Raw genomic sequence first — 1137984 nt, 5'->3', positions numbered from 1 at the left:
AGCATGATAAAAAGTAATCCAGAAGCTTTTGTAGAGAAGATTCTTTCCTTAGAAAGAGGTAACAATGGACAAAATGTGGGCTAAGCTGAGCAGCTTCTGCACTGCTGCCTCAAGAGGGTACCTGGGTGAGTTGCTGAACATCTGAACTTTGAACATTTCAACAGACTCTTATTTTCTGCTGCTGCACGTGCATGAAAGCCTCCTTTATTTTCTCATCCCAGGAAACGGAAGCCATATGAAAGAGAACACCTTCAAAATACGTAAGCAGTGCTGGCAAGTTTAATCTAGAGCCATAGAATACAAACAAAATAGAAACCACTGGGATGATTAATTTGTGAAAATCTCTACTCCTTAATTTAATTAGAAAACAAATGATAAATCTGACCAAGATAAATGATCAATTACTTATTAAAGCTAACAGGGTGCAGCTGATAGGGCCTGGTAGATAAGTCAAAGTCACTTTATAGCTAGAGTTCAATGGGCGAGTCCAATAGGATGGTTTGGGTGAATAAAAGACATGAGGTGGCTTTAAATAAGACAGCTGGTTCTTGCACATCAAATTAACTCATTCTTGATGCTACCTGTGCAGTGGGAAGTTGGCCTCCCAATAGCAGTGCTGGTAGCCAGAAGCACATGTAAGGTAAGCCCTGTGTTGGAAAGCCAGGTTACAGTGTAGTTAAGTGCTCTCAAATTTGCTTAATGCAATTAATCAAATCCAGCTTGCTTTCAGAGACCACAAAGCATTTCAATAACATGAAATAAAAGTAAGAAAAGAAAAAATACAGAAATGCCAAATATGGCATTCTGAATAACAAAAATGCCAGGTGAGATCAATGAGCTTTGCCTTGAAGCAAAGCAATGGTCCCACAGACTGCATTGCAACTGCAGGTTAGGCACTTTCCAGTTGACTCAGGTACAGAGAACAGATGTGGCCTTTCTCTGGAGTTCCTGTGGGCTGAGTGCTCCTCAGCTCTCCTGCTGAACCTCCGACTCAACGGGACTGCTAGACCAAGTGACTAATCAAACAAAGCTCTTCATTACAGTTGTCTCCATCTATGGTCAACCTACTTAAGACTCCAAATATTCTCATAAAACTTGCACAAAATTTACTCAAATTCAAAATCAAAGGTTGCTATGGAACTTGTGGTGAGAGCAATACTAAGAAAATTGACTGTTTCAAGGATTAAGAGTCCTGAACAGACATTTTGGAACAAAGATGGATTTTGAAAAAAATTTTGGTGCTTTTCATTAGCAAGAGGTATGACATTCTTCTTCTCTTCTATTTCCCCTCCAGGAAGACAGAGAAGGGAAAGAGACAGAGGAATGTTAAATGATGTAATACCTCAGACATATAATTCTTCATAATGATATAGGTGCTTTCTTTGTTAGCTGGGCACTCTGTGCCAACAGTATAAGTACATACAGATTTAGGAGGATCTGTCTGTTCAACAGACTGGCTGCTGATCTGAAATTTGCACAGCACCTGGAGCTGGATTAAAATTGTGTGACGAGTAACTCTTCTTATCACAAAAATCTGTATTATTATCTGTTGTCATGGCTTCAAGTAATGACACTTTGGGTAGCAAAAGTAAACCGTGTTTTGTTCCTATTGAATCACCATTGCATTTGACTAATAAGAATTAAGAGGATCAGACCCATAAATAATTTTTCTTCTGTTTAAAATAATCCAGCTAATATGAATGAAACAATTCTTCCAGACCTGCATACCTACATACAATATTAATACTTTGAGAACAACAGCAAAATCAAATTCTCAAAAGACCAAATAATATAAAAGACTGTCTCTGTCCAAGAACAGGACAGTAACCAAAATGAGACATTTCATGTGCATTAGCAAGGATGGTTAAATACAGACTGATGACTATGTGGCCACACAACAGAAAATGTGATGTTTGTATTTGTAAAGGAGGAGGTTTGCCTGGGAAATTAACTGACTCTTTAGTCTGACTCTGAACTTAGTAAGATTTTACAGTCAAATCTGAAGACAGGATCAGCTGAGATGTGGGGAACTGTGTTCCAAGTGAAGAGGAATCGTGTACTATAAAGAAGTTGATGACAGTAGAGAGGAGATGTAGCTGTGCGCAGTGAAAAGAAGAAATGCAATTTCAGGGATCAATCAGGGAACCAGGAGGAGGAAAAAGTGATGTGGTGGTCCTTAAGAGTGTAGCAGTCAGGGCAAACACCACTGAGGCCCAAAGAGATCGTTCACTGAGCCTGTAATTAAGGAGCCCCTTGCCTCTGTGGGGACTGTCGTTCCTTGATCAACAATGACCCCTTCTCCTTGTCTTGAAGTTTAACAGGTCTGTTCTATATTGAGCCACAGACCAGGAATCAGTGACAGAAAACACAGTTATTGTAGAGTAACATGTTTTTATAGAGAAATAAACCTTGTAGAGATAATGGATTTTGCGTCACAGACAGTCTACCTTCCTGCTTCTTCCTGATACAGATTGTTCCCTGCTGGGGGAAACTCAGTAGCTTTCATTGATTTTTTGCTCCATGGGCTTTTTCCTTCAGTAATACCTAGTCATTCACCACCACCAGATACCTCTTCTCTAGAGAAAGGCTTGTAATTTTCTTCTGAGAAGCTTCTCAGCCTGGCATTTTCATCTGAGATGAGATCCTCAAAGCTTAATTATTTCCTCCTGATTTTTTTTTTTTATTTTTATTTTTAAGGGGGAGGGCAAAAAGTATTTGGGTTTTTTCCCTCGTGGATTCTTTTACAGAAGGTCAGTATGGTTCAGATGATGGCCTAAAGCATTCATTTTGCTTGCTTTTTTCCACAAAATACATAGGCAAAGAATACAAACACACCTGCAAAGCTCTTCCAGTCTCTGCCTCGCCCAGCACAGAGCTGCTCAAATGGGCACTCTTAAAGCCCTGAGACCTAAAGTCACACCTCTCCTCACGCTCATAGGGTTTGACATAGGAGCTATTTAAAGTCTTCCAGGAAGGTCAAAGGAAAGACTTGCAACCAATATAACATCATACCCTTCCCATTCTCATTACCTTCCTACCACATCTTGTACTGGTGTTTTGTCATGAAGACCGTAAGTGTGTGTTTGTTCCTTGTGTGTACACAGTAATCCATCAGAGCATTCTTAGATTAATACAGTGGAAAACCATGACATGAGCCAGGTTCACTCCTTGATTACATGCTTGTCTCAGCACTTTGCAGTTCTACAATATGCTAGAGAAGAACAATTTCATGCAGGAAAAAAAAAATCTCTTTTCTTTTAATAAGTGGTGCCAGCCACTAAATCTCTACATAGGGTGGTAAACCTGTCACAACTAGAAATAAAATACCTTAATTGGCAGATTCAAACTTGTGTGATTTTTCTTTTTGCTTCACTTTACTAATTGGTCAGTTGTGCCAGATAATTTGCTTAAATCCAAAACAGACAAGGAAGCCTTAAAATAACATTTCAATGGTCAGGCTGTGCAATTTGTGTTACTGGTTTTACACAGTGGAGATTTCCATTGTCTTGGCTACTCATTGAATATATTGGCTTATAAAACTAGAGGTCTGTCCATGAGGAAATAATCTGTCTGCTTGCCCCAGCAGTGTGAAGTACACACTGATTTCCTTGAAGATGGGGTTACTTTTGACAGTTGCAGAAAAGGGTCTTGAGCCTGCCCTTACTAAATCAATTCATTACACAACTGCCATTCAAAAGCTGTCCACGCTTCACAAAGCATATGAGGATTGCTGCTGCTCTATACTGCTATAGGAGCTCAGCCACAGCTGTAATTCCCATCTAGTTGGGAAGCTTGTTAAAATCCTCTAATTAAAACCCTCCATGGCCTTATTCAAGTCCTTCTCACAGCCCTTGACCTTTTCCCCTCAGCTGGGACACATACAGGTATGGCAGTCTGCTATATCACAGCACACAGGAAATGCATTGTGGTGTCCAGCTCCTAGATTTTCCCATAAATACTTATGTCTTTCACACTTACTATTGTGTTGAATAGACTACAATGACACTATTTCATGAAATGTAGCACTTCTGGATCATCTATCTGCTGATCTGCTTTTACATTGCTATTATTTTATTAAAAAAAGAAGAGTTCCGATATTTGGAATTATTAATTGGGCAGGGAATAGACAAAAATACTGCATCTTCATTTGCTCGTATTAACAATTTTTCAAGCATCACAAACATTTCTGATACAGTCACAAATATTTCTGATACAGTAACATCAAATAATTCTAATTATCATAAATAATTTCCCTTTATCCCCTTCCCTTTAAGTATGGCATGCAAAAAACATTCATACAACTTATTAAGAGACACCAGCTATTTTCTGAGTCACAATCTCAGTTTATCAGAACTGCTTGAAAAGTTCTTGGAAATGAGTTCTGCTTATGTTCTTCCAGGACTCTGAAAACAGAATATGAAGAGAGAGTGGCATCAAGGACTGGCAAACCACCCTGTTCCTCGTGTGTTGGAATCTAAAGGACAGTTATATTTAGAAGACAAAAACTGCAGGAGAAACAGGGACTAAAACCGATACAGTGAATAGACAATGTTCTTTTCAAACCTCATGGGACAACATGTTGGTATTCTACTGGAGGAGAAACAAAACCTTGTAATTAAATATGTGATTCTCTGGGAAGATTTATTGCCCCGCTGAGAACAGATGACATGTAATGCCACTATCAGGAATAACACTGCAAACTGGAAGAAAGGCAACAAGTACCAACTAGCCACTCACAATTTGGCATATTTGATTGTTATTCATTCAAAATTTTTTTGCTGATTGTACTGATCAACAAAAAAAGAAAAAGCCTTTGGAAAGGATTTATAATGTCTACAAGGAAATCTTCATTTCCCTGAGATGGGCATCAAATTGGTGTGCCATGTCTTCAGGAAATATGTCTATCAATTTGTTTCACCTAAGGACATGAAAGAAGAGGGCAAGGGAAAAGTAACTTGGTTTGACATTCCCTTGTGAGCCTTACCTGCTCAAACAGTACATTCTTCCATCCAGAAACGTAGTCTGATTAGCAAAGAAGGAATTAGACCATTTGCCAAGGATTTCTCCATAACCCGTGACTGAGCCTGCCAGAGGCTGCAGTGAGCCAAGGAGGCCCTCAGGCGTGCTGCTGCCATGCATGTGCACATCCTGCACACGGGATGTGGGGCATGGCCCGTCATGGCCATGAGACAAAATCCCTGTCCATAGGCAGAAACACATGGCTCTCCTAGAGCTTCTCAGGATTCCTGTATCTCCAACAAGGGATTTAGTTCAGAGAGCGCCAAGTGTCCACACCACACAGTGCAGTCACGATTTTATGTCTACCGCATCATTCTCCTGGAGAAACTGGCTGTTCATGGCATGGACAGGTGCACTGTTTACTGGGTAAAAGCTGGATGGCTGAGGCCAGAGTGTGGTGGTAAATGTACATCCATCTGGCAGACTGTAGCAGCTGTGTTTTCAAGGGCTCACTACAGGGGCCAGCCCTGTTTAATATCTTTATTGGCTATCTAGATGGAGGGATACTCAGGATTTATCTTAGAATAACTTTAAGCTAATTTCAGACAGAATCAAAGAACTCAATCCTGGAGCTCTTATCTATGATATTAGCTGCAGTGAGGCAGTGTGGAGGCCTGCCAAGGTGAATGGGATTTCAGAGAGCTTTGGATGAGATCCCATAAGAGCAAAAGGTTGCAGAAGTGAGTCTCAAAGCAGACCACTAGCCATTACAGTAAAGTCAGCCAGGCTCACTCTACTACTAATACTGTTGAAGTGACACGACACACTGGGGTACATCTTTGCTGGACTCCAGGCTTCCATTTGATGATTTAGGGGCCTGAACATTTGGGGAAGGAAACAGCAGGAGGTACCAACTGCCCTGGCACAGAGCATGGAGCAAGCACTGCAACTGGGGGGAATGTAGGGTCTCACCCACTCCTTCCAGTCCCCTTGCAAATCCCTGTAAGGTGAGTTGAAGAGCTTTAAGTTACTGCCATAATTCTACTTTTAAGTTTTCACATGTATTCAAACCCCTAAACACAAATTATTCTAATTTTAGGATTTAGCTTTATAACCATTTAGAAAACTTAATTCACCACTCAAGGCCCAAGCTCAGGGGCACAAAGCTGCCAAAAATCTTCAAGAGGAAATGTGAAGGGGAAGAAACCCTTCTCATATTAAGCTCTGTACAGGCAGAAGAATCATTGGGCACTTCTACAGCCACTTGCAAGGAGTAAATATACTCAGAGCTCTGCATGAATTCTGCACACCGTGCCTGACAGCAAATCTAGAACCCTAGGCAGCTCTTTCTCCTTTACAGAACATGATTGTGGAACCTGTGGCATTCCTTAGGAAACTAGTTGTGACAGGATGCTCTTAGGTAAGGACTGGGGAAAACAACAGTCCCCAAAGGGGTGACAGAGTGGGAAGGAGGTGGCTGGCCAATGCAAGCATGAAACCAGCAGCAGGATCCAGGTAGGAGAGCAGGAGTAGACTGGGCTGGAGGAGATGTGAGAGCCATGAGGAAGGGCCATCACATCCTGAGCAGCTGAGGAGGGAAAGGGGTGGGGAGGAGAGATCTGCAAAGATAACAGAGGGGCCTCCAAGTCATGACCTGGAAAGGCAAGAGAGAGCCATCAAGGAGAAGCTAGGCCTTCCTAAATGATTCCTCTCTCTTGGCAGTGGAGGAAAATTTAGGGAAATATGCAGATTAAACAAATGAGTGAAGACCTACAGTAACAAAGAACTACAGTAATGTGAAAAGGCAGTTAGAAAAAAGAAAATTTCACTGAAAAAGGTTATCCTTTTTTTTTTTTTTATAAGAGTGAAAAAACCAAAGCAGCCCCAGACACTTTCAGGTCACAGGACCAGCCAGCACATACACAGCTCACCTGAGGTCTGTGGCTTTGGCAGCATTGTGTGTATTATTTTCACTGACATAAACCACTCATGAACCATTTATCCAAAGCATTAAGCATAAACAAGCTTTTCTTTTGCATAGGTACTTCTTCCTGCCACTGTGATTTCATCTCCTAAACTAAATATTTTTATGAGTGGAACCACTGAAAGAAAACAAGTCTGAGACTTCCCACTAATTACTGCATTTCCCAGGAGCTCTCCTACAGTGTCTGGAGCCAGAGTCCCCTGCCACACGTTTTATTTAGTGGAGTCTTTCCATTTTATGACTTTTGAAGCAACTGGTGGTGTTTACTGATCTTTCCAAACAGCTGTTCTTTTCCTACAGGAGCTCAGAGATGGTTATTTTTTAGTCTGATGGATGCATGAAGCCCCATTTTCTGTTTCATGGAATTGAGGAGGCAGAAGCTTTTTAGGACTCTTGAGTTTGTGGGTGTAAAGGAAGCAGAAAATGCAAAACACTGGCTTCACTTTCACAGTAAAGAATGTGCTAGTGTGATGAATTTCAAAATCCCGTAAGCTATCCTAAATGAGACTGGCTGTGATACATAAGGATGGGGTGGGGAAATTGCCAGAGATCTGTGCTGGAAAAGGAGGCATGAACTCTACAGGAGAAGGACGGTGGAGCATTTGCACAAAACAACTCCAACTACACATGGGCAGCTTCCAGCACATCTCCTCATGTCCCAGACAACGCTTGAATCCCCCCTCAGCAACTTAGACTATTCCTCAGCCGTCCTAACTAATTTCTAATATTGAGAGATCAGACATGACCACGAATGACCACACGTACATACAAGACCTGACTCATGCAATAACAAAAACCCACAAGCGCTCACGACCCCCAAACAACCCCAGACTGGGGCTAGCACCACTCGCTCGTGGATTACGTTTCGGACTTCTGCGAGGGCCGCAGTCCCACGGGCCCCCAGAGCCGCAGAGCCCGGGGCTCTCCCGCCAGGGCTGAGCCTGGCAGCCCGCAGAGCCCCCCCGGGGCACGGCAGCGGTCTCCCGGAGGAGCGGGGCGCTGCTGGGCGCTCCTAAGCTGGCGGTGGAGCGCGGAAAGAGCACGAAAGGAAACTGGTGAGAGAAAATACCTGCCTTACCGCTCGGCCGACTCCTCAGACAGCGCAGCAGACGTGCACAAAGCTCTCCCAAAAATCACATCGGGATCTCCGCTCAGCACGAAGAGAAGCAGGGGCGCTCTCGCCCTCCTGCGAGCTTTCCCTCCCTGAGGATTCCCAGCCCTGCAAGCGGCCGGGGGTCCCCGGAGCCGCTCCCCTGCCCGCTCCGCTCGGGGGGAGGAACAGCTGGCAGGGTGGCAGCACAACACGCTCCATAAATTCTCCCCCAGGCTTCTGCAGACCTAAGTCCTTGAGGAAAATGCCTAAATCCCGTCGTTTGTTGACATAGTAACCACATTTAAGTTTTTGTCCCCCTCAGAAGCCCTCTGCATAAAACAATTCATTATGTGAAAGATTTATCCAGCGTGCAGCGGGCTGGTTTGTGTGGTTTTATTCGCCAGAGGAAGAAATAAAGAGACTGCGCGTTTATACACTACATTTTCCACCCGGACCAAGGGCTTGCTTCATTACAGCAGATAATATTAAGGACTTCCACAAAATGAAATGTAATGCCAAGTAAAAGGGAAAAAAAAAATCATTATTCGGATAAATCTAATTTCTAATACCTAAAAGAAGTAAAACTTTAGGAACTTTTCAGGAAGTTTTGTATTTTTCTATTATTTTATTATTTTTTTTTTGTATTAATACAAAATGTGTTGTATTTTCCCTCCAACTTATTCACATATATTTATCTGATTTCTTCAAAGATGTTTAAACCATTTTAGAAGTTGCCAACTAAATTTGTAAATCTACAGCAGATACTGTGAGAAAGAGCAGAGGGTCAGAAACAAGTAAAGCCTGTGGAAGACTTTGCTTTCCCAATTCTATGGAGATGAGCCCTATGGAGATGAGCTCTTTAGTCTCTGGGCAGTGGAGAGAAGAAAGATAAAAGAGAATTGTGCTGCAGGGATCACGTGGGGTTTAATGGGTTTTAATGCATCCCCTCATCCAAACTGCTGCCACCCTACACAGACCTGCATGCAGATTTCTTTTACTGATAATTTAGGCTATGGGAGCAGCCTGGCAGGCTTGTGCAAACCATGCTACCCTGCAGGGCTTTTTTGACCCCAGTTGCAAAAGGATGGGGGTGGGGGTAAAATAACAAAACCCAAACCTTGGTATTTCTAGTTGAAAAGAGTCTTAAAAACAACGTTTCAGTGTTGTAACTCAATGTTGCCTTAAAAACGACCTGATTTACAAATATCTTTCAGGGTCTAATTGTGTATTATTTACTACAGACAACTTTCTCCCTGATCAGGGTTAAATGCATGCTCAAGCTCGGAAGCAGCAGAGCACAGAAAGAGTGAGAGATCTAGCATTTTCCTCCAGCCATTACAAGTGACCATAACCTTCCCCTCAACACCCAGGGAGCTTAATTTTCTTCACATCATGCTCCTTCTCTTCTTCCTCCCTTCCCTCCAAAACAAAAACAAAACAAACAGAACATAAACAAAATGAAACAAAAAATCAGATAAATTCTTAATCCACTTCTTTTTACAGGGCTGTAGCTCAGAATCATTTCCTGAGCTGTCATTTAAATAAGAAAAGAGAAGAGAGAAAGAAAGGAGAAGATTAAATGTGCATTCACCGCTTTGGAAGTCACACCCTTTGATGACGTTTCATTACACTTTTTAAGGATAGATTCTGAAATATAGTCACATCTTCAATACCTATTTCTTAAATTATCACCTGCTCGTATCCTGGCCCCATACCAACTATATAGGTGCTATTTAAAATATTTTATACGTTTTAAGAAACTGGTAGGTATTACAAAGCTTGTAAAGCTCTGGCACAAATACCATGCTGCTGTGTATTTCACCGTGTACATGAAGACAAAATATTTTCAGTAGACAAGGTTTGGGAAACTTTTTAATATATTTCAAAGCAAGTCTAAAAGGGCATACCACTATCCCTGTACTCTGGCTCTATGGATGATTCAGTGAAACTCATGGCACTACTGGAAGTGTTTGTAGCTCTGGTGGCTCCAAGGTGCTGTGAGGGAGCTACACAACTGGCCATGATGAGATGATCTGTTGATCTCACTTTGACACTGCACCTGAGCAGCTGGTGACTTTGAGCTGCAAGGCTCAAGGTGAGTGCCACCCTCATATTTTCCTTGCATCCCTTGCCCCAGTCTGTTTGCCTTGCACTGCAACTCTGCTGGGGCAACTGAAGCAGTTGTTTCAGTGGGCTGATCTGGTTGAAAACCAATGCACTCAAAAACCATCATTTTCCATTTCATCAGCTTGTTAAGCTGACCTGGCTATAGTTGTGCAACTGCTGGATGCAGTCCAGGCAGATGGGTGGGCAGTGCAGTGGGACAGCAGAACAGCAGCTCCCAGTTGCTCTAGGTTATTTGTATTATTAAATTCCTATCTAAGCTTGTTTATGCCTGTGCTCTCCCAGTCAAATGGGATAACACCCTTCCCTTGTCCTACAGAGTGTAAACTGGGTGTAGAAAATCAGTTTTCACAAGCTCAAAAACTCAACTTTGAATAATATATCATCATCTAGCAAAATAATGATAAAATATACAAGAAGTTAAACTCATTTATTTCTGTACATTGTGCATGCCAAACGAATATACCAATGTTAGTATTTTTTAAGTATGAAAGTCACTCTTTTGTAAATTGAGCCCAGATACATGAAATAAGCTATTAATTTGGGGTAAGGGTGGGCTGTGAAGTCGTGTATGTTTTATATTATTTTTCAGTATAGTTTGTGCTAAGTCTGTTTGGCTTTGTTTTTCTGAAAACATTTTAACCAAAATGTGAAAATAATCTGCTTGCACTGTTCAGTTAAAAATTATATAATTAGATTGTCTTACCACACATAGATAACTAAGAATTGTAGCAATTTGACAACATCATCCACGCAATTTCATAAGATAACAGGAAGTTGCACAAGCACACTTACTAGACATGCTATTGAAGATGAACTTCTACACTGGTGAGATGGCAGAAAAGTCCTACGGCCTTTAGTAAAGGTGTTTTAGAAAGCAAAGGAGTGAATGAACTCAAGAAATGGCTCTGGCCCAGAGCTGAACACAAAGCATTAGCAGCTGCTTAGTGCTATGTTTGCAAATGCTCTGGTTCCTGTAGAAACACCTAATCCTTCCTGAATTCTGGCCAGCATTTATGGTTAAGTGCAGACAGTAAAAGGCTGTTCTCATTACCTCCTTCTTATCTGTATGGTCTGTTTTGTGTGACAATGGATTTTCGGCTAGAATTTTAAAGCTTAATTATTCTGGCCACGTATTCTGCATCTATTTACATTGCAATGTGTGCCTAAAACCTATTTGCTGGGGGATGCATGGTGGAGCAGGAAGTTTGGGTACTGCCTTAGCCATAGGGAACAAAACAATGCAAGGAAAGCACAGGAACCCACAAAGCCCTTGATGCAAATCATAAACTTTCTATAGGCATTCTTGAACTATCCTATAGAATGTGATACTGATTTATGTCCAGCAATGGAAGTCTCAAATGTCTTTTCAACAGTGTCTGGAGGGATTAGCAGATTGTCAGAGCTGTGGCTGAGAACTCTTTCCCATTTTAGGATTGACCTCATAGGTGCTCCAACCATAAATAGAGTTTCACAGAATCATTTCCTTGAGGTCCTACTCAGTCCAGCAAGACACAACCCACAAAAAAGCCAAAAAATACTGATGCAAACTGAAAAGGCAAAACCCAGAATAAAAGCATGCAGGAAACAAACAAGGTTTGTGGTCCACTCTTTAAAAAGCTAAAGCTAAAATTCCTGGTTTTTGAAGGGATGCTCCTTACCCAAAGCAGATCAATGAACTGAGCTAATTTTGTGTCTGTTTCACTTGCTCAAGCTTTCTAATCTTTGTGCACATACCCCTGTTCAGTATGGTGTTCTGGAAAGCATCTCAACATTATCTTATTTTTTATCTTTATAGAATGTGGGCCCTAAATACCACAGTTGTGGATGTATCAGCTACAGCAAATAGACCATGACTGATGAGGTAGGCATCCTGTATTCAAATGGGGATGCAAGTGCTATGTGTTTGCTGCCTACAGCTTTTGATGATGAAGCTGTGCCACTCACAGCAGCAGCTGGTGATGAAACAGCTGTTCTCTTTATGCTGGAGCTGGAGTTGGTCTGACTTCACCATTACCTGATCTATCCCACTCAATGAGCAGAAAAATCTTCATTGTCTTCCTGTGGGATTATTTTGCCCTGTATTAACTCCTTTACCAGCTCACCACAGATTCGAGATGAGCATCAGTGATGCTCCAAGGGAAACAGCAGGAGTGCAACCAAGAGGAAAGGGAAGAGGGGCTGCCTGGCACTTTTTGGCAGTAGTTGGCTTTTATCCTAGTTCAAATATACTGCCTGAATGTACCCTTGGGACACAGCTAGAGATGTTGTCCAGGCCACAGATTAACAGGGTTAAGAGGTTATTTATTTTTCCCTCTCACACTTCCATGAAGATTACTGCCTCCTCAGACCTGCCAACAGTGTGGCACTTTTTGTATTCCCTCAGACACAAAATGATCTGGAAAACAAAAATCTCCTGTGAAAATCCCTGAGGCTAGTACAGATCATTTTCACAGAACTGTGCCAGGGAGTGATGAAATGAACAATTATATCACTGCATCAGAGGGTAAGGTTTCACCAGGTGCATGCCTGAGTTAATGCTTTATTACCACTGAAACAGGGCAGAGTCTCCTCTCTCCCTCCTGGGCAGTTGCCTTTGCCCCTACCTCATGCCAGCTCTGCTGCTCCTCTGAAAATTTGATGAACCAGTTCAGCTCACTTAACTGACAGAAAATGTTTCTTTTATTTTCCCTGTTTTTTTATAGCCTGTGAGATGAACTAGCTCAGACAGGAGTGACGGAGCATTCAGAACATGCAGTCAGGAGCCAGGATGGTGCTTGGCCTGGAGTGCATGGTGATGGGAAAGAAGGGGAAGAAGGGCTCAGTGTACAATGACATCTTAACATGGGTCAGCTGCAGCCTCCCCTTAACAATAGCTGTTATTGCTATTTCCTAGCTGAGCCTGAGATCTGTCCCAGCACATACTTTACAAGCCATGGTGAGGATAGATGGATGGTTTGCACAACGCTGGAGACCTTTCATCTCCTCTCAAGGAAAAGCTCTTTCTCGACATAGACAGGAACAAGTCCCAGGAAAGTGTTGCTTTGTTTAAAGTTGTTGTGCAGCTCCTTTGCCCTTCAGGGCCCTGGGAGCTTTGAATCACTAAGGCATCCATTCAGATGATGCAATTCTGGTACCTGGACACACTGCCAGAGGACAGTAGGAGAAAAATCAGGAAAACCAGTGGAAGATTAAATGCTCTCTTTCATCGGGCCTTGTTACATGCATTTGAATTCCTGCCTTCTGATTTACCAAATTACCTTGGTGATTCTTGACTGCTCTACTTGCAAGCCTACACCAGCTCCATTCCAGCCCAGGTACAGATGCTGACATCATCTTCCCCCTCCCGCTGGCACTTGCCTGCTAATGAAATACAGCTGCACAGAGGAGAAAGGAAATTCAGGGAGTGTCAAATGCCAGCCTGAGTGCCAGCATATCATAGCAGGCTGGTGCAGTCACCTTTGGCTATGCTTCAGAAGGATTTGGGTAATGTCACTTCTTTTTGTATTGTATTTTGTAGCAAATACTTGTAGAGTGACATTCTGCCTCCTTCCCTGCTGGCTTTTGTACTGTGCAGGTTGCTGTAGCTGGTCATGTTTCAAACAGGGCTGAACACTTGTGGGAATGATTTCCAATTACTTTATAAATGTCCTGCTTACAGGAGGGCATGCCATTTTGAAGAGGTAGCTTGCCTTCTAAAAGGAAAATCCTTTCAAAGGTCTCCCTCCCAACATTAGTGTACATATTTCTAGCTCAGTTGACGCAGCAAGTTGAAGGACCTACATCCTGCCCTGACTGACAGTTTTGGATTTCCTCTTCTAGCCATTAATCTTCTGAATGAGAAGTACTCAGAGAGGTAGGACTCAAAGCTGTATGCTTTCCCAAACATGGCCTTCTTGTGACACTGCATCAATCAATCAATCAATCAAAAAATCAATCAATATTGGACCATTGTTTTTTAAATGGGTAATATATCTACACGTATATGTGTATATATGACATAAGCTGTGTATATATATATATATATATATACACACATATATATAAGTTAAAATCTGGCTGCCAAAGAAAGAAGGCCTTTGCTATCCTCCTCATCAATTTCCCTTTCCCTCCATATCCATTTCCACATTCTTCCCTCTCTCTATTTACTTGTCCTGACTTAATTCTCTGCTACTCTTGTGAGTTGAATTGGCTTATTCTCATTTTGTTATTGGAGCACTACCAGAGCTGGCAACAAGGTAAGCAGTGAAGATAGATAGTGAAGAGAAGTGAGAGGAAGAATGGGTGAAGAAGCTGGATTTAGCTCTTGCCCAAAATGCAACCTAATCAAGAGCCAGAAGGCAGGGCAGGGCACGAAGGGTCTAAAAGCCAGAGTTTGCTACAGTGAAGGTAGCAAATCGTGCTGTGCCTGTGTCTGCAGAGGATGCTGTAGCCTGAGGTACTCCCAGAGAGTCACTATTTTCCCAGCCTGGATATATACAGGTTCAAGCCAACGTGAGAGCAAAGAGCCGGCCATTGTCCACTTCCATGTTCTAGGCAGTTTTGGCATGAGCTCCAGCACTTTCCAGTCATTCTGCACCGAGTGTTCAAACAACCACAGGAGGAAAGGGTGGTGTGTGGCTGTGGGAAGCATATCTAATTTGTCCTTTTAAGTCCCCTTAAATAAGTCCTCTCTTCTATAAAGCAAGTCTCACTCTGGCAAAGCACATGGATAAGCCTGGCTTCTCAGGCCCCTGGGAATACCAGTCAGGAGAACAAACCCTTGCAGAACCTGCAAGGACCTCAGATGGTAGCTACTGTCATGCTTCCCAGGACTTACCACATGACCTGCCTTACTTGGGATTTCCAGTGAGCTGGACTATCTCATACTGAAGGGCTGATTAACTCATTATCTTGCTACAGTGGTCCCATCTCAAAAGAATGACTGAGGAAAGTGACTCCCAAGAACAGAATTGGCCCTTTCCCAGCTGCTATGTGGGAATATACAGAAAGCCTTTGAGGAGCCAACTCAAAAGACCTCATGATATCTGTGCTGGGATCCTGACAAGATGACTTCATATATCCTGCCCCAAGGCTTTTTGAGCAATATGTATGTAAAAGCTGAAGCTAAGCATATTTTAAAACTCATCACTCTTATATGTAATCAGTGTCTTATTAGATTTCCAGCAATGCAAAAGGACTAATAGTTAATTTGGAAGCTACCTGGAAGCAGCTTTTTCTTTTATGTTTGACAGTGTTTTTCCATGTTGCACCATGTAACTAAATTAAGTGTTCTGATAACAGTGCTAAGAGCAGTGGAAAAGCCAACATATTAAATAAACTTGGCCACCTGTCATATTTTACATGCCATCTCTTGCTCACAGCCTAGGGGTTCAAATGCCTGGCAGCTGAAGCCATGGCACAGAGTGGAGAGTCCTTGGAATTCACTCCTGCTTCATCTGAATCTGAATTTGTAGACTTTTATCTGTTCGCCAGGTCAAGAAACACAGAGCTTTTTGCACAGCTGATCTGCAGCCCAGATGGTTGGAAGCCTATTGGGACCAAAGGAGAAGAGTTGTTTAGAAGTACCCTGAGAAATCTTTGAACCTCAGGAGTGCAGAAAGACTTCAGTACAACAGCAGGGTACTGCCACCATCCAACTCAGCCACTACACTGCCAGGATGCCAAGAAAATCAGGAGAACTTTTGGGGTTTGAGTGGTTTTTTTTTTTTTTTGGTTGCCAGGATAATATAATTCTGAACATATCTTGTTCACTGATGGATATTATGGAGTTATAGCCATGTTTTCTTTTCCAGCCCCAGTTGTCAGTTGGAGGTAAGAAGCTGGCTTCCCAAGTTGTCTGCTCCTGGAGCCTGGCAAGGCAAGGCCACATCTGTGACCTGACAGCCCAGAATAGGGCCACAACTCATCTGCAGGCACTTAGGGCAGGAGCAGGTATGGGGAACAAAGTGTTTCCTTGTTCAGAACAGAAATGTGCTCACCCTGACACGGGTGACAACTGTCATTGCTGTATTTACCATTTGTACCTGTAGTGACATCCCACTCTGTGAGTGTACTCAGCAAGTTCAAAATCAAATTAAATTGACTGTATTATTTAGAACACATTTACTTCTGTGTGGAGGTTCTTGATGACTTTATTGACAAATGCTGTGGAAATGTTGGTCTGTCAAGGAAGGTGAAGCAAAAGCACTTGTAGATGGTAAAAGCTTAGCAGAGGGGTTGACCCCTGCAGAGTTTGGTAACATCACCAGTGTGAAGACATCTTTGCAGTCTTTCTGGTCCTCTGGAAATTCACCCTCTGTAGCTCTTTCAGGTCAGCAAAGCCACTGTGATCTGTGGAGCATATCCCATCAGGATTTTATCTTCTGCCCCTCTGTGAGTGGCTGACACTGCCTGCTTATCCCTGCTCACAAAAACACGGCTCAGCCTAGACCTCACAAAGCTCACTCCAGACTTTTGCTGGAATAATTCTCTGAGCTGCCAGGGCCCCAGTGACATTTACACCCTGTTTTGCTAAGTAGCAGTCATGGCTCCTGCAGTCCATTAATCGGGCCACAAGTTTAGTTGTCAGTGAGTCAAATACAGTAGCTGTTGTATCATAATCACACTGGTGCTACAACCAGCAGCCAAATGTCACTTGACACAAGACTTCAGCTTCCTACAAGCATGATTTTCTCTATTTGTAGAAGGACAAAGAGATCAGCATGTACTTTTTATAAAGTCACAGGAAGTTACACAGAAAACAGCGGTTTTATAGAGAAGCATGTTACTGTCAGAGGGAAAAACAACATCATTTTTTGAAAGAAATTTTTTTAAGACCCTAAACTTAGTGCCATTTACTTTGGCTTTCTTGGCACACCCTGGGGTGTTTGCCAATGGGGATGAGAATTTACACTGTTCAGATGCCTCAGAGAACTGACTGCACTAATCAAACCACCCAAAGTGTGATTACGGCAATGACTTCCCCAGAGACTTGTGTTTTGGTTTTAAGTAAACAAACAGCCATCCAAGTAGGAGGAGGATGACTCAGATAAAATCACACAGATCTGTTATATATAGCAAAGATTAAATATGCTTAAGATTCCTCTGATACTTTAAAAAGGATAGTTTAAATTATCACCCTCTGCAATTCCATAGGTTCTAATTTAACAACTACAATAAAGTTAATGTATTCATTTTAAAAATAAAAATACTTCTGCTTCATTTGAACTAGCCAAATGGCCCATTTCAAAATAAAATTTTAGTACTTTGGACACAAATAGCCTGAATTTCTTGCTAATATTTGCTGATTTCAGAAAACATAGCATTTACTTATACCCAGAAAATAAAAGGATGCAGAGTTTGCCATCTAACATCCTTCCTGTACAAACTCCAGTCCTCTGAGCTATACTGGACCTATAGGTTTTTCTGTGGGATGGAGCTACCTTCCAGAGCCATGCAAACTATTCTTCAGGCACAGAAGAATTTCATTCTTGAAATGTGCTTTTTTCCTCACCTACCCTCACTCACAGGGCAGTGTAGCTGGCCAAAACTTACAACAGCTCAAAGAAAGGACAGTCATGGAGCAATTTCCTTCTTGTAAATAATTTCATATAAGACTCTTTCCCACTATTTTACATCAGTGCATAGATGTGTGTTTCAGTTCTGGTTATGTACAGCAACAAATGACAGAATCACAGTGATGCACATTGTAATACACTTTTGCAATTGCAGCTACATTTCTGGAAACTGAACTTCAGCAGCAGTTCCCTAGGAAATAACAGGAAAAGCACACTTCAACTTTGTTCCTTCTACCTGTCCTAACCTGCTTCATGTTTTCCTCAGTGTGTTCCCTCTGCAGTGTTGAAGGTGGATGGAGGGACATTTGCAAGGAGCAGAAGTCACCCTTCGTCCCCCTGCTTCTCCATCGGTGCTGCAGGCACCATTAGCACAGTGAGCCAGAGAGGGCTTGGGGCTCAGGGAACAGCTGTGTTTGCTCTCTTTCCCTTTCTTATGCATGAATATAGGCACCTCTATGCAAAAAGCATTCTCTAAGTCTTCAGGAACACACAGTCAACTAAGCTGGAGAGAAAGTAATAGGGAAGAAAAACAAGGCTTGCCTCAGAAAGGCACAAACACCAGTGCCACTCTCAGCCACAGAGAGACATCAATTCACAAATGCAGGTTTCCTTCCCCAAATGCTGGGAGCGGGCCTCTGGAGAAATGAGGTCAAGCCTGGGTCAGTGAAAGGAGGATATAGGTCTTTTAATGTGTAATGAGGCAGAACCTAAAAATCTACTGAATACAAAGGAAAAGCAGCCAGGTCAATAGGAAGTGTCAGATGCAGCCCTGAATCTGTAGATACTATGAAAGGGATGATGCACATTCAAGACCTGGACATAACAGGGACTCCATTAGCTGAACCCCAGTTTTCCTTTGCAGTTTAGCAGAATTCCAAACCACAGCACACTGAGCCACTCTGGTCATTGGGTCAGGAGAAACACCTCACTTGTCTTTGGGTCTCTGGTTTTGTACTATGGTCCTGGATGTATAAGAGCTGTTCAAAACTGCTTAGGACATGAGGGAAGGCTTTGGACTTCCTCATGAACTCTTGGCTCACACCCATTCCTGCCTGGGTGTCACTTGTGCCCTCAGTGCTGACTGGGACGGCAGTGGAAAAGAGGGCAGGGGCAAGTGAGGGAGGATTAACAACTCTTTGGTATTTCTGATAAATCCAGACCTGCCTAATTACACTGCAAGGGATTAAAGGTGAAAGCCCTGCATCTAGATGGTGACATGTTAAAGACCATCACTGACTCAGGAGAGGGTTTTGAGCTGGAAATCACCTGAGAGATCGTTGCCTTGCAGCCTTCTCCAGACTGCTAGCTCCTAGTCTGGAGCTAGGCAGAAACTAACTTTAGCATTAGTAAAATAAGTGTAGATAGTTATTTAGTGCTTTATTGGCAATTTACATATTATTTTCTGATCCAAAAGAAATTAATAGAACTAAAGCAAATGTGCCACTATAGCATCTTCCTGCATAATAGTTACTAATGGCATGGTTCTTTGGTATCTCATTATAAATCCAAACAGTTCATGTTATAAATGGAAATGGTGAGCGACAACAGTCCTTTCATCTTTGCTTCACGGCATCTTTTCATCCTCACTAACAAAAAACTTGCTTTCCATTTTGTTATATTTCTTATAGAATCAATAAAGACAGGAGTCAGAATTCATCAAAATGCTGGGCAAAAAGTCAGCTTTTCACAAATAATGAGCAACAGCAATAAATAATGATTGAATTTAGCACTTGTGAGAAGTATCAGACTTAACTGTGCCACAAAATCAAATTCTTTATCTTAGAAGGCAAAGATAATACCAGCAGTGGCAGCTCAAATATACCCCTGCTGCCTCAGAGTGACAGCCAGGCTTGGAAAGGTCCCTCCTAAGCTCAGTGGCACTGACAGGGCATACTGATTGGTCACTGGCCTGTCACTGATGTGTGGACATCTTTCTGCAGTGACCCACTGCTCACATTTCCACCTCATCTGCTGAAGTGCAACCAGTCATTGCACACTGCAAGCCTACACCCCAGGAATGTGACGCTCATCTTGTGTCACCTCGAGCAAACAGTCCAAGAAACCCATGCAAAATCCAGCAACAATTGGAAAAAGATTAAAGGGAAAGACTGAAAGGCATTCTCTTGTCTTTTCCTTTGTCCTGGAGCCAAGTAAAGGTATGAAAAGGGTTGTTGCTCAGACTGCTGTGGCTTGAACCAGCCAGTCCTGTAGCATAGAGTTATTTAAATTATCCAGTTCTTTGTGGATTGTTTTAGATTTTACAGTCTTATTACTCCCACTGATGTAGGAAATTCTGAGGAAAGGGTGAAGGCAGTCTCTGTAATACAGTCTGTCTGATTCTCAGCCCCTGGAGCCACAAATTTTGAGGAACACCTGCAACATCTCAGGCAGAACAAGCTGTCCTAGAAGTGAACTGGGAGCTGCCAGAGGGGACCCAGAGCCCCAGCTGAGTAAACCAGGCAGAAAACATTCATATGAGGAACAGCCCTTCCAGGGCCAGGATAGATACAAACCACACATTTCCTCTTCCTAATAGCCAAGAGCCAAAAATACTTGCATTCCTCACATCTACTGGCAAATCATGATCCAACTTAATATTGACACCTAATGATAATGTACCTCAGCTATTTGTGACACTCCAAAAACATCTTGGTTCTCAGACATTGCCTCAGTCTGGAACTGCTGCATCTGTTAGATGTGAAGGTATATGAGGAAACATAAATATACCTTCTTTTTCTTCTCCTTAAAGTAGTTTTTATTACACCCCACATTTGCAGGAGGATTGCGGCTACAGAGAAACACAAAATGAAAGTTCTACAGGGATTGTAGAAAGTTAACATACGGAGACCTGATTTTCTATCTCTGACTTGAAAATGCCTTAAATTAAGTAATCAGTTAAAGACATTTTGGTTAGACATAGTAGCTTAGATATCAAAAGTGACAGAGATCTTCTTGCCTCTGCTCAGGGAGGATGATATTCTAAATGTCTAATTCCAAGTCAAATGAAGTTACCTGATTATACACAGTGCAGCAGCAGACTTCTGGGCAATCATTACAACTGCCTGCAAGGTATGTTGTGGAATGAGAACAAACTGTTATTTCAGACATCCACAGGTCAGATGGCTTTTCATCTGGTCCTGATTACAGAGGAGCAGATTCTTCCCTTGCATGCTTAGCATTAGGTAATAAACAGTAATGAGAGCTTTGCACCCCTGTGCCCTAGCCCTCTTCAGAACAAGCTGTGCAGGATGAAAGATTAGCATCCTGCAAACTGCTTGCCTTTTTGTAGCAGGCATGGGTAGTATTTTGCTTGGAATTTTGTTTCAGGAGATAGTCTATTACACATGCAGGAATATTTCAAATGCAGACGGCTCTGCAGTTCAGGTCTTCTGAACTGTCTCTGAGACTGCAGCGTGACATGGACTACATAATTACTACAATTATGAGAGAAAACATGATGTAAAACTTGTACCTTACTAGTTCTGGGCCTCACCAATGCAGTTTGTCTTTTTGTGTTTCTCAAGTGAATGGAAAAAAATAGTGGCCTAAGAAAATCTGAACACACCAGTATTAACTCCCTGTTAAAACTGTGAAGGTCGGAGCATGGGAGGCTGGTCACAGAGCAGCCTGGAGCCTGCGGATTGTGTCTTGGAGTTACCATTGTAATAAAGAATTGGGTAAATAAAAATTCGGAATAAGAAGTTTAAATAAAGTATGTATAATTATAACTAAATGTAAGTATGGAATAAGGAATTCTCCTCCCGGTCGAGATAGAATTCCTTTTCCAAAAACCACGAATTGCAAAAGAACCCCCCCAGATAACAGGTTTCAACAGACTCATCAACTCGGAGGAAAAGACAGGACACAGGCCATCACAGGAACAAAAGAACCAGCCTAAAAGTCTACCTCCAGAGAAAGGCAACGCCCGGCCGATTTCGGCCGGAGACCATCAAGCAAGACAAAAGGGACGAGCCCCAGGAAGATGGTCGTTGCCAGAATCGAACACCACACCTGCCAAACCCATACTACAGAAACTCAATCAAGAAAGACAAAGAAGAGACTACTCCTCTGAGATATCCATCGGCACCAGCCCGGATCTCTCAATCCCGCTGTGATGAAATATGTTAAAATACATACAGACTCACTTTGCATTTGAGGAGACTCTGCCCGGATACTTACTGACTCAATGTTCTAGGCCAGGAAATCCATTCACCCGACAATCAGGGACATTTGGTGAATGGAAACTGGTTGGAATTCTAGCCTGGGGACATAAAATCCCTATAAAAACCCAGGCCAGAGGACCCTCAGACGTGGATTTGGGAACACCTATACCTTGCGTATAGACCCTGTCCACCCAGCGCTGCGCTGTCCATTTATTGTGGTTTTTTTTTTCCTCACTGTTTGTTGCTTTATTAATTTATAATAAATTAATCTTTGTTAATCTTTAATTTGCCGTTGCATTTATAACAGATTGGTGCCGTGACTCGGATCGGAAGAAACTGTGGGAGAATCTCGCTGTCCAGGGGGGTACCCCCGCTGATTTCAGCGGCCTGGGGAGCAGAGACCCTCCGCAGTTCGCTCCGATTGCCGAACCAAATTTAGGCTGAGGAAAAACCATAATAAAGAGGAACGGATCCAGAGAGCTCGGGAAGGCAGGAGCCTTCGGGAAAGCCGCGGCTTGGTAGCTCATAAAAAGTCATACGTGCACGAAGACGCCCTCGCAGGAAAATTGCTGTAAGTACTGTGAGGTTGAGCGGGTGATCGGGCGAGTTTGTGAGAGACGTGACCTGGTCACGAAGCGAGTGTGGACTTCAAGGCCGCGTTTCCATCCTCCCGCGAGGGAATTGGCCGGCCGCGAAGGAAGCGATTCTGTGTGAAAGTGTCTCTCTTTCCTTACTCGTAAAGCCTGAGGCTAAAGGGAGTCTCAGGGGACCGATCAAAGGGGGCTGAGAGAGGAAGGGACGTCCAGTCGAGCTCTGGAACTGGTAAACTCTCTCAGCCAAAAGATTTAGAAAGTCGGAACATCGAGAAAACCCCGGTACAGCTAACCGAGAGGTAAGTATTGGTGTGATCTAGGACTTTCAGACGAAGAAAAAGACGAACACAACGCAGAGCAGGTAAGAATCGTAAGAAAATGGGACAGAGAAAAAGTAAAACGCAGAAACTAGATAACGAGAAAAGCCCATCAGAAGAATCAAAGCAAATGCTAGACATCCCACCAGAGAGTCCTTTAGGGTGGATGTTGAGAAATTGGGAAATTTGTCCCGAGAGACGAGAAAAATCAAAGGCAAAAATGATTTACTACTGTGCCGAGATCTGGGGAGGACAAGAATTGAGAAAATGTCTCACTTGGCCAGTATTGGGAACATTTGATAAATGGACGTGCAGGGAATTACTCGCACACGTAGAGAAAAAGGTCTCGCCAGACGGCGAGGAGAAAGAGTATGCCAAACTCTGGTTAAATACCAGAGTGCGGCTGTTTCCAGTGAAACAGAAAAACGAACATAAGACAGAGACCTGGGAACCCCTGGATCACTTACCCCCTCCGTACCGCGGGCCAGTAGAGCCTCCGGTGATGGACCAAGTAGTACCATCAGCACCCGAGGGTTCCATGGGGCAACTAGCAGAGGCACGCTCCCCTCAACCACCGGGAGTAGTGCCAGAAACCCTCACTACCCCCCCACCTGCAGAAAACCCAGCCACCGCACCCTCTTTGGAGTCGGTGTTGACGCAAGGATGGGGCTTACCCCCTCCACAAATCCCGGTCCGACCACCACAGCTGGGACCACCGAAAGTATCCGAAGGGAACCCTCTGAGTCACTTAGCTGCGGCAGACATCCCGCCAGCAATGAGGGGAAACCCTCCCGCAAACTCCAGTTCCCCTCCTGCAAGCAGGACTCGGTGGAAATCAAAAATAGGGAATGGAGAATGGGGAGAGACAGAAAATGGGCATCGAATGTTCCCTCTCAGGGAAGTGCCAACCGCCCCCGGAGTAATTGGATTTGTAAACGTGCCCCTTAACTCAGGGGATGTACGAGCATTCAAAAAAGAAATGGGGCGACTGCTAGATGACCCATTTGGAGTGGCCGAAAGATTAGACGATTTTCTAGGGAGTAGTATTTACACCTACGAAGATCTCATGGCCATCCTGAGATCCCTGTTTAGCCAGGAAGAGAGAGAGATGATTAAACAGGCGGGCATCAGGGATTGGGAAAGGCGGCACCCGCAGGGAACACCCGGTGACCAAAAGTGGCCGAGCGTAAGCCCGAGTTGGAGCGCCCAGACTGAAGAAGGGAGAAGAAGCATGATGGATTTGAGGAATATCATCGTGCAAGGAATAAGAGAGGCGGTCCCCAGAGGACAGAACATTAGCAAAGTATTTGGGGAATGTCAGGGAAAAGAGGAATCCCCTACCGAATGGGTAGAAAGGCTGCGGAGAAGTCTGCAAATTTATTCCGGGACTGATCCCAGTTCTCCGGTGGGGGAGGTCCTGCTGAAAACGCAGTTTGTGGCTAAATCATGGGAGGACATTAGGAAGAAACTGGAGAAAATTGATGGATGGCAGGAGAAGAGTCTCCAAGAGCTTCTAAGGGAAGCTCAGAAGGTTTATATGAGGAGAGAAGACGAAAAACAGAAACTTCAAGCCAAAATATTAGTGGCTGCAGTAAAAGAAGTTCAAAAACACGAACAGAAACAGGGAAAGCCGATACCTAAAAAACAAAAAGGATCCCAAAAGGAGGAAACTCCTCCTCGAAAGGATCCTCCTGAGTGCTTCTACTGTAAGAAAGTAGGACACATAAAAAAGGATTGCAGGAAACGAATAAAAGATGAACAAATATTTAAAGAAGATTAGGGGGGTCTTGGGCTCTTCCAAATGGGGACAGTAACAGCAAAGGAGCCCTTGATAAAATTGAAGGTAGGTCCCCACCGCCAGGAAATGAGTTTCCTGGTTGATACCGGGGCTGAGAGAAGCACCCTGCAGAAATTGCCTATAGGGTGTGAAACGAGTAAAGAAAAAGTAATTGTAATTGGCGCAAAAGGAGATCCATTCAAAGTCTCGGTAATCAAGGAGGTGGAAATCGAGTCAGAAAATAAGATATGTTTAGGAAATTTGTTGCTTGTAGAAGAAGCCGACTACAACCTATTGGGAAGAGATATGATTATAGCTTTAGGAATAAATATCATTGTGAAAAATTCAGAATTAGTAGTGAAGGTGTTGCATTTAACTTCAAAAGATGAAAAGGAAATTGACCCCCGAGTATGGCACTCAAAGGGGGAAGTGGGAAAATTAGATATTGCTCCCATCAAAATTGAAATTGAGAATCCAGAGAATCCGATAAGGATCCGACAATACCCCATCCCCGCCGAAGGGAGGAAGGGTTTGAAATTAATAATTGACGAGCTGCTTAAAGGAGGCACGCTCGAGCCCTGCATGTCCCCACATAACACCCCCATCCTGGCAGTAAAGAAAGCCGATGGGAACTTCCGATTGGTTCAGGACTTGAGAGCTGTAAATGCTAGAACCCGAACCCGGTTTCCGGTAGTAGCAAATCCTTACACTTTACTAAACAGACTCTCACCAGAGGATGTATGGTATAGTGTAATTGATTTAAAAGATGCTTTCTGGACATGTCCTCTAGATGAAGGGAGTAGGGATTTTTTCGCTTTCCAGTGGGAGGACCCAGATACCAATCGAAATCAGCAATTGCGGTGGACGGTCCTTCCACAAGGATTCGTTGAATCTCCGAACTTGTTCGGACAAGCCTTAGAGCAGCTACTCACTCAATTCACTCCAGAGGAGGGGACAAAACTATTACAATATGTAGACGATTTGCTAATCGCCGGGGTCACGGAAGAGCAGGTGAAGAAATGTACCATTTCCCTGCTGAATTTTCTGGGACAAAAGGGGTTGAAAGTGTCTAAATCCAAGCTGCAATTCACTGAGCCCGAAGTAAAATATCTTGGACATTGGATATCACAAGGGAAAAAGAAATTAGATCCCGAGAGGGTGATGGGAATCCTTGAACTTCCTGCCCCACAAACCAAGAGACAAATTAGGCAAGTTTTAGGGCTCATGGGATATTGCAGACAGTGGATTGAGGGATACAGTGAAAAGGTGAAATTTCTGTATGAAAGGCTAAATACAGATCGATTAAAATGGACAGGGCAAGACGAAATTAAATTTCAAGAACTAAAGAATGCCCTTGTCACTGCTCCAGTTTTAACATTACCAGACATCAGAAAAGAGTTTCAACTGTTTGTCGACATAAGTGGACAAACAGCACAAGGAGTTTTAACCCAGGAATGGGCAGAAAAGAAGAAACCTATAGGGTTTTTTGTCCAAAATCCTAGATCCAGTCAGTCGGGGCTGGCCCACGTGTCTGCAAGCAATTGTGGCAGTAGCACTGTTGGTTGGGGAAGCCAAAAAGGTAACGTTTGGAGCTCCCCTGATAGTTTATACTCCACATGATGTAAGAAATATCTTACAACAAAAAGCGGAGAAATGGTTGACCGATTCAAGGCTTCTGAAATATGAAGCCATGTTAATCAGTTCGCCAGGATTGGAATTAAGGACAACCTCTGCACAAAACCCTGCGCAATTTTTGTACGGGGAACCAACGGGAAAGCTACTACATAATTGTATTGAAACAGTGGAATTACAAACTAAAGTAAGACCCGATCTGGAGGATCAGGAATTGGAAGGAGGAGAAAAATGGTTTATCGATGGTTCCTCGAGAATGATGGAGGGAAAACGCAAATCGGGTTATGCCATCATAAATGGTATAACAGGACAGACTGTAGAATCGGGTCCCCTAAAAGCAAATTGGTCAGCACAGGCTTGTGAACTTTTTGCTCTCCTAAAAGCCCTCAAAGGCTTGAAGGGAAAAAGGGGAACCATCTATACCGATTCAAGATATGCATTTGGGATAGTACATACCTTCGGGAAAATTTGGGAAGAAAGGGGTCTGATCAACACTAAAGGAAAAGGATTGGTACATGAGGAAATAATTAGACAAATTTTAGAAGCGGTCAGGGAGCCACTGGAGATATCTGTGGTTCATGTAAAAGGACACCAGACCGGACGACAATTCCATACAAGGGGAAACAATTTAGCGGATAAAGAGGCGAAAAGAGCGGCATTGTTAACCGTAAGTATTTCTGAGCTAGTCCCAAGGGAACCCCCAGAGGTTTCAGTGCTTCCTTCAGAAAAGGAGCAGGAAGACTTCAAAAAGGTAGGGGGACATTTCAAAGAGGGTAAATGGTGGTTACCTGACGGGAGGGAGTTGGTCCCGAAGGGAATAGCAAAAGGGATACTCAAAAGACTACATGCACAAACCCATTGGGGAACCAGGGCATTGGCTGAACAATTTTTAAAATTCTTCGGGTGTAAGGGAATCTTCGAGCTTGCAAAACAAGAGGTACAGGGATGTGTGATATGCCAAAAGGTAAACAGAGCGAATTTTCGGCAAACCAATTGGGGAGGTCGGCCCATCTCATATCGACCATTCGAAAGAATCCAAGTGGATTTCACGGAATTACCGAAAATTGGCAGAAATAAATATTTATTGGTTATAGTAGATAAATTGACACATTGGGTAGAGGCCTTTCCCAGAGCTAAGGCCACGGCTCAAACAGTGTCTAAAATTCCACTGGAGGAAATAATTCCTAGGTATGGTATTGTAGACCATATTGATTCGGATCAGGGTACACATTTCACCTCGAAAATTATCAAACAGTTGTCCGATGCGTTAGGGATCAGATGGCAATATCATACTCCTTGGCACCCTCAGAGCTCGGGGCAAGTGGAAAGAATGAATCAGACATTGAAGTCACAAATATCCAAATTGACAATTGAAACAAAAATGTCCTGGGTCAAATGTCTCCCCTTGGCATTGTTGAATATAAGAACCATGCCGAACTCAGAAACAGGACTATCCCCCTTTGAAATGTTGTATGGAATGCCGTACAAGCATGGTATGCCGGTTGAACATCCTCAAACAGAGGATGTGCAACTCCAACCTTATCTCATTTCTATAAATAAAAACTTACAGGAGTTAAGGAGAAGAGGATTGATTCCTCAAAGCAGCACGTTGGGATTTCCGATCCACCAAATTCAACCAGGGGACAAGGTACTGATCAAAGTGTGGAAAGAGCAACCCCTCAGTCCCCACTGGGAAGGACCATTCCTCGTCCTCCTGACTACAGACACCGCGGTTCGCACAGCTGAAAAGGGCTGGACACACTCTTCCCGAGTGAAGAAAGTTTCGGTTCGCGACTCCCCCGAGTGGAAAATTGTAACCCCTCCGGGAGATTTGAAAATCAGGCTTCAGCGGAACAACAAATGAGCAACGAAGACAGGATAAGTTGCACCAATTTTGAATGTTATTGCTTTCCTTTTGTACATTTTAAGTGTGCATATTGTAAACAAACGTGGGTGACTCATTGTTTGGGAGGGCAAAAACCGAAAGGGCTGTGTGCCGCGTGTTACAAAGAGGAATTAGAACAGACCAACCTTTTTCTAGCACTTGCTACCCGGGTGGGTATCTTGGAACTCGACTCTCCTGAGTGGTTCCGATTTTTTCAAAAAGGATTACGAGGCCATTTGGACTGTAAGGCGGAACCTCTAATAATAGAGTGCCGCCGAAACGTAAAGGTACCGTGCAGGAGCGGCACGATCAAGGCATCTCGGTGGGCAACCTTTAAAAGGAGGTTTGCCATCAGAACATCAAGGGCCCCTGAAGACAGTCCTTGCTGCCGAGAAGATGGTTATCCCCGCCGTATGTTCCTATACGGGCGGAGGGAATGGCAGAGGGATGCGATTGTGGGGAATCCTGACGATCCTGAACCTAGCCATGTGCTGGACCGAGAGAACGGGCCCCGAGGCGTCTCCGGGGACGACCTCCCTGGGGAAGTGTGAGCAGTGCCCAACTGTCTCGCGAACCGAGCCATGGATCGCCTGCCCTCCGGAGTTGCACGCAGGAGAATGTTGGGCAAACGGTACCCAAATGGACCTGTGTAAGCTGGAAGGAAAAATTTGGTGCTCCACCCCGGGGATAGGTACTGGAAAAAGGCAACCCCATAACACAGGGGAAAAAGAGGTCCAAGCGACCCACCTACGAAATAAGAGAGATATAGGAGGGGTTTCCCCAATCTCGGTCTGCGGGCAGTGTAATAAAACTGTCTGGATTGGAGGAAAGAAACAGTCAACGTTCATTGCGTACCACAGAGTCAACCCCTTGTGTTACAATAAAGCAAACTTAAAATATTGTGCCATGGGGGGGAAATTGTACTGGGAAGGGAAGAACCTGAAACATGAAACAAAAGTGTCATTCAGTAATGAACCGATAGTTTTAGATTTACTGAAAAATGACGATGATACAGTGTGTCTGCAGTTTGATCAGGTGATCTGTTTCGCAAAAGACGAGGATGGTTCAGACCCCGAAAATAAAATAAAACAATTAACTCTTGAACTAAAAAGGCAGGAAATGGAAAATAAGAAAAAAAGACTCGAACAGGAGAGGTTAAACTCTCTCAGTGAACAATACGAACAACTAGAAAAACAATACGATAATTGGAAGCTACCTAGCCCTAATCAGAATCTATTCATAGATCTGATGCAGGAAATAGCTACCGAATTGGGATTGACTAACTGTTGGATATGTGGTGGCCTGAAATCAGCCGAAAGATGGCCATGGAAGGGAGAAGGATTAACCCCAGAACAATTACTTAAGTGGACAGGATTAAAATTATCCAAAACAACCCGGCGACCAGAGGGGTGGGTAATTGACAAGAGGATCATTGGAACTTTTTGTGTCAGTCGGGAAGGAAGGGAATTCACCGAGCTAGTTGGTTACACCCCGTGTGTAAAAACTCTCTCGGTAAATTCAGATAAAAAAACAAAAATTTGGCAGCCGGAATCACCCGAGGGCTATTGGAGCCAATCTCGGGAAAATAATTGCGAATGGATAGATCTAATTGGTCTATGTTGGAACAAACAGGACGGGGCAAATCCCTTCCATGCCTTTCTTGGCCTGAGGGAATATTGGGAGGACCCGGCAAAACTTAACAGAGATTGGAAGGCACCGGATGGGATTTACTGGATATGCGGGAAAAAAGCATACAGTGAATTGCCCAGAAATTGGAAAGGGTCATGCACACTCGGAATAATTCGGCCTTTCTTCTTTACACTACCTAAAGATGAAAGCAGGTCTTTAGGTGCTCCCCTCTTTGAAACCCTAGCCCGACAAAAGAGGGAATTGAAACGAGAACTACCAATAGCCGGAGGTAACCACCAGTGGAAGGGGGAGGAATGGCCCGCCGAAAGAATCATACAATATTATGGACCAGCAACATGGGCAAATGATGGCAGCTGGGGATACAGGACCCCAGTCTACCTCCTTAATCGGCTCATTCGGTTACAGGCTGTGGTAGAAGTTGTTTCAAATCACACTTCAGAAGCCCTGGAACTCCTAGCAAAACAACATTCTCAGATGAGAGCTTTTGTCTACCAAAACAGACTCGCTCTCGACTATTTGCTAGCTGAGGAGGGAGGAGTGTGTGGCAGATATAACGAGTCAGAGTGTTGCATGGAGATAGATGACTTCGGAGAAACTATAAAGGGTCTAGCCGCTGAAATAAAGAAAGTAGCCCATGTACCCGTCCAGAAGTGGAATTCGATTCTCCAAGCCTCTTGGTGGGATCAAATTTTTGGGCAAGGGGCATGGTGGAAAAAGCTAGTATTCTTTATAGGATGTTCTATTGCCGGAGTCATCTTCCTACCCTGCCTGATTCCTTGTCTGATCAGACTGATACATTCTGTCGTTCAAGGAATGCAGATTGCCTCTCTCCCAATAGACCCAGAAAAGGCACAGGGAAACACTACCCTTCTTTCAAAAATCATGAAGTTAGAGGAAGAAAAAGAGAATAGAAATGCGGTTAAGGCATTGAGGGAATTTGAAAATAAACATATGTTGTCCACAGAAAATATAGAAGAATTAGACCAAGAGGAAAACGACATTATTTAACCTGATATTCCTCTGAAAAAGTATGAAAACACGAATTTTTAATGTGTTCAAATTATTAGGTGGGGGACTGTAATAAAGAATTGGGTAAATAAAAATTCGGAATAAGAAGTTTAAATAAAGTATGTATAATTATAACTAAATGTAAGTATGGAATAAGGAATTCTCCTCCCGGTCAAGATAGAATTCCTTTTCCAAAAACCACGAATTGCAAAAGAACCCCCCCAGATAACAGGTTTCAGCAGACTCATCAACTCGGAGGAAAAGACAGGACACAGGCCATCACAGGAACAAAAGAACCAGCCTAAAAGTCTACCTCCAGAGAAAGGCAACGCCCGGCCGATTTCGGCTGGAGACCATCAAGCAAGACAAAAGGGACGAGCCCCAGGAAGATGGTCGTTGCCAGAATCGAACACCACACCTGCCAAACCCATATTACAGAAACTCAATCAAGAAAGACAAAGAAGAGACTACTCCTCTGAGATATCCATCGGCACCAGCCCGGATCTCTCAATCCCGCTGTGATGAAATATGTTAAAATACATACAGACTCACTTTACATTTGAGGAGACTCTGCCCGGATACTTACTGACTCAATGTTCTAGGCCAGGAAATCCATTCACCCGACAATCAGGGACATTTGGTGAATGGAAACTGGTTGGAATTCTAGCCTGGGGACATAAAATCCCTATAAAAACCCAGGCCAGAGGACCCTCAGACGTGGATTTGGGAACACCTATACCTTGCGTATAGACCCTGTCCACCCAGCGCTGCGCTGTCCATTTATTGTGGTTTTTTCCTCACTGTTTGTTGCTTTATTAATTTATAATAAATTAATCTTTGTTAATCTTTAATTTGCCGTTGCATTTATAACACCATTAACCATGGCACCTGGCTCAGGGGCACATCCCAAAGCATAGCAGAGCTCAGCACCTTCTCTGCTGCTTGCTACCTCTTATCCAAGAGGGAGCAGGTTGCTGGACCACAGATCATCTGCATCTGACATACAGGACCAGTGGGTAGAGGAGGCTGCAGTGGAGCTACAAATGCATGGATTCAGCAGTGGGAAATCAGAGACAAGTACGTGAGCCTTAGAGTTAGCACATTATGTTCAGCAAATCTTCTGAGATGATTTATAGTCCTGTAAGTCCACAATAAGAGGCACAATAGAAAAAATGTGATCTTAAAATGTGTTATGCAAACTGTTTGATGAAAACCATACCAAGAGATTGGGACTGCAACTGCAAAGGATTCCTACTTGTCCAGAAGTGGGATAATATAGGTGTGGAAGGGAAACACATCTCCCTGTACACCAGTGCAAAGAGCAAGTGCAGTCTGGCCCTCTGTGAAAAACACAAACCCATGGCACAGAAGTCAAGGAGAAAGAGTTAAATGTCCTGATCTGAGGGTCTTTGATGGACTGCTATCTTTGTTGCTAAACTGTGTCTCTTGAGACTCATCAGTGAACCTTTAATTCTGAAATTATCTGTCTTTTATTGAGACGCTTCATGGTTATGGGATGCGGACTTCAAAGCTAACAGTGAACTGTCAAAGACTTGGAGAAGAAAAAAAATATGAAATCCAGCATTGTCAAATCAGCTATTCTAAAAACAAACAACATATTAAGTGTATATTTATCCACAGGAAAAGTTGATTTTTTTCAAGGCAATATATGTATATATATATTTTTAGTTCATGCAGTTTGATTTCTCCAGGCTGACTTTATGTGCTTACAATTATTTTTGAGATCCTGGAGAGTTCCCCTAGGCATTAGACAGTACAGAATAGGCAGCTGAGATCTTTCTTTGGGATTCTAGGAATCCAAATGATATGGACTCTACATGACACACAGCTATGTGAGATTTACTTCTGGGGTATTTGAAGAACGCAGAGGATCAGCTCTAAAACAACCATGATGCTCTCCAGGGCTAACTAGGGGCTACTGCAGCCCTGGTGAAGCTCAGTTCTTTATCATCTGCAGGGATGGAAGACTGTATAGTGCTGCCCCTTTACACCTGTGGCACAGCCTTTTACCACCCTAAATCTTGTCTGTTGACTACATTTATTTAGGATCGCCCATTAATTTCCTTCCTTGTGCCTTCAGAACAGTTTCTGGTTTATTGAGTCATTGTTAGTCTGTATTAGGGGTTAAGTACTGAGTTCTGTGTTCCAAGTGTTCGTTTCACAGGGATTAATTTAAAAAGCAATGCATGGACTGTTTTTTTTATATTCCCTCCTTGGGTAAGATTTAAATGGTAGTTTGGGAAAGGTGTGTACCTCCAGGCAGCTCAAAGCAGTTATTATTTTGTCTTGAAGCAAAACATCCTATCACCTTAAGTCATATGTGCATTAAACAAGGAGTCATTTAATGCTATCTCTGGGTGAACCAGATATCCCTGTCTGCTTGTCTGGAGATACAATAGTCATAAGGAGAGAAATTCCCCTGGCTGCCAGCACTACAGCACCTAGATGTGGGGAGCAACATCTAAAAATAGAGACACCTCCTAGTCCTTTTCACACAGAAGGCAGGCTGTTATCAAAACACAGTGGATGGAAAGAACCTGATACCAGGTATCTGATGAAGTCACAGGTGCTAAACAGGTGCACAATGTAGCAGCTTGTAGAGATAGCAAGGAAAATAAATGGATGCAGCCATAGGTGCCACCACACAGCCAAGAAGTATGCAGGGAGAGTGGCCCACTGGGGCACACTGGAAGGTGAGGTTATGCCCTCCAGACATGCTCACAGCCTGCTGGGAAGATTTGTCTTCAGACAGGAGGGACAGCTGCTGAAAATCCCAAAGCAGAAATGTCTGAACAGCCAGGGAGCTCTGCACATCTTTCACTGACATGTGAGTCCCTTTCTGCCTCTCCTCTCTCTTCATACCGTCACAGCCTCCCTCTCATTACACCTCCTAGAGCTGCTTTCTCCTTTCTACTGGCCTCCTCCATGTTATTCTTTCTTCTCTACCTGTTTCATTTCCCCTAAGTTGGGCAACATGGGTGTTTTTTTGCTGTAAATCCATTGTCATCTGCACCCTTTAGTACTGTCTCTCTTGTTCATGGTGTGATCTTCATTTCAAGTGGCATCTGATGTCCCCTGTCACTAGGGAGAAAGACCTTTCTAGGAGGAAATTATTTTTTATGATGTCCAGCAGACATCTAGATGCCTTTGGTTTTCCAAACCCACGAGGCTGAGCAGGGCTGTCTGCCATTTTCAATTTGTATGCCTAGAGCAGAAGAATCCTCCAAGTTCACTGTTTCATCAGTCTCATGACAAACATGATTAATAACACACTTCTATTACACAGCAGTGCGTGAAACATTAACTAGGCTTCTTTTTTTCGAAGGACTTTTGCAAAGACTTCAACCCACTAGTCGTTATGATGGATAGCTACCTCTCTCCCCAGCAGGGCCATTGCAGAGAGATGCAGTGATGAAAAGATTCATGGAGCCATAGATAGAGAACAAAAGGAAGAAGTCTGACTGCACATCTTAATGACTCTACAGCTTCCAAGCCTCTGCTCCCAGTACCACTGATACATTTTACTCAATGATTTTTCCATGGAAAATTTGTAATGGAAAAGAGTCCCGGAGCCAGGTTCCCCACTTTTTCTTCCTTTTCTCTTTCCGAGAAAAAGGTCTCTGAAGTCTTTAGTCTTTTCTACACAATGCCAGAACTGGGCAGAAGTTCTGAAGAGGTTCTCTTTCTAGCTGTGGTACAGCTACAAAGGATAATTAATACTGTCTTTGACTGCCTATGGGAGAGTGCAGAGATGACAGAGCCAGATTATTTTCAAATGTGCAGAATGGAAGCAAAAGAAATGGATAAATAGTAAACATAAGAAATTCTGACTCAATATAGAGAAAAAAGTTTTTTACTGATGATTTGGGTTGCACAGAGGTGGCAGAACCTCCATGTTTGAAGATTTTCAAAAGCTGACAGGAAAAGGCACTGAATAACCTGTTGTCATGGGAGGTTGGGTTATGGACCTCCAGATGTCCCTGAGGTCACTTCCAGCTTTCCTGACTCTTTAGAAATACTGCTGTTCAAATAGTCAATACAGGAGGAAAGCTTCCCAGAAGACTTCCAACGAGAAGTTCCAGAAGTGATGAGAGTATCCATGTTATGCAGACAGTGCAGGACAGATGTCTTCACATTAATTGCACATGAAACCACACTAGATACCAGGAACCATTTAACTGTGGGATTCTAACACAAGCTAATTTGCTTTGCTTCTTTTTCAAAGTAGTTCAGCTGGGGCCTCTTTTTTTCCCTTCTGGCAGCAAGCACAAACTATACCAGTACTTGTGGTACTGGTGGCTTAGCACGTGAAGTCAACTACTTTAAAATGACCATTCATTGCTAATAAAAGGCTTAGAGGAAAATGTAACACTTGTAGGCCAGTCAATCTAAACTCTCCTGCTTTTTGAAAAGGTGCTGTATTTATGACAAGACTGAAACTAGCTGTTTCTTGCTCTTTGTAGATTTTGAATTAGCTGAAAAATATCTATGATCATTGTTAGAAGCCCATTTCATTCCATCGTCCCCTGCTGATCTTGCCACCCCTGGCCTCAAGCAAGGCTACCTGAGGATCAGAGGAGCTCACTGCTTTGAAGATGCTTTTAGAGAGATTTCTCTATGAGTATATCACTGTCAGGTGTCAAACAGCCAGTTAGGACTATTTTACAGCTCTAATAGCGTTTGCATTTCTTTACTGCCTAGTATCAAAGTAAAAATTAGAGAGGGAAGCAATGACAAATTAGTCTATATAGGGTTCTTTCTAGTTGTCATTGTTTAAGTCTGGTTTCTTCAAATAACAAGCACAGTCAGATTTCTGAGGATAATCCACTCTGGCCTGGTTTATTTAAATTGATTAGAAGAGAAGTATTGACACTGCCTTCAATGGAAGGTAAAACTAAGCAGCCTTGAAAATATCACCTATAGCAAAAATAGACATAGCAGATTTGTTAATTTATTACTGAATTCAAAACAGAGGGGCAGGACTGGACCAGAGCAGAACTGAGAGAAGTTTCTGTGTATAATTGCTGGGCAGATATGTCAAGAAATGTATTTGTACTAATTAGATATACTCAATTATATTTTGGTATTTAGACCGGTTTTTATAGTCAGAAAATTATGTATCTAGCTTAAATTGGATGTTATTTATTTCTTTTTGCTATGATTTTCACGTTGTCTAGGTATTAGGTATCAGACAGAAGTCTTCATGTCATTTGTGTGATATTTACTGTGAGATTTTCCTCAGCTGAGAGAACTTCGTTGCACCCTGGAGCAGTACACAGGAGTACAGCAGTAAAGGACTAAATGTTTATAAATATTCTAGATGAACTAATTTGATGATTGTATTAATTTGATGAAGGTTGGACAACCGCAGGCAGGCAAAAAAGCTAGGTTGAAATTCTGTGAATATTGCAAATTTTCTTACATTTGTAGATTGTGACAGGGGGGTTGAATCTATTACTCATTACCAGATTCATAATTAATTTTTTATTGGTTTCATTAATTAGTACTGAATTTATCCAATATACTACTGAAATGAGAACATTCACAAGTCTGGAAGCAATACAGTTTGGCATTTTTTAACTAGCAACAGAGATATAAATTTCATTGTATATATTACAGTTACTCTGTCTATTAATTCCATGAACAAACTTGCAGAATTGAATCGTCTCCACAGGGAAGCTATCACCAGTGCATCAGATATAGTTCAGAATTACCTTCTTTTGTGAAGGAACCTGCTACAAAAGTCCCTCCTGCAAAGCTTTTGTGAAAAGTTATGTAAAAAATGCAGTTATGTAGGCCCTCTCCCTTCACCATGAGCTTCAACCTATTCATTTTAGAATATGCATCCTGCTAAGGGCTTCAGCAAGGCTTGTGATTGTCTCTCTGCTCTGTGTATTTGTGTGCTCCACATTAGATCTGTATGTGAATTTTGTTTCAAACACTTTTAATGGTATTTAATTTTACTCCTTCAGATTAATATATAAAACCACCAAAAAATGTCTTCAGTAGGGTTGAGATGCAAGATTAAATCTTGTTCATACTATTTTATGTCAAGGAAAAATTCCATTGCTTCTTCCCTCCAGATTGTATTCTTCAAAGAATTTCTAAGGATTTATCTATGGATTATTGAAGTGGGATCAATCTTGCACAGGAAACTGAATTACAAAAAGTATCACTCAATCCCTATCCTTATCCTTGCTAAATGTGAAAGCTTTCCACATGTCAATTTAGCTCAAGATGTATTAAAACAACCATTTTCTACCTTTATAGATTCCCTAAAAACTGTCAGTATTCGTTCTGAAAATAATGCACTTCCACATGTCAGAATGGCATTGGCATCCTTTCACACATAATGAGGTTACAAATAGGATCAGTAAGTACATCACTGCTGTAAATACATCAATGCTCTTTTGATAAGAAGTCAGTCATGGGACATACAGTATTTACTTTCTATGCACTAAACACTGGTGTGCACAGCCCCTCGTTGGTTCAGCCCAGAACATAAAGGGATTCACATTTTACATTGCACAAGAAGTTAGAATGAAGACAATTAAGAATGAAAAAATCCGGTTAGCCTGAGCTCACTCACAGTCAATCAGATATGCAAGACAACAAATGGGACAATGTTGAAGCTTTATGAGGAAATATAATATTTAAAAAATTGCAGGCTGTTTTGGGTTTCATCTGGGTGGCATTTGGCAGTGTAATCAGACAGTCAGTACTTTGCCAATATATCACCAAAACCTATTTACAGAGTAAAATGGTTATCACAAGTAATTATCAGCTTCTTAAGCCCTTTAAATGTGAGTTCCAGACACCTATTTGAAGATCTTTCCATGTAATTAAAGACTTATGCATATTCTTTCAGTGCAGGCTGTAATTAATATCCCAAATTAAGCAGTGTTTAGATATGTATTACATATGAGGGAGCTAGTTGATAATCTGATTAGTTAAGCAGTGGCTTTCCTCTGTGGTTTACAGATCCCTGAGGATCAAGGATCTACATCTAAAGAATTTGGAAAGGACAGCTGTGGGAGCATCTCATATTACACCAAACCAATACAATTCCAAAGCAATTACTGCAATGAGCTTCCTGACTGTCCCCTCTGTGAGCTCTGCTGCCTTTCAGATGCCAGGAGACAAGCAACTGGGGAGCTGTAGGGCAGGTTACTTCAGCTCCCTTTTCCACTTGGAAAGAAAATTAACTTTTCAATGGAAACAACTTCTATATATGACTACAAAAAAAAACCAAAACAAAAACCAAAAACCACAACCCAACAAACACAAAAAAAACCCAGTAGAAAATAGAGCTAGAGAAAAAGGAAAGTGGGATTTGGTTAGACTATTAAGAAAAAGTCTGTATTTACTGCAGGTTAGATTTAATTGAGGTGAAATTACACTCATGCTACTCTCAACAGGCATATGTGTTCCCTAAAGAAGATTTTGCTCCGCTCTGTGGAAAATATTGAGATTCCCCAAGACAAAATAGCTACAAATTGCTTTATACCAAGCCTTCTCCTCTCTCAGGAGGTCTGTAGTAATAAAAAAAATCAGAAAATTAAGAGAACTAGAGTAATTACTATGCTATTACTAGAGTAATTTTACCACAAAAATACCTAGCAAAAATGAAAAATATGCCTTTGACAACCACAAAAATATGTTTTGTCTTATCATCTCCTTGGAAGTATACCTCTTTTCAAGATCAGATGCGCAGTTTGAGCAACAGTATCCCCCAAAGCAACCTAGCACTGCATAAACTGAAAGCACATCAGAGATGCATCAGACTGCAAGAACAATCATTCTGCCAAATAAGCCTTATCCCAGGTCAGCAAACAACACATATCACAGTGTACCCAGCAAAAAACACATGATGATATCATAGGCCTGAATACAACCCTTCCACACTTCACAAAATTTATTGTAGGAAGTCAAAGGGGAAATACAGATCAAAAGACAAATACACCAGTTCTAAGGCTTTGCAAAGCCACAGTTTAAGTGTTAGAAATCTGCATCCAGTGACACACAGGATAAAATGTTCAATTGTTGTTTCATCATGACACTTGTGAAAGCCCACTTGTCCTAACACAGAGCAAATTATGAATACTTGTAATAGGAGTCTTAAACATCAATGGAGTCTCAAGCAACAATGGGAGTTTCAAACATCTGTTCAAGATGCAAAGTCTTAAATCTCAGACATTTGTTCACATGCTTCAGAGAGATGGGTGGAAATGTTCATCCACCTACATACAGAATTTTTGGAGATTATCCCTTTGGATAGAGTGTAGTTTCTCATTCAATAAGGTCTTTTCACTTGCAGAAAATTTCAGGCTCTTGGGCCTCCTTTTGTACCCATAGGAAAACAACAGCGGTTTGGGTGGAAACTAAAAACCTTGTTTGCCACTCAAGTGATCTCCAGGCTAGAATGAGCTGTGGGAGTTTGAGCTGCATCCTGTTCTTCATATAGTCAAAGAAGTTTGTAATGGAATTGGTCATCCTTTGCTTTGATTTCTCCTTTTTATGCCTAATTTGGGTCACTGTAATGCTATATGACAGAAAAGTTCTGAATGACTGAATAAGAGATGTTTGTTAATAACCTTGCCACAGATTTGCACAGGGAGAAAGGATCAAACATGGGAAAGTCAGGGTTACAGTGCAAATGCACAGATGGGAAGGCCAGTGTCCTTTTCTTTTCCTCCCACACATGACAAATCTCTCACTTTTTTCTCAAGACATTGAATGCCCCCTCTTCATCTTGCTCTTTAACATGTTCCCACTAAGGGTATCTCCTCATCTCTGAAGTTTTCATTTGTTCTTTCACTTCAAACTATATTCTTCTTAACACAATGTGGTAGTGTCATATCTTGTGGAAGTCCTGGGATTTCTCCATTTGAAAACACATGGGGCTTTAGCTGTCATTTGCAGGAAGAATTTTTTGCACCATAATTTACTACACCTTCCAGGCCTTTCATTGACACTAGAGCTGCTTAAAGACCCTTATATCACCAAAGCCATGTAAATAGTCTTTTCTATAAATCATTATTAGCTCTTCTGTTTCCTTGCTGTCTCTCCATCCAATTCTAAATGACATCTCTTGCAGACTCAACTTTTCTCTTCCTGGAGAAGACTGGTCTATATCATGATAAAGCATAAGGAGTATTAAATTACTTATATTAAAACCAAAGCTTACATTCTGAAAAACACAGACATGCTGGTATGTGCTAAAAACACCAAATTACTTGTGTGGATAAGACCTTATATATTCCTGGAACTTATACCTTGCTGCTGCCATTCCTTGAGGGTCATAGGTTTAATACAACACAATAGAAATAGTTTTACCTGTTTGCTATAAAATGGCACCTGAAGTGCGTTCAGACTAAGTGTTTCTACTTGATCATTACTATATCCATAAAAACTCATTTACTCATGAACAGAAGGTTTCTGTAGGGACCAACTGTTGAATCCAGTACTTCTGAGATGGTAAATACAACTATTTTTTGCCTCTAGCTACTTTGTGGGTTGTTATAATTCAGGTTGCAGCTACTTTTTTCCCTTAGATGTCTTCCCTCTCCCTTCCCCTTTCCCCATATATTTTTTGAGCTGAGGTTGGTGAGCACTTCAGTGACATTGTGATGTCATAATGATGTAAACCCTTGTTATCCTTGTTCTCTCCCATTCTTGTTGGGTCATACCTAGATTTATGATAGCCATGTCTTGGCCTACAAAACCAAGCCAGCTGGGAATCATTCAAACAGCCTATGGCAATACTCCTATCATGGCACTGCTGTGAGCAGATGATAGTTTTTCAAGGCAGGAAAGTCAATATGAAAAATTGTTATTGCTGTAATGCTGGACCTTGGCAGAAGTGAAAGCCCTAACCAAAATGGCATTCCCCATCACCTGGGAATTGTCTTACCAGCAGAAGCAAAACATCTCAGAAATGCAGAGCTTATACACCAAAAAGTTCAGTGTACCTTTGCCCTCTATAAACATCTTTTTATAGACACCATTAGTCCCTATCCACCATAAATATTCTAGGACTACTATTTTACTGAATTCATGTCTTCAAATGCAGTGTCAGGAAGCCTGATACCAAAGTATGATATTGTTTACTTCCAGAAATTATTTGATTATGATGTTTTATCATGTACATTTAAAATAAATAATTTTAAAAAATTTAATTTCTACAAATAACACCAAATGCTGAATTAGTTTTAGTTAATGAAGGAGAAAATAGCCCAGTTTTTCCATGGATTCCAGTGTCACATCACCTCCCTTATCTAAATTTTCTAGATTAGTCTACACAGTCTTCTAGTCAGCAAATTCATGCAGTTCCCAAGTACTGGAATGAGATGAGCACTTCCTGGGTCCACAGTGAGAAGAGGGAAGAAAGATAGAGAATAGGATGGAAGAGATACTTTGCTGTTCCTACACATCTTAAAAACAGCAGCAGCTGTCTCAGGAAAATGGCACAAGAGATCTAGCCATCCAAAATCAAATTAAAAAAATCCCTAAAATCCAAACACACTGAGTGTGAATTGTCACCTACAAAAATTTGGCGAGTAATTTGGAGTATAAAAAAGGTTGCTTCATTGTTTCCTAGAAACAGGTACTGGATTTGTGCACAGTGTTTTTGTGTGACCTTGAAGATCAGCAAGTTTTGGGGCTGCAAGGAACATGCCTAAGACCAGACTATACAAATGTTACCCATAGCCTTAAGCACAGAAAGAGCTATAAAATAATCAGATGTATCGGATAGTCTTATAAAGAGATGCCTAGAAATCCATCTAGGGGGTATTCAGATCCCAGAGGTACCTCCTCAACATCCTCAGAGGACAGGCAGGTTCAAACAAAACAAAAACATGACCCAAGCAGAAATGCACTGTATTTAATTAAAAAATATGAATATAATGTATATGAATATAAATATGAAAAATCAACAGTTATTTCCTTCCTTCCAGTGTGTCAGATTGAAAGATTTTGTCTGCTCCCCTTGGAAAGGAGCCTGCAAAATTCTCCAAAAAGAATGTTCTAGATAATAATCCATATTTAATGAAACTGTACGGTGGTTATATAACCAATGCTGATTTCATAAAGAACCTAATTTAGACTTCATAAAATACATAGTGCTTATGTTGGAAAAGCTTGAACATGTTTTACTAGGTCTGAACCAATAGACTTACTGGCAAGAGATAAATGCTTCAGACAATTTGGTGCTAATATTTCAAGTCTCTACAGAAAAAAAGAAAAGCAAATGTACCAAGAGAAATTCTGAACAGAATTAATCTTGTATGTAGTTCTACTCCTTCAGATAGTTCAGAACAGTGGACTAATTCAGTATTTTAATCACTCAGCTCTGTACATTTGTTTTAGACAGTAAATCAGTCAATATAGATCCCTAGTGGACTCATTTTTTAAAAAGAAAAACAGCACCGGATAAGCAACCAAATTAAGTCTTTTACAGCATACAACTCATATTCTACAAAGGTGGGCTAAATCCTCATCAACCAAGAAGATAGCTGACCAGGAGAAAAATATTAAAAGGAAACACCACTACAGAACCACAAATATTTCACAATACATTACATAGAAAAGTTATTGTTGGCTGTGAGCCAGCACTCCAGCGAGGATGTGTGGAGGTTGCTTTGTCACTACATCTTGGAAATTAATTTTTCTTGCTCCGGATAGCTGGCTGTTTTGCAGAGCTGCTTTTTAGATGCTTACTGCTCAGATGAATATCTGAGATAGAGCCAGAATTTATCATTTGTGGGGCTAGCTGTAAATAAAGGTCACGCAGTGTGTAGTGAGATGTGTGGCCAAATGAAATATGGCTAAGTCTAGGGAAGACCTATATGAACACAATCAGGTGCTGAGATCAGCCTAGCATAATTTGTGCCAGTCAGTAAGTCTTCCATCTAAAAGTGTCTGGTTTGTATTTTCAGCACATAAACGCTGCCAGTTTAAAGTGCCACTTTAAAGATTTAGCGGACCACTAAGAGGTACAAACCTAAATCAGGTCTCACAGCATACCAAACACAATTGAGTTAGATACTTCAGTATGTGTCCCCTTCACCTGGCAAAAATAAAGCTATGATTTAGCATGGAGAATGCAAAGCAGGGCCTGACATGGATATGGACATGTGTGGCTTTTATCTGAGTTCAGGATAATACACAGATAACAATCTGTCATGATCAAAACTGTTGTGGGGGCATTAGGGAAGTGCCACAGCAGGCAGTGCTTCAGCACATGGTGCAGGCTGCAGAGAGGGCATTTTCTTATCTCTGGCATTTATCAGCAAGGAAGTTACCTAGATTGCATATACACAATGTAAGTCATACTGTAAGTTAAAACTCAGCAGAACAAGAACAGAAGTGCTGCTGGCAGGTGGGGAAGCATAAGCAGACCCAGTGAAGTTCCCTTTCATTGAAGATATGCAGCCACAATCAGTAAGTCAGCCTGCAAGTCAGACCTCCTGGAGGAGATTTTGGCAGAAGTTATGCTCTCCCACCACCCCAGGGGTCGGGAAATTTCTGTTGCAGCTGACTAGCCACCTCCAGCTCTACTGATAGCAATATATCTCAATCATTTTGAAACACAGAAGACCAAGAGGGCATGATAAAAATATCAGCCTTGTTTAGATACTGAGAAAGACTGCGAGACCACTTTGTCTAATAGTTTTAGTGGAAGAAAATACCAAGAAGTAGCGAAGAAGAAAGTAAAAGCAACCTGTGCATCTCCTAAATGCATAAGGGTGAGAGCCAACATTTCTGCTTTATGGGTTTTGCACCTGGAATACCAGGAGACTGTCAGCATCTTTCAGGAATGAGATCTTGTCTGTGTTCTAAGGCTTTGTGCTATGATTTCAGTTTTTATCCAAATGCAGAGATTTTCATGTAAATACATGGGTCACTAAATTGAACAGATATCTATATGATGTCATGATGAGGTCACTTTTCATTTTAAATTAAAAAATACTCTGGAAAATACTTTGGTTTTACCAAGAGCAAGCAACAAAATGGAAAATGCTAATTTCCACACAGCTTTAATCCAACAGGCATATGTGCCATTTTGACTGACTGTATGAATTTGCCATACACAAAGTGTCTCCCAAAAATATATTTTAAAAACAGCTTCCAGGCAACACCTGAAAAATCACTATGCATTTGAACTGCATATGCAGTTGTGTCTTCTAGTGTCAGATCCTCCCTGTGAAGCAAAGATTTCTTCAGACTGTTATTTTGCTTCTGTGTTGCTCATATGTACTGAAGTATGGGGAAAAAAAAAAGACTTTGCATATGCTTAATAGGAAAACATTCTGGATTCAGACTAGTGCCTTGTCAGTCACAGAGTAACAAGTTGCCCCAGGGATGTACTGGGGTTTTGTTGCATTTTTAATGAACAACAAAATTATTTACAGATGTCCTGAAAAGACTTAGGATGAAAATTATACTGGATTGGAAAAGCCACAAAAAAGAAGCCTCAAAAGCATTGGAGAAAATGTCTTGCAGTAAGCCATTTAAAGGATCAAATTATTTAGTTTATCAGAAAGGAGTTACATGAGAACTAGGGGAGCCTTTAATTTAGTAGCAGAAGCATAAGAATCAATGTCTCAAAGCTGAGACTAGGAAAATGCAAAATAAGCCCTATTTTGATGTCTAAAATAGGATGTAGGCGAAATTTAAGTACGTAAGGCAAAAAAAGTTCCACATCTTCTTTAGCATTTCCACACTAAGCTTCCTGCTCAACCTAAAAGTTTTCCAGGTGTCAATGGTGGCCTGTCTGTGACTGCTGGATTAGCTAGAAATGGAAATGTGGGATTTAGCTGTAAGCCCAATACATTGGCCCACTCCTGCTGAAGGGGAAGGTCTCACCTGTCTAACAGATTAAAATGGTCCTTTCCACCCCTTCAATTTCTCAGACTTGTCTGCCAGACAACTTAATTAATTTATACAGCAAGAAGTTATTTGGGGTGTCTCATCTCATCTCATCTCATCTCATCTCATCTCATCTCATCTCATCTCATCTCATCATCTCATCTCATCTCATCTCATCTCAATCTCATCTCATTTCATGGATTTGTGAGTTTATGGGTCTACAATCTGCCCAATAACTGGTGGGTTTGGCAAAAAGTCAGTAATGGAAGCAAGTGATCTTCTGCCTCTCAGTGATATTCATCTATTAGATGAGGCAACCTGTCTTCTGAAACCATTCTCACCTTAATTGTTTAAGACAGCTAACTGCATCCGTTGGCCAAGTAGAATTCACCTTCATCTCTTTTATCTCCTGTACAATCCTCATTACCACAAGGCTGCAGAAGAGAGGGGTAGGAGGACCCTCCTAATGCAGCTGGGCTGCAACTGGGCTGAGGTTCCAGGACCTCAGGAGCTGTGGGATGTGAGGGGATCAGGCATGAGGGCATCTAATTTCCTGATACCAGAAGCTTGGCTCTCTCACTTGAGATGGTCTATGAGTTACTTTGGATGCTCAACGTATAAAACCACAAATAATCTTGAGGGTAGAGAAGGGAACCCCAAACCCCTTCCTGAGGTAAGTGCTGTAGCTACTAGGCTTCCAAGACATGCTCCTTCATGCTTGATTTCTTTCTGCCCCAGGTCTCAGGTACACAGAGGCTGTGGTATCAGGATTTCCTATCAGAAGGAAAATTCAGGCCTGTAAGACTAAGGGACTGCATGCCTCAGCTTAGCACTGGTAGCAGTGCAGTTGCACTGCCTCTAAAGCTGCTCAGACATGTCTAAGCCAGCTTAAAATGTGCTCATGCAGGTGTTGGTGAAGCCCTGCTGCCAGCATGGTGCTCAGGGCACGCTCATTTGCCTTGCTGAGACACACTCTCTGCTCCTGAGGCACACTCCCTGCACACAGTAGATGTTTCTTGCATTCCTCCAAGACCCTTCTGTGCCAGCCTTGCTTTCCTCCAAGTGGCATTCTCTGTTGGGGGAATAGGCAGAGACACGGTGGGCAGGAGGTGGGCTTGTTACACTAGCACATGGTGCTTCTTATTTCTCTGATGTCTGTACATCCACAAATGTGGATGAAATTGTAACTGTTAAAGAAGTTTAATTTGTGCTTCCAGTTTTTAGTGGCCCTTCTTTTTTCTACTTTTCTTGAAAAGCAATAGCACTGTGCACTTCACTGTCTAGCACTTACCCTCAAATGCTAGCTTAACTAGGCAATGCATGCAAGAGTTACATGTTACAAACAAGGCAGGTAGATGAAAAACGCCACCCAGCAGGGCCCTGCAGCTTTACTGGGTTTGGCTGGAGAGTTTCTCTCTGCTATACCAAACAGGAAGAGTAGAGGCTTTGCTTGTCAGGCTGAATCTGGAAGGGCTCTTTGGGCTCCAGGAAGAATCTCACCACAGTCCTTGCTCCTGCTCTGCTACAGTGCTATGATGCTAACAGGATGAGAGGGGCCAAATCTGCAGTCTTGGAATCTGGATTCTTGCTGCATTATCCTGTTCTTTCTCTCCTGTCACTTGTCCTACTCTTACTCCTATGGAGCTGATCTCAGCTGTGATATGATTCCCATTGTCACCTCCTTTCAGAATTGAATCTTATAAGCAGCAAAGTTTTATATTGAATGGAATTTTTTATTTTACTTTGAAATAATTTTTAAAACTGAAGGGTGCACCATTTTGGCAGATATACTTTTATTGTGAGGAAAAAAACCTGGACCTGAGAATATTGGCAGGACTGGTTTAGCTTTTTATTTTCATATTTCCTACTAATCTTGTTCTTGTCTTTAAATCTTGTCTTGTTAAATCTGCTACCATGGACTGAAGGTTGTTTGTACAGAAGCTTTCTCCTTGAAAATCATGCCTATCTTAGGGTTTTGACTGGAGGCAAAGATAATAAAACAACACACAAAAATGCTGAGGGAGAATATTCTCAAAGTGGGAGGGAAGCATATTTCCTTGGTATTTTCCAAAATGTTCCAACATATGAGACAATTTATGACAAAGAAAACAAAAAGCCAATCTTCCTTGTGAAGAATGCAGAATCATCCTTAATTAATTACACTCCTACAGTGAGCTCATAAAAGTCAGGATGTTGAATTGCTGTATGTTAATGAAAACTGATTGTTTTTATTATTTGTTCCAGGGGAGTAAAGTAAGGTTTCTAAAAGCAGCAGCAGCATGTTACAAACATGGTGGAAAGAAATCACATTGAATATGAAGCAAGACACTAGTCACTACCTCTGAACTCAGTGGATGTGATAAACTTGCCTGAGCCCTGATTTGCCAGGACACACAGCTATGAATGGAGGGACACTGAAGGCTCAGAGTTGGGCCCTCATGCTTCCTTGTGTGGCTGTGATGGGAAGGCCTATTGTCCTGTCCCACACCACTAAGCCATGGTCAACCATAGGATGATGCCCTGCAAGAGTTGTCTGGGATGTGGGTGTAGGCCATGACCAAGCAGGAGAACACTTCACCCAAAGCCAGTGCAAGCTTTCCTACAAACAGTGAGGGAGAAGGCAGGTATACAGGACAAACACATGCACACCCAAACAAAACTCCGAGGAATTCAGTTTATGCTGATGCATGTGCTAGAATACCATAAGTCTTAGCCTTAGTGGTCTGGAAGCCCTGAAAAGTTGTCAGGTTCCTAAGGAGCTGAAAGACAATACTAAGACACAATGATTTCTTCTACATTTTCAGCTGTAGGGAAGACATTTGCAATTTCAGCTGGCACATCTTCTAGTAAGGAACACAGCTGGAAGCTAGAGAAGCTCAGTTCTCAGGAAATAAGTAGAAGCAATTTTAATTATACTTATTGCCTATTCCCTAAACCACAGGTCTATAGGAAGAAACTAGTTTTAGCAAAGCCTGGAGGAATACATAAGGCCACCATAAGAGATGTGTCTGAGGCAGCATGCATGAAACAAGTCCCATCCCTGCCCTGCCAGAACCAGCCCCGCTGGCACATTGCCATCTGTGCCCCTGCAGGGTGGAAGGCAGCAGGCTCACCACACCTCCGAGGATCGCTGCAGGACTCCCAGTGATTATGCTGTAAGGGAGCAAAGCCAAAGCCTGGCTCCTTCTTCCTCCTCTGCAGCTTAACAGCACTTGAATAAACGTGAGGGAAGTTACCCTTGTTTAACCAGTGTGGCAAGGACTTGCGCATCGAGCACACTGCTACCATCCTGCAGGTATCAGCATTTGTGGGCGTCTCTGTGTCCATGATCAGTGTTTCCAGGGGCATGCAGTCAGGAGATGGTTCCCTGTGTCCCCTATCCCCCATTATGACCCTGCTGCACAGAGCTGTAAGAGGGGCCAGTGGCTGTGCCTTAGACCTTCTGTAATGTCAAGATTCAATTATCAGAGTTGCAAAAGCTCCTCTGGAAATGATTTTATCTACAGTACTTAATAGGCTGAGTCAAATAAGATTATTCAATTTAATTCACCCAGATCACCAAAGCTGTTCCCAAGCAGCTTTATGGACAGTATAATTTTACCTGGAGTGCTTCATCAGTCCACTCCAATGTAAGGCCAAAGAAACTTGTGCTAGCTCAGTGGTTAGACAGCCTTGGAGCAGAAATGAGCAGCCAGGAAGGAAGGAAGGGACAATATCTTTCATCTGACAGCAATAGGTTTTGGTAGCTCAAAGTTCTCTTGACAACTGCACAAAGCCCAAAGCACTGTATAGGATCTGTACATTTAAATTCCTTTGTGGTAGAGGTGCTGTGAGAACAGTGTGGCACATGAATGCTATACATCTGAGTACCACCTCATTCAATACAACAATAAACTAAAGCTCAGCTGACACCAGGTAAATCTTTATGACATTTTTGATGCTGATTCCTTATGGAATCTTATGTTGAGTTGTTTTGCAAACAGAACCGACTGACACCATCTAGTTTTCAAACACATCATTAGGGTATTTTCTGTAACACTACTATATCATTATAACTACAAAGCAGAAATGAAGCAAAAAGCCTGCAAAATTCCCACGAAAGTAAAACTAAAGCTCCTAAAAATATCAAAAAGCTGTGCAGCTGTGAAACTCCCAAAAAAACCCCAATCAAACCTCCTAAAAAGTAACACAAAGCATACATAACTAGAATTCAATTATCTCCTTAGAAATTGACTGTCAATCTAAAAAAAGTGAGAACTTAAACAAAGAAGTGTAAACTTAGAAATGCTGTAGGTGAACAGTATCATTTCTCTTTCAGGGGAAGATGATTAAGGCTGCATGAAAGATGAAGTATGAAAAGTGCATTGGAATGCCTGTTAAAAGAGGCTGTCAGAAAGTGTGGTGTGTCTTGGATTATGTTCACTCAAGAACTGTCAAGGGCAAGAACTTTAATGGCATAAAAGCACTTAGGAAAAAAGCAGAAGTTCTGGGCTTTGAGAGCAAAATACTCCACCAAGGTGTCTATTAGCAACAGGCAGGGTTCAAAAGGTTTGTCTCATCCCCCCAAACAGGACTGCATAAAGAAGCACAGCTTAATTGCTGAATATTTTTCCACAACACATTTTAAAGCACCATTTACACTCCTGATGTTTTTCTGTCGTTGATTACTATCCATACATGCAAATTTTAAAAATTAGAGTAATTAAAATGGATGTGATTGATGATTGAACTATAGCTTGCTGCTGGATGAAGCCTTCACTGTACGTGATGAAGTAAGGTCCATGGTATGTGATGAAGCAAGTTTCATGATACATGATGAAGTTCAAGGATAAGTGAAAAGCAAGGCTCCAAACGATTCTCCTGGAGTTCAGATAATCTGGCACTTTTTGAGTGGAAGTGAGATATTTCTACATTCTTGCACTGTTGATATAACACACAGAAAGACACCCTCACCTGTACCATAATCATATTTTAGTGCCCCAGCTGTAATTATGGGGAAGTTGCTTACAAGTATAATAGCATGTGAGAAAAATCATCACCTGCAAGTCCTTGAATGGCCTTTTATCCCTGTTTCTAAATTGAAGAAACCCTTCTGATTTTATGAGTCATTAAAACGGATTAAATTAGCTAACAACATTAAAATTAATTTTCTTTCATGTAGCTTGCTTTCCAAAATATTCTTTTCTCTTTTTTTTTAATATTTTCAATATCTTTATTTTTTCCCATGGAAATTTACTTGGTAAAAAAGATTAGCTATATCCTAAGATTATAACTGAGTTCACTTCCTTGTGAAAGTTACTGTCTCACATTTGTGGAATATTAACTTGAAAGAGGCAGGAACATAAAAGGTGGAGATCATTTCCCTACATCGTACAGCCAATGTCTGTTATTGCCATTATTTTACTTTTCCACTTAAGCAAGCCATAATAACAATACTCAATACAAGTCTATCATCCTAGGCACATGTTTTCAGTTATCTACAGAATGAGAAGATAGACATTCACCTTTTGACCTTGCAGCTATGCTTTCCCTTTTCCATTAAAACTTTCCAGAGTTCCTGACAAAAGCAATCGTGCAGTTGAAGGTGAACACTTTTACTTGGGCAGTAGAAATTTTAATCATTTTTCACATCCTGGGAAAAAAAACATGAGTTTATCTACCTTTTTATGCACTGCTAAGATAGAAGTTTCCCAGTATATCCTCATCAGCCCTAGCAATAATGAAAAGCTGAAGTGGACCATGTACCTTTTTAGCAATTGTCTTTGTGAATATTGTGTTTCCTGACCTGCCTTAATATACACCAGTAATTAAACTGCTGATGGACCACTTGTAATATCTGCAACATGTAGTAAGGAAACAGTCCAAAGTGGATAGAAGATATCTTACTAAATTTTGAGTTCTTTTTGTAGTGATGGAGGACATATTTTTCCATGAGTCAAAATTAAACAAGTTATTTTGTCTGTGGCATTGCTTAGCACTCCTTTACAGTCCAGATATCCCCGGGAAACTTGCATGCAGATTCCCTCCTGCTCCTCAAACTCATGAAGAATGCAATTCTAATGTGCCAATTGTATGAAAAGTCAAACTTTGTCATGGAAAAGAGAAGAAATTTTGTATTTCTATTATGAAGGATCCTTGACTGTCTAGGTTTAGTTGGAGACAGACTGAGGAGCTGCTTCACAGTGGGGTTCTCATGCTGCCTTTCCTCCAGGGACCCTGACCATCCACTGTTCTTGCCCATCCTGTTGCATCACTGACAGCAAGACCCACAAAGGTCCCCAGCAAATGCTCTTCAGTAATGCTCTGGAAAATAAGGAGGGTGGGGCCTTCAGGATACAAGTTTCATTTGCTTTTGGGGTAGCATAACAGAAAAAGTAATTAGTTTGTTCACTGACTTAAACTGTGTCAGCCAGGAATGGGTAACACTGGGTCATCTTGTAATATTGACACTCCAAACTATTTCCCACAGTATTTCAAAGGTTCAGTGGGTTCAAATGGGATTTATATGTGTCCATTAGCAAGTAAGTGAGGAAAAAAGTGCCTTGATGGGGATTCCAATCCCATCTCTAATGAGTGTTTCTTCTGGAAACTTGTGAACCACCTCAGGCAAAGCTGCCTTTGGGAGAGTAATTGATATCTTTGATGGACTAAGATCTTGAAAACTGGGTGCCATTCAAATGTAGTAATCTGGAATTGTGTTTTCCTGGGGTAGGCATTAACATATGTTGTTTTTGAAAATATTCCTCTTATTTCACTATGTTGTTTTCAGTACATTATAAAAAAACTTTAACATTTGGATTAAATACAGAATAATTTAACACTGTTCTTCAGTCTGAAATTTATGTGTTTTGTTCTTTAGGACTGTCTGAACTATGAAAATAAATTTGCATGTGATGTGTATGATTTGTATTGGTAAATTTATGCTTTGTGAACTGTGTGCATATTAACAGTCTGGGTATTAAAGAGCTTGTCTACTGCAAATAAAAACAAAGTCAAACCAACAAAGTTCTGAGCTTTCAAGCAATATGGAGTCCCCTGAAACAAGTTTAAGTTCCTCTACTGTATTTTGTGTGAATATTCCATTAAAAGAATACCAGCGACAGTGTTTTTGCCACCACTGACTGGTTATCAAGGGAAAGAACGGAAGGAAAAGAAAACATATATGAAATATGTCAATCATGTCAAAGACTGACTAAGAGATATGCAAATTCTATCTTTTCTGTGGGAGGCACTGAAAATTATATAAAACAGAACAAAATTGTAGTTAAGACATTCTTCTTAGTACAAAATAATTTATTTTAAGTCATTGTCATTTTTATCCTATAATACACAATGCAAAATTGCCATCTCTTCCTCAGTATTACCAGTTCCTAGAAATATCTTGCCAGTTGTAATATACATTTCTCCCTTAATTCCCTTCTTAAATATTCATCCAGCCACAGTCCCATAACCATTTTACCAAGAAGATTCCTTTATGCTTGCCTGTTGACAGCAAAAGGGAGCAACACCGAGATACGATGTTTCTCTAACTCCTGCAGAATTTCTCTCTATCAGTTTAATTTATTATAGCCTTTTGGTTTTTATTTTCACATGCATGGCTGGATATGTACCTTGATAAAGCTGACAGGCTACTATCAACACACTGTGTTACTAACAAATCTTCATCACTTTATCCGAGTGATCTGATATTACTCCGAGAAAAGGAATAAATAAAATAAAATAACGATGAACAGTATGAAAGTACTAAATAATAAAAGCAAACAGCATCATTAAAAGCTGCCTTAGACCCTAGGATTGGGATGAGATTCCAAACCTCTTCAGAACAGTCTTTCTTAGTGTCAGAGCTTGTTGTCCAGGTCATCACATTAATAGTTTTAGAGAATATATATGACCCCCTCACAATATTTCTCCTTGTATTGGCCATTTAACAGAGAAATAAGCTCATTCACCAAGGAAGAGGATAAAAACAAGGCTGATGGCTCACTTTTTCTGCAGAGAAGTAATTAAAAAAGTTCAGACTCTTCCTAATTTTATGCAGCCAGAGCAGCTATTAGAGATCTTCCAAAGTACTTGGAAATAACTCTAGTTCCTCTGGAGCTTCAGGCTCAATCCAAAGCATGTATCAATTTGGCTTTTGAGACTGTTTGGCAGCAAACATAACTGGCATTGAAGATAAATGTGTTTCAAACACTAAGAGACTGAGATGCTAAAATATTGAACTGGGCCTTTCACTGCTCTCAAGAATCTAATTTTCTTCTTTGTTAACTCACACGAGAAATTCTAGACTCTACTTCTGCATTTTTCTTACAGATTTATTTTGCTTGTATTTTATATAAACCCCAAATTTTAATGATATTTTTCCAGCATCTGACGTAAGTGCTGAATTTTCCACACTGGTAAGGATTTAACATGTTACAGGAAGGTAATAAGACCTGTGGCTCTACAAGTATTCCTGTCATAAAAACATTAAATTCTATATTTTTGTATTTATTGAAAAACATTAAAGAATATGGCTTGATATGGTATTGTCAGGAAAGGTAGAACCGAACAAGAAAAGGTCTATTCTCTGTAAACAGACTTTAGTTCATAAGTTGTTTCAGCAAAGAGAATGGGTTTTCCATTCTTTTCCTGAGAAGTGGCTCAGAATCATCACTGGTAACCTAAACCCCACAGCCTTGCATCATAAAATGTATCTGAAATTTTTACACAGTCCAAGTTGCCTGATTTCTCTCTATACTTGAGCTGGAAAATCATCAGGGGAAGCCACGCTCAGGGAACTAGCTGGGGCTTCTGGGAGTCATAAAGCCCATGTGCAGGAAGGGATGAGGACAAAGGGCAGGACAGTTTCAAAAAGCTCCAGAGAGGTCAGAAAAAAATAAAATCACATTTGAAAAATACACCTAAGTGAGCATAATTTCAACTACTCAAGACAGGCAGAGTTATGAAAACTAACAAAGACACCTAACCTATCTGTGGACACAGAACTTCATGGATCTTTTGGGTTTTGCAGCTTCCTTTTATATGGCAGTGGACTATAAGGGTATATATTATTGTGTACAGCAAAGTGTTAGTGTTTGGTTTCTTGCCATCAAGTGGCATGGTTTGACCATGTCCACACCCTTTTTTTCTACCTTTCTACCAGGGGCTCCATCCACACTGCCTGGTTGCAGAGCAGTGGCTGTTCTGCCCCTGACCCACACAGGGGAACATCTGAACAAGCTGGCACAACTGGGACCTTGTTTGTAAGCCCATGAGTTTTCCCTGCTTGACACAGTCTGTATTAAGCTTACTCTGAGGTACTTTACTGCTGAATATATTCCCATTTACTTCACTGGAATTACCCAGGCAAATAAACTCATATCATGCCATAAAAATTTTTAGAATTATGACCTATGTGCATCTTATAAACAGATGGTAGATTATTTGTAGTTATCTTCCAGTGCCTCACAGTGTGGGGAAGACATTGTGCCCTTTGGTTTTCAGTTTACCAGAGTTTTCAAATCTAGCATTTTTTATTTATCATTTAAACTCTGGAATGAATTAAAAGGGATTGGGAGGAGGAAAGAATTTATTGCTGAAGAAGTGGAAAAATTCATATGAAAATAAATAGATAAAGGATATCTAAATAGAAATGAGAGAGGAGAGAAAAACCATCTGGGAGGCTGACTAATCAGGGACTTCACGTTAAACAGTCAGGCAATCAATCACACTGGATAAGATTCATGAGGTTGGTAATCCTTTTCTATATAACCACCAAACAGCATAATTCATGAATACACTGAAAGTACCATCCCCAGCTATTAACTGCTTTGCTCCATGGTCTAGTTGAAAGGTAATACCTGAGTTCAGCTTGCACAAACCCTGCAAAAAGCTATACAGCAATTTTTACTAACATATAAACAGGTTAGAACTGTGTTTTCTGTTATGCTCTGTTTCTACAGCTCTTGTTGCAATTGCTGTGACAACTACTCTAATACTTGTACTATGGTTGCCCTTTGAAATTCCTACTCAGATTTGGCTCAGTGATCTTAATAAGCAGACAGAAGGCAAGAGGCAATCCCCAAACCATAAAAACTTTTTAAGCCAAGGAGATGTGCCAGGCAAAGGCAAGAAGCAAGGAATCACTAAACTTATTTTAAAATGAGTACTTAACTTTCAGGAAGAAGAAATGACATTCCTACCAGTCACAAACAAAATAAATTCAAATGTCTAGGTCCCAAAAATAGCTACATATGCAGCCATGGAATTAGTGCAAATAACTATATTGAAGTAAATATTCTGGATTTGTGCAGACAACACATTTCAGACTGTGCTTTATAAGAAACCAGATATTAAGAGTTATGATCAGAAGCTTGGGAAGAGAATAAAATAAACCTGAGTGACAAAAATCATTCATGTGCAGTGGTCTTACAGCACCAGCAAGTGAGGTAGGTACTTTAAACCACTCTAAAGCCGCATGTAGCCCGTATTCCCTCAGTCCCTCCATGCACAGGCACCCTGGATCCTCAGCACGGAGCACCGGGTGAAAGCTGGGCCCAGGAAGGGAGAAGGAGGGGGGGCCATGCTCTGCCTCCCCCTGCACCCGAGGATAGGAAGCACAGCGGCCCCAGCGCTGCTGTCAGACCCACTTCAGGTAATAGCAAAGGGGCAGAGAGTTACACAAGACAGCAAAAAGAACTGCTGCCAGATGGTTTATGGTACAAACCTCCCCTTTCTTTCATCTCCCAGACTTCGAGAGCTGCTGGGACTGGAGGGGGCAGGGAAGATGAGACTGTGGGTGGGAGGCTCACTCAGTAGAGTCTGAGCCACTGATGCAATGAATTCTTCTGAGTAACAAAGTACAAAAAGAAAGTTTATCTTCAGAAATCACTGACTAAATAAATTTTACATTGAAAATAAATATAATAAATCCACAGACAGTTCAACAGTAAGGGGAAAACACTTGTCAGGTTTTTTTTCTCATCGATTATTTGTCTGTATTTGTTCAATACAGATATTTCTGCAAATAGCATTATCTTTAGGCAATAAGATAAATCACACAACCTTTGTCTTTTTCTAAGATTGGCTCTGCAAGTTTCTCTAATCTGCAAGTATTTGAAGAAACCTAATTTTATATTATTAGACCAATCCAAATGTCCTGCACTATACTTTTTAGACTATGAGGGTGATCGTTTCTATCAAAGGAGTAATTTAAGCAAAAAATTTACAACATCCTGCCATTGTTTTTACATTTCATTTGACAACAGAAATGAGAAATGTGAGTGTGCCACTTTGAAATCTCTCCTTAAAAATTCAGGTTACAGAAAAAGTGAGGATCTCTGCATTAAATTATACTTTCTTGTCCTTTTAAAGTAGGACTTTGAACCCTCTAAAGCAAGAAATGGGCTGCTTTCCTGACTAGATAGGGATGGATGTGTAGTTGTGCGTGCAGACACACACAGTCTCAATTTTGTTAATTTTCCAGCCAGAGGACCTACAGCAGCAGAGGCTCCCTCTCCCTGTGCTCTGATTCAGTGTCTTTTGCCCCAGTGTTAGGGAGCCCTTGTTGCTCCTGCCTTCAGCCACAGTCAGGTTGAAGCCTGAAATCCTTTCTGCAAAAACAGGGGAATATTATTAAGAATTTTCTCATGAAAAATGCATTTTGCAAAAAAAACTGAAAAGCTTCATATTTGCTTCATCTATAGCCCCAGACAGGAAGATTTTCAAATCTCAGACAGGATCTCTGGTGCAAAGAAGCCAAATTGCTTAGTGGCAAATCATTCTGGTCCAAATCCCTGATGGTGAGCAAGGTTGGAGGAGACATCAGAACCCACTCACCAGGCAAGTGAACTCATGGAGCTCCCCAGCTCTGCTTCTCTGGATCCCAAGTGCTGTGGGAAGCTCTTATCCCCTGTCATTGGAGCCATCATTTTTAGAAAACTGGACGAAACACTTGTTACGGCAGATGAACCAGGCTGTCACATGCTGTATTTCCACACGGTTTGTCATCCGAGCAGTTATGGAGTGGTTTGTGGGTTAAACTTGGGAACTGTGTACTCAGGTGCCAGGGCTTTTTAAAGCACTATTTCTGTTTCCAGGGAAGTAAACAAGAAATGCTCTCTTCAGCAGCTCAGCTTGTTGGAACTGACATAAGTGACATGCAACAAAAGCCTGGGCTAGCACATGGCAAACACAGAAACATCTTTTTGGATTTGAATAGTCCAAAGTGTTTACCACTCTTTTATGAGGATGAATATCAAAATCAAGAAGCTGATAAATCACTTCTGAAGGAGGTATGCAGTGTTCCTGGAAGTCCTGTGATTAAGTGTGTTTCAGGGTCATTTTTCTTCTACTCAATTGGTTTATTTATTAAAAGGCACCACAGCTACACCAATCATTTATTTACCAGATCATGCATTGACCAAGCTCCTTTGTTGAGTTGCACTTCATCCTTTCAGCACTGGCAATAGATCTTTGTATGTTTTTGCTGTACCTGTCCATAGAAAACATCCCAGTTAAGTCCTCGCTTTTCATAAACACTACCTGGAACATGCCTGTTCAATCAGCTTCCCAGGCACAGGTTGGCAGGATGTTGCAAGGCTATTTTGTGTATTTCTAAAAATGCTGAAAAATCTGTAACCTAGGCATTGTGGGCAGCCCTCTGAAATAAGGAAGGTTTATATATTTTTATATACATATATATGTCATGTATATGTATTTATTTATATATAAACATCAAAGGCTCTTGCAAACCTTAGGCTGTAGCGGGATGGTGACATTTCAATAAGCACCGAACTTTCTGACAGGCTCTCAACTGTGAAACTTTTGGACATCTGGGAGACTGTTCTGGAAAATATCCATGCTACCTTTCTCTGTTGCTCCTCTCCTCCCTGAGACCCCTCTGTGCTAGAAGAAGAGTGGTAATCACACTAATCTTCACAAGTCTATGGTGAACCTACAGCACATACACAGGTGAGCGAGACAGAGGCTAGCAGAGCTCTCCTGTGCTCTCTGCTACAGTCTTGTACATTCTTCTACATTCTTCTACAGTCTCTTCTACATTCTCACCAGCACAGCTACCTGTGCCAATTTCTTTCTACCAACCTTCAAGTCTGCATGGATGGCAGTCTTAAATCTGTGTCCTTAGGCAGCCAAGTGCTTTCACAAATTCCAGCCCAAACTATTTTCACAGCACATGGACAAACATTGCAGCAGAGTAGGGAAATAAACCACTTTTTCCTTGACCCAGAGATCTCTAGAGACTCTTGCACATCATTCAACACTCAGAACTGTGCTTCAGGCTTTGGTGAATGGTCCCTTCTAAAATTTCATGTATGCCTGCTATACTTAAAATGATCTTGAAGTGAGAGAATTTCCTATTTAATGGGCAATCCCCCAGGTTCCTCTGGGATCAAAAAATGGATTATCTTTCAAAAAATGCAACATAGAGAAGGAATGCAGCATGTTGCATGTACAGCATGCAACATCATCAGAAAAGCATTAACTCCAAAGGGTATTTGTCTGCTCAGCACTCAATGCCTCCTGGCCCAGCACTGTAGGAGCAAAGGCCTTTCAGACAGGCTCAGTACAGAAATCTGCCCTGCTTTGCTGCAGCTGGCAGGAACACACCTAAAGCAGAGCTCCTTGGATCCTGGTACCCACAGCACAATGCTGTTTCAGAGTTCAGGGCTGGCTACTAAAACCACCCTAAACAGGGGGCAGCTTCCTGCTGAGAACTCTTCTGGCCCAGCAACCTAAGAAGCAGCAATGGAGATCACATTTTTTTGGAGTCAGAGCCCCTTATACTAAGTTATAGTTACAGCAGCCACTGCAACATAAAATGTAAAATGTAAAATGTGCATTTTGAGGTTAGCACTGCCTAAAAGTCGGTGTGTGCTATTTCTCCCTTCCATACACTTCTGTGTGGAGAATTACAAGTCATCCCTTTCAAGAGGTAATCTCCTCAAAATCATTTTGTCTCACTGACTCATCTCTTCCTTGGATGATTCAGACTCAGAGCAGGGGAAATAAAATATATCTATTAAAATGATTTTTTTTGCTTTTTTTTTTTTTTTTTTTTCGGATGAAATGGAAACTCCAGTCCCACAAAAACAGAGTGATTATTTTTTTTTCTTGAACTCCTCATGAATGTTCAAAGGATAAGACTGAATGCCCTGGAAACTAAGTAATTCTTTTTCTATATAAAATGAGCTGCTGCATCACAGTAAAAAGGGTTTCAGTAATCAAGTGATAGCTTACAACTAAATAGGACCTGATTAGATATAAAGTCTGGTCCAGATGAAGGCGGGAGCACCCCTACTGTTTTATTCCTGCCATTCCTACAAGCAGATATTGAATAACTGATTCTGTATTCTGATGCAAAGATGCAGAAAAAATATAGGGTTTTAAAGTGTCAGTTACAGAGGACAATTGTTCATCTTGATATTACAAGCTGATTTTCAGCAATGATTTGAAAGGGATAACATATGCACATGGGATGCAGCAGACAAGGGAATTTCTAAGTACTGAACAATTCTCCAGAGAAACAATTCCAGAAATTATCTGACTCACCCACCCTGTGGGTGGTGAACTGTAGCAATAGTTTTTAGGTTTAATAGTGCAGCACAGCCCAGCTGATAGGAAATTGTCCATTGCTTCACATGAGGATGTGAATCTTCTAGCACTGAAGTTAGGTCAGTTTGATTAAAAATCTTGGTGTCAATGTCTGCCAGCCACCTTGCTCACACTCCCTGCTCACAGGGAAGGACACAGATCAGGGTGAGTTAATGTGAAAAAATCATTCCATAAATTAACTTCTGATGTACTAAAATGTTCCAATGGGAATGAAAGTCTTCCAGGACTCTGACAAGGGCTACATAGAGACTGTTTCTAAATGCAATAACCAGTAGTGGATATGTGTAGTTTGGTATTCTTGAAAGCTGGTGCTTGAATTTGTCTCCAAAGCTTGTGTAGTTGGAAGTTCAGGCCTGCTTCAAAGGAAAACAACTTTTTAATCACCCTCTGTAGGGTTGTTTACAATCCTTTTCCTTGCCTCCCACATGATACATTCCTTCATACTATGTGCAGATCCTACTTGGATGGAGATAATAAAAGCAAACAAGCCATGGAATCTTGTTGAGTTCACAAACATCTTTCCAGTATTGTTCTGAGCCTTGTGAGATGTCATCACAGAGCTGCTGCTCTGACACTGCAGGTGTATACCTCTGAAGTAAAAGACTGAAAACACATCTGTACCTCTTGAGTGCCACATAGATTTCACACTTCCTCTCAAATCAGAATATGTAAATCAAATTCTCTTTGTATGCAATGCTGCAATTGAAGGAGTCATGGCAAAACAAGTAAGCAGCTTTTCCAATGAAGTTTAAAGTGGACATTATTTATTAGAAAAATTAAAATAGTAATTCAGTAATCAAAAGCTAAGTCAGCTTCTGCCATTTGTATAAATGAATGAAGACCTTACACCTTACCATACTGGCATAACTATCTGATTCTCCCTGGTGACAATCTGCCTTTTACATGGCTGTGATTTTGACAGAAGACCTCATGATGCTCCAGCCTTCCCAACAGCATTGCCTGGGACAGCATTTCAAGTCTCATGCCATGCCACCAAGCTGTGCTGTCCCATTCCCTCCTTCCCCATCCGCGCTCCACATTGCAAGTTAATTCAGCTTATGGAAGAATAGCTGTACTGGGACAAGAAGAAGTTTTATTTAGTTCAACAACTGGCTCTGGCCAAAAGTGAATGTTCAGCAAAAATTGCAAAAACTCCAGCAAGCACATGGTGGTAATTCAGAACACCTTCCAGCCTTCAAGGGCTTTATCAGACAGAAATTGTAGCCTCATATGTAACAGCTCTTCATGGACTTTTCTTGAAATTTTTGAATTATTTTTGATAACTTGAAATATCTGGAACATTCTATGACAGAACTACTACACAGGTGAAACTCATGTTGGGTGAAAAATCACCCTGTTTATTCTAAACCTAGCATATTAGATTAATTTATCATATTAAATGCTACTTAAACCTAGAATTTATTAGTTTATAGATTTCTGTTTTATTTTCCCTTCATTTGCTTGTTTTGTTTTTTTTTGTGGACTGAAGAATCCTAATTTATTTGCTCCTTGCATGAAAGCCACTGCATAATTTTGATCATTCTTGTGACTTGCCTCTGGATCTTTTCCAATGGCATTGTGTATTTTTCAGTTGGGAAGAGCAGACTTCTACACAGTAAAAGCACGGAATTTTTTTATATAATGGCGTCACGATATTTTGTTCTTTTCTCCTTTCTTAGCAATTCTTAACATTTTATTATTTGGGGGGTTTTATTTAGCTGGTTGTTGGTTGGTTGATTTTTTGATTAGTAGAGAGTCACAAGCCAACTTTTTCACAGAACTGTATACTACAGCTCTGAGAACTACAAGAGACTGTTTTAATGACAATATGGTAATGATCACACTGAGATGCTGGAGGTCTAGGATTTCTATGGGCCTCTCAAGTACAAATTAGTGGTTTCCACTCAGAAATGGCATATACATGACTATAGTAGATGTGGGACACTACATAAAGTTGAAAAGAATCTGAAAAGACAAATATTTATCTCACTTTGCATCTGAAAATCATGTCACGCATCTCTACTGTATATGCAGCTTGTACATACATTTTTCTTCTTCAAGTAAAAATCCATTGTGAGACATTTTGTACTTTTTCCAAGTTCCACAGACAATCCAGATTTCTGGATTTGGAAGAAAATGTTTTTACTCTTGTCAAATATGTTGCTATGTAGCAAATTCAAATACATTATCTGAAACAGATTTTTAAGACAAGAAAATTATTGGATTATAAAATAGCACAATTCTACACACAATCTGCTTTTTCTTTCCTTAGAAGAAGAAAAATACTTTTCAAAGTAGCCAGGAAAACATTCTTGTTTAAAATAACTGCATGCAGCTATAATATATATAGCAACACATTTATTCCTAATGGATTGAATAACCTCTGTGGTAGTCCATTAGCCATCATTACTGAACACTTAAAATCAAGAAGCAGTCTAAGATTTTAAATGGATCATTAAGATTTTAAATGGATCATTAAACTCCTCTAACAGAAGCACCTGAACGCACCAAATAATTACTTATCTGATTATTATATTACAATACAGGAGATAGGACACAAGTTATCAAACACTGAAGTGCTTTTATACACAATGCAGTCAGCAGGCCATTCCAATAAATGTTTGGCTCCCTACAATATTTCAAACAGAGGACACAGTCTTCTGGTTTTGTGGATCATAGGCCCTCTTTGATGTCCCACAGCTACTCTTGCAGGGCAGCTCAGAAATTGTTCCTTTTTAATCCATTCTGATTAATGCCACCAAATGAGTTTTCCTGACACTGGTAATTTTGCTCTGCTGGGGAATGATTGAAGAGGATGGGCTTTCATCCCAGCGCAGCAAATCACTCGCAGCCCAGTGCAACAAAGAGTCAACCACCTTCTTCAGCAAATGAGATGAAACTGTAACTTGTTTTCTTTTAATTAACTCCTCACTAGATTGCTCCAGGCCCTCCTGGCACCCCTCAGCTCAGAGACAATAGCAGTGCTCCCAGCTAGGGTAAGATTTTGGAGCACTCAAGTTTCCTGGGAGCAGCCATGCTCTGCGTGAGTCAGGTCACGCTTTTCTCACGCTGTCTGAGAACGCTTTTGGAGGGACTGATTGTGGGCACCAGGCAAGCTGAATGTATTGGCAGCATTTTAGACAGACTCAGCATGCTGGTGAGTCAGGTTGGCTGGCAGAGATAACATATCAGCAACCCAGGGACTCCACTGTTCATAATGAATTCCTTCCTCTGGGTTTTGCTTTCCGCTGATTACTTTCTTGGTTTCTGAGTTTAGCATTACTGCCTTAGGGCTCTGGATTCTGTTTGTTTGAGTCCCTGTGTGGCCTTGGTTGCTCTTTTCCACAAGTTGTACTCCTAGACCACGGTGCAAACTGCAGGGCTCATGAATGAGCCCTTAATGCACAAGGCTTCCCTGTTCATATCTCCATGCACAAGCATAGCAGCAATTGCAGTGGTGCCAGGAGTTGGGTCCAGATAGTCCTGTGGTCATGACTTCAGCACAGGGTGCTGCTGGGGAGGTGCTGTGCACATGGGGTCACTGTGCACATCCATGCCCTCTGTACACTGTATGGAGGAGGTTAGTGCAGGCAGGGAGCTGCTTCCTGGGGGCAGACACCAGCCCATATTGAACAAAAATGCGTAAGGGACTTTCAGGAAGGAAGTGAAGCTAGGTACCGGAGTACAATATGTTTGTCTCCAGAAAATTTACAAAAATCATGGAAAATACGCTTACATGGATTTAAATTTACAGAAGAACTTTTAAAGAACCTTTACCTTTCGACAGCAGGTAAAGCATGCTGATACTTAATGTTGGGCTGGAGCTGCCATTCAGTGCTGAGAAGGGATTGAGCAGGCAGACTGTTGGGACATGCACCACCACAGATGAGTAAATCAGATTTTGGACAAAGTTTTAATCATTAATTTATAGTGGTGCAAACTCATCTCCCTCTCTCTGAGATGACACTGTGAAAGATTAAAACAAAAACAGATGCCTAAATGAAAGGATAATGTAGATCTTGTTCAGATAAGAAAATGTGCAATCTTATTTACATAAGGAGAATATGTTCAGCTAGTGTGATGAATTCTTCCCACAGATAGATTCAGGTGTCTGAATCTGCTTGTGGAGGTGCATTTTTCCTCATACTGATGAGAAGAAGAACCCAGAAAATCAGCTTATGCTAATTAATTTCAGCGTCTATTTAATTTCAGACCTTTATATTTAGGTGAGATCACTTCCACAAAATATAGTACAAGGTCCAGTTAAGTTAATGCTTATTTTCACTGAGCTTTAGAACATCAAATAGAAACCATTGTAACAGCTAAAATCTTATTGTCACATGTAAAGCATGGACTTTTAGGGAATCAATGTGCAATTATCAGAACAGCACAACACTTTCAGAGCAACACATTCTTGCTAACTGGTGCAAAACACATAGTCGACAGGAAGGTGTTACCTTTGTATTCAGGTGTCAGAGTGGTTCATTCTCAAAACACCCACTAAAATCACACCCGCAAATTAAGCTGAGGGTTCTAAATAGAATACAGGATGATGTGACAAGTGATGAACACTATAAGTTTGATATCAGTGGCAATATCAAGACTATATTAAAATGTGTAGTTCTTATATTCAAGTTACACACAATAGGAAAAAATAATGTCATAATTATGATCTCTTTGGAATGCCAGCACACAAATATTAATTTCTTAATTTTAACAACAGCTGAGGCAGTTATTAGAAAAGGATCAGAGAAAAACTTCAATCTCTTCTAAAGGCAATGAAAAGCCAGGTAGGAACATGGTGCTTATGCACATCCAGTGGTCCTCCACACAAATTATTATTTTATTATCTTTCCTGGAATCCTGGTGCATTTGCCTCACTCCAGATTGAGACATGCCCAGTCAGTCAAATAGGATCAAGTAAAATCTGTACCACAAAATGTCTGTTTAGTAGACTGAAAAAAAATGAAATTTAACCTACATGAGTATAGCAAAACACATCAGGGAACATGTGCATGGAGAACATTTTTTCAAATCATCTGCTGAGAATCTTCTGAGATATGCCCAGCTTTACAAAGGAAGTGGTAGAATTGGGGTGGTCAAGTGCTGGTTGAAGAAGACATTTTGAAGTTTAGATTTAAATTAAAGTTAGGGAAAAAAGGGGGTTTTTTTCAGTCATTTAGCATCTGTTTCTGTAGCACATATGGCTTTAAAAAATAAGGCAATTTATCAGAGTGAAATGAAACTTTAATTAGATAATCAAGTTCTACATTCCCAGTATTAATTTATAAGAACTTGAATATGCACAGATATGTGAGTTGCTTGAATAACATTGCAGGATTTAAAAGCTGGAATCAGCCCACCACTTTGAAATCTGATAGTCTGAAAGACTAATTTTATTTTGGATTATTTGCCCTTCTCAGTTTGGTGAAGAATTATGAATTATGTGCTATCTTCTAAGTTCCTGCTCAACAGCTCATCAGGGACAAAAAAAAGGAAAAGACCCTGAGGTAAGGGATGTAATGTATCAGCACAGAATCATAGGAAAAAAACTTGGAAGGGAACTATGGAGAGCTCTCTTCCAACTTCTTACTCAAAACTGAACTAACTCAGGTACTCAGCCAGTTTCCTTGGGGTCTTGTACAGCCACATTCTGAAAAGCTCTGAGGAAGAGAATTCTGAAGCCTCTCTTTGTAACCTATTACAACATTTTAATTCTCTCTTTTTAAATAGTGTACACATTTTTTGCCTGCATATTGAGGTAAAATTTACCTTGCTACAGCTTTCTGCCATGGCATCTTGTCCCTTCATTTTGTACCTATAAGAGAAGAACGTCTCTGTATTCTCCATACCTTCCCTCAAGTTGGGTCCTGTCTTGGTTTAAGCCTACTCTAACTCCAGAAGACTTTCTGAAGATGGAAGATCGTCTTCAGCAGAACAGGAAGATTATCTTCAGCAGAACAAACAACACTCTTCTTTCTTTATGGTTGTTTTTTCTATGGCTCATTGTAAAGCTTAAAGCTGTAGAACATCTTCATTCTGGAAGTATGTATCTACTGCTGAGCATATGAGACTCAAAGGGTAACTCTGTGCTACAGATCTAACCAGATCAAGAAATAGAGAGGTTCCAATAGGCATCTTGTTTGGGAAAAGCATGAAATATAGAGAAGACTATAAAATTAACCATCAGCTATTGCTGTGCAGGCAGCTCTGCAAAACCCACAAAGAGCTTGCTGCAGCTGAAACCTGTGGCCCCAGGGTTCAGCCGTCTATTATCCCGAGTATAGCTTGATGGAGCCAGGCTGCATGACCTCAGTTTAATTTTATTGGTAAAACATCTGTTAAGGTTTTAAAATGTACATGAGCTAAAGCTTAAAAACAAAACCCCAACAAACCCAAGGTGAAAACACATAGAAAGATGTAGGTATTGAATAATAATTAGTAGGACTTAACAACTCAAGCATGTGAAAGAAAAAAAAAAATTAACCAGCACAAAACTCTAAGGAAAGAAGGCAGAGCACTGGCAGATGGCAACTGAGGAAAGACCAGACAGTTCTAAAGTGCAACACAGGCTAACTTCTCCACTTCACTGATGACTGATTGGTCAATAAATAATTAATTAACACTCTTTAGCAATGTATATCGTGCTTGCAAAATGTCTTTGTGCATGGTAAAAATACCTGTAAAAACTTGTAATCACAGTAAAAGGGGTTGCATGGATAATTTGACTGATACTAAGAAACTCCAGAAGCATTTTTATTCATCAAAAAAAAAAATTTTAAAATTAAATTAAAAATCACCATAAACTGTTTACTGGGGTTTACTATTCATCTGGGCCAACAGCAAAAACAAATGTGTGCAAATAATGATAATGTGTACAGAATCTTCGCAGACAATTTCAAAGGATTTTGTTTTGTTTTGTTTAAGGCTTAATGGGTGGTTGGGAGTTTGGGGTTATTTCTCACTAACTTCTTCTACACTTCACCTGTGTGCCAGGCAAACTCTCCTAAATGTGGTAGGTGACCAAGGAAATGTGGTGGATGCATACAAGACATGAAGGCACAAGGCTGTGGAAGAGCAATGCCTTGCCATGACACATGTAAGGCTACTTTGCAGTAAAAAGGTGGCCTTAGCTAGGTCTCCTGCCCAGCCAGCACTGAGAGACCTCCTGGGCACAGGGTTGCCACCAGCTCCTTCTGGAGCCCTAACACCTCCCTGCTGCCCAGAGTTGAGACAGTTTATCTCTGTTTATGGAACAGAGCTCAAGCCTAAGTAACAACAAGTTGCTACAAGTTTTTACAGCTCAATTCAACATGTCATCTTAAAGATGTCTTGCTCTTCTGATCCTTCCTTATAGAAACATGGGAAGTTATGACCACCTAAGCACTTCCTCAGGGAGTCTAGTTTTGCTGATGATAGGTGTTTCTGCTTCATGCATTCTTCATTGTTAGAGGAATCAATTGGAAAGAAAAGGATTTTATTTTAATCATGTGAATACTACTTAGCAAATTGTCACCATTCAGTGATGAGTTTTGGCATTTTTTATGATAGCTTAATGTGATCAATTTTCCTGCTTTAAAAGGCTGCAAATTTCTAAGCTGTATTGGGGTTTAACCTCAAAAACGTCTGTGTCTCTTGTGGAAATGGATCAACCTCACATTTTTCATATTGGTTTAGCTTCATAAAGGGCTATGTGCATTATCTAGATGAAAACTATGAATAAAGGCTTGCATTAGAGTACTACTGACTCAGTGAAATGCAACACTTTCTTGAGTGAAACAAGATACACTTGCAGTAGCAGTAGAGAACAATTTTTAGCAATATATTTAATAATGTCCCAAAACAAAAAAGCAGGCATTTAAGCTGGCATTTTGCCAGGTCAAGACTAATAATCATTACTGTTATTCCAGGTACTAGAAGTGCATTAATGAGCACAAGTTGCCATTCATTTGATTTTCATGCTGTTCCCTCATCATAAAAATTATTTTTTATATAAATATGTATATAACTCTTCTAGATGTGAAACAGAAGATTTCCTCAGCAAATGTGTTTGTTAGATCCCACTCAGTGTCTCCAGCACAGTGTTCATTGTTTTATTGATTCCTCCAAAACTGCAGCATTTTTCTGACAAACATCTTGTGTGTTCCCACTTCCTAAAAAAGAGGCAGCAAGAGAGCTGATACATACTTAGCCACTGTCAGTCTCTATGATGTGATGTAGAAACCCCTGGTTTCAGTGCTCCCTGCCCACACTGCCTTCTGGAGGGCTTTAAGGGCAAGTTCTCAAAGCAGAGCTTATGCCCCCCATAAACATGGACTGAGCAAGAGACGGCAATAAAACTTGTTAAAAGCAAGACTAAATGAAACAACAGAGCACTGTGGAGCTTTTAAATGTCCAAACCAGCAGTATGTGAGTGCCTAGCTGAATACCCTTGAAAATAAAGTCAGTTATATGCAGCTTTCCCTTTGCTTGCCAAGAAATGGGTTTAGTGGGCCTGTGTTTCCCTTTTGCCAGCTGTTGTCTAAAGACATAGTCTTCTGGCAGGTGACACACTAAATGTCAAAATATTTTACTTGGTTGAGGACAAATTGGAGTGACTTTCACCAGTGTACTTAGCAGCCCCAGTACCAGGTGGCAATGGTGCCCGTTGTCCCTGGTCACCCCGCAGCAGACCAGTTCCAGCTGACCAAGTACCCTGCCCCATACACTGTCCTTCTCCCTGAATGATTTCTGCATATGGTGTTTGGTCAAAATCTAAGGAAAATAAGCAAATCAGTAAAGAGACATTTTAGGGGACAGTTGAGAAAACAGACAGTGCCCAAGGAGATTCAGTTTCCGTTTTTGTTTATCCATGAGCAAAGGCACCAAAACAGAAAGATGGGTGAAACAGCTGTACAAGAATCAGCAGTTTCAGTTCTTCTAGGTCTGAGTAAACAGATTTCATGTTTTGGCTTCACAATGGTATGAGACCTTTGAGTTTCACTTTGAGATCACCACTCAAAGCAAGCCAGAAGCTCAGAATGAATCTCAGCTGGAATCAATGACTTTTCTGAGCTTCTCAACACACATGGTATTACTCAACACATAACCTAATTGAGCAATCCTTCTTCAGAGAAGGGAGAGAGATTTTATCCAGTATTTCTTTTCAAACAACATTTCAGGCTATGCTCTCATTTAATTGTACCAATAGAATTTTCATTGAAATCTTAAATAAATCCAGGTTTTGATTTCCGCCAGGCTGTATTCCAATCCTTGCAACCGAAACATCATTAGAAAACTAGGGGCAAACAAGAATCTAACATTGGAGACCTAAGATTTCAACATTGTATGAATTAATTATATACTTTTTAACACCTTCTTCATTATAGAGTGCTTCCCTCCTTGATATTTTATGCATTTTGTTTCTCAAAATTTGTAATTCACTCCTTGAATGCATTTATTTAGGAAAGAGAGAGAGGTGTATGTTGTTTCAGCTTAATGAGAGTGAAATGACAATTAAACTAATTGAAATATTAAACATGGGGATATTTTTAATATAAAAGAACATTTGGCTGTAGATATTTTGTAAAGGTTCATACCACTATACCAAAATACAACAGTACAAATAGATAATTCAGTAAATGAAAGGGCTGACAAAACTGTACATACCCTAGATATATTATGTTTTTGTGCCTAACTTTGCAATTGCATCTTGTGTTCTCATTTCATTTATTCAAGATACAAAACTACATTTGGGGATTCTGGTATTTTTAATTAACTGATTTTTAATCAGTTTCATATCGGCAATCAGTAAAGATGATATATTTACATAAGCCCACTTTGTCACTTTTATCTAGGTTCTTAAGATACTACAGAGGTCTTGGAAGAACTTATTAAGTAGCACTTACTTACATATTATAGGAGAAAGAGACTAATTTAAAAATTAAAAAGACTTTATTTAAAACTGGATCAAGTAAAGAGAAAAGGAAGCAAAGAGAAGATAACCCTTCAAGTAAGTTGATTCAAGCCCTCTTACAATGGTCCTTTCAGGCACTTTCTCAAGCATCCTGCATTTGTGGAGCCCTTACCCAGGTTCCGTCCTCTAAAGTTGCTCAAGCTGTCTTGCAATGTGACTTAAAGACCTGCAGACCTGATTTAGTGGATGACATCTCTGCCCATGCAGGGGGTTTGAAACTAGATTATCTCTAAGGTCCCTTGCAACCCAAGCCATCTCTGATTTTTGATCGGGACTCACAGAGAGAATTTGATTCTTCGCCCAAACAGACAGTGAAAGACATCAATACATCTTTAATATCCTCTTTAAAATAACATGGTTGTTCAAGCAAAAAATTCACAAGTGTGGTCTGCGGAATTGAAATTTTCCAAGCCCTTGCTGGAATTATGGTTCAAACTAAACTGACTATATCCATAATATCTATCTCCAAGGTAAAACAAGATGATATACACTTCTAAAAATATTTGCATCTCAAGTATTTTCCTAATTCTCTTACTGCTACAATATTCCATGAAGCACTGCTCTATGCTTATCATTAAAACTGTTCTGAACACAGGACACAGAAGATCAGAAATTACACTAATGATTTCCTTTCAGTATTGAATCTCAGTAGGAATGGTTACACCAGTTTGGTGATAACTGAACGTTGAAGAGAAATCATCTAAACTTTCCTTTTCATGCACACTGTAAATAATTCCTTTCTTCTTAAATATATTATTCCCATATTGCTCCAAAGGGCTTGCTAGTTATTCATATCATCATCAATTACACTGAGCATCTGGTTACAAATTATCATGCTTTGGGAATACAAATCTTATGTTAGAAATTTTGCTCAGGAAACCTTGCCTGTGCTATTAAAAATTAATTCATAAGGCTGACATGTTGTTAATCAATTATGATTAGTGCTTTTTTGTTTATCTCATTAGGTTCTGCAGTTACATTACACAAACACAGTTGTGTGCTTTTTCTGAAATAATTTGTTGCTTCTATTCAGTAATGGCTATTTAAATGAAATATGCAAATTTGAGTTTGCTAATTGTATTTGCTTTACCTTAGATAAGGAAAACTGACTTGGCTCTGTTCTTTGTGGTACCTCCAGCATAACTATGGATTTTCAGTAAATAGCGCATGTTTCAATTCCAGATCTTAGCAATCTTTACCTCAAATGCATGGTAATATTGATCCTTTTTTGTGGTTGTTTTGCCTGCTGCTTTCTGTCACAATGCCTAGTCATGTCACTGAAGGTAATTTTCAGAACCATTTGCCTAATGAGATAAATTCAATGAAGTCATCTGACAATTCAAAGATAATTTGGAAGGACAGGTTTTCAGAGCAGGAAAATGCCACTGCAAATGTGAAGACTGCTGAGTGTCATTTAGAGGCTATGTGAAGTGCTCAGCTCTCTAAATCTAAACCTTTAAATATATTAGTAGGGCAAAGTCAAGATGATTCTTGCTCCTCCACATGGAAAGCCAGAGGAGTTTGCAGTTTGCAACATCACAGGAGCATAAACAGGAACTAAGAACTGTACTGGGTCAGAAACTGGCCACCAAAGGAGTCTAATTAAACAGCTTCACTTTGATCTTATAGATTTTTTTTTTTATCTTTAAATTGTATTTAGTGCAATTACTGAACAAAAAAAAACTTCTCCCCATCCTTGACAAATTACTGTGCTCTAAAGTGACAATAGCACTGTTACTAATAGCAGGCAACTGTAACTTACAGCTCCTGTTTGTTCCTGAGATCTTCCCTGTGGGTGTTTTGAGAGCTGATATGCAAAGACTCTGGTAAAGAATCTGATCAGAGGAAACTGGTGTTTAGCCCTAGTAAGTTTGCGGCTGCATGCCAGCATCAAAGCATTGCTTTAACAAGGGAAAAAAGGACAGCAGGTCTGAGTGGCAGGGTGTACTCTTCCCAGCCCTGAGAACAGAGAGCCAGCAATGAAAAGAGCTATTATGGGGCACTTTCAAGACAGCATTTATAATGTAACTCTGCTAAGTGAGTCATATTCTCCTTTCAAATACAGAAGAACATTTTAAAAGCAACCTTACCCAAAATGCCAAAAAACTCGTAGTCTGTTTACTGTTCTTCTTATTGGCTTCTAATGAAGCCAGAGAGCACAGACACGTTTCCTAACTACCAAAGCTGGCATGTCCTGTGAGTCACTTATACAAAGTGCAACTTTTGCTGAGAATGTCAGGGTGAAAGGCCAGGGTCCCAGCTAACCATGTTCTGTGCTGGAAAAACACATCATCTTTTTTCATTCCAATAGTGACTACTTCTCTAGCACTATTGCTGTGTGGTCAGATACACTGTGTCCTCACAAACCTGTTTGGCACCTCCTGGAGGAAATTTAGTCACTCTGTCTGGATGGTTCAACACAGCAGCACTTTTCTTTACTAATACCTTGTCTCTCAGGTTGGCTATTTGGGCAAAGTCTTTAATTAGTAAACTTTGTGCCACAGGCAGAGACTCCTTGCTAAGTCTCACCTTGGAAAGGCAGGGCCTGGTTTATTAGGTTTTGTTCAGACAACATTAGCACATAACCCTTTCCTCCACTGTCTTCCAGAACCAGGGACCCAGAAGAAAGCAGCGCTGGCAGTAGCATGGTAACTATGGGGTCAGTTGGATGAACCAGAGGGTTTGCTGTGTGCAGTACTGGTAGAAAACTTCTGTTCCTTCACTACCTGCACAGAAATATCTTCTTGTGTGAAGCAGACAATCTCTAGTGACTCCTAGCAACAATAAAATGCCTCCATCTGATTTCTAGGAAATGCCAATATCAGTTCCTCTGTAGCCTAGGACATCTATATAATATCCCAAACAATTTATAGAACTATTAGGTAACACAAATTAGATAGAGTTGTGTATACATTTACACAAGAAACATTTCTGGTCAGCTTCTAAGGTTCTGACTATGCATAATCTTTGTGAAAGCAATAAAACAAGAACTTAAGCAATGCACAGAGTATGTTTTCTCATCTTCCAGCTCTAGTAAATATATGGACACTGCTTACCATAGACCAGACCTTGATATTTATCTGAAGTCTGTCTCCTAGAAATGCCTGCTTTCTTGAATCAATTTATCAAGCATTCCTCAAATTTCCTTTTGCTGGCCCATTCACTGTGTTGTCCCCATGTGTAGAGATCTGAAGCTCTGCGGCATTCTTGGAGGGCTGCTGTGATAAGGAGTTGTGGAAATCCAGCAGAATCAGAGCTGCAAAACGTGACTGAAAACATACAGGGCAGATAGTGGTGGGAGATAACTGGTCACCCAAGTGAAGGAACAGCACATTCAAGCTGCAATGTTACACAGAATGTTTTGCTTCTGTTATTTTGGAATAAAAGTGTGTGTCACAAAGATCTTCACAAATGGATTTAACTGCTTCAATATCTTATGTTAGTGCTTTAATTTTTAATGTCCTTTCCATTCATCAGACATAGATAGACCTGGAACTCGGTGGCATAGGAGTGCTAATAAACAGCCTCTGGCCTAGAGATAACATAACCTTTATTTGGCGCATCTAGAAAGAATTATAGATTCACACACATACAAATATGTTTGCACATCAAATTCAAAACAAAACAACTCTGTGCAGGTGTTTCTTCTCTATTAAGCAGAATAGTATTTTCCCACATAAACAAATGCATCTTTATTGATAAGTTCTTCTGAAATTTTCTGAGCTTTTTCTACTAAAAGCAAGAAAAAAAAAATAGCTTAAACCATTTGATGTAGGAATTTCTAAAAGTCTAGTATAACACTCTATTTCCTGAAAAAAATAATGAACACTGAATTTAAAGGGTGACATTTACAAATATCTTGACTACGTATGTTAAAAGCTGCATTCAACCTGGATTTAATAACTGCTATATTCCAAATAACCAATTTTTTGAACAGAAGAATGAAAACTTTAAAAAATATGTTAAACTGAATGCAATTTTTGCAATCCAGATGATGAGAAGAAAAACGTTTTATGACTGCTGAAATTAAGATTTTCTTAATTTTTCCATACATATATGCATAAGCATATACATTTATAGGCATCTGTAAGAAAAAATAATATTTCCAAGCATTTCATCTTCATCCTATTCCACAAATACATTAATTATTTTCTAGAAAGACATTCAAACAATACTGTGGCTAAAATATTAAATAACACAAGTTAAAGAGGCCTGCACTAATCATGAAAAGAAGAAAAACTATTATCTCCTCTACATTTCATTGACAGAAGTTTCACTTGAAATAATTATCTACAAAAACACGATAATTTTTTGTTGGAGTGGATTTAATCAACTAAGTTCATCAAGTTTTGTTATTGTTCTATTAAATTTAGGATAGCAAATTTTAAGGTACACATAGAACTTTTATCAAAAAACTGACAGAATGTATTCTTAGTATCAAAATATACTCAATTACAGGCATTCTTCTCAAATGAGCTTATAGTTGAACTGAAGTCAAAGTCTAATCAAAGAATTGTAACTAATATGATAATGTATTTGGTGCCCTATTAAGCATGGCAGAATCTCTTTAATGATCTTTGGAGGGTCTAATGAATTTAAAGTAAACTCATGAAGGGTACAGAGGCAGAAAATATCTTTCTCCTGTAGATGCACATCAAGAAATTGCAAGCACTGTGAAATAAACCAGACTGTGGCTATCAATTTCTGATCAACATAAAATCATCGTATCACACCAGGTTTTTACAGTAAACGTTTAAAATCAAATGTCCCCCTCCTACTTCCCCACAGTAAGATATCTTGACCAAGACTAAAGTCTACACATACACATGTACAAGGCCACTCTTCTTCCTCTAGCTGGCGAAGGGAACAGGGCCTCCAGTACCATCTCCTGTCCAGGGAGAGGACAGAAACAGATGAGATCCTTCTTCCCAATGTGCTACATTGTTCCCTGTACTTCATCATCTTCTAGGGACCGTTCCTTTCCCTCACATCTTGTAATGCTTTGCACCTACTTCTGGCCACCTTCTTTCACCAAAAAAACTTCTCCATTTCAGATTACCTCCTCGTCCTTCTCTTCAATTATACTCTCACATAACACCTGTGGCTCTCTGCTTACTCATCCATGGGCCCTTCCCTAGCTCCTCATGTCTCCTTTCTCCCCAGTCTCCCTGTATCCCATTAAACTCTCCACAGGCTTCCTCTTGTCCCATTGCCACTCTTCTGTACTGCTGATATGGTTCATTTGCACCTACAGAAATAGCTATCCAATCACTTGAGCATTGAGGCAGGCAGGTAAGCAAGCAGACTCCACCCTTTTAGTGGAAGGGAGACACCTATTTTAGAATGCACATTGTTATATAACTAGGGCAGGAGAAGCCAGCACCACACTGTGTCCAGAACTACTCAGATAGTTTATCTCAGATTTATCAGTTTACTCTGATAAAATATTAATTTCCTCTGATATTCTAGCAATAGATGATAAAATAACTGAGAGATTTTAATGGGAGTGAAAAGTAGCACAGGGCAATTCAAACCCTGAACATATGGAAGAATAAGATAAATGAACTCAACTCTGCATGTGATGCATGAAATCATCCAGCTACCAAAGGCCGAGGAACAAAGGCCCAGCAATCCAGATGCTTCATGGAGTCCAGAGCTCCAGGTTATCAAAATAAGTCTCTTTAACTGAGAAAGAATTGTGGTGACTTGACATGATTCAGTGTCATTCTTCAGTTGTTCTTCCAGGAGTGTTGGCATAAAATGGAAGCTTGCCAACATAAAGATGGATGACAGCAAGAGGTACTCTGGGCAGCAGGTCACATCCAAAGCAGACTCCAGCATAGTGCAGGAAATTGGTGCAGATACTGAGAAAGAGAGTCCAGCAGAACTTGGGAAACTGCACTAGTACTGTTTCAAAAGTAGGTCACAAGTTTCACATCTCAGGGGAGACAGCTCATGCACATAATAGGATACATACATTTTTAATCAGAACTTGATCTATGGAAATATTTTGAGAAACAGGAACCTCTGTACTTCTCCACATTTGAGAAATGTTAATAGGAGGCTTGTCAAAGACAATTCCTGTGATCCACATCTCAAACTTTCGATGGAAACTGTGTGGACAAGAAATAGAAAACTGATAGCTGGTGAAGCTCTTACCAATGAAAATTTTATTAAGTGTTGCTGCTGGCATTTTCTCCAAGTCAGTGTGCAAAACAAACCATTGGACCACCAAAATGCATGTCTTAAAGCTACTGCTAATAAGACAACACCAAAGCTTAAGTACACAGGTATCCACTAGTTCGTGACAGGAAGGATTGAAAACCCTGAGAGATAAAGTAAGATAAAGTTGCCCTAAACAAAAAGATAATCTCATAAATTCTACATTTCTAGACCATTCATGACTAATTTGTCTGCAAAATTATCAGGTAGATTTCCTGGACAACTTGGATGTGGTGCCATCCAAGTCCCAGGCAAAAACCGTCTGTGTTCAGATCAGTGTGTTCAGCAAGCACTTCTCATAAAAGTAATAAAAACATAATCACAGGGAATGGAATGAGATAATGTTTAATGTTTTCAAAATCTAATTCAACTGAACCTCTAAATGACCATCTGGAAATGGGAAGGAGAGGCAATTTCACAAGGTCCTTTGAGGACAGGAAATCACTGATCAAAAGAAGCATGTTGCATCTGTTCACCATCGCTCTGGATTAGGGTGAAAGAAGAACAAGTAATGAAGACAGTGTAGTTACTCTGGCTTTGAAACATCACCTCTACAGGGACTGTTAATATATCCAACTGAAAAATGCACATGGATCCTACTGTCAGCAATAGTAGAAGTTAGTTTTTTCAAATGTAGTCAGAAGTTTGATGGAAAATATAAGGCTCAGATTACTGTTGCCTTAAGAGGTTGTCTAAAAGCAACTGAAGTACAAACTCTGAAGGGAAGTCACATAAAATAAATAAAGTCCTTTAACTGCAGGGAAAAATATTGCAAAGAGAAGTAGAGATGTCACTCAGTTGATTTACTGATAAGCTAAATAATTACAGAACACTTTTAAAATGTACTGTTACTTCTAAAGTGAATTATACAGATTTATCACATATGTGCTAAATGAAGGGATCAGAAACAGATTTTCAGGACTTCAGAGAATACCAAAATCCTGACCTTTATAAACACAGAAAACCTCATCTCCTGGTTATGCACAAATTAAAAGTTGTGCTGCATTATAGCAGAAGATCGGCAGAACATGTGTTCCGTTTGTCCTTGTTCTTCAGTGTTTTGTGTTGATTCTTAGGCTGAAGCCTTTTGTGCTGGTAAATAGATTCAGAGAAAGGATTCAACAAGGGCATTTAGCTTTTGAAAGAGCCTTTCACTAGGTTATTTCTGAAAACAAAGAGAAGATAATGATACCGCTGGTGTTCACAGGACACCATGCTACTTTTTCCCTTCTGTCTTCCTATTGTTTCAACTTGACTACAACATGTGGCATCAAGGAAAAAAAAAAACCTGTGACCAGTACAATTTTCCAATATCAGAATTATTTAAACTAATGGGATTCATATTTCATATTCTTCCAAAAGCATGAGGGGAAATGTTGTTATTGTTCTGACATTTTCTAATGTCTAAGAAGCATAATCCCAGGAATGCTTCAGTGACTCAACGTTGACTCATTTACTCTTCTTTGAGATGCTAAACAAGAGAGGAACTTCACGAAGAATTCATACCGTTAATGTCAGAAATACAAACAGCCTGCTTCAGAGGTTCTGAAACGAGTTTTCCCAGGTTTCGCACATGAGGCACACGGGTGTAAGCGGGGGCCGAAGGCAGGAGGAGAAGCGGGGCAGCGCCTTGGCCGTGCCGGGGCAGAGCGCTTCCCCCGCCCGCCCTCCAGCGGTGCTGCCGCTCCCCGCAGCCCGGGGCTCCCCCGGGCCACAGCTCGCTCCTGCCGGCAACTCAGGGCTCGCACGTGGGCAGCCCGGCCCGAGTAAACAACTTCACCTGCACTAGATTAAGGATTAAATGGGTGTTTGACTGGAAAGTGCGATGCAGCCTGGTACAAAGCGAAAGGTCATTCACAAACCCTGATGAGTTTTCAACTCCCACACGATGACCAGGGTCATTGTGATCTCTGTGATTTGATTTGTGCCTTTCCCCACTCCAGGGAACATGACAGTTTAATAGGGTTGAGAAAGCACTTTTGAATTAATCTGTCTTAAAGGACCATCTGTAACTTGATTTGAAACTGGTACTTCTACAGTGTGGCAAAAGAGAAAGGTTCATATACTCATTCTGTTTGATTTTCAGTCTCCTCCACACTTTCTAGCTTTATTAAAGAACAAATGCAGAAGCATTACAATACCTCAAAAATAAAATGTGTGTTTATTCTTTGGTGTAACATTTGAAACAAAACTCCTGCAGAGCACCCACTCACAAAAAGCATCCAAACATTTCCTGTAGGGAAATATTCCAAAGACACAACACTGTCACGTGTTTAAGGATTCTGCTGCACCATGGGGCTGCAGCAATTCCCATGCCACTGAGTCCAAATCACCCACCCTACAGTGATAGTTCCACTTCACAAATAATGAACTAACATATCACACAGTCCACTGCTTTAAGGACAAATGAAAGCAGAGCTGACTTACCTTTGTATGCCAAACTGTATTTCTGTGACAGGAGCAGAGCCATTCCCAGTTTGGTGGGAATGCATGTTGTAAGTTCATGGAATTGTTCCTCTACTGTAATAGGCTCTAAGTCTTGTTAAAGGAAATGTCTGTTTCAGGAGTTCATAAAACATAATGCCAAGTCATTCCAAGGTAAGTAATATTCAGTAAGTTCTCAAAGCACTTTTGCAGACTATGAACACAGCTGGTAGCAAAATATCTCCTTATTGGAAGTCAAGTAAGCTGTCCCTTGATCATTGCTAATGTTCTCCAGACTTTTCTACACAATCTATGCTGCAATTGAATAATTTAGGTGTCAGTTAGTTCTAAAGATCATAGAAGAAAAAACTCCTAGCAGTATATTCCTTACAAATAAAATTCTAGACCTATTCAACTCATGAGCAGTTGGTACTGATTTTAATAGTTTCAGGAGTCAATAATAAAATCTGTTCAAAAATATATTTTTCAAATAGTTTGCTTGAAAATAAACTGCAGAAAAAGGCGCTTTAGGATTTCACATCCAGGCAAAAGGAATTTCCTAGAAACCAAGACCATGGGATTTAAAAGGAAAAAAAATCCCTGACACTAAGACCATTTAAAATTATTCACAGAACAATTTCCCACTCCCTACCATAGACAAGATCTTTCTTGGCTCTAAACTAAATGAATTTGCTGCTGGCTTGGATAGCAAGGGTGAAACATGATGATGCAGTCTGGCTTCCACAAGAGTTCCCTTTGTGATCTAATGGAGCTCTGCTAACAGGAACACAGGGACCAGCCTTCCAAGCTCCTAAACTTCCAGCCCCAGGTGAAACAAACCTTGGTCACTGGGAAATAAATACATTGAGCAGCTATCAGGCAAGCTGGTCAGTAGTTTGTTTGAGCTCTGGAAGTTCCTTTTGCAGGACATCTGAAAATATAGAAGTCACTACAGATTATAAGCAGGAAGACTTCCAAAGGCTTTGCTTACTAAATAACTTCTATTTAAACTGAACTAAAATTATTGGTTTAGAAATCCTTTAGGGCAGAAACTCTTCACATCTACATAGATAACATCTAACAGAATGCAGCTCCATTATGAACGTATTTTGTGAACATAAAACACTACAATGATAAGTAAATATTAAAATATCCCTATGCATAGATTTGTCATAATGCACCAAATGCTAAAAAGGTCAGCATTTTTGCCCACAAGATTTTGCCCCTGATACTACTTCTAATGTGGGTCATCACAATTCAGTCTGCAACTTGAAGCAAGAAGTGAGTGCAGTAGTGAATCTGTCCCTCTGCCTATGCAAGCATACAACTCTTGCCCAATTTGATAGGTTTATTTCATTGCAATGTTGTAGCATTCAAGCAATAGCTTGTTTAGCCTTCAAATCAAGTAATGCTGTAAGTAGATGAGGTGAGTTCCCTTTGCTTTCTTCTTCCCTATTGAATGGGAAACTGTTGTAAGTTTAAAACACATTTTATGTTTTAAAAACAGGAAGTTTTAAGATAGGAGATGACCCAGCGCCCTATATCAAAACAGGGTATACCAAAACCATCATTCTTGCCTACTTGTGGTGCTATCAAACCTCTCATATGTATGGATTTTACCTAGGGGCAAAACAGGACTTCTAACGCTGAAAACTGCTCTTGTAGGTTAGTAGAGTAACAACGGCAGCAGGGAATGATTTATTAACCTCAAGAGGTTGCACTGACACAACTACATTATGAAAAACAAAGGTCTTCAGTGCAGATGGCACTGTAAGTTTCTACATCTCCTGTCCCATTACTAGCTCTGTATTGAGGTCTGATTTCACAGATTTCTAAATGTCCCATGACAGTCAGATTTAGAAGCACAAATGGTCCAACCTGGGCATCCTTTTATCTGGAAGAAGAGAATGGCCAAGAGATAAATTTCTAATCCCTTACCAAGCCTTGTAAACATATATGCTACAATCAGCTTCAGAGGAAAGGATTTTAAATTGCATTGCAGTTACTATGTAACTTAAGAGGCTGGGTCTGTGCTTCTTGTCTGACCATGCTGTCAGTAAATCAAGGAATACTGTGGTCACAATAATTTTAATGTTCTGTGGTCATAATAATTTTAAGAGGATGTATCTGCATATCTGATTCTTTGGACATTAGACATTATCTCAAGATTTCTGAAATAAATTTCTCCCTTTTTGCTTGCCTAAAACAATACAGAAACTCCTTTGTTATCTGCATATACCGGTGGTTTTGTTTAGGAAATGGATCCAGCTTGACTTGATACTGAATTAGATCTCAGAAGAGTGATCCAAAGCCTGGAACACTTCTCCCTTCATTTATAAGGCTTCATATGAAATCACAAATGTCCAGAGCACAGTATCCTTTCACCAGAGCACAGTATCCTTTCACCAGCTGAGATATTCACCCCTGCACCCATCAGAAGCCATAAGTTTAATATAAGTTAATATCAGAGGATTCCCTTCCCAAGGTAACTATCTTCAGAATTAAGTTTTCAACTTACAATACTTTGCCAATGCATTTCACTAATACAACTATTGAGATAAAAACTGTCTTTCAGGATATATGAGAAAATGGAGCCACACTTATGAGCTTTTTGAAAGCCACATTAATGGTGACCACATGCTGTGCAGTGTATATCAGAACAACAGACAACTTTAAACACTTTTTGTGTTTGCAGTAACTCTAATTGCCTTGGTTAAAACCTAATGAGTAGCCTGTTACATTCTCGTAAGTTTTCTTTTAGTGTAATATTTATGTTACTTTATGCAGAAGGAAATAATATCTTTGTAAAGATGAGTTTTCATGTGTCTAGATAGACTTTTAAGTAAATTTCTTTTGCAATATTTGAAATTACTTCCTTCTGCCTAGGCCATTAAAATGTATGAGAACAGGAGTACTGGAAAACTCTGAAATGAACATTGGAAAAGGTCAGGCTTTCACAGAAAATTCCCACAATTCATTATACATTCACTACACATGGACAGGCTGCAGTAAATTGTTCTGCTGATAAAACTACAAAGCATAATGAGTGGGACAATCTGAACTGTTCACAACACAAGGACAGCAATGAGATCTCTAATTGTGGAAAATTAGTTCATCAGAAAAGTTCAGTCTGCAGATTTGGATTCTGAGTTTTACAGTTGAAATTCCAAGTGATTCTGGTCATGTTACTGAACTATACATGATGCTTTATGTTTGAATTATTCTAAATTATGGATTGGGTGCATTATAAGTGGTCCCTTCCATTTAAGGCAAGAGTTATCTTGCAGTGCTTGCAGTGCAACTGAGAGGAGGAGACCAGCTTTCAAAATCAGCTGAATACTTTTCTGTACCCTGGCTAAAGCCAGGCTTTTGTCATATTACTTTAGAACTTTCACTCTGTTATTTCTTTACTTCAGAGTGGCATAAATTATTCCCTTTTACTGGTAAGCTTTGGATGTAGATCTGGGCAGAGTCTTAAAGTCCAGAGATCATTTACTAAATCTACATATTTTCAGAGTGGCTAAACATTGGCACAAACAAGAGCATTAGTCATCCTCATGACTAATGTTCGTTAGTAACATTTTTAGGTTCAGAAGCACAGTAGCTGAGATTATCCATCATTTGAGACAACCAGTCCTTCAGTTTCTGGACAAATGAATGGTGCATTGCTTGCAGGTAGAAATGCCATTCTTCTGCTTTATAAATCTGATACTTGACAATAACTAATCTGGAATCTGGGAATCTTTCCCACTCATGCATCAAGGTCCATTCTCTGTATGCCTAGTGCATATTTGTTTAGATAAGACTCAGATGTACACATATCATTGCCCCTCCAGGCCTTGAACTATCACACTGCTTTCACTGGCAAAATATGATTAGGTGGGACCCACTGCCTCCCTACAAAGATGATGGAGGGGCCTGCAGAATATGCCAGTCCCATAGTTTAGGAACAGCAAGGACTCTGTCTAGTAAGAGAAGGCTAAGCACAAACACAGGCCTTCCTAGCCTTCCTCCAGAAGTGAAAATACTGTGTCTTCTAACCTAGACAGTTGGTCATTATGGATCTTCTTTAATGAGACTCTTCAGCCTTTAAAGCAAACTTAGTTAATTAGTGCCAACTTACCCATTTTCCTGAAAAACACTGAGAAAATTTTAAAGACCTTTTATGGCTTATGAAAAATCAGTGACTATTTCAAGGACTTGGTAACTAAAGAGAATATTGTATGATTAGTTTCCAGATGGTTAATGTTTTCTGTAATTCAGGGACAAACCCTGGTCCAAAATCCTTTGAGTAATGGGCGCTGGACCCACTGAGTGCTTGGTTCTTCAGAATACAGAGATTCATTGTGTTGAAGAGTTACTAGTTAATGGTTATAATAGTGTACAATAATAGTGTGTTACTGGAACAGCTAATCTGAGTTCGTAGAAGGCAAACAATTCCTACAAACAGCTGAGCTGGCTGCTGCTTTCTAATACAGTGATGAAGGTCAAAATGGCAGCTTTAAATAGTGAAGAAATGCTTGGTTTAATGTTGAACCAAAGAAAGTATCAAACTATATACCTTAATACTTTTTAACAAAGTCAAACTTGCAGACTACACACAGACATGTTACTGATCTTCCAAATCAGAGCCCTGGGAGAAGGAAGTAGCAGCCGTAGTGTTAAATGCTGATGCAATGCCTTTGCTTTCAGAGAGAAGTAAAATTTTGGCACTCAAACGAAAGAGAACTTTTCTGTAAAGGACAGTTTATGTAACTTTTGTGCCACATAAATCTCCTGTTAATGCATTAGAACCCTAAAGAGGTTTAAATGGCGAAAGCCTCTCAGCTTATCTTTGATCTTACCTGGAGTCACAGTGTTCTTCCAGATACTGTGATATTATTGCCCAAAGGGTGGCAAGACAGAGAAGAGGTCACAAGAAGTCTGTCACACCACATACTCTATATCCTGAGTTATGCACAGCTCACTGTTCATTCATTTTACCAAGCAACTTTCCAATTTTAAATGAAAAACTTCCTGCTCACTCCAGTTCCCTCTGTCAAGCTTTTTTTCTTCCCAGAACCATTTTACTGAAAGATGTGTCATGTGAGCCGGGCCAGCAGAACTCCTCCCTGCTACAGGACCCGCATAGCTCTAGTGGAAGGTATACAGCTCCCCTTAGTTCAGCCTGGAAATGAGACAACAGATAATGACAGAGAGGTGAAACATCCCAACTTGAGGCTGGGAAATCAGGAAAACAAGCAGAATGAATTTATAGCAAAGAATGTTTGCTAAAAATTCCACCTCATTTGTGTATAGGTTCAGCACTGCCTGCAATCCCTTTCTACCACATGGTTGTGATAGACAGAGCCTGCAGAGCTGGGACAAGCCAAGCCTGAGGCTGGCCAGAGGAGGCCAGTGTGCTGCTGGATGATGTTCAGAGCCACTAATTAATTAAATTCCATATGGAGTTAAACAATGGGACTTTGGGAACATTTTGACAAATGTGTTGGACTAACCTGTATTGGTTAGTCTCATCATTCAGCTTGTGTGCTGTAAATCAGAGAAAAAGGAGATGTAGTTACCACCAGGGTGATCCAATATAACATATTCATACATAATATAACATAATCCTTACAGAGCTGATTGCTGTATGATAAAAATCTCTCTTCATGAATATTAAGCAAATACCCATATTGATGCCACCATCAATTCAATCCTCTGAAATCCTCCCTGGGAAAGTGTTAGGTGTTAGCATGTTGATTTGATCACATCTAAATCAGACAGACAAGACTGCCTGATTAAAGAGGACAGAGGGAGGGATGCTTAAGGGCACAAAAGGATGCAAGTGGCATGTTTCTTCCAGAGTTAGATGTGCCTGTCTGTCACCTCTGTCCCTGAACCCAAAGTGCCTGTCTAAGGAAACTGTCCCACCCCTCCTCTCTGATCACAGAGAGACCCCACGCCCAGTAGGAAGGACACATTCCCGTCTTGGTGTGATGATAGTGAGACCTGAGGAAATCCATGCAGTGGTCTGTATTTCCTAACCTCAGGATCAGTAACAGCAGTGGAACCACCACAGTATGATCCACAATCACATGGATAATCTGGCCAGTTTCCTTGGGAAGCAGATGAATATTGCACTGCAGAACCTCAGTAACTGCCAGAAGCTCACTAAGGCAAAGGACTACTTTTCCCCAGCTGTAAATAAGGATTTTCAAGCTGCCGTTTTCTGTCTGGTTCTCAGAGAGGAGATGTTGCCAGGAAATATTTTTTATCAGAAGTGCTGTTGTCATCAATGCAGCAGTAAAAGACACCATTTCTTGCTGCTGAGACCAGTTTTGTAAAGACCAGTGGGGTTTTTACTAGTCTGATTAGAATTTGCTGGCCTTATACAAAACTTGAACTTGAAAAGAGTACAGCTCAGGAAATATCTCTACTGCATTTTATGGCCATATTGGGAGTTAAAGGATGTGTGCAATATGTGTTTTCTCAAGTGTTCACCCCCAAGCACTTGGAGGTGCCTGTCCCTGCTGCAGGGGTTGCTGAAGTTCTTCTAAAGCAGCAGGTAGATCGCTCTGATTTACAGTATGGCATATTAAGATAAATTGATACATATTTCCTTAATGCCCCAAGTTGTGATATGACTCACAAGAGCTCTTATCAAAAGTAAAAAATGAAGCTGTCATCAGTCCAGACTCCTTCAGTTCCTGTTAATGTCATACAACAATTGCTTCTGAAAAAAGTTATGCTAACTTCAAAAAGGAGAGGGGGGGATGGACACAATTTAATGCTTAGATTGTATAAACATCACACCAGAGTGCTCTCTTTAGAGGAACTCAGGGTCTCACTCATCCCTGCATCATCTCACTCATTTCTCGCATGTCTTCTGTCAATTCTGAACTAAAGCAGAAAGCACTTTAGGCCAGGACCATGTCTTTTTATATTTCGTAAAGCACTTAGTATGCTTTTAATTGCACTAAGACAATGGATACTCCATAAAGAGGAATGAATTACCACTGCTGTGGAAGAAGATTTCTACATGCTATCCTAAGTTTGCAACTGCTCATTTTGTAACATTAGTAGTGAGAAGGCCTTCACATATTGTTAAATAAGACACAAAGTGGCTTAGTGAGTTATAATACCCCACCATTACTATGACTATCAAGAGCTAAACATCTGCACTGGAGCAGAAACTGAATTCTATGGGTAAAACATACAGCTACTCTATCATTTCATAATGTATTCTCATCAAATCAGTGCTTCACATAAAGTTTATTCTTTTTGGTCAGAATCCAAAACTTCTACTAGACAAATCCCAAACTTCCTCCATACATATGCCTCTTTGTTTTGGTGCTGTGCCATCATATTTTGCAGTTTCCATGGAGCTCTGAGCAACCCTTCTTTGTGTTCAACAAGAACCTTGCAATTCCCACTTGAAATTTACTGAGTTTCTAGTCATCATCTCCACTGACAAATTTCAGTTCACATTTGTTCTTTCTCTCCTTTTTCTTACCGAGATTTATCTTACAAGACCTCCTTTCCTAATACATCATCAGGCCAGTAAAGGATGACTAAAAGTAGTGTTGGTGTTAACTAGTAATACAGACATCTTGAGTGTAATATTTGAAATAGTGCATGTCCATCTTTATGTGTATTGGGAACACAAATGTGGTCAAGCAGAGATGTGACTTGACAGTTTTGACACTGGGTTCCTGTATGGCTGCATTTAGGCTGTGGTTCCATGACGGTGTATCTAAGTACCACCAACAGTATAAAATGGATTTGATCAGAGTTTAGAAGGTGACTGCAGTTCAGACAGATTAAATGCACTACACAAGAGAGAGTTTAAGCTCTGTAATGGTTTCATCCTTCTATGGAGGCTTTATGATGGCTGTGGGAGGCAGATGTTCCTTGATCTAAGCATAAGAATGGAAATGAACAGACAGATTGTACCTGATTTGGCTTAAAACCTGACAGTACAAAATAAATCCATCAGTGGTTTTGAAAAATTTGAATGAGCTTTGAGTGAGTTTATGTTAAATCAAACCTTGGCTTCAGATGGCCATGGCATTTCTGATGAAACATGAGGGTCCCTGAAGGCAGATTTACCACACTGCCAAACCATGACATTTAAAATACTGTCACATGCCCTCTTCCAGTTCTACCTCTGTCAAATTAGGTTATGAGGTCGACTAATGTTCAGGCCTTTCCCAGCATATCTCCTTGCCAAGGGATATGGGCAAGAAACTCCAAAGCAAAATTTTGGATTGTCCCTGAACTGATTGATCATCATCTCTGCCTAGAGCACAGCTCTGAGAGACAAGTGTTATCGTACTGGGAGGACTTTGTACCCTGTAAGTGCAGTTCAGCACAGTATAACACCACTGACTCCTGCCAATGGAGCTAAAAGGACTCAGGCCAGTTATATCTGCCAAAGGCTCAGAAGTATTCAGGTACATCTGATAGTTGCAAGAAAATAGGAGGATTTAAGGCCAAAGAAGAATCCTGACAGCTTCAGCTGAAATCCTCAGGTATGGGGCATAAGCTGTGACAGAGATATAGCAATTTGTGTTCTGTGATCTTTCCAGATCAAGTCATCCTGTGAAAGGAGTAGCACAACACAGTAACTGACTTCCTTCCTTTCTCTTTCTATTCTAAAAGCTTAACCAATAAAAGATTTTTGGCCCAGGATATGGTAAGCACTGGAGAAGGAATATTTTTTATACCCATTGGTTTCTTTCAAATTATATTTAAATGATTTTTTTCCATTTCAAGTAAATAAACATAGACATTGATTTCAGTATGCAGTCAGGCAACTCTTAGGATTTTTGCCATCAAACACTTATTGATGGAGAAATGAGCACAGAGGAAATATTTCCCAGAAACTGCTTATGAAATTAAACAGTGCTTGAATGAAGAAGTCAAGGAATTTCAAATCAAATCAAATCAAATCAAATCAAATCAAATCAGGTAGTTGAAAGCAGAGGTGGTACAATTGAAAACAGTATAGGCAAAAAATATCCAATGATTTGCCACAAATAGTTTGCCCAGATCTATGCTGTACGGTCTTGTAAGTGAGGAGACATTTCCTTATGGGAATTACACCACAGTTTAACACCTTGTACCTTATCCTGTCCCTCTCTCCCTTCTATGTCTCTCATTTCAGTTGTCATTCTAGCTGCTGTTGGGAAAAAGAAGCTGAGAAGTGGCTGCCATAACAAGCCGTTTGAATAAGAAGTGTCCAGAAGAGAATGAAAGTAAGTGGTAATCAGCAGCCCACACCAATTATAAAAGAACTAGAGTGGTACAGCTCAGAATAAAACCAAATAAATGACTAGAAACTGCCTTTAGTAAGGCGGTTGTCTTCCAGGACTTTCCATGTCTTCAGTACAAAGGGTCAGCATACACGGGCAGAGCTGACCCAGAGCAGTTTCAATTTTATCATGACTCCCTGAATGTTGTTCATTTGCTCCATTGCAAATAATGGTCCCTTTTTGTCACCACAAGAACAATAACAGTGATACCAAAATGCTTCTCATGCCATTCAGTGCAAGTCACTACAGAGAATTTGTTCTGACTTCTGCTTAGTTCTTGTGTCCCGAATGCAGCAATATTTCCATGGTTTCCGTGGTTATCCTCCTTGTTCCGAGTTGCACAACTACTTTGTTTACAGCTTATTTCTTCTAGCTGGAAACAAATGAATCCGAAGAGGCACCCCGGCCCTTTCTCATTCACTGAAGCCCTGGCGAGGGTCGCAGGGAAAGCGATGTTTGCTACCATCTGCTGGTGAACTAGAGCTGGCAACCAAAGGAGCATCACAGACTTGATTTTATGCATTACTCGAATCCTTAACAAGAACCTGCTGATCCATTTGAGTAATATTCATGTAAGGGTTTGGGAGCGAGCTAAAGAAATACTGATATTTTTGTTCAGGAGCAAAAGCTAGCAAAGGAGGATGTGCTATAAATAATGTAAAATAGAGGGAGAAAGGGATTTAAGAACTCTAAAGATGTGCAAATCTATGCTAGCAAGAACTTTGAGGAGACATGTGGAGCTATAGAATTCCCAGAACTATAATGAAAAGAGGAAAAATCTTTATCATCATGGCTCAAGGTAATAAAGCTCTGAGACTGTTGCTGGAAATAATAGTAACTCACCACTTCAAAAAGTACTTGCTTCTATGGCAGTAGCTCCCAAATTAGGCATCATAATTCCAAAGGTGGTTGTGTTACTGTGAAGTAGTGTTCAGCCTTACTGAGACAATTATTTGGGGTGATAGATTGTTACAGGACTCTGAATATTGTATAGAGGGAAGGGACTTTGTTAAACTCCTTTGAGGTGCATCCAAAAGTGACAAATATACAGATGTGAGTCTTCAGGGAAAATAAAGAGCCATGTCACACATGCTTGTGAACCTTGAACAAAGTTCACAGAAGCTGATATACAGATATCTAATGTACATATTGGAATGCTCTTTAAAATGAAAGTAAAAACAAAAAAAATCTTTTAAAATTAAAACTGAGAGCAGTAGGTTTCTGAATTTATTTTTTTTTTCAGGGAAGTTAGACTTGGAAGTGTTTAGCAGCTCTATATGTGACAGTTAGAAACAGTGGTTACTGTTCAAGGAGAAATGTACTGTTCTATAAGCTGAAAACAAGGCCCAAATAAAGAAGGAGCTGAAATTCTTCCCCAAAAGTTCTGAGCCTCCTCATCTCTCGCTCCTCCACAGCTTTAATAGGACCTGAGAAGCAAACCAGCTCCTTGGACCAATGCAAGACCTTACAGTGAATTCAACCCCAAATAATCCATTACAATATGTGCCACATTCATTCTGTCCTCCTGTTGCACTGCTCTTTCAGGTGCCATCAGGTGCCATGAGGATGACATTTGACACCACCTTACTGTCCTTCTGCTCCTGGTCTGGTTCTTTGTTTTCATGCACTAAATCCATAGATCGGCCTGTTTCTGTTTGTTCTGTATTTAATGTGGTGGTTTTTGATGCTGGGTATATATTTAGGAACTATGACAACGAAGTAATAACAGACGGTTCAGTAATGTGCACTTACTCTTGCTGAACAGAGCAGACAACTGCAGCTCGATGCAAGTCTAACTGAGGTTTCCAAAGCAGCAACAGGGGAGGTTAATCTGAGCCAGAAAAGCTGTGTGCTGCTGCACACTTCCCACGCCTCCCACCCTACCTCCCCACCAGTCCTTTTCGTGCTGACGCACTGTGTACAACTTGCTGCAGAGAGAAAATGAGCACTAAGCCCCCGATTTTTCTGGTTTCCTTATCACAGATATTGCCCACTTTGTAAGATTTGAACATTGTTCCCACATCCTTAGGGAGGGGTTTACATCATTATTTCTTAATAGCCTTCCAGGCAATAGGTCCCTGCCCCAATGGCCGTAACTGCCAGGGAGACAGGGCCATTGTGCGGCTTTCCAAAGTTGGCAACAATGCACGTTCGGGTCGGGCTCCAACTGACTGCAAAGCTGCCCCCAGCTCATTTATCTGTCTATGTCAGGGAGATAAAGTGCAGCATCATTTGGCAAGAAAGCCCCGAGTTAGGTTGATCCCCATCAAGTGAATTTCCTGGCCTTGAATAGAAAGCCATAAACCAGCAGTTTTTGCTGCTTTCTCCCATACAGTTCAGACAGGATTCAACAAAGCCAAACCAGTAGCAGTAGGAGAAAATCAATAGGGCTCAAGTATAGCTAAGCCTCCATGAGCAAATACACTCTGTAACTAAATCTGCTGGTAGCCTGTGAATTTGAATTGCATTAATCTAAGCAGCATGTTGTCTGTTCACGGGTTAGGAAATGAGTGGTAGGAGCTCGTAGGTGTATCAATAGCTGCATGATCTTTTTACTTGCTCTTAAAGCCAGATATAGGACACAAAAGCATGACACAAGACTCTCCAAATGTTAGCAGCAACTGATTGAAAATGCAACAGTAATTCAAGTGAGCAAAACCTGAAAAGCCCTTTGAAGAAGGATTCTGGCCAAGCTGATACCGGCTGCAGTCTGATTTTTGTAACCCACACACATCTCAGATTACTCAGCCCTTTGCTCTGCTGGCCAGCTACACACCTGTCAACAGATGGAGAAGTACCAGCAGCCTGTTCTCTAAGGAGCAGGGAAATGAGCGGAGGCAGACTGACACAGAGAGGTGAGAAAGAGAAGCCCAGTCCCCTCCATCGGGGTTTGTAATAAAGATGCTCACAGTTTATAGTAGTGATTCTTTTTGCTTTGGCTTTCAGGCACTGGTGCCTGTGTGAACAACCATGTTCAACTCTGAGCCTTTTGCCCTTGCCAACTTGAGCCCTTTTCAGCTGTCACTTCCCTCTAGTTGTCCTGTGTCCACACCCTCCCCCGCTTCTAATTAAACCAGTTTTTCAAAACAATGCATTGAAAAAGCAGTGGCGTTTATGCTCCACAGACTGAAATGTCTGAAGCAGGACTACTGTCCTTTTTTCATTACAATATCATAGAAATAAATATTTTACAGATAATTTAAACAGGGTGAAATGATTTACACCAATATTTCCAAGCAGTAATTAATTTCTAAGGGAAACAAACACTGCCACTGCACAGCATAGGGTAGAAAGGTAACAATTTGGATCAGAACTTGCTCTGTTCCTCTCAGCCCCAAGACACCTTCTACAGAGCTGCTGCAGCATCTTTGTCCCACAACACCATGCAAGACTCATCTACTGGTCATGCTGTGCTATGTGGAAAAGCAGAACATGTCAGCATTATCTGTGGACTAGATCATTTACTCTTGAAGGAAAAGACTTAGCAGTCTGAAAGCAGACATCTCCATCCTCCCTCCTCCAGAAGAGATGTGACCTCTTTCAACTTTAAAGGATTTAAATTAACTTGCAATACCAGCGCTGTTCTGGCTGACACAAGGACATAAGCAAAGTAAGGCTGTGGGGAAACAGTCTTTCATTAGCCTCCTACTGTCAAAATGGAAGACTTGTGCACCTGAAACCACGTCTGATTTTTTCCAGCTGTAATAGCTGACCAATAAAACATACTTACTCCCTCCACAAAGCTTTCCCTAAATGACTTTGAATTACTTATGTAAACTCTACTGCAAAGCTATCTCTTCTGCTAGCTTGGCATCCCATCTTGTTTTTTTTTCATGTAATTGTGCCCACTTTCTTACCTATTTTTTATTTAGTTCATCAACAAATATACTAAATTTTACATAGTGATACGGTACTACAGGGGGTTTTTTAGCTTTTAAGTGTTTATTTATGTTTGCATATTGCAGATATAAAATACTTTAAATTACTCAAATAAGAGAAGAGCTGGAGAAATAAAAAGGTGTCCTAGGTGCACATTTCCATACTTGCCAGTTTCTTCTAGGGGCATTTACTACAATGCACTCATGTCTAACATAAATGATCACTGAAATGCAAAGCACAGATGGGTTATATTTGTATCCCTGTTCCAAGAGTCCATGAGCCAGGTAAGATCCAAGATCCTTTTCCATTTTAATTCCCTCTTTAAAGTGCCCTGCAATCTAAAGGCAGAGAATTCTAAGTCCTGATATAAAGGAAGAAAAATCTTTAGCACACAATTAGCAAGCATAAGTAAAGCTATTTTATGTTGTGTTGAAATAATCTTTTCATTGCTAGCTGATAAATACATATTTGGGAAACAAAGTTTTCCTAATAGACAGGGAAACTGGAGCAATATTACCATAAACCCTCCCCCAAAGAGAAAGGACATGGTTAAATTCATTTCATATGAATTTTATTCCGAATACACTTTGTCCTGGTTGACAGGTTTTTATTTAGTGCATGGTGCTACATATAGCACAGGTCTGGCTGGGGCTACACTGTACCAGCCCCTTTAAAGACCTTCTAATAATAACTGTTGGGGAGTGTCGACCTCACAAGTCAGGAGAAAAGACAGGCCCAAGACAGAGCAAATGATTTAGCAAAGATATATGACAACTACTTACACCACATAATGAATCATGGACAGCTAAAGCCAAATCAATTACACTGGCACTGTACCTAGATATTCATTATTGTCTCACATCTGAAAGGTGAACAGACAGAAGTGAGGTTAGTAACTGCTCTGTAAGTAACAAATTATAGAAGGAAGCTTTTAAAGCAAAACATCAGAAGATAGTATCTGTTGTCTCAGCTGCATTCCAGTGAAAGCACACACTCACAGAAGAGAAAGCAAAGGCAACAAACCTGTTCCCATCTCATCCTGACTACACCAGTCTCTTCAAGACAAGGTGGGAACATTTGTCTCAAGGAAGTGAAGATGTGAACTGAATTGATGGATGGGAGAAGGAGCTGATGTTTAAACCATTTCTGACTTCTGCCAAATTTTATCACAACCCCAGCCCAAGTATTATCATGCATCTAAGGGTTATTTTTCTTTTAGTTCCTTATTACAGAGGTGCATTGTGCTCTAATTTATCATACCATGGTACACATTTCACAAATCCTTGGACCCCCTAAATTATCTAGGAAGCTTGAAAGAAAGCTCTCCTCAGTGTCCTTTCCTTACAGAAATTGGTAGCTTATGTTTATATATCTCTCTAGATTTGCTGTTAATACAATTAAGTGGCATTTCCAGACCAGAGTAAGGAGAATGCCTGTGAATTTGGCTGTTTTAAAAGTTAAATGAGAACAGCTTTCAAATGCAACAAGTAAGTTGTTCTCTAGAACCAGATCCACTTAGTCTAATCCCAACCAGTTGTGCATTATTGCTCCCCTTAAAACATCTCAAATATGGCCCAAGGTTGGGAAAAATGTTTAGCAACATATTTGATGGTGCCATCAACGTTTTTACTTTATGCATATCTGAGCTTACCTTCCATGTGGCGGAGGGGCCGGCTGCCAAGGTGAAGGTTACTTTCTCTGTCACTACATTGAAGGTGACACGAAACATGGTTTATATTCCAGTGGACTCAGACCCAGGGCAGAAATCTTCAGCGACGGTCACACTGCTCACTTGTGTGCATGCTGCGGGCTTCTGTCACACTGCACTATACATTCAGCTACCCCATAACGTTATGATCGAAGCTGAAGCCTGAAACAGCTGTAAGGGTCCAGCTTTTCCCAGCAGCCTTGCTCCTGTGTGTCAGGACTAATCAGATTAGCAGGTCTTACTTGTCTGAGTTGGGACTAACAGGTTAGCAGAACAGTTTGAGTGGGGGAAGGGAGCAGAAAATAAATCAAATTAGGGCATTTACTAAGCAGCTGAGATTTCCTTCCTGCTCGCCTTTGTCTCTTTACAGGACTCACACAGAGCCAGGACAATGCACCACAAAAATGAAGCTTTGTTTTAGAGTAGCTCTTTGTATAGGAGAATTTCTCTAACTTTGCCTTGATTTGATTCGTTTGTGATTGCCTGCAATCACCAAGAGGAGAGCTCTCCCAGAGTGGCCTGGATGTTGTGCAGATAAACAAGTCTCAGACAGAAAAGGCATGTATTGTGCTATTTTCATCCCACACAACTCACCAAGGCAAGACACTGGCTGTGCCAGGAGATCAGTCACACACTCTGTTCTGCACAGTGCTAGATAACAAGATTCACAGATGGTCTAATCGGAAGACTAGGTCAAAAGGGTGAAAGGGAGGGGACAGGACAGGACAGAAAAGGTATGACCTCAGGATCCTCAGCCTGCTTCAGAGTACTTTTTCCATGTCCCAGGACAGATTTATCCTCATGGAAAGGAAAATTCAAAAGAAGAAAGAAAAAAGAGAAACTATATATGATAGCCACAATTAACAGTGTTTGACTGCATGCATAGACTGTGCTACAGGATGTGGAAGATGCTACACAAGGGAGACACGTTCCTCATGGGCACAGCAGATGTAGTCATCTCCCACTGACACCATTACATCATAGCACCAGCATGTAAAGAACTGACTTAGTCTGGGTAACTTGTCTCTTATCTACATTTATATTTTCAAAAATACTTCTCTAGTTCATTAGCCACCTAATTTTCTCCCCTGCCAATAGAGAAACACATGTGTGATCAACTTCCTTAAACTGCCTCTGAAACAGCTTCTTTCTCAGGATTACTTGAAGGAGGGAGTGTACATAGTGACATTTCAGAGCACTGATGTGACTTGAGATTATTATTGAGAATGTCTACTGAGTGTTCAGACCGAGTTCAAAGATGCAATGACTTTCTCCTACTTGCTCAGTGAGTCTGGTCTGTGCCTCTAGACACACTGAAAGAGGAGGCTGTCAAAATGTTAAAATGTCCTGAATATGTTTCCTTCCACTAGTCAGTAACTGCCCCATGAGTAACAATTTTGCAATATTAGAAAGGGGCCAGTCTTTAAACCCGTCATTCTTGCCAACAGATACCTACTCATACAAAAGTTGCACTGACATTGGACAGATTAGACTCACCAGGGTAGTTATAAGTATATTGACAATCTGACTGGGTAAAAATTAATTTATTCCAGTAATCGAAGTCTTGTGGCCAGAAGAAGCCAAGCACCATGCAAGAGCCAAGGAATGCTCCAAACCTGTAGATGACAGCATATGGCTGGATTCCATACTTTAGTATGTACATTAGTGTGCCTGCACTGGCAAAAATTAAGTCCACACTGTTTAGAGGGTACAGAAGCTACATCACAAAACCATTATTTGAAGTCCTAACAAAGCAACCCCAAAGCTCAAATCTCAGTACCAGGATCCTTTCCAAGAAGTTCAACAAACCAAACAGCCAGTGTCCATTTATCCTCAGCCTGAATAAGACAGAAAAGTAGAATTTCTTAAAGATATACGTAGGCATACATTTTTAAAGGACAGAACAATATATGCTGTGACTTCAGCCGGGTTTAACTGGACAGACAGAAGTAATCTGCTTCCTGTGATTAGGCCGTAAGGGAGCTTTGCTATTTTCATTTAGATAAAATAAGATTAATCTCCCTGTAAATAATATACTGATAGTAAAATATCTATGTATTTCTTAAGAGACTCATGCACAGTGAAAGGTGTTTTTTTCCACAACTGACTTCTTACTGTCTGCTTTCATTTACTTGTCTGTTTAGGTTCTTTTAGGACTATTCAAACACCAGTTGATGTAGGAGAGGCAAAACAACATGAGTTATCTTCTTGCTCTAATTTAGTAAAAGCTATTTTTCTTTTCTTTAAGGTGTAGGTCCATGGATAATCTAATGAAGAAAGTTTTCTTTGTACAAAGAAATAGAGTTTCCAAGACTGGAAACTGTTTTCTGTGTGCTAATGATGCTGTTTTCCTGTGAGGTATGGTTGTTGCAGAAAGTCAGGCTAAGGTTGAGGTCCTCTGGTAGTTTGTGCCACAATGACAGAGAGCTCTGGGGATGAAAATCCATAGCATGATGACATGTTTTTTTGGCTGATATGGTCTTAGTGCCCACTGTGATGCTGAGCACACATTGGTGTTTTTTTCTGATTTTAATCAAAGCAACAGCCCCATAATTCCAGAAAATTGTCAATAGTCAGGGTATAACGTCATTACGGATCCATAGCTGCATCTAACTAATTCCCACTTCCCAAGAAAAAGAACACAGGGCATGTTGGACAGTTTTTTGAAAGAAGAAATCTCTGTGAGATGTTGTTACAAAGAAAAAGCAAAAGTATAAATTTATAAAGAGTTTTTGACACATAACCCATTGCTTATAGTACCTGTTCTTTGTAATAATTTTCCAACCATCTTTTCCTAGATCTCAGTCACACAGATTAAATCTCAAACAGGAACCACCTTCAATTTCCACCTTTGCACAGTAAAATATCTAGCCCAAGATCATCACCTCTGAAAAAGGCCACTGGAATTGTCATGGTACAAAAAACACAGAACAAGCCCAACATATGAAACTCCAAAATATTTATGTCCAGTCAATAAACCTTTTCTTCCTTTTCACACCACTATCCTTCAGTTTCTCCCTGCTCCTTACTCTCCCATTACTTCATTATATATATTCTTTTCATGTCTAGTCACCATTTGCACTATAGGCTTCCTAAAGCAATATTTGAGTTATTGTACATACATGCCCACAATTATGCTTGAGAACTAGCAGAGTGTCATGAGAACAAGCACATTATAAAGTAGGAAAGTCAATATAAAGAAAAGCCAATGCTGAGATCAGTCAGCCTGAACTACTGCCTGAAGATATTTAGAAAAATTATTCCTCAGATACATTTTCACTGTGTGTCAATCCAAAGACATGCATAATACACGTGTTTACAACAGCTACTCTTTTAATATGCTGGAAACACTGACTTAGCAAATTGTATAGCACCCTCAAGTTTGAAGCTTAATGACAAGTGCTATTTTATTAATTAAGAATTAATTAAACATGAATTTAAACACTCATTCAAAGCTACTCACACACACTCACATGCAGCACCTTCAAAGAATCATCACAATTTTTCAGGCTGCTATTGGGCAAAAAAAGGTGTAAATGGAAGACAGGCCAAAGCAAAATAATACTTTTCCTGTTGGTATAAGGGGTTTTGGTCAAATATAAAGGGCAAACTCATAGAAGGTAGGCTATAAATGTCATGCCTCATTTTATGAATCTGATCATGAGACACAGTAAATAATTACATATCTTCATATCACCTCAGAAAACACTTAACACATGGTCAATGAGTTTTGATTGCCAATCAGCATGGATAAGATTAACTTCAGGTTTAGTTTATCCTTATGGACATTCCTATTAGTTCTCAAGTGTTTTGCAGGTCTGTTAGCCTAACATCTCGAAGCTGTGACCTAGTGGAAAGCTGCAGGTTCCACACTCACTGAGGAAAAATGTGTGGGTAAGCCTGTCTCAATAGATTTCCCATCTCTTAAGATCTTAAACCCCATAAAATCAGTTTTGATTCTACAATTCAGTGAATCAGAAAAAGATGCAGATCCTAAATGAGAATCTGCTCCTTGACTTGACTTCCAAGGTAGACTGTGTGTCTGCTCTATTATTCTGCTGGGTTCCCTGATATACTAGGATTTCCTGCTTTGAAGGAAAGGCTTTTTGAATTCAATAGCTCCTTCTGGTGGTCTGAAAGAAAACGCTTCGTTACAGTCAACTCACAGTAATGCAGGATCAATGCACCATTCATTGAGTAAATCACATGTATCAGCAAGAGCTAGAAGCTATGCCATGAGTAAAACAAACACTGAAGTTATGACTGAAGAAATATGTCATGCCAAGTATATTCTCTGTTACAGTTATAAAAGAGACAAAGTTTCTAGGAAATTCTCCTTTCCTCCCATTCCACCACAATATTGCTGCAAATTTTCTTCCATATGGTAACTAAGGAAAAATGAAGAAAGATGATTGAATGCAAAGTGTCAGAAGTCACAATTCTGGGCTACTGGCTCAGCAAGTTTAAGAGAAATGTCTAATGAAGTATTTGGCAAGGCACATTTCAGAGCCAGTGGTTCTGATTTTGAACCAATGATCATCTTTAAAGGGAGGGATTTGATGAAAACCTTGCTTGAGCAACAGGAATGTGCATGTGGTCAGGCTCAAGGACAACACCTTCAAGAGGGAAAAATGCATTGCAAAGTCTCTGATCAACAGACTTTGAGATGCTCAAGAGTTTTTCGTTGTTTTCTTTTCCCCTTCAGAATGTCCAGTATTAAGATAGATACTGTTGTCTTCTAGGCTCATCTCTTAAAGTGTAACAGCCAGAGAGCATTTACAAGGAACACCTTCTATCCTGCCAGTTTCAGTAATGTTGTGTCATTCCCCAGCTGTACAAACAAAACATTGTCTTGGGTGTTAAAATCAGCAGTCCCAGCCTTGTGTCTAAATGATGCATTATTCTTAATTAGCAAAACACACTGGCAGGGTGCTACAATGTATTTCCTATCTGATGGTCCTTTTAAGACTTATCTGGTGAGACACTCATGGATGCTGTCAGAGAAAATCTTTCACATCCTATCTCCAGCAGGGTACTCTGGGTAACTCAACTGAGGTAGACCCATGTTGCCTTAAAGTCTGCTTAAGTGAAGCACCAAGCAGAGCTTCACGTTAAATCAACGTTATTCAAAAATATAACTGAGCTACAATCTGTCCACTCTTTCACCAAATTTTGTACTTGGCAAAAATCCAAGATTTCACGAAACAAATAAGACAGGTGTTTAAATGAACTTTAAAACCACAATACATATCTCTCTAATACAATTTCATGTAAAGTATTTATAATCCAGATTTTTTTTCAAAGCCAACACAGTATAAACTGAAGTGAAACCAATCTATATTTGCCCAAATATATACATGCATAGTAAAAAACAGTACTAAATGCAAAAAGAAAACACAAAAAAACAGAATCTAAGCAATAAAGTCAATATTTCTAATCTACATATCTTTCTAGTCAACAGCCCTCTTTGATGCCAATGTGAATTTTAGAAAATTACCTGACTGGTACCATCACTGAGTTACCAAAGGAAACCTGTGATTATTTTTTAGCTTGATATTTGTTCTAGACCCTACTCAGAATGCTGGGGGAAGATTGGTTTGGAGTCGACTGCTGATGCTCTACTACCAAGTGATTCAAACTCTTTCTGAATGCTTCAGCATTAGCTGTTATTCATTTCAAGGGTACTCCACATTATGCAATCAGCAGGAATGTTCCTGAACTGGAGCACTAGAAAGAAACAAATAGAGAATCCATCTCTGGGAGAGCCAGGGAATGGTTCTGTGCCAGGATGTATCTTCTTCCTTCCTCTATGGCACAAGAGGTTTGTGTCTCTGGGACACTGGAAGACATATGAGGGCGGCTTTGAAGGAAAAACCTTGCAGGCAGAGTGCCTTGTGCTTGTTAGTACTTACCTTTGTGAACACTGAAGAACTGTGCAGCGCTAAGTGAGAGCCAACTGAAAATGGAAGAGTTAGAGGAAGGTAAAAATGTGTCAGGATTCCATGTAAATAACTGCAGAGCGTTAGTTGAGGGATGAGCACGCCAAACTAGATTCTCTGTTTACTGTGCACATTTTCAATTGGCTCTTACCTAACTTTTAATTACAATGTGTATGAAAGTAGCACATGAAGCCCTGGGAACAATTAGGAACTCATCCCTCTGCATTAGAGACTGTACATCCACAGAGAAATATCTGTCTCCAGCAGCCTTCAGTAAATAAACACATAAAACCTAAACCAACCAGAATGCCAAAGGCCTGAGTCTGCAGTAACTGTAAGAACACAGAAACAGACACTGGAATTCAAACCAAAGGTCTGCCTAGACAGCCTTTATATTTTAAGGATAGCCTTTGCTGGGCATTTTGGAAAACATAAAGACATGGGCAAGTTTACTATATTTTTTTTCCCACATTACTCCAGCTTTCAGCAACCTTCACACAGGGACTTCCAAAGCCAAAGTGTCTTTGTACTCAGTATATTGGATGGACCTTTCTTCTGACTTTGTCTACTTTGTAAAGCCATCAACATTTGTGGGTGTTACAGTGTCTGTGTAATAACTAGTTCTATAATTGAATTGTGGGACTGTATAATAAAGTACTCAGTCTTGCTTATTTTCTTGTGGGTATACCTGGTAATTTCACTGGACACTGAATCACATTTGTCTATTCCACCTCCACATGACATTCATAATTCCATACATTACTGTCACACCCTCACTCTGTTCATTCATTTCCAGCCTAAAGAGAAAAATGTGTTGAGCTCATTTTTCTCATAGAGTGACTTCTCTATCCTAGTGCACATCAGAGTGCACTCCAGAGGTCTGGAGCTAAAGGGACATTCAGTAGGCCATTTCTTAGGTAAGGTGAGAGATTATTTGCTCTCTCCTGACTATCCCAAGCTATTCCAGCGGTGGCCAAGCCTGAGACCACTGGATTTTATTTTCCCCATTGAGACACCCTACTCCTTTTAATTTATCACTGAGAGATGTTTAATTGGCATCTGCCATAACCATTGTCTGATCCATCAGGTAATAAATCCAGATTATAGTTACCTCTCTATCATGAAAACTGACCATTTATTCATAACTCTGATTCCTCACTTACTATTTATATACTTTATAATACTTATTATTTAACCGCTTTGTTTTTTAAAGAGCATCTGTTAAGAGGAAAATATCAAGTGACTTTTGGAAAGGTATGTTTAACTAATCAAATAATTCTTTTTCATGCAGTTATCGACTCCAGTACCATGCTATATTTATGAAGTCTGATTTCCCACTATAAATCCACCACAGCACTTTTCTCCTTTACTGAATTTACTTGTCTGTCCACCAAAGGCACACCAGAGAGCAGGGGCAAAAAGAAAAATTCTGTTTAAGAAGATCGTACAAAACCAGTCATCTATATAAAAACCAAATGTGTATGACAATTCAAATGAGAGGGAACAAGTCATTCATTTACTGGGAAGCTGTTAAAGTGAGCTCAGTAACAACAGGCATCACAGACTAGGGTTTTGTCCTCCCTACCGCTCCTTTGTAGAGGAGCTAAAATGATCCACTTTGCAGCTTTGAGTTTCCCCCCCACTTCTTTCTGAAACCCTTTTAGAAATCAGGATTCTTTCCTGTACAGTGCCTTTCTGCTGTGGTGCTATGATGTTTAACTCAAGGCCAAGAGCTACAACAGACTGAGTAGGTCTCCTGTTCGTGCATATCCAAGAGAACACCCATGAGCTATGCTGTCATGTTGCTGAAGGGAGAGAGACCCACTGGGAAAAGAGGATTTGGTGAGGTGTAGATTTGTGCTTTTTGACAAAACTCCTTGCCTCTGGCCATAGAGGAAGTTTGTAGCAGCTATAGGAGGGCAACCCAGACACCTTCCACCACTCAGCTCAGTTCCTTGCCTGCAAGGCTTTATGCCTTCCTTCCACAGCATGTGCAAGAGGGAACCTGTGTGTCAAAACAGCTCTATTCTGAAACCAGACATCTTGTGTAATGTTCTTAGAAGGTTAATAATGCCACTAGCAGCTGAATTAAGTAAATGACAGTGTATATGTTAGAAAGATGACTGTGACCCTATGGAGAATTAATATGTCAAAGCACATTTATTTCATATCAGCTGAACTATAATCAACAGAAATGTTAACTCATATTTGAACAAATTATTTCTATTACTTTGGGAAAGGTTTTTATCTGCTTGCTCTAACATCACTTTTTCTACTATCAGTAGTAGAAAAGGGTTTCTGGAAACATTTTTCAGTCAAAAAAAAAAAATTAAGAATTCTAAATTTCTTCTAAAAAGAAAGAAACAACAAAAAATTATGTAGTTTCCTAAAACTTGATAACATTTTAAATGTATTACCAGACACTGGCCCCTGACATATGATTATGGTTTGTTCCAGCTCGAGGACTAAGTCTGGGGCTTACAATTGTTTATTACAATAGTGTTAAAGCAGGCCCTAGGCACACAAAGCTTGTATTCAGAATTACCAAAATTGTGCAGCTGAATGACTTGGGATTGTTAACTGACAAGTAGATAGGTAATGGACTAATGATCAAGATGTCTGCAGGCCATCGAAGAACTATTAGAAGTTTACACAAGATACCTTTAGTGCAGTTTATCTCATTCATTAAAGTGTAAGTACAATAAGGGTAGCAGACCAGTAAACATATTAGAGTTCAGGGGCATAGTTAGTACATTTATAAAAATGTACAACAAACATATGCGATCAGGTAAATGAAGATCTGCCGAAATATTTACAGAGAAGAAATCTGTCTCATGGTTGCCCAGATGTCCCTGGGACCAATTTGATCAGCAAAAGAAAGTTGTTGTTGTTAATTACAGGCTGAATAAAAGAACTTGAATGATTGCATCAATCCCCAAAGTACTACAAATTTTCAGACAGGGATACAAGTATAAATTATTCTGGTAGCAACTTATTGTCCATCCTTAGTGTAGAACCCATTTGCTGGAAATGATGAAGTGCCTGTAGTAGCTTGAACTACCCCCAAAACTACAAAGACTGGATGAAAATCCAGTCATTATAGTTTCAACTTTACTGTTCTCACTAGATAATCGATACCTGGAAGTGGAGGATTGAGGTGATTATCTGCAAGAGCTGCTGTGGCTTTTGGTCAAAGGTGTACACAGTGTCCTCTGTGTTAGCAACAGCTAGGAAATGTGTAGGTGGGACAGCATTTATTGCTGTGTAATAAGATAGTGACTGTTGTGGAAAAGTTCACTATCCAGATATTCACATAAACAGAGCAATGTGCAAACCATGTTAAATCTTATTTCTAATTTCTTACTAATTTCTCAGCCCAGTCCGACCCAAAGTTCTTCCATCCTGCTTCACCTTTCCCATGCTTCTCTTTGCTAATGTACACTGGAACATCTTTCCAGGCTTTATTTATACCCCCAGCTCGCCTTGTGTCCCCTCCTTCTCCCTGTTTTGATGTCTGCTTCTTCCAACTTCTCATTTTTCTTTCCAGCACACATTTTTCAGCATCAGCATGATGCTGGAAGGATCTCATCTTTACTTTTCTTATAAGCCAGAAGAACTCTCCACCAGCTCAATTCACTTTTTATCCTCATCAGAAACATTTCCTGTCTTGTGCCCCTTTCCATTCCTGCAGTGGTTGCATAACTACTCTTACTAGATACAAGAAGACAAGGTTTGACTTAAAGATGACATCCTAAATACAGCTGCTCCAAATACGCATACACGTGCTATTTTCATCCCCACTGTGCAGCTCAGCTGGCAGTGACAGTCTAACAAGGCAAAAACAAAAATACACTCTCAACATTAAAGATCCTTTGACTCTCTCTGCTGCTGTTACATTTGCTCTCACCAACTGTGCATAGCAGTCATCTCTAGATCTCTCTCCTATACTGTGTAATTCCACACACATCAGTACCTTTCCCAGCTCTCCAGGGCACAAAATCTTGCATGTGCCACTGCTGTGACAAAGTAAAATCACATGCTGGTACTTAGAAGTTTCAGGCAGGGCAAGACACAATGAAGACAAAGCTCATATGGCTTACAGTTTGGCCAAATTAGTTTTGGAAGACCTTACTCTGCAGTCTTACACAAAGGAAGTCACTGAGCTGGTGAAAGAATTCTTGCCACAGAACCTAACTCTGTGAAGACATTCCTGGTACAAGACAGTGAAACTATTTAGTACATGTGCTGTATGCAAGAGACATCCCCTTCTCCCCTCCATCAGCAGATGTTTTGTGCTGTTGTTTCCCAGAGCTTTTTTAAGTCATCATTACAGACATATGATGTCTGTTGTGCTACCAACCACTGTGTTCTTTGTCTTCATTACAAGAGGCAGGCTTAAGATAGAAATTTGGTAGAAAGGTTTATTATAATCCTACGGAGTCAGAGAGAGCAGAATTTCCAAACCTGCTTGAGCATTTCCCTGTATGATTTAAATCAGACTGCTTTATCATCTTCTTGGTTTTGTAATTCTTCAAAGACCATGGCAAGAATGCTGAGAACATTTTTGCAGTTTGCTCTGAATCAGGCCTGGAATTCTCCCTGCTGTTGCCCACTACTATAAGTTTCCCAAAAATTTCCACACCTATATTTCTTTGCAAAGGCAAACCAGCTACACTACAACTCTCCACTTGCCATCAGCTGGTAAGAATACCCTGTCTTTATGTCAATACACAGTTCTTAAAACCTCCTTGTCATGATAATAAAACAATATATTCAAGACCAACAAGTCAGCCTTAAAAACTTGCAAGCAAGGCAGTGAGTTTGGCTTGTGTACTGGTCTGTGAGAAAGCTGAGCTGCCTCAGCAAGAGCCAGCGCTGCAGCATCACAGCTCCTGCTGCTTCCACCTGCAGGACAGACAAAGAATCCTTCAGACACTCCTGTCACTGTAAAGACATGACATCCTGAGTTTCTTGAACCACGCTGTAAGACAGAAATACAAAGACCTCTACCGAGTGATTTCTGTGCCTGCTGGAAGCATTGAATACAGCACCACGTCTCTCAACTCATTTACTCTTCTATCAGACCATGTTTTCCCTTCTAGTGAACACCAAAAAAAATACTGCTTCAAATGCAACTCTCTGAACATATTTAATTTATCTAAAAGATGAACTTTATTTAACTTAAGAGTTATTACTTGCTTAGGAAACATCCCCCACACCTCTATATAAATATATTTATTAAACCCCTACAGCTTAAAAAGGAAATACTAGCTGCAGGATATTGAGGTGTTGTTTAGTTTGACAATATTTTTATATGAGAATTTATTGATTCAAAAATCCTGTAATCAGAAAGAGCCTAAAAACACTTGGATTGCCCCATATCTTCCCAGTAATTTAGATTGCTGTGTAATGCTGTAATTTTGCAGTGTGAGAAACACCATTTCAGTTTCTAACTGATCTGCATTGAATTAATTTTTAAAGTTGTTGAATTATGCTAACAAGATCACAATATCAAAAGACCTTCAGGGGCAAGTGGATAGAGTTGGGAGTTAGCTCTGTCATCCCTGTGAGATAAAAGATTTGTGCTTCCTCTTGAGTTACTCTAAGCAAGCAATACAAATCCTCAGAGCTCACATTAATGCAAGCCTGACTGACAACCTACCATTCAGAGCAACCATCTCAGATTTCTGCAATTAGCATGTGCTCTAAAATTTCTGACTCTGTAGGCTTGGTCTCTAATTTACATTTTCAAAAGGCTCCTAAGAATGAAGATGCCAAGACTGAGCAAATTCACTGCTCATGAGACACATTCTGCATATCTGCAAGTTCAGTAAAAGTGTGCTTCTGTTAAAATCAATAGGATAAGTATCACATGGGAAAAAAAGAATTACTCTTCTCACCAAGTCAGGAGTACTCAAGGCTTTCATGGAGAAACTCTGGAAAGAGACAAAAGAAACTAGTCAATGTACTGAAACAGGAACAGTGTATTAAATAATGCAGAAAGTTGCAGGCAGCACTTGCTAATCCCTGAAAATCTCTTCATGGCCTTAATAGCAGCTTTTTATATGGAAAACTGTATATTCAAAAGGTCTACATACAACTTAATCACAGAAAAAAGAGAAAGCAGAGCTATATTAGACATATCATCCCATCTGCTGCCAGTGACTGATTTTTCTCTTTGTCAAGGTTTGCTTTAGAAGGCCAAAGAAATCAGATTATTTGTTATTTATCTGGAGAGATTATTTCAAATTTTAAGAATGTTTTCCTGAAGAATAGGAGGCTTGAAAATCAATGCCTGAATAGGTCCCATATTGGAATGCTGAAGTCAGCACACAATGGGTAAAACAATATTGCTGAGATCAGTTACTGACAATTTCATAATGCATTAGACAAATGTCACACACTTGAAGTTTCAGAAACTACATCCTAGTTTGCCTGGATCTAAGATACAATTTGTGTTAGGTCAAGTTCACAACAAATAAAGATGCCAAATTATCTAGTCAATTTATAATAATATATCCATTCTGCAAGGTTAGTCAGGTCATCCATTCAACTATTCTAGACTATCCATTTTTGCAAGGTGACTTTGGGATTTTGGGTGTTTTTTGGAAAAAGAATGAAAAAATGACAAAAGGCCAATTTAAGTGGATTTTTGCAAAACAATGACATTACCTGTTCTCTTACTTCCAACTAAAAAAGCCATCAAGAATTAAACTATGTGTGAATGAATAACATTTGATGCTGTGTAGCTGCTCACTACACCAACATTTGCTTTGCTGTATCTGATAATAAATAAAAATGCTGGCATTTATTATTAGACTAGATGAATGCATTAACAGGATAGGATTTTCCCCATTCCGAAAATCATCTAAAATATTAATATTTATTGTTTTCTTCTTCCTCCTCTTCTTAGCAAAAAAGCAGAAGCAAGAAGCTCTGGTTAAAACACCTTCAAAACTGCACTGACATGCACAGCACCAGCAAGTTAAGGGGAGTGATTTTGGTCTAAGCCAGCTCCCACTTCCACCACACCAAGTGGAGGCAGCAGAGGAATAATGCCCAATAAGCACTGTGGATGAAGATCCAGGCTTGGGAAGGGGACTGGGGGGTTAGTTGCAGGAATGCAAGCTGAGTCTCACTGGTAGCCCTGCAGACAGGGAGTCTTGTCCCATTCCATTCACTGGTACAGATGTGCCATCAGACCGATAAACCCCAAGTTATGAGTAGCACCTCTCAGCTTTACACTTGTGCTAACTGAAGAACCACAGCAGGATTTTTAGCTCCAGGCTTTAACTCAGCACTATGCAAATTAACATTCATTTTTATCCCACATAGGGAAAATTAAGAAAATAACCCGAGAATATTGAATATATCTTGGAGCTTTAATGAAGAAAGCATGAATATCATCTGATACAGCTAAATATAGCTTCTGCAGTTCAGGGAAAGTCTCACTGAATGAATACAGTATAGGATCTTAGCTAGTCTGCCACTTTATTTTTGCAGTTTTAATAATTTTGACATTTACACCACATTTCTTTACCATTAAGGAATGGTAAACCTTAGACAAATCTTATGTCAAGTTTAGAAATATAAATATAGAATATCTCAATCAGAAATTATCATTTCACTGTAATTGCTGAATCTTCTTTAAGTTAAAGCTATCACACAGATCACTGAACGTTAAAACTGCTGAACAGTTTCTATTCTTTTGTATCACTATAATAATTTCTAGTAAAGGGACAATAGCAGAGCTGTTCCTCACCCCCTGTCTATGGCTCCCTGCCTGTGATCCAGCAGCTCAGCTTATCTGTACCAGTCACAGGCAGACTGGACTGTAACAGACACCAATAAACAATGAAACCAGCAAAGCCAAGGGAGGGCAGAAGGAGGAAGAGAGAAAGCCACTCATGACTGAATAATTAAGGCTAATTCACCACATGACAGACTTGATGCTCTCTGCACTGCAACCTCCCAGCTGCCATATCAGGTCTACAGTCAAACTGCTTTCTGGTGTTTAATCAAAAATAAAGCTACTGAAACAAGACTCAGAGAAAAAGTGCGGGCTCAGTAATTTCAGTTGGCATACACCATTTTTTTGAGCCAATGATGCTTTGTATTTGTAATGCAATCTCCTAGTGGTTTGCAATAGTCATAAGGAGATAAACAAGACTGTGTTTAAATGCAGCTCTGATTGACAAAGCTGAAAAAACTTAGGAACTCTCAAGCACATAAGCCCTTTTTCAGTTCTAAATCTCCAAGCAAAACTAAGAGTATGAATCATTGCACTGACTTTAGTGTAATTGAATTAGTCATTGAATCAAGGAAAAGGACAGTTGGGAGCAAGGGAGCTGAAGAGAATGTTAGCAGAAACATAGTGATAATATTTTATGCTCTGTGGGAACAGAAATCAGTGATTACTGGTTACAGAACCGTGAGCTCTTAATAGAGGATATTGAATGGAGGAAAGAAAACCAATTAATTTTCCTACTGAGTCCATGAGTTTTACTACACACGAAAGTTGTGAATTTTAGTTCCCCTACTAATTTCTCAAGGCATTTTTCATACCTTACCTAAGTTTGAGAGATCAAACTGGCTTTACATATATAGATATAGATATAGATATAGATATAGATATAGATATAGATATAGATATAGATATAGATATAGATATATTAGATAGATATATGTATTTCCATGCATTTCACTGGAGATTTCTGGGGCTTTTTTATCAATTAACTATATGAATTAATTCTGCTGCTTATTTCTTGTTTCATTTAATTTCTACAATCATAATTTGGCACTCTGGATAAGGTATATCATCATATCCTAGGACAGAAGATCTATACATCCAAGGTTGGGAAGAGAGCTGATGGGAAGCTCTGTTGCAAGGTATAGTCTTCTTCCAAGGGACTGATGGCTTACAGTAAGATGGGACATCAGCCTGTACATAAGGTCATCTAATTATTTTAGGTTCAGATCTCTTACTGCAGTGAGGTAATTTTTTTATAGAGAGCATACCTAATAATCTACCAATGAGCTGAAAGAGTTACTGTAGCAGTGCTAATCTATTTCCACAGTAGTGCTGAAGCTGGTCTGACAGGCACTAGAACCAAGCAAGCATGATAATAAAGCACTTGCTTTATTAGCCTTTAAAGAATTTGAATTTAACATTCTTGTGAGCTTTTCTGATATGAAAAGTACTTTAGTCACAAAAAGGGAGATAGAAAAGTGCTAGCAAGTTTAAAGGACATCATTTAAAATTTACCAGCTTATATTTGTCTGTGGTGTACATGGTGCATGGGCTGTGGAAAGAGCACCACCACCCCTTGTAGTACGTTCTTTTTTATAAAATCAAAATTCCTAGAGGCAAGTGATTGTGATCCTCCACATTATGCTCTGTGGGTTTCTTCATCAACAACAGGTGTGGTGTGTCTAGGTTATGCTGCATGCTCCCATTCCTGCAATGGATTTTTCTTTTGCAAGCACGATCTGCTTTGCCACGTTTCAGAGTGAGCAGAACGGGGGCAAATGTCATATGAACACTGGTCACATCTACCCACAACAAACTGCTCACATGACCTTGATTGATCTTGATGGGCTCTGCACGCAGAAGAACATCTATATAACAAGCTGAACAGGCAGTCCACCACCAATAATGTGTTAAATAAACCACCAAGTGCGTTCCAGCATATTTTCCAAGCTAACATATAGCTAGATCCAGCTTTCAAAACACAAGAAGTTTTTCCAAATGTCCTATGACATGGCATGCCCAGCTCTTCCCTGGAGAAGGATGAGGAATATGCTGTCTTTTCCCCAAGCCACACAGCATTGAAATCTGTCAGGTCCCTTCCTGAGGTCAGGGGAAGGAGGATGCAGTTCCTGGCTTCAAAGGATTAGGGTCAGCAGGCAGCTGGGCCCCTGCTCCCACCCCTATCACCCTGACCCTGAGTGCTAGTGGTGTGCTGGCTCTGGAGAGGAGCTCAACAACCCTCTGCTCATCCCTGTGCTTGGTGAAGCATGACATTTGGCAGAAACTGTGCCAAAATAGTGTGTATAAAGTTTTAAAAATCAAAAGCTTTGAATAAGGTATGTCTTAATCTAAACTAATTTTGTTCAACCAATTGTAAATTAGTATATTTAAGCCCATTACCGCAAGCCATTGATGGCTTGGACTGCATTAGTGCATGTGCCTTTGTTTTCTTTCATAGAGTAACAACTGCTATCAGCACACATTACCCTGTGTTAGGAGTTTAAAACCCTTGAGAAAAGGACAATCAGATTTTATTCAGGTAAAAATGAACATTATTTCTCTCTTTTCCCCCTTTAAAAATATTTACAAAAAGATTTTCTTTCCTAAAAGTATTTTTAATCAAGATTTTACATAAATCTGCTTCTATCCCTGTAATAAACTGAAAAAATATCTTCCAGTTACTTGTTATTGAAACTTCAGCACTAGAACAGCACAATGTTTTCCCCTAATGTTTCAGCAGAGATTCAAATGGTAAAAACCACAACTGAACAAGCAATCTGAAAATTGTTTTTGATCTGCCTCAAAGGTATAAATCTTCCTATCTATATAAACAGTTGAGAGCAAAGAAGTTGTCACCAGTCAAATGAAGATGATAATTTGTTTTTCAAGTATTTATGGAGGAAAAACAGTCTTCCATTTATCTCTAGTTACTGTACTGTGTAGTCACTGCCAATGATAAACCAGCAGAATTCAAATAAAATTATCACAATTTTATTTGCAAGAAAAATCTCCAGTGCAGTTGTTTTTGTCCACTTGGCAATTTCTAACTTACTTTTATATGCACAAAAGTGAAAGGAAGAAAAACATGCAATGTTAGGCTCTAAGACAGTGAGTGAAAATGTCACCTGACTTTCACCCTATCTGTGATCAAAAGAAAAAAGTCACTCTTAGTTTCTCCACCTGCTTTGAAACTCAGGAGAGACATCAACATCTACCCCACAAATGCCAAGTTAAGCAATAGTTACACAGAAGAACTTCCCATGGCACTTGAAGGGAAATGGAAACCGAAGTTTTCATTGCCTTATCAAAGAATCACTGCAAAACATAATTTTCCAGACAAATGGAACGAGATAGAACACAGTAAATACTCATGATTATTCTCTGTATTTGCAGAAATCAGTAGCAAAACTTCCAGTGATTCAAATACCCATGATTTCACTAGGAAGGAAAGGAATGTAGAGTTGGAGGAGGAGCTTTTTCCTTTTGAATTTTCGCTAAATAATTAGTTAAGCTTCAACAATTTTCAATACAGGTCATAATTGCTTCAAACTGCTGCACTCACGTGATCAATGTCTTTTGCAGACAGTGCCGCACCACAGGGAATAGCCAACATAATTATGTGGCACAGTTTGGCTCGAATTAATCGTTCTGAGAGTTCAGGTTAAGAGAGGTTAGATTTCTGAGTTGTCTAAACCAGGTATCTAGAAATACCTCTTTTTGTCTTAGCCTTTTGTAAAACAAAATAATGACCCATACAATTATTTTTGCTCACAGAGGGCTGCTTGCACACTTCCCAGCACTGGAGTTAAGTGTTCTCTGACTAACACTGCTCTGAGACATTTTCAATTTGAGTAGCGAAGGCCAGAGGAGTTCTCACATGAACATCCTTTACCCTACAGAAGTGCCCTTCACATGGCTGCACCTGCTAGAGTGGCGGAAGCAATACTTTTTACCACAGGCAAGAGCAATGAGGCTGGCAGTCAGAACTGATGTTTGTGATACTGCCTATCCTGGAAGCTGTCTCCAGGGCTTCAGTGTTTGCCAGATGATCAGCTGCTGAGGCTGAGAGCTCCCACACAGGAGTCCTGTCTTCACCTGAAATTTTTGGTGGGAAGTTTTAATCAAAACTGTTCATCTTTTTTTTCAAACTGAGACCATGGAAAATGGTAAAGTGTTCTCAAGAGCTCTCATTAAGAATCTCTAGCAGCTCTTTTTTTGGCGCATAGATCTAAAATTCAGGATTAGTGGATTGTCTGGCCCCAGGCATAGGATTTGGTGATGTACAGAAGTGAGGACACGCTCTCCTGTATTCTTATAACTCATCTTTATGGATGAACTGAGAAAAGCTGGATTGAGCATAAAGTGATGAGAAAAGCAAGGAGTTACAGGAACAGAATAAAATAATTGGGTGAAGGTGGCAGAGGGAGTCAAACACCCAAAGAGTAAAAGGGCCTATTTTCCCAGAATGGAAAGACTTAAGAAGGGGAAAAAAAGGAGAAAAGGTCAAGATGAAAATATCTGTAACAACCAGAAAGCTCCAAATTATAGGATTTGGAGCTGATACTAGATTTCCCTGCCAGTAATACAACTGTTTTAGACATTATTAAGCATGTTTTAAGATATTAAGCATGTTTTAAAAGTGTTCAACAAGAGGTAGCAACATACTACCAGTATCATTTACTCCATAAACTCTGTATATGGAGGTCTGCACTGCATGTGTTTTCAGATTCAAAGTTTAAACCACAAAGATGACTCAACAGAATATCACTACATCTCTGAAGGATAAATTAACAACAACAAAAAAGATATCCACGCACTCCCCCTGGATGTGTGAGTTCATATTTTAAAGAGCAGGAATATAGCAAAGGGAGAATTTTATAAAGTTGAGAAATGAGGAATCAAATAGTAGGCATGCAAACTTTTTCTGAGGCACAACAGACTCCTGAGCTGTATTGCTGACACAGAGGAAGGGAAGCCCAAGTCCAGCATCCGGGCTGAGTCCTTTCTGCCACACTAACATCACTGTTACTTGTTAACACACAACTCCTCAGTCTTCTTTCCCTGAACTGAAGGCTTTTATATATGTATTTTACCACAGAAACTAAGGAACTTTCTGTAAGGCTTTTTTTCTTTTCTTCCTATTATGTATTTAAGGCTATTAGTTCAAATTTTAGGCATCACTTATATTCTCAGTCATTTCCTCTCAGATATTATCCATTCCCCACTGCCCTTTGAGGTACCTAATTTTCCTAGCAGCCTACATTTCTATTGATAAAATCACCATGTCACTGGCACATCTGCTGCCAAATATGTACCATATGTTTCTCTTTCTCTCCAAGCAAAACAGTTACCTGTTTTAGACTGAGTTTATGCTGTGAATTTAAATAGTGCAGTACAAATTCATGAGTCTTTTGCATCAGGAAAATGTTGTTTATAACTGCTTTCCTTACAGAACCTAGTAATTATCGTAATAGGCCTGTTTTTATCAGTAAATTAAGTCCAGTGAAAACATACAGTACATGCATGATTAGAGAGCTCTTAATTAATTTTCAGATAATTAAACCCCTTTCAGATGGTTAACCCAGTTTTGGGATTCATATGGACAGTGTAACAAAATATGCCAGAAGGTAACAAAAATACTATGAATATTCATTCTTAAATTGTTCACCACAGACTACTTCAGAGGCCAGGAGACATCCCACACTGTCAGTCTTCTGTGGGGACTTGTATTATCAAACTTGCTGAAAAGATACCTTTTAGGCAATACTAAAAAAACAGCCTTTCACAGGAGAAAAACAATTTTGTTATTATTCATACCAGTTTCTAGTTTCTTATACTGAAGATTTTCTTATCTTAAAAGTATACATTTTTCTAAATTTATTAAATTTAATTCACTTTTGATACCATCCCCCACCCAACTGGCACAGCATAATTAGTGAGTATAATTTTTACAGATATGGTAACAGATGGTACATTCAGTATCTCTACTTTGAACTAGCAGAAACTATTTAATTAAAGTGTGATTTCATTCAAAACAACCCAGCCCTGACATAATAAATTTTATTCTTGAATGGGAAGTTGATGAATGAGACACATACACATCACCAATAGTGTTTCAACATCATTACAGAAATTTGTTTTAAAGTCTTATATCTGGAGTAAACTAAAACTGAGTATTTCACCAAGATACACATTTCTCCATAAGATAAGAAAAACATGAAAATGTTTTCAGTTCTATTCAGGATCTACAATACAGGCTAATGAAATTCGGTCCAATAACAGGATTACTAATGTAAGCAACCTCCTATCCTGCAGCCTCTGTGTCTACACAAAGCACAGTTCTGTCATCCCTGAATAAGGCACATAAATAAAGTAGAAAAAATACAAGAATAAGACTCATAAAGTCAGGTTTCAGTTGCTTCTGAAATTATTTTTACAATTCCCACCATGTCATTTAATTATTTTTTTTAACTAGCAGCACTTAAACAAACAAGCACTACAATCATTGAAGTTCTCATGCAGTTCTCCACCTAAGGAGGGATACATTTCCTGATCTGATAGACTGAAAATGTCACCCCAGACCTAAACTAATTTCAAATTAGTGAGGAAGTTACTGCTGTTACCAGGGAAAAGCAATGAGGAACAAGCTCTCTACAGCACAATGAAGTTCCTGTAAAAGGTAGCAAAAGCAGAACTCAAATGCAGACCCTGCAGTTCTACTGAAGCAAGGTATACCAACATTCTCCCAGACAAATAGAACAGTGTGGTTAATTAGTTAATAGGAAAACTCTGCTGATATATGATGGGTATTCCTTTTCACAAGAAGCCTTGTCTAAGTCAGTTCCAGGTAGCAAGGAAGCTGGATGCACAAGATTTCTTTTGTCAGAAACAATGTATCTGACATATGAGATCTTAGGGATGTCCACGTGATTTTAACTTCCCTAACTTCTCGAAATGGAAGGAAAAAAACATCAAAAATATACACCAAAAAACACTATCAAAAGGAACTAGTCCTATTCCAGTCTATTATTAGTACCATGTTTAATTGCTGTCCAAGCAATATTTCAGCATCTGCTGAGTAGCAGCATACAACCAACTGTAGTTTGGCAGTTACAGAGACATGGTTATCCAAGAGTTAATCAGCTATCCTTATGTGGCTATGCTGTTCTTTTCTGAGGAGGAGTGCTCCTTCCCAGCACATTGCCAGGTAGTGTGGGGAAGCTCCTTCTTTGTTTCCATCAAACTCTCTTCTGACAAGTGGAGAACAGTTCCAGCTCTTCCAGTCTGAGCATTGAATTGTCTTCACCTTATTTGAACCTGATTTTCTATTTGTTTCAATAGTATTTTCACTGCTTGCCTCCTCTGAGGATCAGTTTGACTAGGAAGATCTATATGTCAGGGTTAAACAGCTAAATGGAGTGAGAAAAATCTTCAATTAGCTGAAAATTATTTCAGCTGGGCAGACTGAGAAATGTCTACTGTCTGAAAAGCTGCAAAAGCTGATGGATCAGTCACTATATTTTTAAATTATTAAATTCAAGCTGAACATCAAATATTTTGTACCATTAATTAAAAACAGAACAACCAACCAAAAATCAAAAAAACCCAGAAAAATCAAGAGTAATAAAGTCAACTATTCAAATATTGAAATTGTTTTGGATAATAGAAGCCCCAGTCTTGTAAAGAGAGTGGTAATGAATCACTGCACTAAATCAAACAAATTGTCCAGCTTCCAGCATCAAATCACTGCTTCCATTTTGGATGTATTAAAAGAAATACTCTTATTCTCAGTGATCACTTACAAGCAGTTTCATAAGTAGTCTTTGCAACCTTATCTTGACGTTATTAGAAAAATTACAAAGAACAGAGAAGGGAATTTTAAATACATTTAGATGAACAATTAACTGATAGCTTTTTCCAAAACACAAATAATCCTCCTTACTATGGTTTATAATTATTTCTATTGCAGCAGTGTTTAGAGGTTTAGCCATGGCTCAGATTCCCTTTGTGCTAGATGCTGTACAGGAACAAAAAGACAATCCTTGCCTTGAAGAACTTACAGGCAAGCATGTGATTATTTGCTAGACAATGCATTTTAGACCATAATTACCTCATTTGTTTCAGCCCTGCTCATCTCTCATCTTTCTTAATGGAATCAAGGTATTGACATCACAGTTGCTGGGTAGAGAGTATGGATTTATATGCAACCAACCATATGCACAGTTATAACGAGAGGGCTGCAGTTATTGTTGAAATCCTTATTTAGAAAGCATATTATTGCTTTGCCTTTGATATGCTAAGCAGAAACTGCTTTTCTCCGAAAATATTTAATAGACAAAGCTAATTCAGCTCTGCTGGCCCTGAGCTTCTGTGCATTAAGCCATCTGCTTTTATGGGGGAATGTTACTAGAACAGGAGAGGGAAGAAAGCAGGTCATTTGTCAGTAGATAGAAGTTAAATAAAACTCAGTTTGATTAAGCAGAATGTCAAAATATAAGTTAATTGAGAAAAAAGTAAATTAAAATCATTGCCTACTGTCACTTCTGAAACATTATGGCTTATCATTTATGCACACCATATCTGTGCAAGAGCACCCTCAATCCCTGCCTGCAATAGCTGCACATTGTAATTTTATTATTGCCTCAGGGGTTTGCTAAAACTCGTCCTTGGCAAAGCAGCAGAATTTCAACAAAATTACGCCTAATCACATTTCTTAACCTCAGTCAAAGATTAATTTGTCCTGTTCTGTTTATCATTGCAGAAGATACAAATTTCACCTCTTATTGTGCTTCCTTTTGTTCTGATTCCAGAAGCAAATGACATTATTTTCTTAAACAGAATTGAAAAACCTTTGTTTCCATTATAGTCAAGATAAATTGTTCAGTCAGTTCCACAGAAATCAAAATTTTCTCACAAGCTTCAAATATGACAGTTTGTGGTTAGATCTTTATGTTTTCTCTAAATCAATTTATTCTATATTTTTTTCTGTTTTCTCTAAATTCTTTACAGTCAAAGATAAATTATGTTTCAACCAATCTTAGTTACAGAGAGCACATATTTTCCACAAGCTGATGTCATCTCTCAGTACATTTTTATTTCACCAAGGAAATTCTCCCTTCTCAGTACAGAAAATACTACTCACCACTGCTTATCTTCTGCTTTACTCTGTTCTTCATCAAATCATACACTCAAATGGGATACTGGCACCCTCCTGAGTAATCCTTCACCTCTTGTCCTTAAAATTTTCTACTCTTGCATTTAACTGTGGAGGAGAATAAGGTTGCAGGTTTTACATTATATCAGTTAAGAAAATGAAAGAAAAGCAAAACCCACAACAGCAGTCTACACTGCTAGACTTTTAAGTCAGTTTCTGTAACAAAAAAATTCTGCTCTTTTATTGGCTTTGCAAAGGAATTAGCATGCAGTTGAACGTCATCATCTTTGCCAAGCAAATAGCTGTAGATATACATTAAACACTCCTAAGTCTCTTCAATCCCATTTAGCCTCCACCTGTCTCTCAAACTGAGCATCCCATTCAGGCAGAAGCAGAAATACCATACTGAGATAGAGAGAATACAAATCTGTGTATTTCAAACACACAACTTCTTGCCTGGCTGTCCTCACTCTGCATGAGAAGTACAAAGCGCATCAAGAGATGGCAAAGCATACACCAGTCAAACACAACTGCATTTAGCTTAAGAAATAAATGGTATTCACATGTTTTCCACAAGTTATCTTGCTTTTATAGCCTCAGCCATATGGACAAAGCAGAGGTTTATTGGTTACGAATACAAGTAATTATATGTATTCTTGTGCATACTTCACTGTATATACATATATATGCTGCTGCATGCCAGTCAACTTTCAGAGCAGAAAAACATGATGTTCAGTAACCAGATCAGTGGTGCTGATCTTCTTTTGAATGAGAAGTGGGTTTTGAATCTGTCACTCATCACAGATACATTCTCAAACATATGTAGTGCATTTGTTGCATGTACAAGAAATATTCTACCTGAAAAACAGAAGTCAGAATAACAGGCAGTGGGGCTGTTCATAAAATAGTTTGTTATTTTACAGAAATTTTACCCTGCAACCCATACCATCTTTCTCACATGCTTCCAGACTGCAAAGTACATCTGACCACCTAGCTGCTAATAATTTCTTCTTGAAACATGTTACTCAAAATCATTTAAAGCCATGAAAATCAACACTGCAGGGAGCAGCCAGACCATGGTTTTCCTGCTGTTCCATGGACTTTGCAGACAGACCCAACCATGCTGCCAAGCCACCATTTCCAGGCCTCCATCGGGACAATAGGGTGCCAGGCATTCCCCTTTGTCGCCCTTTGTCAGTTTTTCAATCTTGTTGACATAGTTTCTAAAAACTTTCCCAGGACAGTGACTGTAATCATAGATATGTATACATCCTTTCTGATATACGTCTTTTGATGGACATCTCTCATGGCCAGTGCAGTTGGGAAGGTGTTATCCTGACTATCCAATCCCCGGCCATGGTCAGAAACTTATAAATACTGAGAAAATAAAATAAAGCTCTTTTTCTTTTACCACACCTCAAGCTGTGTCGGTGTGACTCATTTTGTGTCCAGCAGCAACACCCCTTCTCCTTCTTCACACTAATTTTCCAGTGTTGAAAGTCTGACCTAATTAATGGAGAGCCCCATTGCCAGCGCTCCTCCTGCCTTTGTTTTTTGACTGAGGTACACCTAACTAAGGCACACCATCAACAAGATCGTTTTTTAAAAAAAATCCATAATTTTAAAAAAGAAACGTGATATAAAATCAAAACTACTCACCAAACACCAACAAAACCTGCTGCTCTTTGTGGCCAATTCCTTCCTTTGTGCTGGGGTTACATTAAGGCCGCAGGGAACCTGTGGGTACCAACAGGCCCTGTGAGACCCCCATGGCCACTTCCCACCCACAGCCCCGGGGCCATGAGCCCATTCCCCTCAGAATGCTCCAGTGGGGCTGTGTGACAGCTTCCAGGCCTCACCAGGAACCCCACAGCCTCTTCCCACCCACCACAGCCCAGGGGCCATGAGCCTATTTCCCTAAGAGATGTGCACTGCTTGCATTGCAGAGGAGCCGCCAGGCCCTGGCCTGCCACGCCAGGGAGCCCTGGGCCCCGCCATTCCCTGAAGGTTTCCCGCAGTTACAACTTTTGGAAAAATATGACCCGTATGTCTCAGAGTCATAACTTCGCCGTGCTTTTAGAATTTTTCCTTTCATTAATTAATTCCTTCATCAATTTGCTGCTATGCTGCCCCAGCAATGGCTGTCATGAGGTCTTGAAAACCAAAGTACGTAGAGGGACTCCTTGTTCCTCAACATCTGAAACCAGAGAAGGCATCTCCTAGCAATAGCTGTGGCTTTCCACAGAAACCCCCACTCCAGCATGCACATCAATCACCTGAGCTAGGAATTTGTCAACATTTTTTTCTCATGATCAGGAGTTAAAGAAAGAAGCACCTCAATTGCACATACAAATCCATATCAATAAAATCTATCACGAAATTTAAACATTCAGGACAACTGGCAGGAACACCTTTCTTTCTTTTACTCTGACGCTTAAGATCAACTAAGGAATATTTCTTGACAATTTTTACCCTCATTGTAAAAGTGATAGCTAATTTTAGTGTTACTTTACATTTCTCTTTTATCCCTCAGATCACACTGCTTCCTCTCAGCAAAGATGTGAGGATAAAAGAAAACAAAATATCCTTGGCTAGTTATTTTAATGCCTAAACTGCAGAGCACTTAGTTATTTTCAAAAGTGTTTTACCATAACCAGTTTTCGAAATATAAGCATCTCACAAATGTACAAAGTTTTTGGGGTTTGAGCTATTTCAGGTTTCAAGGTTTCTATATTTTTTTGATAAAGAATTATATAAAATTAATTACATATACTTTTTGTCAAAGAATCTTTTAAATAGCTATGCTTCTCAGAAATACAGGCAGAGATTGTTATTATCATTACTGCTAGGTTTGGCGCATCTCTTCCTACTACAGCCAGATTTATTAATAGTTTACATGCTATTTTTCCAAATCTTGTAGCACCTCTTACGGGCATTAACGTAAATGCATTTGCTGCATTGACAGCATTGCACAAATTCTGATTGTTATAGTCAATTTTTCATCTTTCTCTGTAATAAAATTAAAATTTAATCAGAACATCAAGATTTAAAACAACCCTGGCAAGAACTTGTTCTACAGAAGTCTCATTAATAAGCAACAGAATACCATATCTTTGACAATTACAGGGGCTTGGGGGTTTTTTGCTTTTAAAAAAGACAACTCCACTTCATTATTTTAAAAAGCCTTTGTTGTGGAAAGTAATGAAAATTATATTGTTCCTTTGACTTGTCTTGTAGCTGGAGGTGTCTTTGATCATTTAAGTATCATGAATTCCCATGTCAATATTTTCCCTTTCCTATCCATGACCCCAAAGTACAAACAGTTGCTATAGGGGAATAAGAGTAACATTTTAGCTTAAGGAGTTCATTAGATGCTGGTCCTTAAGGGCAGTTTCCCTTAAAAAAGAATGCAGGGAAAAAAATTAAATATCTGTGACACGAGTTATAGTGAAATCACCTCTACAAAGGCAAGACAATCACTTTGTAAATTATAAGCCTCTCAGCAAATATTTTCTACTTTTCCAGGGGCAAGACAATGCTTAAGAACATACTGATTTTGTAAAAACTGCAGACTCTAATTGAGTTAGAAGTAAAATGTCAGTATTTCATTAAAGCCAAAAGTAAGTATCCAATGCAAGACTGGAAAGCAATACCTCAGCCTTATGTCTCTGCTCACTCTTCTCAAAATGGAAAGATATCCCTGATTTCCTAGACAATATATAGTGGGATTCACCCACCCTGACTTTGAGATTTCTAAATATTACTGCCTAAACCTAAGCTAGCCATGCAGAGTCATAGAATCCTTCAATCATAAAATCTCTCAGGTTAAAAGGGACCCATAAAGATTATCAAGTCCAATGCCCTGCTCCTTGCAGGACTACCTGAAGCTAACTCATATCACTAAGGGTGTCATTCAGACACTCCTGTTACTCTGACAGGATTGGTGCCATGCCCATTTCCCAGGAGAGCCTGTTCCAGTGACTGACCACTCTCTCAGTGACTCCTCTGACAGTTAATGGAGAAAATCAGTCAGAAGGTGAATCATCACATCTTCCATTTTTATTATTTATTTTGCTCAACTTCCACACTTACATGGCTAATTACAGCTAGCCATTCTTATCAACAGGACAAGCATCAGAAGCATCTAAAAAGAGAAAAACTCAAGAAAGGAACAAATCCTATTTTTTTTTTTTTTTCAGTAAAAGTACAGCAGCTCCCTTCTGAGCATCTAAAGTTAGGAAAGATGACATTCATTCCGTGTGTCCATCTCCTGACTTTTACTTTTGAATGTAATCAGGTTGTTTCATCCCAAACCTTCATAGCCTCAGTCCTCTTTAAAAGGGAGGATTCAGAACCCAGTCTCTTATGTGATGACAAACAAACTGAAGGACCAAAGGTTCCTAAATACAGAAGGAAATAAATATGTATAAAAAACAATATTTTTTATTTTATGTAATAAATAGGAATGCGTGTAATAAGGTGAGAAGTTTAACTTCTCTTTAAATGACTTGTTTCAGGAAAAAAAGACCTCGTTATCCATTGCATATGATTTTCTAAGCAATGGTCATAGGCTGCAGGGATTATGGACAAAATCTGAAACTGCTGATTGGGAAATGCTATAGCAGGCTATACCAGACTAGTCAGAACTGACAAAGAGCATCAGAGGAAGAGCTTTAGCATTCAAAAATACCCTTAGAAGTAGACTCTTCATTTTAAATACCTATTATATTAAGAGCTACTCACATCTCCAGTAAAACAACCAATGTACAAAACCAAGTCAGTGCTTGGAAAAAAATGAAAGGATTTTTGCAAATCAGTCACATTAATATTTATACCCACAAGAGACAGTCATTTTCCAATTACCATGTAGGTAGAACAGCAGTTCATATTGAATTTCAGAATGAAAATGCACACCATGCGATTTCTCTAGCTCCTCTTTCTATATGGCTAATAGAAAACCAGGTGGAAAATTGCTCATGGAAGCCAATTAGCCTTTAGTTATCACCAGTTACATTTCCAGCTGCTGTATTTCATCCTAGACTTCTTAATTTATTCATCTGGCATATTCAGATCTGTTTCCTCCATATGCTATGTTCATAACAAGAAGAAGGAAGAAATCCTGTTTCTGGGGAATTAGTCCCTCATCTGTCATATTCCTAATTGCAACTTCATCAGTAATTGAGTGCTTATAAGCATGCATTTTATAGTAAATATATTTCTTGATATTTAGGGATATATATATATATATATACACTATTATAGAACCCATGAAAATGAATCTGCATCACTTGAGAAATCTAAGTTATATATTCTTACTATTTCTTTTACAATGAAGGTCAGATAAACTCTGATGCACTCCAAAGCTGTAAAATTAAGTTCTTAAGTAAAGGACTAAGATCTCATTAGTCTGTACCATAAGCATATTAATTAAGAGAATACTACTCACAGGCCTTTGCAGCTATGGAAAAGAAAAAGTAAAGCTTGTGGCTTTTTTCTTTTATATGGCATATAATGATATACCCTGTCTTTAAAAAAATCAGAAGAGAAAATAAAATAGTCCTCTTACATTATGAAATGCACCCAAATAATATTCTCAAATATAAAAATTATTTTAACTTACTCTGTGCATATAATTCTAACTTTTTCCTTATTGATCTTGAATATTGAAAATCTGGATAATATTTTTCCAAGCAATTAATTACATAAGCCACTTGATTTTTTTCTGTTTTTAATTGGATGCCGATTTAATCATTCATTTAAGTGCAAAATTGGTATAAAGTCTTATGAAACACTATTTACTTGTGGAATGAAAACTCAATGGCCCAGTTGTCACACAAGAATGATCGTAAGAACAGCACAATATGAGGAATCATGTGTAAATTATATGAACACTACTGCATTTGTCAGGAGTTGCACCCATTGCCCCAAGACAAATCCCCGCACAGCCCTTCTTCCTTCATGCTGCATGCACAGCATGATTGCCAGAGGCTCTGGCATTACTTTTTTACTTTTTACTGAAAGAAGGAGGTCAGCCTGTTTTACCACTTCATTCCCACAGTTGCTCCTGGGCAAACTGGCAAGAAACAGACTGGATGGGTGGTCTGTGAGCTGGGTAGGAAACTGGCTCCCAGAGCACTTGGAGGGCAGTGATCAATGTTTCTTACTTAGGCTGGCAGCCTGTCACATGTGAGATCGATCCCCCAGTGACTGGCACAAGGCCACACACAACGCTCAACATCTTGCTTGCGAACTCCCACTCTGCAGCCTTAGCTGTGCTTTGTTGAGTTGATTTGAATGAATTACTAGTACATTTTTTCAAGCATTATTTAGAATTTTCATGTTGAAGAACTAAAATATGTATCTGTAGATATGCAGCATTGTCAAACATATATTTTCCAATTCTAAACATGCAATACTTGACTAACCTGTAAGTGGTAAGTGCATTTCTAAAATAAGGTGCCTTTCTTCCCCCCTCTTAGCTGAGTGTACAGAACTTAACAAGTAGTCCAATTTTCAGCATTGCCATTGTGCTAATAATCAGAAGTGGTTTTATGGGGTCTGCACAAGTCATGCTGGGTGACATCTTGCTGCCTCTCCTGCCACCTAGAACTGTTACAAACTGCCTGCCATCTGGTCTGTGGGAACTTGGCATCCTCTTGGATTTTGTGTCTCCTGCCCCCTTTTCTCAGTATCATTGCTCTGCAAAGGGTGAAGAACCTGCAACAAAATTACATGGCCAAGTCCTCAAAGAGTTCTAGAGGAGGACATGTAGCTGCTCCACAAAGGCAGAGGAAGGGAAGTGACAGACCTACACTCATCCCCCATTCTGAAAGAAGCATAAAGAAGCAGTGAAGGTGAAAAGTCAGAATACCGACCAGTTTTGCCTTCTGTTGTATGGGACTTTCTCTTAGTCCACCTCAGAGTTTTCAGAAAAGAAATGAGAAGTGTATTTATAACTTCTGCCTATGTGAGGAAGGTGGGGCAGACAGATTTTTTCCCTCCATTTGCCTTCATACCCTGTGAGAGCTGGAGTCTTGCAGGTGTCACTCTGAAGCTAAGGAGAACGATGGAGAAGGATACTGTTACATTCCCAAAGGAAAGATAACATCTGCAGATGCCATAATAAAAAACCTGTGACTTTGCCTAAATATAGGAAGTAATTACAGTAAAGAAGAGTCACAAAAGGTAGCCAGAATAAGAAAGGACAGTGTATGTGATTAAGTTAGTTGAAGGCATCCACAAGCTTGATCCTAAATATTAATGGGTATCAAAATTTCTGGAAGTGAGCTAGATCAAAATCTTCTAGTTCTACCCATGGACAGATTAGATACATCAAAGGCAGCTATCCTTAAGTATCCAGAATGGATAACTAAATAAATAACACACTACCAGTCAGTGATTTTTAGACATGTCTGGTATGAATAGTAGCCATATAAGAAAAGTAGCCACATCTAAGAAAATATTTAATGTATTTCATGTTAATATATTTGAAATTTATTCTGTTTCCTTTGAATCACGTCACACTAACATTGGCATGTTAAGATATGGGGTAAAAAGAGTGTGTAGTAATGAGGAACAAGGGACTGAAAATCATTACCAGTATTATGTGATATACATGAACAGAAAGCCAAATAATTGTGCCTGGTAGTGAGGCAGAGATGTCTCATAATAATATGTATTCATACATTATAATCAAGCCAATGTTAATATATGCCAAGATAAAAGGATTATAGACATCTCATTGGAAAACTCTGTCCTATTCAATCCTATATACACCTGGCTAACAGAAATTAAAATTCATAACAAAAACTCTATGAACATTTGCTTGTTTAATTAAAATCAAATATATGAGTCTGTGCTTGAAGCTATCTTACATGAACATTATAAAACTAAAAAAAAGAAAACTAAATTCTTAAGCTAAAAGCAAATGACCTGGTTGTTGTAGGTCAGATTCTGATCCCACTGGCTGAGTATCTCTTCTGTCATCTGTGCAGATACAGAGATCAATGAATATGTTAATTAATTAATTAATTAATGCTTCTTTTCAAAAGAACACTGAAGATCAAGAGATAAACATTCATATCACATGAAAAGTATTTCACGTTTTTCTTGAAAAATCATATAGTAAATACGTTGTATTAAAAATTGCACTATTTTGAATAAAATGTATTCATTTTATCAGTGTATTTTAAACTGGCATATGTTTAATTTATAGCTGATGTATTTAATAAAAAGGATGTTAAACAATCAAATTCATAACAACTAAGCAGCTACCTAGAAGACAATAAAATTATTACTGTCCTGATAGACACAACATCTCAATTGCTGTCTTTAATAGGTGTCTTAAGTAGATAAGAAAAAATCAGAAGCCTCTAAAACTACAGTGACATGATGTGAAGTTCTTTGTATTCTTAAACACAGGCTTTCTGATATGATATGAAATTTTCTGCCTTAAAAGTATAGATGCCAAAGATTCCCTGTTGTTCAAAGGAAAACAGGGAGGTTTTCCAGTACCTAAAAAGTACCAAAAGCTACACCTGCTCAACCTTCTTTGGCTGAGCAGTGGTCCTGCCACCCCATGCAAAGGTTAGAAAAGTTCAGCTGGGAAATGGGTTCCAGGTGCTCCTGGGCATTAGGGACTGAAATCATACCTTCTCATTCCCAGCAGCAGCTTGCCCCTGGCTCCTACCTTTCCCATGGATTAAAGACATGCTATGAAGCCAGAGCACTGTCAAACTGAAACCTATGCAGCCAAAATACTGCAGCTCAACCCTTCTCTCTCTAAAGAGGCAGCAGCACGTTCACATTATGACTGGTGCTGCTGAGCAATACGGTACAAACAGATATTTATAAAAAGTCTGTACTGGACAGACTAATCTACTTTTCTACATTGTCCCATGTTATTTCAATATCTTATTTCTGATTAGTGGCTTGCATCAAAGATGTTTTGTAATCCCATGACAAAGTAGGACATTGTAATAAGGGCATATCTGTGAAGAGGTCTGGTGACACATGGTTTGTGTGTTCCTGTAACTTCTATCACCATAAAACTAGGGAAAAGGCATTGGCAGCTCCAGAGAAGGAGTAGAACCAAGAGAACTGAAGCATGTTGTTTATGACTGCAAAACACTTTGGGCTTATCACCTGGTATCCCTGAGAATCTGTCACCCATCTATAAAACCAAGCAACTGCTCCAGTACCTCTCATGAGTGTGCTGTGAAGAATGAGCACAGCAGAAAACCCTGTGAAAGACTGAATAAGGACTGGTTTTGCTGACACCCATTATATGCTCCTGCCAACAGTATGTGTCAAATGCAGTTAGAATCATTAGGGTGCTCTCTGTTGTTATATGACACAGAAATGAGACATAATGAAATTCATAGAAAAAAGTTCCTCTTCACAATACCTTCTCAATCCAAAACCCAGGTAAGGGGAACTAATGAACCTTTCTATTTTTTATTTTGAATTTAAAAATGTAGACTGTTACAGATCACTATTTACACCACTGCATTTCTCATTTGCTAGTAGCAACACTTCTCCTCACTGAATCTAGGATTAATTTGTATAGTTAAGTAAGGAAAATAATGTAGCTAATTGGGTTCTGATATTTAATTAACTTTGAATGAGCTGTTTATGAGTAAAAAGTAAATGCAACTATAGGCAATTTCCATATAGTGCTCTAGCATGACCACTATGAAGAGCCAGAACTGTTTGTCTACTTATACTTGCTACATTTACATGAAAAAATTTGATTTTTACAAAGGCATTATTCTATCATCATCTCTCCCTCTTCTGCAGTATTTGCAAATGTAAATTCATTTATCACTATGTATACTGAATGTGCAGATTCACCCTGAACCTTTACACCAACTACGGTGCAAATTGTTTGATAAGAAATCAGCTGTCAATACACAGAAACCTCTTTCTCCACATCATGCAGTCTGAAGAAAAATTAAAATGCATTGGAAGCCCCAGTTCTGTCAAAGGACAATTTTTTCTTGAGTAACTTGTTTGATTTTGAATTCTCTTTAATGCCAGGCTTAGGTGATGAGAGATTCATAGAAGTGATTTAGAATGAAATAAAATACAGCTTCTATTAAATGACAATTAGAATGACGCCTCTGTGATGCCAGCCTACCAAAAAGGCCAATGAGACAACATGTTCTTAGAAAATGGCAACAGAAAAGCTTTCTTTCAGAGAATTCCTGTGCTCACTTTCAAGTTTATTTTTGAAATAACTGCCTCTGGCATCCATCCCATATTAATTAAGTATTTGCTACTCCTGAAAGCTATCATTATCACACTTTAATTCAGAGGAAACTTTCACTTCTGAACCTCCTTGCAGATTTAATTCCTCCTCAGAAAGCTGTTTTAATCAGCTAAAAGAGACACTTTTGGTTTTATTCTGAAAAACAATTTACTGAGCACCTTTGGCATTACATTTCTTTTCCCCAAGAATTAATAACCAATGAGGAGTTGTTTTATTGTGTGCCTGACGAATGTTGTAAATTCTAATAGATCACAATATTTCTTGCAGTAATCTGTAAAAGCTTCTACTCTTTGATTTATTAACATCTACATTACACTTACATTTAAAAAACAGTAATAGCTCATTAATCCTTTATTTAAAGTCTTGGTATAAATTGCAAACATGGAAGAGTTGCTTCTGTCAAAGTCTGTCTACAAAACTTGCAAAAGCTTAAGTTAAACAGGTAAGTGGCAGGAGGGCCTTGTCATTTCAAAAGGCAGAGGTTCTCTCCAGTCAGTGACAGATCAGAAAGTGGTTTTCTGGTCACAGATTGTGCTAATTGTTTAGGTGAGTGCAAAAAACCCCAAACTCACTTCCTCCTTGATTGCTTTAACCCCAGTCCACGCCTTAGTGCTCTTTGTACCCCTGACATAAAATTGTCAAGATCTTTCTTTAACCATTCATGGCGAGAACGGAAGTTCACCTGAGCACAGTAACTCATCTCAGCCAGTGTTGAACAATTTCTGTCCCTTCCTTTGCAGCATGAGGGACGGTACAGTGATGTTATCCCCTTGCACTAGTGCTGAATTCTAAGAGTCAGTGCTGCATTGTGTGGTGGTGGAAGCCAAGGTGAATCCTCAGATTTAGTGCTGATAACAGGATCTAATGTTGTGTGCCTACAACTTCTTTCAGTGCATGCTGAGGGCACACTAACTCTTCTATGATTTGGCTTTAGTTTAGTATTTTTAAATCTTTTGAAATCAGTGGGGAAATTCCTGCTCACTTCTGTAGCAGTAGAATTAGGACCTATAAGTCACCTAATAGAAAACCTCTAGGAAAAAGATAACATGGTATGTAATTAGACACATTTCTCCAGGGGTAAAACCACCCTCACATAATAGTATGTGCAGCTGTGACACCGTGCTCCTGCATGAAAAGGTTAAAATCAGTCCAGACAGTGCTTAATGTGATGTTTCCATCTTAAAACTTCAATCAGATATTTTTCAAGTAACTTCAGACACAAAATATGCTGAAGTGAAAAATTTGAACTGAAGCCATACTATTATTAAGGAATTGGAATAGGTACAATGTACCAGGAATGTACAGACCTGTGCATAATGAGAACCGAATTTCATTACTTATCTGCTGGATCATCTGAGGCTGGGTCATCTCATTTCAATTCTCTGTATCTGTTTTATCTTCTGCATTATACTTGCACAGATCTGTAGGTCTTAGAAACAGGGACCAGCTACAAACTGTCTCCCATGCAGTACCTTTGAGCACAAGAAGACAGTAAAAGAGTTCAGACCTTTCTGAGGTCTTTAAAAGCCATGACACAAATATGTAATAATTACATGGTTTATAACAGGAATGTAGAATATCAGTTTATTTAAAAAACGGGTGTATAATTTTAATTATACTAAAATAAGCTTATTTTAGCATGTTTTCAGTACTGGGAAAAGGTTGATTTGGTCAGGATCTGGTCTTGGTTAGCCAAATGCAAAACTGATCCTCTAGATTTGACATACCCTTTCCTGGTGTAGGAATAAATAAAGATGACAAGATTTATTTTTGATCAATGAAACTCATGCTGTTTCTGCAGAGTGAAACTACCAGTTCTGCTCCATTTGGGAAAAAAGAGGTCTAAAAATAGAATAGCATCAACCCAGGAAGTAAAAATAATTATCTTCTGAAATTGTTGTCCTCAAAGAAAAACAAACAAACAAACAAAAAAAGAAGATAAAAACATATTAAAAGACTATAATAAAGAAAGCAGAACTGATATTCAGTTCTGAATATCAGAACTGTGACAACAGTGGTGTTTGAAGAGGTAGAGATCTGGATTTATACATAGTCCTTAATATGTCATTTGAAATCAAAGCAAGGTAGGACATGCTGAGGAGTTTGGAAGAGTGTGGGTATATAAAAGACAGTCTCTTATGTTAAGGGTTCTGCTGCCCACTTGAGAAGAGGGGTGACCTCCAGCCTTGACAGAAAGCTGGCCTGCATCCTTTGTTTTTCTAGTAGATGCTTCAACATCTCACAGACTGCAGAGTTACAACTTTTTATATTACACTGAATTCTTTATGTTTATAATTCTTTATATTTAGGTTTATGCTTTACTCCTTATAATGAATATCATTGCCTCAAAAATCCTTCTGATTTCAAAGTTGTTTTTTAAGATTGGGAAAATGAAGGCAAATTAGTTCCACTTTGTTAAACTTCAGTTATTCTAAGGCAGTTTACCAAGTCTCTTTAACAAAAAATATCCCAGTTTCACAGAGGACCATGGCAGCTTTTCCCTGGGTCTTTTTTGGTGCTTAGAGAGCCGCCTGTTAACTATTAATATCTACCTCAGGACGTCGAGTCTGTGCCAGAGTAACACTGGCCAGGAGAAGCCCTTCCCCCTCCTTCCTCATGAGTCTTTTCGTGCTTCCTCATTAGCACCCTGGAAAGGACGTCTGAAACCCAAGGTCAAAGGAAACTCTGTTAACTCAGAAAAGCGCTGGGCTGCTTTGGGGTGTTTCCTCAGGCGCATCAAGCCATGCATCAAGAGGGCAGCCTGGGGCTCCTGGCAGGCCTGGGGCCCTCCCTCCCACTGCTGCCCCAGTAACCCCAGCAACTCACCGGTGGGCCCCAGTGATGGGGTAGTGTTTCTGGCTTTCTGGCTGGCAGCCCTGCTGAAGGGTTTCCATGGCCACCAGCTCCACCGCTGGGCTCCTGGCAGAGCACAGCAGGATGGGCAGGGCAGCCTCTCCTTGTGCACCTGCCACCCACAACCTTGTGATGGGCTCCCTCCCAGCCTGTGCCACATCACCTCTGCCCCTGCATGCACACAGGTACCTATTGCTCCACCTTCTTTTTTTTTTTTTCCCGCTTTCCACAGGTTTGCAAAAACCCCACTTAAGAAGAGAAACCAAGATCTAATCTTTCCCAGCACTGGGGGGCTCCAAGGCTGGTTCCTGAAGCAGCCACAAAGAGTTAAAAAAATACCTCCCCGAAGCAAAGGAACAAACCAAGTAACAAAAGGCACTGTCTTGTGCCTGAAGCAAACCCTTTGGAGTTTTTTGGACATTCCCCTGTGGACAAGTGGACCCCAGCCTTTGCCAGCATGGTGAGAGGACAGATGCAGAGGGCACTGTCCCCAGAGCTGTGCCACTCCAGCACCAACATTCCCAGGCTTCAACTGGCAGCCTCTGCTTGAAGTGGACACACAGGAAGGGTATTCCACGATGGGCAGCTGCCTGTAGTGAAGGGGACTCACCAAGAACTACTCAAAGGCAGGTTAAAAGCTTGATCTTTCACCCTGAAATGGGCTGATATGTAATACACTGAAATGTGGAGCCAGGCTTCATCCCTATTTATCCCTTAGGGATAGGAAATCAGAGATTATTTTTGAATTTGAAATGGTGCCAGAAGTCTTTTGAGGAGTCAGTGTATCCCTAGAAAGGGAAAGATTTTTTTCTGTCCTGCCAAGGGCCTACTTTCACGGAGGTTTCATTCTAGCTGCACTTCATTTACAAAATTAGAGTTCTCAGTGGAATACATCATTTCAAAAAATATATATGGCAAAAAAAAACATATTTGTTTTCTATATTTCCCTTTCATATAGAGGAGAACTAGCTCTGTGTAATTTCTTCAGCTAGCAGTACATTTTCAATACTACTTAACTATTTAAGTCGTGCTGAGACCCATGAAAAATGACCAATTTATTCCAAATTTTGTCAAAACCTGTTTTCTCATTTCTAACTATATGTGGCCCCAGACTTGCAAACCACTCTTTCTGCATACAGAGATCTGTGCAAAACAGCTTTCAGGTTCACAGCTCAAGCTGGAAATCTGCTGCCACAAGGTGAACTGAATGATAATACTGACAGACTTTAGAATATATTTTTCATTGTCAGTGCTGTTATTACTGAAGAATGCTCACACTGAGTCCCATTTTACAAATAAGCAGTAATGCCTGACCTGAGGAATTTAAACTTAAGCCTTTGTCTGTATAGCAGTTTTCCTTCTGGGAACTCACTCGTTTAAACATTCACAAATTTTCTCTTCCACTCACAAATACATAGACAAGGAAATTGAGACAAGAAGAACTGAAGTATCTTCCACAAACAACACAGAAGGGCTCTGAAAGACAGCATTAAGGAAGCTTGGCACAGATGCTGCTACTACTCAGGAAGAACAGAGTCCAGCATGTTAGAGGTACACAACACAACTCTACATCACAGCCATGGAGAGGAGATCAGGATCCCAGTGGATGGCAATTTGAACATGAGGCAGCAGTGCCCTGGCAGCCTGGAGGGCAAAGCGTGTCCTGGGGGGCATCAGGCACAGCATCACAGCTGGGCAAGGGAGGGGATTGTCCTGCTCTGCTCTGCTCTGCTCTGCTCTGCTCTGCTCTGCTCTGCTCTGCTCTGCTCTGCTCTGCTCTGCACTGGGGCAGCCTCACCTCGAGTGCTGGGGGCAGTTCTGGGTGCCACAGTATAAAAAGACAAAAAGCTATTAGAGAGTGTCCAAAGGAGGGCCACAAAGACAGCAAAGGGTCTGGAGGGGAAGCCATACATGGAGGGCCTGAGGTTATTTGGCTTATTTAACCTGGAGAAGATGAGACTGAGGGAAAGACCTTATTGCAGTTACAATTTCTCAGAAGAGGAAGCAGAGGGGCAGGCACTGACTTCTCCACTCTGGTGACAGGACCGTGGGAAATGGCATGAAGTTGAGTCAGGGGAGGTTTAGGTTGGATATTAGAAAAGGTATTTCACCCAGAGTGAAATACCTGTGTTGGCCACAGGAACAGGCTCCCCAGGGAAGTGAGCACAGCACTACAAATCTGCTAGAATTCAAGAAGCGTTTGGACACTGCTCTCAGGCACATGGTGTGACTTTTGGGGATGGTGCTGCTTCGGAGCTGAACTCCATTGATGCTTGTGGGTCCCTTCCAACTCCAGATATTTCATTATAACAGTGTGCTGAGATGCCAGGGTGTGGAACAGCAAACAGTGCCTTTCAAACACTGTTCAGGCTGGGCAGTCACAGTTTTGTATGGCACTTCCTCCCTGACACACTCAAAGGACCTGCAGATCCTGCTCATCTTGGCAGCCCTTTAGAGACAATTTTAATGTCCAGAATCTGTCTGCAAGTAATGTAAAAAGTCACACTTTTTTGAGAACAACCTTTCTCTTTTTCAGATTTTGTACATTTGAAATACCTCCCTGGGGCAGTTTTTATTTGGTGTAGTTGGTAAGGTTTTAGTAGCAGGAAAGCTACAGGGGTGACTTTTGTCATAAGACACCAAAAAGCTGTCCCCATGATGGACAGAATCAGTTGCATCAGGTCTCAAAATGGGGCCCCAGCTGGCAAAAGCTGAGTCCATCAGCAACACTTTGATAATATATTTAAGAAAAAGTAAAAAATTCTGCGTAGGAGCTGTGTGAGAGAGATGTGAGAAAAATGTGAGAGATACAAGTCTGTAGACATTCATATCAGAGAAGGAGGAGGTGCATCAGGTACCAAAGCAGATTCCCCTGCAGGCTGTGGAGAAGACCATGGTGAAACAGGCTGTAGCCCTGCAGTCCGTGGAGGACCATGGTGATGAAGATACTCACACTGCAGTCCACAGAGAGCCCATGCTGCAACAGGCTCCTGGAAGAACCTGTGGCTCCACAGTGGGATCCACACTGGAGCAGCCCATTCCTGAAGGACTGTGCCCTTTGGAAAGGACCCATGCTAAAGCAGTCTTGAAGAGCTGCTTTTTCCAAAAGTGTTCCCATGCTGCTTCCCTAACATACAGTGCAAACAGAAAAATGAGCACTATATACATAACTCTATCTGCACTGTAGCTTCTGAACTGTGAAAAAAATTGTGGGTGGAGTGTGAGTGTGTTCCTGAAGGAAAACCTTTCCATACAATGCACTCTGTAGATGCTAAATGCGAAAAGCAAGCAGGGAACAGAGCCTGTGTGAAACTAAGTCACACAGGCTTCTCACTCTGGCCTGAAAAAGCATAAGGAGGAACCCAAACAGTCCTTGGTAAAGGACAACAATCTTCACAGGTGGTGTTTAGGAAAACAGTCAAGGAGTGGTGTTCCACTTAACCAATGTTGGTGATGTGTAGCTTTAATGACCAATGGGAGTTTTACCTCTCAGACCTTCTCAAACATATCTATAAAAGATCAAGAATAATGACCTTTGCTCTCTTGGACAATGCAGCTAAGAGAGTCATGTTGTACTGTTTCTCCATTCCTAATATAATGCAACAGTGCTCAATGTCATAGGGCAAGCCAAACATCTTTAAAGCATCAAAAGTGGAAGATTTTTATTTGCTCCTTGAGGGGGGCACAAAAGTCTTTGCTATGCTCCCACTGGCATTTTCACGCCTACACAAAGCCAGGAGCGTAGGTCACTGTGATAGGCACTAACTCAGTATTGAGTTACTCTCTGTCATTTCCAAACCAGCCTCTATGCACCAGACACTCTTTTTAGTCTCTATGGGACAGAAACATATCAATTCTTATAAGGTGGGGCTGGAATCTACAACTCCCTGGATCTATGCTGTGTTAAAACTGACACTTTCTAAAGTGGTCTTACATTTCCCATGAAATCTCCTCACTTTACCACCTCAGCAAACAAGCAAGATCTGGGAGCTTTCATCTGGTAGCTTTGCTCCAAAAAGAAGTCACTCTCAAAGCTCTCTGAAAAAAATTTCACAAGTTTAAGCTATTTATAACATTTCTCACTGTGGTCTTAACAAGTTAAAAGAAAGAACATCTATAAACTTTCCCTGAAAGAAAGCACAGTGTGTCTTTGCAAGATGTTCCTGAAGAGAACAGCACGCAGTAACTTTCGACTATAGCCTTGTGAGAAGACAAAGGTGAAGGTCATGAGCACCAGTCTTTCATATTAAGAAACTCACAGGGATCATGTAATGACTACATTGACTCATTCTGCATTTGCAGAACACAGGGGAAAACTTAAAGGGAAATGCTGAGAGCCATGTCCAGTTCTCAGTTGTCACAGGAAACCATGACTGTGTGAGACTTTTTCATTAAGTTTAGTCTTAGAACTTGTTTGGGCTTTTGCCCTCGTGACTTCTACAAGAAGGCTTCTCTAGAGTCAGACTGCTCTGGCAGATAAAAATAATCTTATAACTTCCTACAGTTAATACTCTTATGGGTTTTTCCCAACATTATCCCTCAGGTCAGATAGCTCTTCTCTCTCCTGTCAGTTTTACAGAAAGCAATTATCTCTTGCTGCAGTTCAAGAGGAAGCTGCTTCTCTGCCCTGCACTTTCTCCTGCTCCCCCTTCAGCATGAATGCAGTTTAGAGACAAAAAAAGTTGAGGCCACACCAATCATCCCATTTTCTTTCCTCTCACAGATTTATCACAAACAGTAGGCACATACAGAAGGCAGAAGCTTACTCAACACATAGACCTACCAGCTTCCCTAAGGGAATGACAGCCATCCTAGGATCAGCTGAATATCACCACACTGAGCAGATGTTTGCTAGCAAAATATGAAAAAAAGGCCAACAACTGACAGCTAAATGGTATGGAAAGTCACAGAGCTCAAACCATTTTCCAGACCCTGTTGAACTGGCTAATCCAGACAGCTCCTGGGATTGAGAGGAAGCCCATGCCTTAAAACTAATCATCTTTCTTGAGATGTTGTTTGTTGTTCTTTATCAACAGAAATGTGTTTTTATAAAATCTCACAGGGTACATTTCCTGCATCAGGTCTACTCCATCTCTCACTACCTTTCCAGAGCAATGGAGGCATTCACTGCTTACTGCTGATCGTAGCAAAAGATCTCTTTGAATGAGAGAGAGAGGAAGCTCTGCTTGTAGATAAGAGCCATGAATGGATGTGTGGGACTGCAGAAGTGTATGTCAGGCACCATCTACACAGAAGCATCAAAGACTCCTAAGAGAAAGCTGCAGTGTTTGACTCCCTGCTCTTTGGCCTGAAAAAAGTGAGCCCATGACCAGGAGTGTTGATGGGTACATTCATTATTTTAATTAATAGTGGAAGCTGCCACAGCTCATGTGAGCAGGTTGATATTTTGCACCTAACAGGTGAAAAATATTGTTTTAAATATTGTTAAAATTTTTTGGAAGTTATTGAATAAAAAATATGTTTATGGTATTTTGGCATGTCTAGTGCTTTTTCTTTTATTACCTTTGTTTCTGAGACAATTTAGTGCTTATGAAAGAGAGAGGTTGATAACCAAGGAAAGATATCTATTCTCTTCATTTGCAGACCAGGTACATTGGGAGCAACTGGCTTTTGAAGATGACTATCCACTTTGAAGTTTGTCTTTTCTGTCAATGAAGCCAGCAGTTTTACATTTCTGTCAGTGAAAACCATGAGGTACTTTGAAGTTTTCTTCTGCTGACATTTTAGCAGCACTTTAAATCTACATATTATAAAACACGATTTAAAAAAAAATAATTCTTGTGATTGTCTATGAGAATATTCAGTTGGGATATTTACTTTATTTTTGTTTTTCAGAGTAAGGTCCATTACCATAAAAATATGGTCTGAAAGATAGATGCCTGAAAAGCAGTTTTGAGTTTATGCAAATACCCCTTCAAATCTATGTAGAAGCCTAATAAAGAAATTAATAATGACATGTACAACACTTAGCAAGGGAATAAAAGAAACATGAACTAATATTAAAATTATAAGTAAATAGAACAACTTACCATGTGTTTATAGACATAACATGTTGTGATAACTCAGAGAATGGTGTGGTATGAGTGCATTGATCTAAATTAGAGAAAGCAGAGAGTCATGTCTGTGGCTAAACCTGAGGTATCATGGCTGAAATTAATTTGACTGCAGTACATCAGATTACTCCCATGTATTCAAATTTAACAGGGATTTCTTGAGGACAGGAAAACAGATATTTATATTGGCTTCTAGTGATTTTCAGAAGATTGTCAAAACTCATGTTAGCTAAATCAAAGGGAAAGATAATTGTCTAAGAAAAAATAGTGTAAGAGAAAAGATCTTGAGAATACAGGAAATTTTATTTAAACATGCAAAGCCCTCTTTTTTTTATGTAGAGTAACTAAACACTAAAATTGGTTGCCAGAGAAGTCCCCATTCTTGGGGATGCTCAAAACCCTAAATAATGGTGTATCTAACAGCATACACTGATACTGAAAAGGACTGGACTGCTTTTTTCTTGGCACATTTACCCAAAGAGCTGAGAACCATGGCCCTGCTTTGTGGGAAAATCCATATTACAGAAGTAAATTAGAAGTGTTGCAGGGTAGACTATAGTTAGACGGTATTTATGCTATAGATTATGGGTAGGCCATGGACAGACAGTCTTTGTCTCTTTAAAACAGCAAACCTCTGAGGCTGCTGCAGGCTGAGAGCAGTGCATGTCTGGCTACACGTGTGATCACATTACGGTGTGCTCCATTTCAAAAGCTCTGACAGATATTACCAGATCACATTTGCTTTGTGTTATGACTTACACACAAAAGCAGCCCCAGTATATTACAGGGTGTTGATCTGTCTGTGGAGGAGAAAAATAGGATGACCAGTAATTCCAAGACACAAATAAAAACGGAAGGAGTAGTTCAGTGTATAGGTACCCAAATTTAATGGCATATCAGGGTCACTGAAATCCCCTAGATAAGATCAGAGCAGGAAATGAATGCAAGGCTTATGCCTGCACAAAGAGGCCATTCTTTGCAGAGATACAGGTATTACACAAAATGAGTGGGCAAAGTTTGCCTCCCACATTTCTTTCATTACTCATGCCCAACACCTGCTAGTTAACTAATATTCATTTTTCATACTGGGCTGCTCCAGTTCCACTGAACATTAATGTCAGTAAAACAATCTCTCACTTCATGTTACCCTGCACAGATAAAATTGGTAGTGCTGCCAAAGTCATGCAACCTGAATTTAGAAGTATTTATCAAGTTTTGAACAATACGCCCTATTCTCAACCCCTGATGGGAGAACAGTGCACTGTAAGCAAACAAACCTCCAAATAGGCAGAGTGACAACTTTCTGGTTTGGGATCTAAGTAGAACACCAGATTTCATTAGCATTACACTTCCTCATGGAACCATTATGATAAATGCAAAACCAATTTTGTGTCTTTTGTGAAAAACATACATTACCTAAGCACATCTCAGCACTGAAATGACCCTTGATAGATCAGTAACTCAGAGGCACTGTTGTCTGGTTAATTATCACCACCAGTATCTACAGGAGAAGAGTATTATCAAAATTACCTGCACAATTATTGTATCAGCTTGCAATACCTTGGCAGACTGCAGCATGACCACATGTGGCTTTGGTCTGGAGACCTAACACTCTAAATCAACATTACCCTGATGGTTTCAGGGAGCCTGCAGTCATTTACATTGCCTGAGACTATAAATACATCTATCTAAAGAGACAGAAAATAGACTGATTGCTATATATTCTATTTTATGCTGTGGCATCATGTAAAATCAGAAAAGAAATTGCTGATGAGGAATAGAAAAGGATTCTATGCATATCTGCATCTGCTGAGTAGAAAAAAACTGGAGGATACCCTCATAACCTTTGCTTTCTAGTGTGGCCAAGCAAAACATGGTTAGACACATTTATTCTGTAGTCTCTAACCACACTGACAAGACTCTGACAAATGAGAATTGCCCCAAGCACACTATTCTCTTTTTTTCATTGTCAGTGACTCTCCACATAAGCTGTCTTTCATGCCTTAATTCTTTATGCTGGCCTGTGTGCATTCTGGGCTGTGGTGCTTTGATATGCTAATGAATTTTGCTCTGCTGTTAATAACTCAAAGCTACAGGACACCCGATGATATCATCATTACCAGCCTGTGTATGGTAGTTTTGTCTTCTTGCCAAATTTTAGTCTAGCATTTTCATTTGGGAAAAAAATAACATGCCTATCTGAGAGGACAGGTAAGGGATATTTGACATGATGCCTACATTATACTGACCTACATTGCTTCTGAAAACTAAGGTCCCTGACCTCTATGTTGGGAGCACAAGTTTAGCAAGGGCATTCATTTCTAGAGAAGGGATTTCCTTTTAACTATTTTCAATTGCTTTCCAAATGAACTTTGTGCTGTGTAAAAGGGAGTGGGAAAATATGTGTTTGCCAAATGTGAGTAGTGCAGGCACACTTAACACAAGTATTTCCAGGTAGCAGCACCACAGGCTGCCCCTAACCTGCCAGAGCCACAGGAATAGGGCAGCTTTTTTGACAGACTGTATCTTTCCTTCAGAAACTGCCAATGACCACTGGGCAAGTTTTCATTGTTCCCCTCCAGCAGTGAGACTGAGAGCATGATTACATTTCACATGTACCCAGACCCCCATATCAGCACTTTTATGGCAAGCCTGAACTTTCAAAACAGTGTATAATCATTAACATCATACCCTACAGCTATTCACTGAGATGTTATTACCACTGTTTTCTATTAGGAAGGACATGCAAGAGACTGCCCAGTGCCACACAGTGACTTTGGCAGTCACACCTCTCAGACTATATCCTTAATGTATTAATTTTATGACTGACTCTGACACTGGAATAATGTAAAATACATTTAGCACAGGCCCTGATAAAATTCAATTAAATGCTTTGCCTTTTCCTCGGTCGTTATGATTCCAAATAGCTTTCTGATGGAGGTGGACATCTTTTGTTAATTACAGAAATAGATAAAAAGAAGCACTTGGAGGGGATGAGATTTTCCCACCCACATTCAGGAATTCAGTGGCCACATGGAGTGCATCTGGGTCTCATGGGTCCCATTCAGTTCACTTTCCCAGGTCTCATGCTGCTTTGTACTAGCAGCCCCACTAGCTTCCCTCAGAACTGCAAGACTGTGACACACTGAGGTGCCTCCTACACCCACAATGATGACATTCAACATCACAAAGAATTATGCCATTAGCTGTAGATTCAGAGTTTGGTCTGCATTTCCTGTTCAGGTTACTGTGTAAAGAGTATGAGAGAGGCTCCCTGTATTTCCTGCAGAGGGAAGAGCCAGTCCAGGGTTCCTTAGCAGCACAGCCATAAGTGACTTTTCTGCACAAAATACTAGAGCAAAGTAACTCCCTGATATTTCCTTCCTCTTCTCATATCTCTCTATTTTCCAAAAGTACAAGATCCCAATGCTTCTCACTTCCTGAGATACAGTCACCTCTCACTTCCAGGCATGCCAGCCCCATGCCATGTCACACCAGTCCTCTTAGAAGCCTCATCTCTTCCTCTCACTGGTAAGTGGTCCATACTTCTTTTCCAGCATTGCTGTCATGAGTGAAGAGGAGCAAAGGAAGAAACTAAAGTTCAGGCCAGATCTTATTCTTGTTTCTGATGTTATTCCATCAGAGAATGAAAAGCCAGAACAGAGTTGGCAGTGGAGGGCTGGCATCTGCTCCTCCTATTGTGTTGGGGGATGCTCAAGACACCGTCATTGTGCATATTGCTCCTAACCATCCTGATACCCTCCTTTCACACCTCCTCTTTCTCCTCCAGGGATGACAGCCACACAGTATGAAGAGGGATGTGGATGCCTGACTCAGCTCCTCAGCCACCACAGTCCCAGGCAGCTCGTTCACTCTCTTTCCAGTGCAGGCAGTGGGAAGCTGGCTGGTGCCAACCACTGGAGAGCTCAGGTGGCAGCAGGTGTTGTGGCTGGCCTTTATTGGGACAAATATTGAAGCCTTCATTCCATGCATTGTTCTCTATCCTTACCTCCCTTTTTGTGTTGCATATTAGTAGCAGACCAGACATATCAAGTAGACACTATTTGTAGAACCCATGCTCTTAGCTTACTCAAATATCTTGAATAAAATTAATGAAAAAAAAATAAAATAGAAATCTAATGTAATTTTGTTCTCATTCTTGAGTATAAAGATTATAAAAATAATTATATAAACAGATATAAAAATTCTCTTTCACAAACATGTTTCTCTGTTTTTCATTAAATGTATTATCGCACCACTGCTGATTATTTAAAATACAAGGTTTCACGTTTGTTGAGACAAGTAAGTAGTGATGACACAACAATATGAAAGCACCCACCTTTCTTAATACTGTGACTTTAAAAAGCCTCTGATTTTGACTATTGAAAAAAGAGAGAGGTTTACTCTTGTAAACCTGAAGAGTGACAAAACAGAGGGCAAAATAATGCTTCTGCTTATCAGTTACCTAGCAGGCATCTGTGGCATTTAGGTGCCAGAGCCTGGATCTGGCCAGCCAGCTTCTGCTGTGGTCTCTACCTGCTCAGTATTTCCTATAAGAGAAGATTTTTTTTCTTCTGATTTCCAATGGGTGTGCAGCTGTAAAGGTCACACTGCTGACTATGTAATTTTTCTTTTTTTCTTTTATGATTTACCACATCTGGCTGAGGAGGAGCAGAGCTTTTGTGAGCTCAAGATAACTTTCAGATGTTATTTTTCTTGGGACTATACCACAGTATTACTTGTAGGCTGTATGAAGTTCCTGCCCCAAAATGTGCACACAATGAGATCCAGTGGCTGAAGGCTCTGGATGACTGCAATGTAAGGAGTCACAGCCATTGGCATGCTTTGTCCTGGCATCACAGCTGAAAGGTGTTGCAAATATGATGAGATGTTTTCTTAACTACATATTTTAGATTCTTCTAGAATCTGTGTTGATTTTTGTTTTTAATAGGAAAATTTGTATTGGGGGTTACAAATCAAAAAAAGGAAAAAATTGCAAATTCCAAATTTAAAATTAAGAAACTAATTAAGGAATAATCTGAAAAGATGGAGAAAAATACCTGTATTACTGATTCAAGGCTTTGACTGTAATACCAGTTGTTCTTGGCTCCATATTACTTTTCAGTTCCAGGCAGAGAAGTCTTTGAAGTCTTTTTTAACATTAGTGAAGTGAAAACAGCATATTTTCAAATATAAATAATTCTAATGATGTAAGCTGTTCTTTTATCACTTCCATTATAATAAGAATAGCAACAGTAAAAATTTATTTGCACCATTGAAACATACCAGTAAGTCTATTGGCTCACATTGAAGATTCAACTAGCTCATAGAAGTCAGTGTTTAACGAAGAGTGTAGGAATAGGATACACATTGCACTTCCCACGTTTCACCAGTCCAGAGAAGCTCCTCATCAAGAAGTCAAAGTAACAGTTATTTAAGCTGTCAGAGGTTTTATCTTTTATAGACTTGTGGAGAGAACTCATCATTCAGCATCCTAAGTAGTCTATAGCATATGTTCCACTGTTTGGCTGTGTACTATATGGAAAGTACATCCTTTTGACTGTTTGGAATTGAACATCGTTGAGCATAACAAGTTCATTTTGTATGTATGATTTGATTTTTGAAATATGAGAAATGGTGAATAACACACATGCTTAATTTCTTATTGTTACTCAGACTTTGTAGATCCATATGACAGCACCCCCACCCCCAAGCTGTTTCACTTCTACTTTGAAGACACTTGGATGGTGTACTCATTCCTAATAGAGGTGCCATTCCTTTGATCTCTTCTGCTTCTATTCTTTGACTCTTCCATACCCTTGTTCTGACAGAGTGGTTTGAGAAGACAACAGTGTTGAAGGTGTAGGTCCATTATGAATTCTTTTGGCAATGTAATGATGCTTTTCATGTTGTCTTCTATCTCTTTCCTAAGAATCCCTAATTTAAAATAATTCATTTGCTTCCTGTAAAAGGAAAAATGGCTCCATTACAGGAGTCTCCAAGAAGTCTGCCATGGGGTACTCTTGACACAAATAATCCATTACAATAATACTCTCTTGATGGATGGTGGGATGATGCTCTGTCTGAACTAATGATTAGAAGAGTTGCATTTCCCAGTTTAATGAGACACAATGATGTAAGCAGATTTGACAGTTGTTTCCTGAGAGGCTGCCTGCCCCTTGTTGAAAGGCTTCCTTTGCCTAATGTTTTAGAAGAGAGAGACGTCATTTATGTGGGTGTTTTCTTGCTCTGCAGGCAGCCAATTATTGCCCATCACGTCTCACACAGCTGCTATTTTGCACACACAAACCCAGGCGGATGTCATATCCTATTTTCACAGTTCTAACTAATGAATTGAGGCAAATGTGGAAAATTAAATATTCCAGGCTTTGCAGGTGGGGTCTGCATTGCCACCAATTACAGTATTCTCCCCAGTGTTATGGAAAATCCTGATCATTAATATAAGCATGTGGCTAATGTCCTACTGAGCAACTAGGTAAGGATTACATGTGTAAATGCTTATCACTTTGAAGCTTTAGCCATATGTAGGGAAATTTGGTTTATTTCCAAATACTGAATGTAGAAATTGGCTCAGAAGAATATTTTAAATTATTCATAGAGCTTAAAATGTACCGACCAAGGTTTTTGATCTGGGGGTACCTTGGTTTGTAATCACCGCACTGTGCTCTGTAATCAAGTGCCAGCCACAGATACTTTCTTAAGGCCTTGATGATATGTCAGCAGCTCTCCAGTTTTGACTGTGGGTGGTGAAGTTCTTCCCATGTGTGCAATGCCAGTAAATAGCATTTCTACAATAGTATCTCTCAGTATAAAAGACCATTTTCTCAAATTGTGCAGAAATAGCGAGCCAGGGACACTACTGACAGTGTTCAACAATTGACTGATAATTGACACAGATCTCAAATGCCTTTCTTTTCCAGAGTCAATAGCTCAACCTGAAAAGAATACCAAAAGCTCAGCTTTTATTTCCAGACTTCCTAAGCAGTTCTTTGAGGGTTATTCTAGTTCAACATTTTTGTGACTGAGCTGATCCCACAAAGACAGCCCTTGCCTCACCAGACCCAGAGCTGCACAAAGGTTTGAAGGTGTTTCCACACATAGCATCACCTCTGGAATGGGCAGATCTGTGGAATAGAGGGAATTTGGGATAACAAAATAGCAGCCCCCTGCAATCATCCTGTCCACCCCTGTCAGACTGGGAACAGGCTGACTCAGATACAGCACTGACAGAGGCGGCGGCTCAGCACCCAAAGGGAGCTGGAGGGATCAAGGCCTTACAGGCTGAATGTGCACATACTGAGAAGCCAATTTGTCCACAGATTTGAATTTCTGGTTGTTCCACAGGGAAAATTAGAAATAAGGGTGGTTTAAACTGTTGTAATACACTCCAGCTTGTGCTGGATAAAGTAGTGTCTCTACAGGGCACTGGGATCTATTCGATATATGGGAACATCTGCCCTACATCAGACAGAGTAGCTAAATAATTTTCTGGTTTGACCTCAGTGGAAGTACAACCATGTGTATTGAAGAAAACTACTTTCTGATTAGATGCATAGGAAAAGTCCATTAATATATTTCCTTAGAGTCATGAGACTGAGGGTTGTCCCAGGCAATACTAAATATGTTTCTATCAACATTTTTAGAGACATTTTTACAGATAAGCTTCACATATTCTGATTTAATCAGGAAATTAAAGTTGGCACAATAATGGATTTTTAGGCACTGTAAAGACAGCATCAGTGTGAAGGGATTTTATTTCATTTTTTTCAAAAGTATATTCCTTCTGTGCAGGGATTTTGCCAAGTAGCACCAACAGTTCCCATAGCAAAATGAAATTAAAATGGAGACAGATCTGTCTGGCCCCACTGACAGAATGATATAAAAAAGCATTAGTTCAATTGTTATTACTGATAACAATCATGTATTACATAAAAGCTCTCTCTACTGAGAGTATGTGATTCAAATCTTGTTTTAAAATACAGCAAAACGGAAGATCACTCAATCTTACCTGTAGGCATGTGCAGAGCCCATGTATCTAAGGAAGATGTGTGACTGAATGGTATCTGTGGTGTTGTCTACTCCGATTTCATAAATTGCCTACTCAGTTTTCATAAAATCTATTCTCCCCAATTCTAAGGGAATATGTCCATTCAATACCTTTGGATGTTTCTGTTCTATGAAAATTTATAGTACCAGATTACAACAGTTAGGTTTGTAAAATAAGCCCTGCGAAAAATGCAGTCTCCATATTTCTGACCTAACTTGTCTTTTTCTTTAGAAACTTTTTTTTTTTTTTTTTTTCTTAAATACTAGGTCAGAGTACCCCTAAAAATCAGTTGGATATCCAATTGCTTCTCAAGACATAGGATGATACCAGCCTTTTTTCCCACTCTTGCATGGCCAATATATTGGTCAAACTACACCAAAGATATAAAATTATATCTTATGTCATCATGATCCATCACATCTTAAAGCAAGTAATAAGCAGAGCTTTGTAAAATGAGTTGAATCATATTGTCTAACTCTGGAGTGATTTACTGATGGATCAGGTTACGTGTTTGTGTTACCCAGGAGGAATAAATGTGCAGCAGGGACTTGGAGCCGCCCTCTGAAGCACCCATGTGCAGTGGGAAGGTGCAAATCTCATCATTAGGAGCCCTGAGTCTGGGACAGACAGAAGAATCACAGCTATTCTTCTCCCTTTCTGACTACTAATGCACACCTCACAAATTATTATTTTGACTAGATTACTTAGGCCTTACATGGATTACCAGAGGTATACAGGGTAAGACCATATTAGCTGCGGTTATTGCACAGTTAATCTCATGGGATTTGATCTTTGGCTGATGTCAGCCTGCTCAGGCTCATTGTGGAAGTTAAAAAACACTCACTGGTAGCAGCTGAGCACCAGAGGTGTGCTGCACAGGAGAAATAAATTTTTGTAGAAAATTCTGTGTGAATATCCCAAGCTATTTCCATGCCCCACCTATGAATATAGTTGTAAGAAATCAACGTTACAAAATAAAGGCAACACTGGCATGTTGTGCATTATGTATGTATTTTATATCCAGTGAAAACCAGAAATTACTTGGACTCCTGACCCTGTTAACTGAAGACATATGAGTCCTGTCTGTCAGACTAAAGCATATAGCTTAGCCCAGGGAGAAGAAATTGTGCAGAATTCATCATTCTCAAGGGAAGGACACGCTGCAATGACACATTGCACACCCAGAGAACTTGAGGAGCTCTGCCTAGAAAAAGGCACCTGGTTCTTCAGTAGTAGCTACAGAAAGATGTCTGAGGGGAAGCCATCCAGTGAAGAGTGTGAGGTATATGGTTGATGGGGAAAATGCTGTCATCTATAGACATACTGCACTGGTTTTATACCACAGACAGTATCACACACTGTCAAAACCAGCATCTGGTTTGCTTCACACAGGAGTGCTCTCAGAACCATCCCCTTAAAGTGACAGAAAAGAGTAGATAGAATTGCTTCAAATCTCTCTGAAGTGAGAGTGAAATGCAATGACATTTGCAAGGATCCAGCAAAGTAAGGCAACTGGTAAGGTCAGAACTTGAAGAAGGGCAGGCCTTGTCATGCCAAGGCTCAGCAAGCACATTGACAGCCCTGTCAGAGAGTAAACCTTGAGAATACAGTCCAGTAACCATATTATGTTACTGTTGCAGAAGGGGACACACACTCAGTGACAGCGCCTCATTTCTTGGCTTTTTTCTCTGTGATAACAACCTCAATCAAACACACTGTCTCTTGGCATCACTGTGTCCTTTGATAGCTGACACCCTGCTAAGCTATGGGTGAAGCTGACAGACTCACAGCCAAAGACAGAGAATATTCCCACTGCAGACCCATTCTGCTTTTCCTGAGCTCTAAAGAAAGGGGAGAAATTCTTGCAATAATGAATAGGGGATTTTCTAATTTTTTAAAAAAGAAAAATCCTTGAATTTCAGTATAAGTTCAATCTATCACATAATTATATGTATATGAACATTTACATAAATATGGGGGGGGTGGGTTATGGCTAGGATGAAACATTATTTTTTGAAGATATTAGAGCAACATGATTTTTCCAAAGGATCTTACACATCATAGGGTAAATTCTGTTCTTGATGCTGGTTTCTATTAGGATGAAAGGCAGTCCTGGATTCTCCTCCTATTGAAAGGACCCCTGTCATGCTTGATGGCACTGTTAAAAATTACACCTTTTTAAAAGGTCTGCCATTTTTTGGAACAAAAACATGGTTTGAAACAAAGGCCTGGGGACAAAAAAAAGCCTTAACCATGCTTTATTGCTGCCATCTTCCGACTTGCAGGCTAAATTGCAGGGGTTTGGAAAAAAATAGTGTGTTTTTTCCTAACATGCTTTCCAGTAAACCTCATTACATTGGTGATAGAGTAGGATTACAAATACCTGGCTTTGGCCTGCAAAGTGTACATGGCTACATGTACAAAGGGACCAAGTACACTCTTATGCTCCAGAGACTCCAAGATAGGAAAGGCAGAACTTGAATTTCATTCTGAATCTTGTTGCTTAGAGGTACTCCAATAGGAGTGTGAAGCTACAAGGAAAGAGAGAGTCTTATGGCCTCTTTTACAATTCTTTTTATTAATAATTATGATCTAAACTTACCTTCTTGGTCACATTTCTTAAAGAAACTGAATTCTAATTGCTGATCATCCACCCCCAAAAGTTTATTCTCCATTAGGAGCATAACTACACAATAAAACCAGCTCATCAAACAGAGAAGGGTTTAAAGGAGAAGAAAAACTGAAAAACTGAAGCCCTCATACCACAAGGAGAGGAAAAGTCTGTGGACTAACTACACCCACGTACTAGAGTTTCCAAGTAGTACAGACTGTGCAGAGGGCTCATAAGAGCCCTCAGAAGCCATCATAAGAGATGATATGAAATCTTGAGATGGGAATAGTTGGTGTGAATTTCAGATGAGTGGCATTACCTTGAAGTGTCTGTCATAATGAGATAATGCAGTGACGCAGATGGAGGCTTTCACAGTATCCACTTCCCATATCCTACTCAGACATTTGGACTCCTAATAAGAAGATGTCAGGTGATGAATTCAGCAAAAATCTGGGCCAGAGGCTGTAGCCAGATTACTCTCACCCCAGAATATTCATTCCCCTCCCCAAGCAATGCTTGATTTGAAGACACTTTGTGTATGCCTGCCTTGCAGCAAGCTCAGTCAATGCACAGTTCAGTGCAGTCTGCACTAATACTTTCCTTTGAACCATTTGTGCTAGAGCCATGGAAGAAAGAGTGGCTTGGGAATAATCTGTGCTTCTTAGCAAAGCAAAGCCCAAGGCACATTCCATCATAGCTGCGACCAAAAACCTATATAGAGCAGCTGGTTCACTAAATAACCTGTAAAACATTATGTTTGCCTTGAAGATAAGAGAGGATGGTTTAGTTTTCATTTTAAAAAGAATTACTTCAGATACATTGTCAATAAAGTTGTACCAGCCTCAGTAATGAGACAAGACAGCACATCAGACATCAGCAGACTCCAGTCAGAGAGACTGGTCCATTTCTAATTGCTTTTCAGTCCTGTTCTCTGTGGCAAAATCCAGTCTTCCCACTGATTTGATCCTGTTTGGTATCAGTACATGTTTACTGGTGTTTTGCACAAATTTATTTCTCAGAGGATGTTGTTAAACATCTGTTGTCATATGGCACCAGCTACAAGCTGTGGCTGGTTTCTGGCAAGTGGTCCAGCCTGAAGCCTCCCAGGGAATGTGGTTATAGGGGGATGCTTCATGTGGACACCTGGCTACAGCAACCACTGTTTCTGCATCATCCATCATACCCATCAGCCAGGTTATTTTAAGGACTGTTCTGATACTTCTGCTCCACTGTGTTTTTAAGGCTCTCTTTTATATCCTACTTTTTTACCGTGTGTTCCTTCCTCCTCACCTCTTCCGCCTTTCTCCTCTAACATGCCAAATGCCTGCTCTCCTTTGTGTTCACATTCAACATCTGTATAAACAGAAAAGAAAGTTTTGTAGATAAGAAATCTATTCACATTTGATTATTTCCTATCCTTTGTATGTCATCCTATATGTATGTCATGGAGAAAAATAATCCCTTATGGAATGGTGCAGCCCTTGATAGCCTCTTGTTTGGAAATAGTGGATTTAGATCTTCATACATTGTTAATTTCACAGTTAAGAACTGTGTAGAGGATGAGGGCTTAGTTTTGCTGGAGATTCCTCTTAACTCCTTTGTTTAGCAGAAATTGGTTTCTATTTTCTTTTCTTTCCACACCAGTAAAATCTCTATTGAAGTAATAATCCCACGTGATTTACTGGTACTTTGGACTGATGCCAGCTTTGTTTTAATCCCAGCTGCTGTTTTATCTTCCGGCTATTTCAGTTCATAGCAAAGTGCACAGCACAGTGCCCAGAATCTCGTGTGAGCACAGATTTTATTATTTTTATTCAGTCCCTTTGCTTTGTCCCTCATGGCAGAGCTCTGCTGGTCCTCAAACTTGACCAATTTGATTACATTTAAACTATCTTTAAACAGATGCATCCCCTGGGTGAAACTTCTTCCCTGATTAGTCTGGATGGAAAGCATCTGTTTTCCCTCTGGTAAAGAGAGTTCCTAAAATCAAAGCACAAAGACAGGCACTGGTCATGTCTCATGGCATTGGATGAAGTCCAGCGGGCACGTGGTGCAGCAGTGAAACTTGAATTTGGGCAGGTTGACCCAAAGACAATAGGCAGCCATCCTAAAAATGAAAAAAACCAGGGGTAACGCACCTACACAGTGATCTCAAGCTGCTGCAATGCTTTTGGCCTTGGTATTTGTATTGACACTGTGGTAAATGTCACAATCCAAAGCACATAAAATGTCTAACCCCAGAAGTATTATTAGTTGAGGGGTATTGCCACTGTACGTACAGCAATCCTGTCTTCCTTTCTATCCCCTTCCCTGCCTGGGGCCTGAGGAAGGCCCCACTCCCTTCCCTTCTAGTGCTGAAATGTGCCACAGTGGGAATGGGTAGGGGATGCAGCCAGGTCCCACTCCTCTCTTCCTGCCTATGCTGTGCCCTGCTTCCTTGGCATTCCTCCAAGGAAAGTCAAGAGCAGAGCAGAGGTGACTTGTGACCTGGAGCCATGAGAGAAGTGGGAAGGGGAGACTTGGGAGTGTTCTGCCCTCCAAGGGAGGAACAGAAGATCCTGATGCACAGTACAGCCCTGTGCTAGGTTTGCCACCATGAGGTGATAATGCCCAGGGGCAGGTCTTCTTCTGGGGGAACTGGATGAGTCCAGCCAACCCTTGGGGTGGGTTTCACCTTGGAGGGAACCAACTGGCTTACTCTGGGGATGCATCTGGAACTACAATCCCATGTGTATCATGTGAACCCTCTGTCATGGGGCTGTGCAGATATACCCTAAACCTACACAATCCACTGAAGAGCACTGAGCTGTAAACACTTCTTCTGACTCCAACCTGTCCTTTCAAAATCACTTTTCCTCTTCACCTCTGGAAATAGGCCTGTCTTTTCTCTTACAGTGACTTTGTGGCCCACAAAATTGTCTCTTTGCCCCTCAAATTCTCCTGCTGCCAGTAGTGCATCCTCTCCCTGCCAGTTAGCCCAAAATCAGCCCGATCAGCTGATATGTTGGTGTGTTGCAATCTGGGGAGTGATGGAGGGGAGGTGACCCTGCTGCTGAGCACCAGAAGCTGTGCTGCTTATAAGGCACATGGGATAACCAGTCCATTAGCAGACTGACATCTTGATGGCCTAATGATCTCCTAAGGACATGGAATCATGTGGCCTCATGTGCGTGCCTGAAGTATCATGAGGGACAGTCTGAAGGGGCCTGAGATACATTTCCCTCTCTCCAAGAAAAATTCAAACATTTATGGATAATAAAGTCTTGCAAGCTACAGGCTTGATTACAAACCAAATCCCTTGCTGATTCTTGTAGCTAGGAAACTGTGAGCTGGGGATTCTCCAGAGCACATGGCTCCAAGGGCTGATTTCTCCCAGGAGAGATAGGCATCATGAGAAGAACCCACACACACAGATGAAATTTCACCTGCTTTTCATTTTTCTTAATAACAAGGCGTGTTTTCTATTTGTTACTTACTTCATGCAGATCTACTCCCATTTTTGTGTGATCCCTCTGAGGCCTTTTTCATTTGCAAACTCTTATTGCCTATTATGTCTATTGTGTTTGTCTCCTATGCTAGTTCTTTTGGTCTCCTTTGAATCCATTTCTCACCGGTGCTGAAGCAGTGAAAAGACAAGGTTAGCACAGACTGCAGTGAGGTGCAAATCTGGGAACCAACCAGTAAGGCCTGCTCTGATAGGAGTGAGCTGCAAGGAAATTTTCAGCACAAAAATAGTAATTTCAGCATCACAGAACCATTCCAGAGTGTCTCCAGAGCAAAGACTTCAAAATTCTTTCAGTGAGGCAGCATCACACTCACTTGTGAGGAAATCTGGGAGCAATGAGGTGAGATGTTAGCACTCATTTGCTGCAGAGCTTGGCCTTGAGGTGCTCCCCATCCTCTCAAAACATGAGACTGTGAAATTCTAGGTGAAGTGGAAACATCTGTGGTGGAGACAAACAATTTTTGGAAGAGAAACATGTTTTGTCCTTGCTGAAAGAAAGAGTTTTAAAGCAGCAGCAATGGCAAAAAAATTATAAAGGGATGCAAATATAGTTTTGGTCAACTTATAAGTGAACAGATCCTTTCTTTTTGTCTGGATTGCTTTTTACAGAGTACTCTTATGGCTACATATTAGCAGGAAAAACCTTAACATTGTCCAACAGGCATAATTTTGCCAGGCAGCTCTGTGCATATTTTCCTAATAACCAACATGCTGGACATTCTCAAGTTTTGCTACTTGTCCTCAGCCTTATGTTCCTCTATAGCTCTTCCCACCTGAATGCAAACATCCAAAAATCAAAAATCTTTAGATTAGAAAAAAATAATGCAGCAGCATCAGGCTCCGAGGAGCATGGGAAGAATTTCTACAGTGCAAACTCATCCATGGACACATATACTGTAAGTACCTGGTTAAACGCCTGCCACAGTTAACCCAGAGCCAGTTGTTGCTATGGTGGTGATGGGACATGTCAGGTCCTCTAGCCCATTTGGCTCAGATAACACAGATCTTTGTACATTCAAAGCAATCAAGATTATTTGGGAAAAAAACATGACAAAGTGTGCATAAAAAGGGCCACACCACAAAGATCAGTTTGTCCAGTATCCGAGGTCTGATGGGGAAGTCTGAGTGCAAAGGCAGACCTATGAGCCAGAGCAGATCTGCTGGAGGCTGCCAGCGCTCCTGTGACAGGGAACAGAGGCTGGATCCAGGAAGGCTGTGTTAGAGCTGGTGTGCTTGAACCTCTCCCCACAGCATCCCAACAAGCAGGACAGTCTCCCTTGGAGGTCTCTCTGACTAAGCTGATGGCTGCCACTTGTTTAGCTGTTGCTGAAGTCCTCAGGATGGAGGGACCTGAAGGGTTGAGGATTGGCACCCATGGGCCAGAGCCTACTCCACACTCAGAAGCAAAGAGGCGCTGTGTGTGGTTTCTGACCACGCCAAGGAATTATCACACTTCTTCAGATGAGATCCTGGGATGAACCAAGCACCTGTAATTCCATTTACTGATATCCATCATGTCTCAGAAATAGGCGCCATGGCTGAGAAGATGTGCATTACATGAGGCACCCATTACATGACTCATACACAGAATCACATTAATTTAATCAGATGCTAAGAAAAAAAGACAGAAATTATGCAAGGTTATTGTCCATGCCTTTCAGAGCAGCTCACTGAGCCCATGCTCCCTGGCACCTAGGGCTCTTAGACTGGGGGACAGATGGATTATGTAGATGAGAACAAATCACATGCCGTGTAGCTGCAGGAAGGCGCAGACAGGATTTTCCTTGGAGCTGCTAGAATTAATAGACCACTGACAACCACCATGGCAAACACACCGAGCAAGATTTTGAGCTGAGAGATACCAGAATGTTTGGGGAAAACAGCATAGGACTGCAGCCATGTGACCTGTTACTGGGATACAGCCCCTGAGTTTGAAATTAGTGGTTCCTTAAAATCAGCTTCCCTTTCATGGCTCTAAAATATTATTCAGACACTGACTACATGATGACTTGTGGAAACTCCTCTGCAAGTATATGCTTATGTATGTATTTACCTTCATGTGAGGATGAATCACTAAAGTGTGAATATCTTCTGAAATGTTCTTCAAGGCTGCTGCCCTGGATCAGGAATTAGGAAAGAAGAGGCAGCAGTGCTTATACAAAAGGGAATGTGGATCTCCATGACACTCTGGGAGGAATGAATGTTTACATGCAATCTTTGACAGATGGGGATGTTAATGCTTTCATTTTATGGATAAAGAGGAGAGATATTAGATGATCACTGTGTATTACAGAGTAGTAAATCTCAGTGATGAGGATAAAATTCTGGTCTTCCGGGGAGAAAATCTCTTTCCTTGAATTCAAGAGCAGAGCCTTTGTGAAATGGATGATTTTCAGAAGGGAAGCAATAACAACATTGTCAGCACTCACTTTTTGAGGAAGAACTCAAAGGTGTGAGGAGTGAAATACAGGAAGAATATACAGAAATACAGAGAGAGCAGGTCATAGAATATTGATATTTTAGTGAGATTTAGGATTTAAAAAACCCCCCTGAAACTCTGGGTTTAGAGAAAAGGGTTAGCAAAAGCAATAAAACTTCTTATGCATCCCAAAACTACTTGAGATTGCTTTCTGCAGTGCAACAAAATCCTGGAACACATCCACACAAGCACATGGTGTTAAATTAATCACTGTAATGATCTATGCCTTGATTATCCATCCTTCTTCCTCCTTCACCATCATTCCTCACTTCCTTTCGGAATACAGCTTGCTTCGTGTTTAAATTACAAACTCCGAAAAAAAACCCAACAAACACAAACAAACAAACAGACAAACAAAAAACCAAAACCAAAAAACGTTATAGAAATGTCAGGGGATTTTACAGCCAGGATGTTAATGACTGTTGTAAATGTCAATTTATTTGCCTACTCATACCTTCTCTCCCAGAGTAATTGATCCTGAAAAAATGACTGACAACAAGTGGGTCTGAAACCCTACCATGGGGGAAATATGGCAGATTTGCAGTGTCTGTAGCAAAAAGGAAGCCAGTTCCAAGGGCTTTCAAAAGATCATCAATCCCCATTGAAATAACAGGCAGAAATGCACAGAAGAGGCAACTAACACTAGGGAAGGTCACTACTATAGGCACTAAAGGGGCAGATGGGTGTTGGAAAGAGGAAATTTAAGAAAATGCAAAGAGGGAAAGAGGAGAAAAGGTGTTTCTGGAGGTCACTGCTCACATAAAGCAATTGCTAATGCCATGGCCAACACATCAGCAATCTCAGGAAGTTTATAGGATTTGATGCTGCAGTTCCAGAGTAATGAAATATTCTTGAAAGCAATGCCGGTGGCTCATTTTTGAGTTTGCTGGTGCTTCTCCTGCCCCGTGGCAATCCCAGCTGAGATAACCAAAGGCAAACCAGTCTCTGAAATCAGCTTTGTCAACCTGGTTTCATGTGTGTGCTTTGAAAAGATTCCAAATCAGGTCAGGATTCAGTAGCAGTTGCTGGGATTAAAAAAAATTCTCTGTTAGCAGTGACCTACCAAGGAAAACAAAACAAAAAACCCAAACAAAACAAAAAAAAAAATTGGCTTGTGCTCTTGCTTGTGCTTTTATTTCTATAGAAAAATAAGGCATAAGAAGATTGGGACTGCTTCTTATAACTGTAAAAGAAAAATGTATTTAAAACGTCAATTTTGGCTTTCACTATTTTTGCTGAAGATTTTGCAGTATGTCTCATACAGTGCTTGCCCATCTCTTAGCGGGGCAGGATGGCAGAATTATCCAACCATTTAACACGAATATATTTTCTTCTACATATTTGAAGGCATTCCAATGAAACAGAATAAAAGTCCCCAAAGGACATGAATAGTCTTAATGAAAAACTGTTACTCCTCTCAGCAAAGCAGATTTCATATGTATCTGTATTATGCCAGTTATCCAGCGAGTCTATTAGGACAAGCCCTGGAGTAATTATAAAAAAGAAAGCAAGTGGATATTATTGGATAAAGAGGGAGAAACCTCTTAGGCCTGCTCCATGCAGCATAAATAAGAGTAGAAAGCAAACATAATTCTTGTTTCCCCTTGACAGGACACCCTTAGATGGAGCTCAAGACATTTACTGAAGATGAGATATAGGGGAAAAAGTGGGTCAGAGCCTGAGAAGGAAAGAAAAAAGAGAGTAATTTCCATTATGGTCTGAATTTAGACCTCTGTTGTCTTCTGTTTTAAACATGACTGACAAAAACTATCCTATGGCCTATTTGCAGCTATTGTTGAAACAAGACATGGAGCCATAGTTGATGCACTGAGGCTGCCCAGAGTGAAACTCAACAGGATGTTGATTTTGCTGACAAATGGCAAGTAAAGCTGAATATGAAATGAAACATTCATTAAAAACTCCCAAAGCAAACAATAAATGCTCTACACATCTATAGGCTGAATGTGATCAGAGGATGACAGCTGAAAGGCCACTGCACAAAAGGCAGACTAAAAAATGGTGTGTATCAAGTGACTAACAAAAGCTCAAATGCAGAAGGCACAAAAGGAGAGAATTCAGAGGAAATCATCAATTTTAGTGTAAAATCTCTGTTCATGCGTTTTAATGCCTCGAATTACATTTCAAAACATGAAATTAATGCATTTACCCTGATGGAACTACTTTCACGACTTTCCTGCACCTCCTGTGCCAGGACACAGAGGGCCAAACTCTGCCTGTGGGTACAGGACTAGGTTACATCACTGAAATACTGCATGGTCTATGGTGCTCCTTTATCATGGAAATCAACAGATAATGGCCAAGCTACCCTCATTTCTCCAGTTTTTTTGAGAAAAGTCTACTGCCTCTAGGCTCAGCCCAGGGCAGTGTGTCTGCAGAGGGCTCCTGCAGCAGGATCACTGAAGCACTCCACAGCTCTAATACCAGATAACCGAGGACCTGAGGGGCAAAAGAAAAATTCCAGACAAGCTCAGCACTTCTTGGAAGATTGTTGAGATTACAGGGGAAAGAAAAATAAGTGGTGTGAGAAATAATTGGACAAGAATGACCTAAGCTGAGAGAAGAATTTGGCCCAGCGTGGACATGAAGTAAAATCCATGCTCCTGCAAGCCAGGAAGGGTCTGACAGAGCCCGGGGTACCACCAGAGAGCTGCATTCTTCTGGATTCACATTACAATTGATTTCTAAGCAAAACTCACTGATTCAAGCTGACTCTTCTTGGACAGACATAGCACTTAGGCAGACTTACTAGCAGTGGAGAGGTGAATAGTTGTATTTCCTTCACCCAATGGCCTTTTTTTGCGTCCTCCTCCCTCGTGCTCCTGCGTTGCACCCTTGGCAATACAGAGGGCTGCCTGTGGCCTGGCAGGGCAATTTCCCTCCAACAAGCTGGGGAGAAGCCACAGCGCTGCAAGGCAACCAGGCAGAGCAGTCATGACATCTGGGCTCACCACTCAGTCACCCTTGCAAACCAGCCCAGCAAAACCTCTCCTGCCCATGAGGTGCTCCTGTCAGGGGGGCCAGCATGGGATGGGAGCTGCCCCCAGGAAGGGGTTTAGCCCCCTCTGTGCACCGGGGCTGCCTGTTCCTCTGCATGGCCGGCAAAGCACAAGCAGCCAGGCAGGATCGTGGCAAATCATCCCATCCTCCCCAGGCTGGACATCACAAGGGACAACTGGAGAGTGTCATGATTCATTCCAGACTCTTCCTCAGCAGCTGCTGGAAGATAGTGGCAAGAGCTGCACTAATTGAAAAAAACAAGTGGAAGATTCAGCTTGAAAGACTCAGTCTCTTCCCAGCCCCATGTTCAATACTGATCCTAAACACAAAATACACTGCACGGGGCTGCTACCTGTATACAAACCGCGGGAGTGGGAATTCAGCCACAAGCAGGCAGAAGAGCCCCAGCTAGGAAGGGTTTAACTAGCTGAGCATTTTTGTTTCCACATTCAGAAACTCTTTTTCCCCCATTGCAAAATCCATTATTAATTCCCCCACCGCACCTCCCTCTGCATCCTCTCCCCGACAAGCCTTTGAACTGCTTGAGGAGAGGAGAGGAGAGGAGAGGAGAGGAGAGGAGAGGAGAGGAGAGGAGAGGAGAGGAGAGGAGAGGAGAGGAGAGGAGAGGAGAGGAGAGGAGAGGAGAGGAGAGGAGAGGAGAGGAGAGGAGAGGAGAGGAGAGGAGAGGAGAGGAGAGGAGAGGAGAGGAGAGGAGAGGAGAGGAGAGGAGAGGAGAGGAGAGGAGAGGAGAGGAGAGGAGAGGAGAGGAGAGGAGAGGAGAGGAGAGGAGAGGAGAGGAGAGGAGAGGAGAGGAGAGGAGAGGAGAGGAGAGGAGAGGAGAGGAGAGGAGAGGAGAGGAGAGGAGAGGAGAGGAGAGGAGAGGAGAGGAGAGGAGAGGAGAGGAGAGGAGAGGAGAGGAGAGGAGAGGAGAGGAGAGGAGAGGAGAGGAGAGGAGAGGAGAGGAGAGGAGAGGAGAGGAGAGGAGAGGAGAGGAGAGGAGAGGAGAGGAGAGGAGAGGAGAGGAGAGGAGAGGAGAGGAGAGGAGAGGAGAGGAGAGGAGAGGAGAGGAGAGGAGAGGAGAGGAGAGGAGAGGAGAGGAGCACGGCCGGGCCCTTGGCAGGAGCATCCCCCAGGGACTGACGGGCTCTGCAGGGCTGGAGCCGGCAGCTTGGGCACTCGGTCGGGCTGTCCTCGGCTGCTGTCCCTGCCGCCGTGCCAGCTGCCCAGGGTCCGGCTCCTGGCTGCAGGGGAGGAGGGAAACGCTGCCAAAACCTTTCCCTGGCACTTCCCCCTGGGCTGTGGGCGCTGCCTGCACTCTGCAGGGACACTTACTAATAAGTGTTCAGTGCTTGAACGTGTTTAGCAAATCAGCTACAAGTCAAAATAGTTTTATATGAAGGGATATTTTTCTGCCTTTGACAAGGAGGCACGGTGGCATGTGTGCTCTTCCTGCTCAGCTCGGGAACAGCAGCAGGAGCAGAGCTGGTGCTGGCAGCGCCGCAGGGCAGCGTGGCACAGCAGCAGTGCGTTTCAATAACATGGCATTGATTAATTCCGTGTGAAATTCTCTCAAAAGTGCACTTGAAAAGCATCAAAACTTAAAGAGAGACCAGACCACCAGCAGACAGTTGTGTGGACAAAGAAATGATGTAGGATGTAGGACAAATTGGAGTTGTGTAGGTGCCAGTCTAAGGGTTACATGGGGCACGGTTATGTCAGGAGCTGCTGAGTCACCTCCCTCACCTTCTCTGGGGTGGAAGCTCCTATGGCCACAGCTCGCCTCCAGCCAGATTCCTAATGCTGGCAAAGTGACTTTGTCATACAACAGGGTCCTAATACCTGAGATTTTGTAGCCTTTACATCTAACACAGTTGCTCTTCAATGGCTTGCAAGCTGGGTGAACACAAGCTCTAAAAAGCTGCCAATTTTGTTCGGAGGAGATGGGAAATTGAAGTTATGGCTGGCAAGTCAAATAGTGCATACCACAATTCCCTGGGTCTCTGGTGGGGCAGGTTAAATGGGGACACGCGTTTTTGAATCAACTTTTTTGTCCCAGGGCAAGTAGATTTTCCCAAATGATATTTTCCTCATCTCTCACATGTTTTATGAAGTGTTTCTGCAGTGTTCAGGAGAACTAAGACCTGCTGTAAAAATAAGTGTGATGTCTCAGGTGACGTTTGTGATTTGCTTTACAGGTGATCAGTCTGACTGATCAATCACTAGATGAGAGAAATAAATTTAGACTGAGTCCTGCTATGATCCTTGGCTGGCTACTGGCAGCTGCCTTGAGACAGGCAGCCGTGTGCTGGGAGCTGCTTGGACAGACAGAGCCACCTGTAAAACCAGCAGTGAAGCCCTTGGGTCAAGCTGCTTTACACCAGCCATAGCCCTGAACAGAAAGGGAGTTTATACAAAGGCCAAAGAATAATACAAGCGGCAGGATGGTGTTGAAAACACCTCTGACCTGGCTGAGTAGTAACTTCTGTGGTGTTAGGGGTGCCAAAGATGGGTAGTGTTTGGCCACAAAGAGAGGTCTCTGCAGAGGTATGGCAATATTTCACATCATCTACAGCTGGCAATAATGTTAGGGAACAGACCTATCAGAGAACATTTCCCAAACCAGTACACTGATTCCTCTTTATCCCTCTTACAGAGTGATTGCAGAGCTCCCAGGCACAGGGGAATGGGTCACATCTCTTAAACTTCTTCTAATTCAGTCTCAAACTTTAATTTTCAGCAGCAGCAGAATTTGTGGGGCTTATAGCTGTGAGTGTCATCAAGGTATTATGTCCCTGCACACATTTACCCCAACCACCTGTGAGGGATGAGAGCAAAGTGAGACATCAGAGGAGATGCTGGTCAGAGTGGGATGCCCAGCTGCTTCCTTACGGATGAGTTGACCCATGACAGCGGCACGAGCTGACAGGAGAGCACAGCACTGGAGATTAATTGCTTCTAATGAGAACCACTGCAGCCCACAGAGAAGGGTGAACACAGGACTGCCTCAGAAACTACAGCACTTTAACCCTCTGTGGTGTGAGACCCCACATCAGAGCTTTTTGGACAGTCTGAAAGGGAGAGAGGGTTTCTGCATGGTCTGTTGCCCACAGAAAGTGAAAAGGAGGAGTCCCAGCTCAGCTTGCTCAGCCACAGTGCTGTGCAAAACACTGGTCCTGCCACAAGCTTCTAAACCCAGCATGAATTTGTTTAAATCTCCCCTTTCAGGACAGACTTATTTTCTAATCTTGCTGCAGCCTCCCTCTTCCCCTCATAATTTGCCCTGCTCTACTGCAGCGGCTCTTCCAGCTAGGACTGCTCACACTCCAGTGTAAATTAAGGGTAACTCCATGGAACTTCAGAAGTGCACACTGTATTTACACCTCTGAGAAGGTGCCTGGGCTTGGATATCTGTCATCTATCTGGAAGAGCTCTATGAAGTGTCTCTCTCTCTCCCCTCCCCCCCACCGCCCCATTTTTTTCTTCTCCCTTTCTGTAGCGCTCTCTTTGTCAGTACATCTTTTAATAAAAAATTAAAAAACAAAACCCAGAAATAGAGCATTCCCGCCTTCAGGCAGCTATCTGGGGCAGCCATGAAAATAGCAGCAACCACTGGGTAGCTCAGGGTTTAGATCAGGTCAACAGCCCAAAGTCAGCTACCAGCTCTCTTTTAGGTAATTTCTGCAGGGTTCATCAAGTTTGCCATTGGGTCCCTCCGGGTTCATCAGGTCAGTGCACAGAAGCACACAAACGATACATGTGCCACCATCCCACTGAAAAATCCCCTACTGAAAAATCCCCTCTAAACTTCCAGAGGAAGCAGGGAGAGGAGACAGCATGGCTTCATGCACACAGGAGGAAAGCTGTCAATCAACAGGTATCAGATCCATTTGCTGTGCCCTGGCAAGTGTGTCCAGGCTGAGCTTGGGCGCCCAGGAGCCAGCACCCTGCTGCCGTGCCGACTGGAGCAGGGGAAGAGTCATGCTGGGACAAGGGTGTCTGGGCTGGAAGGACCAGCCCTCTCAGTGGCTGTCCATCCACACTGGTGTGAAATAGAGGGAGGGAAGCAAATGAGCTGTAGGTTTCCCCAAAGTGAGTATTTTCGGCTTCAGGGTGCAGAGGGGAAAAACAAGCAACTTGATCATTTGATCAGTCTTAAAAGAAACTGTGGAAGAAAAAATCGGTCACTGACTTGTGACAGTTTGGTGGAAAATCACTAAGGCTTTTCCAGGCTGTTTTCATGTCAGAACTGACCTAGTTTTTAAAATGCTAAAGAGGTGGGGGCGTACTGATCTACACAAGAACCAACCTATCCCAGGCCAAACAGAACCATAAGTTGGGGGAGTTTTTCTTAATGTCAGTCCAGACTGAGTTTGTTGAGAAGCTGTAGCTGGTGGATGTCTTTAGGGACAAGGGCAGAAGATCCTTTCTGGAGAGCAGAGCAGGAACGGGTGATGACCAGGAGCCCTAGGGAGAGAGAGGCTGGGCACTGCACGACAGCTGGTTGTGGGCAGATATAGGTCACTTAGAGGCTGGTGAAAACAGATCCCACTAATTAGGGCACCAAATCACTCACTAACCATAGAAAAGAGATCAATCTGCTTGGTGACATGAAAAGACCTGAAGGCTTGTGCTCTGCTGTTTATTTGGGTACATTCAGCATCTCTATGATCAAAGACACAAGGCTAAGAAATGCTTTTCTAGAAACACTCAAGCTACAACTTGTTTCAAACAACTCCACACAATTCAACAATTGCTCCATAAATCTTTCCTAAGGATTTTCATCTTGGATAAGAGATTTGGTATAGTTATTAATGTTTTCTGAAAGTAGGAGAGGATTCTTTATTCCACCTGGCTACTTTTGTACTCTGAGACCATGTTTCATGGAATGACAGGAAATGTAGTTCAGATATTCTTTAAGGGTTTCTACTGAACATACCCTAAACCATATAAGCTAAAAAGTATTCCATTTGAAACATTTATTTTTAAAATAATTTAAATGGCATTTAAATAATGAAACAAGCAAAAATAAATACTTTACTTATTTTTTATACTTTTCTACAAATATAGGAATCATGTTCACACATGTAAAGAACAATATTTTAATCCATTCCAATGCTTTAGTGTTGAAGTAACTCAACTCCAAGCTGTAATATATGTTTTAATAAGTAATATAATATAAAATTACTTGTATTTAAATAAAATTATGTGTAAAACTAGTATTTTAAAATAGTTGAAGTTCTTCCTCTAGTGATAAAAACTGAATATTTTCAGGTCAATTTACAGGGTGTTGTCCTTTTTTGCAAGAAACTGCTGCTCTAGAGCATCCTAAGCTCATTCTTATTACAGAAGGTGGTAGTAAAAACAAAGCATACTGTTGCATACCATAGATTTAGTTTTAAAGTGTGTCTTATAGTACAGTTTCCAAGGGAAAAAAACAAACATGTGAACATGTTACTTTTGAGAAGAGCTGCGTGACAGAGCTTGTTTTGGTTTGTTTTGGGTTTTTTTTTTCCCATGTACTACTGATAAAGAATGTGCTTTTCAGAAACTACCGGGCTAACGTGTGGACACGGGAAAATGTCCTCCTACAAAAAACAAGAATTCTCTCATTAGCAAACTGCTTGAGTGCTACTACAAGGCCTTAGTGCAGCTGGCACAGTTCCTAAGAATAGAATTATTCATTGCCATGGTTACCCATGCTGGAAATATTACCCTTTGCAATCATTGTAAACAAAGATCTTTTCACAACAGTGTAAAAATTAGAGCGCTTCAAGAAATTAAAGGAAATTATAAATTGTACAGCGGTTGAAGTTATGCCTTGTAAGCACTGTAGCTTTTCTAACACACCAGGGGTTCAAAAACCCTCTGCAGAGGTCTGATCCTCTCCCAGCCTGTGCAACGTGCAAAGATCTCACCCTTCACCACCGAGAGCAGGGTCAGAGCCTGAGAGCCAGAGTGCCTGTGTAGCACACCTGCCCTTCTGCATGTCACGGGCCCTCAGTGGAAATGTTCTGTAAAAGCCACTCAGAAGGGGCTGGTCAGGGAGAGGCAACAGGTGGGAACTTGGCACATGTGTCACCCATGGAGCTCTCCAGGTGAAGGGTATCACGGAGCTAACTCACATCAAACCTTTGAGTTGTGGAGGAGAGCAGCCCCTGGAGCTGGCACAAGCTGGGCCAATCTCTGGCACCACACTTGAATAGCTGGAGCAGAAGATATTCCAGCAAATGACACTTGCACTGTGCAAATGCCCAGCAAGGAGGTGGGTTGGTTCACATGCAAGTACGCAGCAGGGGAGTGGGAGAAGCAGGACTAAAACTCAGGCATTCTTTGGTCCTGCAAGTGCCTTTTCCAGCTGGACACATTTCTTCTGGGTGAGTTCAGTTTCTCCAGATGCCCACACCTTCCTTCTGCCTGGTCTGTTGGCACTGTGGGGCTGTGGCCCCAGCACACACACCTGGAGAGGATCTCATCCTGCTGGCAGTTGACAGCAGAGTACAAAGACATCCTAAATAAAACACTTGCAGTGCTGCAAAATTTGAAGGATTTGGCCTCATGAAACCTGTCCCCTAGAAGGCCAGCAAGCCCCATTTAGAGGTGGAAAAAGCAGAGGGGTGTGGTTCTGCACTGAAGGTCACAGGAGGACATCTGTGAAAGGATATCACAGCCTGACTCCAACTCTCTGCCCTGTTCTGCAGCCATTCTCCTTCCTGATCCATGTTAAACAGCCCCACAACAGTGCCAGGGAGCCTGGAGAAGCCCTGCAGAAAAGCCCTAGGGAGGAAAGAGTAATTTCAGTGATGCAGAACAAGACAAGGAAACAAGCAGTCTACAAACCTCAGCAAAGTGGTCCTTACCTCTGCTGGGCAGCTGGGGCACAGCAGAGCAGGAGTGATCCTCGCTGCGTGGGAGCATTTCTGCAGCGGGGAGGTCTGACAGGCCACGGGAGCTGCAGGTTGGTAACCTCTGGAGGAAGCTCCTGCACATCAGCCAACTGGAAAAAACCAGATGTGACAAGATAACACTGAAATGGAATCCCAGGGGGGAAAGAGAAATTGGGGGAGATTGTTAAGAACCCTGCTGCCATCTGGAAGGCAGGAAGAGGCAGGCATCTGTGAGAAAGTGGCATCTCGGGGGGAGCCTGGGTGCTCGCAGCTGGCACTGCTTGATGAAAGGCTGGGGAGTAGCTGATGGGACTGCCCTTCCCTGGAAATCGGATCTGAGGGTGAAAGGAAGGTTGGCTTCCATTTTCCCAAGACTTCAGGGTCTGTAGCAGAATCTAAAATAATCACCTCGTGCTGATTGTTGTCCTTGGCAGGAACAGTAACTTTGTGGCCCAAAGGGTTTAAATGAAGATACAAGGGGGGAAATGGGAACACACTGGGCTCTTGATTTGCTAATAGGAGTCTTTTGTGCTGTTTATTGGTTTGGAGCCATCTCCTAGGTCTTAACCCTTTACTCCTTAGTTGCCAGGAAAACATGTGGTCTTCCTCGACTATGCTTTTTATTTTTTTTCAGAGGTAAGAACTGTTCTTTTTGAGCTTTCTCTAAGCTCCCATCATTGGTGCTAAATCTGGGGCATGGAGAGAGAGGAGGAGGCCTATGCCATGGTAACAGATGCCTTTGAATTAGTAACTGGTTTTCTAGTAACTGATATTTTCTGTAATTCAGCCCAATGAACACCAGCTTAACACTGGCCTTCTCTTATGGAAATGAAGGACAAAAGGCTTTTGCTTTTGGTTAGTCATGTAAATCCTCCGATGAAGCCTATTCTACCAGAAGGGTAGTAAAAGGCTGTGCTATAAATAGTGCTGTGTGTTTGCCTGCGCTGAGGCAGAAATGTAAGGTTTCATAGCTTGGACTGAGGACCCCGGTCGTTTCAGAGCCAGGGGCTGACATTTGCCTTTATGCATGTGCTCTGATGTCTGTTTTGTTTTCAGATACAGTCATTTATTTTAAATCGGTCTGAATATGCTACATCTTGAGAAAGAATTAAGATCTGGCATAGACAAGTTAACTTGTCTCTGTAATCTTGTCCAACTGTTTTTCCATAAAACATGTGGATTTATGGTGTTTTCTATCAGACCCCAGGAGAAAAGCACAGGGAAATTTAACAGCATGTGGTGATGATAGACATAAATGTGTTAAGCCCCTGAGAAAGCAGCAATAGGCAGCTCAGCAAAGGACGCAAGCACCATTTCTGCATTTCTGCAGTTGCTGCATAGGAGCATTTCTTACTGATTTGAATGAAGCTGTTCAGACGCAGCAGCTGCGTAATCAGACACTAAATCTGCTGTGATAATGACTGGATGTGGTCTAATTGGGAGGATCAAAAACATAATTAGTTAACAGGGGAGAAAAAAGACATCTATAAGAAAAAGAGTAGCAGGGGTGATTTCTTCACTGTAAGTGCTGCATTTTTTGTGCAATCTGTTATCTGTCATTAAACAAAATCTATTAGTGCAGAATGTGAAAGTCAGAGAAAGACAAATGTAGATTCAATATATCCCAACTGTAAAGATAGACCAAAGCTAGCTAAATCCTTATCTGTCTCTCTTTTTCCTTAAGAACTACGCAGAACAATCCTTTCGATTGTTTTCAGTGTTTTTCTGATCCTCTACATCATTTTAGTAGAGCAGATAATTATTCCATGTCCACTTTAGATTGTGATCAGTATCTTCACAACCATAGTCAAAAGGAGGTTTTTCCCTACTCATATTTACTAAGACATATTTGCCTTTATTTATTCAAATGTATGTCCTTGCAAAATTAGGCTTTGTTTTTGTCTTTACAGGTGAACAAATGAAGCTGGGCAGGAATGAAACAGATTTGCTTTACATGACATGCATAATTTATGTCCTTAAAATACAGTTTGGTCATGGGATTTTTGCTTTCTTTGCATTCTGCATGTTACCCTGCATGTTCCCAGCTCCATGCAAAGAGCTCAGCAGCATTTGTTCTCACACTGGCCTACAACTGAATATGCTCTTGAAGCACGTTGAGCCACATTGGTGCCCTGGAGGCATCCATCTCCCTGTGAAGAAAAAGAGGACACTGCTGGCTGCAAGGCTTCTGACTGCCCCAGGTTTACTGCCTCAATCTCTCCCATCACCTCCATGATTCTACCCAGGCAACCTCTGCTCATTCAAGACCCCAGAGAACCTTTATTCAAGTCTCTTTTCTATCCAAGGGACTTAAGAGATTCAAGTGACACCAGCAGAAGGCTGATGAGGCCAGAGGAGAAGCCTATCTGTGACTCCTGGGAGAGCAGACCCAGGCATGTGATGCTCTGGAGCCTGCCCAGTACAAGCACTTGAATGATAGTGAAATTTGATGACAAAACTTCAGACCACAGGTTCTGAGCAGCAACACCACAGAGTGCAGCTGATTTTGTGGATGTGACTTTAAAATGTGGCACCTGCAGACTTCTGTAAGTTGGGAAAGGAAGCAGTGGAAGGACTCAGACCTCCCTGGTCCAGGACAGCACTCCATCAGAAGGCACAAAGCCTCCCTCCCCTCTCTGGTGGCACCCTTTGCTCAAGGTCACCTTTCCCCTGGTACTGACATGGGAGTGCTGCACAGAGGCACTTTGTGAAGGGACTTTGCATAAGGACGAAGCATCAGCATGGGTCATTTGTTAGTCCTTTCAGTAACTGCAGGGAGCTGTACTTAAGAGACTCATTGCATTTGTCATAAGCTGGAAAATACACACATAATGATTGAGGACAAGTCTCCTTCATTAGTCAGAACAGGAGACCTCCTGTTCCCAAGGTCTAAGTGAATACCTGATCCAAGTGTTAAGGGTCTTAGCAGAGCATAAACAGTGATGTCATTAGAGATGAAGCAGTTTCTTGGTCCTCAGCTGCCATAGGAACATCCATGGCTGCTGAAATAACCCTTTGAAGAACTGTGGAGCCTCCTCCCCATCCCCCTCAGGGCACTGTGGAATGGTTTTAATTGGAAGCAAATGTGCAATGTGGTAGGTGGAAGCAGGCATCTGCTCAATGTGAGCTCCTAGTAAACAACTCCTGTACAAAGACTTTGAAAGGGAAAAATATCATGATTCAAGAGAAAGGTTTTAAAATTAGACTGGTACTCACTCATGGTCAGTTGACTCGTCCATTAGACTTGCCAACACTCCTTACCAATTATTCAAACTCAAGAATATTATCTTCTCTTTGTTGCTTGGTAGATTTTGGATGGAGCATTCACCTTCAGTGTATGGGTCACAGAGGGATTTCCAGGTCATCACTCCCATTGCAAACACTTCTGCAGTAAGATGGGCTTGAAAGTCATAGAGATGTACTGTTGGGAATGATTGATTTTGTTTTGAATCAGCAAGTGACTTTTAGCTCAATATTAGAAACTTCATTTTGATTTCAAAAAGAAAATTTGAACCAAGTCTTGTTTCAGGAGATTTTTAATTTTTTTTCTGTCACAGTGGATCTGGCAGGTTACTGTCATCTGGGTTTGTGGAAGGTGTTAAGAGTTGCATCACACAGATCTACAGTTATCAAGGCCCATGCGCTTGCTGCACATTTGCCCTGCACTTCATTGAAACTCCTTTGACCCCCATTATCCCAGTAACCACACTTGGACAAAAGCAAGGTAACCATCAGGCAATCTGTGTGGCAATAAATTTAAACCACAATTCTGCTTTCAGATGCATAGGATAAAGGACAGGAACATGCAATAGGGGAAACAGACTGAAAAGGCCTGAATGTAAAACTGTTTGTGCACTAAATCACCAGGAAAACATTTCTTCAGCCTCATTCCAACTACTGGAAAGAGGAGTTATGCTTTTGTGAGCACAGGATCAATTGTGTCACCGTGTCCTGCTCCTTACTAGAATTAATGAGCTTTTCATGCCTTTTGCTTTGTTGTTCCTTGAAAACTATTGAGCGGATTTTATTTCAGCTCTCACTCTGACTGGCTCAGAATATTCCATGGGAGAACCTTGAGCGAGGCACTGCTACTTAGCTCAGCAAAGTAAATAAACTTAAGGATTAAAACTTGACTGGTGCAAATGCTTTTTGCACGTTCAGAATGCAAGATATTTAGCAAAAGTTGCAAACCAGAGGTTCTAATAAATGTAATTTAGTAGTCATAGGAAGGAAGAGATGTTTTAAAGGTGGGATAGGTAGCTTGCTGCAGACTGCATTTTCTAGCCGTCACACCAAAACTGCAACTCCAAAGTCAATCTGTGCCAAAAGAACAAACTTACCCACTTGCTTCTCAATCAGGAGTATCACAAAACTGATTTGGAAAACAAAGCAAAAACTCAGGCCATTTCATTGTGTAAGTGGTTTACAGGGAAAAAAATGTCCAAAACCAAACAAAATCCACATGTCAATGAAACAGAAGACCAGAAGACCAAAACTCTCATTTCTGAAAGTCCTCCTTCAAGTAACAAATTCAGTTTAGCAATTTTATGATGTTATTAGTAAAACTGCTAAGGGCATTTCTACATAAAAATGAAATTGCACACATGCCCAAGTATCCTCTTTTATGCTATTTTGGTGACATAACTCCCTAAAGTCTTGCTTTGAAAAGTTTAGTATTTTCCAGGGCACTCGATAGATTTGCTCTAACTTGAACATCAAAAAGTAACTTTCACGTTCATCAATGAAAAGTGACAACTGATTTTATTGACTGTTTCCATTATAACACATGACAGTGGGAATATCTTTCACTGTTAAGATTTTTGAATGGAAGAAAAGTGCAGTTAGTCTGAGTTCCTTACATTCATTAGAAGCAAGACTATTGAAACCATCAACATTTACAATGACACATAAGCAAACACCAGAATCAGTGCCAATAAATACACAGAGTACCAAAATAAATATTTACAGAATTAAAAATATAACAAACACTGATTAGTATATCCTTGTGAACTGCCAGGGAAGAAAGACACCTATTGCTATCAGTTAGGTTGTAAATACATTAAGAATACAGTGATTCGAGGAGACACGTACTCATCAAAGTTTGTAGAGGTGGAAAGGAGCAGAGTGTGTCTAACAGTCTGTTATAAAAACAGCCCCTTGGAATGTTGTGAGCTTTCATTAAGAAGGAGTTGGTGCACACAGGCCCACCAGATTATTACCAAACCTTTTAGATGTGAAGAGCAGGGAGTTCTGGCTTTACTCACTCATTATCTCAAATAGGTTGTACGCTACCTTACAGGAGGTGGCTGACGCAAAAAATACAGGGAAACATTCTAATTAACAGTGATCTGTCAGCTATATCACATCTTACAGAAGAAGGCTGAGTGACCTCTAACAGGACACACAGGTCCCCTTCAGCACACAGGAGGCACCGAGAGCATTGGTTTGTCTGATGCAGTCCTGCTACCCTTTTCTCAGGCACACCATGATGTTTAAGCAGAAATGGGCTGTCATAAATAACTAAAGCCATGCTGTATTTTCTGGGTTTATTGTATTTCCCATCACCCACTTTCATACCTCATCTCCTATTTCAACAGGGCCACAACACCAGGCTTCAACATCAGAACTTTTCTGAGACAGTGTCTATTAACAAACAGAGCAGGGAAAATTCAGATGGAACCAAGTTATGGGATCCTCACTCAATAAAAACCCTCAGCACATACAGATTACTGGTGGAACGAGTCTAGCTATTGGAACAGTCTAGCTGTTTCAATTTCACCCACAGTAGAGGATTTCATTTAATTTCACAAAAAAGCAACAGCTTTAGTCTTGCTCCCCCTTTAGAAAAGCAGGATAATGTTGCTCAGTACCTGGTGCTGCTGCACAGTGAGTCTTACACTCCCTCCTCACTTGTCCTTGGGCTGTAAGGGTGCAGCCAGAGCTCACCACTCTGCCTAGGGCTTGGGTCTTTGCATCTTCCTGGCAAAATGAGGGTGGAAGAGCGGCAAGATGCCATAGACCAGTGCTGGGCTACAGGGGATTTATGGATGTTTCTGTGCTGAAACTGCCTTTAGAAACTAAGACACTGGGCACTGCTCAGGTGTTGATGAGAGCAGTCACACAGTAGTCCACCTGCAGGAGCACTGGCTTCAGCACACTTGAACTCACACTGGCTCCTCCCCCAGTGTAACACAGCAACCCCAGCACCAGTGCAAGAAAGAAAGCATACAGGTTTTTTAGGCATATGTGTAACTCTTTTTCCACAAGGACAAGAGGTCCAGGCCTTGCTTTCAGCCCATCTCCCAGATGCCCTCCCACCCCAGCACAGCACCACCATCCCTGCCTTTTCCTGCTGCTGTCCAGGGCTGACACCTCCACATGGCAACACCTTGCACCCCTCTGCTGGCACCACATGGTGACATCAGACAGCAAATTCTGCAAATTCTTGCTCCCCCAGTCCACAGGCTGAAGGCGATTTGGGACATGCCTTCCCCTCTGCTGCCATTAACCAAGAGTTATATTTTAAGGTCAGCCTTAATTCAAAGCATATAAAACCAATTTTCTTTTACGAGAATATTATGTTCAAAGCTTCCAATGTATCTGTAGAAAAAGCCCATGGAAACAACCTGATACTGATTTAGCAACTGTTTTGATGCAACATCATCCAAAATAATAAAAAATGGTTAAAGATCTTACCATTCTTACCGTAAGTCCCCACATACCTTCTCCCTAATGACACATTTAAAATGTGGCTGTGCAATAATTAAAGGGAGGCTTCTTTAGTTACCATATCAAAAACGTGAACAATGACAAAATAAGCAGGGGGTTTAGAGCTCTGGAAAGAATCTGGTCCTGTTTTTGCCATCAAGAGTTAAATTAAGGAAGGCAGTGATTGTGTTAGCTGTAATTTAAACATGCTGAGCACTGGAGTTATGTGCAGGAGTGCAGCTTGTTAAGATGAAAAACAATGAAAAGACATGTTTTGCATTCAGATCAGTGAAAACACTACCACAGTAATATAAAAGACTGCACAAACACCTGAATAACATTAATCTGGAAAAAATAAAAAAGGAAAAAAAAAAGAAAAAAGGAAGACTTGTTTAAGAAACACTTTCTATTTCCTTAAGATTAAGAGATTAAGGACCTCTGCCAGTTCTTACTGGAGTCAGTGGAAGCTTTGCCACAGCAGAACTGGACCCTGGAAGGAGATTGTCCTATTGGCAAATGCCAACAGTTTCTTAACTTTGTGGCCATAGCTGGATTAGCTTTTATTGCAGAGCATTGCATGGATGTGATGTCAAAGTAGGCAAAGCAATCTTCTTTTAGCCATTCCTACAAGAAGCCTTTCAGCCTGACAGTTTAAATTCCTTGCCCTGTGAGGTGCATAACTTTTCCTCCCTATACTACAACTTTGGCTCTATTTATTTAAGTATGTGCAGAAAGGAAAAATGAAAGCAAAGATAAAATCTGGGCACAGTCTCCATAACAAACAGCTCCTGGGCTTTCCTACAAGAGTGACCTGTTCCCTGCTACATTTACTAAATTGTCCACAACAGGAAAGTGGAGGATTGTATTCCATGCTATGCAAAGTATCACTCAACATCCTCATGAGAGTGTATGAGATCACACAGCAGACATCTCCATTTTAAATATCTTTGCTACTTATTCTGAGGGAGTTTCATTTTTTCAAGCCCAAGAAGTAGAAGCAAAGACCTCCTGAAGAGGAGGCATAGTGGCAGCAGCTCATCTTTTTTAGTGCTGGAAGGCTAGATCAAAAATCTGTTTCCCAAGCAACTGTAGTATGGTTTAGAAGGAATGAGAGACGTGGGAATAAAAAAAAAGAAAAAAAAGAAATAAAAGCATCCTAGGCAATAGTACTCGCTGTTTTGGGTGGAGAAGCCTTCTAAGGCAAGAAGAGTTTTAACAACCTGCTTTTGCAGGAATCAAGGCCCCCATGATGTGGCTCAAGTGGTTATAGCTATTATTTCTTTGCATATGACAAGTTCTTCCATTTCTCTCTACGTGAAATGGACATAGGAAACACCAAATCAGTGCTGAATGTTCCTACCCAAAATGCTCACAAGGAAGACAAGATATGAACTAATGACAAGTAAAAAATTCCTGTGAGTTATATTAAAAATAAATTGTCCCCTGAAAACAAACAGCAAGACAAATTGAGATACCTCATGCTCACAATAAACAGCACGTGGACTCAGGACAAGGGAATCCTATCACCCCCTCCCTCCCACCCCTCAGTGGAAGGGAGGGGTGTTCAGCAGGAATCAGTCCCAGGCCACTGGGGACAAATGACAGCATATTCTTAGCACTGAATCTCAGAAGAGTCAGTTGTTGTGCAGTTCTGCTCAGACACGTGGGGCTATGTCATCGTAATAAAAACATAAACAAAGGGGGAGAAGAAAAGACAAAATGAAAACCAAAAACAAACCCTGCAGAAGCTGTCATGTGTGAACTCTGCCAAGACTCATTTCTGCATTGTTTTTGAGTTGGTGTCAATTTGTTTTTCCAAGACAGAAGCCCCAGCCTTTCATCTCAGTAACTATGAAAATACATTTTCAGGCCACCTTGCCTAGAATGCCCTGTTGAGGGCTGTTGGATAACCATCTGCCTTGTAAGTGGCTATTGTTGCTGTGATCTGTCCCTTTCATACCATTATCTTCCTGAAAAGCCTTTTCTAAAAGTAGTCCATCAGAGCAGGGAAAGAAAAACCTCGGTGCATGGCCACACAGCAGAATCAATGGCTCCCTTTGATCTGCAAGCTCAGTCAGTACTACAAATTTAAGAAACAACAAGGTTTTGCTTTGCTAAGCAAAGCCTGTTAATTTGGCTCATCTGCGCTCACAGCATCTTACTGAAAATGCCATCTGTATCAGAAGTTTTAAGACTTTGGTGCAATATTCGCTTAGTTTAGATAAATAATATTGTAAGATTCATTAAAAAATAATCAGTGAATTAATTTTCATAGTGTACAGCTATGCATGTAGATTTTAAAATTCAGTCCTCTGCTACCCTGAATGGCGGTGAGGATATTCACAGTGGATAAAGAAAATGCTGGTTGTTGATGGAATAAGACTGAAGATAGTTTTCTCTTGTTCTAGTCATGGAATTTCCTCCGAAATCTACTACGAATGTTTGAGTCCTATTACTGGCAAGAGCAAAATGCATATGCTCTACATAGAAAATAACACCTCTTATGTCTGTTGCAGGCCACACATCTAGTACAGGAAACTTAGCTCCTATCATGACAAAACAAGTCCACAAAAACATAATTTCATGCTACCGAAAGAAAATCTTTTGTGCTGATATAAAGGAGAGGAGTGTATACCACTGAAATCACTGTAGATAGCTATAAAACACTATGCAATATATAGAAAAACTCTAAGAACGTACAAAATTTACCAGGAGGGACCTGAAAGTGCAAAGAGTACACGTAACTAAATACCAAGTCCTGATCTATAAAATCCTTTATGAACGACACACAGCTGATAATTACAAAGCATCATTCAGACCACCAAATAACAAATGAAACAAATAAAGAAAAACATACTTTAAGGAAATCAAAACAATGACACCATTGGGAATGTTATCTTTGGGACTCAGAACACCGTTTCTACCTCAATACCTACCAAAACCAGGGAAAATATGTGCTTAAACAGGGTAACATAAATAAGAATGCAAGCTACCACAAAATGCCTCAGGACTATTACCTCTTTATGTCTCAGCCTTTAAACCCAGCAAGCCATTAACTGTTTGTTCTTAGGCATCTCACAGAATTTTACAGGGATCTTTCAGGAATTATATATAGGTCTAAAGAAAGCCTTTGAACCTCCTTTCAATGATTGTTTAGGCATCGTGTGGAGCTATACAAATATATTTGTATGAAAATTGAAAGCCCTAGTAAATATTAGATCTTCTTTTACCTTTCGAAATAAAAAACATAGATGGCTTAAAGACAAACGTGAATTTTAGAAGTACAAAGTTAATTTGAACATTAAATTGTATCTTTACTCTTACACAACCATTACCCTGAATCAACGTCAGCACGTCGCAGTGATTCGAACTACCGACGCCCTACTACCAGCTACTTTCCCATTTTCCTTTTAAGGATATGATTGTCCTTAAAATATGTACATAGCAAGAAGCCAAACAAGCCGCCGAGAGATTTGCAAAGTGTGCTTACAGCGGGTATGCGACAGAAAGCTTGAGGGAGTGGCTGTGGAGCACCTGGCCTGGGCAGCTGCCCTCCCACCCACGCTCCACGCCAGCCCAGGGCGCCTCGCTCCAGGGGTTAGCACCGAGGAGGAGGCTGCTCGCCACCGTGCAGAGGATGGAGGGAAAAAAAACGTGGCAGGAAAACAAAGGAGAGAGAGAGAAGAATGAAGGGAAGCCAAAGCATTTTAATGATGATTCGTGTTAGTGGTTACGTGATGGGGAGTTAGTCTAGTGTCACACTATTGGTTTCTCGATACAGACATGCCGCAATGCAAACAAAACACATATGATGAATAATTTGACGCACACAAGTCCTGTGGAGATGGCAGCTGGTGTCTCCTAGTGGGTTTAAAGATGCACCACTCCTACTACCTGTACTCAGTGCTTCCAGTTTTTATGGTACTACCAACACATCCTCCCTCCCTCTCAACTTCCAATACCCTATAGAATCTCTCAGCACAATTTGTCCTTAGAACGAAATGGGGAATTATGACTTTTCTGCAGACTTGTCATGCAAGTAAAGATGCGTCCCTTACAGTCAAACAAAAACAAAAGAATGGGAAAAGGAATGTCATGTTTAGGGCTGAGGAGCAGGACAATATTCCATGTTATGTACATACATCCTTCTGAGGGCGTTTCAGCGTTCATTTCTAAAATGCACAAGTGGAGTCAGACCAAACGCAAATCCCTTTCTCGGGCAAAGGAAAGCATGGCCAGCGTGTTTGGAGGCAGATGTGGAGCACAGCCTCCAGGCTGTGCATGGGAGTGCTCACACGAGGGTGAGTGTGCACAGCCTTGGCTGGCGCAGGGAGCCTGCCAGGAGCCGCGTGCTCGCTGCACATGCATATGTACAACATGTCTGTGTGAGTGGGCACACAGGGAACCACACACCTACACGTCAGGAAGAAAACATAAAATAATCCTCTTTGAAGTGTATTAAGGTTCTTAAACCATGAAAACAGGGGCTGGTCAGGGAAACTAACACTTTCACTGGGATGCTGCAACTCGGTATTAAATTCTGCAGCAATTTCAAAACTGGCTGTCAGTTTCACCTTCGTGACTTTAAGGTCATTTCCCCAGTGAACCACGAATCATGCATATACATATATACAATTCTTATTATGGTATTTCCTGGCTTTTTATGGTTTGCCTACAACCTTAATATCCTTCAAATGCATATTCTGTATATTTCTTTTCCTTTTTTTTTTTTTTCCTTTTGATTTAAGAGACAATAAAACCAACTGCTATGTAAGATCAGACCCATTAGCTTCAATGATGTGAATTTAGGATTCTCTGCATAATATAGACATGTATATTTTTAAAATGTATATTATTTTTTTAGATACACTGGAGCATATATTTTATATTAACTGTGGTCTGATGATTAAATACTTATATCAAAATATTTTGTAAATACATAACATTTACCTTTAGACTTCAGTGATTTTTAGAGCTTTTTCAGTGTATCATAAAAATATGTCCTCAGGCACATTAAAACCCTATTATATTTCTTTGAAATGTTGCCAATGCCCATGTATAGTAGCCACTATTTTAAAAAGTCATGGCCATTAATACATTTCTCCTAAGATCCAAGATCATCCGACCATTTTATGTACCACTAGATTACCATATTTTTTTCTCTCTTAAAGTAAAATTATTCTGACATTATTGAGAATGAAAATAAAAAGCAATGAGAACCCAAACTTTCTTTAAATAGTCAAAAAACTAATTTTATATATTTTAAAAAATAATACTTAAAAAACACATTTCTTTGCTGGGTTCCTTCTTGGTAAGGTTTAAGCCCAGAGCAACTTTGTCTAAACCCCTGAAAATAGAGGTTTGCAGCGGCAGTGCTGTCAGAACATCAGCTCTGAGCCATGGAATGTGCCACTGGAATAAAATCAGCACTTCAGACTTACTAATCTGGGGATGCATGAGCCCATACAAACCAGAGTTTTTCTCTAATTTAAGGTACTTACACAAAGTTCTATCCTTTTAGAACTGTAAAATTATCTACCTATAAAAACTAACTCTTGCTTAAACTCTAGATAATAAGGACAGGTGATTTTTTTTTTTTTTATAAAAAATCTGCTAAAACACATATATATTTACACACGGCGAGCAAGTTATTGTATAAACGTGGACAGTGTGTATATATTGGCATTTAGTAAAATGTTTCCCTGAACCTGATTGTATGCATTATCGGACAAGTATTGATGTAAACATCTGAACCTACGTCAGGTGTCTCTGTTACCCATTTACATTAGACCAGATCAAAACCAACCAGACAGACAGACAAACGAAAATATGTTTTCCTGTTAGACGAGTCCACCTAACTCCTTAGTTTTATCTCCTGCACACAAGTCAATCAAGTCTGCTGCTGAGCAGTGTTCTCGTTCCTACAGCAGGTAAAATACCTGTTAGGTGGGTTGTTTTCTGCTTGGCATTTTTTCCAGCATCTTCTGGAGCAAACATCGTTTCCAGAGCCAGCCAGGCACCTGGCCTCTCCTCCTCCCCGAGGAATGATTAAAAGATAAGTGTATTGGAGAACCTCTTATGTCGCTCCTTAACAACAACTCTGTTCCCTTGAAGAACTCATGACACTGCTTTGCACAAGGAAGGATGGTCATAATCCAAGTCCTGCTTCCAGAAAGGCATGTAAAAATGAACCTCCCCAGTGTTTAGTGTTGCAGAAAAAAGATATAAATGTAAAAAAAAGTGCTCAAAAAGAAGTTGACTTATTGTATTCGGCCATACAGTCTAGTAAGAAGAGACTCAGCAGTGCAGGCCCACGGAGTACAGTGAAGGAAGCCTTTTAGGTGACTTTCTTCAGGTGATGCAAAACAAATTCATTATCTGTGGTTTCCTATGCAGACTTTCCCGCATGGATTTCGTTCTCTGTCTTTGTCTCCACCTCTTACCCAACTACTTTTTGGCACTGTCCTGGTACGTGGCAGTTTTCACTGTTGTCCCTGCTACGCCCCTGTTACTGACCCGGCGTACCAGGACTTTGGAGACGGGGATTTTTGTTCTGTGCATCTCGCTTTTGGCCAGGTGATGGTGTGCGACGTGATGGCTGTTACTGGCATCTGCTCCATGGCTGGCGGGATGCGACGAAAGGTGTTTAATGCTGATGGGTATCTTGGAGTCCTTGGCTGTGCTTGAGGGCGTTTTCAGTGAGCTCACGGTCGTTATTGGAGACACGGGCTTGGAGCGTGGCACACTGGAGACTTCCTCGTTCGTAGGCCCCGCTGGTGGGTTCTCATCCGGCTCAGCATAAAGGTCATAGAGAGCATCTCCACTGTAGCTATCCCTGGGAAGGGTTTCCTTCTGGATGCTTGTGGAACTGTCTTCCTCGGGACCAGGGGTGGTGGAATCCCAGTAGCCCTCGTCGCTGTTTGGGACGCCCTCGTGCTGCTCCTTTTCCCTGCTCTTCTGCTCCTCTTTGTGGTTCAGGTGAATGGCAATCTGGTGGAGGCCACCACGTTTCACCACCACCCTGTTCTGGGCCCCCTCGGTACCTCGGGTTTCCTTCAACCCCTCGGGCTTCTTTGTCCCTCCTCCGCTTCCTCCTCCCTGTGTCTGAGTCTCGTCCGTGTGTGAGAGCATATCCCAGAACTCCTGCAGGCAGGTGTCGTCCACCTGGTCGGGGCTGGCCATCTCCTCCCCTCCTCCCTGGTAGGCCACCATGGTGGGGTGCTTCTTGGTGGCACCCAGCTTGCTGGGCCCGGGGGTGCTCTTCTCGCAGACGCCACTCCCGCCGCCCACATCCTCCTCATGGTCCGCAATAATATCTCCGCAGCCTGTAAGAGAGTCAAAGCTTTTCAGTGAAGTCACGTCAGCAAACATCAAACAAATACGATCAATCGATTGCTCTGAGGGTGGATCAACAGAGGAAGGGTCAGGGGCGGCTGCCGTCTCTTGACCGCTATCACAGTGAGGTTCAACAGGGGGGATAGTCGTTATTGGAATGTCACCTGTTATCGCCGCATCCTTCGCGGTCCCAACCTCTCCGGCGGCCGGCTCCGGTCGCTCGCGGCTGAGCTCCTCGGGTGGCCGCGCTGCGGCGGGCGGCTCCTCCCGGGCCGGGGGGCTGCCGGCCCGCGGCTCCGCTCCGCCCGCTTCGGGCTCCTGGGCCGCGGCGGGCGCCTCGCCGCTGCGCTTCTCCCGCGGCGGCTCCGGCGCGGCGTCTCCCGCGCCGCTCGGGCTCTCAGACAAAGGTTTCGGCGGCTCCTCCTTGATGCACTCCAGGCTGGCGGTCAGGGACCCCGGCATGATAAGGCCGGACGGGATGTCCGAGGTTTCCCCCCTCTCCTCCTTGCCGTTTTTGTCCTTTTTGTGCCACCGCATGCTGCTGAAGATCCCCTTCAGCCCCTTCTTTTGTCTGCCGCCGGCCCGCGGCTCCGCTCCCTCCGCCTGCCTGCCGTTCTTCCTCAGCAGCGAGAAGAAGCTGTGCGACTTGGCCACCACCGCGCTGCCGGCGGGGCCGCCGAGGCTGCCGGCCGGCCGCTCCCGCACCTCGGGGCCCTGCGCCTCGCCGCCGCTCGGTTCCTCCTTCTTGCTGCTCTCCAGCACCGCGTCGGCCAAGCCGTCGTGCGTCCGGCTCCGCACCATCCCCGGCTTGCCGGCGCCCTTCCCCTCCCCGCCTCGGCTCCGCACCCCGAAGATGCTCGGCATGGTTCCCCCGGACTTCCTCCTCCTGAAAAGCTTGAAGGCGGTTTTGTTAATCCTCCCCGACGGCTGCTCGGCGGCCGGGGGCTCGGCACAGTCGCAGTGCGAGTCCATTTCTGCCTCTGCCGCTGCTGCCGCGGCCGCCGCGGCTTCCCCTCCGCCGCGGAGCGCGGTGCGATCCCTCAGTGACAGCCCCGCCGCCGCCGCCCGCCCGTCTCCATGGCAACCCGGCGGAGGGAGGGAGGGAGGGAGGGAGGGAGGGAGGGAGGGAGGGAAGGAGGGAAGGAGGGGGATAAGCCGCTTTCCCCCCGCCAGGCCGCCGCCGCCGCCGCCCGTTCCGAGCCGCCCCGCGCCGCCGCAGCGCCGCCCGCCCCGCCGCCCTTACATAACGCGGCCCCTGCCCGCCGCCTCTGCCGCGCACAGCCCGGCTCTCGGGTGCCCCGGGAGGGTGCCGCCCCCGGCCGGGCAGAGCTCGGCGTTTATTCGTGAGAGCGATTTGCATCGCCCCTGTGTCCTGCCGGCACGGCCGCACCGCGACCCGGACCGCGGGCATTGAGCTGCTGAAGCCGTGGGCTGGGGGATGCAGCCGAGCGCTCCCAGCGCCCACGGAAAGCGGGGCCGGGGTCGCTGGGGGGTGGTGGGGGTCTGCAGGTGCCAGTGCACCACGCGGCAGGGACAGACGGGTGGGAAAAAGGGACACACAGACCGAACCCAGTACGTAAATACTCCTGGGGGCAGAGGAAAAGGATGCCAAGTTTTTCCCCCTCCACTTGCTTTCCCATCTCCCACCTCACCAGGACGACTCGTACCGTCCCCGTGTCCCCCTTTCTCCACAGTGACCGGGGCCACGTGTGCCCACTGCCGGCGACCAGAGGGGAGCAGTGGCACACACGAACCTTTTCCCGGCCCCTGCATTCACAGCGCAAAGTCATGGCTCCAAAATCATGTTCCTGTCGAATTGCCACTGGGGATGATGGCCAGCCGTCCAGTCACATCTGGTGGCTGGTGTCACCCTGACCACGAACTTCCTAACTGGCTGCAAATCTATCCCAGCTGGGAATGGAACAGAGCTGAGAGCTGCGAGGAACCTACAGCGGTCATCTAGCCCAGCTGCCTGACCTAACGGCGTTAGTAGGGGTATTGTCCAAATGCCTCTTAAACACCGACTTGGGGCATCAACCACCTCTTTAGAAAGCCTGTTTGGGTGTTTACCACCCTCTCCGTAAAATAAATACTTCCTAATATCCAGTCTGAACCTCCCCTGGTGCAGCTTCGAATCATTCCCATGCATCCTGTCACTGGATAGCAGGGAAAAGAGCTCAACACCTCCCTCTCCACTTCCCCTTCTCAAGATGCTGTGAGGAACAGAGAGGTCACCTCTCAGTCTCATTTTCTCTAAACCAGACAACCCCGGCCAAAATAACCAGCCCTGGGCTCCAGACTCGCTGACCCCTCAGCTGGGCTCTCTCAGCTTGGGGCAGCTCTCTGCACCAGAGCTGCAGAGCAAACCTGCTTTCACCCAGAGCTGTAATAGTGCCTGTGCCCTGGCAGCCCAGCTGTGCCATACAGTACTAGTCCAGGCTTCTCAAAACAGAAACACTTGTCTGGGTTTAAGCTCTAAATGCAAGTGAGTACTACTAAAGAGCAGTTGTGTGTGAGCCCACTGGCATGGAGCTCCCTTTGAAGTCAGTAAAAGGCTTTGCCATTGACTTCACTGGCTGGAAGAATTAGTTGTGGGTTTGGGTGCTTTTTTAACATCATCAGACATTCATTGCACTCTCCCGTGAGAGCAGGTTGAATTATCTGTTGTGAATAATTTATCCAGTGAATTTAGTCCTGTTCATGTATAAAAGTGCCATTTGCACTCAGAATTAGAAGTGTTCAATAAGAGCAATATGAGCAAGCACATTATTCAACTTACAGGTCTCTTCTGCCAGAGACAGAAGAAAGGACAGATGAGGCAGAAGCCAAGATATTGGCTGGAGGAGGAAATTGTGAGTTACATTTTACAGAGTACAGTTTGTAAATGTGCCTAGCACCCAGAAACCACAGAGACAGGAGACAGAGCAGAACCTTGACCCAAAGCTGCAAGTCCCTCACCTTGACTGTGCCTCCACCAATTGTACCATGTTAGGAGTTTCCCCATCTCTTGGTCATATTTCTGCTCTTTACACAGATGAAGGAAATGTGATAAAAGAGAGAGAACACCAAATGCTCTTGAGAAAATGCAAATAGAAACAGCCAGGCGTACTTTAGAAATCTGAAAGAAGAAACACTGATCATGTATCTTTGGGGAAAAAAATGGGAAAAAATGCTAACAAATAAGACTTGGCCATCTGACTAAAATTCTCAGTTTTTGCACTTTCATCCTGGTGCTTTACTGCATTTCACCAATCCTTTATATTTCACCAGTTCTTCTTATGAGCATTGGGTCCAATGGAAGGAGACTCAGAGATACAAAAGGCAAAGGAGAGGTGACTCAATGCTTCACAGCTGTATGGAACAGACAACTTATTGTGTCATCTTTCTTTCTGTGCCAATATTTGTGGCTATGACAGAAAGAGTGGACTTTCAGCTTGTTTTTCAGCCAGCTAAAAATCCAACGGTTAGTGGAGGAAAGTGACTTGAAGTCAACCTGAAATTACTACTTGGGAAATGTTTTGACAAACTGATATTTTTTCCCTATGCATTTGGTTTTTAAAAAAACACTATATGAATAATCTTGAAGTACCTCTGGAAATAGATAGTCATTCCAAAAAGGAAATGGTAAAGCACTGAATTTTGAAAGTGATGAAGGAAACATTCTCATTTTTTCTTTTATCCTTTTGTTTTAACCTGAAGACATTTATGGATTCATCATGAAACACGACATGCTTTTCAGTCCCCTGAATTATGGCAGGGATTTCTTTACTGCTTCCCTTCATCTCTGTAGGTCTAAAATCGAAGTCAGCTTCTGACAGTGAAAAATGTCATAACTCCACATGCTTGGCAAGGGGGGAAGAAGGACTGACAGACACCTTGCAAAGTGAAAACAAATGAGGAGCTCTAATTTAAAAGCACAGAGAGCCAGCAGGGAGCTCCTGATGACATGCAGACGAGGGGCAGCTGAGCTGCTGCTGATAGGAGAGCTGTTCCTACTGCATTTCCCCCGACCTGGCTGAGCCTGAGGCGCATCACGATGCTCCCATGCCGAGCTGCACGGCATGGCCACGCCACCAGGTGTGTTTATTCTAGCTGAAGGGGCTATCAAAAAGGGTCTGTTCTCCAAGGTGGGGTTTTTTTTTTCATGTTCAGATTGAGTATGAATGAAGAAAACTAGACAAGAAACACTATATATTAAAAAATATATATTACAAACCAGCTGCAGATCCTCACCCTGCTCTCTCCCCACTCATTACATCAGGCAGATGCTCTCAGTTGCCCCAAAAACCGCAGTCTGGGGCACAGAATGAGCACTGAATAACATCCTAGGTTTCATCGTGTATGAATTAGTGACGGCAGTGACAGGTAGCAAATCGTCTTGTACCTCATTTTGACAGAAGCCTCAGCTTTTGCTATTTCAAGGCTGCCTCATGTGCTGAATGGGAGCACTGGGCACAGGGTGACAGGACAGAGGTGTTTGAAAATCTCTGCAGGAGTTTTTCTCTTCATGCTTCATTCCTGTGAAGCTTCAGTGACTTTGGAGAGTCAGGAGCAGCCCTCCCAACATAAGCAGGATATGCTCAGTTCTAAGACAGAATACTGACTATTTCTTGGCTGAATTTTTTTCTTTACTTCTTTTTCTTTCTTTCTTTTGTTAGCATTGTCTGTGGTCTATTTCATCACATATACTGTAGCCTCACAGAATTGTTCAGGTCAGAAAAGACCTTTAAGACCATTGAGTACCACTGTTAATTGTACATATGCATATATAATTAATGGGGCTCAAAGATGCTACATCAATTTAAAACTTGTAGGTCTTCTTAATGAAAAGCAGTGAGTCTAAATCACAGAAGGTGAATTGCAAGACTTTGGCTGGCACAGTGCCTGCATCTAGGCCCCAGCTGGTAATGGGAGAAAGTCAGCAGGCTTTTAGAAAGCAATAGATTAATTACCTTGCTAGGATCTAGAATTTAAGGATGAGTGCAGAGAGGCCCAGAGCAATAATGTGTCCATTGGGAAAACAGTCTCACTACCTAAGAAGTTACTCTGAACACAGCAGTTTCTTTTTACATGGGTAGGTGTGCTTCTGCACAGTTAAACTCCTCGGTGCATTACAGTCCCAGGAAATGGGAGAGGTGCTGTTTGCTGGATTACTAAATCAATGGGCTCATTAAGACAGACATAAGTAGTGTCAGATCTCTTTTGATACTTAAAATCTGCTTAGGGAGCCACTGGGAGTAGAAAAAGAGAGCACTTAAAACCAGAAAAAAAAAAAACCAGAAAAATAAATGAGGAATTAAAGAATCCCTCTTATTTTCCATGTGAGCATTCTTGCTGTAACACATCAGTGGCAGGTGGGTGCCCACACAGGTAAAGGGGGGAAAGTGTCTGGATTTCTAACATTGTCACTTGTTTGCATTTGTTTGCAGTGGATCAATATCCTCTAATTCTGCATATTTCCTTCCTCCATCTCCAGCCCATTCAGCAGCAGCTAGCACCCCTTCAGGACCATTGCTTTGTTACTCCTACCTCTGTTTTCCCAGGCCAGATCATTTTCCACATCCTTTCCTCAAACCAAAATTTCCTCAGCTGCAGAGACATAATGAGCAGAGGTGTGCGGTTCAGCATGACCAGAGCCTGGCTGACTCTTGCTCACAGGCAGCTCAAATCTGGGAACGTGTGTCAGGGAAAATGTTCCTAAGACAGTCTAAAAAATGCAGTATATGGAAGGAAGACTGAAGAGTGGAACGTAGAAGATGAGGGATAAAGTGAGGAAACTCTATCAGACTGTCATCTCCACACAGGCTCACCAGAAAATGCCTGAATAACACTTGGAAAACTGTCACCAGCAGAATCTGGTATCAGTGCAATGTACAGATAGAGAAGTTCATCATGACTAGGAGATGTGCATGTCCCTGTACAGTATATCTCCAGTCTCTAGGGAGATAATAAACTGTCATTACTGTGTTTTATTGGCTGAAGGGCTGCAGTACTGGGAAGTGTTCAGTGAGCAGAACAAGACCTGTTTCTCAGAATAGTGACCCAGACTCTATTTTCAGAAAATTACGTCTGAACTCCACAAATTTATAGTATTCGAAAGTGCCCACTGCAAAGATCTGCAATTTAAGTAAACCAGAACATCCTCTAAATCTCCAAGAAACCACACCAAAAAAGTGCCAAGCTACAGAATCTTGAAGACAAAATCATGCCCTTCCACAGCATAAATGTGGAGGAAAGAAGAAAGCAGCTACCAACTTTTCAGGTGTTTAAACACTGGCCCAGTCAAGCCAAAACAGGAAGAAATCTCATTTCATGAGCCTGCCAGACTGTTAGACCTGAGACCTCCAAGTGAGTGCTTCATGAGAAGGAATACTTGCCCTCACTGGTAACATCCTTGCAGCAAAGGCCAACAACTTCTCTGCATGTGAAAGGAATCCTGTGGCCACCGTGAGGTTTTCTTTTATTACTGTCCCTCAGCCCCAGCATCCCTTCTGGGTGCAATTTTGAGAAAAAAGAAAAGTTCAGCAAGAAATGGATGTTCAGGTTGAACAAAACAATGGAATTTCTGAAATCAAGTAAACCATGTGAACTGAGTAAGGATGAGGATACAGTAGTGCATCCAAGATTTTTGTAGATTTTTCTTGTCAAAACAACATTTCTGTATAAATGGCTTATATCTTGCTGTTTTAAAGAGTAAAATAGGAAAAAATAGCCACCCCCCCAAAGTGAAGCAAAACTTGATCTTGACCCCAAAGAAAATTATTGAATGTTTTCCAGTTCAGTCAACGGACTGAAAAAAATAAATTCTCTGCATACTGTATCTGTGTTATCCAACTGTTCTTCCCAATGCAAAACAAAAGGATTACAGCGAAATAAGGAAACAACTGAGAAACTGAAAGAGGGGAAATATCCATCATTTGTCTTAAAGCTAAATACAAATTAAAAATGAAGGCAGTGCATGTAGTCCCCCAAGGGACAGATTTACTTCTAATTAATAATATGTTAGAGCCCTAGCACTCTGCATTAAAAATCCAAAACCTTTTAATCCTACTGGAACAGTATAGTTAGAACCTCAAAGAATTAACCCAGTCCAATCCCAGATTTACTTGCACTGTAATTACTGGAAATTTTTAGAGTTTATTTCCTTCCATATACTGAACTGAAAACAGGAAGATGAAAAAAAATTGCATAAATATGTTTTTTTTACACGGGCATGCTGCCATTTTTCTTTGGATGGTTGCAGTACCTGAGACATAATAAAAACTTAAATTTTATTATTAATTCTGCTAGTTAAGTTTTTCTATTTCAAAAACAAATGAAAATAAAATCCTGGCTGTGCAGACTCAGCAGACCTGACAGACAATAGTACCACAGGAGAGATGGGTCTTCCCCACTATCTTTTAATTAAAGCCCAAACAGGAGTGTAAGCAGATTAGGGGGACCATGGGGAATATTGGGTCAGAATATGTTTTTCGAGCAGTTGAGATGCAATTGAGCATGGTTTTTGGAGAACAGTTCTGCTGAGACGCTTTTATTGAGAGGTAAGCATTTAGAAAACTTTAATCACATTGGGGGTGCCTGAGGTTTTTCCTTACCTTTGTACTATCTCTGACCTTTCCATCGACTTCAGCAGAAATAGTTCAGATTAGTGTCAGTAGGTATAAAAGAATTGGAACCTTAATTAAAGATTCAGCCTCCCTAAATAGGATACCTAGATAAATGTGAACTATCTTATTTTTAAAGTAAGAAATACTTACGCAATTTGCTAACAAGGCTTTTGTGAGATTCACTTGACACAGCTACATTTATTAAAAAGTCCTTTCATTACAATTATTGATAGATTCGCTATTAGTTTGATTTCAGGAGTACTCTGTCTCACTTTCCTCCTCTCCCCTCATTTCACTTTTTATAATATAACCAGGCCCTGGGCAGAACATGGGTCAGAGCAGTTGGGTGCCAGCACCACAGTAAAATGTGGAAATCTTTGGGCTCAGATGAAAGGACTCAGAGGCCAAATGTGAAAGAGGAAAAAGACCACTGAGCATGTGTGAAATACACAGGCTTCAAGGGAATTATTGAAAAGCTTTGGGACCAAATCTGTGCCTTGGGACATGGTGGGAAAGGAGAAAGAGAACTGTGACAGATTTTCAAAACTAATGACGAAATTCAGTCACGCAAATTTTTTTTTAGGAGCCCCAAAACTGCAACTACTCCTCTCTGCAGATACACACTATATATTTTGTGTTTGAAATAGGGTATATCTTAGCAGCTTCCAAAAGGGTTGTCTATAAGATGCCACACAAAACTAGGCCATGCCTTGCAAACCTGTAGGAACCATTGGCTTCCATCTGTCTCAAACCAAAAGGTAAGTTTTGTCTCCCTGTGCCTTCCTTAACCTGCTGCAGAGTAAACAGCTGCATCTCAGCTAGTTAGCCTAAATCCCCTTTCTTTTATGTGGTAAAAGGCAGGTATTCTTAGGGTGCGGTTTATTTGACCTGTACTTGACCCAGCTTATGGGTGGATGGGGTAAAACTAATTCTAAAAGCTCTGAGCCTGAGTTAAATGTTCAGAGAAAACCAGTTTTCTCAAACCAGCCCCTCTCTAAACGTTTTGATATTCGTGGGGTTTAAGTTATTTCCTCACTTTCCCAAAAACATCAACCAACATTTTTCAGTTCTCAGATTTTCCATTTGGGAAAAACATTGTTACGCAGAAATAAAACATTTTCCATCATCTCTAAAGCAAGCATGTGCATTGCCCGATGTATATGCACATGGCAGTGCCTTCTCCTTGTACTGGAGGAGCTACTAAGATGGTCACAAGTTTGCAGGACTGGGACTCTGGTCAAGGTCACACCATGAGAAAGGCTTGGAGCAGCCTGGATTTTGGTTGTGTTGGTCCCTCAGAGCTGTGAGGGTTCCTAGAGAAATCTGCCCCCTCTTTTTCTTTCCAGAAGCTGTGCCTTGATGCAATGGGTGAGCTCGTTCGCTGGAGGCAGGGGCGGGGATGCTGGTGGCTGGTGGAGCAGCACACGAATCACTTCGCAGGCAGCACTTCCCCTGATCCCGTTCCACTGTCGGTCCCTGACGCGCTGCTCTCACCGAGGAGCTGTGTGTGGGACACGCGACACAAATAACACCAGAGGCTTTTTCCACGGGGCTATTTTTGACAAGCGCCGTTGCTCTGACAGCAGATCGCTCGATCAATTCTAACTGAATGTCAGCTAAAGGACGGCTTCTCAGTTGTCTCTTTTTTGCTTTTTTATTTTTTTTTCCACCACTAAGAAAAACGAAGCAGTGGGTGTTGATTTATGACAGTTTTACTGAAATATCTTAGGAGTACAGTGCAGTTTAAGAATAGATTAGTACCGAGAGGAATAATCACTGGGGCTTCCACTCCTACTCTATTTTTTGCTTGGACAAAACAGGTTCCCAGAGAAGCACCATTTGAGCAAGGACCGTGCAAGAAACATAGGATTAGGCCCTCTGAGTTGGCTGGAAGTACAGCCAACCTGGGTACCTGGTGGGCAGAGCAAGCATCCCACAGCCTCTTGGAACATGAAAGTCACCAGTGTGTTTCCACACAAAACAGCTGGATTCAGCATCTACCAAGGATGGTACCTGCAAAACTCCCACCAAACTCCACAGTCCTGGATCAGGGCCAGGGGCAGGCAAACTGGAAACCAGTAGCACCAGTTTGTCCAGTGTCTCTGGCTGATTGGGAAATGCCCATTTCTCTCAGTTCCTGGGCAGGGCATATCATCTCCTGCTTCCAGCAAAACTCAATGGGAAGATTATACACCAATCCAAAAGGTGTTATATCTATTAAATGGGACAGTCAAGATCTTCCACTCTTTTTTGTGGAGTTTTCCATGGAGATTCACAAAAATAGGCTGACAGGTGGTCACAGAGCCTTGCCTGAACTCATGGATTACCAGGACAGAAGGAAGCATCCTGTGGCTGTTAGATCTGCAGACCTGGAAGAAACAAACTGGAGAAAATGACCTGATTTTTTGAAAACGTATGACTATGGCCTATCTCTCTTTTGACTTTCTTGCTTCATAACACACACGTGCATGCATAGATATGTGCATACAGAAGTCCCAGAGCGTATTATTCAGAGATTCCTCTCCTTTTCATGCTAGTTTTCAACACGACTAACAGTTTTCTCCCTCTCAAAGTAACTCTCAGTATCATTTTTTTATCTGTAATTTTATCTATGAAATAGTAAAGGGGATAAACAGACAACAATCTGCATCCTTCACTAACACTTATCTCAGATCAATTGATAATCCCTTGTCGGGCTGATTGCTGTCAAAACCAGGACACGCAAAGGCATTTTTCATTCCCACCATTGCAGCTGTTGTCTTTTTCTGTTAGCCCAATTAAGCAAGGTAAAAAGGAATAGCACCGTATCAGAGCCAGTTTGCCTTAGGATATAAATTGTCGTCCTTTATTTGTTCATAGCCAATGCTGCAAGAATAACAAAGCGATGCCATAAAACTCAACCACTGTGCTGAAAACACAAAGGAGCTGTTTTTTCCCCTCCAACTCTTGATGGCATCCAGCCACGCTGCCCCATGGCAGCGCCGGCCCTCCCTCAGCCTGGCTGATGGCAGGGCTGTGCACAGCCTCGCCGTGCTGTGTGCAGCCAGCCCCGTGTCCCTGCTGCTGGGCACCGGGCTCAGCCTCCCTCAGTCTGAGCCCAGCACAGCTGGGCTTCCCCCCACCACTCCACAGCCAAGGGGTTTTGTCTGGGTGCCTCCATGAAAGCTGTTTCCCCTCCTCCACCGCTCCTCCACACTTGGCAGGAGAGAGTCCTACACCTTTCATCTTGGAAAGCAAGAGGGAGCCAGTACTTTTCTCTGGCACTGTTAGCCAAAGCCCTCCTGGAAAGTAGCTGACGCTATTATTGTTGAAGTGTAGCTGACTTATGGCAACAAATGCCAAAGAAGTGCATCACCCTTGTGGCTTTTTGTCTGCATGGCAGGACACCCTGTTGTGTGCTGGATTGTCACATGTAATCTATGCAAATGCAGTCATTAGCTTTAGCAGATGTTTTTCTTATTATGCTGTTTCAAAACTGAAAAAGAGATCAGGAGGCATTTTTGTTTTCCTACCTAGATTTTGGGGAACAGAATAAATTGCAATGGCCCGTTGCTACTGTGAACGCACCCTTCCTGATACATAACGCTCTGTATCTAGTTCCACTGCATATAAGAACATTTTCATTACTGCTTTTCACTTTCTTCATCTAATTTTCAACAAAAATCCTTCTAACAACTTTAGGAAAGTAGGTCTGTGTTTAGTACCTGCCTGTGACACAGACAGACAAACAGATAACTTAGCAAGGTGTCAAATCAGAGAATAAACAGCAAATTTAAGTTCTTCATTCCCGGTCTTTGCTGCCAGGCAGTGCCCCTCATCACAGAATACACTTTTTGCCCTCCCTGGGCTCATGCATCTCCATTAGGTGCCTATGACAGCTACCAGAGCAGCAGGTGAGGTAGCTTGGATACGGCCACTGGGTCAGAGGGGCAAGATGGTTTAGTGGCATGAATGCAGGCTATTTTGTGCCTGGTGTCTCACTACCAGACAGAGCCCTGTGCAGAGAGCAGATACAGCCTCAATGTCCCATCCTTGAGCTGTGGTCGGGCCATGAGAGCACCGGTGGCACAACCACAGTCTGACCACGAGAGCTTGCAGTGGGAATTGGGACTGGAACAGGGACCAAGGCAAGACCGACATCAAAGAGGCAAGAAAGAGGGCGAAGCCGAACTAAGAGGATTTGCTGGGGGCTGTGCCAGGAAGCCCCTGGAGCAGCCATATGGCTGCAGGCAGTGCTGGGCACCACCAGCCTCCATGGCTCCTGTGGCCATCCAAGCAGCTTCTCCTCAGCAGCAGGGCAGTGGCGCGCTGGGGTGGCCCTGGGCTCCCCGCCTGCCTTCCCTACGCTCCGCAGCTGCTCGCCCAGGGCCAACAGGCTCTCCAGGGCGGGGGCACAGGGTAGAGAGGCTCAGGCGTGGTGGGTAAGTGAAGCTGGGAGTGGGGGGCTGGAGCATCCCAGCAGAGCTCTGCACCCCACAGCCCCTGAGCATGAGCCAACCCATGGGCACAGAAGAGGGCATTAGGGCTGTGCTGCGGTAATTAAGTGAGGATAGTGCATGTATCTCCTGGATATTTAAATGTGAACCAGTTTAACTGAGGTTTAATTAAAGCTGTTGTGAATCAGCTTAAATCTGGGCTCCTTCAGTTCTCTGGGAAGTTTTTAGCTGCAGAGGTGGGATGCTATCTCCCAGAGGCAGGAGGGTTTGAGCTCGTTAATTGTTAGAGGCGTGTGAAAACCTAACTATGCTGACCCAAATGCAGCTCTCAGAAAGGGCTCAGTTCAGTGTCCTTGGAAATCACTGAGTCCCTTAGCTCTGGGAATGGAGTCTCACAGGAACTGGGGACATTCAGCCTTTCCCCTCGCAGTCCCAAAGACAAGGTACGCTTTCTCTCTCTGTTTTCACCCAGATAAATAGGTTTGTATATCCTAAAGAAAACCAGCCCTTCAAAAATACTCAGCTGCACCAATAAAAGGGAAAGGGTAAGAAAAAGACCAAATAACAACCATTATAACCTCTACTAAACAACTGGAAAGCACTTAGTGATAAGAAGGCATATAAAATAATAATAATGAACTTATCACAGTAGTGCAGAGCCCTCAAGTAAATTTGGTATGATTCCAGCATCTGATTTGCCTTTTGTATTTCAAATATGATGAAGGATTTAAAGGGAATGATGCTTTTCTATTAATAATTTATAGTATCAATAACGTCTTTTAAGAGTCCTTTTTTTTCGTACGCAGAGCTTTATGGATGTTCAATTATATCAAAGGATTGCAAATAATTTGCTTCTAGCTAAGGAGAAAGACTTTTAGAGAAGTTTCTTGTAACATCATAAGTAAAAAGTCATTTCCACAGAGGAAATACATTAACCTGCTACCAGTTAAGAGAATATAGTATCCTCAAAATCTTGTAATACAGTGTTTGTGCATAGTTGGTTGTGTTACATTTACACTTAAGAACTGAAAGGAACAAGAATGACACAGGATGCTCCTAAAATGGCAGGAAGCAATAATCAAACACTTTTATCCACCTTCTTTTTACACTGGTAACATGTTTTTTTCTCTCTTTCTTTGAAAGAGAGAGTGCCACAACATGCCACTACAAACCTCTGTCTGGTGTGTTGCTCTTTACTGGGGGTTCCCTGCTATAAGCCTTAGCTGCACAATCAGACTACCAGGATAAATTACAAAGGCAGGGCTCCAAAGTGCAGTTATTTTTATACCACAGCTGTAACATCAGGATCAAGCAGAACCCCAGGGTCCTGGTTGTGTAAGGCAGCATTATCAGAGATGTAGAAAGCTGCACTTGCCAGTAATTTACATGAACACGTTTCCAAGTGAGAAGTACAGATGTAGACATTGTATAAACCATAACCTGAGTGCCTACATTTGCATTGAAGCATCTTACTGCATAGCTAAATTGAAGTACCAAAAATCAAAGTTTTAATGCAAGAATAGCAGCTCTGGCTGAGCTCTGAGTTAACTCCTAACTTAACTCAGAGCTCAGCCAGATCCTGAGCAAAGCCTGAGCCAAACACCAAGCAGAGTAGTTGGGCTCCAGGTTTAAGTGTGAGGATGCTGGAGAGGGCAGCTGAATGCACTGGGGCCAGCCCTGGGGCCAGTAAGGAGCTGGTTCTCAAATTCCTGGTTCCCTGCTGCTCCTATTCCCTGGGTCTGGAGATGCCTGAGGAACAGCAAGGAGATTACTCTTGCACAGAGTCAGGGAAATATCGGTTGGATGTGTCACACAGAGCCAGAAGACGATTTCCCTTTCTCATAGGTCTCATGAGGACTGCAGAAGAAGAAAAAGCTTCAAATTCCAGCCCCTCAGACCTCTCCAAGGGGAGAGGAGCACCCCCTGGGGAAGCAGTCATGGGAAGAGGAGAACCACGGGCAGCATGGAGGGCTGTGCCAAGTGCAGCCTTCTTAGTAAGGCAAAATGTGCCAAATCTACACACAATGCTTCCAGGAGCCTCCCAGACCGTGCTTGATATACCTCACACTCATCAATTTTGGATCTTTACCCCATGCTGATACTATCTGTCAGTAACAAAGATGAAGAATAAGCTCATCTCACACATAAACAAAGACTGGATATTACTGGATTGTAGAAGGCACTGACCTTGTAGGCATCACAACATTATTTTCTCTTGTGTGCAAAGACATCACTATTACAGATATACAGGCTCCATACAGTAGATGGTAATTGTCAAAAAGGTTTTTTTTCCTGTCCCTGTGCTCACTTAAGCAGTTTTCTGTAAAATTCAACTGGGAATTTCCTAAAGATACTAAAACTAACAGTTTAATCCCTTCTTGCTTTATCTGCATTTCTAAGTCTCAGAATGATTTAATTAGTAACCAGCATTACAGCATGTGTGGATTACTGTCCTAGCAAGACAAAAATATTTTTAGCAGGATTTAAAAAAAAATTTGCAAATCTTCACTTTCCCCCAGTCCCCATTCAGCTGGACAAATGTGAGCTCATGTTTGTGAAACAGTTTTGGTCTTGAGCACATTTCTTAAGTTGTTGCACCAGGGAGCAGACTTTTGAACCTCCTTCTGTGGCTCCTCTAGAACACGAAGTGTATCATGGATCACTGTTATCAAAATAGAAATGGCTATACAGGACTAGGAGTTGGATTGGATGATCCTTGTGGGCTCCTTCCAACTCAGCTTATTCTTTGACTCTGTGTGATTTATTTTTTTTTTTTCTGCTTTTCCATAAATATGGAAATAACTTTATTGATACCTGGGGTGGACAGTGATCACTCCTGACATCTTGTAAAGCAGAAGGAGTTGCTGCATGCTGGAGTTGGTCCATGTGAGTGGATACAGCCCCACACCCCAGAGAGCAGCTGGGCTAAGGAATGGAGAATAGTTTAAAAAGCAGCAAGAGGTGAGGGCAGAAAATTTTTTTAAGCCATGCCATATAGAAAACACAGCATACAGACCTTGTCTTCTGTCTCTGACGTGTAACACAGACCAGTTCAGCTGGGAAATACCCTGGGCTACTGCAGCACAAGCTGACACAAAGGCTAACATGTGTAGAAGCAATGCCCAGGAGCAGATCCCAGCCACCAGAAGATCCCAGCCCTGGCATTTCTGTGATGGTGTCAGAGTATCAGCTGCACTGAGAAGCAATCTGCTGAAAAGCAAAGCTGGAGACTCAGCTGGAATGCAGGGAGTACTGGCTGACAGAGCAGCCAGCAGTCCAACACCTTGTTTTGAAGGCAGGAGCAGTCATGAGTGCTGAAACAGAAAGTCAGTCCCAAACCTGGCTGCTCTGGAGCTGCATCACCAGAACTGGCACAGGTGGGACTTGGTGGGGAGACAAGGAGTGAACAACCAGAGAAGGTCACTCAGGAACCTCCTGGCTGCAGATACTGCCCATCCCCTCCTGCTTTCCAGACAGAGGGGGCACCAACTGTGTGGCTGGAGGAGAGGACCCTTCAGGCTACTTTGTCCTGTGGGAAGTGACTGAGACCCTGGCTCCACACCCATTTCCATACATGACTGAAAACCAAACTGAAATATCCCTGAACTTGCAGGCAGTGTAGCATAGAGATAAGAGGAAGGAAAAAACACACATGCCTTTCTCTTTTGTCCTTTCCAGGCAAGGGCAAACAAATCTCGCCAAGATAGTAGTTTTATAACTAATTAAACTTGAGAAATATACCTACTTTTGCATGAACTGAGACTATTTGAGCTCTCTCTAACACACAAAAGGTTGCTGGGTTTGTCTACCATGAGCCAAATTCCAGCCAGCTGGCATTCTTTTTGCCGTGTCTGACCACAAAGGCATCATCACTGGTGTGAGTTCAACCCACCAGTCACTGATCTTCTGGCCCTTCCAGATCTTCATCACATACTTTTCTCTCACTGTTGAAGGACAACACCCACAAGAGAGGAATGTGACAGTGTGGGAAGTGGCTGAGCTTCACAAAAAGTCCCAGGCAAAACCCCTTAACCTGATTTCTGTTTCTGATCACTTATTTCCAGCCATTTCTCAGCTGTGTTCTTCACAAATTCCTTGAGGGAAACATACACCCCATGGAACTGGAGTTATCCTTGATACCCTTCAAAGGATGAAAGTTACAGGTGATTTGTTCTTTTCTTCCCGTGCACGCAGATGAGAGACATTGCGTTCAACACTACTTTCCAACAGATGCTTCGTATTCTTGTCCTCAGAAACAACACATTCAGTTCTTTATTGCTTTGAGGCAGTAAAGAAAAAACAGGAAAGGCTTTTTGAGGACAACCTCCAGGAGTGGAGGATAAAATCCAGTGCTCAAAATGGGCCAGTTATAAAAAAGAAACAAGAGCAAGGAAAAAGCAGAAGTAACAAATGAAAAGCAGGGGAGAACAAGCTGGTGTGCTACAGAAGTCTGACTAGACTTCTTGCTGGGCCTGATGAAAGGCACACAAAACAGACTGGAAAGCCAAATGAGAGGCCAAAACGTCCACTCTGCAGTGCTGTATCCTGACACATGCCCCAGAGCCTGGGGCCACTCAAAGGAGAGGAGCCAGAATGTCTGCAGCCAAAGCCAGCACACAAAGTCACGGAAGAGCCACGAGCACCACCAGGTCCACACTGCAAAGGCAGCTGTACCAAAACTCTCTGGTGCTGAAAAGGGCATCAAAGCCCCTCTGAAAAGAAATAGCCCACGTGTGACACACACAGATTCACTGATTTGTGTACCTCCCTTGCGTGAGGGGACTGTTGATTCAATGGATATGTGTCATTTGAGTAAATGTAGAATTCAGAGTCAAACTGATGTGTCTGTGACAGAAAAGTTCATTTAAAAAAAAAAACAAAATCAGAATTGCCAGTTTTTCTAAGTGTCAAAGACTTGGGGAGACTACAAGGGACTCACAAGAGTTCAGTGAAGAATGAACCCTCAAACCCAAGAGCTGCCAGCTGACAAAAGCAGCCTGGAATTATTTGTCTTAATTAGTTAAATTTGTGATTTCACTTCCTCCAGGGTGGGATTTTTTTTGTATTTTTACAAATAAATTCCTTAAATCCTTAAATCTTGACACAACAGCTGAATGCCAAGACTCTCAATTTACATTACTTTTCCTCTCACCAGTTTTGTAGGAGAATACAGGCACATCATTTAAAAAATTTTCAGCTTTCTCTTTCAGTTTCTCCAGCTATTCAACAGATTAGTAATATGGTGAAATAATACTTTAATTTTTCATTCCTTAAATTTATGATGCTGTGCAAGTGGAAAGTAATTAGCATGAGATCTCCTAGTACCTACAAAACTTACTGCAATTGTGCTTGTAGACGGTCATTAGTGTTTCTTCAATATAAAATTTCTGTATCAAGACCTTTTATCTTGCTGTTTTTATCTATGTGAGAGCTGTAAGAGACTGTGGCAGTTTCACGTTTTCCAAGTACAGAAATCCAGTCTGTTCCAGCAGAATTTTGATATTTCTGTTAGTTGGTGTAAGGCTGTGTCTATTTGTCCCTGATTTCATGTTTAATTAAGTCTACAATATTCCATAATTAATCTCTTAGACAAGATCTGAAATGGAGATTAGCTCTTGTTAGAATTCTCAGCTTAGTCATCTCTTTTTGCTACATGAAAAAGCCAATGCATTTATCTCAGATACTGTGTTAACTCTTCATGTTTTTGCCCTACTCCGAATATTCCAACACTTCCAATCAATATGCACAAAAACCCAAAAACCAAAAACCAAACAACAACAACAACAAACAAACAAAAAAACAAAACTAAAACAAGCATTCTGAGATGGGTTGGGTTTTCCCCCTAGCCAGGCTCCCACCTATACAATTTCTTCCACCACCAGGTCTCCTGCCTGCCGTTCACTCCCACTGACGCAAAAGTAAAACCAGCCTGCATGACTGCTCTGCTGCAAAGTTTCCCTCTTTCCACCCCAGCTCCCAGCCTGAATGTGCTTTGTCTGGGCTGCTGCTTTGATGTTGCATCAGGCAGTTTTGGAACAATAACTTGAAGACAGCGTTAAAGCCAGCCAAGGGTAAAACATCCAGCCACTACTGTGCAATTGTGCAGATAATGTGCTGTGGCTTCACAGGAAACCTGGAGATGGGCACACAAGTCCCCAAATTTGAGGCTAGGGGCTGACTGGCTGTCTCTCACAAGGAGCTTTACAAAAGCCAGGCCAGAGGAAAGCTCCCTCCTATTTTGAACTGGTCACTACTTTGAGTGCAAACAAGATGGACACAGCTTTGCCAGAGCTGTTGTCCTGTGTTGGTTTTGAACAATGGAGGATTGAGAGGGGGGAAAAATAAGTTGTTTGTGTGTGTGTGTGTGCATCTGTCAATAAGGGAGCTTAAGTTGGGGATGAGAGACGAGTGCTGGAGAGGTACTTAGAGAGATTAAGTGCAGCAGATTTATAGGTGAAATCTGGTTAGTGTTGATGCAAAAGGTTGTGGGGGAGATTTTCAAAAGCACATGTGGGAGGAGACTGCTTGCATACTATTGATTTTCTATTTTGGTGCCTAGCTCTCATCACTGTATGACATTCTTGTGAAGCACCGGAGCTTCTGGAGACACTGGAAGAGGTCTGTGAAGCAAGCAGGTGATAAGTCAGCACTGACAGCATCACCCACTGCAGAAAGGAAGAAAGGAAACCACATGAAAGAGGCCCCCTCCTCCCACACTGCAAAGTGAAAGCAGTGCAATGGTCCCTATTCCCCATGTTTTCCAAATAACTGGTGGCACAGGCAGAGGTCAGAGAGCAGGAGCACGATACACAGCACACATTCATGAGCTGTGGGCACGTTTCCAGCTTTGTGAGCAGGAGTCATCGCTGCGCAGAGGGGACTGCAGCCCATGAGCCCACTTTCCCTGGAATTAACCCATCCTCACATGGAGACAATCCCTTCTGGTTTGCCCAGACTGGAGTGATGGCATCCAAGCACCAGACAGAAGGCTGCAACCAGTGCCCACACACAGGGAGCAGGGAGAGCAGGATGTGAAAACAGGAATGGGTTTAGCAGAGCTCTAATCAGGGGCACTACAGCTCTGCACTCGCTGTCAGGAAACAGCAGCTGCTGCTCCACCACGTGCACTTTGTTTTTCCTCTGAAGGCAGAAAATAAAGTAGGTCACTATTTTATTTTCCAGAAGCTGAGATTAAGGATATTAGGAAATGGCACAGTATAGCATAAGCTGCTGATGAAAACACCAGAGACTCAGGCTGCTTGTGTTTATACATGACATGAATGAGAAACTCATTTGTTGACATGAGAAACAGAGATCACGTGTAGATACTACATAAAGAAGAGATGTAAGGTGCATTAATTAGAGTCTATTAAGGCAAAAAATGTAAGGTTTCTGGCTCTTGAAAAAAACAGGAGATGAAGTAGAAAAAATATTAGCTGTCACATAAACTGAAGAGTGCTAGTCAAGTACATGTTTATTTTCCTTAAGAGGGCTCAGTTTTTGTAGGTGAGCTGTGTTTTACAGCCTCTCCAAACCATTGTGGGTAACCAACAGTGTTTAAGATGATTAAACTGGTGCTGGGAACAGCAGGACATCAGCTGTAGAACCACAGCTATAAATCCATAGCCATTAGGCACAACAAGCATTGCCATATGTGAAGAATGTTTCTCCATTAAATCTTACACCTGAGATGATAATTATTCACAGTGTCAATTCAGGCATGTTCCATCCAGCAAGAAACAGGGAACATGTTATCTTAGACAAGTTCAGTTAATTCTAGGAAAAAATTCTAGGAAAGTAAGAGAACCAAAACCCATTTCTTTTGATTTTAATTAAGAAAAATAATGAAGAAATTCAATGAAGAACTACAGGAGATCATCTGCAGAAATTAAACAATGCAACAAGAATTTGCACACAATTCTCATAACTATGAATGATACATGTCAGTGAAGTGTGCAGTTTGAAGCTCTCTCTGCCTTAGACCCCTCTCTTGTGACTCTGCCCACACAGATGTGTCCTTATACAAGCAAGGAGGCAGCAGTCCTTGTTAAAAGCAGTGAAGGTGTTGAGAAACACCCCCTCCAGCACAACATGTCACTACTGGGACCTCTCCTGAGCAAGCACATCACAGATTGTGACAAATGAAGTTTGTGCAAGTGGTTAAAAGGCCTCAAGACTGCAACACTCACTTCTATCTGTGATAAAACAAGAATTTTAAGGTTAGACATTATTATAATGTATATTGGAAACAGATAACATCTGAGAGGAAGGGAGAGCAGAGGGCAGATTTATCCCTAAGTCATTATATGAGACTAGCTCTGTTATTCAGAGCATGGTGCTAATAATATGTGTTTGATCCCTGTATGGGCTGTACACTTTGTAGATGGTCTTGATGATCCTTGTGGGTTCCTCTCAACTCAGAATATTCTGTGGTTTCTTCCTTTTTTTTTTTTCTTTTTTTTTTTTTTTTTTTTTTTTTAATTAATTTATTTCTAAATCCCCTTTCTTTCAGTGTATGAGGAAGGACTCCTGGAAAAGCTAGCAATGAAATCTCAGCCCACATCCCTGTGTGTGTTTCTGCCTAAACTTTCCCAGCACAGATAAAGGTTAATTTGCCATATAAACCCAAACCAGGGCTTTCACAGTGTCCAGAACTCAGCCCAGTTCCCCAAAGCTGAGAGCCCCCTTGGTCTTTGCCACAAACAGACAGGAAGTCCCAGGCCACGGCAGTAGTGGCAGGTTGGGAATGCTCCTGCAGGAAAAGCAAAGGTGGAATTACTGAGGTGGTCAGTCAAGGCAGGCATCAGCCCAAGCCACAGCCTGGACATGGGCTTTGGGCTGCCCTCTGTCACAGCAGAAGAGCCTGGAGCTTGTCTAGCCCCTGGGGATCCACTAGCCTACACAGGATATCCTGCCACACTTATCCTACAGAGGGGAAGAAAAGTTATTTCAGACACGATTCATCCTTCCCAGTGAGGCAAGAGAAACCCAGAGTTAGAGGTCTAAAAGAGGATACATGGATGGGTACCCAGAAACATCTTTCTCTCCATGGTCTACAAGGGAGTCCAGAGCAGTTTGAAATGCTGTCACCTAACACCTGGACATAAGCACTCAGCCTGCAGCCTTGCCCCAGCTCCTCCGTGCTGCGCAGGAGGAACAGCTAAAACCACGCTGATGGGTGAGGGAATGAGGGAAGCTCCTTGGCCCAGCCACGAGCAGGGCAGTCAGAATTCAGAGTATTGGACCTGCTTCACCAAAGGCAAAGAAATCTGGATCCTTGATGTTATTTATCTGAATCTGAACAGCTTTGTGGAAAGATTTTTGTTATTCACACCTCCATTAGCTATTGCTTAATTCTGTACTTCCCAGTTTCTCAAGGCCTCTAGATGTAACCAATTCTTCTCTTTTCAGAGGAAACCTAATGCATTCAAACAAGTCACTCCAGACTTTCATTTTGCACGTTACTCTTAAGTTGTTCTTATTCTTCCTCAGTTTTGCCTCACAAGCTAATGGAAAAGAAAGATTTACTGTTTCCATTTTCACTGGTATTTATCTTTAGTACTTTTTCTTGCCCAATAGATCTGCTGCAACTAGTAATAAGGGGAATTGCTACTGTCTGACTTCTGCAAAACTTACTTTTCCTCCTTTACAAGCTTTTATGACATTATGTAAATACCAGTCATCTTAGATTAAGAACAGCACTTTAGCATAAAATATTCAGACTGTGCCAACACTGGGGACCTTCCTATGGCAGATTCCTGCTGTTGTTCTAGTCATCTAGATACAATATTGCCATTCTGCAATTTGATAGAAGTTTAAAGCATTTTGGGAGGAATTGTTATTCAGTGTGATTTTACTGGATTCATAGATTAACTGTAGATATTTTCCAGATAACGCTATTAGAAAATAGAATTATCTGCAGATCCAGCCTCAGGGTCCTCAGTGAAATTGGTCCATATAAATAAGATAAGGCTAAATCTTTGACCTGAATAGATTGTAATCTAAGCAAACCAAAGGGAGAACTGATGAAAAGAGGATATTATCATAGTTTTCCACAGGCAAACAGGAGTAACACTGAGATTAAATTATTTATCTGAGGTCAGAGATAGCCTGCAGCAGACCCTGCCATTCAATTCACATCTCTTAGAGCTCCACATTTAACTATGAAGCCATCTTCCTACTCTCATACACTCATACAAGATAATTTTAAAAGCTGGAGAATTAAATCTTGGTTTATTGCTGTCTGGAAATTATTACAATGTCTCTAAGAGAAATAAAATATATTTATTTGCATCACATATTTGTTAGTAATTAGGTGTTTTTCCAAAGAGCAAAAGTAAAATCAAGGTTTTTTGCTTGTTCCACCTAGAGAATCTGGCATATGGAAATATTTACAAAGTATCTAAGATGCTTCAGTGAAAACAAGTTGCATAATTCACATCACCTATTTTGTTAGACTTGCCACATGGAAAGGAAATATTGTCTTCTATAGCAATTGCTACATTATTTCCCACTTACCTCCAAGTGAATCTCCTTCAGTGAGGCCAAAACTGAGGTAAAAAATTAATATCTTCACTGCACAGCACAATTGCTGACCACCACAGGGATGGGAATTTACATCTCTGTTTCAAGCGCTGCGTTTTCAGAGACAGAAGCGTTTCCTATATGTCCAAGGGAATAAAAACTTCATCTCCACACAACCCTGGGGCCTCATCCCCAGTGAGGAGCACCTCACTCTATTCAGCACTACAGACCCAGCTCTTCCTCCTCCACTTAAATGTGTTCAACTATTGGCATCACTTCTCATCCTCAGACCTTGATACACCCGTGGCACTGTGGCACATCCACAACATGCCTTGGAAATGAGGAGGATCCAACACCAGGACCAGTGAGTCCTTTGGGAAGTTCAGGAGTAGGAGGAGAGCAATATTCCATGGGGACAGGTGGAGAGGGCCCACAGCAGGCTGGGGGTCAGACAAAAGAGTTGACAGAAAGAAGAAGCCATCAGGTTCCTGTATGTCTGTGAGAAGAAGAGAAAGAAGATAAAGGTAGAAGAAAACAAACAACATCTATCCTGCAAAAAACACCATGGAAAAACAGGATTTATCTGTAATTTGGATTTTTGGGGATGCTTTCTCAAAACAGTGCTTCCACCAATGGGCTTGAGGGGTGGTGTGATGGTGGCCAATAGGATGGGGTGCACTGTGGGGTCAGGAGGGTATAAAAAAAGCTATGTATGAGCACAATAATAAAACTTGGAAAAACTTTCTTAAGGATCTGCTTTATGTTGTGTCTGCTCTGATGGCAACAGGGACATCCCAGTTTAATCACACAAAGTGCACCTCCTTTCAGCATAGCAGAGCCTTGCAGAAACCTGTTTTTTAGTTCTAGGCTGGCTTTCCCAGCACCCTACTTACAGCCCAGACCACTTCAGACATTCCCCCTCTCAGAGCTGACTCATCTATTTAAAAGTCTCCTCTGGCCCATTAGGCTCAAATCTTCCTACCTGGGGCAGGGACTCTGGTTCAAAGCCTTCTCCTCATCCAAGCTGATCTCATGGCAAGCTCTGAGCCCCAAGGAGTCCCAGAGCACTTGTCTAGGAAGATGAAGACCAGGGTTACAGTGATCTTAGATGAGTACACAGCGAGTTGTATTCTCTCTTACACCTCTCCTCTCTAATTCATGTATCTTGATTAGTTATCTGGAGGCCAGCCTTGCTTCCCTGGGGGCTAGAAAGCCCTCTGGTGCTCTATGGCAAGCTTTACTCATCCCAGAAAGGCCCCAGGAGAGACCAAAGATGAGAGGGGGATGCTCTATTAGGGTTTCTGTTGCACTGCAACCCTGCTCAGCCCAGCTTGCAGCCCAGGAGCCAGGACAGTGTGAGTGAGAGGTGTCTGCCTGAACCTACCCAGGTTTGTCAGGAAATGAACTAGAGCTCCTCCTTTCATGTGCAACTCTTAACCACTACATTAATAACTAAAATGCAGCAGAGCAGTGGGAGATTTGGGATCTGACCTCTTTGCCTCTTTCATTAAGCACCAGCATTCTTTGCTGTCAGTCTCTTAACCAGCTCCGTGCTCTTCACATCAGTGTTTTAAATCCTGTTCTTCAGTGTCTCTTTCCAGCCAGGCAAACCCATCTCTGGGCTGCAGCCCAAGCTTTACTACCAGTGGGATGAGACTTCAGGCTCTGGTGTCTATAAACAGCCCCCTATGAGCCCCCAACTCCCCACAAACAGCACAAGATGCCTTGCAATGCTCCCCAGTGCTGCTGTAGCACTTCTCCTCCAGAGAAGTGGCACTTTCACTGGCAGGAAGTGCTCCATCCAATAACCACTGTAGTGTTGAACCTCCAGGCATTTCCCTTCTCCATCAGCCCTTACCTTCCCAGGCATGCTTCTGAGCTACTCCAAATTCCAGCCCTTTAACCTGTAAAAGCAGCAGGGATGTGGCTCACAGTGCCTCGCTTGGCACGACTGAAGGGGTCACCTGAGGCTCCCTGCAGTGAAATGACAGAAACAGGCGTTTGCACCATGTGGTTCCTGTGACCCATTTCAGATGTGCACGGTCCCCAGGGCAGCTGTGCACCAGAAGCAGCTGCTGCTCTGTGCAGGAAGCCAAGGGTGACCAGCTCAGAGGTCATGTCTGCACTGAAGTGGGCACATAAAGCTGGGGATGAATCCCACAGGGTGCCACTGGGATCTGGGTACGTGCCAGCAGCCTGTGATTCCTCCTTCAGCTCTGCTAGGAAAAGTGCCCAAGGATTTTGATAATTTACATGGATACTGGCTGAAGTGGGCAGAGTAATTTCATCTCTCCATTCCTTGTGCATGATTTACAGCTTTGACATGTATTTCTGCATTGCTCCTGTTTTATTAAATTAGTGCTAGGATCTCTTGAGGCAACTTCTAAATAATTTGCACAGCTTACCTAACATCACTTGCTTGCTCAGGGTCTCATATGAAATTCACTTGCATTCAATCCAACTCTTCCAACCAGCTAAATGTATTATTCTGGAAACAACTGAGAATTGCAGGATTGGTGAATTGTTCAAAAAGCTCATCATTATTCTGCAGGTTTTCATTCCTATTTGTAATCTTAGAGGACTTGATAAAAGTAGTAATTAGGAAGCATCTTCCCTAGGAAGTTACACAGATGTCTTTCCCCGTCATGTTTGTGACTTTCAGTTTTAAATGAAATCTGTTTTTCAAAACTCAAACTTTTCCAACTAAATAGTCTGTTAAAGCATAACCAGCTACACAACAATGTCTACAAAAAATGGCAGAAAGAGGGCAGTTGCTATTATCTTTGTAGCAAGAGAACAAAAGAATAATGCTTAAAGGAGCAATGGATCAAATTATAGCTGAAAATGATAACGCCACAGCGACGTAACTGCATTATGTAAGTAGCCTCAGGCTCTTTCCATAGTTCTAACTCAGCCTTGATGGCACATAAAGGCTCATTGGACAAGGCTGGCAGTGGCTGCATGGCCCCAGCCACACTGTCATTAGAATGGCAGGAAAAACAAGGAGCTAAACAGGATGGAGAGCTGCCCCTCAAACCAAGACTGACAGCAGCTAATATTCCAATTATCAAGTCACCACAAAGACTGGTTCCAGGTATTTTATGATCTAATAACAAGGTATATGTAGCTTTGACAGACTTTTTCTAAAGAAGATGCTTCTCTCGTCCACTCCCCTGCCCTGGTTCTGTTTAACTTTATGTCCAGAGAGTCAAGGTCCCTAAAGCAGAGCAAGCAGCTGGTTGAGGGTATCATGAATGCATTTCTGTGCTGAGCCCTTCACTGTCCATGAGGGTTTAAAAATGAAACAAAGCTTTGCTTAGCTTGCCAATATCAGCTGGAGTACAAAGGCTTGACAGCTCCCTCTCCTAAACATCAGTGTATTTGAAGACTAACACTCCAGAATGGGCAATGAAAGCATTTTGGAGCACATGTCATCATTCTTTGATGGATATTAATAAAATATTCCACAAAGTAAAAAATATTTGGAAAAAAGACAGAGACTGTGAACACATCATTTCCTTCACCCAAAACAAGTCACTGCCTCCACAGAATATCTGACTAGGAACATCTTCAAGACAGTGGATCACTTAGAAACACTCCTTGCATGCAGGAAAACATTCTATTCCTAACAAAGTTAGGAAAATATTGATGAAATGTTGTGGTTAGCAAATGTCGAGGCCACAGTGCTCAAGATATTGTCTTCAGAGAAACTTTACTTACCCACTTCAGAGTGTGTGAATCCATTACAAAGAAAAGTATGAAAACATTACACCAAATGCTCAGTATTATTTTCAGAATTAAGCCAAAATATATCTTCATTGTTCTGTTTTTTTCCTTTCTTAAAACTATATGGCTTAAAAAGATGCTTTACACAAAATCTCATCAGTTTTAAATTGCTCCATTTAATTGAAAAACTATTAAACAGACACAGGAACATACTGGATATTTTTTCCTCCTATAAAGCATACTGGCCGATATGGCCAATACATAATTTTTGGCCAAATACAAATTAAATTTGTTATCTAAAGTGAAAAACTCAGCTTAGCCCAAGCCCTACCAGAGAGCTGTGAGGGAAGCTTTTCCTTAATTTATAAGCAGTAGACACTCACTCAGAGATGTATTTGTAGCTCTGTTTCATGGACCAAATGCTGCTAGAAAATCAAGTTCCCGTGACCTGGTAAGACCTGAGACTCTTTAGCCCCTTCTAGGCTGTGATTACCAATTCTCACCACCTTGCCAGGGAAAGAGCATATCCTCAGCACACACTCTGCCTGCTTAGCCAACACCAAAGGCACCCCCATTATCTCTTACTCTAATAAGCCAACAAAGCCACAGACTGAGCATGAGCAGCACAGTTTCAGGATGCCTTTCAACTGCAGGAAATCAGAGCAGCTCTCTCTAATCCTCACAGTGAAAGAGCACCACGCTCTTCAGATCCTCAAGTGCTGCTCAGAAGTGCTATTCTTGCAGCACTTGCCTAATGGTCCTTTTCAGAATGGGGTCAGGCCATTAGGAATGTGCAGACCTGCAGATACCAAATTACTGTGCTGGGCTGCAGCTCAGACCCACAGCAGTGCATTGTTGCTAGAAATCCCCAGTGGTGGTTTTCCACCTTGCTGACTTGGATAGCTGCTACCAAGAGGAGCAGCTCACTAGTAAACCACTGTCCCTTGGCTGACCTCTGCAACTACATGTGAACAGCTCTCCTCAGCCTCACTTGCTTTGGAGTCTGACTGAATATAGACATAGAAAGGAAAAGCAAGAGAATAGCAGAAATCACCAGAAACTGAATAGCCATAAGAGCACTTAACCGAAACAGATCATAGAGGACTCAATGCAAATCTGCTGATAAGAGAACAGTCTCTGCCAAGTTTTGATCTTTAAATAAAATTTTGGCAGGACTTAAGGATAGCAAAGCAAAATTTTACATATGGATTCTCTTCCTAAAATAGAACAAGCCAAATAGAGACCAAGGAATTTGAACTTTTAGAGCTATATATAACTCAGCTTTAGGGTAATATAAATAGCTCAATTGCTCTATACATTATAATACTTCAAATATCAATAAGTTAAAGTAGTTCTTATTGCTGACCCTAATCCCTTCCCTACTGCCCCACTCCAGCTGACCAGCCTTTCTCCTGAAGCACTCCAAGTAGAAATTTATCCTCTGATAACCACGTGACCCACTCTTGGTATGCAATCTCCTCCACATGATCTCTGCTTGGGATGCAGCTCTCCCTTCCTTTTCTTGGCTGCTGTCAGGAAATTGCCAGACACCAGTTATCTCTCTTCTCCCAGGCTGTCCTTTGGCAGCATGGATGGACCTGTGTGGTATGGGATATAAGCAGCAGCAAAGGAATAACTGAGGATTAGTGCAGTTCAGCCTCAAATGTTTTTACAGCTACCAAACCCTCAGTGCTCTCCTCTGCAATGCATTTCCCAAAATTCATAGTGATGCTTACATTCAGCCGTGCTTCATGCTCCCCATTTACATTTTCCTGTTGCCCCAAAATGCATTCACCATCCAAAGTCAATTCACCATGATGTTACAAAGAACCATAAGATTAGTATTTACAAAGCTGTCTTGATAAAGCACCAGACACTGAAAGTTCTTATGCATCACTTTAGAGACTACTGCCCATGCACCTCTGTCATTCTTGATGCATTCACACTGGAATTTTAATCACTTATGAAGTAGCATTTTCAAAACAAACCCATTCTTAAATGTAGAGTTAACACAGGTATAAACATTAATTCTTTTTCATCCACTAACCATTCCTTTCAGTATATGTCATAATAGCTGTAGGTAAGTCTCCTCTGACATTTCCTGTACCCACAATGAGCATTTAAAAGCCATTCAGATAAATGATATAATAGCAATTAGAACCATTTTTCCTGCTAGCATGCTGTCCTTACCACATCCAAGGAAAAAAGTAATCAAAGTTATTATTCTGTCTTGGCAGACACACTTTAATCTCTTGAATATATTGTGGACTAATGGGACACGTCACCAGATAAACCAGAAAGCCACTGTACATGCAAAGTCCAGCGACCAAGCAAAAACCATTTGCTTTATCGAGAATCATTTCCTCTCCCAGTATACTACTGAGAACAAGTTTACTAAAAGCTTAAAGTGGGATTAGAAGATAAAGAGGGATCCAATCACTGACAGCATTTTCCCCTCTAATGCATTCTCACATGAATCTTAGAGCACTAAGCTGCTGCGGTCTTGTTTTCATAGAGGGGCTTGGCTTGAGCGGTGTCAGAGCCAAGGAACACATCTGAACAACATCCATGCTGCTGAATATTCTGAGAACAGCCTTGTCCTCTGCTAAGCCATACTCTTGCAAGAAAGCAACCATCTTAAATGTGGTACCCAGGGCAGCTTCAGGGATGGAAAAATAAACACAATGCAGACAGCATTTTTAGGATCACTCAACCTTTTGTCAAATTCTGGAACTAATTCAGCCAGCATTGAAACCCTCAAGCCACTGCCCTATCAGCCCTTCCTCCTCTCACAGCCCAGCGTGGCCACCACAAAGATGAAGAATGACATATCCATGTCTGTTCAGCTTTTATATAGTTTTTATGTCCCACTTGCTTTACTTCAATCATTCTGCACAGTAGGCAGCCACTTCTCTCGTGTTGTCAGCCCTCAGTCCGAACATGCACCCTACAAATAATGCATCAACTCTGGCAAGCTGCAGTTGCAGACAAATGAGGCACTGGATGCACCCTGGACTAAGTCAGTGAAATAAATCAGCCAGCCTCCTGGTTAGCCTCAGAGCAAGTTAAGCTTAGATATTCCCCCAAGTTGAGTATGCAGATGCGGAACCAGTGCTTCCACCACAGCCAGCAGCATCCGTGCACAGGAGATGCAGATGAACATGCTCGTGCCCCTCATGTTCTGTGCCACTGCACACAGAACCAGCTGACAGATGTTATCACTGGTGTGGTATAAGCTTAAATCATACTGCTCTGACTTATGCAGGAGTTTTGGCATCTTCCCCTAATGGTACTAGCCAGATTCTCTCACAGTGTATTCTGACCACCCAGCCTGCCCTACCTGAAAGGAAGCCATTGAATAAAACAGACCGAGGAGAGTCCTCTAAGTTGCATCTAGCTAAAGCAGGAGGGCCCCATTCTGTAATAAAGATCACATTGACTAGAAAATGCATACTCCAATGCTCTGATGCACAAGTTGCTACCTGTACTATGCACAAGAACTATGTTCTCAGCACAGATCGTGATGAAGCTGGATGTAGCTTAAGTAAACATGAGCTGTAGGAAGAAGCCTGCGCACTCTGTAGCAAGTACAATTTAAGGAGAACTTTAGCAATTATTTTTGTCATGGTACTATCTTTACTAAATGAGGAACACAACTCTATAGACCCTAAGAAGACTCACAATTAAGAATTAAAGAAAATAGTTCTTAATGGAAAAGCCACTGAGAACAGAAGCTGGAATTTTCAGAAAATCACTCCAATTTCCCAACCAAATTTATTGTAGCTGTTGAAAACACTTATCTGGATAACCAAGTATGCAGTAATGGCAACAATAAGTATTTAAAGTAAGTAAATACAGTACTCTCCTGACAGTTAAGTCCTAAATTAAGCTCAGAACACTGCCTGTAATTAACAGGCCAGCAGTCAAGAGTCAGTAACACAAAGCTGAGCCAGTCTCCCATATCTAAAAGATACAGAAACATTCAAGAACCTAATGAATAGGTCAACTCATTTCTCTATTCTGGATCAGGTATGATTCATCCATAAAATTTTAATGTTCACACACAGTTATTATAAATGCTGATATATGTTATTCTAATATTTAATGTCCAGTTAGATAGGCAATATTAAGATCACTTTTATTTTAAGCCTTATGGATTTTGAAAACACATACAAATACTTGTTACAAAATTCCATTTGCTAAAGTTTCTTCAGAAATATACATCAAGCATGATCCCAGCACACAGATAGATGACTTTTACAGAAAGCACATTACATAGAGCAATAAATGTTAGTGAAACAGCCAGTCTTTCCAGATACTTTACAATGAAAAATTCTCTTTCCCTTTGCCATATCTAGTATTTGACTAAGTTTTTAATTTCCTTATTTTAAATAGCCATGACTGAATTTAAAATGTGTAACCAAACCAACTGTGGGAGTCAACAGGCACTCAGAAGCCCCAAAGGGGAGAGTAAGCACTGTTTTTTAAATTCACTAATTCAGGGGTAAAAATCCCTGAGAGACAGAAAAATGCTAAACCCATTTTCTTGGCAAGATGCTTGTCAAGGGACATTGTCAACAGACAGCCGTAAAGACAAACCGTAAGGCTGAAGAGCAATAGTAAGACAGAGCAAGGAAAGCAATCTGTAACCCTAGGTAATGAGGAATGCTTGGTGGAGCAGCATCATGGGACTTCACCAAGGATGCCTGCTTGCAAGAAAAGCACTCAGCAGAAATATATGCAGAGATACAAAGCACAAGATATGTACGTGCTTGTCATTAACATGGAAAACAGTGTGTGCCAAAACTATAATCCCACTTAGTTATAAACAGTATGCAACTGACCTCAAGAGTTAAAATTCAAACAAGAATAAACAAGATATTGTGCTCCAATTTCAATGTCACCATCAGGACATTTATTACATAAAGCCAGTAGATTAAGAAACACAGATCCATATATATTTTCTGCTCCTTGATGCCAGTACAGAACTGCTCAACAGTAAGTGTTTAACAGACCAGGTTGCTGAATTCTCTGGGACCTGGAAACTAATCTCAGAAGCAGTATGCCTCTGGCCTTCCACTCAAGTCCCTGAGTTGCTGCTGGACATCAAAACCACAGTACTGCTTCTACTTTGTGAGTCATATCCCTGCAGTGTCCTGTTCCTTGCTACATGCTGTGACACGGGTCCCCAACTACATCCCTTTCCTTAAGCCTATTGTGCGTACAGAAGCTGCACCACTGAATGATGATGCCGTGCTGATTTTCAGTGTTACTTAACATGGAGGCAGGTCAAGCTAGCTAGATCAAGCATGAGTTCACTCACACTGCTCACTAAGGCTGATGTGAGCCTTCAGAGCAGTGGAAGAAAGCCACGGTACTCTCAGGTTATTGAAACATCCAGAGCATTAAGAAGCCCATTACATCTGACGGACGTCAAGCACCACAATAAGCAACGCTAGGAGGAAGGTGTGGCGTAAATGGTGAAAGCAAGTCCAAGCAGACTTCAATCTAAAGATCTAATCCTAAAGGTTAATATAGGTTTCACAACCAGTACACTTAGCCTATGATCAGCCACAGGCTTAAAACTATTATCAAATAAACAGGACTTCTAAGAGCAACCTTTAGGTTCTGACCTAAAGATCTATAAATACCACTGGGGGGGGGATGATCTAGTTTGAAATCAGATTATCTTTAAACTAACTAGAAAGCAATCATGCTTACGAGAGGCCCTCATGCCAGTCACATTTGCTCCAGAACAGGGCAGCACTCTAAAGAACAGATGTTGACAGCATGTGCCCTGTGTTATTTTAACATCGCGTTTCCCTATATTATTTATATCACTTCCTCAAGACAGTAGTTAAGCCAAGCTACCCCAGCCCCACCTCAGCCCAACCATGCAGGCAGTTTTGTGCTGAGTTTACCAGAATGGAGGAGAAAGTTCTCAGAGATTCACTGATGTGTTACTTTATCCAAAGGCCTCGGCAAAACAGCCACTAAAGAGGAAGATCACCTTTCCCAGCAAGGCATTCTCCACTGTGCTTACCCTGAGGCAGAGACACATCAAACTGCCACAGTTTGATTTGTGCTAGCTTTCCCTCTGCAAAACCATTCTATTATGGCATTTGTTCCACATAGGGGTGTGCTGTTGTCTGGAAGGACTGCTGTTCCAGTTCTCTAAAAGGACTCTCCAGACTTCAGGCTTCTGCCCTAGATTTAGGTCACTAGTAATTGGACATGTGTAGAAAATGCACAGGCTCAGTTCAGTGTTGCCTAATTAATTTCTTAGTCTGTTGATTTGGCAGTCGCCCTACAAAACAGAACAGTTGGATACTTAAAATTGTATTGAAGAATACCTTATGACACTAGCAAGCCTCTCAAAAAATAAGCCTAACTCTTTTGGTACTAATGAAATAAATGTTTTAAATTGCCTGAAGTACAAAAGTGAAATCAGTTTTCTCAGGTGAGACTATAAGCTTGGTTCACTAAAACAAAAAAAGATCCAGCACAGCACAGAGCATAGAAACCCAAAAAGTTCACATAAGGAGACGTCCTTAGGATGAAGCACAGAACTGACAGGTGCCAAAGTCTAGCAACCTATGGAGCAGAATCAAATGTACCAACTTTCTGTCTGGGACATTATATTCCAAATCAACTGGTAAGCATACCAACCACAAACTAATGTCACAGACTGAAAGAGAGAGTTCTGCACATTATTTTGATCTGTATGAGGCATCTTTCAGTATGGAACTGCTTTTGGAGTAGCATATCCATGATGAAGAAAAGCTCATCCACTGAAATAAGAATTAAAATTCTTTCTGTTTCCTAGGCTTCTGTCACAATTTTTTAAGTAAATTTGCTTGATTTTTTCTTTTAAATCCTTCTTGAAGGACACAGAACAGCCCAGAATGTTGGCCATCCTGCCAAGCTTTCTGTTGGAGCTCACTTGACTACTGTCTATTCACTTCACCACAGGTTCCATGTGCTTTAGGTACTTTTGGCTTAGGCCTAAACAGCAAATGAGAAGAGACAGATGCCTCTCTGCAGGACCTTTCCTCACTGGTGACCCTGGGGGTTGAGCTGGCAGAGCTACCTGAACCTTACAAGGTGGTTACTGTACAAAACAGCCTTATAAAACTCTATGCACATATTAACTGGAGTAAAATATTTACTTCAGGTCCAGAAGTACTGTATTTTTTTGATTGAGAAACAATCTCAGTGCCTTAGCAGTTTTATGGCACTTTAAAAGTAACCTAATACATGCCTACCTCCATTTCAAATAAAAACATATTCCAGTTCCTTTCCCTAAGAAGTGAACTCTGCCAATAAAAAGGACCTGAAGACTGAAATAAACTCTGTGTAACAGTACTGAAAGGGAACAGATCTTCTCTCCAAAAGCCTTGTATACAGGGGCACTCAGATGGCTGTTAAAGTAAAAACAACATACAACAATATTTGCAAAAACGCTTAGTATAATCTTTTGAGTCTATAAACTCTAAACAATAAATAGGAAAAGTGTACATGGCACACCAGAGCAGCTAAATATTAAAACAAATACAAATTGTTAAAACTTACCTATATTGTCAGCACTAAGTTTGTTTCACTACTATGATACAATACAAGCTTAATATACAAGATGTTTTTACAAAGGAAAACCACAGAATAAAGTCCATACAGAAGGGGAGACAATGAATAACAAGGCACAAAAACCTCTTGCAACCCTGTAAGGCACCACTTGTGCAAACATGAAACTATCAAAACCTGTAGGGGAGACAATCTAAACGTGTTTAAGTATAATGTATTTTAAATATGACACTGTGCTTACATCTTTGAAAATAAAAATGCTTATGTTTCAAAAATCAAGTTAGTGAAATGGGTGAATTAATAGCCAAATACAAGAGTCACAATTGGATTCTCCCAGACAGCTCCACAAGTGCACCTTGATCTTGACCTATACTGGCCTTGCTAAGAGTCCTGGATTCAATATGGTGCAGAGGGAAACGCTGCCAAATTATGTCAAATTGTGCACACCAGTAGTTGTGACAAAACACACTTCAGGGATTAGGATGAGATGAAATTGTTTTCATTTGAAACCAAAAATTATTTAAATCAAGAAATAAAAGGTCAGTAGCATTAATCTAACATAATTAGTGATCTTAATAACTAAAGCTGCAATTCATACCTCTATTTAAGAACTGGGCACCAACATTTTTCTTCCTTATTCTCTTATCTGCTCAGAAAATCTATCATGAGACAAACTTGAGAAAAACCTTCTCCCTTACCAGAATAAACAGATACATAGTTAAGCACACAAACTGTAAGTTTCCCCCTTTTTTCTTATTTTCCATGATCTCTACTGCATCCTGCTAGAAGTTTTTGTCCTGTCTCCAAATACATAAAAATCTCCAGATACTAAAATTACTTGAAATATGAAGAGGCTGGACAAATTTTTACAAGATGAGAAGGGTTTTCATGAATAACCAAAGTTTTCTTCTAATTAAACATTCACAAAGCACTTAGTTTCTCGTGAGCGTCAGACATGTGACCTTTTTTTTTTTAAATTGGGGACAATGTCAGTAGGCTACATTTCTGAAAGTTTTGCTTGCATTCTTGCACCTTGAACAACTGCACAACACACAGTAAACAATCTGAAAGAATCTGATCATTCAGTTATTGGCTAGTTCTGCTTTCTTATGTGACATGTCTTATTTTATACTTATAATACTTTGCCACAAATCAAAACTTAAGGTCAGACAACCTGCAGCTTTAATGATGCTGAATCTACTGAGCTGCCAGAGAGGAAAATCAGGTCAATCTATTGTATTTTAAACAACAGAACAAATGGAAGAAAAAAAAACCAGTCTCCAGTGATAAGTTAACATTCATATAGCTATTTGCTGAAAGGCTGTGCCAGCTTAGGCATGTTTCATTCTTTATATTCAGTCCTGTTTAAAGGATATAAAAATTTGAGCAAATACAATGTAAACAGAGCCAGGTAGACTGCAGTAGTAAAGGACAAAATCATTGATCTGACAGGTTTAAGGCCAACTATTTATGATTTGAAATATGTCATAATTTTCCATGGCACTTAATGCACTGAAAGTTAGTTCTGGGTGACACTAAGCAAGGGAATACGTATTCATATGAGATATATACACGTAGCTTCAGTTCCTAAAATAGAAAGTTCAAGTTTTCTTGTCCAAACAAAATCAATTTGTGAAAGACCACCTGTGGTTTCCTATACTGAATAAAGTAATATTACAATTTAAATCATTTTAGTGCAAACTGACCTAAGTCCAAAGATATAACATTCCTTGATTTTCAGTCACTACTTACCAAATGCCCCTATTTCTTTCAAAAAGACAACTACATCTTTTTTTCCCCCCTTAAAAGAACAGCAAACACTTGACAACTAGCATGCTGTTCTAGTCTACATTAACAAAACTTGCTGATATACAAATCGTGTTCTGGCCATGCAGCACAGACCCATCCTAAAAATGACCCATCTCTCCATTTAATCAGTCTAGAAGAACACAGTGCCAGATGTCAATTAGCAGGTCATCCTGGCCACTCCGTACTCCAAGCTGACAACGGCAGGCTCAGCTTTGGAGAACTCGGACACGAGTTCGCTGTAGCGATTGTCCGCTGTGTTGCTGCCCTCTATGGTTCGCACGGCGTCATTCACTGGCATCGGCGGCTGCTCCTTCTGGAAGCACGGAGGGGACTTCAGCGCCACGGGGGCAGGATGAGCCGTCTGCTCCTGCTTCTTCACAAGGACCACATCTGACTGCCCGTTTCTCTGCTTTATTTTCTGAAATACAAAGAACAGTTACTAACAGCGGGTATGACTCTCTACTGATGAAACGGTGCTTTTAAAGGAAATGTATCCCCTTCTTCTGCCGGCCAACTCAGTGTCTGCAGAACTCTGTTACATACCCTATCTTACATAAGAGTACATAACAATACACATAACATACGTATATAATAGTACATAACAATATTGTTAAACATTAAGCCATTCCTTACTACATTCTCCCCCACAGTTTACAGCAGATGCTATAAGCACTGTGTGCTTAAAATCTGCAGAAGGGCAGAAGACAAAGAATGACTATCAATGCCCCTCAAGGAGGAGAGGTTCTTCCAGGCTTGCCCCTCCTTTGGTTGCAATCAAGATGGAAATACTTTCTGGAGTAGAAGCAGAGGAAGACAGGCCTTGGTATTGTAGCAAGCAGGGATCTTGCAGTCTCCTAAAGACCATGAGACTCTTAATGACAAAGCAGTTTGATATCTAAAGCCCATCTATCCTTCCTAAAAACCTTCTGAAAGACTTTTCCTTTAGATCTAACAAATGCCAATACAGTTTGTTCAAATGCATAAATATTCTAAAAAATGTCAACTAAAAAACAGGAAAGGAGAAAAGGATGTCTCCTGGCACCATGAGCAAGAGAATAGGAAAGATTAGGATTAAGGGATTTTTCAGTTACATGGTTTGGTTTTGTTTGCTTGTTTTGTTTTTGTTTTTAATTCAAAATCACACAGTAACTGGGAGGTTGCACTAGTTAACTGATTTGTCTGTTGATGTGTTTGTATTTTATTAGATTTGAGACTCAAACCAGAAGACTGGTGTCTCTTGGCATCAGCTTTATCAGGATCTATATCAGGATTTCAAACAACTACACCTCATCATCGCTCAAGTGAGAAATGTAGGCTCTGGTGAAGTTAAGATCTTGGAATGAGGTTCTAGAAAATTCAAAGCTGAGACTTCACTTTCCCTCTTGCTTATTCTTTAGGTTACTTTTTGAGTTTTCTTCACCTTGCTGCTTCAATTGTACAAATATTTTAAAATATAAAACTAAGATTTGAAATAGTATTAGATTAAGTGACCTGCATTCACTACTTTACAGTAGGATCAGTCTAATAAAATCTTTCCTCCTAGAAAAGCTGTGCTTTCCTGCCTCCCCCCCAGCATAATATGCAGAAGTTGTTTCACCATTTCTGTCCACACACAAGCATTAAAACTGATAATCAGAAGACATCTGCATTCCTTAAAAGCCATTATTCTGAAGTTTCAGCACCTTAACTGACTGTAACAGAAGTATCAATCAGCCTTTCCTGACTCTTTACTGCAGCACCTAGAAATCAATTATAGACATCTGATCTCTGGATTAAGCCCTGTCTCCATAAAAACATTACAATGTACATGATCTATAAGTATGATGACTTACAACAGCATGCACCTGCATACAAAGTTAAAAGAAGGACAATACTTACTGCTTCCATTTTAGTAGCTATAATAGAAATAAAACATTTTCAGTCTCTTTAGTTTCGCACCACAGCCATAGCTACATGGATACCTTACTATCCAAGATAGTTTAATGTAGGTTAAGTTTCTGTGAAAATTACCTTCAGTAAGGCTTTGATAGCAGCACTTTGACATAATAGAGCTCATTAATAAAGCAGAATAAATAGTGCCTTTGAGCACTCATCATAGAAGCAAGCAGTGAAAGTCCAAGTCACCCTTACACAGAGTATGTGCTAGGGCATACAGCAGTGACACTCATGTAAAAGCCAGCACTGTAACAACTACAATCTGAAGAACAGGTCACAAGTACACACACTTATTTTGTAATACTTACAGCTTCCAGTTCTTTAATGTCTTCCTCCAGTTGTTTATTTTGCTCACTTGTATTCATGATAAGGTTGAGCATAGATTGCCTGGGATGCATACTTCGATCAAACTGATGATACATATTTCTCCAAAACCTGCACAAAACAGGGTTTTAACTATGCAAGATAATGACAGAGCTGAAGAAAAGATGCTGTCTCTTATTTAAACTTACTTAAAATTGAATGATACTGTATTAGGCTCCAAAAGAGTTAGTTCTGGAGAAAAATCTGGATTATATAGGGGATTCTGATATTTCTTCTGTTCAGCCAAAAGGAACGGCCACAACGAATAGGTCTTCTCTTTTAGTCTTAAAGCAAAAAGAGATAGAGGTCAACACACTGCAAGCAAACAAGCAGAAGATACTGCTTATGGTATACAAGTTTTGCCTAGTTGAAATAAGTACTTTTAAAAGACAGAAGATAAAAACTTCACAGTTTTCCACCTAAATGCATTGAACATATTCTAGTAATACTTCTAAATGAGTAGTCATGAGCAGGCAAGAATTTTAATGTTACCAAAGAAGAAAATGGGAGAGGATATGGCATGATACTTCCAAACTTAAGCTTACCTATTTTAGAGGGGAAAAAAGCCAAAAAAAAAAAACCCAGATGAGCAGCATCTTAACTTTCCCTATGAAAAGGAAGATGTGATTTTCTACCAGAATTAGAAAGACTGTCTTCAGCATGCAAAAACACTAGAAGCACTACTGTTCTCTGATGCAGTTCAACCTAGGTTTCAGTACTACCAATCCTTCTACTCAGAATCTAAAATGAAGAAGATTCACAGAAATTCTTAGTCTTTCAGAATAAACAAAAGACACATTACAGTATGCCTGCTTACTTTAGCTCTTCTCGTTCTTTTTGACAATTTCCAAGGAAGTTGCCAAACTGGCATGAATGGACATGTTCATGGATTTGAAGGAGGAAAGCTTCATTGTACTCAAAGGCTTGTGGAAACTGCTCAGTCAGATTCCACACACTTTCTAAAAACTGGGTGAACACTGGCGAGATCTCTTTTGGATCACCATCCAACTGACAACATCTGAAAAAGATTCCACAAACAGACTGAAACTGGTTTAAGTTAGAAGTAATCAAGAAAGTCTTAGCTGCAATTGTTTTTAGATGACAGCACCTTCATTTGACACTAACTTTGATTTGGAAATTGAGAAGCTAAGTTCAAGAACTGGGGCGATTTTTGAATAGAAATAAGTCTATATTTAACCTGTTTTTCTAACTTTTAAGTAATCACACATCTATACTAAGTACAAAATAGCAACATAAGACAGTTAAGTTCCTTTGTGTCTAATAATGTCACAGTCAACATGCAGAGTATACCAGCTAAAAGCAAATTAATAAGAAGTAAATAGCAGCACGGCTATTGTCATTGCTGACGACAGGCAGATCAAGGGAAAAAACAGAACTCTTAACATATAAGGTAGGTGTGACTTCATCATCAAAGCAAACATAAATGCAAACTTATCTTTAAAGATACCAAAACTGTGTGTTTCATATTGCCTAAATAGCTGGGTTGTAGCTGTAGATTGGTTTTGCAATGTCTGTACATTGGTGCAGACCTCAACTTCTGCAAGCAAGGCACCAGTAGCACTAAAAATTTACATCTGCAATATAAATCAATTATCCAGTAGGTATATGAATAAACTGCAATACACTGCAGACAGCAAGAGAAGTGCCTTCTCTACTGAAAACTGCTTACTCACTGCTGAACTGGTGCAGTGTGGATAGAAAGGCAACATCTACAAGCTGTCTTTTGTTTAAGAATACTTAGCTCAGTTTGCTGTATACACTTTACTATATCAGAGGAGTGAACTACCTGTCAGAGAACTTGTGTCCAAAGGAGATCCAGTCTTTCTCTATCAAGACCTAGAGGGTAAAAAACCGAAATCTCATGTAAAATATTATTCAATCTTACACCTACAAGTATTAATCCCACAGGCTACCGATATACTTTAAATCTGAGTCCAATAAGTTACGGTAGAAACAACTATTTATCACTTAGTAGTTTCTTTATTTCTTGGAAATTTTTCACAAGATTGTCAAAGATTTGTAAAAATCTAGTAAAAAAAGTTAAGCAACTTGCTAATCAGGTAACTTATAATTTTAAGAAAAATGTTTCATAACTTCACTAGTAGATTATTAACTTTCTGTGGCAAAGAGTAAGAAAAATGCTAGTACTGCATGCCTGCTATCATAGTTTACATAAAATCACGTAATATATTCTTTCCAACATTCATAGCAGTAAGTTTGTTCATATCAACACTATCTTGTTTAAATCACTTCGGTCACACTATCAAGCACCAAAAAGAGCACAGGACCTTCACAGAAATTCAACTGAAAGCAAGGATTACTCAAAACCCAAAAAGATTAAATTACTTCCTGAAAGATTACTACACACATCCTCACTATTCACAACAGATTAATCCTTTTCCAATTCTTCCTCAACTTCACTTTCAGTGCTTGTAATATTTGTGGCAGTTAGTTCTAAATAATACACTGAACTAGTTTTATGTAATATCCTTGAGGAGTTCCCATAACACCTTGCCTTGTCATTGCAGAACATTTTTGATTTTCCCAGTCTAAAATTTGGAATAATTGTATTGAAATTCTTCTCTCTATATAAAAAGATGAAGAAACTTAGATTGCTTAGACATCTGTAAGTCTCTATCATTGGGGGAATTGTAATTTTTAATTTTAAAAATGTTTTGGAGACAGACAAAAATGTTGTTTTACAGCAGTACAGAGCTTCTGTAATCTAGCATGCGTGCTACCTCACATAAGCACTTTGGAATCCTTCTGTGTCACAGATAAGGGACTCATTTGGATGCAAAAGGCAATCATTGCAACATATTTGCAGGGTGACTAAAGCAATCTGCTATTTGTATTTCAGTTTTTTAGATTTTAAATAATTTTTTTTCAAGTAGCAAAGTATTTCTATATGAAATATTTATCAATATACTGCAAATCTCATTTTACACTTTTAACTACAAAAAAAAAAAAAAAGATGTTTTCTCCCTTTCACACTCAAACATTTTACACCCTTTCTTTACCAAGGAACAACTCAACATTGCAACAGTCTGCTTACCATGAATCCTTTGATTGTTCTGTAATAGGAATCTAGCAAGAGAGCTCCAAGGGAACAAACTTGGGAAGTCCTATCCCAGCCATCTGAACAGTGCACCAATACACTTGCATTCTCAACTGCTATTGCCTGCAAAACACAGTTGTTTCTCAATCAATGCTCTATTCTAGACGTAAGTCAAAAGCTAGTAAATAAATAAAGAACCTAAATTTATTTCCAACTCATAGCATAGGCCATCTTATTTAACAAAGCTAGAAAAATGTTTATTATGAGGAAAAGATTTAATAGTATCAGAAAGTAGGAACCTGTCTCCATGGAAATATAGAAAACTCCTTGAAAAGAAAAGAAATTCCACTACCACCTTTGCATAAACTAACCTCTACAGGGGTTCTTAGTTCTCTCTCTCCCCCTAATAAAACTAAATTTACAAGAAAAACTAACAATAACTAGATTACACATTACTGAGTACAGATTAAAAAAAACAACGAACGACATCAACACATTAAAGATACCACTTGTTCATCATTATGCTACATAAAAGTAAAGGTTAGGAAATGCTTATTAGCTTCAGCTGAGAAATCAGCTCCTGTTGGCTCAGACATTTTTGAGGATCATCTTTAGGACAATCATCCACTTTTAACTGAGATAACCCCTTGTAATTTCACCTAGCAAAAACAAGGATCCAAGTTTTTCTTTACCCACTACCATCAGATCAAGCCCTTGGCTTCCTAAGTACTTGGCAAAGGCAATTGTTCCTCTGAATTATTCACAGAATCCTACTTCCTTGCCAAATGAAGTCAGCATAGCCACCTTGGCTGCTTTACAATTACTGCCCCAATTCTGTTTTCTAGAATGCACTAAATAATAGTTTGTTCCATCCACCACCAAACTGGTTACACTTTTCAAAAATACCTAGAGAACCAGGAAGCATAAGAATCCTTTTGCCTCCCAACGAGATGACCAAACAGCATCTATAAAATCCCAGAACATTGGCTGGAGCGTTTAATATCTCCAATCATAAAGAAACCCATAATGCTTTAACCAGCATATTAGATGTACTGATATATATATACTAAACACCTATCTCCAAAAAAGTCACTTGAAGAATTTTACACATTACATAATATTAAGCATAATTTTTCTGGTAGGAAGTCAACTTCCCATCAAATAAAGACGCAGCATGCAAGTTACCTTGGCTAGGAAGACCGCAGCATCCAATACAGCTTTGATGTGACGCAGCCATCCAGAATTCTCCAGACCAGACAAAAAGTCATTGACAGACAAACCCCTTGTGCCACTGACTGAAAGAAACCAAGAGTTCAAAAGCCTTAAGCAGTTGTAGCTACCTACACCCTGCAATGTAAAACGCAGAGTGATTGCATGGTATATCTAATCCCCTGTGTTCTAAGTTGAGTGGGGTTTCCTGAGAGATTTCTAATGAAATGGTTATGGGATGGATACAACAAAATGTTCTCCAGTCAAAATTCAAGTCTGTTGAACTATATGAGTGGCAAGAGTAAGATCTTTGTGTCTTTTTGACAAAATAACATTTCAAGTAAATATACTGGTTATCCCCATCGAGAAGCCTTGCTCCTTCTAAGGAAGGCAATGCAAATACCAAAGACTCGTTGGAAATACCTAATTAGTACTAGTAGCAGGGAAGTAGCTGCATCCAGACAATACACACAGCTCAGAGTAGTCACACTGCAGGAGTTTTGTCACCTCCACCCTGCTCAAGAGAATCAAGTAAGTGCAGTACAAGAACACAGGGATGAATGACCTCCACTAAAATTTTGTCTACCTTCACACTTGAGACACTACATTTCTGACTATCTCTATCATTCTTCACTAATATACCTGGATCCTGTAACAAAAATGTCAATTCAGAAAGCAAAGAACTCAAAGGAAAGATGACTTGCAATGCAGCAGCAAGAGATGCAGAGGTAGATTGAAAGATTCTCACACAGAATCAATTCACATGTTAGACAGATAACCTGGTTCTCATACAATTTTGAATAGTAACTCAAACAGTTACATTACTGTCCAAATATGACAAACTTCTGGCAACTAAAAAAAAAAAAATAAATATCCACTGACTAATGTAATTTCAGCTATGTGTAATTCTAAAAGAACCTTCCTCTTCCACAGCGGAAGCCTACTTTCCATTAACTTAACAGCTAGACTTGATGATCTTAAAAGTCTTTTTCAACCTAAATGATTTCATGATTCTAAAGCATTTGGCCCCAGATGAAAATAAAAAGGTTCTGCAGATGAAAGTCAGCAGTAGGGATACAACAGCTGCAAAATCATCTTTATCTCTGGCCATGGAAGGAAATGAGTCAGCAGCAAAAATAGAGAACAAAATTCACCAAATCATTCTGTGATGCAGCTTCATATTCAAATCCCCTGATGTAATGAGGGCTACAAACTCCAATCACTGCCTCCAAGAGCTTTCCTGTATCTGCACTAGATGTTAGTTTTCAGTCAAACAAGTTTTGGTACATGCCCCACTGCTCAGGAAGATTCATAGTGCCAGGTGCTGCTGAACACCAGAAGAATGACAGGCTTCCAAGTAAGTATTGCAGCACCTCTTCTAAAACCCACAGATCTCCATCATCTACAAAACTACCTAGCAAACCACAGCACAATGAGGTAACAGAGCATCGAGAAACCCCAGGACAGAAGACCTACTTTTAAAGGTTAGTCTGTAAATATCAGTAAAAGAAGTAAAAGCAAGCTAGCTTTCCCCTGTCTTATGGGGATGATGATGTCCTCTGGCATCATTAGGCAAGAGCTCTGCTCCTAGAAGATCTAGCACATGGAAGGAATCAGATAAGAATGTGAGCTACCTGAAAGAATCAAGTTATTCTCTATACCAGTGGTTCCATACACTTGATCACAACAATACACAAACCCATCCACCACTCTATGGTAAAGGAAAGAAACTGAAAATAGTGAAGTATCTGGAAATTCAAACATCTGCAGAGAAGGAACTGGAGAGACAAAGCCATGTCTAGAGGTACTCTTCACACCTACACATTCTGTAACTTCTGATTGAAAGCACAAGCTTTTCAGCTAGAAAATAAACAGGCTTCCAGCCCTCAGTGTGTTTTCACCCAGATACTGCTGTCAAAGATCTGCTTCTGATCACAATTTTCAGCTTGGCAGAAATATTTCACCACTAGTATTTCCCCTTTCTAGCTAGATTTCTCTATTTTTATAACTGAAGGCAGAGACAGGAACACATATGTTAAGCCCCAAGAGTTACTTTCCATTTCTGTGAATTAACACAGACATTTATACTAGTTGGTGATCAAATCAATTGCATTGATACTGTTCCAACTCTAACATGCTGAAAATAAAAGTTATTTTCCAGTTCCTTATGGTCTTTTAAAAGGTCAAAGATGATTAATATTACCATTTATAGTACTACTAAATTAGTTCAGCTACTTCCCAATAAATAAGATTCAAGATAGTTCTGCCTATATGGATCCCACCATAAGAAACACAAGCCCTATGTGCACATGAGCCCCAAAACTTCAATGTTCCCTTGCTTGATTGTCCTTACTCATGCTACTAGCAAAGCCTCAGGCAGCAGTTCAGGTGACTAGACCTGCAGAGTGAAGCAACAAGCAACCAGCAGGTTGCAGGCAGGGTTGTTTTTTGTTTTTTTAACAAATAAAAAAAACCTAGATAATCCCTTGCCCTATACAGAAAACTCTACATAATTCACCAAAATCCCTCAGTTAACATACTTCCACCATCAAAATATATGCAACAAATTGCAACATCTTTTGAGCCTTTTCCCCAAACTTTTTCTGCAGAAATGTTACCTCTTGACATACCCAAAACCCTTTTGCTTATCAGAGTTCAGTCCTGTTATGCAATATTGTAATTTAAATATATAAAAACTGAACTTTGTATTTAATGTCAGAACTACAAATTTAGTCTATGTAAAGTTTCTCCCGTGAGTGTTGTAGTCTGCTGATCAACAGTCATCGTGTTCACACTGAATAAAACTATGTTAGAGAAGTTTTGAACCACTGCATGCAAGATATCGAACAAACAGCTGAATCCAAAACAAAGAATACACTCTAAATCCCTGTAACGTGCTCCATGGTGTAGTCCCATTACAAAGGGATGCTGGGAAGGACTTTGTGTCATATTCAGCTTTCCAGTGGAATCTTTAGATTCTGAAAGAAATCAGGCAGACAGACCCAGAGCCAAGGAGCAGAACACACACCGAACAATGAATAACAGTGGTTTGTTATAAAAAACCCAAACAACTGAGGGCAGTCCCAGTTACAGTGGTGCTTGAACAAACAGTGTCATTGGTATCACGCTCTGATTTGAGAACATTCAGTTCAGCACATTCAGGGCAAGTGAGTACACAGAAGCTAAATGGCATTTTCCTCATTTTAAGTTATGAACCATTTTCATGGCATTTTCTTCCTAATCATCCCACTGTTGGCAAATTTCTACAAGGGGCTGAATAGTAAATTACTGCACACATCCCTAAATTTTAAGGATCCTGCCTACCCCTGAAGATGCTCCTACTTCTAAAGTGACGTTAGGCAAAACTGTAGTGAATCATACAGAGTGAGCAGAGGTAAAACAACTTTGTTCATTTACCAAAAGCTTATGTGGAAAACAAGCAATAGAGCTTGCTCATGATTTTATTCAATAGTGTTTAAAGAAACCAATTCTCCATAAAAGGGAAAACTAAAACATATTCCATCCTTAAAAAAAGTTACAGACACGTATTTAGTACATATTGCTGGTGGGATGCCAATTCAAGTGGAAAAAAAATGAAGTCTGTCAGGCTTAACTGTGATGCACACACTTCTGCATCAGACATTATTACACAGGAGCAGGTCTCTTAAATTAAAACTATCAAGTTTTATTAGCTAGTTATCTAAAATTGAATGTATTAGTAAGAGAAAGGGAGATTATGACAAATCTAAAAACTCAAGCTCAGGATCATGATTCTTATCTTTCCTTTAGGAAAAGCACGTGTAGGAATAACCAGAAAGATCCACATTATCAAAGCTCAGCAGTATTCTGTGCACAGCCCCTGAAAAATAGGTTAGCAGCACGTCCAGGATCAATGAAAATGAAGACTACACCACTAGTCTCTAAGATTTCTTGGTCAATGTAACAGCATGTCTTCATCAAAACAGGCTTCCATACAAGTGTAAACCTCTGTCTCTGGAAATACTTTCATAATTCCAGAAGCCAAGCACTTACACATGTACTGTCTGTCCGCTCTGGAAGCCTCACTTCTGCCACCATACTCTAATGTCAGAATCCACAAAATATCTTAAATTTTCTCTCAGCTCTCTACCTAAATAAAATATGAACAGAATTATGAACACACTTCTGAATCTCCATTTTCACCACCAGGAGGCAGGCAGTGGTATGGTGAAGTGGCTCACATTTCCCCCGCCCCCTTGTCTACAAACACCAGCAACCACACAAGTGGCTCACCAAGTCCAAGAGCTCAAATTTTTGGAAAACACAGCAGTCTTTTTCACTGACATATTAACAGAGCTCACTAAAGACATATGAGTCATTGAATTTTCTTCAAAATAACTCCATTCAGTTGGGTTTACAGTTTGAAGGTGGAGGTTTAAGGTAACTTATTACCACAGAGCACATCAAACTGATACTAAACACAGACCTGGAATAAAATATAGAAATGTCAATGCAGTTTGTGTAACCTATGATTTAAGACTTCAGAAAAACACTCACTTTGTTTTCAAATACACTATTTTAGTACAGTTAAAACATACCTTCCAGGAGTTTTTGCAAGCTAGATCTCATTACATGAATATTTTCAATGCCAACAAACTGGAACCTAATGTTTGAGTAGTTGTCTTCATTCTCATAGCCCTTCCCAGCAGCTCTGTTAGCCATTGCATTAAGCTTAAAAGAGGAAAATAAAAATACTGAAAAACCTTATTGGAATAAAAATATCAAATTAAGAAACAAAAGTCAAGCAATTTCAATTGAATACATTGGGAAAAAGCACAAGAGAACATAGCATAAACAGATTCTAATATAGTTTGTGGCGAATCAGCTTGAATGCACTGAATGTAAGAAAAGGACAGTATATGCATATTAAAAAAATGAAGTAGTCTATATTTAGAGCTGACATATCTGAATAATGCATTTAATTATTCCTGTTCTTTTCTCCATATTCCTAACTAATAAATCTTTACTTGTGCCCAAACATTTCTGAGTAAAGACGCTACAAACATCTCACCTACAAAGGAAAGAGTAATACCTATATACTTTCAGCTCCTGTGTTCAGACACTTGAGTGAAATTAATACAAATTGAAATGAAGATGGGTCAAAAGAGTGAGAATTAGCCATACATTGTAACACAGGCTATAACACAATTCAACTTAATAAAATAATAGAATTCAATTTAATTAGATAGTGATGAAGTATGATGGTGAGGCACTGGAAAACACTGCCCAGAGAAGTTATGGATCCTGGAAGTGTTCAAAGCCAGATTGGATAGAGCTCTGAACAACCTCATCAGAGAGGTTGGAGATGATAAGACTTCTTCTAACTCAAGCCATTCTACAATGACTTCAAAACATAATTTCCTCCACTTCCTCCTTTCTGAGACAGTTTGTAGAGATCATTTACACAAAACATAGTACTCTCTCCCATTGCAAAACAAACCCCATCACAGCTCACTATTTCATGAATTTCATTTCAAACAGTTAAAATTATCTGGATCCCACTTAACTGTTCACTTCTTAACTATGATTTAAGTATATTTTTAAATGCCCCTCTCAAAGTTCAGCAGCATATTCAGTGAATTCCAGCAGAGTACTGGGACAGGTTCAACTTCTTTAAGAAAGCAAGTAATTAAACACCTGAATAGAGAGGCTTAACCTTATCTTTAAAACATTTTTGCTCATGATGGACTCATTCTTGGCTCAAAATTTTTCAGAATTACATTCTATCACTGCACTCCAATGTTCAGGAGGAGAGGCTTGTCTGCAGCACCTGAAGTACCTACCTTTGGCCGGGTATCCATGACGTACATGTAGCGATTTGAAGGATTTGCTTTACTGATGGCTTGCAACATGTGCTCATCTTCCAGGCACCTGGCACTGAAACCTGAGAGAGGTTGACTGCATCTGCAAATTGCAGCCTACCACAGACAACAAAGAACAAATCAGCATCAGTTTAATATCTGTACTTGAAGTGCTTTGCAAAATCTCAAAAGACACTGAAACAAAATGTTTCATTCAGCAGACAGCACCAGCAAACTGAATAAAGTTCAGATGTTCCAACTTTTTAAGCACATCCCTTTGAAACCCTGAAACACAGTACTTAATCTAAAAGATCTAAATCAAAAGATTCATCCAATCTAAAGATTATCAAATCAGTTTTTCAGGTTCATCCTCATGGGCAAGGTATCAGTTTACATACCTGACATAAACACTCACAAAAGTACAGGCTGGAAAAATTACACTTTAGGAAAGCAAGTTACTCCTTTAATATGGAATGAATTATGTGTGGTTTTACTAATGCAGGCATGATTTTACTATTGCAAGTGTAATTTGTTATCACCTAATGTAATTTTTGTAATGTAATTTTCAATGATATGTTGTATTTCAGAAGGTATCAGGAACATCTTCCAATATTCAATTAATAATGTAATTATGTTTAAATCCATCTAGTAGCTTCACATTCATCAGACAAATTCTTTAACTCCGCAAGATGACAGTACTCTTCCTTCCACAGCTGAGACAGGGATGTGCTGCTTTACACCACCCTCTGCAAAATCTTTTTTCCTACCCTGCAGAATTTTTTTTACCATGCTAGTAACTCCTTGAAGAACCAATTCTACTATTTTATTGGTTCATCTGTTTGGGGTTTTTTTCCTACCACTTTGACTTAACAGATTATATACCTGATATATCAAGGAAGACAGATCCCTTAAGAAAAAGCTATCCTCAGTTACCTTAATGTTAGTTTTTGAAAGCTTTAGTAAATTCAACTTATTATCAACTGATTACTTCAGGATTTCTTTTAAACTGGCTAGGCTTACTCCACATCCTGTTAGGCACCACTCCTGTCAGCTGTATTCAGGGTTATACTGAGTCACACCCTTGCCATACAAGTCACTACACTTGAACCTACTCACCAACCCTTGAACTACTGCCAAGTGTTGTGAAATACTTTCCAGTACATTTACAGTAAAGGGAAGTCACACTATACCTCTTTATTTTTATGATAATATGACAACACTGGGAATCTTCCTTTACTTCTGAACTTGGAGCTACCAACAATTATGGGCTTGCTTGCAGTTCTGGGAACATAAAGTTCTCTAGGATAGGTTTCACAAATCTGAAAGACACAGATACACAGGAAGGATTTTATAGGCAAGACACAAAGCCTAACCTAGTTTTATTGTATTCAATTTGAAAGATGTAGGGTGAATTAAGACACAGAAGATAAACACTACCATGTTTCTTTACACAAATGTAAACAACTCAAAGGAGACAAGCCATGGATGAAAGTAGTACAAACTGGTATCCTAGGTACACAGACAAGCATCACCATACCAGCATTCACTCTCAAGAGTGCATCTCTGCAGCAGAAATGCTAAGAATGTGTTTCAAATAAAATACTGAATTAATTTCCCTCATTTTTAATACTTGCAGACTACAAAGGAAGATGAAATCTAATCTCAGAATCAGCCACACCACCACAACCAGCACTGCAAAATGCTAAAGTAGAAACCTGCTCAGTTAAGAGAGACATCACAAAGCTGCAGAGCACCAGAATCACTGGCACTGGGATTCAAACAGGTAAGCATCTCTCCCAACAATCCCAAAGAACCCACGCATCTGTGCACACACGCTTTCTCAATGAGGCCTTGGGAAAAACTTCAATTAGGAAGCTGTGAGACTGCACACTGATTAAGGAGTTAACTCTCTCTACCTCCAAGTTTTTGCTTATATTTGAAATCCAAGTGATTTAGTAGCATTAAGCTGTTTTCTATAGGCCTCATCAGAAACACATGCACAGCAGAGCGTGTTTCCATTACAACACTTACCTTGTAATCACGGTTTGCATCAGACAACTGCCAGTAATCATTTGGCACTCCCATTCTCTTATATTCTTCTGCTAGATCAATAAGCTGCCAACCTTTGACTTGCTCAGATTCATTTTGTTTTGGATTATAAGAAAAGGCATAGAGTTCTTCATATTTTGCTAAAAGGTAAAGAATATGTAATGGAGAGAAAGTCTCAGGCTTCAAGATTCACAGAAGCAAGACAAAATATTAGATACCTGACATACTTGAGATATCTATTCTGCAACTATTCTACAGTTAACTGACACAATTACAGATACTTAGGCAGAAGTAGGTTATGGAAGTTTTCCTGAGTGAGCTTGACCTATTTCAGAAGAAACATTTCTAAAGCCGTAAGGGTCACTTACGAAGACTGACAAACTTAAGGCAAAAGGCAGAATTGTTAGGACACTTCATAGCACCTGAAAGAACAAACTATTTTGGGAGGCAAGAACTGAAATTTACATCTACTGAGCTTAAAAAAACAGAAGTTCTAAAGTTTTCCTTAAAAAAGCAAGACTTTCAAAAACTTTGTTTCCCTAGTATGCTATTTATTTATGACAGATGACATTTTGCACTGTTCTAAACACAAAACAGAAAATGAAAAAGACCATACTGACAGAAGTCTCTTCTTAACCTGAATTGGTAATGTTATTTTAGTATTGAAATTTCAGCTTTATTTTTGAAACTGCATGAAATTAGTAACAACTGATTTTCTTAGTGGGTTTTTAATCTATGGAACACACAATTAGAGAGAGTATATACATTGATATTCACAATTTCAGGAACAACACTAGAAATGCAAAAAAAACATAAAGGCATCTCTCATTCTGTTAAGGAACATCAGTGACATACAAAAGCCAGAAAACACAACTTCTGAAGTTTTATGCAGATTAATATTTAATCAAAAAAACTATTTATATACCAAACCCATGTGAGACTTTACATAATGTGTGTTTAAAAAAAGAGATAAATAGTTTACACACACACATACCCCAACCTGTTATCCACACATATACTGCAAAGTCTTTTTCAGCTACCAGTATTACCTGTTCTGGAGAGCTGAAGCAAAGAATTATAAATGTCATGACAATCTCTCTCTCTAGGTACCACAAAGTGAACTATCCTGAAGTTCTTGCACTGGATGACAAGGGGGCAGCCAGAAGTAGTCAAAGGAAGTTTTTCAACTGCAGCAATGTGATGATGTAGTATCTGTGACATACAAAAACGCAGAGTAAGCATGCTAAGGAAAAGTAAGAACAGCATACTATTTATATCAGCAGATATAAGACAACACACTGAGCAATACTGAATATGGATTTTGACTAATTTTGTCAGTCAGTTATAAAAAGAAATACATTTAGATGCAGAAATCCAAGAATGCCATTTTGATCAGGACAGTAAAATGCATAAAACTTTAGTTATTCTTTTCTGTCATTTTGAAGTGTCCGTCTAAACACAAAACTGAGATGTAAAACTACACAGTAGTTGTTCAGTTTTCTTTTAAGTTTGTTAACTGACAGACTTATATCTCATTAGGCTGTGTCCAGACAGGATATCTATATTTTTTAAGGATCTACAAAAACAAATTTCATAATTTTCAGACAAAATAAAGGAAGTAAGGGAAAATAATTCAACATATGTAAGATACAGAAGATCATGAAGATTTCAGAATTCCAGCATTTAACAGGTACAGATGGAACAGGAGATAAGGAAAACATCTCCTATATTACCTACTGTATTAGATAAACACGACAGTTTCTCAGCTAAATGTTTATGACCACTTTAGCAGCACTGTCACAGCAATGGACATACAAAAGCCCTCCACAGATTTATCTGTGTGGCAAATCTACACAAGATTTAGGTAAATACATAGAAAGTAGCAGTTGTTCAGCTGTGGGAAGAAAGGAACAGATACATTACCTCAACTGTACAAGATGTTCTTGATAGAGTTTCAATTACCTCACTGAAGCAATCAAATCCTCTTAAACATTGATCAGAATTTGACAGGCATCTGAAAACTATGCTGCCAAATATGCATTTACAAAGAGACTATCTTGGAGACATTATGATAATTATACTTGGTACTCGCATTATCATCAGAAATGCAGTACTTGGGAGTACAGGTTCAATTTCCCCAAAATGAAACCTTTTAATGTAGTGCATAGGGAGATGCAAGCAAGTAATGCTAATGAATCATGTTCCCCCCAAAAACCCATTTTGTATGAAATGGTAACAGTTTGGTTTGTACGAAGTTGTACACTGTATACAAGAACAAATAATAGAAAAATTAATTTTCTTGAAAGTACCATTAGTCAGATAACCAGGATACAGGATTAAGGGTAATCAAGGAAAATACACCTACAGGGAAGGGAAAAAAAAAAAAAAAAAAAGACAGCCAGGGAGATGATATTTCATCCTGGAGGACAAAAGACTTAAGGCACTAACTCAAGTCAGGTGGCTGGGCTCCAGTGGGAGCCACAGCTTGATGTCCATATGTGTGCCACCAGGGCACTGAGCATAAAAATTGATGGGAAATACTGTACTAGCCCACTTTGACTGCACAACACCAGTACTGGTCAACAAGAAGCTGCAGCCCCATCTGAAACCTTTTATTTCAGAGATGAATACTTGTGAGGAAACAGCTGCTTACTGCTCTAAAAAGGTGCATGTTATCTTCAATATTCCCCAAATCTGAGATCTCACGGTTTTTATCTCATTTAACCTAGACAGAATCTAATTACAAGTTAACTCTGAAATTCTTAACCTGACGCATAACCTACGTATCAGTCACCCACTCCTGCCTTAGAATTATGGTGCAAGTCAGTTATTTAAAGAAAACCAGCACACATGCATTCAGAAATACAAGCAAAGGCTACAGAAGAAATTACAGCAGCTTGAAGAAATCAAAATCTTCAACATGACCTGATTTCAACTGCAGCAGTGTCACGCAAGAGCATAACCTGTGAATTATTAACTTATTACAATACCATGAAGAACGAGAGTAGAAAGAACAGCTAAGAACATTTTACTAAACAAATTCAACCTTAGATCAGGAAGAAGAAATGCATCTGGTGAACCCATGCCTTTGAGCCATAAGCATTCATTATCCTTACCCACGTCTCTCTCTGGCTTGAATCTATGAATAACAGATGAGTTGCTGTAAGGTACAGAGTTCCCGTCAGTGACTTATTGCTTGTGCTGAACCTATCCAGTAATTTCACCTGCTCCACCTGTAACAAAAAAGGGGAGGGGGGAATAAAACTTAATTTTGAATTTCTGCAGAAATTTAAATTCTAACTTAGAAAAGGTTTTGGCAGTTTGTGCAATAATTTTGAAAATGGTAGGAAACATAACACAGCACACACAAGGCTATTCAGGCCAAACTAGAGTGGTCACAAGGTTTAAAACCAACTAATTCAAATATCCTGTTTTAATACAAAAGCATTGAGCTTTATTTAGTTTCTGTTTTTTTAAAAGTAAGAATTATTAATTACTAAGCTCGTGGGCTGCTTCCCCAAGAAACAGCAAACGCACACTAACAATTTCCTGGTATCAAAATGCCAGCACTGCATTAACAGCTGATCTCAGCAACATGCTTTATTGGCTGTCTGCACACTCAAAGCCATAAAGATTCTGCTCTCCTGACTTCCATTTTAGCTATGTACTGTCTTTTATAAATTCCCCAGCCTCAAAAATCTTTATTATTATAACCTTGCCTCATAGTCAAAATATATTTTTAATGAAATGTAAGCATTACACTAATAATTACAAAAAACTCCTAGAAATTCAAGGACTCTGCTGGCATTTGAAGCAGATAATTCAGGCTTGAGCCTTGCAAGTGCCAACAACAACTTCTGATATTCTATCAACATTGTTATTTCAAACCTATGGAAAATATTTCAAAAGAAAAACTATTTTTTGATAGCCTGTATTTTATCTGCTCCTCCTACCTCTGGGCTCCACAGAGTGCTCTATTTGAAACAAGCATTACACGATTCTTTGTGTGCAAGAACAGGAAAGGAGTGCGGCAAATGGCTTATCTCCATGCATTCCTCTATTTCTTGGCAGCACTGTCTCATTACTGCCAAGTTAAAGGTCTGTGCTACCATTAAATGCATGGCAGGACTCCAAAAACTTCCATACCAGCAAGACCAACACCCAGAGGAGGTGACAAGGAGAGCCCATATCTACTGTGCTGGTGTTAAGCCATTTTAATTACTGTGTTCAGATGTATTTACCTACTAAAAGCACATATAAAACAGAAAAAAAAAAAAATCAGGTATTTCTTATGATCTAGAAAGGCTTAATTCTGCTTTTAAAAGTTAAAAAGCAACTGAATGAATACAAAACAGAATGAAAGAAATACAAATATATACTAGGAGCCAGCACTATGATAATATTCTAGATTGCAGCTTAGAAAACAAAAAAAAAAATGGAAACTACATGCATCAGTACATCAAAATACATTATGCTGAAACCACCAAGCCCTCAGGTATAGAGTAGCATAGGTGAATACACCACAGCCAAAACACAGAATTCATACTGGGCAGATCTGCAGCAATAATTGCTCAGGTACCAGGCACTGCACCTCCCCAGCCAATTGAGAAGTGCACAGAAACTGCTCCAGCAACACAACCCACAAAATCCTGGCACATGAGGTTTCCTTCTCCTCTGTGTAACAAGGCAGCTTTTCTCAAAGATGTATTTCTGCACTAGATGAGGACAGGCATTAGTGCTCCAATTTCCACTCACCTAGGTAAAGTCTTCAAGAATTCTGAAAGCGAAGTCATAGATAAACTTTTCTTAAAGATAACTGAAATGTTAGTTAATTCAGCCTCCATAGATGATACATTCATTTAAACTTGACTCAAACCAGTTTAAATGGATACTCAGCTTATGAAACACTTTTTTCTTTTGTTGTTTAATTTGATTTAGCAGTCAAACTAAGCAAACCTTTCCATCTCCAGGGGCAAAATCCAGCAGTATTTTCACTAATGTAGATTTGACTTCAAACATGCAAACAGCTTTGACTGGAGAATTTTTAGTCTTTTCTACCACATTTTGCTTTAAAATATTCTTAAGCATACTATCAAGATTCATTGTAAAACCACATATTCTTTATTTCACCACTGCATTTAATAAACTGAGTCTGGTCATTTGATGATACTTAAATATAAAACACCCTGATGCTGACCTCACTTTTTCAACATAAAATCTGTTGGGACAGTTTAGTTGCACAAAAAGCTACACTCAATTTCAGGTAGCTGTGACAACAGCTCTAAGGAAACTTCAACATTCCCAGCAAACTGAAATTGGAGGAGGTACAAAACCTATCCCATCACCTTCACCTGGGGATAACAGATGCCCTGCACAGCAGTTAATTTATTCAAGACTGCACTGTTATGTCAAGTTTATTTCACTATGACTTAACTAAAACGAAAGAAACAGGAAGGCTGTCCGATCAGAAAAAGTAGGGATGTCTCAGAACAGTTGGCATGAGCTCCAATTTGAACCTACACACAAACTCAGCCTTCAAGACCCACAGTGCATGTTGTACTTTTCTTGCTTCCTACACCTGTAATGCTCACCTATACACATTTTAATCTATCTGGATAGTCGATAAACCAACAGCTTAAAAAAGTGAGAAACAAAGTTGTAACAAAAGAAATATCACACTAATTCTTACCATGATACTGATGTTTTTGAATGTATAATTTTTTTGGTATGAACAATAAAAATAATCACTTCAAATAGAAAGTCTTGTATCTTTACAAATTGTGTTCAGAGCTCATTTGCCTCTTCAATTATATCGCTACATGAAATATTTTTTTCCCCAACAGGGCCCCAAAAACACAATGCAGAAATAGAATCACCTGCAGATGCAAAGAGGTCAGCAACCTGCAGCTTTTCTAGTCTCAATTTCAGATCTGAAACTTAAAGAGATACTCTGATCATCAAGACTCATTTGCTTCAATCTAGCTTTCATCTTGGAATCAGCTACTTGCTGTAACAATACAATATTAAGCTTACAAACTAGGAGTTCTATGTTTGTAAATAAACAGGCTGATAAAGCAACCTTATCTCCAATCTCTCAGCCCAGTGCAAGACTAATAAAGTATCACTAATGGTAGTTTCATCGGAGACCTTCCGTTTCACATACACACATGTATATGAAAAACAAAAGCAGCTATATACATTTATATAAACGTTATATAAGCTCTTACTAAAAAAATGTAAAAGTCTATTCCTTTATGTAATTATCAGTTATAAATCTACTACTTGCACATGAACTATGAATGCTCCTTTTCTAAACATATCTATAAATCAACTTTAAAGTCAGACTATCAGGTTCAGGAATTAATCACAATTTCCAAGACCCAACAGACGGGGAGTCTTTTCCACAACCTTTGCTGTCACGGATGATGGGCAAGCTGAGAAAAGTATTGGTAAAAATTTAGTTCTATAGAAGCTGTGGCTTAAAAACTTACTTTAAAATTAGCCACAACAAGAAGCGAGACCTTCCTTTTGCACCTTCATCATACAAACAAGACTAACACACTAATAATAGGAAATAAAAGTCAGAGAAGTCCAAAACGTCAACCACAGCTTAGCTGGCATATTTTTTAATAGCCGAACACATTATACACGCACTGACGGCCTGCGTATTTAACACACACACTGCAGTCTTCAAAAAGGAGAAAACAAATCGGTTGTTTTCATAACCGATTTGCCTCCAAAACTAGAAAAAGCTGAACCATATCCAGAGCACACACAACAACTGCAATCCCCTTCCAGCTCGCTTCTCCTATTCCCCACTCCACCACAAAAACCCCTACACCACGGTTTTTAGCGCTTTCCCGTTATTACAGACACGGGAGCAGCACTCCCAGAGCGCTCCATCCCTCCCAGCGGCACGGGCCGCTCCAGAGCGGCTCACGGGAAGGCACCAGCCACAAAACAGCAGGAGGGAGGGAAAACAACAACGCCCTCGCCCGCAGCGGACGCACCGGGCTGGGCGGGCCCTCCCGGCCCCACAGTTACCGCAGCTCCCCTGCCGCCCCTGTGCCGTGCCGCAGCACCGGGAGTACCTTGGTGGTGCGGATGTGCTCCATGGCGGTGCCAGCTCGGCCGCAGCCGCCTCCCGCCCCCAGCCGCCGCCACAGAGCCGGGCCGGCGGCCGCTGCGGCTGCGCTTCCGGGGCGGGGCCGTGCCGGCAATGGGGCGGGGCCAGCGCCGCGCGCCCCGCAGCGCCCCCGCGCGGCGGCGGCGGGAGTGGCTGAGGGGCGGGAGCGGCCGGAAGGCGGCGTGGGAAAATGATGGCGGATAGAGGTGATTGTGAGGAGCTTATAAAGGAAAACACGGCTCTTACTCCCGGGTAGAACGCGGTCGGCATCCCGACCTCCGGGAACAGTACAACCTAAGGGAGGCTAAACGGAGGGTGGAGCAGAGAGAGGCCCCGCGGCCAGGCTGAGTCAGAACCCTTGCAGGGGTGGGAATTCGGTGTTTTTTTCTAGTTTATAAGCCGCACAGCAGCTGAAAACCAAGGGAGATAAAGGAAGATTTGCTGCTGTTGGATCAGCAGCCATGGCGAAGTCACTCGCCTTGTACTGACGCATGTTCCCATCGCCAGGCTTTTTCAGACACTATCCTGAGATACCCACCTGCCAAGGTACGACCACCCCCCACTGACTAAGATGTATGACTAAAGTCAGTGTCCACCTAGACGTAAAGAAATAATATAAAAGTGAGTTAAGAATGAGGAGAAGTTAGGGAAAACTCTTTCATAACTTCTGGGGTAGGTCCACGGACTGAACCACCCTTCTCCCTCATGGGGATGCCTAATTACCCATGGGTGCCATGAGGGTGACAGGAATAAGGTGAATGTGTCTTTTCAAACAGACCCGGTGAATCTGCTTGTAGGTAGGGCTAGGAACTTACAGATAGGGAAGTAACAGAAGGAAATATTAACTCTAGAAAATGTTACTAATCAACACTGACTGTTGCTCAGCCAAGGCCACGTTAAATTCTTGAACCTAGAAAAGAAGAATGAAGGCTTAATAGAATTATGAGTAGTTTCTTTTTCTTTCTTTATATAATGAAAGAGGGCTGTATATTAAAGAGTAGGTGTTCTAGGAAGTCTGCGCCTTCTGAGTACCTCAGCCAGTGGGGAAGAGGGTGATGTGGTGCAAAACTTAAGATAAAAAGGGGGCTGCATCCCCCAACAATTTTAGAGACTCCATGGGAAATGCCCCGGTGATAGATGTATGGGAAATGAGTCATTCCCTGGTTGCCTAGGCCACTGCTTCAGTCTGTGAGTCTTGCACCTGGGGATATTCCTGGAAGATGGATCTTTTTGCTGTCTCTGGAGTTGCCCAGTAGCCTCCACGTGCTTAAGCAGGGCCACTCGGCGCCAGTTGCCCAATACCATGTCCAGGCATCTTTTAAAAATCATTAAAGATATAGACCCCACAACCACTTATTTGGGCAACCTGGTAAGTGCCGTGTGACTCTAGCAACGTTTCCTGATGTTGAGATGGAACCTGTCATATTTCAGTCTGTGCCGTGGTGCTGCTTGAAGCACAGCTTGGACACGACGATCCCCGGCCTCTGCTCCAACCCAGCTCCCGCGCGTTGCTGTCGCTTTAAGGCCGGCCGGCCGGTCCCGTGGTGCACCGCGGCGGGCGCGCGGAGGGGAGCGTGGCCGGCGTCCGTCCGCGCGCTCGGTGCCGCCGCTCGCTCCGCAGGTGGCGGCGGGCGCCATGCGCGGCTGAGGGGCCGCGACCCCAGCACCGACCCGCGCACCCAGCACCGACCCCGCACCCACAGACCCGGCCCTCGCCGCCGGCTCCCGGCCCCGCTCTCCGGCTGTTCCCGCCGCCGCCATGTCTGCGGGCTTCTCCTTCGGCGCGGGCACCCTGGGCTCCACGGCGGCCGCCGGGGCAGGAGGAGGAGGAGCAGTCGGGAGTTTTTCCTTCGGAACCGCCACGCCGAGGTAACGCGACGCCCCCGCTCCTCTCGGTTCGGCCGTGCTGGTAGCCCCCCGCGGCCTGAGGCTGCCGCCCGGGCCCGGGCCCAGCCTGAAGCACGGCCCCCGTGGTGCGGAAGTGTGTGAGGGAGCGAGTGACTGCCCCGGGCTCGGGTCTCGCCGCCTTGACCGCTCCCGAAGGAGCCCAGGGCTCCGGCAGTCCCCGTCTCAGGGCCCTTGGTGCGCAGGCGAAACGGCTGCACCGTGTCTGCCCCACGGTGCCTCACTTGCCTCGTCTTCTTCCCGGCCTGAGCCTTGAGCAGAGCCTTCAGCAGAGACGTAGGGAGCGATCTGTTCCACAGCTACTAATTCAGGGAGTTTCACTTCTTATTGTGCTTTGGTTTGGCTTTGGATGCCTCTCCGTACGGGTCACCCTGCCGCTCTGAACGCAGGATGCGAATTAGATGTGTATCCAGGTTTCTCTCAAAAGTCAGCCTGCGTTTGTGTCCGCGGCGTGGAGCACGTTGATGCCAGAGCCCACGTGTTCAGTGTCCAAAAGTGATGCTGTATATATGTTTTAGAAGCTATGTTTGATTTTACCCTTCTAACAAAAGTAACCTTGTGTTTGGTGTGTAATATCTCGGAGTAAAAGAAGAACTTCGTGCATGTGATATACAGCAGGCTGTGTACTCCAAGCGTTATGGTTTAGGTTTCTGAGAATAACAGGTAAATCTTTCTTGTTGGTGGTTTTTCTTCCCCCTTTTCTATTTGCACACAGCTGGACTAGCAGAGCCTGTTTATTCTGACTTGCTTGTTATTGTGTCTCTGTTGAAGATCAAGGCTGTTGTGGGCCTTTTTGTCAGAGACTTTCCCTAACGTGATCAGAGCTGGTCGCCGTAGTGTAAACTAAATGGACAGGGGCGGTTACTCAAGGGAGCTTCGCTTATCGTGATACATTTGGAAATACCTGTTAGAAACATCAGGAAGTAGCATTGTGGTTGTGACAGATTGATTACTTTCTTGTTATTTCTGCTTGGCTGTGGAAGGCAGGGATTGTTTAGAGGTTTTGACTTTTCTTGTGGTGATGCTTTTTGGGGTTTTTTTTTGGTCTTTTGGGGATTTTTTTGTTTGCTTGGGTTTTTTTAACTTCTACAGTAAAGCTTATGTACATTTGATAAAGAGCTTTTGCTACTTTTCTTTATGCCTTCTTAATGTAGGTTTCCTGGGATTCAAACGAGCAAGTAAAAATAATAGTAGTTCAAAACTATTCTTCTAAACATACTGAAATAAGGGAAACACTTTTGTCATGTTGATCTGCACTTTTAAAAGCTCCCTATTGAACTAAAATATTTTTGTTTGGTGGGTTTTTTGTGTTCTAGCTGCCTTTTTTATCTCTTAGAAAAAAAGTTTAATAGATGCTAAATAATAGTAGATGGTACTCTATATTTTTATTCATTTATTTATTTTTACAAGCAGAATCAGTCTTCAGGGCTGTTGGTCAAAGAATATCATAGAGGATGGGGCCTTCTCACTGCTTCTTGAGCATCCCTGTGAGATAATTTGCTTGAGAACATGTTTAAGACTGTAAGAAAAAGCTGCTCTTCTGACCTGGGTCTAAGATGATATTGCCAGGTGTTGGGAGAAAAAGAATTTGGTTATCTGGTCCAAGGATAAATGTGAGGTGACCAAAGATTATATTCTGGTGGCTGAAAGCCCCTGTGACATGCCAACCTATCTGATTCCTGCTTTGCACCAACAGCCTTTCAGGTACTTGCACTGTTTTGTAGTTGGTGTTCTCTTATTGTATGCTATAGCCAGGTGCAGTGCTTCATTCTAGTTCTAGAATTAGAGTTCAGACCTGACTTCAGTAACTTGAGCTCTTCTTCCTTCCGTCTGTGTCCTTCTGGCCCATGCTTTCTCCTGCTGGTGAGAATGCTGCCATTACTTTGTTCCTACATTTTGGATTCTTTCTACCTTGAAAAAAAGGCCACTTCATTTTATTTGAGTTAGTTTAATTTGGGTTGGTTTGTGTTCTTTATTTTTGTCCTTCTGTCGTGCCAAATATCACAGTTTGTACCTTGGCTTTCTTCTATGGGAATGCTGTAACACAAAACACTTTCACAGAAGAGTCATCCACTGGAAAAAAGATGACACATATAAGCTCTTGACTAATGAGAGAAGCACCATGTTGTATGTTTAAACTTAGAAGTAGTTAGAGGTCAGAGTGCTGCAGTTCGGTATGTTGAAATTTTGGGAGTAAAGACAGTTGAAAGGCTCTGGATCCTGTGGGACAGTTAGTGTGTCTTTGTCCTTCTAAACTTCTTGGCCACTGTGCTTCCTAAATTACTGCCTAAGAAATATCTCACACTTAGTTCTGAACTTGCAACCAACTGGGCTTGCTATGATCGGTTTTATTGATAGTTTGAAAAGTTCTAATTCAAGAGCTAATTGTACCTTTTTTGTAAGGATTTGCTTTTGTCTTTGACTTGTTATTTTAGGAGCTGCCCTTATACAAAAAGAGAGAGGAGATAAGAGAGCAATGAGAGATTACTGAACATTTGAAAGATAAAACTCCTTGGTGGAGTCTAAATTGCATTTTGTTTCAGCATTGCTGTTGTACTTAAGCAAAATGTGTTTGTGAAAACTGAACTTTGTTTCTTAAAAGGTTCACAAATGGGTCCATGAAGTTACTACAAATTATTCATCTGATAAATTATTCATCTGATCTTTCATCGATTAAGAAAAAAATTTTTAAAACCATAGACTTGTCTGGGTGCTAGTACCTGTAATTTCATTGGCTGGAGATAACCATGTATATTGTATTTTCCTGTGTTTCGTGCAAATTGTAAAGCTTGTTCTCTATTTGGCATAAAATCTCTGAAATGTGTAGTTACCCAAAATAATTATCAAAGCCTTAATTTTCCTAGCGGTGTCCAATCTCTGTTCTTTCTCTTCCCCTTCATCTGTAAAAGTAGATCTGGAAGTTGTTTTTCTGTAACTTTTGGTAGGCAGTCTGAAAAAAATACAGTAGGCATGTGGTTGAAACCTGTGCAAAAGGATAGCTTTTGGTTAGAAAATGAATTCAAACTTCAGGGTGTTTTGATAGTAAGGTATTGTGAAGCTTGTGCTGTTGATGTGAGTGGTTCTGTGTCTCTGCTTATCAATTAAGAATGAAAGAAAAGAACACTGGCTGAAGTTTCTGGTCAGAGATAACTAACTGGATTTGTAACCTGCTTTGAAAAGATCTTCATACAGATTTGTTACCATCTTTGTGCTTCCTCTAACATTTGTTCTCTCAGTAGCACAGAGAGAACAATTAGGCAGAATGAATGAGATGATCTAACAGAGAAAAGTTTGAATTTCCAATTGGTCTAATAAGATCTACCAGCTCAGCAGCAGCTGAACAAATGCTGGAGTAAGTGTCAGGGAAGCAATGGGAGTTACAGAGCTGTGGAAGGAAAAGGGGAAATGGGCTCTCTCTTGTTGTTCAGTGGCAGTGAGCTTGGACTCTGTCTTGCTCAGCTGGGTTGTTTGTGATAAATGTTTTGGGAAAGTGAAAGATGGCATCGGAAAGAAATTGATGTAAGGGGGGGGTTGTTTTAATTTTGAAATAGAATTACTGCTAATAGTCTTATTTTGTAATAGTTCAACAGGAGGACTTAGTTTTGGAACTCTGGGCTCTTCCACTGCTACAGCAACCACATCGGCTCCTTCATTGGGTTTTGGGAGTGGACTGTTTGGATCAAAATCAACCACTGGCTTTACACTAGGAAGCACCAGTACAGGTAGAAAAGAATTCTTGTACTGCAGATTTTGGATTCAGCAGTGAAGACATAAATTATATGTGCTCAAAAAACTGGGTCATAATAAAATGTTTACTCTTTTACAGTCGTTCTGTAGCTCAGATTATTACTTACACAGTTTTATAAAACCACTTTGTTGAGTAGTTTGAAAGATCATTCGTTGAGAGTTTAGTGCTACCAGTGCAGCAGAAACACAACTGCAATTACCAGAAAGCTTCCTGGACTATGTGTAAATTGTTCTGTAGTTTGAATCCTGGTGTATTTTAGAAATCTTAACTCTTCATCCAGGATGTTCAAAGTTGACTTAAGATTGAGGTATATTTAGATTTTAAAAGTATTTTAAAACTTTGTGAGATTGTTCGCATTTGTAATGCAATATATAATACTTGTAATTCTACAGTAGTGAACATTTGAGTTTGTTGTTTGGGGATATTTATTGCAATATGCCTGAAGGAATTGAATATTTTCTTAGGTCTCTAATGCAGCCTATGAACACACAGCTTATAGGAGCAGTGGAATACAAAAGAATAAAACTTTTTTGACAGGGTGTTTTTCTTTCAGCCATCAAGCAGACATAAAAATAAATATTACTTTGTTGCAGTATTGCTAAATAAAATATGCTTGTATAAGTATATGGGGAAAGTGTGAAGGACCAATCTACTAAAAATCAAATCAGCAATAAACTGAAAGTTTGTATTACTGTGGTTGGCTACATTGGGGTAATTTTATTTCAGTGATTCTTTTGATAATCTAATCAGATGGTTTTTAAAATATGAAATGGCCTAACACTGTGTCCAGAATAGTCTCTTTAAATTACCAGTGGGGCAGAAACCCTAAACCAAGACACAGGATTTTACAAGGACTTTAGACTCTATAATCCTATTCATTATACGGTAAATCTGCTGTTTTGCATACTGATGTTACATACTACCATGTGGCTGAAAAAATTACAGGATAGAATTACTAGCTTTCATGTTTTTACCTTGCTTTATTTGAAATTTCAGATGATATACTGCTGTTACATTTTTTGAGTCAGTTGTGGTTTAGTTTCTGCTGCTGGTGTTTACCAATACTGTTTTCTGTGTTAATGTTTTATTTTTCAATACACTACAGAAAAAAGTATTGTATAATAGTTCCATTATTTCAGGATTTTGTTTCATGTTTTTTTACTGTCACAGCTTCTTTGTGGCCTTCTATTACTGTTCTTACCCTGTTTATTTGTTCTCGTTCTTAAAGCAGGAACAGCAACGACTATTGCTACAGGACTGACATTAGGTAAGGACCTAATTTAGATTTTAATGTTACACATTAAAAAAAAAACCCAAGAGCTATATCTTTCTTGTAATTATAGAGCTAGTGATCATATGTGAGCTTTTCCCCCATTACTAGCTGCTGTTTGCTTTGCAGCCCAGGTGTTAAGGCTGTAAATCAGAATGGAGCCCTGAAGTTCTGGGCACTGTTACTTGTTAAAGGATTATTCAATTCCTGGACAACAGTGACAGTCAAAAGTTGCACTTCATATTTATATTCCCCTAATTGAGTTTCATCCTTAAGCAGAGGGGAGATATGTTATCAAAAAGTTATTCATACAGAATTTCTTGTCTAGTGAGCCCTCTGTGAACATGTCTGTTTGGTAATTATCTCCTTTAGAAGCATAAAGAGGGTTGAACTGGGAACAGACTTGGAGAGTATTTTTTGTTTCTCTGATCCATCTGTGGTGACTAATTTGCAGTTGTCATTAAAAATACAGGAGTATGTGGGTTGTTGTTGGCTTGGTTTTGATTTTTTTTTTTTTTCCTTTTTAAGCAGCAGCTGAGGTCTGAGTAGTAACTGAGTTTGAGTATCACAGATGTTAGCAGTGGAGGTGCTGCAAGACACGCTGCAGTCAAAGAACTTAGGAAGCCGTCCTAGGAATAAATAGGAAAAAATAGTGTCAAATAAAGTAGCAAATCAAAGGGGCAAAAGGGAGGAGCAGCAGCTAACCCAGAAGAGACTGTGTGATACATAATCATATGTGGAAGTCAATACTATGCAGATGAGCATTAATTCTTTTCACTAGCCGGATGAAATGATGTCATCCAAAACAGCAGTTACTTAGAATACAAAATATGTGTTTCCTGTTGTGGTTTGTGTATGTATGTGCATGCTTCTTTCCTTTGGAGTAGGGATTCTAGAACATAACATGTGTTCTTACCATGAAAACATCAGGAAGTAGAAATTATTTGTTTTACTTCAAAAATGTTTGAAAGCAAACTTTGAGGGAGTAACATCTCAACATATTTTTCTTGTTTACAAATTGAAAGGATATGTGCATTCATTTTGGGGTGCACATCTAATTGAGAATTTGTAGTCTGTATTTTGAGCAATATTGTTTATAGCTCCATATACCAATGTTTGTGTCATCTACTAGATGCTTTTGGTGGAAGTTATTTTTTTTTAAATAGATATAATAGATTAATAGATATATTACATTTATAGTAGATATAATTGTCAGTCCAGAATTAAAGCCCACTCGATCCCTAGGAATCTGGAGCAAAAATGCCTGTGCAATTAATGTAAACCACTAAAATTCATTTGAAAGTTCTGTGGGAGTATTTTACTTGATGCAAGTGATCTTTTGTGCTGTCTTACTCAGGATGGTTAAATGAGATGCAGAAAAGGTGGTGAATTTAGCTTTCAAAAGCTAATTTAGCTTTCAAATTGTTTCTTTCTCAAACAGAATGTTCCAAGAGTGATAACTGATTTTGGATTTCTTCTAGGCACACCTGCCACCACATCAGCAGCTACCACAGGCTTTAGTTTAGGTTTCAACAAACCTGCAGGTTCAGCCACACCATTTGCTTTACCTGTTACTTCTACCTCAGCGGGCAGCCTGTCATTATCATCTGCTCTTACAGCAACTCCTGCAGCAGGTAGGAAAATATTTAGGGGTTTGAGGCTATTTTTTGTTTGCTTGTTAACAATAAAACTTTATTATATAACAGTTCTACATATGTTTTTCTATTCTTTACGTAATCTTGTGGTACATGAATGAAGTGGCTCATTGGACTTCTCAAGTTCTAAATTTGGGTACAGATAGAATTATGGTCAGAGAACCTAGTGATGTATAGACAGCATATAATCCAAGTCATTAGAAGTGTAGCAAGAGCTGATTCGTCATATGAAATTATTTTTCTTATTGTCCTCACTGAAGATTGTCATACACCTGCCATCATATTTAACTCAGGTGAACTGCACCATGCATGATGGTAATGGAGATTTTTACATTTCTTAAGTCTGCATTTGAGCTCGGCTCTCTGTGCCCTCTGTTCACTGTCCCTTTATGCTTGTGGTCCTTCTCTACTCAGTTCTTCCCTTTTTTACTAAAAGTTGGGATGCTCAGTTCCAGAAGGCAGCTCAAACCACCATGGAAATGTTATTGTATCGTGTGTCTTGTGTAAATACTTTAATGTTAAGCATAAAACATTGACATTTCAGCATTTTAATATAAAAATCAGTATCACTTACTAGTTCAATTATGCTGTAAAATAAATTCTATGCTAGGTTCTAGAATTTGTAGTGTTCTGGAGGCCTGTCAGAATTTTTGTATAGTTGCTGGTAAATATGACTAATGAGAGTTATAAGGTTATAAAGCAAAATAACATGTAATTTAAAAGGCTATGGCTGTGTGTGAGAACTCTGCAGGAAATAAAAACACTCATTATCCAATTATGATAAAGATGCTGTTCAGACCTTTCAGTTATTTCAGATTGTCTATGGATGTATTTGAAGGCAGTGTCTGCATGAAGCTGGTTTCCTTTCTCTGCAGGAACTACTGGCTTTACATTAAATCTGGGTGGTACAACTGCTCCGACTACAACTGCTTCCACGGGCCTTTCCTTAGGAGGAGCTTTAGCAGGCTTAGGAGGTTCACTCTTCCAGAATACAAGCACAGCAACAACAGGTGAAAGTTATTTTAGTTTTTTCCTCCTGTCTCAAAACAATGACATTTGATGTGCGATTGTATAATGTAAGATTTAGTATACATGAAGTGTTAATACTGTGGAAGTGTAATCTTTAACAGTGTTACAGTTAAGAACAGTGTTGCTATCCACGGACAATAAAAGTGAAACTGAAATAACTGGCTCCTTTCTTAAATTAATTTTTACTTAACACTTCTTTAAAAAATGAAACTATGAGGAAATCTTTGTCATTCCCATAATTGGCTCAAGGAAGTTGATTGTGTATGGGTAGAGGGCAATGATACCTGACTATCTGTGCAGAAATGGAAAGCTCCTTATTTTTGGTGAGTTTTGGTCTGAATAAAATATTTGCTGTCAGTGTTGTCATCTCACAGCTTCCTTTTTCAGCTCTGGAGGAATAATTTGTGCTGCGTTGTAGTCTTGATAGTACTGCAAAATGCAAAAATGCTGTTTGGATTTCTTGTAGGACTGGGGCAGAATGCTTTGGGTTTGTCTCTGGGGACAACTGCAGCTCCTTCAACTACTGCCAATGAAGGTCTTGGTGGCATTGATTTTAGTAGTTCTTCAGACAAGAAGAGTAAGTTTGTTTTAAGACTTTATTATTTTTTTTTTAAATTGAGATAATTATCAGAGCACTGCAGCAAAGACTTTTATTGGGTTAGGAGTGTGGAATTGATGACTAGACTTTAACTTCTTCCCACTTTCGAAGGTATTTCAGTTGATTTCATTCTCAGATATTGTGCTTGTACAGAAGAGCAAGATTGTGTGCAAATGCAATGTAATACTAATTAAATAATTTTAAAAATAAGTATGAGCTTGAGAACCAGGATCTAAATCTTTGAGCTTTTTTGGGAGTGAAGATTCAGGGCTGTTTGGCTCTGAGGTGCCATTGCAGGTTTCTGCTGTATGTCAGATTGTCGCTAGAGGGGGGAGCAGAGCTATGTTTAAATAGTGTTGCAAGTATGAGGAGCGCTGATTTGAAGCTACTGTTGTCCAGCTGTAACAGATCTTAACTTGTTTTTTTGCTTTTGAAATCCTGTGCAACTAAAGTGTCCTAATTTTAGATGTTGCTCTTCAAAACTGTTTCTGGTGGTGTGTAGTTCTGTTTGACGTGTTCTGTCAGGTTGTTAAAACCATTTATAAAAACTTCACTTCTGTTGTAGCTTTAAAATACTTAAGTAAGGTAATATTGAGAATTGACATACAGACATTTATTAATTTTCCTTGCTTTTACTGGGGAATCTGTTAATTTAATCTCTTGATTTTGAAATTTTGAATTAGGTATGCCAATAACTAAAAGAGACAAAATGCATAAGCTCTATGAAACCAGCTTAATTTGTGGAGAGTTCTTACTTGTAAAAGAGAGTATATATTGACTGTGAAAATTGGAGTGTTCTGCATGATGTTGATTGTTTTTGGAATTTATTAGTGAAACTTGGGGTAATTAAAAGGCTCTGACACTTAGGGGATTTCCATTACTATGAGTATTAGGATAATATTAGGATATCACAACACTTCCATAACATACAAGTATCATAAAATAAGGACCAGAGAACCACAGTCAAAATCAATTCTGATAGTAGTGTGGTTTTGTTCACCTCCTAGGGTGGAAACTTAAATGAATAACCTGAATTCCCCTGTATGTTGTATAGTGGAACTGGGTGAGTTGGACTGTTGCTGTCAGGATGAGCAGAGATCCCTTAGCCAAGCAATAGGAAATGTCAAAGGAGACTGTTTTTTGAGGTTTTAATTCAGAAGTGTTTCCCTTAATGGCTAGTGCTGGCTTAAACAGCTCTGATTAATATGCTGCTACTTAGTTATGTCAGTTCAGTTGTTTGTACTACTATATGAGGAGCTGCATTAAGGTTTGAGAGTGGTGGCTCCATGGTTTTGAGGGTTTTATTTCCCTTTTCCTTGTGAAGAAAAAGGAAGGATGTGGTATGGCTATGAAAGAAAAGTACCCTAGGAGTCCCAGGACAGATGAGGACTAGCCTGTGTTTTCTGTTCTGGAACTGGGTATAAAAGTTTTTTCTTCTGACCATCTAGTATTTTTTTAAAATATGGCTGCAGGGAATAAAAACCTGTCCTAATACATATTTTCTACTTGTGTTGCTAAGAGAATGTTAAAAAATCTGAAGCACTCGCTTGCCTAGAAAGTAGCAAAATCTGATGTCAAATTTGTATTTTTAAGTATTGTTGTGATGTACAGCAATAACTTCAACAAAAAAAAGTGTCTGGAGTGCAAAAGCAAAGTATGCATAGCTTTCTGCCTATTTTTAGATTATCAGCAGACAAAGAAGTCCTAAATTCTGGTGCTTGTCCCTCAATTTTTTTTTTCCCCCTTAATGTTGTGTAGTTTTTTTTTTCCTGTTAGCATAAGGCATAGGGAATGGCTGTGAGTGCAGTCTGTCTAAAGTACTGTGTGTTAGAGTCTGCCAACAGTTTAAATAGATGTTGCTTCTAAAAGGAGTAGCTTCTGCTGGCAGGAGCACTGACTTGTGCAGTTTCAAACGTCTGTGGTACTGGCATTTGCTATGTAGCTGCTTTCTACCTTTGTGGCACTGACAGGATGTGAATTGGATTCAGCTGATGCCTTTTTCTTGGGCTTGAGTGAGTGCTCTTCCTAGCAGACTGCTGTGGGATGGAATGCAATTACTGCCATGGCCATAACTAGAAATAGCTGTGCCCTGTGTTATGCATGATGCTGTTTTCAGTTCTGTTCTTTCACTCAGAGGCATTTGGCATCTTGATCCACAGATGTGTAGTTTAGAGTGTGTTGGTGGCAGGTAAGCAGTAGCATTGTCAGTTCTGTAAAATCTCACTGATTTCTTGAGTTAATGCAATAGCAGAAGTCTTTGAGGAACTCAGTGGGCAAATGCTCATTTCCTTCATATTTGAGAGGAGACTGCCATTGCTGAATTTAAACACTTGAATATTTTGTGGTTGCAGGTCAAAGTGAATTGAGGTTGCATTAGCAGAAACAGATTTCTTATGCAGCTGCAGTTGTGCATGCATTTATAGTGACAACATGATGTTACGCTGAGTGCTAAAAAGTTAGCACCTCAACTGTTGAACCATTGTTCATGAAAAGATAACTATCTCCGAAGGGGCTGTAAATTCAAACCCACTTTCTATTACAGCTAGTCTGTTCTGCCTATCATGAGAAATCAAGCAGATTGTAGTCATTAGTTCTTCCTTAAAATCTCATTAAAATTGTTTTGTTTGTTCTTCAAAGCTTTATTTATGACCTACAGTTTTTGTTTTCTAGGTGACAAAACAGGAACAAGACCAGAGTAAGTGTCAGGTTTTCTTTGCATTCCATGTTTTAATAGAAAACAGATATACAAATCTTTTAGCTTTTCTGATTTGATATTGAAAAAAGATCTGCATAACCAATTGGGTAATTTAGTAATGTTTGGTCATGATTTTAAGCACTGCAATTCTTCTTCAAATGCAATACCTACAGCTTATCTGGCATCTGCTGTAGACTGATCATCTGGTCTGAAAAGTGGTTTTTGCAAACTTGTACAGTGCTTACACCACAGGCTTGAACCCTGGCATAGGATCTGTGTGCATTAATCCAAATCACTCCTAGTTGCAACATTCATGCAATAGATGCAAAACCGTGTAATCACTCACCTGAATGTTTTAGTGATATTTACTAGTCATGCAAAAATGTTTGGGAGCATTGAAGGACCATCTAAACATTCATTGTCTCTCATAGAGATAGCAAAGCACTGAAGGATGAAAATCTACCTCCAGTAATATGTCAAGATGTAGAAAATCTACAGTGAGTAGCTGTTTTTTTTACTATAGTTGTATAGCTGAAGTATTGTATACTGTTGATGCTTTGTGACAACAACATGTTCCTGCAGGCTGCACAAAGGGTAAGTTATTAGCCCAAGGCCTCTCAGCAGGTCAGCTTTGGAAACAGAATGGATGGATATTTCTAGTAGCTGAAATCTTAGTATGTTTTCTTTAAAAAGTCTCACTTTTCCATGCATTTATGCAAATGTGTCTGCCCAGTGGTATGTTCTTACCCATCTCTCGTGGAGTATTAAGCCTGTTGCACTTGCAGAGAGAGTATTGAACCTTATGTCTGTATTGCATGTGCATCATGGATCTTCTATGGAATAAGGAATTAGAAAAGCCTTCCCTCGGGCAGGAAGGAAATGGTTTGTAGACTGGGCTGCATGCATTGTATTTGTGAGTTCAAAGTGGTAATTGCATAGATGCTTCTATATTACTGTGTATGTAAAATGTTCTATATATCTTAGTTTGTCAGAGGTCAGCATAACATTTTTAAATACTTGCTATTTAAAGTTGAGGAGTTTTGGGGGAGGGGGATTGTTTTTGGTTTGGTTATTTGCAGTATTAGCATGCTAGGAGTTAAGACAGTACCATGCCATACAGTAATTTTACTGTTCAGTACCTGGTTTTGGAAAAATAAATTTAATAGCTATTTAAATAATGTGACTAAGAGGTAAACATTGGGTACTTTAGGTTCATTATATTATGTTTCTTTCCTCCCCACCCCCATTTTTTTTACCTTCCCCAGGAAATTTGTGAAAGAACAAAAACAAGTTCAGGAAGAAATTAGTAGGATGTCCTCTAAAGCAATGCTGAAAGTACAAGAAGACATTAAAGCTTTGAAACAGCTTCTCTCTGTAGTTGCCAGTGGATTACAGAGAAACATTCTTAATATTGACAAGCTAAAAGTTGAAACTGCACAGGTATAATTGAATATAAGCTTTGTTATGTAGAGTTTGTATGTTGAACATTTCATGTAGGATAGCTAGCCTGCTTTATCAGTCAAGTTAACACATGTTCCAACTAAACAATTGTAAACAGAATGAAAAATTTAATAATTTCTGGACTTTTTGAAGTTACTAGGGGAAACTGTAATCTGTCATGTCAGTATTTTTAGGTAAGTACAACAGCAATACAATTACTTTTATTTGGGAAAGCATTCCTATGTAGCAAAGGCAGTAGAAGGGAATGCATGTCCACTTTAATTCAGTTCCAGTAATATATTCAGCTGCTAAGACACATTTGTAACAACATGATGGACTCTGGAGCAGCAAAAATACAAAGGCATTTTCTTGGATGGCTTTGGAGGAAAAAAATACCAAATTATCCCATTATGTTTCAGGGACGAAAATTTCTTGATTAGCACTAGTATTCATTTTGGGAACTTGAGTCACATCTCTGTCCATTAGTCTGTGTCTGAACTGTGCAGACAGTTTGAGGTCAAGTTTTGATGCAGATGGTTTTCAAGTTCTATACCAGCTTTTATTTCATCTAGCTTGTCAATGCTGCTTGCTATATAAATAAGTGATAATTCATTCTCAAGTCAAACATTTGATGTTTTCCTTCATTTTACTCTATTGTTGCACCTTGTCAATAGTTTTCTGTGGAAACAAAAGCTTGTTAGTGATATTCTTATATTTCTGTCCATGGTGCAGTTGAGTATAATCACAGAACCAGGCACTAAGAAATTCTTAATGGTAAAGTTATTAGGAAGTATTAAGCAGGAGTGGATGCTGTAGCTGTCATGTATAACATGATGATTTTGATAAAGGCATTTTTCTAAATGAGTTTATTTTTTAAATTCAAAATAATATTTTTTTCCTATTTTTCTCTTTTTAGGTGTGTTGTATCCTTGACTATTTCTTTTTTTTCCCTCTACCCCTCAGCAGTTATAATATTTCTGAAGTACAATAAAAAAATTGTCTCTGACAGTCCAGTGCAGTATTTTCTCAATTTCTGAGCATTTCATATGTTTTCAGTATGTGTTGTCTTTTGTTCCATCCCCAAACTTCTGTTGGTATTTGCAGTTTTCCAACTTTCTGATAGTTGTTTCTTTGGAGAAATTCTGATCAAATTTAATCACAGTGTTAAATACATGAAGAAAATACTTTATGTGAGTGAAGAGTAAAGTCCTGGCATTTTTATTTTTGAACACTTTGTGCAGAGCCTTATGTTTTATTCATTATCTCTGTTTATTTAGGAGCTAAAGAATGCAGAAATAGCATTACGAACGCAGAAAACTCCTCCTGGTCTTCAGCACGAAAATACAGCCCCAGCAGAGTAAGTTCCTATTATTCACAAAAAATAGTCAATAACACAACCTGGAGAAGAGGAAAATGAGGAGACCTTATTGCAGCCTTTCAGTACTCAACAGGGGCTTGTACAAAAGGCAGGGACAAAATTTTTAGTAGGGCCTATTATGATGGAGGTGATGGTTTTAAACTGAAGAGGGCAGATTCAAGCTAGATATAAGGTGGAAACTTTTTCAGTGAGTGTGGTAAAAGTGGAAAAAGTTGCCCAGTGACATAACAGATGCCCTATCCCTATAAACTTTCAAGGTCAGGATGTCCCTGCTTATGGCAGGGGATCTGGAAGAGGCCTTTCAAGGTCATCTAGTCCAACCCAACTGTTTAATGATTCTATGAACTTCATAATATTTTTCTCTGCTTTTTGTAACCTTTATATGGAGTGCTTCACAGAATTGGTGTTCTGTTTCTTCACTAAAATTATCTTTGTTTTTGACATGAAGAATAGTCTTCACTCTTGTTCCAGTTGTAGAGTGACATCAAGAATGTCACACAACCTAACTGTACAGTTAATTGAATGAAAATTGGCAGCTAATAGTGATCAGGTAAAAAAATTCATTCGAATTAGTGAAGTTTAATCACACAATTTCACTGTATTACTCATCTAGCTACTTCAGAATCTTGGTTGAACAGTTTGAAGTACAGCTGCAGCAGTACAGGCAACAAATTGAAGAACTGGAAAATCATCTTGCTACTCAAGCAAATAATTCACACATAACTCCACAGGGTAAGCATTTCAGTTCTAATATTTTGTACTTGAATAATTTAGCAAACTTATAATAAAAACTTTAATTATTAATCTTTCTCCTCTCTTGTTATTGTTGGGTTTTCTCATTTAATGTACTGAACAAATTAGTGTTCAGATAAATTCTGTAGTTGTTCAATGCAAAGATTTGGAATTGAAGGTTCCATTCATAAGGGTTCTTGAGCTGTTTAATATGGATCCATTTCCTGAGTAGAGACTTTTAAGCCTGGTTTGTTTTTACATCGGCATCTCCCTCCCTTCAGCATCTAGCTGATGTCTGCACCTTCTGTCTTGTACTGGGCCTTCTGGCCAGACATATGGGTACCTGCTCTGTCAGCACCAGATCAAAATGGGAACTTTTCCTCCGTTTGGAGCCTATTGGTATTGCCTTCAGCTCTGGCCAGCTGAGAAAATGTTGTCTTGTTTGCTGCCACATCATTCAGTCTTGAGAAGATCTCTCTGATGAAAGAATGCTGACCTCTGGACAGTAGTCTTCTGGTTAGTTACCATTCCTGTGGTCATAGGCAGTTTTATCTTTTGGGCTGTTTTAGGTTCAGGTCCTGCAGTAAGCAATGATTTCAAGTGCTTGGCTCTGTGCTAAGTGGGACTTAACATCTTGCCACCACAGGATGGTGCACAGACTTTTGGACCTTTTATGTCAGAAAGCGAAAGGACTGTCTAGACCTAGCTTCCATGGTGAAATATCTGCTGAATCTTGAGGGTCCTCTATCTTTGTGTGACCTTGTCTGTCAGGAATATGAGAAGTATTTCTTCACAGATTTTTCCTAAGGTTTTCAGCAGTTTCTGCTATGATCAGAAGGTTCCTTGCCTGTGTAGGGAAGGTTCAATCTGTTGTGCCAGTATGAGTATATTGTCAGCAGTATCTGGTGGTCTAGTCAACACTCTATTGCATATGTAGTCTTTACCATACAGAAAAAACTTCCTTTGCCACGCAGATTTCCATGACTCTGACTGTCCTGAAAAATATCTATCTAGTAGTCAGTATCAATAAATTGCCTCCAGACTGATTGGAAACTTGCGACAAGTCTTCTTAGATACTGCTGCCTGCACAACCCTGTGGGCTGGCATGAGATGGATTCTACAGCTTTTCTGTTTTTCAAGGGAGAAATTTCCCTATGGAGGGGCAAACATTTTCACTTTGAGAGTCATTGCTAGACCTGTGCATCTTCAAGAACTTGATAGCTCTTTATGCATTTCAGTGTATATGTATCTGTATATACTTGCATTCAGGCTATGTGCATCATTCAGAGGAAATGCAGAAGCTGTTCTTTTCACAATCAAAGAACTGCTTCAACACTTTTCTGTCTTCCACTTTGGTACATTGTTTCAGTGCTTCTGTGAGAACAGCATTTTTGTGTGAGCAGATGCCTCATTCTGCCAAAACCTTTGAGATTTTCCCTTTGGTACTGAGGTTTTGCTGCAGTGTTGGGTCAATGCCCTGAAAATACTTTATATCTGTGTGGGAAATAGGATGTCCTAAATATAAGGCAAGAAGCTCCCTGTCATGTTTCTCCAGTTATGAATATGCTTCTGTGTAGAGCCAGATTAAGAGACCCTGTGATACTTATTATGTCTTTAAAATGTAAATAAAGCTTCCATTCTACTGCTGTCTCTGACAAAATCAACTGAACACTTAACTATGTTATAAGTCGGAAAAAGTGGACAATACATACAAATTCAAGCAAATCTGATTTAACTGTATCTAGGTAAAAGACAGTGAGGTAAAAAATGTTCCTATGTAATCAGGTAAAATTAGTTTAAGTATTACTTTTTGGCTTTGCTAACTAATAGAATCTTAGGGAACTCTTTACCATGTATATAAAAATTAATCTGAGAAAACAGTACCTTTCAAAATACAGTTTGAAGCCCTGTCAAAAAGTAGTCCTTGGATGATTTGTGACACCCAATTGCTTTGTCAAATCTTGTGTTTCATGCAGTTGTTTTTGTATTTTGTGTGGTATATGGATTTTAGGTGAGCTTCTTACTTTGGTATAAACACTAAATCTTTTCTTCTGATAACGAGATTTTTACTTACCGATATTTTATATGCATCTTACAGATTTGTCTATGGCTATGCAGAAAATCTATCAAACATTTGTAGCTTTAGCTGCACAACTTCAGTCAATACATGAAAATGTAAAGGTATGTTTTGATGTGTTTCTGTGTTTTTTCCCGTATAAGAGTCATCTTCAGGTTGTTTTTTTGTTTGGTATTTTTGTCCTTCTGTTAAATTGACTACTTTTAAAAATTTTCAAACTGACCTGAAGAAGTGCTTTGATTAAAAAAGTAGCTGTTGTTCAACTGAAGTTGTTTAAAGTATTTACTAATAGGGATGACAGCTACTGACCACAATGATTTGACTTACAAAATGTTTTTCATCTAACTCCTTTCCATCTAATTGCTGATCAGTTTTTAAAATGTCTGTTTTCAAGCTCATGCTTGTGAATTTTGATTTTTTCCCAATAACTTCTGGATCTCAAGAAAAGATGATCTAAATCTGCTCTTGCTTAAGTAGGTAACAGGAGACAAAAATAAGTGAGCTTCCATATGTAAGATTTTTTAGCATATCAAAGAATGTTGGTTAAAGTTGTGTTCTGTTAGTTTATTGTTTTTAAACCTGGTTTTCATGGTAAGTAGTATTTGTAGAAGGAAAAAGAAAAGACTACGTATTAATGCTTAGGTATAGAAGGCCCTAATTAGGCCTGTTTTTTCCATCACAGACTATGGCTCATTCAGTTTCCATTTTCCCATTTACAGTTCTGGGTATGTTGACAAAATGTCACTGTCCCCCAATCCATGATTTTTCTTGAAAACATCAGAATCCTTCTTGGCTACAAAAAACCAAACCAAAATAAATCAACTTGAAGAAGAGTACAAGTGTTTGAAATTGTTTCTGTTAAGTGACTTAATGTAAATAGCTCTGTAAATAGCTGGTTTCCCTCTCTAAGCTTCTTCTGCATGGCATTGCTAGTTCTCTAAACATTGAAACTTTTTACTTTTTCTCAGTAAGGTTCAGGAATACTGCAGATCTTGTGTGGTCTTGATTCCTTGCATTGCATTGCTTCTGTCAGCATAGATACTCACTGGTTTACAAATACCTGCCATCAGATATTTGTGCTGCTCTTAGTTAATTCAGTTTTGCTGCCAGATATAAAATGTATCAGCTCCTCTGCATTTTCAGCAGAATTAGCCAAAAGGTTTCCCAAATGTTTTCAGGCTTCATGGCTTCTGAGATCTAAGTGTAGCCTGAATTGGTGCAGTGGTGTTTGTGATGATACATTTTTGTTGTTCATAAATAGGAACAGCTGGATTAGTGTGCAGGTATAAGCCATAGCATCTTCAGTACCTTTTCAGTGTGACTGAATAGGAAAGACCTTTCTTCAGTTTAGAGTAGAATTCTATTGCCCAAAATTGAGAGGGTGGTTTGATGATTTTTCTTCTGAGAAATTTTTTTGAGATTTAATCTACTGGGTGCATATGGATACTGATATTTTGAAAGGCATTTTATAAGTAAAGCTTAAAAAAACAGCAAGATGAGTGTACTGCTCAAGTGAATCTGTCATTATAACCATCTGTTTTACTTTATCAGCTACAAGATACTAGAAGAGAAGAGCAGTTTTGAAACTGTGGTCTTTGCCTAATCTGATGGTTGTGATATGGTTTGTGGAAGGCAGTGCTGTGATCACAGTTTGTTTCTTTGCCTGATGAAAAGTAAAATTGTGCTTGGGCACAATTCAAGTAGGTGATGTTAAATCATTCAGCATAGCGTAGCCTTAAGAACTGCTTTATGATTTCTAATGGCTTTTGTCAACTCCTAGGGCAGTCAGTATGTCATTGTATTAAATCGCATCAAAATTCTACAAATGTCTTTTCTCTCCAAAGACAGTACTTCTGATGTGATAATGTGGGCGTTCTTCATGTGGTTCCTGCTGTTGCTGGTAGATCTGAGATTACAGCTGTTCAAATCCCAAATCAGAATTTTTGGACTGCAAACGCCTCTTTGAGGAAACAAGCATATGCTTAGCAAGGAACACAGGACCATATTATGCCTTCCATAAACTGGAAACTGTTGTCCTTTGAGAAATTTATTTCATTTAAAGATTTTCTGCTATGAGATGGCAATAATTATCAGTTATCTAGTTAAAGCTATTTATTCTTTTGTTGTTGTGCAAGACATCCATAGTTTCCTCATCTGTGACAGGCAGAAATTGCTCATGATGAACAACCCAAGCTGGGCTATTGCCACAGAAGGTGTTGGAGTTTCGAGGGGGTAAAAGGGCAGAGGCAAGGGAAGGTGTGGCATCATGAGACAACAGATTTGGGCTACTTGTTACCCTAAGGCAGAATGATCTGTTGCATTTGGACTGTGTTACATTGCTAATGAAATGTATCAGAAACAAGAGTGAATTCTAAGATTTTGGTAGCTTCTTTGTGGTAAGAAGAAATGCAAGAGTGAAAGGAAGGAACCAAACACAGGTGAAGGTAATAGGGGAGCAAAAGTAGACTACAGGGACAGAAGGTAGCACTAGAGAAAAGTGTGTTATAAGCTAGTAATAACATGGCTTTATTTTTCCTCTTGGATCAGCTGAGTACAGTGATATGAACTGAATTATGGTGATTTGGTCCAACATTGAAAGACTTAAGCTGACATACTGAATGGTATCAGTTATGTTCAGTGTCTTTGCAGAATTTAAGTATGGAACCTGTTCTGGCTGTAGCTGTTACAAACCAGTTCTTTCTATCTCATAGCCTGACAAGGTTTTTTGGGTTTTGGAGGGAGCTTCTCATTTGTTTCAGTGGTGGTATTTTGTGGTTTGGTTTTTTGTGGGTTTTTCTTGGTTCTTATAGGAAATGTTATTTTTAACTCAGTGTCTCTTTTCCTTATTAAGTTAAGGGTTTATGTCTGATACATGTAACTAAAATAGCTTCCTCCCATCCTCTTCAGATACTCAAAGACCAATACCTTGGCTACAGGAAAAGCTTTCTGGGAGATGCCATGGATGTATTTGAGGCAAGACGAACAGAAGCTAAGAAGTGGCAAAGCGCGCCACGCGTTACCACTGGACCGACCCCTTTCAGCAACATACCAAATGCAGCAGCCGTTGCAATGGCTGCAACACTTACTCAGCAGCAACAGCCTGCTACAGGTCTGAGTGCATTCAAGTTATAGATTATTAGTGTTACGACAATAGTAAATTCATGTAACATTTTCTATGAGGTCTTCCTTTGTGTTAGGCTAAAAATCTAAACATTGTGATGAGCGAAGTTACTGATACATAGCCAATAGAAAAATGCAGGGTAGACTTAGCAATAATTATACAACAGATACGAAATCTTGTGAATTTACTTGTATTAGTGATACTTACTGTATTGTTCTAACTTACCCCTTGGAATGTGAGTCTTCACTCTTAAGTAACATCTCTGAATACATGTAGAATAGCCTCTTTCCAGAAATTGTATCATTACAGTAAATTATTTTAAATTGGAGAGGAGAGAATATCTAAATGCATATTATCTTTTCCTTATGTAAAATTAATAATGCATTTTTATATAGCACTTTGGAACTGTAAAATGAAAAATGCTGTAGAACAGGAAGGAAAATGAAGCAAATCTCTGTAGAATAGGAAATCAAATGCCTGGCTTATTTTGTAGCCAATTCGTTTGTCAGTATGATGTTGGAGCTGTCATTTTGCTGGCCATTCTGCTATTGTGAATAGTTAGTAGAGAAAGTTGAGTGGGTCAGTGGTCCTGCCTGTGCATGTAAGAGGAAGACCAAAATAGAGGAAGTGCATGACCCACTGTGAATAAAGAATGGATACATATGGCAAAAGAAATAATTTAAGGCACCTTAATTGACGTTGCTATACTAACCAACCCTCTCTGAGAGGGATTTCAGAATACAGACAACTGAATTTATGTCATCAGGGAACAGAAATAAGGTTAATCCCATTTAATTTTACTTGAACAAGGGCAAATTATAAGAAGCATAGGTAGCTTCATTCTACCTTTAGTTTTCTAAAATGTTATTCACATAGGTGTACTGAAAGTGATAGTGCTTTTTCTGGTCTTGTAACAGCAGTGCTATTTTGAATGATGCTAATTAGAGATATATACAGAAACCATGTTAAGTTTGATACATTGTTAGACTGCCCTTGCCTTTTCATAAGAAAGGTACAATATGCTTCCAGCCCTTGCACTTCTAAACAGCAGAGAGATGGGTTTAAATTACAAGTATGCCAAACTACTTTTGAACAGAACTCAAAATCTTTTTGAAATACTGTTTTTTGAAATTTCAGTCATAGACCACAGTATTTCTGTTGTTGCTATGTTAATCCATGGAAATTTTGTTGAAGTGGCACCTTCAAAAGAGTTTGGTTTTAGACAGAAAACATGAGTTAATGTCATGTTACCCTTCAGAGGTTTTAATACAGATGGTAGTATTGCTGCACAGTTTGTGCAGCCTAATGTTGCCAAAGTAATTTACTCCTCATCTTTTTCCTTATCTTATATTTGTTCTTTTAAAGACGCTCCGTGGTCATTACAGGATTGTTTTTTTTATGAAAGTCATTCACTTGGAATGTCACATTTAAAGTCATTCCTGCATTTTTATGAATTGAGGTGAGGGATTTGAAGTTCCTGAATTTCCTAGTTCAGATTGAAGGGAACTGCTAATAACTTCAATAAACTTAAGCCACTGATGGCATGACTTTGTGAACATTCTCTTAGTAATAGGAACAAAGAGGAGGAGGGGGGGAAAAAAACAAATGGCAGAATTGGCCTGTACCAACACAGCTGAGGTCATGTGACTCTAGCTTGAGATATTTTGTAACATTTTGTAGTGAAAGGAACAAAGGGGAGTGTGTAAAGGTTGGTTTGGGGTTTGTCTGTTCTTTTGTGATTGTTTTGGCAGAGTATTTCAAAACCCAAAATTGTGCCAACTGCAAGCGTTATGCAGATAGAACAAAGCTATTAACTTCTATCAAACATGCCAAGAGAAGCAGACAACAATCTTTTCACTACTTTTTCATTTTGAATACTTTTACCCTCTGTGCAATTCACTGGAGGACCTGAAGAAGTAGAAATAGATTGATGTTCTGAGTGGCACTTGAGGAGTACTTGAAACTCCTTAGGGTTAGATGAATAATAAGAGTACTTGGAGTTCCCTCTAGATCAAAAGTAAAATTAGTCAGGCCTAAACTATTTAAAAGATATCTTGAAATCCTAAAAGCTTGTTAGATGGGAACATTTTGTAGCTTTCCTAAATTACTGATTTCAGTGCTTGACTTTTTCCTAGTTTCAGATTAAGGCTGCCACTTTTTGTTTTGGAGAAGAAGAATCTGTTCAGTTTTGCAGGAATCTTTAAGGACTGCCTCCTCTTCATTTCCTTTTCATTGTTTGAGTTTTCAGATGGCCATTTGCTGTAGTAACACAATGCATGTTTTAGTTTTTTATTCTGTTGTTGTGACTTGGATATACTATCTGCTAGAAGTTAAAATCACATATTTCTTTGCACGATGTGGGTCCTGAAGGGTGGGATAGATGAGGGTAAAAGGTTCTGAGAAAAAAGACTGAAAAGAGGTGCATGTAAGGGGATGGCTAAGGGATGTATGTGTTATTGATACCTGATCTGCTGTTGCTATTTATGAAAATGAGAATCAAACAAGAAAATTCATCTGGCCTTTATAAAATTTTTGATGAAAAATGTAATATATAGTAGTCTAGTATTGAGGGATCAGGATGCTTAGTCTCTTTTAAAAATTATTTGATGTTTACATGGTTAAGTATTTTGTAAGATTAACTTAGAGTTAGTTACTGTTCTTTCTCTGAAAAAGATAAATAATAATTTATTTTACATTTATTTTCAGAAGTCAAAAGTTTAGTAGCTACATCTAAGCTGTGGGATCAGGGAATGTTTCCCCAGTTCCTGGGTGTAGATATGCACCCTGTGTTCTCTCTGTATGCCAAGACTTTTCTGGCTTCTATTGAAATAAATAAAGCCAGTGAGTCCTGGCCAAATGGAAGAAAGGGAGCAAAAATGCACTCCACTGCTCACCTGGGATGGATAATCAGGACTGTGGTGTGCACATTAAAGCACAATTTTTGTGCAGTTTTTTTAAGCTAGAATTGCTGAAATTATGCTTAAGTTTTGGCTGAACACAACCTTTCTCCCTAGTTTGGCACTTTCGTTCTGAGCACAGCTTTTTTTTGGTAGCAGTGAGGCTGGTCATTCTTTTTGGCAGTAGCAGCTAGAGTTTTAAACACTGCCTCACTTGCACCCTCCCTGAGCAATCTTGAACAGTGTGGAAGTTCAGATGGTGGTGGCTAATCTACCTGGTATTATTGATGGGATCACAGTAAAAGATTGCAAAGGAAATTAAAGCCTGGTGCACCAAGACCTGTAAACGCATGAGGCTGCAACTGATGTTTTTTGGGTAAGATTAAATTGTCTTAAAAAAATGCTTTCCTTGAAGCTCACCTTTTCTCCTCTAGAAATAACCCACTGAGAAACTCACCCTTAACTGGTCCTTAACTGGTGAAGTACAGTTAGTCAAAGCATTATATAAAGCTGTTAGCACACTTTATGTTTTGACTTGGTTTGAGATTGAAGTTCTAATGGGAAAGGATACTGAAATCTTTATAGCACTTAAAGCTTTTATTGTTTTTGTTAGTTTTATTGTATGGTTTGATATTGACCTTGGTTAAAATTAACCAGTGTATTACTTTGTCAGAATCAGATCTAAATTGTGATGCTAAATTTACTCACTGTCTGGACCAGCTGTAATTCAAAAAATTGCAGAACATCAATAGGCAATCTGTCTGACCTGTCTGACTCTCTGTAATGGGTCCTATTCATTAAACTGAAGTGCTCTACAGGCCAAATACATCAAGTTTTAAAATGTTAAAATACTTGTTATAAATAATTTGTCTTGTACCTGTAATAGCCGAAAGTGCCATTTTTTTTTCTTGCTAATACGCTCGGCATCAAAGATTCTTACTAGTCTTTTGCTATTGAAGATTATGTTTACTTACTAGAACTATAAGCAGTGATGATACCTTCAGAACATTATGGTACAAAATCAACATATCATATGCTGTTGCTCAATAAAAAGTTTGTTAGTCTACGGCATAAGATCCTGTTTTATATGATCTGAGTTGTTTTAGTATAATGTTTTATACTGGCTCTAAAAAAAGCATGTTGCATTTGGTAAAAAGCTTGGCCTGGAGGACTGTAGTGTTTTGTTTATAAGGTCTTCCACTAACAGTGCCTCCTATTGAGACAGAAACCTGTGTACTTGAGAAGGAACTGGATATGTGTTTTCGGGTTCTTTTAGTTAATTAGATCACTGACTTGTGTAGGGGGTTTTGGTTTTTTATTGTTAATTTTCGTTTCTTTTTTTTAAGAGCTGCTAGGTAGATGTCAGTATTTAAACTGGATGTAAACAACTTTAGTTTGAAATTTGTGGAAATTTGTAACTGCAACATCTGATATACTTTTTTTTAAGTGGAAGAAATAGCTTGGGTTTTCCAGGTATTTTCTGCTAAGCAGAGACTGAAGGCTAACAACTTTAGTTGCCCTTAAAATTTAGTTTTAACACTACTTGAAGTATACAGATGTTACTCAGCTTGGATCACCTAAGAATTTTGTGTTCCTAGCAAAAGATGTTACTTCTCAACATACAGTGCCTTTCACTTGATTCAAAATGATTTTCCATTTAAATCTTCAAATACTGAAATTATTTTAAGAGCTTGAAATATTCACATTTTAAAACTCTATATAAATGTTCAAAATGGGAAATTTTGAGTGAAAATAGCCCAGATGTGATAATGATTTAGGAAAAAGGTCAAAATCATCTGAGCTTTATAGTAATATTTGAATAAATCATCACTTTCACAGATATAGGATGTCAAGTATGTTCAAAGATGGAGAAGGCCATCTTGAGCAGACGTGCGGATGTCTGTGGATTAAGAGTTTGGCACTGTATCTTTAATGGTTAAACTTATAAAATAGTGCACTGAAAACTGTTTGGAAAAGACAGGAATAGAAGATTGTACTGTGAAAACTGTCTAAAATATATTAATTATTTATCAGAATTAATTATTTTAAAATGTGTTAGTGATGGACTAGCGAGTTGATTCTTTATTCCCCCAGGTTAAGGTCAAAAAAGAATGAGACTGTAAATTTCATCATGGCAGACTGAAATTGTTCCTTGACAGCCCTGCATCTTAATGTGAATATGCAGGGGAAGTACTGTCAGCTTCTTAAAATTATGGAACAAACTCTGAAATTTTGAATGTATCTAATTCATTAAGGTACACAGAACTGTGCCTTTTGTAAATGGTTATTTAAACAGGTGGTTTGACTAGTTTACCTTATTGAATGGTGTTATGTAGCAGAGCTTAACAGAACTCAGTTATCACTTGTGTGGAAAAAAAATGAATTGTCATGTTACTGTGTAATTGACTTGCTTAAAAATGAACAATAAATTTAATAAAATAAAGTCATTGTCTTGTTTTTTATCTTAGTGTTCTGTTTAAATTTGGATGGAATACTTGAGTAGTTTTGAAGAATCCTATTTATTAAATCAATTTTAAATAATACAGTTTTAGTTACATTAGTGTCAGTTCTTACATTTTTAGTTTGAAAGTTCTCCCTTATTCTGATTTCATTAATACAGGTGGCAAAATGTTGTTACCTATGAGTTCTCTCAGGGATTTTATTAACATTTTAAAGTTTAAGGTGAGACTGGTTAACTTATAAAAATACTAAATTATGTTCTTATGTTACCAGTTTTGGTTAGTTTCACCTTATTACAATCTTTATTTTCTTAGATTTTTTGCCAAGTCAATATAGAGGCAGACAGTTAAGCGAGAAACTTAGATGAGGTAAAATCTCGGATCTTAATGGGATTTGTTGAAAGCAATGATGTTCACATTATCAAATACTTGAATAAGTAAATAAAGGACCTCTTTACTATCAAAGAGTAAGGCAAGTTTGTTCTCATTTTTTTTGTACCAGGGCCACAGCCATCTCTGGGAGTTAGTTTTGGAACGCCATTCGGCTCAGGTATTGGCACTGGCTTGCAATCAAGTGGCTTAGGTTCTTCAAGCCTTGGAGGTACACTTTAACTTTTCTAATCTTTCATTGACTTATGATGCTGCACAGCTGAATCTCTTGCAAACCTTTAACTCCACTAAGAGGATGATCTGTTTCAGGGAAACACCTGACAATTCAGCAGGTCTGTGCTTTCCAAGCTTCTTCCTGCCTTGCAGAAGGAGTTGCTAGGGCTAAGCCATTGTAGTGAAAACCCAAGATGAACAGGATTAGGCAATCACAGAGAAGTTGTGCTCTAAAAGCTAGGGAAGGTCATCAATTATGTTGAAACTACAGCTTGACTGAATTTTACCTTTATGAAAGTTAGGCATCTGAGACATTATATCACACTGTAGCTAATCTGTGGAAGTTTTTCACCTTTTAACTATAGGGACCTATTTCTGCTTGTATTAAAATAAGAATAAATGTTAAAAAGTTACTGCAGTTCTGTGATCCTGAAATCTATTTGTTTTAGTAGTCACTGTGTGCCGCAGTGGGGTAGGGGAAAAAATACCTCCCCCAGCTGAAAAAGCAACATGTGAGAGTGAGGGAAAAATACTTACTAAAATGTTAATAGTGCTGGTAGGGACTATATTCCAGGAGGACACATGACTGTGAAAAAGTAGGTGATATTTAAAAAAATTCTAAATTACTGTAGATCTTTTATTTTAAAATAATGTATTTAAATGTATTGTGTTCTCAACACTAGAGCTACAGGTAGATTCTGCTAATCACGTAAATTATAATTGGCATGTAAACTTCCTGTCTGTATGGGTTGGGCCCCTACAGATACTAATGGCTTCTGAAGCTTTTATAAGATTTGCAAGGAAAATTGTTACATCTGCTAAGCACAAACATAATGTGGTTTTTCTTGTTCCATCCTCCTTTCTCTGCAGCCTCAGTCCCCATTCCTACATTTTGCCTATGAGCTGAACATACGAGTCAGTGTTGTAATGTATTTTAAATAATTGTCACTCAGTGTTGGAAAGATGATGTAACCTGAACATTACATGAGTTTTACCTTAAATAATCACCTTGAAAATACTTCAAAATGTGTCCCTTCTCATCAGATTTTAAGTGTTTTCAGGTAAAAGAAAATCTGTATACCTAAACAAGAAAAAAAGTGAAAATAATAAGATATTAAAAAAAAGGATATTAAAGGATATTTGGAATTGCCAAGTTTTCCTGCAACGTTTTAAATGCCTAAAGAAAAAGCCAAACAAAAAACCCCATAAATTTCTGCTGAAAAGGTTGTAGACTAAAGATTGTTCACCAGTCGTACCAATGTAAATAAATTACTGTTCCAACTGCTTTTAGTTCTGTCCAAAAAACCTGACTTGTGTTCTCTTTTTTTTCCTAGCTCTCTGCCTAGGAAGATATTTGCTTGCATTATTAATTTGCAAAATGTCTTTTAACAAATACATTAGACTCTGATAGAAGCAAATGTAGAAGAATAAATACATACCTGAAAAATAGGCTGCAGGTGTGTTCTTGGAAACAAATTGGCTGAATTATTACTTAAGTTTGTTTGAGTTTCTAATCCTAGGGGTTTAGGTTTTTAAACAGGACATTTTCTGGTGTATGCTCTGGAAGTGCCATTTTAATTGGGAAATTTTGCTCTCTTTTCTTGATTAATGCTCTGTGTACTTTGACAGTGATAAACAGAGGCTTTTACATTGAGGTATATAAATTATTAGCATAGATCCTATGCTTCATTAAATATTTGCAGACGCCTTGCCTGATCATTGGTTATGAGTTTCAATCTAGATAGGACAAAAGAGTGTGTCATTTAAATGAACTGTCTTACATGGAAATGATACTTGCCATTACCTACCCTTAATACCCCTTAGATTTAAAAATCTCAGGAAACTAGAGGACACTGCTCCAGATAGTGTGTTAGTCCTTACTAGTTTTAAAATCTCAAAAGCATTTCTGTAAAGGAAATGGTAAAGGCTCAGTTTGCAGTAAATAAAAGGATTTTTCTTGATTCTTGAAAGTTAAGATGGGAACATGATTTCCTTAAACATAAATACAAAAACTGTTTTCTTTTTGAAAACCTAAGATAGCCAAAATCAGAGTATATAGTTTTCTTACAGTTCCTGTTGTCTAGCCTCTATTTCAAACTGCAAATACCAATTTATTTTTCCTTCAAAGTGACCTCATATTATTAACACAATTTCAAACATTAAAAAATTTGTGTTATGAAATGATGAATGTCAATTAAAAAACCAATTTAATTTTGTCACAGCTATACATTTATGGCTGCCCTTCTATGATGATTTTTCACATGAAATGTTATGAAATTTGTTTCTATTCTCTATTTAATCTATTTTCAGGTTTCCTAGATAAAGCTGATCCCTAATAATTTGAGAGGGGAACAGCTCTAAAATAAGCCAAGTGTAAACTGAAGAAAAATGCTTACTCAGTTTTAAGCATAATTCTTTTTTTTTTAGAGTTGTAGATGAAGATTGTGACTTGTAATAAAAGTCATGTAACTTGTATCTGAAATTTCTTAGTTTTAGCTCATTTAACAGCATTTGAATAGAAATTTCTTAAACTCTGGTAGTTCACACCACCTGTTTTTATAACTTTTTCTTTACTCAGTTTTGGATTTTGAAGGTAGTGTTTTTCTCAGTGCTTTCCAGTTTGCACTGTTCTTAACACAGTGCTGTGTCAAGGATAAATACTCTTCAGGCAATAGTCTTAGAAATACTTGTTTACCGAATAATGCTTAGAATTATATTGGGGTTTAGAATACTCACCTGAAACCTATGTGTCTTTAATTGCTGTGTCTGTAATTTTTTTTGTTGTATGTCTTTATTATTATTCTACTAGGATTTGGAAGTAGCTCTGCCTTTGGAAGTAGTGCCACAGGAGCGTCATCATTTGGGTTTGGAACTACAAGTAAACCATCAGGAAGTCTAAGTGCAGGTTGGTTTGTTACTTTTGAATTCAGAAATCAAGTTTATCTTAAAGCAAGTCTTATAATTAAACTACTGCACTCATTCCAGTAAATGGATTGCTTAAAGTTGCATGTGTATATCACTATTAACTACTTACTAGAGACAGATTTTCTGATAAGTTTCTGGGTTCTGTTAGAGGTCCCCTATGTAGACAGTATTGAATGAGCATTAATGTTTCCCATTTCATGGTGTCTGTCTAGTTAGAAGTGGAAGCAGGAGATCAAGTGCAGCCTCTTATACAGAAGAGCAATTGTCACTTGAATGTATTGGAATCAGTTACTGATTGAAATTAGTGTATAAATTAGTGACAAATATACTAGTAATTTGACTTACTGTATTTAAAAATAAAGTTAAAATTATATTCTGGAAGTCCAGAAGTTTCCTTGAAAATGTATAAATGCTTACTCTATTTGAATAGTAAGTTATATGTATTGTATCTCTGTATATGTTCATAATTCATTATATTAACTACTGTGAAAACATTTCTGTGGCATTTGAACTACACAGTACTCATTTAGCTATTTTGATTTCATTTTTGTGGGGGTGTGATATAATTAAAATATGGATGCTATTGTGCCTTATATTTCAGAAATAGCTGACATCTCTACCTTTTAAATAGGAGTAATAGCTTACTAAGCTATTAGTATACAAATAGCTTCTGTAGTCTGTCTTAAAATCTTTTTTAAGTGGCACAATGAAGAAGGATCCTGTCTCAAGAAAAATCTTTTGTTCAACGGCTCTTAGAAAAAAACAGCATTTTGCTGGTATTTATTAGGAAGTGCTATGATTTTTATTCTGGATTCTCCTTGATTACTGATGAGCTGTTAGGCCTGTAAAATTTTATTGGCTTTGCATTATAAGGTGGAAATGGCTCACTAAGCTGACTGTGTAACATTCATGAATGTTAACAACCTAGTAAGTTCTTGATGGAGCTCTCTCTGCAGTGTCTGGTGTCCAAGCATCAACTTTATTTTACTTAGTTCCTAGTATGAGAAACAGTTGGAAGACTTACACTGCTTATGTTTTTATCTTGTAGCCTATTATTTCTGAGTAATATTGCAGCATTTAAAGCTGCTGGATTGCAAAGTTAATAATTTAGTTTTTAACATAATAAAAATAGAATTAGAAAACTAACTTGTATGGATCAGCTGTCCATTACTACGGAAGTATTAAGCCAAAGTAAATAACAAGTCTGTCTTAGCTATGTTGGGTGTGCAGAGGCAATTTAGATACCATTTCCTTCAAACTGGGCTTTGTCATGGAGTCAGTGCCATCAGTTTCTTTTGCAAATGAGGAGATTGCACCCAATAAAATGAACATTGTCAGTTACCTCAAAAGAGTCTCAGCTACAAAAAGTAGCTGAATAAAAACAGATGAAATATAATTTCTGTCATTTTGTGCTTAGAAAATCAAGTGGTCATCAAATCCTTATTTAGACTGGGATTATGGAATAGAAACCGCTATTAAAAAATTTGGTACCCCAGAAACACACTAACTTTTACCTTTTCTATCCAGAACCTTATGTCATATGGCATCTGGATTGCATATGGTCTTCAGTTTTATTGAGGGTGTATAAATGGGTTTGAAAGATACCTGAGGCTAGCCAGGTTATATATGCTATTTTAAAATTTACTGTGTCCTACTTCTTATGTATTGTTTACAGGATCCTGAAAGCATGTTCTGGTTTATGTTACTGTATAATGGTGGCATCTTGTTTCTGAATCTTTTGCTTTGAAAAAGCTAGGAAAGTGGGTTGAATATGGGTTATGGAATTCACAATTGTTGCTGCTTGGGTTTAGGTATGAGCAGTTAGGTATTTTCCCAGACTGTTTCTGGGAACACTAGGTAAGTGTGTGTTCCAACACATACTGTTCCAGGCTGCTTAGGCTGCCCCAACTCTCCTCCACAGATTTCCCATCAGTCTGACCTTATCTTAAAACTAAAATTATAGATCCCCAAATTGGTTCTGTCAAGTGTTTGATTTTTATGAGTTAGGTTTAATTGCTTTAAAAGATGTGAAAATGTTTGTGATGGTATTACTGCTTTTCTCAGTTTCAGTTTGTGCATTTGAGGAGAAAATTCTGAATGTTCTGGTAGTCTTTGAGAATCTTCTAATAGTAAATTTGGCTTGGTCCAGGAATAGTTGTTGTGTTCATCAGTAGATGTAAAGCAGAGCAGCTTCAGTCTCCTTGCAATTTCCTTAGTGGTCACAGTTGCGAGGTGGAACAGTGTCTCAGGTGTCCCTCTGAAACACACAGAGACACTGTGGAAAGCTGACTCCAAAACAAGTCCCATTTAATTCTTACTCATTTAATGGCAACCAAATGGGCTGATGTTAGTGTGCTTATTGTAAAGGACATTAAGACTCTCAAAGTAATGGGAAAAGGAAAAAAAAAAAAGACCATTGAATTTGCTTTATAATTTAATAAAATTTTAAGTGGAGGGGGAGTGTACAATCACAATTTTTGTGAAAACAGATGCTAAATATACTTTGAAGATCTGAGTTGAAAATTTTTGTTGGAGACTTATTTTTATTGAAGAATTGCAGCCTTGGTAGACAAGATAAGAGATAATCAAGTGGGATCATGGCTGGACGGACTCATACTGCTGAAAACCAGACCTTAATATAATCCATGAGCAGCTTTTACATAGAGAGGCTATAATAAATCAGATAAAGCTGCTCTTGAAATACTTTTTGATCTGGAGTACCCATTGTGGTATGGGAGATGAAAGCAGGAATAGATTGCTATCTGATGAACTGCTGTTTCTCCCTGTAGTATTAAAATTACAAAAAAAACCAAAACGAAAACTGTTGTGGGAAGGAGTATATTCATCTTTGGCTTACCAAACTAAAGGGTTTGCTGGAAGCAGAGATGACCAGGCCCAGTGAATAAAGTAAGATCTTAATGCCCTTCAGGGAGATGTCAAGGCTGTGTCCTTGACAGGCAGATTGTAATTTACTTCCTGAAATCACTTTTCACATATAAATAATACTATTTTCAGAAAGGACCTTGGTGGTCACGTGTACTTATGGTTCAAGACTTTGAGTCTTCCATCTAAACTGAGCTACTCTGTGATTGAGTGTCTTTTCTTGCAACAGGAATAACACTCAGTGTATACCTTGTTCAAATTTATTTCCTGAAGATTTTGCATTTGAGTGTTCAGCTTTAGGATTTGGTTTACTTGTAACAAAATTTGGTACCTTGGCCTTATTACGCTGCCATGACAGGAGAATACCATATAGAAGAATTTCACATCTGCCTTTCTAAACTTCTGTGGAGGCCCTTAATGTCACTTCTAACAGAACAGCTATTGCTTTCCAGGTTGTATCTAAATTAGTAAACATGTTCTCAGTCTTCTGTCCCATAGTTTATGTACCTCTTACTGTAATGTTACTCAAATAAAGCCTTCTCTGCGTGCTTCAAAATAATCCCTGCATCTAGAAGTAGCAAAGTGGGGGTAATTTATGAACACTTGCCTACTGAACTCCTGACACTGTAGTTCACATGCAGCTTTATTATGAATGGCATTCATGATGTTTTCTATGGGAAGCAATGCTTGCCTGTTATCTCACATACATGAAGTAAAAAGGTAACCCTTTTGTCATTCATGAGACTCTCTGATACATCTTAGCTTCGATTCAGAGTTATCAGGGAAATGGAGTAACACTTGCATGTATTTGACCCCTTACATTCTAGGATGAGAGACAAAGTATCCACAAAATTTAGAAAAGACCCAAATGAACACTATCAGTCACTATCATCAGTCATACTGTAGATCTGCACAACCATTACACTGACAATTGGTTCTGTACAGGCAATTGCATGCTGTAGGACTGTAAGTTACTGGAATGTTGATAATGAATTTTCTTGACAAGATGATGTGTGTAACCCAAGTCCAGACACTGCAGGAGGAAGAGTTTAATGTTAAGTTTTGAAGTAGTTCTTATTGCAGAGTGTCAGTAACAAGTGAGAGAACAGAAGACATCAGGCTTGTTAGAGGAACTTTAGGATTCTGGTGGGACAACCAGTTGGGCTTTTATTTCTGTACTCCAAAAATATTTTAGGCATTGAGTTTGAATATACTGATGTGACCAAAGGATTGCTTCAACTGTCTGCTAGAGAACTAATGAAGCAATAGAAAGTAACACATATTGAGACTATACTCTGACTTGATTGTGAACCAGTCCCATTTTTCTTATTATCTTAATTGTTTGCAGGTTTTCATACACTGGTATGACACTCTTTGTTAAAATCTGAACTTGCTTGTGTCTTACCTATTATTTTGTAGTCTCTTGAGACAAAAAAAAGTAAGGTTATGAAGTTCTGCTTCTTATTAAGTAATCTTTGAGAAATTTCTAGTATTCTCTAGTAGTTGCAATTATTATCTAAGCTGATTACACATAACTGATACATATTTATAAAAGAAAGTGAAATGAGTTAGTGTAACTGTTGCTGAAAACTGTAGAGTTTACCTTGATAGAGGAGTTAAAATAGCACAGTTTGCTCAGCCAGTCATTCAGATTTTCCAAAGCTTTGTTTCCAGTGCTGTTTTTTGGTTTGTCATAAAGGATGTTTTTAAATACAAACAGCTTGGCAAGGACTTTTTGAGCCTTTTCTGCCTCACATTTAAGGTGTGGTCTGTGCCACATATATTATAAAGGCAGGCAGAGGTAGCCAAGTCGGGAGGAAGAAGGCTGAGCACTCCTGACTCCAGCTTTGACATTTCACTGTTGTGAGTGAAGTGGGTGGTCCATGGTCCACCTGTACCTGCTGCCTTCCCTTCCACTTTAGGAGTGCACTGCATGTTTATGCTGAGAATTCGAGGAATTATGGCTCTTCTGTTGTACAGTTTCAGTGGGACTTGGTATGCTGCTCTTGTATGGATAATGGTATAATAGACTTGTGATTTAGGATATAATTGTTTGCACTCACTCAGGTAACCTCTGTTACTGCTGCAATGTCCAAGTTGCCATGGCAAGTCCTAGTGCTCTAGCAATGTGATTTACCATTGTTGATCCACGTTGGTAAAAAGTGTTACAACTGCTGGTAACAAAGTGGCTGGTGTTAAAAACTTCAAGAACAAATTTACAATCCTGATATAACTGATATTTTAAAATATTTTTCCTCCCCCATAAGGCTTTGGGAGCTCGACTACATCTGGGTTTAACTTCAGCAATCCTGGCATCACAGCATCAGCTGGCCTGACGTTCGGGGTGTCTAATCCTGCATCTGCAGGCTTTGGGACAGGAGGGCAACTTCTTCAGCTGAAGAAACCTCCAGCTGGAAACAAGCGAGGGAAAAGATAGGCGCCCCTTTTAGGGAGGGGGAAGTGCATCAACTTTCTTCATCTGAAAAGTCTATTTTTCTAGATTGATACATTAATTAAATTGCATCCCAGGAGATTTATAAAAATTTTGCTACTTTTCCCTAGTGAAATCATATTGAACAGCTATTTTCTTGTGAATAGAAACCCGTTTATGTATTTTTATTTTGGGCCCTAGTTTTAGAAATGTTCTATACTGCATTATTATTAAAGAATCTTGTAAAATCATCTATTTAACCTAATGTTAGTATCAGAATATTTTTTGTTAATAAGCTTTATACCATATGAATATATGCATATTTGTTTGGGTTTTTTTTTTTGTACAGATAAAATATATTCTAGTACAAATACTAGAGTTCATATCTTCTGTTCCTGGATATGGCCTTTAAATCTACTTCAGGGTGTTTTTGTGTATATGGATGTAAATATATACAGTACAGTGCACACATCTGTGTGTATGTATGTGTATATATATATATGTATAAAACACAGATGTGGATACCTTCCCCCACAGACAGATCTCCTTTTCTTTGTGTGTTTTGTTTCTCCATGTTGCCCTGTGGTCCCATATCTTGATGTTTCTAGGAATTTCAAATAGTGGGTCCCAGGCTGTGTCATCATTGCTTCTGTGTTTTGTTGTTTAAAACCAGCTGAAATACAATGTTTACTATTTCATAAAGTTTGGTAGATAGTGGTTAATAGATGTTTTGATTTGGTTTTTTTAACCTTTTTCTTGGCCCATTTATCAGCCAGGTCTAAAGAAGAATCTGAGATTTCAGTACAGACATTTCATAGGTAATGTTCCCAAACTGTTTTGATTGTTTTTCTCCTGAGCTGAAGAGTAGGGCACTGCAGGATTTCAGCTGAAAGCTCAGGATGCTACAAGGACGAGTTGTCAGGCTGGATGAGCTTTTCCCTGCATTTAAGGGAGATAGGATGCACTGTCCTAATGAAAACCCAAATTAAGTGTTCCCAACCGAAGTTAATTCATGAGCTTGACGTCAGCACTGCCTTAAAAGCAGTTGGGCATTGACTTTCAGACAAGGTGTACTACAGTAACTTGCTGCTCAAGAACAGGGGAGGAAAATTATGTAATTCGAAGGTTAAAGCTATTCCAGTACTAGTTTGTGATTCTCATATCACAAAAAATCATAGCTTGTTGTTCTGCATCTTCAATTTGGTGTGCACTAGGAATGTCCAGGAGAATATCTTAAGGAAATAATAGATCAATTGATTCCTTGCAAATAATGATACCAGGTTGATGTGTGAGCATGGAACTTTGGAGCCAAGTTGATTTTATGTAGAGATTTTGTTATTTGCTTTCTATTGTTAAAGTGTTACTATCATTTTGTATGTTTTGGAAGTGTCTGCATTCAGCAGTGATTGCTCTTTGACAAATGTTTCGTTTGTCACTTCATCTGATAAAATTAAGGGGAAACTGAGCACAGAATTCTTCATTTTTGTACTTGTATGTTATTGCATCTTTGTGAGCAGTCTCTTAGGAAGGGATATGTGTTTTTTTTTAATGTCACAATAAAAATAAAGCTTACGGTTTATTTTGATTTCAACCTGTTTTTAAACTTTTATTGGGCTGCAGTCAAAATTGTAATGTTTGTATTCCTTTGTTACTTCTTTTTTTAATAGTTAATATGTTAAACCACTGGACTCTTACAATGTATTAATTTGTGAAACTAATTCTAAATGTGTACTATTTGTCCATATGTGCAACTTACCATTGTGCAAACAATAAAACAATAATGCTGTGATCCTTGTAATACATATTGCCTATCTGAAAGATCATTTCCTGTCATTCTCCTACATTAGAGGAGAAGTGAAAACCTTATTGGCTAATATGTAGAACTGTTCCTCTTAGAGTTCATATAGTGCAGAATTGTTCTTGCAGAAGTTAGGGCCTTGATCCTGGATTGAAAGTGTGGAGGGATAAGGGGGTAAAGGGAGGTATTGTGCTGTGGGGTTGTCTAGAATTTCTTCACATATAATTCTATATTCTATATAATAGAATAATCGCATATAGTCGTACAAGCTAAAGTAAAAATGGAATTTAAAATAATTCTATTCCCAGACTATTACTTGGGTGGTTGAATTTAGCCATGATTTTCAGGGATCAGCACTGCAGGCATTGTCTCAAATTTCTTCCCCCCCCCCCCCCCCCAAATTTAAAGACATGTTAATATGATTAGAGTGTAAAATACAAAAGCATTCAAGGTGTGCCTTGGTTTTCTACAAGCAGGTTAAGAAGCTGATGTGTATTTAAAAGCCATGAAATTAAGTCTAGATTGTCTGTTCTGTAAAGAAAGAAAAGTTTGGTTTGAAAGAAGGTTCAAGTCCAGTGCAAGACTGTGGTTTCCTGTTAGTTTGTATCTTTTTGTACAGCTGTGGTATAAACTTATGTATGTGACCTCTTTCTTTTACTAGAAGTGACTTGTTTTTCCTTCAGCATTCTCCCTATAATGAAGACAACAGAAAGGAAAGAACAGTGCCTTTGCTTGATTCAGGAACCTCTTTCTGATCCAGAACTTTCTTTGAGCTCATGTATGTCTCTGTTCCTGTCCAATCAGTGATGTAGATACTACACTTACCTACTTCTTGTGGATTGTGAATGAGGAGATTCAAATAAGGTGGAGTGGGTCAGAGTTTATGCATCTTCCTCACCACAAAAAAATCCAAATTCAGCTACATTCCCTTCATCTACATGTTCCTAACAACTGCATTTTGGATCGTGATTGCATTTATGGCATAATTGTTAAAAAAATTGAAGTAAGGTTCAGGAATACAGCTTTAGTGGCGTTTCCACGTCTCTTTGATGTCAGTGGTAATTCTTTAGTTGTTTCCACTCCACTACTCATGAGGACAGTAGAAAAAATCCAGTCATTCATGCCAGCTCAGTCATGTTACTGGTTATACCTGGAATATCTCAGGAGAGGAAGCACCTTGTTAGATTCTTAATGGGAAGAGTATCTGTTAGTACCATAGAGCGTTAAAGCCTCATGCTCTATAAAAAGTTTGTTTCCCTAAAACTTTTTCAAGTTTCTAAGAACAAGTAACTATGTGCAAAAATTTCCAGCAATAAATGATGTAGTTTTGGGGCTAACTGCTGGGATTGTGCTGTCAGGCTCTTTCTCTCTTCCCTCTCATTAAGTACTTTCCAGCACTGTGGCTGCTGTCTCCAGACACTGATGGATGGTTAAAGTATCATGGCCATTGACTGGTATGGATTCTCATGGAAATGGGCACCTGGGTTTGGGATGGGGCTTGACATGGAGTTGATGCCTGCCACCATTCTGGAAGAATGCAGTTACCCACTATGACAGTATCCATGGAGCTCCAGCATAGCTGTGTTGTGCCATCTCCACTCAACCAGGCTGGTAGGTTCCATAAAAGGAGGATGGAGGTGTGATGGGGATGAAGTGTGGAGAGAGGTGAGGGGATGTAATGCACAAGGCTTACTGCTGTGAATGGGACAACTCAGTTCAATTCAGGATCATTTTTTCTGAGCTCAGTGTTGAATGTTTATCAGGTGGCAGGAGGCTGCCAGTTACATACTGCCACCACAGGACCCTTGGGGTAGCTGTCATGCAGCACGTGCAGTGAAACGGTCAGTGACCTGCCATGCCACTTAGAGAGCTGCAAGTCTGGATGAAATCCATCAAGGGATACCGAAAGAGCTGGTAGAAGAACTGGCTGAGCTACTTTCAATCATTTACCAGAGCTTCTGGCTAACTACGGAGGTCCTGACTGACTGGAGGTCAGCAAATGGGACACCTGTCTACAAGAAGGGTCAAGGAAGATCCAAGGAACTACAGATCTGTCAGCATGATCTCAATGTTGGGGAAGGTGACGGAGCAAATTGTCTTAAGTGCCGTTATGTGTGCAGGACAACCAAGGCCCAGCCAGCAGGGGGTTGTGAAAGGCAGGTTCTGCTTGACTGATCTTGTGTGACAAGGTGAGAAGTTCAGTGGATGCAGGAAAAGTTGTGTATGTTTTCCACTTGGATTACTATGAAGCCTTTGACACGTTCTCCCAGTGTCCTCCTGGAGAATCTGGCAACTCATGGCTTGCACAGGTGCATTTGTATCAGGAGTGTTACCAGCAAGGCCAGGACAGTGACCGTGCCCCTGTACTCGGCACTGCTGAGGCCACACCTCAAATGCTGTGCTCAGTTCTGGGCCCCTCAGTGCAAGAAAGACATTGAGGGGCTGGAGCGTGCCCAGAGAAGGGCAGCAGTGTTGCTGCTGGATACGAAATAGGTCACACGAACACAGCTTGAGGTGTGGTGAAAGGAAGAGAGAGCTTTATTTCTTCTCAGAATTTATAGGTTTCTGACCATGGCCAGGGATTGGATAGTCAGGTTAACACCTTCCCAACCGCACTGGCCGTGAAAGATGGCCATCAAAGACATGTATCAGAAAGAATGTATACATATCTATGTTTACAGTTACTGTCCTGGGAAAGTCTTTAGAAAACTATGTCAGCAAGCTCAGAAAACTGAGTTTTCAGGGTGACACAGCAGAGCTGGGGATAGGTCTGGGGCACAAGTCCTGTGAGGAGCTGGGGGTGTTTAGGGTGGAGAAAAGGAGCCTCAGGGGGGACCTCATCACTCTCTATAGGTGCCTGAAAGGAGGGTGCAGCCATGTGGGGGTGGGCCTCTTCTCCCAGGTAACAAGTGACAGGACAAGAGGAGATAACCTTAGGTTGTCCTAGGGCAGGTTTAGTTTGGTATTAGGGGAAAATTCTTCACTGAAACGCTTGTTGTCAAGCACTGGAACAGGCTGCCCAGAAAAGTGGTGGAGTCACTGTCCCTGGAAGTGTTCAGAAAGTGTTGGCTTGGCACTTAGGAACATGGGTTAGCAGTGAACATGGCCATGCTGGGTTAATGGTCAGACTTGATTATTTTCAATCTAATCAACTCTATGACAAGGTATGTCACCTTCTGTTTCCTTGTTGTAAACCTTTTCTGACACACTTTTTTTAAGGTGGTAGAATTTTGTTGGACTTCAATATTTGAACAGTCTTTCTGACCCATTTGTCTCCTGTTGCTAGGAGGTTTATTACTTAATGCTTTTTTCACTCTGCCTCAGGAACTTAATCTTTGTAACCCATGGCTGCTGTTAAATGCCGCAGTGACGAGGTGAGTAGGCTGCATGTTTCATTCGCTTTGTTTTCTGTTTTCTCACCCTTTAGAAGTAAGGCAATTCTAGATTATTAAGAAAAGATTACGATTAAGTTTAGAAGCTTCTACAAGCTAGAAGAGCTTCTGGTTTAATTTTACTTTTCTTTGAGTACAGATCAGCCCCCACCAGGATATCAGGTCATTTCTGTCGAACATTTGTATGGAAAACTTGGAATATATACTCCTGTCCTAAATAGGTCAATAGTTGAAGAGGCAAAAGATACTTATTTGTTCAATTAATGTTTTCCAGACTGATGGATTTCTCTTTTTTTTCTTTTCTCCTTAATGCAGGTATCGCTCTGCGGCGTGTGCTTGGTACCAGCAGGACAGCAGTTTATTAGAAAATCATGTAATTGCTTCCAAAATAAAGTTCTGATTAGAAGCTGGCATATAGCTCCTGGGTAAAAAATCCCTTGCTGGCTCTGTGCATTTAAAATGGCACTTTGTGGTAACAGGATATGCTTTTGGGGTAATGATGATCCTGGCCACAAAAGCAAGCTAGGAGGTTTTGATCAGTCACTGCGCTGTACTAAAAACAATGAAACACACACTTGATGAGTATTCAAAGTCAAGGAAACTTTATTATATGAAACTTGAAAAATAACCATGTACTCTTACTAGGAGGAGAAAGGGATAGATTCTCATGGGAAAAAAAAAAAAAGTGGTGACAGGCAGCTTGAGTAGACTTTGAATTGAGTGAAACCTTGGGGAGAAAAGTATGCACAAACTGTGTAGAGTTGGGTAGTCTATTAACTTCATGGTTAAGTACCTAAGTAGAAGCTACCCTAAAGTGAAAAAACATGCACTTTCTCATTCTGTTAACAGTGTTAGCATTCCTTGGCTGTTTGGGCTACCCTTATTTCTTTATTAACATACACATAAAAGGAATCTAACCTTTGAGCGTAAACACTTTCACTGTGGTTCTGTCTAGGGAGAAGATAGATGTGATAAAGGTGTCCTTACTGGAAAAAAAAAGGCCCTCTTTCAAAATGAATTCTGGAATGAGTGAACTGAAATGCTGAATGGAAGCAATGGCAGCAAGCAGGTAGTCCTTTGCAGTGTGGGGACATCTCTATCTCTGCTGGAGACCACTCGTTTTGTGACAATGTGTGGAGGAGTGATGAAGAGCATACCTGTATCTGTACCACCGTGCTGCCTTTGTTTGGTGCAGCTGTATGTGGCACAGCTCTTCAGAGTGTTGCCTCATTTAACAGCCACAGGGGTTCTAATTTAGCACTGGGTCAGACAAAGTAAATGGACAGAAGTGATAGGGAAGGAAGGTGCCAGCCTTAATGCCATGGAAACAAATCTTAGCAATGCACATTATATCAATCTCAAATAGGAATTAATCTTGTATTTTATTTAGTTGCTGACTAAGGAGCAGAAAGATGTTCACATACCTCCAGCAGCCATACCAGAAGCAAGCCTTATTCCCAGGGACAGGGAGACCTTTGTCTGCTAACTAAGCTTATGTGGCATGAACCACAGAGCAAAGCTCTTACCTGATCCCATGGTGGCAAAGAGAAGTTGATGCTGAGTACTGCTCTGAGACTGAAGAGGGAAGGCTTTTAACATTTCTTATGTTGGCTTCGGGTGTCATGATGTTGTCAGTGCCAATAGCAACCTCCCACTTGTGTTGGGTATGTGATAAAGAGGCTGGAACTGCAGAAAGACTGTGGCAGCTTGTCAAAATTTAATTTCTGTAATGGAGATGTAGGTCTAATACAAAAGCATGTTAGCTTCAATTTATACTTATTAGTAAAAATATCCAGCTAGAAATGCTCCTCTGTGTAATTCGTCATTTTGCACTTGAGAATTGTCACCTTCATCGTCACTTCTCCCCATGACTTATTTCTAGTGCTGCAGCAGCTGGTGCTTGTTGCTCTGTCATGATGATATCCACATTGCTGTGGCATCAGGGCTTGCCAGGCTTTGGAGCTGCTGGAATATACAGAGGCAGAAGGGATATGGGGGTAAGATCCTGGTCTCAGGTAGATGGATGGTGATACCTGGCCACCAGTGACAGAAATGGTAACATCAGAAACGGAACACTGCTGCAGAGTGCTGGATGTATCATTTAAAGTTAGCCCTGGGAAGTGGAGGGAGGAGCAAAATTCCAGAGCCTCTTTGCCAGGCTAGATAATTGTTGAGTAAGATAGGAGTCATTCAAGCAAATACAGTCTTCTTTACTTCTTTTCTAAGCAGTATAAGAAAATGTTCCGATCTAGAAAATATTCTCATAAATATTGTTAATTTTCCACAAGTTGCTGCTTCTTGCCTGTCTGCAGTAATAATTCCTATATAAACCCCCAAACTGCAAATTTAGCTGCACTAAGTCCTGTTGAGCTGTACTATGAGAAGAAGGCTTCTTTTCTTGCTGGAACCTCACTGATTTCACTGCACAGGCAGAAAGTGCAATAAATAGCAACAGCTGCATAGTGATGCTGCTTCTGCTGTATGGTGCCCAAAGCCTTGTCTTGCACAATGGCATTAGCAGGTGAACATCAGGAAATGTCTGCTTTTAAATATCCTTAGTTTTCTCTTCCTGCTTTTGATGAAGTGCTCAAGTTTTGTGCTCTGCGTGGCATAAATTGAAGTGTGAATGTGGAAAATTCCTGTACTTTCCTGGGGGTTTCTTTATTTAGTTTAAATAACTTTTTAATAACGATGCCTTGTCAAATTGGCCAGCCTCACTGTGAGGGCAGACAGTGAGATGATGGATTTAGCCCACAAGTAATTCTTCCTCTGTTTTTTGGCTGAGGAGTGAGAAAAAAAAAGATTAAAATTCTTTCCTTTTCTTGCTGGTGGCTGGAGTGGTTGGTGGGAGCAGAAGTAATAAATCAATTAGGAAACAGCATCCCTTTCAATTTGAAGCTGTGCACACCAGCTTTGTATCCAGGCTTTTATATATCATACAGCAATCTGTTGTGTCTGCAGCAAGTGGAAGCTCCAAAAATCAATGCACTAAGACTCGAGGGAGAAGAGCCTGACATTTGTATTAATTCAAGGCTGTCTGAGTAGTTGGACAACGCTAACAAGCTCCCTAAAGCTCTGCTCCGACTGGGCTGTGCTGAAACTGGGACATGTTTTCTGAGTGACAGCCTCCTCCTGCACTCGTGAATTTGTAGGGAAATGTCCCCCGGCACTTGGAGATGCTGTTACCCGCTCACCTCCCTTCAGCTGCATCTCCCAACCCCGTTATCAGGACAGCGGTGCATTTTGGAGCCAGACGGGCGATACGGGAGGTGTCTGTGCTGGCTGTGATAAGGTGGTGCCAGCACTGATTGCTGCTGTCACTGCGGCGTGTGCTGAGAGCGAGCACTCACAGCAGGAGCTCAGCTCCTGATGTGCTCAGTGCCGGCACAGCCTCTGCAGATTCACAGCCCAGCCCCTGAGGAGTGTGCTAACTTCATATCCCTTCATTCAAAGCTGGTTTTACAGTCCTTTGCTTCATTCTGTGACTGGGGTTTCCCCCCCCGCCCCCCCCCCAGGTCATCTTGATCTAATTATTTGCCAGGAAATGAGAGCCAATAAAAGAAAGCCTTTTGCTATGAGTACACATGTATTTTAAAATGTAGATATTAAATATGTTCCCTAAGCAGAAATAAAAACCAGTCCAGCTTATGCAATGAATACCACAATTGGAGTGGCTGTTTCCACCCTTAAATATATTGATGGTGTTTAAATTATACTTGCCATAGGTACACTAGTGTAAAAGGTACTCAATAACCAGGGTGGGAAGAAAAAGAAAAGCTACTAAGGTAAGCTCATATATTCTGGTAACTATCCTCACCTGGGAAATAGTGTTGGTATAACCTGTCAGTACAGATTGTGATCTCAAATTCAACAGTTCTCCATACAAACTCCACCGTGGAGTTTCAGTAATGCTACTCTTCTCACTAACTTCACATGGGGGCAGCAAGGCATTGCTTTCGCAGAGGGAAATACAGTTTTGCCTGAGAAGTGACTTTGCTGGGATTAATGGACAAGATGCACGGAATTCAACTCCAAGGTGATTTGTTTGTAAGTTTAAAAACCTACAAGCAAGAAACAAATTGTTTTTAAACTAACCTCTTGCATGATCAGAATGAATTCCTTTATTTTGTGCTACCAAGAAGAGGAATCTCTGCTGTTCAAGTGTACAGAAAGCAATAAAAATCTATCTTTTGTGGTAAACATGACCAGACTTTTACATACCAAGTCATCTAAACAATAGTACCATGATGATTAGTTCTAGCTGAAGACTTCAGGCTATGTTTAATTTACAGTTCTGATTTGTTATGGACAAATTACAGTTCTCTAATGCTATGGACACAACAGTAGAGCCAAAGTAATTCCAGAATCCGGATTTTCAAGATTTTTGATAAGGTTGCAAAATTGTTTCACAGTAATGATGTAACAGTAGGTATGTGAGCTAAATAAAATAGGAAAATACATGTATGCCTGTTAGGCATCCAGGGCTGGGCAGTGGAAAGCAGATAATCTCACTTGTGCCCAAGTGACAAAGCTATCAAGAATGAAACTGGAAATTCCAAAGGAGAAAAGAAGACAATATCCATCTGCCATCTGAACTTGATCACCAATGGGTTAAAAAGAGGAGTTGCTGCCAGTTTTGTGTTCTCTCTTAACATCAAGGGAATGTGACAAGCTACAACAGCGTGGGTTGAAAATACGATAGGGAAAACAAAACATCCCTAACAGAGAGAACCACTTACACACCCACAGAAGCTCACAGCAGCTTAGAGAGTCATGTCACAGGGTTTTCCTTTTCCTGGCCCTAGGAGACACTCCAACCAAAACAGACAGAGATACCGAATAAGGTGAGGGGTCTGTGTTCCTGTCTTGTCTTGGAGAATTTGTAGGATAGACACCCAAAGGGGAGGATAGCAACTGTTTCTTACTTATTGTTACAGTTTTCACTAATTTGCCCTTTTTCTTCCTCCCTTCCTGTCCTATGTGTTTTGCACAGCCAGCCCCAACAAATATTTGTGGTACCTTGCTGTGAATGGCTCAGCAGCTCAGACTCAAGGTGGAGTGTCCTCATGTTTCCCTCTCTTGAACTGGGAGCTGTTCAGAATGAGATGTGCTTTTGTATTGTTTCTTTTCTCATGTCTTTTTTATTTCTGTTGTCTTTTTTTTTTAAGTAGGAGCTGTTGTATTTGCAAAGAACTTTAGCACATGAGGCATGCCTAGGAAAGCAAAGCGCCGTGCTCTGAAAGCACAGAAATACTTTTGAAAAATTTCCATCTGGAGAGAGACTGTAATAGAAAAACAGCAAAATTGTCCTTGTTACAATAAGGAGAATACCTGTCAGTGCAGTGACTGAATGAATTTACAAGGTAAAAAGATACCACTGTTAGAGAGCCACTTAAACATATGGTGGCCATTATCCCACAGCAGCTCTGCCTTCAAGGATCAGCATCCAGGCTGGGCAGTGGCACAGGAGCTGTGCCACAGCTGTGTACCCAGGCATACAGGGGTGCAGGAACTGCTCTCACACAGCCAGTGCTGGATGTTGGCTCCTATAGATGCTGTAATGTGCTGTGGATGGACTCAGCCCCTACACTGCTGCTCAGGCAGTTTGTAGCTCAGGGTGTTAAAAATTATGTGGAAAATTCACCTTTTTCAGACAACTAGCAAAAGTGCTTTTAACTCTTACTTTCCCTGCTCTAAGAGAGACAATTTTTTTAGGACTAGCAGAACAGCAGGTCAGTTCTTCAAATGCTCCAAATAAAACATTGTATTTGCTTTCCTGAGATCATACATTTGGCTGGAAAGTGGCAAAGAACATTTCTACTGACCCTAAAGCCTCAGAAAACGATACCTGGTAATAGTAGTAAAAATTCAGAGACTTGTAGAAAAAAATAATAAAAGAAAGTTTAAGCAGGTAATAGAGATTTGTAGACTATGTGATCATTACTGAATACATATAGTCTTTAAAAATCTTTTCCCACTCCAGCATCTATATGGTATTTCAATTATGTCTAGAAGCTGCACTATGCTGAGTTTGATGGGATGTGATGTGTTTGGTGTCCTACAAAATCTGGGATGGGTTTATTTTACAGTGAAATAGATTGAACCAATGTAATGAGATTACTTGACACAGGAAAGTGAGTGAAAAAGTCACAGAAGAAAAGACTGCTGCTGTATTTATGTGTTTTCACATACTTTGGTTCTGGACTTTTGTGTGCTTTTAAATTTAAATCATAGGGATATTACCTGATCAGCTTGTAAAGACACTGAAAAAACCCACCCCAAACTCCACTAATTAGTCTATTACTAAATAGGATCTAAAGCGTTTTGCAAAGTGCCAAATGTTTTAAGTTTCACAAAAGCATAATGAGGTACACTATTATCTCTGCTGTTATCCAGGCAAGTTGAGACAAATCCTGAGCTTGAATATATAAAGTACCTGTTACAGATAATCTCCGCAGGGGATCTGGTGCAGGTATTTTGTTATGATCAAGACTCCTAACTTGGAGTACAGATTAGATTAGATAGTCTGCTTTTAACCTCTCTTCTCATGGTCTGGTTTTGCTATTGAAAGAGAACCACCTTACTGAGTGTCAGTGAACCATCAGCTCAAAGGATGGGAAAGTATTTTGCTTGCCACGTATAAAAGAATCAAGAAGCTGCTTTTCTTTTTATGAAAATGTGTGTATAATCCAGATTTAAGGAAAATGATCTCTTAGGAAGACCTCTGTGAATGTAGGCATTTAACAGCTGCTGTGCTGTCACTGCTGGCTGCCAGAAATCCAAAGACAGGTCACTGGCAGGAGCTCATGGTTCTAATTCCTTCCCCAGGCAATCCCCTTCCCTCCCCGTGCCCCATCGCTGATGGGGATGTCTTGAGCACTGTGTGCCGTGGGGGACATGGGCTGGGTGGACTGGCCAGGACTGTCTCTGGTGGGCTCCTCGTGCTGGAGCTGACAGCTCAGGGAGCTGCTACTCAGGTTTTGAGATGGAGCATCTCAAACCCCATCAGCTGAATGACTGCAAGTTGCTTCTCGTTTACCCAGCTGGACTGATTGGGTAATGTAAAACCTGTCACACTACAGCCCTATTTCCATCTTGGTAAGTTCAAACTTTTCCGAAGGCTAGCTGCTCCGGGTTACTAATCCTCTCTGAGGTAGGTAAGGTATGAGGTGTGTGGGAAGCACCTCTGCACCCTGCCCTTGCAGCAGCACGGCTCCGGCCATGGGCTGAGCTGCAGAAGGGCCGCGCTTGGGAAAGAACTCACTGGGAGCAGCAGCGAAGCTGAGGGAGCAGAAAGCATTTACCTGGTCACTGATTTGAGCAGAATCTGGTGCTCCAGACCAGCAGTTCAGTGAAAGCCCGTAGGTGTCAAAGCCTGGCTGAAAGGAGAACAAAAGAAGGGATGAAGATGGGGGGGGAGAAGGACAATAACTAAATTGAAGAAGAAAAGCTTGAGGGAACGAGAGAAATACACAACACTTTTCAGTTACCTTCTTCCCAGTGATAAATGCCTTTATAGCGGAATTTGAAACCAGCGCCACTTATCAGAGCTCCCCTGTTTGTGGTTTTTTATTAAAAGTATTTTTTTACTTGATGCAATGCATTGTAAGTCAGAGTTGCGGTTGGTGTCACGACAGCTGTCTCACAGAGAACGAGAAACCACAGACTTTCCTGACACTTCAGCAGCTGAAGGCGCATCCTCGTGCCCGGCCTCCGGCTGCCACTGACTTTTAAGAAGCCGTGAGGCACACACACAGGAGCCGCCTTGCTTTGGGCGCCGGTGCCCGGCGGGGTCCCCGCGCCCCGGGGCAGCGCCGCGACCCCCGCCGGCCCGCGCGCCGGCACCGCCCCGTCGGGCGGGGCGGGGCGGGGAGTGCGCATGCGCGCAGGGCCGCCCCCACCGCCTATAAGAGCGGGCGCGGCGCCCCCCGCGCCTGAGCGGCGGAGCGCGCGCGGCGCCGGACGGGGCGCACCGGGAGCAGCGCGGCGCGGGCTCGGCGCGCCCGACCCGCTCCGTCCGTCTGTCCGTCCGTGCGAGGATCTTAGGCTGCCGCCGTCCCTCGCCCATGGGAGCGGAGGAGGGCGCGGGCCGGGCGGGCGCGGCGAGGCGGCGGGGAGCGAGAGCGGAGTAGCGGCGCCTCCCGCTCCGCCGGCGCGCCCCGGGCGGCGGCTCCGCACCCCGCGGGCCGGCCCCGGGCATGCGGCGGCGGCGGGACCCGCGGCCAGAGTCCCCGCAGCGCGGCGGCTGCCTGCCCCGGGGGGCCGGGCGGCGCTGCCCCGGCGCGGGGGGGCCCTGACGGGGCGGCCGCCCCCCCGGCGGCGCCATGCGGGGCTGGCTGCTGCTGGCGGCGCTGGGCTGGCTGCTGCCGGCGGGGGCCGCGGCCAGCGGCGAGTACTGCCACGGCTGGCTGGACGGGCAGGGCGGCTGGCGGGACGGCTTCCAGTGCCCCGAGCGCTTCGACGGCGGCGACGCCACCATCTGCTGCGGCAGCTGCGCCCTCCGGTACTGCTGCTCCAGCGCCGAGGCGCGTCTCGACCAGGGCGCCTGCGACAACGACCGGCGGCAGGGCGGCGGCGAGCCGGGCCGCCCCGGCAAGGACGGCCCCGACGGCGCGGCAGGTGAGGCGGCCCCGGCACGGCGAGGATGGCCCCGGGCGTGTCTCCGGCTCGGCGGCTCCACGGGAGCCGTCGCGGGTTTGCGGCGATTTTCTTGCCGCCCCTTCCCCCCTGACCGCCGGTTTCCCCCTCCGTCGAGTCGTGGGGCAGGACGGATGCAGTCGGCGCCGGCCGGGCCCGGCGGCCGCTCTCAGACGGGCAAAAGTGCCCAAGCTGAAGGCCTGCCTTTCCCGCCCTTACCGCTGGAAAATCCCAGCCACATCTCTGTCGGAGCAGGTGACACCACTCCCCTGAGTCCCGGGCCAGCCGGCTCGGCCTGGCACAGCTCTGCCGCCGCTTTGAACGGGCTCCTCAGCCATGGTTGAGCTCCCCATTGAAAAGGCAAGGAAAAATGAGACAACCTGTATGAGCAGATCGGGAAAAGTAACAGGATATTTCAAAAGGACTCTAGCTGGTCCCCACTGTAATTGTGTATGTCCTTTCAGCCTTGATATCCCCACTTAGGACTGGTTTTACTAGATTGAATTTCAAGGATAAACTCAAATCTTTTTGCTGCTGTTTGAAAAAGCCCCGGTGTCTCCCCAGCACCCTTGCTGCCATCCACACACGCTGAGTGCGGGAGAAGTAGCCTGAAGTGATGTTATAATTAGGACAGATTTACTCTTGGAAAACTTGCTCATTACAGTGTGGAGCAAGTGTGTGCACCTGCTCAAGAGCTGCTGTAGCGCCAAGTGCAGAAGTGGAGATGGTGTTTTACAGCCTTTTGTTTAAAAGTACTAAAGTGATGGAAGAAGAGTGGCTTTTTGGTTATAACTCGCTTCATGTAATCAGCTGTGCCAGGAAGTATTCCGACTTGAGCAGACAGATAAAGCCCCCCTTTGCAGTTCTAAGAACAATGCATTTTTTTACAATTTTTTAAATTAAAATTTATTACTTTGCCGGTTTGGGAGCCATTGCCCTGTGCTGGCACTGATTAACTTGTGGGTCATTAGCAGTGGCTGCCTTAGCAGGGTCAGACAGGGTCAAGCAGGGATCCATAGCCCTGCCTGAGTCTTGGAGCTGCCAGGTTTTGGTGGAAGTGATGAACTCCAGGCATGCTGGGAGCATTCACAAGCACTGAAGGGAGACACCTTCCCTTTGTTATTTTTGGATATATCCATGTAGATTGCTTACTGAAGTAGAGAAAAAAACTTTTTCCCTGGAAAAAATTCCCTGCAGAATCCAAAATCCCTGGATTAGCTCTGCAGCTAGATGAAGCATGGAGCTTGTAACACCAGTGTGGGTTTGATCCCTGTATGGGCCGTTCACTTAAGAGCTGGTCTTGATTCCTTTCCAACTCAAGTGTATTCTGTGAAATCTGTACACATAGCCCAGATTCCTCCAAGGATGGTGTTTACCATCCTTGGGTGGCTCCTGATGGCACCAGTGAGCATTATCCATACTTTCTGCTCCCACTCCTTGCCCACCCTCAGTCCTCCTGCCCTGATGTCCCTTCATGAGGCCTTACAGGGAGGAATGCTGCCCCTTTGGAGCATGGTGCTGTCTCTGCACCGCCTGCTCTGTGGTTTCTCCCTAAAGCCAGGGCTGAAGTGTAGAACGGGTGGGCTTTCATCCCCAGGGCTGTGGGGTGTCAGAGCCCCTGTGACTACTGCCTGGTCACTGCCTGGCTGTCACCCTGCCCCAGCGGGCTGACAACAGCCAGAGTGGGCTGGTGATGGAGAGGGATGTCACGTGCTACCAGGCTTTGACTACCCCATGATCCTGAGCCCTCAGCAGGGATCCTGCCCCCAGGTATCTCCCTAAGGCACTGTTCAAACCCAGCTTTATCTTGCCTGATTATTCTAGTAGAGCATATTGGAGACACAATTTGAGGAAATGTGGAGCAGTGGTTGCTGTGAACTAGACCCCCATCAACAGGAGGGAAATTCAAAGGCATTGGGTTTAGCAGCCCTTTTCATCATTCTAGTATAAAATGCTTGGCTTGTATTGACCTGTGCTGGGAGGAGGTGGCCTCTGCTTGGACAAAGCAGGGACTTCTCCTGGAGCTGCCAAGGTTTGTCCTTGGCCCCCGGTGACAATGTTTTCCTTGCTGTTGCAGTGCCCATCTACGTGCCGTTCCTTATTGTGGGATCTGTATTTGTCGCCTTCATCATCTTGGGGTCACTGGTGGCAGCTTGCTGCTGCAGATGCCTGCGGCCCAAACAGGAGCCCCAGCAGAGTCGAGCCCCTGCAGGCACCCGCCTGATGGAGACGATCCCCATGATCCCAAGTGCCAGCACCTCCCGGGGTTCCTCCTCCCGCCAGTCGAGCACGGCTGCCAGCTCCAGCTCCAGCGCCAACTCGGGAGCCAGAGCTCCACCGACGAGGTCCCAGACCAACTGCTGCTTGCCAGAAGGGACCATGAATAACGTCTACGTCAACATGCCCACGAACTTCTCGGTGCTGAACTGCCAGCAGGCCACGCAGATCGTGCCGCACCAAGGCCAGTACCTGCACCCGCAGTACGTGGGCTACGCCATGCAGCACGACTCGATGCCGCTGACCCCGGTGCCCCCCTTCCTGGACGGCCTGCAGAGTGGCTACAGGCAGATCCAGTCTCCCTACCCCCACACTAACAGCGAGCAGAAGATGTACCCAGCTGTGACTGTGTAGTGCCACTGCCTTCCCATTCCCACCCAGCCGATTTTAATATCTGAACTGAACAGAGGAGAAATACTTCCTTGGAACAAAGCTCCCAGAACACCGCTTGTAAATAATTTTGAAAGGCTCATGCATGTCAGACAGTGTTTATAAACCATTTATTTTCATCGGGGTCTGTTGCCAGGAACTGTAAGGATGATATCTCGGAATTAACGTCGCCAGATACGCTCTCATTCCAGCGCGTGATTTACGGCGGCGAAGGATTACGCTGGAAATGCATATGTATTTCAGATCACTGTACTCATGAGATAAATGTCGGAGCCGTTAAGTGCCCTTCAGGTATGACATGGTCACAAGTATTTGCCTAATTAATTCTAGAAGGAGTTTTGTTACACTGTACAAGACCGCAGTACTTCAGAAACCTCTCTGCTCCCAGCTCCGTAATGACATTTCCCGTTGCTTTACAGACAATCACAACTGAGAGCCGAACAGTGCAATCCCTGTGTGCTGGGAGCTGGTACCAGCCTCCTTGGCTTCTTACACACACCTGCTTTGGGGTGAAATGCCACCAGAGGCTTGGTCTTGCAAAGATCAATTTTCCTTGTATTATGTAGGAATTAGAAGAGAGAATTATTCTGCTCTTCTTTCCAGTGCACTTGAAACGATTCTTGGTTTGGTTTTGTCTCAAGATCAGGACCCAGTAGTGGTTTGCACAGACTTTATCTTTGTGAAAGTTTTACTAAAACCAGGGTACGAGGTGCTTGCTCTTCCTGACACTCAGCAAAGCTTTTGGTACAGCTGGCAGTGTTTGAACTGAACCTGTCTTGGCAGAGAGAAGTCAGACTGTGATTCCAAACATGCCTGATTTAACCTCACTTCCCATGAAGCAGGAAACCCATGTGAATATGCCCATGAAGGTGTCAGCCCCAAAGCCTGCTTGCATTGGAGTCTGCCTGTAGGAAAATGGACTTTCTCTTGTCCCCCCAAGCCCATTCCCAGTCCCCTGCCCTAGCCCATGGGAGTGGGGCAGTGTTACACAGAACCCAGTTGGGATGTGAACGGGTTGGTGGAGGTTTGAAATCCATCCTCTTTTCTTCTTTACCATTGTGGCAGGGAACTAGGAAGGCACAGCTCTATTTAAAAAATAAAGTAAAAGGCCCAACCAAAGGACAAAGCTGCTTGTGGTGTCACAGGGGTCATGGAGGTGGTGATATGCAGATGGTAGAGGCACTTTACACCAGAGCTGTTGGCTCTGTCCTGCTTTTCTTCATCTGGGGAAAACACCTCTCCAGGTTGAAGAGGCAGCAAACAGATCATTCTAATTATATCACCCCCAAATGCAGCAAACTAAGGCTGGTTTTGTCTCTTAAAAATGTAGCCTCTGCATTTCCATCCACTTGCTCCTCAGCCAAAACAGTGCAACAGAAGACTTGAGGCCCTGTGCAAAACCCAAGCAATTACTGTAACCAGACCAGTGATGACAAAAGGTTTCTTATTGTCTGATACTGTATCAATATGTAGCAATAACTGTGATGCTATGTTTTGTATGTCTGTTTTTAAATGACAAGGAGTGTGCAGACGCATTGCCAAACCCAATGGTTTACTCATAAACACGCCACACACAGGCAGTCTGCAGCAGGCAGCCATGGTTTGGCCACTGACACGGGGAAATGAATAGGTAATTTATCCCAGATCTGTTGTTCCTGGCTGCGATCGCCCAGTCAGTGTGCAGGAGCTGGACAGAAAGATTGGTTTGTGAGGCCTGGCTTCCTCTCCCACCAGGCTGGGTGTCCTTGGGAAGGCGGCGCCCGGCTGCTGGAGGTGTCGGATGCCGCGCAGCTCGGGGATCTTCAGGGCGCTGGGTGCTCCAGGGCTGGGTGCTGCCAGGCTTCTGAAGGACCCCCTGCACTCTCTGGTCTCTGGGGGTGTAGGTTTCTACCTGCCCACCTTGCAGCAGGGTCACACTGAGCTGGCATCAGGTGCAGCTGCCTGTGCTCTGTCCTCCCAGGAGCAGGAGGTGCTTGGCCCTGGGTGAGCCCTGGCCAAGGCTGCATGGCCAGACAAGCAGCTCCTCCTGTGGTCGTGACCGTGCCCAGCTGTGAGCCAAGTCAGCTCCCCACCACTGCCTGCCTTGCACAGGCCACCTCCTCTGACCTACAAAATTCAGGTGAATCTTTGTATATTGTTTACTTGTTTAAAAAAAAAAAAAAAAAAGAAAGAAAAAAAAAGAATAAGTTAAATTTAAGTCTGTAGAAATTAATTTACAACTGGAGGCAGAGAAAGCGGAGTTCTAATAAAAGGAATTTTGTGATATGTGGTGTTTTTTTAATGTCATGTACAATAATGTAAAACCAATGTTACCATTTGATATAGCTTTTAAATCTCCGAAAGAGCACTTGCTTTAAAGTGTTTCTTACAACTGAAGAAAAAAGCCCCCTTTGTTTCTTAATAAATACTTTATGGTGTGACTTTGGTTTTGTTTGCTTTGTCATAGGGTTTTTATTTTTTCAGTTAATGCTTTGCTTTCCTGTATCTACAAAAGAACATCTGAGCAGCCCACCTCTCCAGACTAGCAAAACCAAAAGTTTGAACTTTTTGCTGTGTTTTTAAAGAATAACAGTAAACCCAGCAACTTTACATGGCTGAACAGTGTGCTTCAGTGGGGCATGTTCTGAGAGATGGGATGCGGGGAGATGGCATCTGAGCATCAGCTGAGGTGGGGATCCCTCAGCTCTTGAGTGGCTGGGGAGCAGTGGTGGGAGCAGGATGGGCCAGAGTCTGTCAGCTCATCAAGCTACCTCTTTTCAAAGAATGCCAAATATTCTGCATCAAATAGCATTTTCTGAGGATTTCAGTTGGACTCACAGTTACCAGCTGAGCATTTTGGGTGTGTAATTCTAAGTAAGTGGCTGTGCTGTTCCCATTGTCCTCTGCATGGGGACCCTTCTTGCTAGAGAAAATTCCATAAGTGAGACCAAAACAAAAGCCCCATGGTGCCAGGGGGCATAGCTCAGTCTAGGGCGAGGCCACTCTGCTTTCCTGGTGTTTGCTCCCTCCTGCTGCTGGTGATGCTGGCATTGCACTATGTGGGCAGGTGGGTGGCTGGAGGAGCCAAAAGGGCATGGAGAGGAAATTGGGTGATTGTTGGATCTGCATATTTATGACTCAAAAAAGTAGGAAAGAACAGTCTGGGGAAAACATTGTCTTGGTCAGGCTGTACATAGCACATTCCAAAATGCCACAGCTTCCTGGTGTTTGGGGGAGGCGAGGTAGCATGGCTGGAAGCAGAAAGCTGGCAGGGAAGGAGGGGGTCAGCCATGGCTTGGAGCAGATGTGCTGGGGTGATGAGTACTGCGCAGCAGGGGAGGCCAATAATTTGTATTAAAGCTTTTCCTTGTATTTTTTATCTGTGGCATTTCTTTGCCCTTGGCAGTTGTTTACTTTTAGTGCTGTGCCATGCTGGAGTTGGTGTGCACAGCAAGCAGTGGTGAGGGTGGGGAAGAGCCAGCAAACCCTACACAGGCTGGGCTGATGGTGTCCTCACAAGGGGATCTGAGGGCACAGCGGTGCCCCGAGGTGGCTGTAGGCAATCCCGTGCCCAAACCACTAAGCCAAGTGTGTGTGCCCCTGTACAGCTGCCACCAGCTGTGCCACAGTCATTAGGGGATGGTGGAGGTTGGTGCAATTCAGGGCCAGTGCTTACACGTGGCCCACAATGCCCAAGGGAAGTGAGCCAGGGAGCAGGTCTCAGCTCAGCACATAAACCTCAGCACCTCCCTTGCAAAACATCTCATTTGCTGCTCACTTTTGGTCTTGCTGGAGCTCTTCTTCTCCCTCCAGATTTTCTGCTTTTCCTCCCACTGAAGTTATTACTAAATATTATTCCCCACATATATTCCCTTCTATTTTTCCAAGCTGAATCTCATTTTATTGTTTCCTCCTCATATTTCCTGCTTCTCAGTAGGTCACTTTGTAATATTTCTCTGTCTCCAGCGGGGTTTGCGACATTTTCCTGCCCGGGATTACTTGCAAATGGACTAAACAAATCACATAAGCCTGTGCTATCCTTTCTCCCCTTCCCCATCTCCACTGAGTGGAGCCAGTTCCATGGCCACCCTGGAGGCTCCCAGTGTCCCCTGTCCCATAGGAGAGCATTTAATCCTTGTGACAGTATTTCTGTGCAGCCTGAATGGCCAGGTAACATTCACTGGTGCTGTAACAGCCTCCTGTGCCTCAGCAATGGGGATAGCCCATGGTGCTGGGCCATGTGCCACAAAATACCAGTGTGGGCTGCAGTGAGAAGGCCTCAGGTGAGCCAACACTGTGGTGTGGCTGCTCTGCACCAAACACTCTATGTACAGTGCTGGCCTCTCAGCAAGCCCTGGAGGCGAGGTTGGCACAGGTGATGTCTTGTCCCAGCACACTGAGGTGTGCCAGTGCCCCCATCTCCTGGGGGACACCCAGTCTAGCTTCCCCCCTTCTCCATCCCCAGGACATCCTACAGCCCTGGCACAGGGATGGATTTGCTCCCTCTGCTGCAGAGATTCCCCTTCCTGTGCCAACACTTACTGGTTTTTTGATTTGCCCACAGAAATGCTGTCCTAATTGCTTGGCTTAATTTGTCCTTTATACCTGGAAAATCTCAGCACACGGACCTGACCCCAGGCCTTTTTCACCTGACTTCTGACCCTGCACCTCCCACCTTCTCCAGCTTCTCCATGCTGGCTGGTTTACAACGTTTTCCCTTGTGTCATTTCCATCTCCTGCTTGTCCTTGCTGGGACAGACCTCTTGTGGGGGCAGCTGTGCTGGATGGGAACATCTGGAGCATCTGGTTCATGAGCAGAGGCACAGCTTCACTTGGAAAATACCTTCCCACTTATCATCAAAGGTGACATCTTCCAAAGACAAGAGCAAGGCAACAAACATTCCACCAGGCATGGCTGAAAAGTAGCTAGGTGTGCAAGAGGCCGAGTATCCTCTTACTCCCTGATTTTCATTAGAAGAGGGGAGACAAACCTCTCTGGAATGTAACAGGAGTCACAGCTCTCAGACTGCAAGTGCCTCCAGCATTGTACTGGCCTCTGTCTTTGCCAAGAGAAAGTTAGTTGACTCTACTTTTAATATTAATCAATTTTGGTGGCTGTTTCTGATGAGATGAAGCCATGCACGTAACAACTCAAAGCAGTCACTTTCTGCACTGAGCAAGGCCCGGTGGGCACATCCAGCTCACCAAAGACACTTTTTCCATTGCTTTCTGTTTGTATTGTCCAAAACACACCAGGAAATAAAAAAGAAAGCTCACCTGAAACCTTGAAATCTTGTCTGCCATCACAAGCTGTTGCAGAGACACTGTTTAGGCTTATAATAGCAAAAAGAGATTTCAAACACTTGAGAAATAATAGTAAAAAATCTTTCTCCTAAACGTGATAATCCTTTACTTTCAAGTAAATAGTCTCATATTGGCTGTTATCAGTCCTTCAGAAATCCTCCAGCAAAATCAAGGCAAACAGTGATGCATCAAGCTGAAAAATGTTTAATTCAACAGGTAAGTTGCTTTCCATCAAGCCTTCCTCATGCTTAATGCTGAACCAGCTCAGGGCATGGCCCACCCTGGTTTGCCTCTCTAGGTTAATTTGAAAACAATAAAGCAGGAAGGCACTGCTTTGGATCCCATCAATGCTATTAAACCAGGGCAAGTGGGCATCATGTCAGAAAACAGTAATAATGCAGCAATAAAATAAAACTACATCTCTATTTCCCTTCCAAGATACCGAGCTTCACAGGATCATAACAAAATTGGTTGGATTGGAGGGGACCTCAAAGATAGTCTAGTTCTAATCCCCTGCAGGAGGGACAGCTCCCACTAGACCAGGTTGCTCAGTGTTCCATCCTGGCCTCGAACACTTCCTGGGATGTTGAACCCAACATCCAACATCCTTCCATCAGATTTGGGAAGAGCCTGAAAGCTGAGGTTAGCTCGGCCACAAACTTCCCAGAGCTTGCTGGTGCTGCAGATGCTGGCACCGGGGCAGCTCTGACTTGTTGCAGGACAAGACGAGGATGTCAGCGTGTTGTGCAGTCTCTGCTGTGATTCAATACCCAAATGGTAAATATTGGCTTATGCAGCTGCTAATTCCCTCAATATTTGCTTTTGAGAGACAGAATCCTATTGACTTCACACAATCAGACAGTCTATGCATGACTGTAAATATCTCATTATGGGGGAAAAAATGATTCTCAGTTTACATTGCTGCAAACCAAAAGCGACTGCTGTATATCTACTGTGCAGTCAGAATCAGGCTCTCAGTTTAAAAGCTGATGTGCCACCCTCACTGTGGATGGGCAAATACAGACAGGCATTCCACAGGATTTAGTTAGCAGCTATGAGAGCAGTAGGCAGCTCAAGCTCTGATACCTGGCACATCCAAAAGCTGGCACTAGGATCACACTGTGGCTTTTTATGGACTAAGACATGTATTAGGGAGCTCACAGGCAGCTCCTTCCACAGTGTGGAGAGAGGAAGGAGTGAGATGGACCAGCACAGCTACAAAACCAGCGCAATACACAAACCCAGCCCACAGTCCCTTTCTTCCAGGCCTTTTTTTCTGAGGGACTGGGGGGTGCTCCTGCTGCCTGTACTGGATACCAGCAAGTACCAGCAGCTCCACAGGATCAACAAAGCCGTCTTGGTTTACTGTGACAGCTGTGCTGGACATTTTTGATGAGGCTGTAGGTCAGTGCCTACAAGGAGACACCAGACAAGGTGGCTGTGAGAGCTGAGGCTCCCAGACTCACCACTGCAGGACTGAAGTACCAGCTTGCCCTGAAAGCTTCCTCACTTGAGGGCTGCTTTGTGTGACCCAGGAAGCTCAGTGGCCCCACCACTCTGACATGACACCCTCACAGGGGCAGCACCAAACACCAAGGGAAATACAGAAGGGAACCATCGACATCACCCCACTGTCCTTAGAGGGTCATGGCAGGAAAAATGCAACATGAGCTTCCTCATGGTGAACATCCTGGCTGGCCATGGCCACTGCAGCCAGGTCTCACCATTCCCTTGCCTGGGACACAGCCCCCTCCCCATCTGCCCTTGAGCTCCTTGCCCAGTGAGGACAGCCAAAAACCAGCAGCATCTTTCAGGGACTTTTAAAACCTCGTTTCTCTGCAGTCCTGTATTTCTTCTGAGGAGGAAACTCATTGCTCCTTCCAGGTTTCTGAGGACTTGCTGCACCCCAGATGCTGAGGAAACTCAAAGAGGCACGAGGTGCTGGAGGGAGGGCTGGTGACCGGGGACTGCCACAGCAGCACTCGCTAAAAGGGATTATGTTTCTGAAATCTTCTTGCTTAACATTCCTCAGCTGGACCTTTCTCAGTTACACTTTTATTTTTTAATGCTCCCATTTCAGACTTGAGCATTAATCTACAGGTTTAGGGACTTTGATTCTTCTTTGTTCTGGTATGAGGCACTGAAGACTGCCATCAACAGACTTAGCAGCTGCTCCGGCAAATATTTGGCTCTGGGACACGAGCACCAGGCTCTCTCACAGCCTTGCCTGTCAGACTGTTAGAGGGAAAGTCTCAGAGGTGATTAGTCAACTAATATATCTAATAAGGGGTTTAAGCAGCAATCCATTATTTTTAACAATTCTGAGAATTATTTCCCTTGTAGTGCGCAGTAAAAGAGACGACAGTGCAGGGAGCAGTGGGCTGAGCATCCAATTCTCCCACCACCAACTGAATAAGGCTTATTTAGGTTTATCATCAATTTTATTTTGGCATAATTGATTGCCCAGATGTGTGGGAAGCTTTTACAAACAGCTCAGTTCCTGCTGCTACATGCTTGCAGGCTGGGCTGCAGCTATGGAGGCCCAGAGAAGGAGCAGGCATTTATTGCAGCAAAACAGGGATACACAAGTTCATCACTCTCTTTTTATTTCCCTGCAAAGGAAAAGCGGACACCGGTCTGGCTTTTGGGATAAAAATGTTTTGAAATGGGCTCAAGCAATGAATTGTTAAGGGAAGAGGGGAGATTTGGCTTACAGCTTCTTTCTGTTCCATAATTGAAAAAAAAAAAAAAAATCCAGAAATAATTTGTTGTAAAAAAGTCTCTCTACGCTTTTAAAAACTGGTTCTGCTGGAAATCTATTAGGAAAAATTCTATTCCTCAAATTATGGCACCCTAAGGGGGAAAAGTTTTAGCCAAACTATTATATAAATATGCATTTTGCTCCTGATAAAATCTGTTTAATTCCAGCATCTATTAATATTTAGACAAAAGGATCTCTTTGTTAAAGCTCATACCCTTTCATTCTCTATAGGGATCTGTAGTGCATGCTCCCCATGGTCACCAAAAATCAAGGCCAACCTTTCCTGCAAACTTAACTTCAGCCGGAACTTGAGTCCCATTCCCGAGTCGCTGCCAAGTGTCCCTTGGTGTGTGTGGATGCAGCACTACTGAGACATGAGAGCCTTCGTGTGGTGCTTCCTACTGCTGCTCTTGCTTGAGGCCAGGGAGCTCCAGAGTCACTCCTCCAGCTCTGGCAACACGAGCGAGCTCGGCACCGTGGGCTGAGCACCACCAGCAGAGCCATGCGATGTTCCCGAGCGGGCAGGAACAGCCTGTCCTGCGCTCTGGAGGGAATCATCGTGCCTCACCTCACACCTCCCTGCACTGTCACACCGTGCTCCCCCCAGACTCAGCAGCCTGAAGGGCCAGTGTTAAAAAAGCCTCTTGCAAATTTAGCTGCAAGGAAGGAGGCAAGGGAGGGTTTTTAGGGCTTAACTTTCCCCTGCTGTGTCTATGTGACTTTATGGGGACAAAAGACTTCCAAGCTTTATTTTGGTAGAGATCGCTCTCACTTGGTGAGATCAAGTGCATTATTTGAAGAAGAATCTCTCCCTATCCAGCTTATATAAAAAGATAGTTTTCCCCCTGAAGACACTATTCAAATACCAGTACCTGCTGCCAGCTCATCACTACCAGTTCATATTTTGCCATTCTAGCCTTGCATTTGGGGCCTGATTTGAGACCTATTAAAGGAACTCAAGCCTTGTTCTAACGAGCAGGCCCTTAAAACACACCCAAAAGGCCGTGAAAAAATAAAAATAATCCGTTCACCAGCTTTGCAGGCTAAATCTCAAATGTATTTAACACTGAACTCTTGCTGCAAAGCTTGTGGGGGGATAAAACAAACAAGCCTCGGTCCACTGGATTGCTTTAATAAAAGGTTTATTGGAAATATTTTTGTGCAGACATACAACAGTCAACAATGCTGTTCAAAGCTACAAATTGTCTAAGTTTTCTGAACCTTCTAAAAATACAAGTAAATGACCTTCATTTGTATTCAGTCTGGGAGGGAAACAAACTCCACTGTAATGCAATGCTGTATTTAAACTACCAGAGGACATTAATAGGACCTGAAAATGGTAACACTTCTAGAGGAAAAAAACCCACACACCACTGCTGCTCTGCTGGGAGCCAATTAAACATCCCCCCACAGCATCACTCCTCTCTGCATATCCAGATTAAAACGTCTCCATCTGAAACAATATTTAAGCAATTCGAGTACAGATATGACAGACAAGTGGGCACATGACTTGGCTCACTGATGAAAAAGATGCTGTTAAAGACCCTGTCACTCAAGACGCTGAATATTTGACCTCCCAGTGCAATGGGCTGCACTTTGGGGGCAGAAAGAGGGACAGGGGGAGGTTTTCAAGTCAGACAACTCTTCCAGCACACACATGTACACAGTCCCAGAGGCTTGGCTGCCTCACTGCTTTATAACTGGAGCTCTTTATAAAAAAAAAATAAATAAAAAAAAGAGTTGAGCAACAACTTTGAGCAGCTTTCCAGTCTATGAACTCTTGACGGTAAGAACAGCAAGTACCCTCATTCCCTTTCTGAATCAACATATCAGCCAGAAGGGCAGGGGAGAGCATATGCACTGTCTGGTGAATTCCATGTTTTCTAAGAAACCCTGCAGATGTTTTGAAATTGATTAATTTATGCCAAGACAACATCTGGAACATCTTCGCAGGAAAACCACCCAGTAAGGTAGTTAGGATTTAAAACAATCATGTCTTTCTGTTAATGTTGGCTTTTTCCCTTGGCTTCATTGCTCCATAATTACAAGGGTGCTGACCTTCCAGCTATGCATAGTGACAGTTTGGCAATATATTAACACTTTTCTTCATCGTTAGACTTCTGAGTGATTGCCCAGAGCTGGGATTGCCCACACAGAATTTGTCATTTACCAACTTCTGTTTCTCTTTAGTAGCTACAAAGACGCTGAAGGAGAACGGACCTCTTGTGGCAGACTTCAGGAGAACTTATCTCACCTTCCTCATACATAAAGGAAGGCTTTGGATAAACACCAGTACTCAGCCACTTTACCCTCAGTTCACACCACAAATGAGCAGGCCAAGAATCCAAATGAAGCAACCCCTGAGCTTCATACACTAACCACAAAGAGATCCAGGTCCCCAGGTTAACATGCCCCTTGCACTGGCCTGAGGGACAAGAACCTGCCCAGGAGCAACACCTAGGCAGAAGTCCCACTAACTCTTCATGACGGACTGTCAGCCAGGACTGATATAATCATATATCAGCTAGGAAATAATTCCAGTGCTCAGTTCTGGTGAGTCCATGAGGCAAAGAGGAACCAGTAACCCATTTATCAATTTTCATAAACCAAGAAACAATTTAGCAATCTTCATAACCCAGGAAACAACCTGCTAGAGCCGAAGTATGCTAAGCAGAGGACACTTCTGGCAGGGACTCTTTCCAAGCCCAGGATTCAGCTTGGTACAAGAGAAACTCAGCTTCAGGAGGTAACCTCTGCTCCTTTCCCAGAGACACAGGAAGGAACCAAAGAAATCAGCTTTATCACAGCTCTTCATGGATGCCTGAATCCATGTGAGGAATCCCTCCCCTCACTAACCTCTAACAGCAGCAGTGGTCTTGGCCGATCTGTTTTGTTTCCCAGTCCCTTCACCTCTCCAGACAGCCCATCCAAAAGCACATTCCTGGCCAGATAAACTCAGTCAGGCTGTCTAGGTTTCCTGCAGGTCATTGAGAAGCGATCACCTTTGGGATTCACTTGTGTGGCCAAGCAGTGCAGGGCAGTTTCTGGTTTTCATTTGCCAACAAAGCTCAAAGCCTCCATTAATCTTACTGCTACATATGGAAAAGGTACCCATATGGATTTATTTTATTGACACCTATTGTACTGACCTATCCTGTGGCCTTCTCTGGACAAACAGCTCTGGTCACAGATGCTGAAATGTAGTGAAGCCTCTCTTGGGCCTCCATAGGATACTGGGCAGAGGTGAGTACAAGAATCCTTCCTGACAGGACAGAAGGGGTCCAACTGTCTGGAGCCTGAGGAACGTGCAGGGTCAGTGCCACGTTTTAGAAGCAGACTGCTACCCAGATACACCAGGTATAGCATAGACACAGCTCCTCTCCAACCTTTCAGGTATTTCATACCATCACCATTTCTTGTTAGACTCAACAGGACACGAAGAGCTCTCCTGCAACCTGACTGAAGTTTAAGGCATTGATACTGTGTGATGATTCAAAACTAGCCTCAGTGCTTAACACTAATGAGAAATCTGACAAACCCAAGGTGCTTCTCAGGGACAAGCACCCACTCAATTGCCTTGCTCTGTTTCAAACCTGAGCTGTGAGAAGTACACTCCTCAGAGCATTTAAAGATTAAATTAAGTCATTATTTATAAAACCAAGAGAGAATGTAAAGCGAGAATCACTTATCTTCACTGATGACTGGAGGTAATGTGAAAACAGAAGATTTAGTGAGTTAGCCCAAAAGGGCAAACTAAGCCTGCAGGACAGGGACAGTGCAAGGACTGCGCACCTCTTGGGCTCTTGGGTTGTCCATAGAGGGCCAAGTTGTACCCTGTGTGGCCACTGACCACGTCCCCACATTTCACATATTCACATAAATAAAGCTTTCTCTTCTTTATTTATGATTTTATTTTTATGACTGTCTCCCAGCAAACACACTCCAGTACATCCTGTAAAAAATAATGTAATCTTGGTAACAGAAGACTTCCCTGCAGCGTCTTCTAAGAGCTGCTGGCTGAGGCAGGGGAAGAGACTGCACAGTTTTGGCATGCACTAAGAGGTGTGTAGTCTAGTGAACTGCAGATTAGCGAGGCTTGACTGTTATCTTAATTTACAGCCCATATAGTTCATGTTAGCTCTACACACATTTTTAGATACATTAGCAGCTTAGTTTGTCCCAGATACTTTTATTGGTTGTTCGCCATTTCTCCCTGACAAATTATTACTGACTTCCCATTCTAGCTCCCTACAGCAAGACCTGAAGCCCTGTCAAGGAAGAGAAAATGTCAACAGACTTCTCAGCAGTGCTCAGAGCAGCTCAGGCTCCCGCTCGCCAGCTTTAAATTGCTACTAAGCAATCATTAAAGGAGAAGCAGCTTCTATGCAAGCTGCAATTATGATGTTAAAAAAAGCAGCAACTAGAGCCAAATCTAATGTGGGAAAATCACCACTTCCATCTGAACATCCAAACCCATCTCCCTCTGGTTAGTGCAGAGAGCGGCTCGGGAAGGCCTTTTCTGATGAACCCTCAGCAGCTCAGCCTGGACAGTCACGCAGAAATCCCCCATTCCTTCTGCTCCAATACCCTGTCTAGCTGATAATATTTTCACACAGCACTTTCAAAGGCTGCTGTTACTGCTCCGTGCATTTGCCCTAATGAACAAGGAATTCTGTTGATGCAGAGCAGCTGTCATCCTCCTTCTGCTAACACGGCACCCGAGTACACCTCACCATTGCTCATCAAGACAAGCAACTCCAACACCCAGTCTACGGCACATTAAATACATCAATTCCTGTAATGACTGCAAAGAACAAGAAGAATGCCAGGTCTTGACCTGGGTGGGTTCTACAGAATTAACTCAGCTAGAGATTAAGGCCATACAGTGATGATAAAGTCTGACCCACTAGCCCCAGTGTCACATACTGTATAGCCCTGTGACAAATCCCATGTGCAATTCCCATTGAGCTGACAACCAACACACGTACCACAGTCTAAGCCACCATTCACACTAGGGAGGGTTTTTGTTTGTGACACACACTGACCTCAATTTACAGGGAGGTCAAAATGATACAGCCCATAGTCTGCACTAATAAAATAAATCACATCAGATGACAGCTGCTCCTCCCCAGCACCTTTCATTATGTTCTGTAAAATTTTGTTGCCCTAAGTTAAGAACAGAAAAAACTCTGGGATCCCTTCTATTCTCTGCTTAATACATTTACTTGCCATTCTTCATTATCCAAAGGCTTTTAAAAGTTTTTCTTTCTGCAGCCTCATGAAAAGCCTCCGAATTGTTTACATGCCAGTGTTTGGCATGTAGCTTAGAGTACAAAGACTAAGCTGATCTCATTTTGCCTTGGTGGGAAGTTAATTTTCCTTGTGTTTTTACAAAAGGAAGAAACAATTAGCGGTTTTGAGGAGAGGCTTACACCACACATTTCCTAAACAGATTTGGTTTCTAAATGAAAGGAAGTGTTTAACAGGTTATATCAGCATTAAGATTTAAAAACTCCTGGGATCAGGTTTGCTCCCCCCTTATTTATTCTCTGCACTAGTATCTGTGCCTTTAAACAAAATTCCTCTCCCCGAAAATACATGCATCCACACTTGGCCCCTTGACGTTCATGCCTATGGCAAAATTATTTGCACATTTTCCTTACTGCATAATTGTCTCATTAGCACTGCAGAAAGAAGGTGATGACTTCTCCCTCTTTGTCATCAGCCTAATCCAAGACCAATCCTGACTGGCTCTGCAGGAGCAAAATTTGCCTTTTCTAAAATAGAAGGGAACTCCGAACCTCTGAGGTGGCACTGGAAATTGAATCACAGCACTTGAGTGCTGGCATTTACTCACAACCCTTAAGGAAGATTAAACCAGTAGGCCAGGCTGGAGCTTTCCTTTCCTTTGCTAAACATAAACATTCATATTCAAATTGCTTTCGGACATATTTAAATCAATAGAAAATTCTGGATGATGGTCAATAGGGCAAAAAACAACGCCAACTTTTCAAATACACAGATGTAGTATATACATTAACCACGAAGCCTGGCTTAAACGCAGCAGTATTTACTTTATACTGTTCAGAAACGTGTCTTGGCGACTAAAATTAATAGAACTTGTCTGGAGGACAGCATAAGCTTTCTAAGAGCTCTTTCAGCTTTAACTTATGCCCCAGTTTTTGCCCTTTTTTTTTTTTTTCCTTAAAATTCCAAATTTTAAATTAATTTTATGCAGCAGCATGTCCGTCCCACTGGCACAGCAAGGCCATGGAGCCAGCATTCCTTCCAGGGCTCATGGGTCTGAGTGTTTTGGGAAGCCTGTTGATGGATCATTTCTAGAAGAAGGACTGGTTTGGCTGAACAAACAAACAGCAGGTCTTCTCTTCAGAATGGCCAGCTCTGTGTGTGTCCATGTGTGTGCATGCACATGTGTAATCCCGTCCTGCCCCCCTCTGCAAATCTCCCTTACCTGGCCAGAGGAAGGCTTCTTTAGGGTTACACTATCAGCCTCCTATGCAGATGTACATCTTATCATGTACAACATATCTGACAAGATGATACCTTTAAATTAAAATTCTCACTGTTTTGTTCTACTGTTAAACTGGGAGTGGGGTGATGGAGGGAAGCCCCAGGCTGGATTTGAAGTGCACATCCAAATACATCATGAAGCATTATGAGGAGGCACCTAGTTGAGTTCATCTTTGTGTACAATGCCATGCACTCAAGACAGCTGCCCTGCCAAGCTCTGACTTCCACATCCTGGCTGTGTGAGTAAGCAATTAGTTGGGTTCCAGAAAGCTAAGATAGAACCCTAATAAATCTTGAAGGGAAAGAAATATTCTAAGTAATTTATTGCTATCTTGTCTTATTCTGTCACAAGAAGGCAAATAAGCATTTTTAGCTACAAACTGTGTTGCAATCAAAAATTTCACGCCAAATGGTCTGTTGAAAATTTCAGCCAGATTAGTAAACAGTGAATACAAGAAGGAGTAAAGTCTGCATGCAGTTGTGTGCACTTGGTCTGTGTGTAACAAAACAGGAAATCTCAGCACCCCTTCCAATTAAGCAAAGGCTGACTTCTCATAGAACATAAATTGTCTACTTTTCCCCCAGAACAACCTTATGCCGATGTTTTAAATAGTGGTAAAACATTGTTTTTAATTTCACACCTCACATAGCACAGTCAAATGCTTCATAACAACATAAACAAAACTTTAGGCAGAGAGCTTTGCGACTGAGTCAAACAATGATTTTCCCCCACAAAATGCACCCAAGGTTTGCAGGGAGAATACAGAAACTTGTTGGCTAAGGCCACAGAAATGAGTTCTCTGGTGTTCTGGCTGCTGCTGCCAAACCTAGTCAAGAATGTGTTAACAGTGGATGCATTGATCCAAATCCCATTATTCCCACCACCCGTCAAGCAAAGAATAATTTATTCTATTTCTGTTCTCCTTTTGGTTGTATCGTAGGATCGAACAACTTGCGACTGGGAAACAACACCGTGTTCTTCTTGAGAGAATGCATACCCATCTGAAAAAGCAAAGGAAGAAAAAAGAAATCAGTCACTGGAGTTGAGCTCAAAAGCACAGACGACTTTTAGGAACAGTTTCAGGCATCACTGAAGTTATGTAATTGAGACTGCAACCATCTCAATTTCTGTGCTGTGCTTCTGACGCTCAGAGCTGCGCACTGCATTGCCCATGTGGCACAGAAAAGGTGTCTGCTGCCAGCTCTGTCCCTCTGTTCCCTCCCCAGGCCAGGTCAGTGCACACAGTCACCAATGCCCTCTGAGTTAACCTAATAAGCTACAGATTGATTTGAACACACTCCCATAGTACTCCCATAGTGGCAGAGCTTCTCTAAAGACTTGACAGAGAAGTAGAGATTTGCATTTTGGCTTGACTCCTCTGTAGTCTGCTTGATACCAGCAGTTTTTCTGGAGAAAAGTGGGAATGTCTAGCTCACAACCAGATTTTTCTCACATCTTCCCCTTAACTCCTCTGAGGATTTTTTAACAAATTTTCAAGTGGCATCTGACAAATGACGCTGTGAAACTCTTGATTCTCTCGGCCAGTCACTTATATTTTGCACAGAGCAAACACACGTTCTGGAGGTGTCTATTTTGTTAATCCTGCTAGCTAGCACAATCCTGGGGTTTCCCTAGAAACTGCTCAGATGAAAATACCCACTTGTCTGATTTTTTTTAAAGTACTGTGGACAGGCAAGTGACACTTCTGATAGCATCTGCAGAGCACCACAATGCTGGTAAAACAGTCACAAAAAGCTAATGGGGCAACATGCTGCAACAGACTTGCAGATGTGGCCCCACAGAAAATTCTGAATGGAAGACTATGGAAAAGGACAGGAGATTTCTTGACACCCCGAGTCACAAGCATAACAGGAAAGTCTTTGCCAGTAAGTGGAGGGGATTCAAACAGAAATACAATCACATTGTTCCAGTCACATCTCCCTTGCGGAAGTGATTGCAGGACAGCAGGAACCTTGATTTGATTACGTGACCAATCATCCCAGCATCCCATTTTATTTTCCCTGAGTGATTCTATGCCAATATATATACTGCTACAGAAGCACAGCTTTTCCTGCCTGTTGCTGAAGGTTCACAGAATACATTCATAAAGTGCAAACAGTCTTTTGGAAAAAAAGCATGTCCATACTGGATCATTGCAAAGGAAGTATGATGTACAAAACAGGCTTTCATTTTAAAAGGGGTAGATTCACACTTAAACAAACACCTCCAGTTTGTTCCATGTGAAGGGCCAGCATCCTGTTAGTTTTTTTGGCTAAATTCTCCATGGATAAGTCAACTTGGTCGAAGACCACAAGCTTAAGCCCTAGAAGACTGAAGCCCATGTCCCATTACACAACTTGCATCGAGGTGGCTCTGCCATATTTACTTATCCATGAGATTATCCAGTGTAGTGGAGTCTTCAACTGCCATAACTACTGCAAACCCAGCACTGACCACACAGGTCAGTCCTGGGTTCATCTTCCCATGACTTGCTTATTCCCAGGGCTAGCACAGGCCTGCAGACAGCCAGGCAGCCCAATCACTCTGCAACGCCAGTGCAAAATTCAGCCAAAGGAACCTGTTCACCTCCCTCACACCAATAGGAAACACCTTAATGCAGCAAAAAATTTCAGGCTAAGATGATCTGTGGTTTAGAATACCAGGGGTATCCTTACATCTTCACGTCCTTCATCCATCCTGGACTACCAGCAACAAGGGTTTTGTGCATATGTCATGGGAAAGGCTGTGACCCCGAAGTTTCTCAGCTGAAGCTCAACATTTGGCAGTTCATTTAAGACTTTTCCTGCAGCTCTCTATACAGGAAGATGAGTTCATATTACATTTTTCTATTCACATTACAATTAAAATTGAACTTCAAGCTGTTTAGGCAGCTGACTGTGCCTTGTGGAATCAAAATGCTGCGAATGCTCGAGTCCCATCTGCACTCCCCAAGCAGCTCTACATTTCCACTGTTTCCAGACCCCATCCACAAACAATGGAAGTTTCCATCTGTCAGTTACTAGGGAACTTTCCAGAAGTTTGAACTTTTCCCCCAGCTCCAGTTTTAAAACCACACCTATGAGCCTGCCTTGGGAACAAGGCCCTCATTGATCAGCTGTCCTGCAGCAGCCCAAGGAAGGAGCACATTTCTTTGGAGCCTTCTGGGCACAACTCACCTAACCCTCACAGAGGAAGGACATTTATAGTCTGAGACTTTTTATTAATGGAGGAAAGGGGCACTTGTGAATATCTGTCAGTGTGGCTTGTTAAGAAGAGATTCACATTCTCATCAAATCTAAAGTTTCACTGGTACCAGGTTTATCAGGCAATCTACTGAATTTTAAAAGCATCCTGTTGGGTTTTCTTAAAGCTTTGATATTCTATGAGTAGATCCAAATCTACTCTCCCATTAGGTCTCTAATTTAATGCACTCTTTTTCTGTTCACTGCAATGGCTGTTCTGGTCTGTGCAAGGCTGGGCTACAGCAGCCACCTCGATGTGTGTGCCTTGAACACAGACAGCAACGCTGGGCAAACTCAGCAGCGCTCTCATGGACAACAGCTTCCAGAAGGGGCAGAAAGGGTCCAGAGGGCTCTTTTTATTCCAGAATAACTGCTCATGGAAGAGAGAAGAAAACATACAGTTTTAGTCACTTCAGGGATTTATTTTAGAGTCCTTCCACTCCTTGCAGTCTCCTCTGATACACCCAAATTGTCTGTCCCAGGATTTGTTTAGGCCAGCCAGCAAGACTGCAGTTGCCACTGGCAGCCCATCAGAACCCTCATCTGCTGCAGCATTTCACTAGTTCATACTGCAGTGGTATTATGGTTTAGTACAGTGCAAAGTATAAAATGCATCTTTTTGTTTGCCTTTGGAGAAAAATGCCCAGATTCAAATCCACTAAAATTTCTAGGGAGTTGGGGAGATGTGAGGGACTTTTTTTTTTTAAATGTGTTTTAGGAAATATCACTTCTTAGATAGCAAAACTCTCTCTGACATAATGAAAATCAATATTGTGGTATCACTTGACCAGCCAAATTCTGTCTCAGGCAAAACACTTGGTTCTGCAGAGTTTTTAAGGAGATTTGCTGTGATGTCACAGTTCACATTTACCAGTTTAAAAGTGAATGCTAACTCAGCTTTGACTTCTCCAGCAACCATCTTCTATTTAACCTGGAAAAGGGAAAGCTGCCTAAAATCTTGAACAGTTTGACTAATGCTTACAGAAATAATTAATTTGTTTTCTGATAAACCATGCTTGTGTTTTCTTAAGGACGCAAGAGGAATTCCTGACAAATGATCCCATGTCTTTATTCTCAGATACCAATTACTGGTATTTGCAAGTAGAAAACACTCAGATGCCACAGCATCAAATTCTAAACCAATCATTCCTATTTCTTTTTCCTAAATTGATGCTAAAAGATTGCAACTGCACTTAACAGTTAACAAATATGTAGCTTAGAAAAAAGCAGAATAAATACAGAATATATATTATATTTCAAACACATGCAAGATAAGAGGAAAAAGAGTTTAAAAAGCATCCCAAGTAGCTCCCCTGTTGTTTTTTTAATAAAAATGCACTAGCAGAAAAGTGAAAGGTAGAAGGTGTCTGCTAGTGGAGAATAAATGGTGAGATTAGAGCCCTCAGCATGAACACATTATTATTATTTATTATTTGTCAGCCCCCATACTGTGAAACGAACCTCAGATGACAGGTGCTTTTTCTCCACTGATTAATAAGGTGCAAACCATATGCTCTGCATTCAGATTTACTCTATGAAATCACCATATTCTGTCAAAGGAAGAGGGATTTTCTTTGCTAGCACAGGAGGCCTGGGCCAAGGGCAGTAATCCTCACTCAGGCATGGCTATCGGTGTTTCAGGCGGAGTTCTGCCAAAGCTGTGCTTAACCAGAGCAGGACTCAGCTCCATTTTTAAAGAGCATAGTGAGACAAATGATAACTGAACACCAGCAGGGGCATTACAGGAGGGAAACCACTCTAGAGGGATGCTGTGGAACTTTCCTAAGAGATGGAGGGTACCCCTCCCGTGCTCTGGGGGCACAGGAGACACAGGTCAGTCATGCAGGAGGAAAGAGGAGGTCAACCCATCTTTTACATCCAGAGTTTGTCTGAAGGATGTGCTACCCTCACAAAGTCACAGCAATAAAAAAGGCAGGAATCTGGATGGAGACCTGGAGAAAACCTCACTGCCAGCAAACCCTCTGAGGGGGAGTTTTTGGACATCATTATTGCTCCTTCCCTCAAGGGAGAGCCACAAAGCAAGCTGAAGGGAAGGGTCCAAAGACACATCTGAGAGGAGCCTGGTACCATCTCCTGCTCATTCTTAAGAGGTCTCACAAAGCAGATGGCAACAGGGAATGACCAATTTCACCAGGCACCTTCACCAGAAAGTGAACACAGCCTGGGGAGCAGTGTTGGCAGCACTGCCTACAAGATTGCACTGCGCTGGTTTTATATTAGCACCTGGGCTTGACAACCATATGCAACTCTTCCACTAAAGTCTCCTGACAATGCCATCCAAACAGGAGCATCACACTTCCATTTCTTTTTGTGTGTGTGTTTTTTGTTTTTTTTTTAAGTTTTCATAAACTTCCCAGAAGTTATACTGGTAGAAAGGAACCACGTGATCTTTGACAGTACAGCCAGAGACAGATTTCTTTCATGCTTCTGACAGCTCTACACAACTCAGGAACACAAAAACGAAGAGCAAGAAAAACAGCTGTGAATATTTTACTTTAAGGACGTACCTTTCTAAATGGGCAGGGGCTACTCTCCAAGGCAGCCACTCTGAGCCAGCTTCTTTAATGAGAGGAGGTGCTTGAGAGACTAATCCTGGCTGGCACTGCCATGGCACTGGAAGTGTGGCTCTGTTGCCCACTTTGGGGGCCGGATCCGCAAGAGCCTGGTGCTATATGGGAGCACCCCAGCCATTACATCATGCCTTGTGCTGTGCTAATGCTTTTGGAGAAGGGCTGGCTCACCAACAGAGAGCTAAGGAAACACAGAGTGATCTTCTACCTCAGGGCTGTGTAGTCTCACCCTCAGTCAGCTCTTTCCTCCCACCATTCACCACCAGTAGTAGCCCAGAAACTCCCTGTGAGATTTTTCTCCTTTCCATGTAACTAGAAACAAAGCTGTTTGGGCATTGCTTCCTCCCAAAACATTGGAAATGGCTGCTGTCAAAAATAAAGTAATTTCCAACCCAGTACTTTACAATCTGTGCTAGGAAATTTAATCCCATTTTCATTCCTTGTTTGGATCAAGGCAATTCATTTGCTTAAGCTTTTGTCAGCTGTAACTAAGCAAACCATTTTCCTGCTTTATATGTAAGCAACAGATTCTGAGTTGAAATCACAAAAGTAATTTTTGGTTTTCACAGCCTGGGAATTTAGGGCCTGGTGAAAACATATGAACAGTTCAAGACTTCAAACAGAGTACTTGTAGTGTGATTTAAGATACCAGCCTGGCATGTCAAGGCTACTGCCCTATTCATCAACTCTTTGCCTTGAAGATCGCTAGCATTTAGTAAACAGTTGTACAATTTCGGCTTGTGAAAACAGCACATATGTTCCCTGGATTTCATGTGGCCTTGTACATATAGCAGCTATGCAACACTGGAAATTAATACTTGACAAGAGATGACAGAAGTCATGGATACATCACAAAATCATCTTTCAATCCTAACAGCTTCACAGTCAAAATTTATGTTCACGTGAAAAACAGATTGCTGATTGTAGCCTGTCCTGATTGGCCTGACTCATTTAGCACTTAATCGTTTGCATTTATAGGGAAGCTGGTTATCCAAATTAGGGTTTATTTTGATCTCATTTTTCTTTCCCAACAGCTGTTCATCTACTAACAACCTGATGATGTGTTCTTTGAGACTAAAAGCACATATGAAGTCTGACTAGTTACCTCTGGTGCATCTCCTTTCTGCACTGCTTCACAGGTTTCACAGACTGTGGTAAGTCTCCACAGCAGACTATTTAGACAGCCATTTATTTGTGCATTTTATGGATTTCTTCTGCCAATCATTGCTTTTGGAATCTCCTCAAAGAGTGTGTTTGCATGCCCAAAGCCACGTTGCTATCAGCATCTCTGGCTCCTTTATACAAAGGAGTAAATCCTTGTAGAAATATGGTCCACAGGGCTGCTCTGCTCACTGTCCTCTCTTCGCAGATGTAATGGGATTGATTGCTGAAGACCCTACACCCCTTGACAGTGGATAGCCACCTTCCAAAGGCTCTGTCAAGGACAAAGACTATCAGATCCATCACTGTCCCACCCCTTCTAGTCAAATTTTCCATGGAAAATAAGAATACCTCAGGTATTATCTCAGCCCTGCCTCCATGACCTGAGCCATAACAATTCTGCTACAGAAGGAGACACAGCCAGCAATGAAATTTGACTCCTCTGTGATTCTTAAGCAGTCAGGGGTGTCACTTCCTTCTGCAATGGCAATACAAACCCCAAATCTGCCCCTTGCTCTGTGTGCAGCAGTACAACGCCAGTACAACACCAGTTTCATCACAGGAGAGGCTGCATTTTCTCACTAGAAAGGGCTCCCTGGTCCCTCAGGACAGCATGGTCCTTCAGTGCATCTGGCTTACAGAGCTGCTAGAGATAATTTTAAATACTGTGGAAGCCTTTAAAACACTGACAAAAACCTGTCAGGTCCAGCAGACACAGGAAGATGAATAAATGGATGACTTCTACATCAGCAAGAAATGCCATTTGAAGCAGCAGTAGTAGTCACTTGTGACGTTGCTTCTCTTCCCCCAGAAGTGGACCAAGAGGGACAGGAGAGAAGCAGCTCTGCAGGCCACGGCTTTCCTCACCAGCAACACACAGAAACCTACTGGCATCCCTGAAACATCACTGTATTCTCAGCTAACCACAGCTAATATGACATTTCATACATAAATAATTTCTGTTAAAGCTAGGCTCTATCACAATGTTTGTTTCATGCAGAGTTTTTGATTTTTAGACTGTTCTTAAGACTATCAGAATTCTACCTTTAGAGAACCTGCATACTGGGGTTTTATCATTTGGGCCTGTTGATTGGATCCTAGGGAATTAACCACATTTGAGCTCCCCTTGCCTAGGGCCAGATACGCTAATTCCACTTCCAAATGTACGTGTCTTGCTTGGCAGCTCAGCCTCGGCGCTAGATTATCTCTACCTACAATTTAATTAAAAAATAATCACCCTGCGCTCCCCTCACGCGGGGCTGGCGCTGTGAAACACACACGGGGCCATGAGCCGCTACTTACGTGATACACTTTGCTGGACAGAATGAGCACGGAAAAGGCTCGGAGGAGTTTTCCTGCCCAGCCTTTTTAACAAATGGTCACGTTCGTTCACGCTAAGGGAGACAGAAAGAGAGAAAACACACAGTGAGTAACCAGATAATTTTCAAGTAAAAGGCAACTGTGTTTAAAGTACTTGGCAGCTTTGACTTTGTCAGTACTAAAGGTGGCTATAGCATGAAGAAGAATTTTTTTTCTTTACACTGCACATTGAGAGAACTCCTGCTTTCTAAGGACACTTTGTATAAGTCTACTTTTGGTTAATTCATTCCTAATGTCACCATCATTGTGATTTCTGAATGCCTCATGCCTCTAAATTATTACAAACCATATCAGAAGTCTGACATGGGGTGATATGGAACATTAAGAAGATTTCTGTTTAAAATTATGCACATGAACCACAGCATCCACAAAGTGCCTTAGAGAGAAGGAGCAAAGCACTGTAGCTTAGCACAAGGTAGAAGGCATCTATCACACCTGCACAGTGGCCTGAAGCAGCCAAAGATTGGACCCATCGTTAATTCTGCCTTCTAAAGAACTCTCCCATTTTAACCTCCCATATGGAAAGAAAACTTTCTATCCTATTTCTTTTATTAGAAACCTCCTTGGTTTACACAGTTCTTGTCAGAGGCATGAAAAAATTCCTGTTGAATTTACAAAAAGTGAAAATACAAACTTAGGGTGAAAAACACAGTACACTTACAACAGGTTTAACGTACCTACAAGAATGATTAGAGCTGCTCTCCACTTCGATTTTTATAAAAACCACAATACTCATTTCATCAAGAACTTTATGCCCAGAGTTAAAAAATTGTGACTGGCCTTAAAAAGCACTTAATTATGTACATGGGTCCCACTAAGTTCAATGGGGTTTTAAAATAACGTAGGCCTTCAAATCTCATTGCATTGGAACTTCAAATAACTTAAATATCAGATTATTTTCAGAAAGGTATTAGAGTCTACTTTAGTTCAAAGTTCTCCACAACTGGTCGGTTTTTTCCATCTCACCCTTATTCCTAACACTGAGATAGAGCTAGTGCATAGAAGGGATCTGTTTGCTGGTACAGCTCCTTGCAATGCCTTTATCCCACTTGCCCCATATTTACACTCTGTCTCCATTTTCACAGTCTGCTTTTTCTTTCACATCTTTATTCACAAAGAGCAATTCCACTGATTATGCTGTAAACATGGATACACACCTGAATGCCAGTGCTGGTATCTCTCTTGGGTTAGATTACAAATTCACATGCACTGGGTGTATGAAATGGAAATCCCAGCAAGCACAGCTGCTGCTGTCGACATGCTAACAACAGTTTAAAACAAACAACTCCCTTTCACTAAAGCAGTTTGCTAGCTTCAATCAGGAAAGTAACTCAAGAATCTCTGAGATGCCTGTAATATGTAATCCAGCCATGCAGGCTTATATTCCACTTAATAGTCCATTAGGGTAATAGCCTGGCTCACAGTCCTCTGTTCAGTGCATAATGAGGTGTCCACAAAAGAAAGGGTGGAATCCTTCTCTTTTTCCTTGTGATCTCCAAGTTCACACATCTAAAGGAGAAGCTTGTAAAACCTATGGACTCCTCCTCAAAATCTTTACAAACTCTCAGCATTTTCAGACACTTGGTCTCTTTCCCCTCCTTCTCCTGGCACCACAGAATCATACCTGCAATGTGTATGGCAGCTTGGTTTCCCTGCCTGCAGTCAGTAGTATTCCCTCAACATAAAACAGAAGTGGATAATAAACTTTTGAAACAGAAGTATTGATTCCAACTGAGTTTGTCAAACTCTAACAACTCTTGGCTCATGAGACCTGCATGTGTTCAAAGAAGAAAGGATCACAGGTTTCCATTAAAACCAGGGTTACAGCATGAAAGCTTCTAAAAATCTTGGAGGACCCAACTTCTTAAAAAAACCAAGACCAGTTGCTGGCTGTAAGAAAATCAAGTAAATACAGAAAGAAGCTTCTACCTGCTCCAAGCAGGCAGCATGATGGAAAACATACTACAAAGAATCACTAGGTAAGGGTGATGCAACAGAAGGCACAAAGCAAGACATGAGAGTTCTCTAACCTTTAACCTTTTCCTTGCTTAGGAAGTTGACAGCCTGCAGAACCAGCCACTACCAGCGCATGTGCAAACCAGTGATGCTGTACAACCTCCTGCTGATGCAGAAGAGTGCTGGGTAACTTGTTTGTTTAGTGAAACACTGTCTGAACACACTGCTGTCCTGTGAATGACAGAAGTGACTTGTTCATGTTCTGCAGGTAAAGCACATATAGAAAGAGTCCTTCCTATCTCAGTAGGAGGGTGATTTAAAAAAAGGAATCTTAAACCAATCAAAAATACTTGTTGTAGGGGACAAATAAGCAATGTTTGCCACAAAATTCTTACACTGAGAATGGAATAAACCACAGAAGAAAAATGCACAGGGGAAAATTCTTTGTCTGCTTGTCTACCATGCAGCAATAGAAGAAGTGCAGACCAATAATGCTTAGCTCCTCAGGCTTCTGCATTCAGTGTGTGGAGGAAAGAGTGCTGTCAAGGGACCTCTGAGCAGGAGTGACACACTGCAGCTCTATGAATGCCGAAGCTATGCTATCTTTAATATTGCTAACTATAATCAATAAGTTCAAAACTAAAGTCACATCTGATTTTCCCATTTGGGAAATTACACTGGATTATATCTATGCAGAGAAAGAAAAACTCACAGTAGAATTAGAGCACTTGTAGTTTGAGCTATGACTAAATAGACTGCAAGTCAAGATCAGTCAAGTACTATGTAATAAACCTTTAATACACAGAAGGTAATGCAACACAGTTCTTCTGAATTGCATGGGTATTTGATTTACCAACAGATATTAGATCTCCCAGCACAAACCCTGAAAGGAAAGTGAAGTGGCTTTCTTAACTATTACCTGTTTGCACTCATACCAAGTTCCTGCTTTCAGAAAAGGTTTCTGCCTGCTGCTAACAGGTAACAAAGTGAAGACTTCTCAGTCTGCCTCACACTTTGATGCAAAAGTAATGACAACTCTGGACTCACAGGCAACAGGTTAGGCCTTGCTTACAGAAATATTGCTTGTAACTCAATCCCAAGCATTAGCCATGATTTTCAGATTTAATTCTGCTTTCCACTGACTGAACCAGGGCTAAACACTCCCATGGGGTCTAAGGATGGCATCTTCAGATTCACTGAGGCAAAAGGATTAGGGATCATGAAATCCCACTCTGAATACTGGACAGTTGTGTTCATATTCAGGAACTCAAAAATCTTGTCAGAATGGAAGAAATCACAAACCCAGACATTCTTATGGAAGTCAGTGACATGGAAAGGGAAAAGTGAAATATGCTTTAGCTGGTTAGTCAGTGACCTCTGAGGGGGTAAGGGAGAGGCACCATCTATCTGTAATGATACAAAGGACACAGACAAAATGCTTTGAACTAAAATACTTGACTAAAACAAGAACTATTAAAAGATCCCGATTCCGAGGGCTTCTATGAAAAGAAAAAAAAGGGATTTAAAAAATCATTAGTCAAGTCAGCTAAAATCAAATTTAGTTGCTATCAATAATGCAGAATACCTGAGGCCAGGAATACCTTTGTGATGACTTCATAAGAGGGTCAAGATGACTTCTGCCTGCCTGGAAATTTGTGCTAGCAACATCACACAAATTCATTAAGCGAATGACAAATCAAAAGGTAAACTAAAGGCATGTTATTTCATAACAATGTGCTCAATTCCATGAATACAATGACTCTTCCATCTTCCTATCTGAATTGCTCTAAGGTGTCAATGGAGACCTTCATTTTATTTTTGTATTCTCTTCTTCTCATCCCTCACAAAAGCAAACAGCCCTTAAATCTAGGCAACAAACATCTGGCTTTACACATTCAAATGAGGTGCATCAAAACAAACAGAATAATTCAAAGCTGACCACAAGGTCCTGCTGTCTCATTTGCTCAAGTAATTAAAAAAAGATGAGCTTCACCACCAATTAATCTACTGAGCACTAATTAGCGTTAATGAGGATTTGTGGTATTTGGTATAGCTTGACCCACAATGTTCTCCTGAGTCCACTAATTGACTGGTGGCAAAAGCAGGGATCACAAAGACCGGAAGGTTAAAGTGGATGCAGGTGTTTCTTACAATTGGATCTTCCCTGAGAAAACACACACATATCCCAGCTTAAAAAAAAAAGGAAAATAAAAATTCAGAGCCCTCCTTCTCTTACAAAAGCTGAATTCTTGTTTGTGTTTTGTTAACTACTTTCCAGAGGAGATACACAGCTGAAGCACGCCAAATAGGCAAATACACTAAGTTGCCACTGGTTTTAACTCACTGCCCTTCTAGGTTATGAAGAATTCAGTCAGATACAGATATTTGAAATTGTTTGGTTTGTTTCTGTATTCCCCTTTCCAGAAGGAAGAACTGAGGTGCCTAGTGAAGCCTCCCCAGGACAGCTAGAGATGACACAACTAAAGCACTCAAGCACACTTCCCAGCTGCTACCCCCATGTCAAAAATGTGCCAGGAGCTCATGGCAGAAGCTTGGCTCTCCAGTGCAAGGTATTCCGTGTCCATGGGTAAGCCCAGAGGACAAGAAAGCTGCAGCTGTTTTCCCTATCATCATATGAACACCTACAAAGCCCTCACCACACTGCCTGCAGGTGTAGCACCACTGGTTCTTCTACTCTACAGTGGTGCTGCAGCAGGCAGCCATGGGGAAACCATTGTACAGCTTGGTTTAAACCAGAAAATCCACCAAGGCTTAGGCTGAAGTTCTGCCCTCAACTCCACAGCCTCCCTCCTACCCATACATCTTTTCAAAAGAACCAGCAGGTAAATCCTTGTTCAGTCTCTGCTTCCACTGCCACATACTCTGCTAAAGACAGCCTGAGAAACTCTGGCTGGCCTGCATTATTCTCCTGTTGGAGGAAACATCTTGCAACGTGTCGCCCTCACACTGCAACAGCAGGGACAGGAAAGAGTGAGGGAGGGGAGGAGAAGTTTTTGCAAAATATCCCATGTGGCTAAACACAAGGTAAAAGACCAGGAATTTTCTGCTTTGTCATCTTTCCCTGTGTACAAAATTTTGAGGGGAAAAGAGGATACTCTTCTCTATATTTTTATATTTTAGAATTAAAATATAATAATTGATCTCTTCCAATCATTTCAAACAGTAACTTACACAAAAGTTTGCCGTTTCTTGCTGACATGCTTCTGTCATTGAAAATCACATCAACATAAAATAAAAAGAGCAAGAAGAAAGGTCTGAAGCAGACCTCTCCAGCTTTGATCAGTCCTAATCACCAAATCCTTTACAAGCAGACTGTTGATTTTCATTTCAGTCTCTTGGCTCTCAAACTCCCTGATGTGTGTTCTGAAGAAGAATCAGAGGTTCAAGCACAATGGCTCCTCCCCAAGTATCACCTGGCAAAGAGGGCTTGCAGATCCCTCTCTGGCTGCTAGGACATAGCAGGTACTCCTGAGGATTTATTCCATCTCTCACCATTCATGCAACATAACACTGCTTAAAGGCTTACAGCATCGATCACAGTCCTGGCAGACAAAGAGCAAGAACCATACATCAGGCAGAGGCTGCAGCCACACCTTTGTAATTGGCCAGAGGAGACCAATTGTTCTTCCTCAGATATTCCCTGCTGAATGAGGGCACTCCCCTAAAACAACCCCAGGCCTTGGTTTAGAGTGGGGGTTTTTTTCAGTTTAAGATTTTTAGAAGTTATACAGTGGGCAGAGATATATCTAGCATAGGCTCATAGGCTTGGCATAAGGAGAACATTAAAAAGAGCATCACTTCAGACCAGGAATTTGAAATTAAAACATGCAAATCATCTCAAATGCAAGTCACTCTGAGGCTGAGGGTTCAGCAAAACTCTGTGCTCAAACACCCAGAACATCCCAGGGCTGTGGAAGAAAGGCCCAGCTGGCTCAGAGAGCAATTCTGTCTCCATCCTCTGGACTTCAGAGACATGACAGAGAGATTTGCCCTCCTACAGGACTGCAAAAGTAGCAATGAGGGGCTTCTGCTGGCTTCTCTCTTTCGATCCACAAAGAGGAGATGTTATTTTTTGTTATCTAGCATTCAACTGCAGGAATGTTTTACTCTGAGGTCAGAGTAGGAGGTCTTTTTAATTTAAAAGGCAAACAGGCATTACTGATAATGAAGCTGCAATGTAATCAAAGGAAATCTCTGGAGCATTTCACAAGGAAGTGTCTGAGGCATATAAACAGTAAAACAAAAATAAAAACCCCAGCATTTTCTTTGCAGAGTCAGCGTCTACAAACACTGCTCCTTAATCACTCTGGATCCAGCTTAAATAGACATCCCAAATCACACTTCTTTTGCATTTTACTGTAAATACTCAGCAAGCCATTAATAAAAACCCACTACTAGGACACCAAAGGGTCACCAGCACAAACCACAGGGGAACGAAGACGGAAGTGCTGCCTGTGCCACTTGCAGGCTGGGAGGTACCAGAAGTTACCTGTCAGAGGTGACTCCTGCTGCAGACAGCCAGAATTTAAGCAGTACCAAGTCCTTGCTAAGGGCTCAGCAACAGCCAGCTTTCCAGAGAAGCTGAGCTCTTATGCTCTGCCATGGTGTAGCATTTCCAGACCTTTTTTAGGGCAACAAGCTCTCCTCCAGGTATTTCCAAAGCGCATGTGAAAGCCACAGAGTAACCTTCCCTCTCTATAAATTGTATTTGACATTATCCAGCCAAATGTTGGCCCAATAAGCATTAAATGTACCTGGATGTGTGGCCCTGCAAGGCTGACTTGGAGCATACTGAGAGCAGCCAGCTCTCCAGTCCATGAGAACATGGGGTACTGAGCTCAGCCCACATGCAGCTTCAAGTTTGTTATCCTGCCTGGATGTGAAAGGTTAAAAGAGTGCCATACACCTTCAGCAGCAGCTCCATGGATGTCCTTGTGGTGACTGGTGGCTAAAGCAGCTCCTGCCCGCACCTGGGGGGCAGAACCACCCCACCCCACTTGTTTCAGCTCACACATTACATGGATCCAAAGAGTGGAGCTGATCCAGCTGAGCAGCTGGGGCAAAGATGGGCCAGTATGACCACGGCTGGTAACGAGTGGTTCTGGTAACTATGAAGCCAGCCTAGCAGCCACATCAACAAACCCATGGATGCATGGCCCTCACCAAAGCCCTGAGGAAACACTGTTGTTACAGGCTGTGATTTGGCTTGGCAGCACGCTATTGCATCACCTTGTACCCATGGCAGAATCACCCTGCAGCAGCTGATGGAGGCCAAGACGTGTTGCGAGCTTCAGCCAGCCCCCATTTGCAGCACACAGATGATATGGAGAGCACTGGGGTGAAACTCTCCATTCTAAATCTACAGAATCCTCTCCAAGTTGGTCCTTAAAGTCGTATGGATAAAAGCAGGACAAAGGTTTTCCTTTTCACGATAAGCAAAGATGATTTACATTTTCTTTTTTCATTAACAATGTCTTATGGCAGAAAAGTCAGATCTTCCTTAGATTCCTAAAATTTGTCATTTGGACAATCCATTCTAGCCTCCATTTTTGAGACTGTTATTCCTAAACTTCTTTCAAAGACTACTTAGAATTGATACTGAGTTTGCATAGCAGGGTTTTGGTAGTGAGTGGCTACAGAGGTGGCTTCTAGGAGAAGCTGCCAGAAACTTCCCCCATGTCCTACAGAGCCAATGCCAGCCAGCTGCAAGATGGAATAACAGTGCAGGTTTGATGGGCACCTAGTGTCTGGTCAAGGTGAGTCCACTGTAAAAAGCACCTTTAAAAAATACCATCTGAAAATATCAGGGCTAAACATCACATGTCTCTCTGAAATGCAACAATCCTAAGAAAATAACTGAGGTCTCTCTCTGCTCAAAGTACCTTCCATTTCCAAGCAGCAACAAGTCCAACTGCAAACACTAAGCACGTGTATATGCATTTCTTTGGTGGGTGGAAGGAAAACATCACTGTCAGATGTCTTGTCAACTAACTTAAAACTTTAAGCTGCCCAGTTTTGCCCTCAGCCTTTCTAAAACAGGGGAACCGACCCAATTTAAATGCCTGGGAAGCAGAAAAGGCAAAGTGTGGCTTGCTGCTTTTCAGCTACCCTCCTTTTGGTATCAGTGCTGTTGACTTCTTGTCCCTAAGTGCCTCACTTTGCACTTACTCTGCTGGGTGCTTGGTCATATCCTTTATAGATAAGGTGGCAATACAGTTGCAATTATAACATTCTTTTCCTACTCACTCATTTTTTTTCAGAAGTAGTCACCATGGATGGTGAAGTTTTCCATGCTCAGTCTCTGTGTACAGATTTTTTCTGGTTTGGGGTTTTTGTGTGTGGATTTTTTAAAAATCCAAACTTACTGGTTTAATAGAAGTTCACTTGCACACTTTTCCTGAAGTTAAGATTACTTCTGTCTTCAAAAACTCTAAACCACTTCTATCAGCTTTTTTTCTTACTTTTCTTTACAGAAAAGTTAAAGAACAGCTTAGGGCAACAACAAATACTGAACCTTGATGAAAGTGTCATGAACACAATTTAGAGCACAGCCCAGGACGTTTGGCTGAACTGAAAAAAAACCCCAAATTGCTTTTCTTTAAGCTTTTAAGTATTTTGTAATTGTCCACTAAATATTTAACACCTAATACAACTTGTGTTTTCTTGTTCTTGCTACGCTTAACTTGGCACTTTATCCTTTATTGCAAATCAGAGAGAAGAATGCAGACTGTCTTGCCTCTCTTCTGAGACCGGGTTAGCCAGCAGAGGAGTCAGGGTCCAGGCAGACTGCTGAAGCCATTAGGCTGGAACAGTTGTTATGGAGCAGTTCTCCTGCTGTGCAGCCTGGAGGGAAGATTTCTTCCTCCCTCCCCTGTGGAGATCCTCAGTGCCCAACCCAGTAAGTCAGGATTAGGCATCAGAGAGACTGGCCCCTTAATCAGTTTTAACTCTCATCTTGTAATGTTCCTTTTTCCTAATCTTTCTTTTCAATTTACAACTTCATTTTGGCCTTTGTTCTAATACTGTACCTCCATCAACTTCGACTTTGATAGCAGATTTGATCACAGCTCTAAATCCTTCTCTGGGTCATCGGGTTTTAACCCTATTTGTGCAGTGGATCTCCCTGAAGGTTACATGATAGGTACAACAAGGATGGGAAATAATTAATTGCACTGGAGAAGGGGAATGTCAACTCTAACTGGTTTGCACTAGCAAGCAGGCACTTTGGTCCCCAGTGCCAGTGGGAACATGGTAATTCCCCCTTCAGCCCTCTGGCCAGGTTCTGAAACCCTTTCTGTCCTCTGTCCCTCGCCAGCTCTGCCCCACAGCCTCCCCAAAGTGGAATCAAACCTGGTAATTTCAAATGCCTCACACACAGAGGTTAGGAACGTCAGAAATAAAGGGTACATATTAAAATAAGGAAATAATGTGAGGATTCCTTACTGATATGAGACAGAAGGGAGAGAGAAAAGGACAAGTGTAGAATAAAATAAAATCATGCATTTTCCATCTTCCATACATGAATGTTTACCATATGGAATCAAAGAATTAAAAAAAACACCCACTGATATAATTTTATGTGATTTTTGCTAGTAAAAGGAGTCCAATATCTTTTTACTAGAAAAGCTGCAAGGAAAAATCGTAAATATGCCAGTCACTTTCTTGTGTATGCTGGTGGAGAAATCTCACCTTTCCTTCCCAGAAATGGTGCGAAGAACATCTGGAAAAATTGATAAAAAGGATGCTGAGACCTCAAAACCCAAAATACACCTCTCCCCTCTTCAACCTCATTTTATGCTCAGCTGCAGTGTATGGGCTGGATTCAGGTCACAGTCATGCGTATCCTGAGTAAATACATCGAAGTCAACACATTCATGAATTAAGAATTTGGCTCCAAATATCCCATGCTTTTTAACCAGCTGGAAGCACAAGACTGAGTTTGATTCAAGTAAGAATCATTGCACCTGCTGATGCGAAATGCCCTTACTGGCATGGTCTCCCTATTCCAGCAGATGGAACTTGGGGTGCATCAATACAGACACAGAGTATTTTGAAATACAACAAGCCCAAGCCTCGTTCCTCCTGATCCTAATGATCAGGTCCTCACCTCATTCATGTATTTCTTAAAAGTGAGGTCTCTTTTACCATCTCTGCTTCTGCCAATGGGAGGCTGAGCCTCTGCCACTCAGTTCTCTGCACAGCCACAAGCCCAACAAGGCAGGTTTTCCATATTGCCCTCTTGCTCCTCCCCAGGGGCCTGTGGAGCAGGGAAATCTCTGGGGGTGCCTGTGTCAGCTCACTGATTACCCACCAGGTCACACAGCTACTGAAATGAGACTGGAACCTGCTCTCACACACCAAATAAAACCGAGGCCAAGACAGATAATACAACTCTCTCTAAGGGTGAGAGCTGGCCATGAACTTTTCACCAAAGCAACAGGGTTAGAACTGGTGAGAAGCATTAAAATGAAAGAGAATCTACACCAGTGTGTCTCCTTGTTGAAGAAAGACAATGGAGAGGCCGTGGGGAGCTGCTGTTTCAGGTACACTGGAAAAAACAGCACTTGTTTTGTGAAACAGATGAAAGAGGGCACCACAGCCATCACCGGTGGGTGTCTGAGAGCAGCAAGAGTAAAGGGGCATTCTGAAAAATGCTGTGCAAACACACATGGCCGCTATACTTTACTAGGTCTGTAGTCACTTCCCTTCACCTTTGTTCAAGACAAAACTCCGTCCCCCAGATTTCTGACTCATTTAAAGAAATTCTTCCCAGGACTTCAGCAATGCAGGCACTTTTCTGCAACAGCCCAGAGAGGTCCTTCAGCTCCTTGTAAAATATGCAAATCATGAAAGCCACATTGTTCTTCAGTATCAAATAATCTAATCCTGCCCACCAACCAATTAGTAACAGGACAGAAAAACTACCCAAAAAAGCTGCTTTCAAAGGGAGCTCTTTGGCAATTCCAAGACAGAGAAATCCTCTGGAACAGGAAATCTACTGTCACGAAGAGGGTGCTGCACAGCTTTGCTCACTCTCCATTAGCTGGCCAGTGGAGCAATAAAGTGGCATGGGTTTCCAAAGTAAAGTTTGCTTTGGTGCCTAATCAGGCTTTACTCCACCTGAACTCCTGCTGACTTCAATGAGAGGGTAGATGGAGTGAAAAGTGAATGAGGACTTGAAGGTTTGGCCCTTTATGAGCCAAGATTTAAGTTGTAAACTTATTTAAAGACACAAAAATCTTTGCAGCTGAACTCAATGCTGTTTTTGAACACAAACCTTGTTTGTTTTCTTTGTGTAAATCTTACATGTTAACATGATTAAATCTGCTGGGCAGGTGTCTCCTCATGTCCATGTTTGCTTTGGCACATGAGCTGCCCCTCTCACCTCTCCAAATTCATGAAAATTTAGTGTTAAATCCTGCCTTTTGTTACATGAGAGTGCCAGGGAGCCCCTCTCCCTTCCTAACCAAGGCGTGCCCACGTCACAGCTGGGCTGGAGTCCAGCCCAGCACTGCCAGGTGCCCAGGCTGGGGAGGGCAAGTGTGGGGGCTCATCTTCCACAGGCAGACAAGGATGGCATGGGATCCATCATAGCCTCTTACTGCACGTTCACTCTCCTGCTTCTCAAGCTATTTCTGGAGTTGCCAGTTTTCCAGCTACATGTTTCCCCTGATGAATTCCCTGCTCTTGGAGTTATCTGACTCTGTCATCATCCCAGCTTCTACCAAACCTAAGTTTTCAGCTGTCCAGATGAGACATATAAAGGAATAAGAGCATGACCTGCTACAGCTCAAGACTATACACTGGCTATAATCTGCAAGCATCACTCTAATGCTGTTTGCAAGGTTTCTGGGACCCAGCTGTAGTGCCCAGGGTGCTGACACTCTGCCCTGCACAGACCAAACAGTCCCTCATCAACCACTTGCCTTGCTGTTCATTCCCAGCCATTGGTACGGCAAAAATGTGCACCTGCTTTTTTAGAGCAATACAAGCAAATTCAATTTTAGAAACTGTTCAAAGGGGCTGAGATTCAGAAAGATATAAAGAGCACTAGTGAAGACATTTTTTATTAGTCCAGAAAAATGTGTCTAGCAAGAACAGCTGTCAGGGTGAAGATCCTCTGACACAGGATATGCATATATGGGTATCAAGTGGCACACACAGCTCTCCCAGAACTTCTTCCCCAAGCACAGCGAAGACCCAGGTGATATCTGCCCACATTTAGCAGCAATTCAGCTGAGTCACAGCAAACTGTTGACATCCTGTTGTGCAAGTCCAGGCTTTGAAAACTGCTTTTTTTTTTAGCAGATTAGTTTTGAACATTCAGATATTGCACCTCATTTTTTTGTCTAAGGTCTAGGAAATGATAAAAGCAATTAGCTCCCTAAATAATTCTCTTATCTGTAATTGGGTGTGACTTTTTCATTGTTTGTTTGTGATAAACACTGAACAAAAACAGTGTCCACTATGTAGGCCAGGAAAATAGACCCTTATGACAGCCAGCTTATCTTCCACAGCTGCCTGAACAAACCAGCACCTAAAGGGCATTTTTTCAGGAACGTTTCCAGCCAAGGACTCAGGTGACAGACTGACTTGTACAGTTTTTACACAGCTCTCTATTTTCTATCAGAAATGAGAAGACTCCCATTATTTTCCCTTCCTGCATAGTGTCATATTGCCAGAAATATCCCAAGAGCAATGGGGCTGCGGGCAGGAGGGGAGAGCAGAGCACCCTAGAACACGTTTCTGCCAGCTTCAAGGAAATTTAAAAAAAATAAAGAGCGTGAACCAGAGAGACTAACTGAAGAAAGCTCCCACTCTGTTTCTTTCCCACCCTCACCCTTCCCTTTGGACAAGCACATGATTTCTAGCAGGTGTGAAAGAGCCATGGGACAAACAAAAGAGATAAAAGACAGAACAACTCTGAAGAGAAGTCGGGAGGCCACAACACAAGCACAGCACACCAGCTCCAAGCAGGCAGAGGCACTCTACCATTATCTAGTTCACAGATGGACCACCCAGAAAATCTGGGAGCAATTAGGAATGAGAACAAACAAATGCATGGAAAGAAAGGGGGAGGGAAAATGGGAAGGAAGGCCAGAAGGGATTCCTTACATCATCTCCATGCAAGCGTTTCGAGAATGAAGTGAAGCTATATGGAGGAGGAATGCAGATGAAAGAGTTTGCAGTGAGAATGCAATAAAGCAAAAGGCTATGAAAACATGGAGTGTATGAATGAATTACAACATGGCCATGAAATTTACAGAAAGTCAGGACAGTGTGTAAACAGAGAAGAAACCCATCAAGTTCTTGGAGACACAGACATGCACATATAAACAGATCAAATGCTGATTGTCTCTCTCTCGCTGTAAACAGCAATTCAACCCACCCTGCAACTCAGGGATGCACCAGGCACAAAGCTGACTCATGTTCCTCTCTGACTGTCAATAACTGGCATTAAATACTGGCAGGAAAACACAAATGCTTTGAACCAAGCACCAAGATAACCTCTCATAAATGCATGGACAGTAACCACAGCAACACCCAGGTGACTCACAGAGCTTATACCAGAGCCATGTGCCTGGGAACAATCCGTTTTCTGCTGGTCTGGGTTCCACTTACCTGGCATCTAATCACACTATCAGTCAGCACTTTACAACACCAGGTTACACCTTTCTTGTCTGGGGAGACTTACCTGATTTTGGTACCAAGCACTTTGGCTTCAACTGACTTCAAAATGACTGCTCAACCTTCTAAGAACAAAGCCCATTATTTAATTAAATGCCTGATATTAAGCACCTTTGTTGGTTATAATTGTGGCATAGAAGGTTGCCTTTGTTGCTGCAAAGTTTGCTTTCTCTTTTAAAATCATTTGTGTTTGTGACTTTTGCTAGTGAGCACAATTTCTACACTCTGTTTGCTGGGTCCAAAATCACAGCAGAAAAATGCCTCAAAAACTGAAGATACCAAGTGTTTTGAAGTGATGTTAATCAATAACACTGTGTTTACTTTGTCTCGGCCTCTGAAAAGCAAACTCTGGTCACTAAGGACATCTTATAAACACATTAAAATTCACACAAGCTTTTTAAAAAGCTTTTCAGTTTACCATAATCTCAGTAAATCATTGCCTGATAATTTTCCCTAAAACTAGTCCTTATTAACACACAAATTCAGTTAGGAAAAAAAAAAAAAATCTACTATCTGCTTGTCTTAGCAGCAGCTAAAATATGGCAATTAGTTTACCTTAGAATAGACATCAAAGGCTCAAAGGATGACCCTGCCCCAGAAGAACAAAATCTTTTAAAAGCCCTATTCCACTCAGTTTGCTAGTTTATAAGGTTTGCTAAAATCCAGTTTAATGATCATGAAGTTTCTTAGCAAGTCATGTGGTGCCATATTGTGTAAGGAACAGAAGAGTTAGTTCTAAAACCTTTTTGAACTTGGGGAGCTTTTCCGACCAGCTGATGCAGAACCACATTCTGAGATGGTAAATGAAACTGTTGGATGCAAAAGCCTCACCATGATTTTCTTTAGCTTCTTTCAGAAAAGACAAAAGTTCCCACACAACACATACTCTCTCTACACAATGAAAGGTTCAATAATAGCAGTATATTCAAGTCCATATGGTGTGGTTATAAGGGAGAGGCACAACGAGAAACTGAGAAGCCTGAAGGCAAGAGACCTGCAAGCTCTAGTGAAAAAAGCAAAAGCATAAAAAAGCCCCTTAAGGTGAAACAGAATAAAGTACTAGAGCACAATGGATTACACCAGTTCTCCTTTTAGCTGCAGTCTTTATATCTTGAGCTGCTGAGAGCTCCCTCCCCTAACATGGTTATCTTTTTATTTGTTTTGTTTTTTTGGATGACATAACCAAGTGCTCTCAAAACCAGTCTGCCTCAGTGACCAGGTAGGAGCAGTACACGTTACCACGCAGGGGACTGAGCAGCAGTTTCCAACAGGGCCTCACAGCAATAATGAAGGAGAAATGAAAATGGAAGGGCTGGTTTCTGTGAGGGGAACAGACACATATGCAAGGGAACAGCAATAAATGAATAATCCAGGAGAAGAAGCCTTATTTGCCTGTCTACAATCAGATTTTAATGGCGAATGAGAAACAGGGAGGAGAGAGGAAAAGAAGGGTCTGGTTTAAACATTTAGCATAGACTTGCCTCTTTCCATTACTATCACGAAGCATGGCTTTTCCCAGCTCTCTTGTCTTTGTTTCCAACTCCTTAACTTGCTCCAGCAAAGTTTTACGGTAGGTATGCTTCGCCCTGTACCACAAGGAAAGGACAGAAAACAAAACAAAAAAGCCACGTGAACATTTGTTTTGCCACAAACCCCCAATTTTACCTCTCAGGTGAGAGGCACAGGGCCCTCCCTTGAAGGATTTGGGAAATAAAGCACAATGCATGCGTGTTAGTTCAGGTTCACAATACCTGGGAAAAAATACATACGAAATGAGAAATCAGGATGACTTCAAATTAAAGAGAGCCCAGCCACTTCAACCCAGCACTCAAAACCTACCCAAGCAGCAACACTATGGGACTACAGAGACCTGACACCGCTGCCGTGGGACTGCTCAGGACCCGGGCACTCAGACAAAAGAGCTGGGATTCACTGAATATTCATGGCAGTAAAACATGAATCCACTCTGTCTTTTGAGCTACGCGTGGCACTGCTCTGAAAACCAGAGGAGAGTCTCAGCTAATAATTGCCATTCAAACCCTTTGATTTTCATTTATCAGTCTCACATGACTGGAAAGGCACTTCTCTCCTCAATGAACTTTCAAACTGACAGTAACAAGACTGGCTGTGTCCTTCTTCTTTTTTTGGTTTGAGGATTCAAAGAGTAACCCATGCACCACACATGCAATCAAAATTTCGAGTGCAATTTAGAATCCCCCATGAAGAGACTTCAGCCTTTTTCCCCCCCAGGTTCACCTACTGCTCCAGGGCTATTATACCTAAATTACATTGACATAGGGGAGACAATCTAGTCCCCTTTTTCTTGACCTGTATAAAGCAAGAATACAAAATGCAGGGATCTTTCTCACATGGGCAGTTTTTGATCAGCTTCCTCTTTTGTGCCACTTAAAGGAGGACAAGCGTCCCATGAGAATATATTGATTTGCATGTGACTGCACAATAAGCCTAAAAACAAGATAGAGTGAAGTTGGCTGAGACACTACTTGCTTCATAGCATTAAAATAATATTCTTCAGCTCAAAGGTGGCAAAAAATTCTTTACAAGTTTTATAAAAATCTTACATGCAGACATGAAAATCTTTAGCCAATGAGATAAAACAATGTAAAACTCCCTCTAGCAGAAAAATAATAACTGGTGTGTATGTAATTAAAATATAATGAAGATGCATTTATTTTTAAGAAGTATGATACTTATTCCTCCTTCCATAGGGAATAATAAACAAAGACCACAAAATCTTTGCTGACACTGTTTATAATGACAGTGCCTTGATACTAATACCAGGATATCCAAATCCTCTGGCCCTTGTGTTGCTGAATTATGCCCCAAATATTTAAAAATAAGAAGCTAAAATGAAAACTACTTTCTAAGCACATCTGCAGTTAAGAGAGGAAAAAAAAAATAACAACAGAAGATGAAGCACACCAAAATCTGAAAGTTAAGATTATCAGGATGTACTAAGAAGGATGTATTGTTAAAACAAACCACCAAAGGTGTATGGTTTGCAACATCAACATACCATGTCAAAAGAAAAGAGTAGCAAGGATATTTTGAAAATGCATAATACTTCAGTAATGTGAGATTACCAACAGCTGCACAGAAATTAATTAGATTCAAGTTGCTATAACTACTTAGGCTAATGATTAGACTGGTCTCCTCTTTGAGGAAGGGAAAATATAGCTATTAAAATGAGGAAGCTTTGAGGCTATTAATTTTTATAATCTTTTCAGTTGAATTCACTATCACACTCTTTAATTTAAACAGATACACTGAAATTTTAACCTTGAAATTTTGACCTTCATCTCCTCCCTTTTAAAGAGGTCATACCTACTATTGCAAACTTCAAGACTGAGCACATTTGGAACATTTCAAATCCTTCATAACCAGTTTTCCCCCCTGACAAGAACACAGAAATGTACATGTTACTCAATCTTTTCCAAAGTTCCATGTTTATCTTGCCATAAGCCATAAGTGATCTTTTTCTTTTACCTTAGAGTGAATATTGAATTCAAAATTTGACAGAATGGATCCTGATCAACAAGTCAAATTTGTGCAGTACAGCACTAGGAGGCATGACACATATGATATAACATGGCAGAAATACTGTTGGCCTGAAGTTGGGGATAATGAAGTGTTTTGTAAGTAGTGTGAAATGATGAGAGACGTGGGCCCTTCTGGGGCTGGTAGTTGCTATGCACTGAGTCACTCCTTTACTTGGAAGCAAGAGCACCCATGGAACATGCTCTTGCTATTGATAATCAAGTATTATCAATAAATAAAAGAATATGAAAAAGGCCTGAGCTAACCCATCCACATGTTCCCTCAAAAACAAACACTAGAATATGGTATTACAGTTGCCTCAGAGTCTGGGCTTGCTCCTGTCAAAGTCAACTGCAAATATTCCACAGACTGCTGGCACCAGGACTGGATACTTCATGACTTTTTCCCAAGAGCACATTACAAACTTTTGATTAACAGAAGTACGGGTAGGATTCTAAGCTCTTAGGTGAGTTCTCTACAAGTGGCCCTGGATGCACAATCAGTCCTCAGTGAACGAGAACTTGTTTATTGTTACTGTTGGCTAAAATTTGATGCACTACATAAAGACAAACTCACCTTTCCCTCAAATGCTGGAATATTAAGATTAGAGACTATAACAACAGGCAAAAGGCTGTCTTTGTATTTTGTGTGGCCCTTCCTCTTTGAATCCAGGGAAGTGCGTCACTTCACTGGCATAGGATATTTAGGGGGTTCAGGAGGCCAGAATCTGCCAGGGAGCAGCATGGTGACATTCTTAAATGTTTCTCAAACATGACACTACCTCTACTCTGGCTTATTATCCTTACTACCATTTCATGAGTCTTGTATTTCATGGACCGCAAGTATATGCAAAGATGGGAAGGGCTCCTCCTATCTTCTTTTACACTGCAGAACTGGCAAGTGCAAACTGCTTCTTGCCAAGGTAAAAACCAAAAAAGTTCATGAAAATTTTGATAATGATTGGAAGGCTCAGGAAATTTTTCATTGTAAAATAAGCACCAAGACATCAGTTAGGAAAAAATTCTTGCCTGCTTGCCTGATTTTGCAGGAATACACGCTGTGTTTTTATGATTCCCGCATACTTCTGTGAGTCAGCTATTCCAAGACATCCTAGAGCCAGTGACATGTATTCAAGTGACATGTGCCAGCTGTGAGAGAGCACTCACCTTACAAAGCTCTCTTCATTGTAATGGTGGCACAACTAAGATTTTTACAAGGCAAACCAAGGCACTGAATTCAGGGTAGTGGACCAAAGTTAACAACTTATTGCAACCAAGTATTAATAATAAGCTTCCTTCTCTTTAAAAAGGGAGTTCTCCACATTTCCTTGATTCATTTAAAAAGGAGAAAAAAAAAACTGAAAAAGAAAATAAAAAAGCCTGGAGCCACAGGGAACATGGGAGGTAAGTGATGTGTTGACAACGGTAGCCTGCGTAACAAAGACGTTCTTGCTTCAGCATTAGAAATTTTGATAGTAGATGCAGCACAGCAGTTTATAAACAAGAGATTTTTATGTGTCTGAAAAAGACTTTCCAATCAACCTTCTTCCAGACAAGGCTGTATTGTGTTTATGGCTTTCTGGCAGTATTTTGTACTGAAATTAGGCATGTACCTTTTGGGTCATATGGGTGTTCTGTCTGTGGACATGTGCTTCATGTCCAAAAGAAACTGAAAGGGATAAATTCCATGACCATGAGCAGTCAGGGTTGCTGGAATTTTATGGCCAAAACCATATTCTGCTGAACTACAGAGAGCAATGTGGTGTAACCACTGCTGTGGAAATGTGCCAGCTGATTTTCAGAGGCCTTAGGCTCCAGTTTTAAATGGCAAGCCTCTTGGAAAGGAAACAGACCTTTACTCCTTCCATATGGCAGCGCTGATAGCTGTGTCATTTCATTTATCCTAGTTAAAATGTTAATGGTGTTAATTTTTCAGTGATGGCTTAGTTTTAAAAAAAAAAAAAGAAGTCCTGGTCAGAGAAGAGGTTTTTTTTGCTTAATATTGCTAGGAGCCTCTTGTTTAAAATCTGCTGGGAAAATATCTGGTCTATCAGTCATACATGTTTGTCTTGAGAGGTCCACAGTCTCTACACACTCTCAGTCTGAATGACTGAAAGGATTATGTTGCTGAGATTTCTTTAAGAAATATTAAAGAACAGGCTCAGTCAGTAACAGAGTTTGAAATGACTAATAGCTGAGGATGAGCCTGCCATGGTCTGGCCTGTTTTACAATTCATGAGTCATTTTTGCCAAGAACTGATAAGAACAGAGGACAACTTCAGGACACTCAACTATCATGAAAACATTAAAAAAGCTGAAAATTTTTTTTCAGAGTTTTAACAAGCAGGTCACAGACACAGTGAAGTATCTAAAATTAAACATTTTGGCCTCAGTTTTAGAATTCTAAAATAATTGGCAACTACAGAAGTTTAGTGAGTAAAAAAAACCCCACCTCAGATGTGCTGGACTATTAGATCAAATCATAGCTGAAAATTCACATTACAATACCATTTTAATTTGAAGAGTCTAGTTTGTGAAAATTAATCTGAGGGACAAAATTTACAAAGTACTTACTGACTGGTAGATTTGCCTATTACCAGTTTAATTTCACTGTGCTATCAACCCCATATGAAATAAAACCCGATTTTCTGATCTGTGCACATGACTCGATTTACCTTTCAGGAAGGTGTTTGAAATGTGCTGTGTTTGGGAAACTTTCTGGGTTTTTTTAGTATTTTCTGCATTTTTCTGTGAAGCAGATTGGTGGACTTGGCAGTGTTACAGTCAGACTCAATGATCCCACAGGTCTTTTCCAACCTAAATGGTTGTATGACTCCCTGACTGACCAAGAGCTCATTCTGGGAGCAAAGTGTTATGTGTCATGATGCTTTCACCATGAGCCTGTCTGACGAGTGACAAGCTAACCAGTATTTCCTCTTCATTCCAGGCAGGATCTGTCTTTTTGACCCAGAGTTGGAATGTCCTGGGTCCTCCTTGCACAAGGTTATTATGTATCCACGTAATAAAACCTTCCTAGTTGTAACACAGCTCTCCAAGGGAAGAATTGGAAGGTTTGGTGCTTAAGACACTTAAAAGTAAGCAGAACAGAACGCCACAAATTTTAAGTTAAAATTATTACTTCTGTATTTCAAAGTGCAACATCAGAGGAGGTAAGTTGCTTTCCTTTAAATCCAAGTTCTTGAAATTGTTTGCCTTCCACAATGCTTTGAAAGCAGAAAATTTTGAGAGAAGGAAGTTAAACAGGCTTATATTTCACCAGTTTGTTCCTCCTCCTTGGGCAGTGAAGGTATCATTAAGACTTCTTTCAAACATAAAGCACAGAGTATTGCTCTTCTCCCAGTTCAGTCTCCAAAGACCTGCTGCTGATGGAGAATCTAAAAAGCAGCTGACAAAGAGCTGAGAACTTACTGGGTATGGATTAGAGTGCCACATTTCTACATTCTACCTAACCTTACTCAGATTCAACAAATTATTTGCTCCATTTTTAGGAAGAGGAAATCTCAGATGTCCGATTTAAATTTGCCTTTAACTAAAGGGTAGGCAACACAAACAATCCTAAGGTGACACGCCTTCATTACTCAGACAAGGCCACCTCCTTCAGATTTAGTCCCAACTATTCATTCTCTCACACTGCTGGGTGAGGAATCACCCACTTCACCTTTTTCCCCTTCCAAACGAGTACCACCATTTTACAGTCACTGAGAGAGTTCAGAGTTCTTTACAGAACAGTACTGGACTGGACAACACGTGCACAGAGAATAATTCCTACAACACTGAGAGGACTGGTTGGGGACTTACGCTGTCCATGCCACGTCTTTAACAAGGCACGCAGTGGGCACAAGAAACAAGCCAAACCAGAAGTATCCACATCTTAACACCATTCCAGCCTGTGAAGAAAACAAACAAATAACTCATGAGTATTTTCAAGCCATTACAGGTTAAGTGGTTAGGTAGAGCGATGGCATCAAACTAATACTGCATCCATGACCTGGGTGATGTTGAAATTTAATAATGGGCCAATAATTTAACAAACAGCAAAGGCATTTTTCATTGCAATAATTCCTTGTGACTTCAAATTTCTTAAACATTTCTGAAAAAGCACGTATTTTGACCAAATCCTGCAATGATATTAAGTTGTGAATCCAGGCAGACACATTTTTAGTCATGGAGAAGAGCACCGTAAGTATATTCTGCTTGCACTTTTGACTACCTTTTGTGCCCTTCTCTTACTCTTTCCATCTACTGTCTTAGATCTCTGAGCAGCATCAAAGTGACATAAAAAAAAAAAATACATTTCTCACTAAAATGTTTCAGTTGTACTCCACTTAAATACAGCACTTCCTGTTCAAACTACTGCTGCCTGAAACCCAGGGTGGGAAAGATTCACTCCTGTCCTACAAATGGCTTTTTTTACAAACAAAGAGCTCTAAGTTTATATTTGCGTTCTTCTCATTGTTGTAATGCTTGAAGAAAAAGCTTGGAGGGATTTGAGAAGGAAGCTATCTGGAAACCTTACATATCCCAGCATACACAAATAGTTATGGAATGAAGTTGAAATATAGCACTATTTACAGAAATGCTATTTTAGCTCATTAGAACCTTTTGCAGATAAATTAATGGTGACTGAAGACCAGGTTTGCTACACAGAAGATCTGAGACAACCTCATCATCCCTTCCATGGAATACACGTGCTTCCCGTCAGCATTGTTAAATACTGCTGCACATTAGAAAATACTTTTTTCCCCCTGTAGCCACTTGTGTGCACCACACAACTGAAATAGAGGCTGAAAGGTTTCAACAGCATTTCCAGTGTCTAGACAGATTTTGCTCTCTCAATGGTTACAGACACCACCATATCTCTTTCCCAAATTCTCAATATTTCTCAATATTCTCAGTATTTTTAATGCCACACATGCACACCTGACATGTCAGCAGTGTAACACAAGCTTGGCTGGCTCAGCTTTGTTGCACGCTGCAGCACACAAGCACTGCAAGCCCGCAATGCTGAAGTGTCAGGACATGGCACAGGCAAAGACAGAGCTGAGCTACAGAGGAAATGGAACTGCTTGAAACATCTACTAGCCTTTGAACACACTGGAGACAAAATTTGTCATTATACACCTTGTAACATGAAAATGATTGCTCACAACAGTAGACTTCTACCACTCACTACAGTAAAGCTCTTAAACTGAGAGAAGCCATCACAGAGCTCTGCCAGGATGTTCACCAGTGGTAGCATCCAGGATCTTCTCCCAGTGTCAATCTCTATCCAAAGCTGTTCACCTAACAACTCAGTCATATTTAGCAGCAACTTGCCCTTGGGTTGCCCAGTAGTGAGTACATCCAAAAGCGGCTTTCACTTTTAAATGTTAACTCCTCCATGCCATTGCTGGACTGATGAATCAGTGGTAAATCTTGTACTGAAACCAAGAGTAAGCTAGACTGTGCCAAAACATTCACGGACACTTTGCCACCCACAGACAGTAAGCAAACACATTCCAGTCACAGAATCAGCTCTTGGTTATTTGGGAGCCCTCATGCCTACATCCACATGAGAATGCCAGAAGCACACAGGCAGTTTTCATCTATGCTTATTTAAGGAAAAGGATGTACAGGAATAAGAGGGAATTAATAACTTTATTGTTAGCCAAGAAATTGAACCATAATAACAGTGGCAAAACATAATAAGATTTATCCTCATGCTTTGCTTTTCTTTGGCCATGACCCTGCAAGTGCTGGCAGTCACAGAATCACATCAGCATTTCCACTCACCCTCTGCCTGTGCTAATAAAGGCTAAAAAAGAGCCATAGTATTCTATATGCATTTTCTGGTATTTTTGATTGAAATATTTTACGTTCCATTTCTTGCTTTTCTAGCCGAAAGCAACTTGACACACTTTCAAAGTGCAGAACAATCTGAATATGTGTTCTATAGAAGTTTAAATGCTATTATTTTTGTAATAAATGCTGACATCTCAATCAATGGCTATGAATTTGGACATGTGGCATGTTGGAAAAAACCTCAAAGTCAAATACTTTTTGCCTGCAATTATGTATTTTACTCAAGTATTATTCTGTCCATAAACTTCACCATAACAGAAAAACTATTCATCTCATCAGAACCCTGTCAAACACTCATTTTACTACTGGCAAGGCTTTTTCCACACAATTCTCACCAAGGTTTTACTCCATTCCTCAGCTCATCTGGAAGGTTTCTTTCCTGCTCATCTCTAATTTCCTCTTGGAGTTACAGGACTGCCACACTTCAGGACAGTGAACTGGTCTGTCTTGCAGGCACAGCTCTACCTCTGAACACAGCGTTCTCCCTGGCAGGATTACTCCCTCTTCTCACAGCATGGGAGCTCCTCAGCAGAGCATTCACAGCAAATCACCCAACGTGCTCTGGGGATGTCCATAGACAGCACTTCCAGGTTAGTTCCCGGACTGTAGGATAGAGAGCTGGGTTATGAGCAGAAGCTGCAGTAAGAACACCTAAATATCCTTACAACGCTTTTCTCACACTTCCCAGCTGTTGCTGTGCTCCATTCCAGTTGCTGAGCCAGTCATGACAACAGTGAAGACGGTACTGCAATACTTCTTCAGTGAAATATGGCACTTCTATATCCAGTTCCTGTGAACACCACTCTTCAACTATCAGTTATTATCCCAAGATAAAAAAAAGCAGAGACACCAAACAGGAACCACTACAATTTTTATTTTTTTTGTAAAGATCATCACACAAAGCAGGAGTAGAAATAGGTTGTTTTTTAAACAAATTCAAAATATTGACCATCTCTGCTATCACAGAGGCCCCATGATAGGTAACAAAGTAATTTTTGCTTTGGCTACTGATGTAAACATTAGTGACTATCACATCCAAAGTGAATTACCAGAGACCATTAATCACATGGCACCCCCTAAAAACACTTGAGACTAATGCAAGTCCTGTTTCTGAGAACACTGCAACTTAAACTACTGCTACCAGTAGACTGCCTTTCAAACACTGATTAATCTGCCACAGACAAAGCATTCATTTTAGAGAACTGATGACATTTGTTAAAAAGAAAGAATGGGAACAAGAAAAGAAAGAAAAAGAACTTAGCTCCAGTTATTTCACAACTGAGAAGGAAATAATTTAGGTCCCAATGCCTTTAACCTCTTCTAAATAGCATTTGTAAGGGTGGACAATTTCTTGTTTTTGTTGTTTTTTAGTATATTAAAAAAAGTGATAGCAGTGACCATTCAGAATGACCAGGAAGATCATCATTGTATTATTATTTTAGAAAGCATAGGTTAAGGTGGGCTTTTACATTTGTTGGTTGGAGTTTGAGTTTTTCTTTCCTTATTTTAACTCAAGGACATGTTATGTACAAGCACATGAAATCGAGAATAGATTATTTTTTTAAAAAAATCCTCAAGTTGCAATACAATCTGGAATAATTTTCAAGCTCTTTTCTCCATTTTACTATTCTTAGTATGTAGATAAGCATCATTCCTAGCTGTACTGTTTCACCAATAGGTGGTGTCGCTATTGCCAACAACTTCCAAGGAGAACAAGGCCAAAAGTGCCCAGGGATGGGAAGTCAATGTACACACTGTTCTGGTATTCTTATCACAGCATGGTTAGACAACTGGGGACCAGTAAATGATTCAGACAAAGCAAGCAGGGATCTCAATCATCTCATTCAAGAGAAGCAAGACAAAATTTAAATTCCTATTTTGAATAATGAAAGTTTTTTATTATTTCATTTCCTCATATAACCACATAATTCTGACAAAAAATGGACAGCAAAAGTATAAGACCATGATGGAAACAGCTGGCTTTATATTTCCAGCACAAAAAAAAAAATTCCTGGAAGTGTGCCTGGAGCCTAATCACAATTCTCTCCATCAGACATGGATAAGGACCCAGTAAGTCACTCAACTGCAGTTTCATACTCATTCAATTCCAGCTTTGTACACTAGGGATTCAAGTCCAACCTGCTGTGCAGGCACATCACTGGGTCCCCAGTATGGCACTGCCTTTGGCAGCACTTGGTACAGGAGGAGTGAGGGAAAGGATGGCCACATTGATTATTGTGAGGGACTCACACATGGTGACATACAAGAAATATTCACTGCCATCACTGAGGTACTCTTCATCTGGACTTCTCAGACACTGGTGACACTTGTGTGCACTGCAAGTGCAGCTCTGGGAGCTTGGCCCTGCTGCTCCATCTGCTCTGCCTCAGTGCCCAAAGCAGGAAGCGGTGCGTGCACTACCACTAATACACCTCAAAGCAGCCAACTGAGATGCACCAGGTGGACTCTCTGCCAGTAACCCTTCTCCATCAATTCTAGACCAGTGGCTTGGTCTGAGCACACCACTTCAGAAGGGCTAGAGCTGGGGAAGCCCAGCTGGTCACTCTGCTCCCATCCCATGTTAGGCAATTCATGTCTGCTTTTCAGTCAGCTGAGGGCAGTTTCTGCAAAGCCTGCCCCAGCCCATCGATCTGAGGTGCTGTTCCTGGGCCCTCAGCCATGACATTTTCCCACTGGTATGGCAAGCTTGCACAAACAGTCCTGTTCCACTTAAGTTCCAATGCCTCATCTGAAGGCACGAGATATGGACAAACCTACTACTCTCCTGGAGAAGTTCAAGCATTAACACTGGGACACATTACAGCAATACTCTGAAAACTCTCAGATTCGTGCAAAAGATAGCCTTTTATTTTCTGTATAGACTCAATGGGGCTAATTCAGACATTGCTTTAAATGTCTAGAAAATATTTTCTGTAGAAAGTAAAATAATATCTACCTCAATCTTGAAATTGTTGCACTTTTAGTGATGTTACAACTTCTACATCTTTGTTGTAGGTTTGTTCTTTTTTTTTTTTTTTCTAATTTTTAAAATGGTCTTCACAAGTAAATTTGAACCCTAACTTCAGTAAGAAGAGAAACAGATTCCATGCATAAAAAATCCCATTGCATATTATGAACAATATCATTGTGCAAACTCCTCAGCAAATACGTATTTGCAGTTTGCAGACCATTACCCACCCCTGTTTTCCTTTAGAGAACTGCACTGTGCTTTAGAGAACTGGTCTGCATGTTTTGGGTCCTCTTCAGCCTGAATGTTTCAGTGCTACCACTGGGCAGTGTTCTTTCAAAAGGCCTGGAAGTTTTACCTCAAATGGATAGAAGCATTAATTCTTAACAATCAAGTGACTGAACAGATCATAAGGAGACACAAGACTTGCCACAAACTAACACTCTAAGCACTCCATGCCATGTAACAACTGTAGAGACCGTCATAAGCCAACCGATTTTTCACAAATTATTCTCAAGGCATCACCTAGCAATGGATTTCTCACACTTCAAATAATTAAAAAGCTTTGTTACATTAAATCAAAACCTCCTACTATTTCTGTTAGCTTGTGTGGAATGGTCAGTATCTCTACCCCATGCTGTTAATACTGTAGAAAATACACCAATAGTTTTAATATTCCTGTATTATACAAGACCCTCAAGGTGCTACAAACACCAGACCCACCTTAGGGGTCACATGCATTAAAATGCAAGTGCAGAGAGATGACAGGGCTAACTCATGGCCACACAAATAGACTGCAGAGTTGGGCAGATTGCCCAAGTCCCCCAGTTAAATCACACGACATGGAGAACAAGCCTACTGGAGCCCAAGTATGAAATATAATCAATATCCAAGAATGCAGTCTCAAGGATTTGCCCTGTGCATGCTGAAACACGGTCTAGCCTCAACATGAGTTGGTGCTTGAGAACTTTTTTCTGCAACATAACTGCAGCCAGCTCTAGGCTGGACAGATTTAATAGATTCAGGGCTGACAGGTGCAATCCACAGATTTACCAGCTTCAACAAATGTCTAGGCTGGAAAAGCACCTAAAGAATAACCCCTTTGGGTTAGTGGCAAAGTGTTAAGAAATGAGGCAGAAGAATTTGATTTCCCCTCCTGCTTACACCACTGGGAGTCAGGAGTACCTCAGATGAAATCAGCAGAGCTCTGCCACTGAAAGGCTGGCTGGATATTTCCATATCTGAAATAAAGATGTGCAATGTTTTCCATAATGTAAGAGTTTTCATTCTAAAATGACTCAGATGAAAACAATGACCTCACTGGCTGGCTGGATTTAACACAATGACACATTGGTCCAGTCTCAAAACTATTTCCTCCCTATCCCAGTCTCTGCTCATACCACCACATCCCCTTGAGAGCAGTAGGAGGAGGAAAGGAGGGGAAAAAAAAAAAAAAATCAGACACCTCACTCAAATATTTTACCCCTTTCCCTTAATTTTTCCAGTCATTCTTGAAGACACATAGGAGCCTAGAGTAAGAAATCCATCCACCGTCTAGCTTCCTAGTTATGCAGCTTGTTGATATTTTTAATGTAGCACCTGGATATAAATGTAGGGAGGGACAACAGGAGCAGTACTTTGGGCAAGAAGAAAATTGCCAACAGCAGCACAAAGGCATGTATCCAGCATTCCTAGTAAAGACCAAGGTGTTTTGAGATCCAGGTATCAGGCAAGAAACATTTCATTAAAGAAGTTGCTAGTTATGACAGATAAACAACAGCAGGAAAATACAAGTACAGAAGACCAAGAGAAATACAATGTCAACTCAAAAACGACAAATCGCTTGCTTTAAGTCATTTCATGATCAGGAATTAACAATACAAAGCTACAAAACAAAAATTAAAATCTTCAAGGGGAAATAAAAACCCACCAAAACTAATTTCACATACACTACTGTGGTTTTGAAAGGACTAGTTAGAGCTACAAAACCATAGGAGCACAGTGAAAGGATCTTTCTAGATCCTTTTATTTCTAAACTCTTTTTCCATAATGGAGGAACACAGCAAGTTAACAACCTATTCTTACTCTGTTTCTTAATCTAACTTACAGAAATTAGTATTTGATAGATACATTAATATATCATTGGCTAAACATGTCCCACAGGATGCTAAAATAGGCTCTGTTTTGTGTTAACTAAAGATATATTCTACACATGCAGTCCTGCTTAAGGAAAAAATTACTTTATCTCATTACTTAAATAGTATACAACACTACCAATTAAACAAAAAGCCTGCCCATGCTACCCTCCATTATTACTCTGATAGCAGAGAATTAAGAAAATTAATCAGATAATGCTTTAATTTGATTTTATGGTTCACTAGCGGTATAAACTCCGATTCAGTTCCATGCAGCCTATAATTTTTATTCATTACACTAAGCTAAGAAAAAATAAAAAGAAGGAAATTTATGTTTCTTCATAGTCATTTGGAGAAAACTGTTGGTTAAAAGTTAGTAGTAAAATCATGCTCCATGTAAATGGGTAAGTGGACTCCTGAAATTTTATTAGAAAGCACAAATCTCATTAACCAAAGGACCTTCTCCTTACAGTGGATGAAACACCTCAGTAAATTTTTACCTAAGTAGCACTAGGCACTAATTATTCTTTCACATTTTCAAATAAAAAAAATAAAAATTAAAATGCCTTTCTGTATTAGCATGAACTTCTCCAACACAAATTAAAACCATGAACAACTTGGAAAAACATGACTGTTTATGTCATCCAAGATTTATTTTTCCTCACTTTAGTCAGGCTTGGTACTATTCTGAATCACGATAGTTTGTGTTTTCTGAGATTTGTCCAACCACACATTTGTGCAACACAATATAATCTTCTTTTATACTCCAATTCAAGATGAACTTCACTGGGATGGCGTGGCAGAGCAGGGCCATGGGCAGCTACGGCTGCTGGGCAGTGACCTGCCACAATTCCTTCACTGAGCCAAGGTACAACGTGTAGGAAAGTGAGGCCAGTATGAAATCGAAGTCACACCTATACACACTTTCCAAAGAATCTTTGTACATTCTCTGTCCTTCCCCCTCAAATTACACCAACAACGGCATGAAATCTGAAAGAGGAACTTTGTCAGACTTGACAATGTAACAGTTTGTCTTGTTTACTGCTTCATGCACTTTAGGATAAACTTGTACTCCGCATGTAAGAAATTTATACTTAACATTCTCCTTTTGAAGTAATGTTCAGCATGTAACCACTCTTGTTCGGTGTCTCTAAGTTTCTGTAAAGGTTTTAAGGGCAATGACTTGTAGAGTAGCTGCCCTTATTTAATAACTGTGACATTATCATGAAAGCTGCAGGGGAAAAAAATTAATTTTACAGAACCTACCTTTGAATTTCAAACTCCAGGGGAGTAATTATGTTTAGAAGAAGCTGTTCCTTGCCAGCAAAGATACAGGATATTTGTACAACTTACTAAGTTATACCTACAAAAAGATTCAGAAACTTAAAATTTCCTGGCTTTGTATGTTGGAAATTTCCAACTCTGCTACTACAACAGCACTGGCTTCCTCACATAAAATACTTTTGTTTCAAGATATTCCCTCCTCCTCAGTATTAGCATTCCTAAGTAAAAAGATGTTCTAGCAGGAGCAGAAAGATCACTGCACCTCTACCATGGCTTTGTGGTATGAATTTGGGTATATGTACTAACCTCAGAATACAAAAAAATACAAACACCCTCATTGGAGAATTTTCAAAGTAAGCTTTTAAACAAACAAATATTTAAGTGGAAAATAGCATTTTTATATTAGTATGAAATAACACTTGCCCTGTCTCACATGATTGTTTCACCAACTTAAAAAAATAAAAATCTTTGAAATCTGCATTTATTCCTTTACTATTTGTTTTGCCACTGTATCTTAATGTTAAGCTTTTTGTGCTTTTCTAGACCATCTTAAGAGAGTGCATTAAAAAACCTCAACATTAAGTACAATATTAATTATTTCAGGTAGGTATAATCAGGTATCTCTCCACATGCCTGAGCCATCTAAAAAATTCTAGGTCATGACTGCAGCTGCTGACCAAAAGGCAAGTTCTACACCACAAAGAAACATCTGAAATGGCCTGTGGCAGCACTTCCATCAGTATTAGCTCAAATTAAATTCAGCGTTTTGTCCCCAGACCTGGGAAATGAGTTGATGTCAGCAAGACTGCTGCTCTCCAGAGTCCTGATGTGGCAATTTAAATGGGGCAGGCTGAAACCTGCTCTTGCAGGCAGCGTGTTGGAGAGCACTGCAGCTCTACATGTGGTTTGCTGCCTGCAGTGAATTACAGCATAGAAACCCACAAACAGAAAACACTGTTGCTGATGTTCTGTTTTTAACTTACTTACTTCCTAATATGATTTGAAATTTTATTTGCTAGGATAACACTATTCCCCATGTCTTACATCCTATAGATTCCTTAGCAGCTCAAGAATCTCAGAAAATTACTAATAATCATACAGCAAGAATTATATCTCATAACTGCTAGGCTCAGAGAAGTAGATCTTAAAATTGGGGCATAGGTTTATAAATTGATGAGCATGTTGAATTCTTACCAAAGTCAACAGCAGCTGAAAGTACACCACTTCCATAGAGGGAGTTCTGCATCCTGGAAAACTGTGTCCCTTAAACTCGGCTTCAGAGATCTTAATCTGCTACAGCAATGGTTGACTTGCATCAGATAACAGCCATTACTTCCCCACATTTTATTTCTCTAGGAAGAGTAATTTACTAGCTCAGTCACTACATATTCACATGGGATTTTATCTTCATTCAATGGTTACATTCTTATAGCATGTTCTGAATGCAGTTAGCTCGATGTTTTCTTTACTATCATACTGGCTCTCCTGGAGGCCCTTAAAGGCTTTGGGTTATTTTAGCATGACTGCAGTTCAACTCAGATCAATGGAGCCTTACACAAGTACATAGTTTTTCCTATAAAACCTTACTCCTTTCCTGTGTTTTCTCTCCCAGAGTAATTTATGTCATTGTTTGAGCACATACAACTTCTTCACAGAGCCACCATATCTCTGTGCCTTGTACTCTCACATATGAAGTACCTCTGCAGTGACTCCCACCACACTCTCTTGCCAAAGGCTAGAGATGCACTCTGGGTCTCTCGTTATTTTTCTCCCTTCCTTTCACCCTTTACTGAAATCTTCACAACAGCATCACAATATAGCAACAATTAATAGAATTTTTCTTTTCCGTATCACAAATCACAGCGACAGGTGCCTTCTCTGATTCCATAACTTAATGAATTGCTGCCAAAAGTTAGCTTCCAGCCCACCGAGATGCCTGACAAGCCTCCCAGTAATGTGGTGCAGTATTTGACATCTGTAGGGGACACATAGTGCACTGCTCAGCCTTGGTCACCTCATGCCACCCCTATGTTTCTACAGATGGTTGATTTCTGAGCACAGAATGTTCCAAACATGAGGGCCAGTGACAACAGCTGAACAAAGGCAGTCCCATCCCACAGGAAACTTTTTAAGTGTAAAACACTGACAAAATGACAAATAGACCATGAGTCCAAGGAGTAGAGGCTCCACTGGCCCCAGGTCAGGCACAGCCACCTCCTGCCTCACAGCCCTTCCCAGCAGGACAGAGCGGGCAGCCTTTCCATCCACAGCGGGCAAGGCAACGTGACCTTCAGAGCTCCACCTCGCCAGCTTCTTTGCTGGGAAGAGCACTGTAGAAATACAATACCACTTGGCACACTAGCTTTATTTTATTGTGTTGATTTATGCTTTCCCTGTAATTAAAAGGTACCGGGAGAACATTTGGTTTTGATTCAGATACACAAAACCACCGAGGCCCACTTTGGGCGACTCCTCAGCGCAGGCCCAGCAGCTCCATCCGCGTCTCCACAATGAATGACTTCCGCCAATGCGCAGCCCCAAAGCCTCCCCAGATCCTTCCCCCCTAATCCCCGACATCTGTTCTGCGTCCAGGCCGGGCAGCGGGACCCGCCAGGACCTGCTGTCAGCGTGGCACAGATGAGTAAACACACCAGCGCCCGTGTCAGGCTGCGTGTGATTTCAGCTGAGAGCTCCGGACACGCGGCACGGTTCTCATTTAAAGCGTTCGGAGCGCTGAGGAAACACCTGTTAAGAAACTATCCAAAATAAATTTACCGTGAGTCTTTTAACCCGTGATGGACAGCGGCAATACGAGATTCGACAGCAGCGGAATTCAAAGCCCCACTGCAAACCCTGACCAATTAAATACATAAACAGCACCATTTTTCACTTCAGGGTAACAGTTACTATATCATTTCTCATCTTCCACTTAAAATAGATGCTTTTCTCACTGGAAGACTGCAGTTTGACCTATGCTGACCTAGTTTATTTTTTTCTCTGTGCAAAAATCCTACAATGCCATGTTGTGTGTAGTTTTAAAAAAAACGCTCCCATACGGCTACTCTGTAAAATCGTGTCAGCCGTGTATAATCAGGAACGGTTTTGAAATAGTTACTGCCTGACTACTAAAAAAGATGGATTTTATTCTGCTTATTATACTGTATTATATTATATGTTAGGATTATATTTTTCTTAAAGTCTGAAAGGTACAGTAGATGAAGATCAGTAATTTTAGAATTTATGTTAAAATAGCAGAAGCATCGAGATATTCCAAAGCTGTGACACTGGAAACAAATCTCAGTCTTTAAGCCTTGGAGTAACAGATAACTACCATTTTTAAAAAGCCTGCCAGAAATCTTTTAATTTAAGCCATTGTTTCCCCCCTTTAGGGACTCTGGAGGTTTACCTTGGCCCACAGTGGGTACCTCCCACTCCTCCCTGTGTACACATCTGACCAGCAATCACACTGCAAGCTGCTTACTAATGATTATGGAATTTTTTAAGAACACTTAAGTGACTTTGGAGCATGGGTCACAGTAATGTTCAAGTAGAGTCAGATCAAATATTTAAAATACTTTGCATTTCCCTGTTTCTTTCTATTCAGGGCTCTCCAGCAAGAACTCTGCTGCTTACTAATTTGAGCTCTACACTGTATCTGTGTGGTAGAAAACTTTATTTCTCAGATTGTAGCATCCTGGCTTTCGCTGGGGTAGAGTTAATTTTGTTCACAGTGGTGGATGGTATGGGGCTGTGTTTTGGATTTGTGCTGAACACAGGGTTGATAATGTAGAGATATTTTTGTTATTGCTGAGCAGAACTTATACAGAGCCAAGGTATTTTCTGATTTCCATACTGCCATGCTGGAGAGGGGGCTGGGGATTCACAGGAGACTGGGAGGAAACCCAGCCAGGTGACCCCAAAGGGTTATTCATCTGACATAATGCTCAGTGTATAAAATGGGGACAAGAAGGAGTAAGAGGGGGACCTCTGAAGTGATGGTTTTTGTCTTCCTGAGTAACTAATACACCTGAGAGGGCTCTGCTCTCCTGGAGATGCCTGAACACCTGCCTGCCCATGGGAAGCAGTGAATTAATTCCTGGTTTTGCTTCTTGTGTGTGCAGCTTTTGCTTTCTGTATTAACCTGTCTTTATCTCAACCCATGAGTTTTCCATCTTTCACCCTTCTAATTCTCTCCCTGATACAAATGGTGGGAGAGGGAGCAAGTGGCTTTTATTTTGCAATAAAATAAAATTCAATGTTTTTCAGTAAACAGAGATAAATAGAAATGGGGGAAAACTGTATTTAGTAATAGCTGAAGGCTTAAGAATGCAATTCTGCTCTCAGGAGTTGAGAAAAGCAAATTCAGTGTTAGGACTTACTAGAAATGGGATTGAAGAAAAATAAATATAAAAAATGCTGCTATAAAAAAATCCCAACAAACCAGCTGTGCTTCATCTACATTCTGTCTTCATTCCAAAAAGGACAGCAGAGAATTAGAAAAGGTTGAGAAGAAAGGCAACAGAAATAATCATAGTATGGCATGGCTTCACTGTGAGTAATGACTAGTGCAATGACTTTCATTGAAGGCGAGAGAGAGAGACTATGTAAAGGCCTATAAAGGCAAGAACGGCAGAAAGCAGGTAAAAAGAATAATTGTACCTTTCTTCTTCCAGTACAAGAACTTGGAACACCAGAGCAGATGGTCAGTGGTAGGTTCAAAACCATATGGAGGTAATATGCTTTCACATATATAGCATATGATTCAGGGAGGTTGCTGTGGACCAGAGTGTGATCACACCATATAAAACCAAAGGTATTATTCCTGAATGTTGAAATTCCTGACCTGCCTAGAGGTAGGAGACTACACCACAGAAGCCCCATTACATCCCTTCCTATTCTTATACTCTTCCTAATTGTCTGCCATTGGGCATTGTCACAGCCAAGACAGTAAGAAACCTGTACTGGCACCAAACATGCATTATTTAGACTGCATCAGCTGGAGGTTGCAGATAAAGGAGACACTGAGAGCTCCAGAAACTAAAGACCTGTGCACATAGGAGCTGGAATTTGACTAATTCCTCTCACAGCAAGGCAAAGCAGCCACCTGGCTCAGTGATACTTAAATCCACTGCAGAAGGTCTTCAAAGCTTTTAGTTTAGCTTAACAGACAAGTAAACTGAACTGTTAATAAAGCCATGCCTATTTCAATCAAAATGGGAAAGGAATAAAGATAACTCAATGAAGATCTGTTATGCAGAGCTCCTTAAAGAATATTTTTGACAGAGGAAAAACGATACCACAGTGCCAGGCTCTAGGGCTCAGCTCCTTCAAAAGTGACAGGCTTTCAGCCCACAAACTCACACACTGTGGCCAGCTTGTGTCTTCCTATTAAACTCCACTGCAAAGTGTAGCTTTGCAATCCCTTCCAGGGAACTCTTATCCAAGGCACAGACATGGAACACAGCTGCACAGACACAATCTCAGGTATCCAAAGACTGTCATTGTATCTCCTTCTCCCTACAAATACTTTCCAGCCTGTCTGCGGACAGCCCGAGAGGAAAAAGGGTGACATGGGGCACATTCTAAGCCCCCAAATCATAATCTTAAGTTCCTTCCTCTCCTTCTTCAGAGACTGACATGCACACACATGGAAGAGAAGGTTGCTGAGAATTTGCACCATGCAGGAAAACACTCACAAAACAAATCCCATAACCACACATAACTGAGTAATCCAGACTTTGGCTTACTTGAGTTTATAAGAAGTAAACCAGCATTTTAAATTCTTATTTTTGCTTTCCTTTAAGTTTAATTAATCTTGCCTTAGGCTCAGAAGCCTATTGAATTTGAGATATTTTTAAGGTAACTGACCTGCAGAGGTTTCCTGTGTGTTCTACCCTTAAAGTACATCCCAAGTTCATTCACTCTTTTACCACAAGCTTGACAGTGACATCAAAATCATATCAGAGGAAAAGAGGTGGGGTTTTTTTGCTGGATGGCTTTTTTGTTGTTTTTGTTTTGTTTTTTTTTTTAATATTAGCTGAGGAACATTAAACCACACTGAGTAGTTTCAACCTTGCTGGTAGCCTCAAGTGGTTCTCCCGCAAGATTCAAGATTAGATGGGACGGGAGATTTACTAAAAGGTTGTGCTCTCCTGTTTCACTCTCAGCTCTGAAACTGAGGCTTTCTGAAAGGGTTCCTGGCTCCCACAATAAACCCATTTGCTGCAGGCTGCAGAAGCATTATCAAAGACCTCATTACAGTTGTCATAAGCCAGAGCTATTCTGCAACTGACAGGAAAAATATGGGTTTGCAACACTATCAAATGCATCCAATAGCTTCTCCAGCCTCAAAACAGGCCATGAATTTGCCAGGAAAAAATAATCCAGAATATTTATGTTAAGCCTCCTCCCTCCCACTTCCAAAATACACTTAAGTCAGCAGGGAAGAATTGTTGAATAAGAAAAGGACTGCAAAACTCAGTACAATGACAAGGTAGCACCATGTTAATGAAGCCATTCTGCTTTTGCACAGGCAAAAAGGATTATAAGCCTTTGCAGCAGGAAAAAAACCCCAAAAACATAAATACAAAATGAAAAAATATATAAATATAGCTCTAAAGCCAAATATTTCAAAGAGGGATGAACCTGAGAGCTATTTTTTGTGTGCTGTTATTACATTCTAGATCATTAACAGAACAATCCAAGAGGAAAAAATAAAGGCAGTGCAGTGCAGAAAGGATATAGCTAGAGGAAAATTTAGAGTGCCAATTCCCTGTTAATGGCTCAGATTAATTCAGATGGGGTATGGTCCTAAAGCTCTAGGGATTCACACATCCCTGCCTCAATTCAAGGCACTAATAACCAATCAGTATTTTAGATAAGACTCTATAAATATTTAAAATTTTTATCTTTTGAGGGCCAAAAATAACATTTCCCATCATGTCCTTGTCTTTCCCACAGCAACAATGATGAGATTTCTCAGCTGGCATTGCTGGCACCAGCATGACGTCAGGTGGTTTCAGTAGTGGCACTCAATTAACTCAGAAAGTTACATCTAATTGATCCATTTCCTGCACTGATAAACAACTGTAAACAAGCACTTCTCTTCAAAGGGCCAGCTTTGTTCACAAATTAAAAAAGGAAAGGGGCCATCTGAATCACACCAGTCATGGCTGTGTCAGGGGTTTTATTATAAACACTATTTTTAGGGCTTTAAATGAGTGATGTGACATTAAATACCATGAGCCAAATTCTTCCCCAAGTTAATGCGATAGTGCTGCTTCCTCACAAAACAGTCTTTGCCTTTTCTTAAACTCCTCTCCGTGTTATTGACAGCACTGTGTATAATGACACTGTTTTGATTTTCCTAACCCATATTCAGCCTTTCCAATGCAGCCTTTCCTTTTTGGCACAGGAAGCTCACTACCCCCCTTCACTTACACTTTCATCAGGCCCAGTGTCCGATTTCTGTGTCTCAGTGGAACAACAGCCAGAGCAGTAAAACAAAAGCCAAATCCCTTCTGTTTCTGTTTGCAGCTCCCCTTATAGACAGACACCCACCCCCACCATTCTGATAAGCACTCATTTTGTGGTCCTTTCTGCAAACCTTTCAAAATGTAGTCAGGAACGATTCCAGAGTAAAATTTATACTGATCTGAAAGAGGCCACAACACACAGTTACTTACAGTCCACTCCTCCACAACCTTAACTAAAGAGTCTGCTACTGTAGTACTTCACCTTGCCAATTCCCTCGTCTGTAATTTTGTTTCCTTATCTACTGGATACAATCACAGAAGTGTTAAGAGTTATGAGGGACGACCAGTGGGGTGACCTGGTCCAATCTCCCACCTTAAACAGGGTTTTCCTAGAGCCCATTGCACAAGGATCATGGAGACATCAGCTTGCCTCTAAATGATTTCAGATCCCATGTAAAAGCATGCTACAGAAATGCCTAATTATTTTTGCCGCTACTCTATTCTCCTCTGGCAGTGAGTCAGAGATTCTTAAATTTGGGGGATTAAAATTGCCACTGCCATTTAATTTCAAATGCCTAAGCATTTATTAATTAGGAAATGGAAGTCTGTGGGCTTTAAATTTTGGTATGGTCACATATGTTAATTGAGGAGTTTGAGCCTACTTTTATTACAGTACACACTTCACATATCACTTTGAGATATGTGAGATCAAGTGATTGATTTCTGCACACTGTTAGCTGCTATGTCTGTTCTGACAAATTCAGGGTGTTACCACATCCAATTGCCCTGACTAACATGATTACAATCTAGGACAGCTATTAGCATGCGAATTACATTTCTGAAAATGACTGTGGCATCATATACTGATTATGTATTTTCAGGAGTTAGGTGCCTTCTGTTACCTTTCCAGTCCAGACACCTTCTCCAGAGTGCCCCCCTTCACTGATGTCAGACAGGGCATTATTCCCCCAAGACCACCTTAACTCCTACAGCATTCAGAGAAGAACTTCACATATGTATGGGAAATAAAAGTTATTTTTTTTTAAAAAAGTGGAAATACATAAATTATAAATAAAAAACCAGAAAACCAACAAACAAAGCAAACAGAACAGCCATATTTTCAGCTAAGAGCATTATCCCTTTCTGACTCAAGACACGACAGGAACTCATAGATATAGTTCATCAAATCCACAAAGAATCCAGACCAAGAGATAAGGCAGCCCTGCAGTATTACTGTCAATATCAGCACATTTAAGAGAAATAAGGTGAAGACCTAAACAGCCGTGGATTTTCCTGCCTTTAGAAATCTTACTGACCCTGGTAGTCTTAAACCCCCAACGAGTTCACAGGACAGTAAGCGCTACCTCAGTTCTTAGGAAAAGATAATTGAAAATATCCATGCTGGCTTTTAATGGATCATCTTTTAAATACATTGGGTCCAAAGGAGGGGTGTGTATGCGTGTGCACATATGTATTTATGAAATTTAGGTCTGTAAATTCAGATCAAATTAAAAGAGAGAGACCTCTACAAATAAAAACACAAGTGAGAATCAGCACATGCACCTGAAGGCTAGTGCAGGGGTGCCATTAAGCTTGAGGGTGTGTCTGGGCCATGTTCCAAGTCCACACAGGGGCAAGATACAAATGTGCAGGTGACATTTCCTACATTGTGGTTTTCAGGGGGGAAAAAAAATGCTGATGCATGGGCTGGAATGAAAGCATTGCTTGTTTCAACACATTTCGGACCTGGACTGGTGGGGTTCCCTGCAGACCCTTCCCAAGAGTCTGCTTTGAGATAGACAATGAAACAAATAATGGGAATTCACACTACTGCATTCTGTTCAAACTGCAGTAACTCTCATTGTTTTAACTTGTGGATCCCCACTTTGGATTATGCATAATAGAAAGACTGAAAGGTTTCCTAATGCAGGATAAAATTTAAAAACACTGCCTAGAATACGACAGCAGAAATACAATACGGAAAAGTAACCCAAAGGGAAAAAAACCAAAAGGAAACAATAAAAGAAATTAACACAGACTATCAAATAACTGGAAGAGCTGCATAAAAGAAGGATATTTATAAATTACTTCCCTTTCTCAGAGGACAACTAAATGCATCTGAAAGAAATGAAAAAGCAGTCAGATGCTGAAACAGATGTGTTATAAAGAGAACTAAAAGTAATAAACTCCTCATCTACAGCTTAACAGAACAGAAAGAAGTGAATTACAGGTATTAAAATTGCAAAACCAGAAGTTTAGTATAAAAGCCAGAGAAAATGCTGGATATAAGTGGACAGCAGGGCTGGGGGAGTTCCAGACAAGCCCGGATGCTTCCTAGCACAAAGATCCTGTGGAGAGATATCAGCGAGGCTAAGAGCCCACAGAGCTTGAAAGGCCAGCAGAGGAAGAGGGGTCAAAGAAGCAATTAAACTAATGCAAACACAAAAAGCCCCGAGACCACACAGGTTCTCAGTACATCTTTATAGCAGAAAACCCAACATTCAAGGTACACAATCTCTACTCGCTCTATGTGACATATCTAAAAAGTATAGTTCACAAAACCAAAACTGAGGCCAGTCCAGCAGCACAGAAATAAACAGACTATTAAGTGTATTGCAAAGGCCAATCTTCTCTCTGAGGAGGGAGAAAAATCCTCTAACAAATCCTCCCCAGAAGAACAAAAAAAAAAATCCATCCTCATTCTATATGGCTTCAGTAGAGAGGCTTCCTATGGAATAAACCCTTGAGGCTGGGACACAGGCAGGCAGGAGCTACATTAGCAGAGACATCAACTGGCAGCATGGCACGAACAGTATGGAAATAAACATACTAACACATCTTAGTCTGCTTCCAGACTGGTGCTGGCTTCTAACCCTATGTTTAGCTGCTGAACCCACAGTTGCTCTACCCAATCCTACATATACATGGTGAGTGAGGATAACGCAGAAACCACAGTAATGACAACATGTGGCTGCTGTCTGTCAAAGGCCTGTATGGGCCATTAAGACCTGGACTCAATGGTCTTTGTGGGTCCCTTCCAACTCAGAATATCTTTTGATGCTGTGACTTGGCTTAGAGTGATCTCCTCTGAAAATCTCTATTCTTGAGGATGTGGCTTAGAAGTGACATGAAGATTTGCGTAACCTTACTTGAAACCCAGCATCTCCATCCCCCAAACTCAGCAGTGAACTCTGCAACAGCTGAACTACAGAAGAGGAAAGCACACATGTCCCCGTTTTCCTCTCTTATTATTTGCCTTAAATGAATTCCAGTTCCAAAAAGCTCCAAAAGAACATCAACCCAGCCCCTCAAAGTCTTGATCCCAATGTAACAGAATGTACAGCTAACACGACAAAACATAAACTTGTTTTCTCATTGTATAATCTGATATGTTAAGCACTTTCTCTGACTTTATTATGAAATATGTGGATGAATTTTAGTAATACAAAGTTTTATGGTTTCCAGTTTTACCATAATTTTAAATACAATGCTGAAAGAATCCGTAATTAAACAGCTCCAAGACAAACTACAGTTTGTGTGGTCTGAACTAATCAAGTATGTATTGCTCCTAACCTCAGTCAGCTATATGAAATTAGTTTTCCTCTTATTATTTTGAGATTTGCAAGATAAAAAAAGCCTACATTTGTCTTGGCTATGCACTACAGTAGCATTTAAAGGAAAAGGATTGCTAAAAATTGCTTTTCTGAATTGCTATATATCAACACAGTTATCAAAAAGCATTCTAGATAGCACTCTAAATAGAATAATCATATTCTGCCCTAATAGCAAATAAACTCCTAAAACCAATTACGGCATCTGATAGCCTCCTTTGGAAAGACAGGAGAAATGCATACCAAAAGGTAATCAAAACTGTACTGGCCAGTCACCAGCTCCTGGGAATCTTGCTGATCATTGAGTTTTGAAGTAGGATCAACAATAGGATACGACATACATATGTATTTCATTGTTTATTCTATACCCAGTATCTGAGCTGATTCAAAAAGGCAATTACCAGGGAATACACCTCCTTCTCAGGTGGGATTTGTTAGAATTATGAGATGGCTTGGGTCTACTAAAGCCAGAAGAGCCCGTTCTTGTCATTATATGATTTGGGTATATAATGCAGGGGAGAGAGTGTAGAACTCTGGGCCAACTCTTGACAAGTAATAAAACATTAAAAAAATAATATCAAATATATCATAATATTAAAATACCAAACTGACCTATCTGTAACTGAAAATTTATGACAAACTAATGGGAATTTCCAACTGGAAGCTATCTTGCTGGTCACTGAACTCACATGGGCAGCAGAGTGTCATTTCAAGTACACACTCACAAAGTTCTGGCTTAGTGCTGTGCTGTGACTTCTGTGGCTCCTGGCATGCCACTTGAAATGCATACAACATCTGTAGGTGTTTTTTTCAAAACAAAATTAGCTTGTCACTCATGAAAATATTAATCTTCTCCTTACAAAGCAGGTTTTTTTTTCCTCTTGCTCTGCTATTGCAACTATTATTGGAAAACTCTACTGGAATTTCCTCACCCTGGAAAGCAGCTCTTCAGAAGTACTCTTCAGCTGAGGTTACACAGGACTTGTTTACATCCCTTTGTATCAACACTGTCCTTGAGCATTAATAATGTGTTTGCTTATTTGGTGCCCTTTCTCCACATATCTAGATATATTTTAAGTATACCTAGTAATAGTAAAATTATATTTTAAGTAGTGTTTCCCTCTGTGTTTGTACCCTTGCAAAGTACAAGGCAAATTCTTAGTCTCTACAGCCCTCTCTAAGATGAGACAGCTCAGAACCATGAACAGGATTATTAACTGAAAAATTGATACATTCTTCTGGAAAACTTTTTGCTCTCATTTTTCAAACTTAACAGTTAACTAGAAAATGACAGCATTGCATACAACATTTTTATTCAAGGGCAAGGTGCTTATTGGACAGTTTGTTTTATTATAGAAAGAGTAAATCAGTAGCACAAGTGATCCCATTCTTTGGTAGAAATGTACAGCAAGAAGTAGCTTTACTCCCTGTACCTCCCTATCATCTTGACTGAAAATCGCCAAGACTGACCAAGAACACCACTTCCCCAGAAAAGTCGAGGAAGCAAATGGTGATGTTCAGAAGATGGGCACATCACAGATATAAATACTGGGTTAAGAACTTACAGAGAAGGAGTAGAGAAGAAACATTAAGGAGCTCAGTAAACATCAATCTGTTAGTCTGGCAGAAATCAGAAACCTTCCTTTCTGTGGATGCAAAGCCCACAGAGCCACTAGCTGCACTCTCACCTTAACTGAGAAATAAAACCTCCAACTTCAGCGACACATGTTAACTAAAAGACGATGAAAATCCAGCCCACTGATCTACATAAATGTACTCAGTAGAGCTCTTTTGACTGCTAATGGGAGTATTCTCCATTGCCAAAAATCCTGGAATTTTCTATCTTGACAGCCGTATACATGTCAAATTGTATCATGAAGCAAAATGGAGATAGGGCTTGAGTAACAGGCTTGGGTGTGAATTTGTCATCCTAAGAGGCTCTGATGACACAGGCAGGATCCTTCATTCTTTCCAGGATGTCTGAAAACAGAACGAGCTCATCTCCAGCCAGCAATGTCGCCAGCCTTGTGTTTCCTATTGCTAATTACCCTTGCCAGGAATTAAAAAGGACACAGGATGTTCCAAGTCATGGAGAACGCAGATTTCAAAGTGAAAATCCATGCCACAGAGCCCAAAGAATGCACTGCAACAAGATTGCTTTGAAGCCAACAACCAGCCCAACTGTGAGGAACCCTCCTGCCTCCACTGGCTCTCCTGGTATGAGACCACAGAGCACGAGTGAACCCTCAGATTTCCTACAGGAATGCACGGTGCAACCACACGGACCTTTCAAAGAGGCCAGGTCCTCCCATTCGTAACTCTGTGATGACTTTCTACAAGCACCCAGTTGCGTTCATGGCAGTGTAGTATTTGGAAAATATCTGATGTATTTTTAGCCTTCTTCTATTGTAGCTTAGCAGCTGGATTCAAAGACAGCCAACACCCTGTGATCGACCTGACCTGCGTGTGGATCAGTAACATATGCTCTACCAACCAGCCATGACTCCTCTAAAACATGACAAAAAGGACCAAGGCAGGGATTACAGTTTTTTAGGGTATAAATCCTCATGGATCAGGCAATAAGGTGCACCCCACTGTCATCCAGATTACTATGGTTAATTAGCAGCTTTTCATGTTTCAGTCAAACCTTGAGGGTTCAATTCCTGTTTTTTAAAAAATACTACATGTAACCTGAGAGAAGACAGAGGACTAACTGGATTAGTGAGTGACCTGATACAGCAACAAATTGTATGGCTTGGCTTGCCATAAATCCTGTTTAAACACTATCCTATTGCTTAAAGCTGGACAGTCAGTGATCCTCAGCCTGCTTGGAAGTGACCAGAGCAAACCGCTTCTGAGTAAACCAAATCCCTGCCTGTTGAAGAGACATGCCTTTACTTGGCAAGGTTGAGAAGGGCAGTGCAGAACATGGCTGTGCTTTAGGTAGAAATTTAATCTGTGCTGGGGATATTACCAACTGGAAATATTTGACTTAAAGAGTTATGTGTTTCCATATATTAACATACTTCCCACACTTGCTCACATCTGCCCAAATAAGCTATGAAATAAATATTTTCCACATTGTAAATATAGCAGATATTTATTATGCTCAGTGACATCACTTAATCCAGAAGCCAGCTTTTGCAGTTAAGCCTTTCATGGTACAGATCAGCAGGCAAGTAAACAAGCTGAAGAAAATGTTGCAGTTTACTTACATTTTAGTTTGCACTTCCCTTGTACACAGAATTTGTTTAATTTATAAAAAAATTACTTGTGTCAACGGCTTATCAGAGTAACACCCAGTGCAGTTTTCTGTTGACAGAATACCTTGTGACAAGAAGAGCAACTTCCTTACTCTCATCTGCTTTCTGAGTATCAATCCAGTGTCTGATGCACAGAATTAGTAAAATGGAATATAAGCATAAAAGGTTCCTTGCAGAGCAATTAGCCTCTTCATTTAATTATATAGTGCTTTATTGATCTCAATTTATCCCATTAAATAATACCTTTCTGTCAAGTCATTTCTATGTGCAACCTCTTTTACTTTTGATATGAGTATCTCAGATATATTTGTTTAGCAAATTTTTAATGAAAATATTCTTTCTCCTAAGCATTTAGTTGAATTTTAGTCCATCAGTTGGTGGGTTTTCTTTTCTGAATTTTACCATTTTTAACCCAAGAAATACTAGGTTTAACTGGATATATCCAGAACACTAGAGATGCAGTGAATGAAACAAAGACATCCCTTCTTTAAAAGGTTTAGTCTGGCAACATAATAAAATAGGTGTTAAAGAGGCTGATTAAAAAAAGCTAGAAGCAGTATGATTAAGGAAACACGTTCATTCCTACTTTCAGAGCTCTTCTGTTTTGCCAAGACTTCAGAAGCTAACCTGCCTACCAAGGTAGCCAAGTAATGAAATTAGCATTTGAAAAAAAACAAACCCAAACCTTTTTTGCCTGGCAGAAAACTTGAATGGAACATTGTAAACAAATACTGTGGAAAACCCCTCAAAACCACAGGATGTTAACCAAATTACATTTACATTATGACAACCATAGTAATTAACCTGCATAATAATTCAGAGTCTTTTCTTCTGACATTTTCAGCTTTATGTGGTATTAAATCCAAAGTGAAAGAGGCGTTTACTAGAAAACAAACCACAAGTAGAAAGATGAAGCAACATCTTCCACACTCTGTACAAAGCTGTGACTGAATGATAACTACTTGCCCTCTGTTTAAATAAAAATTCTAATCTCGCTTTTCTGAAAACAGCTATCACAAAAACTGCTGAAGTTTGAAGCCTATTCCAGGTATTGTCTAAAATAAGTAATAAGAGTATTTGTGCAGCTTTTATGAGAGGAAAAGGAAAAACTGAGGTAACTTCTGTTTGGGAAGAGGTCAAAAACTGTGAAAGGACTGATGGCTGTAGAATTCCTCTGGATTCTACATCTGAAGGCCAGCAGTAGCCCAGAATTTCTGTAAACACAACTATAATATATGTTACCATAACTGCCCTATACAGCTACAGCTTAGCTAGCCTTGTTAACAGAGGAAGCAACAGAATAAACTGAACTCCTTCACTGATTATAAAATAAATTCTTGAAAGGTTTTTTTTGGGGGGTGGGGATGTTGAGTTTTTTTGGTTGGTGTTTTTATTTTGTTGTTCGTGGTGTTTTCTTGACAGAAAAATATCAGTCCCCACAAGAATCTGCAAACCTTGCTTTCTCAGTTGGGGTTAGTACGTGGCAACTCCCTAGAAATTTATTGTGGTAGGATTAAATTCTAACAAACCAGTCTCCAAAATAAACCAACAAAAATTATGTTTCCTCATCAGCTAAGTGGTGACAGATACTCAGATACATTATCAGATACACTGGCAATTCTTGCATATGTCTGAAGGGAACAGAAATGTTACTCTAAGCAATCTTGAACTACATGTACTTTCACAATTTATATTGCAGTACTGCTTCTATGTGCTATTACTGAAGATTGGTTTATTTTATTTATTCATAATGTCTCAGCGCAGCACATGATTTGGGGTAGCTTGATCACTTCACAGGAAAGGGACCTTTCATTAGTGTTTTGATCTCACCAAACACCCACATGTTTTTGCAGGGTAAGACAAGCAGAAGACTGCTCAGCTCTTCTCTCATGCTACAGAGTGTGGTATTTACTTGCCAAACGCTCTTAAAAGCTTTCTTCTAGGTCAAATCACCTCATTCCTCCAAGCAATTTACAATTCCTTGATCCAGGTGTTACTTTATGCTTCAACATTCAAGCTGAATCTACCTAGAACCACACATCACTGTCTGCTCATCTGACAATTCCTCCTGAGCAGCCCTTGACAAATTACTGTTCACTTTTCTCTCCCATTCCTTAGTTTCTGTGTCATAGAGACCCACAAGTCAACCCCCCCACTAATTTTGTCTGCTTCTGCACTAGTCTCAAGAACAGGTGATTTCTATTCTAGGATCTTCTACATCAGCCTCCCCTCTGGATAAACCTGACAGAAACTTTTCTCCATTTTTTTCCTACATCCTCCATCTTTGCCTTAAAGCACTGCTTGCCTAGGTCACTTCACTGACATTGTACACACCTGCTTGGACAGTTTTTAATCCACACTAGCACTCTGCCCTAGCTTACATGGCTATTTGTTTTCCCCAAGAGACTCTTAGGAGGAAACTGTTAGGAAAGCCAAGTCATTTGCCTCATCTAGATTGTCTTTATCCTCCATCAGCTTCTTCAGTAATGCTGATAATATAAAGCACTACAATTTCCTCACCAAAGCCATGTAATTTTGACTTAAGTTACATTAACCTAATTTTCCCCTTATGCTCTTCACGTATGAAATCTCTGTGGGATGAACTCCATATTCACTTACATAAAACCGTATCAGGAAAAATTTAAAAGATAATTGATGGAGTTATTCATGGCTATTGCTGTTCTAATAGGAAAATTCATTCCTCAATTTCATTTCTGAGAGCTGAAGTAAAATTAAGTTATATCTAATTCTTATGCTTTCCCTTGAAGACAGACTTAATTTGCATACCTTTAAGGTTTTCAGGAGCACTTGTTAAAAAAGAACAGGAAGGGATTTTGAAAGTGCTCACTATGTTCCATTCATACACTAACTGTTTTATCACGGAATTTACAGGGTACGGATTTACTGTTCTATCTTGTCATTATCTCCACTATAGTGTTTGAGTGATTTACTACTCCTGAATTTTCAACAGATCTCCTAACTTTCTCCAAAAACATTAAGATTAGCTAAGGTCATACACTGATTTCCATTAAAAAAATGCCCTTGGAATAATAATTTCCCCTTCATCTTCTACAATGAAAATAGATGTAAAATAATTCATAACTTCCCTGCCACCTCATCATCTGCTTTAGCTATCAGTCAAGTCTTGGTCGCTTTAGAACAACCAGCCCTACAGTCACAGATAAAAGGAGGACAATGATCAGCTGATATTTCTGCCTACAAAGCATAATGGAAGATAAAGCTTTATAATACTGATCTCCCTAACTCATCATGAGAGCCATCTCATGCAAGCATCAGTGGGCATATGCCAGTCTCTCTCACTGCTTCAAGACCCACTGAAAGAAAAAAAAAAGAAAAGAAAAGAAAAAAGGGCTTGAGAGAAGCAATGGAAGGACATCCTCAATTTATTTGAAGCTGCTTCTTAAAAAATGCTTTTAAAGCTATTTCACTATTTCACTCTCTCCTTTCACTATTCCACATCAGAATTGCCCTTTCTGGCCAAATTTGTGCACTTACCTCAGCAGTGTATAGACAACTCTCACAGTGTGCAATCGCACAGTGTGCAATATTGCATATTCTCTTTGATTCCCCTCTTTCCCTGGTGCTGAATATACACAGCACACTGTAGGGACAGAAACTTTTTCTTAACAAGTCTAAGCCTCCTGAAGTCTCTCAGGAGTTTCAGCAGTGGGAGAAAGTGTGGAGTTCAGGGAGGAAGTGAAATGGTCAAAGGGCCAGGATGCTCTCAAGACTTCTCAGGTGTATGGTATTGGCTTAAACTCTCATTTAAGAAAACATGCAGCCTCAGTAGGAATTTAATGCAACCTGAAAGTACAGCTTAAACTTGGTTTCCCCTTCAGAAAATATTTGTATCTGTCCATCGTGTGATGAAGTACAATTAGCCCCTGATTTCACTCCCGCTGCTGTGCTGCCAACCCATCTTGACCCGAATACCTCCGCAAAGGAGACCGAGCTCTTCCAAAGGGAACAGTTGGGTTTACCAGGCAAAACTTATCCTCAAGCCTTCTCTTCGCTCCTTCTCTAGCACTCTGAAAATGTTGAGTCTGAGTGACAGGTAAGGACAGATTAGAAGGAACAGTGAAGAGAGCATTTAAATGGAAAGAGCTCAATATGACTTATGTGTAACTAATCTACAACATTCATTTTCCATTCATAGTTAGCTTATCAGCCTTCAACTGAAATATTTCTTCTCTTATGCTAAACCTCCCCTGGATATCCATAATGTTAGTTAAGGAGCACACAAAACAAGAGGTGTCTACTTAAAAGAGCACCACTCTGGAAACATCTTTGAACTAGAATATATTTTCATCAGAATACTGATGTACCATACATCACAAAAAATATGCCCATGAGAAAACACAGTGGATAAACTGAAATGAAATTCAGCATGAGGCAATTCCATCAGACTTTCTGGTGACCTTATGAACACAAAAAAAAGTGCTATTCATATATCACCTAGCCAAGTCAGTATTTATTTTCTTGCTTTACGCACACTTTGCAGGAGTGACCTTAATCATAAAAGCAAGGCACTAAAAAGCATGGTTTGGTCCAAAACTTGTTTTGGCAGGCAATATGCAGATCTCCCCAAGAAGCTCTGCCAACATATCTCAAGCCAAACTTGCAATAGTCTGACCTAAAAGGACAAGAAGACTGGCAGAAATGAGACTACAAACATTTCCCTCAGGAGCGTGCTGTGTGCACAGACTCTTTCCATGTTTGTAAGGGGGAGGGGAAGGGATTTTCCATGTCTATATGTGTTTTCCACATATATTTGCCAACAGTTCCTAGATTATCCCCAGAGCCTACTTTGAACACCAGGATAACTGCTTTACTGTAGGCTGTATTTCCTTTCTGAACATGGAGACTTCAGAATAGGAGGCCGGATCTTGATTTCTGAGTTATTCTGGGCACACTAACAAAATAAATGAACCCTGGCTATACCTCAGTGTAGCTGAGAACAGATCTAAACCCTCCAGTCTGCAGCACCTCCTGAGATTCAGGAGTTGAAAAGGAAGGCAAGCACAATAACAGGAGTAGAGGTAAAACCACACTGGATTTGTTTCTTTCCATAAAAAAAATATAAATAAAATTCACATGTATCAATTTCTTGCTTCTAATAATGTCATTTTATTCTTGTGCAAGTACAGTGAATATAAGGAGTGCTGAGACAGATATAAATTAGGTTAAGGCAGTAATCCCCCTCTTACTATCCCTCAGTAGTCCTGATGAAAATATGCTCTTAGAAACACCACAGACCAGAAGCAGCTGCACAACGCTTGACTGTCTGCCTCGTCAGTGTGACATTCCCTCGATGTAAGCTGCCAAACTACCAACCCAATCCTTTTTATTTCCTCCTTTGTCATCATAAGGATAAGTCTAAAAGCTTTTAGTGCATTTCCTCTCAGTTAAACTCAAATTAGTCCCCTCTGCTGGACTCCTACTGGGATGCCTTGGTGTATCCCAGAGCCCTTGCTGAGAAAAGCCCTTTTCAGTCCAGCAAATCACCTCGGTACCTGCTACTCTGACAAGGCTGACGCCATTATTTATTACATAATAAGCTCTTGCTGTTGAGGGTCAATTATTCCATTGACTGGGCATTACAATAATTCTTGGTAATTAAAAGAAGTACTTATGTGAATCTAGATGCATATTGAAAGAAACATTAGTCCTTTTGTTATCTTGGCAAGCCCTTGTTCCTAGTCGGCCCAAGCAATTAGCATCTTTTGGCAATCCCTGTCAGCTGGGGTTTGGAAAGCCTGAAAAGAGGGTCACTCAGATGCTAATTTAGATACAATTGTGACAGCAGAGTTTAGAGGGAGCTGCTCCAAAGGCACCATCAGGGTTTAATAAAGCAAACAGCTTGGGTCCCAGTGACCCTGCTGAGGTAATTAAAAAGACTGCTCTATGTTGCTGTGCCAAATGGGAGAGTGGCATCATGAAGCCTGTCCACAAAAACCATTTTTAAAAGACATATAATCACCCATTTAATCTGCTCATTAAACAAATCTCTCATGCGGACTTAACAGGAATTAGCACTTTCTAAAAGGCAAAAATTGACAGAAAGCAGACTGTTCAAATGATTCCAAAGGTCATGATTCCTAAACGTTTTCCCATTATTATTATAAGCTCATTTAATGCTATTATATAATATTTGGGGATATCGATGTTCAGGACTATTCTTTTAATGCTGTCTTTATGGGAGAAATATGAACATCCACTTCTCAAAGCTAAGAGCGTGCAATGACATCAACTCTAAGAACAGTAGGAAACCCAGCCCTGCAAATCTTGTGTAAATAACCCCACACTCAACTCACAGCAAATTCTGCAGAGATACTGCTGACAGTTTTTCCCAGGATTCATCCCAGTAAGAGAGCTCTTGCACACAACTATTGGCTCAACACAAGTAACATTAGGTACCTTGTAATATCCACCTCTTGTGTTCTTCCCCATCACTACTGACAAACCAAAATTACCTTTTCCTGCTTCAGAAAAAAGAGAGTAAAACAAAAAATCCTCCTCTTTCATGCAAACAAAAACTAAATTAATATATATTTATATATAAATATAAATTAATATAACTTTTATTTTTGAAAAGTCAATCTGCTTTGGGTTGGGGTAACAAGAAAAAAGGAGGAGGAAAACAGAAGACAGATTAATGCCAGCTGATTGTTTTCCCCCAGTTTTAATTCAGTATTGAAAAAAATTATCTCTGTACAATGTCAGGGAGAGAATGCAGCTGGTAAGTCATTGCAGAGGTTAAGCAATTATATTATTCCATGAGTATTTCCCATTTCACTGTGCTGCATTCAAATACAGCCTCCGAAATTCCAGTTTTCTTCACCCTCCTGATAATGAGAGATTAAAACATCATTGGGAGCCCAACTTGTCCCCAGAAAATAAGTAAAATCATTAGGCATTATAGCACACTCAGCCCAGCTACTAAACTTCCTCAGACTCATGAGGCTCGATACTGTATGACCTCATCATTGACAAGCTGATGTTCTACTGAAAGCTGCTAATTAAAGACTCCAGAGATGTTGCCAGCATACTTAACATCTCTAGATATAACTGATGCAGGCACATCTTTCACAAGGCAATGTGCTGAGCTGGAATGACAACCTCAATTCCACACAAGCTCAATAATTGTCATATCCACCTTATTTGGAAATGAAAGGCCAAAATGAGATTAACGGCCTACATGCATGTAATTTGTTAGATCACTGTTTCTCATTTTGTGGTCTATGGACTGGTAAACCATGAGAAAAGTGTCTAATTCCTTTTAACTTTCAGCATATCACAAACAAGATCCTTGTTGTGCAGACAGACACAAACTTATGACTTCCCCGATGGTGAGTACAGAGTCAAAGTGTGGCAAACAAGGCAAAGATAGCCACCACCATGCTCACTCTCAGAGAGCTGATTCAGCTGAAGTATGGAACTGCAAACATGAGCTGTTCTCAAGTCTAAAGATCATCAGTTTGCTGCAGTCATATGTCTGGTCACTACTAATGACTTGACAACATCTGAGTGCTCCTTTTTCATCAGTCCTAAAACATTTCAAAGTATGAAAAAAAATCCTGTAACTTCTCCAGAGGTTGCCTAAGAAGGTGACAAGGGAAGAAATATCCTACATTAGGAAATTTATCTATGTAAAAGAATACTAATGACACAAGGGTACTTCTTTCCTCCCTCCGAGGGGCAGCGTTCACTGGAACAAGCCACGTTAGAAATTCAGAGGGGAAAAAAAAGAAAAAAGAGAAAAAACCCAGCCACCACCTACAGTTTGCAGGAGCTGATGCAGAACAGTGGGAATGACCATAACCTTGGAAATGGAACTACAGTATTGTACCTGAATATCTGCAGAAGTCCCCAGGGAATCATCTAAAGAAACTCCTAATCTATACTCTATAGGAGTACACCCAAGTTAATTAGGCTAAGGAACAACAATGATATAGGTGGTAATTCTTATGTGAATTCCATCTATATCTATTTATATCTGATTATCAGTGCATGCTACTTAACTTGCCTTAGGCTGTTCCAAAAACAATTCATCTATACCTGGAACAAAGCCCTTAAAAGTGAAAAGAACTTCAGCACCAAAACAACAAGGCTTAAATGGGTAGGAGCAGAAACCATCTTCTTTACTATAAATCAAAAGCTGAAACAAGTGTAGGATGGAGCGAACTACTGGTTTTGACCAGCTTTTTGACTGCTTTACTTTACTACTTTACAGGTTCTTTTTTTCTTAACTCAGTGTGTGGAAGAACAGGGTCAGGAAGATGACAATAATGTGAAAAGGATGCAGAACATAAGGAACAGCAGAAAAAGAAAGAAGGAGGGAATAAATCATCAAAATTTTATAACCCTAGACTGCCTCACAGGGGAGCAGAGGAAAAAAAAATCACACCATTCGTCTTCAGCATGTTTGCTTATTATCTCTTGGGAGAGTTTAAGATGTTATACTTGACACCATCATATGTATGAGCAGTTAACCTCAACCTGTATTACTTCTTTGTACCTTTGCAGTCTTATACATGCACACAAGTGTCTTGTACTGATAAACCATGCTCAGTTTCTCCTAACATTGTATAGAGAATAATTCTTATAGCAAATGATTAGAACTCTTTTACTTAAAGTACACTTTGATAGTGACGTTTGAAAAGGGTTCTGTCTAGCTCCAATAACTACACACTCCCTCTGTATTCCCTACCATCGAGGATACTTCCTAACACACTTGAGAAAGTAATTCAATAGCTGAATAACCACAACTACACTTTCAGGTCTATTTAAAACTGCAAAAACAATGTGTTCTTTCTCTTGGGAGAGCTATGCTACCATTTGGTCAGACAGCAACACATTTTGGACACACTTCAGAAGTAGTTGCATGCATTGTGAAGATTTATAGTTGGACAGGAATCAAGGCAGGGGTGCAACTCCCTGGAAAACACTGAAATCCATCCACAGATGAACCATCACGAAGTCGCAGATGCAGTTTCCTGACCAGTTTGGCTGTGCAAGGAGATGGGAAAATCCAACCAACATTGAGTACATTTATTTTCTTGAAATGGATCTTCATGCCACAAGTGAACATGTTGTTTTGCTGCAATACGTAATCCTGTGCTTACCTCTGCTTCTCCACCAGCATGTGTGACAGTCATTCCAGGCATTCCTTCTGCAGCTTTTTGTTTATTCTGGGGAATGTTTAGAATGCTTGGTGTGTTGAAAAAAAAGGAAAATTTTTATAAAAGTCCTGTTTTTTAAAAAAGCTCTCCAAACTGAAGGAATCATCTTTACAAGAGCTTCTAAAAGAATAAAACCAGCTGCTTACAAAAGAATAAAAAGTTATAGGAAAAAACACTAGTAGGTGCCAGTTCAATTTTCTAATAAATCTTAAGGCTGAGGCTGTCCTTTGATTCTTGTGAGTTTTAGTATTTTTTCTCAAACGTATAGTTGGGTTTTTTTTCTCCAGAAAGTTATTTTAAGTAATGATGAAAAGCCAACTTTCCACTAGCAGCTATTTGTAGTAATAAACATATAAACTACTAATACGAGCAAAAGTTGAGTTATTAACAGCATACTTCAGAAAAGCAGCATTAGTTACGCTTCAAGATCTCAAACAGAACTAAGAGATTGAAGACAATTTAGGAAGAAAAGCATACAGGTCAATTTATCCTCATTTATCCTCAACAATGAATATTCATTTACTTCTGGTCACTGCCTAAATCTGCTTTTCTAATTCCTTTATTTAACTGTCTGAGGTTATAAAGATATAAACCCGAGATCATCTTATTATTAGGCCCATAGTTAAAACACAAAATACTTGCAATAGGAATACAACTAGTTTAAGAACATATGTGCTCTATGTTTACTTCTGTCTGGTAAAACAACAGTGTCAACTGGAATTTGAAATGTTTTCTTTATTTAGATCTTGTAGGCTGAACAATAAGCCCTGACAGCTCTGTCTCAGCCCTCTCAAGGCTCGTACCAAATGAAGCCTAAACTCCCCATTCAGCAACTGCACCGGCCATGGGATGTCTGGAATTTGTTATGTGCACTCATCCTTAAAATGGAACAGCTGCTATGAAAGGCTGTTACAAGACACCCAAGGGGGCAAAAGGTTCCAGTGACACCCTTATCTACAACCTGATATGAACAGCTTTTGCTGCTACCCTGCTCCCATCCCTAGGTGTAAAGTTACACGATGGAAAGGCCCAAAACACTCCCCTCAGTAAAAGAGAAAACTTGTATGGCTTTCTGTTCCTTTTCATGCCACTGACTGTGAAGGGGATTAGATCACCTTTAAAATGTACTTATTTAGTGTAACACATCTGTATGCCAATTTTAAAGATATGCATTTTAGAAAACTACATTTCTACAGTGCTACCACCCCCCACTCACCTTTTAATAAAAGCAGCAAGACAGTCCTTGGGCCATGCCATGCCTGCCTTGCTCTCTTGATTGACTATATAACCTATAAGCCCACAGACTAGTTAGTTGCATGAGGGGCTTAACCAGGATTTGGCTGTTAAGGATCAGAAAGCAATAGCAATATAGCAAAAATAGCTCTCAGGGGAAATATATCTTGTTACTGCCAGAAAGAGTATTTTTGTAAGAGAAGCATTTCTGTAATTCTTATTAGTTAAATAAAAGACTGGAAATAACCAGAAGCATGAAGACTCAAGGGTCTGAGCTCCCATCAGAGTCAATGGCAGATTTCCCACTAAATTCACTGGATATGCAATGAAGACCAAATGTGGAATACAGAAAGGAAATGATCGGAGGAAGGACTCTTGTTCACAAATGCATTCTGCATCTGTGAAGTTTGTACCTGTGACTGAGTTCATAAATGAGACTAGTGTCCACATACCACACAACTGTGATGAGTTCTAGTTCTGGTGAGAAAATCCTAAGAGCTACTTCTATTTTAAACCAGAAAAGACAGCTTCATTTTTACAGATGCACAGTACCGGGCAAAGCTTAGTGTCATTAGGTGTACTTTTCCACAGACTTCCCCCTCTCCCATCCCCACAGTCTCTGCTGACTCTGGTGCTTGCTGAGGTGACCCAGAAACCTGCCATGATCTGCAACCAGCTTCCTCCTTCCATCAAAAGTAGGTACTATTTCTTGCTAAATTTCTTTTGATATACCAAATCCTCTTTCCAAATTTTATATGGCAGAGATAAAATAGATAGACGCTTGCCCCAAACCCTTTTATGCCTACATAAACATTGCCATAATTGCAACAGATAATCAACTCAGCCAAAGTTCCATACCAGCTTGTAGATGCACCTTTTAACCAAACCACAATTTTTTTGGCTGTGTGAATGAAATCCTATTCCTTATCTCTTTACATGCACCTTTGGGATTTTGGTCCTCCAAATTTCCTCCCACTGCTCCTCATAAGAGCTATGATTCTCAGCATCACACAATCCCACCCTCTATCAATGTTCTGGGCCAGGGTTTATATCCTGAAGCTTATATCCTATATATGCTTTCTAGTGGGACAGAAGCCCTACTTTCCCAAGATCATGAATAACCTACGCTTTCAGATCGAGTCAGAAATTAAAATCCCAGAGCAATAACATCCCTAAGAATATCTCAGGAAGTGAGGAAGAAAGAAAAATCAGGGGAAGGTGAGACTAATGGACTAACATGGAGTAAAACATGACCAGGCAGACATAGCAGTAGTATTTGCTGCAACAGGAACAAGGATAAAGTGAACCAGGTTTGGATGCATCAAGAGACAGGTAAGCGCAAGCCATAGACAATACACTGTTCTCCTCCAGAGCTTGGCTTTCCTCTCCACCTCAAGATGATTTATCTCTACCAAAAGAGACAATCCCAACATATAAATCGCTCTCCCTCTTTCAGTATCCTCTCAGGAGCCATTGCACCTGCCACAGTTCTGAGACAGGTAGGTCAGCCCAGAGTAAAGGAATGGGGGGTGAATCAAAACTCCTTTTTCATGCGCTACAACTCTACATGTTGCCCACCCACCATTGAAACAGAAACTGCCTGCTTTGGGCATGTCTGGAAGCATGGTTCTGTATCTCAGATGGCTGAGTCAACACCATCTTCCTTCCCTGTCACAGACTACTAAAGTAATACGTTAAATACTCATTCAGTGTTAATAAACATGCCGTTCTGATTGGGAACGGCGATAAAGAACGACATAGGCTCTCAAGGGAGTCACAACAGGAGAATCTCTCTAGTTTATTGCTCTAGGCTTGTCTTATAGACAGATACGTGGAAAAGTACAGAAAGGAAACTCTCATTGGTTAGTAAAGTGCTACATCACCATCGTTGGTCAGTGGGGCACAACACCCCCCTGACTCTCTCCTGCAAGGAAAACAAGAGGACAGATAAACAGCACCTGGCAGTTGTTTTCTGTCTCTGAGGATTGTTTTGAAATCCTCCTATGAAGTTCTCAGGCTAGCTTCTCAGGCAGGACTGAGAGGCCATGGGCCTGCAGTTTCTGCAGCTCCCTGCAGCCTGTTCCAAAGCTAGCATCCATATAAACACATTTCTGATGCCCAAAAAACCGCCTTCCACCTTACGTTTACCATATTAAAATTATCCTGGACTGAGCACCTTCTTACACACTTGTCCAATTGCATATTTGCTTCAAACTTCCAGCTCCTGCTCCTTGATGCTTATGATGCCAATTGAACTTGAACTCTTTAGGGCAAAATGCCGTCATTGGAAATCATACTAAAAATGACAAAAACAAAGAATCTTCCTGTTTGAGCCCCAACACACTTGAATCAACTCTTTTACTTCCCACTGTTGGGCTTTTGATTGTTTTGGTATTTCTGCTGCTTCTATTGCTGTTCTAAGCATTCTTTTAGATTCACTGTTACCCTATCACCCTGAGGGAACATCCACTAGGATCCACTTCAGCCTCTCCTTTTTAAAGTCCTCCTGGTATTGTTTTTCAGAATTACTAAGTATAAGGTTCAAAACAGGAAGAAAAAACACCCACCAAAATAAAATCCAAACCCACCTGCCTAGAGCTCTTCTCCCTCATTAAAAAATGTATGACTTGGACTCCAGCTGTTCCTTCAGCCCCACCACACTGAAACCCCTACTGAAACAAAGCCCTTGAGACAAACCCTGTGAGCTCACTCTTGGAGGTTTTTTTAGTTGCATATGTGTCATCTGACTGAAATCCGCCTTTCCTGTGATCCAGCAACTCACTGTACAATCAGATTTGTATTGCACTTTCCTCTTTCTCTCTCAGCATTAATTCCCTCCTCTGACTTTCTCCTGCACAGCTATACCAAGCTTGTATTCCCAGCTAATCAGATGTAAAATAAACTCTAATTTTGTGTCTGGTCAGTGAACTTCATGACTGTTCTGTTTAATGCATACTCTGTTTTTTGTGGCTGCCAATAGACTCATTGTTTTACATCTGTTTGCATTAAAGCACGTTTTCCACTAAATGACTCAGACACTTAAAAAGATCCCAAATCCCTCTGAATAGGGTTACATTAATTCTGAAATGAAAATTCCCTTCCTCTAAATTCAGTATAATCAGCTAACATTTACTACAATCTTAGATTTGATATTCTCATTCAAATTATTTATATATGTATTATTAAACAGATCAGTCCCCTTGAGTATGCCACTAGTAACCTATTTTCAGCTAGAGAAATTATCATTTTCAGACACTGTATGTAACCTGCTTTGAGACACTTTTAAAGCCAACAGGCCATTTTTGCTCCACAGACCATGACTTTGTGGTTTAACCAGTAAGCTCCTTTATGAAACCTTATAATTTGTTAAGGTGTCATTAATTCACATGGTTTCAATTTTTCACAGTGCATTTTCCTCATAACATGAAAAAAAAAGAGAACAGTATCAAGATGAATCTGGAAAGCCAGAATTCAGAGCAAAGAATGTGTGCTTATTTCTCAAGATTCCTGATTTTCTGTTTATAACATTCTTATTCTGATAACAATGGAAAAAATACAAATAAGCTATTCAAGGGAATTTCAAGCACACAAATTGGTATTTTATAACTGTTGAATTTAGTTCTTCAGCCCTTTTTGTCCTGAGTTAGGGTCTTACTCACTTTTCCTTACAAATCATCAGTATTTCTCCGTCTGACAGTTGGCAAGTAGGAAGGGAAATGGTTTTAAGGATCAAATTAAGCAAACCTGATTGAATAATTCAGATTTGCCATGGGACTCAATTATTTCTATTAGAAATCCTTATTTTTAAAAGGAAAAAAGTTATTTTCTTTGGCATCCAAATAATTATTTCTTTTACTTCTGGAAACATTGAAGTAGTGGTTTCCTGAGGTTTTACATGTTAACTCCTTCATATTTTTCCTGAGGTTTTACCTGTTAACTCTAGCCTGAAACAACAACAGATGCCCCAAAGACAAGCATAAAGAGGTAAGAGATATTTTCCTCTTGCTATGAAAAGCATGATATAAATAAATTTGCAAACCAAAAAACATTACAGTATTTAAAAAAAAAAAAATGTCAAAAATTACATGGGTTCTCTTAAGGTAGAGCTATTTTTCCACTTGTGAAGAAGCACCTATGGATGCAGTCAGCTCTGCTGCAGAAGACCTACACAAACTTACGCAACGTCAGTGCATCAGCCAGCTGGAGGTCACTGCTGTCCCCACATCTCTCCAGAGCACAGAACCAGGGATAACAGTGACAAATGCCAAGCAAGGCAAGCACCATGCTTAATCACAAAAATTCCAGAGCCACAGTAGCACAGAACCATCTCCAGGTGATAGGTGCACAGCACCACTGAGGAACTGCTTGGCCCTGCACAAAGGGCTCAATCCTAGCCAGCCTGCAGGGCTGAGTCTCTCCGGCATTAGGACTGTCTTGCCTTTTTCACCTCCAACTCTGAACACCAGGAAAAGAAATATAAAAGCTATATGGTCCTCCCATTCAGGGCCTTATGCTGATATGTGGCATGCAATCAGAGAGGACATCAATTGAAGGCCCTTGAGAAGAACTGAAGGCTCGTTACAAGCCACAATCAACACTACACAATGTGCAAACTATCTGGAAGAGCACTCCCTGTATAAAAATTCACTGCAAAACAACTGTACTAGACTTAATAGTTCATATCCCAGGAAAGGAAATCCAAATCAAACACAACAGCCCCCCCTACCCCCCAAAAGTCCCCCTTGTTTTATTTAAAGTCAGCCCTGAGGGTGGAAAGTTTCTGTGTAGAAGACTCCTTGTGACTGCAGAAACAGACACATGGCCATTTATTTGCCTGCTGTCCTCATCCCACCTCTGCTCTTGCTCTGTTCCCCTTCTCTTCCAGGGCAAGATGTCATCTAGGTGATATAGAGTCTCTAGAAGTTACATCTAAAGTGCAGAGTACAGAGATGAAAGGGTCACTGCCTTTGCACTCAATAGGTCTGTGTCCTTTCACAAGTCAGTTAAATCCTTTCATTCTCAGTTATTTGCATTTATACAGAGGATTTTTTTAAACAAGAATCTTTACATGACTTTAATTAGGTCATGCCTGCAGAAGGATAAGGCAGAAAAAAGGCCCTCAGAGTTTTAATTTCTGGAGCAGAAATGGTATCACTTTTTAATTATATTTGAAAGTATTCCCAGGTTTTACAAAGAATGATAAAAGTAAGCATAAGATGTTTTTTCCAATTCAAAATTAACATAGACTATCTTATAGTTAAATACAGCCCAAAAAGGACAGCTGCAGCTAGAACAAAGCTTCTGCAAGAAACAGTGCCACTAAATCACTACACTTAAAAACTGTCAATAAAAATCTCACATGAAAAATTAGATGTTTAAGAAGTGTCTGGACAAGGTTCTCAGGCTCTTGGTGTGATTCTTGGGGCTGTCCTGTGCAGGGCCAGGAGCTGGACTCAGTAATCCCTGTGGGTCCCTTCCAGCTCAGGGTATTATAGGATACCATGAAATGGTTATATAGGTAGAGGTAATTAACAGAAAGATGAACTACTCTGTACAGAGTGGTGCAGTAGGCATTCTGATCCCCCAGTAAAACTGATCCTGCTGCTAAGGAGTGAGATCCTACCTACTACTATAATTTTAGAGGTGTTCTGGAGACTTGGTTCCAAGTATCACATGCTCCTCTTTGTACTGTACTGCTGTTAACAACTACTGAGAAAGAAGTGTTTCCCCAACCTGGGGCACCATTAGCAGATTCAGTAACTACATTTTGCAACATCGCCCTTACTCTGCCATGTACAACAGCCAACAGCTCTACTTGAGAAGCACCTGAACTATGCAAAACGTATGGAAGTAAATAGGTAGAATTACTCTGTCAAACTACAGTAACACTCTTAAATGCACCCTGCGACCTACAAGAGAACCTTCTATTTAGAGGTAATGGCCGTGTCTAAGCTGCACAGAAAGAACAGGCTCAGCAATTTGTCTAGGTTTGTAAAACTTGATGACTTGCTTGCTTACTTTCTGCACCACAGGCTACCGACTTGTCTTTAGGTTTCTCCTCTTAATCATGCTGGAATTCACAGATTTCTTGCACATGGCAGGAGTCCGGTCTGCAGTACATTCAGCCCAATACAGTGGCACAAATTCATGCTCTGATAGTGACTGTCCCTCTCCAGAGGGCTCTTAGCTTGGCCCGATTTCTCATCAATATATTTATTTGTAAACAATATGAAGATTGGTAAGAGGACTACAAGAGGCCAAGAACTCTTCAAGGCAATGTGCACTCTGCAGCTGAGCTTCTGAACCCATTAGAAGTATCAGTAAAATGATCTAGCATGTGTAAAAGCCAGGTATTTATCTCCTTTTAAAACCCTGGTCTGAAAAGATGATGAACACAGTAAAAACAAGGCATGCTGAGGTCAGCAGCATGTCCTAGCAAGGGATGAAAGATGATTCATTTCCAGGGATGTAGTACCATTCTTCTGGCAGACTTCACCACTCATCATACTGTCTTGATATAACAAAGTGGCTTTTAAACTACTCTATCATTCTAGCCTCAAATCCTAACAGCAGTCTTCTTAAACTTTGGAATACACTGGCAAAACTCAAAGAAGTTTGGCAGGAGATCCCATCTTGGCGGTTATTCAGGTTCACTTGCACTTTACTGAACTAAGAAGGCGGATAAAGAAAAGGCCCCTTCAGATGCCCTTGGAAGGAAAAGGCTGCAGGGTAGATTCATGTGTGAGAGACAAATAATCAACAGAAGAGTGACTCAAACACAAAGTAAAGGTTTGACTGCAGTGGAAATTACATTCCATAAATTGCTTCAGAACATGAAGGCCAAATAAGGTGTACCCCCTGATAAACAAGGACTTGGGGGATAAAACAAAGACAAGGATCTTGCAGCCCAGAAAGCCAAAGGTGTCCTGGGCTGCATCCAGAGCAGCGTGGGCAGCAGGGCCAGGGAGGGGATTCTGCCCCTCTGCTCTGCTCAGACCCCACCTGCAGGGCTGCAGCAGCTCTGGGGTCCCAGCACAGGGAGGATGGGGACCTGCTGGAGCCAGTCCAGAGGAGGGACACCAGGATGACTAACGAGATGGAGCACCTCTCCCACAGGGAAAGGCTGAGAGAACAGGGATTGTTCAGCCTGGAAAAGAGAAGGCTTCAGGGTGACCTAACTGCAGCCTTCCCACCTCTGAAGAGAGCCTACAAGAAGACGGAGAGAAAGACTACTTACAACAGCTTGTAGTGACAGGGCAAGGGGGAATGGCTTCAAACTGAAAGAATGCAGGTTTAAAATAGATGTTAGGATTCTTTACAGAAATTATTTACTGAGTGGGTGGTGAGGCACTGGAACAGGTTGTTGAGAGAGGTTGTGAGTGCTCCATACCTGGAAGAGTTTAAGGCCAGGTTGGTCGGGGCACTGAGCAACCTGGTTTAGTGAGATGTGTCCCTGTCCTGAGTTCAGGGGTTGGAGCTAGATAACCTTTACAGTCCCTTGCAAGGCTATTCCATGATTCTAGGATTACTTCAAAGCACCTGTTACACCTTGTGTATTATAGCCTAAACCTTGGCTACTGAAGTTTCCTCTGACTCTGGAAACACCCACTGAAAAGCAAATCTTTGTAGTGGAGATTATTAGTCTTAAAAACATTTATTAATTGGCAACACAGTGAGAACATGCACTAGCCTTTTCCTCCTTCAAATAAAAAGCCAGATCTCACCTTGGTTTGACTTCACAGGAGGCAACTCATGATTATTGGCAAAGTGCTTCTTCCTGAATGAACACTGCCCCTGATTTAATACCACTTCAGTTTCAGTCAGACTTTCAACTGCTTTGTGCAAATTTACATGGACCATCTGATCATGAAAAAGATCAAGTGAAAAAAAACCAACCCCAACCAGCCAGAAGAGGTCAAAGTTCAAAGAACATGCAATATTGTTTGGAGTCAAGACAGAACTGAAATGACTGAGCAAAGGAGTAGCTTATCTGACACCTACAAAAACTGAAATTACAACACACTTCAGGAGCAAAGACAAAAATAGAAATCTACATTCATGGTTGTATTTTATTAAACTGTGTTTTAGTTGGAAAGTTGGCAAGATCTAGAATGATAATTAAGAAAAAGATCAGTAGTGTAGCCATCTCTGGACTATTCACAAAGCCTCAGAAACTGAGCATCAAAAGTCACACAACTGAGCTTCAGAAACTATAAAACTAAATGTTAAATGCTTATGATATTGGTGGTGTATTGTGAGAAACAAAAAGGCAGCCAATACTGAAAGATCTGTTATAAACCATCATTCAGTTCAATGACAAAATTTAAGTAGGCTGGATTCTCATTTTGGACTCTCTTCTAGAGACACCCAAACAACAGTGAAAAATTTTATCACATACAGCAACATGTTGTGCTCTGCTGCAGAATTGCCTGGGAGAAGACCTAACCCAAGCCAGGACTTGAAAGCTCCAGAAGGTTAACACCGAGAATCCTATCAGCCTCCTGTAACATGAAAGGGAGCTTAAGAAAAAGAAACAGGGAACTTAGCACACTGATAGGCTCCACAGAAGGTGGAGGCAGATGGCAAAGTTTCACCCATGTAAATCAGAATGGCACTGGGCTTGAAGTACCTTCCTCCATTGCTTCAGTCGCTTCATCTCCTATGTCAGGTACCGGGCACCGAGTAACTCTGGGTACACGGGCAGGGTATTCTGTACTGACATGACCAGGGGGTGAAACAAAACACAACAGTACTCGATGTGATATGCTAGAGAGGCCAAAGTGAGCTTCTGCACTAGCACAGAACTTAAAGCCATCTCATGTGTAGGTGGATGCAAAGCTGTCCCACTGACACCAGGGCAGGATAATTAAGCCTACAGCATAGACTATTATTTAGGCGTTATGGCAAAGAACAACATATTTTCTCTATATTTACACAAAAAGTTTTTATTCTTAGCATGGCTTGAAGCCATCCTTAAAAGTTGAATTGTCTTATGGATCACATTTTCATCAAAATAACATCAAGTAACAGAAGAGGCTGAGGGGTACATATAATCAATGACTATCACTAACTGTGAAGACATGGGATCCTTGCCTGATGAACAGAGAAACTTTCTTTATGCTACAGTACACCAGGTGGAAATTTACTCAGTTTCCAAAGCATATGAAAGCACAGGGGGTATAATGCAAATTTTTTCCTGTTCCTACAGCCTCCTGAGCAAAGGCCAGGCTCATGTTGCTTATAATAAATGGGCAAGAGTTGCCAACACTAGAAACAGTACATGAGGAGCTTGAGGAGGAATTTGAAATGATGCAGGTTCAGATTAGTGTGTTAAAATGAGAATTTTTAGATGCTGAAGCTTGGAAAGATTACAAGTATGACTTAGTGATATCAAAACAGTGGAGTTTGGAGTAATCAAGGAAGGAGATAATTAACATAGAAAGAGTACAGCTTTGAGCAGCAGATACAAGGGCATACAAAAAAGCTTGTTAACTCCAAGATGCATTTGCAAATCCGAGTTTAAACCCTATTTTTCCTCAGGGAATAATGGTCTGAATCCCACTTTAAAGTTAACCCTTTCCATTTTACTATTTCAGAAAGAACAGGTGCAGCAAGTTATTTAGAGTGGACAGGGGCAGCTGGGTGCCAGACTACATCCTTGCTCTTGAATTGATTCTGAGTTGGACTGAGAGAAATTTTGGCATCCAAAATGATGGCAGAGCTCAGCCCACACATGTGGAGACTCGGGATGGTTCCAGTCAGACCAGCAAGTTGCTTTTGTACCTGCACTGGAAAGGAAAGGGGATTGTTTGCCATGGCAAGAAACACTTAGGAAGAGGCTGGCACCTCAGATGGAGGGAGGATTATAGTTTTACAGGAAAGAAGGATGATGTGAGTTCCAGAACCTCTTTCACAGATCTGTAGAAGGCCCCTTGACTTGCTCACAGTTCCTGATATTGACCCTTAGTGCCAGACTCAAATGAAAGGATTCAGCATAAAGAAAAAATCATGTTATAGACTGTTCCTGGAAAAGTGATATTGATCTAGTCAGTGCTCCAGTCCAATCCATACACCAGGGCAGTTTCAGCAAAACTATTAGGGCATACATCAAAGTATGAACTTGTTCTCAAACTCTTTACTCTGCACTGCAGCTTCCCACACTACACTTTGCTGCACTGAGATTCTCATCAAAGCTCATCAGGGCCTGCAAGCCTGAGTAATGGGCTGGCCTCTGCCTTATTCTTTTTAGACCAGCAAGCTTGGTGGGAAATGGTAACCTGTTTCCTGATTCTTCTGAGCAAAGGAATGCACTGAAAGAAGCAGATAGTCACTGGGAGGGCAGAGGAAAGATAACACATAGAGAAGGGAAAAATCAAGTTGGGGGAAATGATTTCCAAAAAGCAAGTCTAAGACCTTCAGGTGTTCACACTTCCCTACTTCTACCTGCATGTCTCAGCTTACCCCAGTGTACCTGTGAGGAGACTGATAACTGTATGAACATCATACTGTGCATCTACCACTACTGTGCTGAGTTTGCATGCTGCCTGTCAAGAGGCCTAAGTCCAGATGTCTGCTTGGTACAAGCCATGCAAAGGGAGATCCAGTGACATGGTACTGAGGAGATTAGCTTCCAAAAAAAGAAAAAGCAAAGTGCTTAGTCAGAGCAGAAGTCTCTCCTCTGAAGTTATTTACTATCCTCTAGACTTGAAGCTTATTCATAAGAAAATCCAGTGCTCCCACTCCCCTATCCTTTCTCTTCTCTGGATCATCCTGTGGTTTGTAACCATTTGGAAAATTTTAGGGGCGTTCCTAAGTAGTTACAGATGTGTAAAGGATGCACACTACAGGCCACTTCATCAACAGGATGACATAACTCTGCATGCCAGCTTCAGAAGTAGCTCATTTAATACTGAACCCAGAGACGCAATTATCCCAGACTCGCTTTGTGCCTTTTGAGAGTGATGGGATTATAACAGCAGCTGGCAGTGCTCTGTTCCAAGAAAGCTCACAGCATTATTCAGTTTTGAGTTCCCTCTTCCTCTGTGGAGCCATTTGATCCTTAATCTCTTATGGATTCTTAACCCTTTTGATGTATTTCTCCCCGTGACAAAGTTTTACAACACATCTTTATGCCAAAATGTGGGTGAAGACTATTAGTAAGATGTTACAGCTGTACATCTGTTTTGAACAGTACTTAGAAATACTTGTCAATCTTGCATTTGAATAATATTTTAAAATCCACTGCACCGCTTTTCCTGAATCCACGTGTGTAATTGGAAAACGCTGCCATGATGTTGCACAGCACCTGTGACCCCAGGCTACCAATGCAGCCAGTCCCTTCTCTGGCAGCAGTATCTGCCATCTGCTTCTCACACAGCACAAAACAGCCCTACTGCTTAGGAAGCCTCAAAGTCAATAGATGTTAAGAAACTTCTGCTCTGTCTATTACTCTGATCCTGTTCTGCTGGGACACTCTGTCAGGACTTGCTTCACTTTCTCTAGCGGTGTCTTGTATAATTAAAGAATAACTCCAACTTGCTGTTTATGATCAGGTTTCTTTCCCTTATGAACCAAGGTGGCAAGACACTAACGTGATAGCTTGGGACAAATGGTGGCTTCTACGAAGATGATGATAGGAATTGTCAAAAAACAGAGACAAGTAAAAGCCAGTGGCTTGAGAATTAGCTGAGATCTGTGATAAGCAGATGACAGAACTGGACTGAAGACAGTTCTGGTTGAAGAGAAGGGAAAACTGCACAAAGGGTCACCAACATTACAGTGAAAAAAGAAACAACAGGAAAAAAAGAGCAAGAAAGAGTAGCACAGTGTGGTTTGATAAATGTCAGAGGAAATCAATAACATGGAATGAAAGAAAGTCATGAGCTACAAAAGAACTCGGGACACAGAAAACAATGTGTTTGGCACAGAACTACTTGAAAAAAGCAGAAGAGGACAGTAATGCTGGAGGAATATGGCAAGAAAGAATATATAGAGCAGCTATATCAGGTGTTGATTTCACCTTCCTTAAATATCTTGAATAAAGTGAAAAGGAATACATGGAAATCAACACTGACAAATGGATAGACAACAGATGGGAAAATGACAAAACTGGCACAGTAGTTCAAGGCTGGGAAATGGCACAGTCAGATTAAAAAAAATTACCTTGAACTAGCACTGGTGAAGTTCCTGAGAGGATTATATAGCTGAAGTACAGTATTTCAATACTGTCATTAAAATGTTATGCATATACTACTTAACAGAAATATTATTCACTTCATGGGCTTCCTTTTCTCCACCTGATCACTGGTATACATCCCCCTCCAATTCCCCCCTCCATCTCCCCCATTCTTGTCTATTTACTCTGTTCCTACTATCAAAAAATCCAATAAATCTTTATTGAGTTAGACTTATATATGATCATATCTCCTCTCCAAGGAACACATTTTAATAATTTAGATGGTGGCTCTATGCTGCATCATTTCTTTGACTTCAGGGGATGATGTGGTGAGCTAGAAAGCTAATTTAGACAGGCTTAAAAATTACCACATTTCCACGATTATCCTATATTCTAGTATTCAGTCTGACACATATGGTGTGTGTGAATGGTTACTGTATTCCACACCCCTCCCCAAAAGATTTCAAGGAATATATCATCTTGCACACAGCACAGTAAGTAGCACTATCAAACATGACACATGTACCCAAGTAATGAAAAAAATTACATAGCACTGCAAGCTATTGTTTGAAGGCAAATATGCAATTACAGTAGCAGTCATATTGTAAAGCACACATCGATGGCAGAATTAAAGTCTTATTAAAACCCACCCAAGCCTTACAGTGACACTGCTCAAGCCCAGAAAAAGACTGACTCCATAGGAAAGCTAACAGCTACTTGGGATCTTTCCACTGTAAGAATTCAACAATAGGAAATTCTGATTACTGCAAAGGGGGAAATCCCCAGCTTTACAGTGAGAGGCAGAGAAAGGTCACAACCTACTAGTCTGTAAAATCACAGCAATAATTACTTCAACATACTAACATTCCCATTCTCTCAGCCTTCTACCCTTGGGCTCCAACAACAAAAGCCTCCACTTTACTTAGTAGATATGAAAACTATCTAATTCCAATTCTTAATGGAATTAATTTGATTAAACACATCTCTATCAAGTGTTTTAAGTGGCATGACAACACTACCTGGTAGAAAGCATATATTGTCTTGTGTCCAAAATTAGAATCAATGAATCTCTTTCTTCTCCCCTGCTATCAAATTCAGCTTCTTGCTTTATAACCTTAAGACAGGTTTCAAACCCATCCCTGGCTTGTGGTTTTTATAAAACCCACTTAATTTAAAATGCTGGTCAATATAACGATAAAGTTACACATTTTAAAAAAAATATACACAGAGAAAACCTCTTTGGATATCTGATTTAATAAATAAAGATCCCCAAAACAGGCTGACCATGGAGGCAGAACATACTGGGCTTTGGAATTCTAAATTCTGACTGCAGAGTGCAGCTGTGGCAAAGAAGTGCTCTGCATGTCACCATGATGACCAAGGCACAGCAGTGCAGCCACACTTGAGACTATCATACTGATTTTTCAGTTTAGGACAGCACTAGCTATTTTTTAATGTTTCATAGCTCAGCTCTGGCACAAAGTTTAAAATTTCTCAAACTGTTTAACAGATTATACAAATGGCCAGCAGTAGCTAAGCAGGGAGAAAGAGCTCTAACTCAGTAATGTATTCTACTGTGATAAATCCTGTTTCAGCCAGACTGTGATTCCTGTCCTAGTTAAGTCCCACCGGAAGAAAAAGAGAAAAGGAAGGAATCAAATATAAAGCAAAGAACTCGCTGAAATGACTCTTCAGGGCCTTCCCTGCAGTGTTAGCACTCAAAGCTATACCTGGGTTCCAGTAACTTTTCAGCCACAACAACACTAATTAATTGAGGGCACTTTGGAAAACGCCCTTCAATCTCCTGCTGTGACTGCTGGACGGCTCACAAAATTTCTCCCTTGAGTCCTTTCTGCTCTTTTGAAGCCCTAGTGGAAAATGCCCTGCACAGTCTGGGGCGAAGGAGCAGCTTCCACTGGATGGGATGCTGCTGGAGGTGGTTCACTGAACAGGTGCGAGGGGCCCAGGGAGGGAGCAGGAAGCAGGACTGCGGCTGCCAGCCCAGCACAGCGCTGGGGCCCTGCAAGGAGCCAGCCAGGGAGGAGTCAAACTAGACACTGCTAAAACTGCTCCTCATCTGTCTCTGAGCAGCAAGAGAGAAAACAGCGTAAATCCAGGATGTGAGACAAACAAAGAGAAAATCTTACCTACAAACCAATGCAGGTATGTTAGCAGAAATTAAGTTTCAAGTGTCATACGCATCCAAATGTACACAAAACTTGTGGTGCAAGGTAACAACCATGGTGACCTGAGATGATTGTGTCTGCACCCAGGTGTACCTACGTGGGGATACACACCAGGGTGCTGGGCAGCAGTGGGTAAAGAAGCAGGAAGAAAACAGCCACACCAGTGAGGTTGTGTTGTGTGCAGATTTTTAACTCTGGATGCCACTCTGTGTATCAGCAGAGAAGCCCACAAGAGGCAGAATACAAATCACAACTGATTTTATTCCAGCCAAAACCAGCAGCAAGCAGAGACTTCCAGGGGACTTGGACATGTGTGTTCAGACTCACTGTACTGAAACTGATGAAAGAGTGTTCCTTATGCTGCTCTTGACAGGAGCAAATGATTAAAATTCAAGTTTCTCAAGAATGGCAAAGCCAGCCAGAGGCTACTGACCCAGAGGCAGCTATTGAAAGACAGCAGGTGTGAGCAGATCTTGCTGCTCTTCTATTGCTAAATCACACATTAGATGATGTTTGAAGCTAGCAGTGTCAAGGGTGAGCTGGGCTGAAAAGGGCAATATGAACACTGGATGTAAACAACAGCTTTAAATAGAGGGGAGCATAAAACAACATACTACGTGTCTCAGCAGTTTGCCCTGAGTTTCGACCACTGCTTCTCCAGCAGATACTTTCCACAGTAAAAGAAACAGATTTATGACAAGCTTATAATGAAACTTGTCTGAAAGACCAGTAAACTTCTGCATGCTGCCACTTTCAACAAAATAAATGCCAGTGTTACATATGACAGGGTCTATCATAGCTTGACTGTTGGGCTGCCTTCTTCTGATTCCAAAACTTACATGTTTTTATGACCTATATTTCCAAATGGCCATCAGTACTCCTCAAATTCGAAGGCACAAAACCTGTGTTTTCTGTTCACGGATTCCCTTGAACAGTAGTAAGAAAAACAATGTCTATGTATTGCACATAACTCTGCTTCTGCTACAGAGACACTGCTATTTCACAAAATAGCTGCCAGTACGGAATCCAAGTAATTACTCTGATTGTTTGTGACACCCCCTGGATGCCTCCTGGCTTATCATCTGCCACACATAGGTGCCTGTACTACAGAAAAAGACACTGGTAAAGCGGCAGCACATAAATATTTCAAGGTGCTATTTAGGAAACATTATTTGAAAGTGTTACTGACAAATTCTGTTACATGAAAAAAGTTACAATTAAATGCATCAATACCTTTGTTTGCACTAATTTATCTAATGTGCAAAGCAAAGCAGCTGTTGTAAAACCCACTGAACGTTCAAATACAAAGCAATATTAACATTATTGCTAAGGTCAAGTTCTTTCATTTGCAGCTTTTGATCTATACTTCTGACCTTACTAGACCTCGTTTTCACATAAACTCCCTTGCCAGCACACTTTTAACAAAATTAAATTTTCTCATATGCAAATATTTGAAGACAATGGAATTGAGATTAAAAAAAGAGACCTATACTAGAAGCTGGTTTCCATTTGAGGAAAAAATCTTGTTTTTTTACACATTGATAAAGTAACTGTCAGATTTTAAATATTTGGTAAAATATAATCAATTAATAGTTACCTCTAATACTGCCATTAAAACATTCACCTCAGTGCCTTTAAGATTGCTTTGGCTTTGGGTGACACTGCTCTTTAAAATTTGAGATTAAAGCCAGCAAAACCAAGGATTCTCATTTGGTCATGGACTGTTCACATTGTTTGGCTGGGTTTTTTTTGCTTTTCAATTTTTTTTTAATGTAGCTGATATATCAAGTACATTTCAAACTCAGTGTTCAAATCAGTTTCAGACAAAAAGCAACTACTACTACTACTTGAAAAAACAGAGATGAAAAATCCAGTGATCTGAAAATCCATCGCTTGTCACTACTGCAGAACCATCTCTCTCCCCAACCTGAGGTCTGCAGCACCCAGTGAGGGAGATTTGTCCTCTGAATATTTTGGTGGGGAAGCAGGGGGAGCACGCATTCTTGGACCGTGTGAAGTGATGGGAATGCTCTTCCAGGCACTCCTGGGGATCCAGTATCAGGAAGAGCACCAAAACTAAACTCCCTGGGACACAAGCCAGTTCACTTAATGTGGTCAGCACATCCTGACTTTCAGTACATAGCACAAACAGCTACACTACCTGCAGACAATTGCTGGTGAATATCCAGACTCAGGTTTACTCTGAAGACACCTAATGGTACAGCTACAGTTCTCCTGCTCCGTTTTGAGGCTGAATATCTGGAACATGAATAATGCCATTAACCCAGGAGAATTAGGTAAGCCCCATGGTTTTCCAATGACTTAGTTTTTGTCTGCACTAATTTTACCTCCAAATCTGCATGTCTGAAACTCCACACTCTTCAAGTCTGCTTAAAGTGATTACGTCTTCTCAGTAAATCTTAGATTGTTCTTTCTTCTGGCTGCAGAGCTGTCTGCCTGCAATTTCTCAAAAGAGAGCCAGGATTTCATATCCATTGGCCCCTGCATTCCTGCCAAAGCCCTGCAGAAATGAGAGCTGCTGCAGCTGCCAGGGTTTATTTACACACATTCCTGCCTCAAATTGAATTAATGAGCATAATATAACTCAGGCAATGTCCTCTACAGCTCTTGTTTCTCTTTGCCCCCTTGACATTTCTTTCTCTCACACAACCCCTCTTGTAGTCTGTTTTAAAGCAGTATCTAAAGGGATTCTGGTGTAAAAAAGTAATTGCAGATGCATTCAGGCTGATAAATGTGGACATACCTGCTTACAGCCTAACTTCTGGAAAGCCCAGAATCACCTCAGTGAGTATCCAGAAGGTTAAACAGAACTTATTTTCTCCGTTCACTCCACGTTTGTCAGTTTAGCAATGGACTTCAACATTTAATCACTCAAAGACTCAGCCTTGCAAAGAGCCCTGATGCAACAGATGAGAGCAGCTGATGTTACAACATATCTACAGTCGTTTATGTGCACAGACTATATTTAGTAAGCCGTTTCTGCAGGTGTCTCCAGCCCATCTCTGTCTTCAGAAATCTGAAATTCTGCACCCATAGCATAAGGGGTCCCACCATTAACAAGCCCTTTAGGTACTGCATGGACACATCACACAGAGAAAGCTTAGCTGTTACACCGCTAACCAGACCAAAGCAGTGTTTCCAATATGTTATGGCAGAGTCCAAAAATATTTGTCCAAACATTCACATCTATGTGACTGCTGAAGTCCATTCTCCCCTATATTACCACCCTGTAGAGAATGTATCTCTCACATACTGTATGCAACACATGAGGCTTGAAAGGCTTAGAACAAAAGCCATATACTTCTACTAGAAGAGTGTTAAGGGAAAATGAATAAAAACTTTAGTGATACATACATTTGCTATATCAGCACATAATCAGCAACTTTCACAAGAACTTGGCTGGCAAGGGACAGGGTCCACCTGTCTCACAGGGGGAAAAGGATCTTGGCACAAGAATTAGCAGATGTCACTGAAAGAGCTTCAAACTAGACCTAAAGGGTGAAAGAGATAAAACCAGGCTCACCAGCTATAAGCCTGGGGGTGGCATTCCATGAGGGATGATGTGCTAGTGAGATTCTTTGGTCTGATGTCTCAGTGGAGGTAGGGGACAGAGATCCATGCAGCAGCAAAGATGCAAGAGCTACTGATGTGTTAGAAACCATGGGAGCTCCTGAGTATGGTCATATAGGAATTAAGGCTTCTCCCCCAAAAAGCTGGCAGGATCATTAGCCCAACTGAAGTGGATTTATTCCAATGCCCATAGCACAGGCAACAAAGAGGAGGAGCTGGAAATCCCTTCATAGGAGGAAAGCTAATGATGCATAAATGGGAACATGGTGGATGACTCATACAACTGGAGCGCTGCAGTGGCTAGAACCTCTTCAGATGGAATGGGCAAGGGAGGACAGCTGGTGGGGGTATCCTTTTATGTTAGGGAGCTTTATGAGTATCTAGAGCTTGATGATGGTGACGACAGGGTTGAGGGTTTATGTGAAAGAATCAGGGGAAAGGTCAAATATCCTGCTCGGAATCTATTATAGAGCGCCCAACCAAGACAGAGAGGCAGACAAAGTATTCCATAAGAATGTGGGAGAAGCCTCATGATCATTGGCTCTTGTTCTTGTGGGGAGTTCAACTTACCAGATGTCTACTGGAAATACAAAACAGAGGGGAGCAAACTATCTAGGTGACCCGCTTAGTGGAAGAAGGAAAGGCTGTGGACTTTGTCTATTTGGACTTCAGTAAAGCCTTCGACACCAATTCCCACACAGTTCTCCTGGAGAAAATGTTTGCTTGTGGCTTGGATGGTTGCACTGTTCCCTGGGTAAAAATCTGTCTGGATGGCTGGGCCAAGAAAGTGGTGGGGAATGGAGTTAAATCCACTGGTGGCTGGTCAGCGGTCGCATTCCCTAGGGCTCAGTATTGGGGCCAATCATATTTAATACCTTTTCAACTATCTGATGAGGGGATTGAGTGCAGATGACACCAAGCTGAATGGGAATGTTGATCAGCTGGAGGGCAGGAACACACTACAGAGGGACCTGGACAGCATGGATCCATGGGCTGAGGCCAATTATATGAGGTTTAACAAGGCCAAGTGCTAGATCCTGCACTTGGGTAACAACAACCACAGGTAGTGCTACATGCTGGGGGCAGTGGCTGGAAACTGCCCAGCAAAAAAGGACCTGGGAGTGCTGGTCAATAGCTGGCTGAACATGAGCTAGCCAGGTGGCCAAGAAGACCTGAAATGAGATTGTAGCCAGGTAGGGGGGGGTCAGTCTCTCACCACAGATAAAAAGTGGTAAGAACAAGAAGAAATGGCCTCAAGTTGTGCTGAGGGAGGTTTAGAGTGGATATTAGAACAAGTTTTTTCACTGAAAGAGTCATCAGGCATTGAAACATGCTACTCAGGGAAATGGTGGAATCACCATGCCTGAAGGTATTTAGAAGACATGCAGATGTGCACCTGGGGACACTTGGCAGTGCTGGATTAATGGTTGGACTCAACAACTTTAGAGGTCTTTCCTAACCTTAATGGTTCTATGATTCTATTAAAACTTGATGGCAGCAAAGAAATGGGGGAGGGCATGTATACAACTTTCAATGATTTTTAAAAAATGAAATTTTGGACAAACAAGCAGAAGCCTACTCTAGCTGCTATGCACACAGACTGCAATTTTTGGTAACATTTGGACTAAATAGAAGTGTTATGTCCTGGATTTCCTAATGAAAAGACAGAAGACGCTATGACAAATTGCCAGGCTGATCATAATGCTGTGCTTCTGCATATAGACTATTCATATGAGCGAAATCAGGTATTTGGTGTTCTATGCCACAAAGAAGGGTCCATGAAAAGAAGTGACTGTCTTAGTAAAAATACAGGGCAGAATGTCTGGAAAGAGGAAGGTGAAAATATTGGCTGCAGGAAAGATCCTGGAAGTGGCAGAAGATCCCAGAGAACAGGGAATAAACATGAATGCAATGCTATGGCCAGGGACCTTCACCAGTAACACTTGCAGGTGGCCATCACTGACAGTAGTGGCACAGCAGGAACCACAGCTTTCCAGGCCAGCAGCAGCCTCCCTGCAGGGATGAGAAGTTGAGACCTAGGGAACATAATGCTGTAGGAGAAGAATTCAAATTAGAATAACAAAATAGAGTACAAGCATTAATCTCTCTGGTCCTGAAGTAAACCACAGTATTCAGGTGCACTAGAGGATGTCATTTACTTTGTCTTGCCTGTCACAGCACTCAGCTAAACTTGCGTTCTTGCAGGCCACTTTCACTCAAAGCTAATGCAGACTAAATGTGGCTTTAAATAATTCTGCTAGCTTGCACAGAAAAAGCTGACAGACACTTTTCTGACTTTTTTATCAGGAGACCAGACCACACCCACTCTTCACACTTCCAACTCTAAACTCAGTAATTTTACTTAGAAGCTCCCTTTCAGTTCCCTCTTTGGCCATTTCCAATTTTTCAATATAATTCCATGCTCCTCATGAAAATTTCCTTCCTTACACATAACTGAAATCAAATATACTTGTCACTAAACTTTTACTGGATCTCTGGAAAGCATTTTGGATTTTGTGGCTGCCTTTCATACACCTTTTGGTCTACGTAAGGATGCCAGTGATTCAAGAGTTCAGCTGCTCTTCATGTGCATTCTGAATGAAGAGTAATACTGAGACCCATCAGCTAAATGAGATTTCACCCAGCCCCAAATAACAGCACTTTGTATAGGTACCCGATTGACAGAGCCTTATTTTCAGTTTTTCTGCTCCCCATCGGATACCTGTCTGGTTATTCCATATACTTACTTCTCCCTCCTCCATGTTTTAAAATTTATTGTTATATTGATATCCAATTTTACAGAAGCACAATAAAAGTCAACTGTGTAACATTATCAAAGAAATTCCTCTGATTTCTGCTTCAGAGTGGACAAACTTCACTTAAATTGGAAAATGCTTTCCCTGAATACAGCTTCTGGTGAAGCAAAGCTTCACCTAATTACTTTTCATGCTTCTCTGAAATAGAAATAGCCTAAAAACATTCCTTTTGGTGTATCTTTCTTACAAATTCTTTCAGAACCCCACAACAAGAAGTATTATTCTACATTTGAAAAGAAAATGCCTAGCACTGGTAGTTCTACTGAGAGTACACAGACTGCTGCATAACATGCTGCTTAGATACTGGAACCAGAGTACTAATGAAGAAGTGCCAAAAGAAAACCCTTTAGATATTACTAGATTTAGATATTTACTAGAATACCCCAAAACATTGCACAAAAGAGGTCCTTGCAAAAGTGTCAGCCATTTTTTGAAAAGTATAAAATGACACTCAGACCACCAATAGCATCATCTGAGTCACGTTTTGTGCACCCGTGCAATGCCAAGCAGTGAACTGAGTATGGTGTAAAAATTCATTCCCTCAGCATGTCCTTTGCTTAGTGCTGGTGCAGCTCACAGCCTATTACAGGAGGAGCTGATGGCTGGTAGGTGTTCATCCTTTTCCTTGTCAGAAATCTAACATGAGATACAAACCATTTCAATCCAAATGAAAACGAGATGATGAAATTAAGCTTGCATATAATATTGTTCTAGCTCATTTCTTTTGAAAGGAACTGCCAGCTCCCAGATACTGAACAGGGTAGGAAGTGATAAGTAGTACTTGCAGAGAAATGCTGTTTGACACCTTGCATTTGGGGTAATTTATTGAAAACAAAAAAAGGCCATGTTGAGTCTAACTTTTATTCTACATTTCAGCCACTCTACTAAATCCTTCATTCTCCTCACCCAGCATCTGTCATAAACCACTCCATGGTACAGAGAATGTTTATACTTGCTTATCCTCTTTTGTGTGTGACAGCACTACTGTCCAAGGTTTCTCTGCACTGACTTGCTGACTCTACCATAAGCATGAAATTGCCTTCAGACATATCCTAGAAAGAGGAGATGTGTCCAGAGCTGCAAGATGTAGCTCTGCAAGATGCTTAGCTGCATCTCCTAATAGTGAAAGAAACTTGTTTTCCAACATCACCCTACTGAGAGGTACCATTGCTGGGTTTTATGCTACAAAGAGCAGCAGTGGCACGTGTAAACATAACTGACCCCTCTACATTTAGGCATTACATTATGGACAGCACCTGTATCTTTCTGTCCTTTTCTCCTATCAATCCTATCGAATCCAAAGGAAACACAGTTCTCTGGAGACACTCTTTTTCCTATACCTTCTGACAAGAATACCAGTATAAGAACACTAGCTCAAGTGCTGCAAATATCCAAATGAGAAATTGCATGAGCCTAATGGGTGCAGTTTGACTTCCTGACAGACTCAAAACCCCAAAGGCACTCTTGGAAGTGGCTGCATTCAATTGCTTTTTGCCTGCCACATCTGTCAATAGAGAAGCAGCACGAGATACCATCGTTGCTGTCAGCTCCTGAGTTAATAGGAAAGCCATGGGGGCCAGGCTGTTCTGACTGACCCTCACCAGCAGCCAGGGCACTTGGAAGGGCTCTACTCCTTCCAGCCTCACTACTGCTGAAGCCTGTGTACCTATGCTTGCCTTAGAACAATGTAAGAGAGATCATTTCTACTCCTCAGGGCTTTTTGGATCAAATTTTGACATAATACAATTGGGGGGAAAAAAAATGATCTCATGAAACATATACTTTAGGGAGGAAAGGGAATAAAGGTATGTTTCAAATTGATCTGGAAATATTTTCCCATGTGAAATAGTTATGCTTGTTTCTTAAAAAAATGAAATCCACTAGAGAAGGAAAGAAACAGTGGCACGGAGCACAAATTCGGCTAAACAAACAAAAAATCTTCCACAAACAAAATCCCTTCATAATATGTAAATTCAAATAAAAACATAACATGACCCTTCTGTCCCCAAGGAGCGAAGGTAAAAACAACATCCCAACCAACCCCCAAATATCTGCTATCTGGGCTTCCCTGCATTCATCAGAAAACAAAGTGACTTAAGTGTGACCAAAGCAAGCCATAAAACCACTAATTTCAGCTCACAGACAGTCACCTCCTGCCCTCTGGAATAGATCCCATCTGCTGCTCCTCTTTTTAAAGGAGTCACAGCTTCATTGCTAAGAGTTTAAACGCTCTTTTAAAAACCATCTTCTGTACACAATTACACCTTCCTTTGTTTTTCTGTCCTATTGATTATGGGAAGGGCAGCATGCCGCTCTGCTTTCACGTCCTCTCTGCCATGGCCTTCCGCATGAGCCAGACAGCTCAGGCAACAGCACCCACGTAGGAACGGGATATTTATTGGTGGATGCCTTCACAGCAGCTGGAAATGTGTCTGGTTGGCACACCTGGCAAGCTGGCAAAGCAGGCTCTGCAGTGACCACATGCTGAGGCAGACCCACACCTCCTGGCTACCAAGCCTCTCGCGCCGCCCCCAGCCCAGCCTGTGCAGGACGCTGCTAACCCACAAACTTCATCTGCCAAAGATGCCACAGAGACTGAGTGCAGCCTTGTGAGCAGCATAAAAACTGCTAGGCTGCTTTCCACTTACCCAACAGAAGAACAGCTTTTTCTCTTACTGAGATGCACACAAACCCCTGTCATACATGACAGACCCACACTTGGGGTGCTTGGTTTTCCTCAAGTTTCTAATTCAGAACACAGCCTACATCAGGAATGCTCTGATCCAGTATGGCAAGTCATACATTCTTAGTTTGTCCTTGGTTGTCAACAGGGCTCAAAACACAGACTTTTTTTAGACATGAGTATTAGTACACACTGCCTCTGGTACAATACAGTAGCTGCTCTTGTATATTTAAAAGCCAGCTGTTTCTAATTGAGAAAATACAGAATAGGATATCTTCCAAATATCTTTCCACAAACTTGCAACAGGGCTTTGCTACTTCTAAATATATGAATAAAGCTATTTGGGAAAATTTTGAGGGACCTGAAGCAATGCTGAATTCCAAATTGAGAAAAGATGGAACTTCTGAAGCACAGTCCATTATTACAGAACGATAATTCCATCCTGAGTGAAGGAGCTTGTTCCTGGACACTGCTCTTCCCCACTCCAAAGCCAATAAATCGGGATAACGGGCCAATTACACAAAAGTGTAAATGCTCTGAATTTTTATTTAAGGTACTGAGCAGAATTTACACTTGTTAAGGCTGCCTGATCTCCAAACTGACATTGCCCAGACAGCATGGCTGGAGTCCTAGGTAACCCCCAACACTGAAAAAAAACCAGCTGACCACCTCTGCACCATCTGTACAACCTGTAGGTAACCATTCACAACCAGTCCCGTTCCTATTGCTCCCCCATCTAACACACTCACCTGCCAGCCACAGTTCTTCTGTAGAGCAGGAGCCAGGAAGTGAAGGTGAGCACATGAAAACTTGGGAGAAGTTTGAAGCCAGCTGACCGCCTCACTCTGCACTGCCAGTTCCCAAACCCAAACGAGTATTTCTGCTCCTGGCTTAACACTCTTTTCACACGGCTCTATATAAGAAATGCCAGCACAGTGCCGGGCACAGCTGCATATACAGTCCTGTTCTAAAGCCTTTGTAAAATATTTCCTACAGAGAAATTAACTCTGGGACATCTTTTAGAAATATTTAGAACAGGTTTGCGTTAAAGTTGCCAAATAGGTAAAGGAGCATGTTTTGGGGGATTAGCCTTCAAAAAATAAGCATGCTTAATCTATTTGTTTCACATTCACAACTTATAAAAATATTCATTTATCTCCATTTTTTCATCTTTGTGGTGCATGACATAGTACAACACAATGCCAGAGATGTAGAAGTGCGAGATTAATTTCTGAAAGCCATGTGTGGCTCATAAAAACAACAAACCCACTCCTTCAACAGATGCTTAAAAATATATGCATGCTTCGTTAGTCTAATTTGTCTGCTCAGAGCCTAGTCCAAAACTGCAGAAAACGTTCCAAAACCACATCAATGCCACAGAGACCTCTGTGCATAATAATAAAAACAAACATGATCAGCAGGCATTAAGGACCTCAATCTGCAGGCAAAGTCTGATTTGTGCATAACAGCTGGATGAAGCATTTTCACTAACCAAAACACTTACACCACAATGTAATGTGCAACTGATTGCAGACAAACAAACCACAATCAGAACAGCCAATTTTTTAACTAGCACCAAACTGCAGAAATATGAGAAGTCAGAGAGAACAACAACAGAGACCTGTGGAAAACAATTCAGATATAGAGAGTAAGACAAAATATTCTGGAAAACACAAAAATGTACATTAAGCTGTCAGCTTTACAGTGTGGATTTGGAAGGGCAGTAATGTGAAACCTGTTTATTACACCACAATGATTATTATTTTGCCTTCAGGATTTTTGGGGGTTGTTTTGTATTGTTTCCAAGTCTTGAAAATCAAGATGTTTTCTCACATGCTTTGGTAAGAGCTCAATCAGCAAGATTTAAGAGAGTTTCAGATTGAAGGCTAGCTACAAAACCAAGTGTACAACCCAAGTCCACCACACCCTTTTATCTACATCACCCCCCTCCCTCAAAAGCAGTGCAATAGTCAAGGCAAGCCCATCTTGCTAATTCCATACACACAGACAAATAGGAAGCTTTGCTAAAAGAGGCATAGATGTCTTTTTAACAAACCATTAAAACAAGCAAGTCCTACTACTGTCACATTACAGGGGATCAACCAGAGATCTTAATAATTGGGATCTTTTAAAAAGCACCTTTAATCCAGGTAAAGCTCATGCACAGCTTCTTTAAAAGTCTTCACAAGCAGACAAATAAGCAAGAATCTGACAGTTTAACTGGAAAATAAATAAGTATCTTCTGTCAAGGATGTGCAGAACACTAGGAAATAAAAGCACGCCTGCAATTACAGCTATGAAAGCGGCTCTTACATGGAGCTGCTTCAGCTATGCTGGTTGTAAAATTATTTGGACTGTGATTCAAGAAGTCTTCTCTCAAATGCAGCTGTAAAAAGGTATCTGGGAAGTGCAGAAGCCGCAGTTTCAAAACCTCCAGCTTTGAGGTTTTGATGAGATGGGCCTTCTAATGACATCCTAAGATCAAGACAATTGTTAAACCCCAGTTCTGCAACATAACCACATACAGCACAAAGCAGAAGTCTAAAAAATTAGAAACACCAACCTGCACTTTAAAATAACCACAGCACACATCTCTCTCAAAGCTAGATTAAAACCCCTCTCCTTCAGGCAGAAACAATGAAACTGATACTCATCTTCCTAAAGATATTTCCTCAATGGTAGCATCAACTAATGAGGCAGACACAAAACACAACACAAGGTAAATAAACTGGAAGAAAGAAATCACAGCTAAGTAGTAGTTCTTTCATCATCAACAAGCAGATTCTTCAGAGGGGTGATAGGAATGAATACATACTCCTCTTCCTGCCAACCCTGCTCTTCCTTAAAACACTAAAAATTTCAGCTCAAGGTAGCAAAAAAAAATACCTGTTTTTCTTCATCTTAGATAATGTCTAGATCAACACTCAAAGCATGATCACTTTCCAAGCATCCTCTTGTACACATGCACATGCCTTCAGGTAAAGGTATTTACACATGTGTGGGAGTAGGAATACCTGCACACAGACTTTAATTCTATACAGTGCAATATTATTCCTAATGAATATGAACCTAAGGTATGCTTCAACTGCAATGAAGAAATCAATACAAGAACAGAGCATTAGCAGCACATTTCTTACACCATAGGTATGACTCATATAAGAAATAAGCACAAATGTTAGCACTCACTGTTCCCTTCAGGGCACCAAATCTCTATCCCCAGGCAAACAAACAAAATACCCATGACTGCATGAGGGCAGGACTGTGGCTAATCTGCTCATCAACAAAATACCATCGGGTTATGAGCCCCATAAGTTCAGGGACATGATAATTAAATAGGAACTCACATCCTCAGAGTGGCACATTTCTGTACTACTTCTTCCAGTTAATGAGTATCAAACTAGGTAGCTCTTTTTAAAACCACAAACATCTACTTGCTTTCAAAAATCTGTGGTGGTAAGTCATAACTACCCAAAAGGTGGGAAAGGATTCGTATATTGTACAAAAAACTGTCATCTGGAAGCAACCATTCAAAAGCAATCAGTTCCCATTAAAACATCTTGGCTCCAAAAGCAAGACAAAAAAAAAGGCACCAACTTTCCTCAGTATCACTGTTCTCTGTAAATATAAAAAAAAAAAATCACTTGAAAAAATACAAAAATTCAGGAAAGCCAAGAGAGCTACCAGAGAGTTTCTTGTTCTGACATTATTATTTTTGATACTAAAGAGAAATTGTGCATCTGAAAAGATTCCCCCAAAGCAGACAGAGCTTGTTTCCAAAGTACCACATGTCATACTATTGGAAAATTTATATTAAGGACTACTGAGATTTTAATCACGGCTTTGTCTTAATATGTCACACATATTCCATTATTAATATTGTAGTGGAAACAGAAGAAATATGTTGACTCTGACAAGAGAGAATAAGAAAGTCACTTTCCTTTGCCCTCGGGGAGGAAAAATGGTATTATTTTACTCTGAGAATGCTCAAGATATTATGGGCAAGAGAAAGAAATACTTAGTGCAAACAGTTTAACAAACCCCAGCAGAAACAAAGCACCACAAACTTGCGAGTCTGCTAGGCTTCATGCTGACATTTGGTGAAACAATGGAATAAAATGCTTTGCACCTCCTGGCACAAAGTCCTGGCTGGCATAAATGCTAATGACTATTCCAGCTAAAATCAGTTCCCTTCAAATGCTATTAAATTTGCAAAGTACAAGGATCTAGAATATCCTGGAGTTCAGTTTATTTGAAGATAAACACGCTAGCAAGATCTGAAACCAGAACAAAGCTTTTAAGACACCTTGATTACTTATAAATGAACAAAAGATTACAGCAAGAGTAAAGAAATTGCTTAAGTCTAGGAAGCAGCAACTCATTTTAGAAGGCGACTATTTTTCTGACTAGAGCCTAACACAGTCCCAGCTTATTTAACCATGAGCTGGTTTCATGACAGCAACCCATTACTCAAGAGACTTTGTGGGAGTTAATGCAAGTGGTAAACAAGCTCCCTTTACCTTGGGAGCTTTCTTTGATTTTACAAAAGGATAAAAGAGAGAAAAAAAAGAAAAAAATCCCACATTTTTGAACTGCTGCTCCTTCTCTCAAAAATACAAGAAAACTGGTAGAATGATATTGATCCCCTCTAGCACACACTGAAAGCCATAAAACAGCTTATTTCTGACTGCTAGAATTCAAAATCATCTCTCGAATGATAACCTATCCTTAATGATTTAGATTGATAATCAGTGATCCAGGTACACAGCTCCACAAGTACAGGACTGGACACTCTACCAGTCAAGGTAAATGTGTTCTCTATTAACAAAACAAAACAAAACAATAGGAGAATAGATTATTTTCATCTTGGCAAGATATTAGTACCACTTCTCAAGTCATAATGTCAGAAAACCAGAGCATAAAACCAAAGGTTAAATACAAACACTTGCTAAAAACATACTCAAAAAACCCCAAAGCCTTATTAATATGAAGGTTTTGTTCCAAGACCTGTGGTTTTATATGCTGCAGCAAACATTGATGACCAGCGCAACATGAATTTTGCTTAAGTTGCAAAGTAAGAGTCACTTTTGGAAAAAAAGAAAAGCAAGCTAAAGCCCATAGATGGGCCCCTTATGTGTGCCACAACATTTCACCATATTGCCCACATTTCAGAAGGCTGACATGTTCATGGCAGCACTCAAGTCTGCTGTGGAGGACAAGCTATTCTCGCCTCTGCACGATACTGAAGTAAAATTCCTGCCCGATACATGCAAATGTGAATTAGAGCTACTGACACTGTATGTTCTGTGAAACACGCAAAGGTCATCATGAAATACTATCAGAGGACTGAGGCTTTGTCTGTCAGTCACTCACTTGCTCATCCCAGCCTGTCAGCTGTCAGTCTTGGCTGTAAACAGCTGTCCATGAAAATGTATCATAGCCTCCATTATCCTCAGTGTTTTAGAACACAATAATAAAATATGCATTAGGCCAGAACAGCAACAAAATCACGCTTGACTGTTCTTGTTGAATATAAACATGGGATTAATCTTAAAAATCTAATTGGATTGCCAACACTTGACTTTTTTATTATCATTTTCTAGTACACAAGGGTAGTAATTTAAGCATATAATTTCTTGAAATTATTAGATAGCTTTTCTTCTTTCTGTATAATAAACCACATCTTTGCATTGAAGTCTAAATTTACAATGCAATACATTTTTCTGGAAAATTTGAAAGCCATTTCACCTCTACAAAATAACTTTTTATCATGCAATTATTAAATTCTTAACTGTTAAAATTGTTAATTGCAATCCCCCTATTTTAAATATGCACAAGGCTCTTGATTTTGACAGGATTGAGATTTGATCTTCTCACCAGGGGCTGAAACGAAGACACTGAAGGAAAAATTTTACCACCTGGAGCTCAGCTGACATGGAAGGAACAAATCCAGAATTCTTCCAGTGTCATAATCAATAATGTATCAGCTCTCCTATTTCTGACCATCTCATTCTATTCTCAAGGAAATTCTGTTTATTTAAATGAATGAAGGTAAAAAGCAACAATATGAAACAAAACATATGGAAATCCATGACAAAAAATCCCAAACCAAATACGATATTTTGTCAAACACACAAAAGCTTGCCAGGACTAGACACTAACAAAAGAGCCACTACCATCACAGGGAATTGGGAATGGTCTATATGTTAGTATCCACAGTGCATGCAGTCATGGATGATGTCAGTGTGGGGGAGAAAGAGAGCTCTTCTCACGAGGAGATTAAGCCGAATGAATACAGGGATTAAGAAAAGGTTAAAATGAAGTCCAAGCACTCTCACTAGAGCAGCAGTCCTTTGCTGGCACTGTGTGAGTGCTGAGGAAGTGGGAGGCAGCAGCGCTGGCTGGGCTGCTGTCCCCAGAGCCAGGCATTGGTACTGACCTGCCCCAGCATGTCCGGCGCGATGGGGAACGTGGGCCAGATGGCCGAGTACACCCCGAAGAACACCAGCCAGAGCAGCATGCTTCCCCAGACCGCCAGGTGACTGAACTGCCAAGGAACAGGGAGAGAAGCAGAGTCAACACACGGCACTTCCTCCATTCACCCAGCCCAGAAGTGTTTCCCTGTTCAGGTCTCTGTCGGTCTCACTCAGCCCTGTCTACTGCTCTTGGTTTTGGGCCAGTAGCACAGGTTCTTCAAACAGCATAAAGCACTTCTCTTTAATCTTTGCCTCATAGCAGGGCAGACAGATACTCTTCTCAGTCAATCTATCTTATTTGGAGCTCCGAAAACTCGTCAGATTTTCCTTGGAACCATGATTTCTCTCATCTAGTTCCTGTATCCTGTCATGCACATGCCAGATTCAACTCATAAATCAAGGCAGAAATTTTCAAAGGCACAGGTTAAAGTTCACATGGACAAATCTTTTATGGCAATATATACATACAAGTGATCACTCACCTTCCCTGGAGGAAGATTCAGTGCTGTGTAATACACTAGCAGAATCAACATCTACTGATCAACTTTGATTTTTTTGTTTTTGTTTTAAAGGTGTTCTAATTGACTTACAGATATGCAATGCAGTTTACATCTTTACTGGTTCTTTAGTCTGTAGACTCACTAAGAAAAAATTAAAGTACTGTTAAATGACCAAGAGCACATCCAGCAAAAACTTCTTCTCAGTTGCATTAAAGAAAGTAATTTTTCCTACACACCCAAACTGTTTTTCTGTTCAGGATGATTTAAGTTGTTTTACTTTTACACTGCAGTGGATGGAACCAGTAATTTCAGTTGTAACGAGCAACTGAGCTCATTATTGGCTCCAGCTTTTCTGGATGCCAACAACTCCTGTGGCTGATGACTTTGGCTCCAATTCAGAGAAGTACCTGCATAAATCTTAATTACTAATTACATATGAGTTCAGGAACATGGGAATGAATTCACATACTGGGTGCTGGTGGACACAGCGTGTTTTTTCAGCTTTTGGCTTTATACTTCCTACTGGATGACTGTGTCTGTTGACTTTTTGAACATTATGTCTGAGAACCAAAAAAGTGTCTGAGTATTGTGTTCTGCTTGCTGTGAGATAAATACAACTTTCTGGAAGAAGAAGATTGCTCCTAATCTGCAACTGCTGGACATCCTCAGAAAGGACAGCTTTCTCCAGCACAGGCAGTGAAAACAAACAAACAAGGAGCCTGCAGCACTGGCAGGTCGCTGGGATCAACGAGAGGCTACCTTACAGTAGAAGCATTCATATGACAAAATGTCAGAGGCAATGGAAAGAATGCTCTTCTAGGCAGTCTCAGAAAGAAGGAATTTTGTTCAACCCTAAAATTTGCTGGGCTAATAAGCAAAATATGGGATAGGCCCTTTCCTGGAGAGACACAGTGGGCAGGAAGATTTGTTTTCAAACTTTCCTGTTTATTATATTTCACCCAGGAGAACTGACCTCAGTAAATAAGAAACTCCTTATTTAAAACAAACAAACAAGAAACAAAACAACTAAAAAAGGCCAGCCCCAAACCCCCACATAACAAACAAAAAACCCTCCAAAATACCCATATACATGCTCCTTACAGTTTTAATGTGAAGGAAACCAAGAAACTGAAGGATTTTTTTTAAAACACTTGGAGGACAAGAGGGATTTTATCCTCTCAGGCTACTTGCTTTTTTTGAAAACTGGGCACAATTCACATCAAGATTCTGACTAGAAGCCCTGCCCTAGTGAGCAACTGTAGTGCTCAGCTCCCCAAAGATCAAGTACTGCAAGGCTGCTGCAAGAACTCATCTTAAAGAAAAGTCAGCCCCATGCAATGGCAGAACAGTACCATCACTGCTTTCTGAAAATGACGTGATACCTTCTCTTGAGCCACAACCTTCCTCTCAGACAAGTGGACAAAAGGCTCAGGATAGCTTGGACTGGTGCTTCCCTAGCTCCTGGACTTTATGACTAAAACCAGTAAAAACAAAAGCAAGCAGAGAGCCCAATCTCAGATGTAGCCTTATCTTGTAGGAAGTATATTTATGCTAGTGAAATGACATCAGGGTTTTTTTTGTCTCACTCAGGTTTTTCTTTCCATTCTGCTGCTAGGTCAGTTTTCAAGTTTTGCAGATCTTCACACTTTCCATCTGATCAGACTTTGTTCACTTTATATTGTCGTTACCTTCTTATGGTTATCCCAACCATCTCATTATCTGAGGCTTGTATCTGCCCAAACTGCTTCTCTGCTTTTAAGAGAGCTTCTGTGTTCTGTAAGAGCCCTCCTTGCCCTGCTTGAAAATGTTCCTTACACAGCCACCCCACCAACATTTGCACTGTTGATTCTCCACTGACATCTGCATTTACCCCTGGAGACTTCACGTGCAAAACTAGAAGTGAACCCATCAGATGCGTTAAATGAATGACAGAAAACAAGAAATCAAGGTTCCTGCATGAAAACCAGAGAGTGTGTGGCTCTCCCATGTGCCCTGCTTAACTGAAACAGTTCCTATAGTGTGGTAAAGCACTGATGAAAAAAGCCATGTGTGTTTGGGAAAAAGCCTACTGCAGTGTTCCAGATAGGCCACACATAACACAAAGCTACCCCACTCAACATCAATGTGTGGATTTTATTGTGCATTATGTTACCACTTTGATCACAGCCTTTCTTTCCATATTACCTACTGGATATACCAGGCTCCCAAACACTTTAACTGCATTATTTATTTCAAGCTTTCTGCTGAAACCACTGTGTTCTCCCAGTTGGCAGTTTCCCTCTCACTCTCTAGAACAAATTGGCTGTAATCAATCCACTTGATGATGGAGAAGAGGTTTAACTCAGTGTCATAAATTTAACACTCTTCAAGTAACCTGAAGATTCTTTGTGTGTTGATTCACTCGCAGCTGAAACTATAACCAACATCATATTTTGAGATGATGAGTCACTGTTCCAAGCAATGGGACAGAATTTAGAATTATATGTAGAAAAAGGTTAGTTCTAAACACAACTGTTGTGTGAATAACAATAATTTCTCTGTAAAATGCCAGTGTTATAGAACATATATATATATATAGAACATATAGAACTCCAATATTTACTAAAAGTTATGGTATCTTTTAAAACAAAGTTTAGAAATGAGGGGATCATGATTATCCCCAAGTAACTGAAAAGACACACATTACCTATCCAGGGAAGAGAAGAGAAACCATCAAACAATTCACAACAAAACAGGATCTAAACAAGCTCACATGCCTTCCATGAGGACTTGGTTATATGCCTTTCTGGTGCACAAGGGATTAATTTCAGGATTTTTGCATTTTAAAATGTTGATACACAACACAGAACTGATGCATAAGCAACAGTAAAAAACACCCAGATTTTATTTTCAGATGAGAGAATGGGGTAGAAAATATTAACATCTCCTTAACAATTAAATAACCCATACAGATAGCATATCATCTTTAAAATTCAGAACAGATGTTAGCTCATTGATCTTCATAATTCCTCTGGGAGGAATGAAATAAAACATTTTACAACTAACAGAAGCAATGAAGTTAACAAGATCTAAGCCAAACCCTCCAAGTAACTGGTAGAATAAGAATGTGTCCTCAAAACATCTTCGTCTTGAGGACAGAGTTTTTTTGTACGTCATGAAAACTGGATTCCCATAAAGTATCTTACCAGGGTGGAGAAAAAGGGACTCCATTATAATTTAAAAAAATAGTGTTTCAGAGGGGCTAGAGAAAAGGAGGGGAGAAAGGTGTTGAAGGTTCATCAACACAGGAGCCCTTCCTTCCTTGTCCCTCACCCTCTTTGGAGCTCACTGCCCTGCTGGATTCTGTCACCTACCAGTAACAAAGCACTTGCCCATTTCAAGTAAATAACTCAAAGCAAGGTACCAATGTAACTATTTAACTAACATTCTTATTACACCAAAAAACCAAACCAAAACAACTCAACCAATGTGAAGTCATCACTGGTTCTTTTTACTCAGTTTAAAGATGTTTTCAAAGGCCAGTTATTTATCTGTAGGCAGACACCTTTCATTCCCTATTGCATTAATTTTGAAGGAGCTACAGAGTACAAAGTATAATTTTCTTGATGCGTTTTTCTTAAGCAATTACAGTGGTATGTTGATTTCATGCAAAATTTTCCTCATTTTTAAGTAGAGATTTTGACAGTACACTTTTAGTGTACTCTTCCCAATTCAGGCTGTCCTTTTTTCATCAGAGATACCATGTGATCTATGAGTTCATTCCTCTCATATGCTGTACTTAGGGAGCTTAGCAGTCTGTCCTTACATGGAAGACCCAATTAAAACTCTGAAGTCCCAAATGATTTTTAGTACTTCTTATCTGTATTAATGCTCATTAGGGAGGAAGGTCTGTGCTAATAAAATAAAAGATACCAGAAAGTACTTACCCTAGTCCATGCAGTTGTTTCCAAGCCGGCTTTCAGACAAACAGTGACTACAACATACTACAAGGAAAAAAAAGAAAGAAGACAACTTCATTACTACCACTCTCAAATTCCAAGCTTTTCATGGCCCAATCTCCCCTTTACACCTAAAAAGCTACTACCATTTAGGCAGCAACCCAGGAACTTGGCAGGGGATGGGGGAAGGACAGAGCAGAAGCTATTGTTGGTGCACATCTGGGAAAAATATTTTAAAAGGAAGAGGGAAAATCACACACACACCATCAGCTTGATTTTATTTTCCTCACACACTTTTTTCAGGTTTACACCATTTTCTCGTGGTGAAAAAAAGGCTGGAAAGAAATTCTACCATTCAAAAATTGCTAGGATACACAAACTTACAGTGTAAACTATGTTTCCAACAAATAAATAGTCAACTCCCTGTCCGTTTGTGAATACTGCATCTGAAAGAAGATGATAAAAAAGATCACATTTGTTATCAGCTTATAAACAGAATGGACAAAAGAACAAGGAGATTTTCAGGAGAAAATAACTGGTCCCAACCTTTCCTTTTTGAACATGGAAAAGCAGTCTTAGAAGCTGTGTGGTAACACAGGAGTTGTGCTCAGCCGGGCCTCAGACACGGTGCTCGGATAAAGCACATATCCATAGCCTGGCTGCCAGAAGCTAGCCTGGCACAAGGGTCAGTGTTCACCACACCCAAAAATTTGCCAGTGAGAGCTGAGGTATGCCACTGTCACTTTTCCTGTTGCTATCTGTCCTGTACTAATTGCCACCCCTAACAATACTTATTATTTGCGTGCCTGTGATGAAAAAGCAGTAAAACCCCAGCTGAGGTGTGGTGAAAGAGAGCTGAATTAAGAGCAGTGACAGTTTCATCTGTAAAGGACACCTACAAACATGTACAATATCCCACTGAAGGACAGGTCAATAACTGAGCAGTATTCAGTCTTTGCCCATCCATTCTCCATCAAGTGTGCACAAGGGTGAGTACACACACGTTAATCTATCATTTTAAAGTGCCAAACTTGGCAATACTTCAAATGTCATTTAGTCTCTCAGCCCTTGCTGAATCAAACATGAAAACACATTCAACCAACCACATGAATGCCAACTGAACTTGTACTCACAGGAGTTTTAAAGCATTACCCAAGCTTGATAAGTATTGCTATTTTCACATGTTTTAAGACAACTATTAGGGAAATGAACAGCAGGGAGAAAAAGGCTTAAGAGAAAACCTTGGACTCATTCCTAAACACATACTGCCTAGCACAGTGAGCTTCCACCATGTTGATGCCTTAAGTTTTAGCTTCCATATTATCCAGATTTTGTACTGCGTTAGTATGTAACTCTGAACTTCATATGAAGTGTAAGCAAGTTCTCCTCAGAGTGTACTTAGATAAAACTACCTTTTTTCAGCCCAAGAACATCGCTGCAGCTTCAGGCCCAAAAAGTACAAAGAACAGTGAATTGAGGAGAGCAATGTGGGAGGATAGGACTTCACAACCTGAAGTTATAAATGAACAATTAACCCAAATATGTAAATGGACTCCAACTTACAAAAGGGTGAAAATGTGTGAACTGACATCCATCTTGGGTAGAGTCATGGCCAGGCTCTTGTACTGCCTAAGGTGTATCCTTTGAAGCCCTTTTAATAAATACCTACTTTATTCCTTTAACACTCTCTAGCCTCTGTTCCAGGTAGCCTCTCAAGGCATGAACAATAATAACATTTTGTTAGATTAATTTGAAAAACTGGATCTGACATTCTGAAACAAAGGCTGTGTACTCCAGGATCAGTAAATATTTTTTAAAGGCTATAAAGAAGAGTTTCTGACACCCTGACCTCGATGATGAAGACCCTGCCTAGCTTACAGCTAAAAAAATCTTATATATTTAGTCAGTACAGCTAACCCAAACTACTTGTTTTGTTCTCCTTCTACCAAGCTGCACGTGACTGTGTCCAAAGAACTGACAGACTCTGAATATTTTCCAGAAGTTGCTAGTTCTGTATCCCTGCTTTATTTTCAATATTAACTGCTAAGAAATAGCAGCAGATAGACTAGTGACTAACACTGCAACTGGAGCTAAAGCCTGAGACAGCTGTGTTAGGAATTGGCATGGTTTCTAGTCTCTGGCATCTTCCTCAGCCCAGCTCCTCCCCAGTGGCTTCAGGCATTTACCACATCATTCAGGTCACACACAGTCACCCTGCTCTTTCCCCTGGTGCCAATGAAAAAGTTGAAGAGCACTTCACTTAGTCTTAGTCTCCCATGCCAGATGAACCCTTTTGGTGCCAAAAGGCTCAGTTTATTAAGAAAAAGGCATGCCTAAACACATATCAGTTTTGCTAGAAAAAGCTGACATGACACGGCCATGCTCTAGTATAACATCACAGTGAACATTTAAATATTTAAATAAATTTTCCTGTACATCTCAACTTCTTAAAAGTCACATATTTTAATGGAGTATGTTAATGTCTTTATTTTTCAGTGTTTTCCATGACCTTTCACTTTGGGAGGCTACACAGTCCTGAAAGGAGTGATATTTGTGCTAATGAGAACAGCAGGATGGCTCAGTGAACATTCATTTCTGAAGCCATACAAGAGCCCATTCATGGACTACATGTACTTCACATTCTAAGGAACTTGAGAGGTTAAGAACCATCCCAGTGTGAATGGCATATTTTTGTCTCTGGCACTTAAATCCTTCTTGCACTTGGAAATGCAAAGAAACTTGAAAATTTAATATTCATTCCTCTCTGGAAAACAAACTAAGCAACCTATTCAAAGGAACACAGAAAGTTAATCTTTGAGCTGGTATTTCAGTCTTATAATTCTAATTGTTGAAATGAAAAGCACATTATCTATTTAGGAACTAGAAAAACATCTGTGGAAGACTATATAATTTTAACTATAAGCACTACAGATGTCAACCTAAAATTTCCACAGCTGAATTTTAAAAAGAGCTATTCAAGATTAAGATTTGTAATAAAAACTGTAACAGAACAACAAAATTCCTCAAATAAAAATAAAAATCAACCGCCAATAAAAGCCCCTCTCCTAAGAAATGGAACCATCTTTTAGCCCATGTACAGAGGAAAGGGAAGTCCCTTTCTTATGTGATCCATCAGCCAGTGTGTGAAGTTCCCACTGAAGATATGATACTGACATTTTAATCAGCCAAGTAGAGAAACATGAACCTAACCCCCACAAGTATCTTTACTATCGTGCCTCTGACATGAGCATTCATCTTCCTTCCCTTTTTATTTCTTTCACCTCCTCCCCAGTTAATCCATTCTGGAGCTGAGAAGGTTTTCTTAAAATTAGTGTTTTCCAGGAAAGAGTTTCACTTCTGAAAAATTTATGATTTTAGATAAATATTCTCTTCACCAGCCCTAAATTCCTCATCTGATCTAACCCTATTTCTTACACAAATCAAACAACATGTTCCCTGTGTTTTATCCCACCCACACAACTATACTGGAAAGCTAGGTAGGAACCATATGGGGTTTACTGGTCCCTGAAATACCATGTAGTTGCATTACCCTGAAAAGCAAGACTTAATAACCCTAATTTGTACACCAAACAGTCTCATTTCCCCAGCATCTCTGACTCTTGACCCGGTTTACTTCCATTCCAGCCAATTCTTTTCCACCGCACTGCATTATGGAATGGGTACTCCAAGAACAATGAGTACTCCAAGAACTCTATGGTTAGAACCAAGAAAACGGTTCTAAGGCAGCTGCTGTAAGAACATTATTCAAACAAATGTTGAGAGCTCAACATACTACCATAAAAAAAAAAGGCATTTTGTGAAACGTCACTCAGTATTTGGGTAAGGCTTCTTAGCAAAGCAGTAGTTTCATTTTTCACCTATTAAAGTCACTATTTGAACAATAATTATGTTACATTAGAATAATTTCTGAAAGCCACTAGACAACCCGCCAAGCTCAGCAGCTAAAGACTATTGAACTGTCTGGCAGCATTATTTCCTGGGACTTGTCACAACCCCCCCTTCTGCAAACAGCCTGGTTCTGTAAGACTGAACATCAGTTACTGACGTAAGAAATAACGAAGCCCTTACCATGCTCCAGCACTTTCAGTGGAAACCAGAAAAGAATGATGGAATGGATAAGGGCATTGATGCAGTGACCCCAGAAAACCTGAGGGAAAACAAACCAAGCCATCAGTAAAGTCCAAAACTCTTGACCTCTAACTCCCAACAAACACTTCATTGTGTAGTTTAGAGTCAGAAAATGTTTGTCCTGAAGTGAAATACCTAAACTTCTGCAGGATCTATTTTCTCCTACAGTTTCTGCTCTTTCACAAGAAAACACTGGTCCAGTTCGATCATTTTATTCTACTAACTTGAAGCATAATAAGCAAGCATGCTTCAGTTTAAGATCTTTATTGAAATAAGGCAGACAGATTGAGTCAACTTTGTTTAATTACCTCAAAGAATAATTCTTAAAGAATGATTCAGTATTATGAAATGTTCTGTTTTCTTTCAATGGACAAATAATTTGTACCCCCCAGTTTTTAACTAGCAGATTTTTAACAAATTAGAGCTTTATGTACTTTTCAATTTCCTCTCCAAACAAAGCAATCATACAGCTTCCTTCATACAGAAATACATTTAGATGTGCTTATTATGGAAAAGACAGAATCCCAAGTGCCGGCATTTTCCAGCATTTAAATAGCAAAATGGAGTAAAATGAAGTCCAAATAAGCCAATTCATATTCTATTTTCCAAAAGAACTATTGGAACAGAGCTATACTAATTATGAAAAAGCACCCTAGCAGAAATTGTTATCACAACACATATGTTAAATAAATCCAGGTGATGTCATCATGACTTATCAATAGCTGTGAATTGAAAAATCATGCTTGGATATGAATCTAACTTTGAATCAAACTTTACGGATATTTCAGGACCAGTTTCAGGTGAAGTCACAGCAGAAAATCCTTATTTATAAACAAGGATGTTTTTTATTTAAATATCATGTAATTCTTTAAAGGAACTGGAAGGCTGAACAATCACTCTCAGTGGTTAGCATAAAGAAGAAGTAACATCAGGGAAAAAGTTATTTTCTGATAAGATAAATCTGGAATATAAGAATGTTTATGGTTTTTTTTCTTAGAGTAACAGTTCCTTACCCTTGTGTTGAAGCCATCTGCATTTTGAGTGATTTTGTATAGCTGTGGAAATCTAAGCATGCTATCTTGAGTACATGATCGTTCAAAAATTCCCAGAGTAAAGGGTGGCAGTGCTGTGAAAATCTGCAAGGAAAGCAAATACTAATTGAAAGCAGCTCTTAGTTTTAAGTGTATCTCATATAATGTTTCTTTATCCAGACAAAAGCAAAATTTCTGCAAACTGCAGTGAAGACTTACTACTACCTAGCATGTTATTTGACGTAATTTTCAATGGTCCAAACAAGTCCAAACATTATTTTCACCAATTTGTAACTCTCAAATATTGACTTACGAACAAAAGAAACATGAAAGAAAATACATATTATTAACCAATAAGCTTAAACCCAAGAAGTTAAGCATCATTAGTTTCTGATGTACCAGCTAATCCAGCAAGGGTCAGACATATCAGACTGCAAAGGAAAGGCAACATTACAGAATAGCCTTGTGGGAATAGGTTCCAATATAGTTGCAGTTGCAGCCTTAATTAGATATGCAACGTGCTTAACCACTGCTAAGTTTACAGACAGAGTAAATGTGGAAATCACATTAAAAATAAAAATCTACTGAGCAACAAAGGCCATTCTGCATTATGGTACTTTGGGGATTCCCCTGGCAGGCATGAACTGATAGGAACAAATTAACTGCAGTGTGTGTCTGCGCTACGGGCAGACGCTTGGATGACCAAGCCTCGGAAGCCTTCCAAGACAGGCAGTGGGACACTCTGCCAGAAGCAGAGTAAATTAGCCTCCACTGACTTTAACATTGCTGCTCTTAAAGTGTTTCCAGGATCTGAGGCAGCTCATTTAAAGCCAGCTTGAGTATCCATGTTTCTTATGGTCTACAGTGCAGGCACAGAGTGAAAGTAACAGCATGGTGCAAGTCTAAACTTCATTCACTTCCTTTTACATCAGCAGTTTACATCAGAAATATCACTTTTAATCCTATACATACATATATTTTTAACAGTTTGAGAAGTGTTCTTGAAGTCAAGAGGCAGGTTGGAGTTATGAACTGTTTCTAGGGAGTGTGCACATTTGCAGAAGGCAGGCTGTGATTCCCAGCAGCAGCACGCTGGCAGCCAAGGAGCAAACAAAGAACAGTGGGGAGGAATGGAGACGAGCGAGAATCAGTAATTACAACCCTCAGTCCAGTGGGAATTGTGTGTCTTCATTCATGAAGTGACAAATCAGATGGCTAAAATGGCACAGGCTGAGGGTAGAGAACTGAGAGCACTGGTCCAATATATTCCAAAGAAGACCATGTTCTAATACAGCTTCAATGTACTTCCCCAGGTTTCTTGTGTTTATTGGGGCATTTACATTCTCACTTGAAGTAAATCTTCTAGTGGGTTTGATGACAAAGGAAAACCTCCAGAGTGAACCAGTGCAAAATCAGGAATTACAACGCCACTATGATTTCATACACATCATATTTTAATGTGACTACTAATGACAGAAAGGGTTAATCTGCACAGAAGAGAATGACTCAGCTAAAAGCACTTCAAAACCTAAGCCCTACAAATTGTGGTAGTCCTCAGTATCCTACCAGCACTTGATTCTCTATGAGTCTACACAACCAGTTCTAATTTTAGAAAATACTGACCTTAAAAACAAGGTTTAGCTTCTGTTTGCAAAAGATGAGTTTTATCCAGAAGCTTTAGGTAGGGTAGATAGATTCATCAAGTAAGGTTTAAAGATAATAGATGCAAATATCTAAACATGAATGACAGAGACTGCATAACAGTCAGGAAATTAGGGTGAAGGGAATCAAGGGAATGATAAATCCTTGAATAAGTATCTTCAACTAAGAGTATGAAATCTTATGGAATATGGGGGTTTGTGCCATCATTTTTAAAATTAATGTGACAGAAGTTAAGTGGTTCCATTAATACTACTCAGTGACAATTTGCTGGCTTTTCCTGTATTAGCATATATTTGGAATGATTTTTTTTAAAGAAAAAAATTAAATTCCCTCCCTGCAAAGAGACTCTTTAACAGTGTCCTAGTAGTTTATAAATCCAGACACTGGGCCACTCGTACCATTACAAAGGTAACACTGTTGAAAAAACTAACAGAAGTCTATGGTATGCTGCAGAACTTGGTTCCAGAGATCCTTCAGACTTTAATCTATGTGATTAGAATAATACTACTGATTAAAGTAATAAAGTCATATGACACAGTGTGGCACCCTGTAGGCCACATTGAAAATCAGAAACCACTCCCAGACTGACACATCCTGCTCTTGTTTCAAGTGCAAAATGTTGATGACACAGTGATGCAGCTTCTCTTTCTGTACCTAATGGAGCATGATTCAACCCAAAGCAGCTGCTTAATATTGCTCAGCATCTAACTCTTTTTTTTTTCCTGAAAGAAAAAAATTCATCAAAACTCAGAGATTAGGAGTATTTTGACTCTCACCAAAATATTCAGTACAAAACAGTGAAAATGCTTTCAAAGAGGAAATTAAATTCTATCTAAAATCTGCAGTTTTACGCAGGTTATAGTAGGCTAAACATCTATTTTCAAGGTGTTCTCCCAAATCTCCATTTTGCAATAAAAGTGTAATTTTTTATTTTTTTTCTGCCTCAGGGTGGATTCAGAATGGTTTTTGAAAATGAACTCACCTCTCCTGACATACATCTAGGACAGTTACCTGTGAAAAATGGGACACAACAAAATAACACAGTAGTCCCAAGCACTATCAAGTCAAAACATGTTGCACTTACCACGTTATACAGACCGATGCACCATCGCTCAAATAAGATTTGCCCAGAAAATCCATTAACGAAAGCAAACCAAAGCTGAAAAAGAGACAAGTTACAAAAAGCTTTAGATTACTCCTGAAGTACATGCTTCCATTAACAGCAGAGGAGAAATATGTGGAATACAGACCACCATCTGGAGACAGATGCCTGTCATGCTCTAAAAATAATTATCAGCAGTTCCAGGCAGTTTTCAAGTCCTACATTTTAAATACTGGCAGAGTACTCCTTGTTTAAAACAAAATATTCAGGCTATGGAGCAATTTGCTGTATTTACATCATTGCTCTAAAAAAACAGATGGCATCAAACCATTACAAAATCCTTATCACTAGCAAATTAACATGCTTGAAGCCAGAAGCCAATCTCTTTTCCATCAGGTTTGGTAAAGAACTGAATTTTCAAGATAACTGTGTTTTGATGGGTATTCTGCCTAACTTGTGTTGCATTTTTACAGTCCCAGACCTTACAATGATATCTATTTGTCAGTTAACATGATCTTTTATTATCTAAATGATGCAAACATTATTATTTAATAAACTACCTATTTAACAATTAAAATTGGAATAGGTTGCAAAACAGGCTGCAGAGTCTTCATCCTTTAACAAGTTTACAAATGCAACTGGGCAAGCCCTGAGCAACTTGGTTTGCATTTAATATTCCTACTTTAAACAGAAGATTGGACTAGATGGACTCCAAATTGCCTTCCAATTTGGGGGGGGTTCTGTAATGACACAGTCCCAGGAAACAGCTTTAAGCTTCACTGCACAGGTAAACTCTTTTCAGCACTTCTGTGGATGCAGCTTTTCTGAGCCTATTCATCTTGCTTAACCACCTTTTTAAAGCAGGAACTGCTGTACTGGGATGGAACAAAGTTTCTTAGTGGACACTGAAAGAAGCTTAGGAAACAATGTAACAAAGAAGGGAAAGAATTATCATTTTTCAAGTAAACTGGAAGAACAATAGCAATTTAAGGGCATCCTGAAACAGTTTGCATGTGAAATTACACTTATTTGATAACAAAAGATTTCTGAGAATTCCTGGCTACAGTCCCTTTCAAAATCCACAATACACCATACTACTTTGTTCAAAATTAGTTCAATATTGCAGGTGAGAACACACCCTCTAACCACCCTCTTTCAACATACTTTGTGTTGCATTTACTTTACAAGTCCACATTGCACTGGAAGCACTATGTATTGCAGACCAGCCAAGTGAAAACCATGCCATTCCTTTCCCTCTCCCTGAGAGCCCATGGCACTTACTGCCAGATACCTTTTCTGAAACCATTTTGTCAGACATTGGGCAGCACTCTCCTACCAACATCATTTATTCTGTGCACTCGTGCAGTATTAGCAGAACACCTCAGATAACAAGTAGTTACCGTACATCATCTGATCTCTTCCCTGCTCCCATCCAAAATGGATACAGAATAATCAGGGAGGAAAATAAAACCAAACCAAACAAACAGCAACAACAAACAAACAAAAAACACCCCCCAAAAACCCCCCAACAAACTCAAGAGAAAAATGAGACTGTATCAAGAACTATCACTGTTTTCATAGATGTAATATCTAAACAGACCAGGACTCCAACATTGGACAGAGGCAACTTCATGGAATATTAAAGTATTCACAAGATTGGGAAGAATAACAAATAGCTGTTCAAATAGCTGCTGCTGCAAGACATGAGATTCATATGCTACACAAAAGGAAAAAGTGAAACTTTTTCACACAGTACATGCCTGGCCTATGGAAATGTCTCCCAGATGATGTTGTGGATGCAAAAGGCAATATGAAAAAAAAAAAATCACAGAAGGAAAGCTGGAAACCAGATGAGTCTGCCAGAGAACTACCACTGTTCACAAACCAGAAACCAGGTTAGTTGAACTCTTATTTCTCTACTTCTTACAGCTATTGTATCACCATTCTTGTTTGAAATTAATCATCAGTTCTAATGAACTCTCTTTGTTCAAGTAAGAAACAATGACACTGATTCCAACTCATCTGTTTATAGCTATGCTTTGCACAGCTGGTCATCTATTTAAAATTACTTCCTGTAATTTTTTAAACGGTCAGCTGCTCTTTTGAGTAGCAAGTTTCTATTTATTTCTCACTATATTACCCTGAAGTTTGCACTTTTCACTACCTGCTGCCCTTTTTGCAGCTTGTCATTGGCAAGTGCCCTTGTAAGCTTTCTTAAGGGCTAACAGCTTCATTCCTTTACCATTTAGCTGCAATGCACCATCCTAGTATAAACTGCAAAATATTTCTTAGGTTTCCTAAGAAAAGTGCCTCTTTCTTTCCCATTGCTAAACATGGATTCAATTAAAAGAGCCTTTAAGCATTCACCTCACCAGCTCTGTCCAGAAAAAGGACAAAAGACACACACTAAATCCCAACTTTTTATCACCAGTTCTATTGCATTGATACCTTGAAGGAATACTCTCTAAATCTCACTCTAAGGACACAATTAATGGCCCAAAGCAGCACACTGGCCAGTCACACTCTCACCTTTGCAGCGTTCCAGCCAGTTCTACATACCAGTCCTTCAAAAAGAAACATATGAAACCTCTTTGGTACAAAGCCTCAGGTCCCAAAAACAAACCACAATTTATTTGGGGTGTTCAAGTTAGGAACTCAAGGGTTTCTTCTAGGAAGAATCCAAGCTTCAAAAAAGCACGCACCCAGATATTTAGCAATAATGACATAAGCATTTATCATCTCCTTCATCTAGTCTTGTTGCAATTAATTGCAATGATGAATGAGGACAGCAATTCTAGAAACAATAAATAGCTCACAAATCAGAAGCCTGTCTGGCTTAGTTGGCAACCTGACTGCGCTCTGCTGAGTTTTCTAGATCCCACTGTGCAAAGCAAACTTCAAAGGTTTGGTAGCAAATGATGAGGCCTTTTATAGCATTGGCTCGTGCTGCTTAGGAAACAACTGCTTTCTGAAACCATAGCTTCCCACAACCAGTCCTCCAGCAACAGACATAGCTGATTATCCACCAGGAGGGTAAAACAAAGCAGCCAGACTTGCTGTAGTTAGCCCATGGCTAGAAGACAAGCCCTAAACCAGGCAAATCTAACATTTTGGATTCTTAGATTCACATTTTAATGATGACAGAATAAAACTGGGGAAGAGCAGAGCTGTTAGGATGCCTTACAAAACAGCAGCCAGACTGTCAAAGTGAAAAACACCCACTCAACAGACCAATTCTTTCTTCTCAAGATGTACTGCCCATCCTCAACCGCATGGTGCAGAATTCACCGAAGACCCTGCTAACACCACATTGAGATGAATGAATTAATATAGGAGAATACTGAGATGGTTGTATGTGACTGGAATAAATAGGTAGTGTCACTATCTTGAGTCTTCTGCAGCATTTTTCAACATTGAAAGAATTTTCTTCTACAGAAAAGTTTTCTCCCTATTTCAAAGGCTGACATATTTTGGATAGGTAAGAATAACATTTAGAAAGTTCAGTGTCCAGCCAATTCAAAAGTCCAGTTTGAGCTCTTTTTCTTTCAGCAGTACCCACACAGGTAAAAATTAGAAGTGAGAGCATTTCCAGCACTTACACAACTCTTCATGCACCACAGGCTCCAAACAGAGGGCAAAAGTTATCGCTGTTATGATGCACTGAAAAGTAACAGCTATGCTTGTTTTTTCCACAGATTCACACTACCAAAGGTCAACTGACAGAAAGACTGTGGGATACTGTCTCATACCTCCTCAATATCTTCATGTCAAGAGTAAATCAGATACTCTGCATACAGTACACATTTATTTTGAATTTAACACAAGCCATGAACTGCCACGCACGGTTTAAGGACCAGCTGTTTGTACAGAGAGCATGGTATACCTTAAGGTCAGCAAAGGAAAAAAAACCCAAACCCTCCACCTTAATGTTCTTGTTAACAAAATGTACTAAATATATTTGAAGTTGCAACAAGCCATGCTTGACTCAGACTTAGTAAGCTGGTAGGAAAACTTGCCAAGTCTGCCTGGCTTGCCAAGCTCCAGGGGTTTGCAGGGCTCAGCTCCAGTACTGCTATGAACAAATGGACCCACAGTTATTAAACCTCTTTTCTGGCTGGAAAGAAATCTTTTCACTTTAACTATTACCTAGCTGCCAAAAAGCTGGAAAAGCTTATTTGTAACTCAGCTACAAAATATATACTTTTCTTCCAAGAAACAAAAGGTCCAATTTAAATGTAAAGAGATTCAGACCTAAGGCTGAAATCTGGGCTGATACATTGCTGTGCTTTATTATAGCAGATACTGCAAAGAATATCTTGCAATATTGAAACCAGTGGGTACCATGCAAAAAGAAACTGGAACGTTACAAACTGAAAGCTAGCCCATGGTTCGTGCCCTGAAGTGTGGATGCATTCTTTAAATAAGAAACCCCACTGCTGAAGCACTTGATGCCAGCTGTGATGTGGGCACTTTGCCACTAGAGAAAGGGGAGAGGGGAATAAACCAGAGGTCAGCAAAAGCCAACAGATGGTAATACTTGGTTAATATTGACTTCAGCTGCAGGCAAACTGAGGATCTCAAGGTAGAACAGTCCCACGCTGCTGTTTTGAGCTACACAGCACATCCACCTGCTCTAGAGTGTATTTTGAGAAAAGATCAAGTATTATTTTCAAAAAATATTCCCACTCGAGCAAGTTGGAAGGCAATTTTAATTGCATTATTGCTTCATGCATAATTACTGCAAAATTAATGCCTGAAATAGTAGGAACTAATTTATTTAAGCGCTCTAAGGCACTGGGATAGCAAATCATCTCTATTCTAAATGTGTATATTTATGAAGGCTTGATAATAGACAGCTTAACGAGTACTAGAAATGTTTTCCCAATTCTGCTAAAGGGCACAGAAAGCTAATGTAGTCAGGGTACCAACAATTGCCACAGGCACCAATTATAGCCAGACTGGATGCCTTTACTATTCAGAAATTAGTTAAATTCTCAAAATACCCTCTCTCACCACACACACACATATTGCATGTTCTTACCAAATAGGCTCATTTACAGTTCGCCCAATAAAGCAGGTCTGTGTGTCTCCTGTGCAGTTCATTAATAATGTATCCTGATTTAAGATCTCTCATTACAGATGTCTCTCTCAACACCAGCCTCTTATTCCTACCCAAATGCTCACAGCCTTAAAATAATTCCTTCATTAGAGAATGTACAGCACCAATTTTATAATGCAGGCAAAGTGTGTTAGTAATAAGATTTGACAGGGTAGGCATGGCTGTCTGAGACTCACTTCATTTGCTGAGGAATATTTCCCTTGCTCCTTTTATTCCCCCCAGTGTTTATTAATTCTTTGCTGAAAACAGATCGATATTTTACAACTGAAAAGCATTTTCTTTAGGCCTATGCACTCCAAACAAGTGCCCATTCAAGGTTAAAAATCATCTCCAGTCTTCTCTGCCAGTGTTAACAATTATTTTCAAAGTTTCATGCTGGTTTTGTCTCATTAAAAAAACCCTATGCTACACTTTTTCATATAGATACTATATGCAACCACTACAATAGAGACTTCCTGGCTTTAAACATTAGTTTATTAAATAAGCCTGAATTGCTGTTACTTCTCCTATTTCTTCTATTCCTGACTTCGTGTAGTTTATATTTCAGCATACTAAAGAGTACAGATTTTATCAGCTTCATTTTTCACCGTTTACAGAAGAGGCATATGCAGAACATATTACTCCTTCCTTATAAAAATTGTTTTTGTGCTCCTCATCTTTAACTGATCAGCTGCTAACATCCTTCCTCCAAAGCACAGGTAACATTCAGCAGGAGAGGCAGGCACAGAGCAGAATGGAAGGCGGAGAGGGCAAGAGGAGCCTCACCCTACACCTGGACTCACAATTCTTCCCATTTCAGTCCTCAGAATAATTCTGAAGACCTGAAAACAAAGTAAGAATTAGCAAAGATCTGGGATTTTTCCTCACTAGTGAACAATTATACTGCTTATCCCAAGAGTTTTGAGCATTGTGGAAAGATACTACATCTGCAGATGACAATGCAGCATACATCAAAAGATCTTACCACTAAGATCTAGAAAGACTGCCTCTTCCAGCAACATTTGGCCCCATATACACTAATAAATGTTTTTAAATAACATGACAAAACAAGGCAGGCCATACCAATGCCTTTTGTTGGGTAGTGACTTTTTTTTAGTTCCTGGAGTTACATAAACATCTAGTCAGTGTGCTAAATTATCCTTCTCATGTTTACATCACTGGTAAAATGAAGACACAGCCCATTAGAGCACATTTTACAGAGATGTAATACAGCTTTTTTTCTTTTTTTTTTTTTTTTAATCTTATGAAATCACATAGAGAAAAGGCAGGCTGTTGCTCCATCTCTTTTGGTGTGAACTATTCCAGGGACTTAATATTTGTCTAGCACACTAATTGCTGCAGAAGCAAGCCTATGATAATGTGATTAGAAATGGCCTGCCCTGACAAAGGGCAGATGTACTTGTCAAAAGATGTGGTTAAACTTAGCAATTCCTCAGAATATTTCCCTTTCACAGATACAGACAAGTCTATTCCAAGTTCATTCCTCATCTTCCTTGAGTTATCTGAAGAAAGCTGACACTGCTACACCAGGATTTTCATACACATATATGGAACACCCTTGAAGTCACAGTACTCACATAGTGATTTGTCAAAAAACAAATTAAAACCCAACCTGGTTCAGTCAAACCCTACCATGATGCAGAGTTTCAGCATATCTACACTGCCAAAGGGGTCTAAAGCCACAGCTAGAGCAAAGCTACCAGGACTCATGATGCTGGGAATTGCCAATCATTATCCTACAGAGTAGCCAGGGTGCTCTGCTCTGGCTGAGAGTCAGGCTGAGAGGAAACAAGGCAGGAGCTTGTTGTCCACATCCTCCTCCCATGCCCAGCTTGGGGAGCAAGGAGGGTTCAGCTGCTTGGTTGGCAAGCTGGGAACATGATGCCAGGCCACAGTCTGCTGCTGAGCAATGGAAACTCATGCTATGGACTCCCAGTGCCATCAGCCTTCCTTTACAAAGAAAGCAACTGTAAAGAAAGGTTTCCACTGACATGTACATCATCCTTATGCACACAGCAGCAGTGACTACAGGGCTGGAGTCAATTCAGGCACGTTAACATATCCTGGGGGGGGGCTTGTTTGATGGGTTTTTTGCCTCTTGGATTTACCAAATCAACTTCTTTAACTGCCCTTGAGTACTAGCACATCACTGTGGAACTGAGAAGGACAATATGACTATTAATAGCTTATGGTATCTCCTCAGCACATAATCATGACAGACTGGTCTTGATACAAGTTTCACAACACTGTATTTGACTCCTATGACACACACAAGATAAGGACATGCTGCTATGTGGTTTTAAATGATCTGCTGGCTTTTCTGAAGCTATGTGGTATCTTTAACCACTGATAATGTAATGGAAGTGCTTTGGATTTGTTATTCCTAATTTGCTCTCTAGTGCTGAAATAAACAAATGAAATAAAGAAGTTTAACTATTTACACTGACAGGTGAGAAAATGTCAACAGTTTCTGGTAACATATCCACCTGCAATTCTCCTCAGCAGTTGAAGTCCACTAAGAAAATATATGTCCAACAACAAGAAAAGCAGTATTTGAGATAGAAGATTAGGGAATTGTGGAAGAAAAGATGTTACAACTATAACCCAAGCAAGGGCAATGGAAAGAAAGCACAGAAGGAGCTACAAAAAACATCAACCAATCTGGTACTGGACATAGAAGCAGAAGGAGAGGCAACAAAACACACAGCGCTCTGTGAATGAAGCCTGATAATACCATGAGTCAAAAGTGAGGCTAAACACACCTGGGATGTGCACTAGGGCTCACTGCAAGCTGAACAAAACATGTCACCACAGAATGAAGCAACAAAACATTTCCAACCTCTCATGCCAAAGTGAAAACAGATAGAGACCAGGAGCTACAACACAAACCTAGCCCTAGAAATAAGCACAGAGAATGCAACACGCGCCCCTACTACCAAACATTTGGTGTATTTGGAAAGGGGAGAGTGGAAATGCAGTAAAGATTTTTATGCATGTAGAAGCATTAATCCTTTATGGGTAATGGGTATCAGAAAGGAGCAGGACAGGTATTGAATTAGAGACAGAAATGTAAAGAATGGTACAATTCATTAAGAAAATAGTACTGCTTTTGCTCTTAGTTTCTTTCATTTCATAGCATTGTGTAGCCAGCAGCTTCCATTTAACCTATATGTAGCTTTAATAGAGTTAGCAATCCACACTCAAATGCATTCATTTCTACCTGCATATGAACACAATGAGCAATAGGATAAAAAGTAATAAGAAAAATAATATTCATTTATTGTAGTTAAAATATAATTGTGCATTCTTATTTCCTGGATATGAACCTATGCAATGTGGGTAGGTAATCATAATTATTTTTAAATTTCCAAGGATGAGATGCAATCCCAGTACTGACTGAATAAAACTGAGAGTGACCAAGACCCTGCCTGTTACTATTCAGCTCTTATTTTATAGGACATTTCACTTCAATTCTTTCCCTTCTTACTTTTATTTGCAGAAGTCCCTTATGTTACAGTTATAAATGCAGGTTCACAGACTTTGCTTTTCTTGTCACCACATAAAGGAATCCTTCTGCAGAGCTGCTGAATTTAGTCTAATAGGAGCACTTCTGTAGCAAGGTCATTTTAGGTCTGGAACCGCAGTCCCCCTAGGATTCCCTGTTATGGCTACGTGAAGGGCCAGGTTTCCCTTGCAAGTCTGTTTTTCTCCCCTTCCTCCCCATGAAAGAAAATTCAGTCTCTGTAAGACCTTGAATTAAGATACTTTTATCCAGGAAGTTTATATGAAGTTTCCTGACAGCTTGGAACCCAAGGAAAATAGCAAAATTAGCAACAGAAAAGCCAGACCACTATAGAAACTGTAGCTCATCTTCTGTCATACTGACAAGAGTAAACCTTCACAGGGGTAATCCCAGGAGCAGCCCATGTTTCTCATTACCCACAACCCTATTAGCATTTCAGCACAGAGACAATATTCTAGCCCAAAACTACCAGGACACACAATGCAATCTGAAAAGCTTCCCAGTACTTTCATTGCATTTGTTCCATTTTTATGAACACATCCATTTTCTTGGTCAATGGGACAATATAATAATATACAGGACCTAGCATTTTGTTTTGCACACAGCTGCTTTTAAAAATGCTACCCCTTTCCTTAAACTTCAAAACTAGTAGAAAAAAAATCTGTCCCCTGCTTTCCTTGCCCCTCCTCTCATGTAGAAAATACAATATTGGTAACTTAAGTCTACATTTATTGCTTTACATGCTGGCAAAAGCTAAAAGAATTGGGTACTAAACATCTTTTGCCAAAATACACAGCACATTGTAAACATGTGCAATCACTTCACTGGGAAATTACCTATTGATGTACTTCTCACTACAGAAATAATGTTTGAACCTCTTTAGGAAAGCAACTAGCTTGCTTTCCCTGCAATACGTACAAAGAAATTCTAGGGGTGTGTTTAAAGCATTTACTATATCTTCTGATAGAGCTGTGTACAAAGAAAACCAAAGTTTTTCTTTGCTAGCTTGGAAAAATACCTTAGAGAAGAAAAACCTATAAGCTCACAAAGAGGAGCAAAGCATTCACATGATTCCCAAATTCAGTCTAAGATTTCATTACATGGCTTTAGGAAGGTATTGCACACTCACAATGTCAAGTATGCAGAAATGACTCCTTTTTATGAATGTCTCTCCTAAAAAAGGCTGGGTAATACAGGAGAGACTATGGCATTCTGATGATGTTTGCTACAAACCAGTTCTTAGTTTCACAGCATTTTGCAAATTTTTAATCAGAGAGAGTTAACTTGCACCATCACCTTCTTGCTGGGTGAACTCTTCAAGACAAATGACCACCAAATTGCCCCCAAATACAAGCCAGGGATATACCTCTGCTTTCTCTTTTTAACAAGTTCCTCAAAACCACAATAAGATTATGCTCAATGAAAATCTGAGATGATACTCACAGGAATGAAGTCTACAAATGAAGTTTGAGCTTTGGCAGTGCTCTAAGGAGCAACTCTGAGAATGAAGATGCATTTGCCATCTTTTACACAACACAGAAAAAAAAATTAATATGGAAGTCTAGCTACAAGCTTACTTAAAAATTAGCAAGTATATATGAACCATGAAACACTATTTATACAAGACACCAAAGCTATTTTGGACAGCAAATGAATTTATAGCCCATGTAGAATTTCCACAGACTGACTAGTGTAAAGAAAGCAAGTACTGCTAGCTTCTAGAACAGCAGAAAACGGGAGGCAGGGACATGTGCACAGAAAACCCCCATACCATGATTCCCATGATCTAGCTGCAGTACACATCCCTTCTACTGCTCCAACAGCAGCTGTACTTCAGAACTAGATTCAGGTGCATAAAAGCACTTGAAGAGTACAAGAATGAATAAATAGATGTGTTCAATTTCCAAGCCAGATGAATTAAATGCAGGGAAGATGTCTATTTATTCCCTCTTAATGAATTCTCAGGACACTGAACTCTTCAGAACACTGCAGAGGTTCTGAAAGACAATCTTCTGTATGGAAACCATGTATTATGCAAGAAAATTGTCCAACTAAATCATAGTTATCGTTTTCCCCCTTCTTGCTTTCTCCATTCATTCTAGGTAGGGATAGAATACATCTTCAAAAAAGTAGTTCTCCCAGGTGTGGAATGTAGCCATTCAATACTTTAATGGAGATACAATAAGACCTTTTAAAAAAACTCCAAAAGAACCCCAATAACAAAACCACCCTCACAACACTTTATGCAAATTGAAGGCAACCAGAAAATAGGACTTATCAGCTGTATGGGGAAACTTCTCTCCATGTCATATGCAACATACAGTCTTTCCTCCTTGGAAGCATGTATCAGTGTTCCCAAGATCTTGGTTACTGGGGAAAGGGCTCAGGTCCCTGAAGGAGCATCTTAGTTCTACCAAGAAATGTAAATGCTAACTTGGTGTTAGAGCATTGAAACAGTCATACCCATTTTCAAACAAATGTCTGATGCCACCTAGGCACCTATTTTTAAAAGCACATGCATGCATTCCAAGCCCTAGGAAAAAGTATGAGCCATGCATTCTCCAGGTGCTCACTCAGTATCTGCAAATATCCAGCTCTGTGGATTTTCCAAGTCTCCTGTGCCTCGCCTCTGCAGGAACCTTCACAGCTCTATTCCTTTGTGACTTTCTTGTTCCCTCTTAAGTCCCTGTAAACGTCCTGCAACAGTATCTTGTTTTAAATATGATTTAGCCTGAAGGTTAATCCAAGAGAATGAATGTGAGCTGATGTTACATGTGCCATACTGTGAACTTGCCATATCAAATGAATGCTCTTTTTTTGCTGTACAGGTGCTTTGCTCTTCATTTTTATAATCATGGGGCACTCAGAGTTGCTGTGCTCAAAAGGAGTCATATAAACTCATTTCTTCAGAGAAAGCACCCAGTTCTATGGAAAATTACCCAAAAGTAGACCTGGCAATTCCCCACTGCTGGTTGCATCCTCCCTTACATCTCTGGTTGCATCTCTAACAGGGGACAGAAGGGAAAATCTTGTATGAGCTTCTATAGAATCTATGTACATGTTTTCTTGCCTGTGGTCTGTTTCTTGGTATCTGAGCTTGAAGTCTGGAAACAAGTAAAAGAATTGCATTGTACTTCTGGGGGCAAAGTGGTTATTTCAGTTGGAAGTTGAAATAACTTTTGCTCTGTTTCAGAAGCATGAAAAACATTCTGACCCTAAAGAGGGCATGTTAATTGTGAGGTAATTCATATGATTCAACCCAAGCTGCTGTAGCCTTTACATTAGGAAATATTTCCTAACCTGTCAGATCCTCTTTCCCTCAAGAGGGAAATATTCAGTAGTATTGAATTAGAACATTGTATTATCTGAACAAAAGGAGCACGTGTTCATGCTAGAACCTGATTCGAGTAAGACAAACAAGACAGAGGGTAACTCCCCAGGAATGATGGAAGGCACCAAGGAAACCAAATGTTTGTATGTCAGCACCTTGCAAAGGCCTTCCAGCCTTGTGCAGCCCAGGAATTAGCAGTGTCATACACACAGTGGCTCTGAGGCTGGGGCTTTTCCTCAATGAGTTATTTTAAGGGGAATAAAACCTCAGCTTTGAATAGCAACTTCTGAATGACTGATCACTAGTGCAAGTAACCACTTGCCATCTTAAAATGATCTGATGACCTAACATTACAGCAGTGAAAATGGATGGTTACTATCTCTGGGGATTAAGCAAAATGAAAAGTTTTGGGTTAATAACATTAATTATATTTATAATTTACCTCAAAAACATGTAGTTTACTAAGGGTAGAGAGTCTGAAATGTAAATTCTGAATGTATTTCTCCACAAGTGTCTGCATGTGGCTGCATGTAGTGGTACATTCTCTATTGTTAAAATTTAGTGACTGAGACAGAACCCAATGTGAAGTGGTTTAAAGTTTCTTCTAATATTTGAGTAGTGCAAATATAATAACAAGCTTTTCCCCCCACCTTTCAACTTTCAGAGCTAAAATCCCCAAATAGTGAAGGCTATTTCTGACATCCTCTTTCCCCTCATATAGTCATCCAAACGATAAACAAATGTTCCCTTGCCTGCCATACGGGCTTGTCTACACAAGGAAGTTACAAGTGGTTTAACTGTGATGTGATTGTAAATCCACTTAAATTGGTTCCAAATGTTCTGTGAATGCTCTAAGCCTGATTTAAACTGAAATGATAGCCCAGATAGTTTGTACCACAGATTTAAAACCCGCACTTTAAATTGAGTTGATTGTTGTGCTGCAGTATGGAAGACAATCTTAAATGAAACATCAAGTCTGTTGTGATATTCTAGTTAGAGTTGAAATGAATCTTTCTGAGAAAATTCTCCTAAGAGACTGGAGGCTGGGAGAGCCCTATGCAATGCAAGGCTGGCTTGCTTTGCTCAATTCTAGATGGGTCTCTGGTGTCTTTTGAGGAAGCAATAGCTATGCTGTGTTTTTCAGTTCTTCCAGAGAGCTGACTACAAGTCTCAGAGATACAAGCTGGCTTGTGTCCACACTGCCCAGCATCAGCACCTGGAGGAATAGGAGGTTGACTGTCTTGTGGCCCTTTGTGCTTGGTCTGAGTAGGCCAAGTGTGAGTTTTTTTACAAAACTTGAAAGGGCTGGAAAGAATGAGGTTTGTGTTTATAGCATTAGCGAGGCCTCGTGTTGTGGATTTAGTGCAAGATAAGAGGATATTTGAGGGTACTAAGCCTACCAACATGATTTAAAGGACTACACATGTTGAGGGCAACAGCTCTCAGACTAACTGTGGACCATATGCAGTGCAAAGCATTTCATAGCTTAAATGCTTGTGCCACTGGATAATCTTTCTTATGTTTAGATTCAAAGACTACTTCTCTTACCTCTTAGGACAACTGTTTAGCAAAAATATTTTTTCCCCCATTTTGGCCCCAAAAGATCTGGGATACCACTCTGTTTTATATATATTTGTTACCAGCCTTGTTTTCTAGGTAGAGTTGACAAAAGTCTGTTGTTACACTAAAGCATTCGATATTGCAAATATCAAAAGCTTTTTGACATGTTGAAATCTGTGGAGAGGCACCCCCCCAACTCTGACTCATTGGTGTCCTGTTTATAATGTTCCTTTCACCTCCTAGCCAGGTAGGAATAAACTGCTGCAGTGTCAACTGCTGCACTGTCTTCTGCTTCATGTAAAGGCTTGCGCTTAGAGCCCGGTGTTTTGAACCCACCCAAAACTCATAGTCAAAAGTTCTGGGCTGCCCCCAGAAGTACGATGCAATTGTTTTACATGTTTCCAGACTGCAAGCTCAGATACCAAGAAACAGACCACAGGCAAGAAAACACGTACATAGATTCTATAGAAGCTCATACAAGATTTTCCCTTCTGTCCCCTGTTAGAGATGCAACCAGAGATGTAAGGGAGGATGCAACCAGCAGTGAGGAATTGCTAGGTCTACTTTTGGGTAATTTTCCATAGAACTGGGTGCTTTCTCTGAAGAAATGAGTTTATATGACTCCTTTTGAGCACAGCAACTCTGAGTGCCCCATGATTATAAAAATGAAGAGCAAAGCACCTGTACAGCAAAAAAAGAGCATTCATTTGATATGGCAAGTTCACAGTATGGCACATGTAACATCAGCTCACATTCATTCTCTTGGATTAACCTTCAGGCTAAATCATATTTAAAACAAGATACTGGACTCAAAACTGCTGTGTCAGAATTCTCCCAAAGAGCAAAGAAGAGGAATGAGAATACTGGTAGTTAAAGGTTTTAATTGCACTCAGTGTTACGGTCTCTCACATGAGATCTAACACACAACCCACAGAAAAGTTGTTTTTCATTTGTAGGGAAATTTGAAAACCTTTCAAGGTTATTTCTAATACAGCACAATTATTCTCAACACAGCACCAGATTTAGAATTATAACCAACAATTTCAGTGCTTTATGAAGCAAAACCTTATACAGTGAAGCAAATCCATTGCTGCAAAGCAATTTATACCTTGGCTAATTAAAAAAAAACAATGCACAAAAGTACGTCACAAAAACATATTGCAAGCTATTTCTCATGACTGATAGGTCTCCTGCTTGCCATAGCCATTACCTTAGCCTGCTCTGCATGCTTTACCATCAACATGACAAAGAGATTATAAGCAGATGATAAAGATTCCAGCATTCCAAAAAGCTACCACAGACAGTTGTATCACAGCAAAGTGAGCAGCTCACCTTTTCACAATTACATTTTTAGTAATTCCACACCTTATACCAGATTAAGACAAAACAAAACCTTTGTCAAACTGATAACACTTATGAAATGATACCATAGTTGATGCTACAGTATAGTAATATGATCAAGTTACTTACATTTATGGAAACCTTAAAATAACCTCTTAGCTACACACACCTTAGTTGTTGGCATTTGGAGGCAAACCCAGACCTTGCTCATGAAGACTTTGTCTATAGAAGTAGTTAATTGGATTACCTACCTCACTATTAAGAATTTTTTTTAATATTAAGGTTCAAAGGTTCTAAAAAAGCATTACTAAGATCACTACCTTCCTGTCAGAATGAAAATACAAAAGACAGGGAAACCAGCAGGGTTCACACCTCTGAAAACGTGTGTTTTTTCCAATGCTGACACCTGGACTGTATAGACATTCACCTTAGATAAAAGAACCAGCAAAGAGAAAGCACTTCGTCTCTTCTACAGAAATTAGGATGCAAACATTCAGATGGGTACCCTGTGAGAATTTTTGAGAAAAAGAAAAAAAAAAAATAAATTGAAAAGTACAAGGGGAAAAAAGTGTTAAAATACTTGAAAAGAAAAAGGGCTTTGTGCTTAGCAGTGGTTGCTGCTGAAAGTGAAGAGAGTGAACAGAAGCTTTTGGCTTTTTTTTTCTTTGTTTTTCAAGTAAAGCTGACTTATAAGCCTTCTGCAAAGGGTTCTATAGTTGAATAATTTAGCCCATGGATGATGCTTTATTAATGGCATGCTTCAGACGTTATCACTGGAAAACTGGATAGAAGCCCAGATGTCTGGTTTAAGACCATTTTTATTTCCTGCATTTTCAAAACATTGCATGGGGCTTTAGCTGCACGATTCAGAAGAACTTAATGAGAGTCATGCAGCTACACCTGCGTATGTTGCTTTGAAAATAGAGAAGCACTGGTTTGGGTTCTGCTTTTCTGAAGCTCTCCCTGGAGTGATTTAAAGGTGTTTTTTCCTCTCAGTCTTTTCTCTAAAGGTCTTCTGCACTTCACCTCACCATGTCTGACAGATAAAGAGCGGAAACTTTGGACATCTCATTTTTTTGAAGACTCCAGTACTCTGGCCTTGTGTGGTACCATGAAACCAAACAGTAAACTGCCAAGCAATAAAATTTAGCCCATTGTGTGTTGGTGCTCAATTTAACTGCAAAGGGTTACTTCAAAGCAGAACAATGCCGTGGGCACTGACCAGAGTTACAACTTGGTATCAACATATGTTATTTATTATGATTGATTACTACTTACTGCAAGTCATTTTAATACCCACACGTGATCAAACGTCATATAGGTTATTCAGGTTCAAATCAAAATTTCAGTATATATATTGTATCACATACTGCACATCTCTATTGGAAATTCATGCTGTAAATCATACATCAAGAAAAAAGAGGACCATACATATGTATAATATACAACCTATTTAATCAAATCATTTTGCTATATTTCTGTTGATAAGCTGTAAGAATAATTTTTCTGCATTCTCATCAATTCAAATAGCTGAAAATACATATTTTCTGATATTCTGCTATTTTCTTTAAGCATGGTGTTCCATGCAAGGGGAAGCCCTTTCTGAATTCATTAATTGGCTGCTAAAGCAAGGGCTTTGTTTGCTAAAGCAACTGCCCCTGTCAGCTGGCAGTTGGCAAATCTGCCTTCAGGTCCAAACAGATTAAACCCGATAAATAATCAGGACTTCACTCTAACCTCTCAATTCTGCAATGACATTGAAACAGAAGAGTAAAGTAGAATATGACTACCCATTTTTACATTTTTGATGCTCATGTTTTACAGAAATAAATGATACAAGACATATGTAAATAATTAAGTCTGTAACAAGCTCTGAGAGAAAGAATAAGCAACACAAGCAGAATCACTTCAGGGAAGCCTAGATGAGAAAACACCTAAATATTGTGAAGAAAAAAGATCACCTGTAGTAGGCCATCAGGAATAACTTTAGTGGGCAAACAACTGCAGCACAAAGCTCCCTTTCTGTCCTATAGGAAAGACTGACATGTACACCAACACTAATGAGGCATAATCTACACTTCTGAATTGTGTTCATCCCATGTGATAATTACAAAAGCTATGACCCCCTAGAGAACACCCTCCAGAAGTTTAGAGATCCTCCTGATCCTGACCAGTGGTAACATGACAGAGAATATCACAGGCATGACAATGAGCTCCTAGGGCTCATTACCTTCTTTTAGGGTTTAGCTGGAGTGGCATCTTCTTCAAGTTTCCTGCATTTCCTAAGACCCCCCACCCCAGGCTCTAGAGAGACTCATACTAAAAATGCACACACAGTACATCTTGTGTCACCCTAATGACAATCAGTCATCCCTCAGGAATTCCCTAGTTGTCAGTTTTGGATATTACTGATTAAATTATTTAGTGCACTGAAACACTATGGAATAAAATCTTTCTATATTCAGGTGCATTAGGCTGTTGTATTCTTTATGGGTTTAAGCACAAAATGTCCAAAAACAGGTTAGAAAGACAGGCAAACAGCCTTGAGAGATAATGTGTCACCAGTGCACAGAAAAAGGTATGAAACTACCCCAATTCTTCCCTAAACATTAAGTATGGTGTTTCCCTCCTAATTTGAGTTACTACAGAAAACAAATGGTACTGAAAGGAAGTTTTCTGACAAAACTGTCTTCCAACATTAAATCAATATCATCTCAAAAACATGCTTATTTTTATTTATGAAAAATATGCTAGGAAAAAACCAAAATGCAGTATCTTCAAGTGCTTCTTGACATTTATGTCAGTACTCTACCTTCAACTTTATATTACTATGTAAAGCAGGTGTCAGTACAACAGAGAAGTGACCACAAATGACTTGTTGCTGCAAAAAGTTGTCATTCCAGGAAAAAAGGGAACAGTGAGATTGCTGGATTTTTTAACTTCCTCTTCAGCAACACCAAATAGGAACATTTTCTACCACAGAGGCAATTCATTTGCATGAATTAAGATTAATTTTCAGATTAATTTTCCTAAAGTTAGAGATATAATTTAGAAGATTTCGTTCATATCATAAAATTCAGTAAATAATTATTGTTTCAGATTTTGGGAAATAATCACCACAAACTGAAATACTGAAAATATTAATTGCCATTATCTTGTTCTACTCTATTCCTTTTAAATTTTCATTAGCAACTGATTTCTTTTAAAGATAAGGAAAACTGGGAATTACCACGTCTGACACACTGCAACTATAGTCTCCTGTTGTACATACAATGGGGATTTCAAAATAGTTTGGAGCAGGTTTAAGCAAGAGTAATGCAAACATAGAAATAGCTCCTCTTTGAGAAATACATCAAGGATACAAAGAGACATGAGCATCCAAGGGATTCAGTTCAAAATGCTTTTCAGGAAATAGCTGAAATTCACTAATCATTGATAGAATATGCTAGACTATTAATTCTCAGATGGAACTGTGCTGGACTTCCAGCTGTTTGAAGCACTAAAGAGAGACCTGTAAGTCTGTTTAAATTTTGATACTACCTCTACTACAACTCTTTTTTTTTTTCCTGCTCCTCTTCCCCAATATAATGAAACAGCTGTGACTAACAACTTTATAAAGGTAACTTTCTGCTTTACAGCAGACATTAAACATTTTTATGGCTGGTAAATGAAGGTACACCTTCAGGTGGTACACACACAAACATGCACACTCAATTCAGAAGGAAGTCCTTTATGGTTTGGAAGGAAAAACCTACGAGTTCGACAGAACACCACGTACATTTCTAAGACAATGCCTTAAACCTCCAGTTCTCTCATGTAGTTGCAATCAGTCTCAGAGGATATAGCAGTGAGCACCTGAACGATGCTGGTATTACCCCAAATTATTTTTCAGGACTTCCCAGAACAGTCTAGCAAAAACAGGTACTTCATGATTTTGGGGACACTGCTGCATGAGCCAGACACTCACTGGAGAAAGTGTACAACCTTCCAAATTTACACCAGCACTGCAAGTCTTGACAGGACTTTTAAATTTCATTTTTTACAGCATTATCTCACAAGATTGCTCTCAGTACCAAACTCCACAAGACAAGGCCAGGACAACTTCATATTTGCAATGGAAGCAGAAATTATTTAAATGCAACACAATAGCCATTTTTTAGGATATCATTCTTCATAAACTGTTAAGCAGGCAGCCATCTGCCAAAACTGCTTTTTGAAATGAGATAATACTCACTACAGGAGTTTATGTGACTGATGCCACTGGGGGAGGGGGAAATAAGTGAAGCCTGGCAGGTCAAGATCTGTTTGTCCCCATTTATTAGATTAAATAGCAATTGCCTCTCTTCAAACAGAAGAGAGCAGACATTTTCTGCCCACCAGAGTGGCTTCCAGCTATACTTCCAAATGGAGAAGTACAATAATTAAAGTTTTATCTATCTTCATTATTTTTAACATGGCAGCAGATGTCGGAGTACTGCTAGACTTTATTTTATAGAAATGTATGCAGAAACAACTTCCCTTACAATGAGAAACTTATCCATGGGCTCACAACCCCAAGTGGAATTTATCGTACCCAGCACTTGTATAATTTATTGCTTCTTTGGAGCTGCAATAAAAATGTATAGATTTGCATTTCCATAAGACAGCAATAACAAATTTAGTAATGAATCTCAGGGGGATACCAATGTGGATAAAGGGAGCACCTGAAACTTCTCATGACATGATTCCCTACTGACACATCAGTAAAACAAGTAGGAAGACAGAATCAGTCAACCAAAACACTTACCCAAGAAACCAGAGTCAGTCACCAACACTCAGATTATGATGCAGTCAGATACACAAGGAGTGACAGGCAATGACCAGCAGAATTATGCTGAGTTTCTCAAGAAGAGAGCCCCTGCAAGATCATAATTTACTGATCTGGCAACCTGCTCTACAGGGAGCCAAGTCATACAAAAAAAACTAAAAAATTAAATCAAGCTTTTGGGCAGAGAGATTTTCGTGCTCATCAGTAGTTCTCAGTGAGCATGGTTATCCTAACAGTGAGCAGGAACAAGTCTCAGTCATTAGGAACAATGTAGGTACCAGCAGTGTATTTGAGTGCCAAAATCAGCATGCTAAAAGTTGCATTGTTCTGTGAGTTATCCTTTTTAAAATGCAAACAAGGTAAAGACTGCATTGCTGAAGAGACAACAGCCGTTCTCCCCAGGAAGGGTAAGTTAAAAGGGAGAGCTTTGTGCCTATCCAAATGCCACTTCCCCTCCTCCAACCACACTGGGCTTTACAAACCCCACAGAGCAAAGACAAACCCCTTCACAGACCACCAACACACACTTCCCTCCCTTCACCAAGTCCAAGAAAGAAAGGTTTGCCAGGCTTACTTGTAACTTTTTGCATTCCCAAAAGCCAAATATGTAAGGATTTCCAATTCTAATCCCTATTTTAAAATGTTCCACTTTCATTCTCATACCTTCCCTACGCCTTCTCAGCAGTATCAGTCAGTCAGCTTGAAGAGAATGGCAACTCTCACATCTGGCATCCCTTGAAGCACTATCCTGGTAACATTTCAGGTAACATTCCTGCTTCTTCCTCTAGATTTACTGCTCCTACCTTTGTATTTCAACTCAGCATAAATCAGGAGCTGCTTAAAAAGTAGTAGTAACTGCTTCCAGAGAAACAAAGTCTGTCAGAACTTTCTCTGCTATCATTTTATCACTCCTCCATTGCAGAAATAGCTTGCACTTTAGCACAAACCAGCTCCTCCTTGATGCCCAGATGGCCTAATACACATTCTTAAAGATTTACACATACATACACCTCACAAATCATATACCATAAAATCCAATAATCATGCATACATTTTGCTAAAATTACAGTCTCTGATGCATTCTCAGTTTTTGAGAGCTCACAGCTTCTTTATGCACATGAACAGCACACAGCTGACATAGGGAAAGGTTTTTTTTAATTTAGATATGTCTTTGGGATCAACTACCACTTTTCAACTTCCTTCCCTCTTCTTCCCCAGACCTGTGTTTGGAATGTCTTTGAGTAAAAGATACCCTGATAGCCCAAAAGGGAAAAACTGCTTCATTTGAAGTTCCCAAGAAGCTATGTCATGGAGATTACTAAGGATATCATGAAAACCAATTCATGCTCTTCGTTTGCTCCACCTCTCCAAATTTTTTGTCTTTTCTGCAGATATATATAAGCAAAGGCTTCCATCTTAGCTTACTAAAATAACATGTAATGTCTGACAAAAGTCTGTACCTCTGTCAGAAGAGCTGGTCTTTTCTCTTGTCCAAGGGCTCCTGTGTACACCAGGAAGGTCTTCTGGCTGAATTCTAACCTTAAAGAGCCCACACTGCAGCTGTGCAAACACTAATGCCTTGGCAAAGGAGAGAGGAAAGAACACGCCCCTGGGGAGACATGAAGACCAGACTGCCCTTTTTAATGGCAGTGCACGTTCATGTTGGATTAAAGCTGTGGATTAAATCCCAGCTGTGGATTCAAGTGATGGTGAAAGCACAGCCCAGTGACAGGTACAGCAACATCCATGACACAGCAGGAGGGACTGGGACTTTCTGAGGGAAGTGGCACCTTGGAGGTGAGCGCTGCACAAAGCTCCCAGCAGAGAAACCTGCTGGACCCACAGCAAGAACACGGTGTGGTACCACCAACACAGACTGCAGCAGACAAACAGGGACTAATAATGCCACTACAGAAGTCACAGCTTGAAATTTCCTAGATATCATGCATTTACATATTCAACACCAGTAAACAAAAGAAAAACAGGGGAAAGTGGAGCAACTCAACAGTCTATCCCTACACTGTCCATTAATCAGGACATATTAATAGGCATAAACACATTTCCGAGTTGTACAAACCCACACATCATTTTTAAGGCTAATGAATACGAGCTGACACAAAGCACAGGCTGAGTGTCACATTGCTTTGCTGATCCAGACACCTGTCACTCTTTGGCAACAAAAGGGAGAAAAGGTCAAGACACTGTTATCCAAATGAAAGGGGAGACTCACTTTTCTGCCAAAATTGAACTTGACACAAACCATTATCACAAATAATGCTGAGAGGTTCAGGTTTTACTAACTACTGAGGGTTTAAGCTTATGCTGCTATTGAACAGTCTACGTATTTTAGTCAGTTACCATTAATAAAATCAATCTGCATTGTCATTCACTAACAAAAATAGCATTATTTGGGGTTGGATGAGAAAACACAGTATTGAATTTCTTCTCTAACATACATAGTATTTATGCAATTCATAATATATTTTTCTGAATCCCTGCAGAAGCTAGATACAGCTAAGGCTAATATATTCCATCTCCTCGCTTTCCAAATTCATCATGCAAAAGCAATTAAAGAAAGAAATCCAGCAAGAAGAAAGAAAGCAAAATAATATTGTCATGTTTAAAAGCTGGCAGACCAAGTTTTGACCTTCTTCACTCTTCTGAAAGCAGGAAGCCACCAGTGGTTCTTCAAGTCCTTGTCTTGATGGAACAGAAACAGATTGTAACATACACCAAAACATGCATCAAGAACACTTAGCTCTTGTTTTGCCACAGAATGGGCCCCTCTTCCTTTTGGGATATAGTTTTGGGGTTTTAGCTTAAGCTCATGATTACTGACATTTATATTCACATTTAAGTATACCCACAACCATGTGTTAAGAAAATGGTTGTCTCAGTCTTTTAAGTATTAGTCCTCAATCTCCTCTCCCTTGTCTGACACAGACCTCATTACACTGGGCTGTGAATCCTGGTTCAAAAAAAGCAAAAAACCCCATTGGTCCAGGATGCCTTTATTTCACAGCAGTTACACTCAAATTGCAATGGCTCATGAAAGGAATCAGTTTCAAAATAGTGCAGAAAAGTAACAAGACAACATTGGGAATTCTCAATGGAATATCAGGGACAGGAGCTACAAATGACTAATTTTTGACATCTCAGTAAAGAAAAGTGGATAACTAAAAATTATTACTATCAGTAAATAGTGTAATTTGTTATTTCTACTGCATTTAAACATGTTCTAAATGATTCTGTTGAAAACAGAGGAGATGTAAGGAGTCACAAAAAGCAATTACATACTCTCTAGAGCATAGAAATAACCAGAAGCATATCAACAGTCATAGCTATCTGCAAGGACCCAACATCTCAGTACAGAGGGGAAAAATGAACCTGTTTTGGACAGGTTACTCAAAGCTTTCACACCTGCTGTGGGCTGTCTCACAGGCCAATGCCTCCTAATGCCTATTCAGTTAAGTGACACAGGATTCCCACATCGGAAGGGAGATTCCCAAGGGCACCGAGTGACAACACCTTTTTTTAACGTCCCTAGCCACAGAGCTCTATCTCCTGACAGAGCCGATATCCCTTGGGTCAAATACAGTCAAACCACTGATCACAGTGGAAAAGGCTGTAAAAGCACATTTGAAAGCACCACCTATGCTGCTCCAGATTTACTCTGATCATGGAAGTCATTGTACAGCTTTTACCTCTGACCCTGCTATAGCCAAAAACTCTGGTTCAAGTGGTCAGCTTGGGCAAACAAACACTCCAAAGCTATACTCTAGATTTTTTCTTTGACAAACTAAGATACATTTTATTTTAAATTCTTCACATGCATTTAAACTAGGTTACAGATGCCTTTTATGCATCCCAAGATAAAATAATCTCTAGTGGTTAATTAGTGAAACTGGATAGAGGTATTTTTATCATTAGTGCTCATCCAAGTAAAATGGCAAAATTATTTTCTAGCAGCATTTAAAAATGGAATCTGTATTCAGTTAAATTTGTTCTCTGCCCTAGCTTCTTTGGGTCATGAGCATATAAACCCAAGAAACCTCAAAATAATCAGGACCAGCTCAGTTCATGGTACATGTACTGGAAAGAAATTCTATATTCCAAAAATTCAGTGACCCTACATTCCTGAACTAGCATTCAGAAGGATTTTGGAGTTGTCTGTGAAGTGGTATTAAGACACGAGGAGTTATTAATTCATTGATTGCACGCATCTGTACTAAAAGGACTCCCTAGAAAAACTGATCTTTAGAAACATACTCCAGCAGTGCCTCCAAAGATGCCAGAAAAATGCCCATGTTGACAATTAGAAAGGAAAAGTTGCCAATGAGACTGCTGCTGGAGCTCAGGTAAAATTAGCTTTTTGCTTAACTTGCCAAGAACGAAGAGGCAAAGTATGAGTAAAATGCTTCAAGATGATAAAACTGAACAAAACCCAGAATGTTTCAGGGTTATGATCAAGTATCTCACACTTAAAAAAATACCAAGCTGCAGCCTGACCTTACTGCTGGCAAGAAGCTGGCAGCCAGGCAGACTTCAGTTCAGGCAAGGGAAATGCAGCCCACACACACCAGCATTTCTTCTGCTCACACAACAATGTCTTAGCATGTGGCTTGGAACAAATAAACACATTTTATTTCCAAACAACCGCCCGGAAAGTAGAAAATGCAATTACTATTCAGTCACTTCAGTGAGATTGCTCACAGGCAAGCCACCATGCATTTCCAAAAGTGGGCTCCAAGATGAATTCCACACTGTGAAATTGCACAAAAGCATGACTTGTGAATCAGTATTATATCTTGTTTGCAGCATTTCCAAACCTTCTGTCACTCTGAAAAGACAAAGAGCTGTGCATAAAGAGCAGCAGCCACCTCCTCTTCGCACCTAGGCTAAGCAGTGTTTTTACATACCAGGATAACACCTGAGTTTAACTGCAGCAGATACAGCTAACTGAGTAGAAATAATTCTGCTTTTCCCTCCCCTGGAAGACTGAAGTCTCCCAAGCTGTATTTAAGAACAGAACACACACACTTACATGGCCATTTTAATGCCAGTGTCTCAAAGCTAAACAGGAGAATTAGACTCAGTCTTCCAAACTGACAGCAGTCACTGGCACCAGGGCAAATCCTCCTCAGCCTCCTTTCTAAGCATTGTGTATTACCATTCTCAAAGACACTGATCTCTCTGGTGACCAGCAACAGGACCTGAAGGAATGACATGAAGTCGAGTCAGGGGATGTGTAGGTTTGATATCAGGAAAAGGTTCTTCACCCAGAGGGTGGTTGGGCACTGGAATCTTGTGAATTGTGAATCTTGTGAACTGGAAAATTGGACCCCAGGGCAGTGGTCACAGCGCCAGCCTGGCAGAGCTCAAGAAGTGTTTGGACAATGCTCAGGCACATGGAGTGACTCTCTTGGGGATGGTCCTGTGCAGGGCCAGGAGTTGGACTTTGATGGTCCTTGCGGGTTCCTTCCAACTCAGCTTATTCTACGATTCTATGAAAGGCAAATAAATTGCTGTAGAAATGCATGTTGAAGATTGTTATTTAGAGCCATGAGGTACAGGTAGAAATGCAGAAACTGCACATCTTCAGCTCAACATCCCCATGTCTTATCTAGCAAAAAGCAAAACAGACAAAAAACCCTGCTCCACATAAGCACTATGGAAAGGACCTTACTTTGCTCTCAGTTATTCCCATGCAGATGAGGAATGGCCCCACTAAAGGAAGTCCATTTACAGGGGTATAGGCCAGAAAGAAAATCAGCACAGGCACAAAGGATGTATTTGTGAATAGATGTATTGCCATATATGCATCAATGTATCCATAGTGTCGGATTTAAAAAAAACTCTCTCAAAATCACCGCTTCAGTGCGGAACAGCATTGCTAAACTCAGCACTCAAGTGCTAAGCACAAATAATTCCATTATAAGGTTTATTTACACTTTCAACACCAACAAAAATTTGAAATTTAACCTTCTCTGCACCAGCAAGTAATGTCATGTGCTCTGAATTAGCCTAGATGAAAGTATTTTTTATTTTTAAAATATTTTTTATTAGAACAACAGGTTATCCAATACTGAGTCAGAGCAGTCAGTATATTTCAAGTCAATGCTCAAGGCCATAAGAGGAGTTATATTTTATGTGAAAACTTTTAGCTTTTGGAAAGAAAGCTCAGCTGAAATTATCAACAAGGAACTCTTGAATTTCAAAGCTGGCTTTGTGATTGAAAAAACCTATGCTTGGATTTTCCTAACTTTCATAATACAGGTTTATCTTTCCTAGTAAAAGCTTTTTCACATTAGGCTCACTTCTGAACTTGTATTTTTATTTGTGACATAGCTGAAATGAAAAAACATTTACTGATGTCAGGATCCTGGCTTTGAAGAACACACTATTCTGGAGATGACTAAATGCTTCACATTGAATATCCTCAAATTTAGAGAGCAACATTACCATTGATTTGATATAAGCCCACCAAATTATGACTTTAAGATTTTTCACACCAAATTAAGCACACATTTTACCAGGAGGAAAAAAAAAAATCCTGTGCCATTCATACTCCTCTTATGCAAATGTGCACAGTGAAATGATCCAAGCATTCTGTGTCTAATAAAATATCAGAGTACATCTCTTCTTGAAGTGATCTATTGCAGTGTGCACTGAACCTGATGGGTGTTTCATCTAGAGATTTTGAGACCACGCAAAGGAACTTGATTTATCATTTATAATATCAGCAATGTTAAAAAATTACAGGTTGTGTTGGTTGCAGGGTATAATCAAGGCAGTGCTAATAAATTCAGAGCAATGCTGACAGTTTCCATCATGCTTGGAAAAAAATCAAACCCAGCCATTACATAGCTGGGCCACTTCGGTTTTCTGGGAAGATGGACTGCTCTCCCATGATTCACTGTGTAGTGCACAGCACTACAAAATGAAAGGAAAATTAGCATGGATTTATCTTCATGTCTGATTCCTTGGAAACTCTTGGGATTAACATGCTCAATTAGGAAGCCAAAAAACAACAAGTCAATCATGGATTAAAGTTGATGAGATCAGCCTATACACAATGCTGAATTTCTTCAGACAAGAGGGGGGTTGAAATAGAGAATAAATTGTCAGTAGCAGTATATGAACCAGGTACTGTTAAGAATTCAGATATATATTTTTAGGAACAAAAAGAGAAGCACTATCTGTACAATTTTGGATTAGGTTGGAAAATCGTATTTTACAATATTCCAAGAACTTTGGCAAGCTCCTTATAGAATCTGTTTCCTTTATTGCTACTAAAGAATGTTTGATTGAATTTGAGCCCACAGTCAGCTTTTTTGGTGGGCAGGAAGGTGGACAGTGATCTGTGTTGCCCTAGGTCTTCCCCATGTTAAACCTGTGTACAAGGGTGATGAACAGTGCAAGAGAAAAATAAGCACATGTGCAAGACCTGTTTTTTCACCAATTATCAAAATACAGTGCTGAATTCACAAGCTTTGTTCCTCACACTGTGTTCATTCCTGTGTTTTCCATGTCTTCCAGGTTCTGCACTACACCCTCCATAAATATTCTGCACTTTTTAAACTGATTAACACTACCCGAGCTGAGAGGTTTGGAATCATGTTCTCTTGCATATTTCAGAAACAAATAAGAATAGAACAAAAGGGATTCTCTTTCTGGACAGGATTCAGTTACCTTAAGACAGACCCCTCAGTACTGCTGCTTCAGACAGTTGATGTCACAGGTCCTGTGACATACCTGCCAGTCCCATACTGCTCTCCATGAGCCCAGAGTCTCCACAAAGGTTATCCACATGGACACTACATACATCTCTCTCAGGCACCTAATTTAAACCTGAAACCAATCTTAAGGACACTGAATCCCACCTTTTGTCTACCTGAAAGCACCTATCTACAGAGATGGTGTCCAAGTTACTTATTCAGGATATGTATGCATTTGTGAGCATACAAATCTGGATTCCCAAATGATATCAAATGGAAGTCACACACACATTCCTCCTTAGCTTCACCACGATAAGAGCATTGTGCTTGGCTTACCATACTGAGTACATGCACAGAAGTAACCATTATGAAATGCCCACTGGCATCTGAAGTATTTGAACAGGCAACTGAGTAATTTGAATAAGAAGACAAAACAACTAGCTGCCTTTATGCTTGTTATCCTTGTCAGAAGATTTTGCAACCAGATGTTCTTATCCTTTATAACTTATTTTTTGTGTTAATAAAATTAACACTGGGGGGAAAGACTGCTCTTATTTTTTCATAAAGTTGCTTTATATGACAACAGTTACAGCACTTCAGTCCCAAACTTACTGCAAAAATCCCCATGCTTAAGGTTTTCTATTGCCTGGCCTGGCCTTTGCCACCTAAGAGTGGCAAAGTCAATTGGAAACAGAAAGCAGAGAGATGTAGGTGAAAGTCAGATCATGTGAATTAGGGATAAATACACAGATGAATTAAAGCTGTGTATTTTTTAGTGCCATAACAAATACACTCATTTCTGCCTATCATTTGGAGAAGAGAGCTGAAATTCCCATGCCTGCTTTCCATATTTTTTAAAATACCTATTGTGTTTGATGGGAAAGCAAGAAAACAGGTAAAACAAAAGCAGTCTCATGCAGCAACATTTCATGTGTGCTTTGGCAGCCTGTGCTATCAGCTCATCTGAAGTGGTGAGCACTAAGAGTATGTGGAGCACTTAACAGCTCTCATTGCCAGACCTTACTGACTCACAAAATCACCTCTTATTTAAAAGAATGTTTATCTAGGTATTGTGTTTACTCAGAGCTTTTGAAACTTGGAAATTCAGCTCTAGAAGAAAAATTATGATCTTTGTGTTTTGTTGTTTAGTATGTTTATCTTGTTCGTTTAATGCTGCTCACATGTTAGACCTCCCATTTGGCATCTACAAAGAAACAACTTTCTAATCTAGGCTTACAATTTATCTCTGGATTCTTAAAGTAGAAATTAAAATTATACAGCAACCAAGTTATGTACATTATACTCTCCCCTTCCCACTTGCCAGACCTTGACACTGGGGCCATCTATTCCTGCCCCTGACTCATTCAGCAATACATAATACAGAAGTGCTTCGTATTAAGTATGTTTCAAAAAACCAGCGTGTTCCAGTGAAGTACTGAGCACATTCTTCCTGCACACTGAGTTGGCCTGAAAGCTATCTTCCATGCTACTGTTTCCACAGAACCATTCCCAAAGGTCTTGAACCCTTACCTGATATTTCTGATACCACCTTTGATCTTGCTGTGTTTCTACTTCTCCAAGCATGACATGAAAGCAACATTCCTGTATTCTTTTACATTTGAAATAAGCTATATTTCAAAGCTCTGATGTCAATAGGACAACTTTATATCATCTCCAGTTAAACATACCTGCTCAACAGATGTGAAATAGTTCTTTTGTTTCACTACTCAGTTTGAAGCCAGCTACATAGGTAATTGAACTAAATGGTATTTTGTGAGTGTGCTCAGGTACTTGTCTGTCAAATCTTTAAAAGCCAAAACCGTGTCACTGATCTTCTGCCTAGGATAATGCTGAGTGGTTTGCTTTCCTTAGAAATGGATTTAGTGCACACTGCTAGAGCATGCAGACATAGGAAATACAGGAATGGACACCAAAGAGAAGGCTTTATATTTGCATGTCATCCCTGCAGCCATCTTGGTAGCTTTCCATGTAGATTCCCCTCCCACTCTTAGGACAGACCCAGCATGGATAGTCAAGAGTGGGGAAGAAGCAGCAATTAATCTGTCAACCAGCTCTGTGGATGGAAAAGCTAGATTCTGCATCCTTTTGAGAGGTGAGGCCATAAGTAAAGGAACCTCAACTTTATACCCTGAAGCACCTTGGCAACAGTCATATACAAGGGTTCAGGAATCGGGCTAAGAATCACACCAAAACGACTTGAATATCCAGAATCTGCTTCTCTTTGTGTTTTTTATTTACTTAGCTTTGTATCTTCAAAAATCAAGGGGAGATATCAAGAGAATGGCAGGAGGACAGTGATGAAGAAATAGTAAAGTTGAGAGAGACCAGGCTAGAGAAAGGAGAGGAACAGAGTTTCTAGTCATTAAGCCAAAACAAAATCTTTTCAGATTTCACTAAACTTTATTACTTTGATGACTTAAAATTCACCTCTTGGAAAATACTAGGAGGGCCTTTTCAAGAGAGAGAGAGAAAATACATTTGCATCTCCCTTGACACTGCAATCACTAAAACCACAAGGCATGCTGTCTGCTATACCACCTCTCTAGCTGCATGGAGCTATCTCAACATGGGCACACATTTCAATCAAAGCAGCTGAAAATAGTTCCTGGGTCGCTGTCTCTCCACAAAGAATCAGCCACAGCAGAAAGGTAAGCACCAGCCTTAATCCCCCAGCACCTCCTAGGAGTAAAGCCCATGATGACAATTACCTGAGCATACTTTTCACTAAACCCCAAATTCTATATTCTATCTGGTAAATTTAACATTTCACAGATGCAACACTTTGTATCTTCCACGTTTAAGTGCACGTAAGTGGTATCAAGATGAACTTCTAATGTATGAGGGGTTTTAGTGTGCCAGCATTGGGATGCTAGGAAAAGAGATGACAATATGCTCTTCTCAAGCATTTACCATTGATTAATTAATTCTTAATGCCTTAACTTGCATGCAAGTTCTCTGCAAGTCCTCTGCAAGTTCTGTCCAGATGTTCTGTGTGCCAGGCTGGACCACCACCTCTTCCTTCTCTCTGGCATTTGCAAAATACCAGGGAATAAAAAGTTGCGATAGCCCCAGTGTCTCTCTGCTGAAAAAGCCATTTATATAAGGCTTACTGTATCTATTCCTCAGGTGTTAAAACTTCACTGAAATAGAACAGATACAGTAACAAAGGTATAACCGGCAGTCATATTCATGATGTGCTTTTTCATTCAACTGTATAAATATTTACTTCGTACAATCCTTCTGAAGGTACTTAGAAAGTAGCTCAAGTTCAAATCCCTGTTTCATTACAATGCTAAAAAGATATTCCCCATATACCACATATCCAAGCAGAAAGTATGGGTAAATATTAAACTTGTCCAAAGCATTGGGAAACAACCAGGAACACACCATATACACAAGCAACAGTGCAGAAGTGCCAGGCATTTAACTGTTATTCTCTCAAGTGGAAGGATTTATTCCCTCGTGGAGCATCTCTTTCATGAGCATCATTCCATACCACAAACTGATCAGCACTGCCAAGCTTCACAGCACATACACAAAACAACCTCTCTTTGTGTAAAGCTAAGGAGGGAATTAAAGATCTCTTTTCTCTACCCTGTATCCCTAGGATACCAAAACTAGTGTCTCTTGGGTTTCCAGGCAATTTGGCTAGTTCCACACAGTTTTGGAGGGGAAGTTCCCTAAGGCTGCTAGTAAAGGAAACTTACCAGGGAAAACCAAACTGAGTTCTTCCCATTGCTGCAGGACTACAAGATTATTTCTGTCCCTTCATCTCCGTTAAAGCCTTAAACTTGCTTCCAACTTCTATGCAGCACAATCACAGAGAGGTAACTGAGGTGCTGCATCTTGTAAGACATTTTTCAATGCTCAGGGGTTGGATAGAACTGACTCATCCTCAGTCATGGACATGAGGAGACAAAAGCTCATCTGGCTCAGGACAGTATGCAGAAAGAACTGAAGACAGTCGAGAAAACCTCTGATCTCATATTTTCAGAGTAGACTTGAACTTAATGTATCATACAGAGATATCTGGACAGTAAAATTCCACCCTAGGGTAAAATAATTGAGCTACCTCAGGATGGAGGTCCCAGAGAACTTCACTTGTATTCAATCCCTTGCACAGCTGCTTATGTGGGAAGGCATAGTTTTGCCATACAACATTTGATGCAGAACTTAATTTACTTGTCAGACCATAGTAAAAGAAACAAAGACACATGGTGCTATAATAAGCTAGAAGCAGGACTTCCAAAACTTTCAAGTTTCAAGTAGATAAAAGAATCCTAGCAGGAAATCATGAAGGTATTAAGCATGTTCTGAAAAGTTCAGGCAAAACCCCAGCAATGGCCAACCACGCTCAGTAAGAAATACACTAGAAGAGTTCTTTTTAAAGCCATTTATATTTCCTTTGCACAATATAAAATATTGTTATCATCTCCAACAGCATGTAAAAACCTTTACTAAAAACATGATGTACAGGGTAATTTTCTTGCAGTGGACTAATGAGTGTTGAAATTTTAACAGATAGCAGCTAATTCATAAACAGCACAGTAAAAGTGGAACAAGCTACTGGACAATATTTGTTCTCTAACGTCATACAAGGAAGATGATCAAACCCTGATGGAGTCAGGAATACTGACCGCTCTGATCATTATATGACTTACTGAATAGCAAAGTATTACTCACCTACTATCTCCTCTAATTGATATAACTACCTGCCTAATTATAGATGTTGCAATTTTCTGTTAACCTCATTCAAGGCTGCTCAACTGTACAAAGAAATAGAAAATCTAAAATATATGCACATACATTAACAAAAATTATGAACATTGTAGAAATTGCTGTACCAAGTGATCACTTGATACTCAACTGATCAAACCACTGACTTCAAGTTCCTTGAGCATCTCTCATTAGGCAACAGCACATGATAAAAATCCCTTCCTGATACATCCTAAACTCCAGACTATGTTCTGCAGCTTGAGAACACACTCCTATCATAAGCACACTGAAAGGGAATGGTAGTAACAGTATTCAGCTCTCTTTAAAGACCAGTTGCAGTACTTGACATCTTCCAGCAATTTATTTTCAAAATACACTTATGTTTTAATTATTAAATCAAATAACCAGATTCATTTTGTAAATGAATGTCATGTAGAAAATTATGTCATCTCTTCCCAAAAAACAAAGCAAACTAATTTCAGTTCCAGCTAATCCATGGTCTTTGTAACTTGGAAGCAATAACTATTGTTTTGCATAGTTTATTATTTGCCTATTAAATTCTAACAAATGAACTTCTGATTTAAATTTAGCCCCCAGATTCAAGTTTTTATAAATATAAGCACTAACTGAAATTTTTCCATGACAAAGATGCTTTGAATAAGAGTATTTGCACAGAAGGAATTAACTTTGTCTCTAACATCTCATATCCTTCACAGTACTGAAAACCTTTGGTCTTCCTTTACAAACATTAAAAGATTCAAGTGAACTGATTTGAGGAGGGAAATTGAATTTTAAATTGTTAAACATTAGTCCTCTTGCTCAATCCATTTGGGTGAGCTTTTCTAGTTATAAGAGATGATTTAAGGAATAAGCACCAGTAAGACACATCCATTTAGTTACTCTTACCTCAATAATATACAAAACCACGTTTTTGTAGAAGCAGTACAGTATGCATTTGGTAACTCGATTGTAACTCCAAGCACCATGGACCAACAACAACTTCTCCAAGTAGGAAAACTGAAAGCAGAAAAGAAGTATTTACATATATGAGGAATTGCTAAAAAAAATTGGTTGAAAGTAAACACCTGAATTCAAGGAAACAAAATAAATCACATTTTCAATATTTTCTGCCCACAAAATGTATGTGATTGTGTGTCATGTAAAATATTGTATAAAGCAAGGTGCATTTTCCAAAAATGGCAAGTAAATGAATCTTTTATAACTGTGTACCTTTTAATGCTATTTTGAACCCCATATGGAGCTCAAATTCAGAACTTTTGAAAATGGACTTTATTATAGAGCCAGTTGTAATCCAGACTGGGAAATGCCTAATTTTCTAGTCTTGGCTTTGTTAGTGAACCTTTTTATGACCTGCAGCATTCCTCTTTTGCCCAGTTACCCACAGCTCAAAGTGATGACTGTGTTTACTGTTTAGCATGTGTATACCTGAAGGGACCTTGGGACACTAAGGTAATTATTTGCTTTGCTTCCTTTTCCACAAAATGACTTGACAGGAAAACCCTGACTTCCTAAATTTCGATTCTAGATAATTTATTTTAACCAAAACTTATTTGAAACGGAAAGCTACAGTAATGAGTTAGAACTGTCGTGAGGCAGCTCTGCTCCCATGCTTTCCAGCAATTAAATCACTGAACCACAAATCCTGTAAGGACAGCCTCTCTCCCATGCATCGGCAGTTCAGATTTGTTAGGATATGCCAGCAGAGAAGGAGAGAAAACAAAAGTGAAGTGCTTAACTTGAGCTAGAGCTATAACTGGGATACTCCCAAGGGAGTAGCTGACCTGTTAGACCCCTCATGCCTCAAGTTAATATGCAGGAGAGCTACAACTTTCCTCATCAAAATCACTTTGAAAACACCAAATTGATGGGAAACTTGCCACAATGTCCTTACAAGTTATACCAAAGCTCTTGTGGAGAACAGTCAGGTACAAAGTGAGAACTTCTCTCTGCTGAATCTAACAAGTGACCATCTTGGATGTGGTCTTCTTGAAAGCTCAAGGCAACAAAAAATCCTACTATTAATTGTTCTTGTCTGTGCTCTCATGAAAATGAGCACACTACAGAGCACAGCAAGGAAGATACTCAGAGCCTAAAGAACACACTGAGCCTGCTCACACCAGTGAAAGCAAAGAATATAATATTAGCAAAATATATAATATTAGCAAATTAGAATATAGCAAAGAATTAAATTTGCTTTGATGCTGGTATTCTGCAAAAGCACAGCTACTGGCACAGAGCAGGACAGACAGGGGCTCTACTGAGACGCTGTCTTTGTTTGGACGTTCCTGTATTTACAGCATTTTGACTCAGCAGGGAACATTATCACCATCTGGCCAGCCTACCTGTGAACAGTCTGTGTAAGTTTTTACAGTCATCTCTACATCAACCCTAGCATAACTTCTTTTACACTGAGATTATCTTCTAGATTTCATCTTGATTAAAGGATGAGGTGATGGCATGTTGGGAGGGTTTTAATACAGTGAAAAGGCACCCACAAAACAAACCAGTTTTTCCAAAGAAGAAAACTGAAACAAGAACATTTGTTGAAGAAAGAAGATTCCTTAATTAAGAAAAGGAAACAGTCCCTAGACACCAGATGCTCTCTGAATTAAGATGATAAAGCTATTTTGCTGAGCAAAAAAAAAGTTATTAAAGTCTACTACTGTCTCTCTAGTTAGGTCATTTGATTTGGGAATTCTCTAAATAGAAGTCACTGGTGCAATATAATTTCAAGGGAAAAGGATGATTCAAACAGATGCTCCTTGCACCTGTGGAAGCTATTTCAAGTGGAGTCAGACACACGTTGGCTTTTTATTTTTGTTTGGTTTATGCTTTGATTCTCCCTGGAATCCCAAATGAGCCTATATAGAGACTCTCTCTTCTCTAAGTGCCTACTTCTGGCAGCACTGCATTTGAAATAGCACTTGAACATGAGATGCTACATTACAGTGGTCGTCTTAAATTACTCAATAAGAACATACTCTGCCTTCAAGGCATGCACATATAGTAATGTTTTAGTGGGAGTTATATGTCTTTGCTGAAAGAAATACACTCCACAGAGATCAAGTTTTTCTTTTGAACACTAATTTACTTTTTTTTTAAGCACATACTACCACACAGTATTAGTCTCCTCTACTACAGGGATTTTTCTGTATGTTTTCTAACTTAATCAGTACAAAGTTCTTCCACACTATCACAAAAAATACAGTTCTATGGTGTTTCACTGATTTTTGAACACTGTATTTCTGTGCCAATGTCACCAGCTTTTATTTCAAATTGAACTAAAAAGATTCATTGTAATTGCCAGTAATACTGTCCTTGTTGACTGGAATTTAAACCAAGAGCAACTTCCATGTTCTAACACTAAAGTGAAATACAGGGGGTTTTGTTAATGCACAAGCAACATGTGAACGTGGAATTCCTTATCCAGATTTAACGCTACTGCAACACAAAAGGAATACATATGTAGGGCCTTCTATGGACAAAACTCTTGCTGCTTAGGCTTAGTTACTAAAGCAGAAGTAATAAATTATCTGAAGAAGTCCAAGTAAAGAGCAGTCCATTAAGTTATACAGCAGAAGCTATATATGATCCACTGAAATTAAAAATGTGAAACTCATTACAAAATACCAGAGACAATGAGTATGGCAGTTCCTATACTGATACATATTTGGAATATGCTACTGTTTATGACAGAAAAACATGGTAAAGCTGCCTAAAATTCTCAAAACGGTGAAAGGTCTCAGTTATTCAAACCTGAAACTGAGTGTTCTTCATCAGAGGTCAGAACAGAGCAGCAGTACAAGAGAGCCACTTTGCTTCTCAGTAGGTTTAATTCAATAAACAGTTATCTGTGCATACAGCAGCATTATCCCTGCCCTTTCAAAACCTCACCTGCCACTGGAACCTATCAAAAGATGTTTTCATCTTTCATTCATAATATTTCATGTTACTTGGTAAAACAAATCTGACTACACCCTGCCAGAAGGGAACATCAGCTGAAGCTCTGATCACTGAAGAGACAAGGGATTGTCTCTGCTTCCTGTCAGCTCAATCTGGTTTTGCCCTGCATCAGTCTCAAACACATAGTGTATCTCAGGTGTAAATAGTATCCAGAGCATATTCAGCAATCTTTTGCAGCATCTTTTTCCTTTCTGATTTTTCTTTCAAAGTCTTGTTTCTAAATTGTGGTTTCTTCAGCAAAACAAACAAACAAAAAAGGCTTTTAACTCTTCTTTTTAGCTGAAGTGATTGGTTCTGAATTTGATGAACTCGTTTAGGAGCACTTCACCCAAATAATGTTCAAAATAACATGAAAAATGAAAATTCTGGCCAGCTCTCTAGAATGATCTGATCAATTCTTGAATGTAACACAGGGGACAGAAGGAAATAAAGATAGAGGAGACACCTCAAATTAGGAACTGCCAAACAGCCAAATTCTCACACTCCTGGTTATAGTACCTGCTCATAGTAAGAGAGGAGTTTGCACCAAGGCAAATCAGCTACTTAAAAGCATATTAACACAAGCATCACAGAAATTGCTTCCCCTTGATTACTGAAGAACCAAGATACTGTACAGCGTCAGGAGGAAACTAAAACTTTGAAGAGAGGTAGAGCTTTGCCCTGGAGAATACAAAATCTCAACAAACCCCCAAAATATATCCAAAATATGTTCTAGACAGCTGCCTGGAAAAGGAAACAATCAGAGATACTTCTAGCTTGAAGGCTAGAAGAAGTCAATCGAGCACTACGTGGCTGCACAGTGCATTTCTCACGAGATGATACTGCAGTTGTTCAATCTTGCGTCTGACCTGTGCAATGGCATAATCCGAGCAATTGGTTGCCTGCATGCCCTCATTGCCACTGATCCCCACTCCAACGTGAGCTGTCTGGATCATTCCTACGTCATTGGCACCATCCCCAATGGCAAGTGTTATGGCATTGACGTGTTTCTTGACCATGTCTACTATTTCAGACTTCTGTAGAGGAGATACTCTGAAAAGGAGAGAAAAAGGTGTCAGTTTCTCACATGCTGAGCTATGTGCCTTTCCCAAAAGAACAGCTGTAACCTACTTTTAGAAGTAATCAAAGGCAGTTGCTGGGAAGTTCCTTTATTCAACAACTAAGCTTCAGAACCCATGCCAAACTATTTCAGAAGAAAAAAAATAGCCTTAAAAACAGTTTCACATTTACCTACTTGTGGATAGTTGATGCAAATGAGACCCAATCTATATTAAAGGTTTCAAAACTTTGTTTTCCTTACCCAGCCCCTCCTAACTGGCATAACACTGGTGGTGTTATATTGGGAACATCGACGTGAGTTTCCTCTTCAACTATGACAGTTTACAGATCAACAATGCAGGCTTCCCTGCCTCCTGTCATCACCATCCAGAAGGAGAAAGACCACAAATACATTCAGAGACATTTTCCAAGGTTTGCAAGAGATACTGCAGGGTTATTTTATTATTAAACCAGTTCTGTTTAAATCTTTATCAATGATCTCACTGAAGGGATTGAGCACACCCTAAGTCAGTTTGCACACAACACAAAGCTGGGTGAGGATATTGATCAGCTGGAGGACAGCAAGGCCCTGCAGAGGGATCTGGACAGGTTAGATCGATGGACCAAGGGCAGTTGTATGAGGTTCAACAAGGTCAAGTGCTGGATCCAACCCCAAGCAGCACTACTGGCAGAGAAGCTGCCTGGCAGAAAAGGACCTGGGGTGTTGGTGACATCAGCTGAACATGATGCAGTTGCCCAGGTGGCCAAGAAGGCAAATGACATCCTGGCCTGGATCAGCAATGCCACCAGCAGGAGAAGGGCAGTGACCATCCCCCTGTACTCAGTACTGGTGGGGCCACACCTTGAATTCAGTTTTGGGTCCTTCAATTCAGGAGAAAAAATTGAGATGCTGGAGCATGTGCAGAGAAGGGCAACGGAGCTGGGGAAGGGTCTGGAGCACAACTCTTATGAGGAACAGCTGTGGCAGCTCTGATTGTTCAGCCTGGAGAAAAAGAGTAAGGGGTACACACCTAATCACCCTCTACAGCCACCACAAAGGAGATGGTACTGAAGCAGGGGTGCCTTGCCCCAGGTAAAAGACAATAAGAACAAGAGGAAACGGCTTCAAGTTGTGCCAGGAGGTTTAGATTGGATGTGAGGAAAAAATTAAGGTTGACCAGTATTGAAACAGGCTGCCCAGGGAAGTGGTGGAGTCACAATCCCCAGTGATATTTAAAAGTGTCGATGCAGCACTGAAGGACTTGTGGTGGACCTGTCAGATAGAATTATCTTGAAGGACTTTTCCAACCTTAATAATTCTATTCCCTCCTCCAGATGACCTCCCTGGTTTGCCAAGCCATCTTTACAACCTCTGACAGGTCATATCAGAAAGCACAAGGCCAGTTCCTGATCTCACATATGTCTTATGTGCTGGTGCAACACTGACCTCAGTGATGATGTTATTCCATTCCAGCTCAAAAACAAAAGCCTGACTCCATGATACCTGAAAATCCTTATCAGATTTACTGGCAGATTTATTTTAACCTGATTCTTTTCTCATTTTGTATCAGTTTCAAGTCAATAAAAATTCATGGTATTCAGAGTTGAACCAGTCTAAACCAGGAAAAAGTGGAAAAATACTCAGGATTAGGTTTGTAAATTGGATAAGACATCCAAAATGCCCTTTTGTCATGGAAAAGGTAGATCAGGTTACCAAATCATATGAGGTATTTTGGAAATACCTACATGTAGATTAAATATTTCCATTCTAACTCCATCTGTACAAACAACTCTAATTCCTTTCACCATCAGTTTTAGTTAAAGATCCAAATTATTTTGTATTTCCTTAAATAAAGCTTTAGACAAAACTTTTCCACATCTCAAGTCAGCCACATACCACTCAAAAAAAAAAAAAAAAAAGTAACTTAAATCTAAAAGCTTTACTATTAAAATAAGGGGAGAATAGGGAGCTTAGGGAATACAGGAGACAGGTTTTTTGCATGGCATTTTTTTTCAGAGTTTACATCCTGTGAGAGCAACTTAAATAGCTGTTTAATACACCCATCTGGATCACTGCTGATCAAAAAAAAGCAGAGTTATCTTGTTCATCATTATGCTTTATGGCCTTGCTTTTGTTTAGTAAATACCTAAATAGGTGCTTTTTTAGTAAATAACTCTTAAAATAACTTGATGAGTAATTTGGGGAAAAAGAAACTTGCTAAGCTCAAACTTCACATATGAACTAAACCACCTGAGAAGTCTAGCAGCTGTCTTGCTCCTAAAAGCCAAATACAGGAAAAAGTTGACTAAACCATAAAATTTACTTAATACCATTGGATAAATCTATTAAGCACTCCTGGCAGTGAAAACACCACTCGGCACTGTAGAGGCCCAGTTAAATTACCAACACAAAACCCCAACACACCAACCTATGGAGCACAAAAGGTGTTGATTTTTAATTATAAATCAGCTCTGAGTATCATCTACACAAAATTTTAACTTTTCTCTCATACATGCACACACACACTCTCCTCCCTCTTCCCCAGTACTCACAATAAAATACTAAAGCATGGAGCATAGAATCAAAGGGACTTCCAGCCATAAAATGGAAACACCAGAGGGACTTGGGGCCAGCTGTGGAGGGTTTGGATTGATAAGTGCACAGACCCCCATTACCAGCCCCAGGGGCACCTCCAGTACACAGGACTATATACTTTTGGCAGTCCCCTCATGCAATTACTTCTTCACAGCAAAGTGCTGCACATACCTGCTAACAGCCTTCTCAGACATACACATCTTTTGGAATTTCAACTTATGTTCAATTACTTTTCAGTTACATAGCAATAGAAATATCTAAGAAGCACCCTGTTTTCAAATATGCTTAAAAGAGCCTGGGAAGGAAAAAAGACAAAATGTGAACAGCATCTCTGACTGTGTACTTTAAACTAGCAGCTTGTCTACAGACACTTCAGACTTGACCAGAATGTGGCAGAGATGCTCAAGCTTGTTCTAGTGCAGTTTAGCTGGGACATGTCAACCAGGCTAATGCAGCCTGTGCTCACTTCCGTGCCTGCAGTGTAGGCGTGGTTTCAGATTTTAAGTGAACTTTGTCATTAGCGACCCATTATTTGGCAAGTCAAGGGAATGTCTCTATAAAAATGCATTTATCAGCTACATAATGCACACAGAGTATGCTGTCTTGACTAAATGAAGTTAATTATATCCACAGTTACGTAGCACCCAGTTAATGTTTAGCATCCCTATATGCTTAGCAAGGCTAAACAAACTACCGGAAACACTACATGCGCATTTTAAATACCACAAATATTTATGGACTTGGTTTAAGAAGATGAAATACAAGACAAGATTTCAGCACAAAGTGTTGCTTGATTGTAGTTGCTTCTCCTCAGCAGCAGGTCCCTAACAAGCATCCTCTTTGACACTTCAACAGCAAGTACAGCCCACAACTCCAGAAAACAGAAATTTTTGTTGTTGCACATAGTACATTAGCTACAAAAACTGCAAATTGAGATGATTACTGATTTCCTGAGGGGTTTTACACCTCTCCTCCCCCAACTCACTGACTCAGCCTCCTTATAATCTTTTTAGTACCAACACACTGCATTAGGTGACATTAATCCCCTTAGCCAGATGATCAGAGCTCTGGTACAATTCTGCACATTTGATAAGCTGTCTACAGGAAAAACTGAGGATTATAGCACAGGGTACTATTAAACTGTAGCTGCCCCAGGTATAGCCAAGTTCACAAAGATTATAGACAAATGCATGAGCTCAAAGTAAAAACTACAAGGAAAGAACTAACTTATTTGAAAAAAAAAAATCTGTAGTGACAAAATTGGTATGTATTATTTGATGTAAGATCCCTGGCTTTCACTGCAGAGCTCACTGCAAAGTATCAGGATATAAGCCTTGCCTGGATATACACCCAAATAAGAATTAAGATATGAATAAAGCATCAGTTGCATCAAAACCCTCTGCTTATTCCTGTTTCCTTTCCTTATTCCCTGGTCAGACAGCAGTGCTTCTTCTAAAAGTTATTTGAGTATCACTCAAGAGTTCTCTAAAACATTTTCATTTATGGAAGTTATTTTTTTTGCCTCTGCTCAAAAATGTCTTTGACAACAGATTGATTCTCTCCTTTACACATACTTGAAGAAAAAAGTCAGGTTTCAAGTACTACAACTGTAGTGATAGCTAAAATCTGATAAGGTGAAGTCTTCAGATTCTTCCTCTGACTCTTTCCCTGACAATCTGAATTCAGCCTACACAGGCTACAAGAGAGCCTGAGGTCAAGACTTCACCTTTATAAAGTGCCTATCATTCAGCACCTGGCTGTGCAATATAAAGTGTCCATGGATGATGGCAGGGATACATGAAGTTAAGTGTCAGTCATACAGCAGAGCTGCTCCTTGCCCACCTCTGGGACTTCCTGCTGGTAGCCTTGCCCTTAAGAAAGCAAAAGCTAATAAAGAAAACAGAAGGTTCTTGACAGTCTCAAACCTGCTTAGTCTTTACCAGCACCTTTAACAGATTAACACAGAAAGGCCTTTTCATCCTGAAGAAAATGACTGATACCTTCATAACATGTTGCTTCCTTTGTAATGGGATGGGTAAAAGCAAGAGAGGGAACAAAGAGCCACACCTTGTGAAAAGCTGGGAGAGAAATGCAGCCCAGAGCCAGGGATTCTCAGAGAGATACAAACCTAATTACTTAAATTCACAAGCAAACATTGGAAGGAGGCAGGGGGTGAGTAGTTTTCAGGTAACAACATAGTGTATTGTTATACCAGTAAATACTTTAAGATCCCTCTTGAACTTTGAGGGGACTCATGAAAAAATAGCACAGGGCACAGCAGAGAGCAGTAACACAGATGGTTTCCAACAAGGATGTCAGCAGCTTCCCACTGACTTCTGCAGATCAGGTCCCAATGGCTCTAAGCACTTCGTTTGCATTTGCTTCTTTAGCCTGAATACAACTTTTACAAGCAAAATTCTTACCTGATATGTTCTGTCTGTTCAGAAAAGTCCTATTTGTATGACCTTGTCTTAGGCACAAGGAGCAGGGAGCTGGACTTATGGTCCCTTCAAACTGGAGATACTCTACAATTCCACTCAGCAGTTCACTGGGAGGTTTGTTCAGGCTTACTTTATTCTTTTAAGAGAATTTAAGCAAAATGAAAAATCTTTCATTTCAATTTTTTCCATCAAGAATACTTTATGGGACAACCAAGGCAATTAATAAATTCTGTCATAATTTAGTGAAAATTTTCACGAAAAAAACAAACAAAAACCAACCAACAAAAAACCCCCCACAACTACAAAAGAAACCCCAAACCTGAAGTGATATTTTAAAGTAACTATCAAACATTTTAATTAGAAACTCATTTTGGCACCAAAGTATTTTAAAAACTCAGAAATAGAAACATGAAAACATCAATTTTAACCAAGCCAAGCAAAGCAATAGAACTTTAATTTAAATTTTAATGTACTTCAACCAATTTAAAACAATCAATTCCTTTACTGCACACTCTGTGCAATCTACAAGGCTATCCCTCTTAGTCCCAGAGTCCATCTAATATACCAAGATGGATGCAGTCACAAATATGATAGGAAGGACACAATTAGCATGAGCATCCCTGTGTCACACCAGTCGGCCACACTCCATAAGATCTTGTCAGCAGGAAGTGATAAAATAAACAGTTTTCATAATTCTGTCCCTATGCCTACTTGGATTTATTGCAGTTACAGATGTATGACAGCAACTGATGGCAACTGTAAATAATAATTCTCACATAAAGCCCTAAAACTACAGCTGCATCACTGCAGATGCTTCAAAGTATATGGGCATAAGCCCAGAGGAGAAATAAAAATGCAGTATTTCAGAAAATAATTCATTTTATTTATTGTATTCAAATCTAAAGGACCAAATAAAGACAGGGTTCTGCTACAGAACTAACAAATGAGATTATAAATTGTTTATAAAAAGATACATGATCAATAAAAATAAAGTAAGTAAATCCTACTGGAGTCCTTTTATTCATAAGTTAGATATATATAGAGAGAGAGAGAGAGAGAAAAAGATTAGGTCATTTTTAAGAGATCAGTTTATATCCAAGACCATCTTACAAGACCATGAAGAAAGGCAGTCCCACAAACTCTTCCATACCTAAGCATGGCACAGTTTGATACCTGTTGTCAACTGTCTCCTGTGTTCTGCCACATGTGTTGGGTTTTCTGGGGATTTTTTTTTGCAGGTTTCTTCCATAAAAACAAGAAGACTAGAGCATTTCTGCTGAAGATTGCTTATTTTCACACTCCCAATTTGATACAAAATACTCTGAAGACACTCTTACCCATGCTTTTAAATTTTTGATGTTCATTTGTGAAAAGAGGAAGGCAAGGAAGGAAACTGCTTCAAGTATTCCCTTTTTCTGCTTCCATGCCATAACGGACATAAACACAAATACATTAATGTCTTTAACATGAAACATGAAATTGATATCCTCCTTCCTTGAAATGCCTTGTTAATACAACACAAAAGGCCCTTAAGAGTTTACCTTTATTGCAGTGAACATGATTTTACCCGGTTCTATCATAAAATATACTAGTACTTCAAAAAAGCTCGGTGACCTCATCTGCAGAAAAGGCAGATGAGAGACAGCCCATAAAGCTGAGAGCTATGAATAACACTGTCATAAGTGTATGCATTGGTTCCCAGGGAAAAAAGCAAGATAAATTAACACACCACTAAAAGTAATGCTCAGAAAAGAAGGAACATTACTATGACATTGTATTTAGCAGTTCTTAATTGCAAAGTTGATTTCTCCTGACACACACCAGCTTGTAGATTTCAAGCACATGTCATCCAAACAAGGGTTAGACCTGAGTTGCAGTCATGATGCCCTAAGAGATCTTGGATAATCTTACAATGACACAGTAACCCACAGAAGAAAAGTGAACAAAAGCACACATGTTGAATCAAAATGTGCCTTGCAATGAATGCTTTACATTTAGTAATTTCTCTGAGCTTCCTTCCCCTGCTGACAACTTCCATAGGACTGGCTCTGGTGCAGTACTTACATTTTTGAGTCAGCACTGACAGGATAATTTAATGTTCAGAAAAAGCACCAAAGGAATTCATCCAACTACATGCAAGTGTCTTCAATGGAGACATCTCTATCTGCACTAATCACACCACACTCTTTTAGTCAGAGAGAAACAGGCACTTCTAGAGTGCAATTCATCTGGCTTTAGACATGTACTTTTTAAGGTTGTAGTTAATCTCTTAAAACTGCCGCTTTCTGTCAGCCAAGGTAAAGGGAACTAAAGGTAAGTGGTTCACATGAAAAAGTCATAAAATTTCACAGGATGAAGCTCATCTTGTACATTACTGCAGTGCTAAATACCTTTAAATTAATCAAGTGCACAGGTTTTTGCTCTCCTGTTTTCTGGTAAGGTAGAATGTCTGCTTCCTCCTGACATGGCCATCTGATGCTGAACTGACACACCTTCCCTTCTTCCAAAAATCCTTAGTTCTTGACTGCTTCCAGCTCTTGCTAATACTGTTCTATAGCCCCATCTCTTGAACAAAGAACCAGAAGCCTTACCAAACCTCTACTGGCTTCTGTAAGAACCTCAGCTTCGTCATCCTTTGTCATTTCATTTGCAGTCTCACTTTTCTGTACTTAATTTTCTTCCTGAGCAGAGAGTTCTTCAAAACGCTTCACTCAACCAAATTTATCAGACTGGTTGAAATCTGATTTTTTAATTTTAATTTTTAAATTAAATTTAAAAGTTTTTTAATTTTAAAGAGTTTTTTTAATTAAATTTAGTTTTTTAATTTTAAAGAGTTTTACACCCTATTTCACCTATCACTAGGGGTCTCATTTCATCTTATAATAAATATGAAAAAAATCTTCCTCCAGTTTTTCAGTCTCACTGGTGTGCCAGTCACACACTTGACTTTCTGAGCAACATATATTACCTCTACATTTCAGGTTATCCAGAACAGGGTATTTTTTGATGCCTAGCAGGGCTCTAAGTCAAAATGCATGCACACTTCCACACACAGGACATGGGAGAGGTTTTTTTTTTAAATTTAATGGTTACCAAAGCAGTTTCTTCTGCACAATTTTAGACAGATTAGAGAGGCCTTCTTAATATAAAGCTCTCTTTGTAATTATAAAGGCCTTGAATTATACAGTCTTCTGAACAGGAAGAACGCAAATTAATTTAGCATCTTTTTTATCACAAAAAAAAAAGTTTTTGCTAATTATATGGGTTTTTTTAAAACATGTATCACTAGAGAATTTCTTACTCGCATTTCGTATTTCAACAGCTCATTTGCCTTTCACAGTTGCCACTGAAATGATCTTCAGAGGACAAGGGTTAGGAAATAATCTCTTTATAAGCTGGATTCAAGGTATTAAGCAGTGCACATAAACACAATGTTCCAGGGAACACAGGGTTAAGTTTCAAGTCAGCATCTTCTTCCTCTTTGATATCCCTCCCTGCGTGTTTCTGTCTTGATTGCCCTTCCCCCAATCTGCTTTATGGGGCAAAGATTAAATACAGAAAATCTAGTTCGGAAAACAAATTATTTGCAAAGTGATGAGTTGGCATAAACACAGTTTTGAATGAAAGACTATTTTGCATTTTTCACTATAATGGTCACTAGTGGCAACAGCTATATGGTTTTAAAATGAAACTAATATATAAATTAATTTTGAGCTTCCCTCACCCCAAGCTGATTAAGGCACATTCATTTCCATGCTAATCAGCCTGAGCAGTTCTCATGCAACACAGAAACCAGTCTTTTTCTAATGACAGAGCAAAAAAAAATCAGTCTGCCAAACATACAGATTAGTCCTTTTATAACCTTGAGGACACACACACAAAGCCAGCAGCTGTGTGTTTCGCATAGCAGAGCTCTTCACAAAATTTTGCAAGACATGATGAAATTAAGTGATGATCGACACTATGTCAATTAATAAGCACATGAGCCCATTTAGCGAGCCTCTGCCCTGTGATGAAGCCAAAAGATCAATTGGAAGAGCCAGGGTGAGCACGTGCCTCTAGAAACAGAGCAGCAATACTGTGAGAGCATCAGTCACCCCAGACACATGGCCATCATGGAATCATAGAATCACTAAAGTTGGAAAAGAAATTCAAGATCATCAAGTCCAACCATTATCCCAGCACTTCCAAAACCATGTCCCTAAACCACTAAACCATGTCCCTGAGCACTACATCTACACATCTTCTAAATACCTCCAGGGATACTAACTCAAACACCTCTCCCGGGCAGCCTGTTCCGTTGCCTGACCACACCTTCAGTGATTTTTCACCCCCAACCCCTCCAATAGCCAATCTAAACTCCCCCTGTGCAACTTGAGGGCACTTTCTCGTGTCCTATCACTTGCTACCTGTGAGAAGAGACCAAGCTGCATCTCCTGGTAATCTCCTTTCAGGAGCCTGATGGGTGCTCTGCTCCTCCACTCAACTATAGCTCAGAAATATAAAATAAAGCAGCTTTGGACACCATTACTGCTGTAAACTACAGCTGCTTTCAGGATCATATACTTAGGAAACAAACTACAAACACAGACATGGAAGGAAGATGAAGGGATATGTAGCTAGTAGATTTAGTAGAGTTTGCTATTTTTGCAGTGCTACAAGCACTGACAAATTTCTTTTCTTCCTTCTGAATTCTAGTAACTCTGCATGATTTATTTTTTTCCCTCTCTATGAAATGTTTCCTGGAATTTAATATAAAAATGCATATAAATGATCAAGTTGCAACTACATGTTATGGTTCAAAAGCCTAGCATCTCTGAATAACATGCTCCTGGAACAGACAAGACAGACACAATCTGAAGCAGGGCATCTTACCCCGTAATCATCATCACAGGGCTGCCATCATATAGAGGAGTCACTGTCCAAAGGGAAAGTGCCATATCTGTAAAAATGTGAGCATTTCAATTTCAAAACTATCAGTATACCTGAAAAATCAGTGTCTTTGTGTACCAGGGAAGAGAGGTGAGGTCCCAGATTTTCCATTACAACACCACCAAAATGCAAGTAATTTCTCACCCTTCCCTTAAGTTCAGTCTCTAGTGAACAAAATACATGCAAATCCCTAAATCATTAGATGTTTTTTAAAAAAATAACTGAGCATCTGTTTTCCACAATCTCTCCACAGCTAGGAAAGTTGAGCACCTGGGTGTTCCCACTAAGATTACAGAAAAAAAAAAAAAAATTAGATCACTTTTATATAGGAAAGCCACTGCCAACTCAAAGTCTGACTGGGATTGGCTCACTCTTGGTCAACTCTTAAATCTGTGCTCTGTCCAAAGCCAGGTTAGGTATTAACTTACACCAGAACATTCACAGCATTCTCACTACTCCCAAACACAAGCTGAAAGAAAGGAACTTGACATTAACCTCTAACCTCAGACTCAATACAAGCTATTTTACAATATTACTCCTTTATTTTTCCTCCTTCGCCTCCTCACTCTTTTCTTAGCACGGTCAGTTATTCACTGAGCCCATGGTTAAATGAGAGCATTAAAATAAAATATCCAGGGAAATGGAGTGATTTTGTAGTCTTCATCCACAACCTATACTCTAAGTTAATGTGACCAAATTTACTTCTAGAATATACAGCAATAACATCTCTGCACATGGCCAGCTACTAACACAGCCACATTCTAGGGCAATCTGTAACCCTCAAACACATGGTTCAATATATACACATAGCTTGTTTAAGAGACAGAAGTGTCCTGTGGTTTGTGAAAACGACACTGATAAAGCAGCAGCTGCCTCTGTAAGAGCAAACTAGAACAGATGGCAGAGTGAACACAACACATATTGGTCCCCCTGCACCCTTGACTGCCAAGCACCTTCCAAGGATGAGGACTCTGTTGCAGAGAAGAGCATGTGAAACTGGAGCCCCACACCACGGGCTATCACACGAGGCATGAGCACACCACTTGCTGCAAGAGTGTGGGCAGATGCTGGGCTAGAGGAGGCCAACCTAGTCCAGTCTCACCTCTGCCACACTGCCTGAGCAGACTGTCACCAGAAGCTTTTGCAGTCAGGGTGTACTTCAACAGCCCAGGATGAACATACACAGTCCAGAGTAAATACTTGCTCCTTAGAGTTCTTACTAGCAGTATATAATACACAGCCTAAAATGCTTAACCCACAAGGAAAAGCCTCACAAAACTCAATTCCCTCTTCTTTTCCCAAACTGTGTTGACTTCAGAATTATGTCTCTTGAAAGCTCCAAGCTGGCTATCTTGCTGTTACTGAAAGGGATCTTCAAGAGTTTTGACAAAAAATGCATCAAAGAAATTTGATTTCCTGAATGTGTCTCTACTCTGAGAACTGCTTTTCTTTTCCACATATGACTTCTAGTTTCTCATCCATATTCCTAACCATGGTATCACCCATATCAGTACAGACGAAGCTTAACTCAGGACTATGCTCTGTGGAATGCAGTTAGAAAAAGCACAAATGTTTTGCTTAATATAACAAACTAGGCCAATGATTTTGCTTCCTGAGTTAGGCTAAGAATACAGAACTAGGAGCCAGCTCTTCAGAATGTCAAACATTTTCATCTTTACAGAAAGAACACGAAACACTGCAGTTCCTGTTTGGTAACATACACATCCACCTTTCACAGGACATGCTTAATGAGTACTAGGTTGCCAAGAGGAATCATGTCTTCCACCACCCTTTTTACTTAAGCCAATAAAGATAGACACAGGAATAATTATACATAGGGAGCTTTGAAAAAACATAGAGACTGCATTTATGTCAACTATCTCCTGAAAGCTGGCAGAAGGACTTTGCCTAAAGGACCTTCTTGCCTGGACAGAAAACCAGCTTTGAAACATTTCAGCAGGCATTATAATGAGCCCTTTCCTATTAACTTGTGGTCTTTCAAGGTGAACTGTTGGGCAACTGATAGGCAGTGTGAAGTACCAGCACATTTCTTCCACATACACTTCTTCACCATATCAGCCTTAGAAGAGAGTTGTTCTTCCACTGCTACAATGATTTTTAAGCACTGAGCTTCTTCAGATCAGCAGTGCCACAGCAATACTGAATTTGACCACATCCAAGTTGCAAGCATCAATGGAATTTGAAGAATCAGACTGAGCTACCTTATTATTTATTGCTAATGTAACACCTAGGTCACCTACAGCCTCAGCTACAACTCAAAGAGCTAAATAAGCCAGACCACATGAAACATCTCCTTTAAAAGATACCATAAAAATTGAGACAAAAAAGGAATTGTTTGAAGTTGAACAGTACGCGCTGATGCTCTTCATGACTTAAGCAAGATTAGAAGCAAAAAACCTGGGAGGAAAAATTATGAGTTGCCCATGCTGAAAAACTTGTGGGCTGTAAAGGAAACAGAAAAGCAGCTTTTGTGAGTCAGATAGGATATTCTCCATGTGTACCAGAGCATATCAGTACAGCTAAGCTGATGCTTTCTTTTTAAAATCCAGCCATGAAAAGCAGGTCAGCTTACAGTAACTTCTGTCTAGAGAACAGCTTTGAGCCTATGCACTCACACCTGACTTAATAATATGCCTTTTATAGCAGCATGCAGTCAATGGTCAATTTACACAGCGCATTTTGTTTTATCTTGTAGTTAAAAGCTAAGATTTGAAAGCCTAAGTTCACTAAAATCTCTCTAGGATATGATAGAAGTTGGTATGTTTCACATATCAGCAAAATTCAGGTAACAGCAATTCATTTTCAAATACAACAAACTGAAAAATCCTATAGCCAAACAGGTATTAAGGTAAAAAACGAGCCCCATGTTCAAATAAGACCTGGCAACTGGAAGGCAAGATCTCAAGATAAGTGGAACACAGATGTGGTAATGTGAAAAATGCTCAAATTCTACAGGCTCAATAGACATAAGACAAATGCCTTCTACAGGCTGGTCTGCACTGCAGGATACAGGGTATGCACACAGCACCTTTAAACAAACTGTGCCTGAGAGCCTGGGAGGCAGAGGGGGATGGCATGGGGCGATACACAAGATGCTGATCTCAAGCCTCCTAAAATCAGATGTGCCAATTGCTTTGGTAACGACAACAGCATATAAGAATCCACCATAAGAGTTCTCATGGCACAACCAAAAAGGCTTGACTGTCTTCCTGGGCTACCAGCACACATTCTCAGGGCATGACCTTTTATTAAGCTAAGATTTAAAAAGTTATTGCACTTCGTACACATCTATACAATTCTCTGCACCCCATTTCTCCAAGCAGGGTCAGAGCAGCCTTGCCAAGAGCTTGCTGGCAGTGATGTTCAAGGTATAATCAAAACCACAAAACTCCAGGAGGTCACAGCTACTCTAGCCTAACATGAAAGTGTTCAAAACACTCATTCCATGAAGATGGAGAGAGATTATATGACCAACCCTCCCATGAGTATAATGGAAAACCATCAAGATCACAAACTACTAATTACCTTTAAACTTTACTTGACTGTAACTTAAAAATCAAAGTTAGCAATTTGGATTAAAAAAACCTGTAAAAACACATTGAATGCCAAAGAAACTAAATTCCTAAATTTTCTGAATGTAAAAATAATCCAAATAATTTACACAGAATAGAGAAACTGCTTATTCTCAACATGCACTTGGGTATAATAGTATGTAGATGCCCTGCCATTTAATTTTTAGGAGTACAGATTTTATTTTTGTTTGCCTTGTTCAGTAAAAATAAAACCCCAAACACAAACTAACACGTTGGTGCAGGGCAGAGCAATTAGCTTGAGGACCTGACAGTTTTAACATATTAGAGACATAACTAATACATCATACTTCATATAGAATAAAAGTTCACAGGAATAAGGATAAATATTCAGTGTCGAAATGGCAACGGTACCATGAGGTTCCATCCTGCTCAACATTGTCAGTAACCCAGATGCTGACCAAAGGGACACCCTCAGCAGGTCTGAAGATGATGCTGAACTAGGGGGTCTGGATTACAAGGAAGCAAAGGGCTTTTACTGAAAGGAACCTTCAGAAAATCAGGGATTGTGCTAACAAGCCTCTCAGAGTTCAGACAGAGAGGATGAAATGCCACATCTTGGAAAAGAATAACCCCATGTAGTAATGCAGGCTTGGAAATGGTCAGCCCATAATCTGGTTATGGTGGGCATCAGGTTCTGTGTGAGGCAGAAAAACACCTTTAGTGCGATCAAGGCACACCATGCACTAGGAAGTGAACCAGGACACAAGTGAGACCAGGAGAGAGACATAAGCTATTATCAGTCCTCTTCTCAGCACAGGTGAGCACTCAGCACATCTACAGCACTGTGAAGAGCCCAGCAGAGAATGACTGGCGGTGTGGGGTCTAAAATACATACCCTGTAAGAGGAGGTTGTGTCAGCTGGGCTTGTGCAGGTCGGGGGCAGTTTAACAACACTGTACTACTGCATAACACAGAGTTACCTGACGAGTTTCCTGTCACAACAAGGAAACTCTTGTGCTAATGGCCACAGATTGAAAACACCTAGACCTACACCTGAAATCTCAGTTTAGCAACAACAGAGGCTCTTCTCTACTAGAAGACTGAAACAGCCCCTGAAGAGGGTTCCCATGTGATTCTGTCACACAGTGAGGCCTGGGTTTCAAACAAGCTCACTTAGCACACATGCTGCCTTCTGTGCTGAAGGTCTCCAGTGAGACACAGCATAACTGGGCACTGCAGTAGAAAAGTGACCTCACCTCCTTCCCCTGCATATAGTCATCATCCCATGTTATTGGAGCATCTTCCCCAGGTAAACATTCTTCTCCTTCCAGCCTTGCCTTTTCCTCATCCATCAGCACCATCACATCACTCCCTTTCTCTTGCCTGAATAACCCACCAGTATAGAAGTCATATAAATAACTTTCTGCATAATTTCTTTAACTTTAAATTTTTATATTTTAGCAGTGGATACATTAGACTTGGCAACTTCTAAGTTAACAGCTCTTTGGGTAGACACTATAAAATTTCTTAGTTATTTTTATGCCATAGACTTTTCAGTTAAAAAAATACCCAAAACATTTGGCATAAATCCATCAGAAGAAATAAACATACCTCTTGAGAAAGCTAGACAGCCAGTGTAGACTCAACAGAAGCTGCTCTGATCCAGCAAAAACTTCCACATGGTAAAGGTTGTTTCCAAGATGGTCTGCTCTCAAGCACTCATATTTTTAGCACTCGCCACATTACTATTTCCAAACCAAGCAAAAATTAACATTGTCCTCTCATTAGTTCATAATGTCTGATCATAACCTGCTTCTCAAAGAAAGACTTTGTAGCAACAGACATTTCTAGTTTCTTTCCCTTACCTTTGCTAGATAAAGGAAAATAAGAACTAGATCTAATTCTTGCAATTTAAGAAAACTAAGCATGAATAAGTAGGAGAACTGAAAACTGACTGTTAGCCCTATTTTTCTATGAAGCTTAAGCATATGTATTTGAGTTGTAATCTTCTTAAATGCAATGTCACATATATTTACAAGTAAGGCTGACCAAAACACAGAGGGTTCAAGAAAAACAAAAGCTTTTTTAATTACACTGGGCCATAATTATCACAGCCAATGCTAACTTCTACAGTAAGATTTCCCAGTCATTTATATCTCAGACACACTTTTATTCGTTCCTATTCCTTCCTGTGCTTCACTACTTATCTGTGACATTTATAAAACAGCATTAAGTAAGACATTAGAAGAGGCACAGATGCATTTTAAGTGGCTCTTTACTCAATTTAGTAGCTGACAGTAATCACTACAAACCCATTCAAAAAACTAATCCTTCATGGAATTTAATGAGGCTTGTAAAAGGTCCAGATGATTAGTCAGTCCTCTGTAGAACTGGGTTTTCCCCATAAGTTCATGTGAAAAAGTTTCCAAGGGAAGCTACATCCACATGTCATGCACGAATTATGAATATTCAGCATTAACAACTGTCTTAGCATTACTATTCCCAGCAGATCATGCAGCAGGAGCTAAAGAAGTTAACTCAGCTGTGCATGCTAATCAATGAATGAAGCAAGCCATCACAAGAGCAACTGAGAGTCCTTTCCCCATCTGCAGCATTCATGGAGTTGCTAAAGACTAAAGGAACTGAAAATTCAAACTAAGGAGGGAGAAGAGGGACCCTTTCATGACAACGTGGCCCAAAATGGAATAATTGTTAGTACAAACAGGCTTGCTTTCAAATACACATGGGTCAGAAGGAACAGCACAGCTCAAAGCAGCGGCAGTCATACTGTTTACTCTCCCTTTGACATGAAAGCCTTTTCCTCTGTGAACAGCTCTTAATACAGAAATATCTAAATGTATGCTAATGCCCAACAGAGCAATAACTTCCTTTGATTGATTCAACAGTACTGAAAGTACCACGAAAAAAGATCAAACCAAGTATTATACAAACAACCCATGTCTTCAATATGGTATGTGTCAGCATGAAAGCTGAAAGGAGTTGAACAAGCCAGCTACTAATGTCTTGCATGGTTCTGAAAGTGACAGTGTTCTTAAGTGCTTGCAGATAAAAGTGTTTTTCTCAAGTTGTGACATCAATTTATAGAGCTCTGTAATATAATGAAAGCTCTTTGATTTAACTTGATTTATGAAGCAAAAGCACTTCTGGAGTCTTCAGAAAAAGCATAGGAGTTTACAATAAACACAAGATAATTAACTAATTTTGCAGCCAGTTACTCTCCTGAAATCATAATTAGAGAAAACAAACCTGACCTCTCACTTCCCTTTTTATGCTACTTAAAATTCCTTCTTCTTTCTTCCATTTCACTGACTCACCTTTCTTCCAACATTCTTTCACTAGAGAGATTTCAGTGACAAACTTCTGTGGCATTACTTTAGGGAAGACATTTTCAGCTTTCCACCACTAGTCCAAATACCCTGTTTCTTTACTCAGCTGCTGTAGTGTTCACAGAAGAATACTAAGATACACACACAAAACCAAACCTGAACCAATGGTGTTTGACTCTTTCAAGTGTGCCAGAAGTAGTACAAAATCTGGCTGAAATGTGTTATGTTCTACCCTTCTGGGGTTCAGTTTTTTCTTACCTGATGCCTACTCTCTAATTGGAAGTTATTTAACTAATAGGAAAACAAATCTCTGGTTATATTTAACTGACCATGTCCCAGATGAACAAAACACAAAAGGATAAATGAATTGTTTCTTTAGGTACAGACAGATTACTAAATCCACTTCAGGGGACAGGCATAAAGCTAGAGGAGAGGAAGATATTTTTCTCTCTGGATAACTGGTATACACAACAACAGGAATAGGATTTAGAAATCAAGATCCACTGTTCTTTCTTCTTCTAGTGGCACAATGGGAGATGAGTAGCACACCTTACCTACACCTGATTTCAGGCAGGCAGGAGGAAGGGAAATGCTTTGGTTTTAAACTTCCACAGTCTAAAGAGGACCCTTAGCATAAGCCTGCTTCATGTGGTGCCTTCAGTATGCACACCAAAGCCATTCCTCTGAAGCATTTACACATATGGAGGCCTACTTCACACATCTCAGATAAATTCAGGCAAAAAGCTACTCATTAATCTCAGTCCTGGTCTCACCTTGGAGGTGACCAGCTAGAAGCCATATGTTTACAGGCCCTCAGCACTTCAGTTGTTATGCAGGCTTTGGAATGAATCATATTTCTGGATCTAGGACTCTCAGCTTTGTGTAAGGAAATTGCTCCCCTAGGACGATAAAGACAACAACTTTATAAACCCACAAAATATAAATTACACAACTCTCTGTTATGCAAATGCACAAATCCACTGTGTGTCCTACTCTTTAGTGGCAGCCCTTTTCTCTCAATCAGAAAAAATGAACGAGAAGTGAAAAAGACAAAAATCAAAAGCCCAAACCAGACCAGCAAACAAAAAAAGAAAGGGAGGCAGGGAAGAACAAAAATGTGGAAGTCCTTTCAAACAAGGACCGTCTGTCTGAAGAAGTCAATTAAAAGTCAATACACTGAAGGCATATTTTTTGGGGAGGAAAAGGGGAAAGAAAAGCAGTCAGAGTATGATTATTCTTAACTTCTCCAAATGCAAGAACTTGATGGCATCCAATGACATTAGCAGGGAGATTTAAAAGGAAATGAAAATACTTCCTTTACACAGTACATAACACCCTCTGTCCAGGGTGAGATTACAGAACTAACTGCTGATTGAGATTAGAATTTAAGCACATTCAGAGAAAAAGATTTAAAAATTATGAACGAAAAAAGATCAATGAAGGATTGTGAAAACAAGATGGAGATACAGCTGCTGGCAACAGAGGTTTCATTCACTAATTATACACATATTCCCAAGGCACTCACTACTGGTCACGGTTTAAAACCAAAAAACTGGATTAGATTGGGTCTGGTCCAACACTGATACTCTCATAGGAAAGCAGCCTTAAGATCATTAGCTGACAACTACTGCAAATATAAGTTTCCATATGGATTTCCCACTAAAGAACAGCTGTAACTGCAATGTCATCCATAAAGTTTGGAGATAGCCTACTAAAAATCTCTTGAAAGAGAAAAGCTCTGCCTTCTACTTCTAGAACTGCAGTGGACTGGATAGCAGTTTGTGCAGTGAAACATAATGTACAATGACCCCCTTACCCCTTTGAATTGAAATCCTGACAGCCTGCTTTTCTACACATTTTTCTCCTAGTCAAAAAGAAATCAGTTACCACTGACAGCATATAGCAACTTGGAAAAAAATATAGAATATCTTAAACATATAAGAAATTTTGAAAAGTTGCAGTATTTTTGAACATGGTGTCTTCTTTTACTCCGTTGTCTTTCTCAGAAGGGGGGTGTTCACAAAAGAGAAAAGCCAGCCTTTTCATAAAACTTCTGGATTCCTATGCTTGATCTATCATCCCCTTACCTCATATTTTGCCTCTTCCATATCTGGCAGAGAGTAGGTCATTTATGAAACTTCTGTGTTGCAGGGCCCCTTTTGCTACTGCTCTGTTCTAGGCTTAAGCAACTCCTCAGGTGTGAGACACTTGAAGGCTGCAACAACTTTTAAGAATCCAATCTTATGACAGCATTATACAGATTTTAACAAAAATATCACAAGATAACAAATTCTAATTGAATAATCAGCTACCAAGAAAATGAAAATTTTCTTGTGAATTCCATTTCACTGCATGTATACCACAGAGAGACAAGGAGGACATGCAACAACAATGGAACATTTTTAAAAGAATACTCAGCCTTTAACAGACTTTAGCCATTAGTACCAAGGAAACTCTCGAGAAATGAAAAGCACAGGAGAAAAATAGTGAAGCACAGCTACTGCTACTCCTGAAACTTCAGACAGCTAACAAGGAGAATTAAATTCTTCTTCTATGTACTTAGGTATTTACTGATACTTTTGTTCCTTTGCTTCTTGGGTGGCAGTTGTCTTAAATACCTATTTGAGCCAACACTCTTCCAGAAGGCAAAGCAAACAGGAAACACAAAGTGATAGAGAGCAAAATTCCAGGGAGCTCTCACAGGAGAGGATAACAAAGATCTAATTACACCAAGATTTTTCCCCCACAAGGACTCAGTCAGACATCATGTACACGCAAAAAGATACCAAATATTTCTCCTTAACCATTCTTGAATTATCCTTTAGTATAAAAAGCAGTCTTAAAATCAGCAAAAACATTTAAACTGTATTTTACCAATTATCCCAGATAATATCATTATTTTTACTTGAAACGAATGCTAACAGCAAATACACTGTGTAACTCAAATGCATGGTAACACCTGATGAGGTGAGGGCTAAGAGTCACCGCTGACTGGAGAGAAGAATGAGAGGACAGCAGTTTTGGTACAAGGCAGAGGACAGTCAGAACATGTGGCCTGCAAGTGTCTCATTATAAACTGTTCTGGAAGTATTCTATAACAAAATGCTGGGTACCACTACAGAACTGAAAGATTTCCAAGTTAGTGGAGTTACATTAGTTTGAATGGTCATTACTCCATCTGAATAAATGTCAAAGGGCTCTTCAATCTACCCCTGACAGAACAAAATTTGCATCAGACAAACTAGATTTTCCTGCTACGTACAATTTCCTATTTGTCTTCCTTGCTACTGTTTTGCTTGACAGAAGTTTCTCAGCTTTATTCCCAACTTTCTAAACCAGAATACTTGGTGGAAACAACTCCACTGAAGGATATTTTTCCTTCTGCTACACATATTCATTAAAAGGGAAAAGAACCTGTGAGAAGCTTTGCTTTCAACACAGCACTATGGAAAGCAGACAAATAGCTTACAGCTTCCTGGATATAGGAAACAAATACTCTTCTCAGTGCACCAAAATCCCAAGGAATCTTCCAGCTGTGAAATTAGGGAGCTTGATGAGTTCTGGAAGAAATCTACCAACTAACACCACATTTCATCAAGTACAACATAAGATGTTGAGGATCAGTTTTGTCAAGAACATTTTTCTCCTGTTCTGGAAAGAGAACTAGAAAGTTTCTTTAAACCAAGTTGTTAGCACAAAATACAACTTTTTAAAAGGGCAATACATCTAATGCCACAGCAAGGCCAGAAACTGCTTTGGCACATCCATGTTCCAGTTATGTTTGCTGTCTCCTGGAATCTCACCCCTTTCCCACTAAAACTCATGACTTTTAAAACAAAGAAATTGATAGAAATCAAAGTTTCTCTGAAAGTTTAAGTAAAGGAAACCACACCAGTCCCAAAGGGATTGAAATATGGAGAAGTCAGTTTGATCCAGAGAATTGAATGATCACAAAAGAAAGTGATTATTTCCATTGTAATGTTTACACCAGATATTGGCTGAATTCCTGCTCACATTTCTTTAATTATGCCTGTATAAACACAACTATTACACATCCAATTCAGTATCATCTACAGTTTAGGGAAGAGATGTCTGTAAAAAAAATATTTCTCATTAATGAAAGAGTATTTTACAAAGGGTCACTGAAAGAATGAGAAGTCATCTCCACCGAGCAGCTGAACCTCACAGAGCTGCAGGGTTCGGTGAGAATGACCTAAGCTGCAAGCACGTTAACACACAGTCAGCTTCCTTCTCAGCATCCTGTCAATACCACCAGGGGCTGGTCTTATTTCATTTACATATGCCATAAAAATCTTTCCTGGAGAAGAATATTACATTACCGTATGCAGATTCTCAACCAGGAAACTGAACTTGAGGACAGCACTCATGAGACTCAGCTCTCTTAAAAAAAAATCCCCACAAATATCTTTGTAGGGAAAGAAAAAGGAATAAAAAGACAGTAAGTTAGCAGACATTTCTTCTGTGCTTTTTTTTTAAAAAAAAAAAATTCTGTTCATAAAGACAGTAAATATCTGCACCAAAAAGAAAAAAAAACAACCCCAGAAGTGCAGCAGTACCATCTTTTTATTCTGGTCCATGAATGAATATATTAACACCAGCATTCCTCACTGCACCAGTATCCTGTCAGACAGTTGCCCTGCCAGAAGCCTCCACTCTCAATGTCTGAAAAAGCTAAGCCTGATATCCTGGCCAGTTTAGCCCTTGGGCCCCTCCTAGAAGATCCTGTTAATTATGCCAAGGTCTGTTAAAGTTATGTACAATACATGTCTAGTCAGCTAAGACTAATAGTCCTCCAGTCCTTTTAGTTTGTCAGGTCTCCAAATGAAACAAATGAAAACCAATGGAGAGATACCAAGTGTCCCTTCAGCAATGGATTTAACACCACTGAATTATTGAACAGAATGCTACAAGGAAATACAGACTTCCCACTTCCTGATGCACAGCGTCACTGGATGCCCATACTGCCTGGCTGGACACAAAATTAATCTCCCACGTGCTCCTACTGCCTTGACACTACTGCCTTTAACAGAGATTTATACAGCTGGTGTCAAGGAGTTCATTATCCCCACAGATGGAACAGCAGGCTTTCAGACTACCAGAAGCCTGTACCCCAGGGCTGAAGTGGATGTGAGAAAATGAGTAGTTCAGAAAAGTACAGCATGATATGAGAAGAAAAGCAAAGGGAAAGGCCAAAGAAGGTGACAAAGCAGGCACAGGAAACCTCTAAGATAGATGTACCCCAAAGCAGGAACTGAAATATCTACAGCTTCCACTGCTCAGTAAAAATCCAAGGACAAGCTGAGGGGCCTTTGTGAGAAGGAAAATAAGGAAAAACTGGGATAGGGGGAGAAAAGGAACAAACTACTAAAAGGTCATGACATGAGACGTTGCAGGATTTAAACACAGACTGAAGCTATTTCCTGTTTTAAAACTGAGAGAAAGTATTGATTAGTATCAAGGAGACTGATTTAGGATAACATAAATCACTCTTCAAGAGCTAAAATGTCAAGAATGTTTTAGCTTTTAGAAAAGGATGGGGTTTAGGTTTTTTGGTGTTCCTTCTGTAATAGTTAAATAACAGACTAGTGTAATAAAAGAAAACAGTTGTAAGGACTTTTTTTTTTTCCCTGAGGAGCAAAATTGGATCTTGGTGGCAAAGATAGTCTGAGACTTTTGGATCACAGTGAGCACAAAGATAGTTTTCAGTGAAATGGCAAAAAACCCCCAAACCTAAATATACATCTTTTCCAGGCAAGAAGTGCTCAATTTGTTACATTTGGTCTTTTTCTTTAATTTAGGTGCATTGATATGTACAAAAGAAGAAAAATTCAACACAAATAGCTTTGCATTGAAATTTTTTAACACTTGCTTTCAACGCTGACTTCATATGGTTGTTTGTTTTGTGTCCCATTCCTTAGTTGTTTTTAAATGAATCTGGTACCTACTTGTCTACCTTTCACCTCTGCCAGTCCTCTCCAGAAAACAATGCTAGTGCCATTTATTCCATATTATTATTATTATATAGCATATTATTCCGTAAGTAATTTCCTCAATCTTAATCAAAGCTTAAGCGCACTGTACTTGTAAAGTACAATTTCCTCAATCACAATTTACCACCACACATTTAAGAACTGCATCCTTTTAGCCCCCTGTATTTGCCACATCACCCCAAACATACACATAGAGACAGATGGGTTTTGTCTATTGTGACTATCCCTCATCAATTTAAGAAGAATTTCATCACTACCTGTTAATATAAAGTTACAGGAACAAACAACTGAGACAGCCCAAAGAAGTCAGAGTTTTGAGCAATAGCTAGTGATGCAACATAATAAAACAAAACTACACTTCCATGTTCTAGCATGGTCTCCAGTCTGATGTACAACAGCAGCTAACTCTCCTCAGACAAGTCATTCCTCTGTTATTTACTCTGTAAAACACTGGCCTTGAGGCAAATTACCCCAATGTGTTTACAGGTCTCCTTGCAGCTGACTGATGTGACTTCTGTTGATTGCAGCTCATGGCTGGACACACACCACTTCCATCAACATGTTTATGACTACCTCAGTCTTTTTATCTTTCAATTCCTTAACATTACATGCCTTATTAAGCTGCTGCCTGCTACCAACCAACACAGACTATCAGATTGTACTCTGGGAAATGGGGCTTTAACTCAGCCTGTATGAACTCCCAAGTCTCACAGGTAGAGGGAATTTCCCTGAAGAAGTTCTGCTTTCCCTTAACACAACTTCATTTTGATAAGCAAAGTGACATCTGTGAACACACTTGACAAGAATGCTGCTCACATGTACAGGTTTGTGGCTCTTTGATTAAATCACTGCCATGCCTCCAACCCACTTGCACTGTCTTCTGATCTACCATAGCTATAAACACCTTTTGTCTTCACTTTGTGAAGTGAGGTGTGGGTGTAATGGGACAATCTAGCTGTAGAAGCACATTCCTGTGCTGTGGTGTGTGCTTACCCCTACACTATAAATCCGACCTGTGGCATTGGAAATGTGGAGGTCTGACCTGCAGACCACCTCTTGAGCTCAGTGGTCTGCTTTTTCTCCCATTAGCCTCAAACCACTCTGCATAAAAGCCTGAGCTCAACAAGCTTTTCAGATCCAAGTCAAGCCACGGGTGAACACGTACAGACCACAGACCCACACATCTTAAAATATGTGTGTGGAGAACTCTGCAATTTGCAGATCTGATGGAGTTGGGAGAAGGGCAAGAATTCCTTCCAACTTAAATCTCCCTGGGTTCATGTAAGTTGTTTTAGAACAAAAAAATTACAGGTACTGGACATCTAAAAAGGGCAAGTTTCCAATTCCTTACATTCCTTGGCTCCAGTCTTCACACCTATACTCTCCATGCTAGAAAGCAACAAGTTCTGGTAAAGCAATGCTTGTTCCTTGCAAGATTAAATTCATGGTTCTTATTTAATAGAAAAAAAACAAACCAAACTAAAAAAACCCAACCAACCAACAAAACCCCCACCAAAACACCCCCCTGCCAAAAAAAACCCCAACAGCTACTAAAAAATAAACTCCCCAAAAACCCACAAACCAAAAGCAAACCAGCAAACTAATAAAAACAAAAAAAAGCAAAAAAACCCAACCAAAACCAAACTGAAAACCAAAAAACCCCCAGACAAACAAAGAAACTCATACAACAAAACAACATCCAAAAAACAACCAATTAAAACTAAAATCCCCACAAGTACTCATGATCCCCGCTTCCACCACTGAAGTATCCTCCCTACACATAAAATACCTTCTCCTTGTTCTACAGTTGCCATGCAAGTATTTTCCACACATATGAATTTGCTTGGATCTCTTAATATCTCAACCAAGCCGTCTGTTCTTTGTATTTAAGGAGTTTTGTTGAAAACGAGAAATTAAACCTCTGTTAAGAGATTTTAACAGTTAGGTAGATTTCAAAGTCTTGCAAGTGTCCTGAAGCAAATGATCTTTCAGCAGTACGTCCAGCTTTCATTTTAACACAAATATAATAGGGAATCCAAAGCCTGCTCCACTGAAACACTTCCTGGTTCAAAGCCTGATGTTCCATCCAGCCCAATGTCCTTGGACTGTGCCACACTAAATACACTTTTTTCTTTTCCCCTGCCTTGCTGCCATTATTCTGTTTTAATTTCTTTTATTGACTTGGCTGCTTCATAACTTTTGATCTCCACCTTTGTGCAAGGCTTGGAAGCACTAGTTATATGGAACAGTTCCCCAGTGGTCTGAAAAGTATCTCCTGATTTGCAATGCTTGTGCCCAGTGGCATAAACCCTTACCAGCAGCATTTAACCCTTCAGTACAACCTGGAAGAGCCATCTGATTGAATCCCCCTGCTGCTTCAGGGCCTTTCATGAAAGAGTCTTTCAAGAAGCATGTTGCATGCCTACCCAGTCCAATCCTACCCTATCCCAAAACACCAAAGAGCATGGCAGAATCATCTGGTGAATCCACATCTATGTTAAGACTCACCCAAACTGCTGGAACAAGAAGTGGTAAAAATTTGGTTGGGGCCCCCTCCACTGCCTGTATACACACCCTTCCCCCAAATCCCACCTGTTACACATGATATGAAGAATTTAATTAAGCTGTAAAGTCTAAAAGAGCCGTTTCTGGTTCTATGCTGTAAAACTGTGACCAAGGCTGGGTCCATGGGGCCCCTGCTAAGCTTCCTTCCACCTCCAATGAGAAAATTCATATGATCAAGATGCTTAGACTAATCTCTAATGCCTTCTCAGATCAGAAGCATATTAACCGGTTATGGATCTATCTTGATGGTGGCTGACAAACTCATCTATCACAGCACAAAGCAAAATAAAAATGTATGCTTTTTTAAAGCCTAAAAAAAAGGCAAAAATTTATTACAAAAGCTGGTAAATGCTTTGACTGGAAGGAGAAGTAATGGTAGGGGAGGGACCAGATACTTGTAATAAGCTGAAAGCAAAACCTATATAAATTAAATAAATACCAGAAGAATCAATTTAATAACCAAAGAACTTACTTTTACCCATACAGTTGATTAGAAAATTATTCGGAAGAAAACAGTAGCCAGCTTAGCACAGGTTTCCTTTTGCTTGTGTTTTCAAGCCTGCTATCTGTATTTGTAACCAGCTGTTCCTGTATCACAACACATTCCCCTGCTAAATCCCACAGAGGACTTCTCTGTGTGTCACACTTTGGGAAGAAGTGTCTCAGACAGATGTCAGTTCTCACATTTCTCAGTACTTGAAGCTGGCATTGAGCATCTTTTCCCTTGCCTGGCTGCTTTCTCTCCCCTTGCTGGTGGGATCTTCTGTGTCTGAGAATGCAAATGTCAAAGCAAGGGCAAAAGATGCATTAAATTGATTTGTGTAAATTGGTCAAATTAGGAAACAAAACATTTCTGCTGAGGGCTATTTCCCTGCAGATAAGAGAGCGTTGTTTACTTTCTAGTAATAATTTAATTCCATCTCAGTCATCTCTGGAGCACAGACACTGTTTTGTTTTACTAACTCAGACAGCAATGACTGGAGGGGGAGCCTCTTGGGGGGATGAAGTTTTGGATGATGGAGGGCAGTGGAAGAAAAGGAGAATAGAATTGTAGCTTGTGCTTCCACTGTTTTACACTGTGCATTGCAACTTCCAGGTGTAAGAAAACTAACCCCCTGCTACTCCTCACTGCTGCAATAAATTTCAGGCAAGTGCTCTGCATTTCATTCTGCAGGGTACACCTGTCCATACTGCATGTAAAGGGGGTTCAGTGCCTTCCTTCCCAAAAAATCCATGCAGGTTTTGTGAGTCTTTCTCCTTGTGATTATGAGAAGAGCTATTTGCTTTTTCATTATACTCTAGGCAAAAATATTTTCACCATCCTGAAGGATCAGGCAAAAGCACAATTGCCTACACATCCTGTAACTCAATCCAATAGCAGAGTCAACTTCAGTAACAGGTAGCTAATAGCAGAAAGGCAGAAATTGTATGCCATATTCTACCTTATGAATTATTAATTTGCTGTGAATAAAGCTCCACCAAAGAAAAACCATTCCATTATTAGAACACAGAAAGCAAAATCATTTTCAACAGCTCTCAAAGCACTTGTACACAAAATTTCAGAAACTTAGCCAATGCTACAACAGAACATGATGAATTCATCATCACTCATTGGAAGAGAAAAACATGGAGTCCTGAGGGTCCATTTAACCAACAAAATCCCCCTAAATTAATTTACTTTAATTCCCAGACATAATGGAACAGTAGTATAGTTAAATCCAGACAATACACTGTGCAAATATTTTGCAAATAAATATCATGCAAACAGCAAGTATTCCCAAAGACTTCCTTGGAGTTTTTGCTTTGGAAAGCTATTACACTATTAGCTTTCAAATGGATGAGCATTAAAAAAAGTCTCTAAGATTGTTCAAGATGGTTAAACCAGTCAAAAGACCATTAGACTGCAGTTGTGCCCAATCTTTAACAGAGAAACAGGTTCAAACCTGCAGATAACCACCTCCACCATTTCAGACATTCTACACATCCTTCCACCATTATTTGTTATAAATAACAGCATCACTGCACAAACTTGATTTAAAATCCCAATCACACATTGCATCAAGCTCTCAGCACCTAATAGGAGATGTTTAACAGATTCTCACAGAATGAAGTTGCAAAGAGAATTTTATTACTGAGTCTTTGAACCACAACTACATCCAAACTTATAACCCCAGATGACACAATTTGATACATGGTAGAGAAAGGAGAATGAAGGGCAGAACGCTGAAAAATACTGGGGAGAACAAGAAAGGACAAAGGCACTGTGCTGCCTGCCTGGAAATCTGGTAGTTCCTTCCTCCTTCTTTTGCCATGGCTTAAAAACAGGAAGGGGTTTTACTGCTCTGTAAATAGCCCAAGTCCCCTGTTAGACCAGCACTCACGTAGCCCTTTCCCCAACATATTACCTCACAAATTGAGCACTACCCCCATGCCATCAAGTGAAATCAAGGGAGGGGCAGAGCCTTGGCTGTTTCTAAGAGTTTTATTATTGCAAAGACCAAGGAAATTTGAAACATTCCCAGAGAGTATACCACTGCCCTTTCCTGAGCAGGAATTTTCCTGAGAAATTTTCCTGAGAAAATTTTCCAGAGAGAAATTCACTCTGATTTGTAGTTGTGGAGCAGAAGAAAAAACAAATGCTCACTTACTCCTCGTATTTATGCGGTAGCAGTTACCTTTAGGGAATCACCTTGATCAAGGGTCCAGGATCCTCTAGACCCTGGCATCTCTTGGTTGTATCTGCAAACCATGTCTGAGGTTATGTATCAGTGGTTGCATTCACACTGGAGTGCAGATTCTTGAGTTCATGAAAAATTGTCCCATCTCTGTCTTATTTTTAACCTTTGTCACAAAGATAAAACTTAATAAAGCAAAACTTCCTTTACAGCCTTTCAAATCACTTTGTTAAGTCACAGCATTCTGGTATCAAACCTATCAAAGCTTTATACAACTTCTAAAACTGAGTAGTTTCTGCTGTTAAACTATATTTGAGAAACAGAACTAGATTCTTAGCATTAAACAAAAAAACAGATAAACAACCTGATCTTTTAAAAATTTTTCATCAGGGTTGATTTCAAGGCAGATCTGCATTTGTTTCTTCCACAAAGATCATATTTAATACATAATTATTCTGAAAGATACTGCACTTAGAGAAAAATATTATTGGTACAGCTGAAGAGATCCTAAGAAATCAAACAAAAAACAGCAAGGATGTGGCCAGCAGGAAAGGAGAGACTAATTCTCACCTGTAAAACCACTTTCAGATAATTACTATGCCTGGTAATACAGTATACATGATGAGGCTGCCATCCTCAGGGAATCAGGGAGGTATTGCAGCTGACTACCGGAGAGGATTTATGCCTGGAACTCCAGAGAATAACTCACATAAATTAAATCCACAAGAACCAGCTAATAAGACAAATATTAGGATACCTTAAATTGTCTTCAGCGTTATCTTTCTTAATCCCAGCCACTCCCAGTTAGTCTTAGTTAGACTAAGACTAGATTACAGGGTCATTCATGGCTTCTACTAGTGCTGTACATAAAGTTCTCCAGTACATTTCAGAACAAAAGGCTTCTTTAACTGTATGACAATTATGCACACAACTCAACTGGCAATCAAACCAACAGAAAGAAATGGAAGTTTTTAACTTTTAAAGGAATACTTAATTATTCCCCTTTCGACTGCCACAAAGAGGACTAGCATAATTTGATCCTATCAGGGTTAAAATGTTCCATGTAAGCTGGGAGACAGACCACAAGAAATACAACCATTACCACCACTTTTGATTTTTAATTGAACTTTCATAGTTTTTCAGTTTCAGAATACAGAGATAGCTTCCATGCCACTTGAACTATTGCTCCTTTTGGTGAAGGAAAGGGAAGTCAGAAAACCCCACAAACTTGATTTAAAAATTCTGTTATGCTACTTTTCTCCCATGCTGTGCAATTAGCACAAAGACTGTGAAAAATTAAAACATTGAAAAAGCAGAACCCCTTAAATAAACTGTTCAAAAGAAAAAAAACCACATGTTTGCACACATAAGCAGTAGACAGTCTATTCAGGAGCATTCAACATCCTGAATTCCAGATAATGATACCATTTGTTAGAAAGAAATGGTTAGTGAAATCAAGTTTAAAAAGACATTCACCACTGGATTGCTGCCAGATGCCCGTCAGAAGCTGATCAGTTTAATCACAGATAGGCCTGGGTTAAATAAACATCTACTTCAATTCATAGTGTCTAAGTCTAAGAGAAAGGTTACTGTACTATAAACAAAAGAGTGTTTTCCCTACCTGTGGTAACTTCTAAAACTACTAATACTCAGAATTGTCTACTGATGCACCTAAACTCCAGTCATCACCAGAACAAACAGACCCCAATTTACAACTTGTGATTTTATTAGCCAGAAAAACCCAGCCAATAGATCTGAAAGTAACCATAAAACTGATATTCCATTTGCTGCAGACAAAACTCTGCACTGAGCCTTTAAAAGACATGGGTTGTTGTGCTAAGAAAAGGAATTGATAACTCAGTGAAAAATGCACAAGTCATAGCAGAGGAAAATCTGTAGATAACTTTCCTTATAGTAAGATACTTAATGAGTTCAGTTAAAGGCATCAAGGTTCATTCAGCTGCAGTCTTTATATAATGGGACAAATTCTCTTTACTATTTTAAAATGTCACTACTTTTTTTATCTTGCCAGGCAAATGTCACAGAAGAGTCACTAGTTGGTAAAGCTGGGGTTTTTTTTCTTTCTAGGAGGAGTAAAAACAAGGAGCTACTAGGAAGATTTGTTTAAGGTTGTGCTAGATCCACTATTTCAAACTGTGTTTTCTCCAATAAGCTTTCCAAATCAGTTACTTGATTCAGTAATTACTCACCACCTCAATATTAAAAAAAAAATCATATATTTTGCCAATAAATTCATGTTTAAACATTGTTTATTTTTTTTTTTTTCACTTCCAACTTACCAGGAGTGCTTTCACTGGGGACAAGTCTTACTCTGCAAGTCAAGAAAATGGTGTTGCCTGTTCTCCATATCTGACCAGACAGAAGCTGTCTGCTGTACAACTCCCTCTTTGTTTCCCCCATTGATTCTGTGACAGGAAGTTCCAGAACAGCTATGACAGACCCCAGACTGTAGAAACTGGATCTCCCCAACAGATCATAGGCACAAGAAATACTCCACATCACTGTATGAGATTGTTCCAATCTCTTTTCTAAACCACTGCCCACTCTGTGAGTATATAAGCAACATGCAGAACTGTGGAAGCCTTTTCAAGAACAACTTGTTCGTTCATCATGAAGAGGTTACTAAGCTGTAGCCTGGGATTCTTCAGTACAAACCTGCTCTGGATTCTCATGGAGCCATACTTCATCCCTGCAGGTCTGCAAATAAAATTGGAACCCCTACTCCCATCCTAATCATCTTCCATCAGCTACTGCAATTTTTCTTATCTCTACAACTGCCCATTTCTCACACAACAAAAAAAAATGCTGCTTCCAAGAGACCAGCATTCCCTATCAAACTCTGACCACAATTAAGTCTTGACTTTCAATATTCTTCCTGTCTTGCCTATTAAATCCTACAAACTAAGTGGCCCATCCTTTGCACTTCAGCAGTTCATCATTAATCTCTCAAGCTCCCCACATACAACTTTTCCCAAGTTTATTCCCTTCCCATTCTCTACGCTTCCCATAAGCATCTCTGTAGGTACTCCATTCTCCAGATTTTCTTTTTCAGTACAGCCACCCGTCTATAACAAAAGAAACAGAAAGTACTAGTGATTAAGCATGCAGTAACTAGGGTTCACAATGACATTCAGAATCATCCTGTAGCAACTGCAAGCAGCACAAAACCCATCACACTCACCGGCTGTCTTTCATAGGACTGGCTTCTTGGCAGAAGTTTATGAACTGCCTGATGCAAAATTTCCTGCTGGAGCCCACCCAAGTTCCATCCTTTGTTAGTAAGAAGTCTATTACATTTTTCAGTACTGGCAAAACTCAGTATTACAGCACTTCTGAAATTACTGGATAGTTTGTCAAATGCAAGACACGAAGAGTTCTGAGCCAATGGTAAGGCACACTGATGGCATTAGGACTTAACTCAAACCAGAAAGTTGAAAGGTTTAATAGCAATAAATCTTCAAATGACTTGAATTATTTGACAGAAAAAGTGGAAGGCTTTGAAAAAATCTATATAAAGTAATTTTTCAAAAGATTAAAAGCAAATATTAAGTACTTTGTGTCAGGTTTGTCTGTCTTGATTACCTATGTTAAATCAGGCAGAATATAGAAGTGGACATTTTGGAGAAAACCATCAAATGTTTTCTATTAGAGTGTTTAAACTTACCTTTACAATGTGCATGATCAATTTTAAAATTGCTAACATTGGATTTCCTCAGTATTACATGTTTTATTAATGCCATTTATAAAACAATGCATTCCCCTAGTTGTAATAACATCAAGCATCAGTTGAAACAGCAACTAGTAAAATGTTCTTGGCAAGAGTGACAAGTATAGCACCAGCAGATACAGAAGTGCTGTGTTCCCTTAAAGCTGGTGAAGTTCTGAATCAGGACCCACTGAAAGTCTATCAGTGCTCTTGACTCCAGCAGAGTCAAGACAGCAGAGCACAGAAAACAACCAAGTCACCACTTCTTGCCTACACAGCTAAAGGGTGTTATAATGTAAGAACATACTGGAGATCATTTGCTTGCTGCTCTGAAATACCCCACAGGCACTGTGCACACACCCACACAGACTGGGGAGGGGAGAACAATTGGTGTCTCCACTCCTCTTCAGTGAGTGCCCTACAAACAGAATAGGAGGAAAAAAAAACTTGGTTCACTAAGTACTCAATAAGAAATATTTTGAAACAGTAGTTTGCATAAACACCAAGTAACAATAGGCTGAACTGCAGCTTAGCTCAGGGCATAAAATGTGATAACTACCTCTTTGTGAAAGAAACTTAAAAATTAGTTTGGTTTCTGAAGTATTAAATGTCCTCATTTGTTTTAAGTCCTAAGGGATATGGTCCCTCAGCATCTCTGCAGAATCAGACTGCCGTTTGGAGTAGTGTGGTCTTATTAACAATAGCCTTGGCTTTGTTGCAGTATTTAAGACCCAATTTTAATTCTTAGCCATAGTCTTCAGCAGGAGTAAAATTTCAACACTAATTACAGCTGCCAAAGCACGTCTCTGAACTAGTACAGCTGAGGCAGAGACATAGCCAGGTAAAACATGCTGAACAAACTTCTCCAATATAAAAAAGATGCCAGCTCTCTCTCTTCACTAAAACACACTTTTTTTTTTAGCTTGTTTTTATACTGTCTTCTAAGACTTATCCACTCCATACTTATACTTGTTTTCATTCTATCTGAGCTTGCAAAAAAAATCCCCATTTAGTATCAAATTCTGAATTTAACTGATGAGCTATTTCACCTCCTCCTTTAAATCATTAGTAGAGACACTCAATCTGAGCTTGGTATTTATCCTACAAGCACTGTTCTCTGCCTTGTAGCTCAAATTACTGCCACATCTACTATTTTTGCTTTAAGTCCTTCAGCAAGTTTCTAGTCCACGCAATATTTAGTCCAATAAAGCTGGGGATTTTTTTTCCCCAAGTTTTATGGGGAAAGGTTTCCAAAAGGCTTGCCTGAAGTATTTGCCACATGCAGTATTTCTTAACCTGCAAGATATTGTAACTTGATTTTTTTTCAGAAAAAGATAATATTCTTCTTCATCTATTCATACCAGCAGTTCATCTGTCACAGCTCTGTTAGTTTCAAGTCTACTCAAGATGTACCTTCCAGTGCTGGTGTTAATATTTTATGTAAGGATGGATGCAGAATTAGCACCAAGGACTCTTATTGTCAACATACATACAGGGAGCCAATTTCTTTGCAGCAGATGCTGGCAAGCAGATACTCACAGCCTGGCTGGAGAAGCCTAGACTTCACACTATGCAGTTCATCCTGTTGAAGAAGCTGGTGGCAGCTGCAGCTCAACTACTTTCAGCACCTAAGCCAGCTAGATATCTTACTAATTTCAGAGCCAAACAGTTTGCTCTTATACTTTAGGATATTGGTGCTGCATTTCTTTATCCTATCTGTTGCCATCATCAGCCTTTCAAAAGCCACTTGCTAATTTTGTAAATTAGGTTGCTAATCCCTTTATATTTAAAAACAAAGCTACTCTTCATTTACAGATGTCCTTTCACTATTACTGTGAAACACAGATTCCCACCCCCGTATCTGCAAAACCACTCCACTGCCTGTAGCCATCCTGGAACAAACAATATATTAATACAGCCTCTTACTGTGCAAAGCCTGCAGGAACAGGCATCCTCACACCCCCTGATTTTGCAGAGAGTTGAGGAAGGCCAGGTGTCTCAAGTCTCCATAGAAAATTGGGAGCACAAATCAGGTATTCAGACTTCTGAAATGAGCACCACAGACACAGAGCCATCACAGACACAGTTTCTTTTACTGCTCCTTGTAAAGTCTTTAAAATGGGAAAGGCAAGAAGCTGAAATTCTCAGCTGATTCTCAGCTGTCTCTTGCCAGAGACAGCATTTCTGCCTCTGTATCTGAGCTTCTGCAGCCTGACAATTTCAGCATTACACCTTCACTTCCATATCATCGCTGAGATGCTTTTTCTAATTGAGGTGCGACAGCCACTTGCAGACTCCACCTTTGTGTGTTTGTGTGAAATTGGAAGAGATGTGACAATTCCATTGACTTAAAGAGTCAAATCCATATGATTCATGTGCCTATATAACACATTACACTCTATAATGCATGTAACAGCCTTTATGCTGTTGGCACTTTAACATTCCAACAGGATCTTCTCATAACCAGGAATGAGATATCTTTACCAGAGATGTGGTCCTGGAGCTCTGGTTTCACTGCTAAAGAGCCCCAGGTAAAATATTTATTCACATCACTGTTCCTACTGCAAGAACGGTAAGACCAAAGCCCACAGTGCAAGAATTCCTAACAAACCATCCTACAGACCATCTTTACTGAGAAGAATTACTTAGCACTCATACATCTTCCCATCCCCTCCTCCACCCTTCCACTTGAAAGAGTTGAGAGAAGAATTATCAATAGTTTGTATGCAGTTTGTAGATTCCTTTAAAACCAGTAAAATATGGAAGAACAAAAATCCTCTTTTGTTCAGCAGCTTTCCACTCAATAAAATTCCCCATTTGTCTTTCTTTTCCTAGACTTCTTTCCTCTTGCTAATCAGTGCCAGCCTCCAATTAGACTTGACAATAGAAGAAAGTCTTTTTATGCTTTTCAGTCATCACTACATAAAACACTATACTTCATTCTCCACTCAGTTTCTTCTTCTTGTCAGAAAAAAAAAAAACCAACACAGAATAAGTTCAGTGGTTTTAATCCTTTTCTCATTCTCAGGCCAAAACCAAAATTCTTTCCAACCCTCCCATTCTGGACTTGGAGTGTGAATACTGAGCATGAGCTGGGCTTGTTTGCTGCACCTTCAGCTAAATTGCTGCTGCCACCATTGTTCCTCCTTTCTACCATCTTGAAAAAGATTGGCTTTTACTGCACATATCCAATAAAAGAAGAAAAAAAATTAATTTTCCCCAAGACATAACCAACTGGCATCACAGATCAGCCTGTCAGCCTGGTATTCAAGACCAAAATCCAAAAATGAAGTGGAGGGCCAATCTGAAGAAGGTGGAAGATATATGAGGAAAAATGAAATGCAAACAGTGGTTTTAGAAGAGGAAAATCAGATACAAGAAGGATATTATGATTGTGAAAGATGCAATTTGTAACATCTGGATACTCTTGTCTTATTACACTGCTGTCTGTGTTCATATAAAATGGCTGCACACCCTCAAACATCAGTACAGGTTGAGAACCCATGCCAGAATCCCACAATAAAAACACATCTTTCCTTTGAACAGGCAAAATAGTAGGGACGAATCAGGTGCCACACATTAATGAAATGGATTTAGAACAACATCACAACTGAGTAATGTCTTCCAGGCAGGCTGAAGAATCCCTTCCCCCTCCTTGCACTGTCCACTCTCTGAGAAATTTGTGTTTTTTCAGCAAAGCTCTCCAGGCTCGCTGCAACTCTCTCTAAGGTAAGAGGGCCCAGAAAAAAATTGCACTGCTGTGGAGAACACTGAAAAGACAGACCTGCCCCCATTACACCATGACACACCTGGGACTGAGACAAAAGCGCTCAATTCTTTCCTGTTTTCACAAACTACATCTGATCCTAGCATGCCAAGGTACAGAAACTGTTGCTGTGCTTTACATACTTTGAAATATGCTTCTTCCAAGCGGCCAGTCACTGAAAGAGCAGCAAGTCTGACCCCTCGTACCACTTGGGGTCCTTCACGTGACCCACCTCTAAGCAAAGGACTGCAGAGACCAAGAACTGGCTTTACCCCAAGAGATGCCTGCAAAAAAAGCCAGAACTCCTGGAGCACTTCTTCCCCTCTTAGTAGAGCCATGAACTGTACATCAGGAGCCAACCTTTGATAAGAGGCACAAATACCTTTAAAACAGAGCTCTATATCAGTGGAGCTATTTTGTATCCTGTAATAGATCCCAACTGTATTGAAACATTAATATTGAGCTCTAAGGACTCATGATATGGTACTGGGTCCAGGACACGTGCTTTTAAAAGGCCCCTAAATGCTTATTCATCTAATAAAGCACAAAAGCTCTAAAGAAGCTGTTGCCATCTGTTTTCTGGACTTAGACATTTCTATAATTACCCTCTCTCTACTCCCACCTAACACTTACTTGGAGATAAAAGAAGAAACCAAAACCAGAAAAATTAACACTGTGACTGCATTCTTGAGTCAGAACTCTCCTCTTGAGCAGTGACAGGATCTCCAAAACTTTGTAACGTGGTACCATAAATTGCATTGTGGGCAGAGTTGAAGCTTTAACTCACCATTTCTTTATGTCTGACATTTAAATCAGACTCAATTTCTGTTGCATGTAGCTCTTTGCAGTATAATGGGAATACTTTTATTACCTGCAATTTGAAATATATTTGTTTTAAACCAACATTTTGAAAGTAGTAGTTGAGAAGGAAAGAGTGGTTAAGTGCCAGCTCTCCTTTGACCTTTGGTCTTTGCAGTTGGGACAGGCAGGGACCCCACAAACCATACCATAATTAGGTTCAGAGAACTTTTCATGCTCCACATCATATAAACATTATTTTTTCTGGATAAGCAAAAAAAACCCTTAATAATACCAGTAGTAATTAAATAAGGTTTATTTTTTTAAAAAACAAGTAATGCTTAAGCAGTTCTTTACTTTTCTATTTTCAAATAAAATCAGGTGCAGATCTTGCTTTGGGGAGAGCTTCAACAACTGTGTTATGACTAAAGGGTCCCCAACCAATGCCTGTTACTTACAAAAGCAACCTCCACCACCTTCACCCCTTATTTTAGTTTACATTATCACCTCAGATAGAGATAAGTCTATGCTCTCCAATCCCATCAGGACATCATGTTAACGGCTTTAAAAGCTGAGGTAAAGACCCATTAAGTGACAGTGGGCACTGATGCCCAAGCACTAAACACTGTACCCGAAGGTCAATTCCTTCCCCAGCCATGAACAGGAACTGAATTAAGTAGCCCTTTCTCTGCAGGGAGGACGTACTCTGATGGCTGATCAGAATCCACAACATTAAAGATTCACATAATTCCTCAAAACAACTGGTTAAACATTAGAAACTGTGCAGAGAGGAGAGGCAGAGCTGGGATTCAGCTTCCCAAAGCACACAGTTTCTCACAGCCCAGGAGCTCCACAAGCACAGCACGCTCAAAGCAGTGCACTGCATAGCAACTTCTGGGGCCAACAGCCTCCATTGGGATGTGCCCTGCTTTTATGAGGTATGCCAGCCCTAATGGGATGCCTGTGTTCTGTCCATACTGACCTTCAGGTTAACCACACCACTAAAAGAAAAAAACCACCATCCCACCCCCCACAAAGAAAAAAATATCTGCATGAACCTTGCTTACCTTGTATATACTTGTATATACATATCAGCTTGTAAACCAAAGAACCATGTGTAGTAATTTGTTTTTAAAATAGCCATACAATATTTACTCTCTAAATGTGAAGGCACTTGATATTTTAAACCTCTAAAGTTCAAAACATGAATAAAAGTCACCTTGTGGTAAATAAAATCTCTCAAAAAATGTTGCAATACAGCATGGTACTGAACCTTTCGCAAAGGCAGTGTGCAGTTTTCAGAGTAGCTATTCAGCCGTTTGAGATTACTTCATCATGTTTTTGACTTATCAAAATGCAAAAAACGCTAGTGGTAGTACCATGCAATAAAAGGATAGCAAGCCATTATGTATCTGTGGTGTAGCCACTGATACCATCAGTCCCTGTGTGAGACAGAGCACTGGAAACAGGCTGCCCAGAGAAGTTATGGAGTCTCCCACACTGAGATAGATATTCAAGAGCCATCCGGATCCAATCCTGTGCCATGTGCTCTAGGATTGTCCTGCTTGAGCAGGGAAGTCGGACCAGATGACCCGACTATGGTCCCTTCTGTGGTTCTGTATCAGCCCAGGTCCACTGTTAGAAGTAGACATGGCCAAAACAGCTGAACAGAGTTTCAGCTGACCAGGTACAGCAGGACAGTCTCCCAGAACAACTACTGTTGTAAATAACCACGAAGTGGGCTGCTCAGACATTTTTTCTTAAATCCCCACTAGTTCCTACACCCATTCAACCAGTCAGACAAAACCAGCAAACCCCATGAATGTGCTAAGAACGCCTGAGCTCAGCAATTAAAGTAAAAATATTCATTAGATTTTGACACTTGGGAGAAAAAAAAATAGCTCTATGTTGCCTTTAAAAGTCTACCCTAACTAAACATCCCTGAACAGCTTAGATTTCCAGCCCACACATGTTGGTTATCAAAAGAAACACACATGAGAAACAATGAAGAAGAAAGTTTGCACACATTTCTTCCTTAGATTCCAAAAACCAGCTCTGCTAAAAAAATAAAGCTATGTCAACCACCCAGCACCAGGGAAGGGACAGTCACAGCACCAGGGGTTGAAAGCAATCCTGCCTGATAGCATGAAGTGAGCTGGTTACAAGTGTTGCTTGATTTTAGCCTTCCAAGATGAGGTTGGAACTTCCTAATCAACCAGTAAGTTTTTTTTTGCAGCTGCCAAAAAAAAAATCTTGTGAAGTTGCAAAACAATCCTGCAGTTACTTGTTGTTCTGGAGGTCATCCCCAGTTCTAAGTCAGTCATGGTTCTTGCTCCCACTATACCAACCAGTAGTCAAAAGTTTACCAAGACCCAATCTGAGCAGCACAAAATCCCACAGCATGGCTACTTTCTATTTATAAAAATTAGGACCAAATTAGGTCTCAAAATATGGCTATATTAACTCTGATGGTTTTATGAACTAGTTGCTAGTTTTGACAGTTTTAAGGATACTTGTTGGAGGATTGGAGAACAACACGCAAAGGTCCCATAAACAACCCTCACCAGAGCCAAGAGATGAGCACACACACCTGATCTGTGGGCAGTGATCTCAACATCACCTAGTCCTGGAGACACTATGGCAGTGTACAGAGTCATTCCATCTCCTGACAAAATCACTGACCCAGTGTTCCAAGAGACCCATCCCTGACACCATGAAGACTACATTTGAATGATGACCTATCTGTACAACCCAGTACCAAGGCATATGGAAGCACCTCATTTGGAGGACAAGGAATGTAGAGGTAGAAAGTTTTTGGAGAGACATGCCACTGATTGGACACTGAATATACCATATGCAAAAATGACCTTTCACCTTCTGTGTACAGACAGTTCTGTACAGAATTTCACCAGACAAAAGGCTAAAGGCAAGTGAAAGACCACAGAGGAGTGAATGACAGCAAATGATTCTACATAACAATCATAGCAGCCATTCTTGAGCTGCAGAGGAGTTCTTTAGACCTTTCAACCTCCACAGAGACTGTGAAATCCTGCTTCCCCCCACTCATCAGGATCAGTTCAGCCAGCAGCCTCTGAATGCTCAGCACATGCTTCCAAACAACAAGAAGCTCTTTTGCAGAAAGATAACAGGCAGCTGAGTTCTCAAACAGATGTTTTCAGCCCAGCTGTATCGAGTTCATAGCTCGTCCTTATTTCGGCACATTAACACATTATGTCAAGTTTTGGGTTGTTTTTGGGACTCCTGCTTCTCCCTATGAAGGCCCACAAGTAACAGCTCTTACAAGATCACATGTAGGCAAAGAGGCACAGATAACACCCTATACAGGTTTAGAAGCTCTGATCAAAGTGCTCCCTGTAGGAACTTGAATTTGTTGTATTTATGTAGAAAAGAAAAGGCTTATGTAGAGTATAAATAAAACAATCCTAGGAGTGCACAAAGACCACATATTATACAAAGTGAGATGTGACAGAAGACCTGTGAGACAGAGCAATTTAAATGTATAAGTGTGCCATGACATGGAAAACCATAAGAAAAGGGGGACACGAAGGAGCAAGATTTAAAAGAGATCATAATTTTCAATATCTATCACTGTCATCCATTCTAGAGACTATTGGAGAAGCAAGTTTGGAAAAGTAGAAGAAAAATGAATTCAACACACATGCCAAAACAAGGTATCAAAGCAGCCCTTCCAGAATAGGGAGGAGCTATTTAGACCTTCTTTTTCAGAAAAAGCATGAGAACAGGTGAATGCAGAATCCAAGTCTACCATTTTTACCCTGCCAATGCTGTTCAGAACACAGAGCCCTTAAGCTGAATGGTAGATCTAATACAGCAGAAAATGAGTTTTTCTTCAAGTTCTGGAGTACATCTTTGCAGGTACAGGTATTCCTCATACATTTTCTCACTTGCCTTTTATTAGGAGAATTATTAACACAAAGATTTATTTTTTTATTTTTTTTTTTCAAGGATGAATTTAGTACTGATCTGCACAGGCAGGTGAGGCATTCCTTACAAAATGCAAAACACAGAGGATTTCACAAATAATTATTTCCACTCTCTGAGGGCAACTGTGCAAAGGAAAGTCCAAGCCTGAACAAAGCTATTACACCAGCAACATGGCTACTTGGCTAAATGGCTTCTAACTGGGCAGACTGGTTTGCCCTGCAGAGTATGGTGGTATTTACTCACACACTCAATGAGCTGTAGATCTACGCATTTCAAGCACACAAGCAGGCCAAAAACTGCATGGCCCATTGGAGCCAGAGCCTCTTCATTTTTCTACTCATGTGAACAAACTTAAAGAGTTTGCTTCCTAGTCTAGCCTGTTGAATCAAATCAGGTTTACTCTATTTCCCTCAAGCATTGTTTTGGTTTTTTGATCATGACTTCAAGGATATGAATAACAGAGAAATACATTTAAGCTTAGCAATTCTTTTAAGTATAAGGTCAATATTTTCCAACTATCTAGTATGGATTCAGCTGGGCTCCTACTGAACTTAGACATGCTCTAGAGTCAGCTTCCACCAACACTAAGCACTTTTGGAAACTCTGACCAGAGCTGTTTTACCAGTTCAGTGTCCCACATATTACTACAGTGCCCTAAAGCCCAGAGACCTCATGAAGGTAATTCCCTGCAGTACTAAGAAGCTTGCAGAACAGACTGTTCCTGCCTCTGTAATTTTATATCTCTGCTTTTAACAATGGAAAATACAATATTTAATCTGGTCCTGTGGGATAGAGCACAAGACTCTGTTGGATCTTATGAAAGGAGTAATATTACAGTTGGTTTGAGTCTTGTTTCTGAATGCAGTGCAGCACCACATATTCTTTAGAGGCCTTTGTCTTCTGTACCTTCGTGCATCAGGGTTTTAGTGAAATTCAAATATTAAACTTGGAAGACAAAAATAAATATTTCAATAAAAGCAAGGAGAATCCTCAAATCCTCTCCCAGGAAAAGTTTTGAGATCTTTAAAACTACCAAATAGTTAGAGAAGAAAATTCAGAATAGTAAGGAATGATCAAGATAAGGCTACCTCTTTCTTCGTAACATTTGACAAAACATTACAAGAAAACAGAAAAGGTAAAATACTTCCCTGTAATTGCAACCTGGTGAGAAAGGAATTAAGGAACTTTCCTACACAATCTTTACAAACCAGTTGCAAGGTTGTAGAAAGGCACCAGACCCTTGGACTCCATCCAGCCTTATGGACCAGCAGGGAATTTCGTAAGAGGAAACATTCAGTCACTCCCTAGCAGACAACACACTGTTCCAGGAACTCAGGAAAAGGGTATTTGGCACAACAGACAAGTGGTAAGAAAAAAGGACAACTATGTCAAGAGTCCAGTTGTGCCAGAACGCCTAAAGAGGAAAAATCTGGCATTACTGAAGCCTAGTGGAGAACCAGTATCTGACATCTTTGGTTTGAGAAGAAGCTTTATTTGAGACAGGACAGTGAGATACAGTTTGCCTACACACCTCATCGTATTAAGAAATTGCTCTTACCAGACACAAGTGCATACACTAATGAACGTTTCTGCACACTGTGCCAGAGACCACATATTACACGTGCCACACAAGCCATCTTGAAAGAGCTCAAACATTCTGCTGTTAGCTAAGATAAAGTTACTTTACAGTTTGCACTGGCAAACTGGAGGAACCTGGGTAAGCCCAGAGTAAAACATGCACCACCCCCTAACCATAAAAAAGACGGAAACAAACACCTCCCCTCCAAAAGAAAGACCCTACACATTTTCTTTAAAGAGAATGGTGATAGCACGCTTCCAATACTGTTTCTACAAAACAGAAACTTAAAATGAAGATATTCAAATAGTTAGAGGTGGGTTCACAACCAGAATTTTTCTGTAGTACCTCTGAACTAAAACCTGGTGACCTTTAGCATTCACACCATCACTCTCAACAGGTTTGCATAGGATGTGAAGAATATATTCAGTGAAGAAGGCAGGGGAATTTCACGGAGAAGAAAGTAATTGTTCAATTTGAAACTTGACCAGAAGATAGGGGTTAACACACTAGCACTTTTGGAAAGAAAAATATACCAGTACTATGAATTTCTTGTGGAACAGAAGGTATTCCAAACCACAGTTTTATCTTTCTTCTAAAATAGCATACATTCCAGCAGCATAGTTTTTTCTCATGTGCAGTATCTATGGAATGTTTATTTTCCAGTTTGGGAAGTATAGCACAAAACCCAGCACTGCTGGCTTCTCCTGCTCAGAAACTGAAGAGAGCAGAAGCATTTTGGACAAGATACTGCAGTACAGTGAAGAAACAGACACTGATACCATTTGGAACTGTTTGTGAGTATTATCACCCCATTGCTCAAGAGGCAAATTTCACTTGCATTTGATGAGATGGATCAAGTGAAATGCTAAGATTTTGGTCACCTAAATATTAGGCTCACAATGAAAAATGGTAACAAATTAATCTTAAAAATAACAAGGGTAAACATTACCTGGAGGACAAACTTACTAAGTCTTTTTCAGGACATGCAGTATTTTTCCTACAAAATTGTTTCCAGTGAAAAAGGTTGATTTTAGCTGTATTCATGTCTGTCCTCCAACTTTCCAAATACTTGGTGGTAAGTAAGAATGGTAACAGAAACAGGAAATAGAGGCGAAGCAGAATATTTCAGGAGATTTTTCATTTATAATCATTTATGAGCATGAAAACTCACTCAGCTGGTCATCCAGTGTAAACAGAAAGTGAACACTAAAACAGATACTGGATCTGAATTGACTTACACAAGTTTAAAACACAATACAAACTTAATCAATTAGCTACATATTTTGCTTTAATAAATTCAAAAAGGCAAACATTTTGCCAAATTGTGAATAGTAGTAGAAACTGGAACACTGATTCTTAGAGATTACTTCATTTGAATTACTTCCTCATCTGAACAAATAAAGCAAAATAGTTCTAAAAATAGGAACAGTCACAATAATGTGAATAAGTTAAGCAGCAAGGAATGTTTGGCCACATAGCATGAATCATTTAAATTCAGGCTGTCACGCAGTTAATAGTTACCCAAGGGAAACATGCTTCACCTGTGTCATTTAAAAAAGAAACAATACCAGTTAAAACAGTATCTTTAAGTACTTCTTAAGTGTAAACAGTAATTTTTTTTCTCCTTTAAACACTAGCTATGCATTTGAATGATTTGAACTACGAGAGTAACTGTCATAGCTCAGAACACCAATTAAAAAGAACAGAAGTCAAAACTCAGGAACTCACTTTGCCACTCAGAAGATAATATAATTACCAAATTTTATAAGCCCTCCTAAAGTTTGCCCATATTAGCTTTCCAGCACAGAATTGGTGATATTTTCCAAGTTTACTTAGCTCTTGCAAAGCAGCCAACAAGCTTTTAAGAAAAATAATCATAAGAAAGTCCCAGGATTGCTTTACACATCCCTACACACACACTGAACAGTTTAGGTGATCATTTCTAATCATCTGTGAGTATTCTTTATTCAAGAGTGCAGAGAGCAACATGTAATGCTACAACTCCAAACCTTCCTCCCACTTCATTATCTAGAAACACTAAAGCTGTCAGAATGGTTCTTCCCTCATGGTTTTCAAAGTCATGAGATGAATATTGCTGTCATGAGTTGGCAGAAATAGAACAAGAGAATAAGCATTGATTATTTAGTAGGTGACAGATGAGGGGAAACACAAGATGTACATACAAGAAAATGTAACACAACCATAATTTTCTTTGGGACCAATTAACATTAGAATTGGCTAGCATACTCTTAATCAGAACTGAGTTGCAATTTTTTGTCATGAAAATGGGGATCTTATCTAATGAAAGCCAGCAAGAGACTTTTTTGGTTCAATAAATAAATACACACTGAACTGCAGCACAGAATAATCATTTTGTCGAATACTAACACACAATATGCAAGTTGGGGGAATAAATATTTAAGAAGAATTCCAGATGTTCATTTTGTCAGCTATGTTATTAATATCTCCTCTAAATCAGGATGGAAGACCAGAAGCACCCCAGCTACGGCCTTACAACTTGCAGTGCTGAGACAACTTTCCTCTTGTCTCTTCATCTCTCTTCTCTCCTTAGCTGATGAAGTGACTCTAACAATTAGCAACATGTACTCTTCACAAGCTGCTTTTTGTCTTCCCCTCTCCAACCTTCGGCTTTCAATTCATTCTACTCCTACCCGTTCAACAGCCAAGCAGACACACCCCAGTCAAAGAGTATGTTAATTTCAGAACATTTAGTGTCTGTTCTCAGAGTGAGCATGTGGGCTCGTGTCCTCACCCCAGCCTCTCTGCATGCTACAAGCAATAGCAACACAGGTAGAACAGGGTTCTCCTGTTGCTTGGGGGTTGTTTAAAAAACATCCATTTTCTCATCTTCTTTCTTTTTTTACTCAGCTCCTGACCATTATCACTACAGCTCCAATATTGCTCAAGGTACTGAGAGCAACAGTTTGTGCCACTATCACCTAAAGATAGCTGGTGAGTTTGGGCAGAAGGCCTCCAGAAGTCAGTGTTCAAATGCTGACCTACAGCTGCACACACCTTTCACACCTTAAAGCTAAATCACCTGATGTAGTAGCCATGACATGGCAAGTGCCCTGGTGGAAATAGCAGATGGTCCATAGAAATTGCTGTGGCTAGATTTTCTCAGTCTCTGTTCATGCTGCACCACTTTATAAAAACCTCTGCAGAACAGGACATCTGATCAAAGTATGGCAGAAAAGCTGATGGATTGTACAGCAACTGAGACATTTTTATTTATTTTCCTATTACCTGAAACCCCTCCTACACAGGCATCAACTGAGTGTTCACTCAGCTGAAAAGCCGCAGGATCTAAGTACAGGTATGGAAAAGAAACAACATCCCAGCATCATCACCTCAAGCAGAAATGGTCAGTAATACAAGCAAAAGAGAAAAGATTCACACTGAGGCAGCCCAGTGCAGCCTGATGCTACACATCTCTGGAGATGTTTGTTCTGTTGTGCTTACAACTGTGAAAGAAATTAAACAAAGGACTACTTTGGCTGTCCAACAATTAATTTTAAGTACTGAAGCATTTATAAACTGCTTAGAATTACTGAATCTCTTAAATGCTGATGGATTTCTTCTTCCTGATGGATGTCTTGTTAATATGGCATTAAACCCATACAAAGGCAGAGTCACTGCCACCTGCAAAAAAGTTTTATGCAAAAAAAATAAGAAAAAGTTCCCAAAGCATAGTTGTAAAAATGTGTTTCTGAAACACCACATTAATCCAACTACAAATACTTCCAATTCTAGGCAGGCTCTTCAGTAGAGAATTAAATATAAATTAAAAATTATATTGAATTTTTTAAAATATTAAATAATTAAATATTAAATGCCATAACACACAATTCATATACTTCTCTGCTACTTTAATATTCAAAGCCAAATTCAACAGTATGCTGTACCTACCAGCTAGTGTATAATCACTAGATGAATGATAACACTCAATTTTGTTATTAAAAGAATAATCTCACTTCTACCCAAGCCTCAACATTTTGTGTCTCACAAAACATCTCTAAAAACAGGTCCATTAAAGGAACTTTTGAAAACCAGAGACAGGCAATCATCAGCTCAGATCTCATAAATGAAGTCATGAGTTCAACTGCCTTCCAAACAACATTTACTTCCACTGAAAAGTAAGTTTTGCTTGCTCTTGACATACTGACATCCCAGTCAGTGTGAGGAAAGATAATAAGATCTGTCAGTCTCTGGAAAAACTTTTAACAAACAAGGCTTTTTCTTGAAGAGTTGTTTGATTTGATTTTGCTAGCTTTACCAAGTCTCCCGAGGGGTATATTTTTCTCCACTGCGCCAGTGGCCTGCTAGGGACATTGTAACAGTGGAAGACTTAACCCCATCAGAAGATACCATCTCTCGATCTTAATGCAAAAAGGAGCCAGGTTTACTACAGTTTCATTTTAATAGATTACCCCTGAGAACCAAGTTCAACTACAGTTTATGCCTAAAGCCCAGAAAATGAATATACAGTATGTCCTAACTATATTATTTTTTAAAAAATTGAATGGCAAATGCAGCTGAAACTCCCCAGAGAAGATGAGAATGTTTTAGTAAATTTATGAAATATTAAGCCCCATGAATTTGTGCAATGTTGAGAATAGCAAGGAAACTCCTCCTACTGTGATTAAACATCATACCACTAAGTTAAAGAGACACATCCCCCTCCCAATTAACATTTTTGTTTGAAGACTAACTCTAATTTGAAATGTCCTCTTTGTAAATTCCATTTTAAAACTTCTTGTGAAGTGTAAGTGCATTGCCTTATTTGACATACAGAGTACTATCAAAAACAACCCAGAGCATTAAAAAAATATGTTTTTTTTCCTTTAGTATCAAGCACCTGGCAAGTGACTGGAAGGTTCCTGAAAAGCCTTAAAGGTTATTAAAAGCATTCCTCTTTTTCCCTGGGGACTTAAAACTCAATTATTTTCATTCCTCCTTTTAAGCTATGAAATTACATCATCTCTTCCCCTTTGATTTATACTTTAAAGTACTTTTTTGCATTGTTCCTCAATTTGCTAATTCACTAATAAATAAAACTCCTGTTGGCTGCCCTCATGAAATACTGGAAGAGGAAATGTCCAGTATTGCATGTCTCTTGGCAAAACAGGACCATTTATTATATTCAGCTAATTACATATATTTGATGCATAATTTTAATAATTTGCTATTTATGATTTGTTCCAGCTATGTAAGTCTTCAACTTAACAAGTTAAGTCTTTGAGAAATAAACTAACAAAGTGCCTTGGAAGGATCTCTGCCCAAGCATTGTGCTGGAGTAGGAAAGCAGGAGCCTTCAATCTGCTCTGTTTGTTAACTTTCCCTCGAACAGAGCACAGCACAGGGTCAGGTCCCTTCCGGGGTACTCAGTGCTCTTGAAGCCCCAGGCGCCTTTACTCCAGCCCTCTTACTGGCCCTACATTGGGGCCTGCTGCGTTCTGAAGATGGCTGTACTTGTGTTAGCTCCCTCCTCTATAACACTTGTCACTCCATGAAACACCTGCAGAAATGAGACCTCTGCTCTATGACTTTGTGCCTTCCTCCTCCAGCCCGCTGCCCAAATTTAAAAAAATTCAGCAGCAGCAGAAGAAAAACTGCTGTCACTGAACACTACAGGGAAGAGCCTGTCTCCCTCATCTTCATTCACGTCTACTGCATGTTCATACAAACTGATACAAACCCCTCTGAGCCTCCTCCAGGCTGAACACTTCCAGCTCTCAGATTCTCCTTGTATGACAGATGCTCCAACCCCTTTGTCATCTTCATGGTCCTGCACTGGAATCTCTCCATTAAACCTGTTTGTGCCTTATATTAACGATCCCAGAACTGGACACAACATTCCAGAAGTTACCAGTGTGGAGAAGAAGGATCACCTCCCTCAACCTTTACCAATGCTCCTTACACTGCAGCCCAGGGTAACACCAGTCTGCTTCACCACTAGGATTCATTGCTGAATTCATTACGGTCAGCTTGTCCACCAAGGACCCAAAGATCCTTCTGGACAAAGGTGCTTTCTAGCTCGGCAATCCCCACAGTTTACTGCTCTAAGGGATTGAAACTCCTTAAGCATTGGACTTTGCATTTCCCCTTCTTAAGCTTCATGAGGTTCTGCTGCTTAGTTCTTCAACTTATTGAAGAGCCTCAGAAGGTCAGCCAAGCCCTCAGTGCTATCAATCACTCTGCAGTCTTGTATCATTTGTTGATGCTTGCTGAGGACATATTCCATCTAATCATCAGGGGATTAATGAACACATTGAACAGGTCTAGCCCCAGTATCATGCAGTACAGCAGTCCAGAAAGCAAACTGAAAGAAATTAGTCAGATAGAAAGTCCAAGGGTTCAGCTATTTCAGGTGCATGGACAGCACTGCTTTTGCCATGTGATACTTGTACAAGAGTGCACACATAAAAGTAGACTACAAAAAAAGCAGTACAAGGTCTCCATATAGTCATTTCCCACAAAGTAGGCCTTGCTTCTAGAATGCAAATAAAACTTCCTGCCTGCCTAAATCAACAATTCCTTCTAGGTCACAGTTCTCCCCAAATACCAGCAATAAGCACAAACACACACAATCCTCAAAGCCACATAATCTTTCAAAGTTAAAAACGATGCAACCTTCCTGCTACACAAAAAGTAAAGTAAGCCAGCTTTTGATTTTCATTTTCTTGTGGCCCTTATTTCCTTCCTTCCAAAGCAGGACATAGGACCACGTCTGTCTATGGCTATATCCACAAACAGCAGCAAACTCTACTGTGACTTAACAAAGCAAGCAGTAGGCTAACATTTTAATAGGGCAAATTGCACAGCTATCATATGCTCACATAATACACAACTAGAAGTCAAGAAAAACTTAAATTCATCAAGGGACCTTCTCTAGAGCCGAGCTGAACAGTCACACAAACATTTTGATTACAAATGACATCCATACCACTCTTTCTCATCAGTGTCTACTATAATCGGGCAATTAAGCACAATGTTTTCTCATGTTCTTTCATCACTTTATAGAAGACAGCAGACTCAGCTGGGACTGACAGTGGCAGAGGGAATTGTACTATTTGATTACACAATTTTAATGAAGGACATGTTTCCTCCTCCATAGGAGGACACTACTAAGCAAGCTGCTCTCCAGTATATTTAAGTGTGGCAGTGTGCATACCAACTTGCATTTCACAGGCTTCATGCCCATTTTCTTACCCAAAAATGTCACAAAATTCCTTACCTGCAACAAATGACTGCTTTACAGGAAAGTGCCAAGTCTAGAAAGCTCTGCCTGACTTCAAATGAAAGGGCATACTTCAGTGTGTGGCCATCAATAATCAGGGCAATATCATTTTCCTTGCCCAGTGACTCCCCCAGACTGGTACAATGTTGAGTCAGAGAAGCTCTTGTTGCCTGAAGAAAAAAACAGAAAGAAAATATTTCTTTCATACAAGAAAAGTGCATTCAAACTAGAGCAAGGTATCTCCAGACTGTCTAGATAACAGAGCCCAGTACAGATGCATCCAAACTGGCACTGACATGAGCTAATGTGTTGGCAGTATTTCATGCAGACATACTGACTTGTGTCACAAATCAGCAAAAGCTGCCTCTGCCTGCCTAGGAACATGTCTTGTTTGAGAGCAGACTCCAGCATCTTTACCACACAGTCCTGCATGATGGATGTGCCCAAAGCAGTCATGATACAGCCTTTCCAACTGCAGCCCAAATACATCAACTTTCCTGGGCCAAAAAGGTAGAAAAAGAATCAGGCCACTTTTGCACAAAGGGGAAGGTTGAGGGGAAAGAGGAAAAGTTGCTTTGCAATTCATTTTCTCTCACCCCACTCATTAGTACAGTAATCAAACTCACTCTGATTCACTAGAAAACTAGCCCTAAACTGGAGGCAAATTTAGAGATTAGATTAATGTGTGACAGAGAACACAGTTCAGCCACTTCAGACACAGATTACCTTTTGCACCTTCCTTAAGAACAACTCCTGGCATAATTCCCTGTTTCCCCATTAAAATGAGAGTGATTAGATTTATTACTTCATGGCATGCTTTATTTACACTGTACCTGAAAATCTAACACAAAGTAGATGACTGTGCTTAAACCATTAGAGACCAGTGCTGGGAAAACAAGGGTAAGTCTTTTGGGAAGAAAACTGTTTTATCTAGTTCTACACTACTGTGCAGTGACAACATTCACAGAAACTCCAAGGATGGTATAACGGATACAGTTTGGGTAATGTTATCAATAATAGAATTTTATCCCAAGAGCCCCTGCCCCTGGGATCTTGGAGTGTCATTTCTTTTTCTTTACTGCTTCCTCTCAGTCTTGCTCAAACATTTTTCTTGCTCTCAAGTGCAGAATTAACCCCTGTGCTTCTCCTGAATGCACACACAGGATTAAATGCTTCTCTGACTATTTGAAGCCAAGGGAGAACTCCCTGCCCTTATTCCCTGTCTAGCACTTGGGGCACTTCAGAGGGAACACCCCTATTTCTCACCTGACCCAAAGGAGGGTGAAGGTCAGGGCCCAAGCACTCCTCCCTTCAGAGACAGAAGAGAATCTGAGGGCAAGGTTCAGGAGGGTTGCTGAAAATCCATCATCTATTGCTCAAAAGAAAAAGCCACAGGAGAACTTATAAAAGGTGATATTTCTCATCAGTTGAGGTTACTAGTCTCTCCATAGCTTATTATCATGGCTACGGATAAGTCTCATTCAATTCATGCCCTGGTCATGGAACTTACTCATCTTACATGTAAGATGACACAGAATTAGTAACACTGTTAATAATACCCCAAAACAGTATAAATCAAGGATTACAGGCATTGTATTTTACCAGGACTTTGTAAAAGTCTCAATCTACTCCTCCATATGTGGGGCTAACTTACAGCCTAACAGCTTACACAGTAAAAAAGCATGAATTATTACTTCTGTTTCTTCCAACTACTTAAAATTGCTGTGTTTTAAAAAAGAAAACCAACTATTGCTCCTATAGGCCAGTGCAATTAAGCCAAATAAACCGGACCCCATTCTCCTGGGTATATAATGAAGACCTTCCAAGCAAGCACAGTAACAAACATTTGGAAACCATGGGGAACTATATCCTTCTGTGGGCAACTCATTACTGGTAACTAGAGTAAAAAATCCTACTTTGATCCCTCGCTTTTACTCTGTGCTTGACATCAAGGGATAAGTTTCTTTGAGTCACATCAAGCAAGACTAAATCAATCCTTTACCAGAACAAGCATGATGAAGCAGAAATCAATAGTAATCCTAAGGAAGTATCTGGATAAACTCACACCTGTGGAATACACCCCTGCCTTTTTTACTGAGTATCCATCAAGCCTAAATGCTAAGTTTGTCAGGGGTTCTGACAGAAACAGAATGTTAGAAACAAATATAGCAAGCTTTTCACTTAGCCATAATAAACTTGGTTTTCCTTCCCAGGCACAGAGCATCCAGCTGCTCTGGGGAAACCCAGAGAGGTGCCTGCCAATCAAACCTTATGGTACTGGCATATCAATTTCCATCAAATATTAAAAATATACAGCTTTACTTAAAAGTCAGAAGGTGAAAAAAATGAAAAATCCATCTCTTTAGTAGCCCTGATTCAGAGGGTTATTCTAATAAAAATGGACACTTCATAAGCACATGCTTAAGTGGTCAGTTGAATCAGAGTAACATTATCAGTTTAGAGCTTTACAAGGGCTTAAAAACACTTTCAAAAGACCACCAAGTGCCAGAGAACAAATATGAAAAATTCAAATCAGATTGTAACAAGTCACCTACAGAGCTCAAATTGAAAAAGCTAAGGAAATCAGGTTTTAATTTATTTTTATTCTACTTTAAACTTTTGCCATGATGGGGGAGGGGGACTTGTTTCTAAATATAGGAATAATTCTGACAAATGCATTTAAGGGTTAAGGTTGATACGGTCTCTGTGCTTGAGTTAAATTCAAGACATAGTCCTATATTCCATAATAAACCTATCCCACCTGCTCTTCCTGTTTGTTTTTCCATTTCCATCTTAACAAGCCACAACCACAAATACAAACCTTCAGCAGAACATTTACTCGCATTACTGCCTTAAAATAAACTTTCAGATTTTATTGTTCTCTGTGCGCATAGTTTCCATAGAGAACATGAAGTAACATTATTAGTTCACTATTATAATCTTCATAGCAGACTACATTTGTTGACAGACAGAAAACAAAAACATCCTGAAGCAGAGTTTGTGTGGTCTACTCTGGATTGTACACTCAGGATCTTTAACAAACCTTGTGATAGCATGCTTCTGTATTCTCACTTCCTAAAACCTCAGGAAAAATCCCTGCTGTGCCCAGCTTCTTCCAAAGACCTAGTTATAAGGAAGGGTGCAAAACATATGGCCACAAAGCCTAGTGAAGATTACTTTATGTTTACAGCAGTAGTCCAGCTACAGGACTTGTTATCATGTTGCTCTGTTCCCTCTCTTTTGTGATTCCTACAATTGATCAGTCTTCAAACAGTTGGTTATTTAACTGCTTCTGTGTACTCCCAAAATTTAGCTGGGGATGGAAATACCAATTCAAACACAGTTGTGTTTCCTAGGTGCAATGTGACACCTGCTTACACAATGATACAAATCCATGGTTTACAGACCAAGAAATGGATTCTCAAAACATCAGTAGAGTTTAAAATACCTATTTACCAATATTGGAATATGGATGCTGTAATAAAATCAACTCTACAACAACATGGACCTCCAAATTCAACTCATAAAAAATTTCAGAGAAGAATTTGCACACTTTCTCTCAACAATAGGGAAAGTCTTATGAGTATCCACAAAACCACTCTAGCTTTCTTCTGCTCTTAAAACCATATCACAGTACTAAAAAAAAAATAAAAAATCATCAAACCTGACAGCAGTATGGACATTCATCTTGCTACACAGTGCAACAGATGAGGCAGTGCATGGGGTACAAAGCAGGCTGTATTCCTCAAAATACATCACCTGTAAGGTTATTCTGAAGCCAGAAGCAGAAATATTAGCAGGGAGGTTGTTTTGTTTATTAACTCACTGAAAACAGCACTATGGAAAGAAGACCCTGAAAATTACACATTTCTAAAGCCCAATTTTAAGACTTCATCCCTTCCTTAGCTTTACAGAAGCGGAGGATATAAGCACACTCTAGCTGAGAGCCAGGCAAACGTTTAAAAGCCAAAGACTAACTGTGAATACTTAACTAGTTTACATTTCAAAAGAAATAGTACCAACATCTCCCAGTTTAGAGGAAGGTTGAGTACTTTCACAATACAGGATCCTCTTCAAATTCATCCTGTACACACAAAACCATTTAGCAAATGGACCATGGAAGATCAGATCCCAGTTGTACACCCTCAATTTCTTCTTTTAAGAAAGATCAAAACTAAGAGAAAAACTAAAAAAGAGGCCCATCAATGGCTGTTGCTTAGTATTGCTGCAGTGCTCAGCCTGTGTCACATGCTGATTTAAACAAATAAGAACACACAGTGTTACTACTCCAATGACACCTCACAGCCATTCCTAAAACATGTAAATCAAATGACTGTCACTGATCTGACACAGTGGAACATGATTATTTAATAACACCACAATTCTGCTTGATGAATATGATCTCCTACCATGCCAAGAAAAGCATTGCATGGAGGACCCAGAGATATCAGATGGCTCACTCAAATCATTTTCATAACTTTAATTTTATGAATCGAACTTCAACCTGAAGTTCCTTCAGTTAGCCAAATAATTTAAAAGATCTCAGTACAAAGAGTCCTTAATCTGCATACCAAGTCTCAGGTTATCACACATTCAAACCAAATCTTGCTTCCAAATATATGATAAACAGATCATACCAGAACTTTGTATCCAGGGGCAGCTGAAAGCCCAGATGAATTCACCCATCAAGTGCTGTAGAGAATGATTCAAAGATGTTTCCAGTTCTGCAACAAATTTATTATGCAGGAGCCAAGAAACTTGGTTAAATAGGAAACAATATACACCCCAAAGGAACATCTGTCCTGTCATCTGTATATCTATCTCCAGGCATATTCTACATAGTTTAAAAAGAAAAATTAAACAGATCTTTTCACAAACTTCATCTGATCACAGAAAAACAATCTCCAAAAGTGTCAGTCAGATATACCATCTCAAACACATATGCTGTGTAAAGGGCTGCAGGTACTTCAAGCACCTGCAGGATCAGTTCAAGATCACGGCAAGGAGGAGCATCAAAGAGCTGACTACTCAAAAAGTACCTGGTTAAGTACTCAAGAGAACTTAACGTCACATGTCAGGTGGCTTCCCACTAAACTTCAGGCTCTCAGCAAAGCAGCATCTTTAATATGGAATATATATGAAGTCTCCCCTACAATCCCAGAGCTGGAGAGGCTTTGGGGGAGGGGAGGAGGAGGGAAGAATTAGGAGCAAAGAGAGGTTTTTGCCAAATTAAGAATTAAAACCAGCTTGTTTAAGACTTCACTAACTAGTCATCTCCCACCTTGCAGATTAAATAACATGGCAGTGTGTGCTGCCAGAAGTGGTGATCCTTGTATCAGCCTTCTGAAAGAAAGCCTGAAGTCTTCTGCAGCATTACTTTTTCCTCACATTAATGAGAGAAATTCTGATTTAGCAGTGGCATTTTAAAAATGCCAATCTTCACTGAATCTTGACTAAAATACCGATTAATTTAAAAAAAAAAAAATCAAGAAAAATGACAAAAGTCTCCGCATTTTCAGACCAAAGAATGGACATCCTAAGTAGTTATCCAGTGCAGCATGGTTGCCAAAGGCACCATCTTGAAAGCCATGAGTCTTTTGCAATCCTTCTTTGAGTTCCAAGAGGGCAAAGCTGGCAGCATAAGAAACAACTATAGAAACAACTACAGTCAAAAGGGAAATTCATCAAATGCTCTTCAAATGCTGTGAAAGACAATACCACATTTGTTCAGCTTGACATTTTTCAATATTTCTAACTTTAGCAAGAAGCATGTGTATCCTGGGACAACCAAAGATTTCAAATATTATAGCCACAACCCTGTTCTTTTCACACTAAGAACAGCATTAAGCTTATTACACAATCTTCATTTAGTCCAGAACTGCTCTGTGTAGGTGAATCTGTCATATATATTATTATATTATTATTATTAATATATATTGCTTTCAATATATGTTAGATATTTGACCAGAGAAGTGTTTATGGTGCACATTAAGATAGTTTATATCTCATACCACAGAAAGGGCAAAGAAGAAATGCTTGCTCTGGACACCAAAACATCTGTAAGATTACTAAAATCAACCTTACTCTGCCAAGAGGAAGCAGTCTGTTAGTTTTGCTAATAAGCTAGAATGATTCAGTGTCTTTATATTTTGATATTTTAGCTTTATTAAATTAATTCAAATGAACATACTTTTTATTTCCTTCTACTTTTTCTGTTTGGAATACAGTAAATCAGCTTTTCCTGGAAGCAAACAAAGCAGAAGCCCACTCTTGTTTAGACCTTCAGGAAGTTACGTTTCTGCCAAATAATTACTCAGAGATAAAAGCCCACTTCTCAACCTGATGGATAAACCTTCAGATCAAGGAGACACCACAACCTGCTTTAGATCATGAAGATCTAGGATTCTCTGTTACTCTGTCTGAACCACAGGCTTCTGGGTTGCTCTGCTTTAAGCTGTCAACACACATCAATGCCCCCAAACAGCTGAACAGAACTCAGCCATGAAAATAACAATGGTATGTGGTATGTGACACACAAGTCAGTCTATAATTTACCCCTCACTGCCCCCAAAAAAGAGGGTATTTTCTCCTTATATGAAATCACAAGACTTTTTGAGCTGCAAGGACTTCAAAGATCATCTAGTTCCAACCCCATGCCTAGACTAGGTTTCACAGTGCTCCATCCAGCCTGGCTTTGAACTCTTCCAGACATGGGGCATCCACAACTTCCCCCATCAACCTGTTTCAGGGTCTCATCACCCTCAAAGTTTTTTCTTAACATGTAATCTAAACCTAGTCTCTTCCAGTTTGAAGCCATTCTCCCTTGTCCTGTCACTGTATGTTCGCGTAAAAAGTCCCTCTCCAGCTTTCTAGCAGGCTCCTCCCTTCAGGTACAGGAAGGCAATTACGTCACCCCTAAGCCTTCAGGTAGAATGCTTTAAAGATTCAGATCTCTGCTACAGATACTGGCTTTTTATTTATGTCTCTATCTCTGTATGGAGTTTTTTATATACACAAAGTAAAGCGTACATATATTATCACTGTTATACCACCGTGGTTGATACAAATAAAATACAGTCATCCTGACTCAATGAGATCAGCACTTTCCTGAGACAAAGAACAGCCACAAAATGCAGCCAGGACTACATTAAAGGAGTTTTGTCATTGCTAGCAAGTAAGGAATCCATGTTTATTGATGTATAAAAGACTGATTGTCACAACAAAGTACTGATGAGATGACAGAGCTTTTCTCCAGAAGAATGCTATATATAAGGAATGCATAATACTGAGTAGACTGATTTGTACAAAACAGGATTGCCTCAAGATGCAGTTACCTTTCCAGCACAGACATATGCATGTGTCAAAACTAGTCTCCACTATGACAAAATTACTTCATATTTTCAAGTCGCATTACATTTGTAGTCTGGAAAAGAGAAAGTTTTGATTTTACCCTTTCATGTAAGGTAACATCAATTTGTAAGACATCAAAATAAAGCTGGAATGACAGAATTTCTCTCTCTAAAGACTAATAAAATTTAAATAGGGCTAGCGGAAGCTATAGCTTCAATTATTTGTACTCTTCCCCTCTTAATTTCCTCTCCAAAATCCCCCTTTAAAAAAAAAACCCAGCTGCTACTAGCATCTGTGCACAGTATAGTTAATAGTTCAGTTGGATGGTAGTGTAAGTAACAGAGGCCATGCCTCTGTCAGAGTTCATAGCCAAAGTTATTCCCATACTTAAGTAAAAGGAAACTGCTTTGAGAATTAAGCCAAACAGCAAACTGTAAACTCTAAGCTACTCGAGTCAGTCCCACACATACAACAAGCCAACCTGTCATATTAGTCTTCCTTTCAAGTGCTTGCGTACTATCAAATCTGTTTCTCCAAGCAAAGCCAAGAAAGGTTCAGAGCCACTGAGCAAGACAGGCAAGCTCTGTAATAAAACTGACTTTTAAGAAGCAGATTGCTTTTAACCCAGGTTGTTTGCTTAAAGCCCTGGTTTTGATTTAGAAACAATACGTGTATTGAGCAGAAATATGAGAGAACTCGCAGTTCCTGAAATACCCTTTGAGATTTTTCTTCTACCCTGACAGCATGACAAGCATCAGAAGTTACTCACACTCCTTGGAATATGTATTTTTCCCTTTTACCCAGGGCTGACTAGGCAATAAAACAACATAGAAGGGGGTTTCCAGAAGGATCTGATACAAGCCGTACTCCCATGACCTTTCCTATTCCCCAACAGCCTCTCAAAAATGGAGAACATGTACATTCATTGATTGTTTCCATGCAACTGAGATCACTTTGACTCCTTAAAGAGTTAGGTCAGGCTTCCTGCCCTTTGGCAGCTGTTCAGTGGTAGGCAGGGTGCAACAGTCTGTCCTGGACGCTTCATTCCTGGCCTTGGTCCCATCTGTGCCCTCTCAGAACTTCTAATGAAGCAGAGCCTAGCAAGCAGACAGCAAGGCAGCATTCCCCTGCAAGCCAATTCCCAGCTCCTTACCAGACAACTGGAAAGAGGCACTCAAGCCTGACCATACTCCTGTTTAAGACTAAACAGCACCTAAATTGCCCCACAAGGGCAGATGAAGGGAATGGAACACATTGAACAAGGAAAACCTTACACGTGCCCTGAAGGACAGGGACGTGGACATTCCCACACCTGGGAACCACAGACTGTCAGAACTTCTTCAACAGAGATCAAAAAGCTGGAACAGCAAGGATATAGGGAAACTGGATTTTCCCTTGTGTCCCAAAACTAAAAGCCAGAGCTCCATACCTCTGTATCCAAGCAGAGGACAGTAGCAAGTTCTAACCTTAAGACTACAATATTTTAAACCCATAAATTCCCGTGCTAAAATACAGGTACATATCAGGGAAGGGAGAAACCCTATTGGGTTACACAAGCAAGATGCTAGGAAACATTCCAGCTAGATCACAGAGATCATCACTATCTGAACACTCCTTGATCTGTAGGCTCAAATAACTCTCATTTAACAACTGAAAGTAACAGGAGAGCTATCCAAAACACGAGCACTGGCACCATGCATAAATTATGAAAACTAAAGAATTTAGTGTTATAATATCAGAATACCAGAAATCCAGATAGCTGTGTTTGTTCAGCTGATACAAGACAAATAACTGAACTATCTACAAAGCATTAGATCATGAAATGAGAAAAGCATGACAGAACTACACATGTCAACCCGTCAAACTACTACTAGTTTTGCTCAAATAAGATTTGTCATGAGGTAAACTCTTCTGTTGCACTTTGATTACAAAATTAGTACTTCACAACAATAACACCAGGTAAATACCTCAAGATTGTCCAGCTTTAACATTTTTGTTAGACAAAGTCTGAAGATTAGATTTTCTAAGAGAACTTTACCAAGATCAATTCATGCTCAATGCTACTTACGTTCAAAACCCCAAAAGAAATGCAATCCTTCTGTCTTGCAATTTGAGCACCGTAGATTACAGTGACAAAAAGACAAAAATTGCTGCCCAGAGAGCTTGTGGAAACCCCATCCCCAGACATGTTCAATAAAGGCCAGGTTGAATGGGGCCCTGAGCAACCTGATCTAGGGAATGGAACCCCTGCCCATGGCAGAAGGGGTTGAAACTAGATCTTTAAGGTCCCTTCCAACTCACACCATTCTACAGTTATATGAAAAATAAAAAGTTCTGAAAAAGCAAATATAAACATGCTTTCTTTGAGAAATTAGTTTTAATTTGACTGGCAGCAGATATATGAGCAACAGCAAACTAGATGTGGCACAGATCCAAATCCCCAGTCTTGCCCTCAGTTCCATCCTTGAGACAGGGCACAGGGCAGGCAGCTCCTCAAGCCCATCCTTTGCCACAGGGCACATGAAGAGCCAGCAGCAGGATACAGCCTCCCCTCACCACCTCTGGAGAAGTGGGGCTTGGATCTATGGACAGCTCCCCACAGGCAGTCCAGAAGTTGCCATACAATTGTCACTTTTTATATTGAATTTTACTTCAATTCAAAAGTCAAAATAAATTTTGTACCTATCTTATAAAAAAACATTTGCTCCTACAGCACAGTTTCAAATACTCAGACGAGACATTTGATAAAATCAAATGGTTGGAGGCTCCTAAAGAGCCTGAAGCCTATGTAAAGAGTTTTAAAAATGTGAATATGAGACAGTAACATGAGAACATGATAAAATATGAAAAGCTAAGGGTCTATAAGAGATGCTGGTACATGGCATCAAGAACTTTCTAAATATGAGCCACTAGCCAGCCTGATATTATTTTATGCTACTTGTCTCTCTTAAATAATATTACCTTCTCAGCACAGGCTATACATTTAGGGAAGGGTGATGTGCATGAACAAGCGCACATCTCCTGACAGCAGCTTCAGACAGGCAGCACTGCCTGGTCATGGTCTGGCCTTTCCACCATGATAGTGGTAGAAAAGGAAACAAGCAGGAACAAGGGCAGCTTTGCCAAAAGGAAGCAAAAGCCTCCACTCCCTTGTTCCCTAGTCATTTTCTTAGCTAAGATTATTTGGGAGGGGGTGGGGAGGGTGGGGTGGGAGGGGTAAAGTTCTGAGCATTTCAAGCACTTCCAAGTAGCACAGAAATAAAAAAATGGCCTTTGCTAAACACAGTCCTATTTAATGCTACGTGAAGTGACATTAAAAGGCTATTTGCCCTTGCCATCACATCACATATTTAAGGCAGTTTCTTCACCAGCCATAGTTCAGCCAGAACTGAAATTCCAGACACACTGCAAATCCAAAAGATGACATGTGTTCAGTTTACAATTTCGTGACTTTCTATTTTCAAAACTACACAACAACAATCCCAGGCAGTGTGTTTGAGAGGAATGGAGAGGAGATGCATTTGCTCGGTTCAGAGCCTGAACAGTTGCATCCAAGGACCATTCTGTAAGAGCTCTCCTGATGCTGGACACTAAGGATAGCTTTCAAATAGCTTCATACAACTGTTTTAGTAATCTTGAAGTTCCAATATTGTATATAATCTATGGGAGAGTTCCCAAACAAATAACTACTCATTGAAACAGTATTTATAGTATATAATTTTATGATCATTGTAACAATTGGTTTCAGCAATTTAATACTTTAAATATAAAACAAAATCCACGAAAGCCTTCTCCCAACCAAGTTAACAAATGCTTTACTTGGGACAATGAATTCTAGCAAGAATGTGAAATCCCAAAAATAAGCAGTTTTTCAGACTGTATGCAAGACTCCTGAAAGTGAGAAATGCTGAGCCCCATTTATCCCATTTATACTCTCAAGTATCCAGACACTGCATTCCCTCACTAAGCTTATTCCATTAGCTGACAAGATGATCATGTTCACCCATTAAAAAAATTCTATGCAAATACACTCTTTCAAAAGACAGCACCATAAAGATTTTCAGAGTTCCAATGCCAATGAGAGAAACACACAGTTAAGGTAACAATATTCACAACTCCCAGACCAAAATATTCATTCTTACATCACACAACCTTTCTGATTATGTGAACTGAAATACCATATGGGAGATAAGAATTCAGCCACAATGATTTTGGACATATAAATCAGGGCAGAACATCATCTTTTGGATGACACTAGCAGAGTTAAACAACAAAAGGCATATCTTTAAATAATATGGAGCAGTAATTATCCTGGGTTTGGCCAGTGGTCGTCTCTGCTACAAACACATCTATACTTTGCTGCTTCGAGCTTCCTTCAGGCCCTAGTTAACCTTTGCTCATAAAGCATGATATGATCCAAAAATGCTAAATGGAAAAGAATATTGTAACCAGCCAACTGCACATGTGAGCCCAAACTCAAGATTACTGAACCTGCATGATGAGGCAGCAGACATGGTTTTAAAACCACACTGGCCATTTTTATAGTAGACTGTATTCAATGTCTTATTAGAACAAAAAAACCCTCACAACCACAAACTACCAACCAAACAGAAAAAAAGACAAAATCCCACACCAAACATTTTTCCTCCTATTTTAGTCCATGTTATTTAGTATGTTTAGTTCATAAAATATGAAGTCTATTGTACTTCATATTAATACCAGGCTTCTGTTGAGCACACATACGTAACAAGCTTCCTTAGATGAAAAAAAATTAAAGAAAAAAGAAAAAAAAATAAAAACTAACACAGCAATAATGACAGTGTGTAAATTAATAGCCAAAACCCAAATAAGAAACCAAGCAATTTAGCATAGGCTTCTGTGATGAAAACGAGAGGCACTGCAGGACTTTATGTTCAATGAGTAGACAATGCACAGCAGTTAGGGCAGTGGACAGGCAAGGTAACTAATTCAATGTACAGAGATTAAGGCAGTCTAAGTAGGAGTGTTTTGTCTCATGCAAAATTAAAATTAAAATATGTGCTAGATGCATGCTTGGTCCTAAATGACTACCATTGTTTTGAATAATATTTAGTTTGAGAATTTCCCCCAGGTGACCACCAAAAGAGGTTATATTGAAGATCTATGCTCATGGGAGATTACTACACTCCTCTACAACATCTACAGCAACAACTTGTTATTGCCTTCAGCACAGCACCTCAGCTCCCAGTATATTGACAAATAGCAACAATCCCTTCTTGGCAAATGTATTTTCTAACATCTACTGCCAGAATTATCTCTCTAATTTGCAGTTTTCCTTAGTGAAGGTTCATGTGGCTCCTAGATGCTAGACAAGCATTTGTAATTTGTGTTTGTAATCTCAAGTAGCTAAATAATTTCCATTTCTTAAGAAGCTTCACCTACTTCCCTCATACAAAAAAAAACCCCCACCCAACAAACTAAACCATCTGCTGCCTTCTCTCTCTCTCCACTGTATTTCTCCACTGTCCTTACTTGGCTTCTCAAAAATACTTTGCCTACCTGCATTAAAGGGTTCAATAAAATTGCTAATATCAGGTAGTGAACCCACAGAGGAAAGTGGATCTTCTTCCACTACTCTATAATTTGCCAGACTCCCACAAATAACCCATTTTATCCCTTCCCCTAGTAAGAGGCTTGCTTATTCCTTGCAAATTTAAAAGCAACAAAACATTAAAACTGACATGTATTTGTTGGCAGCTGCCACTGTTAGGAATGATTACATGGTAAAATGCATCTAGAGGCCATAGGGCAGCCTGTACATAGATGCTGGTTTTGTTTGAAATTCTCTTTAATGTATTATGAGCTAGGGCTGTACCACACCATTTCAGTTAAGTATAATTTACAGTTCATCTCTGCATGATAATGGACAACATTTTAATTTGGCTGATCCTAGTCCTGACAACTTAAATGTTCTATTCCCATCCACACTTAGTGCAAACAGACATTTCCTGGACATCCACAGGTAGCTCAGGAAGCCAGAGTACCTCTGCTGCTGCACTGCTCATGTCTCACTGCTTCTAGTTCTAGAAAGAACTAGAAACACATCTTATTTTCCAGGCATTAAGTGTTGCCCAGCAAAGATACTGGTATCCACTCAGCTGAGAAGCTGGACACAACACCTGATTTGCTTTCATCATGACAGCTTTTTTACTTCTTTTTTTTTTTAAGATAAGAATATAAAGAAAGCCGTAGGCAAGCTTCTCTTTTCTAGTCAAACAAACACCATTCCCTGAAGTGAATACTAACTTTTCAAAGACCTCTTTTTCCTTGAGTTTTAAAAACACACTTAGTTTCCTATAAGTTTACCCAATACATCTGAAGTTTTTATTAAAGTTTATCTAATAAATATGATACCCACTTCAATTACTAAAAATAATTTTAGTAAGAAAACTCCACAAAATCATCAAGATTATGTTTCTTTTTTAAAATTAAACCATCCCAGTAATTTCCCTAAAGATTTAGTGATACAATAGATTTCTTTTATTAATATTTACAAAACCTATTAACTCTGTCTATTGAACTGCAGATTTTGTCTGTCAAGCCCTGGATGGAACTAGAACTCCCTTGAGAAGCTGATAGTATTAAACCTACTATACACAGACCAATTAAGTTTTAATAACTTGAAAAGAAAATACAAGTTTTTGAAAAGTCAGCCAGTTAAGCTGTGAACCCATCCCCCCTTTCCTTATGTTATTTACAGGTAATTAGTGAAACATTAATTCTCTAATCCAGTAGTGAAACATTAATTCTCTAATCCAGACAAATATTACCATACCAGCCTAGATCTCACAAAGACCCTTAACCATTAATTATCTTTATTCATCCACATTTTTCTAGAGTTCTACTAAACTCCATATCCAACCCCCGTGCACCCTGAGAATACAGAATTCTTGAAGCCAGGCAACTTTGGTCACCATTAGCCAGGTAAGTGGTCCCAAGTTATACCACAGAATTTGATACCTTGTCTTTCTACAAAGAGCTGTATCTTCTTGTTTCGTTGAATTCTATACTCTAGACCAGAACTTGAATTAGTAACAGACAGCAAATTCCTCAATCTTTCGAATCAGAGGAAAGATTCACTGTGGCTAGCTTGAAAATCTGAAGTACAAAATAAGCATACATAGACACCACCAAAACTCAACATGATGGAAGCTTCAGGAGGACATCTGAATCACCACAGCTCTAACACTCATTCCCAAAGCTCTCAGAAAAAACATTATATTCTAACCCTCCAGAACTGTGACTTTTAGGTCCAGTTACAACATGGGTTATAATATTTTAGGATTTGGGAACTAGCTGAAAATTCAAGACATCCAAATCAGTTTTGGCTTGAACACATGGAGAGGAGAGATTGCAAACACTACTTAAGATATGTAGAGGGTAAGCTAATTAGAAACACTTATTAAATATGAAAGAGCAACACTAATCCTCTAACATCACTATGTCAGTTAAAAAATTAGAGATAGTGAGAAAATGCACCTTGACATATTCTTTCATTAAAGAAAAGCTTACAACAATTGTGACAAAGTTATATAAAAATCCTGGAGATTTCTACAAGATTCCTCTGACCGGTTCTACTCTATGCAGAAGGTTAAAAAGCAGAGGGAACTTACACTTAGTCAGGTATTAAATTCACACAGCTGCAGAACTGCTTAATTCTAGTTTCTGACAGACCAATCAACCCAGAGAAATTCTGTGGGACACTTTCTATCTTCAACCAGATGTAAAACATCTTTTTTTCCCTTTAATTCCCCTGTGAAGGAAATGTATTCTTTTATGTGACTGATGAGAAGGCTTGGAGCAATCAAGCTTCAGTTGCAAGAATGAGTCTCTAATTATTATGAAAAATAAAACAATATTAAAAAAATTATTTAACAAAGTAGTACCAAGTCAGCATTATAGGAACCACAAAAGTAAGGCCACAGATACCTATATCTCTCTGTTTTCTGAATACATGATCAAGATATACCCTGTCACCCTGAAGCAGCTAGTTCTCTACTGTCTTCATTAAGTTCACACTGCAGATTAATAAATCCTGTTGCTTTAGGCTGGCTCCACACCAATAAAGGAAGACTGCTTATTCTTAAAACCCCCAGACAAACTTGCATGAACAAATTTCCGCCAATGAAAGCAGATCAGATATGAAAGTATCTTGAAGAAGAAAGGACTATTTAGTTCTTACCCCTCAAAACAAAAGACAAATTTTAATTCTTTCTACGGATGTGCAGTATTAGCCACGCCAATTAAGAGGATTATTATCCAAAACTTATCTATACATCAGACACCAGCTTCATCTTTTTCCTCTAAAATTGCACCATCGTCCTTTAATACCAGAAAAAACTGCATTTCATGGGTAGCGTCTCATTTTAAAAAATCCATTTAACATTTGATTACACATCCTTATATTTCCATGGTCTCTTGTGCTTAACAGAAATAAGCACATCAGTATGCTGCAGAGAATCCCATCTTCAAAGCCAACAGATACTTCCTCACCATCCAGCTGTTGTTACCCACACAACAGAAAACAGATCTGGATAGTACTCTGTGATCATCTATTGATGTAAGCCTTCACATATGTAAAGACCATTAGCAATTTTGAGAGAAATGGTGTTTGTTTGCAGTCATTTTCCTCTAACATATGAGAACTTTTACAAACGAGACAGCAATTTTTAGATGGAATTCAGGGGACACATTCTTCCTTTCTATTTTTATGTAATATGATCTATTCTGTCCTATAGCACGGACAAGGCATCAGCCCACATCTGCTAAATACCAGCTGCCTAAAATTGGCTCTTGTCAGAAATGACCACTACTACAACTTTAAATATGAATGGAAAAGTTACTTGGAAAACAGTGTGTTTGAGTTTCTTAAGAACGTTCCCTAGCCTTCCCACCACGCAGTTTCCACTTATAGAAAGAAGAGTTATTCAGTAACATTTTCTTAGCACTCCTAAGGGTCCTTGCATTCCTTCAGGTCCACGTACCCCCACTTCATCCCAACCAACTATCACAGTGCCAGAAAACACTAACAGAAAAAACAGAGCTACAGATAAGGGAGAACAGTCATTAATGAATTCTGGAAAGTGAAAAGCAGGATGAAACAAAAATACCAGCCTAACTCATTCACCCCTCACAGCTCAAACCTATTAGTATTACTTCCTGAAAAAGTGGTAATCTAATACTTAAGTTACACAGTCCTGTGTGTACTTAAACCTACAGGTCTAGGTAACACCTATATTCTTTCATTTATAATTCTACACACTACACTCAAATCAAAGCAGCTTTTCACACTAAGAACTGTATGTTTTCCACATCCATACAATTAACTTTCTATGCAGATTAGCAAATACCTGGAGTTATGAAAGATCCTATTTGTTCCTCAAAAACAAACAAAAAAACACTAAATCCCTTCTACCTAAAATTTTTCAATACTTATCTGATTACTAGACTCTGTTCCTTATGTAACTACTTATTAGCTTGATGTATATTTCTAGATTATGAAAACAGAAATTTAAGCAATAGTAAAAGCTTTGTACAATAGAATGTGTATTCTTTCCCTAGTTTTCCTAATTAGCTTCCTTTGGAAATCCCCAGTGGTAGAAGTGCTGATTACAATTCCAGGCTGAGTGGTAACTGGAGTAACTTACTAGCCACAAGGCACTAGAGAACTGTTGCAGATGCCCCTGTGAAGGGGAGCCAATCCTTGGCTCAAACTGAGCTTGCTCACATTGACCAGTTTTCCAGAATATTAACTTAGTCTGAATGCATGTGGGCAGATGATAGCAGGGGAGATAAAAGCCACAGCCTCCTCTCTAGCGCAACACACAAGATGTACCTTCAAAGCACTTACATGGTTTTAGCAGTACCAGGCTTGTTCTTGTCTTCCCAGCAGCACCTGCATACCTCATTATCTTTTAGTACAGCTGAAGCACACATGATAGTAATGCTTTGGAACATTTTGAGTCTTAGGTAACTTTTGGTTTAGTCTGAAAAGCTGACAGCACCTTTCAGCCCATTCTTTGGGAGTAATCAGCATGACATCACTGGCATGGCATAGGCATCCCTTCTGCAGGAGAATCAGGATCTCAGAAGATCCTGAGAACCTTCAAAGTTTTTCAGAGCTTCACTGGCATTGTCTCCTGTAATTGTGCTCAAGAGTTTGAAACACAGATTTACAAAAGAAACACACATGGTGCATATGCTGAAGAAATTCTGTAGGTGAAGGTAACACCTTTCTGTGCAAGCCACAATGCTGTGCAAATCTTTCTGGGAAGTCTAGTACAGAGGACTCTACCGGAACAATGCTTTTTGCTCAAAGACAAACATGCTGAAAAACAAATTTTTAATGGCCTTCTGCTCATGTCCTTGTCCGTTACACAGTCTGAGCTCTCAGTGGTTATTAGAAAAAATTTTGACAATAACCCAACAAAACCTGCTATTTCTAGCATACAGGTAAGTCCAATGGCCAGGTCAGTGCTTTACTTCTTAAGAGATCCATAATTCCCAGATCTACATATGTATCAGTATTTAAATACAATGAATAATAATGACTGTCGAAGATCTCCTTATATTTTTAACTTTAACGAAGTGTGGGAAGGAAATGTGCCAATTAAGAATGAAGATCATGAAAGTCATTGGGTAAATCCAATATTCTCCAGATTAATACGTCTTCCTTACAGAAATTTCACAGTAATGCTACCCCACAGAATAGCTAAAATAAACTAACAACAAAATAACGGCGTTTTCTAGGTCCTCATTCTTCACTGCTGGAATATAAAACATTGCTGCATGTAAAAGCTTCCCTGCAGATACTATTTGGGAAGCCTAGATACTGACTACAGATGACAAGTTACACTGTGAAACTATGCTTGTTTCTCAAGAACACTACAAAATACCATGGTGGCACTAACAGGTACTTCCCAACAGTGAAGCATGCAAAAGTTACACCTGAACAAGTGGAAAAGCAAGGAAGGCCAGCTTCTGCTGACAATTTTAGTCATACCTTACAAAGAGACGCCAGCATTGAGCATTCTTACACAGGAGTATCCATTTGCTGTTACTCACACATCTGTGTATAACCCAGGACTGTCACTCCTGGCACACGAGCTCTGAGGAACACACTCACAGTGTAGCTCCTTTTACATCAACAGGATTAATTTACAGCAAAATACTACCCACAGCTTCCACAGAGTCCCTCCCATGTTGTCCTTCCACTACTGTTAAATACAATCCCATGTGATAAGCAACTGATACAGTTCCCAACTCTTCTTTCTATGGGATTTATGGGGAGGAACACACACAACATTCCTTGGCTATAATATCGCCTCTCTCATTAAATGTTTTCCAGTCAGGGGCTCTCTGGTCATTCAATTTCCCTTCTTCAGGTACCCTTCTCACTGCTCTCACAACTCAAAATTCTACAAAATGCCAGTGAAAGAAATTTTTCCAGGTTAAGAGCTGCACATTAAGGCTTTATGACTTTCCAATTTAATTAAACAGAAACTGAGTCCAAGAATTACACTCAAAGTAAATGTCATGCTCAAAATATTCTCATTTCAAAAAGCTTTATTAGGAAAAGAAAAAACAAGTGAGTATATGTATGCATGTGGTAAAGTCTGTAAGGGATAGACATTTGCAGATTATTATGCTAAGTTTCGAGAATTCAGCTGAATCAAGCTAGGGATTAGTCTTTTCTATTCCCAGGAGCTCCCTGAAGAGAACAGTAATGATTGATTTTTCCTCTGAACTGCATGATTTAAAAAAAAAAATTATCTCTCAAAACCAAGCAAAGACAGTTGTTCGATCACATCTCACCTGCTGCTGCATGCCAAGGAGCAGAAGTGGGAGGGAAAAATCACACAGGGACTGCACAAAGGGGTAAGTGTATCAATTTTTAAAAGCTCTAAGCTCAACTTGGATCTTGTAAAAACTCATTTTTAGTATTAATAGATTTCAAAGGTGGAATATATTAAATATAATGCTACAGAATTTCAGTGTGAGAACCTTTGATTTTAGGCTCACTTGAACAGAAGTAAAAATTTTTGTTGGAGGTGCAGCACAAAATAAATATTACTATGGAGATCTCATACTGAAAAATTTGCAATAAGTACCTAAAGACATGTTAGAACAAAATAAATAGAGGCAATTATTTACAAAACCTAAGTTCTATATACAAATGTATATAAAATCCAATTCTACATTTAAAATGGCAATAAAAGTACTTTGGAGATAACCCATAGATTTACTTGAGGTGGAAAGAAAGAGTAATACAAAGCATTTCTGATGTACCAGTTCAGAAGCTCCATAAGTTTGTACTCATGTTTTAGAAAAATATAGGTTATCTGAGCTAAACTATCATTGATCTTCAAATTCATGATGTATCATATGATAACATTTTCTTCAAAGGCCAGCAACTATATATATCAATAATGGGTTTCTTTTCTCATCTGACATGCCATTGTTCTCCATTTCCTTTTTTTTGTTTGCTTGTTTTGTTTTCATAGAATCATGGAAAAGTTAGTGTTGAAATGGACCTTAAAGATACTCTGACTTCAACCTCCCCTGTCATGGGCAAGGATACCTTCCACTTCACCAGGTTGACACCTTCCACTTCACCAGGTTGCTCAAAGCCCCATCCAGCCTAGTCTCGAACACCTCCAGGGATAGGGAGTCCACTGTCTCTCTGGGTAACTTGTTCCAGTGTCTCACCATCCTCACAGTAAAGAATTCCTTCCTAACATCTAATCTAAATCTGCACTCTTCCACCTTAAGGCCATTCCCCCTTGTCCAATCACTACATGCCCCTGTAAAGAGTCCCTCTCCAGCTCCCTTGTAGATCTCCTTTGGATACTGCAAGGTGCCATAAAGGTCTCTCCAAACTCTTCTCCAGGTTGAACAGCCCCAAATCTCTCAGCCTGTCCTCTTAGCAGAGGCGCTCCAATCCTCTGATCAACTCAGTGGCCCCTCCTCTGGACTCATTCCAAGAGGTCCACGTGTTTCTTGTGTTGGAAGCCCCAGAGCTGAACACAGCACTCCAGGTCAAGTCTCAAAAGAGCAGAGTAGAGGGAGAGAACCATCTCCCTCGACCTGCTGGCTGTGATTCTTTGGATGCAGCCCAGGATGCCTTTGGCTTCCTAGGCTGTGAGTGCACACTGCTGGGTCATATGGAGCTTTTTGTCCAAACAGCCCCAAGTCTTTTCCCTCAGGGCTGCTCTCAATCCATTCTCCTTCCAGCCTGGACTTGTGCCTGAGACTGCCCCAACCCACATTCACCACCTTGCACTTGACCTTGTTGAACTTCATGAAGCTCACACAGGCCCACCTCTCAAGCCTGTCCAAATCCCTCTGGACTGCATCCCTTCCCTCCAGTGTGCCGACTGCACCCCACAGCCTTGCTGTCATTGGCAAACACCCTGGGGGTGTAAGGTCATGTTCTGAAAGCTCCCACTAGTTTTTATGTTTACTGACAAATTTCCAATGCCATTTATAGCTGGATTCTGTAAGCAAAGATTTTCTACACACAAAGTTATTGGAATCACATCTAGGCAACTGGAAAATAACAGCCGGTGATACTTTTGCCACAGCAGTATTACCCTCTTCAACCACATCTGCAGACATCCAGTAACTCCTCTGGTACTCCAAGACACAGGCTTTGCATCTCCCATCCAGTCAAGCTGCCAATTCTAAATGCAAATGTCAGATGTTGCCTATTAAAGGTACTTTCATCTGTCCTACAAATATCTCTAATAGAAATCAGATATTGAAGTGATATTTAATACTGATATGTACACTGAAGCACACAAAATGGAAAGATATCTCCTGGGAAGATTCACTGTACAAATACATGATTTTTCTATTTAATTTTGGCATGCTTATGAGGAACATGCAACCATGGCAGAACACTTTTGATTATAGGTCTCAAAAGCTACTGTACATAGACAAACTCACAATGCAGGTGTGGCTAGAGCTGTCAATACTGAAGATGCAAAGAAACAAAAAGCAGGTTTTCTTCAAACGTTATTCCTATACCTATACCTTAAAACTTAACTATATTCCTGATGGCATGCTGCAGATTTTTCCAGTTTGCAGCAGAATCAAACCCACACACCTAAGAAGTTGCTCATTCAGAGACCTCGGTTTGATTTGTAGAGTTTGTGACTGCAGACCTCTGGAGTACACTTTACACAATACACCTGTGTTTCAGCATGAACTGTTTATCCTGCTACCTCTAAGGGTAAGCAAGAGAAATTCAATGTGAAAGCTTGACAACTTTCCATCTTGCTAGCAACACCTCCTTCCGTCAAGAATTGCATCAGAATTTGCTTACTTACATCTAGTGAATCTTCATTGACCAGGATGAGAGACATACTCTGTGAAATGAGTCTGCAAGAGTACCCTGCAAGAGGGAAAAAAAAGACAATAAAACACAAGGACTTACTTTTTGGAGGACTATCTAAGGTTCAAGCTTAACCTTAAAATAAGCACCAATAGGTCAAATGACTATTTTTTGAGCAATTACTCCTATCAGGCAGACTGCTGGAAACATTGGTGTATAGGACACACTCCAATATGACAGATTTATTTGAGACACAGGCTGCACTCTGATAGCATTTTCAAATACATCACTTGCAGTGCTTTAATTAAAGAAAACACTGTGTGAACTGCAAGCAGTAAATACAGCCTGTAGCCCTGCATCAATTTTTTTTTTTTTAAAGTCTACAGGAAGGCAGGTTTGCCTTCAGCACATGACAGGAACAGATCTGAAGGCACAGTTGCATCTACGCCAGATCACTGGAAGTGCACACATGTTTTCAGTCAATGCTACTCAGTTCCCTTAGCCCACACAAAGCTTACATGAGCATTTTTTACTCCTGAGTGTTCAGTGTGGAAGGTTCTGAGCTTCATCAAGAAGTACAGATCAATGACACTCAGAGCCCCTACCAACTCCTATGGACACAAGATAATTGGACTAGATTATTCTTAGTGTGGGACTGGGACATGAAAGAATGAGAGCACCCAGAAGGCAATTCTGTACGTTTCCTAGGACACCAAAATTCAAAACAAAATCTCTTAAGACAGAAAAAAAATCTCTTATTTCTATAAAAGTTTCATTATTTGCAGAATAAACAGGTTAATTATGCTCCTATTAACAGCAAGAGACAAATGCATCAGACTGACCCCACTACATTATCCTAAAAGTTCATGCAAGTTCACTTGGGATTGGCATAGTGATGCCAGCTTCATAAAATAACAGAGAATTAACTTATTTGAAGTACCTTTTATTACTCATCTGAATTACATGGGAAAAGGAAATACAATACAATTCTTATTTATTTCTACTTTTTTTTAGAGAAATTAATTACAGCAGTTTAAGAAACTGCTATCAAATAAAATGGGGTCTTGGGAAGTCTCTTACTTTTCTTAAATGGAGACTGGAGGGTATTGCAGTAAAAGAGTAATGTCCCAGTGAAGAACCACTGCAAGGCTGACAGATTAAAAAGCTGAACACTGCAGTCACTGTAAAAAGATGAAGTGCCTCTTTTCATATCTTACATCAGCAAGAGGACAATTGAGGCATGAAATCATCTGTGGGATTCTTGCTTCCTTAGAAAGGCCATACTGGGTCATCAATTGTAATGCAAACAATTTCCTCAGGCTACAGAGTTTTTATAATTGGGCTAGTTTTGTAGGTATAATCCAGGGTTAACATGTCTGCATGCGTCAAGAAAGTAAATCCCTCTTCTTCCTTTGTGGAAGTCATGCTTGTATCATAGCCAGGCACTCTCAGGCAGCAGGTCTGATTACCTGCAGAAGTTCAGTTTCTCCTCCATTTTCACAGCTGTGTGGGCTATGAATATCAAATGCAACCTTGCAAATACATGCTAATGAGCCTAAGTTTAATTTCTGCTTCAGACAACAATACAGAATGACACTGAACTCACACCTGTTGGGAAAAGGATGAAATATGTTCTAATGACGTGCAGCCTACAACATGAAAGCTTTGCAGACAGCCTCTGATTCTGCCTGTGATCAAATCTTAGGTGGTAGTATAGAACTGAGCAGCAAGCCTCCAACAGTTACAGACAAAACACTGACTTTTTTCTCAAGTCAGTTTGCCATTTTTAAAAACGTTAGTTCCAGGCTAAAAAAAACCTTCCTTATTTTTATTGAGAAAAAGAGAATATTATGAACTTAAGTACTTCCCTCCATAACAGGTTTATTCTTTCTCTAGGCTAAAACAACAGTCCTGTGCAGTAGGCTGTTACAAATTCAGCATAACTAATTCAAAAGGATTTTCTAGTAGCATTTGATTAGAACAGCAGCTGCAATAGTGAGCTGTAATTTCTAAACCACTGCTCACTGCTTCATTTTACCTCTTCCAAAATGAGCAAGCTGTCATTCTAGAAGTCCAGCTGGAAGAAAAAATATTCTTGTGGAAAACAGTTGCTCTGCTGTGCATCTTGGAAATTATGGACACAGAAGAACTTACCCTGCAACTGAAGCTATTTTGCATCTTGCCATCACATTAAACAGAAAGATCAAGACTGGAATAGGAGAATGTAAGTCAAGCCTAACAAGGGTTTATAGGAGATCTAAACATTATGTTAAATTTCAGGACTAAGATGATGTTAAAATCTAGCCCTACTATAAAGCAAAGTAGCTGGCAACTGTAGGAGTACAAGTAGTAACTTTAGACATTTCTAGTAATACTTTAAAGCTTTATAATAGTTTTGTAATAGTTATTACTGGCAACACTAACATGGCAAGCAAAAATGCACTCTAAGATAAGTATTTTTGTCAATGCTTCTGAGTAAAATAAGATCAACTGCTGGTTCAAAGAGAGGTATAAAATGTCAACCCACACCTGTAAGTTGATATCTAGCTCTTTAGTTTAAAAGTCTGACTAAAAGTCCATGAAGCAGATGAATTAGGTACTTCTGGGACTTATTTTCCTTTAAGTGTCCTGGGAGAAAGACTGCTTGAACCAGAGTTCAAGATCATAGCCCACAGGCACATCCATACTGCAGGCATACAGAATCCAGCATCTGAGGGAAGGATGATTACCCTCTGTGTTCAGAGAGGGCACAAACGCCCTGTTCAAACTTTGCATAGGGATACAGGCAAGTGTGCTGGCATGGCTTGTCTCCTGAACTGAAATAAAGCACAGTTCACCAAGAAGTGTTCTTATGTCCAAACTGGAAAGCTAGGGGTCTGATGGATGTACTGTTAGATGGGTAAGGAATCGGCTGGATGCCTGCATCCAAAGAGTGACAGTCAATGGCTCGACACTCAAAGGAAAACCAGGGATGAGTAGCATCCCTCAGGCCAGCCCCGAGACTGGTCCTTCAGTATCTTCACCAGGGAAAGAGGGACCAACTACACCTCATCAAGTCTTGAGAAAACATGAAGCTGAAGAGTGGACCTAAATAACACTGGAGAGAAGTGATGCCACCCAGAGGGACTTTGATCCACTTGAGGAATAGGTCTGTGAGAACCTAGTCAAATTCCACAGGGCCAAGTGCAAGGTCCTGCACCTGTACTGCAACACTCATAAATATCTATCAGGAAAGACTGAGGTATGAACAGACTGAAAGCAGCCCTACTGAGAAGTAACTAAGTGATGAAAAATTGAATATGAGACTCTACCTGGAGTACTCTACCCAGCCCTGGGGGCCCAGAGATAGATGTGAACCTGTTAGAGTGAGTACAGAAGGAGGCCACAATCAGAGGGCTGGAACAGCTCTCCTATGAAAACAGGATGAGATTTGGGGTTGTTTAAACAGAAGAAGAGACGGTTCTGGAGAGACCTTTCAATACATAAAAGGGAATTACAACAAAGACTTAGACTTTTTACTAAGGCCTGTAGTGGCTAGTCAAGGGCCAGTCATTTCAAACTCGAAGATGGTAGGTTTAGACTAGACATAAGGAAGACATTTATTATGACAGGGGTAGCAAGACTGGAACAGGTTGCCCGGAGAAGTTATGGATGCTCCACCCCTGGAAGTGTTCAAGGTCAGGCTGAATGGAGCTTTAGGCAACCTGATTTATGAAAGATGTCCCTGTCAGGGAGAGAGCAGAAGGACTGTATCTTCAAAAGGTCCCTTCCAACTCAAACCCAAACAACTGTAAGGCAGTGCTTGCAGCTATCTATGCACACCCTAGGTAACAGCATTCAGCTCAACTTCAGGGACTGATTCATGGTTCAGGGAAGGACACACTTGAGTAAACACTTTATGCCCATTCCCAGAAAACAAATCTCTTCCCAGCGAAGTGATTGGCTGGAAATACAGCAGTTCTAGTGTTCTGTTAGTGTCCCAAGCACCAGGATGGTGGCAAATAGAAATCTATCATGAGTGTTTTTGTCTCACTGAAAGGCAAAGATGACCCAGAGTCTGCAGACTGTTGAAGAGAAGGATGAAGCTGCAAGTTAAGCGCTCTATAGTTCTTTGCAGGCCATGCTTAAAGATGCTTCTGAACCTGGAAGCCTCCTTTTCAAGAGGTAGAGTTAAAATGATTGATCAGTATTAAAGCTTATCATGAACACTCTCCTCACTTGCAGAACTATTGACTAGCACATGGCTGAGTGAAAGGCTTACAGCCACCCCAGGAAGGTCAACCATGACTCTCCAGAGAAGTCAAGAACACCATCCAGAGACAAAGCCATGCAAATTCTGAAAACCAAAGAATCAAGAGGAAGCTGGAAGAACAAAGTACTCCAGTTCCTTGACAGAGCTGCCAACAGCTGAAATGCTCTTACACATGAGCTCAATACACACGCATGTCCTTACGGCAAGCAAGAGTCAATAAGCGTAATCTCCAAACACAATGAGAAACTGAAAATGCTTTTTACTCCCCCCAGACAGCATATTTATACCTGAAACATATAGTACACACGTGGATTGGGTTTTAAGTAGAAGGTTTATTACAGTTTTATTAGGTTACACACAAACTGGAAGGGTGCCAAATGTTTATTCTTTCAAGTCAACTTGAATGTGAAGCAAATTAAGTTAGAGTTTTACTACCAAACTGTACCTTAAAGTAAGGGATAATTTAAAAGTTTTAAGTGAGATTGTTATTCTTCTCAAGTTGCTATAATAAAAGAAACAACAAACCAACAGATTTAGAGAAACCTGGAAGTGAGTCTCCTTCACAGTCTTCAGAATAAGCCCATTTACTGGTGTTGAAGGTAGCTGCTATTGGTTAATATATCAACTTTTTTCAGGTACTTACATTAAAATGTGTAGCTACATTTTTTTAATTAGTCAAAAATGGTGTTTCCCTTCTCAAGTTAACTACTGCTTTCAAAGAAAGGAAAATCTGCAGATTGTGATTCAAACCAGATAACCAGCCTTTAAACAAATTGTCTCCTTAGACCATCCACTATATTTCTACCACACCTATATCAGGTCAGCAAGTTATTTCACCTCTTGGTACCACCTTCATACAAAGGTACATGAAATTTGATCTGGTTTTGAGAAGCACACAAAAATTCTAGTCAGTCAAGCAGACTGCATTCTGAAATTTCACTGAGTCAACCAAAACAGAAAAAAAATTTAAAATAATACAAACCAGACTAAAACAAAAAAAAGGCAAATGCCAAAAATTTCCCAAAAATAATCTATGTTCATTTACAGAACATAATTGATAAAGAATCTTGAATGAGTTTGAGAAAGCAACCTATGCTGTTAAAGTTCCTTTTAACCTTCACATCTAAACAGACTAATCTGCAAATCTAAATGCAATTGTGGAACCTCAGCAACATATGTTGCCTTGTGTTAAAGGAACTATTTCTTCAGTCTTCTTGAGCTCATACTGACCCTAGTTATATGAATAATGTGACCAATTAAGCTTTTTACATTTACAACTGTACACAGACAGGTCTGGGTGCATTTCAGGCTATTCCTAGCAGCACTAAAATGCTCTTTAACTGAACTTACTTAGGTGAGATGTTAAACCACAAGAGTGCAACTCTGTCTTCCCCTCTCTAGGCAGACTTAGCAGGGATAGGGAGAAAAACAATCAAAAAGCACACAAGAGCATCATGGTATTCTATTGCCAAAGATGGGACATTTGGGAGGTGTGGCATGACATGGGGTGTGCCTACATCAGGATATGTCCCTTTACCAAGCCTTTACTAACACATGTGCTCTAAGGCTCAGTTGTTGAAGCTTGAATGATCCACCTACGTTCACAGACATGGTTTGGAAGACGCTGTAAAACTATACATGCTTTGCATTATCGTATTTCCCATTGTATCCCAAACTCCATTCAAAGGCAGTCAGTAAGAAAAGAAAAAAATAAAAACGCTCTGAAACCATTTTTGAAACATTAGCCTGGTAGAGTTCTCCTATTACCATCAGAAAGCAGTTACATATATTCATTCCATTACAACTGCATTTGACCAAGAGCAGAAGGGTCCCTTTTGCCTTAAAACAATAATAATAATAATAATAAAAAAGAATATAGCCTGACACTCATAGTGAAGACTTCACTACAAAATCTCTTCCCCAAGGCTATGCCCTGCTACCGAGGAACCATTCTATAAGAAGCAGGCCTGATTCTATTTCAAAACCCACACAGCACATCTTGGATGTGACTTGCTACATAGCACACAAATTCAGAGTAACCAGAATGATGGATACCTATATTGAGAGCTGTTTCCTGTTTGTCACCTGTCAGAATCCATATCTTAATTTCTGCCTTTATTAGTGTGGCTATTGTTTCTGGAACACCTGCTTGCAGGCGGTCTTCAATGGCTGTAGCTCCAAGAAGCAGCAAATCCTGGGGGGAAAAAAAAGAATCCCTCAAATTCTTTTAAGATAAATCTCGGTTTAGAACATACTCAAAAAAGGAATTAAGACAGCATGTTACATCACACTGCTAATAGTGCACTTTGACAAGCAATATATACCACAGTACATTTCTAGTGTGGCTATTTTACTTCTGTACTTCCTCTGCATACAATTCACATTTCAAGAGGTTTGGAATGGAACAGAGTGTTTTTCATCAGAAAGATGGCAACATTTCCAGAATAATTGATTGACATTATAGTTAGTCCAAAGTTAGCCTATAGGTGACCATATATACTAGACCATTCACTAATCACCATAGCAACATGATGAGTAGTCAGTTTGTATATTTAAGCTCACAAAACAAGAATTATTTGGCATCGCATCATTTAAACTTATTTCCTCCTAGAAAATGTACATACAGACTGGATACAATCATTCAAAGGAAAAATTATTGCAACTATTTATGGATCCAATTATTACATTTGTATAATAGAAGTGGTATGAACATCAATCAATCCAAGTATCTCTAATCAACACACAGATGTCTGCCAGAAATACATGTCCCATACAGTGAATTTAATACTACAGAGTTAGTCATCTTCTCAGGCAATTCTAAAATAATTGCTTGAGGAGATTTGGCTATATTACAATAAAAAATATAAAAAAAAATAAAAGACAGGCAAAAAAACAGCTAAAAACCTTGTCAAAAGATACAGTCTACTCAGAATTTACCTCTAAAAGCATTTTTTAATGGTTCCTTACATATGTTCAACTTAAAACAGATTGAAGTAAGTTTAGGCATACTGTATCATTTCAGAAATTGCAGAGAAAAAAGGCACTATATTCTATTCTTTGCAGGAACTAAAATTATTTAACAGAAATGAAGACAAATGAACAGAAGTAATAAGGCAAGTTGCTGTTGTTCAGCCTGGGGACGATGAGGCTTCAGCATTATCTTACTGTGGCCTATCTACATAAAAAGTGGGCTTATAAGAAAAATGAATAAAGACTGTTTACCAAGGCCAGCAGTGGCGGGACAGGAGGTGATGGTTTTAAACTGAAAGAGGGTATATTTAGTCCAGGCATAAAGAAGTGACTTTTTTATAAGGAGAGTGGTGAGACACTGGAACAGGTTTGCCCACAGAAGTGGTGGATCCATCCCTAGAAGTGTTCCAGGCCAGGCTGGACAGAGATCTGGGCATCATGGTCTAGTGAATGACCATAGTTGGGGGTGGGGGTACAACTGTATGATCTTGAAGGGCCCCTTCCAACACAAACCTTACCATGATTCCATGGAGAGGGCATTCAAAGCAGCTCTCACATGTATGCATCTAAGCATGCCTAAAGAACAGAAGGGAAAATCTCCATACAGTGTGTAAGCTGGCATTAGTCACAACTCTTGACAGAACTTCATTTTTGCTATGAGATTCAGTGGACAAATGTAGCAGAATCTACTTGTGCAAGTCCCTGTGCTTCAGCACTCCACAGCCTCTCAGTGAAACATCAGCTCTGCTGATGCTAGCAGCATTTGAAGGTTACAAACATAATCCAAGTGTGCAATAGCAGACAGTCTTTTTTTACCAAAAATTACTTGTTAAGAAGTCACACATGACAGCACAGGGATCAGCATGGCTGAGCTACCTGAGCAGGGGAGTTACCCCTGCACCTGCTGAAGCCTTCTGAGCCTCATATGCTTATGGCTGTGGAAGGAAGTCAGTTCAAGTTTGTCTCCACACATTCACCTGTACTGTGATCCATCAATCTCAGCACTCAGACTGAAAAGGTAGTTCTCTTGGTCTCATTTGAGCCCTTAGATGAAAAAAACCCAGCCTGTTAAAATACATTATATTTTGTGTTACAGCCAAATGCCAGTTTATCTGTAAGGCCTGCTTCTTGGCATGACTAGCAAGCAAATGTTAGCAGGAAGGTATACAGTGGATAGTTCCTAACTCAAATTTACAACCCACTCACGGGTTCCCTTTTTTCTTAAACAAGATATTAAATTGTGAAAAAGGCAGAAAGTAGATGACCAAAAATTATCTAAAGCTTGAGAACACATTTTAAAGTACAGCAAAAGCAACGTCCATTTTTCACCTTGGTGACAACTGAAGAGTATGAGTGCAAGAAGCAGAAAGCTGAAAGGACCTATCCCAACCCTCAATACCAAGGATGAGATAACCACAGTGTTACTGACACACTATCAACACAAAAGACCATTTCAGGCATGACTTGGAAAAGGAAGACCAAATCTTCAGCTCTTACTGAAAGAGCTCTTGGAGCTTTTCTTTTACCCTCTGAAAGTTAACTCCTATCCTAGTCTTGACCTCTTTGTGGATGCCTCATCCCTGGAAGTCATCAAGGCCAGGTTGGATGAAGCTCTAGCAACCTGGCCTAGTGAAAGGTGTCTCTGGCCATGGGACATGGAGGATTGGATCTTTACGGTCCCTTCCAAACCAGGCCATTCTATAAATCTATGATTTACCCCAAGTAACTTCAATAAACAACAGTGCTCCAGAACCTAAGCAGTATTTTAATATTAATTAAAAAATATATTGAAGTTCAAAACATGCTTTAAAGAAACCACTAAATGAAATTAAATAGCTGTGATAAGAGGGAAGAGCATGAATCTGTGCAGGTGAGGAGTGCAACTACCAGCACTTCCGAAAGCAGCAAGACCAACAAGGCTCAGAGAAACACTGGCCCCTAGCGCTGATATTTTAACATTTCATTCACTGTAGGATCAGCGTTTCAAATAGGTTCTCTGGCACCTATTTTCCCCTTCTGAAATTAAGAATTTGCATGGAGTGCAGGTTTTCATCTTTTTTTTAACCCATGCTCCTACAGCTTTTGGTGACCCCTACACCATGCCTACAACAACCTTCAGTAAGAGTTGACTGCTGCATGAAAAGGAATTAATCACTTCATACCCTAGTACATGGGAACTTCGTGCAACACAGTAATTTACATATATTATCTTTATCAAGTCACAGCAACCTTACATAAAAACACGAAGGTAAAAGAAGTGTGAGAAAAGGTGTTTTAAGTAGAAACTACTTTTATCCGTAAATTGATCTGACATTTACAGATTAAAACTGTTGACTGAAAAGGTTACCATCTAAGAACACCTTTTCAGTTTCCCATCTATGAAATTAACAGTTTATTTCATTGTATAAAGTCCAAATTCCACTGGAAAATACACATATAAGGGAATCTTTATCAGATTACCAAAAAAGTATGTTTTACCTTTTCAATGATCTCATAGCACTCCTCTAGCTTCTGAGTTCTGTCTTTCAGAACCGTACTGGATTCATTGTAGACATTCAACCACTCTCTGTAAGACTTCTCTGACAGATCAGCATAAGCAATGCACAACGTCCTCAGACCTGCAAAAACAGAAGACAGCCATTACCCACAGTAAAATTACATTGAGTATTATCAAATAATTCATTTTCAACAAATGCTAAATTCTAACCCTCATGCTGGAACAACAAGAGCTTCTAACACACACTGTTAAACTCTGGATTCCACAAAATCTCCCTGTACATTTTCTTAAGCACTTGGACTTCCACAGATGTAAATGTAAATCTGATTCATTTTGGCCACTAATGGTGCAAATCAAGAGAGCATTGGACAAAAACTTTTTATTAAGTATAGAAGCAAGCTTGCTTTTTATGTATTTTTAAACAGAACAGGCTACATACTGTGATTTGTGATATTACTTAGTCAAACACCCTGCACAGGCTTCCTTTGAGCCTGTGTTTTCCCTCAGTGTACCGATGTAACTCACAGCAATAACGAGAGTTAATATAGTGAAGAGGGTCCATGAAGTATAAAAACCAATTTATTGGACCACTGACAAAAATTAACACAGAAGTCGTGATTTTTTTTTCTATCACGAATCAAGCAGAAAAGGAATGTGTATCATAAAACACAAAATTTCCATTACTGGGAACATGAAGTCTGCAAAACAAAATTTAAAAGCTCAATGATGTTTTAAGATTTTGAAAGAAAAACACTTGTTCATGGTTTTACTGTAACTCAGGTATCCTATGCTATAGCAGAAGAAGGAACAAAGCCCAGTGCTTCCTAGTGAACAGAGTCAGTCAAAGGCCTCACAGACCACCTCAAATCATCTTTGATGTCTCATCTACCAGACCTCCCAGCATGTTCAGGTTGACACTCTGCTTCGTAAAGCCAGAGACACTGGCATCCGACTTCTACACCTGGTAAAAACACCTCCAACTCCAAAGTAACCAAGTTGTTCTGGGCAATAGAACTCATGCCCTTTCCCTTCATCATGGAGATACAGAACACTGTCTTTTCCTTCCAAATTCCACTTCCCTACTGAAATCACACAGAAGTCGGAAAAAATCCTCCTTACAGTTGAAATCAACCTACAGTTGTTAATTTGCTGATAACACACCCCATCTTCATTTATCTTCACAATCATCATCATCTTAGTTGACACCACAGAGCTTAGACAACGCAGGAGATGCTGCAAATAATTTCATAAACTGAATTCTCATGGCATGCTGTTTTTCTTACCTTCCGTTGCGAAGTATTCAAGATGGCACAGTGTTTGTTCCATATACTGGGAATCTTTTGAAAGCCTCTCAAAAATTACATTATCCTATTAAAACCAAATTCATTACAACAGAGTAAGTCTATATATAAAGTTGCCATTTGTGTATTTACAAGCTCTAGAGAAGCAACCTGAATGGACTTGCTAATATCAAAAACAAAACTGTATTTACAATATACTTGGGGTTTAGAGACTCTGATTAAGTAATTAATTTGGATTGTATTCAGTGGCATAGATACTGCATCCATTTTAAATAATAACAGAACACAGAACAGAAGCACACTCTGTCCTCTTCCCCTCTTTCCATAAAGAGGTCCTCATCACTGGGCAGTACAGAGCACTTCTCCATAAATTACCAAGCCAATATATTGACTTTCAGACAACACAAATGTCTGGTCCTATTCAGCATATATTGCAGTCCCATGCAGTAGAGTTTCCTGCAATCCTTTCTAGAAAAGATTCCCATTGATGTTAAAAAACAAAAGGCAGAAACATTGATCATTTTCCACCATAACATTCTCTCAGAAACAACCTTCTTCCTGCAGCAGCTTTCTTTATCAGTAAATCAAAGAACCATTGAAAAAGCCTAACTAACAGCTGAAATCAACATATAGCATCATCTACATATCTAGAGTCTCTGGATTTTATTTATAACTATCAGAACAAGTTCTACAAACACATGTAATACAGAAACCCTACTCAGACATCTGCTCTTAAGCTAAATAAACAGACCTACATCTAGCATTCATTAGAGAAAGGCACACAAACCTAATTATTATGGAAGCAACAGGACAGAGGATAACTACCAGAACATGGAAGTGTTAATGCAGAATAGTCAGTTAACTTAAAGTTCACGAGTGGCAGATGCAGCACATTAGTACATCTAGGTCTGCTCATACAGAAGACAGCAAGAGATTTTGTACAGCAAACCCTCCTGATCTCTGTCCCCTCCAGTGCCACACTCCAAAGAACGGTGTGAACTCAGGCACGGCATGAACAAGCAAGTTGCAAGTCTGTGTGGTCCTATTAGGCATACAACTGTGAACTACCACACAATGGCGGCAGACTTAATTCACTTCACCACGCCAGCACGAAGCCAGCACATCTTTATCAAATCAGGGGAGGTAAATGGAAGCAATGGAGTAGCGAACACTGACCTATACGTCATGACAAATTCAAGTAAACCAGATCCTCACAGAGGTCAGAAGGAGTTTTTCCCTGCTGCAAAAAGCCAGCTCCATAGTTTTCCACTGAAATTAGAACCACTCTCTGGCTGTTGACAATGCTAGTTTTGGAGCCTTTGTACTGTGCTAAGTTATTGCTCTTGTCAGTGAAGACAGAAGCACAACATGGTGCAAGTCATGATGACAAATAACAGCAGGTGCAGAGATGCAAAAAAGACAGATCAAGAGCCAAGCACTTTAGAATAAATTTTAGTGTTATAAATTCAGACAACAGCATTTACTCCAGCTCCTGAACTCCTGCTGCACAGCTGGGTGAAGCCCTGACTTTGCTGAAGTAAGGGTACTGCTCCCATTAGTTTCAGGATTTCAGCTGGGCAGTACAAAGCATAGCAGTCTTCCAGCCTGCAAAAGGAGTCAAGAGCAGGAATGACAGCTCTCTTAAATCACTTGGCCCTAAACAGAAAGCCAACAGGTATTATGTATGAGACATGAAATGTCAGCATCAGCCACAGCTGTTGAAACAATAACTGGCAGTGTTCTCCATTAGGCCACATAATTACTTACAGCCCCTTTGCAGTAGAGACGTAGCTGTCCTGCCGGAGTTCGAACAATCACTGACATTCTCTTCCTGTTGCTATTGAAAGAAAAATATTTGCTTTCATTAGTCAAAGTGGTGAAGAGTAATTCCTGTTCTAACCAGTGAATTTTCTCAGATGTGTTTCGTGCATCTGAGATTAAACGGGATATAACAGCAGTAACTTAAGATCCCATAACCCTTGACCACAAGGAGATATATTAAATTGCCTATTTCCAGCTTCAGCCTCATGTCTCCCATTGGCAAGCACTCCAGACTTATGCCCAAATGTGAGCAAGAATTTGAAAAAGAGCAAGATTGTATAAAATTGTCTTGAAAGAAGGGGAGTCACACTTATTCTCATTATTCTCTCTCAGTTTTTCCTTATTCCTCAATCAAAATTGCTTTGGGGACTCTAGAAATGGAATCATTAAGGCTGATTATATCTTTATTATAGACATAAGAGATATTGAAAAAACCATCCACTGACAAGGGAAGTTATTTAACTTCCTAACTCAAAAGAAAGTAAAAACATCATCGAAAGGAATCCTCATACAGACCAGTTTGTGGCCTCTATGAATTCTTTATATTGGTCTAATCAGATCCACATAGTTGGAATTAAGCAGAAGTAAGTCAGATCCCCTGCACAAGGACAGGACCTCAACTTTGGCACATATCTTAAAAAAAAAATGTAAAGAGTAGCATAGTGTACACCAACATTTAACAAAGGAAGGCAGGCAAGGACAATTTTTTTAAAGAAGTTTTGATGTTTTACTTATCAATCTCTCCTCCAAAAGAGCCACTGTAAAAATCCCACAGCTACCAAGAGGCAGAGGCAAACAAATCAAATCTCATCAAGGGAACCCTAAGAACATGTGGTTTCATATAAATCTTTTCCTCAGCAAAAGGACCAACTTGGAAGCACCCTCCTTCCTCATTATGTTTTTCCCAACATGTACAGAGTGTAGAGCAACCTTCCTTCTCCTCTTGAGGTTGGCTTTGAGAAATGTAGTAACTTCTCACGTACCCTAAAGTAAGCTCTTGGCATGTATTATCAGACAAAACAAATCCCCTCTGAGGCTTTCTGAAGAGGGGTTAGAAGGACAGCAGTTACCTGTGCCCAGAATTTCAGCAACATCCTAATGACACTGGGAAACTTCTGTGTGCTTTTTGAAAACTAATTATAGGAACTCCCTCAGTGGTCAGGTAGGAAGGTGCTGCACAGAGGAGAACTAAGACAGCTTTTTTCTGCTGCATGCAAGCTGTGGTTATTCCTGCCTACAGACACCAGAGTGCTGGTCAACTTGTCACAAACCCTCAAGGACTCTTCCAGTGCCTTTTCAAGTACTTCCCACAAGTAGCTTAAATAGCTGCATTCTGAATGGAAAGAGGGAAGAACTCAAGAATATTCTTCAAAGTAAGTCAGGACACAAGAAAATCATCCCTACCTTTAGTTTTATATAGTCCTTTAGAACACAACAAGCCAACTCAAAGACAGCAGGGAACAAGAGCTCAAGGTTTTAATCCCCAGCAAGAACAGAAAATAAACAAGAGAAAAAGAGGAATGCTGACTAGCGCCATCCAAACTGAAATAACTTTATCAACTGACAAAGAGAAAGCACCTTGTTATTTCCAGTCATTTAGGGGCCTGATTCATCAAAGCTTCTTGCTACCCAAGCAAGGCCCATCCTAATGAGTCTGACAAATTAGGAGTGCTTGCAATGTCTATATTTTCATAGCTGGCATGGTTCTTAAGATGAGGTACTTCCAGGTGCAGTTTCCATGTACTCAAAAAGTAATTTGCAGAAGCACTATGGAAGTGCAATTTCAAAGCATGTTCTTGAAGTAGACAAGTGACAAATCAGGATATCCATGAGTCACAGCAAGATGCTTCCAGGCCAGCAAGTTCTCAATAAATGAACAGAGCTGCAGGAGAAAGTTTTATGATCACATGCCAACAGCCACCAGTTTATAACTCATTCATAGTACATCAGAAACAAGATGAAGGGGCAGGACAAAAATTAAGGAAGTTCTGCTTCTTTACTATATAAGTTGTAATTTTTTACTCTAAATAACATTGTTTGTAAGAAGAGTTTTCTTATTACCCTGAATTTCATGTATTAGAGGAAAACTTACCTGGAAAACTCCAGCACATTAAGAATTTCAAAGGTTTTCTCTTTCCCCAGCTAAAAAAAACCCAAAAAAAATAAAGGGTTACTATTAATAGTTACTATTAATAATAAATAAATATTATAAATACAAGCTACATTATATTCTTAGACGTGCAAACACGCGAGCTCATCAGGTGTCTGTCACAGATCCCAGAGTCATAAATGCAAATAAACGTGGCAATGGCTCCCTCCACTGGTTAAAGGATGCAGAGCCCGATCTAATGAACTTAATTCAACATCCTGTACTGTGGCATCCTTCATTTACTACTGCTACACCGTTAGAAGAAGTTAATATCCTTTCTGATTAGGCATGCTCTGAAAGCTAAGTTGCATATTTAGTTCTCAACAGCCACCAACTAAGAGACATATTACAGGCTGTAGGCATTTTTCCAAAATAAGCCCTCCAGGTTTATTATTACAATAATCTTTGATTGACCTCCCTTAGGATTTCTTTCATTTGAATTCACAAAAATATTAATTATATTTTTCGTGGCCAAAAAAAAAGATTAATTGAGGAGAAATTCCTGTTATCACCAGCAACTCTTTGCTGGGGCTGAGGAGGAACAACCCAAAGCAGGAGAAAGATTTTAAAACACCTGCCATTCCAGTTGTATAATGCATAGAAGGAGCAGTAGAAGTTCCCAGTTATAGAACTCCACTGGTATTTGTAGCATGCAGTTAAAGAAAGTGCAGCAGTAAATTCTAATTGCAGTACAGACACGTCCAAAGCATTTATCTATCAACTCAGCAACATCCCCAAGATTAAAAATATCTCCAAAACCATTTTCTACATGCTGCCATTGATAGAGGCAACCAGGAGAGACAGGAATCTCTGGGAGTGACAGCTTTTACTGCTGGCTATAGATTAACAATGCCCTAGCTTCGTATTATGAGTATACAACTAGGCCAGATAGGCCTGGCTGTTCCTGCAGAGAAGCATTTAGATGGCTCTAGATGACACTGTCCATCCTAAGCTCTTCCCCTTCAACTAAGAAGCAGTTTGAGAATTTGTAAAAGGTTTGTGACAAGTCCTACAAGAACTGTTTCAAGTGCCTAGTTTGGCAGTGTAACAAGAAATTTGAAAGGAAATACACCTGAGAGGAAGGACAAAAACACATTCATTATTTTTAATAAGCACCCTACTAGCTGCATCTGTGTCAATCTGAAGCCACTTTAGCTTAGACTGCAACTTGAGTTTGAATGTGGCCCCATGAGTCTGAGGCTGCCTGTGTCAACTGCAATCCATTAACTATGCACCCCTGCATACACAGCTTGTCAGCAGATCTTCTACTGAAGATCTTACTCAGGAGAAAGAAATTAAACATTTAGAAGAACAACAGCCATTAAACATATCGGTCAGAAAACCTCCCAGACACATGAATTTCCTACTAATATGAGTGTTCCCATCTGTGCTTCCTGGACAAGGGAAATACTTTTCAGGTACAACTGCTCTCATTTCCCACATAAGTTTGCGACTTCCTATCACCCATGCCACATATAGGGGCAAAGGACTTGGCATCTTCAAATAGATCAAGACAACTTTTCTCAGTGTACATGAGTCCTTCACATGTAGGATCCCAAAGGATCCAGAAGGGCCCTGACAGGGACCAGAGAAGACACCTTTATGCTCAGCTTGAGCTTGGTAGCCTGTGCCGTGCACATCCACCACTTACCGCATCAATGATAACAGAATGGGGAGTCCGTCCTGTGAAGACATAACCAAGTTTTTTTGCTCCTTTCACTAATGCTCCTTCATCTGCCAAAAAAACCAAACAAATAAACAAAAAAAGCTTGAATTTAACCTGGTATGTTAGAGAGGCCTCCAAAACCCATACTTAAATACGGCAGATTGCCAAAACAGGATCCCCTTTTCTGTGTACTCCCATCCATAGGGATGTTAGAGTAGTTCTGCACACCCTTGCACAAAAACATTCAACATTTTAGTCCTACAAAGGTCATGCAATATCAACTACACAAACCTAGTACTCAATCAGCATAAAATATCCTGTAACTACTAAAACATTTAACTCTATTCTTGTGGAGGTGCCATACATTTCCACACGAAAAAAGGGAAATATCTGTTCTGGAAACAAGATCAAAGCTCTGTTATTTTTAAATTCCTGCAGTATGTGTTTAATCAAATTTCTGCTGTGAAGACACTGTATTCAGGTACTACAGAAATACAGCATTGCTTTCTGGAGACTGAACTGGGCAGTGTTATTAGGAGCTCAAATAACAGAGCTGCAATCAGATCCCATAGAAAATTACAGAGCCTCCTTAGGGAGCAAGTGTCATGGAGCACAACCACCACAAGAGTGGATTTGGTGCCTAATTCAAGTAACCCTCATGTCTCTACAGCTCCCTTATTCTCCTCACGGTTCATCACACTGACCAGAACTTCCTCACATGAGGTCTTCATCCTACTTTTCAGACACTCTATTAAGACAGAAATAAGAAATGATGCTGCTTCATCATGCAATCCCTACAGTGATTCTAGAAAGATCTTCACTAACAGAGATAAACTTAATGGAGAGCAACATTCCCCAATCTGGCCTCACCTAGCTCTGTCTGTGCTAACTGAAAGAAGTAAAAAATGGGTGAAGGGCAGGCCGGAATATCACCAAGATGCTGAAAGTTTTGGTTGTATTGTGTCATGCACTGGCACTTGATGGCTTCCTATCTTGCTCTAAGGAGATACTAGATGAAGAAAGACAGTCTGTAGTCATGCTAATAAAGTAATTGCTCGTGCAGAAACAAATCATTACCTCCTACACACTCAGTCTTTTATTTTCACCCCTGCAGAAAGAGTAGATGGTCTCATGAGCACAGAAGGGATCATAAGCCCAGCCTATCTCTAAAGAAACATCATGGACTATATGGTTTAGTAGGAAGTATTCAAAAACTGTGTACTGATTACAGAAGATGCCAGATCTACTGCTAGCATTGTGGGGGACATTTTGCATTCAAAATCAATGACGTTTGAAATGACCTAGAAGTTTATGGACCTCCCTTCCATTTACCTCTACTCCTTCAACTCATTCCCTTCCCTCCCAAAAAAGAAAGCAACAACCAACCTGGAGAGGAGGCCTGGTAGATTATTGTATTTCCTTGTCTCTCAGGAACAACAGTATGACACACGGCCAGCAGTGTGAGGAACTCCTGTATATGCACAGCTGTGGGCTAGACAGGACACCAGGAGACTGAGGTTTAGCACTGCACACAGACTGAGGAACACTAAACTGAGATGATCTCTTATATACCACAGATTAAAAAAAAAAAAAAACCCAAAGCATATTCAGTTCTCTTTACAGCAGTTGTTTTGATCTCAGAACACCAAGACAGCACTGTTCAGGGCCAGTGCTGATGAACTACAGAGCTATTGATTCTCATTCAAGTTGCAGAGAGCTGAGAAGACTGAATATTCCCCCACCCCCCAAACATAAAAGCATTAATTCTTTAGCACCCAAGATTCATATAGGCAAAGACATCTGCCACAAGATGATGACAATCTAGCAACAGGAGATACTACTAATGGCAGCTTCCAGCAGATTGACAGCAACCACACCAGAATTAAACTTGCTGCAACTGCACCCTTAGTGATAAACATCCAGAGCTGAGAGCAGTAGAACAGCCAGTAGAAAGCAACATCATGTATCCTTCCAAAAGAATATAGCACCCAGTCAAGTATGAAATTGTCCCTACACATTCAGCATCACAAGAACATGCAACATAAACCTCTGCTCCAAACTGCTTAAATAGACACCAGGTCAGCAACTCAGCAAAGTTGGCAATTAAACCACAGGCCATCAGCCAACTGTGGCAACTGCAGCCTTTAGTGATGTATAATTAAGTCACTCATATCATTCTTCCCTCCCTTCCCATCCCTGCCTCGGGCAAACATTTATAGTCTCATAGCAGTCAGGAAGAGCACTCAGATGCCCAGCTCACAACCTGGCCTACGAACTTCATCCACAATTCACACAGATCTTTCAGATGCTTGGCTGAAACAGCTGAAGTGAACACATGGTTCTCCTTCACCACCTCTGCTATATCCATAACATCCCCAGGTGGCAGCATCACTGTCTTGCATCACATCAGCCGTTTTCTCCGTGACTCAGACATGAACTTAGGAGTTCTACCTTTGCAGAAAGCCCTACTTGACTTCGCAAACTCTCAAAGAATTTCTGCATATAAAAATATCACCTAGGTTCCAAAGCTTTCATTGGCACAGCTTATGCACTGGCAGTATGAAAGTTTAATTAGTAGGAAGTAAACTAAACTGCTAAGAAAGCCACAAAATCATGTCAGCTGGCAAACACTGTGGCAATGCATGTAAACAAAGTAAGCATATCAAAAAGTAGTATAATAAAAAGACTGAAGATCCAAACTCTATATTCTTGTTTTACTTCATGTACTTTGCCATGAATATTTTCAAAGTAACTGTTTCATACAAGACCTTTACATTTGTATACTGAAACTTCCAAATTTTATGGTCACATGCCACTACAATAACAAGAGTTGTTGCTTTTGACATGCTGGGGTGCAGAGGCTGTGTTCAGGAAAATGAACATATATTTACACACTACTATCTGACTAAGTCCACAGCAAATTATAGTGAAGAGGTTACTGCTGTTCCATCATTTCCAGTCAAAGTAATCAAAGGTTTATCTCCCTGTCAAAAGGTACAGCCTGCCAGATTCTTATTTCAGCATCTGTTGCTGCAGACCTTTGATGTCTGTCTTACATTTTTATCACCTAACCCATTAACAAGCTTTCATAGTATATGTTCTATCAGCTGGTAACAACCTGTTTCTACTAGTGACATGGATTTTAATCCTTCCTAAGTATGTATCTATGTTTTCAAGCCAGCAACATAATTTGCTGCTGTCTTCGTATTTTCACAGCTCACAATGTATTACAGGGCAATCTTCCAATTCTGTTGCAACAGATCACCAGAGGCCCAGTTTATCACAACAGCTCCTCCACACAGCTGTCATTTGTTTCCTTTCTGTATTATTGCAGCACTGACAATATTTGTTGCACAGACATGAATCAGGGTAGAACACTCAAATTCCTGCTTTGGACCCGTGAACAGAAAATCTGTTAATGGCTTTTGTGGTAACATACCCCTTCCAATATGCTGATCTGAATCCTAGCACAGGACAGAAGCCCCACAGCTTAACCAATTCTGCTTTATTACTTAAGTTCCCCTATCAAGTCTCTGACATCTCAGTAGTCAAATTCTTAGTGATGGTCTCTGTGAGATGTTTCTTGCCTGTTCACGTGCTAAGGTCAGATTTATTTCTTCCCACCCCATGTTTTAGTTCTCTGTTCATCTGTAGTTGGAACAAAGATTACATAGTTTGATCTCTTATTCATTAGTCCACAGGTAGATCACATTTTAAGTGCCTTCCTCCCTCATTTTTCTCCCTGTGTGCCAATAACTCTGGGTGAAAGCCAACTTCTTCCCTGTTTGTTTTTTTCCCCAAAAATCCATGAAAAAGCTAGTGTAAAAACATCTACACAAGCAATATATTCCACTGTGTGAATTATTTTGTTTGCTGCCCCTACCAGCTGAGTACCACACACACATTGCTATGGTTTCCTACTTCTGGAAGCAGTTGCTGGATTGTTACCTATGAAGAACTATCCTCAGTGAAAGCAAAGTTTAGCTATCTAGTAGGCACAGCACCCTCCATTATCAAGCAGACCACTGGTCAGAAAACAAGTTTTCATCCCTTCATGGTTCCTGTATTTAGAGGAACAAAACACTGAGACAAGCCTCAGTCTTTTGGGGAGCAAACTGCACCGTGCAGAGCTTCCCATCTGGATGTGTCACACATGTCCTTATCTGGAATCTTCACTCTTAAGACAAACTATTTTTCTCAACTGTTTAAGCGCCTGATACATTTACAAGGAATTTGAATGTGAAGTTAAAGATACCTTCCATCTTTCCTTTAATTGTAGCAGCATCAGATCAGTGCCTCCATTCACAGTATTTCCAGGTGAGCAGGACTGACAGTTTTTTGAGCAAATGGCCTAGAAATGGCCAGTGGGATATTAAAGCACAGTCTAACAACCTGATCTTACTACCTTGCATGTAAGTGGCACATTCTGCCAAGAAAAACTGAAAATGCTTAAGTACTTAATTACCAAGGAGAATTACAACTCACCATCTTAAAAAGATATAAACTTCCTACCATTTAGTTCACTAAAGTATCTGGAGAGCAGTGTGAAGATCCAGCCATGTTGGGCAACTCCAGAACAGTGAAGCTGGCAGGACTGGAAGAGACCAAGATACTTCAGGCACAGACTGAGAGAAGACATTAACCAGCTTTTGAATATCAAGAGAGTCAAATGCAAGTTTACCTTGTCCAAAACCAATGAGACATGACCTATAATTAAAGATACTGCCTTGTACTTGAACAAAAGTACTGAAGTCCCACGCACAATAAGAACAAAAGCAGATGAGAGAAAAATATATCTCACCAAGCTCTAACAACTTAATTGTGAGCTATAAAATGATGTGTTTGGACAGTTTTCCAGCAATCTGAACTAGAGACTCCCATAGGCTTTCATCACCTGAACATGTTTTTTCCCCCTACTGTATTTCAAATCCCAGTTTTTCATCCCAGTTAGCTGTGGTACATTTTTCTGGTTCTGCTTTCCTATAGAATTAACAATCAGCTGATGATAGCTGTCATTTCAACAATGCTTGATGGGATAATAGCCTCAGTTCCCACACACTACACAAGAATAAGCAGACGTGTTGGTGAGGTCTAAACAAACACTTCCAGTGTAGTAAAGGTTCAATGTGAGCACAACAGTTTGTCTGTTCTGCCTGGCCAGCTGCTAAAGTACTCATCATGTGTACTCACTGAACCAATTCAGGCAACTGCAGCTATACCATGTTTGCTGCTTCTTAGACAAGAGATAATTTGGGGGCCACAGACAGAAGAAAGTTCATATGCAAATCAAAATTCGCAGATGAAGTTCAGAGAGAATCCTGGAAGGATTCTTAGACAGGAGTCTAAGACGAAAACCAAGTCTGTTAATTCCTCCACTCTTTGACCTCCTTCCCTGCTCTCCTATCATCAGTGTAAAACATAAGCCCACATTCAAACAGGCTGGCATATCTGTGCTCAGTTAATTCACAGCACATATGCAACTAGCAAGCACCAAGATAAAAACCATCTACCATATTCACCAAACATTCCTTCTAGTCTTAGAAGAAAACAGATCTTTCCTTATTAGACTAAGAATTTATGCCATGTTCTCTATAGAAACAAGACAGCATTGTACACTTGGTACAGCTGCACAGCTTATCCAACAGAAGGTGACACAAAGAAAAAGCACAGGCAGACAAAGCTAGATACTTTCTTCCACATTAAAATACCAGAGCAGCCAAGAGAAACCTCCACAGGTTTTCAAGACAAGTTATTTTTCCCTGGAACAATTCCTACAGGACAATAATTCTTTAACTGCTGTTCAAAAGTGGATTTGGCTATCAGTCAGCCCTTACACACCAATGGCCCAGAAGAGCTATGAAATTTAGAGGTGATGCAGGATGCTAAAAATCTTCCTAGCAGATGGAAGACAGTCTCATGAGTACAAGTACATAATTTTTTATTTTCAACCTGGAAAGAAAATTACTTGGCACTGAGACAGTTTTAAACTAACACTTGTGACTGAACTAAAAAAAAAAAAAAAAAAAAAAAAAAAATTCAAATCTTCAAGACCAGAGCAATGAAACACTTAGTGAGAGTTTGTAAGAGATCACACTTACAGACTCAGCTGCAAAAGGGCAAATGTTTAGAGGAAATTAGTTGCCCCACTACAGCACCATCTAACTTCACTAGGTAGCTTATGCTAGAACACTTCAGTTTTTCACCACAGTTCACTACGTTGACAGACATCTGCAAATGGCATCTGCAGCTATCCATCAGCTGTAAAAAATAAGATAATATAGATTTTAATAATACAGATTTTTAGACAGAAAGAAGCGGTTTATGCATCTCAGCAGCTGACCTAATGCAAAGCTAGAAAACCCTTCCCTCTACCACTACCCTGGAACTCAGCCCTCCTCTCACCCATATCCTGACAAATAGACCTGAACATGCTCAGCAAACTGTCACAAGTAGTCCTTGCATTCCCAAGCCCTGTGCTAAATCACCACTTGCCAGAGGGTGGCACCCATTGCTCCAGTACAGACAGGCTCTGAAAAGTTATCTTCAGCCTTACACAAGGTATTTCTCATTAACCAGTGATTTCCCCACTGACTGTCTGAGGGCTGAGCTCACACAATATGCTCAGCCCAACAGTCAGCTGTACAATGACATCAGTATTTGTCTGCTTAAGTGAACAGCAAAAAGGAAACTGGATACAAAAAGGTTCAGTGTAGAAGACTTCCGAGCTAGTCTAGATTAAATGACACTTAAGGAAGCTACCAAAATCCCTCATTCACCTGCTATGACAGCATATAATTCTTCTATCCCCCAAAGCAGAAACTACCCAGGGAAGATCAAATAATTAGGTAACCCCAAAATAAGGGGCCATCTCAAGACTGGGTGAGAAATTCCATCTTACAGCTCATTTGAGATACATCCCTTCTACAGAGTCTATTAAAATATATCAAAGCATCTTTCTCGATGCATACCTACAACAGCAGCAGCCAGAAAGAGCTCAAAGGCATTTTATCTGCAGTCTACTCCTAAACCAGAATGAATACCTGGAGCCAGCAACTGCCATAAGCCATAACTGTAGCCATAAATGAACAAACAGGACACAAAGGAACAGGACAATGCACAAATCTTGGCTGCAAGTCATGTCCAGTGGGAAATCCTTCCAGTGTACACGATTACAAAAGCCAGATAGGAAACCAGGGCACTGTCCTGAGAGCGTCACCTTGCTGGAGGTTAGAGCACAGGCGTCACCTTTAGGCTCCATCACCCTGCAGAACACACAGTGCCACACCAAGTAATCATTCCCTTATGGCATCTGCACCATGCTGCAGTTCTTAAGTACTGCACAGCAGAACAGAAAGCAAAGCTTTCCTCCACACGAACTGTATATTGCAACTATATTTCAGATGCTCATACTACACTTAACCAGCGCAGTTACAGAAGCCACAATGTCTAAGGAGAGCAATCAGCTGATCTGAGTTTGCGCTTGCCAATGCTCAGACCCCATATTGTGAGACAGCCTGCAGAGAACAAGGGTCATGCTTTTTGGCAAGTGAATTAATTGTCTGGTGTCCAGTCAGACACTTCATAGCCATATGATTTCCAAATAAACAATGAACTGACACTTTAAAGACTAGGTCCCTTTAGGACTCAACAGCTAGGCTAAGACTACTAATCACTAAGGCTCATGCCAAACTTGAATTTGCAATTAAATCCCATCTCTTACATCCTTTACATAACTAGAATTCCAAACACGTGCAATACTTAAGGCTCATTCCAAAATCACCTTGCAGTGCTACAGATTACAGTTAAAAATGGCGTAGATGATTCAACACTCCAAGTAGTTTTTCTTCGAAAGAATTTTAATTTCTATCATAACCTTTTACAAAGCATTGTCTCCCATATACAACAGAATATATGAAGCTGCCTTATAGGTAGCTAGAATCCATATCAATGCCATTGCTTCTTTAATTCAATTGTAAGACAAGTGGGCAGAAAGGCGTTGGAGGGAGCTATTTTGATTCCAATTTATCCCCTCTGTGCTTGCATGACACACTCACAGAACAGACTTAATCACACAAATAGATTTGTTCAGCATTCAATTCCAGACAAGCCTAGAATAGGGCATTTAAGAGGCGTGATATTCAAAGAGCAGACTTACATGATCATTTTCAATGTTTTGCAGCAGTCTTGGGTCATCAAATTCACATGATTCACTGGTGGAAGGAGGTAGCTGGCTGCAGAGCAAAACAAGCATATTCAAACAAGTGGCAACATTGCCAATCTTAGTACTTCATCTATTTTCTTGGGAAGCAAATTTAAAAATCCCAGTAAGACTTCAGTGTCCTTGAAAGCATTGTGAAAAGATCATATGAGTAATGCAGCAAGTGCTGAAAAAGAACACCAGCAAGAAAACCAAAACGGTTATGGTTGACAGTGTACTTCAGACGATTCAAGTGGCAATGCAGCTCCTGGAACAGATGTAGCAACAGCAGTTTTTAAGCATATTTAAGATAAATGGATTTCAGGGCAGCTTGCTCATAAAATAGATGGAAGTTCAATATCCCTAAGTTCCCTCCCTAGACAGAGCATTCTGCTTCAAGCTGACCCCTGGGGGATTTTAAGTCTGAGTACTCCAAGTAAGTACCTAGGAAAAAAACCTTTCACAGAACTGAATAGAAAACAAAGGTACAATGAAAGAAAACACAGCAATGAAAGAAACAGCAATATATTGGAAGAAAGGAGGAATCCACAGAAATTACATCTCAGCAGAAGAAACATATCGCTTTATCACCTTCCTAAAACATGATCATCAAAATGAGCTGGACCAGTGGAGAAGCGCAGCTTAGCTCATTACCAAGTGCTTTTCTAACAGCATTCAGTGTTTACCTGTTTCTTGGGTGGGAATTCACTTCTTCCCTATATTTGCCATTCAAATCCATGTCAGCCCTCCCTGGCTCTTCCCCTCTTTCCCAATAATCTCAACATGCTTCACTGATACCTGTTTAACACCTCTGGGTCTTCACTCATTTCTGTGGCATGGGACAGACCCATCATCTCTATTCATTAAAGTTCCCAATAAAAAGGAGCAGGAATTTCTGAGCATGATAGGCCTACATATCAAGCTCTCTCCCAGTTTAATTATTAAAACATAGCATTTTAATAAAGAAGTCCCTTTTCAGGCCTGAATTTAGTGATTACAAAGAGCAACAATCAGTCTCTAGCTAGGGGTAAGGTTCCTGCAAAGTAGGTTAATTTTAGCTTTTAACTTGACTGTCTGCAATTATAAATAAGCACTACATTAGCATCCCAGCCACCCCAGCCCTATTCCTCACCCCCTTCACATTTGAAATCTCTAGGCAGAAGAGTAGATCCATCACCACCCACCAGCTGTGCATTAGGCTCCCACTGGAAGACCATTTTTCTCAAACGCATTCCTCCCTTGGGCTTCTTCCAGTCCCAAATTGGAAAGCAGTCTTTATATAGACTGTACTCTATATATACTCTGCTATACAGAACGCAAACATCTTGGAATGTATTTACCTGAAGTCTTCTGATGAACGTTCTCTTTCCAACTCAGGAAAGTGACTGAGGAGTAGAAAAAGGAAAAAAGAACATTTATTCCACTTTAGTAACCAAAAAAAAAATAGGTAGAAGGCGAAGATCAATGAGTCATCCTACAAAAACATATGCTGGAACCATGGGTTCAGCTGTTCATACATTTGAATCGAATTTTCTGCCTTTTGAGATATCTAATTTAGCTAACATGAAATTCAAAGGTTAACTTGCACCGAGATCTTAAGACTACCCATTTAACATGAAGCAAATACAAAGACTTAGATGACTCAAATGGATCCTTTTGACAGAACAGAATAAAATCAGTAAATACGTATCCCTCTTGTGCAAGCTTTATAACTACAACTACACTGTTCTAAGAAAATGCTGGTTCTTCTCAAGTCACAAAAATATAACTGAGAATTGCTACACTTGGGCTGCAACTTCTTCCCTCTTGAGAGGCCAGGGCTTATTTAGAACTTCTGATTTTGTTTAAATCATTATCAGGAAAGTTAGGAAGCAAGTTTCTTTACTTCATGTGAAATGCTTCCCAGGTTTGACTTTTATAATTTGTGCTGCAGGACAGGAAAATTAAAGCTATTAATTAAGACCACAAAATATGCTAGAATATAAATTGAAGAACAGAATGTTCTAATTCTTTTCCAGTATAAAATTTTGTACCAGTAGTAAGCATGCATTAAGCTACAGAATTTTTTAAAAAGTCATACCTACCCATATGTCACTCCAGCAATACTGCATTTCTTAAAGTTCATGATATTGCATGTTAGAGTACCTGTTTTATCAGAAAACAGGTATTTTACCTGGAAGGGAAAAAACAAGTCTGATTTTCAATTTGCATAGTAATAAAACTCAAAGTAGAAAACAGGAAGATTCTCAGAGACATTGCTCAAATGTCACAATATTGGCCAATGCAGGCTTATTACAGCTTGATTTGTCTACCAAATCTACAGAAAAATAATCAGGCAAATTATTTAACTGCATTAATTCTTTATCTCTAAATGTGGAAGGGCTCAAACAGTAGGTATCTACAGCCAAGGCTCTAGTGTGGTCACTAGAGATTTACTTGGTTGTACTACTTGGATATTTACCAAATCTTTCAACTGCACTAATCTCAAATAGTGAGGCTGGAAATGAAGACTCTTAGGATTGTTGAAGGATCACTGGAATTTTACACACTGAAAACATTTTTTGCTTCCAAAATCATCAGTAATGTTAGGGGATTTTTTTTTCCCCTATCAATAAACACAGAATACACTAGATTAAGTCCAACTGGTATTCTGCAGGCATACAAAAGCTGTTTCTTCTGATGTCCAGTCATGAGCAGTCCTGAAGTACGCAACACACCACCACAGCCAGCACTGCCCAAAGTAACAATCCCTTTATGGAAACAGTGACTTCAAGGTAGAACTTGGAGGCAGCCCCATCAAAGCAGCATGACCTCTTGGAGCATAAGCAGATTCAAAGGTGGTCACAAAAGACCAAAACTAATAGCCAGTTAATACCACAGTTGTACCTCTGTACCAGGTAAGACTTTCGTACAGCAACATGTAGGAAGGGATGGTGATAACATGAGTTAGACAACTTGAAGACCAAAATAATTTGACTAGAGTTAGAAGCAGTTTTTCCTCTATTATTGCCATTCTGTTGAAGACAGTGCACTACAGTACTTGTTAAGGTAATCCTTTAGCTATGCACTACACTGCTACTGAAAACAGCATTGGAAAGGGAGCCTTTGCAAGCCAGAACTCAAAGTGGGCACCCCAACTTCTGAGGAATTTTAAGTCATTAATAATTTCACCATGAAACAAAAATATCAAGGGCACCTGTGAACATGTAATTCAATTAAAGAATTAAAAAAAAAAATCAGTCGAGTTACCCAGAGTCACTAGTAAGCCACTCCTGAAAATAACATATGGACCACCAACATACATTATGTCACACATCCTTTACTTCAGGTAAAAATAGCACCATAATTTGGAGATTGATAACATCACATCAAAGTGATTTAAACAAAAATCAAATTTCAGCATTCATAAGAAAAATGGTGATCATATTAAGCATAATACCCCCCTCCTGAGCAGGGCATTATTATGTATTTTAAATACACAAGAGGTGTCTCCAATACTAAACTCATGCCAGTTATGAAGTTTATGTAGTTCAGTTACAGACCTATAACCTTGATGGTCAAGGAGAAAAGCTACCATTTCTCAACAGTACTACAAAATTCCAAAAGCAAACTCATATTTTCCAGTAAGCTTGTTTTGGGAAGCCCTTCCAATTTGAAGAAATGTTATTTGCAGAACAAGCAAACCTACAACAACTAGAATTTAATATATTTAATATAAATATAATAATATTTACCTTTATCTGAAAGGAAAATAAAAATGCCTGAAGGAACACAATATCTAAATTAGGAATACAACTATATGACTTTTTTTATTTGTATCTTCTCTGAATTAGTCAGAAACATCAAAAACTAATAATAGTCTAGGCTGTTGGCCTGCTCTTCAGCCAAGTTTAGCTCTGTATATTCTGTTCTGTACAGACAACCAAAATCACAGAGCATCTCTCCAACACCTTTGAGAATAAAGTTGAGAGTCACCATTTGAAATGGTTTCAATTCCCAAACATAAAACTGCCCATATGACATTACATTTAATCCTGTGATATATCATTATCTCCTTGTAAGACTCAGACTAGAGAAAATAAAAACATCCCATTAACCTGAGCCACAGAGCAACAAAATAAAGCTGATTTATACATCTTGTCCAAATCTTGTACATCTTGCTCTCGTACCTTCACTCTTGAGAGAATATACCACACTCATGACACTTAAGAAAATGTTATCTTACCTGCCCAAGTTCCTCATTAAGGTTTGAGGTCCTGGCCATTGCAGGTGTATCTGTTTCAGGGTAATACATATCAATGTCCTAAAATGAGAGCAAAATTAAGACTTATGTTATGAAAATTAAACATTAAAGTCTCTGTTCTTTTAGTCAGCTTCAACTTGGCTTGACTGTCTTAATGCTAGCACCAGGCATTCTGAATGCTTGAGACAAACATCATCCCAGGATGAATATGTGTGCCTCTTTTCCAAAGTATACCTCCATCCTACATGGGCATGAGAAAAGACAAATTCAGCTACAGGTCGTTAATAAACTAAAGGTGTAACAGAAAAAACCCAAACTTAGTCCAGCAGAAAGAAGTTCATGCATCAGCCATGCTAAACATAGGTGTTCAGTTACAACAATCAGTTGTTCCAGCTACATCTATGACAGAATTTTAGTGTCTCCATGAAATAAACTTCTTCCGTTATTACAAAGAAACAGCTGCACAAACCAAAGCAACTTCTGATACACATCTCTACCACATTACAAGCAGCTCAGGGAACAGACATATTAAACTTCACTTACACGTGTTTTATAGGAACCTACTACATTACTCTAAATCCAAGGATTAATGTATACCAACAAAAGGTATTCCTCTTGGTTTTGTCCAGCTTAATAGCCATCACTACAGAACTTGAAAGACATTTTAAAGTCAAAGATTCCCTGAACAGAGTAATCACTGTTTGGTTGTGGGAGGCAGCATCAGCTTATTTCCTTACAAAAACATTATGGTCCATTTCAGAGGTGACCTTAAGGCCAGCCTCAGGATGTTAAAAAAAAAAAACAAAAAACAACCCCAACCCCCCCCCCCAAAAAAAATCAAAAACAAACTCCACACCTTCAAACAAGTCTAGTCTTTCCCTCTGCTGTGTCTGAGAGAAGCTATAAGATACCAAAGAGTTTTCAAAAGATAATTAGTGAACGTGTGAGTCAGCAGAGAGACCTCCTTCAACCAAGAGCTGACACTTCCTTCTCATCCTAAAAGCCTAAAATACAAGTCATCATTTGCACATAGGACTTTCCTGTGACTAGATCTTTTCATTTCCTGTGAAACACAGAACTGGTATAGAATAAATGCTGAGTTTCTCCCTTCCTTTCCCAGAAGTTGCATCAGAAAAGTAACTAGAAAATCTTGCTAAGATGTTAAGTGGGTTTTTATTTTAAATGTCAACATCCAGAACTGAGATACATTCATTCTTGCTACTTACCCAATTTATAAAAAGAGCCTGAGTAAACTTGACAACTTCCAATGTCACCAGAAGGCTGATTGGAATAAGGTTGTTGTACAAGATTATAAACGTCAGCAGATTGTATCCAAAGTTGACAGACAGCATTTCTGTGGATCAAAAGACACATAACTTTAGCAGACATATCTGAGTGGTACAGAGGCAATCATCTTTATGCACTTCACCTAATCAGATTTAGCAAAGCTAAAATAATCAGCTAGTGTGTTGATGCCTAGTGTAAGGGCCATTTTAATATTGATTTCAATAGAAGACAGATAAAACACCCACAGAACCCATGCATTTTATACCAGGTGAAGGAGGGCAAGGTTGGTGAGGCTATATATAAAAGAACAGAACACTTTCTGAATAATTTTTGTCAGACAGATGGTGAGAAGCACAATATTCCCCACTATAACCCAATTTAAACATTTATCTAGTGTGTCAACTGCCCAATTAAGAGCCCCCAGTGTCACTAGTAATATAATCATCTCTCAGGAAGCGCCTACTTGCCTCAGTGGAGCTAGGAAACAAAAAAATAAACACCAAAATTAGTTCTAAAATCTGACATCATTGTCAGAATTGAGAATTTACTCTTACTAAAAAATTGATGAGAACAAGCTGACTGTTGAACAGTTGCCTAGTATATGAATTGAGGCACCCTGCTTAAGCAAAGAAGCTGTTATCAATGGTGACAACACTGGGCAACTTGCCCAAATAAGTCTGCCATCACAACTGGTCCTGAAGGGAAGGGGAAACATTTATAGACAGCCAGCAGCAATGTCCAAGGCCCAGCAGAGACACAGGATGAAGGCTCCCATTCAAGGTGCTGCCCACAGCTCTTTACAATCAAAGTCTCCACATTTGTATGCTCTCCACTTCCCTAGAAACTTAGAGAGGCACTTCAGTCAGCACACAGAACACTCAGCACAACGAGGTCAGAGTCCACAACTAAGGGTTTTCAGCATCAGAAGTTAATTAGAAGTCAGGGGAGCAAACTAGGAGGAGAGAGAATCCAGAGAAAATTGCCGAATCCTAATAAAGATCAGAGTTTGGACAAAGGCACCTGAAAGTGTAAGTACACCCTAATTCCGTATCTTTGATAAGCTGACAGAAAGCAGAAGTATGCATGGTATTGGAAGATCTTCCAATACAATTTTTACACAGGTGAGACATTCAACCAAAATTTAACATCTACCTGCCCAACCTGAAAAAGTGTCTTTCCTGTGTGCAGCAGTTACGGAAGGTATAGAAGTTGTGCATTCAATTTACAAAAAGGCATCTAAACAGACTGTAATGTCATCCTAGTCTATTGCAAGTTGCACCTGTTTTATATTGCAAGTTCAAGAGTTCATTCCATTCATCTTTTCCAGTATTACTTCCGTCATTGGAAGGCACAAATTTAAACTTACTCATAAAAAACAAGGCGGGGAGCAGGCAAGAAATTCTGAAAGTTGCTGACACTGCTACAAGAAGACATTACAACTACCAAAGCCCAGAGTCAAATATGGGGCATTTCCATGCTCTTCCTATGTGATTCTTTTTCATTACTACCACAACTACAATTCTTAAACTGCAGAAGATACACTTGCCATCTGTTTTGCATCATCAGCAGACAAGCCATTTGCAGTTTGTGATAGCTGCTTTAAGATCTGCATCTCAAAATGCTTTTAACACCACATTTTATAGCTAATGCAACCTCCTCAAAAATCTACTGGGGAGTATTTCACTGTTCATCTTCAATAATGAGCTAACAAATTTGAGGACTAAGAACGAAATCAAATAAAACCCTTCAAATAACCATGCTAAGAGATCAGTTTTCTCACAACAAAGTAACAGAAGCCAAGGACAGAAACTTTACCCAATAAATAAGAATTGTGACATTTAGCATTTCGATTTTCTCTAAAAGAGCCGATCAGCATTTCTAACTGAAAAAAATAAAGATAAATCCTTTGCATCTGTACATAAGCATAAAGCTGAAGTCAGCATCAGACTGATACTCCCCACCCTGCAATCAAATACAGTCAGACACACATAAGGCTGCAGTACATGACCTCTTCTGAGAAAAAAATCGGTGTATGGTATCTCCACAGAGATGAAAGAAGTGAACACCAGATATCCAAGAGTAACTCTTGCCCTTCTCTTCTGTTTCCACCCTGCTCCTTGGGTTCTAGTCCAGTCATATTTACCTAAACTTTAGAAGCCTCACTGGGAAGTTCACTTATGTCAGACTATTCTCAAAAAAAAAGAAAATATTAGGTCATCAAAAACTAGCAAGATGTGGAGTTTTGGGGGGTTTTATTTCTTATTTTATGCATTAATTCAGTGAAGGTAAGAGCCTGCCTGCCCCTACAGTCTGATACATTGCTGGCTCAGTGCCTGCATACTCACTGTTGGAGCCAAGGTACCAGACGACTTCGCCGTGTGTTCTGTTCCATAATAAGGCACCTACAGAACTCACAAGGGCCATTACCAGGAGAATACAGAACAAAACCAGGATCTGCATGTTGGTCACCTTCTCCACATTTGATCTCTTCAGAGGTGCTTTGGTTGAATTCTGAACAGCAGCAGGGAAAAAAAGAAGAGAAAGAACCTAGCAATAGTTTTTATAAGAGGAAAATGCAGAAGCAAACCCGGTCTTTACTTTCAGAGCCCATTAGAGCACCTGCTGTCCATCCCACTGATGGTCAGCAGCAGTGCTCAACACATACATGCTGCTGGTCTCTCCAGGCACTCCCTGACATTAAGGCAATACAGGACTGTTGTTTTAATGTAATTATCTCCATGATTATTACTATTTCCTTAGCTGTTAAGCCTCAGTTTTAAATGTCATCCAGCTCCCAGATAAATTAAGAGGAAAGTTAGTTCTCCTTACACATTGAACTGCCTTCACTTCAGTGTGTTTGCACATGTGCACATCCAAACTGGAGTACAACAGACCCCTGTATTCCTCAAGGCCTCCAGACCTTAAACAACTAGGAGTCAAACTATTTAAAAAAATCAAGTCAATGACAAGAATACAGAAAAGATGACCAACTTCCATCAAAACATACCCTTAATCCCCGTAAAACCTTTACCTGCATGAGTTTGGTGTCATGTCCTGTATACACAACAATACCCAAGACCCACTGAGTGTTTCTTAGTTGTGCACCTCTCAGCAAGATCTGGTCTGGACCAACAGGAACTGGGCTGCAAAGGAAGAAGTTCATGGATCTTTCAGTTCTTGGTAACACTTTAAAGAAGATAGTTTTACTCCCAGCCTTACTCCCCAGATGATAATAAAAACAACCCCAAACCATAAGAGAAGAATGTAATACCAATATAATGAGCTTAGATTTTCCACACAACTGAAGAAAGCACTGAAACCTCTGTAAGTCTAATTCCTGCTAAAGCAAAGTAGGGCAAAGCTGCTCCAGTTATCCAAAACTTGAGAACCTACATGGCAGCCATAAATAAACTTATTCTGCACTTGACCTTGGCTTCTCTCACATCAAGGACAGAGATGCACTGAACTTGCAAAGAGACCATCCATTTCAAGCACACTATGTCACATGCACCATTAAACAAGCATTTGAGAAAGCCCGTATTAAACATACGACTTCCAAGTGGGATGCAAGTGATCATCTGCTACTCTAGCACTGAGCTGCCCAAGGAATATACGTTTGGTGAAGGGAAATGGTACAGCCAAATAAAGCATGTATGTTCCTACCAACCTCTCATAACCCATGGTTTTGAGTACTAAAAACTACATACTTTTCTTTGAAGAGTTGTAGACATCAAAGTCACACTGACAAAGCCTCCAGCTTCTGGGATCAGTTTTCTCTACAAATCTGACCTTGGTGCAGCCTTTGGCTCTTGTTGAAAGGTAAAGATTTCCATTTCCTCTGTGTGTCTTGTGTAACAAGACCACCCTAAAAACCTCAACCATTTCCTTGTGTTCTTCTCTTTTCATGTACCTTTCAATAAAATACCACCATTAATTACAAAGAAATCAATACTCCCATGACAAGCAGAAGGCTTCACAAGAAGAAAGAACTGTGTTATCTTATATTGGCAGATGCTGTGATTAATAAATATTGATTACTACCTCTTCCCCAGCAAAAACATGCATGTGCTCAGAGTAACAGGCTAAAAGAAAAGAGGAAACATTTTTCCTAACCAAATGAATTCATGGCTTTGTTGTCAATACCTTTGACCATCTAAGCGCAAGTTTCCAGTGAAGTCATAGAGATGGCGGTTGGGTCCTTCACATTCTATCCTCCCAGACACCTTCATCAACTCTTCCCTGGACTGGAGACTAGCAGTTTGAGACAAACCCTGCACAGAACATGTCAAAGGAGATTCTTGTCAAAAACTCTTATTAGAAGGCAACCTAGGAAAATGGTGCTTCCTTTTAACATCTGCCAACCAAAATGTAATTAAATCTGTGGAGTTTTGTTAGTCAGGGTCCCGTTTTGCTTTGGTGGGGTTTTTTATTGTTGTTGCTTTCTTGGTGTCAGTTTCTCTTATGTTTTGGAGCTTTCTTTTTTAATTTGATATTCAATAACTCTTTCCTGCAAGGAAGTCTCATTATGGACACATATGAACCTACCAACAAGACTGAAACTCTCTACACAGATATTTACATTACCCACATGACCTCTCTTTAACCAAGACAAAACACACAGTTGGATACGTGCAGGAGGAAGTAGAGAAAAGCAGTATGAACAGGCCTGGCTTTTTTCTCAAAGTACAGCTGTACTGATGTATTGTGGCTGCTAAATATGGTCATTCTGAAGTGTAATGTCTCTTGGGCCACTGCAGCCAATATGCGCTGATGCTGCTCAAGGTTAGTGATCAGCCTGCCAAGCAACTGCAACATAAAGTGTTGGTACTCTAAATCTGAGCACATGCACAGCACTCCACTGCCCTTCTATTAAAAGAGGAATCCATATTGTGTTTCTTTTGCAAGAATTTGACTGCAGCACTGCAAGCCAGAGCAAGGCCATATTTTTGCATTTTAAGCATGTCCTGAAGCAAATAAAATCTTACAAGAGCTCAAGATCTGACTTACTAGGCTGATCTGGAACAGTAAATCACATTTCTACAAATGTAGTAAAGGAGGAGCAAATGTAGCTTTTTGAAAACAAATTATCAGTTTCAAAATCCCAATCTAAATACTTTTTCTTTTAATAAAAGAAGCCAAAGATTCTTAACTATTTCTAAACACTATAATCAACAGTACTACTCTCACAAAACTAGAAAGATCCAAATAAATTATTCTGCTTACCACAAAGAGATAACAAATTAACTTATACATAGAAAGATCCTTTTCTGCTTCTGCCTCTGCATAATGATCATAAAATAGTACTTGTGACAGAAGAAACTGCAACTCTCATCACAAGCATAGCTGATTTTGTTTTTATGTACAGCACTTAAATTCCACTAACTAGACTTCAGCAGAACACATCCAAGGTCTGTTTGATTTGTCTCTGTGGGCTTAAAATACTTGCTTCAAGTTAGTTTCTTACACTTGCACATGATGCATTACTGCTTGGGTTTGTATCTATTGAAAAGACAAATTACAGCCACTTGAAGAAAGATGCTTTTTAAAAGACAAACAAAAAAAAGGCACTTGTATTGTTGCCATGCAAGCTAGATGCTGCTTCATAACTATAATATTAAATACCTAAAAGAAAAAAGAAAAAATATTAAATTTAGTTTGTTTTACCTGTCGTATTTTAAGATTCGTCTCCCCATCAAGATTAGCTGTTTCAATATAGCACATGGCTTGTGGTTCACTGCAAAGAGCATAAGATTTTCAATATTAAAACTTGGTAGTTTTTTGTACACTTTTTGCACTAATATAGCTCACAACAGACTTCTTCAATGCACTGCGGAAGACAGAAAACCATACAGGTGGTATGCAACCATGAAAGCTGAGAGTACATATTTAACAGAGGTGTCTTTGGGTATGGTCATACAACAAACTACAGAAAAAGACAAGTCTAAATCAAAGATAAGTAAGAATTTACCAAGTGATCAACTGATAAAATTAGATGCCTGAAGTGGATTATTTTCAATTGTAATCCATTAAATTGCTTCCAATTGCAGGAGTTATGGATGAAATAGCAAGTATTGAACAGCATAAAAAATGAATATGTTTGGATGAAGATGTTAATGCTCTCTGCTGTTGAATTCTTTCTGTGAACTGAACACACAAAATCACATCTGCAAGGTCACCTTAAAGTTGAGGGCCTATGGGAAGTACATCCAAAGTCACTGCTAAACAGCTTTTTTTTAAAACAATGAGAAGAAGGTTTGTTAGGATTGAGGACTGTAACCTGCAGCTTCCAAATATGTTTCTGCCCTTACCAATAGGGACAAAAATCTTCCTCCTAGAACTGAATTTTCTAATAGTCAAGATCTTATCTACATCTAACAGAGGAGCTCTACACAGGTAGCACCTGTGATAAGGAATGACACTTTTTTACCTGATCTCTTCCTGACATATCACTCAAGATTCAAAACCTCTGTATGGCACCACCAAAACTATTTTTTCTTACAACTGTCTTCTCAGGCTGCTAAGGAATATCAGTTTCCCATCTGGATTGAAGGATGTGCTTCATCAACATAACACTTCTCATACTCTTGATAAATGGCTAGTTTATCCCCAAGTAACCAATTGCCCTAACAGCAAATGTATTCAATCAGCAGAACAGTCAGTAATAAAGGTTCCTTAGGACAACAGTAATTAAGAAATGGACAGGTACATTTATAACACAGTAAGAAGCTAGATTATTCTCTCCAATTAATACTGCTTTGAAAAGAAAAAAAGGTCCATTCTTTGTCTCCTCCTACACATGCAATTTGAATCTGAACCCAAGAAAGACACTGATTGGAGTCCAGCTTGATTCCAGTTTTACCTCTGTCAAACACCTTATCTGCTACAACTGAAGTGGTTAGCTCAGGAGGGAGACCTTTTTCAATACAATTCCTCTAATTTCCACAGAAATTGTATGAATTGTAAAAATGAGAAATGTGGACATGTTTCCATGCAAAGTTGTGTTTGAATTAAAATATTTTTCCTTCATATTAATTCATTCTTGATGTAAAATTTGATATCACCTTTTTGCTGCACAGGAAAAGAGAGTTAAGTTAAAACAACTGTCAATTTTACCTCTGACAACCACCTCAGACACAGAAAATCAACACATACAAGCAGAAGAACCCACCCGCCCCCCCTTCAGAACATGCAGAGCTTTCTGGTGAACTGAGGACACTTAGTATTGACATTTAAAGGAATCATGGGAATAATAACATTTATAAAGCAGAACTGCCATAGAAATTGCTATTTATTTCAAGCAAAGCTTCTCCCAAATCAACATGCTTTGGGTTAAATTCTCTAATTATTATGTGGTTATCAATGACAGCAGATTAGTAGAATAACGTAGAACAAAAAGCTGGCCCACACAGTTAAGAAATAAGTCAGAAGGGGTTTTTAGTATAATACATTAGAGAAGTGCTGAAACAGAAAATTATTGATGTCCAAGTTCAGCCTAACTGAATATTAAGTTGACAAACACTTATTTAAGGTTTGGGGCTTGTTTTAAAAAATACAGTACTGTACACCATGGAACAAAGGTACCTCTTCCATCATGTGATAATTCAAAAAGACTGAGCTTCTGCATATAGCTTAGAAAAAAACGAAACCTCCCAGAAACAGCACAGACAAGAAGGATGGAGCAGAAAATGCAGGAGCTTGAGAAACAAGTTCTCTAAAAAGTTGAGTCATGTAAGAACTGCAACCTAGAGACCAGAGCAATCTGTAGTCAGTGTTGAAAAGCACACACCCAGCAGGGAATTATGGAGGTGTCGTAAGGTTTGGCTATTAGAAGCATGTTTAAGAACAGGAGCTGTGCTGTTGTCTCTTGTTTAAATCTCATCTGTCTAAGCAAACTGTGGTCTTGATTCAGCCTCAATTTGTTCTACATGATCTAGAACCTAGACCAGCAGTCAAGTACCACTCAAAAGCTTTTAGGAACTATGAGACCTCAACAAATGAGAGGGCTGGGCAACCCCCAACCATATGAAATTTAACAAAGTCAAGTGCTGGATTCTCCACCTGGGATGAGGCAGGTCTGGATGTCTGTACAGACTGGAGAATGGGATGAGGGAGTGCAGTCCCACAAAAAAGGACCCGGGGGTCCTGGTCGATGGGAAGTTCAACATGAGTCAGCAGTTTCCTGGCAGCCAGGAGGGCCAGGTGTGTCCTGAGGGGCATCAGGACGTTGTCCCATATTTGAAACTAAACCAAGCAGGATTCAACAGGTAACTGTTGCTACCATGCTAGAGATGGGCCATACATGTGCTGTATGCAAGAGAAGTAGTGAACAAATGAAGTTCAAAAGCTCTTTTGTTGTTTGATGCCAACAGAGCTAGCCTTTTGGATTAACTAATTGAAAGAGAAATCTTCCTGGGGGAGCACAGGAAATTTGCTGAATACTCAGGGGAATTAATTGGAAGAAAACGTAAGCTTCCTTATTTAAGTGGAGGGATTCTTGGAAGGCCATAGAAGCACTGACTGCACAAAGCTCGTGTTAAGGACCTTCAGTCTTCCAACAAACTCATCAATACAGAGAATTATGTACCTGCAATCCATAAAGTGAAGTCTGCAAACTCCTCGTTTTAGAAGAGCCTATCTACAGTGATACATGAATCAATGCCTAGTAAAGCCATGTTTTATCATTGTTGAAATTTGATTTTAGATGTGGAATAGAATTAGTGCTATCTGATGTCTGGTTTTATTAATAGCAAATACAGAGATTCAAGTCCTCTGCACCTCAGTTCATCAGACACATCACCTCCACACCCATTCAGGATACCTGGTAGATATTATGATCATGTCTGCTGGAAGATGTTGCCCATTGGTGACCTTCACAATATCGCCTACAGCTACCTGTGGTGGTCAGGAGTACAGTAGCATGGAAGAGAAAAACAAACAGTTTGCTTGTCTGGAATGTTAGTTTGTTATTTTCTTTCACCCAGTCAGAAGAACAGCATCATGCACAGAACAGCTAGAGACGGTGTTTCTGAAAGTCAGAGTACTTTTCACTGCAAGTTTGGAAATATCAAAGCCTTCCTTTTTCTGAATGCAAAGGAAACAATTCTACAGAGAAAAAAGACAGATGTACTCAATAAGAAATTGTGAACTTCTGTGGCTTATATTTAATAAAAATTACTTTTTTCTATAATTCTGGCATTACCCAATTTCGGGTTTTCTTTAGTCTTTTTTCCCTAGTAAAAAACTTTTCTTTAAACTTTTCCTTCATTAAGTAGCAAGAGTTTTCTTCTATTCCTTATCTACATTATTTACCTATCCAATCATCATTATAATTTTCCCTTAATTCTCCTTAGATGCACTGCTTGTACTAGTCACTAGCAAGTAGTATCATTTCTATGGACTCATAATATAATCCTGTCCTTCCCTGACTGAGATATGCAGAATTCTGGATTCTGGAATACTTTGTCTCCTCCTACACAGGCCTAAGATTTTCCAGCACCTTGAGTTAGTCACACATGCATGGGACTTTCATTCTAAAAAAGAGTCAAGTTGCACTCTCGAAACAGTGAACCAGGTTTGCCTGATAAGCGTGAGTCTGCTTAAATGCCAATGCACCACTGAGAGTCTGAAATGGGCTTAAAATACTTTTAAGATATTAATTTATAAAAATGGAAACAGATGGTATGTTTGAACAAGCAGATTCATTAGTTTTACTCAGATACCACTAAAAATAAATTCCCTACCACTTTCAGCACAAAAAAAAAAAAAAAAGGTCAGAAGTCTGCCTTAAAGTGATCAAGGTGGGTAACAGAGAACTGTTACTCCTCCTTAACAATAAATGCAAGCCTGGACAACATGCAGTTACAGACACAGGTCAATTCAAGAAGTGCCTAAGGGTATAAAAAACCCAGATTCCAGACTCAATCTTTCAATTCACTGTTCTTTCTACAAAAATAGGACTTGGAACAGCATAAACAGGAACCAATGTTAGCCATCAGAATCCCTGGCAATATTCAGCTTCTACTACAGCCTAACATTTCCGCAGGATTGCTTTTAGGTGTCTTGAGACTGATCTCATTCCTCAGAGGTTTTAAAAGGGTGTACTTCTTCCTCAATTACTAGATAAGAGGGCTAATTTTATCCTTTAAAAGGCATTAAGAGCCACAACTAGATCGATACATCCTATGGCATTTCAGCAACTTCCAGGTCTTAGAAATAAAGCTCACCAGACCCCGGCCAAGGGCTTCACAGAACATAGGTCCCAAGTGCCCCAGACAGCAGCAGGGCTTGTGTTTCTTACTTGAGCAAGGAGCTTACTAATTAGTCTCAAAGCCCAGGGACTTTATAGCACAGGCAGCAAAGTAAGCCTCTGTTAGACTTGCAGGGGACATAGAGCATTGCAGTGAAAATTATTCTTCTAGGTAGACTAAAAACAAAATACTGTTTACAGTTTACCTATTAACTGCACAAGCAAAAACACAACAGTTCATTAGCATTTGAATGTAACACAGTACCAGGATCTAAAAATGGGTACTCAGGTGCCTTGCTCAGGGCAATTTTGACTACTAGAACAGAAAAGATCCCTCCCACCCCCTACCCTAAGTGACAGAGAATTCTCATGTAGTATACATTCATTTTAAGCCTCCTACTTAATTCTGGAAAGAGTAATTCTTGAACACTTCCTTTCCCTCCCATCCTCAGGTTTTATTTACCTCTTTCCACATAATGTTCTGCCACATCCCACTTCTTAGAACTGGAAAGAAAGCTTAAAGTTAGATTACAGAATAGACATAATTCAGACAAATTTCAAAACTCTATCAGCAGTAGACAAAACACAATAGAAACCAACACAAAAATCACCAATTTTATTTTTCAGAAGCTGGAACTTCTTTTGTTCACAGCTATGGGCATGTAGATCCAAGAAAGAGGAAGAATCTTCCCTTCATATTTATAGAATTTTTATCACCTGCCAGACAACAGTTGGTGGCCTGATTCCTTCATGGCATCACTTCATACTAACATACAGATGGGCAGCATTGTTTCTTGTTTGGGAAATGACCTTGCTATAAACAAAAGTTACTACTGCCCACTGCCAATCAGTATCAGGAAACACCTTTACTCTGTGTATGATTTACCACAGAATTTTCACTTACTTCTTTTTCCTTGCATTTTATTCATAATATTTTGACTCTGGCACATCCAACTTCACTACCTTTACCCATGGCCCATATAAATCTGAGTCTTAATTGCCAAGTAGGCTCAAAGCCCTCCCAAAAAGCAACAGCCAACTTTGGCAGAAGGAGAATCCTTACTGCTATAATTCATATTGAAACAAGAAAAAGAAAACAAGTTACTAAAACAGACCTTGGTTTCTGTAGGGCTCCAGTTCTACACTGCCATCCTAACAGACTCATTAGTCATTTACCCTGCATCATGCCTTTCCACCCAAATACCTCCTCTAGGCAATTCTACATATACTTAATACTACTCCAGCCAAAACCAGTAAGGTCAAATATGCCAATTACTGCTCAGTAACCTAAGGCCAGTCCAGGTCTGAGCACAGCAAGTCCACCTCCATTGAAAGCAGCTGCAGCCATTTTTCAAAGGTGTTCAAAAAGTGCAGTGTGCAACAGATCTAAGCTGAAGAGGTCAGTCCTCTACTTTGAATACGAACCATCTTCTCCTCAGCACTATGCATTTCATACATTTGAAAATAATACCATAATCAGAAGAAAATTCTGCTGAATACAGCCTTGACCATCCTACCCAGGACAGGCCACTCCACAAACAGGAATGCAATTCTTGTCAGAACAGATCAAGCAGAAAAAAACCAACTCTTGATTCCTCTTCTTGGGCCACACACACTGAAGCACTGAATCTTGATATTTAATGTTGTAGTGAATGGACTGCAGTGACCTAAACTATTTAATAAAAAATGGGTGGGCAGCAACAGAAGCACTGCCAGTGATGTGTCTAAAAACAGCTGAGCTTTCACTCAAACAAGTACAGCAGTTTAGGGGAAGAACAGTTCTGGTACACCCCTTCTGTCCCTTATATACACTGCTCTTGAATTGAGCTCTGCCTAGTTCAGAACTCAGGAGAAGGCCTGAATTACAGAATCTCAAGGGAAAAGCCAAATACCTGCAGCCTTGACTCAAACCGCCAGAGAGGAGTTGCAAAACTCAGTATCTCCTGTGCCACAGTTTAGACAGCTCCCTATACCACTGGAAGGTTTTGGAGACATTTCAGTAAACTTGTCATTGGCATAATTGTATGCTCACACACAAAGGTACTTTGCAGCTTCAAGTGCTACAGACTTGGTCTAGCAGGCAATTTACTTCAGAAAACAATTTCACTTCCTATGCTCACTGAAATTAAATTAGAGAGCAAAATTAAACAGCCAAGCAAATTACTGAAGCTATTTTCTTACTGTTCTATTACTGAACTATTTCCTTTCAAACTCATAATCCCACAGTCTAAAGTGAAAATCTCCATTAGATATAAAACAGTTCAGAAAACTTGGGGTTGCAATTTCACACATCCTACTCTGCTTAACCCAGTTTTATAGGAGTTCTCCAAAGGACAGAAAAGGACATGTATTCTTTAGAATATTTATAGTAGGGTAAAATTGATGAATTATTCGTTGTCAAAAGGTATTTGGTTAAAGTAACAAAGGACAAGTACCTAAAAAGACTGCTTCAATTCAAAAAGAGAGTTTCAATATAAACCTTCTATCTAGGGCTTTCCAAGACCAAAACCCAGTTATAGATCTAGGACTTAATACTGCCACTCACATCCAGCCATGCAGGGACATTTGAAGTGAGGCTCCTGAAGGACAAGCATCTCCCATCAGTCATGTTCCAGAGTTTGCTAGCCCTGTGCTTGTCTAACATTTGAGTTCATTCCATGCAATATTAAATGCTCATTACTTATTCTACTATTTGGCAACAGGAAGATCAATATATCAAAATAGTTATTACTGAGCCCTCTATATCTGTGCAATACGCTGCTCAGGGGAATTCACCTGGAATTATATGGAGTCTGCTCCCTAGATTTAATGCCATCACCACAGACATCATGTGAAGCCATCCAAAACATAAAACACTGACTCAGAGCCTAAACACACTCCAGCTTCTAGTGCAAATGTTCAGTACTCACCTGGGGCAGAACTTCAATTTTAGTTTACTCCAAAGGGAATTTAATTCCTACATGCCAAAGCCATTCTGCAAAGCAAACTGATGTTTTCTATGGAAATTTTAATACAGGAAGGGAACTTTGAAGATACACTACTGCTCTAAAAAACTGAACAAGATAAATACAAAGGCTACATGACTGCTGTGCAGTAAGCAGCCAGCCATTGCAGACAGTGGAGTTCAGGACACAGCCAAGCAGACAGCAGGCATCTGCTTCTCAGTGAGCTCAAATGCTCTCCACACTGAATGCATTGATTAGACACCACTCAGCTATAAGAGCAACCTAAAGGCACACAGAGAACCTAAATTTATTTCATCTTAATCCCACTCTGAACCTAAAGTTATCTTTTCATTCTGGTAATATGTGTCTCAAGAATAAGCTTCTTTAGCCTCTCCCTCTTAAGAAGTAGGAGGACGCAGTTTCAAGTATCAGATTGAAAGTTTATTTAGAGTATTCAAAGCTAAAAAATAAAATCTGAACTCAATTTTTCAAGTGCTAAGTTCCACTTCGCTCCATTAGAACACCTTGTGTTCTTTAAGGTTGTCTCTCCACAATTACTGTGACAAATGTCCCTTGAAGTGTTTGCTGGCACACGTTCTCTACCTATAAACTAATTGTAACTGCCTCTGCGACCTCTGAAAGGGCCATCTTTCACATTACCTATAAACAAGGCCTGTTGTGCTACAGCCACTTAATTGCCAATTGCTTGTGACTAATACAGTGTTCTTGCACTCAAAACATCTTCCCAGACTCTCGTAGAGACATAGGAGAACTGATAAAGCAATGCCTTTTGATGTGTATTAATATACAAACTTAATGATCGACCCAAACTTTCAAGCACCAGTGAAAAAAAAAACAGGCATAATGTTTGCAGGACTATCTGAAGCATGGAGCTAGCAGGTTGTTCACTCCCCCATGTTCCTTTAAGTGTTCTTCTAGAATTTTGACAAGTCAGGTATTTGTCTTTGGGAGGAAGGGGCTCTGCTAGGAGCTCATGTCCCTGTGTTCCCATTTCACCTGCACATTTGTACAGAGGAGCAGAAGTGGAGCTGACCAACAGGGGAACATGGAGCTGCCTTGATTATGGCACAGGACAATCACAGGGTGGCCATTGACAAGCTCTTCACATTTTCTGCACAGGTTCTCAGTTGAGGAAGGTGAAGAAAATGACAGTGGTCTCTTCAGACATACAATGACAAATACTGTCCATACCTTAGGGATACACATAGGCATTCAGTGGATATCGGTGTTAAATTCTCTTTCAGTGACACTTCAGGAAAGCAAAGCTAAAAAATCCCCAGACTCATTATATTTAAAGGGCAGCGGCATTTACAAAAATTATTTTAAATTCTTCTGACAGCAGCTTTTATCATTTCAGGGAGTTGTTGGCTTTTTCAGTTCTGGATGTTCTGGTGTTGGATTTGGTGTTAGAATAGTCACAAAGGACTTTGGTAGGGAAAAAATTGCTTGTTTTTCCTTGGAGGAGCTGAGAACCATGTAACTTTGAAATTACATGAACTTATAAATTCTAATAATCCTCCCAATGCCTCACCCTTAAGTGTCAGACCATCAAACATCCATCTGAAACCTTTAGTGTCAGACCATCAAACATCAGTCTGAAGCCTTTAGCAAAGTAAAATCCTAAATTACTGTTAAGTACCTAGTGCACAAAACATGCAATCCTCACCATCATGACAGTTAAAGCAATAGAATTGTTCAAAAGTAAGCATGCACGATTTGCATTTTAAATACTTACATACTGTTTAGTCTTACCTACTGTTTTCTTTTTATTCACTGCACTGTCTGCTTTATGCCTTTTCTGTAAGGAAACAAAACATTTCATTACACCTCATTACACTTCATCACAAATTCCAGAACCATTAGAGCTAAAAATACAACAAACTGCAAGATGATACATTGGGTCCTTCTTGCCTTTATGGGTTTTTTTGGTTTTTTTTAAAAGTCACAGATCATCACAATGCAAATGGTTTGTGAAAAAGTATAAAGAGGATAATTATAAACCTCAAAGTGAAAGTCTCCATTTTAGAAGTCAGGCTAAAACCTTTATCAGAGTTTAAAAAAAGTCTCCAAAACTGGGTTTTTTTGAAGAAAAACAAAAGGAACGATAAAGAATATGATATTTAGATGGCAGATGTACTATAAATTCCACTTGCTGTTGTTTAGACTGATATCCAAATTACTTCACTCATCAGTACTTTGCAAAGCAGCAAGACCTCATTCTGATGTAAAGTATACAAGAAGGTTAGTGCAGATTTTCCCCAAAACACCATCCTTAAGTTGCTTGCCTCACCCCCCAAACCCCCATTTTCAAGACTATTTAAAAAGGTCACATATTTGTCAGGATTCTACAATGTCTTTCTAATAAAAGCATTAATAAGCAAGTCTGAAGAGGGAGAAACAAATGTCCCGATTTCTGTTTTCTTGTTCACCAACTATAATGAAAATATTTATTTCAGTGCATTACAGAAACTCTAGCCAAGTGCTCTGAAAGTCAAAATGATATTTTGCTGCTGTTGAGCAATCACTCAAGGGACTTTAGAGATGCATGGCTTTATGGTATTCTATTGCTTTTTCTTGAGACATTTGGTCTTTAGCACAGCCTTCCTCACAATCATACTCACATAGTCTTCTATGATTTCTTTGATGCCAGCAACTGTTAAAATAAATAGCAATGGCACCAAGGTGGTATATCTTCCTGTTGGAGAGACATCTGGAATTTGCTGTGAACAGGGAGAAAAGACACCCATTTTATATTTGCATTTAAAATTAATTTCTAGTACATTTGGAATTTTATGCAAAGCTCTCTGAAGAGAGAACGCAAAGTTCTCTGATTTACTGTGTGATTTGTGCCTCACAGATACCCAAATTCAGTGGGCAAACTAGCCCACGGTCTAGGTAGGTTTGAAGAAGCAGTAACAAAGCTAGAAGATACTGTTGTTGCACGTGCCTTTTATTCTATGTCTTCTCTTTACAAGAAAATTATACAAATTATATAATTCACATGGAAGCAGAGGTAACCTGGACTAATTAAGCAGAGGTTTCACAAAAAAGTCACACATGCTTTTCTCACAATGGTCAACAGCTCCATGTTTTATGACCACTTATTTTTACTTATACAAATAAAAGAGGCTCAAATTTAAAAACAACATTGAAAGAAGCCTCTAAATTGTCTTCCAACTTCAATTAGCAACCACATACCCCATTAATATTACTATTAAAGTAAGTTTAAGAATTGCTTTGCAGTAAAGCATAACAACAAATAACTTTTACTGCATTACCATTTTATAAATAAGGCAAAGCAATAAAACAATACCTGCAGTAAGGCAATGAAGAGGAAGAATGCATTTGCAGCTTTTCTTATCTGCTCATACAGGAATCGAGGTAGAAACGTCACCACACTGTACTTGGCTGTGCTGCAGGGTAGAAGATTTTCATCTTAGTACTTGATGAGAATATCAGGTGGGGGGATCATGACCAAAAAGTCTAAAGGCCAGTGTTAGAGAGCAGTTCAAAGATAACAAAGTAAAGATATATTTAGAATATGGAGGAAGTAATTGCTTTGGTAATGATAAGGAGCTGTACCAAATAAAAGAGGTATCACACAGACCCAGCAGGCTGTCAGGCCCACTTCTATCACTGGTACCTTCGTTACTGGATGAACTATCAGACAATTTACCATCCATCCAAACTTCAGCATTGTGAACAGACAAGCTTTCATTTCAGTTCCAAGCACGTGATCAGGGGCTTACCTCTCATCAAACACGGAATTTAAATGTTGGGGGAGGCAGAGCTGAATGAGAGAAATTAGAAATTTTGCAACGCATTTTTAAAATGCCTCATTTCCTACTTCAGAACAACTTGTGCTCAGTTACAAAAAATACACACTTTTTCAAATTCGTGTTTTTTGGCTTTTTTCCTATTTTATCTATATATAAATATTGTAACTAACATATACATAACAGAATTATAACTACTATTTCTTCTGCCTTAAAACAAAAATACTGCATTAACCAGCCTTAATCACCTATGTAATTTCTTGTCATCTTCACATCAAATCCATAATGGGCATAGGCACAACTTCAGAAAAAAGTGTCAAAGTTGACATAATCATTTAACCATTAGCACAGAACCTTCACCTACTGGAACCACTGGTCACCAGCATGAGCTGGAGTTGTAATAACTGAGCGCCTGCAGCTCAGTATGCCTTGCAAAGGCCCAACAAGCAATTACAGGAATTTTGAGGCATTGTTTTGATTAGGTGCTGTTTCATTTCACATTTATTTTTTGTTTGTGCTTTGCTCTGGTTTGGGTTGGTTTCTTTTCTGAAGAAGTCATATATTGCCAAGGAACAGAGAACACAACGATAATTGGCTTCCAAGAAAAAAAGAGAAAAATTGTTTCCCAATTCCTGCTTTACTGACGTTTCCTAGCAGTGCCAAGACCACCTCTCCATTAAATCTAGTTCTCTCTCTCCCAGCAAAAAGCCTTCCAGATCAACTGAAATGCACAGCATTGCTGTTCAGATATCATAAAGGACTAGGATAACCAAATGCTTTAGCTACATGATCTGCCTTTCACAACTGGTTGCTGCTAAGCATGAAACTCTTACTACCTTGATCCACAAGCAGCTGAGTTCAGTGGGGCTCTCCTACCTCTGCATGGACAAGAGAGGCAAGAGAAACGCACCAGAAAACTGCATTTTCCAGCTCATTGCTTTAACCACCTCCTTTTCCTTCTTATCTGCACCATCCCCAACTCCAAGCCATCTAACCTGTGTCTGAAAATCAAACAGTAAGTAGATGTAACAAGGCACAGTTTGTTATAAAAGGCTCCATTTTGAACACTAAAGAAGGATAAACTAAAGGGGCAAGTGAAAAAAAAAGACCAATTAAAAACCAATGAAGATGCATCTTATCTTGGGAACTTGCCTTGTTTCCTCTTCAAGCAACTACAAATCCCTTTTTATTGCTACTACTGCTCACCAGAATCAAGTATTTATATAATCAACATAATATTTTACGAAATCCCAAGCGGCTGGACTTCATCATGGCTCTTATCTACTAAGCCAAATGAGTGAAATCATACATTCAGGTTTAAAGCAAGTCCAGTTCTTATATAAATGAAGTTACTTCCTTCAAGTGCTGTTAATTCCTTCCAGCTCTAAGTATTTTTTTGTTTTAAGCCACATTTGCTTGGTCTCATGCGTAATAACCATCCTTTAACACAGAACACAATTAAACACATCTCAGAATTACCTTGTGACTTAAAAATATGGGTTAATCAAGTTCACAGTTTAGACCCAGAAGCAAACTCTCCAAGCAGTACTAATTAGACATCAAGCAATGGCAGATCTTGTATCAGAATAGTATTCTTCTAGGTATCACATTGCTATGATTATAAGAACACAAGAATTTGACTGCAACCAAGATGAAACATTTAGTAACACCATTCTACCACCTATCAACTTCACAGCTAGCTGGCTCAAACATGATTCTTACTCTAACAATTATGTTAATGCCAGCACAATAAGGCTCTTTTGAAAGAGGTTTGTACATACTAAGTCACTGTGTGTGTTCTGTTGCTTAAGTAACTTAACAGATGCCCACGGAAAATGGGTACAGCTCTAATTAGAGGCAAGCACAGTCAGCTGTTACCATACAGGCCAGGAACACCAACCACAAGTACGAATAAAAAGCAGATACATGTTATTATTCAAAAAGAAAACTTCTTACAAAAACCTAACTAGCAGTCTGAGCTGGGCAGGAGCATTCAATTGATTTGGCTCTGAAGAACAGTTCTTAAAATTATAAATACAATACTTATTTAAAAACAACATAAAAAAACTCTTGTGCTCCCTCCCAACAGATAGACATGTTACAACTTCAGGATAATCAAAGCTCAGGAAAGTTAAAATCTACAGATGAACAGGTAGAAACTTCAGTCAGCTCACTCATAGCACAGTTTTGGTCACTAAAAATAAATAACTGTCAGGTTACCTCTCTGACCAGCCCAAATCAGAGCCACTCCAAGAATATGAGGTTTGCAGCTCACAGAACAGGTTGAGGCAGGTAGAGGAAGGAAGCACAAGGGGGAAAACAAACAACAAACTGGTTTCTCCTAAAGCAACAGCTGTTAACTATGCAAATCTTGCTTAACTATACAAGTTTAAATGTTGAACAGGTGTGCAAACATTAGAAGAGATGTCTCCTCTACACCTGCAAGTGAATTCACATAAGTCATGTTTCCAAGTTACACCACTGTGCAAGTCAGGAGGAACAATACCAAACCCTGTTAAACAAATGAATTTGGATACACCTGACTACAGCTGGCTCTGGCCCCACTGTTTCTAGGGCAGTGTAGAGATTTTTTTTTATTTAAAGCAATCACTGTATAATTTGCAAAAGCTTAGTGTCATTCACATCCTTTAACTCATTACCATATCACTAAAGTACCAAGGATTACTTAGTAACTTTAATAACAGTCAAATGAAAAGTAGCAAACAGTGCACTGAAAAACTCAGTAGCAGTTCTCCAGTAGAGTTCCTCTATTTATTGATAGGTAACTTTTGCACAACTTGCTCCCATTGTTGCCTTTTTCCCTGTTTTCAAAAAAAAAAAATTTATAAAGCCAGGTTTTACTTGACTGGCTAATCACTGAAGGGGCAGAGGCTGTCAGTAACAGAGGCAGAGCAATTACTTCCTTGAGACATGTATGTGTGAGGGCAATATGCAGCTGAACACTGCAGAAGTCTGCACTTCTCCAGTCAGCCATCTAAAGCACTTCCACCCCTTCTTTTTAATGGAAACTCTCAGATGAACTTCCCCTTCAGGATAACTGTGAATAAGTGAACAAGACCTCCTTGAGATACATGGGGTCCCATGTACAACAAGCTGTTTTTTCCTAGACAGCATTCACACAAACCTACTCATGCCACAGCTCACATACTTGAAATAAGAACTGAAGAATGAGTATCCCTTGATTTCAGTGCTTTTAACACATAAAAATTTGCAGGAACAGTTACTAAGAAATCCAGGTAAAGACACCTGAACCACAGCAAAAGGGCTGGGTAATTAAAGTGAATGTTAGACTTGAATTTTTTTCTCACCAAACAGGCTTTGTGTCCACCAACACGTACAAAAGGTCAGATGCCCAGTAACAGAGAAGGAAAAGAAAAACCCCAGAAAACCCAAGATGATCTGCTCGACTGCAGAGCTCAAATACTGTCTTCAGTGGAACGGTGTTCGCATGCTAAGGTCCTGCCAGGCACATGACACTTAACAGCGAGACTGACATTAGCACCTGAGGTTCTGCTAAAGCTCTCAAGTACAGAGGTAGTGTGACAAGCTACCTCCAGGCAGTCACCATTGCAGCAGGAGGCACAGCAGCTAGCTTTATGCATTTCAAGAGATATTAACAGAAAAAACAACATTCAGTTATTACGCTGAGTACAGAGAACGCCCATTTATAGGAACATCTCATCAACAAGCTGCTGCCATGTAGAATACTGAGGAGGTTGTTCTAAACTCAAGTGTCACAAACAAGGTTCTCAGCAGTTGCATGCATATGACAGTGAAAGGTCAGCTACCTCCTTGCACACAGGGAAGATGGTGTACTTTCTTGAAACTTGCTAAAGAGACAAAAATTAACTGCTTACAAGTTCCCCAAAAATACTTCATGAGGGCTTAAAAGAAGCAATTTACTTATATGCCTAAGAAATCATTATTGGTTGACTGAAAAATTAGGTCCTAAATATCCTTTTCTGGCTTTATAACAGGGAGCCTGAACACATGCAGCCCCAAATTCAATTGAAGGGCCTTGCTCCATCAGATGAATCATTGAGACTACAGTCCTTACAGAGGAAGACTCCAGACGAGAAGGATTTCACTGCTCTGTTTATGGCTGCACCCTTCTGTCAGCCAAGGAAAGGGTATGTGGTGGTTAAATATCCGAGACAGTCCCTGGGCTCTGGGCAGAAGAGAGGGGCATGAAAGGCATAGGACTTGTTCTTGCATAGTAAATAGTGCAACAACTTGAATACTGCAAGACATTATTGCTTAAAGCTTGCCAAGCTTAAAGAGCAAGACAAAAGAACAAGAGTTGCCACATATCTGTCACCTAGCTCTGAAACAACCACTATCCACAGCCCAAGCACCTGTTTTGTTTCCATCTTCCCCTTCGCTCTGCTACAGTTATCAATAATACTAAAGATATTTTATATATACAAGTTCATCTATTGTCAAAAGAGGAAATGGTTTTAAGGAACATTCTTCTGCTTAGCTATTGAAACATTAAACCTTGGAAGATTTCCCAACAAAGCTGCTGCAAAACTGTAGAAGATGAATCTGTTGTCTGAAATTATCCACACAGACAATGAAACTGATTGAGAATATTCAAATGCATTAGAATTAATCAATTTTAACTTTGACTGAAAACAATTCTAGCAGGTTCCAGCTGAAGAAAACTTACTAGTGGGATAGTATTTATCTCAAGCACCTCACCACTTCCCCACATTCCTTATTTCTTCATTTATAGTATGGGCTCCCACCAGAAGCCACTAAAAGCACCACTGCTTGGAAAATTTGTTCTTCCCTTTGTTTGTTATAGGTGGAACTGATTACATCTTAGAGTCCCTGAGCCCTCTTTCCTCAAATCATACAATTTTGAGGAAAATTAATGTTTCATACAAATCTAAAAGAGTCAGGACATATTAACACAGCCCACTAAATTCCCTGCAGGTCAAGTTCCATTAGAACTTGCTTTATGGGGGCCAAAATGATTTGGGACTGCTGCAATAAGAAAACAAAACTCTTCAGAGAAACAGTTCATTCAAGTTAAATTCAAGATCTCTGATATAAATAAAGTAAGGAAAAGAAAAAAAAAAGCAGACAGCTGTCAGCTAGACAGCCAGCCACTAATGTTGAGGAGTGTTTTGCACAATGGAAAATCTCAATTAGCACAGACACTTCAGATCATTCTTACATCATTATTTTCTAGTCATGCGCATACTGAGTGTTGTATCCTACACCAACACTTAATAAACAGGTAGGGGGCTAAGTGCAATACTCAGTAGTTACCACTGCTTGAGAACAAGTAGTGTTACCTACCCTTGAGCACAAGCTCCATTCCAGGAGCAAGATGATCAGGCTGACAAACCCAGCCTGGCTGAGCTACCTGCACTTCCTCCTCAGCTGCATCATCAACAAGCTTATCTTCAAGGGCTTCAATCCAGCTCCTATCCTTACACAGACCACTGCTAAGACAAAAGTACATGAAAATGCACTGTGAACTCCTGTCCACCGAAGCACAATAATCCCATTACTTTCTAGCTCATTAGGATCACCTCCTAACCATGCAAGGAATTTTTAGAACTTCTAACCTGAAGTACCTCGCCCCAGTATCAGCAGCCCTACTGCCATACATAAGAAGTAAAAGACTGCAACAACTAACATAATTGATGTTAATTACCAAAACAAATACTATTTCCTCTAGGAGAGTCTCTGCAGTAGCACAGTCTTAATAGAGAGTAGGCACTGCCACAACTGCTTATGCTCAGTTTAACCTGAAAACCAGACCACGTGTCACATTTAATAGAAGCAAGAGCACTTTTGCTCCAAAACCCAGTACCCTGGAGGCTTTTCCTAAAGCATGCAAACAGAATAAGGTCCTTCCATGAGTTCTCTATTCATGAAATCCCTACAAAAAGGGGAACAAATTCCTGGCTGTTTTTCAGTAACAAATACCTTAAACAAAGACTGTTTAGAAATAATACTAAAAGCTCTGAAGGCATGATACTGTTTTAGCATGCACATGAGGTCATCACTACAGCAATATACCCTTGCTTTGCAGTAGCCCTGCTGGCAAGTACAACTAAATAAAAACAGCTGACCAGCACAGTTAACCAAGAAATTCTACTGTCTAATAAAGTAAGTTTAGTACCACATTTAGTTACTGTGCAAACAGATAATAGCCTCCACTAAAACACACAGAGTTGATATGAAGATGACTTAAAAAAAAAAAAAAATCAAACATAAGCTAGCTAGCTGTTTAAAAAGCTGTCTAAAAGCCAGAGTGCTAGCTTCAGTTTTAAAGCAAATGTTACCACAACCTAAGCAGTGTTTATTTCAGTGACAAGCAGGGGGCTGGCAGAAGAAATTAAGATTTATTTAGTCTTGAGAGAAATGTAATTATCTTCACAACCCACAGGAACTATGTGGAATGCAGTTATTACACTCCTTAAACTCTACTTAGGTCCACTTGAGATCATTTCCACTCTTCTACCTTTTTCTACAGACCACTAGCAGTCAGGGAGATCTAAAAAGAGAAAAAAGGGACTCAGTTTAATTCGCCTGCTGTGTTGCTACTGCTGATTTATGAAATTCATTGCGCCACAAACCACCAGAACAATTTCAGGATACCAGAGAGCTCAGCATGCAGCAGGTGAAGGGGCACTAGAACTCCCATATCTGTGGGGTTTTTTTCATCCAGACATTTCATCTAGGCAAAATACAACAATTTAACTGTCCAGGGATTCTTACACTAGGAACAGCCCAAGACCAAAGATGCAGCAGCTTCAAAAACACTCTTATAATCTCTATACATAACACCAGGCATACAATAAAAAACACTTTAAGAGAACTTTATGGCTAAAAGAATAATTCTATAGCTGTACCCAGGCCTCTTTCATTGAGGCAGATTGCAGTATCAGCAACAGCTGTGCTGCAGGAAACAAGTTTTTGCTTATTTAAAAAAGTATGTTACACTAAGTATTTTTCTTCACTTGAAAACACTATCTATCTAAAACCAAAGAGAGTTAAAGGATTAGTTTAACACATGATTAGATTTGTAACATCCAGATTATAATAATGCACCCCTTCTTCGGAGAATTTCAAAATGCTGTTCTGCAGTCAGGCAAGCAATCTGTTCACTTGACAACAGAAGAGCATTTCAAATCTAATACAAAAACAAATGGCCAGTTCCTGAACTCTACTAAGAATAAACTGAAACAAAGGCATTTTTACCTAAAGAACATGGATACATTTTTGTGCAAGGTGAATACTGGGCTGTACCATTCAAGTGGAGAAAAATTCACCTGCACATAGCAGACTACAGTCCACATTTCCACAGATCACAGAGAACACTACTTGGGTTACAAGGGTCTATATTAATTGGTTAGTGATACCAGCAATTCCTGTTTCACCAGTGAGAACCTCCCCACACATTCAAAATGCAATAATGCCTCTAAATCACCACTGACTTCTACACACAAGCCAACAAAGCAATGCACTCGGCTTCATGTAATGCCACACACCTGAAATAAAAGGAAGACTAAAGATTGTGCCTACAGTTTTGTCACCAGCAAGCATCATGCAAGCACTGATGAGACAGTCTGAGACCACAGATAACAGCAGGACCTATGATTCCACTAGAAACCTTGTTACAGATTTCAGGGCTAAATTCCCCGGGCAAAGTGCTTCTACCTTATGAGACAAGAAATTGATTCCCACCTGTTTACTTAAGACCCTGTACGGTTTAAAAGTAAACACTGAAGACATTTTGCTCATTATCTTTTCTAACAGAATTTAATTTTTGCCTGTATGGAAGACAAGTTTCCAAATTGAGGATTTTCTGGATATTATAATGCAACTTTTGGGACTTTCTTAAGAGACCAATCCCATCAAAGCCTGTTTTGATAAGAAACTTCTGAACAAGACTTTCAGATTCCAGATCCGTTAAAAACAAAAATTTAATTTTGCCCTTCCTAACTGCTACGCTGTCCAACCTCCCACTCAAGCCACAAACTGAAGACTGAACTTGGAGTCCTGACTCAGATGCAAGTCAGATTTGCACCAGGATGCATTACCAGGCCTGGAATAGAAGATTACCTAGAGCAACATTTACAAAGCAACTCCACTGTCTTCAAAAATTTGGAGGCCATTTCTAATGCCCTTGAAGTTATCTCAGCACACTTTTCCTCCAGGACTAATAAACCAGAAGTCCAACATTTTTATGCATCGACATTAACACACAAAACAAGTGAGGGGCTCAAATGACTTAACTGGTTATTTTTATTAAATGCACTGGAAGAAATTCCTATTACAGTACTATTATACATTAAGAACAAGCCATTGAAGTCAGAGTAGATTCTGGTATTACTATGAAACATCCAGGAACCGTATTTACGGGAAAACAAAATTTATAGAACATTCTAAATTCAAGTAAAATGTCCAGTCTTCGTCACGGATACATTTGGAGAAGTGCTCATGCCATTACTTTGGTCATCTCAGAAGTATTAACATAGTATTCAAGCCCCTACCACCAACACTCCACCTGTATCCCTTTGGTCTTACAAGGCAATAAGGAAGCTTGTTTACCATCTTGTTGTGGGCTGGCCTTGGCACGTGGTACTCGCTGATCTATTTTATCATTCCTCTTCTCAGCAGGAAAAGATCATGGAAAAAAAACTTCATGGGTCAAGACAAAGGCAGCTCAATAAAGCAAAGGTCTCATAGAGAAGCAAAGGACAACAAAAAACTTACTCCCTACTTCCCAGTGGCAGGCATGCCCAGCCACTTCCCAGGAAGTAGGGCTTCAGTACGCAGAGTGGTTTCTCCAGAGCACAAATGTCACAGTAAGTGGCACAAAGCTCTGTAGAGAGAATGGAAATTTCCTCAACATAAATGTTTCATTTCTTACTGGACTTGAAAATACAAAAATCCTCTGGTTAAACAGACAAGTGTTTAAGTTATGTAAGCTGGATAGGTCAAAACAGGTACTAGTTTGCTTTATAATAACAAGCATTTAATACTGCAGCACAGTTGTGTTGGACAAAGTAATAACATTTACTCATTTTTTACATATTTGAAAGCTTCTAAAATGCTTCAGCTGAAAATAGAACATAATTTACCTTTTATTAAAAGGTCCAAAAAGTAAATTGAAATGAAATGAAATTGAAAAATGAAATTTTTCAAACTGAAGAGAACTGGACTGAAGACAGGTAGAAGAGGTGTTTCTACAGATGTAATCACTGCTGCTCCAGTACAATAAACAACAGTGACAGCCGTATACATGCACATGTCAAGGGTCACGCTAAATCCAGCCTGTAACACTCACTATGTTTTGAAATAGTTTGTTACAAGGTCCCAAGACCACGAAAGAAGTTGGTCATTTCTCTGCACATCCTCATAGTCTGATTTATGCCAGAGAGCCTGGCGAAAGAAGAAACTATTCCTCTTTCTACAGCCTCACGCTTCAAGACTTCTGGAAGTGTTACTGTCATCTTGCCATCCACTTAACCCTTGCAATAGCACTAGAAGTGGGATCAAGAGAATTATCCATTTTTTATTAACTTATCCAAAATCAGTTTGTCCTTATGCTCCCACAAACATTGGAATTCACTTTTACCAGTGCTCCTCTACCCACAAGCTGTTCAAGATGTTTAGAACATCTTACACAAAAAGCCATATCACTAACCTACCCTCCTCCAGGCTCTGCACTTCCATGTCCTGCTGTATTTTGCTTTGTTTTGAGAAAGCTTCTCTCTCACACTACCATTAATTTAGAAAACTTCCTATGAATGTTCACAAATTCCCACTGTTATTCAGAGAATCCTCAATGACTACCAGAAGTTCTGACAGTCAGAACTCACTCAAATTAAAACAAGCTAGTCTATTATTTTCAGTTTAATTTTCCACAAGCCCTTAAGTACAGGTGTTTATGTGCTTACCCAGGACCTTGTTCTGTGGTACACTGGGGCTTCCTAGGGAGACAAAACATCTGCAAAGCCATCAGTACAGAGAAATCCAGTGCTAAATGAATTTCTGAAGATGAACACGGTTAAGTAAGAAAGTCCAAAGGCAACAGAGAACTGCAGCTCCTCAAGAGAAACTCTAATATGCTTAAGTAATTAAATAACCAACCACTCATACTGCACACTCCTTACTCAGACATTACAAGCCCAAGTCACCTTTGCCTTCAGTCCCACCAGGCTGAGGGAAGAAAGCTAATCCAGAGGATGGAAAGAGCACAGGGAATGTCTATCACCCTTTAAAAGTCAAAAGATCAAAGCTTGCTTTCTAAGCAGCAGCAAATCATTATAAAGTCAACTTAATTTCCAAGTGGCACTAAGGAGCTACAGTTCCTAATCAGGTAATGAAAGTGCCTCTACTTTGCTATTACACTACCTGCAATTTGTCCTCTCCTTCACATACCAATATTCCTTATGACTCAAAATTTGCCTGCCAAGCAGCAAAGATGCAAAAAGGTATTGAGGAACTTGTACAGCTGTCAGGGGTTGGCTTCCAGACAGCAAACTGGATACAGCTGCTCCTTGGTAATATCACTGTCAGGAACAAGTTCTTGGTAGCAGAGTCACAACTTTCCTGTAAAATCTAGCCAGATGAGAACAGAATCCCTTCTGGAAAACCTAAACTACAGATTCTGCCAATCCTCTGTTCTCTGCTTTTCCTTCTTAAAGCAAGGAAAGCACAAATAGTCTATGCACAGGAAACTGTTAAGCTCATCCCTCAATTAGTCAAGGAAAAATAAAGCAAGAAAACCTCCACTGTTGCTACCCACATAGAATAAGAAAGATACTGAGAAAATGTGTAATTTTAACTGCTCCTAAACGATAGACTTTCCCAGACAAGAATGTAACAAGTCAAAATTGAGGAGACAATCACCTATAAATAACTTGCTGTGGTGCCCAGAACTCCAGCACCCTTCCAGAGGATATTCTGAGAACTGCCCTTGGTAATACACACATTAAACCAGATAATGGAAATCATCGCTTCAGCAGGATATAAAACTCCTCTCTTTTCATAAAGGTACTCATTGTGTAAACTGTTCTTTGAACAATAACCCAAACATCTGCATTAACAAACAGAAGCCCGTTAAACAACGCTCCTCCTTAGTCATGACAGGAGCCATCTGTTCATCCAGCCAACCCAGCTAACCCCAGGCAAGTGTGGCAAGCACCACCGCAACTTGCTCATGTTATGAATCCTTCTACTCCATGTTTCAGTTCATGTTATTTGTGTTTCCAAACTGCAACAACACAGCATTAATCATAACACAGATGTATTAACACACACACACTCTACGTTAAAAGCTCCAAACAGAAAAGAAAATGACCTCTGGTCTTCAATTAAAAGACACAAGCGGGCCGTAGCCTTTCACTCATAGGGATGCCAGCTTGTACTTTCTGTAGTCATTCTTGTCCTCTTAGATGTACTTTCTCTTTTCTGCCTTCCTATTCTAGACATTTTTTTATGTGCTTAGCCTAGTTGCTCTTTCAAGCGGATGCTACTTTTTAAGGGGACGCTTCACGGAGTTTACTGGATTCTACTCAAAACTCCCGCTAAATTTCAAGGGTTAACCTTTGCGTCCAGAAATACTTGAGTAGGTCCTGTTATTCCAAAATTCAGTGCCCTCCTGAAGTGAATATCTTTTCGCGCATCTTGCCCACGCAGCTCTACCAGCTCCCTGCTCTCACTTACTGCCGAGGGAAGCAGCTCATCACTTACAGCTGCTGGATTCGCCCGTGCACTGACCAGACCCTGGTACCCACCGCAGACAACAAAACCACCCGCCTCGGCAGACACACGGCTCATTGTGTTATAACCTGGCGTGGGCAGAGTCGAGAGGCAAGGGAGAGGGACCCGAGTCCTCCCAGCCCACGGCTGCGGCGTGTGTGCGGCTGCCGCCCGCAAGGAGGGAAGCGGGGACTGCTCCGTACCTGACCCAGTTGTCGCGGAACTTGCTCTGCTGGGGCTGGTTCAAGTAAATGGTGCGGGCTGGTGCCTCGTCCAGATCCGCCGCGGACGTGGCTCCGGACATCTCATCATCCGCCTTCTTATAGCCCGAGGTGGAACAGACAGGTCCTGCAAGGAGAGCGCGGAGGGGAGGCGGTCAGCGAGGGGCCGCGCCCAGCGGAGCCGGGCCGGCAGCTCCCGGGGCCGCGCCGCGGGGAAGGGCCGCGGGTGGGCGGCGGCTGCGAGCGCGCCCTGCCCGCTGTTTACCGCCGCGCCGGCTGTAAATAACGCGTGTCCGGGGAGGGGGCGGCGGGGCCGGCCGCAGCCAGCTGGCGGCGGGGACAGCGCGGGGCCCGAGCCCCCCGCCCCGCGGGGATGGGCCGGGCCCGCCCCGGGAGCGCCGCCCCCGCTCCCGCCTGTGCCAGCGCCGCTCCCGCCGGGCGGCCCCCCCGCCCCCGTATCCCCGCCTCCAGCCGCCCAGGCTCCGAGGGAGGGAAGGAGGGAGGCAAGCAGCATCCCCCGCACCGCCGCGGGGCTCCGGGTCCGCTCGGTTCCGTGGCGCTGCCCGCCCGCGCAGCGCATCCCGAGCGGCCGAGCCGAAAGCCGCGCTCGGGGAGCGGCGCAGCATCCCCGCCAGAGCTCTCCCAGCCGCTTTCCTCCGCCCCAGACACCGTACGGGGGCCACGGCCGGGCATCTGGGGAGTCTGTGCCTAAAGCTAAGGCTCAGACTGAATTGGTAAAAAAAGGCTGTCTTGCTTTACACGTGCAACTTCAAAGCTTTGACTTTAAGCGGCAGAAGCGTAAAGTAATTTTCATTTCCCACTGGTCTGGTGTGAATTGAGTTCTATACACATTGTTTACCTTTACATTAAAAGAATGCAAAAACATAAGGGAAAGGAGCTAGCTATTTCCTCAGTCAAGCCTCAAAACATTACCGAAGTTGTGGAGACAGATTTACTGCTTTCCACTTCTCTCTTGAGCCATGGAGATACTTTAATTTAGTTGAGCTGTAAATATACTAGCTAAGAATTTATCAGTTTACTAAATAAGCCATGATTTACAAGCTATCACGGGTAGCTCTAGACAAGAGTATGACAACTTGTTTCATAAGAACGTAGTAAAGGTGTTAACGTTATTTGAGAACTTCATTCAAAGGTTAACAGAAGCAATAAATTGTCCTTTGAAGCTGCGAAGCAGTAAAACTACTGTAAAGCCAAATCTATTTCTGCATGAAGCTAAGATGATGCTGCAACAAGCTCATCTGATCAGACAGTGGCTAGAAAGGACTCCTGCAATGAATGGGGGAGGCCCCTGATATTACATCCTCCTTAACTAAAGTTAGAGGGAAAATTTTCAGTCCTATACAGCCTTAGCATATCGAACACCTAAGTACTCGTGCTGTGTGAAAACTTGTCCTGTTTAACAGAACACCCTTTTAAGCTAACATCCTGCTCATCCCAGACCTTCTCACGGTTTGGTTCTGTACAGACTCGGTTTTCTCCAGGCGTCAGCCACTGGAGGGCAACGCAACCCATTTCTCGTACACCACGGTCATGCACACAACCTCTGCGGGGCCAATAAAGCCGATGTAATTAACAGACTGATGTGCTTCCAACAGCACCGCCTCTTGCCCAAGGCAAGTGTTGCACGCTGTGAAGTCATACTTTGGAGACATTAGGCTTACTTGCAAGCTTCGAGGCTAATTAATCGATTTTCTTTCATTTCAGCTGATACCAATGCAGACAGCAAAAATATGCCAGCTTGACCATTTTTACTTTGTGAAAAGAGACAAATTCAGAAAGTGAAATATGAAGACTATACACTATGCAAGGCTATGCCATTATGATACTATATTAAGTTACTCAGCCTGAAGAAGCTTGACATGACAGAGAAGACCACTCAGCCTTGCTGAATGGGTATTTTCCCCTTCAGAAAAACAGAACTAAATGCACTACTGGATATTTGTTGTCCTTTCCCATTGATTTCATGTTGTGTAACTGCAAAGGAGATCAAACAACAATACACTTAAGAGCATTAAGTGCAAGGAAGCAGCTTTCATCAGTTTTCCTAATCAAGTGCCAGAACAGAAGTGCAATTATTCCAGAACAAACATGCTGTAAAAATTGTTGTTTTTTTCCAGAGACCTTATTTATTTGGGGTTTTTTTTCATATCATCCTCTGATGATTGGAATTTTCCTGCTGACTTGTTCTCCTTGCTGCAAAGTAGTATGAGGCTATCCCACAACTTTAAGGATTAACTGAGTCAGTACAGCTGATGAAGTTCAGAGGGATTTAGGTTTAATTAATATACTATCCTTTTGGCTGCTCTCTTCAAGACAGGTGCCTCAACAGCAATTCGTCTCATTCTTTAGATGCACTGAAATATTTTCAAAGCAGACTTACAAGTGTGTAGCAACAGCTGTAATAAGGTTTTGGGTTTTGAAAGTGGCTCAAGTCAGCTGCTTCAACTTTTAGTGGAATAAGGCTCATTTCTGAAGATTGTCTGGTAATCCTGCCCATCAGGAATGCCTTCCACCTCCCTCCCCTGTTATTAAGCAGATCACATCCAAAAGCCTGCAAGCAGCAGCCTTTACTATTGGATGTAGATCCTCTTCTTTCCCTGTATTTCCAAAAAATTTGAGGAGCCTTGGGCTTCTGAGGGCCTCCTGGTGGGCATCACCCCCTTCAGAAGTGCCCCCCACAAGGACATCTGACCACATGCAGACCAGACCATCACTTCAAAAGTAACTTCACCCTTGTCTCTTGTTTCAGAAAGGCTGTGGATAAACACAGCAGATTGACCACCTCCAACAGTTGTGGAATTTGAAGCTGAAGGCCTAGCCATTCTTACAGTAGCATTTACTTCCCCGTATCCAGAGGATTAAGACCCATTGACTTCACTTAGGGACACACCAGCTTGTTACTCTCTCCCACAAGACATGGACCTTTCCTGTTTTTGACCCTAGGACTTGCAACTCTGCTATGCAATTTATTTTGCACCAAACTATTCATGCTACAATTAGTAGTATTAATAACAGACCACTGTATCTCATAGCCTCTTCATTTAGTGTGTTTAGCTACATCAGATTTTCAATGTCCTAATCATATTGATCTTAAGTCTGCATCACACAATTGTTTAGGTTAGAAAAGATCTTTAAGATCCTCTAGTCCAAGCATGAACCCAGCACTGCCAAGTCTTCTGCCAAACCATGTCCCAAAGCACCAGAACTACTCATTCCTTAAGCATCTTCAAGGATGGCAACTCAACTACTTAGATCCTTGTGGAATTTAAACATTGTCTAACACACCTTGCTTCAATTCTGTGGCATGAGACACTTTCTGCAGGAGTTTAATACTGTTTCCCCACTGTGCTTTACAAGTTCAATGAGTCAGACATGAGTTAAAAACTCCCTTATAAAAAGCTCATTCATTTCTTCAAGGCTCTTACTTCACACTATTTAACGAGGTTTCTTCTAAAAAAAGATGTGATTAAAGTTTGACAAAAATAAAGAGATTTTATAGCTTTCTCTCATCATTAAGAGAAACCAGACTTGATGCCCTGACAAATTCACATGGCATTTATTATCACTCAAGAAGCAATGAGTTATGGTTTAATACTCTTACATCACTGGGCCTGCAAAGATGACATTTTCCCATGTGTATCTGTCTCCTTAATGTCTGCTCAGTAACAGTCATAGCTTCTGCATGATTGAGTAAATAAAGCATTGTGAATTCTGTAGTGTTTTGAAAGACAAGTCACTTGGGATGCTCGTCAACTGTCAGAAGTCACAGGAGAACTCATGCCGAAATTTTGTTACTTTTCACTTAAGTAGATCAGCGAGCTAGTTACTACTTCTAGCTTGGCGATGTGCTTGATTGCTCCAACAAGTGTTCCATTTTCAAGAACCAGTGATTATAGAGCAGTTAAGCCCCTCACAGAAACATCAGAACTACAAGCTACGAGAAAGAGCTGGTTTGTACAGGAGAAGTTCACCAAAGGCTTCATGTCGTTTAGAATTAAAGCAATGTTAAGAGTGTTTACAGTCAAGAATCATACTTCTGATTCTGCACACTGTTTGCAGGACTAGGATCTAGTACAAGAAAGTGCTAAAGTACACTGAGGTAAAGAAGCTGCCCCTATTAGAGAACAGAGTTGGCTACAATCTCCAGGGGTCCCCCCTCACCTCAAGCACTCTGTGCTTCTAAGCTTAGACAGTCACAAGTCAAAGTTTTAGCAGCCATACAAAGTTCCATGAATGCTCCCAACTGTACTGACAGTTTTAAATTGAGACATATGAAAGACAGCTTTCCTCAGAGTGAGAGCCTCACCAAAAGCCTCCAAACTTTCTCATTTACGAAAACATGGCATTTTTTAATTGGTTAATTAATTAATTTAATTTAATTGGTTTAATTAATTAAGCCTCAAAGAAGGAGTTATCAAAGCAAACACCTGAGAAGCTAAGAGCTGTATTTAGAGAGGTGGCAGACAAGTTTGGACTTTTCCTTGCACTGAAATGCGAATTTGGCCCTCAACAAGCAACACGGATTCAGTAACACACTCACTTTCTTGGGATAACACTTTTTTCACAGGATTACCATAACAAACTGAGTACCAAAGATGACACCAGGTAAGGAGTTCTGCACTTCAGAATTGTCAACAAGTTTACATACAAACAATGACTCTGAAGCATGACTAAATGAGTTTGTTTTACCTGAAATATGCTATTTCTTGCACTATTTTCATAGCTGCTTTCACTGTTCAACAGAAATGCAGTCCAAAGTTAATCAGGAAGTGCATAAGGTAGGAGTTCAAAGAGGCAGAGCCCAGCATGCTGCCAACAGGAGATGCAGTGCATGAACTTCAGCTACCAGGTCCTCCAAGAGAGCTTTGTTCCACAAGACTGGGATATCTCGACCTTGAGTTATAACCAGTTCATGAGAAAAAAAATCCTGATGAACAGTGTTATGGTTTTAATTCTTAAGAATTTAGAAAATCGCCGCAGTGTTCAACAGCGTAACATTGTAGGCAAACGTTCCAACATACTCATGTCTGAACAAAGGAAGATATGGCAGATTTCAGAGTGGAGCTTTTACTTTCTAGCTCTTCTATTATCAAAAGTAATTTTAAATATGCTTCCTTCCCTGTAGATCCATGTCCTGCAAATGAAGAGGTCTTTAGATCATCTGTGTGCAAAAACCAGAATTGATAATAGCAGCAGCCTTGAAGTTAATACACAGTTGCAAAACACTTCTCAGTTCTCTCAAGAAGCCTGCAAGAACTGTTCTGCTTTATGTTACTAGAAATTATATGTCTCTTTCATTTGCTAAAGGAGAAACAAATATGACACAGTATTCCAGCCCAAATGACACTTAGCCTAAATCTTAGGAGTAAAGCAAGTTGCATCAAGAAATGAATCTATTATTTCCTTTAAAAAAGTTACATTTAGTAGATGGGGTTTTAGATGTGTTTTACTGCAAGCTGTTTCAGTTCTGTAAACAGCACCATGGATGCTAGTAATATTTATCTTTCAAGAACTTCAAGCTTTCAGCAGGTACAGTTTACATGTGTGGTACTCAATTAACCTTGATCATAAAAACATGAACAAATCCTGTCAACTTTAATACAGCAGTTAAAAAGCTTTCTTCAGCTTTCCCAAGAGAGTGCCTTGCAGTTTGAGGCCAACCAGAACTTCTCTTTACTAAAAATGGTCCTTTGTACGTGACATTAATAAGTGTAGGGCTTCCACAAGAATGCAAAAGTTTTGTAGGAAAAAGGAGAAAAGTACTGTACATTTTTACCAGGGACTTCACTGGCACTGAGCTTCTCAGCCAGTAGTATCTGGTAGGGTGTTTGCATCTAGGGTAACAAGGAGCCCGCAACAAATTCTAGTCACAGAAGGTGGTTGTTAGCTTCAACATACATAATACACAAGAACACATGCACAGCAACCTTCAGACTATGACTGGGGAATGCTTCTCATGCTGGAGGCAAGAGCTCTCTGTGAATCTCCATCATTCCAGGCATTAGGAGCCCTACAACAGGTCTTGTACGCTAATGGGCTACCATTGTGTACACTAACCACATGCAACACCACAAGTGGACAACAAATCACTGCAGTTACTTACTGAAATGCTATTGCAGATATCTAAGTGACTACTCAGTCAGTTCAAGCCCCTCCACTTACCATCTTGTGCGGCAAGACACAGCATCATGCGCTGTCCCAGGGAAGGTACTGTTTTTCTTACAGACTAAAGATGATATGAAACAGAAAAACTGGAAGTAAACTCAGGTCTGATATTTTAACTCATAGGTACATCCTCCAAGTGCCTTTAAGGCTGGCTTGGATTTTCTTAGGAGTTCTTATTGTTTGGGGTGGGTTTTTTTTGCTTTGTTTTGTTTTTTTTAAAGTAGTTGCATGCAGAAAACCACAAAAGATAGTAAGTGAGCAAAAAAAAACAGATTAGAGTTTTTCATACAAGATTTTATTCTTAAAAGTTAGCCTGAATTTGTATATGTTGACAGCTAAACTTATAGTGAAAAAAAAACCTCATGTTCAGCTCAAGCAACTTGACATAGATACAGAACAGTTCTACTGTGAGTCAAACTTAGGACAGTGGGAGTTAAAGCTCTTGGATAACTCCCCTGTTCAAGTCAGAAAATAAAAAGACATCCATACCTTTGTAGCAGATGTTTTAGAGATGCACAGCAAGAACAGCTATTTTATGCACTACAGTGAGTCAGTTTTGAAGATAGGATTTTTTTTTTTTCTGTGCAAGATACAGACCAATAAACAAAGTCAGCCGGAGACAGTAGCTCCAAAATGATATTAAAAGGAAATGGAGCTTCAGAAGCACAAGAGAAGACCAAAGGAACATTTTTCTCTGGATTCCAAGATGCAAGGAGGAAGTTGTCATCAATCAAGCTAACAGATATTGCACAGGAAAGTAAACAGACACAGGTCTGTAACTTCCCTCCTCCTCTTTAGAGCTACACAATGTGTTGATTATCAAAATTAACAAGTCTAAGAAGGTTATTGTTAGACAGGAAAGTTAGCCACTGGGACAATGCTCATGGACTTCTAACATCTCAGTGAGCTTCAAGGATTGCTGCAAAGAATGCTTCTATGAAATAGGAGCTCAGCTAAGCCAGAAGATAAGCTTGGATATGCTGGTCAATCCAAGGAGGATCAATCTGCATGTAGATGTAGCTACAGAAGAACTGCAGTGTTCGAATAAATGCACAGATACTCACAGTATAGGTGGATCAGCAGCTCATACATGATTGTGTTAACAGACACACAGCATCAGCAGCTCTCACTTCACAAAACTGCATGCATTTATGAAAGACTTCTTGTAGCTTCAGGTGATGCAAAAGCAACTGCTGAGGTTAAAGAAACTAGGAAAACCAGAATTCCATTTGCTTGGCCCTGTTTCATGTTAAGCATAAACAGGAATAGTATGTTCCTTGTGAAGTTTAGTCACTTCCTTGTGTTTATCCCAGATTGAAGCTAAATTTGACAACACTAAAAAAAAGTCTTTTTGAATAATCTTAAATTACTAACTAGAAAGTTCTTAGCTCTAAGAAATTCAGGGCAGAAAACACTGCTGCTCTTGAAGAGCAGCCTCGAATTGTAAATGGAATTGCATACCACAGAGACAGCTGGAGCCTGGATTTTTTTTGCACATGCCCAAATTCATTTGAATGAAGCAGCTAAATGTTGTCACGAACAAACAAAACAAATTCCTAGCAGAACATTAAAGACTTCAGAGAACTAAACAGCAGCAACCAGAATTACACTGCCTCAGGAGTTCAGCAGAAACTGTATACAAAGAAGATTAAGATGCACTCAGACACAAATACTGCATATTTCTAGAGACAGAACTTTTACTCAGAGAAGGGATAAGAAGCAGATCCACCCAATAAAATTCACCTACCTCTGTATGAACAACAGACATTACTCAAAGCAAAAAAAAAAAATATTGTCAGAATACTCAGGTATGGGAAAGCAAATATGCCTAGGTTACTTATAGCCTAAATTAAAGTCTCCTTGGTGCATTTCTTTTTGCTTCTTGAAGTGACAAAATAAAGGCCTAATGTTTCTATCCCCTCTAACAATCCTCATATGCAGCCTTGGTAAAACCACAGAAAGAATACTGGCCTAAAAATATCTCTTCTCCATCTCCCAAGTAATTTTCTGCCTTCTTAATGTCAAAACCAAGTAGTTTCTGCTGATAATGCTGAACTAATAACACTGCACATGATCAATTCTTATGCTGCCTCAAGCTTCATAGCCACAAATGTCAGCTAAACTCCAAGGATGAACACATATCACTGGTCAGTAAAGAAGTTAATTCCTTTTTCCCACCTCTCCAGCTTCCAAAGTAATATTACAAAAATATTAGGGGGACTAGTAATTGACACGAGTTCAAACAAGTGGTTTGTTCTTAGTTTTAGAGTTCCCATATTGCATTGGACAAAAATGGTGTTTCTAGAAGCTTCACTCTTATCCAAACCCACTTGTGTATTTACTAGCAGTTTGTCACCAGAACTCAGACTTCAAGAAGGGTTTTATGGAATATACAACATGTGTCTGATTTATAAGAACCAATGGCATATCTGATGCCTGAAAAAATAAATTTCAGGCAGCATATAAATTAGATCTAATAGCCTGACATGAAGTTGAACTTCAGCAGAGTTCAGCTGTTCAACACCAGAATTTTAAGTAGACAAATACTGCAGTTCCAGTAAGCTCAAGGGGCCTCCCAAACTGTCACTCAGTTCAAATCCAAACACTTCCTGTGAAATAGGTTTTTTCAAAGCTATTTAGACAATTTGCACTTTTCAGACTCAGTTTCAACCCTGGAAATTGAGTTCCATATGTTCCAGGTTTCCAACAGCTTCACAGATACTACAAAGACATGAAAGCATTTCAAAAGAAAAAAAGTCATCAATTTTTTTCCAACCAACAGCATATGAACAAGTCCCACAAGAAACACCAGCTTTGAAGGAGGTAACAGAGGCATTGGTTCAGTGAGAACTCAATATACCAGGCACTAGTGCCCTCTCTTTGGCATTACTTGGTTTGGATGCTCTGGGGAACAAGGTTTCTGCTATTGGTAATGCCACATGTCATCTCTTCACTGCTCTTTTCACAAATTACTATTATTTTTAACTCCTGGATAGCATGGCCTGCCAACTGTCAGTCGAGCTCAAAACACATGTGCACATATTAGAAAACAATTCACAAATCTTCAGCACTTGAGGCAGTGTAGAGGGCACTGGATTTAGACCTACATATTTAACATAAGAATTTTCATACACAAGGCAACAGTGCAAATGCAAGTTCATTGGGCAAACACATGAAAACACATCATGTTCATTCTATGTGAACTTTCAGCCTCTGAGATAAAAACTTTTATATTAAGCTTCTTTTGAACTTTCTGCTATAGAAAAAAAATCTTTCAATACAACGAAAATAAATTTAAACCACAAACCATTGCATTTGATAATGCACAACACTAATTCTACTCCCGTCTTACAGGAGCTGCAAATAATGAGACTGGATCAGGGATTTGACTGTTTAAACAGTTTATAGAAAGTGAACATGAGGTGGCAGAAGCTACAGCTAAATTTGATTCTTATACTTCAAACAAGAATAAGAATCCCTCCTGTGAATAATCCCACTGCTCAAGGAAGATCCTGGAATTCTAGCACTTTTGTCAGATACACCTTGGATAACCATGACTAGTAATCCCATCTGTGGGCCATGTACATAACTATCAAGTACAACATATCTGTTGTGTGATTAGTGGAATATTTCAAAAACAGACATCAAAAATCTCCTTAGCACAGCTGACAGCCACAGCTAATCCTGAGAAGAAAGCAGATACAGCCTTCTTGCCTCACACCTTTGAGGCTTGTTTCCCTGTATTAATACTGGTTGGAGCTAAAAATATCTTTGGCACATCATAATTCTGTTAGCATTCTGACACCCAAGTGCTTTTTTCCTTTCTGTAATGCATCTGTTCTATAACAATTCATTAACAGCTTTAAGCATATCAGCTGCAAGCACAGCTGATCTTGATTTCTAAAAGAACAATTTAAACAAGAAAAATAAATGAGTTTCCATTATATGCTCATGATTTAAAGCTGTTTTCTTCTACTAAAAGCCCAGAGGCCTATAACACTGGATTCTAGCCAACAGTAGATTAAAAAGATTTACTGCACACATAGTGACCTTCTGCTCTAAATCACTCCCAAACTTGTTGTTTTTAATTCTGTCCACCCCCAGCTCAGTCTAATGCACAACAAAAGCAGCTGCCCATTGTACAGTTACCTAGAGAGAAGCATCTCCTCCAGCGGCGGCACAGAGACATGATGTTCATTCCTTCTTGCACTGGCTGCATGGAGATGAAAACAGCAGCAGTCCTTCAAAGATCTCTACAGCATTAGCAGGTCTCAAAGCTGATTAAAGTGATCCCCATGGTAATCTGTGAAATATATGTTTGCACTTGCAAACTGCTCTGCACTGGATTCACAGAAGGCAAGTGTGCACTAGGTGCCTGTGTATAGCCATGCACAGAGGCAGTTGTGGCTTTCACTGAAACATTCTAATACGTTTCAACCAGGGGAAAAAAAAAGAAAATTCAACATCATCTTGGGTTTCAGCACCTGAAACAATGACCTGTCCAGTTCCTGGACTCTGACCCCTCCTCCCCAACTCTACCAGGTTTCAAAGCAAAACTTCTCAGTGAAATCCTAGTAGAAATGTTCTGTTCCTACCAGAGATGCTACCTGTGATGTTACAGGTCATGAGACCCACTCACCTCTGCAAGTATAAAGGGTTATTTTTAAGTTACTTTTCTTTGCTTCTGAACAAGGTTAATAGAAAAGTATTTTGGCTGTCAAATGGAAAGGTTAGAAATTATTTCAGCTATCACTTCAGCCCATAAAACCTGCTCTCCCTTAAGAAAATAAAACATAGTTTTCACTTTCTTTTCACCCATAGTAAACCCATTATTATGTGCCTCTCTTTAAAGTCGTATCTACTGATGTTGGATACATCTTGGATAACCATGACCATTAGTCCTATCTGTGGGTCATGTACATAACTATAACAGCTCTCTAAGCAACTTCCTCCCTGGCAGTCTGTCTCCCTTCTTCCCATCACCCCCCTCCAAACCACTTGCTCACTTTATGGATGGAGAATAGAAAAGAAAACACCAGCACCTTGTCTTAAGCCTCAGAAGAGAGCCACAGGAAGAAGCAAGGACTTGGCTTTTTGAACAGTACCAGGAGTGACCATCCCAGCAAAACACTGGATCTGTAGAAGATTCCCCTGCGGTCATGAGGCCCACTGGAGTGGTACAGATTCCATTTTTGTCAAGGGAGTACAGTTAAGCTAGGACAGCTGTGCGCTGTGAGAAAGCCAGCCCACACTAGCGCGGGGAGATGGGAAGAGCCTCCAGTGGCTGTTAACTGCCAACAGCAGCACCTTGGCCAGTTCAGCCCTCTTGAAGCTACCAGCGCACCAATGTTGGTGGCACCATCAGCTGTGGGGTTTAGTTCTGTTTATGCCTGTGCAGAGGCAGGCTCCAGATATGAGGGGTGCATCAAGACCATCACTTTCCACCAACAGGAAGCTGCATGCACCACCTGCCAACTGGCACAACAAAGGCTGGCAAGAGATTATCAAATATTTATGAGCAAGATAATGACAGGAAACCATGGAAGACACTGCTAGCTACAAGAAAGTGCTTTTCCCTCAGGAGAGGAAGGTAACTCTAAAATTTTAGGTGCTCTTATCCAGCTTTCATTAGGGAAGCATGTTGCATAATGCATGAAGAAAAACATCAGAGAACAATGTTTGAGAACATTATCTATTCCCTACACAGATGCATCCATGAGCAGATAATGTTGTATCTGCCCTCTGCATACAGTTGTAGTTTAATTTCCTTACTAAAAATACAGTAGAAGCTCACCAGCTGACTACACCAGCTTAGCCTAGATGAGCAGTTCTCTACAATGGGACATATAAATGACCTGTCTTGAAACCAAACTTCTTATCTCACCTTTTCCAGGCTGGTGAGGTCTGACAGCAGACTGAAGAGGCACCTCCAACACAGCTAGAGAAGAGTATAGCAACAGCACTAGAACAGCCAAGCCCAAAATCTGCCAGGTAGGGTCTGCTTACTGTCCTGGGCTCCTACTTACACCCTATGGCCTCATCCCAGCCATCATAGCCACACTGAATCTACCTTATTTCAAAGCTTCCTAAATCTCTTTACATCCTTCAATGGCAGGTGTAAATTTCTCCTATCCTCTTGTGTAGATTCTTCTCTCAGAGCAAGTAGAACATGCACAAGCCATATACAGGATACTCAAGAACCATTAGGATGCATTTTAAGCCAGTACTGTTGGCATATTTACCATCAAGTGTGCTGCCTTGCATCAGTACTGCTTTTTATTATTGGAAATCCCTTCCATGCATAATGCTGAGTATCACTGACTCAGTGCTGGCAGCTCCAGGCATTGACAAAAAATGAGTCAGACATCAAAACATTAGAAAAGCTTTTTTTAGGCATCATAATGTTCAGAGTTTTGGAGTTTGAGGCTTGATTTTGGTCCTTCAAATACATAAGTATTCCCTCATCCCTGACCCTTTAGAGTAAACACATCATGTGTTCAGGATTGCCTGCAATTACAGCTTGATTGTTCTGCAATGCAGGCTCCTCTCCCCACACACTGCTTGAAAGTGAGCTAGAAGCTTGACATAATGCTGATCAGAAGTATCATGAAAGCACTTTTATTTTTGCTTTAATGCTGAAGACAAGGCTCATCTCTGATGTAATAGATGTATTTGCACAAAGTTTAGGGAAAACTTTCCAAAAACAAGTAATCTTGGGTCCAACACTGATTCTAGTAAAACAGACTTGAATATAAGTTCCTTTTTTGTGTACACTTCCCTAACAGGTTTTTGCTCTTTTAGTATACCTAGTGTGCATATGAAAGGACTAGACTAAAACCAGAAGCTTACAAACAGAACAGAAAGATGGATAATTCCTTAACCCTTTCCTTCCTCAGGGAAACTGTTCAGACCTGAGCAAACTTATTAACAACCACAGAGAATGACTAAATATCAGATCAGTTTATTACATGTACACCTGTATCTGCTCTTAAAGTTATCTTGTGATTGTCATTTTGTTTTCCTCACAATCAGAACTACATACTAGGGGATAAGCCAGGAATGCCCAGCTGAGATGATTCACTAAGGAAGTACCAGCAAACAGCAACTACTTTAGACAGTTACCAACATAAGCACATGAAAATGAAATTTCTAACCACCTAGCTCACAAGCATTCACCCAGTCTCAACACATCCATCCCCCAGCACAAGTCTCCTGTTTTGTAGCTGAGGCACAAAAGTACAGCTGGTTAAGGTAAGAGTCAGACCTGCACAGCATTTGGGCAGCACAGGTGAACTTCTTCATGCAGCAGGAACTGGGCTTTTCCCACTTGTTTCCAGCATTCCTGCCTCCAAGATCCAAATGCACCACAGACAGGTACCAAGACATACCATTCATAACACCGAGCTATTCTTCATCCCATTATGCATTTTATTACTGAATGAGCCTTCAGATTTCACCATGACCACTTAATCAGTTCCCGAACATTTTGGATTCCCAGAAATCTAGCCTCAAAAATTTATGGAAGTTTTGACCCTTTCCTGGCCTTTGTACCTCACAAACCCAATAATGTCCTTTAGTAATCAGTCCATACCCTTGTGGAATACACTAGTTACTGAAAAACCCCTCTTTTACCATTAGAGTACAGACCAGAACAATTTTTTGAAGGGTCATCCCTAATCAGGCAGAACACAAGCTTCCTTCCCATTCTCCATCTCCCACATTTTGGTCACAAAGGCAGCCTACACCTCTCCAAGAGCCTGCATCAGCTCCTTTGTGGCCCACACCTGCTGCAGCAGGCATCACTGCCCCCAACAGTACTGCTTCCACTATTTCTGCGTTCAGACTTAACTCATCCAGCTGTGCTGAAAGCTGACTGCACCAAAACATGATGCACAGTAGGCATTGCTGCCATCCTCTAATGTCACTGCAGTTACTCTGTATTTCAAATGTAACTTCACAGAAGAGCACAGAACTGTAAATGACCAGTGATCTAATTTTTGAACAGTATCAAACAATTTTCAAAGCTTTGAAATTATCCTTATTATAAAATAATTTGAAATCAAATATGGAATTTTTATCAGTCTTACATAAATTCTAGATTTTCAAATCTAGATCTACTTTGCTCCTGAAGTTCCAAGTCTCTAAAGGAGAAAATATTTGTTAAACAAATGCAGAGCAAAACTTCAGTCCAACTGCAAATATGTATATAGCCACAGTTAGCACTGGGGTTTTTTGTTTGTTTGTTTGTTTGTTTTCTTTTTTGGTTGGGATTTTTATTTGTTTTGCTTTTTAAAAAAACTTGAAAGGAATTTTTTCTTACTTGCTCAGTGTAAATTTCTTGTGAAGGCTACTACAGGACACTATCTCCCCATGCTGAAAAGTCTCCAAGGGGACTGAATATTTAGACATGCTGGCCCAGCAGTGAAACAGTGGTCTGATTTACTACTAGTGTTGGTCACAACACTTATGAGCAAAACTGAGGCTGTTTGTTGGAGACCACACAATAGGAGCTCATTTAGACAACACCCTACCCTAGCAGTTAGTCCTGGCCCTTCCCCAGTAACACACACTGCTGGGGAATGAAGTGGATAAATGATTTTGAGTGGCTTGCTGTGGAAGTTCTTCAGTTTAAAGACGAAGTTTAGGTCTTAATCTCTGAAGTTCTGACAGGTCACTACATACCTAGCAGGAGCACAGATCAGAGTTGAACAGAATTGTTCAAGCTAATTTTATACAAACATCTTTCAGTGCATATTGTCCAATCACCAAAAATTCCCTTTAGCAGTCTACTTTCAATATAATATGGTTTTGTTACAATTAAGTTGAAGTTTCTTTCTTAGCAACTAATCAAGCTAGCAAAGTTAAGGACTAGAAGCTGAACATATCCTAGTGATGATGGCTTCAGAGACAGATCTGAAGACACAGGCTAAGCATCAAAATGTCAACTTTTTAAAAAAAGTTTTCTACTCCTTTATGGTCTGATCTTTATTGGTGAAATGCAAATGCTTCTGAAGGCCAGAAATATATTTTTAACACAGTTCAGCATCACATTAACTGTGGGGAGTCCTAGAAAAAGGAGCTTTTCCTTCTGCAGGGAGTATGCGATCTCAAAGACTATTCTGTAGAGAAGCTTAAACTGCTTAACAGTATTAGAGTTTAGACTCCAAGCCTCTCCTCTGCCTACACCCTCAAATATATGATCACAATATGCTAAGCCCCTGTAGCACCTTCATTCCACACAAACCAGGAGTGTGTATCTAGCACTGGAAGCCAGCAAAGCGCCCACAGCCACAAGTAGAGCTCAGAATGCTGCAAGCTGTTAAAAAACAAGTTTCACCCAATTAATAACTTGCAATAAAGCAAATATCGTTTCATTCTGTGTACTTCAGTGTAGAAAGAGAGTCAATACATTGGCCAGGTTCCTGGCAAGCCAATGAGAAGGATTACAAGCAAGAAACCAAATACCACAACTGGCTTAAGTGCATTTGTTCCTACTCTGGTGACTTCATCAGTACTGGCCACAAACCACACTAATTAGCAATTACTCAAGTCTTGTAGCAGCTAATGATTTCTCAAATCTGGAATGTACTTCTCTGCTGTTATATTTAGACATAAATTGTATTTGCTTTGTAACAATTTGGATTCTCGGCATCTTACAACAAATATGACATTTTGTTTGAACATTACATTAGAAAGCTTGTGTTCAATAATTTCAAAATAGATTTGGTATCACCAAAATTCATGGGATTTTTGTTGGGATGAACTGACAAGTTTTCCATTCATGATACCTCACCATCCCACCCACTATTAGCTTAACTTCCATCGCATTCTAAAAGGTTAAAAATCTTCAGCACGCCGACTCAAAACAGATCAAATTGGTAGGGGTAGCATTTAATTACAAGATTTAATCCCTTCTGCCTGAGGCTACTGGTTAGAGAACAGAGCGGCTGAAATCCTGGAAAAACAGCTCTTTTAGCATCAGTTTGTCAGTGGAATCAACTAATTTAAGATAATGACACTATTGTATCAAACCCCACTAGTTCAAGCTCAGTTTTCCCAGTCAGGAAGCCAACTTTTCAAATGCAGGTAATAAGCAGGGTAATAACTGCTACTGCCACTTGCATTTGAGAGTATTTTCCAGCCAAAAGTTAAGGTATAACCCATTAACATTCCATTGTCCTTAACTGGATGTCGGTCAAGTTCAGAAACCTGCTTTTTGCCTACCTCCAGGATTTATCCCTTTAAGATTTTTATAAAGCACCTGTTCAAAAGAGTGCTGAAGTAACACTTCCATTGAGCACCAGTTTTATGCTTTCATATGGCAGACATAACAGGTGTGCATGGAACTGACTATGGGGTCAGAAAGACCATTCTTCTAACAGGCATTTGTTAATAATGAAAGAGTAGCTGTAGGTTCGCTTTTAAATGTAATTCCCTAGCTTGTACAATCAAAGATTCATGTTCCCTACCATAGACTGGGAAGGGAATTCATTCTCAGAGCAGCTCAGATCTATGGAGACCTCAAATAACTTAGTATTCAATAATGTAACCTCAAATAATTTAGTAAGAGAATTTTCAGTTTTAATTTTATTTTTACCAAACCATCTGCAAGCTGCTGATTGGATGCTTTAAATCAGGAAATAGTAAGCACTTGTATGCAAATGCATGGAGTACAAACAAGAAAAATCAATATCCAGTCTCTTACTCTGTCATACTATTATATTGTGCAAGATTAAGGTCTCTTAATCCTGATGAGATTAGTGATGAGTCAGCCAATTCATGTTTTTAGAATTTTAACAGAGAAAAGCATAACAATTTTGATTTCAAGATGGCATACCAAAGCCTATACTGCCATAAGATCTACAGAGGATGCAGCTTTTCACATATCTATTCTGTTTATTTAAATATATATTAAAATCAATAAATGTGAGATTCATCACAATTCAGTAACCTGCTAAAGGAGGCGTTTCTATACTCCCCTTCTCTGAAAAACATTACCTCAAATGCTTCCTTTTTAAAAGGTGAAGGGAAGAAAAGAAATTCTAACTGTCTTTTCCAGAGCCAAATAAAAGCCTGAAAAAACAGCCAGGTCATGCCACCTTCTGTTTTGCAAGGCATCCCTTTGACTAACACTGAAGGTACTGGGTCTCTTCTGCCACCAGTCCTTGTCCTTGCAGCCAGCAAGTTTCAGACTTCTAGAAAAAATAATACATTGCAGCTTGGAGAAATTTTCTACTTTGTGTAACTTAATTCTCCAAGTTGTTGACATACCAGAAATCCAGGAAGATATTAAAACATGACTTCATTTCAAGAATTTGACTTCAAGCCTCAATCTCAAGGCTCATAGCAAAGAAGCACACCAAGTCCCACAACAGAAAGAGTATGGTGGCCTGAAGCCCCCACAACTTGTTGAAGTGTGATTTTGCACTACTATCCACAGATAAACAAAAGCATACCGTAAAATTAAGCACACTCTGAAAATAGGAATGATGTACACCTACCACCAACTGAGCTGCTTGCCTACCACTCTCTACATAAGTACCCCTCCTTGGAGGCTTCTTACAGCTCAGCTCTAAACATTGTCCCATCTATACATAATCAAGTGCAGCTATTTTCTTTTAAAAAATGCGTTTTTTAAGATACCTGGCATTCAAAGGAAGAGATAACAAGCATTCCATAAAGCTACCTTTCTTTCTAGATTATGTCAGTGCTACCTACAGCAAGCGTACTTGATGTGTACAAAGTGCTTTTGTTTCCAGAAACAATTATTCATCAAGCAATCACAATCAAAATCAAAGTACAAACCATCAATTTTATCTTTACAGAAAATATGAAAGAGGATACAAATCACTTATATTCCTGTTGTAGTGGCCAGAAAAATTCAGAGGCAAACATTAACAGACATCACAGGATGAGTCTCTGATCTCAAAGAACTCCAGAGTGGTCTTCCAGTTCTGAAATGTAGGAGATGCTCGATCACCTCTATTCCCACTCTAAACATGCCCACACCTGCAATGTTGCCAGCACAGAGTATGACAAAACAGAGAAGCCAACTGCACCTCCAAAGCCACATTTGTACTTGGACTGCCAGACCACCCCTGCCATGTATAGTGAGAATGCAGCACTGTCAGCTGAAGTCATCTCTGACTTCCATGAAGACATTCAGGACTTATAGAACGCCGTTCTTTTAAAAAAAAAAAAAAAAAAAAAAAAAAAAAAAAAAAAGAAGACAAAAAAGCTTGCACCAGGAGCTAATTAGGTCATAAATTTTACTAGCAAGATAGCCATCTTTATGCACACAAACCCTGCCTTTCAATAAATAGGAACAATGCTTATTAGACATCTATTATCTAAAGACAATACTGAATGATAATAGTGAACTATTTTCACTATTTATTTTGTGAACTAATGCCCTGACACCTAGCTTGTGCTTTACTAACTTGGGCCACCAAATCAAACTAAAGCAGAGTGCCTATTAATAGATAGCCCTTGCAATCCAGTTATCAGTGCCTTTGTCTCACTGTTACCAATGCAGTTGCTTCCACATTAAGTAGGCCTTCTACTTTAGAAAGCCAGCAGATTGATGTCGATAAAGAAGATGAAGTACTTGCAAACAGTCTAATACTGTCAATAAAGAGAACAGGTATTTTTCTTTCATCCTTTTACTCTTAATAGCCTCTCAAGTAAACACCAACAAAAGCCTAACATTCACTATGTTAAGATAACTCTAGTTTGCTCTGAGTAGCCTGAAGCCCCTCCTGCTGCTTGCATTTATTTGTACTTACATTAAATCAGCAATAAAAATGCTATAGAGTTTATTTAGCTACATTTTTTTTTTCTTTCTAGTGGCAAGAATGCTAAATAGTTGTAATGGGAAAAATAAAAATATTTGACAATATCTTCTTGGAGTAACCAGATGAAGCAAAAAATGCATTCTTCATACCCTGTGGCAGTAGCACTTGACCTGTTCCTGACACTGCTGCCTTCTAACAGGCCAGGACACAACTCATTTACCAGCTGAAACATGGTGCAAAAATGCCTTTTAAAATGAAAGGCTACACATGCACTAATCCAAAAGCAAACTGCATCACTTACCAATTCTTGCCTAACAAAGCCCTACAGCCTAGTTTCTGGTGTCTGGCCAAAGTCTAACTGAGACATTAAAGATTTAGAGGTAACACACTGAATCGCTGTGCTTGTAACTGAGTTACAAGCACAGAGACCAAGCATGGCCTTTCCTCCGCAGATTCTCAAGGTTTAATGCAGCCTCAAGACTCCTCTCATAAAGATGTTCTAATGATTACTGGATCCATAGGAACTCCCTTATAGCCATCCTCACTACATACCAAAATCCCATGTTTAAAAATAGAACCAATAACAAAGACCTCAAAGGAATTGACAGCAGGCAAGCAGGCTATAGGGTACGGATAGCTCTGTTCTGGCAACTTCAGATCAGAAGTCTGACCAAGACACGGGGAAAGCTGGCTTCAGCTGCCACAGGGAGATCTAGAACAGCTCTACCAAAATCCATATTTGCATCAGATGACAATCCCATACTGTGGATTTTCTGTCATCATTCAACTTCAGTTTACCACTCTAACTAGACTTGCCTGAAACCTGTAAGCCCTGTGAATTATCTACACAGCAGCTCTGCTCTAAACACACAGGTGGCATTAGCAGGTACCTTCAGAACTTCAGTGCTGACCCAGAGGCAGCAGGGGAGGAAGAGGAAAGGCAGCATGCAAAAATGCACCACTAGCAATACTAATAGCACAGTGTTCACCATTCAGACTTGGTTAATGAACTAGGCTGCAGATAATTAATTGAATTTGTCAGAGGCAACTTAGACCAGCTATTTGCTTGCTGGGCAGCATCTTGCAACAGCTATGAGATGTATGGACAGAGCTGCTCCTATCCTTAATGGAGTAAGGTGAGGGAGCAGTAGAGCTGCTGAACTTCCTTCAGCCAATAGCAATCAGATTACAAAGACAATCCCACTGCTTTATTAAAATGTAAGGGCACCAGGAAAACAATTTATTCAGGAAGTCAGGTTTGTTCTCATGTGCAGAGGTACTGTGGAAGAGCTCAGCAGAAGGAAAACATGCGTTCTTCAAAGCATCTTCTCTATTATGCAGACACGAGGATGAATATTTTGCCTTGATCAGAAATGGATTGATAACAGTACTGGGGCATATTTTAACACTTAAGAACAAAACATAGCAGACTGCAGCTCTACTCCCAACCCAACCAACGCTGCCCCCTTGTGATGGATTGGCATTTAGGGAAAAAAAAAAAAGTGAGGAACACCCACGGAAGTGAGGGCTCTGAGAGAGGCTGCTGGGAGTTTCTTCCTGAGACCTGGCCAACAGCTGGCCAGTTCTGAGAATTGACAATATTTCTGACCACTGAAACGTGAGATTACCTCTGAATACCACCTTTTAAACCTAAGCCCGGAGCTTGTGGCTCTATTTGTTTCTGGCCTTGAAAGGTCCCAGAGCTCTGGTGCAGCTTGGCCCTGTTTCCCTGCAGCCTGTCCGGCCTGGGGAGGGGGCTGAGCTGGAGCCCAGCAGCTCCTGGGTGGGGGATGGAGCCTGCGGGACCTCAGGCCCAGGCCTGGCCAGGCTGTGCTGCGGCGCTGGCTTCTCCCAGGAAGCCTCCAGATCCCGTTCCAGCAGGGTGGCCGAAGCTCTTCCCAGGGGGACCCCAGATGACACTCGCCGACCCTCCCATGGCCTGCACAGAGGGCTCCAGGCTGAGAACTCTCTGCTCCTTCCCTGCGGCTGCTGAGCTGAGAGACACCTGAAATCCAACACCATGAATACCTGCCGCAGCTTGGGCCAGATTTAAACCCTTTCACTACCCAGATAAGACCTGCAGATTCAATCCCTTTCCAGAGAGAGGAAAGCGAGAGTGATCAACATGCTAAGCGACAGTATGAACCATCAAAGCCAATAAAAGAAACAGACAAGCATCAGATGGAAGGAGAATGTGGAAATGCTTTAATAAGCTGAAATATTCTTTTGGTAAGGCCATGGAGATGGACAATAATGTTCTGAAAAACTTCTTTAATTCATGAAAGAGTGTTTGGGGGGAATGAACTATTAAAACCGTAAATCTAAGCAAAGGTATCCATTGATGAAGCTAAGCAGATGGTGGAGTAGTTGTGATCCCATGAGGTGCTGGAACAGAGAGAACAGTGAGAGTTGATGAAGACCCTTGGCCCCCAGAGAGAAAAGGAAAAAACCTCTGTTCCCAGAGATGATCACAGAAACAGATGAAGAAAACCTTTGCCTTTGAGTCACTCATCCTTAAATAACACCCCTTGAGTTCATGGCCCATGAACACACCTCAGGGTGGTGTGAAATGGGAGGAGGGCCTGATGGCAGAGTTTTCCAGGCGGCTGCCATCATGGGAATGAAAAGCCATGAGAAAACTGTTCTCTTGTGGAGAATTCTCCATGGAATGACAAGAGAGAACTCCTCTCTCTACAAAGACTGATGAAAAGACTATTGTATAGCTGGGAGTGCTTTAACCACCAGGTTTTATCTCTAGGTTGTCAGTTAGACAAGGGAAAGGTTGGGTGGTGGGGAGGAAGGGTTTCTGGAGGTTTTCACTGAGAAGGGCTCAGCTAGCAGCAAGCCAGCTATGTCTCACCATGAACACCATTTCCTCATGAGTGCTGCTGACAGCTTAGACATCCTGAATGCTGTTCTGAGGTATGGCATTGTGAGAGAATGGCCCTGCAAAGTGGAGCCAGCTTTGAAACAGTGGAGCTTCCTCAGCACCCTTGAGGGCAACTCCCAACTCACCCTTAATAAATCCCCCAAAAATCTCATCTTTTAAATCCAAATTTGTCCAAAGCAGCAACATAACATACTCAAAGCCAGAAAGTCCAAATTCTAGAGGATCTTAGCAGAGCACCAGTCTTCAGGAAAACATTTAAATACATGACCATATGGGCATACCCTGAGCACACCTATATGCCGTGCAAGACAGCTGAAACTGCCTTTATAGGCATACACATCCAAGCACTCAGCTTAGACACTCAGACACGCCTTTGAACTGGCATGGAGCAGATCCCATCTGTGTTGCTAAGGGCTTGCACAAGCCACCAAAATGAGCCTGCCTAAGAGGGTACCCCAGCATTATACTAAAAGTTTATCCTTTATACTAAAGGATTGAGTGTTAAACTAAGAGCAGCATGTTATTAATCAACTACATCCTTACTACTCTGTTATTTTTGCCATTCTCCAAATGTGTTTAACACAGATCAAAGCAGATACGAAAAAGATAATGGGGGTAAATTCAATTAAAGTCCATTCTCTTCACTGAGGCAACTTTTTTTTTAATAAAAATCATATCAAATTGTTGATGAAGTACTTAGAAAATATGACTGCAAGGTACCATTACAGAACCTATCATGCAGGCTCATATGGGTTATGTGGCTTACTGTATTCATTAAAGGTTCACTACAACTGTTAGTGGGACTGTTAATGGAAGTATTCAAGAGAGGAAATTGGCAACCAATTCATTCTCTCTAATTGAAAAATACTTTCAGATGTCTCATGCAGCATCCAAATGCCTTGCAGAAAACAGCATGTAACTGCATAGTGTAGTAACTAATAAAATTAGTCTATTGTGTCCTTATTTATCTTTTAGTAATTTGTCTAATTTAATATCTTCTAGCTACATTGAAGTCTGACATAATGCAGGAACAAAATTAATACTGTCTTGTTAATCAGAAAGAAAATTTCAGCCCTCCTACTTCAGAACAAGAACTGTTCAGCAATCCCACATGATGAAGGGAACACTTCATAACCATGTAGAAGACTGCACTGAATCCCAGAATTATGAGCATAACACACACAGACTCAACATACTGCTTCCATGAGAGCAACAAGAAGTGCCATCCTCAGCGCAGAGTGGACATCACAAAGCTGACTGCTACCAGCAGAAAGTCAATATAAACCTCAGTGTTACTATTTTCAGAGCTCTCTGAATAACAGATAGATGGCAGAAAGACTCTGCTGTCCTCTATCACCATCACAGCACAGGGCATGCAGAGAGGCACTATATTCCTCAGATTCATTTCCTGGCTCTACCAGACATTTTCTTCTGTTTAAGGCACCTTCAAACAGGAGTAAATATGCTGCTGTGAGAATTAGCACCCCTCCCCATCACCTGGCAGCTTCCAGAGGACTTGGAATACCAGACTGAAACTACCACCTGTCCAAGAGAAGAGCTGCAGCAAAGAGGGTGGAAGAATGGATACCTGCATTTTAGGTTTCTGATATTTGGACCTAGAAGGCTAGTTACTCTACTCCCAGCCTTCAGCACCAGATGAAGAATATAGTGCAGAACCTCTCATATTGATTACGCTGATCAGTATCACCAAGGACTACCAAAGCCAGAACACAGCTAATTATGTTTAGAGCAGCTTAACAAAGACATATCTGCACTAAGCTCAGAACAGACTTGTGAACTTAATGAAAATCTTCCATGTAGGACAAGTTTATTTTCAGTGTAATGGATATATAAACAGACCTACAAAACAGAAAATTCAACAGCAGTTCTATGTTTAACCAAGGACAAGAAAAAGAGCTGCCATCACACGCCTCTGCCTGTCCCTGTCAGGAGGAGAGCACTATTGACAGATAAGAGAGGCTTACAGGTTTGCAGTATCAGCCAGTCTTATCTCTGCTCTGCAGCCTTAGCCAGAAGACCAGACCAAGGATGGGAATAAGGCAGATCAAGCTAAAACCTCATGTGGTTTCTTCCTTTTCCCTTTGAAGCACATTATATGAAAAATATAATTACCAGTTATTTTAATGTTGCATCCACCTGCTACTAATATGCTAAAGTCCTATACTATAAGCATAGCTGGAGATGTTTTCCCCAGTAAAGTATTTTTATTTTAAAAATCCCAGCCTAGTAAGCCTTTTTATGCCAGTTGTTCTTCTTGCAACAGCTATCTTGTCTGCAGCATCTGTATTGGATGAATTTTAAAAATATTCTCTCCTCTCACCTGCCGCCCCCAAAGAGAGATAATAGCCTCAGTGGCTTGATCTCTAGAATATACATTATGATGCTTTGACAGATTTTTCTGGTAATCCTATAGATCAAACCCTGAACTGCTGAAGACTGGTGACAGTGAATTTGATTTAGGCAGAGTTATGCTGACTGGACCCACTGAGACTGCAACCTTACAGGTCTCCTGCTAGGGTCCACACAAAGCTTGTCATTGCCAAGACATTAAAAGTTTGCTTTCTATTTGATTAGGATTCATCTGGACCTAGTGCATGGTTTCTGAGACTTTAAGTACATTTTTACTGTATCCATCACTTTTGAGACATTCCAGTAGCTGTCTGCAATAGGCAGAGTTTTATTGCAATTGCTTCTAGAATGATCAAAGACAAGAATCACAGACCTTTTCAATATTTAATTATCTAGTATTGCATAGGCTGCTGCGAATTTAGAGGAAATTATGTTTTATGTTTATTATGACTCATGTGCTGGTACTGGGAGAGTTTTTCATTAAAAAGTAGCCCTAGGGAGGAGAAGGGGAAAAAAAAAAAAGCCCAAACCAACCAACCACTGCTGAAAGCTGAATATCACCACCTGGCTGACTCAATTTCCAGTGACAGTGCATCCATTCAGGTACAGCAAGCACTAGTGATTCATTCCTAGGAAAGGCTTATCAGCTAGACTTCAGATGATGAGCTCAAAGTTGTGCTACATTCTTCAGGACAGAATTTCAGACTGTCCTACCCTATAACCATTCCTGGATTTTATACCCACTGTCTAAGACTTTTTGTGAAAGATGAGAACTTTTGAAAGGGAAATAGTCATTCATACCCCTAATATAAGTTATATACCCCTTCCCTTTTTTTAAAGAAATTATCAAAGCAAATACTTAGTCCTCGGAAATAACTACTGGGGACAAATTTCAAATAGCAGTTTTTTCTGAAAGACTGCAAGCTTTGTTTCTCTTCAGACTCCACAGACTATTACAGAAATTATTTGGTCACATATGAGCAGAAGTCCTTCTATGCAGCTGTTGAGAGCCGTCATCGTAGTGCTCACATCACACAGGAACACAGAATTACAGGAAAGAATTATAAATTTCTAGGTGTTTCCTCTCAAGGTTTAGGTTTTGGCAATACTTTTACCAAGCAATGTCTAACCAGAGATAAAGGAACAAAAACAGTATAATAAAAGCCGACACAGGTCTTGCTTACTAGTAGATCATTATCTTAGCTCTGAGTAATCCTTCCTATCAAGAAAACAGGCCTTTAGTTTTTCCATGTAGAAAATTGAAGAAAAGGATAGTCATTATCTACCTCAGACCACTAGAGTTGAACACATGAAAAATAAATCTGTTCAACAAGTGCAACCTTCCCTCCTTTGAAATCAACTCACCTGACTGAAATTCAAAGCCACAAGAAAGGACACATTTCCTAGGTGCTACAGCTTATCTTACCAAAATTTCTACAGACATGACCTTCTGCTACTTTTTTTTCCCCTTTCAAAGTCTTCCTATCTGTGTGCATTAGCTTTTCTGGCCCACAAATTATGGATCTGGGGCTCATTAGTCTAAACAGAGCTGCAACAATGTCATCAGGTAGACCTTGTTACCTAGCTAAGCCTTTTTTCTGGGGAGGAGTTAAAGCACAACCTACTGAGTTTGACTTGTCACTATGTTACCCTACCTCAATGAGAGTGTCTAGCCAAATCATTTTAACTGTTCCTTTTTGTAAATGTTGATGTTACAACAGCTGTCTTTTGCAGGTTAATTTTTGATTTATTTGTAATAGTATGCATGTTAAAGCCTGTACAAACAATCAGAAAATGTTATCGTCATTTTTTCTGCCCATTTTAAAACTTAGTTCTTCTTAATTAACTTATTGAGTCATCTTTCACAGTTCTTCTTACTGTGAATTGATTTTTCCATTATAGGTGCATATAATAGGAAAACTCCTTGAATATCTCTTCATATCTTTTGCTGCATGAGGTAATTCTAAAGCATCTATTTCTGCTTTGACCTTAGTTTTATCTACTTGCCTTTCTTCTGTTAATCCAATTCTATTTTTGGCTATAGCCTCAGTCACAGCATAGTCTTCTAGTTGAAGCGCTGCCAATCTTCTTAATGTAGAACTTCCCTTCCCCCTTCTTCAGGTTGTTAATCACTCTTCTCAAATTTTAGTCTACAAAATTGGATATATCAATTTTCTTATTAGAATTGTTTATGTCAATATGGAATCATTGTTAATAAGCAATTTAGACAGTAGAAAATTATGCCAAAAAACCTACAGAAATATAGTTTATAAAATTACCTTGCAAAAATGAACCTTTCTAAGAAGTAGGGGATTAAATAAAAAGTAATGTTTTGTTTATTTTGTCCAGAGTATCTAGGTGGACTTATTTTCATGAGGTCTGACACCACCAAAGCCAGATGGCAACCGTGAAAAAAATAAATGTAACTCTAACGGCTGTAAACTTACCTGACTAAAGAAATACTTTTGCATATTTCCCAGCACCACACAAACACTATGTAGCTGCCTGTAATCTTCATCTTGCCCTCTGAAGTCGGTAACTAAAATTATTTCCTTGCTCTGGAGTCACTGATGACAAAATACTTGAAACTGCAGTGAAACAGCTTTAGCTCCTCACAAAGACAGAAGCTACCACATCACTGCTGCCCTTCTCTACCTCAGTAAATTTTGTGGCTTCTGCTCAGGATACTAATATTTTATTACTGAATGCTAGTTTGTGTACTAGCTCTGACGTTAATAAAAAATATGGTTGTTTGCAGCTGGTGAGTCTCAAATTAATGACCATGTACACTCCAATAGTACCACCCACCCTGGCGAGATGTGAACTGGTACACAGAAACACAAAACTTTTCATCTCATCAGAGGGCAAAACTGTTCTCATTTGATTTGAAGCCTGTAAAATAATGATGCAGAAATTCAGCAAGATGTTTGTGCCTGTAAAGTGCTGGGTGTCTTAAGAAGGGACTTTAATTTTAAAAAAGGGAGGAGGTTTCTGGTAGGAAGACGATCTAAGATTAACTCTTGTCCTTGGTTGTCAGGATTTCTCTATATAGAAGATGACACTGATAAGAGAGTTTAATGTCTCTGTAAACAACAGTGTTCTAGCAGGAATGGCAAGTACACACACCCTGGGAATCTGGCTGTCTAATGAACCAGAAAGTACCAAAAGGAATACTAAATTATTTAAGTCCCCTGCTATTTAGCACAAACACAAAATTGCACTGTCTCAACAAGATCATATCAGATTTATTATTACAGCTATTTTATTTCCATTTTCTCTCTCTTTGGGGTTTTGGCAGAAAGCCCTCAAAGAAAATGGTTTGGGTAATTAGCTGGCAAGCCAAAACTTCAACAAAACCATCCAGTGTTGAGGACTGCAGAATCTTCTTTGCAGGCCAGTATTTCTTAATGGTGAAAGTTTAGGACTACTGCCGTCTCTCCAATTGTTCAGGCTGGGAGCACTTACTGCTCTCTCCTATGCCATGCCAGACACAGTCCCTTGCATCTAACTTGAATTCCTACCAGAACCAACCTGGCTAAGAACACTTGAGGCAGATAGCACAGAATATGGAGTCGGGGATGGAAGTGGCCAGAGATTTAAAGCAGGTGCATCTACTGTGATACAAACCAAACTTCTTGTTTTAAGGGGAGATCCTGCAACTAAAGAGGCCTTCTTGGGTCTAGTGTAGGATTTTGGATTTTGCACATGTCCCACTCTGTCACAAGAGAGGGAATGGTAATGGAGTGATGTTGTGTGTGGAAGATACTGTGTTCATAGTCCCAACTAAGAGATCCATGACAGAAGGGCTACCTGGAAGACACTAGGGAAAGTTTCATCTTGAGCTATGTTTATCCAGTGTTTACTGGACAATTTTAGTGACAGTATACATTACAAGACACAGGAGGAAGCTCACCTTTTCCAGAAAATGTATCCTTAATTCTTCCTATTTTAAGGGCTCAGCACTATATAGAAAGACCTGAAAAAATATCTGTCGCAGTTTAACCCCAGCTGGAAAGTAAGTACCATGCAGCTGCTCACTGCTCTGTCCCAGCTGAAATCAGGACAATGTCACAAGATGGAATGGGTCCAAAATAACTCTTAAGTAATGAGATCCTTTGCACATTTGCATGGTCATTGACTGATACTTGCACTTTCCCAGTGTCTTTATTTGGGACCCAGACCCCCAAAATTTTTTTTCTGTAAGAAGTGAACTCTTTCTCCTGAGATATTTCAGATCTTTCTAGGCACTCCTTTCTCTTTCTGAAGACTGATCACCCTGCTTTGTTACCCTGATGATGACCAGTAGGGTTTAAAGACTTTTCAAAGATGAGATAAGCAAATTTCAGATTTGTAAATAAAATTACTTTGATAAAAAAACAGAGAGTATGAACTTTTTTATTTTTTACTGAAGATTGTGGGAAAACTTCCGCAAGGATCAGGATTTTAGTTAAGAACTGATAGTGAACGGTGCCCCCTCTTCAGGCAGTGCAGGATTAGGATAAATTTGGCTGGGGCAGGGCTAGCACTCTCTCCACCTGTCTGTCTGCTAGGCTCTTATGAAAGCTTCTTTTTTCCCCTATGACCAGTCAGGTAAATGGCACAAGGATGGCTTCCAGATGCAGATTTGTACTAGTGAAACTCTGGGAAAAAGATTTGATTGTTAATCTGTAAAGTAGAAGTGGTACCCTCCCAGCCTGGGTAGCACCTGCATACCTTAATTCCCCTGTCTCTGGGTCTGGCTTCAAAACAAGGCACCAGGATTGATGTCAATGTATTTCAGTGCAGTAGTGTCAAGATGAATAATGAGGAATGGGGCCACCATGCTTTGAGAAGATTTATTGCTCAAGTAGCCAGATAAGATGTCAGTCTGAAGGAGTGAGATTTAGAGGAGCAACAAGTCAGCCATAGCTCAAGGTAGTCACGGGTTTCTGCTTCACACAGCAATATATAACATTTTGGTCCAATAGACAGTTGACACAAAACTTGTTTTTACTTACTAAACTATCACCTTTGCTTAATTTTGCTGCACTGCCTCTGTCTCTTAGCCACTAAGTTGACGGGTCATGTACCCATACACACACTTCTATTACAGCTTCTAGGTCTCTAACCTACTCTATAAATCACATTATTACAGCTCAAACTTCAAACTATTTTACTTAATATAATTTCTTACTTACTCTAGGCATATTCTTACTTATAACTATAGAAACATAAGTTTATAATTTCTCTACCCAATGTCTGTGTACCTTCATCATTACATTAACCCAAGCTCTTTCTAAGGCTGCAGATTGAACCCTTCAGCATCTGTAGAATTTTCTGGTTTTCCACTTCCCACACAGTAGCCATGGCACCACTGAAGCAGTAACTATGCTGAGCTTTCCCAGTGATGCAGAAATGTTGACTAAATGTCATCTGGATTTCAGATTCAAGCTTCCAGGTTAAATCCTGACTCCCAGCTGTGTAACTGATATGACAAATGCAGATGTAACCTCTGTATCTGTTTCAGAGTTATGATGGCTGACGTTGACTTTGCACATGCTCTTTCAGCATCTTTCTCCCATTTACAAATAAACAGCATCTGTTAAACAAGGCGACATATGCTTAGAGTATTTAAAGGCACAAAAACCCCTGGGGTACTTGTTTCATATATCCTTTGAATAAGCACTGGGTTGAATGTTCCTAGATCTCACAGGCACAGGATCTTAGAATGCCTTTACTCTGTGTTGTACAAACAGGCAGAACAGTGCTGGGTTGACAAGAGATAAGACCTGAGCCCTCCTTCTGTTCAAAATATAAAAATTTATCAGGGTGATGTTATTATAAGGAGATAAACCCTTTGCTTTCACTTTTTCTAACTACCTGCTCATTTAATAAAATCAAATTAATGGGTTTGGTCATCTACATTTGAGTAATTAGAAATTAAAAATCAAGACCTCACAGTCAATTTTAAATAAGATGTCAGGCTGCCTTCTGTCCTTTATAGAACCTATACACTAATTTAATTCATGTTAATCCTGATTTCCAGCACTCTAAAATAAGGTAGATTCATCAAACCATTAGCTAAAACAAACTGACACATTTTACTGGATCCATTATGAACTGATACAATCATAGCTCTTCCATTTTAGTCAAGTGGAGGACAAGTTCTCATTTACCTGCTTTTTGCACTAATACCCCAAGGCAAGAGTTTTCAAAATGTTAATCAGAACAAGAATTAACAAAAGTACCCTGTGAAAGGGGGAATAGCAGCAGAAATATATTTAAAACCCACGGTATGTGTTGTGATCCTTCATCACAACATGAGAGTGTTGAGGCTAATTTACTGACACTTCATGTTCATTTAAACTGGTTTTAGAACTCACTGCAAGCTGCACCTGCAGCTGTTGGGAGAACCTCCTGTGAATGTCATGTACATGGATGTGATATTTTAACTGCAGGGATTGTGTCACTTCTGTGAGGAGTCCAAATAGGTGGGTGGACTGGGTCACTCACCAGAATCTGCATCACATCAGGTTTGCCTTATCAGCCCTTGGCTTGAAATATAAAACTTTGCATCTTCTGTTTTCAGGTCTTTTTGCTCCATTGTAGTTTCCAGTAATCTCATTTAAAATGTCCCAAAATCTAGAATTACTGTCATGTAAGTACCAGTCAGCAAGTGATCTGACAGACAGGAACTTCGAAACAGGCAGGCATCTATCCACTCCTTGGGCTGGAAAAAAAACTGTCCAGGAACTTTTCTAGTGAGCAGGATTCATTATGAAAAGTTGGCAATAATGATAATCAAAAATCTGATAGCTTTCCTAAGAAATACTAGAATAACTGAAAATAATGTATTTTCAATATTGATAATTAAGGGGTTTTTTTTTTCACTAAAAATAAACCCCCAAGCTTTGTAAAACCTGGAGTTTTTTTCTCAATCTTCAACCATCTCAATGATCTTTTCCAAATTACCCTTTGAGTGCACCAGCTAGGAATCAGTTATCTAAAGTTCTCAGATGCCATGTCTTACATCCCTGAACTGCTCCAAAAGGCTTAAGTAGCTTAACTGGAAAAGATAAGAGACTGAAAAGAAAGTGTTTGTGGCAAGCCACACTTAAGAGCTGTCCCAGAAGCAGAAAGATGTCGCTGCAGAGATACTCACCTGCCTTTTCAAAATCTAGTATATTGCTCTGCTCTATCAGGTATATGTACAAGAAAGACTTTGTGATTAACTATCCCTTAAAAGAACATGTTGGCAATCGGTCTCTACAGATACTGTCTGTAACAGATATTCTAGTATCTGTACTACTACAGGCTTAATTAAAATGTGTCACAATACAATATGGGACAGGAAAATAAGTCTGAAACACTTCCCTGTTGTAGTAATAAAGCTAACCTTGGTGCTTGGGGAAACAGATGAGCTGGTTGTTCATAGGGCCTTCAGCAAGGCTTCACTACAACAAAAATGCCTTGTGAGTTGCTAATTGGAGAGTGATCAGTTTTAGATGCTGACATCAGTTTTCAGATGATCATTCAAAATACCATCTGGAGTTAACGGGAGCTATCAGCTTGAAACTTCTTGGGGAGGGAAGAAGGATTAATGGTAAGAAGAAGAAGGAATGCTTTAGAGCAACTTCACTTATCAAGCCATAGATTTCCAGGTTAAAGAAAAAGAACCCGCAGAGCTGGCAGAGATCAAGACTGCACTCGAGCCTTGTGGCAATGGAAATGCAATGCTAAATGACTATTCTTTCTATGCCCAGTGAGTTCCATCCAGGAAGTACACCCAGCAGTTCCAACGTCTTGGTGATATTCTAGGACCTTGAACAGAGAAGCAGATTTCTTTGCAGTCATTTTACTGTTAGATATTTTCATCCTTCATGGAACTACAGTGGCATTTCTGCCAAATCACACTAGTAGGGCAGTGCTTTTAGGTCTACCCAGAAAATGAGAGCACTGACTCACCCAGCACAGGGAAGTATACTAAAAGCAGATATTGCTAGAGAACTAAAATCTGAAACAAAAGTCCTGTGGAGAGAGTGGCACAGAGAAGGAATAAAACAGTTTCTATAAATAGACATGTGTCTATAAATGTGTCTGTTTGCAATGGAGTTATGAATACTTAAGTAGCATAACATAAGAGAGTTCATATATTGGCTATACAGCAGAGTGGAATTTTTGACTTTTATTAAATACATTCATTTAATTTGATCCTAGAAACAGATAGATAGTTAAATATCTTATGTCCTCAATTAACTCCTAAATAACTGTGTTCCTTATCATATGAGTGGTTTGATCTTTAATGGATTTATTAATAATCTCACCTCCTCCATCACAGTAGGGGAAAAAAAAATGTTTTTTCTGCCACTCTTCTCAGGACCTTGGTTATTTATGAAGTTGTTCTACAGTAACTGTGCATAAATCACCTTTTTCTAATTCACCATCCTAAGGAGGGGTATTTTAAATTCCCTCCTATTCTAATGCAAACTAACTCTCACAGCCAAACAAGCTTTAAGCAAAGGCAGCAGAAGTTCAGGCTGGCCTCCAGTTAGCCCTGTCACTGTCACCACCTCACTTTAGAGTCGTGTGAGATCCCACACAGCTTGAGAAGGCTCCCCTTTGTGCTACTATAGAAACATAGTAACGTAAAGCATGGGGTTTATTGTGATGAGCGCTTTGTCAAAAGGCATAATTGTCACTGGTGTTTACATAAATAGGATCGGGCCTTTGATGTGACAGAATAAGCTGCACATTATACAACCCTGCGTGCCAGTTAAACATGGATGAAAAGAAATGGGAGGTCTGTAACACACCAAATTGCCACCACGCAGTTTGAGTGTGTGCATGAACAAACACGGACTGAAGTAGTCTGTCTATTCAGTAGTAACTTCTGCCACTAAACTGGTAGGAGTTTGGTCTTCACCTGGAAAAGTTTCCCATCACAAAGCAGAATTTCTGTGTGCCAGGGCTACGGCTGCAATCGTCTTGCTCAATGTTTCGGTAACTCTTGGTGATGCTAACGGCAGTTAAAGCATTTGCTGAGGAAATACACCCCCCTGGTCAGTCCCCACTGTCACTACTCATGCCAGGTACACTTCTCTCAGCAGAACAGGGATTTTTCTCTTAGTTTAACACTTTTAACAATAGTAATTAAGGAATCTGTTTGCTCAGCACTTTGCTAACCCCTTCATAGGGGTTGTTTGCTTAAAAATGCATCCAAGGCAACTGCTGATCCTCCTGAAAATAGGATGTAGGTATCACGTGAGGTGACGAGGGTGAGCTTCAACGTTAAGGCTTTGTAGCCTTCGTGCTTTTTACACCACCTGAACCTGTCCTTCACAAAACCAAATTACACCCTATTTGAAGCAGAAACAGCCATCATGCAGAGCTGAGGATGTATTTCACCTATGGAACCTGTGCATTTCATATGTATCTACAGGAATTACGTATAACCTGTAAACGACTACAGATAAAATCAAAGAATCATTACAGCTGGAAAAGACCTCTGAGATCATCAGGTCCACCCTTTGACTGAGTACCACCATGCCCCCTAAACATTATAGCAAAGAGCCATATCTACTCATTTTTTAACAATTCCAGGCATGGTGACCCAAACACTCCCCTGAGGAGCCTGTTCCAATGCTTAAGCATCTTTGCTCAAGGATAAAAGCTTTGAGGAAAGTACAAATCCTGTGTAGAGTTTTAACTGCTCTGTATGACGCTTCCCAACAGTTGCAATCATAGTAATTATATCACAGCACAAAAATAGCCCCAAAAAATTCTTGCATAGACATTTCTCTGAAAAATGGAAGAGATAGATCCTTTACAAAGAAAGGTGTAAGACTCTTAAGATCAAAAACACAGCATAAACTATAAGCAAGTATGTCACAGGAAAAGTAGATTAAAAACATATAACAGGAGTATTGTTTCATACCATTAAATGATGTTTATATTTCAGCTCCTCATGTCCTGAAAGAAGATTCTGTTACTATCTTGACACTAAAAATATTTTTCTTGCTGATGTGTATCAGTGAGCAGTTGAAAGACCACAGCAAGTATTATCAAGATCAGTTGTACTTTTAATCCATTATAAAGCGGAAATTCGATTTTTTCCCTAAAAAAAAAAATGCCATTGTACAATCACCCAATGTCATATTGACATTTTTTTATTTTTAGTAATTTTAAGGAGGCAGGAAGGAAAAGAACAAGTTAGTCTTTGATGTCTGTGGTTACAACAGTAAGGAGCTAGAGACTTTGAGAATAATTTAAATCAAATCAATTTATCTTGGTTGGTACAACATTAGAGCAATAAAGAGGTTTACTTGTACAAGGGAAAAAAAAAATCAATGAATGAGCAAATGCATAAAAAAGATGAGCAATGATCATCTGAGTGGCAGAAGGTGACTTCCCATCTCTAAATTCTCCCTTTTACATCATCTGCTTTACTGGCAAGTGCTTTATACCGGTGTTAAAACTCTATCTATACAGGTTTAAAACTCTATCAAATATACCAGTTACACTTTATTCTGTCTTAGCACACGTGGAAGTCACACTACCAAGTTCAGGAGAGTAGAAAATCTGAGACAAAAAGACATTGTTAGACCATCACAGAGGTAGTGTTCTTCTTGACTAAAGAGGAATGGCATCATTGAGGCACAACTTAACCACCTATACCCACAAGAATGATTGTGGACCGTCCATGACCAAGCACTGGAGATATTCAAGAAACGTCTGGACACAATCCTATGCAATGTGCTCTAGGAGGACCCCAGTTGAGCAGGGTGGTTGGACTCTCTGTGATCACTTCCAACCCATCCTGTGTGATTCTGTGATTTACAAAAGCAGAAGCTTCAACTCCTTATGTATGCCACACTGAAGCTAAACATTCTCCAAGTGCCAATCCAGTATCTGAAGGGTGCCCAGGTTTGGATGCCAAATGTTAAGTCACAAAAAGATCTGCCAAACTGCAGCTCTGGAAGAGCAGCCTCCCTATCACAGGACAGGGCTTCAGATCGGACTTGCAGAAGTGGACACAACCCCAAACACTGGAAAGTGGAATCTGCTTAACTGCAACTGTTTCATCTGAATGGCTTAGGCTGAAGATAAGTAAAGCTGGTAATATGCTAAATCCTACCCTGAAACCTTACCATTTCCTTTGAGCAGGCATTACACACCTCTTTGCTCAGCATCCAACTTACTTCAGCAGCTATGCAGAAGTCCCTGAAGTTCTGTCCTTGTTACCAAGCAGTGAGACCAAACAGTGAATTGTTACTAGAGTGACCAGGTTGTGCAGAGAAGCCAAAGGGGAGGTGGCTTTCTCCTTTCAGCTAGCTCTAGCCTGGTTCCATGAGCTGAACAGCCATGAGTGGATAAAGGACATTTCAAATACAGCATCATCCAAAAGCAAATGCTTTCCAAGATGGTCTGAGATTTAACCCAAAGCAGAGCCAATCAGGAAATGTGCACATTTCTCATTGAAACAAAAAGTGCTGAAGCAGCATTGTTCTACACTTTTTCTCACCACAGAGACTGTACTAGGCACCTAAATATTTCGCACAGGAACGGGTGTCTGTAAGTCACCAGCAATGTCACTGATGCTTCATCTATGCCCAAGCAGAACATACCACAGCTGAAATAGAAATGCACCTTGGTCCTACAGAAGTCAGCCTAAGTCCTTTGGGAGCAGAATTCTACCTTCAAAGTCTTCCATTTCTGTACACATATTTTTGTTTGTTTGTTCATGAAGTAGTTGGCAAACAGTTTCCTAAATAAACCTCTTAAGAAACCTTGTGATTTACCTCTCCGCAGGCTCACTGCAGTGCCTGATGCTCTCCCCGCTCCTGATCACGGGACAGACGCCCCTGACCGGCGCGGTGGGGTGGGGGCACCCCTGTCCCCCCTGCGCCGGCGGTACTGCCCTCTGACTAGAAGGAATTTTCCTGTGGAAACTATCAGAGCCGAGAGAACGGCGGGGGACGCCGTGCCCCTCGGGGCTGCTCTCGCGGCGGGATGCCCGGCCGGGGCGGCAGCGCGGGGGGCAGCGCCGGGCCGGGCTCTGCAGCGGGGGCGCGGTGCCCTTGGGGCCGGCCCGGGCGGGCAGCGCTGTGCCCGGGCCCCGCGGCACCGCCTCGCTGAGGGGAGCCCCCGAGGGGGCACTGCGGGATCCCCGAGCGCCGCGGCCGGCGGGGAGCTGGGGCGGCAGGGCCGGCTGGCCGCGCCATGGAGGCGCCGCTGCCATCCCTTCCCTTCCCTTCCCTTCCTCCCTTCCTTTCCCTTCCCCCGCGCCTGCCTTCCTCCGCCGCGGCGCCTCCTCCCCGCGCCGCTCCCGCCCGCCTCGCCTCGCCCTTTCCTCACCGGCCGAGGAGTGGATCTTGGAGGATTTCCGCCGCAGGGACATCTTCAGCGCGGTGTCCAGGCCGGCCCTGCTCGGCATGGTGCGGCCGGCCGGGGCGCGCTGGCCATGGGCCCCCCCGCACGCAGACGCCGCGCTGCGGCCGCCGGCACCGCCGCGCCCGGGCTGCGGGGGCGGGCGAGGCGCTCAGCCCTGGCCGGGCCCGGAGATGCCCTCCCGGGGAGCCGCTCACGGCTCCGTGAGCCCGCTGTGAGCCACCGCGTAAGGTGCCGTGAAGTCAGGGCCTGGGTTTGGTGGGGGGTTTTGAGGTCTCTGTCTGCAACTAGTATTTTACTAGACATTTTAGGCGCGTAAAGCATCCCACGAAAGCCCCCGCTGGGATCAGGATCCCTAACCGGGCTTCTTTGTTCCGGTTACAAGGGCATCTTTCATCACTGTGGCATGTTGCCAGCCTCATCACAAAAGATGCCGCTCCTTCTCAAAATGTCCGGTAAATCAAGGATAAAAAAAGAAACAGAGGAAAGATTCATCAATGTAGCACTTACAGCACATGACCTTTCTGTGCAAAACATTTCCAATCATGAGAACTTACCTATTAAGGGCAGGCAAAGAAGAAGCGTAACTTAATAGGAAAAAAAAAAAAAAAAAATAGGTAAGGCAGCATCTCTGAATCTTTACAGATCCTGGTCTTAACCAGGCATAGCTAGCAGCAGTTGCCACATCTTAGTGGGTTGTTTGCTCTGCCAGATGAGCTTTGAAGTAGAATGCTTTAAAAGAGGCAGAATCATCATAGGACAAGGATATATTGAGTTTTGGGAAGATCTACTGCATAAGAAATGTGAAGGTCTTCTTGAAGGTCTGTGACAAGTGGCCCTAAGTCTGTATGTAAACCACTTGACCCTACAGAGTTGGCTACCACTCATGATGGGTAACTTGGGTGTTACTTCAAAGATTATAAATAATACTAAACCTCTGAATCTTGCTGTACTTTGGTGTCCTCACCTATGGTATAGAAAGTGATACTTTCTAGCTACAACTTCACAAAATGTTAGAAATAGAAATATTGTCGACAAACCACTTTGCACTTCCTAAACTCAAAGTAATCCAGAACTGTGGCATTTGACAGTGACTGCACTGAATGCATCATAGCCCACTGGAAATGTGTGTTATGCAACAGGACTGCTGCTGACAGATATTTCTTGCCTGTGAGAAGATTTTACTCATGGATTTTGTCACTCTGGGAGAAGTGGCCCAAGAGCTTTTGTGAATTAAATCTTCCAGTAAGGACAATACCCAGTGCTGGCATTCCTGCATGGCTTTCCCATTTTAAGACCATGACATGGAGCTGGTTATCTTCATAACATCATTTTCTCCCTCAGCTTGTTCTTTCTCCTCTCCACAAATTATTTTCTATTATGGTCAGTATCTTTGTACCAGAAAAAATTGCCTGGGGAACAAGGAATCATTTCACATATATTGTTAGCTATCAGACAAGTTAAAGTGAAGTTCTCTTTGGGTTCAAGCTGTCAGCTCAAAGTCAAAGAAATTGCTCCCAAAAAAAGACCAAAAAAAGAATGGCAACTCCTGGATTCATGTTTACTTTTTCATCAGAAATTAGCCCTCAGGTGACCTGTGTTTACAGTATTAAATTACAGTTAAAGTATTGTGGACTGCCTACCTGTGAGCCCATGTAGCAGCTGAGGACATTTGTTCCTTCACATGCACTGCACTTGCTTTCACCTCTGCACCATCACTGTTCTTCAAGAGTGCTCCAGCTTGAAAACCATCTGCCTTGCAGCTGCAAGGGCTACTCACTCACCTAAACTTGACTGCTTCAGTGCCTCAAGGAGATTTAATTGCCCACCTCGACATGGGCTGTATCTCCATGGAAAGTGCTTCCTGAGCATTTAATGACCAGGCATTTTAATAAAGCTTACTGTCATGGAAGAAACAAAACACATTTTTGCCTCTGCTCAGAGTAAGGACCTCAAAGGAAACCTGCCTGCAAAACCTGTCTCAAATCACAAGTTGATATAATCATATACTGCAGTTTAGTGGGATGCTGAGGGGAGAAAGTGGACTGCAAAATTGTCCAAGGAAACCAAGTGTGCAGGATAATCTCGATAACTGAGAAAGAACCTGAGTCCTGCTCAGCAGGCTTAAGAGTGGGGCCTGCAGGAAAACTTAAGTGTGCGGTCCAGAGCAGTTGTGTTTCTGAAAGCTCGTGTTCATTAGTAACCAGCTGACAAGCTGTGGGTTAGCCCTGAGCTTTGAGGAAAGAAACAGCTCATTCTGCTGTGCAGGACTCACCTTTGTAATTTTGTTATGCAATGCCTGTCTTTGTCATCATGCTGATGTGCACTAAATTGTGTATTATCGGACCATGAGTCATGGCAGTATTATTCCCTGGGGTCTGTCATAATGGCTCCATGGGTTGAATGATGTACCAAAAAAAAATTGAGTTGGTATTTTTCAAATTACAATGTGCTCACTTTTCTAGTATTTATAGCAATGTACTTTCAAATAGCTCAGTATGCATAATAATTATTTCAATGTAATAAATAAAGCAAAGGCAGGAAGAATGGTCCTGTAGTTAATGTGCCAGACTGGGAGACAGGATATCTTTATTCTATTTTTGACTGTGCCAGATGCTGTCTGGGACCTTAGAGAGATTTTTAAGCCCAAATTTCCAAAAATGCAAAAAGATGCATCCTCTGCTCCAATTACTAATATTATACACAGAGACTGGTTCTGTAAAAAAAATAATGGAAAGAAACACACATTACTCAGAATTTATTAGTGTAGTGGAAAACATAACAGTCTAATCAAATGTGAGAATTAATTATTATCAAAATGAAAGAAAAAACAAAAAAAAAATGAAAGAATGCTACTGCTACTTCTGAAAGAAAAAGAACAGAAATAAGAAACTATTTCAACTTTTTGTAGTCACACTCTCCCTGTCTGTGTTTTTTTTTGGTGTGATGCTTACCCTTCCACTTCCCTCTGAGACCAATGGTCAACAGTGCTGGCCTTTGTAAAGCAGTGGGTGTCGGGGCTGCAGGTGGTCATTGGTGTCTTCCCAACAAATTCATTGCTGAGAAAAGCAAAGAACTGCTATAAGGCTATTTTTGTTTGGTATTTAAAATGCCTTCACACCTTGCTCTTTATCCATTTGACTACTGCTCCACTTTACATCCAATTGTATTGTATGGGATGCCATTTATGTAGGGTACATACTTGTTCTTTGTGTAATCCCTCAGCTATCTTTGTCCACTTCCCAGATCTGCACTGCTTTAGCTGACTGGTGATGAGCTCTTTGTAGCCCCAAATTCTCCAGTGCCAAGGCTGTGCTCCTTTTTTCATCATCCTATGCCTCTTCTACAGTGTCCTGTGAGTCCACTCTCAGGGGACTCTGCTGTCATACCAGGCCTGTATTCCTCTACATGCTAATATGTTACGCATCGTTATCTTAGATATAAATGATGTTGTACATCATTATATTAGTTATAAACATCTCATTCTCCACAGTAGAACTTCTTGTCACTCTCCATATAAAAGCCACAATGGCGCCATAAAAAGTTAAACAAAAGTAAAACAATTAGAAATAGCTACCTTCCCATTATAGATATTGCTATTGCAACTAAGTAAAAGAAAGCCACAAACAGGTCAATAAAAGGTCAGACAAAATGAGGCTCAGTCCTGAGGCCTTGCAAAGTCAGGACAAAGCCTGTGGCCTCCTGCCAGCAGTGGTGATATTAGGCTACAGGATGAGAGTAATTGCATGCCAGTTCTGCTTGTCTAACTCTGCTTGTCTTAAAAAAAACCAACAAAACAAACAAACCAACAAGATGAAAAACAACATAATAGACTCTCTTGGTCTTAAACCAAATCTTTGTGCCATGGTGCTTTGCCCCTGTTTACATGCACAGGATCATAATGAACATGATGCAGATAATATGCTGAGCTACAGGGGATGTCACTCATCATGACATTTTTTAAAAGGTTAAAAAAAAAAAAAAAGGTAAAAGATCCAGGACTTACTGTTTCTAGACTGATAGAGAAAGTGTGCTTGGCATCTCTCAGCTTGAGAAAATAAATGAAATAACTTAAGGATCTTCTTTTCAGAGACACTGGTATCTGTAGACAGATACAGGATGTGACCTGAAATATGTGAACATATGTCAATGCATGCATGGCCCACCCGTAATCTCTTAAAGGAGCTGGAGACTCCTACACTTCATAGAGCAGAAGGGGCTCAACAGTAACACTCTTCTACAGCTAACCATAACCCACGGATTTTACTTGAAGGTGGAAAAAAAATTTCTATGAATTGAATATTCAGTGGGAGCATGGGAGAGGGGTGGAGGGGTAGAGAAAGTGCAAACTATTACCTGTAAGTGAAATGGAGGAAAAAAAGATTTAAAAAATTGGAAATGTAGCCATCTTCACTATTTACGTTCCATTCAGGTTTTTCAGATTTTTGAATAATGACATATGTAAATAAAATTACAGTGAATAGAATAATCATATTGATATGTTGGAAAGTGAAATTTATACTCATTTTGTAGCAGGATGTGATCTGTGGTTTGCCTGAAAATTACTGAAAAATTTAAAAATACAGAACCCATTCTATTTCTGGCACTAGTGAAACCAAATAAAGAAAATAGTGAAAAATAATGTATTTTTTTCTAGTATACTCAAGACTAAGAACTTATTATAACAAGTTCTTCACACCTGCAAGTTAGTTCAGGAAACAAACATCAGCATTATTACTTTTCCAGAATAACTCCAAGTTTGTATGGTTTTAAAGATATATTCAAAAGACAGTGAGCTAAACTGGAGAAAGTAATTTTTATTCCACTATAATGGCATCAACAGAAAGAATTCATCAGGCTGGAAATTGATGGAAAGCTCTGTGAAGAACAACCCCCTACAAATGCTTTGCACAGGAAAGACATATGGTAGAGTAGACCATAATTTTGATCTTAGCTTATATGGAGCCAAGTTTGTAGTTAGCTAGTAATTAAGAAAATATGTATTCTTAAGCAAAGAAGAATAATACTGAAGAAATTTAATGTTTAATGAAAAAAATAATAGAATCTTAAAACAGCTTGGGTTGGAAAGGGCCTTAGAGATCATCTCATTCCAACCCCCTGCCTTGGGCAGAGACACCTTCCACCAGACCAGGCTGCCCAAACCCCATCCAACCTGACCTTGAACACTTGCAGGGATGGAGAGTTCCCAGCTTCTCTGGCCAACCTGTTCCAGTGCCTCACCAGAATCACAGTAAATAATTTCTTCCTTGTATCTAATCTAAACCTACCCTCTGTCAGTTTAAGATCATTCCCCCTTGCCCTGCAACTCCATGCCCTTGTAACAAGTCCCTCCCCAGCTCTCTCCTCAGCCCCCTCTTCAGGTACTGGAAGGTGCTTTAAGGGGTCCCTGGAGCCTTCTCTTCTCCAGGCTGAACAGCCCTCTCAGCCTGTCTTCATAGGAAATGTTTAAGATGAGATTGATTTCCAGGATGTAAATAGTTCTCAAAATGCATGAGGTGCATTTTCATTATTTTGATTCACTTCCCTGTCCCACAGCTAGGTTCCTGGCTAATGTGAGTCCAATATTCTCTGGCTTTATAATCAATTATATTGGTGCAAAGGGAATCCAAGGCAGGTGTAAAATACTGCCGCACTGATTTGGTGGCAGTCACTTTGTACAGCTGTAAACAAATGCAGAAAAATAAATGTTAGTCCCAAGGAGATGTTCTCAGAAAGTCTGAAAAGAAACCTGAGAGAATGGACACACTTGAGAGAATGTTAAGGTAAAGCATATTCTGGAGCTTGTGTGTAAATATTCTGAAATATATTTTGAACCATCTGCTATGGCCAAGGCACCGTATGATTAGAAATAGTGGAATTCAGTATAGAGTTTATCTGTGATTTGGACTTTGGTTTAAATACTTCGATACTGGAAAAAAAAAACCAGTGTTGTGTACAACATATAGTAAGTAAAAATAATAAATAAATAAATAAATAAATAAATAAATAGAAGTAATAATAATAGTAATAATAATAATTAAACTCACTGAAATACCATTTATTATAACAGAGATGGAGAGAGACTTTTTACAGGAGCATGTGGAGACAGGGGCAATGGCACTTAAACAGGTTTCCCAGAGAAGTTGTGGATGCCCCATCATTCCTGGAGGTGTTCAGGGCCAGGAGCAACCTGGTCAAGTGGAAGGCATCCCTGCCCACGGCAGGGACTTGGGTCCTTCCAACACAAAGCATTCTGTGATTCTGTGATTCTGATATTGCATACCCTGGAGACCAGCACTCACAGCTCTGCTTGTTTGCAGTGTTTTTGCAGACTAGGATAAAAGGGACCTGGTCTCTGCCCTGCTGCTGTTCAGGAAACAGGTCCAGCTCGTGCCCTGCTACCTGACGTTTCTTCCTCTGCTGGGAGCCGTTCCTGCAGGCTGGAAATCTGCTTCTTGGACACGCATCTCCAGGGAGCCTACAGAGAGGCAGTGTCATCATCCCTATTTCCCCAGGGCGGAGGAGGCAGAGGGAGCGGCGGTGGCTTCCCTCGGGCCATCTGGAGAAACAGTGCTCCGACGGGATGTCTTGAGCGCAGGCTGGCGGTGCCTCTGCCCTGGGGAGAGCCGCGTTCCCCACGCAGGATCCCCGAGCGGGAGCCGCTCCAGCACCTCGGAGAGCTCCCGGGACCCGGCCGCGCCCGCAGGCGCCGCCTCCTCCGTCCCGGCGGTGCCGCCAGTCGAGCAGCAGCCACTGCTTTTGGCTTTCCTCGGCGTTATTTCAAACAGAGATAATTCGTTTTGTTTCGAAGCTAGCACTAGTTTAAGGTCGCGTTAGTATCTCCACACCCGGAGAAACAATGACCACGGGTGCACGTCCAAGGAGCTTCTGCTCTGCCCTCCCTTCCAGGGCAGCACCGGCGCAGCGGAGCGCAAAGGGAAACGGGGTTTTCCTTGGTCCTGGGCTTTTTCCTCCCTCTTCGGGGAAGCTGGGGCTCGGCTGAGCGTCTCCCCTCGCCTCCCAGGTTCACGGTGTGCAGAGTCCCAGAGAAGCTGACTTTAGTCGTACCCCCCTCCCTGCTCAGGCTGCTCTATCATATGAGAAATGCTCATGAGGTCTCGGCCTTGACAAGCTGCACCTGGACTAAGCCCCTCTCCAGCTTATCAGAAATACTGTCTGTTCTCAGCAGTGTTGTCTAATTATCATTTGTTTTTTAACAAGCAGCCTTGGAAACTTATTTTTTCTTGCCTGAATAACAACCCAAGTGGAATCCTATTTCTGTTGATAAATTTTCTTTGAAAGTTACTGACTTGAATTGCAGCCTGTATGAAAAATAATTATGACTAAACCCCATTGTCTTATAACCCGTGGACAGTGGTCCAAAGGGGGATCCTTTTGAGCTCTCAGTTCCCAAAAGATAAGGGATGATGTGTACGTCTCAAATACCGATGACCGGACAGCTGTGGAGCCAGCCAAGGACTGTTTGTAATAACAGACAAGAATTGTTGGTAATAATCAAGGACAACTGGTACTAGCATGCTGTGAGAAAAAACACATTTTGGCTGGAGAAGGGGGGGCCAGGTGGAGACAGGGCAGCACTTTTCCATGAGAAAGAACCACAGCACAGTACAGCAGAGTGCAGGACTGATTGGCAGGAAGTAGACATGGTCTGTAACATGGGATTGGCAGCTGGCTTTCCTCGGCATTATTTCAAATCAACCATCAAAGATTCCTGAAGCCCTCTGAGCCATTTCCAGAAAGGCCTAAAAGAACAGATTGCATGATAATTAATTAACATGGAAAGTGAGAAAAGTGTCTTTGGGGTGGAGAAACTTGTCAATAATCCCAAGTCCAGGTGCTGCCCCCAGAGCTCGGACATCTCATCAGATGGACTGGCTCAACTGGATCACTCCTTATCACCTGGATTGATGCTGAAAAAAGGACAGGCCTCTTATCAGCTGGATCAACTCTGGAACAAGCGCTGATGATGCCTTTTATCTCTCTTTTCCTCTTTCTTTCCCTTTCTTTTTCTCTTTTCCTTTTAAAAATTAATCTTTAGCTTTTTAATTAACCTCTTTAATTTCCCTTTTCCCTCCCACCCTATCTCTTTATCCAAAACCCACTGCCATATGCCTAATTTTTCTTTTCCATTCACCCTACCCCTTTACCCAAACCCCAGTGCCATGTGCCTGTATGGCAGGTCTGGGGCTAACATACCAATTTCCACATCGAGTGTGTAATTTGGTAGTAAAACTCTCTGATTGTTTGTGGACCCTCAGACTTTTGTCGCTCCTTTTGACCGATGAGCATTTTCGAAGCTGAAGTGCTCACTTCCCCTTGAGGGAGGGTTGTCACACGGTGCCCTATTGCCTGTCCCCATCCCCTTCAGAGGCAGATCTGTGCTCCCAGACTCACCGCCAAGCCACCACTTGCTCCTTGTTGTCTGGCGCCCTCTCCTGCTGTGAGACATTTCCTCTTGGAAGCCGAAGGATTCATTCGAATTCAGCTGGTCCAGGCAGCACATGGGAATGCTGCTGGGGGCCCTGTGCCCTGGGGCACTGCACGGGCTCTTGCTCTCAGCGTGCTCCTGTCTAAAATAGTCCGGGTTTATTCAAGTTGCTCTGCCTTCCCCAGTTCTAGCACCATCATAGTGAGAAGGAATCTCGTCACGGTACTTGCTGAGGTTTTGGATGCCTCAAATTGTATCACTCACATCTCACAGCCTAGATCATAGAGAAAGGAGCTATGCCTTGATTCACATCAGAGCACAGTGGATGCATGAGTGACTGCAATCAGCTGGGAATTGAGAATCATAGTTTGAGATTCATGTAACAAGAAAAAAAATTAGTGTTAGACTTGGAGATACCTTAAAATGAAGGGGGGAGGGGGCTAAATTTTAGAGATCTTTTGCTGAAATAATATGATTCTTTATTCTCACTATATATATTCAAGTTAACTGCTACACATTATGCAGGTTAACTGCAGTGTATGCTCATACACATACTAGCAATTCCTACTCTTTCAGTGTTTATATATGTTCTGATAACACTGAACAAACAGAATAAACTGTACGCAGAATGTGTTTAAGAACACAGCAAAAGAAATTGTACCAGCAGCCAAACTGCTCTATTCATGCATTACTCAGTCAGAAAAGGGCAAGACCTCTGTATTAAAATAGCAACATGATATGCTTTCCTGGGCATGCAAGCCTGAAGGTAAAGAGTGAGCCATTATTAATGGAGCTCAAATGTGTGTGAACTGCAAAAATAGCTCACAAGCTCTGTAAAGTACATCAGATGCTCAGCACTGTAGAAACAGTGCTGTGCAAGGAAATACATCACAATGGAACTGGCCAAGTTGAAGTCTTATTACTGATGAGATGGAAAGGTTCAACATACAATTCAAGTGCTTTTCTTGGAAGTACAAGCAATATCATTTATCTGTCCTACTTTAATCGGGACAAGAACCCAAATTGTGGGTTATAAATGCCTGAAGTATGGTCTTCAAAAGGACTGCTTTATAATAATGGGACAAAGTGATCCCACATATCCCATTTTAGCTGTTCAACCTGTAAAAGAAAATCAAAGATGTATTTGTTTTGTTTTAGTGTGTATATGTTTCATTTTTGCACTTCAGGCAATTTACATTACACTAAAGATAAATTTAGTGCTGGGATAAACACCTTCTGGAATAAGTGTGAATGCCAAGGAGCAATGTGCACTGAGTATCTGGTGAACCTGCTCCAGGTCTCTTCCAGCCTAGTCGAAGTTTAGGGTAAGCCCAGGGGAAAAAAAAAGAAATGGAAAAAATTTTGCTGTGAGGCACCTTGTGTGTCCAAAAGGTGGGCTAACCCCATTCTCACTGTAAACATGAGCAGGCTGAGGAAAGTCTGCAGTGTGCTGGGCAGTGCTTGCCTGTTGTTGATGCTTTCTGCGAGCAGGCTGAAACCAGATTAACTGCACAGGATCTCAGGAGAGCTAATTATATTTTTAATTTTAAACATTCATCTCTGAGTACTGTACTGGCAGCATGGCCGTGTCTTTTGTTCTGAATGCTGCTCTGACCACAGCTGGGTATGCACAGCTCCAGTTATAACCATGGTATATGACTAGATAACAATAATCCTGAGCTGACATTTGACCCCTCTCTCCCTTGAAATCCTGCAGACTACACTGATGTATGGTCAGTGCATTCAAAAGGACAGTCGGGTCTCAAAGCCTCCTCAGGAACTGGTAAATCCTACAACCTACAGTCAAATTAATGTCAGTGTCTCTTTTCTGGGGTGGATATTAAAAGAAAGGAAACTGGCAAGAATATGTACTATTTTTTGTGAAACAATAATCCAGAGATCTTCTGGACTGTTTGTCTGAAGAAGATCACAACTGCCTCTTTTTCTGAACAGGTGGTCTGTGGCAGACAGCTACAACAGTGACCATGCTGGTCTACCTGCTACTTTGTGACCTGGCTCTCAGCTGGCTCCTCATCCATCCTGAGACAGAGCTCATGCACTCCTGCTGTTCTCATGGAAAAGGGCAGCTCCTCCCCATCGTTGTCCTTCCTAAAGAGCCTGTATCCATCCGTTGCAGCCCTCCAGCTGTGCGAGTTATCCCACTGGGTCTCTGTGATCCTGATGAGATCACAGCCTTTGAACTGCAAACAGACACGATTCCTCCTGCTTCTTCCCCACGTCTTTTTCAGATTGGCAGTGGAGATGCTGCTTTCTTAAAGAAAAGTATCTGCCCCACCATACTGGCCTGTAGGGCCTGTTTTATTTGTGTGAACAGACCTGGGGTGAGTCCACTGCATCTCTCTTCCGTTAAGAAATTTCTCCTGCCCACGTCACCTTGCACACTGATTACCAACATGGCCCACCATATTCTCACACAGTTGCGGGATGTGCTGCCCTGTCCCACATCATTCCTAGTTGGCCTGCTGGTCAGGTTGGTTTGGCTCTGATTAGTCACTTGGTAGTTACCAGATAACTGCAGCGGGTTACTTCAGCAGGAGCATGTGCATGGGGAAGTGGCATCTGATTTTAAAAGTGGAAAAGTTATTTCCCATCAAGGCAAAAGCATGAAGTGGCAGGACACAACCTGCCATCATTTACCGTTTCCTTTTATATTCCCAAATTTGCACATGTTGCTAATTGTTGTGTGTAACGTGGCAACACAGGAATCCACTTCTATGTGATACATTATTAAAGAAGATACTATTAGAGAGACATACAGGGCTACAATATCAGCTAGAAAGTCACCAATAGCATCACACATGTAAGTAGAAAAACTGATTAATTCAACCTGAGATTTCTCTGTACTCCTCCAGGCGTCATGCTTAAGGCAGCTCTCTAAGTCATTTTCCACATTAAGGCTTTCTGCAGACTCTGGATTAGTGCTAGTAGTTGAACTCCATTTAATATTTCATTTTAAATAAACTTATTTGTAAAAATTCTGCCCACATTTATTTCCATATAAATAAATTACATTTTTTAATGTCACCAAGGGATGAGGTAAATTGTTTGGAGGGCGGGGGTGGCAGAGAACTGCAGTTTTATCGCAGAAGGAGGTAACAGAAGCCAATACAAAACTGAATCACTATGATTTAATTGATCCCATTAACACAGTATCTTGGAAAAGCTGAGTAACAAATTACATGCTTTCCCAATGGAGGACAAATAGTTGACAACTCTCACATGACAGGGCAGGAATAGAGTAGTGGAGGCTTAATGTTTCTTTTCCCGCAGCCTACAATTTCTACAGAAAACTCTCACTGTACTTTGGGATATTCCCCTTAGCAGCTCAGGTAAACATACCCTGTCACAGATGATCTCATCTTGAGCCATGTAATCAACTGTGCTCTCACACACAGCAAAATTCCTACTTGAATGAAAGAAGGCACAAGAAATGTCCCTTCATCTCTACTGCATTAGTATAGCAATTGTAAGGATTAGAGTTAAATTTGACCTTGAAGGACCTGAGCAGCAAGGCAATAGTGAGCCAAAGCCAGGTTTCTATGTATGTGACTTTTCAATCAGGCAGATACCAAATATAAAAGGAAGTCATAAAGAAACAAGGAAGCAGCAGCAGATGTATATATTTATATACTGTCAGCCTCAGGAGCTAACAGAAGTAAAAAAAAAAAAAAAATAAAAAAAAAAATTTAAGAAAGTCAGTAGGACTTGTTCATTGCAACTACTCTTTCCGCTGCTCAGAATATTCAGACAGCAGATTACTGCACAATTCTGCATTTCTCTAGGGATTGAGATGCAGGTTGCTTGGAAGACAAACGTAACATCCAGCTTCTCCCAGAAAACCCTGGAGCACTCTACTGGGTTTTCATGTACTGTAACAACTAACAGGCCAGGGACAGAGCTGGGAAAGTGGGGAAAAATAAAGTGAAAACTGGGACTGAACATGAAGAATAGCAAGTTTTCTTATTCATCTACAGGATATGGCTCAACAGTAATTCACACAAAGCCTCAATTATTTAACTTGCAACTTTATTTCAGTTTAAATCATTGGTATAAAAGTTTATTATCTAGTTATACAGATACTGGGGGTTTTCAGGGAAGCTTATTTTGTCCTGTTTAGTGTCTTTTACCACTTGGTCCTCAGGCGTGTTTCAAGAGGACTAACACTACATGTGTACCTTAAATTTCTGTACAAAAGCATTTCAAGTCTTTGTTTTGTTCTTCTGCGTAGGATGCCCAAAACATGCATATTATAGACAATATAATGGCCAAGGAAATGTTTCCCCTCTTTAAACTAAGGCAGTTAAAACCCCAGGAATAGTGATTGATAAATTTGGAAGAGTAAAAATGCTTCCTTAGTGCTCATTTATTCTTTGAGCGAGTAAGACACACCCTCTTGGAATTACCAGATTTGATTGCCGTCTGCACTGAAAAGACAAAGATTGTCAAAGACAGCATTTAATTATGTACATTTCATAATGCCACTAACTCATCCACTTCTGAATAAGAACTCGTCAAGGTTAAGAACTGTGTAAACCCACATGCAAAAATTGCCATAGAATCTTTAAAGTAGAACCAAATTGGCAAGTTTTTGGAAAGGATATTTTAATGTTTTAAAAAAAAAAGGCTATTAAAATGAGCACTTCAAGTAACTTAAATATCTTTAGCAAACATGTCCAGCAAGAGACTCTCTGTAAAAGAAATTGTTCTTAGAACAAAAAGCTAACAAATGGCTATTCAGCCACTAATTTTTCAACACAGTGGTGGGTCTGTGTGAAACAATTTGTAATCTAAATAAAGCGAGTCCATTACAATGTTAAAAAACATACATTAAGCAGGACTGATTAACTATTGCATTTCTGTATTTACAAAAGTGCTTAGCATAACAAAATTACCTAAAAAAATATAAACTTTACCAATATCATTTGGTTCTATGTGTGCTCCTAGACCTGCACTTGGAAAAAATAGTATTTACATTGTTAGATTTAGAGAAGTTTCTATAATTTTTAAAGAAATTTAACAAAACGCCCCCCACAAATGGACCCATATCTAAGTCAATGAATTTCATCTGGCTTATAACAGAGCAGGCAAAAATCCTTGAGTGCTGAGCAGGTACAAACAGGTCTAGCCATTATCTGTGGCATTAGACCCCAGAACTGGCTGCCGACAAATTGGGCAAGTGGAGTTTTCAGAAAGCCAGCGGTCAATACAATGAATATGAAACTCATGTGTACAAGGTAACTGCCTTAGTTTATTCCCTGTTGCATATTCATTAATGCAAACACTGCATGTTTTACTCCATTCATTTTCAGTGTGAACATCCCCATAGTTCCGTGTAGAAAGATTGTCAATCTGCTCTTTGGTTAAACCCCTCAAACGATCATCATCATCATCATCTTCATTCAGCAGGAAGAAGTGGGCAAGTCGAAGGATGGGCAGTGTTCCGTTCTCCACCAGGTTGTTTGCATCTTGAGACTGCCTGCTATCTTGGCTCTCACGATTGCGCCCAGAACGTTGACTACCACCCCTCTGCCCATTTCTTTCCCTGCTGCTGTCTACTGCATTTCCATTTCTAGACAAAACCCCACTTGGATCACTGCTGTTTGCTGAACTTGAGTTATTCTGTGCATCTGCTGAGTGATGACCGCCTCTTTGCACTTCTGAATTAGATTCAGTTTCCATTAAAGAACTCAGTTCTCCAAAGCCTGTCATTATCTGTCTAAGGATTGATCGAAGAGCCACTGATGAAGGCTCCCCAAGCCCAGTTTCTGAAATCCGACGAAGAGGTATCCGTATAGTGCTAATGTAGGTCCGAATACCGGCGCGTTCTGATCGGGATATCGTGCGCCGAAATCCCCCACTATCACTTTCAAAGGTAACTGTGTTTTCTGACATTCCTGCTCTAGAACGAGTTCTACTGGCAATGCTGTCCCGGTCTCTGTTTTCTCCAGGACGAATTCTTCTCACCTGAAGATCTAGTGTAATTGTTGGGTGCCTTCTGACAGCAGCTACTGGCCTACTAGATTCTTCCTCTTCCGAAGTTATTCCTAAGGATGGCGCTACACTGGAAAGCTGGGGAGTCTGAGTGTTTTCTCTTGCTTGCTCTTCAGCAGGCTGTGGAGAAGCCTGAGCTGTTTGTCTCCTACTCCTGTTGACTTGCTGTGCATTTCTATCCTGCCTCTGACCACGTTCCTCAGAAGGAGCAGCATCACCTTGCCTTTGCAGCGGGGAGCGGCTTCGACTACTTAAGGTAGACCTCAGCCGCAAAATTTCTAGTCTTTGGTTTGTATTCATCTGGACATTAGTTCTAGCTCTACCCCTTCTGACTCCTGCAGAATTACCTCTTTCTGGCATTTCTCTTGGCTCACCAGCAGCCACAGAATTATTTCGTGTAGTATTATTTGTCTGGCCTGTCAGCTCCCTCGTTCTACTCCTGAGCCTCTCTGAAACTGCGTGAGAGACTATTTCTGACCTTAATGCCATGGCACGCCTTAAAAGCCTGGTCCTTGCAGCTTCGTTGTTTGCCTCTCTTGCAGCCATGCTCCTCGTCCGTGGGGCTACTGAACTGGCAACTAGCTGACGTCTTCTTTCTACGTAGAGCCTGGTAGCATCTATATCAACATTCTCCTCGCCAGAAGTTTCAGAACTGTTATTATCATGATTTATATTGATCTCAAGACTAAAGCGAAACTCCCCACTGTTTGGATTCGTTCGACTCACAGCTCTCCAGGTTTGGTTCCCACTCTGTCCACTGCGAGTGGCATTTCCTGTGCGACGAAATGCGTTAAGCCATTCAAGCAAAGAGTCGCCGTTGGAGTTTTCGCTGAGAACTTCAGAATCTGAGAGAAACAAAGAATTGCAAACCTTCATATGACTGCACGCTCTGCATACTACAATGCACTCCAAAACCCCTTCACTTGCTGGGCTCTGACTTCAGACACAATACAATAACATAACTTGCTATGCTAATGTATAAAAATATGCTCTATGTAAAAATGTCAGCAAAACTTACCAGTTCAACCTAGAATTTTTGTCTCACAAGGAGACTCAGAGAGAAATTAATATGCCCAGATGGCATCTTCTGAGCCAGTGTTCCGATTCAAGTGGTCCAAAAATAGTTGTATTTGTCCAATACCTGCCCCTTGCTGAAGTTATCAGTTTGGGAACAACTCATTTTGATACAGCAAGAAAAAGAATAACAAGTCTTGTCTTCTTTTGGAAAACTTCTAAAAAATTTGTTTCCTATAAGTGATACAATAAATGATCACAGAATCATTAAGGTTGGAAGGGACCTCTGGAGATAATTTAGTTCAACTCCCCTGCCAAGGCAGGGTCACCTAGAGCAGCTAACACAGCAATGTGTCTGGGTGGGATGTGTGGTTTGAACAGATTTTCTCCTTTTGTGCAAATATATTCTTTTCCTAATTACAATGACCACAGCTCCATTTTCAAATCATCTCCAACTACACACAGAGGTACAGATACAAGCGTTGTGGTTAGGGCTAGCTATGTGTCTAAAGCAGGCCAATTGTCATGATCACAGTGAAGTTTTTCCCTTGAAGGGATCAGATTAAGTTCTCCCTTCTCCATCACCTCTCTATGTCCAGGAAGACTCCAAGAACTTTGGTATCTTTACTTCTGAGCTGCCAATTCCTCTCCCAAATTTGACTAGAATTGGCCAAATAAGTAAGCCAATGTTTCTGGGGAATTGAAGACAGTGCGTAAAACACAAGCCTCACTTGACTAAAACAAATGGAAATTAAACAACAAAAGTGGCAAACCAAAAATGGAGAGATTAACTGTTTTCCAATTCTTTTCCAACAGCTATAATACACGATAAAAACATCTAAGAACTGAAAAAAAATCATAATTTTTGTGCTATTACATTTACAAAAAATGGAAAATGAGGGAAAAAGGAGCATGTACTTTGTGATTAATATAAACAAGTTTTCATCAACTATTTCAAGTCTGGTTTTGGATGCTTAGGAAATCTTGCTTAGTTTTAAACAATCCCCAGAGGCACATTGAAAATAAAAAAAGCAAGAGAAATCAATCTCTCTTAAAAATCTTTATAGAACTGTTATCTATGCACCACATACTACGTGTCTACATGTATGAATGAAGAATGTTTACCTCCAACAGTTCTACCTTCACCTTCTCTGTTATCCAGATCAGACTGTGATGTCAGACGCTCCTTAGCCCCCTCCAAACGCTGCTGCAACTCTTCTGCTGTTATTTCTCCTGAATTTACATTTTGATAACACTGTTAGATAGGACACTAGTACTGCCTCTATACAGCCATGCAGAAGTAATATTTTCTATCTTGAATGAAAATCTTCAGAACACAGAAAAAACTGATGAAAACAGAAAGAAAGCAACACTAATGTGAGATTATAGTGCAGATATCAGTGAAAGTAGGTAGTGGAGTGGAAGCAAAAGAAGCTGAATGTGTCAAGAGTGTTCTCAGCTTCCAGTAACAATTCAGACACCCCCAAAATTGCCACATATCGACAGATATACTTGAATGTACCAAATGTTATTTATCTTGGTTTGGACACCCAAGTGCAGCATCTTTGTATACAGGTAAAGTATACTTTTGTTCCATATGGAGGTTTTTTCCCTTTCTACAAAGCCACAGAAGTCAGGCTGCTTGAGTCACAGTACCACAGGTGGTGCCTAACAGCAGGAGTGTTACTTCATTACACTTCTACTGAAGGTATGCACATCTTACCAGGAGTGCCAAGCAGGTTTCGGTCCCTCATTAACCTGTAGTCCTCCTCGTTGAGCTCGTTAATGAACTGGTAATAGGCCTCCTCCCTGCTGAGGCGCTCCAGCTGCCGCTGTCTCTCACCTTCGCCGTGGCTGCGCTCTCGGGAAGGCGCCTGCTCATTGCCATTTCCTGCACGGTGTCGGAAGCGATCCATAACGATAATGCCAAACTGTCCTGGACAAAACCAGAGATTAGACTGCTCAGAAATTACAGGAAGAATTTACCTAGTTTGCAGTAAAACGCTCCCAGCATTTTCAAATAAATTAGTTAATTAATAGCTAAAAATGAGTAAGGAGAACCAAGCTCCATGTTATTTGCCAAGACAACAGTGCAGCTTACTATTCAAATATATAAATACTTCTAGCTTGCTGAAAAATAGTTTCAAGCCCCCTTCCTCACTGAAAGGGCATACTGGTTGGTATGGCAACTTTAAAATAAAAATGCAATGACAAATTTTTATTTTTTTTTAGCTAAATAATGATATTCTAGAAAGTTAAAGGTATTAACATAAAACTTATATCCTTTCTCTCATGTAAAATACAACAGCAGTGGGGAGTATCTTAAAAGTGGAAGTATAGCTAAAAACATGGTTTTCTGATTATTGGACTGCAATTATTCAGTGTAAACTTGTGACAACCCCAACATAAGACTACATTAGTATTTTCATTAGTAATATCCCCCACATAGTATACAGCCTACAGATTTATTTTTGGTGGAATGACTCTTCTGACATTCTTACATTATTTGTATATTTTCCTTGCAGTTTCTAATCCAAGGATTAACTAGCAAAGAGATATCCATCTACAGAATATGGGTGTAAAAGGGATGGGCTGTACTTTTCCCACAGTTCTTCATCACTTACAAAATATTGAACCAATGGGACCACACTGTTAGAAGGCAAGAATAACCTTCCAGAGTCAAAGAGGCATAATCTCTGTTGATTCCTGTGTCATTACCATCTCCCTCTGGTTAGGGCTCAATCCGAGCCAATCAGCACTCAGACCACTCCTCAACGTTCCTATTTTCTAAAGGAAACCTGTTCTTCCACTCTCTATTTGAAAGACAATAAAGTGTCCTTTCAATTGAGCTTCCTGTTTAACAGGCACCTGTAACACCTGCTGATGCAGACACCTGACAAAAGAGATCACTCCTCGAAAGAGATCATCAGGCTAAAAAGCCCCAACCACACTGCACCATGCTGCTTGCATAAATGCCTTTCCCTTTTATTTGTTTGCTTTTTGTCAATTTACACACACATAAAATCCACTTCCAGTTTAGATTATGCGGAAAACAGAAAACAACATTCTAAGCGCACTCCTGATCAATAATTAGTCTTCACAGGACAGGTGATGAGACAACAAACAGACCAAACCAATTAACTATTAGAAATACATCAAAAAAAGGGCAAATTTTAATCAATAGTGCAAACAGATACAAAAATAATCAGAAAATGTATGTCAACAGCAGAAGCTGGTATACATTTGATATACCTTTCTTATGTTCTTTGTGGGATCCATTCTGATGTATCCTTGGTTTCAATATTTCCACACCTCGTGTTACTTCCCCCCACCAGCCCCTGCCCCAGGTAACTGCACTTCTAAATACACTTCTTCCAAATCAACCATCTTCCTCCTGGGTCCAACACTACATTTTGATGCATTCAAAATACTCTCTCCTAGCTCTAACTCATTCAGCTTAAAAGAAATTAAATGAGTATCTTCCTTTCAAGACACTTTCCATTCCCATAACATTTTTTCTTTTCTATCAGTGTTGTCCTCTTGGCTCACCCTCACAAACTATAGATAACTTCTGACTCTGATTTCCCACAGGGGCTATGTTCAAACCAGGTCACTTTTCATACCACACTTCTAATCAAAAATTTCCCATCCAGCTCTTCCTCTTACTACCCCGGTTTCCTCACAACAAAAGCAGTTCCCACCCAACCCCACCAGCCAACACTATCATTACCTTGGCAACACCCATCGTGACTATTACCATGAAAATCTCCAATCCAAACTGCACTGAATACTGAAGTGCCTCTGTCCCAGGTGACTTAAAACTTGACACAGGTGTAGCAGGGATGGGGGGAAGAGGATTGATAAAATGAATTCAATTTCACGTGAGGTTGTTATTTAGACAAATGCCTTAGAACAACATGCGGCTGCTTGCCTGACAATGACCATTCTAAGTCAACCGACTTCCCATTATATGATTATATTTTATCATTGTATTCCCAATACAATCACGGCATTGCCGCACAGAAGAAAATGCAATATATATTCTTAAGAAGTCCATCACATGTAGTCCCCCTCAATCTAAATTTAAAGTGTTGTTCAAAGGAGAGGTTCTTTAGTTTTCAGTTTTCCACAGAAAATCTGGAAATCTCTTTGATTTTGTGGGTAGTTAAGGAAAAAAAAAACCACATTCTTTTGTTGACAACTGTATGGTAGGATTAGTCACACTCCTTAAATGACTCACTTAGAAACAGTAAGAAGTGTGAAGTGCTCGGCTGTCCCATCTGTTTAACATAACTCCATGGATGACAACTACTATCCCTATTTATCAAATGCCATCAAAACTAAGTACTTTGGCACCTAAAACGCTTTAGCGTTATGAAAATCGAAGGCTATTAACTGCATCAAAAATTAGATACATTACACTAGAATATTTCAGAGTATTGAAAAGTTGAAGGATATTAGCTACTAAGATACAAAAAAACCCCTGAAATCGAAATCCAGTTATGACTCAGATTACTCTTCCTTTGCAAAGAGATAGGGGTCGCATGCCAACACTTTATGTTTTCTAGCATTTTCAACCTAAGACCTACTCCTTTAGATTTTCATTCATAATTACTCTGGTCTATTCTTCAAGGTTTATGACTATTTTCTAATATACACCTTATGCTTTTAGGTTTCAGCCTGTTTTCCTGAAGTATGACCTCCGGTTCAATTAGGTACTCATTTTCTGAAAGACTACCACCTGATTGCAAGGTGACTACGGAGTTTAGCTGAGGAAGCCTCCCCGAGCCAGAGGGCTATTTAATATTTCTGTCACACCGCAGCCTCCAGGCAGGATGATCTCACCGACTTCGGGAATAAAAAATAATAAAAAAAATAAAAACAACCCGCAAACCAAACCCAGAACCCCCCGCGCACGAAGCCGGGGGACAGAGAGAAAAAGGGAGAGTCAGTAGGTAATGAAAACACAGCCCCCGGGACACCCAGAGGGACCCAAGCCGAAGGCCTGGAGCGGCCGTCCACCCCCGCCCCGGGCCTAGGCCCAGGCCGGCAGCAGGGCCCGCAGACGCCAGCGTCGAGCCAGGCACCCCCAGGGCAGGGCAGGGCACGGCAGGGCAGGGGTCGGGCCGTAACCCCGGCCCGTGCAGCCGCGAGGGCGCCGGGGATTCCAGGAGCCCTCGGGCCCGGTCCTGCCCCGCCCCCCGCCTGTTGCCGGGGAGACGGGAGCGCCGTGACTGACGGGGCTCCTGCCCAATGCCCCCGCCGGCCCGCGGCCGCCGGCCAATGGCAGCAGCGACAGCCAGCCCGTGCCCTCCCGCCGCTCTCCCCCCGGGCTGCCCGCCGCGGCCCCGACACCGACCGCCGCGGCCGGACCCACGCTGTCCGCCGCTGCCCGAGCCCACGGCTCCCGTGCCCGCGGCGGGCCGCGTCACCCGCTGCGGCAAACTGGGGAGGCGCCCATGCCTCCGCCTGCCCCGGTGGGGGGAAACCTGCCGAGAGCGCAGCCGGCAAGACCCCAGAGCCCGTCCCTGCCTGCTGCCAGCGGCGGCGCGGACCGCCCGGCTCAGCCCCGCGCCGCGCTCATCGCCCCGTCCCTCCCGGCGGCAGCGGGAGCCACCCCCGCCGGGACACGGACCCTGGGTGTGCGAGCGGGGCGCGCTCCAGCTCCAATTGCGGTCCGGGTGGCGGCTCCAGCTCCGATTGCGGTCCGGGCGGCTACTGGCGCCGCCGGCGCAGGTTCCGTGCGCGAGGGAGGGCTCCACCGCGAGCCCCGCCCCCTCATGCGCACGCGTGTTTGGCACTGTGTAATAACTTACGTAAGGAGTAAGATTGATTATAGAGTTACTTTTCCCACTGCTCCCTCCTTCCCAGTCTTCCTGTGGATTTAAATGGGACGCTTCTCCTTCTTCTGCGACTTTTCCTCCCTTTCTTTCGTTTTTGTTTACGTTTCCTTCTGCGGGAATCTCCCAGTGAACTTTTTTCTCAAACGTTCAAAAAATAATTGTCCGGTGCCGTCGATTTTAGCGATTTCCATTTGTAGAGCCTTGGCTAGAAGCTCTCCCACGCAAGTGCGGAACCTGTCCACAGAATGTTGCCGGTTCTAGTTGCGGACTCCCTGAGGGAACCCCGGACTCGCGGTCCTGAGCTGCTTGTACGGATTTGTCTCAACACGGCCTGCAGAAACTCTCTGAACAGGCAAAATGAGGGGATTCCGCCTGGAGGGTGCTTCTGTGTAAAAGCGCTACCTCATCCTTCTCACGTCCGAGCTGCTCTTGTGTGCAAACCGGCTTGCGGAAATAAACCAGAGTTTGGGTATTTTCTGTGCCACTGGTCCCGCTACAAAGGAACACTCTCGGTAATGAATGAGGTGCTAGGAAGGGCTCAGGGCCGCTGTCCAGGAAGATACTTTCACAACACACCCAGAATTTCTTTTTTTCCGCTTAAAGGAAAAGAGTTTAGGTTTGGTGGTGGTTTACATTCCTGTTCTGCCTTTAGGTGGTTTCCATCAGACAAACTGATGGTTGGGACAAATTCTTAACACCGAGGCCAAATCAGGAACTGCTCCCTGCCCACTGCATTCAGAAAATGGTAACCTCTGTTTCTCATGTGCCTTACCATTGTATAAATAGTATTGTATTCGCCTTGCCTGAAGCAATTAAAATATATCCTTCCTAAAGAACAATTTTACTTTCATAATAAAAGCCAGAGCATGTATCTATCTATCTATCTATCTATCTATCTATCTATCTATCTATCTATCATCTACCTACCTACCTACCTACCTACCTACACCATCTGTCCATCTGATTACGTGATTTAAATCTTTTCCTCTTACAGTCTACTTTTACTAATCATTGTTCCACAGTCAAACACAACATCTTCTCTGGTATCAAGCCCACATACAGACTGTTCATCCAGAAGGAAGTTATGATTTAGATGGGTGAATAATTGCATATTTCCATAGCAAAACCTTACACTGAATTTGTTTATTTTCCACTGACCTGTTACCAACACAGAATTTGGTGTCCATGTCCTGTTCATAGTGATGTTTCACAGCAGTACACTATAACTGAGTAAAGTACTTGTTCATTTTATGTTGTGTGGTTAATATAAAATGTCAAGAGTAGATCTTTCTTAGAATATTATTGCACTGTGGCAATGCTGTCCACAGCGAAACACGCTCTTTGCAACTATAATAAAAATAGCCTGTGGAGGGCAGCAAACCTCAGGCAATTACTAAATTTTGTAATAGTTTGAGAACCTGGATTTAGTTTGATCCGTCTTTAAGGTTCTTTAGAAAGTAGCTCTATTCTGTAATATTTTTTTGTTTAATATAAGTAAAGCAGGACCTCATAATCGGTCTTTTTAAACTGGATCTTAGTATCTCCAGGTGACACCAAAGTGCTGACATGAAGTTGATTTGCTTGAGAAGAATCTGGACAGGCTGGAGGAATGGGACATCAGCAACCTCATGAAGTCCAATGAGGACAAATGCAGTCCTCCATCTAGGAGTGATCAGCCCTCTGGGACAATCCTGAGTGCGGGCTTTACTGACTGTCTCTGCTGGAAATTTTGGAGTGTCCTGGTGGCAGTGGTTAAAGAGGATCAAGATATTTCACCCCAGCAGCTGTTAGCTTGGAGAAGACAAGACTGAGAAAGTATCTATCAATATAGATACTTAGTGTGTCAAAATACTTGACTTAGTGTGTCAAAAGGACGAGGCCAGGCTCTTTTTTGTGGTGCTGATAGGACAAAGGGCAATGTGGAGAAACTGATGCACAGGACATTCTACCTGATCATGAGGAAGAACTTCTTTACTGTGCAGATGACTGAGCACTGGGACAGGCTGCTGAGAGAGGTTGTGGAATCTCCTTTCCTGGAGATATTAAAAACTTATATCAATACAACCCTGGTTAATGTGTACTAAGGGACCCAGCATGAACCAGGAGATTGGACTAGTGTGGTTCCTTCCAACCTGACCCATTATGTGATCCTGTGAACACAGAAAATTGATTATCAGGATATGACTGGGAAGTGATTACTCCCCTTTACATGGTTCTTGTTTGCCAGTAGAACAATCCTGATATGGAAAATTCCGGATGATTTGGAGTGAGTTCTATTGAGAGGACTAAGGTGGTCCTGGGGCTGGAGCACGTGCCACATGAGAGAGGCTGTGGGCCCTAGGACTTCTTCAAGTTGGAATAATGGGCAGCCTGCCAGTACTGACAAGGAACTTACTGGAAAGACAGAGGCAGGATTTGTATTGAGAGAAGGACAGAAAATTGGATAGTCTGGTCCAGAGAGGCTATGGAATATCCTTCCATAGAAGCTTGGGTGGAAAAACCCTCAAGCAACCTGAATATGAGAGTAGCCCTGCTCTGAACAAGACATGGTCCAGAGGTCCCTTCCAACCTGAATATTTCTATGATTATAAGAAATAATATAAAGTAATAGTTCAGGGTTTATTTCCCCTCAGACAGGGCTCTTCTCAACAACAACAGTAATCATGAGTTCATAGTCTGAATTTTCAAGGTTTGTAGAGACAGAATCAGAGAATCACTTAGTGTGGAAAAGACTTCTAAAACCCAGTCCAAACCATTAACCCAGCACCACCAAATCCACCACTAAACCATGTCCCCAAGTGCCACATCTGCATGTCTTTTAAGTACCTCCAGGGATGGTGACAACTGAATCTCTGTCAGGAGAATAACATAGGCTGATTGTTACCGTAGGTGGTCCCAAGTCTGGCAAACAGATGTTTCTCTGAATGGAAGCACAACTCTCCTATACAGCACCTGGATCCAAAGGACTGATGTATGTTTGCAAGTAACTTGTTAGATCAAGATAATCAATTTTATAGTTAAATATAGTTGAGTGCAAAATAAAAAACAAAAACACAAAGCCCAACACATTGCTTTACATAGGGAACTGTTTGTAGATTCAGCACTTATCTGCATTAAGTAAGCTGTGTTTTTAAATGCTGATGGTATTCAGCTCACTCATCTGCAGGATGAGTAAAAACTGCAAGGTTCCTGAAAAATACTCAGACTGCGCAAGTATGACAGTTAGTTTTTCTTTACATACAAAAAGGAAAAAGTGCCACTACATTATTGTCTTGCCTTCAGCTTTCTTTGGACTAAACAAAAAATGGAAGATGTATAGCACTTAGCAGGACTGCACTTTTTCAGTCACTACCAAGCTGGGAACCCGTCATTCACACCGCTAGAGAATGTCTCCATGGGGATATGGGAAACTTCTAGCAGGCAGCTACAGTTTCATTAAAAGTTTTCTGAAAAGCAAAAGTATGTTCACACTTGGCAAATGAATAAGTGGAATGAGCAGACACTCTAATGGCATGGGGATGTGATTGAGTGTTGTAGGTTATCTACTCATCTAATGAAAGAGGAGAAAGCAAAAATATTAAAGTTTGCTTTTCTGTACTTTTATTCTATTTTTGAAGACTGCAAAACAAAGAGCAAGTAGTTTGTTGTACATTTCCCAGTTGTAAGCTTTGCTTTGCTTTAAAAACTCTGACTCTAGCACCAACACTGTGGCCACAAGTATGCAAACACACACCTCTCCCAAAACCAGCTTTGCTTTCGATATTGATGCTCCCATACCCCAAGTGAGAGCATTCACTTCTTGTCACAATCCAGCCTGTTCCCAGTCCAGGCTTTCACCTGAAAGACAATTCCCTGAAATACATTCAGAAGTGTTTAATGGTGTCAGTCTTCCTTGACTACTGTCCTCTCTGGTCACAGCTTGCTTTGATAACTGCCTCCAACCCACTGCACCTTACCAGCGCTAACATGGTAACAGTGGCTTCGTTGCAGAGAACTCAGATATCCTTCACAGGTGAGGTGATGCCAAACAAAAAAAATGTCAAAAGTGTGTGTGTTCTGGACATATTAGAAATTACACAAACTCGGAACAGAAGGATATGATAAAGCAAACCGTGAATGTTAGAGGAAAAAAAGAGGAAAGCTCCAAAAATCCAACTTCAGCAGGATGTGTTAAGCATAGACTTTTAAGCTGAGTCCTAAGAGAGCATGAGAGAAGGGAACGAAAAACTGGCAGTAAGAGATAAGAAATCATATCAATTGAAAGGGCCACTGTGGGGATGGAGTCCTGAGAGTCAAGAATACCAGATCCTGGTGGTGTCTGTCTTTTGAAGAGCGGACCCCAAAATCAAACTTTTCCTTGAAATTATATTACACCATGACAGATTTTTAAAATAAAGCACAAAATATGCAACTTTCCATGAAACAGAGTTAAAAGTTGACCGTGAAATGTCAGTATTTATTTCTTATAATAAAAAGAGACAAAGTGTGTTTTCTGTTTCAAATCTTTCTTGAGTTGGGGACCATAGGTCTGAATTGGCAAAATCGAACATCAGTTTCGATACAAGTACCTGAAGTGGAAACAGAGAGAAGGTGCAGCAGATTTTCAGCTACACTCATTCTGGAAGGCATACAATTCAAATGGTATGTACAATTAAGGAAAGAAACATTCAAGCAAACTTGTAAATATTGTTACAAAAGGACCAACAGTCTGGGAAAGAAGATATCTCAGTTGTCGTTTTGACTTCTCAGAATTTGTCAAAGTGTGGAATTCTTCCCAATTGTTTTATGCAAATGTGAAACATAGCACAGGTTGTCAGAAAATGAATCTGGATTGTCTGTTCTTGTTTTCCTTCATGATGTCTTTCCTTTCTAAGCAGATATTGTTTGTCTTCTGCACCCTGCAATGTTTCAGCTCTGGATGGACTAATCCCAACCATCAATTACCCTGCAGTAATTGGATTCATGTGGAGGAGTTTGGATGTTCATTGCCTCCACAAAAAAGTGATTAATAACTCAAAGAAGAGTACAAAGCTACAGAAGTGTGGTTATTGCTACCTCCCCTGCTGATAGGACTGAAGGTAGTGAGCAGGTCAGAGGTACTGTACATGGTGGGTTTGCCCATGCAAGCTTGGTCCCTTACTGCCCCTGAAAGTCCCCAAAGCCAAGCATCCCTGAAAGCAGAGATGGGGCTGAGATGGATGAACTTTGTGAGGTGGATGGCATCTTCCAGACTGGTCTCTGCTGGGCTGCCCTGACCTGTTTCTGATTGGTGTAGTGAGATACTGGGAAATGTTCTTGTAAAATTTACTTGAGTTACTGGGCAAATAGAGTGTAATTTTGCTGCTTCTCTCAATTGCACTTATTTTTTGTAACACATGCCTAATTGCTTCATTCAACATACATAATATCCCTAACAACCTCATAGCAACATATTGAAAGTCCAACTGCTGGCTTCTGACATGAGTCTCATTGAGTGATGCCAGCTTGGGAAGCAGGCACAACCCTATCCCAAATTTTCAGGGATCAGTGCTAAAGTGTAAATGAAAGTTAAGATTTGTAATTGAAAATGGAAATGATTTCAGACCATTCCACAATATGTTGTTTCTTCTTTCAGGAGCCCCCACATTCTGTGATGTCTCTAAGTTAAGGGATTTGAGTGCCCACTTATTTACTCAATGTGCTCCATTCTTGACATGAAACATGAAGTATGTGTGCATGACTATTAAAAATACAAAAAGCTGGCCTGCAAGTAGAAAGATTGCTGTAGCTTTAGTTTAGTTCCAAGCTGCCTCTTCTACAAAATTACCAGCTGATTTTGTGTTGGGTGTGTAACTCTGGCTCTGTCAGGCAAGGAGAGGAATTGGGAAATGCCCAGTTACTGGTCACATACAAGGCCCTTGCTAAACATGACAGGTTTTGTATCACATCCTGACTCATCTCAGCAACCACACAGAGAGGGTTTGTCAGCATCTGTGTCTTGAGTGCTGTGAGCAGCCTGGGACATCACAATGTAAGACATGAAACTATTAGAAAGTGTCCAAAGCAAGGCAACCAAGATGGTGAAGGAGTGTCTGAGGTCACTTGTTCTGTTCAGCCTGAAGCAGAGGAGACTGAGGTGAGACCTCATTGCAGTCAGCAGCTTCCTCATGGAGGAAGAAAGGAGCAGGCACTAATCTTTCCTCTGTGGTGACCAGTGACAGTGGAAATGGCCTAAAGTTGTGTCAGGGGAGGTTTGGACTGGATATTGCAAAAAGGTTCTTTACCTAAAGAGTGGTTGGGCACTGGACTGGGCTCCTCAGGGAAGTGGTCACAGCATCAGCCTGGCAGAGCACAAGAAGTGTTTGTGGACAACGCTCTCAGGCACATGGTGTGAGTCTTGGGGATGGTGCTGTGCAGGGCCAGGAGTTGGACTCAATGAACCTAATGGATCCCTTCCAACTCAAAATATTCTATGATTCTCCAATATTGACCGTCTTCACAGTTCTGGAATTGTCTTAATTATGACAATGCTAAGGGATGCTCAGAGCAGCAGGGACCAACTGCGTCTGCCCTCGCCAGCCTGGATGGAGCCGGGGACCAGAATATTCACCGTAGCCAAGACCCCGGGAAGGGACGGAGCGCTGGTCACGGTGGCTGCTGATGGCGGGCCCCGTGCCCCCCCGTGCCCTGCCCAGGAACTACAGCTCCCGGCAAGCAGTGCGGCCCGGCCGCCCTCTCTTCCACCGCCTGTACTACAGCTCCCGGCGTGCGGCTGCGCCCGCAAGGCACGCCGGGACGGCCCCTTCCACGTGGTGCGCTGCCCGCGGCCGGGGAGGTGTCCGCGGTTTGCGACGTCCGTTTGCGGCAGCGCGCGCGGGCGCGGCCCCGAGAGCCCGCCCGGGGACCGGCGGCGGTGCCGCTGCTGGCGCGGAGCGAGAGAGGGGAGGGAGCGCCGGGGGTTGGGGCTCGGAGCGAAGGGAGCAGCCCCGCCGCTGGATGTTCCGCGGGGCGGCGCGGGGGCCTCCTCCTCCTCCTTCTTCTCCTCCTCCTGCTGCTGCTGCTGCTGCTGCCGCCGCCCGGTGTGTGCGGCGGGGCGGGGCGCGGCTGCCGGGGGCGGCGGCGGCGGCGGGTCGCGGCGGGCGCCCAAGATGGACTATGACTTCAAGGTGAAGCTGACCGGGGAGCGCGAGCGAGTGGAGGACCTCTTCGAGTACGAGGGCTGCAAGGTGGGCAGGGGCACCTACGGGCACGTCTACAAAGCCAAGCGCAAGGACGGGTGAGTGAGCGAGCGAGCGAGCGGCTTCCCGCGGGACCCCCGTCCCGCCCGCGCCCTCCTTTCCCCCGGCCGCCTTCTGCCCCACAGGTTCCTCTGGCCCCCTCCCCCCACCCCCGGTCCCCTCGTTAATGCCGCCCTTTCTCCGGCCCTGCCTGATCCCCGCCCGGCGAGCCCCGCGTTAGCCCGGCCGGCCGGAGCCTGGTTGCGCCGGGGTCGCTGCGAGCGTCCCCAGCCCCTCAGCGCTGTGCCGGAGCCCTGCTTCCGTGCGGGAGAGCTCGGAGAAACAAATTCTGTGCCCGAGGAAAAGCGTTCCCTTAATGGATTCTCGTTGTGAGTAAATCAGTGGCCGCTTACACTGTTCAGCCTGATCATCGGCTTCATAGAACGGGTTTTTTTGTTGTTGTTTGGTGTGTTTTTTTAACAATGGCTTTTTTTAATATGATTTATTACTTGTAGTCACCATTTTGGGTCGTCTTGCTGGCTGCTTCGGAAGCCAAAGTCTGCTGGTGCTTTTGGGGCTTTAGAATGCTTTAAACAACCTTTTGTGTATGACCAGTTCTTGGTATAGACCCGAGTAAATGAATTTTTTTGGCATAAAGATTTTAAAGAAAGAGCTAATGAAACTGTCATTTAGGTTTCCCTCGTCCGTGACATGGCATCACTTGCTGAACAGCGGAACAATAGGAAGTAGGGAGCAGGAGAAACTGGAGAGGCATGGGTTGTTCCTGTAGCAGGTCCTAAATTTTGAATTGTATCTAGTCTTTCTCTTAAAGTCTCACCGCAGTGGTGCTCCGTCTGCTGTCATGCAAATAGGTGCATTTTTAAAGTCTGGCTATTATTTTTACATTGAATGAATAAACTTTTAAAACAGGCAGTGGTCAGTCATGGCCAAAATACGATCTGGTTATGTTTACATAAGCTTTTGATTCTAGAAGGAAATGCTCTGGCTATTACCTAGAGAACAGTTGTAATGAAAATGGTTGCACCTTGTCTTGTCTCGTCTGTGTCTTAAACATGCTGATATGAATTGCAGCACAGTTACTTCAGCCTGAATTTTGTTTGATGGTAGGAGCTGGGTAACTACTTTTTGGCACTATTTTTATAGTTGGATCCTTCCAACTGTTCATACGGAAAATTCTTATCTTGCCTGAATTCTTTCTATTCTGGAAGGGCAAGAGGAAAAAAATAAAAACAGTTGTAAGTGTGATAAGCTGTTGCCTCAAGTCTCCTTTATATACAGGTACCAACGCTGCTGATACAGCCAGCCCTGGTTTCTGTGCCCGTGCAGGGATCTGTAATAAAAAAAACAAGTCGAGGTACTGAAAGATACGGCTACATTTCTAATGTTTATGTCAGGCAACTTTGCAGCTGTTCAGCATGTTGGACTGCAGCAACGCGTAGGGAATTCAGCATGTCATGCTGCTGAAGCATTTTTGGTGAAATCATCAGTCTGCTTGATGTTGTTTGGGAGAGAATGTTTAAAAATGCTGGTGGTAGTGTTCTTCTGGAAAATTTCAGGAAAAAACCGGAGTTGTTGGCTTTAAAAATGGATAGTTGCTCAAAGGCGGTTTTACAGTAGGATGTATATGTTTTTAAATCTTCACCCTTGTTGGTGCATGGGGAGATTAAAGTATGGTATTAGATTAAAGTTTGGGGGGAAAAAAACAATGTATATTGTCTCCTTTTTCCTTTGGTTTGTTGTTCATTTAGTGCCTTGTTTTCCATCCCTTTTTTGTAATACTTCCCATTTGCCTTTCAAATTTCTGAAAACTTTTGCTTTTAAATATCCTGTGGAATTGCCCCTGGACGGTCACTAAAATATGTAAAAGAGAAGCACCCATAGAAGCTTTTTTAGCTTATAATATATTTGTACATATGTGATCTTAAATTACAAGGGTGGAATTAGGATTGAAGGTTTCATTTACATCCCTTTGTCCAGAGGGAATCGATTAAATCAAAGAAACTAGTAATAACATTTAGTGTTCCTGGAGCTGTGGTAGTAGATGGATGGATGTTACATCTTGTGGTGGGGAGCCTGCAAAAGAGTTTAGTATTTATATATTAGTATATGCATATATTCAAAAAATACTCTTGCATTATTTTAGTATTCCCCAAATGGTAAGTAGTGATGGATCAATCATTTTTTTAATTGTTTCTAGTATCTAATCAGCTCATACCTTCTTTTTCATATTTTCTTTGAGCTTACAAGTGTTCTTTAACTTCGTTACATGATTCTAATTCTTAATTTAAATAGCTCAAATCTTCTAAGATATGCATGGTAATTTTTAGAGTACTTTGAAGAGTGGGCTGCAGGACTGCAAATATTTTGTAAACAATATTGGTTCAGCTTTTTCTTAAGTGATGTCTTCTAGTATGGAGGACTAAGAGATAGAAGGATCACAAAAAAGAACTAAATTTTAGTAATTCGGTTTGTGCAAATATATCTTTTAAGGCCCTTGGTGATAAAACCCAGTTCAAGAATACTAGGAGCAGTGTCTGTAGTACAACTGTTGTCTTCACCTTTTTGTTTTGTTTTGTTTTACTGCTTTACAGGTTTTACAGCTGCCTCTGAGGTGCAGTAAGGCAATTGAAAACTAGATAGCAGCTGTGTATCCTTGTGCTAGGAAGTTAATTGCATCATTGGAACCACACAGGAATGTTTTGGAGGACAGTCTTTCAGGAATCTTGGTGGAGTGAGAATCCTAATGAAAGAGAGATGTCCTGTAGTATGTGTGCTGGTGACCAGATGGGGGTGTAAAGAAAGGGTTTATTTCATGCCTTGTTCCAAGAAAAAAGCCAGTCCAGCCCTTCAGTGCCCTTTGCCACAGAGTGAGGCTTGGGGTTTCTTCTGGTCCATCTTAGAGGATCACCAGGTACAGCTCCATGGAGGTTTGTCACCTATTATCTGCCAGACTTAACCCAACTGAACACCCAATCAGCTGAGTGACCATGTCAGGCATCATAATTGAGCTCTATCTGGTGCACTGCCTGCAGCAAAATGGTATCCTGAAGTTTTTATTTTAATCTCTTTTATTTTAAGTTTGTGGTCTCTATGTGGTTGAATCTTCCTGGCTTTTTATTGAATGGTGGTGTCTTTTTCATCAGTGCAGTACCTGCAGTGGGCTTTAAAACCTGCTTAGAACAAAGTCTGTGGATTGATGGAGCTTATTTTTATAGCAGAAAGGTGTACAGAGAAGCATTTGACTCTAATGGGGTTTATTTTTATAGAAGAAAGGTGTACAAGAAGGCATTTGACTCTAATGGCATACACTGGGAGGGGGGCATATGGCACGTTGAGCATCAGTCTTTAGATAAAGGAACTGTTGCTCATCTCTAGTGTTTCTAAGATAGTTTACTTTCTTTCTTCCCCCCCCGGAAAATGTCAGTTATTTCCTGCATAAACGTTGCCTTGTGTGCCATTTGGGTGCTTCCTCAGGAGTGCTCCTCAGCCCAGCTATTAAACCTACCTATTTGACTTATGCTGGGCTTGGAAAATATGCCAGAAGTTTTTGTATGGTGTACAGACATGCAGATCTATTGTTTTTTACATTTTCTCTCTGCATCTCACTAGGAGCCGAGGGCCAGTCACCGGCTGACAGAGGTAGGAGGACGCTGGGGTCTCTTGTGCAGGCCTGGCTGCCCAGCTTGTGCAGCACAGGAGGTACAGCCCTTTCTGGGACTGACACCCTGTGCTGAGCACATGGTCATGTAAAATCCATGTGCCCAGGTTTACTGGGATTGGTCTTCCATTGTGTTCTTTGCTCTCCTCTCCCTTTTTATGATACAGCTACAGACAGAAATCTGAGAGGGAAGCCTGTTCTGTGGAGGAAGGCTGATTGTTTCAGTGGCAATTTGGAGTGTTTCCAAACAATCATTTTTCCTGTTTGTCGGATGTGGTTTGGATGAGAAGAAGAAACTATTGAATATCCCTGTTTGGCAGTATCTAACTTTTTAATTACAACAGCAAAAAAACTGTGTAATTGAGGGTCTTGAACTCATGTCCCCTGGTGCTTTATTAAAAGCTTTCCTGATCTCTTGGAAAGAGACTTGAGTGGAGAGACTGAAGGTGGGAAACTGACACTAAGCAAACTAGTGCTCTCCTAGTTGTTACCAGGATCTGTGAGAATTAATGCTGGTCCCAAACACAAGTGGAATTAGAATTTTTTTTGTTTTTGTAATTTCAGCTCTTACAGTTTGTTGGAAGTATTGTTGTAGGTGGGGGAACAGATTGTTTAATTTGAACCTACTGACACATTGTAATTGGCATTATGAAAATCATCTTGTGTGCTTCAAGGAGTCAAATCTAATCTACTTTTTTTCCCCTCCCCTTGAGAGTCCGTATGAGTTGTAAAAGAAGCAGAGTGCTGGAAATCTAGTAGATGTCCAGTAAGGTATTGGGTTATGTAATCTCTAATATGACACATCATAGTTTCTATCTACCGATTAAAAGGATATTGCAAGAATTTTGATTCTCTCTCAGAAACTCTTGTATAAAGAGAAACTGAATGGATGAGGAGTGTTTATCTTGGGAAAATAGAGAAAGCAGAACTCTCAGTTAGATAAAATAATGAATGGATTGGGTAATGTGCAAGATTCTTAGGCTATTCTTGTTTCACAGCATTTGAAGATGGACAGCCTGGAATGTTTTTGGAAAACAGAATCTTTTAATGCAGTGTAGATAAATTGCATAGCCTATTGTCAAAGGGAAAAGATAAGGGCATAGTGTCTGTTCTGTGATGTTTTCAAAGACAGTCACTTCTGACTGTTGTAACATGTTCTGACTGTTGTTACTGTAAAAGTTAAGCTCCTCACTTACAGGCCAAGCTCTGTAATGCATGCAGAAGAGCCTGCTTTTGTTTACTTAAGGAATTCTGACTTTTGGTGGGTGGTTGTTGTTTTTTTGTTTCTTTTTTTTTTAACACTAAACCTCTTTCTGGCCCTTCATTAGGTGGTTAGCAGATTAGTTCCAGTTTGTCTGTGTTTGTGGGTGTGTTCTGATTGAGTTACATCAGATAAGTAATCACTTCGTCAAGGTCTGTATCAAACTGATATTTAGTGAGAGGTACATAAGAGTTTGGGAGTGCCACAAATAGAGGTAATGAGTCAAAATTTTTCTTGGTGAGAAGGGAAACATCAGGGCTGGACTTGAACTTGATTAGTTCTGTGTGGAGCCTTTACAGGAGTTATATAATGAACATCATGCTATTAGTTTTTGTTATAAATTTCCAGACAACTCCTGTCTTCTCTCAGTGGTGATTTTTTTGTTGTTGTTTTTGGCTGGATGTTTGTGTGTTGATTTCAACTGTTTTGACCCGAAGCAGTTGGTGGAGGTTGCAGGCAGGTGGTGAGAGCTGCAGAGCTGCCATGTGAGCCCTTGGCGTCTGACTCCTGTCTACAATGGTGTGGAATTTCTAAATGCCACAAACTTTATTTATGTATGTAATATGTGGTATTATCTTCGTAAACTATATGCCCTGAGTCCCTTTTGGATCCTTCACCACAGCAGTTACAAAGTTCCTAATTAAACTCTATCTACATAATGAGTTAGGCATGCCATATTGCATAAAGCCTTGTGCTCTTACATTTTTCTGGTCAACCACTCTTATAACTGTCTTCCATCTTCTTCCTTCCCTTCTCGCCCAGCTACATGGCTCCAGGCTTTATAGGTTTTTAAGGTCATGTGGTTGAGAGAGTCCTGCTGTGGCCTTTGGACCTTATTTGGTGTGATCTTTGTTATCTTGTCACAGATGTGTTATTTTCATACCCTGCAGCAAAGGTGAGTTAGTGTTTCATTCCTACCTTCAGCCTATGACAAGTTCAGAGAAGAGGCTATGAAAGTAGTGTTTCAAAACAGCAAAGAAAAGCACCAAAGGTCTACATGCAGTTTGATTCTGGACTTACAAATTACAGTAATATATGTAAATAGCGGGGCCACGGACTGCTGCATGCAATTTCCCATTAGAAAATAAGGGATAGATTTTGAGGGTGCTGGTTATACAGGATGTGCATGTTGTCAGAGAACACTGCTTTTGACCAAATGACGATGAGGTAGTATGTTCACTCTAGATCTTAGGTATTCTTTGGTTATTTATTTTCTGTTTTAAAAAAATTTCAAACACTTTGTGTTTTTTGGTTGTTAAAAATAACCAAGAACACAGTAGTGGCAATGTCATTTATTACCATTAGGATCTGAAGAGCTGTAATTTGCAGACTACTGTAGCAGAACTGAAAAATTTCTTGATTCTTACAGAAAGACTATTAATCTGGCTGAAATTTGAAAACTACAGATGAAACCTAATGGAGGGTGGAGCGGCTTGGATTTGTGTATGGCAAGGTTGTACCCCAGCAGTGTGCAGCAACAACCAGTGTGCCAATATGTGCTTTACAAGACCTTCAAATTACAGATACATCCATTTTGTGATTAAAAGGTGATTGTTGTGCTACTGTATCCAGCTGGTTCTAAAAATCTGAACTTTACCATCTAACAAGCCATTTACTGCTACACCTGAAATACTCATAGAAGCAAATAATTCTGAGTAGTCTGTTAATTTGGAGGTGCTTCTGTTTTTCAGCAGAATAATATTCCATGGACAAGCAGCACGACAATGAAAAGCAGGGCACGAATTGCAAAGGTCTGGGTAGCAGCACATTCTAACAAAATACTGATTTGTTTCAGTTATTTTTTCGTTTGCCTATCAGCTTTGTTTGGAACAGAATTCTTTCTACTGTGGATCCTTATCCGTGTGGAGTTGTGATTATGTGAGGTGGAGACTGAGCGGCTGTGTTTAGATGAACTGAGGATGTGAGGCAGTGCACAGGCTGCTGGTGTGGACTGCGGCTTCCCACCTCTGCTGTGGTTAATACTGTCATGTGCAGCTCTGGTTCCAGAAGGGTGTAGTTGCCTTTCATTTTCTTTTAATTAAATTTGTTTAGTGAGAATAGAAAAGCAAGGTTATGAGTGTTGGTCCTAACAATTGGCAAGCAGTATCTTTTTTTTTTTAGCAGAAGTCATGGGCTCCAGCCCCAAAAGCAGACACTTTGTGCATCACACAAAATCCCCTTTGTTCTATGCTGGCCAAGAGTGCTATCTTTTGTCTATGCCATTTGCCTGGTGTGATGTTTTTTTGTCTTACAATGAAATATTTGCCATGTCTATATTTTTGCTATACAGCCTGTTTTTAAAGATTGCCTCTGGCTTTTAATTCTAGAGGACAAGCCTTTCATTTTGGAGTGTGATATCTGAATTTTTCTGCAAGAGCCTGTAATGGGAGTGATAGGTAGACTTCTCTGGTTTCCTTTCATGGCTGCCTTGGAAGCAGCAAAAATGTGATAATTATTTGTTGCTGTTACAGAGTACTGTTGATTAGGGATGGGTGAAGTGAGGATCATAAATAATTGCATGGTCTGGTAGTGTCTTCTTGGGAAGTATAAAAAAATTCATTAAAATTTTTAAACTTTTTGAGTGGCATTGGTTACAGACGAACAATTGAAGTTTCCCAAATAGTTATTTTCCTTCTAGAAAATGTAGAATGTAGACTTTGTTACGTATGTAGACTTCTACATTCATAAAAAACCTCCCTATTTATGATAGGCTCATTTAGGTTAAGATGTGTGTTTGTTTGGTACACTGAAAAGATGCATTGTGAAGGAAGAGGAGATGAACCTGGAGCTAAACTGCTCTTTGGGAGAAGGTGAAAGAAGAGGTGGAAGTGGCAAGGAGGCTCTATCTGGTTCAGGAGCTCAGAGCTTGGGTGTTGTATCTCTGCATGGGAGAACATTTTCTTGTACAGCTAGTGGACTGTGACAATGTTGTGTTAACAAATCGTCTGAAGATAGGAAGCAAAATGGAGTTGCATCTTTCCTGGGTCTGATCAGTGACCACTGTGGAGTAGGATTGAGTTTCTGTCTCAGGATGAGTAAGGTGGGAGAGGTGAGTCAGGGTCCTGGGGTCTCCTGGCCCAGGATGACAAATACTGCAGCTCTGGTTTCCAGTACTGAGTTTTTAGAATCTGAACAGAAATTACAGAAAAACCTCTAGACTTGGCCTAGAAGGAGTCCCTTACATTTCATATCTGAAATCAGGAATAAAATGGTAGAATTAAGGAAGGGTCTAATTTTGTAATTTTGTGCATTTGAAGAAAAGTACTTTGAAAACAAACGTTCAGGTGGATAAGCAAGTGTTAAATAGTCAGTAGGCAGGTAGCTGGCAGTGCAGTAGCAGTTCTTCAGCCAGCAGGCTGAAAGGAGATTTTGAGAAAGTGTTTCCTCATATGTGATGATTTTTTTGCAGGATTTTTAACAAAAAGAAAAAAGGAAAAGAAAAAAAATAAGGGTAGCATCTCCCTTGCATTGAGGGATGAGTGTGATTAGGTTTTAACACCTTTCATGCTTCTGCAAGTTGTTGACTGGCCTTTGCAGATTCTAAAAAAATAACCTGTAGCAGATGAATATCCAGATATATTTCATAATATTTTTGCTGATTTTAAGCAAAACTGTTTGCGGTGTCTGCATGTGATAATAGTTCAGTGGAAAATACAGCCTTCAAGTACTTCTCCAAAACTATCAGGACATCTCTTAACCATAAGAAAAAAATACAATTTTTTTTAGCTACACATACTAATAACCTCTGTATTTCTAAAGCTGCTAAATCCCCAAAGAATTTTGTGTCTGTACAGAGTCCCTCAATTAAGATATGTGAGGTTCTAGCTGCTTTTGAAATACTGGAAGATTGATGATGGGCTTGGCAGCCTTGCTGTCTTAAATTCACATAGGCTGTGCTAGTTCTGGTTGCAGCATTTGTCTTGCACAGTAGAAATGTGATGGCATTTATGAAACCTGATTTATTTGTTCTTCTCCCCAAGGGTGTTTGCTTTGTTGTGGAATTATCCACTGTCTAAATAGAAGTTCAGATTGGAGGTATACTTGAAGGTAGGGTTGCCTCCTAGGGTGAGGTAAGTAATGGATTGTACAGAGGTAATACTCTGCATGTCTTCTGCCAGTCTGCTGCCATGAAGAATCTTAGATTTGTTCAGCTCAGATTATTTGACATGAAAATATTTTGTTTTCTGGGCATTCGTTGGGGGAAGAGGAATTGCCAGATCTTAAACATTTGAAATGTAACAAGAGGGCCTGTGCAGAAGGGAGGCATTCAGAATTCTCATTTTGAATCTGAGTAAGAATATGAAGATTGTTTAATCACCATGTAACTGGCTCTCTTTCTTTTATGTTTGTTTAAAAGATTAACAAAACTGGCATTTTTGTAATACTATAAAAGACTCAGTTCTGGATTGCAACTTTATGTAGATGAGGATATTCAGTTCATCTTCTCTTAATTTAAATCTTGGAATTGTTCTTTAAGGTTCAAAACAGCTAAAATGTATCTAAGTTTCTTCAAGTAAAGTAATGAAGCTGAGTCAGGAGCATCAAGATACTTTGCTGCTAATAAAAGGCTTGCTTTTTTTTGTTAGCCTGCTACTGTGAAGGTGAGTAGAGAGTTCAGAGTAGAGAAGTCTGTGTTGTGTGAGTGGATGGGAATAAAGTTTCGGTTTCAGGCTTCATCCCACCAGTGCTGTACCTCTCATGCTCCTCTCCCCCCCACCGCCCCCCATCTTTTCTTTGTGAGCTTGGCAAGTAATGCTGCGTGTTACTGCTATGTGCAGGCTGGTAACCATTCAGGAGGGTTTTGTGTTCTGGCTGGCTAGCCTGCTGTTCTCTCTTGTCTCCTCCAAGGCTCAACAAATGGTTTCTGAGACCTTGTCAAGCCCCATAATAGCACATGTGGGATTACAGCCCTAGCTTTATTCATAGTTACCATTTTTTGTTAGGCTACTTGTGAATGAATTGCTAACTTCTGTATATTGGGACTTCTCATTTGAGAGATAGCGGCTTGAATTTGGAAATCACTAGATGGTCTTTAAGGTCCTTTCCAACCCAAATGGTTCTATGATTTTATGAATAAATATATTGAATTTTATACAGAAGCATATGAAGTTCATAGTAGCTTATAGAGGAAAGGTGCTGGATAGACCATTTAATATTCTGCTTTCTTTTTTTTAATAGAGGATTCTACTGGTGTTGCCCTATTGCAGTGTTTTTTTGCAAGTATTCTTTTCAGATTGTAGTGAAAGACTGGCTTAATCATAGGAATATTTGGGTGCCAAAGACTGCTTGTAAAATTACGTGATACTCAAGCAAAAAGATACTGCTGTTCAGAAAACAGTTCCTATTCAACAGTGTCTTAACAGCTTTGAGTGTTAAGTGGTAGTATGGCAAAGCATATTGTGCAGTCAGTTTAGAATTTGCACGAAAAGAACTGTATGATTAAAGCTGCAGATACTTTTTAAAGGACAAAATGTTCGAGAGAACATAATGATTTTCTTAACTACAGATGCTAGCCTAAACATCAAAAATTAAAATTATCCTTGAAAAAAAATGCACGTTTTGTGAACAGGCAAGAACACAACTAAAGGTCACTGAAACAATCTGCCTGTTTTTCTGGGAAAGCTCTGCTGTGTGCTTGTAACACCTTGCATACAAGATGTTGACATTTGAATAAAGGACACTTGAGAGTTGCTCTAAAAATGAAGACTCAATTCATTACTGTCTGTGTGAAAGATAAATGCAGCTGAGAACTTGAAAGACAAAAGGACCTGAATTGCAGAAAACTCTTGATTCCACTTTGTATTTCTGGCCAAGATAGATTTTCAGTGAGAGGCACAGCCTTACCCTGTGAGTGGGGAGCCCTAACTACAGATGTACTTCCCATTGCAGTTTGTATTCAGATAACTGGATAATCCCACAATGAAGCCTTGGAAAGTCAGGTTTCATTAATTGTGTTTTCTCACAGAACTTCTATGCAAGGTATGGAGTTTAATCAAAGCAACTGGAGCAAGCTTTACCTGAGGGAACTTGAAGACAGCAAGGCAGTAAATTTGTCCCAGACTTTAATTTGAATCTTACCTAACTTTTTGTACTTCAACAGCTTGGCTTTCAAAATATCTCATTTCTTTTTGAGTGAGCATCAATCCTATTTAATCAGGGTTGAACAAAACAACCCTAGCAAGTAAATGTGCTAACAGTGCCATTCACTGTTACATTAGTTCCATTTTGTAAAAGCCCAACTGGAAGCTTATGTGACTCTGCCAGATAAGTGTCAGATACCAAAAAACATTAAAAAAAGACCAGCTATTGCAACGCAGAAAGCTCTGTGGGTAGAATGTGAGGGCGGGGAAACAGTATCATTAGGACTGCATTTACATCTTCCTGAGTTGTTTGCCTCTGCTATGTTGGGTCAGCCTCGCAGATCCAAAGCAGAGAACACAGCAATGAATGGCTTGTTAGCCTCATTTAGTATAGGTGGGTGCTTTTGGTCAGGGAGGAATGCCAAGACAAAACTTGGCATGTAGTGAGTAGTTAGTGAAACAGGTAGCCGGGGCATGCACACAGGGGGAATCAGCTTGGGAACTGGTCTACAGCAGGGTGAAAGAGCAGATTCAAACTGATACTACTGATGGCTGTCTGTGCCAAACATGGCTTTTTCTTTCGTCCTGGCAGATGCTGAATCTATACAGGGTTAAAAAAAAAAAAACCTGCTTGAAGTACCACTTCAGTTAAAAAAGAAAATATGAGGGGTGGTGATGGGAGGAGATGGCCTCTCAAAGCTAAGGGAGAGCCAAGATGGTGAAATGTTGCAAGCTGCCTGGGAACAGTTTTTGAAGCTTTGCTGGGCTCTCAGTGGGAGAAGGTGAGTAGCTACTCTAAACCCATCAATTAAAAAAATATGACATGCTGAAGTAGTAGAATCAAGGAAGCCCTTGGGAGTGAGGATATGTTCTTTGAAAAATTTAGTCTTCTGTGAAGGATGAATAAAGAAATAGGAGCTAAGTGAATGTAGACATTATGAATGAACTTAAAAAATGGGTAGGGAAGACAATGATTGAGGGATCTGTCTCAAACTTAGGTGTTCATGAAGTGAAGAGCAGTCAGTTGTCAAGGTGAGATATCTTTGCACATCGGAAGGAGCAGATTTCTAACCAGGAAGTATAACCCTTTGCTTTAAATAGTCTCAGTTATGAAAGACTGGAAAGGGGCATTGGTGACATCAGTTTTTAAAAGGACTTTCTGGAAAAAGTGGAAACTACAAATTGGTAGACCAAAAGCAGACACAGTGGAACCATGAAAGGTGCTGAGATGAAGAGAAAGCAGTCTTAAAATATACATTCACACAAAGCACTTGGTAAATCTCTTAAAATCTGTCAGTGGAGTTAATATAGAGGCTAAAGACAATGCAGTTGATGTAATCTTAACTATATTTCCAAAAGGCATTCTGTTAAGTTTCCTGCCAGAAACTAAAGCTGAATTTAGAGATGGTCCTTCTCTGGGTGGAGAAGTTAGAGATGTGAAATAATGGTGAGAGGTCATTAGTGGTATCTTTCAGGAATCTGTGCTGCTCAGAAGTTTTGTTTGGAAATCACTTGTCATAAATAACTGGGGAGAAGCTTTGCTGATGAGTGTTACGTAAGATAAGGAAGGCAAGGACTGATTGCGAGGGCTTTACCCTGAGTATCACATTCTTCCAATAACACATTGTACTTGATGTGAAGCTATTTGTTTGGGAAAATGGTCCTTTCTTTACACACAAGATTATTATTGTTTAAGAAAACAATTCTGTGGAGTTTATAATGGCACTTTCATGAAAGCACCAGCAATGCAAGCAATTGCTAAAAAGCTGAGAGAATCACAGAACTTACTAGAAATGGAGTGGAGCACAAAGCACTGTGCCATTATTGCTGTAAGTCTTATTTTCAGTATTGTAGGTGCTTCTAATTCCTTCATCACAAAACCAACAACACTCAGGAATGTGGAGCAGTGTCTGTGTGAAAACTTCAGTTGTTCCCATGGACAAGGACTCTATTCTGTCTGTGAGAGCAAGGGACAAGCAAAGTCTCTTAAATTTTGAGTGTCCTTGAGAAGACAAGAAACAGTTGTTCAGTGACTGGATACATTTCTGAAAGAGAATTACGTTAAGGGCAAATAAATTAGACAATATAATCTGTGGACTTGCAGATCCTGCAGTAGTAAGTTTGTGAGTGTTGGGCAAAGTTTAAAGACTTACAGAAGTTTTTTTTTAAAGCAACAAATACATTGCTTCTTCCATGTAAGCCAAATAATGTCATAGATCTGACTGCTGAAGAAAAATGGGCCAAAAATAGAAGTTACTCATTGAAATTATGTTTTTCTGGAGTGTAGACCTGTGTTTTAGCCCAGTTTGTTGCTGATGCTTTGAAATGCTGTGCTGTGTTTATGCAGCTTCTAGTTTCTGAAGTGGTAAAAATACTGAGGTGGCTTAAGAGCAATCTGAGAAGAGAAGGACAGTGCAGATGAATTACAACTATCTTTTCCTTTAGAGATAACTAGTGTAGGCACTTCTTATTTTTTTTCCTGTAAAAATACTAGTAAGAATGCCATAACCTTTAGTAAAGCACCATGGAGCTTTGAGTCTGGAGCAGGGGTCTGCTGCCCATCAGCTAATCTCATAGGAATGATCTTCGTGATTATGTGGGTGTAAAATCTAGGTTTTAGGCCAGCTGTCAAATTGCAGTTTTGTGTACTAAGAGACGAAAAGATAATAAAATTCCAGGGGTTCTCCCTGTGGAAATTTTGTGCTGGAGCTAATTGCAGGGTTAAGGGCAAGATTGGCTTTTTTGGGGTTGTTCTTTTTTGCTTTTCTGTTTTTTGAATTATGGACAGCTGTGGATGTTGAATGTGAGAGATCAGGCAGGTAGCACAGTGTCTGTGTGAAACTAAGCCACATAACTTTCTCACACAGGCCTGAGAAAGTGTGGCCTGAGAAATTGTGAGGAAGAGCTCAAACAGTCCTTGGAGAAGGAAAACAACCTTTGCAGGTGTTATTTGTCTCCTTGTTTACTTGCAAGAAGCAGTCGAGGGGTGTTGTTCCTAACTGTCCAGTGATGGTGAAGTGTTGGTTTGATGGCCAATGAAAGTTTTACCCCTTTGGACCCTTTTGGAATTGTCTATAAAAAAGGATCTGGAAGAATAAAACACATTCTGTTTTGCAGCTAAGCTTGAGAGTATATCATCACTATTGCCATTCCTAATACAGTGCAACAGACAGCCATACTTCCTGTGGTTTTACCACCACACTTCACTTTAGGGTGTGAAGTGAGTGGCATCTTGCTTTTTCTCCTCCATCTCCGTCTCTCTCCTCTACCCTTTCCTTTGCTGTCTTTTGCTCTTACCACATAGTTTGTTAGTGCCAGTTTTGATACTCCCTGTATCCTGCTGTAAACTGACAGAATTAGTTAACTCATGTTAGTTAACTTACTCAACATTAGTAAACTTTTTTTTAGAAGTAGATAACGTAGGAAAATACAGGAGGTGAATCATGTCTTGGAGTATGGCACAGATAGCTGGCTTAAAGGGTGGGGATTTTTTTGGCTGGAAGCAGCAAGGCAGAGATGTCGAGAGAAGACTTTCCTTTTGACAGCAGCAGATTCTTAGATCAGAAGAACCACATGTACAGGGCATCATTGAATTTACTTCCTTTGAACTTCCTGCCAAACTACATGTTGTGGCAAAAGTTGTTAATTAAAAAAAAAAATCTAAGAACAGAGGGAAAAAAATGAATCAGTAATTGCCATTCACCACATCAGCCGTCTTAGAAGCGCTTGTGTTTATTGGCTTGCTGTTGATGGTTTTTCCTCCAGCTTTGGAAATTACTTTTTCTTTACCCACTGAAAGCTCTGATTATCAGAGGATTTATTTTGAAGTAGCAAGTATTCTCAGCATGAGCCTTGCTATCTCATAAAAATAATGATGCTGTTCTGGACCAGTAATCTTGCCATATTCTCCTAAGTATTTTAGGAATGGAGAAAATATTGATGCCGTTGCTAGACCTTTAATAAATTCAGTTCTATTAATGCATTTTCCCTGGACTAATTTCTTTGTGTTAGCATTGTGGTGAGTAATATGGGCTTTTATTTTCACATGACATCTTGTAAAATTCGATCCAAGTCCATGAAACTAGCTTCAGTGAAAAACTGTACCTTATATGCTTCTATCCTTTTGTAAAGATTTTTCTTATTGCTTTTTTTAAAGCACACAGTGTCTAAAAATTAAAGAAAGACTCAGTCATTCTGAAGCATTACTTTTCTTTCAGGATAAGCTATATGGGGGGTGGGGCAGCAGGGGGCTAATAGCAGCAATGAAGAGCACAAACTGTCTTTTTTCCCCTGCTTTTGCATATGCTGTCTTTTGCCTCTGCTTTTTCTGTGCATCATGTACATGTCTTCAAAAGGGGAAAAAAACCCAAACCTTACCATGCAAATTTGAAATGTTGCCTTAGAGAGAAATCTGATTTTTTTTTCTTCTGCTAGATTGTTTAATGTTTACATTTTTAGTATGATCTAGATATAAATGCTAGACCTTAAGTTAAATTTTTTAATTCAGCTAGAACTTATCGGCAAACTTGCCAGATATTCACTGCCTAGCATTAAGACATATTTTTTTGCTTCATCTCTGGAAAAAAAAGAGAGAACAGGAGGTTGAAATGAAATATGTCAATTTTTGAGTTTTGCAATGTGCAGGTTTTGCAGGGGTGCTGTACTGTTTGGAGGCTCCATTCAGCTCTAGTAGATTCTAGACAGTGGATCACTTTCTGTTTGTTTGTTGGTTTGTTTTTAACATGCTTCCATGCATTTTTCTTCATATTTTTTCATGTATCTCACAACTGAAGTTGTAGAAGTAAATAACATGCATTTCTGTAGAAATAGGGAAGCAGTCTGAAATCTCCCCTTTGAAATCTCCTCTTGAGAGTATGTGCCACTGTAAAGAGCTCCTGATGCTGGCATCTGTATTAGAATGGGTGAAAGATGCTCCTTTTAGTGGCAAGGACGACATATGTAAGAAGTCTCACTACTTTATGAACTACATCATCTACAGATTAACTAGTACCTCTACAGACTAACTAGTACCAGCTGCACTTTATTCCTTTCTGTTCCTGGAAAGAGATGTTCCTTTATTCTCATGTTCTCATTGCAGCTAGCTTTGTAGAGAAGAGTTGTAAACTACTCTTTTTAGTTGAAATGCTTAAAAAAATAGTTCAGATTCACAGATTTTCTGACTGGGTTGTATTATTCATAATCCTTTCTCATATTAATACATAAGAGGCTTTCATGACAAAATCTGGGATTTTATCTCATTTTTGGCAGATTTCTTCCTTGAAAGGAACAAGCTAGAATTTATGATGGGATAAACTTTAAGCTGGTTGTAAATACATTTAAATACTCTGGGCTTGAATAAATCTGAACTTTTAAAAATAGTCATGCTTTGGTTGTGTAGCACACAGTTTATAATAGAGAAGATAATGTTAACCTATTTTGGTAGGTTTAATGCATGTTATAGAACTACTGCATTTTTCAAAATGTTTTAAAGTTCTGTCAAGTGAAGAAGCAGTAATTTGAGCTAATGTTTATGTTCTAATTTCATTTCATCTAACCTATTTTAGCCAGTTTCACTGAAATGTGCTCATAAGACAAAACCCATGAGTGGCTCTTGTAAAATTAAGTATTTGTAGAATAATCAAATTTTGGAAATTTGTATTCATAATATGCATAGAGCATTAATAAAAGTAAAATAACTTTCAAGTTCTTCTTAAACCTCTGTAAGAGAAGAACATAATTTTAGTTTATATTGTTTCTGTATTTTGAAAAATACGTGGCTTTAGCTGTGGTGAATTTTTCCAGTGATCATAATTACTTCTGCAGGGGGTGCTGCACCTAGCTGGCAAATGTGGATGTACTGCATTCAGCTGATGTGGAAAAAAAAAGAAGTACTGCTTAGAAGATAATCTGACTTCATCTTAAATGTGGAAAGAAACTGCTATACTTTTGTTATGTCTGTTTGTTTGGGTTTTTTTAGATAATTCTGGTGTTCATTGTAGCACTCAGCAGACCACTTCAATGTACTAATGGTGCAGAAAGTGTACCACAGAAAAATCTGGAATTACCTTTCTGAATAAGGTCAGAACAAGCCCTGAACAAGCTCATCTCCATCAGAAAATGAGTGCCTGGGCTCTAGCGCAAAGGACAGAGTGTGTGTCTGGATGAAAATGGGCTTGTTTCAGCAGCAACTCATTGACTCAGAGCAAACCATTGTGCAAACCTTCCTGGTATTTTTCAGTTCTTTTTGTCAACATAATTAGAAAACGTTTTGATATATGAAAACCAGCAGTTTTTGTGAAAAGGAAATTAAAGAAGAAGTGGTTGTCATTGCATCACTGTTAGCTCAGATAATTTTGAGAGAATGATTTATAAGAGTTTGTTCTTTACTTTAGGTTTACCTGAAGATACAGGGTCAGTTATGAGACTGACTGTGAGTGTTAGTTTGACAGAAGTTTTGACCTAAATGTGGTTTTCAGAAGTCAGGTGCTTATAGTGTGACTTCTCAGCTATTGTACCCAGTAGCTCGTATCCTTTTTTCCCTCCTATTTATTTTCTACTGATCTGCACATCATTTTGTTATTTGACTGTTACCCTCTCTCCTCACAGAACTGTTACATCTCATTCTACAGCGTTATACCAGCATATATATCAGCACTGTACATTGAAATGTATGCAGAGATAACTGCTGTGTTCCATACATAAATGTTTTTACAATCTGAAACTTTTCTCGTTCTCAGCTGTTGTTACAATAACCCTCAGTAAATTTAAATTTTACTGAATTCTTCAGTTATGAAGGCAGTTTGTGCTTGTTGAAGGTTACCCCAGCAGTTTGCTGCTTGCTGTCCAGGCTCTCTAATTGGGCTTTGCATGTGTGATTGGATCACATCACAGACTTTGCTAAGGTCAGGGTTACATCCAGTGTTTTTCACTGTCCATAGAGCTGTTCCTCTCATTGTATGGGACACGCAGGTTGATGAGACACAGCTTATCCTCGGAAAATTCTTGCTACTTGTTCCCAGTCATTTATTTTCCTTTATGGGCCTGAAAATAGCTTCCAAGGAGGGTTTGCTGCATAACCTTTTCATAGACTGAGATTAGGCTGGTTGGCGTATAATATCACTGAACCTTTTTGCCCTTTTCAAAGAGGGTCCTGATATTTGCCCTTTTCCAATGATCAGGAATCTGCCAGTGTGCACCGTGACCTTTTGCGGATGACGGAGTGGCTTTGCAGTGACATTTGCCCCTTGAATAAAGCCCGCACCCTTGAATATAGCCCGCCCGGTCACGTGGATTTAAGTGTGTCCAATTTGTTGCCATCATCCCTAATTTGGTTTTCCTCTACTTCCTTTCACCAGGACAGTGCCCCTAGTGCTGGGAATGTGTAGTTGTGAAAGTATACTGTGATGTGAAAACCAAAGCACTGAGAACAAACACACTGAGAACCTGAGCTTCAAGTGTCCTTTGCCTCTTGGTACTCCAACACACTGGGTTGGTAGTTAATCGGTTCAAAATGCAGAACAAATAGAACTCCTGGTATAAATAACTTATTCTGGCAAGATTATTTGGTGGCACAAAAGTGTTGGAAGAGGAAACAGGTAATTCTATTCTTGCAGGTCATTATTTGAATGGGTACTGGGTCTGTCCTCATCCTGCTGTACTTTCTAGAAAATTGTATGTTCTTATGGTTTGATGTTTGCTGTGATTATATCATGGGCATTTAATATGGAAGTATTAAACCTTTCTGTTTCAAAAACTGCATTTGTGCATTTATATGCTTCCCAAGAACTGAATTACTGCTTCCTGTAGACTTCATTGGATCTCTTGTATGACTAGGGTGATTTTAATTTATTTTAAAGAAAACCAAAAATTACCACTGCTGTTACCTGGGAGAAGAGGTGGGGAATGGTGCCACAAAATGAAAATGCCAAATCTCCTAAATGTTATACTTTGCTGTTGTGTATGATTTTCATAATTTAACATGTAGAAATGAAAAAAAAAACCAACCCTACAGATGTTTTATCTGTAAGTAGGCTTATTTTTCATTATCAACTTTTTATTTTTTTAGGGAATGAGATGTATAAACAGTTAAGAGATTCCTTAGAGTTTTCTGTAGAAGAGATACTGCATTTATAGTTCCTTCTGGTAGTTGAAAACTTTGGTGCCTATTTCCCTCAAATGTTCAACTGAAGTCAGATTTTACAAGTACTTCTTTGTAGACAAAACTAGTCCTATGTTCTGACCAGTTGATTTTGAATTTGAGATTTTTTAACCGTAATGTAAATTTACAATGATCACCGATTTAAAGACTTTGGTGCTTTATTCTGCTATATTTATTACTCAGATGAATTTTGAACTGTTGTGATGATCCGAATAAAGGGTAGTGTGTCAATACACTTATACAAAATTTTTGGTATGTGAGATGAAATAACCATTTTTTTTTAAAATCTAACTTTTATGTAATAGGCATCCTTTCTTTTACTTACGTACAGATTTTTTTTAGGGGGTTTTTTCCTATAGAGGCCAAATATTTCTTATGATGCCATTGTATTTCCAAATTCAGTAGAATGTAAACAACCACGATGTTTAGAAGCAGCATTATAATAAAAACTTGAAACTCATAAAGATGGCAGTTGTTTTGGTTTCATTTATTCAAGCTGTAAGCGCAATGCCTTTTATACTTTTTAATGATAATTTAGTAGGGTTTTTTTTCGTTGTTGTCATTAAAATCTGCTGGAAATGGTGTTGCGGGTAACCATTTTTTTCAAGTTTGCGCCACTGATGTTAATGTTGCCTCTCTGAGGGTTTTCCACAAGGTTATGTAGTTTGCTCATGACTACACTAAGTACTGCTGTTGTCAGCAACAGTGTACAAAGTGAGTTTTCTTACTCTTGCTGCTCTCATGCCACATGTTACTACTGGGGAGCACCTCAGAATTGAGGATACCAGCCTCCTTTAGTGTAAGACAGTAAGAATAAATTGGTATGAAAATAAGTTTGCAGATTGACTAGCTTTTCTAAGCCTACTAGTAGGTGGAGGAGCTGCTGAAGTTACTTAATGTTTAATTCCAGGGAGCAGGGAAAGAGAACAGATTTTCCCAACATGAGCTCTCTGTTAGAAGGAAGAAATTTAGTTGAATTGAGTCTTACTGTGCTCTTAAAATGCAGCCTGCTAAGTGGCTCATTTTGTTACTCACAGTTGGCTGTAGAAGATGTTTATAAACAGGACTTTTTTCCCTTTTTTTTCTTTTTACTTACTACTTTTTTTTTCTGTTTTGTCTTTGAATATCTTTTTATCTTCAAACATCTCTTTATCTTCAGAGAAGGAAATTGAGTGTTCAAAATCATGGAGAAGCCTTGGGCTGCATTATGATTCTAAACAGACTATTAGCAAAATATTTTCTTAAGTTTTGTAAAATAAGCTTGGTCATTGTGTTTGGCACTCCAGAAACTCTTACCACTCCCTTTAAAAAGTATTCCCCCAATTCCTTTGGCTCCCAAAGAATTACATTAGGTTTTACAATGAAAAGGTCATTGGCTTAAAGGTAAAAGCAGCTTATTCCTTTTCCTTTAAATGGAAAGGAGAAGGAATACAATGGAAAAGCTGATACTTGTGGTGTAGTGGGGTAACCCTAGTATTTTAGCAGCCTCAGCATACAACAGATGTTGGGAGTGGGTTAGGAATTGTTTTTTTTACTTTGTGTCTCAACTGTGCCAGCACAGTTCAGAGAATTTAAGTCTTACAAGCCTTTGGTTATTTTTTTCTTAATTCTACAGGAGAGCGTAGCATGGAGCTAAAAAATGTGCTTTATTCCAAAACTTAATTTATTTTCCTTCTTTTTTGCCATGCTTTTATTTCTTCTAGACTGCGTGGGTAGGCTGAGGACCCAGCAGAGGCCACTTGGCCTGGTTTCCCACATGCAGCACCTGGACAGAGCAAAGTGAGGGGACGGTTCATTCTCCACAGTCCTGGGTCACTGTAAGGGCAGAGCAAGATTGGGCTTTGAAGCTCTGGATTTCAGCTCTTAAAATGGCCTTTAATATGACAAGATTAATTTCAGTGTCTTCATCCATTGCTTTGAGGAGACCAAATGCTGTGTTCTTTAAGCCACACTGTTGAATTTCAGCATCAAAGCCCTGATTGTGGAAGAGTTAACATAGTTGAGTGTTCTTCCAGTTTTGTTCTAGGAAACAGCTGAGGGGTTTTTCCTAAAAATTTCCGGAGAAGGTCTGCCATCTGGTATGGAAAATTTTAGTCCAGATTTAATTTGGCAGAAATTTGACCAATTAAAAATAGTTGTACTATCTTCAGTATAAGGCAGGCTTCATTGTAGACAGTGCTAGCAGAAGTGTTTGTAACATCACCAGATTTATGGTAGTACCTCATGTTAATACTTACTTGTCCTTCAAATACCTTGAAGTCTAAGCAGATAAGCAACAGGGCAATGAGAAGAACCTTTAGTCTGACCCATTTTGCTCCCTGTTGTGTCAGTGGTAGTGCATGTAAGAGTAGCAGCTGTGTGGTAACGCTTCTCTTGAAATAGAGATATCTCCAAACACCTCACAACTAAGTAGATGAGCACATAGGGAAATAATAATAACCTATAGTCCGGTTTGTTCTGCTTCATATTTCTATTGAGTAACAGCTGAATAGCCAGCCAGTGCTAGCTAAGGCAGATGGAGGGTAAAACAATTTTTAGCTGAGAAAACTTCCTACTTTTTCTATCAGCAGCATTGATTGGAAATCTCTGTGCTGTAAAGCAGCTTGGGGTTATGTTCAGAAGCTGCTCATGGAGTGGTCCTTAATTTCCTTATCCACCATGCTTGTGTTAATTTGATCTTAAAATCAAATTACCACAGATCAACAAAGGATTAAATCGTGTAATTTGATCTTAAATCCGTTTATGCTTTTGATCCCTGTCATTTTTGTACCTCATGAGTTGCACAGTTCAGTTATGTGCCTAGCATCATAATGATTTCTTGGTTTTGGGCTCATGCAACTTGTTTTCATCTAAGTTGTGTAGAGGTGTGTACTCTGGGGGATTGTATAATACCTTGTTTTGGTCACATAAGAGTTTGTGCTCAGCATTGTTTCTTTGTCTTCCAGGCTGGGCAAGTTTTAGGGTTTGATTACATGGAAACTTCTTAATGCCTTCTGTCGTTGCCTTCCCTATGCTTTTTTTCCTTTTTATGTGTCAAATGCTGTATATTTTATTATCTTTTATCTTGCTGCATCCCTGTAATTGGCCCCTTACTGAAATCATCTCTTGTCTGCTTGCGGTTTGTTCTTTCTCATTATCTGTGTTCAGATTTTGTCCATTAATTTCTCACTTTTTTCTCTCTTCCCTAGGTGTTGATGAATAGGGAAAAGTGTGTGTTTGGGTAGAAATAAAGCAATTCAGAGTTTTGCAAATGGTGAGGGCTGGAAGAAACAAGTGGATTTGTTCCCAATCCTTAATTACAGTTTCGTTTTATTTGCCCTAAGAATGGCTGAATTCCATTTTTTTTGGGGTGGCTCTTCATAGCTGTGAAAGCTGGATTCATTAAAAATGAGTAAGGCTTCTTATGTAACCTAGAGGTTTGAGGCTATACATGTGCTCCAAATATTGAAGGCAATACTGTTAAGTGTCATGCTCCCCAGGAGTACTGTGGATGCCTGCTCACAAGTGGGAAGGACAAGCATTCCATCTCTTAAAAGTTTTGAGTCTTTGAGCCTGAGAATGAGCAAGAGTTCATATCTTCTTTTGCTGCGGTGTATCTCTTCCTGATTTTGCTTTTGTTAGCTGGAGTTAATAATAGGCTTCCATTTAAAATGAGTGACTCTAAGGTACATACTGGTTGAAGTACAGGGAGGTCATGGTATTGTTTTTAAGTTTTACGTATGTTTGAAGCTGAGCAAACTTTTCATAGACTCATAAAATGGTTTGGATTGGAAGGGGCATTCAGGGTCATCCAGTTCTAGCTCCTTTGTCAGGGACAAGGACACTTTCTGCTGGAATCCACTTCTGGATTCTACAGTATGCTCTAACATCTGGTGGAGTTTTTTTATTAATCTTGGTAGTTTCATTACCTTGGTAGGAACAAAATTTTAAGGTGCAGTTTGGTACCTAGGAGAAAGAAAATATGTTTTAATGTGACATTAGTTCTGGGCTGCTCAAGAATCCATTAAAATATGGGCAAGACTTACTGTGTACTAGAGTAATACATTTATGTGAGATAAAGCCCTAGCTAGGCTTATTTCTAGTATATGCTAATTGTTTGCTTTGTTTTATTTTTAATAAGTAAGAAATGGAAGAAGTGTTAATTGCATTTAGAAAAGTAAATTTTTAAATCATCTCAATCTAATGAGAGCAGACTTATATTTTAACTTTATCAAGGAGTTTTGGTTAGCTTACAGTTTAGCTGGATATCCAGACATTTAACTAGTAAAGAATGAAAAGAAAATAAGATGCATAATTTGTATTAATTAGAAACTGATCTCTGAATGGTACCGAAGTGCTCACTTTGAATTCACAGTGCAGTTAAAAAAAAAACCAACAACAAACCAAACTTCTTTTTCTCTTTACAGGAAAGATGATAAAGATTACGCTTTAAAACAGATAGAAGGTACTGGAATTTCCATGTCTGCATGCAGAGAAATAGCAGTAAGTAACAGTTTTTTACTTGCAAACAAACTTAATTTAAGTATTAATTTGTATACATGCTGGGTTTTGTTTGCTCAATCGTGTTTTTCTGCTATGAGTGCTATATTTTTATCATAGGGGTATAAGGGAAGTACAGTGTCATGGAAGATTTTATGTACCTGTAATGTCTGCTGTCTAAAATTGACAGTGTTTTTAAGTTACAATTTACTGCCTGCCTCAGGGCAGATTATATTTAAATGCAGCAGTTTAAAAACATGATTGGTGTTAGTGACCTAAATTACATATTTGGTCTTTTAGTATTGTACTTCAGTTCTTTTCCTAAAGAAATTAGTTCTTATTGGCTTACAATGATTAAAGCATTTTAACTTCTATTTGAGTGAAGATTTCAGACTAAACTGAGACTCTTTAACTGTTGTTGCTTGGAGGCTGTAATACCACCATGAATGCTATTCAAATATTTTCTTTAGTTTTTCAGGTTTATATTTGTATATTTCATGTTGTTAGGAACTGGTGAATAATGCAGTCTAGTTAGAGTTTGTGAAAAGCTTGTGAAGAAACAGTGGAAAAACTGGTATTATGAAGCTTACCTGTTACATGTGCTTATGTTTTATTGCTGCTTGGGTTTGTTATTATTTAAATGTTTCAAATGAAATTGCTTACTAAAAGGAAATGCACATAACTTAAGGGTGTGTGTGGGAAGGGAATAGTTTATTTTCAGTCCATATTCCTCAAGAGTGTAAAACTTCACCCTGAATTTAATTTTCATTGACTGAAATGAATACTAGACTTTTCCACTTAGTCAAGTTCCAGTTGACTCAGTGATATCAAAAACATTAGTCCTTGAACTGAGGTGAAAAAGAAGCACAAAGTATATTCTTTAGGAGATGATCCTTTTGACCAATGGTGGAAGCTGAGCCTACTGCTATTGTAGACATCCACTCTGAACTAAAGGAACAGAAAACCGGTCTTAAAATTTGTTACTTTCAACGACTTGGGCGCAGGTTGGCACAATTGGGCACAATTACTGTAACTTATGCTGAATGCTTTTAGGAAATGTCCACTACCATTTCAGAGGGATTTGGGATAAGTTGTTGTCTTTCTGCAGTGATTTACTTAAAAAGATTTGAAAAAACTTGGCAGGAGAACTTTGGCTGGTGTTAGGGAGGTTTCTCTGCTCTCTGTATGACCCTAACTCAATTTCTTTGCATTATGAGAATCATTAATTTGGCTGACAGGCAGGAAAGATTTGGCCTCATTCCTCTTGGGCAGCAAGGTCCCCAGTATTAATGGAAAAGGAACGAGCAGCAGGAGTGCTTTCTCCATGCTCTGAGCTGCTGCAGCGAGTGCCTTTGGAAAAGAACAGCTGTACAGCTCAGGGCCCATGTGAGACAGGGTTGGTGAGGGAAGGAAGGAACACAGTGCAAATACCAAAGATGCCAAGGAGGCAGGTATTCAGGGTGAAGAGGGGTGTAGAGCCCAAAAGCAGACATAGGGATAAAAAGAGAAACCAAAGAGAAAGAAGCAGTGTTTCTTCAGCTGTAGTTGACTTTGCTTCTGCTTCCAGGCTTGTGACTTCTAATAGTGTGGTTGAATTTTCTTGCAGTTGAATTAATAATTCACCATGGACATCTGGGTTTGAATTTGTTTCTTGCCGTTCTTTTGATGTTGCTATTTGAAGTCAACAGGAGAATTTTTTTCCCCTGGAATGGTGTTGGTTATTTTAATTCTAAATAGATTTAAGTTGATTTTTTTTCCCACACTTCTATCAATTAATATTGTAAAAAGAGCAAAATGAACCTCCTATGGAAATAAATCAAATTGATGATAATAATCATACTGTTTATATTGATGATATGAGTATATGTAATATATGTGAAAATGCTACTGAGTTAACCAGCAGTATTTTACCCTGTTGTCTGTACATACAACTAATAAAATCATACGTTGTTGTACTTAAAAAGTCAAGGCTGCCAGACTTTGTTACAGTGTTCTGGACTACCCAAATGAATGCATTTGAAGAGCACAGAGGTGTTAAAAGGAACTAGGTTGATTTGGTTTGCATATGAGCTGTATATATTCTACTCTGTGATGATCTGGGAAGAATGTAGTTTGATATAAATCCCAGTGAAACTGTTTATACAGCTCTGCCATGGCTTTTGTCTTATGATGACTAACTTCAGTTTTGGAGTATTGAGTAACTTTTATCTTTAAAAATGCCCATAACTTACTCTTTTAAGACATCTGTTTGATGCAGGCACCTGATTTGGAGAGCAGTATAAGAAAAATAAAGTAACTATTGAAATTCATGTTACAAGGGAGGGTTTGAGCTAAGTTAGAGACCTGATTTCAGACCTCTGGATCAGTTATGGGATTAGTTTAAAGAAGTGATTTGTTTTTTTCTTCAATCATTTGAACTTGGATTTTCTTCAACCATTTGTTTACTTGGTGGAGTTAACAGTTACTGTGCTAATTGAATCAATATGTTTCATATCAAGCTAGTTGAAGAGTTCTGTTTTTCTGTATCTTTGCCCCATTCATCCACCATGGTAAACCTTTGTGAATCCTGCCTCTTTCAGAACCTTTACTGAATGTTTGGCTGCTCATATCTTGTTCTCTGCAGATCTTGTGCACTGCCTGCTATGCAGGGTATCTGTTTTGTGATCTGCAATTTCACTTCTGTGGATTTAAGCAGGCACTAAAAACTGCATGTTCAGCATGCCAAGAGTTGAATTTGTGGTAGATGGGAGAGCAGAGAGATAGAATGGTGAGAAGATTTGTATAAAAATATGCAGAATGTACAAGCCCAAGTGATTGATTCCTCATCTTCTGATTTAATCACGTGGAAGAAAGTCATTAAAGTCTATCCACCTGGAGTAGTGGAGCAAATGCTATTTCACAGTTCGCAAAGCAGGAGAACTCTTCAAGGCTATAGAAAACTGAAGTAGTTAACCAGGCTTTAAATAGAGCTTCAGGATTTTGGCTCAGACAGTTTCCTGTACAGAAGTCCTAGGTTTTGAAGCAACCAGGTGACTTGCTGACATGTTTTGTGCTGATTAGCATTTTTCATTCAGTTTTAGCAGGTTTGCAAGTATTTTGCTTGCATATGCTTCCTTTGGCTAGTGAGGAGTTGCTTAGGTTTTGTTTGGGATTTTTGTGTTTTAATTGAGGGAGCTATGAGGGTTTCAGGGTTATTTTCATTTTTTCTTTTTGTCAGTTTTCAGTGTAATTTGTTTATTGGTGCCTGGTTAGGTCAACAGAAATATTCAATAGCATTAATTTTTGTCTTGACTTTGAAGAGGAAGTGCTGGATGTCGTAGCAGATGCTTTCAGTGATGGAAATGGTGAATGTAACAATGCAGATCTGGGATGGACAGTGCTGTGCTCTGGCTGTCTCCTGTCTGTGTTGTGTCCTTTAAAGGCCATATCCAGCTTGTGTGAGTTAAAACAGCCTTAGGGCTGCCAGGGATGGAACAGAAAACTACAGAACAATAAGCAGCTGGCTTCTCTGGTTGTTTTCACTCTTTAGGTCTGCCTTGGAGGCATTCCTAGGATTTTGTTTCGTCTTATAATAAGTGCAGGCCGTTATCACAAAAGATGATGTCCTCTGTGTTGGATCTAGTGATAGTGTGACTGTAGGACATTCATCTTCGGCAAAGGGCAAAAGATCAGTTTTGTTAGTTTTGTGGAGTGAGCAAACAGAGTTGAACCATCCTTTGGATGTGCTGTTACTAAGCAGAGCTCCTGTGAAAGGGTGAGCCCCTGCAGCAGGCCTGCTCATCTCTGTGTCTGCACTGTCCCCATGGCTTTCATGAGGGCTGGTGGAGGGTGGCAGAGGTAGAGACAGAGGCACAGCAGCAGGCACGGTCCCCATGGAAAGTAAGAAGGGAGCTGCTGTTGTTGAGTGGCCTTGCCTGAGTTGACCTTGGTGGAGGAGGCTCTTCTAGAGAATAATTGGTCCTACTCACACCCTGAGCCTTCCATGCCCTAGGTGACAACAGTTTGTCACCATGTGATTATCAGGTCTCTCCTCCCTCTGACAGTGGAAGGGATGGAAGGAGTGTGTAACGGCGCTTTCAAAGCCAGTCTGAGAATGACAGTGATCTCTGCAGCCTGCAGCAGCCAGAGGGAGGACCCCATGAGGCAGAAGCCAAAACTGGGTGACACCAAGATTTACCCTCTTCCCCTGGTAAGGAGTGAATAACTCCCCCAAGTGAGCTTGTGTGAAGAGGTCCTGAACCAGCTGTGTGCCAATGAATAATAGTTGGGTACAGGTTCCTCAGGTTATGGGGGCCCTCATGTCCCTTCCATGCCAACAGTGAAAGCAGTTTCCCACAAGAAAGACCAAACACGGGAATCACAAACACGGGATGAGTGTGTCTTCCTCATGTCAGAGGGCATGTTAATGGTTTCTTGGCAATCTTTCTATATAGTGAAAGGTGACAAAGTACTGAGGAAGACAGATGTTTGATTTGACTCTTTTTGGCATGTTTAATGATTCTCAAATGCTTTAGTTTAATACTAACATGGTATGTAAAATATCAGTTGTGACTGAGTACCAAGCTACATTACTGATCTGAAGACAGTATTGAGAGATTTTGTGTAAAGGGAGTGTAGCACTGTTTTTAGTTCTGTGACAGTGGGACAAAGATGCTGACTAAATGTTGTAATTAGAATCCTTAGGAATCATAATGTTTTCTGTGAACAGCAGAATTTGTTCAAGCTTGACATCCAGTGTCTGTCTCATCTGGGTTCTTCACCCACCTCCTTACGCTGAGAGCACATTTAGTAACACCTCTTTTAAAACTTCAAATGTGTTTGGAATTAGAAGTTGCTAATAAATATTAACTTGCATGTGACATCACATAAGACTCACTTATTTTAGAAACTGCAGAAGGTAAAAAGAAATATGGTGTTTTTTTCCTCTTGACATTTTGTGTTGTCAGGCTTCTTCTTTGCACATTTAGGACTTAAAAAAAATCAAAAGAATAAAATATACAACTTAGTGAAATTGTTGCTTTGTATGAAGAACTGCAGCTCCAAAAATGTGTTGTCAGCTTCGTAATAAATTCTTAAGAGTGAGCAGTATTATAACTTTTTGTTACAATGCCTTTGTAAGCTTTTTTATTTGATCAGTTCTGAAAGGAAAACAGTTTGTACTTTCAGCAGGTATTCTGTTCTTTTTTAGTACTGTGGAATGTCTGACTCGTGAGAATATAAAACTAAATTGTATTTACACTGAAGCAAACAGATCCTGAATCTGATGCATAGCAGCTAAGCCAGCTTGGGATTTGAGAAGTTGCATAATAAAATTTGGGGGTTAGTTTATATAACAAGTTTAAAGTACTTGAGTCCCACTGCACTGTTTCATAGGAAACTAAGAATAGCAGTTGGAAACTTTATAACAAATGTTTGTGGTTTAGAATTGGGTGACATGTCTGGAGTCATCATATTCTACTCCTGCTCTTGCAGACAAACAAAGGGTACTTAAAAAAATATAGCAAGCTACGAGTTAAACTTGTAAGGAAACGGGATCTCTGAAGCAGTTTGAGTCTCATTCTAGTAATGAGTCTGTGAACATTATTCAGCCTTTAAGCTAAAATTAATCATGACTAATTTGTACCCATTTGTACTTATCATAATATTGTCAGTTAGTTAAAAGAGCTCTTCTGCTCTCATTTTAAAGAGAGAGATAGTCTTTCTTCTCTGCTTTGTTTTGGCTATAAGCATTTTGGCTTGGCTTGCTGGTTTTCTTTGAGCAGTAGGCTCTCCCTTCCTCTGGGTGTAGGCTTGGGCTTTCTTTACTCTGTTGGAGTTGGAATTAATCTTCCCTGAATGGGCCAGAATTATGCATAGTGGTTCAGGTAATGTCTTATTGCTGCCTATTCTCAGCTGTTGTAGCAATAATTCCTCTTGCTCTTTACTTGTTATAGGATGAGTAAAATTTGTCATTCTCCTTCCAGTCTGAAAGTTGCCATTCTGCATCAATTGCAGTCTGTTTTATGTTCCAAGGCCCTGCTTGCCCGTTTTTCCATTTCAAGGCCATGGCATGATTATTAATATATGATGTTTGTTTTTGGATTCCTTGGTGAAACTGGTGTGAGCCTTTTTGAAGCATGAAATGATGATTAGAGTTGGAATTTATACCATCAAATTAGCCATGTAATGCAATAGTGACTTTTGTTTAAATGAGTGTTTGGTTGATACTGCCAGTGGCTCTCTGTTTAGCCAGATTTCTGACTGTCCTAGGGTTTGGGAGAAGAGCTGCATGGTGCTCAAAGGATGGCCATCAGAACAAGAAGCTGCTTTTTCTAAAACAGCTGATGCCCTAACATAGGGGAAACTCAATCTGGGCCAAGTTACCTGGTAAATTGCTCAACGGTTGTGGCCCATTATAGGATTTTGGGATCATTTAGGTTTGGAAAGACCTGTATTGTCAAGTCAAACCATTAACACAGCACTGCCAATTCCAGCACTAAACCATGTCCCTCAGTAACAACTCATCTGCATGTCTTTTAAATACCTCCAGGGATGGCAACACAACACTTTCCTGGGCATCCTGTTCCAGTCCTTGACAAGCGTTTTGGTGCAATAATTTTTCCTGATAATGGATCTTAACCTCCCCTGTGCAACTTGAATTATAGAAGTAAGCATGGTAGTATTGCAAGGCTACGTTTTGCAGGTTAACATTCCCCATGCACCACAAATGTTAGCAGGTGTCAAGAGCAGGGGTGAAATGGCATTTGCAGCAGAGATAGAATTCCTCATCTATGTGAAGAATGCTGTGTCTTGGCTTGTAAGAAGTGTTGTAGTTGTGGAGAGCTTTACGGGAAATGCGGGAATATCACCAGGGAAAGCAGGTTATGTTCATAAAAAATGGTGCTGACTTTAGCTTATATTTTATGTGAAAGATAGTTGTTGTTAGTGCAAGAAAATATTGGCCTTAGTCATGCTGCAGTTCTCCTGGTTCCCTTACTGCTGCTGTTGATTATTTAATAACATCCTGTTTTACTTCACTTTTTCCTTGTTCCTGAAGCAGTTTACAATTTTATGCATCATTGGGACACTTTGATTTACTGTCCCTCAGCTGCCCCATGGGTGTGTGAAATGAGCATTTCTTCATTTCAAGAGGGAGATGGAGGGATCTTAGCGTGAGCTCAGGACTGCACACAGGGATGCTGTTTCCTTTGCTGGATCTTGAACTGTATGAAAACAAGGGCAAGACCAGCCAGGGACAAACATGGGCTTCTAAAACAGATGTACTGGCATATTTGTAATTTGCTGATTTCTATTTCTTTGAAGGTCTGTTGGGTCTCCCTTCTTTATATGGGGGTACCCAGACTAACTAATATAAGACAAACCTTTCTGGTTGAGGAAATAGATTTGAATCATAATGTGATATGGAAATGAAAAGGAAGGCAATTTTCTGAGAGCCAAACACATAATTTTTGTCTGGTTTCTCTTTGTGTTCTACAGAACAGAGCTAGGATAGACAGAAGCAGATAACAAAGTCATTAGGCCAAAAAATAGCCTTTATCATTAGCAGGCATCATACTGATAGTCAAAGCATGTTTCTTGCAGTCTGCTTTGTCTGAACTGACTTTGTTTCAACGCTGTCAGCTGCTGGGCACAAGTCAAGTCATCTGGTAGGAAAGACATGTGGTTTATGGGCTACAGAGGCTGGGTTTGTTGAGACTGAGGTTGCTGGAAATGCTCTTTACAGCCCATGTGATGTGTCATCATCTGCACGAGCTCTTTCAGATACTTCAGACAGTTGTTTGCATTTGTCACTGTGAGCATTTCAGTCTTTCCAAGACAGTGATTCAGGAATCATCTGCCACCACTGCAGCAATCATTTCCTTATTCTGATGGTTTTGCTGATGTTTGTTAGCCATCCTCCTCACTGGATTGCTTGTGGCTGTCTGGCTTTGACTGAACCCATAAGGTTTTTTTAGCAAATTAAAAAAATGTGGATTTAACAGCTATTTAGCACAAAAGGCAAAAGCAGAAACCAGCAAGAATGATAAACTGAGTACACAGATGCAAAACAGTACCAGGTGCTGTCAGTGTCAGTAACAAAGGCCAGAACTCCTAACACAGTGGTGATGGGCTGCAAAAGGGACTTCCCAGGTGTGTTCTTGAAGAGTGTCAGCTTGACTGATGAGAAGGAGAGCAGGTTGCTATGGAATTTTTAGGAGGATAGTGGGGTTCTTGGGTATTTGAGAGGATTGCTGGGATGTTTAGAAGAAAAATAAAAGGCAGGAAGGGGAGCGATCAAGGTGGAGTGGTGAGGAAAAAAGCAAGGAATGCTGTCAATCTCAAAGTCTGCAAAGACAACTGTAGAACAAACAAGGGAGAATTCTATGTTGCCTCCCTACACAGACAGGGAGTCCTTCTGCTGCATTACTTAAAAGTTTCTCATATTTGTGTCCAGTTTTGGTGATAGATTTTCTGTGTGTTCTCCAAGCTGAATCACATTTCATGGGAAGAGGTTGGATTTTTTTAGGTAGGTGATAGCTGTTATCTTGGGAGTAAGGAGAAGGAGACACTTAAAATGCGATCAGAAAGGACAAAAGAGAACATTACATTATTTTTCGGAGCTCTAACTAGTATCTGCATCTTTCAAAATTGTCAAAATATTCAAAAGGAATAGTTTGTTGTATCTGGTACAACGTGTCCATTAGGTCACAGGAAGTACAATATTTTGGTATGGACACATAGCTGTTGAACTATCATGTAATCTGCTGATACAGTTAATTAAAATTTCTAGCATAAATTTATTATGTGGATTGATGCTGACTAAAGAAAAATTCCCTTGTTATAGGGACTGGCACAGTGTATTCTTAAACCCTACAACATCATTTGCCATTCTTTGATGCTGTGCTTGCTGGTCTGGTTTGCAGTTAATCTTCTCTGCATTAGCCTGTATGGTGGAGCGTGTTGGATTCGTGACTAAAGCATTATTGGTATGCCAGCAGTGCTTTGGCTATTGCTTACAGTGTTCAGGCTTCCTCTGTTTCCCATTCCTGCCCCTCCTCCCTTTGGAGGAGTAGCCTTTGCTTGGAGGCGGGCTGGGCATCAGTTCTCTTGTGGGAGGTTGTACATGACTGCCTTTGCATTGCTTCTGTTGTTTTTTGTTGTGGATGTGGTGTTTAATTCCTCTTTCTTTCGTTTACTAAACGGTCTTACCTCACAAATTCCTTGCATTTTTGTTCTTCCATTCATGGCTGACTGAGAGAGGTGAGCAAGTGGCTCTGTGGGGTTTAGCTTCTGGCTGGGGTTAAGTTACTGCGGGCAGTCCCCACCTGCAATTGATAAAAAAGTGCAAATAAGCATTTCTTGGTTTTTCCCATACTGATCTTACTCTTTCTAAGAATTACAGGCATTTAAAGAATTCCATACTTCTTGTGGATCCTACCTTTAAGTGCCTTGATGTATTGCTTTTACAAATCTTAGAATTTTACCATGCTGAAATTCTACAGCCTTCTGCATTGATTTCTACTGTTGCTTTGTCTCCTCTACACTATCTCTCTGATCTTATACTTCAGGTAAAATCTCTGTGAGCTATCAGTCCTTTATTCCAACAAATGCTACACTGAAGACTGGTCAGTGAGTCATAATGCAAGTCTGTCTCAAATAAAAGAAGGAAACAAGAACACATATATGTTACACACAATATACTTCCATTTTACTATCTCAGTAGCAGCTAAAATTTTAGCACTTATGACAAAGGTATAAATAAAAAGTATTTTTTTTTTATTTCCTGCTATGTAGTGGAAAAAACTATTTTTATTGAGTGTCAGAAGTAAATTCTGTATTCAAAGAATAGTTTCATTCTCCATTGGCATTTTTTTAAAAAAGAAAAAGCCCTAACGGTTCCTTTTAATAAAACTGTCATCGTTTTTGGCACACTGAACTGTTAGGAATTTGACTACTCCTGAGTAGTCACATTTAACTACAGTTTGCTTAGATAAAGATTGTTTCTTTCTTACCAATTTAATGAGTGCAGTATGATTGATTATAACATGACCAGTAGAGCTCAAATAGACTGATGCTGTCTGCATTCAGTTGTTGTGCTGTATCTCATCTATGCTTTCCTTTTGGTGGGGTTCAAACTATAGTTTCTGAAGCAGCTGAGCTGGTTTAATGGCTCACTACCGCTGAAAGATGTTCCAGGTGTGTCCCTTTGCTAGGGCTGTCTCTGCTGTTAGTACCCTGATTTGTTTCAGCTCAAGAGCTCTGTACCATGTTACCTTTTACCAGCCTTTGTGCATACAGAGTAGTTTTCTCTTGAACTGGGTGCTGTTTTATGGGTGGCTTCTGTGATTGTACTAACTGGTGTGATCTGTGTTGTGGCAAGAAGCTGGACGCTTTTCTGTGGAGAGTGGCGACTTTTTAGATGAGCAGAATGTACCTTACAAACCACATCTTGGTTTAGTGACTGCATTGACAAGCTCTACATCAGCCATCCCATTCAGACTCAAATGACTGCAACCAAAATGAAGCATTTTCAGATAATTGGGAGTGAGGAGAAAATGGGGTACTCCAACTGGGACTGTTGAAGATTACAGCCTATGTAAAAGGGCAGATGCCACAGCTGGCTGTTTGCAGAGTCATCTTGGTCCTGGATAATAATGAGGTTTACATGGAGTTGAGCTTTCAGAAAATGAATAGGAAGTGAATGCCCTGAGGGTGTTATGACCTGCTTTCAGCTTTGGTTTGAAACTGGTTCTTTCACAAAAAAAAAAAAAAGTGGTTTTCTATGGCTTGCAGATTTCAACTTTGTTGTTTGTGTTTTAAATATCCCAGCTCTGGATGTATGGAAATAACTGTTGCGGACTTTTTCTTTTGCAGTTGCTGCGGGAGCTCAAGCATCCAAATGTCATTTCTCTGCAAAAAGTGTTCCTTTCTCATGCTGACAGGAAAGTGTGGCTTCTCTTTGACTACGCTGAGCATGACCTCTGGGTAAGGTGAATTGTTTGTAGGTACCAGGCTTAGAATTTTAGTTGCAGCAAATGAGAGACACATAATTTTTAAATACAGCATAGCTGCTTACTCCATGTTGGAAGCATTTTCAGTACTAAAGGGAAAAGCAATGGAAAATGTTAAGTAAACACACTGCACAGTTAACTTGTGATCTCTTTTAGAAGATAAAAAATGGCAAAAAATCTGCAGAAATCAGCTCTCAGTAGCTAGAAGTCTACTTAAATAAATGTAGCTATAAATCCCTATTAGAGCTAAAGTAGGGTGCAGGAAAATGTATTGATTACACAGGTGAATTCCCTTTGAAAAATGACTAACTTATTTTCTGAACAGGACAGTTCAGAGTTTTAGTTGCACTGATTGTCATCCATGAATACATGAAATAAGAGTAGTTACACTGTATATTGAATTCATACATTTCAGTGGGAAAAATTTTTCTCAACTCATCTGCAGAAATTCTGTGTATTTGGGAGGAAAGTTATTTATTCCTAATTGCGAGATACAGCTTTAAAATATAAACCTGTTGGAGGCAAAATAAATTTGTTTTAATATGCATATTGTATTCCTCTGTTAACTTAATATTTGTAAGCTTAATATCCATTCGGAATACTTAAAAAATAAAATAGCATGGTAAAACATGAAAAATAGTGTGCAGCCTGGACTTCCCTGAAAAAAGGTGTGTGTGCCTCATATTAATGCTGACATACATTTGGAACATTGCTTAACCTCAAAAGATGCTAAGATTTGTATCAAAAGGTGCCACAGAAACAATTTGTAATGAGATGGAAATTTTTATGAATGTGTACATGTAAGGACTGCACACTATGAATCATGAGTTGTTTTTTCATCAGCATGTCACTTAGCACAAACCAAAGTAAAACTAATTTCTTCTGAAAATGGTGTTCCTTATAGTTTGGAATTACTTAGTAGCATTTGCCTAAAAGCCAGTGTGTCAGTTTTCTTTGCACTAAATTAAATGAAAGATATTTTCTTACAGCTTCTTACATGTCTTGGAAGTTCTGATACTTGATATTGAGGTTTGGTTATCAAAATAAAATTAGAGACAAAAAAGTTAGCAAACAGCTGAAATGTTGACATTCTTGAGGCTGATAAACAGCAACAACATCTTGAGGAAATGGATACAGTTGGTTTGTTTTGTTTCTATTTTAATATGATGGAAAAATAAGAGCACTCTTTTTTTTACTACTCCCCCATATTTATGACATGCTAAGCTACAGAAGTCTAGGAACATTTGAGGGGTTTTTTTCTGTTTCAAAATGTGCTACAAGGCTTCATATTTGTTAGGGGTATTATTACTATGACCTGTACTTGTTTGTATTTATACATTTCTGCATTGCTTCATACTTAACTTAAATCATCACAGAAATCTTTCTGTTAATGAAACACTGGTTTATATGTAAGTACTTAGGAATGACTCTCATTTTTGACCTCTATGCTTACATGCATACACCTGCATGAACTCCAGAATTCCCCCACTGCACCAGCTCCTGGTTGTTCACTGTACCTGGATGTGAGAGACTTGGTTGTGGTGACTGGGTTGGCTCTGTGCCCCAAAGGGCCAGCAACGGATCAAGTGCTCCAGCACTGTGTGTATTTAGCACAGCAGGTTTTAAGTAAGGCTGGGAAAGGGCCAGATAATACAGAGTGTATTAGAGCAGGAGCAAAAGAAGTCTAGGACAACCATCTGTCTCTCTGCCTGTCTCTGAAGATTCACTTCTCTGTCCACTGTATGAAAGTAACATTTGTTTTGGAGTTGGTGGAAGTGAGAGGTGAGAGGAGGTAAAACTTGTGGCTTTAGGCTGAGGGATGCTTGTGCATGTGGTGCTTGGCTTACAGTACAGGACTGTCACCTTTTCATCAATGCTTCTTTGCTCTGTCCATCTCCAGTTTTACCATTGTCAGGGCAGAAATGTGCCTGTTCTGCACAGGAAAGCAAGGCTTGCTGCCTGAAGCAAAGGAAGGCAGGCTGTATGGAGCTGGGCTGCAGCAGGAGAGGAAAGGCAGTTTCCCAAAGGGTATTAGATAGTTGGGTTAGCTAATTTGCACCCAGAATAGAAGGGTCATGAATGTAGGAAGAGCACATGATAGAAGTTTGGAGCCAGGTTTTGGTAGACAAGATCTGGGTTGTTTTGATGATCACACAAGTGCGAGCCATTACAGAAATAAAATGTGATACGATAAGAAATTTGTTTTAGAAATTGCCTCTGTGTTTGAAGGAGGCAAACATGGAAATGATGGTTACCATGACTATGGCACACCTTGCTGTTGAACTTAGTGACACCTGGGACTCAAGTACTATGACAACACATCCTTTTGCACTCCTCCTTTGTGCCAGACATCATTGCTTGTGTCTAAACTGAGAATTACTAAAGGTTCTTTTTCTGTCTCTGACTTGATGGCTGACTTTCAGATGGACAGATTTGTAGACTTGATCTGTCAACAGCTTCTGTTTTGAGACTACTGTGCTATAAGGGTATAGTAAATAAAGAAGGAATAAATCTGGGCTTCTGATTTAAATATATAAAATTCCTAATGCAGTTTGCAAAAATTTCTGTTTGGTATTAGGTCTCAAATGTTACAGTCATTATTACTGTAGGAGAAAACTTAGAAGGCAAATAATGTAGGAGGTAATACATTGTATTTCCGTGATTTGATGTACAGGATATCAGCCTATCTTAACAAAAAGACTCCCCAAACAAAAATGCCTCTAAAACCTAAATGATCAGTGATCTGCAAGGAAATGTGCTATGATGGTCATAGTGGTTTTGTATTCCTCATACTCTGCAGGGCTTAGCTGCCTGCTGGGGTTAAACCACAGCAAAAGCTGATTTAATTTTTGGGAGATTGCTTTGGGACAGTGATCACTTTACCTAGTACACAATAATACCTAGTATTATTTTTTTAGTACTTACGGCACATGTTTCTTGTTTGGAAAACAAATCATGAAAGGTTGAAAAAACCCTAAGAAGTCTGTGTAAGGAGTCAATGGCAATCTTTTTGTGTAAATATTGCACTTCTTTTATTTTCATTTCTTTTTTCCCCTTTGCAGCATATAATCAAGTTTCACAGGGCTTCTAAAGCAAACAAGAAACCAGTTCAGTTACCTCGGGGAATGGTGAAGTCGCTGTTATATCAGATCCTAGATGGTATTCACTACCTGCATGCTAACTGGGTGTTACACAGGGATTTGGTAAGTGGATCTGCAATGGGTTTTAGCACTGGGATGATGATTGAGGGCAAGGGTTGGTTTTTTTAATGAAAAACCACTGGGAAACAAAAACCTTGGTGCTAAGAGCATGTACTAATAAATAAATGTTTTTACACTGCAGTCAGATGGCCTTGATTAGTAGAGTGAATTTTAAAAGCTGGCTGCGATCTGATATGCTTATGAGAGCAAGTGTATCAGATAGCTGTTTTTGTTTTTTCATCTTCTAAATAAACTATTTTAAATGGGTTCATTTAAATAACAGGCACATTGAGGTACAGAGGATGCCTCTAGTAGTATCACTGCAGGCAAGATAAATAACTAAATACCGTTCTGGTGTAGGTGGGGGAGAATGACTGGCTGTAAAAACTGCTGAAAAAAAGATTTTTTTTCTGAAATGATCAGTTTAATGTAGGAAAGTGACTTTTGAAAGCTCTTAATTTCTCCTAATGTTTATAATCTACCAGTAATATAGCCACACCAACTTTAGATGATTTCTGCAAGTAAACTAATGTTTATCTAAGCTATAATAAAAGGAGAACATTTTTAATCTGGGTTACTGTCTTTAACCAGCAAATTTTTTTCAACTGGTGAGTCTCGCCAATTCTTATATATTTGCCTTCAAAATATGCCCACAGCTAACTGGTCTTTTTTTGTCTGTTGTCTTCAAATTGGGTAGTTTCTCTGATCCACTTGTCTGTAGCTCTTACTCTTTGATAGCATTATTTTTTTCAATTTACTTCTAAGTGTTGCATATGATACTCTCATGCACGAATGAAATTTCAGTAATTAGAAGTATCATTAATTTGACCTTTCATTCCTATGAGTCAGTATTACCAGTGATATTCTGTGTTTGGTGAAATAAGTCTGGCTTCCTTACTACTCCTCCAGAGTCACTTCTTGTCTTTGAAATAGCTTTAATAGCCTTCCTGGAAATTTGGTCAAGGACTAATTTTTTTGACATCTATTTTCATGCTTGATAAATGCTTTTACAGAATGCCAGTTTATCCATTTAAACTGAAGGAAAAAGGTATATCTCTGATAAACAGCATTTTCAGAACTGAAATACAAGGAAACTTTGCTTTGTTGCACTGACTGTGTGGGTGGTTTTCATTTGCTCCTGGTTTTAGAAATGGAACAAAAGCCTCAGCACTGAGGGGCAAATATGAAAAAGATTCTGGTCGCTTTGTCATGACTCATGAAGTAGTGGAGCAAAACATAATATGGAAATACATAGTGGATGTTACTACGTAGACAACTTTATTGTATTTTTAAGAGGCATACAGGAAACAAATGATTTGTCATCAAGAATCTAAATTTTTTGACATTTTACTTTCTACAGTTTCAGAGAATTTGTGAACTTGAAATAATGCTTAAAAGAAAACCATGCATATTGTTAACTGGATGGCTCAGGAGATTGGTAATTTATTACAGAGCCTTTCACATCTAGGGCTGTAGCTCAAGTTTAAGTTGGCAACTTAAAAAAAACTACTGCCATCTTATTTTCTGTGAAATGAGTTGGTGGTCTCAGTCCAGCATGAAGTTTCCTTCCAGCAGAAAATCCACCATCACAATTGGCTATCTTTGGATAATCTGAGGAAGAGACCAAAAGCTTGAGGCAGAGACTGAGAGGTCTTCCCACCGGAACCTTGTCAAGCTGTGTTGGTGAGAATCCTGTAAGAGCTGTACAGGGGCTGCCTGTGCCACCTTGTCCATGGAAACCTTTTGAATTGTTATTTTGAAACTGTCCAGTTTGAGCTGAATTCAGAGGGCACATGTTTCAAAAGACAGAACTGCACTTGCCAATGCTTGCTTTCTTTTATCAGGGCTGGAAATAACTTGATTAACAGAGGGATTTTACCTAGTGTTTTGTCTTTGAAAGAAAGAGGCCAGTTGGTTAAGCTTGAGAACTAGGACTTCACTAACATTCAAAGCAGCATAACTGATATTATTACTTAGATGTGATTTTCTATTTCAAGATACTTGTAGCATTATTCTTCAGGAATACCAGTGTTAAATCATCAATTTTAACTCCAGATTGGATGGCTGGACAGATTTACTATGTTTTTTCCTACTGTGCCTTTAAACAATAGGTATTGCTGTAGTTTCTAGATGTTTTATGTTTTCCTGGATTTAGATAGACCCACAGAGTTGCTTAAGTAACATGCTTGCTTGCATGTCATATTTATAAGAGTGCTGGTGCTTGGGGCTGGTAGGAAGCTAAAGAGTATAGTACTTGACAAAAAAAAAATCTGTTATTCTCTCAGAGGATAAGGAATTTTTTAATGGTATGAATTATCTATATTACTTTTACCTTCCATCTAAGTGCAGTTTTCTGGGTTTGGATTGGTTTTCTGTTGGGGTTTTTTTGGTGTTTTTTTTAAGATGTCTTAGTTGAGTTAGCTTTTAGGTAGGTAGTTTTTTTGAGATTTTGACTTCTCTAACCAGAAACAAAATCTGGCATAAACTAACTCTTTTCTTGCTAGCATCTACAAGCTGGGCAGCAAAATGTAGCAGCTATTAAAAGCACACAAACTTAGGCTGATATTTGTCTTCACAGGATTGAAATCAAGAAATCTAAACTCATGTAAGTTTTGTATAAAGTGACTCTATTCTGTATGAAACAGTAAAATCTGTTGGAAGACAATTGTCTGTTGTGGGGTTTGTAGTCATGGTGCGCCTTTTACAAAGGAAACGTGTACAAATCATTGTGGAAACTTAAATACTTGGCTCTGTTTTTCTTTCACTGGGTACATGAAAGCCAGTTCACCATTTCCATCAGAGCAGGGACATGTTGATTGTATTTACCTTTGAATACTGCCTTGAATACTACTGTACCTGAGTAGTTAGCTTTTCCATAAGTCTTTGAAACATACCAGTAAAATTTTTCAACAAATATATGCCAGACCTTCTGAAATTTCTTACTTGACTTGCATATTCTTCAGCTTCTTTAAATTCCATAGCTGAGAGTAGTTGAAAGCAGATTGTTTATTCATGCTCTGACTGTAGCAGGAAGGAAATAAGAACACTTCATATAAGTGCATCAATTATAGTTTTAATAATATTTTGAATTTAGTTATCAAGCATGTTTGAAACATCCTGTATTTTGCTGACTTATTTTTTGAGTATTTTTTCCACTTTATAATATGCAGCTATTGTGCTTCTTCCTTTATTCAAAGTTCTTATTCCACACTTCTGCATAAGCAGAAGATTGGCCATAGATATGTCGTCATCAACATGCAACCTCAACAGCAAGGGAAAAGACAGCATGCCTGGAAGGTTTTTCCAAGTAACGGGCTCAAAATAGAGGTCCTTTTGCATGGTACAATAAGCTTTAGGCCACACCTCTGAGCCTTTGAAAGTGCATCTCTAATATTTATTTTTTTTTTTTTTTTTTTTTTTTTTTTTGTATTTAATTTTTTTTAGTCCTGTCTACACAGTCAGGATCCAGTCTCAGGTAAGAGATGAGCAGCCCTCCACAGGTTCTGTGTAGTGACAGTAAGATTAGTCTGCAGTTTACATTAATAATGGAATTGGCACCTGTGCTGTTTAAAATACTTCCACAGTGCAGCAGTGCTTAAAAGCATACCACTACACCGAAAAAAAACCCAACGAGAAAACCTAGAGGAAATCTCACGTCTTGTAGTACTGCAGCTGGGACACTATTATAAAATTATTTTTGTTTCTAAATCTTCAGACTACATTTCCTGGCCTGTTCCTTTGTGCATAGTATGAGTGGGTGTTGAGCAGATGAACTGCCACCTGGCAAGTGAGGTGTGGAAGTGGGTAGCAGAGTGCTGGGCTTCTGTTTCCCATTCTTCTCCTATCTCTTGTCAAAGGAATTACCAGTCTCCTAGCTTTTGTCAATAGCATCCCTGTCCTAGTTAGCCTGGGATTGTGTCACTGTTTGTGACATTTGCAGATTGGCACTAGTGCAGTCTGGGGAAGGGGCTCGTGGTGTGCAGCTCAGCTCAAGGGCTGCTGTGGGCCGAGCACTGGCTTTTAAGAAGCTTTGAGGCAGTCAGGCTTTAATGCAGTTGGTACATATCTTTCTGAGATGTGAACTCTTCCCAAGGATACCTGCTACCAGGTTTGGGATTAGTGAGAACATTAAAGATGTTCTTTTAACAATGAATGGGGAAATGCCACTGCCAGAGTCTTTTTTTGTAGACAGGACCTTAGTCACTTTCCAGGCTCTGTAATGTGTGCTTTAGGCAAAGTTAAATATATGGAACTTTTTAACTTGGCAGTTTACAGTTTTCCTCATTAGAACTCCGGAATCGAAGGACGTCTCCTTGTCAATATTTAAGGATTACTTCAGAAATACAGGAATGCCCTTCTGTCTTTCTATAAAGCTTCCAAAGCTGTGGTCATTTCCAAGAGTAAACCTAAATCCTTGAAAAGAAAAAGGTAATAATAGTGCGCATTACTAGAAATAAGTTTGTAGCTTTAAAAGATAGGGTGATTTTCTACTCTAAGTAGATCAACAAGTAACAGGTATTATTTACCAAAAGGTATTATGATGACTTGCTGATTATTTGCTTTCAGAGGAGAAAAAAAACCCCAGCAATCCAAAACAAATCACTCTTCTGGTTGTCAGCTGTTGTATTTCCCAATATTTTTGTTTCCAAGGTGTTTTTCATTAGGTGTGTACTTTCATGAGATCACAAAAGAACAGTGTGTCTGGCAGAACTTTATTTTCTTGCATGTGCTTCTAATCACGTGCTTTCCTGTGAGTTGCACTTTACTATAGTTCTAAATATTCCATAGTAAAAATATTATCTAGTGTTTCTTAATTTTTCTTTTTACAAGGAGCATGACTATTCCCTTGCCTGACTTTCTGAGCACTTTATAAATGGATTAGATTATGCTTTCAAACTAGTAAATAATGAAAATGTAGATTGAGCAAAAGAAACTGCAAAACTTTAGTATTTAGTGCTCATGCCAGTGATTATAAAAAAGAGAGAGAAGCAACCTAAAACCCCCTGAAAAAATAGCCTGTTAGGTTAAGCTTTTGACTGAGTAATATCTGTCAGTTTTGTAGAAATGCAGATTTAAAGGTAGAAATAGAGCACGTTGTTGCAGTGCTACCAGCCTTCTAGTTGGAAAAGTAGTGAGAGATCTTTGACTTCACCATAGAGAAGCCTATAGAGATATATCAAATCATGTGCTTCATATTCATATATGCAAATAACTGTGGGACCACTCTCTTTGAAAGGTCATAGCCATCGGGGAAGTTCCTGAGGGGAAGAAAGCAAATGTCACTCCAGTCTTCAAGGACAGTCTGGGAAATTACATTCCCAGTCACTCTTACCTTGATCACTGGGAAGGTGATGGATCACATCCTCCTGGAAGCCATTTTCTAACATCTGGAAGGTATCAAGGTGATTGAGAGTAGTCAGCATGGATTTTTATGCAAGGGAGATTGTGCTTGGCCAAGCTGAAAGCCTTCAGTGACTAGCTCGATGGACAGGCTAACAGCAATGGATGTTGCTTACTTTAGTGAGGTTTTCAGCCCAGCATCCCAGCCATCCTTGTAGACAAGCTAATGAAGTACACAGCAGGAGTGCACAGTGAAGGGCATTGAAAACTGGATAGGTTGAAGGGCTTGAAGAGCCACAAAGTTAAGCTGGACACCAGTCACTGGTGGAGTGTCCCAAGGACTGGTTCTGAGTTTAGTGCCGTTGAACATCATCATTAGTAACCTGAGTTTCCAGGGGTTGCCATCCAGCCTCAGCCATTCTGTGAATGTGTTGTATCTCCACCATTTGATTTGTCTTGGAAAATTCAATTACTGCTCTTTCGAAGTCTAAACTCCAGCTCATGACAAATCAAGAGAAGAGAAACCAGGTGCAAGGGGTGGGCTGTGTAGAAGCAGGTGTAAGATGAATATGAAAGATCAAATAGCTTCCAAGGAATAAGGAACAGGGTGAAGAAAGTGAAATACCAAATCTTTGAAGTGCACTGGAACATTTTTGCAATGTATCTTGACTACAGTATGATGAGAGGTATGACATGGTACCATTTTCTTTTCCTGAGAAAAAAGGTGATGTATTCCCTAAAACCTTTTTTGGAAGCTGTGTGGTCAAATATTGAAAGATACACTTGTACTGGATCATCAGTTTTTACAGACTTTGGTATGAAACATTTGTGTAATGGCAATATCTCTCTAAAAAGATATACCCAAGCCTTGAGCTGTTAGCCCTGTATTTTTCATTCTTGGCTGAAGGTGCTAAGTACTGAAATCAGATGGAAAATATAAATGAAAATAAAATATTCACTTTATTCTTCAAGTTGTGTTTGGGCCTTCACCGCAAGCCTTCCTGGTGATTTTGTAAATCAACCTTTAAAGATAGTGAAAAAATTTTATTTTGTTTTAATTCACAGACTGTGTCCCTTCAAGCAATTATTGAATCTGAATGAAATCTTTCATAGGTTTTTACAGGTCGATCATCTTTAACCATAGGACTTAGAAGAAAATGCAAGGCCATTTAAAAAGTTTTAAGTAAGGTTGGTGAAAGAATAATGCAGACTCCAAGATTTATGCGGTATGTGAGATCAACAGATAACACCTGAAAATTTTTATTCAAGCAACCACTGTTCAGCAAAAATGCTAAATCAGTCCTAAAAGTTATTTGATAATCTTTTATCACACAATGCTGTTGGATTCCAATTTATAAAAAGATGGAGTGCTGAATAGGGGAACATTTGGTGGATAATTTTCTGATTGCAAGTGAAAAGCTCTTTTATATGCTTGATTTAGTGAAAGTAGGAGTGCAAGGAAAGGTCAGAAATCTCTATTCCAGGTACAGGTTTTTTGAATCTACCTCTCTTAGACTACTGCTTTTATTCAAAGCCCCATTTGCTCGATTGTCAAGTCCAACCCTATCTATAATTTTTTGCAGCCTTTCATTCTCTTCGGCAGGCGTTTCCAAAGGTCTGACTATATCAGCATGTCTGGGGTACTGACTTAGGTTTTGTCTGGTGGAACCTAAATTTAGTTTCTCCTCTTTTTAGCTCAGTATTTCTTTTCCATAGATAATTTTCAAAATAATTAATCCTGTGCAGTGGTAAAACCCAAGTCTCACAACCTTCATGTTTAAAATTGGCAGTAATACTGACTACATTTTTTTTTCTCTATTAATGAATGAATCTTGATTTGAAACTAGAATAAATACAGTCTTTGTGCAAAGTTTAAAGGGAAGGTCAAGGTGGAACAATATATTTATTATGAGAGGGACTTTGCTAATTTACCAAGCCAGTAATATGACCAACCTTAGACACAAGTACTTGGACACTGTTATTGCTTAGAGGAAGTAAGTTAAGCAGGTAAAGGTTCTGAATTTGGCGTTCTGAAATCATTGTACGTTTCTACATGAAAGAAATACAAGGTGCAGAAAATAAATTGGAAAAGTAAGACTGCTTATTGAACTGCCACCAGATATGTTAGGGACAGACAAATGCAACACAGATGAGGATTTGTAGGCATGAAATTGCATTACATGATTATTGATCTTTTAGTGAGATATTTTTGCCTTATCTGCTGCAGAACTGTCAGACACAAGCAGCAATGGAAGCAGACCATTTTTTTCCTGACATTTCAACATCACTGTACATGGAATAATTTTAACTAGCAGTCTTGGACCAGTTAACAGGCAGTTGCAAAAGGGGTATTCCAAATTTGAATCTTTTTCCTCGTTCCTCTGGAGCCCTTCAGGACTAAATTGAATGTTTCAGAACGGATCTTTATAACCATTTGCATCTTTACGTTACAGGGTATGAAATCAATTCAGGCCTTTTCTGTGCCTTTGGGAAGTTTGTCCTTGTCTGGTGGAATATACATTTAATCACAGCACCAGAAATACTTGTCTTCATATTGCATATTAATTTCTAGTCTGGAAACAAAGTGGTGCTTTAGAGTTGTAGATATGCAAAATGATAACATGGCTTCTACAGTCTCCAGGAAAAAATAGTTTACAGAATGCAAGTTGTGTTGCATGTTTTGCAATAAAAAAAATATAATGTTCATCTGTTGATACTGTGTTGTTGCTTAGGTAAACAAAGCTTACCTGGGCATGCTGGTTCTTAATTTCCTCAAGTGACCTTTGTATCTGTTGGCAAATTTCAGGTACATTTGGTAAAAAGATATGTATTAAAACAGACTGTTACTTTCAAATGTCATGGAAAGCAAATGTCATATAGAGGAGGGCATATGTTCTGGGAGAAAGATATTGATAATTGAACCAGGGACAAATGCTGAAATACTTCTTTTGCTTTTTTCAAGCTTAGAAATATTTTAACTTCTTAAAATTCCAGGTAATTTGAGTAAATTGATAACTGAAATAGAATGGTGTAATTTAACTAATATATTGAGGAATATAAGATGATTACTTACATCTATCTGCATATGTATGACATATTGGGGGATGAAAATATGTCAGCTGCTGGGAAGACTATATTAGTTTTTTTTCTTTTCTGCAGCTATAAATTTGTTCTTTTGTTACTAGCCTGTTTTCTAATGTGCTGGCTTTCCAAGATGGCCAGATACCTGATTCTGGTGCTGGAAAGAGTAACGTAAGTAATCTTTGTTTGAAGGCAGTCTCAGTCAGTAAACCGAACAGGCTGCAGGAACTCTCATATCTGTGTGTGTAAATACAGATGTAAGAGTTCTGCAGAGGAAAGGCATGCTAGAAACTTCAGATCTAATTCCTGCCATAAAGGTGATGAGCTGTCAGATGGAAAAAATACTAGCATAACTTGTGGTTCTGACCTAAGAGAAGTATGGAGGACCAGAAGCTCTTTGATCATAAATGTACCTTTAAAGTAAGTTTAGTCAATAAAAACCCTTCAGTAGGATTTAGTAAAAACCCTAGGGTATGATTTTAGAAACAGCTAAATGAAGTTTGAATTTTAGTTTTGTCAGATTTTCTTACTGCTAAGTACCTTGTTAAGGTTGTGGAAAAGTTATCACACCAAAAAATGCTGTGGAAGGTAAGAATACGGATTGTTCAAAATATAGGAATAGCTGTAATAAGTGTTTTCACTGCAGTCTGCCATACCAAGAAAATGCCATAATCTGTATGCATTATCTAGATTCATTATTTAAAGGAAAAGATGATAGGAAAATAGTCCTTTGAGTAACTCTTACCTTAGGGTTTTAAAGTAATGTTATGAATAGGACATGCTTATCCCACGTCGAAGCGTGTTCTTTGTGAACTCCCAATTTCATCTGTCTTTCTGTGAATATGAGTGACACAGAAGGAGATACTTGTGATGTAGTTTGAAATACTATATTTCTTCTGTGCACAAAAGTGCTCCAACAGGTGAACACAAGCAAAGCCCATGCAACCACTGGAAAGTGCATAGTAGTAAATTACATAGGCTTCTCACCTTCGGTATTTTTCCTTAATCCAGAACAGGGAGGAGTTGTTTATAGTCCATACAAGTAGAATGATATGGAAGTAATGAGAGTATTATTTAAATGAAAAACAACAACAAAATAGGGCATTTAAAGAACATGGCCAGGGTTAACACAGCTGCATGTATACTGAAGAGTAAATAAGGCAATTTTCTGCCTTTGTGTGAAAGTTTTGTGATGAGATTACAGTACTACTGAATGCCTGTCACTCTGTGGAAACTGCTCCAACAAAATTACTGAGCAAAAATGGTACTCAGGGTTTTTATTATACATTTAAAATCCTTACTTGTGAGGCAGAACTTTGAATTTCAAAGGGAGACAGAATAATACATAGAATAACATAGTACCTAAAAACCAGTTTCAGTGCATGCTCTCGTCTTGCATTTGATCCCACTCTGATGTGTCCACAGCATCCAGTCATCCTATCCTATGGACAGGGTAATCACTGCTGTAGAAAAAACCCACAGGAAATACATTCCTTCAGGACTGTTCATTTTAATGTATTAGGTTCGTTACTACACTTTTGAATGATGTGTTAATGATATTTGACGTGGTAGATTTTCCTGCTATAGTAATATATCCACCTTTCCTTGCTTTGAGTCTTAGTACAGAAAGTCACACCCTGCCGCTTGTGCTGACATTTCTAAGGAGTGAAAGAATTGGCCTGAAAAGAGTAATTAAATTTTTCTATTCAGCTTGACTTCAGTTCCAGTGAAAGTGAGAGAAGTCTGTATATTAAGTAGCGTGCAAGCTTTTAATAAGTTATATTTCCCCAAGTTGGCAGTAATTGAGTGACAGCAGTGAAGGAAAATTTTTGGAGTGTGTTCAGAGCATAAAAACATAGTAGTGAGACTAACAGCTTTCATCAGGCTGAAACAGAGATAAAATATGGTTGATGGTAACTAGCAGAAGGCCCCCTTGGCGTAGATACAGCATACCTCTATTTTCTATCCTATCCAAATACTTCCTGTACTTTTAAAATTTTTGGACATGTGTGCTTGGATAATTTAGGGGTTTGTTTTTGTTTAGCTGTTACTGGTAATTTTTATAGCTCCTAGTTTTAATGAGAATTTTAATCAGATGCTCAGTGTATTTACTTTAAAGAGCTCTGGGATGTTCTTTATAGGAAGATAATGATCAGGAGGTATTACATTAAAATAGGCTTTCTTAATTTTCCAGTGCTTTTTACAATTCATGTATTCTGTAATAAAAAAGAATATTTTAATGTTTAGATTTAATACATTTTGTGAAGCCATTGTTTACACCAGTGTTTGTGGTGGTCTTTTGATTATAATATATTTTAAAGCCTGAAACAGTTGTAAAAGAAAATGCACGTCTTTGAATTTATGTAAAGCACTTTAGAAAAGTGCTGGTATTATCATTTGAATAAGGCTATATTGTCACTGCTATTGTGCTAGAGTACTGTTTAGTATTGAAATAGTAAGTCTTGTTGAAAGTGGAGAGAAAATGGAGTTATTTTGGAATGAAATTATTTTCTCTAACCATAAACTGATCCAAAAAGACAGTTCCAGTCCCTAAGAATGCAATAAGGGAGCATACCACCTTGATAGTAAGGAAATATTTTGATGTGGGTTATGACTGCTTGAAGATCAACAAGGTTGTTAGAGATGTGCTGGAAGAAGCGTAGACATTGAACTTTCTGTGCATCATAGACCTTGAGATGGGGTGTGAATTTTGCAAGCCAAGCTGAAGGCTAGTAGGTTTTGCTGCACAGCTTTTCTTGTCAGACGACCTACCTGGGAAATGATAAACCACGTCAGTATATTACAGTTTCTACCACTGTGCCACAAAAGTGCTCTTCTGAGCAGTCTGCAACTTGCTAAGCCCTTGCAGTTGTCTTTCAAAATTTTTTGATTTTTTTTCTTCTCAGTGAGACATTTTTAATTTACTTGTGTTTCATGACATGTTTCATGTCACAGGCACTTCCTCACACACAGCTGGAGAAGTTCAGTTATGGTTTTGTATGATTGTGGAGTTGTGTTTCTAAATCTATATTGTTTAATATAGATTATAATTCCTATATTGTTTAGTATGATACTTCGAAGTCTAAAATATAAAGAAGTGGTTCACTATAAATTGGAATCATTATTGAAGTCATAGTTGCAAAAGCAAACTAATTTAGGGATAAAAGCCCTTTGCCTAGTATTGTTCTTTTAAAGTTAGACTGCTCTTTTTTTTTAAATTGAAAACTAGTATTATGTTCTTATAAATTCTCATGGTTACTCATGGGTAGAAATGGATGGCATGGCCAGTTCTGTAAACTGGTGGCACAGCCAGAAATGATGTACAAATATCAGTGGCTAACAAATATCACTGGTATGACTCACCCCACCATTGTGAATCCTCTTCTGAGTAATGTTTTAGGAGACAAACTCTGAAGTGTTGGATTATCCAAATGAAAATGGGCTAGGTTACTAAAACCTTATTAAACAGTGCATTAAAAAGGACATGTAAAGAATATGCATCTGTTCATTAGTATACACAGAAATGTTGTAAAAAGTTAATAATGTGGCTGGAGAGGAGGTGGCATCCACATTATAATACCATAATAGGTAAACCAAAGGAATTTAGATTACTCACTGATACCTATGTTTAAAATCAATCTTTGAAAACTGGTGATTTCAGAAACAGATGAGTAGCAAAACATATGTGGAATAATAGTTCCCACAGACCTGGTTTGATGCTAAAAGTATCAAAAATTGCAATGGCTAAGCTGTCTAAAAATGCCCAGTTCTTTCCCCACTGCTTTGGTGAGTAAAGCTTAGTGAAGGGATGGCCTAACACCAAAATACTTTTCCAGGAGCAATGTCCTAGGATTTCCAGACATCTGGTATACAAACATGGAATAAATAATCATCTGCTCCTATCAATAACTTCCTTTGAGCAGCAGGAATGATTTTTTTCTTTTTTGTCACATCTCGTCACAGGCTGGTGTAATTTTCTTTTTGTTTGCATTTTTGCCTTCAAAACAGCAATTCAGATAAGTTCTGAAGTCTAGTTTCCCCTCTGTGAAAGAACACAAACATTTTCAGTGTATGTTAAGGAGCAGTATGTGACTACAATGTTCATTCAGAGTAGTAGTCCTGCTTAAAAGATACGAAGCAAATTCATGGCTGGTAACATGAATCAATAGCCTTACACAGTGAGGAGGATGCCATACTGGGATCATACAAAGTGGAAGATGCTGTGCAAGGCATGTGAAACAATCCCCCCACTGCATTTAGCATTAGTGAAGCAGGAGCAGTGTGTAATTTGGAACACTTGAGTTCAAAGAAATGGGTGGGCCAAGGCAGAGCAGCTGAGGAAATCAGCAAGAATGATCATTGATGTAGAAAAAAAATAGCCTGCGAGGGAACACAGAGTAGGAGTTTTTGGGGCTTTTTTTATTTAGGTTGTAGGATTGAAGAGTCATGTTTGTCCCAGGAAGTGTAAAAAGTTCTTGCAGTGAAGGGGTGGTTGTCTGTGCCTTCTGCTAATGAAGAAGAGAAGAGGCAAGGGGACTAATCTTGTCTGTTGTGTTAGAAGGAAAGGAAAAACACTGCAGTGGAGTGGAAGAGATAAGATTGCATGCAGCCTTCATTACCAGAGACTTCAGAATCAGAGTCAACAGAGCAGTATTGTGTGAGATCAGGCAGATGGGTGAAGGTGACTGTCTCAAGTTCTTCACAGATCTAGGAACCTCTTTGGGTTTTTACTTCCCTTGGTTTAAATTCACTTGCTAGGATTTCTTTTTGCACTTAGCAAATAATTGTTAAATTAGAAGTACCTAAAAATATATCAGTGGGAACCTTTATTCTCTATACAAGAGTAAGAATGATTAAATGCACAAGATTAGGATTTGTCCAAGAATCATAAAAAGAAGTCCTACAAAGCCAAATATTGGCCAAGATAAGATTTAGTGCTGTGCCATAGTCACAAGGTCATACTTTGTTGAGAATGAATTCTCCCCCTGCTGCTGAGGTGGGTTTGGGAGGAGAAGGGTGATATTTCTTGAATTTAGATCTGCGGGATTGCCAGACACTTTGGCTGGTCTCTGAAATAGCTGTACATCACTACATGGCTCTTCACATTTGGTTTAGGATCATAACAGGTTTCTCATTTGCATTTGTCTGGCATTTGCAAATTATTTTACTGAATGGCAAAAGTAATTATGCCTTCCTTAGTACAAAAATTAGGGACTTTAAGTTGATAATTTGTAGTTACAGAAAAGATATAGCTGCCTTAAAGTAAAGTGTTTTCAGAACACAGTATAAGAATTGCTAAAAGATTTTGCTTCACTTGCTCGACAAGTGATTTGAATAAGCAGTTTCAACTTCAATTTTCTCTGGATAATTAGAAATAAACTGATAATTAACAAATTAAACTAATGCTTATCCAAATTTCTCCCTTCTGTTTCCAATGACTGCTTATTTTTCTTTGCAAATGAATTTCTAATGTGTAATGAGTTGTCCAAAGAGACAAATCTGGGGAGTTGTTCAGGGTTTTTTTTTCCTCCAGATAGTGGACTTGATTAAAAGACAACTAACAAAAGTTCCTGACATATGTATTCACTTTTGTTAGTGGTCTTCTCTTTTCTTTGATCTTTTGAAGAATCTTTCAGAGATTCTTCAAAATACATACTATTTAGGTATACCAATACTATCCCTATACTGATTTCTGGTAGATATCCCCCTATTGAATTTAATTTGAATGGTCTTGTTTGGAAAATTCTTTGAACTAAAAATGTTTTTCCAGTCTATTAATACAATGATTTTAGAAATGGAAGCTTCTAGAATAAGACAGATAACTTTTTTTTTTTTTTTAAACTATGATGTATTTTTACAGTGATGTGACTACATAAATATTTTTGTCTGTAGGAAAAATTTTCTGTTCCAAACAGAGCTGTTTCAGTGAAGTACCTGTGACTTTAGAAAAAGGTGAACTGAATATTCCAGACCAACTGAGGGTTCTTTTTATTTTCTTCTTTAGAATACTCCTACACAGATTTCTGAATTGTCTCTATTGTTAAATGTCTTCTGTAACTTCTGAAGTCCGAGTGTGAATCAAGCTGTTGATACTTATTTTGCTAACTAGTACTGTCTTACTGTGCTTTCCCATCTCATCTCTACCTGCCTTGACCTTCGGGTAGAAGATCTTTGGTGCAGGAATTGTTACTCAGTGCCGTGCTGATTAGTCACCTGGTGTAATGCAGTCTTTGGGTGAATAGGGCTTCTTGTCCTTACCAAAATCCAAGCAGTAAAATATTTTAAGATGAAAATATCATAAAGATGTTAAAAGCATTTTTGTAGAGTATTATCAACCTGTGAATTTGCAGGGAGAAAATGGTACTTTATGTATTATGTCCATGTATTGTATATGTGAAAAATTTTAGTGCCTGTGTAATGTATTAACTCTATTGACAACATAACAATTGGACATGTAGCTTAACATCCCATATATATTAAGCAGGTTTTGTAAAAGATGTGGATTTGTTATTTGAGTCACAGTGCAGCAGTAGAAAGATTTCTTTGGTGAAATGATACACCTAGCAGATTGAATTGCCATAAAGGTCAGCACTAACTATGAATTTAAAGATGTATGCTGCTTGTTTATTTCTAGGACTTTTGTAGAAGCAATCTAAATGGAATGCTTTGAGAGCTGTGTGCCCACATTCTGCATTTTTTTTAAGCATTTGAGCAGTATTTACCTGGAGTGTATGCCTTTATTTAAAAAAAAAAAAAAAAGCAAAAAGGGGTGATGGTGGTGTGGGGGACATTTTTTCTGTAAATCACAGAGCTTATACAGCACAAGCTGGAACTGTTGTTGTTCTGTTGGACAATGGACTATATCTTACCTTCTTTGATCACATTTTTGATAACGTCTTCCATTCTTAACCTGTTCTCAGAAATGTAACACCTCAGATTCTTTTCACATATTTTGTCCAAGGATTGTAGATTTCAGAAATCCATTTTGCAGTCTTTCATGAACAACACAAATTTAATTTCTCAAGGAAATTTTTTGCTGGCGTACTAATTTTTGTACCATCTTTTTACACAATAGGAATTATTTCTACGTTGATATTGTATTGTGGTCTTTTACCTTTTTTCATGTATTTGCATTAGAGCTGGGTAGATTCAGGAAGGCTTGAGAATATCATAGAATGTATTTAGGAAATCACACGAAGATACTGGGATTTATTATGTTAACTTTTAGGTTGTCTAAACTAAAGACTCGGGTTGCTCGGGTACTCTTATCCTCAGAACAATTTAAACTGGAAAAGCAAAGCAAGAGCTGTAACTCAGCTTCAGTATAATCTTACAGGTCACAACTGACTAGGAATCCCTGTTTTGTGCAGGATTTACAGAATGAATTGGTATCTAAATCACTCCATTTGAGAAAAAGTCTAGCATACATTATCAGCTTTAGTTGTGAGTTTCTTTACATTTTTCCCCTCCAAATAAGCACTGCAGATTTCATTATATAAACTGTGTTAGGAATTGAGAAATCCTCTGACTACAGATGCTGAGAATGGATTATGAGACACAGGACAGCAGAAAATAGAGGATTATGAAGTGAGTTGTCATGTTTCTAACCAGCCAAACCCTAGCTCAGTTCTCGAACTTGCCTCCATGATAAAACAAACACAGGAAAGACAGAATAATAACATAAAGTCAGTGCTTCCCAATTTTGCAGCTGTGTGAATTGGTAAACACTTGTAAATAGGAAGAATTTAGATGAGTGTACTCTCCAATATCAAGTGATATGGTAATGTTTCATCTGTATCTCACTTGTGTATTTTTTATGTACAATGTGTCTGCAAATGTGCCTAATAACCTTGGGCAAAACTTGCCGTAGAGCTGCCTTCCCATCCCTGTGGTTGGGGTGGTGGGCAGCAGTGGGACTGCCTCCCACTGAAAGGATCTAGGACAATTTGGGTAGAAATCCCAGCAGCTCGGTGGCTGCCAGCTCGTGTGTGTTGAGGACAGACACCAGGGTGTCAGTAGGGAATGTGGTGCTGGAGCACAGCAGCGCCGAGAAGAAACGTGAGGAAGATGCAGTCAGGGAGAGCCTGTGTCTGGGTCCTTGCACAGTGTTACTGTGACAGAGAAACTTGTCTTTTTTATCAAAACAAAATTGGTTTAAAACTGGCAAAACAAAGCTTAATTAACTTTTCAGAGACTAATGTTTAGGTTTATCGTGGTATATGTATTGTATATTTATTTTTTTTTCCACAGAAACCTGCTAATATTTTAGTTATGGGTGAAGGTCCTGAGCGAGGAAGAGTAAAAATTGGTATGTTTATATCTTTGATAAGTCCCAGTGTAGCATTTAAGTTAGAATGTTCTGAAGGTGCAGTTGTACCACCTAAAGTAGTCACTGTAATACCAGTATGTGCCTGGGCACATTGCCTAAATGATGTTTTCTGAGTGACTGGCTTCATCATATTAGCCCCATGTACCAGTTCTGACAATGAAATGCTGTAGCCTCATCAATAAAAAATGGAAAATGTCATTATATTTTGCTTAAGTGGGTGTTTGTGTGGGGTGGGGGATTTTGATGTGGGGTTAAAGATGACAGCTAGCTAGAAGGAAAGGAGGAGAAAGAAATGGGATTTTAAAATTTCCTCCATTTACCTCTAATGCCATGACATCTTGCTGCTGCTTGTAAGAATCTAAATAGGGAACTACTCATTGTTGCAAACTTTAAATCTTATAATGGAATCAAAGATGGCATTCAGCCTACAAAATATTCTTGAAAGAGTAGTCACGTCCCTTGGCGATGAACACAAGGGATCTTAAAAGCACAGAAAACACAGAAATCCATTCAAAATGTTTAGTGAGAGCTAATAGCTAATGCTAAATGCTTAGCCTGGGATGTACCAGGTCAGAAAGGACCCAATACTTCCACAGAGTTGTAACATTTTCTGGTGGGAGTTACAATTTGCAGTGAGAGGATGATTTGTAGAAGTTCAGTTGTTTTAAACTAAATACATAAATAAAAATTAACAGTAGTCTAACAATAATAAACTGTACCAGGCTGTGCATTATCATGGCACTGCTGTAATAGCAGGCTACTAATGCACAGCCTGCTTACATTTGTTACGGTAATGCAGCCCCATTTGGAAGGGATTTTTAAAGCTAGTTCATCTTTTTCACTTCCCTCTGGCTTTCTTTTATGAGATTATTCTTCTTCATTGTTGCTCTGTTCTCTTACTGTTTTGTTTATCTGAACTATACTGTTAATCACTAGTACAATGATTCAGGGTAGGATTTTCTGGGAGCATTCAGTGCTGCTCTAGGCCTTCCCTTGTCCTTTGGAATCCAGGGAGCGATGGGCCAGGGTGTTGAATGCTTCTGCAGATCCTACTCTGAAAGTTTTTAATGCCTATCTGAGCTTTAAGGTTGTCAGTAGGGATTGAGGTCTGCATAGAAAAGAGCTACAGCATGGACAACAGAAACGAAAATTTCTTCATATTACCTTACTCTTCATGGAGGGTTTCTTCCAAAACAGAGAATGTAGGTCATCCTCTGGACTCACTTTGGACAGTGGTGGTGATACTTGCTGTACACAACTACTTGCTAGTAATTGCACACAGACCACCCGTTTATTTCTTAATTTATAGTTTTGAATTAATTTCAGAATAACATAGTAAGTGACTAAATTAAGTCAGACTCTGTTAATGGACAGGTGAAAGATTCTGTATTTATGGGCCACCAGTCCTCTGAGCCATCCATTCCCAGCAGGGAAAGAGGGAGGGGAACCTTGGATTCCTTAGTGTGTTACCAAAATGTAGATATTGTTTTCTTATTTTCTTAAGATTGCCACAGCAGTAAAAGAATGCAGAAGTTACACACCTACCAAGGGCTTCCACTTCTCCAGTGTAACTAATTTTTTCTAAAAAATACATAACTGGTATTTAACTTAAAATAATTTTTATAGGCTTTTTGTGTCATTTTGGGTCATAAATTCACTTTCTGCCAATAATTTTCCTTATTCATAGTTATTAGTGACTTGATCAATTTCAAGTAATTGATATTTTAATGTAGAAAACTGTAAAATGTTTATCTTTAAATGCATTAAAGCAATCATAAATAGGAACGCATATGAAAAAATAATTAAGGATTGTGTAGTCAAGTTACAGACCCATACTTACATGCAGTATTCCCTCAGTGAGCTGTAGCATGTAGGTCCTTTTCCCTCAGGGTGGCTACTCATCCCATTTCATTCAAGTCTTTCTCAGCATGTGAATATCCCTACATGATAGGTTTACTCTGTCTTGGGATTTGGGGGCTGGTGGGTCAGGAAAGCAATTTCATGGGAGAAGCTGCATAGTTTAGTTTCTGCCCCTTTTTTCCTGTATGACTTACATTTAGTCATTCAGACTACTTTCTAGGCAGTTGTATACTACCAGTTTTAAAAAAGCAGTTTGTAATGATACAATGCCCACAACCAAAATTTTAAAATCATAGCCTTAATGGTATATCAGTACTGGTATATTGCTATTGGAAATGCATCTTGATAGAAAATCAGCAGGGAGGCAGATGCTGTAGGCTTAGTTGCTGTTTTTGTGTGAAGGAAGTCTTGCTAAAGCTAACTTGATGAGGAGGGAGCTTTTGTCATGTGCACATATGTATTATAAATCATTCTAACCTTTGCAGAATCTGCATTTTGCTCACTTTAAAAATTGCTGCTATGTGAAAAAACATCCTGTAATAATGGGAGTATTTTACCAGAGAACATCAGGTAAAATGAGTCAGGATTTACCAGTGTTCTGAGGAGTTGATGCACTTCTTCAGGACAATGGTTAATTCCTTTTTGTAAATGACTCATGTTAGTAATGATTTATAATGATATACTTAATAGGTGATGCCATCCAGTAACTTCTACAGAAAGAAAATCTGCTCAGAGAGTTCATATCTGCTACAGTCCGCCTTTGCGTTTTATTTAGGAGTGATGATAGTGCTAACAAGTAAACTCAATCAGTTTGTTTAAAAAAAAAAAAAAAAGATTGTTAGTTTCCCTCAAATTTTAAAGCATCTCTCTTTGAATTTTGCAGCTGACATGGGCTTTGCCCGATTATTTAATTCACCTCTGAAGCCTTTAGCAGACTTGGATCCAGTAGTTGTAACCTTCTGGTATCGAGCTCCAGAGTTGCTTCTTGGAGCAAGGCATTATACCAAAGCTATTGGTAAGTAAATTGGACAAAAATGTACTGTTTTGTTGTTTATGTAAACTGTACCCAAATATTAAAGCTTTGATAAATTGTTCAAAGGAGTTAAAGGTACATTACTTGTTTCTTGAAGAAACATTAATCTTTGACAAGTTGTTTAGTTTACTGGGGTCTCAGGCTATATATAGAAATGAAATATATTGCTGTATTTTGGCTCCAAATGCTCTGCAATGCAATCTAAGTTTGTGGCTTTCACACAGGACTTTCATAAATGCTGTTAGAAGCTATAAAAAAATATGGAGACATCTTTGAGCTGCTAGTAGAATTCATATTAGGATGACTGTGAGGCACAGTGCATAAATTTTATTGCAGAAGTTATTACCTAGAATGTACATGTACAGAATGGAGAATATAGTGGCTGCCCTCAAGTTAAACTATAAAATTAAGCTGCATTGTAGCCTCTCTGTGTTTTTCAAAGGCACTTGACAGATGGCTGGAGCTTTTGTGGGCTGTAGAACAGTTCTGGGAACAACCCAGAAGCAAACTGGAGGGAGATTCACTTTTACTGGATTGATCAGCTTTGCTATGGAAGGGAGAGAGGCTGTAGGGAAAAGCACTGGGAAGTTTTTCTCTTACTGCCTGGTCTAAAAGATGTGTCAAAGGCTGGCAACCAGTTCTGGGAGGAAATAACTTCCCTAGCAGCTTCTCCACTTTGCACAGACATGGAGGTTGTATGTCAGCATATTGTGTTGTTGTTTCTGTAACCTGAAAGTCTTCCTCAGAACTCAATCTCTTTTTCTTGTTTTGTTTTGGTTTTTTGAAGATCATATCTGCGTTTCTGTCAGCAATTCTAATGTTGATGCCTTAAATGTATTCGTGTTTACTTTTCTGTTAATACTGTGTTTCTTTTCTAGATCAGATACATTATTTTGTATGTTCCTTTAAACTTCATTTGTTGTATTTTCTTGTTCCCTCACCTTACTGCCATTTCTTCTGATTGCAGCGTGTGAAACTGTCACAAAAGCAGTCATAGCCTTTAGTACATAGGTTTTTCAGTGCAGATAAAAAAATGACTGTGTAAAAACACTGAGTAATGGGGTTATACTGTCTGCATTATTTGCTTTTGTCCTTGTTTATGACCTTGTTCATTTAAGGTTCAGTGTAGCACCACTTTGAGTTAAAAGTTGCATTTGTATATATTGGGAAAAAATTGAGAAAACAGTAGGGAAAATTCAGGTGATCTGATTATTAGATAGGAAAAAAACAATGAAAAAAGAAAGGTTGTGGGGTTTGGGTGTTTTTTTTAAATCAATGTTACTAAAAAGTTGTGAGGTGTGTGGGCTTGTAGCAATTTGCTTGTTACTCTCCTTCAAGGTGTTATAGATAGCATTCAGTTTATACCAGTATTGCTACTTTTCAGCTTGTATTTTTGGGGTCATTTACTACTTAAACTTGGCTGATGAGCATTTGCACATTTCTTGGTCAGGACAGTGTGGCACTGGACAGGCAAGGTGCTGGCTGGCTTATCTTTGTGTTTTGTGACAGTTACCCCAATAGTTTCCTTCACTTTTATTCTTAACCAAATAATTTTTTTACAATGTTAAGTGGTAGCTACACTTCAAAAACCCCAGAAAAACTTGTGTGATACTCTCTCAGCTCCTGTGCAGTTACTGAATTCAAAGCTAAAAGAAAAAGTTGAGGGAGTATTGCACTTCTACAATAGAAACTTGAAATTTTCAGTACAGGAACCTTATCTCTGATAAGCTAAACACTAACATTCTATCTCATCCAAATGCTTTTGGAAAGATTCATTTGTTGTTTTTTATTTCTGTTCTCCTTTTTTAAAGATATTTGGGCCATAGGGTGTATATTTGCAGAGCTGCTAACATCAGAGCCAATATTCCATTGTCGACAAGAAGATATCAAAACTAGTAATCCTTATCACCATGACCAGCTGGACAGAATATTCAATGTAATGGGATTTCCTGCAGGTACATACTGTATTTTTTATCACTGCTGTTCAAAGAAAGATATCCATATTGCTTTCTTTGCATATGAAGGTGGCAGCTGATCAAAGCAACAGAGCTGTTCAAACACAGTCTTTATTTCATGAGTTCTAAATCTAAAATCCAATGGTCAGATTAGATATTTTCCCTTTTATTAATGATAGGGTTATCTTTGTGTATATATGTACCAATGCTGTATTATTTTAAAAGATTGTGTTTAATGGTGGATGATTAAAAATGAGAAGAAATATTTCTGCATTTCTTTGGTACTGATTATTGATTTGGAAGGTGACCGATGATTTATAAAACAAAGCAAAAATATATATTTAGTGAATATTATTAATTTGTTTTAACTCATGCCAAGTTAAACATAGCATTTGGAAGTAATGGAGGGGTATTGATTTTTTTTTTTTTTTCCCTTGGTGGAAAGCTGGTGGTATAGAAAAAATTACTTTATTCTAAACCAGAAGAAAGAACCGGTTGTATGAACCAAAACAAATTACAGTGGGGATATCACTTGTTGCATTTCCCCCTCAGTGTTCATCGTATCTTGTTTTTATGCAGGCTGACTTGCTTCAGTTCATACTTTGTCTTCTAGTGTTCACATGACCACAGTAGTCAGAGTAACAGGGACCTTATTTTTGCCTTTTGTTTACCTTTCTCTACACTGCTTGTATTCTCTGCTCCACTGTTAATTGTGTTTTCTTTTATTTTTTTTCTGGACTTGCCTCTTCCTTTCACATGACTTTTGTGGTCTGTATGTTTGTGTGGTTCTAGAATTTTGTTACTAAACATGCTCTTACTTTTGCTTTTGACTTTTCTTTGTGTGTATGTACTTCATTGCTTCTGTACTGCTGTATGAGATTCATGTAAATGTTGCCTTTGCATATTGTCTCCTCAGTTTTGCTTCTTTGAGCAATACTGTCTCCTTCTGCTTTTGAACTAGAATTTTACCCTTTTGTACTTTTCTTAGTTCATTTGGGTTTTACATTGGTTCTGTATAGCTTACATAGGTAGATCATACTCTCATTTTGGTTTTCTGATTGGTTTAATTAATCCTTTCTAATGGGCAGTGTCTGATCTTTGGAGTTCTTTGGTTCTTACCAAGAAATGCTTTTCATTCAATTACAGCAATATTTTTTGCATTTTAATTGACACTTGCCAGATCTGAAACAGTTTTTCATGTCTCTAGGATAGGAAAGAGGAGAATATTTTGTTTAACTAAGTAATAATGGCATAGTTATCTCTGATTTATTTAGTGCTTTTAAACTTGCTCTTCTCCAGCAGTGATCAGATTTAGGAAAGATTTGAATTGAACCAAATTAGTTGCCCACAGAGCCTTTTCAGGAATTAGAGCTTAAGATATTTGAGGCTAAGTGCTGGAAGTGAGTTTTTTAATTTTAAATCCATTTCAGCCTTGGTCTACATTAAGACAAATTATTCTTTAATTTGAGTGTGAAAACTTGACTTTTTCTTAACTTTCTCTTTGTTAACAGTACTTCTTACTTTGCAGAGGTACCTCTGGGTGTTTTCCTATAACTAAAAGTGCTGTCAGAACAGAGAATCCCTTAGAAGGAGACAGGGTTTACTGGAGTCCTGTGTACTCCTGTCCTGAGATCACAGCTGTGTCTAAATAAATTAAATAACAGTCCTGAAGGGTTCAAGCACAAGGCCTGATGTGTTTTTCTTCAGCATTGTTTTGTGGGCACAGTAGCTGGCATCCTTTATTCGAGTTCTTGAGTTAATCAGCACACAGCTGGAACCTCTTAGGTGTTGGTATGGTTTATTGTGAAGAGATGATGAAGGCATAGGAGCTATGGAGTACAAAGGCTAACTGCAAGGTTAAAGCAGCAGAAAAAAATAGAAATCAAGGCTGTGGAGATACTTGAAAATGCATTGTTTTACTCAGAGAGAAAGGGAAAAAATAATTAATACTGCTTTGCAGATAAAGATTGGGAAGACATAAAAAAGATGCCAGAACATTCAACCCTAATGAAAGATTTCCGGAGAAACACGTAAGTCTGAGTTGAACTTTCTTGATATTTTTTAATATTTATAACATATTATATCTCCTACACTAAATTTCTTGCAATTCAAGTTGTTTTCTATGTAGATGCCAAGCAAGGACTGTGAAATTGTTATGACTTAGATTATGGTAAAGAAAGTTGTTCATAGTGATGAGCTTGGGCTGTTGAGGTGGATCAGAAGAGCAGCCAGAGAGGCTGTGAAGGGAAAGGCGGCAGGTGTGAAACAGGTGATGCCAGTAAGACCCCATGCAGCTCTGAAGTTCGCAAAGCACAGTGTGTCAAAGCACAGCTGGTCCCAAATCAGTGGTACTGGCAATGAGTTCCTGTATTTCTTGTGGTATAAGGTTACCAGACCCCTTTTCAACAGAATTCTGTTGAGTTCTGTTGAAAAGGGGTCTGGTAACCTTATACCATTTCCAGCAAACAGTGGATATAATTGTCAGCTTTGGTGCCTAGGGTAGCTTACAGTGACTGAAGAAGAAAATAACCTTCAGCTTTGCTGTAACATTGCCACAGGCTAATGCCTGCAGTTGAAATGCTGCCCTGTTGCCTGATTTCCATGCAGAGACATTTGGGGCTGTACAGTTACATACATTTCTTGCAGCTGCCATGCTGTTGCAACCATTTAAAAACCCTTTTTTTCAGCTTCTCTTCAAAAGAAGAATAAATACATTAATGTTCTTGCAGCAAGCTGTAGGTTGCAGGAGAGCATTCAGATGAGCTTAGTATTTATCTCTGTCTTCACTGTCATGAGAAAGACACCGAATCAAACAGCATAGTAGTCAAATTGCAACCAGGCAGTTTAAATCCAGTTGATAGTTTACTGTCCGCATGTGGGTTAAAATTGTGCTTTTTGTGTGACTGTGATACGCTTTCATAAGAATGTGAGGGAAACATGCCTTTCTGCAGTTCTGATTTTTAAGAATCTCTGGTGTTGATAGTTGTGGTTTTTCCCTGCTTATTGGATTTGCAGGGAGACTGAGCTGGTCTTATTAATTAATATATTTTGTGGCTACCAAGAAAACTTGGCAGTATCAATGATTTGCCTATTAGAATTACCACTTCTGTTTCCTTTTCTAGGTATACCAACTGCAGCCTTATCAAATATATGGAAAAACATAAAGTTAAACCAGATAGTAAGGCATTCCACTTGGTAAGTTCCTGCATACATAAAAAATCCAATCCCTTGTATATGTTAAACTTGTTTCAAGTAAGAGTTGAGCTGGTGTCAAGTCCACTGTAACTAACTTCATAAATAAAGTTATGAATAACTGATACTCTGCAATCTGAAAATTGCAAAATCACTTCATCTTCTCACATTGACAAAATGATTCTGAGCATCATTCACTGGATTATATTCAGTATCAAATAATTTTGAAGTGTTTGTTAAGTCATGTTTAGCCTGTAGTTAGATTTGCAGTATTGCTACAATCTTTAGTCATTTTGCTGCTTTGCATACTTTCAATAGCTTATTTTTACTTTTTAAGAATTCCTATATGCCTGTTTTCTGGGTTTTTTTGCATATTCATTTTAAGCTTTTGAAGAGACCTTAGAGCAGACTTCCGATATGTAAAGGGAGCATGTGTAGAGACTTTTTGCAAGGGCAAGCAGTGATAGGACATGGGGTAATGGGTTTAAGCTGAAAGAGGCTAGAGCTGGATTGTGTGTTAGAAAGAAGTTCTTGACTGTGAGGGCAGTGAGGCACTTGGGACAGTTTGCACAGAGAAGGTCTGGATGTCCCATCTCTGGAAGTTTTTTAAGGTCGGATGTTTTAAGGTCGTGACTGACTTGGAAGGTGCCCCAGCCTGTTGCAGGGTGGTTGGGACAAGATGGATATTAAGATACCTTCCAAACCAAGCTATGATGTGATACAAGTTTGGATTTTACAGACTTAAAAAGAAAATTAATTTAGGATTTTGACATGTAGTTTGGAAAATTTTAGTATATCTTCCTTCTTCACTAATCTGTTGTAGCTTTCTTTGCATACTTTGTAGAACCCTTACAATAATTATATTCTGAATTATATTATGAAGACTCCTGTTAAAATTATGCACTTGATCAGCCCTGGAAGTGCTTGTGTTGTGTTGTTTCAGAAATTACTGAGTTTTTTTTGTCTGTTTTTTAAAGAACATTCAGGTTGCTACAAGGAACTGTATACATATATTTAGATATGGAGAAGAAGGAATTTACAGGTGTCTAGTCTCTCTCAATGGACATCCTCCTTATCTTGATGTTTCCTATTCAGATTAAATGTTTTCAAGCTCAAATGCTAAAATAAATAAACTATTAGGGAGGTGGATGGGAATGAGGGAGGAAAAGGAGAAGATTTTTCATCTCGCAGATGAGAAGAGCAAATTGGAGAAAAGGGAAGATGGTGGAGAGGCCTGGACATCTGAGGGCCACATGGCTTTTGCTCAAGTTGTGGGAAGCTGTACCTTCCTGGATAACCAGACACAAGTGGTTTTTAAGCAGCTGTCTTTTTTCTGTTCAGTATTCTTCCCTCTGTATAAATTCTGGAATTTATCCTTCAGTCAGACCAGATCTGATGCAATATTCTTCCTTCGGCATACTGCTTCAGCAGGTTTGAGTGAGGGTTTCCAAGCAGATCAGTCTAAAATAGAGGTTTTAAATTTAAGGTTCAGATTAAACCCAGCAGTAAAACCAGCTGAATCAAGTAGTGATTGTAGTTGTACTGTTATGCATCATTTACTGTGAAGTGTCTCTGCTCTCCGAGGTTAAAAGTTGGTGAAATACTAGAAATGTGTACATGAGCAAGGAAATCAGTCCTCTCTGAGAGAGGCCTATAACAAGACTTCTTCTGAATGAATTAGTTTCTCTTACAAGCTATGAATGCTATGTCCAAATCAATCTGAAATTTCTCCTGTGTTCTGTCTTGCAAGATTAGAAGTTGCTTTCAGTGGAGCAACAAAACTAGACACAAAATAGTCATATGAAAATAGTTTAAAACACTTACTGCTGCATTTTCTCTTCGCTCTGCTGTAGCACAAGGGGATTGTAACTGTGTGAACATGTTCAGTGTGTTTGTACCTAAAAGCAGTGGTTACATTAACATGCAGATTCAAGGAGTGGTGTCCTTTACCAGACCACTGTCACTCCTCCATCCTTGGTTATATCTGTTAGTGCTGAACAACAGGATCATCAGGGGAGTTGTCACTTGGACCCCAGGCTGAACGCATTCCTAAAGGAGTACCTCACCCACCTTCACTCAACACAGCTGATGGCAAGAGAGGGAACTTCCTGCGATTTGGATGCTGTCAGTCAGTGTCAAGGAAGCTAAAAAGCAGGCAGAACATTGAGTAGTGTAGATGTAGCTGTGTTCTTCTGTTCTTCACATCCATAGCTCTGGATGTGAGAGAAGTACTGTGAAGTTCATTAGCTTGAATAGAATTTTATCAATTTTTTGCTAACTGCTGTCAGTCAGAACAGTTCACCAGATCCCATTTTAAAAACTTTCCTGAACTTTCCGGAATAAAGTCTTAAAATACTGTTCAGGAGCTGCCAAAATTTGAACTTGTGTCTTAGGTTTCCACTTTTGTTTGAGGCTAAGCTCAACTGCCGATGAAAGTCTTGGACCTCTCCAGAATCTTGGTACCAGTTCTTCCAGAGGTATTCCAAGACCTTACTCTTTCACAGCTATTAAGATACAAGTATCTTTTCCTTTCACTCTCTGCATCAGAACAGATTAGAAAGATCTGTATAATCTACTGTTTTAAAATATGTAAATCTAGAGATTGTTGTCAGTGCCAAAAAAAAAAGTTTTGATTACCTAACTAGAATGAACCAGATTTTTTTTATCCTCTTTACAGACATTCATGTACATGGTCCCTTTTCACAGGCAGAACTGATGTGTTGACTTCAGAAAATTTTGGCTCCTGCCTGCTTTTGCAGCTTACTATTTTTCCACTTCCACATTCCTGATTTTTTTTCCCTACTTACTTATGCCCTAGAGGATGGTAAACAGCTGCTGTCCTTGGTTAATTTAGTGATTCTTGATCTTCTGTGTGATTACTTTTGTCCATGAACTGTAGTGATTGTCCCATTCATTGCTGATGTATGAAGCTTAGTGCATTTTTGTGTCATTGAGCCAGGTGATCTTTACGTCAAGCAGTTTTTGAAATAGAAAATATTTGTAAAAATACGTGGAAGGTTCACTTCTGTGTGGCATCTGTACAAGGAGGCAGAACCAAAGGTTTGATCCCCTGGATGAATAATGGTTGCACAGTCATTTTGATATCTTTTTGTAAGGCTGATCATGACCAAGACTTGTCAGTGATGTGATGGACAGCTCTGGAATCAAATCACCAGAAATGATGCCAGAATTTTGCAGTGCTTTTTATTTGTGTTTTTCAGTGTGTTGGCAGTTCTGTTATGTTTTGCCTTTTCCTTTTCTGGCTCTTTGCAATGCTTTTTGAGAGTAAGAACTGGCTTGTTCAACATAATATTCTATGTAAATAGATATATATTCTATATATCTATTATCTGTTCTATAGATAGATCTAGGGAATTCTTTCTTCAGAATAGATCTATATCTATTCTATATACAGATAGAGAAATAATATTCTATAAAAACTTCATGTAGACTCAGAGAGCTGAAATAACTTATTGTGAGTTCGTGTGGATGATGGGAAAAGCAAAACTGGTTTGATGGTGGGATTTCATAGTTATCATGTTCTTAACCATGCTGTCAAAACTGGAGGCTGAGGAAGGAAATGTACTTTCTTGACCTCAGGTTTTGAAGTGTGATTTGCATTGCTGTTATGAATTTTCACTTTAAATAGCTAGTGAAAGGAGATGACCAGACTTAGATCATGACACTGGGTCTTTTTAAAAAGGTGAATGCATTAATCCTATAAAAAGTATGACTAGAAAATGTGAATTAATATTATTTTCATATGTATTTCCTTGTTAGATCCACAATTTAAAAAAAACCCACTGCAGGTTCAAAATGAGGTATTTGTTTTAAAGACCATTGTCTTTGACAATATGTCGTGGTGCAATTTTGCCTTGGACACTGTGTTGTATTGGTGAAACATGAAAACTCACAATTCTTCTGTGTGATGGCTGAAGGTTATCTCATGTTCCTTGTCCAGCACAGCTATATTCCATACAGCTGCTTGGGTGGATGGAGAGAAGTATTTGCATGTACACCAGACTAAATTTTGAATAAGAAACACATAGTTTAAGAATGCATCACTGCAGCTCAGCACTAGAGCTAAATAAAATAGCTGTGGTCTGGTGTTCCCAGTTCACAAGGCCTCGCCTGGGGTGCTGTGTCCAGAGGAGGGCTATAAAGGTGATGAGAGGTCTGGAGCACCTCTCCCCTGCTGAGAAGAGCGGGGCTTGTTCAGCCTGGAGAAGAGAATGCTCCCAGGAGACTTGGAAGAAGGTCTCCAAGGCAGCTGGAAAGGAACATTTTTTTGATAGAACAAGAGATAATGTCTTTATAATGAAAGAAGGTAGATTTAGATTGGATATTGGGAAGAAATTCTTTATTCAGAGAGTGATGATGCCCTGGAACAGGTTGCAGAAAGTTCTGAATGCCCCATGATTGGAAGTGTTGAAGGTTGGGCTGGACAGGGCTCTGAGCAACCTGGTCGAGATAAAGGTGTCCCTGCCCATGGCAGGGGGCTAGACTAACTGACCTCAAAAGGGCCCTTCCAACCAAAATTATTTTGTGATTAAAGTTGCTAGTACATTGTGGAAACTTTTTGAATGGTTTTGATAAATCACTTGTGACTGGAACTGAGTGTCCTTTGATAGGAAATGAAACTGCTATTTTAAGGGGAGAGAGGAATGTGGTTATGCCATTTATGGTTAGTCTTTTGAGTTCAGACACATTTGTATCATCTTGTCTTTCAAGAATACAGTGAAGTTTCTATAAATGGTTTTGGTAATGTAAAGGTGTTTTTTCTTCCGTTTTTTCTGATTTGTTTTTTCAGCTTCAGAAATTGCTCACTATGGATCCGATAAAGAGAATTACCTCAGAACAGGCTATGCAGGATCCTTACTTCTTGGAAGATCCTCTTCCTACATCTGAGTAAGTGGTCAATTTATTAACCTATCAGTGCATTCAGAGATGCTTTAGAACTGTGCTTTTTCTCTGCCCTAAGTATGTTTCTGAATATTGAGCTAAATACTGTCTAACAACTGAAGAGAGCTATAACCACTAAAATGCCATTCGTGGTTTTTAAAATTAAGTAGCATTTTTATTAATCTCTTGCTTTATAGAACTTTGATCCTATTAGTTGCAGCACTAATCTTGTTACTCACTGACAGGTTGATTATGCATGCTACAGATCTTGGTAGACAACTGCTAAGTGCCTGCAGGTCCACTTCTCTGCCTCAGAATGCCAGATGACAGTCTCTAATTAGTTTACATTTTTGTCTTAGCCTTTGCTGTAAATTCACTGGGTGGGGAAAGTCAACTCTGTGTCTCTGTGCTGTCATCCTTAAAAACTTAAATCCATTTTCTGTAGACACTCCTCTTTTTTGTTTGCACAGGCAGATTTACAAAAGGGAGAAAATGTATGGACAGTGAATGATCTCATTAAAAATTAAGCCCATCTTCCAAGAGACTAGCCAGAGAGCATGACTGTACACCCTTTTAGGAAATCTATTAGTACATCCTGTCTGTGATTCTCTACCCTTACGTAGGGAAGAATTTATAAAATATGTATACTTATAAGAAATTAATTAAAAATGAAATTATTTCACTAAAGCCTACTGGATTATTTATAGCATCTGCTGACCTGTCTTTGTGATTTAAAGTCATGCGAATGATTGGCTGTTGCACAAGCTGCTTTTAGGATAGTGTTTGGCTTTTTTCTCAAATTCAGGTTGACATTTTAGTGAATACACAATGAGTACTGCTAACAGGTGTACAGAGACTTTATTATAAATACATTCTACTGATGAAGGGCAGGTAAATATTAGCTTGCACTAGCAGTAGCAAATCCATGTGGACTGTGAGAAATGAATTGACAGGTGAAATTTCTAGTTACTTTAAAACCCTTTTTTCCAGGTGGCTTTGTTAATAGTCAGTGAAGTTTCTAGGAATATTTTTACTTTGTTCTGAGATTGTGAATTACACAATAACTATAGTGACATAGCTCTTTGTGCCCTTGCAGATACCTAACAGGTAATGTACCTTTCTAGCCAACAAAAAAAATATTGGGAGCTCAAGTTAGTGTATAAGAGCCAAACGAACATTAAATTCAAATGTGAATATATTTTTACAAAGTTTAGCATATGGTGATAGTCAGACAGGGAAAACTTCTTCTTTAATTACAGTTATTAAATGATGGCTCAGGCAACTTGCAACTATCATGGGTGAAGTGTGAATCTTACAGGTCTAACCCTTCTGTTCTAATACAGTGATAAATAGACTTTTTTGGGGGACAGTGTTTTTGCAGGTTGTCAAATCCCTTACCCAAAACGAGAATTTTTAACAGAAGAAGAACCAGATGATAAAGGAGACAAAGTAAGTACTAGAAGAACAGTGTCATCATGTTTCACTGGCTTTTACACTATTTCCTGATTTCATGTTATTTCATGTACTGCTTTTGAGTTGAAATTTTTCTTTGTGTTTAAACAATTGAGAAGAACCAGCAGCAGCAGCAGGGCAATAACCATACTAATGGAACTGGTCATCCAGGGAATCAAGACAACAGTCACACACAGGGACCCCCACTGAAAAAAGTGAGAGTTGTTCCTCCTACCACTACCTCAGGTGGACTTATTATGACCTCAGACTATCAGGTATTTTGTTTTATTCACATATTGCATATTTGCTTTTCATGTTTAGAGCAGTGTTTCTTCAAACTCAAAAAGTAATTTTGTAAATGTCACTGTATTAACTGTTACTTTTTGGTACCTTTTGGTTTTTGTTGGTTTTTTTTTTCAGATTCATTTAGTTGATGATTTGTTGATATCCTGATGCTCTTTAGGTTAACAGTAAGGAAATTAGGATCAGACATTACTAGAGTTACTAATTATTACCTTCAAATGAGGAAATGCTAATGGTTATGGACCAGGAGCCTGTTATGGTGTGCTCTGTATCACCTAAAAATGCCATTTCTTGCTTGAACAAGCCTGTAATGGTGGGAGGCAGAGGATATTGCAGTAAAAAAAGCTGTGAAATAAGAAGCTGAACAAGTGTTTTATTTGGATTAATGGATGCAGAAATGGTATTTTGGATGACAAATAAAGACTTGGCATGATGCTGTCGTAATCTCTTTTGAAGAGCAAGGGAGAGCCCAGGTTGAATAAGGCAAATATTACAGATCTGAAGACAGGTGAGATGGTGGCAGTCAATGAGTGTGGAAGATGAGGAGCCACGTTGGGAAAAAGCACTTGAGGAAAAGAGAAAAACGTGTTCTGGCCTTCCTGAATTCGAGCTTGTGCTCAGACATTAAGAAATCAGAGCCTGGAGTATAAGAATGCCTTCATCATCCCAGCAAATGATAACCGAGTTTTTGGGTTTGAATGAGGTGGCTGCTGGAGACTGGGGGAGAAGAGAGTTAAGGACGGAACCTTTACTTAATACAAGCTAAGAAATTACAGAAGAGGGGCAGGGAAGACTTCAGATGATTCACAGGAGCAGTTAGAGAAAGTGAGATTTTTGCAAGCCTGGGGAATAGGTGATTTCAAGAGGAGGCATGCTGCTGGAAGTGTTAGCCTGCAGGAACTAACCATTGCATACTGGTTGACATGGAACACACAGTACAGGTGGCCGCTTGGCAGACAGTCTTGGATGCAATCAAAAGATGGGGAAGATGGAAACTACTGGCAATGTTTTCAGTTAATTTAAAGATTAATATCTAAATGTAAGATCCTGATAATGGACACTCACTTAGCTGGGCTTACAGTCTCTAGCAAAACGTAGGGAGAGTTAAAAAATGGAGTCAGTAAAGCTGCTGCTGCCAGCTTGCCTTTCACGGCTTCTCCATGGACCACCAGTGGCCTTTGAAGTCTTGTGTTTGTTCCTGAGAGTACCACATAGCCTGAGAAGCTGCCTGGGGGCATTACCTTCATCCTTAACTAAATCTGTGTTCTCTCAGCATTGGCCAAAACTTGAAAGTACTACAAAAATGTAAAGTAAGATAATTTTCAAGAGCTTTATTGAGACCCTTCACATGAGTATGAGTCCCCAAGTGCATTTGTTCAGTTTATCCCAGGACATCAATAACACATCAGTTTGCAAGTCATTGTCCTTGAGCAATATACATTTTTAGAGCTGTTTGAGACAGTGGTGAGCCTTAACTATAGTTCTGCAGGGTGGGGCGCCTCTAAGTATAAATGTCATTTCTTTTGGTAGGATTGTCCATTGCAGGCACTTCTACAGGAGTTTCATCCCTTCAGTTTGGCAAGTTGCAGTCAATTGCTGTTTTGGCCTTTTAATTGGCTCTTTTTTCCACTTAAAAACATGCACACAGAGCAGAAGGCAAATACAGCTGTAACTTTCTTAATCTTGCCCTCGGGTGGAGTCACACATCTAAGGAGGTTAGTTCTACTGTGTCGGTGAGCATCATTTACATGCCCTATTTACATGCCCTTCACCTCATTTTGCTGCTACATTGTGGCATTTTGAACAAACTTCAGCTCCTAGTTCTGTGAGCCAGGGCTGAGGTTTGCTGGCTGACAAATCAGAGGACTCAAATTGCTCAGCCAGTTGGCATTGGCTTGTTTTCAGTTAATGCTCATCAAAATTTTTGTACTCGCAGATATCCATCCTGGGATTACAGGTGAGGGCAGCCCTTGTCGACAAACATAATTTCAGAATTCTTTTCCCTTAAGATAGTAACTGCTGCTTTTCTGTTTCAGGAGCTCTTACTGTTAACTTGTCTGCTCCTGACTAATCTTTCTGCTGTCCCTCTAGGAGGGAAAATACCTGGTTTTCAAAAAACATCTTTCCCCTCCTAATCTTGCAAAGAGGCAGTTGGTAGATTTTTTTTTCTGATTAAGGTGTCTGAAAAACATGGTAATCAAAGAGTGGAGACCTGGACTTCTTAGCACTAGAACAAAAGCAGCTAATAGTTTCCAACTGATGGTTTCAGGTCTCCATGAAAAAAATTCCTCGCATTTTTTGCTTCTGATCCAGCCACTTGAGGAGAGGGAAAACAAACATTACAATACAGCCCTCTGTTTTAACCAAACACCTGTTCCTTTGTTCTTCACTTGATTTGCTCAAATTCCCCATATAAAGCTTGTGAAGAAGGATTGCCATCTCCTGGGCAAGGCACACTAAGACAGTTTCTGCATTCACTCAGAAGTCAAATTACTCTCTGCAGAGCACATTGACCTCATATCCTTTTCTGCCATGCATAAAAATAGTTAGACACATGGCACACAGACTTTCTTGCCTCCTTGTTTAAATCTGCAATGTGACACTCCCAAAGGCAATGTGATTAAACAGGCTGGAGCAATTCCACTACCCTGAGCTTTTGCTTGTGATAACCCTCTGGGTGCTTAATGGTATTTAGAAAGGATTGGATATTTACTTTTATTCTTAAACAAAAGCCGTTTGTTGCTCTAGGTGTCATGAAAGAAACTGTTTTTTCATTGCCTCTGTCTTAAAATAAGATCTGTTTTAGAAGTCAGGATGTGGGAAGTGTTTTATAAGTGAAATAAGTGGTCAGTTTTAAATGGTTAAACTTGTGATGGTTTCCTACATACAGGAGCCACACGTGGGCGAAACCAGCATGCAAGACTTTTGCTCTTTGAAGTACATCCTGTATTTGTAACATGGAGAGGGTGACCCAGAGCTGTGACCCTTCTGTTGATGAGTGACTTAGTCCTTCCCTCAAGGCTGAAGGCAAATGTCAAAAAGTTCAGTCACTGTGCTAATGGTGCAGTTCAGCAGTGCTGGTTTGTTGCCACTGATTTTAAGTGCTGGTCCAGCTGTTTCTCCTCCTTTTCTCTAGAGTTGTTAGCTTAGTCCTGTGAGCGTGTGTTAACTAGTATGCCTTTTTTATTTCTGCCTTCACCTCAGCATCCTGGGTATAGCTTCTGTTCTAAATGCTGTACAACAAGAAAAAAAATGGGGTTTTTGCTTTATGTTGTGACTTAATATTTTACTTTCTCATGGTGTTAGTTCACCACAGGTTTTTTTCTGTTCAGGTCTCAGTAGCAATACCCTAGTCCTGGAATAGTTACTTTTTAGAAGTTTCCAGACCTCTTCTAGAAGCAGCTTTTCCTAAAAAGCATAATAGCTGTGTGATATCAACATAATAGTCCTGTGATATCAAGAATTCAGAAGCTACACAATTTCTAAATGCTGCAAAGTTTGTAAGGGCATGTAAACCTCAATGTGAAAGTAAACCAGCACAGTAATGTACTGAAATTGTGATAATTTAATGAAATGTTATATGGTACCAAGTGGTCAGATACCTCTATTGCAAATCTCATAGGCAGTCCTTCTTTCCTTTATAACACATGATCAATAAATAATAACTTTTAGGTCAAAATTGAAGTAGGCAGTTGCTGGTTTGCTGAGACCTTTTTGCAATGATGAATGCTCCACTCAAATAATTGTGGGAGCACTGGTTGAAAGGGGCCTCTGGAGACCATCTAGCCAAGTCTCCCTCTTGGAGCAGAGCTGTTGCTAGTTCTGTCTCACTCAGGTTAGCATGGCTATATTAAGCTGAGTCTTAAAAACCTTCATAGAAAGAGAGACCTCACAGACTCTATGGGCAGGTTCTTCCAGTGCTGTACTGGCCCCTTAGAGTGGTCCCTCCTCCAGTGTCCCACCTGAACCTCCCAAGCCACAGTCTAAGGACATTTTTGTCTGAAATAATACGGTTCCACTGAAGATCATGTTGCTGTTGTCTTTAAACTCTCCTCCAAATGTTTTAAGGCTGCTGATAGATGACACCTAAGCTCAGTCACAGTGCTCCCAGCCTGTACTCCTAGGTCACACAAAAGGGTGGCAACTATATCCTCTGTGTGTGAAAATCTGTAGAATAAGGCAGAGTGGCTCATGAGCAGTAAGATGCTTCACCTGGACCTCCACCCCAGCCTACCTTCCTGGTAGGAGAAGGGAGCAAGTGGAGAAGACCACATCTGTGAGTGGTGGTAGCCCAGTGTCATGTGCAAGTGCACAGTAGCTATCTGGAGGGTTAGCTGGAGGCTTGACTGCAATAGGTGAAGATTCCCAGGAGGCTATTAGGGTGTGGCACAAGGCTGGCAGCTGTCACTTTCTAGTCTGGTGTTCTTGATGTTTGTTACCTGCTGTAATCAGAATAAGCAAAACAAAGCCTGGAAGTGCAGCTCCTTTGAGACCATGTGTGTTGGTCAGTAGGTGGAATTGTCTTGCGCTGTCCATGTTACAAAGGGCTGTGTGTCTGTGCTTTCCCCCCCTGCAGCGTTCCAACCCCCATGCTGCCTACCCCAACCCCGGACCAAGCACATCGCAGCCACAGAGCAGCATGGGATACTCAGCTACCTCCCAGCAGCCGCCGCAGTACTCGCACCAGACCCACCGGTACTGAGCTGCACCCGGTGCCGTCGATGCGCCGTCGCTGATGCTGCAGGACCGGCCGCGCAGCTGCGTGCCAGGAGCCCGGCTTGGGCCAGAGAATGTACTGTACAACCACACCTCCCACCTGTCCGACCGCCACGACCCACCCCCTGCCACGGGGCCGAGCGGGGGCTCCCACGTCGTACCTGGTTTGGGGGTTAGACTTGAAAGCGCTAGCACGGTTTGTGTTGTGGATAATGCTACTTCTGTAGTTTACTTGACATGGTTCAGACTGACCGATGCATTTTTTTCAGTGACAGTCTGTAGCAGGTGAAGCTGTGAAATGTGCTAGGGGCAAGCATTTTTGTTGTCGTATGTGGTGAATTCTCTTGATGTAACAACTTCATCTGACCAATAGTACGCGACATCTTTGAACTGGTACTTGAAGCATACAGTATATGTTACCATGGCAAAAAAAGCAAACTAACCGTAACTCTCAGACAGTTTTGATAGACGTTTATTTTTAGTGACTTTTGTGGGTTGGTTCATTTTCCACCTAGATCAATGTTTTATGACCGACACGATTGCTACGATGAGATTTTTTTTAAGAACATGAAAGCGTTTGCATTTTTTCCCAGCAATTACAAACGTCCCAAAGATTTATTTCCAACGTAAGTTTTTGTTTTTGTTTTTAAATCTATGACTTGACTGGTATTAAAGCTGCTATTTGATAGTAAAATAAGTATGTTGTCATTGATATAAACATGTTTGGTTCAGCAAACAAACTAAAATGATTGTCATAGACAGTGTTTTATTTTTTTCCTGTTGGTGTTAATGATTTGTGAGCATGCTTTGGGATTAAAAAAGCATGAATGATGTTTCCTAAAGAGGTGCGGCATCCATTCAGATATTTTGTCATGATTTTTGAGAACCAGCTTGGTGTAGTGGATTTTAAATTTTGTTCAGTTTTTATTTTTTAATGTTCGCACGTTGTTTAGGGGTGCCATTCCTACTGCAGAGGAACAAGGTGTTAGGAGAGCCTTAGAATTTATGAGGAAAAACTTACATACAATGTACTGTATCAAACTATTTTACATGAATGACACAAGTATTCTGAGTAAAAAAAAAAAATCAAACATTGTTAAAACAAGGTGTTATGTAATAAATTTATTTTTCATAAATCTGCATATGACCTTTGCCTGTATTCCTTTTTATCATTGAAAACCCCCTGCTCCCCCATCCATATCTGTATCAGGTTGTGTCCTGAGAAACTGCATCCAGCAGGAATTTGTCTTGCAGGGCAGGCTTCCATTAAGTGGTGAGAAGGATAATTTTTCTTTTAAACAGCAGAAAGAAAGGGCATTACTCTTGGTCTGTACATGTAGCTGATCAGCTGGAGATACTCTGAAAGTGGATTTATTACTAACTACATTCCCTACATCAGGCAGCTCCTTTTCATCTACAAAATCCAGAGGCATTCCTGTCTGGATAGTTCTGAGGTTTCTGTAGCTCAGTATGAGTTTGATAGGTAGTACCACACCATGATTTTGACATGAATTTATGCAATACATGCAGGATATTTTTCTGCAGGTGTTTCACAGAGTGTGAATGTCAACCGGTGTGATTGATCCAAATGCACTGAGATGCCAGTACAGGGCAAAACAAGAACCAAATTGCGAGCCAGCCTTGAAAGGCAAACCATATTTGAGGTGAGGATAGAACTACCTGACTGGATGGACTACAGGTTCAGGTATTCAGGAGGCTTAAAACTAAAGAAGAAAATCTGAGTGAAGAATTTATGCTGCTTTGATGATACTGTATGATGCCCTCTTAATTTTGACATAAAAGGTAAAAATCTGTCTTTCCTTGGTTTCTGGAACAAATTAATATATAGCCTTAAACTACTTGGTTTGCTTTTCAAATGGAAGTATTTTCAGTTTTTACTCTTATTTGTATATAGGCTTTAAGCTTACCTATTCAGTATGTCCAAACTGTTCCCAGGCACTCAGATGTTGCCAAGAGTAACTTTTTTTTCCTAAAGTGCTATTGGCCCAAATTTTTGTTTCCTATTGATGCATATTCATATTAATGCATAATGGATAATGTTATTCATGTAGAAGCAGACTTTATTTGATACCACGATATTGTGATGTCTACAGTTGAAAAGTAGCAGGCTTGCTTGAATTTCATTTTTGCAAAAGGAAATGCATCCAGTTGACAAAAGGTTCTCTTGCCATTAATTTATGCTTGAATTTAATTTTCTCATTAAGAATGTTTCTGAGCTAAAGATGCAGCTTATCAAATAATTATAATAAAACTAAATTATATTCTGCATTTCATTTTGAATAGCCTACTACTTTCAATTTCATTTACTTGTATTCTCATTTTTAGTAGATATATTGCAGATTACATCAACAAACACATCCTACAGGGAAGTCAAATTTTAATATTTGACCTGTACTGATGTCTCAGTCATCATTTGTTGGGAGGTACTTGAGGTTTTTTTCTCTACGACTTTGGAAAGAAAAAGTTTTTCCGTGCTTGGTATAACCTCTGGTACCTTGAAGACAGGGTATGATTCTGTATTGCAGGTAAGGTCAATCACATCATATTCATGATAATTATGAGGGATCTTCTGCATCTAATAAGCTTTTTAATACTGGCTTTAGAAGTACTGAGGGCAAGGCTCTAAATTACTTTCCTGAACTGTATGAAAATGCATTAATCCTGTTGTTATGCTCTTGATGGGGCTTTTACGTGAGGGTTACAGAGAGGGGAGGAGAAGAAAGCACCTTTGAGAAGGGTTTAATGGAAGATTTACAAGTTCCCGTGAGGAGATCGCAGCAGCAGCCAGAGTTCGAGCTATGCCTCTTTCCTCACGTGGCTCAGCTTTTGTTACTGGATTCAAGAACTTCAAAGCTTTTCCTTGCTCACCAACAATTATCTGGACCCATCTGAGTGCATTTAAAATAGCTGGAATCTGGGAGCCTGCCTGTCTTTGTTGCTGTGATTAAAGGACAAATTGTTTTGCTAGAGTAGGCTTATGTCGAAAATGGGCTACAAGCTTGACTTGATTGTGAGGATAAATGCGCTATTGCACCTTAACCTTGGCCCTCCCAGCAAGCCTGGCCTGTGGCAGCTCTGCATTTATCATACCAAATAAAGACCCAGCTGCTTTAAGAAGAAATAAACAACTTTTGCACTGATCCCTTTCGAAGAGGGTTTCAGCATTAGTGCTGGGAGGAGGAGCAGTCCCACCTCCCCAGAAGGAAGAACTAGAAAGAAGCCTGGTTTTGTCCTGCTCTTTCCTGTGTGTGTATATATATATAGAAAGGAAAACAGTGGACTCACTGAGTTGCCCATGGCAGTGCCCAGCTGAGGGGTAGGTAGGCCAGTGTTCAGGTTTTCCTTTAGCTTTCTATTTTTTTTTTTATTTTTTTTTTCAGGGAAGGTTTAGGCTGGTTATTAGGAAAAGATTCTTCACCCAGAGGGTGGGTGGGCAGTGGAACAGATTTCCCAGAGAAATCTGGGAAAAATCCCAGAGAAATCTGGCACCAAGGCTTCCAGAGTTCAAGCGCTTAGATAATGCTCACAAGTCATGTGAGATCACAATTTTTGGGGTTGTCCTGTAGGGAGCCAGGAGTTGGGCTTTGATGATCCTTGTGAGTCCCTTCCAACTCAGGATATTCTGTGATTCCTTCATTCTGAAGCCACTGCTGGGCAAGCCCTCTTCTGGCTTCAGTGAAAGGCCAGCCGTGATCTCTGCCTTGGATGTGTGGTGCCTGCTGATGATTTTATGGGCATGGTTTGGCAGTTTGGCTGCCAACAAGTGGGGTAGTGGAGCCTGCAGGATCTCAGAGGACTTTCTGTGTATCAGGAAGGAAAGACATAGAGTATTTCTTGGAGCCAGTGGTGAAGTTGCAGACCTGCCATTTGGAGTAAATATTGTTGCCATGGTTAAGATGAACCTCATTTCTGCAGAAGAAATGAGTCATGGGGGGCTCCCTACACCATATTTTAGTTCCTCCCCTGCATAGAGCAGATTTTTTTTGTTGAGTAGGGCAGCCATCCCAGCATCTTCCTTCAAGCTGAGTGGTGACATTGCTTCAGGCTGCCAGTTCTGAGACAGTTTAATATCCAGCGTCCCTGGAGACCAAGGTAGATGAGCCTAAATCAATGTAATTTGCTTGTCACTGCTATGGATAAAGAACACCCTGTGAAATAATTTGTCAGACATCTGAATGATGGGATGTAGAAGCTGTACTCCAGCAGTAGGATAGAATGAGAAAAAGGTGCTTACCCTTTGAAAGCAAAACAGAAACAAAGCTGCTGCTGTTTCCACCAGGTCTCCTGTGATAAGCTCCTCTCCTTGAGGAAGTCAGGCAGCCTTTATCTTGGTGGTTGGCTTCAGTGATGGCAGGAGCTGTCTCCAGAGGACTGTCTGTACTTGCAGGGATCCTGTGCTGGAGAGCTGGACACTGGCACTGATGCTAATGAAGCCATTGCCCTGGGGTGATGCATGCCAGCTCCAGCCCAGGATGGGAATCTGGATGAGCTCCATCACTGCTCTGAAAGCTCCCATGTCACAAGATGTTGAAAAGTACTTTTCAGCCTGCCAGGATTAGGGTGCCTTTCCTTGGCTCTCAAGGAGTTTAATTATCCCTGCGTTTAACTATCCCTTCACATTTCTGGTCCTACGTAGGTGGACTGGGCAGTGCCCTGAGCCAGGGGAGGTGGTGAAAGGGCTACTGCAGGAGTAGTTGCTATTTAAGCTGCTCAGCACATCTTGGCACATAGCCCTGAGCCCACAGAACCACCAAGGACAGCCTTTATGGCATGTGCTTTTGGGAAGTGTTTCCGTTTGCTCAGCCGGGGATTTGGGAAAGCTGCCATATCCTCGGAGCAAGCCTTTGTTTAATGTTTGTGGGAGCTTTGAATTTGTACAATATGTCACCCGCAGTGTGTGAAGAGCAGCTGCCTCTCTGACACCCCATTAGGTGCCTACAGAATGCAACAGCTATCTGAGGGAGGGAGGTGAAGTAGGGATTTGTGTAGGCACAGTGCTTATGGGAGTGCTGAGACAAAGGTAAAAAGCCCTTGGGCAGGTGCTTATGGAATGCCCATGGTTACAGTGAGAAGGCCCAGAGGTGTATTGTCTTGCACTGAGGTGTAAAGAGCAGCTCTCTTTCATGGGAGCTCATTCCTTCTCTGACCCACTGTGCCAAAATCTGACCACGTCCTACAATGGTTTAGGGAGCGTTGCCTTCAGTATTTGGCTGGCCTTCCCACAAGGCTGGCCAGCTGTGCTAAGAGCTGCTCTTATCAATCACCTTTTAAAATCAAAATTCTGTTTCTGTTTATAGTGTTTCCCAAGTATGCTTAGGGACCTGTGAAGTTCCTACATTAGCCAAGCTCCACCTTAGTAGTGAGTTTGTGCCCTTACCTCAGCAAGGGAGACAGTAGGATATATTGTTTGGCATTCTTCACATTCTTCACACAAGCTTCAGCCATGTGCTCCTGTAGATCAGAATATGGAGGTACTCAGCAAACTGTGGAGAAGGATTCTTTGGGGGATAAATCCTGCATTTGTGTGCCAGCAATGATCCCTGTGAAAGGGGGGTTTTACTTTGAGGTGTGCTCAGCTCATGCAGACAGCTCATACACAGCTCAGGCACTCCTGATGTCCTCTGCACAAGCTTCAGGCTCTCTGCCCCGCCTTGCTTTCAGATCAAGAAAAGGTGAAAGGAGCTTGATGTCGCAGCCCAGGAAATCCCATCATAAACTCCTAAAATAGATTCCACTCCCACCAGCCATGCAGGTATGTAATGCAGCTGCACAATGTACTTGGGCACCAGACAAAACCAGCCGGTTTGAAGATCCCCCCGGTGTCTTTGGAGGCCTTGCTGGGAGATCCCTGCAGGGGCTTTGGACACAGAGCAGCCTGTGCCTCCTGAGTGATGGGCAGACCATGCCTGGGGCTGATGAGCAGCTGCTTGATCAGATCTCATCCAGCCCCCACTCCATGGGTGAAGAGGTGAGGCTGTCATTTGCAATCACACGCTTCTCCAGTGGCTCAGGAGGAGGAGAAGGGGGCTCAGGCAGTGCTCTGCAGGCCTGGGGGGAGGAGGGAAGGTGGTGGCTGCGGGCAGAGAGGTGCTGGTGGGTCAGGCTGGCTGCTGTGGTGCCCTGGGGCTCAGCGGGGCATCGATGTCTCGCGATGCTGTGGGGACCTGCTGTCAGAAGGGACAGTCTGCTGGAAATCCTCCTTTTGTCCAACTGAAAAGTTGCAGAGTGTGTGGGTGCTCGAAGGCAGATCTAATGGGCTTAAGGAGGAGACCTGCTCAAGTCCTGCAGCTGCCTTACACAGCACCTGGTTCCTCATGGTGCTTCAAGCGTCTGCCGGGATCTGCAGTCCAGTTTCAGCCCCTGGGGATTTATTGTTGTGTCTTTGCCCACGAAATACCAACGAGTGCGGTTTCCCAAGTGTGTGAACAGTGAGGCACAGTCATGGGGCAAGTTGCTGACACAGGTGCCAAACCACTGCTCTAATGAACCACAGGCTGGGTCGTGTTTGCAGGAGATGGATCATTTTGGTTAAAATAGTACAGAGTGGGAGATGGCTCTTAAGAGTGATTTTAGCTTCCACCAGGAAAGAAGGCAGGAAAAATGGATCAACATAAAACATTATCATGAAAGCTTGTCTGTCACACTTTTCTAGCTGTTGGTTTTGTTTTTTCTAATAGACAATAAAAAGTATGAAATCCTGTTCACCTCGAACAAGAAGGAATGGTATCCCAGAGGTTTGTGTTTTAATGGAGTAAACTATGCTGCACCATGCAGATATCCATAAAACAGCAACATGCACATAGCTCAAAGGAATGAGGAAAAGCCAAACTGGAATCTGGATTCGGAGGACAAAGTGGGTGTACCAAACCTGCAGTTTGAGCAAAAGGCCATGAAAGGGGAGTCGAAACCAAATCGCCCCTGGTTTGGTTCCAGCTCGTTGTACACACGTGCAGAAGCGATCCCACTGCGCTCGGCCCAGGCGTGCTGCAGCCACGAGTGCAGCTCCTGGGGTTCAGTGCATTCGAGGGGGTCCTGAAAGGCGCAGGGTCACAGGCAGCAGAAAGGGTGGTGCAGCTTTTGTTTCCACTGCAGCTTTTTACAGAGCATTGCAAAATGGGCAGAGAAGCCCCAGTGTCCTTCCCACAGGACACGGGAACATAGAGATGTCATCACTGATACTGAATCTGCAGTTAATTAAAGGGATTTCCAGAGAAAAGGGTTAATGGTTTTCCATATTGAAAACCATTTTCACTGGCTGGGAACCTAATTAATGGATTGTAAAAATGACTTTCCTCAAGAGCAGCACCTTAAACAGTAGTATTTAAACAGGGTAGTTATGCTCCATGAGGTTACACCTATGCCAAGTACACCTTTGTTGATCTTTAACATTCCTTGTGCAATTCTTAAAACTGCTGGGAATTAAAATATTGATTATGTTAACTATTTATGAAATGTTAATATCCAAGAGCTATTCAGAACAAAATCCTGTGCATAAGGAGCAATGATGCAGGACATGGCCTGTCCTGAGAGGTTATTGATCTTCACAGTGAGGTATCAGGGCAGATTATTGTATATATGCATATATTTTTTTCCACTGGTATTTCATTCAGTCTTTTGATCTGAAAATCTTACAGCATCAATGGCTTGGAGCAGATGCAGTTGGGGATCAGAATCTCACAAATAAACCATCACACACCCCCTCAGGCTTCCAAGTCACACAAGGAGAGGAAAAAACACCCCCAAAACCCGAGACACATCAAACCACAGAGCAGGGCAGAGAAGGTTATGCATGAATATGTCATGGACTCTGAAAATACCAAAGCTGAGACCACGGTAAGAGAAGTTAAAAGGTGTGCCAGAAACTACCTAGAGAGAGAAAAGCAAACCAATATTCTGGAGATACTTTGGAGGGACATGCTGCAGGGCAGGCAGGCAGTGATGTGGTTTGGGGCTGGGCAGTACCAGGACCTGCTTCTCCCCTTCATGCTAGGGACTGAGCCTGCAGCCGAGTCCTCTTTGCATTCCCTGATGGCATCAGCATTTCCTAGTGCTGCTCCTGCCCAAATCAAGCTCCACTCACTCTCAAAATGTCCCTCTCGAGCTGGTGCCTGGCAGGGGCCGATTGGGGAGGGCATTGACCCTGCTGGCCCAGGGGTTGAGCAGAGGTGGGTGTCAGGGCTTATCTCCACTTGGTACCACATTGCATGGAAGAGGATCTGATCAAATCAGAGCAAATGCAGCTCTCAGGCCCTTTCTGATCAAGCCTCATGCAGGGGCTGCTATTTCTAATAGATATTTTAGGCAGTAAAACATCCTTCAGAGAGGGCTGCTACATTCCCATTGTGTGCCTTCTTGCTGGGAGAAGCCCGCCTTAGCTGCTTCAAATATTCAAATGCTTGATATATAGTTACTGTTTTATGGAAAAATGCCTCCGGGTGAGATGTGTTTAATAGAGAGAGGCTAATATGTGAGTGATTTATCTCATTTTGCTAAGTTCATGCCTGTAATTCAATAACCCCATGAGCTACACTTAACTGTATTCAATAAAGATGATCTAGAGGAGATGTTCATGCAGGTGAAGGATTCAAGAACTGGAGGAAAGGTTGTTATAAATAAGTAGGTTTGAAGTAAACAGGGAGCTCAGGCAGAACTCTCCCTCAGGATAAATGTCTTGAGCATCATTAAACCAGTACAAATGGCTCTGTGAGCTGCAAAGATTTCTTCCTCTGAAAGGAAAAAGCTGTGAGAGAGACTTTCATTAGGGAGAAAATGCCACCTTGCGCTCCGGCCGTGACCCAAATCCTGCAGCAATCCTTCGCGAGCTGTCATCTTGGGGAGCATCCCCAGCAGAGCGTGCCGGATCCTCTGGCAATGAGGCGGTGTTACGAAGGGCACAGGAAGGTGGTTTCACAAGCAGACAGAGGGATGAGGTGTGACAGCCCAGGGCTTTATTCTCCACCTGCTTTAGAAAGCCTTCAGACACAAAGTGTGCAAAGCGCTTTACAGACAGCGCTGCGTGCAAGCTCTGACAGCATGACAAGGAAATGCGGTCTCTAAAAGCTGTTCAGGGCTGTAATTGCCCAGTTTGATTGCAAAACTGAAGTAAATAGCACTGGCAGCTGAGTCACCCAATTGCAGACCTGATGCGCTTCTAAGTTAGGTCTAAAAATATCTTGTGTGCTTCTAAGTTACTGGCTGTATGGAGAAGAAAAGGGCACTGAAAAATAAAGGTGTCACAGCATTGACTGCACAAAGGGCTTTGGGGTGAGGTGTGAGCGTTGTCCCTGGCCCAGTGCTGTGGCCAGCAGGGCTGTGTGGATGCCCAGCACTGGTGGCTCGCTGTGTGCAGCTGCAGGTGCCAGCCTGGGCTGGGAACGGGCTCTCAGCCTCTGCCACACAGCCCCGTGCAACAGCCCACCCCAGTTCCTAGCTGAAGGTGTAGAGCAGTTGCAATAGCAAGGAAAAGGGAGTGGTTTTCAGCCAAAAAGGTGATAGAAGAGGCCTGGGGACAGCAAACAGGCCATGGCTGTTCATTGCTTTTTCCCAGCCAACACCTTGGAGGTGTGGAGCAAAAGCAGGAGGCAGCAGCTTCCAAACAGAGAGGTTCTTTCACACCGCATGTTATTACACAGTGGGGCTCTGCCATGGGAGCCTGTCAGTGCCAGCCACAGCTTCAAAACGTGGCAGGAAAAAGTCATGAAAGGAAATTAATGTAAACTCTGTTGCCTACAGAGACACTAACTCTGGCCCAGGAGGTCCCTTGGATCCCCATGGGTGGAGAGAAGAGGTTGGGAAGGTGCTACAGTTGGTTCACCCTGTCCTTACCCTCCTCCCATGGCATCTGTGGCTGATAGGGACAAGCTGTGGGGTCAGATGGACATTTGGTCTGACCAAGGGTGACTGCTCCTCTACAGTGAGCAGTCTCACACAGTGGGGCCAGCTGTCCCTGAGCCACCACATGAAGGTCACTCTGTGGTTGCAGCCTGGCAAATGTGCTTTGCTCAGCCCCCTCAGTCCTGCAGTGTGGTCACTTGCCCAGCACAGCTGGAGCCTTTTGATACGGGATGCATTTGCCTGGTCATTGCCTGACAGTCAAAGCCCAAAATCTTCAAAAATTTGAAAATCATCAGTCTTGCAGCAAGGTGAATGAGAGGAGACACTGAGCTGGCTGGGTTAGAGGAGGAGATGAGAGAGCAAAGGTGCCAGACCCCCTGGTGCACTGGCTGCTGCTACCACAGCTCTTGGTGCGGGTACCACCAAGAGCTTGGGCATTGCTTAATGGGAGTGGGAAAGGCCTAGGGAGCTGTAGAATAGTTGGCAGATACAGAAAGGAGAGCAGATGGAGGAAAGGACAAACATGAGCAGTGGGAGCACCCCAATCTGTGCAATCCACTGTGGTACACATGCTACTAGCTCCTGTTTTTGACTTCTCTTCCCAATAATTATTGCATTGGAATAAACAAACCAGCTCTTAACCCCTGCAGAGTCTCTGATGTTTCTGGTGCCCAAGGTCCTCTTCAAAGACCCAGAAACCAGTGCAGGAAATGATCTGCAGATCTTGTTTCTATCCTGACACATCATTGCCACATATGGGGCTGATAGCAGCAGCCTGGGCTGAGACACAGCCAGCTGCTCAGCTTGTCTGGGATGGAGCTTGGGATGACTGGAACACTGGAAGGGATTTTCCAAAGCACATGTCACAAAGCTGACAGTTTTTGGTTTTCCTGCTACTTTCAGAAGAGACTTTGCTTGGCATGAGCTCATCTGTTTGTGAGGTTTGGCAGGGGCAGGCAAACCACTCACCCTGTGTCAGCTGCACGCAGCCTCACAGCACCGCTCTTGGTCCTTGCCACGGCCCAAGGAGATGCCTGGCCCTGGCATCCCACACTGCCCATTCCAGCCAGTCCAATGGGCCAAGCGGCTCAGCAGGAAGCCTAAATATGCTCAAGTCTATGGGGTGAAAGTTTGGAGGGACGTGTTGAAGCACTGAAGCTACCTCTGAGGAAACAAGTCTGTCTGAGCCTTGAGTCCAGGACAACCTCCAAGGGTTTCTTTAGGTCAGTCACTCTTGTGCTTTTCCAAATGTTTAGGAAAGGTCATTTTTTCCAGCTAGTTCAAAGAAAGACTAATGCTGATGTTTTTCTAAAAGATTTCCAAATAGGTTTTTGAGCAAAGCCAGGAGTGGGAATAACAGAGATGTGCAAAGGCTGTGGAGAGTAGAAAAACTCTTCTGGGTTACATTTGTTGCTCAGTCTTTCCATAAAGTAGCTAATTGAGCTTTTTTTTGTTTTCCTTTGGTTGTCATTCTTTCTGGTTGTTGATGTGTTTGTAGCTTCCATTTATGTAAAACACCCTGCTAAAATTTAGCCCAGTTGTCTTTTCACTTCAAAAGCACAGAAATACGATGCATTATATTAGGCACTGATCTACCACCTCAGTGATCTCCCTCCTTCACATACTTTGCAGTTCTCTGTTCAGCATCTCTGTTTGCTGTGTGGCTCGCACACACCATAACTATTTTGCATCCCATCTGCCCTCAACAGTGGCACCCTGGTCACCTGCACCCGCATCCGTGCAGGGAAAAGTCTGGGGTAATCTGAAAGACACAGTAAAAATAGCAGATCTCTCTCTCTCTCTCTCTCTGGATCTGAATAAACCAACCCTTATAAATATGCAGAGTAATAAAAACCTTAATGCAGTGTGATTAAAAAGTTACGGTTCCCCCAGCAACCCGAAGGCGGCTGCCTCGCGCGTGCCGAGGGTCTGAGATGGCTTTGCTGGGAAATTAATGCCTTCATCTGCCTCTGTGCGACGCAGACGGGTTAGGGTTGCCATGGGAATGGGAGGTCAGCTTCTGCCTGGTGTGAGCGCTGAGAAACTCTGCTCCCCTGGCCTGCCCTGCTCTCCTGTGCCTTGGTGACTGGCAGCTGCCTCCTCCAGCTGCCTGCTCCCAGCACCGTGCCCCAGAGCAGCTCCCTGGCCCTCAGTCCCGGCACAGACCTCCCCCCACCTGGCACCTCTGTTTCAAACCCCTTTTCTTCATCAGCACTCTGTGCTTCCCAAAATGTGCTCTTTTTATTTTGGTTTCTTTCAGTCCTCAGTGCTTAGTGAGGCTTGTCACACTGCCACCAATCTTCTCCTCAGTCAGCTCTGGGTCAGTCCTCTCAGCTCACCCTCTCCTTCTTGTATGCCCTTACTGGGGGCACAAGCACCTGCTGAGCTCTTATAGATGAGGGCTCAGCAAATCATTTGTGTAAAATATATTGGATGAACATCCTGAATACTTTGGGTGGGTGATCCCATGCCGCTTGTTTGCTCAGGGCAATGTGTGAATCTAGTCCACAAACAGCATTGGTCTCCAAGGCTGTCAAACACGGTTACAAGGAAATACGAGGTTTGGTTTTTGGAGGGGAGCTCTGGAAAGGAACCCTGTGGGCAGAAGCAAACCCAAAGTGAGAATAAGGTATGAATTCTCCAAGAGCAATTAGCCCTTAGGAGCTCTCAGCCAGGATTTATGACACACATTGGGATTTTAATGAAGTCGGAGTGTCTTTCTCACAGATTCACTCCTGCTCAGGCACGAATTGCCAGGCTGGATGTGGGAGCTCCCGGCTGCGGTTTTATGGCCAGTTATACAGGAGGTTGGGCAGCTGATGGCAGTGGCCCCTCGGCCTTCCCAGTTATGACTCTATGAATTTCAAACTGCTCACTGACTTGTAATTTACACAGAATGAAATGTCACCCAGTCAGTGGCCGCGAGTGATGCCACGTGGCTGCTGCCACAGCCTGAGGCAGCCAGTGCTGGGAGAGGCAGCTTGCCACTGGCAGCCCCCAGCCTTAAAAGCTCACTTGGGAGGAGCTGGTCACACAAGGAAATCTTAATAATGCAAATATTCCCTCCAGGTATGACAGGGACCTCCCATACATCCGTGCGCTGGGAGCATGAATAGGACATTGTCTGTGAACAAAATACTTGGTGATTTTCACAAATATCTGTAGAGATCTTTTTCTTCCCTCTCCATCACCATCTCCCCTAGCAGTAGAGATCCTTCTTGCTCTTCTTCCCCGCCTCAACTTTCCCTGTTAAATTACACCTTCAGTAGAACGTGTCCACCTCTGCTCTCTGTACCATGACTATCCATTAAATTCCATATTCTGTGTTTTGTCTTCACCCACTTTATCTGCAGGTAGCATTACTCAGAGACTGTTAGCAGCAAATAAACATTTGGATTTTTTTTTTCCTTTTTTCCCCTATAATTTCAGTGTGATTAGAGATGTGCCCTGTTAAGCCAAAGCAGACAAGAGGCTAATGAGAGGTCCTGTTCTAACTCCACGTGAAGGGCAGGGAGCCTGGAGAAATCCTTGAAAATGAGGATCCATTGACAGACTCCTATCTCCTCCTTTCTGCCTTTGGTTTTGTGGGGATCAACAGGTCTCTGGGTCCAGGGATTTCACCTGGAGAGCAACATGACTGGTGCAGCAGCACTGCCCATGTGTGGTGTTTCCTGGCAGATCTAGAGGGAAGGTACCTGGGCAGTTTGGAAGAGAGTTATTTCCCACCCACTCCCTATGTTAATGGGAAATTGGAAGCTAGTTTTCTATTGCTAGTCTGTAAATTCATGCCATTACATGAGGGCTGCAGCTTTCCTTTATTGCAAAAAAGTGGGAAGATTTGTAAATAGAAGACTCATGTGAATTGGAATTAACCTTGGGATTCATTAGCTTCATTGCTGATTTGTTGAGCAAGGAGCCTTCACACTGTTAAGAATGTACCCAACAAAATGAACAGCACTTAAGCATTTGGCTGCTCTTCAGGATTGTGAAGGGATGAGCAAAGCCAAAACATAAACTCAGGTTCAACTGTGATCAGCTTTTCACTTCAACTCCTGCTGCAGTGCATCAGGATGGTTTAATCCAGGAGCAAAACAGGCAGACAAGGACTGGGCCCAGGAGCAGCCTGTAAAATCCAGCCCCAGCCAGCAGCCCCTGGATACCTCTCAGATCCATCTCAAAGGATGAGCACCTGGCTGTTAAGTGTATTTAATAAGTGTCAGATTAGCTGAGCTGTGGGAGATGTGGCTGAGCTGTGGGAAGCAGAGGGGAGCTCTGTGGAAGGTCAGTGCCTCAGGGGCTGTGAGGAAGGAATGTCCCACACTGTAAGGATCTGGCACTTGTGTGTGGCACCTGCCCCTGGGCTGCTGCTGAGCACCACGCTCAGACCACATTTTTGAGTGCTGCTTGTGTCAACTGGACACAGATAGTCTGGCTTAAAAGTAATCAGTAATTAAAGTAAAAAGTAATTAAAAAAAAATTTAAAAAATTAAAGTAAAAGTAATCTCCTCCTGGAGAGGTCTAGGGAAATCATAGAGTGTGAAGAGCAAATGGGACAGCTTGGTTTTTAAATTGTATATTGGTTATTAAAATGTATGTTTTAATTGTATTAATGTAACCAGTTTCAGTAAATTCTTGTTAACCTGTGTTGGCTTTTCTTTCTGAATATTCATGAAGTGAATTCTCCTCAGTTGCCCTGAGCTCTGCAAACAGCACAGTCACCCCCTCTGACCATGAACACGGGGAAATATTTGCATCCCTCTGTGAAGACAGGTGCATGGACATAGCAGCAATTGTTCTATGAAGGTCTACATTTATCAGATTGGTGATGGAAAGCAGGATCAGCCTCTGTACCTGACTGCTCTGGGACTGCTGTGCTGGAGGCTCTGGGCTCGCACCTTCAGAGCACACGGGCAGCCAGGTCTTTTGGGGCAGGCCTGGGCACAGGCCAGCTTCCCCCAGGGCTGCAGGAGAGCTGCTGTGCTTCCTGGACAGGCAGCACTGGCACTGCCTGGCTGGCCAGCACTGACCAAGCCTTCCTGACATTCCCTGCAGCTACAAGGATTGCTTTGGCAAGTTGACTTCTTCTTCCCTGCGTGGGCACCAGACGGAGATGTGCAAGGTCTGCCTTGGTGAGCACGGCGGGGCTGTGGGCTGGCACTGCGGGCACATCCCTGGCTCTTGCCCTCCCTGGTCCCAGCCATAGCCCCCATTCCAGAGAGAGCCTTGCAAGCTCTGCCAGGCAGAGCAGCTCTGCCAACAAGAAAGATATGGAATTTGTGAGAGTTTGGGTGGACTGGTGCCAGCGATGCCTCCATTCTTAGCACCGAATGCTGCCAGGTGAGTGCTCACCTGATGGGCAAACAGACCAGTGCCACTCCCTTACCTGTGCCCCAGCACAGCCAGAGCCAGCACGCCTTCGGGGCAAAGGGATATTTTTAGATTTGGTGTGGAGAGGACTGTCTGAGAGCTCTGCATCACTGCTTCCAGTCCTCAGCAGCCGCAGGTGATCACCTCCTCCTATTTCCCTCATATACTGATCAACCTCACCATCACCTTCCTGCCCTCTTTTTCCTCCCCAGCAGTTATCCCCTCTTCCATCTTCCAGCCCATCCCCATGTTGGATCGATCACTCTTGCTATGGTTTTGCTGCCGAGTCTCCTGCCCGCTCCAGCAAACCCCAGGAGCTGGGAGAGGCGCACCCAAGTGTAGTACGGGATCGCACCATAAGAGGGAGATGATTCCCTGTGGATTTTCTGGGGGACCTGTAGCCCTGTCCTGAGCGGTGGGTGCCAGTGGGAAAGGTGGGCACAGCGTTCTGGCAGAGAGAAGAAGAAGAGAACATCTCAGAATCCTTCACCTTGGGACCGTGGTGTCCTTTCCATGGGTTTATCCCAGGAGTTTGTCTATAGGTCTTGGGAAGGTTGCTATACCTGAAGGGTATAATGAAATTACCTAGGAAGGGTAATTTCAGGTATTCCAGTGTGTTGCAACACAAAAAGAGCTGCAATGTCTTCTAGTCAAAGTGTTTTAAATTTTATTCTCTGTAAAGTCAGTTTTAAAAAACATCCCCACAGAAGAAAAATATTAATTTTGTTGCAAAACCAGCCTTCCTCCTCTAAGGGAAGGAGCTTTTTTCCCCAAGGTCTGAAGCGCAAATTTAGACATTTTGAACCATGCTTTTTTGTACTTCAACAAGGGAAGGGAAAACCCAGATCCACCAAAACATATGTACCAGTGCAGGTATCGTGCACTGTCACCCTGGCTGCCTTGAACACAGCACCGTGTTCCTCTGTGTTCGTTTCTGGAAGAGATCTGAATTCAGGGACAAGGTGCGAGACATTTTGCAAAGTCTTCATTAAAGTGCTGAGATATTTCCCACCTCCTCCTCCTCTTCCCCTCACACCTTTTTTTTTTTTTTTCCCTTTCTACTCTCCAAGCCTTGTCAAAGGAGGTTGAGGAGCAGAATTACATTAACTGCCTCTTTCTTCCAGTCCACAGCAATCTCCCGAGTGGCAGACACTGTTTTTGCCAAGACTGTTTGAAGCTGGAAAGGGCCTGAACTTTGCCAAGCTCAAAAGTTCCTGTCTGTGGTGGCCCAAGGACAGACTGAAGTATCCAACACACGGCAGCCTCCTCTACTCCTCGTGTACCCTGGTGCTTCCAGCAAGTGTTTTCAAGCCACAGATATCTTGCCTGAGGTTGCTGCTGGCTGCTTGGCTCCATGGAATGTGCATGGCCTCCCAAGGCATTAGGAGAAGGCAGAGAGAAGGAGAGCAGCCTCCTATGACAGGCTAGGGTGGAATCCCCTCAGCACCTTTGCTGAGCCAAAGGTTTTGGGCTGCCAGGATTTGGCGGGAGGCAGAGGGGCAGCAGGGACTCAAGAGGTGCCAGAGGAAGTCAATGGGCAGGTACCAAGCAAGAAAGTCTCTTGCCAGGGTAAAACCTGTGGGCTGGTCTTCAGCAGGAGGGATGGGAGCAGGGAAATCCTTGAGGGTGGGACTGTGAGGAGAGAGTGGAACAGATCTCTGGTAGCTTTGGTCTCCCCCACATTCCCATCCCAAGAAACTTGTGTCCATAGGTTATAGCATGCAGCAGGTCCTGGACAGTGAGAGATGAGGCAGTGATAATGTTGCAGCACTCCAGTTTAACATCGAGCAGGAGAGGGAAGGATCCCCTCTCCAAATCTCAGAGGGCATCACATCCAAGCACAAAGTGGAGATTTCTGCACCGTAACTGGCAGCAGATTTACTCAGGGGGATGAAGAAAAAACTCAGATATCTTGCCTTCCCTGTATGGCCAGGAAGTCAGAGTTGTGAGCACTTATTCTCTAGATCTAAAAGCCATAAGCAGCAAGGCAGCTCCATTTCTAGTTTGCTGCTAGAGAAAGTGGCTGAGTCAGCAGCCTACCAGAAAGTTTCCCAAAAGGTAGGATCATCCTCTTCCTGTAGTGAGCACCTGCCTAGGTCAGAACTAAAATGTTAGGCATTTTACCGAAGGACAATTGGTTTTCTGAAGAGCTTGTGTTAACATCATTTTCTGCTTTGTTCTTGTATTTCTTTTTGCATTTTTTTCTAGGATACTTTTGAAAGAAAAAACCCAAAACCCAAAAAACAATCCCAAAACCTCCCCAAATACCGAAACAAGCAATCAAAAAACCCCAACCAACAACAAAACCCAAAAAACCAAAACCAAGCTACCCTAAAAATCATCCTGTGAAATTCTATACAAATATCAAATGAAGAGATGCTCCTCATGCTAAGGTGCTGCAGTGAGTGTACATGAAAGCAGCAACCACAGGGATGTGTCCCAGGGGCTCACTGAAGAGCCAGGAGAATGTGGGACATGGCTAGGGCTATTTGGGAGCAGTGCCAGGTTTTGCTCCCAGAAGCACATTGTTTTCCAGGCACATGGCCAAGATGGAACTACTGTTCCCAACCCTGTAAAGGACTGTCCCAGAGCAGCAGGCTGGGTAAGGGGCAGCAGAGCCTGCTCTGTGCAGCCCTGCTTTGCCTTTTTCAGGAAGTTGAATCATTTTGATGGAGGACAAGAGGGTGATTGAGCCTTTGGTGCAGGAAGGCAGAGCACTCGTTTAGATCTCCTCTACCTCTGACAAAGAAGGAGGAGGGCCTCCACAATACCCACACAGATTTAAAAAATAAACAAAAAACAAAGCAAAATTCAACATCATTGCCTTTGTACTTATTAGATGAACTTTGCCTTTGAACTTATTAGATCCACATTAATTTCCATTGATGTTTTGAGCCCAAAGGAATTAATTTTCTTTTCATGAAAATATTTTCCTTGTAACTTCTAGTGGACTATCCACTGAAGTATCTCTTTTCCAAGAAAAAAAATAGGATTGGGTGACAAGAAATAAAAGAGAAAGAGAAATCAATACTTCCTCACCAAGCTATGGTGTTCAAATCGAATTCCCCTTCCCAGCTGTGCCCTTGGCCCAGTTAAGGAATGATGGGAGGTGCTAAATAGTCTATCAGCTAGACTGGGGCTCTGGTGACTCTGGGATTCATCACATCTCCATGAGGAAACAGTCAGCTCTGCACTTACTCGAGATCAAAGAAGTCCATGAGGGCTTAAATCCATCCTCACCTCATCTGCCACTGCCACCCTTCCAGGTTCTCCTTTAATGTCCTGGTCAGACTTCATCTATCAGACTTTGGGGCTGCTGCTCAGGAAGAACAAAGCGTATCGCCTTCTGGGAGGGAAACAGCTGCTTTGTCAAGCTTTGAAATTTGACAATTGATTGCCTGAAGCTGCCCTAAATTATAGTGAAGGGTCCTGGGAAGAGTATTTAGGGTCCATGGGAAACTCCATGGAGCTGCTCAGGAGATTCACTTTTTCTAAAGCTCGCTTGTGGTCCAAACCAGAACAACAGTGTAGACAAATCCTTTGCAATTGCCAAGCATCCAACACAGCCAAGCTAATGCTTGCTTTAAGAGAAGTAAAATTGTTCCCAAAAGCCAGAGACTGCCTTGACTATAATGGCAGAGCAGGCACCTTGCTCACAGGTAGATCCTTGCAGAAGACTGAGATATTCCTCCACCATGCTGCACACCCCAGCAGCTCTGTGTCCCTGCACACAGCTGGGCCCAGCTGTGCTTTCAACGCTGCCTTTTGTGCTCCCACAGCTTTCACCCAGAACACATGGAAGCTGTGTGTCTGCAGGGATGCAAGATCAAAATCAAACATGCTCTTCAACCCTCCAGAGGCACCACTCTGTGCCTGTGCAAGGCCACTGGACTCCTTCCAGATGAGCTGAGCTCTCCAGGATGGAGAAAAAGTCCCCATGGCCCTTTTTTGCCATACAGATATTTTACTCTGTTTATGTGCTGGCTGTTCATCTGCAAATGCAGTGCAGAATTGGCCCCTAAAAGAGAGTTCAAGTCGGTGATGGAAACGTTTTTACTTAAATGAGCTTGTAGACAAAGACAAACAAAAGAGACTCTCTGGAGTCCATTAATTAACAGCATTATGTCAACTACAAGACTGCAGTAGGTAAGCACTGTCCAAGTGTTCTCGGCATTTCAGCCTCAGAGCACTGTAGTTCTGCTTTGGTTAGGAAAAAGCCATCTTTCCAGGGTTGCTCTCTGTTAATAAGGCTTCTGCTACTGCACAAATTTGGGCAATCTAATTATGCAAGCCTTTTGTTTGAAAGTTTATGTAACTAGCAAGTCAGAGCTTCTTTTCAGAGTGTTTGAATGGTATCTCTTCAAGAGGTCAAGGGAGGAAATGTGAGATAATAGAGCAAAAAACAAATCAGAATCGGCTGCTTTCAAGTGCATCCAGGGGTTACAGTGGCTTCAGCCTGATTTGGGAACCAAGGAATTTCTCAGTAGCCTGAAACTGATGTAGTAAAAGAGACAAAGATAGGGGAGGGAGCTTATGAATAGAAACAATAGGTGCTGCAGTGGCTGCTGATAAAATCTTTGCAGAATTAGGACTTCACTCTTCCTGGTGCAAAAGGCTCATGTGTTTTGGGTTTTCTGGTGGTTTTATTTTTGGATTTTTGTTTTGTTGGGGTTTTTTTTGGTTGCTTTTTTTTGGTTTTTTTGGTTTTTTTTTTTTAATTTGGGATTTTTGTTGTTGTTGTTTTGTTGGGTTTTTTTCCAGAGAATGTTTTCTGTTTATTTTTTCACTTAAGGTTACAGCTTTGCTGCTGAAGTGAGTTTTCTGATATCCCTCTAGCTCCATCAAGGAGTATAACATAACATACAGCCCATGTAGTGTCTTTGTTTAGCTAACATGGGGGTAAACATGTGAGTGCTTTTGAATTGTGGATGTAGTGCTCAAACTAGGAGCTGGGAGGGAATTTCAGCTATTAGCCAGCCTACTGAAACTAAAGCAGTAAAACTTACCCAAGCACTCACAGCCTGTAATTCTCCAAGTGGCATGTTATCCAAGGGAATTTATGCACATTTACCAGGGAGGTGTAAGTCAGGAAATTTATTGTGTCTCTTAAACCCAGCCCTTTCCAAACACAAATATTCCTCCTGTTGACTGTGCAGAGAACTGGGGTGCAGTAGGATGGTGCTGCAGGAGCTAACCATTGCTGCAACAATGCTCTGCTCCCTTTCTGCCCCCTCTCTGTCCTCCCCGAGCGTGGATTGTCCCCCTCCTTCTTTCCTCAGGCTCCATCCCTCCCCTGTGCCCCCCCAGAACCCATTAACTCCAGTGGGTCAGCAGGAAAACATTCCCTGCTTGCTTTGTCTGGGAAGACTGACTTCAGGGCCTGGAAAAAGGGGAGCCAAGGCCTGAATGTCTGACCCATTTCACGCTGTCATTTTCAGCCAAAGTGACCTAGAGATTTCACCCTGGGGTGATAGCCAAAGCTGATCCACATTTATTCAACTGCCTTAATTCTCCTCCCTCATGGAACTTTCTAGCCACAGCCCATTGATATTTGGTTTACTTCATGCTTTCAGAGGAAAACAAGGCCTTCAGAAGCTCTGTTGTGCTGATTGTGACATTTGCTGGAGGGAGAAGGATGGAAAAAAGGAAATATTTAAATGGGCATCTGGACTGCAAGTAGACAGGAAAACACTTGAGTTTCACCATTTTTTTCCTCCTGTGATCAGTTACAGGACACAGTATGTTACAGCAATGTCATGTCATATATTATCTGGAGACCAGGGAAAAGATGCTCTGCAGATATTTAAGGTCATCCTTAGTCTGACTTCTAGATATCCTTCTCAGCATTTACCTTTTAACATCTGGCTCCTGTCCTAAGGTCTATAAGTGAGCTCCACACTGGGGAAGAGGTTTCTGCTTCTGGTTTGCAGAGATAGACACCGTGATGGTGGGGTGGTGCCTTCAGCCCTTTCTTTTGAGAGCAGAGATAAGTTTTAGTTAAGAGAGCCTAAGCAAACAGACACACTGTCTTGCAGGGCTGAGGTTAAAACTGTATTTATGCTTTGCTGGCAAATCATCTAACAGAAACCTGAACTTATCTCTTGGTGGGTAAATGGGGCTTTGTCTTAGCAGCAGTGTCTGTGTTCACTCTTGGGGTGGGCTCAGAGGGACCTGATGAGGGTGAGATGCTAATCTGCAGGTATCACAGACACATCAACAAGGAGAGGAGAGATGTGAGGGAGCCTTCACTCTGAGATACAATCAAGTCCCTAAGGACTCATGGAGTATTTGGAAAAGGCTATTCTTAGGGCTGGTATCTCTTAATGCTGAGTTCTGGTGGTAAACTGTCCACAGCAGGCAGAAGCAGCATCTTTCCCAGCCTCTCTGCACCTCTAGGGAATAGTCAGTGGGATGTTTCCACTGTTGACAGCCAGCCTGAGGTATCACCCCATCTAATCATGTTCATTTGCAGGGGAGATGGAAGTCACAGCTTGCTGGTCAAACTGCACGTGGGCAGCCATTCAAAGATGACAGTAAAGACAGTAAATATTCTCCACCTGGTGTTTAATGAATGTGTTGTTCATGTCGGTTTCATGATGTCTTCTGGGCTTCTCTGCTGCTGTGGAGCTCTTTGCTAACTGAGGAAATCTCAGGGAGGAAGTCTCTCTAACTAGGGAGATACCTGGAATGTAAGGGCTGCCAGAACAGCCCTTGCTGCCCAAAGATGCCTCGTACCTACACAGCTGTGTGTGCCACAAATCTCTGAAAACCTCAGGTACCACTTCCTATAGGAATCAAAGTAAAAGTTCTATTTTATGATATGCTAGAGGCACAGGAAAGCATACTGTACTTAAGAAATTACTTTAGTAGGCAAATATCAATACTAAAAGAGGAGGAAATTACACAGAGGACACTTTTTGCTTCTGTTTTATTGCAATGAGTTAGAGCCTGAGTAAAGCTTCTTCTAAATTTACTCCTGAATCACACAAAAATTACTGGCAATGGCTACAGATTTCCAGAAAGCAAAGGAAGCATTTTTTGTAGATTTTTTTCAGCCCTCTCAGTCTTGTAGTTCCTTTTTTCTGCATCTGAATTTCTCATCTTGTCAGAACAGAAGACAGCAATGCATTTTGAAAAAAAATCATACAAAGAATCACTTTGAAAATATTACTTTCTCTCAACAAACCTCACTTGTATTTAAAATTATATATGATGATCTATCCACCAAAGCATTTGGAGAACTTTATAATATTGATTAACTATGAACTAACTTCAAATCATATCACCTCTGTATTTAACCTCATTAGGCATACATTAGCTTTACAAAACCTTGCAAAATTTGGTCTTGAAAAATAAATCTAAATTCACGAACACCATATCAACTTGTCTGCCTAGTCTGTCTTCATTCCACTCAAATTATCAGATTACAAAATGTTATTGACCTGGCTTTCAATTAATTATAGCTAATGACTGGTATGGAATAGGTGGATGATTCATATTCCTATTTCTGTTTCCTTTTTATATATATTGCCAGAGTTTGAAAAACCTTTCTTTGCTGAACACAGGCCATGTTTTGGGTCAGTTTTCCATGAAGCAGATGAAGATCTTGCTCTCATGATTCCCTCTTTCTCATTGTATCAAGGTGAGAAAAAAAGACATGAGAATTAAGGCAGTGGGTCTTCAGCTATGGTATAAAGTGGTTTTATAAACAAGGTAAACCAGAGACTCTTTAAAGTCCCTTTAAAAGGTACTGGATATGATTTCTCTAGAAGAAAGGAATATCCCAGTTGGGGAAAATAAAAAATCATACTGGAACACAGAAGAGGAAAATCTTAGCTATTTAACTTGAGAGGATGCATTGGTACTGATACAATGCAGAATAATCTGTGAGCAAAGTGCAGTGTCACGGATCCTGGGCACTTGCATGTGGTCTGTGAATTATGGTTCTGCAGCAGAGCTGAGCACTCCCCTGCCCTTGGCAGGCCCTTGGTAACACCAACTAATGTGTCTGGAGAGAGTCATTGATGGGCAAACTCAACAAGACCAATACCACACATCAAAATAAATTTGGGTTCCACCAAGCTGAATCCTATGTGGATTTGACCAGTATCATAATTAGAAGCAAACCAAAGCTTTAACCTGAAGAAACAGGAGATCTCTCTGACTCCTGCCTGTGTGATTCTGTGCAGTGATTCTCTGTGCACACCCACACCCCTCCTTAGAGGTAAGAGATGATGCACTTCTTGCCTGGGAAAGCAGTAAAATGCAAATTCTTTACCAGAGAAATGGCCTATTGTGGGGCAAAGCTGCACCTCCCCAGTCCATCCAGGGCTGACACAGATCACACAATCCTATCTGAGCATCCGACTGCTTTGGGTAAAGTCCATCCATTTAATTCAAATCATCTTCAGTTTTATCAGGAAAAAGATCAGATATCTGGAATGTAAAAGTGCATTTTGAAGCAATAATTTGCAGGTGTCTGTTTTGCTTGCTAAAGCTATTTATATCTTGAAAGATGGCATACAAAGGTTTGAGTCATTGCTGAACAGCTGAATTATAAAATTACTAATCTAAGGGCTAATTGCACTGGTGGTTTATCATGTCAAGTTTTATTATACATGTGGGGTTTATTTGTTGCCTGACACAAACAAGGATGATTTTTCCTGGCACCACCCACTCATACCTCGTACTTACTGCCACTAGGGACTTGAAAAAAAAAAGCTGCAGTAATAAAATTTTAAATATTCTTACTGTAATCCTTTGCTTGAGGGGCTAATGCTGCTAAAACCAGAAGGCTTTGTAAAGTGTTGTGTGTAATGAAGGATGAGCTACAAGAACAGAATTGAAGGAACAATACCATTATCACAAATTGCAAACTTCTTCAGAGTGATGCTTGGCAGTAAATTACAGGCTGTCTGCAACTTCCTTTCTGCAGCTGTGTGACATTTACAATCAGAACATGCAACCTTAAATTAAAGGGCAGAAAGAAAGTTGGGAAACACAAGGAAAATGCATGCACATTGTAAAGAAATATACACTGTGCATGAGGGATTGATCTCCTGGCCCAAGCACTGTTCTTTCCCCATTTAAATTCTTCTTTAATTCAATTTTTCTACAAAGGATTTAGGTGAAAATCTGCCAATGAAAACTTCTTTTTATACACTTTCATAACTAGAATTTTTTTTTTTCCTCACAGAAGCAACCTAAAAAATCTATGCAGCAGCCAGGTTGAACAGCCTTTTCTCCAGGGAATGTCACATCTCTCAGAAAAGTATTCTTCAATTTCTTTTACCAATATCCTCTGCAGTTTGTCTTTAGCTTGTGGTTTTGTTCCTTGTTGGACTCTCAGAGGCACTGAATTCCCACTGGAGCTGCTGATATTGAGTGAGATTTGCAGGTAGCAGCTTTGGAAATTCAGTGGATTATCTCAGTGCTTATAGAAGGAAATGCTGGTGTTTCACCTCCTAGATTCATCAATTCCATCAGAAATCTGGAAATTTTTCATCAGATGTTGGAAGGGCTGAAATAACCAGGAAAAAAACTGTTCCAAGTAGTCAGCAGTGGTGGGAGGAATGTCCCAAGGAGAGTGGGGTATTTTCAGCAAGACTGTACTTGTATCTAGATGCTCAAATCCTTTTGAAACTCCAGGTCACTGTCCTCATTTCTTGGTGATGCTGCACCTGCTTTAAATTGCTCTCCTCAGGCAAAATGACCATAAACACAGAACAGTTAAGAGCTGACTCTGCCTCTGTGCACAAGAAACAGGGATAATGGATCCTACATGTCCCATATCAGCTGGGGATTTCTTCTGCTCTGTGGTGCTTGGCTAAAAACCATCTCAGTACAGCGTTGCTGCAGTGCAAAACCAAAGGTGCTGGGGATGATCTCACACTTCTCAGGACCTTGTTCTGTCATACTCAGGAAAGCACATTAAAACACATAGCATAGAGCTGTTAGGAGCTGATGGGAATTATCTGCATGCACTGCAGAGCCATGGGAAAAAGTAAGGTTTCTTACAGGAATTACAAGTCCTTTATAGCGGGGAGGTTATGTAGGGCCTCAGTGAAACTGCTACCACAGCTGAGTGACTGTAATGGATGCTCTGCAACTGCTGAGCATCTCTTTCCCACTCTTACTCACATTGCTCTGGGAAAATGGTGAGAATGTTAGTGCCTTCAGGTGCCTGGTGTGTGTAGCTGTTAACAGAGAGAGAAATCAGAAATTCCCTCAGTCCCCAAACTATTGGGGATTTATTGAACGTGTTAAGCTCAAAATCTTGTTATGGACAAAAAGGAAGCACACTGGCTAGGGGTAAGAATCTGCTGTCAGCAAAATTGAAATCTAAATAATCTGATCAAAAGAATTCTTACTAATCCATATCTAATTAATATAGAAAAGAAAGGAAATAAAAGCAAAAAAATACTACTATAGAAAAAGTTTCAATAACAAAAATACAAAACAATATAAAATTGTTATATCCATTCCTAGTGTCTGGTCCTTCTTCCAGAGTTTTGCAGCCCCTTCCACTGCCCTTCTGGGTGCTCAGATTGATGGCTTCATACCAAGAGGATGGGGGGCAACAGCACCCCTGTGTACCTTGTCGGCTTGATAGTGTCTTCCTCCTCCTCTCAGGAGCCAATTGGGATAATTTCTCGAAGTTTGCTAATTTGGTTCACATCTTGATTTGCTGCTCTGCATTTCAAATGTATCTTACTTACTTTAGATACTTGTTCTTTGCTGTTTGCTGCCCCTGAAATGAGCTTTGTGCAGCTGCCAGATCTCCATTTCTGTAACTGCCCACTGGTGAGCTGTTTACAGCCTGGGCTCTGCCATGTCAGACCCTGCCCTTTTTCTTATCATCCTACCTTCCTCTACACTGCTTCACTGTGTTTAGACACGAAGGCTTCATTCTGCATGGAAGAGCTCTTTGTTGCTACTGTCAATGTAAACATTATGGTTATAGCCTGCAAAAACAAGCAAAAGGAAAACTAATCAAGCATAGCTGCCTGGTCATCAGGGGAAAGAAAAAAAAAAAAAAAAAGAAGAAAGCAGAAACAACTAACCATGCCTAAAAGAGAGCTCTAGGCAGATTAAGGAAAGTTCAGACAAAAAAAAAGCTAATGAACCTTAGCCCTGAAACCCTGGAAACTCAGCACTGCAGGTAAGGGCCCATTAAGAGCAGTGCTACTGCCGTGGTTACAGGGTTATGGGTGCTGGTGCTTGAAATGTTTAATCCTCTCAGTGAAGCTTAGCACTTGTGACTCATCCTTCCTCCTGACTGCTGCTTTGTGACAAACAGGGAAAGCTCTTCCCTCCTCAGCACGTGCACACTCGCCTTCTGCCACAGTCAGCTGCCTCCTGCCTTACTGGACACACAATTATTGCTGTGGTGCTGCTGGGCTCACCTCCCTTGCTCCCCTTTTCACCTGCCTGGCTCCATGCCACTGGCTCACCCATCTCTCCTTGCTGATGTCAGCCTCTGCTCCCCATGGTGGCCCCTGATACCCCAAGGAATGTTCTGTGCTGGCTCCAGTCATTTCCATGTGAACAGCATCCACAGCCATCCCAACCCCAGGCTTCCTGCAGGGCCAAGCAAAGTAAAAAGAGCTCAGACCACATTTGGAGTCGAAAGACCCCCTCCTGCCTGGAGATATAGGGGGTGGGAATTGGAAAGCAGGGGCTATAACTCCAGAGTAGAAAGGTTCTTTCAGACTGTGATGAGGAAAAGTTCAAGGGAAAAAAAAAAGGGGGGCTGAGATACTTTGACATCATTAGTGTCATGTTGTGCTGATGTCTTCCCAGCAAAAGCTGACCATCAGGATCAGCCAGCTGCCCAAACAGCTGTATCCCACATATATACATAATACATATAATAACAACCAGCTAAGAATAACATACTAATAAAGAAGAACCTTGTGGCTAGACAGCTAGACACTGAAGATGGAAGAAATCTTTCCAAGATAAAAATGCAGTATATAAATAATCCAAAGAGCAAGAAATAAGAAATTGGCCAATCACTAAAGCTCTGAAGGTGTAGAAAAGACAAGAAAAAAGGCAGATTTCTTAGTAAGAGAAAAAGTAGTTAAGGAACACAAGTGAGAAAATGTTATTATCCATTGCTTTGGATTTCTGAAACAGCTAGCTCAAAATTTTCTCAGTGCTTGGATGTAGGAATAAGGACAGTACCTACAGAGCTGTAAGAGTCTCCAGCACCACTGGAGATCTCAAGGTGGAAATACAAGTGCCCAGGAGTTCTAGATAACAGCAGAATAGTCTAGGATATTCTGATAGTCTAGGTCTAGACAACAGCAGAACAGACTAGCTAGTCAGGTCAGTCTAGGTCTTCTGCACTGTGCAGAAATGACAGCAAAGAAGGTTAGAAAAATTCATTGGACTTCCAGCACTGTCTGGCTGAAGACAGACGTTATGCAGGTAAAAAAAAAGATTTATGGGAATCTCCAGAAGGAGTGTTAGAGCTCAGAGTACGATCTTTTATTCAAGTTACTTGCAGAAACCTGTCTCAGTAAAAGCCAGCACTTGGAGAGACTGGCTGAAACACACACACTTCCTCTTCTCAGCTGGTCATGTAATTCTTGGTGCCAGAATAGGTTAAGCTTTGTGAGTGTTGTGTTGGCCAAACAGACATTGCCAGATGCTGTGGGACCACTCCAGGTTTTAGGAGTTGGCAGTCAGCTGTGCTGTGCCTCAGAGCTGGACTTTCTCCCTCATACTTCATGCTGGGAATGTTGGAAATGTTTTTGGGCATAGCTAGGTAAGTGCACCTTGTGCTTCTGCCCATGGCAACCTGCAGCACAGCCAGGTCATGTTTGTGGGGTGGGAAAGGAAGCTCTGTTCATCCCTTCCTGAAGGATATTGGCAGTGAGAGAGAACTCGGGCAGCAGGGTGAGAGAACTCAGCTAAAGACAAAAATACGTATTGAAAGAGAAGGCAATTATGAAGCTAAACCAGTAGAAGTGATCTGTGACTGTGTTGTGCTGTCTTGGAAAACTTTCAAAGCTTTTTTAAGCAATTGGCATGAAGCTTTCTGCTGGCTATAAAAATGCCTTTTGAGAATTATCTCCCATTTGTACTTTTGCAATTCACGCTCTTAATGTCGAAAGTGCAAGCTTGCTTGACAGCCTGAAACAATGGAGTTCAGTCCAGGCAATGCTGGTAGTATCTCAGCATTATCCCTGCCCTGCAATTCTCAACCCTGCCTTGGAGAGAGGTGTCTGGGGGTGAACAGCAGGTCTGTTGGTAAGGCTGCTCCCATCCTTTGTGTGGCTGTTAAGCAGGTATGAACTGAATCTGGCTTGTCATAGCAGCTCTGATCATGGTATCTGCTGAGAGGGAGCTGCCCATAGCCAACAGGTGAATTTCACACTGACACAGTAAGGTTAGATAACTCCCCTTCTCGGCTGGGTTGAAGCCAGCAGCCAAATCCATGAGGCAGAAAGTAATTTCACTGGGAAAGCATTGTGTGTATGGTACACTTTACACAAGTTTCTGCTCCACTGAAGCGTAAGAGCTTGGCGTGTAAATGAGAGCTCCTCTGAATAAAGATGGATTTCAGTGCCTAGTTTGGTACTCCTGAAACTGGAAATGTAGCTATGCAAGACTACAGACTTCAACCTCTCTTTCTTTCTTGATTCTCTATATCACTTATAATTCAGAAAGTTGTCTTCATGAGTCATCACTAGAACTATCTCCATCCTGGAGCTGAGGAAAAGCGTCAGCACCCTCCATGCAGGCACCACAGCATGAGCACAGGGCTTTGCCATGCTGCAGCAGCAGCCCCAGGGTGTGGATTTGACTCCTGAGACAGCTGAAAATACATCAGAGTAGGCCTGAGGCTCTGCTCAACTTCAATGATCTTTTCAGGCAGTGAAGCTTCTTCCATACTCAGCAGAGGAGTAGGACAGGAAGTGAGCCCCTGCTCTGGCTCAGTCACAGGAGATCCCAGAGTTTCTCCATTCTCAATAGCAGGACTCTAATCAGATATGTGCCAACTGATTGAGTTGCCTGAAACTGTGGGTGTCAGCATCCCTCCTGTGCACCCAGATGTGCTCTTGTGCCAAGCTCAGCTTGAATAATCTGGACCTCTACATTCCATCAGCAGTCCTTTAAGTTCTCCAATCTTCTCTTTTGAATGCAACGCATTTTTAATACTGCAAACATGAGTGTGTAATTCAGTGCATATGTTTTGGGAGTGGGGAGTCTACGAGAATGCCAAGCAAATCAATAAAGGTTTAGCACATCATTATTCATTGTTGCGATGCCACGAGGCATTTTCTATGCTCTTTATTAGGGAGGGGGGAAAAAAAGAGGAAAGCTGTTATATGTGTAGTAAAATTTGATTTGAGAGGAAGAGTTTGCATCTGGATTGCATGAAGTCTATTAAAATTTTGGTCTTCCTCAGACTAATAGGATTATGCCATTCCCAAACTGATTGTTTCCAAGCAACGATGTAGATCCTAGTATGTGTTTGCTTATCTCTTTAGTTTGCTGCTAAATCAGAGAAGCTTCCAAAGATAGCTGCAAAACTGATGGTATCAGGTGTAATACATAATTTCGAAGACATTGTTTTCAAAAGATGGTCCATTTATCTTCTCTTTGGAAGCTGTAAGAGTGCATCAGGACTTGTGTAAGGCAGCTGGAAAGTGATTTTTATTTAATTTTTTTAACAAAGGAAACGACCTGCACTGTCACCAGCATGCAATGTTCCAGTATGCCATTTGCATTTGTACACAAACACCTTACTGTGTTCAGGGGGAGCTGCTCTCTCTGAGGAACAAATCCTCAGTGGTAGCTAGGAATAGCGTCACAAGGCTTCAGTTCCACAAGGCTTTTCAAAAGTCCTCCAGCATGGCTGTCTAGAGGGTCAAATCTTCCCTACTTTGCTAATTAAAAGCTTCCTTCATGTATTATAAAGGAATGCACAGCTATATAGACTGTATATTAAATAATAAATGGCCAGTTGCAAATGAAGTTGCCGTTTTATATTCAGAACTGTTCAACTTGTGTGGAAATTTTGAAAGGTGCATTAGGAGAAGATTAGAGTATTTTCTGTTTTCTGGATGCTTTTGGATTTGATGACATAATGGAATAAATGTCATTTAGAAATCCATGTTTGCTCTTCTGGCATTTAAAAAGGCTGCTTGAAGAACTCTGTTGCTTAACATCATTGATGCATTTTCTTTAAAGGAAAAAATATTGTGCATTTATACATAATTTAATATGAAGAAATGGCTTTTTGGAGTTCTCTGACAGCTGCATAAAGAACATACAGCAGTTCTGTGGACATTTGAATTTCTGTAGAAAGCAACTGATCACCTCAGAAGAGAAATACATCAGCTATTTAATGGTATAAAGCAACAAAGCACAAAGTTTAGGACTGTAAGTGAAAAATACTACTATTGATAGAAAATTTAGAAAGAATTTATTGTGGCAAAATGTAATTACCCAACTGGATGGAGTGCTGTGATTTATGTTTGTGCCCGTGTAAAGTGCTTTGAGATGATTAATAACTGGCTCAATCCTTTATACTCATAACAACACTTCCGGCACAATAGCACTGTGGTGATCTGTCACTCCAACTATTGTGTTACTGGATATGTAAGACCCCTGCATTAGGCAAGCATGGAGTCTTGGGGCTGGTGAGCAGGCAGATGCAGTCCCATTACTATTTGCATTGCAGCCTTGCCAGGGATCTAATAAGGGCTCAGAGCCCTGCTGGGCCAGGCGCTGAGCAGTACTTGAAATGAAAGATGGCTTTCCCTTTCAGAGTTCACAATTTAATTATGTGATGGGAATCAATAGAGAGATAGAGCAGAAAAGGAGGGCTGCATCATAGGAGTTGTTGCACTTCATATAATAAACACCAGCCAGAGTCCATCATCTGCCTTCATCTCTCACACTATTTGATGTAAAATGAAATTATCTTGTGTACAAGTTGAAGGCAGATAATTTCTTCTCATTTGTACTTCAGCAGTAGCCAAAGATAACTGAGATTTTGCTGTTAAAGAGTTTGACTGCCCAATGATTTGCAGTCAAAGAGAGTAAAATATGAGAGAGAGACCCTGAAAACACCATATATGATGTGATGTTATCCCTCTTAATCTGGCTCCCTGGGTTTTTGAAGGAAGTAGAGCACTGAGGCCGGAACATTTCCTCTTCCTTGGCTGGTTTAATGGTGGTGCACAATGACTATAAAGAAAAACAGAGTGAGAGAGATGATGCGCAGAAGTGAGAATATAGTGGAGGAGAGGGAGGCAGAGATTGATGTAAAGAGAGTGAGGCTAAGATGAAGACTTTGCAGGGATTGTGAGGAGCCTATGAGCAGAGATTTGAGTGTCCCAAGGGAAATTAGCAGTGTAATGATACCTAGTGTCTGATAGCCTTTGAAGACTGTTTCTTGCAGTTGTTTAAGCCAACCTGGCTGCCTTGGCACTTCCCACACTGAACAACAGGACTTGACATTTGAAAGCGAAATTACATGGTTTCTGAAAGAAGTGATAATGTGCTCAGGATTTCCACCATACCAGTGGAAGAAAATAATATTTGTCAGATAAAGAAACAATACAGAGGAAGAAGCAGATTTTTTTTTTCTGTAAAATTTATATATTTTTAATAAAATTACCAAGGTCAAATCTGTGCTCTCTGGCACTGCAAAGAGAAAACAGTTATACTGGAAGAGGCAGCTGGATTTACACCAGTGTCAATGAGGAATATTTGACTGATGTTCTCTCCCTGAGGAAGGCCGTGGTTATTAGTAGCTGTGCGGTTAGAACAGTCCAGAACTGGTTTTATTTTGTGCATGATTTTGGCTGATGCCTGCTCTCTTGGCTGAAGTGCACACTCGGTTCTATTTCTCTTCCTTATTTTTGTACTTTGCATTGGGGTCTCCTCCTCCTTTGTGAAACTGCCAGGTTCCGAGATATGCTGCAGAAAAAAAAAATAAAGAAAAAAAAAATAAAGAAAAGAAAAGAAACAGAAAGAAAACTGACAACGAATTTCACATTGCCCTTTTCAAAGGACATGACAAGTTAGGGAAAATACAGCAGAGCGCTGGCGATTAAGGCACGCAGCAAAGAAAGCCATCTCTCCAAGCCGGCTCCCCTCCCGGCCGGCCCCGCGGGGATGGGGCGGCAGTCTCGGGGGTCCCCGGGGTGGGCAGCCCCTCTCCCGGCCCGCCTGTCCCGCTCCCTGCCCGCCTGTCCCTCCGTGCCATCCCTCCGTGTCCCCGTCCCTCCCGCTGCGCCCTGTCCATGGTGCTGAGCGGCCGCTCCAGCCCTCGCTCCTCGCCCCGCGCCGGCAGCACGGGAAGCATTTTTCCTTCAGGTTCCCCAGGCTTCTACCTTGAATTGCTGCCGCCTCCGCGGTTCAACAGATGTTTTCCAGCCTGGATTTTCCTCTTTTAGCCACCCTAAGAAGGCAGGGAGATTAATTAAAGCCAGAGTCCCCATAGGTGAATTGGCTCTCCACGCGCTCAGGGGGCTCTCTCACTTTCCCTGGTTGTATCTTCATCAGTTGCTTGCACAGGAGAGAGGATTAGATCAACACTGAAAACGCCTTCTGCCTTGATTTGTTTGTGTGTTTACTTTTAATTTTTAGGATATCTGCAGAAATAATGAGAAACAGCAGGGAATGAGAAACTGATTGAGATTGATCGTTTTGTGTATATGGCTTGTGATGACCTTTTGGGAAAGTGGGTATTTAATTTTTACTGATGTTGTAAAGGCATAGACAAAGTCCTGACCTTTCTGATCCGGGGTGACCACTATGAGCATCCCACTGAGAATTAATTACAATTGCCTGGAGCGGCTCCAAGCAGCATTTATTAGAGCACTATAAATGTGGTAAAAGCGATCAGTATGCCTGGGAGAAACCATTCCATGTGCCTGCTGTGATATCAAAGAGAAGCTCAGACTTGTCGGTTTGTTGTATTGTTTTGCTGTTCATTAACAAGACCGAAATAGGAGAGACAGCATTAGAACTCGAGGGCAAACATTTCCCATCATTCTGCTCTCCACACAGATACTTTTGTATTAGATTAAGGCACAATAGATAGAACTAAGCAGAACAAAAATCAAACGCCTCCCCAAGAGACAGGACATGGTGCAATTCTCTGATTCTACAAAGCACAGTACAACAGCTTCTTCTAGCAACCTCCTAGAAATGTAAAATGGAAGTGAACAGAATGCTCTACACAAGAACTCCGTACAAGGAAATACATAACACTCAAGGTATGCTATCATGCCATTATACTTTAGCATCTAGCACAAAGCTGGGACTGTTAATCCCATGGGACCTTAAGTCCTTTTCCCCAGAGATCTGCCTAAAAATGGAAGATCAGTTCAAAGTTTAGGCAGAACTATTTTCTATAAGATATGATGATTCTGTCTGACACTCTGACAAAAGAACTAGAATTCAATAAGAAGGTTTAAATATAAATTGTAAAACCATCAATTTTTTTTTTGAGAAGGATTTAATTGGGAATGAGGATGAAAAAGCTAGAAATGTGGATTAACCTAAAATGGAAAGGGCAGCCAAGTTACAGCAGATGGTTTTTTCTTGTTCTTTGAGTGCCTTATAATGAGGAAAATATGCTATGTAATGACAGTTGTTTCTAAACTGACTTTTTTTTTTTTTTTTTTTTTCAGCTGGGAGAGCATGTGTGAGATGTGGTTTCCCATGCAGCACTGGTTGAAAAAGGAGAATAAAAAAGACATAGCTGCAGACAATCTGTACTGAACTGTTTTTGTTGCGGGGTTCCGGAGCTCGATTTGATGTATGAGAGGAAAGACAGCCATCTCCCATTCCAGCTAAACCCGAACGAGCAAATAGCCTCTACTTCTCCTTGCTGCCTTGCCTCCCTGAGCATGTACATTGCATAAAGGCTCTGCTATTCTCTTTCTGCAACAGAGCCTCCCAATAGCCCTTTCTGTGGATTGACCAGGATTTCTTTTTTCTGACAGGTTTTTGTTCTGTCTTGTTGTGGTTGCTGTTATTTCCTTCCAGTATCAGTTAAAAATTCCTCTTGTAATGCTGCTATCCAAACAACACATTTCCCTACAACTGAAGAACAGCTGTTAAGAATTACTTAAAATCTCCCCCTCATTCCATTTTTTAAAATTTCTTCCTATCCAAAATGGGGTTGAGAGGGGGAGGGAGTGAAAGAAAACAGGAGAGGCAGCCTATTCTATATGACATACGCTTGATTTCCCAGCAAGGCTTAATTACCATTGGGAGTAAGGACTCCTGTTCCTTTTGACACAGCGAGCATTCAGAGTGCAGCCAATGCCTCTTGCCTATCCCAGTTTGCATGCGCTCGGATGAGATTTGATTGCGCACTGGGGCACGTGTGAATACAATATGAATTGTGTATGAGAAAGGAGAGCCTAGGCATGTCCCCTGAAGGCCGCAGGCATCCGTGCAGCTTTCAGGCAGACATAAGACCCACAGAAAATGATACTTTTCATGCTCTTTTCTTCATCTTGTAAAGAAATGAACGTGCTGACCCAGAAAACAAAGGCGGAACTTCGAAAGTCTCGCGTAGCTCAGACAGAAGGGCCTACGAAAACGCAAGGGCAAGGGAGCCTTGCAGGACTGAGCTCATGACTGATATCTGAAGGGACTCGTGCTTCATGCTTCATGGGTACACAAGTCTAATTGGAGACAACAGGAGGCTTAGGATATAATGTGCAAGATGGAAACCTATCACGGTGATTGCTCTTCAACTTTGCATAATGACATGTGCATTGTGCTTTGAGGAGGAGCATGATTTCCCTTGATTTTGAGTCTAAAATGTGTATTAGCACTAGCCAAAAAGAATAAAAGCTAGAGAATTTGCATGCCGAAGCTATGTTGCTAAGGACAATAAAGAATAAGCTTTAAAAGAAGTGAAATTCATAAACACAGAATTCTAAAACTTCATTAAAAATAAAATTGTGATTTCCAAGATCAATCACAGTGATGTGGGCCCCTCACTCATGTGAGCAAACACTCACAAATTATTTACTGATGCTCAAAATCTAAGAACTTTCTTTGAGTGAAAATCCAACTTTTCCCTGCCTGGTATCCAAAATGCCCAAAACTCACTGCCTATTCTGAAATACGGTTTTGTGTCTCTCATGCAAATACTAAGTATTTCACAACAGAAACAAGAGACAAGTAATCAAATTAAACATACTCATGAATTTTAAGGGAATTCTTAACTTCAGCTCCCTTTAAAACACTGGTATAGAGAGAGGCTTTTAACATTGCTAGATCTCTTTTTAAGAAGCTGGAGAAGATTGTTTGGAAGGCAGTGACCAGGTAATAGTTAGCAAAGGTTCACTACTACAATGGAAAACTGTTGCTTCAGATTCTCCAGGGATGTGTCCTGAGTTTGGTAATGTTTTGTGTTTACTTCAGAGACCTGGATGATGAAGTAAAAAGTATGTTTAGCACATTTTCAGATGTCACAAAGCTGGTGGAGTAGCAATCAAAGTGATCCTGACAAATGGGACAGCTGGCCAAAGAAAGTAGGACAAACTTACTTCAAAGGAGAATGCAAGGTCTGCACTTAATCTGGAAAAATCAAGTGCATTAACACAGAATGGGAAACAGCTGACAGGCAGAAATTTTGCTGAAAAAGATGTTGAGGTTGCAGTGACTCACAAGTGGTATATGTATCAACAGTGTCATACTATTACAAACATGAGATTTTGCTATTGAGAGTTGTGTGTCTAGTTCTGGGCAGTGAACTTCAGCAAATGTGGAGGCAGCTCAAAAGAAAGAAAGGAAAATGACCAGAGAATTAGAAAACATGTCCAATGAGGCAAGAAAGAAAGAGCTGTGGCTTTAATTTATTGAATGAAAGACTGGAGAGACGTGAGAAGCTTTTAAATAATCACAGGTTGTCATCCATTCTCTGTATCCATTGCAGATATCAAGAAAATAAATTATATTTTATATTATATATATTATAAAATATTATAAAATTTCATCACAGAAGAGTTACATTAGATACTAGCAATAAGTTTTTAGAATAGTTAATAGAAACTAGGCAAGAATACCTGATGAAATGGTGAAATTCTCTGCTTTAGATTAAATACCTTAAAATAATAAAGCAGACACCAGTCCATAACCACATCTCTCTCTTTTATGCAGGCTTGCACAGAAAGGTGGATTAAGAGAACTCTTTCTGCCACTTTGGCCCCATTTTCCATGTCTTTATCAATAATCTCACAATTTAATTCTAGTGTTAACTTTTCTATTTGCAGTTAATTTACACACATCTTTGAAAGGTGGTATGGGTAAAATTCCATCTCACCTCTGTGATTCATACATTTAATTTTCTTCTGGTGTTCTCCAACTTTTTACCTCCATCTTCACACCTTAATCCCTTATGTCTCAGCTTCTTCCACTGTGGGACACCAGATGCCAAGTCCACTGGGCAAGTCTAACTGGTGATCCAACTGTCTCTAGAAGCTGGGGTCAGGAGAGTGGCATCTCAACTGGAAAATTAACTCTTTGGTCAAGCTTCTGGAAGGAGACAGTCTCATTGGCCTTGTGTCACCCCCCTGTCACATTACAGGATATAACAGTTCACTTGTCACAGCACTCCTAAAAGGAAGCTGTGTACAACAGGCCAGGAAAAGTTCAGAAGCATTTTGTATTCACTGTTGTGCATCCTTGTACACTTGGTCATTTGATCCTGCCATCTAAATGTTTGTGCCTAAAAAGAAGCTGACACTTGTGAGATAGACACTGAAATCAGTAATCAAGGTGCTTCCATGACAGCTTTATTCCCATGAGATACATATGGTTGAAACGGATGGATTTTATATTTTTTCTATTTTTATTCATTTTTTACTGTACTCCCCACGTTTGTTTGCTATGTAATATTCCTCCTAACAGTTCCAGGATATGCCAGGAGCATATTTTTTTATTGGCACCCATTATGATTCTTATAATTGAATAGAAAAAAGAAAAATAATTTAACTAATTCTTTCATCACAGCTGTCTCCTTCATTATTCCTCCCTCCCCATACCTCACATACTAGACCGTAGCTAATGTCTGTATAAAGAAGTGGGATGCCACTGGGACATTCCAAGGTTTTGAACAAGTTCAGGTTTGACTCTGCAGTTTTGTGTCATTCAAAGTACTTTCATATCTAAGCCAAATCACAGGGGTTCAAATATAAGCCAAAGCCACTTCTTGTTCTGATAGCTTATCTTCACTCTGTCCCCTTGACTTTCCCAAAGTCAGAGATGGTAATAGAGTACAACACTGAGGCACTCACTCTTTTCTATGGATGAGAAGAGAGATCTCTAAGAGGCCCTAAGGGACCTAGATGATAACCTTTTGCTGAAAGTCAGTGGGAAATGGATGGTTGCAATCTCTGTTGGTAAACTTTACTCTTGAGAGAGAGACAAGAGAGACAGACAAATCAGATGAAGTGAGGCTACCAGTAACTATTGGACATCAGGCTGGGAGCAATCCAACATAGTTATCATGAATCTTTCAATATCCATATCTGTTTATGGGCTTAGTAGAGTGAGAAAGCAGCTAGGGACTTCCCAGAACACTGCATAAATCCTTTGACACTGAACAACATGTTGTTAGTCTCTACCCTTTTATTTTTCTCTAAGAAAAATTTTTTACCCATATAAGAGTTTTTTTCTCTCTTGGCATTACACCCCTGCTATGATTGGTGGCCATAATACAAAGAGGAACAGAAAGGAAAGGACTGCTGGGTTTGTAAAAAGCTATAGTGAATCTAGTCAGGAGAAAAAAAAATTAGCATCTTTAGCTGATGGGAAAGTGTTTGTTACAGTACTGTTTGAAATATTTTACACTGTCCTGTTTGCAGAAACCCAACTATCCTTGTGACTTCCCTTCCCTTCCCTTCCCTTCCCTTCCCTTCCCTTCCCTTCCCTTCCCTTCCCTTCCCTTCCCTTCCCTTCCCTTCCCTTCCCTTCCCTTCCCTTCCCTTCCCTTCCCTTCCCTTCCCTTCCCTTCCCTTCCCTTCCCTTCCCTTCCCTTCCCTTCCCTTCCCTTCCCTTCCCTTCCCTTCCCTTCCCTTCCCTTCCCTTCCCTTCCCTTCCCTTCCCTTCCCTTCCCTGATATTAACCCTGGTTCCCAATTTTTACTTTCTTCTCATTAGTCCTAGCTGTGCCACACTAAATCAACAGTGCACTAGTAACTACAACTTTCTGTATATAATTTTTTAATCTCTCAGGGAGCTTGGAATCACGTCTTTCCTGTGTTTATTTTTATAAAGGGAGCTTGTTCAACTGGCAATGCTGTAAAGCCATTAAGAGAGTCTGTCCACTCCTGCTATAGATCACCAGTCCTTTCTTCATAGGATATCCTGATACACTGCCCTCCCAAAATGTCAGGGCCAGCAAAGAAAAACGAGTGCTTTGCATAGCAATTACTTTTTATGACTTACAGCTAATGGACCTTACTATTAATTGGAAGAATTACAACTCCTGTTTAGTTGATGAAAGTAGCTGTCTTGAAAAGTTATTAGGCTTCCTTTTGTTCTTGCTTCCCTGCATTTTTTTTTTCTCAAGATTGATTACACAATGACTCTTTGAACTTACAGTGAATGTTTCCTTTGAGGATCTACTTGCATCTTGGTTTCATATTCTTTGCTAGTCTTTCAGTATTCCAGCAATCCAGGGATAGTAGAAGGAAAACAATAAAGAAAACGCAAGATAAAATTAAGAGTCTTAGGAAAGTATTCCTGAAAACTGTGAGTCATATGGTAATACCAAAAACACTGAAAATATGAATAGCATGAGGAATACATATACAGCCTTATCAAGGCTAACCAGTGATAAAGGAAAATAAATTCCATTAACAGAGATGTAGTAATTCATAGAGCATCGCGGCTTGTGCAGTGTCTGTATCTGCTGACTATCCTAAATCAATTACTTCAGTCGAGACACGGTTCCCCTTTCTCTGGGGTGCGGCTGCAGATGGAGGGAAAGCAATTTATTTCAAAAGCTGATTCAGCAAGAAACTCTGCAGGGGCCTATCAATGTACCATTAATAATCAGAGATGCTGTAATGATTATTGGTGGCGCTGTAAATCATTTGCGCAACACTATTTATTTTAACATTATTCAGCAATTTTGTGTTTCCTGAAAGACAAAAAGGTTTTCATGTCATGAAATATGCTCTCCAGCAGGAAGCAACAAGCTGTATAGCAGGCTTTCAAAATATTGTTTCTTCTTACGCTGTATCTTTTTGTGTGTGTGCAGAATAAACTATTCAAGAAAAGGAGGTCCATATAAATTTGATCTAAGCCAGTAATATTACAAACAGACATTAAGAAAATGTCATGCTCACTTCCACTAACTCATCTTGGTTTCAGCCTCCAATAACCCTCCCTTTTCATTATCCTCTGAAGTCTGGTTCTTCCTTCAAGTGAAATTAATAGAAGATCAATCCTGGATATCTCTTGGTGTGCCAGTCTAAACCTCTATTTACTGCCTTCAGAGGGCTTTTCTGAAGCATGGCTTAACTTAAAAATAATATTGGTTCATATAAATGCTGATTCAATTATTCCTTGCATTTAATTTAACTACCTTTCTTTTTCTCTTAATGAAAACTCAATACCAGTTCAACACAAATGGTTTGGCAGATTTGCCTTATTTGCAGATTCAAAGGCAAGGTCAAAACAGCAGTAATAAAGCTGTGCCTGAGTTCCTTTCTTACAAGATCTAGATGTTATTAGAAATGGCATTAAAAATGTCATGAATACAGAGGAGAAAAATGAAAGCTAAGAAGTAATCCAGGAGACTAGGAAGCAGCCGGAACGAAATAAATGTTAATTAATACCTTGCATCACACAGGCTACTTACCTGTATTGATGGAGCAGGAAAAAAGTACTGGTAGAGATAGGTCTGTTTGAAATTAATATTTTGAAACCTCAAGATCCCATTTTCAGCATGAAAAATGGACCACTGAACAAGCATGTATGCAGCTGTGTTTTAACAATAGCAAGTCATTTTCCCTCTGTTTTATTTTCAAGTCTTTGAAGAGTTTCCACTTGCTGCAAGTGTTTTAGGAAAAATACTCTTTCTTTGGATAGGGAACAAATTTTTCTGAAAACCTTGAGACTATTTTGCTCTTAGGATTTTTGTCCCACTAAGCCCTTACACTGAGTAAAAAACCTGCAGCTTCCTTCTTTTAGGGTTATGCTACTTAAAGACTTCTTTTCTGTTTACTTTGCTAGCGACCATAAAACTGTCACCATCAGCAGTTCAAAGCTGGCTTGCTGCTTTTTGCTTGTGTAACCTGGAGTAATTCTCAGTTGTTGCTTCTTACCACGACCTATACGAGTACCTCAAATACAAATATTTTTTTTCTGAAAATTATAGCAATCTCACATAGTGGTGGTTTTTTTTCTGTTGTTTTGGATTTTTTCAGTTGCTTTTGTTTGGGTGTTTGTTTGTTTTTTGTTTTTTTGTGAAAAGAGGTGCCTGTGAGCCTACAACTTTGCTGTAAGGCAAGATGTGGGTAACTGAAGTGGTACAACCGGGTTTGAGTTCAGTAAACTTTTGGTCGCCAATTGACTGGAGATGGCGTTTAAAATTCTTTTCACTACTTCATATCACTACTTTCAGCCGTGATTATTTTTATTGACTAAATGGTATTTATTCAATATGATTCCAGAAGACAGTAGCCCCCTTCAGCTTTCCACAGCCCGAGCCACCACTGCCCCACGGCTCCTCGGGGTCCAGCCTGAGCCTCCCCGGATGAGGGCAGGATGCTGAGCCGGCTCCATCGGCTGCCCATCACCGCCGTGGGTCCTGCCTGCTCCTCTTCTGTAGACCATTATTCCGAACCATGATCACGGGGGTCTTCCTGACCTCTTTGTCCCATACAAAGGCCAAGCAGAGACTCTATCGATGTGGACAGCCTGCTGAACTGGGCAGAGCAGCTGGTCGTCATCTTCATGAGCTTGCTGGTTTTGGGTGTCCTGTGTTGGTTGCCTTTAGTTATTGAAGCCGCCCGGGCCATTAAGATCCATTTAGCACTTGTTTTACCCACCTTGCCCTTCCAAAATCTGATTCACGTGATGCACTCCCACCTACTTTTTTTCCTAAAGGCTTAGCGGGGCGCAGCAGAAGCCCCCGCCGCAGGGGTACCCTCGGAGGACGGCAGCTCGGGCAGAGCTGGAAGGGGCACTTGGCTGGGGCCGGCTCGGCGGCCGCAGCCCTCGCTGTGCACCTGCCCAGCGGGGCGAGAGCCCGCCTGGATAAACACGGATCTCCTGGGGGCCCGGATGCCCAGGAGCTGGATTCAGCAGGAATTGGGTCGCAAGGGCAAGAAAAGGGCAGCGGGGGGTGGGTGTGCCTGTGGCAGTCGGGAATGAGGGCAGAGGCGCCGCAGAGGCCTGTAGCGGGCAGCAAAGGGGCCGGGGCGGTGGGTGGGTGACAGCCCCGGGCCCGCGAGCCACGCGGGGGAGGCGCCAGATGGCCCCGGGGACTGCGAGGGACCGCGCACGGCTGTCCCACAGCCGGGGCCGGGCGGGGAAGGGGCGGCTGCTCCCGAGGGGCACGGTGGGTCTCGGGGGCCGGATGGGAACCCCAGGGCAGCCACCACACCCTGGGCGCTTGGGCGGCCGCACGGGGCCAGGCGGGACCCCGGCCGGGGCTGTCAGGGGTCGAGGCGGCCGGGAGAGAGACGAGAGGATGAAGGGAGAGATGTATGGATGAGGGAGGGAGCGAGGGATGGAGGAGGGACAGAATCTCCATCCCCCGCGTCCGGCCGCTCGCCAGCCCCAGGTAGGGGCCGCTGATTGACAGCTGTCCCCGCCCCCTCGGCGCTCTCATTGGCCGCTCTCCACGCCGATCAGCGTTCGGCGCCGCCGGGCCCTGCTCCCCATTGGCGGGCTCCGCCCCGCCCCTCGCGCACGAGCCATAAGGGCGATGAGGGGGCGGGGCCCGCGGCTGAGGGGGCGGGGCGGCGGCGGCTTAGCCCGCGAAGGCGGCGGCGGCGGCGGCGGCTGGAGCGCTGGAACGGCGGCGGCTGGAGCGGGATGGAACGGAGCGCGGTGTCAGGTGGGTGCGGGGCTCTGCTCCAGCCCCCCGCTGCCATCGTGCAGGGAGGCAGGGCGGGCGGGCGGCGGCACCCAGAGGGTCCTTTCCCCGCCTGTGAGGAGCGCGGAGGGGGAGCAGCCGCTCTTTAGCGGTCTCCAGCCTGCGGGGATAATCCCGGCGCTGCCCTGCGGGAGCCCCCTTTCTCCTCCCGGCCGCGGCGGGGGCGCCGGCGGGTCGCTCCGGAGGTGCTGGCTGTGCTCCGCTGGCCCGGGCTCAGCTGCCCGTCCTCGGGCCCTCTCGCCTCAGCTTTGTTCCGAGTCCTCCCACCGGCCTCGGCCCCTCGCCGCGGCCGGGGGGAGGCTCCGGAGCCCTCCGTGCGCGGGGTCGGGGTCGGGCCCCCGAAGTGTTCCCCGTGTTCCCGGAGAGCTCCGTCCGGGCAGCGAGAGCACGGCGCCCATTCCCGGGAGCCGCCCGCCCTGGGGCTCGTTCCCCGCTTGTGTTCGGCCCCCGAGAGCGGCCCCCGCGGCGTGGCACCGGCGGGGCTTGCAGTGTACTGCGCTCCTCAAGTACTCAGAAATAATCGTCTTTGGCTTTGAAGGGCGCTGGGAGTCCTTGACAGCTCGGGAACTTTTAAACCCTTACCTGCTCCAGCACGTGGGGTTTTTTTTGTGTTTTTTTTTTTTTGTTTGTATTTTTTGTTTGTTTGTTTTGGGGGGGTTGTTTTGTTGTTTTGTTTTTCTGTTTCTTTTTAGTGGCATAATTGTTTTTTTCTACTTGGCTCCTAAGTGCATGTGTCGCTGAGAAGAAGCCTGGAGTCTGAGTGAGTGCAGGCGTGTGAAGACAGGGATTTATCTCAACTGCTCACTGTCTAACGCTGACCTAAAAGCAGTTAAGAAATAGTTTGTTTATGCTCTTTCTTTCTGATATAGTTCAGTAATCGCTGCAGATAACAGGAGAAGGACTGATAGTTTCAGGTTGAGCAGTAATCTGTGAAGTGGGGCCAGTGCTTGAGTGATGGGTTATTGGATACAGTTGTGAGATTCATTGATAGAAAACACTTCAAAGCACAAATGGTGTAGTGTATGTGCTGTTTGTGCAGGAATAGGAAAAAGCTGTAGTTCTTTGTACCTCTTCTGTAAACTACAGGGAATGAGGGTTCAGTATTCCCATAAGAAAAAAAATGGGGGCAAATTATCTCAAAGCAGCCAGGAGCTTTGAGAAACCTTTAATCTGGGGATGAGGAGGTTATTTTGTCTTGTCTATCATGCAAGACTGGCCTTTTTAAAACTTTGCACAGGGAATAAAAAATTGCTACATTTAGAGGAGACAGACTGTTGTTTTGACTTGGGCTGATACAGTATTTTCCATAAACTAATAGTGAGTGTACTTGAAGAGAGGAATGAAGTAATGGAATAAGGCTGCAGTTCTTATCCTCCAGTATGCTGTCCCACACTACAGAGATCTGTAGTTCAGATGCGAAATTATGTGGCCTTTAATATACTGAGGCTGATGTGATACAAAGTAATTATGCTGGAGTAGTGCTCAGGCTGGAAATCTGTGAAATTTACTGCTTACAGTGCTTGCAAACTTAAAGGATTGAAGATTAAACCCTGTGTTTGAGTGGTGGAACTTTGTTAGCTGTTATGCTACAGTCTTTTGCCTTTTTGGTTCTCATCAGAAGAAAATATGCTAAGATGGAAGGACAGTTATCTGCCCACAGGCCCCAAGTCCTTCTTAGTAAGAATTAGGATGTTTTATCTGCAGCTATTCATTTGAGACTAGGACCATACTATGTTTCCCTTAAAATGATGTGGAAACTTGATTTGTTTCCAGCTGAATTCTGGGGATGAGTTGTGCAAAGCAAACTTTTTCTGTCCCTTGCTGGAAGATTAGTTTTGTGTTTATATAGCTAGCGGCAGTATGAATGGAGTTATTAGGCAGTGAACACAGAGGTTTTGTTGTACATGAAATAATGTATAATTGAGCCAGTCCTCTTCTCATTTTCTATGGCTGTTTTCCTCAAATAAAGAGAAAATAGAAAACATTTTTTTAATCAGATACTGAAACAATAGTCTTGATTATAGTCAATAGTTACAGAAATTGAATAGTCTTTGTTAATCTTTCTATTTGTCCATGGAAGTATTAAAAATAACTTTACGCGTCAGAAATAGAATTGTTTGTGCTTAAAAAAGGTATTTTCATAGCAGGAGTACATTATTGTGGCTTCATGTTTGATTTATACAGTATAACATGTGACATTTCATAGTTAATAACAGCATAAACCTGTTTTGTTTTTCAGTATATGCCTTGTCTGTAAAACATGCCTCAAGGGATCATGATTTTAGGAGTAGCAATATAAACTCCTTGTACATCAGCTACTCTTTGGTGTGCCTACTTTAGCTCAGGTTTATTTACTTTATTCTTCAGTGAGAAGGTACATGCCATTTACTTTTCTGAAACAAGAATAATGCTGTCTGCAATCAGTACTGCTGTATGGAGGAAAGAGAAGGAAAAGCTATCGTCTGACAGATGATGGAGTGTTTTGAAGTGTCTTATACAGTGATGAGAAGGACAGGGTTTCTGAAAAGCTAACCACACCAGAGCAGATACTTCGGTGAAGAATTCTAGAAGAGCTGATGGTGGCTGAGTGTTTCCATCACTGTATTGATGTCACCTGGACAGTGAATTAGCTTTCATGCCTTTGCAAGTCTTCGTTTTTTGATTAAACTTCCTGCATGAACAGTCACATCTTAGTGTGTCCTCTTTGTCCTTTTGAGCAGTCTCAGAGCACTGTCTTCCAGAGTTCTCTTGACTGCTTTGTGTGAGGAAAGAGCAAAAAACACTGTTGCAGATAATTTCTGTCTGCTCTTGCAGGCCTGTCTTTAGCTGATGTGTACTTAATGTTGTCTTTTAACTGCACTGGAATCTAATACAGGTTGTATACAACTCCTCTTGGACTTTCCAGTTCAAATGGGATGTGTTATTATGTGTTATTACTTCCTGGCTCATATCCAGCTGGTCCAGCTAAAATTATTAGGCAAGTTGTGGTCATTACTTGTGTTTTTATTTTGTTTTTGCTTACACTGCCTGTAGCTCAGGATCCTATGCATCACATGAATTGCATTACTGGTGTAAGTCACTGACCAGGCTGTGCGTGCCCAGAGGGTTATGATACTAAGTTCTGTTATTTATCTCAATAGCAGAAATACATTATTGTACAGTACTGATGGGGAGCAGTTGGTTTTGTCAGGCTAATTTCTTAGTTCTCTAATCTTAATGGCATTCAGTGTATGGAGATCATTGATAGGATCAGATTACACACGTCTTCCAGCGTAGGATAGAACTGTACTTCGTATTCGGAAGCTTCCCTGTACAAGGAGTATGATGAGATGTAGGCTGTCACTGCTTATTCTCTTAAAAGAAAAGGTGGAGGTAGAGGGTGACTATTATCTTCTCTGTGTGGAAGGCTCACATACAGAATACCTGCAATCTAAGAAAAATCAGTATTTTGACCGACAATTAAATTGAAGCACCTCGAGCCTTAGTGCTGTAGCAGAACTGCCATAGCACTTATATTCTCTCCTGAGAACTTGGTCTGCCTTTAGGGGTAATAATGATAATAACCTCAAATTATACCAGACTTATTTGTTAAATTTTTAACAAAATGTTTTCCTTCACATTTAACTATTACTTAGATCTAAGCCAGCCTTTGTTAAAAGCTGTTGAAATGTTGTGTTGGGTTTTCTTAACCGATAAAGCACAGTTGTTTTTCACCCCTCTTGGAAATTCAGATAACTGAAATATTTTTAGCTACTGATGAATGTAATTTCTTCAGCCACAAGAAGAACCAAAATTTTTGTGAAGAAATTAAGAATTTTTTACGAACAGCTGGAGATCAAAGTGACAGCCTTTGTGCTGATTTAAGCTGCAAACTTGGAGCTTATCTTTGGTTTCTTTATTTTTGGCAGGTGAGGTAGCTGGAGAATCATTTGAAGGCTTCTAAGTATGGTAAATATTTGTTGGATTTGCTGGTTTTTATTTGCGTTAAGCACTTCTAGGTGTCTGGAATTTCAACATGTTATGAATTAGTTTTTCCTTTCCCATACTGAAATATTCTGCCATTGAACTGATGGTGTTTTCTGGGTCTAGAAATGAACCAGACTGTATGAAGATTTTTTTTTTGAGACTCTCTCAGTTCAACAGAATTTTAGTAACTCCTTGAAGATTCTTGGAGCCCCTTCCTATCTAGCAAATATAATCTCTTTTTTCTAACAGAGAATTGGTAGCCAAATTCAGTGATAGGGGACAGTGTGTGTTTCTGTTAAATGTAAAGCATAGTATGCCAGATGTATTAAATATTTTGGTTTTGAGTATTCATTATACTCATGCCACTTGCATGCTTGAACTGATTTACTCTTTACAATTTTCAAGTATATGTTTTAGAGGCAGAAAAATTGAGTATTATTCAGTACTTCAGCTGATGAATCCCAGGTTTCTTGGGCATATTCACAGTGGCAAACCACTTTGCTTGTAACAAGTAATAGTTGGAGAGCTTCTGTATGTAATGGGTGATGCATAATACATCAAAACAGGTTAATAGTATCCAGTGCATGTTGGAATTGATTTCTTGATGTTGGTTTTGAAATCCCATAGTTGAAAAGGTCAGTATGAAGTGATGCTGAGGAAAACCGTTCATCTGCTATGGATTTGGCTTTGTCCTAACAGAGCAACAGGCAGCTGTGGGGATTAATGTGCTAGAAGACAAGGCATGAAAAGCTTGTTTTATTTTGAAACTTTAAACAGCCTGTGGAAGCACTTATTTGAGAAGTTCTTCTGCCTCATTACATGTGAATGGATAAATGAAGTTTCAACTTGTGAATTAGAAGGGGGGCTTTAGTGACAATGTGGCTTTTTAGTTTGTTTTTCTGCAGCAGTTAGGTTTTGCTGATGAGTTTTCTATAGAATGTTGAAATTCTCTGCAACTTATATCAGCACAGGTTTACTGCAGAGTTATTTCCTGGGAAAGTAGTATTTTTCTTTTTGAAGCCTGGCTGCTGCTTTGAATGCTTAAACAGCTGCAAACATGGACCAGAACACATCACTTCAAATGAAGCCTTTGATTTCATGCTGACTTTGAAGGCTCTATTGTATCAATGTTTTCTGCACGTGGAATATTGAAGTTTCTGCTGACCTCTGGAGCTGGATTGGAGCTGCAGTTAAATCTTAAGTCATATTTAAAGAGGATGTCTTGGTACAGTGATACAAGTTGCTTCAGGTTATTTAACTGAATAGTAGGAGAAAGGTATTTGCATTGCTAGACAAGCAGCTGTGAAAGCCATGTGCTTTCTATCCACCCTTCTTTTGGCAGAAGGAATCAGGAACTAGCATTTCAGCAGCTTTTTTTTTTTTCCCTAGATAGAGGAGATCCTGTCTCCTTCTGCTCAGTCAGCTTGCTTCTCTTAAAACTTTCTCTTCCAATCCTACAGTCTTGTTCATGTTCACTGTAGCAATCACTGTGTGTTTCTAGCAAGAGTTGCAAAGCTTGGGCATGGTGTGATGCCTTCCAGAGGAGTGCCTGAGAATGTGCCAAGGTATAATCTTTCAGCCCTCATATGAAGTGTAGCTATTATAACATTTACCTCTGTCATCAAGCACTGCTCATGCTCTTGTGGACTTTGCTGAAATTTCAGGAATCCTGTGATTCCGAGTGGGTAGCTCCACACAAACACACGCTGAATATTAGCTCAAGCTAATAGTTCAAGCTGTTCATGCTGTGAAGACATGTCTAATTGCTGAATTTCTGTATTGGATTTGCACTGAAAATGACAAGAGAAACTTCCATGTTGGTGGACTAATAAGTGGTTTTCAACCTTAATATGACCTTAACCCTTTTAACCTGGAATATCTGCATATGAAATACTACTGTAACATCATTGGGATTCTGATCTTTTTTCTAGACTACTTGCCATCCTACTGAAAGAGGTGTGTGCTTTGTGAAATGTTGTTCTGGTTGCTGTACTAACAATTCTGGGGGCCTTGAAGCTTGCGTGGATCTGCAGCTTGGTGTCATGCTTGGTTGCTCAGCTGGCTGAAGCATTGTCTGACTAATTGGAATGATGCTGGAGCACGTTTAGCAGTCTTTGGTAATTTCTGTATCTTGGAGGGTGATGGCAAGGTTCTGTTCAATGGGATTTAGCGCTCTATTTGCAAAACTGGGGAGAGGCACATAATACTCCGCAGCTGGGACAAAATTAAGAACTTCTGTTCTCTTAGCTGCTTGGAATGGACTAAATATTTTACATTGCTCAGTAAATTGGTCCAGTTACTATTTCTGTGAGTTATTAATGAAGGACAGAGTCAAATATTGTAGCAGATTGAACCCTCATCTTAAACCCCTGGCTTTCTGAAATGTACAGAAATAAATCTTATGTACTATACAGTCCAATCTGCATGTTTCTGTTAGCTATTTTGTCTCTTAATCTGAAACTATTGGGGCAGCAGTGAAATAACCACCTTTATTGGGTCTGTAGTATTACTGCTGCCCGTAACAAAGGCTGCTGAAGTGAAATCTTTTGCCTTCCCTCCCTGTTCTGTGCTTTAAAATGAAGCTGTTAATGTTTTGTGTGCCACTTCCTCATTTACATTTTCTGTTCCACTTCCCGTTGCTGCAAACTCTCACTGATGTGTTTTTTTTCTGGTCTTTTACTTCCCTTCAAAACTCTCTTCTATATCCTAGTATTCCCTGTAAAAAAGAAAAACATGATGAACTTCTGCTTTGTGTCATTTCTAGTAAAACCCACAGATGCCTTATTTTTGGAAAGTGAAATACTTGGAGATGTAAACAAACTAAACCTCAACTAACCACAACAAAAACCCTTCCCGGTTGCCACATGCGTCCCTGAAGAAATTTAAAATGGAGGGAAGTAGATGCAAGACATGAAGTGTAAATCCTTGCCAAATGTAAATCCTTCTTCCCTTAGCTAAGTGAACTGCTTACTATCAAATTTCTTTAAGCCACAGAATGTTGTTTTTGGCAGGAACATCAGAAAGAGTTTTCTTTCTTTTAAACAGTTGTTGTTTGGAAAACAAGCATATGTTTGGCATCATCATGGATTTCCAAAAGAGGAAAAAGTGATTTTATTTTCAAAACATATAATAGAACTGTATTTTCAGCAGAATCAAATGTTAAATGCTTCTGGAAGCTTAAATATAATAGTGTGTCCATGCAGTTGGTTGTCAAGGTTGAAACAACAAGCGCAGTTAGTCCCGAAGCCGCTAAATGCTAATCCAAGCTTGGCAAGTGTTTTTCTCAGCCAAATGAACTGAGGCAATTAGAGAGGCACATAGGCAGCCTGTACTAATCAAATTTTTTAAACCAAACTTAACTGTTCAGGTTCAGATATAAAAAATATAGCCTCATTTTCTACTTTTGGTAATGGTGGTGTTTAAGACCCTAACTCCAAATATGTAGTTTGAGTATCCCCACTATTATTCATCTTGGTGGAATTACTGCTGTTAATGCTTTTGAATATGGAGCTTTAGAAAGTACACTGAATTAGGTTTTGTGAACTTAAGGGGTGATAGCCTAAATAGTGAACAGCTTTGATTTGTTGGTCAAAGATAACTTTCTTCATGGCTCATCACAGAACAATAAACATAGGATAGAGCAGTCTGGGTTACTCAAAGAAGTTTGTCTAGGTTCATTCAGTTGTAGGGATAGGCTAAGAAAGGTGAAAAATTATGTGCTTTAGCATTGGGTGGGAAACATCAGGGAGATTGAACTGTGAGAGTGAGAAGTATGGGTGTTGAATCTAGAGGAATAAAACTAGTGAATTTAATTGAGGGTTACTGGGGGTTGCTATATTCTATTTAAGATGTTTAACCTGATATTTTAGAGCTGAATTATGGAGGAAACTTTGAAACAAAAGCTTATCTGAAATATGAAGCTGGAAGGACAAGTATTCTTTTGTCAGAAGTGTATTTTTGAGGCTTCTAAATCCACTTTGAAGAAAATACTAAAATAAATATAACTGTAGGAAGATAAGACTGTAGGAATAATTGAATTCCACTGCGGATTAGTTAATTTGCATTATATTAGTAGGGTTCTCAAAAATATGCATTCCATACTTTTTTTTTTCTCATTTCTGCAGGTGTATAATGAAGTGTTCATCCTCTTTTCTTGTTCAAAACATATAGGACTTGATTGGAATCAGATTCTTACTGAGTATTAAAAGAAGAATAAACTTGGCCAAAGTGGGAACCTTAAGCAGTATTTTTTTTGTAGGCTTGAAACTTCTGGTGATTCTGGATATAAGAGAACATGACCTATGGAACAGCTGGCTCATAAGTAGTAGTTTTGTTCTAGAACAGACTTATTTACATGTTAACTTGGTAAGAGGCCACTCCTAAATAAATGCCTTTCTCAAGGGCAAAATATTTCTATAATGTTGTTATACTTGAAAATGAGGTAGTTGTGAAAACATAGGATATTGAAAGTGTTGGGGGCACTCACCTCTAAAAAAAAGTGTGATTCCCATGGTAATCTGCAGCAAGGTTTTCTGCAACAACAAAGCCAGTGTGCAGCTGCACAGAAGGAAACACTGTGTCATTTGAGATCAGGTGATAGTTTTAAGTGGTACTTTGTAAAGGAGGCTTTGAAAAAGTACCAAAACAACAAACCCCAAACATCAACAAAAACCTCCAGACAAACAAGGTTTTACATCTTCTTGGATAATCTGTTTTAGTTCATTGTGCTTGATGTGGAATTTGGCAGAGGTTTCATAACCTGTAATAACATGAATGGCTGGCTCAAATGATTGTGGTGCTCACACCTCCTCAGCACATTCTGGTCACAGAGGTCATTTGTGAGGAGCTACATGAGCATTTCAAACTGAGGTCTGGTGTGTTAGAAGAGTAAAGGCAACAAGTTCTGCATCTGGTGTGGCTTTAATTGCAGTCTTCCACCCATCTGCAGTGCATGTGCTGGTGCTCTTTGAACTAAAGCTTAATGCACTGCATATCAGTAGTTTTAATTGAGCCTCCCAGTTTGGTTGTACTTTATTCCTGTACCGCTCTCTTGCCAGCACCAAGCAGCTGTTAAATGAAGAGGGAAAGAGGAAGCCATGTGTCACAGCTGTACAGCTCTGGCCCTGCTTTCTGGGAAGTGAAGCTGTTGTTCTTCAAAGCATTGTGTGGTTTCTGCTTTTTTATATGGAGGTGGGAAGAGGTGGATTTGAGCTTGTGCCAGGCTTCCTGCTGTCTTTTCTCTCTTCCCATCCCAGAATGACATGGTCAGTAATAACCAGAATGTCTGGTTGCTTCCATTTCCAAATGTGAGCTGCACATTGCTCTGGAGCTGTCAGCTGCTGCCTGGGCAGACATGGCATTGCCCTGCGACCTGGCATGTCTTCTTTCCTGTGACACATCCTGTGCCTCCACTCCTGCCTACATAGGGTTAAACAGAATAGCTGCTCTTCAAATTAAAGAAAATTCTTGCATGTTTATTGGCAACCCATGTCTTTCCGCAACCAGTTGCCACATTAAATGTTTATTTTTTTTCCCAAAAGTCAAGATATTTTGCATTTTACGTGATGTAAATCTGTACTTAATTATTGGAAATCTAAATTATTTATAGTTTTCAAAATGCTAATAGAGGAAGGCAAAATTGAAATGGGTATTTTCTGGTTGTTGGAAGACTGAGGAAGGGATGCAGACAAGAAATCAATCCAGAATAGGATAATTGACCTGCAGTCACATTATTATGGAGAAATCTGAGATGTATATATTGTGTGTATTAAGTAATTTAGGTTTTCTTTGTGGTCACATCACATCTTCATTGTTTCTAAATCTTAGTGGAAATTACTTTGTAAGATTCTGCATTTGTGGCAGCTGACTGCCTCTTCTTCCTTCCCCTCAACAGAAAATACTAAACATGGCTGTGAGTATCATTGTGAAGTAATCTGAAGGATAGGATTTATGGGAATATGTAGTGGGAACAGGTAAAACTAGTCTCATTAGTTAGTATCAACTGTGTGGTGTTGAATCTGATGGTAAGGCAGTTGATGACCTGGATGGGTTATGTGATTAGGATAATGAAGTTGATATTTTTCATTACGCATGTTAAAAAAAGTATTTTAAAATTCCTTTATATGAAAACAGGTCTTAATTAAAACCATAAAAATACCATGGTAACAGCAGTCATGATGGTTTTAAGCCACTTCAGCCTTCTTTTCAAAAGAAAAACTGGACTTTACTTCTGGATTTCTGGTGATTTGTTTGATCTTCCTAAACTGCTAAGCTCCTCTACATTGAGTGAGATTTGAGGTCACAGATCCATGCAAAACTGCATTAGTTTAACTGGCTTATGAATAAGAATGTTTATAACAAAAAAGACCCAAAAGAAACAAGCAAAACGGCCTGTTGTATCTGTTCCTTTAAAAACAGTAGGAGGGAGGGGAAAAAGCCCCTAGAGAAGTTGGGATAGACCTGAACCATGTAGCTAATGTTAAAGTATGTCAGTCTCTTTCAGGAGCAGCTTTCCAGCTGGGATATAAAATGGAATAATTCAGTACATAAGTTTCACCTGTTAAAATGCTTTAATTTCTGTCCCTCCTTTCTCACCCACCTTACTTCTTTACATAATAATGTCCTTGATTGAACCCCATAGATCAGCTGTAAGGAGTCATTAAACTGTTTAATTGCATTGAGTTTTAATTTTATAAATAGTGGCTCTTTAATGATTAATCTGTATGGTACCTATGTCTGTTTGAAAACAATTTATATGCTTTTTGAGACTTTAAAATTGGGAGAAAACCTCACACTTCTCACAAGTACCTTTCTAGTGATAAAACATACTGGTTTTATGTATATAGAGATTTGTATCTGTAGGTACATTGCAGTAAAACTGCAGTATTACCTACTTGCATACCTAAGCATGTGCATGTGAGAGAGCTGTTTATGAGAACAGAATATTTCAGCTGGAAGGCACTTACAGTCCTCATCCAGTCCAACTGCTTGAGTGCTTCAGGGCTGACCAGAAGTTAAAGCGTGTTGTTAGGGATGTTGTTCAAACACCTCCTAAACTCTGCCAAGGGTTGAGGCATCAACCACCTCTCTAGGAAGCCTGTTTGAGTGTGTGACCCCCTCCCTTGGCGATGAAACACCTCTTACTGCCCAGCCTGAACCTCCCCTGGTGCAGCTGTGAAGCATTCCCATGTATCCTGTCACTGTGTCCCAAGGAGCAGAGCGCAATACTTCCCTTTACACATACCTTCCTCAGGAGGCTGTGGAGAGCAAGAAGGTCACTGCTCAGCCTCTGTTCCTCCAAACTAGACAAACCCAAAGTCCTCAGCCGCTCATTACAGGACTTTTCCTCCCAGCCCCTTCTCCAGCTTTGTTGAACCCCTCTGGACACATTCAAGCACCTTCACAACCTTTGTAAATGGTGTAGCTGGGAACAGCAGACAGTCCTTGAGCTGAGGCCACACCAACACTGAATGCAGCAGGACAGTCCCCCCTTTTGCCTGGCTGGTGATGCTGTTTGATGCATCCTGGGATGGGGTTTGCCCTCCTGTCTGCCACGGCTCACTGCTGACTCAGACTGAGCTTCTGGCCGCCATGTACTCCAGATCCCTCTCCACAAGTTTTTACTTACGTCTGTCATTACTTTGTCCCAGGTGCAAAGTCCAGCATTTGGACTTGTTAAACTTCATGCTATAAATGATAGCCCAATGATAGTTCCAATAGTCCCAGTCTGTGTAGATCCTTCTACAAAGCCCCATGACACAATAACAGGAAAGGTGACATTTTTTCCGTATACACAGTCCTCTATATGCAAAGCATTATTCTGTCTGTTTGGGTGAAGGATGTGCCTTCTGTTCTCCAAACATTAAATCTGAGTGCTCTTAGGTTTTTTCATTTCTCTTTCACCAACAAGCTGTGGGGGAATTAGCCGTGGAGTGGTGTGAGAAGTTGCTTTCAGCTAGATCCAGATGTAAAAAATATGTCTTGGCCCTGAATGAGGTGTGCTAGAGAGAGCAGCTGCTTGCTTGATCCAGGCTGTGACCATCTGCATAATTCTGATTCCATGGAATTGAAGTTGGCTGTCAGCTACGGTAGTGCTGAGTCGTTCAGTAGGACCTTGGTGCTGCCTTCTTTGCCGTTGTATCTCTTTATTGGTGTGGTATTTTTTCCCCTTTTTAAAAACCACATCAGTTCTGTTTAATTTCCCCTTTTTTTTTTTTTTTTTTTCCCTGGACATTCTGAAGTCTACTAGATTTCATTTATCAGTCTTGAGGTGTCTTACTTGTGGTTATATGGGTGTGTATATGGTATTTTTGGCTAATGCTTTTCAGTGGAGTTCTGTGGCCTGTGCTGATTCATTCTTCCTTTACTCTGCCACTTTTCTCTAACATATGAAACTATAGGGTTGAAACATATGAAACTGTAGGGTGCAACCTCTACATGACCCTCTACTAGTTCTGGAGAAGTATGAGTGAAGAAAATCTCAAGATTTGTCCAGCACAAGGTGAGATCTGATATTTGATTTGAATGTCAGCTGTTAATGACCTGACAATATTTTTGGATTGATTTTGTCACCAAATTCAGGTATTTTAATGAAGCATTTATCTTGAAAGTCACAGCACCTAGCCTTGGACTAATCCCCTTAATGAAACCACAGGTTTTCTGTCTGGAGTACTTACACAAAGCATCTGTCTAGATGTTCATGATTTTTAGCAGTGTCTGCTAAAAACAAGAAGTGAGGTTGAATGCTCCAGAAAGTCGAATTTAAGGGACCTTTCTATTTTAAGGAACATATTCTTGAATTTTAGTAACTGAAAAACCGTGCTATGTAATGCTGGGTGGGTAACAACTGAAATTAGAGATGCTGTCTGCCGAGGATGACCCATTTTTAGTGCTGTTACATGGGAGTGGGGATCCACTTAAGTAAAGCCATCAACATTCATTTTGTGAAGCATTAGGGAGACATCTCTACAGGCTAGGAGTGGAGCTAGGAGGGAGCTCTTTTTGTTACTTTGTAAGGATGTGTACTCTGACTTTCTGGAGAAGATGGCACAGCTGTATTGGGAGAAGGAGCAGGCTCATAGTACAGAAGACTTGTACTGTGATACTAGGTTTGTTATCTGTGAAGAATTTAGGGATGGTGAATGTTGCCAGCCAATCTTTTCAAGTGTTTGAAAATATTTTGGTATTGATATCCCACCTGAAATCTGTTCATTCTCAGAGGTATTGGCCTTTTGTCTTTCCTGGTGGTAGAAGAACCCTTTATTTTTGTATCAAAGATAAGAGAGCTACTTCCTGTCTCTTGTGGTTGGTACTAGTAACTTGTGGTATAATCTTTGTTTGGCTTCATTTGCAGTAAAAAGTCAGTGCTGACCGTAAGAAGAGCGCATAGTGCTGGGCAAGCCTCTTTCTGAGACACCAAAGAGGTGATAGATGAAGGGATGGTCATGCTTCTTTCCAGCGAAGAATGTCTTGACAAACCACTGCTGTTACTGGCTGGCACGTAGGCTTGATGGGCTGGCTTTTGTGGATTGCAAAATCTCTGAAGATCAAGTGTTTTACCTCAGATAAATTCCACAGAATGTTTAGGATTTTGCAAGCCTGCTGTTTAGATGGGTGTCCTCTGTCCAGTACTGAAGGACTGCTGTACTCAGTCAAATAGTGAATATATATGTGCTGTAATCCCACAACTGAAATGGAATAAAAGAGACACCAGGTACTCCACACAGGCTGGATATTTTTATCTGTCTGTGCTATGAAGAAAAACTCCAAGAGCTTGAACTTGTTTGTTCTTTGGAAGGAATTGATGGCAAAGGACACACTGGGTGCTGCGATTAAGTCTGACTGTCAAAGTGGCTCTCAAGAAGATGCAGAGTGGGAAATAGTCCCTTGAGGACTTGTCAAAGGGCAGATTGCTCTCTGCACTCCAAGTACAGTGTTTATCCCAACTAATTTTGCACTTCTGAATGCTGTGGAGACTTAGAGTTCAGACTAGACAGCAGCAAGTGAATGTTTAATTAAAGACCACCTGGAAAACATGAGTTGCAATGTATTTATGCTGCTCCTGTTCTGTGTCTGAATTTAAGACTTGGGTATGAAACAAGTCTAGTTTAAAGATAAGGAACTTCTGAGTTGTCTTGATCAATCTCATGAAAGCTGCTTAGGATGTGCTACTGAGAGCACATACATAATTTTAAGTAATTGATTGTATGTCTCTTACAGAAAAGCCCCCATCCCACTGTAGGAGTACTTGAGATCAGGGGGAACCTAACCACTAACTGATGTGTGGTTCTGCTCTTTGAAGACTTCAGAACCTGTGTTTTCCAAATGTGTGTCTCAGAGTTACAGTAGTTTCTAAGACTGAGTTTCATGCTTTTAAGATGGAATACATGCACAAATTTAACAAGGCAGACCAGTACTGAAGTTATAAACAACTTCCTTTCTTGTGTGTATGCATAGGTATGGTAATGCAGTTGCTTGAATTCAAACTGTAATGGTAAGCTTTGGGTCTCCATATATGAAAACATGTTTTAAAAACCCTCCCCACATCCCAGAAAGCAGACTTCAAAATAAAATCCTTTTTTCACCATTTTCATGATGACCTGCCATTTGGATACTTTTAATCCTCAATCTGTGTAAAAGTTATGTCTTGCATTAAATCCTTTATGTTTTTTTCCTGTGGATTTCTGAAGTAATCCTCTGTGTGCCATATAGCTTGTTCTTCAAATTGCTTGCCTATAATAGCCTCATTTCTAGGAGTTTTGTTTAGAAAGCTTTAAAACATTGATTTTAAACAAAATTTAGCTGGATTTAAATTTCTTACCAGAAGTCACTGTTACACATTCTGCATGTCTAAGTTCTTATTCTGTTGAAACTGTGTAGTACTTTATGTAATTTAGTCAGTGAATGCGTCAAATGGGGCACTTGGCAGAGGAGTCAGTGATGTACTTGATAATGAGAATCTTTTCATAATGGCTTTTGTTGTTTGTTTTTTTTTTCCTCTTGAGGATTTCATGGGAAAGAAAGAATCCATTCAAAAGGGAATGTGTGTGTTTTCACAGTTGGGCGGTAGATAGGTCTTGCTGGACTGTTAGTGGTGTACCAAAACATATTTTCCTTTCTGTATCTTGTGTTTTCATTATAACTATGTATCTTAAATGCTGAACACAAGGAGAGTCCAACATTTTATTGGCTTATCCTGGGCCTCTTTCAATCTTCTACTTAAAAAAAAATACATATGTATATCTCAAAAATCTGAATACAGAAAAAAGATCTAAAACGGCTTGACATTGACCACATCTTGATGTTTTTATTTAACCAGATAAGGATTTATACTGAAATATATGTCAAGATAGTTAATTTGATTTTATTTTGCCGTGAAAGCTGAGATTTGTCCTCATGGTGTGGTAATTCTCAGCTTGCTTTCCATCCCTGTATAGGTCTCATATTGTTGAGTGAGGAGTTCTTTCATCACAGGATGGACTGAGGGATCCTGTTTGTGGTGCAGCGCTGCAGGTGGGGCATAGATGTGAATGATGGAAGTGGTAAACTGCAGCATGTGAACAAAAACGTGCAGCTCATGTAGGGAACTGAGCACTTCATAAGGTGCCTTTGCTGCTGAGGATAATGTGGTGTGTGAATACATTCTCAGCCACCCTGGTAGTACTAGAGGGTTTAAGATCTATATAAAGTTTCAGTCACCTTGTACTGCAAGTGTTCTATGATGTCTGTTCTGTAGTGTTTTTAATATAGTGCTGTTTGCTCTAAAGCAGATTTACTGTTTCCTGAGCCACAGGCTTACTTAAATCTCTGCTGGTTGAAATCACAGAATCACAGAGTGGCCTGGGCTGGAAGGAGTCTTAAAGAACATCTAGGTCCAATGCCATTGCTATGGGCAGAACACTTTCCACTAGGCCAGGCTGCTCAAAGCCCCATCCAAGCTGGCCTTGAACACTTCCACTGGGCAATCCATTCTCAGCACCTGCACAGTGAAGAATTTCTTTCCGATATGTAACCTAAACGTACCTCTTTCAATTTAAAACCATTCCTTCTTGTCTTTTCATTACACATCCTTGTGAAAAGTCCATCTCCAGCTCTCTTGTTGGTCTCTTCTTGGTACTGGAAGTTGCTGTAAGGTCTCCCTGGAGCCTTGCAGGATCCTGTCTTCATAGGACAAGATGCTCTAGCCCCTCTAATAATCACTGTGGCCCTCCTGGGGTCCCTTCAGCACATCCACATCCATCTTACGTTAACTTGGGCTAATAGGGTCCTGTCTGACACAATATAACTGGGATTGGGAAGCTGTGTTTGGAAGGCACTTTCCCCATACAGTACACTTGTCCTGGTAATGAGATCATGAATGAATTGTATGTATGTGAGCCTTTATAATGTGTCTCTTTAAAAGTTTTTTCTCTAAGCACATAAACGCCTAAGTGAGGACCAACACCCTGACAAACTGGGAGGATTTTTGTGAGCAAGTTAACTAGAGGACAACATTTTATTTGGAATGGGTGGTTACTGCACCAGGGCTTAGTGGAATCAAGGTCTGGGCACCTTAAAGCTGTGCTCTTCTGAGTGAGGATGAAGGAGAGTGAGCAATGCAGGTGGTGACAGTGAGCAAGCAGGACACTGCTGTCTTGCCTTTGAGAAATCTGTGTGGTGACTTCAACAGTGTCTTGCTTTTATAGATGCTTTGTCTTTCTTATAAATCTCGGTTTATAATTGTGTCCTTGAGATAGAGGTTTTTTCCTCTTGTAAATTTTAATTGTCTAAAATATTTAGGCAAGAAAATGTGTAATAGCACCCTCTAAAAATATGGTAATAGTATCAGCCTCCTTTAAGCAAGTGATCTGTTTTAGAGATCATTTTAATACAGTTCTTGCAGAAAGGGCATTTATATTTTAATTGCAAAAAGACCTTAATTTATAAAAAATTAGTGTATGACTAAATGCTAATCTGTAAGTCACAATATTCTCTTGATGCTAGGAACTATAATAGTTTCATGGAAACATCTCACTACTTAATTTTTGCAAGAGATTCTCATTGCTTTTTTTAGTCCATTTTAGTGGGTTTCTGTTCAGTAATATTTAATTTGCTGTGAAGAATCTCAGAGGGATTTAAGCCTGCTGTTTTATTGTGCATTACTGTAGGCCGTTACCTCATTTTTCCATCCCCACAGTCTTCAAGTGGGTAAATGTTACTTTCTCTGCTGATCTTTCTATTTAAAAATTGATTATAAAATAACACAAGCTATTTTGTTACCTTGAAAAAAATTAAGCTGCATCATGAAATATTTAGCACAAAACAGTTAAAACTCTCTGGGTTCTCCTCATGCATATTTTACTAAGTTTTTTTTTTTTTTCAGCTGATCACTGAACTGAATCCCATTTTTAATGCATATTTTTAATTATTCTCTTACTGAAAGACTGAGTTTAAAATGTCTTTGTTTGCAGAAAAAGCCACCTGAGTGTACCAGGAAGTTAGAGAGCAGCTGTCATCTCAAGCACGTAAGCAGTACGGACATTCTGCACTCCTTTTTAAATGGTAAGTTCTTCAAGAGAGCTCTTACTAAACATTCCTTGTTACTTACTTTGCATTTGTGTGAATCTACAAATAGCTTTGAAGACTGTGATAAGTCCCTCAAACTGAAGACCAGTGATTAATTTTGGAAACTTGTCCAGAAGGTCTTGAGGTAGCCTGGAGAAGGAGGTATATATTTATGTGATGTTGAAGATGTGCTGTATTAGGCCCTGAAAAAAAATGTCATAAGCATTGCCCACCCAGGAGACTGGTAGCATTTAAATACTAATCTTATTGTGTAGAAAATGGAAATAAATTTACTTTATTCATGGTTGTTCATGAGATACTGGATTTATAAATTTGCAGCTGTTAATTACTTTTACCCTGTATAATCTGTACTTTGTTGATGTATTGTCTAAGAGATTTAAACTAAATCTGCTGAGGTTGAATGTTTGTTTGTTTGCATCAAAGTGCAACGGATAATAAAAGATTTGTATTTATTGATATTAAACTAGCTTTGTGGGGAAATATTTCCCTGCCCCCAATCAGTCTCAGCTGCCACACTCAACTCCAGGGACCTTTAGATGAGGACTATCTGTTGCATTCCTGGAAGTGTAGCATTTCCCTCACTGTGTGACCTAAGAGGCGAGACACACCCGGAGATGCTAATGAAGGACTGCAGCAAAGTTCAGACAATTTTGTTACAGTAAGTAAAGCTGTTAAGTGTGTGCATATGTGTATTTACAGGGATCTGCATCTTGTTGGCATCTTCAGTGGGAGAGAGAAAGCTTTTGAGCAGGGGAGGAAGCTGAAGAGCAGATCTTTTGTTCTTCCTTCTGAGAGGGTGAGGTTAAAAGTGGTATTACTTCTTGTAGGGAGAGACTGTTCCTGCATTGCACACTACAGTGCTTCCTTTGGCAGAATCCATGGCCAGCCTTGATGCAAGGTCTCTGAGAAACAGTAAAGTATGCAGCAGTGCTTTAGGAGACTGTTGTTTAGGATACTGTTCTCCTGTGTCCTAGAGCTGCCTCTGTCTGTAACCTTGGCTATAATCCTTTGCCACACTTTTCCCCTCAGCTGAAATTCACTTAGGCTTATTTCAGTTTTGGTTCTGAGGATATGCTTGATGATACTCAAGACACTTGTCAGCATATATGTTCTGAAAGAGATTGCACTTAAAGTTAGGAAAAAGAATAATTCTGGAAAATACGTGCATTCACAGTTTCAAGTGGGAAACTGTTTTGAGGAATGAAGGAATAAGGAAGCAATATAGTGCACACAGGAGTGGGAAGGTTAAAGTAACAGTTTTTGAAGGAGAAAGGTGAAAGAGAACCCACTCTTTCCCCCTTTACCCCTCATGCATTACCCATTAAATGGAAAGGTAAATCAGTGGTTATATACTGAAATCATTTGAAAAAAGATCTTCTGTTAAGTGTCGAAAGCAGAGGAAGTGTGTCAGGGAAAGTGACACTAGTCTCCAGAAAAACCCCAAGGGGAAACCTAATGGGCATATCCAGGACTGCAAATATGCTTCACTACTAGATTACTAGATTAGAATATTGCTTATTATTTAATGAAACATTGAATGTTACAGCATTGTTACATTTCAGTTGCATTTTGTGCTGAATGGAAACGTCATTGCTTTTATTCATGGGAAGTTATAGAAATTAGTTACTACAGGAATAGGAACCTTGGTTTTGGAGTATTTTACTTTGGTTATATTTATTAATAAAGCTACAAAAAATATTTTGAGATGTTTGTTCATTCTGAGTGTAGTTTTATCAAGCATTTTCTGTTTTTTGTACAGTTTAAGCCCAACTCATGTAGAGTTTAATTGAAGTGTAAAGTGTGTAACGAGTCTGGAATTTAATACAACTTATGAGTGTATAAAGACAATGCTGAGCATACTTGAAAATATCAACTTTTTTTTAAAAAAATTAAAACCTAATTCTAGTAAACAAATTCTAATTTTTGGTTGAACATTGATCAGTCATGTATCACAAACATTCTCATTGGACATAAGATTTGGAAACTACCTTATCAATAAAATGAGAAACTTGTACTTAAAATAATGGTTGATTTCTACAGAAATGTATTATATTTTCTTTTTAAATATCCATTTAAAGAATTTCACTTACAAGTCATAATAAAAAACTTAATTCACCTGTTCTGCATGCATAGTAAGGCATTTGAATTTGAAATTAAGTTACTCATTTTGTCACTTGGATTATAGTTGTGCCTTGTCTTGCTTCTCTGGCTTTCCTTCTGTGTTTTGCTAACATAAATGCTCCAAAAAGTTGTCAGATTGATAAAACCAGTATATTAAATGTTTGTTAAAGTTGCTGATTTCTTAGAATGTCATCCATCCTCTGTGACTAGCATGCACTGGCTTTTCTAAACATCCATTACAAACCTACAACACTCCAGTACAAAAATGTCTTCCACAAGGAAAGTCAGAGAGCATGTAGTGAGGAATGAAATACCACATGCAGGGCTTGAAAACAGCCTCTGATGCTTACTAGCCCCAGCTGTCAATTCAGTAGGCTACCAGAAGAATTATTTTGTCATCACATAAAAGCTAAAATTCTAAGAAATAGACCTTTACACTTAGTCTGGCAGATAAAAATACTTTATACACATTTTGAAAACAGATGTTAAAATTATATTTGTGATTGCTGTGTGGATAATACTCTTCCAGTCTTTAGAAATACTTTTATTGGGAAAGTAACTTGGATATTTTTAGTCATGGTTAGACCAAATTTATGTGCCAAGACTTTTGCCTTTACTATCTGTCTCTTCAGTTGTGTAACCTGTATCCTGTAACCTTTGAGGCTAAATTATAGAATTATTTAATAACTTAAATGTTTGATTTAAAACAAACCATTAAGAATAGTCCCCTGAAAGAAAGAAGCTTTTTGGAATGGGGCAGATTGAATATGAAAAGTAGGTTGGGCAGGAGAGAAATAGTCACTGAAGAATAGTGGAAGGTTTTTGGACTACTTGACCAGCCAAAAGCTGCAGAGCACTAATTGCATAGCAGTGGAGCAGGACTGTGTTTTCCCAATGGTCTCGTGGGGGTGGAAAAAGGTGAAAGTGGGAAAATGAGAAAGGTGAAAGTATTTTGCGTTACAGATGGTAAAGCCATGTCCTAGTCACCCCAGGACAAGCCAAAATGATGTGGAACTGGTTTTGGGAAAGACTAACTTAAAACATGATATAGGAGTGTTCACAGATTTTGATCTTGAGCTACATGCATTTTCAATGAGCTTTTTCTTGTTTTCCGTCTGATCTTGATGTTAGGAGAAGCTGAGTATTTGGGCTTAGCTCTTGCCTGTCTGGGGTTAAACTCTTTTCAGTATGCACTTATTTATATTTTGGGCTTGACTGCATGGAGTTGAATTAAATTGCAGCCTGGCAAAATGGGCTTGATGTTAGCAAATCACTTTTTGTATTAAAAGTGGTGTCTGCCTTAGCACGCTCATCACATATAGAAATATTCTTTGTTATCACTGTCTGAGAGTGGGAAGTTTTCATTTCTGAAAATAAATGCAGTCATTGGCCTCTTCTCTGAACTTTTCTGTGATTGGCATCATAATAACTTCCCTCTGAATTATGCAGCTAGTGCACAGGGATCTGCTTGAAGATGAGGTTTAAATCTTCATTGCCTGTGCAATGATTAAATAAATCAGCTTCTAAATTTAACTGATGTAGTTAAATTACTTCTTGAACTGTGTGTAGATTAGTCTCTAATGGCTTGATTTTTTCCATATGTGCTTGTAGTCTATGTAGATTACATTGATTATTTTAAAGTGTAGTTAAGAGCAACATAAGTATTGATAGGTTTGTTACATAATTTGGTGGGGTGTATGGAAGATCCATGTAATCAAAGATAACTTTAAATTACAATCTTTGAGAATTGGAGTCAATGTGTTTGTGCCTACAGTCATCCTGTCAGTCCATAAAAAACAAACTGGTCTCCAGTGACAATGTATTTTGCTTGGTTTGATGCGATTCTCAACCTCAGGAAGGGTGCCAACAACTGCAGCATTGCCCGCTGGAGCCTCATCACAGAGATGGCAATAGCAGTCCTTTTCTGTTTAGCAGCCAGCTGGTCACAGCTGTAGTTAAGAAGTCTATTCCTCTTGGATTGGGGGATCTCATCAGCACAATGGGTTTTAAACTAATACTTGCATTTCACGGGAGAAGATTTTATCACTAGTATAACAGCAACAGCAAATTGCAGGTTTAGAGCAGGTTCACTTAAGAATCTTGTATCTTTTTTGTTTCTGTTGTTTGTTTAAAGAAAAACAAAAGCATCCTGAACATTAACATTACAGGATTTAATCCCCTCCCCTTGTTTTCACTTAAACATGTTTAGGTTTGAAGTGTACTTACTAGTGTTGTGAATGAATATCTAGGAAATCTTTTTGTTCAAGGCAATTTAATGATAGGGAATATGGAAAGTGTTTTGGTCCAGTATGCAAAATATTTTGAAACAAGCTCAAGGCAGAGTTCACTACTAGCCACTGTGGAACTGGAGGGGTGAAAATAATCAGTTGTTTTTCTTTCTTTAGAAATAGGTGCCCTAATTGATTTCAAGCTGCTTTCTTTTAAGTTTGCAGGAGGCTGCCATGATTCTACTTTTACTTGTAAATCAAACATTAACATTCAAAACTTCCTTATTTTTTATGTACAGTTTGTGTATTTCATGGAATGGGTCAGGGAAGGGACCACAGCGGGACATCTGGTCCGACCTCCCTGCTCAAGCAAGGTCATCCTAGAGCACATGGCACAGGGTTGTGTCCAGATGGTTCTTGGATGTCTCCAGTGAGGGAGACTCCACAACCTCTCTGGGCAGCCTGTTCCAGTGTGTGGCCACTGCACAGTAACGAAATTCTTCCTCATGTTCAGGTGAAACTTCCTGTGCATCGCTTTGACTATTGCCTCATCTTGTTTGGCACCACTGAGAAGAGCCTTCAAGGTGAAACAGGCTGCCCTTGAATCTGGTTGCAGCTACAAGGTAGCCTAAGCTATGCATTAAGAAAGTTTAAAATTTGTTATTAATGGCTCTTTATACTTAAGAAATAGAACACCGAGTCTTTACAGATGGCTGCCTGGTCTGTAATCTGTCAGCAAGGAAAAGCTAGGTGCATTTTCCTTGTTGTTTGGGGAGAAGTAGCATTTACTTCTGAAGGTTTGTGGAAATAGTTGACATGCTATGGGGTGTGTTGGAAAAGTTTTCATATTCAAATAAGAACACAGTCTTTGAACAGGATGCTTAACACTGCTAGTGGTAGGGGAGTTTGGAATATCTCTGGGCAGTGGGTAGGAGATGGGGAAGGAGCAACTACGCTGTCTCATTCTTTTAGTTACTGTACTCTTTCTTCTGAGAGTAAGAAACAGTCTTTAAAATCTGTCTCTGAATAGTAAATAGTTAAAATAATTAAAAAAAAAATAAGAAAAAGTTGCTGTGTAGGCACCTGGAGTGGTGAATAAGCACAAAGCAGTGGTGCTGGATGTGAAAGAGGAGATAAAGCACTAGCAGTAGGACTCTATACTATAAAGGAGAAGAAGGTTGGACTGTGGGTGTAAAATGTGGGCAGGACATCTTCTCATCAGTATAAGACTTGACTGGTTTCAGATATTTGGCTGTGGAATGCTGATTGATTCAGTTGGGAAGTATGAATGTGATCAGTTCAACATGCAGTCTAGCTGTTTACGTTTTATGACTGGTAATTCATGTAAACAGGTAAAGTGTTCTGTTCTCTATGCATTACAAGATCAGTTTGGATTAAATTTAAATTTTAGATTGAAAACGTAGAGAGAATGGTTCCTTAATTTTTTTAATGGTTTGTCCTTGATTTTATCTTAGTCTCTTGGAAAAGAAAAAAGGGACCTTCTCAATTTACCAGGAGCTGTGGGCAACTACTCCTCTTGAGATCTGATGGTACCTTTCATCAGATAAGTAACTTCTTGTTCCTGAGAAGAGAAAACTAATTTTTGTCTTGAGTTGCAATTCATGCTCCTGTTTCGGAGTATTGTGTATTTATTAAAAATGTACATATTTAATATTTCATTCTTTAAAAATAAATTTGGTCTTAAATATTTGAGTACATGCTGCATGTTTTATTTTGTAAACTAATCACAGAAATCAATGTATAACAGGTTAGCATTCACTAAAAGCATATTTTTCAGAAAGAGATGGAAAGGATACAGACATAAACTATTTATGTAGCTAAAAAGATAAGCAGAATTTGTAATGCACACATGGAATATAGTTTTTTTTCTGTTCAGTAAATTTTTTGTTGACCTACTTAGAGTTTGCTGGGATGCCTACCTGATTTTGGGAAATGTGTCAGCAGGAAGTTCCTGAAAGCTGCAGGAGTTCTGAGCTCTTTAGTGTCAGTGGTTTGTGTTCCTACCAATAAGATGGACTGTAACTAGAAAGAATGACTTTAGAGGAGCAGCTGAAGGTACTGTGTGTAATCTTGGGGAAGAGGGTACCTTACTGCTTTCTACAACTGCCTTGTGAGGGGGGTGGAAAGGGAGACGCTGATCCAGCATGTGTCAGGTGCTCAGTGACAAGACGCAAGGGAATGACATCAAGCTGCATCAGGGAAGTTTAGATTGGATGTTAGGGAAAAATGGATCACTGAGAGTTGTGGTCAAGCACTGGAACAGGCTCTGCTGGAAAGTGGTCGTGACCCCAAACCTGTCAGAATTCAAGGAGCATTTGCACAGCACTCTTAAGTACCTGGATTAACTTTTGGGTTGCCTTGTGTGGTCAGGAGCTGGACTGGACTTGCAGGCCCTTTCCAACTCAGCATATTCTATGACTGAAGTAAAATTATTATAATATGACAGTATTGGTGCCATTTCTTGTAGGAAGCAGTTGCTAGTCTTTCAGGTCTTGTTGTCTAGTCACTTGTACTTAGCTTGCTGTTCACCTACACAACTAAACACTAACTGAGTGTGAAATGGGAGTTCAGCTTGAATTGCTTTTTTTTTTTTTGTTTTTTTTTTTTTTTTATTTTGTGTTGAAGCAGATCGAGTGCTTTCACTAGCACTTCCATGCTCTCAGATATAAGGGTAGTAATTCCATAAACTGCTTTGACTTCTTTCCCCTGGATTAGATTTTTGCTGGCTTCCAATCTGATTCCAGCACAAGAAGCAGCTCAGCCAGGAGCAGCAGGTATAATAGCAGAAATGTTGAAACAGGAATGGGAAAAGGAATCCATTTAATTAAATCAAGGAGCTGTTGGCTTACAGCTGCCATGAAAAGCACAACTTTAAATGGAGCTGATGTTGAGGCAATGACTGGGTTTTGCTTCTGAGAAAGAAACATAACTGGTGCTGTGGTTGAAACATTTGTTGCTAAGTATAGATGTGATCTAGATCGAATTTCTGATGCTTCTACAGGCCTTGATGATGCTGACCAGTGCACAAGTGGCTCTTGTGCTTCTTAGCTGTATAATTGAGATGCTACTTCTTGCCTTTCTCACGTTTGGAGAGTAAATTTAATAATGTCAGGGTGTGCAGGTATTGGGTAACCTTACTGTAATGGTCTTGGTGATGCTCCTTGGCAGTTGCAGCCTTGCTAGGTTTAGGCAGTCTGTTCCTCTCTCAGTGGGTTTTAGTTGGCTCTGTTGCCAGGATGTTGCTGCGTATTTGACTGCCAGTTAGTAAGGAACACAAGATCTTTCCCAAAGATTTCCAAAGGATTGGGCGGCCAAGTGCATTATAGGGAGTGAGAGGATCAGAGGATCAAGCAAGCTGACTCCTGTACATGTTTTTTATTTATTCCTTCCTTATCCATGGAACCTTCATTTGTAAGTATTGGAGGGAAGCATAGTTAAAAAATACTGAAACATATTTTCTGCCTTAAGATGATTCTTTTTCTTTTTAATCTGTGTTTGCCTCTCTTCCATCTTGCCCTGACAAGATTAAAACAAAATAAAACTGCTCTTTTTCAGCCTTTATATAGCAAATTAAAGCATGCTGAAACAACATTGTAGGATGTATTATGCTGTAGGTTTGGTTTGGATCCAGGATTATATTTATGATGAAGATTTTCCAGCTGTGAAGTATCTGAACTCTTTCAGATGAGTACCCAAACACTGTCTGTTGGGGTGTATCAGTGTCAGCATCTGATGGTCCATAGACTGGGTGAGCACTAGTTGGAATACATATTGCTGTTTCCCTACAAAAAAGTGTATGCAAGATGGACTCAGGATCATCACCAGCACCTATTCTGCTCTGAAGGTGCTTATGTTCCTGTTGTACTTGCTAATGCAGTCTCTCAAGTCTTTGAACATCCCTAGAGGCTCACAGGTGAAAAAACTGATAGCTCATGCTGTTCTTTATTGTGGACTCCATGTATTTTAATGGTTTTTGCTTTTATTATTCTTTTATTATTAATAGTCTGTGTAAGACTATTTTCCTCCCAGCTCACACTTAGCATTCACCCACACTTGGCACTGACTTAAAGAGAATTACAGACATAGCTATAAATCAGTGTGATGCTTTCAAATAGTTGCTGTTAAGTTCTGAAATTTCATAGTCCCTTATAAAGCTAAGTTTACATTTTCAAGACATATTTTTGCATATATGTCTCAAAGAAAGACAGACAAAAGGTTGCACAAGGGGTATTTTAATGGACTGATTTGTAATACAGGAATAAAGCAGATTTTAAAAATTTAGTGTTGTCACTGATAACCTCTGCATACCCAGTAATATTAGCTGTGATTTGATGATTTTTAGCTAGGAGAAAAAGTTGCTTAAGCCTCCTCTTAGTGATTATTTGTACATGGTAAGAATGCTTTTTTTCCTTGAAGCTGGTTTCTGGAGCACTTCTATCCTTCCAGCTCCATGGAGATGTGTTGATACAATGCCAGATTTCATGGAACACAAGTTTCTTTCCAGCCTTCAAGAGTTGAAAGGGGATTTTTACAGAAGACTAACTGCTGAATTCTGTCTGAGACTCACTATGGTTTTATAGTAGCTTATTTGTCTCACAATGGGAGTTACTGTATGTGTAATGAGGAAATCTCTTTAATGCTGAAAATGAGGTTTTGTATGCCAGTGTTCCTTTATCAAAGTAAACTACATGTTGCTTGTAGTACTGCCTGACACTGATTTTAGCTTTAACCTGCTCCCAGGAAAACTCCCAATAAAAAAAACCTCAAACCCCTTCCCAAAAATCAAAAAACAACCAAAGAAACCCAAAAAATTCCAACCCAAAATGCTACTAAAACCTCAAAACAGCAGGAAAAAGAAAAATCTGAGGCCAACATGATATGTTGAATTATTAAGAAGGTAATGGTGGGCAGAACCTTGACATTTGAATTTGTGATCCTAACAAGAGAGAGGATCTGTCACAAAAGAGCCAGACACACCAAGAGAAGATGTGATATTTTGTATCGGGGGAGATGTATCTGCTTACAATCTCAGTGTGCCTTACATATCAATAACAAATATACAGAGTGTGTTTAGATGTACTTTTTATACTGCAGTTTCATTTCTCTTAGTATTCTGCTCCTGGTGGGAGGTACAAATAGATATCTGCCAATGTAAATTAGTTTTGAAAAAATGTTTTTTCAATATTGGTAAAGGCAGGAAAAGGAGTATGATCTGTCTTGATTTTTGCTGGACCCCATTTTACTGGCTTCTGATTCAGCTGTTGGGGTACAGGGAGCTCCTATACTTTTCATAACTGGCTGTTCTGCTGTCATCTGGAACTTGTTACTATTTCATTTTATGAACTGGAAAATTACACATTGCCTATTTCTCATGCATCAAACAGGAATGGTTTCTGTGATTAACTTGGAGATACTAGCTGTGTGGAAGAGAGTGAGGAAGATTACCTGGAAGTGGGAAATAGTATCTTTAGTGCTCAGGTTACTGAGCACAGGCAGATAACATGTAGGAAAGATATAAAATACATCCCCACCCTGGGAAAGTCTCTGACCAGGGCTCAGCCTTCCTTAGGCACCAGAGTGAAATAGTCACGACACAAGAACTGTAGTAACGGGAGTCCTCGATAAGGCTCCTTGTGCTTTATGGCAATTTTTTAGTGGTGGTGATTTGGTTTCTCTGTGGTTTTGATTGTTTGTTTTTTTTAAATTTTATTTTTACAACTGTGTTGAGTGTTGCTTTCTGTCACTCATAGTATCTTTCTTGACTTACACACCAGCCCCTGATCACATGGCACTTTGTGATAATGCTGTAGTATGGTAGCTACCAGAAGATGGACTTCATGGGAACAGATGGCACACTTGGCTCAGGATAAAAATAGTTAGGAATTTTCAATTCACTTAGACTCAGCTGTTGGATCCAGACACAAAATATTTAGTTCAGTTTTCCCATGAAAGCACCCAAAATAAATCTGGTTTTCCCCCCACACAGACTAGTTGCCTTTTCCAGGTTTCTGATATATAGGTAAAGTCAAGTGTTGGTAGGAGTGTCAAAATCAGAAAAATTTGTACTGTGGGTGTAAAGCTTCACCTTGAGGAACTCCAGGGATGTTGCTTTATTTTGTAATCATTTAAATCTTCATGGGCTGTCTGTATGTTTCCTGACACATGCCAGGAAATTTCTGCTGCTGTTGTGTGGCTGTTCAGATGGATATTGAAGTTGCTTTGACTACAAAGTATTTTAAGGATTGTGATATATAGTGTGGTAGCCTGAAAAAGCATCATTGCAGGTGTTTCCCAGTGGTAAAGTCTTTCCTGCCTGGTGAGAGCTGGAAGGGGGAGGAGGTTTGTTGAGAGTAGAGATGGAGAATGTATCATGGCAATTCAACATTAATCTTAAGTGCTTTTTCTTTTGCTGTTTGACCTACATTATTGGTCTCTTCCATCGTCTCTGTGTGCCATATATATAATAAATGTGTATAAGTTGCGTGTGTATATATAAAACATAAGTGTACACAAAGTGTATTTGTGTGTATATGCATATATGACATCCAGAGGGTTTCTTTTATGGGAAAGAACTGTAAGAAAACTTGGCACTTCCCTGTGACATTTGAAATTTTAGATTAACTGAATTATGTGAAAATGTAACACTTCATGTGACATTTTGGATCAACTGCTGGGGGTAAAAGTTTATGAACAGATTCCCCCCCAATGTCCTTTTTTAAAAGGTTTTTTGTGGTGAATATTAGATATGGGAAATGGTGTATTGCCATAAAATGGATATTATTTGACAAAAAATTGAATCCTTGATCCCTTTTTTTACTTTCCCTTCCAATGTAAGGCTAATTGGAGTTCTGAGAAACAAATTACTGAATTTGCTTTTGGCTTAGCTTGAGGTCATTGGAGGATCTGAATGGCATGCTGTCCCTGCAGGAGGACTCCTGAGGCCTCACCAGGTGGCCTTTATCACATGGACTGTGACCCAGACAGTTATTTCGAGCACTTTAAATCCAGTAAGGCTCTGTTAAATGAGATCAATGTAAGTCAGCAAGCCTAGCTGCAACTTAGGTTTTCTTTATATAATCAAGGCATTTGCTTCTGATAACCCTTGCTGTTTGTGAAGGAGGGGGGCTGGGACAGATGTACTTTAAATGGTCTGCAGGAGTTATTTGTACATTATTGTAGTCTAGAACACTAAGAAAAGGCTTGTTTACAGTTGCAGACTTTTAATATTCTATTGCAAGTTGTTCCAGCCTCAAATTGTCTGGAGCAGTGTTATGAAATTATATGATAATGGTTCTTGTCACAGAATTTTGTCATTTCTGTAGTGCAGATAGAATGCGTCTGTATATAACTCTACACTCTTAAAAGAATGTACATCAGCTAACTAAAACAGGCTTAAAGTAAGCACTGCAATAATGCCGTCATTCAAAAGACAATTGAAAGAATCATACTTACAGTTTCTTTTCTTCCAGAAAGAAACTACTTACAGTAGTTTCTCAGTAGTGTATCGTAAATTGGGACATGGAAAGCCACTCTGTGTTATTATTTTAATTGTCAGCTGAAGGAGTATGTAATGATGCTTCTTGGACTGCAATAGGTGGGTAGGGAACAAAGAAATTCCCTTTAGGTGGGAAATATCCTGGTATGGTTGTTAATTTAGCACCAATGTTTATTAAATAGCAATTCTCTTGGTTTAGTCATATTTTAATTTTTTTTAATTGTTATTTGTTGCTTTGCAATAGAAATTATTAACAATAATATAATATAATAGAAAAATTAACAGGTACTAAACTGGTGGGAATCTACTAGTGTTGCAGTACACAGTAAGTTACTTGAGACGTGATTTAATTTTTAAGGTTTAAATTCATCTTAGCCAGTCGGTGAGGAATTCTATGGGAATACTTCTGGGTTTTGAGATGGTGGCCTGTAGACATTTTTTCAACTGTCTGGGCTGCTGAGTTTTGCTGTGGAAAGTGAGAACTGTGTGGTTCTGCCTGCATAACAAACTGCTCACATCTGATTAAGATCCAAGCCTGTTTCCAGATGACATCTGGAAACATTTTGACCTACTAGTGGAGGGCTGTTCCTGACCTAATTAGCTTGGTGTTTTAACTAGCTCTCTGCTGCTTTGTGATTTTGTTCCTTTTGACTTCATCTGGTTTAAACTTCTCACTGAATGTTACCATGTAGGGTACTAAAGGTCAAAACCAAATTAGATTTTACAATCTGCTGCTCTTCCAGTCAGTGTTTCAGTACTTCTAAATTTTCATACATGTAATCATTGGGTATTCCAAGTAGAAAGAGCTGAATAATTCAGCAGCCGTATGGCTCGCACATGTCAAGATGATACAAAAGCGGGGGGATGATCAATCTAATTCTTCCTGTGCTGTAGGACAAAGCACTGCTTCCTCCTCTTTCTGTTCTGAGTTTCTCCTAGTTCTGGCTGGGTGCTTGTTTTCAAAAAAGAGGTGGTATTTTTTAAGGGTAAATGTCACTTGAGAGGTAGATAGTGTAGTAAGGTATTTATATTTCCATTTATTTTAACTGTGCTTAAAAAACAAAAGGCTACCACTATTTCTTTATATGCACAAGCAAAGCATTTTTTAGCTGCTGTGCCAAACTGGACAAAGGAAATTTAAACAAGCTCCAACAAATGTGTAGTGTGCATCTTTGCTGTAAAGGTAAATAATAAAACCAAAGGGAAACAAATGGTGTCTCAGTTCAATTCTATTTGCTTAAATAGGAGAAGGGATGATGATAATAAATTCTTGGGGTATGATACAGAAAGGTCATATGAAAGAAAACCGTGTTTTCAGCGCAGTGTAAGTACTTTGTGATTGAAACAAGTCCATTCTTAAGATAGCAAAAAACAAAACAAATGCTTGTATGTGATTTGAAAAGACATTTTTTCCTTTGTCATATGCATGCATAACATTTACACTGGATTTGGTGTCAGTCTAGCAGTATTAGGTTGAAATAGTAAAACTGATAGTGACAGTAAGGTTTTTATTGTTTTTTTTTAAATGTATGAATGCAGTGGAGCAGATGTTCAGAACAGCATGGAATATTCCTTGTTCCCCATCCCACCATCCCTTTCACACCGAGCCATCTGGAAGGGACTAGGAGCAGGATGAGCAGCCATCACGCTAAGAACAAGATTAACGTGTCGGCATCTTTTGTTGATACTTTAAACTGGTCACTGTTTGTTCAGCGGGAAGAAACAATGTGAGGTCTCATGACTGATTCCCTGTGTGCTAAGATCATTCACGTGGCTACAGAAAGAAGGCAGAAGAGAAAATGTGATTTATATAGAACAATTAATAAATTTAATGGTAGTCAGGCTGGACTTAGACCCATACAGGCAGAGACCAACTTTTTCCCCATTCAGCTGTATTGATGTGACAGGCCTTCTTTTACCATTAAGCACAGTGTCAGGTAATAGCATTCTGTTAAAGCAGATTCAGATTTACTTATTTGTGAAAAAGCTTATGTACATGTTTTCCAGGGTTTTTCAGTTCATGCTTTTCATGAACTTTTGTTTTGTTACCCTAAATTTTTCTTTTTTACAGCAACAAGTATACCATGTATGGATGTCTTTCAGTTTACTCAGATTTCTTTAGTACCCTTTACCTTACATCTTTTGAGATAAAGTGTGATGAGTGTTTTGGCTTAGTGAACAAAATTTTGGTTAGAGAAAGGACAGCTTGTGGTCTAGAAGCGAGAGACTCTAGTCATGTGTGAAGGTGCCCTGGATCATCTGTATTCTGATACAGAATGAGTAGAAAGGGGTGGGTGGATCTGATGCTGGCAGAGTGATTGGATTCAGTACAGCAAGCTATTGTATTGTGCACTCTGTGAACTTCTTTTAGATTTCAGGTAAGCAAATCTGTTTCTGAATAGGTATCTGAGTAACACTGGGTGTCAAGGAAGACTAAAATGTGTTAGTGAAGGAGGAATTTGATTTCAAAACTTAACACACAAGTTCAGTGGTACCACAGTGTATTTCTTGCATTGCGTTGTGTTTCTTTCAATTAAGAGAATTTTAAGGAATGTAAATCTGAAATCCAATTCAGGAAGGGTGTTAGGAAATGAGATGCTTAAGGTCTGAAACTACTGCTGCAGCGCCATTAGTGTTCTAAGGGAGAAGGTAATCAGAAGAAAGTGACACAGTCCAAGATACCAGCTTTCAAATCTGTTTTCAGAGTAAAGATGAGCATGAGAAAAATAAGAGGGGGTAAAACTAGGTAAGGGATATGCATAGATGCTCTGGGGTAAGCTTATTCTGTGAAGAAATGGGGTGATGGAATTAAATAAATATTAGTGTTTAAAAAAAAGTGTATTTCAACATGAAAATATACTGTGTATATGCTTTTCCTATATTTTTATGAAAATGATCAGGCATGTTTAAAAAGTATAAAGATTTAGGTGACAGGATTACAAAGAAAAAGGAAATCCAATGTGATTTACTGGCAAAGATTTTTTGCATATTGGGCAGTGGAAAAAATGCTGTGAGTGTAAATGGCAGAGTCCATTAATTGGAACAGTCAGAACTTAATACAGGAAATGCATTCTATATTCCATAGGTATGTTGCAGTTGGGCTTGAAAAGCTGCATACTTGGAAATTGAGATAAACCAGTGCTGACCTTCACTTAAGTGGCTTCATTAGGAGAGAGTGAGAAATACCTTTATTTCGTCCTTGAACAATGATAAAACCATTTAATTGGGTGACACAATTGTATGTAATCCCTTGTTTTGGAGCAGGAGATGAAACTTAATTATTTGTCTGTGCTTCCTGATGATGAGCTTTTTATTTACTTAGAAACTGCTGTGAAAAGCATTGTGAATGGGGAAAATTATTCTTGGGACTGTGGCTTTGGAATGTTACAGTTCTGTTGAGAGGAAAAAGTTAATGCAGTAACTTTGAAGTGGTCCCCCACTCTTCTTTTCTTCACTGGGGGACTCTTACTGGCAGTGAACTGTAGACACAAATATTTAAGCAGAAATTGATGAGATCTTTGATACCATCAAAGAACTGCAAGTGCCCAAAGATCGTCTTGAGCTACAGTGGACAGGTAATGCAAACATGGGGTTGTAGAACAAAGGGGAAAAGACCCCAAAATACTCACCTGGAAGCTGTAGAGAAAATAAGTCAATTTCTGGATTCATAGTTGTTGATCATATTTTAAATTACTATTTTAGAATTTAATTAATATTACAAAAATATTTTATGTCACAGTCTGTAGTGTCAAGGAAAGAATAGCTATTTAATTTTAGGTTGAATCATCCTCAGGACCTCTTCTTCATGCATGTTTATAGTTAATTTGAAATATTGAGAGCTAGATTTAAAACACCTGTAAATGTTCACTACTGTGAAGATCTGTTCACTTTTTTCTCTCCCAACTTATTAATTAGTGGAAATTCCTGAATTAATGTATTCACCTTTCAATGGTTCTGCAAACTTTTGTGTTGCAGGCCCACTGTATTAACAGAGATAGCTATTGTTCTGCTTCTTACATGGTTTTTTGAGATATGAAGGAGTTGCCTAGGAAAATACACATCCACAAAATTTTAGATTGCAGATAAGCAAAACTAATTACCATCCCTTCTCCTGTTGTCCTTTCTCTTGTCATTACTTAATGTCTTGATTTCCTTCATAATATCACTGGACCATAAAATCTGCCCTGAAGATCTCAGCACAGACAAAAACTCTGCCGAATAAAGAAAAGAAAATAACCGTCCAAGTTGGTGAACCTTCAGAAACAGCTCATTGCAACAGACATTAAAGAGCTCTATTAAAGAAACAAAATAGCTTTAGGAATTTCTGTGCCCTTTTCATCATTGCTAGTACTTGGATTGGTATGATGCGAGAGGAAGATGGGAAGTGGTGGTCTGATACTGAGGGGAAAAAAACCTGCTTTCATTCCAGCCTTGAGTGTCATTCCTTTCACGCAGACTTGGTAATCAGGAGGAAGATCTGTGAAAATGATGGTGACAGAATTGGCTATATATTAAATGGTTGTGAGGAGGATACTTTCTAGGTGTTTCACTTTACGTGTGTTATTGAAAGATATGGTTTGTTGTGGGTAAGAAATATTCTTGATTTTTAGTTATCCTTAGGAAATAGAATTCTATTAGACTTCGTGCATATTTGTATCAGAAGTCTGCCCTTGCATCACCGAAATCCTATCAAAATCAGGAGAGTTGCATTAAAAATTATGTAGAACATGAAATAAACCCTGTATATGAACTAAAAAGTACACTGCCTCTTAGATTGGGCTAGCTCTAATAAAAGTAAAGTACTTGGTACTTCAAGCATGATTGTGGTTTAGTAAAACAATATTTTGTTTCAATACTTACTATATAGTAATGTGGCTGAGAGAGGAATTACATACTAGATAGAACTTGAATAACTAGAAGAGATTATTAAAAGTGTTTGGACGCCTTTTGATAAAAAATAATTCTGGGGTATTAGAGAGCACTGTGAGACAATAACTGATCGCTAAATATTCTATATTGTTTTGCAGTATACAAAAATGTGGATTCAGATTCTTGTTAGAATTAAGCCAGTTTAAAAAAAAAAGAAAAGAAAAAAAACACAATATTTTTAGAAGTACAGATGAATGACATTAGATACATCTTGAATTCAATCATTTACAGAATATATGCCAGTTAGGGTTTATTTGTTTTTAGCTTGTCATTACAGATCAGGCAGTAAATGACATTCAGAGATGACTCCTAGTAGGACATCCTAGTAGGAAAGGTTCACAAACATCAGGTTCTCAGTCATTTAGCATAAGGAAAAACCAGGAAGGAGCATGCATTAAAGGCATATTTATTCCTTTCCTTCCATTAGGATAGGAGGGATAGTAGTGTTTATTCTCCATGTAGCCCTTTTCTTTCATCTTGTGCAAGATGAAGAGCCTTTGGAGGACATGGAGATTTGTGATAATGGCACCTCCAATGGGGGGGGTGGGAAATGGAGATGGGAGAGCACCTTCAAAGCTGTTGCTTGGGGTCTTTCACTTTTCTGCTTTCCCTTCTATTCCAGTTTAGCACATGCATGAATCTTGTAGGTGTATGATAGCAGACTATCTTGGATTGCAAACTTGAACAGGAAAATGGGTGGTATTACCAAACTGGGTGCCATTCAGAGATAGAAATGGTGTGTTGAATTGACTGTTAGGACATTAGATATAGGAAAACTTAACTGTCTTTAAAGGTTTTAAATGTTGAAATGCCCTAGACATGGAGACTCTGATCAGGAGGTAGTGAACTTGATTGTGTGGCTTGATGTGAGCAAACCAGTGATATTTCTCTGCTTCTGATGAGGTGAAATGCAGTTCTAGATTCAGACACTGAAATTTAGGTGAGTGCCTCTCAGAGCTTATACATGAGGTATTTGAGCTCACCATGTCATTCTTGTATCTGTCAAGAGATGCAGGGATTTGGTTACTCTTTGGGCTTCTGCTGAGCTCATATATATGTAGTAATACAAATTTTGGTGCTTAATACTGAATGGAATACCATCTGGTCCATTTCTCATGGCAAGCTGTGTATTCAGTCTGTCTCGTTTTTCTTCTCCATAGAAGGACAATTATGGTATGCTGTCTTTTTATAGAGATCTGTGAGATTCATCAATGGAAAGCTGTAAAGCTCTCTGAAAAGAGTAGACTATATTCAGGGAGAATTTCAAATTGATGTATAGTAAGCTCTTTTTCATGGTAAAATGTTCAGCTTTGTCATATTTTACTAGAGAATATAAGAAGAAATCTCTGAAGACCTTAAAAAAGGGATTGAACAGTGTCTTTGAGAAAATGTAATAAGTAAACATTCACAAGTAGAGAGGCTGTTCAATGAATTGGAATTTGTTTTGTGGTATTAGTGAATGTGTAAAGAACTTAAAATTAAGAACCATGAAATTTAGGTACATATTTTTAGCACTCGTGTAAATTGCAGTGCCATTTTTGGGATGTGAAAGGACAAAAGGCAGGTTCGGGGAACAGCTGGTACTTTGAGTTTTTGCCAGTAGCTCAAATATTTGAGAAACCCAGCTTGTCTCTTGTAATAGCAGTGCTCTGCTGTTGTTTGGAAAGATTGCACATGGTGTTTGTCATATTTCAAGTTTGTTACTGTACATCTGCTCTCTACATGATTTTTTAAGAATCTGACTTGCCAAGGCAGTGTCAGACTTCTTGTATGCAGTCTAGCAGCTGCTGTCCAGGGGAAGGCGAGCTGACCTGGAGTGGTAACTCTGTGGCTGCGGGGGAAGCATGCAAAGAAAAGCAAAAATGCTTTGATTAAGTTTTTCTGTACCACACTTGCCTCTACAGCAATGACTGCTGGGATAAGTGCCTTCTAATTTTAAGACAAAAAACAAGTTGTTATGGAGTTGTTATGCAAGTTTTATGGGAGGGGGAGAGAGAAAGAAGAGAAAGGGAGGTGAGAATATTGAGGAAGCATGCAAAATCTGAATGTTAATGGGTTGATCTAAGATAATTCAAGCATTTGATGTGCTGTGCTTTCAGAATGTGTGTGGAAATCGAGTTGCTGCTGCCTGGAGGGTTTGGAGAGCAGTGTCCGTTTGTACTGCAGTCAGAGTTCAGTCCAGTGAGATGTCGAATCTGATCCATGTCCAGTGAGGCACACATGAATTTAGTGAGATGTGAAGCAACATCTCACCCTCTTGGTTTTTCTTCTCTTCCCTTTTGATTCCTCTGATTTTCCTGGTTGGACACTAATGTCTCATACATTTCCACTTAAGCCAGTTGTATATTTGCAATACAGCATCTTGCTAGTTTCTTTTCTCTTGTGTTAGATGCAGCTGGCGGTTTAAAGGCAACTTCAGGCATAAGTGGCCCCACAGTGGAGATGAGCCCCTTTATCCAAATTATAAGTCTTTGGTTTCGTTGTGCACTTAGGTGGGGTGAAATGACTAAAAAATTGCAAGTATAGGATTGGGACCAATCTACTGCACTGACATAATTTTTGAAAATAGTAATTTATATGCATTAGATTTTTCAATTAGTTGTGGATGGAAGGTGTTCTGTTTTGGGCTGGGGTAGAGTTATTTCCTTTTCACAGGGGTTGGGAGGGAGCTGTGTTTTGGATTTGTGCTCAACTCAGGGTTGATAAATTAGAGATGTTATTGCTGAGCAGGGCTTACACAGAGCCATGGCCTTGTCAAGGAGAGTACTGGGGATGCTTGGGCGATTTGGGAGGAGGCACAGCTGGGACAGGCAACCCACAATGACCAGGGGAATATTCCAGACCATGTGACATCATGCTCAGTGTATAAAATGAGGAGAAGGAGGAAGAAGTATGGGGGGTGATGTTTGGAGCGATGGTGTAGTACTTTGACTTCCCAAGCCACCGTTACGTGTGATGGAGCCCTGCTCTTCTGGAGATGGCTGAACACCTGCCTGCCCGTGGGAATCAGTGAATTAGTTCCTCAGTGTGCTTTTCTTGTGTGTGCAGCTTTTGCTTTTCCTATTAAACTGTCTTTATCTCAAGCCATGAGTTTTCTGTCTTTTTCTCTTTTGATTTTCTCCCTGATCCAGATGGTGGGGGACAGGGAATGCAACTGTGTGGGGCTTGGCTGTTGTCTGGGGTGGCTGGGGTTAAACCACACCAGAAGGGAAGGGAGGTTAAACCTCTGTATTGTAAAATTGAATATGATTTCTAAATGCCAGTATATTTAATATAGTGACATCACAGTGAATATCTTGTCTAGGAAGAAACTGAGACTGAGTGCGACTCAAAACAGGTGGGAGATGAATGTGGAAGGCAGTGGAATTGCCATTGCAAATTCTTGTTTTCTGTTCCTGGTAACACACTCCTATTAGTGTGGTTTTGTCTTGTGAAGACCCTGTATTCAGAAGCCTGTTCTGTCTTGATTTCTTGTCTAACTTCTTGCTACATAGATTTTGAAATTAATTTAGCCTCACTTTTCATGCGTTTTCTTTAAAAAGGATTAAGTTCATCTGAGTTGAGTGTGTTAAAAAAAAAAGGTGGTCATGCTTTAGTAAGGACACAAGCATTTTACTGAGTAATTGGTTAATATCTGAATTGGTCTGTGAGTGTTTAATTCAGTTAGGTAAAGGTTTTAAGCTAGAAGAAACTTACTGCAATTGCAGAGTTCTTTTTTTCCTTTTCCTCTGATCAGGAGCAGGTAGTGGATTGCTTAATTTGTTGCATATATTTACTCATTGGTGTTCAGTTTATCTTTTGTAATTAAACTTCAAACTGAAATGAGGTTGCTACATAATAATTTAAATCATGCATTCAAGTTGCATGAATGTTGTTTATTTTCCCCTACCCTCAGCCCTGGTGTGTGCTTTAGCCTGCTCCTTAGAGAAATGGGATTTCTCGTGTTGGTCTGTCACTCCCCTGGTAGCTCTTGAACACACTGGACCATTTCATCAGGAAGTGACAAGAAAACGAAAAGCTCAAACTGCAGTTGTATATTTTCTTCAAATTAGCTTTTACAGGCAAGAGAGAACATTATGTGGAGAAGGGACTTAAATAAGAGTTCCTGGTGGAAGGCATTGTGATTGTACTCAGTGTGGTAGGTGTTTCAAGAGGTAGCAGACAATTAGCTGGGCGGTGCGCAGCCAGCTTCCAACTGGGCCCAGTGTGTTGTGTGGGCTAGAGAGGACGCTGGGTGAACTGCAGAAGGTAAGGGCAGGGGGCAGCTCTGAGAACTCTAGACAGAAGGCCATGGTTAAAACAGGCATTATTTTGGTGGCCTTGTCATAAAAAAAATTAATTTAGTACTCATTTGTGCTCCTTTTAATTTATTTCTTCCAAATTATGCTTATATGAAATGCATTTTCACTGTAGCATTTACATTATAGTGAAAGAATTCCTTATAATGACTTCTCTTCTGGAACTTCGGTGCAGTAGCCTGTTTGCAGAGTGTTGGTGCTAGATGTTGCTCTTCAGAAATAGTCAACTTCCAGTTTTGAGTTACTTTTGATCAAGTTCAGAAAAGTGTCTGCAATGGATATGAAGTAATATTTTGAAACGTATGTGTTTGTAGAGGAATGCAAAAACATAGAACACAAACAGGAAGGTTTATCAAATACAGAAATTGGTCCTCTGTTACCTCTGATGTGTTGTGTAAAATTTAGCAAACTTGGCTAACCTTAAATTCTGACATATTCAAATTGTCTCATATTAAGAAAGACATGCCATATAATTCAAGACTACTTCTTAGAAGTCATGAGCTTATTCCTTCCTGGCCTGTTATGAAATAATCTCATGGTTAAATAGTTTGCTTTTTGTTCATTCAGGTTGTTAAGCTTTTAGAAATGTTCTTGAGAATAAAATATTTTAAACCTTCAGGCGGAAGTCATTGCAAAAGTTACTGTGCAGCATTTGAAAGGCAAAAGGATTTTTTAATTTACTAATGTGATTTTAATTAGAGAAATTGAAAGTCTGTTTTAACTGCTTTAGTACAGTGAAAAAGAAATTTTCAGCTAAGTCTTTCCCAAATGAACTATGTCCTTGTTAATAATGTAACTTCTTGTTCCAGAAAATTTCCATGCCACATGGTTTTAAACAGAATATTATTCATGAGTGGTACATGGACACTGAATTGTTTGTGTTAAAAATTTAATCAAGTTGACTATTGTGTTAATGTTGTCTTAAAGGAAAGTGCTTTAGATGTTTTTGTTTTATATTGGTTCCCTTTTGGGAGAATTCTATCTCACTTGGGCATCCTTGCTCTCAAAGCTGCTTTCTGCAGGACAGGGTTTTCTATGCCATTGTGCCCTTTTGTGATGCTTTGAGATCTCTTGTTGTATTTGTTTTCCCCATCTGTCGTGGTTTAGGAATGGTACTCCACGATTGATTCTCCTCCCCGAGACTTTCCAAACCATGCTGTCACTTGTTCGCTCCCCTTCTCCCCCTCTTCTGCCCCCCACCCCTCTGTGTGGCCAGAGAGGAGAACTGGGTGCGCAAAAGGCAAAGATCACAGCTTGAGATAAGAAAACAAACAGCAGCAGCAACAATATTAATAAGAAAAATGCCTAAAGAGAGAAGGATTCACATGCAAAAATGCTCATTGCAGAGCCTGACTTGTCTGAAGGCAGGTTGTTCCTGGACTGTAGAGGAATGCACTGCGTTTTGGAAATGAGAGAGGAATCCCTTTTCCCTGCCCCGGCAATGATGTGAGATGGTATCAAATAACACAATGTCTTGGGCCCTCCCCTTGGTCTGGGCTGGAACCAAGACACTATCCTCATTTATTTCATTTTTCCAAGAAAACCACTTCTGACACCATTAGTTTTCTCAGATAAATGTCTTCCTGCATCTGGCATGTTCCCAAAAGCTGTTCAGTGCACTCCCATACCCCATTCAGAATGCTATACACCTGTGGAAAACCATCTTCCTCATGCAGCCTAATTCTGAGAGGCGCTTGCCCATACACATCAGATTAATTTATCATTTTTACTGAAAACTGTCAGAGCTGGAGTAGGTCGGTGTCTGACATCATCAGGGGCTGTAGTGCTTGGTCAGTCTGTTGGTGGCCAGCTTGCCAAGGCAGGATGCCAGCCTGCTCCAGACAGCGACCTTTCCTGCCACTCCTGTGGGGACTGCCAGTTTTTTATAAATGCAAATGTGCACTGAAGACCAGTGATTCTGGAACTGCAGCACAGGTCTGTGCATACAGTAAATCTTACACCAAATCTAAGGCAAAAAGCCTACATTACTTATATTGGCTGTGTTCTCTGCTGCTCTGCAGTGCTCTTGTCATATTCTGGCATGAATGCACAACTCCAGTGCCCCAGTAGGAATTGTATCTTACACTGGAAAGGCTGAAGCAAGGCTTTAAAAGAAGAAAGGTGAAGTATTTCTTTGACGGAAAAAAAGCCTGAATATCTGCTACACTGATTCAGAGCTCTTAATTTCATTTCTGTAAATGTCATACCTATTTGTTTGTAAATTCCAGATTGTGAGCCATGCCTTTGGTGAAAAGGAACATTGAACCACGGCATCTCTGCCGAGGAGCTCTGCCAGAGGGAATTACAAGTGAACTGGAATGTGTAACGAATAGCACCCTTGCTGCTATCATACGCCAGCTAAGCAGCTTAAGTAAGTATCTGTAACTTCCTGCAAGTATTTGATTCATGCTGAAGAACTGAAGAGATGAAAAGCTTTAAGATGGATTGTTTTAAATAGCAAAAGTATGGTATGGGATGTTACCACTTACGTATTGTAATAATATGCGATTTAATTGCCTTTATGCTCTTCCATATTTTGAAGTTTATTAAAAACCCACCCCCAAACCCCACTCCAAAAACAAATTAACAAAAAAACAAGCAGAAAAAAACCCACCACCACCAAGAAAAGCCCCAACCAAAAAAACTGGATCATAGAAAACCAGATATTTTTTCTAAGGTGAGAGAAATTAGCGCAAGAAACAAGACCAACACTTGAGTTCCTGCCTTTCAGTTCCACAGGATTGAGCCAGCAAACTCTTCTGCCTCTTGGCATCAAATGACACATTTGACTGAAATTTTAATTTTTCGTACTATGCTAGTATTTTGGAAGCCTTCTCTTTTATATAGATATATGTGCTCAATTTATATGAATGAAATTAAGCAGACTGAAAGGATATCTGCTGAGCAAGCCTGCAGGCTACTGTTGAGGCAGGCTAACATCATCTCTGTGCAAAATAGTCTACACACCACACCTGTCAGGTGACACCACCACTAGCAATTCTAGAAGCATGACTGGAGTGTTAGCAAGATGAACAATATTTTTGATGAAAGGCATGAGATGTTTTTCAGACAGTCTTTAACAATCAGCAGCTGTTGTTTGTGCTGATAACGCTGGTCCTAGAAAAGAAATTACTGCTTCATCAGTTGCTTCACTTTGTAAATGGATGTGGTTTTAAAACTGAGAGTCTGTATGGAGCTCAGACTCTGGGGCCCACTGGTGTTCAGCTCATGATGATAGGGAAAGAGGATAAGAAACACAGCATTTCCTCTTTGCAGTAGTCAGTGATTTAGGGATTTTTCTGAGCTGGAGGTCCATCTGAATCATCCTATGTAATGAGCATTTGTAAAGCTGTCATCTGTGGTATTGCTTCGATCTGTTGAAATAGAGATTACCTTTTTCTTGACCTATGGCAGAACACCCCACAATGGAAGCTGACCTTTCTTCCTTTTGATACCTTCTCATTCTGGTGTGGTGAAAAATAATGAAAGGTGCTTTTATCTTGTGCATTTTCATAGTAATTTTTCAGTTTATTAAGTATTTTTTCCTGTTTTCCTGGTGATATCTTTTCCAGGTTGAAGCATCCTGATCTGTAAGTGATCTTTTTGAATAGGAACCATTTTGTATTTCTGATCACTGTTATTTCTGCTTTGGATATGTTAGGGTATATAAGTTATATATAAGTTAGGGTATATTGTGGCTTTTTTAAGGTGGAGTGTTGAGGACTTAAGATCATATTCAGAACAGACTTCTGTTTTATTATTATTGCCCTAAGAATTTGTAGATTTTTGATTGCTGCTAAGCTGTCGTGGTTTTAAACCGATAACTAAGAAAATTACTTATTTCTTGCTGTGAGATATGGATTAGAACAAGAGCAAAACAGGCATACAACTTAAACGGGAAAAAAAAAAAGAAAGTTTATTGACAAACTACAATAATAAGAACACCAGAATAAACTTCCAGAAAAACCTTTCCATCCCCTATCTACCCACTATTTCCTTGTTCACATGACAACAGAGACAAAAACTCTGGAACTTTGATGGTTAACACAGTCTTAATTCTTGCTACAGTCTTTTCACCAGTCTTTGTAGAGAAACAGAAGTTTCTTCCTGTTAATCCATGGAGTTTCTCACAGGAAAACTATTTTTTGTTATAGTTTTCTATTGCCCTAATGTTAGCTGCCCAGAGCTGCTATTATTAGAGTTCACTCCTCCCATTTTCACATTACTCTGAAGTGTGTATGGGCCATGAGTCTAGAGATAGCATTTTTAAGGATAAGTTATTCAAAGGCAAAAAAAGTCTTCTTCATCTGTTTCTGTGAGCTTCACCAGAAAACAGTTTTCTCATTGCCTCTCAAGGCTTCAAATCTCCCAGCACTTCACTATACCATAATTACTCTACTTTTTACTCAAATTTACACTTTGAACACTTTATTCCTCTCTAGATCCTGTATCATGAATTAAAGGAGTTCTTTTCAGGACTTCATTGTCCATCTCCATAGTTTTAACAGAAAGATATTTCAGCTTAATTAAAGCATCTTCTTAATTCTCTACCTTTCCTGAAGCTTCTTTTCTTTCCTGTCACTGGTAGCTTATAAAGTCTCTTTTCATGTTGATCACTCTCTTTTTCTCTCTCTGGATAAAAAGATTAATCCGCAAGTCTCATCTGGGTAATGAAAGAGTTAAAATCTTGCCCAGGCTTTTGTAGATAGTTTGAGGATCTCTGCCGAACAGGAGCTGGAGCCGTCTGCGGCGGAAGGTTCCTCATAGCTGCTCTGGAGAGTGTGGTCGCTGCTTCAACCCGCTGCAAGTCCAAGGCCTCTCTCTTTCTTCACTGGGCAGTTTCTAGTGAATGTAGTTACAGCAAAACCTGCAGCCGAGACAGAGATGGGCTCGGCCCGGCCCAGGGAAAACCTTCCCCAGGCCCCCCCATCTCCCGGCCGGGAGACGGGGCAGGCCCGGCCCCATCCCCGCCCGGCCGCATGGCCTGGGCAGGGACGGGAGGCCTGGAGCTCCGCCACCCTCCACAGCCAGAAAACCAAAGAGAACCCCGAGAGCTCTGGTTTTACACTTTAAGGTAGGGTTCACAAGTTGATCCCACTTTTCAATGGCCTAAACTGCTGTCAGTTCTCAGCAATGACCGATAATTGGTCAGGAGAAAAGACTCCAAGCAGTTCCCAGCAACTCCAACTTTCTTAAAGGTAAAGTAACTCCATGACATAAGCATTGAGTTATTATTTTCAGATAAGCTTGCAAGTGATCCTATTAAACAGCAGCAGATGATTTAGTGTCTGATGTTATTTAATTTGTGTTTACATTGTCATTGAATTTCATTTACTGTTGTCTCAGACAGCTGCTTAGTAGTGACATCCTTAAGTTTCAGAAAAGTGAGAAGAATGGCTAATGTTCTAATTTACTGAAGGAGACGTGATGAGACCTCATTTTGGTGTTGTGCAGTGACTGTCCAAGTGTGGATAATATACTTTTTACTTGTCTGACTTTCTAGGAATGTGTACAGCTTTCATTTATCCAGATTTGGTCTTGGGGCTGTTATACTCTGTATTTAGATCCTATTATGATTGTTGCTGAGGACCTGACTACTTATATTCATATCCTACAATTTTCCCTTAGTGGATTTCCAGGGTCATCTGAAGTCTCTGTAGACAGCCCCTAAAGTTCTGCTAGTATCAGGTTAAAGATCTATGCAAATAAATGATGTGTCCTTAATCTTAACAGATGAATACTTGGTATTTAACAAGTGAAGTGTACCACCATTCTCATCCACAGTCCAAAATACGTCATGTTTGCAGAGGGTTTTTTCTGCAGACAGCATTTGCTTTGCCTGTCTTTTGAGCCAACTGGGTGCAAAGAAATGATCACAGAAAAATGCTGTGCTGGAGCTGAAGTACTATGTCCTGCTGACAGTATCAGAGCTGGTTGGTGTCCCCACAGCTAGAGGCATAGAGTGAGCAAGTTTAGGTCTATCTTGCACTAAAAAACACTGGTTTTTTAGTGTTGCACTGTGAATTCAGTGTGGATTTTAAAAACCGGCAGGTCTGTTCTGCTGCATACAAACTTGGCTTGCTTCTGCCTCTGCTCTTTTTGGGAGACATGAACAAGATCCTATCCAAAGGAAATGTGCTCTCAGGAGAGCTTTTTCTGTATTGCGTTTTCAGATTCGGGTTTCTTTCCAGCCAGCTGGCTCGGAGCACAGGCAGAGTGAGCGGCATTCTGTATGTAACTGTGCACTTTTATGTAAGGCAAAATCTTCTCTAGGGGATTCACCTCCCCTTGGGAGGAGAGAATCTACTGGAGGGGCAGGACAGGAAGCATTTTCAGCCCCTACCTCTAAGTACCATGAAGGAAATGTCATCTGTGGAGACTTGGAAGACTTTTTCTTTCATGCAGAAAGCAACATCCATCAACTTGCTTCCTAGTTTTTCATGCAGGCTTGAGCACACTGCACCCATCTGTGTCGCTCTCCTCTGTAGTACTGCTGAACCAGACTGGGTTGGAAAGGTTGCTTTCTTGCCATTAAGTGTCATGCTAGAGGTACTGTGAGAAAGGAGTTCGGAATCAAGACCTAGTCAAGTAACAGCCTGGCATTTTTGCATCTTTAAAAAAAGAGGAGGGGAAAAGTATGATCCTAATGTTTTCAGTTAATCCAGTTACAAATGGGTGGGTGGAATCACTATCTTCTGTAGCTGGAGGGAACCTGAGAAGGAAAGAATGCATAATTTCTTTGATGGGTTTTTAAATTAATGTATAGGTTGGCCACATGTTGGGCAACACCTGTTCTTTTTAAATTATCGTCTTACAGTACCAAAATCAGTTCTTAAATTGAAAGATACAGGCTTTTTTCCTACTTGTTTCTGTTTTGTTAAAGATCTGATTTAAACAACGACAACATAGAAAACACTTGAAGTATTACACTTACTGCATCATGTTAATCACACCAGCATGTCCAATACTGCTTTACTATGTCACTGTTTTCACAGACAGGAGATTGACAATCTGTCTTTCATGTGTTCTGGACTGGCAAATGTTGAAAAAAAATCAAACATAAAAAAAATATGCTCCCACTTTGCCTTCTGAAAGACAACTGACAAACATCCATCTCTTTGACTTCTCTAGGGATGATGTGTTTAATCCTAGGATGTGGCAGTCCTCTCTCAGCAGGCTGATTTCAATATATTAACATAAACTAACATCTATTAAAATTGATTGAGCTCTGAATACTGGTGGCTGAAGAATGTAATAACTGCTTTATTTAGCTGAAGAGTTGAAAGGCTTATTTTTTCCATAGCTTAGAGTAACATCTTCATTTGGAGCAGCTAAATCAAGGGGGGATTATAAGTGAATTTCAACTAGCTGCTGTAACACTTAGAGAGCACTTTTAGTGTGAAGGTAGTTGAACACTGGCACAGGTAGCCTAGAGGAGTTGTGGAGCCTCCATCCTTGCAAGAGTTCAAAACCTAGCTGGCCAGAGTCCTGGGGAATCTGCTCTGTGTCATTGTGCTTTCAGCAGTGAATTCGACCAGATGATTTTGAACTTGAGCTGTTCTGTGGTTGTGTGAGACTTGTTTTGGCAGGTGAGGAGATTAGGAGCAGGTAGATAGCCTACCTTTCTTAACCACCTTCCATACATATATGTGAAGCAGAGCTTGTGTATACTGTCATCTTAATATTGTGGGTTAGTTATTGGCTAATCTTACACATAGTAATGAAAACTATTACTGGTAAAGTCCTTCATTCAACAGTAATCACTTTTTTTTTTCCTTGTGATTCACAAACAGTGTTTTCTGATAATGTTTTAGTCTAGTTGTTGCTTCTGCCCCCCGTCTCCCGCTGGTGACCAAGAAAAAGCCATATTGTCCTGTTGACTTCCTAAGTGTGGCCACCTTTTTACATTGAAATATTATCTCCAGATGTTCAGAGAATGGAATCTTAACTGAAATTTTCATTGTATTTTTACTTTTCTTTGCAGAGTATTAAGGTTGGTTATTGGACCCAACTTAAAATGTCCATAATGGCTGCTTTGGAAGTCCCTGTCTTTTAGGTGGTTTATGAATATTCCATATTCTTCCAACTATTAGATAGTTTGACTTTGTTCCTGCCCTTCCATTTCTGCTCTTCAGACTCTTCTTGATACAGGTTGTAGCAAGATGAGTTTAATTCAGAAGCGGGGTTTTAAAATTTGTTTTTGTTTAAAAAGCATGGTTAAATGCAGGAGGCGGGACTTTCCTTTTTGCAAGGATTTCTTGAGGGGGTTTGGCTGAAGAAATTGTAGAGGGAAACATCTTAAATGAAAGAACAGTGTCTGGGTAGGAGGGACCATCAGTTCAGTGAATGGGAGTAATGAGTTTGGGTGGAATCTGAAATTTCTAGGAAAACTTCTCGGGCAGGTGAACTATGAAATTTGGGATCTGGAACCACTGATCTGGAGTGGATGAGAGTTGTGGGCTGGGACATAAAGTCCAAGTGTGGATGAGTATGCCTAGTTCTATGGGAGGACTGGGAGAGGAATAGCCATGAGCAATGATCTATGCATCAAGGAGGGATTTGGTTTATTGTGTGGCACCTTCTGTCCACTGTAGCACTTGCAGGGAAGGACATGAGGCTGCAAATCTATATTGGGCACTGGTGAGGCCACACTTTGAGTACTGTGGGCCTCTCAGTTCAGGAAGGACATTGAGGTGCTGGAGTGGATTCAGAGAAGGGCAACAAAGCTGGTTAAGAGTCTGGAGCACAAGTGTGAAGAGCAGCTGAGGGAGTTGGGAGTCTTGTGCCTGGAGAACAAGAGGATTGAGGGGGCCTTATTGTTCTCTACAAGTGTAATGTAAGCACTTGGAAGGAGGGTGTAGGCAGGTGGGGGTTGGCCTCTTCTCCCAGGCAGAAAGTGATGAGAGGACAGTCTTAAGCTGCTTCAGGAGAGGTTTAGGTTGGACATGAGGATGAATTTTTTTCACTGGAAGTGGGGTTAGACATTGGAATGGCTGCTCAGGAGATTGTGGAGTCACCATGCCTTGGAGGTGTTTAAGGAAAGACTGGATGTTGCCCTTGGTGTCATGGTCTAGTTGACGTGAAAGTGCTTGAACACAGGTTTGACTCAATGACCTCAGAGGTCTTCTCCAACCTAATTACTTCAGTGATTTGGGGATCTGGACTGCACTGTCCACTCTCACAGTGATTGAGAACATCCAGCAGGTGAAAGGGAGGCTGAAAAGGTCATGCACCAAATCCCACGTGTCCATGGCTAAATGTGGTTAGTGGCATCTCTCTCAAATGGCTCCAGGGACAGCAACATGTGCAGTTGGCATTTGTAGAGGTAAGTGGGCTGCCTTGCAGGAGAATCCCTGTTTTTATCTGTTTCACACTGCTTTAATTTTGATGTTGCCCTGTGCCTATGCTTAAAATTAAATCTTGGTTACTATGGATTGCAAGATCTTTATTTTAAAATGTACTTTTATGGACTGCAGTAACTTTAGGCCTTCTCATCACAGAGGCAGGTTTTGATGTTCAGTTGTCTGTTAGTTGGCATTAGTTCAGCTACAAAAGGATTAGAATTTGTAAGTATCCCTGTGTTTTTAAGAAGACTGTTAACCAGGAACAGAAGAATAGACTTCAGGTGGAATTTATGGTATAGACGTTTTTATACAAATCTGTTGCCCCAAATTTTGCTGAATGACAAACTGCACTGCTCTGATCCTACAGCTACTGTTTTATTATAATTCATGATATTGAAGCCTTTGGTCCTGTGTTTTGTAAGCCACTAGCAAAGGGATTTCCTCATCTTTCTTACACAGGCAAACATGCTGAAGACATATTTGGTGAATTGTTTAATGAGGCCAACAGCTTCTACATCAGAGCAAATTCCCTCCAAGACAGAATTGATCGCCTTGCTGTCAAAGTCACCCAGCTGGATTCAACAGTGGAAGAAGGTAGGTAATTGCATGAAAGCATTGAGCCAGAAGTGATGTTGACAAGAGTACAGTATTTAATTGCACAATAACCTCTGTCTTTTCAAAGCAATACTGTAACGATATTTCATCTTGTTGTCTCAGTAAGGCAAGCTGGGAATAATCACTTTAGCCAAGCAAGTAAAAGTATTCTTGAGTCAAGAAGCCCCTGTAGTAATGGAGCTATTAAGCTGCCTTTTTCATGAGGAAAAGTTTGAGGTTGTGAGTGTAGTAAATCATAAATGAAAAATACAGAGTTTACTGGAAGTAAGTCAGGATATTGGAAAAAGTTTGAGACACTGGGTGTCCCTATGAATTCCAAGGTAGGGTAGTCACAAACTACCTTAATATGTTAATCTGTTTTGTGATCATCAAAGATCTTATAATACTCTGTATCTAAACAAGGCACTGTGTTTGGATCAACGAGGTGAATTTTTTTAGGGGTTCTAGTCACTAGAAAGTGCATTTCCTTTAAAAATATTTCCTACTTATGAGCTTGGTCATTCACTTCATAAATATACAGTAAAAAAAAAAAGGATTTCAGTAACATCATTATATTGTCTGAAAGCACTTTTTTGGGTAGATAAAGCATTTCTCTGTCTAGCTTTAAAAGCTGTTGAAGTGCATTCTGGCCTTCATGGTACATATCTGAGCCAGCCAATGCCTATACTTTGTTTAGATGATTCCTGACATTTACTAAAATGTGAAAGCTTATTTTATCAGTATAGTAGTGTAATATTGACTCAGTAGTAGTTAATGCTACTTGTGATATGTTTAATAGTGCTATTTATATGGCTTATATATTTACTTGCCATTCAGAGTTTTGTAGTTTATTTATTTATTTTGCCAATTATTAGTGCCAATATTAAATTTTATTGTTGATATTTAATAGTGTAATGGTGCCTAGTGTAATATTTAGCCTTCCTTTTTTTAGCTGGTTAATGTCTGGAAATTATTATGTGTCGTTGTTTTATGGTTTTGGAACATATTAACTGTTTAGACTATCCAAAGAAACCTGGTTAAGTGAAAGATGTCCTTGTCCATCGTAGGGGGATTGGAACGATATAATCTTTAAGGTCCTCTCCAAACCAAACCGCTGATCTTTTGGTACAAGCCACCTGCATTTTGCTGTCTTATGAGTCAAGAGCTATATGTGAACATAAAATAAGCTCCTATGGGATCGCTATTCAGCTTTGTTATTGAGGCATATTGTATTAGTAATATGAGCAATAGATTCTATTAATATACTGTACTTTTGAAAATGCAGCTGTCATCTCGGTTTTGCTGCTGTTTCTTTCCCCCCTCCCCCTTTTTTTTAATGCCTCATTAATGTCTCATTAGTGTTATGCAGTACCACCCATCTAGTTTTCCAAGTTTGGAGAATAATTAAAAGCAATCTTTTGGGAGGGGAAACTAATGTATGGACTGAGAATTTAATCAGTGTTTATTTTAAATTGACAGCAGTTGTTACTCTTGCATTGCTAATCATATGTCATATTAATAAGCTATGTATACAGACTGCTGTCATCTTAGTGTCAGTAGTAAATTTTATTAGCTGTTTCATTCTAGACATTGAAGTCTTTATAATAATTCATTGTACTGTCAGAAATAGTATGTTTCTGGATAGCTTCGGCATTTAAGCAAAATGTCAGTTGCAAGGTTGTTCTAAAAAGCCCTTCAGATTTGATTGCATCAGTGATTTCTTATATTCTTAGCTATAACTAATACAGTGTATATAAAAATAATTTATATATAAAATGCTACAGTTGAAAAAAATTTTAAATAATTGAGGTTAAGTTTTCAAAAATATATAAATAACTTTTTCTAAAAATCTCCAGCAAAATGTTTTTTTTTATTCTTTTGAATGTCTTCCATCAAACAGGAGTGAAACAATTCAGATATACACATCTGAAAAATCTGCCTGAAATACCTTGTACTTACAGGCAGGTTTAAACAGAAAGTACTTTCAGAAATGATGTTTTGATACTTCAGATGATGTTAATGGGAGAATGACTATTAGACATTAAATATTCTATTTTTGATTTTTTGCTATTGTAAAAGTTACGGCAGAAACTAAGTAGCTCTTGGATTGAAAAGCAAAGCCTCAGCACAGATAACAAAAATAGCTGGGCAGAGAAGTCTGAGTGGGATTTGGTGCCCATCATGACAAACAATAACATGTAAAATTTCATCCCTTTTTCTTTTTTCAGGTTATCATTATACTACAGTTTTGGCTATTACTCTTCATTTACCTTGTGAAATTTCTCAGTTTGTCTTTGAGAGTCAATAAATTAGATGAAGGGCTAAGAAGTATTTTATGAAATGGCAACAGGAATAAAGAGACTAAGCAGGTGCATTTAGTTTGCACAAGTCCTACAGCTTCCACTCTTCTAAAAATCACTTGGTTCAAATCCAGAAGTGGTCAGTGTCATGTAGACAGACTTCAACATCCTCTTCACTTGCAGTCTAAAATCTGTATTTCAGGGTGCTTAGGGTTGGAAGATAAGAGTTTACTGCCACTTTTAAATTGTGAGTGGTCTTTAACTGGATCTTCTTTAACAATGCTTGCTGCATCTCATGAAAACTTGTATTAAGAGGGAAAAAAAACTCTGATAAAAGTGACAGGAACAATTAAAACCAACTTAAATCTTTCATTTGAGAAGAAAGAATGAAAAGCCTGGTGTTGTTTCCCCAGAGCTGTGTATGTGAAAAGATAAAATGAAAGTAGGAGAGTGCAAGTATTTCTCTCTGTAGAGACATGAGCAGAACTTAGGAGGAAGGAATAATCAATTATTTGAGGAGACTTAGGAGTTGAAAGAGAGGAAAAGAAGTGGAACTGTCACAGGAGGTTGTTGCAGCTGTAATTTAATTATGCTTAGAATGGGGTGGAATGTGTATGGATACCATGTGTAATTATAAAACATACTGTGTCAGAGGAATACCAGACCTTGTGTTTCAGTCTTGAAGCCAATTGTTCTGCTGTTAGAACTCCAGGATAAACCTTATAAAAAGGGAAAATAGTTGGACATATGCATGTGACAGCATTCTTGCATCATCTTCCAAGATACAGTCCGTGGTCCCATTATTTTACATGATGTTCTGGATCAAGTGAGACTTAAATCTGTTTTATTACAGTAATTCTTACATGCATTTGTACTTAAATATCAGGATTATCCACTAAGGAAAAACCTGTCTTTTTGTTAACTTACTGAAAATATTTGAAATAGTTAGTGGAAAATTGATGATGTATATCCACTTTCAGTAGTTTCAGACCTGTGGTAAATGTATTTCTGTTTCTAACAGTATCCTTACAGGACATCAACATGAAAAAAGCATTCAAGAGCTCAACAGTTCAAGACCAGCAGGTAGTTTCAAAGAACAGCATTCCAAACCCGGTGGCTGATATTTATAATCAAAGTGACAAACCACCACCTCTGAATATTCTTTCACCATATAGGTAAGGAAGTACTGATTGCTTGCCTTCTTGTACTTTGCCCTTTATTTCTCAATTGTATGCAGAGAATAATTATATCAGAGGGGAAAAGCTATATTGATTATTGAGATTTGATTTTTCAAGATTGATAAAACCCAGTCTGCAATAAATGATTTATTTATTTTTTAAGAATGGTATAGTACAGCATTTGCAGTGTATCTGATTTTTATTTTTTAACATAAAGAATTTTTAGTTGGAAGGTAAATGGGAAGGATTTATGACTAAAGTATGGTGGTTTTGCTGCTGCTGCAGACAGTGGTGGTATTTGTTTATGGAGATCCAGTTAATAAGGGCTGTTATTGAACAGCTTGAGGCTTGGATGATCATAAAAGGTAAGTTTTCTGGATTTAAAACGTACTAATTCATGTATTTTTAATTTTTCTTCTGTTGTTTTCCAGGGATGATAAGAAAGATGGATTGAAGTTCTATACTGATCCTTCCTATTTTTTTGATCTTTGGAAAGAAAAAATGTTACAAGATACTGAAGATAAACGAAAAGAAAAGAGGAGACAAAAGGTAAAAGCAGAAATATAATAGCACATTTGTGCGTTACAATTTCATGTGCAGTTATCCAGGCATAAAAATTGCCAGGTCATACTTAGTTTGTGTGAGTGGAAAGATTGTTCCTCTTTGTGTGGCTGTGGATTTAGTGCATTCCATTTTTATAGCTTATCCTGTATTTTAAGAGGGCTTAAAGTGGTTATCTTCCAAGAAGTTTTTTTGAATCCTGTGCCAGTATCTCCTAATTGCTACCTAGAAAAATGGCCCTGTTGTGCTCTAGAAAAGGACATCGTAATGGGAGAGGAAAGGAATTGGAATTATAGCTTTTTCCATTCCAATTTCCCATTTTTTCCATTCTTATTTTAAAGGAAAAAATACAGATGCTTTTATAAGAATTTATAAAATCACTTGAACATTTCCTTATTCCTTTAAAATAATTTCTAAAAAACTGTTATATATGTAAGTTACTTTTAGACTTGGCAACACATCTTGCTTATTTCTATCCATGGTATATTTTTTTGTAGATTTTAATTGTCTTATTACAGTCTACAAACATAAATAAGCTCAATTCCAGTCATGTAGGATTATAGCCATGCATCACAGAAATGCCCCTTGATAAATTCTAGCTGAAGTGCTATTTGATTTGATTAAATGTATGCCAAGTCCAACTAAGAAGAAAGCAGCATAGACTTGAGTTTGCATGGATAAAATTCACTTTGTGATGGGTAGAAATCTGAGGTTTAGCTTTCCAGAAGATGGTTTTCTAGCATTTCATGATCTGTGTCTTTTAGAGAGCAGGATGATTTGGGTGGGTTGTCTCCCAGGCACACTTTATTCCACAGGTTGCTGAACCAAATGTCATTTTTCTTTTATTCTTGTCCTCATGGTAGTAGTAACCAGGAATGAATCCAGAGCATTTATTAACGATTTGATAGCTGAACTTAAATTTTCAATCTGTTACATGAGAATTACTTACTCAATTTGTACTCCACAGAAGCACAAAACTTGATAGTTGCTGAGAAACTGCAGGTGAAATAAATGTGTATTGTTTAGGAAAGTACAAGGTAGACATCCAAATGTCATCCTCCTCATCAGCTGACCAAATGCAGCTAGCCTCAATTTTTTAGCCTCAATTTTTCAGGTGCTTGGTGAAATCTGAGAGTAGTCCCTGCACCAGTGCATCAGTTTTCCAGTATTATTTTGGTATTTTGCCCTAAGTGCTGGAGCTTTTACAGCAGGAGTTTTGTGAAAAGTGCAATCTTTTTGCCTCAAATATTTTGTTTCTTTATACAGTTTAATTGAAAATATTAACAGGCTTCCTTTGATTTGGCTCTTTCAGATGAACTTTTTTCTGAAGAAAACTGAAATTTTAATTCTTTAAATTTAAAATCTGTGTAGTCTAATTTTTTTTTTTTTACTTTCTATAGGTCAGTATAGTTTCATATATATAAGAGATCAGTATAGTTTTCTCTTGGTTTGTATCAGTTCTCTAAACTGACTGTATGAAATGGCTGTAGGTAGGGCAATTGTGATGAAACAAAGGAAAGTTCTTCTGATTTGCTGTTTATTGTTCTGGCTTTTTATCTGAGGATAATTAGCTATTCAAGCAAGTAAAAATTTTCAAGTTTGGAAAGCTTGTATTTCAGAAATCATTCTTGTTGACTTGTGTTTTGATAGGATTTTATACATTTGTGGTCAGGAAAATACTTTAGGCTCGTGCTTCCAGTTTTTTGAAAGTATTGCAAATACTTGCTGAAGCTACTTTTTGTTACTAGCTCTTAATTCTTTATTAAGATGCTTGAAATGTCATTTGCTAATTCTTGATGCAAATATCAAACTTACAATTAACTCAACCCTGTTTGAAGACTCTAATATGTTTTGTGTTTCCTGAAATAATTTCCTGCCAACATGAATGATGTACCTGTTTTCTGTCTTAATCTACAACACCCACTTGTCTGCCACAGCTTCTATTACAGTCAATTGAAAAAAAGTAACTCCTCTTAATATAATTTTAATTGCTTGAGAAATATTTCCAGTTGTAGTTATCTAGAAAGGCTTCAGCTCCCCTACAGCTCTGTCATCTTTGCCCTGGGTAGTAAAGCTAGAGCTGTCAGCATTGTCAAAGGAATGAAACTGCTACTGGAACAGCTTAAAACCATTCTTAGAGGAATATGTAGCTTTGTCAGGTGCTAGTAGTAGGGCTGCCCCACTGTTTTGGAAGACATTTAATGTTCTAGAGAGATGTAGTAATGTAATATTTAATCAAAATATCACTACCAGTAGAGTTTAGTACTGCTTGAGTAGAAAGGATTCAAGTGTTTTTATTCATTAGCATACTTACAGATGCTGGTCTGGAACAACCTGTCCAGATGAAATCTGATCCAATTAAAACCAGCTAAGCTCTGCGTTTATTTTTTGTTGTTTATACATCCATATGTATTTACCTTTTCATAAAAAACAAGTGATCTCTTTAAATAATAAGCAGTAACTGTAAGCAGTCATGTATGCACTCATAATTGTACTGGATATCAAAATTATTGTCTTCCCAGTGGCATCATATATTGGTCAAAAGATGGATATTTATTTTATTTAGAATTTTTGCAAAAAAAGATGTAGTTGTGACCCCTAGATGACAAAATTTTTCTTCTGAAAGAAGACAAGACCAAGTATTTTCAGTGAAAAGGGCTTTGTTCTGAAATATGACATGACTCGGGTAACAAAATCTTAAGAAATTAATCAGGATAAAAGAAAAAAATTAAAAAAACCTAAAACATTTGTAGCAAGTAACTGAAAAAGACAGATGAAAAGCTTTTAACAAGCATATATTTAACCATGGCAATTACCAAAACTTTATATATTTAAAATAAAGCGTGACTGAACCTGTGTCCTTTCTGCTCCAAATCCTGGATTGGCAGAATTTGATGTGAGTGACTATCAGATATCAAAAGGGTGTGATTCTAAAATGTTTGTGGAGGAAAAATATTTTGTGAGAACTGATTAAGAACCATTAAGATGATCATTGTTATTTAACATAAATTAGACCAAAAATCTGTTTACTGTAGAAATGAGCAAGAGTTGTCAAAACATTTGGGTGCTGAACTTGAAGAAGTCTTTTCTGTCACTCTAAATGTTAGCAGGATCAGCATGTTCCTCATGCAAATGTGCATAAATGAGCAAGAGAGCCAAAACAAGGACAAGTAAGCCATTTGATAGTTTTTTGTTAGTTATGTAGTGCCAAACACATTATTTCAGAATTATTTGCTCTGTGCTGTTTGACAGTTGGACTAAAAAAGCTGTATTCATCTGTGATGAACTTCTTGTTGAGCTGGCTTTCCAGCTGTTATCCCTTTCATTATACCTTTATATCTACATATAATATAATATCCATATATTAGACCTTTGTGGGTCTAGATTCCCCAGTAGAAGGCTTGCCTACCAGAATTTGACCATGCTCTTCTCTCAGTGCAATTCATTGGCTGCATTCTCAGAATAGCAATTTAGTTCTTTCCTGAGGAACTATTTTTCTAGCAGCCAATAGCCTAATATCAACCTACTAATAGATAAAACATGTATTATAAGGTGTCTAGAGTGGATTGAAAAAAAACCCCTATGCTGTCATGAATACTGAGAAAAGGAGCAGCTGACCCTTCTCAGTCTGAATTGAGCAATCTTGTTCATTTTTCTGTGCTGAAGCACTAGTATGATTTTATACTTACACTGAATAGTCAGAAGTAGGTGAGTACATCATTTCCAAGGTGTGAAAGCATTGAGTCACAATATTAGGAGATCTTGCTATCAGTGAGGTAAAGATAAATGTGGAACACTGGCATTGGTTGAGCCTGATGTTACATTGAAAGATACAAGCAGCCAAGTCTGTCAAGCTGTAATATACTGCTGGCCTGAATATTACTGACTCACTGCAGAGAGAATTAGTGTGATTCATTTTTATATCAGATATTGGGAAACAATGATGTGGGGAAACTAGGAGGAATTTCCGTAGTTAATTAGATCTAAGAAGGGAGAGGAAGTTAAAACAAACAAAAATAATTTCACATAGACTATGGGATAAGAAATTGTGTCCAGTTTCTCCATACGCCCCCAGGCCCTGTTGATTGTAACCATAATGAATAACCAGAATAACCCTGAGCTTATTTGACATTCTCAGAAGTTTGATTTTCAAGAGATGAAAATTACAAGTGCTTCAGGATAGTCTAAATAAAAGACGTGATGTCAGAAGAAGTTTGGCTTTCTGGCTTTTAAAATTGGTCACATTTCTGTATTAGGAAAAGCAGGAGAATGTCATCACAGTAGCACATGCATCCTGCAGAACAGAGGCAAATCAAAAGTCCTGCTACTAATGAGGTTCATAGTGTAAGGAGATATTCTTATTTCAGTGCAGAGAAATTTTAAGAAGACTTGGCTTCATCTATAAATCTAGTCTTATTTTCATGCACTCTAACTGCATTTTAACCAGCTTTCTTCCTTTCCTTTTTTCTCTCTCTTTGCATGCTTTATTTCTTTTGTTTGGACATTAGGAGCAAAAGCGTATAGATGGCACCACCCGTGAGGTGAAAAAGGTTAGAAAAGCCAGGAACAGACGCCAGGAGTGGAATATGATGGCATATGACAAAGAGCTTAGACCTGACAACAGGTTGTCTCAAAGTGTGTACCATGGAGCATCTTCCGAGGGATCACTGTCCCCAGATACTAGGTCTGTTCACAGCAAAGCTGTTTGTTATACCACCGTTGTATGTTCAGCAATACTGAGTAGAATTAGGTGTTTTTACAGGATGGGAGTAGTTAGACAAAGCATACAATGCATGTTTAAAACATTCTTTTCAAATTTATTTTAGACCATAAATGACGTAACAGATTCTGTAACGATTTTTTTCTTCCTCAGCTTCACATGTGCATTTTGTCATCATGATGCTATGTATTGCAAAGAAGTGTTTGCTGCATGTTTTATATTTGATCTTCAGTAGCAGTAGTTACAAAGCCTCTAGTAGATAATGTCAGTAGTTCTTCTGTAGTGTCTAGTTTGTTGTTTGGTGCTCTGCTGGTAGCTTAATGAATATTTTTCTGTGATCTACTCAGTCGAGAATACTTTTGCCTGCAAAGAATGCTTTGGTGGGAGAAGAATTCAGCTTTTTGATGTTACATTAGTCTAAAAAGCAAGCTACAAAACCAGATGAGATGTTATTGCTTGAAATAACAAAAATCTCTGCTTAGAGATACGCAGAAGAATTCATCTTCATTGACGGAGATTCCCTTTGAGCTTAGTGGGAGTTACCTGATGTGCATTGAAGTCTTAGTTTTTACACTAAGCTGGTCTCAGTAGAGGATTTTCCCACTTATTTTATTTCCTATGTCTGTTGTGATTAAGTGCTAGCAATAAATTCAAAAATAAACACAGTCCGCTCGAAAAAGGGTTTAAATTGTTGAATGGCTAGGTCGAGGAGGCAACTACCACTTTAAGAGTGTGGACTGATACCTTTCTTCTGCTGTCCAGTAGAGATTGATTTAAAAGAAAAAAATCTGTTCAGAACTTTGTAATGTTGTGATCTTTGTGAAAAGTAATGAAACATAGTATTTGATATTGCTATTCATCTTTTAATAATGTATTCAGATTCCCTCTCTGTCTAAAAACTTGTTTGGTTGGTTTTATTTTACAGTTTCTAACGCAGACCTTTGTCTCCTGTTAGTCTTAATGAAACACTGCAAAGCCTGGCAAAGCTTTGCATAGGTTGATCTAGCAAAAGGTGTGGATTTTTTCATCAGGAGTTGTTTCACACTTTTTGAGTCTTTTTTTTTTCAGTTTTAACACCTTGCTTCCAGAATTCCTGAGTTAAAATTATTGTATTGAAGTGATATGTTTTTATCTCCCAGCAATGTCAACATGTATTTGGCTGTCTGCAGATATCTTTGGTATTTGCAATCTGTGGGATTTTTTTTTAAGCAAAAATTGTAGGATGCGTATCTGTGTTGGATTTTGATGTTGCTTGTGTGGCAGATACCTTGTGCTTACATAAGCTTTATGTATTTTATAAATGATGGAGTATTTTACATTTCAGTGAATCAAATATCTGAGATTGAATCCTGAAATGTTTTACATCCATGAAGGGTTAATTCTGAGAATGGTACTGTGGTGGAGAAAGGGCTTTCTATTTTTTCACCTTGGAGTAGTCTTAAACAATTAAAAACCCATACATCTTGAAATATGTATTTGTTTGAGAGATATTTTCATGCTGCCAGCTACTGCAGGAGCAGTATTTTGTAAATCAGGTCCCAAATAGGTGTATTTGGTTACAGTGTGTTTTTTTTATTACTGCTAAAGCAAAGAAAAAAAAAAAAAGGTCTCTTTTGGTAATTGTAAGACTTGAGCATTAAATGTTGACATCCCAGTGTTTGGATTGTGGCAATTTACAATGTATTTATTATACTTATTGTGCTTTAGAGAGAGAAACACAAGCTGAATCCAAACAGAAACCAGCAAATTAATGTGAGAAAAGTAAGAACAAGAAAAGAAGAGTGGGAGAGAAGGAAAATGGGCATTGAGTTCATGAGTGACGCAAAGAAAATGGAACAGGCAGGAAGCATGAAAGAGGACAAAATGCCCAAAGGGTTTGTTATTTCATTTTGCTCAAAGCCCTGGCTTTTTGTTGCTTACCTTGCTTCCAGGCTCACATATAAGTGCATCAGTTCACTGTGTTCACTAAAAGCCAGGCTGCACCATTGTTCATTACTAAAACAAGTCTTCACAGTAATGGGATGAAAAGATCCTTTTGCTCCCTCTCTTGGGCTTATTTGACAGAGCATCCTAGTCTTTGTATCTTTATGAACTCTCTGCTCAACTAATACTTACATTTCCCAGTTTCTTTAAGCCTTTCCAGCAAAATTAATTGTGCAAACAAAATAAAAATAATTATCTAACTTTTGAAATTGGTTTTCTCTGCATTGGTAAAATATGTTCTTCTGCATAATTGCAAGTGCTTGTAGTATTGCTTTTCTTTTTCTGCTGCCATTGTTAACTTGAGGCAGGCTGGTAAGTATTATCATTTCAAACAATGGACTGTCAAAATCATTGACAAAAACCATAAGCTTCCATATGGCTACTAAAATTCTTTCTTTGCTTTCTGTGGACTTAAAAGGGGGAGTGGTGTTTGATAAATCGGAGAATCCTCTTGCAAAAGAAATAATGCTGATTGTACTCTTTTTAGCTTTTTTTGTCAGTTATTTAGATAATGCCCTGTTACACTCACATAATCTGTTCTTCTGCATCAATTTACTTTAATTTTAGGTCCCATGCATCTGATGTTACAGATTATTCTTATCCTGCTACTCCGAATCATTCCCTCCATCAGCAGATAGCAATGCCTTCCTATGGAGCAGGAGATGGTCCACAGTACATGGCAGCATCCCAAAGCCATGAGCATGAATACAGACCACCCTCCACCACTGTAAGACATGCCACTTTAAACAGACCTCAGCAACCCCCTCCACCTCCACCCCAGCCTTCAGATGGCCAGCACAGCTCAGTACCTGTGGTACCAGCAGAATATGGGTAAATCTGATTTATTCTAGGGGATTCTTGGCAAAACCAGAGGAATGCATGTTTTTCATAACCGTCTTAAAGTGTAATGCATCAAAGACCCCAAACACATTAGTTATCTCCTTGGGGAGGCCATGAGAAAATGGGTATAATTTCTGTGCATGAACTGAATTTAAGTGAGGAAATAGTGAAAGCAGAAATAACCAAGTTTGTGCTGAATGAAGTGGAAGTATTGGTAAAGTCAGTATGATTGTAAAATAGTAAGGGTGCCTAACACAGTATTGAAGACAAGATAATTTTCCTTTAAAGTGGAAAGTAGTTAAAGGATAATTTGGAGAGTATTTTAAACTTCAGGAAGTGTGCAGAAAGAGTATTGTTGATCGTGATTAATCTGGCAGTCTTTGTTGCATCCCTGAAATCCTTTTTAGAGAAGCTTTTGACAGAATTGGAAGGGGTCTCTTCAGACATAAATTCCATACTACCACAGGAGGAATGCCACTTTGTAATTCAAGGCAGAGTTTTATCGAATGCCTGTGTAGATATTTTGCCTGAATGCATTCTGAAGGAAGGCTTGCTCCAGAGTTCTGGCTCTCCTGTAGCTAGAAAACATCTGTTTTCTAATGAGTCTGTTCCTTTGTGCAAATAGCTTAAACTTTCAAGTTGTAACCCTAGGAAAGTTGTAGTCATTCTTGCCTGTGTTGTTTTTTTACTATGCAAGCCAAGGTTTGTCATCCTTGCTTGATGCATATCCTGGGATAGCATTTGCCCGATTCATGGCTATCGGGCTGCTATAGATGACTCAGTTAGGAGTGACTGCTCCAGCCTGTCCTTTCTCTGTTGCTTCCAGCGTGTAAGACATCACTGTGCTTATTCCTCAGGTCCATGACCACTGTCAGGGTGTTGCAGTTGTCATACACTGGCATGTGTCACTCAATGTAATCACTCACCTGGCTTCAGCTCCTGTCTCCTGTATCTGGTTCTTTAACTACTTCATAACTCTTACCAATTCTCATTCTTTTCCTGATTAAGATTTCTTTCAATGACATTTTAACAAGGGTACGAGCTCTTCCCTGTGCTTATTTAAAGAATCAATCAAATGTATCAATTTAATTAAATGGTATTTAAACTGATAAATTTAACCGAAGAAGCACATGAGATACATTTACCTTAGGGTAGATCTTTCTTTTCATACTTGCCATTGTCCTCCATGTCTGTGTCCTCTATTACCTCTTGACCTTCTGTGGAATTGAAGGGTGTAGTCTGAAGTTTTCTTGGTCCCTTCTTCATCAAAGATTTTGTACTTAACAGTCCCACAGAGTAGATGTTTAATAAGAAATGTAGCTTTATACTTAACTAGGTAGGAGAATTAAAATGAAAAGCTCACTTCGTAGAGTGCTGAAAGGGCATTGCCTTTAGCTTCAGCATTTGTCTTAAATCTCAGTATATCAGCAATATTTGGTAATTCTTACATGTATATTCACTTGCATATTTAAGTCACCAGTTCAAATTGCTTTTGATTTTTGTTTTACCTGAGGTTGGATGAGTGCAGTTTAAGGGGAGATAATTTTCTGAGTCCTCACTTTGAATGTATTAAATGTTTTTGTTCTGTTTTATATAGGATGCTCCCAGCTCAGATGGTGGATTATTACAATCCTACAGGTCCTCCCCCTCCTCCTCCACCCCCTATGATTCCTTCAGCACAAACTGCATTTGTTAGTCCCCTTCAGCTTCCTGTGCCACCTTCCCATTCTGGACTGGTGACTGGCTCCACATACACAGCTACTCATCCTCCTCCTTCTGGTGGGCTTGTTGTCACTGCTCCTCCTCCTCCTGGCCCACCTCCTCCCCCTCCAGGCCCTCCTGCTGCAGGTGCATCCCTCTCTTCCTCCCCCATGCACGCTCCTCCGGCCTCGGAGGCGAAGCAGGCACCAATGAGCGATGCTCGGAGCGATCTTCTGGCTGCTATCAGGATGGGTAAGTGCACACTGAGTTTCAGGTATTCCTTTTTTTCAGGGAGAGCAAGGTCTTTTCCACTGAAATGACTTTATGGCTGCTTTTCCCAGCTGGGCAGATTTCATTAACCACAGGTACCAGACCCCTGTTCTGATATTTGTCAGCCGTGAGGTTGGATCTAACATTGAAAGATGCACGTTTGTCAAGTGTGTTCTAGTGTTTGTGTAGACATAATCTAATGAACACAGCTCTTGTGTTCATTATGTAAAGTGCCAGTAGATGTACATGGATTTTTGATTCTGTTCAGAAGAATTATCCAACACCAGCCTTCAGACCACTGATTTTTTTTAAGCAGTGACTTACAGCTCTTCCTGACCTTGCTTACAATATGGAGCTGTAGGTCTAATAGTATTTACAAATACAGTTTTGAAAACTTCCATCTTCAGATCAAAATTACTTGTACAGTCTTGAATATTTAGCTTCAGCATATTGTTGACAGTTTTAGAAGTCCAGAAGTATTCAGTGTCAGAGAATTATTTCCCATCTGCCTTTTTTGTCTTTCCCTCCTCCTTGCTCAAGGAGGCTCTCTTACCTCAATGCTTGCTTTCTTTATTCCCCTCCTTCTTCCTTAGTATTTTGTGAGAATACAGCAAACTCACCAATAAGAGTGCCAAATACGAAATCTCTTGCCTGGAAAGCTTTGTCTGAGAGTAATTGTGTCTGCAGGAATTCAGCTGAAGAAGGTGCAGGAGCAGCGTGAGCAGGAGGCGAAGCGCGAGCCCGTTGGCAATGACGTGGCCACCATCCTGTCGAGGCGCATTGCCGTGGAGTACAGTGATTCCGACGACGACTCCGAGTTTGATGAGAACGACTGGTCAGATTGAACGTGGTCCAAGCCTACTGGCAACTACATTAAATACTTGGCTTCAGTGGTTGCTTTGTTAGCAAGATGTAAAGCAGGACGTTGACGTGTATTAAGGCTAGTGAGGGAAGCGCTAAAATTGAATTGGTATTATTCAGAATGCTGTAGCTTAGCAACTCTGGTAATAATGATGTGATTATGCTTATGCAGATCAGAAACTTGTCTTACTTTCAGTATTTACTGCATAATACTTAAGTGCCACTAAATGTAGCAACTCCTGTGCTGCGTGCAAAATATGCTGCAGTTGTTGCACTGTTACAGAACCAGCATTTTATTTTACTTTCCCGTTCTTGAAGGGATAAAATATATTTTTTTTGACTTTACATCTTACTCTTAATTATTTAAGCAACTTAGATACTTGTGAATTGGTCTGGTTGTTAGTCTTTGAGGGCAGCTAACTGTATGGCTGAGTGAAGTGTTGAGTTCCATTAAACTGACTTTTAGCTTTTTTATTAGGTACTAATTATGCCCACCTTAGTCTATTTTTAACCACTTTTGGGCTTAAGTTTTTATGCATACAGAATTGATTTTCTACTATCTTCCTTTTTATCTTAAAAACGTAGCAGATGATGAAATGTATACTTTGAAGAATGAACCCACATGATCCAAAACCAACATTTGGTGAGCAGACAGGATATGTCTGTAACAGTACCAGCTCTAAGTTGCTGGCTCTTTGTTGGGAAGCGTGTTAGGGGATCTCTGCTGGGTAGCAGATGCATGTCTGTGTTATAAATGAAAATGGAAATACCTGTAGAACTTCTCAGTCTTATGATCATAAGATCAGCTGGATGCAGGATAGACCTGATGGAAACCGTGTGGCTATTGCAGTGCAGAAATGCTACTGCTGTTACTAAAGATTGGAACTGTCTGGATCTAGCAATCGGATACATTTCACAAGTATTAAACTTGGTCTTTATTCCTGTAGGTATAAACATGTGTGTAAATAAGTTCTGTTGTTGTTGATTTATACATGTGTAGTCATGTAGCACATTGACTCAAAACTCTTACTTTGAATGTATTTCTTTCCCAGTACATCCCATGGGTAAAACACGGGCAGTTAAAGCAGTTTTCATGTCTGTGGAGGTACTATGCCATATAAATATATATATATATATATATATACACACTCACTTCCTTGGTCCTTTCCTTGGCATAGCTGTTGCCATAAAGTCTGCTTTGACTGTCTCTGTTTTTCTTGTTTTCCTTTTTTTTTTTTTATCAGCAGTACAGTATTAAAATGGTTTGTTTTGTTTTTCTTTTCTGGACCAAGAGTCAGGCTGCTGCTTTGCCTAATGAGGCTTTTAAATTTTATTCATAGCAGGGGAAGAGTTCTTTCCTTACCAGATTACAGTTTTAATCTTTGTAACAGAAGTCTGTATAATTCCAGGTCTAACATTTGGTAAAACTCCTTTGTTCTGTGAGGCTCCCCCTCAGTCTGTTCTTAAAAGAAGTATGTAAAATAAAGAGATAAATGGAAGGTGATTATCCAACCTGTGTTTACACCATTAACAGTTTTAGTCCTGAGAATGTAACAGTCTAACACGATGTTTGCATGCAAACTGTTGGCTACTGCATTGCTGTTTAATCTTCATAAGACTTTTCAATCCATGGTGGCTGCCTTTATGATGGAGGGATAAAATGCTGCCTCAGGGCTGGTGTTAAAATTTTTCACACAAAGTATGCCCAATCTCTGCATAGTGGTGAGCAACCACAGCTCTTGGTAACCAGGGGCAGCTGCTGGGACTGGCTGATCTCTGTCCCAGTTGGAGATTGGTTTTGTGTTTGCCTTACAATGCAGAGCTGAAGTGTGCTTTGTTTTGTGTCCTGGAGTCCGAGGTCTGTGTGTCCACCAGGAAGGACAGAATTTAGGCTGTAGCCTGATGGTGGCTTTCATCACTATGTGGGAGATGGCTTGTGTCCTGACCATCATGTTGTGCTTGCACAGTGGCCTGCAAAATAATTCTTTGGAGAGGTAGCTGGAGGTGCAACTGGGAGCTCAGTGTTACATCACTGCATAGTGGTGAGAGCACTCTCAATGTTCTTTTGATACATGCTGAAAGGAAGTGTCTCAGCAGAAAATTCTTCCCAATCTACTGAAATTTGATATGACAGAAGATATATTTTATGAGCACAGAAGTTGGGTGTGTCTGACATTTTGTAATTTGTGCTTATTTTAAATAATAAGCATTAAACAAGAAATCAGTTGTGACCGGTGAAGATAGTGTAAATTTTTCAGTCATAGTAGCCAAACTGTTTTTCTGAACCTGCAATGTTGTCATTTTCCTTTTGGTATTTTATGGACGAAATGTGAATTGAAATTAGTGATGTAAACACTATTCTAGGCTGTTTTTATCAGTTTTATCATACTTCGGGTTGTGCATAAGTAACAAATATGAATAAAACCTCACTTTTGAGCCTGTGTTTCTGTCCTTAGATTAGTAAGATTTTGATGTTAATCTTTATTTTAACTCACCAATAACAGAAGTGAAAATTTAAGGCTTCCAAATGCTATCTCTGATCCCAGGGCATGATGTTCCTGGGATCAAGGCTGGAATCTACAAAACCAGATTCCCTTGAGGTACTGCTGCTCCTGTGCTAACATCCATACTTGGTTATTTTACAGCCTTGATTCAAGCTCCAAGTTCCTGGCCGGTCTAAGCAGGTATGAATTTCCCTACAGATAGCTTTAGGGTTTTGGGTTTTTTTCCCAGTGAAATGCATTAAATGGCAGCTTTGCTTCCAGAAAGAACAAGGCAGAAAATACAATTACATCAGCAAATGTTCTTGCCCACCTTTTTTAATAAGCAGCCATCTTTGCAGGTTACTGACACTCAGCACAATACTGTAAAATACAAACCCATGTAGGCCCACTAGAAAAATACTTTAAATGTAATCTTTTAATTGTAATCAGATTAAAGCCAGGAGAGGCTTTTCATCCTACTGGGAAGAACTTATATAAACCAATTGTGTAATATAGTAGCTTAATTGTAAATTAAACAGATTTGTTTATGCATCTTATACTCTATTGTTTCTTGGGAAAAGAAATTAATCTTTATTCTGTTCAGCTGAAAACCCTAGTCCCTCTGATGCTCAGTTCTGACTTCTCTCAGATTTCCCACTTCATGATGTGAACTTAATTCAAATTAGAGCACAATTCTTAGACACCAATTCTACATAGAAGCTGAATATGCAAGCTTGATTTTTTTTTTGGTTCAAAGGTTCTCTTAATAAAGCATTTATAACTGCTTGTTACAACAAGCTTGGTTGGAGTTAGGACTGATGGTCACTCAACATGCTGCTTCTACAACATTTGTGGTTGTCCTTTGAATTTTCAAGAATTTCCACAGAACTAAAATGAATTGGATTTTTGGGTATTTGAGATTTCTCTTACCAAGATGAATGGGGAAGAAAAACACCTTTATTGTAAGAGGGGGTGCATGGTGTTTTATTGTAGGTGCATGGTGTTGAGAACAAGCTCCAAATTGAGCTCATTTGCAGTAGGCAGATGGAGTTGGGAGGAAGGAAAATGTCTCTTTGGGAAATTGGTTCTTGATGTATTTTTCAGCTATGTTCTCTCTCCTGTGCTGGGCACTGTTGTAATAATGAAGAGGTTCTTTTCCCCTTGAAACAGCATACCTCAGGGTACATCAAAGATGTCATTTCTAAAAATGTTTAAAATCTCACTGTAAACTGAACTGAGTGTAAGCCTGATAATAATGAAGACTTCATCAGAATCTTCTGGCTGGAAGCTGAAGTTGTACAAATTAAATTTTGAGCTGAGGTATTAGTTCCTAGTCAAGAATTAAAATAAATATTAGAACAGCTTATCCAGAGATGGCTTTTTACAGTGAATTTTCTTTAAGGTGATATTACACATTTTTTCTTTCTGAAAAACCAAACAGAAATTCAGCCTGCTCTAATATGCTTTGGGGGAAAGTGCTTGCCCTGTGTGGATTTTTACTTCTGAGTCTCAAACGTTCCTAGTAAGAGTGAGTCCATGCATACATGAACTCGAGTCCAAGGATTTTTAGCATATTGAGGCAGATCTGCATTCAGGCACTAAAATGCTGAGGGTGGTATATAGGGAACAAAAATAAATTATGATCTCTGCTAGAATCCCTCAGGCCCTGGTGTGTGCTGCAGAACAGTCATGAGAGACTTGAGGTTATCACTGAACACCCCTCCCAATTTCATTGGATTTTAAAGGAAGTGTGGCTACTCCAGAAGGACTGTGGGTTCCCACAGCTGACCATCTTTTGCTAAAAAGAAAAGAACAAGAACATTGAGAAAAAGAAGTCCTTTAGGTATGAAACAGGGAGGAGGAATTTCATATCTTGCTTTCTCGACTAACAGGCAAAGAATCTCTTTTCATGTGCTGTCAAGTTTCCGTAGGTTTCTCTGGAGAAATGTGTTCTCATCTGTGGGTGACATAGAAGTGCACTCCCACAAGTGGAATGCACCTTCAGGTTTGTGCTGGGCTGGGCTTTTCAGCTACATAAGAAGACAAGTTGCCCCTAAGATTCTTAGCTAAATATAGTAGTCTCTTGGAGATTATTCTTACTGCTGCAGATAGAGAACTTCTTAACTGATTAGCCAGAGCAGGGTGGAGTTCTGTGCTTTTCTCTTGTCAGGGGGTTATGTGCAGAGTGATTTGGAGATTAGAACTGAGGGCAACTGCTTTGAGATGTCTCAGCAGCTTGTTTTAAGCATGTTGCCTTTCTGAGTCACTCGGCATTTCAATCCCTCTGTGCTGTCACACCACGTGAAAGCTGCTCTGTTCAGCAGTCACTCATTGCCAGTCAAGTGTAGGGTAGAGGAGGGAAGAGAGGCCTGGGAATCTGCCTGAGTTACCCTAATGCCAGTTACTACTGAACAGCCTGTCCTCTCTGTCTGGGGCAGCAACTCTAAACAGAAATCCTGCCAACCACACCAAAGGGGGTGGCAGAACTTATCTCTTCTGTTGCTGGAAATCAGGTGCTCTCTTGGTATCTGCCAGTGCTGACGAATTTTTTAGTCAAGTTTTCCTGAGTCATCCTGCTGTTAATGTTTGATTTCACTAGTGAGTTTAACTTTCTAGTCCTTTACCAGTCACCTTCCTACTTTCTGAATGGCCCGTGCCCACTGCCTGTCACCCTTCACAAACTGGATGCCGTCACCAGCCGTGGTGGCAATGCCCTTGCTGTCCTGAGCTCCATGGCCCAGCACGGGCTGTCACCCACAGCCTGTCCCTCTGCCTCCTCCTCTCATGAGTCTCCTCCTCCTGGTTTTCAGCAGACGTTTTGCATGTTACCAGCCAAGGATATTCCCTGTTTCAACAGGACCTATGGTTTGGTTGGTTGGCCATGGGGATCCCTTGGGTGGATGCTTGTTCTCCGAGCATGCTGGTACCAGTGGGTGTTAAAAGGGGTGCTGCTTCAGGGCACAGGGCTTTTTCTCTCCATGGAGGAGGGTGATGGTAGTAGAATTATTTATCATAGAGTCACACTTCATCACTAAGCTAAGCCTTTTTGAAGTTGCTGCTTATCCCAACCATGTGAGCCCTCACCTTTTCCTCACTGGAGACACTCACGTTTGTTTGTATTAATTTTCTCTGGTCTGGTTTTTGGGTGTTTTCAGCAATACCTGCAGCGGTTTGTTTTTCTGTTCTAATTGTGTTTCCTTCCAAATTTAGTATGCTTCCTAAAATTCTTCTTAGGTTGGCTTCACACAGCTGGCTACACTGCTTATGGTTGCCATTATGTTGCAATCATTACTTCTGTCTTTGAGGAAGAAGGATTTTTGTTTGCTTCATACTCTCAGAATGACAACCAAAGGGATGGCTGTTAAAGTTTCCCCATAAATTTATGTCTACCTAATTTGCATGCATGGCACATTTTGCTGTAACAAAGGTTTAGAAGTTTTGCTTACAGCAGATGGTAAAGTGTTGCTATGAAGAACTTTTGTATAGGCTCATCAGAATATTTAATCTGACTCTGTCGAGACTGTTAAGGTGTATAAGGTGTGCAGTGCTGTGATGCAATCTTGATTTGTTATAAATGTCTGCAGTTCCTTGGGGCATTTGGGGTTTACCTTAAAATACCTGGATCCTGTTGGCTCACTGCTCCTCCCAGTACCAGTCACTGATGTGCCATAAGTGATGCAAAGCACCAATGTGAAATTTCACAAATGTTTTAAGAAAGATAATCAAGATTGCTGCCTTGCACCCAACTGACTGCCATCAGCCAAGTGCTTACCTGAAAGAGTATCCTGTTTTTGATCATCCCCTGTACTCTCTTCAAAACCCCCAGTGACTGTCATGATGACCTATGCTTTTAAAAATTTTTAAGAGCCATCTTTATTCTGTAAGTTGACATGGTCTGCTTAGAAAACTGAATTTAGGTCTACCACAGGCTTTTAAGTAAAGGATGCACCATCCCTCTCTTGGGGTACCACTCCTGCCCTGTATTATTTGCTAGGTTTCTAGAATTTATGTGAATAATTTATATGGCTTGATAGATTTACTTTGTACTCTGCTGAAAGAGATAATAAATCCTTACTTTAGGGATTTTCAAACCTAGTTAAAATACACCAAATGGTGAGGCAGCTGCTAACAGCTAGAATTATTTGAGAGGAGATGTGGGAGTTGTCTGTAACATTGCTGCTTATTTACTGGTTTAGCCAAATAAAAGCATTTAAGCATGGATGCCTCACTTACATGGGGAGACTAACAGCACAGATCTGTGGCATTCTTCTGTCTCTTAAATGGGAGGTAGAAAATAAAGATTTTTTATGGCATAGATGAGGAAGAAGAGAAAGGTCCGGATTTTTCTACTGTTCTAAACATTAGGAGAAAGTGCTTTGGTGAAATTGATGATACTTCTCTTTATCTCCATACAGAAGCCTCCAAAAGGTGAGGCTTCATTTTAACCTTTTCCCTGAAGATCACCTTCCCTATTTTATTCTCTTCACCTTATCAGCTTCAGTATGCAATGACCTTTCTCTTCGATTCAGCCATCTGCCTGCTTCAGCTTTTATTTCCTTCACTGATCAGATGAGACATGAGGGTACAAATGGCACTGGCGGTGCTGCTGGCCTTGATACCTGATTAGGATAAATAGACTTAAGCTGACATTTTAAATAGTAAATAGGTCTTTTTTAAAATTCATGAGTACAAAAATGGCTAAAGGAGTCTAGTGAACTGGTAATGTGTTCTGCTCAGAAAGTGAAATATACTATACTCGGGTGGCAGGATATATAAAAAGCATGTGTGGATAAAGCACACCTCCAAAGTGCTGCTCTGTTCTAAGGCTTCCAGATGTGAGCTTTGCACAATTGCTGTAATTACCAGCCTGCTGCAGGTATTGCCTTTCTCTGGGTTTGGGCTGCAACCATTTGTTCTCACCCAACTGCTTGAATGCTAACAGGGGTATCAGTGCTGTAGAAAGGATGCAGAAAAATTTGTTGCCTCAGGAAGCATATATGGAATGAAATGGAGAGGTAGTGGGATGAAAAGAACAGAATTTCCCTCTGAGAACATCAATGATCTTGGCAGGACAGAACTGAAGATACAGGAGGCATCACTGGTTTCTTAGCATGGCAGTTAGAGAAAATAAAGTAGAATTTGTAAGTTCCAGGTCTTGAGACCCACAGCATGGGGACTTGTCTCATCTCATCAATCTTAATGCCTGGAACTGCAGCCTAGAGAGCCCCGATGTCAGCTGGCCGGTGAGATCATGTCCAGGTGACACAGGAGTGGGGCTCAAAGGCAGCCAGCCTGTAGACCAGGGCATGGCAGGTGCTGGGCTTCAGTTCTGCTTCATGCAAGCTAAATGCCTGGAGCTGGAGTGAGAGCAGGTCTCATGCCTGCCTGCATCTGGCAGGAATCAAATCCACGTGCTGCTCCGTCATGGGAATTACAGCATGGAGAGACGGAGTGGGCTGACTTGCTTCTGATCCAAGCCAGAAGTGCTGGTATGGACTCCAGTGCCTGTGCTCTGTGTGTGACTGCCAAACAGCCCCGTTCTCTTGGCTGTTCACCCTTCCTTGCCACACTCCCTCGCTCCTGGTCGCTGCTGCTGCCATCCTTCAACATCATCTGTTGCTCAGGCTGGGAGAGGCAAACACCCGTGTCTTTGTGCTGAATGTCTGGCAAAGTGTTGGCAGTAGCTGAGGAAGCCTCGCTGGTGAGCGGGTGTTGCTGCAAGCAGCGTGGTGCAGCACCTCTCCTACGCAGCCTGAGCAGCAGCCGAAACAGCCGCCTTCTCTGGAGCTCATCCTGGCACACCAGCCAAGGAGGATTAACTAGACTGTAAAAATCTATTGGCTGGTAATTACACTTCAGTATTTGATTTACACACAAAGCCAGATAATGCAGAAAGCGTGAAAATGTTTCAAAATGCTCGTTCATCAGTTACAGATCCCCTGCCCAACGAGATGCTTTTGTACCCAAGACAGAGTCTGGCACTTGGCTGCTGCAGCAGTGGTGGGAGAGCTGCAGGGGGGAACTCGCAGCTTTTGGATCGAACCTACTCAATAGCTGGGAAAACACTACATTTGAGTAGTGTTCCTTCCTGCAATTTTTTGTGTCACTTTGACTGGGAAAGGACATTCCAGGAGCAACCTTCCATTATGGACTGCACCAGGCTTCTGTCCTCATCTTGTACACAAAGCCTTAAAATCCTGTGACAGGAAAAGGAGGTGCTGCTGTGAGTTTTCTGTCCCCTGCAGAGCCACCAGGTAAGAGGGACAGTCTTTCTGTAGCAAGAGACTGACCTCCAGTGGACAAACGGGGCAATCATAAGAGCTTGTTCTAATTAAAATGAAGCTGAATGAGGACAGAGAGGAGATGAAGTTCGAGGTAGAAAGAGAGGGAGAGACGTTCCTCTCTCAGTTATGAAATGGTAGTGTGGTAAAAGTGGATGTACAGCAAAATCTCTGTGCGTGTGCAGCTGTGCTGACTGCTGGAGGCTCAGAGTCTCAGTCCTTGACAAAGTTGGAGCAAAGTGCTCTGAAATGTAAAACTGCTGTGAAGCTAAAAGCACTGGAGTGACAAGGTCTGAGAGCTGAGGGGCTAACTGCACCTTGGCTGAGCTCCCACCTGTAAATGTCCCCACAAGTCCCCTGCCCTGGTTGTGGGGTGATGTGACTTTGCACAAATGAAGAGGAGGCCTCCAAGGAAGTTGGGAGAGGGATATGAATTGCAGCAGCTTAATGTTGGATGTTTTAAACTTTTCATTCTCAGAATCACAGGGGGCTTGAGGTGAGAAGGAATCTGTGGAGGTTATGTGATCCAGCCCTCTGCTCAAGCAGGATGACCTAGAGCTGTTTGCCCAGGACCACGTCCAGATGGCTTTTGATTATCTTTGAGGAGTGAAACTCCACAGCATCTCTGGATAACCTGTGCCAGTGCCCAGTCAGGGTCACAACAAAAGAGCATTTCCTGATGTTACGAGGGAACGTCTTGTGTGTCATTTTGTGCCCATGGCTTTCAGTTGTGTCCTTGAGCTCTATGATGCCTATCAGTATTTAATAACTGTGTTGCTGTAAATGTAATGCTTGAGTTAAAAATCTCGAGTCTCTCTTTTTATAAGGAAGATGATGTATGACTAGAAGTGGATGTGCTGTTCAGCTTCTGAGTGACATGGTAATAAAAATCACTAAAAAAAGTAGTTGCATAGCAGGTTTCATGATCAGATTTCCAATGGCTGGAGCTGCACCTCATACGAAACTAGAAAACCTTGATTGTTCTTCTCCAGCCTTGCTTGGGTGATGTGCTTTGAATTTCATCACCCAGCCAGGTTTTCTAAAGCCTATCAGCAGCCTAATGAGAAGTAATCTGAGGGCCTTGATGGTTTTGGTGAGGCTGTTTTCAAGGAGATGAGAGTTTTGTGGCTGCTTTTTAGAAAAGGACTGGAAGGTCAGAATGGGGCTAAGTTTTGGCAGACTTAAGTTTTTCCACATTCTGTTGTGTGCAAACACAGGTTTGGATGGGGGGGGGGGGGGGGGGGGGGCGTGATTTGAAACCCATCTCTTTGTCAGGAAGGGAAATATGTTCAGCAACAAGAGCTGATGCTGTTTCCTTAGATTCCAGTGCTGCTCCTTTGTGTGGTAGAAGCCAGTCTTAGCAGAAAGCCTTTCCACAGCTCTTTCATAGGATCACAGGGTAGTTCAGGCAGGAGGATGCCTTAGGAGTTCTCTTGTCCAGCATCCTGCTCGCAGCAGGGTCAGACCAAGATGCTCCAGGCTTGATGTGGCCCCTGATGCCTGCAGTAACATTTGGTTTTTCCCTGCAGTGTGTGACAAGGACATTCATGGCAGGGTTAAGCTTTCCCCTGCCAAATGATTGAGATCACTGTCTTTATCACTCTGAGGAGGAGACAACAAATGCTTCCTGGCCACTAAGGGAAGAGCACATAGGAGACCCCTTGCTGCGGTACGGGGAGAGCTGCTGGCAGTGCCCACCTTCCCTGCTCCCCACATATGTGTTAGCGGAGAAGCTGGCTGGGGTGCTGTCAGGGAGACCTTCCCATGTTGATGCTGCTGCTTTACTCTCCCTCTTCTGGAAGCTCTCAGAATATTTGAAGGATTTGAGTAGTTGGTAGGTGGAAAATATTGCTATGTTCCACTGTCCTCCTCAGGTGAATAGAAAGGGGGTAATTATTCCCCTGTGAAAATGATGGTGAGTGGTGCTTTTTGCAGCACTGCTGTGTACACCACTCCTCTCACAAGAAAATACATCCCAAATTTTCCCTATGGTGTTTGATGATGTGCCTGTAGATGTGAGTCTTAGTGGGCAAGGGCCTATCCAGGTTTCACTGGGTGTGTTATTGCCTGGAATTTGCCTGTTGGTATGAGAATAGATCAACACTTGAATGACAACTAATCTATATAGTGAAATGTATTATACAAGCTTTAATTTACATAGATATGAAGTCTGCTTATAGGGAGTGGAAATCAATAATGGCTTTTATATCATCCTCTGGGTAGAATATTAAGCCTGAAATTCCATAATATCTAAACTGCATCAAGAGATTACAAGTCAATAGTACTAATAACATAAAAAAGATCGTTTTATCCTCTCTTAATAAATTTGATATATCTGCACTTTCCAGATGGGGTTTTTGCTCTTTCAGAATGAGAAATGTGTTGCAGTCTTTGTCATTTTATTACTGTTTGAGGTTATGGCCAGAAGCTTGCAATGCAGGTGGTGTATAAAAACAGAAAGAAAAGGTGGTCCCTGCAGTCTGATCTGAATTTGAGGGGTAGTTGGTGGGCAGCCAGATTATCTGAACAGGAACCTTGACTTTTTCCTGGTTCAAAGCCCACCCATGAGCAGAGAGGTTTGCTATGGACCAAATTGTACTCAATTTAACACTGTACCAATACCAAGCAGGGAGTGGATTCAGATTAAACCCAGCCTTCTCTGCAAAGAACCCATTGCCAGTACATTCCTACAGGCAATGATGTGATCCCCAGTCCAGCATCCATCTCTGCTGTGTCTTGGAAAGGCATTGCTGCCACTTTATATTTTTTTATTCTTTCCTTTGAGCTAACTGGAGCCATATAACAATCTGCTTCAGCCACTCTGAAGGCTCTATTTTTCTATAATTTGCTTTGACTCTGAATAGATGGGAAAAGTGAGAATGAAAGAAAACACTTCAGTCAGAACAATGTCTCTTTCCAAAGGCATGTCACAACAGGAAATACAATTAAAGTTGACTGAGTGCCCGTGGTTGGTACATAAAACCTTGTGCTGTGATTCACAGTAGCAGAGCTCAGTGAACATGATGTGCTGGAGTATTGACACTCCCTGGCTGTTTCTCCATACCTTGTCCAAGTTGTGCTATTTTTCTTTCACCCCCTTTCCCCACCACTGCAAGTGCTCTCTCTTCTGTGTGATGAATACAGCCATTAATCCAAGATTAATTTATTTAGGTTCTTTACATCACCTCTTCTCCTCTGGTTTTAATCAGCTTTGCACAACCAAGTTATTTCTGTCTTAAATTTTCTGTGTTTACAATGGTGCAAGAAGAACCAGCAGGTCGTAGAGGAGTGAAGTAGGGGGAAGAGGATGACAAAATCATGGGAATGGGAGGAATATAGGTGGCTTTTCACTTGGGCTGTTTAGTAGCTTGAAAAATTACCTTTTTCAGAGAACACATAATGACTTCCAAGTGATTTACTCAAAACTGTGACTTATTTAGACTAAGGTTTTCTCAGAATTTCTTGGGGATTTGAAATTAAAGTGCTGAGCCTATTTGATTAACAGCCTTCTGTAATGCAGCTGCTTTTGTGTTCAGCAAAACCATCTACAGACAATTTTGTTTTCTGTAAAACCACATCTCTACTGCAGCATTTAAAGCCTGTATCTGCTATGCATTCCTTATTTCTCATGCTGTCATGAGGAATTAATTTGATTTCTTTGGTTATGCCCTATCTAGGCAAAAAAAATATGGAAGAAAACTTTAGAAGCTGCAGATTTTATTAAACATCGATGTTTTCTAGGAAAGAGAGCAGATTCTGAATTATTTCTTTCAAGGTAATTAACTTAGCTTCTAGATAATTCTATTGAAATGCCTAGAGTTTGTGAATTGTACAATTATCATATTTTCCTATCTATGTAGATCTCTAGCCAAAACAAATTCCAGGGCTGGCATTTTGATTTGTGTTTGCATTTCAGCTCTGCCAGATGACTGCTGTTTCTTTAAGTGAACCAGACTAAAAAAGCCTCATGGGAAGAGGTGGCAAGAAACAGAGCAGGCAGGATTCTTTTCATCATTCTGTTCCGAGATTGCCTCCTCAGCAATGAATCTCTTTCAGGATGTGATGTAGCAACATACATATTTTTCCTGGCTCACTAGTATTTTTAATAATTCCAGGTCAGTTTAAGAGTGGACCTGAGGAAAAGCTTATGCACATCAAAAGTGTCAAATTTTAGTTGTAGGTATTGAAGGCTGGAAGTTTCAGCCCCAGAAGCATGGCTTAAGGATAGGCATGGACAAAAGCAAAGTTAAGAGCAATCTGAAATGGTTCAATGTAATCTGTACTATTAGAGATCTGAAAAGCTCTTAACACTCAGCATCCACTGAGAAGGTGAGTGTTCCTGAAAGACTGGATTTACTTCATACGTTATGGAAGTGTTTGTGATTATCTTCATCTGGGCACCTGTTGCTGTATTACTAACCTATGGCATGGGGTTGCAAAGATGTCTGGTCTCTGAAAGCAGATGGTTTGTTATGATACTGCTGATGCTAATTATGCATCATATTATTATGAAGCCAAAAATGTGACTCAGCACTGGGTCTGGTATGAGTTGCTGCTCTTGGTAGCAACACTGGCACAGCTTGACAGCAAAGGGGCCTGGAAGCTGAACTGCTGCGCCATTTGAAGAGGAGATGGGAATTCTAGAACTATATTGCTGTCAAGATATTCCAGGCAATGGGGGTAGATCATACAACTGCTATGAATTTCTTACCACTCTGTGTTGGAGAGGTGCCTAGGGCTTGATTTGTTCTCCATGTGCCACCTAGTTGTGATGCTCTCTGTGTCTGCACTGACCTCAGACAGCCCAGGCCTACTGCATGTTCAGCATTTTTCCCTTTTCATTAATTTTTAACCAGTCATGTAGACTTTCCAGGTGTCCTTTCAGCTGTCGACTCTGACTGTGCCACAGCTGCTAAGCTGCTGCTGCTAAGCCATTCAGTGTGACCCTCTGTGCTGCTCACTTCAGGCAGAGGAAGAACAAGACTCAAGAATGGCCTGTGAAATGCAAATTACTCTGTCAGGTAGGAGAGCAAAAGCATAGCAAATGAGGGTGTCTTCTAATTAAATGTAATGACAAGGAGGCCAAAGAGCATCCCCTGCTAATTCCTGAACTACTTTGGCAGGAGGCAGAGAAGAGGCAGAAAGGGAGAATACTTGCTAGAATGGGACAGGGAAAAAAAAAACCAGGACAAAGAGAGAGGTGACACTGCAGCTTGTCCTGCTCACCCCTCTGGTAGGCAAATCTTTTGGATGAGATAGCACTGTCACTAGCTGCTCTGGTTTTAATCCGTTCCTAATGCTTGCAGGAATATGCATGGGCCTAAGATAATTTTAGTAATGTGGTTTCTGTAATTCCTTTTTATTGGTTATATAGAGCTGAGGGAAAGCCCTGTTGTCCTGGGAGTTGTACTCATAAAGACAGAACTTCTTCCTTTATTTCAGTTTCTGTGTCTTCCAAGTGAGAATGTGCTCTGGTGCACCTCAGATCAGCTTCTTGGCGGGGCTCATGCAGAATTTTGTTCTGTATCAGAGGCAGGGTGCAGGTACCCCACACAGCTGGTGTGCAGCTCTGCTGGGCTGTATAAGCCCTACTTCATTTTGTTGCTCAGACCCCACTTGGGAACACACCAGTGCCGAGCAGGTACCCCCAGGAACTCTCCTCAGCTGTTCCTTCTCCTGTCAGGGAGCCGAGGGGTGACGGACAGGCTTTACCTTATGGATGGGTGTAAATGTGTGTACGATACTGTTATTTTTGGTGCATCTGGAGCTTCATAATTTTGCTGTTGTTAGTCTCCACTGTGGAATACACTCCATGTGGAAGAGATTCTCCACACACCTTCATTTCCGTAAGTGTTCAGGCAATGATGTGGGCAAGTGTCCCCCAAGTCTCACTTTCTACACCTCCCTGAGAACTTCCCTCCTACCCAAAGCAAAGAGGTTTGGTGGCCTTTGGTGGTCAGTAGAGCCAGGTCAGAGAGCCCAGGTTTCAATAGCAAGGAGGGACATGTTTTTTTATCCTGTTCTGTGTGGATATGTTTTTTTCCCCTTACATGAAAAGCTAGGAAATAATCTTTTTAAGGTGAAACCTGGCACAGTTTATAACCCACATTCTCCTAAAGACAGGCCTTCCCCCATCCTCCCTTATCCTCAGGCTAAGTGCTGACTCTCCCTGGCAGCCTCACACCCTCCAAGGCAGAATTGCTGAGGATTTTTTAGGGCACCTTCTGCTCTGTTTCAGGGTGGGCTCCCTGAATGTCACTCAGGAGTTAGTACTTGGGGTTTTCAGTGACCAACTGGAAATGAACTGGGGACACTCTTCTCTCTCTGGCTGATGGAGATGAAAGCTTCCAGGTGAGCAGATTTTGCCTGGGCAGGATGGTGGTGGGCCCATCGTAATTGGTCCAGATGGCTGATAGGGAGATTTCCATCAGATATTTTTCAGGGTGAATGTTTCTTAAACATGCATGCAATATAAGTCAGGAAAAAGTTCCTGTTGCAGATTCAAGAATTTCAATGAATTTTTTCAATAGGACAAAAGCCTGAAAGCAGTTTGACCAGGATTCCTAGCAAGGGGTTTTCACAAGTGGCTGGGACACTGACAAACAAGCTGTTCCTTCACTTACTCAGTGAAGGCCAATGGTTTGGCCCATTGTAAAGACAGAGCAGGGAACAGGAATTTCTATAAACTGTGGATGTGTAGTATTTTATTCTGTTATAGTAGCAAAACTGTATTATCTCTAAAGAGATAATGCCAGACATAATAATATAGGAAATAGTATTAAGGAATACATGTATTAGTTTAGAAATGCATCAGCTGCCATAGAAAATGTTCATGTCAAAACCATTAGTACTTGATTAGTAATGCTGGCAGAGGCAGGATTTTCTTTCCTCCTTTTTTTTCCTCCCTGTGACTTCAGCACTGGTAGTCCTGGTGACTGGAAGGCTCACTCCATCCAGAAATTGTGCAAGCTTTTCTTTGTACCTCAGTCCTACGGAGGACAGGATGTCTTTAAGTTGCTTTGGTGCTCTTGGTTCTTTTCCAGTCTGTGAATAAGAGTCAAACATCAAAGGTATAATGGAACAGTCACCACCAATTTGATACCCTCAAATTATTTCAAGTAGATAAATAAATCATGGTGAACTCATAATTGTGATTGCTATCCATATTTTTTTATTTGTATTAAGCACAGGTTATCTATGATTCTAAGGTGAGGACCAAGGTATGTTGTGCCAGGTACCCTGCAGACACAAGGTTCTGCTTTAACTCTTCTACATGATATGGCTCTGCAGACTTGGAATCTGCCTACAGCCTGGGCTGGAGTTGAGTGGCTGTGAGCTGTTTGGTTTGACAAAGAACATGTTTTTAATGATTTAGGAAATTTCTCCCACTCAGAATCCAAATGCTAATCCTGCCTCAGGCTTTAATTCTGATCTTTTTGCTGTTCTGGTTTATCTGTTGAGTAGACTGACACACAAGTGTTAACTTTTCCTTTTTAAATACTGCCTCTGATATAACATAAACCTACTGTGGGCCAATGAAGACCTTGGTATAGTTTTAATTCATTTTATTTCCAATGCTCATGCCCCAAGGCAGATCTATTTGTAATGTCTGAAAGTTTAAAATGTGTTACCTTCCGTGAGCACCCAGTGTTATGAATAATGGGGGAAATCTTTAAAATCATGAAGGACATAGTGTAAAATGTGGGAAAAAAGATGTCTGGTGGCCCATTCTTCCTCTACCCTTCCCCTTTGGTAGGCATCAAAGTTGTTTGTTACTGTTCAAGGCCGCAGATACCAAGAGGTATAGGAGGAAGATCCAATATGTAACTTGTGGAGGCTGTGCCAGTGCCTCTGTTGTGACCACAGTCATCTATTCCTATGGTTTAACACCAGAAATGTCCACTAGATCCTTGAGCTAGACCACCAGTATTTTATAGGCTCTTTTAACTTGTCAGTCATTTATTCTTCTACTAAATCCAGTAGTTTGTGCTTGGCTCAAGCCATTCCAGCAGCTGATCTACATGTCAGAAGATGGGGATCCCCCATTTCCTAGGGAGTACCTTCCAAGGCTTGATCTTTATCTACCTCCTTGTTATGAACTAAAAATAAGACAAGCAGTAATAGGTACAAACTGAAAGACCAAAAATTTAGGTTAGATATTAGGGAGAAATTTTTCACTGTCGGGGTGGTGAGACACTGGAACAGGCTGCCCAGAGAAGCTGTCAATGTCCAGTCCTGGCAGTGTTCGAGGCAAGGCTAAATAAGGCCTTGAGCAGCCTGGCTGAGTGGGAGCTGTCCCTGCCCATGGGAGGGGTGTTGGGACTGGATCATCTTTAAGGTCCATTCCAATACTTAGCATTCTGTGATTCTATGATAATTCTCTGTCAAGGTCTAAGCCTTCCAGATCATGCCATGGACACCCACAGCTGTGTCTCACTGTCCATGAGAACCACAGGATAGTTCAGGTTGGCAGGACCTCAGGAGGTCTCTGGTCCAACCTCTGTCTCCACGCAGGGTCAGACCAGGTTGCTCAAGGTTTTATCCAGCACAGTCCTGAAAACCACCAAGAGAGATTGGCCAACCTGTGCCACTGTCTGGCTGTCTTGATGGGGAAATAGTTTCTCCTTATATCCAGTCTCCTCCTCACTGTTTCACTTGGACCTGTATGCTCTCAGCATGCACCATGTGGAGATCCTGGACCTGCTGGTTTGGAAATACCTCCACAAGCTTTGCTGGGTCCTTGTGAAGCCAGATCTTATCCCAGCTGAATGAGCTAAGCTCCCCCAGACTTACCTGTAGGGGTGTCTGTTTATAAAACAAACCCCTTAATGCCCAAATGCAGCACATGATGTCAATTTGTTGAGCAGTCTGACCTCTGTTATCTTGATGACAATTTAGGTATTATAAAACCTTTGTAGGTTAAAGGACAGATGTCTGTATGTTTTACATAAAGGTCAGAGCTTCCCATCAGTTCCTCTCCAGTCATTTAATCTGTTAAATTTGATTTTATATCAAAACTCAGGCATCAACATTAAAATCCTTTCTTTCAGCTGGTCCAAGCTGAGTCCCTCTCAGCTGCCCTGCTGGCTTCCAAGCTTTTTGTCTCACAGTGATCTGAAATACCTCCATACCTCACCAGCCACCCAGACCTCTCCTTCTCCTGATGCTGAAACAGAGGGAAAGCAGAGCAATCAAAAAGCTTTTGCATTGCTTCCTGAATTCCTTTACAATGTTCACTGTAAATGCGATGAGCTCTCACGTAACACAGGCACCAGCTCATTACCCCACTTATTTCTGGAACACCGTATCCCAGCCGTGATGCTGTGCACTCAAAAGCAACATCCTGCTCTTCCACTTACACATTTGCTCTGCTTTTACCATCAGTAACAAACCTGTAATCTCTCCTGGGCAGGATTTTGTTTCCAGTTCTGGTTCTCACAGACAGCTGCTACAACACAGGGGCAATTACAGTGCTTGACAACTGCTGCCAGGTGGTTTTTAGATGGAGTTTTAAGGATTGCTTTTGACTCGGAAAGCTGCAAATGGCCTGTGACCTTTCTGCAGGAAATTGTACCTCTGCTGCAGTTGAACCAATGGATGCTAGCTGCAAAATACCTCTCGGGCTCCAGCTTCTCCAGGAAAGAAAAGCATCTGGTAAAACCCTCCTGGAAGAGAGGCTTTTAGTAACTTTTAATGGGTCAAATAAACCTTATTTGCATCTCATATGATGCACTGCCCAGAAACTCTCAGTTGCTGCCTCTCCCCTTGGGTTTTCCCTGGCTCAGACTGGAGACTGCAGCGTGCAAGGGGAGGCACAGTGTCCAAAGCTCTGCAGAATCTGTGAAGTATCCCTATCTCTCCCCTGCCCCATGACTGGAAGCCTTTCAAATTGCCATCTCTTTTTTTACACTGCTATTTGCTTGTGCATCAGCAGAAGGCTGATGCCAGCCCGTTTTACACCCTAAGCCTGAAAGAAGGCAATACTATGTTTAGCTTTACACCTGCTATGTGGTGGTGCACTCTTCCAGACGATATAAACTACTGAGAGGGAGACACACAGGTGATGTAATGTGATGTAGCCTAGCTCAGGAGTGGAAATTGTTCTGAACTTTTAAGTAAATGTTAAACTCACTGTAATAATTTCTTTTAGACATTAATCCCACAAATGCACAGTGACAGAGAGCACTAGTCTTATCTGCCACATTCTCACAGCAAACATTTAGGGAAGCAAGAAGGAAGAGCAGCAGATATTTGTGTTTGCCACATGCTTGATATGACCTCTTTGTGATCAAGTTGCCATCTGTTGTGAAGCACTTTATGGACGTTTATCAAGCCTTCTGTATCTTTCAAAACAATATTGCTACTTTATCATAAAAGGTCTGAATTATGCTATAATGGCCCTAACTTTCCACAAACACTGACATCTTTACAGGTGCTGCTCAGGATTTTTGCTGCTGATTTCCACTGGGGGGGCTGGAGCCCTGCTGACTTTTGTCTCTGAACAGCTTTCCGACAGGAAACTCTCTCCACAGCGATATAATATCATGCAAGCTATTCACAGGGGAAACTTCACCTACGGCTGCAGTGCAACAGTGTCTGATGTTAAATATGGAATCCACTGATATTTTGACACAAGGGGAAGACCTGTGCTCGGGGAAGTCCTTTTATCATATGATTAACCTGTCATTTAAATAATGTAAAAAATAACTTCTAAGCAGAGGAAAAAGAAACAGTCTTTTTGCAAATGATTGCTGAAGGTGAGGTGATTGAAAGGGACATAGAGCAGTATTTTGTTCTGTTTTTAACTGTCTTTAATGAAACACTGTACCATTTTGTGAAGCAGTGGAAATTATGGAGATTTTGTTTAGATCTCTAGAGACAGATGTGTGCGATCAACAATTGCTCACTAAAGCAGCTTCTAATAGAATCAAAGAGAAGCAGAAAAACACTGAAGAGAATAAGGGAAACCACCGAGCTCTGAGAAATGCTTTATCTCATCTCTGCAGAAGAATACAACATCCCTTGGTAAGGCAAGGAAATATATTGAAATATATTATATATATAATATATATATATATTGAATTGATATGAGCTGGAAGCCAACAAGCTGTTGTGGGTCTGCAGTGCAGACACTCCTACAGCACAGCCTCGCTGTGTGTCCACAGGGCAGGGCTGGTGTCTGGCAGCACCCAGCTAGCCAGGTGAATCTTAGAGGGAAGATGCACCATGGATGGCTGAGCAGCAAACATATCCTGGGCAGGTAAATGTCTGTTCCTACACCTGCTCATAGCCTGGGATCACAAGGGAAGGAAATCAGCCTCCCTGAATGCTGCCTGTTGCTGTCTGTCCTTCACACCCACTCTCCCCAGGCTCCAGGGATGTGATGACCACAGCAAGCAGTACACCAGGGAACACTCTCTTGGGCGCCCCTTCTGCCAGCAGAACACCCGATTTTGTCGAAGGCAGGTCGCTGCTGCTGCTCCCGGGAAAGGAGGGGGCGGCTTCTGAGTGCAATTCCGCAGCTGACATGCAGCTGCTGAACGGGGGAGCCAGCCTGAACGACCCTGTGATGGCAGAGCTTGCAGATCTAACACCAGACACATCTATTGGCAGGGCTGACCGTGTTTTTGTAAAGGCTGTGCATAAGCTGTGGCTGGGTGGAAGGCAAACAAACACTCCCCAGAAAAAACACGATGAATGAAATGGACCGAACATTAAGAAACCACACCATTTTTCTGTGACATCTTCCTGGGAGAGGGTAAAAACTCAAACCAAAAATAACCTCTGCACAGAGAGCTCCAGGGACACTAATATAGGCTGTTTAATTAAACAAGAACAAGATCTGTTTATTAGTTCCCACAAAAAGCTGTGGAGGGATTGGGAATCCAGCATTGACAATAAATCCTGGAGCCCATCTGAGCAAGAAACAAGGCTGCAGAGGGATCCAAAGCATCAAGGGAGAGATGAGCTGTGTGGCCCTGGTTCAGTGTAACATGCTACCTTGCCAGGCAGGGAACTCAACCCTATCTGCAGACTAATAAAGCCAAGGGAGTGTCTGCAGGCTGGGCAGGGATCAGTCCTTCCACTCCAGCAGTCCCTGCCTCTAGGCCAGGGCCAGTGGACTGGGAGCTTGGCCTTGCTTCCCCCTGAAAGCAGTGGGGCTATCTCACCTGCTTGGATGTCAGGGAATGGTTTTTGGTTGGGTGGGCTAAACTGGCAAATTGCAAATGCTTCCTTCGCCAGCCTGATGCCCTTGCAGATTCACGGTTTGCCACGTTAACAGTAACTTCCATTTATGTCACGGCACTGGATCACCAGTGGCACCACTGAGGAATTCCAGCTCTTGGAAAAAACAAAAGTGGAGCTGGAGACTGCAGTAACTGATGCCATGTGAGAGAGAATCAGCCCCCTCTTTATCACCCCTCATGCAAAGGTGAAAGAGTAGGAATAACCAGTGGAGTAAAGGAAATCCTGAGGTTAGTTTGAGATTTTGGAACATTCTGCCCCCATTTAGATCTGTCTAATGCCTGAAACTGGAGCTGTAAGGGCTCTCTCCCACTTTAGTTTGCCATATCCTCTGTATTCCCCTTGTAAGCTGAATGATTTGGAATGTGTTGATCCTCGTTCTGGAAACTGTGTGTTTTTGAGCTTGACAGCTCAAAATGATGATGATGGCAAACTCAATGTATCTTAGAAAATGTGTTTATATAGGCTTTCTGTCAAGCACCATTTAAATGCTATACATCATGATAAAAATGAAGGTGAAAGCAACTCTGTTAGGTCACTGATGGGAAGGCAGTGTCCTGGTTACATTAAAATATCTTTTGTTGTCAGATGAAGAATGCCTGCATTGAAAGGCCACCAGCTTTACAATTAGTGCAAGATACAGGGATGAAAGGCTTTTTTTACAGATATGAAAGAAAATCCCAATAAAATTTGCAAGCAAAATATGCTCAGGTAAGAGCTGATCTGCATGTAGAAACCAAGTGTTGGTTGTAACGTGCTGTACAGCAGTAGGGTTGCTCAGCTCACATCCACATTAGAGGAATGCAAAGTAGTACCAACCCCATGCTCGGAGCATTTTCATTATGAAGATGACATTTCAATTAAAAAAAAAAAAAAACAAACTAAAAAGAAAAATTAGATTTGAGCTGCTAATTTTGAAATCAGTTTTAGAGAAAAAAAATATTTGGATGTATATCATAACAGATAATTTCAAAAGAACTTTAAAATGGAGGATTTTTTAAAGACCTGCAAATGGAGTTACCTTTGTCATACATGCCAGATTGATGATTTCTCCTATATGAGAAAGTAATGAAAGTAAAATCTCCACTAACTGCACACGCCTCGCACTTTGCATGGACATCAAAGATTTATGGTATAGGACAGTGGTGAGGTAGTAGACACTCTCTGACATCCTGCTATACCTAAGGCAATTCATAAGTATTTACTAAGAGGGTAAGATATGCTGCACTGTGTCCAAAAGTCTGTCCAGTTCAGCAGCTCATCTCTGATGTGACTTACAGACACTTAAATGAACCTAAGAACAGGCATGCACACCTGGAACGATGCAGTCAAGCATACTTGACCTAAAGAACACTGAAACTACAATTTTTAATTTCTGCTTGTGGACTTCATACAACGGAACTTTGTTTTGCTTCCTGTAGCATGGAAATGATTTCATATCCTGACAGCTTTCAACTGTTCTATCCTTGTAAGTACAATGGTCAGCTATTACTGGCCACATAAGTGTTCTGTTGCATACCCACTATTCATAATTCTGTTACCTTTATCAAAGACATCCTGGTCCCCACTGTGCTGCAGTCCTTTTGGCTGCAGTCAACCTCAGTTGTTTACCTAGTTTAACCTCAGAGAAACAAACTGGGTCTCTACTCTTGCACCATGATACCAGTTTCTTCTTCTCTACACAAAACAGGTGGTGCCTAAAGCTGATGTGAGAGGTGGAGAGGACAGCTTTATCTGGTTGAAGTAAAAATCTCTGAGAAGTAAACATCTCCTCCAGGATCCATCTGACATGCATATTATAAAGGAAGCAGCCTCACTGTTGATCATTTACCTGGATATCTGTCAGTCACTACCCCATTTCAATGGCTATGGTGCATTACAGTCAGTCCTACGGTTAGAGATGTAACTCATTCCATTAATTTATATGCCTGGAGGATAAGATGGGTGTGCAAGAAAACCATTCAGAGGAATTAAGATATACATTTTGTAAAAAAATTTAATTTGGAAAATGAGACAGTCCACTGTTTTCTTTTAGCCTGTCTAAAACAGTCAAATTGGAAATACAGAACTGTGATCATGCATCTGATTTTTCAGTAACTTAATTCAAGAATTAGGACCAAACTTCTAAAAAAAATCTAGGTTAACACAGAAACACTAGTTTCTTACTTCCATAGTAACTTTTACATCTCCCAGTTAATGACTGCTAACACAAATACTAAGTATTTAGATCCATTTAGAACAACCAAATGCAGAACCTATAATCCATACTACATTTTGTTCCCCAAAACTGAGTGTATACAATGATAATAAAAGGAAATGTGTCAGAAGAGAGTGCAGCATAGATAAATTAACTTGAATAAGAAAGGTAGACATGGAAGGTTACTCTGGCTTTCACTTGCAACTCTACATTCAAGAACTCCTGCTAGCTCTTCTTTCAGAGTTTTTGTCTGTACTGCCTGGTATTTCCTTCTGCAGTGCTAGGAGATGTAGGGGATCTGCAGAAGTTCAACTTAAGTTTGCACATCTGAATTTAATCCCCCAGGTTTAGTCAGTGTCATCTGTCATCTCTTGGCACTGGAACACACTTAAATCTTATATTTGTAGAAAGGAAATAATTTTGTTATTTGAAACAGAATGGGGAAGTCAATGAAATGAAACAATGAGCCATTCTTTTTTTAAAAAGGAAATTTATTTATGGCTACATACACCACATATAAAATTAACATTTAACTGAAACATGTAATTATTTCAATCATTTATGACTAAGCACTTACAATGTTGACTACAAAACTGTACAGTTCATATTTAGTAACCAATTCTTACAGCATAGTGCAATTGTAACATTTTATAAAGAAAATAATTTGTGCCTTTTTTAAATAAAGTGCATTAATTTACTATCTTGTATACAACAAGAAGCTCTGTAGTTGCAATTCAAAGCTCTAAGGGAAACTGAGGCAAAGATGTTTCACTTCCTTTGAAAATCATTTCATACGCTGGCAAGCTATGGTTCAAACTTCAACCACAGTTGAATTAAAAAAAAAAAACAACAAACAAACAAAAAAAACCAGACCAAAAACCTAAATTAGTATAAGAAATAACCACAGCCTTTATGTATGGAACCATTAACTGGTTCTCATATGAAAAGCACACCATGCAATCCGCCTGGCTCCTGTGAGATGTACAGCATGAGAACTATCCTCCATGCAGATGCTTTTGTGAAAGCTTTTAGAATTCAGCATGGAACTACACTGCAGTCAGCAGTATCAGGTGTCTAACTGAAATGTACAACGTTTCCTAGGAAAGGTTTTCTCTGAGGATTTGATGACCTGAACATGGTAAGCTACAGGGTTGTTTTTTTCAATTGCATTTGGCAACAAAAAAAGTTGGGGTCTAGAAAATTACAAGTGGTTCTACTAGCCCAAGTATTCTAAATTTCACGGTCTGAAGTTAAAGACAGAGTTTATAGCTTTATTTCAGAGGCATACTTATAGCACTTATCCTACGAAATTCCATCTGTAAACACATTTACAACCAACTTCTGTAGATTTTGGCTGTGACAGTAAAGCTCAGACCAAACAAAGGAGGGCTTTAGCCCCAAAGACTAAGAAGCTATAGACATCAGAATGGACAGAGTATAATGTGTCTCTCTCCAGAAACAATGACAAAACCAAGAATACCCATTTCCTTTGGTTGGCTCTGGTTGAAGCCCAACAGGAAAGTCTATATTCTTCTCTTCCTCCATACATATATGGGACTGCTATCAGCTTCAACAAAAAATATATTTGAGCACATGCAAGTAACCCTAGAGACTGCCTGACTAGTTTGCTGTATGTGTAATCCAGGCAATTTACCTGCCTCTTCAGCTGCAATACTCATTCCATACTTTTGGCACATATCACACACACTGTTCCTGCATTCTGGAAAAGTGCATTTTCTTCCTAGAGGGACCAGCCTGAGTTCAGCAGCAGATTACTGCACCTTCAGCTGTTTGGCTCTGGGATAGCTGCCGTGTAAAAAGCTGTGTGTTGGAGCGTGCTAACTCCCAGCAACCACTTACCTCCTCCTCCCCAACTAGGGAAAGTCTCTGTTTACACTGAGAGGGAGATATAAAAGGTAAGAGCTCCAGTATGGCTGGAACGTGATTGAAAAAGGCTCCCTATTTTCTATCACCTTTTCAGAAAGCTCTGTGCTGAGAGAAGAGCTCCCTGCCAAACCCATCGTGCTGTGACCTGTGACCAACACAGCAGAAAAGCCTCACCTTTGTGCTCCTTTCTCCTGAGCCCTCTGGGGCAGAGGTGCCACAAGGCAGACTGAGTGTTGATCAGATGTTGAGGGACTACACTGTCAAGAGGGCAACAACATAAAAACCCATGGATGGGGCACAACTGACCACACTCCATAGGAACACAACCCTTTTGTCCTTTTCTGGATGTGGGTATTTAGATTTTTGAAGGACCAGGGCATGCTGCTTTTATTTGCATACTATACAATCTCTACCCGGAAAGCAGGGGAAGCAAAATTCCTCCTTATTTGGATGGGTTTAATCTTAATGAACACTGAAGTAAGAGGAAAAATCTACAGTGACTGTAATTAATCAATGCATTAGAGCTCTATACATTGACCCTAAATCTTAGAGGTCCTAGGCCTTTTTCCCAGAAGACCCCTGAAGCATATTATGTGTTTTGTGTGCTTTTTAAAAATGAATGCCTACAATTTTTCAGGTACTCTAACATTCCCCAGATTAGCATCAGCCAGTGCAAAATGTTCACCTGTGTCCTGTGACTGTATGGAATCATGATCTGTGCAGTCCTGTTACCAAAGTACCTATGGAAGACAGAAAAAGGGCAAGAGAGAAAAGGGAACAGAGTGTAGAGAAAAAATTATAACTGCTTTATAAGTTTATGCTTGTGACAAGTACATTCCTGTAATCTCAAAGCTGGCAATGGTATTTGTCCAAATTAAAGACATGAGAATTTACTTCCCTTCCAAAACCTCTCACCTGTCTTTGTTTGTTGAAATATCAATTACTGCTGAATCTTTCATACAAGTTGGACAATATTTTTCTTTGATCATAAGAAACTGCCCAGCAAAGATGTTACACTTTAACCACATCCATGGTAAAGGTATAGAGCATGATACATGGCATGTCATAAAAACTAAATTAAATAATTGTAATAATTATGTATGTATATATATTATATTTAAGTATGTAATTATGCTATTTAAAAGTGATAGTTCATCATACTTAATCAAGTTAATGGCATACTAAAATACTCTAAGAAACTGTTTCTCTTTTCAGCATGTAATATAACTAGTATGTCATTATACCTATTTCATAGGTATTTCCTTTTGAGTTTATATTTAAAAGGAAAAAAAAATAGATTTTGATGGCATCTATTTCCTAAAAGTAAAAGGTCTTCCATTTTCTAAAGTAAATTATTGTAGGATGCAGTCTTCAGCATGTGCAGTTGGTATTGGCTTGTTTTTTCCTTGAGAAACCGGGACTAGGCCTGTATTCAGGCATCGTGGGAGATCATATGGTTGGGATCAAGTGGTTAGAGGAAAAAGAATATTACCAGTGTAAAGAAAACAGTAGCAGGACACTTGCTTTCCCTCCCCACAGGTGAATCAGATGTTTCCTGTGTATGGGCAACACTCACTAAAGTTGTTCAATGAAAAGGGGCTGCTGATATGTTTGAAAGGGTTATAACAAACTTTTAAAAACTTTGTAAATCAGCTTTTACCTAGGAATGCTCCACTGTACTTACGAGAGGTGGGTACTTAGAATCATATAATTTAGGTTGAAAAAAACTGTTAGGATCATTAAATCCAACTGCAAACCAATGTTTGCCTTGAAACAAAAAAGGATACCAGATATCTTGCTGCTGGAGGCTGGGGTTGTGGGGAGGTGAAGGAGAAAAAGAAAAAGAACCCAACCTGTAATCCTATGGCCATCAGTTAAAATATTAATACTTTACACCTGTAATTCAAGGAAGCCCCTAAATGTGCAATGAATGTCCATAAGAACTCTATGCTTTTTAGGAAGTTCTGTGTTACTTAGAGATATCAGATAACTAAACTAGTTTGTTAGTTCTGGGACATAACACACTTCCCCCTATGTGGGAGAGGGAGACATATAGTGTCTTTTCCAATTTATATTTCTGGCACTGTTTCCAACAATCTTTTCCAATTAAATATCTGGCATGTCAGCAAGTATGTAAAAATTGTGTTGGCATATGTAAAGTGCAAAACAAAAGTTTGGGGAGATTTCCAATCCAATCCAATTGAGAACAATTTCCTTAAAAGCCAATTGAAGGAGTTTGTGACAGCAACTGTAACTGACCATTTTTTTAAAATTAGTTTTACTCTCTCAATTACTTGCAAAGAATCTCCACTGGAAGAATCTCCCCCTATCCTTTCCATGGGGCACTGAATTAGTCTGTATCACAGCAGTGACACACTAATTGACTGCAACATGGTTTCATCTAACCTACAAGTTTGTGTTTTACCCTTCTCTTCTATAAGAAGTTTGTGTAACAGTGAAATGTGCAACTCTTTCTTCTTGTGGGGCTTACAAGATCACAACAATTTTTGAATAAACCACATCATGGACTTTTTTAGTGCAAAGGAATACTGTTTTCAATGAAACATTTACTACAAAGCTGCAGGCTCAGCTACTCCCCAAAAGGAACAGAAATACATAATGACTTACTGTAAAATAATCTTCTGGTGGTCCTACTCTGAATTTATTTACTTCTGATTTCAAGTGGGGCCAGGCAAGACTGCTAACAAGACAAGTAATAACCTGAATAAAATATGGGGCAACATTTCCAAGGAAGGTGGACCTCACTTCTGACCATATCTCCTCCTGTCTGCTCTCTGCTCAAGAGGAGCAGCCATACTGCCAGCCCCAAGGACACGGGATTGCTGCACCGCACCCCGGAACAGGGGCAGCCCCAGGGGCCCTCCCTGTACCTTGGGTAAGGTTCCAAATGGGCAGCTCTAAACACCTGCCTTACACAGGGAGTGCATTTATTTAAGCATCCTTCCTGGCCAAGCTCAAGCCACAAGTGATTGAATCTGGCAGATTAGCCAAGCTATAAAAACTTGCATCTCTCATCTTTCATCATCCACTTAATATGAAAGTAGATATCCTTGCAGTTCATTCAGATTTCTGATCCATTAAAAGGAACTGCATATTCTTGATCTGAAGATAGCAGCACCCAGTTTTAAGGGGTAATTTCTTCTTGTACCAAAAAAATATTTCCAGACAGGAGACTTTTCAAGTTTATTGGGAGTACCACCACTCTTTTACTGACAGATGAGGGAGATATGTACACCTACTTTATCTTTCCTGACCTATTGTTTATTCATGAGATATAAATGATACCTCCCTTATAGTTCCTTCCTTTTAGTTCTCTATAAACAGAGATTGAGAGATCTCATTTTTTTCTCCATGGAACATCTCTGGACTACCACTAAGCCAATCTAGAACCATTCAGTATCTCAGATAAAGTGACAGGGTAGCAGGTGGGTTTTTAAATAGCAGCTACTCTGTCCAAGCCTTATTTATTTATTGTACATAGAAAAAACAGGCCCTACATATTTTCTGTTCATAAATGTCAGGGCCAACATTTTGATAACATTGTTTTGAATGTTACAGAATCATTTTTTTTTCTTTTTTTTTTAAAGTAATGAGTGTGAAGTTATGCTTCAGAGGCTTGATTTGTAGCAAGGCTATTTCATCCCAAATTCCAGTCACACATCAGGTTGCTTATCACCTTTGGGAAATAAAGCCACGTGTACTTTATTTTTGAAAGTTAAAAAATCCCTAAGAAAACGAGGCAAGAGAATAATAGCTCTTTGGGGACCGCATGAGCGCTGGTCTATGCCAAAGTTCACTGCTGTCCATGGAGGAGTTTCAGTGACCCCAAGAGGCCTCAAGGCTGGTCCCTGATCACTAAAGAATGGATGCAACTGCTTATGCCACAGAGTGTCCATGGCAGGAAGATACAGAAGCAATATCAGTCCTTTGAGCTTGCTTCCAAAGAGCTTGGGTATTGGTAAGACTTTTCTTCCCTGGTATCATACTCAGGCTGTCTTCAGAAAGGGCTAGCACTGTTTATCGTAGTCACCCTGATGAGCAAGACAAATTTGGGTATTCTTGGGATTAAGTTATAACTAGAAATCCTGAACACTACTAATTTATCAACAGAATGCTGTACAACTAAAATGAAACAATGAAAAGAATAAAACTCCCCAATGCAGTACGTAGTTTTTTCAGCAAATAGCACAAATTCAGGATCCAAGAATTAAGGTAAAATGTTATTGCTGTGTGATTCTATTCAGAAATTCAATGATTATAAAACAAATCAACCAGAAATAATGTTTCACATTGGTCTGATAGGATCTGCTTAACAAAGGAAGACTTACACTTACAGAAAGTCCTTATGAAAGTTATTTTTTTTTGTCTCAAGTATATATTGCTTCCTCTCTATTGCTCTGAGTTTACTCAGCACTTTATAGTATCCACATCATGGAGGATTTTATTGCTCTTGTGCTAAAAACGTGTTTCTCTTTATTGCTGAAATACCGCTATTGGGGGAAATGATTAAAAAAAAAAAAAAAAGACAAAAAAGAAGGTAAAACAAAAGACAATTTAAAAAATCCTCTCCTAAGCTTTGATTATGAATGTATGAAAAAAGCTGACCACAATAAATTTTTCCCGTCAGGATACAACCTGTTACTGGCTTTGGGACAAGTGTGTTAATAAATAAACATGAACTTCAATTTTTTAAACTAAACTATATATTAGGAAAGAAAAAAACAACTTTTGTCATTACAATGGAGATATGAAAGCTACTTCACTGCACACAGAATGGTGCCTCTAACCCCCCCATGTCTTATGCACTGTTGTTGTTTGATGAGACAACAAAATATCAGAAACTGCAAGTTGGCTGGATTTCTGCCAGTTTCAGGAGGACCTTGGGTGGATACTGGCACTTCACCATACAGAACAGGGACCTCCACTGTCATTCTGAGGGGACAGCAGAGAGTTTCTTAATTCTGCAGGGTCTGAAGGGTGGCTGGCTGTCAAGCAATTCTTCTGAGTGGGTGAGGCAGGCAGCTTTGCACCCACAGCTCTGCCCCTATTTCCCAGATTTTTTTCAGAGGTGTGTTATGGAGCAGCCATCCCAGTGCTGGTAAAGCTTGCCCTGACAGCTGTAGGCAAACCTATGTCATTGACTTCCAGTAGGATTCTCTGGACTATGCTGCACAGCCTCAATTTTGGAACATACTTCTGGAAGAGGCAAAATCCTCACTGGAGGTCACAGTAGTATCTTTGGAGGCAGAATCATGTTTCTCATCTGTGGTAGAAGGTAACCATGCACAACTCAAACAAGGGCAAATCACATCCCTATGAGCCAGCTATGTGGGATTGCTATAATTAATCCTTCCTTCTTCCATTTGACTTGCTCTGCTCCTCAGGAGAGAAGCTTCCAATTACAAATCTCTCTGCTCTGGCACAAGGAAGAGGTCGGCTCCCCCGGCACACTGGAGAGCCTCCGTGGAACTGAGCAGCCTGTGGAGTGAGGAAGATGACAAGGACACGAGGTGAAACAGCATGAGAAGAGGGAATGACATTAGCTCCCTCTGTGCTGTTTTTCTCTGGCTTCCCTACCACACAGGTGTTGCCTAGAGAAAAACACTAATGCCTGTGAGGTTATCCAAGAGGATGAGGATATGTCTGTATAAGGAAAACAACAGCTGCCCTCAGGTCTGAATTTTGGTCACAGTTGTAGCTGCTCATCTTCATCATACTTTTAGCAATTTGATACAGAAGAACAAATAGTGGAATAAGCAGGGGGAACAAAGTTTGTGTGACTTTAACTTCTTTTTTCTTTTAAAAGTGCCATCCTACATTATTCAGACTCTCTACATCACTCATCTCATGACTTTTACTGCCATTATTTCCCAGTAGTTTACATACTTGCCAAACTGCACACGTGTAGCATGGATTTTTATGAAGTGACTATTTCTTATACAAAAAATTTTAAGAAAATTCAATGATTAGAGTTTCAGTATCATTCATAAGTAGATAAAGAACACCAATACCCTACACTGAGCAGAGGTCATAGTCTAACTTGCTGAGCATCTGTAAATCACAGGGAAGCCAGGGGAGCTTCAAATTCACAGCTCTACTGGGTCATGCCATGCAATTATTATTAAACTAATCAGATTACCAAGTAAGAACCAAATATCATGAAGGTTGAACCAAATAAACAACGGAATTTAAACCCAGCATTGCAACTAAAATTAATTATTGCTCATAAAAATGTCTACAGAGCCTTGTTTACAGACAACTCACATTTGAGATTCAGCTTTCTGTATAGCGTATGATTCTTAACATCACAGAAACTTTGCCACAAAAAGCTACAGTCATCCAAACGTCCACATGAAAAGGACAGATTCCATTTGGAAAAATCCAGACCAGCAGCGCAGTTGTCTCTACTATCTCTACTACACAGGTATATATTTTCATTGAACTGTAAATATTGCTATTTTTACACTTGAGTTTTGGATTTTTTTTTTTTTTTAAATGGAAGGTACTGAAGCAACAATACAATATGCTGACTTTGACATTCAAGGGAGCATAACCTCCTGCTGATGCCAGGGCATGAACACTCTGAGCTCCCATCAACACTAATGGCAGAGGTACTCTAAACTCCCATGCGCTGACATGAGGGTACACCGTAAGTTTCACGAAGACAAGTGCCAGGAATATTTTCTCTCTGACAATCAGGTAGTCTTCAAATCAGAGAACAATGCTCTGTTTCTAGTGCATTTTAATGTGGCTTCGGTGGAAGGTTAGAAGCAGTTTGAAATCTAACCATTCATGAGAGGAAGCTCTGCTTTCTAGACCAGAACTATAATGAAGTCCTGTAATGAACTGACATGTGTACAGCGCAAAGAATGAAACTGCCAGAAAAGGAGAAAACACTGCTTCATCTTGCAGTTCTGGCTGCATATAATTATGAAGTAGATATGCTTAGAGAATTTATAAATGTTGGTATTTAAAATTACATAGGAGAACAGTGAAAACAAATAGTATTGACTTGGTAACAACATAGGGGAACCATTTCATGTAGCACTAAATATGTGCTGCAAGCAATCTGTAGGTTGTTTTATGAAACATTTCTTACACTCTTCTGGAAAGATAAACTTGTCTGAGGAACCTAGTTTTCAGTCTATTACAAATGCATAGCCGAAAGAGTCCACATTGTTTCATCAATTTCAAAGATAGCCCCATCAGTTTTAAAATCAACAGCATAGTTCCAATGTCCCGTGGGCAAGTGCAAACGTATGTCTGACTTTTAAAAAGGAAAGCAATGCATATCTCTTGCTTTAACATCCAGCCAGAACACATGAGAGAACAGGTAAAAAAAATTGAAAAATCATCAACCTAATTCATGCTGAGACATAAAATAGAAAGCTGCACAACTACTTTCTCACTTAGAGCAAATTAGTTGCACTGAGATTATTACAATAAATTCCATATTAATCAGTACAATTGGCCATTATTTTGAAGACTATTCTGATGATATACAGATGGGGTAACAGGACTTGGTTGGGCTTTTTATTTCTGTTTAAAAAAATAAAAGAGGAAAAAAATATCCTAAGAACAGATTGTAACATGCAGTGTGACTAAACCAAATCACATAAACAATTTTAAAGGAGTATGCTGTTTTGATCTTATTTTAATTAGAAAACTTAATGTAAAATCATGGCAAACTTGGCAAAGTCTGGGTAACATGACAAAAAGACCCTGAGCAACGTTATAAATCTGTTAAGAACACTGATTCTTTTGATTTTGGAAATCTTCCTTAAACCACTCGATTGATTTTGGTCGCTGGGGTTTTCTGTTTACCAAAAGGTCAGTCCATCCTGTGGTTTTTATGTGAACCCATCACACACCATTTAATGAATGCATCTAAACCAAAGACAGAATGTCTGGAAAATAACAAGTTAAGGAGCGTCCTCGTGGCTGCCAATCAGACATCACTGGGTGATCTTGCCCTCTGAGACAGGTTAGAAGGAATACAGCCACAACAGACGAGCCAAAGTGCTTTCTGTATCTCCTGGTTTCTAAAAGCATATATTACAGGATTGATGATGGAATTGTAGGTAGCTGGCAGGAGGGTGGCATAGGTGTATATAGAAGGATAGGTGTAATCTGCTATTAAAGAATAGAGTGTAAAAGGCATCCAGCAAGCAGCAAAAGTCCCCAAAATAATGGCCAAAGTAGACACTCCTTTTCGGGTGGTCACATAGTGGGAAGTGGCCAGGAAATGGTGTTGCAAGGCAATCTGATGGGCATGGCGCATCACGATTTTACAGATCTGAATGTAGAGCTGCAGCATGAGGGCAAACATAAGCAAGAAAGAGACCGAAAGGACAGCTGCATTATTTTTAGTGAGTGGTCTGATAACACTGCAGGTGGATTCATCTCTGAGACAGTTCCAGCCCATTACAGGCAGCAGTCCAATACAGATAGATGCTCCCCAGAGCAATATAAGCATGACATAGGTAAAAGTCACAGTCCTCTCTGAATTGTAAGTCAGAGCATAATACAGGGAGAGGTACCGATCAACAGTGATAGCCAGCAAGCTGCCAACAGATGCTGAGAAAGAGGCAACAATCAGTCCAATCGTAACCAGTTTCGTAGCTTCTGACTGCAGAAGGTAGGCAAAAACAAAATTGATGATCAATCCAATGCCTGCTAAGAGATCTGCCAGCGCCAGGCTGCCTATCAGGAGGAACATGGGGGCGCGAAGACTGGGATTATGGAAAATGATCAGGACCACAATGGCATTTTCGCAGGAGATAAGGGTCCCTGAAGTACACAAGACAATGTCCCAGGGGTTTACCAAAAGCTCTGGCTCAGGGTCTACGGCAGGAACCAGGGAGGAGCCTGCAGCTGAGGCATTCTCTGTAGAGCTGGCTTCTACATGATCCTGAGGCAGCCAGCTCAAATTAACCTTCAGATCTTCATTCATTTTAACCCCTGTCTTCTTCAACAGAAAGACATTATTTTTAATGTTCAGCCACAGCACTGCATACATCACCCCCCCCCGGAGCATGCAACGCCCTAGACAGCAACACCAGCCTGATGTGCAGGCAGGCACTTGTTACATAAATGTGACAATAGAAAATAAAAACAAAAACGGGGGAGGGGGGAGGATATTTAAACTGCCCGAGATTATCCTCCAAGGGACCGATGCACGGAGGCTGAGTGATCCTTAGGGGAACCTGCACGGGGAGGCAGGCACGGGCACGGGACGCAACCCACAGAGCACCTAAAGCCCCCTCCAAGCGCCGCAATTTGGGGTGGGGGCCGGCTGCGGGGCGGCGTAAACCCCGCTATCCTGCAGCCGCGATTCCAAGGCGGGATTGATTATATTGGTCACGGAGGGAGCGGACAGGATGGGGAAGGAGGAGGGGAGGCGGAGTATCTTTCACCGACCCCCAGTGAGGAAACCCCGCCCGGGCTGGGGGGAGAGTAGGGCGATGTCCTCCGAGAACTTACAAACTCGACGCGGACACCGCGCACACACGCACACACACACACATATCCCCCACGCACCCCCAGCGGCGGATCACCTGGGCTGTCCCCCGGCGGCTGGGAGGAAGGATGGATGAAGGAAGGAGGCACGGAGGGGTCGCCGCGGTCCCTTCCAGGCGCCAGCGGGGCCGGCGCCGCGCGCGGGGCGGGGGGCCGAGGGCGCAGCGCAGGTGCGCGCCCCCCGCGCGCGCGCGCGCAGGGCGTGTGCGTGTGCCGGGGTGCGAGCGAGGGAGTGAGGGCGTGAGGGGGCGGGGGCGCGCCTCGTGCCCGCGCGCCTGCGCAGGTGCGCGCGTGGGAGGCCGTGAGGGGGGAAAAGGGGGCGGACGCCCCCGCCCCGCTCCTCCGCCCCCCCGAGGCGCTGCCGCGCCCGGCCCTGCGGCCCCGGTGGCCCGCTGAACTCCCGCAGGTCCCCGGGGACCGGCCGGCTTTGCCCTTGCAGCGAGAGCCTCCTGAAATTATTTAAATGAAAATTTTCCTCGTCTTCTGGGGGTGGTCAAGTGCTGGCGGCACGGGTTTGCCCAGAGAGGTTGTGGTGTCTCTGCCTCTGGAGGTAACTCGAAAGCTGGTGACATCGCCGTCCCTGGCAGTGTTCGAGGCCAGGCTGGGTGGGGTCCCGAGTGATCTGATCTAGTGGGTGGCACATTCCTGCCCGTGGCAGGACATTTGAAACTAGATGGTCTTTAAAAGTTCCTTCTGACCCAAACCATTCTACAGTTCTGTCATTCTGTGGTCCTGAATGACCTGTTCTAATTGGCAGTGGTTTGAGAAGTGGGGTTGGACCAGACCATACCACAAAGGCACCCTGGAGCCTAACCTTTCTGTGATCCTCTGGTCTACAACCACATGAAAATGAGTCATAGAATGCTAAAATCAATTAGGTTGGAAATAACCTCTGAGATCATTGAATTCAACCCATGACCAAACACCACCGTGTCAGCCAGACCGTGGCACTGAGTGCCACAACCAGTCTTTCCTTAAACACCTCCAGGCATGGTGACTCCACCACCTTCCTGGGCAGCCCATTCCAATGTTAAATCACCCTTTTTCTGAAGAAATTCCTCCTGATGTCCGACCTTCCCTGGCACAGATTAAGGCTATGTTCTGTCATCCTGTCACTTGTCACCTGGGAGAAGAGGCTGACCCCCACCTGGCTATGACCTCCTTTCCAATAGGAATGACCTCTTGTAAGTGATCCTACTTTGAGAAGTGGGGCTGGACCACATCACTCCCAGAGACGCCCTGGAGCCTCAACCATTCTGTGAGTTCATGCTCTACAACCACATGAAAATGAAAATATGGTATAAAAAATTTAAAAGAGTGATGCCCAGTGTCAGGTCTAGAGCAGGTAGCTTCTGCCTGTGCAGGGAGCCTGCTGGGGTAGCATGGGCATGGGGATGCCTGCCATCTCTGAATGGTGACATTAGGGACACATCGGCATATTTACAAAGCTGTTAGATACTGAGTAGTGCAGGCAGGCCACTGGGGCTTGGAGTGAGTTGGAACTAAACTCGGATATGGGCCACTGGGTCAGAGGAGCCACACCAAACAGCTTTAAATGCCAAATATAGATGGTTTCTGCACAGAACATAGTCTCCCAAGGTCCTCTGTACAGTCAGTGGACAGAAGTGGGTCCTCCAGGGCATGTCAAAATAGTGGGATGAGTTGGTCTACAGAGGAGCCTGGAAAATTTTAGGAAAACATGCTTTGTCCTCATTTACACCTCTACCCCTCTGGAAAATCAGGCCCTGGGGAATGATTGGAATCTGGAGGGAAGATTTCCTTCTCCCTTGTTGAGTTATGGACTCAGCAAGTCTGCGTGGTTCCATCCTTCATTCAGATCGACCTCAGTCACTGTGCTAAGCCTTGTGAAACTTTGCTGGATGACTCAAGATGATTCATTCATATTTCTGGTGCCCCTCCTGCTTTATAATAAGGATTAAAAATGGATATCACCTTGCTGCTGATCATTGTCTTCCAGTTTTATCCAGTGCTTTCTTACGTGACAGTGTGACAAATACTTTCCTGTGATCCATATCTGAATATGTTTGGTGTGTTTCATCATCTGTCACTCTTCCATTTAGAACAGTTGCAATAAAAATGCAAAAGCTTTTCTTCAAATGTTTTAACATTTGTTTCACAAATGGCAATGGCGAGTGTTTCAATTGAATATTTTAATTTAGGACTTTGGAGAGCTGTGTTTATTCACTTATTTAATTTGTGAATGATTTCCCTTCTTATTATAAGACATTATAAACAAGCTAATGTTTGTCTCCTATATTGCCAGTTTGTCACTTTTTCCTGAGATGGTGGACTGTTGTCATTAGGGCAAATGGCACTGGCATGGATTTCACCCAGTGAAACAGAACACTTGCCATTTAGAGGAAAATCTCTGTTTATTAAAATCTCTGGCAATATGAAGATTACCAGATGCAAAAAAATTAGTGATAGGTCATAGCTTTTAAAGAACTTTTGTACCACTACCTTGCTATTTATTTCTGTCTCTCATGAACCTGCACATAGATATGTTTGCTGACCCTCAAGCTAGCACAGAACAGCCTAGTGCTGGAACAGGAAGCAGAGGTCGGGCTGTGCTGGCTTTGGACCCAGGATCTTAGGATCTGTGTCTGACGCTGTGAGTGCCATGGTGACGTACAAAGATACTCTGGCCCAGCTCAGGTAACACAACATGACTTTGCATAATAATGGCATATCTTGAGGAATATATATGCCTGTGAGGAGTAATATACCTGTGGAGTCTAGTGCTGTTATCTGTCTTGGTCATAGTCTGGAAGTTTCTCACTCTTCAGGAAGTCTGTGACCTGCTGTGTCCTGGAGGTTTGGATGAGTTCAGGGACAGGCCTTTCTTTCCTTCAGGTATCTGTGACTGGCCATACGTGGCAATCTCCTCTGCAGGGTCATGCCCCAGCTATGTCCTAAGGGGCAAGTCTGCTTCCAGGACCCCATGTGCCATTGATGGGGAGCCTCTTCATACAGTTGAGGGATGGAAAATGTCATCTGCTCCATTGCCTTCCTGGGCTGAACAGGTGGAGCATCAGGCTTTGGGATGCATCCTGAGTTACCAGCCGGTAAATTATAGAGCTATCCACAGAAACGAAACAGTCCCATTCAAATAGAAAAATTGTCCTGAAATTACACATTGACATATTTTTCATCTGGGTCCCTACCATCTAGCAAGCTTCCCTTCAGGAAATCCAGCAGGGTCCCATGCCTCTTTTATTCCATCCTAAGCACCCTCTCTCTATTCTTAATCTCTGTGTTTTGACTCCTAGTCTTTCATCCATATAATCAAAGCCACCCTGAGGGAGTGCCTAGTCAAGTGTGAGTCCTCATTACCTGGAATTATTTTTCCTTTGGATTTTATTTTTCCCCCATATGTAGTCTTATAGTGATTTAAATAAAATTAAGGAAAAAAAGGTCATATTCTGGTAACAACTCTTGCAGATAGTGATGGTTTGCTGTACAGAAGAATTGTGAAAACCCTAAATATATGACAGCAGCCCTTGTGCATTGTAGAAATGGCTTTTGTTAGAATTTCCTTTCAGGATATTTCATCTTCACATTGATTTAATCTTCAGTGTTACATGAATTTCATTTAGACACTCAGACCATGTAATGAGCCAAATTCTTCCCATGTACAGAACTGTGCAGTTATTACTGATCTTTCAGAATCTTTGAACCACATACCCTGGTTAAATAGGCTGGGCACTGCACAGCCCATTTAACCTTTGTTTTTTATTTTAACTTTCTCTTTTTTTCCCTCCCATTGGCGAATCAAGTGTTGGAGTCTTCACTTATTTTTTTCTGAATTGTTAGGCAAGCTGGAAACAATTAGTAGGAGCATAACTAAAGTAGGGGTTACATAGAGAATATTTTGGGTTTATTCTAAATCAGTCTTTGTCCATTTCCAAAGGAAAGAAAGAGAATAGAGCATAAAAGAATACTTGCCAATTTATATCAATTTAATAGAAAATAAGTCTTGTCACATAGATATTATTACAATGGCAAGACATGTTTTGCTCCTCCACGGATGCAATAGATTTTTGAAAGGCGCTTATCTTATCATATGCCATTATAACAGAAGTGCCAATTTTCATTAAAATTCTTATGAAGGGGATTAGTACCTGTTTTCTTACAACCTCTTAAAACACCAGGTTCTGACAGAGCCTGTGCTAGACTTGCAGTTATTCCATAACCCACAGAACAGGCAAAGAATGGATGTGTTATAAAGACAGGTGGACATTGTGCTAAACAAAGAAGACAGCAGAGCATTCGGGGGGTAGGCGGGGGAGCTTTTGTCACACAGCTTGTTTAGGCAATTTATTTTTTAATATCTACAGATATAAACATAACTGTATTTCTAAGATAAAATTATTTAGTCATTCCTACATTATAGGGTACCAAGTACAGGACAGCATTGTGCATGAGTAGTAGCTGGCTGTATGTGAGTTCCCTATGCAGAGCTGTGACAGATGGCTGCTGTGATAAAAAGAGAATCATGAACAGAAACAGGGAAATACTTATTACTTCTGGACAGGGAACTGAGGAGATCAATATTTGAAAGCTTTATACAGTCCAGGCCAGCGTGTTTTAAAAAGTACTGAGAAATGAGAGCGAATGCAGGAAAGAGTCACAACAATTATTCTGAAGAGCTGAGGAAATTTCTCTGTTCAAGTTAGTCTAAGAGAAGACCAAGAAATGCATGGATTACAGCATACTTTCACCATGATTTTGAATGGATCTTGAATCTGTCAGAAAATGGTGTAATGTTTGGAAACTGAAGTAAGAGAAGTTCAGATTCAAATCTAAGCTCAAGATTTTAATTCCAAGATAATTATGCTCTGGATCAGCACATTCAGGGCAAGTAATGGTTCCATTTCCTCTCAACACCTTTTTGGAAGATACTTTTATCAAAAACAAATTCAATACAGCCACGTGCCAGAATAAAAACCTTACCCAAAATTAGTAGTAATTTAATTTTTTCCTTTTTGCAGGACATTATAGCAAGGAGAAGTTTCTTATAACTCACAGCATGTTCTCTTCAGGTGGAAGAACTTGGTACTCTGATGGTATGAGATGTTTGAAAACAAACCATTTTCCCCTGGGTTCTCAGTAGTCTGGGCTGCTCTGAGGAGTTGTCCTAGCCTGATGGGATCCTTGCCCATGTCTGATAAATGGCTGAGTATTCATGGTCTTCAAAAGTGTCTGTCTTGGGGGCATATTTCCCTGCAAATATATCTCATGTTTTTCTTGGTAGCTAATGTCTCTTTCCTGCTTCCTTTAACACAACAACACAACAGAAACTGTTTTTCTTTTAATTCTTTTCATAGGTACTTTAAATAACATTTTTTTTTTTCTTTTTTTTTTTTTTTTTTGAGGGGGATGGTGGTGATTTACCATGGGTGGGCTATTCTGGAACTGAAGAAGGTGCACTTTTATAAGCAGATTTTTGCTAGTTTTTTATTACATTGGCAAAAATTGTTTTCATTACAGTCTTCTTTTACTAGTTGGGCATAAAAAATGAGATGAATGAGTGAGAAGCACTGAGCTTCTTTAGAGCTTCACAATGGAGTTCTTCAAAAGACCACAGAGGACATCAGAGAAGAGAAAATGAGACAAGCATATTAAAGATATTAAAATGTGTATGTTGTCCTGGGAAAAGGACAACCCCCTATATTGACCATGCTTAAGTAGAAAGGCTGGCTTGCAGCTGTATTTGGTTGCTCTGTTGGCCAGTAAAATCGTATCTCAAAGTGGAAAATTATTTGAGACACGTTGATTATTCTGCGTATTTTATAAGATGATAATGGGCATTGTGTCTCTTAGAAGCATGGAGAATATTTCTGGGAGTATTCTGAAAAGTATGTCCAGTTATAACAGATAATTCTCTGAAGGGTAAGTGACCATATTGTTGAGACATACAAATGATGATTTAAATGCTCATGCTTGCACCTTGGTGGAAATTGTGGTAATAATGCTTAAAGATATGTTATCAAGCTCATAAATGTCATTAAAAAAAATTATTGAAGTCAGATGTGTTACGGTGCATGAGATGGGAAATGTTAGCTGTGTTAGGAGGTTGGATGGAGGAGTTGTCCAGTAACATGCACTCCTCTTGCAGAAACATTAGTTTTACTGTCTGATTATTGCTTAGTATTACATGGGATGTCCAGTGAGAGGGATTTAGCTGTGAGCTTGGTTGGTGACAAAATCCAGTGAATGGAAGAGTTTGACTTCCTCTTCTGTGCCAAAGCAGAAAGTGTCAGAAATTCTTTGGTGATCCAACATGTCTTTCACAGAATTATCACATCCATGGAAGTAATGCTTCACTTCAATCCATATAATCCATATAATCAATTGAAAGTTTGTTTTTTTTCCTGGGAAAAATCCATCGAAAGAAAAAGCTTGCAGTTCCACTCTGAATGACAGCACCTCTCTGAATTGCTTATTTGTAAATACTAGCGTCAGAGATCTGGGGATTCCAAGTGTGTAATAACACAAGTGCAACTTAGGACAGGTCAGACAGAAGTTTAATTATCTATGATCATAGTTAATGATGTGGAAAAGTGGGGAGCTGGAAACCATCACTGTTAGTTTTTACTTAAAAAGAATATTCTTTTAGTTACCATAAACTTCTTAGCCAGACCTCTTAAATTTTATGTATTAACTACATATGACCATGTCTATAGAGCAGCAGTAGCAGAACCGCTTTTAAGTTTTCTATCAAGACATCACAACAAAGACAAGTAAAAAAATTGTTCTTTTCATCCAGTCATCTTCAGAAGAAGGAAATATACGTGTGTGTGTGTGTGTGTGTGTGTGTGTGTGTGTGTGTGTGTGTATTCCTTAGGGAATGCATGAGCGAAAGAAAGCCTTCTGGAGCAGAAGCTATTCACCCCACTTTATTAAAAGGAAGCACATTTAGTCATGTTATGAAGCTTCTGTATACTGGCATGATTAGTCTCACCTCTTTACCTGACTTTTCCAGTTATTTCCTGCCTTGGTCAGTAGTTACCACTCTACTTATTTTTCACTGGTTTTTCTCTAACCCAGCCCTGTCTCTTTGTATTCAGACTCAAGCTATGTCCTTTAGATTATGATACTGCCTTTATCCACCCCCTGCATGGTGATAAGCCTTGCCCAATCCCTCATCACTGAAGCATCATTCTATCCAAGCTCAACAAATTGAGCCTTCTCCAGCTGATATCCATCCAAAATGCTGCTTGCTGAGGTCACCTACCTAGAGCAGTGTTTTTAACAATTTAATCCTCTCTTAACAACCTTCCACACTGATGGTGGCCTCTCAAACTTCAAATATGAGAAGCTCATTTTCTCTTCCAGTGCCCTGTTCAGGAAATGTTAAATTTAGTTTTGAGATGTGTTCACTGCCTGTAATGAGCTTCTGGGACCCTTCCTCTGCTACCTATTGATCACTTTCCTTGACACTTAGCATGTGTGTCCAGTAAAACATCTTTGTCACCACCTCATTATCTCCCTTCAAATGACTGTTTAAGCTGTTCACTGATTAATTCCAATGTGAGAATTATTAGATGAGGTCTTACAGAGGTCAGACTTGTTGATTCAAAGATACACTATGGTCCTAAACATTGAGAATCTCAATGATTTCTGATTTTAAAGATCAAATTTTATTTGATCTTTGTGCTGTGCGTTATCTATGCCATGTGTGTAGCTGGGTATACTTGTTACATTTTACATTCTGTGTATCATATTTCTAAAAGTGTTCTTATTTTGTATAAAACAGAGGTATTTAATGAGACTTTTCTGTATTTTTCAATTAATTTATGTGGTATCTAAAGAAATAGACTCTTCAGAAACCTCCTGCTTCTCTGACTGCTTTTGCTATCGACCTGTCTAGGCAGCATCTTCCCATTTGGCTAATACAGGCCAAATTAAAACACAGAAAAAACCCCATTATTACTATTACTGGTGGTGCAGGACATTAGACAGCAGACCATGATCCCAGTGACAGATAATGAAACATCAACGCATGGGGGTTTTTTTTGATTGCTTTCAGAATTCCCTTTTGAAGGCAAAGGTGTGGTAAAAATTAGAACCTGTGTTTTCTGTTGACTCGTCTTACATTCACTCTCACTCTTCTGTTAAGCAAATAGTGATAGAATAAAGTTACTATTGTACTTTTTGGACAATACAGCAATACTGAATTTTAAAAGCTAGGCTTATTTTCTTTTGGGATGCCCATCTCAAATACTAATAAATAATTTCTTCAAAAATTTTGTAATTTACAGACATATATCAACAAAATCATCGGACTTGGTGTTTAAACTCTGAAAGCTGCACAGGTCTCTAGAGCAATTTCTGTTTCAGGAGAAGAAAGGGTTTTTTTAATATCTATAGGGCTAACTATAGCCTATCATGAATTATAAACTAGATCATAGGCTTCTAATATTTTAGTATCTGGACAGTGACCCAGAACAACCTCTTTCAGTGGCCATAAAAATGATTGATTTTCTTGGCTCATTCATACATAGAAGTATTTTCAGCTAAGATGGCCAGTTTCTGTAATGAGAATGATTTTGAGTTACAGATTTCGGAATTTCACAGAGATCATATCTATTCACAGATCAATTATTTGAAACCAGTATCAGTTCTTGCTGTGGCATTTATATGCTGGCATGCTAATTATAAGTAAGTCTTATTTTTGGTTCAGTGATCATGCTGATAATTAATTTTTTTTATACTAGCAATTGCTCTTATTTAAATTTTAAAATTGACGATTTTAAAATATGTATACTAGGGTTGAAATGAAGTCTTGAAAATTACATGCTTACTAGCATGTATTGTCTGGAAATTAGTGTATTGTCATATTTGTTAAAATGCTGGTATTTCCCTAAATGTCAAATATTTTATACATCTGACATTTAGAGACTGTAAAGGAAAGAGAAATGGTAAAATATGTGACCATAGAGCTGATTGAAATTTGAATTTAATTGAAATGTGGCCTTATAAATCCAGGTCTATAGGGCTGCTACCCTGGTCATAGATGCAGGAGGTGTGTGACTAAGTATCTGAACCTGTGAAGATTTATAAGAGCCATCATTTTTCATAGCAGTCGTATGAAATAAAAAATGGTACTTGAAAGACAGATTGAGGACCAGGAGGGAAAGTGTGATGAGCAGAGCTGGTGGTTCATCATGATTTCATTTACATGATTGTAAATCTGTGACTGCTCGATGTCACCTGTACGCATTTGGGTTCAGTGCCTGATGACATTTAATAATCTCACAGTCCTGGCCGGGAACCCAGGGCTGGTGTAGCAATGGTGCAAACAAGCGCAACTGTACAGCTCCTGTACACTGGGAACACTGGGCTGCCTTGGATGGAACAACAAATGCAGGCCCAGTAAATACAGCCACTGTTTCTATTGCAGTAAAATCTGGGAGGAACTCCTGAATACAGCATCTATTCAGAGACCTCTGTCCCCTTGCCTTTAAGGGGGATGAATATGCAAGGAATTCCTGAGATGAAATGGTTACAAGAATGATGCCTGATTATGATCAAGATTCTATCCTTCAGTCTGACGGTTTGCAGTGTAATTTTATCTGCTCATTCTGCTAAAAATTGCTCACTGGGGAAATTACAACCACTAAAATCATTTGGGGATTTCAAGCCTGGTAGAATGATTTTTCTCTCATTTTTCTCTCTCTGGCAGGGAAAATACAGCACTTCTTCACAGGGTTGAGAGGAAAGGGGGGTGGGAGAAAAACCATTGGAAGTGGTTCTCCTGGGAGCCTTCCCTGGGGAAAGCACCACTTCTGAATCTAAAGTAATGTTGTTCCAGTGCCTTTGTGTAAAATTAGTCCATACTCATAGCTTAACACTGTAGCAAACTGATTCCCAGCACTGAAGAATCCAGCCTTGCTTTTTTTCTTTATCACTTTGTTTAGCTCTGTTTTTAACAATCTTGCCACAAAGGCTGCTATAACCCTTCTGGTTTCAGCTGTTCCCAGAAGGGCTGTATGTGCCAATAAACACTGCAGAAATGGCCTGACCAGAAACTACAACAATACTCATTTATGGATGCATGACTGGTACATTTCTTCTTTCCATCTTTCTTCTTAAAGCTCTGTGGCACAAGGATGGTTTGTAGCGCACAGAACAGCACAGAAGGTAGCTAGGTAGCCAGATGAAGGAGTACAATGCTGACCAATTGTAACATGAGAAGTTTCTGAAATCCTGTGTGGTGGCTATTGTATGGAAAAAGTAAATATACCTGTGCTTACATCCTTGCAACTGTAAACATCCTGTGGCAGAAACGCTCAAAGCCATGAACTGTAACCATTCTAGCTTAAATAATTCTTCTTTTTTTTAGATGTTTTTGATTAATTCTATGGCTATCCATTGTCAGCTTCAGATTAGCCTGTTGTCACATTATTACTTGTGTGCCGAGCAGGACCAGCTGCGAGTACAAAAGCTGTGAAACTCTGAGCTGCAGACATGTTAGATCCTGAGTGGTGAATCCAGTGACAGGACCTTGAAGTGGTTATTGCCCTTAATTGTCATAGCATTCTTAAAATTCTGATAGGCAAGTTGCTGTGAATTACACCTTTTGGGGGTTAGAATATTTGTAATATTTTGTCTAAAGTCTTTTACTATCAGAGCAGCTCTTGGGGAAATTTGGTATGAAATAGGTTAGGCAGAACTAACTTCTACTGATGTAGGCCAAGTCAGTTCTCAGCGGCATACTGATGCAACATTGATCTAAAACAGGTTTCCAAAATGTTGGGCTGTGGTTTTATCTGTTTGCTGAGTACACACAGGACAGGGAGATCTGGATCCACCATCTGGCAAACATGAGGCATGTATGCTGGTCTGAAAGTGCTCCAATTATGACTGTAATTAGCTGCTTGAAATGGGTGCTTGGAAACATGACAAGTGTAGTAAGTGAGACAAGAAGATATAGCAAGTGCATTATTAAGCAAAGCAGTGAGTTAGAGAGCACATGGTCATCCTTGACAGTAGCTGGCTGGTAATGAATAAGAAAATGTGTGGTATGATGTAAAGAAAAAAATAAATACATATTACAATAGAAGCTGGAATGCACAGTTGTTGCTCTCAGACTGCTGGAGGGTTTTGCCTCTCTGTCTGGATTTTTATTCCTAATTTGCTATGCTTTTGTGTATCCTTCTATAAGTGATTCATCTTTTAATGAGTGTTAATTCTAGTCTTTATTTCAGAATTCAGATCTGTGGCAAGTGAAAGAGGAAAATTCTGGACTACTCAGTAGCTAGGCAAGAGTAGGTAAGAGCCCTATTTGTAAGAAAAAGAAATCTAGCAATCAGTAACTGATCTAGTATATTTTCATTTATGCCAGGAATGTATTTCCTTTATTTTTTTTTTTCCTTTTGGTTTTATTTGGTTTGGTTTGGTTTGGGGTTTTTTGTTTTTTGTTTTTTTGGTTGCTGTTTTTGTTTTTTTGGGTTTTTTTTCCCTTTGCTTTGCTACATCCATCCTTCTGAATATTAAAAAAAAAAGGAGGAACATTATAAAAATCACCAGTACTCTTGTGTTGTTGTTTAACCCCAGCTGGCAACTAAGCACCACACAGCTGGTCCCTCACTCCTCACCCTTGCCAGAATGATGGTGGGGAAAATAATTGGAAGGATATAAGTGAAAAAAATTGTGGACTGAGATAAGAATGGTTTAATAATTTAAAGAAAATAAGATAATAATACTAATATTTATAACTTTTAAGGAAAAATAAGGTAATAAAAAAGGAGATTATTTAAACCCTAGAAAGACAAGTGATGCAAATAAAAAACAATGACCAGTGCCCAGCCAGTCCCTGAGCAGTGGCCTCCAGCCAACTTTCCCCCTACTTTGTATGCTGAGCATGGCACCACACAGCCTGGGATATCCCTTTGGTCAGCTGGGGTCAGCTGTCCTGGCTGTGTCCCCTCCCAACTCCACTTGCTGGTGGGGTGGGGTGAGAGAAAAGGCCTTGATGCTGTGTGAGCCCTGCTCAGCAGTAACCAAAACATCTCCATGTTATTACTGTTTCCAGCACAAATCCAAAACACAGCCCCACACCAGCTACTGTGAAGAAAATTAACTTTATCCCAGCCCAAACCAGCACATCTTGATACAAATGGTTAAAACACACTTGCATCCGTTTTCAAGATACAAATTTCATCCACTAAAGTGAAACCTCCGAGGACACACCCACTGGTTTGTACTATTTATGAGATATGTATTATTTATTTAACCTAAATACTTGTGTATGCCTTTCCATCACGTAAAAAAAGCGCAAGAGATTGTGCAGGCAGTGTATTGACAAGCTGCCTGGAACCACTTGTCTAAACCATAGGAACACTCTGCTATGCCTTTTTTTTTTTTTTAATTTATTTGATTCTGTAGCTGCTGTGGTGTAGTTGTGTATCAGTTCTACAGACTGACTTCTTTGGTCTTTTATTTCAGTGCTTTGACATTTCCTTGCCTGTGCACTATGTAAACTCTGGCTACCAGAGTAAGCTAAGTTTGGAATACATTTATTTTAAAGCATTTTGATTCTTTTTTAAAATTGTGGATGTGGGCTCATTAGAAGGGAGTCAATCTGAATTGATTTCAGAATAAATACAAATGTTGAAAACCAACCAGGTTTGGTTAAGAAAAAGAAGGAATACTCCTCATATGTTTCTCAGCTGTACCACAGCATACAAAAACAAGTCCAGCAGAAACCAAAATGTTTCCTGAAATTCATTATTTATTACCTTGGTTACTGTCAAATCATTGTGAAAGTGAATTAAATCACTCACTATGTAAAGCCTAAAACACCTTGGCTGTGACTTGGTTTCCAAAATGTGGAATACATTTAATACTCGTTTGAATAAACCTATGGTTTGGCCACCTTTTTTCTGTCTGTTCTAAACACCTGTTTTCATCTAGCTCTACAGGATGGACCACAGTTCTGCATTTAGCTTTACACTCCGAACAGCTCTACTGAAATCAATGATAGCAGTTGACTTTGAACACAACCCACAATATCACACTTCATTTCCTCTGGAAAAGAAACCCTGGGGAAAACTACAGTGTAACTAGCCAAACTGATGGGAATTTTATAAGATGACTGTAAAACACTTAAAACTCAACTATGCTCTTGTGACTTCATTCTGTCCTTTCTCTTTGAATGCTAGCTCATTTCTCCTGACCTTGTGTTACTTGAAAGCTGACCTATTTCATGCCAAAAGAAAGCTTCAGAAAAGATTTGTGACAGGAGAATGTTTCAAGGAACTAGGAAAAGAGTAAAGGAAAGGAAAATTATGTTTGACAAATTAAAAAGATGGTTCCTTAAATCCACATTATTAGTTGATTAGTTGGTACATTTTAATCCAGAAATCCAGGCTGGTTTTGACTTTACTGCCTGATTTTCTGTTCTAGTGCATTCAAAAGAAAAAACAACTACGATCCATCTATGTGTTTGATGACTTACTGCATGCAATTTTGAGTTGTTTGTAGTATTCAAACATGTCACTAGATTTACCATTCTCATATGTAATTATTCTTTCATACATCATTGTACCTATCAAGCATTTTCAAACAAGCTACTTTGTTCTTCATCTGTAATAGCTGTATTATAGAATTATTGATAGATTAAACTAATCTTGTAATTTCCTTATTGCATCAAATCCATCAAGATTTTTAGCAAATGCTTATTTTAGTGTCTTGCCCACTATTTTATGTTACTCAGTAGTTAAGATATGGGCTTGACTTTTAAGAAATATGAGGTCAAAATCATGTTTTGCTCATACTTTCTTGGTTAACTAAGTCCCTATGCACAGGAACAAAATAAGCATCTTGTATCCTCTAGCCCTCCAGTTTCTCTGTGTATCTAGTTTAGGGTTAGATAATGTCTGAGTGTAATTTCAGACAGCTTAGTTTAGGAAGGACCAGTCACTCTGAAAGTGATTGCTTCTCCTTTGCTTCATGATGAGAGGAACCCAGGTTAATAACTCAGATTAAGACACTAAAAGTTCTATGAACTTTTAGTGAACCTCAGTCTTCCAGTGTTTCAGCTCCTCCTCTCTGAAGCAGACATGGCAGCATTACCATTCCTCAGGAAGCTGTCACAAGGATGCTAATAATTCCGAGGTATTTATGAATCATAATAGAAACTTATATGAATATAAATATTTATCTCATGCAAAAAGGAGAGCTTCTGACTCCATCCAATTGAGACTTCCTTGTAGTTTTGCATTTACCAAATATATTTTTGCTACCATTTGTTATTAGAGAGATTTTGCATATAACATGTGGGAAATCTGAATTTTTTACATATTTTTACAGGCTTCTTTAAAAGCAAAAATGTAATGGTATATATATTACCAAGACTTCTAAAGAACAGACAGACCCTTAAACTGCCTTATTGCACCTTAAAAAATAAGCAGCAATACATCTTAGAGCCATCCCTGGGAAAGAAAAGTTCCACTATGAAGGGCCACAGCAAAGAGGGAATTTGAGACTTTCTAAATATGGGGTGGAAGTTTTTCCTTTGACTATGGAATCTGAAGGGCATCTGTATTCTGGAGTGCCATTTCCAGCAGTGAATGCAATGAAACATGGGCAGCTTGAATTAATCATGATGATCTCATGTCACCTCACAAAAAAAGATAGGAAGCATAATCAAAATTAAAAATGTGTGTTAAGCTGGAGAGAGGCACTTCAGAAAACTTTTCTAAGCTTACCTGATTTATTTTATTTTTTTTTTTAGGTAATGGGCTGCATGGAAGATGACTCAATGAAACATCCCAGCATGAGTCATTATAGCCTAAGAAAGAAAACACATGAAGTGGCAAATCAGATGGTTTGATGGACTGTGTTGCTGCTCCATGTAACTTTGTGTATGTAGGATCTCTGGTAAGGCTGGGCTGTCTGAAGCTGGTTCCTCCTCCAAGTTGATAATATAGGCAGTGTGTAGGGGGTGAATACTGGTGTGGTGTGTTTTGCGGGTGAGCGCACTCCTGCGTTTGCTACAGCATTTCTGGTGCTATGTCACTTACTGTTATGTCACTCATCGCTTTTTTTTTTGATCTTATTGCAGCTCAACAGCTAGTAAGTTCAGAATTAATGTGCAGCAGTAGCTCCCCATGGAGCAGATATTTAAGGCCAGTATTTCAATATCAAAATCCCATAGGCACAAATTAAAACCACTCTCCTTGCAAGATTTACAGCTCTCTTTCTGATTAGCAAGAGCCAGACATTGTTTCCTGAAATGTCAGTTTTGCTGCAGCTCAGTAATGGATGTGACACTAATTAAAGAAAGCAGAGGAGACAAAAGCATTGCTGTTGTAACTCTGGCAAAGCTGCAGGCAGATAAGTATTTGACTCTAGTGTTGTGTTTTGGATACCTGCACAGAGTAATACTTGCATCTGTGCCAGTAGTTTGTAGAGCACGTTACTTCTCTTTTGCATACTTTCTTCTGTATCAGGCACCTTTTTGCGATGCAGAGGCATTTAGCTTCTTTCTCCATGGAGCAGGCTGTGTGGTTCAGGGAAAGCACATTTTATTTCATGTGCATTTTCCTATGGAGAAATCTGCTCTTCTGTCTGTACAATGAGAATGAAAGAAGTCTGAAAAGTTTAAGTGAGAGCCACGCGAAAAGTAATGGAAATCTCTGGTACAAATGGGGTGGAATATGTGAGAAAGTATCAGAAGTCTGTATGTCCTCACTAATCAAGAGGAAATGGTCTGTACTTCATGAAGGGAGCATTCTATTTTTGCATAACTGGCTACAGATTTTTGAGACAACCAAGACTTTGAGAGAAGGCCCTGACCCTTTCAGCTCTTGGTCTGTAGCACTGACCCGATAGCTGGAGCTGTCAAGATGTAAACTGAGCTTCAAAAAGTGCCAGTAGCTCTGTATGAAATTTGTAAACATGGATCACAAAATAGCTGTAAGGGAGAATTCAGCCAGTCCTTGCAGTCTGGAGGCCCTTTGTTTTATTCCCTCTGTTTATATAATTTTGAACAGGTCCCTGATGAAGTGCTGCCTTAGACTTCAAAGCCAGAAATCAATAAGTATATTTTAACTTTAAGGTTGTTGGGATTCAGTTCCTTGGATGGGTATGTACAGAGTGCATGGATGCGGAGATTTAATGTAGCAGTTTGTTATTTTCCTAATTATGCATCTTTTGTAGGATACATTCTTGAGCTGGTAAGGGAGCAGCTAACTAGGATTTACTTAGCTGTGCAAACAGCCAATGCTGAATGAAATGCCTGGATGGACACAGATTCTAGAAAGCTGCTGTTTTCCTTGTTAGCCTTTTTCAACCCCTTTTCAAGCAGTCAGATTGCTTTAGAATTAAGGTCATTAAGAGAAATGGTTAGTTCCTCAAATCAAAGATGTCCAGACATAGGGAAGGAGAAATTCCTCACTGCAAATGTAGCATGGAAGTATAAAGAAATAAAATATGCATAGCTTAAGCTATTTTAGGGGAAAGGGGAGAATTACAAATTCTCCACTTCCTTCCTTGGCCCCTTGGCTGTGTGATGCACACACATTCTCCATCTCTCTTGACTGAGAGAGATGGAGAAAGCCAGGTTACTTTATGCAGACATATTTTAAGGTATACCTGTGCAAACATACAACATGTGTGGCATGCAAAGGATGGTCTTCTGCTTTCTAGAAAAGGAACCAAACCCTCCAATATTTCTAAACAATTCTTTGCACATTGAAGTGGTCACTGTCCCAGTCCAGCCTGGTGCAGCTGCACAGGGTCCTGCTTTCAGCAAGCAGCTGAACTGGGTTCAATACTAGGTTCTCTGTAAATAAATTGCAGAGTTAAATATTTAGTTCACTTCAGCATTACTGCAATGTTTTTCAGATGTCTTCTGGCTGGTGTCATTACTGGTTGTCACAGCATGCTTATTACAGCATTGCAGGGAGCTGTTTCCACTACAGAGCAAAAGCAAGCCTATCTGCTGCTCCCTACCAAGAAGTCAGTGCTTTACTGCTCAGTGCAGAAAAGACAGACTGCTGTTCAAATAAAACTGTCCAGCACTGTCTGTAATGGTAGAATGGTTAATTGTGCCATGAATAAAAATTGTGAATACATAAAATGCTGGAATAGTGGCCTTTGTTTCCTTTAGTTAAATGTGTTCAGCTGGTTCAGGTGAAAATTGTACTGAGCCAGGGTCCTATTATTATCCTACTACTGCTAACTTAATTAATAGCTCAGCGCTGGCAGGTATAATTTTGTGCTGCTTACTATATAACAATGCAGCACAGGTCTTACCAGTGAAGACAGTGGAAGGTATAACGGATGGATGGGGGAAAAAACACCCCAAACCAGATGAGCTGGAGCACAGGTGGTATGTGAGAGAAGGGAGGAGATGACAGTGCAGCAGGTTTTTATAAACCTGATCATTAATTTGGCTCATGTGTCTCTTTACTAGGTATGCTCGGCTAGAATACATAATAGAGCTCAGTCTGGAGTCATTTAAGGCCACAGTGGCTTGGTGAGGGAGGACCAGTTCACATATGAAAGGCAGAATCTGAGAAAGTTCTGACAGGAGGGAGAATTAAGCTTTTGGGCAGATTTTATCCTGCAAATTCTTTAAATGTGCTAGCGTAGCAGTGAAAGTAATTTCTGGTTTAGCTGCTCAGAGAAGCTGCCCTCACTCGTGAGTTGGTGAGTTGGCCTCTTGGATCTTTTTTTATTGTTTTATTGGTTTTTTTATTGTTACTTGATGACCCAGCTGGCAGCTTTTCTCTTTTAATGTTTAATTAATTGCATATATATTTCCTATGCAGATTCATTACACAGCTTGACTCTGAGTTGCTTTTTTTCAGTCCTCTCTTCCGCACAGTTAGCGTTTATGTGGCTTTTCCTCATAGTGATGTGTTCTGGAGCAAAGTACATCTCTCTTCTCTTAACTAAATAGCAGCCCACAAGACAGAGTGGTACATAGAAAAAGTAAAAACAGAAAAGTGATGAGAAAGGTGATGAAAAAATATAAGATTGTTTCCCTATATCAGAAGAATTGTTCCACTTTTGTTTAACCAAGTGAAATTTCCTGAGGGGTAAGAAACAAATGATTCCTACCATAAATGAACTGTGAATTATTTTTGCAGATAGAATTTTTAACTATACCATATCTGATCCTCCTGCTGGTGGGAGCAGAATGTAACAGCCTGTAAACCAGAAACCAACTAGTTCAGTTGAGTGTTTATTGTCTGTTTTTTCGGATTACATTTGTAGTTTGTTTAGCCATTCTCTAATAGTAAAAGAAAAAGGTGAGAATTTTGTTGATTCATATTTTCAAATCTACAGATTTCAAGGATGCAGCTCTTGCAATATTGCAGAATAACATAAAGACATGTTAATGATGAGACTGCTGTTCTACTCACAGGCAGCAGTAAAAAATGCAGGGCAAATTCTGCAATCTCAGATATTTGAAACCATGATCTGTACATCTAAAGTTTGTGAGAACAGCCTTCATAATATAAGGTGCTTTCTAGTTTATTTAGTAATAAATTGTGGTTGTCCTATTTTCCTTCTGTTTTTCAGCCATTAGGATTCCCACGAACATTTAGCCCATATTTGTAATTAGTGTGTTTTGTTTTCCACATACAGCAGTGAAGCTAGAAGTGCTGAAATTGTATCTCCATTGAAGTCTGTAGAAGTGTCTATCTACTTCAGTGTTTTACTATCACTTTTTCCATGGTAGACATGTGACCAAGAATTCTGAGCACAAATGCCATTCTTTTGAAGGTAATGAACTGAGGCAGAGATTGAGACCATCCTGCTCTTCCTTTTTCTTATTAGCTAGAGTTATCTCTGTAAGCTGTGTGGTGCAGAGAATTGTCTTCATCTATACTGCACTGTGTATAATACAATGCTACTGGGATATAAATAGTAAACAATGCTGATTAACAAATTCAGATAACTAAGTAGGTGCCTCTACCTTTGTTGCTTTGAGAATTTGAGATCTTGTCTTTAGTAGGAAAATAAGGCAGACATACAAATTGAAGTTTTTTTTTTTTTTTTTAAATGAAGCTTTGTGCCTTATGTTTGAAAGATATTGTGGTTATTAAGACCCCAAGAGAAATTAAGTTGTGCATGGCTTAATTTGAAAAGTTGCTTCTTTATGCATCCAGAGTGCTAGTGCCAATTCCAGAAATTTTGTTGGTGTTTGGGGAGAGAAGGCAAACAAGCAGAAATATCCAACTTATATTCTAAGAAACTCAGGAGATAAAATGAAAAAAAAAAAAAAAAAAAAGAACAACACTAATCTTAGGTATACAGAGGATTCATGAGCTTCTACAGAAACCACCTATTTAAAGTCATCATATTTTATAAATAATCCAGTGGATTCTGGAGTGTGTGTTTTTCCTTGTCTATTGTTCTCAAGAGACTTTGTTTGGTTTGATCTATGCTGTTTTATGTAGTCAACTTGAGTAAGAAGAGAGTGCCAGTTTTTCTGTTGAAATACATGTGACCTGCCAACCATCAAAACCCAGCATTTTTAAGAAAAAAGGACATTTTAATTTGTGAAAGGCATGTCCCAATCAATCAAAACATGCTAGTGAAAAAAACTACAGAACTTTAATCAAAAAAGCTAAATAATAAAGGCAAAATGCTGGACCTTGAGCTGGATGTCATTTGGTGCAGATTTGTTGAACCCCCATGCTGGTTACCAGGATAAAGATGTGATGCATGTTTCTGTTTACATCTCTGGTTTTATTTGGATCTCTTTATTTTTTCCCTCTGGGAAAGTTGTTCTTTGACCCAATCATTTTTACAATGAAAATAAATATCTGCAGTAGCTGTTTTCTTGCTGAAACAATTTTTTTTTCCTATTATTGCAAACATTAGCTAGACACAAATGGGAACTGTAACAGGGTAATATTGTAAGCTTTGAAATAAGCTGATTTGAAATGTTGAATAGTTGTAGGAAGTTGTAGGAAGCCTTTGGTGTAAAAAGAGGTATAGCAGTAAAATATTTTTGAACTTCAGTCTTGAAGTTAATTCACAGGTTGTTCTCAGAGAAGGCACTTCGCTGAAATTTCTTTACAGTGTGCTTCTAAATTTCTTATTGTACTGTACCAGCTTACAGCTTTTCAGAGATAAAGAGGAAAACAAAAAGAGAACAAGCAGGTTTTGTTTCCCTCTCTCTTCCCAACATCTTTATGTATTCATAGGGAGTGAGCTGAGGGTCCTGCATGACATGACAGCTTTTTCCTTTGTTTTGAGTCAATGCCCTCAGAACCACAATCACACTATCAGCTACTACCTTCCAGCCTCTATGAACCCTTGTTGTCCTTCTTCCACTGAGAATCATCTGAATAATTTTTCTTTCTATGCCCTCTTCTTTCCTACCCCTGCACAACCACTAAATCATAGCCAATGTTTTCTTCCTGCTCCATGGGTGCTTCCCTGGGCCCTCTGCCAACCAGTGCCTGCCAGACCCACGTCTGTCTATACACACTGCCAGGCTGTCCTTCAAACAGGAGCGAAGTGGGATATTATAGAAATAAGCTTCCAGCCATCCACAGCCTGTGTCTGCACAGGGCCTGTCAAGTCAGCCAGCAAAATACTACAGGCAGCATAGGCAGGATGAAAGTGGGAAAGAAATGACCTCCTATCAGATGATGTGCTGCAACTGTGCACGCAGTCTGTGGCAGAAGCAAATCACAGCCACAAGTCTTTCCTTGCAGATATTTAACAGCCTCAGTGCAGATAGCCACTGCAGGGTGGCTGATACACAGCAACTCATCACTGCCTGGGAACTTGTCTGTATACCTGAGGCTGCTCATTTTTGGCCACGTTGCTAAGGTACGTTCAAGTTAGCCATCACATGAGAGTGATGTTTGTATCTGAAAACATGTCCTGAAAACACAGTATCTCAGAGAACTGCAGCTAGAAACCCACTGCATAAATGTTCTGGTCTGATCCTGCTGCATGGGGAGCACGTGTGGTATCGGTCCTGGTACAGGAACCTGTGCAGGACAAGGCAGATGAAAGGGACTGATGGGATACTGCTTTGTGTGTAACTTGCTCTGTATTTTTTGCCCTATGTACCACCTATTTGGACATGGACTTGTCTTTGAAAAGCCAGGAAAACCATTCTTAGAAGCAATCAAATGACAAAACCCCAAAACATTTATAACCCTGTTTGTGTCTAGACTGTACCTGCAGAGAACAATTGTTTGGGGGAGTTGGCATGCTTCAGTGCCAAAAGAGAAATTTATAGCAGGAAATAGATGTGGGCCAAGAAGACTGTAGGATCTACTGTTACTAGAGAAGTTTCTGTTCTGTATTGCTGATTTTCCTTTCTGGGATTCAAAGTTCAAAGCATGGATTTTTGCACCTCTGGTACTCACTATATTTCTATCCTTCAGCCAAAGATTTCAGTCCTCTGAGTTCTGCTGAATTTTATAGTGAGAAAGTGACCCCTTGCAGTGGTTTCCTCAGTTTTCCTAATTTTTTGTGTGCCCATGCCCTTCAATCCCAAACTCTTGTCTCCATCCTAATTTTTTGAATTTTTTCACCTCAGATAATTTACTTTCAGTCTCTGTACAAAACTTGAAGGGGACTGATTTATTTTTCTAGTTTCAAAGATATTGCTGAAGTGTTCTGTGACTACCTTGGCACTCAGATCTCAACAGCAGTTCACTATAATAAAACACCTTAAGGCCTGATCTTTCCCTCTGAGTATTGAACTTACATTAGGAATCCCAAAGAGCCTTAGTAAACTTGTTTTCAAATCCTGCCAGGAGCATTAACTTGCTGCTCAGCTTCTGAACCCAGCAGAGCAGGCTGGTGCCTGCAGGCAATGTGCCAGTGATATTTTAGTGCAAAATAAGAGTGTGCATTAGCATCAATTGCCCCTTTAGCATGCTTTGGTTCATAACAAAAATCGCTCTTGGAGGACACAGATTGAATTCCCTTCAAATATCACTAAACCAAAGATACCCTTCAGCAGCACCCTGTGCACTGCTGCTGCTTGTGGGTGTCGGTGACTTGTGCAGGTGGCATGGGGCTGTTTCACTGAATGAAGGCATTCCTTTTGCTCCTCAGTATGCAACATATAGGTACCACTTTATTTTCTTCGTAGCCTTTAACAAACCTTTCTGGAGCTTTGGAAATTTCTTTTCATTACAACCACAAAACCAAAGGCTTAGGGAAGTACCTTAACTGACAAAGTCTTAACTGAGAAGTCTCCTTCATAATTTTCAGTGCAAGTATCCCATTCACTGCCACCTTAGGAGAGGAGGAAAGCAAAATAACTCTACTGTTTTTGGAGGAACTTTATCCTTAGTACTGCCAGGGTACTGTAGTTTGTTTTTTTTTCAGGCTCTGCTCTGAGGGGAAGATTAATTAAAATCTTATTTGTTCTCTTCAGCGGGTTAATTAATTGATTCAGACCTCACGATAAAAGAATCTTTAGCAGCCGAGGTGGGGACAAACCTGTGGAACAAATCAAGGAAATAAAGGATGTTCTTTAAGATATAGACTGGATAATGGTCTACCTGAAGATATCCTGAAATCAGCTCACTGTTTTATGGATTCTACAAAGTTCACAGTTTCACCTTTGAGCCATATTTTCCAGTCTTACTAGTTTTAGTTATGTTCCTAGCTCTTATCTAACTTGCTAGTGAGCTAATTTGTCCTTTTCCCAGTGTCCCAGTTAATTTTTTCCAGTCACCTGGATACTCTGCAGGTATTTCCAAAAGCTGGCAGTAATGTTTGTTGCATTTCATCTTTCACTTTCTTATTTGTCTATATTGATATTACTTTGACAACTTTCTTATTGCACAACTTACTTTTCTTTGATTTGCTTTGACACAATTTTGTGTTTTCCTGAAAGAATCAGGTGCTTCGTATGGATTCCAATTATTGTTGTTTTGAAGTTGAGTTTATGACATGACACAGCTGTTGTGACAATGCTGTTTTCTCGAAGGGCGGGTAAATGAAGGTAGCTTCAGCTAAACAAACATCCACAGCTGCTGCAGTCACCATTTAAAAGCCAGTCTTTGCTCAGTATGTACCGCAGACACCAACTATTTCTTGTCATATGCTGCAGAAATGCACATAATTTTGTGATTACTGATAGGAAACGCCAAGATTTTCAAGCCTGACTGTCACAAACCAGGGTTGATTTTTTTTAAATGGGATATCACCATGTTCACAGACAAGTTGAAATCAGCTGGGTGTGATATATAGACACCATAACATTTCCAGACCTGCCTTGAAGGCATTTTGCTGCAGTGCAGCTATTAGCCTGGAGTTTTAGTTCACACTGAAGCTCATCTGGTGCTGTTTTATAGATGTATTCAGTCAGCTTCTGCAAGACTTATTCTAGCAAGCTCTTACATGCAGGCTCTGTTGGAATCCCAGAAGTGATCCCACGGAAACCTACAATGCAATTCACAAGTTTAAAGCTATTCACTCTTAAGTGCCTTTGTGGAGTGAAGCCTGAAATCACTTTGATAACATCTAACATCTATCATTTATTATACATGTAATCTGCCTTTAACTACTGATGATTTATATACCAAGGAAATATCATTTTAGAAGTAATTTTTAAGGGCAAAAGATTATTTATCTCGTTCACAGTTTTTCCTTTAAAGATCCCCAACAGCACAAAGTTTGAAGAATAATTTTTTTGCTAGGAGTTACTGGATATAATTGTACATCTAATACATGCAGTAGTTACACAAGAGTTAATGCAGGCTAGATTATGCCATAAGTCCCTTCAGGCTCTAAAATCTATTAACCTATACGATAATTTACAAATGGGACAATTTATGGAGTGAGAATCTGTCTACTGTGCTTGAGGAATGAAACTGCATCATTTGTTCTGATAGAGCTCCTGTTTACACAGTGTCTGCAGATGTATTACAAGAGAGCAAGTATAAATTAGTGAAGACTGATGAAGTTAATGTAGTATTACACAGGCTATCTGTAATCAAAAGCCTTCTCTAAATTTCATGGGTTTTTTAATAGATTCTTTCTGCAACAAATACGGTATTGTGGAATATTCAAATCCAAAGGCAATGGTAACAACATATCATGGGTTGGACAGGATGGGGACACTGACAAATGAGAGTAATTTGCAGCAGTAGTAAGGATTTAGGTAATTGCAATAGCCTACAGCACTGCAGGTTAGGCTCTTCATAACAAGCCATTCTTGCAGCTGTTCTCAAGGCTCTGCTTACAGTGAGAGACTTTTAAATTTTTAGAAAAGGAGGGAAAGACACATTATGAATAGGTATGATTTCATCCCATTAGTTTTAATGAAATCTGATAAAGCTGGAGTCCTTGTACATTTCCAGCCAAGCTGCTGCCAGGGTCCTTAGTGCACTGATAGGCTCTGTTGGCCTTGCTTGACCTCCTCCAGGACCTCCGCCATCCTGCCCATGGGCCAGGGCCCTATCCCAGCCCCTGCCCTGGCCATGCAGCAGCAGTGCATGTCTCCACAGCAGAATCTCCAGCTCTCCACAGCCCTGGCCATCCCAGGGCAGTTCTGACCCTGGGTGCCTCTGTGGAGGGTGGTCCTGACCTGCGGGACCTGCCCAATCATGACAAACCTGCCTGATGCATGATGCACCTGCCTGGTATGTGGTTGACCCTGCTGCCCTCCAAAATTTTCCCTGTTTGCCTGCATGAGCAAGTGCCCACATCAACTATTTCCAATGCCACAAAACTAGATGATTAAAAGGAAAAATGATCCCAGTGGTTTCATCTGCTTGGTCTCGTGTTACCTGAGCAGCCAGTCCATTTCACAAGATCCATTTCCAGTTCTCCTCTAAACACAGGTCTGCATTAGGCAAAATTTGGCCTCCACAGTGAGGAAGGAGGCAGGTACCTTGTGAGAGGGCTTAACCCAGTCTAGGATGCCTTTGGAGTTTTCTTTACTTCTCCTTGTACTATAGGTTTCCAGCCTCCTCCTTTAAGTGCCAACAACTGGATGATCTGGTGAATACATCTCTGGCTCTAGCCTCCATGTAGTTCTACCAGCAGTTTCCATGCAGTGATTTGCTGTAAAAGGCCTCATTGGTACTTTCTGCCTAGAGATTTGGTCACCTTCCTAAAAAAGGGCAGTTTCTAAATTAATGCCAAATAAACAACTTAAGAATCAGTGTTCATGGTAAAAGTTGCTGCTGTGGCTACTGAGACAGCCTTTGTTATCCTGAGGAGGGAGAAGGATCCACACAAATGTGAGCTGGGTGGGAACTGAGAAAGGGACTTTTCTTTGTATGGTCTATGCTGTGAAACATGCTTTCTGCATGGATCTGAACTGTATTAGTCCAGATTTGGAGGAAAAATAGGTGCCAATGTAAACTCTGTGTAAATATAAGAGATTTGCAAGGAGGGGTTACAGAGAGGAAACAATGAGAAGTTATCTGCGTATTGTCCTGTAGGAATTTTGTTTATTCTACTTTATCACTGCTGACTGGTTGCTTCTTCTGCTAAAATTTTTCTCTCTTACCATAATCTCTCCCCTCTGCTAATCAGTTCCTCACTCATTGGCAATCATTCACTTGGAGTCTTCCACTTCAATTACCTCTGTAATTGTCCCACCATAGTACTGATCCAAGCTCCATCTGGGTCAATGGGAGTGTTGCCACTAACTAACTCTACTAACTTGTAGAGGTTTGAATCAGGCCCAGGTATCTCCCTGTCAGCATGGACCACTGGCTGGCTCCCGTGCTGCCCTTGGGGCTGGTGCAGTGCTCCAGGTGTGGGCCAGAACCATGGATTTATTCCCACCCAGAGTTTTACGCACAGGCAAACATGGTGAGAATTGAGGTTCCCAGGTGTTGCAAACCTTGTCTACATCTAGACAGCACTTAAGCAGGTGGTCAGGTCCTGATACGAAGGATCAGGAAAGAAAAATAAGGAAGTGCTCTGGCGCAATGGCAAGGACTTGCAAGGCCTCAGTTGTCCCGTGGTGAAAAATTATGAGAATGGAATAAAGGAGGATATGAGGGGTAAGGTGAACTGTATGAAAAAATTCATTTGATCCATTCAAAATTGTCTCATGCCATTTTAATTATATTGAGAGAAATTTGGTGATTTTGGCTCTTTAAATGCTAGACTAAATCTTCTTTTCTCTTCTTGCTTTCTTGCTGTTGCCCCTGGACTGTCACTGTATCTTCATCAGAGTAGATAGCAAGCAGCTCCAGGTGGCACCTGAGACATGGGAAGCAGCAGTGTGAAGGACCTGCCAAATGCCAGAAGCCCTTTGCAATGTGAATGCTAAACCACATCTCAGGGCTCTCTGTGTGGGGGCCTTTATTGCACTCTAGAGAGCTTCCTAGACTATTTTTCTTTAGTGAAATGAATATCTGCCACTTTGACTTCCTTGGGTTGAGCTCAAAAGATTTTGGCATAATTCAAACTGAAATTGGAAAGTAGACAGATCCTGCTTAGCATTCAGCCTAGATATAAATGCATGGGGGAAAATCTGACATAAGGGTTCCAGTGGCTTTCATTTGCTAATGCCTTCACCGAGTGCCTACCATGCTAAGCTGCTTCCCCTCCATCTTCCACACTATCGTAAATTAAATGATGCAGTCCTGATTTTGCTGTCAGATATTGCTACCACAAGCTTTTGAAGCCTGGTGGGTCTCTGGTGACTTTGGAAGTCTGCCGGTGCTGGATGCACCCAGTCACTGGAGCAATGAGTGGGCATAAAAGCCTGTTCTGTAAAGTGAATGTAAATCAGTGATCCTTGCTAAAGGAGCCTTTATCCCTGGTGCCATGAGGCTTTGAACAACACTTGGGAGGTTGGCAGAGGGGTGAAAGGTAACCACAAGGAACCTCCATTAAGCAAATGTAACTAGGGATCAGCTGGATGTAGCCATGGTGCTGAGGAAGGTGGCTCCAAACCGGGGAGAGGTGTGGGGGGGCATTCCCCTGCTACTTGGATCCATCTGCCGCTTCCCTGATGTCCCTGTAGCAATGTTTGTGTTTCTTTGCCTGTTACAGGGGACAGTGATATAAAGTATTAGGGATACCCAGAATCAAAATTGTTCTCCTGGGCTATTATTAAGAACAATCACTTTTGAAAAGCTGTCTGCCACTGAAATGACTGCTGAGGAAAGAAAAGTGTTTGACATGAGAGCTGAAAGTTTTTGTGTGTGCCTCTCTCTCCTGTACTGTTAGGTACTGGGAGAGACAGGGAGAGGAATCGTTCCCATGGGGATAGTTCATATAACATGAAAAAGGAACCTCAAGAGCAGCACTATTTTTTTCTGCTCTGTGACAGTCCTGGATGAGGTGATCTTGCCTTATACAAGTTCATACAGCATTTTTGTGGATTTTCTGGTACTGTGATTCTTTCACTGGGCAGGTAATTATCTTCTGTCCTAGAGAAAGCTATTGAGGACATACCTGCCATGAGAACAAGCTATTGGTACAGGAACCCAGCCATCCCTGTGGGCTGATGCCAGCATAGTAACAAAGCTCTGTGTTTAAATTATACAGAGGTGGTTAATGAGTTTTCACCTTGTCAGGAAAGCAATCCAAGGTTAACAAATTATGTGTCCCAAAAACGAGAGTGAGGAAAGCTGAGTTTTGAAAATATACAACCTGCAGGGTGAGCCAGTATTTTAAAACAAAACTATGATAGTATCTTTCTTTTTATGGAAGCAAGGCTCAGAATTACAAAAAGCAGGAGAGAGGCACTCTGATTCTCAGTGCAGTGTGGCAGCTAGAATATACTTAGCATTTTATTATGCTATCAGTGGAAGTGTTTAATGAGATTTACTAGATGTTCCCAAAGCTGTCCTGTCATGTTTATGTATTCAGACAGGGGCTCAATGAAGTGGCCTGTGATTTATTTGGCTGGCAAGCCAGGGCAAAGGGGGATTTCAATGTTTCATGCTACATCTCGTCAAGCAAATCTGCTTTCATTTTTGCTGAGATTATAAATGTTGCACAAGAAAGAAGCAGAGCACATGCATTTTCTTTAAATTTTGAGAGGCATTTGTATCTGACACTTGACATTTGGATTGCAAATATTATACATTATCAAGAGTGTACACATATAATAGATTAGTATCCAGCTAATTGGTGGAAGCTAAAAATGATCGTATTTATTAAAAAAAAAAAAAAGAAAATAAAGGAGAAAGACTTGTAATTATTTATGAGAAAAAGATTTTAGCTTTGAATACTAGGAGGTCCCATCCCTGCTGTGCCACATCTTCAAAGCACTGCTTCCCATCACTCATCGTATAAAAGCTTAGATATGAAGCTCCATCCTCTGACCCCATGCACACAGAGCAGAACCCCAAATCAATCCCATCATCCTCATTTCCCTCTTTTCCTATTCCTGATAGTCTCAGGTTGGCACTCTTTTGTCTCCAGAGCCCCGACTGCTTCTGGCTCACATTTGTAATGAGTCCTTGCAGAGCAGAGCCTGTGGTAGGTGGGGGGGGGGGGGGGGGGGGGGGGGTGCTGGGAGTGCCTGCCTCATACTGGCACAAACTTCTGATGTCTGTTAATAGGTACTCACTGCATGTGTAAAAGCTCTCACTCCCACCTTGTTCACACTTCTGCTCACTTTATTTTGATACATATCAAACACAGGTCCATTTTTGTTTTGTGACAGCCACACTTAAAGCCAGAGTTTCCAGCACACATCTCTGGATTGTTCATAGGAAGCAAGACATAAGTAGCATATAAGATGTATTTTTGGAGAAATATTCCTAAAAAACCCTTAAATTGTCTTGAATTTGCATAAGTCTAGAAGCTTGACATAGGAAATCATTGCCAGATTAAAGTGTGTCTCATGAGACTCTTCAAGGCTCCATACAAATACCAGCACTAAATATTTTTGGTACTGAAGTTGAAGCCAGAGGAAAGCTTGCAACTCACACAAGGACTGTAGAAAGACCTGTAGAGATAAGGGGGCAGATCTACAGAGAAGTCTGGAGTGCTGGATAAGTTGGCCTTGCTACACGAAGTTGTATTTAAGTATAATCAAACAGATGCTTTTCACAGGAAAATAGTGATGCTGATAAAAGCTTAAGGATCCCAGTGAGCATGTACTTGAATATGAAATTCTAGTTTGGTGCTACAGCATAAAATGCTCATAAGATATGTAGCCAAAAGACTGCTGAGTCAAAAGGGAGCGAAACCCTGTACTTAGCATTGGTAGAATTGGTACTCAAAGGCTGCACCCAGTTTATACATCAAAAAAAGAATGATAAAAATTTGCAGAGGTTGCAAAAAAGGTCACAGACTTTTTCTGAAGTTAATGCTTTACAATGAGAAATATAAAGGACATTTTTAGTCCTGGATGCTCACTTGATGATGATCTTTATCACTTTGCTTGTTTATGCTTAGACTGGTCCAGGAGGTCCCAGAGCCACAACCTGAAGGGGGCCAGGAGCATAACCAGAGCAGATGCTGAAGGGGGCTTTCCCTGTTGTCATGCACTGGCCTGGGCACCTGTGCTTGGGCCAGACAGAGAATGGGGAAGAGCACAGGACTGGATGGACCATTGCTCTGCCATGCATGGCTGTTCTAATGTCCCTGACAGTTTGTCCAGGTCCTAATATTTCCTTAAAACAAAATTAAACTTTGGGCTAGTTGCAGGGGTAATCATGGAAAAGAACCCCAGAACTTGTGATGAACAAGGTAACACACATCTGAGCATCTAACAGTTCCTTTTGTCCTAAAATGTGATCCCATTTGCAATGTTAAAGTCTTGTGGTAAATTTTTAAAGACAATACCAAGTACATGTTTAAAGGCATGAGTATAGCTGCATGGTCAAGGGACTCCTTAAATCTCTCTTCTCCTCCTTGAAATATGACAATACCATCTTCAAATGACACACAAGATGACATGCCTACACCATTCTTGCTCTGTTACCAGGATCTGGCAAAACATGGCTCTCTACAGCTCCCTGAAAGGCTACTCATCTATCCAGCTTACTATTATTGAGATCTCTTGCTATATCTCTTCAGTGTGTATTCATCATCACCTTCAGGGAAGCTTGAAGGTGATGCTGCCATGGAAGGTCTCTGCTGCCACAGAAGGAGGGCAGGATTTGAACTAGGTTGCTATTCCTTGCTCTGTGTAGTTCCCTGCTGCCTTGGGTGCCCCCCAGTGCAATGGCACATAATGGTAAATTATTGTTAGTGTCCTTTTGCCAGGATCCAAGCATTAGCCCCTTTGTGCTGTAATTCCTCATATGTATAATCTGTGAAACAGTGGGGGTAATATGAGGTTAAAATTGTTCAATTTGTCAAAAGATGTTAATTTGTGAGCCATTTGGATAATCCCATTTAGTGATGGGAATCTTGCCAGTGCTTTGGACAAACAAATCCTCAGATTTGTGTGGTGCCTTCAGCTGTGAGTCAATTTGGAGAGATCAACCAAGTGGCAGTGGAAAAAATCCTACTAGGATCACATTGACAGCTTTGCATTTCTCTTTGGAAAATCTTCTAAAAGATGCCCTGAATCCAATAGAATAGAATAAAAAGATTCATAGAAGTGGTTGGTAGTAATAAAGCTTAGATGTAAAACTTCTGGTGGAGGGGGTGCATAGTCCTGGTGTCTCCTCCCTGAAATCATAATTAATGTACCTGAATCACTGTGAAATTGTGTATGTCACCACTTCTTCCTTGAATTGTATCAGACACACATTTACTGGTGGCGTCTCAAGACTTGTCCTCTAGGACAGTATTTAAATCCAAATCAAAGGAAAAGAACACAGCTGCTAAACCACAGACTTTCCTCTCTCGATTCATCTCTGTATTCAGATTCTGTATTTTAGCATACATTTAGTTTTTCCAAAGTCGTTGTTTTACAACATCTTTAATAAATAATGTTTTATGGTGGTGCCTTAGGAAATAGTTGTCAGTGACTGCAGAGCTGTTGCAACCACTATTTCTGTCAGTATTGTAATTGTTTATTAAAGACCATCATGTACTGCTTTTATAATTAACTTTTACTGCTCAGATCACATTTGCACTGGTTTATTTCATTACTGTACACCTTTTCCAGCAGGGCTTATGCCATTTGCCAAGTTATGCTTAGAGATATAATAATGAATGTTTACATTAGTGTCTGAAGGGCAAGTGACTGGCATAGTTTCTCTTTAATTTCCATTGATAACATAAGCATGTTGGATTTGCCAGGTAGTGCTTTTTTCTAATGAGGAGATTCAGTAAGATTTTTCCCATGTCTTCAGAGAAAACTGACAGAACTCAATGTGACAGAACTGCATGATTTGCCCAATATCCATAGGTGGAGAAACACAACAGAAGCATGAGAGATTTCTGGAGCCCACTGGTGCCTTGCTGCAGTTTTGGCTGGAAACATGACAGTGCAAGTTAGACTACCACACATATGAAATCTGATGGTTCTAGAGAGCACATCCTGCAATAAGTAAAACTTCTCACTTTTTTTAAACATCTGTTTGAAATGCAGCAATCACAGCATACCTCCTCCTATGTTTTGTGTACTCTTGCCACGTTCTTTCTGTCTTGCAGATGGTGGTATGTGATTGGCACAGAAAGGTCTTTCTGCATTGTCTGTTTGGAGGATGAGAAGCAACCAAAGGTGTACTAAGCCTCTGAACACAACAGAGCTAAGAATAAGACATAAATATTCACAGCTGAACATTTTTATTTGAGTCTTACATTGTGTGCATATTAGTAGGAGTCAAACTGGAGGCTGAGTTTGTATTTTGCAGTATTTCATGTTGGTTGGAATAATAATGTTAGAGTTTTGTGTTTGCCTTGCAGATGGCTCCCCAGCAAAAGGCTTACATGTGTGTCTGAAGTTTGGTCTCCAAACCTCTGGAGTCAAAAGCAATTTGTCATTTGGCATTTATTTCAAATGAAAAAAACCTGGAGGCTCTCTGGTAGATAAATAGTCACAGGACTTGAGCTAGACTAGTAGGTGCAAAGCAAATAACATGTCTAACACACCAAATTCCATGCTTATTTACAGGTGAGGCAGGCTGTTTAATCATCTGTTATTTCTAAAGGGTATGCTTTCTATGGCAGTCAGCATTAATTTAAACAGGTGAAGGGAGATTGGAAAGTGGTTTTCTTTTGAATTTGTAGGAAGATTTCTACTTTACTTACTATGAAATTTGGATTCATGAAACAGGAGTGAGTTTAAAATATGTTTTATGCTGACTGATTTGTAATACTAGTGCTTAGAATGCATCCAGACCTTTACATGTTCCTGTTTCAAATTATTTGCATTAGGCACTGAAAACTAAAGCTTGAAGTTCAGCTGGGCTGGAAAACAAGGACTCTGTCCCGTGAAGAGATGCAGTTCCAAAAATCCATTTTCATTTTGTGTCAAAATGAAGCTGTAAACTTTTCAGAATACATTCACTAAGGATGATGAGAGGTGTAAAGACAAGGGTACTCTGTTGGGATGCAGTAAGTAGAGGTGTCACTGCTTCCCTGATTCAGCAACAAGCAGGGCTGGAACTTGGCCTTTGCATCAACCACAATGGTTTTGGCTATTCTGGGCTGAAAACTGAGTTCTCTCTGGCATGGCATCTACAGGCCATTTCAGTTTTAGCACTCATGATGCACAAGCAGCACTCAGATTTTGCAGGTCAGATGAGGTCTTTTTCTCTCTTTTAGTAAAACAACCCTACTTGGACTTTTTCCAGGTTTCTTGGAATAAATACAATTCTGAAAAATCCCTTGGTTTTGCCAAACTGGAGTTTGATTTTGTTCCATGAATGTCTGACAGCTTGGATAAATCACTCCTGCAGATAACTTTACATTTTCTCTGCTGGCTTAAGAGGTGTAAGAGAACTTGTGAACTTACCTATGGAAGTTTACTTGCTGAATGTCTCCCTAAGTGTGTGGAGAACCTCCAGATAAATAGTGGCAAAGTTCCCTCACTGCTTGCATTCTGATTACCGAGTAAAATCTTCCCTGCTGGGAAATTTAAAATAAATCAGTGCTGGTTGTACAGAGAGTGGCCTGTGGACAATCCCAGTGCTGGCTTGTTTCACTCTTCCCTTTCCTTCTGTCCAGCTATACCTGCCTCTTTTGTCTCACGTGCACATCACAGGGCAGGGGCTGTAATAATTTTAACAGGCTAGTCCAGGACTTCTGGATGCTAATAATGACTCTCACAGTAAAATGAAATGTATTTGGGAGTCTCAGCTTAGTCACACTGCCAAGTTTCCTTTGTCTAATCAAATAGAGAACAGCTTTCCTAGGGCAAGATGGAACTACATGCCTAATTTACATTATGAACAAAATACTTATGCTAAAAAATCCTATCATGTGGCAGGGCTGAAATGGAGATAGACACAGCCCCCTGGATCCAGTCAGGAGGTTTAAGACCAGGAAGGAGTTTATCTTCAGGTCAGAGTAGCAAGCACTATCAATTTTTCTTTTTACAGCTTAGAGTCTTTTTTGGAGTCATCTCAGCTCTATTACGTAATAGACTCTCTGTTCCTACATGAAACATGAGGAAAATTATACTTTTCATTTCTTCTGAGTTTTTTGGGTGGGGTGCTTTTTGGTTTTTTTGTTTGACTTTTTTTATGTGCATGCATGTTGTAATATCTGAGGCCCTTAGTCTTTTAGATGAAAGATCTTAAATTAGATGGAACATGTTATAACCCTTTTTTGGTTTTTATGGTTTAGAATTGTCAGATGCACCAGAGTGGATGTTATTTATAACTTATTATGTTCCTGGAACTTTCCTTCCTAAATTCAAACAAAAAACCCAATCACTTCGTCTGGTCTTTGGTGTCTTGCAATAGCAACTTGTATTTTAGTACATTGGGAAGAGATATTACAACAGCTCTAAATGTTTTGGGGCAACAGCAAGTGATGGAAACGGAAGAGGGAGTAATAAATAGCACCCTCCATCATTCTGGAGAGAGTGGTGTAATTTATATAATAACCTGGAAAAAATCATTAGGATATCATTATCTTGTTTATGTATTTCAAATTAATCCACTGAAAACCTTGCCAAAATGTAGATTTGATGTCTTAATTATTGCCTCACTGCATATTTTGCTGAAAATCCATGAAAAGGATGATGAATTTTGTGGGATCTCTTCCCCTACCATATGCCATAAGAAATGTGGGAAAACATGAGGAATATCAGCTAGATTAAAAAGCCCCAAACCACTTTATTTCATGTGATGATATTTATAACCAGCTGTGTATGAATGCAATAGATAAAGAGACCTTGGAGATATGAGTAATACAGAGGCAAAGATGAGTCCAGAGCTCCTGCCCCTGTTCTTGGTACAACGATATGCTCTGGGGAGTGGGAACCAGGACTTCTGTCTCCTTCCTATGTGCATACCTTGACTCCCGGGCACAGGCTCATGCTCTGTCTTTATTAGTGGCTCTCCTTTCAGGCACCAATGAATGCTTTGTCACCCTGTGGAGCAGAAGGAAAACGGTGGGAATGTCAGTAAGAGCAGCCCTTTTTGTGTGAGATGAGAAAATCAGAAGGTCAGAAATAGAAGGGGCCTGGGCAGCAGTAGGTCATACTGGTGCATAGTGCGTCCCTGATCCCCCACTGACACAGGGGCACGTTGATGGCAATACCTGATCACCTCAGTGGTGTGAGAGAGGAGCAGGGCTTGGGCTGGGGCAGTGCCCTTCTTGCTGTCAGCCCTGAGCTGTGCAGCTGCTTTCAGACTCACTTGCTGCTGCTAGAGCTGAGCCAGGGATAAAAATGCTGCTATCGGTAGCTTGTAAATAAGAATTCACACGTAGTGCTAAGTCAATTTGGTGGTATTATTTCCTTGTTCCTGTTGTTGCTAAAACTGCACTCAGAGCAAAAAGCTAAAGAGATTGAAAGTGTCAGAAGTGTTAAGAAAGCTTTAGACTTTGAAGTGGGCATTTGAAGGGCTTTCATCTTATGCTTTGGTCATAAAACAGCTTTCATTTCTACACAAGCACTGATGGACTCAGGATTTATTTTATGGCTGGTGAAATTAGTTGGAATTTGCCTGCTCAGTGGCTGCTTCTGCATCCTATGTGTGCAGAACAGTCCTATTGTCTTTGACAAGGATATTACCTGAGCAGAGTAATGGTCATTGACACAATGTCTTGCTGCCTGCCAGCTGCTTGCAGTACCTTTTTCTTAACAGATTCCTCTATGCTCAGATACAGCTTTTCTGGGTAAATTCATCATGTCAAGAAACTAAACATCAACATTCAAACTTTGCAAAGGCATTTTCATGCTTCTGCATTCTAGGTTTGTTTTTGTTTTGTTTTGTTTCTCCTTGAAGGACCCAGCTGGGATTGGAAGTAGATGATTTGAGATTTGACAGGACAACATTAACTCTACTGGCCTGCTGCTGCTTTTGCTGGCTGCCCAGTTCTCAGAGAGGCAGGGAGGAGGTGAACAGCCAGGGGTGATGCAGGGGAAGTGCTGGGCAACGAGCAGGACAGTAAAGATGCAGGTGAAACACTAGCAGAAGGAGTAAGGTGTAAGGGAAAGGTTTTCTCTAGGGGGGGTCCTGCATTGCAAGGAGCAATGACCTTGCGCATGTCTGAGACTTAGCTGAGAGGAACAGTCAGAGAGCATGAAAGAAGGGGTGATGGGTTGGAAATGGTGGGAGGCATGAGCCAGACCCTGTTGGCAGAGCTGCTTTGGTAACCTCTGTGATAGTAAACACCTGCCCAAGGCCTGATAGCTCCCACTGTGCGGGCTGTGGGTGGGATAAGATGGGCCATGAAGAAGGAGAGCTGGAGGAGCAAGAAGATTTTACAACCAATTTATCTTTGAAAAGATTAATCCCATCACAGTCCTCTCCTGCCCACAATGCCAGTTTCCACACCACTGCATAAAGAATTTGGAGCTTCAAAATACAACAATATCTATTTATTTCCTCAGGAGCAATTAAGATTCCCAGTTCAGTGTTCAGTAAACAGGGAAAAACTGAAGTAAACAAGCCTCTAGGCTCCAGACATGGTAACACAGGGACTCTCACTCCCTCAATGGCTCTGCTGATCCATCCCTCTCCCTTTTCTAATTTTGCAGCAGCTTCAGGAGACCTGTGACATCTAAGGATTTGTTGAAGCTGCGGTAATTGGTGAAATTATATAATTGACAAACTGACAACAGCATTTTAACCTTCTTAAAATACTCATACACTTTCAAGGTACTCAAGGTTGGCATGCCACAGAAAGTGTGCTCAGTGACAGCTTTGGATATATAGCCAGGTTGTTTGTCTGCCAAGATGTGTGGTCTGAACTGCTGCCAATATTGAGTTATTCAGGTGGTTGAAGGGCATTCTAATAAGACAACATGGTATTGATGTGCTTCACAAGCACATTTATGCTTGTAAAGTAGCTGAAAGTTATCTGCAAAAAACTTTCAAAACCAGAACTAAGTTTAAAACATGGTATTTTAGCTAAAGTAAGATATTATCTAGTACTTCTAAAATTTGTTTAAAATTTGTTATAAAATAGATCTTATCCAGTAACAAAATAGGTAATTGGAGCAAAAAATAGGTTATTTTCTCTTTTCAAATAACCTGCAAAACTTTTTCACTTCAATTTTATATAACTAGCTCTGAAAAGTTATATAAATTTATGGATTTTGGCTGCATTTTGGTTTTATGACAGCTATTTTTATGGGTGGGCAACATGCTACTCCTTGCTTGGCTTTGCATATTCAAACCTGTGGATGTACTCTTATTGCACTTGAGCTGGTTCTCCAGATCCCACTTAAAGCAAAGAAGGCAGCACTCTAAAGTTGTAGTTCACCTTGTCTTGAGGTAGATGAAACCCATTAGGTAAACTAATGGTTCTCTGAAGTGATGCTGCTGCTCTTGGTTTTGAAGTTTTGAAAGAGCATCCCATTGGCTTGGACTGGCTCCAAAAGGTCTCCTCCTGCACAGCTTCACCCTTGGAGGCTCTCAGCCATCAGTCAGGCCTTTACCTTTGGATGCCAGGTGATTTCAGATACCCTTGGAGTAGGTCACTGAGTGCTTTGATGATACAAACCGGCTTTGTGAGCCCTTCTAGAGTGCAAAGTGCAGTTTGGGCACTCCTACCTTAGCACACAGTGGTACTGTGGAATGCTCTTGAATTTTCCACAAGGCTTCGGTGGTGAGCCCAGGCATAATTTAATGCTGACAACCCCACAGGAGGTGATGAGTTACATTTAGCTCAGACCATATTGCTGCCTGCTGGTGTGGGACACAGCCTCTTAACAACTCAGGCAGTGAAGGAGAGCAGTCTTATCAAACTTTGCTAAGTACTGAAATAGCTCTTCTGGAAATCAATGCTATTCATGCTCTGCTTGCCCTTTGAATGGTATCATTTACTCAGAATATAACATTGCACCTACTGCTGCATCTTGCTGTCATTGAAACATTCCCCCTTGTATTTCTCAGTGAAAAGCTAATAGCTTCTATAGAAAAGGAATCCGAGGCCTAAAAGCAGAAGGAAAAAAAAAAAAAGGTGACAGTCTTAGAAAACCTGCTGGCTCAAAGGTATACTTAAAATATATTGTAATGAAAGAACTGTTGAACTGAAAAAGAGAGGCTTTGTTTTTTTTACTTTGCATGGCCATGGTTCTTGGAAGTGAGAATACAGCAGGGCATTTTGGCTTCATCTATGCTCCAAAATTAAACAGGTTGAAGATGGTCCTCTGGAACTTAGGTCAGCTTGGAAATCATCCCGATAAATTCTTTCAGCCTCCAGAACAGGATGGTTACATGAAAACTGTCTATGGGGGATTGCTTCTGGCATGAAGAAAACTAGTCCTTTAAAGCCTGCCATTTAGATCTCTGAGTCAGGTCCCTGAGATTATTGTTGAACAGTGGTGACCTGAAAACCTTTCTGTGCCTGAATTCCAGTTACAGGCCAGCCACTGAGAGATTTTCTTCCTGTGCACAGTTCCCAGTGCTGTGACTGAGCTCTGCACATCTGTCAGGGATGGGTCAGGCTCGGCTGAGCTGGGATTGTGAGCTGGGATGGAGTGGGTACTGCCCAGCCTTAGCTAGATTGCGTCTTTCCCATCTTCTCCATACAATGTTGAACAGGCAATAAGCAAACCCTCTTTGTCAAGTACCAACACCGTCTGTCCACTCTGCAACCACAACTTTGATCTTTGGCAATCTCAGGAGAAACTGCTGCAGTGGGCATAGTGAATGGACTTATAGCCACTTATTCTGAAGGGATGATGAAACAATCTTCTAGGAACAGTCTTGTGTCTGAGAGATTGTTGTGGTGGATGAACTAATTTTTGCTTCACCGCTACCCAGTCTCTCAGTGTCATCCTTCTGCCACTGACAACAATTACTATTATTTCTATTGGTGTAATAGCTCTTCTTCAAAAACCCGTAAATGGAGCCATGTGATAGGTACTGTGCAAAACAGAACCCAACTAACCATTCATGACATGCGAAGCCTTCCTGAGATTATGAGTGTCATTGATTATAAATGACATTATTCTAAATGAATAACCAGAGATTTCAGGTGACTGGGAAGATTTACCTGTGCTTCACACCTGCTCTTCCTTGCAGTGTTCTCAGCTGCTGAAAAATACATATACAGTGCACCTTTTCTCATCTATATTTCAAGTCTTTCTCCATCTAGCAAAGCTTGAGACCAGGCAATAGCTTCTTTTTACAATAAATACTATATCACCAGAAGTAAATTAACTGACAAATGATAAAATTAGAAATACTGAAATGGTCTAGCTTGGTGGATTCTAATTAATTATGGACACCAGTGCTCTAAACAGAGATAATTCATTGCATAACAGAGACACTTGGTTTCAGCTGGATAATCTTTCCCCCGTCTGGTTTCACCCATGCAATTTCAATAGGCTGAAATGGGGTAACAATTCAGAATCAGGAATAACTTTTTCACTCTGTTACAACCGAGCTCCCCTTTATAAAATCACATGATGAAAAGTGATCATTTTGTGCGTGCAGCTTGTGTGATTCATCTGTCTCCGTGACTCAATTACATATTAGCATGATCTTCCGTGGACTTAATTCTTACAATGCTTCGTCCTGAGAGGAGGTGGATACATGCAGAGATGTGCCACGTCCTGTTGGATGAGATGCATATATCTGGGGCTTACTCACTAGCTGGTTGAAGGAACAAGATTTATGTTCCACAAAGGAAGCACTGAAACAAAGGGCAGACAAAACACTTCACCAGGGATGGAAAGCAGATTTCAAGTCCCAGAATATTTCCTGGTCTTTGGCTGCTCTATTTTGTGTGTGCTCATTTAAGGGCAGAATTTAATAAGTAGCACCAAGCAGACTTTCACAGCTTGAGCATCCAAGTGACATAGAGAAGCCAAGTTCCACTGAAAACACTGGTGCTTCCCAGCTCACCTTTTCTGTGGCTTCCATGAGTGCTGTTCCACTGTCACAAAAGTTCTATGATGCAGTTTTGTACCGAGTGTGTGCACCTTCCCAAATAGTGAAATTGTATTCTAATACAATTACATTTTTTCTCAAAGGTGTCAAATATTTGAGTTAAATGCATTTTAACCCAAATCAAAGTCCTCTGCTCTCTCATCTTGGTTCAGCCTCCCTCTGAATGCTGTCTTTGATTAAGCCTGTGATTGCAGAGATTCAGATGATCTCCTTTTCTAAGAATATTTTCAGTTCAGCTAAACCCAAGGGGTAGTAAAAATCTGGTCAAAAGCCATGACTTGTGGTACTTCCAAGCCAAAAAAGGTTTTGACAAGTTCATTTCCTGAGTGTAAGGCTGTTCTCCTGCAACCACCCAAAATAAGAGATAACACTTTTTTGTGAAAGCGACAGGAGATTCACTACCTTGTAACACTTATATTTGGCCTGACCTTCTAGTTCATACTCAGGTGAGCAGGGTTTTGTTCTTATTCCTGCAAAAATTCTCAGTGCTGTGAGGAACGGTAGAGAATTAAAAACCAGTATGTATTTTTCTCTTCACATAGCTGGGTTATAAAGATTATAATAGTAATTCTTGCTTACTAATGAAATATGTAATACACTCAATATTTATTTTTCTGTATTACATTATTTTTTATAAATCCAAGAAGCAAATAGTGCCTTTGCCATGGGATGGTTATGTGCACTCTTTTGACTCTATTGAACTTGGCCTTCTCATGCCTTCTGTAGGAATATGTGGTCAACCTGATTTCTTAGTGGTATGTTGTCAAGGAATTCCTAGAATACTCAATGAAGTACTGAAATAAAATTTTACTCTGAAATATGTAGAAGCATATTCAATTTATATTGACTGGAGACCTGTGGCCATCTTCCAAAGTATGTATCTCTTTTTCATTTGTTATGGACAGGCAATTAACTTTACTGATTTAATATAAATTAAAGTTTTCAATAGCTGCTTACGTTCCCTGCCTTGGAAGGTGTAATTAATTACATTATCACAAAATTATTGCACAGCCAGGTATTTGAGATATATATCTGGTATCAGACACAATTCCCAGGGGAGGTCATTACAAATGCAGCATTTATAGTAAACTTTCAGAAAAATCCTGAACACTTAATGTTATGCCAGGAGCCAGATTCTTAGGGGAAAATCCAGCCTTTGCAGATAGGGCATCGTCTTGGCTCAGCAGAGAACTTTTATGGACCTTGCCTGGGTGAAGCAGGATGGTCTGTGCTCATCTGTGCTGTACCTGTGTGTGGCACAGAGATGTTCACAGCTATGGAAGTGTCTTCACATTGAGACATTTTAGATTGCATTTCACCATCTAGCAATGGAATTGAAAATGAGGGCAGGAAAGTAAATAGTGCACGCTTCCCTGCCAGCCTCGGGCGACTGAAATACTCAGAACTCCAGAGGGAAGAGCTTTAAAGCCATTTTAAAGCAAATTTCTTCTTTTAAAAATGAGATGAGTTAAACATAATGAACGATATTTAGTTCCATTTTCTCTTCCAGGCATCTGAAATAGACAGCTCCATGCAGAGAAATTACCCAGTTCCCCCATGAATGATCTTTATTCGAAATCTAACAGTGCCACTGCAGCCTTCTGTGCTCAGAGCTGGAGTGATTGACACGGTGTTACAGCAGCTATGCCACGAACTGTGGGGGCTGCCTCAAAGGTTTGCTTCGTATTCACAGCACCAATGCTCTCAAACCCATCCATTACATAATTAAGAAAACCAAACCACACAGATGTGAATTTAAACTGTTGCAGACTGGTTTTTCTGGTGTTTCAGGCTGTAGGGAGCAGGAAGCTGGGGGGCATCTGTACCACATGCAGAAGGCAAGCTGGAGGACCTGCAAAAAAATCATTCTCCAGGTGTTGAGAGAGCTGTGCAAATGTGCTACACACACTCAAATGCACACTCCGTCTGGCACCAAGAGCACACATTTCCTGAGTGACAATTGAGCCAGTAACTCATCTCAGGGTGTTATATTTCTCAATCAAATAGCAGGCAGTTCAATATAAGGAGTTTTTTGATTTTTTTATATCTGTTTTTGAGTAACAAAACCGGCAGATGTGTTCTGGGGCATTAATGAGCTAGAAAGCAGTGTGGAAAATATAGCAGTGCAGACCAGAAAAGAGTAAGGAGTTGTAATGCAAGGAGGAGGCTGTTCCTTATCACTCATCCCTTGGCAGCAGGGCAGTAAGGGGCCTCCTGCACCTGGAGAAATTTCAGCTCTCCAGGGTGGGCTGGTTGCTTTGTTTTTTGCTTTTGTGGCTTGGAAAGATCCATGAAATTATGCATTTTTAAGAAAATAAGAAATCTTGCCTTTACAGGTGTTTTGTTCAGCCAGGTGACTTCACAGCTCTGGTTTGACCTGCATAGCTGAGTCTGTGGTTCAAGGATACAGTAAATCTTGTATGAGTGATCCTAGCTCAAACTGAAAATAGGTCATCTTGGTGTCAGGTGTTCACCAAGCACTTTGCTTCTTCAGAAATCTCGAATGGGTTAATTTGCACCAACCCAGTTTTGTGCCAGCCTGAAGTTTTGCTTATCTGTCAGAGAGCTGATAGTGTAGAACCAGAGACTGGGCTCAGAAAGATATCTTCTGTGGCATCTCTTCTCTCCTTTGGAACCTACAGCTCTGAGGCACAGCCATGACCGTGTAATTGGAGTATTCACAGGCCAAACCACAGGTGTGGTGATGTGGATAGCAGGAAGACAAATCTGTGTTAACTTCTTGAGCCAGAAGCGATGCCTTTGTATTTACTAATCCTTAAAAAATGTCTCTTTGGTTTTGATCTTCCTTGGAGCTATGAAAAATCTCACTGCCTGCAGTGTCCTACAGCAAGTAGCTCCATAGCTTGTCATGCATTGCATGATGGAACCTCTCCCCATTGTTTTGAGTCTGCCACCTGGTAAACTTACTAGGTGTTTTGTAATTTCTGTATCAGTGAGGCAGTGAACATAATTTCCTATCAGAACCCTACACCTTTCATGATCTTGAGGAGCTCTCTCATCTGCTTTCTCAGCAATGTCTTCTCCCAGCTGAAGGGTCCCGGTCTGCTCAGTCTCTCTTTGTGCAGAAGCCTTTGGCCATCCTTCTCTCTTATTTTTGTCTCTTTCTCAGTTCCCCTTCATTTCAGTAATGAAGAGACCTGTACCATGCATGGTATGCTGACAGCCAGCACAATGTCCCTTGCTGTGCCTTTCCCAGCTACATTCCTAACCTGACATTTGACCTCTCCTGAGCACTGAGCTGTCATTTTCAAAAACTGTCTTGCTCCAAGACCTTTCCTGAACAGCTAGTTCAGAGTTTTTCACACTGTCTGCAATTTTCCCCATGTGCATTACTTTCTGCTTATCAACATCAATTTGCTTATTCCATTTTATTATCCTTCACCATGTACTGCACCAAAGTTCACTCGGAAATTTCAGTCCTTTTTCTGAATAGTTTAGGAAACATCCTCCCTGTAAACTTTCTGGGAATGCCTGAGCACTGAGAAGCATTGACTTTGCCTAAGTCAGACAACAGGGGAAATGCTGAGAACTGACCCTTTTTAAACTTCACCCCTCTAGGGTTTGGGTTATGACTGAGTTCTCTCCCCTCTCAGGATGCAAAGTCAGAAAACTGATGAAGCATTTGTGTCCATGCTTGAGTAGGAGGTGGATCAGAGGACCTCCACAAGCCCCATCAACCTAAATTATTCCACAGTTTAGGAAATTGTCATATGTGTGTTTAGAGAGGGTGGCACTTTTTCATTTATATATTACCTGTCAAATTAAACACATTTACTGCATTCATTACTACACTGTTGAGCAATAGCCCAGAAAAGCCTAGCTGGGGAAAAAAAAGGAATGAATTAACAGTCCCTGTGCTTTTCAATTTTATCTGTCACATTACTGAAAAAAAAAAATATTTTACAGTAAATGCCAAGAGGTAATTGGCATTTACTGTAAATTTACTTGCACAGATATCTAATTTTCATCACTGATAAATAGGGGATTTTCCATTAACAAAGTTTCTAGCACGGTCTTTTCAACTTCATGTGTTTTTCTTGTCATGTTTTGAGATGACTAGGTCATCTAGGTGACCCTAAAAAGGCCATTTTTTGGCCACATTACTTATACTAGTCACGGGAGAAGCCAGTGACCATGTTCACTCAGCAGCTACCCTGCAACATTTGGCAGCAAGCTGAAGCCCAGCACCCCCTCCAGCACTGGTTGCTGTCATCTAAGCTGTGTTTACCAGCCCTATTTGAGAAGCACCTGATTTTCAACTTCACACCAAGGTTCTAATTTGGGATTATATATGGGGATTTCTCTTTAACAACATTTGGATTTCTTTATAATGGCATGATGGTTTCACATAGACTATGGATTTGTATCTTCTCAGGGAATACTGCAGAGGCTGAGGTTCTCAGCTTCTCCTTCTGAATTGGTCTAGCATCTGCCTCAATAATAAGCCTTGAGGGGCCACTATACAGAGAATTCCATGTGATAAATGGTTTATGATATTCTGGTGGGGCATGTGATTGCAGCCACCTCCTCCCAGGGCTGCAGATATCTCTGCCATCTCCATTCCTCTGCTCCTTGACACCTCTGTCCCAGACTAGTGGCACTCTTTGAGACATCCTCAGTCCAGGGCCGTTCTCCATCTTTCCTGGTTGTTTCTGATGCACTCAGTGCATATTAGTTTTCAATGCCAAGTTGGCTCTGCTATAGAATCACATCTTCCATCTCTCTGCCAGGGATTTCCTTGGCTCCTGCCCACTGTGTTGCCAGTCCCTGCTTCAGGCAAGAGAATTCTCACTTCTGCTCTACCTTTTGCTTTTGTGTCTGCCAATACTCATGATTACTGATACAGACACATGTTCATTTTTTTTTTTTCTGTTGGGGCACCTGGAATAAGGGAAAATCAGATTATTTTTGCAGCTTGGGTGTTGGCCACATACTTAAGAGATCTAAAGTGATTTTTTTTCCATGTGATTTTCTTCACAACAGGTTGATATAGTGGGTGGAAACAGCATTTTTTTATTCCTGGTTTGGAAACTTGCAGCTTGAATTATGTGTGAGTGACAGGTCTGAAGCAAAGAAGACCTGCCTTGTTCAGCTGTTGCTCATGAGGTGGGCTGTATTTTCTTGCTACTAATACTGAAAAAGAGAAGGCAAAAGGAATCATTTCCACAGGAGAGGATGTGGAATTTGAAAACACTTTATTTTCCTGCCACAAAAAATTACACATCCATACAAGTATACATATATATTTAAAAGGACCTTGGCAGGAGAGAGGGTGCTTATGTGTGCCTTTTCAGGATTGCCAGTTTTTAATGTAATTTGAGGCTGTCTGGATGCTGTTCCCATGGTTCATGCTATGCTGTCCCCCTCTGTGCTGTCCCACACGATGGAGGGGCATAACCAGGATTTATGTGTGTGGAGTCAGCCCTGTCAGCAGCAGCTGAACAAGCTGGATTGAAACAGTCACCACTCTCATGCTTCCTTATAACATTATGCCTACAAAGAGAGGGCTTTCTGGAATGCTCAAAACAACCTTGTTCTTGTTGGGTGAAGCGTGAGGGGTTTTTCAGGTGGATTCAATGCAAATAAGAGTCAGTGCTGACACTTGCAAGGGAACCTCTCTTCCTGCACAAGAGGTCTGCTCAGAGAGAGCTGCAATGGACATTGTGAAAAGCAGCTCCAGAAAAGGGAGGGAAGCAGCCAGAGAATCTCCTGCCTGAGCTGCTGAGGACAAGGAGAAGGAGCACATGGGAAACCCTCATCACTGATGGATAAGCCAAACGGTGGCAGGAAGAGGAGATGGCCCTTAAAACACTTCCTAGGACAAGGATGGGGGGCAGGGGTTCTGATATTTGGCATAAGCCCTCTTTAAAATAAATAATAATGATAATAACAACAACAACAACAATAGGAGTTTCACATTCCATCGTGCTAATTCTGTTGGCATATTGGATAGAATTGAAAATGTGCTATACGTGGATCACCAGAGGCATAGAAAAAAGTGTATTTGACTCCTTCAGGAGATACAGATTTCCTGTTAGTGCCATCTCTCCATCACCTCTCTCATGACCTGCCTCCTTTTCTTATGGGCTCCTTTCAGCTCATCTTATTCTGTGATTCTGTGATGGAGAACACAGGAGGGCTCCTTGTCAGCAGCAAGACCAGGAAAAGAAAAGTGCTGAGAGCCCCCTGCTCCCCTCTCTCACTGTGCTGATGTTGCTGTATGACCCACAGACTACCTGCAGACCAGAGGCAGCAGAACTCCCCTGCCTGTGCACATTGAAGGGAGTAACTTCCTCTTGTGTCTCCTCGGTATTTGTGTGATGCTAGCACCTTCCTTATGAGGCTGCACTGCTTTTTCTTTAGTATTTTCTGTCAGTGGGAACAGCTGAAGCACAGGGACACTGTGGCATTGGCACTTAATTGCATTCAGTCTCCAATCCCTCATGCAGCAGTGTCAGGACCCTCATTTTTTGCAGGATTAACAGATGGCTTTGCAGAAGACCCAGGCACTGGGGTAAGAAATGATCTGCAGAGGTTGCTGCTGGAGGGAAGATAATGTTTTATACATGTCAGGCTGGGGCTCTGGACTAGGCAGACTTGATTTTTATCCTGGCATTTTATCAGACACAGCAGATGCTGAATGCCAAATTACAGTGCCTGAGAAAAACAGCAAAAAAGTCCCACAAGAAATAACTGCAAGAAGGTTTGCATTATGTTTGCTTTTCCCTACAAAAAAAACCAACAGTATGGGCTCTAGGAATGGTTTAAAAAATGCAGAAGTTTGGAGCAAGAGGTTTCATTAGAGAAACATATATCACTAGAAAAAATAGCCAAGCTTTTCTGACAGCTACTTTGCTGCTGTATGATTCAGTCATTAATAAATATATTCTTACAATTTGAAGGAGATCTGTTCAAGTACATCTGGAAATATACTTGAATTGTGCCATTACTTGTCATGATGGTTGCTGCCTTATAAATACAATCAGGGATGAGATTAGCCCTGCTCTTTAATTGTGGACTGACTTCTTCCAGTAGGAAGGTGTTTCATGACTGATTATACATGTTCCTTTGCACCAAATGACACCTGCTGTCATAATAGCTTCCATTTTTATTGCAATATAATACAAATGATCTCAAAAGGTTTCATAAATTGCTGAAAGATTTACAGGAGGAACAGGGTGTTTTAAAAATCTTGTGTAGGAAGACTGTTTTTGTGTCTTATTTTAGAATGCACTTTTTAATTATTTAATTGCTGTTCTTGAAATATGGGGAGTATCAAAGCTTTTTGTTTCTTTGCTTATTGCAAGGAACTAATGAATAGTGAACTAATGAATATTGGGTGTCATCTTACCTTCCCAGCAATGGGAAAGATGCAATCCTAAATATTTAGGCAAAAAGAGAGAGCCCACCTTCTCTCTTCTCTCTACAAGTACAAATTTCAAAGAAATTAAAAAATAAATTAGTTTGGTAAGAAATACCTTTTCACTTAGCCTGATCACCTTTCACTTTCCTTGTGCCCTCTTTTTCTCACTTGTTCATGGAGCTTTCAAGATTTTACAAGACTTTGATGACCCTAGAAGAAGTGGACTAAAGTATTTTGCCTCCCATATGACTTTAATAATAAATCTGTCATACTCTGCCTGATACATCATAAAGAAATGACAAAAAAAAATTACGAGCAGTTCAGCAGATATTGGCAGTACTGGCACGAAACCAATTTCCCCATGTCTGGACAACAGAGTAACATAAAAACAGGGTTTATATATGCTCTTGACAATAGCTGAAGGCTCTCCTGGCTCAGCCTGAAGGTTCATGACCCATAAATATTTCTCTCCTGGCAATTGCAAATTTGGCCTCTGCTACAGTAGAACTTGTAAAAGCTATCGACAGTCTATGGCTCTCCTGGGACCTATAGACTCCCCTTGCAGATTTTATGAGTATCAATCACAGGCATTATCTCATAAGACTCACAGGTTACCAGCTGGTCTGGTGTGTAAAAGTGTTGTTTGCAATGCTGGAGACTGTAAACGCCATGATTTTTAACAATTTCTTTTTACAAGATATGCAAGAAAATTACATTTTCATTCTTTAGAACTCAAAGCTTCTGTTAACATGGCAAAGATCTAATCTAAGTGTCACCAGGCACACGCAAAAACCAGATTTTACCTACACAACAGCTGTTTTTGTGAAGTTTTGTACCTTTTTTAGAGGCTTCTAGTAGAGCTGACAGTATTCTCATGACTCTGGGAGGTGACCAGATGTGCTCCTGGCAAGACATATCTTCCCTTAGTACTACAGGCACCAGCACTCTGGCTTAATGGGAAAAGAGAATGTGAAGAAAATATGGCTTTTTAATAGATCAGTCAGGTTGTTTCAGAGTGGTTGGTAGAGATTTTTAAATACCTAGCTATCAGTAAGGGAGCAAACTGGGGAGCTTGCTATTCCACATTTCTCGGTGTCTTTGGGGTCTGTTCCTTGCATTTGGTCTTGGCAGATTGAGACTGCAGAGACATCTGTGACTTCAGTGTATTTATACATAGGAAATAAAATGTTAGAGCTCAATTTCTCCATATGTCTCTTACAGCTTTCTATTATTAGAAGGCAAACATCTTGGATGTGTTGCCAGCTAGCTATATGCAGGGCTGCCAATTGTCTGCATTTCATATTCTAGGTTGCTGATATTTTCAGGCTTGGCGTTGCGTATCTTTAGAATCTGCCTTGTGAAAAAGAAAAGGCTTTATTTCACTATTGACTTATAAGAATGAGTCATTAAATTTGATAAAACAGATGGAGATTTTTTTCTCAGGAGGTTAGAGGATAGATTCATGTCTTGTCCTAGATCCTTTCAGGGGAAGACTAAGAACATTTCCACGTTCTTCACTTAAGAAAATGTGGCTCTTTCCTCTGTTTGACAGGAAAAGAAGTGAGATGTTGATGTATCCCTCACCCTGCACCCACAAAAGTAATGCTCTTCCTCTGTATGTCCAAAAAAGGGAAAATGAAAGTTAGGGTAGGGGAATCTGCCACCTGGGGAGACTTTCACAGTTCATGCCTTCCATTCATATCCAAATCCAGCCTGCTCTTCTCATTCCTATCAGAAGAGAAGGCATCTTGCAGCCCTAGGACCAACACACCTCAAAAGGAAAAGCAACCAGATACCAATAATCTTAATTATACACGATAACTGTATGGAAAAAAATAAACTCAAGCTTGTCTGCTACCTGATCAGCAAGACCATAGGGATTTACTGGGAGAGTGAAGGTGCTGTCACAGCTCTTGCCCTGACCTCTGCACTTTCAAAAACCTGAACTCACCCAGGAAAGCACGATGAAGGATACATTACTTGAATATTCCTCAGATCAAGGACCATCAGTTTTGTGACACGAGCAGTGGTCAGCATGCCATGTGCTGACAGCATCAGGAGTATCACCCAGTTTGTGCTGTGCACAAGAGTGGTGAGACCCTTTTGTTGAACCGATCCTTTTAAAAGCAGGCAATGTTACAAAGCTCCTCTGTATCTGGCTTAGATTCAGCTCACGTGCAGGAAGCCAAACTCTCAGGGTGCCCTGGGCTGGCACTCCCTGTGCTACAGCACAGCACAGCCCCCAGGTGTTAGGATGCTGCAGACCACCACTCTCTTCTCCATGCTGACTAGAGGCATCTGGCAGGGCTTGGGGGAGGGTTAAATGAGCTTCTTCCCCAGAGAAAGCATCTCCTCGCTGAGGTAGTAAATCACTGTCTTGCAGTGACACTAATGCATGGAAAATGAACTGCTTGTGCATCTAGTTGGTAAATACTGATTCTGTGAAAGCTGTGCTACATGAATGCTTAAAGGAGCAATTTGAGATGAGGAATGTCCCTGTGGCAGCTGCTGTGGCATCTCACCATACCCACAGGGCTTATGGCGTAAAAGGGGCAGCAAAGGGGGAAAAATATAATTTCCATTCTAGCAGTAATTCTAATGCACTGCCTTCCCCAGGGTTACCTGGGAAATCAGAGAATGGATGGATTAAAAAAAAGGCAACAAGCTAATTTTGTGACAAAAATGTTTGCTCTCTGGAGCCAGATGCCACTGAGACCTTCCAACCTTTGGTGCTGAAGTGTGCGCTCCAGGTTTGTTGCCTCTCTTATCTCCAGATCGGAGTCTGCATTTCCTCTCTCATTTTAAAACATTGACTGATCCACTCCTGGATAAATCTGATAGGAAATTATGCATCAAGTTCATTAGAAGCATTCTGCTTTCCCTCAGGACACCCAGGAGGTGCCCTAGCAGGAGCAGAAAGTTTTCTGCAGAGATGCATGGGAAGGGGGAGTAATTGCCAGGAAAGAGCATCTATAAAATAAACAGAAGGCTAAACCAGGTGCTGTGCTGGATGTGGCTCTTCAGAGAGGAGGTTGTGAAATGGGTGGATGTGGCTCAGGCACTCTGGACCCCCTTGCTGGGGTGCTGAAAGCAGCTCCCATCCAGCTCTATTCTGTGTCCCCAGGGCTACTGGCACTGTGAAATGCAGAGCTATGGAGCACTGGCCCCAGGCTGCTTCTAAAACACAAGGTACTGTGCACTGCCTAAGGCAGGTTACTGACTTCTCCTGAAAATCTCTAAATAATTGACTGGTTAAAAAAAAAAATTAATAATCAATGGCTCCTGAAATATTTGGATTTTTAATCTGACCCTCTGCAAATATTGCCAGTGGCTCCTGACCTTTTGAAAGTGTTTATGCACTGCCTTGTGCCCAGGGCCACTGTTTGGATGTGGTCTTTCCTTTCCTTTGCAGTGCTATGTCCACAGCCTTTTGCATGTCTTAATGTAAATAAGGATGCAGCACTGAGTTGCACAAAGCCTTGTTTCAGCTGTTTCTCTTTAGCCTTGACATACAAGTAAGCAATAAATCTGTAGCTAAGACTGAGCTGATATAATAGGAGCTCTTTCACAATGTTGTTACTTCTGCTGAGCCCCGGACAGTGAAAGGGGTGGTGGACTTGGTCTGCAGAAGAGCAGATGTCTCTAGTTTCTTGTGTGAGAGTTCTACCATCAGTGAAGTGATGCTAAGCTTCCCCTGAATATCTTTCAGGTCTAGGGTTGTGTCAGGAATATTCTGCTCCTCTCAGTCCTTCTGCATGTGCTTTGAGTTGTTAACTCTTGTGGGGAACTGAGGATGTTGTGATACCAGTGAGTGCACTGAGGATAGATGCACTGAGGGAGAGCCAGGTTTATCAGTCTGGAAAGCTGTAGATGACAGAACAGATATCCAAGGGATGACTGGCTTTTTGGGTTCTGCTGTGTGGGGAAGAGCTGAAAATGTCCAATACACCTGCAAAGCCTGTGCAGATTACAATGATAATGCAGATAATTTGTACAAGTCCTTACCTACAAGCATTACTTGGTAATGAAAATGTGCCACTAATGTGTACTAATAGCACCTAATAAATTAATAACAAGGGGATTATAATAGTAGGCTATGGACATCTGATTTATAATCTGAAAATAGCTGTTTCTGTGGAACATCTACTGTCCACATATGTCAGAGGCTGAGTAGAATATATATTTTTTTTAGCTCTTTATCCTTGCTGGAGGCATGAGCAAACACAGTGAGCCTCCTAATGCATTTAGCAGCACACATGTGGCATAACTGACCAAGGACATGTATCCTGCAAAGCAGAACAATTTAAATGAAAAAAGGGTGGGAAAATACCAGACAAGCAAAGAAAATTGTCATGTTTTGGTGTGCTGAGGAGGGATGTATGCCTGAAAAGGTTTACTGGGTTTTTCTCTTTGAAGTCACAGTCTCTGTGTTCGTTCTTCACATCCTTCAGAGATTCAGATGCACCTGGCTGCAGAAGAAGGCACATCTCCTGAACATTGTTTTTGACATTGCTTTAGCAGTGCAAGAGGCAAAGATGCTTCATCTAGTATGGCACTGAAAGGTCCCTGGCGCTGCACAATTCTGGGAATACCTTCCTACTCCTCAAATCCTCTGGCTGTTTCTAGAGTAAAAAAGTGCTCCACAGCTCTGGCCTGCCTCTGTGCCCCCATCCTTTCCCTGGAAACCGTGGTGGGAGTGGTGGATCAGGTAGGGGCCAGATTATAATGAGGGGTGTGCTAAAACCTGGTAGGCTGAAAACATTTCTAATCTCCCATTTTAAAAACAGCACAGCGATGCCCAGCACTTTCTCCCCTAGTTTAGGAAATGAATCTCAGCAAAAGATGCTGCTGATGTGGTTTTGAGATGGTGCAGCTCCAGCTGGAGCTGAGGTGAAAGCCTGTTCTACATCTCTTCAGAGACTGGCATGAGCCTTCTGTGAGACTTTGCCACACACAGATATGCTCAGGGATGCTGCTGCTGCTCCTGCTGCTGGCCATCCTCAGGGGCAATTCCCAAGAGGATCAGTGCCATAGTAAAACTGCCTGCCCCACATGATGAGAAGTCCATTTCTCTCAGGACAGACATTGAAATAATACCATCTTACCCACTTTTCCTAGCCATCTTCAGCGTAGGTCCAAAGATCTCCTGTGCTGCAGCTTGACCCCAAGGTCAAACCTCCTGCAGTGGTATAACCTGGAGCAGCCAGGCAGAACCAGCCCCTACCTCAAGCTGATGCTTCAGGTTCATTTTGCTTTTTCAACCTTGCTGTAGCTGCAGCCATTGCTTTAGGTGAATTATAACATGGGAAAAATAGACAATGAAATATTTTCCAGGTATGACATGCCATTATTATACTATCTGTAATATTCAGTAATTGTGACTAATACCTTGTTCACAGAAGGTAGATTCAAGATTTTCTACTTTCTTTGGTCAGAGGAGAGAGATTTCTTAAGGCAGCTTGAATTCAGTATCACTAAATTATTAAGAGGGAAGAGATCAAGAAGATCATCAAGTGCAACCTTCAATCTTCTTAACTTGTAATAGGCTGCAAAAAAAAAAAAAAAAAAAAGATATTGCCTTGAAGGGTGTGGGATCAGTACAGGAATATATGTTTTAATGACCTCAAAAGAAAATAGTGGCTTCTCTCTGTTAAATCAGGCAGTACAGTAGCATACCAGCAATAATCAAGGGAATAATTCTTCAACTAAAGACATGAAAATATGATTTCATGTCGTGATTGTTTGCAATTAGTCACAGACACTAATCTGTGATCACTTGCTAAGATCACTTGTTCTGCCATTATTTTTCCATGAATAAACTAAGAAATGCATTTTAAAGTAAAATGAGCTGAAGGCCTAGAATTTAAGGTTAGATTTGACACAACTTCTGCTTTCATGTATTTTATCAAGAACTATTCACTAAGGAAAATCATGATGAATTTCTCAAGTATAACACACACTTTGCATATGCATATTATATAGTTTATACCCTGCCATATGCAGATATCCTCAGTTTAGCTTTAGGCTTCCTTTGTAGTCAGCAGGGAGAAGCAGACAACTTGCCTGATCATCCTCAGATGTCTGGCTTGGGGGAAAATCAATCCCATAAAAACAAGATCTCACACATTCTCTTCATTTCTCTGCACAAAGGGAGCTTGGTGAGCCTATCTGAGATAGAGAGAGGTATGTTGCATACAGCTAAATGAAATTGAAATTCATCTAAAGAAGTACATGACCATCAAAGTTTGATTTTGGTGGAATAGCCAGCCCTGATTTACACCACTGGAGAAATCTCCAGCAGTCATATTTTATGGGGAGACTACAAGAGCAAGCACAAGTTTCCTACAGAACCTGGGCACTAAGCTGCCCAGCCTGACCTACTCCTGTGGCCACCAAGGCAGGACAGCAAGGCTGCAACAAAGCACTCTGCAGGGATCAGTCACCTACAAGAAGCAAACATTTGCAGGGGAGGTCACCTCACCCAACACAGAGTCTAAGTCCATTGCTTAAGTCTAATCTGGTCCCACCAGTGAATTCCTAAAACCAGTGAAGAGGAACATGCACTTCCAGCAGGGACTGCTTTTATCCCAAGAGAAGTGGGAAGAGAGTCACTGGTGATGCCTGTTGGTGCCCATCAGGCACACAGAGAAATCCCATGGCCAGCACCCAAGCATGTGTGGTGAAGCAATTCAGATGTTTGTAGATGATCTGGAAACTTTATGAGCAGGTACAGTTTTGAGACCAAGTTCTTGTAAGAATCTATCATCCTGAGTCCAGATGCTTCTCTTGTTAAGATGATGCAGCTTAATGGGAGTAAGGTGGAAGAAACTAGTTCCCTGACTAAGTGGAACAGCCCAGCCTAAGTGTGTGTAGAAGTATGGTGTGACTGCCATTTTCCTCATCTTTCCCATCCTCCTTCATGGGCAGGCTATGGACACCCCTCAAGCTCTGCACGCTGCTTCCCTTCAGCTCATGATGAACATGCTTCCTGTGGGGCAGTGAGCATATTTCTTTTAATTCTTAAGAATATGAAGTTGTTATGGATAAAGTATTTCACTGTATAGTTTCCTGACTGATAAAATGTCACCCCTAAGATTAAGATCTCATGTCCCTGCTGCATTGGCACAGAAAGTCAATACTGAAAAATGTAACATTAGATCTTTGTTGCAGGGGGTGAAATCCTCCTTCTGGACGGGAAAGGCTGGATGGTCTTAGTGGGTTTTAAAAAGCTAACCTTTAAATTGATTACAAGTGTCTCTAGACAATGGTTTGTCATCATTGCTTAACATTAAAGAAAGAACTGCCTGTATTTGCCTTTAGGTCTTGTGGTTTAAAGGAGAAGTAAATAGGTATGCGAGGGAACAAAGTAGGATTCATAGCTGCTATATATCCTACACATGAATCAAAGGTGCTGTTTTGTTCTTCTGTCCCGTCCCTCCCCCTCCCTCCCCCCTTTCCCCCATTAATCTGGAGAATCTGGTAGAGAAAATCCATCTTTAGATTAAAAAGAGGGGGGGAAGCACCTTTTTCTTTATTTTCTGCATTTTTACATTAAGAACTGGTCATCTATACTTCATTTAGAAGAAGTTATTTATGTTCCATGGGATTCCATCAAGCTGTTCATATGACATTTTACCTGAACAAAATGTAGCACTTCTAACATTATTGTGAAGGCCAGCCTTGGGGAGAAACTTCATAATCCCCTGTGTACCAGCTGAATGGACATCTTTCTCTTGGTTTGACTGTTCTGATATTTTTCAGTAGTAGTTTCCTGAATTAATGGCCATGTCTTGCATGCAGAGAGACTGCTGGAGCAGGGTAATGTTAGTGAATGATATCATAGGCAGGGCTTAAAAGCCTTCAGGATACAAATCCTTGGTAGCAACCAGAACAGATTGAGTGTCCTGAAGAATAACATTCCTGTGGACTCTGACTTTTGGTCTGAGGAAATAGCCTGAGAGAGTAGTGATGAAGCAAATATATTACCTCTGGTCATGCTTTCCTTCAGGTAGGACGTATCAGAGCATGGTGTTAATGCAACATTTCTGCTCCTGGCACCTCAACTAATTTGAGCAGGTTCAACACCAGCATCTTCTCACCTCACCCCATTTTGCAGTACCACATAACCATATATATATATATATATTCACTCCTCAGTAGCATCAGAGGATTTAGGTATAGTGCCTGGTAAGGAAGCTGTGCCATGGCCACCAGTCAGATACACCTGTGGCCACCTCTCATTCACACACCAGCCTCTGCTACTCCAAGAAACTGCAAATATTTTCATGACTGCTAAGAAGTATGACTTGCATGTTTGCAAAAATATTTGTTACCAAACTTGTATGACTGCTAACATTTTGAAAAATTGCTTTGCAGATTGGCTTTACCCCACTCATGTTAACCTTGCATGACCTGTTGGTCACGGTCTGTGATCAAAGTGTGGGTCACTTGTCACAAGGCTAGTGAGTCCCCATTTGCTAGTCTAATGAGATGTATGAAGTGGTGGTTCCAGTCCTGGTTTGTCTGAGCTGTGAGCTTTTGGGACAGACAATGACCTGCTCTGGGCACAGTCTGCAGGGAAGCAGAGAAAGGCTACAGAAAGAGAAGGGAGCAGGGGAAAAGAGAAAGGGGAAAATACAGCAAAGTGGAGCAAGACAAGGAGCAGAGGGATATCACAGAAATCACAGAAGGAAAAGGGCAGAATAAGAAAATAGCTTGGAGGAAGACACAGAGAGGAGACAGAGGTATGTATGAGATTTCTGCAAGGCAATTAATCAAGCACAATACTGTTAAATCTGAGTCCTCAGTGCTGTCAGTACTTCTGTGTGTTGGGCATCACTGCTGGACTCTGGGGATGGTACTGGTGCTGTTTTATTGTCCCAGAGACCATTTTACTTTCTGACTTTCTCTCTTTACCCTCTGAATTTTTAATGGGCAAGTATCACTGTTGATAAATGGACAGGATGGAAGGTGGGGGACCTTTATAGGCTATTAACCTTAACGAGAGTAACAACTGGGTGATAAGTCCATGCATATTCTTCTGCAGAACAGAGAGCCTGAAAGCTGCCTGGTACTCCACATGTGACAGAGATGAATTTGTGAGCAGCATCAACATGACATAGATCCAGGCAGCTGGGTCAGGAGTAAATCTGCACACCACAACATCCTTTATAGCCCCACTAGCCTGAACACTGAGTGGCTGCAGGAGGAAAGATGAACCAGAGACACTGGTAGTTATGTAAGGTAAAATTGCCCCTAGTTGGTTAAAACTCTGCTAAAAATGCCACCCATTTGCAATTCATGCAGACAACCTAGTCTGAGGTGTATTATTGGCAACATCCATATCCTATTCCACATTACTGCGAGGGCTCCTTGCTTAATGAGGGTCTAACAGTCATAGGGGTTGGCATCATTCTGATAATGCACATAGTCATTCTGCTTCTATTTGTTAGCATGGATTAACAGGCTTTGAAGGTCTTGCATTTGTGGTAAGAATGGGGATGTGTCATTAGTATGGAAATAAAACCCTGACAAAATCAGACTTTTCATTACATGTGTGCTTCTAGGAGCTCTGCTGGATTATCTGACATATATAAAGTCAGTTTTTGCTTTTGTATTTACACAGTTCTTATTGCCATCAAAGAAATTACTTTTATATCCTATTGAGGACATAATCTAATTTACTCTGTAGGAACCAGGAAAACATGAATATCCCCAAATTTTAATTAGGAATACAGCATGGGAAGAATAAGCAATAGTGTGGCAGGACATTAGAGCTGTTTCTCTACAAGGCACTGTTTGTTGTTGCAGTAAGGTTTGTAAACCCTGACCATATAAACAACAGGGCAACCAGACACTGCCAGGGAAGGGTTGTGATCCTGCATCACATTCCCGCCTCAAGGGCCAGGGTGCATCCTGTGCCTGCACCCCAGACATCCCAGTGCAGGTGCCTTTCTCAAACCACTGAGCTCCCTTTCCAGCTTCCAGACTTGAAAGGTCTGTGGCTGAATGCCTGCCCTCTCCCTCACAGGTACATATGCACAGTCATTGGTCTTCTTTGAAAGGCTGTGCTTCTGCAAGGAAATTTTGGTTTATTTCCAGGGTTATGTGATATGATGAGCAGTATATTCCATGATAGATCCTGCAGAAGAAGTGCTTTCTATTATATGGAATTAAATAAGATTAATCTAAGTGATTAAATAAATTAAGTAGCTTATAACACCTTGTGAACACCTTGTGAACTTTCTTTGCAGTTCACATTGTGACACTTGGAAAGCACAACATGCTTCCTGTGTGGAGGTCATCTTAAAACTGGTGAGAAATCAGAGCAATTGTGAAAATGGCACAAAGAAAATCACCCCTATTACACACTTGAGCATCTGATCCTCTTGAGAGACTGTGTAATGTGGCTGACATGTCCCAAGCACAGGTTGCTCTGACCTCCCTTGTAAATCTTGTAGCCTCTGTTCTCTTCAAGGTGCTTGCATGAGCCGGATGTGCCTTGTTCTATCAGTACAGGAGCTGCTTTTCTGCACCATGGCCATCTGTTTCCTAATGATTATGCCCAGCATGGGTTAGTCTCCTTTCTCAGGGTATGTCATGACACAAAATCTGCATGCTTCCCAAAGATAGTTTCTTGGCTACTGTAGCTGATGGCCAGCCCCATGGAATCCATGCTAGCTGCCTGCTTGCAAGTGGAACCTTGAGAGCTGGGTTCAGAACTCCTTTTACACCCTCTGCTGCAGGGACGTGCACTACTTCAGTTGTTTTAAGAGAGAAAAAATTGCTTTTTTCTCCTTCTTTGTCAGTCTGCAGAATCAGACCTTAAGAGTCCTCTGAAACAAGGCACTCCCCTATTTCTGAGTTTAGGGAAAAAATTATATCTAGCTGACAAATTTACTTCTACTTCAAAGTCCTTATTTGACATGTTGTTTTACCACCTGTTAATAAATCTTGATGGGCTGGAAATATACGTTGTCAGTCCTCGGCTCAGGTGATGCTTTCTCCTCATGGGATAGCATGGCTAACAGTCACACTTTATCCTCATGTTTTCTTGTGTGATTGTCTTTAAAACCACCCATCTTACAAGCAGGGAGAGAAGCAGCTTGTTCCCTGACTGTGACCTACATGGCACCAGGTGAGCAAGGTGAACAGGGACTGCAGAGTTGTGCATTTAATTAACATGATTTGCTTTCAAGTAAAATTTCACCAAACTGGAGTGCATAAATTAGAGCAAGCTCTTTTAAGCTGCAAATATAGCTAGTTTTGAGTAAATCTAGCATAAGAAAAAAATGAAGGTGAGCTGGCCAAGCCTTGGGTAGAACCAGGTCAACATGTGCAGGTAAAGAGCAAAGATCATCTTTTGTTTTCTTCTTCTTCCACCTTGAAGATGAACTGCTCAGCCCAGGCTCTTTCTATGGCTCAGAGAGGAGAAATGGCCACTTTTGGCATGTGGTTTGTCAGTTCAGTGTGGATATTGGTTCTGGAACAGGATGAATCAGCCACCACCTGTGTGCCTGTGAAAGCACCTTTGGGTGACCAGCTCAGATGTGCACATCCCCATGGGACTGAAGGAAACCTACCCACTGTGCACCAGTGTGGTAAAGACAATTTCTGGAACTGCCCAAATTCCTAAGTTTGTTTATAATTTCATGGTAAGATCTGTTCAGTTCTCATCTTCCATTGGCAACTATGCAAAAATGTTTTTTTTGGGATTTTTTACTGGTTTTTTTGTTGCTTTTTTGTTGTTGTTTTTATTTTTAATCATCTTCATTCTATCATAAGCTGCTTGATGAAATGTTGGATTCAGATGTTGCAAAGCCTCATGTAGCTGTCTCCTTAATTGTACTCTTAACTTAGGATGCTTTATTTTTCCAGATATCTTATTTTTGACACTGAAAATGCCTAAACATATTTTTTAACACAAGAAAAAATACTTTTGACATATAAGGGGTTTTTCCCCCATACCAATCTGTTCTATTTAAGCTGTAAGAGTTTAACTCTCTAAGTAAGTGAAACAAACCACTTATCTTATTTGTGGTTTATTACATTTGGACCTTGCATTTTTGGGAGCTAAAAATACTTACTTCTGAAGTACAGTGCAGTTTGAAGAGGAAGAAAAGAAGCACAAGAGCAATACACCCTGCACTTCCTGATTGCACTGGCATTTCAGCTATCTACTCCTGTGGGTGCTGAGCTCCCCTTTGCTCACTCCCATTTGCACATTTAATAAAACACTTAGGATTACTCCAAAGAAGGCTGAGCAGAATTTGGTGCGCAGAGAGTTTTCCAAACATGATAATCCAATCTCATTCACATCTGTGTTTTCTAATGGAGAGACCTTTTGTGCCCTACATGATGCTGCTTTCCATGAGTGCTATTTCTTCTGGACATTTTTGTTCCTGATTTAAGGTCATCCTTATATTACTTGTTGAGCTTTAGTCCATTTACCCCCCCGCTTTTAAAAAGAAATACAGCAGAGTATCCGAGACAACTTTTAAGAGAGCTTTTGCTACATCTAGTGGCAGAGCCTTTGAAGTGCCTGAAAAAAAAGGCAGTTTAAAAAAAAGCCAATCTCCATTTAGAAGCCTTATTATTTTGTTCATCACGGAATATTCTGAGTTGGAATGGACCCACAAGGCTCATCGAGTCCAACTGTCTAGTGAACAACCCATTGTAATGAAACCTGATGTGCTTTCATATTGCATTCTGTTTACCTTTGTCCTTTATAGCAAAGCCCTTATATTACTGCCGGGCATGGCTTTTCTCAGTTCTGGCTGCAGTCTGAGACACAACGGGTCTGGACTTGCTGTGATTTTGATTCAGACTGAATTATTACAGAATAAAAAACATAGGTTCGTGTGGGTGGGGGGGGGGTGTGTGTGTGTGTGATCCCAGACCTCTGCAGCTGTCATCCTCCCCAGTGCAGTGCTTGCATCTCCCAGGAGCACTGTGAGTTAACTCCACTGAAGGAAGTTTTGCACCAATTCTGCCCAGCACTTGGACCACTGCCTGCAGACCACCATGGACAGTGGTGTGTCCCTCAGGAGGAATGGGGGAAGAACAGACACATGACTGTGTGCTTGCATCAAGGATGCTCAGGAGATAAATACCTGGATTGCTGTTGTTTCAATCCTTTTGACCTTTTGTAAGGTGAGGTGAGGAACACACACAGGGGGACTGAGAACCACATGGGATTTGCTGGAGAAATGAAAAAGTAGAGTCAAACCCCACAAGGCTGGGGTGTGGATTGGTCCTAGCCAAATGCTTGCAGGAGAGGAGCTCCTGCAGTAGTATTCTAGCAGCTATTCTTACCAACTCTAGAGTAGTCTATTTTCTGAGGGACTGTCTAACTTGCTTTGCATAATTCCAGCGGGAATTAGATGGATCCTAGGCAAAACAAGGCATCCTCCTGACTGCAAACCACATGGGAGCAGGTTAGGTTGCTACTGCCCATGTAGCAATAAGAACTACGGACAATGAAGTTTGGATGATGATGGTGATATATCCAGACAAGGAGTCATGCCTTACACTGGGAACTGGGTCTTTATGGTGGGAAAGTGAAGAGGACCTCCATACCCAGACTTACTCCAGAGCCATGGCAGGAGAGGGTGGGCTGGCAAACTGGCTGGTTTTGCTCTGGTTTGTAGTTTGCTTCTCCTGCTTGGAAATTAATTTGTGTGGCCTCATTAAGGTTCCTTTGCAGCATCCTCCTTTGGCTTTGCGTGCTGCAGGACCTCACCCTCCTTAGGGGAATAGCCAGGGGAGACAGATAGACTTGGAGGAAATTAGGGAGGGTGGGATACTCTTGAAAATGAGGATAAGACAGCATCAAACGTGGAGCTGGGATGTGCAGGTAGGTTCCCCCAGGAGTTTTGGTGGTGGGTGATCCCCATGTGTGGCAGAACAGTGATTTCTCCATGCTGGAAAGAGACTCCCTTCATAGTTATGGAAAGAAACTGGCACTTTTAGAGCACAGCATCCAGCAGAAGGGGAAAAAAAAGTTCACTGCCTCTGAAGGAAGCCCAGAGTGACAACTCAGCCACTGTCACAGGTTGAAGACCAGCAAGACAACTTCCACCCCAGCTGCATTGCAGTAAAGGGGAGCTCCTGTTCCCCAAGCAGCATCCAGCTGCACAAGCAAAATTACCTCATGGGGTAATTTTAAACACATGGGGGTGAACCTGGTGGCAGAGCTTTCAATATCAGCCTGAAAGGTGCACACAGAATGAGGGAGGAAAAATCCAAGACCTTGGAGGACTCTTTAGACTAAAATATTAAAGGTAAGGACTTCTATAGGAGAGTATACAAGAAATTTAGGAGATACTCAAGGAAAATGAGTTGTGCATTATGACAGAATCATGGAATCAGAATGTTTTGAGTTGAAAGGGACCTTAAGGTCATCTAGTTCCAACTCCCCTGCCATGGGCAGGACACTTTCATCAGAAGGTTCATTAGCATCCCAGCATGAACTGGGAGATGGTGCAGATGGGGAGGCATTTCCATCTCAAGGTGTTACTTGCTCTTACGAAATAACAGGAAAATGAAGAGCAATTTCAGCTTCAACAGTTTGTTCTTGAACTTGTTTCAGTTAAAAAAATTCCTTGATGGAAGGAATATCCATCTCTGCTGCTGTGAAACCACAGGAGCAGAAAAAGAACTGTAACTTTCTTGAGCTACAGGTGATGATTTGAGAAGATGAAGTTTCCAGCATCAGGAATTATTTGTATGTGGCAACCTAGATCTGTTTCCATAATTATATGGTGGGAATCACTCCATCACTCTTGGAGCTGTTCAATCAGCCCCAGGATAAGCAGCCTCTCTGATGCCTGGAGTTCAGTCCAATGCAGATTGGCCAGAGATAACACGCTGTCAAAGTAATCTGAGCAGCATTACAATTTTAGTTTTTTAGAAGCACACATGAAAGAGTTCAATAGCTCTCACAAGCAAAAAGGAAAACAAACAAAACAGGGAATTAAAAAGCATAAGATTTTTTTCCCCTCTATTTTGACTCAGCTTTTTTTAAGTACATGAAAATTGGCAGAAGCTGCATTTTTTTAATGATAGTTTGTGCTTCATTTGTATACATGAAATACAAGAAACAGACATGTCTCCTGTGGAAACAGCACCTCTTTGACTTGTCAAACACCAATCACTACTTAAAAATGTCACTGTATTTCCTGCTTCTGCGCTGGGCTATGGCTGATGGCCACAGGTGGAAAAAAAAAGATAACTAGTTTCTCAAGTCTCCCAATAAGCGCAGGAGAATGTACATGTCTGGCTTAAAAAGGGCTCCCAGCTTCTTCCCTGAGCAGCAGCAGTTTCCTCACTGCCTTGCAACTCCCACTCTGTGCACAGCTGCTGCCAGGCAGGAGCTCCAGCGGGAGCAGCAGGCAGCACTTCTCATCACCATGGGCGCCAAACCTCAAAGCAAGCCTGGGCAACGTGGTGGTAAAAACACAGCTGGCTGAGCAGGAGGAAAGGAGGCATTTCATGGCAAAGATAAACCCTTTTTTCCCTCCTTCCTAAACTCAGAAGCTGCAAATTCTTGGCTGGCTGGGCACTAGGACTTTTTTGTGCTAGACAAGGGGTTTACCAGGTATTCAGGGGGGTGGTTAGGAAAACACTTGCTTTGACTTAAAACTTTGTTCACTTGCTTCAGTGGCCATTTGGATGTGGTTAAAAACTTTATCAGAAAGGCATAAACATAGGAAAAATAAAAATAATAGCAGCTTATGGGGTGGCAAGAGGGGGAGTTATTCAAATTTACTTTCTAAAATTTAGGAAGCTACAAATAGGAAATAAGAGAACACAGAGGTTATGTACTTGGAATACAGAGGGAATGTACTTTTCAGTTACACTGAGTCCTGTAAAAAGCCAAAAATTGCTTTTTTAAGATGCAATAGAAGAACAGTAGCTATCCATTGCATCTCTTCAGTGCTTTTTTGCTAGAGGCAAGTTCATCTGTTATTTAAGACATAATATAGAATATGAAGATGATGCATTTTCAAATTAAAATATATCAGACCCAGTCCTTCAAATACAAAGGATCACTTTTGGTCCAGCTGTACCATCCTAGGGCCAGACTGGCATATTTTCATGCAGTCTGACTTCTGGCATTTCTTAACTTCTGAGCATTTGAACATTTCAACCTTAGCTGTCCTTCTGGCACAAATGTTCATACACATAAAATGCCATGACTTTTTATTAATGTGGTGATTCCCCAAAGACATCTATAAGACTAACCACTATGTAGGTACACAAGAGACCACAGGAACTGACTCAGCAGAAGTCCAGGGGGAAGTTGGCTCATGTTCAAGCTAAGGACAAGTATTTTCCTGTCTGTTAACACATTCAGTCACATGTGTTCTTCATGTGCTCTTGGCAATAAAACAAGACAAAGTAACCTAAAGTCACACCAGGGGAGGTTTAGATTGGGTATTAGGAAAGATTTCTGCCCTGAAAGAGTTGTTAGGTATTGGAACAGGCTGTCCAGGGGAGTTGTGAAAGTCACCATCCTGGGAGGTATTTAAAAACTATGGAGATGTTTTGAAATTATTTTGGGACATGGTTTAGTGCTGGACTTGGCAGTGCTGGGTTATTGGTTGGACTCAATGATCTTAGATGTCTTTTCCAACCTAAACGTATCCCTGGTTCTAAGATTCATGCCCACAAGGCAGAACATCACCTTGTTGCAGGCAGCTGGCATTTTTGCCTGTTAGTTTACATGTAGTACTGGAGACACATGGCCTTGTCCAGCCATCTTCTGGGCTGTGTCATCATCTGGAGACTCTCTTCTTGAGGTAGACTGAATGAAGATGATCACTGCAAGGAAATCAGAAGAAACTGGTATCCCTGGGGAACAGGTTAAGAAAGAAATTTGCATAACTCATATGGTTTATCTGTGTTTCTCAATATGAAGGGATTTTTTAAAAATTATGTCTGCTAATGTTTTTGCCTTAATAACAATGTTACTTAACTCAGAGCTCAGGTTATTATTAGTGATTTTATATTCTGCAGTTGGTAGCTTTCTTGACTGTTATTAGCATTTTCATTTCAAAATCCTTTGAGATAATCTGAGCTGCAGGGAAAGGCATCTGGAATTTCCTTACATCCCTTGAGGAAGGTTCTGGATTGCTCATTTATGTTTTAATTGCTATTTTAGAGCTCTATATTTCTAGATGTCTTCTTACAGACCCATTTCCATACCATGAAGTCATTCTTATAGACAATCCAGACACGGTGATCCAGCACAAACCAGGTCTGCTCAAGTGTTTAGTACTGTGATTAAGAGATGGAGAAATAGCACAGGCATTCATACATATGCAAAGCCTTAATATCTAAGCAGGCTTTTCCAGGAGCAGTGACACTAAGGAGAACTGATTTTCCCTGGAGGAAGCTCCTGCACAGTTATTCAGGGGAGTAACTCCTAGAGGAATGACATGAATTTCCACCAAGCTCTTCCTACATGTACCTGATTGCATGTTTGGGAACACAAGGAATTTGTCTGCATGAAGAAATGTCTCACAGTGTTAGTGCTTGGATCATAAAATGGGCCAGCCAATGGAATAAAGATATTACATACCAGTTTGCTACTAATTATTTCTCAAGGTATAATTTTTAATCACCATCAAAGGTTTTCAGATGGTATTTCATGTATTTTAGATTCATCTATTCCCAGTGCTTCGGGAATTGTTTCTGTGGATTGAGCCTCAATTTTTTCATACAACAGTAGATTTTTTTCCTTCTAGGTAGAGCCTCTCCCCTCCCAGCTGTCTTTCTAATAGTGAAGCAAATATCAGAAGAAATCCTGATTTTTTTTCCTCAATGTCCAGACCACTGAAAACAGGTCAAATGCTCTCTACCTACTTCATTTCACTTCTCAATTTCATTAATATTCACCCCTATTCCTTAGATGATCTCTGCTGGTTCTGCTGACTCCAAAGAGTCAGTGAGAAATGAAGCCATGTGGCAGCCCCAGTGCACTTCTTTGAAACTGTGAAATGGCTTCAGGACTGAAACAGAAGCAGCTGTTTCAGATCAGAAGCTCTATTAGCTGAGGAAGTCAAGGGATTTATTTTGTGCCTTCACAGCAGCTCCAACAAATTTGGTTTTCCAGTCTAAGACTTTTCAGAGCTGATGGAACAAATAAACCCCAACTCTGCAACATCTTTATCAATCAGAAAAATGTCCAGGCTGTGATCATGTAGAAACATTTTGTAGCCTGGTAGAAACACTGTCAGGAGAAATATGTGTCTGAGAGATGTGTTTGGCATCAATGAAGTGAACTTGATTGTGTTGATATATGAAAGTGAAGCATTTGGGCAGAGAGGTGATAGTACCTTTATTTGTCAGCCAGATATAAAAGCTCAAAGATGTGCTGCTTTGTATGTATTAATAATTATATATGGTGGAGATGCTGAAGAGAATTATTACTTTTTGAATGACAAAGTGGAAGGTTAAATTATTGGAGTGTTTAAATGAGAAGGCAAAATGATCTATGATACAATGTATCTTTTGTAAAATAATAGCAAATGCTAGAAAAAAATTAAAGCTCAATATATGAACCACAGTAGTTTGGGATATTTAGAAATGATATTTAGAAATGGGCAGGGAACAGGACCTAAAAGATGTGATGGGGTCTAAGAGCAATTTGTTGAACCTCTCTCCTAGGCGATTTTCCTGGGTGCTCTTCCAGCTGCTTCCTGCTAAGTGCCTTCAAGATGACAGAACCACCCTGAACTGAGTATCCAGAAGGATCCATCCCTTGGTCCTTGTGTAGCTGCCCCTGCAGGGGAATCAACACAAGAGGAAATGCAGATGCATGGTGACACTATCCTTTTGCTTCCTGAGGTTTCCAAGGCACTGGTTTGGGACTGGCAGACACAGAACAGGACTTACAGAGATCTCTCCTCTTGGGGAATGGTGAGTGCAGGGCTGGTGGGCCTCCACATGCCAGCTGAGCCCCTGGAGACACCCCGAACTGTCATGGGAGCTCAGAGAACAGGTCATGCTGGCCTACATGCTGAACCAGCTAGCTGACTCCCTGTGCTGGGCTTGGCTGGGAAAGATCATTTGCTCCACAGGAGCCCAGACAGTTCTGAGTTTTGGATTTGTGACTAGGACAGTGCTGATAACACACCAGTGTTTTGGCTGTTGCTGATCAGCACCTATACAACTTTGCACTTTTATTTTTCCCACTCTGCCCCACCAGCAAGTAGGCTGGATGTTGGCAAGAAGCTGGGAGGGAGCACAGCCGGGACAACTGTCCCAGTCTGGCCAAAGGGTTCTTTCCTGCCTTACAGCAACAATTGCTGCAGTAACAGCTCAAGGGAAGCAGGAGAAAGGGGAGACATTGATGGTTATGGCATGTGTCTCCTCAACTAACCTTTGCATGTGCTGATGTCCTGGTTTCCAGGAGGTGGAAAAACATCAGTTGCTGAAGGGATAAAGTGAACAAATTCCTCTTTTTTGCTTTGCTTGAGTGTGCAGTTTTTGCTAAACCTACCAAACCACCTTTATCTGGGTGCCTTCCTCCGGTCAGCTTCCCATGATGCAGCAGAGTGACCCAGCAGATGTGTAGGTGTCACAACCCCACTCCCTGGCCTTGGGAACAATTTCAGTGAGGATGGTTGGGAACTGAGTTTCTTAAAAGCAAAATTTAGGCAATAGGTAATTGCTGCTTTATTTCACCAGAACTAACAAACTTTTCTTGGAAGTTGTCCTCAAGGAGCACAGACGACACTGGAGTTGAATTGCTACATTATTCTGTTGTTCTTCTTCTTTTCTCTATGGTTACATTTTCAGAATAAAAGATAGTTGATCACCAGAAGTCTTCTTGCCTTCTAAGATGGTCATTCCCAGCTGGTACAAGTTTGGTACAAGAACTAACTGGATATTGCATTCATGCCTAACGTCTAGCTCAAGAAAAGTGCTGAATAATCTGTATATTTGAAGAAAATACCACAAGAAGTAAGTGATCACATCAAAAAAAAACCTAAACAGTTATTGCCCAAGGCTCTGTTAGATAGGTTAGATAGAAAACAAAAGAAGATGGTCTGACATCCAAACAGGTATTTAATTTCTGTCCAGTGAATTATACCCCAGAGTGCCTCTTTCTTGCCTTTAGTTATAAAGGTGTCAGACAAGTCCCTCAGAAACAGATGCCATATTGCACTCCCCTAAATTCAGTTGAGATGTCTGACCGCTGATGTGAAGACTGTCACTCAAAGGGGTCCAGGGAGGTTATTAGCCTCTGGAAGACTTTCTTCTTAACCTATATTCACCCTATGTTTGCTCACATTTTCTAAGCAGCTAGGTGTTCTCCTGAGCCCAGTTGGAAACCCATTCTGGAAGAGAATGAGTTGTTCTGGTCATTTTAACATATTCAATTGCTTCTGAACTTTGCTGTCAGAGGAAACATGGAAACTTAGAAGGCTGCAGAAGAAAAAGAACTCATCTGAAATTACAGAAAAGAGGCAATTTAAAGTGGAAGCCAAAGGGGAAAAAGGGTGGAAAATAAAATAAAAAAATCAAAAAACTAAAATTAAATTGGAGGGGCCCAAAAAGATGGTTAGAAATGTTTGATTAATTCTAGTTCAAAAGTGAAGAAGAAATGAAAAATGAAACAAAGAGCAGGATTAGTATGAGAGAGAGAGAGAGAAGAAAGATGCTGGGGAGAAAGAAGCTCAGTAAATTAACCAATATATGCTGCAGAGAAATCCTTTCAACAGGCTCAGAGAATGTCTCCATTAAAGTTTCATAGTGAAGGTTCAGAGGAATTTTCAATATTTAAAAAGTGTTTTTGAAGGTAGCTAAGGGGAGAATGCACTGGTAACTCTTGAAAGGCTAATGCATTAATTTTTTTTTTGTCCTGAAATAGCATGGGACGGTCTCTAACTCTTGGTTACTTTAAAAGAGCACTCATGTCTCCCTGTGCTCCCACTTCTCATTAAAATATCCCTGTTTGGGATGTTTTGCATTCTCTACTTTTCTCTCTGATGATCCCAGCTAAAGATGAGACAGGTGCCAGGAGGGTTGAAGACAGAAGCTGGGAATTGTGAGGCTGCAAAGAGGCAGAAGTGGAAGGACAAAGGGTTTCACCACGAAGCCCCTGAGCTGGGGCCCCCAAGAAGGAACACCGGTTTCATTTGGGCAAATTGGAGTGATAAATGCCATCCTGGTGACTGGGAGGTGGAAGCTTTCACTGCCCTGGCAAGGGACATAAAGTCCCCAGGCAGAGATGGTTTGTCTAATGAAGGGGAGTGGAAGCCCAAAGGGAAAATAACTCATGGATAGAGAAGCCCGGCGGGTGGCAGCACCGACCCGAGCCAGGAGCAGCTCCCGGCAGCTCTGGATGCTGGGTTCCTTCCCTGCCCTGCGTTTCCTTTGATAACGCTTGCACTTCTTCTGTGCCACCCTGAACTGCAGTGACTAAACAGCCTTCCAGAAATAACACTGCATGTATCATGGCCCTTGTCTAAACAGCTCATCTCTCTCTTGCTGCCTCACATCAGGGACTGCTGCTTTGCAAAGCATTCAGTACAAGCACCAGGCTCCAGAAGCTTTTATGTTGACTGTCACTTGTGTGAATTTTACCCTTCTTTTGTATAAAAGAATTCGGCCCAAGGTCAAGACACTCATTTGCACAGTGAGCATGTAGCACACGAGAGATCACCAGAGATCTTGTCAGTGCAGCCCACTGTGCTCCGCCAGAGATTCCTAGGATTAGCCAGGTAGTCTTGGGTCTCCTGCTCCCCTGACCACAGCACTGCCCCTAAGGGGAGCCTAGAGGTTAGGCTTCTAAATTTAGGGAGTTTCACTGAAAATTGAACTGCTCCTCCCATCTAGCTACTCTGGGACAAAGTTATCTCATCCTCTCACATCCAGGCAGGACAGGGATGTAACACAGGACATTCCCACCAAGCTGGCATCAAACCAAAGGTGGGCACTACTCAGCCACTTTCTCAATAAGTTTAGAAAATAAATGGTTATTTGGATTCAGCTCCAAACTCTGCCTGCCTCCTGCTCTAGCAGATACTGCTAGTGGTGGATGAAGGGGAAAGGTTAAGGACAGATGAGTGTCTGCAGTACCTTCTCAGAAAATATGACCCAATGCTTGCCTGAAAAATTCTGAAATTAAAAAAAATCAGACAAAACTTGAACTGAGACAACAAAGTACGTTGAATGTGCTTCAAATCTTTTTTCATCATAAGCTTTCTGCTGAGTCACAGTGATCAAACCTGAAACCTGTTCTCCTCCACATGACTTTTTTGATGTGCAATTCTTTCCTATAGATACATGTGAAAGCAGTTTTGGGGTATTCTAGATCACTTCCCCTACCAAAGAAACAAGAAGTGGCAGGCATCCTTCCAAATCAAGTGACGTATAGTAAGGTTCTGCTGAGAAAAGGCTGTCTCCCTCCATGTTTCCTAATCCATGTGTGGATGCCAGGGATACAGAGACAGAATTAAATGACCCAAGAAACTGGTCATTATGAGGGAAGGACAGACTGAAATACTCTCTTCCAGCTCCTCTTCTTATCCATGGCTGAGCCCACCCTCTGCTGTCCCCATGGGTTTATAGCACATTTGGCTCATGGATGACAAAAGCAATGGGGCATTTGGGCTCTCTCCAGCTGCAAAGCTCAGCAGGGACACAATGAAACCTCAGCCAAAGTCTGAGAGCTTCAGTTCCCAAATGACTAATGCTGTTTCAAAGTTGAAGCCAAGAAAGGATAACACAAAATTATTATCTGATGCCCCAACAGCAGACATCTCTCTGTTTATCTCTTTATCTCTCTGATAAAAGGAATGGTTTTGACCCACACTGTAACCTCTGGTTTGAATTCAGAGATAAGTATCATCATATCAGCCTTGTACCAAGGCTCAGAAACACCTTGTGGCAGCAACGAAGCACTGTTTCTCAGGGCTGCATGGGCCAGAGGAGGCCACAGGATCTGGGAAGTGTGGTGAATAAGATATTCCCCTCCCATGTTTGGAGGGTCCCTGCAGCAAGGGACAGTATCAATTCTAATGAAGCCACATTGCCAATGGCAGGAATAGAGTTAATTCCAGGCACTCTGGAGTTTACAGCTCAAGAGTGGATTTAATTATCACTTTACTGGCTTTAAGTGAGCTGTAAGACTAATCTAAATTTAACAGGGTCGGCAGCTGCTTTACAAGCTTCCTCAACAGGCAAGTGTCAAATTAGGGCTATACCAATAGATAAAGGGAGAAAACTAAAGCCATTGATGGCCACAGATTTCCCAGTTGATATCTTTATACTCTGCTATAAAAGCCTATCACCCTTCATTTAAAGAAAGTGAAAATTGTTGACATCTCTTTCAAATGCTAGTCGTTAGGAAGCAACTTGGACTAAATATAATTAGAATCAAATCATGTGCACCTTTTATTGAGGAGTAACAACACTCTGTATCTTCTGCTATTTATGTTTCCAGATAATCTGTGTCATTAGTTTGGGTACAAATGTTGGATCCCCTCGAGTCACTGCATGACTGCGACTCTGAGCACTGACGGTGCCATTTGACAGACCCAGAGATGCATTTGGGAGCTTGTTTTATAGCAGATTTTGAAAAATAAGTGTTTTTCATGCTCCACCTGGAGCTAGGACAGCCCAGACCTTGCACTTGGGTGCAGCGGAGCCACCCGGACGTGGTGGCAGAACTTTGTGTGCCATAAAGGAGTGAACTTTGGCAAAACTCTGCCCTTGGACTTTTAAGCACCTGCACCTGCTGACCTGCCCAAGAGAATTTTCTAGGTCATGGTGCCCTGGGACAAGCCAGGCACAGTGCTCTTCTGGAGGGCTTCTCCAGGTTTTGTGGGACAGCTCTGAACAGTGAGAGGCCATCCACAGCTTGGAAAAACCCTTCTCCTGCCCTGCTGACCTGCACCACATGATGTCCTTTCCCTTCCTGCCCAAGGAAACAGGTCTCAGGACCTCTCTGTGTGACCAAAATCCGTGGCAGGCATCAGGAAGTAGTGAGCTGCCCACACCGAACTCCTGCACAGTCATCCTTGTGTTTTGTTTGCATAGGTTTCTCTTTTCAGATTATTTCTTTGCTGGATTCACTATATGCTACCCATAAGACCCATCAGAACCATTGAGTCCAACTCCTGGCTATACACAGGAAATGCCAAGAGCCACACCATGTGCCTGAGTGCAGTGTCTATGCTTCTTGAACCCTGTCAGGCTGGTGCAGTGACCACTTCCCTGGGGAGCCTGGTCCAGTGCCCAGCCACCCCCCGGGTGAAGAACCTTTTTCTAATATCCAATCTGAACCTCTCCTGACTCAGCTTCAGGTGGTTTTCTCAAGTCCTACCCATGAGAGTGAAGAAATTGGTACCTGCCCCTTCTCTTCCTCTCACAAGGAAGCTGCAGACTGCAATGAGGTCTCCCCTCAGTCTCCTCTTCTTCAGGCTGAACAGACCAAGTGATCTCAGCATCACCTCATGCAGCTTCCCCTCCAGACCCTCCACAATCCTCACTGCCCACCTTTGGATGCCCTCTTTTTATATTGTGGTGTCCAGAACTGGACTCAAAGTGATGCTGCACCAGTTCTTTATATATGGTGTTCTATAAGAATAGCTCGGCCTAACACACGTCATACCCAAACCAATCTATGCTTTTATTCCTACCACTCCTTTATCCCATAGCATTGCTACCCATTGTACCCTCCTTATCACTTCCTCCCCTTTGCAGAACTGAGGGCTCACCCCTGAACCACCATGGCTACTTGTCTATGGGGCTGACAGAGAAGAGAGATGCTGGTGTTGCACTAGATTTTTGCAGAGGGGCAAAGCCTTGTACACCTCAAGGGTTTAAAAGAGTTGAGGTGGAATTTTTTTCCTCACAGTTATCTAAGAGCTGAAAAGATAAGCACAGCCTAGGCTGGAGAAAGAGTCTCTGGGTGAACTCCATGCTCTCTGTCTATTTGCCTTACTGAGAAGTACTTCTTATCTTTTGGACTTTCAAACCAAAGACTTTAAAGAAATACTGGAGTGAAATTATAGCTGCTGATGATTAAAGCACTATATTTAGGCTTACCTGTAACTTAAATACCAGATTATGAACTCTGAAATATTTTTTACATAAACTCTCCCTGCCATAAACAGTGAGCTAAAGTAGTCAATTCCATTGACTTCAGCCAAGTGCAGCGTGATTCTGGTTTTACGTTAGTCCTAAGGGACAGCTTAAACTTTGAATTAACCAGGAAAATACAGACAGTCAGAGAAAGCAGCCTGCTGAGACCTTTGTTAGGAGAAGCCTGACAGCATTCAGATTGTTAGGGGGTTGCTGTCTGGTTTTTTTTTCCAGGAGGATGCCACAAAATTTCAGTCATGTGAGATCCACCACCTAAAGTGAAGCGCCCACGTAGAAATTTAGCTTCAAAGGGATTTAATCCTGGGTTGCAGGTAAATATCCTGGGTAAAACAATATGGATAAAGCCCTGCTGAGCCAGCTGACCTTGGGGAAGATAGACAGTGTGGTTATCTGAACTTCACTTATCTAAAGTCTCCTCCTGTTTGAGGTGGGATTATTTTGTTCACCTCATACCAAGAAAGGGGACTCTGTGTTCCCTGATCAACTCAAGGTGCATGACCCAGCATCCATGGTTACACCTTGGGAAAACAAGTGTCCTTCCCCTGGGAGGAAAAGTAGTTTGGAAATTAAAAGGCCATATTATTCAAACTGTACAGCTCATATACAATTAAGTAAAGAGGAGATGCACACAAATTAAAAAAAGATGGAATAATTTTGTGTGGAGATGCTGAGGCACAGTGGTGGGCAGAATAGAAACTGTGAGAAGCAGAGGTGCCTTGGGCAGAGGTGTCTTAGTTCAGGCAGAGCAAGAAGGGGATGAGTGATGTCCCCAGCAGCCACTGCACCAGGGAGGGATGTGCAATGCCTACTGCAGGCTGAACAGCTCCAGTTACTACACTGGAATGGCTTACATGCTCTTGTTATGCTACAGCTTCCCCATACAGGCTGCTCAGCTCCTTCCCATATCCTGCTCAGTCACAGTCCTCATTAGGAAGCCAGAAGCAGAAAAAAGTCAGTCTTCCCTGTCTGATAAATTGAAGAAAAATAAAAACTGATGACTTTGGCTGGAATTCCCAGGGTTTCCAAAACAAGGCCTTCACTTGTAGGCCTGATGATCTTTTGTGTTGTTACAGAGTTGCACAAAAAAAAAAGGCCAAAACAAAACTCTGAAGAACACTGAGGAATTATTTCTAATCCCCTTTGCTTGACAAAATGAAATCCTCTAAACCCCCAGAACTAATAAAACCATTTTACACAAACCACAGTGAAAGAAACTATATGGTGTATTTACAATTAATTTACACATTATGAAATCACCGCATGAATGAAATGTGTGTCTAAGTTGTGTGAGAGCCAAGAAGAGAGAAAAGATAACACTAGTGAGGAGAGAGCAGATTTTTATAGTGTTTGCTGGTTGCCTTTCATTCTCTGAACAGCAGGAGGAGATTAATGATATTGTCACAACAACATTAATGATGCTGTAAAATCATAAGGACCGAGAGAGCCAGGATTTGATAAAAGTGAGATTTACAGCTGCATCAGTCAATTTAATTATCTTTTACTAGGCTTGAACTAAGCAGTAAGACTAATCTCCATTTAACATGTTTTACAGGGTCTGCAGGCACTTTACAATCCTCCTCCATTCAGAAGTGTCAAATTATGGCAATATTGATAAAAGAGTGATGTGAATGGTTGTCTAGTCAATCCCCAAAACAGTTAATATCTTTCTTTACTGCATTGTAAAAGCCAATTACTCTGAAGTTTTGGAGTGAAATTTGTGAAGGGCAATCTGAGTTGATAATGTTTAGAAAACAAATTCAAAGAAGATAAAGATCTGTGTCCACCTGCCCGTGTTCGCTGTAAAAGACAGTGCTGCTGCCTCTGTGCTGTCTCTGCTGCCTGTCCTCCTGCCCTGCTGGCAGCGATCAATATTGCCTAGCGTTGTGAGCAACATGAAATGTTTCAAACAAGGTGTTCTTCTCCTTTGAAATTTTCTCAGCTCCTTTCTTCACCACAAGCAGCTGCTTCTCCACATTCTGTTATTTGATGTTGTATTACTGGACCTGTAGTATAGCAGAGTATTTGTGCTTACCAAGTCCAGTAAAAACATGTCAGATTATATGTATATTAATTTTCCATATGTGGTTTTTTAAAAAACAAGTGCCTCAGGTACTTCAGGTCCCTAGGCTTGATTTTTGCTCTCCATAACTTTGTGGAGTTACTTGTACTTCCATGAACAGTGGAGTAGACCCAGCCATCTCCACTGATGGGCTACTTCAATGGTCAATTAGCCCTACCTTTTTAAATAAGTATCTTCCTTAGAGCTCTAGGGAAGCAAGCTTCTGGCATCAGAGACAGAAGCAAAATGCTTAAACTTGCAATTTTTTTAGACTTTGATTTTCAGTGAGACTGAAGAAAATGTAACACTCAAACCAGACAGCAGCTCCCAGCAAATTGCATATTTCAAGCATGGGAGAATCCCTTGTTGAGCCAACTGCTGTCTGACACAGCAGAATGAGAAAATCTGAATCTTTTCTAGTGAGTCCAGATAGTCTTTCCCTGCTCTCCAAACAGAGGAACATCAGTTTCTCTCAGGCCAGGTGTGTCTGGCAGTGAAGAATCCAGTTTAAGGCAGGCTCTGGCTCTGAGCACTTGGTGATGAGAATTTCAATCCCACTTCACCTCTCTTTATTTTGTACTCTTGCCTGTATTTAAGTGTTGCGGGCAAGTCAATTCTTCGACCTATCTCTTCTGCTGGTCAAAGTGGCTCTGAAGGCAATTTCTGTGATATTTTAGTCTCACTAAGCCCTATTATTGAATATTTTTTGAGTCAGGAGTCAGGCTTCCTGGAAAACAAACTTCATGGCACAGGCATGCCCTGTGTCATTCAAAGACAAAGAGTTGTTCTGATCTTGCATTTTAAAAAATCAACAATCACAAAAAAAATCAAAAACAGAATGACTGAGCCCAGTGATTCCACAGTATCTTATTTTTAGCTGTCTCAAAAATTTTTTGACTAATAATGAAATAATCCCCTGACAAGAAACTAAAAATATTTCTCTTCCCAGGCTTGGAAAAGAGAGATACATTTTTTTGACAATTACCTAGAAAGTTTACAGCAAAAAATAGTAACAGCAGTCAACTCTTAGGACCTGCAGATCTGTTTGCAACACACTGCAGTCCTGCCTCATCATCTGCTTTCTTTAGCTTGCTAGCATGTCTGACACCCTAAATCAAGGTGTTATGTGCTTCTGGCCATGCTGAGTGGTCCTCTCACCTTACAGCATTTAGGTCCTGGGACCACAGTGCCCAGCTGGGCTGACAGGCCTCCTGGTGCAGGAGGTGCTGGCCAACATGCCAAGGAGAGACATCTTTTGTAGGACAAGCACTACCTCAAATCCTGACTAAGACCAACCCCAGAACCTTGCCAGGGGCTTGGCTGTTAGAAAGTCAGATGTGCTAAACTCAGATGCACTAAACTCAGATGCTTTGTGTGTGACAGGCTTGGCTGGCCTCTGTCACACAGCCCACCTTGCAGTCACTGCGTCCACTGGTCTCAGCTGGTGGTCAGCAGATCCCATCCTGGAGGACTGCAGATGGAAGCGAGACAGAGCTCTGCCACATGTGGCAGGAGGCCTTATGCACCACAGTTTTAAAACAATTGGGAAATTGGTAATGCATCATGGTTCCCATCAACCTGACCCCATCAAGACCAATGATCCCCTTAAGGTCCCTCTATGCAGAGACTCTTAGAAGAAGGGCTTTCAGACAGAGTGGTAGCTCACCTTTGGTGACACAAGGGTCTCAAACTTTACTTCCCATTTCATGGAATTTCCACTAAGCCTAGGGGAAGGGGATGTAGAAATTGGCAGGAATTTTGTCCAAACAAGGTCTTCAGGATTGAGGCTCTGTTAATAAATCCTGCAACGTGTTCATTCATGCAGGAAACGGGGAAAAAGTCAGTTCAGGATTCTTATCCATCTGATCTTATCAGGGTGGTAAATCTGTTCTTTGATCTTTTGTCAATAACGCACAAAGTTGGAGGCAGCTGCCACCACCCAGCTCAGCCATGCAGTCATCAGGGTCTCATAAAACATTTATGAAACCTGTCATAAACTGGCCTGATAAGGAACAGGACATCAGGTTTCAGGAGTCAGCAGCTTCTTGGGGAAGACCTTCCCTCTAACTCCAAAGCTCCTTTGTTTAAATAGCAAACACAAACCACTGATTGCTCCCTGCCATAAATCCTGGGAACAGAGAATTTTCACCAGCCCTGCTGCCTGATGAATTTTAGTGTCAGGTACGGGCCTTCATCATTTGCCTTTCCCACTTGCCAGTCCTGAGGGAGGAGGGAGAATTGAGGAGGAGAGGAACTGAATAAAATCATTACTGAGGAAGGAAAAAATAGAAGAAAATTTCAACCGAAATGATGAAACCCACATTCTGTTCCCACCTTCCCCAGTTACTGCAACTATGACTCATGTCACAGTCTCTGCTTCTTCCTTACTTCCTTTATAAGAAAATCAAATTGATCTGCCTTGTACCTTCTCTGTGCTCCTTGACATTTTTTTTCCCAGAAGACTAAATCCCTAATAGAAAATGAGGTGCCTCCAGTATCCCCCTGAGTCACCCAAACCTCGAGAATAGGGCCATGCTGCAATGCTGTGCAGTGATTTCTGCTTCCTTCAGCAGCACGGAGCAGCAGCACAGTGTCCACAGCAGCTCCATGATCTTCTTGAGCTACAAGTTAAGGAGTTGTGCCATGCTGGGGACCTTTCAATCACTCATTGGGATATTTCTTTTCTTTAGAACAATTTTGGCCTAGGGGATGCAGTTGGAAAAGGAAATTGCAACTAGGAGCTGGTATTGTAGTCCTGTTATTTACAGAGGATTCAAACCCTTGATTTTCTGGAAGCACAGGAAGGTCAATGTCAAAATTCAGCCTATGTTTGCAACTTAGAGCCCTGGTTAGCAGCAAGATCAAATCCTTCTGCCATGAGGCCACAAGTTTCATGTGTATTCTGCCATCTTTGATTGTCTTGGGGAAGTTTTATTTGTTTTATTTTTTAAAGTAAAGACACAAAATAAAACATGTAATGCTACTTTGAACTTAGAATCGCAAAATAATACCACATGAATCACCTGTCTTACATTTTTCTTTTGCTTGCTTGTGGTTTTTGTGATGATGTATTCTCAATGTTGAGATACAGACCACTGTTTTTTTTCTGGTGTATGACTTCATAGAAAGCTTAATTATTTCTTTAAAGTATTTTAAATCATGCAAACTATAATGTACCATAAGAGGATATATTTACAGCCATATATTTATTTTATAATCTCCATGAGATAAGCAGCTGTTATGTTTAATTGGTACTACTGTAGTATTTACTAATCAAACTACTTAGGAGTTTAGTGGTGCAATTACAACTTCTCTAGCTGTTAATTCAGTCCTGTTTCAGTCACTAATAATAATTGTTCAGCACTGACATGAACTTGGTGTCAGAACAGTTCCAAATAGAGATAGATACAAAGATACCTTAATTGGGTAGGTGTTATCAGTTGCTTATAGTAATAAAGCACTAATTCAACACTGGTGTATAACCACAAAGCAGCTGTAATAAATTTCAGATTTGGCAATAAAATACTACTATATAGCTTGATTAGGTGATAAAATAGCAGTTACATTTTAGAAATATATCAAAAATACAAAATGCTTGTGATCCTGAGCATTTCTTTGCAGACAGCCTTGTGACTAAAGGTTCCAGGGCTACCAGGGAGCACTTTGTGTTTTCCCATCATCAGTGAGGGTGACTGAGTGAAGCAATTGATTGCATTGGGTAGCCTGTGCCCCAGGGCATTTAGGCAACCCAGTTCTCTTCCTCGCTTCATTGCCAGCAAACACAGGACAGAAGAATCCCTACTTGCTGCAGTCAGATGCAATTAGTCAGCTGATGGATCAACAACCGTCACTTTCTGGTACCTCTAAATTGTGTGAACTTGCTCTGCTCCTGCTTCAGGTTATGTTATTCTATGGAAATATAAAGATGTTTCAAGTGCTTGCATTTCATGTAAAACCACTCAGAGGAAGACAGGCAAGGCACACACTCTGTTGTGTGGCAGTTTATAGAAAATGCAACACCAGGGGTGGCATTTTGTGCACGCTGCTGCCCAAACCCTGTGTGGGTGGCCTTTTAGTGAGCCTCAGCACTCTGAAGGTGACTGTAGGTCATGGAATTGCTGTTCCAGGGCTTGCTCTTTGAAAGGATTTGAATCAGCTAAAGTAATGAGAAGGACAGGAACCTCCTGCTCCCAACTACACAATTCCAACCAGGGACCTCCACAGGGAAGAAAATTAAGATGTGTAAAACTTCTATGTACCTGAGTGACAACGCATGCATGAAGATCAGGATGTTCGGAAAACAATTTAAATAGGTCCAAATCCTGGACTGGATACACCTGCAGCTTGTCTTCTGACCACAAGAAAAAAGGGTGGTGCTGACACTGCTGGGTCTGCAGAGGTGTTCAGAGGCTGCACCCTACACCAGGCATGAGAGGCATCCTGCATGAGCCTGTGCAGCCACAGCACAGCCACATGCTGCACCATGACTTGGGACTTCTGGAAAACGAAAGTGCTCTGTGACTAAGGGTTTATATGGATCCTATGAATCAGAGAACTGAAGACTGCTGTCTGTTCTTCATTTCTCTGTTCTTTCCAGCTCTTCTCTACATCCTCATTCTAAGAAAACTGCTACCAAAATTAACCTTCATGCTTTCCTCTGTTTCTTTTACTCCTTTCTAACTTTTACACTTCTATATTCCTCATTTGTGTTCTTCTGCACTATGCCCTCTGCTAACAAAAGTCATCAGTTGCATCATTGCCTCCTCACAGATCTGTATCAAGGGAAGAGCGAACCTGCTTCCCTTACACACCCAGATGTCCAGCAAAGTATAAATAATCTTCTAGACTTCAGGAAGATCCCAAAAACACAATCCACAGAGAGTGCATGGAGGTCAACACCTTTGATGCATGCTAATACCTTTGTCCCACTCATCAACAAGCTCTTTCTTCAAGATTGCTGAAGACAGCTCCAGGGACAGCTGGGCAAAGATTCTGTACCCTTTGTGTCCCCACTGGACACATGCTGGCTTTTCCTAGGCACCAGAGAAGCCACAGACCAGAGAGCTGCCTGAAGCGAGCTTTATTCTTGTATTCATTAAACAACTCCTAATTTTCCTAAACTGTTCTTTCCTGGGCACACAGTGCCTTTATACCTTAACTGACTTCACAAAAATAGCCCTTTGCTGAACATATATATTTTATACCTTAAAGATTACTGCCCGTGATGTAGTTGGCAAAATGGAATAGAACTACAAGAGAATCTTATGATCTTTACCCCTGATGAGTAAAATTTGCTCACTGCAAACTCCTGAGTAAGACTGAAGAAGATTACAGATATATGCAACCAAAGTAATTCGGTCCCCAAAATTTCAAAGGATTTTGGGAATATGCATCCAGAGAGCTGGCTGTAAATGATGAAAGACTTTTGTCAATAGTATGCAGCCTTCCTCATCCCATTAATTTCAAATTCCTGCACAGAACTGTCATTTCTGCAAAGTGCAGGGATTTGAACTGGAAAGTCAGCAGGGGGGCTCAAAATTATACTGGTCTTCCACACTTAGCAAAAAAAATCAGTAGTCTTTTCCTGGCCCCATGAAAGTCACACCTTTCCATGTTTTGAAGAAAGAAGGATTCCATCCTGATTGCAGCACACTTTTCTGCAAGGGCTCAGCCTCCTGAACCAGAAAAACTCCATTGATCTGTCTCCCATTTAATATGGCTGATAACATTCCTTAGAATTGGTGCAGGGGATTTTAATGAGCTTCTGGTACTGAAAAGAAGGAAGCATTTTGTTCATTTTTGCCCTCTCAGGAACAAAGGCAAACTTCCTCAAGTGACTGCATGATCATGCACTTATTGTAGACTCACAGACCTGTAGGATGGTTTGGTTTAGTTTGGAAGGAATCTTTGAAGAGTATCTAGTGTATTTTCAGTAGCAAGGCTACTGGGTTTGAATTCCCTAATTCCACTTCTTCATGGATTTTTTAAATGTCACACTTTCATGGGATTGGAAGCAGATGCCTACACTGAGAGTCACCAATCAGAAATGACACACAGGATTCAGCAAGATAATGGCTAATCAACATGTTTGACAAAATGGTTCTGATTCCTCTTTGTTTTAAATTATCTACAATTTAGGAGAGCATGAATAGAACAACACTTAAATTCTTGAATTAATTCAAGCTTGAATGAATTTCATGCAGAAGTTCAAGGCTTCAGCAAGTCATAAAAGACTCAGGAAAAGATTCCAGAGACCTGAAAAAAAAATAAATGAAAAATGGCTTAAAGACCTGTGGGAGAAATCTTTTCTGTGTGCATGTATCTTGTAAGATTTGGGGCTGAGATTTCATGTGTTTGGCACAGTTCACTGAAGACAGGGCCTCTCCTTGCACCATCCCCAGTAACGTGACTGCCTTTCAGTCCTGAATCCATGTTCTTGCAGATACCACACCCATGACCTCATTATCACCCAAGGGAAATTCACCTGGCTGCTTCCTCCTCGCCCCGTGTCCCTCGGACTGCCCACTCCCCCTTGGCTGATGGAAGCAGGAGTTGCTCCCTTTTCCCAAGAAGTACAAATGTACGGCTGTGCAAGGCTGTGTATTGCGGAGCTCTGAACCAGGGCCAGCTGGCTGACTGTCAGCACGCAATCCAAACACCGGCCAAGGCTGTGCTGGCTGCAATAAACCCCTTCAGGGCTGCAAAACAGGTCAGAGATCTCAAAGAGTACAGCTCTGCTTGGATAATGATTAACAGCATGGTGGCAAAAGTCCCTGGGGCTTTGGCTGGCTCTGTGTGTGTGCAGGCACACATGAGCCTATGTCAATGAGAAAGTTTATCTGTCCTAAGCCCAGAAAACCCTTTGCAGGGGCACAGCCTCACTCCTGGTGGGCTATTCACTCAATCCTTACTATGGCCCAGTATTCCTGATTGTCTCTGCACTAGCAGAGAATTCCCTGCTGCTGCATTTTAAACCAAGAACAAGACAAACCATGAGGGACAAGCTCAGTCTTCCTGTAACTTCTGCAATGAACAAACATGGAAGATGATATTCCAGTCTCTGATTCATGGGCATAAATCTGAAAATGGAGACAAATGTAGTTTTCTTTCAGAGAAAAATCTGCAAAACTGACCCGAAGAGGCAGAATATAGTCATAATATGAGTGTTCAGTTCTATGCCAGTGAATGTCCTTCAACTTAGCAGTGCTGTTACATTCCTACTTTCCAAAGCAAAATAACTTAAAAATTATCTGTGCATCCTGTGTAAATTTCCCCCTTCTTCTTAATTTCTACTTGTTATTTTTTAGAATCACAGATTGTAGCATTTTTCCCATGTTTTACAAAGTACATTATCATAATCTTTTGAAAAACAGGTGTTTAAAAAAAATCCAACTTTACTATGTAAGCAGGTTACTCCCAGTGCACAATCTCTTGTGTGTCTGCATGTATCTATATACTCATGTAATGGATCTATAATGGTATGTAAATGTGTTCTACTGTTAGATGGACAACTGTTTTTTACAAAGAATGACACTCATCATACTTTGGTTGAGGGGACCAAGAGGACCCAGCAGGCACATTGCTGCTATTCATGATAAGCTCTCTTCAGAAACTTTTTGCATAGAAATTTTCCAAGCATGGTGATAACAGCCAGTCTGCAGGTTACAGCAGACACCTGCTGCCAGCCTAAAGCACCTGAAGCAGCCAGTAAAAGGGCAGCAAGCCCTGCCAAGGGACAGGGAGCTCTGCAAGGAATGCCAGATCAGGTCCCTTGTAATCAAGGCTGTTTCCTTCCTTTGTCAGGATCTTGACAGGCAATCTGATTTTAACATGAGTTTCCTCTATCCCAAGCCAGTATCAATAGAAAAGCAAATGGACCAATGTGAATGGAGACCACAGAACTCATGGGTAATAGCAGATAACACTCCTTGACCTTCCCACTCATAAAGTTGCATTACTTCCTCCTCCACAATGGAGATTATTTTTTTATGTAGTATTTACATTAGTTTATATGGCTACATCCTCAAAACCTTTATTCAGCTATGTAAGGTTCTGCCAAAGGCCAGGTGTGGGTTTGCAAAGGCAGTGGGAGCTGTGGCCTCCAGTTAACACAGCCAGCTCTGGTTTGTGCTCTTGCTCATGAGCTCAGGAGAGAGACTGGAAGGCTGCAGGGAAAATAAATATCCAGTTCTTAGACAATGATTGTGGACTTGGGTGAATTCAGCTCTGGGAAAGACCATTTCGTTTAGCTTAAGCACAGCAAGTGAGGGCAGCAGAAAAGCAGCTGGACCAAATTTCAGCATCAGAATATTTTATGCACATTGTTATAATCTTCTTTTGTATGCATGTGGAAGAGGAAGACCAGAGCTGAAGGAGCAATCACTGGAATTAGGACTCCAGCTTTCCAGGTGCTTACACCAGCTGATGAAACACAATGCTTCTGAAAACAAGGGCTGATGTTGGTGTAACACTGGAGGGAAAAACATGCTTTCTAAATTAATTTCCTTTTATTCTGTGCTCATCTGTTGCAGGAATATCAGCAAATTTCTTTATTCTGGAGAAATAAATTAAACATTGTAAAAGTTTCCCCTATTAAATAACTATTCTGCTAGGGACCTGATTTCTTTTTTTTTTTTTTTTTTAACTCTGCTGACCAGTTTATCTCTGAGGAGATAAATCGTTTAATTTGATTTATGATGTAACTTAGATTAATTAGCTAGTGTTTATGTGGCTCACTAAACTATATAGAGCTTACATATTTAAAAATTCAATGTTTTGAGTAAATGCTTACTTTTTAATTTAATGTAATGCTTAAATGTTCATACCCTTAAAAATGGCTCTGTGATCTTCTTGAAAGCCAGGTGTTAAACCTTGCAGTATCTGATGCTAGGGAGCCATGAGTAACAGCCTCTTCCTTCCTTCCACAGCACTGCTTGTGTTTTCCTCTGCTGCCTGTATTTCACATTTTTCAGCCTCTTCTCAGCAACACATTTTCAAGGCAACAGTGGCTACACTTCTGTCACTAAGCCTCAATATTCATCACACAGAGACACAACCACACAGTTGTGGGTTTGGCTGATCTCAGTGTCATGGTGAAGGAAGCAGCCAAGGAGGGAATATGAAGGGAGTGAGGCTGGGACCCAAGGACCAAAAACCATGCCCCTGTCCTGTCTGATTCCTACCAGGCATCTATAATGGTGACCTTTTCCTCTGCCTTTCTTGAGGTCAGTCCACTGGAGCTCTGGGGAAGCGTTTGCCCTGTGAGACAAGGATCCATGTCTGACCCAGGGGTCTTGGGGTTCCTCCTGCCAATGCAAGAAGAGAAGCAGTCTCACCTGCAGTACAGCTGGGCTCTGCCTAGAGCAGATGTCTGCAACAGATCAGAAAAGTTACTCCTATGATGCCCGAAGATTTTCACTTTTTATATATTTTTCACATATTTGATTCTCTGCAGACTATTATTGTATAGTTATATAGTTTCTTAATCAAACCCCAATATTTGTGTAGACAAACACATTCCTGAAATCCTATTCTAATCTTTTTTCTTCTGTGAACCAAGGCCATCTCACTTTCCCATGTTTTTAGCCACAAACAGTGTGGGGATAGAAGCAAGGTGGGAAGCTTCAGCAGGGGGCAGAACCAAGCGGGGAATTACTTCATTAACTGTACTTCTAACTGGGAATTCTTGGCAATTATGATAATTTCCTAAACTTATAAAAGTGCCAAAGCCCTATATCATGGGGGCATTCTGCCATAAGTGCACCTGAAGGCCCTTCAATAAACAGTAACTACTTTTAATCATTTTAATCTTGTTTGGCTTGTGATTTTAGGGCTGAAAAGGCATCATCTAAAGCAAGCTCTTTCCCCTCTAAAACGCTCAGGTGACCTAGAACTGTATTTTGCATTCTTCTCCCTTTCTATGTACACTGACTACCTGCACAGCAGGCAATACAGACCTCTCCTGGCAAGATGGAGATGTGGATTGAAACATGTTGAGGCGGGGACTAAACTCACTTCTCCATCCTCAAGGTGCGTGCTAGCCACAGAGCTGGGCAGGGAAACCCAGGGAAAGTATTAGAGGAAGGGGCTGTGAGGGCTTTATCTGTAGTTCATTAATTCTGGTGTCACCAGCACATGGGGTCTGCAAAACCCCCCTAAGCAGCAGGTGTCACCTCTAGCTCTAGGAGGGAAAAAAGGGGCTATGATTTGTGTCAGTTTTTATAGCTGTATGTTTCAGTGTTGGATATTAAAGAAGACGATCGCTCTTCCAAGGACTGTGCCAAGAATCCAGGAGGACCTGATGTTCAGATCCAGGCTGCCACATTATAGGAACAGTGACACCAGACCCCATATATCTGGAGACTTTTCCATGTATAACCCAGACCCTCTGTGAATTTAAGACAACACTTAAGTGTTGCATTGTCCTGTACTTGCCAGCACAGATCCTTTGTGGCTCAGCTGTTTGACTCAAGCTGTGTCCATTGCTTGGTTCAAGGGAGACCCAAAAAAAAGTGTGGTTTGTTACCCTAAGGATATTCCCAGCCCTTCCAATGTTTCAGACATGTCCCTCCAGGGATTCTGCAGGCATGTCCTGTGTTTAGTACAGAATATTTTGCATTTGTTACCAGCTATTTGAGAATGTTGTGCTCCCGTAGGTATGCCAATTTGCTCAGTCTCTGGTGCTACAGATTTTCCACCTTCCACACTCTGGTCCCCACTTTGTCTGTTTGCTCTGAATCCACCTCAGTGGGATATGCCTCCAAAGATTTCCCTTGAGCTTAATGATTGGCACATGTTGGCCTTACTTAGCATTTACACAGTGCTATTGACAGGTGACAAGGCGTATTACTTTATGGCTGGAAAGATATGGAGGAAGGTGACAAAGGTGAACAAAGGTACAGAAAGGCTTCTGTGTGTGGAAGAAAAACAGGTAGAAAGCCCCCTAAAAGACAGGAAGTTACTCTGGGAGGTTATAAATTACAAACAACAGGAAGAAGGTGAAGGAACCACCCATCAGCCTTTTCTAACCATGGGAGTGACTCAAACCAGGAGGCTGCAATTTCAAGAAAAACAAAATGAGATTTATTTTTATACAGTGCAGAATTTATGGAGTTGCACAGTATTTAGATCTGTGATGTTCCCCGTGTGAGGACTTCATGGATGTAAGGTAAACATGCATGGGTTCACATATGTTTTGGACATCCTCAAGGAGGTGAAATCCACTTGAGGTGTCTTGGGTCTCTAAGCCACAGATCACTGTGGAATAGAACAGATACTTTGGAAATTTCTCCATATACTTGCTTGGTGCTTCTGTTTTCTCTTGAACCACTTTTGTTGGTTTTCTCTGCCAGAGATGGGCATCAACACAACTTCAACAAGACTAAATAAACTCCTTCTCTCTTCAGCCATCTGCTGGGGACAGGGTGTTGGGCTGGCTTGGTACCGCTGCACCTAACACCTCACCGTCATCCTTGTGCCATCCTGGTTCAGTGACTAGCAGTGCTCTTCCAAGTACTTTGAGAACTGCTCAAGAGCTGGATCAGGTAACTCCCATCATTCTCCAGCTGCTAGATTTACACACAACTAATTGTAAATAAGCACACAATTGAACAGGGGACTGAGATGCACTCTTGGAGCTGCTATGCTGCCAAGGGTCTGGCAGTGCTCCTTGAACTCAGGGATGGTGAGGATTAGGAGGAGGAACGCAACCCCATCAACCTGCCCTTCCACTTCCTCACCTCAGGAAAACAAAGGGTGAGTTTCTGACTATGCCATTTCATCCTTGCCACTCGATCACCCATTTTCCTCTTTCCTTCTTTCCCATTTTCCCTGAAAGCAAACAAGTCCTTACACCACCACCAAAATTTCAGCACCACTTTGGCATTTTACCCTCACTGCAGCCTCTGAGCACAAAGCTCCCAATTATTAAAGCCACTTGAGCCTGGCCCCTGGTCCTGGCTCCACAGTTTCACTGTTCAATACAAGTGATCAGGTATAATCACTGTGGTGCCCAAGCAGCACCAGCACAGCTCCCAGAGCAGCTGCACAGCAAACAGTGGCAAACCAGTGTAGCAAAGGCAGGAATGGATGCTCCAGCTAAAAACGGCACTTGTGACAGCAGCTACAACTCAGTGGGGACCAGGGAGGCTGATTACACCACAGAGAACTGGGCAGGAGGATGAGGAACATAAGGAGGTGATACCTGCACTGTGCTGGGTGACCAAGAAGGATGAGGCCAGAGCAGAGATTACCATGGTAATGCACTTTAGGGGGTCCCTGGCTGCAGTCAGTCCCCCAGCATGACAGGGTGCCTCAGCAGGAATGCTGAATGCTTTGACTGGGCTGTGGTGGGCACAGACATGCTGAGCTGGACAGAGACCAGACCTATCTGAAGGGGTATAAGAGCCCTTTGGTGGTAGTGCAGGGGACAGCCTGGGCTGTAAAACAGTTCTTATTCCTTCACTTGGACATCATACCTCAGGAGCAGTGAGACATGGCTGTGGAGCTGGGTTTATCCCCTTGGGATTTGCTATTGTTTGCAGTACTGAGCACCCAGCAGCACGCCTGCGCTGTCCAGCAGAGCCATCAGCAGCATTGCCTTGCTGCAGGGTGACACTTGCTGCTTCCTGTTCCTCTGGACCAGTGTGCTGCTTTTCACCCTGATTGAGCTGGGGTTAGCCCAGCAAAGGAGACAAAGTGGTCGTGAGACAGATTTGGAGCTGCTCCAGGAGCTGCGCTCAGCGCTGTGCCTCCCACAGCCTGCTTGCCTGCAGACCTGCCTTGTGACTGACTCCAGCATCAGTGGCAATAAGCCTGGCTCCAGCTCTGCTTTTGTCTGGAGTGTTCACAAGAGCTCTCACTTGTGCGGGTTCCTCAGTGTCTGACAAGCCTCGAGCTCAGCTAAAGCTGTTTGCTCAGAAAAGTTGCTGAAAAGGGTCCTTGTCTCTGTTTGGCCATACCCACTTTCATGACATTTATACAGACACAATTTTCTTTGAAAGCTCTGTCCCACTGCCAGGTCAGGCTGAACTCAGCCAACATTTTACACTCAACATGGAGAGGACATTGCCAGCTCAACCTCTCTGTGTGCTCAAACCAAAGAAGGAAATAAGCAGTTACCAACAATTAACTTCCCATCTTGGAGGGCACGTGAAGAAAAGCCCAACATGTGTCTGCTCTGATTAGATATCATTCCGTGGCGTCATTTATAGGACAAGGGGTAACAGTTTTAAACTAAAAGAGGGAGATCTGGGCTAGATACAAGGAAGAAATTCTTAACTGCAAGGATGATGAGGCACTGGAACAAGTGACAGGGATGGAGATGTGACAAACTCCAGTGGCTCCTGTGCAGAGGGCCCTGACCTTACTGCTCGCACCCAGCCTGGTGCACAGCGAGGCTTTGCTGCAGAGCAATTTACTTTTGAAAATAAGACGCTTTTCCCCAGCATAGTGATGACCCCAGGGAAACTGTAGAATCCATACATATGTCAATTGCAAGCCCTTGAAAAACAGGTGACACAAAGTTCTATCAGAAGACAGACAAGCCATTCTATCCAAGCAGACAAATTACACTAATTAATCTACTTCAGCCTATTATTCTTAATCTCTGATTGATAAAAAGCAAAAATCTTCACACTTCTTTTTTTTTTTTTCCCTATAAAGGGACATAAAAATATATGACCCCACCTCTTTCTACCTGACTTTGACTTCAGGAAATCATGGTCATGCTGGGCACTTCTCTATTAATTCTATCAGTGCTTGGAAACCAAATACCCTGAGGCCTTAAAAATGGCATCATTGGGCAGGCTAAGCAGGTAAACATGTACTCATGAACCAGGGAGCTGGCAGGATGCATTGGGTAGAAACGTCTTTAAGGGATATTCTCCTTAATAAAAGACAATTATAACAATATGTGACCATAGCAACAGCAAAGCTGCATGCAGAATGGAACAGGCAAATATTCCCTTTAGCAGATGGATGTCTCTCCTGCCTCCCATTGAAATTATGTGCTGAAAGGCTAACACCAAAGATTTGTTCAGAAAATTGTTATCTCTGAATGCTCTGTGCATACACCACTCCCCTGAGCCTCGGGAAAGTCTTTTTTTTCATTTTTTTCTTTTTTCATTTTACAATGCAAACACTGTTTCATGGGATGAATTTGGATTAGTTTTTAGAGAGTAAGCCTGGGAAATTACAGAACAGCAACAGTTCTCTCCTGCTGGATCCCCTTTGGCAGTACTGTTGGATCTCCCCACCATCCCTGAGCTGACCCCTGCATTTCATTCCTTCAAGTAGTTTGGCACCTCTAAGCTGGTGTAAAAAGAGATAGTTTATGAAAACAGGGAAAGATAATTCTTTGAGAAATATATAAACAGCTGCCTGTTTTTCTCCATGCTGCATTTGTTCTTCTTGGAGTGACAGAGGGCACAGGAGTCTCCCTTCCCTCTAAGAAGCTGAGCCACCAGCCATGAGTCTGTGTCCACCATGGCCACACAAGCAGAAGAAAAACCATCCCACTGGCAAAAGGAGGTCCTGACAGCCTTTGATTTTAGTATTTACCCTTCCCTTTCGATTCCCTGCGTGAAGTATTTCCAGGTGACCCTGTGTGAGTCAATAAATAATATATCATCCCCAGGTGAAAAAAAACCTGGCTACGTCAAAGGCGCCTCTCAGTCTGAGGCTGGCTGGAGTTTATCTCTTACCTTCAACTGGCAGTTCAGAAACATTACGACAATCAGATAACCAGAAATGAATAAGCACTTCGATGGCTCAATATCTCACTCCACAAGTGACAATAAAAAGCTCATAACTTCTCCAGTGGCACATTTGTGTGTGCAGCAGGCAGGGGAGGCAGAGTGGCAGGGGCTGCTGACGCCAGAGGTGTGGCACTCACTGCCCACCCACAGGTCACACATCTGCTGCTTAAAGAAGAGCCCACAAACACAGGTCTTCACAAAATATTTAAGTCTCCCCTGTAGAGCTGTAGCCTAAAGTTATTTTTCCTGGGAGCTCACTAGACTGCAGACAAAAAGGGCTCCCTTGTTCTTACCCTTTTGCAGGGAGAAAAAATGGGGGCTCTGTACAGGTGTGACAGGCCAAGGTTAGAATGCACAAATTGTGAGCCCTTCCCCATGTCCTGAGCTTTCCCCTCCATCTGATCGGCTTGATTTCCAGTGGGATATGCAGCAGAAGTTTTAAAACACCTCAGGGACAATGCATGTCTGTTTCCAATGGAAATGGGAGGCGGTGAGGTGCAATAGGCTGCGTCCCTGATATAAACAATGGAGCAGATCTGCAGCAGCTCAGCCAGTGGTGACTTTAATTTGCCTCTCGGTGCAAATGTGCCGCACACAGACAGCAAGATGGGAAGCAGAGGGGCTGGAAATCTTACTACTCTCCAAAAAGTCTCCTCCAGGATTGTGCAGATTGTGACTTCAGACAATTTTTCCATGGTGGGAACTTCGTTAACACCTTTTGGGTGCATTATCGCTAATTCCGTGCTAATCCTCCACGGAAGGAATCATCGTGCACGTTCCCTAAGCACAGACATTGCTTTCCAAGGTTTTTCAAGATTTCCAACCCTTTTCAGGCTTGAGGGAGTAGGATTGTGCGGCCGCTTGGGCAGCGATGGGGGCCGGGTTTTGCACGTCCGGGGAGGGCAGAGCCAGCGGCTGTGCGGGGCTTGGCTGCCCTGCCGGGGCTGAGCCACGGCACCTGCCAAGCGCCTCCGGGCGGGGCTCAGCCCTGCTCCGCTGCCCGGGAGGTGCCGGGGGACCGGAGGTGGCTCCGGGCAGCGGCAGGAGCCGCCCTGTCCCACCTGGTGGCGCTGCGACACCGAGCGAGCCCTGCCCGGGGCCGGGCGGACAGCGCGCTCCCGCCAGAGGCGCGCTCCCGCCAGAGGCGCGCTCCCGCCAGAGGCGCGCTCCCGCGTCGCCTTTATCCATGGATAATGCCGAGCCTCAGCTGCTACAGGGGGCGTACGGGACTCCTTGGGGACCCCCATCTGTTTTCTCAGCTGGGTGGTGGGGATGGGTGTTGGCTGTGGCCATCATCTTCTGCTTAATTAAATGCTTGAATTAGGACACCCAGACCAGCCAAGGTGCTGGGGAAGGGCCGGGATGTCCAGGACATCGTGGTTACAATTTGCCGAAAGAGAGAAGAGTGAGGAAGACAGGGTGGAAAAAAGGAATTACGAAAATATGACCATAAGGGGAGGGCAAACAATGTTTCCTAAAATCACGGGCTGGGGCCAAGGCTAAGGTGGGCATGGGAAAGATGCAGAAAGGGAAAGAGCTGGAGTTGTTGAAGAGGGGTTTCCTAAGGCATGGGAGCAAAGCGAGTGGCTGTGGTTGGTAGTTTACACCTCCTCTTCCAAAAACTATCTGCCCAAAAACTTTATGGTCTGTGATGCTTCTGAGGCAAAACAAAGTGCCAGGGCACTGGTATAGTCTGTAAGGGCTGAGATACTCTTCTCCTCCCCGGGACACAGGTCCCCATCTAGGCTGCACAGAATTAGACCAACACAACTTCAAGTGAGAGTGATTGAGAGCACCCATTTTTCATTTTTTCATTTCTCTGTGAGTCTTTTCCTTTAAAACTGTAAAACCTGGTTGAAGAGAAGGTGCACAGACGTTATGCTAGGTCTTTCTGCCAGTGCTGAATTATTCTTAGTGAACATTCTTATAGCTTTATTTAGTTACATTTTATATGGCAAATAAATTCACTATCTAATCCATCTTCTGGAAAGCTCAGCAGATATAGAGCTTAAGCTCTCAAAAACATTTCTTGTCTTCTTTGAGATGATTTGGGCTAATGTTTAAGCAAAACAAGAACAAAAAATAGTAGGCTCATAGGTCTCTGTCACTGTGGACTTGCAATATTGGCAATATTCTCTGTTGCTGTTTAAGTTCAGTCTGGTGAAATAACTCTAGCAGACATGCAGCAATATCTCTAAAAAATATTCAGTGTTCCAAATGTAGCCAATAGGAGAATGAGCAATCAAAGAAATCAATCCTACTCTGACTGTATGTTGGTGCTTCTTTGGAGACTTGCCTATTAGCATTAGCAGTAGTCCATGATGAAAACTTTCAAAAGCCTGAGAATAAGTGGACTTAACATTTATACACTGAGGAATGGGAATTTGAAGAGATGTGAGAAGTGAGAGCCTGGGCTCTCAGCCTTCCTGGACAAGCAGACCCAAGCTGATGGCTTGAATGACTTACAGGAAGGACGAGGAGCTTGGCAGCTGCAGCAGGAGGGGATGTGCTGTAGGACTCTGCTCCTGGAGCCACTCAGATTTGCTGGTTATAGCATGGGGTTGCTCAAATGAGGAATGAAACAAGAAAGGGTTGTTCCATCTCTCTGAGGAATGGAGAGGAGGTTGCATATGTGGTGGCATTTCCCAGGTGCTCTCAGTGTTGTAAGCAATGTCTACTTTGTCATAGCAGAGGTCTTGTAGCACAACGGTGCGTACAGCCCACTCCTTCCTCTCTCCCTTCCTTCCCTTTCCAGAGCATGTATGAGCAGTAATTCCTCTCTGCTGAAGCCCAGGAGACTCACACAAGCTTTCTTTGGGCATGTGCAGCTGACTGCAAGGATCTGTGGCCAACAAGCTGCTTCAGGACCCCCAGGGACACCCACGAGCCAGTGCCCGCGTGTCCCGACTGCTGACCCCATGCCATCTCCACTGCTGATGGCAGAGATGTTGCTGGTTGCACAGGAACGTGGAGAGCTGCCAGGGCTGGCTCCTGTTCCAGGTTTCAAGAAAGGAGTGTGCTGTGCTGGTTACAGACTGTTCTTCATCTGCTTATGCCCTCCGAGGTAGCGTGACCCCTTCTGCCCCTGCTGTCTCCAGTCTGTCTGTCTCCTCAGGCCCTGCTCCTCCTCCCCCCAAACCTTTTATCCTTGAATGAACTTATTTCTGTGTGGCATTCGAACAAAGATACTTCCTTTCCCTTCTTGCTTCTCTGTGCCAGTGGGAGAAATATCAAAAGCAGAGGCCTGGAGGCTTTCTGGCCTCTGGTCCATGGCACCCAGGAGCTGAAATAAACTATTGCTGAGAAAGTCCTGCTCTGACACTGCCCTGAGGGGGAATCAATGGGTCATTTTCCCTAGAGATGGCCAGTGTGGAGGGCAGGCAGTGCACAGGGTGCAGCAGGCCCAGTGCTGCTGTGAAGCATCCACAGAGAAGCTGGATCTGGAGAAGTCTCTGGGGAGCACATGAGATCTGAGAAAGCAGAGGCTGATACATTTCAAAAGCATTCATGTCATGTGGTGGTGTTTTGAGACGAGAACATCTACTGTGACGTCCTGCCATGTATGAAACAGTGATCTGCAGAACATTTCCACCTAATTTAGTTCTCAGAAGCAGCAGAAACACCACAATCCTGCTACTAACGAGGACCTCAAGGCAGGCTGCCCACATGGCAACACTCCAAATGGTGCCCACTTGGCAGAATGGTAAAGCCACCAAAATCACAGGAGTGGCATAGATGAAAGCCTAAGATATAGGTGGGACCACATGGAGCATGTTTTGAAGTGGTAGCTACAAGTCTGTTAGATAAGCTGGTACCATCATGTTCCCTTTCCTTGAGTTCCATGAGCAGCAAATCAGTAATAGCAATTTTTTAAACAAAAATCCCCCTAACAATTAAACGATGTTTTAAGCCATCAAAAAAAGCACATTTTCCCGAATTGAGTCACCCCAGCATGAATCTCCCTCTGACTAACCAGATTCTCAGGCCACAATCCCTGCCACAGCATCCTTGCTCCACTGATCTTTCTGCTGCCTTGCTGATCACTGCTTTATCCTCTGCCAGCTTTGGCTTTCATGTGTAGTGATGACTGAAGAGAGGCAGTGATGTGCCTGCATTTAACACCAAACATGATGTGTTTTGTGGAGCCTCTTATCAGCCAGATGAACTGCATTTTCTGGGCATGACTGAGAAAGAAACAATAGAAAGAAAATACACCTGGTGCAAGCCTGTGTCTGGATACTTCTGCAAATGCAGAGCAGGCAGTGACTTCACCAAGGAGACAGGGCAGAGTGGCACTGCTCCATCTGCATCACTGCAGTTTACTTGTAATCTCCCTCCTGGCCATTTATGGAGGAGAGATGCTCCCCAGCTCAGGATAGTCCATTCAGGCAGGGCTTAGGGACTTTCCCCACTGTGTGGACATTTGTTGCAACTGAGGAGGTTCTTTTTTTGTCTAAATTGATCAGCCTTAACTTGGTGCTGACTTTTCCAGGATAGGTATGATGTTCAGGTGGACTTGGAACAGACTGAGCCAGAATCACTGTGCTCCACTTGCAATCATGAAATAAAGGGAACTACAACAAAAGCCAAACATTAGTGGCTTCAGAGGACCTGCTTCTGGAGAAATGCTTGCATTCTCCAAGGCTGCTGGCTGATGTTTGGAGTTCTCATGATACTTTTGAACCCTCTGTGGCTTTGGCCAGCTTCTAGGCCTCAGTTTGCTCTTGCTTCTATCTCCTCATTTCCAGAGCCAGCTATGTTCAGTCATTTCCAAAGCCCCAGCCTCCATTCCAAGGGCTGGACTTGGTCTCTGAGCCAGCAGCTTCTCCCCAGCCATCCGTGACTCTCTCAACTCCTGCTGCTGCAGGAGTGAACTATCCCAGCACTGAGCAGGGCTGCAGGCAGTGATTAGAGGACAGCCCTGGGGACTGGAGACTCAATTCGGGCAGGAGAAAGGGTGAATTGCCTGAATTCAGAGGCAGGAAATGCTCGAGAGCTGGGGAAAACTGTGCTGGTGGGGTGAAACAGAATCATATTATCATTTAGGTTGGGAAAGACCTCTAAGATCAGCAAGTCCAGACAATAATCCAGCACTGCCAAATCCACTACTAAAGCATGTCCCTAAGTGCCACCTCTAAATGCCTTGTAAATACTTCCAGGGATGGTGACTCCACCATTTCCCTGGGCAGCCTGTTCCAATGCTTCATTGCCCTTTAAGGGAAGAAATTGTTACTAATGTCCAGTCTAAACCTCCCTGACCAACTTGAGGCCATTTCCTTTTGTCCCATTGCTGGTTTCCTGGGAGAGGAGCCTCAGCCCCACCTGGCTGCAGCCTCCTTTCAGGCAGTTCCAGAGAGTGATGAGGTCCCCCCTGAGCCTCCCTTTCTCCACTCTAAACATCCACAGCTCCCTCAGCTGCTCCTCACAGAGCTTGTGCTCCAGACACGTTTGTGCTGTGGGAAATGGTTTTCAAAGGCTTTACTGCACTCCAGACAGACATCATCCCTGTCTGCAACTTTTCCCTCATCCACTGAGATTTGTCATCTTGTCACAGAAGGAGATTGGGTTGGAAGGGCTGGACCTGCCTTTCACAAGCCTCAGCTTGCTGGGCCTGATCCCTTGGCTGTCCTGCACATGCCTCATGATAGCCTTCTAAATGATCTGCTCTGTGACCTTCCCCTGCACTGAGGTCAGGCTGACAGGCCTGTGGTCCCCTGTATCCTCCTTCCAGGCCTTCCTGTAAATGGATGTCACATTTCCTGACCTCCAGGGCTCTGTGACATCCCCAGTTAGCCAGGACTCTGGCAAATGATGTCCCATCATTGGACATATTCCAGACCAGGTTGGGTGGGCTTTTAAGCCATCTGATTAGTGACAGGTGTCTCTGCTCATGTCAGGGGGATTGGAACCAAATGTTCTTTGAAGGTCCCCTCTAACCCAAACCATTCTGTGACTTTATGATTCTATGAAAGTGGCTCAGGCAGCACTTCTTCCAGCTTCCTCAATATCCGAGATGGGCAGGGAGTAGGGCAGTGCATGGTGGCTGTGGAATACTGAAAAGGTTTGAGAGGCACAGGAGGAACAGGAGCTGCCAAGAGCTGTTGGCACAGACAGCCCTCAGGATGATGGCTGCTGACTTTGTCAGGATCCTGAATGTCCTTTACCTTGAGTGGATTTGGTACATGTTGTTTTTGCATAACAGTTTTTCCCAAATGACCTCTCAGGGTGTTTTCTTTCAGGCCTGAGTGTGGTGGGCTGAGTGCTCTTTAACAGGACCGGCTTTTTAAGGGACAAGATGTACTTTCAACTAATTGCCTCTGTGCTCAGGTTCTCTCTTCATTTCCCAGCTCCCTGAGCAGTGCCCTTATCAGGAGGGCAGAGGTACTTGTTAGAGCTTTCAAGGAAATGATGCAGAGAACAGATTGACAGTTACCATCCATAGAGAACAATCTGTTTAAAATAACATCACTAAAGGCCCAGGTTACTAATTACACTTTATTAGTTGCTTGATATGAGTTTTCTGAAGAAGCAGCAGCAGCAGCTTATGTAAGGCTACTGTTTATACCAAATCCACAGCATGAAGCACCACTACAAATACAGTGTTACCAGATTAAATGTAAAGGTTGTCAGTGGCTACTGAAAATGTGGCCTTTTCTGAAGACAGATAACCCTCCTCATTATTTTTCACCATCTTTTTCCCCATGCAGTGAAAACATCAGTACCAGTTAAAATACAGGCACTGGGGCCTGCCTGAACTGGTGGAAAACCTTGACTGATGAAAAGGAGATGGCTGGTTACTGAGTGTGCTAAATAAACCCAGCCCCTCATAAACAAATCTCTGTCCTTGTATGAATTAGTAGTATTTTCCACGTGAGCGAGAAGTGTACATCTTCCAATAGCCAGTCATGCAATCCCAGGGACTCCTTTTGTCTGTCTAAGGCCTGGGAGTTATGGAAATTCTGCATCTCACACCCTTCTCAGGTCTGTTTACCTGTGGGGGCTGAATTCCCTGACTCCTTGTGCATCCCTTACCTTCCCCACGTGGGCTAATGGGAGGTAGCAGCATGGCCATAAGGGTGGCTCTGGCTCCCAGGACCTGGGAGAGCCTAATGGGAGGTGTTCCCTTCCCCCAGGAGATGAGGTAGAAGATGGTGTGGGATGAAGAGCCCTACCAACAGCTCCTGAAAAGCCCAGCCCTTGCTCCCTGGAGGCTATTCTCTATACTCGAGCCCCTCAAATATGTGCCCCAGCATGTCCTCCACACTGCCCCCTCCCTGCTGCCTGCAACAGAAATGGATTTTCCTGCACAGCTTTGAGCCAGCTCTCGGATTTCCAGAGCTACTGGGAAACCATTTCTTATTGAATAGATGTGCTTATGAAAATAAAGCCATCACCTGAATCCCCAAGATCTCAGAGACACAAGCACAGTTTGGAGTCCACTGGCTTGTGCGTGATGTGCTTTGCACCTCCACAGGATGTGACTCTGAGCTTCCTCCTGAACCCAGGAACCTCAAGGGAGCGTTTTCTATGGCACCATATTCTTGCAACAGCTACATGCACGCCCATCCCAGTCTTAGCTAATTCTCTTTCGTTCTGATAGAGAAAATCATTACTTAAAACACAGTTAAAAAAACCCTCTAAACAGATGAATGGAAGAAAAAGCTACCCATGACATCAGCAAAACAGATACTAATAGACAGATATCAAAGGAATATTGCCTTCAGCTATACACTTGAAATACTCCTGACGTCAGTCTGGGGCACATTTTAGCCTCCTATGCTTTGCATTTAGGAAGCTGAAGTACATTATATATAATTGGTTCCACCTACATAGAATTTGTTGAGGATAAAAGCAACAAGATTGCAGGTTCTCACCACGTCTGTAGGCACAAGACATATTCCTGACACCCCAGCAGCCATCCTGTGCCCACGGGGGTGTACAGGCAGGAGCTGCCACAACTCCCAGCCACCATCAACCTGGTCCTTCTCCACCTGAGCTGCAGACAGGGACAGATTTTGGTGTGTGCACAAGAGGGACCGCAGCCCCATACCCACATACCACTCACAGCAGATGGCGAGGGGGACATAATGTTTTACAGCAGCCTGTAGTGACAGGACAAGGGGAATTGGTTTTAAACTGAGAGGGCAGGTTTAAATTAGATATTAGGAAGAAATTCTGCACTGTGAAGTTGGTGAAGCACTGGTTCAGGTTGCTCAGAGAAGCTGTGGATGCCCCATTCCTGGAAGTGCTCACGGCCAGGCTGGATATGGCTTTGATGCACTCGGTCTAGTGGGAGGTATATCTTGTCTGCAGCCTGTCATGGACTAAGTGAGCTTTCAACCAACCCACTCTATGAACCTATGTACTTTCACTCGCATTTTCAGCCCAGGAGCTGCGTGGGTGCTATCCTGAACACTACAGATCGCAAAAGAAAGTAGTGATACTACTGCAAAGGTTTTACTTCACGGCTGTCCCCGTGCTGGTGGCACTGACGTGCTGACCCAGCTGGGGGCAGAAAGCATCTGCAGTGGAAGGGATCAGGAAAGGAGCAAGCCCAGGCACCAGAGCACTTGGATCCCAGGCTCCTGTGGGACCTCAGCTGGCACCATTAGCCACTGAAAAAATGTGTTAAAGAAACTTTCTATGTGTGACTGCTGGCTTGACTGCTCTAATCAGAAAACAGGTTAATTGAAATAAATAATAGTGCTATTGTATTTCTAGCTGAACTAATGCAATCCCAACAGGCAGGTCAGGACCCCATAGGAGCTGATGGGAGGAAAGGCCCTGAGATGAGCTCAGTTGTTTGGAGCATGCCAAGGCTGTAAGTTTGATCTCTGTATGGGCCATTCACTTTACATTTGGACTTGATGATCCTTGTGTGTGCCTTCCAACTCAGAATATTCTGTGATTCTGTGAAAGGGAGGCAGACAGGAGCATGTTGCTAGTCAGGGGGACAGGAGTAGCACAGCTGCTTGGCAAGAGTCTTGCAGCAAAAGGCTTTGTCCTGTCCATGAGCTGTGTCCAGCTTGCCAGAGCCCCCACCCTCCTAGATCAGGGCATGGATGTTTTTTCACCCCTCTGGCACCCTGTAAAATCTCCAACCCTGATCCAAATCTGTGTAGCAAGAATTATTGTCCCATTCTTGCTGTGCTGCCCATAGCCCCTCGTGGGCAACATCAATGGGTTTCACAAAACCCTTTGTGTTTGGCTCTTTGAAGAAGCAAACCCTGGCTCTCTGAGTCAGTCCCACTGAAGTCATTCAGTGCTGAAGGGTGCTGTGGAGAGGTAACATAAAGACTTCTTGCCTTCCCACTGCTCTGCTGCTCCTCTGGATGTAGAAGGATAGCCCAGCTGTGTGGTCTCACTTTAATGCACCTCTTTTCCCTTTCCTCTTGCCAGTTGCAGTTTTTTCCCAAGAAGAAAGCCTCGCCAAGCTCCCAACAGCCCTGAGAAGACACAGGCGAGGTGATTAAGGGAACCCAGCAAGTATGTGGACTGAGCAGACAGGCCCTAGTGCTCACATGTTGTTTCTCCAAGTTATTCTGCAATCCCACCACAAATAACCCCAAAGGCCCATGACTGCCTCTCACAGCACCCACACCAGCAGAGCCAGCTGCTCCTTCCCTTCCTTCCCCTTCCCACTCCCAGCAGCCGCACATGGATGAGCACTCCCACACCCTTTATACTCTTCAGTGTGGCACAGCAAGGAGAGTAGGAGAACAAAGGACAGCCCTGTACCAGACACTGAACTGGATGAGCCTTTTCTCTGTAGGGATCTCACATCACAAATGACTCCAGGCTCCTGCAGACCTGCAGGGAAAAGGCTGTGTGTGTGATCTGCTGGTGCTCTGCTTCTTTACACACCCCAGGAGCTCCTGAACTTTGCTAGAGGCAGCAGGTGGCACAGCTAGGCTGGGCCTTTGGAAATCAGATCTTTACCATTAGACTCTATCTAAAGGAAGTTGGCCTATATCTGAAGACAGCAGGCAGAGGAGGGACAGACAAAATTACATTTGTGCTCAACCTGACCTACTAAATCCAAAGAAATTACCTTCGTGCTCAACCTGACCTACTAAATCAAGCAGCCCAGTGTGAGTGGAGCAATGTAACATCTTTGCTTCCTACAGACTTGTATTTACAGAAAAAAAAAAAAAAAAAAAAAAGACCTGTAGGTCTTCCTGAATCTTTTACTTGTCTGTGCCTTAAAATAAATTTGCTGTTTTAGGACCCAGGCTGGGTCTGTCTGTGTCTCTGGGGAAATTCTGGCTGACCCTCCGGAAGGGCACATTAGCACTGCCCTGTCTGCTGGGGATTCTTGTCCAGGTGAGAGCTTGGCTCCTGACACCTGGGCAGCTGGGGCTCTGCAGAGCCACAGGGGAGATGCCAAACAGATCCACCCGTGGCTGTCCCCAGCTGCCCAGCACTGAGCTCCACCTCCTGCCCTCCTGCAGAGGCTCACTGCTGCACCATCAGGTCTCTCATTCTTTAATTGCATCTCTCACATTATGTACCCGAAATGAGACTGTTTCGTGTGAGGTGAGAATGATTCACTGAAAGGTCTGCTAAGTGACTGAGGCACTTGCAATGCAGACTTCCAGCATCTCTCCCTTTCTATCCCTCATCCCCCACTGGAATAAAATGCACTACGTGGTAGCAGGGAGCTAACTCTGAAAACCAGAGTCTTGCCACCTGAGAGGGAGCTGCATTGAGCAAGTCAGCACAAAATACTGCAGAGGGACTTTTGAGATCTAGGCTCTCTTCATATCCAAACTCAGGGACTTTTCATCTCATTCCAGATCAAGCATAACTCTGTTAAATTTCAGTATCACTGTTAGGACTGCTTGCAAGCAGGTTTTAGCATTTTCAGTGCAACCTGATTCTCAGAGAGGCCCTGACTAACGTGGGAAAAACACGGCTGGCAGCTGCTGTGCTACCCAATCACTGCTCATTGCAGCTACATGTACACCCACTGCTCATGGCAGCCCAGAGGCCTCTTCCCACTTTCTTTCTAGTATTACTAAGAGAATCATCTTAGGGTCTACCTACCTGAAAAATTACCTAGGAGATTGGTTAGCCCCATGGACCTGAGCCATCATGATGCCAGTGTGCCTCTCTACTAGGGAGTCTGCTTCCTTGCTGCTTGGAGATTTTCTAGATGCACTTGCCAGAAGAACATTAACTTTCAGGGTTAAAGAAGAGGGGATGGTCTAACAGCAAGCAGCATGCAATCAATCCTCAGCTGCTTGGGGAGAGGGGAAGAGCCCCAGACCCCGCTCTCTGCTCACCAGGTACCCCTCCTCACTGCTGATGACAGCAGGCTGACAGAGCACCTGGCTTTCCCTGGGCTTGTCAGACACACTGGAGGGGCTGGCACAAGCTCTGTCCCCAGGATGGCTGGAGCAGACCATGCCAGGAGAGATCCTCAGAAATGGAGAGTGAGGATTTGTGACTGCAGCTCCAAGACACTGCCTTCTCCAGACAAGCAAACTGTGGCAGAGTGGGTGAATAATTCTTATTAAGTGGAAGGATATTCACAACACAACCACAAAGCCTTTCCCATGGGTTTATCATCAGCTCTAAAAATAAGCCGCTGCCTACTCAAGTTCTCTCTTGCCTTTGATGACAGCTGAAATATTTGTGGGACTTCAATACCTGTGTCTAGCCTCAAAGCAGCAAGGGCTATTTAAGGGCTTAGACGAGCACCTACAGAAATGCAAAGGCTGCCGAGCTGGGTGGATTCAGCTGGGCCGGCCCTGGCTTTGTGCAGAGCTGGAGCAGGGCAGCACAGCCTTAGGGCTGCCCTAGGGCGGGCGGGCTGCTCCCAGCCCAGGGGTCTTATTTAAATTTCAAGGACATTGTCCACGGCAGAGGGCTTGGGCACCGAGCCAGTGGCAAACTCCTGGGTTGTTTGCTCATACCAAGACTATGCCCTTTAGGGTGTTTCTTAAGAGTTTTACACACCAGGTAAGCACTGCAAGGCACATTGACCAGAACTAAGGCCCTAGCACTGATACTGGGGTTTATACTTCCCTGTCACCCGTGGAGTTAAAAAATCCTGCCAGTACTTAACCCTGCCCCACCTCTGGCCAGCCTCCTTGTGCCAAGCCTTGAGGGCCCCTAAAGGAAGCTTCAAATGCAGTGAAGGACTAAAAATAGTTAGGAAATATGAGCCCTGATGTGTGTTTTGACAGAGATATTGGAAGAAGAATCATATTTAAAATAGAAAATGCAAGCTAAGATGGGAAAAAAAAAAAAAAAGAAAAAAAGAGATACAGCCTAGAAAAATACATTGTCCCTTTGGTATGGGAGCAGAGCAGTTATAAAAACCTGAGCTCTCTGAGAAGCTTGGGAGGGTAGTGATGTGAAGGAGACATCCCTGGGATTTGGGCAAAGTCACTGACACTTGGCAGGGAGCTTCGTTTTCCATCTTCAGCTCTCAGAAATGGTTTTCACTCCTCAAGAGTGAAAATACCTCAAGAAAACTTGTTATGAAAAGTTTGAAAGAGACAACTAGTGGAACTAATGATTTGGGTCTTCTCCTTTACCCGCCCAACAACATGCGTGAAGCTTGGAGAAACTTGATGACCTTTGAGACTCCTGGGTCTGGCATGGGATTGGTTCAGAAGATGCTGGAGAAAGAGCACTGTGGATAGGGCACAAAACTGGGGGAAAGCTTTTCCACAGGATGGTCTCTCAGAGGAGGAAATTTGCCTTGCAGCAAGGAGTCCCTGGGTGTGGAGGGTGAGGAGAGGATCCCGTGAAGCCCACTGGGGCAGCAGCTGGAAACCCAGCACACCTCTGGGGGCTGAGAGTACAAACCTGCTCCTCTCTGAAGGTCTCATCAGACCCCCAGGTTCAGCACCTCCTGACAGCTGTCTGCCTCTGCTGAAGTTTATTAGTACTTCTGTGGTAAGAAGTGTCAGGTGAAGAAGTAACTTCACCTCTGGATTCCCAGCCTTCAAAGCTCTGGGAAATGTCCTTCTGCCCCAGGGCATTGCTGGCAGGAGAAATGACATGGGGAGCTGTGGCTGTCCATCCCCAAAAGCATTCAAGACCAGTCTGGAGGAAGCTTGAAGAAATCTGGTATAGTGGAGAGTGTCCCTACCCATGGAAGGGAGGTTAAAACTAGATGATGTTTATGGTGTCTTCTAACCCAATCCATTCTACACTTCTGTGATTTACCATCAGTCCTGGCTCACTGGGGATGTTCCAGTTGACTGGAGGTCAGAAAATGTGATGCCCATCTATCAGAAGGGCTGGAAGAAGGATTCAGGGAACTACAGACCTGTCAGCCTGACCTTGGTGCCAGAAAAGGTCCTGGAGAAGGTCATGTTGAGTGACATCATGCAGCAGGGGCAGGACAATGAGGGGACCAGCTAGCCAGCATGGGTGTGTAAAAGGCAGGCTGTGCTCAATCAGCCTGGTCCTCTTTCTGTGACGAGGTGACAAGCTCAGTAGATGGGGGAGAGGCTGGGGATGTTGTCTGCCTGGACTTCAGTAAATCATTTGACACTGTTTCCCACAGCATTCTCCTGGAGAAGCTGGAATGATCATGGCTTGGACGTGTGCACAAAAGGCTGTTTGCTAGAGATAGGACCAATGTCCAACATCTTCATCCCACCTACAAATTAGAAAGTGCAGTTTGCTTGTCTCTCCTTGAATTAATACAAGGTAATTAGCACATCCCTTCGGTAACACTGCACAGGCACCAGCTGGAGGGACAAGTGACAGCTCAGGAGTTGATTTCCCAAACAAGCCGTGGCAGGCACAGGGCTCAGGCTGGGGCTGGATTTTAGCCAAGCGAGGGAGCGGCACTACTGCCATCGGCTGTGGGGAAACAACAAGTGCCATTTTCTGCAACTGTTTATAAAAAAGATAGCAATATTTTTTGTTGTTTCGATAATTGAAATGAGCCCTCTTGACTTTTCCAGAGACCCTTGGATGTGTAACAGCTTAAAGTGAATAGGTTTTGCCATAACTTTTTGTGATTATAGCTGAATGTCTTTTTATTTATTCATCGGGGAGGAATTGGAAGGGGAGGAATACCCCTCTCCTTTGAATTATCAGTGGAGACAGAGGTGCTGACAACTGTGCTCAGGTTTTTAATGCCTAATTAGCAGCATGCTGGAACTGCACCTCCTCTCATTACTCCTGATTACAGCCCCACTACATTTTGTAAAAAAATAGCGCGATGTTTATAAAACACTTCCCCCAGAGTTTGTGTCTGAGCGTTTTTGTGTTGCTGCCAAGCTGTTCACCTCCCCTGGGGGCACAAGAGCTCGCATATTGACAAGCAAAAGGGAAGGGGGTGCTGGGGAGCCATACCCCCTCAAGGGCTTGGTGTAGCTGCGCTGGGGGAGCCACCGGAGCAGCAGCTGGAGAAGTGGCTGCTACCAAAGGCAGGAGCAGCAGCATCCTCTGTTCAGCAGGTGCCTGGGAAAACTGCATTTCTCTCCATCAAAAAGCAGTGTGTCAAACCAGACTGTTGTTTGGATGGGGGGTTAACAACTTACTCCTCATCAGAAGCACAGAACACAACTTTTCAGGGACCGGTCCTGTAGCCACTCATTACTTGTGGACACAAAACCAGAAATTCCCAGGGCTGCCACATGTCCTTGGCTAGGCAGAAAGCAGCCCAGCAAGCTTGGTTTGTCATTGCAGAAATGAGGAGTTCTGGCCCTGCTGTTAGATCCAGGAGCAGAAAGCCAGCTGAGGGCAGGAAAGCTGCTGTAACAAAGTCAGTTTTATCTCAGTGTTTCCTTCTTCCTTACCCAGCAGCTTCTGGGTCTCAAGGTGACGCAGTTTGGGCGAGCTGCCCTGTCCTGAGGCTGGGGGTCACAGCAGGGCACTGCTGGAGCTGGAGCACTGCACCCCACTGCTGCCTCCCTGGGACCCCCCATGCCCCCAGCTCCAGTACCGTGGCTTAACCAGAGCATTCACACAGGAAAGCCCGATGTGTCTGCTGTGCAGGACAGGGAATTAAAATGGCAACACGTTACATGCAGCTGAGAGTGAGGAATCCTGTGGCAAACAGTAATTTACGATTGATGTGGTTTACCTTTTCCAGCATATAGGGACCCAGCCCCACTGGACTTAGGCTGTATAAACTGGTGGAAATAACCTGACCCCTCTACAGTTTCAGGATAACACAGTAACTCACTGGGAGATAAAAATGGATACGAGCAGTGCAAATTTAAAATTAGAAAATGAGGAAATAGTAGGACATTAGTAGCAGCAGACACAATACCTCAGATAATTTACAGGTGTTCCAAGGATAATTTTTCTTAAGAAGGAGATCATAAAGTGAAGTCATCTTTCCAATGCTTTTAGTTTACAAATTACTTAATCTTAAGCAGAGAGCTCATGTTACTCACAAATGGAGATGAAGAAAAAGGTATTGTGACTTTGCTAGGAAAATGAGGCTGACATGGCTGCCCAAGCCAAAGTGCAGATAGAGATGAGGAGCAGACCTGTGACAGGTAGGAGATCTTGGAACTGAAGTGTGTAGTACAACAAAAGCACTGCACAGGAGTTTCCAGACTGAAAACAGAGCAGTGGTCATGTCCCCTCTGGCAAGCAGCACTGCCCAGACTCTGGTGAAGGCTACCCCCACCTTACATGGACTACCTGGAGCCTGTGAACCTGCAGCTCTCAAAAGGCAGAATTCATGAGTCACAAATTGAATTCTGGTTGGGGTTAGGTTTGAATCTGCAGCAGAAATATCCTGCTGCTGAGCCTGGGAAGGGAGAGGCCAAGAACTTCCAGTCTGAGTACAAAGGAGACAAATCTCAGACCTACCCCAGAGAAAGGGGAGAGAGTAAGAGGAGAGCAGGACTGGAGCTGGTGGGATGAGCTAGGCTGGGAGTTGAGACTGAGGAAGGCTGAGGGAGGAACAGAAAGCAGAATCGTGTGGGTGCAGACATCTGCCCTGAGAGGCAGAGTTCAGAGGTGGGGAGCAGATCATATGGAAAATGAGACTTACACACAAACAAGGAAATTTGGAGAGTCGAGGGGAGTGAGTTGAGGGCAGGAGAGGTCAGTCATATGGGGGTGGGAAGAAATCGCTGGCTCAAACTGACCATATACAAGGTGACATGAAAATTCCCAAGGCAGATGAGCAGAAGGATACTGAGCTGCAGCAAGTAGCCCCATAAGAAAGCCAGCAGGAGGCCCCTTAAATGAGGAGCCATTTAGCACTTAGAGGTGTCCCCCAGGAGCAGCAGGATGAAATTTATAGCTCTGTGATACTCAAGGGGTCACATTAAATAATAATAGGTCTTTGATTTGAAAACACAGAAGATGAAAGCCTGGCTATTCTCTGTGGTACACAGCAGGAGGATGACTGATCATTGTCATAAATTGAAGAGGGAGAAGTTCAGACTTGCAAGGAGAAGCTTTCCCAGCAAGCACAGTCCAGCAGTGACCCAGGAGGCCCAGAGAGGCTGTACCATCTCTGCCCTGGGCATTTTCAAGACCAAAAGAGACAAAGCCCTGAGCAACCTGGCATGACCAGAAATGCTGTTTGAACACACATTTGGGAAGGGAATAGCTCCTGCTCTTTCACTAACCAATCTAATTCATCACAGTGAAATGCAAACAAGAGGATGGCATTGAAAGATAATTCAAAAAACTTGCCATGGGTGGACATGAAAAAAGAAGGGTAAGTGGGAAACAATCTCCTCCAGACTGGGGAGTCAGAAGATCCCTCCAAGATCACCTATTTTCTTTGAAAGTCTCTGTGAAACTCCTTTGCTATCTCAAATGATTTTTTAATTCCAAAATCTCCAGAAGCGAACCATCCTATTTCTTACTCCATTAGCTCAAATGAGTTTCCTGTACATATCCAAAGTTTTCAGTTCTTTAGATACCAATAAGTTACCAGTACAATAAACCACCTGTGTTTTTCCCTGTTATCTTTCAGTGAAATCCAGAAAGCTACAGAGCCAAGCATGCAAAGGTAGCAAAGGGACCGAGGCATTCTCAATCCAGCCTCTCTGCGTGCATGTTACCAGGCTTATCAAATGTTTCAGCTAAAGCCACTGTGTCTTGTGGAGAGCTCAAATAAGCACAGCAGATTCAAGATATTTATGTTGTCTAAACCCTCATGACTACTCTGTAGTGCTCCTGAAATCTGGACTCCCCATAAACCCATGCAATCAGCTGGCAGGCAAGTGAATGGATGGCTGTCTTCACTCTGCAGCTGTTTCACCAAGAGCTGGTGAATGACATTCCCACAAAACATTTTAGTTTCCACAAATCATCAATTTCTAAAAAAATTTTCTTTGCTGGAAAATCCCCACCCAGTTATAGCTCTGAAGACACAAGTGCACAGATACAACAGGAGCAGACCTTCTTCACAAAGGGCCACACCCCATTAGCAGGTTTTACCCTGGCCCTTGGTGGTTTGGTGATCTCCAGTCCATCAACTCAGGGAGAGATGGATGGGCTCTGAGGAAGTTGAGACACATTCTGTTGGTGCTCTGGAATAGCAGGACCAGGAATAGCACAGTGGATCTGAGCCAGTGTCCTACTGGAAGCTAGCACAGGGCTCAGCATGCCATGGTTAAGTTTGCTGTGACCAGTGCTGCTTGGTAGGTGGCCCACTGCAAGCTCAACAAGCTGGAACTCCTTCTACACTTCCTCCTGCAGTCCCATTGTTTGCCCAAGCAAATTTCTGGATTTTATTTTGATGTGGAAAGGGAAACAAGTTTCAACAGAACCAGATTCCCTGTTCCCAGAAAGCTGCTCTTGCAGCCCTGCTTTTAAAAGCATGTATTACTGACATGAATGCAATTGCTTTTCCTCACAATAGCACTCTACAGCAAAAAAAAAATAAAAAAATCCCTAATACAGCATTAGTCATCGGCAAAATTCCTGATGACACTGAGTATTTAGTACACAAACGTGGCACTGCCTTGGCAGGACTGGTTTAATGTGAATGAATTCTGCAGCAGAGTGCAATGTTTGCCCTTGCACAAAACAGCCAGAGCCCGTCCTGGCGCCCAGGTCCCAGGGCATCCTGGTGGGACCACTGCTCATCTCAGTCACAACCACAACGTTTCAGTCTGCCTTGCTCTTCAGCAGTGTGGGGCAACACTAATGGCTATTTCTCTTATCCACAGTGGCCACTGTTCCTCCTGGTTTACCAGTCCCAATCCAGCAACAGGAACATCAGATTTAGGTTTTAAACTCAGGGCACAGCAGAGGCATAGGGGTAAGCACATCTATACATCCAGCACCCAAAGAATGACTTACAAAACAAAAAATCCAAACCCTCCAGTCAGATGGCCATTCAGTAGCTTTGAACTGCACTTTATTAGACATCATCATCATCATCTTCAATGTTTATTCCAGTATTTTATGAAAGATATCCAAACATTTTCACAGAATGGCATGTCTATATTACATAACTTTGTAATTTAGTTTATAACATATTCTAGGAGGAGGCTGTTCTCAAATAGCTGTATGATCAAAACAAAAAAAAAAAATCTTTAGGTCAACAGTATAAGAAAACAGATAAAGCACAATTTTCCAAGGCTTATTAATTCAGTACTGAAGATTTTAAATTCTGTATGGGCTAATTCACCTATTACTGACATGTGAATGAAATAATTATAATTATGTTTGGCTGCATACTTCACTCAGTTTTAGGCTGAAACTTATTCACTTGAATTTATAAAAGCATCCAAATTTACTGCAAATGTTTTCTCTAAGCCCCAAGTGGTATCTGAACAAGACTGAAGTTCTGGAGAAAGACAAGTTCAATTTACTGAGCACAGCAAAGCTACGAGCAAAGACTGCTTTCAAAAGCCTCTTTAAAATTTAACTGCTTTTTCACACATAACATGTGAAAGCTTCACTGTTGATGTTAGTCTTTTTGTATGGATAGTACTAATCATCCAATAAACACAAGCCTTTGCTCACACATGTTTAAATATGCCAAACTTAGGATACCCCTAACGCTTTGACCATTACTATTACTGGCTCCAGTGATTTTCAGAAAACAAGGATTTTATAATGCAAATTTTTTTTTCAACACCAGGCACAAAATGGATTCTGTACCTTATGTAAAACTACTGAAAATTTCTATTAATAAGTCAGGCCAAAATTGCCAACTCTGTATAAAAAAAAATTAAGCTTCCAACTCCGTATTAGGCATCCACACTGTAATGACCTTTCCAAAGACACTGTGATTATGCAGCTCCTTTTCATTTCAGGGGACTTCTACTGTTGACACTGAAAAAATATCCAGAAGACAAGAAGGATTTTAAATCATATTGAAACGATTAGTTTCAGGCACTTACATTTTGTTTTTAAATATGTAGCCTGATTTCCCATATAAAAATAGAAGTTTGAAAACATCCACGTTTAGACACCACACTTCAAGCATTTGCACGTCCACATTCAGCTTACGTTTGCATGAATATGTCAAAACGTTATTTTAATTCCTCCTCACACTTTAGGAGAAACATTCAAGAACTGACAGATTTCTGGAAAAAACTCCTCAAGTTGGCCATTAGCAAGAAGTCAGTGATTTACATATAATTATCTAGACATCCACAACAGAGCAATCAGCCAAATAAATGGAACGCTAATGTGACAGCTGAATTCTCATCTCCACACCTTCCTTAATATAATTTAAAAAATAACAGCAACAATGGGAAAACAGCCTTGATACAAGGAGGCTTAGAACTTTAATTCACCAAACTTAATCATCTGTAAGAACGATTCCAGTAAATCATTAATCACAAAGCATCAAAATAATTTTCAGTGAAAAACACCTCAAGCCTCCAAAATTACTGTAGACCTTGCCTGCAGAATAGGAAAAATACTTCATTGCTTTTCATTTCACCAGAAAATGTAACTGCATCTGCACTGAATCAGCATATCAGATAGTGCTCCAAGAGAGATGTTGGTTTTGAGGGTCCATATGATCTTAGGGAACACTTGAAAGGTCTGTTCTCTCAGATACTCAAGGCTACAAACATTCATCACTCCTTGCTTCCACACGAATTACGCCTTTTTTTTTTTCATGATCTGTTTTCCTCATCAACAAAAACATTTAAAATAGGTAACTCCTATTAAATTTAATGATTACCTGGATTTTTGTAACCTTCCTGCATGCTGACCCCTTCAATCTTACCCAAACCTTGAAGGAACTAAACAAAAAACCACAGTTCTGCTCTTAGTAGTTGGGTAAACAGCCACAAAACATCAGGAAATGTTTTCTATGCCTGCCCAGCCAGGAATGGAAATTGGAGTCAGATCATGGTTTAATGAGATAATTGCCACAAGCAGATGCTAAAATGCCCCTCAGTTAAAAACCACCCAACTGAGCAAGTTAGAACAAGATGTCTTGACTATGAAAACCACTGAGCATATGCTCAGCCCTTGAAGCTGCTATGCCTGTTGCACACAAGAGGAAGAGCAGACAACCAGCTTAGGCAGCTCTCTATCCAGGCTTACCACTGATTTTGCAAGGTGTTTTATAAGATGGAATTTTTATCATACTGCACATAGGTGGCTGCAACACTAGAAAACAGCAGGACAAGTGCCAGATCACCTGAGATTTGTGGCAGCTGTTTGAAGCACGTTTTCTTGATGGAAAACATTGAAGTGGGACTGGATTAATCAGGGCTCAGCATCCCCACATAAACCCGAGATTTATCTTTTTTGTGAGGCGGACACTTGGCAGCTGCGTTCTCACATTATTCCTCCCCAGTTTCCAAAATGGAAGTTGGCATTTGTGCACTGAGAGACAAATACTGCTGTGCTGCCACCACTATCCCAGGTAGGTTCCTTGCAGAAGTTTCCAGTTGAACACACAGCTGTGTCTTCTGAAGTGTGTAGATGTATCTGATGTACAGCAAAAGCACCAGGAGATGCCAGGCTTTGGACACACAGGCTCACTGTGCAGGCTGATAATTGCTGTATTACAGACTGCCCCATCAGCCAGCCTGTCACTGTTTCTAGAGATTTCAAGGCTGTGGGGCTTTTTTTCATTTCACTATAATCCTTATTAACAAGCTTCTGGTATGCTATTCTATTTTATCAAATTTGTCCAAAAGCAGCTTCACATTCTTCAAAAATTTTTACTCACTGAAACACAAAAATTTCACTCATTCTACCTTTTTTAAACGGCCCAGTTATTTTTCAATTTTTTTTTTTTTTTACCCCCACAAGTATACATTACCTTGCACACAATCCAATAATGAATGAAGACAAAATACAGCTTAGGAACTATAGTATTTTTGTCTCTTTTCTCCTATGGTGAATTATGAAGTATTCCAAGTGAAAAATATGTGGAAAAAAAGAGGCCAATTGGTGTTGTGATATATATGTGGAATATACTTCTTGATCTCAACCCTTTAATGTCTCCCTTTAATACTCCCCAATTCAGGAAATTACCAGAATTAAAAGCAAATAAACAAAAACCACCCCACCCCATCCTCCAGAAAACAAACAAACAGAAAAAAACCCCAAACCAACCCAAAAAATAGCAAATATATAGCCTGTATATATTGTAATTGTACATTTAAAATGGTTTGTCTCTCTTTTATGAAAAAAACAAACGAAGGATAAAGAGCAGTGGTCTCAGTCTTACATATGCAGCAAGTACAGCCCTGATGAATGCAGTTTTTCTCCCAATATTCACTGAAGGTTCTTGGTGGCTGCTCTACAAAATTTGGGTCCTCTTAGACTGGGTTTAGCAATTACAGTGACTCCTCTTTTGGAGAAACACTGCATGCCTTTCATAGTCTCCTTAAAAAGAGGAGGAAGAGGGCACACCAAGGTTGCATTTGTTCAATCCCACAATTCCAATTTTCTTTTTTATATTGAAGAGTACTTTCACCACAGAGACGTGATGATTTAGAATACAGAAAGCATCAGGTGTTTCCAGTGCAAATACCTTATAGCTCATCTCTGACGTACAACACAGTGATTTGCAAACACTGTCTGAGGCTGTGTATCGGCAATCCTCCTTGACATGCAAGATGCAGAGAAGACAGATAACATTGGGATAATGAGCCTCCAGAAAGCCAAATAAATGTCCAAGCACAGAAACAGGCAACTCGAGCTGAACCTTGTTAGCACATCTTGTTAGAGCTGACCACGGCAGCCACTGCAGTGAAGCAACACTCCGTGAAACAGAGTTGAAACGACTTAATCGCATCTCAAAGCAGCTGATGTACATCAAGTTGTGTTAGGATGGCACTTGAATACAGCCGATTAACCCGAGAGCAGAGGCATCCCTACATATTAAATCACTTAATAATACAACATACTGATAAAATATTTTGAGATCTACACTATTTTTTTCCTAAAATCAGTTACAGAAAACACACAAATGAATCCAAGTGAACAGCCAGAAAATCTTTGTAGATCAGATCACTAAAATATTACACTCCATATATGCATAAATTTTTTCTGGAGGAGCACTCATTAATACAATCATATCAACCTTAAAAATCAGTGTGGAGCCAGAAATTTCAAATAGATTGAACCAGCAAATTGAACACACACACAAAGGCATGAAAAATCCTAGAACAGCAGGATGTTTTGAGCACCCCCTAAATTCTCTGAATACCAGAAATCTGCTCTAAATACAATATTTTGTCTTTTGGGGGAATGCTGCCTTCATATCTGTTGTGTCAGTAAATAAATTGTAAAGCTAGTTCTATTTCCAGATAGATTCCTGCTGTGCATTCTCTCTCCTGGATTATATAACCTGCGGAATGCAGATCAAGGACACGACTGATGATCCTTCTGTAATTAGAGTTCCCTAATGATGCCAACATGGGCTCCATAACAAAGGCCTGGGTACAAAGTACCTTGCTCTGTTCCGAGCCCTTACAATCCCTTCTTATGCAGGCAGCAATCACAAGCCACTAGAGAGAAAGAATATAATTTATTTGTACTTTTATTAAGAAACTCAAAGATACCACTCAGTTCATAATTTTTTAATTTCAAAACTGGTAGTATCTACAGTCTTCCTTATACATCCAACACATTCTTATAGAAGTTACCCAAAGAATATATTTTAACACAGACCAAAGAAAGTTCATTACTGCCTCACCACACTCTACCATTAAAACTGGAAACAATGGATTTCAGGGATCTCTGTATTTAAGAGACGAAGCTGCTGTTTGTTTGGTAGTTGACTTGCACAGTTCATTTACAGCAATCAATCAGTGGCAAAGCTGCTGCAAAGTGAACCACCCTTGAATACAGATTATGTAGAATATTAATTCAGTAATAATTGAGTACTTGGAGGCTCACAGGTAAAGAGACTAATGTATTATACATCTCACATTATGCTGTGAGAGGCTGGAGGACTTTGAAGCCTTACAAGACCAAAACCATTCATAGTGCATATTGCATTGTCAAGAGGGAAAAACCCCCTGAACATCCAAGACACATGAACTTGAGATCACCTTGGACAAACGTGAGGGAAAAGTGGTAGAGCCACTCTTTGGAAGCAATCAATACCTGCACTGTTTAAACTTTTCTAAAAGTCAAAAGTACTGTCATTGTAATGCTGCAGCTCACAGATGATTAACATGTACTGAAACATTTTCTTCTTTTAAAGGTAACCAAAGAGGTGGTTTCATCTATGAATGCAATTTCAATAAACTGCTCTCAGACAACTTTAAAAACCCCAAACCAATGACAAAATGAAAACAAAAAAACAAACCCACAAATGCAAACCAATGTAACAAGCCAGGACATCCTACCCAGCTTCAAGCTGTTGCTCCAGAAGGATACAGATCTGTGGATCTTATCTGCCAGCCCTATGCAGATGTCACAGACTGTGGTGGGGGATCTGAAGTGGCCCCAAATCTCTATGTGGCTACCACCACCTGAATGTCACCTAAGGAGATGCAATCTGATTTATGACTGAATTCTGAAAAAACACAACGTGATTTAACCATTCCTTAAAAGTCACCATTTCTAGGCAATGAAAGGCTACAGATGCAGTCATCACAACTACCAATATGGCAGGGTCTGAACTGTTTGTGAAACCTCAGGTTTATTTACCTCCATTACAAAAGAAGAGTGGAATCCAAGCGAAGAATGATCCCAGATCACCCACGGATACTGTAACCAGCTACAGCTTGTATTTCTGATGCTGAACTCCAGTCCTCTGTCAGTCTCTCATATGTTAATGCTGTAAATAATCCCATTTTTCTTTCCTTCTCTTTTCCCTCCCACAAGGTGACAATCCAGGAAATCCCTTGGGTGACTTGGACGCATATTCTGTGGCAAGGTACACATTTGTTTTTAAGGGAGAAGTAGTCCAGGAAGAACAGTATTTCGAACTTCCTTCTCTTCGGCCTCAGAGACCACAGACTTACCAAAAACTACTCCTAGAGAAGCACACCACCCAAAACAAGGCTGCCACCCTATGATTTCCCTAACAACAAATGGAATAAGATACTTAATGCAGTGCATTTAAACACACTTCTCTGCCCAGGGCCCAGGGCAGTTAGCTCAATACAGCAAGTTCCACATTGTTGTTTTGTTGGTTTTTTTTGTCTGAAAACATTATAAAGTACAAAAGGCAGCTGACTGTCCATCTAGGCTCCACAAAGGATACAGTATGTATCTTTAGAGAACATAACTTTATTTAATAGAAGTTTTTTGCTCCAATATACAAAATAAGGGACTGCAATCCCAATTAACATTTACATAGTTACACAGCAAATAAATTCCACCATTTACAACAACTGACAACTTTCCCACACTCCTCAATGTATTACAGTCAAGAAAAAAATCCTATAATGTTTTACATACCAATCAGTTATATTTCATATTTCTGTCTCTTTTAATTCTGTTTTAAGTTGCAGTTTCTGACATCAGTTTCATTAAGAACTTACAATTATTTCAGCTGCGCTAAAAGAAAAATGAAATACATAATTTGGAATACTATCTCGAAACTCCTATACAAAATAAAAGTCAGTATCTTATAAAAATACATAGCAGGAGTAAAACCAGTGAAACAACAAAAATGTTTTGAATTTTGTTAAGGTATAAAACATTTATCAACTAGCCTCAGCTTTTAACTACATTAAAACAAAAGAAATAAAAAGAAAAAAATAAGAAAAAAATTAAGAAAAAATAAAAAAAGAGACCAAACAAATTAGCAAAGGTAATACGACTGTTCTTTTGCAGTACTGTATCTTTAGTATGCAAAGGACTTCATCCTTCTAACATGCACCATTATCCAACTGATTTACCCCTTTAACCCTTCTTCTATCGAAAGCCAAAAATAGATGTTAACATTATTTGAATCCTTTCAGAAAAATCCAATCACATTTTTCTGCACCTCCCACAATATTTAGGCTTTACTTTACAATGCTGGTAGTTTAATCACGATACATAATCTTCTATAAAAGAATTTTAGCCAAACCAAGGCGTTAGAAACTCTGCATCTTACAAAAGCGATTTGTTATAGTATGACAGTTGCTAAATAGCCCAATTTATTTAGTGACCCTGTTAAAGATTTGTTCAACTGAGTGAATAGGTGAAGTCATTTCCTGAGCTAAAAGATACAGGTAAGTAAATAGGCAGTTATAGCAGCAGACAGGAGACATTCTTTTTAAAAGTTGTAACAGCATCAGTAAAATAACCTTAGAAAATTACAGTAATGTAAAAATCACTAGCTGACAAGGGAGTGACAAGGACATCCAAGACCTGATTGCCATAATCTGGAATGCACATCCAACGACCTTCCAGAAATTACATTCAGCTACTGTCAGACAATATACTCCTAAGAATGTCAAACAATTCACATTTCTTACAGATCAGGTGTTTTGTCAAGATTTAATTCTTAATGCTGTTTCATAAACCCAAAGCAAGGTAAAACTGCTTAGTTTCAAAAATTTCCACTATACAGCACTTAAATATTATTACTTTTACAGGAATGTGGTATCTTCAGTCTCATGAAATTCCAAACCTATTTCTTATTACTCAGACTTAATTTAATGTTTAACATAAGTTGATCTGCTTTTAGGAGAGGAAATAATAGTCTTAAAATTGTTTCCTTCGATCCAAATCAGTCTAATTTTCCTAGAGGATGAACCATTAACAAATCATCAAAGAACTTCAAAGACCGGTAAACCACCACTGCACCAAAATTTTCTTACAATTTAAGTCTTTTACAAAATAGTTTGATCACTTTTTTTCACCCATTAATGGGAAGAATCGGTTCTGACTTAATTAAACAAAGTACCTGAGTTAGATACCAGTTCCTCCAGTAGGAAACCTCTCTTCAGTGTTATGAATTTTTTTCCAATATTGTAGGCATTGGTTTTGTAATTTTTGTCTCTCCTTGAATATTTAAACATAATTAGTTTAAATGGAAATGAATATATAAAATCTCCAATACTTGTTAGAATGAAGGACAGTACACAAGATCCTAAGTTACAATGATCTATAAATAAAAATAAACTATTACAAACCAAATCTTTCCCCATACGGAGATTAAAAGCCATAATCTTGACTGATTGTTCCCGATCACACATTATAAATAATGTAAGCTTCTCCAGAGAAGCAAAGCATCCTTGCCTCCCTGACACCAGTTTACACCTTCAGTTAAACCACTCCCATCAAGAAGGCAATTGAGTTGGGCCCAGACATAACTTCTTACTCACATGTTAACCCTCCAGTCCTGAATCTTTCCAAATAACTTCACAGGGAATCCTTAACTTCTATGCACAACGTCTGTATAAAATACAGATTTCTAACGCTCCTAACTGCACCGATCTGGCAGCGCAGTGAGAACCTGATTCAAAGGCCACTGAAGTCCATGGAAGACTTCAAGGGGCTTTGAACCAGGACCACAGAGATGGTATTTATTCCCCAAAGGAAAGCTCCTGCAAGAGTGGCTGGTATCTCTTTTTGTTTATGGGATGCAGTGGAGATGTGCAGTCAGCATACCTGAGCAAATAAAATGAAAATGATACAAAAGTTTTAAGAACCCCAAACTCTTTACTTAGTTGTGTGCAAACTGTGCTATTGCCCCTAGAGCTCCCTGCTTTCCTTCTCTTCAGTGCTTGCTCCATTCCAGGATAGAGAAGATGTGAAACACAAAAAATCTCTCTTCATTACAGCTCCCCCTCAGTCCCGAGACTGATAGAAGAGGATGTAACCGGACTCAGAGTTCTTTGAGATGTCTGATGTCAACCCGTAGAATTCTTCAATAGCTTGTGCATCAATTTTCTGCATGTAAAAACACAAAAATTTGAAGTAGGAATGTCTTGTGTAATATACACATAAAATAAGGTTCCTCTCTAGAAGTTACTGTCAAACCAAATTCACTTCCACATAATTACATAAAATAAAAAAATCCAAATAATTCTTGAAGTTGTTATGTTTCAGCTTCCCCTCAGCCATCAACTGCACAGAGGGTAGGAGCTATGTATGTTTTAAACAATGGTGAAAGACAGTAGTCATAAACAAAAGAGGTTCTTTTAAGTATAAAAGCCTAAATGCAATTCAAAGTGTGCACAGCTCTGCACGCCCAATTATTGCTTTTTAGACTGGGGTTGAAGCCTCTTTTCATCAGTACAACAGTCATTTTACTTTAAATAATCATATCCACAAGGGGGGTGCATGTGCTCTGGCTGGGCTTACCTCAACAATATCATCATCAAAAAGCAACCAAAAATCATGACTCTTCACTATTGCAATATAATGTCCTCTGTTAGGGCCACTGTAAAATAAAATGAGGAAAGAACATAAACCATAGCACACATATATGTGATTATGCATTGCCTTTAATTGTACTTCTTGTAGAAAAACAATATTTAAAAGTAATTAAAATGGCTTCCACTACAATTTCTGTTTGAATGTGTCTTGCCTTTTTTTTTTTACTCTCTACTTACATCATCCTTATAATACAATCTTATTTATTAGGCTAAATAAAGGATTATAATTTCAAATAAAGAATGAGCAGCACAGGCACTGAAAATATAAACGAAATCTGAGATAGAGAAGTGAAATCAAGAAAGCATTCTGGTATTTCATAGAGACAGAACAGATCCCAAACTATTTCTGATCTTCAGAAAGAAAAAAGCCTGTAGAGCTGCTGCTCAACTGCAGTCTCTTTATCTGATCCACTGTAAACAGAAACTGAATTAATCTGGCAGCTCAGGAGTCTCAAGAAGCTCAGCAATGAGAAGGGCTCCTAATTAAAACTGTTACAATGCTTAGCCTCCTCAGTTATGGCAGACAATAAATTTCTCCACAACTGCGCCAGAAAAAAAAAAACCACCATAACTTTTGGAGTGTCTTATTTCTCATCAGGTTTCAAGTAAGGAAACAGTACAATTTCTGAAACAACTGCCCCTTACAACTGAAAGTGTACAACTAAGTGAAAGCAGTTCTGGACCTGCCTGAACTGGCTAGCAGCACTCCTATGTTTCTGTGCCCAGATCAGGGAGGGAAGGTTGCCATCCCTGAGGGAGATGTCTGTTATCACCAGATCACCAACATCATGAAAACAGGGGCCACCTCCTGCCCAAGGCTCTGGGAACAGAGAAGCTCCCAAGACTGCAGCTTCAATGAAGAAATGGTCAGAATGGCCAGAAAGCATTTCCCTTATAATCCAGAACAGGAGTGTCCCAGAAAACTATGACACAAAGGCTTATTTTCCAAAATTGTCCAATTTGAGATCTATTTATCTTAACTCTACTCTTTAGTCACTGTGAGAACACTAAATAAGTAGAGCAAATTGCCCAAAGAGAAAGTGAAATCAGGATTCCTAGTTATAAAACTGTGCAACCTAATCTAATGTCAAAGTCACTCTGCTTTGAGTCTTAGTATTTGACCTCACAACGTAAATTATTCTGTGATTCTAGATGTCAAATTGTAATTTTCAACTTTGGGGCTTTACCTACTCAATAAGCACTTTATAGAACAACATGGTTTTAAGCCTTGAAGTCACAAGAACATTTGTTGAATATAGCAAAAACAAACAAATTCAACAGTCTTATTTTGAAAGCAACGAAACAAAGTAATCAACAAAACTCATAATATATGGATGTATTTCAGAAAATGTTGCTCAAGCCTTGAGGAAAAAAACACACCCTAAAGGAAATGCTTTATAAATGAATCTTTCTATAAAGCTTTCCTTCCTAAGAAACCTTTCTTCCTTAGAAGCTGTTTTTAAATATTATTAGATGATATTGTGCATTTTGTGTTGGGCTTTTTTAAAACACAGTGAAGTTCATATAAAGATCTGTAATGTGAAATTTTTCACAATGATCTGTCAAAGCAACAAGGCCATAATTTCTGTCAGGACTGGTAGTTTCTCCCCACAACATTTTTTTTTTTTTTCCTAAAAAAGTTTTCCTTTTAAGAGGTCTTTAAATGCTATTGATTTATATTATACTGCACACTTTGTGTTGTTCTTTTAAGCACAGTTATGATTATAAAAAAATCCCTTGCTTAAAACAGAGTTTTTACCTTCCACAATGAACTACCACAGCAACAAGGTCATACATTCTGTCAGGATTGGTGGCATCTCCTGAGGTGTTAAATAAACGAAGCTCTAAAGGAAAAACTACTCTATAAGAGAGTTTTGTGTATCGATGCAGCTGATCCATGTACTTAAATCTCTTCAAATGGAGAGCTAGAATCATAGGCAGCTTTTTTACTTTCATCCTGAAAAAGAGAACAAACCAAAAAAACCAACAGTATTTCAGATATCCATCTAAAACATTCAGTCGGTATCAACAAACAAGAAACTTGTTTTACTAACATCTTTAAAAACCTTTGCAAGGACTAAAAGAACTAAAATAATAATCTGTTTAAAAGTGTTTTGTGTTGATAAACTAAAGGGAGATTTTTAACTGAGAGAACTGAAAATGTATTTATTTAAAACAATAAGATACAGTTTATAAAAAAAGTTGTGATGAACTCACGTGATGATTTAGACAAAGATCACATAGCACAGAATTCAATTTTCAAGTATGTCTACCTATAACTTTCTAGAGTTCCCAAAACCAAAATCTAGATCCCACTTGATCTACCCAGTGCAGGTATTGCAAGAGAGATATTTTAGAGGTCCTGTTCCAGCTGAATATCCCAGTAAACCAGTCAAGTCAAACAAGCTCTTTAAAATAAGCTTTGTAACACCACTTTGTCACATAAGTGTTATTCCAAGTTTTCCTAAGCCATTCATTTCCAAGCCATTCATTCAAAATTTCCAAGGGACATAAACGTAGCCCCCTGTTATCCACCTACCTCCTGCTATCCAAACAAGATAAGGCTGTGCTCTGGCACAATAATTTTGCACAAATGTTGCAGCCATGTTTTACGGAACTCAAAACCAGAACGTGACCTAGTTTCACTGAGGGCTCAATAGCCCTTTTCCCTAGCAAGAAGTATTGAGATCTCACATCAGTGCCTACAAATCCTCCTCAGGCAACCATAGCTGGCCAGGCAGCAAACACAGACTTCCAAATCTTTGGGCAATAAATCTGCCCATCCTCAAAGAACAACCAAACCAGAGCGCTCTGCTTCTTGGTACAGCCAAGATCAGCCTTAGATCAGCACAGTGCTGATTTTTCAAACTTTCAGCTCTAAAAGGCAGCTCAAAAGTCTCTGCAATACAGGCCAGGTTTCAGACATGTCTGTTAAGACCATACCTTCAGAATGTCAGGAAATCTGTAAAAGACAACCCTTTTTCAAGAGCTGGGGGACTGTGGACAAATTCCTTGCTAACTCACCTGCCCACAAGGGAACTAGGAAATTAAAACAGCTGGAGCAGGGCAGAAAGATGACAGAAGGAGCTATTTTTTTAGGGAGAGTTACATTTTTATTATATTATGGCTATAATTTTTGTTCTCTTTTCAAAACTAAGTCCTTTTCCCATAATGTATCTGTGTTTGGTAAGAGAAACTCTTTCAATGGTGAAGAAATTTGGTAGCTGAGTAGTCCCCATCACAGATAAACTGTTTTATAGAGATGGAAGAAAAATATAGTGTATATGTAGGGAAACTGAATTTATGCCCCACATGAAACCCAAAATACAAACAATCAAAGCTGTGTTTTGCTGATACGCGAGTGCCTACAGTACAGGTTTACACCAACCCAGTTTATACTGGTCAGGGATCACATTGCCTCCCACACAGAAAAAGAGCTCAGGCAACAGAAAACAGGCCAGGCCTGGATTCACAACCTCCACCAGACACCAATTAGTAAGCTCAGGCAATGTGTGCAGGCAGACTTGGCAGACGAGATATGCAAAAGCTGTGTGTGAGATCTATGGTAAAGCGAATAACCAGCAGCAGTGGTATAACCAGTAGAGCACGTCAGAGTTCCCACTCCTTCAGCCAAATACTTTCTCAGATAATAAATAACCACACAGTACACAAACTGACAGGTTTTTCAAAGGTGTAAACAAGACTGGAATTATTAGGCAGACAAGAATTGTTTTTAAACAAACATGATGATTTTCAGGCTTCCACAGAGCTTCTGATGATTTTCAGGAGCACTGCCAAGCAGTTTAGCACAACTAATCAAACATGTTTAAGAAATCAGAAGCTCAGCTAACAACACCAGTTACAAAAAGCGCTATCAAACTGATTCTTTCAGCAACTGGAAAACTTATTTTATTTTCAACACAAAACTAAGTTTAAAAAGTCACATGCAATCAATGACTTTTCATCATTGCCAATTATATTTGAAAGTCACTGACAGTTTGTTTCAACTTGGCTTTTTAACTTATTTTTGGTCTTAAGACTATTCATTTTCTCATTTGTAGAATAAATAATGATCAAAGGAGTCCTAAAATGCTTCACATGGATTCCCACTACTCATGGAAAGAGACACATTGAATTCTAGCAAGGGGAATGAAGGCAAGTTACTTTTAAGTGGAAGAGTAGAAAAATTAAGGGGAAAAGGGTGTTCTCTCCACACACACACACACAAAAGAAATCCCAGAGTATTTTCATTCAATGCATGGGTTATTTTTCTCCTTCCCTAACTGTGATGTACCTTTTATGTGCCTCTTGCTTACTGCGACATTCTTCACAGTAATACTTGTATTCACTGCACAGAGTTTCTGTGTTGCTGAAACCCCTGAGTAAAAAAAGAAAGCTTTAAATACTAGTTTTTTATATGAAATATCCATATAAATGTAGAGTATCAATATAAATATATAAATGTAATATAAATGTATACACTTAAATCTACATTTAGTTTTATTTCCTGCTTTCTGGGTAACAGGTAAAGACAAGCCACAAAAAATTCAGATTTTTGTGCCTACCTTAAACAGTGAGTGATTGAAGTATTCTGCTCCACGTCAACTGAAAGGTCTAGGAAGTCTTCATCTTTGCTGCTTACCTGCATGAAAAGAAGACCCAACAGAACACAGTTAAAACAAATAATGCTAATTTACCTCTGTTTTTCAGTACCACTTTCTATTGACAGAATGTATCTTTTACCCTATAACATCCTCTAAAAAATATTTTCAAGAGGCCTTTCTATTTCAGAGATTTGCTGAATTTTCTGATTTTTTTTCAGGAAGGGTGAGGTGTGGGTGAGTCTCTGGTTGTAGATAATGCCAGTTGTCATTATGCTGTAATTTCGGATCAGCAATATTAATGTCAAGTTTCTTCTACACCTCAGATTTTTCAAAAGAAGAGAATCACTGTGATTCTTCTGCTTAGTACTCTCACTTCTGTTCTTCTCTGACTCCCTTGAACTGAGAGTTATGTATTTGCATGTCACAGTGTACCTAATGAACAGCATGAATATTTTGAAGCCTCTTCCTGGCTAGATCCATACTCTTAAAGAAACAGCAGACAATTCACAAAAATATAAGAGTAACAAGAAAGTAAAACAGAACATTCTGGAAGCAGAAAATAAATTCCACCACAAATCCTGACAAATGATGAAAAAATCCACAGCAGCCCTGAGAGCCAACTATGTTATTGAAGCTTTAAAAAAACATTAATGTGCAACTTTAACTTTTGCCTGCTAGTGTGTCCTCTCTGTATCTAAAGATACTCAGTGTCACTCACGAGAATGTCCTCTGCCTAGACACAGAAGGAAATGCTTTCAAAAAAGATACCTGGCTGCAGTTTCTTGACTGAATGCAGGAAAAGTGAAATGGCTACAGGGAAATAGCATAAGTCAATCTTTTAAACACATGAGATTTATTTTCCCTTTCCAGCTCAGAATAAAAAAAAAAAAAAAGAAGTGGAAAGTTGTTTTCTGATAATCAAGAGATAAGAATCACACAGCTCCTAAGGGCAGTGTACATGGAGGAAAAGAAAAAAAAGCAGATGGCCAAGACAACTATATTTGAGAATTAATACCACAGGGAAAATCCAAACATTCATGAAATTAAGTTGAAAGCTTCTATTAATACCTGTGAGAGGACTGGGCTCCCACTGCTCTGGTCCTGGTCTTTCCAGGAGTTAAATGTGCATGTCAAAAAATGCCATTATGTCAGTACACATAACTTCTACTGCAATATTCAGATGCTCAAGTGTAATGTTTATGCTTTTAGAGAGAGCACAGAACACATCTGGAAAACTTCCAAAACGTTTAAAGTGGGGAAAAAAAAGACACCTGCATCTTCACTGTGCTGCACATTTCCTGCATCCAGGGATGTATCATGGTTTAGTTATGTGGACAGTTCTTCAAAATATCCTCTCACAGATCAGTCTTGGAATTATCAGACCTCCATTTATAACTCTAAGAACTCTGGTGGAAATCATTGTAACTGGGGATTAAGAAAAAAAATCAGCTCTAGAAAATACTCTGCTGCTGCCGTCTTCAGCAAGGACATCTGGAATTAGGGAGTCACGTGACTGGTGTTATTCAGAAATGCAATTAGATAATGCTTCCTCTTTTGGTCTAATCAAAGAAAATTACGTGAAACAATACAGATTTCACAAGCAGCTTTATCCCACACAGAAGCTGTAAGGGCATAGAGGATATGGAGAGGAGGGAAGGGATGCGTTCTACTTGGTTAAAAAGAGATCGGTACTGAAACCAGAAGTTCACAAAAGGACAATTTCCATTCTCTGTGATAATATGGCCTTAGAACACCTCATTCAGGTTATCATGAGGAACCATTAAAGGTTTTATTGCAAGAAGAGCCAAGTGAATTTTTTTTCCATTTATATAGGTGATTTATAAACTGTTATTCTTAACTTTTAAGATTCTTTGAGCCTTAGTATTTGAACAGATTTTTCTAACATGAACTCATACAGTTTTAATTTAAAAAAAATAAATAAAAATTAAAAGCCACTCTGGAGTCTTACAAGCCTTCTCCCCCCTTTTTGTAAAGGTACTGTTTCAAATAAACATAACTAGGCTTCTTAGACTACAATCAGCAACACCATATATTTCAATCATTTATAGAATGAAAAAAAGATGAGCACAATCAGAAAACCTCATCACTTGCAGAATCGAGCCCTGATGTGTTCAAAAAGCTGTCTGAGTGCTCCTAACAGGAACATCTGAGTAATAGTGAGGAATCTGGATGTTCCAGTGTTCTGGCTGAAGAGGATGGTGTGCTGTTCTCACGTCAAGGACACAATCTGCACCCACACAGCTCAGCTGTACTCTGATGACTGAAGCTGCACAGAACACAGAGCTCAGAAGGCTGACACAGAATCCCTTATTGCTTACAGTTGGGAATTTCACTGGCAACGTGAGTCTGCTCACTGGCAAAAGAGCTCTTGCAGCTATAGACTGCCATGTGTGCTAAAACAGAAAGCACTTTTAAAAGAAGCTGAAATAAAGTGTGTGATTTATCTTGGTTTAAAACAACAAAAGAGAAATGAAAATTGGATATAGCTAAAGGCTCTATAGTACTCATGGGAGAGAACACTGGGATTTTCCTTATTGCCTTCTCTCAGTCCAAAGCAGAATTGAACCAAAGAATTTTATGCCTTGTAGAGTCATTTGAACCCAAGAGTAAAACCATCATCTGGAGATTGATATGGTGGTTTTGATAATTTCCTCTATTTCTCTGTAGAAGTACTGGCCACATGTAGCTGTTTGAAATTAAATCTTAATGAAGCCAATTCCAATACTTTCTGGTTTACTGTTACTCTTCCTTAAACTATGAGAGAAATCTGTAAAACCAATTGACTTCTAGCTAATTTCTATAAATTAGCCATAAAATTTACATTCACTTCATCATTCTGCCTCTATCAAGGGAGGGTGAAAGCATTATAAAGAGAAATCACATTAAAAACACATAAAGACAACTTACAATACTTTTGTAACATATTCATTTAACAAAATGGCTTGATTCACAACACAAATCTTTGTTAAAGAATCATATCTATGTCCCTTATACTCCAAAGTCCATTCTTAAACTGAGGGTACATCTTTAGCCAGTTCAATTTTTTTCATTAAGATAGGCTAATGAAAGAGTGCATCTGGAAAGATGCTCTTTTCCACAACCAGGACAACTAAAATGAGAATAAAATTTTGCTCATTTTAGGAACATTGAGGAGGTTTGTCCAATTAGAAGAAAATGACTGCCACTTTGAGCAAAGATAAATGCTATGATTTATATTTAAATATGCAATAAATTTCCAATTTAAATTAAAAATATACTAAGGCTATCATCTTGCCATTAAGAAGCAGTAATTCATCCCCTATTTCTTGTAATCTTATAGATGAAGTATTTCCAAGTACTCCTAACATTTTAACTTGTATTTCTGAACACAGAAAGAATCCAAATGCCAAAAGCTTCTAATAAACATCAAAACAATCATAGATATACTCAGAATTTTTGGACATAAGACACTATTCACAGTAATATTTCCCACTGAATGTGTTCAAATGTGTTTCTAAGTGATCATTTTCAGGTCACTGTGTTTTAGACACAAGCTGATATACTAAAAAGAAACTGATAAAATAGTTCCCAAATTACTCTGATCATTTTCTTGTTTGGCAATAGCTGAATATTACTATTAGCTACAGTTAATAGAAAAAAAAAACCCAAACCTGAGCAGTGTTACTAGAATTCTCAAAATTGTGACAGGTCTGATAGCTAATAAAATATGCTGGCAAAGAGCATATCAATGTTTTAAAATTGCATTAAGGATGGTACCTAGATCAAAATCCTGACAGCAGTAATTCATAATGCCACAGTGAGGAAAGGTAATGATGCCATTTGTGTCAAAAGACTTAGGCTAAACTTACGTTTCAAGAAAAAAAAAACCTAAAAAACCTACATCCTAAGAACTAGAAGAGAAACACTTGACAGACTTATTAGGGAGGGGAAATCAGCTAGAAAAAAAAAAAAAAGATAGCATGGACTCAGCACCTAAATTACTCATAGTCTGCAGTTACATTATACATGACATTATGAAGTTCTATTCTTTGAAATAAAAGAGTCGGGTATTTCTAGAAGACTGAGAAAATTACATGTGAAATATACAAATTTGATTAATTCCTCCTTTCCAGCATCATGCTGACATATCTGCATTACCTATTTAAGTTGAAGAAAATTGGTATGAAGAGTTATACAAAAACCAAGTCATTTAGCTTTTTTACAATTTCTAAGAAATAGATCATGACAGAATTATTGTAATTTTTAAATTGTGCTGCTTTTACTCTATCTCAAGCTGGTAAAATCCAATTTTATGTTTTTATGAAATACATTCTTTGTCTTGTTGTAGAACTTCTCAAAAAATATTTTAGTATAGCATACTCAGAGTTCATTTCTTGGGGTGTAGCATTAGAAGAATTCCTGTGGACAGATATTTAGAAAAGGATTACTTTTCATGAACATGAAGGTATGTTTTTTGAGAATCTCCATCTACTATCAACGTGCCAAAAGCCAACCATCTTGATTTCTTGGTATCTTGATTACAATGGCTTTAAATTTAAAAACTAGGAATCCATGGAAACTGATTCATAATACTTATTTATGAGATGTATCACTAAGCATGACATTGAGTTATTAAGACATTAAATTAGAGAAGAACCTCACACCCTCATATCACAGACTATATTTTGATTAAGAATACACCACTTTAGTATTTTCTGATCTAAATTTTGAAGGTGATTATGATCACACTGACAAAAAATCCAATTGAGCATTTTCCTAACACTGATCAAATGTCTCTTCCTACAATTCATGCATCAGCTGCTGGAATATTTTCACCAACGAGGAAAAAACGCAAAGAGCATGCAGCTCTGAAACACAGCAGAATTCTCGTTTACAAAGCACATGAAAACTCACAGTTTCACAGGTAAGACATCTGGTTTCATTAGTTAATGTTCCCTGAAAGATTTCGTGCACCCAGGTGGGGTCTGGCGGGCTGTTGTTTTCGCTGTCCACGTTGCCGTTAGGCAGGCGCCCGTTCTGCTTCTCTTGCTTTCTCTCCTCTTGCAAGATGTCCGCGATTGTATTTAAAAGATAGTTTAGGAACTCGTGTGCATCCTGCTGCATGTAGTTATCAAAAAGTTCTGCGAGATAAAACAGGTTTATGAATGGGTCAGTTAGTGCTATACTACAGAAAGGTTTTTAAGGGAGTCAGATTTCAAAACCACTCCTTTGTTTCACATCTTGAGTCATTCACGGTAATACAACACCAACCCCAAAATGCCTACTTGATAAACTAAGCCAAAAAAAAAAATAGTGGGTGGGAAGAGGGGACAGCAAGTCAGCTTGCACTAACAGAAATCACTCAGCTGATCAGATTTACCTGAAAATTGAACCATACTGTAAGAAAACCAGGGCAAAATTCAAGGGCCTAAACACAGGTGTATGTGGAGTGCCACCTGAACTGGTAGAGGTCACTCTGCCCAGCCTCCAGATGCCACTGGATCTCCTACAGGGGCTATGCTATTTCTGCCAAGCTTAGGTCAATGTCTTGGGTAACACAGATTTAGTAATAGTTCTTTTCTCTCTGACCAGGAACTTCTAAGAGGAAATTTACCTGCCTATTCTATATCCCCAGCTAACATCATACAAAGCTTTTAATGTGCAATTACTTCACTTTGCTGGCAGTCCAAGAATATTCTAAGAGACAGGTCTTCAATGTGCAGGAGTGGAGAGATGAATGAAAAAGATACTCAGTGAAGTTCAAGTTTTGAAATGCATACAGGGAGTCCAGGGAAGCTTTACAGCCATTCACCAGATGGCATCTGGGAATAAACTTCAAATAAGAAAAAAAACCTCCAGGGTTATTAGCTAAGTAGGGAAACCTGGTGCTAATCTAGCTCATTTGGAGAGGTTAAGTAGTGCAATAGGTCAGGCAAGAGTATGAACCATGTAGTTTATTTAATTAACTACTCCACTATTTTTGAGACAAAGGTGTTGAATCTAGCCAATTGCAAGGTCTTTATTTAATCAAGTAAATCAAGGCAGAACAAGAGCTACAAGTCTCTTGAGGTAAAAGACTTCAGAGGTTCTTCACAGTGTAGTATCACAAGCCTGCCAAGACTATGTGCCCAGTCAGTAATAAGCATTAACTACACCAAAGTGAAAGCTACATATTGTTCATTTTACAATCAGAAGAACTTTATGCAAATGTAGCAGTATACCTCCAGCTGACTTCAAGCCAGCAGTTACTTCCCAGGCAATTAAACTTTAAGGTCATCAATGGAAAAACATAGAATTTCTTGGGTTAGAAGGGATCTTAAAGATCACTGAATTCCAACTCCCCTGCTCTGGACAAGGACACCTTCCAACAAGACCAAGTTGCTCAAACCCCGTCCAACCTGGCTTTGGACACTTCCAGGGATGGGGCATCCACAGCTTCTCTGTGCAACCTGTTCCAGTGCCTCACCACCATCACAGTTGAGAATTTCTTCCTAATATCCAACCTAAACCTTCCCTCTGTCAGTTTAAAGCCATTCCCCCTTGTCCTGTCCCTACACACCCCTGTGAAAAGCCCCTCTCCAGCTCAGAGATGTGTAATATATGCATTTTGTATTCAGACACTGCAAACAAAGATGGAGCAGCAGCTTTGTGGTCTGGAATACATGAAGACTGTGTCCTCAGTTATCACTTGTATAGCTGGATACTGACTGAAGAGACTCTAGATTGGTGTAGCACACCTACCTGGTTCTTAAATAAGCTCTCCTTTAGGGCTCAAAATTATATATCTTTACAATAAGCACTTAATAGCATGTATGATACCCATGTAATTGCAGCCTGAATGACAATATTTATTTGTACAAAAGGTGAGAGTATCATCATTAAAAGAGATCCAAAAAGACAAAGGTTGAACTTCCACATCTAACCTCTCTACTGAAGGTTTTCTGACTGCCCTGCTCTATATAGATTTCCAGTGGCATGACATAATTGAACATTACAAGGAACACTTTCTATAATGAACTTAATGGCTCCTGTGGTTTGCTTTCTGCTTTCCATCTGAATGATTCTCTGCATTTGTTATAACAAACTGTTTCTATAAATGAAACACAAGCACACTTACTCAAGTATACCTGTCAAAGAATGGAATGAGTTTCCTACTCTGCACTAGCAAGAGATTGTACAGCACCCAAGAGCTTTTTTTAAACAATATCATTACAACTCATGGAATGAATATGCTGGAAGAGCTAGGAACGGCATCATAATATTTAATTTCTTGTTTTCACTACAGATAGTCACCATAGTATTTAAACATTTTTTCAGTCTACATCCACAGTCTTGGAAAGACTGCAACAGTATGAACATATCTATTGCAGCAGTGTTAAGTATGGTACCACATACAGTTTATTTAAATAAAGTAATTACTTCTTAAGGAAAAAAGAAGTTGTATCTTTATAAAAATGCATCCAAACTGAGTGGCAGATTACAAGGCTTCATTTATACTTTAACATCAAAAAAACTTCTAAAACATTCTGACCAATTAGCCCTGCAGAAAAGAAACAAGAAATGTGAAAAATCTCTAGAAATCTCTTGAAAATTAGGATAATGATGACATTTAAAAACAATTTTCCAAAACTACTTTGTGGTTATAAAAGCAGGTCAAGTTACATATTGCATAAATTCAAAATCAGTTTTAAAAAGTGGGGGATTTTAATCAGGGTTCTTAAGAGCAAGTCTTCTCACAGACTCAGTTTTGAAGACTGATTCCTCCATTCAAAAAATATTTTTTTTAAAAACAAAGAACGAAGGTTTTACAGTGAATTTTGATTACAAATATTAAACTCACGGAGAAACAAAACTAGCAAGCAATTTCATAAGCAGCCAGTGACAATATGACAATACACTTCAGCTCTATATGAAGAGAGAGAGAGACAAGGATTCTCTCTCAAAACTGCTCCAGGGTTACACCCTTGTTCTGAGGCTACCTCTTATTTATACTACAACACCAAGTGCACTTTCTGTATAGGTACTTCACAGAGCATAAATATATAGGTATTCCACTACATCCACTTCAGAATTAAATCATAACTGGTATAATTATTACACAAGAAAAAAAATTACCATTTTCTTTTCGTAATCTTGTTATGAATTTCTTGGGAGGTATTACTCCAACTTTTTTCTTCTGGGTGGCTATACTGTGGAAGAGATCAGCCAAGCATGTAAGGAGATTCTCTTTTTTTCTTGGCTGGCTCTTGTATGCTAAGACTTTGTCTCGAAATGGTCGACAAAAATAAAGTGCCTGGAGAACTGAATTGCAGTAGCACGTATTCCCAAACTACAAAATAAGAGAGAGAGATCTGTGAGTTTGCATTCTATTACTGTAGAGAGGTAAAATTAATTACAAGGTATAAGACAGTGCATAAGCAGTGGCCAACTTTCTGCAAGTCATTTCTTCCTGACTTTAAGGTAGAAAAATGTATTGATGTTGCACAAAGGATTACCAAGTACACTGTATGTAAATGCATTAAAAACCTAGGTTAATTTGAACAATACTATTTAATTTTGTCTCACTTAAAATTTAACTCATTGGTAATATTTTACATCTATTTGGGTCAAAATGTTCAAAAAATACCCCCAGTGTCACATCTCCCAAAATATGCTCAGGTAAAAATATCTGTCTACCGCACATCAGTCAGAACAGCAATGAACATGCACAGCATGACCTTGTTCTGTGAAGAAATTCAGCTGAAAAATGGAGAGCATCTCACACACTTCAGGAATTAGATTCTGCAAATCTTAATAGCTGTCACTGAAGTCTGAAATAACTACTTTAACCTGCTCCTACATTTTCAGTTCTCGTTCCAGGGTGACAAGATTTGTTCAAGGAAACTCCTGAATGCCCATATGACATGGCCTGCTTAGGATTCAGAGCTATGGCAGTTGGTAGCTTGAAATCAATGCCGCAGGGAAAAGAGAACACAACTGGGGTAATATGAAAGCTAAAACCTAAAGCATCATGTGCACACTTTGAAGGACACAAGCCACTAGACTGAGAGAGGAAAGCAGAATCAGCAAGAAAAGCATCCATAACCCACTTTGTGCCAGGACATGCCAGGTGGGACACTCCAGGTGGGACACTCCAGACGTCCCCCTTCCTCAGACTCCTTTAGGCACCTGAGGTCACTGACACTGTCTCCAGCTCACCCCAACACTGCAAACATCCCCATCACACCTGTGAAGGCATTGTGAGCCATCAGAGGATACAGCCACTCTAATTTTATGCTGCCCTCCTCCAGTGAAACCTATTATCCACCACTGAAAATGTGGAGAAAATCTTCATGAGGCCCTCAGCCAGTAATCCGACCTTTCAGCTGCAGTCATGCAACGTGCAAATTGAAGCATGCACCTACTACACACATTCTGCAAAACGTGGAAATAACATTCAGATTTATGTTACACAGAGACAGCAGCACACAGAGATAGCAAACTCTGAGAATATCATTTTGATGGGGAGACTTACAGAGCAAAGACTGCCTTTAGAGATATTTTAAGAGCAGGTTCATTCAATAGAGAAAAAGAACTAAAAGCTTTCACATCTTAGGAGTATCAAGGAAGGAGTATCAGAGCACTTTCTGCTCTCTCCCAATTAAGACAAACAAGAGCACAATGCAATTTAATTACAAAACTTAAAAATTAATTACTTTCCTCAATTTTAAACTAATGAATTACAAAGAGCTACTTTCTAAATAACCAAGACACACTCAGAGAATAAGTTAAGAAACATTTTTTAAAATATTAAGATGTCATTAAGGTATCAATAATAAAAAGTGATGAATTTAACATCTATTATTTCTCTTTATTTAAGCTAGGAAAATGCTTATATTAGCTTCTTTGTGGTCCAAATCTGCAAATAAGTCAATGAAAGAGGAAAACTGGGGCTTTTTACCTTAAAGGAAGTTGGTGGAATCAGACAGTAGCTTCTGTCAAAACATTTAATATTGTAAGCTAACTATTTCTGAGTTTGTAATTAGAAACAGCCATAAAAAGAGAACTACATGAAAGCGTTAAGAAAGTTCTTAAAATTTAATTAAACTGGAAAACTGCTAAAATTTCTACAGCAAGTGTCAAAAGATGAAAAGCAAGCAAATTAGAATTTTCATAAGATTCCAGTTTTAAAAAGGAGCAGTCTGATGATAAATTAATTAGAATGGCAACCATGCAGTGAGACTAACAAAATATGAAGACCTCAGAACACTGAACAAAATTTAGATTAATTTAATATGAATGTATGTTAACCTACATGCCTGTGAGTATGAAATAAAAGCGACCAGATTAAGTTCATAAAAGGCTTTCTCCAACCAGATTCAGAAACACAGCAGGCAATAGAAGAATGTTTGAAAGCAAACTCCTGAAGAAAATTTAATTAGTTCACATTTGTTTTATCACCAAAGCATCAGTCTTTATTACTTTAAAACTCAAAATCTTTTTAAAATAAATGCTTCCAATCATTAAAACAATTAAAATGGCACTTGTACTAAACAACAAGTGGGAAATGTTTGGAGGTTTCTAGACTATGCAAATACTCAGTTTGATAAACAAACAAATGCTGGTCTTCCCACCATTATTACTTCAGTTCCCATCTTTAGAGAAGCACTCAACACCTTGCTCCAGTCTCCCCATGCTCCCAAGAGACCCCTTCCTCCTCCCCACCTCAGCCAGCACTGCCCAGAGCCACAACACCTGGGAGTGAAAGCTCTGCAACGTGGAACTTCATGCTTGTCCAGCCTGCCTCAGAACAGCAGTAGAAAATGTAAGAAAGACCTTGTTGGAACCATCTTACGCTGTGCATGACCAAGAGATGTAAAAAAAAAAATAAAATAAAAAAAAATAAAAAAAAATCCACGTTTTTTCTTTTTATCAGTTCATACTATTTTTCTTCTCTAAATTCTGAGAAATCAGATTGTTTCCTTTCACAAAAATACTGCATTCGCTATGTTTTACACACACACACACACCCACACACACCCCTGAAAGCAAGGTTACAACACCCAAACTTATGTGGAAAAATGAGACAGTAGGCAGAAAAAACATCACTTTGCAACAAAAACTCTGCACACCCACAAACACTTATAGTCCTATAGCTTACTCTTCTGATGCACATACAACTGGGAAGAAATGTGGCTGTTGAACCCCATCCAACAAAGAGATTAACAAGAACTTAGATCTGCTTGGAATACTGTCATTGAGCAGCTCTGGGGTTCCTCCCAGCTCTGATGCACTGGCAGCTCAAACAACTTTTTGTTGTTGCAGTGGGCCATTCTAGTGAATAGGGTTTCTCCAAAACACCTGGATCCACTGCAAGAGACTGAATAACCAAAACTTCTGCTCTAGAGATCTGGTGAACTGCTGAAGAGTTTCCAGAGCAGCTGAGATTAAAAATCTTATTTCATCCTCACTGGATAAAATGTGAAGCACATAGATTTGAACAGTTTGCATTACTGCATGAAGAGGGAAAGCAGAGTGATCAGCAGACTTGATGTTCCTGGTTGTCCATATGCATGGGACATCACACTCCTAACGCTTTCATCTTACCACATATCCTACATATTTCCTGCTGATTTAGTGAAAGATATTGTCCCTTCAAGTCTTAGCTGAGTTTTCCATTCCTGTCCACCATCTGGTCTTCCATATGTTTCCCACAACTGCCCTTTCTTAGGTCTTCTTTTACCTCTCAAACTGCTCTTTCAGCACATCCTCTGAACAAACCCTAGATTCTATAACAAAGCTGGAAAAGAGGTAAGACAGTGCTTTTGCCTCCTCCTCTTTTATGCCACCTCTGGATCAATTGTCAGACCTCTATTTCAGGATTGTCATCTTTATTTAAAAAGCTTTTCTGTATTCCAGACACTTCAAATGGCCACTTATCACACAGTTAGAAGAAAGCTACTGACTACCACATTACTTCCCTTTTTCCCATTACCCTGGAGAAAGTTAGGACAAACAAATCAATAAACAAATTAGAAAAACTTAGCAGTAAATGTAAATGAGCCTCTAGGAGCTTCATTTCTTGCAATTGCTACAAAAAAATTAGAGAAATCAATGAAGGAAAAAATTGTGATTTCTATCACTTCTCAATCTAATAGTACTAATTTATTATGCAATTATCTAGAATTTCTTTTCATTATCAATATCTCTATCATTCTTTCTAGTCATTGGCCACAGTTTATTACTTTCACTTTTCCTGGCAGATTTACATGCTGCAAGTTTATTACACATTTATGGTGTATATGTGCTGTGTTAGTAAACACAACGTGCAGAACACATCTGAAAACCATTCAGGCATCAACGTGACTGAATTTCCTTAGCCCACCACTGCACCTGAAAACCAGCACCAGTGTGCCATAAATGTAATGAGATCCCATTTTATTATTTGTTACAATTTTAGCCCATAAAATTTTATTGTTTGAAGCTAAAATAAGCAAAATTCCTGGAGTAGACAGAAAATTAAAAGCACTCTGATATATTGTAGCTGCCTGTCTCTTATGTGTATGGTTGAGGGCAATGACAGATAGCCCCTCAAATTTCTACTCCCTATTGAGTACAAAAAGCCAGAATTTGTTTATCTTCATGACATATAAGGAAAATTGTCTTTTATCAAACGTTCTCTTAAGGGTACAAAACTATATAAAACTTCAAGATTAGGTGTACAATACAATTTCACTGTTAAGTCTTAAATCCTCTCTGGACTTGGATGAGAAATTAGGAAACAGTTTATCTGTCAACGGAGTAACAGATTTGCAAAATCCAAATTTGTCACTGGAGAACTGGAAAGCCTAAGCTCAGCTGCAGAACTACAGGTATTAACAGTGAAACTGTTGTATTCCCTCTTCCAAGAGAAATAGCATGGCGCTCGGAGGCTATTTCAGCTTTTGTGAGAAAGGAAAAGAAACCACTTGAACTGAAGTGGTGGTGTTGTGAGATGCATGGAAGTCAGCTCATCAGTGTTTACTGACTCCACAGTGCATGCTCAGATTGCAGACTCTCGAACCAGGTCCATGCTAAGCAGCTGGAGGCAGAGACATGTTACAGGACAACATTTAAATGATCAGTTTAATTAAGAAAAGCAAGACAATAGCTCTTGTTAAATCAACCTGCTTTAACTATGTCGTTTCTGAAGCCAAATAAAGAGAAAAATTTAATTTTTCACATCAGTATAATGCAATTTCTAAGAAGATATATTTTTCATCAGTAATATCAGAAACTAAAGTTTAAAACATTGAATTATTGATTTAAACAATCCAATATTTTTTTTTCTGCTTTGCTCTTGGGGCTGTATTTTTTTATATCTTAATATAAGTACCAGATATAAATACTTCATAGGATCATATCTTTCACAAGTTTTTTTTTTTCTTTTAATGTATTTATTTTACCTTATTGGCATATTATGAACAACAAGCTACATATTTTAAATACCCATCTTTCAGACATACACATTTTAATAACATTAAAGTGATGTAAAAATTACCCTACAACTAATAAAATTAAATGTAAGTATTCAATAGAGAGCCCATTTCAACAATTCAGTAGCAAATTTTAACAAATACACTAAATACTGAAACACATTTCAATAGTAAAATTATTCAGTGATTACATCATTCAGAATTCTAAGTATTCACTCATCCCAGTCTTGTAGTTTAACCAACCCATTCCTGTCCTTTCAAAGCAGTACGTTACGGTCTGAAACTCACATTAACCAAACCAAAATAGTGCTCATTGACTGGAAATTGTTCCGGACCAATCTCTTTCTCCAAAGCTGAGGCATTGGCGCCCTAGAAAAAAAAAATCAAAAGCAGCAAAATATTAGTGTGGCAACAGTGAAAGTAGCTGAGGAAAAAAAATTTTTTCAGCAAGGATAAACAACCAAAACCAACTAACCATCCATAAAAAAACCACTTGCAAAACACCTGACTACAACTAAAAATTACCTTAGAGTTGTTTCTGTCTGTTTATGTGCTGTTCAAAAGCACCTCAAAGTTATATAACTCTTGTGTATTTTCATGCAATTACACTGTTTTGATGTTCTGTCCTTATTATTTCCAGAGTTGAATTACTTTAACAACACTTGCACTAATACAGGATGCAAAGCAGGTCATACAAGGCCAACTGACAAGCTCCTTCTAACAAGTGTAATTTTCATACTGTAAAAGCACATTCCAGAAAAAGTTAAGAGATGCAGACTGTTCATAGGAAGCAAAAAGACTGGTCTGTTTCACTTACCCTGAAAATGTAAGTTGTTCAAAGTGCTTTGCTAAACACCTTGAACTTTGTAAAACCAAAAGAAAATGCATTACAGAAAAAAAGGTGTGCATTACAAATGCTGCAGCCTTTGCCCAAAAACTCTATTGAGTGTGATCCTCAAAAAGAAGTCAGAGAAAGTTACTTTGGTTACTCTGTGGCTGTTGACTGAACTGGTGCAATAAACACTGGGTTTCAAAGAAAACTGTTGTTTTCTTTTTTATTTAAAGACAGAAAAACTTGTATGCTGGAAAATTCAGAGAACAAAAAATCCCTAGCTTTGGGTGAGCTCTTACACCGATTGCTTTTAGGGAAATAGAAATGCATACAACTTTTTGCACTCAACAGAACTTTTATCTATATTTCTATCTATATATATCCTCAGTGAGAAACACATGAGCATGAATATTGCAGCAGGTCTAAGTGCAGCTAAAATAGGGCAAAGTACGTTAAAACCAGTTGCAGCTCCATCCCAACAAGTTCATTCTTTACACCAAAGATACAGCAAACAGCCATTACGTAGGATATTAGAACAATTAAATTAAATCAAAATCACAGACAGCACTAAAAACAGCCCATAGGATTGCACAGATTAATTACAGGCAGGGAGTACTGGAACAGAATGAATATTAGAACTGTATCAAGATGTATACAATTAAAATGAAACAATGATGTGGCATCTGCCATGGGATGACCACAGAACTTTACGCAAACCACCTTACCAGTTCTGAAACTGGAAACATGTGCTCAAAGGCCCATTAGGAGGGAGCAGCTTCAACCAGAATAGGGCAAAAGACAGGAAAACTCCACGCTGGACACACACAGTTCTGCTCCATTCACAGCATAGCCCCAGCTGCTTTCATCAGTCACATCCCCTCCAATTACCCAGTTTGATAAAGCCTGTCCTTTACTGGGGATTTAGCTGCAGGGCTTATTACTTTAGAAGGTGCTCTCAAGTGGAGATTACAGTCGTGAGGGAAAGGGGTATAAACCCTCATTTAAGATTAATGCACTCTGTGGCTCTGAATATTTAGTTTTGCAGCCTTATTTAAATGCACCCACAGGCTCCAGAAAGGTGAGTATTACAAATAAACTGGGAAAAAAAAGGAACTGTGGGGACCTTTAAACCTATTGTTAAAATCTCTATTTCTTTAAAAATAAATTCAAGAGCAGTTTTAAGGAAATTCTTTCTCTTTTCAAAGCTAGGGTGGAGTAGCTGCTTTATTCCATCTTTGAATGGAAAATATTATGATATAAACATTGATGTTTCTGTTTGTACAGACCTGAATACTGTATTTAATTTTCCAGCACAATAAAGATCTGACTTGGCAATAAGAAAGGCATGCTGAGATACTACAAGATCGTCGTGGTTTTCTGATTATTCAAAGATGCTTCATTCAAGGCTCAGACTTTCACACGATTTCAAAGCATGGCATCATCTACGTTTAAATGCAGTTGTTTATGAATGTTAGTACAAACCAGCATGGATGTTTTACACCAATATAAAACGCCTTGAGCTACTCAGACTTCCCTTTACAGCTCTCTTTTTGTCTGTCATAAAGGATGCTATCTCTCCCTCCAAAGTAATCCTTTACACTGTGCCCAGTGTATTGGTTGCAAAGAGCAGAAACACAGGAATAGTACACTAAAATGTGTGTTCACAACTGACCCATAAGCTATTTTAAAACCTAACTATGCCTTGCTTCAAAGTGTTTCCCAGTCATGATTACAGTCCACGTTATCAGTCCCTGCTGACTCCTATTATTATGCAAATACAGATGCAGGGGGGGAGCAGTGCAGCATCACCAACTATTACGGTACTGTATCATCTCTTGGACATGAGGACAGAAGAGGTTAAAGGAAGAAGTGGGAATGCCTCTCTTTTCATCAGCCAAGCTGGAGTTACTGGACTTAGGAACACGATTTGGGAAATTTCAGGCTATGCTGTACGCTGTGGTGTAGAGAATTTATTGCTCTGCCACTTAACTGGGATTGCAAGGGGAAATCCCCAACTAAAACTCTCTTTTTTGGGATGCTCAATAACACATAGAACAGTTCAGTCTCTGCAGCCTGGCTTTGGTATTACACAGGGGACAGAAAGGAACATCATTAAGTTTGGCCAGCACACCCACCTCCAATTTCCCTTGTCCTTCTGAGGGAAAGCACACACGGTCATTATCCAAAAATGAGAAGCAACAGAGGCACAGCAGAAGCCCAGAAAGATTATAATATTGCAATAGTACTGGGATTTACCTCTTTTTGCTTTGTATCAGTGTAAAAGCTATGCAGGTACACAACCAAGCACTGCCTTCCAGCACAGAGGTAACAGTACAGGCATAAAGAACACTCATTTCTCATAGCTGATGAAATACAGCTTTACAAAGTGGAAAGTTCAGCAACTAAGGTGTGTTTACAAGAACATAATATGAAATCAAGATTTGTTTTTTATTTGTTACTGAAAATTATCTTGGAAACAGCATTGAACTATCAATGATTACACAAAAATCTTCACAAACCTAATGAAAGTTAGGTGCAAAACTGAAATACTGCAGATTTCATCCTCCAAAATGATAAGTCATGTAACCTTTATTTAATCATGTTCAAATCAGTTGAACATTAATTGTTTTATCTTCTCCATCAAGCTAAAGAAAAAAGCTATACTATTTGATTTATAAATTTCACCTTAAATGCTAATTTCTTAATGAAGATAATAAGGATAAGAATCTGTGTTTGCCACATTAATCCCTTAATTTTCTCAACTTTTATTTTTAAAAGAGCTTGAGTTTTGTACAAATCAACACATTTAACAGTAACTAGATGAGGGTTTTATTTCATTTAAGCAGAATCAAAGCCCAGGAAATACAGCAGAATAGGAAGGTGTATTATCTTCGAAATGTGGACAGTTCTATTTTCCTGATTTGCACATTTTACAAACATAAATTGTCCCAAATTTCTAAAATAAGCCAAAAAGCACACTGATGCCATGCATTTCAATGGAAAAGGGAGGAAAAAAAACAAAGCACAGACAAATGCAGATGCGGGTTTTTTTTTGTTTGTTCAGTTTTTCACTTGCTGAGACAATATCATTAAATGCTATTTACTATTGCCTTTTCTCACAGCCTCAGAGGCCACACTGTTGTGGTGCTGCTGCATGTTGAACTCGTCCTTCTGAGACACACCAACAGCTGACACAGGGATCAGATAACCGGAGCCAATCTGTAAAATTGTTGCTTAGGATCTGACATACACACCTTGGGTTTCAGAGCACTCTTGTCAGATCAGTTATAGGCTGGTTTTGTGACTGAACACCAGCTACAGCTGAGCTGTGCTGTCTGATGTAGTTTCCTCCAAAAGCCATCTAATTTGTGCATTCTAAGACTGCTCCCAAAGCACAAACAAAAGCATGGTAAATTGGGATGCCACCCTGCATTAAAAATACTGTCTAAAAACATGTCAGCAAGCAGGCAAACAATTGTAGTTTTAAAGTGTCCTACCTTGTCATTAGCATCCAACCCAGCAGGAAGAATTTCCCTTACAAAGGCCTGATTCATAACCAGCCTAACGTGCTTGGAAGCTTACACATCTTATTGGTCTGGGATAGGGGGGTTTGATCTATGCTGTTCTAGAATAAAGATCAGTCGATAGCTTGGTGGGTCATCTTTTCAGTTGTTTAACAGCTTTACCCTCTAGTTTGACTAAGCTATAAATTTCCTGAGTAAAATCAGAATTTCACCTTTAAAACTAACTTCTTGTCTGAAAACTTGTATTTGTCCTGAAGATCCATTTCTTCCTTCACACACACACTATGCTAGATCCTTCTCTACAATGCTCTCCACCTCACTCAGGAAGGAAGGAACAACACTGATTAAAGGCGACTCAAATAACTAAACCATGTTGCACAGGTATATGGAAGGCAAATCTTTTAAACATGACCATACCTATAGGTAAATGAACAATACCACGACGCAGTGCAGAACTATTACCCTTTCTAGAGACAGAAGGGCATTAGAGGAAAAAGGGAAACTCAGTAATCAGGAAAAACAATGTCCCTCAACAAGTGTAAAATTACAGGAATTATTTATAATTTGCAAAAATAAATCTCAGTACAGAAGCACTTACCAGTGCTTTCACTTCCTTTTTTTTTTTTTTTTGCCTATTGATTAGAAAATTCCTCCTTGTTTGTGCGACTAGTGAGGATATACAGAATTTCACAGCCCAATGTACTAATTAATTCACTGTGACTGAAGGAATTATCTGCTAAAGAAGAAATGCAGAATTCTACTCTTCCAGTTACGTTTTATCAGAATATGTGAATTCACAAATTTCTCCATATTCATATGAATCAGGATTAAGAGCAAAGAGAACAGCTACCTTAAATCAGCTCATATTTGTTGCTTCAATTGCAACCAAAACTGAAACACAATTCTTTTGGTACTGTTTCTAGCCAGGAAGTAGCAGTGAAATATGAGTGGGATTCAATAATCATTGTTGTTCATTTCTTTGCAAAAGAACATGCGTTATTAATACATTAAATATTTGGATAGTTTCAGTTAATGATTTTTAAATACTTACAAATAGTGTTACTTTATTAATCAGTCTAAGACACAGTCCTGCATACTCTCATCATGTACAGCTAAGACAAAAGATTTTTTGAATATGAAGTAAAAACACTTCTGCCTGGGTAAGGAAAATTATACCAAAGCACAAAATTAATTTCTCTTCACATTTGGTATGTCTACCAAACCCATCTTTTCATGCCCCACTGAACATTCACAATGTATTTTCCTTCAGAGCAACTAGATGTGGTTGCATTTCCTTGTATATGACAAGTGTATGATGGTGTCTCCTTTTGAATACTGAAGTCATAGACAAGTTAATATTTCAGAAAAATTAGACTCACCTAACTACCCAAAATGCAGGGCAAGTGGGGAAAACACACTTGCTTAATCGTTGTTTCTGATAAACTGCATCCTGTGGTGTGTTTCATATGCTTTTATTACTTACGTAATTCCAGTTTTGGAAAACAAATATATTGCTTTTATAACTTCCCATTTTCATGGAATCATAAAAAAAATTCAGAGTTTATAAAAGATGGAAAAAAATGTTTATTCTGGTCCACTTACGTTAATACAACCTTCTGGTTTTACACTACAGAAAAGATCTAGATTCCTTTTTTCCTCAACTGAAAGATCAGATAGATCTTACTAAAATAAACCACTTGTTAAAAACATTTTACTTTGGCAATCTTCCTAAACCACTAAAACAAAAGTTACCCCTTATAGAGGGCTTTTATACACCTCTTCCCCTCAAGAAATTTGAAGAGAAAAGCCCCTTTTGCAACATTTTTACAGAATCATTCCTAAAAGTTTTAATGCAAATTAGTTGCTTCAGGAAAAAGTAGATACAAAGACTACATAACTGACCGATCTAAATATTCAAACGTTGTCTAGTAACGGGATCAGTTGTTCCCACTGACACAGCTAAAAATTCTGCTGCCAAGACTAGAGTCCAAATTCGTACTTCATTGTTTCTTTGTGCTCAGAACATGCAAGATGAATGTACGCACGTGTGAGGGTAAAAAGAAAATGGAACGTTTTACATAAATAAAATCATCCAAATAAGTAATATGTCAACTAAATAATTCCCTGTGCTGCTGTAAATACTGCTTTACAACTACACAGCTTTGATACTTTTTTCTGTGTTTCATATTTGACAACTCTTTTATGTTAGAGTCAAATTCCTATTTTGATGAAAATCTAAAACAAATTTGTCTAAATTAATTAGTATACTAAACAGTGCCACAAACCCAGTATTCTAAAGACCAAATATAAATATTCATCTTTTATTACCATATTGCAGCATATTACAGCTAGAAAAATGATAATGATGACAAATGCTTGAATCTTAGTGTCATGTTTATCACCAGTGTCTCCTGGTAAGAACTCCAACAGATGAGAGAACCTCCCCACTGTGGTTTAAGCTCCTACCCCAACTGATAACAAATACTTCTCCAAAATCTCCTGTGCTTGCAACAGAGCCACCACAACAGAACACGTGCCTCAACACTCCAGTCCATGGAGCATGGCAGATTCAGGTCATCGTGCCAGAGTGAAATGCAGTGGCTGAGACACAGCACATGTTCCTTCTTGCCAACTGTGCTACATGAGCAAGTCAGACAGCTGGATAAAGGAATGCCACAACACTGCTGTTTCCTCTGGGTTACTTTAGTCCTTTCCGTCTCTGCTGGGTTTTTTCTGTCACCTCCTCATTTTGAAGTGGTTTTCCCGTAACTTTCTTTCCTTGCTGTAATTCAATTCTCATTTCTTCCAGCATAGATCCTTTGTATACTTTCCTGTGGAACGCACTAACCTGATCATCAATTAATGTTTAAGTATTATAATTTGTGCTTCAGAGGAGACAACAATTAGAAGAAACAGGATAGAGTACATTATACATATTGCTGGCTGGCTGCAGACTCTGGCAAACATCGATTTACATTAAGTGCAGATTTCACAATCAGGTTTGAAACCTTATTGTAAACAAACAATTCCTGAAGCAGTAAGAAAGCCCATAAATGTACACCTCTCTCACTGTTAACTAGAAAATTTTCCTGCAATTGGGAGCTTTTATAAAGCCTCTCTGCTATGACACTCAAGGAAGGTGCACTTCAACCTTCCCTCAGCTGGGCACTTCCAGGGCCTGTTTCCTCTAAGATGCCTTTTCCTACACATGCTTGTTTGAACTCTAGTACCTCTGAAATATCTTCACCCTTGTGAAATGTGACTGAAATGGGGAAAAGGGTGCCCGTGACAGCATCCCTCAAGAGGAGGCAGGCAGAAAAAGGACAATAGCCAGCCACAAAGCATGATTCCACATGTCTTAATCCTTTCAAAAATCAAACAAAAATTTGGACTCAAAGATAAGCAGAGGTTCCCATGCAGAACGCACTGTTACATCACCCAATCAACATCTAACCACAGACGATGTATTTGATGTCAGTGCTGGGGGGCTGAAACAATCACTGAACATGTTCAGTGACAGACCCTGTATGCAAGATGATGAGCTAGCAGACAGAGAAGGGAATACATAGGCAAACACCCAAAACATGAAGATTTTGATGTCTAATGCTAGGGCTTCTAGATTAAATATTGTTTTTAAATATCACCACACTTTTTCAGGTTGTGCCAACATCATCAACCACTTTCTAGAAGAAACACTGACAAGTACTATTACCATTACAACTTCCTTGTGTATGTCTGAGACTGACATCTTGGAGGCTTTTCATAGCTTTTAAGCTACAAATGTAATTTCCATCCTCTCTTTGCTTCAGCTACTCAAAGACTTGATGCCTTTTAACTGCTGGCAAGGGTTTCCTGGATTCCAGACAACAGAAGCAGAAGTCAGAAGTACTAGATGCAATCTGTGAGTAGAGCAGCTAACTTCATTGCAGTTAGCCTAGGTTGCTTTATCCCTCCTCAGCTATGCATAAAAATCCCAAATAGTTCAGCCAAGTAAGACTTTGATTACAGTTTTACTCAAGGATGAGGGTAAAGACCAAGCTCCACTTTTACTGCAAAGACTTAAAAAATAGTTTTAAAAAGTAGACCACATAATTTTAACCTCATCCATTTTGCAGCAAGAACAGGGGCTAAAGCAGTCAAGGGCAAAGGTATTTTCAGTGCTTTTCCACAATCTTCAGCCTTGTGATTAAGACTTACTACAGCACAAGGAAGCATGTGAATGGTGATATAGAGCAAAGAATTTTAAGGAAGCTGAAAAGCAATAGGACGCTAGAACACATTACTGCAGAAGGAATTCTGTTAACACTGGTATGAACACTGGGGTATAGAGCAATGAACTAATGCAGCATATACAAACCAACACAGATAGGATGTCCTCTTGGAAGATCATCCCCAAAAGGCACCACAGATAAACTAAACATACTGGTTATCACTCTTCACTGTACCCACAAAACCTGCCCATACTGTAAAACATAATATACTGCTTTATAATATTTGGGGCTTGAACATCAAGGGTAAGATGCATAAAATATAAATATATATATCTGTGTCAGCAGAAGCAAAACTTGAATTTGGGTTAAAAAAAAAGAAGTAATGAAACACAGAACTCCAATGGAAGAGTTTCTTCAGTCTAGTTCTAGACTGCTCTGTTACAGATTATAATCATACATGCATGCTAGGTTCGTATAGACACAAACTGTCTCTTGACAAAAATTGCCTATTATTGGTAATAAATAATCACAAGAAGACACAGAACAGTCTGAGAGTTCTTGTAAGAAGCATGGGAAAAGGCAAGAAAAACTTGTAAGAATTCTTAGGTAGTTGTCTGGCACTTTATCAAAGTGGGTTGATACGAAGAAACATTGCCAGGAAAAAAATACTATTACTCAGCAATTATAATCCTCATCTATTTTGTAAAACATATGCTTAAACATAAGTATTTGACTCTTGTTAGAATTAAAAATATCTGCCTCACCTCAACCACATGGATCTGAACAACAGCACACTAAGACAGCAAGTGCTCCTTCACACTATCTTTACAGATATACTTTTAAGAACAGTCTTATATTAACTGCTGAAAAGCTTTTACAGCTCATATCCTATGCTAGGTGTCCCATATCACAGTACTATTAAAGCTCATGGATCAGAACGGCACAGCAAGAATCTCATGCCTGGAGTTTATCCACCTCAGTGCACATGACAGTGATTGGACAGATAATATTTAATTGCCATCAGAATTTCAGCTTTATGGATACAGACACTTTAGTTAGTAATAAGAAGATTTTTAGTTGAAAATGTTGTTTCAGGATTGACCTAAATCTCAGTGACATAACATCATGTCTAATAAACACACATACAGAATAATCTTGAACTATCTGCCTGTCCAGTCCAGACCTATGGTTTGTATGCAGTCCAGAAGCAGAGCAGTGAAGTCTCACACTTGACCCAAATCAAGAGGCCAGCACTGAATTTATGCTGACACAAAGGCCAGCGGCCAACTCGGGATGAAAAGACGTCAGCTACAATTGCAACAAAAGATTGCCCCAGCTCAGGCAACAATCATACTGATTCCTCAACAGCCTTCAGAGAATGGAAACTCCTGAAGCACATGGTACATCTCCTACAAATCTGGCCACATAAAGATGTCAGTATGACACCTGATAAATATAGAGCTGATAAATTTAAGAAGTCAGACTCTTCCAATTCCAGACTAAAAGATGTCATCTCCCATGTCAAAAAAACCCCCATTATACCAGTGACTAAACACCACCTGAGCAATCCTATCCTATGGGCTTACAGATACTCACTCAGAATTCTCACAGGCCACCTCTGAAACATCTGTTTGAGACATTAAAGCCTCTTTGCAGCAAGATTTATGAAAACCATAAATCAGTTTCCAATAATATGAAATGTAAGCATTTCCCACTGTTTGATGTTATGAGACATTATAATGGCAATTCAGCGAATTAACAAGAGTAGATGACAGAGTGTGTTCTTCCCCTTATTCATTTCTTCCCTTCCCCCGTGGAAACAGATTTGGTAACAAGAACTTTCACATGGCCATGTAATAGGTGGAAGAGAGCACAAATGTAAGAACTTCTACTATGAACCATCAGCACATCTCTTCCATGACAAGCAGTAACTTCTACTGACTAAGGGGTATTTCCTTCCTTAAATTCATCACTCGTCCATCAGCGAATCTATTGAGCTCCCCACCCCTCTTTAAAACAACCCAAGAGAGCCTTATCACATCCGTGCCTCTGCTGATGGCTCTAATTCATCACGAGAGAGAGTAATGAGAAAGCAATCACAGGGAGAAGCCTCTTATCGGGACCTGGATCGATGCACACCAGCCAGATCACACGGACGGGATGGGATGCCCGCACTTCCCCGGGTAACCCGGGGAGCTCCCGCCGCGGATCGGCGATTCCAGCCCCAGCTCAGGAGCGCAGCATTCCGAGGGACAGCAGGGAGGAGGGCGCTTCCAGAAACCCGACCGTAACCACCACACGGCTGCAATGGGCAGCCCCGGACCGGAGGCGATGCCCCGCAGCGCTCTCCCCGCTTTGGGCACACTTTGGGGAAGGCTGTGCCCGGTCTCCCCGCGCTCCAGCCCCATCCGGAGCCGGGACCCCGAGTCGCCGCCCGCCCAGCCCAACCCCCTCGGCGCCCGCATCCAGGTTGAGTCTCCCAAAGCCGATTAACCCCGCTCCGCTCCGACCGCCACCCACGGCACCGCTCCCGCCCCGCGCCCCCGCCCGGCCTCCCCCGCCCCCCGCACCGCTGCCGCCGCCCGCGTCCCCACCCCCGGGGAGCCGGCACAGCCCCGGCCCCTCGCTCACCATGGTACAGATGGAGGCGATTTTGGAGACTGTCATTAGGATTTCCATCCGCCCAGCGCCATCTTCCGCCCAATCACAGCGCCGAGCCGAGCGGAGCCGGGCCGGGCCGGGCGGGAGCAGGAGGGGAAGGGCAGGCAGGCAGGCAGGCAGGCAGGCAGGCAGGCGGCGGGGGCAGCCCCCCGCCCCCGCCGGCGCGGGGCCCCCCCGGCCGGGCGCGCAGCTCCCACCGCCGCCGCACAGCCCCGCTGCCGCCGCCCGCGCCCGCCGGCTCCCAGCGATCCCGCCCCGCCCGGCCCGGCCCCGCCTCCCGCCGGGTCAGCGCCCGGCCCCCGCCCCGCCCGGCGCCGCGGGAAGCGCGGAGGGAACCGGCGCGTCCGCAGGTGGCCCGAGAGTTCATCGGGAGTCATCGAATCGTCAGGGATGGCAGAGATCCCTCAGATCTTCAGTCCAACCGTGCACCCAGCACTGTGACCCCTAAACCACATCACCCAACGCCGGATGGAAACGCCTCTTAAAACACCTCCAGGGACAGCGACTCCACCGCCTCCCTGGGCAGCCTATTCCAACACCTGACCGCAGAATCACGGGATGGGTCAGGCTGGAAGGGACCACAGTGCAGCGGCCTCAGACATCTGGGAAAATAAAGCTGATGTGTAGAGTAGTCATACCAGGTAATTGAGGGACCTACTTGAGAAAGAGCTTAACCGTGTTGTTTGTCTGCAGATTGTAAGAAATCTGGATGACTTGTTCAAGATGTTGGTACCTGCACTAAAGAAGCACACAGCTAGCCAAGATATTTGCCACCCTGTCTTTTTTCATACATAGGAAAAATCTAGTAGATCAAGATGCATTATTATTAAGAGCAATGTCAATGCACACAAGGTCTTAATAAATACATCTATTCGCTGTAAAAAGGTATTTTAATATCTATAACATTAAATCATTAAGATTTCTGTGATCTTCAGAAGTAAATGCTCTGTAACAACTAAGTTAATGGAATAGTAAATTCTTCTTCAGCTGAAATATAAAAAATATTACTTTAGAAAGTATTATAAATTAACTCTACTGCAACCTGAAATATCCTGAAATATCACATAGAACTATTTTATATGATACCTGTCATCTAGAACTGTATATTTCAAAAGTATAGTAGCTGAGAAAATGAACACCTCTTGGATGACTACATTCTGAAACTGTTGCCACAGAAACCATGGGGGAGGACAGCATCAGGGGAATGAGAAAGAATAGAAACAAAAGTAGTGGATTGGCCATTTATGAGCAAGAAAGCAAGAATGGGTATTTAGCAGGATAGAAGTGTCAAACCTTCAGATATCCAGCAGTTCATCTACTGAAATACATTTGCTGCCAGAAACATCTCTGAAACAATTCCTTGCAGTATTAATCAGACTCACCACGACAGATACTCCTCTATCATCCAGAGTCGACCAAAATTCAAAACATGACGTGAAAAAAATAAGGCAGTGTGGTGTTTCCCTGAAGCAGAAAAGCATAAAAAGCAATTGCAGTGTTGCAGAAGCTGATACTGTTATCTAGGAGATAATTCAGTTTGGAACCAATTATGTGGCATCAAGTGGAACCGTACAGGCCAAAGAACACCGCAGGAAATTTTGAAAGGCACTCAGCTGGAAAGTCAGAGATTGCCTAGAAGTTTCTTCCTGCCCATAGAAAGAAGGTGAAATATACTTGTTGTGAAATGCTCATTCTGTCTCTAGTTCCAAGGCAAAAATTCAGTTCTTTTGGAGTTATTTCAGTTATTATTGGATTACATTTCAAAAAGCGTGGAGAATGTCTGGCTGTGCTGGCCTGTATCTGGCAGGTGTGGGTAACAGTGGTTGGAGATTAAGCAGAGCAGCTGGGAAGATGCTAAATTAGTAACATACAGAGAGACTGATATTGTTCTGTGTAAACTGAGTTGCTGTGTTATAAGCAAACTGAACTCACGCCACATAGAATGAGAGGAAATACAGAAGCACTTTCTATACAATCAACCATTAAACTAGAGTAAAATATGTGGAAATGAATAGATTGAAATCATCCCGTAATTTTCATCATCAAGCCCTTTGGGGCAAGTGGAATTATTCAAAAATTAAGTATATTCAGTGAGCTAAGGAAAGAAAGGGTGGGTAGACCAGGATTGTGCCTGTGTTTGTGTATGCTTGAGACAACAGAGTTTTGAAAACAGAATGACTGTAATTCATATAGATCAGCATGGGAACTGACCTGGTCTGAGAAAAGACATCAGTCATGTCTTGTATCGCTGCCTGACCAAAGGCAACCAGAGCATCTTTGCCAACTGGCCAGCCAATCTGCTGAGGAAAACTTTAATAAGAAATAAGGAAGTTTCTTGATCACAAACCATGGGCTTGGGGATAATTTTAGCCTGTCTGATATCTCCTGCAAGTATAACACATTAGGATGCGAGCAACCAAGGAGATTTCTGGAAGGCATCAAGGATAACTTCTTGACTGTGGCTGACCCACCCAGGAATGTTTTGAAGCTGGATCTGCTATTCACTACCAAGAAGGAACTAGGGATGTAGTGATTGATCCCTTGGTTATCAAAGCCTGGGTTACAGTGACTGAGGAGTGGAGTGCATGATCCTGTGCAGGCCAAGGAAGGAGAGGAAGAGATTATCAGCCCTGGATTTAGAGGATCAGGCAAGTTTATTCAGGAAACTGGTAGATGGGATGCCATGAACAGCAGCACTGAAGGATAAAGTTACTCAGGAAAGCTAGCAGGAGAGTGCTGGGGTCCTAACAACAGGAAAAAAAAATAGAGGTATTAGCATTTTCAGTGCTGAGAAAGCAAAATTGATATGCTGTCAATATAGAGAGAGTAGCTAAATGAGAAATTAAATTCAGTCTGGGGTTATCACAAGATCTGCATTGTTTGGTAAATTCATCCCCTTCAGATACATTCTATTTCAATATAAACTCAAGCAGAGTTACTTAAAAGTACAGATGAGGTCACATCTGCAGGAATGAGGGGCTTTGTTGTCCAGAGCAGTGACTAAAAAGAAATTTAGACGGCCAGGGGCCCGTCTAATGCTATGGTATGAGCAAATAAGGGAATTCTTGCCTACATAACAAGGGGACTAGGGATGTGGCAAGCAGGAAGAGACATTATTTTCCCTTCAGATATGACATTGAACAGATTTTTGTAACAATACTGCACTAGCCTCTGGTGTCCTTGTTGTCAAAAGAGTGCTGAGAAATTATTTGAGGCAGGACAAAATTCTTTGTATGGAGAGACTTAAAGAGCACAATCTGATTTGTAGAAAAGACTGGAAGGTGTCTACAGTGATCTTTAATCTTTCACAGTGAGAGGCATAACACGAAAAATATCTATAAACTGAAATGAAACAAATTTTAATTATAAATGGCACACGTTTTTTAACAGTGGAAGACAATAATGGCTGGAATATGCTGCCAAGAGAAATGGCACCTACAGTATCTCCTAAGGGCTTCACTAAAAAATGGATTCTTTTCTTACAGAGGTACATCAGTTTAACAGATAGAAAATATTTCCTGAAAATTTCTCAGAGCACAAAGTTGTGGTTATTGCATAGCATTTTGACCACAACATCTAAGAATATGAGTCAGAGGCCACAGCATTTTGCCTCCTCAGTCAATATGTGAGACACTAAGAGAAAACCCCATTCTATCTTCTGAAGAACTTACATTCCAAATGTACAGAGACACAGAGGAGCAAAGAGAAAATATAACAAGGGTAAACTGCTGCTGCTTAACCTGTGCCTCTCCTTGTTTCATAATCTTGTGGTTTGGAAAGCAGCCAGCTTACTCTAGGGAGTGTGGGTAGGTTGGCTTCAGAAACTGAGGAGTAGGCATGGTACAGGTGTGTTTGTGCCTGTATCGTCCATCTGTGACTATAGATGGTTTCGCTGAATCTGGGGAATATCAGGTTTTCATTAATATTGCTTGATGACAGAATTGGTCCCACAAGTCTATTTAACCCTTCCCTAACCAGTCAAACCACCAGCTGGTCAGACTGTTGATGCATTACCTGCGTGCAGACACACCATACCTGTTGTTACACTAGTGTTCAGAGAGACTGCAAGTGACTGCAGTCCTACTATAACAGGATAATTCAGGTTGGACAGGACCTCTGGAGGTCTTCAGTCCAACCTTTTGCTCCCAGCAGAGTCAGCTCTGAGGCCAGAGCAGGTTGCTTTGTGTATATGGCAGCTAGGTACATGGGCTAGTGTAGATTTGGCGGTGCTGGGTAAACACTTGGATTTGATTTTAAGGGTCTTTTTCCAACCTAAATGGTTCCATGATTCTGCACACCTCCACTTGTTCTGGAAATTCTTAAATTTGGGTCCAGACATAATAGTGGGGGTGGAGGGGAGGTGGTTTTGTCCTTGTAAGAAAGCCATCTGAATTCACCATCTGTATTTTTATTGACACATATCCCAGTGTCATCCACCATTCTCATGATAGATTAACCAGCCTTGCTATGGAAATGCATCTTACTTTGTGAACAATGGGTGTTCCAGGATTTGTGCTATAAGGCAGTAGAGAGTAAGACATAAAGGAAATTTTCCCCATCTCATATCTCATAATTGCAAGAAAACTTGGTGCGAACTGTAATCTTAACACATTATGAAAATTGAAATTGGATCCTTCTGGGGAACTGAACAGACAACAGGAAATGTATTTCAAAAATAATGTTATCAAACCATCTTGTGCTGACTGACAGATAGTGAAATGTCTGTATTAGTAAATTATTTTTGTAAATTACACTGAAGGTACATTTTCAGAAAATACAACTATTTTCATAACAGCTGTACATGCTCTCTGGCAGCCATTACGGGGGTGGTGGTAAACTACCTGGATATGGGAGGATCTGAGCAAGTAGTTAGACAAGTGATGCATTTTATTCATAGGTTCAAAAGCATGAGTTGTCTTAGTTGTAATCATAAGCAATATATGAACAAAGTATTAGCACAGAAAAGCATATAAACTGTACAGAATATGATGTACAATTATACATAAATATTACTTTATTTATGTATCAATATGATTATATCATTATCAATAAATCTCATAATATTTTACAAACAGATGTGAGAAATGATCATTTTTAGACCAAATCTGTTAAGAAAATAGATTAGGCAAGAGTTCTCTGACAGGGTAAAATTTGCTCATGGTGACTTTTCCCTTACATTCATTTTAGAAGATCAAAGATTTCCTCAGTAAAGGTGTTGAGTTTTGTTGTTTTTTTGTTGTTTTGGTGGGTTTGGTTTGTTTTATTTTTTTTCTTTTTAAGCAGAGGGTAATATTTGTTTCTTGCTGAGTTCACACATGTAGATATTTTGATACTTTGATTTTCACAGCTCAGCTGATACTGGGCGTCTTGCCATATATGTATAGCTGGCAAACAATTAATCTGCTCTACAAAGGTTAACCAGCATCTGAGAAGTTAAAAGGGAAAATAAAGAATATGATGCTACTAAATTGAATAAAAAATTCTACAAATATAAAATATGTATCAGTTAAGAGAGATTTCCAAAGGACTGTAAAATCTAAGAATTTAGTTGTGTTGAAAATAACAGTAGATTTCTAAACTGTTATCACTGAGTCTTTAGACTTCTAGAAGAAGGTGGACTTCTAACTGGAAATAAAGTTACAATTTGTAGAATATGATCAATTAATAAATGGTAACTCTTTTGAAAGATGTTACTGCAAGAGACGTGTGCAAAGCTCAGGTCTCAGTGATCTTGATATAAAAGGACATGGACAAAAATAGTAACTGTGTGCTTTTTTACACTGTTCTGAACAGAATCTTTTGAATAAATAGGGCCACAAGTATATTTAAAAAGAAGGGGGATATTGTAATGAAGTGCTTTCAATAATGGAAACTTTTTAAAAAATAATGGCTTTGATCCTTGTACCAGGCACTTGAAATGCCACTGTTTCAGTAACTCCAGTTTCTCCTTAGTCTGGAACTTCAGGAGTCAGTGACAGTGTCTGACACTAACTTGGAATATCCATTATTAGAGGTAAGAAGTACAAGATGCTTCCTCAGTCTCTGTGTTCTCTACCAGCATACCAAGCAACACTTCCCGTTGCAGTCAGCAAGGTTTTATTTTTGTGATCTGCGCAGCAGCTTCCCAAAAGAAAGATTAGCTGTCATGGAATAACAACAGTGACGCACCATCTGACAACAGGCAGCCTCCAGGTGAAGAGTTTGTATCGTTACAGTCTTCCCCCACTAATCAGTTCCCTACAGCACCAAGATACAAGGGAGGCTAAGGAGGAATATGTAAACCAGCAAGGAGATAGATATGCAATAGAAAAAAATATCCAAAAAGAGGTAGGAAAAAAATACTGAAAACTGTTTTGTGCAGATAATAAATTTGTTAAAGAACATTTACCGTGCATAGCCTGTGTCTTTCATGACACTAACGGGTGGTGAATTATTTTTGTTTTAATTGAAACAGTCACAGCAATATTTTGTGCTTCCGCTGATCTAAAGCTATTGTTTAAGACCTTGTTGCAATCAGTTCTCAAACAATGCTCTCTTTGTCAGCAGTACAGAAGTAGAATGATTTTGATTTCTTCTCTTGCAAGATTGATACCCTGGAGAACCCACAGTTCCCCTCTGTACTTGCAGATGGTCAGTTAAATACTCCCATCTGGTTACACTTGTTTTTTTCTGGTTATACTTAGTTTTTTCTAAAAAACAAAGCTAAATAAAACTGCACAAACAAACAAACAAACAAACAAAAAATGGGAGAAAAACAAACAAAGAAAAAATCCAAACCCAACAACAAACTACAAGTTATTGCATGAGCAGCAGAACTAATAACGCTCCATTTCATACAGTTTGTGCCCTGTGTCTTTATACTGCAGTAATCCAAGCATCACCTCTTTGTCCCGTATGGTCTCATTTCCTCCTTCCATTTCCCCTGCAATTTCATTTCCTTCTCTCTCCCTGCAGCACTTACTGCCATTTTCCCTGTGGGAATTTTTCCTTGTTTTGTCCCTTCACTTGCCTCTCTCCCTTGGAAAAGTTGCAGCTACCTTGGAGCAGCCCATATGCTGATTAGTTCACATTGCTATTTTGCATATTCTGTGAAGGACTCCGCAGCATTTCACAAATATTAATTAACTGATCCTTAACAATAACCCTGCTCCATATATATGTGCTATTATTCCAATTACATAGATGGGAAAGTTGGTCTAGTTTATTCTTGGTTGGTCAAAGTTTGGTCGAGTTTATCCTTTGCTAATTCTCTGTTTCACTTCTTCTTGACTGACCATTAATTTGTTCTTTTCTGGCTGCAGTTTTTGTTCAGAGCAGCTATTGTTGTCTCATTGACAGGAGTTGTCAGAGTGTAGCCAACTCTCATTATTTTATCGCAAGCCTTGTGATATTTGATAGCTCCCTTGCAACCACAGTTCCTGGGATCAGGTGATCAGGATTACTTGAGAAATTCACCTTATTATAACAAGATTATGGCTCAATCAGCCAGAAAGCTGGAAAATGATGGCAGGACTGAAAATGTTCAAAACAGGGTGAAAATAAATGTACATGTACTTTTTAAAAATACAACTATTTTAAGGCATTTGTACCTTGTGATGTCAAGGGCTCTGTCTCAGGTTCATAATTTAAGATACTGGTATGTGTAAGACTGCAGAAGCTACAGACCATTTCCCACTTTGGAAAGGAGGCAGAAAGCAAATCATTCAGTGAAGGCCAACATTTTCTGACCACAGATCCAAACTCTGCTAAAGCACCTAGGAAAGAACACATAAGTGGAATTATAAACACATGGGAAGCGCTCTAATGCACTAATAACAGTAATAGATAACAGTGTGCTTTTTACTCCTGTAGTTTCTGAATGTGATCCTTCCTTTTCTCTCAAGAAGATACTGTGCAAGCAGGATAGGAGTTTCTTTTGGCATCCAGAAGATATTTAAATCAAGAGTCAAGACAATAATGTTTACTGAAAGATTGTTACAATGAGTTTGCAATAATTCTGGTTACTTCATGCATTATTAAAAAGAGCATTTTGTAGCATTATTAAAATAGTAAACATTCTACTTTGTCTTTAGGCATTCTTACAGAAGAACAAATTTAATCTGGCATAATTCTCCTTCTGGAAGGGAAATTTAAATTTGTGCTTGCTGGAGTTCAGCTAACACTAAGCAGAAAACATTCCTTTACCTGAAATGAAACTAGCAACATTTTTATAGCCCTTTCCTTCCAGCAAGGTTCTTTGCCATTTCATAAGCAACTAAAAACAATTATATTAGTAGCTGTGATCTGAACAATTAATGAGAAATGCAAATGGATACTTCAGATCCAATTTGCTAATAGAATGCTATATTTATAGACTAGACAATGATTCCACCCACATTTTTACTTTATGCTGTTACATCCATCAGCCCTTCTTAAACTTTTTATTTTATTGATGATTGTGATCATCCTCAGTAACAGCAGAAAGTATCTCAGAAGCAATGGGTGCACAGTAAGCAAGTTAACAGGCACAGTTTTGTATGAACTGGACACTCATAATCAAGAGAGGTGTGTGGGAATGGGAGCAAATGCATAGAGCCTACTAAATGTGTGGAGGCTTCGAGAACATGGGGTATTTAGTTTGGTAAAATGAAAGTGTAAAGGAGATATTCTGTGCAAATAATTAGAGGAAAAGAGTAAGCATTGTTCTTCCAACTAGAAGTTGGAATCAAGACATAATCAGACATAAACAAAGGAAGAGAAAATAGCATCTTAATCATTAAGTCAATTCTTAAGCTGTAGTTAGTGACTCCCAAGAGGGCTAGCAAAGGGCTCAAGGTTGGATTGTGAAAGATTGGAATTTTATAAATATATTTGAATATTAATTCTATACTTATGTTCCATACATTATTGAAAAAACATCCCCACAAAAATCCCCATATTATGCCGATTTGCTACTGGCAGCTGCTGAGTTCCTCCATGACAAAGGAGCAGAATTATCTGAAATTATCACTTGTATCAGTGTAGGAGTGGCTAATCACTTTTAGCCAAAACAAAAATGTACATTGAAGCTGATGGTGACAAGGAGTTGCTTGTTCCTGGGTAACTGGTTTGGACCCAGAACAGGTTACAGAGAGACAAAAATGTGGTAACATAGGAAGTATGAGAAAACACTGAATAATTATACCAGTTGAATAACTGAATAATGGATACATTGAATAGTAAAACCAGTTGATTGAGAAGTTGCTCTGTTAGTAAGGAAAGAAAGGGACCTTAATTGCTTTTGAAATGAAGTCTGATAAATCTGAAGTTTGATAAATGTCTTATATTATTTGCTACTAGTAAGAAGGTGGTCACAGTTACGAAACAGATACCATGTAAGCTCCTAATGATTTCTGTATGGGTAGAGTACCATGTTAATCAAATAAGCAGCTGAATGACAGAACTTGTTCAGTATTTCAGATTTCATGGTGTAGTCTTGATAATGATGGAAAAAAGGCCACTTGTTTCACTCTGGTGTCAATCCACCTGCATCAAGGAACACTTTGAATTGGCAACAAATTTTTAAGTACCATAAGTGTAATGAAAACTTCCACCCATGTGTGAAATGCTGAGCCCAGTCACAATTCTTGGTCTATAGAGTTTTTGCCTTTACATTTCTCTCAAAGGCAGGCTGTCGTTTCTCCCATTCTTTTCCCCATGATATGCCTCACCGGCAATGCAGCTCAATACAGACACCTGCACTGGCACTTCTGCAATTCCACAAAGAGTCCTTTGAAGATGTTTGTCTGCACTGTCATTTTTTGGAAGGGGATTGGTTGATTAGACCAATCGTTGATTAGACACTAATTTGATTGATTTTTAACTCCCATGGAACTAGGCTCAAGTTTGTACTTACAGAAGGGGTTTTGTGGATAAAGAGATGAACAAACTACAGAAATAAAAAGGTTGGTTGTTAGGGCTAGAATCACGGGGGAGCTGAAGAGACCATAAAAGGGGACAGAAGCATGACTCTGAGATGCCATATAACACGCTCCTTTTGGAAAGAGTGAACAATGGACTAACTGGGTCACTTGAGGAGATGACACAGATTATTTTGGTTGGTAACTTTCTGATTAAAAGCACAGTATAGGTGCTGCACTTCTCTGGATGGGGTAACCAATCAACTTCACAATCTTGATTTTCAATTTAGGATCTTGGTTTTTCAATCTTATCACAAAAGGAACTGCAGATTTTAATCCTCTTTAACATCTATTCTCAGTTATTTCTGTTAAAACTTTAGTCCTAATCAGCTATCTTTTTTTCTTTTCATGTAATGAACGCATTTTGTGAGACACAGGAAACCTACACCCTAGTGAAGGGGAATATTTTTCATTTTTCACCTCAAAGCCTTTTACAAACTCTCATTAATTTAAATTCCTTCCACACACCTGCTGAATAACCCAACACAAATGGAATGTCACACTCAAGATCTCTGTGTATATCACTTGGTCCGCTAAGCGTAGGAGCAAGCCAGATCCCACTGTGCATTAAAATTTCAGTGAAGGATTCCTGGCAACCCCATGTGCAGAATCATCACAGCACATTTATTCTTTACAGAGAGCCATCATCCACACAGATGCTGCAGAGAAATGTCAGAAGCAAAATAGGGCTCTCCCAGAAAAGATACCAGGATCCTGACTGTGGGAGCTTGGGGACTGAAAATGGTTGGGTCTTGGCATGGTTCTTTCCACTCTGAATAACAACACAGTGATGTTTATCTACTCTCCACTCCTCTGACTTCTAATGAGCCCTCCCTTTCAAGCTCCCTTTCCCAGCAACTTTTGAATTGGCTCCCACTGAAGCTGTTTTCCCTGTCTTGCTCTACCTCTAAGCCAGGCAAAGTGGGAGGGAAACAGTTTACCATGATGTAGAAAGATTTTTGGACTACAAAATGGGTGGAGCACCAGTCTGGGACCTTCCTGGTGCTTTGGATCTTCGTGTTAAGCTGTGCCTTGCTACTTGTGTTCACCCATCTTGAGTACCTGGTGTTTCTGGAGCAGAATCAGATGTGGTGCTTGCCTACAGCCTAGAAGAAATTGGAGTATGGATACTACAACTTGTGGTTTGATCAGAGAAAAGCAGTTTAGGCTGGGTTTTTGAGAAGGCAGGGCAGTAAGGGGAGCACATGCAGACTGGAATGTAGAGCTGCAGGTCTCCCCCATGTCTGCTTGGCTGCTAGCTTGTTTCCACACCAGAACTCCCCCCACAAATCGTGGGCCTTTATCTGCTGGAGACAGACATTTTTAAGAAATCTTCTTGTGTACAACATGCAAAGGCTTTGCAGTCTTTAACTGCTCATCAGGTCTCAGTTCTGGGAAACCATGTATAAAATGTTGGTAGACAGCATGGAGTTCTGGATCAGACTCAGCATGCCTAGGGAGTGATTCAATGGAGACAAACTGTGAAACATGATTGTTTCTTTGAAATGTAGAGCTAAAGAAGGATTCTGGGAATGTGCTAATCAAGGTAAATTTATGAATAGAAACATTACAGAAATTTTGAATCAACCTGTCATGCAGTTTATCCAGGAAAAAAATATGTAGCAAATTCTGAATGTGTTACTTGGCCACAAAAAGGCCAGAGCTCAAATAAGTTCCCAGTTACTGCTCCCTTATGAATGACACTTTCCATACTTGTTTCCATATGTGTTCTGTATGTGGACATGGGTTTCAACACGTGGTGTTTCTTCCTTATTCCTTCCAGGGCGATGTGGAGATTTGTCCTCCGTGTGAATCACTGGTAAGATTAAGACCTTCAGCTCACTCACTGCAAATGCCTAGCTTCCTTTATCCAATAATGCCTTTTAGGATTTGGCTTCCTGTCTTTGCTTGATATCCTCTCTGAAATCTGTTGCCGACGCACTTTCTCACCTAAGAGGTAAGTTCAGGCTTGCAACTATCCTCATGCTTGGAAAAGTTTCATGGTACCTGGGCTGAGTGCATATTAAATTATACGGATTTTTCTCTGCATCGATACCAAGTGCTGTAAATTCTAGATTTTTCATGGTGAAGGGATGGAGTACAGACACATTTTTCTAAATATAACAATTTACTCCAAAAGGTTTCATGTGGAGACAGGGCCTGTCTGTCAGAACACGTCCTGCCAGGTAGCTCTACAAGCAAAACCTGATAGTGTATTTAATCCTCCATATCCATACTTGCAATCCAAAAATATTAAACTTGCTTTAAAGTGATGACTGAAAGGGTTCGAGTTTTGCAAGACAACATTAGTAGAACTGTGTATGTTTTTACACCCCACTTTAAGTAATCATTCCTCCCCTAAATTAAATAAGTGCTTCGTTCATTCAAAACAAAAATTTCTGCAGTAGGGCAACTCCTCGCTGAGACAAGTTTTGAACCGTCCCTGCATGTTTAGCTTGGGGGAAGGAGGCCCTCTCTTAACTCACTGCAATCGGCTTCTCATGATGATTGCTGTCTGCCCCGATACTGGAGATGCACAAACACAATGAGTCACTGCCAGCTCGGGAACCTGCTCACCATTCGCTTCCTTCTCGCAGCCGACGCAACCTGTGCCACTGTAAAGGCTCTTTGTGGACAATACGGGCTTTATTTATCTGGTGGAAATCTCTGCCACTTAAATTGGAGATTGCGGCATCATAATACGAAGAAACCTCATTACAATACTAAGAAACCCCAAACCTGCGCAGCCTCTTCACCTCTGGTTGTTGACATACTTCTCCCACCCGGGATTCCGGGATCTCCGGTCGGGCAGCCGTGACTGACACACAGCGGGCTCACACTGCCGTGAACTTAAATATTGGTGCGCTGCCTTCATGTCGTAAAACACCCTGCTGGCTGCTTATGTTTTACATTTCCAAACTTATGACTCCTTATGGAAGGCGGGCCAGCTGCTCACGGCAGGACTCGCTCCTCGGGAGCCCTGACAGACACCTCGCTCTCTGTGTCCCCTGCTCCCCGCCATCCCCGCAGCCAAACCTCTCCCACCCCCATCTCAGAGAATCACAGAATACGTCAGGAGGGAAGGGACCACCGGGGGTCACCTGGACCAAAATCCCAGAGCACACGGCACAGGATTGCGTCCACTTTCCTGAATAGGTCCAGTGAGGGAGGCTCCACAACCTCTCTGGGCAATCTGTTCCAGCGCGCGGTCACTGCCCGGGAAACAACTTCTTCCTCATGTTCAGCTGGAACTTCCTGTGCCTCACTTTGTGCCCGTTGCCATGAAAACACGTGCACAGCCGTGACACCCCCTGGCGCTTGTTCCTGCTTCAGCCGAAGAGTCAGACTTTCACCGCTGCTGTATTTCGGGATCAGCATCCCGGCGCTCGCTGCCCCTCAGGACGGGCCCTTCTCGTCAGGCGCGGCGCGGGCAGCCCTGCCAAGGCCCCGCTGTTAAGGGCGGGCGCGGCACCGCCCCCTTCCTTTGGAGCCGGGCCGCCATTTTGTGCGCACGCACGGTGAGCACCCGCGCCCCTCCGCCGCTCCGGGGGGACGCCGTGGGGACACGGGAGGACGGGGACACGGAGCGGGGACGCGGCCGGAGTGGTCATGCTGCCGGCATGGGCGGGCGTGGGGTCGCCGGCCCTGATGGGAGCACCACGGCCTGCACAGGCCGGGGAGTGAGGGAGCGAGGAGGCCGCGGGTTGCGGGTGGCCGTGCCGGGCGGATTGCGGGGGGGCGGGCAGGAGGGAGGTTGCTGAGGGAGGAAAGGGCTGCCGAGGCCCGCGGCGGCTGCAGGTACGGAACTGCAGCACGTGGCGGCGGGCCCGGTCACCCCGCGGCCGCCGCCGGGATGGAGGGGCGGGGGAGGCGGTACAGGGGTGGCTCCTCGGGGCAGACGCCCCCGGGATGGCCCCGTAGGCCTTCGGAGCACGTGAACCTTGTGTAATAGTGGCCGATAAATGTGGTGGAAATCCTGCCTTATGGATGCCTTGTAAGGAAAAGCTTAGGGAACGGGGTAGAGGTGCCATCGGGGGACATCTGACAGCGCCACGGTCGAGAGGATGTATCCTGGTGCCTGGCATGTGGAAGGAACGTGAAACAATTAGCTGAAGTCAGAAGGAGAAGCGCGCACTGGATATAAGGGGAATAATGATAATGGGAATAGCAAAGCCTCCAAACATGCTGCCTAGGGAGCCTGTGCAGTAGAGTCTGGAAGGAAAGTCCTGCAAGGAGCAGCTGAGGTCTCTTGGGAACCCTCATCACCGCAACTTCTGCACGAGTGGAAGTGGAGGGTCAGGCACTGATCTTTGTGGTGACCAGAGACAGGATCCAAGGAAGTAGCATGAAGATGTTGAAGATGTGTCAGGGGAGGCTTAGTGTGTGTATCAGGGAAATGTTCTTCACCCAGAGAGTGGTTGGGCCCTGGAATGCTTTCTCAGCACCAGCCTGAGAGAGTTCAGTAATCTTCTGAACAATGCTCTCAGGTACATGCTGTGACTCTTCAGGTGTTCTGCACATAGCCAAGAGTTGGTTTTGGTGGTCCTTGTGGGTCCCTTCTAATGCTGAATATTCTTTGATCCTTGAAGGGTTTCAAGAGCTGACTGGAGAAAGCTCTTGAGTAGCCTGGTTTGATTTCATAGTAGACCTTGCTGTAAGCAGGAGTTAAACTGAGTACCTTGCTGGCATCCATTCTAACCTGAGTTAACCTGTGGTCCTATGAGTTCTGATTTCTTTGGATGCCTAAGTGCGTACCATTGCTTGAATTGAGGTAGTGTCATTCTGAATAGGCTTAAAGACTCCATTAATCTGAAATATCTGAAAATTCCGTCACCTTTGTGGTGAGCGAACTAGTAGTTCTGAATAATTTGCCTTCATTTTTACAGTAATCAGCCAAAATGACGAACACAAAGGGAAAGAGGAGGGGGACGCGTTACATGTTCTCGAGGCCGTTCCGCAAGCATGGTGAGTTTCTCTTACAGTATCAACACTGTATCCAGTTACTGACCTGGTGGACAGCTGCAGTCCCTGGGGATGGACTGTGAAACTAGGGCTTGTGCCAAAGGATTTCTGACAACTTGGGCTAAAAACTGTAGAACTGTACACAGAGCTCTGAGGTCTTACTGCAAATGCATTGGTATTCTGACTGCTTGACAGTAGCCACAGTGCTAATTCTGTCAGTGCTTCAAAATTAGTTTGAAGGTGAAGAAAATATTTTAGCAGTTACTTAAAACATAGAGGGTTTTTTTTGTCTGATCAATAAGCAGTTGCACTTATATCGATATATTGAATAATGTAATGTCTCTTCAATTTCGGTATTGGAAACACAAATCTAATTTTTTGTTAGCTGGGTATTTTAAAAATTTGAAGTGTGTAATTGCTGCTTTAAAAAAAAAAAATAAGTAAATTGTATGAAGTGCATGATCTGTGTCCCCCATTCTTTTTTATGTATGTGTGAAAAACCAGGCTTCCTAAATATCCAAATTTCTGTCTCTTAACAGGTGTCGTCCCTCTGGCTACCTATATGCGGATCTACAAGAAGGGTGACATAGTTGATATCAAGGTACTTACTGCAGTGCTGTGTAACTGAAAGCTGAAGCAGTGTGGTCCTGTGCAGTCTCCAGTTCCTTGGGGTGGACTCTTTTGTTGCTTGGGTCGTGTGTGTTAAGACAGGCACCTGCTGCTCACTTGGGGAGCAGTATTGGCATGACAGTGCTGCCAGAGCAATAGTAGCGCTTTGGTGTCATTTGCTGGTGTATATGGGGTTTTGTAGATATATATAATTTGGCTTTGCCTTCTTACGGTGTGTTCAGCTGAAAAATGGGAGTGAAATATGCTGTAGCCAATGTTTGAGTTGGCTACTGGCTCAACTTTCATAGGAACCACAGCTGTCACTTCAGTAGATGTTTTGTTATGAGCCATGATTTATGGTGGGGCAGTTCATAGTTAAGTGACTGTCAAGCTGTACTAAAACTAGAAATCAAGAAATAAAAGTAAGGATGCATCACATGTATTAATAAAGGCGGTGGGGAGTGAAATAGCATTTCCCGTCACTTGGTATTTTTTAGAACTTGTCTTTTAAAGTTGTCTGTACTTCAACAACTAGTTGTAGTGAATGTGAAAGCCTTTCATCAAAGATTCCTGCTTGGTTGAATCCTTTGGTTTCGTTTGGAATGCCACATTCTTGTTGCAGTCACACAGAAGGTGGTGTTTAATTTGCTAGTTTGCTGTTTGACTTGAAGAATGTGTTGTTCAGAATTGGCACTTCCTCACGCGCTGGAGCTTGATGATGAATGTCTCTTGTGATTGCTTGCTGTTTCTGTAAGCAAAGTGATAAATCATTTCACCGACGCTGAAAGCTACCAGAACTGACATAGCAAAATCTGCATGCTTATAAATTCCAACTTTGAGATAAAATGGGAATATTTTAAAAGTAAATCTTAAATAATTTGAAAGATACACTTTAAATTACTTCTGAAATAAAAATAATTTATGCTACTCCCCTCCCCCCCTTTTTTTTTCCCCTTTTCTTTTTCATTAATAGGGTATGGGTACTGTTCAAAAAGGCATGCCCCACAAGTGTTACCATGGCAAGACTGGAAGGGTGTACAATGTTACCCAGCACGCTGTGGGCATTATTGTTAACAAGCAGGTTAAGTAAGTAATGAAATTCTTTGTATTGAAACTTGATATTTAAGGAAGTTGAACTGTAATTGCACCCTCCTTTCACTTTGCCAGTTAGACAGTTCTTGTCTTGATTGGTCATTCGAGGTGGGTAAAGTGTATTTCCTTTTTATAACCCAGGCAAATGATGCTCATTTGACTTGGATCCTGTCAGAGGAAACAGTTTTTGTTTTTCTTATCAGCACCTAAAGTCACATTACCTAGCAGGGCTTCTAAGCCAGTGTGCTGGTATTGAAGCCCTTTTAAATACTAGTCTGTGGCTGTATCCATCTGAATTTTTTACAGTTTAGTGAAAAAAAAAAAGTGGTTTTGGTTCCAGGAGCTGGACTGCTGTGCATCGATAATAGTATGACTTGTTTGTATGCTGAGAGGCTAAAATTACTTATTCTCCACAATTTTAATTGGAAATTGTGAGCACATTGTTATATGTTTTTATATAATAATAAGCTTTTAGTTATATGTAAGTTATATCTGATGTGTATCTGCAGCTGTGTTTTGAGGTATTGCCCTTTAAAGAAAAATGACCTGTGATCAGTCTTACTGAGTTACTTCTGTAAGGGCTGTAAGTCTTGATTTAAAGTGACATTTTTCAAGTGAAGATTAAAAGCTGACTCCCTTTCTTAGGGGCAAGATTCTGGCCAAGAGAATTAATGTGCGTATAGAGCATATTAAACATTCCAAGAGCAGAGACAGCTTTCTGCAGCGTGTGAAGGAAAATGAAAGGAAGAAAAAGGAAGCAAAAGAAAAAGGCATTTGGGTTCAACTGAAACGTCAGGTAATGTTTCTGTTGAGGTCACAATCCTGCAGGAGATAACTTTGTTCTTGGAGTAGTGGCCTCATGCAGTGTGTTGGCATTTGGGCTGTCTGGGATGTTTGGTGCCTGAGCAGAGCTGCTCTGTGCCGGATGGAAATGTTAGTTGCAGCTCTGAACAGAGGGTTGGGTGCTTTCTGTGCTGTTGCTAAGTCTGCAGCAGCAGCTTTGGATGGTTTTAGGATCAGTAGAGTCTTTGGTGTAGTTGATTTTTTAGTTGCAACACGTTCTGTTGTAACCCTTGAAGGAAAGAATTAATAACCTGACTTCAGAGGAGAGGTAATGGCTCTTGCTTCTGCAGGATACATCACTTCATGTTCATTGGGTTGGACAGCTGCAGAGGGTAAAGCATAGGCTTTTAGGACACAGGACAACAGCAAGAGCCAGGCTTGCTTTCTGGCAGATCATTTTCTTACTGCTATTTCTTGAATCAAATTTATGAGACTAGGAATGGTAAAATTTCTATAATGTTTCTATGATAAGGTGCTAAATGGTTGACAGAATGTTATTTTCTGGAAAGTTGCTTTTGAGCTGTAGTGCCATGAGTTTTCGTTTTTTATTTTTCTGTTTACAGCCTGCTCCACCAAGAGAAGCACACTTTGTGAGAACTAATGGCAAGGATCCAGAGCTGCTGGAGCCAATTCCTTATGAATTCATGGCATAATCTATGTTTAAAAAATAAAGAGATGGTTTTGGACAAGTGTATGTGATTGTGGTTGATTCATTTAGTTGGTTTTGGGTTTTTTTTGTTTGAACAGATGATTTAGAAACCTTCTTTTATTGAAGTTTATTTATTTAGCCTGCATTTACCATGATGCTTAGTCATTTAAATCATCTGCAGCTTTTGCTGACGAGTTTCATCATTTATTTAGATGATAAATGCTAGGATCACTGAAATTTGCTAGTGCTTAGTAATGATCATGAGCTGTTACGAGGGGACATGGAATATTTCACCAGAAAACTAAGAACTTGTATCAAGAACTGCCCAGTGCCACTTAAAAGGCTGGATTTTTCCTTTTTGTAGGAAAAGAAATAAGGGGCTTCAGATTTCATTGAAGCAAGGTTTTGGCTAAAGGGCCTCATGAATACCAAGGAATTGTCTAAACTGTTTTTGAAAACGGGGAAATGTCTGTAGTCAGATTTTGTCTTCAACCATTGTAACCTGTAAAATAATGTTTACAGCATCCCTGTGCCAATAAGCATTCTTACAAAATAGTAGTAGTTTAGAAACAAGGGTTTAATTCCAGAACAGCCAGCCTTTGTATTTTGATTTTTAACATTTTAATTGGCTGGCATAGCTAAACACTTTTATTTTAAATGTTTATTGTGTGCCTGTTGAATGTTGCAGTGAATTCCTCTCATCACAGATTTACTGATGTCTCAAAAGAGCCCAGTGCTACCTGTGCAATTCTTAAATGGAAGATCTTCAGCTGACTCTTTACTAGGCAGTTCTGGTTTAGTGAGCTTTGCTTGAAGCAGCATGAAGCTTGCTAGAGACTGCTGAAGGGAGCCTGCTTGGTTAGCCTTGAAATCACACAATCTCAGACTTAGTTGTTTTGTAGTTACAGGTAAATAATAGTTTACCTTGAAGTGTCGTGTCAGGCATTGCTCATCTACCTTCTGTAAATGATGTAAAACTAAAGTCCACGTGACTAGAGAAGCAAGTGTCCTCAAGCTGTACGTGTTGGCTGTTGCAAGTTACTGAACAGTGAATTGCAGGGCAGCTTGTAAGTGTGGGAGTAAGGAGCAGACATGAGTTTTGCTTTTTACCTAACGCAGTTGTGGGTGTTCCCATTCTCATGGAATGTAGGTTTCAGACCTTGACTTCAGAGTCTGGCTTGGGCTGGTATTTAAGGGTGATGGGCTTTAGATGCTGGAGTTTTCAAGTTCTAGTGAGCAGATTGCTATGTTTGAGGTTCTCCAAGCTCCCATCTCAGAAGGTGCAGCAGGCTGTTTAGCTGGAATGACTTTGGAAGTGACTTCGAGGAGCTTGCCCCTTATCAATCAGGCTGCTCCATGACAGTAGTGCTGTATTCTGACACCAGAGGTGTTGGACATGGAATGCACCACTTTGTCCTGAAGCCCTCACTGTTGCACTTTACACACTTGGCTTTTATGGTCAAGGGCTGTTCTTGGAGCAGCAGGATTTGTATACTTCATCAGCCTCTTTGGCTTGTCAGTTTCCACAGCCATTTAAAATTGGTATTTGCCTTCCAAGATAAGCATCATTTTCCACTAGGCTTTGCAGGAATTAAGGGGGAGGGTATTGGATACAAACTTTGGTGATGGCATTTTAAATTTGCTTCTCATGCATGCATGTCTAAGCTATTTTGGTTCTGTGTTTGGTTTGTACTCATTTGTCAAAATCACAGAGGATTAGTTGTAGCAGCAGGATGAAATCATTAACATCATAAGTGGGGCATAGTTCTAAACTTTTGAACTTACTTTCAACTCTTTGGAATAATAAGACTGGACAGCGTTACCGTGGTCTTGTTTAAGAGCTGTGCTTCCAGAGACACCACATTGCAACACTTTCCAATTTATTTAGAAGAACTGTTTTTAAGGTCACTATGCCAACAGTAGTTGGTTATAAATGCATATTTGGAAGCCCTGTGTGGGCTGGGAAGAGAGAGAGGGAAGTCTTTCCTTGGTCAGGATTCCCAGAAATGACTGAAAATGAAGCTGAGTTTGTACAGGAAGAAAATAACCTTTTTTTGGTTTTGTTTTTAGTGTTTGGAAACAGGACAAATAAACTAAGGTGTAACCTGCTTGTTTGTTGCACTCAGTGCAGTGGGGGTTTTCATGCTCATCTGAAGCTTGGAGAAGCACAGCCCAGACACTTAGCAGACCTCGATACCTTCTGCTGAAGTTTGCTTCCTGTCCGTATGGCTGCCCTGTTTTTGCACAATCCTGACAAAAGAGGGAGATGTGTGAATTGGGAAAAGCTGAAGAACTGCCTGTTGGGCATCTCCAGTCCTGAGCTGAAACATGAAGCATGTTCCTTACAGGGTTCGGAGTCACCAGTTTTGACTTGCCCTGGAAGGGGTTTTACACTGTAAACCGATAAGCTGTAACCAGTTCTCCCTCCTTTACAGCCACAAACTGTTTACTGCTGGTTCCCTGCCAAAAGCCCTGAGAAAATCTCCTGTTGTCTCCTAGAGAAGCAGCAAGGAAGCTGCCTTCTGAGCTGTCGGCTTCATCTTGTTTAGCATATTGGCAGCACCAGGATTTGAGGTTTCCTGGGCACTGTGTAGGCAGCGTTAGGCAGGGAAGGTCAGTGGAAAGGCAGGAGGGACTGGGAAGGGGGAGGAGGAACCATTGTCAGTGCAGAGGCTGCACGGGGTGGGAACATTGCTCCCGCCAGCAGCACCCGTACAGCTTAGGAATTCAGAAAAATAAAAAAAGAAGCTCTGGGTGCTCTCAGGATGCCATCCCTGCCACTGTCACAGGAGCAAGCCACCTACTCTCCCCTCAGAAGTACTGCTGTGGAACATTGCAGAGCTTGGACCAGGGAAATGTGTCAGGCAGCAGTACAGTGTACCTGGCACTGGGCAGTGTTGCTGTGGGAAAGGGGGTAGTGATGGGCCGTAGGGATAGTGGTGTAGGCCATCTGCAGTGACAAAGTACAGCCTGGCGCTTCCACGTGGGGCCTGCAGAGCACAGAAAGGCCCTTTGGAATAGCTTTGAGGCCCACACATCCCAGTGGTGCTTAGTCTGCAGAATGGGGACAGCTAATCTGAGCCCAAACTGCTTCAGTTTACTGAGCTGCTCTTGTTGCACCTGGGCAGGTGTTGATGGAGACACAGTCCATCACACCCTGGACATTAATTCCTCCGCAGGGTGTCCTACTTGGGCTTGGGTAATGTTATCTCTCTGCTTGACCACCCCCATGTGCCTTTGGGGGTGCTCCCAGCAGCAGGCAAGGCAGCTTGAGCTGTACAGGTGCCCAGAAAGAGGCAGCTTCTCAAGGTTTGAGAAGGGCGGCTGTTTAATGTTGCTTTCACAGCTCAGCGCCTGGGAATCATCTGCCCGGAACGGACTTGTTTCAGTAGCATTCTTTCAGAGGCACACTGAATGTACTCTGATAGCTCTTTTGTAAAGAAATGTATAAAAATAGCTGCTGCCGGCACTGTGAGTGAGGTCAAAGACAAGCAATCCCCTGACAATAGGAGCAGATGACAATAACAGGAACCTCTGGAAACCAAGAGCTTTTGGTGATACAAGAGAAATCTTGTTTCTTAAAAGAAAAGAGCTTTCTGGCATCATGGGGAGTAAAGTAGAAACTTGAGGGCCAATAGGTTTTGGAAGTTAAAAGATACCCTGGAAGTTAAAAGAAACCCATAGGGGCTCTTAGGCACTAGAGTAGCACAAATAATCAACAGTGCTTCTTCCACCATGCTTTTCTGCAGGTACTGCTTTAAGTGATGTTACTTAGTATTGTCTTAACTCAGCTGCCTGTGTGTGAGCATCCAGGGTCACTTGGGCCGTCTAAGCATCAGCCTGTATCCGGGGCCCAGCAGCTCTCACGGTGGCTCCATCCCTCTGTGCCATGAGATCAGTCCATTTGAGTGCCATCCACTGTCCTCTTCCGTGTTGTGTCCTGCTGGCATGTGCTATCTCCTTGATAAAAATTAAAGCAGCCTCTGAATAGATTTTTTTTTCTTTTAAGCACTTAAAATTGCAAGGCAGTACGCAGCAGAAGCAAGGGCCAGGGCAATGGTTTGTGGAGACTGAAACATCTGCACAGCTGCTTGCAGGTCTGAGGCTCATTTATGGGTAGCCCATGGTGGAGCACCATTCTCCAAAACTTTTCTGCTTCAAAAACCCAAAGAGCCAAATCAAGACCACTTAGGTTTCAGGGCTGGCAGTTGCTTAATTCACAAGCTGGGTTTTCAACGCCAGCTGCAGAGGGATGTGTTCAGGTGTGGGAAACAAAACAGTCTGAGGTAAAATAATAATTTCCTTTCTTTCAAGACTGGAGTCCCGCACTGCAAGGAGGGTGGCGCATTTTCCCGTCTGCCTCGGGCGGGGGGGATGCTCAGCTCGCCCCAAACGTGGGACACAGCTTGCATGGCCTGCCGAGGCTGCCCCCCAGACTCTGCTGCCTGTGCCCGCCGGGGCCACCCCACGCCCTGGCAGCGGGGAGGGTGGGAGAAAGGGCGAGGGGTACAACCTGGGGTGGGCAGGTGCGGAGAGGGCTGCAGGGGCGCGGCCGGGCTGGAGGGCCACGGGGCGGTGCCGCCGGGGGGCCGGGCCGGGCCGGGCCGGGGCGGCGGCAGCAGAAGCGGGCTGGGCTGGGCCGGGCCGGGCCGGGGCGGGGCGGGGCAGCGGCGGCGGCGGCGGTGGCGGGGCGGTGCCACGGGCGGAGCTGCCGCCGGGGCTTTTAAAAGCCGCCGGGGCCGCCCGCTCCGGGCGCTGCCGGCCGAGCCGAGCGGAGCCGTCCGAGCCCTCCGGCTGCGGAGCCGCCTCTCCCATGCGCCTGCCGAGCATGTCCCAGCCCTCCCTGCTGGCGCCCATCGCCGAGTGCCCCCCGGGGCCGCCCGGCGCCCAGCTCCGCCTGGCCGTGCTGGGTGCCCGCGGCGTCGGCAAGAGCGGTGAGTGCGGGGCTGCCCGGCCCCGGCCCCGGCCCCGGCCCCTTCCCCTGCCCGCCCGTCCCGCCTAACGCGGCGCTCTGTGTTTCAGCCATGATCGTGCGGTTCCTGACCAAGCGCTTCATCGGTGACTACGAGCCCAACACAGGTGAGGCGGGGGGCGCTGGGACAGGGCGCGGCGGGGCCCCGCGTCAGGCGGCTCACGGCTCTCTGCTCCCCAGGCAACCTCTACTCCCGGCTGGTCCATCTGGACGGGGACCACGTTGCCGTACAGATCCAAGACACGCCGGGATGCATCCAGGTACGGAGGTATTTAGGCTCAATCGGTTCTCCTCTGCTACCCAAAGGCTCGGCTTTCGAGCCCAGATTTCTTGCATGCCTAGACTTCGTCTCCTAAGACAGAGCTCAGGCTTCCCTTTGGACCAGTTTGATGATGCTGTGATGCGGCCTTTATGCTTTCATGACCCAATGCCGAATCTGTGCTCTCTGTTGTATGGCAGGTGCAGGAAGACTGCGTGCAGGTGCTGGACTCCCTGTCCAGGTGCGTGAAGTGGGCAGAGGGCTTCCTGCTGGTCTATTCCATCACAGACTACAGCAGCTACCAGTCAGTCCAGCCTCTCTACCAGCACATACGCAAGGTGCACCCCGATGCCAGGACTCCCATCATTATTGTGGGGAACAAAGCAGACCTCCTCCATGCCAGGCAAGTACAGGCAAAAGAGGGACTACAGCTAGCAAATGAACTGGGCAGCCTGTTCTTGGAAATCTCCACCAGTGAGGACTCCCAAGGTGTCTGTGATGTCTTCCAGTATCTTTGCAAGGAGGTCAGCAAACTACAGCATGCTGGCAGCACGGACAGGAGGCGGTCATCCATCATCCCTCGGCCCAAATCTCCCAACATGCAAGATCTAAAGAGACGTTTCAAACAGGCTTTATCTTCCAAAGTCAAGTAAACCTCCCAATGAGATCCCATGGGACTCAATAGAGTTTATTTTTGTAAACTAGTTAATAAAAATATTTATTTTTGTACTAATGCCAGCAGTGTAGAAGTAAGTGTGTCAAAGCTTGCAATTTCCTTGCTCTTCTTTCATTTGACTAGTTGGGTTATTTTTGGGAAAAAAAAAAAAAAAAAAGCTGCATAGCAACATAGCAACTAAATAGAGGTAGTTGGAAAGGGGACTTTTGCCAGAAGGCTTTGATTAAATTTCCTTTTTTGGGGGACTGGGATTTTCTGTATTAAGCTACTCATATGATTTTCTTTGGGGGCTTCGATTTCCTGTTTGTAAAATGGGAGTGTTAATGATGTAAATCATTACTTGCCTTTATACAATGCTTGGAAAGCCCATGGTGGAAAACTTTGTAGGAAACAAAAAAAAAGCTCAATTAAATATGAAAATATGAAAGTTTCTGTAAGAATTCTGGTTATAACAGAACTGCTTTCCTACCTCAAAGCTGCTGTTTTGCTTGCGCCCGTAATAGCCTGAATGCTGATAGGCTGTTGGGAATAAGCTCCAATTTCTGATGTGCCTTAGAGATGTGTTCTACAGAATTAATCATTTGAGCCCCAAGCATTTAATAGGAGGGCTGAGTTTCTCCCACAGATTGCTGTGGAACAAAGTGCTGAGCAATCCACAGCAGAGGAGTGTGTGGGTTGGCTGTTGCTTTCTCTGGAGATGTGCGATAGGAAGGACTGATGCGTAGGTTCCCTGGACAGAAAATAGCTACATTTGAAAGGAATCACACCTTTATCTTCCCCAGAGTAATTTTGTAGCTATTGGAAACAGGTCAGACTTTACTCTTACTTCACATAAACTCTAAACCGTGCTTAGAATGGGTTTTATTAACTGTTTGTTGGATGTCTGAGCATGGAATGTAGGTTTTGCACTTCCAGTATGCCTCTGAATTACGTGTGTGAGAAATAAAACTATTCCATGCTTTGTAGAAAGTGGAAGTGAATAAATCCATACAGGGGAAACTCACTGTCCTCGCTCAAGCACAAGTCCAGTGAGGTTTTATTTTGTGAAACCTCATAGATTAAGTCAAAAGACCACTTCCTTCTTTCCTTGTGCTCGGAAAGGCAGGTAGGTGCTGTGCCGTGCAGTTAGTGGGCATTCCCTGTTGTTTCTGATCCCTGGGCCTTGAAGCTCCCTGGGCCACCTTCACTCTTTGCCTACTGATGTTGGTTATTGAGGGAAGGGTGGTTGAGGTAATTGAGGGAAGTTAAAGACGATTCTCTGTGCAGAACCACCAGAGACCTGTGTGAGCACCAGGCAGGGTGTGGGATGCCAGCAGCACCATTCCCCACCCTGGGCTATGTGCACATCTTCAGTCCAGGCATGTCTCCTCCCTGAAGGCCCTGTGCTGCCCTACCAAAGGGCACAGGAGAGCTGATACCCAGAGCTGCAGGAACAGACTGAAGCTGGGTCCAAAACTCTTGGAGCTAATTCGTGTAAAAAGCATAGTGACAGCCTGGACAAACCAAAGTACAGTTTAAACATGATAATAAAATATTTAACACATGTTAAATATTTCTTCGCTGTGAGAGTTGCTCTGCCAGGCCCAGGACTCTGGGCTTGAGGGCTGTAGAATGATGGGGTTCCTGAGAGCAAGCACATCCCTGGCAGACTTGAGCTCATCATATGGACTGTGTGTCCATGGGAAATTTGAAGAGGAATTGAAGAGTCGCATGTGGGATATTTGTGAAACATTTCACCATCTTGAAACCAGGATACCAAATTGTTTGCAAGAGAAAATCCCACTGGTAGAATTTCGGGTTTTTAACCTGCAGATTTTGTCTTTGGAAATTATTTCCTACTCACGTATCCAGTATGGAGTTTTGCCAAGCAAGTTGCTAAAGATATTCAGTGCACATGTGGTACAAAATATGCTAAAGGGGCAGGTAATGTGTGCTGGACAAGTCTGCATCTCACCATAGTCCTCAGCAGCTGCGTGAAAAATCACATTAGGCACCAACTTAGGTGCCTCTCACTGCCCCTGGCAACTCAGGAGCGGGCAGGAGCAGGGGGATAAATGCAGTCATTTTCCCCATCTCTCTCACACAGGAAAAAGCTGGAGGTGCTTCACAGGCACCCATGCTCAGGTCAAGGTGCAGAACCTCCTGTCTCCACCCCACACTTCTCATGCTGTAGGGCTGCTTCACCCACATGTCAGGAGCAGGATGAGCCCCTCAGGGATGTATTGGGGAATCTGGATGACTAGAGCATGCCAATGGCAGGGAGGGAGTGCTGCACTGATCTGCCTCTAATTTAAGGCAGCAGCTGCTTTGGACCACTCTGGGTAACATTTTTGGGTAGAGGTACATAAATTAGGCATTTATGGTGTTTGTCTGAATTTCCCTTGGCTGGCACAGATCTACTCTCACCCAGAAGTTTTCAACCCTGAGCTGACAGGTAAACCACAGGAAGAACCTGCTGGCTCCCAGCACATTTTACCCCAGCATTTTCTTCAATCCTGAGTGAGCAAAGAGGGGCACACCAGGGCAGGGGGGGCAAAGCATCTCTCAAGTACTAGCAGAGCAGCTCTGAAGCCTTGTTTCTCCTGGGCCATGGTCACTTATGCCTTCTTTGCTGAATACTTGCCATCCCCAGTCTCTAAGCCCTTCACAGAGGGGGCAGGGTGGCTTCAGGAGGGTAAGTAGTGCATAGCCTTTCTCCTCGATCAGAGGAAAATATGCCTCTGCCTCTTTCCTCCCACCACCTCCGCTCTGAAACAGAATCACAGCAATTTTGCCTGACAAGATGGATGAGTGGGGTTTCAGAAGCAGTGGCATCACACACTATTATGGCTGCTACTACATCAGCATCTCCCCCCTGCTGGACTATTTTGTCTACTTATCTTCAAGCTCTGAAATCACCCAGTAATGCTTTAAGGCTTCATGAATTTTAAAATTGCAGCTGCCATCAACCTGTTCTATATAACCTTCAACTCAGGAGCTGCACATCCCTAGACAGAGGTAGGGATGTTTTCTTCAAAAAGCTTTATGGATGTCCCCATTATTTTCTGCACCTCTCGAGCACCTGGACCCAAGCTGCTTCCTCACTGTCTGTTGATGGGGGCTTGCCTCTCAGCACAGGAAATGGTCATGCTGCAGGCTCATGTTGTATCCTGTGGTTTGTTTGAAGGATTGTGGAAGGCGGACTGTGAACAAGGATTGTGTTCACACCATGGGCAAGAGCTGGGTTCAAGCTTCAGACAGGGAGCAAAAGTGATTGAGATATGGATGGATGGATGGATGGATGGATGGATGGATGGATGGATGACTGGAAACTAATCCACATGCCATGCATGGATCTTCTGTAAAGTAATTTTATTCCTGTGGGACTTCATTAGCTTTTGGTGAATGGAAGGTCTCAATAGATTCAGAATAAAGTCCTTTAGGCAAAGGTGACTTTTTATGGCAGTTGTTCTTGACACATGACCACTGGTGATTCACATCAGTACGGCAGCAGGATCTCTTCAGTTTCTCCTGAAGTGAGGATCCAAAGTCTGATGTCCTTCTAGGAGCAATATCTTTGAGAGTGATGCTGTTGTTGTGTCACTGCACCAAACTGTAGCAAACACTCCAAAGACTTGTGTCCCTGGGGTACTTTCAGTGACATCTCTGAAAACCTTGTTATGAGTAGCATGGCTCACAAAACAGCAGCTCAGATCACATCTGGGGTAATTAATGACAATTCAGATTTCCCTGTTGATTCTCAGGCTTGCTCTTCCACCAGTCTCCTCATTTCACCTATCTAAAAAGAGGGAGAAAGCAAAGACTTTTTATTGAAAATGGTTTTGAGGGAATTGGTTAATGAAATTTTCTTACTACATTCAATGTTTGATGCTTTTGACTGAAAGAATAATAAATGTATATTGTGACTCGTTATGCCAGTGTATTCTGTGGAGCATAATCAGCTATATACTATCTTCCTGCACTACCAAAAGAAAAATTAGGATATAGAGATTGAGCTTTCATTTCAGTGCCCTGTGATACTTGATTTACAACTGAAAAGCTACATAGTGAATTTTGCATAATGATTATAGAGCTTCGTAGATGTCATAGCTGCTGTTTTGAAAAATGTTCTTGGTTGTTTGCTATCCATGTTTTTCCTTTATGACAGAAAACAACCAGCCCTAGGAGCAATTCTCATCCGAGACCCTCCTGGTGTGAGCTGCTGTGTAGAGGTGGCTGTTTCAGCCCCATGCTCTGCCCCTTGGGCTTTGCTGGGCAAGTGTTTGGGCAAAGCTACCCATGCACCCAAGCTTGTAGGGTCATGCTTCAGCAACCATATTTTGCTCCTGACCTGTCCACAAGATTTCCATTAAAATGTATCTGTCCGGGAAATTGCGCAAGGTTATTTGTCAGCCTGCATTACTGGGAAGCAGTAATTAATTCTTAAAGCTGGAATATTTATCTTCTAAGGTATTTGGCTCTTTCCACATTACTAAAAACATCCTCTTCTCAGGTTTCAAATGGTCCTTGTAAACATTTCATAGTAATTTTATCCCTTGGGACGGTAAGCCAATAACAACAAATATTGTTTCTGGGAGCAGCTCAGAGAAGAAGGGACTACACTCTCCCCCAGCTGGGGCAGTGAGGTGAATTACAGACTCTGTCCTGCAGCTGATACTTCTTTCCACTCCTGCAAACAAATCCCTGAGCAGGCAAAGAAATGTGCCTGGTGTTTGGGGCTCAGAGCCTTTAAGAGCTTTAAGAGTGGTTTGATCTGAACCATGCTCAGCTAGGAGACCTCCCAGTGCTACCATTTCCTTTTGGTATTAGAAGTCCAAACATCTCTTTTAACCCTAGAAGACAGACTTGGCAGAAGCCCGAGGAGTGCAAAGATCATGGAGAAACCATAGCGACAGCAGCGTGGTATTAGCAGCCCCTTAGGATCTGAAGCAGATACAGAGGTGTTGCCTTCCTGTAACAAAACAGCAGGCAATAAATATGGATGTGATTAGGCTGTTTTGGTTGAAAATTCCTTGGTTGCACTCAGATGCTGTGAAAGAAAAGGCCTGGCTGTCCCCCCAGTGTGCCCAGGGCCAGTGATGAGGGCAGCTGTCCCCCAGCCCCAGGAGTTCACCCTGGGTCCTGCCCGTGGCTGGGGAGACTCCTCTCACCTCAGCTGAGACTTCTCAGCAGCTTCTGAGTAAAGCATGCACTATAGCCCATGGAAAGGGGATATGCCTGAGATAGATCATTTTGCTCCTCCACAGGGAGAAACCACCCTGCATGATGCCCCCAGAGTGGGGGCACCTTGGTCTGTGCTCCCCAGAAAGGAGGAGATAAGTCCACAGTCCAGACTTACAGTATTTTTTCATTCTTCAGCATCTTTGAGCCTCTGAACTGAGCTGGGGAAGAGCTGGCCTGAGCTTTAGACATGAAGTAACCACTCCATCAGTACTGACATGAGGATCATTTGAGGATTTTATATCAAAATTATGATTTTTTTTGCCCTTTCTCTTATGCCTCATGACTCAGACAGCATATAGAGGTTAAACCAGAGAATTCTGCTCGGGTTTATTGCATTCTTCAAGGTGCCCAGTATCCCATTCAAGCGGGAATGTCCTGCAGATTAAAGGTACATAAAACACAGCGTTAGTCAAGAGGGAATTTTTACATCTGCCCAAGTGCTGCTCACATATGGCCTATTAAAAAGCTTCCTAATGGGCTGTTTTGTGGCTGTTGCACAACAAGGCTGTTATTAGAATGTGCATATGAGCTACAGCACCTGCTCTGTGCTAGGGGCTCGCCATCCCTCAGCCACACAGCAGGAGGAGAGATGCTGTATTATTTTAAGGAAGGCCTCGGGAAAGCGCTGGTGTTCCTACAGTGAGCTCAGTCAGGTGCAGGTGGGCTCCATTTCCTTCAAACAGGTACCAGTAAGTGATTTGCTATTAAAAAATGTCTACAAAATGTCATATCTGGATGCCCATGTTTTTTCAGGACGTAGCAAATGGAAGCAGATGGAGTGTGACTCCTGGTGACCCTCAGTATTTAAACTGGAAGATGCAAACATAAGAGCTAGCCCGAGACTCATGTGCCTTCCTCATGCCAATGATCCTGCTGTAGAAGAGCCCGTCTAGAATTAAGGGTTATTGGCAGGAGGCAGAGGTCTGTGCTAATTTGGGCTCATACCTTGAAGATAAAATATGCATCTGGTTGTTGAGGTGACTCCTAATTTTAGCTCTGGTGTTGAATAATGGAATAGCATTAATAGTCTGATGTAAATCTGTCCGTATTTCTTATGCAAAATTACCATCTCAGTAGTGAAACAGGCTTCTTTGATTTTGCCTGGATGCTGAAGAACGGTGCACAATAAATATGCATTCAATTAGCTTAATGTGAGTGAACAAAGACCTATTGCCTAATATATCTACAATTCTAAGAACTGATGCATCAAATGCAACGAATTGTTTTCCCAGGCTTTTGATTGTTTCAGGGATTTCTGATCAAGCTTGCTGAGAAGGCATTATAATCTGTTTGTTTGTGTTAATGAGACATTCAGATATAAAGCTGATAAAATATAAGAAAGACACGAAGCAGAACTGAGATGTTTTAACCTGGGCAGTGAGCTGTCTTGCTGGCTGCACTGTCTTCTTGCATAGTGAAGGAAAAACACACAGGAGGAAACTGGGAGTTTCAGGGGTCCACCCTCATGTGGATAGAGCAAAGGAGAGGTTAAGGGGATGTCAGTTCTGCTTCCAGCCACACCACCCAGGCACGTGCCTGTGTGCTGTGCAATGGGAACTGGTAATTATAAAAGCTTCTTATTACCTGGAGGCAACACAATGGGCTCCTCCCACTGCTTGTGCCCTTCCTGATCTTCAGCATCCTCCCAGTAGGGAGCTGAGCTGGCAAACATAACCTAGACACTGGGGAAGTTTCTCCTGGCAACTGCCTGAAAGTCTCCACGGTTGTGCCTATGCTTCCAGCTCAGAGAGCTGGAGACTGAAACCCAGTCCCAGCATCCAGTGGTCTGGTCCACACCCACTCTGCTTAAAGCTAATTGCCCCTAGATTAGGAAGGTCTGCATGAAATAATATTCAGTCCTGGGACTCTCCTGGGCCCTCTAGGATACTCAGGTTCTTAACAATATTTTCTTTTCCTTTCCTTCTTTCCCGCTGCAGTTTGAAATACCCCAAATTATCTGAGAGCTGTGTTTGAGCCCATAAGAGTGGTATTTTTAGCATGCAAAACAGACCTCGTGTTTTCTTGCATGAGGCTCACAGAGGCATTTTAGAGTGCAATGCCCAATAGTGTCCTGTTAAAGGCTGTGTGGGCAGGAGCTAGCTCCACCCCATCCATGCTCTCTTTCGGGACACAGCGTGTGGGAACGAGCTCTTCCCAGGGCAGTGCTTGGAGGGAGCTGGCTGGGGCCACCTGCAGAAGAGATAGGCAGTGTCAGCTGGAGTAGGCGGGCAGAATTCCACCACAGGAGTCCACTCAGTGACCCTCCTTTAGTCCCCTGAAGAGACAAACCTGTTCACCATAGTGAAGATCAGGATTTTGTTTTCCATAGCTTGCCACTAATGCAGAGAGTTTGGCTCCATTATCTTTGTCATTCCACTTTGTCCAGATTCAGGCTGATTTTAGACCTCTCCTAAGCCACCTCTTTTCCAGACTGCCCAAATCCATGCCCCTCAGCATCTCTTTGTGGCTCATGTGCTCTAGGCCACTGACCATCCTGTGGAGTTTCTCCAGTTTCTCAATGAACTACTGAACTGCAGGTCCTAAAAGGGACAACACTTCTGGGGCAGATTTACTAGCACTGAGAAGAAAGGGAGCAAGAGCTACCTTCCAGTTGTGCTGAAGTCTCATGGCAAAGCCCAGGTCCTTTCCTGCAGGGCTGCTATGTAGGCAGAAGGATGCCATCCCGCACCAAAGCAATGGGTTTGCACTGCTCTCGTTAAACTCCATGGGATTTCTATTGTCACGCATCCCAGGTTTCTCAAGGTCCCTCTGGACTGCCTCTGCCAGCTCTGCCAAATGGAGATGGCTGTCATTACTTCTAATCTATTACCATCTGTAAATGTGCTGAAAGTGCCCTCTGTGTCATCAGCCTGGTGACTGATGAAAATATTGAACAATATCAACTCCTGTGTCATTCCCTGGGGTCCTCTGTTCATTACTGGCTGCCAGATGGCCCATCACAACATTGATTATTATTCTTTGACCTAATGGTCCAGCTAATTTTTGGTCCAGCTAATTTTCAATCCATCTAACAATTTGTTCATCCAATTCATGTTTGCATGAAAATGCTGCAGGAGAATTTCCAGCTGTCAGAGCTGTTTCTGATCACTGCAGGTTTCAGCCATGAGGTCACATCAGCACCCTCAGGTGAATCCCGCCCGCTCACCTGAATCCCAATACTTACAGCTTCTCAGGGTAGACCTTCATGTGTTCCTCCTCTTATTGGCTGTTCCCCTTCTTCTCAAATCATGCTGGATGTGTAAGGCGTGGGAGTAAGCCTTGCCAATGAAATGTATGCAAAAAAAAAAAGCATTAAATGCTTTGGTCGTTTTGCTTATCATCTTGTCAGTGGGCTGGCTCACACATTTGTTGAGGGACTCACAAATTCTCCACATTTTCTTTTGCTGCTAAGACACGTGTAGCATCCATCCTTCACGTTTCTTCTTGTGCCATGCAGTCTGATTTCCAGCCGAACTTTGTCCTTACTGATTTCACCCCAGAGTGGATGATCAATGCTTACAGGCTCCTTTCGGCTGCCTGCCCATTCTTCCAGTTGTTGTTATCTCTTATTTTGCATGTCAGTTAATTGAGAAGACACTTGCTCAGACAAAATGCTGCACAAGGGGATGGTTTGCTCATAAGCTGTCGTTTTCATACTCCTTGGGCCACTGTTATTCTTCTCTGATCTCCCAGGCCTTCATCTGGATTTAGAGTGTCAGGCCACAAGCCTTCCTCCTTGGCATCCCACCTCCAGACTGCAAACCCCCATCTGTTTGGGTCCATGGCTCAGATCTCACCTAATTTCTGAGAAGCACAGGCTTAATACTGAGGAGCCCTCCTGCCCTCAGGCATTTTGACAGTTCAGCTTTGTCTCTGTGAGGCTTGTCTTGTCTCCTTCATGTCAGCTGTAGAGAAGACAGCAAGTAATTAATACAGGATGCAACACAGGGATTTTAGGGCTGAAATCTGAAGATAATTTCTAAGAGTCTGGGCAGTTTGGTCTGGAAAAGGAGCACATCAATCCCATACAATCTCACCCCTCAGAATTTTTTTCATAAGAAAGAGGAGGGCAGTGGGGTTAGGTACTCCTGCACTGGGTCTGAAAAAGCTGGATGAGTTCCTAAACCATGCTCAGTCCCCTTTTTGTCATCTCTTCAATGTACCATCTCTTCAATGCTTCGTTCAGCCATGAGTCTCTGTCCATTTCAGCTCCTTTCTCCACATGACCAGCTCCTCAAGGGCTATCTCTGACCCTCCCATTTTCTGGTCTAGAAAAATGCACTTCATTCCTTCACTATCAGGAGCTCCATTTCTTCATGGTCAGCAGATCCATCTCTGCATGGTTTGGAAAACAATGGAGCCATGCTAGTGTGTGTCTGTGAGCACACAAGCTTCTTGGGGAAAGGGGCTGTTATCTGGAGATACAACATCCTCCATCTCCCTGGAGAACGTGGTTGAAGGCTGCCCACCGACCCATCAGCTTCTTCCTGGAGGACCCAGAGAAATGCAGGGAATGTGCACGGCTGATCTTGAAAGGGAGCTGGAAATATCAACCAGAACAAGTCTCCCCCACACATGACTCCCCACCACCAGCACTGGGAATACTACTGGGTGAGATGGAACTGGAAACCTCCCTTAGCTGGAGCAGCTCCCATCTAGCAGGGAGCCCATGCTCACCAGCATGACCATCAGCAGTGGCTTGAACATTGCCAGGGAGCATTTTAGATGACTTAATTTAGATAATCGCTCAGCAAATACCAGCAGAAGTCTGGTATAATTGTCATAATTTCCACTCTCAGCGGTAACTCCCTTTTGTCCTCCCCACATCAAAAAGCAACACAGCTGTGTCCTGTGGCCCTGTGGTCAGGACACTTTCTCCATTGCCAGCTCAGCAGCATGCCATGGAAAGATTGCACCACCTCATCAGTCACTATCAAATGTGGAATGCAGGGCTTTGCACTTCCTGGAGAGGAAAGCCCTGGTGCTCAGGGTGCAGCTTTGCTCCTCAGGGGTGGCTCCAAGGGCTGCCACCCCTGCAAGGGCAGGAGTTGCTCCTGCCTATGCTCCCCACCCTTGTCTTCCCCAAAAACTTCAGTCAAACCTGGGCTGAAGCTCTTTGCTTCAGCATGTGCATTTCCAGAAAAAAAACAGACATCCAATCACATCCACTCTTCCCCAGCCTTCCTGCAGGTCAGGTTTAGCCCTTGGGAGCCACAGTTAAGGACATTCACAGGCATCCCAAGTCACAAATCTCTGCCCCAGTTAGCTAAAACATGATGTTATAAAAACAAAACCACCCCCAAATCCCCGCATTACCTAATGAGATCAGTCTATTCCTTGATGAGCTTGTGCAATGTGCAGTTTCACAGCTCTTCAAAAGCAGTTTATAAAAACATTAATAATAATAACCCATGGATATTCACCGCTCTGTTTTAGTTCCCAGTGAACACTCAGAATTTGCTGCAAAACTGTAAGCAAGATGGGATCTAGTTCTGGGATGGTGTTTTGCACACTTCAAAGGGTGGGGATAAAGAAGATGATGTCTGTTTTGGGGGGCAAGTATTGTAAATATAATAATGTGCATTCAAGCAGTACAACACAACTGCTGTAATAGTTTATAATATTTAAACAACATTTAAAATGGGGGAGCTCAGGATGCCTCTTGAAGTTTGTCACTATCAATTTTAGTCCTAAGGGCACTTTGTGGCATCAAAGGCCTTAATGAAATATTTCCCAAAGCAAATGGGGACTTGGAAAACTTTTATATCTTGTATTTTTTCTATTCTTATGATCCTTTTCTTCTCCTGAAAACTCTGTATAATCTATCCACAAGCAGGTAGTCTGAGAGAAGATTTTATTACTGACAACTACAGACAGTTTCTCCTGTCTGAAAAATAAAGATAGATTCATGTAGTCTTTGCTGCTGCTCTCAAGAAAATGCCACTTTCCTCACCAGAAATCAAAGACAGGCTAGACTTTTCTTACCAATTTTTCTAAATTATTTCTAATGTTCTAAATTTTTGCTTTCACAGCACAAGTCCTGTGGTGTGACTTTTACTTTAAAACCCTCGGCTCCTGGAGACAAATCTCCTGTCATTCAATGCAAATTTCTGACCTTCACACACTAAAAGAAAAGTGATGGGCTATAATCTAATATGACCCAAAGGTTCAGAAAATTAGAGAACATCCTGAGCTCCAACGCTTATCTTTTAAATTGTATGATTTTTAAATCAATCTACTAATGTGGAGACTGAATTAGGAAAGAGAAAGGGTGGCTTGTGGTGATTTTTCTCCCTTCTACAGCTTTTCTCTTCAGTACTTTAAGAAAATGGTCATGCAATCCATCGGAGTGAGCTGAGGAAAGTGGTGTCAGCCAAAGTCATTGGGTCATGGAAACCTGGGAGCTGCAGCTCTTGAGAGCTCCAGACTGGGGTTGATGTGCCTTGGGAAAGGAAATGCTGGTTACTGTACATCATCTGCTGGCTCTCCTGTTGCCCTCTTCCTCCACGGCTGAACAAATTTGGTTAATTCGTCCCTTATACTTGCTGGAAATGTTGCTCACTGAGGACTGACAACTTTGTTTAATCTTCCTGGGGCTGTGCTCAGAGGCTTGAGCAAGTTGTTACCATGGACAGCTGTAATTTAAACCAGGCAGGCCCTTGTTACTATCAGTCAGCATGGGGCTTGTGCTCAGCTAGGAGAGCCAAAGGAGACAGCTGAGGGAGGAAGAGTGCAGGGAACAGAAGCCTTGTGTGCACAAGCCTTAGCTGGGAGCTGCTGCCTGGGGCAGACTGCACCAAGAAGGAGGAGCTACTGACACTGCTTAGCCCTGACTCAGTGAAATAAGCCTCTAAAGAGGATGGTATTAGTCCTAACTCCTAAAATGAGATCACTAAGTGCTTACAGGCATCAGTGACATGTGAACAACCAAGGGAGCTCTTACTCCAGGCCTGGTAGGATCTATCTCCACCAGAAATTTATAATGCTCAGAAAAGTCTTATTTCCCTCTGTGCACAGGTAAACACTGATCCCAGGAACCTCAGTGCACTTTAGCAAGAGATTTTGCTGTGGCACGGAGTACCCTTGGCTGTGTGGTGGCCAATGTGGGGATTTTGCTGTCTGTCTCCAGCCCCACAGACACCAGCATGTGGCAGCTCAAGTGGAGCACAAAAGAAGAGAAGGTTAGAGGTTTTTTTTGTAAGTACTGTTTTTTCCTGTGTTCCAGCATATAATAAATATATAGTCTCATCTTGTTAGCATCTACTGGTTTTCTTTGTATAATATGGTGTTAAATCTCTGCTGAGTTCTGTGTAAATAACATTTTCTGCTGAGCTCCTGATAAAGCAGAGGCATTGGTTCCAGGCCTGCTGGGGACAATCTCTGGTCCTCTGTTATGGGGTGCAGGACCACACAGCCTGTACTCTGCCTATCCCTGTCCCTGTCCCCATCCCTGTCCCTGCACCCCTTCCTGCCCTTGTTTTTGCCAAGAGACCAAACATCACCTCTCCAGCCCAGGCAGAGCAGGGTACCCTGTCCTCCCAACAATACCAAATCTGAGCTGTGGGGGTGGTGGTGTTTTTTGCTGCATAGGTTGGTGTGGATGTTCTCTTCCCCTCCAGAAGGAGATGAATGGAAGAGCTGTTGGGTTAGCACATAATTGGATTTGTCTCTGCTGCAGTGGCCTGAATGGGTGATGGATGGTCCAGCCAGCTGGAAAGGAGGTGCTGTCATCCCCTGCTAACAGACCTCTTGTGCTTTTTCAGAGGGAAGGCGTCTCACCAGGGCATCCTCAAGGAATCTTCTGGAAAAAGGAAGCATTTTGCATGCATCCACAGGGACATCCTCCACACCTGCCCAGCTAAGGACACCAAGGCTTAGAAAACACCAGTTTTACTCAAACCTTCTTGCTCTTCTCCACACACTTCCCAGTATAGTCTTGAGTGCTGGCCAAAATTTATTCCTTCCTTCAGAAACTGCATTTGTTTTAGGCAATCTCAAACACCGTGTTTCAAACTCCTATGTGCTTGACCTGTCCTCAGAGCCACCTCTGATATGCCTGGGTTTCTGCAGTTTGCACTCCAGAAATTTCTGCCGGTCAGATGAGGAGAGAATCTAATCTGCCAGTTTAACTTCCCTCAGATTACTCTGTAGATACCAGCCAAGTTGAAGCTGGCTTGAGCTTCAAGTCAAGTTTGTGGCTTTTAAGAAAAGTGCCAGATGATTCCTGTAGTGTGGCTGGTGATGTTTGGCTGAGCCAGAGAAGATGGGAGATGGAAGATGACAAACCAGATGGGAGAGGGAAGGAGATAAGCCAGAACAAAATGCTGTGGGGCATTTTGCTTCCCGCAGAGCCAAGCACTCTGTACCCTCCATCTTCATTTCCTGGCTTACCTGCTCCCCACAAAGAGCCTGCAAGGACATCATGTTTGATGAGTGGCATTACAAGAAGCCTTTTCAGTTCTCAAGCTCCCCTTTGCTCTCCTCTGCTCACAAGAGTTATGACGACGGCACCAGTGACCACAGATGTATGTGAATGTCAGTTCCCGGCATTCCCCACCCTGTGCGGTCTGTCCTTACATAAGAGTTGGGGAAGATGCTTGACAAAAATATTTTCAACTTAAAGCAATGAAACAGTCTTGATGATATAATTTGCTGAGCAGCTGCAGATAAAGAGCTTGGGTTTGTTTTTTTTTCTCCCACAAAAATGGGGTTACACATTCTTCCTACCAGACCCAAGTAAACTCAGTGCTAACACAGCTCATTACTGGGGCAGATGAGGGTGCTTGGGGCACAGAAGGCATGAGCAGCACCAGAATGGCTGTGCCTGCTTCTGCATTCTGCTTGCTTGGCAGTGTCAGCAGTAACCCAGCTGGTGTGCTGATACACCCCCATGCTGCAGGAGGACTTGGCTCCTTTCTTTCCTTAGAAGAAGTGCAAGCAACTGGTTGTGCTGGGCTGTTGAACCTACTCCAGTCTGCTTCTGTTTGCAAAGCAAAACTCCCAGCCTTCCACACAACCACACAACAATGGGAAGAATATAAAAACACTAAATATATATATATAAATCAGAGGAACAGGCCAAGAGGTGCCTTGAAGGTACTTTCTACAGCTTTTACATTCTACTTGTTGAAACCCTGATGCTCCTAGGCAGATGTGTTGACTTTCCAATATCCAGGCAGCTTTGGTATTTGAGCTGCTAAAATCAGAACCAAGCACTTTCTGAAACAGTAGTGAATTGCTTTGTTTGCCCCGGATTGCTCAGTGTTCCCAGTGCTTCATTGAGCAGTCTTCCTCTGAACTGTGATGTCAAACTTTTCTGGGTGTTATGCCTTTCACCCCCAAGACCCCTGACACACTTGACGGAGAGACATTCTGATGGTGTTGCATCATTCCTGAAAATTGTAGGTTTTTCTGCAGTAAGAGTAGAATTATATGAAGTATGAAACTTCACTGCTTCTCAAGGGGGCTTGAGAGGTAAGGCATTATTTTACTGGTTGTGGTATCTGATACTTTATAAAGTAGGGAAAGTTGTACTGGAAGCAAGATCCACTGTGAAGATCTAAGTGCTAAAATGAAGGTTTTATTGCAGGTGCATTCCTATATCTTCTGTAAATATTTATTTTTGTATAAACATAGAAATATTTTGGTTTCTGCTTAGTGTGCTGGCTTGTGTTTTTTTATTATTTTCAGATTGTTCCCCCATACAGTCTGATAGGTATGCCTTGATTTCTTGCAGCCATTGGCTAACTCCATCATGAGCATCTCTATTGTGTAGAGGAGAACTGAAAACCAGGGTTTGACACAAGGAGAGTGTCAAAGCATGGGTACAGAAGCCAATTTTTCTTCATTTCATTTTGTTGGGAGTGAAAACTGCCTTTATTTTTCAGGAACAGCAAAGTGGTAGTGTTTCTTTTATGACAGTACAAATAATAAAACACTGATTATAGTTAAGAATGTGATTCAAGGAAAAAACCCACTTCAATAGAAATTTGTTTTTATGCTACTGTTTATTTCACAAAAGCTTGCTGAGTCACGTGCTCTGAAGGGTACCTGAGGGGGAGAGGGATTACATATTCCACACCAAGATGACAGAAAATGCTTTAAATTTTTAGCTTGGGGTTTTTTGAGAACAACTAAATCTTCATTGATTTTTCTAGAGATCAAAGCTGAACATACGTAACTGGAAAGAACAGCCCCAGGGAGAGCAGAAAAAAGAAATTCATGACACTTTACATTGATTTAGCCATTATGTTCCACTGGACAAAGAGCCATTACACATCATCGTCTCCAAAGATGGCCTTGATATTTGCAAGTACTTACACACAATTACAGCTTTAAGTACAGTAACAAGAGATAGAGCTTTGCCCTTCCCTCTTTATCTTTTAAGTCACAAAATTGCACAGTGGTTCTGACTCATCAAAGGGAGCCTGAAGAGGTGGGCAAAGCATCACTATGTTCTCGTTTGTAGGGAAGGTACTAAAAGAATGGAGAGGGAAAAAAACCTTAAACAGCCATGAAGGAGGAAGGCTTTTCCATGCAGATGAGATGCTCCTCTGGGTCTCACTACCTGTTGGGTAGTGAGAACTTCCCAAAATCCTTTTAACTCCCAGTTTCTGGGGGACACATTCAAGGTGTTGCCTGAACATCAAAGAAGAAAATTTTGAATTAGGCTTTACCATTTCCACTTTCACATTTTGGGCAGTGAAACACAACCAAATCAACCAGCTGTTGAATATCTTTGAAGGAATTGTTATATAACTATTAGTTAAGATCCAATCTGTGATTTTAGAGAAGTTGCCACCATCAGATTCTCATGTCGTTTTTTGTTTCCAATGGAGAAGGAGTGAATTCAAGTTGCCTCTGACTTGATCAAAATCTTCTCAGGGGTCAGAGGCTGGAACATATCTCCCCAAAGAGCAATACATTTGCTTCTAGCCCAGAAGACCTGGTTATTCCTAGTTAGGACTTACCTGAATCACTGCTTCTCAAGCTTTTATGCAGGTAGCCTCACATTTATTTTTACTTCTTGATTCCTTTATGGACTTTCAGCTCTATTTCATTTCCAGGATCATGAACAACTTTGTTACTTCCTTACTTCTCACTCCCTTTTTTTGCTGTGGAAGTCTAAGGATATGCTCATGACTTGAAGATAGATCAGTTATCCATATAATGATATAGATTCTGCACAGCTTTGTCCACACTGCTAAACATAGTGGAGACTAGATGAGTTATTTTGGAGACTAAATACTGCTGGAGACATACCCCAGCCTCACTGTCATGCTGCTCTGGGTGTTTACAGCACTCAGGGCTAGTTCTTCTTGTACAAGATTTCTCTTGAAAACAGATAGCTGAAGACATCCAGATTGGAGTCAGGGAATGAGCTCAGAGTATGGACAACTGCTTGGGGGATCCAGTACTTGAGCTGTCTCTCTGGTTCTCTTCTACTCAGTAAAGCAGGTATCCTTTGAAGGCTGCTTGTTCGTATACCTTTGGTATACTTACGTGTTTTTCACGTAAACAGTTGTGGCCCCTGGCCAGCAGACATCTGTGCCTTAGACAGAGGTAGCAAGTTCTTACTGGACAGCCTGGGCTGAGTGTAGAGTCAAGAGCTTGAGTGAGAGTACTGCTGGGGTTCAGTTTCCACCAGGGTAGAAGTCAGAAGACAAGGGAAATCCCAGATTGCCACATCTCCCATCTCCTGATTGACCCCATTCAACCGTGCCCTTCTCTGTAGACTGTACCTGAGAAGGAAGGGATTGATAGATAAATGGATGAATGGATGGGTAGATAGACAGAGAGACAGAAAACATATTTGATGTGTTAATTTCCTGAACCTCTATATTCTCTGGCTTGGTTTCTGTCCTTCTTAGCTCCTCCTGAGCTAGAGCTGTGAGAAAGATGGCAGAAAATGGAGAGAGTTAAGATTATGTAAAGTTATGGTCACATTGGCCACAGGTGCCTTTGGAATGGATACCACCAAATATGTGGTGTAAGTAGAGTAATGCCTGGATCTAGTCTCCAGGACTTTCTGTCTAGTGGGCAAGTCCCACCAAATTCCATTTGACTCCGTAAAATCAGTAATTGCTGTCCCCAGCAGCGTCATACTCAACCACCTTTTGACCAGCAGTGCTTCCACAGGTACTTCCTAGCAATACACCTGCACTGCACACTTGCCTCCCTCTCTTTTCCAGATAAATGAGGGCTGTATACCTCTGCTTCATTCTGGGGACATTGGTGGGGTGAGCGTGTGGACCCTGGTTATCAAATCACCTTTAGCCAAGGACTATATTTAAGGTCAAACCCTTGCCCATGGCAGTGAGTACACACACTCAGGACACAAAAACAAGAAGCTCCCAGGATATTTTGACCCATTTGATGATGTGATGTATTTGCAGATCTGTGGAACAAAGAGTTGCCCTACACTTTGTCTCCCTAATTGTCCCCTTCAATTACCTGCAGTGGATCCTGTGACACCTCAGCTTGTGTAATTGCCTGAAGGTATATACCTGTAGGGCTGCAGTGCCGCCGAGCTGCTACTCCTCCACCACAGCTATGGAACCCTGCTTTTGTTGGACACTGTGTGATAAAGCCTTCATTCACTCTGTAGTGCTGTTGTTCCTTTCTAAGTGGCTCTTATATTTCCTCTCCCTGAGTGCACTGCTGCAAAATCTTTATAAAAGATAAAAGAGAACTAATTCATTGTTTGCTAACAGCTCCCGCTTGTGAGGCGCTGAACACTCAGGTCTCCAACACTCTTTCATCACTGTGGGTCTGGCTTGGCCCTCTCTGGGGCAAGCAGAACTTTATCTTGATGTGAATTAAGCCTCAGATGCTGAAGATGATATCAATAAGTTAAAAAAGGACAAGCTTGGCATTCAGAAGTATTGTGTAGAATAGACAGAGGCACACTTGCTTCAGAGCCAGGGATTAGGAAATCTGGTCAGTGGGGCTGATCTTGATGTTGACAGCCATGGGTTACCCTCTCAGAAATGATGCTGTGCATTAGCACACTCTTTTCCTGCTAAGTAATGGTCTCTGTAGTAGAAGAGTCACAATGTGGTTCATGAGCAAGCAATTTAATGTGATATTTTATGAAACTGTAGTAAATTTATCATCACAATCTTCTGAAGGGAGTATTGGGCAGGCAATGACAAAGGCCAAGGAATTGACTGATTTAATTCTGCAGCCTGAGCTGCTTGGCATAACTTTAACTAGAACTGAGGGTTTTGGTATCAGTTCCCTCTCCTGACAGTTCCACCAGCTGTAAGGTTCCTGTGGCAAGCTATCAATCCCTATTTATTCAGATGGCTAGGTGCTTCCTTGGGCAGAGATCTCCTGAGTTCCCAGATTAGCTTCTAAAGCTTCTTAACATCCATAAGTTCCTGACAAATGGCCTTTGTGCATGTATAGTCGATCTACTGCTTCCCTGACCTTGGAGAACCACTGTTCTAATGTATGTAATGGTTTGAGATGTATCCCTGGCAGTCTTGTTTGCAATTGCTTTGAATAATTCAGTACCAAGATTTGAGAAGGACATCTAGGCAATTTTTAAGGTCCCTTCCAGTTCAAATCTTTCTAAGATTCTGTGATTTCCCTGCAGTTTTTAACTATTTCATCAGACTTAAGTCTACTTTATTGATTGCAAAGCAGGAATGTCCATTGATTTGACTGAATTGGCCTGTTTCATAAACAGCCTGTGGTTTTGGAAGGACCTCTATCTTTTAAGGACTGCTCTGTGTTTTATAGCTTCTCCTGGGCTGCATCCTCCAGCCACTGTTACTAGACCTGCAGCAGTTTGCATGTAGCACCTGCAGAGATGACCCAGTGACTCTGAGACAAGGAACCTGGTAAGATTTTGCTCTCAGCTTCTCTAGTGCACTTCTGCCCATGTGATTTTCTATTTTTTTCTTCTTTCTTCTTTCTTTTTTCTCTTTTTTTTTTTTTTTTCCCTGTAATTAAGTGTAATCATAATAAATACATCAGGTATAAAACAATCTCCTACCTCATAAAAGGTATCCAGTTAAATTGCCCGTGTTTGCATGGGAGTGTTTTCTTTTTCACTGGCAACATTTCCTTATAAGGAGTAATAATGAAGATTCTGTTAAAGAAAAATGTGTATTGAAGGTTTACTATTTCACTGGCTTTCTGTAGAATCATTTACGCAAAGCTGTGAGTCACCAACTGAAGTTCAGTGTCTGAAATTGCTGGCAGAGTAAATTAATTTTGTGCATGAGAGATCAGTAATCTGCATGCATTACAGTCAATTCATAATCGCTTTAAAATCACATGGCAAATGATTATAATTAGGACAGGAGCTGTTCAAATCAAGAACAAAAGAAGGCCAGAACCTAAACCTATTCATTGCTATGTTTCTTCTCCTTGAAGGTTTATGGACGATGTCCCAGCTCCTAACTGGAAAGCACAGTTGAAATCACCACTGCCCCTTCCAGCTGCTGCCGTGTTGTCAGCGAGTTTGGCAGAAATGCTTGTGCAACATTTACTCTTAGTACATGTCACAGAGACCTAGGCATAAAGGCCTAAAATAGGCAGGCCTTGAGAGCAGTAACTTCATTGTCCTGCCTGGATAGTTGAGCCTACCTGGAAAATTGAAATGACCTCTGTCTATGGCTGTTCTGTCTGCTCCACACGCAGGCTCTGCAATATCTATCACTACAGACCTTCCACTGAGGGGTTCTCTCTTTAGAAGCAAGGAAGAGTCATCTCTACGTAAAGGGAATATCTCCAAAGGTGAAAGATGCCTCAGGAAAGTACATGTCATTCTTGAAAGAGGTTACTATCCATTAGCCCTTCAGACTGCAGGAGGACTGAGACCAGGGCTAAGTGACTAGGAAAAATCAGAACACAATGAAATCTTGAAAAGAGTTGTTCTGCTGATGGAGGCTAAGACCAGCACAGATACACCCTACCTCCACTCCCTGGCCCCCATACTGATAGTTCAGAGACAGGAGTATGAGCTGTGCCTACACAAGCCCCAGCAGCCTGACTGAGAGCTCTTGACACAGCTCCCATCTCGCTGGTGGTGCAGAGGCACAGCCCCTTCCCTTAGGGTGCTCGGTGCCCCAGTGGGAGATGGCAGATCTCCTGGCAAGGTAAGCAGCTGAGGGAGATGGGGGGACGACCTCGAACACGTGAGGAGGTGATGTGGCACATCAGCACCTGAAATACTACCCAGAGTTTTGAAACTATCAGAGCAAAGACCAGCTTTAAGGGGGACTTCACTGCAAACTGGCTTTTGCCTCTGGGTATCTGTGCTTCACCCATGCACAATGGGTCAGGTGGGAGGCAGCACCCACACAAGTGGTGGGCTGTGGGACAGCATGGCCCCACTGCTACCAGCAGACAAGCTGACAAGCTCCCCCAGACCCATGGGAGGGCAAAACATTCTGAAGATAGATTCATGCAGGAGAAGGATGCTGACTACAAAATGCGTAGGCATAACTGAATCAAAGAAGTGAACTCACCCAGTTTACAGCAGCTGGTACAGATCATCATTTAACTGAATCAGAACAGAGCAAAAGCTTCCTACCCCACAAATCCAGATGAACGTGATTAATTCCTGTGAAAATTTATTATCAAGAGGTTATATTTGGTCTTCATTTGAAGATTTGTGTAAAGGTCTTTTTTTGGCAAGGTCAGCAGTTGTGCTGAGCCTGCTTTTTCACCAGTTTAGAAATCCCCAGCACTCTGTGTACTGTGGCACACACTTATGACACAGAGCTGCTGTTTTGGCAAAGTCAGTGCAAGGAGTGAGACCACGGGCCCTCCCCTGCCTGAGAAGGGAAGCATTACCCACCCCACTGCTGCTGTATGCAGAGTTGAAAGACCCATTGCTTGCTGAGATGCCAAGACTCTGGAATCTCAGTGTCATTTCTGTTCTTAACCACAACTTCTATCAAAAACATACACACAAGAGAGGCCTATTATTTTCTCTTCACAGGTGAGGGAGAAATAATATCAGCTGGCAGTTGCTGCTGCCAGAAAAGAAATGAATCTTCATGCTGGGAGGCTGCTGAAGTCCCTCAAGCAAGAAAGTTTTCTCTCTTCTAATGACTCCTGGATGACCCAGCAAACCCTCTTACCTGATAGCCTGCAGTTTACATGAGAATTGCTGCAGGATTTCTCTAATGTGTGTTTAAGATGAGATTGATCTGAGGAAGGATCCTTGCTTCTCTTGCTAAAGCTCTGACCAGAAGGACTTTCTCCAAGTGACATATTCTAGATCGCACCATTCTTTTGCTCTCAGCAAGCCAAGGCAGACAATGCTCCTGCCAGGTTTTTTCTTCCTTCTTCCATGCCCTCCATAGTAAGGGAACAAGAATGGCTAATTCTTGCCTGCATGAGGCTGACCCTCTTCTTTTCCTAAAATTACAACACTCTCAGATGTCTTGGTGGAGAATTAATAGCTGTCTTGAATAGCGCAAGAAGCTCCAAGGCCCAGAGACACCATATTTAAGACTAACAACCAAGCATGCTGTCTTGCCCAGATTTTACCTCCCTTTCAGCTATACAAGAACTAGAGAAAAGAAACTCCAGCAGGATCAGTGCATTTTCACTGATAACAAATCCAGAGAATGCAGGATCCAGACTGGTACTCTTTCAAGACATACGCGAGTCACTGCAGCTGTTCCAGGACACAAAATGTTTGGAGTGATGACCAGAGGTCAAGGTGCCTTCGTTCTGATGCAGCTCAGCAGCAGTGAGGCTGTACAATGTGCACCATCTTGGCAGAGAAAGCTGACAGGACAGCTATGGAGACATTGTTGGTTAGGATATTTATCATATCCTAACTAACAATGTCTCCATATAAATATATGTGCTGTCAATCACTAGTGTAAAACCAGATGTTGTGAGCTTGCATTTGCGGCTAGCCAGCTGAGAAGGTGACAAATCCTTCATCTGCAGAAATAAGAGAGTTTGGCATAAAGATCTTTCTTTAGAAATGGCAAGGAAGAAGACTGATGTGTCTCAGCTGATTGGCTAAGAGCAGGCTAAGACCAAGGGAACAATGAACCTGAGATCAAAATCACAAAGTAAAAAGAGGCAATTTAGACTTAGGGTGCTTTGAATTGGTGATTTGTAAATAATTAAGATGATCCTTAACGGGTTGTAATAATGTTTTTATACATCCCCAGATAAATGTAAAAGAATCTGGCTATCAATTCAGCCTTTGCACACATATCATGCTCTGTAAAACCTTCAAGTGCCATGCTGAAAGGGGGCTACACAAAGGCTTCGGAAAGTCAGTCCTCTGAACAGCTCCTGACCTGAGCAAAGGGAACAGATGGGAGCTACCAACTCACCCTTCTGCCATGAAGATGATCTGTGAGCTCTGAAGTTAGCTTCAGATGTCCTAAAGAATTGTGATTGGGGTGATTGCTTATTGCTGGGATCACATAGCTATCATTTAGGACCAGAAAGGCTCTTTCCATTGTGGTTGTATAAAGTCCTGCTCTGTTTCAAAAGCCTCCCTTGCAAGCCAGATGATGCATCACATCATATTACACTCTATGTGCTTTTTTTCCTCTTCTTTTTGCAAAAAAATTATTATAGCTTTAGAGCAAGATTAGTCTTTGATGAAGTGTGGTAGTTCTGGGAGAGGGAAGAAGTAGTCTAGGGCAGCTTTCATCCAAAACTCACAAGCTTGTATGATCCTTGTTCATGTACTGGAGAGACCAACAAACAGCATAACAGGCACAGACAATGAGTTTCAACACACTGTCTGTAACAGGCAGGTACTTGTGAAGTTTAGCCATGTTAACAGGCTAACATGTTAACAGCATGCACTGGACTTTGTTTTCCTCCAGAGCAGAACAGAAATCTGCACTACAAATTAATGGGATGGGATATCTACACCCCATGTGACAGCAGCTTAGCAAATGTTCAGAGGGGCTTCTTTGAACAATCTCAGCTGCATCCTTCAAGTCAATTCAGTGTGGCTCAAGCGAACTTGGGCAGGACATGCCATTATTCAGAGGAACATCAAGGCTGTGATGGGCTGAGGAGCAAGGAAGTGGCAAGAAATGCTGGACTTTGAAGGCTGAATCTGACTTCATTTTTTTACTTCCTTTTGATTAGGGAGAAGATGGTTATGAAAAAGAAAGCCAAGAAGTAGCCAGACTGGAGAAGGTCTATTGAACCACTGGATATCAGAGTGCAGTTGGACTCTTACTTGACAGAGAGGAGGTGAGATATCAAGAATCATGGAGATATTTGTCAAGGAACACATCTCATGAACACATCTTATCTTGCAGATGTTCCTAACATCTGCCTCTTCATACTTGGTGCCGAAAAGAAGATTCCTCAAGGATAAATATTATTAACCAAATAGTGGTATGGATTCTCAAAAGGAAGGTTCCCACCAGAGCATTATCTGTTGTGGAAGAAGATGCAACTCCAGATGTTTATTCAATAGGCACACCATTAGAAAAAGCACAGTGCTCAAATAGCCAGGTTGCTTTATGCAGCATCATGAATTACTAGTCTGAGTTATACAGACTTACAGTCAACCTCCCTGTCTCCTGCCAGCAAACTTTCCAGTCTCACATACCAACATAGTTCATGTGCAGGGTAGACTTATTGAATTTCCCTCAGCTAGAGACTGCCCAGCCTCATTCGTTTTAATTTTAGGTTTTCTTGGGTGTTAAAGGTGCAGATTCCTACATTTTTGAAGTATGCTTAAGCAATATCCAGGAAATTGATGCATATCTGTACGTGCTCTAGTGTTAACTAAATGGTCCTTAAGAAATAGGCAGCAGATGTCTTAAGGTAGAAAAACCCAGCATTTCACAAACAGTCTCAAGTTCTGTTTATTTAAAAAATGTACTTAATAAGTCCATTGTGAATATAATCATAAATAAAGTAAAATGGATGCATTTGCCATGACACTTTTAGCTGGAACTCTTCCGGATTTTGTTTTCTTTGGAGTTCTGTAAGAGCTGAAGACTCAAAAGGTGACCTTCATAACTCATTAATCATCACAAAGCAGTTCCTTGAGGGAAAGAAATATGAAAGGTATGTGCAGTGCCAAAAGAGGGCGGCTTGATTCACAGCAGATTTGAGAGTCTGGGCTCTGAGCCAGAGGAGAAGAGAAATGTTAAAGAAATGGCCCATCCAGTCCCCAGGTGCATGGTGGGTCCATCCAGCCTGGTGTGCATGGTTGTTCCCCCTCTGGCCTGCCTGTTCCTTCTACCCTGACACCTCCTGTTGGCTCTGCAGAGGTCAGGGCTCACCTCTTTTGGCAACTCAGTTCTGTGGTATGGTGGCTTGGCTTGTTACTCCAGCTATGGCTCAGATCTAACACCATCACCTCTGCCAGAGACTGTCCTTACCTTGCTTTTCACTAGTATAGATTGTCTTCTCCTGGGCCTCTTTTTGGTCTCTGGATACACCTATGCAGCTAAACCAGGAAGGGACAGGATATGAACCTTCACCACTGGCCTGCAGCTGTTCTGGTGGAATACTTGGCACACCCCCAGCATGGTTTTTGGCCCCAGCAGCCACCCTTTGGTGCAGCAAACACCCAGGCACAGTTCAGCTCCCAGGAGACTCTATGCACATACAAGTGCCATGGACTGTATGGCTCTACACCTGAGCTGTAGGCAGGTTATCCAAACAAATGCACACTGCCATGGGCATGTTCACTTCACACATACAGTTTCAGCCAGTGGGGTTCATCCCTCTGCAGTCCCCTCACACTTGGTTGCTCTACAATCTATTCTAGGTCAGAAGAAGAGTCAAAAGGAGCAACCGGGCATCCCAGAAGAAAATTTCCTTGGGCTCAACAACACAAGATTTGTGAGATCTCAACTCATGAAAAAATAATCCTGACAGACAGAAGAGCCCATGTCTACCATCACCCCAGAGGTGAGACTTGCCATGTGGGTGTTTCAAGGGACCCAGTTAATTGCTCCACCAGTGCTGGCAGTGCCAGGTCTGGGTGTCCTCACCATGGGTAGAGCTATAGCTGCTTATGCCCTCTGTGGCTGGGGCAGGATGGCAGCTCCATTGGCACATGCCATTTTTCACCATAGGGCTGCTGGATGCCCTTCACTCTTACCCCACACATCTTCCAGCTCTCTGAGCTGTGCTTGTGGCCATTTCACTGTCTGAATATCACAGATAAAGTCTCTGGTGCATGTTGCAACTGCTCTCACATAGTCTCTTGGAGGTCAAATATGCTGATCCTGTTTCTCCCCTCACACAACAGATGTCACATCTTCAAGCTTGTTCTATTTGAAGCAGTCACCAACATCTATCTGCCTTACCAGCGCAGTGTGCAGCCGGACCTGGAGAGCCTCAGCTACAAGATCTGTAGGAGTGCCATTACAGATTGAGGCCCATACTTGGACATCTAAGTAAAGATCTGTCTTTAAAGGCACTCAGCATTGCAGATCTCCCTGATTTTGGCAGTTGCTCACTTAAAAGGAATGAGAATGTGATTAGCATGGTACAACTCTCCATAACTCATCTGGGATAACTCCTTGTTTCCTCAAGCAAGTCTTCTTTTAGCCAAGCTTGCTACAGAAATGAAGCTCTTGCTATACCATGGTTTATAAAGGCATGTGTGCAGGTGTTCCTCCTTGTTCCTGCACTATCAAACTGTGACTGACATAAGCCAATGTGTCCCATTACCTTCACAAAAACAAATGGCTGCGTACAGGAGAAAGAGATGCTGGAAAATGTCTTCATGGGGAAGCAGAGGGAGAGGACCAACATCTTCACAGATGCCAGGGAAGTTCTTTGACACAGGTACATTAGGACTACCATAGCCACTGATAAAAGTCTTGGAGCTGGCACAAAATAATCCAGTGACTCAGCAGAAATCCACCAGGAAACCACTCCACCTACATTCCCACCATAAATCATTTTTTCTCAAGGCAAACATATCTCCAAAACTCTTCATCCCTCCACTTGCCCAAGTGCTCTTTCTAAGTCAGACAAAGAATAACAAGAATGTGACTTGGTTTGGAGGAACGTGAAGTTGTTCAGGAAAAGTACGAGACCCCCAAATGTTTAGGGAGGAGAAGCACAGGTACAAGAGCACATCCAGAGATACCGAAGTGACGGTGGGCAGCAAATCATATACTTGCAAAAAACCCACCCCCTAAACTCTATTCACACACATGTATTTTGTCATGGAAAAATGGGTGAAAAGACCTTTTTTAAAGGACTAAAGAGGTAGAAGAGAGCCCTCTGGTCCCACTCCAGCACAGCAGCTGAGCAAGATTTTATTTTAAGGGCATGTGTAATCTCAGTAAAGCAAGTAGGATTTCTTCTGTGCTTAGAGTTAAGCACAGGCTGAAAATTGCTTCTCTGGCTGGAACAGGGTGTTTACCTTGCAGGTCTTCATTGCTGCATTCACAGCTTCTGGGGGTGGGCACTGAGACCACTGTCTTGGTGGGATGACAGAATCTGGAGCTAAGGCACAATTTCAGGAGAAGATAAGAGTGATCAACTTATAAGGTAAAATCATAAAGTAGAATAAGGTTTCTCTGGTGTATAACAGTGTTTGGGCAGATGTAAAAGCAGTCTGTAAATATCTGAGGAGAGTAAACACTGTTGAGAGAAAAAAAATACTTGGGGAAGCACACTGACAATATAATCAGGGTAAATGAGAGAAAATTAAGAAAAGAGAAATTCAGATTAAATACTATGGACATACTGGTGAGAGAGTTTAGGCTGTGAAACTGCTGCCTACAGTTTTTGCTAACTTTCACCGTTCTGCTTCTCACAAAGCCATCCGTCTGGAATTGAAAAAATTGACATCAATACTGTGGATTTTTAATTTGTTTTAATTTTAATTGGATTGTCTTTGCATCATTAAATGTATCTCTATTAAAACCAGGCCACTCAATGCCACCTCTACAAGAAGGAAGAGCCAAATTACACTCAGAATATTAGTATCAGTCCTAACTTTTGTGTAAATGATGCTAGATGATGCTAGAGCAATGGAGATCAGATGCTGTTCCAGGCTGTTCAGATTTAGGTGATGTGCTTTGGATGTCCATGTAATTTCCTTCTAATCTTTCAATGTAAAAGACCTTGCCATATATTCACATAATTACTTCTATAATCTAAAAATAGTTGACATTTATTCACACAGCTCTTTTGCATGGTGAAGCTAAAGCACACTGGGATTTCAGTATGAGCAGTCTGCCTAAATCTTGTGTGCCAGCAAAGGAGAACCAAAGACTGGTGCCACAGCCTGCAGTGAAGGCAGACCTGGCGCTGCCTGTGGCTTTGTGTTTCAGATAGCTCAGGGCTTCACTTTCACAGAGGATGTGTTGCTGGTTGCTGGTGATCAGCTGCCTGGATCCACAACCATGGGGCACTTTGGTCCTGGTGGGAGGATTCCAAATGCCTGTGCTGAGCTAGACAACAGTTTCTAGGCTGTGATGCTCCTATACTTGTCTTTTCACGCTGCTATCATTTCTGCACAGAAGGATGCTGTAGGATCAAGGAGAGCCCAAAACAACCCAGGGTCCAGACCCATGGGCACAGTTGGCTGGCAGAGCCAGCTACCACAGCAGCTGTAGAGAAATTGTTCCCACTGGCACCTGTTTGTCTGCAACCCCCCCTGGATCTCTTGTTGCACCAAAGCTGGATGAGAGACACTGGTGCAAGAACACAGCACTCAGTCAGCTCACAAACCACACTCTCCCTACCTGGGAGCTGGTCTGCCAGGGCGAGGGCAGAACCTACCAGCCCTTGCATGAGTCCCCTCCGGCATTCCCAACCTGCTGCAAAGGCAGAGGGACAGCAGGTCCCCATTCTGCCAATGATGGGGGCAGAGCAGTGAGCTGACCCCAGAGCTGCAGGTGCTCCTCCTCCCACCATGGCAGTCACAGCATTGAAAGCACAAAGTGGGTTTTATGGCTTGATCCTTTGCTGTGAGTAACTTTTGCTGCTATTTGCCTCCTTGAGGTTGCCAAAAGAAGCTTCCATGAGAGATTTGAGGCTTTGCTTTTCTTCCGTGATGATTCTTCTCTTGGCAAAAGTGCCTCCATCTACATGAGCAGCTGGCAACTGAGCAAATAATTTCAAGGGAGCTCAGTTTCCGTGGAAGCCTTGCATGTGCCCCTTACTGTAAATCTCCATAAACACTGGTGTCACTGTGAGATCGGACGGCAGCGATTGCTGTGTTTCTTGATAAACACAGATGGTGTTTATGCTTAAATATGCCAAATGTGGTAATGAGAGCAAACTTTCAAAGGATTTATTTTTACGTTGTTTCCATTCTGTCCCTCTGATAATTAAGGCTGCTGTGACCTGCCTTTTGAAGGAGGAAAATATATTTATGTAGTGCTATTCAGCTTTCTGAAAGAGTGAAGGAAGGTTTTGTTTGGTTTTTGCTGAAGGACACTGAGCTCCTGTTTCCCAGGTTTTATTGCCCTGTATTGAAAACTGTAGACCAAGGTTTACAAGGATAATTTGGCTGTTGGTTCATGTACATATTAATTGCGTCTAAATCTTTCTGTATAAAATTGCTATTTTTTTCTTCTCCAGAAAATGACATTATTGTAAGAGCTGGAAAGGTTTTACTCTGTTCTGTGTAGGTTCTTGTGCCATGGTTATGCAGTAGCATTGACCACCAGCGAGGATGAGTGTGTTCAGACACATATCTGTCTTCTGAGATATCTCTTCTCCCCTTGCCTCTGGAGGTGAGTGTGCTGGGAAGCCCTGTGTCTGATAAACACTGACACATGCAAGAATGAAAACAAATGCTGATGTTAGAGGCAAGATCTGAGGAAGTCCTACACTCTGTGGAGAGGGTGACAGTGCTCCCTACACAGCTACAAGCATCCTTTCTCTTCTGTCCCTATGGAAAGGAGCTTCTTTTCCTTAGGATAAATTTCTTTCCTGAAAGGATGGTCAGGCATTAGAACAGGCAGCCCAGGGAAGTGGTGGAGTAGCCAGCCCTGGAGGTACTTAAAAGACGTGTAGATGTAACTGAGGGGCACGGTTTAGTGGGGAACCTGGCAGTGCTGGATTAATGCTTAGACTTGATGATCTGAGAGGTCTTTTCCAACGTAAATGATTCTATGATTTTATTATTCCTCCTACAGGGACTAGTTGAGGTTTCTTCCCACACACACATCTGCCATCCCTCTTGAAGGAGAGTCTGCTTGTCTGCAACACAAGCACAAAACTTCCCCCAGATTACAGTGCTGAAAACCTGGGATAAATCCAAGTAAGGCTGCTTTGAAAGGTCAATCTGACTGACCAAGCTGGAGCACAGAGCACCCCTATTTGTCTTCTGTCTTCAGGCCAATGCACAGGAAACCTTTCAGAGCTAATGCAACCTTGTGCCACGAGCATTGGCACAAGGATGCTTGGGATGAAATAAATGGGCTGTGACATTTCATTGGGGTCAGCGTGGAAAAGATGCTAATGTGACATATTGAGCAAGCTATGACAGACAGCTCAAGAGATGCCTTTCATCCAAGGGCTCAGCACCAGCCATGCTTGTTGTGGGTCCTCAGGATTTAAGTTTTGATCCTTGTTATCCCACTGTTTTATTGCACTAAAGGTCACAGACTCCCCGGCACCTCTGTTGTTATCAAATACAACCTGTAGCAGAGTCTCTTACACCGAGTTCTTAAATAGCTGTGCCTAAATGTCACTGTTACAGAAAGAGACTGCATGCGCAGAGACTGTATGTTCTGTTGGCACAGAGCTCTTGCAGGGATAGAAAACTAAGAAGAATAAAAGAAAAACGTATGATTTCTTTGTATTATTTTAAAATTTTGAAATCATCTTGAGATGACTAAATAATGCAAGCAGCTTTCTAACAATTTGACCTTCCAAGAATACCTGCTTCTTTAAGGAAAGGTAGAGTTTCACCCTGTATTTTGTGGCTTTGACATAAAAATAATATTTAAAATTTTTATTCTCCCTTTCTGTGGCTTGCAGATGCAGTGAGGAAGACACTAGGATATGTTTTTCTGATACAGCTGTTACCACTTAAATCGTGGCCAACAAAAGCTATGTGCAATAATAGTTTCAGGAGTCTATAATGCAGCAGCTATGTAAGAGACAGCTGTATCTGTTTTTCTTCTTTCTTCTTCTTTACTTCATCTAGGCATCTATAGCTGTATTTACAGACTTGCACAAGAGGCATAATTTCCTGCACTGCCAAGCATCTTCAGCTTCCACTTTTGAAAACGAGAGTGAATTAGGGGGCTGAACCCTGGAAGCAGGAGATACTGACTTCCATGGCTACCTCAGCATCACAGCATCAATTAGCAAGACACTCAGATGCAGATCACAGAGCAGGAGTTGCTGATCACACCCATTTCCCTCTCAGGGCTACACACAAGTCCATAGGATACTTCTGGTCTATGGAGTCTGATACCCATAAAAGCTGACCCAGATGACGACATGGACTTATTCTTCTTGGGTCAGTGCAAAAATTACTGTTGAAATGACGATTGGATCACCTGAAAGATGGTGGTGTAGATATAGAGGTTTTACATGCATTGAGTGAGTAACCTGTGATGAAAGCTTGGCTTAAGGCTAATATTTGCACAGGTGAAAACCAATGAAAAAGGCCTGGCAAACCGGACACTCAGAGGGACAAGCTTAAAACCAAGTCCAAGTCAGTTGCTAGAGTAGCTGTTAAACACGCAAGAAACTCAGGCTTTCAGTCCTTCTGGTCCAGACTCTCCTACAACTTCCAGAAATTCACCTCATAGGAGATTCATATAGCCTAACTTTAGGTATTTAGGCTCCCTCTGGAATCAAAGGAGAGAGAAAAGCCCTTCAAAGGTAATTCAGCAAACTCACATCCAGGAATATGTCTTAATGACCTCTGCTGAGTTGTCCCCATTAACCCCATCATTATCTCTTCTGTACCTGGGAATGCAAAACTGGGTGCAGTATGTAGACGTGGTATAGTGAAGGGTGATTAGAGGGGATCATCCCTTCTCTTGATCCACTACAATGTTCTTTTTACTTCTGCATGTATGAGCAAAGCCTGAGAAACAGTCTACATAGCCCATCCTTTTACCCAGCTTGTGTGAAATTGTGTGGCTATAGGGTATTTCCCTGGCCCTGTTACTACCCCATGACAAGAGCAACACTACAGTTCCACTCTCTATGGACCTCTGGGCTTCCTCACACACATCCATATGAGTTTTGATGTCTAAATTCCAGCAGGACTTTATTTTACATCCAGACTCAAAGATGGGAAATATCCTGACATTTCAACAGGATGTGAGCAATATCAGCTCAGAAGAAAGAGTCTGGTAGACAATGTAGAATGACTGATTTCTTAAAAGAAACACTGGAATTTGCTTTGATTTTTGCAATGACTAAGTAACAAAAATAGTCACAGTCAAGTATTAATCCAAAATAAATGAGGCATGAAGGATTAAAACATAGAGATCACTAGATTTTCCATGTCATTTGATTTTAAACAGTTCTTAGGAACTAGGAAAAACAACAGAAGTGCTTGTCTTTTTATGAAAAGGCTATTTTTGAGGGCATGCCTCAGCATCCTGAGCTGAATCTTAAAATAAGCTTCTGAAGTGTGGCACAAGAACATGAAAAATATTTTAAGAGCAGCTGGAAGGGATTGGGATTGAAGTCCCCGACTAGAAACAGAAAGAGGTCCCAGGAGCCGTCTCATCCTCAATCTAGGCTAATTTCCCCGAGTCCGTCCTGCTCGTGGTTCCCTGACTTGCTGGCACCACCTGGTGGCATCCCAAACAATGTGGTTTATTGAGAAGCTGGCAGAGCAATTTCTCCCTCTGCAAGAATGGATAAATCTAAACCACAGCAAACTCTATTTCGACACTCAGACCATGATTATTAGGAACTATCAATCAAAAAAACTTGTTCTAGTCTCCTTCGAATCCAAACCAGTCACGTTGCACTTATATCCAAATTCCTGGCAGTATCATAGCTGGGCAGGTTTCCAAGATTTTCACATAACTGATATTTTTACAGAACAGCACTGACATTTATACAGCTGTAAATTCCAAAGGACTTCAAAAGCAATAATTGTGAGGTACCATTAAAGGGTTGGAAGATGTCAGCTGGGGGTAGGTGAGCAGAACATCTAATAGGAAAAGAGAGAATTTTTCCAAATATGCCAAAGGACATCTGAGCTAAAGCATATTCTTAAAAAAATAAAAGTGAAGGATGTTAACATGCAGGAGCTTCCCTTATAGGAGCTTTTTTACAGATTTTATCCAAAAGAGCATCACAAGATGAGTTGCACAAAATTTCATCCAGTCTATTACTGGAGATCAGAAAATAAAGCTGCTAAACACTCTCCTTCAGATGGTTGACAATCTGAACAAATAGTTTTCTGTATGATTTCCATTCTTGTAGCTCCAGAAGGAGTTTATTTTATAATTCACAAAGCAAAACATATTAGTTATTTGCATCACATGTGAAATATACTGTGTTTTCTTATATTGTTCCAATCTTTAGGGCTGACTGCTGGGGAAGCAGTGACTAATGGATGAACTAACACCCTGCATTGGAGCCTGGGGAAGTTTTCTTAGTGATCAAATGGAGCTAATCAAGAGGGATTTAGATTAGAAAATATATAAATGAAGTAATAAAGGCAATTTATTAACAGCAAGAGGTGATATCTATTGATCTGCAGAGACATATAATCAAGAAAGACTGAAATGAGGTTGCTCAGAAGGAATATGGGAGAAAGGAAAAACTTATGGGCCCACTAATGCATATGCCATGAAGGGCTGAATAATGTAATATAAAGAAGTGGACATAAAACAGGAATAAAAAAATAGGAAGAACATTGATCTAGAAAAGGTAGGTAATACCAAATAAACCTGACACCTTCCTTCACAGGGCAAAAAAAGTGTTTAGTCTCTGTAGGTATCTGAAAAGCACCCCACTGGATGCCCTCAGAGAAATTATCAAACAGCTTTCAGAAAATTGGGTTCAACACAGCACATATGTAAGGCTGGGCTTTCAGGTTGCAGCAGATTCTTCAGGAACTGGTCAAAGCAGAGAGCAGAACCCCGGCATGGTACATAGAGATGTTCAGTCAGTGCATAGGAGGATTGGGATTGTAGAGGAAGAACCGATGGCCTTGGAGACTGGACCAGGTGCTCAGATGTACTGAAGGGAAACTCACAGTCCCTGGAAGGGATGTTAAGAAATTCACAGTCATTCAGCACTTGTCCTTTGGGAATGGCTAACAGGGAAAAAGAGATTTTTATATTCAGGACTGATCTTGAAGCTGCTTTGTCCCACCCTGAACCAGTTTCCCATCACAGAATGAGAATCAGAGAATGGTTTGGATTAGAAAGCATGCTAAAATCATCTAGCTGCAACATCCCACAGATGCCATGGGCAGGGATGCCATTCACTAGACCAGGTTGCTCAGAACTCCATTCACCCTGGCCTTGGACACTTCCAGGAGTGGGGCATCCACAACTTCTCTGAGCAACTGTTCCAATGTCTCACCACCCTGAAAAAAGTAAAGAATTTCTTCCTTGTATGTAATCTAAACCTGCCCTCTTTCAGTTAAAACCATTGCCCCTTGTTCTGTCATCTGCCCATATAAAAAGTTCCTCTCCCTTGTTTTTATAAGCGCCCTTCAGGTATTGGGAAGTGCTGTAAGGTCTGCCTGGATCCTTTTCTCCAGGCTGAACAACCCCAACTCTCTCAACTTGTCTTCACAGGAGAGGTGCTCCACCTCTCTGATCATCCTTGTGGCCCTTCTCTGGACTCACTCCAGCAGCTCCATATCTTTCCTGTGCTGGACCCCAGAGATGGACACAACACCCCAAGTGGGCATCCACAAAGGTGGAGTAGAGGTACAGAATCCCCTCCTGCTGGCCACACTGCTTTGGATGCAGCCCAGGATGTGTCTTCTGGGCTACAAGCCCTGTTGGCTCATGTCCATCCTTGAGAACACCCAAGGCTTCTCTTCTCTCAACAGGGCTTATTATTCTTGCTGGTGCTCCTATCCTGGTTTTGTGCTTTAGGAGCTGACTAAAGGTGTGAAGAGATAACACGAGGAAAGAGGACAAGCTGGATTAACATTTATGGCACTGCAGATATTGCAGTGGCTGTGGGTGCTATTATACTGTGGGATTGCCAAGGTACTGCTTGTACAGTCTCTACCACTGCCTCACCTTACCTAAACACTCACAAATTATATGCCAGGTGCCAAAATAATAAAAAGCTTAAAAATCACAGTATTTGAAAGTATGGGTGTTGTTTACTTTCTATTCACCTTTGAATTTGACCCTTTGAGTAGTGTATTTACAGCTTTTTCTTTATGGCTGCATTGATAAGAATCTGCAAGGTTCAGCCTCATGCAAGAACCAGGATGCAGAGCAATAGTGCTCCAGCTCCAGCTCTCTGGCTGTGCCCACAGTCAGGCACTTGGTGAGTTGTATCCAGCCAGGGCAGTTTGTTGAGCATAGATCCAAGGGTTATAATCTGGACCTCGACTATAATATTTCTTCCAATACCAACACAACAAAAGCCACCAGCCTGGAAGCATTTATTTTAAAAATGACACAAGTATTTAATTTTTTAAAATTTGTGTGGGATTAGTTATTATTTTGATTTTAGGTCACAACTAGGCAGATGCTTTTTTCCTAATTTTGCCTTCTACTCTTCAAAAGGTAAAAAATATTAGAAAAACTGCCATTATTTTGCCATTCTCAAATAAATCCTCAAATAAGTGGCAGCAATTTTCTGTAAGGAAAACTGTACTACTGTTACTTCATATTTTTAGTTGTGCTCTGGACTGGTTGTGAATTCTCAATGAAAGAAACAGATCCAAAATTTTATCTTAATTGCAGGGGAATAAATGACAGGGGAATAACCTCCATTCATGTTTCAAGATTTCCTATAGCCTTGCACTGCTTCATTTGAAGTCTCAGCTTTTTGTCAAACCCCAGAGAAGGTCCGTGGCATGTGACACACAGCCTTCACACAGTTAACAAAATAATGAATTGGCTTTGACCTTGGCACAGTTATACGAGCAGTTAAAACAGCACACAGTGTCACTTTTGCTGGCAAAAGTATTTTTAGAGTCGTAAAAGCACAGAAGGAAGCTGAAGGCACGGCCGGTAGATGTCACCCATGCACCAGGCACCAAGCGTGCAACCCTCACCCCAAAGAGCCACCTTCCCACCGCAGGCGGCAGCCAAGGCAGGCGAGGAGGCTGAAAGGAAGGTTTACCTCTAATGCAGCCCATGGACGGTGCAGGGATATTCAGAGGCTGAAAGGAAGGTTTACCTCTAATGCAGCCCATGGACGGTGCAGGGATATTCAGAGGCTGAAAGGAAGGTTTACCTCTAATGCAGCCCATGGACGGTGCAGGGATATTCAGAGGCCATCATGGGCATCCTGAGTGCGGAGACTCCTGTGATCCATGCTGGACATGGGGAGAGCACGCAAACTTCTGCCTCCACTGTTGGCACCTGTGCAAGGGGTGAGCCCTAAAGGGAGGAGGTGTTTCTGTCAGCTCTGCTGGGCACAGGGACACCTGCACCAAGCAGAGTGCCAGCACCTTGGGGAGCTGGCCTTCACCATCTCCTCGTCTTCAGCACCATCTTCATCCCCTCCTCCCGTCACTGTTTCTGGTCTGGGGATGTCCCTGACAGAGTGTCCCCCGTGGCAGTCCTGTGTGCTGAGGGTCTTGTGCTCCCCAGCATGGCAGGTCAGAACTGCCAGCCCCTGTCACTCCTCTTTATGCCTGTGTGCCATGGAAATGAAGATCCCAGCTGGCTTTTTCCCCCTCTAAAAATCAACTGAAAGCAGCTTGGTGCTAACCAGCTTAATCATTACTTAGCACTAAGCTGACCAATGGTGCTTGTCCAGGCTTTCCATAAAACATCTAAAACCAAAACCCTGCAATGCTCCCCAACCCCTGTACCCAAGAGTCTCATTAATCCCAGACATACTGACACTGCAAAGACCCCACATTTTTACTGCAAAAGGTTAAGAAATAGTCAAACTTACACCCTGATCTGCTTATCAGTAGGTGATTTGGGCACAGCCCAGGGTGGGTTTTGCTGTTGCATCTTTGCTCTGGCAGAAGGCAACTGCTTTGGCCGAGCACCTCCTGCCTCACACCAGTGTCTGGTGCTGGTGGGGAACGTGGGTGTCTAACCAGCTCTCACATCTTACCAGCTAATAATGATTCCTGAGCAAAACAGTGGGAGTGCCCAGACTGGAGAACTGAGAACAATATCAGATACACCAGTGGCTCTGACTTTTTGTGGTCTGAGGAGCTCCGTGCTCTGGTGTGCCAAGTCATGGGCTTTTTAAGTCACCCCTGAGGTTTACAGGAATTTGGGCACTGAAAGATAGGATAGAGAAGTATGAATTTAGCCAAGCAGTGAGAGATGTGATCATCCCTAATTATGGCAAATGGATCAAAGAACATCACTGATGTTTCTAGGAGTTTTTGTGTGTCAACCAAATGAGAAGAAGACGTTTTACCTTGCTGATTCTGGACAAATAATCCCTCCAGGATCCCTAATCACACACACTGAAGGCAGCAGCCACAGTTACATGTTGGCTACAACAGGTAGCTAAATACAATTTTTTCTAGAGAGAATAACACATCTTGGGCAAAAAAAATAAAATACAAATATCACTTTTCTGACCTGTCTGGCATAGCTAGACTTCATTTCCCAAATCAGAATCCTTGGAAGGGGGCAAGTTCACTTTGTTTTCCTGACAGGAACAAAAAAACTGTCAACAGAAATCAAATTCATCTGATGGAGTAGCTTCAATCCTGCACCTCTTGGCACGGGTGCAGGAGTTCCTGACTGGTTGTGTTTCCTGTGGGTGGCACTGAATAATTATTTCAAATCATGGTACCTTTTGTTTCAGTGCCCCAGGACTTTTCCAGGGGGCCTCCAGAAGGTGGAGGAAAATGAACTCTTGCTACCGTCCCACTTTATGTATGAAAAAGGTGGGTAGAGACCACATTCCCTGAGTTCAGGTGGGAAAATAAATAGAGGGGCATTTCTATATCCTGAAACCCAGTAAATACAGGGTTCAAGGAGTTGCTGACTTGCAGCCTTTCCTGGGCCATACCATCCTTGCTTGCTGAGAAGCTCCCCCAGCTAGTGCTCTCCTGGCAGCTGACCTAGCTGTAGGCAAACCCTTGATCCTCAGGGCTCCTCTGCCTGGTGCCTTCCCATGGTTGCTTGGTCGGACCACTTAAAAGGCCATTTAATTTCTTTTTTTCAATGGAAGATGCTCAGTCTGGCCTTCAACCACATCTCCCACTGTCTCTAAATCTGAAACCTGCTGTAATGAATAAAACCATATTTTTTCTTTTTAATAGTAACACAAATATAATTATGACTCACGTGAGCTGCACAGAATATCTTGAACTGTGGGAGAGGAAGACCCAGGCACCGCTCCATTCCTGTGCTGTGTGCAGTGTGACTGTGACTGACACTGAGATAAAACCTCTTATTAGACTAATTAATGTAGCAGCAGGCAGGATGTGAGGCATGAGGTCATGCTGGGGCACACAAGCCAACCCACAAAAGCCTCTGGTAAGCAGGGCCTGGGGTCATTTCCACGAGGTGGGGCTCTGTCCCCAAATTTTGCAGCTTTTCCTGCTTTCCTGAAGGCATGTGCAGCTTTTTCCTCTGAGGTGCTGAGGGTGGTGGCAGTAGTCCTGGAGACAGGAAGGGAGAAACCTGGGTTGAAATTTTGGTGGAAAGGTGGTTGGAGGTGCTCAGCATGGGGATACTCAGTGCCAGCCCCCTGAAAGATGCTGATTCCCGAGAAGTCTTCAGGACCCCTTGCCTCTGCAGTGCAACACTGGGGGGCAGCTCGAACCCCCACCCAAAACCTAAAGCAACAATATTTTTGCAAATAACCAGTGAGCTGGTGCTTGGAGGGGGCCTGTGAAGGCTGAATCCTGCAACATGCTAAACACCTTTTTCTCCCCAGGTATTGAGAATGTTCAGTCAAGGCAAGATGTTTTTGCGAATGGGTTTTCCTAGTAGGAATTATTTGCTTCAGGTGGCAATTTCACAGACGCAGGCATTTTCTCCATTTCCCTGCACTTGATATGAGTCATGTTAACATCCCAGTAAACGTGTTTTCTTTTCAGCTACATTGCTTGTAACAGTATTTGCCTGAATTAGAGCAAGTTTGCTCTGCAAACTGCATTCACCTTTCCCAGATACAGCGCAGCTGTTCCCTGTATGTTCTCGCAAGGTCCTTGTTTGCACAGACTTTTGTCAGCAAATACATCCCCCTGAACAAGCCACTCACTCTGCTCAGCACTGATAGGGGAGTTGTAAGTCCTGCAAGACACCTTCATCCTTGTCTTCTCTTAATGGGCACCTGCCTTCGAGATGGCGCCAACAAGGCTTTGCTCACACCATCAATCACGGCACTGGGGTTGACCGAGTCCTGCAGAAATGTGAAGGAAAGAAGCAGACATTATTAATTCTTCCTGCAGTGAAAGCTCTTTGATAACACAATGCTGACACTCACTATGTATCCCCACCAGCACAAACACAAAGGTCACCACCTCCCGTCAATACTCAACACAAAACCTGTACCACACGCCTCCCACATGCATGACAGCATTGATGGCCACTCAGGTGGAATCATGGTCTGCGGAAAACACTAAAGCAGTGGTGCGTGCTGTGATGGTGGAGGGGCAGGGAGCTGTGCAGGGGCTGTCCTGATGCCAGAAAGCAGGACTGAATGGGTGGAATCAGGGCAGGCTGCAAACTCTGCTGTGACAGGGGCTTCCAGGCTTGGACATCAACCTGCAGGAGCCAGTACATTCAAGAAATACACTCATTTCAACAATGTGTGGGCACGCGTCCATCAGATCTGACTGCAAGTTGCTGCCAGCTTATCTAGCAGGCTGTTAAGCAGCCTGGACTCCTGGGCTCTGCCGAGCCAAAACTGTGACATGCTGTGGAATTGGTGACTTCCAGGGGTTGTGGACCTCTGTTGCAGAGCTGCAAGATGGAGCCAAGGCTCTGGGCAAAAGAGATCTCTGGTGGCCAGGAGAAATCGACTTGAGCATGGATTTTTCATGTGGAAGTGTCACTGTGACCATGGGAGGTATGGGAATGCTGACATATTGGTGTGTGCTGGGCTCCTCATTGCTCCCATGGTTCTTGCTGTGCACACAGAAGCCTGTGCTCCTGGTTCTCAAACTGCCTTTCCAGTCCCATCCAGTCCCATGTCTGCTTGGGCTTCTGCCTGAGATATAACCTTTGAGGAATGTAGTGATTATTTGGATCTAAGAGAAAGGGATGAATCACCAGAGAGTGACACTGGTTCCAGACAAGTGTTGTCTTACAGGTCCTGAAGAGACAAAAAATTCATGGATATGTGTGTGTAGGGAGGAAGATACAAAAAAGTGAAGAAGGCAAAGACAACTACCAGGGACTTTTCACCATCTGACATGTCCTGAGATACACACTGGGGCTCCCAGAGAGGCCTTCTCCTCCCTTCCACCAAGGTCAAGGACTGCTGTTCTATACACCTCTGGGAAGAATCACTATAGCTTTGCTGTCAAGTAAATTATCCAGCCACTGATTTTCATCATTTTTGAAGCTGCCACTCAATTCTTACACAGAAATTTCAGTTTTGAGGTGGACAAAAGCTGAAATACCAAGCAGGGCTTCATATCATGTACCGTGAGCATCCCAAACTGAAATTCAGAGCATGTGTTGGAACCTGTTTCTTACAAAGTCTGGCATATAGATAGCCAGCTGGGGATCTGGCTCTCATCTTCCTAGTCCTAAAGAAGTCCACACCAAATGTTTCTGCTCTCAGGGGCAGGTACACCTACAAACTTACACACCTGTGCTACTCTGACCCCAACCAGATCTTCCAGATGCTCAGGCCAGGTTGCATCTTTTCTTTAAACAGTATTTAAAAACTTAGTCTTCCTCACAGCCAAGGCATTGCCTAAAATAAGAATGAAGTTTATTACAGCATCCACAATTTCATGCCTAATGCAACTAATTTAGTTGGTTTCTCAGAGAACAAAAGCAAGTGTCCTGGCAGATGACTGCTTAAGGGAGACCTTCAAGCATAGATCCAGCTTTCAGGCAGATGCAGGAGGGTCTGCACCAAGCCTGACAGAGATCAGGAAGCATTTGGACAATATTCTCAGACATATGGTGTGATTCTTAGGGTGCTCTGTGCAAGGCCAGGAATTGGACTCAATGGTCCTGATGGACTCAGGCCCTTCCGACTCAGCATAGCCTGTGAGTCTACAATTCTAGGTCTGCCCTTCCATACAGTCAGTACCCATGCAATCTTCCCAGAAAGCATTGTTTTCTTTGCTCTGAGTTTCCTGTCACAGGAGATCTCCACTGCCTTTTAGCTGGAGGGCTCGCTGAAGCTGCCTTTAAACTTCAGAGGGAATGGAGGCAAGACATGGTTCTCTTCCCGTAAAGTGCCTGCAGCAACTCCACCCTCCAAGCTGGCTTGATACTATCTGCAATTATTTAGGCAGATATTGAAGGAGTAAAGACTCTTACACATCAAGCATGCACTAAAGGAGTCTGAGGAATGGTATTTTACTTCATTGCCAATATCTTGAACTGCTGTTCCAAGCTTATCCTGGTCTGGGGACACATCCCTATCTCCTTGAAAGCAATCAGGCACAAAGCTGTTACATTGGAGATTCAGGTCCTCAGCTAATTCCACAGTCATGTCCAGGTCCCAGAGTATTAATCAGGACTGGCCAAGTCTATCTGTCCTTTAACTGGCCAAGGCTACCTGAGACACCTTCTCTGACCAGGATTCATTGAGAGATGAGGATATGGTGCTCGTGACAGGTCTGGATGCAGTTTGCAGGTAAGGGCTGTGGTCTGTGATGCCATTCTAAGGGTTGGGCCGCTGTGTTAAGAGTTGGACTGAACTCAAAAGTACAAGTACTGAGGACAGAACAAAGGCTTTCTGTCTGTACTGACCATTCAGTGCCAGGAGGAAACCAGTGGTGACTTTGCTCCTATTCAATGAGCTTGATCTGGTATCCAGAGTCATTTCTCACTGGGCAGTCATGGTTCAAAACATTTGGGATCAATAAAGAGGGATATTTTTTGCTATCTGATGAAAGCTGAGAAACTTCAGTTCCCTGTGGGCAAGTGTGTAGTGCCACCACTAACATCTGCAGGGGATCCACCTGGCTATCCACACAGGTCAATTACTTGTAGAGGCTTGCAGCTTGCAGCTCGAACTTACCTGAGACCCCCTCAGGGCTGGAGTGTTTTAGCAAGGACTCACTCTGGTTCACGTATCTAAATCTGTCAAAGGATGTTTTTGAAGCAGCACAGGGAGATTGCATAAAGGTTGTGTGACATTTCTTGCTGTACTGAAAGGTTATCTCAGCTGGAAAACTCAGAATTGGTGCATTTCCAATTAATACACTTCTGTGCAAGAGATGTAAGGGTCCAGTAGATGAAGTCTAATTTGCTACACATCTTGGTACTTATTTCAAGGAAGTATGAGTTCAACATGAAGAGAGATTCTATCTGTTGTTTTTATCACTGCCTTCAGACTATGTAGACCAAGCACAACAGAGACATTAAAATCAAATGACCATAACAGGGAAATGGATCCAATCATAGCTTAAGGCTGTAACAGCTGAATCAAGCAGTCTGTGAAAGAAGCATGAAACCTGCTTAACATACTATTGCTTCTTATCAGAATGGGATTTGTTTTGATGCAACAACTTAGTTCATCATCATAGTCAATGGTGGAGAAAGCTGGGAGAATGTGAGGACAGTCACATTAGTCTAGAAAGGTATTAAGATAAACCAATGAAACCAGAAAAGGAGAATGACAAACTAGGGAAGTGCAATGTGGAAACATGACCTGTTTGCATGGTCTTTAGGAGAATTATATTTACCAAGTAATCTTGGTTATCTAATGCACATGGGCAGGACATGTCTCTTATTATGTGTCTGTACAGAAACTGGCTAAATGACACATAAATAAAATTGATGGCAATATTATATTAATAAGAATGTTAATTATATTAATAAGAATAAAAGCAATGGAAGATGAGGTCTTCATGCAAGAAATCCTTCGCAACAACAACAGGAGAAGTTCAAAGCCTGTTGTTCACAAGGATGTAGGCAGCATTCAAAAGAATGTATGGAAGCTGTGCATTGGTATTAACTTACAGCATAGCTGCAAAAGACTTAAAATGTGTACCACAAGGTTTCAGTTTAAAAAGAAATAGGATCCACATCTAGAATGGAAAGGAAATTAATCTTTTTTGAAAAGAAAAAAAAAAACCCAATAATTTTTTCCTAGTAAAGGGAAATATTGTAATTCTGAATTCTGAATGTTAACACAGAATCATTCTGGTCCAGTAAAGGACTTTAATGACTAGAAAAATGCAATTTTTTTTCATGTAAGTGTAAAGACACAAAGTATCAGAAATATGACTGGGTTTTATGATTTTCTTGAGTTTTTATGACATCATTTATAGAGAGTGACTAGCTATCAAAATATGTTTCAGAAACATCACAAGGGCAATATTCAAGCTCATCTGTTCATCTATAGCAGTAAACAAGTAAACAAGTGTGGTATACTTACCATGTAACTTTCTGAAAGCGGGAAAAACTTTCCTGGGTTTTCAGTAGGTAAAGAATTGCAGTTGCCATGCATAAATTTGTCCAACCTCACTTGACAGAGTTTTTAAACTTCCAAAGTAATTTCTGCCTAAAAACTTATGGTTGGTGCCAAAAATAGACAAAGACATGACTGAGGGGTTTGACTCTTAGAACTAAGATTAAAAATCAAGAAACTTAACGTTTATCACCTCCCTCCTTCCAAAATCTGACACATCCACATAACAATTTCCATCATTCTCAGCTCTGGTTTAAAGAGAAAAAACACTAATCTTTTCTAAATACAGCACCATGTCTATTTGTTTTCCTGTGTAACAGGAGAAATAAGTAGTGCTTAGGTGATCCTCTAAAGAAGTCTAGGAAGATGCTTTGTAAGAAGGGTAGCTAGATAACGGAATATCAGGCTGCTAACAAACAGACAGAGGTATGGTGTTTGTGGCCAGAAATAACCTGATTTCTTTCATAGAAGAGCTTGGAAAATGTAGATCCTGGATATTGTCATCTGAAAGGTGAATGAAATGGTGTCAGTCTGCAGTGACTATCACATAATCACTTAGATTGGAAAAGACTTCTAAGATCATTTAGTCCAACCCAGCACTGCCATCTCTACCACTAAACCATATCTCCAAGTGCCATATCTCCCCAGCTTTTAAATATCCCCACAGATGGTGACTCCACCACTTCCTTGGGCAGCCTGTTCCAGTGCTTGACAACCCTATAAGGGAAGAAATTTTTCCTAATATTCAATCTAGATCTTCCCTGGCACAACTTGAGGCCATTTCCTCTTATCCTATCTCTTGTTATGTGGAAAAGGGACCAACACCCCCTCACTAGAATCTTCTTTCAGGAAACTGTAGAGAGGTGTTTTACTAGCTAGTCAATGTTAGCCCATGGATTTACATTTTGGTTGGAAATTAGGCTCCTAACTTCTGGTGAAGACAGGACCTCCTGACATGGTCCGAGTGTCCCTCACAAACCACCAAACCACTTTTCCGGAAGTGAAGGCATGTGGCAGTTCAAGGAGTTGGTACAATGGCAAGCTTTGCCTCTGAGATGCAATGGCTTCATTCTCTGTGTGCTGTGTCAGATGCTTGATGCATGCAGGGATCACAAAAGAGATAATGGACTTGCCCAAGCACATTAGAGTCTGAAAGGCAACATGACTTTTATGCAATTAACTTGCTTTTGAACAACTAATAAACACTGGTAAATATTGGCCCAAAGACAGCAATAAAATAAACACTATGAGTTTGGGTCCCATCCTAAAGCCCTGGAAGTTTGTTCCCAAAAGTTTCTTTAGCTGTAGCAATACAGAATGAAGCCTTCATATTGCAGGGCAATAGTGTTCATGGGCCTAGAGGTTAGACCTTTACCATAAGCTGTTTTCTTCCACTGACTTTCTCTGAGCTGGAACACAGCATGGCATCTATGATGTCTTATGGTGTCCAGCCCATCTTTGGCCCTTTGGTCGATCCAAACTGCCCTAGCTCCCACTGGATTTGGCTATAAGGGCTTTATTTTTTTTCTGCAATTCAGCCACTGAAACAATTTAGCTGTAAATTCAGCAAACATCTGCAAGGTCAGACTTCTGGACTAGAGAGCTGAGCCCAGGGGAGATCCAACAGAGCCCTGCACATTGCACGCCACCCTCTGTAGCCATGGAGCAGAGCATGCGGACCCACACTGGCATCCCAGAAGAGCTGGTTTCAGCAGCATAGGGGTAAATACAGTAGCCTCAAAGAAGAACCCAGTCCTTCTCAATTTGTTTTCCTGTGAGCCCCAAACCTTTCAGAGCTGTTCAAATCAAAATGCCATCAGTGTTTCAGAGTGGAACAGGTCACTTGGAGTACATTGTGAGACACTTGTTGGAGACTTTTTGAAGCAGGCCAATGTGGCAGCTGCCTTCTCCTCTCAACACATGGTTAATACATTAAAGCCTCTGTTTGACCATAAGAGAGATAAAAATAGGAACAAAGTCTGAAAACACATACATTGAGAAACTGTTGGGGAACCAAGCTATGAGAACAGAGGACTTTTATTAGATCTGATTGCAAATGCAAAGTAGAAATTGTTATTTTAATGGAGGTGTGTGTGCAAATACAACCAGAAAGACCAAATAAGCAGAGAGAAATCTCAGAAGTGTTGGAAAAGCATGAACTAGGAAGAAAAGTATAGCCTGCAGGCTGGAGAATGGCATAAGAAACACCAATTGAGGTCTTTTTCCCTCAGGCATCCCAGTCTCTGTGTTGATCATTGGGTTCTGTTTTGGCTTCTTTTTTATTTTTTAATTTAAATTAGTCAAGAATTACCTGACAATTCCTTGTCCTACTGGCTAGATGAATATGCCCTGCTGGGGCCAGAAGTAGCAGCCTGTTTCAGGCTGCATATGACATTCACATGAGAAGCTGTGGACAAGTAAATTCTGCTAAGTTGTCAGGGATCAGGGACATCACTTTATTAGGGACCATAAAGTTTTGGAGTAGGGGTATTTTGGTATATTTATCAAATAATACTCAATCACTTATATTCCCCTTATATATTTGGGTCCCCATGTCAATTAGGACATCACCCTCCAGTCCCTGCTACCCGCCAGGAATGGTGCTCCCGCAGTTTTCCTTACCAGGGCTCCAAAAGTACTCAAAAGCTGGATATGGCTGGTGGGTGTATCAACTCAGCTTGGCCCCACCAAGACACTTTTTAAGCTGCTTTGGCTTTTATCTGGGATAAATCCCAACCACCTTTTACAGACTTTCCCAACCAGGGCAACACCTTAGAAAACAGGTTTCCTCTGATACAAACAACAGTAGAAAAAAAACCCAGTACATATAAGCAGGCACATAAAAATCCACATAGGATGAAGGGAAAAATCTTATACATCTGACTTCATTAGATGAATTTTATTGAAGGTGAAGGTCAGTTGGATGAGCTTGCCTAGAACAACCAGCAAGTAAACAGCCGTTGAGCTGCTCCAGCAGACCTCAACCCAGTCAGCAGCTTTCCTGCCAGCCTACCTGCGGCAGCTGCATGCCGCTCAAGTGCCTCTGAGGACCGAGACCTGGAGAGTAAATAGCTGTCCACAGCTGCTGGGAATGGAGTCCTCACTAAATGGTGCTTGAAGCTAACATCACCTAGAGTGGCCAAAACATGATTTTTGGACATGTGGAATTGTTTAGATATTTATTGTTTTTTTACTTAGTGTTTGTCAATTTACAAGTTTATACTGTTCTGGCAGGTTCATTTGCTTGCACAGGGATTGAGGCCACTGCCTGTGATTTGTGGGGTGCACTGTGGGTCCTTCCCCCTCCCACACTCCCCACCACTTCCTCTGAGCGCAGCACATCTGGAGTTATCCTACACAGCTTGGGGAAAGGCAGGCAAAGGAGTCATGTGAGGAACTGGGCACTGCCATACTAAGCAGGGCTATGCCTGAAAGTTAAACATTCCCCTTCCTTTGAGAGGGAAGTCATGCACCACAGCGTCACCCCTGTGGCTGAGTTTAGGGCACTTTGCAGGAGAAAATGTGACATTTCAGGAAAGCAAGCAGGGTGCATACATAGGAGCTTGACAATGTAGCCCAAGGTGAAGTCATTTCCCTGAGGGAAGCGATGGGTTTCCAGTAGCGCTTGTATCGATCTGCAACTGTCTGAACATGGTCTACAGGACCAGGGAACAATGAGAGGGACTGGACCTGAAAAAAGTTACTTTAATACACCCTTTTTGTACCCTACCTATGGTTACAAGATGGAAAGGATACAGCATGTCCCCAAGAAGAGTTCATTTGTTCTGAGCAGCCCTTGCATAGCTGGAGGCAGGTCTGATGAAGGTGTTGACAAACACGAGAAGAGTCCTGTTCCACTTCTGAAAGTGGAACTTGTGCACTTGCACAAAACCAGTGGGCTGAAGCTGAAACTAAGGGCAAGAGGCTCTGAGCTGGGCAAAGCAGGTCAGGCTGGGTGGTCTGTGTTATTTGTCTAGCCTTCAAAACCTGTAAGCATGTCTCAGGAGAAAGGTAGAATTAGGGTTTGTCCAGTTCATTGCACAAAAGCAATGATGATAATTGCACTGACACTCCAGTTTGCACTGGGAGAGCTGCCCAGTACTGCTTTTTATGAGAAGCCACCTCAGAAGCCATTTAATGCTGAACTGACCCACAGCAGGCTTATGTGATGGCAGAGAGACCACAAATGGCCTCATGTCCCAGGTTCCTTCATGACATCTTTCCTTGTATCCTCTGAATCAATTTTACCTGAAATGTTTGCTGCCCCTGAGCAGTGAGGAGGAGGCAGGAATGCTAAAGATAACTCTGTAAACAGAAAAGGCATGGAGGGGTCAGAGCCCAGGGGAAGGATCAATATGTTTTCTTAGCCAAGGGGATGAACGAATTGTAACCAAGGGACAGACACCATCAAAACAAAAAATAAAGTGTTTTCTTTCTTTAAGACAAACCACAGATGATCTTCCTGACTGTATGAGACAGAAGTCCAGATTCCTGGGAAAATCAGGAAACAACAATAATAATAATAGTAATATAATTATTGTAATAGTAGTAGTAATCCAGACATGCCCCTACAGAAGAGGTGAGTAGGGTGTGGGTTCAGCTGCCCCTTGCCTTTGCAGTTGAATGCATTTGAGTACTTGCACACCAGGGATGTCCTTGCAGCCTGCAAGAGGCTTGCACAGGAGTAAATGCTGACTTTCTGCAGTACCCAAACAAGCTTCCCAGTGGCTCTTTCTGGCTGTTTTTCCTTCTCCTTTCAGGCACCTCTCTGTTCTGTTTCCTGGCATCTGTAACTTCATCTCCTTTATTCCCTTTGCTGCCTTTTCTTCCTCTCACAGCTCCTGGCTCCCTGTTCTGTGTGGGTCCCAGGCTCTCCCCCAGCCATGTCAATGTCAAGATCATGTGAGGCAGGAGAGGCTGCAGGGGCTAGGGAAGGTACCCCTGATGCCACCCAGTTTGGGGTGCAGCACTGTCCTTGCAGGGAGAGAAGGGAGCAGAAAGAAGAGTGGAGAAGCAGGGTTGGAGGGTCCTGGTGTAACTGATCCACTCCTAGGACTGGGAAACAAACAAAACATCCATCTCTTGGAAGGGCAAGGATTTCAGGTTCCCCTCAGTTACCTGGGTACCAAGAAGTCCTGCTGTCTGATGCTCAGAAATGTGTCTGTCTGGGCTCCTCTTCATTGCAGGGGTCTCTGCATTGCACAGACTCTGCTCACCAGAACTGTGTCCCCAGTCCAACCACCTCTCCCAAACCTTGCTGAAAGAATTCCTGAAGCTTTTTCTTCACAGCCTCTCCTCTTCCTGAAGCCCATCTCTCCTTTCCCCAGGGGCTCCACTTCTGACCAGTGCTTCTGCCTCTTCTGAAAGGCCCAGCTCTGATGGCAAGGGGAGCTCAAGTGCCCTGGGACACTGACAACAGCCACTTCCCAGCTCATTTAGCCACCACTAATCCATATTGAAACCATTGCTTTAATGGTAAAAGGGTTTCTGTTTTACATTTGGTATTCAAGAACTTGATGAAATATCAAGGCAATAAGTGGCTGATCCCCACCTGACTGGGCATCGCTGTCCTTGCCTCTAGATTTCCATTTGTCTCCTCATTTTTTGCTCCCTCCTGCCACTGCCACCCCTTGTACCAACAAATCAGATTTTCCATCAAGGATTTCTCCTGCCCATCTGTCAGGTTCTCCTTCCCCTGCTCCATTTGATTAATTGGCAAGGCACCAGCACTTGTAGCAGCAGACATCACAACCAGTGACGCAAGAACTTTGTTTATCCACCCTCAGCTCTGTAGTACAATATTGAATAAACAGGCAGGGCAGAAAATGGGTTAAGGCTCCTTTCAGATATCAAGGTGTTGTTTTCCCTTCTAACAATAAACTCTGTGGAAGGGGACCCACTAACACAATTCTGCTAGGTACACAGTCATGGGTGGTGGCAGAAGGGACTGTCTTGCTGGAGAAGTACTCAGAAAGGCTGTACCCATCAGCTCTCCAACACTGGCTTGGAGAGTTACCCTGACATGCCTGTGACAGGTGCTGCCTCTCCAGGCTCTGATTCCCCAAAAGATGAAAATCTTTCCCCAAAGCTTAGTTTTGCTTTGTAGGATCAAAAGATCACTGGCTTGGGTGCTGTGGGCTCTGGGCTCCCATGTGGCTGAAGAGCCTCAACATATTCTAACAGCATCCTGCTCACTGATATGCGTGTGTGGGTTAATGCACCTTCTGGTGCCTACGCTTCTGTGAGTGTGTCTGGTCAGGAGCACTTCTCCTCCTGCACCCTTTTCCCTCAGCCCTTCTCCACCACTTGTGGGAGGGGGGAGTGGGAAGAGAGCACCTCAGCCCTGAGACAACGTCTGCATCATGTCTCACAGCATGGAAAGGTTGTGTGCCAGGACTAAAGGATGAAACCTTACTGGGGGCACTGACTGAGGCCATTTAGTGACTGCTTGCCTAATCCTTAGTTCCCAGTTTGGTGGGTATTTTGTGCCTATTCAAGCAAGAAAAGTACACATTTGGGATCTGTCATCACCCTCATGCAACCAGAGCAAAAGATTTAATTCAGGAAGAAGGCACTTTCAAACATCTGGCATCGCCTCTCCAGACGAGAATGAGAAAATACATGAATGTTTTACATCAGGCATTTGTTTTGTCTGTTGAAAATTGTGGTCTTCCTCTGGTGGAAAAAGATCTCATGCAGAGGATTAAAACCAGTTGTACCGCTTTTAAAATCATCTGGAGGAAAGTAAACCTCTGCTTCAAGAAGGATTCAAGGTTGCCTGTGCAGAAACCAAGAGACCATGGAAGGCAAAGAGCTGTAAGAAAAACCAGCCCTCGGTAACACAAGAGACATGGGTCTGTTTGCTTCCACAACAGCAGCAGCAGCAGCAGCAGCCGTGCTGCTCAGAGAGCATCCAGGTGATTCCAGCCCTGGGAAAATGGGGACGTTATAAGCTTCTGTGTAAAAGTAGCGTCTATCTTTGCTTCCCTTTTAACAAGATTAGTCTTGCTTTTCTCTCCTTCTTTCTTTTGCTGTCTGCTGGCCACCTCCGTGCTCTCCCACTAATGTGATTAGCGGTGCATGGGGACCATACTGGCAGCAACTGTCACAAAGATCTCTGCTTACTTGAGTGCACCTCTTTCCTCAATGAAACATCTTGTGTTTATGGTCACAGGGGGTATTGTTAACTCCTGGATTCGAGTAGAAAGGGATATTTACGACCCTCCCATAAAAGTTGATTCAGGGAGACATTTAGGAAAGAAAGGGACAGAAGACAGATGTGTTTCCTACCACAGATGCTGAGGAGGTTCAATTGTTCTGCATATGTAATGACTTTTTATGGTTCCTTACAAATGCTTTCCACACTGCTAGAAAGGTGCCTAAGTCAAGTACACATAGCTGCTTGCAGAAGACAATTTGGTGACTATACAGGACACTACAACTTTATATCTTGCTAAATACACCAGAGATGGGCATCACTACGTGTACAACACGAAGTGGAATATCTTCCTGCACTGAGTCATGGCCACCCTGCTGCCTTCCCCAGGGTGCAGCTCTGCTTTCATTTAACATTTCCTGGGGCTTTCAGAGCATGTTTGCTGTCATACCCATATGGTTAACACTTACAGCACCTATTGATTTTTTTTCTAAGTGAGGCACATTATTGGTATTACGTTGACAGCTGCAGCTTGTGTCTTCCCAAAAGAGCAGAAAAGGAAGCCTAAGTCTTCCTAACTGCAAACAAATAAGTACTTGTAGGTGACAGGACCGGAAAAGTTGCCAGATTATAGGTCTGAAGAGAACAGTTGACCAGTGACTGAAGCATAATTACAGGCAAGAGAGGAAAAGGAAGATGGCAAATTGCTATGTTATCCTAACAGCAGCCAGAGGATTCTTGATTACAAGATGCTTCTGCCTCAGGCTGGCTGGTTTTACTCTCTGATGTGAGCTCCCGCAGGGTGACAAGAGTTAAAGTGAGTGTACAGGAAGAAATTTGTATCTCAGGTGGTGAGATGAGCTTGTGACCATTTACAGCAGTGGATGATCTGGCTGAAGCCACCGACTCTGGCTCCTCTGTGCTCCTGTGACAGAAACAAAGACATTTTCCCAGAAGTCTTATGCCAAAAATGTTGTGCATAAAGTGGCTGCGCAACGGGATGCCTGCTGAGAAATGCAGTTCATCCCAGCTGCACCCACCCTCCTCCCACTGTCACCCAAGGGATGGAGATTGACACTGACTGACAATGTCCTCCTGTCTTGATGCAAACAGAACAAATGGGAAAGATTAGCAGCATGAGATCATCGAGGAGCTTATGCACTTGCTTTTGTGCTCAAACACAAATATTTCCAGCTGGCATGTGGGTTTGCAGCATAACAGAGCTAAGGAGGGTTTCACTGGATTGACTCACACTCTTACCAAGTTAGCTATGAACTTAAATCCCAAGTAGGACAGGCTCAAGTTGAGAGTGGATGGTTCATTTTCAAATGCCCAGATAGAGTCCAGCTTGCTATAATTCAGAGCTGAACTGCCACTGTAGGGGCAGGGTTAACAGGGTTACTGTACCTGCCAGACTGATTTCCTGCAGTGTGCAGGAACATCTCAAAAAGGGTTATGACCAGGTTCCCTGCACAGATAAGTAATTTCTAATGATTTTGTAGCAACGGATACCTCTTTGTCTAACAGTTGGCAATACCAATGTCTCTCCTGCATTCTCATGTCATGGGTGTCCATTCATTACCCTGGGAAAATAAAACATTCCCAGATGGGGAAGATTTTTTTGTCTGGTAAATAATTAATAATGAAACTACAAGCTGCTGCTTGTCTCATATGCTCATGAAACAAATGGTACTTTCTTTTCCTCTGAATGAGCAAGGTAAAAATCTCATGGGATAGACAGCATGTCTACTAAAGCCAAACCTCACTTGCTAGAAAATCTGGACTAAAATGACTGGGGAACAGCCAAGTTCAGTAAAGGCTGGAGAAAAAAAATGTTATGACTCACAGAAATCCCTGCTCAAGGGAAAGCAAGCTCAGCCACAGCAATATAATCTCTCAGGAGATTTCAGGTATGCTCCATCCAGATTTCCTCTGACATGGATAGTGGCCATCCTCTGGGATTTACCTATCCATGTGAGTAGCGAAGACAAGAGTCCCCCTACCCCGTGGAGCTGAAGTGAGACAACAATGGAGCCTGGGTAGAAGGGAAAGAAGGCACACTGGAGAGAGCATCAGACTCCTCCTACCAGCAACACAGTGCTTCTTAATGTGAGCTTTGTTAATGTTCAACTACCTTGGGATAAAATAAGCTCTGATGTGTGTTTCTGGTTTCCAAGGATCTTACATTATTTCCAGACCTGTAGGGTCTTACCTCACCCTCCAAAATGCTGTATTTTCATGACCAACTATCATCAGTGCTTTACAGGCCAGACCCTGTCATTAGGTCCTCTACCAGCTTTATTGACTTTTTAAGAAAAAATCCCTTTATCTGAGAAAATATTTCTTTCTTTCCTTCCTTTTGATGTGAGAAGTATTATAATGTACCTATGATAAGGAAAACCCCTGGCCACCAGCCCAGGAAACCTGACACTAGGGATATCAGTGACAGCAGCTTTTCATGCATCTGCTGATTGTGCCTTTGCAATGGCTCCAAGGAGGGTACCAAAAAGGGCAGCACTGGGCAGAGGTAGTCAAGCTGGTCTGGAGCACACCACTTCAATAACTGAGACCATGGTGTCTCTCTGTGTTTGACCATGGTCCAGCCCCAGACAGATGGAGCTCTTCCTGCCAGCCACTCAAAGTCACTGGTGCCCTGCCTAGGGAGTGGGTCTGTGCCTTGCTGATGCTGGCTGTAAGAGCAAGCTCTCAGTTGTTACTTTGCCCAGATTAGCCTTGTTTTAACTTATGTAGGATTTTGAATTCCATCTCTCTGCTGCCCCAGTGATTTGCCTGAGCCCAGGATGTGGCCTTGCATGTTGGGGTGGGGCACAGCCCTGCCATAAAGGGGGAATGCTGTGAGCGCTGAGGAAATGAAGCCAGGAACGCTGAGAGTTCTTGGCCATAAAAAACATGCTGCAGGCTGTGTCTTGCTGAGCAATGTTAGTTCTCAAGGTTTTTTCCCCTTGTTGGTGTCATAAAACCTCAGTGAAATCACCTACAAGCTTCAGAAGTTGCGTGCAGGAGGGGGCATAAGTGTAGTGCCCATTGTTGGAGCCTGTAGAGACTCTTCTGCTTGAACTGGCTTGTACTGGTATGGCTTTGCTGGGCTTAGTGGCGTGGTCATCGACTCAGATCCCAGGAATTAATGAATCATCATTTTCTTCCCCGAAAGCGGATTACTCTGCTAAGAAAATTTTTGAAAAAGGAAGTCTGTGCTGGGCTCTGAAACCTTGCTGTTTCATCCCTCTCATTAGGGACAGGGCATCTATTTAGCAGGACTGTTTCATGTAGGAGATAGAGCTGCAAGCTGGTGGCAAACCAATGGACCAAAGCACAGAAAACAGGAAAACTCAACCAACAGGCACTTTCACCACAACACATCACTGTGCACATGTACACGACATGGCACCTTCTGTGGTGGTAAATGGCAAATCTGTAACAGTGCCTCTGGGTGAATGCTCAATGATTCAACTGACCCCCCCTGTTTATCATTAGCTAATTGATGCAATCTGTCCTGCCTGCAAACCATACCTAAGTTGATTGCATCTCTCCCTGTCCTGATGCCATCCCTCCCTGCCCCTCCTGGGCAGCACGTGGCTCAGCAGGGGTTTGTCATTTGACACTGGAGCTGCAGGGAGCTTTGGTCTGATGGGCACCCAAGAAGCACCGTTGTGTGTGGTTTTGGTTCATTGAAACATAGAACCTTAGAATGGCCTGGGTCAGAAGAGGCCTTGAAAATCATCAGTTCCAGCCTCCCTGCCATCCACAAGATCAGGTCATTCAAAGTCCCATCCAACTTGGCCTTGAACACTTCCAGGGATGGCACAAGGAAAGACAGAAGGCAGGACTGAGAGGCAGCATGGGCAACAGGCGAGATGTAGGAGAAAATGATGTGGTCCAGATGTCCTAATTACAATTAACATTTGTAAAGAGAGCTAGTTATCTTCATGAGGTAAGAAGACTTCTCTCAAGAGCATGAGCTGAATGACTCAGCCTTCTACTCCCCAAGATCTGCTACAGCAAGGAAAGGCAGTTTCCTCTGAGGCAGATGATATGTTTAAGACACCCATCAGAGGCATGGCAGCTGCTTGCTATGGAGCACAGCAACATCTTTTAGGTGGGCAGGAAAAATGGAGGCCAAAGTAGAGAGCCAGAGAGCCTAATGTGTAAATCTGGGTGGTGACTTATCATCCAAGTTGGTTGTAGTCACAGACTTACTAATAGATATCAGGTAGAATAGTGAAAAGTATCTGGTTTTGCCAGCTTGATGCGGAGTGAAGAAGACATTTGTATTTTTCTGCTTACTATGATGGAGATATGGAGACTTTTCAACAGAAAACTGTTTCAAATCCTTTCCAGAAAACGCAGTGCATATTTGCCCAGCTTCCAGTGGCTGGGAGGTCTGGTGGACTACATCTTCACAGAGAGCTTTCTGTTTAAATACATTCAGAATTAGGCTTTTGAATTTAATGTTGACCCTGACTAAGTGTCACAGCCAGCACTGTGGGACAGCTACAGTCTTTGGACCTGGCTCTAAAGTGATTAAAGTGATTTGACTGAACTGGCTTGTCACTCCCAGGCTCACAATTGATTAACCATGACCAAAGTAACACCTTCAGATGAGAGGGTGAGGGAGAACCATGCACTGCTGAGGCTCTTGTTCTGTGATTGTAACAGCCCAGTGAAAGGCTGGAATCCCTAACTGGGGGATGCCAAGGCCTGGATGAACATGTAGCACAGCCTCTTGCCCCAGACTTCAGTATGCAGATTTATGAATAAGCACAAAATGTGGGTGAATTTTTCACCCACAAATAGCCAAAGGCAGCTGAGAGGATCTGGGAAGAGCGACACAAAACAATCAAAGCAAAGTGTGATAGAGATTGACCACAATGAGGTAACAATTATAGGGAATTCTTGGTCTAAATTGTAAGCCTACACAAAAGCACTTTTCTGTCTTTGATGACTTCATTGTCCTTGTTCTCCTTCCATGCCCTTCACTCTGGTATCTTATTACATCCACTCATGTCACCTTAGCTTAATTAGGGATGTATGAAGTAACCAGAATGTTAAATGCTGAGTTTCTGTCTGGGACTGCAGGTATGAACAAACCACTAAGTAGAAAATGTCCAAAACCTGTTATCTGATAGAAAAAAAACTTTCTGTGGGAACAACAAAAGCAAAATTTTGGCTTTTATTTTCAAAAGAAAAACAGAAATCAGAGGATAATCCAAAGAAGTAGATTGATCCCAAACAGATTGCTTTGGGGTGTTTCGTGGTTCAGACAATGTTGTGTTTCTTTCCATTCTGAATCAAACCAAACATTGCAGTTGGAAGTTCCCCACAAAAACGGAGCTCATCCTTTCTCCTCTTAGTCTGTCCCTACTTGCCCCGAGCTAGTCTGCTGCTGGTTCAGTGCAGACCTCGTGTGGTGGTCCCAGCCCCACATGTTCAGACAGTGTCATGCCACACTCCCACAGGTATCTCCATCCTCATGCTATGAAAGCACCACTCTGATGGGCTACCATGTACCCCTCACCCATTTCAGGTGTAGTTCCTGCTCCCAGCACAAGGTGCCAACCCTGAAATTTATTAATGGGGAAATCTCATGGTATAAGTAGAAGACCTGGGCTTGAGGGCTTTGTGGTTGGAACACAACCACTTTGCTCAGGAGTCCATCTCTGAGCAACATGGATACAGCCTAAGGCTTTGAAATGATCCCTGTTTTGGCTCTGCTTTCAGCACACATATGGTGTCTCTCTCTCCACCCTGGGAAAAATGGCCTCACCTCTGGGTCTCCAGCAGGAGAACCCCTTCCTTCCCACAAGTGCTGGGAGACCTGGACTGGGCTTGGGAAGGGTAACATAAAAGCTATGGCAGCTACCTTATCTCTCACTTTATAAATCAAGTGTATGGAAATTACCCAAGGAACAAAACCTGCAAAGTAACCTCATTATCCCTTTCTTTGTGGAGTTTACTGTAAACTGTCAGGCTTTGGATCTTAATTTGCTGGGAAGTGCAGTAATGTAATTAGCTAAACTGATAATAACAAGATGAGTTGAGTGAATTCTTCAGAGGAAAGGAGGAATGTGCTAGACAAAGAGAGAAGTGGGAGAAGAAGAAAAAAAAATGCTTCCCTTGGCAAGAAATAATTTTTTTCAGTATGTTAATGATATTATGGAAGACTTGTTTTGGTCAGAGGGAATGCCATGCACAAGTACTTTCTTACTTAAAAGGGACACAATTTCTACAATTTCTAGAATCTCTTAATTATTTTTAAGAAATAAAATTCATGCACATTTTGAAACAAATTAATTTTTTTTTTCCCTAAGAAACATCTTCCCTGTCCTGAATTTTTCCTTGCTTGCCTACAGCAGTTAAAAAAACAAATCTAGGGGAAACCATCTCACAACAAACACAAGAGCCCCATTTCTCGCTGTTGATCCCGGGTGAAGCTCTGCATGCTCCTGGCCCCCTTCAAGGCCTGTGAGGCACCACAGGTTCTTCCCAAACCCAAACCTTGTCAGAGATCCAAGCAGCCTTTCTGCTTGGCGCTGCCATCTCTGCTCGCAAAAGCTTTGCTGAGGACCATGCAAAGCTCCAGCTTTGCGTGAGGCTCAGCCATGCATATCCCTGCCCGAGGGGCGGCCGTGCCAGTCCTGGGGCCAGAACAGGTTTTCCTGGGCTTGTGAAAGGAAGGACGGAATGAAGAACGGAATGAAAGGAATGAAGAACGAAAGTTTCTCTTGTCACTAGATGGCCCTATCTCCTTTGACTAAACGCACACGTTTTTCTTTTTACAGTCCCAGATCTGCAGCCCTACAGCAGTGTGCTTGCAGGGTCATCAGCCATATCTGGGAAGGGAAATCCCTGGGAGGTGGAAAAATTCACCTGGGCTTTGATGATGGTTTTTATTATGTCCTTGGTAACTTCCCTGAGTAAAACTAATGCTGTTGCAAGAAAACTCCTGCTTTGAGATTTGTATGAAATGGTACACTTGTGGAGAAGTTCTGTGATTTCCTCATCTCAGACTCCTCCAGCAGCTATGCTGTGCAGATTTAAACCAAAAAGGGAGGAATTTAAGAAGCATCTGGGCATTTAACTCAGGTGCAGGCTGGTAGAGGGACAGGAACTTCTTCAATCCTTTTTTAGGTGGGAGACAAAGTGGAGCTGTCTCCCAGACACTCCTGAGATCAGGCAAACTGGTGGGATGAGGCTTTCCAAGTTCCTTGTGCACCACCAGCCACCCCTGGGGTCACCTGGCCCCTGCCCAAGGGTTGCTGTCCCCATGTCAGCAACTGCCATCCTGTCCCACACTCAGCCTCCGGGACCTGCTTCTGGGCTCTATCTTCCTGGGGCCTACAGCTTCAAGGCACAAATTTACCTTCTGAAGATGCTCCTGTTCAGGGACAGGGAGCTCACTGTCCCAGCCCATGCACAGCAGCCTGGAGGAAGGTCTGGGATGATGGAGGCAGGGGGGGACAGAGTGCTGCAGGGAAGCCACCCCATTTTTTTGACCCGTGATGCTGGTATGACACTCTTCTGGGAATTTTGGATTCTCTAAGGTAGAGCAGGCAGGCAGCTCTGCCTGTTGGAGCAGAGTGCTGGCATTCAAATGAGGGGACACTGAACTCTTTGCAGTAGGCAGAGGACATGCACTAAAGCCCTGTGGATATCTGCTGCCCCAAACCCTTACACTGACAGCCACATTTTCGTGTTTTGGATGTCTCTAAGTAACTGAAAAGCTACTGCAGGTCTGACTCTGGACAAGCAAGCAGATCAGATTGTTGCTTTCCCCAGGAAAAATAAAAATACTATTATGTTGAAAAAAACCCCAATATATTCAGAGCTTTCACTGGCTGTATTGGCTCAAGGCTGAGTATATTATCAACTGCTAGATCTCTCAAGTGTATTCAAGTGAGGTTTGAAGCAAAATTCCTCCCTGGAAAAAGTTACTATCTGAGGATATAATCCAAAGCCATGAAAGACTGGGAGCATTTTTCTACTGATTTCAAAAGGATTTGGATCAGGCCCTGAGGAGCTAGTCCAGCATCTTCGCTCATATCAGCAACCTCTGTGCTTTGAGAACACAACCCTTGTAATAAGAACTGTTTGCAGGGGTATTTGAAGGATCACAGCTTCAGCTGCACAAATGACACGAGACATGAGTGACCACTGTGGGAAAGGAAGCAAATTTGCTTATTTAGATAATTAACAGGCATTTGAGACAAGTGTTGCTGTCTAACACATTACTGACAGACTAATAATTCTGTCTGATGAAGCAGTAATTATAACAATAGTTATGGTCCACTAAACCAACCAACCCTCCCAGCCACTGCTGCCAGGAAAGGAGGGGTAAGGTTGTGTTTCTCCTTTGTCCAAGTGAACAGGCCACATGCCAGAGCAGCATCCCATGGGGCTTGGCTGGGAGAAGAAGGGATCACTAAGCTACTGAGTGTCAGCTTCAGAGGATGCCTTGCTTTTATGGCCTCAGATAGCTGCAGGCATAATTTTGCACCTGCAGTTTTGGTCAGAAGGATAACTGCGGCCCTTATTGACCCACGTTATGTGATGCCTTGAGAGGCCAGTGCTGCAAGCACAAATAGTTGTGGCTTATTAGGAAAGGCACCGTTTGCAGAAAACAGACATAATGCTGGGTGTTATGTCCCTTCTGAAAATTGCCTGTGCTTGAGTCAGTATAACCCCTTCAATCACAGATTCATAGAATGGGTCAGGCTGGAAGTGACCACAGGGGGTGCTCTGGACCAAAATCCCTGCTCAAGCAGGGCCATCCCAGAGCACACGGCACAGGATTGCAACCAGACCTTTGTTGAGTATCTTCAGTGAAAGAGACTCCACAACCTCTCTGGGCAATCTGTTCCAGTGTGCAATCACTGTGCAGCAAAGAAGTTCTTCCTTATGTTCATCTGAACTTCCTGTGCATCCTGACCTTTGGCACAATGCTTGGCACAATGTCTTTCCAGCAGGCAGCTCCTTCCCAGAGTTGCACTGGGGAGCTGAGGAGTATCTCTACTCACTTCAGGGGACTACCACGGTGAAAAGGGGAGCTGGGGCCATTTTGTTTTAACCTGGTCTTCTCTGATCCTGTCCAATGGCTGGGTGAGCTGAATGTATGGGTAAGCAAATCCTCCAGGATGAATGCAGGAATGGGGTGAAAAGAGGTGTTTCCCAGAGGAGGGACCCTCTGTTATCTCACAGCCCATGGAGGGGTTGTGCCCAAGTCCTCCTTTCCCCCATCCCACACAGAAAGAGCTCCTGGGGAACCAGATCACGGAGTCAGGTTTTTCCCTTCTTTTCATGCAAGTCATGAGAGACTGATAGAGATCCAGGACCCAGGTAGCAATATGAACTGACTGGCCTCAAACTGTGTAAGGAACACCTGGGACTTGGCTCTAATTTTCTTTGCATGGCATACAGAAAATTTTAATTTCAACATGTATTTTAACAGGATAGTCGATGGGAGGGCTGATGGGCAGCAGAGGGCTCTGTCTGCTGCTCCCCACAGCTCTACCGTGCATCTTCACCTCCCATGCTTCCCACAGACAGGAGGAAAAATCAACTAATGCAGATTCTTCTGTTTCTTCTCTTCAGGGAATCAGTCTATTGAGAAATTCATTAAAATCCACTGTGCCCGAGATAGAAAAACATCACCTGACAAGAAAATGCTCTTATGGAAAACAAGTCTTTGATAGCTTTACATGCTTCTTGAACACAGGGAAAGCCAGTCAATAACATCCCTTGCGGCCTAAAAGCAGAAACATCTGTCAGAGGCGGCTTGCTGGGCTGAATATAGCAGCAGGAAAGCCCAACTGATTAACTCCATCCTCTTCCTAACATGTTTTTGTGGTTCCCAGAAATCCCTAGAAAGGGCTCCTGAGGACACTGGCACCATTACAAGCCAGCTATAATTCAGTAAACAGAGAGATGAAGAAAACATTATCCTGACTGCAGTTCACCTCTGGCATCCAGGTTGCATAATTCACATGTACTCCATCCTACTCTTCCTTAGCTGTACAGCAGGCTTGTGATTTAGGAAAAAAGGAAGAGTGAGCCCACACTTGATGAAGGAAAGAATAAAGTGATTGTTGTGAGAAGGAAAACACAGTTGAGGTACATACAACCTTGCAAGTAGACTGGAGCAGGGGAAACTGGCAGAAAATATTAGAGCACAGAAGACACAGGCAGTGTGCCTGTGCTGATCCTTTTTAGTGCAACCACTCACCACAATGCTTCTCCCAACCCCTGCTCTTTCCATCCACATTTGTAGATTCACCTCTATAGAAAAAAGCTAAAATTACTTCTTTGCTGTGTTTTACTTCTGTCCTACCTTATATGTGACAGTTCACCATGCATAACTGAGGGACTTCTCCAAAAACTGCAGGAAGTTTCCTGACAACTCTTGTCAACTTCATCACAATTTCTCCCCTTACTCTGGAAAATAGAAAGTCCTTTCATTTTTTAGACATTTGTCTGGTCTTGTTGCAGGATTGTTGAACCACCAATGCAGCCAGGGTCACAAAACTTGTTGGGACCAGCTCACAACACATAAATAGTAGTTAGTGTCATGCTTAAGTCACAGTCTCTCTGCATCCCACTGCTACTGGACCATGTCAAGACACATCTAGATATGGTGCCTCTAGCAAACAATATTCAGCTTGCAATAAGTCTAGAGAAAAAAGTAATCTTTCAGTTTCCAAAGCTTCTCATGCAGGAGAATAATTTCTGCAATCACAGAGCTACTCTGGAAGCACATTTAAACATATTTATCTTCATTTTAATAGACATTCAAATAACTTCTGTGTAATATTCATAAACATAAGATCTTTTGACTTAACTGTGATGCACAAAGAGAAGCAACTTACCCTGGAGATGAGGTAAATACCTCTACTTATAGCAGAATGCTGGGATGGGAAAATGAAACAGTCTTTGGTAGAAAATTTTATGTGACCCATTCACTCTGCAGTTCTTCAGAAGGATATGAGTATTCACAGCAGTATGTGAAGTCTTTCCCTGATTGATACTTAATTCTGAGTAGATCCTGGTAGATTAAAGAAATAGTTTCAATCAGAATCTGAGGGATTTACTACTCTGTGGGGGTTTTACGTGTGTGTGAAGTTGTTCTGTGTTTTTTTTTATCTTGAGGGAATGAACTGCCTCATTTTTCTGAGTTTGTGCTCCCTTTCAGCTTACAGGTTATTAAAATTTATCAGCTGTAGTGTGGACCTCGCTCTGGAAATGTTGATCTTCAGATTTAATTTTCCTCCATTGCATATGTCTACCTCTGAGCAGGTTTACCTTTCACCTCCTACAGTGGAAAATTATAACATCAAATCTGAAAGACAACCCACTCTCTTTCTAGCTCTCCTAGAGGACTCTACAAAATCCTTCCTCTCACAGTCAAGTCAGAAGACATCAAAAATGCAGCGCAACGAGAATCCCTCTGGCCTTGATTCACCCATTATTTATATATTTCCAAAACTGGATTAAAATTCCCAGAGGACTCTGCTGAAATCTCAAACTGGCATTGCATAGTGCAAAACCCGATGTGAAGAATACTTGTTCTCTGTATAACCAGTTGCAACATTTCCCAAGTTTTCTGCCTTGCATGCTATTTCCTCACCTGTTTTAGAGGGGCCTGAGGCAATATCATGTTTTCATAAGAAAGGGGAAAAATGTGCTCAAAAAAATAACATTTATAACCTCTTTTTTAATTTTCTGGTTTGTTTTTTATTGCAATACCAAAATACCCCCTAACTACCAAAACCACAGCAACATTTTCTTTTACGTATTTTGGTTAGGATTTGTTAGAAGCTGAGATTTTTTCAGACTGACTACCCTGTTGAAAAAAAGTTGATTTCTTGCCATTGCTTTGTGATGGTTTGACTGACTCAGCCCTCCCCTTAATCCTGCTACAGATGAGTGAGATACGGGACATCCCCCAGGGCCATGGGAGTCTGCTTCTGGCTGGCATGAACTCCTCTTACTCTGCCCAGCATCTTCCCTCCCTGCAATGTGCTGTGCACAGCCATTAGGTTCCCCATCCTCTGGCACTTGATGTGTCCCTTCCCTCCTCCAGTTCCCATACACTGGATTCCTGACCCTCATTCCTGTCTTTCTTCCCCCAGTTCCCCAGCCTGCTCCAAGCACTGCCATCTGCTCAGGCTTTACAGTTCTGAGGACACAAGCAAGGAAGAAGGATTGGGAATTTTTTCTCCACAGGATGGTTCCCTTGTCACAATCATATTCCAGCTTTCTTACCCTGTTCCTCATGCTCACTCTGTGGGGAGGATTGCAGCAGATGGAGGATGTCACCTAAAATAAAGTTTGTGTGACAACTCAAATAGAGCAAATCAGAGCAATGATGTGCTCATAGAATCACTTAGGTTGGTAAAGACCTTTAAGATCATCAAGTCCAACCAGTAATCCAGCACTGCCAAGTCCATCTCTAAACCATGTCCCCAAGTGCTACATCTGCACATCCTTTAAATACTTTGAGTAATGGTGACTCAACCACTTCCCTGGACAACCTGTTCCAATGCCTTACAACCCTTTCCTGAAGATTTTTTTCCTAATACACAATCTAACCTCCCATGGCGTAACTTGAGGCCATTTCTTCTGGTCTGTTCACTTGATACCTGGGAGAAGAGAGAGACCTATCCCTACCTGGCTACAACCCTCTTTCAAGCAGTTGTAGGGAGCTATAAGGTCCTCCCTTAGCCTCCTTTCCCCCAGACTAAACACCCCCCAGCTCCCTCAGCTCCAAGTCAGTATGAGGAAGGTGCTGGGCAAGGTATCACAGACCCTCAGCTCGGCTTAGCCTCATGTCCTCTTCCTCTCGCTGTGACCTCAGGTGGCCTGGGGATACAGTAGGACCACAGGCTGGGGTGACAGGCCATCTGCCATAGAATCCCCAAACAACCTCGGCTGAAAGCACCCAAATTTTGGGGCAGTTGCTAAGCAGCATCCAGCAGAGGCTGATGTCAGAGTCCATGAAATTGCTCTGGTCTGGATCAGAGGCTGATCAGCATTATGCAGACTCATCCTCAGGAAAGGAAGGGAGCCAAACCAAACCTGCTTGGAGAGCCTTTGCCCAGGACATGACCTGGCACCTGCAAAAGCCATGAAACCCTTCTCAGGGAGACAGCAGAGCCCCTACCTAGGTCCTTATAACCTCAGGAGGGTTATTATGTGTGGCAAGGGACACAGAATTAGATATGTGGATCTCTGCATGACTGAATCTCCTCTGCCATGTGCTGGATTCTGCATCTGGGACAGGGTGACCCCGGGTGTTCATACTGTCGGGGGAATGAGATGCTGGAAAGCAGTGCCATGGAACAGGACCAGGGGCTCCCGGTGGATGGCAATTTGAACATGAGGCAGCAGTGCCCTGGCAGCCTGGAGGGCAAAGCATGTCCTGGGGGGCACCAGGCACAGCATCACAGCCGGGCAAGGGAGGGGATTGTCCTGCTCTACTCTGGGCTGGGGCGGCCTCACCTCGAGTGCTGAGGGCAGTTCTGGGTGCCACAGTATAATTTTGGGTGCCATATATTAAGTTGTTAAAGAGCATCCGAAGAAGGGCAATGAAGACGGTGAAGGGTCTGGAGAAGAAGCCATATGAGGAGCTGCTGTTCAGCCATTGGTCTGTTCAGGCTGGAGGAGACCGCAGAGAGAGCTCATTGCGGCTGCAGCTTCCTCATGAGGGGAAGGGGCAGACTCTGATCTCCTCTCTGTGAGCACTGGACCAGGCTCCCCAGGGCACTGGTCACAGCACCAGCCTGGCAGAGTTCAAGAAGTGTTTGGACAACACTCTCAGACCCATGGTGCGACTCTTGCAGATGGTGCTCTTTAGGGCCGGGAGCTGGGCTCGACGATGCTTGTGGGTTCTCCCAACTCGGGATATCCGGTGGTTCCGTGCCGGGGTCCCGCAGCTCCCCCGGGCCCCTCAGGCCCCGAGCCCCACCCCACGGCGCACGCGCCGCCGCCTCCCCGCCCGCCTGCTCGGTCACGTGCCCCGCGGCATGGCTGACGCGCGCGGGGACGGCGGCGGCGCGAGCCCTGACCCCGTGCGCCCGTACATCTGCTCCTTCCCCGGCTGCGACGCCACCTTCAACAAGGCCTGGCGGCTGTCCGCCCACCTCTGCCACCACACGGGCGAGGTGAGCCGCGCCGGCTGGGAGGGACGGCTGTGTGTCACCGAGCCGTGGGCGCCGCGCTGGGCAGGCCGCTGCGCCTTGTCGGGGGTGCCACGGCGCGGCGGGGGCCGCGGGCTCTGTCCGCGGCCGGGACATCACGCTGGCGGCGGCCTCCCCGCGGCGGCCGAGCCCCCGAGGGGGTGGGTTTGCCCCTGGAACAACCCCTCTCTTTCAGAGGCCCTATGTTTGCGATTATGAAGGCTGCGGCAAAGGGTTCACGAGGGATTTCCACCGCGCCCGACACCTCCTCACGCACACCGGGGAAAAGCCGTTCAAGTAAGGCCCGAGTTTTTGCTTCTTCAGCTGAAGTGCGGTTGTTCGTAAGGAAAGGAAGTTAAAACGAGGCGGTGGTACAGGGCTTTTGTGTCATGGGCATTACCATAACAGTGTGCACGCGGGGTGGGATCAAACCCCGTGATCTGGCAGTGATCTGTAACTTTAATGTTTAAAGGAATGGGCAGATCTCCCCCAAAAATACATTATTAAAAGACGAACTTAGCCTCTGGCTTTTCAGTAATTCTTCTGTGTGTTCTTGTACAATGATTTCTGTATCTGCCTAGGGAAAAATCACTGTTTGACAGCAATATACATATAAAAAATACAGTCCATTTGCAGGTGCACAGCTGAGGGATGCAATAAGAAATTTGGAACAAAATCAAACATGAAGAAGCATGTTGAGCGCAAGCATCAAAATCAGCAAAAGCAGTATGTGGTGAGTAATTACCTTTGTACTGTACAATGGAGGCCAAACAAGTTCCTTCTTGTGTATCTGGACTTGTCATTATGTAGTTCTTGTGTATGTTCAAATACCATAACTGGTATTTCAGCAAACACATGAACTGTCATTATTTGGCCTCTAATGATAACTTAATTTCCTTAATAGTGTGACTTTGAAGGCTGTAACGAGTCTTTCAAGAAGCATCAACAACTTAAAGTTCATCAGTGTCACCACACCAATGAAACTCCCTTCAAGTATGTGGATAATTTTAATACTGAACTTAAACACTGTAGATGAAAACAGGTGCATTTTCTCAGCCTTTTCATTGATGTGGCAGTAAAAAAACAAATCAGTTTGTAGTCAGAGCTTCAAGTATGTCCTTTGCTCACTGATCTGTTTTGGGCAGCAATCTTGGTGCTCTGTAACTTCAGCATTCCAGCAGTTTTATAAAAAAATAACACAACTCCCCCCACTCCCCAGTTTTTAGTTCATAGTTGGAAATACAAGCATAAGAGCTTGCACAATAATGAAAAAGGCAGCTACCTTTATTTCCCAATAAGAAGCAGTGCCTTGGCTGACATTGATGTGAGTAGAAAAAGGGGAGAGACTTTGACACTGATCTAGGAAGCTGTGCATTGCAACTCTATGTGGGTAACACTTTTACTTCAATGTTCAGTCTTGTATTTCTTACACGTGGGTCACACTTAGTGTGAGTTTTCATTCCACTTAAGTGAAATGCACTACTTTGGTTGGATGACAGACAAAAATGTCAGTGTTCTGCTGGTTCTGTACAAGCCACTTAAACCTTCCACTTTCTGTCCTTCTTTTATGTTTGATGAGCCTGCTGTGTAGGGATGATACAAGGCTTGACTCTTGCTGTATATTTGGAAATCATACTATAGTTCTAACTTTTAAGTTAGAACTTTAAGTTAGTACTATAGAACATCCAAGTCTATTAAAAAAACAATTATGGAATTTCCTTTTACAACGTGGGGGGACACACAGATCTGTAGGCAAAGGGAAACTTGGATTATTTTGCTCATTTTAATTGTTCTTGACTTAAAAAATACATAGATACTGTGAAAGAAATGAAACCACTGCTATTTTGTACCTAGATGTAATAAAGAAGGATGTGGAAAGTATTTCTCTACTCCAAGTCGACTAAAGCGGCACGAGAAGATACATGAAGGTAAAACTATTTTTTCTTTCTAAGTTATGTTTCAGCAAAGGAAAAAGGACTCCAGTGCAGAGTATGCACAGATGTGTTACAGATCTGAAAGTGTTCTGGGCCTAGTGATCCAGACAAGACAAGAACACCTGTTTTGAATAGTAGTGGGATATAACTGCAGGGCATTGCAGTGTTCAGTTATGGTGTTTGTGTTAGTCTGTGCAGAGCTCAGGATTCCTTCAGTTATTTCTTCTCCTGAGGAGCTTTCTGGCAAATAATCCATCTTTTGGAGGTGGTTAAGGCATTAGCCTAGATGTCCAGAGTTTAGGATAAGTTGCCAGTTCTGCCACAAATTTTCCTATGGAGGCTTGGCAGAACCATGTGTATTTTTAGTTATTAATGAACCTATGTAACAGGCTTTTAAGTGAAATCATCGTGATGTGGCCATGTATGTTGAGCTAGTCCTGCTGCCCTCCTATCCATTCTTTCATTGACAGGTAACCAGCTTTCCAGTGATAGAACAAAAACCAAACCAAACAAACCCAATAGACTAGGAAGAATAACCAGAAGGTTGTGATTTGTACTGTGATTCCCTTTTCTTAAGACAAGGACTTGTTCATAGGATTTTGAGCATTCCAGTCCTGGGTTTTAAATAGTGTGGACTTTCTGTGGTTCCTGCCTGCTTGACAGAACGGTAGAATCTCTTTGGACTTTGGAATATTACTGTATGGTCAATATTTCTTTTTAATATGCAAGACAAATATTTATACAGAAGTAATATATATTATAGTTATTTTCATCTATTTGAGAGACATTGTGTGGCTGTGAGGAAGTAGCTTTACTGAAGCAAGGAAAGAGTTTCACAAAATCATTTAGGTCAGAAAGGCTCTCTGGAGGTCATCTGGTCCAGCCCCCTGCTCAAGGTGGAGCCAGTTAGACCAGGTTGTTGTGGACTGCATCTAGTGGTGTTGAATGGTTCCAGTGCTAGGGCTTCCACAGCCTCTCTGGAGGATTGGTGACAGTGATACAAGGTTTCTTACTTCAAACTGGTAGGATTTTCTCTTGTTCTAACTTGTGTTGAATGTTGTCTCTTACCCTATTCCTGTGCAGTATGGGAGGAATAACTGGGTTTTAATTTTCAAATGCTAGGGGTAGAGTTCCCTCTTGTAACACTGGACTGTTTGCCAGACCCTTTGTGATTGTAAACATCTGTCTAACAGGCTATGCATGCAAGAAGGAAAACTGCTCATATATCGGAAAAACTTGGACAGAGCTTCTGAAACATAATAAAGTCAGTCATACAGGTAAATTCCAAGTGCTTTTGTAAACTTATGATACAAATAGGAAACCACCTGCTAATCTGAAGAGGAGTGCTTGTTGTACTCATTTCATCAACTTGTCAGTGTGTCCCAAACTTGTCTAGTAACTTTATTGGTAGGTAAAGTGGCTGTCACTCCAGCTAGACCTTTGATGAAAACGCTGCTCAGTATACTGACTTAACTTTGTGATTCAGTTAACAAAAAATTGTTTTATGTAGGATTTCAGATCTGGGTAATTCATACTGCATTATCCTCCTGAAGTCTCTAAGTTCCTTGCATTTCATGTTGATTTTAGCATTGTTCTAATAGACCCCTAGGGTTTGATTCTGAGCTTCTGTAAGAAACTCAGAATAACTCTGTTATTTATGCTCTGCCTTTCTTTCCCCCACTTAGAGCCAGTAGTCTGCAGTGAATGTAACAAAACTTTAAAACGGAAGGATTACCTGAAGCAGCATCAAAAGACACATGCTGTGGAGAGGGAAGTCTGGCACTGCCCCAGAGAAGGATGTGGAAGAACTTACACAACTTTATTTAACCTTCAAAGCCATATCCTCTCTTTTCATGAGGAGAAAAAACCATTCTCTTGTGATTATCCAGGCTGTGGAAAAGTGTTTGCAATGAAGGTATGTGTTTTTGTAACTTCTTATCTGAATCCCATAATCTGAAATTATAAATTTAACTCCTTTTTTTCCCTCCCCTGCTGTTTGTAACTGTAGCAGAGCCTAGCAAGGCATGCAGTCGTACATGATCCTGAAAAGAGAAAGCTGAACTTGAAAGTAAGTTAAACTCTTGGAAAAATCTTCTCACCCCTACCCTGTCACTGCAGAGGAGGGTAAACATTACCTGTTTTAGAATGTGACTTCAAGGAGGAAAACGGGTCAAGTATCTAGGTAATTTGTGAGATTCTTAATTTATGAAGCTCCTTTAGATAATGCAGTCCTGGTTTGTACATGGATTTCTTTTTTTTCCCTACCACAGCAGTAGTCTTTGCTCCACAGGTATGTTAAGTTTACTAATTCTGGATCTATTTCTGCCAGGCAAGACGTTCTCGTCCCAGGAGGAGCTTAGCCTCTCATCTCAGTGGATATATTCCTCCTAAAAAGCAGCCAGGAAAGGACGAGGTTCTGATGGAAAGCAAGATAGTGGATAAGCTCATGGAAAATGGAATACCAGCTGCTGAAATTCGGACTGTGTAGCAAAGGTTAAGCAAGTTAGTGTTCTTCATGGAATGATCAATGCAAAGCTCTTTATCTAATAGAGTTAATTTTTAGAGTTATTTTTTTTTATTATTTTTAAATAAATATATATTGTTTACACTGCTTCAGAAAGTCATTGATGTAACTCCTTTGACTTCAGATCTTCGTTTTCATCTTCCTTTACTGCATTGTTTTTCTTGATTTCCATCTTCTGGTGTTCTTTCAACTCTTTGTCAGACATGTGCCTCAAAACACAGGTACTCACTCCTTCTCTAGCAACTTTTGGCTTGGAAAGATAAGTGGCTTTCTCAGACACAGTCTCCAAAATGTGATCAAAAAGTGTGAACTAAAAAGAAGGAGAAAAATGGAACTAAATGAATGCACAAATACAGGCAGAAAAATATTTCAAGCTACTCTGTAATAACATGATCTGCTTAGTTTAGCTATTAGCTGAAACAGTTAGTTGCTAGTCCTAGTTTGAGCACTTCAGCTTGTCCTTTCTTAACTGTTCTTTACTCATAAACAGGTTTAGTCAAGTCACTAGTGGAGGATTCAGCCACTTCCTAACATTTAGGCTGGACTGCTAACTCATGGTGTTTTGCTCTTTAAGGGTGTCTGTGAGAATGGTCTGAATCTGACTCCACCCTTCTTTCCCTCTAGATTCAGATATATTGTTATATGAGGCTTTTCTCTTAAGGGATAGTATTCTAAGGTTAGCAGGACCTGGTAGTATTGAACTGAGTGGTAACAGTGCATTCATGTAACACGAGAAATTACTGATCTCATTATTAAGCCTTTAAATTTAAGGACAGTGTAAATCAGGACTGTGTCGTGAAATGTTCTGTTCCCTCCCTTCATCAGTTCTTCCTGTTATCCCTTCCCAGTGAACTTAACTTTCTACAGAAAGTTTTGTTCTTTTTGGATGAAATCACAATTTTCCAAAAATTATTTGAGACAATCATCAATAACACCTAATTCACTACAGACATTACGAGGAGGAGAAAAAAAAAAAAAGTCTTTCACAGAATATTTATAAAAAATCCATTTTTATGAACGACAGTTAAGTCTCAAGACCCTGCAATTATACTGGAAAGTTGCCATCAGCTTCTTAACATTTTTAGTGATGTTCACTTTGCTAGTCTTGGAACACCATTCCAGTAGTTTTTCATGTAGGAATGGGCAACTAACTTTAGCCAAAGTTGCATAAATGCAGCACCAGAAGAACTGTTGGTGAAATAATCCAACTAAAATACAAACATTTTTTTAAAGCACACTGTTTTGAGTGGCTGAGCTGGCTAATGCCACAGGGAAGAAAATTTCATTGGTCCCATTAACAAGGTACATAGGAGTAGGAATTGCTTAGACTCTGCTGTCCAAGCCAGTACTGCAGCTGTATTCTTAAGGAAGGATGGTATTTGAGTTGTCTCTCTGGGACTACTTCTACACTAGTAAACAGAAGCAGCTTAGGGCAGGCAACCATTACTTGCATGGGACCCAGATCTTCACTGAGATACTAAAAATCTTGGCAGTACCCACTAGGGAAGGTCAATACAGCTGCAGCTATTTAATGACACTGACTGGTCCAACTTTCAGAAGTGCACTTACCATGTCTGTACTGCTACCTTTTGCTTGTCGGATGGTAACTTTAACGTGGTGTTTCTTTTCAATCCACTGTGCTATCTGTTTAGTCTTGGTCTCTAAGTCGTTCTTGGCAATAGCTGAAGAAAACGATAACTCCTTCTGAACCACCCCTGTTTAAAACAGAACTGAAACTGTGTTTGCTTAACATTTGACAAACCTGTAGTAGTTGCTTTCTTTTATCAGCTTATGGTGATTTGTGTGCTTGACTCCTTCCTTCCATGCTGCACTCTCAGAGCACCCTGATCTCATTGTCTCAGCCTGCACCACTCTCACCTGAGAGAGTGGCTGCCTGATACTCTCACACTCACTGCCCTAACTGGGAGACTGAGTGCATGTTTGAGGCACACAGGGAAATCTCTTCAGGGTCAGAAGGCTTAAGGTATTTTTAATTACAGTCTTGTTCATATGATCCACAATGTAGGTCTAACAAACAGGTAAGCATTGGATGTGGAATTAAAGACTTAGTGTGCAAATTCCTGTGTTCAGGACAGCTGAAGGTAAAAGCTCTGACGTTGGATAGCTCTTTATCTCAAGCCCATTTTATTGAATGGTGCAGTGCAATATTCAACTGGAAGTACGATGATGCCTTGTCATGTATTTGAACAATCTACAGTCTCTTCCTCCTTATAGTTTCTCTAAAGTAGTTACCATCTGAATAATATTTTTGTGGTTTCTTGAACAGAGCAACTCACTACCACAGTAATGCTGTCCTCTAAAATCAGAAGTCTACCCAAAGCACAGCTATCTTCGTTAGCCTGAGGATATGAGAGGATACAAGGTCACAAGCCTTTTCTGAAGCCTCTTTGCCAAACTCAGTTTGTTAAACTGCTGGAGCAGGTGGTCTTAAGAAAAAAAACAAAATGAAAAGTGTTAAATATTGAAAAAAATTCTCTTATTCTGTACAAGAAAGAACTTCAGACTTTGTCTTCCTAGCAGCAAATGAGGAAGAAAGTGCTTCATTACTGCTGGTGACAAACTATATAATTATATTGGTGTTATCTGGCCCTTAGTTTGTAAAACTGCCCATCACTCCATGCCTTAGTAAAAGAACAGAAATTCAGTGAGTCTCATGGAACCTGAGCCTAGTTATATTCACTCAAATAAAGATATTTTTTTAAGAAGTCAGCAGATGCCAAAATAGCAAATCCTAAGAGGGCAATAGAAGGCTTCTGTGTGGAAGACTGGACTAATCCAAAATTTTATTTTCACCACTGCAAATCCTTAATAGTGTGGACTGCTGTGACATTGCTTTGGATTTACACAAATACAAGTAAGAGGATTTAATCTGTTGAAACCACTTTTAATGCAGCATTTTTCAAAGTCCTCAGTGTTGCAGTGTTTACAGTGCACATACCTGGCTTTGGACTTGATTTTTTCTTCTCTGCACGTTTAAGCTGTTCTTCGTGAATCTGCTGCCCAGTCATTAGTCTATAAACTGGAGGTTCTACATTATCACGAAGCAGAACCAATTTCAGGCCGTGTTGATCCATAAGTTTGAGTGCCTCTGCTCGGTGCATGTTTCCTAAGCTCTCTCCTTCCTGGTTGATTAGGTGCAAAATTCGATAGGGAATTCTTCGCCCAACACTTCCAAATGCTGCTTTCCTTTTTGGTTGTGCGTGAGATTTTTCATCTGTACAAAATGGTTGAGTAAGCCCAAACACAGCTGACTTCCTAAGGTTAGGTACCACTATCCAGAATGGAGAAAAGAGCCACTTTTGTGCTGTCTGTGTCAGAAGAATACCAAAGAACCTTTTTGTGTATTTGTTCTCACTTCTTGTTGCTTGACATAAATGTTTAATTGTGCACAAGGCAGACATTCTAAGGAAGAAGAAAAAACAAATTACCCCATCAGTCAGATTCTTCTGGTTATATTAGAATGACTTGACTCCAGTTCAGTAAAATCTAGTGTTTGTAACTAATTTTTTTAAGTGATACATGGTGCTATTATAGGGACTGAGCCATCAACAGTCATTTTACAGTAACAAAGATTTAACCCAGAGAGAAAACCTGACAAATGAGCAAAATGTATGAGTTGATGTTACCTTCAGTATCTTAAAATCTGAGCCTGAACTCCCCTTTAAAGAGTCTAACACTTCTAGTTACTTTCTCCTCATTTTCAAATTTAAATCTAAATAGTTACAGGCATCTATCCTGACACGGTACTCACAAAGCTATAAACTTTCAAACATGCTTTAAAATATGCCTGTGCTTGAAGACTACTGAAACTCATCTTTGAGACATTTCTTCCATTGGATTTTTTTTCCTATTCTTTCTCGATTCATTAAATCCCCCTGGCAATTTTGGGGCAGCTGACCATTATTTGCATTTTGTTCAGACCTTCAGAAATTGTCCGTTTTCTAACAGCTGCAGAAAACCTTGGAAATAAAGAGCAAACTGTGAGTATTCTCTGCAGTTTTCCTATTTTATGTTTCAAAGGGAGCAATTACAGGAAAAGCCAAGGATGGTGCAGGAAAACAAACACGTTTCATACCAGAGGAGCTGGCAAGAGTGAGACCTCTTTTGCCCAGGAGGGAATGTGACTGCTCTATAAATACATGCATACACACATATACACACACACACACATATATGACTTTGTGTAAACATGCATCCACGTGCATGCATATACATGGGAAAGGTGTAAACCATCAGCAAAAAAAGCTTTTATTTATAATTCTAAGCAGTATAGGCACAGGAACAAGTAAAATTACTTGCCTGTGAATAAACTTAGTCTGAAAAGGGGACAGTCTGGAGCCTTGGATAGACTTCATACCTCAGCAGTAGGGACAATGTCCATTCAAACTACTTGAAGAAGGAGCCAGATGAGTTCATGAACAGGGCAGCCTGATAACAGCTGTGTGCTACAGCTAGGTCCAGAGCTGAAGCTAGCCACAAGGCACAGAAAAAAAGCAACAGGATTTCCACAGCAGCCAAAAAACAGCTGGTAGAGCTACTGCCCTTCCTGCCCTGGGCTCTGCCTCTGCCCAGTCCAGACCCCTGTGAAAACAGCTTTTTGTCTGGCTGTGACAACAGCCCTGTGACTGAACACCCACCGCCAACACCCAAGTATCTTTGTGCATCATCAGTGCAGCCACACAAAAGCCACGACATCCTTATTCTTTTAAATGGTTTCATAAACCAGCTCTGGATCATGCACTGCAGACTTGTTCTACAATCTGGGCATCATAGCTCCATTACTGAATGATATAATTAAATTTATCTTCCTTTCAGAGGAGCCTGGCTGGCCTTTGAGACCTACTGATTCATAAAACTAAGTAACAGTATCTCAGCAACGGAAGAGTAGCATGTTTTAAGGAAATGTTGGTCTGACTCTGCTAAACACATGCAGTCGTTGGTATTCTCCTTCATTCCCTGATGCTATTTAAATCTAATAAATTTACCCTTAGCTGTCTGAAAGAAAACAACCTTTTTTACGGAAGGGCTGTTCTTCGCCTAACACGGCAGAGACGTGTGTTTCGCGTTGTGCTTTTCGGTCACCTCTGCGCGGGCAAGGCCGGCTGACTCTGCCGGGCGGGAGCTCTAAGGAGCGGGCACACCGGGGACCGCAGCAGCGGCCGCGCTTCCCGTGCCGGGCGGCCGTCACGGGAGGGAGCGGGGCCGCATCCCGTGGGAGACGGCCTGCTTCCCGTGGGTCTTCCTCCCTCAAACAGGGAAGTACGTGGTGTGTGACCGCGTCGTGTGCGCGTTCCCGCCTGTGCGTGTGGCGAAGGTCACTGCGCGTGCCCGGGTGCGTGACCCGCACTCCCTGGGATCCGCCCTTACCTGCGGGCCGGGCCGGGCCGAACCGAGCCGAACCGCCGCCGCCGGCCAACTGAAGCAGCCGCGGGACCGGCCCGAGCCGCCGGGAAGTTGCTGAACGCCCCGCCTCTCCCTCTTCCTTTTCCTCCTGCTCCTCCTCTTCCTCTTCCTCCTCGCTCGCCTCCGCCTCTCGCCCACGCCCCGCGCGTGCCCGTGAGCGCCCGCGGGAGCGCGCGTGGTGGGTGCGAGCGGGGTCCCTGTGTCCCGGTGGCCGCTCCCTGTGTGCCGGTGTGCTCCCGCATTGCCAGGCCGACACACGTGGCGTGCCCGGGTGTGTGTGCGCCGTGCGGGGAGCTGCTGTTCCCCTGCCTCGCTCTGCGGCCTCCCGGTGTGCCTTTGGCACGCTGCCCTGGCTGTGAGGGCCGCAGCTGGGACGGGGTCCGCACTGTGCCCAGGGGCCATCGCAGCAGGGCCATATGTGGGATTATGTGGGTGCTGAGTGCTTTTTGTGTGTGTTTTGAGGCACAGAATCTGCGTTTGGGTTGGAAAGGATTTTTAAAGCTCATCTACTCTAATCCCTCTGCAATAAGCAGCAGAGCAGGAACGTCTTCAACTCGGTCAGGTTGCTCTGAGCCCTGTGTGTCCTGACCTTGAATGTTTCTGGTACGGGGCATCCACCCAACCACCCCTCTGGGCAACCTGTGACCTTCCCTGTAAAAACTTCTTCCCTACCTCTAGTCTAGATCTCCCCTCCTTTAGTTTAAAACCATAACCCCTTGTCCTGTCACTACAGGCCCTGCCAGAAAGTCCGTCCCCATGTTTCTTACAGGCCCCCTTTAGGCACTGGAAGCTGCTGTGAGGTGCTCCCCCCCGCTCTCTCAGCCTGTCTCCACAGGAGAGGTGCTCCAGCCCTCAGAACATCTTCGTGTCGCTCCTGCGGGCTGGCTCCAGCGGGTCCGTGTCCCTCCCGTGCTGTGTGACACGGCGGCACCGCTGTCCCTGTCCCCGCGGCGGGGCTGCGGGCCGGGCTGTGTGTGCGGGCAGCGCAAGGCACAGCTGAGGCTGCCCGGCTCAGCAGCCTCCGTGTGAGGCTCTGCCGAGCCGTGAGGCAGTCCCAAAGCGTCCCGGATGCTTGGATTTCTTACCTTCTTTGGTAGGAGACGCTCTGCCTCGGGTTTGCGAGCTCCTCCGTCCAATTTGGACACAGAAACCTTTGAAAGAGAAGCTGGAATTCGTGTGCGAGAGTCATGTCCGCAGCTGTAAGGAACACGCTAAGGCAGTCGGCCACCGAACAGCAGGGGAGTTTGCTGAGGACCTTTTCCCGGGGTTCTTGCCTATCGAGTGATGTGTTTGGACATCGAGACAGGAGCTGGAACAACACTCACACTGAAAGTGTGCTTGTGTTCAGAATTTAGGACAAAATGAAGCTATGGGAAGCTGCTGTCCTTCTTGACTAAAATCAATCACAACTTTTTAGCTTATATGCTTTAGACCACAACTAAGTGGCTCTTCGTCCCTCTCCCCCTCTTCTGTCCAGGAAGAAGAAATGCAATAAAAACCTGACTTTTATGTTTTTGAGTTGAAAGCTTTCTGTTCTTAACTATGGTCTTAGAATGGTTTCGTTTCATATGCTTGCTGTTTTCGTTTTGTCACTGTGGTACATACATGTAAAAAAAGGTCTGTCATTGCTTCATGCTCTGCATCGTAGCAGAAAACATCATGTGGTAATCGTGTGCAAGCCCAAAAAACTTTACTAAATCAGTTCACAGTCTGAAGTTCATTCATATCACCTTATCCTCATTAAAAGCCCTCGCTGGCAGTAATGAATTTGGAAAAATGCCAGTAATGGAATTAGCCAAGTAGATGGTGAGCTGTGTTAAGACCCTGAATGACAACTGTAGCGTCTCCTATTATATGCAAATAGAGCTGAATTTTTTCCATCCTGCTCTTTTGTGCTTTTTTTTAAATTTCACTCAGGCTTTATGCCTTTAGAGTTGTAAGCTCTTTGGGAGCAGGGATTACTGTAACTTACATCAGTAGAATGCCTAAGCAAGCTGGATCTCAGTTTGATGCTATTGAAACATAAATTATTGAAATTCTACAGTATCCAGTCATGGAGAGTGAAATATTCCACAATAAGAAAAGGCGAGACAAAAAAGCCTTTTACTGCTCTTTTCATGGTCTGGAAATCAAGTGCGGAATTTGAATAAGCATGAAGGGAAATTTTGGCAGAGCTGAGGCCTGGAGAGGTATTTTTTTCATCATCAGCTCTGCAATATGCATTAGAAGAGACCGTGTCAGCAGCCCCCTTGCCGTTAGCGACTGTTGCCACTCTGAGAACCATCCCCACAAGACAGATAATTTTCAGCAGTTTCAGTAGCAGCAATAAAGCTAATAATCCTCTTCACTGTGATAAAAACTACCTGCATGAAAGCAAGGTACTTCAGAGCACACAACTCGCATTCCTCCTCTCTTCCCATTGTTTAATTTTGTTAAGTTTAAACCTGATGCTTGTTTTACTTCATGCCTTTCTAATTAAATATAGTGTGCCAAGAAATAGTGCAGCCTTCTAATGCTGTTTGTCCTCAATTACCTTCATCTTTCTGGGGGTTCATTGTACTCTTTCTCCTTGTTCTTTGTCTCATGTCTGTTTACAGTGTAATTGTCCTGGGGCCATGTTTTTATATGTGCCTGCCACTGCGAGATTGCAGTCTTAATTATTTGAAAGTCACTATCATAATAAGTGCAGTTAATAATAACTTTCTTCCTTTTACTTTGCTTGATGCACATCATCTTCTGCCCACCCCTGACAATACACTCAGTCATTTATTTGCTTTTAAATTCCTGAATCTTCATCTGCCTTCTTTTTCTCTTTTTTTTTTTTTTGACATTTACTTACAAAGTTGTTTTCACTTTGTTATTTTTTGTGCCGTATTAAGGCCTGTTCTGCTAGCCCTTGTGCCAGACCATAGACATTTAATTCCCCAGATAATTTTACATGCAAATATGTGAGAAGGACAAAGAATGGGTGGATGGAGAGATTTCTGGTCCTCGTGCATGAGCAGTGCAGTGATCTGCTAGTGTGGATGTCATTAATGTTAGTAATTATTTTGGGCCTCAAGATGCTACTGAGAACCTTCGTCCACATTAACAACTGATCTTTGGGGGGTGGTTTCAGTATTCCCTGAGGATGGTGGAAATTGGTTCTAGTCCTTCTGTGTTTTACGGTTGGTTTCAAAATCGAAGAATCACAGAATCATCCAAGTTGGAAGAGACCTTCAAGATCATCTAGTTTAGCAATCAACCCAACATCAACATAGTCCCCATTTAAAATCTCTCTCTGGAGTTACTCATTTTGGGTACAGTGATCAGTTTGGAATGCCCAGCAGAGAGTGAGGATGTCCTTAGCTGGATGACAGTGTGCTCACCTGGAGACCCGAGGCCATGGTTTACTGTCATTCAGACTTCATCATTCATTTTGTGGGAGCAGGAAGCAAGCTGCTGAAGTGCCTTACGCTTGCAAGGAGCTCTTCCCTGCTGGCTCTGGGTGGAGGGCTGGTCTTTCCTTGGTCCACAGTGAATATTTTGCTGCTTCCTGAACTGGAATTGTGCTTACAAATATCTGGTCAAAAAAATTTCAAGGGCCAAACAAGATCGTCAGGAATTTATTACTGATATTTTTTAGGTTTAGCAATGCCTGGGACCCTTGGGCATGGAGCAGGAGCAGTGGGTGTGACAGCAGGGTTTTTCACCCGTATTACTAAATCTGTGATTAGTCTCCTGCAGATTTGTGCTTACAAAAGTACTGAGCATCTGGAGGGCTGCTTACCCTGTGCACCTCTGTTTTTCTGGTTTTTTTCTGTAAAATTCCCTCCTTCACAGGGCATTTCAGTAGGGAAGCTTTGGGGAAGACTTGGGGAGAGTCTCTTACTCCTCCCCACTCCCCAGTCCTGCTGGCAGCTGGCATGGCCCCCCTCCACCTTCCTGCTGGTTATAATCGTGGCTGTGTGTTTCTGCAGACCCCTGGTTCAGAGAGGGGCCGCAGCCTCCCCTTTACACTCCTTAGTGTTCCTTTTCCCGTCAGTGTTTATGAAAGACTTTTGCTCATAACTCAGATGAAAAACTCCCTTGTGCTGAGCTGAGCATTGCCATATGGCAGAGAACACGTCAGAGTAAACATGTATTTAAAGGACACAGAAATTCTGGGTGTGTAGTAGGTCCAGATTTCTGGATCTGCGGTAGCTCATTTACTCCTTTTCCATCCACAGCTTTTGAAAGCTGCTTCCTACACAAACTTCTCTATTTTTATTCTATTTTATTCTAGCAAAAGACTGTAAAAATTTAAAGCAAACCCCAAAATTTTCTTGTAGTGAGTGGTAAATGGTCACTGCTAACTGATCCCTGAGCAGAATATACAAATATTGTTGAAACAGATAAAGTTTTGTTTGATTTCTGAGACCTGCCCATGTTGTGGGAATTAAAACAAACCTTTTGAAGATGCATGCTCTGCCATTAAATTGCTTGGGCTGAATTACTGAATCCAGGCAAAGAACCAATTTTGCTCCCTGAAAAGCAAGGCTGACTGAATTTGTTAAAATGTTAATCATAGAGGCAAGCCTGTGGGTCCCTGGGGCGAGATGCAATTAGAGTTAAAAGTTCACAGTATAGAAAGTTTTTTAACTGTCTAGTTTTACATCTTGACTGTAGGGAGAGGAGTTTCCACTGTACATTGAAGACATTGTTCTACAGCCTTTGCAAGTTGTTGGGTTCAGCTGCGAAGATTTTAAAAGCTGCTTTTGTTGGCAGCCTAGGACACATCCGTGACCTTATTAAAGTGGAAGTGAAAGCTCTTTTTTTTTTCTTTTTTTTTTTTTTTTTTTTTTGCAACAGTAAATCTACTAATTTTACAGTCAGTTGAACAGCAATAGATTAATTTGTTTAAAGTCTGCATTCACAAAGAAATTGTGAACTTCGCTGCCTTGAATACCCGAAACTACAGTGCGATATTTAAAGGGTAGAAACTATTACAACTTGCCCTAGAATGGTCCAAGCAGTTCCCTGTCACCTGCTTCTCAGCACAGGTGCTGACCTCCCCGTCTATTCTATCCCTCCTGACAGACTAGCAGCCAGGCTGGGGCTTTGTGTGCAACAGAGAGCGCTTTTCCAATGACTGGGCCAGTTTTCTTCAGCAATCACAGGAAGCAGAATAAAGAAGAGGTTAAGGGCCACTGCAAGGGTCAGAATGGGTTAAATTTAGTTAACATCAGAGGTTATAGCTTTTAACAAGAGCATGAAGGAAACTTATTCGAAGATGCAATTTGTTTCTTCTTTGTCAACCATTATTTTTTTTTACTCTATTGATAGTGACAGCTTAACAAAGTTTTTATATGCCAGGGTTTTCATCCTTTAGAGGATAAAGAACTGTGATGCAAAAAAGAGATGCAGGTGGAAGACTTTATAAAGCCTGCATGATTTTCAAATTGAGGGTTGAAAGTAGGCTCCCTGCGTGGCTAAGTCAAAAATAATTTGTAAATGTTAAAAAAAATACACATTATGGACAGAGGAACTGCCTTTTTTTTTTCTCTCCAGTGTAGCTTGCCAAGAGTAGTGTTTTATCGGGAGCCTTACAATCTGCCTGATTTTATACGTATTTTTTTCCAAGGTAATCTTATTTTTTTTTTTTTTCACCCTCTAAAGATGATCAAAGTCAAATGCCTTTAACAACAGTCTTCATCATCTCCCTTCAAGATATTTTAGTCTATAATGTACGACGCTAGGTTTTTTGTGGTTTTTCCTCCCAATTTAGTGAAGAAGCAGAAAGTAGAAAATGTGCTTAGTGTAGCTGCAGTGTTAGGTTCTCAGTCAAATTCTTGGAATGCAAAATGAGGAAGGTTTAAGTCTTTCTGAAAATTATTGAAGAAAAATAATTTTTAAAAGGTTCAGTAGCATTTTTCATGCTTTTGTACATTTCTGTACAGATCATCTTACGACAATTTTTTAGATCAAAATTAATACAACACTTTTTGTTCTTTTATCCTGATACAAACTAAAGAACTGAAGTCAAAATTTAATTAAGTCTGATAACAATTAATAAGTATAAACAATGCATTTTGGTAGCTTTTTTTTTTTTTTTTTCTCTTTAACATGTTTTCCTCAAGGGAGAAAAAAGGCTTATTTTATCATCCTGTCTCCCTATCCATCTGTCTCTCTGCGAGTTCTCTCGGCAGTTTTAATTGCTTGGACACTTCAGCCCAATTTGGCAAAGAAGCAGGAGCCTCAAAGATTGTACATTTATAGTAACTGCATGTATTTCTGACAAATTTTGTGAAAACAGTGGAGAGACCTTTTTTGTTTCTGACCTCACCTCAAACTGGTGCCTTTTTTCTGGCAGACGGGTTCATCCAGCTGACCAGGCTGTGTATGTGTGTGGGCTGCCCAGGTAGCACACAGATGTTATCAGACCAGACTGTGGCCTATCAGTACTTAAAGAGGGCTTGTAAAAAAGAGGGAAAGTAACTTTTTGCACCAGCAGATAGACATAGGGCATAGGGAATGTTTTTAAACTAAGAGGAGAGATTTAGAGTACATGTTAGGAAGAATTTCTTTACTCAAGAGGGTAGTGGGACACTGGCACAGGTTTTCCAGAGAAGTTGTGGATGCCCCATCCCTGGAAGTCTTCAGGACCAGGTTGTATGAGACCCTGAGCAACACAATTTAGTGGGTAGCATCACTACCTTTGACAGAGGGGTTGGAACTAAATTATCTTTAATGTCCCTTCCAACCCAAACCACTCTGTAATTCTGTGATGCCGTGATCAGCTACAGTCCACAGTGTCTTTTGCCTTACCAGCTGCTCAGGGGCTGCATGGGTGATATGTTAGGCTAAGGGGGATTTTGAGATGGGAGAAGGAGCCTGAGCATTCTGATAGCAATTGGGAGGTGTAGGGGACGTGCTGGGGTGATTTGGATCTATAATTTTGGTATTTGATACTGTAGGTCTGCTATAGGAGGTAAGAAGACTGGGAGCTGACAACACAAACCTCAACGATTCAAGCATCAGTTATTTCAGTGTTCATTTGCTCACAGGAGAAAATCCATCTGATTTGTGGTGTCATTGTTACCAGTGTGATGAAGGCTAGAAATTTCCACTTGCTGTTCACTCAGGCTAGCAGTGGGTTCCCAGATGTAGAACCAAGAGCTGGTTTTGCTCTCCAAAGAGTTGGATTATGCCTTTTGGTGTACATGATCACTTTGACTTTTCTGGGAAGGCTCTGTTCAGATTCAGTTAGTATGAACCCTTTTGTTGGTGTAGAATTAATTCTTCCCTGAGAGACAGCTAGCACATCTAGAGAAAGTCTGTGCAGATCATAGAAGTATTTGCACTGGTATGGTGTACAGGCAGGTGTTTAGACTCTTGACTGGCTAAAGACTAGAGAAGGGGAAGAGGGAGTGGAGAAATACAGGGCCTTCTCTGTCCCCAAAGATGGGGAATGTGGCACAGTCCAGCTCAAGCAGTTGAACACTGTGTACCCCACTCTCTTTGGTCCACACAGGGGCAGCCTCTGCTGAGGAGGTGACTTTGAAAGGCAGTGAGAAACAAATGAGAAAAAGTATGGATCTCCACAGCCCAGACAGACTGGCCTGGAAAAACACAACAAAAACTCCCACTTACTATTCTGCTCACAAGCTGCCACCAAAACTCAGCTGTGAGGAGAATAAGAGCATCTTTTTAAAAATGTAAAACTGTCTTTTTTGGTTTTTTTTTCCTTCTGAGCTGCTCTTACAGGCTTTAAAGCATTAATTTCAAAAGCTTCACAAAAGCAGCAGGCATCAAACAGTCCAGGCTGAGTGGAAGCTTGGGGAGGAGAATTGTGAAGTAAGTTGTGAGGGTGATGGCTGCAGACACGGAAGCAAGGTTATTTGTTTGTTACAAGTCAGTGATCATAGCCTGCTTTTAATGATGGAGCAGCAGAGAAGGAGAGTTAGAGCAGCCCAGAGAGCCCTGGATTCACACAGCCTAAAGTTCAGCTACGTCTTTTGTCTCATGCTTCTGTTGTCTGGGTGATTCTTGGATTGGGAGTCAGGAGATGTGAGTTTTGTCTGCAGTGCTGACGTGCCCTGTGACCTTGGACAAGTCTGTTCATCCCTGTGCTTCTCCTCTCATCTTTTTGCTCACTTAGAATCTCTCTCCCCTTTTCCTTGCAGTGTCTTTCCCTAATTATTCATCTGTACCGTGTGCAGCTGTGCTCTCAGGTTAGGCACTGCTATTGTCTGAGCGAACCATAAAGAAATCCTGCACTGAGCACGTCACTAGGATTCTCCTGTTATCTCAGGATTTCACTGACAACCTTAATAAAACAAAAGACCGAGTGTTCCTGCCTACTGCGCAACTGCCTGCTTTTTCTGTAACATCTTGAACAAGAGAAAACATAAATTCTGATCCCTGGGTTGTCAGAAGATAATGATTTATAGTATTCCACACTTCCTGATTATTGGTAACATGTTTTTTGTTCCTGAAATCGCAGCAGTAACTTCAGTACTTCACAGTGCCTAATTTTCTTCAAAGTGAATTATAAACCAGCATGCTGCTGTATATCTTGCTCGTTTTGATAGGCTTTCCTTAATTTTGCTCTTTTGTGGAGGTGCAGTTCATGTGCCTGTAATAAAGAATTGGATGAATAAAAATTCGAAAGAAAAGGTTTAAATAAAGTATATGTGATTGTAAATGATGAAAATATGGAATGAGAAATCCTCCTCCAAGTCGAGGCAGGATTTCTCTTCCAAAGCAACAGATTGCAGCCAAGCACCCAGATAACAATCACAAGCAGGCACATCAGCCCCGAAAGAATGGGCAGGACACGGGCCATCAAACGAACAAAAGAACGGGCCCGGACGAGATATCGCCGAGCCCGAGCATCTCCGCCCTGCCCACCTGTGCTGGAGAAATGGAGAAACTAGACAAAGGAAGAGGAGCCAGCCGAGATAGCCATCGGCTCCAGGATGGGTGCCACCACTCCACCCTAATGGCCCGGACCAAAATGATATCAAAAAGATATCCTGGACCTCTTTACATATGAGGAGCCTCTGCCCAACGTCTATTGACTCTATTCTCCAGTGCCAGGAAATCTATTCTTCGAACAATCAAGAACCTCTTAGCAAAGGGTGCCTGCTTGGAATTTGGCCTCGGGACACAAACTTCCTATAAAAACCCAGGCCAAAGGACTCTCAGGCGTGGATTTGGGAGCATCTATACCTTGCGTATAGACCCTGTCCACCCAGCGCTGCGCTGCTTATTTTATTGTGGTTTTTTCTCTTTGTTCGAATTTATTATTGTTTGATAATAAATTTTCTCTTTTATATAACCCGAAATTGCCTTTGCATTTATAACAGATTGGTGCCGTGACTCGGATAGGAGAAATTGCAGGAGAATCTCGCTACCCAGGACGGGTACCCCCGCTGATTTTAGCGGCCTGGTGAGCCGAGAACCTCCGCAGCACATTCCTATATCCGAACCAAATTTAGGCTAAGGAAAAACCACAATAAAAAGGGAGAAAGGATCCAGAGAGCTCGGGAAGGCAAGGAGCCTTCGAGAAAGCCGCGGCTTGGTAGCTCGTAAAAAGTCATCTGTGCACGAAGACACCCTCGCAGGAAAATAGCTGTAAGTATTGTGAGGTTGAGCTGGTGATTGGGCGATTGTGTGAGACGTGATCTGATCACGAAGCGAGTGCGGACTTCAAGGTCGCGGTTCCATCCTCCCGCGAGGGAATTGGCCGGCCAAGAAGGAAGCGATTCGGTGTGAGAAAGGTCTCTCTTTACACGATTGTAAAAACCTGGGACGAAGGAGGTCCTGGGGGACCGATCACAGGAGGCTGAAAGGGGAAGAGGACGTCCTGTCGAGCTCGGGAATTAGTAAACCCTTTCAGTCAACGGGCCTAGGCAAAGGTCCAAGAGAGAATCGAAGTGCTGAATACAAGAGACTCCAGTACAGCTAACTGCGAGGTGAGTATTAGCAAAGACTTTGATTCATCTGGTAAAGGCGGAACGAACACAACGCAAGAAAAGTAAGATATTTTTCAATATGAGACAAAAAAAAAGTAAGATGCAGAAAAAGGGTAATGAAAAGGGTCCCTCTGAGAGAGAGAAGGGATCACTAGACATCCCACCGGAAAGTCCCTTGGGATGAATGTTAAAATATTGGGAAAATTGCCCTGAGAGAAAAAAAGAAATCTAAGGCAAAAATGATCTGGTATTGTGCCGAGGTCTGGGGAGGGCAAGAACTGAGAAACCACCTCACTTAGCCTGTGGTGGGCACATTTGAAAGGTGGACGTGTAACGAGTATATTTGCGAAGTATAGAGCAGAGAAAAAGTAAGCTACAAAGGAAGAGCACAGGGAAAAATCCCTCCAATCCGGAGGAGAGATCACCAGACATCCCGCTGGAAAGTCCCTTGAAGTAAATGTTAAAACACTGGGAAGATTGTCCCCTGAGGAAAGGGAAATCGAAAGAAAAATTAATACATTATTGTATAGAAGTTTGGGGAAGACAGGAGTTGAGAAGTCACCTTACTTAGCCAGTGTTAGGCACATCTGAAAAAATAGACCTGTAATAAGTTGTTCTCCTATGTGGAGAACAAGGACCCCTCGGACCCCGAGGAGAAGGAATATGCTAAGCTCTGGTTAAACGCCAGAGTAGAGCTGTTCCCAATGAAACAAAAAGAAAAACGTGAGTCAAAAACTGAATCTTGGGAACCCCTTGACCACTTACCTCCCCCGTACCATGGACTGGCTGGGCCGTCGTCCCCAGATCAAGTGGTGCCTTCAGCACCTTCGGGCCCCCGAGACCAACCCACTGAGATGCTTGTGTCTCAAGCGGGAGACTCGGTGCCGGCAGCGATGCTGGCAGCCCTTCCCCTTTCCCCGCCTGCAAACACCGTAGCCACAGGAGTCTCTTCAGAGGTTTCTCCGGCACAAGGCTGGGGACAGCTCTATCCGTCCTTGCCGGTCCGGCCGCCACAGCCGGGACCCTCACACTTAACTGAAGGGGTCCCTACCGGTAACCGGGTGGCAGGGGAGTTCCCACAATCAACAAAAGGGAAAACCCCCACAAACCTCAGTTCCCCTCCTGCAAGTAGAACTCGTTTGAAAGCAAAAATGATGGGCAAGGAGGGGGGAGAGAATAGTGAGAATGAGCACCGGTTGTTCCCTCTCAGGGAAGTACCGACAGCCCCGGGAGTGATTGGATTTGTGAATGTTCCCCTTAACCCCGGGGATGTGCGAGCCTTTAAAAAGGAGATGGGGCGATTGTTAAACGATCCTTTGGTGTGGCTGAAAAGCTGGATAACTTTTTAGGAAGTAGTATTTACACATACGATGATCTTATGGCCATCCTGAGATCGCCTGTTTAATCAAGAGGAAAGAGAAATGATTAAACAAGCCGGTATCAGAGACTGGGACCGATGCAATCCACAGGGGACACCAGGTGACCAGAAATGGCCTAGCGTGAGCCCGAGCTGGAATGCCCAGGGAGGAGGGCAGGCAGAGCATGATGGATTTAAGAAACATGATTGTTCAGAGAATAAGAGAGGCAGTTCCCCGAGGTCAAAACATTAGTATAAGTGTTCGGGGAATGCCAAGGGAAGGAGGAATCGCCCACGGAATGGGTAAAGAGGTTACGGCGAAGTTTTCAGATCTACTCTGGAACTGACCCGAACTCTCCCGTGGGGGAGGTCTTACTAAAAACACAATTTGTTGCCAAATCCTGGGAAGACATTAGGAAGAAATTAGAAAATATTGACAAGTAACAAGATAAAAGCCTCCAAGAGCTTCTGAGGGAAGCTCAAAAAGTATATATGAGAAGGGAGGATGAAAAACAGAGACTGTAAGCTAAGGTTTTAGTAGCTGCGGTCAAAGAAGTCCAAAAGCAAGAACAAACACAAGGTAAGTTTAAAACACTACCTAGAAAACAGAAAAGCACTCACAAGGCAGCCCCTACCCCACGGAGAGAGCTCCCCGAATGTTACTACTGTAAGAAAGTAAGACACATTTAGCAGGATTGCAGGCAAAGAAAAAAAAAAAAAAAAAAAAAAAAAAAAAAAAAAATGAAAAGATTTTTCAAGAAGATTAGGGCTGTCAGAGGCTCTTTAATTTGGGGACAAGAACATCCAAGGAGCCCTTGATAAAATTAAAAGTGAGTCCCCAATGGCAGGAAGTAAGCTTTTTAGTGGACACTGGAACAGAGAGAGGTACTCTGCAGAAATTGCCAGAGGGGTGTGTGACAAGCAAAGAAAAAGTTTTTGTAATTAGAATCAAGGGGGATCCTTTCAAAGTATCTGTAATAGAGATGTAAGAATAGAATCGGAAAATAAAATTTGTTTAAGAAATTTATTGCTTGTAGAAAAAGCAGATTATAATTTATTAAGAAGAGACATGATTGTTGCATTAAGAATTAATATCGTTGTTAAAAACTCTGAATTAGTAGTAAAAATATTCAAACTGACTCCCAAAGACGAAGAAGAAATTAACCCTAGAGTGTGGCACTCAAAAGGAGAAATAGGGAAATTAGATATCAAGCCTATTAAAATAGAAAACGAGGACCCTGAAGACCCTATAAGGATCAAACAATATCCCATCCCGAAGGGAGGGAGAAGGGGATTAAAACAAGTAATTGACGACCTCCTTAAAGAGGGTACCCTGAAACCCTGTATGTCTCAGCATAACACCCCCATCCTGGCTGTAAGAAAAACAGATAGCAGTTTACGATTAGTTCAAGACCTCAGAGCTGTAAATGTTAGAACCCGAACCAGATTCCTGGTGGTGGCCAGTCCTTACACTTTACTGAACAGGCTCTCACCTAAAGATGTATGGTATAGTGTAATCGATTTAAAAGATGCTTTTGAACTTGCCCTGTAGATGAAAAAAGTAGAAATTTCTTCGCCTTTCAGTGGGAGGACCCGGACACAAACCGAAAGCAACAGCTGAGATGGACCGTCCTCCCACAGGGGTTTGTAGAATCCCCAAATCTGTTCGGACAGGCTCTGGAACAACTACTCACCCAATTCATTCCAGAGGAGGGGACAAAATTGTTACAATATGTAGATGACTTGTTAATTGCCGGAACGACGGAAGAAAAGGTGAAGAAAAGCACGATTTCTTTACTGAATTTCTTGAGACAGAAGGGGTTAAAAGTATCTAAATCCAAATTGCAATTCACAGAGCCCGAAGTAAAATACCTTGGTCATTGGATATCTCAAGGGAAAAAGAAATTAGACCCTGAGAGAGTAGCAGGGATTCTTGCACTCCCTGCCCCAAAAACAAAAAAGACAGATAAGACAATTTTTGGGGCTCCTGGGATATTGCAAACAATGAATTGAAGGATTTAGTGAAAAAGTAAAATTTCTGTATGAAAGGTTAAACACTGATAAGTTGAAATAGACTGAGCAAAATGAATTTAATTTTCAGAAATTAAAGGATGCACTCATAACTGCCCCCGTACTAACTTTACCGGATACCAATAAGAATTCCAATTATTCATAGATGTGAATAGACAAGCAGCACAAAGAGTTCTGACCCAAGAGTGGGCAGAAAAAAGAAGCCCATAAGGTTTCTCTCAAAATTTTTAGACCCGGTTAGTTGGGGTTGGCCTACTTGTTTGCAAGCAATTGTGACAGTGGATTTATTAGTAAAAAAAAGAAAAAAAAAAAAAAAAAAAAAAAAAAAAAAGGGTAACTTTCGGAGCTCCCTTGATAGTCTACATGATGTAAGAAATATCTTACAACAAAAAGCGGAAAAGTGGTTGACTGATTTGAGGCTTCTGAAATATAAAGCCATCTTAATCAGCTCGCCTGGTTTAGAATTAAGAACCACTACTGTGCAGAATCCTGCGCAGTTCCTGTTTGGAGAACCAACAGAGAAACTATTACACAATTGCATTGGAACTGTGGAATTGCAAACTAAAGTTAGACCAGATTTAGAAAATCAGGAGTTAGAAAGAAGAGAAAAGTAGTTTATAGATGGATCCTCAAAAGTTGTTGAGAGAAAAAGAAAGTCAGGATATGCTAGAGTGAATGGCATATCAAGAAGCATTGTGAAATCAGGCCCCCTGAAAGCAAGCTGGTCTGCACAAGCTTGCGAGCTTTATGCTCTCCTGAGAGCCCTCCAGGGGTTGAAAAGAAAGAGGGGGATCATCTATACAAATTCGCGGTATGCTTTTAAAGTAGTACATACTTTTAAGAAAATTTGAGAAAAAGAAGTCTGATAAATACGAAAAGAAAAGAGTTAATCCATAGGGAAATCATTCGACAAATTCTACAGGCTGTCAGAGAACCAAAAGAAATATCAGTTGTCCATGTAAAAGGACACCAAACAGGATGGCAGTTCCACACCCGAGGTAACAACCTGGCAGACAAAAAGGCAAAACGAGCGGCTTTGTTAACCAATCTGCAGAAAAGAGGACTGATTCCCCAAAGCACAACACTGGGATTTGCCATACACCAAATGCAGCCTGGGGATAAAGTCCTGATCAAAGCTTAAAAAGAGCTCCCCCTCAACCCTCACTAGGAAGGACCGTTTCTCGTCCTCCTGACCACAGACACAGCTGTCCGGACTGCAGAAAGGAGCTGGACACACTCACCTCGAGTGAAAAAAAGTAACAGATTACAACTCCTCCGAGAGGAAAGTCACCACACCTCCGAGAGAGCTGAAAATCAAACGCCGGCGTCATCACAAATGACAAGTGACGACCAGATAAGTTGTATTAATCCTGATTGTAATTGTTTTCCATTTATCCACTTCGAGTGTGCTTATTGTAAACAGATTTGGGTAGCCCACTGTTTAAGAGGGTACAAACCTAAAGGATTGTGCACAAAGTGTCTAGAGAAAGAACAGGAGGAGACTAGCCGTTTCTTAACACTTGCCACCCGGGCGGGGTCCTTGGAACTAAACTCTCCTGAGTGGTTCCTATTGTTCCAAAAGGGGTTAAGAGGCCATTTAGATTCCAAAGCCAAGGCTTTAGAAATCGAGGGCCGAAAAACAATTAAAGTTTAAAGTACTGTGTAGGACAGACCCAACTAAATCGTCTCGGTGGGCTACTTTCAAAAGAAAGTACGCCTTAAAGACTACCAGGGCCCCTGAAGACAGTCCCTGCTGCCGAGAAGATGATAATCCCCGCCGTATGTTCCTATACGGGCGAAGGGCAAGGCAGAGGGATGCAATGGTGGGGAATCCTGATAGTCCTGAACCTAGCTGTGTGCTTGGCCGAGGGAATGAGTCCCGAGGTACCTCCAGGGGAGAGTCCCCTAGAGAAGTGTGAGCAGTGTCAGACTGCCACAGAAACCGGACGAAAGATTGACTGTCCTCCAGAACTGCAAAAGGGGATGTGTTTTTCCAACGGCACTCAGTATAAGATCTGTAAATTAAAGGGGGAGGTCTGATGTTACCGCTCAGAGGCAAGTTTTAAAGACGGGCAGTTTCAAACTCCTGAAAGACAAAAGATCAAAACTACCCACTTCAGGTACAAGAGAGAAGTGGGAGGGATTCCTCCGATTTCAATTTATAGTCAATGTAATAAGACCATCTAGATCAGAAGAAAAAGACAATCCACCTTTGTAGCATATTTCAAAATCAATCCTATGTTACAATAAAGCAAACTTGAAAACGTGTACTATAAGTGGAAAAATGTATTAAGAAGATAGAAATTTAAAACATGAAACAAAAGCTTCCTTCAATAATGAACCAATAATTTTAGAGTTGTTAAAAAGTGAAGTTAACCGGGTATGTTTACAATTTGACCAAGTATTCTGTTTCTCCAGAGATGAAGACGAGTTAAATCCTAAAAGCAAAATATCAGACTGAGAGAAAAGTGAATGTGGTTAATCTCACACTCATCCCTCTGTAAGATTGAATAAAATAATACGAATTTTTAATGTAGTCAAATTATTAGGTGGGGGACTGTAATAAAGAATTGGATGAATAAAAATTCGAAAGAAAAGGTTTAAATAAAGTATATGTGATTGTAAATGATGAAAATATGGAATGAGAAATCCTCCTCCAAGTCGAGGCAGGATTTCTCTTCCAAAGCAACAGATTGCAGCCAAGCACCCAGATAACAATCACAAGCAGGCACATCAGCCCCGAAAGAATGGGCAGGACACGGGCCATCAAACGAACAAAAGAACGGGCCCGGACGAGATATCGCCGAGCCCGAGCATCTCCGCCCTGCCCACCTGTGCTGGAGAAATGGAGAAACTAGACAAAGGAAGAGGAGCCAGCCGAGATAGCCATCGGCTCCAGGATGGGTGCCACCACTCCACCCTAATGGCCCGGACCAAAATGATATCAAAAAGACATCCTGGACCTCTTTACATATGAGGAGCCTCTGCCCAACGTCTATTGACTCTATTCTCCAGTGCCAGGAAATCTATTCTTCGAACAATCAAGAACCTCTTAGCAAAGGGTGCCTGCTTGGAATTTGGCCTCGGGACACAAACTTCCTATAAAAACCCAGGCCAAAGGACTCTCAGGCGTGGATTTGGGAGCATCTATACCTTGCGTATAGACCCTGTCCACCCAGCGCTGCGCTGCTTATTTTATTGTGGTTTTTTCTCTTTGTTCGAATTTATTATTGTTTGATAATAAATTTTCTCTTTTATATAACCCGAAATTGCCTTTGCATTTATAACATGCCTGAGACTAGGGACAAAGCCTCCTTCACAATTAATTACGAAGTACCTCTGAAATCTACTCTATTTTATCCTCATAAAAATGGGGTCCAGTGCCAGGATAACTGGCTCTGCAATGTGATCTCAGCAAAATTTGCTATGTTCAAGTTCAACTTTCCTTGTATATGCTGCTCTACATGGTCCAAGATGTCAGCATCATGCGAAAAACCCTACTATATGCTCTTGGGGAAAAAAAAATTACATCCTTCAGCAACAAAGCATGCATACCAATCATCCATATCTGCCCTTGCATCTCCTGTTCCAGCCAGAATTCAGACTGGATTTTTCCATGAGATCTGTAGGGTAACTCATCATTCAGAGTTTTGTGTTTCACATTTTCCTACAGTGTAGAGTCCTTTGATTTTACATCAGGTGTGCTCTTAGGCAGCATCTATAGCAAACCTCTCACAGCTGTGTCAGCTTTCAGCATCCTGCATAAATTGTCTGATCCCAGAGTTTGTACAGTTATGGTTCCAGATCCCACAGTGCATTACCTCATGTTTAACTTTGATAGTCTCCCTCCCCTTTCCCTTCTGCTCTCCCTCGGCATCATACAGGATTATAAGAACAAGTTTTTGCCTTCAGGAGAAAGGGCTGTCAAAGATAATTTAGTACTTTGTGATAGAAGTGCAGAATTGGAGAATAATTTGGGTTGGAAGGGACCTCAGGGGAGTCATCTGCTCCAATGGTATACTAAGAATTTTGGACTATGACCTCAACTTGGGTGACAAAAAAACCCCTTACTTATCTGTGAATCAGTTCAGGAATCAGCATGACCTGAGTGATTCTACATGCTACCCTGTAACATTTCAATGAAGGGTGGAGACCCTTATGTATATATATATATATTTTTAGAAGCAATTACAGTCCTACAAGCTCAGTCCACCTCAATATAAGAAAATAATCTGTATTTGGATAGGACATTGAAGATTTGTTAATAATTTTAAAGCACTTTAGTTGTGCTGAGACAACTCTGCATTCCAGTCAGTTTATATATTTATTTGGATTCATATGCCATTGATGCTTGCATGGTATCAGACCATAAGTTATTTACATAAATTAAACATGGATGATGGAGCCATGGAAATGAGTCATAATTTTTTCTTTAAAGAACAGCAGGAGGTAATTGTTTTTATAAGGAATTCAGAAACTAGCTCTGCATCAGAACATGTAATTGTACTCAGAAATCAAACAAATTATTTCCATATTCAGCTAAGACCAAGTAACCATCAAACGTAGATGTTGTTGGAAGGACTGAGCATTTATTCATGCTATAAAGGCTCACATACATTTATTCTGTGTAAATATGTAGAAGGAAAATTATTCTGCAAAATATGCTAATAAGAAGTTCTCTAAGTATTATTGACCACAACACTATCTGAATTTATTTATCTGCAGCCATATAGCATTTCTCTGTGTTCAGTGTAGTGTAAATTTAGTGTCTGGCCCTGACAAGTATGGGCATGAGCATACATAGAGAAACTGAAGTTTCTTGTTTGTCTGCTTATTTACAAGGAAGTAGAGCAACAGAGCTGGAATAATTTTTTTAAGATGCAAATCTCATTAATCTGAACCAACATGTTTCAACATGTCTCTGAAAAAGATAAGGGTTCTTGTTAGCTATTTCATGTCTGGTTAAAAATAAAGTGGGACAAATCACAGTATCTTTTCTGAAATGGCCAAAAAAGGGAAAAAGTTAAAAGCAAGCCTAGAAACCGGGCCAGTTGGTGCTTTATTTAGTGGTTCTTTTTCCATTAGCTCACCCTGCTTTTGTAAACTTTGGAGAGGAATGCTGTGTTATAACAGTAGCATTTGCTTTGCTTTTGCAGTTCCATATGTGGATAATGAAAAACAACTGTAATTTGTGAGCTTGAAGTATAATTAACTGATGCCCTAAAAGGTAAACAGTTTCTTCCAATTATGTCAAAAAAACTCAGTCATGAGCCAAGCAAATTGATTTATATAGAGGAAATGTAACAAATGTCTGAATAAATATATAGAGGCTGTCCCACTGTATTTTATTTCGTTTTAATTGTATTGATCGTAGATCCTTTGGCACATTTCTGATAAAATTAAATATAGTATATGATGCAGCATTTCAGTGGAGCCAAAGGCTTTGCTCAAGAGGAGCAAAAGATAAGTTCAAGTTTTCACTCTGTCAGCTTCATATCAAAATTTGTGATCTCTCATTGCTCCAGGCTAGGTATGTGAACTTAGTTTTCCACATTCCCACTTTCACAAACTGACTGCAGGAGAAACAGAAAAAGCATACACAATTTCCAGATTTGGATGTAGTCAATGAAATTAAACAATTAGCTTTTGGTTGGCAGTCAGTATATTTTTGTACAGTGGACAAAGCTACCGGTCTTTTCCTCTGGAACAGATTTTGTCAAAGTGTAGAGCCGAATGATTTGATATGGAAATTCCCCTGAGGCTCTTCATACCTTCATTGCCCTCTGCAGGCTGGGTTTTCTAGCTGAACTAAATTTCATTAAGTAAACCAATTACTAATTTCAGTAAATTGTGCCTCAGTAGTGAAGCTGAGCCCTGAAAAGATTAAGATAGAAATAGAAATAGAAATAATAGAAATAGAAATAGAAATAGAAATAGAAATAGAAATAGAAATAGAAATAGAAATAGAAATAGAAATAGAAATAGAATAATTTAAGTTGGAAGGGACCTACAGCAATCATCCAGTCCAACTGCCTGACCTCTTCAGGGCTGACCAAATGTTAAAGAATGTTATAGGGGCATTGTCCAAATGCCTCTTGATCACTGGTGGGCTTGGGGCATCAGCCACCTCCCAGCAGGTGAAACCTGCTCCAGTGTTTGACCACCCTCTGGTGACTCAACCCACTCAGCTCAAAGGATCCAAACTCTAAGTTTCACTGAATATTCAGAATAGCATATCCCCATGGAAATGTGCTTTGTTTGGGACACAGTTCACTGGGACAATATTCCACAGACAGGGGGACAATATTCCACAGACAGGACATGTTCTTTCAGTAAAAAAAACAAATAAAATAAAAAATCTGTTCAGTTTTAACGTGAAGTTTTTCATAAAAACAGTTTCAGTGGAAAATTTGGATAACCCCGTGATAATAACTGCTCACGAAGTTTGCCAGGAAAAAGAGCAGAACATCATTGTTTATTGACCATATAAGCACTTGTCTTTGTTGAAGACTATATGGGTTGGAAATATCTGCTGTAGACTGAACAAATGTAGAGTCCTAGGATGGATTCCTACTTCAGTCGCTGGAATTGCATAATGTCATTTGCATAATCACTCCTGTAGCAGTAACTACTCGATACCTCTGCAGTTATGGTGGTAGTTTTGTTGAATGCATAAAAGAGGAATTAAAGAACCTTCTTCTCATCCCTTCCCAGCTCCCTGTTGATAGGAAAAGGGCCCATTACCTGGGGCAGGCACACAGGGATGTGCACTTCAGCAAAGGGTTATGATCTGTGTTCATTATATGCAAATTTGCTGGAGCATTAATCTGCTAGGCATTAACATAATATCTGTTGGTGCCTCGGAGTAATTCTCATCTCATCTAAAACATTCCTCATGTAAGCAAAACAGTTTGGCTACATAGAGAAATTATGAACTAACCATATCAAAATCAGCAAATATGAACCAGAGTTGAATGTGACCTGATTGTATGTGCAGAGCCCCACTGCCTTAAAGGCAGTTTATTCAGTTAAATAATCAAATTAAACAAGATAGTCCTAAATACATCTTGCTTAACTTGATTACTTAAATAAGCAGCCATCTGGCATGAATGACACAGATTAAGTTCTTCCTTAATTTTTTCTTCTTTTCATTTTTCAATGCCAGAATTGTTTTGCACCTTGTGCTTATTTCATGTTACTTCTCTTCTGGAGTATCTTCACATAGAGATTGGGGGCAGAAGTTAATAGATCTTATTACACAAGTACAAGCTGAACTCACTGTCTCTACGACTTGATATTAATCAGCTGAAAGGAGTACATTAGCAACCCTATTTATACAATTATTTTAGCCACAGGAGAATCAATTTGTTGCTGTAGGAATACAGCTGAAATTTGTCAGTATTAGGAGGCAAGGAAGTCCAAGTGAAAATCCTAGCAAGTTTAAGTAATCCAGTTCCCTATTTGAGGTCAGAGATCTGATTTCATTTAAAGTATTTTTGTATTGAAAAGTATTTTTCATTGAAAAATAAACTTTTTGCTAGTCTTTATTAAATAGAAAATGCTTTTGGGTTAACAAGGCATTACTTAAGGTCTGATTCTGTGTGTTAGAACTGCTTTACACATAGGGACTGTCCTACTGACTTTGAAGGCATAAAAGGCTTGAGAAAAGTTATGTATGCAGGAGAGTGCTGAAGAGCTGGGACCACTGAGGGGCTCATTGGCATGTACCTGCACAAATCTTTGCTTGGAGCTTTGGATAGTTGTAGTTACAAGGAATTGTACTACAGTGAAATTAGTAAAAGCAAATGATGTTTAACTGGAGTGGAATGATACTTTACAATGACCTTATATAGTCTCTTGCTTACAAATCTGGGCTGTGTTCTGCAGTGTCCTGAGAAGTGAGGATCCTCAGTCCTGACTCTTGTGTAATCCATGGATAGCATGACCAGCAGTTATTCCTCTCTCTTGAGGATGAAGGCCTGTGGAGCTTGACATAGTTCCCAGCACACACATCAGTTCTGAATTTGGGTCTCTAAACATTCACTTTTACCAAATGCTTTCAGATCCCTCCCTCTTTTGTTATGTGACTCTGGATAGCCCACATGTGTGGGTATTGCTGTGGCATTCTCCCCGTGCATGTCCTGGGCCCTTCTGCCATCTGTATTTTGCTGTGAATGATCTGACTATTGCCATTCCCCTCCCAGCTGCTCCCATTTTGCAGGTGGAGGGCTGTTCATGTGGAAGGTTGGGGGCAATGCTGGCAGCTACAGCTGTACTTGCAATTACACCACAAGAGTGTGATGGAGAGGAGTTGCTAAAATTCTTTTTCCTTTGTATCCACGTGCAGCATAAGGTGAATTTCTGAAAAAGGAAAAATTTTGCTTAGGGTGGGCAACTGTGTGTGCTGGCAAGGTGGCTGCTGTGATTTAACCCCAGCTGGCAGCTAAGCACCACACACCTGCTCACTCTCTTCACACACACCCTCTCCCCCTCCCACACACACACACACACACACACACACACTCTTCACCTGTGGGATGGGGAGAGGAGTGAGGAAAGAAAAGAAAATAGAACTCGTGGGCTGAGATAAGAACAAAATAAAATAAAAATTATAATTATGAAACAAAATAAAATATAATGGTAATGCTAATTCAATTAATAATAGAAAGGAGAGGGAGAGAGGGTGAAAACCCCCGAGAAACACGAGTGATGCACAACACAACTGCTCACCACCCACTGGTTGTGCCTGAGTGCAGCCAACCCTGCTCCCAGCCAACACTCCCCAGTTAATATACTGAGTATGATGCTCCATGGTATGGAATAGCCCTTTGGCATGTTCAGGTCAGCTGTCCTGGCCATGCTCTCCACGGCTTCTTGTGCAGCTCCTCACTGGCACAGCATGTGACACTGAGAAGTCCTTGACTTTGGGTAAGCACTACTTAGCAACAACCAAAACATCGCTGCATTATCGACATCATTCTCACACTGAATCTGAAACACGGGGTTGTACCAGCTGCTAAGAAAACTAACTCTGTCCCAGACAGAACCATGACACTGACTCAATGAGAAGTTAAGATTCCTGGATTTAGTATTTGCCTCCTCTTACCCCAAGGTCTTTAAAAGTAATTTCATTTCTCTATAGTGCCATTTCCCCTCTCACCTGTTGCCTTGTTGGGTTAGCCAGCAGGCTCCCCGAGGAGTTTTCACTGTGTTTCACTTGATGTTCATGCAGTGACCTTCATCATAGGGATACACATCTGCCATGGCATCAAAAAAGGCTGTCCATCAACTGAGCCACAGTTCCCTGACTGCACAACCTCTCCTAACCTGTGGGACACCCAAGGAAAATCTTTTAATGCACTCTTTAGTGAAAAAGGTTCATGTTAATGCTTCTGGTTGGTTCTACCACACCAAGAGCTTACCACATTCCCCCCTGGCTCACCTCTCAGGAGGAGCTGGGCAGATCAAGATAACTCTGTGGTACGTTCAAGTCTTCCTATTCAGCCAGGGTCTTCACACAAGCAAGCAGGAAAACATCCTGAGCAAGGATATCTGTAGAAAAGGACCTGGGTAGCATTGCTGTGGTATCGAACCCAGTAGTGTTACACAAATCCAGCTTCCTTTTCTTGGGTCAAAATACACTTAACATCACAGAGTTATGTATGAATGGATAACTAGATGAATCTTGTTCCTTCTGATTTATCAGCTGCAGAAGATTTCTGCCATGTTTTCAATATTTTTTCTGCCTCCAGCAAAGATTCCAGTATGGAAGGTAAATAAAATGGCGGGTTTATCTCATTCCAATGTTATTCTGAATTTAGATTTTCATGTAAATGTAAGAATGAGGTGTCCTTTCCATTATTTAGTTACAATAGCCTTTCCTCCTCCCCACCCTGCACATACACACACCCACTGGTGCTGTTAGTTGTAGTAATTAGCTCAATGTGCTAATGACAGTTTCCAGGGAAAACGCTGACAGGACTAATTTATGTGTGAATTTCACTTCAGTAAATGTATGGGCAATTTTCTAAATGCAGATGGCATGGTCCACCCTAACAGAGGCCTGGCCTAGAGCTACTTAATACACCAAGTGTCTGGGGAAAGTGGTTAATTTGTAGTGTGCTTCATGATACTCTGTAGGATTTGCATGGTGAGGTTTTGGTAGTGGGGGCCCGCAGGAGTGTCTGTGAGGAGCTGCCAGAAGCTTCTCCAGCGTCCATCAGAGCCAATGCCAGCCAGCTCCAAGCAGACCTGACACCCACCCGTGATGGCAGCAGTGCCTCTGGGACGACACAGTTAAGTAGAGACAAAAAAGATGCTGGGCAGAAGTAAACAGCAAGCAGAGAGGAGGAACAGCTCAGCAGGCACCAAGGCCAGTGAGGAAGGAAAGGTAGAAGGTGCTCCAGGCACCAGGGAAAGGATTCCCCTGCAGCCTGTGGTGAACACTGTTGTGGAGCAGAGACCCACCTGCAGCCCATGGAGGGCCCCACAGCAGAGCAGGTGGGTGCCCCAGGGAAGGCTGTGACCTGTGGGAGGTCTGCAAAGAGCAGGTTTGTTGGCAGGAGCTGTGACCCCATGGGGACCCACGCTGGAGCAATTCCTGAAGGATTGCACCCCGTGGAAGGACCCATGCCTGAGCAGTTTGTGAAGAACTGCAGCCTGTGGGAAGGACTCACATTGGAGGAGTTCATGGGGAGCTGTCTGCTGTGGGAGGGATCCCACTCTGGAGTGGGGGAAGAGCTGCAGGAGTACTCTCCCAGAGGAGGAAGCAGCGGCACAGACAACATGAATTGACTGCAGCCCCCATTCCCCAGCTCTCTGAGCCACCTGTGGGGGGAAGGTAGAGAATATCAGGAATAAGGTTAGGCCCAGGAAGAAGGGAGGGGTCAGGGGAAGGTGTCTGAAGATTTGTGTTTATTTCTTATTATCCTACTTTGACTTGATTGGTGATAAATTATTTCCCCCCCACCCCCCTCCCGCTCTAGCTGAGCCTGTTTTGCCCGTGATAGTCACCAGGGAGTGATCCCTCCCTGCCCTTATCTCGACCCGTAAGTCTTTTGTTATATTTTCTCTCCCCATCCCAGCTGAGAAGGGTGATGACAAAGCAGCTTTGGTGGACACCTGGCATCCAGCCCAGGTCAAACCACCAGATACTGATTAGAAGAGAAATGATGCTTAGACTTGCTTTCCAATGCATTATTCATTTCTCAGTAGTATGGAACTGCGGTGCCCTTTTTTATGTTCACCTTTTCCAGACCTGTCCATTGAATCATGAGGAAAGAATGAACGTGCAGTGTCATTAGAGCAGTCTGACATTCCTGCCAGCCTGCACCTCCCAGTCACAAGGTTTATTTTGTGTCATAAAAGGAAAAGAGCAACAGGATGCTCACTTTGGCTATAACAGAAGCTAGGACATACACTGAAACATTTGTTTGCAAGCATCAATCCTGCCCTTGCAGGTCCAAGGAGACTTGGACCCTCCTCCTGGTGTTTGCTAGCTCTTTTGTTCCGAGCTCTGGTGTTTGCTAGCTCTTTGTTCTGTAAACATGGTATTTATTGACTTAATTTTGTCATACAAGATTCCAAATCTCCATATGAGGACAGAAAAGCAATGTTCTTACCTGTCAGATCACAGCAGAATTCAGGATTTTGTGATTTAGTGTCCTTCTGGCCGGAGTAATCAGCAAATGAATAAATTGTGGATTTTTTTTTTTTTTTTTCTTTTTTACCACACCCTTCTTATTAATGCACAGATGCTGTTCTGTGAACAAAGATGGTCACAAAAAAAAGCACCTTCTCTTGCTAAATGCTCAAGGCAGCTGCCAATGCCCCAGGAAGCAGTTGTATGTGAAGAATCAATTCCAGTGAGACTTGAGGGCAGAGAACAGTGCTTGACATCTGTGACAGTGATCCTGAAAGAAAAGGGAGGGACACAGGGATGAGTTTTGGGAGAGAGAGGCTCCTGACAGTGCTCAGGTTGGATGCTTACAGAAGGATGTACTGACAGAGTACATGGTGTTTCTTCCTTTGGTGTACCCTTTTGGCTTTGGAATAGTTGTGTTTGTGTGCATTCACGTACATGTTTGTACTTACATATCCATCCCTGTTTGTGAAAATGTCCATTTCTGTTTTCTTGAGCTAAAAATTGCATTTCCTTCTTATTTTTTTTTTAATAGAGTTTGATTTTTTTCTGACGTTATTTGTATTTTATCCCTTTTACAACACATCTGTGCCTTTACGTATCTCATATCTGGTGGCAATTGCCAAATTTTAAGTATTTTTCTGTTCCTTTCAAAATCTGTTGAGAAGCAGCAAATAGCCATTCAATTTGTTTACTCAATGTTATTATTAATTATAATTTATTAATAATTTATCAATATCAGTCTTCATTTTTTTTGGTAAATTTCAGTGTCCTCATATTTGTAGTCACTTCCCATAAAGGTAGTTCCATAGCTTTAATATCCTTATCTCATCATTTGTCAGCTCTAGCACATGCTTTTAGGGTAGTGAGACAGAACTGATAAAATATCCAGGGTCTGAGTACATCCATACCAGGGCATAATGGTGTTTTCTGTTTTGCTGTCTCTTTGCTTCCTGATAACTCCTGACATCATATTTACCTTCTTGACCACCACTGAGTAATGAGCTGTTATTTCAGAGAGCTGTTCAAAGATCTCTTCCCTGGTGATAATACATAATTTAGAGCCCATCACTGAGCATCCATAGTTGGGATTTTTTTTCCCCTCATGCACATTACTTGGCGTTTTTCAGCGTTGAATTTCATCTTCTGTTTTATCCTCAAAGTCACTGCACAGCATAAAATCCATCTTCAGCTCTTCGTACCCAGTTGTCATTGCTACTCCCAGGCAATTTTGCATCATCAGCAAACTTTGTCACCTCACTTTTCACCCCTTGTCCAAATCACTTATGAAAATCTTGGCCAGCACAGCTCCCCAGTGGTTATCTCCTTCACTGTGAAAAACTGTCTCATCTTTTTCACCTTTTGTTTCACTTCTTTTAACCACTTTAGATTAGTCATTAATCCTCATAGGAGGATCTTTTGTGACAGCCCCACTTCTGTAAGATTCTTCATGAGGGACCTGAGTGAGAGCTTTTTGGAGAAAAGAAGAGGGGAAAAAAAAAAAAAAGGTAACAGCACAATGTTCCTTGTGCCCAGAGGGAAAAGTACTATGAAGGTGGGTGAAGCAAAGCTCCTACTGGCCTTGTTGTACCCAAAGTGAGATGAAAGCAAGTGGGGAATGAAATATCTAAGGCAACTCTTTGGATGTAAAGATGCTCCATGGAGACAGGATGTTCTCCCAGGCAGCCAGAAAATCTCAGTCCTTGCAGAGATTCAGACTCTGGTTGAAGAAAGCCCTAAGATCCATGTTTTAAATCATACTTTCCAGCAGCCAGTGCAAAGTCTATAGGCTGCATCCACAGCAGTTGCAACTCTGAATGTTTCATTTTTCATGTAACTTTCCTGACCGAAGATAGCATTGGCCTAGCCTGGGATGGTGCCCATGAGCAACCCAAATCATATCTTTGAGCAGCACCTGCATAATAATTTCTTTCATGTCCCTCATTTTAGATGGAAAATTAACTTTCTCCCAGTCAAATCTGATATTAATTGTCATTTATTACCACAAATTATTGCAATTAGAGATGGCCTGCTATTAATGGGCTCTAAGAAAGTGAATTAATGTTTAATTCAAGCTGCCATTTCATGATTTAGTCATGACTTGCTTGTGTCCTTCAGGCCAGTGGCAAAGTTGCTGTGCAAAATGTTCTGTTCTGGAGAGTGAGGTGAGCTCCCCAGGTGGGACTGAGGCTCCGGGGTGCAGTTCATCACTCTGGTATGCCTGGTAGTGGAGAGGGGGATTTATTTCTTAACTGAAAGGGCACAGCAGTGAGCAGATAGGCCCACTGAGGAAAGAGCATCAGCTCTTCTCCGATTCTCCGTGGACAGCAAGGGCACAGCTGCCTCACCATGGTCTGCACCACAGGCTGCAGGGGATCTCAGTGCCAGCACCTGGAGCACCTCCTCTCCCTCTTTCTTCACTGACCTTGGTGTCAGCAGGGCTGTTTCTCTCACATATTTTCACTCCTCTCTTCTCTGGCTGCAATTGCTTCTGCAAAATAACTTTTTCCTTCTTAAATATCTTATCACAGAGGCATTACTACCGTGTCTGATGGGCTCAGCCCTGGTCAGCAGCAGGTCCATCTTGGAGCTGACAAGGTTTATTTGTTAAGCCTTATTTATTATTTTAATTTATTTATTAAGGCTTATTATTTATAGGGCTTGATTTTTGAGATAAAGTTCAGGGACCACAATAACACAAAACAATTTATATTCCATGTTTATCTCTTCAGGCCCTGTCACGAAGTGTGACAATGTACATCTCCTGCTTCCTTTGTTTTTATCACACCAATCTTAAAAGAAACACAGACTCCTTTAAGAAGCCTTACATCATTAGCCATTCAGCAGATTGCACTTGCTAAGCTTAAAGGGGTGTGGGGGTGTTGAAGAATGTTGTGATTATTGTTGTGAAGTCTTTTGTGGACCCACACGTCCCACTTTGGTCCTGACTTGGAGTGCTCAATGGTGTTACTCTATGAAGCAGTCTCGGCAGCTGCTGTAAATTGCATTTCCCTTGTTCCAGCCCATGCTATGTCACACCACCCATTGAATTGAGTGGGAAACTTACGTCTGTGCTGGGAATCGTGACTAAAAAGCTGATCCTGTTTAAAAATAAATATTTCTTGCAGGGTTTTTTTTTTTTTAGAGGTAAGGCAAAAAGCACCGACTCAATTCTCAGTGTGGCTGCAAAATTGTTGCTCCAGATCCATGAGGTACCAGGGTACCAGGTGGGCAGAGGAATGTGCTGCAGGAATGAGGGGGCAGAGATGCGTTGCTGCTTGCCACAAAGCCGCAGCCTCATGCGGAGACAGTTCTCATCAGCCGCTGCTCTCCTCTCCTTTCCCTGCCCTTTCATGCCCACCCACCATGCTACCACCTGTGCTGTACTGGCACAAGCAGCTTCATGACTGCTGAGCCAAACAGCTGAAAAATGACTCTGCAGAAAGGTGGGTTATTTGTCATCCAAGTGAGTACAGTGGTCCTGTTCACCCTGTGTTCACAAATGACTACGCTGGCACCATCGCTGGGGAGACCAGGAGCAGAAGCAAAGGCTGAAGATGGATTTGGGAGGAAGTATGGATTGATTGTCTTGTTAGTAGCAATTAGAAATGCACACAATACAAATACATTTCAAATGTTGTACAACCCAGGAATCATACTCTGTGCTTCCCGTGTTTCCAAGGTCCTACCATGTCTCACGTGGAGATGCCAGAATCCCCCAGGCAGCGCTGGTATCAGGAATGTTTGGACTTGCTGTACCTCCAGGGTATCTGTGTGCCTCCATCCCTCCTCTGGAGCCCAGACACATCAGTGGCTGCCCCTGATGCCTGAGAGTCTGTGAACATATTCTTGTGTCCCACAGCTGCTGTGTGATAGAGTGCTTAGTTCAAATACCACAGTGGCACACTGCTGTGGCCATGCCAGCGCCTTTCCCTCTGCTCTTCAGGCAGAAGCCATTTCCAGGACATGAGACACAAGACAAGGCTGCTTAGCAGGTTTCCATGTCAGCTTTCTGTGTGTGTGTGCGCCTTTTCCCCCCTCACTGTGGGCAGGGTCAGTCGGTGCCCCAGCCCTCCCCATGAGCTCAGGCACACACACAGATGAGCTGTGGAAGTTGACAGCCTGTGGGTGCCCCTGAGCCCTCTGTCTCGGCAAGGTGTCTGTACCCTGCGTGCCAGCAGAGCTCTGCTGGGGTTGGGACTGCAGGTCCCTCCCGCAGCCCTGAAGCAGGCAGGTCAGGGTCCCCTCAGGCATGGCATGAGCTGCTCATCTCCCCACAGGCAGGTACATCAGAAATCTGCTTCTCTAGACAACTTTTGTGCCAGCTCCTTTCCTTAACTTGCTGGAGGAAGTCATATATAATCCCCATGTCACCCAACGCTGCTCCCAAACTCTTGGACCAAATAATTTTTCAGTTTAAAGTAGTTTGTTCCAAGCTGGCTGTAAGTCACACAGACTGTGCAGTCCCCCAAATCTCTCTCAGGCCAAGAACACCCAGGTGGATCCTTCTGAGAGCATTCCCAGCTCTGAGGACTGCAGAGCCCAGTGGCATCTAGTGTGGGTGAAGTGCTGGGACATCCCAGGCATGGCGTGGCCATCAAAGGCACAGGAGCTCCTGCTGGTAACAGAGCATTGGAGAGAGACTTGGAGAGCCTGGCACTGCCTGCAGGCAGAGGGTGTGAAGGAAAAGACAATCCACTGTCACTCCCTGGGCATGAAATACACTCCATGGCAAAGCCTCTCCAAGGTCACCTGCTCACAGGGGCAGCAAATGTGGGCTGTAGCCTCGAGACCCAGCTCGGCAGCCTTCTCAGGAGGCTTCTCTGGAGGGAGCAGGAAGAATAGCTGGGATTAAAAAGCTCCATCAGTGCAGGGACAGCAATTACTGCCAGGTGACTGATTCGTCCAGGGGGGGCAACTGTGTTCAGTTGTTGTGATCTTTTGTTGGTTTTATGGTAGGGAACACAATTTTGTCTGTCTTCATAACAGAATGGTGGATAATTTCTCCTGGAAGAAGGAGAGATGCTTAAAGACAATTAAGGAGACTAGAGTTTTTCCTTTAGTACAGCCTGGCACACCCTGTACTATGGATCATTTTCCTGCAAAAGAGGCTGAGTGTCTGCATCCAGCCTGGAGAAAGATGTAATAAGCTGCTATTAGCATCATGTCTGCAGGTTGCTGAGCACCGCAGTGAGCTGCTTGTCAGCTCTGCACCAGGTTCCTGCTGCCTGCGCTCTTTGAATGGAAAAGTCCTTGAAAATCCATCTGTTTCTTTAAGTGGAGAGCTCTGATGATACTCACCTGACCGTACCTATGTGACAGGATCGGTTTGATGCTCTTTGGTTTGCCAGTACACTCCTGCATTGTCTCTGTGCTCACAAGCTTCCATTTTCAGTAAGGTGCACATTGATGACTTTGGATTTTAATGCACTGCTGCTTAAATTACTGTGCTAGCCCATGCCTTGGAGTGGCTCGTGCCAGGCTGCCTGCAGACTTTGACCACCATCTCTTTCCCTTGATCTTGGCATGCTTGTATATCTATAAGCAGGGGGAAAGAAAAAATACTTGTGGTAGTGGGAGGAAGAGGTTTCTTTGTCACTACTCAGGTCGTGCTTCTGGAGTGTAGAGGGAAAGTTTAAGTGCAAACTCAGGAAAGTCCAGAACAACATAAACCAGTGACCACATGGTTTTCTGGGTTATTCAGTCTGGATCTATTGCAAAGCATCAGCTTGATGGACAGGAAGTCTGCTGATAATTTTCTGTACTATATGTCATGGCAGAGGGACTTGCCAGGTGAACTGGGACTTTCTGGATTTTGCACAAGCAAAGGCGGGGGCAGGAGGAAAAAGCCAGCCATGGTGTCCCACATGTCCTGCTAAAGCATAGAGAAATGGGGAGAAGCTCTGTTCTGTCCTTCTCTGTATCCTCACCAGTGCTCCTGCAGGTTTTTCCATCATCTCTCTGTGTCCCTCTCCTTAACACACACGCACAGATAAAAGCACTTTTGGCAAGAGGCGAGATGAAGGATCGGAGAAGAATATTCGTTTCCCTACTCGGGTCTGCTGCCGCGGAAAAAGTGTTAATTTGTATTACTATTGCATAAAGGAGATGCTGAGCAGCCTCCGGGAGGAGAGCGCAGCCCCAGGTGCCTGGCAGCGCAGCTGAGGTGCGAGACATGGGGCTGGTCGCCTGTCGGGCATCTGACGCTTTTTGGCTGGGCCTGCTGCTCTGCACCGACGGCAGGAGCTGCATCCGCGGCTGCCAAAGCTGAGCTGACCTCCAGCTGCCTTTATCGGAGGCAAAGATGAGTGTCGGTGGGGTTTCGTCTGTTTGTAGTGGAACAAGGAGGCTTGGAATTGAAGCGTGCGGTAAATCTCTCCCTTCCTGCCTCTGCCACAATCCTCCACACAGAGGACCACACACACAAAAAAAAAAAAGAAAAGAAAATTATTATTATTATTATTATTATTATTATTATTATTATTATTATTAATAATAATAATAATAATAATAATAATAATAATAATAATAATAAAAAAAAAATATCCTGCTTTCTCAGAAATTTCCCAGGGTGTATTTTATTTTCAGAGCTGAAATTCTGGAAAAATCGGCGAATGTGCGACTGTTGTGGTATTTCCATCCCGCTCCTTTCCGGTGTATGTTTTCAGTGAGTGCCCAGGTGAGCTCCTTGCTGGCCCAGCTCTCCAGCCTGCAGATCCTTCTCACAAACCCGCAGTGTTTAAGGGCAGAACAGAACCTCAAATGGCTTGGGCAGACTGCCTGTCCATCACAGGCTATTACATTCCATTTGCTCACCTCTGTCTGGAGCCCAGTCACTTGTGTGGGAATACAGGCATCCAGCCTTGAGCTGGCAAGAGCTATTGCCTTTGGCACTGAGAGTTAGTGGTTAAGCATCCTTCCTGGTGCAGGTTTGCCCTTCACTTCCAGGCTGAATCTGTGTGGCTGCAGCTTCATTCCTCTGTTTTTGTTATGACTTTCTCTTCTCTATCTGTTCCTTCGCAACCTCAATTTTCTCCCTGAACAAAAGTTCGTACAAATTGCAGCGAGGTCAGCTCTCACTATCCTTTATAAGCACTTTGGGTTTTTCACAGTAGTGTTCTCTCCAAGTCTTGAAATGCTTATGGTTTGGGTTGTTGTTTTTTTTTTACTGTAACTTCTTAAATATTGAACAGCTTCCAGAATTGCAGAGGTGAGAAGTGGATACAGCGATCAAAGTGCACAGTTAAAATACCCCTTTCAGCTCCTTTGGATCACAAGACCAGAGACCATGTAGGCACACAATGGACATGGTTTCTTGCTTTTTCCCTGAATTCCTCATCCCTGCTTGGACACAGTCTTGCTGTCCTGCTCCCTTCCTTACTACTCTGTATCTAATTCCAGGCTTCAAGAGCCTTTTCTTTGGAGGGCTTGGCAGACTGAGAAGTCCAGCTTGGCTGTCCCATGCCTTCCAGCTGCTCCTGAGCCTCTTGGAAAGGTGCTGCTCTCCTGGTCCCCAGAGGAACTGCCAGTCCCTGCTGTCTCCTGTCGAAGCCACCCCATCCTGCCCCTGGCTGCTGAGTGTCCTGGTGCTGCTGACAGCTGCTGGGTGAGGGACCAGCAGCCAGGTCATCACCCCTTTCAGGTGCCAAATTTTAATTCCTTTTAGCATCTTTCTGAGGTGGAGCAATGCAAGTATCTGTCCAGGTAATGAAAAATGCAGGACAAAGCACAGGGACCAAAGACTGTAACAAGACAGAAACCAAAGTGGAGGTCCCAAGGTCTCAGGCATCCATCCGAGTGACTGAGCTCACGGAGCCCCTGCTGTGTGATGGCTGCCGAGCTCCAGCTGCTCCTGGGAGAGCTTTAGAAAGGCTTTAAGCACTTTTTTAAGGCACTTACTTGGGCAGATACTGTAAAAAAAAAAAAAAAAGAAAAAAAGCATTAGAAAATATCCTGGTGGAGGTGCTCCCAGGACCTTTGCTCTTACATGCCCACACAAACTAAGCATCTCCAGCCTTCAGAAGCAGCTTTGAGCAGGGTGGATGGTTCAGCCTTCCCTAAATTGATGGATGCATAGTCCATCACAGGGACATTGAGTCAAATTTGCAGATAGATGCAGCTTCTGTTAAATCCAGTGCAAAACCAGTCATATAAACCAAATCTGGCTTTCAGCTCTTTATTCTGTAATAAATTCCTAAATGGACTGTCACATTTGATATTCTCTCATAATCATCTAATTAAGGAAAAAGAAAACCTCTGCTTCATAAAATCCCTGACTGATAGTACTAGTAAAATGTCATAAATAACAATGAATGTTGTGATAATGCTTTTGTAGACTAATTACCTTTCATTATCATTAGCACAGAACTGATAAGCACCCAAACTAAGATATCTCAGTGTTGTGGTGGTGTTGCCAGATGCAGGACAGGGAAAGGCCGGGAGGAAGAGGAGAAAGGAGGGGTATTCTTGTCAGCAGCTGGTTTTGGTGCCTTCCTCACTGGTTCCTGGGCTGGAGATGACATTGTGGCCCTGGGAGCAGGGGACCCCTGTCCTCAGGCTCTTGGGAGTTCTCTGGCACAGCTTGTCCCCAGGTGTGGTCTGCCCTGTGCAGCATTCCCCTTGCAGCAGGGAGCTGAGAGCGAGGACTGTGGCTTGCACCACAGCAATCTGGGGGGGCCCAGCTCAGCCCCTTGATGTGTCTGAAGCCAGAAGGAGGCTCCTGGCAAAAATTGCTTGTCCCCAAGCAGGGATGAAGGCAGAGCTTTATTCCCAGGGCATTGCACTGGGGAAGCAATTCCTGCAACTTGCCCTGGCCCCACAACCCAGCCCTACAGGGGCTTCAAAGTTGGAGATGGTTCCCTGGAAATTACGTGCAAATATGCAAATTATTTCCTTATGTACCTGGCACGAAGTGGCACACACAGAGCAGATAAAAGCTTGGCAGCTACAGAAATGGGGAAAGTGAAAAGGAGTTCAAAGAGGGATGCTAAGCTTCCTCATCCTGTTTTTGCCCTCTGTGTGAGTGAGTGAGGTGGGGAAAAAGACTCAAGGCTGGCCGAGGAAAGCGTGGCATCTCCACCCAGCACTCCATGGCTACCTCTGCTGTGCTTGGTTAATGCAGCTGAACAGGGATACTTTGGCTGGAATGTGTTCATGCACCAAGTGGCACCTGTGCTGTATTTGCAGTACATGTGGATCCTTCCCAGCCTTGTCCAGGAAATCCTGAGTGGTAGAAAAGGAGGCACCAGGAACTTCTGTTTTCTTTATCCTCTGAAGCAGCAAGTCAAGACTGGCAGTAAGAAAATGCATTTTTTTTCAGAATTGTTTGTCCAGCACAGTGGTGCCAGAGCTTTGGAGAGATGGGGAGGTACCTATGGGACACTCGGAGTCACAGCATCAAGGAAGTTTTGAAAGAATACATATAAATTTTTCCAGGAAGTGCATTTTTTCCACCCACCATCCCCAGCTGGTGCCACACTGGCTGTTGCTCAGCTGGCTGCCTTGGTCCAAGCCCTGTGCTGCCAGCACTGAGCCGGCATTGCCCTCACCCCAAGCTCCACAGCCTCCCTGGGAGCCGGCCTGCTCCAACACCCGCACTCCGGCTGGCTTCTGGTGGCCACGTCCAGCCTCGTGCTTGGAGCCTCAGCAATTAGATCGTTCAAGAACCATCTCAATTCAGGCTGTTTTGTGCAAAGCATTTCACCTGGCTTTATTTCTCGCATTGCTTTGTATCCCTTCAAACTCCAAACCCGCACATCGATGCGGTGCCGCTATTTTTGCCTCTAAAATGTTTACTCCTGGCTCTCTCTAGGACCTAAAAGGCTGAAAACTGCATCATAATTGTCTAATTAGTCCTAATGCTGCGTAGTGTTGACTGTTTAGTTACCATATATTGTGTACAGAACTAATTGTGGTGAAAGTAAATGAATGTGAAGGAAACAAACAAGCTACTAGAAAATAATTACTTGGAGTGTTTCTTTTTAGTACCTGTACAGCAGATTTCATTATAGTCAACAGCTTCTAAAGCTGCTTGAAATAGCGGTATTTGTCATTTTCATAGAAACTTGATAATGACATTAATTTATCTTAATGGTCTGTTCTATTGTTATAAATAGTAAAATTAGCTTAAATTGTCTTGCTTTTGCTGGTTTTGGATGGCTCCAAAGGGCCCCACAACAGCAGATGAGTAGATAATTTGGTGTGCTTGACAGATTTCCAATAATTTGTTATGTGGAACATGAGGTAATGCTAGTACCATTAATGTTCATTTTCCTCTAAATTCATTACTGCCCTTTTCCCTTTTATCTTTTTTAATGTCTGGGCCATTTTTCTATATTTCAAGTGGAGCTACAAAGCCTATTCATATTCAGCTATAGTAGCTATTAACATTCTGCACATAGAGAACATCATGTAGGAAAACAACTCTTTATGAAATGATGAGGCTGGTGGCTATTTATGCTGAAAAGTAGGCAAAATGGGTTGTTTGCTGGTATTAGGGATTGGCTGTAATTAAGTCAAATGTAATTTTAAAGAAATTTAAATGTTTTCATTTTTATAGCCAAGGTAAAACACAATTCAGGGAAATTCTAAGATGGTGTAAATGCATTAATAAAAACTATTTTCCCTGTTTTCTCCTCCTCCTGATTAAACTTCACCGAGGATTTTATGCATGGCTAGTTATTTGCACAATATTTTCTACCCAATTTAAACCTAATTAGTCTTGGGAAAGTATTAAAATCAACTGTACTTTTATGTGGGTTTGCTGATATGGTAATGATCTGAACAAACAAGAGAGCTTTCCATCGGGGAGGAATAATTTTGCCTCCTGCTCCTTTTCTTTCTTTTTTACCTTTGTCTCTAAACAACATCAGAATCCTCTTCCCCTCCAGGTGCAGAGCCACGGAAGGAGAGGAAGGGATGAGGATTTGCCATCCAGACAGAAGGAGGGAGACTGGAGGCTGGCTGCCGTGGGGTGACCGTGGGGGGATGCTTGGTACCTTCATGTGGCAGGGAGCAGGGGTGGGCCAGGAGGGGAGGGAGTGCCCTGGGGAGGGGGCAATGCCCTGGTGCTGCCTCCCTGCTGGGCAGGAGGTGATGAACCCCTGTCCTGCCAGGTGGGAGGAGGATGATCCTTTCTGCTGGAAAGTGCTCAGTGAGCTATGGATCTTGGCAGGCTTCCACAAACGTGTGTTTTCATGAAATTCCAAACACAAAGTGCTCCCGAGCGATGGAACTATTTTTGAAAACCTCGGTTGTCTTTCAGGAAAATCCTGATTGAGAACATTCTTAATTTCTGTATTGTTTTTCATAATGAAATTACTTTATTTCAAAGGATCACAGAAGGTTTGAGGTGACTCTGGAGGTCATTCAGTCCAGCACCTCAAGCCAGTTCTCTAGGACCATGTCCAGCCAGCTTCTGAATATCTTCAAGGTGCAAGTTGATATTTCTTCAGTTTAGGCAACATGTGGCCCTGAGAAACCATGAATTACCACCACAGTCAAACCAATGCATTATTTTTGTGTTTAAAATCAGCCACTGCTTATTCCTGATGTAAATGTCTGCCCTCTAAGCCTACATCCCAGCACTGTTGCTTGGTTGTGGCAGTGTGATGACGGGCCCCCCCTCGTCAGGGTTTAGGGCTCAGCTAACCCCCTCATCAGTCAGAGGGCACGCTTTCCTGGCTGCTCTCAGAGCAGCCCTTCTCAGGGGCTTTACATCTGACTCACTTGGACAACTCCTGCTGTCTTTGCTAGGATTCCTCTCGGCGAGCTTTAGACACTGCTGTGCAAAAGCTGCTCTGCTCCTCCTCGCTCCCTTTCAAGAGAGGGGAGAAGAAAAGCTGTGCCCACAGTGTGAGTCATCTGATTTGTTTTAGATAACTGCACTAGGATGAGATGAACAGCACCTAAAAGGGCCACTTTCTGTCTATTAAAGAGAAAGGGAGCCCACAAGCTCCCTGGTATAAACATTAGGCACCAACATGACAGAACATGACAGATGCCTGTGCCTGGGCAAAGCATCTCTATCCTTGTGCCTCCCTCCCAGGCAGTGGGTGGGAGGGATGTTCATCTGCTACAATTCTTCTCTGTCATGAGAAGATGACCCTGTGAAGGTCCTGGGTAGCCCAAAGATTGCACAGCTCTGTTTTACTTCTAGGTATGGGAGTGCAGCATACTTACAAGTTTGGGCTGAAGCTTACTTGCAGCCTCCCTATAGGTGTATTTTGCTCTTTCTGGTTCATTTATATGAGTTTTAATTTACCTTTTCTTTTTAAGATGTGCTTATCTTATTTTTATATTTTGCAGATGTTGCTGTGCATGCTGAATTTTAAGAAAATCCTTTTCTTTTTTTTTTTTTTTAATCTGTCACTGCTTCTGTTCTGAGAAAGGTATTGACTTGGCTGAGCATTTGTAATTAAAATATCTGCTACTCAAAGATTCCAAAGACTCACCGAGTGACAGTCAGACACACCTGGCTGAAGCTGGAATCGGCACATTTTGTCTGTTGTTTGCAAGTGCCTGTCACAACATGCCAGGTTTGCTCCTTGCTCCCTGCTTAGCTTTTATCTGTTCCACAATGAAAAATAACGCTAAACAAAGGGGAAATTTGCATCACAAAGATGCATCTCTGTGCTCAGCCTTCCATCCCGAGATAAAGTAGATAGGTTTCCCATTTCAGCATCAGAACCCATAGGATTGGTAATCAAACGCTCTTCAGCTCAGGTGAGCATCTCCTGCGAATGGGAGCCGAGGGGGAGAGCAACGCAGCATCTGAAGGGTAGGGCTGACAAGGCATTTACCATAAACCACGGAAGATGTCCATCTGCCTGCTCATTTGGAAAATAACAACCGAGGGATGAGCCTGAGCCTCACCTCTCACTCACTCTGACTACCTGGAGTGCCTGAGAAGGAGCTGTGGCTGGTGCCCAGGGAGAGCCTGCCAGCCTGGGGCAGCCAATGGCCACCACAAGGCCACCAGCACTGGGCAGTGTCATGACTGTGAGGCCAGCCTTCAGAGTGGCTCTGAGCAGGGCACTGGCAGCACTGCCACTAAAACCTCCTCTTCCAGGACTTTAGCACGTGTGTGTTGGTCTGCTTTGGAGCTCTGCACAGAGGAGTTTATTTGTGTAATTGTATCGCCAAGAACAGGAATTGGAGTGCCCCAGCCATGACCACCAGCAATGGCTGGGGAGCTGGGGCTCCTTGTGCTGGCAGAGCACGAGTTAAGGCACATTACAGAGACCTCCTGCTGATGATCCAGGTGCAGGGTAGCCCTGTGGCACACGAGACAGTAACACACACATGAAGATGTGGGTGTAGTTAATCTATTTGCCAACAGAATTAACCAATCATAGCAATAAAGGATTTTCTAAAAGTAAACACTTCATTAGATTAGGCAAGATTTCCTCTGCCTCATGGAAGATAGAACTGCAGCAGCAGCAGCTGCCAAAAGATGTTTCTGTGGTACTTCTTGATTGACTCCACTCCTGATGAAAAACCCCTCCTTGTGCCTTCCTTGCCAACAAAAATAATGAGACACAGACGTAAAATCAATTAAGTGTAGACAGAAGCATTGCTGCTGGATGCCTTCAAAGCCTGTGCTGGGGTTGAACCACCTGTCCTGGCTGTACTCACAGCAGCAGTTCTGGTCCAGGGTGGTGGGGTCAGACCTTCCCAGGTCTTGGTCCTTTGGAAAAGGTAGGCTGTACAAATAGGGAGGGAAAGGTGAATTAGGAGAGAAGGAGAAAAAGGAAAGATGAGTGTGGGTGGTTTTTTTAACCTAGCTTAGGCTGATTTACAGCTGTGTAAGGAAGCAGAGCCTTGAGGAGCTGCAAGTCTGGAAGGAGAACAAGCAAGCAAAGTTCTGTTGTGCCCACCGAGCCACCAAAAGCTGCAAACCTTTAGGTAATTATCCACAATTTGTAACCTGTATCATATGGGTAGTTTTAGGTAGTTTTAGGGGTAATTGTAATATATGGGTAGTAAGTAATATATAGGCCATGAAAATACATTATCTATGGACATGCTAGAAAAATACCTACACTCTCATGTCCTGAGGTTTTGGTTAATTACAAAACCTCATTCTTGATCACATCCAGCCTGGCTGGGAAGCAAGAGGTTTTGCCAAAACCTGTTCTTGTGCAAGAACTGCTGTTACAAGTGGTTTTGGGCCCAGGCCAGAGATTTTAGGCTGTTGCTAGAAATTGGTGCCTCTCACTCTTCCCGAGAGTACCTGAAGAGGCAGGTGAATTACAGGTTTGTGTACATGGCCACTGATAGAGGGAATATTTTCCTGTGATTGTGTGAGTCCCAGGAGACTTAGCTGATGGAAATAATTCCTCTGTGATTGATTGTCTCACTGGATTTCTGGCAGAGATTTGGAGGGGAAAAAAAACCAGACAAAAAAGAATGAATGTTTCATTCAAGGAACTCCATGCAAAATACAGTTTCTTTAGATTGCAGTTCAGGTTGCTTTGGACAGCTGAGAGTCTTGCCCTGACAACAGAACTATTTTTGATGTCAGGGAAGATAGTAAAACTTACATAGGTGATGCCATCATCCAGGGAAAAGGCAGTAAAACTGGCACTACTGAGAGATGAGCAGCTGCTGGCAGGATATAGCATGTGGGAGCAAGGACCCAGCCCACACCCTGGGAGGAGAGCCCAAGGGAAGGACTGCTTGGGCAGGAGGAGGGAATACCCAGAGCTCTTCTTGCCTTGCTAAAGGACCCAGGATCAGGGAGCCAGCCCTGGTGTCAATCCCAGGGAGCTGCTTGTGGCACTCAGTGCCTTTTCTGCTGCTGTATCATGGCGAAAAGGTGTTCAATGGATGGGAGATAAATTTGGGGACACTGAAATAGTGTCTGTAAAGATAGGGTGGCTCTGCAGTACATCTGCTCCATGGGAAGAATGGTCTGAACCTGCTCTGAACCCCCAGTATCCCCAGGGCGGAGGAGCAGTGGAATTGGTTTCACCATGAGAGGTGCAGAGCTGTGTCCTGGTCCATCCTCCACCCAGTTCATGTGAAAAAAGCACTGGGGACAGAGGGACCACTTGCATTTCCACTCCCCTGGAGAATGATGCACTAAATGCACTTCTACTCTGTGGGAAAGGATCTATGAAAGGAAGCTGATGCAGCAGAAGATGTGTGAGCTATTTTGCCCCTGCCTGTGGGGTGGGTTAACCAGGAGAGGGGCTGCCTCCTCTTTCCCTGATATGGGCTGCAATTCACCAGCAGCACTCCAAAATTTGCCAATTCTCAGAGGCTGAGTTTAACTGAGTTGGAGTAACTGAAATTCAACAAGTCTCAGAATATTTGTTGTTCCACCCTGCTCGAACTCACACAAATCTGTTTTTCAAGATTTGTGGTAAAACCCCCTCATGGAGCTCAGCCCAGGCTGGAGCTCCTTTCTGCATCATTAATTCCTTGACTTGTTTTTCTTTTTCCAGAGTTCTCTGCAGGTCATTCTTTTCCAGTGCAGCAAAGGATGGAAGAGCACACTGAAACAATTATTGGTAAATAGTTGCATCTCGAAGCTACACAGAGCCATTATTTCTCAAAGATGCAAACACAAAATGATTTTGCATCGTGCGAATTATTTTCCTATTTGAAACACAGAATCTCTCTCAAATAGCTTTAAAACCCTCATTGTAGTGGAGCATCCAGTTTGTTCCATTAACTACTCACAGAGTCAACTGGAGAAGCACTGTTATTAATTTCAATGGAAAGCTAAAATGCAGTTCATTTTCTGTAATTGCAGGCCCATCACCTAAAGACCCAGGAAAAGCTTTTAATCCGAGGCATTTTTAGAAGGGTATGATTACATCAGATATCTTCATAAGGTGCATAATTAACAGGGTGCCAATGGCAAAGAAACACAAAGAGCCAAACTTCCCAGGCTGCTAGAGAGGCCTGGGGCCACCGGTGTGTGAGGTGCTGGGGTGGGCACCAGAGGTGGGGGAGTCTCTCCAAGAACCAGCTGTGATGGGTCCCAGTCTTCCCCTGGGTGGGGAGCAGAAAACACAGCAGCTGTCCTGGTGCCACCCTGAACCCCCAGGCCAAAGTAGCCTCTACACCTCCCTGTGTGCTACGTGTCAGAGGATGGTGCAGAGATACCCTGGGAGCCTGGAGGAGGCATTAGTGGGCTGGAAGATGCCTTGGAAAAAACAGCACTTGAGACAGCTGTAGAGAAGCAGCCAAGGGAAGATGAAAGGAAGCAGCAGTTGTAGGGAAGCAGCAGTTGAAGGGACTGCAGAGGGACAGTGGTCCAGAAATACTCAAAAGGGCCAGAGGAAATGGTGGAAAGTTTGGAAGAAATATCTGAAGGTAAATGCTACTTAGTTGGAGGGTGAGAAAAACTCTGTGAGGTGCAAAATATTCAGCTGAATAAAATTTCACCCCAAGGTGAAAACCACGGAGGGGTTGATGTGGTTTTCACCCTGGGGTGAAAACAGGAAAAAACTGCTGCATCTGGACAGCTGACCCAGCATCCCTGACCAGCTCCACAGGATGGGATGAGGGCTGAAGTGGCATGGTGGCTCCTGGCGTGTCCTGAGCGCCCTCTCAGCCATCACCCCGTGCCAAGCTGCCAGCCACGCTCACACCACAGCCAGAAGGGACTGCCTGGTTGAAATTTGAGGTCTTTGGTGCCTTGACTCTGCTCAATCCAAACAAACCACGCAGCACCTCCGGCACATCTGGGGGAACAGGCAACTCCAGCTGGAGGGAAGACAAAAGGAAAACCTTCAGTTTTGAATTATTGCTTGGCACAGCCAAGGAGGCACAGCCACAATCATCTGCTACGATTCAAGGCGGCTGCAGCCCGGAGGCGTCCTGGCAGGACTCGCAGCCACAGGCAGAGGTTCAGTGCAAGACCACTGACTCCAAGCAGGGTCCTTTGTACTCACAAACCTGACTCACAGAGGAAATTCAGATCTGTAGGAACACAGAGATGCCAGAAAATCAACCCGCTTAAATCAGGCGTTTGAAGTGCATTAACATCCCTTTCCTTTGGCTCTTGGCTTCAGTCCTCTCTGGCTTTAAGCACTGCTGGATGCTGAGCACTGGCTGCAGCAGTGGAGGGGCAAGAGAGCTGAAGATGTTTCTTTCCAGGGGTTTCACCAGTAAAGAGGAGCCACCTCTCGCTGCATCCTACAACAAGGGACACTTTAACTGATTGCAAAAAGAGTTAAGTGTACTTAGCACCTTGGTAGATGAGGGCTAAGGTGGGTAATAGCCACGACAGAAGTAGCTGCTTGGGAAGCAATTTAATTAATAAAAATGTAAGAAACAAAAAGGTCAAGCCTTGCCTCTGCTGTGCTGCATTTAATCTGCACATGTACACAGGACTTCAGCCTCGCGGGTGTTGTTTGTTTTTTTTTTCAGCTGGCACATTCCTCCAAACACGATAACATTTTTTAACTTTAGTGGATGACATTTTTGTAATATGTTTAAGGATCTGTAATATTTTATGCTTACAGCTTTTTGCTATTGTTGTTCCAATATGGCAGTGATGCCGGTATTAAAGTTTAATATGATTAGAAAGCTCAATTGTATAACCAAGGGGTTATACTCTTTATCTATTCTAATCTGATTAAAAGGCTTCTCTTCTGTAGCTTTCCACAATCACTTTATATCAAAACCTAGGAGCAAAGCAACCAGCACTTTGGTTTGTCCCAGATCAAACAAAATACCAAATGGATTCCTTAATTATGTACTTAATTCCTTACCCTACAAAGCTGTGTCCAAACTGCAAGCCCAGCTTGTTTGGCTTTCGTGGAGCTGTTCACTGAGAAAGGGCTGTGGAATCAGATGCCCAGGCTTGCCCCAAGGCTGCTTAAGGCTCAATAGCTGCCTGTTCATGGGCAGCAAAAAGGCATTTTGGGTGTTGCTGCCTGATGGTTTTGCATCACCATGCACTGTGCTTTGGGGTTAAAAGAGAGTTGCAGATGAGCCCCCTATTCTGTGTGCTATGGATCCATAGGATTAGCAAGCATAGCTCCAAGACCCGAGTTACGAAGTGCTCCTGATACATCTGTATCAACCCCTGCACCTGAGTCTTAAAAATGGGGGGTGGTTGTTCTGCAGACCACCTCTCTCCAAGATCCCCCAAAACTGAGTCACCACGGGGACCACCAGCTCCCGTGTAGGGGAAGCTGGTATTTGCCAGCATGGCTGGCTGCTATGGGATACAAACTGGCCTCAAAGCTACTGCCTCTTCTCTCTAAACC

At 41.0% G+C, this 1137984-nt stretch overlaps 15 protein-coding genes, 10 long non-coding RNA genes and 2 other non-coding genes across 137 annotated transcripts in view; 16 read left to right on the top strand and 11 right to left on the bottom strand.

The window, feature by feature from the left end:
* The window catches only part of SPATA13 (spermatogenesis associated 13), a 178207-nt gene extending 60610 nt beyond the window's left edge, over positions 1-117597 (bottom strand). Inside the window, exons 1-6 of one of the 10 annotated variants that reach the window (XM_086881808.1) lie at positions 117237-117533; positions 115566-115685; positions 104574-104609; positions 82696-83018; positions 78692-78782; positions 77855-78166 (exon numbers count right to left, since the gene is read on the bottom strand). In XM_086881808.1, the coding sequence (XP_086737934.1) occupies positions 77855-77932 (78 nt within the window). In that variant the 5' untranslated portion in view covers positions 77933-78166; positions 78692-78782; positions 82696-83018; ... (1 more) ...; positions 115566-115685; positions 117237-117533. Of the gene's footprint in view, positions 1-8012; positions 8499-77854; positions 78167-78691; positions 78783-82695; positions 83019-92677; positions 93212-104573; positions 104610-115565; positions 115686-117236 lie in introns of those variants that run through there. The other 9 variants (XM_086881807.1, XM_086881811.1, XM_023919311.2 and 6 more) reach the window with 9 other exon arrangements.
* Positions 117598-160980: 43383 nt separating this feature from the next.
* LOC147654224 (uncharacterized) lies at positions 160981-167172 on the top strand. Its single transcript, XR_015284736.1, has 2 exons — positions 160981-161410; positions 163250-167172. It is a non-coding gene; the product is annotated as an uncharacterized LOC147654224 (long non-coding RNA).
* Positions 167173-172757: 5585 nt separating this feature from the next.
* Positions 172758-176445, bottom strand: AMER2 (APC membrane recruitment protein 2). 2 transcript variants are annotated; one of them, XM_023918539.2, is made up of 2 exons: positions 175547-176444; positions 172758-175372 (listed from the first exon to the last, which is right to left on the bottom strand). In XM_023918539.2, exons 1-2 carry the CDS (start codon positions 176352-176354, stop codon positions 174495-174497), a joined length of 1686 nt encoding a protein of 561 aa, XP_023774307.2. In that variant the 5' UTR covers positions 176355-176444; the 3' UTR covers positions 172758-174494. The 2 variants fall into 2 exon arrangements, with proteins under 2 accessions (XP_023774307.2, XP_086737931.1); XM_086881805.1 differs by having other exon boundaries at positions 172758-176445.
* A 207-nt stretch (positions 176446-176652) lies between these two features.
* On the top strand, positions 176653-182663 carry LOC147654223 (uncharacterized). Its single transcript, XR_015284735.1, has 2 exons — positions 176653-179459; positions 180859-182663. It is a non-coding gene; the product is annotated as an uncharacterized LOC147654223 (long non-coding RNA).
* A 23129-nt stretch (positions 182664-205792) lies between these two features.
* MTMR6 (myotubularin related protein 6) lies at positions 205793-232755 on the bottom strand. 10 transcript variants are annotated; one of them, XM_086881783.1, is made up of 16 exons: positions 232415-232506; positions 232032-232101; positions 231417-231476; positions 228657-228773; positions 226590-226752; positions 225523-225680; positions 224682-224810; positions 223474-223608; positions 222229-222361; positions 217628-217737; positions 216440-216565; positions 215171-215220; positions 214181-214381; positions 213513-213647; positions 213309-213435; positions 205793-211483 (listed from the first exon to the last, which is right to left on the bottom strand). In XM_086881783.1, exons 6-16 carry the CDS (start codon positions 225574-225576, stop codon positions 211223-211225), a joined length of 1461 nt encoding a protein of 486 aa, XP_086737909.1. In that variant the 5' UTR covers positions 225577-225680; positions 226590-226752; positions 228657-228773; positions 231417-231476; positions 232032-232101; positions 232415-232506; the 3' UTR covers positions 205793-211222. The 10 variants fall into 10 exon arrangements, with proteins under 10 accessions (XP_086737909.1, XP_086737912.1, XP_086737911.1 ...); XM_086881786.1 differs by having other exon boundaries at positions 231417-231470; positions 232380-232495; XM_086881785.1 differs by having other exon boundaries at positions 232380-232468.
* Positions 232756-234097: 1342 nt separating this feature from the next.
* NUP58 (nucleoporin 58) lies at positions 234098-275505 on the top strand. 17 transcript variants are annotated; one of them, XR_015284728.1, is made up of 18 exons: positions 234098-234535; positions 238154-238293; positions 239548-239586; positions 241071-241223; positions 242120-242254; positions 242740-242850; positions 245542-245566; positions 245998-246063; positions 246832-247006; positions 248284-248363; positions 248998-249116; positions 251215-251297; positions 254101-254302; positions 260173-260271; positions 263083-263178; positions 274018-274075; positions 274658-274771; positions 275093-275505. XR_015284728.1 is itself a non-coding variant. In XM_086881797.1 (17 exons), the coding sequence occupies exons 1-16, from the start codon at positions 234426-234428 to the stop codon at positions 274065-274067; spliced, it is 1683 nt and encodes a 560-aa protein (XP_086737923.1). In that variant the 5' UTR covers positions 234098-234425; the 3' UTR covers positions 274068-274075; positions 274658-275505. The 17 variants fall into 17 exon arrangements, 11 of the variants coding, with proteins under 11 accessions (XP_086737923.1, XP_086737926.1, XP_086737929.1 ...); XR_015284730.1 differs by lacking the exons at positions 274658-274771; positions 275093-275505 and adding exons at positions 261608-261730; positions 273635-273684 and having other exon boundaries at positions 274018-274167; XR_015284733.1 differs by lacking the exons at positions 274658-274771; positions 275093-275505 and adding exons at positions 261608-261730; positions 273635-273684 and having other exon boundaries at positions 234209-234535; positions 239551-239586; positions 274018-274167.
* Positions 274282-281527, bottom strand: LOC147654222 (uncharacterized). The gene is made up of 3 exons (XR_015284734.1): positions 281193-281527; positions 281007-281081; positions 274282-275667 (listed from the first exon to the last, which is right to left on the bottom strand). It is a non-coding gene; the product is annotated as an uncharacterized LOC147654222 (long non-coding RNA).
* A 499-nt stretch (positions 281528-282026) lies between these two features.
* SHISA2 (shisa family member 2) lies at positions 282027-287426 on the top strand. The gene is made up of 2 exons (XM_086881781.1): positions 282027-282321; positions 284417-287426. Exons 1-2 carry the CDS (start codon positions 282027-282029, stop codon positions 284968-284970), a joined length of 849 nt encoding a protein of 282 aa, XP_086737907.1. The 3' UTR covers positions 284971-287426.
* Positions 287427-294175: 6749 nt separating this feature from the next.
* Positions 294176-608696, bottom strand: ATP8A2 (ATPase phospholipid transporting 8A2). 28 transcript variants are annotated; one of them, XM_086881727.1, is made up of 39 exons: positions 608538-608675; positions 598212-598354; positions 582300-582453; positions 571947-572091; positions 559527-559626; positions 558835-558933; positions 557966-558011; positions 553711-553751; positions 551820-551893; positions 548666-548735; positions 547145-547272; positions 546033-546144; positions 545347-545512; positions 542941-543068; positions 541697-541774; positions 539556-539644; positions 538812-538856; positions 537430-537505; positions 530661-530766; positions 529260-529342; positions 527552-527601; positions 525406-525475; positions 523621-523705; positions 522319-522458; positions 518926-519064; positions 512614-512678; positions 490892-491064; positions 441487-441670; positions 437561-437671; positions 404501-404575; positions 401737-401859; positions 400664-400742; positions 396959-397020; positions 396563-396619; positions 392100-392207; positions 328998-329086; positions 323103-323207; positions 307879-307970; positions 294176-300583 (listed from the first exon to the last, which is right to left on the bottom strand). In XM_086881727.1, exons 3-39 carry the CDS (start codon positions 582367-582369, stop codon positions 300486-300488), a joined length of 3561 nt encoding a protein of 1186 aa, XP_086737853.1. In that variant the 5' UTR covers positions 582370-582453; positions 598212-598354; positions 608538-608675; the 3' UTR covers positions 294176-300485. The 28 variants fall into 28 exon arrangements, with proteins under 28 accessions (XP_086737853.1, XP_086737847.1, XP_086737846.1 ...); XM_086881721.1 differs by lacking the exons at positions 598212-598354; positions 608538-608675 and adding exons at positions 511876-511965; positions 583193-583450 and having other exon boundaries at positions 582300-582363; XM_086881720.1 differs by lacking the exons at positions 598212-598354; positions 608538-608675 and adding exons at positions 511876-511965; positions 583193-583449.
* LOC147654221 (uncharacterized) lies at positions 583440-620015 on the top strand. Of its 3 annotated transcripts, none has more exons than XR_015284725.1 (3): positions 583440-583740; positions 584044-584141; positions 594837-596069. It is a non-coding gene; the product is annotated as an uncharacterized LOC147654221 (long non-coding RNA). The 3 variants fall into 3 exon arrangements; XR_015284726.1 differs by lacking the exon at positions 594837-596069 and adding an exon at positions 614891-620015 and having other exon boundaries at positions 583444-583740; XR_015284724.1 differs by lacking the exon at positions 594837-596069 and having other exon boundaries at positions 583444-583740; positions 584044-589979.
* Positions 620016-621049: 1034 nt separating this feature from the next.
* On the bottom strand, positions 621050-630428 carry RNF6 (ring finger protein 6). 21 transcript variants are annotated; one of them, XM_086881764.1, is made up of 5 exons: positions 629681-629844; positions 628787-628893; positions 625769-625976; positions 625171-625278; positions 621050-623876 (listed from the first exon to the last, which is right to left on the bottom strand). In XM_086881764.1, the coding sequence occupies exons 3-5, from the start codon at positions 625959-625961 to the stop codon at positions 622162-622164; spliced, it is 2016 nt and encodes a 671-aa protein (XP_086737890.1). In that variant the 5' UTR covers positions 625962-625976; positions 628787-628893; positions 629681-629844; the 3' UTR covers positions 621050-622161. The 21 variants fall into 21 exon arrangements, with proteins under 21 accessions (XP_086737890.1, XP_086737877.1, XP_086737885.1 ...); XM_086881751.1 differs by having other exon boundaries at positions 625769-625981; positions 628705-628893; positions 629681-629817; XM_086881759.1 differs by having other exon boundaries at positions 625769-625981; positions 629681-629817.
* A 3043-nt stretch (positions 630429-633471) lies between these two features.
* Positions 633472-712237, top strand: CDK8 (cyclin dependent kinase 8). Of its 12 annotated transcripts, none has more exons than XM_086881769.1 (14): positions 633472-636679; positions 637034-637143; positions 660669-660744; positions 671596-671706; positions 674795-674935; positions 691604-691661; positions 694426-694557; positions 696387-696530; positions 698491-698560; positions 699653-699725; positions 704533-704630; positions 705995-706073; positions 706196-706351; positions 710956-712237. In XM_086881769.1, the coding sequence occupies exons 1-14, from the start codon at positions 636389-636391 to the stop codon at positions 711079-711081; spliced, it is 1665 nt and encodes a 554-aa protein (XP_086737895.1). In that variant the 5' UTR covers positions 633472-636388; the 3' UTR covers positions 711082-712237. The 12 variants fall into 12 exon arrangements, with proteins under 12 accessions (XP_086737895.1, XP_086737894.1, XP_086737896.1 ...); XM_086881768.1 differs by having other exon boundaries at positions 706193-706351; XM_086881770.1 differs by lacking the exon at positions 696387-696530 and having other exon boundaries at positions 706193-706351.
* On the bottom strand, positions 668204-670368 carry LOC147654220 (uncharacterized). Its single transcript, XR_015284727.1, has 2 exons — positions 670160-670368; positions 668204-670046 (listed from the first exon to the last, which is right to left on the bottom strand). It is a non-coding gene; the product is annotated as an uncharacterized LOC147654220 (long non-coding RNA).
* A 40994-nt stretch (positions 712238-753231) lies between the features above and the next one.
* Positions 753232-818831, top strand: WASF3 (WASP family member 3). Of its 12 annotated transcripts, none has more exons than XM_086881717.1 (12): positions 753275-753383; positions 757331-757370; positions 770837-770927; positions 771651-771747; positions 794272-794414; positions 801847-801981; positions 805303-805456; positions 805891-806008; positions 812448-812614; positions 813291-813554; positions 815161-815516; positions 816222-818831. In XM_086881717.1, the coding sequence occupies exons 5-12, from the start codon at positions 794282-794284 to the stop codon at positions 816377-816379; spliced, it is 1485 nt and encodes a 494-aa protein (XP_086737843.1). In that variant the 5' UTR covers positions 753275-753383; positions 757331-757370; positions 770837-770927; positions 771651-771747; positions 794272-794281; the 3' UTR covers positions 816380-818831. The 12 variants fall into 12 exon arrangements, with proteins under 12 accessions (XP_086737832.1, XP_086737840.1, XP_086737839.1 ...); XM_086881711.1 differs by lacking the exon at positions 812448-812614 and adding an exon at positions 810529-810704; XM_086881714.1 differs by lacking the exon at positions 757331-757370 and having other exon boundaries at positions 753269-753383.
* Positions 818832-845211: 26380 nt separating this feature from the next.
* GPR12 (G protein-coupled receptor 12) lies at positions 845212-851206 on the bottom strand. 2 transcript variants are annotated; one of them, XM_023919103.2, is made up of 2 exons: positions 851051-851206; positions 845212-850475 (listed from the first exon to the last, which is right to left on the bottom strand). In XM_023919103.2, the coding sequence occupies exon 2, from the start codon at positions 850461-850463 to the stop codon at positions 849459-849461; it is 1005 nt and encodes a 334-aa protein (XP_023774871.1). In that variant the 5' UTR covers positions 850464-850475; positions 851051-851206; the 3' UTR covers positions 845212-849458. The 2 variants fall into 2 exon arrangements, with proteins under 2 accessions (XP_023774871.1, XP_023774876.1); XM_023919108.2 differs by having other exon boundaries at positions 851068-851204.
* Positions 851207-851310: 104 nt separating this feature from the next.
* Positions 851311-869797, top strand: LOC111923349 (uncharacterized). The gene is made up of 5 exons (XR_015284723.1): positions 851311-851579; positions 852117-852287; positions 862264-862327; positions 865794-865939; positions 869660-869797. It is a non-coding gene; the product is annotated as an uncharacterized LOC111923349 (long non-coding RNA).
* Positions 869798-964331: 94534 nt separating this feature from the next.
* On the bottom strand, positions 964332-996891 carry USP12 (ubiquitin specific peptidase 12). The gene is made up of 9 exons (XM_086881704.1): positions 996694-996891; positions 985784-985864; positions 980157-980370; positions 976956-977182; positions 972003-972079; positions 971732-971815; positions 969197-969394; positions 967364-967442; positions 964332-966949 (listed from the first exon to the last, which is right to left on the bottom strand). Exons 1-9 carry the CDS (start codon positions 996739-996741, stop codon positions 966848-966850), a joined length of 1110 nt encoding a protein of 369 aa, XP_086737830.1. The 5' UTR covers positions 996742-996891; the 3' UTR covers positions 964332-966847.
* Positions 996892-1009939: 13048 nt separating this feature from the next.
* On the top strand, positions 1009940-1014861 carry RPL21 (ribosomal protein L21). Its single transcript, XM_086881705.1, has 6 exons — positions 1009940-1010179; positions 1011548-1011626; positions 1012163-1012224; positions 1013206-1013318; positions 1013970-1014120; positions 1014731-1014861. The coding sequence occupies exons 2-6, from the start codon at positions 1011560-1011562 to the stop codon at positions 1014818-1014820; spliced, it is 483 nt and encodes a 160-aa protein (XP_086737831.1). The 5' UTR covers positions 1009940-1010179; positions 1011548-1011559; the 3' UTR covers positions 1014821-1014861.
* On the top strand, positions 1012942-1013022 carry LOC111943559 (small nucleolar RNA SNORD102). Its single transcript, XR_002870953.1, has one exon. It is a non-coding gene; the product is annotated as a small nucleolar RNA SNORD102 (small nucleolar RNA).
* On the top strand, positions 1013378-1013510 carry LOC111943560 (small nucleolar RNA SNORA27). The gene has a single exon (XR_002870954.1). It is a non-coding gene; the product is annotated as a small nucleolar RNA SNORA27 (small nucleolar RNA).
* Positions 1014862-1019532: 4671 nt separating the features above from the next.
* RASL11A (RAS like family 11 member A) lies at positions 1019533-1021150 on the top strand. Its single transcript, XM_023919075.2, has 4 exons — positions 1019533-1019750; positions 1019839-1019895; positions 1019969-1020048; positions 1020248-1021150. The coding sequence occupies exons 1-4, from the start codon at positions 1019630-1019632 to the stop codon at positions 1020698-1020700; spliced, it is 711 nt and encodes a 236-aa protein (XP_023774843.2). The 5' UTR covers positions 1019533-1019629; the 3' UTR covers positions 1020701-1021150.
* Positions 1021151-1035934: 14784 nt separating this feature from the next.
* LOC111923317 (uncharacterized) lies at positions 1035935-1084706 on the bottom strand. 2 transcript variants are annotated; one of them, XR_015284719.1, is made up of 12 exons: positions 1084229-1084706; positions 1082993-1083046; positions 1081597-1081772; positions 1081062-1081165; positions 1059217-1059357; positions 1058295-1058611; positions 1057581-1057650; positions 1056262-1056407; positions 1039949-1040044; positions 1038453-1038615; positions 1036917-1037687; positions 1035935-1036584 (listed from the first exon to the last, which is right to left on the bottom strand). It is a non-coding gene; the product is annotated as an uncharacterized LOC111923317 (long non-coding RNA). The 2 variants fall into 2 exon arrangements; XR_015284718.1 differs by lacking the exons at positions 1038453-1038615; positions 1039949-1040044 and adding an exon at positions 1057099-1057270 and having other exon boundaries at positions 1083536-1084678.
* Positions 1038720-1041866, top strand: LOC111923331 (uncharacterized). The gene is made up of 3 exons (XR_015284721.1): positions 1038720-1038885; positions 1039693-1039793; positions 1040332-1041866. It is a non-coding gene; the product is annotated as an uncharacterized LOC111923331 (long non-coding RNA).
* On the top strand, positions 1044043-1046344 carry LOC147654219 (uncharacterized). Its single transcript, XR_015284722.1, has 3 exons — positions 1044043-1044150; positions 1045688-1045830; positions 1046174-1046344. It is a non-coding gene; the product is annotated as an uncharacterized LOC147654219 (long non-coding RNA).
* GTF3A (general transcription factor IIIA) lies at positions 1084552-1089459 on the top strand. The gene is made up of 9 exons (XM_086881703.1): positions 1084552-1084890; positions 1085102-1085202; positions 1085542-1085638; positions 1085810-1085898; positions 1086760-1086833; positions 1088033-1088116; positions 1088525-1088754; positions 1088848-1088907; positions 1089169-1089459. The coding sequence occupies exons 1-9, from the start codon at positions 1084552-1084554 to the stop codon at positions 1089325-1089327; spliced, it is 1233 nt and encodes a 410-aa protein (XP_086737829.1). The 3' UTR covers positions 1089328-1089459.
* MTIF3 (mitochondrial translational initiation factor 3) lies at positions 1089396-1095976 on the bottom strand. 3 transcript variants are annotated; one of them, XM_086881701.1, is made up of 5 exons: positions 1094752-1094863; positions 1093684-1093853; positions 1092323-1092786; positions 1090933-1091078; positions 1089396-1089673 (listed from the first exon to the last, which is right to left on the bottom strand). In XM_086881701.1, the coding sequence occupies exons 2-5, from the start codon at positions 1093737-1093739 to the stop codon at positions 1089461-1089463; spliced, it is 879 nt and encodes a 292-aa protein (XP_086737827.1). In that variant the 5' UTR covers positions 1093740-1093853; positions 1094752-1094863; the 3' UTR covers positions 1089396-1089460. The 3 variants fall into 3 exon arrangements, with proteins under 3 accessions (XP_086737827.1, XP_023774803.2, XP_023774790.2); XM_023919035.2 differs by lacking the exons at positions 1093684-1093853; positions 1094752-1094863 and adding an exon at positions 1095873-1095976; XM_023919022.2 differs by lacking the exon at positions 1093684-1093853 and having other exon boundaries at positions 1094752-1095563.
* LOC111923314 (uncharacterized) lies at positions 1094896-1096296 on the top strand. Its single transcript, XR_015284720.1, has 3 exons — positions 1094896-1094965; positions 1095557-1095681; positions 1095885-1096296. It is a non-coding gene; the product is annotated as an uncharacterized LOC111923314 (long non-coding RNA).
* Positions 1096297-1137984: the final 41688 nt, after the last annotated feature.

The sequence above is a fragment of the Cyanistes caeruleus genome, chromosome 3 (assembly GCF_971803275.1).
Source record: "Cyanistes caeruleus chromosome 3, bCyaCae1.hap1.1, whole genome shotgun sequence".
NCBI lineage: Eukaryota > Metazoa > Chordata > Aves > Passeriformes > Paridae > Cyanistes > Cyanistes caeruleus.
Note: the sequence above shows the minus strand (reverse complement) of the source record. Positions and strands in the feature narration are given on the sequence as shown.

Bases quoted from the DNA above. Each gene is read 5' to 3' on its own strand.
- AMER2 (XM_086881805.1), bottom strand. From the start codon at position 176,354: ATGGACTCGCACTGCGACTGTGCCGAGCCCCCGGCCGCCGAGCAGCCG.
- MTMR6 (XM_023919293.2), bottom strand. From the start codon at position 232,655: ATGGAGCACATCCGCACCACCAAG. The intron at 223,609-224,681 runs GTATAGTGTGAC...TGTCTGTGGTAG, and splicing joins ATTATCATAAAAATAAAGAG to GCTGCAATTTGCAGATGCAG. The intron at 211,484-213,308 runs GTAAGTATTACA...TTTGTATTTCAG, and splicing joins ACATTAAAGAACTGGAAGCT to AAAATAAAGCAGAGAAACGG.
- NUP58 (XM_086881792.1), top strand. From the start codon at position 234,426: ATGTCTGCGGGCTTCTCCTTCGGCGCGGGCACCCTGGGCTCCACGGCG. The intron at 245,567-245,997 runs GTAAGTGTCAGG...TGTCTCTCATAG, and splicing joins AAAACAGGAACAAGACCAGA to AGATAGCAAAGCACTGAAGG. The intron at 248,364-248,997 runs GTAAGTTCCTAT...TTACTCATCTAG, and splicing joins GAAAATACAGCCCCAGCAGA to CTACTTCAGAATCTTGGTTG.
- SHISA2 (XM_086881781.1), top strand. From the start codon at position 282,027: ATGCGGGGCTGGCTGCTGCTGGCGGCGCTGGGCTGGCTGCTGCCGGCG. The intron at 282,322-284,416 runs GTGAGGCGGCCC...TTGCTGTTGCAG, and splicing joins CGGCCCCGACGGCGCGGCAG to TGCCCATCTACGTGCCGTTC.
- ATP8A2 (XM_086881719.1), bottom strand. From the start codon at position 608,616: ATGCCGAGCAGGGCCGGCCTGGACACCGCGCTGAAGATGTCCCTGCGG. The intron at 404,576-437,560 runs GTAAGAGTAACT...TCTCTTTTTCAG, and splicing joins TGGTTTTGTATATTATTGAG to CTTTGGTTTGCTTTCGTTAA. The intron at 400,743-401,736 runs GTAAGGAACTGT...GTTTTCCCTCAG, and splicing joins CAGATGGCTTCAACACAAGG to GTTTTCTGGGGTCACTGCAT.
- RNF6 (XM_086881749.1), bottom strand. From the start codon at position 629,827: ATGAGGGGGCGGGGCTCGCGGTGGAGCCCTCCCTCGCGCACGGAACCT. The intron at 625,977-629,680 runs GTCCGTGTCCCG...TGTCCAGGACAG, and splicing joins GCCCCGCTCGCACACCCAGG to TTTGGCATTATCGTTATGGA. The intron at 623,877-625,170 runs GTAAACATTCTT...TGTTTCTCTCAG, and splicing joins TGAAGGTAGAACTGTTGGAG to ATTCTGAAGTTCTCAGCGAA.
- CDK8 (XM_086881768.1), top strand. From the start codon at position 636,389: ATGACAATGCTAAGGGATGCTCAGAGCAGCAGGGACCAACTGCGTCTG. The intron at 694,558-696,386 runs GTAAGTAAATTG...CCTTTTTTAAAG, and splicing joins GCATTATACCAAAGCTATTG to ATATTTGGGCCATAGGGTGT. The intron at 698,561-699,652 runs GTAAGTCTGAGT...TTCCTTTTCTAG, and splicing joins AAAGATTTCCGGAGAAACAC to GTATACCAACTGCAGCCTTA.
- WASF3 (XM_086881706.1), top strand. From the start codon at position 794,282: ATGCCTTTGGTGAAAAGGAACATTGAACCACGGCATCTCTGCCGAGGA. The intron at 794,415-801,846 runs GTAAGTATCTGT...TTTCTTACACAG, and splicing joins ACGCCAGCTAAGCAGCTTAA to GCAAACATGCTGAAGACATA. The intron at 813,555-815,160 runs GTAAATCTGATT...TGTTTTATATAG, and splicing joins GTGGTACCAGCAGAATATGG to GATGCTCCCAGCTCAGATGG.
- GPR12 (XM_023919103.2), bottom strand. From the start codon at position 850,463: ATGAATGAAGATCTGAAGGTTAATTTGAGCTGGCTGCCTCAGGATCAT.
- USP12 (XM_086881704.1), bottom strand. From the start codon at position 996,741: ATGGAAATCCTAATGACAGTCTCCAAAATCGCCTCCATCTGTACCATG. The intron at 980,371-985,783 runs GTGAGTTTCAGA...CTTATTTTGTAG, and splicing joins ACTATTTTGGTTTGGTTAAT to TTTGGGAATACGTGCTACTG. The intron at 977,183-980,156 runs GTAATTTTTTTT...TTTATCTCGCAG, and splicing joins AAGATTACGAAAAGAAAATG to AACTTTTTGATAACTACATG.
- RPL21 (XM_086881705.1), top strand. From the start codon at position 1,011,560: ATGACGAACACAAAGGGAAAGAGGAGGGGGACGCGTTACATGTTCTCG. The intron at 1,013,319-1,013,969 runs GTAAGTAATGAA...TCCCTTTCTTAG, and splicing joins ATTGTTAACAAGCAGGTTAA to GGGCAAGATTCTGGCCAAGA. The intron at 1,014,121-1,014,730 runs GTAATGTTTCTG...TTCTGTTTACAG, and splicing joins GGGTTCAACTGAAACGTCAG to CCTGCTCCACCAAGAGAAGC.
- RASL11A (XM_023919075.2), top strand. From the start codon at position 1,019,630: ATGCGCCTGCCGAGCATGTCCCAGCCCTCCCTGCTGGCGCCCATCGCC. The intron at 1,019,751-1,019,838 runs GTGAGTGCGGGG...TCTGTGTTTCAG, and splicing joins CCGCGGCGTCGGCAAGAGCG to CCATGATCGTGCGGTTCCTG. The intron at 1,020,049-1,020,247 runs GTACGGAGGTAT...GTTGTATGGCAG, and splicing joins ACACGCCGGGATGCATCCAG to GTGCAGGAAGACTGCGTGCA.
- GTF3A (XM_086881703.1), top strand. From the start codon at position 1,084,552: ATGGTGCGACTCTTGCAGATGGTGCTCTTTAGGGCCGGGAGCTGGGCT. The intron at 1,085,203-1,085,541 runs GTAAGGCCCGAG...GTCCATTTGCAG, and splicing joins ACCGGGGAAAAGCCGTTCAA to GTGCACAGCTGAGGGATGCA. The intron at 1,088,908-1,089,168 runs GTAAGTTAAACT...TATTTCTGCCAG, and splicing joins AGAGAAAGCTGAACTTGAAA to GCAAGACGTTCTCGTCCCAG.
- MTIF3 (XM_023919022.2), bottom strand. From the start codon at position 1,095,293: ATGAGCTTTAAAAATCCTTTCCAACCCAAACGCAGATTCTGTGCCTCA. The intron at 1,092,787-1,094,751 runs GTAAGGGCGGAT...CTTCTTCCTTAG, and splicing joins CGGCCCGGCCCGGCCCGCAG to AATGTCTGCCTTGTGCACAA. The intron at 1,091,079-1,092,322 runs GTATGTGCACTG...TGTTTTAAACAG, and splicing joins AAAATCAAGTCCAAAGCCAG to GGGTGGTTCAGAAGGAGTTA.